This window comes from Bombus vosnesenskii, unplaced genomic scaffold (genome assembly GCF_011952255.1).
Source record: "Bombus vosnesenskii isolate JDL3184/JDL3185 unplaced genomic scaffold, Bvos_JDL3184-5_v1.1 scf7180000013267, whole genome shotgun sequence".
NCBI lineage: Eukaryota > Metazoa > Arthropoda > Insecta > Hymenoptera > Apidae > Bombus > Bombus vosnesenskii.
Window position 1 is genome coordinate 109,565 of NW_022882927.1, and position 1,132,396 is coordinate 1,241,960.

Sequence of the window (1,132,396 nt, forward strand, 5' to 3'; positions counted from 1 at the left end):
GGATAAAATATAACGATCTGATTAACGTAGCTGTAATATGTGCCGGTATAGTATATGATAAATCGTAGGGCTGATTTGATACAAGTGTGAATCGTAAAAAGGTAAAACGAAAAGTGATTGGAAAAACTAGTTTAATACGTTCGTCTTGAACCGATGAAACGAATCGTGTTGATCGGACGTTTTTAAATTGGTATTTGTGCGAGGTGAGTAGTCACCTGTACGTAATTTCCAATAAAAGACTCGTACTAAAGTTCGTACTAAATTAAGAGTAAATCAAAAGATAATCGAAAGACGTGCATCCGAAGATAGATAGTTTGTCAGCGAATTAAGAAATTTTTGCGAGAAAAATGCAGAACCTCCAAGTTTATGTAAATTCAACGCCCGACCCGTTGAACATGACACTACTGATGGAAAATAACACTTACTACAATAACACGAATATCACGGATTTACAATTGAGAAATCAATTCATACTTCCGTGGTGGAGACAAATGATCTGGACCTTGCTGTTCGCCTGTATGATCGTCGTGGCAACTGGTGGCAACCTGATAGTCATTTGGATTGTATTAGCGCACAAACGGATGCGCACGGTCACTAATTATTTCTTGGTAAACTTAAGCATCGCAGACGCGATGGTGTCTACGTTGAACGTTACGTTCAATTACATCTACATGTTGAACAGTCACTGGCCCTTTGGCACGCTCTACTGCAAGATCTGTCAGTTCGTCGCTGTGCTCACTATATGCGCCAGTGTCTTCACTTTAATGGCAATTTCTATAGATAGGTAAGCGCGTTATTCTCACTCAGAAGTCGAATCGAACAAAATTTTCATATTCATATGTATTCATGTTCGATTTATTTGTTGGTTTAGTAAGAAATTATACAGATAGAAATAATCTTACAATTAGAAAAGAGACAGAGTACTGTTCTGTTTATCGTGAATTGTTTATCGAGCTGTTTGTCTTTGTCAGACATACGTAAATATTTGCATTTTAATACATCAGAATCCAAATTGCACGATATTTCAGTGATATTTCGATATTTATTTAGGATGAGTTTCGACGATTATACGCAATATCGGATAATACCTTATCTTAATACAGTTAGCCCGTGGCTCGGAATTATTTCGCAGAACGGCATTGCAAATTTCAACCTATCGTAAACTTCTATCTAATTGAACTCCTATTATCAAGGATTATGATTTAGAACTCGACTACCTCGACTGCTTCGAGCCAAACTACGCGGCGGTGTTTGAAAGCCGATTAAATACAATTTAATAGCTAATTAATTTTGCTCCGATAGTTATGATTGAGAGTCTTAGGAAAAGGTCGAAAAGATGAAATCTGTGAAATGGAACCGCCATGCGAAAGATTACACGTCCATAAACTGGACGAATATGCGGTTAGCTTTGGCCTCGACTGCGCGCACATAGAAACGCCACCTTGACAATTCGTCGCTCCAGGAAAATAAATAACGCTCGGGCCAGACTACAGACGGGCGAAACAACGGATGAAAATCACGATCTCAAAGACGGAAATGCAGCTTTCTCTGTAGGCAGACATTCCAATCTTTGTTGGACAATTTTAACTGTGCTGTGTACGTGGAAACGTACAAAGAAAACGTAATTTCCGATTCACTGGCTTTTTCCTGAAATTTAAATTTAACCCTTTAATCAACCGACGTTACCTTTTACTTCTACTTGATAATCATTTATATGTAATATTATTAAGTAATAATAATAAGTATTATTATTGAAAATTTTGATCCATTAGACTGGGAATTATCGATAAAGTAATTATTCGGTTATTTTTTTAATCATAAAATTCTTAATAATTGGTGAAACGTTTCAAAATTTCCAAACTCGCGTCGAATATTAATGAAACGCTTGTGACATAATTCTTTTCAAGTAGCTATACTATATGCATACATATTTTATTCATTCCCGGTGTGTAAGTATGTGTAATAATTGAATAACAGATTTATGAAAATTTAAGTTAGTAATTTAGTCCGTTTCGCTAGAGTCAAAGATAAACAAACATAACTAGAAAGTTTCCCGTAATTACAGGTATTACAGGTATTAAGATAATACTTAAAACTGCATTATTGTCGGTATCAAACTCTGCCTGTGTTTATTTACAAATCGCATAAATTATCGTCCTTCTAATACATATTCGCAGTTACGATTCCAAATATGTTTGAAAAATGTACGAAATACATGTAAAATACTTTTGCGAAAGCGCGTCGCCTATACCCGTAACTAATCTCTTGGTTTGCGAGGTCGGACGAAAGCTAACTTTGCGTGGCGTAGCCTCGTCGAAAAACTCCTCGAGGACCTGCCACAAAATGATACACGATATACTTATGATAGTGTAGAAACAACAAATAAGTCTGAAGCTTCTGAACGGGTGGGTCAAAGGTCTTTTACGAATATTAACCGCGAGAATCTCTTTGGAAAAATCTATTTAAAAAACATGCTTTTGGCGGCGGTATTTTTTCGATCACGATCAAGCATAGGTAGACCGTAAACGACGTCGAATCGAATCGAATGGAATCGGCGTCGATGATTTCCAATAGCTCGATAGCCCCGTGACTATATCGAAGAATTATGCTTCAACGATTCGGAGAGAAGAACGTGAATGGCACGTCGTACTCGCGTGCCTGTGACACTGCCGATAAATGATAATGTGCGTTATCGAGACTGCAAGAGAAGCTCAGGTTCCAGAATTTCTGGTGGAACGAACGGCATTTCAATTGTGAAAGAAACCATCGCGATTCGCTGTGAGGACGTGTATGCACGATATATAGGTTGAGTCTCGACTAAACTCGAGTATCTTCGGCGCATACCATCTTTCCTAGTATTAAATAGTTAACAGGTCGTATTAACGGTCAAGTTATCAGCCGAATAACTGAGCGATTTTCAAGCAGAGCGCCGCGACTAACTATTTATCCAGACGCACTGCCCTCTTTATCTTTACATTGTCAAATAACAAAATGACGATAGCCAAAATAATAGCCGTCTGATGTAAATGCTGCGGCCCGAATCAAGTGCGATATATTTTTTGGTGTGCCAGAGAATTTTGTCAATTAGTTTATAGTCCGTCATAAAGTGAAAAATATTGAAAATCGCTGGAATAATCGAATAAGATCGATGCAGAAACAAGCGACAGGCATCGAAAGATGTAAAGAGTACCTTATACATTGAAACATATTGCGATTTGCGATTAGGTTTTACCATCCCGGATTCGGGTGTCCCGATGCTCGCTTGTATCCAAAATCCAAACCGTCAGCCCCCACCGATCATCCGCGCTATCATGCTATACATACATGCATATGTGCGTTGCACACGGTGGTGATCTGGCATGCGTCAGACGCACCTATGCTAATATACTGGATAGCAATGCATTTGTTTTTCTAGAAGTGGTTTTCAAGTGTTGCGTTCGCATCAGACGCGTTAGAAACAGTCTAAATGCTATCCAGCTACGATCTATAATTTACAGAAGCTTTTATTTTGGGACATCGTACCTAATCTAAAAAATAGAGTGACAAGAGTGCAGGATTTTATAAATGACAGCCCTATTTGCGACGCATGCGTCGACACCCAGGTTTCGCGTTAACACTCGTGATTAGTATACAGGTTGGAATATATGTAGATCCGTATCGGCGAAACGGTGTCAGAAGCAACTTGTATCGATGCTAACAACGATGGAAATTGAGAAGAAAGAAAGACTAATCATCGGTAAAGAGGCGAGAATCGAATGAAGAAGTGAGATAGATCTCTACGATTGCATGTGAATGCGAAGCATTGTGAATAACGTTAATCGGCCACCACGTCGATACCTCTGAATTAGCAATTGAAAGCAAAGTCGTTTAAACTGGTTCGTTGCAAGCAAAGAGCAGCCGCGAGAGTGTCGCGTAAACTTGAGACTTGGATTATGAGAACAAGAGGGTTGAGCCGTAACCCAACGATTAATTTTCTTTTTATCAAGCTTTTATTTTACAGAGGTAAAATTATACCGAATCAGAGTAAGGCTGAACAAGAACTGCTCGAGCTGGCTCGAGTCTCGGCTTATATGCGTTTTGGTTTGGGGGTGTCGAGGGATTCGGTGTAGGTTATGATGCGCAAAAGAGTGCGAAGGTCGGGGATCGATGTCTTATCTCTGGTGTGGATTAAGACGTGGTTGATGAATGCCTCGCTTGGAAATTAATATTAATGACGGGAACGGGAAGACCGAGACAGACGCATTTTCAAAATAATAGATCGATCCTATAAGCCAAAGCCAATGGATAGAAGCAGTTTATAAAAGATATTTGGTCGTTATTATCTATGCTCGTTTGTGAAGAACTATGAAAATATTAGAAAATTAAGTATTTACCAAATAATACGTACAATTATAAACGATATTAAGAATTCTTAAAATAGACAAGTGGGATTGTTAGGAATCGATTCAAACTCAACTTCTTTTTCAAACTCAAATACCAAGTACAAAAGAATAAAATTATACTATTATCGCCTTGGAGTACATATTAAAGGGAATGGTGCGGGAGAAAATGTATAGAAGATGAGATTTCTAGCATTATGCTTGCAATTTCGTAGATCAGTGAATCGTGTACTGAAAAGCACAGACTTGCAATGTAAACGTACTCTACAAAGAATACGTAGAAAGGGGTGATGGCGCAGAAAATAGTTTGTACATATGTGGCAAAAATGCTTTACCCTTCGAACCTAGCGAGAATTTCATTCGACTATGTATGGGGAAGTGACCTTTCTTTTCTGCCTTTCTTTTCTGCCATTCTTTTCTGCCATTCTTTTCTGCCATTCTTTTCTGCATGAAAGGAAGAACGCAACATTGATACGTAAGCTGTAAGCTTACAGCTGTGCCGGTCGCTCGTCAACCGAAATGGATATAATTTCAAGGATTGTGTTAATTTTCGTAAAATCGCTTATGACGAAGCAAGTAAAAATCTAACCGAACATTGTTAAACTTTCGTTTCATCGAAACTCGATTTACAGAAATTTGGATAATTAAATCGCTTAGCGATAACGCTTAACGACTGGCTTCGTGAAATGGAACGATTTCATTGTCCCGACAAAGTCGCTTATTACTCGTCGATGAACTCCTGTTCGCAACAATAATATAACACTCGATATAATAACGATATTGCCGGAGTAAGTACATATTTTTTGTTGCAACGTGCGACTAGTTGTGCGATAATTTTATTAATATTTATATACATATTCGCATATTATGCCAATGTTGTGGTATTATGGTAATTTGTAGGCGATATGTAGTCTGTTTGGGTCTAATATAGAGAAGCTATCGCAAAATCGATCTCCACCTTCGGACTTAAATTTTGTTATCGCATCGCATTTTACTCCCTCACCGGGATCAAATTTATCGAAGGAATTATGGGCCGCTCTCTCGTCAAATTCGACCGTTCTCTTGACAAACATACGTTAAAGTTCCATTAAATCTTCTTACATCGACATCCTTTTCCAATATCTTTACATTCCGCAGTCAGATAGGAATGCAACATAGTTCTTCTTCATAGTCGAGTTTCGTACAACCAGCAGGTAACAAGTTATTTGTAATTAATGGTTCTCATCGACTCACCCGGCGCACTTTTATCACGAGGAGTTATCGTCTACGAGCTTCCTTCTGTATGCGACAACCGTGTAGCACTCTACGTATTTATAATACTCGCTCTAGTCTAGTTAAATTTGTCAATAAATCGATTAAATATGTTTATCTTCTTACTACGAAGATATGCATAAATAAACAGGAAAATATGAAGATCCGTGTGAATCGAAATACAAACGTGAACATAAACCATAATTCGAATTTTAATCAAAATGCCTATGGTGCTATTTCCCGACCATTGGAAGACCGATTAAAATTCCAATGCCACTGTTGGTGTCGGTGGTGCGAAGGTTCGATCGATCGACAAAAACATTCCGGTACTCGACAGAAAATAACGCGTGAATCTTAATTTCATCGTCGGTAACGAACGATTCGATCTCGAAGTCTCGCGTGTCAAACTGGTGTCTACTTTATAATTTTAAATGATTTATAATCGATAATGTGAAGATATCGCCAGTAAAGATATTCTTTTCACACCTAATAATTTACTGTATACAGCTTTATACGTGTGTATGTATATGAAAAGTTGCATCACGCAAATTGTTACCGTTTGGCAACAACCGTTAGCAACACTGGAATGGACGAAACGAACAAATGGAATAGGATATCTTGAAAATTATTTGTCGCAATCTTTTCAATCGTAAGTGATTTCTGACAGTGTTTGTGACAGTGTTTCTGACACAACGCACAACGTAAGCGCACAACGGGACTCAACATTAACTGTAAAAAAACGTTATGAGCTTTCGCGTGTACGACGTACTCGAAAGCAGTTTATATTTATTACTATGAAAAATGCAATTTCACTTGCATTATTATTTACATTTACCTTTACCTTTTTACCATACTTGCCTTTACCATATTTACGTTTCGGTCTTTCGAAATTATTTTCTTGAAATCTTATTAAAAGTATGACGTAGACATTCACAATGAAGAAATTTCTTCGCATACGAAGTTTTGCATATCTTGCATACTGGAAACATACTTCGTAGATTAATAGGATACCGATTCGTTTAACCGACGTTAAACGAATCTCTTAGATTTATTTCCTCTCTGACGTAGATCGCGAAACTAACGTGGAGTAACTGGTCGGATCTGAATTCGGATCTGAATTCGGATCTGAATTCGGATCTGAATTCGGATCTGTTTGAAAGCGACCTGTGGTGAATGCACGAGGCATAACTGTCCGGTTTTCTCGGAGAGCTTGGACACAGTTTTTCCTTTATTGCGAAAAGAACGCAGTTTGATCGATCGATTCATCGGCGAAGCGCCAATTTCGTTGTTCAATATCGGTATGCTTATAAATGGAGGATAACGGGAACATTTGCGAGCGTGGTCTTTGCACTATGGTCATTTGCCTATGAAATCGTAGAGAGAATAAGAGAGCAGTGAAAAGTAGAAGGAGGATACACCGAATACGTGGACGTGGATGTGAGACAATGGAAAGACATCGCTGGATACCTCTAGGAAAGGGAACGTATCAGACTCGCGCATCTAACGAACTAACGAAGGCGTGAGATTTTTGAAGAAAAAATAATCAACATATTTTCTTTATCCGTATGCAATCGTATAAGGCGGTAACAGCGTTTAAAGTTGGAAGTTGAAACTAAATGTACCTATTCGAAAAATATAATTCGGAAGAATAGAATATTAGAGCGGTGTGCTGGATTTAAGGGAAGTAAACTGGATTTAAAGCAAGTAACGATCGAATAAGTATAGATTGAAATAAACGTAAAATAAAAGATGAAAAGCACGAGAATGATCAAAGTACGAAAGATTCAGGTGGATAAAATCGATCGAGTGTCTAGTTTCTAGAATGAGAGATGCTTCGAGTTGGTAAGTGGTAACGTGTATGCAGTTTCTCGCACGATTGCGTTCACAAGACATCGGACAGTTTGCAGAAATTTCAGGTCAAGATATCGTCCGTGTGAAGCATCGAGTTGCGAGAAGCTATCGTTTCTGAAACTTTCGTACGTTGATAGAGTACGCTTTCGTGCTGGCATGTCATATAACTTTGATATTCTTTAAAACTTGTACTTTTCCTTATATTTAAAAGCGAATTTTAAATGGACGACAGTCACAAGACATTTCTTATGCATATATATATGTACTGATACGGATATTGCACGTAGTAATAAACTTTAAAAGATGAAATTTTTACACAATCTTCGCGCACATTTCAATTGCTCAAAACACTTGTTAAAAAATGTTGTTTTACTGTGCGATAGACGAAATTTTGTTTTAACAGCTACGTAGAAGGGCAGCAAGCACGTATATTGCATTTACATACGTATGTGCTTTCGATTGGATCTACTGATTATACAGGTTGCGAAATAGAACGAATAAAAGCTGTTGGAAAGATTGACCTGTTGGTCGAAGCAAACGAAAATCACGTTTGAGAAAAAGTGAACGTGCGGCGAATAGCAAGCGTGAAAAGGAGTATTTAATGATTTTCTTAAACATCTTTGTCGATCGGATTCTTCGGGCTACTCTGTTCTATAATTATTATTATTTCACATTTTATAGAGCGCGGTGTATGACTAAAATACCCGTAGTTGCCTATACAAACAGTTATTCTATACGTCAGATACGTATAACGAGATACGTAAGAATTCATATTATCTTTTATATGAAACATGCGATTGGAGCGATAAACACGTTGATATTTTCAGTTCAACGTTCTTCGAAACCTTAATTTATAAGCAGAGCCACCCTTTTCTTTACGCATATGGCATCAAAATTATTTATATAAACATCGCATTAACGTGCATCGACAAACACGATACATTGCTCGATCAAGTACATATATGTACATAATGATATCGTTATATCAAAGATCTATGTAACATACAGCGAACAGCATTCAGAAATTGCAATATAATTATAGCTGGAGATAAATTATATGTCTTATGTAGAGGTACTTGGGTATATGTCATTGTCCATAGGCATGATGAACCGAACAGACTATTATTATTTATCAAATATATATGTAGTAATTATTGTACGATGAACCATGCCGATTCGAATAGGTCAATTTTTCTTCTTAACCATAATTTATCGTATATGCGAAACATTTTGTTGCAAGTTGGCTTTATCGAAGTTTACGCAAAGAAAGTGGACATTCTTTGGCATCTAAAATCTCGATTCTATTTCAAAGGCGAGGATATATTCAACTCGTATGCATTTCAAAGATACTTCTGTTTACAGTGGATTTGACATTCAACAGACGTAAACCTTCCGTCGTAAACATTCTATAGTGACCTATATTGCAAGAGCCGCATAAGAATTGTTCGATCGCTATCGTTTCGTTTACCATCATAAACTTGTACTTTTTTAATGCCTACTATACATATATAGATTTACTTTTAATTATGGAAGAAAAATTATTTTGGCAATTTTGAATATTACGTTTTCTTACCGATAGAGTATCGACTAATTTTTGCTGTTATCGTTTGTTGTTGTCAAATTACCGAAAATCACTGAAAAATCGTCAAAACGCGACGACGTTACAATGACGGACGATTGAAAACGAAGAAACATAAAAAGCTGCAACAAGATTTTACGTAGAATAAAGGAAATAAGTGAAATCGCATTTTCCCTGGTTGACAAAGAATTTCACGATTCAGATTCACATTGGAGAACTTTGGGGATAGATTTGAACGACGCGACAAGACGCGACACGACGCGACACGACGCGACACTACGCGACGCAAGAAAGACCGTATTGAATGAAATTTAAAAAGCGTGTAAGTATGTCAGTCGTTAATCCAATCTGCAAGTGTAATAGCGCAAGCTATCCTCTGATTTTTTTCTCTCACACCATACAATCAGTTACACCATACAAATTAAGATTTAATTTCATTTTCTTGTAACAACTATCCTACCCCTTCGCTAATAATCTTTTAAACGTATGCTTTTTGACAAGTAATCTCTTAGTTTAGCTTTGCTTCGTTTCTACAGATATGAAAACACTGGTTCATATAACGTGTTTCATGGTACAATTCACTTTATAAACGACGCGAGACAGTAAATACAACGATAAAAGTCTCACTTTCGTATTATCGTGTTACTATTATGCGAGTGACTGGCTGTAATTAACTCGAGATTAAGTTTATTGCAGGAAATGTGAAATTACATGAAATTTATGTAAGATTAATATGATGATGATTGCATAAAAGCAAGCACACCTTCCCGATCCCAGTAACAAAATTACTCAGGACATTGACTTTAACAACATATTTGAAAATCATTAAAATTCACGAGTTGCGTCCTGCTCTATGTATGCACGCAGTATACATACATACATAACTATCATTAATGTCCATAATGATATCGTAAATAGTACAACTAGTACATAGCATAGCTCGAACACTTTGACTGCCACGCCGAAATTACATGGTTCGCCGAGGACGCCACGGGAGTATTTTTATTATTCAAAGCATATAATGGGAAGATAATAATAAGACAACATTGTTGCCCAATGGACTGTTTGTCTTATTGGTGGTCACGGGTGATAGCGACATATTATAACAAGGCTTCGTTTATTTCAACAAACCATTCGCATTCGTTATTTCGTCGTAAGCAAATCATACAGAATATATTGTTGAAACATTTGATGTTTTAATAAAAATATTTAATTGTTCGATGGGACACTTTTTATTTCAAGGTATCTTCTGTTTATCCGTTATATTCTAAATAGCCCAACTGTCAATTTTCATTCGATTTTTACAATTATAAGAAGTGGCGTCACATATATGACCAACGTGGCAGTCAAAGTGTTAATATCACGAAAGATTCGTCCTTTATTTGCATTATAATCTTCCAGTTTAGTGTTTGTATCGATTGCTGCTAGGTTCATATGCATTAAAAAATATATTTTAACAGTTAATACGTATCGTGTATTGCAGATACATGGCCATCATGAACCCGTTGAGACCTCACATGGGTAAAAGAGCTACCCTCTGCATAGCGATTTTCATTTGGATCGTAGGAGCCATCCTCTCGCTACCGATGCTACTCTTCTACACAACATACACTCAAAACTTTGCAAACGGCGAAATACGAGTGATCTGCTACGGCGATTTTCCCAACAGAGACGACAATGGTCTCAGTTACGACGAATACTTGTGAGCTTATCTTAATAATCGAAACGCAACCTTTTTCTTTCCTATTTCATGCATGCTAATTCGTGCTGAAACGGTACAAGCGTCTCATTACACTTTCTCGAAGAACCAACCTTTTCAAGAACCGTAGAATTTCACTGCGAAGCAATGTGGAATTAAAGCTACGTGAAAAGGTAAATTTTAAAGGTTAAAATTCGCAGGAAATTCGTTCGCAGGAAACGTTATAAACGAAATTTCAAAAAGGCCCCGTTTTTATCTCTTAAAATGTTGTTTATCGCGAACAACTATAATGAGCAAATCCTTGCACCGTTCGATATCGATCACAGATATCATCTAACAACTGGTTTATGACGCGTAAACGATCGGCTCTGCCGATCAGTCAGCTTACCATAAAACGAATTTTGCTTAATCTGCGAGCAACATCGTCAATTACTCGACCGATGAAACGACCAAAAGAATCGACGGCTCGTTATTTCAGTTTTCCCGTGAAAATATACACAAGTGTGACCAACCTTGATACAACCAATATACAAATACAAACAACAGACAAAATGATATATATATATATCTTTTGTCTTTTTTATTTCGAGAAAGGAATTCAACGTCGTATCATTTTGTCTGTTCTCTTTCTCTCTGTATACATATTTTTAGATAGTCGATTGAAGTCTTTATACATGTGAAACGCATATCGCATTTTCATAAAACGAAATACTAAATTGTAAATACTAAAAGAGGAAAACACTGTAATAACATTTAACAACCCATAAATAATGTTGATCGATTTATGGTTGCACAATTGTACGTACAGAATGTAACAATGCTCGACAATATCGATCAATTATTATGCGTTAATGTTTCATTCTAGTTACAAATGTAAATAACGCAATTTTGTAGTTTAGCTCAGTTTGTGTATGAAACTGTTACTCTAGAATGAAATACTCGAGTTCACTGTGCAAACGTTCGTGCACATAGAATAGAAGTTCCTTTGAAAACATTTTTTAACGGAACGTACCTACAGTTCGGTAGTTTCATCAACACACTTTCTAAAGATGAGGAAATAATCTGCAATTTCCTCGATTTAATGGATTCGAACACTCTGCATCGAGTTTCATCGGTGTTACTTTTAATTACCAACTGGAGCTGATAAAAGTGCAGTTCAAAGTTTTATTCGACTATCACACAAAGCTATCGCTACTATGCTTTGAGCTCGATCACAGAATTCATTGAAAGCGAAATGCTTTAAGCATGTTTAAGCACGACGTCGTTGTTGCGTATCTTTGTCCACATTCTTCCTACTCGCTTGAAAATTTTAAGATAAATCAAATTCATGGTTCGCGTACATAAACATTTTTATATTATTATACTATACGGGAGACTTTTTAACGGACAAACGGTTATATAAGGAAATAAATATAAATATAAATGGCGTAACGTATGACCGACATATCAAGGAAATACGAATTCATATTACTCGAAACATATGCTCCAATGTGAATAACCACGTGTATTCAAATACAACGTCTCCTGTTTTCAGATACAATGTGATCTTTATGGTACTGACGTATGTTTTACCAATTGGATCGATGACGTTCACGTACGCCAGAATTGGTTTGGAGTTATGGGGTTCGCAAAGCATCGGCGAAAATACCGCCGGGCAATTGGAAGGTATAAGGAGTAAGCGCAGGGTATGTAAATCACGAGGGAATGAAATCATCTCTTTTATTATGCTTCGTGTTTCATTGAAGAAAAAAAAAACAGGGAAAGAGAGCGACGATAATCGTTAACTTTAATTATTACTAATCATTACTAATTTTTTATCAAACGATAACACTTTATCAAACGATAACTAATCCCTTGATCTGGACGATTTTCCATTCCTCGAAAACATTCGTCTCTTGTTCTATATCATCGAATATCGGAAATTTGTACTTTGAAAAATGGTTTTAAATGCAGAAAGATGGGCGGATACCCGTGATATAAAAGGGATGCGACGAAACTAAAAGTTCCATTCTAATAGTTCAAGTTCTCGTGTGGTTATTTTCGACACGCGACAGCTTTTACGTTATCATGAAACAAGATTGGTTTCCATTTGTTCCCCAACGCGGCTTGTTTCGTTATTAATCCCACGTTTCGTTGTTAAACCACGTACGATTTCATCTACTTGTTTACAATATGTTTCTGTTGTAGTTGTAGCCCCAGGTTATGACGAACAGGAATAAATGTCTTGCATATGACCACCAAACAATCACCATTTTCTTCTTCGCACGAAGCGCTAGTTCTGTAACCTGTTCTCTATGTTACGTCATCCAATTGTTATTTTGAACGTTTTACGACAGATAGTACGTCTTCAAAATTAAACGCGCGCAATAAAAATACAATAAAGATGGATTATTTCTTTCGAATAATGAAATTATCGACGTTGGTCTAAGCTTTGATACATCGTTTATAGTTTAAGTCTTATAATCCTATAATATAGTTTGTCCTTAACCGTCCTTATACGAGGAATAATGGTAAAGCTACGTACTTTTATCTAAAAAACGTTATTTCCTTTGTCGTCTGTCGTGAATTAGATTCAATAATGCATTTTCAAAGCTTGTTGTTGTTGGCGTTTCACAGTCTTCTCCTTTTTCATTCTCTTTCTAATGCAGTCTACGATTCCACGAACCAACGATCGACTGTCCCATTATTTACATATTTCTATCCAAATATTATTTCTAGATACATATATTTGTAGCGACTTTTGCAGTACTCGATTTTGAAATTTGAACTCGTAAAAAAATAACGACACCAATATGTAATGCAAATAGAGAATGATAAGGGATATGAACGAATGCCGATATTATTGGCTTAACGTGTTTCGATCCTTTTGTTTCAAGGATTTTTCGAGTCGCCTAGAACCACATCGTAACGAAACGATCGTAAAATTACTCCGGAAAGGCATCCTGCCAATTAATTTTAAACGCGAGCCGCAAAAATATCTAGACTTAACGTCTGAATTTCAACGATAGACACGCGAGGCGGTATTATGGTATATCCACACGTAGGTGTATCTTTGTTTAAAAGCAGTTTAGACGTTAAGCCACGCTATAATTTCTAATTAGAAGGTCTACCAGGTCGCCGCACCTGTTCGCAAACTAAATTCTCTCGTAACACATCGCGTCGATGATGCAATTTGCAAATGTCTCGATCGTTTCTTAACAATTTTCACATAGTACTTGTTAAGGCGATACAATAATTTCAATCATTTACTCATTTACTTTCCTTTCTAAAGTTTACACATTTCGTTTTAAGCTATGACAATTTCGTAATAATTCCAACGACGCATATATTTGCAGCGTGTGTTAACTCGTAATCAGCCAATACTTATAGTACTGTTACACGTGTGGAATAAATAGAGATAAATGTTCTAACAGTTGGAAGTTAAGGCGATATTTAATAAAATTTAAGTAACCGAATCTTTTAAAACAGAACGTAAATCAAATTGCTCGTTATACATATATGCATGTATGTGTATGGGATTAAAACTACGTACGATAGCTTTACTTTCATTAAAGTCATTCGTTTAAATCGTTAAAGTAGAAAATGCCGTGGAATTAACTCGAAAGAATTACTCGAAGAGATTATGATACATCGATGATGATCATCGAACGGGAAAAGCTAACGCCAAAAAATTTGGATTAAAATTTCAGTCGATACATAAATTTACACTGAAATATATAATTAAAGGACAAACTTAGGTGATCTTAAATATATCGGAAGAAACCCAAGAAATTCTTCTATTAACGAGACTCGACTAAGATTATCCATACACCCTGATAATGATAATGCATCGTAGACAGTGAACGTTAGTGTTAGTTCGTGACGTTGGAGTTTTACGACCGAATAGGTATACGTACAGCGTACAGGTTTCGAAAAATAACGAAACCGGACTTGAAACTTTTATTACACTCGTGTTATGTTGTTCCATCGTTTTTACAATTGGGCTGCAAATATAGTGGAACTGCACTTTCTTACGATAGTACGTACGTTCCTTACTAAGAGGAGTTCCTTTTTTGATAAAATCCGAATAAGGTGTTCTCAGGCGAAAATTTTTCTAGGAAGCAGTACCTGCTCGCCTGATGAAACTTTCTTACATCCTCGTCGTGACGTCTAATAACTTGTCGTGCATTCTTGAAGAGGAAAGTTAATTTTTGAAAGAATTAGCTCTTGAGGAAATTCCTCTGACCATCGTTCCAAACGTTTTCCCTCGACAACTGATATCGTTACAACTCGATAGATCGCAAACTTGGACGCATCAATATATAACCAAGGATGTATAAACCCCAATGGTTTCCTTCGAATTTTATACAATCAACCTACGTGTAGGTGCTATGTGCACATACTATGTATCGAGCCATTAGGCTAAAGTGCTTGATACATTGCTCAATTTCTTATTAATTATATAATTTGATTATTATAATTTTATATTATTATAATTTCTTATGATTATTATAATTTCTTATTAATTATATAGTTTGATACGTTTGATACGTAATTCGTTTGCATTTGATATTTCACGCAAGTTCAGTCTTCTTTTCTATCGAATGTAATAGGTTTATCAGTCAAGCGGTCATTTAACTAATAACGAACGCGACGGGCGGAAAAAAATAGAGAAAGAGATTACGCGTATGGGTATGAGGAAATCTCTTTCTGCAATCTTCTCCTATGCCCAAGTGATCCTATTGGATTTCGATTAAGCGGCAAAGAGCTCTCGTTTTTCTCTATATGCGGAATCACCGATGGTCCATCTTGCCACGTACGTAGAAACACAACGTTCTAACGGCCGTGATCACCTGCCCCGTAAAAGGATCAAAGAACATCGTTGAAGAAAGTTCAGATTGAAATCAGTCGACAGACGAATACAAGAATTTCTCGGTCTACGGTCTATCTAATAAACAGACGGTAGCTCAAGAAATTTCTTGAGATCGATGCAAGCAAATGTATGTAGATACAGTGCGAGCACTGGCCTAGCGATGCACGTAACACACGATGTGACAATTTGTAAGAAGAATGGAAGGCCAAGAAATTAAAGGCGTGAAGATGAAATCGAGCGAAGGGGAGCCAAGGGACAGCGACGATCTCGTCAAATGCGAATGTGTCCCGCGAGTCTAGTTACACGAATAAATATAACAGATGGCCATCGAGATTTTCTCGACGACGCAACGCGACGATGCGACCAAGGTTTCGTTGTCGTCCTAATTTTACTAACAAATAATTTTAGAATAGTAGAGAATAGATATACCTACGTAGATATATGAACATAGATGTACATATATGTATGCAGAGTATATGTAACAAAGTGTATTTCCGCGTAGTGGCGAGTGAACCGTAAAAGCGAGAATTTAAGGGAATTGACTTGCGTGATAGAGTGATATGGTTTCGAAAAAAGGGATATTCTATTACATTCCTTTATAGTTTTATATTTTGTTCCGATCTTGCATCTTCATTTTAGTAATATACAGGTTTTATCGTGAAATATAAAACGTTTGTTCCGCTTATTGCTTTGCAAGAAAAATGAGAAATTTAATTTCGAAAAATTCCATTCTTGGAAACAGCTTAAGAGGTTGATCTGCATATTCGATGCTTCGAACTTCAAAATATATAATTTCTTTCGACAGAGTAAGCTCTGTACCGAAGAATCGACAATGGCTAAAAGTAACTTTGTAGTTTATTATTTTAATGATTGAATCTTACGGCAACCTGAGATATATCTTGGACATGGTAAGTAAAAAAATAGTTAATCGCAAAAGAAATGTTTCTAGACAAACTATGACGATAGACTTAATAAAACGAGGAGCAAAATCATTTGAATATTTAGTAGTTGCCCTTTAATGTGAAACGCCCTGAGATGCAATAAATATTTCGCAAACAATTTAGGGACGATCGAAAGATTATTTTGCAATTTCGACAAGTAGAACTCGAGATAATGAAAATATATTTAAACGAACAATGGTAAATTCTATTCCAGACATTTATTCCAAACATTTAGATCTCATATACTACAAAGTTTAACGACTCTCATGGTTGGGGTAAATACAGAATGAAAAATGAAAAGTATGAATTCTTCTTAATCATTGTGTATATGTATATGTATATGTATGTTTATGCGTATATGTATGAGTTTAGTTTATTTCAATGAAAGTGAAACGAGTAAGAAATGCAGGATATCAAATAGCCAGACAAAGATGTATTACGTTAAAAAATATAATTTACGTGCTGTGTCTTCTTAATACAAGATATCGTAGGTCGGGCGATCAGCAACGTTGATTAACAACGTTTCGTGCTGCGTACCTATGGTTCCTGACGTAATACAAGTTTCATTAAGCGTAAAGAAGCAGAGTATTCTCCGGTATAATATAAAAACAAAGGGAAGGAAACAAAAGGAGAGAAATGTATAAAGATATTGGTAGAATTACAAGCTTTTTATAGTTTGTAAACTTACATATTTCGATGTATTATCCTTTGTCCCAGTTTTAATATCGCGCAAACAGCTTTGAATTTGCACCATGCGAAATATATTAAACGTGTAATTGTATAGTTGTTTTCCTGTATTTTCTTCTATGTTCCTGTGTATGAGAAATTCGTAATCGAATTCGTATCGTTCGAATCGTAATTCGAATATCTTCCGAACGTTCCGTCTTTTTCGATCGACTCTACGAATCATCAGGTAATGAAAGCATCCAGTGTGCACGCGAAATAATTAAACAAAACGTCAAAATAGTATCATGGATATCGAACTTTTTCTTCTACCATCGATCTCCGTAGCCTACTATGACAAAGCTCCCAAGCTTTCTTCGACTAAACGAAGAATCGTATATGTATACCGATAGAAAGTAACGACTAATAACAACAACGATGGCTACTAAATACCAGTACATTTGTTTTTCAGGTTGTGAAAATGATGATTGTTGTCGTAGTAATATTTGCAGTATGCTGGCTACCGTTTCACGTGTACTTCATCATAACGTCATACTTCCCGGAGATTACAAACGAGCCATACATCCAAGAAGTTTTTTTAGGTATTTACTGGCTCGCCATGTCTAACAGCATGTATAATCCCATAATCTACTGTTGGATGAACTCCAGGTAAAATATTACTTTAAAACAGGACGTAAGTACCTTTCACTAACCTTTACGAAATGCCTTTAGGAAATTTAAAAACATGTATTAATCGATCCAGTTTCCAGTTTCCATTTTAGTTTCATGATTAAACATTTGAAAATTTGCCACGTATAAGTATTTGCCTAATTATACTATCGAAAGGTTTCTTTAACCCATTCATAAACTTCTAATGACATATGAGTAAAAAAAAAACTTGTTTCGTGCTTACGTAACTATTTGTTTCGTGGTTGTGAAAATGCTAAATATAATAAAAAGGGTAACGGAGAAATTTCGAGAAATTTATAAAATAGAATTACTAAACTTATTTTTGTTATTTGCTAATATGATAAAATCGCGTCAGTAATAGTTTACACCTTATTTGATGCTTTTCTGAATAGAACAACGAAGAAAATACATCGTGCGATAGTCGAGTTTGAATCAGTCGGATTTCTTTGTTTAATTAATCGTTTCGAAATTGACACGTAATAGACGGCATTTCGCACGCTTCGATCGCAGTTACGGTTTCTGTAATCTGAAACCACATTTAACAGTGTAATGTCGTACATTCAACATCAAGATTTGAATTTAATTGGTAAAAGTTTTAATGGCATTTTGATAGAACCTTATCGATTACGATGTCGCCATCGCGCAAACCGATCGTACTCTGACTAAACGTTGAAACAGTGAATAAGGCTTTCGACTTTTCGTTTGCTTCGCTTGTTTGGTCGATTTTCTCTTCGTACGGGAGAATGGATGCATCGTTGTTACTACAATAGTATTAACGATAATATTAACGATAGATTTATCACAAGACGAGAAATTATCGGCAGGTGTCGTAATTTAAGGCACGAATGTATTTTCAAATCGAAAATACGTTCTTTTGAAAAAGAAAGTCTCTGTCTAACACGGACGATGATATGTAGATAGGGATTTCAATTGCGGTACGCTCTCCCGTAGATACGACATAGGTACATCATATGTACATATCAAAGAACCGCATGAATCGTCGAAGACAAATCCAGACAACATTGTTCGGCCCACAAACTGAATGAAACGGGTGCCGGATGATTGATTTGAAAATAGCCATTTACCGGAATCCCTTTACACGTCATGCACAGGAATTGTTCCGGTGAAATTTTACCGCTAGTATCAGTGCTAGCACCAATATCAGTACCAATACCAGTATCAGTATCAGTATCAGTATACCAGTACCAGTACCAGTACCAGTACTAGTATCGCTATTATCGTTTCGCATCAAACAAGTAAAATACTGCTGTCCGTAACAAACAATCTCCTCACAATAGACCAATAGTTCTCGTCGTTAACACTCGTGCATCGAACGTATTGTACGTATACGTAGAATGTATACAAGTAGGTTGGAGAAAGAAAAAAGAGTGAAACGTAACCCGCGATCCTTTCACTTTCCAATAAAATATTAGCTGTGTTTTCCGTCCGAAATGTATATCGGGCGATATTCTGTTTGAAATACGATTTTAAATGGAATCATTTCTCCGTCCAGGTCTGTCAAATCCAATTTCCCGTAAACCTTTTAATTAGAAAAGAATAAATTGGAAGGGAAATTGGTATTTATTTAACGATTTGACCAATAACGATTGTTCCGTCTTGCAGATTTCGGCGAGGATTTGCCCACTTTTTCTCCTGGTGTCCGATGGTACAGGTTGCCGCCGAGCCCTCGTTATCACGTTCCGAAGCGTTAACGTCTCGATACAGTTGCACCGGAAGTCCTCAAACCAACACCAGGATTTCACGGAACGGTACGTGTACGTCTTCCTGCACACCCTCGGAACGTCCTTGCACCACATCGTCCACAACATCCACGAGCGAGTCACGCTTCGAACACGACGACGCCCACACGGATGCACGAAATTCTTACATAGATTTGCACGACTTCACCGTTACCAGCGTCGTCCTTGGCGAAACCAATGCCGACGTGAATCGCGAGACGTAGTAACGAAATCGACTTTGAAACCCCGATCGTTGTTTCCTTCGATATCCGGTTCGATTCTTTTCGATAATTTACCCCGCGGAACAACTTTCTAATCGAAAGCATCGATGAAAATAATCATTACACTTCAGGGTCTAAAATATCAATGTTAAACACATACGATTAGATTCGCGTTTACGTGTACATTTTTTTAGAAGAAAAATTATTATCAATTAACCCTCGCGGCTATGAGACGATCGTTTCGAATGCAAGCATCGAATAAAACCAAAGAATGGATTTTTTAACGCTTTCTAGTTATATCGTGATAGTGCGATCAGCAAAGACATGTGAAACACAAAATTCAATTTTCTAACTTCTCTAGATTTCTATTAGCTTCATAGTGTTCGTATTGTATGTAATTTGTATCGTGCTGTAGAGTGTTTTATTGCATAGTTTTCATCATTTTCTCATGGTTTTCTTATTTTTACACATATAAGTCTGTAGCTTTTATTACGCAACCTATAATTCCTAAAGTTTTATGATGTTTGGAAATTTGATCCTATTCTTAGAGTTTCATAGTTTTTAGAAACTTGTAATAAAGATGCAACAGTAACTATATAAAGATAAATAAATATATTTTTCGAATAAAATTCGTAATTATAATTTTTTCTCTTCCCGTCTGTACGCGACGATTTTCAAATTACTATGGAAATTGAAATTTCATACATGGTTGGAACATAACCGATTCATTGTTGTCCGCGGTCTGCCGTTTGAGGGTTAATAAAATAATATACATATATTTCTAGTACGTATATAGTATGCCAAATAATTTTCTATTTTTCTTTTATCAACGACTAATTTATCAACAATGCTTGTCTTCGTAATCGCGATACACGGTTGAATTACCAACAATCGCCCGATTATAACGAATATTAACAATGCGTTTATAGCTTTTTCATACAATGCGGTTGATGTGAAAACTATTCATCGTCATATGTAATCTCAGATATATGTATACATTTATACATTTTAGGCCCTGGTATTTCGTCATCGAACGATTCATAAAAAAAAGATTTACACAAATGGAATGCGGGAGCTTGAAGTTATTTTACATACAGGTACATATGTACCTATGTACTTTTGTTTAATTGATAAAAAAAGTGAAAAATATATCGCAGGTGTATTAAAGTGACGTAATATATATCGGGTCTTATTCAAATACAATGAGATATAATATCAACGTCATGATATAAAGCCGCCACAATGTTGTCTTCTTCTTATCGACGATTTTATGATCGATGATTTTTGTCGTTTAGAACTTTCACCTTAAGATTTATTATCGTTACTCGACTTTGAAATAACAAAAAAGACAAAACTACGGATAAAAATAAAGTATCGCGTTACCAAAAGAAGGCGCAGCGATTTACGAATAACTCCAATCTCCCGTATGTAACTTAAAAATGAATTTTTACACGTGTGCTTGTACATTAATCCATTAAGGACGAAACAGTGAAATAATCCGGAAAAGTTGCGCAAATGCAATGTTATTTAAGAGTATAGATAAAATAACTTTTACAGTACCGTTTTGTTAAGATAAAAAAAAAAAAAAAGAAAATAATCCATCATAGCGCTAAAAATACTTCAATTTCTTAAGACTTGATAAAATTACACGTGGAATCTAGGTGAAAGAGATAATTAGTAACAAACGATATTAGGCAAATCCTTGGAATGTCCTCTTCTAACCGGAATAATTAACAATTACAATCGAGTAGTAGTGCGTAAATCGAATGCAATAACAAAATTCCATATCGTTAACGCAATGTTGCCCCTTAATGGGTTAATACCGAGTCATTAAATGAGATGAAATGAAATGGACTGAAATGAAATGAGACGAAATGAAATGAAGTGAAATGAAACTAAATTAAATTAAACGAAATGAAATAATTAAATGAAATGAAATGAAATGAAACGAAATGAAGTGAAATGAAATGAAATGAAATAAAATGAAATGAAATGAAATGAAATGAAATGAAATGAAATGGAATGAGATGAGATGAAATGAGATTACGATGCAGTAGAAATCGATTCGAAAATAAGAATCGATAAATGGATGCAAACAAGGCCTGTTTCTAATTTCGATAGGCACGGCGAGAATACCTTTGTACCTACAATCTTCGAGAGGAGGAAACGATCGGTTTTTGGCGCAACGTCGGGGAAGAAAGTGGAAAACTTCGCAAACTGCCGGCCATGTATCTTGACAGGAGGAGGAAAGTCCTGAGCAACGAGTACATACCTGGATATAAGAGTACATATCCTAAGCAGTCAATCTCTTCAAGATTCATCTGACGCAAGTGAAATAGGACAAGTTTCAAGAAGCGACATGACGTATCGGTTCCCCTTTATTACGCAGGGCCATTATTATTCACCAGAACGATAGCTCCAACATTATTGATTCTGTTCAATAGAGATGTTAACTATCGGCTAAATATTAGATCATATTTCCGTCTTGACGTGGAGTACAGCTAAATCGAGATTTGACGAAAAGAACAGAGTTTCTTCCTGTCGATAGATATCGTTATATACGAATACATAAGCTCAGACTTGAATTACCGTCGAATGTGTTGAATTTGAGTCGAATGAAGTTGCCATTTATGATTCCTTTCGATCGCTACACCATACAAAACGATTAGATGCTTAGTTTTATATTATTTCCGTTAAATTCTGTATACTTTAAATACTTTGTTGTTTAATATGTGTATAAAAAATAACGGACCAATAATCTACTTACTACTATTTGCATATGTTAACGAAACGTTCCTTTTTTCTAACGGAAAAAGATCGTATAGTTAGGAGAAATTTCTAACAAGAGTATATAAACTATAATACATATATAATAATACATATATAGCAGCTTCGTGTACGATTTGCTTGTTTGCAAAATATATAAAGTGCTTGCTTAATTAAATAATCTTCGTGCTCCTACATGGTGTATCGATATAATTGCTGATAAATCAAATAGATGATAAAAAGATATCTATATTAATATTCGTTGCACGAAGATATCCTATTTCAAATTCTAATTTCCTAAAAAACGAAATCTATATTCTTTATGGAATTTTACTACTTACATGTACAGACTTGTATCTTAATAATTTACCTCGCAACTATCACTGCTCTGAGAAGCAAGAAAAATATTGTAATCGATAGAAAAAATGAGCACGACTATCATAAATTCGCAAAGAAGATTGTGACAAGCAAACGTTTTCGTTATAAAAACGCACAAATGTACTTATAAATAAAACAACCGTTACTAAAATTTACATATTTTTATTGAAAATATATTTACTTCGTTCTTTCTGTAATCTCATGATTTAAACTGTCTTAGTTGTTTATCGTTTAGCCTGTTTATTTTTCATTAAATCGATATAATATAAACCGTTAATAGTACGCGAAAGGCGTCATAGGAATTAATCGGTCATTTGTAAAAAATCGCCGTTTGTAAAAATAATCTTAGCTCGCTAATATGTGTTAAAGAGCATTGAAAATATTTCGCTAGCAACGCTATTCTTACCGAGCAAAAATTCTGTCCAACAAAGGAAAAAATCAACATACTTCTCTGTATATTTAAAACGGCGAACTGCAAATGTAAATTTATTATTTGATTGATATTATTTAGATTTTCGGCTGTAATGCAATTCGGCGAAAGAACACACTGGGGAAAACAAACGCTTTTTAATAAATTAGTCAAGTGTAAATGTATAAGTGATTATATCGAATGTAATGAAAAAGCTTGTCGGTAAAGTAAGAAGTGAATATATTGTTTGATATGTATAAAAATATGTGAATACTAGCGTAACAGAGTACTGCTTCTGTCTATAGGGAAGGACTCGCTATATTTGATTGTATTTTCAACATAAGCAAACACTATGGAAACTAAGAGAAAGAGGAAAATATATGATGTCAACATAAATATTTATTGTAACTTGTATCTACTTTGGTCAACCTGTCGAATAGCTACCTCCTCACCGATTTCGATATGCAAGATGATTTAAAGAATGTAATTTAATGTAATGTAAATTAATAAATATATAGTGCAGGCTTTTACTTTTACAAAGTAAAACAAGTAAAGCAACCGGTAAATTCGTCTCTAAAGAATGAAAAAAATCAATATCAAACGAGAATAGTAAGAGAAATATGTATTTCGTAAGTATAATATTTAGTATATCATATTGACAAATAGATGCATCATTTGTTAGAAAATATTTGTAACAAAAATAAATTATAGCCCATAAGCAGGTACAAATAAACTAATAATCTTAATCGCGTAACTTTCGACGCATCTCTGCGTACACGAATATTACACGAATGATATACCCTTTGTGTCGTATCTCACTAGCAGCGATGTATTAAGATTAATTTTTAAACTCTAGACTCCGTCGTTATTATATTAGGGCTATAGAATGCCAACAAAAGGGATGATGGTATAAATAATCTTCGTAGGCAATCCGTATGGGATAACCTTCACCCATCCTAAAATATATAGGATTGATGTCCGTGACAAAAAAATCATACAAAAAATCAATTGACGGAATCAGACGCTCACGCTAATAATTAATGGGACCTCTACGTTCGTCTTGTAGACGTCCTAGACGCGATCTTCGGTTTATGATACATCTCTAAACATCTAGAATGTTCGAAGTGCACGTGATTGCCGAATATACAGCAATTCGCGATTGATTAGCGACCGATTGACCGGTTAATGCCCCTTTGATTTTCTTAAAAGACAGAGAATACTATCCATATGTATCATAAACCTAGACTTTCGATTGTCCTAGCAAATCTTAAATATAAAGAGAAAAGAAAAAATAAGAAGCATTGATTTAGCAATATCTCATGATATAAATGATTAAATAATTATATATGTAATGATTACTAAACATCTTACAGATTGTCCTTCCACCGATTATTGATATATCCGCTTAATAAAGGCAAACTAATATAAATGATATAAATAATTTCAAAAAGTTTTCAAAACCATTTTTTCAAGTATTTTATACATTATCATACTACATTTCAATTTAACTTGTTAACAGATTATATCTAACAATATAAATTCGTGTACACATTATAAAAGCTATTCTACAGAATACTTAACTTTTACAGTATCTTTTTTTACATTAGTGCAATTTTCTTCGTCCCATTCTATATAGTCGAACGTAAGCGGAAACATTCTATCAGTGTATATTAAGCCCTGAAAAAAAAACAAATAATTGCATGACAATTTGTGATATCTACACAAGCATTTATCAATCAGTATATTATTACATCTCATTAACTCGGTAATAAAAAATTATACTTCATGGAGTTATTCCTGGACGAGTAAGACCACAGTTTGCTAGATTAATACCTAACGGAGTTAACCTCATCTGGTTTTCCCCTTCACATGGTTGTCTTTGTTCTATCAGTCAAAAATCATGTCCGATCTTATTTGAGAGATTTATTAGTTATTATAAATCTATCGAGTCCTAAGCAGCGCGATCGCGAAAAGTCCCAGCACATTTGAGCGCTACGGACCGCTGTCGGTATTTTCTATTTCATTGTTATCTTCTCAATAATTTTTATTGAACAAAACTTGAAATATTTATAAACTAATAGTATGCATATATAATAATACAGATGTATTTCATAAAATAACAAATATGACGAGCGCTATTTCGCCGCTTGCTTCTCTTCGCAATCGATCGCAAGACAAGCGCTATCGCGCTGTTCGGCATTTTTCGACTCTGTTTTTTCAAAGACCCCTGCGACTCAAACGGCTATTCTAAATTTATTTACAACCATGAGAACATCAACATAGACGAAACAAGAATTCTCATGCTGTTCATATATAAAAGACTGCTCTATAGAATGATTTTGCAAAAAGAAAAAAAGAGACCATTTATAATTCAAATGGGGGCATTCCATGTTCTAACAAATAAAATACATAATAAATTTAGTGATTGTTCTTAACATTGTCCTTAAGTATATCTACATTTTTCGATACATTACACTACAGGGGAACAGCAAAAAAATATCCTATTTTGAACAAAAAAAAAAAAAATAATAATAATAATAAAGAGAATTTATATTAGATTAGAAAGTACTAGTAATTAAGTTATCCAGAATGAAACAGTTCTATAATTATATAACTAAAGACCATTATACATATTTTACATCATTAATAAGAAAAGCTATTAAAGCTAACATATTTATTGTAAGATGGTTGAAAAAATAGACAATATATTAAATAAAAACTATAATGAATAGGAAAAATTATTTAAAAACTTAATGCAGATGTTTAAGTAATTTAACAAAAATTACTTCTTCATAGTTTTACCACTTTACGATTAAATTAAATATTAAAAGTGAGAAGTTATATATTAATAGAAAAGAATATTTATTTTTTGGATAGATCTTTACAGAAAAAGATAACTTGAGAAAATGTGCAAATTCTAAAACGCGTTTTCTTCGGAAAGTATAGATAACAATTGAAATAATAAGTGACAGAAAGCAAACTGACGAAATAAGTGGTAACTTACTTTCAAATGATCCATTTCGTGGTGAGCGATCCTAGCTAACCAACCATTTGCTTTCCAACAAAATGGTTTTCCAAATCGATCAAGTGCTTTGATCTGAATTTCTTTCGGCCTTGGTACTTCTGCATGAAAATGCTCGACGCTTCCGCATGTTTCATAAAATATCAGTTCTTCGGGATTTATTATCTGCATTTCTGGATTAATGAAATATGTCAACGGAAAAGGATGAATTTGACAATGTGATCGTATGGTTGGATGAATCTCTTTCACATAGTCTTCCGTTACTTCGATAGCAAATACTTGCCAGGATAAACCGATTTGTGGGGCCGCTAATCCTACTGTATCAGATTTTTTCAATATTTTATATAAATGATCGAGTACCTATAGTAAATAAATAAACATACGTCATCGTCGTAAAATAGATTGCAACATAGAAAGAACAACTTTGTTATATTATTATAATATTTTTTGGATAACTTCTCTACATGTAGTTATATTTTCACAAGAAAAAGTATCTCACAGAGTACACAGAGGTACATATTAGAGAGAGGTAATTTCCTCTTTGATATCACTTTAGTATACTAATAATAATATTATAGTTTAGTATACTAATAAGTTTAGCTACATATTTTTCTGATATTTTTCTTTTATTAAAAAACATAAATAAACAAGTTAAAATTAGATTATTGTATTATTATTAGAATAGCTATAACAATTATTTAAAAATATAAGAAACAAAACATACCTTTTGAAATTCTACCGTATGTATCTCTTTTGTGTCGACAGGTGACGCTTTCTGTCGCAAAATAGGATTACCAACTTGACAAATGTGATCATAAGGAGGTTTTGCAGTTTCGACTGTTTCTCGAAAATATATCGAAAGAAATTGTTTAATGCTTCGAAAACTAAGAGAACGTAAATTACACTTCTGCACATTCTTCGCACATCTACTGATCAAACTGGAATATTTGAACATTGTAATGATTACTGTTTTACAGTATCTTTAAAATCGTTTAGGACAGTCAGTAGGTTATACGTCCACAAAGGCTACAGATATGTTGGTACTGTCTTTAGCCAAAATCGCATATATATATATATATATATCGTATATATTCTGTTTCGGCGCGAAAATATGATACCAATTCGCCTTAGTTAGACACAAATATTGTAAATATTTCTAAGAATTACAAAAATAATCATAAAATAGTTACAAAATTGATATAATAGAGAATTTAATAAATTATTTAATGTGACCACCTATTGCGCAATATTATTTGCATATGATTATAGTGGTCGATTCTTTATTCTATTTAAAGTTACGGAATATTTAAAAAAAGTATTTTTTATAAATCTCAAAAGATATTATTCTTTCACATAATATATGATATCTGCTAATAATTGCTTTCTGTATATATAATGATATTTAATTAGTATAAATGATATATGTATATGTATTTTATATATATATTACAATGTAACGATATGATGTATTTTTAACGTAATATAACTTTCAATTTAACTACAATGTATAAATTATGTTTTATATGTTGTCAACGTATTTTACGCTTATTACATAATATCTCGAGTGATTTCAAAATGACAACTATCATTATGTTACGCGTATGGGTGAAAAAAAACAAGAATATCAACATACTAATTTAAAGATATTCCATAACCTGTGTGATTAAACATTTCTTAATGTACCTACTGGATATGTTTGTGCTGTAATATTTTACATTATTTGTACTAATATTTTGTATTTTATTATTAATTTGTACAAAATAGATAATAAACAGCCAAAATGGTAATCATTATTTATATATGATTTTACAGTAAAGCTACAACTAACATATATATACCTTTTTTTTGTTAGATAAAAAGTGGTACATTAAAACTAAATTGCATAGCTGGTAATTCAATTAATAAACTTAGGTATTTATCAGCACAAGGTTCTGGTACAGGTAAGGACATGGGTTTAAAATTTGACAATCACAATCCAAAGCCTATTATATTACCACCTGAAACAATGCCATCGACACCATATCCAACTCCTGTGGTAGAAATACCAGGTTTTTTAAAAAGAAATCTATTTTAACTATAATTATAATGAAAGATCAAGTCGTTATTAAATTCTACGTAATAGAAGTTTATTTAGTTGACAATACTTCTACGGTTGAAAATAGAATAGACGTATGAATTAAATATTGATAATAAATTAATTTATGAATTACATATATTATTACTCAACTTAGGCCCTATAGTTGAACCTACACTTCCTCAGTCGATACCTCAACCTCAACCTCAACCAGATTCTAAACCACCTACTGAAATTCCAATGCCTAATAAAACTACAATTGCAGCCAAGAAAGTACAACAAAACATAGAAGATGATGTCTTGTTTGAAGATGTATGTATATTTATAATTATAAAATAAACCAAGCAAGTGTAAAGATTAAATATTTATTATAAATATCTTTCACATTGAAATAAGGTGGGAAACAAAGGTGTTATCATATTAAATCGTCCAAAAGCACTGAATGCCTTAAATTTGTCAATGGTTGAAAAAATATACCCGGTACTTAAAAAATGGGAATCATCTAAAAGATTAGTAATAATAGAAGGTGCGGGAGAGAAAGCATTTTGTGCAGGTGGTGATGTGAAATCTATCGTTAATACATTAAGAGAAACTGAGAATAAAATCTTAGGTGAAACATTTTTCAGAAAGGAGTATACGTATGTTATAAAATAACTTAAACAATACATTCTCATATAAATTAATAAAATTATTTAAATAATTAAATTTTTCATTTGTTAAATATAGTTTAAATTACCTCATTGGTAGATATAAAATACCATATGTGGCTACAATAGATGGAATAACTATGGGTGGCGGTGTTGGATTATCTGTTCACGGTAAATATCGGATTGCAACAGAGAAAACATTATTTGCAATGCCAGAAACAGCAATTGGATTATTTCCTGATGTTGGTGGGACTTTTTTTTTACCTAGGTTGAAAGGTAAATTGGGTCTTTATCTTGGATTAACTGGAGATCGATTAAAAGGTATGAGAAATTATTAAATTTAGTAATTGGCATATTAACATTAAGAGCTTTCTCATAGCTGTGTATCATGTTGAAAGGCATTGATGTAGTACTTGCTGGCATTGCGACGCATTTCATTCCTTCCGAAAAGTTACCATATTTAAAACAAGATCTATTAACAACTGAACAATCTGATGTTAAGGAAGTCTTAAACAAGTATCAATGTATAAAATTCAATCAAGAATTCAGTTTAGCACCATATATGAATAAAATTGATACATATTTTGCTGCATCATCTGTAGAAGAAATAATACAAAGGTAAAATGATTCTAACAATGATTAAGCTATGTAGGATTGTAATTTATTACTTTAATATGTACTTAATGCTTATTTTATTTTAATGAAGATTAAAAGAGGATAATTCAGAATGGGCCAAAAATACATTGCAAATGTTATTAAAAGCATCTCCTACTTCTCTAAAAGTCACTATGCGTGCTATTCAAAGAGGGAGCACATTAAATCTGTCAGACTGTTTAAAAATGGAATATAGATTAGCGTGTACTGCTTTGAGCAGAACAAGCGATTTTTGTGAAGGTGCGTATAAGTGCATGTTTATTTATAAGTGTATACTCTTTCCTTCAAAACAATTGTACTTCGTGCAAATATATAAAGCCTATTTATATTATTATTATTATTAATATTATTATTATCATTATCATCATCGTCTTCATCATCATCATCATCATCATCATCATCATCATCCTCAATGTTATTACAGGTGTAAGAGCTCTTTTAATCGATAAAGATCAGAAACCAATATGGAATCCTAACAGTTTAAAAGAAGTAACGGATGCTTATGTAGATCAACAATTTACAAAACTTTTAGAAGAAAAAGAATTGCAGCTTTGAAACTGATCAGAATATTAAGGAAATGGCACAATAAATGAATATTATATAAAATATAACTCGCGCGCGCGTTCGCACGCACGCACGCGCGCGCGCGCGCGCGCGCACACACACACACACACACACACACAGACAGACAGACAGACAGACAGACACAAAGTACACATTATGTATGAAAAATAATGAACAAAATATATAAGTGTTTATAATTATTATGTTAATATATACAAATTTTATTTCCAAATCCTTTTCTAATTTTTTGTTAATCAAGTTTGCACAAACATTTATATAATTAAGGACAATTTGTGATTTTTTACAAGATTTTATTAATATCTCAAAAAATTGCTACCAAAATGTAACTACTACAATATTGATAGTTCTGTAATGAAACGTATGTGCTTCCACCCTTTTTATAATTCGTACTTGTATTTTATTTAAAAAAGAAAAAAAGAAAGTGATTTTTAAAAAGGAGAAATGACAGTGTATTAAGCAAGCAAGATGTATCACTTCCTGCTTTATTCATATCTTTACTTTTGAAGTAAAAAAGAAAAACCAAACCAAATACATTTACAACATTATAATTTTTAATTTTGAGAAATTTGCTTCAGATATTTTCAATGTAATTAGAACATTTACATTATAAAAAATAATTTTAAGAAACACTTAAAATCCTTAAATAGTTTATTATTTTATTTATCAAAATGTTTATATCATTTTTATTATGTCAAGTACTTCCATAATATAATTTGCAAAATGACAAAAATTCACAGAATTTGTATGGAATTAAAAAAATTTATATAGATTGTAGGCTCCATGTATTAAAATAAAAGAAATTAGTTCTATCACGTTTGTCATATTGTATTTTTGGATGTTTTTTTTAAAACTTATTTGCACTGTTCTGAATCTGTTTTATTGCAGTTTATATATTGATATTCCTTTCCTACTGCACAATTCACATAAAGGATAATACACTTCTGTAATAACATCCAATATGAATCAGAGGAAAGGGAAATGTAGTAAACTGCCACAAAAATCTGAGTATTTAAATCATTTTATGCATTCAGTCAATGTACTGAGCAAGCCAGCGAAAGCCTTCACCATACCCTTGTCTTTTCAGTACTGAACACATAAATAATTCCAGTGGACGACCAGATATTTCACTGCGAGAAATTTTTCCCTAGAATTTATATGTACATTATGGATTATATGATTATACATGTCAAACAAATTGTAACTATCTACCTTTCCTGTTGTTTGACCATACAGGTTGAAGTAATTTCTAAGTTCATCCTCTGATGCTGCACCTGGTTTATCGATTTTATTACCTAGCACTAAAACTGGACATGCACTAAGTTGTTCATCTGTTAAAAGTGCATCAAATTCAGCTTTTGATTCTGGTAACCGTGATGTGTCACTTGCATCAACAAGGAACACTATGGCATCCACTGCAGGAAAATAGTCTTTCCAGACTCTTCGAGCTATAAAGGAAGAATGTCTCGTTGTTTTAACAAAAATAATATTGTACAATTTAACTATAGCCAGCACTGAAACAAGTCAATTAATTATACCTTGAGGATGTCCTCCAAGATCGAATGTTGTGAACCTCATGTTTCCAATAGAAAGTTCTTCTGATGCTGAAGCATAAAAACATATGCGATACCATTATATAATGTACTATGAATAAATTTAATCACTGAATTGTAAAGTATAATTAAAAAATATTGAGACTGAATTGGCATAAATCAAAATTACTTAAAGATAAATATCTGGAATCAACTTTTTGTAAGAAATTTTTGTATTAAGCTATAAATTATATGTATATTAAGTAAAATTACATAAGAACAATTGTGTTGTATGTAAATTTTTAGATATACATGTATATATAAATTATCTTGAATATTGATTACTTGGATGCAATGTAGGCACATGTTGAGCTAATCGATCATCTTTTAGCATGTGAAGTAATGTAGTTTTGCCTGCATTATCTAAACCAAGAAACAAGAGTTTACCACTCTTCTTCCAAAGACCTAAAAATTCAAAGCAAAAATTATACACAATACACAAACAAAAATCAATGTTAAAGATATTTAACGATCTAACAAAATTTGTATGTTTTTTTATTAGGGAAAAGAAGAATATAATAAAGTCAATTCACATGCATCTTTAGCACGACTTTATAAATATAAATATAATACAAATGTATTATATACATAGATCAAGATATATATTAAAAATACATATACAAAATTATGGAAATTACACTCACCAAGATAATTCAAAACACCTGCAAACCAGTCCCAAATGAACATATTTGTAGATATGAATGAATGTCAGCTCTACTATATACTAACTATCGAATGACTCTGCAACAATGACGAGTTGACAAGATTATTATGTGTAAGTAATTGCGGTTATAATAGAAGCCACCTATTAGATTCATTACAGCCTTGATACAACTCAAGATATATCTAAATTATAAGAAAAGCTCTACTAAAGTATACAAGTATAAATAATAGTATCAACAACTGGTTATCTATGGTCAAACAAACATTAAATCATTACCGTTTATCACATCGAAATGAAGAATGGTATTTGGAATATAATCGGTGAACGATTACAGTTGAAATGCGATAGACTTACCAGATCTCGCCTACGAATAACAGTTTTATAATGTTTAGTTCACCACCACCAAATCGCAAAATTGCAAACGGGTCAGAAAAGCGTTCGCATGGTATAATTATGTAAAACTCGTTTCTTCGTCACTGGACTAACGTACCCTATATGAAATATATGAAGCTGCAAAAGACGGAGAAAAAGTGTTTTTCTTGCTATACAAAGCACAACTTTAACGAGCCTAGTTGGCTGGCAGTTGGCACTGATGACGTCTACTTCCGTCTGCCATATTGTCAAAATAGTGCTGTTTCATAAATGCACTAGATTAATTACTTTGAATTTTATTCCATTTTTCAAGTTATCATTTTGCATATGTATGATGACAAAAGTTATACCTGTTTAGTTTTTCTTAAACCAATTTACTATATTCTGTGATTGCAACGAAGCATTATGAAAACATTTTGACGTTACAGAAAGAAAGAAATAGAATTTTTATGTACAACGAGTATTTACATTATAGTTATAAAAGATATACAATGTATATAGTAACTTAAACAGGTTATCAACAATATCGTTTAGTTTTTATTATTTTATTTATATCGGGTGTTTAGAAACATAATATCCCTAGTATGTATTTTATTTGGTAATTGTCTTAACCTATTTAAGCTTGTTTTATGTACAATCACGACAATGTTAGCAAGTAAGTTATTTTTAATTTGTATATATTTTCAAAACATGGTTGTTTTAATAAACCTATATAATACATTTCACGAAGCGTATCAGAAAATTATATATGATACATAGAATTTTGTCTATAACCTGGAATGTACTTTTCGGATATGGATATATAGTTATTGGGTTTATTTTTGAATAATTTTAACTAATATTTGCAGGTTGGTTGATAAACAGTTTCCGTAGTACATATAACCATAATGCTGGATACAATATAGGTTCATACATGTTTATGCAAAGTCGCGATTATGCAGCTAGGAAAGGAACAAGAGAAAGGAGGAGGTTAAAGCTTAGAAAGAAGAAAGTTAAGGCAGTAGTTGAACAAGTGGGATTTATTCCACATAACCAGCGTAAGAAGAAGTTAGTAATTTGTAGTTTCGAGTTTATTGTCATAGTATATATTGTTACAATGTATAGAGTACCTTGATAATTTAACAGTACGAAGGTGGAAGTTTGTCCACTTACTACCATCAATGAAATTTGGAAATGGAAAGCAGTCGATGATGTGTACCTAGTAAAATACCATCAGCAGCCGGTGTATTCATTAAAAGAAGCTATAGAAAATCACCGTGAAACACATCATCCAACTATGTTTAATAAGCCTAATGCATTTGTTAACGCATTTATAGAATTAAATATGAGGGTAAAAAACGATGATTAATATTTTTATGTAGTTTTTATCATATGTCAAAGTAGACAAAGAATACTTTTCTAATAGAAGTGTTTTATAAAATATACTAGCGTGAGAAGAAGAATAGGTTTCTTGATAGATTTACGAGAATCATTAATACACCACATATATTTACTTATGGGGAAAATAAGAGAACGGTATTAGCCTTTTGCAAGAATCTCCAAGAACAGGAGGATGCTAAAAATGCTGGAGCTGACTTAGTCGCTGGTGTTGAACTGATAAAAAGGATTCAAGTAAGTTAAAGCATTACACAGTAATGGTATATAACATTGTAAAATATGTATAAATATAAATGTAATTATTACAGAATGGGACATTTGCTTTCAAAGAATATGATTGTATCGTAGCTCATGCTGATATTTTAACCGACTTGTTATTAGTTAGGGGCTTGCTAAAAAAGAGATTTCCAAATTTGAGAACAGGTAAATAAACATAGTCATTAAACATAAGGGCTTGTTTACAATTATTAAATTTTGAAATATCAATAACTTAAATATTTCAGGTACTTTGGGTAATAATATGAGTCAATTAGTTAGAAAGTACAAAGATGGGATCGCATACACTGCAGAGCCTCATAATTCTTTCAAAGAATATGGTCAAATTAACGTGACTTTTGGTTTGGTAAATTCTTAACGTATAACATTGTACAAAACTTGATAAAGAATATGTATTTAACCTGTTTGTTTAATTATTAGCTTAACATGAACACGCAGGAATTGGAAGAAAACTTTTCCTCGCTAATTAATGACGTTGAATCGATGAGACCAAAACGCGATGGATTATTTATCGAGAGGTACATATATGTATTTAAATTGGTAAATAATACACGAAACTTTCATGAGATAGCATGAGATAGCACAATAATGCAAACATTTAAAAACGTTGCAGAGTTCAAATTAGTAGTGAATTGTCTAAAGAATTGTTTAAAATTAACTATCAAGATTACCTTGCAACAAGTAATAAAGAGGAAACAAAAGAGCAAGAACAAGATGAAACAGCAATTATTACTACGAATTAATTGTTTGATGTACCGCAAATAAAATTATTCCTAACTATAAATTAAGCGTTATATTATTGTTGTTTACCTATTCCACAAATATATTATTTGTGTGTGTGCGCGTGTGTGCGCGCGCGTTTTTGTGTGTATGTACATACATACATACAACATGTGTATATATATATATATATATATGCCATTAATTGGTTGGTACAATTATTTTCTACGAAATGTAATATCATAAAATTTTCCATACATAGTGTACGTATGTAGGTATATGTACATGTCCCACATTATCTTACTTTACCGTGTTAAAATAAAAAGATTTGTTCAGAACATTCTACATACACGTATTTAAGAGTATATTAAGTCTTAATTGATACGAATATATCGAATACAACATATTAAGATTTGAGGTTTAAATATTTCGGGGATATAATATGATAATAGACTCTATTTATATATAAATATTCGTATATAAATATATTGATGTATGCAAGTAGAGAGCACGAATATGAAAGGATAAGACGAAGCGAAGTGAAGCAAAGGTAAAGAGAATGGAGAATGGTGAGCGATCGTGGTGGTGAATAGAGTGGAGGGGCAACGGCTTACCTACCTGCCCGGTTGAGAGCTCAGTCGGTGTCCGCCAGGTTGAAAATCCGTGACTTCTCCTCGTTTCGTACGTGACTTTTCCCATTTTTATTAAAACGGCGCGAGAAAAGTCGAAAAAAAAGATATGAAATACAGCGAAACATATAGAGCTGACAACTACTCTTTATTCAATGCTGGTTAAAACGTCCGTTGATGAAATTGACGATGAACATCAGATTTTCTTAAATTAGCAGAAAGTCAGGAAGACGTTAGACAAGGCTTTTTCTGTGCAAACTCGATTACAGTGGATGTGAGTGCGCGCTTCGATACATGCGCGATCCCACGCGTGTCGCAAACAACGTGTGTGTGTGTTTACATATGGTGATCTGTGTCGACTGTGTAACAACCAACAAGCAAGAATCGTGATTTTGGATTGCAGCAAATTCGTCGACGACCGATTAGTGTTACCGGCTATTTTATAGACATGCTTGGGTTCGACAGCAGACAGTAACACTAGGTGACACACCGGCGTATATAACACACGCATGAGCATACACTAGCGCACACAGTTATGGTAAGTACATATATATACTACTTATGAGAATGTGTCCAGTTGTCCAAGTACTGAAACTCTGTTCGACGTGATAGACGTTGTAGTATAAAATCATTGTTTCATTGAAATATCTAATTTAATAAATTTTATTATTTATGTTTAATAACGCATTTAGCCGATTGTAAGAATCATGCATATATTATATATAATTTATTTTCAAAACTATATATTTTATTCATTTTACGTATATTACGCCTGAAAAGAGAAAAATGCTTTATTCTATACATAGCAGATGGTAGCAGCGTGCATTTGAAATGCGTTTTTTGTTTAGCTTTACAATAGGAAAGAAGAGGGAGGGAGAAGATTAAATAGAGTGAAATACAAAGAAATTGATATTTTTCTATAAAATGTATCATTCTAAACTGAAATTGTATTATGTGTGTGTGTGTGTGTGTGTGTTTGTGTGTGTTAAATTGCAAAGTTGAAGCTACAATTCGGTGGTACGACTTTATCCGAGATGTATCGAAAAATAGTTAAATTTACGCATTGTTGTATCGAAAATAAAAAAAGGGAACTCGTGTATATTCAGGTATAAAATCGCATCGTTCACATGCTCTTTTTTCACTTATCATAGGTAACGTGTTAAAATTGACGCAAAGAATAAAAAGAAGTTGTGAGCGAGTTGGAATATTGAAGCTGGTGTAATGGAATATTTGAATTGAGATAGTTAAATCGTGAAAAATCCAATAGATTCATTGAATCGTACTTACGTTATCCTATCGTCGATAGTTGGCGCTGTGTACCAAACGTTTGATCGCTTTCGAAATAAAGTCTAAAGAAAAGAAGAAGAAGGTAATTAAATATTTTTGTTGCGATATGTATTCATCATCTGTCGTACATTTTACGACTCGAATCGTTGCGAATTCCTTATCGTTTGAGATTTGATGAAACCGGTTGTATCAAATGTAAGTAGCGATTATTACAATCAAATTTGTGACATGCATCGAGTTTAATTATAAGAGGTATAGAAGTGTTTGGTACAAATCAAGTATTTCATCAACTGTGAAATTGAATCGAATCCGGCAGGTGAAAGCGTTTTGTTGCTACGTGGAATCGAAGCATATTACGAAGAAGTAAATGCACGTATGTCGAATCCTTGTATGCACAAGGATTGTATGTACATGCCAACACGTGCTACTCGATGGGGATAAAGATAACAAGTCAGAAGCAACAATCGTTCATTCACGTTGCTGGTAATGACAGGATTGCGAACACGTTCACTCTTTGATTAACGTTTTATTTTATTATGACGTTTGGTTAAACAGTATCGATAAATTGTTTTTTTTATCGTGAACACGGAAAGGTTAAATATCAGTATGAAATCGATCATTTCCAAGATCCAACTTTTAGACTCTTAAGTTTATTAGTATAGGTATAAGTTTATAAGTTTGTTAGTCTAAAGATAAAAAAATAATCTCGACGAGTGTTTAGAGTATATTAAGTGACTTTTTAACATCACACAAAGTCTTTACGACTCTATAAAAAGATCTATCGTCTTCGTATAAATAATCTCTTGAGTTTTTCTTTAATCATTTATCGAGGCTAAATTGTAACACTTTGTTCACATAACAGTATCCAACATCGATATTGTCACGATTCAACGACAGTTTGTACCGATATTATGAAATTGTTCTTTTCTATACGCGTATTCTTAACGAGTTGTTCGGTTAGTCATGCGTGTAGATTGCTGCAAAACTTCTACAAGCTAATGCAAATGATACCTTTAGGGCTACGTAGGTATCTTTGGTTTGACGTTTCCTTTTCCTGTCTCCACCGACGCGCGGTTGTACCTACTCTAATTGCAACGTAATTATGCAATGCGAAAGAATTCCCTCTGTACTCTGTAGTCTGTGACCTGTAGTCCCTGTAAACATTTGATTCCACGCATCGTGATGCCTATAAAAAGTTACTAATTAATATTATTGTGATACGCACCGAGTAATTATGTTAAACCGCAAACTCTATTCTTCCGCCTGTCTTGACAATCATAATAAATATTGTTTCATCGTGCTGTTGGCGTATCATGAACGTATCTAGACGAGATACAGCAGCGTGGTTTGATCGTTCAATGGCAGACGGTGGCTTCTTACTCTTTTTCCTCTTAATCCACCTTTGAACTCGATTTTCTTTTTTTCTTTTTTCACTCTGGGAAAGTTAGGAGGCAGCGCAAATTCCCTCGAGTTCCAAGACTCATTCAGTCCCCAAAGCGATTCGCAAACCTCGTATCGGAAATCTCTTATCTCTGTAAATCTGAGAACAATCTGCACACATAACGAAAGACGCTTAAGTGGAAATTCTGGTACTTACCCTCCAATTAAATAACATTTCCTTTATCCATACAACGATAATTCGCTTATAATTTTTAGGCTACTATTTTTCCGTAAATACATGACTAGAGACATGTGTAGATCTACATAGAAGTATTCTATGCGGCGGTACAATTAAGTAGATAGTGCGCGAGAATTGTGCGAGTGATTTTATCCGATTGTATCTTAATCAATATTTCTGTAATTTACCTTGTTCCGCATCGCGGTTATCTGCTTTTCCGCGTATACCTGTATCTATTCTATCTATTCGCCGTTCCTTACATTGCTGCAAGTAACAAGAAGCGAGAGGATAATAATCCCGATCTGACTTTCTATCAATGTGATCTTCATCCGAACAGCCAACCTGTAACAGAATGTCCGTACGTGATCGTGATAGCGGCATATGTGTGTGATTTACTTTCGTTACCGTTACCTGGCATAGTTACGAACCTTCTAAGATGTACGTATTACGTCCCGAGTAGTTGAAATATCTGGTCTTTTCGTTGAACGAGTAATAGAAAGAAAAGTTGGAAATAACCACGATCGATCGGACAAAGGGGGAAAAGGAGAAGAAAAGCTGGACGATATACGTATAATTCGCGTTAAGATATAACATGTTAAACCAAAAGAGGGACAAAAGTGCAAGGGGTTAACGTCGATCGCGACAAGTTTTTCTCCGATCGACAGTCTCTGATAGAAAACCTGCCTATCCACTTTGCCATTGGTTTCAGACGTCTCCTGTGGTCAACTTCTAAGTGGATTCGCGTGTACTTGTGATTCTTTCGGTTAAATCATGTGGCACGCACGATCTCGAAATCATCGGCCATGGCAGTGTTTTATCGTTGTTTCTTAAGAAAGAACTTTGCTCGATTGTCGTGGAAATTGATAAAACGTAGTAGGTGGAAAGGGAACGCGTAAAAGGGATCAACAGGTATCGGCCTTGGAAAAATGACAGATACGAAATGGTTATCGTATTAGAGTCGACCGGTTTTTCTTGTTGCCGACTTCCTTCGTGCGACATATACTGTTTCCTCCGATTCGACGACGAGTGACACTCCCAATTTGTTATCCGAATCCTTTTAAAAGCAAGATTTTTTTGTTTTTTTTTTATTTGGTAGACTATTTACAATCGATTCTCGTTGAGAATTATAAGTAAATACTTTTGACGTGGTACTGTAATTTGGATTATAAGAGTTTATAGTATGTTTGATTCTAGTCGAATCTAATGCTTCGATCTAAAGGGTATTGTCTTTTTAATCTGCGGATCTGGTCCGTTGTGTCAAGCAATTGGATAACTAATGGGTTTTGGCGGTTGTTAACTCTTATATTATATCTGTTTCTGAACTTGGATGTTTCTTCTTTAACTGTGGGTATCTTAAGGTCACGATGTATTGTTTCGTTGGTAACATACCAAGGATCTATTAGCATCTATTAAGGATCTTGGAGTTTTTGATTGGAATCGTAATTAAAAGCAAGATGGCAGACCAAAGTGTACAACTTTCCGTAAAGCGTGCTCATGTACTTATAAAATACAAACTTTAGGTATCAATGAAGTCGAACGAGATGCGAGGATATGGAACGTGATAATGGGCATACGCTTGAAAATAATTGTTCGCTTTCGTAATTTTCTTTGTTTTTTTTTTTTTTTGTCGTAATTTATAACGTTTTTGATGAAGGTATTTAGTTTGCATGTAAACGTTTCGGAGAAAATGCTAGAAAAACTGGTCTGTTGAACCAGAGAAAGCGAAAGCTGAGTGCTACTAGTTCTATCGGTATGTTTTTATATTTTGTCTGCTCGATTATTACATAAGACCGTTACCACGGACGCGTACAAGTACGATTGGTAAATGTAAATTCGGCCGGATCACCAAAACGAATCGATTGAATTATTATGATTATAAAATGTCAGGAGTCGCATACACCTATCCCATAATTGGATAACGCGAAAGTCGTAGATATTCGGTCGTAAGTTGTACCTGTGTTTCGACGAAACGTTCGTTTCACTAGGAAAGCTGTTATTAGAAAATCGAATACGCGGAATTGTACAACGCAAATCGATTTTAAGGTCGTTGCCGTATAAAAAAACTTGGATTACATTCGAGATTTCAAGGAAAATCAATCGAAACGAAGTTGCGCGAGAATTCGAATGTTTCGACTATTTATATATTCGACTATAACGTTTCTATAACGTCGACTATAACGGTCATTAAAGTGGAACTAAATAAAGAATTACAGAGACGCCGAACGACGAATGTGTTGCAGGCGAGTATACGTACGAATTCGATGCATAGGATAGATAAAGAGACGAGTAGAATACGCACGTAGCTGTAACAAAAGAGCGAATTCTCATAGAGATTGAATTAATTTGGTAGGTACATGGCTTTTTCCCACGTCTCAGACATACTGTTTTCGCGTGTTGGAAAACGTGTGACAGCGATCGCTGAATCTTAGATGCACCACCGAGATAAACGTGGTCTTCCTGCTTCTTAACAAACTCGGCGTTAACAGCTGTCTGGAATCAGGACGTAAATGCAGATATAAACGCTACTTGTGTAAATTTTCCATCGTACATAGGTTTCTTGAAAATCGTCGTTATTAAACGTGTTATTCTTTGTAATATTGACACGATTACGCGACACGATATAACTTTGGCGAAATTATTGTCACGTTATACGTTGCTTCGATCTTAACGTATTCGGCATCGCAGTCTTTCGCCGATATTCTGCTTTTTTCGAAACGTTCGAACGTATCGCTGTTATTACTTAATCGACTAAATCGTCCGTGTATTTCTGCATATTCGATTATTTGGACGTTGAACGACGGTCGATACAGTACTCGATAGCTTCGTGAGTCATCGTTGTGTATCGTTTCACGGTACAATTTCGTGCCATGGAAATCCAGTTTCGACTTGATTGTTTTTTTTTTTTTTTTTATTCCAATAAGAAAATTCTATAACGAGCGTATCGCCACTCTATAACCAGCGTTACCAAGAAAATTTCATGGATCGCTTGCAATTTCTCTTGGATCTTTGGATCATCGTGTGAAGTCGTAAATGATCACGAATGATCTACTGTGGCAACGAACGCAGTTTTACGCTTAGCTTCGGGAGTCGTTTCACTCGACGCGGCTTGGCACGAGATTTTACTCTGTTTAGATTTTAGATCATGCATCACCTTCTTCTTCTCATCAACGTTAATTAGCGGTGCAAAGACAATGTACCGCAATATCCTCTCGCATGAGATATTCTAACATAAAAGTTGGATATTGTTAGAATGCGTGTTTGCACACCCACAGATACGACATTTAGCTAGTCTACGTGTATCCATCGTTTCAAGTTAATTGCCGTCTCTTGTTCTAATTTAGCAGAACCGAATATCGTATATAATTACGTAAGCGTGTCTTTCTTCTTTAAACTAATTCTGTTTTTTCAGATACTTTACTGTAACTGCTGAAACTGGGAATACGCGTGTATAAATGTTGTATTATTAACTTATCAAAGACCATGTGAATATACGTAGAACGTAGAATGATGTTGACCGATGATCAAACTATAAGCGTTTCTCTTACGAATGCATGCTACCGTTCTTTTATTCTTTTTGAACGCGTCTCTTGTATCGACAAGTAGCTATTTCGAATTCGTTGAGAACGATTTCGATTTCGCGAATTTTCATATCGCTGCTATACCTGATTGCTGTTCCAAATGAAAATATAGATACGAGTTGCATAATTTTTGGCGGAATGCGAACGACGCGAGCGCGTCCATGAGCCTTGATGACTAGGAGCCAAATATAATCGTGTACACGCGTTTCAACGTACGGAAAGAAACGGATTATACGAACGAATGTACAATGTACAGTTAGACGAATTGGCCAAGTCGAAGAAGAGGTATCGCGAGCCGTAAGGAGGCAAAAGGGGAAGAGGAAGAGGGGCGAACGTTGGCGTGGAAAGGAGGCCATGGCACCGTGGTGACTTGACCGTCGTCACCGTTATATCTGCGCTTACTGCGAACCACCTCGGTTCACCTTGATTTACGACTAGTTTCGACGTTACGTTTGACCTCTGCATCCACCTGTTCCGAGTGAACACAGCAGTGCATAGACATAGCAGACCCCGGGCAACAGGTATTAGCCGAATAGGACACGCGGAGAATAAATTAGGACAGCGTTGATACTCCAATCGCGAAGACAGATTGCTGTAACGTGATGTTGAAAACACACCTTTTTCGTAGAAAGAAACTATTTCTTCGAAGCGAAATCGTCGAATCGAAATACGTTTACGTGAAAGAGGAGAGAATGCAGGATGAAATATGGAACATTAAACGCAGTCGGAGAATGTTGAAAACTTTGTAGATACGTACACATAGATAAGTTTGAGATTAGGCGATCTTTCGATGCAAAGTCTTGCAAAATTGAACGATCAAAAGTTGCGAACCTTCCTGCCTATCGTGTTTTTCATGGTTCTTGTTCGCTCCTGTAAGCGTCCTTCGAAGGTGCGAAGCAAAGCGTGTTTCGATCGTTTTTTTAGCTTGTCTGATTGGTCGCCCCTTGTATCGCGTCGCGTCATATCATGGCGAACAACGAAATAAGTCGCTGTAATGAATTCTCGGTGGCTAAAATATCTCTACGGAACGAATGTCGCGTCGCAAACGGCGACAGCAGTCGTGTATTATTTATATAGGAACGATGATTGGAAAGCGAATACGGAACGAAAACGCAAACGATCGATTTGGCAAATTACTTCGTACAGATCGATGGTTCCTTAATTAAACGGCAGGAGAGTCTTTCTCGATCGGTTGTTTCGCTATGATCTTCTCTATTGCATTTACTATGTAGTTTCGAAGGAATGCGATCGTTCGTAGATTTATTTTCTAATTTCTAGTACGCTCGGTTTCGGAGAAATTGCGCGATCGCAATTCCCGTGATCGTTCGTTTCTGATTTTCATTTTTCCCCGTGTTCTCGTTCCTCCTTTTCATCGCGATCAAACGAAAAATGATGTATGGAGTAGTATTTGCAAGTAATAATAACGAACAAACACCAGAGCATGATATATGCAGCGGGATTTCGTTTATCTGTACTCAATTAATCAGAACGAATCCCTGTCCGACGTTTGATTTACCGAACTTACCGCTCAGCTCCTCTTACGCCAGACGTTCCACTTAACCGTATGCAAGTACAGAGTACGTGTATCGCGATACGTACTATTCGATTAATTTTTTACGTAATTAGATCGAGCGGTTATTTGCCTTGATATAAATTATGGAATAGAGAAGAAATCATTCGCCGAGTATCGTCGAATTATAACCTTTGAAATTTCTTACTTCTGAAACTTGATTATATCTTAGGAACGTTTATATCGAGCCGTGGAGCCGTCTCTCACAACACAATGCCGTTCAATCCGCTTTCCCCACTCTATGGCCAGATGGCCAGATCTCCCAAATTGTTATTTCGTTAAACGTAGTGCTACTATCTATTTCAAATAAACGGATCAACGACATCGATGATAGCTTTTTATCTATTCTTTTATAGCTTTTATTAGCTTGCTGTGGAAAGCGAATGTACGTCTTCCTTTATAACCCCATAGATTTCCTGCAATTCGTCCTCCTGGTAGACGTTCGGTAGGTTGCTGCATCGGTTCAGAGTACAACGTCGGGCTAATTGTTTACCTGATCCTCTAGAACTGTAGGAAATGCCGTCGCTAATACATACTATTCGTATACTTTCGTACACTAAACGTATAAAACGAAGAATTTTGAGTAGGCCGGTGTTTGAAAATTTATCGACTTGCATCGGAGAAGTTCAAACATTATTCTCATATGCGTAATTCTTTGTCGTTGTGTAATTCGATAAAATTGAAGAAAAAGAATTTTCGCAACAAAAAATATCTGTTCGCTTAACTCGATTAGATTAAGATTAGATAAAGATGGCGATAAACTGACTACGATGCGTTAATTAAGTTTTTAAGAAAACAGAGTCTAAATTGGAAATTATAAGAATAGTATTGGACACTGCATTCGCTGAAACGTTTGTCAATCAGTATGGACCGATCATAAAACAGTCGGAACAAATTGAAAGGTATACGCTTGCTTCTAAACTCGTTTCTGTATGTTACGGAATGTCTTCCAGATCGAGTCACCAATTTACGTATTCCTTTCTTTAGAGGGGCGCGGTGCTTTTAACCATGCTGCTGGCTACTGACCGTGCCCATTGATCGTGATTGTGAGATACACAGGTTGTAGAGTGGGTAGCCAGATGCAGGACACGAGCAAGGGATAAGATGGGAAGAGGCTAGATTATAGTCGGGCGCGGAGAAAAACGAAGGTGAAGGTAAAGATGCGCGAAGCCAGAAGTCGAGTCGAAATTCCTGTGTGAAAAGGAATCACGATCAAAAGAACGTACACGAAAGGTTCCAAAGGGAATGAATTCTTCAAGATTCTCGTTGACGACTTTTCATACGTAGTATGAAATTCGCCGATCAAGTCGAAATTTTGTCCAAGCTTTTCGAAAAACGGCGAAAATGGCGAATGTTATCGTCGGAATACTGTAATAATCGTACGCGAAAACATTTTACGCGAGTATAAAATGTTTGGATAATTTCAATGGGACTTTCGCTTTAAGATCGATCGCCAATAGCTGAGAAAAGTTAGGGAATTGGCAAGAAAATTATGTATACCGTCTATCGAACATATTTCGCTAATCGAAGATAGATTCGGTTGTATGTCAGTTTTTATTAAAAACGAAAGTATATTTTATTAAAAGTTTAATAAATCATATATCTATCTATAATAATAAATTATGTATTTTATTAAAAGCGAAGATATATTTTACGTTCTACTAAATAATAATCTCAGAATTAACGCGTAAAACACATAGGTATATGATAGATAATGTAAAATATAAATGTAATAGATGCGTAGTAAAGAATTCTCTTTCTCTTAAATTCTCTTAAATTCTCTTAAATTTCTTAAAGTTATAATCTTCTGTTCTTCTTTTGTTATAATATCTTACCTCGTACCTATGTAAGCATTAATTAATTTCGTAATATCTTCCAAGTGTTTCTCGCGTAAGAAAGACACAGAATTGTGGCTTCCTACCTAAGGTTCACAGTTCCGTGTCGAACGGTGCGCGATCAACTCGTATTTCCAACCACGATCACCTAAATGTTTAATCATCGGACAGGAAAAGAAATTTACCCGTATCGTGTGTCTCATAGATATATCGAATTACAATTATCGCACGGAGTTTGAAAGAAGGGGCCAAGTTGCTTGTTACTTGTTACGAGTCCGCGATACCCCTGACTCTTGTCACCTCCACTTTCAGTAGTTAAAAACCTAAAATACAGGTCAGATCCATGATCCGTAGTAGCACCGTCTTGTAGCTGCTGCGTTGTTCGTACAGCCGGCGTCGTCGTTACGGCAATTCTACGCGAACTTTCAACCACGAACGCTTCTTAAGCAATTTTTCTGATTACTTAGAAAGCTGGACGTGGCACCTTGGACGTGGAAGATCTTTTAATACCTCGTTTTTAAAATCTTTTTCTGTATGCGTAAGCGCGTAACCGTCGCTCGGCCTACCTCAGTTTCCAAAATACTCGCAAAAACCTGTCGATACCAGCACAGTGAATTCTGCCTATAATTGTGCGTCCGTGACTGCGTTCGTATGGGTCATTATTGGTTGCCGATCGCCTCCTCACCCTAGCCGGATAAAATGCCAAACCTATATGTTTATAAAGTATAAGTAAAAGATAAGAATTAGGTTAGCTGGAATGGCCGTTTTTGCGAATATCTCGCAAACTAATGGCGATATGGATAGCGATATGGACAGATTCGATCGATATGGACAGATCGAGATATCGATAATCGTCGGTTTGTTATAATATCGATTACGCTAACAATCAATTCCATTGGCGCGTGAGGATATCTACACTTGTCCCGGACTACGAATATTTATGCTATCCGACTTGAAATAAACATATAGTACGCACATTTTACGCGTCATTTTATTTTTCTCTTAGAAAAAGTTCTCGTTCGTTATACGATCCGTTAAATTAGAAATTTAAATTACACAGTACCGTACTATCAGTCGTTACACTTTTAACGAATATGCACCGATTTCTCATTATAGCTAATTGATTTCGTCTTACGCAAAACTGACGCAACTAGCCTAGCTTGCTCTTTACTCGAGCCGAGCAATTAAAACCTCTCGTTAAACCTGATTGTGCAAATGACAGTTAGCCATCGTTAATTTCGTTTTCCTTTCGATCCACTCGTTACTCGTTTCGCGAGCATACGGCCTGACCCCATTATCTTTTCAACGGATGAAACGGCTCTTTCTACGAAAGGATCGTTTGCCCGTGGCATCGAGATCGGCGACGATCGAAATAAGCGGTACGTAAAGTTTCAATGATTTCGTCTGGTCCGATTTTTGTACATTTTCTTAATTAACGAGTTAATTAGCGAGTGTCGCTATTTTCGTAACGTGGCCAGAACCGTGGAGAACTGCCGATATACGATACAGTTGGATGCCTGGAAGCTTACTTGTAATTAACTTTCGATTGTTCGAAGGTGTATATAATATCGCCGGGTTATCGTAACGTCAACAAATATTTACAACCGACTCGGGAAACCTGAACCGCTTTGCATACGACACCAACTGTCAAAACAAAGGAATATGAATTCTTCACGTAGGCATAAGACGAGCAAACATCTAGAAGGGCTGGGTCTTGATCGAGGCTTCAGTCTTTCGGTAACGGTCTAATCGTAAACTTGTACTCTTATTATAGAATAAAGGTATCTCGAACTCTGGTTCATTTTTTTTATTATTATTTTTCCTCTCATTTTTACGCGACATTATCGACGACAGTTGAACGTTAAAAGGTAAATCGGTGGTGGTTTTTAAATTGTCGATGTATAGCATATACGTATGTAGTGTGCAGGGTTATCTTTTAACAATGGCTGTTGGCAACGAGCTTGAGCGGATATCCTGGGGAGCAGCGAGGAAAATATCTTTCTTACGGATGGATGCATTCATCAACCGAATTACCTTGAGAATGCAATTAGCTTTCGGGCACCACCGAACCATCTTTCACTGTATGTAGATACGTTCGTACGGATCGATGTAGCGACGATGTTGTCACGTAATTTTTGGGGTTAGTTGATGAAAATAAAAAGTAGCTGAGCCGTAACACAACCATTAATTTTGTTTTAATTAAACTTTATTATGAATTCAGCAATCACAATGTAACACACACTGAATTAACATAAATCACAATTCACTCCAACCACGTTATGTAAGACTTAGTTACAACGATACGTTAAGTACGCGACTGTTATAAGGGTAGAGACCGGTATAGATACGTTGACTATTCTAAGGATACAGAATAAGCGAGTCTTTCTGGCGATAGCATGTCTGAGGAAGGCTAGGGGGGTGGGTGTGTCTAAGGACACGGGACTATCGGATTTGTCGATGACAATTTTGGTTAAGGAAGCGAGGGCAGTAAACACCGTCTCCGATTGGATAATAAGACGGTTGGTGGACTAGGAAGGGTTTTAGCCGTCCTCGCGAGAAAGTTGCTAACGGAAGATACCAGATGCGAAGAAAACCAACTTTCTAAGCTAACACGTGGTAGACAATAAACGTAAAGGGAAATCTAAAACAGGAAATACTCGCTTGGTCCGAAGGACCTTAACTATGAAAATGCCAAGATCCCTGGTGGGTACTTAAGACTATCGAGGGTGCGCACCAAGAATGTGCAGACATCTGGGTGCCATCCTGTCCGCGGTGTGTGGCCTGGTCTCTGATGTGAATTGACGTTACAATGTCAATACCGCGAGGTGAATGTGAATTCCTTTGCAGCGACTCGTGATAAATGTCAAGTAGAGCTGCCGTGTCGTTTCTGCCGCGGTTTTACAGATTTCTCTAAGTAATTGTTATTAGCTCCTATATCGAGTGCATATTATACGGTAGTAGCCATTTTTTTTTTTTTTTTTGGTTATCGCGCTATTCTCACAGGACATTAACGTAATGTTCAAAGTACGTAATCGGTATTGCAAGCGTTCGAACATTTTCTGCGCCGCTCTTCCGAATCGCATTCCTTTTTCGTTCGTTCAGTGTCGCTTGTTAAGCTGATCTTTCCCTTATGTTAACCGATTTGCCAGTTTGGACACGTCAGCGCTATTATCATCGCATCAGTTTCGCATCGATGCGAAATTGGCTTGCATTATCGTTTAACTCGTTCCATTTAACAAAATCGAGCAATTTGCACCAGATGTTGACACGGTGATTGTTGTGATTTTCGATCTAGATCCTTCGGATTCTGTTCGGGTTATCGGCGTAACTGCGACGGCGTGGCGTAATAATGGAGTACGTGATTTCTCCACTAGACTCTTTCCTTTCGTCCCACGGTTCTTTCCTTTAATTGTATCGGAAACTTGCTGGTGGAGCAACTCTCCTCTGCTCTTTCCGATGTAAAATTAAATCTTATCCGTGCTATCAACGACATACCGATCCGAACCAAGTACCGATTCTTGATCTCATTGTTTCCGATAGAGCGTGCATGTTGATCTTATAGGTCTTATTATCATAATGTTACATCCCCGTTAAGGTAATTAAGCTGTTGTTGTTACGATACATTGTTAGAACGCAAATACGAATGAATCGTGATGCGAACGTCGTGCTGTTCATCGTGTCGTGCTACACATTTATGCGATTCGATAAAACTTAAAGATTGATTGCGAAATGATTAGACGAGCTAGTAAAAACGGTGTACTAACGACAATTTCCAAGGAAGGTAGTGCTCGTTAATGGGAGAAAATATTCGCACGAATGAAAATTATAAGTCCGCTAACGAGTTGGCAATTTGTTAATTACGACGATCGGATAAAACGCTCGACACGTTTGGATTTTACGATTTACTTTTACGCTGGAACATGGTAGTACGTTATGATTAGTTGTAGCAAAGTTTCAGAAAATTTGGCGTTCAAAGTAGATGATAAATAACAATTACTATCGATGTTACGTATTTGTTATTTGATCTTTTATTTCATTTTATTTTAAGCGAATAATTTAGGATATCGATGTACGAATTTCGAATTGAAATATTACGAGACGATCGTTGTCTCATACCTAATTTCCAAGAGTTGCGTGTAAATCCATCCGATATCCAAAGTTACAGGAACTATAAGCTACGAAAGACGTTACGTCGTGTAACAGGATTGTCCAAAGATCGATCGTATTCGCGAAACTATGTACACCAAGCATCGTATCTCAATCGATAACGTGTCTATGATAATGTGCTGCGGAATTGAAACTGCGTCCTGCGGAATTTAAGCGAACCGGATAGAATACAGCCGCGTTGCGTTTAATTGTACGCCTTTGGTACGTGTGCTTCGCGTGTTCGTCATTAATATACGACGATTAATCTGTTGAATTAATCTGTGCGATGCATCACGCTGAAGGAGGATCAGTTCAGGATGTTATTAAAGCTAGGTTGCGTTAATTAGAAGTAACATGGAATTGGCGGGGAACTAGAACGCGATGTGTATAAAGGGTAAGATAGATAAATAAATGTACATATAGATGGGGGGGGGGAGAGAGAGAGAGATTCGATCATCCGGTGAAATTTAACCGATACGTTTCGTAAAAACGAAACCAGCAGCAGATTATCTGTGCGTATTCACGATCTGCGTTTCAATTACCTCGATACGGAGACCCGCTTGCAATCAAGTTACGAAGTCACCCGGTGCATCTCATCCACGTGACTTATATAACGCATGCTCTCCTCGAAAACTCGTCTCGGTGTAAAAACTCGGGCGTTACGAGTTAATTGCGACTCCTTTCGGCAATTGCATTCGGTTGTGAGAATATTTCGACGTTCACACGGATACGCCTTGAACGCGTTGCGTCATTGGGTGGGAACGATGATGCGAGACAACGAGGACAATGCGAAGTAACTGCGAGAACCGAGAGACTGTTTTACGAGGGCGATTATTTTCGTGACAGTGATCTGTTTCGACCGCGTTCGTTTTAACAGAGGAAGGAACGTCAGTTGTGACTGTCTTTCGATGCTTTGACTCGGTTCATTTTCGGTGGGTGTCGCGCACCGATTATACGAAATAGCCATTTGCACGTGGACTCGTTCACGTACCGCAAAAAGGATGCCCGTTGCAGTTCTCGCGCACGGACAATGCCGTTCCATTATTTCTGCGTTCGAGAGCCACGCGAATATGTACCATTGTAACCATGATGGAGTAAACGCGGGATGAATGGTAGCGAGATTGTACGATAGGCGCACGAGGTTGTCCGATGATACCGTTGTTTACGCGCGGGGGACAATAAGCAGGTTAGAATAGACGATGACTTATTCCGCGGTCAGGAGACAAGATGCGAATCGCGTAGCTCGTCTTTTTGACGTATGTAAATGATGTTTCTTTTGCCGTCAGCTTTTCTCTCCTCTTGGCGGACGTTAGCTTCATTGGTATATACGAATATTTATCGATTTACTGGCATTGAAAGACGCTAAAGCATTTTAATATCGTAATAAGTTCAAAGGCTAGATGGATAGCATCTCTAATTCGAAATGTTTTGACCAATCGAATACGCAAATAGCGATCGCGGGTCTTGTGTGAATTAATTGTGCGTGGATCCTCCGTCCACGTCTACGACTTTACGTCTACGTTAAACAGCGTCGCGCGTTAACACGTGCTCGGAATGTAGACGAGTCTCGCGTGGATACAAGGTGTACGATCGGTCCGTGTGATTCCAGCACAACTGCAATCGGAGTTCCGTTCTTCTGTACGGAAGAACGGCAGGTCCTTCGGCTTGGTCGATGCCGATCTTGTCGACTTGGACGGTATTACAAGAGGAGAATTAATGGCTTAAGAGTGTACGGTACCTACAACCTCTAACTTTAAGTTACTCTTTTTCGACGTAATTAAGTCCATCAAACCTGTTAATCTCAAGCACCGACTACAATTGCACACCTCTTTTCAATCGGAATAAATTTTTCAATTTATCATCGACTTGCTAAATCGTATTACACGCATCGATGATTCTTTGATAATTTTTTATACTCGAAGTAAAACAAAGTAAGTTTGAGTCTTACTCGTTAATTATCTAATTGTCTATATATTGGGTTAACAGAGACATCCACAGTAGGATATATGCATACGTATATGATTTATAAAAAAAGTCTGCTTGAAAAAATCGATACTAACGATAGACGATAAATGATAGATGTACGATATACACGTTACTCGATATTAGTAATAACTTTCCGAAGGTAAGCGATTGAAAGGACTTATCGTAGTTTCGAAGAATTTATTCGAACAAGTTGATAGCGTTATTACTTTAGAGAGGAAAAATGAAACACGTATGAACGATACCTAGTTCTAGGAAAAAGTACAGCTTCCTTTACGGCGCAGCAGTACCGTCATCGAAACGGGATGTGGTTAAGTTCAAGGAGCCAATATAAATATGTTAGATTTATCGGACATGTAATAAAAGTACGAGTTGTTGTATTTGAATATTTATGACAAGCTGTATTTTACGTCGAATGGTGGCAGGAAGTACGTCCAATCACCAACGCTTGTTGTCCTTTCGAAAGGTGATGTCTCTGCTCGCGGTCGAGTAAAGCGCTGTGACAACGACATAACGTATAACGCGTATCGAGCCTTCGATAAGACGATTCTAGATATCGCGATAGTCGCTAGGATGGCTTGGCATTAGGCAGCGATACCAGTAGGTCGAAGGTTGCTGATGTGGCGTACAAAAGCTGCGCAACAGGTACAGATCTTCCTCGGTGAAAGTTCTTTCGCCATGTTCCGACGCGTGTCGTCATCTCCGTCGAGTGAAAGTCATCTGTTAATTAAATCTTTTATTTGTGCCTTATCGAGAAAACTCGGTGCCAGTTGTTAATCTTTTCGCTAAAGTTTCTACGCGATTCTAAAACTATGCGATTCTTCGTTATTAATCATCGACACTAAGATATCGAGTCTTATCTAGAAGTTGGATCTTTTGTACAAATATTTCTAATTTTTTCAAATTGTTTAACCAATTCTCGTTCAGCTGGCTCAAGAAATTCCTTCGACCGCGCGTCGTTAAACGATTGTTCGGCAGTCGTGAGTTAATTATTTATCAAATGAATTATTAATGCGATGAAACGGAACTTGCCGCGTCTCGGGCGCGTTGCGATTGTCTCTTATTGTATTGCTCTTTACGCGACGTCATAAAAGGAACATTAGTCATCGTAGGTCAGGAACGCGATCGCTGTATATCAAACGCAAGCCGAATCTAAATCACGAGTTTCGCGCTTTATTGTCTTCGAATCAGTCATCGTCGGGTCATTAGGTGCTTGCCAATAAACGTGCACGGTTCCTTTTTACGCAGTAGGAAATGCTATTATCTTCCCTAAAAGTCGAGTCAACGGATAGATGTCTATCACCTCATTCAAATGCACCGATATAGTCGTACATTTGTACATGCAGCTACTTAATTTGGATTCATAATTTTAATAAATGCAATTGCACGACGGAACGGAATACGTTCCGTCATAAATATTCTAGCTAAACGTCGGTTGAGTAAAACGGCAGATTTTATAATCGAAGACCGTTTGGAACGTAACTCGTGTGTGTGTGTGTGTGTGTGTATGCATGCGTACGAATACGTTAAATTCTATAGCCTTTTCATTTGACGTTTTATTTACATCATATAAAATTACCTTTAATTAATACAATGTGTACATCTACGTGTATATCAGTACATGGAACCTTTGTCCTCGGGCAGTAAGAAATATATCACTACGTTTCCTTGGGACGTATTCACGATTTCTCGGTGTCTGATCAATAAAATTGCTGCCAGTCCATACATTAATGTAGGTATACCTGATAGGATAAGAAATAAGATCTGAAATAGCTAATCGTCGTTAATTATAGTGGCGAGACGCCACGCCAGGCGTCGAATCTCCGCCGTGTACTTTCTTCGGTATCTTTGGATGGAAAAAATGTGAACGAAGGTAAAGGACGGATGGATCGTGGAAGAATGACGATGAGCGCGTATCGACGTGGCGAGGCACCCTTTTATTTTTGATAAATACGGTATGAGAAAATGTATACCAAGGTTCAGAAGCTTGATCGCCTTGAAAAATTTGTCCTCGGCGCTGAGGTCCTGTCGTGGCCTCTTGGTACAGTGATATTTGATGTATGGAAAGCAGCCGGTTCTAAGTACATGATAATTGCTGTTGCCTACTGGCCAATTGAAGTGGGACATCCCTCTTTGATCGTTCACAACGTCGGCATACTTGACAAAATACGAAGTCCATGGTGGCTCGTTCGTTTGCAGGAGATAACTTGTTAAGACCTGTTTGTACCGTAATGACAGCGAGTTACTTTGTATTCCCTCGTCTATCTGTTTTACCAATGTCCATTTCGTCGATCGTTTACAGCTATGGCATTATAGGATGGCATTATGGCTCCCGTTACATACCGGTAAGCCTCGATTATCAGCTCACGCGTCTCGTTCACGCGGATCGTCATTCGGTATGAAAACGTCGAATTGAACGACGATCTCGAAAGTTTAGTAACTATGTGAAACGAATAAATACTTGCATAGGTAGGAGGTGTCGCGTATCTTGCGCGTGAATCGATAGATTCTTAGGATCTGATCGATCGAGAGTCTCGCGAGAATTCTCATGGTAATCGACTGCAGTTCAATAGGAAGGGAAATTCTCGGAAACGGTAGTCGGTTTTGCGCGACAGTGCCGACACCGAATGTCGTATGTAAGTACGTACGTGCGTGCTTGGTGCGGAGGATCGGGCAACGATCGACGAAAAAGAAACTCGATGTAAAACTGAGTACGAAACTTGCCTCGGATGCCGAGGGTTTGGTCTTTTTGGAAGCAATCTTCAGCCAAGTACCGTACGGACAAACGACGAGTTTCCTTTGTGTGGACAAGACTTTTACAAGCATTCGACCACTGAAATTTTGTCCCAGGTTTCAATCGATCAAGTTCTCCTAAGAAATTTCATGTTTCTTCCTGTCTGCTCGAAGTCTCAATCTCAGCGTGAAACGACCTGCAATCGCACGATTTATTCGAGTTTGGTTTTCTTTGATGAACTTTGCGATCTTACGAGAAAGCGCGTCTATAGATAGATAGGCGCACCTGCGATCTAGAGAACTGTGCCATATACATACGTACTACCAACATATACATATACGTAGTACGTTACCTATGTATCGACTGTTTGCAATGGCTATATACAGGGTGACCCACGCAACTAGGACTAACCGAGGAACAGGCTCTATCTATAATCTATAATCCATAGAATGGCGAGACAAAAGTTTCAACAGTTTGCTTTCAAATAACATACTTTGCTCGTATCGTTTATCGTTATTGGTTCAAATATGTAAATATGAAAAATTTCCCTTTCCTTCGAGTCGTTGGTAATTGGCCGTTAGCCAATAGACAAAGCTTTCTCGTGCTGTTGTTGGCGTTCATCCTGTAGAATGCAGAATATAGAACACCGTACGTTGAATGTATCCTATCTCTGTACGTGTAAGGAAAGTAACCAGCGAGCCTGTTCGGTTCGCGAGTTTCTCGTGGCACGTTGTATTCTACCTTTCTAAAATAAATCCATGGCGAGTGCCATGCAAAATGTCAAGGTTAACGGGGATCAATTTGATCGGCTAGTGGAAAATCATTTCGAAGCAGATTTCGGTGCATTCGTCTGCATTCGCGAACCATGATCGTGTTAGCATAAATACTTGTACAGTAACCGATTGCTATTTTTTCTGTCAACCATTAGATATTCTTATAGTAGCGTTTTTTTAATACACTTTACTTTTGCTACGTTAATAGCACGATAATACCACGTTTAATTCGCGTATTTGATAAAATAACTATAGATTTCGAAACGATAAAGCATTCTAACGTTTATATTGTTACAACTGTTGTACACTTTCTGTACAAAAATTATCTTTAAATATCTCTTTCGATCGATTGTCGGGAAATATGTACGTAGTTATCTAAATCAGTTGTTTTAATATATATGTTATATGTTAATTATGTATTAATTTAATTTTTATACTATTTTATACTATAATTTTTATACAAGTGTGCTGTTCTTCAATGCATCCAAGTGAAACGTCTTTTTACGGAGGAAATACGCGTCATACTACGTAATGTAATTCGGCAATACGTGAGAATAGCGTTCTAACATTCTAAATTTACATGGAAGTTGCATTAAATTAACGGAAATTGATGGATGTTGGCAATTTTCTGCACCTGTTTGAAATATCGTGGCCACTACTCTGGCCGTTGCTGAGGTAAAGCGCTTTTACTCACGTTTCGTCGCATGCGCAAGAAACTCGCACTCTCGGGTTGCGAAGAAATGTACACGTCTCAACGTGTTACATCCGTACTTCGGGATTCACGATTCACGTTGCTTTTAACGTAGATCTCTTCGTTCAATGGTATTCCACGTATTCGCAATTCTATGTGTATAACGTGCATAGATGATACGCATATGTGTATATACATACGTCGATCACGAAAGGAATTATACGCGAAGTGACTGGTTGTATTATTAGGTCAACTGGTTCTGGCGCTACCATCGGTGTACAGTGTACATATTGATCTTCCGTGGCGGTCTTTTCGAATCTTCTTAAGTTACGTAGATCTCATAATTATTAAACACCGCTGATAGAATTGATTCTTCTTTCGTGTGAGTGATCGACATCGTTAAATATTATATATATAATTTATTTAGACGGCAGAGAGTTACAAGTGTTATCACATCTGTGTGAGATTATGCTATCACTTTTATATTTCAGTTATATTTTATATTTAATATTTGCAGAATAACGATAGTGTTCGTGACAACGACCATTTGTCTGTGTTATATTATTTATATTCAACAGCCTAAAAGGGATAATGATTACACGAAACGTTCTTGTATGAATAGAACACCTGTACGTATATACTTGAGTATTATGATCTATGTATGTTTCTAGCGAGATTGGAAAAGTATGTGCAACGAATCGTTATTATTATATATTGGTTACTTTGATATTAGGTATTTGAAAAGAGCAATCGCTTGGCAACTGTCGTTTCGTAAAATCGCTATCTCAGCGTAGTGAGAAAGCTTGAACTCGAAGTCGATTCGCGATGACGTCGACTGTTCACTGATCGTTTTCAATTTCTTTTTTGTTTCGACTAGGTTCCGTGTGTAACCTAGCGACGGTAACGGAGCAAGTAATCATCGTTACATCGGTATCTCGATAAAGACGATCAGAGTGTCGCGATGGTTGATCGTTCGATTCTTGGTCTAAGTGTCCAAGCTCGAATCGCTATAGAATTCGTTCGACCTACTACTATTGGCTTGGCAACTAAGCGATTGCGGATTTTGTTATTAGGTGGTATTGACAAAATCCGTAATCGCTTAATTACCCAATACTACCAACTACTACACCCAGCATCGTTTACACGTACGATATGTATAATATATAATGCCTCGTTTTATAAATTATCATGTATTTTTATTAACGGTGGCTCGTTTTGTATTTATTTATATACACAACTGCGATATTGATAGCAGAGTTAGCCGGCTGATCGTCGCGCGTCACATCATATTATGAAAAATGTAGGAAAAAAGATACGAGTCCGTTTGCTTTACATACGTAAAAGAAGCATCGTTATGATACTGGATTTCGTCTATGTGCTAATCAGATTCGCTGAACGAGAAATATTTATTTCACCGTGGCTACACCGGTTTACGATTATATTACGGGCTAATCGAAATCGACTAAATCATCGCGAGGATCGTAATTATCTCCCTTGGATGAGATTCACTGATCGAAGAGTAAACGGAGGTGGAAGAATCTCATAGCGCGCCTATTTGTCCGCGAAAGGATTCGGAGGACTATTACCGAGAATAAAAATAGATATGCGATATTTGTAGGAAACATTGGTTCATAATATTCGCATCGAAGTAACAAAATCAATCAGTAAGAATTTATTTTCTTTTCGCATTACTTTGTCAAAATTTGGTTACATAAGATGCAAATGAATGGTCATTGTATTCGAGTTTCTCGTGCTTCCTACTAGCCGTAATTACATCCGAATATACATTTCTGCGAAAAATAGCTGTTGGTTGGAGAGTTTCGCAGAAACACGATGCCGCTGGTCGGCTTGTATTTCTGGGACATTCTATTTGCGTATATTTACGTTTATCTCGATGGACATATTCTTATGCGATGTGCGATATGCGATATGCGAGCCTCTGTTGGGGAAAGACGCGTGTGCACTCGGAGCCACGCACGGCAAATATCAAGGTCATGATACGTTGCTTACTTCGATGGACGTCTACGAGTCCGCGATATACATAAACGATGTAACCGCCATGCGCCTCTTCGGTTGAGCTTGCCCCTTCGTTATACGCAGCACACATTCGTATATGGATCTAGGTGTATTCGTTCGGAATTGAAAATCCCAGCCGCCAGAACACGTGCTTAACGGGACGACTGAAGGGACGTCCTCGTCTCAACGTCTGACGTCGCGTCGCGATCTGGTGTCGCGCCGCGTCCGGTTCCGCCTTTCCTTTAAATATACAGAATACAGCGGCGAAACGGTATTTTTCGTTGTAAATTGCAGCGGACTGGCTGGTCGTTTCTTGGCACATTCGATCAACCATGTTTGCAGAAGGTCTGACAGTTTTTACGTATATCGGCGGACCTGACGAACTTGGTGACGCAGATAGATTGTACAGCGAGTACGATGGCGTTACTCGCGATGAGAACGACATGTAATCGCATAAATTTCAATTGTTGAACGTTTGAAAGTTTCGCTGGTTTGTTAACACTTTGCTATCACGTCGTCGAGTTTCTAAGAAATTTGCTCCAACTATGAGCGCAAGTTTCTAGCGAGTTCATTAGTTAGGGAAAGTTATACCGTATATGAATAATTGGAAACTTAAATCCTGAAAATGCGTAGCTCTCATTTCTATCTATTTTGTAGCAAAAGTCTGGCGTTAGTTGAAACTTAACGTTAATACAGTTTCAATACAATTCGATTTACGTGTGATTTAAAAGCAATATATAATACTTATATTTGATTCAATTGTGGATGACTTATTGAGATTCAAACTGATCACGTATAATTTATTCGACGATGTTATTTCTAGTCAACGTTTAGAGTCAGGATGGCGATATTCGCCTATCTTCCTCAAACTTTCAGCAAGATTAACGACACCTAGTTCCTCTCCTCGCTTATTATTCTCGGGCCATGAATTATCATGTCTGTTGCGTTCATTTAGCGGGTTCTAAAGTTTATATACTAGAATGTTGCTGTTTGGTGTTCGTTTTTCAGTGGGTCTACACACATGCCCCGAAGGCCCAAACATGTATTACCATAATTTAAAGTCTAAAGTCTCGTAGAGAAAAACGGAGAAGGAGAAGTATTAAAGGAGTATTAAAGTATGCTGGCGCTCTGTCGGTTTAACGTGGCCGCGAGAGGTGCAGAAACGAGAAAGCCTTTGACTGAAAATGTTGCGTTTACATAATGAAATTTGTTGGCGAGAATTTAACGACGGCTCCCCTGGCCGGATGCTAAGAATCTTTTTGTTGGTCATTGCGGTATCGCGAACAACATGCGGTTCGTGGTTAGACGCGGATGCAACCAAAGAATCACAAACGGATTTGCTTTCCATCCTAAGAGCCGGCTGTTCTGTCTTACCTTGCTATTCCTTCTATACGCTTTCATCTTTGCTCTTTTCCTTTCTTATCCTCGCGCGAACGAGGTTCGAGCAATGGCAAAATGCATTTTTTTAATTTATATCCTTTTCGAAACGCGATCAGTCCGATTCTCTTACAAGTTTACCAAGTCTACCGGCCCGTTCATTTGTTTTCTCAGTTTTAATATTTTAATATTATCCGTAAAGTTTTAATATTATCCGTTAACGTTCTCTTAAGTGTTAAATCGACGTATGTATTAGTAGTAGTATATCTTCGCAACCACGTCGAACGATTTCGAACAACTTGACTTTTAGTTTGCGTTTACGCTCGTTAACGTAGCAATTTTTCTTCCTTTAAGATCGTTTGAATTCAGACAACCTAACTGTCAGCGAGAAGCTTCGGGAAGAGGGAAAAATAATTGTATTTATTATTATAAGTAACGTTATTACGCGAGGCACAATTTCCATTTGCTGTGGTAATACGTATCGTTCTGGCAGTGCTTTCAGTTTCTGTTTCTCTCTTTCTCATTATCGATGTTATTCCGTGGCGCGATAGCTAGATCGGAATGACACGCCGATTTCGCCGAAACTCCTTCACGGTCGTTGTTCTTGAGAGCGAGAGCCTACCTTTTGATCCCTTCGAATGGATGATATCGTAAACCACACACGAAGATAATCGCCGGTTGCGTGGCATCGCGTCGTGTCGTGTCGCTTCGTGGTGTTTCTGCGCGTGCGAATGCCGCCGTATCGCGTAAGTTCTGACGGGAAAGCGAAGACGGCTGGAATTTTGCGTCGTAAAATTCCATCAACGCGCTGCTCTCGCGAGAAGAACGATAAACTCGCGCGTGTTTCGTGCAACGGTTTCTTCGTTCCTTCGCTTTCAACCCTCGACATCGAATTCCACAAATATCGCTATCACTCGTAACGAAGTTTCACACGGTCCACCTATATGTAATTACGAGCTGTCGAAATCCTCCCGGTTTCAGTTGCTATTGTTCTTTCAATGGACAAGCCGTTAGGTAATGAGCTGTGTTTTGTAACGGGAGTAAAAGGTACTCGGTATCGTTGCGTAAATATCACTTATTAGTTATGAATTGATACCAAACGAGGAAATGGAGATGGAGATGCAGTCTTTTTTAAAATTAAATAATTACTTTCCGAGTAAAGTTTTTCGGACAATTCGTCCGTACGTTTGCGTTCGTGGACTTTGGATCGCTGCGATAGAAGCATCTACCGTAAAAGGTCGGCGATTACTCCGTACGCGTAATAAATGCTTTGCAATGTTGGTCCGATAGCCCCGAGTTCCGACCCAACTCTTCTCTTTCTAGTGCGTATTATCGCGAAGCACTCGGGACCACTCGCTAGAGAAACGTATATATCACGAAGAATGTAAGTACGGTGCGTGAAAGAAAAGGATGCATCTTTTATCTTGTCGAGAGATCAACGTCGTACGAGTATAACGCGTAGCTGTCGTCATCGCGAAACACTATGCATGCCCTCGTTCTGTATGCGCGGGCGAGAATTGCAGGTGCGTGGGCAAAATCGAACGGACCTCGTTACCAAGATGAATGGAAAAGGAACACGTTTGGATGCCCGGCGGATTTTTATTCGCTTCGCTTCTTACCACCGATCGAGAGTTTCACGCCGGCATATAGTAACTGTCCCTCTCCGTGTATTATGAAAGCTTATCGAATTACGAAACGCTTTGTATTTTTGTAGCACGTAATCGCTTTACATAGTTTCTGAAAAATAGTTTGTTAGATATTCGCAAATGATAAATAGAAAAGGCGCTTTTTCTTTCTTTTTTTTTTCCTTTTTTTAGGATAACGTTGAATCAACGTGTCCATGATTGGTATGATTTTGGCTAGGACGTTCGATTATATTCGTCAAATCGAAAGTCGTTTCATTTCGGTCTTTGTAAAAGGTTTTCAATGTTAAGCGACCAAGTTCTCGAGAAAATATCTTGGAAAAATTACGTCGTATAAATACATATGATTTATGAAGATTATGCCGGACGATCGTATGCCGGACGGATGTTTTACGGTGCTGTTGGCATTCGCGTCGACGCGACTTTGTCGATCACGGTGGCAGTCGCGACCTTTGATATCGCATCGTTCTTTTCATCGTTTTGGATCGTTGAAACGGCGATCGCAATCGTGGATGGTCGTTGCTGGCTTCGTTCATCTTTCAAGGTTTCGTAGTTTGTCTGTTATCGATCGAATAGATTTCCTTTTGTGCGTCGGATTTTATTTTCTATTCATCGAGTCCTTTGCGGCAAAAGATGCCGCGCAAATGTCTAGTAGCTCGATAAAGGAATTGTTCGATGGCACGATCAGTGGCAAATTTCTTAGTCAAGAAGGAAGTTACGAGTGGGAACGATCGACGGTAAATTCAATTCAATTTTATTTTTGTCTCCAAGACTAACGTACTTTGATTTTCAGTAGGAACAAAATATCAAACAGTTTCAACGTTATCAAGTTGCCGATTAAGCTTGCGATTTAGGATTATGATGTTTATTATTAGGATTAGGAGGACAGTTTTATGCATGTTGCACGGATTACGGGTTAACGTGCACACGGTGGACCACCACGATATTGTGGTCTCATTACGCCGGGTTTCGTCACGGCTTAAACGCAAACCATGAATCCAGGTCACTCGCGCAATTCCGTGAGAATTGCAGGAGACAATACGGGCGTAACAATTTTATTTCACCGGTAAATTGGTAGATGCAGATGTAACGTCTGTAGTCGAAGTTGTTGCACAGAAAAGTGAATTTACTTTGTTTCTTATGATATTTGATACTTTAAATGAATTATTTTGGTATTTCTACCTATTTTCTATACGTATCGTTTAATTTGATTTTTATCATTACTTATCGATTACTGTTTAACGTTTGATCGAAGGCAATCGAGTGGTGCGAAGCATGCGTATAGAGTAGAGAACGAGACGTTGGAAATCACCGGCCAGCATCAGTGATATCGCAATAATCCGGTCGTAAAAATGGACAAGATACGTATGTATATAAAAATGTTCCGATATATGTACGTTTGTACATACAGAAATGAAAAGAGAAAAGGAAAAATGCGAGGAAATGTGAAAAGAACTTTATTCCGGCCCATTTTCCTCCAAAGACGATAAGGTATGATGAAAGGAAAGATTTCAAGTGCCTCACCCTGTATACACGAACCGGTCGGCATTCGTGCTTCATATTTCAAGCGCAAAAATACGGCGGCTTAACGTTTCTCGAACAAGAGGTAGAAAAAGAGGCAGTAGAGACTCAGAGGCGCAGGTTTGGTTCTGGCTGCGACCAGAGCGTAAGATGGCACTCGAATGGCTCGCGTCGAGAGACGAGTATCGCGTGCATACGCTTAGAACTGGTTTGCTCGGGCGTACGAGAAACGGTGTCCTTAAAGAAAATGGAAAGGTGGGTCGTGTTCGAGAAGATGCCTTCTATCTTCCCGGGGGCTGTGGCTCGGTCGATCGGTCGTTCGTGCATGCATGCACTGCACACGCAACTCTTGTGTACATGCTTGCTTACGCGGGACGCGACGACACAGTCACGTTACGAGCGATCGTTGCGCTGGTTTCCAGTTTCTATCGAAAGCGTGGCGATGTTTCGTAATTACTCGGTTTGGTCTTTGCGCACGGTCACTGTTCGCTCCGCTCGATTCCAATTATACGCTGTTGACTCGGTTGACTGACGGCCGTCCACTTTACACGCCGATTGAAACGTTCTTCGTCGCTGCGCAAAGGCAAGCCGCTATTGCCAATTTCCGTTGTCGCGAATCTCGCGAGCAAACTTGCTAGCTTTTCACCGATGACGTTATTGATTCTCGAAGGGAACTCGAAAATCTGTTAACAAAGCCGCGTTCGTGCCATTTTCCTTCATTCGGTTTCCTTCATTCACTCTGGCATCGTACAGCGTAATAATAATAATCGTAAGACGTGTAATTATTTTGTACTGATAATTTTGATAAATACAACTGAAATCTCAGTAGAACCTGTAGTTTCGCGGCAGGGAAAGTATATCGAGAAATGTATCTATATCGATCGCTTCAAATTCTTCGAGTTTGATTCCATTGTAAAAAAGAGTAGGTCGATTAAAAATTTACAATAGTTATTCTATAAGGTATAACATTTGTGTACTTTGTTTTAGTTCATAGGTTAATTAATCGTCGTGGTTTAGAGAACGAGGAAAATAATATAAGGCGTACAGATAGATAAAATGAATTAAATAAATGAAATAAAATACGGGATGAGGAAATCAAAGGTTACTACTCTTTCGCGTGTTTGTTCGATATAGGATAACATATGTACTGATTAGAAATTCATGCGAGAGATCGGATATGTATCTTACAGAAAATATACGGAATATCGATCGTGATTATAACTGTCAACGAGATTGGTAACCCATGATTAATTTTCTTCGTCGCTTCTCCTGTCTTTGTCATAGCAGTTTATCTCGCTTTGAAATGTTTTTAATTATTGCGATAGATGGGATTTTTTTTATTATTTCTCGGATATACTCTTAGATCGTAGAGAGATCGGACAGAAAGCATTATGTAAAGGGTACTTCTGATTAACGGAGCGCGGCTGTGCGTCGTTCGAATCCGGTTTTCATGACATAAGCTACGTGGCTTGAATCGGTGGTACATATCTATCAATGAGCGTGTACTAGTATTTCGATACGCGTACCAGGTATGATACATACATCGGATGCGTTTACTACTTGGATGCGTCTATATTTACAGTGAATGGCGGTAATTTGAAAATCGGGCAACATTCGGTGACTTACGATTGGTCGATAGCTATAACGTAAAAATGAACCGTCGAAAATGAACTTTTTAGTTTGCAAAATTGTTCGCCATAGGAAAGTTACTCAATTTTCTTGGAATATTATTACTATTAGCATATTTATTATTAAGGATGTTTGTTAAATTGTCACGAAGGTATAGAAAAAAGATATTCTAACAGGCATTTTTAACGAAATTAACAAATGACTCGCCATGTTATCGATCATTTATGAAAAACGCGTGCTTCTCATACGCGTTTTCGAAAGCGTTTCACGACTGCGACTCGTATGTGCTGAAAAATAGGCTGGTTGTACGGTGGTTGTGAAAGGTTCGCGATCAGTTTCATACAGGTGTACAGTGTTCGCGTTAGTCAGAGATCTGGATGGACATGTACGTCTCGTAGTAGGTATCCAACAGGTACTTGGTACAATGAGATGCCTAAGTATGCGCCGCTGGAACGTTATCAACGAGCTAACCTAACAGGTACCTGGCGTGTAACGATTGGCGGGAACCATAAATCGATCGTTTAATTGCTCTCCCGTCGCGAGGCGTTTTACTAGCCCATCGATTCGCGTTGGTGCTCCTTCTACGTTTGAAGAAGCCCGAACACAGTTACACGCTTATCCATGACCAGCAGGAAGATCGATGTCGGTGAAACCTCGGTGACTCGAACGAATCGCGAAGCAAGCACGAATTGCCCTGCTGAAAACGCGGAAGTCGTGACCGTGGTACCGACTGCTAGTATAGATCTTTGCTTGAAATCCTACATATTGTAACGCGGAATTTGGAATTGGAGTCTCGACTTATCCTATCTCTCTTGGCTTGACGCTGCTATGCGATGACTCGATTTCTGTCCAACAACAATATCGCTCTTTCCTTTTATATCATATCGCTTTTATATCGCCGTTCTCGATTTAAAAATCCCTCTCCTATTATTATTATTATTATGAAAATCTATCCAGCTGTTTAATACTCGCGATCGGACGCTTTCCTTGCACTCTTCTTACATACGAGGTTTTATTACTCTTGTTGACGTCTGAATCTCTTCAAATGTATACTTATATTCGATCGAAGATTAGCTTATCGTCTCCCTTAACCGTACGTAATCGTTCAAATCGACGAACGTTATGGAGAAAATCGATGCGCCCCCACGTTCCATGAATCGTTTTACCGAACACAAAGTGCGATAAATCGACGCTCATTGGCTCGTCGGTTCACCGTGTTTTCCTTAATCTACACGAACGATATAGAAGCGAGATCGATCAATTATTATCGGGTAACGTATATTACCTCGCCATGAACGTTACGAGCTGGTTGACTGACAACGTCAAGAAAGGAAAGAATAATTGCTATATAAGGTTCCGGTTTGAATAGAATGGAACACATCCCTACGAATATTTATCGAAACGGTTACTCCATTCTTCAACCATAAAACGATCTATCAATGTGGTGGCTAGAATCATCGGCGATACTACACGTCTATATAAAGCGAATCCTTTGCCGCCTACGGTCACGCAGTAACATGTTTCAGATCTGTTAGTCATTCGTTGGGGATTGCCGTGGTCGATTCCGTCGGAAATGCCCTAGAGTTCCATTTTTTCGATTACGTATCACGTATCACGTATCTGTGGTACAGAACTTGTTAACTTTAATCGGAAATCGGTCGTACGCGTAGTTAGTTGCTTACGTTTGTTAACCGAGAGCGGTAATACGGAGGTTTAGCTCTGCTCGGTTAACGCGACGAACTCAACGAGAATCAGATTTACGATTGGAACAATAACTGTGAGATTGTCGGTTTGTCTGTCAAATCTCGGCTGCGACAGTAAGATTCTCAAGTTACATATGAACAGGCTATTCGTACAAGTTTTGCAGAAAGCTTATGCTAAGTATTAGGGATCTTTAGAGAGAGAAGTAGAGAGAAAATTGTTACGTACTTGTACCGAAACGGTATAGAAGCTGAATTTTATTACTTAACTCTACGGTATTTACGATTTTATAAATTTTGAAAAAAAAAAAAAATAGAAAAATACCGAGAGAATCGATTTTATCGCGTACGCGAAACGCTATTTCAAGTATTTGAAGAATTTTCGTTTCGTTGGAAATAAATAGGAGGAGAAAAATGTTGATAACGATATGGTTGGTAGCTCTCGATGAAAATCTTTCGTATTTCTCGCTGCCAGTTAATCGTGCGAAACGATGTTATAAAATTTCAAACGTTCGACGGAGGGAAAGAAGCACTCTAGCACGACGACACCCACATGTTCTTCGTATAAACGGATGCACGACAATATTGTTCCGTTGCTTTTATACGTATCATCTTTGATACAGAGACGCTAACGTTCGTTCCAGCGACTCGTAGAGGCATGCAATCACGGAGCGATGCTGGGAAAAAATTCAAAAACTAGTTCCCTTCGAGTCCGTGTATACGTGTATACTACCCGATCAAAATACGTTCGGTGAATTCGCTGCGGCGCTGTGACGCTCATCGATGGGACAGTTTAAAATAGGAATTCCTTGTGCATCCAAGGGAAACCTCGACCATCTTGGTCGACCGGCAACCCCGTTGTCTCTCGTTTTTTTTTCGGTGCTGAAATTGTTATGCCGCGAACATCGACCGATGATCCTATATATTTATTCCGATCATCGTAGCTCGAACTTTTATATGCTATTTTACTTCGCTGTTTCAAAGGCAGCTGAGGGAATGCCGTTTATATCATGTGGCGGAATAACGCGTGAACGTTCGCCAAGGTTTATGGACCATAACGTTTCACATTGACACAAAGGTAGAATCGAAGCGTTTCGAATAAACTACGGAAGAATTTACCAGCTTGTTTTCCTTCTTTCTTTTCGTTTCGCTCGCGCTCGTATACACGCGAGTAACGAAACAGTTTTGGTGTATCTCTAGCGTGTCGTAATAGAATAGCTTCAGTAGCATCTACCGATGTTTTATTACTAGAGACGCAACGCAGAGTTAACGTTATGTAAATAGGTACGGTATTACGTCGATCATGTGTTGGTTAATATTTCTTTTTTTAAAGCAAAGTTTCTTGGGGGTGGAAAATTGGTCGTTAATAATCGTCCCGCTCTTAAGTTTCCTCCTTCTCCCTCTCATTTTCTCTGTACTCGAGCTACTTGGCGTTTACTTATTATTTATGACGGCTAATAGCACGAATCTTGTACTCATTACACGCTACTACGGCGAAACCGTATGTAGTTAATTAATAATGATTTTACGAGACGACTACTTTGTCGTAGATACGCTTCTCGAGTCGTATGTTCGCTGTCATTTATTTATTAAGTTTTTGTTCGTTTTCTCTAGAGACAAAAATGTCAGAAAATAGACCAACTTCTACTTTTAAATCTGCTACGTGTTCGGAAAAACGATGATAATTCATTTCGGTAGTCTCTATCGATATGATTATAGATACGACTATAGTTATATAAAAATATATGCAGCAATTTTTACCGTTGTTACGATCGATTTCAGGACATTCCTGCGCATATTACCCGAAAGACAACTATTAATCCATCTATCTACACTTAGCTATCTTTACCTATGTAAAATAGCTTGCACGATCGTATTTACATGGATAAGAAGAATTCTTATCGATACGCAGACAGTAAATACGCACGCTAGCGCTCGTGAGAAATGCCCAACGACTGCGTAAAGTGGCGATGCAATGCGGAAAAGAAATCGAGCGCGCCTTTATCGAGATATTTTTAGTGTTTTGTTCGGCCCTTTATAGCACTTTGAGAGCGTCTCTTTATAACGTAATTATCAGTTTTGTGGAGGGAAATGTGGACACGCGAACGAGTATTCGCTGATTGCGCGATCTGTTCGGATCGAACGTTTATCGAAAGTCGCTGCTCGAGTAGCAGCGTGCGTGCAACACGGTTCCTTTGCTCGAGGAAGACGGTACATCGAAAGTCGATCGTCCTTGTCTCGAATTCAAATCGGATAGACGTAGAATTAAATAAGAAAGAATAGATTCGCAACTGTTTATCCATAGGAACAGGAAATTTGGAATAAAATTGAAAGTCGAACAATCCCTTGGATATACATATTTGTTCGGCGTGTGGAGCACGATGGAGTATCGCAGTCGATCGTATCTCGAACATCCGAACGATCAGAAACGCTTTGCTGTCGAAAAGGATTTCCTCGCAACCTAGCTGTACTCGTTCCGCATGGTATACTATAATTTATCGTGTTCTCATGGCATGGGAATGGAGTATTCGGGCTGTACGCGTCATAGTTTCCTAGTTATTAATCAAGATACATCGAACGGTTGCTACTTGCCACGTTTTCAAGGTTTCGTAAGTTATTGCGTTCAATTCAAATTCTCGTAGTGGATCGAACGGTGCACAGCCATCGCGTATGCTTTTCAGAAAACTTTTGTGGCTTTGTTTCGAACGCTTTGCTATTTCCGAACTCGTAGACATAAGAAAAGCGAAGCTATTCAACGGTGTAATATTTGTCGTGGAAATAGTAAACGGATGAAAGGAACAAGGTTGTCAAATACCGTGGCATCGATCCGAAATTACGAAACGATATGTCGAACAAAAATTGTTGAAAAATTCTTACGCTTGATAAACATTGTCAAAGATAGTACATCTGCTAAAAAGATTTTCATTTTTATCTATACGTTCGATGAATTGGACCATTGGCGTTTTTCCTCGATGGTTCTCTCGATGGTGATCTCGTCGTCTTCATCGGGCGTAGGATGATTCTACTAGAATCTAATATTGCTTTGTACCAGTACGTCTTTGACTAAATTGTCTAAATTGCGTAAAACCCCGACAAAGGTGAAAGTTCTTATTCAAGCCTAGGCAGCTCGTATTTGCTGTGTATTTTAGAAGCTATATGTTCACCGTTTATCGTATCGGTCCAAGTTTCACAATTTTTAGCGATAAATAATTTCGTCGCGTAAACACTTGGCACTTGGTTGTACGAAATTTCGTATGTCTACGATCGTTATAATAGAGAGAATAATAATTGAAGTATTTAAAGTAGGAGAATGCAATATGTATGTACATCGAAGCGTATCGTCATCGTATTATTTAGTATTATTTATTTATTTTTAAAAATTATTCGTTACTATCAACGATTTCAGGGAATGCAGATATGTAGTTACAAATAATATATTTGTCAAAAACGAATTAATCTTTCTAATTGATCTAGCTAGTTGTACCGTTATACGATTCATAGAACACCTATATGAAAGCGAAAGATTTCAAATGTATGTGTATCGTGTTTGTAGGAAGTACTAAACATTTCTATAGACGCAATTTCCGTGGGATGCATAAAAGAAATATTAAGATTATAGGTATCCCCATACGACTGGCAGTAAAGTACACTTTTATGCCCATTAAGGGGAAACCCGACGAGCAAACGGTGCTTCGGGCTTCCTGCCGGAGATAAGTGAGATACAATCCAACCATCCAAATATTTCGACCCTGCACGACTATTAAAAGCAAATCTTCACAGACGTAAGAAGAACAACAGCACCTTTGGTCGTTCTAATAATTCCACTGGAATTCCATCGAGACGCCACCTCGAATGTCAATGTTTATGAATAAAAAAGAAAGGTATGTTAATGTTTTCAGGTACAAGAGAAAGGAGTTTTCTGGTTTTTACGATCGAATGTAGTGGAACAGAAGCAAGACGTTAGTTACTATAAAAGATTAATATGTCAAGGTTTGGGCTAGGTTTCCGTTAAGAAGAATATCAAATATCCAAAGGCAGGTTTTACGTTGTCATTTCCCCCCCCCCCCCCCCTCCCCTTTTCTAACATACGTTTTCATATCCTTTTTAACTAAAACGAAACTCGTGTGAACGGATGTTGGAGGAACAACGCGAACTCGGTGCAGAAATGGTCGTTGTACCTTCTTCGATGTTCTTGGTTGCCTCGCGAGTATTAAAACCAAGTCTTTACGACTCTCTGCGATCTGTTCATTGGTTCTTTGAGACTTTGGAGGAGAAACCTTTGCATGCATCTTTGAACCGGTATTACGCGTCGCACAAAGAGTATCGTGGAGCCAACGAGAATCCACAGCCGATACTTTTCTTTATTTTTTTACCTTTGTTCGTCCAAGTATTCCCTTAGACCATTTCTTTTTAACTTACCTCGTAAATTTCAGCTTTTTTTATCGCGCGAAATTTTATTCTATTAGACAGCAATTTCTGTTTCGAGTAAAATTCGTTCGAGCCTAATGGATAGACGATTGTCTAATAGAAAAATGTTAGATATCAACGTTAAGAAGGAACTTTTAGAAGAACATGAAACTCGTAGCGACATGAAAAGAATGAAACTTGCGCGACATTGGATTTCGTACCTGTACATTTTTTTGAAGATAGCACTTTTGTAGACACGGTCGAATCGATACGCGGAAAGACTCGTTCGATCGCAGAATCGATCGGCTACGAATTTGATATGCGTCGTTTCGTTGTATAAACTACCGCTCGGATTCGCAACGAACGATAAATTAACAAGACATTCCCTTAGTTGATAGCCGCGTCCAGTGGAAACCAGTGCGATGTCGCGCTTAAGTGAATTGTACTCGCATGTACGTTTCGTTATACTTATTTACGAGCAAGCAGATATGCGAAGTTGGCATAAATAACGTGGGTATAGGTGCACCCATTTCGCCGAGTCTCGGTACATAAATCGTGATTGGTGCCGTGGCGAGATATCCGAGGTTACTCGCGAGCGAGAGGGATCGAAATCGATTTTGTTAGCGGCGAACGAAGAAAAAATGACCTCGTGTCCGTCGTGTCGCGATCGAATCGCGTGCGCAGACGTTTTTATTCCGTCGGAAGTTGAAAACTTGTACCTGTTGTAGGAAAATTTCGTCGTTAGAATCGCGCATGCAACGCGATCAGACCACTTCGAAATATCGAGATTATCGAGCGATGATTCATAATGGCAGAGATGTTACGACGAGCGGAATCGCTGGTCGATCCGGTGTTGATTTATCGAGCGCAATGTGCACGAGTCGGCAAACGTCGTGGGAGAAAAAACGGGTTAAGTTACGATCGAACGTGGTTGGCGCGGGAATCCGCGGCCGCGTCTCTTCCGCGTGGTTAGACGCGCGCCCGAACCAGCGGTCCTTGGCTGCTTCGCATCGCGTCGCGGAAACGATACTCGAGCGAGATACGAAGATCGCGATCAACTTTGTTCGAGTGGTGCATGTTCGTTCGGTCGCGTGCTCTGCCGTTGCTACCGCAAATTTCTTTTGTATTGATCGCAACGAATCGAGCGATAAAGCCTCGTTTCGATCACTCGTCGGATTATTAGTTTCATAGTAGTATAATATATGAATAGTAAATTGGTATATGTAAGACTAAGTAAGTATGTGAGTATTTCAAGCATCGACAATCTTTGGACGCGTCGGTTTAAATCGATAGGACAAGGATAGCGTCGACGAGTCGAGTTACGCAAACAACGAACAAAGTAGCAAAGAAAAAAGGAGAAAAGCGATTGTATTATACAAACGGTAGCGCAAACTGAAACCAGTCTAACAGAGTTTCAATGCAAATCGTAGGCGGATTGGATGTTGCACGACGTATACGACAGGTGTGTTTCATCGTGAACGATGCACGAGCATCGGGAAGCGTGGTCGTGCACCAGAGAACGAATGCAGTTCACGAGAGCCTACGCGTTGTTAGGATCTAGTCGAACGATTCGTAAGAGAAAACAGGCCTGTTCCATACGGTGCTAAAATCCTATCTCTAAAAGAACATCTCGTCTTGAAAGATGTGTCATAAACTTGTCGACGTTTCTCGGGTATTTATGTGATCGCGACGAGACGCGACGCGACGCGACGTATCGTTCGTCCCGATTCGTGCGATTCGTTCAGCTTAGCCTGAAAGTCGATCCGCTTTTTCCGTCGACTTCGCCTTTTCGTCGATACTTGCGTTCTGTTGCTGCGTAACATAAGTTGGAAGTTTTATTATCGGAACCGCAAACAGCGAATTCTATATAACAAGACGTATAACGGTTAAGAGAATTGGATAAAACGATTTAGGAGATAAAAACAAAGAGTACGCTTGCGATTTCCGATTCAAGCAGAACGATAATAAAACGTGTATAAGCGAAACCAATGAGTTTGTCGGTCGACATCGGATATCGGTCCCGATCCTCGTATTTTCCTCGCGATTCGGTCTTGTCTTAGCGATAGTAAATTCCCATTGATCGGAGATATCTGCTGCCTTGCGTAGAGCGACAGACAAGTTGTCTTCCCTGCGTTTCAATCGATAGTCTGTATGGAAGCGAAAGTCGGTGGTCTATGTGGATCTCGTGTATCTACAAGAGGTACCGAAAGCCGGTATGAAATCCCGATAGATATCTCCGAATCGATCTTGACATATACTATACTTGACTATATATATGTATGTACTTACAGAAAAATGTTGGCCAAGATTCGATGAAAACAACACCGTGTTCAAGGTGTTGTTGTAGGTGATTTCGTAATATCTACGAAAGATTCGGCTGACACTAAGATTACGAAGGTTTACGAGCGATTAACCTTTTGAAATTACAATGACATCGAGATGATGTCGCGACGCATCGTATTAAAAATTTGTTGGAAAACAGGACGCGTAGAACCAGGCATCTGCTTATTTTGCTCTCGTTCGTACACGCGAATGCAACGCGTACGCGATAAACGAATCAAAAATAGTCGTGCTCAAAACGAGAAAAAAGATGAATTAACTATGTAAAGGTAATCCATCTTAAGAATACGTATCAGCGCTCGCGACTATCAAAGTCGAGCAAATTTAGAATAGGGCTTACATAGAAAAGAAGCACAACTGTCGCATTTATTATTTATTCTGAAGCAAACATTGTGACTATATTCGTGGAATAATATAAAATATTAATTTGATATTTCGTAGGAACTGTTGACAAATCAACTACAAGTTTTTCGGTAAATATTCACTTTTCGTCGAATAATTTGAAAACGTTCGATAGTTTAATCTTTCGTCTTATAACTTATAACGTATCGAGCCACTTTTGTGATAAATAAATATAAAATATCGTTTTTAAAGTACGCTTTCATTTTAATAGTTTACCCGTTTGCCGATATGCATAAGTAAAAAGTACAGGTTGTACAAAAGTTAGCAAAGGTATAACGGAAAAAATGGGCAAGCAGGCAGAGGTTTAACTTGGTTAAGCGAGAACATTGCGCTTGTAGATTATATTGGCGTAAAGATACATGGGCTGACATGGACTATATTCGCTGGCTTTCACCCCTTATCTTTTTCATCGTGATTGCCCTTGCCCCCCCCCCTTCCTCCCAACCGTTATGCACTCCTTTCCTGTTGCGGTGTATCACCACGGTCGAAAGTCTATATGCAGTCACCTGCATCCTGCATCGTCGCTCCTCCGCGTAATGGTCGTTGTATTCGTTGATTTTCGCAATACCAGATTTTTCGTTCGTTCAGTTGGTTCTACGATTCGGATAAAACGCGATAGTCTGGCGTTTGACGTGTTTAAGTCGCTAGGAGTGATAAGGTAAACGAGGGGAAGAATACGACTCCGATGTCGCTATTGACGAACTCGTTTTCACACGTTATACTTTTACTTTCATCTTGCTGCGTATTTAAATGCGCATATAGTACGCGTACTTATGTGGTAATTGAAGAATATCGCGCGATTATACTCGCTCGACGAGTTTCTACTTGGAATTCTGCTGTAATTGCCAGCGTTATTGCGTTCGTAATTTATCGATGAAGAGCGGTGTTACTCACCGTTGCGTATGACGATTATACGACTATATGCTAGTAAAAATATTTTGTAACGACAATCGTAGACGGATGAAAGTCTGAATGAATACGTATTCATTGTGTTCGTTAATAATTCGTTGTCGCATGTCGAGCAACGATAAGATGTAAGTTCGTGCGATGAAATTTAAGAATGATAATCGCGTGCCTGTTTTATGTTTTTAACGGATGACGGAGCACGGAAGCGTACGCGAGTTACCTAACTTAACTAAGCGATACGTTCCTTTTCAAAGACAAGCACATTTACTTAAAATAATTCTCAACCCGAGGACGTTGAAATTAACGCGAACAACGTACCACTTACGCGGGTTCGCTCGAAGCATCGATCTTTTTGCGTTCTATTCGCGAGACCTTCGTCAATCGCTTGAGAGAAGCAGAATACAGCGATGAAATGGAAAACTTGCTATCGCGTCGTAATTTCCGTCGAATAACGGTTGACGTGAAATCAGGAGACTAACGTAACCTACGAGGATTCTGTAGATTCAATTACTATCATCGAAGGCTCGATTTCATCGACGAACATTTCCGCAGGAAATGCCTATTTAACGTCGGCTTAAAGAATTTCCTGGTGACTTGCCTTACCTCCTTCTTGTTGTTTCAACGAGAAATCCGTTCTCGTTGAAAGCCAACCCTTTTATCCGTAGTCTTAACTATATTAGGGTTTGCTATTCGCGATTCGAATCAAAGATTACTTTCGAGTTACTACTCGGATAACTTTAGAATAGAAAACATACGAATCGCGTATTATCGTCGTTGTACGATCGTCGCACGATAAAAATTTAATCAAAGTTACCGTTTCTTTTTTCGATTACGATCAGAAATTAATGTAATAAAACAATGGCGTAACACGATACCGTAAATGAGCAAACGCGTATAATCTCTGAATGGTACTTGCGCCAAGACTCGTGTCGAGAGAACGAAAGGAAATTAGAGCCGTCCGTTTCCTTGCATTGTCGCAGCGAACAGGATCACAACGGGAACAATAAAAATTAACGGTCACGAATCAGCCGCGAATCCAGGTGACTGGCGTCTACGCGAGTACGGTTATTACGCGATATCTTAGTAGGTACGTTCGAGTTAGCTAGACGCAATCGGGGACGAGCTATTGTTCCCAAGAATAAGAGCGATTCCCCGGAGAACAGGATTTTCAGTCTCACGCTATCGTGAGCTACGAGATTGTTTCGCGGTAGAAAAGCAGGTATGAAAGGGACGAAAAGAAAATGCGATACGGCGCGAGCGCGTTCAATCGCGTTCGATCGCGTTGACATGCTAGGGATTGGACGATTTACGTCTAGTCTAATTTCAGGTAAAGAATACCGGTTAATTAGTAGCACGACACCCGCAAATCGAGTCGCTTCCGCTTTCCATCCTTACGTCGCTCCTTTCTCGTTTTCCATACGCATCGCATCTTTTCTCGCCGTTGCCTCGCTGTCACGCCGTGGCACAGATTTATTCTTACGCATTCTAATTCTTCTCCTTCGATAACCTCTTCTTTTGGCTATTCGTATAAAAATATACGCGCAGTGTAAAATACGTGTCTGAATAACCTGTACTACGAATAACGCGCAGCCGCTTGCAATTCGTTGACACCGTATAAACCAAGGGGAAACAGCTGGCAATACGGTAGTGGACTAATCAGAAATATACCTACATTACGTTGGTATACGTTATCGCGATCGACTGTGCAACGCAACTGCACGCCGAATGCTCGGATGCACCGCCAGAAACCCCCTACCTGTTCGCTTCAGATCAGACTCGTATTCAGATTCGGTTGTCGGTGTCATAAACTAACCGAGTAACGGTAAGTTCAGATGGCTGTTTATCGCGTTATTACTGCCGCCTGCTCCACGCTGTGCCGAGCAATTTGAGCAGTCATTGCCGAGATGCTCTCCGTTCCTCGTCATTCGACGAATTCGTCGATCGGATATTAGTAAAATGTAATTTAGTAAAATGATATTTAGTAAAATGATGAAGCGCGATTAATCGCCATTTACTTGGCAGTTCCTTCCACTTGGTCGCGTCTACGTACGAGTATATATTATTCACCAAGGTTTAAATAAAACCTGGGGATCGGCAAGGCGGTAATTAATAAATCGTAGGCGGTGGCCACGATGTTATCCGTATCGCGATCGCGGCTGCCACGATTGCTCGGTTGGCGAGGCCACTGGCGCATCATAATAAGCGATAAATAATCACCGGTTGACTTCCACTCTTCTTTCCCTACGCTATGCCAGGCCACCGTTTCTCTTCCCTGGTAATGTATCCCGTATCGACAGTTTCCCGGGAGAATCGTCAGGATCGACGATGTCCGCAGGCTGTGAAATTTAGATAAAATCTAACGGATCGATGTACCATTTACTTTACGTTAAATAGATAATGTCGATGGAGATATATCGTTTACTATCGGCTCCAAATTTTTAATTGGTATACGTAATTTGACAAGGAACGATATATTTTGTTTTCGAACGATTACTTTAAGAACACATTATTTGTATGTCGTATGTCTACGTCGGTATTTCTTCTATATCTTTTTCTAAATATATGTATATGTTATATGTAGTATCTACGGTAGCGGACAAAAGTTTAAGACGACGATTTGTAAACCGGATTACAAACATCTTATACGCATATTGTTCTTCTATTCGGTTTGTCTCTTTGAAATAACAAAGCTGTATGTTTGACCTCCGTAATCTCAGACCGCCAGTCGTTAAATGCAAACAATGTAGCAGTTACAACAGTTAGTTACCGCTTAGCGCTTGTAAACGGTGGACGTTAGTTTAAGACGATCTGTGTAAAACGCGAGTATGAGTACAGTTTTCGAACATTTTGATTCTGGAATGTCAAAATCATTGTTTAGCGTACCTTTTATTGCTTAAAATTCATTTAGGTAGGAACAGGCTATGGGTAAATCAAAGAATTTACTTGAAAACGAAAGGGCACAAATCGTAAGTCTACGAATATAGCGAATAGGTCAGAAACGGCTTGTAAGCAAGCTTGGTATAAATTTTTAAAGGCAGGCATGTATTGACCGACGAAATATTATACAGATTTCGTTCCTTTTTCATAACTTAGCTACTGAGCAAAATATCAAAATGAAATTTTTTTCTAAATGTACAAACAAATGTCCAATTAGTTACTACCAAAAGCAGAACACTGTATTTATATTTTTTATGGAAAGTAAATCGATTATTTATTTTTTCCATTTCGTCTTGATCTTTCGTCCGCTACTGTACCTGGTAGAAAGTTGGACATACGCAAGAATTGGAGTACTCGGTTCTGTGGAAATGATTCAAACGAAGGGGGACAAGACGGACGTGAGAGAAGGCACAGAATTATTCAAAATGATAAGTAGAGGCTAGTTCGTTGATTCAGAACTACCGCACCCCGTATTCTAGCTACGGCATACGTATACGTGGATCGTTCGTCTTGCTCGTCCATCGTTTCTAGCGGCAAATGTATTCGTAACGGAAAAGCGAGGGAAAGAAAGGGGCAGGGTTAATCGTTCGCGAGGATTCTTCGAGCACGTAGTTCGCATCGAGGAGCAGGTGCGTTCTCGTCCGTTCGGTGTAACAGACGACTCGGATATGCATATTACACACAACGCGTCCGGCGATACGTTACGCAGACCGATAGTCACAGCAACATCGTTGTTTCGGTCCGTATACGCGTTATGTCGGTTTCTGCAGTCACGTTCGGCAATCGCAACCTTGTAAAACTGCCAGCCACGTTGCACTAGCTTTCCTCGATATCGACCAACGTGTTATCACGAGGAATCGTTCAACGCTGCGTTTTGTCCAAAATTTATCCAACGAAACGTGCTACCACAAATTCTCCCGAGTAGAAGCAGACCTATGGAAATAAATTTTTCGCAAAGATGTGATAATTTGTTGAAAGTTATTTTCTTATCATGGATAAGAGTGCCATCGAAATGCAAAGATAAGCAAGGATAAGAAGGGCAAGATTCGAAGACGATTTTTATATAGGAGATGGCAATGGAAGATGATTAAATGCAAGCAACGGATGAAACGAAAGAACGAAGAAATTGCCGTTTCGTTCCTCGAGAGAAAGTATAAAAATGGATCCTAATGGAATTACGTATACGGTTGTCTCGCGTCAAATTTCTGTTTCGCGTCGAGCTTACGTTGACTCCGTCTAACGTCTGACATTTCAGATCGACTCTCACCTTTTCTACCCCGTTCGTCTTTATACGTTTCTCGCTTCTGTCTTCTCTGGTATCTATTTCTATTCCTCTATTAGCGTCACAGAGTCGGACTGTTCGTCGAATCAAGTTGTTTAATCGTACACCGTCCAAAAACTCGTAAATTTTACCTACGTATTTACCTTTTCGTTGGGCATATCGATATTTTGTCATTGCGTCGAGTTAGTATCGAGCGATAAATCAAGCGGGTATGTATCGAAAGATGGATTAGAACGTGCGAGATCTTATTAAAAGTTGTTCCCTGACATTTTACCACGGTTTACTTCCGACATAGATAGCACTGGTTCGAGAAACGGTCATACTTTCGCGATTAATAAGGCAGATAGTAGAAAGTGAAGTAATTCTGCTGTTGTAGAAACGTGTTGTGAATGGAAGTCGATGTATCGCGTAATCGTGTAATCCCGACTTTCGTGACTTTTACTAGGAAAAAGCTACAGATTTGGTGGGAGAATCATTGTGCCGAAACGTTTCGGTAAGTTTAAACGCTATACGTTTATTCATCGTTGTTACACTCTATCGTAAAATTATCGGATTTAAACATCGTTGAAAAAAAAAAAAAAAAAAGAGAACGCGTACGTTAGTTAAGGCGGTAGCGTAGAATAGAGTTTCGTCGTGTCAACGTTCGTGATCAATTGGAAAATGTATAATTTCGCCGGAAGGAAAGATTATGTTAGGAAAACAATCGAGAAAGGTAAATAAACGCATGTTATTCGTTGATGGCAAACGAATCGTTTGGTTGATATTTCTATGATTCTCCTTTATATCCTGTTTATCGAGTGGAGACGAGCTTAGCGATATCGCTCGTACATATTTATATCGATGTAAATATGTATACGCTGTTATTTGCGCTGTGATCGGTACAAGGTAAATTTAAGATATTCATAGAAGGATACAATAGAAATATTCTAAAAATAATCATCGACCAGTATTACCTAGCCGCGAATATTTCACGCAAATAGACTTTTATCGGGAACAAAATTCGTATTGAATTTTCTCAGTATTTGATAAATAATAGAGAGGCGGATGGGGCTATGTTTTCACGTTAGGCGTTCAGAACTCGGTAATAACTCGTCGCCCACGCAGGAAAGTGGCCGCGAAACTCGCTTCGCACACTTATGTACTCTTTAATAGGGAGGATTCGATGAAACCGATAGCGTTAAAGCGGTTGAACGAACGGGAGACACGTTAACGCCTGAAAATGCGAATGTGGGATGGTCACGTATGAGAAGTTGATTAGAATTCTTTCGGCGAATTGAAATCTCGTATCCGTGTATAATCGTCGAGATAGCGGTGACCCGCGTACAAGCAAATAAATAATTCCATACGGTTTGGATAATGAATTTTATTCTCATTAGCGGTGTAGCAGAATTCTATTTCGAACGTAACACGTGCCTAAATACCGTATTACGAGCTCGTTACTATAGTGGTACGGAGTACGGATTCGTATTATTTTAATTATTCTCAGGTAATCGAAGAACGTTCGAGATAATCGAAGCGTAACGTTTCATAGTTAAACCGACCGAACGCGCATTGGACCGTGTTAAATTTTGTTTACAAGGCCACACGATGAGTTCGATAAAAATGTATTGCTAATAGAGCAAATAATAAATTTGAAAACTCGCAATGCGTTCGGTAAGCGCGATCGATAAGTGAATAGAATATGGAAATACCGCGGTCTGGGCTTGGATCCAACAAAAAAAAGTCGCTGTTCCTTCGAAATATAACTATTCCTTTTAATTTTCTATCACGCTTCGCGAAATACTCGTATCCTGTTAGTTTGCTGTCTATTCTCACGATGTTAATAACACGGTGGCGGTAATGTTTATGCGCTACTGAATCGTAGCCTGTCTCGTTCATCGATCCTTTCTGGCATCCTCAACGATTTTAACGGTGTAATTCTTGAAAATTATGGCGCATACTTGGACTTTGCATTGCAAGAGGGGCGACTGGATGTACGCCAAGTGGAAAATATGGAAAGTATCTAGTTAACTAGGTATTTTTCTTTGCGAGAAACTCGCGTAAACAAAGGTAGGACGCCAAATTATCGAAGCAGCTTTACTAGACACGCCGTTGTAAGCCACGGACGCGTATAAGGCCGCAACGTACTCATGCCTCTACTTATCTTGCTCGTTCAATGGACTTTCTACCGCTCGCGTTGCGTCAATCTTAAAATCGTAGGCAGCCGAAAGTATTTTAGTAAGGCAGCCTCGTTCGATCGCGATCCACACACGCTTCCAAAAGGATATTTTCTATCCTGATACCAGATATTCGTGTCTCGTCGTTACGTGACAACTTGATAGAGCTGTGACGGTATTTAAATCGTGGCATGGCTCTGTTGAATCGCATGCATCCAAGTACATGAAAGATTAGAAAAAGACAGAAGATGGAAAAGAAACGAGAGAGAGGGAGAGAGAGAGAGAGAGAGAGAGAGAGATGGGCGGCAGGGGTAAACTGGCCACAAAATGTTGGCCATTATCGATAGTCCGGCGAGGAGGAGGCGTTGCAGCGTGTAGACACGTTTGATGAGAACGCGCACGCGTCCAGGTGACGGGAACACCTCGGGTCCGAATGTATGCGGGCGAAGATCACACGGTACCGATAACATTGTTTCCCTTCGTCCAGCACGTTTATAAGCGCCGCAAACATCCTTATTACATACCGTTCATCAATATCGCATTAGCATAGACCCCACGTAGGCTAAGCGTTAGTTCTCTTTTTGATCCTGTTCCTTATGAAATTCTGCCTGGAAACGTGACCGAGGGGGGATATGAGACAGGATGCGAGTTTCGCGCTATATCTTGTTAAGTATTCTTTTCCTCTCACGCGTTCTATACCTGTTACACGCGTAAATTTGTTTACGTAAGGGCTTCGAACGAAGCTACGTAATATTTCTTAAACCGTCGCGTCGTTATGCGACCCAAAGAGAAACAATTCGTAGATCGCAATTGCAGAAGGAATCGACCGTTCGTTTCTCTTTCTTTCCATCCCTTGTTCTATCTATTCCGTCCCTCCTTTACATAATAACGTTTTAATTACACGTTTTACGATACAGTTTCTACGACCTCCTGCCACGAAGATTTGAATTATTGCTCTCTCGTGTACCTTCGTGTAGTTTCTGCGTTTCACTCTTTCCGAAGAGCTTCGAGTAAGTCTCAGCTACGTATGCTGCTATTTTTTTTCGCCGTTTTCCTTCCGAAGCCAATCGGGAGGGAGCGGATGATAAAATACGCGTTATTAACAGTTTCGAAACGATTCAAGTTGACTGTTTGCGAGCCATTTCGCGCTTGGTATTCGATAAACTGTTTCTCGTAGGATTTCAGCAGCTCGAGGCTTAAATCGTCTCGAGTGACGAACATTAGGCTTTTGTTCGTAAAACGATACCATTGCATAAACGATATTGCGTCAACTTTGTATCCGTGTCAGAGGTATTTCGGCGATATTATCGTTACTTTAACGTATAATTAAGTATCTTTCATTTAACCAGAAATTATAAATCAAGCAATTTGGGGTACAAATAATGCACCGTATCGAGCAATTTACACACGTTAATCGAAGTATCGTTCGACGCCAGAAATTTATCGAGATCCCATTATTTCTTTTTCAGGCAAGGACAACGACTGCGTGGTTTTGCTGCTTACTCTGCGTGTTTTTATGCCTTCGTAACGTCACTTCGAAAGCTGGTAAATAATGTTCAATCGTTACTCTTTTTCCCAATACTCAAATATTTATCGGACGACGTTTTTATTTTTAACCTTGAGTAAAATTTTTTCATATGTCTTTATATATATACGTACTTTTCATTTTGTCGTTTGTATCAATTTTTATTCGATAGTTAAGGATTGAGATTCGATCGTTGATTAGTTTCAGTCAATTTTTACTTTTTCATTTATATTTCGCCGTTTATAGAATCGTACAAAATATTTATTATATGGATTTGGTTTTTAAGTACTTGTTGTATTTCACAGTGGAAATATTTTTGAACGCATGTAAATTTTCGACTTGGGTGAAGTAATGATTTTTAATAAAACACTTTGTCTGTTTACTCGACGAAAATACTTTCTCTTTACGACGGTATTTAAGTTTATATATAGCTTAATGCTGCATCGGATACGTTAATATGACTAACAATAAGCCTTAAAAAACTACTTTGATCAGTTTTATGTCGGCAATGCTTGTTTTATGAAACAGAATGGTTTATTTATTGATAATTTAATTAATATATTCTCTATGATAACTGTAAACAATTATTATATACCGTTTATACGACATTTTCTTTCAGTTCACTCGATATCGGTTTCGCGGACACTCGGTTAACGTATTTTTTAAACTTTGGTCTTTTATATCAAACGTGGAACGTTGCGTTATTTTTGCTTAAAAGATTCACGTAATCGCGTGTTCGCAGTACTTACACGACAAAAGTTATTCCATGTTCAAAGAGAAAGAATGCCGTCGAAGAAAAGCGATTTTATTTTAAAATCTATTCCGCAATGTTGCTCCGAAGAAGTATTTTTCTGAAAGGACCTACTATCTCTATGAAAAAGTTTACCTTTTTTCCCCCCGTAACCGTTTTCTTGCTAATGCAATATTTGTACATTTTGATACGAATATCGACGGTAAGTTTCGATTACGTATGTACACCTTATTAACGGAACGTTCGTTCGAACCACGACGGATGGACAGGAAGAAAGAAAAATGTTTCTCGGAGGGAAATGTCGAAGGAGCTGGCAGGATAGCGCGTGTAATCTCTCGTACATAAATCTATCTTAGCTGATTGCCAATTACGTCAAGTGGATGTTTACCCGTGGTTTATCGTTGACTGCATTCGTGGATGCTACGATTGACGCCACGCGCAAGAATATTCCCTCTTACGCGTACATTCTGTTCGATCTAACACGGTGACAGATTGTATAACAAGCTTGTCCTCTCTTCTACCCTATCTAGCATACTGACTTGAACCTTTAACCCTTAATTACTGGTTACCTGTAGGTGTTTCGTGATTCGTTGCGAGGATGCAATATATATAATATATGTATTATATAGGTAAGTTGCCGGAAACAGCGTAAGGATATATGACAGCCATTCGTTTGCAAGCATCTTATCTTAATATCTTCTTAATATCTTCTTAATCGTTGTCAACGTACCATCTAATACGATTTCTCGTTTCAATTCTACGCTACGATTTTTCTTAAAGCGTTCAAAATCTGCGTTTGGTCGATGGAACGAGAACGATGAAATTCCTGCAGCTATTTTATAGTATACTATATATACTATACTATGTAGTAATGTACTATACTATGGTAACTATTCACTGGTTATCTACGCACGTAGTAGCAGAACGTGTAAGACAACGTTTACAGCTTAGACGGAGCAAAATAATAGATAACGAATAACAGATAAGCGAAAAGATGAGAAGCAGAGGTGCGCAGCTAGAGGTAGAGGTTTCGGACAGGGGAAGGCTAGAATTGCCGGATAGGTGATAGAAAGAAAGGGTGGGAGGGAGAGAGGACATCTGGTTTTGTGCCGAGATTGCCGACAACTGTTGCAGCCGGGTGCATAACTCGCTAACTTTAAATGGTCAAGCTGGATATCGTGGGAATCGATGTTGAAAACGTTAACAGGGACGTTATCTGCGCATTCATCGAGCAGCCGACCAATCCGCGAAAATCATATAACGCGCCTACCGAGAGAAGCAGAGAGAAAAAGAGAGAACCTCGGTGTCCCAGTTGCGATTACCGAGGTAGCGATGCAATTACCAGAACTTACATCTATTTCACGCAAACACCATTGATACGAAGTCACGTTCGGTCTGACACGCGAATCATCGGTGCTTTGGGCGCAGCTCTGATTACGATTGCTATTTCGGCAAATAACGTATACGCAAATTGAATGATTTTAACCGTTCTATCGCTAAACCGTATAACATGTGTATCGCTTGTGGCTGAATGTAGTCGAGCAATTTGTATCATATGCCAGGTTTTCGTTAAAACTCGACGCGTGTTCGTTGCGACGATTGCTCGATCGATAGTAAAACGCTAGGTCGCGGATTTGTCACTTTTACGATTACTAAAATCACGATCTAAGAACCACAAAATGTAAAGGCTTGTCGTTGATGCGAAATTAAATACGTTCACGCTACGTACAACGATGTTTCTCTTAGTACAAAAGAACAGACATCGATCTAGGTATCGCAATATCCTGTATATATTACTCTCTGTTATATAAACATTCGTGACTTAGTTTGCCATTTAGGAAAAAGCTATGAGATATACCAAATAGAGAACGTGTGAAAACATTTTTAGGTAGAATGCATTGTCGAAGACCCCGTGTATTGCCAGAAAAGGTCGCGATAATAAGACTTTTACAACGTTACGATAGGTGTTATTTAAGGATAGAATTAACATTCTAGTAAATGGAAATATCGTATGATCGTCTAAAATATTAAAACGTTTGCTTTTTCGTTCACTACGATAAAAGCGACCGTTAGACTAGAAAAGTTGAACGACGACTAAAGTTTATACATTGTTCGTTCTACTCAAAAAAGTCAACGTTTCGTACAAGAGAATTTTGCGAATAGCAAAAGTTTCTTAGTAAATTTACAATAAATAGTAGCATGGAAAATTCTAGAAATTTATTGGAGGAAATTTATCAATGAAAATCAAAGTTGTGCTCGTATACTCGCTTTTGCACGTGTACCTTTCTTGTTCTAGCTTTCTCTCGCGAATACCGGTCCGGTAGTAAAATATAATAGTAACGTGCCGTCTAAAGCCTCTGGTTTCTAGCGTACCTACAGTTCGTCCATTCCAATGTTCAACGACCCGTCGCGATCGAACCGTCTAGCACGGAAGTTCATGACAGGCTCCGATAAACTTTGCTCAGGTGTTGTTTGCTTTTTAAAAAATACTTTCGATCCGTGAATCGAACCAGTTCCTTTGAATTTTAGTATCGACACCGATCGGTTGTGCGCTTGTTCGAAACCGTCTATATCTTCTATCCATCTAAGCGAAATTATCGCGACGGAGAAATTATTGTATCGTACATTTTATCCGTCTTAAGAGCGCATCTGGTTGATCGCGTTCTTCGGCGCTCATAGCTCACGGATCTTGCGGCCAATTTGGTGGCCTCCAGCCTTCGTAAACATCAATGCCTCGGTGTGCACGGCATATAAGATCGGTATGCAGCCTTAATGGCAAAGCCGTACGTACTTGAGGAAATGCGTTCGATAAATCAGTGGAAATTATCGATTGCCAACTGGAATATCTTTTGAACAAAGCTCGCGACGTAGTTGCTAGCGGCACGTCTTTGTAAATTCGTGTTTCTACGTTTCTTAAAATTCTTCTTTTATTTCAGGTTTTCTTTCTTTCTTTATTTCCTCTACCCATGTCGTGTCTACGCTTGATACGCTTGATACGGCGTTTTATTGATTAGAATTTTGTTCATGCAGGTTCAACTTGCGATTCGTAAATTGTACGGCACGTTGTTAAAAGAGAGAACGGAGATATGGGTCTGCTCCTTCAGTGTGCACTTTCTAATGCAACAACTTTCCACGAAACGGCCAGGTTCCGACGATAGCGTACACGTTTCTTCGGTGAAAAGAATTCCTCGAGGATGTATTACAGCGGTCGCATAGCCGTTGGGTTGCCTTTTATCCGGAAGAACGTTTAACTTTCATGGACTCGAAGCAAAACGACGATCGTTATACGTATTTCAATTTGAACAGAATCTGTTCACTGGGTAAATATCGTGCATTATTTTGTCCATTATTTTGTCCATTATTTCTTACATTGTATGGAACATTGTATGCATTGTATTGTAGAAAATATACCGTATATGTAGGTATATCATTTAGGACGCTTTAGAGCAGCAAGATACTTACATTTTCAACGTAATACGTACGGTTTACGCGCATCTGCGCACACGCCATAATTCAGCTGAAACGGCATAATTTTGGCGTTTGGTATTCTCCTATCGAGCGTAACACCGTTTTCCATGTTCGTGCGATTTCGTTTAACGGTAACGGCAATCTTGGGACTCTCTCTCGTGTCACGGAGCGCAAGACAAAAGGATTTCTGCACGTTTCTGTTGGATAGGTGTCCATTAAAAAACGATCCATTCAAAGATTCGGCTCGGATACGAGACTGGCTCGAGGCTCGAAGTAGGTAACGCGTACGGAAGAGAAGGTAAATGTCATCTAGCGTTTTACCGATTGTGAGAGTAAATTTCATGATAGAGGAGCGGCGCATCTTCGTTCGTCGGGGCTATTAGCGTTCGACGTTAACCTTTCGATGAAAGATCGTAGCCACGAGGCACGTGGTTGGTCGTTGGCGTCCACGACCTCGTCGCGAAGTGTCAGGTAAGAATACTCGTGATGCTCGTCTCGATTATCAATCGTTTCTAATATTTGCTAGTTTCCATACGATGGTGGTCGCAATGATACCTTATACAGAAATGAAATAAAATGCTTTAAGAAGTTGTGTCTCAAGCACATAGCGATGGCTATTTTTATCTATAAACCTGTTACTCTTCTTTCACCGCTTATCGTTAGTTAGATTAAAGATAGATATCCCCAAATCGGTCGAACAAATTCTCAGATTTTTTTTCTTTAATAAAGCTGCCTAAGCCGTAGAAAGATCGGAAACCTTTGCTAAAAGTAAGAGGGTTAACGCTTGCACATGGAAGGCTTGGATGGTATTACCTGCAAATCATTTGGGATTGTAGAAGAGCACCGATCCGAAACATCGATCCGTTCGACGAATAAAACGTGTAATTCGCGCAAGCTGTTCTATGCGTGATACTTTTACGAGTATAGTACACGTATAACTAATTAAATTAACGGTTTCGTGGTTCGGTGTTACAAGGGATTACAAGTATTATATACAAGTGGTAAAAATAACGTGTTATTAATGACATAAACGTTTGATCGCTTGATTTAGCCGATAAAATTGCCAAGACGTAAAATTAATTACCGTTGCCGGTACGAACGATAACAATTACAAAACCAGTTTCAACGTGATGCATTTGGAATTCTTAGAGCCTGTTGCAAAGTAAAATTGCGTGCGAGATTGTTGCGATTCAGATGCCACCGTCCGTGCAACTCGATTAATTCGCCTAAAAATAGAATAATGGTGAGCCAGCAAGACGTTTCAACAGCTGGGACTTGTAAGCTGTGTCGTCCATACGACTACAGCCGTGGTAATCTCGTAATCTTTTTCTCAAAAGCGGCCGTTTTGTGTCGCTGAGTCACGTTTCCGGTCAGGCAGATTTCTTGCACCTGCTCCAGCGATTCTTCGAGGGAAGTACTCTTGCTAAGTTTTAAAACTGTTAGACCGAAGATATGATTATCGTACATGAACGTACTTTCACCGTAATGGTCAACGGAATTTTCTAGTAAAACACTTATGAAAATGATATTTACAACGAAATTTCCATGTACCATCGACGATGTAAATATTCCAGTTGGTTTTTAATGGGCGTTTCTGTGATACGTGCTTCATTTTTCTTTTAGTATAACCGATAACGAAACAATCTTCCAGCCTTCTCTCCTAAGTTCTCAATCTTTGTAAAATTAAGTTTAAAGGAGATACATAATGTATGGGAATCTGACGATACAAGTTGGCAGCAACGGAACAAGCAATTCGTATCTTCTAAGTATGTTAGATCGCTAAATGGAAGCGAAACCGTATCGATAGGTAAAGATAACCGATCTAATTCACGTGCGTATTTAGATGCGTGTTTGCGGCAACGTACCATATCTTTGTGACGACATAATATATAAAGGTCGCAGTTATTTAGCCTTACCAAGACTTTTAGACTTTATCCAAGTCGCGTAAGTCGCGTACGAGGTGTCGAAGATGTGACTGTCTAGTGTGATAATGTGACCCAAGTTGACAAGCGACCTAACGTTCCATTGTTCCAAAAAATAGAGACTTTGTCTAAAGTTGTAAAGGATCTGGCCATGGAGCGGGAAAGTAGTGTTGCGCTATTATAAAATTATAAAACGCGAGCCTTGCGAGATATAACGAAGATATTAATCCGATAAAAGGCTTTTCTTCGTTTGTTGCAGGCTTGTGCGAGGTGGAGTCGGGACAATCGAATATTATTCTTGACATCGAGGAGAGCAGGGGAGATGGTAAGTTTGCGTTTAATTTAATTTACGTTTAACGCCAGGACGATCGTGTTACTCGAAACTGGACTGTCAGCGAAATAAAAGTAAATTTCCTCGGCTGATCGTTCTTATTTTCTCTCGCTATTTCTTTATTATTTGCTACTCGTCGTACGTAACGCCAAAACACAAAGAATAGCGAACATTTTCGATCGAAAGAAATTGGAAAAAGTTCGTTCGAACGATATCCGACATTCGTAATCGAGTAATTAGGCGAAAAGTTAATGCTCTATTAATTTGGCGGGATAAAATGTTGAACTTGGTTAAGAAATTATGCGAAACGAAGGGAAGCGAATCGACGCGATGCAATTAGGGAGCGCTGGATGTCACTAATGAGATATTGCCTAGTTTGCTAAGATAACGTTAATTATCCAGAGTGCGAACACGAGGAAGTCGTTTCGTAGCCTCTTACCGATTTTAACGTAGTAGCCGCGTTCTCTTCTAACCACGTAACTTTTACAATTGCGTAGATGCGGGCCGATGAGAAGAAGGAAATTCAAGATTTAACCGGCTTACAATTGTTACGCCAGACAGGCGTAAAAAATGCCTGATCGATAGTCCTTAAGATCAATTTTATCGGTAATTTAAAAATTTATTCTGACATTTGTATATGTATGCGTTTTCATATTCGATGTACATATCCATTTTAACGATTATGTCGATTAAACATTTTCTGCTGTAAGCCTCTAAAAGTTTAATATCTTAATAACTGGTCCGTTAACGATTCTTATCGATCCAAAAGTATTCGTAAGCTTTTTAGATTCGCTATTGCTTCCTTCTTTTATTCGTATTATTCGTATTATTCGTATTATTCGTATTATTCGTATTATTCGTATTATTCGTATTATTCGTTTTATTCGTTTTATTCGTTTTATTCGTTTTATTCGTATTATTGTTAGAAGACGGCTGTGATTCTACCGTATTATCCATAAAGGATAACAGGTATTCGTAGGACGTTGGAAAATATGTTATTAGAGGGACTCGTCTAGTCGTGGAATCGACCGCGTGAATACGTTACACCCACTAGGCATGCTTCCCAGACAAATCGGTTAGCACGTTGATCGTTGTAGCGATCGCGGTTCACGGATTTTCATTTTTCAGCGACCGATCAGAAGACCGTGCCGGAGGAACTTCCGGTATCTGGCGATCCGTATAACGAGACCACGCTGGAGTTGATCTTTCCTGGAAGACAGCCTCGTTTTAAATTGAATGGAAAGAAGCTGCAGCTGTTGGATCCTCTGGATAGGGACGATGAAAATCTCTCGCACGTTGTTTTTCAGGTGAGACAAATTCTTACCAGACTTGCTTACTTTCGACAAAGTGGATTTCGTAACCGGAACATTAGATGGGCTGCTACTTTTGCGCTCAGCGCGGTCGTGTGAAATTAAATTTGTCGAATCTGTTGTCTGCGTTTTGCGTTACGTAATCGGTAGTTGCCCGCTTCGTGTGTCGCAGTGTTTATCTCGAGAAAGCCACGTATATTTCTCTGCGATTCGTTCCGAGCATGTAACTGGACGTGTTTCCGAACCTGGATAACAGAAACGATCGATCAAGCGAGCACGTACGTGTTTTTCAAATGCACTACTTACTGGCTGCTCGTGAAAAGATTGCTAGACCGATGATTAGCGGAGATGATTCAGTTTTTGCTAGGTACAAGTGCTACCAAAGTCTTTGCTCGCACGAAACAATTCTTTCTCGTTTATTCTTATTCTCATTTATCTGCAATAATAATAACAATAATAATCAGGTTTGCTGATCCTACCATCTCTATGGAATGGCCGAATAAAACGGCGAATTGTTTCCAAATAATTCGAGATATTCGTGAAAAATTCGCGACGTTTCAACGTTATAAATGTTAAAAAGTTAATTTCACTCGTAATCGGTCCCATCGAATTAACTTAACTTATCCGGATCCGTTTAAAAACCGTTTGATCACCGTTAGGATGAACTCGATGACGAACAACACGATACCTGGAATCTGATTTTTGCTGTCATTCTGCAAGTATCACGTACCGATCGGATAAAGAGACCGTTTGAGAAACGCGCGATAAAGTCTTTGATTCGACGATCGCTAATGATGGCGATCGAATGCACGATTTGCGGAGAAATTCTCGTTATCGTAAATAAGACACGGTCGATAATGCTCGGTCGATCGGGTGAAAAACGACGACTCTGGTTTTCGAGAGACGCGAAAGGTTTTTGCGCGGAAACTGGTGGTAGCGCGACAGTTTCTACGCTTGGCACCGTCTCGTTGCATTTTCCGCGAGATTCAAGAAGAGCGCTCTTTCGTTCTTGAAAAGGAATCTCGTTACTTGCCCCCGGTATTTTTTGCTCCTGTTCGCAGGCAACGAACTTATCAGCCGGGACAAAACCGGAAGCAACGATCCTTCCGTCGGTCTAATTTCGCTCAGTTTCGTTTTTATCGCGGTGTGCTCCGTTGACCTTTTGAACGGTTATTTAACGGTGACTGTTTGCAAGAACTCGAGTATCTTTCGTTTCTAACGAACGCCTCGTTCAACGCTTTGCTCTGACGCGTGCATCGCTCGTAGCGTGTAAGCATGGCGTGGAGGACAAGAGAATTCGACCATAGAATCGAAACAATCAAATCGGGGAAAGTAACGAATTCTTTGGCATCGAATACTTACGTTTCAGATATAGTCTTTAATATGTTGACGTTTGTTAGTAGAAAAAGTAGTGTAAAATCGGTAAACTCTGTAGAAACATCCGAAGGAAAATCAGACTATTATTGAATTTGTAAATTGAGATTGCATAGTATACGATGCCGTTCTTTGTAGCCACGTCGGCAGCCGGGAATGCACGTCGTCTCTTATGACACTGTGGTGCAAGGAATGTGAAAGGTCTAGAGCAGCGTTCTGATACAACGTTCTCCGTCAGAGATTGCTCGTATTTGCCGTTTTCGCAAATTGACCGTATAAAATCCAGTCGCTTGGAAATGCCGCGTACACTTTGCCTTTGTTTGGTAAGCGGTAGATTCTAGCAGTCTTATCGATAATTGACGTAATGGCGTAAACGGCGAATGTAGAAAATATCGTTAGCCTATATATATATATATTGCGTATATTACGGTATCGTAAAAGCGTTTGTATCGATCAAAATTTTTCGTAAATACGTCCTTATATTATCTAACTCGATAATACGATGTGCCGACAATACGATAATAAGGATTAATGCGAAGAAATATAAAAACTTTTAACGCTAGGCTCGATTACCGTTAACGTAGATATGTCGAGGATGTAGCGGAATCATCGTCATTTTATCGAGCGTTGTTGGTAATAAATTTGAAAAAGCACGTATATTTAACCATGGAGCTACGGTCTTTGTCGGTATATTTGTATCGGAATATTTACACGCGAAAACGCGAAACGTATGTATGCAGTAATTTAGTATAAGGTAATTTTCGTTCTCTTTCCAGTTGAGCTGTACGGTGAAGCAAACGAACAAGAAACGGACCATACCGGTGATTGTGCGAGTGTCAGATATAAATGATAATGCGCCAAAATTCATTAACACGCCATACGAGACAACGGTGCCAGAGGTAAGTCGGCATAAAGTATTCCATCTTTTCAAGCGAGAGAAATTGGTGTCCAAGTACTAAATTCTACTAAAAATTCTACTAAAAATTCTACTAAAAATTCTACTAAAAATACACGCGATTAGAGAAAGATACGGTGTGAAATTTGATACACGTAGCGTTCGTGTCACGCATATATAGAGGAAAAGTCAACTCGATCAAAGTTAATCGATTGGGTGATGTTCAGGAAATTTCGAATTACCGACATCCAGTTGGGTAAAAATCGATCGACAAAGAACGATAAATCGGTGAGTTGGTCGTGCTCGAACGATTTGGTCGATCGTTATCCGCGAGAATGTAACGAAATAAATGAAGCAGGCTTTGCTTGCGTTAGAATCACAGTTTAGGATTTATAAAGTCTCGTCGTACAGACATGGCGACGTTAAACGAAAAGCGAAGGAATCGCCATAACGAAAGAAAGATAATGTAATCGACGCGACACGGTCGATTCTAAAGCGTATCGTGTTCGAACGGTTCGACGATATTAAAATTGCAAATGTTTCGGAGTCGATGAACCCGCTACGTGATGGAATTCCCGTCGAAATTAAAAGTACTACGAATGCAAATTGCATCGACGGATTTCCTAGTATAAGCGTTACTAACGATAGGTTTATCCGCGATGTTAGCTACACATGGATGTTTCACGATTTACATAACGACGGCTAAAGATAAAAATAGATACCTATTACTAATAGAGCTGGTACTTTGTAATTGCGTAACAGGAACGATCTACAAGAGCGAGCAGTATTGCGATTACGATAAATCGAACGCGCGAAGAACTATTCATCGAATGAGAAATATGCATTTCATAGAAATCGAGAAACTACGTTTTAATTACGATGCGCGTAACGCGCGTTACTAGAGAAATCGATCCATCTGTTCGAATATCTGTTTAATTGTATTATCGATCGGCGGCAGGAAGGAAATGGAAATTATCTAGAACTGGAAGGTTAAATGAAATTTTCTAAACGGAAAGTTATTTATCGGAAGAAGAAATTTGACGATAACGCCGGAGAGGCAAACGCAAAGTTTACGAACGTATACATAAACACGGGAACTGTTCGTCTAGATTCGAAAGTTGGATGTGCCGATTCCCGGCGGTGGACTCCACGAACCAATTAAATTATCCAAGTTGTCCACCAGTCGTCCAATATCCCACTGATTACGTATTGGAAGGATAAATCTCGTAGGCAAGTTATCTGGCAACAGGTGGAAAAGTAGATCGCTCTTTCGATCTCTATAGCAGATACGTAGCGGTGGTCGGAAATTTCGTCACGACCGTGTCAAAGAGAAACGAGGAGAGTCGGCAGAGAATTCTCGTGGCGCGGATTCCTTTTCTTTTCTACGCTAACGGACCGTTATAATAGGAATGGCGCGCATCTCGCGAATACCGGTTGATCCAGCCAGATGCCACGGCACGCACTGGCATGCGTTTGCTCTCCCTTCGATTCCACGTTAATACTTATTTTAATGAACTTGCATTTTACGATGGTGAACAAGCATGCTATCGGGCTACATCTGTAGAGGTAACGCATAACGGTACATCGAAACTGTCCACGGCTCGTTCGGTCGTTAAGCGGCGGTTCGCGTGGATCGTTATACGCGACACGATCGCGTATTGGGGATATCGTTGCAACAAATGGTGTTTCCGAGCGCGTTTACGGACAAACGACAGACGAGCACGAGCCTCGTTTCTTTCGTTCGGTAGTTGGTCGGTGAAATAATTTGCGAATCGGTCGAATTTCCAGCCTGTTTCTAGCTTGAACCATCGCGGTTCTTGCTGAGATGCGACAATCCTCCAAGTTGGATTTCCAATCCAACGATTTTGAATAGGTGATTCTACGATTCTAGTGTACATGTTTATAGTATAGTACCGATACGTTCTACGTGCGTATTTGTCGGTGTTTTATGAATGAACTCGGTGAGAATTATTTATCCCGTCGTATTAACGTTGGTTCTATTAAAGTTTTCCATTCGTATTAATATGAATGAGTTTGATTTGAATTCACTTGCGTTTAATGGATGTTGTGCGGTATATAATTTATCGTCGATGCACTATCGCACTGTAAGGTAAAGTGGTTTTGCAATTACAAGCAGACCTTTATACCTTCGATCGAGCGTAGATATCGGATAGGTATTTAAAATTCGATGAAATTTCAAAATTTAGCCAAGTACATGGTCTTACCGACCAAATAACTTACAACGATACCGTTTCGTAACCGTTATTTTCGCACAACAGCTTGCTCGTTATTTTATTGGTTTTGTTGGAATTAAGCAGCATCGGATTTCGAAACGGTAGCCACTATCTTGAAGCACGGACTAATCGATCGATGTCGATAACGTGTTTGCGTATGTACGTGCATAATTGAACGCAACAGACAGGGAAATCTCGATAATTGCTCTTCTAGTGCAAAAAATCGAACGAACCGATTATCTCCGAATTAATACATGAACACGTTGCCGTATCAATGCGTGACACGACCATGCACTTTCAATTTCACCGTAACACGATATATCGGTCGCAATTGCAGAATCGTAGGAATTTTCTCGGTCGAGATCGTGGAACGCGTTGTTCGCGACCTCCGTTTAAACTAATTAATCTACCATGGGCACAAATAGCCGGCCGATTTTCCTAGAAGAGAAACGGAGAAAGCTGAATCGCTCCCGTTGATAATCGGTCGTGGTAACCGCAAAAGATCAACCGCACCTCCTCAGAGATATTTGTCCGTAAGTTCGTATCGCGCTGCACTCGCCTCCGCACAATTTCTCTATGGTTACTCTGATTTACTGACTACTAATAGCTGTACTGTGAAAAATATTTTTTACGCAACTATTCCATCGAATTCCGTATGGTTTGGTCGTAGTTAACGCCAGTCGGTTCGACCATCTTCAAAAACGTGGTGGCCGTGGACGCGGATGCCGGTGTGAACGGCATCGTGGAATACTCGATCGCTCCTGGTGACGGAACTGGCATTGGCAACAATGACGGAGTTGGTCGAAATAGAATAACAACGGCTGATGGATACGGTTATTTCAGCATCAACTTACCTCATCAAGGCCAAGTTACTGTTAACCGTACCCTGGATTTTGAAAGAACGCAACGATACCTCGTCACTATTTTGGCATCGGTAAGTACCTATTCCTTGGCGATCCGATATGAACGATCAAGGATGTTTAATATTCCCTTTTCTCGATCATTTTAAAGTCCTAAAACACAGACAGTTTCGTCTATTTTGCCCAAGAAGTTTCGCTTTAATATTCCTATTTCTTTCCTCGTATACTTTCCCGGTTACGTTTATGATTTCTCGACTGTTTCGACTGTTCCACTGTTTTTACGACTCGCCAAAGCGTATCGATAGCTTATTTTTCGAAAATTATATAAATCGATCGGATATATCTCATCGAAAAATGGTCGAGTAAGGAACGTTATAAAAAGCCATTATGTACTCGCGAGTAACGAAACTGCGTAGTGACCTCTACGCGGTTCCCATTAAGGTAATTAGGTATTTTAAAATATTTTCTTAATTTAACGGTAAATCAAGATGGTGGATAGGAAGGAAGGGTGACTTTACGAAAATAGTCATCGGTCAGTTAGCGTGTGACGAAAGCGTAAGAAAGGATTCGATGAGTCATCGAGACGAGTCATCTATCGATCCTCGCGTGATATTCGTATCGGATACGTCGTTGCGGATACTACGCGTTTCCTACCAATACGAAAATCAGTACCTCGGTTTCTTCTTAGTTTCCTTAGTTTCCTTTCTACGCCGCGATGTCTAACAAGTGCAACGTGCGTATATGCCCATTTTCCAATGAGTAACGGATATCTATGAAATATCAAAAGAGCTCGATAGAATCTATATTAATCTGTATTAAAAGGATAATTGCTGTTCGATAATACGTTTAACACGAAGAAAAAAGAGGGAAAGGGATGGCGTCATTGAACACGGAGCACAGCACGCGATCCTTCGCGATATCGTGTCAGTTGGATGTGCAGCTTTGGCACGCGTAGCGAGATTAGAAGGTAGCGATTAGAGCGAGCGCTTGTAGATATTTGCATATCGCTTTCTCGGAGTCGACATTGTTAATTTCGCGACTAAATACGCTAGATTCGCAAATTCCCTAGCTACCATACCGTTGCTGCTGATCTCGGACTACTTATTCGCGTATTTGCTAGAAACACCCCAGCATTTCGATACAGGATTGGATATCAAGGTCACGGAGAAAATGCAACCATTGCTGAATCGCAACCGATCTCGATTTCGATCAAGATGCGACAAAAGAGCGCAAGGCTGCGTGGACTTTTTATCGAAGTAAACTCGAAATAGAACGAAATGAATTTCAATTGGGTTAAAAACGTTAAAGCTGCGTTGTTTCTTTCAAGTTCTGCTTTCCGCGAAGCTATCGGTGATCCTATCTTTCACAGATTCGACGCACATTTTCTCGATTTATACCGTTTGTTCTTAGAACCTTGCGTCGAACTGGCAGGCTTATCTTTAGCTTGGTGCAATAACGAATGCGTCACCTCGATCGTCTTAATTATCCGGTCACGGCAGCGAGTACTCAACCGACGTTCCATGATATCCGTATCGATGAAGATGGATAAAGCGCGTAAAGAATATCGATCGACGGTTGTTTCGTAAATGTCAGCGGTTGCGCGGCTCGTGGACTAGGCAAACAAAGAAACTCGCGTTACAACCAGGTATCCGTCAGTAGAACTCGGTAGGTAGCGAATATGGCAGGACTTATATGCATTGGCGTATGCACGTTTGGCGGATGCAACCGGGCAAGGTAGGATAGCCTCGCCTCGCGGTATTAGTCACCGTTCGACTCGCGGCGCGCCGTAACCTAAGCTTGAAATTTCATTCTCGTTTGACTGCCGGAAATCGTAAACGCGGCAAATTCGTCCTGTAATACGCGAAATTTATTCCTGTGCGTCTCGTTCTCGCGATCGTTGAACGCGAAACGTGATCGCGTGCGATCAGTGAAAAACTATGTCGCTTGGTAGATGCGTATTCGAATCACGATCCTACGAGTCGAGCTCAGATCTATCTGTATAAGCGTTGACGAAAGTGAAATCGCGTCGTACGTCGCTCGTTTCTCGACGTCTTTTATTCCGCGAACGCGTTTCGTTGTTAGCAACGACGACCGATAGGCCGCGAATGATAAAACGTTTTAAACTTTAGCGAATATCCATCTAACTTTGCTTTGTCCCTTCTTTTTCGATGTTCGATGTTCGATGTATTTTTAAACTCGATATTTCCTTGACTCTATACCCAGCCACGTCTTAATGACTCGAATCTTTACCCGATATAACAGAATATTCTTAAACGATATACCTAACGATATACCGTTCTATCGTTGAATGGGAAAAATGAGAGAATAGCACCGGAGCTACGTTCGGTTATGGCAGCGTCGGATCTATATCTCTAGGTTTGAAAATAGGAAAAGAGTTGGGCGTTCCGTTTCGAATTTGTCGAAGCGCGAGTCAGCGTAATCGCGAGTGGTCGAGCTGTGCGCGAAACGTGCCATCGGCAACGAATCGTTCGTGGAATGGAGATTAACGGCGAATATTAAATATTAGAGGGATAGACTTCTACAATGTGGTCGCGGGAAGCCGCTTGTCTCGTATATAGCGAGTGTCGGCGCATTGGCGTACGTGCGCATCTATCGACGTTAGTTTTACGCATTTTGGGCACCAAAGATGCAGAACGCGTTCAGATTTCACCGACGATTAAAAGTTTATGCAAATCGCGGAACCACGGTCGGTTATGTCCATTACGACGATCAACGTTTTCGATTCCGTTCGTGTAATAGGTCTCTGTTGCAGACGTATCGAAATGTACGTCGACGTGCATAATTCGGATAGATATCCGAGGCGAATTATTCGGATACGACCAAGTACGAAATACCAGCATCGTTTATATTGGCAGTTTGGTTCGTTAGACTTGAACGTTACGACGTACGGTCGATTTCTACGCCATGGTGCAGCAGCGATCGCGAAACAGTGATTACCGATCGTGGATTGGTTCCTTCCGCGTCGAACGGCCAGCAATATTGGATAGATAGCGGCGTGACTGGGTTTGAAACCTCCGATAAAACAACGAGGGCAATCTCGTGCGAGAGTAAGTACGATGCCTGTTCGCGAACTTGATGTACGCGGTATAAAATTACACGATAATCCCGATTCAAGGCAATGGCGTTATCGAGGCGTGTAACAAGCAGCGTGCGCGCGTATTGCGCGAAACGTGTAGCGTGCATAGGACGTTTCCGGGAAACAGGAAACACCGTGCGAATCCCAAAGCCGCTGCGGACGATGGCGCGCGCGAAACACGACTCTATGGATGATAGATTTCTGCGAAGATTCAGTACTCGTATGTAGCACTCGTCCGTGCGATACTCGTAAAAGGAAATGACAGCGTTTCAGCGATAAAATCATCGAATCGTACCGAGATGCGTTTCACGACGCGCCGTTACATTTTGCAGTTTATTCCAAACGTACGATATCGTAGCTATACCGTCGATGTCTTTCAACCGTTCGAATGCCGAAGCGATTTTAGAAAGCCATCGCTTTCTTCGTTTCCTTCGTTCGCTATTCGTTGTTCCTAGGAAACGCGTCGCGACGCGTAGCGATATGCGGCTTTGTACAGGCTTGCGTGAAAATTTCAAAATTAAAATTGAAACGATGAAACGACGAATTGAAACAGTTTAGAATAAAAGTAAACGTCACGCGAAATCGACGATGGAACCTCTTAATCCGGTGAAAGTGTTGCTGGTCGTGTTACTTGCACGGCAACGAGTCAACGCCTTTTCAACGGTGAGTGAGCTGACCGCTAAGCGTATAAGTTGGTCGTTTACTTATGGATCACGTTCAACGGAATCGTTTAACTCCGACACTGACATCGGCGTGACGTATGGCGCGTGTAAGCGTACGGCCGAAAATACGAAACCTGCTTATTAAGAAATTACTTCGTCTGAAAATAATTGCTGTGACGCTTACGCGAATTTCGAGTCGCGTATAAAACGCTATATATTTGAAATTGTTAGGAATATGTGAAATCTGGAAGGTGTAGACGATAACACGGCGAATATCTTCGTAGTTGCTTGAACTCATGATCGATCTCTCTCTCTGCTGGTCGCAAGGGTAACGTGGATCGCTGCAACAGCTGCTGCTACAGGTGTGGCTCATTTGAATATTGCGTGGAACAGCTGGCTGCGCGTCTTCTCCAACGTATTGTCCTCCTTTCCGCCAAGTACGCAAACCTTCTCGACTGTAAATGTCGCGTTCTTCGTGCACTCGTTCCTTTTCCTTCCTTCGGCGTGATTAGATATTAAAAGATTATCAACGAGGTAAGGTAATCGACGACTAAACTCGGAAAAATATTTTTCCGATCGCCAAGACGCCAGATACGATTGTCTCTCGGTTACGACGATCGGTGCCACGCCCGTAAACGGTGCTACAACACACAAGAGGAAGAGGAAAGAACGAACAAAGGGCAAAGCGAAAGAGAAAAGTTCTTACGAAGCGGTAACAAAGTCTGTGCTGGATCACGATGGCTTCGAGTTCCACTGGAACTCGTAACCGCGGGCGTTTCGCCTTCTCGTCTCTCGCTGAAACTCGATTTTAGTACGAAGCGTTGCCTTGGCAGATAAAGATGCCCTTGTCTTTTCGCCTATTCGCAAGGAACGACGGAACGATCGTTCTTGTTTTACTCGCGACGATCGCGACTTTCATAATTCGAGAATAATCGAGTCGACAGCAGAGTTGCTTGGTACTTTTAGATGATCGAGTCGACACGAAATTACACGGAATTATCGGCATCGATGGACACGTTGTTATACATATGCAACGAGATCCTACGGAGCTACTATCGTGAATTTTTTTTTCCGTGCGTTGGAATCGCGTTGACTCGGCTCGCGATGAAACGCTTTGTTCGAAACGATACAATAGTATGAAAAATTTGTAAATGTAAATTGAAAAAGAGGATACGTATATCGGGCGTGTAGTTGGAAGTAAGTTGCAATAAGAAATAAGAGTGTATAACGTAGTCATTATCGACGATCACGTAATCGTAGTAATTTCATTTGTTAGCGTATAACTTTTAGTAATTTTATTTATTTCTGTGTTCGTTCGGTCTGGCGACATCATTCACAGCTGTATTCCCTTTTAATGTGATAGTCGTTTATTATTCTCTTCGAACTCGTTAAAATTCGTGGGAAACGGGAAATATCCATAGTACGAAGCGTATTTCAATAAAAAAAGCCTTTTGATATGAATCGCATTTTTGTACGATTGGTAATATCGTAATAAAATCGGTACCGAGTCTCGAATGCAACCAGAAGGATTTATACGGTCAAATTGGACGTCGTTGATGCTCTTTAACGTATACGTTACTTTCTTATTGCGGAGAACGGCGAAAGAAATTGGTTTCATCGCGTTGAAAAGTACAACCGTGACCATGATGTTAATTGGTAAAATGAGCAGATAAAAGATACATGATAAACTGTTTGTTGATAGGATCGTGCAAGGAACGTATCCGAAAGGTTCACATCTACCACCACTTTGACGGTAAATATCAGAGACGACGATGATCAAGATCCTTCCTTCATCTATCAAGGCTGTATGCTGTTGGATGGCGCCTGCATTAATCCAGAATATTCGGCGTCCGTAAGTAGATTTATTTGATCCGAAATCTAGAGCCTGTAATTGTTTGAAACAAATAATTTCCTATAATTTGCTGTAATCGGACGATAATAAGCGAATAAAGGCGAATATTGGCTGTTTACGCGTACAAGATGTAACGGAATATGAAACACGCTGGAAAATGAAACGAGCCTCGGTTCGATACGGGCCACGGAGAAGTACGAAAAGAGCGATCGAAACTTGGCGCACATATCGTTGCAAAAACGTTGGTTAAATATAAATGTTGAGCGAGAGATCTCGTACGTGTTCTTATATAGCCCAAATTGTACGATAATCGAGGGAACTTTGGTAGGTCTAGAAAATCGCGAAGAATTGTAAGGTATAATGGGTACTATTACGTTTTACGAGTTCGCGATAGATAACGATTTCTCGGAGAAAATCGAGGCTACTTCGAACGAGTTAACTTTGGTGTACGTCGATATAAACGTATAGACGATCGCTAGTCTTAGAAACTGAACATTGGCAAACGAACGTAATTTTTGATCGCGGAGTACACGTACGGTTCGACGTACGCGACGCAAATGCGCCAATGCGTTATCGTGCATTGTATAGCACAAGACGACGTGCAACCCTGGATTTTTAATACGCGAACGATTTCTTTGCTCTGAAATCTCGTGCGACAACGTTCTAAGCTATCGGCCAACCGGTTCTATACATTGTGCCTTTTTCTCCATCAGGTATCGAGTGGAGTGTTATCCGGGATACTTAATATATCGCCGGAGAAAATACAAGCGGTTGATATGGACAGTATAAACGCACCCATTCATTACTCGTTTCTCAGTGGCAATCCATCGAATTATCGAGAATTTTTCGAAATAAACCCAAACACTGGCGCCGTGAAGCAAATCAAGGCGGTCGACACAACGGTTACCAAGAAGTTCGATATTATCATCAAGGTAAGAGTCGTCGTGACGTAACGTTTATTAAACATTCTCGTATCCGTGTATAACGTTACGTATAATGGATAATAATACGTATATAATAGGTATTTGTAAACGTACAGTAAAATTATTCGTTTGTTTACTGGACGGAAGGCCGTCGAGGTGTCGGAAGCGAAACGATCGGCGACAGCGAAATTGACCATCACTGTGAAGCCAGTCGACAGTAACCCCCCGATTATAACAGCATCGAACATAGAGGGTTTCGTCGATGAGAATGCCCCGATTGGAACAAAGGTTATCGACAAAATAGGCAATCCTGTGGTACTCACTGTTTCGGACGCTGATTTGGTAAGTTTAATCTTCGAAATCGATCTGACTCGGTTCAGCCAGCCATGCATCGATGCTTTAATTTCCCTCGTTCTTAATGAATAACGTTCCCCTACCTATCCGTTGAATCGATCTCTTAAAAAAAAAAAGAAAAAAAAAAATAGAAGCTAGGGAAAATCGATAAAAGGAACAAAGTGAAAAATGAATATCTAAATATTTCGTTCCTTTGAAAACTAATTGCCACCTCTTCGATCGATCAAGGAACTCGGTTTTCTTCTTTTCTAGGAAAGATTATAAACTCTTAGACAAACTACATCGCGTGACGACTCTACTTCGTTTCGTGAAAACTGTCAAGTATCGTGCGGAAGTATAAGTGCGGAAATAGATCGACGCACGCTTGGTGCGTTTCGTTTCGGTAAAACATCGACCGCAGAGTTGGGCGAATTTTATTCGAATAACGAATAGTTTGCCAAGAGTTTATTCGCTGATAAGAAATAACGATTTTATTCGACGAAAAATTATTCGTTATTCAATTTCAGAACTAATTAAAAATGGGCGGCAAAGCGGAAAGCAAAATTCAGCTATTCGATTTTTTCTACGTTAGCCGATGTCCATTATCCTTTCAAACGTTGTCAAAATGGCATTGATGTTCGATCGTATCGAAGCATCGATAATACATGACAAAAAGGATCGGATCTGTTCTACGTATGCGAAACTTTTTCCTTGATATTCGTAAGTTGCGACGTCACGTCAGCGAATAGCGTCTATGCTTGGATTCTGATAGTTCGTGGATCGCATCGAATACTGTCAAACGATGATGTGTACATGCAAGTATAGAGTAGCATGGCTTTACGTTTCTATACCGTTTAATAATCGATGCACGCAAACAATTTTACTTTCCATCCTAGAACATGTAAACAAAGTGAATAGCTATATATTGGGCGTAGAAAATATGTAATTAGCATGCGATTTCTAAACGAATATAGATAGCCGTGGATTAAGTAGCGTCAAATAAAACCTCCGTATGGTTTAATTCGCGTGTTATAGTAGGCCTTGTTTTATCGTATCTGTTTATAACGTTGCGTTTGTCGAATTAACTGTGCGTTTAGGGCCCCGAAGATCCGAAACCAGCTTACACTTTCGAATTAACCACCAATTTCTTCGCGATCGATCCTTCCGGTATACTCGTCGTGAACGAAGAGAATCTGGATCGTGATCCTCCGAGTCCTGGTCGTTTCCGGTTTCAAGTGGTGGCCAGGGAAAAGACGGGCGTTGCTGCTTCTGCGCCATTATCCTTCGTGGTGATATTGAACGACGTTAATGACAACGCACCTATGCTTCCTATGATAGCTCCCATCACCGTTCAGGCTGGAGAAACGAAGAAAGTAGTGACAAAGGTAGGCTCGCCAGTTCCATGATATTAATAGAAAGCAATTTTATTTTCGGCTACTTGTTTCGCATTGAAAAAGAAACACGAAAAACAATGAAAATTTCATATCCACGACTTGGAAAAATTCGACCGACCGATGTTGAATAATGTAGGTCGAGGCAACGGACAACGACGAAGGGGAGAATGCCGAAATAACATACAGCATCTATCACGTGTCAAATAATGGACTACATAAATTTAAAATCGATCCGAAGACCGGCCTGATCGAATCCGTGAGAAAGCTGAACGCAGGCGAACAATTCAGCATTACCGTACAAGCTACTGACAAGGGTGGAAAATATTCACAGACGATCGTCGAGGTAAACGTGATTCCTGGACCCAATACCAGGAGTCCCGTCTTCCAGCAACCGGTATACGAGGTGCAAGTCAGCGAGGGAGCGTCCATTAATTCCACGGTCGCCACGATTACCGTAAGTGTTCGTAATTACTTTTAACGGTCATCTTCGTTTTACGCTAATTCGTAAACTCGTTGTCGAGAGAGCGAGAGGACGTTGAAAGGAAAGAGTAACCGGTATTGACGGCGGAACTGGCGTCGATTTTATCGGTAAAGCTGTCAAATAGGACGCGATTAACAAGAAACTAGAGAACGTTACCCGTTTCATTTTCGTCATTTTCTTCCAACATTTTCTTTCTTTATCTCATCGAAAGCTAATCATTTTTACTTACGTCTTTAACTCGGTTTGATCTCCGTTTAATAGGCAGTTGACCCAGAGAACGATCCAGTGTCGTACTCGATCGTATCTGGAAACGACCTGCGTCAATTTGCGATCGGTGACAAATCAGGCGTGATCACTGTTATAAGGAAGTTAGACAGGGAGGATCTGACCCGTTATCAGCTGGTAAGTTTATGTTTGCGAATCGTTTAGTGCCTTTACACACTATCGACTACTAGTGGCCGGTCGTCGAGAGTTGGTCGACCGATCAAGTACATCGAATCAAATCCTTTTTTTTTTTTTTTCTTTTTCGCAACTTCATAATTACAATGCTTTCCTCGACATCCAATTCTGTTGGACGATCTCTACGATATCGACAATTTTCGAGTCGTTGAGCTTCGTCGCCGAGTTTAGTCGTCTGATTTTCGGTTGTCCGGTGATCCGGTGGATGGTGCGTCGGCCTCTTAAGCACAGCTGTTTAACATCTTTTTTCTTCGTGTAGCTGATAAAGGCCGAAGATTCTGGCGGTTTGTTCAACACGGCAACGGTAAACATCAAAGTAACAGACATCAACGACAAGAATCCAGAATTCGTCGACTTGCCTTACGAGTTTACTGTGAAAGAAGGAGAAGCTAGGAAATTAATAGGTCGGGTGCATGCCGAGGACGCCGATGAAGGCATCAACGCAGAAATCACGTATTTCGCGCCAGACGACATACCGTTTACCGTCGATCCTGAAACTGGAGATGTGTTGACGAAAATCGTTTTGGACTATGAGCAAAATGACGTATGTTTGTAAAATGATAACGTTAGCGATAGTAGAAGTTTGAATATTTCGTTGACGCAACGATCGTGAGGTACATACGTACATAACGGCGAAACAAAAAAAAAAAAAAATGTATTCATGTGTATTTAGAGTTTAGGAATAGGAGTCGCCAGGAGATTAAAATGATTTCGTTGCTTAGGAATACAAATTTGTGGTAACCGCGAGAGACGGTGCTCCTGATTACCGCTTAGCTACTGCTACGGTTACAGTGAAAGTTATAGACGTCGAGGACGAAGTTCCTGTTTTCCATCAAAGCAGCTACGAGGCTCGAGTTAAAGAGAATATACCAGATTACACGGTGCTTCAAGTAACGGTGAGTTAAGTTCGAGCGACACGATTCGATATCGAAACTGGCGGTTGCCAAGTCCACCGAGTCTTGATGGCGCGAAACCATTGGTCGTTTTGATCCGTTCGAAAGGATTTGAACGTTGCATCTGCTCCGATTATTCGCGAAAAATCGAATTATTTCGAGTTTGTTAAAAAGATTAAGCAACTTTTGTATTTCATCCAATTTGACTCGATTTTTCTTATTCCTTTTAACTACTTGGTTCGCTTTAACATAAATAAATTATAATTTTCGATTATCGTCGTATCACTGTACTGGAAGAGTAAAAATTCTAGACGAATAGCCATCCTCGTCGAAGCTAAAACAAACGCGATCAATTCCAGGCTGATGATCCGGACACAAAGAAGCAGATCACGTACATGATTAAACAAGGCAACACCGAACTATTCGGCATAGACCCGAAGACTGGAGCCATAAAAACCGTTCGCGGTTTGGACTATGAGAGGGAGAACCAGCATATCCTTATAATTGGCACCGTCGAAAATACCAGCGATTCGCCTGGTTCTACTACTAGAGTTGTGGTCAATGTCCAGGTATCGATCGTTGTAATTTTCTTAGACTCTATTGCATCTTGGTATATCTGTACCGTGAAATGAGACGAGAAACGAATTAACGCTTTTCGAAAAAAAGTGAAAAGGGGATAAAATACAAGTATCGTCGACTGCGTCTAGTAAATAGATGCAGCTAGTTTAGTTAACGAGTCCGTACCAATCTTGAAAGCTATAGTACAGTGGAGTTAAAAACTTCATGCACCACCTGGCGGTCCTCCCTGCGGGAATATACGTGGGACAGTAGGATTCGATAGGAATGTATGCTCCTGTAAGATGATTCTACGAAACATTTGCTCTTGAATACATAATAATGTTGCAAATTTGTATCAAAAATCTAACTTGCCTAACTTGGCCGAGTATACTTTGTATCTACAGTTTTCGATCCTTCGCAGCATCGATCAGACTTTTAGTTTAATTAAAAGCAGGTCAATCGAGAAGCCTACTTCGAGATACAATCGGATAATTTTTTTTCAAGAAAGATGGTATTACATGCCTTTGTTATTCATCAGGACGTTAACGACATTCCACCAGTGTTCACGTCAGTTCCTCGTCCGATTACGCTGGATGACGACGTTCCCATTGGCACGACGGTCATTAATCTCGTAGCAACAGATTCCGATGGCACTGCTCCTGGAAATCAAGTACGTAATTAGTAATTAGTAATCCTTAAGTGGCACGAGTCTTTTTACTTTATTTTTTGCGGAATGCGTTTATGCTATTTTCTTTATTGGAACTTATAAGTATAGATACGTAATTTCTATTTGTAACCAATATGGCATAACGACGGAAAGAAAAGAAATTGCTATCATTTGTTCCTTGATCGGATGTGATGGACGTTGGTCGTAGCAGTTAACGTACAAAAGAAAGTCGATCGTTATTGTCTGTCGATTTATAGGTGAGATACGAAATTGTCGGCCGTGAAATAGCGAACAAATATTTTGTGATCGATCCGGACACTGGCGTGCTTAGGATACGAGACGACTTGCGTAAGGAAACGAACACTGAATATCAGGTAATATATGTGTATATATATATATATATATGTATGTACGTATGTATGTATGAATAGATATAGATATAAAGCGGTTAAAATGTCGCGTTTCTGTTCGCTTTTATCACGGAGTTGAACGTCGTTCTTTCTACGACGAATCTTGAACGTTGAATGGTAAAATTAGACTTAAGCCGGGCAGCATTCGTCAGGACCAAGTTATTAATGTTTCAGGTTGATGTTCGCGCGTACGACATGGGAGAACCGCAACTGGCGTCCGTCACGACAGTGCCAGTTTATGTTCGTCACGTGGCCACGGTGCCGCCAGAAATCGGCTTAGGTTTTGCAGAAAATTCCTACAACGTCGAAGTACCGGAAGATGCGGGCGACAATACGTTGATCAAGATAATCACGGTCATTAATAGTCACGCACACGATACTACGCCATTAAAATGCGAAATTTATAGCGGTAACGAGAAGGAATTGTTCGAAGCGAATGTTACGGAGGAACGGAATTGCGCGCTTAGACTCCGGAAAGGAGTCTTGGATTACGAAACAACGGAATCCTATCAAGTGAAACTCAAGTTGGAATCTTTATCAGGTCTATTGAATACCGACAGGAATACAACCATGGTACGTACTTACGAATAGGATGTATTAACGTTGATTAGTATGTAAATAACAAAGGAAAAGTTGATTTTAGAAATTAATTAATTAATAGATTAATCGTTGGAATTAAAGAAAAAAGAAAAAGAATACAAAAATATAGTTATAAAACAACTGAAACGCCAAATCGTAACGTCATAAACATTATCAATTTCAAAATATGAAATTCGTTGAGCACGTCGTAAATATATGGCGAATAGAATTTGCCTTTTCTTCGAAAGACTCGTTCGAATTTCGTTTCTGGATTACAGGTCAAGATTCAAGTGCTCGACGTAAACGACAATAAACCGGAATTCATTTTCGCGGACAGTAGAGAAAAACTATCGAGAGGACGTTACTTTGCTGCGATTCCCCGAGCCGCCCAGTTCGCGTCGACGGTTATACAAGTGAAAGCACACGATAAGGATAACGGCAAGTACGGCAAGCTCGAGTACAAAATACTTGGTGGACGAGGATCGGACTACTTCGCCATGGACAGTTCTTCCGGAATAATAAGAACCACCGCGACTTTCGATAACGTGGATCTGTCCGAGCTTCCATTCAAATTCGACGTTCGAGTTCGAGATAATCCTAATTCGACTGACAACTTTAACTCGATCGTAGCTCCGGTTATAGTGAATCTGATCGAAGAGGAGAATCTAATGATTCTAGTAGTTCAGGACGCGCCACCAGACGCGTTGCAAAAGGAGGCATCCAAGATCGCTGGTATCATCGAGGAGAAGAGCGGTCTTCTGATCGGCATCGATAGAGTGGCAGTGAGAAAAAATTTGACGAAAAATGGAACTGTCGAGATGTACCCTCAGGATTCCGACGTGTGGTTCTACGCCATCGATCCAGATACAGAAGCTATTTTAGATAGGAACAGTTCGCGTATACAAAGGTAAGGGATTCGTTATTTACACATTATATATACAATATTATCCGTAGTCGACCGTATCGACACGAGAATCTAGCGCGAATTAAAACAACCATCGTGATTAAAGTTTCTTTGACACGGAAGAGAACAACTGCGTGCTCGTCGCATTTTTCTTTCCTCTCTACTCAAAAATACACGATGTTGTATGCGCGTCTACTATATGTAGTCTATATGTAGTATTATCTAGGAAAAGGAAAAAAAAAGGAAAAGAAAAGGAAAAAACAACATTATTCTTACTTATTCGTTTCCAAGTCTACGAGTAATTTGTCATTTTCATTACGGATACGCGAAAAGCTTGCAGTCATCGTAAATAGTAAGTACGTAGAACGTGGCAATTTTATTTTTATAGCCACGTAATGGCGAATCGACGATTCGCGCGCGACTTCGTCTCGAGGCTTATCTACACATTGCCGAGTGGTCGGATTCGAAGGGCAACTTGCGAAATACGCGTGGTTCTGTTGCAGATCGATTATCGAAAAAACGGCTATGTCAAATATCACCTTCGACGTGTCGACGCTGGTCCGAGCGAATGCGATAGACATTCACGCGCCAGTAATGCCAGCCGAGTCGGTACGCACGCAAACCGCCATCGCTTTCAGCGGCGAGGTATTTCCGTATGCCTTGATAATCATCGCGTGTGTCATCTTGATCCTAGGCATAGCTGGCATCATCTACATTTGCGTCTCCTGGTCCAGGTAAGTCGCTCGTTTCCGTTAGTGACAGCGTGTATGATTGCAGTCTCGAACGGAATTTCATTCGTTTCCCCTAACTTGCCGTTAATGCGTTAATTATCGCGAATAGAAAGGAAAACGTTGGATATTCGAACGATCGGGCAATTTTGAGCGCGTCTGTCGCTGCAATAACGTTCTTACCGTGTTAATATCGTGTGAAAGAATGGTTTTCAAGTGCCGCAATGAATATTTATAGCAGCGACGAGCTCGCGTACCATGCAAATTCATCGTTCCCTTTATTACATTCGTTAGAATTAATTACGCTTTCCGGCGTAGTTACCTCTTAAAATTAAAATTAAAACGTTTAGCGCTGCGATACGTCACACGTTCGTTCAACACTAACTATTCGCTACACGAATATTCTGTTGTCTCGTGTGCATAGATACAAAGCGTACAAGGAACGAATGCAGCGGATGTACGTCGTGCCCCGTTACGATCCTGTGTACGTCGAGCCAAATTTGAAAGAATACGAGACACAGGTGCTTCAAATGAGCGTGCCTGTCGACGACAACGACAGCTATAACGATCTGCAGCTTGATTTCAGCAATAAGAATCATGCGTTCAGCTTGGACAATGTTAGCTATATTACCAAAGATCACGGAGAAAGTACCGGTAATTCAAATATTTTCTAACGATTATTACAGTTACGTACACGCTATTTTATCGTCTATCGTAATATCGGCAAGTGTAAAACACGTATCGATGATTTGCGAGATATATTTAGATAGAGCCCTGATCAATTTCCAAGCTCTTCGGCCGACTAAGTACATCGTCAGGTATCGAAAATGTAAGAAACGGTGGACAGAAAATATTCGAACACGATGCACAACGACGAACCGCTTTGTCGCAAGGAGAAGTTGCAAGTAAACCTTAAAACGATAAGAAATATCGTATAGCTGCAACGGTTAAAGATAAGAGCGCTTTAAAAATAATTGTTTGGTTCGGAAGGTTTGATACTCTGTCGCCCTTCGGATTTTTCGCATTTTTCTCTTTTTTATCTTTAGAAATCTTTCGAATTTCAAGTTCGTACGAATCATTTTGAACGGTGGAATATTGAGTTTCAAAGCGGAAGCGAAAACTCGGTTTTTAACAACGTTACGATATTTCTCAGTCAACCATCGATTTACTGGTCGAAGAAGAGTTTGAAGACTCTCGAATTTTTCTTTTTGTTTCTCTGAAAAGTGGTTGTCCCTCGACGCGAAAATAATTAGCAAGACGAGCAGGACGGAACTGATGGACGCGTGTTTATCATCTGTTTAGGTCAACAGAGCCCTGTAAGTTCCGAAGCGGCGACCACGGCACGTGCTTCCAGCATAGTCGGTACCCACGGAGAGACGAACATTCACTCGTTGCGACGATCGACCCTTGGTAGAAAAAATCCTAACAGCAACGCGAACACGTTGAACAACCACGACACCACGCCTGTCTTAAATCCGCTCTACAATCACGGTAACGATCTACTCAGTCCTAGTCCGTCGAACGACAACGTCACGTTCAGAGAAAAGAGGGATTATTCTCATCTAGGGTTCACGTATTTGGGTGAACAAAGCCCGGTGGAAACGACCACGGAGTTATAAAAAGGGGCTCGGATATGCTCAACTGGAAACTTTTGCTAGAATTCTTGGTCCAGGTTTTGCGCTGTGCGATCGTTTTCTTACGGTATCGACCTATCGGTTAAAAGAGAGAAATTACAGCGTCGCGTGTTTTCCAGATTAAATTCGCGAGGATCGAAACAATGTTCGTTCCGTAGCTTTGCCGGAGGCGACGACCGAACCGAAGCGAACCGAAAGCAAGCGCCAGTGCATTTTTAAACGAGCTCAAGAATTTGTTCCACGTGACGAACTTTCAATCGAATTGTCGCGATGAATAGGGCAGCGCATGTGCCACGACGCGAAACGACATCGCGAATACTCTCTATCGACGATGAACGAAATCCGGCGAGCTTCTCTCCGCGAAAAACGTCGAAAAGCGTTGAAAAACTTTGAACGTTGTCCGTCGCGCGTCGCGATTCTACAAAATGCGAATGAACGTGGCACGGCGCGATCAAAATCATTAGTTTCACGGTTTTCTTTGGAAAATCCGCCACCGAGCGCGGTTATCACGACTGTACAACGAAATTGCCATCGATTTTGCGACAATCGGGCGCGACTTCAAACTTCAATGTGATTTATGCTTCTTGCTCCGATGCAATGACCAAAAATGCTGCGTGCTCGTGCGTATAATCGAAAAGCAAAATCGGAAGATCGAGGCACCGTTCAAGTCTCTTCCGACTATCGGCTGATATTCTCGGGGTTAGCGACAGTGAAACTCGATTTTCTTTTCTTTTACTTTATATCGAGATACGAATACGCATTTCGTTCGAGTATTCGTCCGTCGGTAATTTATAGCGACGGCGAGAATATAAAGAATATATGGTACTTGAGATGTATATACGCACAGACCGTTGCTACGTCGCTGCCGCTGCGAATATTTCGCCTTGGTGACGAAGATCATTTACATCGAATCTATGCTGTGCAATAGTTCGTTATCTCCCGCGATAATGTCGACGAATAGATTTCATTTTGCGCGCGATGCGTCCATCGTCAATTCTCGTTTACGTCTAAATCGATGATACAAATTTTTATTCGAAACATGTGCAGAAAACGCATAGCAGTAATTGCGAGTCATCGTACCGTCCAACGTAGTAGTAAGGATTAATAATAAAATAATAGATTTCTAAAGGTTGTATGTGAGCGAATAATGGAACGTGTGCACTGTGTATATGTGGATCGGCCCGTGAACTTAAATATGTATATGCATGAGAGAGACCCCCGTAAAACCATTTGTATAATAAGATCTTTTTATTTATAATTGCGCGTTTGCTCATATTATTATTATTATTATTATTATTATTATTATTATTATTATTACTCATGCAATGGTACACATCGTTGTTACGTACTGTTACAGAGTGAAAATTTTCTTCGGCTATTCACGCGTTATTTTCACTCGCAAAACATTTTTTATTCCCTTTCCTTCTTTTAACCTTGAACTACGAAGCGGACCGCCCTTTCAAAGTGCGGTTCTTTTTGCAGATATTCGATAAGTAGGGGGGGGGGGTGATTAAGCAATTAAATACGAAATACGTTTAAATACGAAGATACTTACGATTATCGATCGGCAAATATCGTGCACTCGATATAATAATTTCCAATACAGATTTATTTCGAGCCTTGTACGTAAGATCTGCTAAATCGATTATTTGCATCCATTACATTATGCGGTGAACGATATCCAATAGTGTAATTTATTGTATAAGAGAAAATTGTGAGACTTGATCGATTAAATCTCTAGTCGTATGGCGAACACCTTTTGTAACGAATCTCTCGATCGTTTCTACTTTGTTTAGGATACAACGTTGAAAAATTATCCGCATCGCCGATTCTTTGACTAGAGCGTTAATATCTTTTACTCATAGTTGTTTAAAGTACGAATGCTGTAAAAATTGTTAATACCTAATAAATCCATTATATTTACATAAAGTCGGTCTTTTATATTAATCTATGTAATTTGACAGCTCGCTGTACTCTTAATCAGTTTCGGTAAATGCTACTAATAACAAAATTAGCGCGGTTTAGAGCTATCGTTTGTAATTATTCAAGACACTCTTGACAATTCTTTATCGATGAAAGAAAGGCTGTAACCATACGTGTCTTTGCAAAGTCTAGATTTTATTTTTTATTCGATGGTAATAAAGAACGATTAATAACGCGATCGAAATAATCTTTGAGAAAAAAGAAAGAGAGAGAGAGAGGGAGAAATAAAATAATAGGAAGCAAAGAATTTTTTCATGTTATCAATACGTACATTTTTAAATAAAATTGGGAAAATGCGAAAATGCGGAAATTCGAAAAAGCAAGTTTTAAGTAATTTTATTCGTAAATCGAGCGGTGAAGTTCAGAGCGAAAAAATATGACGCACGCAAATGTATCACAGGAGCCGATGCAAGTATGATCTTAGCTCTAAACATGAACTCACGAACAAGATTCCAAACGAAATTGGTCGGTCCGGTTAAAAGCAGCGTTGGTAATTGGAGCAATTAAACTTGTAAACCGATGCGAAAGCTAGGCAATTGACCACGGTGGTCTAACGTTGGTCATTGACAGCGGAACGAAAGCTGGTCGAGTGGCGAAACGTCCGGACTAGCGAGCAGGGATCGACTAGGACTCGCGTCGGCGCTGTTACGATGCGACGCAGCCGCATCTGGACCAACCACCGGACGACGTAAGGGCGGAAGATGAGCGGAAAGTGGGAAGGAGAGAGCGTACCGCTCCCGAAGCAGATGACGTCGGAGTTGGCAGCGTTTACCCTCGGCAGTATCGTCGCGATAGTACACGACGGAATTCTCTATCTGTGTTCGCTGTGAGATCCGTTCGAGGAGACTCGCGGAAACTCCGGCAGTTGGCACGTGAGATCGGTACATCGATTTTTCTCGGTAACCAGCATCTTTCTCCAACGACGTTCCGTCGATTGCCGTGCGCGCGCGCGCGCGCGTGTGTGTGCGTGTGTGCGTGCGCGCGTGTGTGTGTGTGTGTCTGTGTACTTCGCCTTGGTCGCCCTCTCAGCGTGCGGGAAGCTGTACGTGCTCGTGCTTGAATTTAATAACGGGAAACGGGAGTCGAAAGAAAAGTGAAAAACAAAATGAGAGAGCGAATGGGCGAACGTTACGAATCGTGAACTATAATCGCGAATCGATCTACGGAGAAGAATAATCGGAAATCTGTTTTCCGGTTTTTGTTTCTACGGTGTTCTACTGGTCTTTTTACGCTTTGTTTCCCGCCCTCTTTGTTTCTCTTACGTTTCGAGTAGCTGTCAGCAGGAAGTAGGAGAATCAACAGGGCCAGGGACTGGCAGCCTATTCCTGCGTCAAAAGCTGTTTACACGAATGATCCCTCGCTGGAATATGGCAAGTAATATCATAGAAGAGTAGCTATGAATATTTATGCGAAAGGTCTCGTTTGAGTATTCGTAGCATGCACAATGGTGGTATTTCGATTAAAAGCGGTCGATTTTTCTTTCGTCCGTTAGAGCCGTGAGAAGGTGTAGCAAGCAACTGTGCGTGATTTTCCTGGGAACTTTAATTGATTACCAAGCGTGTAAGTATTTAGGATTAATTGGTAATAAGTTGTATGCCTGTGATCGCTTAATCGTGGATTTGCCGTGGTCGTACGATATTAATATGTATAACCGTATATGAACCGTGCACGCATCGATCCGACAATTTCGCCTTTGATCCCGATTAGTTGCAACGGTGTTTTAACATTTCGTCGTTTAGCCCATTAACTCGCGCTATATAGTCAACTATCGAAACGAAAAGTTGAAACACAGGTATTATATTATTGCGCCAGGGTATATCCGATTCGCAGTAATGTTTCAATCGCCTTTGAAGCGTAGGCAGATCGTGCACCTTTGAGTATAATGAGCGGCCATTCCAAAGACTCGTTCTTCTAAAATACGGTAGGTTTTAATTCTCGTGAGCGGATCAAAGGATACGTGGATAGACTCACGCTTCGCTCGCATCGCGTCACAAGTATTCGCCAGCACCTGCTCGCTTTTATCTTCATTCTGCTAATATTCACGTTGTTAATCGCGCTCTTTATAAAGCGTTGATGTTCAAAAATTCAAGTGAAAGGCATTTGTCGATTCTTAGAGTAAAGTCGAGATCATCGTCACAGGCTTTAAAGTAACTGATACGAGTGATGTTATCTTTGCAGATCAATGACTAATTTGATGTCTTGAAAACGACCGACATGAAGTATTTGAAATTCGTCCTATTTACGTTCAACATATTGATATGGGTAAAGTATTAATCGATTAATTTCAGATTATATCTGTCAATGTATGTATGTATACATATATCGTACCGAATACGAATAGATCGGATGTTTGTATTTTTATTCTGTTTTATATTTGTACGAAATAAAGATAAGAATTCGGAAATATTTCTTCGTGCAGAAACGAAAGCAGGAATAATTCGGTACTTAATAAAGAATCGTGGTATTTTCCGATAAAGCGTAAACAAAGAAGGAACGCGTATCGTCACTAATAATATACCATTGATACATACGTATATCGATAAAGTCAATCACCTAGGCAGTTCGGTTAACGGTTAACAGCGAGTAAGCCAAGCGGCACGTAAAAGTTAGGTTTCGAAAGATCGGTCATTTATCGTTAGCGATAAAATTACGATGTTTCGGCGACAAAAGCGAAGGAAAAAGTGGAAAAATGTAGGTCTTACACCGTAACATTGTGAAAGACGGATGTCTCGTTGCTTTAAGGATGACGTAGTTTGGAGACGTAGAATAATTTTTGAATAAACTTACGTAGAGATAACAACGTCGTTAGTTAGATACACTATCGTTGAAACGCACAGGGTATTTTATGTCACTGGACCGTGAGATGCAATACCGTATCGAAGTATACGAAGCTAACAAGGCCGAAACGCATATGTGTCTAAAGGCGAAAACAAAAGGTTCGATTTCGTTCGCATAAACGATATTTTGTTGCGTACCGCGGTTGCATAAAGTACCTTACGAATGGTTTAGTACTATAGAGAGTAGTATATTAGTAGATGACTACATAAAGAGAAATTACTCGATAGTTGGCTGGGTGTACGGTACTGATGATAGGGGCATGCTTGCTATTGGAACCGAGCAAAGGGCACCTGTTAAATCTTTTCGTGCCCGACGCCACGCCGCACGAAACTATTAACCTGATAGCTTGTAGCTTGGTCGGTCTCGGTTTTACGGTGCTGACGGTCGGTTTCTTCGGATGTCGAGCTGCTCTCTATGGAAATCAATGCATACTGGCAACCGTAAGTTATCGATAGATGCACCTCGTGCGCTACACCTATAACGGAAGCACGGCCAAGGTCTACGATACATTTTTAACTGTCCAGTACATGAGCATGCTCGTGGCACTGATCATTACCGAACTCATCACCGCTGCCGTCGGTGGACTAATGACATTTCGAATACTTTCTGGATTGGAGGAGCGGCTGATCAACAAATTGGCCGAGGATTACGGTCACGAGCCCACTAGCGACATACCCTTCAGCCACAGTCTCGACTTTGCGCAATATAAGGTAAAACTGCTAACAACACCGATCGATCGTTTATTCACCGAGGTTGTTTATCGCGCGCAATTATTCTTTGGTTATATCACCGACTCTCCTAGTCGATCGATCGATTAACCACTTTAGCAGCCACTTCCTGAATTCTCGATGCTCGATCGGGCATCTATTCGTTAGTTGTTCGTTTGCATATTGTTCCATGTGTTAGTGACAAACGTACATACGTCGTATACGACATCGCACCTTCAAAAGATGCGATATTTGGAAACGTAAGAACGTTCGACTGTTCGTCATCACGCCGAATCGATCGCGCTATCGAGGTTCCGAAATGCGCGAACATTTGCAAATTTGCGCAACCGCTCGACGATCTGTAACGACGTTTTCACGCGATCCCTTCGTCGTAGCGTCGCGTCGCGTCGCGTGGAATCGCGGCGTGTCGATCGGTCGACGGAAATATCCATTAAGTTTCAAAGGCAATTCTCGTCCACACGATCGTCTCTGCGTATAACGAGCGGCGAGAGATCGAAAGCCGCACAATGCAAATTTTATTTCGCGCCCGAGCGACATCCAATGCACGACACGGTACATCATTCATCCAACCACATTGCGATGGTCCGAAGAGCACACGAATCGTTCCATTACAGTTTAATTGCTGTGGAATACACGGATACGGGGACTACAATGGCACGGCATGGTGGAGAGACGCGCAAATTTCGGGCAACAGGAGGCAGGTCCCGCTTACGTGTTGCGTTTTAAAAGATACAGAGGTACGGAAAAGCTATATTCGCAGTATAATTACCCCCCCCCCCCCCCCTATATTCCGCAATTCTATTTGCTGCCTGATCTTTTTACATTTTTGTGCACCGAATAAAACCGCGAATATGAACAAAATTAGCAAAAGTCACATGTCTGTATATATGAAAATCAATGATTCGTATTACATCGCAGGTAAAAAATACGGGAAGTCCAATGAGCGTGGTGTCGAGAGTGTTCAGCAAACATGTAAGTAATTTGATCAAGTCTGAACTTTCTCTTCATACTGCATTCATGAAATTCTTATTTCTCGCGGAAGAACGAGAAACCGTGGCTAAACCCGAAACCAATGGACGAAATAGCGTGTCAAGTGGAAGACGAAGAGGGTCACGATGGATATCGACATAAAGAGGTAGAGTTTCGCTCTAAGACTTAATCATTTTAAAAAGAAATATCGTAACGTCGTTGAGCTAGCGAAGTATAAAGGAATTCCAATTCTTTCTCGATTCGTGCATTAATTCTAGCATTGATTCTAATTTCGTATTGAAAACCGAATAAAACCGTTCTTTTTTTTTTCGTACGAGTAATTGCAGCGCACGACGTACATATACGTCAGTATGGTCGGCCAGGTTAACGAAAGAATCGAAAGCGCAAAGAGAATGCAGCAGCTATCGTTTATCGTTAAATCTACCAACGACGAATATTTTAAATAACGATTTTACGTTTTATGTTCATCGGTTGATTTCTTATGTTATGAAATGTTTTTATAGGGCTGCCTCTCGAAAGTTACAAGTTGGTTGCAGTGCGAGAGCTTCACATTAGTATTCCTGGGCATGGCAATGGCTGGTATACAAGTACGTTTGCACAGAATACACAAGATTTCAGATACTTGAAATCTAATGGCAGATACGTTCGTATGTTTCAGACATTCGGCATAATAACTTCGGCTTTCCTTTGTCGAACGATAAGGGACATGCAAGTGGATTGAGAAGGCGATGCCAAAGGCACAAAACGGAAGGAAAGTCAATTTCCAGTTCCCAGTTTAGTCGGGTTTACGAGGAAATCGGACGCGTTATTTTGATATTTCGTTCGTTCAGTTTCAACGATTTTGTTATGGAAATCGATTTAATCGAGGGAACAACGATACACGTGATAATACCTGGACGTTTCGAGCAGATTTCATAAGAGATTTGGCGAGACATCCTCCGCGAATCACTGGCGAAAGGATTTTTAAGATTTTATTTTTAAAAACAATCGATGATTGCGACATTTACCGTAGAATAATAGAAAGCTGCGCTTGCTCGAAACCTTCAAAACCATTCCCGTCCCTTGTACGCGCGTTTCATTATAAAATATCGTAGCGAACTCGAACGAGAGAGAAACATCTACGATACTGTACATAAAACGTTATTCACTCCGAAATTCAATACGAAATACTCCGGTTTTACCAACGTTTGCGATAGGACTTTATATCGCGTTCTATAACGACGTTCGCTTTCGCAAATCACGAGAAAAGCGATATTCTTACTGCGGCATTCCTACGCACTGTAAGGTGGTAAATTTTTTATCACGGGCGAATCTGTAAATACACATATGTATGTACTTACGTGCTAACTAGGAGCGGAATCGTCTATCACCCCTTTTTTGCTTGCGAAATTCACTCGACAAGATGTCATTTTTCACATCAGGTGGACGCGTGACTTATACATTGGCAAGCGTATATGTTTCAAAATATCTTGTGATTTTTTTACTGGGGAAATACACCATCGAAGTGAGAATGTACCCGATATCAATATACACATATATACATATATATATATATATATATATATGTATGTATATATTGTGTGTGCGTGTGATAGAAATTCATAAATTCATCTACGTAAATACCAGCGCAAGCCGCTTGAGAAAACTGGATGTGTATCCGGATAAAAGAGAAACAAGAGATCTAATGTATTCTCCGGTATAGTGTCTGCAATGAACGTTCACGCAAGAAGAAAAAGAAGACAGATGCATGCATCTTACAATAATTCGTGCCAAATAGATGATATATGTACCGATACATACCTGATGCGACTTGCGACGAGCCAGTTTAACTTTGTTATACCTTTATTTTCTGATAAAATTTGTTGGAAAGTATTTGGCGCGTTCGTAAAATATAGCAGGAAAACAATAAAATTATTGCTCTCTGTACATAAAATACTTATTCGATGTTTCATATTTTCAACAGCGAACAAAAGTAATTTCATTGTCCCGCTAAAGAAAATTAGACGATTCCTCAATTGGAAGGGAAACGTTTTACCCGAACGGGGCAACGTATCGAATCTACACGATTTTTGTAAGAGCGCTGTACATATTTCGCACGTATTCTTTTCGTCGCCGGTAATATAATCACTCATATGGAAGAAACGAAGAAGCAGCTCCACGAAGTAGACGGTTGAAAGGCGATGTTCGTCCCGTACAATCGTATACTAACGTCAATGTCGATTGACGTTACAGCAAAGACAGAAAATATATGGCTTTGTACTTGATTTTATTAAGAATCAGTTTATACGCATAGATAGTAGAAAAACGTTACAACGGAACACGAATGACTATATACGCGTGTTGATAGTTCTACACGAAAACGCATAAGACGTAAAATTAATTTTGTAATTTGTTAACAAATACTATGAATAAAAGTACACGCTACGGTCGTTCACTGGTTGTACGGGCCTACAATTTAACGGTATAGGACCATCCGGTGAGCAAATTTGTCGAAATTGTGCGATCTGTAGTAAAAGTTGATATGTGGCAAACGTATTGAGGCATTTGAGTATATGTAATTGTTATAAACTATACAAAGCGATAGTTTTACCTGAGACGATGATATAGCGATCGGTTCAGGTTGCAAGATCCACGTAACGATTTCACTGCAGGGTGGCTGAGTAAGAGAACCGTTGTAAGTATAATAATCCGTCTCGAAGTGTGGAAATATCCATAGCAGCGGAAACGGTGGAACGTGCACCTTCGTCCCTGGTTTAACGATTCGCCGCAGATTTCTCACGATATGATCCAAATAAGGATTATCCGCGTTTGTAATCTATTAATAGTAATTTCATGCTAATTCGTTTATTCGATCTACTTTATATCGTTTATAAAATTTAGGAAATTTCATTAAAAAGCTAGCTTTTCTACTTCCACACGGAGTTTAGTCGATACTTGGAAAACTATGAGATACAATTTAACCTGAAAAAAGAACGAGACGATCAGTATGCCATCGCTTTCTTTAGCAGCAATCGCCTCCAAAAGTGAGTTAAAGCCGCGTTTTATGTGCCACACTTGTAATTCCATGGGATATCGAACGTAATCTAACGTATGTTCGCTGCCTTCGTCGTTCGATTGTCCCCAATGAAACATCATCGAGCAGAGGTCGTAGATGTTAGTCAAACAGCCACCTTCGATGTACGGTCGATTCAAGTTGCCCCACACTGTGCTCACTATCACTGCAAGTTGAATAGTGATTATTAAAAGGATCGGCGGACGATAAATTACGATCGAGATGATCCTTAACAAATTTGAAATGCAAAATATATATAACGTAAGAACGATGGAGAAGGAAACTCTTGACGACAAAACGTTCTTGCAAACGTTCTAACCATAGTTGATAAAAAAAAAAAAAAAAAAAAAAAAAAAAAGAAAAGAAGAAGATGCAACTTTTAAGTAATATTGTATAAATACGGAGAACTTTTGAATGTACATATGTAACTAGGTATGTAGGAGCTGCGATAAGAGTGTGATTGCATAATTTTTAACGAATAATAAGTTAGCAACGATTCTGCTTATTAAACCAGTGGAAAATCTGCACCGTTATTTTCGTTATTCGCTATAGTCATCGATAGTGGTCCTTTATCGTAGCCGTTCCAACGAAGAGGTTCGGACGGTTGCACCACAACGACGAGCCGTGTTGCGATGTTGATCGGTGACTGATTGCTACCATTACTATCAGGATACAGCAGTTTCCACATATGGGGCCCGTTACGGTCCGTATAACCGAACGTGAACGGAGGAAAATTGCATTCGTTTTCTATCCAGGGAAATAATTGGGTCCAATCCAGAACTTCGGTCAGCAGCAAAACTAGTAACGAACGATTCTATGTATAAATACGATACGATAAAGTACAAGGTGGGGGAAAAACGGACGAATCGTCTTACAAACGAGGAGGACGCTGCTACATATGATCATAAATTCTGATGCTGATATATTTATCATTTTCAATGACCGTCCAACTTGTTATCGGGTGATGCGCATTGGGCTGTGCGTAAAATATGCGATCGCACAGCTTTTCTTACACAGATCTATACACACATACAAGAATTTCACTTGTGAATTTTAAAGAAAACATCCAATAAAATAATCAACTGGCTATCCGGGCAAAATGAAGGATCAACGGATATCGAGCACGGTCTATTTGAATATAACTTCATAGAAAAACCGCGGTTTAATTGTTCCGACCTCGATACCGCGATCGATGTTATGTTATTTCTTTTTGACAGTTGGCAAAGTTAAATTGCAGTAGTAAAAATATGTGTACGAAATGTGTTCTATAAGATAATACGTGATATAGAATAATATGCAATCGCGACTCGTTATCTAAAATAACGAGAACAATCGTTGTATGAAATAAAATGCAGTGTGCAGGTAAGAATATCCTTGCAAATTCGTAACCTTGAAAATTGTTTACCCGTACTGTGGTCATTATCGTCGAAGGTGATGGTCGTCGAAAATGGGGTCAATCCCCAGTCGATATCGACGAAAACAATGCAATCGGGATAAAGTTCCCCGCACTTATTATGAGCGGTCACTGGAGTCAAGATGGCGAAGCTAAAATGCGAAATATCGGCAGCACAGGTGAGTACCAATCTCTGCTTACGAGACATCGTAACATCGAAACGTATAACATGTGCCGAGATTTAAAAACACCGATTCGGCGAATCATAACTGAATTTTATAAAAAATCCTTTTATTTATTATTATTTATTATTATTTATTTATTATTCCTATAAATGTAACGCGACGTACGTGCATATTTCGAAACTCAAGTACAAGGAAATAATCGAGTAATTTTCTTTTTTCGCCTCGATCGATCTGCTAGTTCAAATAACACTGGAAGGTAATAGGAGTGCAGCAACGATTCGCGGTGGTCCGCTTGCAAACGACGTGTACGAGCTATCGGAAGTGGTATTTCGATGGGGTTCGTCGAATTGCAAAGGTGCGGAACACACGTTGAACGGCACTTGGTTCACGATGGAGGCGCAAGCGATACACTTTAATAAAAGATACGAGACGATCGACAATTGTTGGGACAAACACGACGGACTCGCGATTTGCGCTTATTTTCTGCAGGCCTATCAAGTTCCAACTTGGGACGAACATCCGTTGTTTTCCAAGATCACGGACGACTTGCATAAAGTTACACAGCCTGATTCGTACATAAAGTTATCACCAAGTACGCCACCTTCGTTTTTTTCCAAGTAATTAAAATAGCGTTTCGAATGCATCGAAGGATATTTAAGACGAATCGATGGCTCACATATATCGTACAAAGGATTATCACTGGCTATCAGTTTCTTCCGTTTTGTTTGTAGATTGCTTGTGCTGGATGAGACAGGCTTGTCAAACAGCCGGTTATTACACGTACTTGGGCTCGATCACCACCTTTCCGTTTCACGAATGCGTTACTTGGATCGTTTTCCCGGAGCCAGTGAGGATTTCAGAAAATCAGACGGAATTGTTTCGTATGATACGCGACAAACAGGGCATGTGTATCAAGGAAAATTGCCGAGAAGTACAAAAATTAAGCGGTCGTGTAGTTTATTATGTCAATTAAAAATCAAAAGTATTCGATCGATCACAACTATTTATTAAATGATTCCTCGTGTAGTATTTTAGTGATATCTCATCTGTATAATTCACGTACGATGAATAAAAATTTGATATATAACTTGGTTGTATCGAGAATATGCAACATAATTTATAGCCCGTTGCCTTAAATTATTTAAGCTATATAAGCTATTTAATTAATTAAGCTAGATAAAATACATGCCGAGTAAATATGATGTAAGCCGGAAGTCAAACTGAAAAGCTGAAACGCAAAGTCCTCGAGGATTGCGATAAACAAATAAAAAATAAAATAAATATCTTGCTTAAAGATATGGTAGATAGCATTTCGTTATGTAATCAATTACATTAATCAGATATCTAATATGCAACAAGCTTCATGGCAAGGATCGAAACATGTGGTAACGTGGTAAACTTTTAACGACGTAATTGACTTTTTTCAGTCACTCTTTCCCATTTTTGGCCATGTAGATGGAAATTTTTGCGATACTCGGTTAAACACTTACGCGGAACCGTATAGGATAAATATGTCAAAAGAGAAAAGAAAGTACATAGGTACGTATATACGAGACGTATGTATCGGGACGTGTATATTACGTATGCCGTATGTTTTGAAATCGTTCAATAATCGTTCAATAATTCGAATTGTTATCGATTTTTTAAGCTACTAAGACTACGATCTTGTCAACGTCGTCATCGGGGTTGCCTAAATGGCGACAATCGCCGATCAACCTATGTAGGACAGCTACATGGAGTAAACAATTTCCACCTCTCTATATGACAAACTACTGGTCGAACGAAGGTACAGCTACAATGACGAATACGGGTAAAACAGGTAATATTTTATTTACGCTTAACATCAGAGACGTTTAAATGTTGCACCACGAGGATATGAGAACGCTTCTTTCTCAGTGAGTATAGAATTTTCCGATAGAACGCTACCTACGATGCGAGGTGGTCCTTTGAACAAAGACGTGTTTCAATTCGTGAATGTAGAATTTCGCTGGGGCCCGGAAGATTCATTGGGCGCGGAACATTCTATAAACGGGATCTGGTTAGAGACTATCTCTTTAAAACTTGGCGCTCATTGCGTATCGCGACGGTATTATTCCGCACACGTTTCAAGTCGTTCTATCGACTGCAGGTACTCCATGGAGGCACAGATAATGCATTGGAACACTCGTTACGGATCGATAGAGAAGTGCTTCGACAAACCAGATGGAATTGCGGTGCTCTCCTATCTCATGCAAGTACGGATGCTTCTTATAATCGACCCAATCGATTTACTTACGTTGTACACACGCGTATTTCAAAAAATAAAATATCGAAAATAGGTGGTTGGCTGCCCTGGAATTCCTGATAATCCTTCGCTGACAAAAATCACTGATAACCTGACAAGTATCAAAAGAATGGGAAGCAGTAGCAAAATTCCACCTGGTAACGGAATTTTAGTAAAATAACGATTAGCTTCTTCCCTTTTTCTACTAATTTTCGTTCTTTGGAAAATTTGAAAAATTATTCTTGAATAGATTGTCTGCTTTGGATGTTAGAAGCGTGCAGGGCTCATGGCTATTACACATATCCAGGTTCTCTTACCGTTCCACCATATAGCGAATGCGTTATTTGGATTATTTCATCTACTATTACGAAAATATCCGCTCGCCAGGTATATTTATTTAAAACGTAGGCTGTTCCATGTAACACACGATATCGTGTTATCTTTTATTTTTACGCTAGATAGACGCATTTAGGGATCTTTACGATGGCAAGTGGAAAAACATATCGGGAAATTGTAGACAACAACAAAATCTTCATAGAAGAAGAATTCTATTTGCTACGGATACTGCTGTAACATGAGAAACGAATAACGCATGGACAAATAATTACTTTATCATTTACTTATCTGTTATCATGTGAATATCACTTACAAAATGGTTCACGCGTTTGCTTCGTAAAAATAAATAAAAATATGATAACTAACGGAATAAGTAATTCTAATCCTCTGTTTAATCCGAACTGTTTCGTTGTATAAAATTTATGATACAAAAGATATGATCAAAAGATGTTCATCATATTTCCTACCTTTAGAAATACATTCCGAACAATGCTTTAAACATTTTTAAACGATATTTGAAAATTTACTTGTTTATCAATGTGTCACGCAGAACACAGTTCCCTCGTTTACACAACACGCGCAATATCTTATTCATAATGCTATCCCTAAAGAACAAGTAAACGTACAGATATGTCTGAATCTACGACACCACCAACTCCGTAAAGTTTCAGTTTACCTCACAACGATGTCCGAATATACAGGTTTGATTGGTAAGATAATCCGAGCTTTTAATATTTCATTAGGTTATATGACATACACGTACATAAATATATGTATATCCCGCGCAGTGATTACTGCCGATACTTCGCGATACACGTACGCTGAGAAAAGCATATTTGCTACGCGCAGTCCCTCCTTTGTTCGAGCGATTCTTGTGCCCTTTACGATCTCGCTGTTCTGTGTTCTATTGTACTTTATATAGTTGGTTCTGTGGGTATTGTATTGTGATTAACGTTGCTGAATAACTCCAGATCAGCTAACCTAAATGACAGCGGAGTAAACCACGGTGAATCATCAAACGATTCAAATTTTAAATACATCGCCAATACCGCCGATATACCCGAACATACCGGCCAATGCAAACCGTCTCTTAACGAGATCTCTTCGAAAGTAGAGAAACAAGCTGGTACAGTGAAAATGGAAAAAATTAAGAAATTGTCGTTCAAAGGCAATTTAAATGTCGAAGGTTCCTTCATGAAAGCCAAAGTCGTAAAGTTGCTTGAAAGACACCGTGACTTTATGGGTGACGAAAGAGTAGTAAATTTTACACCGAAATTATCAGTTAAGACCTAGCAGAAAAAAGATGATAATGGAAAAAATTATACAACACCTAGAATCTGAAAATAGGTCGTTAAAAAAGATTATCAGTGATAAAATTAAGATATGGTTGAGACAAAAACGAGAAAATATATTCCCAAGCGTAAACTTCTAAACCCAAAGGAACAAATATCGATCATACTGGTATTAAAAAGCGACTAAGTGATAGGGAAGAAATTAAAAGGCGACGCCTAAATACCATATGTATAGATATGTATATGCATGTAGTGCAAATATTCCTATTTATAAATCTAATTTTTCTTTCAGGCTTACCAACGACGGGTCAATCTCCGATTAATCTAGACGATCGTTTAGTACGAAAACGCAAATATCCTCCGCTTGTCCTGAATGGTCACTGGTTAAACGATGGAGAAGCACGACTGTTAAACACCGGAACTACAGGTAATTGGTGAAATATTACAGTATCGAAAGTAGAATTTATGTCTATGTCAATATCTGTATCTGTATCTGCATCTATGTCTATGTATATTTCTATGTCTATTTCTTTGGCTATGTTTATGTCTATGTTTGTATACGCATTAGATATCCATAGCCAATGTAATGCCGAATACTTTTTAATATTTCGGAAAAGTTATTCGATCCAGCGGTGCATAATGTTAGGATAAGACGAGATATACAAGTGTTCCAAATTCTAACGCGTTTTTTGAATATTTAGCAAAAATATGGTTAACTGGAAATAGAATCCCATCGACAATTTGTGGCGGACCGCTTTCGGATGACATATACGAGTTAATGGATGTGCATTTTCACTGGGGCGAAGACAATTGCAAAGGTGCCGAGCACACGATCAACGATACTTGGTAAAACAAAGAAGAAACTAAACTTCACGTTCCTTTTTATTACATATACGATTTTTACGCTATCGAGGTATTCGATGGAAAGTCACGCGGTACACTGGAACAGAAAATATGTAACCGTGGAAGAATGTTTCAGACATAAGGACGGATTCTGCATTTTGGCATACCTATTTCTAGTACGAAACTTCAACGTTGAAATTATTTTTCTATCTAACTTTAGTTTCTGTATTTTTCCATTGGGAGTACAAATTTTGCCTAATTGCAAAAAAAGGTCCAACCAGATTGTTGTAATTGCATTAATCCGCAATTGGAAAGGATAACGGAGCACTTGAAGTATATTCTAGATCCGGACATGGAAACGAAAATACCACCTAGTAAGCGTTGAATATAGTTTGGGATAATATTTGGCAAGTGATATTTAAGAACATAGAAGAATGTCGATTAAGATTATTCATTAAGATTGTATTCGAAGGAAATATCTCGATATTTTGGTCATGTTTCTCGTAGACTGTTTAGCATGGATGCGCTGGTCAACGTATTGCACTAGATACTATACTTATGCAGGATCGTACAATATCGGTGAATATCCAGAGTGCGCTACTTGGATCGTATTTCCCGTAGTTATACCTATACGAGCCAGCGAAGTGAGTTGCATTAACGTCACTGATATACTTATGTACGATATCATACAGACTACGCTGATTAAAATTAATTCACAGATAAAAGAGTTTCGAAGACTGAGAGATAGAGATGGAAACGACATAAAGACAAACTGGCGAGAAATACAATTACTGAGATGCAGGCAAATCTTTTTAGCAATCTCCTAAGTTAATTTCAAGTCACGATCGTTCTGTGTCTGTCTTTTTCTGGTACATTCTGGTAAAATATACGAGGAAACAGTGAATCGTTGTTATTTCTATTAAATAACTTTATTTATCACGTTCGTTCAAATTATCAAACGATTCGATAGATGCGAATATTCGTATTATCGTTTCTCCCAAAAGTTCATAAATACGAATAAAAAATATTTCTTTATAAAGAGAATCATTGGCGGGAACTGTGCGATTTCTTTGCTCCGTAATTGTCCGAACCTGACTGTTTTGCGAACGAACACTCGACTTCCTTCCTCGTCTATTTCGCCAATTATTGCTCTTAACGGATGGCTGAGATGCGCTCATCGACATCGTATAACTCATTTGCGGAGCCATAACAGGAGTTTCTTTATATTCGTTCACGAGGTAAGCGTTTCTTGCTGACTCGCTTTCCATCTCGAACAAATTGAAAAACGAGCAAAGCAAATTGTATATCGTTTCGTACTTGTTATATCGCACGGATCTGTACAACGAGGGTTCCAAACATTCTTTATAAAGTTCAGTGAATTGCGATAATATTATATTCCTACGTTCCGGTTCTTTGATCTTCAATAGGATTTCTCGTATATCGTTTAACAGCATGTTCCAACGGTGCTTCGTTTGATTCGTCGCATTGTAGTAAATCTTGTGGAATTCTATCGTAAGCGTCGGATTGTAAAAGCACAGTGAATTTTGAATAGCGAATAGTTCTGACTCTAAAAATAGGCTACCGTACGCAGGTTTCGGATGTCTAGCGAAACTCACATTTTCCATAATATCGTTAATTATCTCTCGTATCACGGTATTTCGAATGCAACGATTCAAGTATTTATCGACTATTTGTACAGGACGAAAGTTTACTGGGAGAACGTTTGGGGTTTCGGCGCAACCCCAAAATCGAAATACCAACGGAGAGGAACACAAGATTGGATCGGTCGTAAGTTTCCAGAATTCGGTAGAAACATAAGAGACACCGAGATACCATATCTTTAATTTGACAATTTGCCCTGGAAGGATCACTCCTTTCGTTTTGTTAAAAAAGAAAGGACTGGTTCGTTTGGCTAAAGGAATTGCGTTAGATCGAAACGTTGCGTCCCGCCATTGGTAAACGATTACGCGATTTCCTTTATTCTCGAACACGATTTCTTTCTCCGTCCTTTCGTTAATTTTTCCACAAAATGTTAAATTCCACTGGATTGGATCTGATTGCGCGCGGTCCTGCTTCGATGAAACGTTCCGCCAAACGATTTCACGATCTTGGATCTTCAGGACGATCGCCTGCTCGGAATAACAATCGCAGCAGAATCCTGCGTCCTGTTCTTTCCCTTCTGTATCGGAAACTGTTATCGGCGGAATTCTCGCGAACGGTTCCTTTATCGCTGCGATTGAATTCCTGATTGCCAAGTCTTTCGTTTCTGGTTGTTTCGGCACGAGCATCGCTATTTCTTTCGACAACTCCTTCTCTCTTCTCTTCAAGTACCGACTGCGTCCCCACGATGGTTCCTTCGATTTCAAGCCGACCAAATCTTTTTCTTTCTCTATTAATTCGGGCAAGTCGACGTACGTCAATTCCGGAATTACATTTAGCTCCTTTTTACTCGGTGTAAACGTAATATCTGGCAAACACGGGTCACGTTTAGGCAGTGTTTTCGGGGTCCTCCAAAATTCCGTACCACCTCGATATTTATCGGGTATAGCTGGTATCGGCACTGTCGCGTAATCTATCAAGTTTCTCATTTCGATCAGTGGCCGTACCTTTTCGCAAGAATTCAGAATTTGATCATTTCGATGACGACCGGTCGTAGACGTAATGCGCTTATATTGTATCGTTCGCCTGTCTAACCATCTCCGCCAATTCGCCAAGCGCCGATCTTCCAGAAATATCGACTGCGGACTCACAAGTCCATCGCGTGCTGTCACCGTTGTCGTAAACTGTTTCACCCATTTTTTCGGCTCATCCGATTTACCGATCTTTCGCGCATAATCCATATATATATTCGAGAAAAATCTGAACAGATCATAGATAATCTTATATTCTGGTATTAAAAATATTCAATTACTTGAACCTTCGACAAAGTTCTATTTCGATTATAGAAAAATCAAAATCGAATCACTTGGTTTTAACTTCGTTTAAATAAAAAATGAGCCTAACGACAGGTAAGGTAAATTATTGTACCTTTTTGCAATTCGTCCTGTTTATCGCGCGTATTAATTATTTGAACAGAAGCGAACGACAGTTACAAACGAGATGCCAAGTTGCTTCAAGACTTACTCGATACCGAACATGCGTTAGAATCTCCGATCGATTTAGACATTGGCCGTATGAGAATTATCGAGTTAGATCCTTTGAAGTGGATTGGTATCGATATAGTACCGAGAAAATTGAAACTTACTAACACAGGATTAACGGGTAATATTCCGTTAGGGATGATAATTGATACATATGTATATGCGTTACATGTATCATATTCCATCGTTAACTACCGAAATTCATTTCGTCGGTAGTAATTTTGAGCGCGAAATGGCCGCAGGGACGTCCTTATCTTTCTGGAGGACCGTACGAAGGAAACTATACGTTCGCGCAAGTTCACTTTCATTGGGGAGAGAATGAAATGAGAGGCAGTGAACACACCGTCGATGGTGCAAGGTTTGAAATCTATTTTAAATCGTCCCACTAAACGTATCGCGTATTTTCTTTGGTTTATCGTAAAAGTTTCTAAATTTAGAATTCGATTAAATTTCATTCAAAGTATGGCTATGGAACTGCATGTTGTGTGTTTCAAGGAAGAATACGAAACATTAGAATTGGCATTTCGACGACCTAATGGCGTTACTGTTTTGGTATATTTCTGTAAGGTGATGAATTCACAGATATTTACATTGAACGAAACACATAAGTTGTATCATTTTATGATGTCTAAAAATTCATAGGTAATAACACCACGATTCTACTTAGTTACAGGATGAACCAAACGAATTTATGAGCGGGATCGTAAATAATTTGGCTGTTATTCGTGCCGCGCATTCCTCGGTTCGTATAGTTCCTTCAAAATTAACAAACATTTTACGATCTTTCTCGCAAGACTATTTCTTGTATCGCGGTTCGATAAAAACAGCGCAAAATACGCATAATATTCTCTGGACGATTTGCAGAGAACCAATTGGAATTTCTGCCAAACAAGTAACTCGATGTTAATATCGTGTAATCCGCGATCCTTAATATCGTATCCGCAAAAGTCTGTGTACAGCTGTGTATTCGCTAAGATTGCAGAGTTTCGCACTTTAAACGATAAAAAAGGGATGGCCATTCTATCGAATATACGCCCAGTGAAAGGGAAACGAGATAGAAACGTTTTTCACGTTTGTCCATCAGGATCGACGTACGCTTCGCTTTTACCTGTTCCACGAAATCTGTCGCCGAGTAGAACCGAAGAGAACGGTAACGCCAAAAATGTCATCGCTGTCTAAAATTGTCGGCGACGTCGTTAGCGTTGCCGGTTACCGTTAAAAACTGCGATTTTAGACCCAACGTGTGTAAGGAACTTTAGTATTGACAATGAATCTTTTTTTTAAGGATATATATATATATAAGGTATTTTTAAAGATATACATATCTTAACGATATATAATCAAAGCGAATATTTTATCATTCGTACGACGTGACGATAAAAGATATTACGATACAGAAAATAATAAACAAGAAGAAAATTACTTTCTGCGTCTTCTGCGTCTTTTGATCCTTTCCTTTTTGAGGTCGCAGTCAGGATACAAGAGTGTACAGTCGGCTCCACCTAGGCCAAGAACAGAAGCTTTTATAGAATCCAACATTGCCGACCATGAAGATCTTTTCAGCACCCTGCCGGACACCCAGCTCATTCCTAGACTGAAAAGGTTGATTCCATGCTTATCGAACATACGTCGTGATAGATAGATAAATTGCAAAATAAATAGATAGATACGACAGATAAGTTGCAGATAATGGACGTCCTTTTACTTTTACCTTCTTTTAATTTTTCAAATGTAAAACCCTGTGTGCCGTTACTTGTTGCACACGCCTCGGGCATATATAGGTATAATAACGATTAAAAATCGAAAACTTGATCAAGTTTCGTCGTTCGCTTTACCTCCATACAGGCATCCATATTTTACGGGCGTCTTCGGTTTGCGTGGAGTGTCGATTATTCTCGCAAAGAATTTTGCGAATGCAATTTCCAAAATCCGTATCGGCGACAAGAGCAGCCTCGATGCTTCTCAGAACGTTGTGAGATAATTCGTTCAATTCTTCGTGGCTAGCGTACGATAAAGGTAACCCATCGACGGCATTCCTTCTCAGACGTTTCGCCGTATTCGTCACCGTGGCCATGGTTGTATTCATGTTGGTCTACCCGAGGAACATATCGAAGATAAAATAAAATTAACGAGCGGTAATAAGAAGTAGCTTGTGGAGAAATCAAACGATTCGGACGTTCTACCGTAGCGTTCATTAATAATTGTATAATGAATAATCCAAAAGCTAAAAACGCCAGAGCTGTAAGGGCAATTTCAAAGAAGTCTCTTATCGAAAGTTCATTTCCTTTTCCTTTGTAGTAAGACTTGTGGTACTCCTCTTCGTGATCGTGATAAATCGGAGCGGTGTAATAGTGTTCCTCGTGTATAGCGGGAAAAGTTTCAGTGTGATGCAAGAAATGATCAGCACCGTGACCGTAAGCGGGACCGTAAGCGGGACCGTAAGCAGGACCATAAAATACGTTGTGTCCCGACGAGGATGAAAGCATATGATCTATTAAAAAGTAAAAGAATATCTCGTTTTAAAGGTATTCTTTAAAGGTAGTTATTCTTTAAAGGTAGAATCGTATAAAATGATCTTTACCATTTTCCTCGTTCTGTTCATCGAAGAAGCCAACTTTACCAGAAGGTAGAGGAGCTTGCATCGCATAACCCGTGACTTCTCCGTCGAATTCTTCGAAATTTTCGTCGTGAGCTCCATGCTTCTTCTTTATCTTCTTTTGCGGAACATAATGCCGATATACATCGTCCAAGGTTGTCCTTCTGTCGTAAAAGATGTAGGTTTTTTAATCATTTATAATTCTACGGGAACTAAATTTTTAAATGAAACGAAACCACGTAAGCATAAGTAGTCGGCAAAGAATTAATTTTATTCGCCGTTTTATATTTACCGACATAATACGTATAGGTATCGTGCGATGTAACTACAAGTACAATTTCGATAATTACCGCTGTAACCAGTTTTTGTACTTTGAACTTCCTTCGTCCGCTAACAATTTATCGTGAATGGTAATATTGTCATTGTCCATTAAATTATACAGATCATTTCTTTCTGCCACATCGAGACGCCTTTTAGCCCTAGGTGCTCTCATTATCTTCGCTATTTCCTCAGCCACGTAGCCATGGCATAAGTATTCGTTCATCCTTTTTCTAATAGATACAGCGGATTAGAAAATAGAAATTACGGCCTTAATATTCCGACGAGCTAAGTGCTAAGTTATTATTCTCAAACTTACCTATGATATTCCATTTCGCTCAGAGCATTGTCGATGGATCCATCTACCATTGCATCTTCGGAACCTTTCGTTCTGTTATCACTCACTTGTTGATCCGCGAATAAAAAGGATCCAGGCAACAGATCTACCGAAAGTATGTCGTTCTCGTCGATACAAAATTCATTGCCATCGTCGAAACATCGTTGCGCAGAAGTTGTATAAATCTTTGCCAGGAGCCAAATAAAAAGCCCGATAGATGGAATTTCTTTGAACGATTTCATCTGAAATAAATATTCTTGAGCGTGAGCGAGTAAAATTTCGTTACCAGCAACCGTAGCACAAAGAGAACTGTCAGAACGGAAACTCGCTGCTGGCAACAACTTGTTCGACTGATGGAAATAATTACTCGAACCGTAGGTACGCTACGTAGGTACGTGTTTAAATGGCGTTGACAAACTTTCCTGTTTGGAATAACAGTTAATATCCTTTTAACGAAACACGCTCCAAATGTCTACGTATTATATTCGCGTGTAATTTGATTTCCACAAAAAGTTTATAAGATCGTGCGAGATCTTTAATTTTAGTAGGATCGCATATATAGCGAGGAAAAGGTGTAGCATTCGATTTATAAATTAGTAACTTGGAACTGCTTGTCGCTAAGCGATTAAGATAAATATCCCCTATGGAAACAGAATGAATTTTCCGAACATACATATATATTTGGACACATGTTCGATCTCACATTGGTCGGTGGCACTACCAGCCGATTTACGCGTAATCCGACACCTATGATTAAATACCACTTTATTAAAAACCACTTACACCGCTCTTATGAATGTTTTAGGAGCGGAGGGTTTGTCGAGATGGCTTGGATGGGTCGGCGAGATGAGGTAATGGGGGCTTTGTTCCCTTGGGAACTCGCTCACCTGTCTAATATCTCGCGAGAGTAGCTATATCTGTGTCCATAGCAATAGCAACCAGTTATACATGGAGGTCACTGAAAATTAATCGTCCAGTTTTCAAAGAATTCTCACAATATCCTCCATCTCTCATGTGCAGTTTGGACAGAACCAACAGCTCTGTTCGATGTATAGTGATTAACTTAAAATCGAACCCGACGCAAAAGTACTTGACAGGATACCTTGTCCAAGATACTACTTACGTTTCGTGTTAGTCTTGGTGAATTTGGAAACTTTTCGCACGTAGATCGTACGATCTTTTTCCTGTTCGCTAAAAATTCTTTTCTTTCAGAAGTTCTTCTTTCCCCGCGTTGAATCGTTTTCGTATTCTATTCTATTTCAGCCTATATAAAAAGGCAAAAGGTAAAAGGTAAAATTTAGGAAATTAATTTTGAAATTCTCGAGAACGTACGAAACACCAAGTGTTAACAACGAACGTTGAAAAGTTTTCGCGAGATACATGCGTCTCATCCCTGTGCAGCGAGCGGGGTGTGGCATGGATAAACCCTCCGTTTCCGTGTGTGAAAACGTTCCATGGCAATTTGTGGGCGCGTTAGTACACCCTCCTTTTCTCAGGTGTTTGATCGATCGGTTCAATTATGTGGCGCAGCATGCATCGAACGCAAAAGTAAAGTTCGTATCGGTAGGACGATCGTCCATTCGGCTATTTCCATCGAACTTTGTACAAACGTAACGGACATAACAGTTTCATTGGGAAGTTTCGTCGTCCGAATACTTCTTATACGTGTCGTATCGCGGCAGCGGTAAAAAAATACGCGTATTTCGTATATTTTGTTATTTATATGGTACAAGAAACGCGCGAACAACCAGTTCTGTCGTACAGACGCGAATCGTTGTATGGCCCTCGCAAAAATAGACGACAATCTTTTTGCCAAATATTTTGAAAGACGTTTTAAGGGTCCATAATGGTTTCTTGGAAGAACCGTAGATACATGTCCGTGAAATTCCGTGTTCGTCGACCATATCGTTACTTCCTCCTTTCACACCTAACGAAAAGACGATGCACGGCATTTCGTTTCATGTAACCGGTACTCAATATTTGTTCTCGTCACTTGCACGCTTAAATTGTTCAAGTATGCTCACAAATGGCATATAAAAAGCACGGTATTCCTTAAGAAATCGTAACTGTTAGTTACCAACTGTACTTGTATCGAAATTTCGTATTCTGTCATTGCGGTACAATTGTATTCTTACGATGAACGTATCGATACCTCGTCGATCATATATAGGAGGTGAAAAAATGAGTACGATCGTTGTTTCAGGGGAAACTACTTTCTTCGTTCTTCCTATACCGTATTAACGAGGAATCTTTTTAAAGGATTCACATACTTTTTATGCGATCGAAGCGACTAGGGCGGAACGAATTGACGATGCAAATGCACGATGAAAACGCAATTGCCAATGGTCCTTCGGAGGTTGTAGCATGAAATTCGATAGATTTACGATGTGCAAGGAGGAACATCGAGATCGGACCGGTCTTGGTCGGAAACTAATGGTACCGCTTTTGCCAGAAATGCTCGACATTTTCAGCCTGTATCCAAACAGAAATAGCTGGATATGGTTCGATGAAATGAAAAGTTGCGAGCCTCAAATTTCTTTACAACTTAGTTCGTAGTAATTGGCACTTTGAACGTTGCTTTCATGAAACAACTGGATATAACGGTGTTTGCTGTATTTAGGAGTGATAAGAAACGTGAGTTTTTTACAAAATATACAAATTTCATAGAAATTTTGCACGTTTATGCAGGAAGCGTGATATGAAAATTCTTTTTCGCGCTGTTTAAGGTATTGATAAAATATCTAAACCTGCCGGTGAGAACCACTGTAAGAAGTTTGGTAAACGCGTGAAGAAGTGTTTTGCGGTACTTTTTCACGTCGTTCTCTGTATGGCAGAAGCGTTTATCCATGGCCGTAGAGTAGAGTGTACATACATATATGGGATAGAGAAGGAACCATTAGTTTGCTGACATAAAGCCCTGAAATAGAGGGGTCGAAGAAGGCGGACGCTACGGAAGAGCATGCGCCTCCAAGAGCCAATCACAGCTTCGCTTTCTGATCCCTGATGAATTCTTTTTCGGTAGATGAAGTTTGCTACTGCGCATATCGCCCTATTAAACTGTAATGTATAATATCTCGGGTATATCTTCAACATAGTGTACGTAAAGATGACAATGACAATGTTCTTACATCGAATTACGCGATAGCGATATCACGTAAAATAGTTTGATCGTGTTTCATTCTGACCGGATGACCGTCTCAAGACGAATCTGCGTTTCGAACGGTCAATTAACGATTTACGTAAAACGGGCGACACCGGAAATGGAATCCGGAGATACCATTGGCAGAATGGAATGGAAATGGAAAATGGATTTTATATTCGCTGGAAACTATCGATATAGGCTAACGGTGTATTGCAGCGGACAAACTTAAACGTTTGAATAAAAGAATAATAATAATAATAATAATAATAAGCCAAACGTATCGTAACGTATAGTTTAGTTCTTTACGGCAAACTTACTTACTTGCGAACTGACATCGTATGGTATCATATAGCCCTACCTTTTATTTTGTCTTCCCTCTTCCTCTTTCGATTTATTTTAAATTCGACGAATTTAAGATCAAAGACAAATCCAAAAAACATGGTTACTACTTGTAGGTTACAGAGGAATACATATTACTCGCGTATCAGACGCTGAAGGGTAAATGGCGAAGGAAGAAGCGTCTGAAAATGTTTAGCAGCAGGATAGGTATATCGATTTATCGCGGTATATGATAGTAAAGCAACGTTAAACCAGTGTGAATAAGCTTTTGACCCCTACTCCGATCAGGTAACAGAAACAAGTGGGGGTTCCTGGTGCGAGATGTTAGTCCAGCATCGCGAGATGACCTTCCCTCAGGAACTGATGGTGGGGAAGCTGGGAGGTTCTTCTGGACCACAGACACGTGCCACCTGTCATACATATCGAAGTACTTGCTTTCGAAAGGTTGAGAGGGCGATTAGCCGTCGATTAGACGTTCAATGCGGTGCAAAGATTAACCGAAGATAAGTTTAATAAATATCGTGTTTTAAAGCAACATATATCGAATCGCAACTCGTTTAACGTTCAACGTTTGACGTTTGACGTGACGATACGATGGAATTGTCGTTAAATTAGACTGTGTTAAAATACGAACGTACTAGTGTATAGATATTGGTACTCGCTGTTTTAAACGACGATCTGCTTTGTGATCGCCATAGAAAATGTGCACAACGTGAAATAGTTTTGAAAAAAGAAATCGTGAAATGCAATTTGTAAATCAAGCTTGGTGTTATCGAGCATTTTAAATGCGTGCTTAGGTCGGCTGAGATTAGAAATTAAGAACTTGGAAATAGAAAGTCCAATGACATTACCGACGATGGAGCTTTATCAAAATCACGGTAAGGTGAGCGACGAAATCTACGATCTGCGACGGTCCTCTGCGAAACAAGATATAAAAGAGATTCGCTTTGTCGATAACGTTTACGAGCGAACGAGGGATGATCGCGAACGATTCGTGAAAACGCCAAACAACCATCAAGATACAATGGAATGTGCATCCGATTCGAGTAGCGAAAGTTACAAGGAGATTCATAGGAAGCAAATAGAAAGAAAAAATTCGTCACCGGTTGCCGCGGCTAGTGCCTTTACGATTGACAACATTCTTGGCAGACGCGAAACGAAAAATATCCAAGTGGCTCCTAATTTAAATTATTCCGATGACAGAGAAGAGGATCAAGAAGATAGGGAGGCGAAAATGGAAGAAAATCAGTTTATCAGACCAACAGCCGTATCAGCTACGCAATCCGGTAAAACGATTATAACGACAAAGTATTAATTCCTTCCCTCGTTCTCTGCTATCACAGCCTTTGATTATTTGTCGGATTTAGAAAAACAGATAATATATTTTGTTACGCTGCGAGGATAAACTTGCCTGTTTACGTTCGACTCTAGTTATTTATTATTTATTATCTAGTTATTTGTTATTGATGTTAACGATTTGAAAGAATTTTCGGATATTTATTAACGTCTCTGTATAATCACTGTATTATTCTGCGACCGTTCGTAAAATCCAATGTTTTACGGTCTTTCGGCAAGAATGAGTCTTCCCGCAAAGGATCGGCCAAGTATTTTCTTAAAAAAAGGAACTAAGAAAAAATCAGCTCGCTATAAATTATTTGTTTTTACAGATATGAACACAGGATTATACGCATCGGCAGGATTATCGTATTCGGAAGTCACGCTTTCAGATCCTTCCGCGTATTCGGCGACATCCCTTGCTTCTGCATCCATTTTATATAACAGTTGGTTCGCTCAATCGAAACCTGGCCAGCTGTTTGGTCTACAAGGTGAGTTCGATCAAAATCTGTTATACCAATCGTTGTTATATGTTTAACTAGGTTAAAAATTGAATCGCAAATCATGCAACATGACGTGGAATTTCTACCACGATACCTGAAAACTACGACTTGTCGAATATTGACTGTCGAGGCATAAAACGTTTGGGAGCGATTCCTTTTTATTACGACAAAAGATTCTAATTACCTGCTCGTAATAACTTATCGGCGTAATTCCATTTTCGCGAACAATGCCGAGAAAAGCGAAATCGGTGAGTTCTTTCTCGGCTCAAAGGGAATATCGGAGATTACTCGAGGCGTCTATAGTAACAGCTTTTCGACACGCGAACGTCACATTAACAGCTAGGGTGTTGTATCCCCTTAATTTTGCTGTATTACCGGTCAGGTGTAAAATATTTCGTTGTTCGAGTATCCAGCAACTTTTCTTATTTTTGTATATCGAATTGTTTAACCTTGTTCTCGTCCAACCTACTGACATTCGGATATAGAGTATGCCTTTCGAGGAATGTTACAAAAATATTGCTCGTGCCGAGCAAACCAGGTACATATAAAGAAAGAAAGGTTGCCAGATTTCGAAATAGTATGCGTGTATCTACTCGATTACGATCACATGCATATATATTATATAAAATTACCGAGACTCCTGGCTGTCGCAACAAACGAACGCGAACGGACAAACTCGTCATTGTCTATTACGTTACTTGTCCATCTAATACATAGTTAGGCAAGTTTCTTTCATATCGACTTTGTATGACTGTGAAAATAAGCGAATAATATACGTCGGAGACTTCAATCCGCCATCGTTGTTTCTCTTCTTTCGCTACTATCCGCCATGCTGTTAGAAGCCCATTTATCAGCGACGTTACTCTAACTACCTTCCGGAGAAGCGCTAAATGTCTGCGTACACTCGTAAATCTTTACTCCGTCAGTTTTCTTTCTTCGTCGCTACGTTCCCTTTTTGGCCAATAGTTTCTGCACTTCTAGGAAATATGATCGATTCGCACGAACAATTCGTGCCGATTAATGGAAACGAGTGTCCATCGTGGCAATTCCATTAATTCGAATAGACGTATGGAAGTCGATTGATTCGTGCAAGCGTAATAACTTGAATAAAGTTTCATTCCGATGAAACATAGTCGTAAATATACACATACAACTTAATGTTAACTAACGCTAAATAACAAATAAAGATGACTTTTTGTTGCCTTCTATTTCTCGTTTTCGCGTAAACCATATTACTTTTTCATTTTCTCTACTTTCCTGTTCGTAATTTCATTCTTCGGTTCGGTTGTTCGGTTCAGTTTCCTTGAAAATGTGTTTTATTTATAGTTTAAACATAGAGAGAAGGGAAGTCGTAGATGTATGGAAAATTGCTAAGAAGCAAAGCATCGCTATTTGTAGCAGTCTTCGATACGGTCGAAAGATTTACAAGAAAATACAAAAGGTCTTGTGTGCAAACATGCGACATCTATTTGTTGGTTTAGAGTGTAAGGGCCGAGTAGCTAACTGAACGTTAAACAAGGGGAAAAAGAAGAAGTCTCTATTTCTATGTGAAGTCATCGCGATTTTCAGAATTCGAGGATAACCATTTTACCAGAAACGATTATGACCATTTTACGAGAGTGGTAAATGTCAAAAAATTATATTTCAAAATGACCGTTACGATTTCTCCATTGACATCGTCGTATAGCTATGCATTATAAAGTTGAAGAGGCTTTCGATTTCGTTATATTATTATATGATAATGATCATACGCGATCGAATCCTTGCGAATAATAAAGTTATGGTTTATCCAATTTTATCGAAGAGCATAAACAAAAACATGTACGTCCTAATGTACATTCGAATATAACATCAATCAACGTGTACATTTAATTTTAAGTAATCATTTTTTTATTAAGATTATACCGTCATGGTATTATATTTTTAATATTTGCGAGCGTAAATTTGTAAAATTTAATCGCCGTTAAGCCTATTTATCCTATTTGTATATACATACATATTTGAAGCAACAATGAAGTTGTTAGCGTGAAAATTGTACAATTATAATTAATACGTTCTCTTTGTGTATTTTTTTATGTCAGATATACCGCAGTGTCATATTATCTAAATGTGACTAACAACGGTATAATACCTCATATAACCCCTTGAACGGAAATATGTGGAACTTCTTTGCACTATAATGATAATCGCATCCAAACGTTCCTCGGTATAAACTGTTTGTCCAGCTCTTTGCCACATTCTGCCTCGTATTGACAGTAAGATGTCACACGTTCCTCAAACAATCCCACATGTTTTAGACACGCTTGGTAACTCTAGTCGTGGTCCAATGAGCAGGCCGAATCGAAGAAAGTGGTAATTGAGTACAAGCTGGCGAAGTTAGTGAAACAATTAAGAGACATGATTATAATGTTAAATTTTTATTATCACGACTATAAATCTTCGAGAATGTCAACTGTCATCTCTTTCGACGTGCATAGTCAATTTAATACTTAATTTCACTGAAATTCTCATGCTTACGATTAGAGGAAGATATTCCTATCCGTTTAAATGTTTTAGCGCCCAAACCGAGTGGAAGACGATCCAGAAAACCGGGGATCGACAGAAAGCCACGTCAAGCATACAGTGCGAAACAGTTGGAAAGACTTGAAGCGGAATTTAAGGTATATTAAGTATATTTCTCAATTAAGATATTTAACAAATGCATAAATAATTTTACTTTTGTTGTTTTATCGTGCACGCGCGCAACGATCGCTTTATTAATTTCATCATTGTCAAAAAGAAATTTTCGACAAAGAAAGCTACAGGGTAGTAATTTTGTACGAGTTGTTATCATTCGTAGAACGTTATTTCGTTTTCACCTATCATAAACAACGAACAAATTTACAGATTTTGTTCTATAGATATCGCGATTCGAAAATTCGACAAATTGTCAAAGTTATTGAAATTTCAGAAAGTAAACTACCATATTGTGTCCGATACGAATCCATGACACGAACGTTCTTATTACAAAAGAAAAAGCTAGTAGATAATCAAAGAGGCCAACAGAGATAAGCTGGCAACTTTTTCTTTCTCCATTTAACTTAGATACGTTCATAATTCTAGAAAATAATTATGAGCAAACTTCGCGGTTCACTAAAATTTGTATAAAACAGTATCCATCGTGTAAGGTGTAAACATTAAACCAATTGACCTATACTTTTACACACGTGCTAAGAAAACATATATTCCTATACTAAATATTTTCCGTTTAACCGTTTACTAACGTCAAAAAATTCACGCGAGTTTCGAAATGTCACTCTCTCAACGATCCTCGGTTTGTCAAATATTTTTTTACGTTATTTGTCTTGTCGGGAATTGTGGCTAAATTCACAACTTTAAAATAAGGTAAAATAAGTCGTTTGCACTTTGAATATTCGCATCCCTTGTTTCGATTAATTAAAATGTCGATAAAAATAGTATGAAATCTCAACACTGTGGGTTTATTTTAGACGAAACATGCCCGTTAAATAAGCGATAACTAAAGTGAAATTTTCCATATGGCGTTTTACGATTGTTTAAATGATAATGATAATAAAGGACAGAATATTGGAATTCAAATAACAAATTTTCTATGAAGATTCTATCGAGCAAGAAGTAAAATTGGTTCGGTCGTTAGAAACGATAGAGCTGCAATCTATAAGAGAAGTTAATAGGTACGTTTCTTTTGTAGATCGACAAGTATTTAAGTGTGAGCAAACGAATGGAACTGTCGAAATCCCTAAATTTGACAGAAGTCCAAATAAAAACGTGGTTTCAAAATCGTCGCACCAAGTGGAAGAAACAACTTACCTCCAGATTAAAGATTGCCCAAAGGCAAGGGCTTTTCCCATCAGCATACTTTCCACCGGCTCAGTACTCTTTGTTACCGTACTACACTACGCCGCTTGTGTTTGGAACTTCAGCGTCAGATGACGCCAATATTAACGCGATGGCGATACCGTCACGATCTGTGGCATCATCGCCGGATGCTGTTTGAACGAATATCGATTCGAACTACTTAGCCGACATGAGACACGAGCGCGAATCAAGTGCAATGTACCTCGTCTATGGTGCGATTAAGACTCAATTTCTCGATTCAACGTATATACTTACGATGATTTCATACTGACGACTGAAGACATGCTGGACGTCTAGCGCATAATATATTTTCTTTCTAATAGTTCTGATTGTTAGTTAGACAGCTGTAAAATACAAATTTATGTTACCAAAAATGCATGAGGTAAAAATTTTGTGTACATAAATTACAACTACAATAAACGAAACATAAAAGGAATCTTTGCTTGTCTCGGAGTATGATGTATCTGTGGAATGCTCGGTGGAAGAAAGTTAAACGACGAAATTAAAGGGAAAGCGCGAACATTAAGCTATCCAGAATAAAAACATTTCCCGAGAATCAAACTAATTTATTTATATAGTATTATAAAATATGTGTTTAACTTATAAATAGTATTAGGTAAGATACCTAGTACTATGTGCGTAGGAACGCACGTAGGTCTTCCTTAAATCGAACGAAGAAAGGACTTTCCGAGACGAGCTTAGGTGCTTTATAAGAATCTTCGTCAACGAGCAAAGTTTCAAATCTTCATCCGTACGGACGTGTGAAACCGAATATCTCTTTATCGAATAAAACGTTTCTTCGTTTGTCATCGATTTTTTTATCATTTTACGTTAGATTAGCGTCGGTTACGCAGTTGGCCCCACGATTTGTTCTACATTGTGGCATATTATTATGTTTCGTCGATTTATCTGTTCCGCAAGCAACGGTTCGTACTTTTGGATACGCGGGAAATTTTAATCTTGGAAGAATATTAAGCTTCTTATTAAGCTTTAACTTCGGCCTTGACCTTTTCCTCTTTTTTTTATCAGGGTGCAGGGTACCCATATCGCGCATTTTTACCTTAACGGATGACTGTACGGTTCTAACATGCATAGTTGGGCTACAACTTTTGTCAGAGGTCAATGTTTCTTTGGTAGAAGCTTGTATGGACATATGGAACTTTCCTATCTTAGACATTGCTGCCGCGATCGCCATTGTGTTTTGAGCGCATAAATAACAACAGCTTTTGGTGAAATCTATCCCTAACTCGGAAGCACGATCATCGATTACTTTCTCTTCCTGATCCGTTTGAAACGTACGCACAGGTGGTTCAGAAACATCTTTCTTTTTCTTCTTCTTCCTCTTCCTGATTTCCTTTGCACCCTTCGATTCATCGAATCCTTCGTCCTGCTCTTTTCTCGACGTTTCCTTAACTGCGTCTTCGTGTTGTACCGGAGAAACGCGACGTTCCTCGTATCGTATCGGTGAAACACTACGTTCCTCGCTGAAAGTAGTCTTTTTCTGTTTTTTCTTACGCTTCTTACATTTTTCTTTCAAACGTTTAAAGAAATTTGACTTGGATTTGCGCGCTCTGACTATCTTAGCTTTTTTCTTTCCGCAACACTGGCTACACCATTGGTAGATCCTCTTAGCTACGTTATCAGGCCTTTTGTTGGCCGTAGAATTTGCAGTTTGGACGTTCTCTCTTCCCCTTTCTTCCCTTCTTTCTTTTCCACGAATTTTCCGAGAATTCGAACCTCTTTCCGATACCGGTTGGGCTGTTACGGGACGAAATTAATAATCTAATAAAACAGAATTACGTTTTACGCAATAAATTTACTTGAACTGTATTCCGATGAATTTCGCGCAACGCTGTGTGTAGGTTTAGAACCATTTCTTTCTTCGTTATTCCGTCTATTATATTTGGGATATTGATTTATATTTGCAAATTGAATCTCTGACATCGTTGTTATTGAACAAGACGGAGTGGTATAGTATACTTTTTTACCAATCTCATTAGGTTACATTTTAATTACTATTATTATGGATATTACTGGTATTATGGATCAACGATTAAATTACGATGCATCTCTACTGTCGAGAAAAGATCTCATTTCCTTCTGTATTAAAATTTGCATATTTTTTATTGCGTTTAGCTTTCGCAAAGATAATTTTGTCAACGATGATAGGTTAGTTTTTTATTTGTATAGTTATATTTGTACCTATTACGATATATACAAGTAGTATTAATAACAAAATTATTTACCGAAATTTTGTGCAAATGAACAACGAATCATGTTGCGATAGGTGATATTAAAATTTGATCCATATTGGGATTTTAAAACTCCCGGTTATATGAGAACTGGAAGGGCGCCCAACCACATAAATGTAAAAGTTTCTATTTCCGCATAAGCTTAGCACGCGTATTTTTATCAGAGAGGAAATTTACTCTCCGTTTTCATCTTGTGCTTTGAAAACATTTCCATTAGTTTACGGATTAATTATCAATTACTATTTTATAAAGAAATACGATAACTCGTGTTTCGTATCTGTTTATGCTCATTCTCCTTCGATATGATGTATTTTTAACAGCTGTCGAAGAAATAGAAATCGATGAAATAGAAATTAAAATTGACGATAAAATTTGCGTAAAAATGCCTGTGCTATTGTTTAATATGATATGTACTGCAATATTTATTTCGATGTTAGACGCATGTTTACAGGCAATAAAGAATTACGTAAGAAACGATTATGCTGAACCAGGCTGAACGTTTAACGTCACTGGTTGTGATCGTGAACACGAATGACGTCACGCGTTTAGGATAGCACGTATGGAACGAGATGGTAACTGTCGCCCTCTGACGATAGAGCGACAAACTAACGATACATGATAAACGAGACAGGGGAATGAAAGTCGCAGCGGTGGTAGGACTGTCAGTGGCAACGGTGGCGACTAGCCGATGTCGTGTGTGTGTTTTGTTGCTGATGCGATGCGTCAGCTAAATCTCAAATCATCTGGTAAAAGAGTGTGAGATAAAGAGCGGTCAGCTGTTACAACGATCGTGAGACAGCGAGGCCAAACGAATGGCAGAGAAGTAAATAGTGAAGAAATATAGGAGAAACGAGAAAGTCGAATATCGTGCAACGGAGAAAAGGTTACGAGGGGCGGATCGTCGATGGTAAGGACTGTCCGCGTGCAAGTGATAATATCGGTGGAAAACGATGGCGTAAGTTGGTCGGCTCTGAACCGAGACGTGCCGTGTGTCCTGTGTGCCGTGGCCGTCCGTCATTTTCTCTCGGTTCGCGAACGACGCGTGTGATTAGATTGGTCCGTAGAGTCGCGCGCGCCAACAACAGTACGCGTTCCTAACGTAACGTAACGTCAGTGAAAACACCATCGAATGTGTGCTGCTGTGTGCCCGATCTAGTTGCTATGCAGGCTGAGTGCTGAATACACTGGAAATATTGGTTGGTCTTTGATCACGGTGCATCGAGTGTACATACGAGGCAACGTTTTGTCGGTTGTCTCTACGTCGCGTTCCCTGTATCGTCTTGTTGGAACTGTTGCCGATTACCACTCGCTATTTCCTCGCGTCGTCGCGTTGTTGTTTTGTTTATTGTTGTTTGCGCGTATTCGCGAGGTGGTGCCAATATCTAGCCAACGACATCTCATCGTGCGAGAGAATATGGTTACGATGATCAGTGATACGTGTGGATATGTTCTTTTTCTCCTGTTGCTGTTGCTGGTTCCTTATATCGAAAGCGGTAAGCGTATATAAATTTGATTTGCTTCGTGCTCCTTGGCATACGTTGAATCATAACGATAGAAATTAGTTGAAATCGTTAACCGCGCATCGACAGATCGGTATTTCGTGCAAAATGCACGTTCTTACGTTGCTTAACGTCTAGCCTGTGAAGTGTGCTATTGGCCCGATGACATATGCATACGCGCCTATCTATGCCCATATACATGCACGATATATGTGCGGATCCGCATCCGTGTCCCGTATGCGCGCGTGTGTGTGTGTGCGTGTGTGCGTGTGTGTGTGTGTCTCGACCGTCTCCACGTCTCATGAATCATCCTTTCACGAAGAGCGTGTCTCGCACATTTCTCTCGGATTCTTTCAAAGGAAAACCAAGTGCGGTGCCTGTTTTTTGAGAACGCCTATACTTTTTCTCCTCTTTTTTTCTGCATTAAAGTGAAATTGTCGACCATGCGAAACCGTATTCCATACATATGCCGTTTCTTCGTGTGAATATACGATTTTGTCGGTTTTTATATACTAAAATTATATCCGGTGTTTGCGGAGATGCAACATTTTACACTCTACGGTTATAAAATACAAAGATTGAGCTCGTTATGCGTCTTAATCTTTGACAAAGAATTTTTTTTAAACTTGAAACACGGATTTCCGTTCTATTTCGAAGAACGGAAAGACACACTAAGCGGGTTTTCCTGACTCACAATGAATTCGTTGAAATCATAGATAACGTTTCTTCGAATATTTATATCGGAGACTCGTAGACCGTGACAAATGCAGTTTATCTTTCTAATTTTCCAATTTAATTTAATACATACGTACGTATTAAATAGGCGCGTGTGCGTACACATACGTGCGTATGTATATATCGCGCATTGGAAAATCATTTGTTTATCGCGAATTTTCATTCGTAGATTTTTCGACCTACATCTGCGAAGAATTTCTGTGTTTGATAAAGAGAGACGCTCTTCTCCAGAGTGTAAATCGTAAAATTACCCCTGCCGGAAGTTCCAATTAAGGACCACTAGCTCACGTATGTGATGGTGATACTAGTGATATAGTCGCGAGTGCGCCGCTACGTTATCTATCTGAAACTAAAAGTCAAGCAGAAAAAAAGAGCGGAACTATCGGAGATTATTATATTAGAGAATCGGAATTTTGAAACAATCTGATCTATGGCGGCAGCTTTTCTGATTTTATACCGTTATCATTAAAACGTTTAACGATTTTGCGTCGAATTTGATACGACTTTGATCTTTATAACGTGTAAAAAGCATAATTTACATGCACGGTAACACGTTACATGTAGTAAGTCGAACACGTTGAATGGCGATGAGGATATTAGCAGCTGCCGATAAAATGGGTAACTAATATTTATTAGTTTGACGTATGATAAAACGTTGAAAAAATATCCATCCATTTTGATTGTCTCGATTCGAAATGGATTTTCTTAGGTTAGCGTCCGACGGCAAAGGGAAATGAGTTATCGCTATCGTGGAATATTTTTCTGGCAATTCCGATTGCCAAGGGAAGAAGGGAGTGTGAGCAAAAGGCGGCATCGTTTCGCGCAATGCATCTAGAATATAAAAACGCAGTTAACCGTGATAGGTAAGTCGTTTCGTTGGCCTCGGGGCCATATCTCAAGGACAAAGGATCGATTTTTCTTTTTCCAAGTTTTCGATTCTTCGGTGAAACAATCTTACGATGCCCGTAGAAAGCTGTATCAACTTTGGGAAATCTTTAAGCGCGGCACGTTGCGGCCATCTTCGTATATTTCATTCGAGAAATTGCGTTGGCCTTTGGAAAATGCACGACCGAAAATTGAGTAACATAGATGTTTCACGTCGGAAATTTCACGTAACATTCTCCGTGTAGTTGTTCCACCTAAGACAAGACTTTTTAGTTTCAGGACGGTCTAGAAACGTAGTAACCTTTCGTGCAGCTTCGTTGCTACGTACGCTATCGAATACAACTTGGACGATGATAGATCGTCCCTTCGGCTAGATCGTATACTTATTTTGTTTGAGTAATTTATAAATCATACGCGCACGAGCAATGATTTTACCGTTCTAATAAAATTTTATTTTATCTTACAATTAGTAGCTTTACTTCAAGTTATTTCAACGAGCATTTTTCGTTCCCTAGCGCCAAAGATACACTTCATCGAATTACATGTATAATCTACAATTAAGAAATGAGTATATGCCAAGTTTTTCCGTTTGATAATTCGATTTGTTTACATGAAAGTTGTTGGTTTCAGTGAGTAGATACTGAGAGATGGATTCGATATTCGTACCGCGGTTGTCCGTAAAGCAAGCTTACTGCACAAGTTCGATAGCGAATTCAGTTAGTTAGTCAGGCTCGGCTTCTGATTTCTAACGTAATTAACTCGGTATTAAGTCGTGGTTGTCTTGTTCATAGGAAATTCAAGATTATTACCTTATCGTAGTATATACGTATGTCAGTTTTGCTTGCGCGTTTTATATCATGATATTTTTAGTACCGTGAAAGTCCCGTGTATACATACATGTATGTATATGTAATGTAATCGAGGATAACGACAGGATAAGATTTCGATTAGATTTTTACATTCTTTCAAAGTATGGTTGTAGACATTTGTGTCTCGTTAAACGAAAGAGAGGAAGAAAGAAAGAATATGGTTTGCCATGTTATTGTTATTTTTTAATGGCTCTATTTGGTTCGTTGCGTGCGAAATCGCTGGTATTGCTGAAATTCTTTCATTCTCGAAAAGGATCTTTTTGTTTGAATTATTTTACTGCTGCGCGCAACGTAGATAGAACCTTTTTCCGGTTTCCCGATCATCGTCGACAACTTCGTAATTGAAATTGAAATGCGAAGATAGCGTTGAAAAATATCCTGCGGAAGCCGGTTTCGGTAAGGTCAATGCTTTCGTGCGGGTTCTAGATGAGATAGACACGGCCGTGAACACTGCTCTCTCAACAGCGGGCGGATTCGCGACGGAAACGTGACGAAACAGTTGTTATCCAGTTGTGTTGCATCACTTTTACCTCGTTGGACTTGTTCTTTGCGGACCGCGTGCTGCCGCGTCATCGTCCAGAACATATATACATATGTGAAAGAACGAAAGTCCAATAGCAATACTACCGCCGCATCCCTTTGTGGAACTCAAACCTTTGCGTTTTTCGTACGTTCGACCTTAAATCTTTGCTTTTCATTCGATATTATCCAAAGGAGAACTCCGTAAATACGTTAAAACACCCTATAAATATATTCTACATAAATATAACATGTAGAATACAAAAGAGAGTTGAAATATTTCGTACAAAAATAGGTTTCTTTCTAGAAAGAAATTTTTATTTGAATATACATTTTTATTTGAAATCAAAGAAAATATAGGTTTGATGCATGGCTGGTGAATTCAGAATTGTCGTATCCGTAAGAAACTAACGACGAAGTAAGAACAAAAATGAAACTAGCAGTTTGACAGTCTTTTGGCACGCATATGCGATCGTAACTCGTAGATCTGTTTTCAACTTTTCAAACAGATGTTTCGCGATTGATTCTCTCTGGGCTCTTTCTCCTAAGTGGGTACTGTCACTCACCCTTCGCGCAACCATTATCATACGCTCATACAGCCACATGTCAGAACCAAACAGATGTTGTTATAGCGAGGGGTGTTAGATAGCGTAACCCCTAATAGTTAATAGACCGTGCAACAAAGTTCCCCATATAAACCTAGTCTCTGCGATTTTCTTCGATACATAGCCGGGTACATGGCTGAAAATTCGATAATTTGAGTTTACTCGTTAGCTTGGTCGTTAGCTTAGCCGTTTGCTTGGTCATTCGCTTAGTTGCATCGAGATCGGTCAAGTCCTAATTTCTCTTCTTGCTGCCACGTGTTTTCACACGATTTCAAAAATGGAAATATCTGTGCCAACTTTCTTAAAATATTTAATAAACGCAAAACGGAGTTTTATGGACAATAACGATGGACTAACTTATACCATTAAAGTAGCACAATATCGTTGGAAAGTGCGATAAATTTGAAAATGTATAATTAGTACAGGAAATGAAGGAGACCGAAGCGATCGTCTTTGTCCAGAATGTTTAGGAAGATGAACTTTAGGAGGAATTTCTGGGCAGGGATATAGAAGGATCCTGGAGAATTCAGAATTCCCGAATCAAGGGGATCTTATCTCTAAGGTATTCCGTGTTCGGGAATATAGGTGGTCGTCCTGAAACTTTCAACTCGGCATTCCTGGCACAACCGAGCTATTCGGCTTGGCTCAAGGAGCTACAGGGTTTACCCAAGGATATGCAAACACGTACGATAGTTCACCACCGTGCCAGGTCGTATGGTCTTTTCGAGATTTTCAGCTTTTTGCGTCGCATACAAGAGAATACTTCTAATTCGGTCGTGGAAAAAGAAAAACGACGCTCGCTGTTACTACGCAGTTTGACGCGGTGTTTCTTTGCCCCGTCCGATCTGACGCGAAGCACCATGGAAGAGAATTTCGCGAGTCGCGTTTCCGATTCGTAAAGACGGTGTTATTTTACTTCGATGGGTCACGAAAGTTCGCAAGGGAAAAGGCGATTGGAAAGCTTTTGGAGACCGTCCAGATTTTTGATTGGGGCAGGTTCGACGGTGGCCAAGTTATCGGTGGCTCGTTAATCAACATCTGATTTACCGTCTGCCGGTGGAGCCGGCGCTCCAAGTTTCTAGGAAAACACGCAGTCGCGGAGTTTCGTTTTTTCAGGGGGAAGTTGTAAGTGAAAGGTCAGTCGAGCCGGGCGTGGGAAGAAAGTCTGAAAGGTAGTTTTTACTATCGAGTTGTTTTTCAGAAAATCGCGTTTCTCTAGATATTCGCCGATTTAAGTTTCACCATTTTGCAGTCCGTTTTCGGATAAGAGTTGTATAGCGCGAGGAAAAGTTTCCTCGTTTGGCTATAATTTAAACTAGACCCGCGATCAGTCGCAATATTATCTGCTGCCGCGCAAAGTCTTTAAAATAGTAAAGAGTAGAAGAAAGTTTGGACTATCCATGTTGGCATAAACAACGTGGTGGCTAATACACAGCTTAAAATTCTCACGATAGAACGGGAACATTTACCGAAAAGTTTCCTAACGCGAGCAAGAATTTTATAAATAGGAGAAACAACGTATTTCGTTGGAAGCTATAGAGACATTTATACATACAGTCTGTTTGTGTACGAATGAAAATTTTGAATTTGAAGAAATTGAGACGAAAGATGGACGATATCGGCGAGAAATGTTTTTGCCCTTCGTGGCTGAATACCTGATGTACTTTGCGTGGAAAGGATGGACGTCTCTTTCTACGATTACTCACGCTAGATGTTGTCGATCTAATTGCACGCATACTTGTATATATTTGCGTCGCGCAAAGCGAGGACACAACCGTGTGAGAAACGTTGCATGCCCCCCTCCCTCCAGGAAATAGTTCTAAGTTTAATAATTCGTTTTCCCGCGGACGAAAGTGCATTTCATTCGAATAGTCGTGCGTTTGGCTTTCGATATGGAGCGATGGCTAAAGACTCGAACGATCGTCCACCGATATTCCAAAGTTTCGATTGGGAGGTCAAGACAAAAATTGAGAATACTTGGCTAACGAATCTTAGCGACTCGTATCGTAATAATCAGAAGGATTTGGAATTTGTAATTTCCTTCTATTTCGAGGCGTTTCGAACGTGATTTTCTCGGTGATAACGGCGAGGATAACGAGGACGAGAAAATCGTTTGCCATGGAAATGTTTTAAAACGTGAGAAATTTTGCAAGTTTAACGGATCGTAAATTCAGCGTTTACGCACTTTGTAGCCTACGAGTTGGCGATCGCGAGGTTTCGGCGTCAAATGTTCCTTCCTTGAATGTTATAATAGTCAGCCTGTAGATGTAATGGTCCGGGAATAATGCTCGAAAGTTCCTCGCCCATTCGTGGACTATCTGGCCGATATAAATCCTGTCTATCTCGTAATCGAAATCCATGCCGGCGGCACTCTCCTCCCCCAATAAGGGATCCTTTGTTCTCGACTTAAATCTTTGAGTTTAACCGAGCAACCTCCTGCTTCTGCAATCCCCAGGAGGACGAAACCCAAGAGAGATGTTACCTCAACGTTTTACGTATTTACGTATCCCGAGTGCAATGGTATTCCCCACGTGGAGGTGCCAGAGTCATTAGGAAGTAAGAAAACTGAGTTTTAGCCATTCGACTTTCCGCGATCCGCTGAAATCGGACGCGACCAGTTCTTCCTACAGTTTAGCAGACTAGTAGAGACTCGCTGTAACGCGTTATTCGAAAGTGAATTGTTACCGATGTGTCCTTTAATACGCAGAGTTGCTGAAACTCCATTTTCATCATGAATGGAAACGTTTACGTAATAACGTTCCTCCGGTGAATCGCGTTCTCTAACTTTCGCAAGATAATCGTTGATACTGGCGTTACCGAGCATTACGCACATATATTCGATAAATGGCCATTACGACGACGCAGAGCGTCTCGCGGTGTATGCGAAAGGCCAGGAAACACGTTGTCGAAGCTGATCGAGGCAGGTTAATTTTCCACGTCCATTCGGCGATTGGCGCACACGCTGTAAGAAATATCAACGTCGTAGATACGATGATAGGTGTTGCGATCTCGTGGACATGGTCACCGGGGCATTGTAAATTTCCGACACGTGCCGCTTCCCGTTCCTCTTTGTTTGTCTTTACTGGTAAAAGCGTGGCGCGTCGATCGACCAAAATAATATCGGCTAATTCGACTTTGCGATCTTTACCCATTCTCTGCTTCTTTCCTCGTTCTTGTCCTTTTCATTTCCTCTCTTCCCCTTCTCTACCTGACTTTGTTGCCTCTATTATTCGCTCGCATTCCCAACCTTTTCCTCTTCGCGATTCACAGTTGCAATAAATTGGTCTCCTATTATTTCTCCTTTCTCTCCGCTTAAGTCGTTCGAAAGCCGGAAACGAAATTTAACCGCCCTTATTACGGAGTCATTATAACTTGCATTTTCGTTAATGCCCCTGAAAAAGCAGGTGGTTACGCGAAAGCCGACAAAAGTTGGCAAGAAATGAAAAGCACCGAAATTAATGCGGTAAGTTTCGCATGCGAGATAAATGCAAGAGTCTCCCAAGAGTCGTGATACGAAACGAGCATCGTTCTAAAAATGTCCGACTTAATTTAGAGATCGTATGACAATCGTGACTGCGATAATATCGAAAATTATTGAACGAAGATTCTTTGGTAATGTCAAGTCCGCGCTGTTCGATAAGCGCTTGCGTTCGTGTTCTGCTTGCGCACTGTGTACGCAGCTATTGCACGAGATAAAATCAGAAAATATGTCCGCACATCGATGTAACGCAATTTTCGATATAAATACAGAAATTTTCCGTTTTATGCATTAATTATTAAACGTATAACAATTAAATTTATCATTGTTTATCAGATGTTGCGTTTTTCCCCTTCCGTAGATGGTAAACGCTATTCGAAAAGTATAGAAGCAACTATCGTATTTCCAATTATCCAATTTCGAGTATTCGCGCTGATAGGACTTAATTGTCTCGCTTTGAATCGGAAGCCGCGAATGCTCCAAGTCGGTCTAGATTCGATAACACGATTCACCAACGAAGGATACGTGTCGCCTTTGTCCAAGTAATCGAGGTCTGTCCTATCTTTCCTCGCTATCTCCGCGCTGAAGATGTTCCATGACTATTCGCAAGCTCTGCCTTTTCTCTCTCTCTCTCTCTCTCTCTTCTCTCATCTCTCTTCTCAATCTTCACATCTTATTTTTTCAAACTGATTTCGTTTCTTGATTACAACATTTTTTCATAGATTTCGGTGTAACGAGCGTAGCGTTAAAATAAAGCTTTCCGTTTGATTCGTGACGGCATGCTTGAATTCTTTGGAATCGCGATAAACTCACACTCTCGTTGTTTCGTACGGGCTAGATCTAGGTACGGCGTGGATAAAACGACTTTTCGAATTTCCGAAAAACACAGGGATACGATGCAGGCAGCTGGATGACCGAAATGGATGAGTGATTCGATTTCAGTACATAGGGGTTGTGTCGAACGCTACGGACAGTGCGCATTTAATTAAATTTTTGTTTTCCTCTTGCTTCCTCTAAACGTCTCTTTTTCTGTTTTTTTTTCTTTTTGCTTTTATTTTTCTCTGCCTCATGGTACGTATACACAATAATACAGTGTCGAAAGAGTTCGTCGAGTGTACTTTCATCGATCGATATAGTTGCACTTTGCTCCCCAACGGAAATCTAGCATATTTTTTCCGCTCTTTCTTTCGATTCTTCTAATTTCGTTAATTGCGCTCCGAGGACAGCTCGATCAAAGTTTGAAGTTTAGGAGACTCGATGCTTGAAAGATATTTTCAAAATATAGAGGTTTGGAAATCAAAGTTTAACCAGTGCTTCGATATTTTTCAAATTTATTGTGTTTAAGAAGCGTTGCAGCGATTTAGACGTTCAGTTACGCATACAACGTGTAATAACCGCGATACGACGTGATTTAAATTTTCTAAATATCGAAACATCGCTGTATCAAAGGAGCCTGTAACTGTATTTAACTTATATAAAGTTTCGATCGTTTATGTTCGACGGAAAGAAAGCGTTTCTTCCAAAATTTCTTCGTTTGATTTAAAGTATAGATTCCTAGTTAACGGAAAATGTTCTGGCTCGTTACTATAAATAATTCGTACACGTTGGACTCGACAGGAATTTTTTCTAGCTCTATCGATTCTATCTATCGTTGATTGACGAATATAATATCGTAGTGGAAGTTAATGTTACGGCAATCGATATGCCGTACGGCGAACCATCGAAACAGTTTGTGATTGCGTGCCGTTTGAAAACGAGTCAGGTCCGGTGAGTGTGGAAAACCGCACGCGCCTACAGAAAATCAATAACGCAGCCTCCGCATGCCTGGCAAGAGAAGAGTTTTCCTCCTCTTCGTGCAATACCATTGACAATGCACATCATTTTTTCGTGATAACGGATATCCCTAGCGAGATACAAGATACAGGATATACGATACAAATTATCCGATAGCTTCAAGTTTCTATTTTTTAACTATCGACTTAATACTTTCGTTATGCATAAGGAAACCTGCAGTTTTTAATTGCAAGCATTCGTTAGATCAATGTTTCAAAAACTTGAAATTTCTATCTTTTCATAACGATTTTTATCGACTTAGGTAAACTTATAGAAAAATTAGGCTTGTGGGATGTTTCACGAATTAATTTCAGTTGAAAGGAAATACGAACGTATCTGTACCTGTATGACTAAATTAGTTTCAAGCATTAGTCCTTCATTTTGTCAAATATTTTTAAAAACATCCATATTCTTCTTTTCAAATTTGTTAGTCAATTTTTTCGTCCCTTCCTTCCTCTCTCTCTCTCTCTCTCTCTCTCTCTCTCTCTCAAATTGTTTATTTTTCTTTGTTAGACAGCTTCGTGAAAGAATAAGTGCGTGCGTGCGCGTGCGTGTGTGTATATATGTTGAGGTTTGTTGGTTAACGGTAGCACTTCGCGTTCCACGTGTATCCCATCGTCGTTGATGGACCGTGGATTAAGATATTTGACAAAGCTGCATAAAGTAACGGTACTTTTACACCGTTTGAAAAATATGCGGCAAATCGGGCGAAACGATTGTCTCTCTTAGTCCTTTGTTCGCGCCTGAAAACGCTGTATAAATGTCAACGAGAGAAAAATACAATGCGATAACGCGAATTCTCGCCGAGAGACAGAGGCGAAAACAGACCTTTTATGTTTTCACAAATGTAATTTCTGTGAAGTTGCTGCTTTATACTTTTAGTATCGATAGACGATCTGGTCGCGCGTGTGTAAAACAATGGTAACTCGATGTCCGTATCATCCGTGAAATTGCGTTACCGCTCGCCCGTATTTTTCATGATTAACGAAAAAGCGAGAGCAGCGTGACTATGTGGATGCCGGTAGCTAAAACTACCAACAAGAAATGGATAAGCGAGATGATATCGAGGAAGGAAAATGAAACGGACGAGCTGGAAACTAAGAAAACAGACGGGAAAGACGACGATGAAAACGGGACTGAAAAAAAGAAACGAATAGGAAAACGAAAAAGTGTCGTGTTGTTGGCGCGCGATCCTCCTGCGGAAGAATTGGATTAAGCAAGAATCGAAGCAGGGAATCGGAAATAAGAAGTTGATGGTAGCAGGGATAGAACTCATACTAGGTTAAATTAAGTCACGTCGAATAGACGGGGTAACGTTCGTCTCTGTTAATTGACTTTTCGACTTGCCGCGCTTCTCCTTGCAATTAGAACAGGCCGATTTCTTATTGTTTTACGTTTCGCTGCTTGCCTTTCTGTCTGACGTCGGAATGCATCGGAAATTGTAATTTTTTTACGTCGTTGTTGGCTTAGGTTGCGCATCATCCTAACATCGTTGTCATAACGTCAAACGTGTGAGTTCATTGAAAATCTCAAATACTTTGGACGAAATGTTCGCTCTATGAAACATAGATGTCGACAATGCGAGATAATTATCACTTGCAAATTCGTTTCTCCGAACAGTACATCTATCGTCGAAGGGTTTTAATTGAGTCGTATGTCCGTGTAAACTAAGTAGAAACGTTTCATTTTCCTTGCATTCTAATTTTTTGCGTTTGCGTCAAACATCGATTGATCTTTTATTTGAACTGATTTTCGATAAAAAGTGTTAAAAATAGTTATTTTCAGATATCTTTCTACTGAAAGTTTTAAACTTATAACTAATAACCTTTGTACGATATTATGTAATTCCTACTTTTAAGAAAGAATTTATTAACGAATTTTAGCAACGAATTTTAGTAACCCTTGATAATTTATCTTAGAATGGAAGTTTATTCCTGTAACGGAAAATGTATGACACGAAATATGTATGTATGTATTTCGCAAATTAGGGAACTTTATGTGCGAACTTGGTGTATTTTAAACGCGAGTTATTGCCAGAAGCAGCTGGAAAGTTATGTGATTAAGGAAAATATTAGCCCGCAACTGCATAGTACATTTTTCTCTTTCCTTATAAATAGGTAAAGTTTTCATCGCTTTTCTCGTTTGTTCGATGTATACATATAGATTTTTGGCCGTCCCACTTGAGCCGTCTCCCTAAATCATCTCTATCCTTTAGACATTTCCTACCACCATCGCATATCCGGCCGATCATTTTTCTCAATTTGTACATTCGTGATCATCATTTTTCTTTCGATTATTAAATTATCAAGTTCACGGTCTACACCATAATTCTCAATATGTTGGCGATAGGACGGCTTTCTCAACTTTGTAACGCAACAATCATCCGTTTTAATCGGTCAATTTTATGGTTGCCGATTAACATCGGCCGTGGCTATTCATCGATTATGCTAAATTGCGGTGAGACTAAACTGGAAAACTTGACAGCATCAACATGCCATCTGTTGGTAGTTAAAATAGAAGGGTAGGCAGCAGGGTTACGGCGAAATTGAATCAATAAATTCGCTCTCTCCGAATGCCCCTATTTCATCCAGCTCTTCAATTGCCGCTCCAATCATGTACTAATCCAATCTTCCAATCTACCGGTGCACGTTCGGCGAAACTTTTTATCTGCTTGTGTTTTTGCATTCATTTGTTGCACGTTCATACACGCAGCCGTACGTATAATCGACATAATTTTTAAATTTGTACAAATGGTAAGGCGAAAAAAAAAAGAGAATCGGCCGACCACTAAATTCCTTTATCGAAAAGATTCAGTTTTAATACTTGAATTTGCCAATTAACAAACAAGATTCGACGAACTTAACCGTATAGTTAGTAATACGAAACAAACAGTGTCTCTACGAAAATTTATGCTTTAATTACCGGTTATATAAACGTAGAGATATACGTAACGAGTGGAAATTTTATTTGGAAAAGCGATACGAAGAAACATTCCAACGTATGCTTTCCTTTCGTTCGTAAAGCGATTAGCTTAGCTTCTATACTTGAATGACAAACATTTTGCTATATCGCTGTGCACATATGTATATATTTGAATATTTTAATTAGCGACACAATTCCTGTGAAAGCGAGCCACGCAGTTTTACATGATACACGATAGTACAAATACCGTGAAGATTTTTGTTTACGGTTCGCTGTGAAAATATATAATACGACGATTTCTTTCCGTTGTAGAATTAGAAGCCATCAAGTTTTAGAATTTGATAAGAAAAACCGACGGTGTGTATTATTCGCTATGTGGATCGATAGAATTTTTTCCCCTGCTCGCGAAACAGCGCGAATCGGTTAAGGTTAAACTAACAGACGGTTTCGGGGAAGGCGATGGACGCGTCACGGTTACGGACCAACGTTCTTGTAGGTAACTATTTTATAGGTTGCATCGTAAAAGTTTGCACTTTTTACGAATGCTTTACGATGTGGGGCACACGTGTAAAAATAATACCCTTAGAAAGAACCAACCACATTTGCGACGCTTCGAAGCTAATCGGTTGATGCCCATTGAGGCTGGTTACGAGAAAGTTAAGCAATCATCTGGTGAACTATAAGAATGCGAATAACGAGCAGCGTGGATTTACGATTTAATCGTGGAGTTGAGACGAAACGAACCAAGAAATCCCTAATGACAAAAATATAGATGGGACAGGAGTCTCTTCTTCCTTCTTACAATTAGTTTTTCTGTAATTGCTAGGCCATGATCGCACACAGATATTTGCTTGAATGTTTTAATATCCATGCTCGGGTGCTTTCTACTCTTTTTTTTTGTACCTTCTATGTATTCGTTTCTGCAGGATTCCGTGTATTTCTGTTTAACTGCAAATTATTTATGGAAACTCGTTCGATTTGTTCTACACCGCTCTTTTTCAATCTTATGTTTGCTACGATATACGCGTGTATACATTTTGAATATAGAGCGACAGTATAGTCTAAAGCGATGGTACACATAGTCTAAATGGGAAGTAGCGCAAAAATGGCACAGTGTTAAACGCGTTGGAACGCGTTAAGCCATGAAGGCTGTGTTTTATAAATGAAATTTACTGGAAAATAAAGGGCTCGATCGCATATAACAAAACCTTCGTAGACGCAGCACCGACCAACCATCGTTGTAAAATATATATCCGATATTAGTTTCAATGTTACTTGAATGAACTTTCTCTTTTAATCAAGTTTCGTTGAATTTTATCGAAAAAGAAAGCACGCTTTAGAGCGTAGCGAGATAAAAGGAAATTTGCCATTGATTTTTCAATAAATTATTATTATATTTCTTAAAAATTAAAGGCGATATACTTCTAACGGAGATCACTGCGAGTCGATAAATTTCCAAATGTTTGGTAAGATCAAAGGCGTCGTAATTATCAGCCCGAGTAAACAGCCGCATTACGAAGGTCAGCCTCCTTCCTCCGTGATCGGTGGCATTTTATTCGGTTCCGTAACGTAAGGCTCAACGAGAATAGACCTTCTGTCTTTCCACTTGATCTTTTTTTATTTCTCGCATTTTCTCCGTCAAGAAGAAGCACGTACATGTCGATAATTAAAATTGTTCGAGTTGACGAATCCGTACCGCCACGAACGAGTGTTTGGCGTCCCGTAATGTTGTCCGTCGATGTTGTACGCGGTCGCGAATATTCGACAAAGCCAAGGAAACAGGAAGACTGTCATTTGTTCGTGCCTCCGTTACCGATTTTTCTCTTCCGCTCTTCAAACCCGTTTACTCCACCCATCCTCGCTTATTTTCTGGACCTTTTCACCATCTTTCGCGCTCCTTCCTTTCCGTGTCCTCGATGTTCTCCATTCCCAATGATGTTCATTCTCCGTATGTACCGTCCGTACCGCCGTCTCTTGGTACCATCGGTATCATCTGCATCGATGGTACCTCGTAGCGGAACAGATGTAACTCGGAGAGAAAGCAATCTCACGAAAACGGACTTTGTTCGTAACTTTGAATTTCTAGCGGACATCGTTTTCGCTTTGGCATTATTTGTCGCTGTCTTGGATGCCAAGTATGCCATTGTATCATAAAGATAAGAAAAATACCATGCAACGTCATACGACTAAAATAGGGTTGAAAAGAATTTTCATTATATCGTTAGGTTAGTGGAAGATACGAACAAGAGACTAAATAATTGCGTAATCCAGCCTCGAACATCGAGGCCTTTCAACAATCTTCGATGGAATCTACCTTCTCACAGGGTTGCATCTTTAGGAAGCATTCTGTAATCGGGTGCAAGGATCCCCAGGACGCGTTTCTAATTACCATTAGCGATTATTAATTATAAGATGATAGCCCGCAGCGTGTTTCTACTTTGATAATTATCCAACGTTCACGATTAACTTATAGTTAATTATTAAGCATTTACGATTCAACGATTAGTTATATCGTGTTATACTGTGTAACGTTACCAGGCTAGATATACATACGTACTACCTATGTAGTTGCTCGTATCTAGCAAGAAAACTAAATTTACCTTTCAGATTTTTTTCTTATAAAAGATAAATATACGTTTCCTTAAAATCATCTCTTTTCTTGTCTCTATCTGATGATAAGTAGGCGGTAATTAATAATGGCACGAGTCTTTCATCAGCGTTTAGCGAGAACTTTTAACAAAAATTCTTTATACCTGTTTCTTACAGGATATTCGAAGACGATCTTTAATGATAGTCGTGATACGGTTTCCTCGTTAAATAGGATTTTCTTCCTGATAAACTGAAACTCCATCGAGTTGTTTAAAGAAAGCGGAATCGCGTTAATCCGGCGGATAACAAGTTTGTTCGCCCGAAGAATTAAATGTTTACCAATGATAATGATTGCCAAATAAGGCAGATCATCGTTAATTCTTACAACTTGAAACAGTCTCGCTGAAGAAACGAGATGATTGTTCGAGGTGAGCGCAAACACGTAGATACGGCAGGAAGAACGAATCGTAGAAGTCGTGCACCGATACGTCTCGTCGTACAAACGACACGGCAGAATATCGGAAATACATATTACGTATTCAATATTCTCAAGCTTTTGTCGCCTGTTTTATTCCTTTTTCTCGTTCTTCCTCGTTCTTTCTCGTTCTTTCGGCAACACTTCTGGTAACGATACGGTGTAGACCGTGTCTATCGATACCGTTTCATTACTAAATCACCGATCCGCTGCGAAGTCAATAAAAATTTAATCGAGTAAAGAAGTGGACGTTCTTTAGAAATGTATCGCCTTCCAACGTCTCTGGAGCAAAGTTGGCAATCGGGTAGCGATATTAGACGAAAGTATGCAACCGAGGGGTTAGGTGAGGCAGCCGGTTTGCCACGAGACGATTTCCTCGGCATCCAATCTCGGTGTGCAGGCTGGCTGCCGTTTTCTTCGCATCCTTAGCAACCAACCCCTCAAGCTCCGTTCGGAAACTCAATTTACTGGATAGCAGTCGGCCGTAGACATACGATTCCAGTCGATACGAGACGAATCTAATCGCTCGTCATCGCGAATATCGACCAATAACGAAACGTAGCTACGTTACTTCTATTACGCGATTTAGTACGATTATTCGCACGATCGACCGTAGTCACGATTCGCATCTGCTTTTGCTATAGAGCTGCTGTTCCTCTAACGCGACTGTCGCAAATCAAACGGTTAACGTTAACGCATATCCGGCCGCAGGATGGAAATTCCTCGTTTTGCCGCCAATCACCGACCAAACGATCGAACAACGAATATTGATTTATTCTTAGCGATGAATAAATTACTCCCGTTTTTTTTTTTTTAATTGAAATAAATTAAAATGAAATCTCCACTATGTCGTTTTTGTATAAAGCAAGCGAAGCCGCAAATTGTGCGAAAAAGCACCGGCTTTTGAGCGATAGCGGCGCAGAAAATGCCGGTCGGATATAAATGTTATGACTTAAAATATGGATCATTGTCAGCGCTAGATCTCTGTCGTAGTTACATTTCCTGGAAATCTTTCCTCTAATTTAAAGTCGTCATAAAAACATAAACTACTGCTCAGCTTATTCTACAGTTTTCACGTTTTAGAGGTCTCTGAAGCTACGTACTTACATACGCATACATCTCTGATACTTGGCAGTTTGTTCATATCGTATATCGTATTTATCATATTGATGTAAAACTTGAATGAAATAGTAAACAGAAGAGCGTACGAATAAAAAACGGGTGTTGCATGAATGCAATCGGATATCGTGTTTCAGTGGATAATTATATTCGTGAAATAGTAATACTTATCGAAAAATAATTTTACGATATTAAATTGTCGCGTAAAAGGAAGAAAGGCGAGCGGATTGTCGTAATGTGTAAATTGCATAATTTATTTTGTTTTTAATTAAATAATAATAATTTCCGCATTACACGTAGCGGCGAGAGATCTATAGCAAGATCGACGAATAAGTATTTTTCTCAAATAATAATTTCCGCAAATTTTAAAATAGTAAAGTTTATTACCGATTAGGTGAAATGAAATGACAAAGCTGCCTTTTTGAAACCGTGTTAAAGCATTTCCGTTGCCAATTTCTTTACGCTGTTGTTTCTTTCTACGAGATGTAAAGAGAGAGGCGGTTACGCGACAGAAAAATTGTTACGGTATGTATAACCGTAAAGTTATAAAGCAAGCAAACGTACCTATATGGGCCTGTATAACCGTTCTCTTCCTGGAAATGAAATTTTTCCTGTAAATTCTCTTTGCTGCTATTAGTCGGCATCTTTTCAATTTGAAAACTCCATGTAATTCGTACAAGTACACGCGTATAATTGGCGTTCGATCTCTATCGAATTCGGTGGAATTTCTATGCTTATAATAACGAAGAACGAGACTAAAAACGACACTGCATTATCCGGCATGTAATCGAGAATATCGATGATATACCAAAATTCGACCGAATGGAATTTCAGCTGGATGCAGTATCCTATTCAAAATCTTGGAAACTAACCGATCGAATTTCGAACTATGTAATTACAGGAAATTCATATCGGTAACAGAAAATAGACATGCCGCGTGTGGGATAGCGTGTTTTTGTTTCTTTGGTTCGGCTCTTCTCTTCTTAAATTTCTTCTACCCATATCAAGTTGCTCTTCTTTTGGTAGACAGATGGTTCGTGTCGCGCTGCGTCGCGTCTTAATCGCTGCCACAACTCTCAAGAATATATAACATTTCCTTTGTCGCTTTGTCGTTATAAAAATTTTTTTACGAATGTCGTATACCGTTTCAGAATGTGTAAATATTTCGCGCTACCATTGTTCTTATTTTTGTCATTTTAATATAATATATTTCTTAGGTTTTTACTTGCGGGCACGTACGCTTCCCAAATAGCAAGTACCAAATAGCACCGTTCGTAATTGTGCGTATTGTAAATGAAGCCGAAGATTGGCGAGCATTGCCAAGTATATATACTAATGCGTCCGATGAAAGTAGAAAGGAATTTTTACAATGTTACACATATTACGTAAAAAGAGCGTTGCTATGGCCGTTTTTATCGCTCGAAAAGTTCCGTTCTGTCTTATACAAAAGCATGCGAACAAGTGTACCCAGAAAAAAGGGCACCAGCAACGGATAACTTCGTTCAAAGGCTTTATCTCGTAGCAAGTTATATGAGATAGGAGACTGCGAGTTAGATGTCGTACTGGCGGACCGCATACTACATATGTATATAGAATATAGTGTGTAGGCCGAATCGTACGAACGAATCGTAAGATGGTAGAAATTTGGTACGGTATTGCGCGTAACTGTTCACAGTACGAAACTCTAGAAAAAGTAAATATTCGCGTCATAAATATTACGTATTCCGGGAGTATATTCTCGAAGAAAGTACGAAGCAAAAAAGGAAGAAAAACGGATTTTCTCGAGTACGTTTTCGGACGATATCGACCAACCGATTTATAAAATTACGCTTCTTACAACGTTTAAGAACGTATCGGGAGCAGATGCATGTATGTACGTGCGTACTCGCTGATCGTTCAGCGAATGGCTAGATACGCTCGTAACGAAGAGCAAAGGTGAAAGATTTAATTCGAGATTTAATCTGGATTAGGATTTTAGGATATTCAGTTGTGAATTTGCAAGTTTGTAAACGCTATCCGTCGGATGTGATGGTTAGTTACGTTGGTTTATTCCATGTCGACGAACGGATTTTTCATTCTGATTCGAAGAATCTGATTAAGTAGACGAGATAAGATCAATGACGGATATTCGAGCGGAAAATTCTATTGCGCCACCTGCACAGGTAATTTCGTTGAAAAAGCAAGACGATCGAGGAATTCAGCCAAAAGAAAGAATAACGAGAGGGTGGGACGTTGCGAACAGGCCAGGGATCCAGAGGGTGATTTCCAAAGTGAGAGGGATATAAGGGGAGAATGGTAAAGGCAATTTGCAAGATTCGCGTCTCCCTCTACCTTACCTACGAACGGAGGTTAAAGTACAGCATGTAACTGCGTATCGTAGTCTGCAATCTCTGGCTATGCTATCTGTAACCGCTTTTTCCTTACCTTTTCTTTTATCCTTCTGTGCCTTCTATTTTAGTTTTCGCCGTTTACTTTCGCCCGTGTTACGATTCAGTCGAATTACAGCTACGGGAAACTCGACGAATCGTCGAGCCTAATCTCTAAACCCGTCTAAACTCGCGCATCCGGAATAAATCATAAATTATATAACCGGCAATTCTTCGTTTCTTTCATCTGCATCGTATCTTTACTTGTTCGTCATCGCGTTTGCACCCTTTGTGATCTAACATACCTCTAAAGGGAAATAAACCATCGCAGAGGAATATATTTAACAGTAAGCGCTGCTCGTACATACTAAAATCTAAAATATTACTTTCACGTTGAATATTAAAATCATAAAATTCTTGGGTTATTTAATAAACGGCGTTTGCATTTTTCACTTTGCATTATTTCCGTGATTAATAACATAGCTGGCAGAATGTTGAAAAAAAACGTACAACACGTACAAACCATAATACGTTGTTAATACATCAAACATTCCTTTCGCGTATTTGTCCGATATTTAATTCTATATAGAATTCCATCGTCAGTTGCTCCATTAGTAATTTAGTTTCATTTTCCGATAAAATTTAAACACATACAAAACGAACATTGTATTTTACATTGGATTTCGTTTCGATCTGATGCGACGTGATAAATTCGTCAAAAATTTATTCGATCAAATTTTCCTATAGATTTACTGGAAATCAAAGAGAAAATCCGTACCTATCTGTATAAGTGGGATTTTCTTTGGTTAAAACGTACATCGGGCAGAATCGTTTATCGAATGACGAGCTACGCTTCACGATGAAATTACACGTGAGAAGTCTGTGGTAAATAAAACATTTGGTTCATCTTTAATAATCCTCGCTTTTACCTCTGTTCTTCGTCGAATTGCCAAGTATTTTTGATTTAATGATGATAAATGAAAATTTGGTAATGCGCCGGAACAGATTTAACGATATTACAACGAATCCGCGTATTTATTTGTCATTGACTTTAATTCGATCAGTTTATCGAATATAAACTTTTGGTGGCAATTCATCAGGATAGATCGATTCCGACACGATCTATCCCTGTAAATGTTTATAGATGCGCTGCAACGGAACTGTACGCCTATCGCGAAAACAGTGAATATTCAACAGTTTTCGTGGCTAGAATGCATCTACTATCGAAAGTGACTACCGAATTTATTCCATGGCTGGTATTTACCACGTCTCTTTGATCGCTAGTCGAGAACCCAACAAAAAAGAGAATATGAATGATCGAATGTTATGTATCTATGTACAAGCGGTATAAACAGCGACTAAACCTTATTTTTTATAGTGCAATAGCCTAAAAGTATGTATTCCGCAAATCTTTCGATCTCGTGATAAAATAATACGAATAAATTGGAAAACCTTTTAATTACGTATTGACAAACAGTAATTTAATTTACTATTCCACTACATTTCTCTAAATCAGGTTCTGTTTGTTTATGCGATATAGTACGAAAAGTGACATTCTCCGAGAGAGATGTCAACAAAGCTTGCTTGACATAAAAATGTTTTCTCTGCGATATTTGAAATAGTACAAATACAGATTGTATATAACCAAATTTTTGTTTCGTATCGCGTTTTATATAGAATCATTTTTTCAAATTATGACGAACTCGCGTTTAAGATAAATTAGATGGTCCGAAAGCCAGACACAGAGTTTAGTTTTACTGAAATTGGCAAAATGGCAAAATCTCCCGAAATGAGCTACTACGAGTACGAGTAACTACATACGTATATCCATAATATGTGTATAATTTATCTTTAGTTTACTAACTCGCTCAAGTGATTCCACTGTATATGTGTTTCAAACGCACGTGCATACGTGCACATTGTCGATGCAATATTCTATTATATAATTGCATGGTACGATTGAGTCGCGCGGCATTATAATTCTCATTGTATTTTGAGTCAAGTGAAATTTAATTAAACGGTCTACACGAACCGAAATACAACGAAGGAGAGCAATTAAACTAAATTGATAAATTTTAATTGGCATCAAAGCATCAATGAATACAATTAATTAATCGAAAAACCGGTAATATCGGAGACAGTGTATCGAATTAAAATTTATTAATTCGATTGCATTTTTATGTTACGATCGATTTAAGCCCTAATTATTATCGATTGGTTAGGTGGGTAACGAGCATCGAGATTACGCCGGAACACGTTGAAATCGATAATTCCATTTGCTTTTTATTTTCCATGTTTATTGTGCAGGAGCAGGAGGAGAAGGAGGAGAAGGAGGAGGAGGAGTAGGAGAAGGAGGAGGAGAGTATAAACAACACTAAAATATATCGCAAACGCTGTACCGCTTGCCGTGGTATTTTTCTTTTTCCCTTTTCCTCCAAGCGATATTTTATATGCCTTTCGATCAGTTGTAGCGTAGAGCGAGCGAACAGCATTCGCGTATCGATGTGTGCCAAAGTGGACGGTGGAATTGGGTAGTCGCGTACTGTATTTCGAGGCGAACGCTCATGTACATACTCGAGGACGATGTATGCACTAGTGTACGAGAACCGATTACATATTTACGCACACTGAGCAAATTGACTCTGGGTGCAAGCATCGTGCTGTTTGCTTCCATGAATCGAGCCAATTGCGCACAAAAAATCACGCTCGATCTATTTGCATTTTCCGTTCACCACATTTGTAATCAGCTAACGCTCCGTAAACAGTTATGACTTAAATATATCATGCACGATAAATTTTATTTCCTTTTAACGGATAATGTGTAATCTTGCGTTCTCTTCAGGCCGGAGTTTGGCAAATTTTATTCAAATAACAAATAACTTGTCGAGATTTACTCGCCAATAAGGAACAACGATCTCATTCGACAAAAAATTATTCGTTATTCGATTTCAGGAGCAATCGTACATAAGCGGCAAAGTAGAAAGCGAAATTCGGCCATTCCTTTCCATTCGGCGTTCCTTTTTCCTTGATGGCGACAACGTTCGTTTCTTTCACTGTCACACGTCGTACCTACGTGTGAATTCATATTGTCGTTCGAGACACGACCTATACAGTCTCAATGTGTTTGTTGGGTCTCTTAACGTGCGTGTGCTTCGCAAAAATGTAGTCTGTGTGCCAATAATTTCTCCACTCTCTGCTGTAACAACGTTTCGAACTCGACGGTCCAAGTTCTTGAATGGCACATTCAAATCAAGCTACAGTCACGGATAATGTCATGTTGCATTTTCAACGCAATGTCCGGCGTCCATTTTCCGGTCTTCCACTTTGGCAAGGTGTTCTTCGACTGTCTGCTGCAAACTGGAAAGATATCTTCGCTCGCCTTTGACATAACCCCATTAATCAACCGATACGATTTTACATTTTTCTCCATTGTATTGAACAAAATATAACTACACGCGTGTACTTATTACGTTTTTATTGCAATCTTCAAAGGTTAGAAAACGTATACGTTCCGTTCTCGAATCAAAGACAAATACAATTTTGGCGATATGGAATTGATCGAAAACGTATTTAAGTTAGTTAGTTAAGTTAAATGTTCTAAAAATACTTGGTAAAATAAGTAGTAAAAGTAGCAAACTTTATAATAGGTAAATTTGTAAATTCTAATTTACTGTAAATTTCGAAATGACCAATTTGACAAACGCTGACATTTTTTTGGAACTTAATGACTAGATCCATCGAAAGCTCGAAACTAAATGAATAACGTACGATCGATGGTTTATCAATTGTTTTATTATAAACTGACAGATTATCTACGGTCTATCGATGATTTCAAACCATGGGTGAGAACAACGTTTGAATATCCGAAGGTTATTATAGGAACTTAAATTTGTCCATGAGAGAGCCTGTAATTTTATTACAGTTTTAAACCAAATAAAATAATTAAACCAAATAAAAGTAAAACTTGGAAACGATATCGATGATAAGTAAGAGTAAAGACTAACAAATTTATATAGATATGCAACGTGTGTACCTGCATGTACCGAACCTGATCGTTTAAAAATATTATCGAAAGGAAAAATTACGGTGTTGTATGCGCATTTGCGGACGGTTTATGCGTATCGAGGGCATATTTTAATAAGAGTTATCGAGGTACGTATTAGCCAACCCTCGTTCCATCCATGACTGGATCTCTCATGCATCCAGTGAGATCGTAGGATTATCGCTGTTAATACCCGACACTTGCTGGTAAAGCATCGTTCTTTTTTAATCCGTAACCATGGGATCATTTCCTTCTTCTAGCCCGCTCGCTTTTTTATTCCGTACAAGCGGTATATTTGATAAATTGGTTCGCGTTGTTAAATATATTAAGCGGATATAATAATGGTTTATGTATATATAAAGTAGGAAAATGTCATTGTAAAAGTCTTTCGTGCTCCGATTAAAAAATATATAATACAATTGTGTACATACTCGCGTACGGTGTAAATATAATAATGATTATAAAAGAAACATATTTAAATTGAAATACCATATTCGGTCATGAAACTCGATATATAGATATGTAGCTACATACACACAAAGTACAAAATTAATATTTAAATATTCAAGTTTAACTCGAAATCTAAGATGATTGAATTATTTATAAAGGAAAATCAATCTATACATGTACGCAAGTGTCAAATTTTGGTCGACTCTATTGAAATATATTGGTACCTGAATAATTAAACGCTGAATAGTTGCTCATTTTACATTTTTTCAAGGAGGAGCATGTTTGTTATTTGTTAGTTGTTTGTACCATATTCGGCTTAAGTACGTATATGTTTATTTTCTTTGGTTTCCTTCGAGTGTGTCTCGAACGAAGATTTAAAGCAAAAGTTAAATGGAAGATTGCTGGCTTCTATTTCTTAAGATCCTTGTGTCATCGTAATTACACATGTCAAACGAACGTTCGTACGATTAAAACGATGCGTGTATCCGTTTCAGTAAATTCGAAGGAGGACTTTACAACCTCTTGAAAATTGAAATTTGGATTTACAGTTAACAGACAACTGCATCGCATAATTTTCGCTTTAAACTTTAAAGGATCTTTGATATTACCGAACCGTTTAATTTCATCGTTTTAAAGTTTAACATCATTGCACATTTAACGTTTTTAATTGCTCCAAAAGCGACACCATATCGCAGTACACTGGTCCATTAAACGATTCGGCACAAATGCATCACATAATATTAACAGCACAATATACTACAAGATATAGTACCGACAATTAAAGAGAAAGAGTCCGTCAACCAACGGCGTAATATTTAAGCAAATTTTGTTTACCATCCGTGATAAAATAATACCTATGTATATACGAACACGTACATGCAACTATGTTATGTACATACCTATCTACCTACATACGTACATCTATCTTTTCACTTTTCATATTTTTTTACTGATTTTTTGTTACTATGTCTAAACAAAATAATATTTTATGTACTTAAAACATAAAAATAAAGCTTCGACCGATTAATGGTAATTAATGGGTAAGCTGCAAATTGAAATTCGAATTTTCATTGTCTAACGTGCAACGCCGAATTGTCCGGTCACGGTATTAATACAACGGGAATAAATTATTTCTCGCAGATCTACGTTTAGCCGTTCGATATTAAAATTTTATTTAGTGAAAAATCCCCCTACTCTATTTCCCGATCGCTTGGATGTGCTATCACAGAAATTGTAAGAACCGTGCATAGTGCATAGCGATGCGTCGAATTAACATTTCACCAACGATGGCGTTCGTCCGCCCGTCCGTTTGTCCGCTCGTTCGTCCGTTCGTTTGTTGTACGTACTCGACTGGTATGGTGAAATGGCAATGCTATTGCTTTAATGAATAAACATCGAGTCGCTTGAACTCTGCGTTGTGAACGCCGTAGCTCGCCGATACAGACGAATGAAAGAGTATCTACGCGTGTTTCTTTCATTTGCGTTTTGTAAAACTGTATAATCATAGTCGTTATCATGGTAATTAATCTTTACGACGAATATCTTTTATCTTGTGTCGAATTGAGCTCCTTTCTTGCGCGTGAGATCGCGTTGTTATCGGCAAATGGATCAGATCGTGTGTACTTAATGTAATATAAATCGATCGGATCGACGCTTCTTTTTCTTTTTTCATGAATATATAAAGTGCATATTCTAAAGCATGTGCCCAAAGATGTTCTCTTACGTTTGTCTTTCCCTGTTTACGAATAACGTTGTTCTTTCTTATAAGACCTAAGAAAAAGATACAACGACGAAGTTCGTTGAACGAGAATCTGTATGGAAAAATTTCAATCAAACGTTTCGCAAGTATAAACGTACTACATATGTTTATTCGATATATCGCGAGAAACACCGATCTTACGATGCCATGAACAAAACTAAAGTCGATGATCGGAGTAAGCTCGTTCAGATATTAGTTATCGAACGGTGGTGGCACAAACCAACGAACGGATATAGCAGTCGGATTTCTTGTAGCCGCCGATAACGTTAACTTTAGCATTGTCTCGTGATTTTTTTGCACGATACAAGGTGATGAATTTCGCATTATCGACCCGCACCGCCGTTATTCAACCGCCGTTTCACACAGAATTTTAACAACCAGAGTAAGGGAAATACGTGACAGCGTAACGCTTTAAAATTAAAATTAAAATTTTCGTTCGCTCGATAACTAGCAATCTCGAACAAAAATTTATATTCGTGTTTCCGTGAAAATATAACAAAACTTTGCGATATTTTTGCGTTGCGTCGTTTATCGATTGTCAAATTTGCTCGCGACACCCAAGACCGAACATGTATTTTTGATACTCTTTGATACTCTAAACGTCTTTGTCAAGATGAGTCGATTTTAAGCACAATTTCGCACGTTCATAAACACGAACATCACGAAGCAAAAGTAATTAACGGCACTTCCGAGTGACAATCTTCCTCGTGAATATCGAGTAGCTCGTTCGTGCAGCATGTACAATGTATAGACACATCGCTCCTCTTCTTCCGATATTACGATGCGTGTATTAATTGTAATCTTATATTTCACTACCAACGTTTTATCGTTGATAATCGTACACGCGGAGTTTCCTTCAACTTTTATCACACAAAAGATTATTTTAATTTCTTTTTTCTTATGTTTCTCCGCTTTCTACGAACACCAGCTGCGTAGCCAGGAAGGTGATTTCGTAACGATAGATAACATTTAAATACTCATTTATCGTGATCTTTGCGAATTATCAAAAAATCATTTCAGTTAAAGTCGAGACAAATAGCATTCGCATCATGGCGAAAGATCCGTATGGAACAACCGTATTTGACACGGCTATACGTATTCGTTGTGTCTACGTATCGCATTAAAATGCGACGCGACTCGCGTGTATTACCGCAAATGCGTGACAGCAAACATGATGTACCTTTTGTACAAAACTCATTTGGGAAGTTGAATTTGTATTCAGAATGTAAGGTAAATTTTGTCTACATTGGGCACTTTTACTATGTAATCCGCAATAACCCGCTGTATAACGCATCCTTTCGATTGTTTTTTAATCCATAGTTTAAAAAGCACGCGTAATAATTTCTTTAATTTCATTTTATTCGCTTATTTTCGTACCGTTATTATAGATAATATATTTAGTTATTATACCATTTTGCCACCGGTGCATAGCAATCCAATTATAGTAGAAGCAAACAAAATTCTTGCTATAAACTATATATTGCGTAATTTTGTGGGCTGGACAACAAAATATTAATACTCGACGCATCGATTCCTCGTTGTGCGATTGTTTGAGAGGAAATCGAATGTATCTCTTTCTTAACGTTACGTTGATTTTTGAGAATCGCTAACTTCGTATATACCGCGTCGCTGTTATTCTACTTTTGTGATTATCGATATAGGTATGTACGTATATACAATATATAGAGTTGTTGATAAATAGTCGTTTAACGACGATATAACGCTTAGAAATTCCTTTTCTTAATCTCCCAGTCTAAAGATAAACGCAACTTACGAAAAAACTGTTCGGTTCGGATCGGTGGATATTGTTCGCGATTACGATGCTTAATATACTTAATATAGCAATTTACGACCGGTCAACGAGATCGAACCGGCTACAATTTTAGAAACCGTATTTACCTGGTCACTTACAATCATCTACGTGCCATGGTGACCAATGAACGACAGTGTTCGGTAAAATGTACTACGTGCTCTATAGAGCGGACGCGGGCGCGGGCGGGGGCGGGGGCGGGGGGCGGCTGGGTGCATCCTATGGACGTGTGTTTAGTAGGTGCCGCAAGAGGAGAATTCTTAGAAGGGGGTTGACGGGAGGATAAGAAAAGAGGGTTGGTAAACACGTGTAGTGGACACAGTGGACATGCTTAACCGACTGAATGAAAATGAGATTGAAATTTTCGAAAAACAAGGGTTGTTTAGACAGTTCGCTGGGAAACGCGATCTCGAAGAAGCGCGACAACGGGAGTCGTAAATTCCCGTTACGATTCGAATAATCGACGCCATGAATCGATCGATCCCTTATTTCGATTAAGATAATAAGGGTTGCTGAATGAGTATAACACCGATATTAACAGGTTATAATATATATTTTTAACAGTCCAATAACTTTAATATTTGATACAATGGTGCGTATGTTGACCGCCAAACTGCGAGTTAGTAGGGCCTGAGACTCTTTTCGTATTGGCGACTGTGATGACTGATTGTTACTTCTGAGCTTTGACTGTTACACTGTTACTCGAACTGTTTGTGGAGCAAGTCTAGAGATGTGTCTAGAGATCAAGCGAAGTTCGTTCTCGTGAAGCCTACTACGTGATTTTTAAGAACGAATAATAAACCTAAGGACTGTTCCAAGGACCAGCCATAAACCGAAAATACTTGCAGGATTAAAGATTTCGTTAAAAAGATTCTGTTTATGGTGGTTCCTTAGGTTTATTAAGAATCTGTATAACGGTGCGTGGGCCTTTGACGGTCAGACACTGAAGGACGTCGCACGGACCATCTCACGCGACGTAACAAGGGTAAAGATGCAGATTCTGTTTACGATTATTCTTCTTAAATGGTATAGTATCTTTAGGCGCGTACTCCGTTTAATCTATGAATTTTAGCATCCTTGATAGAGCAATTTTTCTTTGGTCCCGAATCGTTCTCTCTCTATCTCTGCTTTCGATCGATCAGCTTTTGCGAAATACAAAGTAATATCAGATTGATGAGAAACAGAGAGTTGGAAATCGAATAAAGAGCAGTTCCGGATTTAATAAAAGGGTATAGAAGATCTATACTAGGGCCGACTAGCGACAACCGTGTAAGATAACACTGTGGTAATTTCCAGTTTCTGTCGCCGTTGCAGATAATGCTATAATCTGATCGGAAGTTTCCCTCGTCACATTCCTCTTTTTACTCCTAATCGTCACAGAGGGCTGATTGCAATAAATTTTCCTCGTCACTTCGATTTAAATGGCTTCGCATACACGCGTGTTGAGTAATTTTTTCATACGTCGTACAAAAAACATAAAACTCACGCATAAAATTCGAAACGTGTATAAAGATCCTCGTTATGGTTCTGATACGTCCACTTAAAAGCTAAGGAATTGCGTGTAAGTTATTTTTCGAATCTTCCCACGTTGGTTATTCGTACGTTGAAATTTTATGTTCGAGAGATAATTACAAAATTAGAAATAATTAAAAAATAATGCGAAATGTTAATTCAAAATTATAAAAAGCGTCAACGTCGCGTCGGTGAAGGAGAGTGGTTTGCGCCGCAAAGTACGTTTGATTTATGGAATGTAATTTCCCTAATGAAAGTGCAGCAGCATCTAATCGTAACATCTGATCCGCATTGTTTGATTACGTCTAATATGTGTATATTAGCAGCGGCATATAGTTGCGAGTGATCGATCCTTAGTCGTGATTGTTGATAATGTCATACACTTTCTCCGAGCGCAAAGGCATTAATACGAACTTGGATATAATCGCGTTCGAGACGTCCATCAGTTACTGGACGCATAGAAGGGTAGTTCGGTTGTTACAAGGTACGCGAATCGTCGAGTTCCAACTCTCGCGAGAATAGTAATGGGACGATCGATGTCGTACGCATCGTGTAAACTATGAGTAGGACGTCGAGTTAACTAACACCGAGCTACTAAATATGACGTATGAAACCATACACTCGGACTGTGACACTCCTCCACTTTCGAGATTAAAGGGTCAACTAGTTTCTAGTAACTGCTGATTACACCAAAGCGTCTTTCGAGTACGTAAGGTTAACTATTATCTGGTCTAACAATAAGATTTCCGTTGTGTTCCGTCACGATTCTACGTACGACGTAAGAGTACAGACGAGTAAAAAGTGAGATCGAAAGAAAGTTTCATCGCGTATTTGTATTAGATAATATAATTTCTTCGAATACGATGCTTCATGTGTGTTAGCATCGACAGATTTCTTCTCCGAAAGTTTTCTTTTTCTGCTACTTATGTCGTCTATCGTTTTAAAAAGTTGTAAATAAAAGTAGAATAGATGTGAGTAAGTAGCGGCCGAAAACGAAATTTAGAACGGATAGACGTAAACAATGAATGGTACGCAGGAGGTGCTACACCGTTCGCGTTTGAGTATGATGAACCAACGCAAGCAGGATTTATAACGTTTTTATGAAGCCGGGTTCTCCGTAGAATGGTATTCTCGCGGTATACGGCAAGAACGTTGCCTTTCTGTACGCTTCAGTGGAAACTACCCCTTTTATATCCCCACACAGATTTCCTTTCCTTCCCTTTCCTTTCCTTTCCTTTCATTTTCTTCCCTTTCCTTTCCCTTGCTTTCCATCCCTTTCACGGATTCATCTCGTTCTTCCTATCTGGTCTCTCTTCGATCTTTCTCCGAAATTCCCATATGACTTTGATCCATCGTAGATGGAACGATGCCGTCGGTTTATTAGAGACCAAATAACGGACAAGATCTTGATACAGCTTGCGAGTTCAGATACTATTAGGAAGAGAAGCTACTTGCGTGTCCCGGGTTGCTTGCCCAGCTAGAAGTATGGTACTTATTAGATTTTTACCAGTTCGTTAAATGCGCTCTTCGAAGATGCAAAAAGTGAAAGGTTGAGTTACGGATTATCATCGTATTGGCAATGAATTTGAAATTTTAAACTATATATATCGTGCTATCGTGCTAATTTCTAATACGATACTGTCATCGTATATACAGCCTATAAAGGATTTTGTATTTCTAGTTCTACGTTAGTTTCGTTAAAACAATTTTCATTTTTATAGTTTGAAGACCTCCACTATCGTTTCACGTATTGTAAGTAAGAACGAGCAGAACGAGTATACGAACGAAACAAACTTTTCATGCCACTTTTCCCAAAAACAAAGCTCTATTTGCAAAAACTTTCTAGTTCTACTTTCGACTTTTTGTTATCTTTGTTTTTTTTTTTTAATGAATAATCGCTCCTTTCTCGACTGCACTGACAACCATGAACGGACAACCATACGAAGAATTTTTATTTTTGTAACACGTTGTCGGATGAAACCGAATAAAAGGTGTTTCGCGTTAACGTTCAATCAAAGTCGATGCATATCGAACATGGTTATCGAGAATCGAAACCTGGTAAGTATTTCATGGCTTAACGTGGCTTACGATCTTATATGTTGGTATTAATTCGAAACAAGCATCGCATGTAACGCGTGCCTCAAAGGCAACATGAATATGTATGTGTAACATAATCACAGCGCACAACCCTCTGTTCGGTAGGAAATCGTGAGTAGCTGTCCTTCCAAACGGAGTACCAGGATCAACTAGCTAAATTACAAGCATTGGTCGGATTCGTCAGTGGGAACACGCTTGAAATGACCAACTCCCTGTCCCTGCAGATATTAATCGTGTCGAGAACAAGCTCGTTCTCTCCTTGCTTATCCGTGCCAGAGACTCCAAGACTCTGGACACTTCGTGATCGTCTCTAATGCATTTGGTTATTGCAACTAATTCGATTATTACGATTCTTTGAGCACAGATGATTGTTTATCGCGTAATCGGTGTTTCGCAGCGTTCATTCTTATCGATACGAGGATTCTCCACGTTCCGTCCAATATCGACGTAAAATGGTACTTAATAACGGTACTTAATAATGATATTTGGCAAAATTTGCCGGAAATCGTGCCCGTTAAATTGGCTGAAATTCCCTGAAATTTTCGTGGAACAGTTCTTCGATCAATTTCTCGGTGTCATAGAGAAGCGCGATTGTTGTTTTCATCGTATCTCGTTGAAGAAATAGGGCTGCTTTGTAACGAAGGATTTGACAGAAACAATAGGTAGGCGTAGGTATATGGAAGAAATTCGGCGTCTCTGACACACTTGGAAATTTCTACCATGCCGTTTTTTACTGCGCAGATCGAAGGAGAATTCGCCACACCTCGTTCCTAACTCTCGATGGTAGCTCAACCTTCGCGCCCTTTCCACCTCCCGACCGACCGACCTCTCTGTCTCTCGTTCTCTCTTTCCCTTTACGCGGTACAAGGCGTCTCTCAAAGCATTCTCTCGGTAACTCTATCTTTGTCCCGTGCAATGTTCTCGAGCTTCGTCCAACGCTCCCCTTGGGAGTCTTCAAAGCGGCGAGAATGCTTTAGCTAGTTCCAGAACACCTCGCCACCTCGCTCGCTCGCTCGCACGATCTTCCTTCTACCATTTCTCCAACGCCGGTGGTGCACCGGTCTGTTGGTCTGTTAAACGATTTTTCTCTTCCGTCTGTGACACAGCGCGTTCGCTTCGTAATATATTCGATCGAGGGAACCAAGAGTGTCGGAATGGGGTTTCGGTTCGCCTTGATCTTCCTCGATATTACACAGCTGGGTCACCCAGCTCTGTGGCTTTCGAACCGTCCCATTGGCTGCACGCCAGCACCCGATCCCGCATGCTTCGCTGCTTTCAGACGAGGAAAGGAAACAGTGTTATCGGTAAAAGGGATGTTTTTAAGCGGCTATCACTGGCGCTGCCATGCCGGCGTTCCGCACCGCATTTGGGTATCGTGCCACGTTCCGTGGATGCTGCCCTGCTCTGTCAACGATCTCGCGATACTTTCACCGTCATGGCGAAACTCGGAATTTCATGGCGTTTCGCGCGGAACCGAATCCATTTACCTTTGTTCTACTAGCGTCGTCCCAATTTCCCGACGTGCGCGGAATTCCATTGCACCAAGACTGGATCGCGCAGCCGCCATGTCGACCCGAATTCGTTTTCGCCTTTAGGCCGAGTAGCAACGTTTCCAGACCTTCCTCCCTTCTGCCTCTCCCCGCCTCTCTCTCCACCCCCCACTCTTCGCGTCACGCGTATTTTCCGAGGGAAAACGCAGCGGCGCAGAGGCAACTGGGATTTCTTTGGTGAATAGGGGGGCTGTATGAAATTGACGCGATCAATGAGACGCGGTCGCATATCCTTTTGCCCACAAATTTATTAATGAAAAGCTCGTGGTCGCGCTCTGCCAGCTCGCACGGTACATAATTTATAACGTGGAACATCAGCAGCCTGATAGCAGAGTTTCGTGGAAACTTTTCACGAGAGAACGGCTGAGTAGTCTTGGGAACTATCGGCCATGCGAAAAATAGTTCTACGTGTTTTTATCGCGTAATATTTATAATACGTCACGTGTATCGCGTCGCTTTATACCTCGCCGTGTGATCCGACCACTATGCAAACGAGTTCGTTGTATTTACGAAGCCTGGAAAGAGCCACGGATCACGAATTCCGAATATCGACGAGGGTGCTGCTGTCTGTTGGACGCGTTTTGTCAGACTCGAGGCTAACTTTCCTTGAAGCAAGGAAAAGTCAGTAAAGCTACGACGTTACACGGGGGAGAATGACGCGTTGGAAAATTTCACGTAAAAAATAAAAACGAACTACGATAAATACATTTTAGAAGGAATTTGAATAATTGAACTGATTAATCCAGACTTCTAGAGGAATATAACGCTTACAAAGATTACTCTTATATCATACGCTGTAAGTGTGTATGCGTATTACGACATTGTAAGAAACAGATAGCAAATATGCATACGTAAGTACATGGATGCGATATTGGGTGGTAGGTACGAAGAACGCGCGTTTAGATTTCGCCGATGGCTCAAGATGAACGCGTTTACGGCATGTACTCGTAACAGTGTTCAATTCCAACATCGATATTGTACGAAGCTGGTTGTAGACGCACCACTATGGTACGTACCTATTTAATGGCCAAATAAATGATCGATATATGTGCGATTCGATAAGCGAACGCAGAAACGGATGGCTATAGTTCGCTAGATATTCAGCGGCATCAGCACGGATTAGGATTTAGCACCGGTTCGAAACGACCAAAATTCTCCTCGATTTAGCCAAAGACGCAACGTGGCATCAACGCAAAGTGTTACCTTGCTGTGTTACCTACTATCTATTTTGGCGTGTTACCTGCGCGCTTATCACATTGAAACGTGCGGTTACCTTGAACACGCGTTGCCTAGTAATTCCTCCCTTGCTCGAATTATGCATTCTTCGTTTTTGGATCAAACGCTTTTCGAAAGTGGTATGAAGAATATATATGTATACAGATGTTGCGATTCAAGACAAGCAAAATGTTACGTACATATATCGGAAACGTTAATACGTTTTTCGTTACAAGACTCAACGGCAAAACGAAAAGTCGTAAGAGGCATTAATTTCAGAACCTTTAAATTATAATTAGGTACTTTGTTCAAGTATCTAGTCGGTGTGATAGTTCGCGTCACATAAATTCCATCAAAATCTTTAGCACGATATCGATATCGCTGTGATACGAGCTTCCGTTTCATAATATATTCGTACGAGATAATTATGTACATGAATTATTCGCTTATTCCGACTTGTGCACAGATATGTATGTAAAATTTATTGGAATAGAGAAGTCAGACCGTCTATGTAATTAAAAGTATTTATATTAGGAAAGATATCGGACCAGCCATCACTTAGAAAAATTAATCTTACGATTATCTTGGATTAATTGCTTATCGCTAAGGAATTCATTTACGAAGATAATATATCGTTTTTCGAGAGTAATCTCCTTTCGGGTCGGTGAAAACTTGTAATTCTGGGAAATGGGACGAAACGTCGACATCTCGTCAATGTTCGTTATTACTTATTCGTTATTACGGATTCTGGGTGTACACGGTGTTTCCTTATTCTGTGATTGCATTTAATATCGCGGCTAACGAATTTCCTGGGTGTTTGAGGAACACGCGAGTCGTCGGGACGCGAACACGGCGTTGCCTCGCAATTTGCGGAGAAGCAGTACGTGCTTAAACGCACCAGGTGCCTTAAAGCGTCGCGTCGTGTTCGTCTCGCGTCTTTACTTACGAATTTCCACGTGTACGTGGAAACGTGAAATCGAAGACTCGTGGCTGATATCGTCGCTCTTAGCTGACATTCCAGCTGGCAACCCTGTTTAATTTCCTCGGTTAATACGCAACTGACTGACTGATTAGCGCAACTACCCCCTCGATCGTGATTGCATTTACGCTTTATCCTAATACCTCGCGGGCATGTTGCTGCTATCGACGGGAAAATTCAATCGGCTATTTTCAAAATTGCTCTTTAGGAAAATTAGGTAGGAAAATTAATTCGCGATTCAACGATATCCTAAATACCGACGAGTGTACGAGCAATTCGTTTTCCGTGTCCTCTTTCTTCTTTTTAATTCTCTGCGTCTCTTTTTCTTCCTTCGGATGCACGACCCGCTATCTTAGAATTTCTGTCGAATTATTACATGCAAGCAAGTGTATCTAATTGTACGTACAATGAGATTAATTACTTCTTTAGTTGGAACTACGCGATCGTTCGTATCTTGGGAATTTTTTAAATAATCTTGAATACGGTAAATTTACCGCGTTACTCCGCTCTTCATTAACGCGATAAGCTATACTAGCGTGTAATTAGAAACGTATAACGAATTCTTGCCGATCGACGAGTAGAATCTTGTGGCTGTGCCGCGTTAGTAGTCCTGGTTGGCTCATAGCCAATTTTAACTAGGGTAAGAACTAGGTTTTACGTCAGTCATGACCTTAGCATTTTTCTTCTTGCGACATCTGCACCCACCTTTCTCTGTGCACCCCCATGCCAAAGGTGTTTCACTTTTCATTCGGTGAAACGAAGATTTACAGATTTAAACGGATTGATTATACGAGTGATTCAGAGTTGGAAAAATATTTCTAAACAGTGCATAGCTTTAATGTTTAAAATAAAGTAATGTACAACATGGAAATATTTCAATTAGAGAATATGTATCTGCTTTCAAAATATGCGCAAAACATATTCTGTAATTTCACCCGATAACGAACCGCATCGCATGTCCAATTTCGTAACGAAACGAAACAGAATACAAGAAGACTGTCCTTTGTTAACCCGAATAATTCAAACGAGTAACGTAAACGAGTAATCTTGAATAACATAGCCGTTTCTTAAAGTTAACTGGAAATTCAATTTCACGAATGACCAAGACATATACCAGTCTAACTGATCTAAATATGATATCGGTATTTCGATATGTTTAATTTTTGTATTTTTATTTTTTTTATTTCGGGGAATACGAATCGTTCTTCGTAAGCTACGTTGTTTTTCTTTCTGAAAGGACTAGAATCGACGAATCGCGACATTTTTGTAATTATATTTCGAGAAATTCGGCTGGTACCCTTAGGCCAAAATCGACGTCAATCTATTTTAATGGAAAACTGCCATTGATCTGCGACGTTCTGAATACAGTTGAAACGAAAGAGACGAGCCAGTCCGTCATTCTTGAATAGAGAATAATTAACGAGTGATTCGTATTACCGTTACCTTTGCAAGTTATTCTACAATCTGCATACGTACATAGATTGACATCTTTCTTTCGCTTCATGATATAATTTCAACCATCTAACAATCGTGTCACTGAGAAAAAATGTTTTAACAAGATGTAGCATCAACGAATAACGACCGTTTTTAACGTCGATCGCGTTTCAATTTTTATCGTCTCTTATCTACCTGTATAAACGAAAATAATTGAATTTTTTAAATACTAATTTAAATACTAATTTTAAAAGACAAGGACTTGCGAGAAGTACGCGAACGACGAACTAACGGCTATTGATCGATTGTTTCTTTTAATCTTTTAATCCACGTTTCAATTATAACTTAGACGAGCCTGATAGTATAGAGGTTCTAAATCTAGTTGCGCGCGACTACTACCATAAGATGAATTTCTTATGATCGGATTTTTCTCCGTTCGTTAGGAAACGCATTACGTTCGATTATAGTTTATTATTGGTGAAACAAGTGCAAATCGATAACTGTTGTAAATAACTGGTTATAAATAAATCAACGTGGCGATACAATCAAAAAGGGAAATAGTTCAGCGATATGTGTGCGCATACCAGCTACGTGCGTAGAACGGTATTTTACTTTGTTTCGCTGTTTCCCTTTGCTTCGGTTTCCTTTACGCGTATAGACATAGGTACGTATGTATTTTCACGTTACATCCATTAGATGGTTCGCTCATGTATATGCATAGCAAGATAACAATTATCGTTATCTTGTAATTCATCCAGAAATTATATCAGCGACAACCAAAGAAAATTTCGTAATCTATATAATGCCGTATCTATATGATGCGCAGCTCATTAGTAGCGAGTCCATTGTATAGTTTATCGGTGCTCGAATTTCAGGAGTCTCTCTGTTTCTCCCTCTCTCTCTACTGCTACGGTACTGCTACGGTACTGCTACGAATGTGACGCACGATTCTCGCATACTAACGTAATTAAAATAAAGAGAAGAGTTGTTGGCGAGCAAGATGAGGGACCGCGGGAGAGAAGGGTGAAAAAGGAGAAATATGTACGTAGGTGCAGTTTTTTAAGCGTAGTTCACGACTGTTTCGCCGAGTCCGATTGAAATACAGCGTTGGAAACGCGTTGTTGGGAAGTACACGGTGGTTTGAATGCCAGATAAATTGAACTCGAGACCTGTCGAATTCCTGAAACGTTTCGAGCCTTTTGCACTCGTTATCGCGTCTCGGTGAATCTCAGTCTCTGGCAGCGGTCTCTGCAATTACGTTGATTCGTTGCACGCCACGCCGCCGGAGGCCTCGCTATGGTTTTCTTTTTTTTCTCTCTCTCTTTTTTTCCGAGATGCGCATCCCGCATAGAGACGCAATTTTTTCCTCTGTATTGCCACGTTCCCTTAGGCATGAAAATCTGCATGAGAACATTATACGATTCGTCCATAGTTATTCGGTGCATCTCGTTCTACATAGCAAAATTCGTTATTACTTTTAATCGATTGGTCCATTGTACGGGATATAATTCTGGTATCGTAATTGTTACGATAACGTTCGCTTCAGGTAAACCAGTGCATGAAAGAGATCGTCATATACTATAAGATGAATTTACAATTTATTACTTTAACATTTTTTCTACTTCCGACTGCATTCGGTCTGAGATCGCTCGTATAATTAATTTTGAAAATAATTATTTAGCTTAATAACATACACAAAGAATAATAGAGCGTACAAGTTGTTGTATCGCTTTCCATGTCGATTGGATCGTATCGGCAAAGTATAAAAGGACATAAATAATCGAGTTGTTTAATGAAATCATTGCAAACTGATCGAATTTATCGCATTCCGATATTACATTGCAGTGCACGGTACGAGTCGAACGAGGATAGTGTAAAATACGGAAGGAACTTTATCGTAACGCGCTTCGTTTTTAAAATGCTGTAGGCTGAAAATAAAAAATAGTCGATATATTTCTTGATTAATAGATACATTTTAACGTAATAAATGTATGTCTACGTAGCTGGGTAACGAAACTCTTGGAAATTGTTTCAAAGTATCTATCGTATCGCGAGCAGAAAATAAAAATTATAAATACATTCGGGAAAACGATTGATCAACGCCGATCTAATTATACGTATCGTACTAGCAAATATAAGGAAAATTTAATGTTGCGATTTGTTGGATTTAACTATGGGTACGTGCTAATATGTAGTTGCCAAGTTTTGATAGTACTTTGTGTGCTATAGGATGAATACTGCTATTTTTCGATTCGTAATAAAATTCTTAGGTAATAAAATAATATCCATAGATACTCGGTGGTATTCACGATGGAACGAAGCAAGATCTCACGGCCTTGGAACAGCCACTTATCTTTCGGATCGTCTTTAGCTTAAAGCGATCTTGTTCGGCGATAGAACTGGCATCTTTGAACGGAAAAAGATTTCCATTGGCCGCGTAAGGTACTACTAAGTGACTAGGAGGGAAATAGAATTTTTACCACGGAAATACGAGTGAAGGTGATCTCGTATGGTATACATGTATGGGCTATCGTTGCATGTTTCTTCGAAAGAAAATTTTGAGATACAGAGGGAATATGTATATTTATTTGTATGATGCTTGTACTATGTTAAAAGTGGCCTACCGGCGGAGAAATCATACGAGTAATAAAATGTTTTTTAAATCAGGAAAACTGTTGACAACTTTTCCCTTTTCCTTTCTTTGACCTTCGGTGACAAGACGTATGTACGTACGTGTGCAGAGTGTTTACGCGTTCTCGGCAATTATGCAGCTACTATTTTTATTTATTTGACAAGCGATTAATTAGGTACAGACACGCTGTTTATCTGACAAAGTGTGTTTCTTAAGATACACGAGATGAAGATGGAGACAGATGAAGATGGAATAAAAATGTATGATCTTGTTTGAAAATAATAATTAAATACAAACAGTTGCCCAAACGACGAAGAAATTAATCGAGAAAAGAATTTTTTATGCGCATAGTTAAATGGGACACAGCTATCGCATAAATGTTGAAAAATTTCATGGAAAGTTGAAACGACGTTTTGAGGGTACGTTTAATTTCGAAGGTATGGCCGTCTGCGTAATAAAAGCGAACGGCTGAATGCTCTGTCAAATTAAATTAATTAAAACGTGCGTGGGAATGAAGGCGCGTTTCTACAATAACATACCGTTTCACGAAGTAACATTGAAAATTAACAGGCAGAATTGAAGAAGAAAAGAATCTCGGTTCGCAAGTTTCGTGCTCGAAATATTCTCCATGTCGATATCGTCTTTTTTCTTTTAACTACGAAACGTGGTGCAAAGTTAGCGTCCAAGTAAATATCTCGAAAGCAAACTCGGGCCTGGGTATCTTCCGCAATCAAGTCGATGGAAATTGTCCGGTATATTTATAGCGACGTTGGAAACTTTCAACCTGCAGTAAACTACTCGATATACTAGAGAAACTAGATGTTCAAACAGGAAGGAAGTTCTGGATGATCGATCGCGGAAGACTCATGAGTGACTTACGACTATGAAGAAGGTGCGTGTACACAGAGACAGGCTGTAACTTAAATATCGAAATAGTATAGAAATGTGACCTGTTTCCAAGCTACGTTTGACATATTTCCATTATTAACTCGTGTCGCTGGTGTTATGCGAATTTCATAGCGTGATCACGAGTTGCAATTGAAATTCTCCGCTAATGCAGCAACCCAAAGAAACAGGTTAGGCCACCTGTTCGAGGAACGTGAAAGCTCGTATCAAGAATCGCACTGGTTAGAGTTAATATTCGCGACATTAGCCGCTTTTGAGACGTTAAAGGCGATGGAATATATCTCTCTTGCTATCTCTGGCCGAGTTAGTTGGATGTACCGTATTGTAGGTGATATTAAGAGATCTCGAGAGATTTCAAGCAGCGTCACACATGGATCTGTATATTTTATTTCACAAATACGTACTAGTGGACCACCCGTCCACGTTTAGGTCTGGTCGAGAGATATGGTGTGTGTGTGTGTGTGTGTGGCATGTGGCGCCAACGATGGTCAATGCCAGTGGCGAAAGCGGAAAAGACGAAGAATGAATTTTTTGTGAATTTCAGTTGTTTTAAATCGTACGGTAATCGATCATTTGCTTATTCGCGCAAAGACGGACGACGAGTCGCAATTTCATTTCGATAAGATCGTGCAGCGAGATAAACGTCAGATACGTTTAGAAAGTTGATAACAAAGATCGCGAACCTTCGCAGCTCCTTCTTAATGCGACCAAAGAACAGGACCCATTACCGGTAACCGTAACGTCGTTGAGCGTCTTGAAGTCGTAATAGAACGAAACCGGGTGTTAACGCGATGAGCGAAAGGACAAAGAGAGAAGGAGCAAAATTGGAGGAAAAGGAAAGAGGAAGATCGGCGAGGACGGTACGATAGACGGAAGATTCGATAGGAAGAGAGAATGAGAATGCAAGCAGGAGAGGAAAAGAAAAATAGGAAATGCATGGTTATCGAAAGAGAAGGTTAACGAGTTGCGGGGGATAGTTGCCGATCCTTGGTTGTTGTTGTGGCTTAATTAAGGGATACTTGGAAATTTCTAATTATTCGTAGACTGCTGCGGGTATTTCTCAATTAACGAGAGATACGCTCGTTGGTCGGTCGAAGCTGCATTTTTAAAATAATGCGATCAAACGGCATGCCAGGATTAAAACAAAAGTAATTCATCGGAGGGTTGCGAAACAAATCGTTCGTTGTCGATCGAAGCGAGTTTCGAATTTCCCTCGATGTTTAAAACGATTGATATATTTTCTCGCGGATTTAAGATTTCTTGCTTCGAGTTAAATTAAATCGGTGAACCGCGAGAGTATCGGTATCGATTGGTCTCGATGAGACGAGGTAGTCACGGAAGATAACAAAAACAAAAAATCCTCGAGATCGAATAATGGTAACTGTACGGAAGCCACGTTTCTAATTAAAACTTTCTACATCGGAAAAGGGGATGGATCTGTCGTATCGAAACTCAAAGTTTCATATGGAGTATTATACCTATGCGGTAACGCAAACGAGCGAAAGAAAGGGAGAATGCAAGTATCGATAATTTAACGATCCTAAGCTGTCGCTTCGATGCTGATCTTTTTCCTTTGTTTGAAATTAACAATCTGTTCGTATCGGGTGATCGATTTAACGGGAAGTGACTCCGCAAGAGTGGTAAAGCGAATAATATCTAACGATCTAACAAGTCGAATATACGAGAGGGGTCCTGACTTTTGTTTGCGGAGCATATAACACAGATACGTATAAATCGTAGAATTTCGTGCGCTGTTCTCATCCTCGTGTGCAAATAACATATCCAAGGAATGTTAAGAAAACAAACGTTCGCTCGTATAAACGTCCACGGGCGATGGATTCGAAAATGCAACGTTAAAGTCGGGGCAATTTCTTACTTTTCTCGCAATCTTAACGGGTCCTGTGAGTTTTTAATTACCGGAGAAAGTTCACGGTTCTGCTAATTAAACGTCGCCTTTTTCTCGACTTTGTCTCTTTCGTTCGCTCAAAGTTGCATTGTTAGTCCGCGCGATGTCAAATAAAATTTGAGCCTGCGATTAGTCCGTTGAGATTTCTGATCGCCTTGAATACGATAGACTTGATTTGTTAACAAGTATTGGAAAATGAAAATTTTACGCTCGTTCCGACAGAACGTGACGTAATGAGACCCGTAGTTTCGTCGACCGTTTTCATAACTTGACTACTCCTTTCTTGGGCTTGGCGGTTCTTTGAAATTTTAATTACGCAGTTGTATGTAATTATGACCCTTAATTACTTTTATTTGATGCGCTTTGAAGTTTCCGCTGGTTGGTAACACGCGTCTAGCGTCGTTGGCTAGCGTAGGTCGATGAGAGATACGTAACGACCGAAAAAGGTATTCGACCCGAACGATGAGAACGTGCCCAGGATGAGACGGTGACACGAAATCGGTAATATCGGCAACGTATGCTGTAGCAGTATCCTATAGATAACGTAAAGACGTATTATGTTCAGACGAGTTGAAAATCTACTGTACGCTCTGGTCACGATCGCCGACGAGTTAATCGTTTGGCGATTTCACGATACCGTGACGAAATGTCGCGAGAAATTTCCGATATCGTGCTCCGTTGTGGTTCCTCAAACGCGTCCAGACTTGTTCTAAAGCACGACGGTAAATTGCGAACGTGGCCGCACAGAGATTCGACCTCGCGCGCGACATCTTCCGCGCGTGTACACTTATTTACTTTCACGCGATAATACAGGTGATTGTTGAATACGATCGCTTATACGTGCGTCAGACGTTCACTTATCGTTAGATGACTGACACGTACTGTGTAAATTGATAGCGAGCGAGATGCCGAATTCTTGGTACGAGAATTACGAGTATGAGATACGTTTACTTACCCCTGTCGTTGGTAAATTTACGAACACTGGTAGATATCGCGCGAAACATTCCGGACGCATCTTTCGTTAAAATTACGCGAATCAGCGAGTCGAGCAAACGGCTTTATCGAAATACTTCTCATCGCGTAGTTGAAAGCAGAACGCAGAACGAAGAATTTTAATAAATGCGGCCCGAACTTTGCGCTTTGGCAGATCGCGCGTCAAATTCTTAAGCGAGGTGTATCTTTGTCTAGCATTTCGTTACCATTCTTACCGAATAATTATCGTTGTTGCGAGCGGAAGGAACGTATCAGTTACTCGTTAAAATAAGCTCAGCGGATAGGACGCTGTGTTTTAAGATACTCGAGATGTTCGGTCAAATATCGACATTTTGTCGCCGGGTGAAGGCACGCGGGGGGTTTCTTTGCAAACGTAAGCCGATTGCCGGTGAATCGTCAAGGACCCACATCGTCTGCGAATCAGCTTACGCGCAAGCAACGTGTATCTCTCGGAATGCAATTTCTATTCACGAACAGCCCTCTCTTCCGCTACATCTCACGCAAAGACGGCTTAGGGAATCGACGAGCGATATTTGCAGCGCCTATCGCGTGCTTGTGGATGGCCAAATTCGTTCAGGTCAACTTGATAAGCCAATAAATCGACGACTCGACGGATGAAAGTGTAATCGGGTGTAGCTCGGTTAAAGGATATAATGAGAAAGCCAGAGAGGAAAAGAAGCAACAAAAATCGTTGGAAAAAGTTTCATTGCAACGATGCAAGTCATTGTACATTGGCAAACGAAGCATGCTTACCCGGAAAATGGAACGTGGCCCGCGCTATCTTACCTTCAAGTATCTTTCCAAGTCCCTCAAGTACTGGCACGGTGTCGACTTCGTTTGTATTTAAATAGAAGCACTGTTGCTGCTTTACCCATAACTCGTTCGTTCGTTCGTTCGTTTGTTCGTTCGTTTGTTCGTTCGTTTGTTCGAGCCTGTTCTTTCTTTGGAAAAGAAGAGGAAAGGAAGGAAATATGAAATTTAATTATCGGGGGCACAGAGTATCGTGAAATCGATTGCGATTAATAACGTTACGCTCCATGTACTCGAGCTCCAATTATAAATAATCGAATCGGAAACGTGTAAAGTGAAATTTCAGTGGCATATTAAGCACATGATGTACCGTGTGTAGGTACATACCGGTTCTGGTTGCATCGAAGTTAACCGTTACCAGACTAACAGATGTATCCAAATAGATCCAAAACGATTCGAGACGAGACAATTTTCAAGATAATCTTTTCTGAAAATACGGAGTATCGCCTCGATAAAGTAATTTTATCGTAAACGGTGTATCGGAGCATAATAAAAAACTTTACTACTGACCCAGCAACGTCGTTCAACACGTTCGACACTCTGCCACGTAAAGCACGTAACGCGTTCGATGTTCTATCCTACAAAGTCGGCATTGATGAATTTGCAAAGTACGTGGAAATACCTAGAAAATTGAGTGCTGGTTATGATACGTGCTTAAATACGTGCATAGATTCGCGGACATATACTCGAGCGAAGAACAACGAGAGCATCTATGCATAAACATAGAGGTTTGTGTGGCTCTTATCGTACGAGTCCTCCTCGTGTTTCGAGCTCCGGAGATAATTACGAAGTTGGAGAAACACGACCAGAGGTAAGTAGACTGCTTCACCGATAGCCAAAACTCCTTGTACGTTGCAGTTGTGCAGACGGTCGTCGTTGTTTTCAACGAAACGCTTCAGCCGTCTTCTCCTTCTCGATCTTTCCGTTTGCTGTTTCTCTTCTCGTCAGGAGAATATCTTATTTGAAAAGAAAAGAGAAGGACAAAGAGAGCGACGAAGACATACGCGCGCATACCTACGCAGGAAGAAAGAGGGAGGAGGGAGGAGGGAGGATACGTAGCATACTATCGTATTCCGTGATCTCGTAGAACCATGCACGCTGCAAAGTAAGAGTTTTATGGCGAGAAAGGGAGAACGGGTAACGCGAATTGGAATAGGGGGGCAGGGCGGAATCGTGGTATTTGTTTTGACGAAAACCTTTCGTTCCCTCTGTTTCCCTCTGGAAACGCGAATCATATTTCTCTCGAAGATCCGATACTTAACGGTAGCGGTAGCAGCGGCGAGCAGATCGCGTCGATGAAAGATCTACGTGCTCGGCTACCCACGTTGCCGCGCGTTCTCGCTTATTCGATCGCTACTGACTAGGGACGTTCCATTGAAAATCGGCTTTGCTGGGTACTTGTTTCGAACCTAATAGCCGGTTCTACGAAAAAGAATGGATCGATCGCGATCTGTAGTCCTTTCGAGTTACCGGTACCTTCGAGAATCAAACGAGTATTTTACTCCGTCAAGTGCATTGTGTATTTTATTCGACACTCGCGGGAAACCTAGTATTCGTTCATTTTTCCGATGTAATTCGCAACTTGGGTTTTTTCATCGTGGCAAGCCATCGTTGATAAATCGCGGTAGAAAATTCTCCTACGGCGAATTAACGAAATGATTTAAATGGACGAGGAATAGGAAGGGGGCGCGATCGTGCCGCGGAATATCGCGAGCATTCGCGGCTGTTTCCATCGTTCGAAGTCGTCGTGTAATCTGGAGCGGCGCGCAAGGTTGTTAGGTCGTTTGCATAATGCTCGGTGTCTAGGCCGGTAACGTGCACCAGCTTAGGACACAATCGTTAGAGCCACTCTCACCTCGTCTAAGAAGCAGTTGCTGCGACTCTCCTGGTTCACCCTCTGTTGATAACATCTCTCATTTATCAGGGCGACGACGGTGCAGCATCGTGCAACGACCGCGTCTTAACGCTCTCCGACCTTCTCGAGCTCCGAGCATCGTTTCCGACTTAGCTAGTAGTTAGTGCCGTACCATCCTACCACCCCCCCTCTATCTTTATCTCTATCGTGTCCTCCAACTTTCCAGAATGCACCAGGCAAGACAAATTTTCACGACGACCAGCGGTAAATTTTCCACGCCAACTTCAGCGAAATTTTCACCGGTCTCGGCTACGCACTCTTCTCCACCTTGATTAACGACATTTACCAGTCACGGACTATTTAGTTATTCGTAGCTCATTGCTATCAACTGAAATTTAACTTTCCGTGCGATTAATTTCTTCGAACGAATGCAACCTGCTTCCCTTGAACGTTTCGTCAATGTTGGAACAGGCGTTCCTCGGTATAGATGTTAACTTGAAAAATATTTACGTTTAACATTGCGTTTGATGCAACTCACGGAATTTCGTATTGCGAGCTATAGTCTGATCTATTTAACGCATTTTCAAGAACAATATAATTTCTCACAAGTACTTTCGAATGTTTAGTAGCGAATGTTAGTAACGTAACGTCACAAAGGATTAATTACATTACGGCATTTGATCGATACATATGCGTAACGTTCCCTATTTCAATTGTTCCGTGATACATATATTTCGTCTCGAATAACCTATTTAAAAGCTTCATCGTAGTTTTACGTACATATTTGACTTTCTTTCCATGTACGTACACGTTCGCTAAAATGGTTCGATTTATTCCAAGTTGATCAAATCGCAATCCTTTCGCTAACTTGTTACGTTTAATTCAGGTTGCGCGATGAATATTAACTGGCTATACGATGTGGAGGAGTCGTTGCTAGTCTAACGATCGGACCGGTCATCGATGCAAGGAATCGGTGAACATTGAAAATCGAGTTATCGAAAAACCTAGCGTATATACGTGGTGCACGGTGCACTGCGCGGCTTATACACTACATTGCCGGAACATCCATGACCAGGCCAATAAAAGTATATCGAACTTGTACGTGGGCGCGCGAAGCGGCCGAAAGGGTGCTCGAAGGAGAAAAATTTCCACGAGAAACAAGTCACTGCACGAATCTAAACGAACGAAGAACGGTAAGCCCGAAAGTTATCTCGATAAGATAAAATGCTTAAAAAATAGTTTCAAGTAGCGGTCCGTCGAATTCCGACTCGTTGCGTTCACGCGAATTCGCTTGGAGAAGCATTCCGAGTAGATCGTAGTATCGTGGTATCGAATCCAAGTTCAGCATGACCCGATCAAAGGGAAGAACAACAAGATTATCGTATACGCGCGTTACATCGGGCGGACGCGCGATGGACCTACCTCGCGCTCCACAAATTTCTCCGTTATTCGTTCTTACGAGGAGATAACAATGAAAATATGGAACTAGGGGAACGACCAATAGTCGAAACGATTCTGTCCTGTACAATCGCGGACGTTAACCGGAACGAGGGCAAGCAAAAATGATATCCGATCGAACCAATGGAACGAGATCTTAAAGGTACGGACTACTTGCTGTTGCGATACGTACTTACTGCGAACAAGTCCTTGGCCACAACACCAATTCTAGACACACATTGTCCTGTCGATGTTACATACCTTTAATGCAACCGCGTTGACGCAAATCGTTCCCTTTCCATTTTACCGACAATTATTTTGTTACCACTTGATCAGTCTCGTCTTTGTTGTTCTAGCGATGTTCGATGCTTCTCCCTCTCTGTCCCTCTATCTCGGTGAGTTCTCCTTTCTTCCTTTTCTCCCCTCTCTTCTCTTTTTATTCGTCTTTTTCTTTCTTTTTTGCCCGCTTTGAAAAATCGAACTTGTCTCTGCACGTGACGTACATTCGAAGCTACACGATCAATTCCTTTACGAGCCTACCGAACCGTTGCCACCATTAACTTCCTCGTCTACCTCCGATTACGTCGACATTCCACGTGAATGAAAATCCCGCTGCACCGAATTCAGCAAGAATACTTTCTATCTTTTTCGCAATATACAGGAATTAAATAAATGTTCTCTCGAACACGATACAAAGAAAATTTAATAGAAATAGTTCGATAACGTCGTCCGTCTTACATTCCAAGTCGGAGAAGTATTGTTCGCTTCTTCTGCAAATAGCCTATAAATGCGACGGTTTTTGCGTATACATAGGATTTTGGCTGAAACGTTCAACTTTACTCGCTCTACTTCCCATGTAGCATACTTCAATTGTTATCGCGTATTTAATATCGTAAGTATTCGTTAAAAAATGTTGCTAGGAGCTGTCAGAACGATCCGATAGCAAACGTGCTGCAACTCGTGGATAGCGGCGTATCTTTGATTAGCTAAAGTAATTTAATCGGCTCGTACAGTGCAATCGAAAGGAGTAGATGACGCACGTTCTTCTCATACAGAGGGATTCCAATGCGCGCCTGGAAGGACACGCGTCATCCGGTGGACGCGCATCCCGACGCTCCAGAAACGTTTTCAGCGGTGACGTTATCGATTGGCACGGATTAATCCCTAATCAAAGCGAGTCAGGTCAGTTATCGAGCTTCCTGGCCAATCGAAATTCGAGGCAACTCCCTTTCTGAGACGCGATCACAGGGGATCTCTGTATGGCTAACTGTCGGTCGATGTATCGACAGTCCTTTAATTCGCGACGTATCCAATTACCGTTAACGAAACAACGCCTAATGTTTGCTCCTCCTGAGTTGTCGATCGCCTAAACAGAGATTACTGCGTAAATTGTGCGCTGGTACAGTCGGTTTAGTCGTATACCCGATACCTGTGTCTCCGTTATTGAAACGGCAGCGAACGCTTGTAAAATACGCGTGGTTGAACGTACGATTCGTGCTGGGAACGCGTTCGTACGGTTGACACACGCGTTAACCAAAGTATCGTCGATGACGTTAATCGTTCGATTATATTTCTCTAGTTTCGATAGTATTGGAAGTTCGGAAAATAATCTCTGCGTACGAAATTATCTATCGTTTAACTTCTCTCTGTTTTTAAACGACAACGTATAAATCTTTTATCGTAGCTTCGATAAATCGGTTGAGTTTACTCGATATCTTCGTGCGAATAAACTTGTCGATCTTTTTTATTCCGCATGAAATTGGTTTGAACGAGACGCACGAGGTTGAGAAGAGCAAACGTGGTTGCAACAACGAGACCTTTTTACATTCGACGTATTATATTGATCGTTATTTTATTATTCACGCGAGTAACGCGTAAGTTTGGTATTTATCGACACGGATAATTCATCCAGAAACTTTGGATGGAGCCAAAAATGGAGCCAAAATTGGGTAGAACTTGGTTAGAAAATTTTAATCGATTGTTGCACGATATGTCCATTTAACGAGTGAGCTACAGGAGCTAGTGTGCTGCGTTAAGCCATTTTGTCTGTCGAGCTTTACCCGATTATTCCCTTGGTATGTAGAGTCGACGACGCCTACTGTTTTAAACGTTTACTCTTTACATACTACATGATCGGCCAGGACACTTAATCGGATCGTTTGTTTTGCGTCGTGTCTCGCACACTATATACCTTACCGGCGCATCGTCGTGACTGTTTTGCTTTCCAAACTTTTCTTCAAACAGAGTAATCTGCACGACAGTTCCGCGTGTATAAATACGCATGTTGTGCATGCACCATAACAGGGAGAAAAGCTTTTCGTAACGAGGTTGCTTTTCTCCGCACTGTGTCGCGCTGCTACAAACGTTGTCGAATTACGAGGAAAGAAAAATAACTATCCGACGTCATCCAAGATATAAATTTATTTGCCTCTCCTTCAGTCTTCGGATGTTTGCGAATAAAATAGTCGAATCATCGTGCTGTCGTACGTTTGAGTTCGAATTTCAAAAGTATCGTGATTATTATTGCGTGGGTAATCATTGCGATTAAGCGCTTGAGGTTTCTTGCACCGGATGATGACTCTTTATCGGGCTTTTACAGCATTATAACAGGCATTCCCTGTAGGCAAATGCTAGGCTGCCAGAGTACAGGTTTTTATCGGATGCGGCGCGTATGAGAAAAACGCAGCTGCATAAATGAGGCTAGATGTTATATGTACGCACCGAGAATCGTTTCATGGCGAACGTGCTTTAACGTCGCGACGCTGACACGTCCGCAAGTTTACCCCAGCGTTATATCTCGCATCATGGGATTTCCGTACGCTTTTCATCCTCTCCGTTACATCGTAAACTCTCGCCCTTTGTCCTCTTCAATGCCGCTCTTTCCAGCGAATTTCTCATCGCGTTTTCTCCAATGCGCGTGTGCACAGGCGTTCGCAAATACGTATATAAATAACTTACCTTGCATTTATTTTCCGTTTTCTTTTCCTTCTTTTAAGAAACTCTCTCAGTCAAATTCAACGTTTCTTTTTTTTTTTTTTTTTGTAAAGTACATAGATCTTTCAAAAGGATCGAGTGTTTTAATCGGTGAAGCTTTCGTGCAAACGATTTTTTTATAGTATTTTAGCATGCTGCTTTTGGTTATAATACGACCTATGTAGATTGGTTTGGAAATGAGACGAAACAGTAAGTGCTCAAAGATATTTTAGTAGAACGAGATATCGTTGGTGTGTGCTGTCTAATGGTTTGTTTGTTATGTGGGAAATATATTTTGGTTCGCTTGGTCGGATATACACAAGTAGAAAGGTTACTGTGAATAATTGGCAAATGTGTTTCCCATTGCGCAGTTGAGATATTTAGTCCGGAATGATCGAACTTTTAATGCGATCGGTCGTTAGACGATTATCTGCATATTTCAAATGTTACATATACGCGATCTGTATTAAAAAGCTTGGCACGTGTAGCCCTGATCATCTATCATCTGCCTCGATCGAATAATAAAGTTCGTTCATTTTTTCTCTTCCTTCGATCAGGCATCTTTCCTTTCGGGTTAGGTTGGCTAGAACAGACCACTCTCTCTCTCTCTTTCTCTTCTCTCGTACCCTAATCTCAAACACGTTTCAAATTTAACGATCGAAGCTCATATGCCTGGGCGGCGGAAATTTTCGTTTCTGAAAAATCACGACAAACGTAGATACACTTTGAGGCGTAAATGTTGTCCGTGACAATTGTAGCTGCTGGGGCTGTAGATGTCGCTGTTGGGGTACTGTTATTTTTCTTCTAATTTAGATGCGTGGAAGAAAAATCGAAACTACGAGCGCCGGGATTCGAACCACCCGGGTTCCGAACGTTCGTAACCTAAGACGCTAACCACTGTGCTACCGCTGTCCGGTATTACTTAGTGTCGAGTGGCGGTATTTGTCGTCGAGTGCCGCCACAACTTTAATATTACGGTACGATAAAATATATCGTTTGCTAACGATTATCAACAATAATTGTCTACGCATTCGTTTAATTCGTTTCGCCCCGTGGTATTGAACGTTTAACTTGTCATTTATTTTAAAATAGAACGCGTGTATGATACGACACGACTTTCCATTTCATTTGACACATTTATAAATCACTACAAAGATCCGACAACGATTCGCGATATATGTATGTACTTTTTTTTTATACGTGGGGAAATCCTCGTGGACACCCCGCCGCTCTTCTGGGAAACGGCGGGTTAGTGTTGGGCTTATCGACTAAAACCCCACGGTGGCCCGCCTGATGCTCAACAGGGGTGCTTCGGGACCTCTTTCGAATTGCTGCCGGAGCACTGCTGCGTCTTCTTCCATTCTGAGGCAGGCATTCCTTAGGAATTTGGACATTGAGAGGCGCCACCCTCAATGGGCCGTCGTGTAAATCCGAGGAGACCTCAGAATCTCCTCGGCGTGACGACCCCTGTAACCACCTAGGGAGGCGCAACGCCGCCCTTCGGCGCGGAACCCTGCAAGGGTGAGAAGTTCTCACCCTTGTCTGCAGGTATTCCCCGAATACTCCATATCCTGCGAGCACCTGCGTCATCCGGAAGGATAACGGGAGCCTTCCGTGGTCCCTCCAAGCCGTCCAGTTGGGAGGACCGATCTAACAGCCACAGACTTGATCTTCGGCTAGTAGGTCGGAGCAACGCCGCTCCCATACCTCTCGCCTAGCTTCCCCTCGAATCTCGAGTCGCCCGAGCCCGGGACTCTCATGTTCTCGTACGCCCTTCGAAGCGCCAAGGCCTGAAACTCGAACGGATGAGACGCTGCCAGGACAGACGCCGACGCATGAGATACCGTCCGGTATTCCCTTATGGTCCTGATGGCGGTCGTTCTATGTAGACTCCTTAGCAAAAGCAGACTGCGACGACTCACCATCCGATCCCCTGCCCACACCGGACCCTCGTACAGGACCGGAGAACGGACGAGTCCCTCGTATAGTCGGCGCACTCCGATCTCGGACCCACAGATTGTTCGGCAGCAGGCCACATAAGGCGTTGGCTGTCGATGGTGAGGCCCAGATATTTCATCCAAAGCCCCACCTCGACATCCTCCTCTTTTATATCCAAACACAGGCCAGGCGAAGGAGCTCCCCTACGCGGCCAGTCGTAGAACCATATAGCTTTCAACTTGGCTAGGGAGACCCTGAGGCCCAGCCTGCGTATAGCACGCACCACGCAAGTGAAGGCGAGCTAGCCGTGACGCGGTGTCTCGTGCCACCAGCGTCCCCCAGCCAGGACCAACGCGAAGCCAGCGTAACACATCATGCCTGTGTCCGGGGACACGAAGCGGCATGGGACAACGAAGCACCGCGTCGTAACCGATGATCCACAGAATCGGTCCCAAAACAGAAACCCGCGAAACCCCGCGCTCGACGGGTCGCCGTCCCTCTCCATCCTTGCCGGTGTACCCGACCCACCTGTCGCTCAGGTGGCGTTTGACGCGCAATAAATGCCTGGCCACTCGAGGTGATATTTGATCGGATACCAGGTTACCTTCGCGTGAACACCACGCGTAATACCGGTCGTTGTTTTATATTTTAATACTATATGGAAGGTGAATCGGAATTGTAGCGAACGTCGCCCATATTCGTCCATAAAGTCATTAACAATCTGTCAACTACGATAAAATTGTTTATGACCGACTCGTAGACTGCGAGACTCGGTCTGATACGAACGAACCGGTTGACTTTTGGATATATGGCTGTTGTTTCGAGGGTACTGATTTTTTTATCACGTAAAAATTTAACTCGTCGTGTCTACTCGCGAAATAAACTATAATCGATACTCTTGACGCTTTAACGATGCTTTCAAATTTCAAAGTGACGAAGCATCGTATCGTTCGGTGTTATAAAACCGAAGCACGTGTGAAGCAAAAGAGACAAAACAGGCGTTGCAAAATTTCCAATTATTTAATTGAAGAATCGTGTCTTATTACCTTGACTTTCTTTGGAAAACATAATCAACGCATCTGGCGAAAAAAAAAAAAGATAATCACTTGGAAGAAGTGGAAAGAAGAAGCATGCAAAGAAACGCGAACGAGGAATTTCATATCGCTCGTTGCGAGATCTTCGTTTCATTAGTTCTACGCTAATTCGAGTTCGTTAAACTCGATATTTTTGCGCTTCGATGCATCATCGTTTATCACACCAGTTGGCAATGCGGAGAACGAAGATAGGTCCGAGTTGAAATTAAAACTCACAGTGACGCGCAAACCCGACCATCTACCGATCTTCTTTACTTTCTCGCATCTCGCACTCCAATTTCTATCTCGTTCTTTCCTATCCCTTTTCTATCTTCGTTTCTTCCGTTTTCTTTTTAACTTTCATTTATATCCAATGGTTTATTTTCTGCTTCATTTATAGCCGCTGCATCGACCATCCTTATCGGTTTAACGTCATTCCGTGTCCTTTGTTCGCTTTCTTTCGTTTATTTTTCTACTTTTTCACGTGCTCCGTCGATTTCGTCCGCGCTTTTATGCCCATTGTGCCTTTTTTTCTTGCTTCGCAGTCTCTGTTGTTGCATTAGATTCTCTCAAAGTTGAACACGGAAATGTAATAATAAGGACGCTGCGCTACGCTGTCTGAAAGTGCCCATAGAAACCGTACTTTAATTAGAAAAAGGTGATCGTTCGTTCTTTTGCCATTATTCCCATTGTCTCTCTGCGTTCGCCCGACCATCTGTCGCAGATAATTGAAGGCGATATAAAATACTCTCCACCGGCATTTTTCGATTCGTCATCGGACGATACGATAGAAACGAACCATTTCTGTTGGAAGATGTCGCGATGTATAGTATCCTCTGTGTGCTTTCAGCTTTCATTTTCAATTGCATACGTGTAAGTGACAGAGATAAATGAACGTTCTGCCGTCGATACGAATACGAATAACGTACTATAGTAAATAGCTATTCGAATCTATAGATTCCTATATTTTTATCGTTATCTCTGCTTATTTTTCATGAAGTTCCTTGTGGCAAATATTAAATGCGGTATAAATTATACGAAATAGCTACAGGTTTTTCGTTATTAGTCTGGTCGATGCGTCGAATAAATAATAATTTGTCAAACGTCGCCTGTTAACGTTAAATTAGCTTTTATCTGTCGTGTGATAAAACGAGTAGCATCGACCGCATGGATATCTGTTCTTCAACGGATCGCAAACAACGCGCGAAAAAACAAAACCTTGCCGCTTTGAAACTTGGGAAATGGGATGCGGCGTTGGCTTCTCTTCGGGCCGCTTCGCGAAACTTGACTGTCGCAGAGCTTGACTAGAACTAACAACAAATTCCTTCTTAATGTCTTTTACATAGGCACTGACTACGTTTCGTATATTCAACGCCGCTTCGGATAAATACCAAACTGTTTCTTGTAGTTGACATGGTTTTGTTAATTTAAAAGAACGCGTATAGGGAATGCCGTGCGAAAATTGGACAAAAACGTGGACACAAATTTTGCATGAAAACGAAAAATTTCCAATATATCTTGGTTCGCGATTCGTTAACGTTTTCGAATCCTAGACACGCGAGATTCGGAGAAAAGCCAAACGGTATTACGTTCGTTCACCAGGCGTCTCCGATACCACCCTGTCCGTCATTTCTATCGCGTAACGCTATGCCGAGAATTCCGGAAATTTTAGCTACTTGCTTTGCTTAGCTCTCAGGGAACGTCGTCTAGTTTTGCGATTCAGTTGCGAGGAATGCAACTTCTTTGGGTTTGCTATAAAGCTAACTATATTTATTCTGCGAATAAATTCGCAAGAAAACGATAATGGCAATATTTTTGACATTAATTAGTAACGTGTTTCGATAGTGTATGTCGTTATTTTATATACTTAGTCCTCTGTGCACCGAAACGCGAATCTAAAACGAATCCATCGGGTTGTAAAATCCGATTATACAACGTGACGATGTTGATCGATATGCTACGCGTCAAGGTAATGAACCGTAACTAATTTGTATTTAGAACTTGGTTTATCAATGGGTATGCGTATTTACGGAGTGTACCAAGAATCGTCGTATACGTACGTGCATACGCATATAGAATTTGAACGCAAAAATATTTGTAAACTAATCGGTTGACTACTAAACAAGGAAATACAGTATGTAATTATTTCATCTTAAGAGAAAATAAACTGTTTCAATTCGTAGAAAAGACGGTCATGGAGGATCGATATGAGAAGGTATTAAATATCGCTTCTAATCGGTATTTACCATTAATTCTTCGATTTTCATATGAGTAATGTAACTGCACATCCGTCAAAGCGTCCGTTTCAACAACTTATCTCCATTGTTATTCTTTGTTAGACTTGCCACCGGTGATTCAATTTGGTTATTCAATAATATGAAACTATACGAAAAATATAACGCGTAGTTAGAGTTGTTCCTCCAAGCGTTTTTACGTTAGAATAAATATGAAATTTATTTGCAAGTAGTCGGGGTAATTTGATTCTGAATGTTTACTCGAAAGAGGCTTTGCATTGTATTTGGCCGGTGGGCCGTCACGTTTGCCAAGTTGAAGTTAATACATAATTGCAGGCTCGATTAGATGGACTGGATCGGTTTGAACGTTTGACGGAACGGTTGAAAATTTCGCTTGTATTTACCATTGCCGTGGAAAACGGAAGTAGCACGGGCGGCGAGCTGGAGCGCGGGCGCGATATTTATCGATGAGGAAGTAGAGCGGAAAAACGAAGAAAGACGTAGAAAATTTGTTGTTTGCCGTTCTCTCGCGGTGCTGCCGGTGTTTCGCATCTCTGGATGAAATGTTGCCGCCTCTGCTTCCTCGGCCGTTCCTCGCCCTTTGTCTTCGCTCTTTATCGTATTTCACCGAAGCTATAGCTCGAGGCTCGAAGACTCGCGTTTTATCGTGTCACGAGTATGCAAGAAGCAGTTTCGATTCTACGTTTATTTACGGACGTCGTATCGTATTCTTTGACGCGTCTCGCCAATCAATTCTCGACGCGACGCGACGCGACGCGACGTACGACGCCATGAAAATAATGGCTCGACGTTTCACGCCGTTATTAACGACGACTAACGAGATGGAAAATATCAAAAGATACGTTTTGTATCCTCGGAATGACATCTATCCGTTTGAGATTGAAATGGTCCTTTTGCAAAAGATTACTTACCGAGTTATATTAGCCAGAAATCTTGGAAAATATTTACCCTTTTAGCGGAAAAGAACAAAGAATTGAATTTTTGAACGTGACTGGTTATTCCGCTAGGCTTTTCAATTACTGTCGCGGAAGGAGCCGAACCGTAAAAGTTTTAAGTACTTTTTCTACGAGCTACGCTAAAGCTGCATTCATAAGGCGTAGGAACTCTGAAGTGCAGGAAGGAAGCCGTTGGTACGAGTAGAAGAGGACGAACCGGAAAGGGGAGTGAAACGCTCTGCGAATTTTCTCGCAATCGAAAAACTTTCCTAAAGGTTGAGCTTTGATTAATTTAATTGACAGAAAGACAGTGTATTTATTGGAAAATACCAGATACAGGAAACAGTTTCGGCTTGAAACACATGGATAGCCTTGTTAATCTGTGATTTATCTGTGACAAAGGACTCGGTAATAGAACAGTTAGTTAGCGCGACTTTCGGAAGCGTGCTCGAACATATGTATCCGCTAAACTCGATGAAACCGCGCCAGAGAATGGGTCAGAGAATACCACTTTAGTCCAGGATGATCTAGAAATTTTCCTCGTTTTCGACCGTCTTTCGTCGATTTATCGCATTTAACGCTTGTTCGACTATATTTGTGATTCGACCACGGATTCGACTCTTTTGCGTTAAAAACCGACGAGTAAAATATATATGTAAATATACATGTTATCAACGATACACTGGCCTGAATGATACAAGACAGGACTTGCTTCTCAATTGCTTTAATCGAGCAATTGGTCTTTGGGATCAATTACCAGATCGTTTCTATTCTATTTCTGGAAATACTGTTCTCGTACAATATCCCATCTTTCTCGATATTTGTGTCGTTCTAAGGAGACGATTCGAATCGTTGTAAGGAGACGATTACCATTTCTGAAGATCGAAACGATAATAAGAAAAACGAAATCTTTTTGCGAACGTAAGGTTAAACGATCGGTGCAACTTTTCGCGCAATTTACTCGTGTATGGTGCGTTGGAATTAAGAAAACCGCGTAATGGTATAGATAGAACGATGAAAACGAAACAGAAATAGAAACAGTTATCGATCAATTTCCTTCGATTAATACGTCGGAAGAATGATAAACGAGTTCGCATCATACTTGAGAGGAATAAAACGGCTAAATAGCAATAGAAAATAGCGTTTGTCGAATCGCCAAGTTAAACCGGACGAGTGGAATAGCAAATATCATTCGTTAGCTAATATATACGCGAATATAATCGATATATTGGTGTATTCATGCAAGAACCGGTGATCGTACAATACATACATTTCCGTTAATATAGAAACGCTAACGGTCGGCTATCGCACATTGCACATTCATCCGGAGTAACTAAATAGAGTGAATCGTTTCAAAACAAAAACTTTGCCTGTTTTGTTTCAAAAATCGGCGGATAAATGACTCGATTTGTACAGAAGAAAAGACGCAAAGCGGTTTTACGTCTTCGTTTCTCGTTTCTCATTGTTTTTCGTTTAAAATTGATATTAAGATATTCAGTTTTCTTTGGTTGTTTTTTCTTTCTTTTTCATCTCAAATGCCTTCACGCTTTACTCCTTCGATATCCCAAGTATATTACCGTCCATAAATCCATTTCCATATGCTTTTATATTTTCCATATTTTCCATATTTTCTCGCGTAGAAAGTAAATGTATCTTCGCTCGTATTTTCGCTCTTTTCACTTAACGCACACCAAGCAACTCTAAATCTCGTTACATCTCGGAAATTCTCCCAAGTGTTCAGCAGTCAGACATCTTTTGCTACGTACGCGCAGCACTAGAGATCGAAGCATCTTTGGGTGATGTTGCGATTAACAGCTAAACGCTCGAAACGGTTGTAACGAACGCGTAAATCTCGTCAGCAACGTTAGAACGTTTCAGACTCATTTTTTGTTTGCGCAAGCGCGTATAGACGTCTCGAACAACTAGGCATCTTTTGGGGTTCTTCCTTACAAAACCATTATAAAATCCACTCGATAGAGCAGATATCGTCGCGTGTATTTCGAGCAACGTATCTTTCACTGTATTGAACAAAGATCTACGGATCTAACGTATTAACAGTAGTAGCGACATTGGCTGGTAATATTAAGATCGCGTCACCTCTGATTGATGACTTATACGGATTGCGAAAGAAGGGAGGAAGGGTCATTCGTTGTAACAACCACCGTTAAAGAATGATAAATCTTAAACGCAGTTTGCATCGTTGCTTTTCCATCACATACATCGTAAATGCCACGTCGAATTTTCGCCGATCGAAATCTGATTTGCAAAATGATGAAAGAAGTACAGATGTAAATAATTTAATCGGTCGTCGGCAGTGTAATCCCTCTTGTAAACGCGATTACTTAATCGTTAGAGATCGATAGAAAAACACGCGATTCCCGCCATTTAGCAAACAGAGAGTATAGACGATGTTAATAAAATTTCTAACACAATGGTGACAACGCGTAACTCGAACGTTGTACAAGAGCACCCACCAGTCGATAAATATTTAGACTCTGCTCGCCGTTTGGAAGCCGTATCGAACGTCGGTTTCGTACTCGGACGTATTTTCATTCGGGTTTATGCGACTAATTTCACACGAGTCAATGTCCCTGATACGTCATTGCGAACGAGCATAACCGAGATTTATTCCATTTGAGAGGGAATGGGAAAGAGCGGAATTCGAGGGAGATTCGAATTGCAGTGCCGAACGCGATGCGTTCGTTTCTCTTTAATTGTCACTTATATCGCGTTAATATCGCCTTCAGAGCCAGAGAGTCGGCAAAAATCGATCGAGAATATTCGATGAAACTTTGTACACCTACGAACACTCGCGGTTGTGAGCGGGTTGATGGAGCAAAGGAGTCGCAGGCCGGACACTTGATTATAAGGTATACCGTATGAATTTATTGGATGCGTCACTATCAAGAGACTGTCCGTTCTAGATACGATACAAGATATCGGCTGTTACGTCGTGTCCGATGGTCAGACCACGATCCTTGAACTTCGTAAGGCGGAAGACGCCCGTACTCTACGACTTACTGTGCGTATATGACTTTGTCGTGTTCGGCGGTCGGACCACGACCCTCGAACTTCGTATGTCTTCGTATGAACTTCGAACGGTTCGGACTGTTCGTATGTAACTACCCTGTCGTGTCCGGCCGATTGGACCACGACCGTTGAATTTCGTGAGACGGAAGAGAACCGTACTCTACGACCGACTGGTTTGAATCTGATTGTCGCGGCCGGTGGTCGTACCACTGCTCCTACCGTGCGTGGTGACCAGACCACGACTCTTGGTTCTCGTCCGATTTTCGCCACTTTGGTTTTCGTAAGATGGAAAACAACAGCTATCGATGACTGATTTCTCGCATTTACCCGGCTGTCGATCGCTTAAGATGTGAGGGTAAAGGATAAAAGTTTGCTCGCTTTATGGAGTAATTTACGACACTGTTGCCAAAAGTGGCAAAGAGATGTAAAACTTTTCCGATGTTCTCGTAACGAAGACACGATGCCTTCAAACGTAAAACGTAAAATGTAAGACCAGTTTTACCAAAAAACGTTTCGTCTTCCGTCAAATTGCTGTTTGACCCGATCCGAGAATAATTTTGTGTTTACGAAAACAAACATTCGCGCGAGTAATTAACGAGTAATTAACGAGTTGTTAGAAATTATCAGTGACAGTTAATAAGTGGAATAACCCGTGTAAGTTATCACCGGTTTGTACGTTCGAGGCTTCTTGTTGCAGAGCTTGTTCCAACTGCTATTAATTACGCAAAAAAGGTAATTTCCGAGAGTCAGCTGGCCGCAACATTAATTAGCCAACTAATGTTAATCCGGTGCTCCTAAACTAATTTAATTAAAGCCTCCCGCTGCATTCCACGCTTCGCGGCTAACAACGTGCCTTCATCTGCATCGAACTTGCGCTATTGTTCGCACTGCTGCTATGCCCTAAATATTTCCCTTGCGATCGACATAAGGCGATCTTCGATAAGACGACATATCGTTTTACCTTTTATACCGTTATGTTTACTCGGATCTTTGTTCTTTTTCTTCTCGTATGTGCCGTTACCGCGATCGAAAGGTTTGTGCGAAAAACGACTTTCGTCGAGTTTCGTCTTTCTTTCAAAGAGAAAAGAAGGAAGAAGCAACAAGGTAGAAATAAAACGTGTCTCTCGTGCAAAAGCATTATTCCGTTGAACCTAGGCGAGCATAGTGTGCGAGTAGATAGCTGCCTAAATAGTTAAATTAGTTGGTGGTAGCCAAGCAGGCAGGATTGGCACGTGCAACTAGGTCAATTGATTCCTCCTCCATCGTTAATATCGTCTCCTAGCTAACTGCTACTGCTTGGTCCAATCGATAACAATAATTTGTCGTCGACGATGCCATTTAAAAAAGCTTTCTCGACATCGCGGACAACGTTGTTAGTTTACGTGGAAAGTGCGTTTAACGATATGCTTCTTCTGACTAAATGGATACTATTTGTTACACGTATATGTCGGATCGGTTGCAATATTTTGTCCCGGACATCTTCCTAACGCGCTTAATACGAATGTTTTCCACGTGTATGCGTTTAAGTACGTCGCATGCATTGTTTACAAGCTTCTGGACTTTATTCCAAACCTTCTTATCCGGCAATACGCGAGCCAAGTTCTCAACGATGCCAATTTCACGAGAAAAAAAAAAACGTCTTTCATTTTATCTAGCCAAAATCCCCGAACGGTACAAATCACCACGTAGATCAGGAACCACGTCGCACAGGATTGTATAGTTTGATAGAGATAGAGATAGAGATAAAGAGAGAGAGAGAGTTTGATAGAGATTGTGTAGTGTATAGCGTATAGTGAGTAATGTATAGGAAGGACGTGTACCGAGACAAGCCTATTTTCACCATTCACTCGCAGTGGTATATTCTTTGCTTTCCCCGGGCGAATTTTGGTAAACAACCAAATTAATTTCGTGCAAAGAGAGAAAAGAAAGAAAGAGAGAGAGAGAGAGATTTATTTTTATCATATACGCATTCATCGTATCTTTATACGACGTAACACCGTATTCCATCATATCGACGCTGCTAAACGATTCACTAATAGCAATGAAATATCGGAAACTGAACGTGTATCGTCTGCGTGGCTGTATCAAATATCCAAGGCTGTTAAAATACCTTATTTTAAAGTCATTATTTTAGAATATTTTAGAGAACGATAGAATCATTTAGGTAAATAGTCTTTTCATCGATTTGCGCGCTGTATGATCTCGATCAAATTTTAACTCGATAAGATTATACGTGGAAATATTAAATGCTATATCTATTGTCTGTAACAAGAAAACTTAATACGTATAATAATATGTAGATCGTCACGTTGGTAACGTTATCTGTAACGATATTATATCGAGTTTCATTAGCGCGATAAATTTGTATCTTTGAGCGATAAACGTGCGCGATAAACGCACTATAAAATCATATCGTTCGAGATCACACGAATAGGACGTTTACTCCGTTACGATAGATGCAATGTAAAATCGACTGACGGATTACGTTACTCTCGTCGTCTCTGCGTTTTCTTCTCTCGATAATTTCTGCGCTCGTTTCGTTTTTCCATGATCTTTCTCCCTTTCTCTCTGCCTGCCTATCTATCCGTCTTTCGCTCTGCTGCCATTTTCTTTCTTTTTTTATTTCTATGCATATAATGCGCATGCGTGCAGATAAGATTGATCGCGAACGCACCATGTGTCCATCGTACATGTTCATAAACCATAGAACGAGGGATCCATCGCATCGGTTCGTAGCGAGTTACGCCCCTCGCAACCACGATGTTTCCTGTGGATAGAACCAGCTACCGGAAACCGGTTCCTCTCCGGACAGAAGGGAGCACATGCCCGAGTCAATAGATCGATGCCAGACGCAATTTGACCGACTGCTACTGCTGCTACGTACTACATACTGCTACCGCTACTGCTACTGCTACTGCTACTGCTACTGCTACTGCTACTGCTACTGCGAAAGACGCACGTAGCGGAGATTCATTGAATTTTATTCGGTCCTCGCTGAGTTCGATAATGGCGAACAAAGACACGCTTCGTCTCTTCGCTTCGCTTCTTCGCTGAAATCCTACGAGAATTTCCACGTGATTATTAACGCGATTCCCATGCCGGGAACGTCTTCCGCGAAATCTTTTCGATCATAACCCGAGGCAATGAAATTAGAAAATTTCTCTGATCCCTTAAATATCCTATCGATACGTTCTATATCTTTTCGTAAATCGGATAACAACTTTTGCATCCTGTACTCGAGGATATTTAGTCCAGGATCTAACCGTACTACTAAACGCAGTTTCTTTTCGAAAGCGATCCACATAGTCACGCTGCAACGTTTAATGGTGCTTCTCTTGTTTGCCAAACTACATACAGAGACGCGTATTTGAGTAAATGCTGTTGGAGGAAACCAGTGTCCTTCGAACGACGGGTTCGCATCGTAAACCGTAGAGACTTCTCTTGCCACGGGATACGATTTGTATTCTCGAAGGAGGAAACGACGTTCAGAAACAAAATCTTTACCAAAACATTGGAGCAAACCGATCCCCGACCAGCTGATCAGGGAAGCAAAGCTGTTGCTTTTTGTAGCGTTTTACAGAGAAGATTCGATGGAGCACGATCGGAACGCGGAAACACGATCTCCAACGTCGAATCGACCAAACCATCGTAGCGTTTAAATGACCTGAAAATTTGATAGAACGCGTGTATGTATCTTTGCCGTGGTCGAGTTATCGAAGCTGTACGTTACTCCGGAGTAAACGAGAAATGGAAATTTCCCCGTTCGGATTACACGATTGCGCTAATTTAAAGGTAACGCCGTCGCAACGTCGTATCGGCCCAATTACGCCCACGATGCACATCGGGTACAATGCCGACCCGTGCGTGGTGACCCACTTACCTCGATTCTTTCATCACCTTGATCGCGTTAATCCAATTTCGCAACTGATATCAACGTAGGTTTATGCTATTTTACGACAGCATCTCCTTATCGTTTCCTTCGTCCGTACCTGTGGAAATTGGAGAAAAATATCTAAACTTTTCTTTGTAATTTCTGCACAAATGTTAGAGCGTCGTATAACCAAAGTATGTATGCACGAGAAAAAGAAACGAGAGATGTTTTTAAATTCAAAGTGTTCGGTATATTTCTATCTTCGATACAAGTATCTTCTATTTTAGTATATTTTTCCGTAAACGCTAATTTTACACGACTACGTTCCACCGTGTTTTTAACGTTATTACGATGTCCTTTTTTTGCTTTTGTCTCTCCTTTCTTTTTTTTTTTTTTTTTTTTTGTCGTGGTACAAGGGTTCGGAGGAAAAGCGTTCGTTGGAAAATTGAAAGTCGCGACGACCATTTCACGTTTCTCAATCCCATCGTTCCACGTTTCTCTGCGCTTTCAGCATATTGCTGCCGCCTTTTCTGTCGTAGGCATCCGTTAGGTACGCGTTACCCAACGTACTCTTTCTGTCATTCGGATTAAAAGTTAAACCCACCGTCTGCAGCGAACCGTTACGAGATTTATACGATTTAATGAAATGTTAGCTTCTTTTCGTATTAGTTTCTATAAGATTACGTAAGAGCCAAGTTTGTACAGAGCGATGGTTGTGTCTTCCATAAAACGTAGTTTTCCGTGAAATTCGTAATAAAGTTGTCGGTTTCTCCGAGATCTTAATGCGAATTTTACGTTAACGCCAGCGATAGCAAATTATTAAGTTTTCCATTTCGAAACGATGACTGGTTATCGAACTTGGACCGTTCTCTTTTGACTTTATTTCGCGCGATCATATACCTTGTGGAACGCGTGCAACTCGAAGATAACGATAGTAAACGAAGTAACGTTGCGTTCTTCTGACCGATACTAACTCTCCAATTTCTCGCAATTAATTCTCAGATATTTTCTTTCCCGTGCCTTCTTCTGTCTCGTTTCGTCGAAAAGCGACGTTCTATCTTCCTTTTCTTCGCGAACGAACCACGCGACGATCTTCGTTGACGAGTCAGCCATTGCCAATAACAGAAATCCATCTTTCGTAACAACGTATTTGGAATTTTCCCTGTCGTTTGTTCTTCGAATTTTGGAATTCTATCCCATGTCCGTGTCTAGTTCGGATTCCGATAAACGGGTGTATTAAAGCTATTCGCAATATATATTTGCGTATATAGTTCATTAGGACATTACTCGTCGATGCAAAACTCTCGCTCTTGGTTGCATGTAACGACCACTCGTTTCGTATAAACTTTCGCTTTGGTTTGCCTCTATACGCTGAATTAGCAAGCATCTTTGCACTTGTTAAGCAACGAAGCGTCACGATTATTGACCGGGTTACAGGACTATATGGACGGAGTTCCTTCGAGTGCCAGAAATATCTGACGCGTAAAACACGAGCGATATTTCTGTTTTTAACGAAATTAATTATGGATGAAACTTACTTTCTACGAAAAATGCAAGTCTATGACTTCCCGGTTTTATAAACCGAGCGCGATGTAAAAATCTATTTTTACGCGATAGTAATACTCTTCGACTCTTAAATGATTTTCATATTCGCTGTAAAAAAAATTTCAGTACAGTACGCGTATTGTATATACTAACCATTTCGAAATTTTGCACGTTGATGGATAATATAACGCTCTGGTGTGTAATATAGAATTTATTTTGCAGAATTATTGAATAAGCTGTTAATTACTTCAAGTGGAATATTGTCCTGGAAAATTGCTTTACTTTTTTACTTGAAATCTCGATCATTGATCGCAATGTTAAATTCATGCCAGATTCAAATTCAAACTGAATTTAATTTCAGCCTGCTTCAAAGCGAATCCGCTCGTTATTACTTTATTTGATTGAATATAAATGGCGTACTTTTGTTCAAGTATCTTGTTTGAAAAGTTAGCTTACCGTCGTACTTTTTGTAACGGGCAAATTAACGAATAAAAGGAGACGGTAATTATTTGGAACAGCTCTCGTTCACAGCTGCATATGCCAGATCGTAACAAGCGTCTTTGAAAATTCTACTTCAAGACGACACGCGATGCACGCTCGTAAAAATTTAATCCAACGCCGCATCGTATCAATCTCACAAGTGGACAAACGGTGTCCGATTTTCGGACAAAAGTTTTATTCTTAAAAACTCCTCGCTCGCTCGCTCGCTCGCTCACCTGCGGGATCGATATTGGGTTGGACTAGATTTTTACGAGCGAGTAATTCGCGCGATGTCGAAGTAAAATTTTCCAAGTCGCTTCTTACAGCCTTGCATATACGGTTGTGAATGAGATCTTCGATTTAAATTCGACGACGACGACGACATAATTTCGGTAACTCTTTATAACTCGTAACTCGTAATAGTGAAAATATTTCCAGTTATATAGCGTTAATAATAAAATGTACTAGTAAATATAAGCAAATATAACTTTAAATCGAATGCAATTTAATTTAAACCTAATCGAAAAGCCAGAAATCTGGATCTCTTTAAGTGCGTACATATAAAGGATATAACACGTATAGGAGAAAGATGTTCAGAACGATAATCTTGATAACATATTTCAAGGTAAATGAAATCAGTGAGATCGTCAGTGTTCCAAATAATTATCCAATTAAGTGAGTCAAGTTAAGTGAGAATCAGCTATATATAGTCTTGTACGGTGAATGATGTATCGATGCGCTAACAAGTTACGAGAAAGTTTAAATGTACGACGAAAGCGTATTTTACATAGCGAAGAAAGTTCGGAATGGAAAGGAATAAAATTCACAGCGAATCCTACTTGATGTGAAGTTCAACGATTCGTGTTATTCCCCGCATCGTTCAACGAATGCCTTCGAAAGTATGGTTAAAGACCAGTTTGAAGCATCGCCTGTTCGTTTTTCTGTGTTACAGCTCGTCGATTGAACGAATATATCCGCCACTACGAACCTCTCTCTTATCCTACCGAAGAGGTCCACCGAGGTCACTTGAGGGCCAAGAGGTCGGTTACCCGCGACAATTCCGTGACTCTGAAGTTTCGTTCGCACGGAAGGGACTTCCACATCCGACTGAAGCGAGATCTGGCTACCTTTAGCAGTAACTTAATTATCGAAGGCCCTTCCGGTCAAACGGAAGACCTCGATACCTCGCATATTTACCAGGGCCACTTGGTTGGTAAGTTCCAGCTTTGATCGTTCTTTTCTCACTTACGCGTTTCTGCGATCGGATTTTCAATCAGCGCTGAGACGATAATTTGCGATAATTCCTTCGGTCTATGTATACGTATACGTATACGTATACGTAATAAAGACGGGAAGGAAAATGCCGAAACAAAAATGATAAAAGTAATTGCTTTGAAAATCATTCGTCTAGTTTACGACTGGTTTTTTCGAAAATTGCACAAGTGTCGATAGCTTGCTCCCTGGCGTTTCAGAATAGAGCATTTCGTATGTTGCTCCACTTATCCGTTGATATTGAAATGTGAACAGAAACGCGGTTCCCAGTGAGAAGGTTATCGAACTCTACGTGGAAATTACGGAAGATGCGTGTAGAGTGAAGGTGCGCGCGGTGTCGATGGTCGCAGACGATGGTGCACGATGTACGCGAAAAGAACGAAACAGCCAGTAAATAGTTGTGAAATACGACGCACCACGGAATATGGTCTAACAGTCGTGAGATTCCCTATACCTATGCCTATAGCTACAGCGTAAATCACGAGCTCCTTGCTCCTTACGCGTGCGCTGTTACATTGTAAAACTTTATTCTGAAACGAGTCAGTACCGTTTTACGGTATAGTCCGAGCGTTGTATCTGCTCCTAAGCCAGTCGCGATTCGCGCGCGATACCAGGTGTGGCACGCAAAAGTGCGTGTACGTACTGGCTGAGATCTTTATTTCCACTCTAATAATTTACAGGAGTTCGTGCAAAGGAGGACGTTTTAAATTATAGATCGGCTCGCTTGTTGGAACGGTTTATCTTTCACTTTTGCACTTGCGACCCTCGGCCACCTGGTTACGTCTAACCGTGGTCCGCGTTTACCGTGGACCGGGAGCAAACGGCCAAATCTCTTATTTCGATTTTTAAAGAGAAGAAGAGAAAAATCTATCTTAAAAATTGCTGACATTCAGCGATACTCGACCACGAGGTTTTCTTCCATTTTATCAAAGTGGATAGGAAAAACCGGTTGACATGGGTCCGATATAACGTTTCTTCCGATGTAAATATTTATTCCTCTGTACGACGCGACGGAGAAAACGAAATTAAACGCTGCACGATCTTCTCCATGGTGCAGTATTCTATTTTTTAAAAGAAACGAAATGCATATTCCGATCGCGTTTAAAGCGATATCACTTAAAATCTTGAAACATACTTGCAACGCTTGAATATTACGATTAAAAAAAAAACTTGTATATTTTCATATTATTCGAAACGGCGAGAAGCAGCTAAATTTATCGCATTTGATAATTACACAGTTCGAAAGATTAATTATATTTAACGAGCCGAACGCTGAAACTTGGGAGACCGCATTACGAACATTCGTCGAAAATTTGTCGGAAATATCTCTATAGTTGACCATCATTGTTAAATATGTAGGACCGTTATTATTTCTAGGTGAACCTGGCAGTCACGTGTTCGGAAGCATCAGCGACGGTGTTTTCCACGGAAAAATCATTTCGCCTCGCGGTGGCGCGTGGTACGTGGAAAAGGCGCACTATTACTTTCCGCCGCACGAGATAAATGACACGTTACATTCGGTCATTTATCACGAAAATAACGTCGGGGACCCATACGCCCATCTTCGAAAAGGTACGTCGAATTTTTTCCGTCTCCTTTTTTCTTGCTTTCTCCGTTCGGTATATTTTTCTCTTAAATAATATTATCGTCATAAAAATCGCTCCAATCGGTCCAACGAACAATTTTAGACCAGATGTATCGTTATATTAGATTTGCCGAGCGAAGAAAAATCGAACGAAAAATGACGGTAGAACTTTTTAGACTAACGAACAGATCTAATTTTACACGATTATTACGATTAACTAACTACGCTAACCACGCTTCGAGTAAGTGTTGTAATGCATCATTCGATCTAATTAAACGCAATAACTAATTTTAATTACACAGCTCGCATTTCCACGGCAGATTAAAACGGCAGTTTCACATACCTCTACCTTCGATAAAACGTAAATCTCCCGCGTCCTTGTTAAAAATCTTTACGCGTTTTCGAAGCACAGTGAAATTGGTCGAGTGGCAAATTTGTTTACGTGAATGTGCAAACGGTATTAAAACGGAATCTAAAAACGACGATCGATAGTATTTGTATATACTTGCATGGATAATTCTGATGACCGTGTATATCGCGCAATTGGGTAACGCAATTAACCGCGTCCACGAAGCGAAATAATGGAAATACGACGCACGTTAGTCGAGGAATCTCCGAAAGGAAGGCCGCTCTATCTTGTATCTCGATCTAGCCTAGCTTCTTATGCTAAAATATAGTACGTAGACCGCCAGTGGTAAAGATTCGCGTACCATTCTTACCATCAACGTTGTACAGGTTACACGTACCAAGATCGTAATGCGATAACAAATATCGATCAAACTTTCGAAGGAGCAATAAAGTGGTAAGAAGATAAGCTCTTTACTGGACATAAACAATTACATAACGGTGCATAAGACGGATCAGAGCTGTACGAAACTAAACGACGGGCCATAAAATAAGCACGAAATCGTTAAAATAAATTTTAATCTCTGATACGACTTGTTTCTGCAGCAAACTTATTTACTTTGTTATTCCGTGAGAGCGATCGAGCGCCGTTTGAAATATCAGCGTGATAGCGCTTTCGTCTTTAATCGTATTGCCGTGTCGCTTGTTCTTATCAGCGTTGAGAATAAGTCACAACTAGTCAATTCTTTGCACAAATTTTTCCGTCATAGATATATCCGTTCGAACGTGCGTCTATGTACGTATATCGGAATGCAACTTTGTTTCTTGCGAAATCCGGTTGACTTCTAACAATCTACTCGATACTCGGTACTCGAAAGTAGAAAGATTTATTTTTATCCGAAGCTTTATTTCCACTTATATTCCGTTCTAAAATACTAAATGTCAATATCGTGTTAAGTGATTTTAAACAACTTCCTTACGCTATAATACCTGAACGAGATCGTAATATCTACTTGTTGGTTCTTTCGATCGATTTTATTTACCCACTTACGTCGTACAAAGATAGATAAGATAGAGAAAGATAAACGGAGAGTCGCGCGTAGAAATTTCGTTAGGAAAAAATGGCGTGTTGCGGCGGTTGACAAAAGCCGGGTAGCCGCGAGTAGAATGCGGAAGAAAGGTTCGGCGATAGAAAAGCACGGCGCCTCTTCTCCGTGGCTCTAAACATAGAGCGCGTACCGCCTCTATAGATCCGACGGACAGGTCGCGTCGACGCGAATGCATACATATTCGCAACGGCGCCACGCGACCCTGCGTTTACACACTTGGACGGACAGCACCCCTTTGCCACGCGACGTACACAGGTTTCTCCCTTTCTCGAACCGACGGACTAAACAGTCGGCGTTACGAGCCATCCTTAAAGGAGCACCCAGCCGTGTACAGTTTTTAAGCGAATCGCCTTAACGACACACGCTGGTCTGCGTAGCCGACTCTGAATTGCGCGTTCGTGAATAGAGGCGCACGCAGACACGCGTCGCGCACGCTAGTTAGAGAGTCAAATTCAAACAAGTAGCGCGTAGCTAGCAGGCTGAACCCGAAGGTCTCATCGAGTCAAAGCGCTTAACGACGTGCGCGTACAGCTTGATCGAGAACGCCGAATCGAGCTTCTGGTCCATTTGACCCTGGAAAAGATGCCAACGTCGACGACGTTGCCTTCTCGGTTGTCGTTTTTTAAACTCGCTCGCTCTCACCACGCCTCCTTCTCGCTTATTTCGATAACACTAGTCGGATTACTTGGCGGAAATGCTCGTTGTTTTAAAAGAGGGTCGTTATTACCGAACATTTTGGTAACTGGCTACATGTTCGAACCTGTTCGAAGTAGTCTATTCCAGTTTGAAACCAGTGTACGGCCATACAGAGAGATTACGCGTTCCATATAAAGGTACGGTCTCCAGCGAGCAGGTTGATAGGGTGAATTCCTCGCGCTATTCGTGATATCATTACGGAAGAAAGTGGTCTATTCGGGTGCATATACCGGTACGAGAGAAACAAGGGTGGAAGGTGTTGGCCGAGTTCGAATTAGACATCGCCGAGAACACAGCTCAGCCCCGTTCCATTTCTATAGATATACGCGTGCAGATTTCACCCCGGTCTGACCATCTCCAGCGTGTTTACAGCTTTTATGCAAATAACCGGCGCTTAAATAAACAGTTGCCGTTTCGTGTATAATATTTATCGTGCTTCTCGCGTATATTGCGCTTCGCGGACGAGAACACCCGCCATCTTGCCTGTTTCCGTGCGGGATAGACGCGAGTAGCAGTGTGCGTGCCGTTATGAATCTGCAAAATTAAGGACCGGCGAGTTCCCTTGCGCCATTCACTTTCCTTCCCAAGTATCGTTATTAAATTACCGCGCGTTATTACGGCTACAAAGACACGTACCCCTTAAAAATCTTAATACGACCTTTGCCCAAGCTTTTCAGGACCGTCGTTAAATAAATATCGGTACGCTTCGTGCACCGAACGTCCTACAAATTTTTGTACGAAATACTTTTCCGTATCTTTTATATTTTTCATCGTCGTCGATGAGTTTATCTTCGCGATTCGATTATTACTCGCATCGATCAGGTTGTGCGACGCGTCGATGTAAATCACGAGCCAATCTGCCAAGTTTCCTTTGTTAGTCTTTGGCGAAGAGTAAAAGCGAAAGGTCCCCTGTTGGAGATTGGGGAGCGTATAGCGCTGATACGAATTAACGCTACCGCGTAGGTGATATCGATAAAGCTGGCCAACATCGTGACATCGAAACGCCAAGTCATTAAAGCTCGTGGCTCACGGTTAACCCGCCGATAAAACCGGCCGCGGCCACTGCAATTATCCTGGATAGCAAGACCAACGATATCAGCCTGTTCTTATTACGCGATACTTGTGCTCTACGATTCGATTGTAAAAGGTAGAAAGAGAATTTGGACGGAGACACGAAACGGCGATCCTGATCGGTTACCGTTATGCTCGACCATAATATCAGGTATTAACTGGCTACAAATATTGCCGCGCTTTCATCTCTCCGATCACGAGCATCCGTTAGCATCTCGTTAGCAATAGGATTAATACAATGTTATCGATGCAGGGACACTCGAATTTGGTTGCACGAGTTATTATAATCGACTATCGCTTGGATTATAACGGCGTACGCGTTACACGTTGTTTAATTTTATATTGTTCCTAAGGGCAGATTACGGTCGGTATCGTTATCGTTAATCGCTTTTTTTTTTTTTTTTTTTGATAGATCCTTGTCAAATTTGTTGATCTTTTTCGCCCCCGATACGGTTAAAGTGGAATAATCGATACCGTACAAATGATTTACACCTTGAGTTATCAAACGACAAATTACAAATTTTAAGAAAACATTTATTCCTGAAAAATAGAATAACTTTCTAGCTACGTTTTCGAGTTACGTTAGAATTTCGGTAGATACGCGAGAATATGTGGACAGTCGTGACCTGCGAGAATCACACGACGAACGCGCTAAACGGCAAAGTAAAGGATCGTCGAAGCTGTGTCTTTAAAGCTAAATTATGAAAATCTCGACTCGTAAAAAACGCGATAGAATGTCGCGTGTACGCCTCTGCTCGCTCGCCGTTCTGGTAGGTTTGCTCGGCCGGTCGTCTGGTTGGTATGCTACGTCGCGCCACGCCGTGCCGTGTCGGTCGGTGGACGATGAAAGAGGAAGTGTGATTTCACACCCATACGTAGGTGGGTGACCACGTCCTCAAAATAATAGCATCGCCGTTACGGATGATATGACACCCAAGGGGAAGCGGTTAGAGTTTGCCATTACATGGCGCATTATGTCCGTGCATCCGCTTTACAGACACAGCTCCCTGCATTTCGAAATTACGCGAATAATTAAACTGCGCATCGGCGCTTCCGCTGCGACGCGTTATAAACTTCCCTCGCAAGATGAAAACAACGAGACGCGTGCTCGTGTCCGCTTCCATTTCTTACGTTCCTACAGTACCTATACGTGTGTATCGAATGTTCGAGTTTCGTCGAAATGTCTCGGGGAACAACCCTTCTACGCTTTAACGGATCCAGCTTTTCCCCCGTAGTTACTTTCCATCGAAAGCACGAACGCTGAGAGATTTGAATTGCCTCGAACCCCGCGGACGTTTCGTTAGTAGTATTGTTAGTTCTTGGCAACGACTCTAGTTCAAGACTTTAACGATCCCAAGATTCCATTGCGAATAGTCGGACTATGTTTAATCTTTTGTATCTTTCACGGTCGCATCACGATCAACTTGGACGCGATACGCGTAATCTTCTTTTTTTTTCCCTGTAGAAAATCTATTCGTGGACGTATAAGTCTTTAGCGTATAATTATCAAACGCTGTATAACGTGGTGAAACAACGAGTTTAAGTATATACGTAGTATGTATCTCCTCATTTCGAAAGTCTGTTCTCTAAAGTATTGATTATTAGCGTAGCGAATAGAATTAACGTTTTACTGTTATTCGTAGGTGAATCCGGCGGTTGTGGTATCACCGATGATGTGGTGGAGTGGATGGACAGAGTTCAAAATTCTGCCATACCGGACGTTTCTCGTCCGGTAACCACGAGTAAAAACGAGAAGATATTCAAGTCTCGGGTGAAACCGTGGAACGGTGATCAAGAATCACCGGGTCACAAATATTCGAGAGAAGCTAACGAACCTAGTCATCGAAGAACACGGAGGGCAACCAGGCCGAAGGAGGATAACAAAAACACTTGTTCCCTTTTTATTCAAACCGATCCGCTCATATGGAGACATATATCGGAACAGGTAAATTTGGAATACACGCGAAACTACGTTTTTTCCTTTAAGTGTATTTTAACGTGGTTTCGATCTTGAAAGGAGAAAGATAATCCGAAGTAGATGGGCCGTCTTTTTTACTATATAGCGAAATAAAATTTACCACGAAAACGTAATAACTCCGAATGCGTCCGGTTCTAGTCGCATTCGTACGACTATTCCTTAGCAATGGGAGATGGCGTAATTTCATTTCGCATTTTCTTCTAAACTAGACGTGCCGGCATTCCGGTGTCCTTGGCCCGATAGAACATTTCCATTTCTGCATTTTCTTCGGTCGGACGTTCTTTGCCGTGCCGTTGTAAAAATTACAAAAATATTTGACTTTTCGACTGCACTTTCAGTTACATCATGACGCGGAGAAGACCAGAGAGGAAATACTGTCTCTGATCGCGCACCACGTTACCGCTGTGAATTACATCTATAGAGACACCAGATTTGACGGCAGAATCAAACATAGGAATATTAAATTCGAGGTGCAACGGATAAAGGTGACTACATCATTGGATAATTTCTACGCGCCGCGAATATACCATCTGTCACGCGTTGAACGTTAAATACGATTATTCTGTTCGCGATAGATCGATGACGATACAGCTTGCACGCCCCAACAAACGTATGGCGAGCCAAACCCGTTCTGCATGGAGAACATCGACGTTAGCAACTTTTTAAATTTGCATTCGCTCGGCAACCACGAAGATTTTTGCCTCGCCTATGTGTTCACATATAGGTACGAAAAGAGCCAACTATTTGAAAATATACGTATCAAGAAGATTTATATCACTGGTCTAAATTATTAACAGAGATTTTACTGGCGGCACGCTTGGTCTTGCTTGGGTAGCCTCGGCGTCCGGTGCATCCGGCGGCATTTGCGAAAGATACAAAACATACACGGAAACTGTCGGGGGAATGTATCAATCCACCAAGAGATCTTTGAATACCGGAATCATCACGTTTGTTAATTATAACAGCAGAGTACCACCGAAGGTGTCACAGCTGACATTGGCCCACGAGATAGGACATAATTTCGGATCACCTGTAAGGATTTATAGTGGAACATTGGAGGATTTATCGTTACATTGTTATTGTAATCGTTTGTTTTCGCAGCATTTCGTTTCACCCTAACCCAGCATTTAATCGCGCTTTCTTTGCAGCACGATTTTCCACCGGAATGCAGACCCGGTGGATTGCACGGAAATTATATTATGTTTGCGTCAGCGACGAGCGGCGACCGACCTAATAATAGTAAATTTTCGAAATGCAGTATCGGTAATATCAGCAACGTTTTAGACGCCATCGAAGACAACAAGAAAAGAAATTGTTTCACCGGTATGTGTGCGTGCGTGCATGCTTGCGCGCGCGTATGTGTGTAGTTAAGGAAGTGTTAAGGGATATAAAGTATGCTTATCTGAATCGAAAGGTGAATCTTATTTCATTTAATTCGTTTATACGCAGCTTCTGCTGGTGCATTCTGTGGGAATAAGATCGTCGAAGCCGGAGAAGAATGCGATTGCGGGTACGATGACGACGAATGCGTGGATAAATGTTGCTATCCGAGACAAGTATCGGAATTGGATAAGATAAAAAATGAGACGGCGAAAGGTTGCACCAGAAAGTCCGGAACGCAATGCAGGTACATATGTTTCTCACTGGGTGTACTCGAAGCTACATTTCGGAAAAAGATTTGCGACACAGAATGCATCGTCCGACTTGCGTAATCGGGAATCTCACGAGTCCCTTTCTTACAGTCCCAGTCAAGGGCCTTGCTGTTCCAGCGAATCGTGCCAGTTCGTTCCTCTCTCTAAAAATGTTCAATGCAAAGCGGAATCGGATTGTAGTTACAATTCGACTTGTAATGGACGATCCTCCGAGTGTCCTCCGCCATTGCCAAGGGCTAACAAAACTAGATGTAACGAGGGAACTCAGGTATAGGAAGCTTTTAAATTTGACGAGATTTTTACGTAGAACGATGCATATAGATATTTTGGAAATTACGTCCCGAAAATTTGTTCGCAGTTGTGCATCAATGGCGAGTGTACAGGATCGATTTGCCTAGAGTGGAACCTGACCGAGTGCTTTTTGACTAGTAACGTAATTCCAAATATCGATAAACGTAAATTGTGCGAATTAGCTTGTCAAAATGGAACCGATCCATCGACCTGCCGTAGTACTAGCGAATTTGCGCACGTTGTTGGTCTGCCTGAAGGTGGAATTAGCCTCCGGCCTGGATCACCTTGTGATAACTTTCAAGTAAAAACCTAATATTATATATTACTTTATAAATTTACTATTTATGTTTAGAGCTTTTAATAGCGACAGAACGCTCCTTCTAGGGATATTGTGATGTATTTTTGAAGTGTAGAGCGGTTGACGCGGAAGGACCATTAGCCAGACTGAAGAATCTTTTATTCAATAAGGACACGTTACGTACAGTAGCACAATGGATAACTGTAAGTATGAATTTCATCTATACGCTGGAGTCACTTTACATCATGCGAGATTATACCGATATAATATCAAACGTTTTCTATCTTAGGAATTCTGGTGGGCAGTACTATTAATGGGAATAGCCTTTATTATTTTCATGGGTTTGTTCATCAAGTGCTGTGCCGTTCATACTCCTTCGAGTAATCCTAAGAAACCACCAGCGAGACGTATTAGCGATACATTAAGAAGACCGATGAATACTCTGAGAAGAATGGTATGTCGTATATAAGAATAATAAAATATAACGTAAATGATCAAACATAGGTAGTTTTCGCATACTTTAAAATAAAAAATGGCGCAATTATGTTTTTATAGCGACATCCACATGGCGGAGGTGGAGCCGGTCCCAGAAGTATACCTCCTAGACAAAATCAAGGAGGCCATGGTGCTACTCGGGGCCCCTCTCACGGCTATGGAGAGGGTAGAGGTGCCCAATATTATCCCAAAGGTAAATCCACGTGATAATTTCGATCGCTTTTTAATGCAGCTATCGTTGCTCGAGTTTGATCCTAATAAGTGTTGCTCGTTCTAATACGTACCGTATGTTTGTTTATTACCTGGTAAAATATGGATTAAACTCAAGCTAAGAAGCTTGCCGTTATGTATCTGTCCCTGTGTGATCTGCAACTACATCAATGTTTTTTCCTGTTTGCATCTTCCTCGCATTGATTGACGCGCATCACTACCTGATACTATCGTTCTATGACCTACAGAGGTGAGCTGGGGCCTATACTTTATACCCTTGGTAGGAGCAAATTCACGAATAGAATCGCGATAGGAAAATCACGATAGATGGCTACGATGTTCTACGATGAACGAGTCATTTTCCATATCACCATGTCACTGTGAATTCTTGTATTTGCTCCTGGTAGTCTCTCTTTCATAACCATTCGACGAAAGCCATCGGGTAGAACTTTCATTCGATCGTTAATATCAAAGTAAAATTTAGTATCGGTATCTACTCCGCTTACGCATCATTCGTATTAATTTCGATAGTATTTTTGCGAAATATGGCTTTTGTATGATTAGTGGATCTTGCTAGAAGTATTATCTTGCTGGTAATTGAAAAAATGAAGTGCATGATAAATTTTGTCATTTTTTCTAACGAGCCAAGTGGTTGTAGCAATAATGACTAACTTATTATCTCGGTACATTCGTTGTTTAGTTGGCTTCGATATATCTTTTCACGATCGAATACTTTTGTAAACTTTAAGCAGGCTATCGCTCGGTTCCCACAGCTAGTGCGCCACCCAGTAGCAGCGCAGCACCCAACTACGGCCGGTCCAATCATCCAGAACTGTACGCCGGCGCCTATTCGGGCTCCGGGGGAGGGGGGCGGGCCTCAGCCTACGAGATGAGGCATCACAACAAGGTGTGACGACCTTAGAGAACTATCACGGACGAGAGACGGTCTCAACGTTGCACCGTAAATTGTTCTCTTGTTTAATGCCAAACTGTGAAACGAGCCGATTCACTCAACATACGATATCTCTCGTAATCGAGATCGACGGAATCAATGGAAGAATATAGAGCGCGATCGAAAGCATTTGAAAGTTCCGACGACCGCCGATCTACGTTTTTATTTCGTTTCAAGTAACTCGCGCGCGAGGGAACTGGTTCGGAAATTGTAAATTGAACAAGTGTATTATATAATCAATGGTGGTGATATATCGAGACTTCTCGTTTGACATTAAGCATTTGTCGAGCTGATTTTCATCGGCAAACGTACGAGGACATCGACGTTGCGAAAACAAAACGAACGATGCCGTTGGACGTGATGGTTGGACGTACACTGAGAAATCGTTAAGAGACTAATATTACGCGATTCTCTGTAATTCGTCTTTTAAATGTTTCCTGCTGATTCCTCCGTGTTGCCATTAAATATTTTTCGTGTCTCGATCAAAATTACAAGGCTCTCGATAAATCTCTTTGTCCGCGAAATTCTTTGATATCAATGTACAGATCGAAGTCGTGGAAATTTATTTCTGTGGACAACGCTGGATTCGCACAGCAATATTGAGTAATATTGAACGCAACGTGTTTTTGTCGTTCGATGTAAAAAACATTTATGGCCAAGATTGCATAGTAGCGTTTATGCCTCGATTTCTCGATGAAGTCGAATTTTTGCGTGTTTTTCGCTCCGGAAAGCATACTTTTATACATACATGGAGACTGTTGGTTAGAAGAAGAAGGGAAGTTCAAAGGGATAACGGAGACGACAATATATATTTGGAATAAGTGTTAGGATGATAACCGTAATTTTTGAAAAGCTCCCATTGAACGTACCTTGTGCCTTTTAACTCTTGTACGCGATTATTATGTACATTGTTCTATTATAGTACTATTTTAAAAGACAGACTCTTTTCTTTTTTTTTTTTTTTTTATTTCAATGTTCTTCCAAATGCATGCTCTTTGTTCAAAGTTAAGCTTTTAATTACTAGTGTTTTTTATACAAATATAGGTAAAGATAATTAATAAGCAATGCCAAAATGTTTAAATATGATTTCCTTTTTAACGCATTTATACATAAGTTATAGCCTATAAGGATATTATTTTATTTAAATCTAAAAGTCTTTGTGATTATACCACCGCTTTCCGCAGCGAAAGAGCGCGTTTACCATTACCAAACTATTGCAGGTCATTCACTTGATCTCTACCATTGTAGTATAATAATTAACGATATGTAATATTCTTATACTAATTTTTATTAGCCAATTGAAACGAGCAAAGTTACGAGAGACTATGAACATGGGAGAAAAGTATCAAGAAACAAATTTTTATAGTTATATTTCATTAACGACCATTCTGCTGAAAATGATATCGAATAATATCGGTTCTATTATAATTATGCTGATTATTAACGATATTATTACTATTAATTATTATTATTATTATTATTATTATTACTATTATGGCTATTACTATTATTAATTAGTTATCTATTGCAAATGATAATTTATCTTCGCTATCGCGAATGTTATAAGTTGTATTTAAATATGGTTTTTAACTTACAATTATAGAGGGCTGTACCGTAAACGCGGACCAAAGACGAGCCCTCCTTTTGAGATATAGACGTGTTTTAATATACATGGGCTCATTTGTGCACTGCTGCATACTCGTATGCCACACAAACAAAATTCGCACGTGTCCAACGGCGAATCGTACTAAATTGTACGCGATATATACACTTCCTTTCTCGAAACGCCAAAATGTTATACGTGATTGACTGAATTTTTTTACTCGTCCCTCGTCGAACCTTCTTGCGCAAATTTTGTCCAATTTGTTCCATGTGTTTCTATTCGAGGCAATAATCGAATGTGCAGATATTTACTATCACTATCAATAGCGATATAATAACGATTTATTAATATCGTAACCTAGGGTTTTTCTTTTGTCCAATGTTTTTGATCGAACATCGTTAGGCTTAGCGCGATATTTTCATAAGGAAATGTGTCTCCTATTTCTTCTCGTTCTACATGTGATGAAAAATGTCATTAGATACCGTTCAACGTTACGACAGATAGTTTATACGCTACGAAGACATAGATTTCGTTTAGACGATGATCCAGAAACTTAACGATTTTAAACATAGAGTCGTGCAAGACAGAAGGAACATTAACAGGGATGAAGAGATAAAAGAAGGAGGTGTCCGCCAAATCGCAGGAAATACGAGTTTGCGGATCGTGTGGAAATGTACAATAGTCGCAATGTGATTAAAAAAAATGTGGATCATACGAAAGCTGATGCGAGATACGTGCGAAAGTGGGAAAGAAGAAAAGAGCGAAGGAAAGGTATGGGAAGAGAATGGGCGTGAAAGAATAAAAGAGAGAGTGTTAAACTGTGTACATATATTGATATTATATATACATAAACGATAATTATATAACCATAACAAATGGTAAAGCGAATATAAAAAAATACTTGTTTTTATATCAAATCTGTATTATAGCGAAATATTATCCTGTATTTTGTAATCGGGACGGAAATTTAAGGATGACGAACGAATGCCTGTATGTGCGTGTAATCGAGCCCTTAGGTTTTTAAGGTAATGACTTTTTTAACGACGATCCAACGTGGACCGGACTGGATCGTTTGAGATAGATTATTTAAACAGTTTTGAAGTTTCTTGCATATAGATGCAACAGGATTCCGTTTGGTCCCATTTGTAATCGCTCGTCCGATCGTAACATAAAAGTTAATTATGTTATTTCCAAGTGTTTCATGGCAATCCATGAGTACAACTTACTGCCATTCGTAGTAACGCGTAGCAAAGAAGGTCGAACGACTTTTCAAAGTATAAGCGATAACGCGCTATAAATCTACTTGGGAAAATGTATTCGAATTAACGTGACGTTAACATCATTTTTATCCTATGTATTTATATAATTATCATATATTGTGATAATACAAGGAACAATAATTTATTGTTTTTGATACGACTGATTATGAGATTTCCCCAAAAGTCAGGTATCGACTGCCGTTTAATCAGCAATCACGATGCGTAGAGGAGGTATTCGTCTACTCATCCGTAGGTGAATCCATCGGTTTCAATACCGTTCATGATTATTCTTGCTTCCATTTCACTGCCATAAAAACGATTCAAATGACTGAATACAAGATCAAAATAAAAGAAAACGGAAGAGAAATAATGGCATTGTTTCGAAAAGAGAAGCCTAAGACGAGCGTAGAATGGGACCAAGTATTCTAGTGTCTAGTTGACAAAAAACGTTGCTTGCCCGTATCGAGAGAATTATAGCGATTAAAAAGCAAAAGTATGTTTTCATTCATCATTTGTCTCCGAGGAGTCTCTGCTACATATGCTTAAGCTCAATCGTATCTGCGCTGTCTGGATTAAGATCGCGTCCTATCATTATTATTATTATTATTATTATTGTTATTATTAATTATCATTATTCGGTAATTGTGCATCTTGCAGCACATTATGTGATAAACAATTTTTGTGGGGCACGAGCAAATTCTTCGATTAAAAGAAAATTTGAATGTCTGCAAAAAACAGCATCTTTAAAGTAGCTATCTTAATCCAGACGTGTGTCATCGTGACGAAATGCACACTACTTTATCACTTGTACATAATGTTAGTAAGGAAGAAACAAAAAGAAATCGAAGATTATATTTTTTCTATCGATCCAAAAATGTGGTGACCTATCAACATCGTGCATCCGAGATTAATTTCATCTACGTTAAATTTTTCATGTCCGTTCCGATATGATTTTAGCTAAAATAGTACATACATACATACATATGTTGTTTCGTTTCACCAAGAGTTCATACGTTCTACGTGTAGAAAGTATTACTTGTGGATATCACAAAATCACCAAGTTGCCTTTATGTTTTATGTGCCGTAGTGTTTTATTTCATTTTTAATTCATACAAACAGTTTTAAGCTCTGTGTTTTCAATTGATACTTTGATGTAAGTTTTATTAAGCATGATACTGACCAATCGCCTGAACGTTGCTTCAGACCACCACTCTCTCTTTTTCCCAATGTCTAGAACGTGGCGAGTGTTTTAAAGAATACTATAAATAAAAGGAATCTGATTGTAAATCATTTGTGTTATGTTAATGTGATTATAAAAAAAAGAAAAGAAAAACAAGAACATTGTAAAGAACTAAATAAAGCATACATTTTACATTTATATAATTGTACTTTCTACCATATCCTCCGTCACTGTCATATTCATTGACAATAAACAATACAATAATTTAGGAAATCTGAATTATTAAGAAAATCGGAAATTTTCTTTGACAAATGAAAGGAACGATATTAGAGAGACAAAAAAAATGTATATCTTTGATTTGCAAGACTAAGTAATTTCATTAATACTTCAAGTTCTATAAACTAGTGCAGTATAATTTACAGTATTTTTAAAATATTCAAGTTTATTTCCTAGCTATTCGCTATTATAAAATAACCATATAAAAACAAAAGGGTTTCGTAATATACATATAAATACAATTTGTAGATACTTTTATTTATTTTATAAACTATTGTAAAAGTTACAATATTGTACATTAGAAAATGTAGATTGAACGTCTCTAACGTGTCTATTTTACGATACGTGTATATTTCGATTCATAGACAGATAGCATTTTATAATTCACCTGTAATACAAAACATTCCTTACATACAGATGACGTATAATAGAATACTGAAAAGATGTAGTATCGTTTGTCAGCGAATATTCTAAGCCAGGTATCAAATATGAAAGTGATGGTATTGCCCTATACGAAATGCATTGTTTTAAATAAATTAATGCAAATTTGTCTTTTCGGACATTTTAAATACATTTCCAAACAAACTTATCGAATTCGATATATTTGGAGAATTCGACTCGATTTAAAGCAGTATAAACAAAATATTACTAACTATATCTTTTATAAATAGAATATTTTGCCACGTTCGTCGCTTCTTCTTTCCGTTTTTAAACGGAGTCGATGAAAATGCTTTTGATTCCATGTTTAATGTAATGGACGTAAAAAAAATGACCCTGAGTGGCAAGCTGAAAACACATTCTTTATCGATGACTTTATGGCTGCGAATGTTCGAGCTTGTATACATCGTGATATGCGTTACGTATTAGTGCATATGGGAAGCAGCTTTCCAACAGATCCATCGTTAAAAATGGTGATTCTTGAACTATCTGGTCCAACAAAAGGTACACCGATTCCCTATTTTTAATCGCCTCTTTGTCTGCTTCTTGGCCTAGTCTGAGCAAACTGGATGATGCCAACGCAAGGAATTCCTTCATTCGATCTTCTATGTCATTTTGTCCACAGATGGTAAATAATGCACCAAAAATATTATTTATCGCAGTTGCCATGCAATGTATGTTGTTAGAATGACCCTCTAGGGACGCCCGATAAAAGGAATTCTCATTTCGAGCTAATTTCGGAATAGAAACGGCGACGAAAACCATTAACAAACATACGAGCAAATGTTCGTCTTCGTCTACTTCGGATTTTTGGCTTCTTAATGCTGCTGTTAATGTTGGATCAACTTTGCAAGTTAAACCAGCGGCTGAAGTCATTTCGGAAACAACACGCATGGGATCACCAGATGGTAAATGATGTCGGAAATCTAGAATCGAACTTAAAAGAAACGGTATACGTTCTTCCAAGACATCAACCAATGCGGATTGGGCTAATTGTCTGAAACTTAGAATCACGCCAATAATTGTTACTCGTTGCAGCACATTATCTACCTGCTGCAACCTTTTAAATTGTTCTTTCATTACTTCTGGTTTATCAAAATTCGTTCGCAAAGCAATAAGAACATCTTTATTGCCAGCAACTAATTTCTTTAGCTGTTGCACTTGACTAGCTATGTGCCACATCAAATTTTCATTCAACATCTTCATACCATATGGTCCAATTAGTTCAGCTAATGCTCTCAATTCATTGATATCAGAAAATTCCTCTGCGTTAAAAGGTATTGCTCCCTCTACGGATAAACTAACGAATGCTCTTTGATTGCTAGAATAACAAATATTTCCGGCGCTAACTCGCCTTAATAAAACATCAGAATACCATTGCGTGTATAAAGCAGCGATAGTTTTATCACCGTGGCTATCTAATTCTTGAGTTTGTTGAAGAAGTGCGTTATTGAATACACGTGTAATATCTATATGCACATAGTTTTCAACCGTCTGAAGAACATTCATGTAAGATCTAACGCTCACAAATAATTCTGATGGTTTAGCTATTTCACTAGTATCTGAATTGTACATTACCATACCAACAAGTGCTCTGGCAAATCTTGATTCTAAATGTTGATGCAAGTATTCTCTTGGCGCGAATGTATATTCCCATACATTGATAGTAGGGCAGTAATTAATGGCATAGCATAACTCTGTTAATGCCATGTGAAGTTTATCCATTGTGGTAAGTTCTTCTCTGGTTTTTCTGTAACTCTCTATACCCGGTTTATGAATCTCATACATATTCTTCTTATTTTTATCTTTTTTCTTACGATTTACAACCTGAGAGATTAATAATGCACAGTGTTTTGGCAATAATTTATCGCTCATGTTACACTGCTCATCACAGATAGTCGTAATAATATTTTTAGCTTCTTTGGCCATTTCGTCTAAAAACATATTAACGACGGATAAACTTCGTTCTCGAATATGATGACGCTCTTCTGGACACAGTTCGTGCGTACAACTTTGAAAATGACTACATATTAAAGGAAATGCAACGATATATCTATTTTGAGCAGGAAATTCTAAACACATGTGAAATTGATCTTCAAATACTTTGCTGTAGAAACAGAAGATGGATAAATCGGATGTTTCAACTAGCATTTCATCCAAATTATCCACCATCTTAGTATGAAATATTACAGTATCCATAAAAGATGCTAACTCTCTATTATCAGCTAAATTCATGTTGCATTTTGCGATAGACATATATGCCTGCAATCTGAACCAATCCAATCGGAATGCACGAAAATCAAACAGTTCGTTATCTTCCACTTGTTTGACTGTTAGACTAGCTATCTTTGAACACATATCACTAAGAATCGCTCCTTCATCTTCTGGACAAACTGGAAGGTTTTGTATCATTTGATCTAAAGCAGGTGCATCAAATCCAGACAAAAATTGCACGTAATACCTTTGAAGTACTTGGGAATATTTCTTCACTAATGCTCTTAATTCTTCGCAGTGGAACAGTAATTCTGGCAATTGACGATCCACTAGGTCCTCGCCTCCCCTTCCTTTACCTTTTCCTTGTGTCGGAGGATTAACGCCATGTCGCAAAAGCCATAAAATTTCATCCCTCGCATGAGAGAGTCCCATCAAAACTAAGAGCGCTTTTGGTCCTAAGAGACCAGGTTGGTCGGTTAAAATTAAGCCCAGCTCTTTCAGTGCTGTCCTTAAGAATTTTCTTCTTTCCCTGTGTCTGTAACCAGCCTTTTGCACCGCTTGACTATAACATTCTTTCACTTCCGATACCCGTTTACTATACCCTTTTATACTTTCAAAAAATGTTTGTATGTATTGATGTATATAAATAACTTCATCTCTGAACAAGGCTAACACCCAACCAGATTCTAAAGCCGTGGTCCATAATTTACCGGGCTGTTCCTGATTTAAGAACGAATGACACAATGTGAAACCTAAAATAACCCATCTTTCTATTCTATCTAAGCTCAAAGTTTCGCAAGACATAGTGTCTGTTGCTGCTGCTTTAAGTATTTGTCCAGGACTTCCAACAAGGCTGAGCTTTTGATCCGCTCTCCATGTATCCGCGGATAAATTTCTCTCAGGATAAATAGGCCACAATGAGGTGAGAGCAGTTTTTAATAATTTAGAATGAGGAACAAATTCTTCTGAAAGTTTTTTTAATGGAGCGTCATAATCCATAATCATTTGACCCAAGCGAGGAAAGCTAGGATCAGATTGACTGTGTACCATTTCATGAGCTGCGTTAAATAAACCTAATACCGCTTTGCGATCTTCCACTTGCGATAAAAGAATCATTAAACTGACGTATGTAACAACAAGATCCAAATAACCTTTTGTTAAGTCAAAATTTATTGTTATGTCCATATGAACACCACAAGCATCCATTGTAGTTAGAAGCTCGCAAACATTGTCTTTGAAGTCAAGCAAATCAACAAAGGTATAATAATATAGAGATAAAGATTTAATAATCTCATTGCGAAGATTCGTAATAGTTTGCAAACTCTTAACATCGATATTAGGAAACTTTCTGACGATCGTCTTGATAGAAGATTCCAAACTTTTATCCGAAAGAAATCCAGGCTTTGATTTGGCATCACCGCATGCCTTTTTTATGTTATAAATGCGAGTTAACATCCCAATACCTCTGTCATTTAAAATAGTTAGCTTCTCAGCTAACTTTTGTTGACTAGGTACAATAGGTCGTGCCATGATTGTATTATATTACTTTTTACAAAATCAACATAACTCATTCACCTCTTTTCACTTCTTTGGTTTTAAGTGACAGGAGACCCCACCCCTGGGGACAATTTACTTTTACCGAATACGGCCAAACTAGAGAGATTTTCTTCTCCTACAAAAAAATTTAGATATTTATCGTGTTTGTTTAAAAAAAAAAGTAATATTTAATGTTGAAAGCATATCTTACCTTTCTTGCTGTTACATGTTTAATACGAATCGATGACACCATAAAACGAAATTTCTGTGTACGTCGCGTATTAAGTGAAGTATCGCTGTTTCAGTGAACAGTGTAGCCAACAGCTGCTATGTTACCAGTATTCCAAACGAAACAAATGTTACCAAACTATTATTAAATTTTAAAATATTAACGAAACAATAAACGTTTTTAAAGCTAAATTTCCTTGTTCATCGGCGTGTGTGTGTGTATGGCGAAGAAGATTATGACAATTAGTAATTATGTAAAACATGTAAGTATAAAGAAGGATATTAAAAAAATATGTACAAATAATCACTATTTAATGGACATAATTTTCGGAAAGATGTTTGTAATTCTATATTACCTGTAGCGTACTCTTTCTATGTTAGTTAAGAAATATACGTTACGTTACGATATATTTATTCAAAAGATAAATGGATGGCCAAATGAATAGGTAAGAACACATTTTGCATAGAGTTATTTATAAAAATATACGATCAAAACATAATACTTAAACAATTTAAAAGAAAAAGATATATCAGTATAACTGAGGTATAATTAAATAAATTACAAACGATAATAATATGTACACTGTTGTATTTGTATAAAACAAATCGTAAGAAATTAATTGGAATTGTTTTATTTGCAGTAACAATATGCAGTATATTACAATATTATACATTTATGAAAGCACATACAAGATGTTCTGTATATCATTGACTAATTGTAAGTACAAGATGATTAGGTCTGACATTCAATGCTTTTTCGTTTTGTGGATCACCTGACTGACACTCTTACTTATATTTTTCGGCAGTTCTTGTATAATAAATGAACTTTCAAGATGTAATTTGACATTTTTCATTGTTTAATTTTTGTTCTTTTTATACATCTATTTCAATGTTTTGGTCTTCTTTTGTGCAGATTATTGTTTGATTGCGAGGGGAACTTCGAAGTATAAGAACGCTAGAGTGACGCCGTGAAACCCAGGAAGACGTCACGATGATTGACGATGAATCTGAAAGCTTTTCATGGAGATTTGGTAACATTTGATTTATTTTAATAAAGGCAAACGTATTTATACGTTTCCTATACATGTAATCGCCATTGGGATTCGTTTCCAAGATACATATCCGTAAAAGATTGTCCAACGGTACCACTACAGTGAATTTTGCCTATAATTGTGCATCCGTGACAGTGCACGCGTTAGTTTAGTTGTTGGCCACCTTATAGCACGGTGGCTGGATAAAAAGACAAGAATTAGATTGAGGTTATAGACAGAATTCAAATTTTGTGCTTCACTTAATTACATTCCATGAATTTTACATTAATTATTAACAATTAAAACACAGAATCTGATCGAAAATTCGACGAGTTTAAACTTTTCATTCTCTTGAATTAAACGTCATCATTAATTAAAATCTTATATTTAATAGAGATCAATCTTTCATTATTTCAAACTTTCCAAATAATTAACACTCTTCGTCTTTAGGAAAAAAGTTATTTTTTATGCTTTGTTACAGATTTCTTTCAATCTTCTTCCATGAAATTTGACGATTGCTATTTGATCGATAACTTCCCTTGGATCATAACAATATCGATGACAACGTTCTTTGCATCTAATCGTGAGTCGAATGCATTTTTGTATAATAAGCATGCACCATTGTTAGTATATACATACGTGCGTATATTCTTATATGTGGTAAAATGTCTTTTAATTATTTAAAACTTATTTAATTGCGTAATTTTTCATTTTATACAATTTTTAACCTAAATTTTTACATTCTTTGAGTTATTTAATGAAGTTTATAACGGAGTTAAATACACGCGTTTCTTTTTGTAATTCTTGTCCAATAATAACGCGAAAATAACGTTACAAACAGTAAAGATGTTACGACATACAAGATGTTTCACGGTTTTTGGTATTAACATCTTGTACAAAATGAATAAACTGCGAATATCTATACGAATTCATATTTCTATGAACATAATTAAAGAAGTAGAATCTAAATAGAGATATTTTACGTATAAAATGCATTTTGTAAAAAATTTCGTATCATGAATTGACACAATATTTACATTTAAGTTCTTAGTTTATCTTTCTTTTTGCACGTGTTACGTGTTTGTATTTATTTACCAGGCAACTAACTATATCTACATATATATATATATATACATATATGTGTCACTGCGTTGAGGTTACATTCAGCGCACGTACTTACGCGATAAAACCATTGACATTTGAAACATATTTATAATCGATAAACCTGATAGTTGTAAAGAAATATGGATATCAATGACGCGCAGAGAAAAAAGCATTCCGTCGCAGATATATGATAATGGGTATAATCCTTCGATATCTTATCCTTTATGGATGTTATTCATTTATAAGCGCTTTTGGATCACGTTCAATTCCCGCTACACCCCGCTATTCTTCGGCGAAGCCAATGTTGCCGGCACCCTTCGATGTAGAACCATTGGCTTGACTTTACTTCTTTCCCATTTTTCATTAACACAATCAAGCTGGTCGAACGCTAGGAAACAATGGTTCCTTGGCGGTCCCTCGTGTGGACGGTTTTCCACGTCGAAAAAACCTATAAATTATTAAGGGAGACGATTGGGATTTGCGTTTATTCACTCTCTTCGTGTACTTTTGGAAGACCATGACGCATGATCGTTACGTTTGTGCACTTGATCATTGATCTTCGACATTTTCGATCGCTTTTTAATCCTCCTATAGACACAATTCATTGATTTTCTTTGATCGTTTGGATTATCTTTCGTCTTATTTTTCGCTAATGGTATATTTTTAACGAACGTTTTTCGTTCGTGGTTAGTCGCACAAAATTTTGCTGTTATTCGAAACCCGTACTCTATCTGCTCCATTTGTAGTCCATAGTATTTGTATTTCATCAAAAGAATTTTATTGCTATGCGATCAAGGATTTCGAGACTACGTAAAAGTACATTCACGTGTCTTTAATCGATAACCTTTCATTATGATGTAATAACAATGTTTTATTACTATAGTTAATTCTGGCAAAGACGTCCGGTAGCAACGCATCGGAAACAAGAGGTGGTGGGCGAGGGTAATCGAGGCGGCTTTAATTATCCCGTGGCCTCCTAACGTGCAATTAATTCCGAATGCGGTTTAGTTTAGCGAACGAAGAGCAAACAATGTATTAACCCCCTCCCTCAAGACTGCCTAAATGTAGCCGGTTATGTCGAATCGGAGAAGAGGGAGGAATTGAAGACGGTGAGAGGTTAGGCCACTTTGCGCAAATAGCATGGATCCTACAGTTAGTGCATACTTCCCATACCCCTATTCCTGCCCTTACCCCGTTATCCCTTCGCCAATTCGCGCTCTTTGCATCACCTACGCCTATATTCTATCGCCTCTGAACGTGGAGTTAATGCTCTGTGAATTTGTGATTGCCTCTAATGCAAATCCAAGGTTTTAGCGGCAGTGTATCCGAACTTGCTAAAGAGCATATTTCGAGAAATCAACGAATCTCTTTCTTCTCTTTTCCGTTTAAAAATTCTACCTCTCTAATTGTAAGTACATGTAATTATCACGCTTTCAAGTTACAACTGTACCATGTTTACTTCACTATACCAGAATTTCTTTTACTCCGTTTCCTTGAGATATTTTAGTGTAAAAATATTAGTGTTGGCAGATAGAAACGTCGGTAAAATAATTTTGAACAAAGTTGTATATTAATTGACGTGGAAATCGTTTTATAAATGACACGGAACAATCGCCACGTTTCTTTATTCTACGGTGTAGTAGGACGTGTAAGGTGCCAAAGAAATACTCGGCGTTTTGTTTAACAATACGTTTATTAAGTTGCTTAACGGCTTCGTTACAAGTTTCGAGTCGCGACTCGTGCGGACGACTGCTCAATCACGACTCTCGATTTCAACTACTCGATCACACTTCTCGGTCACCACTGATCTCTTAATCCCTTTCGTTTCTTTTTGTGCCCACTCGATGTTCCCACTATGCACGCGTTCGTTAGGCGTCCGCGTCCACGCTGGTCACGTACGCTTTCTCCCGAGTATTCGGCGGAAGGACCGTAGGGATATCGATGGCTTATTAGGCCTGTCGGCAATTACGCTTCGTCGCGGTCTTGCTTATGTTTCGTCGGTCTCTCGTAAACATTTTGTCAACGGTGGTATACTATGTACCGACGAAACCATTGGAAAGTTCTTTGCTGTCGGGTACTGCTACAACTCCCTTCTTTTTTTTCGTGTTCTTACAGTCTTATGATTGCTTCCGATAGAAATCCTGAATCTTACCACGAGTGTATTTAAGCTTCTCGAAGCTAGGTTTTCGATAAGTGAATACGTTTAACTGACCAAGATTAAATACTTCCACTTTCCATTTGTGTCGTAATCCGTTATTCTCGACGCTTTCCAGCAGTGATATTAGGATGCAGTGTCAAGAATCGTAACGTGGTGCGCATATCCATAGGATACGTATTTTTTTATACCTAGTATATTCGATACTTTTTCACGATTGTCGAAGGTTCTTCTCGTTGACGTTACTCTCTCATGAGAGCCGAATCTCCACCGTGGATGTTTGTTCGGGGTGAAGTTTCACTGAAATGATCATTTCGGAAGACGTTGACAGAGAATAGAATGGTCAACGCGGAGAGCAAGACGAAGAGTCGAGTGAACACGATGTGCATAAACGGTGAGAGAAATGGCGTTCAAGTGAAACGCTGAGGAAGGAGTAGGGGGAAGAAGAAGGAGAAAAAGAGAGGAATGTACGATGGTGAAGATACAGCGTGCAAGAGTAAGAGAAAGTAAGAAGGAAGAAAGGGAGGGAGAAAGAGAGGAGAGGAGTTCGCGCGAAGCGAATGACTGCGATTCGTCCAATTATCGGTTGGCACCAAAAGTGCTGGGTCTGGCTCGCCTGCCAAATGGGAAATAGCCGGCGAACTGCAGAGGGAAGCTATAGCCGAAGCTGGGACTATGGTCCTACGAACTCTGTGTGTGGAACCTCCAGCCTGTACCTTCTACTCTCTCTCTCTCTCTCTCTCTCTCTCTCTCTCTCTCTGGCTACGATATGAACTGGCAGAGTATAGAGGCTGCCCGTACCATGTAAACGGCAATCACCAAAACATAATTTCACCTTCTACGATTCGCTAGTCTTCCCTTCTTCCGGTATCTTCTCTCCTATGAACTCTGAACTTGGTTTAAAATCGGTAACGACCAGTCTATCGTGATTAGAACTTAAATCGTTCTGTGTTAATGTTTCGTTGTTTGTTGCGCAGCAGCTAGAACGTATCGTGATCTTGGGACAATCTGTTATGCGATAATATGTTATATTTTAATCTGCGTAGCTCTGTATAGTTAATTCCAACAGATTAGGTCTTGTTTCATTGGACGCAACGCGACGCGACGGTACAATTGGTTTTCGTATGTTCACTCGAAATTGTTTCTCTATAAATTCCAAGTACTAATAATAAGTTTCATTACAGTTTGTTTATTTATCTTAGGTTTCGAGAAATTGGTTTTTAGGAAATGGCAACAAATGACCATCGGATCGGTCGTTATCTTTTCCTCTTTTTCTTTTCTTTTTTAACGAAGTTGTGGTTTTTAAGAAAATTATTTTACACGTTTTGTTTCTTCGTAAAGGAAGATCTGTCCACCGGTACTGATGGTACACCAGAATACCATGCTGATGTACTTTATGAAAATTACTGATGTAATTTTAGGAAAGCGTATTGTTAGAATGGTAATGTTTCAGTGTAAAGGGATGGGAATGAACGTGCAAATGATACGAGGTAAAATTAAGTGTTCTCGTTCGTGGATATACGCACCTGGTAATCAGACTTTTAATTTTAAAGTTAATTATACGTAAATTAATTTACATATGTTTGTATGCGTAGTGCGTCTGCGTTTGGTAAATAATGTCCGTGAAAATCCTGCTTCAAAATTTAAATGCCTTTAAGCTGAATACGTTTACGTTATGCACATACACACACGTGCATATAGAGGCGCGCGCACGCGTTTTATTTCCTACAGATTTTAATTTTCAGTTTGTCGTCTTGTTTTAGTAGATGTAATTACGCACAGTTGCGGGAATCTTTATTCGTTTTGATAATCGTGCTTGAAAAATCTTGACATTCCACACGATTCATTTATCTAGTGTTTTTTTTTAGGAGATCGTAGAACTTTTTGCCGGTCGCCGACTTTTTTTGTATCCTTTGTGACATAACGCGGACTGAGACAGGTAAATGACGTCATTAGCAAAGTTAAAGCGCTGACGCGTTGAGAATAACCCCAACCGTTGACCCACAATTTCCTCGTCCAGTTTCTTCACCCTTCAAGATCGATGCGTCGATTTCCGATACCCCGTACCAGCACCATGAAGTTGAACGGAACTCTGCTAGCCTTTCTACACGACAAAGGACTCAAAGGAACCTTGATTATACGCTATATTTCAATTATTTTTCAAAGAGCTCTTGTGCCGTGCACCAAAAAATGTCGCTTTAACTTTGGAACGCTAACGTTTTATAATTTGTGTGATCTATCCAGCGAAAAAGTCCGTTGCCATTCACCATTTCCAACCACATCGTATGCATCGTATATTTCGATATTTCAAACGGTTTATTATTCATTCTTTTCGGTGTACTGGATATTCTATTGCGAATTGCCGATGTATTGTATGTAAGTCGGTGAAAACTAAATCCGTGATCGCTTATATTCTCATGGGAATCATCGAGAGTTAAGAGTTTGTGCCCGTGCCTGTGTGCGATACAGTAACGAGAATCACGCAACGTTTCCATTCGCGTTAACCGTTCTGCAAGAAAATATTGTCTTGCATTTGTGAAATCCGGTTATAATGTAGGGCTTGGTATCAATTTGTCGATTCTTGGTTAAGCAAGACAATCATCTTGTATAATTTAATGAGGTGATCCGCAGTTATGCCCCTATATGATTCGGAGCTGCGTGAAATGGTCGGTACTCCTGTATAGACTGGGAATGGTAATTGGTGAGGTAGGTATGCAGATACACACCACATGTATTCTGGATAGAAGGGCGCGACACTAATATACTCACACGTGTTAGCGATCGTGTTCCCAGGATTTGATTGTCCGTGTTGCCTAGAGAATTATCGAGTTCGCCGGATTCTGCTGTAGCATTTACAAGCGGAAGTGCGCGCTACGATTCAGAAACATCGACTCATTGTCTAACATAGGAGCTGGGTCGCGTATGATCATTTCCTATCGGTTATACGATGCGTTTGGTTTCATCGAATTAATCGGTTAAATTGCATTTATATAATCGAAGAATTATCGTCGTCACAAATAACAAAGCAGTGGTAATAACGAAAGACGAGAAGATGGAGATATTTTTTCATCGTTAATGTGTTTCGACGAACGAAAATGAATCGAAATAGCGGTATACAATTGAACGTAAAATAATAGATTCTGTTTATATAATGTTCCGCAGAAATGCACATATATCTAAAAATGTAGACGAGTATAAAAGTCTTTACCGTATCTTTATGATATAAAACGATATACAGAGTACAGTAGAATAAAATAATAGAAAGTAGGTACGGAATAAGCAAGATGGAAATATCGCATTTTTCCGTATCACTAGATATAGGTATTTCTATAAGAGATTTGTCCAAGTCAAAACGTGGTTGGTGGACATGGCGCCAACTCCAATATCAAAGTCCATTGTCCCCGTTGAAGGTCGTATACGGTTTTACGAAGGACTCGCGAGGCTGCCGGTGCGGACTACCCTACCAATAAAAATACTTTTAAGGAAATGAAATTGATATAAAGGACACATTGTGACGGCGATACTACGAAACGTCGAAGACACATTACGTCGCGTGCAATTCTGTGTCGCTATGTGTTGTCTCGACGATAATCTCGCGTTGCCAGGTTGGACAGCTTTATTATATACGTTGCTGGCTACATTTATATAGAAAAGTTTGCAACGAGAGGTGGAACGGTACGATATCTACATCCAGTTTACGGCGTTTCCCGTTAATCTTAAATAATATGTGGTAAAAGACGCTGTTAATATCTATTTCCCGGCGAAAGTTTGTTGCTCACGCGACTGTTACGCTCTAGCGTGCGGTAAACAACGTTACGTCAAGTGATAAGCTCGCGAAAAATGTTAAAGGAAAAAGTTACTGGTAACTCGAAGGAAACGAGGGTCGATTTGATTGAAAGTTGCTAGGCTGTCGTTACGTTGCTCGTTTGGGGTGGGTACGTTGCTTTCTACGTGTACGTATATGTTTGCCGTATTTACATATACATACAGCTACGCATATACGCAGATCTGCACATACGAAAGTCCGCATATGCGTATAGAAGTAGTAGACGCTTGTGTTCGATCGTACGCGAATAGGTAGACGCGTTGGTAACGTATTCGCAAGTCTCTTCTAAGCTGTCTGACTTTAAATCGAGTCCGTTATTTCGAAGCGTCGCGGATTAACACGAAAATAGATATGTACAAGGAAAAATCGATAGTCGTGAGAAAACATATATGTAACGGATAAATAATGATTTTAATTAGTTTGAGCGGATAACGAGGGGATATTAATCTATCGCGTATTGCTATGTATCGCGTTAATGCATATACGATCCACTAACTGCGGTATGCATCCAATTAGAACGATAGTTACGCGGATGCCATGATTCCCATATAACCGCGATGGAACGAGAAGATGCGCTTTAGCTTCTAAAATCGTTTAACAATATCTTCGACGTGGCATGGCAATCATACGCGAACCGAATAATCTATCGCCATCGGTCAGGATATAGCTGCGGCGAACGAGCACTTGGAATAATTAATGCAATTGCCAGCGATATCGTTAATGTAGTTACTGCCGTCGATTAATCATTCCTCCGATAACTTTCTCGATCTACCTTTAAAATCGATTGGCCTCGCTACTTCTCGCCGTACGGCGACGCGCTGTGAACGAGATTTTTCCTCACTTTGGGGAATTACATACGTTCTCGTATCAATTTTCATGAAAGAGCAAAATTATCGCGAGTCTCGAGAATCCGGAATTGAATTCACCGATGTGCAGGAAGCAATGGCCCGAGGAGGCAACTCGCTTCACCAGGGTGCCGGCCTCCGGATGATGTATTAGAAGTAACTGTGGCCAATAAAAATCAAGCGTTTTCTTTGGCCGGCATGATTTGTGGCCGATAAATCAAAAGACCGCGTTTCTTACATGCACCGTTCGACGGCCGGAATTACGGAGGTTGTGGTGGTGAACGCGAGCAACCGAGAGCGCACGCGTATCCTCTTTCGCTGTTTCTTCGCGCGTAAATAGCCGACGAAGGAAAGGATAGAGAACGAGATACGATTTTACGGAGAACCGTCTCGTCATAAGAGGCGCGTCATAAGTTGGCGCAATCTCTTTCGGTAGTCGGTTGCAATGAATCATTTGATTACCGGAAAACTTACGATTTCTACTCTCAGCGGAAGGCAATTTACAAGATTGGTGGCTTGGCGCTATAACGCGATAGCGTCGCTATCGCTCTAGGGAAAACAGCGGCCGGTGTATACAATCGCGAAGAAAGAGGAAGAGGGTGGAAGATGTAACAGGGAGTTGCCGTGGCCTCTGTTCGCTGTTTGTGTTTTTAATTTTCCCGGGCCGTTTTGTATGCAGATATCTAGCGTAATTTATCCGGAGCGGGAGAGGGAGGGCGTGACGGAGGAGCGTACGTGTGGCGGACGGCCAGCCTCGCTGGTACACTGCACGCATCTCGTTGCACGCCGACAAAGCCGAGCATTCTGTTACCGTTGTTGCAGCTGCAAGCATTATCGAATCTTCCAGTGTTATCCTTTATCCTATTCGCACCGCATCAGCTTTCTACGTTATTTTCGATATTGCTAAATAAATCAATATCGTTTAGACTTTAGACGATGTTAGGAATTATATGTTATAGTATATGAACACGTGGATCGATTCGATGAAAATTCAGTCTTTTGCGCAGTAGCGCTGGTGCAACGACTCTCTATTTTTCCTCGAAAATTCTCGAACCATGTTTGACGTGACGCGCGCAAAAGAAATCGGCAAGGAACAGTTTCGTTGAAAATTTGTTTCGGAAGTGCCGACTTGTAAGATATATGGAAAGCTTGCGTAAAAAGTTGATCGGTTCCAACTGGAATAATAATTAGTTGAGTCAAAGTGAAATTTAAGAAAGCCATTAACGTACATATTTATCGATAAGAAAACGGAACAGGACTGATACGCGATTAAATTTGGCTACAGCACTACAATTTCGGAAACTAGAATCGTGTTGGCAAGAAATTTCTAATGCCTTGCTATTTGCAGCTAGAGTTGCGTCCTATCCAAATAAGGACGGCAAATGGTTTTTCCCGCAGTTGGCAGAGACGCTACGCCGCGCCGTGCCGCGCCGCGCCGCGCCGCGCTGAGCCGAGCCTAGCCGGCACGCTTCGCACGCGGGGCAAGAACTTAATTATCTGTGAAACAATAGCCAGCGAATTATGATTATTACCCGGCTAGCCTTGCGAGAAAGCCCGAGGGTAGAACAGTCTATCCATGGTGATAAAAGTTGCGAGCGTAAATAGAGGGATTCAGTTTCGTTCTACCAAGGTCCCTTCGTGAGCAGAATTGCGAGACCACCGATGAGTTTCTCTCCTCGTCCGTTCTTTCGTCTGCCTTTTCCTTTCCGTTTATCTGGCTCCCAAGTGTAAGACAACCGGCAACGGTATCCCATTTTAAAGCCAATTTATATTTTTCTCCGGGCAAATCCCGTTGCTAAGCAGATTTCCATTCCGGAACATTTCAAATTGCCTTTTATATTATACTTTATACTGCCTGTACCGCGCTACATGCTTTGTCAGGGTGCGCCGTCTTGTTTACTTTAAGAACGCGATAACTTGTTCGTAGTGGTGACGAAGATGTCGCGAATTATCCCGGTGCCTGGTACATCGAACCAGCCGCGTATTTCGATCTCCGTGTACGACGTGAACGGCCGTGTAAACCGATTTTCAGTTTCACCGAAAAGTGAACAAATACGATTGGCGTGTATGTTGGCTTCATACACGACTATAATCTTGAGGAAAATCCACTCCGGCAACTCTTAACGAGTTTACTGAGCGGCGAACCATCTAAGGAGTTCCAGGGACCTAAGAGTTGTTTACGAAGCCACGAAATCAAATTCTGCCGATCTACCTTCGATGCAAATGAAACTTTACGAAATTGGTTCGGAAGAGATTTATCCACTTAGACGGCGCTACTCGTGCGTAAAGGAGTAAGAGGAACCGAGGCAAGCAGTGCACGGTTCAGGGTGACTCCAGCAGCTCTCACGCTGCCTGGGAAATATGATAATGCCTGTGGCGACGACAAGACGAATGGCTTCCACTATTCCTGCGCTCGTACCATCGTGGTTAACTTGCTGATTGGTCGTTGCCTCGTGGTGAAACGAATTTTTCGACGTATACGCGCTTTTTCGCGGCGTATCAGACGTCTCGTCGTATTTCATCGGCCTGCCTCTGTTTTTCTGTCTGTTGACTGGGCGTTCGCTCTTCTCGGTGCGGTGATAATTCTTCACCGTGTTTGGCCGTGTGTAAGAAGTTGGAGCTTGCACACGTTGCTCTTGGATTTCACGTCGCAACGGAGTAAATAACCTTATTTTCGCTCGTATTAAATCTATCTTCTAACGGGATCTTCGGAATGCGTTTTCCACCTACGTAATTCGCGAGGAAAAGGAAATCGATGCGTTTTATTTACTCGTTCGATAGCGGAACGATCGTTTTTCGTGATCGAAACGTGTTACCCGATCGAATACTTGCCTGTTACCATCCAAACGAACAGAATTACCGCGCTGTTGTTTAAAATATCTGTAAAAATAACTATTACTTCGTTGTTGCTAGGAGTTTGGTAGAATTAACATTTTGAAATCTTATTGCCAAATGTTCTGAGCTTCTCGATCGTGTTATTAGATACTTCTCTCGCTGCTCGTGGCGTTCAAATTTCATTCCTATAGGAATAGATCTCCAAGCGATAAACAGAATTCTCGGATTATCTCATAAATATCCTTGGAGAGTTTTCGGCATAACAATCGGCCAGACAGCATCTCGAATCCATACATAGATTCTTCTTCTACTATCTAACATTATGGAACGTTTATCAGAGATTATTTATTCTTATATCGCATCATCGTCAATACGGAGTTTTCTTTTTCCGCAGTAAATTCGTATAACAGTTAGATCGTTCGAGTTACGATTAGACTATCGATATCGATGATTCTAAATCGTAGTCATTTCATGGTGTTTGCACAAACCAAGTTTTGATCTGTTAGCGCATACGCGAAGCTAAGAGAGATCTATACGTTAACCATGATATAGCTTCGAAAGTTTCATGCACCACGAGAATCGAATTGCTGACCCGAAGGCGTCGTTGTGGGATTTCAATTAGTCCCCTGTCCTTTCTTCCACGAGCAATCGTGCTATTCCTTTGCCCTCGTTGATCCATCTTTAACCTCTATTCATTCATTGCCCCTTTCCACCCACTTACAAAGTTCCATTTCTACCATTTAGATTACCTACGATCTTAATCTGGATATCCACCATAGTTTTCTGCAATTCAAATTTATTATTACTTTCATTTCGATACCGTGTTTCGTATTCACGTTCTCAATTTACTTGTATGTATTTGCACTGCCGTGCATTTCGGTACTTGCAAATTATTTAAAAAGTATTCTTTCAACGAAGCTCTATACAATAAAACAACGGTCGATATTAATTAGTATCTATAAATAAAAATGTAATAATTGGAAGATGGATGAACATTGCTCGTACGGAAACACCAAAGTTAAACGAGTTTATCTGTTCGATGTTGAGATCTTAGAACGATCGGAGTTTGTGTTTCTAACCACATTGCAAAAGTTTATGTAGATTTTACGAAGTGTCAGCTATTTATTAAAGATAAACGTGGAACTCGATCGACGCAGGTGTACTCCTTTTTTCAGTTTCGATTTAGCAGCTTATTTGATCGCAGTTGTAATAAGAAATAAAAAAATGACAGTGGAGAAAAATTCTTTTATCGTAACGTTAAAAATACAATAAAAGTATCGATCTTTTGATCGGATTGCACCAAAAAGTCAAATATTTATGTACGATAGTGTGTATATATAGGCACATTTTATTAAAAGATCTTTAATACTCGCGACAAAGTTTAAGTATTGTTTAGAAGAAAAGAGAGCGCTGAACGGCTGCCAGAGCAACTGTGTAACGCGACAATGAATTAGACACTGACTAGAATACAGTTGTTGTCGCGGCAAGGGTTGCGAAAAATTTTAATCACGTTAAAATTCCGTGTTACACTTTAAATTGGAATTGACGGATTTTTGTGGTTACGTAGGTTTAATCCAGGTTTTTCATCAATTTCACTAATTGCGATGTACAGACATGGCAGTCATTTCGGTAGGCGATCAATATCCGTTAATATCCGTTGCAATTAGAAGAACCTATCGGTGCAAGGTAGATGTATCGTTCGATTATCATATCGTGGTAATGACTAGCACCGAATAAACCCAATAGCTTGTTCCAAATGATTCTAGCGCACAACTGACGCTCATTGATCCGATTGTAATGACCCTGTAATGCATAGATCTATTATTTGTCGAGCAATTTTGTTAGTTTTCCTATAATTCGCACGAACTCGGGTAATAAAAAACCTACCAGTTTTACACTCTTCTTGTTTGGTTTGTTGTCGTACTCTGGAATATTTATGGAAAATTTTCCAAAATAATTAATATTCCAAAGATAAGAATCCATAAATAAGAATAAGAAGAATAAGATAAATAAGATTCCAAAGGAACGTAACCGGACAAATTTAATTTATTCGTATGATTTTTCAACGCGTATTTTGAACAAACTTTTCTACAAAGATCGATACGATACGAAAACCGTATCGATATGTAACGACACAGTTTCAGACCGATGATGCATCTGTGATTTATAAGACTAGGCGTTACAGAAATGTCAACGACGCGAGCACCTCTCGGATATCCACGTAACTAAGTCGATCGGGATAGAAAAGAGTACGTCATTATATTCATTAGAACTCGTCCAAGCAGATAAAAGTTGCCGGAATAATGGTGCTCCGCGTTATTAATGATCCCTGGTAATCTCTTCGTCTCTCCCACCACGTATTCTACCGCTGCTCCGGTGCCTATGTTCGCGAACGAACTTTCTCTCGTGCATTCGCAGCCCCAAATTTGTTCGAAACCCCTTGCACCAGAGTTAAGGCTCGTCCGATTCATTCAAGCTATTATCCTTAACTGCATCCTAGCAATCACACGAACCATTGTTTCATAGAATGGTTTCAGTTTTAACGTTTTCGAGTTCGTTTTTATCCAACGTTGCATCTATGACGTGTTTCGCGGATAAAACGTCCCACGGATATATTACGATGCCGAATGTATCGAATGCTTCAATCGAATAGGTATAAATCGCTTGAATGTTTTCAACCGTAAAAATCTGGCAATTTCTGTAAGATAATGGGGCTGCATGCTAAAAATTGCCGAACATTACGGCATACCTCGCATAATAAAACTCGATTGGAAAACTGGTCTTTGTTTCCAAGTTTCTGAAATATGAATGTGCGCACTACCACAGGAGCCCTTACTCAAAAAAAAATTCATTCCCAACGAAATACAAATTTCGTTTATTTGGTATATAGGAGAACGGTTTTTGATAATCTATAATTTACTTAACGTGTAAAACCTGTCCAAAGTTCATAGTACGTCCATCTTGACTTCGACCTTTTTCACAGCTTATTCAGACGGGGTCCAGGATGCGTTCGAATTTGAAAGAATCATTAACATAATCACGTATCTTCGCAAAGTTTGTGAAATTCTCTTGAGTAACGGTCGACAGCTGTAGATAAATGGCCCTTCCTGAGACCTCGGGACTGTTCGTTCATTCGAACGGCCTATATAGTACCCAGCAGCGCCATTGTAGCGACGAATGGGCGTCGTAAAGAGTTTAACAACGCCGCGTCGAGAACAGAAAGTTTCCCTTAAGACCCTTACGGAATCGTTAACTGCGCGTATTTTAGAGCAGTTGTAAAGACGATAGAGGACGGAGGATCCATGGAATTGGAATCAGTCCCCGCTGAAAACTGAGAACGGCCCGAAAAAATATATTTGAGTCAGTTGTCCGGGAGCAAACGAGGAAATTGTACCAATTCCATCCGCTACGAGATCTTAACTTAAACGCTTCAAACTGTTGCAGTTGGATATGAAGAGCTGGAGAAAAGTGCAGTAGGGAAATGAATATTTATTCAAATGAATGGATGTGAGGATTGTAGTACGTTAAAGCTGTCCTCTATAGATAACTCTGGCCTAGGCACCCACCAACAGTCGCAGGCACAGACACATTCGTATTACTTAACTCGGCGATAAACTCACCCTCGAGACCTGTAAACCTCTAACTCCCTCCCGATGGTCCAACCTGCATTTTCGCCTGCATTAAACTACCTGATTTGTCGACCGTGGTACAGACTTCTAAGCTGACCTCTATTATCCTTCGAGTCCATCGAGACCTGTTTTGCGCCACGTACGAAATATTATCGATTCATTATTAAAATATATTTACCGATTACACGAAGCGACTTTGTTCATCCTTTAGAGTCTTGACTCGAGCCTGTTCAATTTTTAATTATTCTCTTTTTCCCCTCCCTCCTTCCCCTTCTTCTTCTACTTCTACTTCTTTGTCACTTCATACCATAACTTAAAGTTAAGGAGCATCAGAACGAAAGAAAGTAATTGGTTAATTTTATACGTATAAATGCAGTTCGCGCTAGTTCAAATAGTATCCCTCTCGTACATGAAAATTCCGCAACCTTCTAGATTTGTTTAAGTTTCAACCGATATTTGGAATACATACGAGACAGAACCCGGCTCGAATGGACTCGCAGATATGTGCGAATTCGTATTCGGTTCATTAGCAGTTCCTCCTGAAACGTCGAGCAGTGTCTGTCGAATGAATCGTACGCATTTATTTTGTGGCATTATTTTAATTGGACCAACTTCTGGCTGACCGTTATTTTCCCGCTTCCTCCGTCGCCCCTCTCTATTTCCCATGACAGAACATATGTTGGTACGTGTAAAAAAGGGTTGCTCACAGTGGACCTTGACGCACACATGACAAACGATTGCGACGAGTTTGTCGTAAACCTGAAAGTGCCGTGGATTTCTGAGTACCGACACGAATATATCGTGGATGTAATACCGGGAGGGGTGGTGATTCGTTTCACGGACGGTATAACGGTGTTCGAAATCATTATTTTTGCTAATTTACGAAAAAATTCCGATTTGCGTTGCGCGTGATGTGGATGTAAGCGCAGGTGGGACGGGGCACGGTAAAGGATCCAACTAACGAGTACTCCGTCGTATATAATTGCCGATTCGACATTGATCGTTGTATCCTTTTTTTTTTTTTTTTTTTTTTTTTACAAAAGTTATATGCGTATCCAGATAAATTTTCGGTGAATCACCGTGTATCTGATATGCATGTTAATCGTCGAACAATCTTTACATTCTGTATAACGCCTTTAGCATAATACGTGTAAAAATAAGTATTAAGAGTCATTTTCTTTCTTTCTTTCTAAAAATAATCGTGTCAGTTCTCCAGAGAACAGTTTACAGCCATTCAGGGGGTTGCTATAATACATACAGGTATTAACGTGGCATTTTCCTAATATAGTACGTATACATTTTTTCCTAATCACCCTGAAAGGATATTTATGTATAGTATGTTTTACTTTGAGCTTACTTTTTGAGAAAATTATAACGCGTTTAATGTTTAACTCCACCCTAAGTAAAATTTATAACTTCTATGTATCCTTAATAGTCTAATCTAATGCGAGGCTATAAAATTTGGAATATCACAACGTAGGATATCGGAATGTTTTACTTTGCGTTACAAAATCGTTCAAAGCGATTATTGTAATAATCTAATTATAAAGTAATTCAAATCTATTCTTATACTTTTTGTCGGTGTAACTTTAATCTTCCGCTAGAGAGCAAAAAACGATTTACAAACTGAAATGCCGATATACGAATATAAAAGATTTAAGAACGGTAAGTTAATTACGTTTTCGAGGATTCTCGTACTTCGGGGCAAAAGTGTCCATATAGGCGCATATATGTCGCGACAAATAGGTGAACGTAGTTGGACAGGTTCAAAGGAGTACGAAACATTTGATTTCCTTCGCGGTGGGGAAAGGTACTGTTTCTTACGACGAGCAAGATACGTACAAGTTAAACGCATGCTGTATACAGGATCACGAGCGATATGCGTCGCGGTTCATTACAGGGGTGTGCGCACGACGCTAATGCGACATCAATTATGCGCCAATAACATAACAATACATAACACGTCGCATTGCTTGCATGACAATGTACAGTGATCTGTGTGCCCCCACCACTGTGGCGATCGGTACCCGCATATCCTTCTATTGTGCGTCGTGTATGGCTGATTGCTGCGCGTAATACTCCGTGTAATTTTGTCACTACGATGTTACAATTACATTCACGCGTTAATAGTTTTCCGCTGTTACACGGTCTCGCGAACAATAGGTTTCGATTTTCATATCTTATCCACTCGTAGTGGCTAGGTCGTATGAAATTATCAATTTGCATAGAGGATTTAGAATGTTATTCGTAGCTGTAGGTGCGAAGGTCCACCGATTCTCTGTTACAGAAGTGTACCAGCGGAGAAAAGGAATTTCTAGAGTTCGCAAAGATCAGGAACAGAGATGGTAAGTAGGTAGATTATGGTTCGTGTCGGAAGACGAATTTCGTGAGATTTTTTTATTTTTTCTCAAAAGAGTAGAATGAAACATACATAGTACGTATGTACATTACATCATGCCGACAACGGGATAATCTCCTTGCACGTTAGTTATTAATATACACGCGTGAAAAAATTATTTGTTGTTATGATTCAAAGTATTTACGACGGTCGGAAGAAGTAGACAGGCGCAGAGATCGAGACGAGCGTTCGAAATACGATTTTCGATCGAGCGATCACCATGCGACAAGTGCCCCCGAGATAGTTCCCCGGTTACTGGGAAATTGTTTTTCCGTGTTTGCTATCGGCCGATCAGCACTCGGGTGATTAAATTAAAACGGTTAATCCGATAGCGACAATAAAGTGGCGGGTACCGGGAAATAACATGCGCGATTGCACAACTCTGCAAACCATTAATGCTATACCCGTTATCGCTATAACAGGGCTAGGTTTGCAAAAGGAGCAGAGATACCGTCATTATTAGTTATAACCTGTGGAATGACATTCAGCTTTGAGTTCTACCAGAGAAGCTATCACGCGAAACGTTATATCGTCCGACACGATTTCTCTATTAGCATTTGCGGCTGACCATAAAAGTTATGACAGTTGTGACATGAAAAATGTTCGGAACAATGCCACGGGATAATCTGTTTGCTCTCTATTATTTGTACGTGGTTCGTTATAATTTAACCGTATATCAAAAGCACAGCCGTTCTAAACAAAGATTCGAACCGACGCTCGCGTCACTTGCGTTTCGTTTGTCTCTAATATCTCTATGTAAAGGTAGAAGAATTCCGGCGTTTCGTTTATTTTCATCGAATATCGTGCATCCATGGCTGTTCGATCGACAGTCTCCTCGTTATTGGAATGTACGGTGAACCATTCATTATGTACGAGCTGTCAAATGGCCCTGACCACGGAACTGCTAAAAGGACCTCTCCGCTCCCCCCCTCCCCCACCCGCCCCTTCCCACCGTACGAGGTGCAGGGAGCACTCGTTCTCGTTGAGTTTGTGTTACGCTCGCGTTTGCGGCGGTTCGGAGCTGCGGTCGCGATTCGATGCCCATTCAGTCGCCCAGTTTTGGTTTGCTTTGGAAATGACCCAAGCACTCCGAACGAAATCCCCTGAACCGGAAAGGCAAACCGTCTCCCGCCACATCACCAGCTCAGCAATTCGTAGCTGTATCCATTCCGCTCTCTACCTTTTTTTCTTCTCGATTGATTGCGAAACGAGAATGGGACGCCGGTGTTTCCTACAATGCTTACTCTTTTAGAAAGGCAAGAGAAAATGATCGATACCCGTTATCGTTTGTCGACGTGTCCACTTACATTTCATTTGACGCGTGTCATTCGTCTTCGAAGAACGTGGATAAGTAGTTCGAGACTGTCGTGCGCAGACACGTTTAACGTACAGATTAAACGGCATGTACGCATGTATTAATTTCACGATAAGATCGCGCGGATCCGAACAATTTTATCTTTACGAATCTTTCCGATGAGATAAAAAATAATTCGTTATCGGTCTCCAAATTGTAAAGGTAATGAAATGAAAATAATTTGCGCGAAAGTTCGCTTACGCGGGAAACATCGTTAACCTTAACGAAGGCGTTTGGCGTTGCATTATCAAACCGTTCCTTTGATCCGATAGCACACAGAGCCGCGTTTCGGAAAAGAGGGCTAACGAGTGCGCATCCTCCGTACTCAACTGTAAATCACGTGGCTGTTTTAGGAAACCTGGTGAAAAGTACATACACGCTACAGACTACAGACGATAGGTATTGGCCGTGTTGGGGGTGACGTAGTTGCAGGTAGTTGGAGGAGAATAGAAAGAGGGTGGGAAGTTGGTGCACCGAGGGTTTGGCATAGCGTTTAGCACATACACGCTCAAATACACCCACACACGCGCATACACACACAAACAACCGAGTGAACAGTACCTTTATGGAAAGTGAAGGATCGGAGTACGCGGTGGGGAAGAAGCGGGTAGACGGAGAGCAGGCCAAAAGAGAGGAAGCAAGAGAATGAGCGAGAGAGAGAGAGAGAGAGAGAGAGAGAAAGAGAGAGAGAGCCCTAGGTTGTACAGAGCGAGGGTTGTTATTGCAGATTGCGTGGGGTGAGAGCCGAGTGCACTCAGCAATGGTACTGAACGAGAACTCCGCTGCCCGAGCAGGGCTGCAGTGCAACTGGGTGATGCAGGCCTCTCAATAACGAAAATCTATACGGTTTCATTTGTCGGCCAGGCACGACTTTATTTGTGAATCGTCGAGGAGTTGGGCTGCGAGGCGCGGTGGTTTCGACGAATCGCTATGCGATGCGGCGTAAAATCCAATAATTTTTCAAGCAAGAAGAATACAGGAAAGACAGGCTCGATTGCTTGTGTGCCGTTGTCTTGGGAAAATTTATTCGTACGCTACTATTTATCCGTGTCGATATTTCGTAGAGAGGTTCAAACATCGTACAAACAAAGTTTGTACAAGGCTGAGAAAGAATGTCGTATTTCTTGTTTTGCGCTCCGCGTTGTTTACAAATAACGTTTATCTTTTTCTGACACCACTCGGCGATTAACAGCTGTCGTATAACATAGCTTTTTCTTTTCGCCTAATGATTACCTGCATTTCCATCTTGAATTCTAAACGATAACCTTTCGAATCTTTGAAATAGTTACATCGAACCTTTCGATTCTTTTATCCACGACTGAGCTTTCGTGTTCATCACGTAGCTTTTTACATCGATCTTGTATATGTGCGTCAGAACTAAATAAGCAATTGGACTGCGATCGAATCGTTAGCACAGCCGTTAATGAACACCAACTGACGTCGCTCGTACTTTATTTAATAGGTGAAATAGCGGTTGCAATAGGTACGCGAATTGTGTTTTGTAACAAACAACAGCGGCTGGGTCAGACTTGTAACAACGGGCTCGTGTAGAAATGTAGGATCGGATTATTGGATGCTCTACGTATGTATGGTCGCGATCGTCGTTGCGAAATAAAACAAGCTGGTCTGTTAAATTCATTAAATGACTGATAGTAGCTTGCGTGCAGTCACTTAACGAACGCCACCGTTGATAATTGGAGATCTCACGCTTTTTTCTAATACTATGTTCGAATATAGCGATACCGGTTGTTAACGCCAGCCAAGTGTACTCGCTTCCCAATTCGATAATAAATCGTAAAACTGCCAAATAAGAGAAAAAAAAAAAGCGAAATATCAAGAAAACACAAAGGCGTTATTGCGTGCATTATTACGATATTGATAGTTTCAAGGTCAATGCACTAGGTTCTAGCGGGAGCAAAATGAAAGGTGAAACATAGTACGATACTAAATAAAACAAAGACGATAAAACGAGGATTGGATTTTCTACATAATGGGCGTCAGTGATACGGACGACGAATACGCGATAAATCAGAGTTGACATTTAGCTAGTGTAAATGACGGAATTTTTGAGCGCGGGAAACAAGTTCATAGCGTAATCGGTGTGTGGACATGGTGCATTCATGTGCACGGCATTATACAATAACAGAGTTTCATGGAAGTAGTAATCGCGTATACACCCACACGTTAGCCACCTTTACCGTACTCCGTTCGGTTCTATTCGGTGTTTACGGCTGGGAGCATTAACAGAGAAAGGGAGAAGGTATACGACGATAGGGAGATAGGAAGAGAGAGGAAGAGAGAATCGTATTATTGCAACTCGCCCAACCGAGCCCCAGCGTTATGCAGCTGCTGCTGCTATAGCAGGGTGTAACAGACCCCAGGCTTGGTTCTAGCTCGAACCAATAAGGTCATTTTTCTCCTGTATAATCCAGCCAACCGGCAAACCGGGTATCCCGTTTGCGCCGAGTTAACGCAGAGTTAATAGCTACCCCATAATGTATCGAACCCCGGAATATTAAGGGATTATGGCGTGGTCACTGCCGTTAAGTCAGCGAGGCAAGAGATACACTTCGTCCTACTTTCCGGATTTATGTTACCGATCTATAAGTTGGTTGAAAACGCGTCCAGTTTAATAACGCGAAACGGACGCGAGATTTGAAAACAACGATACGACGAATTTTCTCGAGAGCCGCCGAATTCGACGACGAAGGCACCTAATCGTAAGTGGCTGGGCGTAAAATCCTATTGCTAAATAACAGAGGACGACATGATTGTGCAATTTAGGTAAGACGATTCGGATCGTTTTAAACTATACCGGGAGCGGGGTATTAGACTTGACGCCATGCAGCGGCGTTACTGGTGGAACTTTAGTGGGAGAGAGACGGGTGAAATAAGACCGTTTAAGCTAGAGGAAGATAGCGGTCTGCCGAGTCTTGCGGTCTGGTAATGTTGTTTTAAGCGTAGCACTTACCACGGCGACAAATAATCATTAGGCAGAGTTCAGCGGCTTGCTGGCACCACAACCGAGGTGGCTGGTCGCGGCCAGTAATACCTTTTCTACCCCTTGCCTCGCTAGCCGAGGGTCTACCACTCACACAGGTATCCTACTCTCTCGTCCCTAAGCCAGATTATCCCCTGAGGGATTGCCAGAATATATTTTCATACATATATGTATGTATTTCGAGGTTTCCCTCGGTCCTCAGATATATCGGTCAGCTAGACTTTCGAGTTGCATCGAATAGACTGCAACGGATACTGGGAAACGAATCGTTAATACCGAATCGAATTAACCGTATTATCGGTCTCGCGAGGATGCTCTCGAATCCGATCGATCAGGTTGTGTCGGTTTAAATCTGTTACAGCGTATATGCAAACGGATATACAAATATCTTTCCCATAGTGCGTATATAATGGTAGGTGGACGAATCGTCGGGACAAATGATAGAAACAAATGATTGCTAGCGTATCCGGTGGATTGCGAACGTATTGGGTTGCGGCAGAATCGTCCGAACGTTTCGTGCTAATACGCTGTACGTATGTGTCATACGTGTATGTATGCAGTTAGCTTTAAGAACGATAGCAACTCGCGCGAGACTCGTGTTATCGAGAATCGACGTACGAGAGCTAGTTTTATAAACTGGAATGAAACGGCGCGAAGTCGAATGTAAACTGTGGATGGTAGTGGAGTCGCGGGGTCAAGGGTTGGAGGTTTATCTTGCCGCAGTTGCGAAGTGATATGCCTGCCATTGAAGTTGGGCTGGAATGCGGATAGATAGAGGGAGCAAAGGGTGACTCGTAGGGTGTTACAAGTCAGGATTCAGAGCAGATTACGTCACTCCACAAACAGCCCCCGAAGTACCGAGCACTGTTCTGTAGATACCGAAGGCGTCATCCGTATCACCTAGTACGGTAGTAGCAACGTGTAAAGTGAACACGGAACGAAAAACGTTTCTTACCCGAGATCGTACACATTCGCCTACGATACGATCGCATGGTATTTAAATATCGGGTGAAAGAAAAGGATTTCCCGATTGAATATTTTGCGGATAGCGTATCGGAATACGACGGTAAACAAGCCCCAGCGATCCTGCTCCGTTTCCGTACACAATGGTTCCATTAATTAATATCGAAGTAGCTGCAATCATCCCGATACGCTTGAACGAAGGAACCGCAATACGAAACTGGATAATACAGAATCGATCTGAAGATGAAAAACTCTTTGTAATTAACGTTCGAAGCATTTCTTTTGTGCCTGGAAACAAAAGCTACCGTAAAGTTAGGAACATTTATTTCCCTTCGGTAATTGAATCGGTTCGAATTAATATTCGATTTTGCCACGGGGCTTGATTTACAATTTGAATATTCTACCGAATATTGTAGCGAATATCGTACGGCCAGTAAATTTTTAAGGTGCGGTTAGCACGCGTGTTCGTAATAATGAAAATAATGAAAATAATGAAGGCGCACCTGCAACGTACCTAAAATCGAAACAACCGCGTACTATGGTCAAACGTTCAACAACTCGGTAATATATACAGCAAGCAGTACTGCATTGGATACCGTAGGCGGAACATTTACATTGCATTTAATTGAATTTGTGCGTCAGAGCGTTATTTACGCCAACATTTAATTGCAATGTATTCCGCGATATTAATTTTAAAGCGGAGACACGAATTTTCCCGTTTTCCCGGTGGCCATGGCGTGGCAGCGCGCAACCGTGTCCCCCGCAAGGAAACTCGTCAGGCGCTGTCCCGTGTCTATTGTCGATTTACCTGCACTTTTAACGCCTCATGAATTATGCAGAAATCGAGTATGCTGTAAATTGCACATCGGTTAGCAGATGCAATTGCCGCTGCTAAATTTTACAAAGAATTTAAACCGATAATCGGACGCGGCTAGCAACTTCATTTGCATCAATTACTGACCCCGAAGTTTCTTCGTTGGCGAATTAGCCGCCGGGGAGCGCGTCGAATGCGAGATAAAAGGAAGAAGAAGCGGCGGGACCTATTAAAATAAGGGAGAAAAACAAGTTTCGAGATAGTTGCGTTACGAGCAACGGGGGACGTATAACGATCCGTGCTTGGCGGTCGGCTGAGTTACGTCGTCCGTCGGGAAGTTATGCTCCTGCTTATCTTTCGAATTCCACACTCGCCCTATTCGACGTATTCCATGGTGCGGCTTTTAACTCCACAGATTCGGAAAAAGGATTAAACAGGGCCGACGGGGTGCGATATCCGCCAGTAGAATCACAGATTGACGAGATCCACGCAATTCGTTCGCGTAACTTTCGAATTCTAAGCGATCCATCGCCCGCGTTCCGTGCCTCTTTCTCGCACAACAGCTTCACCGGAAGCGTTGCTATCGTTCCGTGTTGTTGTACGTTACCTTAATTTAAATACTATATCTTTATCAAACAAAGGAAAAAGCAACTTGCTTGTATCGGAAATCCGACAAATAACCATAGCGATTGATCCCCTCGTTTCTTTCGCTTCTTATCGATTTACCAACACTCGGAAGTTTACGAAAACTGCAGATTATCACGAATTCACGAAACTCGATGCAGGCGAATTGCTGCTATGGTAAAGAAGAAATCAATTTCTGACTAAATTTGAGAATTGGCAATTGGGATTTTTTGACTCGAGTCTAGACTTGCTACGAGTCTAAACAGTTTGATCGAGTTCATCGATAGGATCTGGGAGGGGGGGGGGGAGTGATTACCGAAAGCGGTAGCGAAACCGGTTTACGTGGCTATCCGGTGAAAATGTAGCTGGTATACACTGGAAACGTACGATCGGTGACGCGAAAGGAGGGGGTGTATGAACGCAATAACATGTTGCCGGATCCGGCGCATGACGGAGAAGAGGAAAAAACGAAATGAGCGAGCGAATTCCACGCTGCAGCCTCGTCGTCGGTGACCGTAGCCATGCGGATATTGTTGGACATTCCTCGGCTCGTGCGAATGCGGTCATCTGAATGCCGGACGCGTAAACCACGCCGAATGGCCTCGCGAGTCTGGGTCGTGAGGGTGGGAGAGAAGGGGATGCATGATAGAGGGTCGGGAACAGAGCTGGCTGTAAAGGGACGTTGGCTGTACCAGCGGGATACACAGGCGACGGGGAAGAGGGTCGTGTCGACGGAGAGGAACGAATGGGGAGGCGAGTCAGTCGGTGGTGCCATGCCGTGGAAAATCTACCCACGGTTGCCGCAGCTATGCCGCTAAATCGTATTCACGCTATTTTAATTAATCGACGCCGTCGCGTCGGCCCGCTAGCTCGCGCGAGCACAACTTTTTCATTCGATCTGCCCATCCAACCTGCAACTATCTAACCCGTTAACTGGTTAACCGGGTGAAACAGGTCGGCTCGACGTTCAAGATGAATTTAAACCCACCAGCGTGCATATGTAGTTCGTGGAACATCTGTACAATTGAGAAAGTCGAGTTAAACCGCAGCGCATTAGCATCGCGGAGATCGCAATCGGTCGGGAAGCGATCCATGCAACGCGTTTATTGAAAATTATCGCGATGCTCTTTCGTCGAAGTCGATGAAACAACGCCGCAGAGGTATATATATATATATATGTATAGATCGCGATCGAAGTAGAGAGAACGTTGTCTAATTAGCCGCGTTGTACGATTAACGGAACCAAGGTATCGAATGGTTCAATCAGGTTCGAACGGTCGAGGTTGGGGTAATTGAACGAAAGCTTTATACGTCATTGTACGTGTATATAGCGGTGTATCTCGGTCGACAGTCGAAGGGTTTAATCAAACACAAGTATAGTGGAACGAGGGTATGGTACACTAGATGGGTATGCACGGTGCGGGTTGTTGTGTGACGCTATTGAAACCGCCGCTATCGTCGGGACTGTTTCGTTAGCAGGGCAATTGAAAAATACGAGCAGAGAAAGGAGCGTAAAACCGGCGTGCACGGTCAGTTTGCAAAGGCGTAAAGAGGATTCAGTTTATGCGTATATGTATTTCCCTGAACTGTCTCTATCGCGTCGTATGTATACGTGCATCGTGTGTATCATCTACCGCTCAAAAAATATTCAAACATCTGCTCCTTTTTGATAGAACATAATCTCATTACGTATACGTTTTATCGTGTTGCATACGCGAGCAACGATCGTATCCTTTGTGTGTTTTGCGATTGTTTATATAGGGCAAAAAATGTTGTTTTTAAAACAGATACAACTTGGTTTTTTCGATAAAGTCAATGTTAGCCTCTACGATATAGAAAGTAGATCAAATTTCCGTGAACTCTGGCGACGATCTTGTATCGCTTTCGACAAACTACCCGAGTCACAGATAGGAAAGTCAGTCACGAATGTATCTGCAACCTTATCGTGCCCATATTATACACGTGTGTGATATCAAGCGGTCGTATGACACCGCTTCTGATTACTGTCATAAAAATTTATAGGCCCCCGCCTATCGGGCATTGCCGACGGCACACGATACTCGCGTAATAAAGTGAAAACGACCGTCCGAGATTCGCGAAGGAAATAAATGGACGGTCGAGGACTTTGGAGATTCGGTCTTTCGTACTTGTACGTCACCCGTTGCACCCGTCATCCTCGGTGGTTACGTATATCGCAAAAGTCTTCTGGAAACGATCCCGTAAGTCGTAAACAACCCTGGAGCCCGTCTAGCCTCAGATATATGACGTAATATTTTTGTGCGTGACAGATCCTGCAGGCGTTTCCACGGCTATCGATCGACTATATACGCATCGCATCTCACGCAATAGTTTCCTATGTTTCTTTCCTTCTGATTCCGTTATTCGGGCAGAGATATGGAATAAGGCACTCACGCTCTCGCCGCGGGACCAGACGCCAGGAGAAATGGCTCCGTTTATTCCAGACGAGTCATGGCTTAAAAAACGATATTAGTCCGTGTTCTGGATAAAATTTTAGTCGCATTCCCGTAGATATCGCGCGAATCAAATAGCAAGGTGTATACCGGAGCGAAATTTGCAATACCTTTTTACACAAATTCCGTCGTTTGCCAACCTCCTTCTAACCGCGCGTATTATTTTCAATCCGCGCACAATATCGTTATTATTCGATTATAAATTGTCGAGTTAACGTATACCATTTATAAAATCGGCGATTAAAACGATCGCACGTGCTCGTTTTAGTTTGAAAGTTTACATTGCTGTTAAATTCGCCGATGCAAAGTTCGTTGGAAAATTTTTCGTACGTTTGGACGGGACGGGGGTTAGAAGATACCTTGTGGTCGTTACCAGGACGTTGATAATGGACGGAAACCGTGGGAAGGGGGACTGCGGAGCAACCAGTAGAATGGGCCGGCCATAGGAGAGTAAACAGAGGAGACGGCTGCCGTCGCGCGTCGCGTCGCGACGTTATATGCCGGTAACAAGATATTGACACTGGCCGATAATGGCTCCTGGGTTGGTTGACGGGCACGGCTTGGCCGAAAAGAGAAGCAGCAACTTGAGAAAATGGAGCTGAAATTGGTGAGAGGTCTCGGAAACGGCGGACGAGCCGCGAGATATAATACTTTTCTCTTCAAAGATATTTTTCCGCTCCAAAAATCGTTCCCCTCATCGATCGACCGAGTCTAGGTGTTGCGTCGTCGACTAACTGGCGACACGTTTCTACGACGACCCGAGAAGAAACTTTCCAGTTCGTTCGCTTTTTTTCCCTTCTTTTTATCGATCGTCTTGTTAATCGCCCAAGCTTCATCCACCAACTTATTTCGCCGAAGCGCAGCTGAAATTCCTTGTTTTAAAGTCAGTTCGGAGAACGCGTCTAAAGTGTCTGTAGCTGCTGACACGAAATAATAACGAGAAATTTTCAACGACCGAAGATGTCTACCAGCTTGCGGAAATTCCATCGCTACATATATCATGGGATAAAGTCGAGCGATGTAACATTGCTTACTCTCTAATCTCGTCATCGTTACGTTCTAAGGATTGCGAGTTTTAAAACAAAGTGGTTCATACTTTACCGGTATTCACTACGTTTCAAGAGACGCCAAGTAAATTCTCGGAGAATATCGAATAATTCAGGGACACATCTGCCGATCGACCTGATATTCGTCTTTGTCTCTGCAATGGCTGACGCGTGATTTATACGCAAGGATATTGGCTCCAAGATGGCGTTACATCTAGGTGATGAATCGGTGCGTCGACTAATACAATCGATGCGAAATTACAAGTTTCGGCAAATCAATCTCTCGTTACATCCTTAGTATCTTACTGGATGATATTTCTGATCGAATTTCACATCTCTGTAACGACTCTCTTCGCTCGATTCGCGAATTTTACTTACGAGAGGAGACGACATTTGCAAAGTTGGCGAAATTCAAGATACAGCGAAACGATAAGTTTCGACGTTAAGCAACGACGTTCGCAAGATTTCGATCGTCTTTAAAATAATCGCGAACCAGATTACAAATGTTCCTTTAGCGAGTCTGTTGTCGGACAAACGGATCGGTCGTTGTTCGCCACTCGAACGAGGAAATATTGATGTGCGATGAGTTCAAGAGGTCCGTAGGAGGCATCGTGGAGCAGAGTGCTCACCCGTAGGACAAGCGTTCATTCTTTTCTCAAGTGGAGATAAATGTGGCTGGGGTCACTTCCTTTCTGAAGTCGATTTTATCAAACACGATCGCGCATAAAACATCGCTCTGACGGCGCTATACTTTTTTGCGATAGTACGCACATTCTCGATAATTTCTTATCGATAATTCGTCAAATTCCATTCGTATCTCAGACTAAACATAATTTGTTATTCGATCGTTATTAGAAAAAGTAATATACACCGACTAAAAGCTACAAGTTTAACAAGGAAATATTACATCGCTGAACAAACCAGTTACAACGTTTACTTTAATTACTAATTATTTTTAGATAACTGATAAGAGATAGTCTTCGATTCGCGTGTCTCAAGGTATAAATTGATTTGTCGATTTAAGATTTTATTTATCCGACAAATTTACGATACAGTGTATAAAATAATCGAAATGTGCATATCGTGTGACCGCAAAGATAAGAAACAGGAAGAGAAATCGGTGCGCAGTTTCGGCAGCAGGAAAAATATCCGTGGCGGCGATGCTCGTGTTACGCGTCGCTCTTAGTCCTGGCGAAATGTAAAAGGGGAAAATCTGCGTTTTTCCCGCAAGCAACACGTTCGCGGTTAGGGTACCGCCCTAATACCGCGGCACGTGAAGCGAGTCCTCGTATTTTATGCAGTTTACCGCGAAAGCGACTGCCGCGCGGCTATAAACCGTAATGTATTAGCAGGGAAATGCAAATTGAGCACAAAACCACGGCTCGAAACAATGCTTTTAGTCGCGGATGGGCGGGGTGTGGGTTGTCGGTCGGAGCACAGGCCCACACGATGCCGGCTACTTCGTAAATTAACATTAACCCATTATAAATAAACGGTAACTCAAATTAATGCTAATGCCTGCGTCGCATTAAAACCGATATCACTCTACCTTGGATAATGTCCTGTGCTCAGAACTGCCTTCCGTCGCAACATAATCGTTTGCACTTAATGTCGTTGATTGGAATAGACGGCCCGTGATCTTCGCAATTTTCGGGTCAATCCAATCAAACGTATTCCGCTATCAGAGATCACAGCGGCTGTGAAATTCAAAATTATATGCACATATCACCATATGCATGAAACAGCAAAATCCGAACTGTCTGATCCTTTTAGACAATATCCGAATCGATATATCTGTTAGATATTATATTTTACGTGATGTAGCAGCAACTTTTGTCCAACTTGATATCCATACGTAATGCGTACTATTAAAAACGCGAAACGCGATATCGAATTTCAATATTAAGACGAGTATATAATTAGACACAATTGCCGTTGAAAACGCATTCGTATCTGACATGTTGTCTCCATTCGTTATATGTACGTTGAACGACGAGTATACGAGCGAGCAAAAGACAGAAGAAGAAAGCTGGCGAGAGACAACACGCGTGAAAAGCAGGTGACAGAGATGGGAAGGGGTACAAAAGTACAAAAGGGAGATAGGCCAGAGAGATCGAGAAGGAGAACGAGACGATGAACGAAGGTTAGAGCGAATGAGAGATATCGAAGGCGCGAGATACGTTATCTGAATTCAAAGTAGACACTGTAACAATGTTTTGCGTTCAGCAGCATCGACTGGATGCGAAGTATCGAATTCGCGACATACGTGCATGCACGTTGCTGCCGGTAGATCGGCAGCCGTATCCGTTTGTCGATATTAAGGATGGCGCTTAAAAGAGAGCAACATGTGGCTGGTTGCCTTGGCGTAGAGCGTAGAGCGTAGAGCATCGTCGACTCCATCGTTTTCTCCGACTCTTTCGTATCTATATGTATAGGTATATATGTATAGGTGTGCTCGTTCATTCTATTTTCCTCCGAAGGTTCGTTTTTCCTCGCGGTTCCTTTTCCATCTTTTATATGCACGTGTCTTCCGTAAAGCTTCTACCGCACTGTATTGCAGATCGTAAATCAGTAAATCAGATAATTCGCGTATCGATTTCGAAATATCTCCAAGATACGACGGCAGTGTCGTTCACTACCTTTCTATCTATACCTTTCTTTCGTTCTATACCTTTCTATCTGTACGTTTAAGTACCAAATATGCCGTATCCCACTTGTTCGGGATTTTGAGTGGTCTTCGCTTTCCACACGGACGACACATCTGCTCTTTTTGAAAAGTTGAAAATTCTCACCTCGCGAATTGTAAAATTTACAACGCGGACCCGTCAAGAGGCTAAGTGGCACCCTAAGTGCTCGACAGGTCCGCTCTAAAGTGACCCTCGTGTCCTAAACATCAACACTCGATGAGAGCGCGAAACTAGAACAGGACGTTACGTTACGCATCCTCGACCATGTACGCACAAAACGTACACTTACAGGATCGTGCACTCGCCTAAGTTTAATTCCTTACCTACAGTTCAGAGCCTTTCGTGTATACTAAACAGTGCGAATAAACCAACTAAACACAAACCGACCAGTTGCAACCTGACTGATCGCCACCTAGTCGATAATTCGCAACACCGCTATATCTAAACTAAAAATAGTAATATTCGATCACACACAGCGCGCTCGATGTTGCTAATTTTCTTTTCTATACCATGATTTCCTTGCTTATTTCCCGTAATGTTTCCTACGTTCTTCTTCCTCTATAGTCTTTCCGTTTTGGTTTACGAGAATCGGCTAGATTTCGCATCTTTTGGCTTTAATCCAGTTTTCGTCAGTCACGAATGTAGCATCTAACTTGCGTCGTACACGGACGAGTTTGTCGGTAAAACATGCGCTATTAAATCCTAACTGCGTTCACGAGGGCTTACAGAGCGGCAATGCGAAGTGAATGTACACATTGAATAAATTAGGGAGCTGGATAAACACGGGAGAATCAGGAGCAACGTCCCGTCTGGAGAACGGTTCGTCCCAGTGTCATCCTTTCTGTGCTACTACCGTTCTTCCATAGTCGCCTGCAACAGCGAGCTTTTCGTTAGCGTTGTCGGACGAGGAAAGAGGCTAACGCGTTCTACGACTAGTTTCACTTGGTACAGTTGTACCATCGTGGATGTAGGGAATTTCCATCGTGTCGTGAATGAGTATCGGTTGACACAAAAGCTTGGCGCGTTAACGTCGACCGGTCGGTCGATCACGGCCGTCCCAAAAAATATTCCGCACGCGTCTGTTTCGTGGAAGAAACTTTCGGAAGTATTTTACCGTGTTTTACACGGCCTGGCAAAGTCACGCGAATGAGGAACTAAACCGCGGCAAACCGGTTAACGAAGAAAACTCGTTGTGACGAATTAGCCAATTTCCTACACTGTGACAATCTGTGAACGCTTTCGTACGTCCTCTGATGAGACTGTACCTCACGGTCCACAGTATTTAGACCGTAGCCTAACCGGGTGTGCACAGGTCCTGGCATGAGGTTAGGGTGGTAAAGCAATGTAATTAATAGGGAACACAATGGCTGTCTTGCGGAGGTCGGGACGAATGGAGGCGGTTCCAAGCGGGATGTAGCGGAGACAGGGGCGCAGAAACCAAGTAGCGCAAAGGGGGGTTGCAATACGCTCTGACGGATGCCGGCTGAGAGAGGTCTCCGAGATACTGACTTTTAGGTCACAATAGGGTCCTCTTCTGTATTGTAGACACAGGGGTGCAGCCCTTCATACGAGAATGTCAGAATGACGCCAGGTATCGTCTCTCCACCGGCGAGACTTATTTCACAACGAAAGCATCGTCCGCATTTTTTCCTTTCTCTCTTCGCCTTTTTATTTGCGGCGCGCTCTTTATTTTCCCCTCGTAACACCAACTTTCATTACGGACTCTCCCTTCTGCGCTTTCTTAATTTAGACTGCTAACGAAATGTCCTAAAGTACTTCCACAATATTGATCTTTCGGTTTTTTGTCTTTCGTCTTGGCAGCTTTGTGTGCATTTTTATTTAAACACACGCGAATTAATAATCTGCGAAAAGAAACGTTCCCAAGCTTTTCTAAATTACCACGTCTTACAATTTCCATTACGGTAATAACTTCGATATACCGGCAACGATTGTTATGCAGAATACGACCATTACGCAAAGGAATATCCTCGGAAGCCACGATCTTTGTCATTTTCATGCAAACTCTATGCTTATATCATAAAATATATTTTGTCCTGGATCGTCTAAGTATTAACCTCGAGCGGAATTAACGAGGAGGAACCGATACAACCATCCGTGACGAAATAACAGGATGCTCGACTAACGACGCCTAATGATAATTCTAAACGCAGGCCAACCTTTCTGTGCGGTCGTTTAAAGTCTCGGGGCAGCGTGCACCGTAGGAAGACGAATGTGCACGATGCGCACGAACGTATAGTTGTTGCATCTCTTCGCATCCCCGAGGGTCGGTGCCAGACGGAAGCATAGGGTAGCTAAGCATGCACGGCTGAGCACGGATAAATGATTCAGAGTTTTGGAAATACGGAAAGTGGAGTAAGTTGCATAGATATGTAGCCAAGTATATGGGTAGATAGACAGAAGGGAAGGTTGGTTAAGCGCCACGTACTAGAGTAGGGTGAATCGAATATGAAGGTGACTGCTTAGCGAGGGTAGGCACATGCTATTTCAAGAGTATTCCTTCGCGATACGACTCTCGAATATTTCAGTGCGCCTTTCGATTAGTGCTGGTCGTACCATTCCTATACCGTGATTGTTTTCATTCAATTTTTATCATATTTTATCCATTCCATCGAATTCCATCGAAGATCAAACGCAGACAAAATATTCGCCGTTTATACAGAGAAAGTTTGGCTTATTTGGTTATCTTATGTAACGAAATTTCACGACGGATCGATAGGTTTAATTAACTGTCTGAAAATATCGGCTTTTCGTAAATCAGGTTGCTCGATTAACGTTCAGATGGGTACAATAAACAGCGATACCTTACGAAAATTTCGTCATTGTCTGTAGGATGAAGCTTTACGATCGCTCGCGGCAGCCGTGCCTTTTTATCGATAACCACGGCAGGAAATTACATCTCACTCGCTCGCTACAGAGTTTCTCTATATTTGATCTATAAGAACTATCTCGTTGTAATTAAAAGAAAATATTTATTTTTCAAAGTCCAGTAATAAACAAATAGATGCTTAACTTTACATAATTTTCGGTATCGAATATTTTCACGATTATTCGTTCCCATCGATTCCTCATTTACGTATTCTTAAAAGAAAAAAAGTTTCGATACCTTTCGTTGAAAGTTTTTTTGTATAGGTTCTACGTAGAAAATGTTAAAAAGATGGGCCTGATACTGGAAGAGTCGATAGTACTCAACGAGGAGAATAAGAAATATCTAAACAAACATAAACCAGCAATCTTTTCGATGGGAAGGCATCTTTTATTATTTATTAGCCTTCCATATCATGAGCAAGTCTCTTTGCTACATATTGAATATATGTACACTTACACTACATATACGTATATATATATATATATAGTTCACAGACGGACATGTAATATAAATGTTTGTGTTTGTAGATATTTGGTATGTCTTCCTTCCATTTTTATATTCCTTCTGTGTTACCTATGTTTTGTACGACACGCATTCTGTGTAAGTTTTTGTAAGTCCAGCGCATTGTTTATCGCCACTGAATACACCAAAAACTTTAAGTGTCGCGCAAGAAAAATCTTTTTAAACCTCTTAGGAAAGAAAATACAATTACTGGGCTATTTTCTCGCATACAAACGAAGGACTGCATACGTGCTGTTCGTTACTTCAGAAATTATGTAATTACATATGTATATACGAACACTTCTACGTCGTTGAGGTCTGACAATAGTTTATTATCGATACGATAATCAGAAATTATAGATATATTTTCATTTGCAATTATCGATATGCACAGATCTACGGTAGTTTTACACGTATGTACTATCGTTAATAGGCAATTGTAATTTAATCCACGATTGAATTATAGACTGTATCGATTAAATTGCACGTGAACTAGTATATGCGTGTAAATGTACAACTACGTAATATATATGTAAATATTCGAGAATACAAAGAGACAAGGACAGAGATCAACTTAAAGTACAACTTGTACCGCATGTTGTACGTTTCTTCTTAATAGCAATGCCAAATAATGGATTGTTTCGCACTTGTTCTACAATTTTTCGTCATAATAATAGAATTTCTTCATGCTGAATTTGTAACCTTAAATTTTCGAGTAAGTTGAGCCCGCTTTGACCCTGAACAAGTGCAACATATAGTTTGCTTTTTCCTCGACGAAGTAAAGTTAATTGATTGTTAGTCGTTCATGCGCGATCGGTACGTCATCAAGAAAACATAAATATTTGTTGTTTGGGTGAGGCGAACAGGAACGCTGTTAACGTAACCGCTACATTGTGGGCATACGGTTATCAAAGCTTGCGAATACCGCACGAATTCGTAGTGGTTAGTTCAAACGATTTTCAAATACTCAAGTGTATACGTTGGTGAGATGACCGATGATAAATTAGTGCGACTCGCAACAGAGAGGTCTATATACTACATATAATACAAATATCGAGGAATTGGCGTGCACTAATATCGATTCACCTTTTGCGTACAGCAAACGAAACTACTAACCACAGCGGAAGTAAAATTAAAAAGTTTGCCGATCTATCCATTTCAAAATACAATATCGAGGCTTCTTCAATTTTAGAATCGAGGAATTGAAATGGTGAAAATATACATAAGTAGGTATTAAACAAGCATAAATTATTATTTTCTTGTTAGCTTTTAGTTACATGGAGGAAATAGAGGAAATAATTTCTGAGGTACAGTTCGAAATAGATCGGGATTAATAGAATCGGAGCGTCGAACGTGCATTCGTTTGTTCAAGTTACAATTCTAGGGAGTGCTTTTACGGTATTGTTTTGCGCAGCCCTTTCGTTAAGACGAGTAGCACCTTCGTCACAGGAGCGAGGGCACGCGCTTCTGCCTTTTTTCAGTTTTTTCTTCGCTCGTTGATTTACCGACAGTAATTCCGCTAAGAGGACAGAGTTAACCGATTTATGACTCGGCGAATGTTCTAATTCACTTTTCTCGGCGTGCTTTCTATTCCGGCGTTCGAGGTGCGATTTCTCGCAATGCGTGTTTCGTCGATATATATCTTCGTTCCCACGGACGTCGAGTCGTTGAAAATGCTCATTGCTCTATGGCACACGATGATTTCCGGTTTCCTTTAAGAAATAGTGTGCGTACACATGTCGAAACTACGTCGTAAGGAGCTCGTCGAGTAATTGATTGGCTCTAATTTCAGGCTCTCGTGCGCATCGCCACGCCGCCGCGCCGCCTTTCGCGTAATACAGCCGTACAATCCCGTCGACACATCAACAAACCAATTTGCTACAGTGTTAAGAGAAAGCGAGTGCACTGGGAGAAAAAGCAAATCACGCTAAGTAGCAAAAAATCTTATTGCGAGCTTAAATCTAGGACGACTCTATCTTATACTGCTTGGACAACTACATATGTACCTACTAATTTCTTGTTACAATATCTATCAGCGAAATGATACGCTGGTTCGTGACACTGGTTTAAATAAAAAAACGTCACATTTAAGGAATTATATTCATCAACGAGAAAAGAAGGGTAGAATTTTTATATGTTTCACTTTCGGAAACGAGATCAAACGTGACCGCGTTATTCGAATCAATTCGAATTATACCGAGAGCTGTTTAGAATCTTTAATGTTTCTCACCCTGAAGTTAACGAACTGAAATTCAATCGAAATTTAGTGTTGGCATTAAAAACCACCTGAGAAAGCTCGAACGGTACGGCCGATGATGAAAAACTTGAGACATCGATTACAAATATGTATGGCGAGTGAAAGCCTTGGCGATATCATTCCAAAATTGCATGAAAACAGACTGTATTCCATGTACCTTAGGTTACATAATAAAACGTTGAATCGCATTTACCAGGCCTTTCCCGTTGACATTAAAAATCCGGCAGGCTTTTTTGCTGCGCTGTCCATTATCTCCTTCCACGATAATCTATCGTTAACGCTGCATCTTGTTTTTATGATCAGCGATAAATTTTTCAGGAAAACCCGGTGATAAATGCCGACGAATGTCGCATGTGATTGCGGAAGAAATAACATAAATAAATAATTTTCTATTCGTGTAAAATCTGAAATTTCCAGTTGCTGGTTATCAAGAGTTATCCAACGTTATATTACATTAGCATAGGAATATAACATCGCGAGCGGAGGTTTAAACTGTTTCTAATAACAGCGAACATATGCGTGTGAGCAAGCGAAGCGACGAAGCGACGAAGCGACAAATAATTTTCGGGATGTCGGAGATGGGTAGCATCTTGCCGCATCTGCTTGCTAATTCTCGGTGCTAATCCGGCAAATCCCATGGCACCCCCGCGCATTAAAGTCGGCCTTAGATGAGAATCGGGATGGTAGCTGGTATATAGGAAGGACCAAGAGGATATAGTTTCGCGAACGAGAAGGTGGAGACACGCGCGAAGGAGAGCAAGTGGTCAGAATAGAGGAGCGAAGAAAGGGTGGGTGGGAAGACACGCAAGAGGCGGTTGTGGCAGTGCTACTTGGCGATGAGGCTAATATGCATGCGCTCGACCCAGCCAAAGTTCACTTAGATCGCATTGCATTGCATTACTCGGCATTACAATGGTGCTCCATCCTATGAAGAGACCGACGAGGAAGTCGAACCAGAAACCGCCAGTTACCTTCTTCCTCTTTCTCGACCTCTCTCTGTGATTCTCTGACCTTTCGTCCTCTTGCTACATCCAGCGGAACCGCTCTGTTCCTTTCCTCTCTAGTTGGAGGGTGCGGAGGCAACTCGGGCAACACATGCTTAATAATTTACGCGGCACAAGTGGCCTGAAACTTTACCGTGAGTTATATCATACTTGCGCATACATTCTTGTATACGTGGACACGAGTCTGTTACTCGGGCCGCCTGTACACAGCCGTTTACTGGCAGGAAGAAACTGGCCGATACTTGCGATACATACCGCCATACATGTACACCCAGACCGTACCTAGGTAAGAGCATCCTCCGTGCGTGAATTATTGCTGGTAGAGTTTTTAGGACATGCGCGTCAGATACCGGTGGGTTATATTTTTTACGTGTTTCCTGGGTAAACGGCAAGGGATGCGACGTACGGGATACAAGATGGTTTTTCAAGATCGGTCTGCTACGATACACGTATGCCGTATGATAGTGACAACGAGGAAGGAGCAGGTTTATACGCTATGCCAACGTAAATTTTCTATTTTCTATTCTTTCTAGCTTTGGCACGCATTTGCGACGCAATAGCGAAAACGATCGTTGACAGTGGAAGGTTGCATGTACAGTTTACATTCTTTATAAACCGCGGGAATATTTCTCGTCGACGAGTTAACGCTACGGGAACGGCCGCCGACGTGCGATGAATTTGCGATAGAGAGAAAAAAAAGCGTGATTAATTCTGCCGAGGGAGTAGTTTTCTTTGAAAAATGTCTCGATTGCCGTGCGACCATGTCGAAACTCTACATTCCGAAACTATTTTCTTAGTCTTGATTTCTTTCCCCAGCGTTTGTAAAAAAAAAAAGAAAAAAGAAAGAAAAAAACGAGTAACCGTACTCTGAACCCGTGTGTAGGGAGGAATGGAAACTCGTTTCTATCTCATATTTGGGAAGCTCGTTTATATTTCTTGCTATCCTTCTAACGTTATCCTTGGTCGATACTCTGCTTTTCATGGATCACGTTTTGTAGTTTCGTCGTTCCACGAAAAATTCGTATACTTTCGGGCAATTTCCTCTAGCCATAAATCACGTCGACGTCGTCGAGTTCATCTCCCGCGCACCGACCTCTACCGCGAACACTATTCTCACCTTTTTCTTTTTTATTTTCTAACTTAGCAAATATTAACCTAACAAAATGTTAGCCAGCTAAGTTTCCGTACCGCGGCTAATCTATAAACAAGGCGATGCTTTGCGTTTTGTAGAACGAAGAACCGAGGTCTCTTCAGTTTCGAAACAAAGAGTAGTTGTCAGGTTTGTAGGAACGTGCAAACGTAATATTTATGCGGTTCTCTTATACCGGGTGCGCTTTTCCAGAGTACTACTAGTGTGTTTCTTTCTATCCTTAACCCACATTAACATCACAGTCCGCGTCTTTCCATAGAGAATGGGTCGATAAACGCGAGGACCAGAGCACATGTTGCAATTAAATTTGCTGATTATAAGCCTCGCGGAACTAAATAAAAACAGCTTATCGTTGTTTAAAACGCCAGTGCCGTTATATCGAATTTACAGGACGGATGATAAAACGATCTGTAACAAGTGCGTTAACGGTACCTACCTATACGGAATACCTATAAACGGTAGAAATATCGCGTATCTATACTTTTATTTGATACCTAGCGTTTCAAACGAGTGGATAATTTTAAAACGCCCGTTATTTCCCAATATCCTTTGTTCTTTAATCACGTTTAACACGGTTAAAAAGCTATGTTCAATAATTTATCTAGAAAATTGATTTAAACGGATATCACAATAGGTAAAGAAACGAGATTTCGCGTTAAAATATAGCGAGAAACTTTTCAAGCGTGACTTTCGGTCACGCGACTACGTGCATAACAGTCGTGCGAAAAATTGTAGAATTTGGAAATGTAGGATTTCTTACAGATGAGTGTGTGCGCATACGCGACTATTTAATTGTGTGTGCGTGTATCGCAGGAGCTGCGAGAGTAGTGTGACGCGATCGAGTATCGCACGAGGCGATGACTCAGCTCACTAACCCCGTAGAGAGTGGCTACCCGTTAGAACAGATACCCTCGCCGACAGTGCTCACAAAACTTGTGTTTGCAACGAAACACATTAATCATTATGTTGCTGATTTTTCTAGTTTCTGGTCTATTCCTTTCGCGAAAGTGAATATTTCTATTTTGTTTATTTGTATCTTTCTACTTGTGCGATATGGATGCGTAAATTGACTATTTTCAACGATTTCCACCGTTTCTTAATTCAGTATGTTGTTTAACGCGTTGTTTGTTAAAGTTTATTTCGAGTATCGACGTTAAGTAGAATTAAACATATATTTGTGTAGGAAGACCCATCTAAGTTACAAAGTTGAACTATCTCGAGCAAAAGTTTAGGGCAGCTGTATGAAACACGGGAACAACGCAGACTGTAACGTTCTTTCGTCGAACCGAATTTTTACGCGAATTCGGTTAAACGGAGCAGTAGAGGTCGAAGACAACGCATGGAAACAGTCGGTACAGAGGCTGCTGGGAAGTTGGACGGGCTAATAAGAGGGCGCAAAGACGCCCTCGTGCCCGGCAAAGACTCGATAGGGGAACTGCACCCTTCGTATATTGAGACGGAATGACGTCGTAGGGGTGGCTCGTAGGAGGGGAAGGGTGCGTGTAATTTCCCGGTGGACGATGGCGTCAGGGCGCGTGGTGTGGATCAAACTGAGGGTCGTTCAACCACCAGTGTTGTTTAGTGTCTCGTGCGCTGTGTCGTAGTTCTGTTCTCTTGTGATCGTGAACGTGCTGTGTTTGTGATCGTTTAGCTTAAGATATTTCTATTTACGGGCGAAATAATCTGCACGACAACGTACTTATCGTTCTCTTAGAAGTACCGTGGTTACCCGTGGCAAAGGATACTTACGTCGCTGGATAGTTTTGAATCGTACAAAAAGACCTATCGATCGTTGCAGCAATCACGTCATAAAAATTTGTAAGAGAGAAGACCACGATTCCGATGTAACGTATCAAAAGAATAAATATCGAGGATATTCAGTATGGAGTATAAATACGATTAACAAGTAATCGATGAATCAGCAATCGTGTTTATGTCGACTGTAGAGTGAGATTTGTCTGGTGAAAGTGCAGTATCGTGGTCGTCCTTTAAGTGTCGCTGCTGGTTATCTGTGTTACGCGCTGTATACCCCTTATGTATGTAAACGTAATATCTCTCGGTCGGCGTATAAATGATATTTCGCTCTGCTTGAAACATTGACATAAAACGGTTATTATTAGTAAATCTGCCGGATTTTTCGCATCGTATTGGACGTTCTCTATTCAGATTGCTTGCGGATTGCTTGCAAGCAACTGGTGTTTGTGGACGCGGTCACATTGTTCGATGCGTTTATCGATCGAACCTACGCGAATCGATAAGCACCGTATTGGCAAGTATTTCTGTAACGGGCAATATTGTAAACGTGTAATTGATAATAATCGACGCTCTAGCGGATGCGCACGGATATCGTTATCTCGCGATTAGTCGAACGGACATTAAATCCACGTTTATCAACGGCACAACGTCGCGTCACGCGCGACAACACGCACTTAATTTACTCGGATAGGAGATATTTTCCAAAGGCCTCTCTTAATGTGTTTCGAAAGCCATTAATCGTTGCGTGCGAGCGGCATCGTCGACTCCCTCTTCCACTTCCTTTATTTTACCCTCTTTCTCGTTAAGTATTCGCTTTTCCGTGCACAAGCTGCATTAGCCGCTTTCCACCCTCGCCACAGTCTTTTCCTATCTTACTCCTTCTTTCTCTTCGGACCTGCTACTCCTCCCACGTCACTCTGTTTTCCGTTCCAACGAAGATTACGCTATCGTGTATTTTTTATCGAGTTCCTGATTAAAACCGGACCTCTTGCTCCTCCAACTCCTTCTCGTTCTCCTCTTACTCGTCCTGTTAGACCTCTGCTGCCTATTCGTCGAGACTCTGCTTTCGGCAAATAACGCCTGTTTCACGCTCTCGTCGCCTCATCCCTAGATGCTCGTCGACCGGTCGGTTACCCTCAGTGACGGCAGTTAACGAGCACCTTCGTGACGCTGTCCGTCCCCTCTTTCACGTGTCAACTGCTCACTGACTTTGCTCGCGGACGTGGTTTATGCGCGTCGCGATAAGTAATCGCGAAACCCTTTTGACCGAATACACGTGGACGATCGATCGCGACCGACCTATACGCGAAGCGGGGTCCAAGGTCGTCGACATCGGCTGTCGAGTTTTGCCACGCAGTTTGGACGCAAGTGTATCGCGGGAAACAGAAATGTTGATACCAGTCTCGTCCTCGCCATCGTTCAGCAACGGAGACGGCGCCATCAAACTCTTTGTGGGACAGATACCGCGTCACCTCGAAGAGGACGCGTTGCGACCCATGTTCGAGGAATTTGGCAAAATTTACGAGTTCACTGTACTCAAGGATAAGTACACTGGCATGCACAAGGGTAAGTGAGAAGAAACGGGTGTTTTTTAAAATTATATTTTCGGCTAAAAGCTGCTCGACTCGCGAAGCTGTGACAGTGTTAGAATGGAAAAATTCAGAGAATTGGATAGAACTTGTTTTATATTTCGTATCCGAGATATATTTATAAATTGGACGAAACGATAGAATCGAAAAACTGTAATGCAATGGTTTGGTAAAACCAACGAAAAGTTCTAAATATAAAGTCGTGATAATCCCGATAGCTTTCGCTGGTTCTCGATAACGGGGAGCAGGAACAGCGGTAGGAAAAAACGTAGATGCACGATGTGTATCGGAACGAGCACCCTTCGCATTGTATAACCGGACAACGCATTATACATGGTGGTATCATCGGCGTGGTGGCTTTCGAAACGCGACTGAGAGATTAATCAGGATTTATTCTTTTGTCTGACGATGCGATGTATGGCGACAACGCCGACCGGCAACAGAGACACGAAGAGCGAGAAGGAGGACGTTTGAGGGTTGGAAGAGCGAGGAAAAGGAGGAAAGAAAAGCGAGGCAAGGGGCATAGAAGAGTGGGCTAAGCCGGTGAAACAATAAATTTCGCGGGCATTCACGTCGATCTCCGAGAGGATGAGCCGACGTCAACGATCGACGGCCTTTGTTGGCCGGCCGTAAGCCTCCCTACCCACCCTTGGTAACCTCTCCTTCTCACCCGAGGGTGGGCAATCTCTTCCTCCCTCGAACATCGCGGTACACCAGACGCCGGCAAACCTGATACAATGGGACAACGTTCATGAGCGATTCGTGTCGTTTCCGTAGCGGGAACTTGCCCGGAAACGGAGATTTTAACACTGACGTCGCTGATCGCGCAGTCTTTCCTCTTCTGGCGAAAGGTATCTATCTAGTGCTTCCATTCGATCGTAGCCTGCTCGAATTACTATGGGGTCGGTTATGCGATACGATATAAACGAAAGAGGGATGCGAAAAGAACGAAAGCTCGGAGGAAGTGGTTTTGGTGACGTGCGTTGCCTCGCCTCGCCTCTGTTGGGATTTCATAAAGGCATCCAGAAAAATGAGACAATGTTGGGAGGGCTGCACGCGGATTGTCTTCATGAATTGTGCATTAGACTCGAAGCCTCGGGTTCCAACGATTTTATTCGGAATTTTGGCTTTGATAATATCGTTTCGTCGTTATAAAACTAGTTTTTTTCGACGGCCGAGGGGAAAGGGGGGATAGGGAAGATAGCTTGACTTTTGATCGATAACAGTCACGCCGTAGGCGATCGTAAAATATTCAAGCAATGGATCATGGATGGTTGATTTTGATAAATAATTCTTGGAAATCTGGTATCGTTGGCAGTATCCTTCAGCGACTTCCGTTTATTTAATTTGTAGGAAAAATGGCCGTAATCCGCTCGCCTGACCGTAGTCGGAGGAAGAGGGGATGCAGGTATTTTACAATAAATATCCGGCCGATAAGCTACACAGAAGACCAGTGCGACGTTGGGGCTAGCACATTTTTATTTTTGTAGGCATGCAAAATTTATGGTTGACGAATGGCCGTTCGAGTTTTTGCCGGGAAATAGCTCGTTAATCTTTCGAATTATTCTCGCTTCCAACTTTGCTACGCTTCGCGCGTTCTCCGCGAATCGGCAATATTTTATCGCTCCATAATTGTATCTCTAAAACCTGTAAAAGTGCACACGCACGCACAGCTACAATGGGCGTGTATACGGTGTACGTATGGGTATGTGTGTGTGTGTATATATATATATATACACACATATATATGTATATATATATATATATATATACATATATATATATATATATATATATATATATATATACACACACATGTACTTACAACGAGATTATACCTACATTAAATTTGAAACGTCCGATATCAAATAGTCTTGGTAGATGCCTTAACTCTTTCCCTTTATTCGTCATTCTACGTTCGTTTTTTCGTTCGATTATTCTCGGCTTGCTATCTATTTGAATTATCGTAATTATCTGCATTTAAATCAGATTACGCGTCTCGTAATTAACGTTCACGCAAACATAAAGATATTTGTAGGTCGTTACGCTCTTAAAAATATTTTCATCAGCGAGGTGGCGTTTGTTCGCGTTCGCTGAAGAAAGGTTTCGTTCACGCGCGAAACGGGTACAAAGCTATTATGAAGCGATTTTCGGCAACCGTACCGCGACGGTACCTGTAATTTGAAGCTTTCCAGCAAACAAGGGTGGTATGGTTTTGACGCACGTCCACCGAAACAATCGGGGGTCATTTTGCTAACAACGAACGAAATGTATTCGTTTGCATTGACATTCGCCAAGTCAAATAACGGGCACATGCGCGCGCGTTACGTCTGTGCGAGGAGGCCGAAATGACGGTATCACGCGATCTGTCGAGGAGACATCGAAAAAGACTATTGGCTCCGCTACTACTTACGGAGGAGTTGTTGTCACTTGATAACGTCGCTGGTCCGACGATGTCGACGGGTTCATTAAAATGCACATTTGAAAGCCGCGAAGCTTCATTCAACGCCGCCGCGTTCCCTTTATTTTACATCCAGCCCGGTTTTTCAATACGTTGCCTGTAACCTCTGTGAAGTTTTTCGTTCAAAACGTATACGAAGAAAAAATGTGTGTGTGCTCGCGCGCGCGCGTGTTTGTGTGTGAGAGAGAGAGAGAGAGAGAGTGAGACAAAGGGGAGGAGGAGACGAGTATAGGATACACAGCGAGAGGAGAGCGTGGCAAGAGCTCGAGTTAGGGAAAGGTAGTACTCAACGGCGACAAGGCTGCAACCGACACGGCAGTCTTGTAGTTTCGAAACAGCTCTCCAATTTTAATGAGACCCGTCTATTTCTCCGTGATTCTGTCTCTGTGTTATGGTCTGTCTTCGTGTAATTATATTTTGATTCCTCGAACTGCGTGGCTTCGTCTCCGCACCCCTCCTTTTTAACCGTTCGCTGCCCATCCCTTGTCACGGTTTCGAACGAAACTTTTCCTCCCTTTCTCCGGTCCTTGTCCCCGGTATGACGTCCGTCCTTCTTCACGGTATTATCTTCTTACCGTCCTTACCCTTTTCCTTTCTCTTTCGTACTTCCGGCAAGGTAGCAGAAGGTTGCTGTGAATGCTAATACATCCACCTCTTTGCCCCCCCCCCCTCTTCCCCCCCTTTCTCGCCCTCTCTCTCTCTCTCTCTCGCTCTTGGCTAGTAGCATTGACTGGCCGGATCATGGTAGTCCACCGCTTTCCTTTCCACCCTTCTCGGTCACCATTCTCTGCTCCGACGGTCGCCACGGCTGTCCTCCTTCCGGTTGCCGGCGTTCGACCAATTTGTTTTGCCCTACAGATTGAGTTACAATTCAGCGTAAACAGAAAACTACCACCTCGACTCTGTTCACGGAAACTCGCTTTACATCCCCTTTATTTTACTGGCCGCTCCATTGGCTGCCACTTCGGCGTTCTTACTTAATTATCGGGTAGTTACGATACTTTGGTAACTTCCACCGTCGATATTCGGGAACAATTCCTTCGTCCCTCGTTCCTTTTTCGATTCTGTAATCTCGGTTCCCAATCTCGTTGTCAGTGACGTCATAACATATTAACGAGCGCATAAAGCCGTAACTTTTCGAATCGAGAAAAGAAGATAATTAACGGTCTTAACGACCGTTTGCCGCGCGTACATAGACGCACAGTTATACGCGTGTGTGCGATTGAATTTGCATGAACCGATCGCAACTGTGGAGAGAGGGAGTGGGGGCGGAGGCGGCAGCGTTCGAAACACAATACAATTCGATGCTACAATTCACAATCAAACGGTATCGAGATGCAACGAACGGTGGAATCGTGCCTCGGCCGTCGGCATAATTTAAGCGACAAACGTATATCATTTTGTCGTTCAATTAAATGTATTAAAATATAAATCTTGATATCGGCGGTGGCCGCAGAATAGAACCAAATGAAATCATTTCCTTTCAATTGCAAGCGTTTGTGCAGTAGAGTGGATTTAAAGAGGACGCGTCCATCGATTCGCGTATATATATATATATATATATATATATATATATATATATATATATATGCATGTATATCGATGCGAACGATAACTACGAGTTTAACTCTCGCGAGCGGTTTGCTCGTTTCAGCGTATTTAACAGCAGTGTAGCAAAGGGCTCAGCTGTTGGGGTGGTTGGCACATGGGGACCATGGCACACGCCATTACAATGGCAACCAACCCCGCTACCAGCCTTCCCGCAATCTCTCTCTTCTCTCTCGACACGAGGTTCACGAGGGCTGTCTGTCCGCTCATTCCGTTCGTTCGTCCGTACGCTCGTTCGTCCGTCTCTTCGTCTGCATGCACGGGCGTATGTTATCCCACTTTTTTTGCCACAGGGCCTCTCTACATCGACTCTTCTCTCCGTCTCTCCTACCCTCGCGAATCGATCCAGTCAGAACGCATCGCCCTTTAGCCCATTGAAAATTGCTAGGATTCGGAACAATTTGGTGTTCGAATTGACGATGCAGGAATTGTTGTTTTTAATCCGGAAAACGAAATCCTCTTTATAACGGTACTCCGTTGTCCTGCAAATAATACCGCTTCCGACATCTTTACGTGCGACTTAATCGTCGCCGATCGCATCCTTCGGCGGCCTCCACCTGCTTTCCCTGCCATCCCGTAGCAACCTTAAACGTTTACCTTAAACGAATGGTAAACAGCGTCGAACAGAAGTAATCTACTATCGAGGGTAGCTTCCGTCGTGGAGAAGGATCCATTAAAATAACGAGTACGCGTATTGTTTCGACATAAATAGGCAGAAGCAGCAGTTGGCGAGAAAGAAGCGGCTGGCAATACTTTGGCAGATTCTAGACAGCGAGTGTGTGAGTGTGAACACCCTCCTAAGAAGGATTTGTACAATAGAATGGAGCAAGGCACTGGGGAAATAAGGTAATACCTACGGCTTTGTCTCGATCGAGGGCAAGAAGAGTCGCGTTGTTCGGGGAAGTAAAGGACCTCGGGTTGCACCACCTTATTCTTCTGAAACGATGCACTTTCTCTTTCTCGCTTGTTTCTGGTCCGTGGTCGTGTCGAAAGAGAGCCCACTCGATTCATGTGGCTATCGCTCCGATATGAAACTAAAATTACACGACAATGGAAGGCATAAGGAAGAAGTTTCGAGCAACGTCGATGCTTGATTACCGGAAAATTCCGAGCCGGCGAGCACGAAGAATGGGAATTCCCATCGTGAAGGCAGCAGGAGGTAGGATCTTGAGATGGGAAGCATAACCTACGATGCATTTTCTCTCGTTGTTCCAGCGGATGCGAAGTTCTCCGCAAAGCCACATCGGCCCGTCGCGGCGTCGTGCCGCTCAGATACATTCGTAGGAGAACAAGAGCCGTGAAATTCTTTAGCGGAAGCTTCTGCACAGAATACATGGTTTTTTTTGTCGAATATCTATCCTATCTTCTATGTTACGCGAGTCCTCTATTCGAGAAATTAACTAATTATTACGTACTTTTTTAAATAATCTCATTCGCGCCGAAGATGTAACGCGTTTCCACTCAATTTTAACGCGGTACTAGTAGATGGAATTGATTGTAACAACTTGCGTAGAACGTTGTGAAACGAGCAACGCGTAGTTACGCATTACGTGATGCATTAGAACGAAACGACTGTCTTTAGGAAGATACGAAACGTTTTATACTACTGATGTTCGATTGTACGCAATGTACGACGATATAACACGTAGGTTCAAGTGAAAATGTCGGTTATTAGCGATTGTTGCTGTTATTAGAAACGCTGAGCGATGTACGGTAACGAGGCAGAGTTTTGTAGAAAATTTAAGAGCTCCATCGTTTTAGGTTTACGTACGAAGGCGATGCATAGTTGAAAGCAGGAAGATAATCGAGACGACGCGACGGAAGCATGTCGGTATTCGGAATCTCATGGTAAAGCTCCTCTTCTGCTTCCTCGTTCGTCTTCTCCTTCTTTATATATTCACTCTTTAGTTTAGAGCAGGCTCTCTTACTTCTTTTCTGGCTGGTCTAATGTCCTAATCTTTCGTGTGTGAAGAATTGGACTGGGCCAAATGAAATTTGCATAATCGTTACTAGCGTGCCCTTACGAGGGGTTGTTCCGACGATCCGCTCTGGGCTCTTTTGACTCGAAGGATAGAAGACGGCCGACATCGCGATCCGCTTGATTGCTAAGGAAAACATTTTAGTTGATATACCAACTTATTATCTCGAAGTGACGAGCGAATATAATTTTGCGCAGCATCGGAACTCTGAATCAAAGAGGGTAAAGCGAAACAGACAGACAGACAGAGAAAGAGAGAGAGAGAGAGAGAGAGAGGCTGACAGGGGGCAGTAGGGGGAGGGGTTTGTAAAATAAACATTTGGTTGGTTTATTCTTATATTCGGCGCATACGCATTCAATGGTATGCCTCGTCTAGAATTCGATAATAAATCGCAAACGGAATATCGAATACTTTTAATAATCGAATCGTTCGACTCGAATAAAGGGAGAATACTCGGCGACACTCCAACTGTATCTAAATTGTAAATGTCGTTAAACTGTAGCTCTTAGTCGTCGTTAGAGATGCATCGTTGAAGCTACAAGCTGTAGGAGCAATATGGGCGCTGGTAAATTACAAGGGTTTGCATTCAGGCCAACGTTTGCAGCTATCCAGTTACTTTCAATTGGTTAAAGTATCCAAGAATTGCTGCAGTGTCCCCGATCGATCTTTAATAAGCGTCTCCTTCGGATAAGGATCCAGGGTGGTGTATATAGGAGAAGGGCCTTGAAGTTACCGAGGTGTAGGGAAGGAGGAGTATAGGAATAACGTAGAACGCGTTGGCTAGGTCAGGAGGTTCAGAAGCCACCGGAGCCGATAAGGGCTTGCCAGCCATGCCCGTTAACGACTATGTAAATTGACGGGTCTATTTATTCTAGTCATCGTATCGAAACTCCGTCAGATGAAAACATCAGGCTCCAGTTTCTCAGAATCGCACTTCCGTTTGCGCACCATCGAGCAGCCGCTTGTTTTACCGGTCTTTTCTAACACATCGTTTCCGATTTATCTCCTTCAACGTTCGGATTAGATGATACGTCTATGAGTAATTATAATTTGCCCCACCTTTCGAGCATTATACTCGTCTTTTTTTTCTAGATCGACGTGATGTACACGTTTTACGTTCGAGTGAAATCGCAAATAACTTTAGTGGCCGCGAAATTGCTTCTTCGACGGATACTCGATAAGAGAGTGGGCTATCATAACGCGCTGTCCGACCATTTTATTGCAATGCTAAAGTAGGTATTGATCCGAATCCAAGAGAATCACGAACTAAGGTGCTCGACGACCATCGATCCGTCGTGGAGAAAGAGGAGGAGGAGGTGAAGGAGAAAGAGGAGGAGGGTAATCATTTTCCGTGTCCTCCTGCTTCTCCTCCTCTTCCGTCGGTTATCCGAATTGGGTTCGAGGGGGTCTCGTAGCAAAGTTGGGGACTAGGAGAGGACACAAACACCTCCTTTCGGGTGTCGAGAAGGAGAAGGGATCGGTAGGCCCCGGGTGGCGCAGAGAAGCGAAGGAGATCGAAGGAAGGAGAAGAGAGACGGAAAGAGAAAACGGTGGAAAGTACGAGACGGAGAGAGAATTGCTTTCTCTCTCAGTTTGGAATGAGAGGATGCATGAGAGACTGCTCCAGACCGTGGAGAGAGCGGAGTGAGGGTGCTGCCTTGGGGTTCATTATTCAGGGCTATTGATTTCCATCCACCTCCTACCATCAGCCCACCCAACACCACCAACGACCAAGAGCAAACGAGAAAGAACAAGCGAGATGGGATCAGAAAGAGATTGACGGGCGGCCGTTCTCTTTCTTTCTTTCTTTCTTTCTTTCTTTCTTTCTTTCTTTCTTCCCTTCCCTTCCCTTTCCTTTCCTTTCCTTTCCTTTCCTTTCCTTTCCTTTCCTTTCCTTTCCTTTCCTTCCCTTTCCTTTCCTTTCCCTACCCTTCTCTTCCCTTCCTTTCCCTTCTCTTCTGTTCCACTCTTTCTGTATCCCCCTATTTGTCTCTTTTGGTTCTCGCTCTCGTTTGCTCTCCTTGACTGTTCTATTCCTACTGCATCAACCTACATACTAACTGACATGCACTTAAACCAGCTACTCTACGTACAAGGAGTAGGAAACTCGTAGCATCAATTGCTATCTTCCACGAGTAATTCGACTATTTCGTTCTGAGAACGGTATATCGATGATATCTTCGATAAAGTAACATTTCCCTTGTGTTATCGGTTTCAATAAGAAAACTATCAATACACAACCGCGTTCCCGCTTGAAATCAATAGAGTTCTTATTTATCTTAATATCTAAATTTCGAAATCCATGAAACTGTCCAAACAGGGAGAAACGCGATTACCCGTTAATATTTATTATTCGATCCATTTGTGACAAAATGATACGAACTTTTCCAGCTAACTACGCTTGCTGTCTTTCGTTTAAATCATACCATTTTTTTTTAATCGTCTGTCGTTGTTAATAAAAGAGAAATCCATCGATACTCGTCCGAAATCTAGAAGATTTTCATTCGTGCTAATATCTACATTTAAAAATCCACGAAAACTCTCGATATCTTCTCGCCGATCCTTCGTCTTGGATTTGTCGATTTCTCTGTCGTCTTCTGTGGAGTTAACAGAGTTAGGCCACAACTTCCGTCGAAACTTTCTACCCGTAACGACGGTCCGAAGGAACTTGCGAGCTTTCTCTTTGAAATCCCTTGCTCGCGGTTTTCCGTCTGTGAGAAATCACCTTAAGGATCATGGGTATCACCGCCAGAGGGATACTCGTACGATCTTTATCCAGCATTCGATTTTTGTGAACACGCGCAAAAGGATATGTAGTTAAGAGCAAGACGACGTGGAAGCATCAGGAAAAGCATAATTGATACTAATTGCAAATCGTTCGTTCTTCCTGTTTCGATTTGTTATTTCGATCAAAAAGCAATAAACGTACGGAATATAGCTTTCGTTGGAAATATTCCATTGGAAAAATGCACGAGTTCATAAAGAGCGATGAAACGTTGACAGAATGTTGTTTTAACGATGATTTATGGAGCGTGATCAAGAGTTCTTTAGTAGAGTTTACCTCGCTTTTCATTTTAATTCTACAAACGTCATGTACATTTTAGAGAGGGACCGTGTGGTTAAGAATAAAAGAATTGTTATACAGGCTTTGCGTTGAAATCATTTATGACGTTGATCTATCGTTATCGGTGAAACGGAAACCTTTTCTACGTGCATGATACTGCTGGTTGAATTTTTTCTTGTATATAAAATCAGTAGTCACAGGTATCGTTTGAAAACGCGTTTAATTTATCACCATCCCATCTTAAAATAGCGTTGGACGTCTCGTTGACTCGTGTTAAAAAATACTTGCTTTTGTTATTTAGCAAGGTGAGAAGTTTGGAATACACGTTTGCGCACGATTGTTTCGTTAAGTTGATAAGAAGTTGCTCGTAAACCAAATCCGTTACTTTCAAACACAACTTGGTGCGATTCGTGTTCGTGAAACGAAGAGATACGTTTGGATAGGAAGGAAAATAAAAATCGGTATGGGGATTATCGTATCAGCCGTATCAACCAATTACTATTCGCATAATATTCGCGTGAAATGGGTTTGCTGGTTCTATTCGTTGGTAAGGTTGGTCCGGTGCAATCGTTTGACCTGTTTGACCGTGTCCAACGTTGCGTAACGTAAAACTCCATTAGGTGTTAGCTCCTCCGTTGACGGTTAAACCGTTACTCGGTCTCTGGTCGTAGGTAGAAACGAGTGGAGTGGAGTCGAATCGTCGACGTAGACCAGTGATACATATATGCGACCGGCGGTACACCGGCGCGGCATAGAGAGAGGTATACCGCTGGAGCGGTGGTGTATCTATAGGGATTGCAGCGCCGCAGGCGCCGGCGCGAAACGCTCGCTCGCGAGACCACCTCCGCGTGGTAGGCTCATGACGTCAGCTATCCTCAGTGTGCGGAGAGCGACCGCAGTGTACACCATCTCCACGTTTTGGCAAAGAAGGCAGCACCAGCATCGTTGCTGAGCGAACGAGTTCTCTCACGTCGTACCGATCAGCTGGACGAGCATAGTGTCGTTTGTCACAAACCCCTTTCCTGCCTTCTCGTTCAGGTTGTTTCTCGCCGCGATACAGACTTTGTCGATCACACGCGTGTCAAACACGCGAACTCTGGTCGCGGTGGTAGATCGAGTGCGTCGATTTGAAGCGAAAACAAAAGAGGATCGAGTTTTCTTTCCGCGGCTGACGAACCAGGCTGGCTGGTGTCTTTTCGTTGTTTCGATCGACAAGGTAACGAATCCCTTTCTTGATGAGTACGACGACGCCGTCAACAATCACGGTCGGTAGCCACGCGGTTGACGCTCTCACCGCCGGTACCAGCATCTCCGAAGGGGCTGACACCTAGCACGAGGAGCGTCTGCTGCGGAGCTAACGGAGGAGGAACGATTCCGGGGGGACCATCTTCCCTTCCATCGTGATATAGTGCTGTTGTGGTTGTTATTGTTGTTATTATTGATATTTGATGATACACGTGCTCAGGTGTCGCGACTACTGACTACGCGGCTTACAATTTCAGATTGTCTTTTTAACGCGTCGTATAAAGATCTAATTTTACTAGTTGTCCTTCCGGTTTTAAAGTGTCGTCCTATGATCCGAGTGTTTCACGATCCAAGTCGGAGGACGGGAGTATCAACGACGTTCCAACTCCTTTCGAGATCGGCCAAACGATTTCGAGGTTCGACAGATTTCGTTTAGTCGGGCTGATCGTCTACGCGAGGTCGACGACACGTGGATCCGAATCCGATCGTTCCTAGCTCACGTGGTCGTCGAACTACTACCGGCGACACCCTGATAGTGGCGCTTTAGCGATACTCACGGATGTTCCTCACGTTGAAAAGAGCTGCTAGTGATCAGTTTGAAAGTTGCCGGCTACCTGTGTGCCTGTTGAATTTTTATTGATGTTCTATAGCGACGTTGTAACATCGAACGTGATCCGGTGAGTGCCCGGCCGAGTGAAAAGAACGAAACCAAGAGGAAAGAAAAGCGAGATTTTCCTCGTCGAACGATATTTCCATTCTGCTGTCGAGGAATTGAAACGCGTGTGTGTGTGTTACTTTCATGTCGCGAATAGAAGGAGAGGGATGACGGTGCATCGTCGTTGTGCTGCAGATACCGTCGAAAAGGACGAAGAAGGCTCGTGAATTGCTTAAACGACGATCATCAGTGCTATAACGAGACACTAGTACCGCGTCGTTGTTTACGAGATTCTTCGTAGGATTTTTCGGATCCGCAAACACGCGGAATTAAGCAGGCAGCGTGGAGCGCTCGGCGATCGTGTGGCCGCGCGCCGCGGACCTCTACCTTTACCAACCAGGTAAATCAACGTTCTTTCACGAAACAGACCTTTTCGTCGAATACTCCTCTTTCCGACTCTATTTCGATGTTCCGCGAGAACCGTGCCAGCAAGTATGCCACGACGAGTGTATTTTCTTACGATAGACGTTGATATTTTCCGTCGAGTACGACCTGTGGAAAGCGTACAAATATTTACGAAAGTTTCACTTTTCGAGGATTCTGGGAAAGTTTGCACTTTGCGATAAAATTTAGATCAACGATTATTGGGAACTTTTCTTTTAACTTGCCGTTCGAAAGTTATAATATCCGTAGGGTCGAATTCGAACGAACAATTTATGCGACGAACTGGCATAGAAATCCGCGTCGTCTAAAAGTTGCTATTTTTAGTCTCGCAACTAGTTTGTCGAGCAGGTATCAAGCGATCAACCGATTCTGAGGAAAAAACATTGCGATGCACGGTGGCAAGTATACTCTCTCTCTCTCTCTCTCTTTCTTTATGTTTTATATCTTTCCTCTAATATATTAATACTTGCATCGCTAAATATCAATCATCAATCGTTGTTTCCCTACAATCGCTCTCTTATCTCACCAGTTTCTATCGCTAAGGATGCTGTTTGTGGGAGTTGTTATAAATTATAAATAAACAGGTGGTAGTAAATAGAAAAGGATACGAAACGTAAAATAGAAATAATTCGTCGTTGGTTAGCTAGAATGTCTTCGGCATTCGTCAGTCCGAACGTCACATTTTTCGCACTCGCAATAAGACGAGAATGCGCAGCTTCCAAAAAGATAGCAAAGAGCTTCTTATGGTATGCCGAGCCATTCTTCAGTGCCTAAGCAACGAGCTTTCGTCGCATCGAGCGAGGGTGCATTCTTGTGCCACTACTGGATCTCCCAAGCATATCCCAAGTATGCTCAATAGGATTCATATCCGGTGACAAAGGGCGTGCTATTTTTCCATGACGTCGCGCGTACCCTTACTTGCTCTTTTCTCTTGGCGAAACTCATCTTCTGAAACTTGGGAATGTTGCATATTGAATGGATATCCTTAGTACACGATGCCTGTCGTGTCGTATTCTAGGCTATTGCGCGATCGTACAGTGACGGAATCTTTAAAAATTTAGACGTCGTTCGAACATTTGTAGCCTACGACTCTAGTAGCATGTCAGAATTTATATGCCAAAGGGAACAGTCTGATCTTAATGGAATCTTTACTATGTTTTATAAAAAGGAACTCTTCAGGTACGCGAATGATAAGTTGATAAGCTTTATTGGTCTGTCCAAATCGGAATCTGCGTAATCTATATCGAGCCGTCTATACGAAGCGTTACTTTAACGATAGAAAACTTTATGCAATGTTGCATGGTTGTGAACAACTATGATATTAAAAGTTGTGGCTAATATAATTAACGATTGTTGAAAGATAAAAGTACTTTATCTATATAAAATTATTTAATTAAGGAAGCTCTACGTTGTACGATAAAATTCTTTATCTAAAATATATACTAATTTCTATGCATATCGGACAGTGTATTTTTCATCGTAGCGATACACAAGATATTCCCTTCTTTCCAGAAGATGATTCGCGACGCGTAAGTACCGTTTATCCGTGGTTACAACAGATTCTTCCAGAGGAAGCGGTGCCAGAGTCGATCACCGAGGAATCAAATGAGTCGTAGAGGAAGGCGATTAAATTTTTGCGTGTTTGCGGTCGCGCAGTGGGTCTATAGCCGATGCCACTTGAGTTTTGGTTTTGGCAGCGCTTCCAAGAGTGTTTCTCCCTTGTATTTGCAATCGAGGCAGGTTACAGCCTGACCCGAATCTTTAAGCCAGACCACGGTCACGGGATGCCCCGACTAGCAAGCACGTAGTAACCTACACGCCAGGCTGTGCCAGGAGCGTCTTCCTACCTCTCTCTTTATTTCTTTCTTTTCCTTGGCTCCTGCCTAAAACTTTTCCCCTATCCGGTCCCCTTCCCTTTCCTTTGGGTTTCACAGGGATACGCTCCACATAGGACCACAGAGATTCGATATTATACTGGTCGAAACAATATTTGTTATCTGCATCGGATGTAGAAAGGAACTTGCGAAGTAAAGATTCCACCAGCTGAAACTTTTACAACAGCGACAGAAATTTTCTTTCAATTTCTTCTAGCAAACGAGAAAGGTGTACGTACCGCGAGAAGTATCTGTGAAAATCGTATTCTACTGTACGTAGGTAAAAGGGGTACTATGGTAGAAGTGTTTGATGAAACAAAACCACCGTACTGTGTGTGTGTGTGCGCGCGCGCGAGAGAGAGAAAAGTATCTCATTGCTAACTGGCTTGATAACAGAATTTGTGCGGTGCTGCGTTTGTCTATTTTTATCTTAATAAATTCCGGTGTAACGCCTGAAGGGGTTCCTTAGTATTCCGGACACATTTCGAACGCGATGTTGGTAAAGAGTCGCACTTGTTGGCGTCCAGGGACACGAAGATGTTGGACGTGGGACACGGAGGAGTCGGCGAAGATTCGGTGGTAGTAGCAGGGTGAGGATCGCACTCGCAGGGACACTGGAAAGCGAAGCGAGTGCGCAGTGGTCAACTCGGATGGTCCCCCGGGAGATTTCTGGACCGCAGTTCTAAATCAGGTTTCATTCCCTCGGCGAGTCTCCGGCGCCTCAACCCCTTCGCCTCGTCGAACCTGGTTCCGATATACCGTACAAAACGAACCAACAGTACGCTACAATTCCTTTTTTCTGCGCCCGGCAATTTTCTCCTACGTGCCGGATAGCATCGAGCGCGTACCCGGAAAATAACCCGAAATGAGAAAATACTCTAACAGCATGAGGTACACGTTCGGAGATAGGAAAGAGGCACTGGTAAATTTCTGCCGTTCCAGTTCAATTTTTCGAAATCGACCGGAGAAGATCGTCGTTGGAGCGAAATGGCGTCTGTCGAAGTATCATATCGTGTGTGAACGTGTTAAGTCGAAGGTAACGAGTCGACGATAGGGGAAGCAGGCTGAAGGGGACGATCGTTCGACCGAGAGATCTGCACTAGGCACATGCATTATCGTAAACGATATCGCCCTCAGCCAGACGCGGGTTACACACGTTTACGTCCTTTACGCGCTTGTGTGTGTCGCGTAAGGTGAAACAACCACACGTATTTACTTACGTACTGCGTATATGGTAGAGAAACTTAGAGAGAGAGAGAGAGAGAGAGAGACAGACAGACAGACAGAGACAATGACAGAGAGTATACGAAAGGAGTTACACGTTTTGTCATCCAGACCTGTGCAAACAACTTGCTAGGCGCCTTCGAGTACCTATCCATGACCTCGAGAATGAGTATGGATTATTTACATTCTACGCGATTCAAACAACATAACGTCTCGTGCTCTAACTTGTCTACATTGCTACTTTCATGCATTTTTCATGTTCGATCTTCCAATTTTTATTCTACGTTTATTCTATGTTGTATAGTTCGACTTGTCAATGGTGAAACTCGTAATTCTTTTGTTGTAATATTGCCAAATAACTACTAAATGAAACGTTAGCGTATAAGAAACAAAAGATACGTATCGAAGATATATATATATATATATATATATATATAGTTTTTACTTCTTGAATAGAAGTTTTAAACTTTATTTCTAAATTGATTTTGTGCTTTTAAATATTTTCAAGAAAATGATTTTTACGTTAATATTTTCTCATAATAATCGTTGAAATTTTGCGCGTACGGGAAACGAAGGAGATAATTTTACGAAGATCGGCGTTTGAAATTAAAACAGAAATAGCCTTTGTACCCGTCTTATCTCAACGCCTTTTGCAAATCTACGCGAATCTACGCAAATTTACGGTGTGCTTGTTGGCGCGAGTTGTACGAGCGTGCGTATATTTCAGCGCGAAAGTTAGAAACTACTGTCGCCTTTGTACCATTATGGCCAGAATATTACAGAAAAAGATACTCGCCGCTCTCTTCGTATCGTAGCGGTATATGCAACGTAATGGCGACCTATACTGCAACATCTATAAACATAGATCAAGCTCAACAATAAGGCACCGGTAAGCGTATTGACATTTTATACTTCCTAGCAGCCGGTGACTGGTTGCCTGGGCGATCGTTGGAGCGTTACTCGAACCGCAATACCATCAACAGATGGAAGACGTAGCATTTTCTTCGCGATTCTCCGCACGACGAAATGCTAATAGACGTAAACAGATACCGCAGGAACGTTTATGAATCACTACGATCGAAGGAATCGGCCGGGAAACGGCAATTTGATCGCCTTTTACGGAGAAAAAGAATTGTCTTCCTTTTCGCTGAAGCATCTGAAAGCAGAAGTCGTTCTGCGTTGCGTTACGTACGATAACGTTGAAAAAGCCGCTTCTTTTCACGACCTGGAAATTTGATGGTCGATGAACGAGAGTGATCTATATCACCATCTATTCCGAGATATCGTTGTTTAATTACTGTACCTAGTCGACAAATAAATAGTAGAATAATCAAATTTGTTGGATCGACGGAAGGAGAAGTCTGTAACTAGGAGATTGTTAACCTGATTCTAAAGCGTATGGCTGATATTGGGTTAATACGGTGAAAGTCCTCGGAGAGAACTCCCCTCTGAATTGTGTTACCGGAACAGCGACGTCTGAACGTAACGCCTCGTTCCACTTAGCTGGGTGCGTAACTACGACAAGTAGATATAGTCTGTGTATAGTCAGACGTGACGTGTCGTTCAAACACGTTGCGCCCCTATTATTTTCCTCCACTCCGTACGTTTTACATAAATAGCTTTATTTGCGTATTGTAAACATGTCTTCAAACTCTCACGGTAATAACATTGGAATTGAGCAGGGACACACAGAGTCGTACCACGTGATATTAGCGTCTAACCATCTTTTGTTACATAAATATTTTCACCTTATTTATTTACGTTTCTAGTAGGATATTTTGTGTTCAAACGTTGTTCGTATGGACATTTTCTGTTCAAACGTTTGCAAATCATTTTATAAATCTAAAAGTAGTACTATCTTCGTTTGTCCCAAAGATTTCGGTACGTTCTAGCACCGACGAGAAAAGCTACATTTTTATCACAGTCACGTACACCGTTTAATTTATGTCAGACTTCAGCTGAACCATTATTTCACTGGTAACCTTAATTTTAAAGCAACTAGATTATCCAGCGTTATCAAAATAGTAAATTTAATTGCGTGACAGTTCCCTGAAAATTCGGACACGAATAGTTTATTCAGCGCGATTGCGAGCAGTAATTACGCGTATTTTCCTGTTAAACAAATTTTACGTCGCTACGTTTTAATGACGGTCTATAAAATTACAATTCTTCGAATGTTTGAATCGTTCGAAGAGAGTTTGGAAGGAAGTTGCACGATATCTACACGTGAACTACATTTTCGCGTACGAGCGAGCGATTTTGAATACCTTCTTCCCGACTTTCCCCCGCATATTGTTTCTTATCGTATTTATCCCTTCGATAGCGACTTCCGTGCCAGCTACTGTATTTTGTTTTTCGCGTGACGGTATTGCATATCACGGAGATATGTCGAGAAGGGCTAGAGGAGTCGATGGAAATGCAAAGAGGGGGAATGAAGGGTGTGAAACATTCAACCACACAGATGAAACTGCGAGGGTTCACGCTCTCTCACATCAAAAGCAATTTATACGATTATTGTCTAGTGTCTTCGATGCACCTTAATCAAATAAGCCATGCTACGTCGACGACGCTGGAAAATTGAGACATTGAAGATACTTTGAATCGTCGTACTTTGAAACGCACAACGTGGAAAATGTTCTCTCGCTTGATCCGACGCCGTGCATATACAACGAGACAAATAGATCGCGCCGCTTCTTGCTCGATACGCAAACGAAAGAACAAAGATTCTCGATCTGCGACTTATCACGGGATGGTACGATATTCGCGTAAACGCAAGAATTTCCAAATATCTCGAGCAGCGGGTTTTATTTCAAATTTCTGTTAAATTTTTTCTTTTCCCCTATCGCATAATCTAAAGTAGGAAAATATTTGCGATGGAATATTGCAGCGAGTACTCAATTGTGACGATTTTCCCTAAAATGAAAGACGAAATCAAACGCGTAAACGTACGATAATATTTACTCGAGGTAGAATTTCTATATAAAAAAAAGTAGTTGGTAATAGGGGAAAGTTTCACACCGTACAGTCCTTCAGCTGTTCGCCACGTCAGATTCGTTAACGTTGGTCTGGGAAATGTTTTCAAATACCGCAACTTGGAATAAGCTACGACCACGACCGCGCTGGTGGAAACAGTGCCAAAATCTCAAGAGAAACGCGCTCGCGTCCTCTCGTCTACTCTTGGCTGCAGCGCATCCCGCCTTCCCGACCATCCCTTGTCGGCTCCCTTCGCTTTGTTATGTTAATTGTTTCAAACTCGGGGCATCATAGCTACGTTTATTTTCCATTCTCGTCGCCTTTCTCACCTTCGTGGCTCTATACAGCCGCAGCTTTCGAATACGAGCCTGTTCAAACTTCTCTTTCAGCCTTGCTCCTCGTTCTGTAAATGCTCTATGGCACGCTGTTTAATTAAAAGAATCTACGATAATCGAACTTTCCCCTCTACTTTTCAAGTAGATAATTAGAAGATGGCAAACAGCCGGTCGAAATTAGCAGTCGCCACTGATGATTCAGCAAGGTAGTTCCCCACGGTTCGTAATGTTTTTACGATTCTAACCAATCGAGAATGTTTCAGGAGGAAGCTTTTCTTTAAAACACGAAAAAGGAACTGGCAGCCGTACTAATCGATGAAAGGGTTTCTGCATCCGTGACTGTAATTAAAATATTGTACACAGTATATATAGTAATGGGAAGGGGGGAGGGGCAGGGGGAAAGAGAGACAGACAAAGGGTCGGAAGTATTAAGGCGGGATTCGTGGCTCTTTTCTACCGCGCCCTTTCACCCACCTTTTCATCGACTGACTTTTCATCCCGTCTGCCTGAGTCTGACTGTCCTCTCGTCATAGCAGCGGCGGCGTTGGTGACGCTGGCGCCTTGCATATTTTAATGTCAACCCGGCGGAATGTAGTCAAAACTGTTATTACAGTTTTAATTAAACGAAAATTATATCGTTCCGTGCATTTTTTATGCGAGTCTGAGCGCGCTGGAGCATGCTGACGAATTCAGGCTAACCGTACTCGCTGCGTCACCCTTGCTATAGTCGTGTACCGTTAATCCCTATGTTTTCTGTTTCGAATATTATACAACGAACATGCGCGTTCCTCCGAGAACTTTCGCTGTTCCCACTAACTTCTACGTGGAAAATACGCGATCCATCGGCAGTTTCCTTGAATTTCACATCCGCCGCGTAAATAATACCGGCCAAAGAGCCGAGAAACCGATGAATTTTTAAGCGAAACGCTTCTGTTTACTTTTGTACGGTTCAGTGATAAATACTCGCCATCGTATGAACCGGTGTATCCATCGGTGAATAATTCTACGCTTGGCCGATAATCGTTTGATGAATTTCAAATGTAAGACGGCTGGCGTAGCTAGCAAGGCCGAAAATTTAATAACGTTAAGACCGCCATGCACCGGGCGATATATCACACGCGTTACGTTGCCGGAAGATCTTTCATCTTTAAATGGCTACGCCCCGATATGTCTTCGCGCATATACGAACCTCTTACGCGTGGTATGCGAAGTACGGCCGGTATTTATGTTGCGACGATAAATTCAACCAACGTCTCAAAATGAGGTTAGAAATACGCGAGACCGCTTTCTCATGCATGCCGGTTTTTATCTCGTCGGACAATTTACGCGACGATTTTCTTTATAACAACCAACAACCCTATCTTTTCTTTCATTTACGTTCCTATTACGTCGATATCCGAGTTAAACATGTCTGAATTCTCCTTCCTAATGTCGTATGTTTCTCTGCAAAAGTATACCGCATTAACCATTTCCTGCGAAGCGATTAGAAACTACGACAGAATTTGTTTTTTAGTACTTTAAGTTTCCGTTGCAACCTTTATACGACAAATGTGTTCCATTTCTCCAAGCATTCTAGGGCAATAGGATATTCCGCTTATTCCTATTTTTAACGCAACGAAACATGCTTTGCTTTATGGTTATAGATAATTGCTAGATGAATAAATATAGATACCATAATTACGGCTTTCTAAATCAATTTGGACACGCCATTGTATCGCGAATCGAACGTTTTTGAACCAAACGATATTTTTTCTCGATAGATTATGTTTCGGGGTGACTTTATACTCGTCGTATCGATAATGGTTTCTTGTATTTTACAAGGTGGGAAAGGTAGACAGGGATACTGCATTCTGTAGACCGTTTAGGGAAATGTAGGAGGCCCAGGTGCGTTCATCCTAGCTCGTCTCGTTAATTCAGATCGTGGCTTCTTGGACGAAATTTTGCCGTAATTTGAAAGCCCCGTAACACGGGTACAGGAGCTTGCTAAGGCGTGGTGTTCGGTCAGTCGGTTTCCCTAGTCTTCTATGGAAAGGTTAGGCTCTCTCTCCATCTCTGTATCCCTTTCCTTTCCTCTCGTCTCTAGGTCTCCCGTTCTTTCTAGCGGAAGCAAGCAACTCCTTTGGCCTTTCCTGTAAAGGGTGACCTGACCGCAGGATCTCGGGCTCTCGCTATCGACGTTGCTTGTGCACCGGTTCTACAGAGAGAAGGGTAAAGGAAGGCACGGTTTGCTTCGCAGCTTCGTGTCGGGCTACCCAATGGATAGCCTGGCTAGCACCAAAGATGTCAGCACGGCATAATATTATCCCAAATGTCCCCCTAGTTCGGAATTTACTCTGAAATACATAAGTTTGCGGTTTCCTAACACCAGCGATACTTCGACTTGGAAATCGTTCGTGCAAATTACATCTTGATATTTAATCATTGTGCGCGCAATCGGTTGTCGACGAACGAAATCAGTCGTCTATCGCAAAATTAACCGGAGGGCAGACCATGCCCAGTACCGAGTATTGATTTTACCAAACAAACGTGTAATATTATTAGCCTTGGCAAATATTAAATTTAAAGAATGTTACGATAATTTGAGGAAAATTTTATGGTCCGATAATCAATTTCTTGATAAACATTTCAAAACAAGTTATTTAATATTTTTGGTATTATTAACTTTATATTTAGATAGCGGAATTATCGCGCATTTCTCCGTTCTAAAAGGATAATATTTGATTTGAACGCAACGCTAAAGCCGTAAAAATAGTATCTGACGAATTCACTTGCCTCTATCGCGGACATCGTTCAATTGATAGAAAAAAGTCTGCCAGTTGATAAATTTGACGATATATTTTTGATAAGGTATTCGGTCAAAGCAGTTTCGAAGAAGCTCCTGTAGCCTGCTAATTCGATTTCGATTTATTCGAGCTACGATAGGAGGCGAATAAATCGCGCGAAAGCAAGCAAGCTTTATCGCGATTATTTCATATCAAGCGTAAAGTACGTGTCAATTGAATCGAACGCGATCGCTCGAAGAGAGTACGGAATTTGGCGCGGTATCGAAGGTAAGATGTTGAGATAAAAGTGCGGATTATTGGAAAGTGAGAATGCGGGTTTGTTTCGAAGCAACGTGTCGTGCGCACAGGTCTGTAGGGCGTATTATCTCACCCGCAGTTCAATAGGCTGAACCGAAACAAAGGGACCACGAAGCAAAATAATGCGAACGTTTCAGGGACCAGGAGCTAACTGAGAAAAGGGATCTCGATGTGGTCGTACGTGTATACGGCATCGTGCGGGTGTTTGTAGAAGTTTGTAGACGTACGTGTTGGTAAGCCTGGGCCCGTGTGAGTGGAAAATGAGGAGGACTACGCGAGGGTGGTGTGCCCACGAGCAGTGGAAACAATGGAGGAAATAAAATAAAGCTTTGGACGAGGATAGAGGGAAGAATCGCGCGTGAGAGAGAACAAGTCGGACCAGACCACTTTGGTTCAAGATAAAGCAAGAAGGGAGAGGAGAATTATGAGAGAAGGATAGGTTTGCGAGGAGAAAGAAAAAAACGAAACTCGTTCGTTCGTTTTTCCTCGCTGCTACTTCTTTTCGTCGCTACGGAATTGTATTTATGTTAATAGAGGGAGCGTGTAATAATGCCGTTCGTACGATAACTATAGAGTTATCCAATATAGATTGGTTTCTGCCGAATGATCCCTGCGATAGGGCAGGAGAAAAAAGCGCGGGCGGTCCGTTGATTCGGCGGAAATGTTATTGGAGGAAACAAAAAAGAAAGGAAAAAATAAGCAAAAAGAAAAAAGAGGAGGAAGAAAAGAAAAAAAGCGCCCCTCGCGAATCCAACGGTAAACGGCTGCAAGTGGCAAACACGGTTTACGTGCCACACCGCTTTACTTTCAATTCCACTTTCAAACTTTTCCAGCCGCTACGCCGTTCTCAAATAAACGATATCAGACCGCCTATTTGTTTCTCGGCGAGACACGACATTCGTGTGGCACGTTTTAATGCGGTAAGAAGATATTCCTAGACACGCATGTCTCTGACTTCGTTATTCGAAATGGCGGTATACTCGCGATGTAACGTGGCGCAAATTAACAGCACGGTATTTATAATAGAATTCACTTACTTCTCACGATCGCAAAGATACCGGCAGCTCACCGAGTAAATAGATTTTGCCAGGGCGACTCGCTCCAGTTAGTTGGCTCTCATTTTGGTTTCGTTCGAGATTACGTGTTCACCGTAAATGTTATTAAGATCGTACGATATTTCGTAGTTAATAGCGCAAAATGTGCGCGGTACTCGGGCGAGGACTATACCGACGTTATATTCCCCGTGATTCTACCCACACTTTTTTGTAATTTAGTTGGTTCGATCAGGTTTGCCAGATTAAGTCTCTTTTCAGCCTTCGAGTATAACAAAAGGATTTGCATTTTCAGGCGCGCGCGAGCGCGTGCTCGAACCGAGGAAAGAAAGCTAGGACGGCTTAGAAATAAAGGATCGAAGGTGGGACGAATACGAAGGACGCATAGAACTAAATCCGGGCGACGACCCCTCTTACACATAAGCCTACCTCCTCTTTTTCCCTTGCTTACGTCACCGGCATAATCAGCCGTGGTTCCGATTAATCTGTTGCCCGTCCAGCTATCGCTCTCCCTTGATTTCGCTCTGAACGATACTGTATAGGGCTAGGGCAAGGTCTACTCGTATATCAAAGTGTCTCGTCTTACCAGAACAACGGTTGCTCGTCAAAATCCGTAATCCCTGCGCATCGTTCGTGCCTGCTTAACGACAAGTCGACGTGAATCACCGGGATCGGTAAACTCTAACGTGCGTGTTGATTAGTCGAGGTGTAGAGCATCGTTTCTGCTCCGAAAACTGAAATTTCAATTATCGTTAGTTTCAGAAATACCTTGTATTCCCGATTAGAATGATCGATAAATCTAATCGATGAGATCGCTTTTTAACATTTTCTTTATTTTTGATATTTGATAAACGCATATTTGTACGAAACAAATGTGCCTGGTGTCGATTTTTATATTGTATTTATAGATTCTATGCCCAATTTAAAGTTGATACTATAACGTTCGTGAAATACATACATGGACAGCGGCGGTGTATTTCTTTCTCAGTTTCCGTACCTATAGTTTCGTTCGGTTTTCACATTCGTAAAGGATAAAGTGCAAAAATGTGAAGTAACTGTTCCATATTTTTCCTCGAGGAAAGTTACGAATAGAATATGGTCGAATAAATAACTCATTGTCGGAGTCGGAAAATATGGGAAAGTTCAGAAATATTCAGCGGTTGCATATTGGAGTTTCGGTTGTTTCTATCTAGGTTGCACTTACATTTTCGCTTGAATCGTGAATTATTCGATGAAAATGGTATTATTATCTACATCGTTTTCTAGGTGACACGCAAAATAAAACATGTACACTTTCGTACTTGCAATTTCGTAGGATGATGGTAGTAAAAGGAAATTTTCGCAAATTTCTCGCAAGTTCTTTGTACTTTGACAACGTGTATTTGCGCGTTTCATTTAATTAATCGAATACTATATCCTGTGTGAAATTTTCACGAATGGAACGGAAAATTGACACGATGAGAAACGAACGTCATAATGTAACAAGAGGTAATTCTGCTACTGGATTTTACTATCGTGAAAATCGAGTTTTAAAGGAAAGTCGTATGAGAACGGTTTCGGTCTTTGTTCGTCGTTTCTCGATTCGACGGTTTTTACAACGAAATAAGTCGAGGAAGTTAGGTTTGCAAAAAGCTAAAAGCTAAAAGTCGAAGAAACGAATATTTTAAAGGAATGAGTAAAATTTAATCGGCGCGTTGTTCGATTCCGTGATTTCTATTCGGTGGAATATTCTTACTCAAACCTAAACCGATGATCGGAACCCTGTGTAGCAACAGATTTTCCATCCTGATCGCTACCTGGAAAACCACAGATCCTGCACGGTCCCACGGATACGGCCACGCCCTACTCGCCAACACGATAGCGCGATTTCATACGCGTTTGAAGTTGGTTTGAGGCCAGACCGATGTCGGGAAAGGTTGGCTGGCCAGCCAGCCCTGGCCTGCCGCAGTCGGCCGGCCGTGCGCGGCAGTCCGCTTTTTGGCGAGCGACCGGACAGAAATGTTGTTTAGCTTGATTGAACTTTCAGCGCGGGGGTCCACTCTCAAAGCACGCTGCTTGCCACCCCCGCCCTCCCAATGTCCCCTGCCGTCCCCTGTTGTCCCCTGTCGTCCCCTGTCGTCCCCTGTCGTCCCCTGGTTGCTTGCTCTCTTATCTATACCCGCGTTTCTCTGCGTTTCTCTGCCTCGCTCCAGCACACTCGTCGACTGGCCGATCGGTCGGCCCTCTTCCTCCTCTTCCGCTTTTCTATCTTTTTCTCTTTTGCGTTGAATCTTGCCCGCGTCCTGTCTCTTTGCTTCCGCTTTTCGACGAAAGCTCGAGTATCCACGTCAGCCGGCGCGGTGCTCTTGGCTTTGCCGCGCTCGCTCTGTGCAGCTTGTTTCAGCGTTCCATGCCTCGTACACCTGCACGATTTACTCTAGTAACGAGAAACTGAAGAATCTCGATCACGTTCACCGGAGTGTGTATTCGAATGCTTACGGCGAATCGTTTCAACGTTGAAACGGGCACGGTCGGTGAGATCGGTTCTTACGATCGATAAATGGTGACACATCGTCGATCTCATTGTAAAACTCGGGTAATCGGTCGAACACGATTCTCCGACGCTATTGAATTGGTATTGGAATATACGTTTCTCTTCGCGTGGAACGTGTACACGCATTTGTATGCATTTATATATGTATACACACCTGCCATATATGTATATTTCGAGCGAATTCGAAAGAACGAGACTGACACGCGATCGCTAACTCTGGCTGTTTTATCGCGGAAACCTCGTTAATTTGCCTCTCTCGCGCTTCATTTTTTTCTTCGTCGAGCTAACATACTCCGTAATGAAGCTTCAGACGACCAAGTTCCTTTTCTTCTCTTATTCGTCACGTAGTGCGCGCTATACGCGGTTCTTTCGAATCTCTTACACGTGAACCGCATGCTTTATGCTTACCACGGAGAACGAACCTCGTCGAAAGGGCACGGGAAAAAAGACGGACTCTGAATATTTCAGTGAAATTCTTTAAGATTCTCGCACGCCGATAGGAAAAAAAGCCGCCCGCTATCCGATGCTCGCATTATATGGGTTAGCCCGTTGTTCCTGTCGTTCTAGAGGAGGCGTTCTCTCTCGCAATCAGAAGGAGCTTCGTTGGTTTACCGTTACAGAGACGTCGAGGACGACGACAACGACGACAACGACGACAACGACGACAACGACGACAACGACGACAACGGTATCCTTCGTTCTGAATGCTATTTATCCGGGAGCAAACAACGCGACCGTCCGCCTCTTCATGGGTGTGCGTTAACGCAAACGGAACGAGAAGCGGCTCGCCAAGATCAACGGCATTCATATTGAACGAGGCGCAGATTCTGAATATTCATGCCACCGTGTAGGGGCGAACACCGCCGCCGCGACGGCAGGACGCAAAGAGGAGATAGAGGGGACAGACGAACTTAGTTCCCGGTACGGAAGGGCAAAACGCGCCTTAATGCCTCGGTGATGTGAGCAAAACACGTAGTGCGGTTTCTACCCACACGCGGCTACAGCGTCGCGTCGTATAACGCCGCCCGTGTACAGTGTACAGGGTGTCCGATAACCTTTTGGTCCCTGCCTAGCCCTTACCTCGTCTTTGCGCCGGGGATACACTTGCTGCAAACCTCCTACCGTCTAATTGATATTTACCCTTTCTGATCCTATCCATCGTCTCCTTACTTCTTTATCCGTGTAAACGAATAACGTTCGAGGAAAGCGCTTTTACGAGTTAAATTTCAATTATCGTTAGACGTGGTTCACGGACGTTGATTGTGCCAGCGCTAATAAATGAAATTTCATTTTCTGTAACCGAGGTAACGTTCGAACAAGCTTGTTAAAAGAGACGTCTCTGGCTGATATTCAGGATGCCATATCGCGGATCCATTGTACCCGAAGACTTTGGAGTTAACCCCTGGCTTCAGATTTATAGGAGAGACTGGCGAGCGAAGGCTGAGGATTATCGAGCCTCCCTTTACTACATACGTACGTCACCATGCATACACGTCCCGGTGTAGAGGGCTAAAATTATCTATTGATTTTGAATGGGTGGCCACCATGGCGGATTAGGCTGACCAGCAGGTTGCGGTGATTGAGGCTGTGTCTGGCCTTCTGCCCCAGCCGTCCGCCAGCTTTATCATGCCCTCCTACCATTGGCGTGGAACACGTGTAATCAGCCGCCGATCAGCCAAACATGAGGGCCGAGCTCGCCGCATATTATTTTGCGGTCAGCCACGGCTTACGAGTAGACGCGAAAAATTTATGGCCCAGCGAGGCTCCACTGAAAGAGAACAACGGCCGCGATCAAATATCGCGCAAAAAGTTGGAGCTTTCGGGGCTCGAGTTAGATTAAGTTGGAAACATATGGATACTCCGTATGGAACTTCCTTACACGCAAGCACTTTAATCAAAACCTTTATCGAGTGAAACTTGGGTTCTTTCGAAAGCGATCGTACCGGAGTTGTAGTTGTGGAACGGTAATTTATGAACATTAATCGAGATTAACTCGACCGGATAAGAGAAAAAGCTGAAGCTCGCACGTCAGTCGTGTAAAATATTTAACGGCTTTTACGTATATATTAGATCGTCGTCTCGGTAAACTTCTTTTTTGAAAGTACTCGTGCGAATAGGAACGTACCAGAGAGAGAGAGAGAGAAGTGAAAATCGACATAGATCGTGCGAAATAACCAAGTTTGGTTTTAGGGAATTTTGGAGAAATAAACGAGAAAAGGAACAGGGAGGGAAAGACAGAGGCAAGTAAAGGGGCCGGCAAACCATAAAAGACGAAATTATTCGAGGAAACTGAGATCGGTTTGCGAGGTTGTGCGGTGGAAAACCGTCCTCTGATTTATCGAGCAAATTAAAGAACTTTCTAAGCGGCATTCCTAACCTTTCCTATCCTCGTTTCGCAAAGTGGCTTTAATTAAAAGACCATAAAGAGTCAGCTAGCTGCGCGTAACAGTGGCGGAAGCTCACGTGTGAGGAACGTAGTGTGAAGAGTAGTGGGGATATGGACGACGAAGGGGTATGGGGTGTCTGGAAAAGCACGACCGCTCCTTTCATGTCCGCTCCGTTGCTGTAACAGGCTAGGATGAAGGGGTTGGTTACGGATGGACTGGGTGGCGTTGCTTGTGGAATCGTGGGAATGATAGAGGGAGGAAAGGGGCACGAAGGTGGCGAACGAGGGAACGAGCGAAGTAAGTTGAGCCGGTTATACACGGTAACTCGCTTCCCTAATTATTTCTACCTCGGTTTGCGAGTAACGGCTATATAACAGGATTCCATTGTTTAACTGTTAATTTTTGCGGCGTGCGACCATCACGGCCGTCTAACAGCCGTGGCACGCGAACCACGCCGGCGATTCTCCCGTTCTCCTTTGCCTCCACTCTTTCGCCGCAACGCCAGTCCCAATTATTTGCCTCCGCCTCCTTTCGAGAGAACTCTATCGTTCACGACGAGCCGCTCTTGAATCTCTTATGAGCCCATCCACCGGCGAATACCTTCCTCGCCAAAGGCGCAGCCACCAGAAACTTAGCTTATACGGATGAACGGTGCGCATCTTCTCGTATTCTGAAAGCTGCGTCAAAAGGCCGGGTAAACGAAATCGGCGGCTCGTGTCTAGATTCGCACTTGACTCGTGAAATTAATTTTACACCACCGGTTCCAGATTCTCGGCTCGATATTTACCGAACCGAACCGATCCAACTTCTAACGATTTCATAATTAATCGTTTTCACTGGCAATTTTTACACACGCACATTCTTACGCGTTACACGTATTTGTTACGATAATGTTCGACTGTGTTCGCGAGAAGACGCGTCTGCGATGTGACTCGTCAATTGTAAATTGTCGTCTCGATTAGTATCGGCACGATACGAATCAGCCGATTCCCTACTTCGATTACGACGATGAGGATATTTGGATAGAATCTGACACAGGATTTTATAGTCTAAATATAACTATATATTTCACGAAGAACACCTTCGAAGACTGAATATGCGAATAAATGTTAAGTTTAAGCGGCATGGTGTCTTACACGGAGAACTGAGTATAAGTGAAGTATCGATGATGCGGGAAAGGTGAAAACTCGAGATGGGTGTGCCTAGAACATGGGACAAGCGGATTCGTCAATTACAATTTTCGGTAAAGAAGTAGAGATAGCGGTGATCGCTGCTAATTGATTGGAAAAACCGATAGAAAAAATGAAAACTAATCGTCCCCAAACCGAATGTCACTCGCAGGTACGAAACGTACCCTCTAGTTGTAACAAAGACTAAATTTCGACACGGTAGTAACGGCTCCTTGGGGATTATTGCTGGTCCAAGTGAATACGTCAAGGAAATCGGAGACAGAAAAGTAAAACTGGAGAAAGATATGTGGTATCTTTAGAAAATTAGAAATTGCTATTCTCGAAAGGTTGCTGTGGATGAAGAGATGGACGAGTGTGTAATGACTGATGGAACCTGCTGAACAGTGTATAGATATAAGACGTCAGAATCGCTAATACTAAAATGAGAAAGCATTATACATATTCGTCTCTTACTAAACGATGTCACTGTTTATTCGGCCACAAAAGTATCTGGCTTCTCGCTTTCACGGATCTCTTATTCGTTCTCTGATCTGTTAATCAAACTGCTTCATATACGTATGTAACTTTGATTGTACATGGAATGGTGCTCTCGCTAGAAAAATCAAAAGGAGAACTCGCTGATCAGACGTTGTTTCGACATCAAGGTGTGTGTGTGTGACTGGTTTGAAATCTGTCTTATATTCTGATTTCTGATTCACAGATATAGTGATTGGGCGGACGAAACAACGCGCGGCAGCTTCTCCTTTCACACTCTTATGCGAGAGAATCAGCCTGTACGACGTACATATAGGATAATATTCAGTAGTGAAATATCTTTGAACGTAGTTTTTTCTCGTAGATCAGTAGCCGGTTTAATCGCTAAAAATCGAAATTTGGAAACGCAATGTCGACACGAGGTATTCCGGTAGTCGAATGAAATGCGAAAATGTTAGCGTGGCAAGTGCAAATACCAGGAGTTTTTAGGATAAAATATCTGGTACTTTCTTCTTTAATAAGAAAACCAGGCTGTAGCGAGAATGGAAAGAGGTGTTCTTTCGGTCGTCCATGTCCCGTGGGGTAGGTTGCTGCCGCGTATACCTATCTACTCTCTCTTTCTCTCTCTCTCTCTCTCTCTCTCTTTCTCTCTGTTGGAAGAGCGGTAGCAGAAGACGGAACGAGATAGAACAGCCACGGGATAGGACGAGGCGTGTTGGTTCGAATAAGAGACAGATCTATAGCAGCGAGTTACGGGGGATGAGGGAGGAAAGCAAGTACAAGCAAGCAAGGCAGCAAGCAAGCAGGCAGCGAAACGTTACCTATAGTAGTAGTAGGCCGTGGCTGTATTGATCAAGACGAGGCGGGACGGCGGTAGCCTCCTACGCTTCTATTTCCGTTGTTGCCCCTGTTCTTGCCTCCTCGCGCTTTCGAGAAAACCCTCGTTCCTTCGGCCCCTTCTTTCACGGCGGCCTTCCTTTTTTCGGTTCTCTTTGCGAAACCTTCGAGTTTCTGCAGCTACGAACAGATCACCACCATCGCCGGCACACCGACACCAGACGCGCGGCAAATCTTCCATCATGGGATAGTTGGAAGCCGCATCGAGTTCCAGGGATCCACTCATTTTCGAATCTATCCCCGCGGCGCTTGGCACGGAGTTGGATTACCGGGCTCTCGCTTTTCTTCTCCTTTTACTTCTTCTCCCTCTCCCTCTCCCTCTTCTTCTTCGTAAGACCTTTATTTTTTTCGTCGCTTTTGCCGTTTTGTCGTATTAGAGATCTCGTGGTTGTATCGCTTCTCCGATTGCGAGAAAGTACGCAGATTCCAAGCATCGTACCATTTGCCGTTTCATATCCATCTAATCGTAACCGTTAGTTTTAAGGCGGAGATCGATCATTTCTATTTGTTTGGAGGAGTGAAAAAATTGCAAGTTTTCAAATTTTTTTTATAAAAACTGCGAACGAAGAACAGGGGTATTCTTTCGACGTAGAAAAGAGCAAAACCGCTTGCCCGGATATGAAAGAAGTTAATATGTGAAAACGCGACCGGTATGTATATATAGCGAGTAAGTGGTATTCGAGCAGACGGAGTCGAGGACTATTTTACGCTCAGCTGCTCCATCGTATCTCATTTTTCCTTCCGCTTTCCAGAGATTTTGTAACTTTTAACTGCGAAGCATTCGACTATATCTAACTGAGCGTCACGTCGTCTTCTTAATACGATGCGAGCGTGTAACTGTTGCTTCCTCTTGTCATTTCTGCTTCTCGATTAATTTTAGTAGTCGCGTAACATTTGCTGTAAGAAAATTTAAGGATGGAAATATATCGTAACGTTTCTAAATTGCATGTGTATAAAATTTATCTAAACGTTACGTTCCTTTGGGTAGTGGGGAAAAAACGAACGCATGTTTTATACCGTATACATCGATAAAACGTAATCTCGAAGTTGAAAATAGTTTCGGCCGCGTTGCACACTGGATTTAACAGTAATGACGTTATCGTTAATGCCATCCGTTGTGGAACAGGAACACAGAGTTGAGTGGAATTTTTCCGCGGAGGCCAGGAGAAACGTTGTTATCTCGGTCGATGTCGCGCGAACGAGAGACCAGAGATGAGGAAAAAGTGCATATAGACGCGTGCGCACGCACGATACCGAGCGATGCCGTGCGGGGGTGCGAACCAACGAGTTTACGTTTCACCCGTTACGGATCGAGTAAATGTAGGGAAAGATGAGGGATTGCGGTTTCCAGGCTGGACAGGGGGTGACGGAGCCATCGGGAAGGGGAGAGGAAAGAGGGAAGAGGGTAGAGAAACATCGGAGAGAGATAGAAAAAAATTCTGCGCCCTCCACATGTCCGTCCATGCGTGACGGTGTGCGTAGCTCGTATATTTATGCGATACATTACGTATTCGGGTAAATGACACGTGACTTGATTTACTGGCACTGACGGCAACGGAATAAAATCCAGCCAGATGGATCTGCGCGATTTCTGAGCAACTCCCTTGATGTCTGCTGTAGCGCAGGCGTACTGTATCTGAATTTTAATCGTCTGCTTCCGGTGCTAATTAATCACTCCGTCGGGCTTACCCATGTTTGATATATTCCTTTCGTCGCGATTAATTTTTTACCCGGCAAGTAGACTCCGTTCACCTTTTACAGTGATTTATAAACGAACGCTCGCATACGTGTGCACGCAAGCCATCCAAATCCGTACATGTGTATGATGAACGGACACTGTTCCCATGGATTCATATTTTTCGCTATAAAATACTTCTCCGCGAGTACAATTTTGGAAAAAAGAATTCGTTTCTTCTTTATTTGTCAAATGCAGAGGAAACACCGAACCAGCCGTGATTATCGCGCTTTATTATAGTTACAGTGAAAAGTGTTTAGAAATATAATGTGTCACGCAAAACGTAACTCTCTATCTTCTGGTAAAGTTACGCGTCGATTGTTTTTAGTTTTATTGGCTCGCATGCAAAGTGGGGAGACCGAATAGAAATGCAGCGTCAGCATAATAAACAATATGCGTGTTGCGTTGCGCTTGCAAAATTGCAGAGCAACGTGCTATGTAACACAGATAACGATATTGAGAATTCAAGAACGGTTTCAACAACATTATAATCTAACGTCATAGACGTTAATATTACTCCGAACGCTATTTACCAAGCGTTTCGCATTAGAAATTATGATACAGGTTATGATCAGGTTATTTAGCGTAAGCCGGTATTAAAAGTAATATATAGAATCTGGTACTCTTTTCACGATATCATCGGTGCGCGCAACTTACGATTAGTTACGGTAAAAATGGAAGGTACGTAGATATATTTCCAATTTTTCTTGTCAAAAGGTTATTTTTTACATTTCTATCGTACGGCGTGAAAAATATACGAAACAATGTCGGCACTTGGAAAAATTGTGGCAGCTCGTTGGAGCGGTGCACGGTATGCTGCGTCGGAGAATTCAAGCGAGGAGGGGTTACAAGAGGGTGACTGCTAAGCTTCCTGGCTACGGCCAAAACACGCACCACCCCTTTTAGTTCTCTTTCGTCTTTCAACGGTGAAGGTTGCGCGTAAACCAACCGGCTCCTTTAATTGATGTAGTTTTTATCGACTTATGCACGCCTCGAACCGTTGCGCGTTACTCATTCAGCCGCTTTTCCACAAGTCGGGCTCTGAAAGAAACCGCATCGTTTACCGCCACCAATGGCGTGCACTTTCGCACCCTCGTCCCATTCTCGCCCTCTCTGAATGCTTTCTACTTAACAGAATCAATACCACGTACCAAAGTGACTGAGCCGGTACAAAGGGGCAAGTCGCTTCAGATTTGTGTCGATCTCTTTCCGAGCTACTAAGTGCGTTCAAGCATCATCCGAAGGTTGCATCGCCAAGAATATTGCAATCACGCGTGTGTGAGAATACACGCTGCATAGTTGGGATAGTTACGTTACATACGATAACGAAAAACGATTTTACACAACAAATTATGGACACGTTTATTCGTGAAACGACAATTTCCCGGGAACTACTTCTAATTGTTTGGAAGATGAAATAATTATATCGATGATTAGTTTACGTCGAAAGCAAATACGTAGACGATGATTTCGATGACGCGTAGACTTGGATCGAGATACGATTTGAAAACGCAGGGTATGAAAGAATCGAACCCGTTGCAGGTAGATAGTTCGCTATGGATCTGTTGCTCGGTGAGATCCAGCTCGCGGCAAAGATAGCAAGATAGAAGAAACTCCTTAAAAAGAGTAGTCCGCTTCTCCGCGATCTAGACAAATGCACTCCAGTTGTTTTCCCTGGTTCGTTCCGTTCGGCCTTTATCAAATCTCCTCTCTCGGAGCCAGACCGAGGCTTTCCGCAGTTGGGAAGAACTACCCGATAAGGTCCCACCTCCTCCTTCTATACAGAACGTTCTTTACGAAAAAAGGACGAAGAGTTGGCGCGGGTAGGAGAGTCACGATAAATACTTTCCACTACATCGCAAGACAGTACGAGCGAGCAAGAGAGAGAGAGAGAGAGAGAGAGAGAGAGAGGGAGAGTGAGAAGAGAGATAGGAGGAGGAGGAAGGGCGGAAAAGGGAAGAAGGAGGCAGGGGTGGCCGACGATGGACGGGGATGAGTGTATGAGAAGAGCTTCGTTGCATCTTCGTTCGCTTCCCAACGGAGTCGAAAGTTTCCACGCTGAAGGAACCTCGAGTAGTTTCACCGATCGAGGGCCCTCCACCTTCCCCTTCACTCATTCCTTGCGTTGAGAGAAATTTTCTCGTTGCCAGGTGAAGCTGACCTTTTTTGTTAGTACAATAGAGAATTTCATTACGTGGTTTCCGATAGTCTCGAGTACCGCGATACACGGGATGCCTTTTTACGCGTTTATTCAAGCATTATTCCGTTCTTTATCTTACGTCGAACGTTAAAAAATGACGCGTGTTAAATCTACTCCACGGAAGCGATTTTATCATATTAGAGATCGCTTTCTTCGCACAAACTCTCCTACTTGGCCGTGGGGCGATCTTGAAACACATCTTCAATTAACGACTTCTTTTACGTTCGAATAATGCCGCATCGATTTCCCAATTTAATTCTCAAAATCGCACGTGTTAAACGATAAAACGCCTACTTAAGTAAGCCAGTGTGATAGTTGCGCGTAACTCGGTATTGATAACGGATCTCTTTGTAAATTACGAATATACGAGGATATATCGGCGCAATAAAGTCGCGTTAGACGACGGACTGGAAGGTTGATGATCGGTGGATTTTTCGTGAGGTGCACGCTGTATTTCATAACCGTGTCGTCGAATAGGAAACTGACTTAAAGCGTGTAAGGCGGCAGATTCTGCGAGAGGGGAAAGGTAAGAAGAAGAAAAGAAGCAGAAGTAGCTTTGCAGACTGCGAGGATGGAGCTGTCCCAGCGGAGGACTGTGTGATATCACTCCAATTCTACCCCTACTCCCGCGCCAACAGCGCAGCTGCCGTACTTTTAATATTGTTCTACCAGACTTAAAATATGAGACTGCGCCACAATTCGAGCCTCTGTGCCGAGCTCCGAGGTTCGGGCTTCGTACTTCGTGCATCGAGCTTCGTTCCGTCCGTTGTGAACCAATCTTGCTTACGAAGAGTCGGCTGGACCCAACCGTAATCTACTTGGGCAATAATTTTTAAAAAATTTCCTCGACCTCTCGTAACTTGGCTCGACTATTGCAACTAATTACGGAAAAGCTTTCTCGAGAAGTCCGCTTATTAAATTGCAAGTCCGTTTGTCATTTGCGCGAAACGCTACGTCGGATAAAAACATACGGACGTTAACTTCGATATAACTCGTTTCATAAGAACCAAGTACAACCGTGCGACAACAAACGGGGCAAAAGTTATCAAAACACCGTCTATCCCTGAGCTTTTACGGCCAATACATTTATCAAGGATATTTTTGCGAATCGTGAAACAGCGGCCCGAGTGAGTTAACAAGTTTTAGACGACAAAAGAGTAAAAAACGAGAGAAAGAAAGGATGAGAAAATCGGCGCGACATATTTGTCGTACCGTGAAACGGCAGCGCCGGCTGGGAGTCTGTTTGTTTCGATACCTTCGCGCCGCCGTTTGTCTTAATTGTTTACCCAATTTGCCTTTTTACCCGTGCTGTACGACCGCGTCACTCGCAACGAATGTTATTCGGCGAGTCGGTTCCTGTATATCGGCCGTTCGTCGGATTTCCGGTGCGGATTTGTTTGTCCGCAAAGTTTCGCCGCACTACATCAGAGTACGGCTGCCACAGTCGCGCGATTCGGTTGTTGCGAAACCCTTGGTTCGCAACTTCGTAGACGCGATTCCACACAGCAGGCGTTACACACGCCGCATCTGCACTTTCAGATCCAGCCCTGACAATTACGAGATTTCAAGATGTGTATCGCCTTTCGTTTTCTTCCCGAACAACGTGGTCTATCGCCAAGGGTGCGTCCGCGATTTCGACAAATCGTCTTGCATTACTCCTTTTATGTATAGTACATATGCAACGTGCGAATTGCGTGGTTTTCTTAGTTATCGCTACGAACACGACCACCGATGACCGATCGTTTCAAAAGGAAATTTAGGGATCATTTTTTAAGTAAGTAAGTTAAAAAACCGAATTCTGCTGGTAAAATCAAAAGGGCTAAGGTAAAGCTCCTCAGTTTATCCGGGATTCGAACGAACTTGTACGTAAAAGCTCTCGATCTCTCGTTTCTCTTTTACAGACTCTGTTCTAATTTGAAAATACAGCTCCATCGATTTTCCTAGCACGTGCGAAAAATGCAGACCTCTGTCTCGTGAACGGTTTATCGATCTTATTCCTTCGACCAATACGAAAATCTTATTATAAAATAAAATACTAAATTATTCAAATGGAATGCTTGGATCGATGTGGTAAAAGAAGCCTATTTATATATTAAGAATTAAGAGTCGTTGCAAGCGTGAACGATAACTGAGAATTAAAAGCAATGGGTAGTTTTCACCGTAATCGATTGTATCGTGATAACTTGTTAATAAAATGGGAAAATTCTTCGTTAAATCGCCGAAAGCGCAAAGATACATCGAACGATATAGTACCGCGAACGTATTAAGATATAAGTTTAAGGGTATATCAAGCGATTGGATATACGAAAGCTTAAAGCAACGCTTTCCACAACTGAAACGAGAGATCGTCTCTAAACACGGAAAGAGGCCTTGGGGCTTTTCTCCCTCGCATACTCTTGATAAAACACGGTACGCAAAATATTTCGCGTTCGAGAACAAACGAAATGCAAATGGGGTCGGGGCTATGCGTCGCAGACGTTTGGCAACACTGTTTGGGTTTCGTCCGAGGGTAGCTTTGGCAGTTGGTAGCCGAACGGAGAGTATACGCGAGACAGACACGGGAGGAAAAGAGACGACAAACGAGCGAACGAATGAGAGGGTGAGAAAAGAGGGATGGCCAAAAGAGAGAGAAAGAGAAGTGAGCAACGTTGGGTCGTTGTACCACGTCCCGTCCGTCAACACCTCGCCACCCCCGGCCAGGCGAAACTATAAAACACACGTGACACCCCTCACACTACTCGCTACTACCCCTCTTTGGTGCACCACCGCGTTATACCGATCCAGACTGCTTGCCTACCAACGACCAAGCTAAAGTCCTGCGCTGCTATTCTCTTCTTTTCCTCCATCCATTTGAGTATTCCCTTTAAAAAGGCCACCACCGGCAAAATAAGAAAAATAAAGAGAACGAGATACAACAGGAGCGAGATATCGCGGATTTTCCAACGACGCGACGAGTACGACGTACGAGTGATTCCGGAAATTCGCGCTTCTCCCGAGTGTTTTTCGCTTATTCGCTGATTTACTAGAAGAGGATTAGGAGAGGATGCGCAGGAAGGAATCGTCGTTTCTTTCTTGGTAACCTTTTCGATTACCTTGGCGACGATTTGCTTCTGCGATACCTCGTTAAAATAACCCTGACGGCACCGGTTGCATCCTGATCGGAACTATTCGTGCGAAGCCGCGTTATTTCGACACGAAAGGAGGACATGGCAATTGGAGTAAGTTTCCTCCGCGCCAATTTCAGCCAGTAGGTAATTATAAGTTGGACGAGTAGGGCGGCAGTTTGGGGGCCGTCGTAATGGTCAAGCGCGTCATTGGTCGAACTACTTTAATATTTCAGGATGTTACTACGATGTATGCGGCAACGGCTGCACACTTGCATAAATGATGGACTTATGGTAATGCAGTACTCTAATTCGATGTACAAGGACTACGATAGTAGGACGATCGGCCACATGGTTAGGTACACAAGCCAGAGAAAATGGAGGGTGCGTGTTTTGCGCCTCGTGTAAATCCCCGTGTCTCGGCGTATTTGTCGTTTAATTTAGACATTTCCTACTCGTGCCGGTGCGCCACCACGTGGCCCATCGCGTTCCACTCATTGCACAAACAACTCGTTAAGTTCAGCAGGCAGTCCTAATTCGGCCGTAACAGCCTAACAGGGACGTGCGCCTCTTTGTTCTCTTGCTGTTACCATTCGATTTGTTTCCGCCAATACCAACCTGCTCGAGCTTCCGTCTATCACCGTTTTTTTCCTTTTTTTTTTTTTTCAATTACATATTACCGTTCGATATAATCTTACGACTTGTTTACGATCTCGTCAACCGATATTCTCGGAAGCCTGCAGTGTACCAATGGAACTGATAAATTTTAATTTCCTCTGAGATGTGCTCTGGATAAAAGGGAGTCGCGAAACATTCGACGGAACTTTACATTAAACATAATTGAAATCCGCTTACGTTTCTCACGTCAGCGTAAAATCGACGTGTATTATATTTGTTTAGATTATATAAAAGACCCCTTGTGACGTGCGGCGATCTCTTCGCGTTATATTCAACCTATGCTCGGGCACACAGACTCGTCGTTATAACGTTCCGGTCGAAACATAATTCTCTTCCTAGAGGTTTGTACCGCGTATGGCGGCGCGTTATTATACCCGAAGCACGAGAGACGTCGTATAATATTCAAGATTTCCCGGAAACTTGGAAAAGATACGTATCGATGATAAATTGAAAAAGAAAAAGGAGAAAAGCTATAGCTGTCTGCAGACTGCTGACCAATGGTACATTAGATACTGGACATTCGTGATTTCCGTGGAGACCAATAGTCTCCGTCGTTGTTGACAAACGAACGAAGGTTAGGTCGAGACGTCGAATAGGATTTAGACGATCTCAGAATAGGATGGTCGAATGTGCGGAGAGTTTGGTAAGAGTAAGGAGGAAGAGGCCACCGAGGAAATAACGTCGGCAGCCCGCCGAATGGCAAACGGGTACGTAGGAGAGCGCGGTAGCACAATCAGGCTTGATGCCAAACAGTTCTAGCCACTCCCAACCGGTTCCACCCGTGGGATTGGTTGGCAATTACAAGATGCGCGATAATCCGCAGACTTGGCAACGGGTGCCACTTGCGTTAACCCACCAAGATTAACACTTACCTACACGTAACTCTTGGCTCCCCTTTGGCTGCTGCTCCTTCTTCTTACTTTGTCGTCGCGAGCAGCCATGCTTCCTGCCGATATCAATAACCGACTCTCTCTCCCCTCCTATGACAACGTTACTTCCATTCACCGATGAATCAAGGATAGTTCCACGTTCCTCTATCCACTAGCAAAGCTCGTTTCAATGTAGTCAATAGCTTTCTACGAAGAAAGAACGTTATACGTATACCGGTGTCTTATTAAATTTTCTTGTAAGGATCTGCGAATACATTGAAACAATCGAAGTGTAATAGTATTTCTCTGTGCTATCGCCATTCGCTCTCCTTTAACTCGCTAGCTTTACCAAACCGGAACGAATCGGTCAAGGCAACGCTGTTAACATTGTAACATTAATTGGAATAAAAGGCGAACGTGCTATCGAGCAGATTAAATTTCATTGAATTCGACGACGACGATGTACGGGTATCGATGCTTCCTCGGGATTTATTTTCTAGAGAAACACGTTTCAGATTTTAAGCATAGTTTTGCGTAGGTAGAGAGGTACGAGGCTACTGCTTTCGAGCATCGTTGGCCGCTACGTAGGAGGAGACACGGTCTCTCGTGGAAGAACTCCACGTAACTCAACGAGGGGGGAACTATCGGGGGATTAGAGTTACTCTGGCAAAAGTCCTTGAATCTTGTGGGCTCTGTTGGTCGACCCTCGCCCGCAAAAGTTAGATTTATGCTATAAAATCCTTAGAATTACCGAATCGACGATTTATATTCCTTTTTTGGCTCTAGTTTGCGTCTCCGAGATTCTGTTAGGCTGCGCAAGTGTTGCGAGTCATATCGCTCGTGGAAATAAGTTTTCTTACGAGCAGCGTTCAAATTCTCCGAGACTTTACGAATAAATGAAAATAATTATGGTGCGACGACGATTTCCTACGTAAATCTATTGTTACAAACAAATTAGAAAGATAGATCGAACATTGAAGATCCAAGATGCAGTTGGGATTTTTAAGACAGAAATACTTAAAGAGCATGTATTTGCATAAGTTGATCCATACAGGTTGAACTTTCGATACGGTTGACTGAACCAAGTATGATAACAACCGAGAATTTGTGCAGTATTTAGCCGCGAGTAATCAACGTCTTAAACGGGCATAATTAGCTTCTAATTGTAAACTTCCAGTTTCACTTAGCTACCGGCCTTTCGCATTAAACCTAATGGACGATAGTGTACGGGATGTAATCCGCATTCAGTGACGTTACATTAGTGCTGTAACAGACAGGTCGTGGTTAAGCATCCATTCGACCGGAAACCAGATAGCAGATTGTCAGATGTAGCGCTATAAACTATCCCGAACATTTATAGAGAATCAATGTCTTGAAATTTGCTAGATGTGTTAATACGTGGCGTCGTCTTAGCAATTACGATTTAATATTCCATTGTGAAGCAGTCGTTTGACCCGTGATAAAATTGTATTTACACAATCGTTATTTGGAAATTCATAATCGTAGAAACTTAACGAACGTTCTGATATCGATAATACGCCCAAAATACTACCGAATAAATTCAGGCTTTATAAATTATGAAACGATCCTATAATACTCGAATGCTATCAGACACTTCAATTTCATAAAACGCGTTAAAAATTGCGTAATTCTCCGAGCAGTCTTTGAAATATCGTTTTACGAGCGGTAAAATTATCATGGCGAAAGGGCATGTGAAAATAACGGGATGGCGTACCAACGATCGACGACGAACGTTAATACGTTTCTAGATTGCAGGGAACGCTTAGGAACGTAAATATTCATCGCGCATCGTCTCAGCCGTCGAACAGAGCAGAATCGTTGAATTACTCGAACGAACCGTTACGTCTTTCGAGTCGGAATTGTGACATTAGGCTAACGTTATCAAAATATATTTATATCGACGTTGCGTAAGTAGATTCCCGCGAAAATGTTCCGCGGAACGAAACGGAAGATCGCGTTCAGTTTCACGAATGTGTTGGAAGAGACGGTATTAACCGAAGATAGAGCACGCGCGATGCCCTAACGAGACACAGTCATTAAACGTATTTACTTTAGAAGCGTAGTGGTGGTTCGTGGGAGCGGAGGTGGGGGGTTCTAATGGGCAAAAATTCAATATATCTCCACGCGATAGAACACGGCTCGTCGGCGCTATTAAAACGGTCCTCCAACCGTATAACGCTTCGCCACTTATTACTGGGAGACGAACGAGAGGAAGAATAAGATCGGACAGCTAGATATTATACATAAGTTTTATAACCTGGCAAAGTACTCGTCACGCTTCGAACGCTCTTCTTGCTTCATGCATCAGGGCAATGTTATTGTTTTTAATAGGCTGCTACGTAGCCGTTACTCTCGAAAGTGTCTTCTTTCGTTAATACTTGGAGTAGCACGAAAGTAGCGCGTTTCTTTATGGCGAATCTTTACGATGTAGAAGAAATTCATTTGTGAGTAATACGGGATTTTTTAACGTTGAAAAGTGACTGTAAACTAAAGGAATCGATGGGGAAATCGTTCGACTATAAAGATCTTATTACTTTAATATCAAAGATAGGTATTCAACTACCTCGAGACTTTCGTTCGAATGCATGACGCTCGATTACGTTTCCCGCTCTCTTGAAGATTAATAGGGCCATGATTTAATGGCTCGCTATCCTGTTAAATCCTCCTTGGGAAATCCATTTTGAATAATTCCGTTCTACTGGTTCAAGCTTCCGTTAAAATTCCTGTTGTCGTAAAATAAAGGAAACATTCTCGTTTCTCGGTCGTTTTGATCGTTAGCCGCCGGTGAATCGACCAGGTATGAAAGAAATTTATTCGGTGGAAAAAAAGTCTTGGGAAGAGTTCATCGTCTAGCAATGCGTCACAATAGTGTCGACAGTTTCTAAAGCGGCGAAACTTTTCACCGACTGTACAGTAATAAAATAATCTTATCGATTCCTTCGAACTTTCCCTATATAACTTGTCCACCCCCACCCCCCTCCCCTCCCCATTTGTCCGTCCGCGCTATAAACACGAAGGGAAGTATACCGCGAAACTCAGTGGCGCGCGACGTACGCCCCCGTGGTGTGTACAAGCTTCGCTTTCTTCTTTTCCATCGATGTTTCCGTTTATCCCGGTTCTCGCAACTGGAGAACGTGCGCGTAACTGCGGGCCAGTAATTTGCAAAAGTACGAACGTTTGTTCGACGGAAAGACGACCCGCGGAATATAAGAGCACGGGACTTGTTGCTGGTTCGAGGCAGTAGCGGAGTCCCGCAATATACCCGAGGAATTCGATGGTTTATTGGCTTTCCTTGGACGTGGTGGAACAACGAACGGAAGCGCGCAAGGAGAAAGCGAGACGGAATAATCGGCCAGAGGAAAGGGAAGACGGACGAACGGAATCGAGTAGAAAGAAACTGAAAGAGGGAAAAAGAAGGAAACGGAGTTGTTGACTATAGACTGCGGCGTCGGCTTGTTTATGGGAGTGCCGATGCGCACCATCTGTTCGAAAGAACTTGTTGTTCTAGATGTGTACAGCTACCATCCTGCCGTAGTTTCGCGCATACGGGCCAGTCAATTGCCACCGCAAAATCGACCATTCCATCCTCCTTCATTTTCATAGTTTCTAACTCTGAGAAATCCCACTGACAATCTCTTCTCTTTCCTTATCTATCACGTCATCTATAGTCGTAAACGGCGTTGAATTCTTCATCTTATTTTCCGCGTACCCTCGGCTCTAAAGCATACGTTTTGTGTACAGATACAAATTTTAAGATCCTAACTGTAAAGCGCTTTGTAAACTTGGACTCGATGCGATAAAATGGTATTTATAAAAAACGTCGGAATTATTACTGGGCTTTGTCCTAGCCGTATTAAGCGGTTGGTGTTACTCGCGAACTAGAAATACACGGAATCCATGGAAGATCTTCGAGAGACCTTAGGAATACCGATTTAAAGACTCGCTCGCTGACCCTTCTTCTTTGCAAATACTTCGAATCCTATCCCGTGATACGTGGGGTAACGAAATTGGTAACGAGCGACTAGTAATCGTTGCTATCGAAGCCATATAAGCAATTAAGCGCGTTAAGTCGTAGAATAAGAACGCGTTTGGGCTCTGTTTGAGAGTTGCCAGTCTCGAATCGGTAGGTGACAGTCGACCGTCGAAAGGCTACTATCAGGCGGGCAATGTCGCGGGAAGAAGGTTCACGACAAGTGGTAGCGTGGCACGCGCCTCTGGCGTTCACCCCTCGGGGGAAACAAAGAAGCCTGGAAACAGCAGGCCCGGCCAGAAAGGAGTTTTCACCGAGCGGCTCTTGCACAATGGCACAGTTAGGGTTACAAGCTTCTTGACGAGTTGCCAAGTCGCGTCGTTGACGGCGGCCTCGGTCCTCCTTTGTCGACGCCAGCTAGACGTCGTGCGACTCTTGATGATCGCTCCTGCGAACGACGAGGCTGGCGACGGTGTCGGCGTCGACGGCACAAAGCTCGTCGTCTTTGCCACACGCCTGTGCCCGCTCGTGCCGTTATAACCACCAGACGACCGCACGTCGACGTTTGATCCGCTGCCCAGAATTGAAACGGTGCCAATGAATCTGCCGCCCGGGATTTCCGCGACCCTCGTAGAAATCAAACATCGAGGAGATCGCCTTGCCCACCCGACTACTTACTTCTTTCCTTCTTTCTTTTCGCACCGAAAAACTTTGCTATAAGCGATAAGATACGTTTCTCTTTCGCCACGATACTAAAGACCCTCGACTTCGATCACGATCCAATACCCCCGTACGATTTATCAACGGACATTTGTCTTGGAGTTACGTTCTGCTGCAGCGGATCCCTGGTTACTTGACGTCCATTCCGCCTTTTGCTTTTTCGATTCGCCAACTCTCTTGTTTTTCCATTATTCTGTTTCTCCCTTAACCAGATAGTTTTACTTTATTTATTGCTAGACCGCTATGCTGGCTCTTATTTTCGACAAGATACAAGATATAATAGTCCCTTCGTATGCTATGAAATTTGCGTTACGATATCACGATGTTACTATATTTACCTTCTACGTTACGTTTCCCAAATATTTACGCGGCATTACATACTACAGTGAATTTATGGATAAAAGGATCTACGTCGCGTTACATTATTATATTCAATTTCTAGAACATATTAAACACATAACGTGTAAAATATTTATTCACGGTATCCGTTTGTACAAAATGATTGCGTTATATTCTTCTGTGTACTTACGCGTTTCTCGCCGACAATTTTCCACTATTTGCAACAAGGGTAAGGATTTTCGAAAGCAATTTCGATAACAGAATGCGATTTAATGCCCACGTTCACGAACGTGAGCGTTCCGGCAACTTACTCCAGACAGAGTTATTCAAAAGTCGTTAGCCTGGCTCATCGGAATCTGCTCCACTGTCACGTAGAGAATAACGAGCCGTTTCGACGTCGAATGGAACGCATGAGTTATCGAAATTTCACTTTAAGTTGAATCCGATTCCTTCCACGATGAAGTCGACGATTTTGGATTACGTGCTCGTTTGCTTTCGTCGAGAGAGTTGTCGTACGTAAAGAAATTCAAAACGTTTTCTCGCGTGCGAACCGTACACGAAGGGGAGTATGTATACGGTAGATGTATGTACAATGTGACCGCGCGTGGCGGAGACAGGACAACGTGTACATGTTTACGTGAATGTACCTGCGGACAGACGCCGTGCTCGAAGTCAAGCTTTCCGAAAGCTGTGCACGTAGCCGCGAGCAGATAGAGGCGGCCCGTAGCTTCACTTGGCAATGATCGCCAGCCGGTGACTCTGCCAGCCATTAACGGACATGTGTCTCTATTCGGGCTTCAGACTCTGCAATAGTCGGATTTCTCACCTGTAATGCCTTCTTTGTTATTTCTTCTTACGTGTACACAATTCTGTATACACGCTATACACGAACGGCGGGATAATAACATTCGTGACAATAAGTTACGCGATAACTAGTATCGCGTAATAGGTAGGTAAAGCGAAAGCTTCGTTAACGTTTCACGGATAATCGAGATTCGTTAATTTAGGATAAAAGTTGCATTTGTTGTGTAAAGCAAAGATTATTTTTTACACAGGGGAGGGGGCAGGAGAAAGAAACAAAGGGCCACGTTATAAAAGCGTGCGAGTAATCGTATTCCTCGACTCGTACCACTGCATGTGATTTTACCGAGAGTGGAACTCACTAGTCGAATCGACTTCTCGGATCCCGTATCAAGAATTTACAATAAAAATAATAAAACGATCAATGTCTTCGATTTTTATTCGTGATGTTTTCAGTTGTAGCATGTAAATAACGGAAAACGAATAAACCGTCTCGTAGCGACTGGTTTTAAATTGTACGGCTCGTGTTTCATCGCTACAAAACATTTGATATTTTATCGCGAAATCGATTTAAATCATTGTAAACGTACCATCATTTGGGATAATATTTCAAAGGCAGGCGGAGCGTAGATTTTCGAGGACGTGACAGTCCGCAGGGATGCTTTTCCAAAATGTACTTTTACATTTGAACGTAGATCGGGGAGACGTCGGTCGTATTTTCTGCTCCTAAACTTATTGTTATCATGGTAACAATATTGCCAGCACGTATATCGGCGGTTTAATGTTATGCGTTCGCAAATAACAGCGTGATTCATTTTAGCAGTAGAAACCCGCAGTGGTTTGTCAATGGCTCGATAGCGGCGTCGCCGCTTGGTTGTTCCGGTCATTAAAACTTGATCCATCGAACTATTTGTTCGTTCGTACATGTTGCAATCCCGAAAGTCTCATTTTTCACGATATCGCCTCCCCGACATGGCTCTCGTTCACATTTTTTATGCGTCTAACTATGCATCATCGTAATGGCGAAAGCGAAGCGCGACGGATAATTCACGCGCTTTTGACCTGCCTGCAGTGGCGTTAATAAAAATCATAGTCTTATTTTAATCGAAAACATTTGTGCGTGTCTCGTTCATAAATTTTACGATTCTTCGCTATTTCGAGCAAGCGCGAGGGTCGACAAAATTGGAAACTCAGTTTGCTTTGAATCTCCGCTATTAAATATATTCTAGCTTTGATCGATTGCGTTATAAAATCGATCACTAAAATTAATTTTCCTTTGTGTTTTTGTTTCCACGGACAATGTAACTCGTGTTACGAATTGTAATTATTACGATTGGTTACGCTTCGTTGTGTAAAGTATAATAGGTTAACAAAATGCACTTCTTGTAATCTGTCTGCAAACTTTTAACCGCGTTACGAGTCGAACATGCTCGACATCAATGGTGTTTTCATTGTCATGCAAAAGTGCGAGCTTATGCTCGATGTGAAGCAATTCGGCAGTCGGTTGGACACAATAGATCGGACAGTCGGCACGGTACAAAATATGCAAATTCGACGGACGTCGGGAACGGGCCGACAAAAACAATAAACGCGAGCGATTGCATGTGTTCATACATCGATGGATCCATAAAAATATCCGCGTGAACACGCTTCGAGTCTGGTGGAACAGTGAGTTTGGCGAGAAGCGAAGAGAAAGGACAAAATGCCACATGGTGTGAGTAGCCCCATTATTTCGCAACGATCACACTGTCCATCCGTTGCATTTTACACGGATTTATGGCCAGCAAATTTACGGATAGGTCGTAGTCATTTTCTTAATAATATTCAGAAATATTTCTTACTGTCCGAGTTATTAAGTTAATATTGAGTCGTGCGATGTAAAATTGCCATTTTTATAGGTCGAAATAGAAACGATCGTGTTCGTTGTCGATATCTGATTAAAGCACGCATCTCTAATCTCTAATAAATTGGGTAAGTTTGAAATGTATTTAAGATCAAAGAAAAGTTATTCGATCGAATTGCCAAGAAATACGAGAGTATTCTCTCTCTCTCTCTCAGCATTCAACTTGGCCAAAGTGCAGGTCGCTTTCGATGAATCAAATAAGAGATCCCAATAGTGGAAAACGATATTATAGCACAATTCTACCTTAAGGTGGATATAAAGAGATTAAGTGTAAGAGTCGGAATAATTGTTCACCGTTTGCTTACGGTGCGGCTACTACGTTTTTCTTTACTTATTCCTTTCCTTGTCGATAAGACCAAGAGGTATTACCTTCAATTGCATTCACGTTCGACTAGTTGAGCAATAAGCATAATTCTAACAATTATATTGACCTTTCTTCAAATATCGACACATCCAACCAGTAGTAAATACATACATAGATTATACTTATTGCACTTGTTCTTTGGTAATTACCTTCCTCCTGCTCGTATTAAGATGTACCGAACGTTCTGTGTTGCTCGACAACTCGCAGGGGCAGTTACATTTCAATTTTGTGAACACTGTTTTTCAATGGTTCGTGGTGTTCCGTTTGCACTGGCTTTTCAAAAGTGTTTGCTCGGAGCACGGTTTCTCCAGTTTTCACACTCTGCTCCTAACACTTTCTAACTACTTGCACCTCGACGCGAGTTCTGTCGGACCACTGTTCGCCAAACTTTTCTTTCAACGAATTCGCTCTGTAGTCCTCGAATAGACCACACACGAGTAAAATACTCGTCCGTGTATAATGTGTAATGTACATACAAGAGGAGTTTGAACCATCGAGATGTTAGTATTATGGAATTCGATTCAAAAAGTATGAAATTTCCTCCATCCCGAATGGCATGTATTCGTGAACCGGCGCTTTATCGTTGCTCGCGAAATGTGTACCACTGATACAAGATTTCTAGAAAAAGGAATTTATAAAAGCGCCAGACATACCGATAAATTAAATCGATATAAATGTCTGTACGTTTGTTTCTATATACGTATAATATAGAAGGTCGATTGCGCGTTTCCACGCAAAATGGTAAAATATCGAACGCGTCTTTCACATTATCGCGTCGACGAATGACGAAAGAAAACACAGAATCAAAGGATAACGTAAAATATCGCTTCTACAACGTCTCACGAAACGCAAACAATTTGCCAAGCTGATCTCGTTGTCTACTCGCGCGGCATTGTATCGGCGATCCCCGTTTCCATTTCGTCGAAACGTTTTCTTCACAGCTGCAAATGGTATGACGAACGAGAAACGATCGACGAGAAGACGCGAGTGAATTGCGAGGGAAAAGCACACAGTCTCTGGACCGGTGAGGGTGAGAATAAAAATGGCTTAGATCAAGGAACGGATAGAGAGAAGCGAATCGTTGGCTCGTCCCGCGGGGCGATTTGACGGGTCTGTTCCTTCCATCCCTGCTTTCTTTTTTCCCTTCTTGTTCGCTTTCTCACCGACCATTTGCTGGCGTCGCTTGTAAATATGAGCGGTTCTTCATTCGGACAGAGAGCAATAGCCCTAACAACGTCTTTCTGCCGCTGTAGCATGGCGCGAGGCCGTTTCACGACGACAGTTTTCCTTCGTCTGGGGAGTACACCGCCATTCCTTTCTCCAGATACTACCAGTCTGCGGAAAGTGAGATCATGGAACGCGTGGTAAAAGAAGCGACGTGGAAGGAAAATACGACGTGGACAGGTAGACCGACTGGAAAACGAGAGAGAAAAGGAAAGTGGAAAGTGGAAAGTGGAAAGTGGAAAGTGGAAAGTGGGAAAGTGGAAAGTGGAAAGTGGAAAGTGGAAAGAACGCGTCCCACGACAATCAACGTCTATGGCGCCGCGCCATCGTTCTTCTCCTTTTACGCGATGTCGTAAAAGATGCTTGTTACGAGCGGCGAAGGGACAAAATGACAGATCGTAATAAGTTCTCGTTCAGCCACGGTGGATTGTAGTTGCGCCGGGACGTATCCAAAACCCGAAACGATGTCCTCTCATAAGCGATTCACGTTGAACCCTATAGGGGCCAGCGTGTGTGATAGCTCGAGCGGAAATCGTCTCGAGATGGTCGGTCGACTTACTTTTTTCGATTTTTCAAGAACAATTTGTATTCGAGACGATAATTTGAAAGTTTGATCTTCGCTGTTCCGATCCACGCTTAGAAGATATAATTAAAGATAGATCGTAGATGTATAATGGTTTTCGCATTTTTGAGAATATTCGATTATTGAAAATAAAGCGAAAGTGGCGATTTTGCGAACGTGGCGGAGCCCGAGTATACTATGTACACGACCGTCGTTCGTGAGCCGGTATAAATTGCAGAGCTCACTTAGCCGGCCAAATTTATTCCAATCCCGTAATCCGCGCCTATTCATACAGATGCAAATCGGAGAAACGTGTGCCAAATTCGTACGCATCCTTCTGGAAACGAGATACCTCATGGGCGAAGAAGGATAGGCTACACGGTAGTCTGTGCGGGTTATGTTGAGAATGAATTAACGTGACCCTAGTTAAGAACAGAAAGACCAGGGGTTACGTGGAACAAGGAGAAATTGAGCGGCGGAAGGGAGACGAAGAGATGGCAGGACAAAGGATGGAAATGAACAAGGATGGTCACTGTAGTATGAAGCATTGTAACGGTCCCTTTGGAAGCAAACCTTTGGGCTTTCGAACCTACAGCAGAGCGTCACGATATACACAGTGCACGCTAGTTCTGACCATCGTGAATTATTAAATGTCACAATTAAATGCTGCGGTAGTCATTAAAGCGGCAGAATTCACGCTGGTACCACAGTTTGCCGCCGTGAAATATTAAGCCATCAACCGGTTCAGTATAACAACGAATAAATGACAGCAGACCTTATTGCGCTTTCGACCGTTTGTTTCACGTTCGCCATTATCGCAACGCAATCCTTGACCCCTCGTTATACAAAAATTCACTCCACAAATTCACTCCACAAGACGATCGTTAAGCTGCAATCCACGGTCCACGCGTCATTCCTAACATTTACATTTTCCAAATAACGAGACAGAAGACGAATCGGAAGGAGAGAATTCTTTGCTTGTAACACGCGTAACGATACATTTTGGAAAGTTACGATAATAATCTTATCTAGACGCCGAGCGCAGATTTAGTAATGTTTGCAAGGAATTTTACTTTTTACTGTTTAGTACGATTCCATCATTCGATACAAAATAACTCTCGCGTCTAATTTCGATCGACTACGGAAAACAGTTGGAAACAGTTTGGTGATACCAACGTTTCTCGAATATGCCAGTTGACATTAATTTTCTTGCGTTAAATGCCTTGCAAAATCTCGCGTGTTATTCATTTAGAATTGATTGACATGGCAATTTAGATAAATTAAGTAGGTACCCCGTGAGAGAATTAACTTGGCAGCCGATCTAAACTCTACCGGTGGAGACGAATGGGTTGCAGTTGCCTGTAAGGCGCATTTCCATCGACACGCGGTAGGCGCAACCAAGATGTCTGGGGAAATGAAGCTATGCGGGTCGGACCCGTTTCATCTTCCTGCAAATAATTTAATCCGAGCTAAATACATATTTATGTCTGTACATAGGCAGAGCTCGTATGTAGGGAAGGGTTGAATATATTATATAAGCCAGGTATCTAGCTTTAAGGATACATGCTTTCTTGCGTAATATTGTATAACGGGACGCTGTGCATCGGTAGGGCTATTAAAATTAATAAATGCAATTTGAGACCTGGATTGAAAAGTTTCGGAACCGCGAAAAGAAAACGACGATCTCGCGTACCGCTCGAAAAAGATGCGCGGCACCTGTTCGACGCTTTATCCTTCGGTCGATGTTACGCTCGAATCCGTACCGTCCGATCGAACTTCCTTCTTGCTTAACGCTTCCGTTGGTCGATCTTGTTTTCTCTATCCTTCCTTCTCTCTTCTCATGCCGCGGTACGGCTACCACTGAAATTGAACGCGACCATGCGTCCAGGATGCTTCCGAATATCCGAGAAAGCCTCCTTCAGGATTTCCCAGGCACGATATTTAATTTGGTCGACGTAAGAAAAGGCGATGAAAAACAGCCAAAAGAAGAGACAACAAGAGATAGAGAGAGAGAAAGAAAGGGAACAAGTAAAAGTTGAAAGGATCTGCATAAGGAAAAAGAATAAAGGATGACGGAGAAAAAAAGAGAGTGGGAAAAAGGAGAAAGAGGAAAAGACCTCGTCAGTTTGGTCCTTACGGAATGTTAATAACTGCATGACTCGGCTATTTTTATGTTTCTTCTTCCGGTGACATTAAAAATCCTGCACTAGACTTTAAATATACATATACATTAATTTTATTAGTTATTACATATTAATTATATATATGTATGTATGTAATTAAGTTAAATCGTGGAGGCTCGGTAGATCTTGCATAGCACGCTGAACGTTATCTTTCAATAATGCACTTGACTTTAGCATCGTGCTTTTCGAAGAGTAACCGCATAGAAGGGAACGGAGCGGGTGCGATAAGAAGAAAAGAAACGAACAAAATCTTATCTAATTATTTATGAAAATGGATTTGTTATTGTATTAAGGGATGTAAGCCGGATATTACAAATAAGATTTATTACGTATGCCGGATGTTGACACAAGTAACTTGGTTCGTTCCAATTATTCCCTTGGTCTTGATTTATCAAGAGAAACGGCATTCAACGTGCGTCGAATTAATCGAGAAACTTTCTAAGAAGCAATTCCGTATTATCTTCTTTCTTAGCTTTATATTAATTGTAGATTACCCGATATCGCGAATAGGCGCTTAAATTTATTTCGTTCCGTATCAGCAGTGGGAGAGAACAATTTGGCTCTTTTATGAAAATGCTTTTTTATTTTATTTAAGCTAATAAAACGTCTAGTGGCATTTCGTCATTAATAGAAGAAACAACTTTCTCTATGTTTCTTCTCTCGATATTCGAGATACACGTTCTTTACCTTCGCCTTCTTTATTCTTATCGAACCGATTTCACTTTTCTTTCTTAGTGGAAAGCTTCATCGATATGCGCGAATAACTTCAGACGCTACAGCCACTTTCATAGTACAGTGTGCGTCATTGGCCGTCTTTAAACTCTTAGCTACTGCCTTACGTTTCGCTTCTAGCTTCCCGAGCAGTTGGCCGCGTTGCAAAGGTCGATGGGGCAGAATACCACGAAGTGGGTTCATCGTTCCGTACCATGCGACCACTTTACTTATGCGCTCTCGACGGCCTTATGGACCGGGATTTCGTGACCGCGGAAGAGACGAAGCTTCTTCCCCTTCTTCTTCTTTTTCTTCTTCCCCGCGAGAACCTTAATCCTTTTTGACACCATTCGAGAAAAGGATTGCATTGACTCTTTCTCGCGGTGGCATTATTCAAGGTAACATTCAAAGCGTATGTAAGGCGGTGACATTTTATATCACGCGGTGAACAAATGACGATTTCCATGGGAAAAATAGGATAGGACAATATATGAAATCTTGTAGAAAAAATTGACGTTGTTTGACTTCGTAGTACAAGATATAAGAGAACGGTGCGTGCAATTTTGTCGTTTATAGTATATATCTACTATACTATACTGTCCGTTAAAAGCCGTACAATTTCATTTACGACACTACTCTTGTATAAATTCTCCTCTAAAAATCCCGTTACCGATAAACGGTCGATTTACTCGTGATACACGGGTGAATACGTGATACGTACGCAGAATCTTCCAGACATCGATATTCAAAAAGCAGCAATCTCACTGAAACAAGGCGCGCGATATTCGACATTGACGATAAATGCCGATACTTTGAGGATGAAACATCAACCTTTTGCGGAGCTGCTAGCTAGGTGGCGTCGGGGTTGCGGTTATTTGCATATTTCAATTTCCTCTGCGCAACAACGACGGTACTGTCGATGCGCGGCTGAAACACGTTCACGAACGCGTCCACGCTAACACATAGTTTCTCGCTTGCACGTTTTGCAAGTATATCGCTCCTCTTTTCGTAAACGTATCTACGCTGGATGCATCTATGCGAACGAAAGATCGCGCAAATCTGCGCGGAGAAGATGTCAACGTCGAGAGTAAACGCTGCTCGTTGGATGCTGCTACGTTGGGTTATGGTTATACAGGGTGGTACGGTAATTATCCAAGCCAGAGGCAACGAGCTAATGATATAAGGAGCTGATCTAACGTTCCAGCTTTCTCATATCGTACTCGTATGAGATCTAAGGATTATAAAGTTCTAAATAATCGAATGCCGCGTTTATTCGTATTACATAGGATGCTTCGAAAGTGCCTAAAGAAAATATGGTTGAATTCTACATTGTATCATCGCAATTTTCTAGAATAGCGACGTTACATCGTTTCTATCGTCATCGAGCATTTACAGTAATTTCCACATTCAGCCGTTACGATGGTAGCGAGAATTGCCCAAGTTTAAATATGATTACTGGTGATCAAAGAAGCGCAGGAGAAAAAGTTATCCAACAAAATCTACTTTTCATCGTTACCTAACAAAACGGTATACAATTCCTTTTATAGAAATAATTGTCGCTTCAACCTGTATATCCGCATCCGAACGTTTTTTTCCCAGATAGTGAGGCGAGTTTGTGCGGCATGTCAGCTTGCATGTGTGTATATATATGTATAGGTGTGCCGGACGCTATCGCCTGAGAACGTTTCTCGTTCCGACTCGGTTATATTACCTGCGTTCTATTATAAAGACCATTCCGCAGGACACTCTTCCCTGTCCATTGTAGCGAGGCATTTCAATTTTCAGCCGAGATGCAAATTCCTTGTCTGCGCGAATCCCGCGAAACGAGCCGTCGAGACGCCGTGGCGGCGCACGACGCAGTGGCGTGGCAGTGCTAAGACGCTGCAGGGTCTAATGTGTAGGTGCGGCGAATAGGTCTATCGTAGCCTCATTTCGTTTCAATTCATTAGGGAAACCGTAAAATTCTAATTCCCTGGCTGCCTACCGCTCGCTCAACACCGTTTCGGTTCGCGGGAATCGCCCTTCCTCTAGCCGTTGGCTCAGAAACTTTCTCTTCTTCGTCCTCTTTGCGATATTCGCCTCTGCCAGCAACCCGTTCGAATCTTGTTAAGATAATTGGGAGAGTCAAATAAACGAGTTAAATAAACAATATCGTATCTGAACGTTACAATTGTTTCCTCAATTCGGAAATTTCATTTGTTAAATGGAGTTAATGGAAAAAGCGTTCTCGGAAAATTGATCGTTCCCAAGGATGGGAAGTGCATCTTAAAAATGTTTATCTCAGAGTGCAAAGCACTGCACGGCCGAATTTCATTCAGGCATGCATTTATTTTCAAAGTTCTGGGTTGATACCATACTATTGTCTTCTCGTTCACCTCTTCTACAAGCGGCAATCCTATTTTTGAAGGCGACGCTGTATCGCTTGTCGTTTCTTTCTCATTCTAAACGATCACGTTTGCTCATTGGCCAGATTTCGCGGCCAAAGTGCCTGCCATAAATTGTCTGAAAATATTGTCCTGATAATTATGGAGATAATTAATAATAATAGTAATTAATTAGTCAAATTAATAACAATTAATATAGTATAATAGTCTAGCGCCAAGTTAAATGACACCACCGCGACGGCCTTTAACACGTGGTCGTCGCCAATATGTAATACAATATGTAATTGTACAAACACGCATAAGTAGTTTAGCATCAAAGTACAAAGATACGTTAATACGCGTATCAAGTGCTAAACGTAGTATCGCTAATACGAAACTTAGAAGTACGACTCGTGGGTCGCTGATACGTCAGAGGCATCCTTTATAACGGTATATCGTAACGCGTGTCTTTCAACTTTTACGAGTTTGAGATGCGGGGAGCGTCGGTAGACCAACATCTATCTAGACAGAGACGTGTAAACGTCTGGGAATGGGAGAAATACGAGTGGTTTGTAGGAGACGAATAAAGGAGCGAAAGGAAAAAGATGGTAAGAAAGGAATGGAAAACTTTTTCGTTAATGAATACATGCGACGCACAAACGAATTATATTCCGTCTTCGGTTTACCCTGAGTTTGCCGGAACGAAGTAGACTGGAGGAGTGGTGGTCTCTCGAGGGGTATAGGCAGCAGACATAGGCGTCGGCAGTTGTCCATTGAAAGGGAGAGAGGAACGGAGATAGGACAACGACGTCGAAGAGAGGGAAAGAGAGATCTCGTTGTATCGATCGGCGTCATAAAATCCATTTTATGACTTGGACGCTGTCCAGTGACTGGTGTATTAGCCGTCGCATTGCCTCGCAAATAAAACGCTCTTCTACTCTTGAATCCCCTTTAACCACCTCGCCTCACCCTTGTCGACGTCGGACGGTCGTCAGACGCCATCAACTTTCGTCCATATTCCACACGTCTCTTCCTATCGTTCCTCTTTTTGTCTATTTGTTCATCCGTATCGTATGTGCCTGTTTAGCCTTTCGTTCGTGATCGATACACATCGGTAAGTTTATAGACGAAAGCTGCGTAGCTGGATGATCTTCGTGGTCTCGTGGCTTTCAAGCTCGCTAGCTCTGTCTCGAGAGCATTCGCGTTACGCGAAACACGCGCTCGATTATTCTGCGATGTTTACATTGTTTCACCGTTTCCCGAGTACCGATACCAGCTCCAATTATCGTAAAGATGAATTTACTTGGGGCCGAAGTTGCCAGTCGGTTCTTTATTCGATTGGCACGGAGACGACGTGGCGTCGCTAATTCACACCAGCTTTACGACAGTTTTACGATTAAATATTTAAGAGCGTTAGAGGTGTCTAGACGCGAACGATCGGTCGTTCGGAGTTTAACGTTCGCGTCAAATCGTTCACCTATGCGAACGAATCGCGTATGCATATAGGTGTGTTAACATATGATATCTGGGCGGATCTCCATGACACCGGCGCGACCGGAACAACAATAACTCGTTTTGCACAGGCATGTTCCGCGTCGTTTTAATCGACTCGTCTGTGAACGATTGCGAATCAGCGTAATACCAGCGAAATACGTACCTCGCGACCGTCAGGCAGCCGTTCTACAAATTGGTCTGCCACGTTGAGGCCATGAGGAACATCGGTGCGAGTCCGTTCGTAGTAGAGGATAATTAATCCCAATTGAATTAATTAGATTCGCATAGCGAGAATTAAGTACCATCGGGGATAGCCGAGGTATACCGACTGCGTAATATAGGACATTGCTTTTTGCCACTAGCACGCAATAACCTGTCATGATATACAGAGAATCAACGGAATAATTGAATCGCTGAATTTACAATGTTGCAACGTAGGTAGTGTCTGTATTTTCGATAACGATTCATCAGTCGGACGCGTTAAATTATTCGATTCTTACGATTAGTTAATGGCGGGTAATTACAGTGTAAATGGACGTGATGATAATAGATGTTGTTTTTTCCAATAATATCTCGAATTTAATTAGAATATTAAATAATTCGAATATTTTTGAAAATTCGTTAATCATTTCCGTTCTAATTGTTTCAAGTCTTAGAACTTTGTTTCCTCGATAAAGCTGTCTCGTGACGTTGTTTCTAGTTTTCCTTCGATCTTCAAACGTCGATGACCTGCGATTGCTCGAAACTGCGTTATTGTCAAACTAATCGTAAACCTTGTCGTAATTGCAAACGCGTGTTAGCGCGATACCCTTAATTTCTTTCTTCGAGAGCGTTTCTTTTTAAGGGCGAGAAGAAAATGAAGTAGTTGGAGGGTGATCGCGATTGTTTCGTCGATGGTCATATATCGTGTATTCTTGCGATAATTTTACTCTCGGCCCACGGTGCAGAGACGATAAAAACGCGACATTATTCTTGAATAGCCTCTAACGAATATATCTTGCCCGTGCGTTGCAGAATACCTGACTTTTGTGACATCTTGGAAGATAACACGTGCCTTTCATATTCTCGTTCTAGTTCTCGTTTTCTCTTGTCTTATTCTCTTCGTTTAAACGTCTCGTTGTGCTATACCTAGCATTCTTCTTCCTGTCTGGCGCTTAAATAATTCGAGGAGAATATTATAAATTTTCGAAATAGTAGCGCGACGAGATAAGAAGAACGGAGACTAAATGAACTGATATTAGCACGACGATTTCTCGATTTTTTTTCGTCGCGAATATCGAAACTGGGGATCATTGTGATCGATAGGACGATCTTTTCCAGCGATAAGCATTGCCCAAAGGCTTCAGAAATTCAGAAAGCAATTGCGCTCCGAACCAATCGAGTAATTTCCTCGATGAATTTCTTGGGGACGTTTGAACGTGCGCGAATAAAAAAAAGAATCGTGCACGAAATTCAAGCAGCACGCAACGTTCTACGCTTCGTTTCTCCACTCACGAATATAAATAAAATAGAATCGAGCGCAAAAATAAAGACGAATCTGTGAAATGCGTCTGTCGAGAGGGAACGAATCTCTCGTTTAAATCTAATTGAACTAATTGTTTAAACCTTAATGAAAGAAACGTATCGACATCTCGAATGGCTATTTAATGATCGTTTCGAACAACGAGTATGTATTGTCTATTGTTTTTGCAATGATCCGATGTATTCGTAACGGAACTTGGAAGAACTAAGCAATACAGTTTGCGTTTCAACCTGATTCTTCGGTATGCTCGTAGGAACAACGTTGGCAAGGATGGAAGTTGGCACTTGCATACCGGGCTTTCGAATCCAAATGTATTTGAAGGAAGCCAAAAAAGTAGTGCCAAATAGACGAATACACTGCGATATGAAAATTAAGCGAATATAAAGTGTGTCATCGAAACGGGGCCGATTTTTTTCTCTTTGTTGTCACGGATTGGAAATTGGAAATTAGCTGGCGAACATCAGCATCGAATCTAATTACCATTTGGATGAAACTGGCCGCGAAATGATGTACCTCGCGAGAGAAAGCAAATATTCAGTAAATGCAAATTTCGGAAAAGTAGATTTAGCTTCTGTCTCGCAGTCTGGCAATTCGTGTATGGCTGTAGGCGTTATCTATAGATTTAATTCGGACGGAAGACGGGGCGGAAGCTCAGGAAAGCGCGCGCGAGAGGTAGGAAGAAAGGTCGCCCTTGTTCTTGATACGCCACGGAAGCTAATTCGCCTTGAAGCCCCGCAGGGCGTATGGCTCACGAACTTTTCTATTCCCGGTGGATATTAGCCGCGGAGAATAAGAGTGTCATGCAACCTGTCCCAATGCAATTAAGATAAGCACCGGCGATGTTTATAAATATTTCGGTCTATTCCCATTTGCCAGGACGATACGGGGCAGCAGGGGTAAGGGATGGTGAAGTCGGGATAGCGTATATCTGACAGCGAATACTTGGCGTGACCACCGCCGGCGACGACCCCTTGCAAACTTTCGGATTCATCGCCAACACGACGACCAGTTTCGTTCTTCTTTAACGCGTTTCCCCTTTTCCGTTCCACCCTTCGCCGGAGCTTTTATGCGGGCTAGGTTAGACGCCCTACGCGCGAATACCACCGTTTCGCAACACCTTCGGATAACTAAGGGGGATCTCGATGCGCGTACAACGTGTCGCGTTACATGAAAAATTACAGCACCGTGGCAACTGTACACCTTCGTCTTTCTTATTGCGTCATTTTTCCTTACTTCCACGGTATTTCCCGCCTTCTCTTTCCCGCTCTGTGTATGCCTCTCTCTGTTGCTCTCGTTTCCAAAGCGACGCGTCGCGACGACGTAATTCCCCGCTAAGAAACTGTTGCCGCAGCGACTCCACCTGCTATCGCGACGAAATTGCATCCTCCGAGTCTCCGTGAGATTAAAACGTCTCGAGCTTCGCGGCACGGCTCGGTGAAACGACAACACCGACGACCGATTTGAATTTTGCATGCTCGAACGATGTGACGAGCAATCGTGCACAAACTGCCAGCAGGCTTGTTTGTTTGTTACGAAACAACGCTGATAAATCTGTCGGTAGAAGAGATTTTATGACACGAAGGTATACCGTTGAAAGCATAACTTGCAATACCGATCTGCAGAGAATGTTACTTGAGTGAACGTGAAATAGAGTCACGGTACTTTAATTTAATATCTGAATAGCTATAATTTACCTTGAGTTATTACAACAGTATCGGTACAGCTAAATCGTTGAAACATTCACATACCGATATAAATGTGATATTTACCCTTTCGAGATATAATCTTGCATAATCTTTTTAGATAATTATTTAGAAATTTATTTCGAATGGCGATTCCTGTGATTTTTCAATATGTTATAAAATTCAACGTTTTGAACAGCTTTTACCTACGCACATAACTGTCGGACGGCCTTAGTTTCCGTCGCAGTTATATATTCGCTGCGACTGTCCACTGCACGTGTCCGGTATCACAGTAGTGAATTCTGCCTATAATTGTGCATCCGCGACGACGTATGCGTTAGCGTTGGTTGGTGTTGGCCGTTCCACGAGAACAAAATGACAACATCTAATCCAAACCTATAAAAGATACCGACACTGCGGACAGTTCTTTCGCAGATATCCTGGAAGCTACGGTCGGCCGACGGTTATACGTATAGGCAAAAGTTGTTCAAAATGTTGAGATTCGCAACATGTTAAAAAATCATCGAAATCGGTGCTGCGGGTAGATTTTTGCATATTTAATTGCCATCTGTTTATTCAATATTCAATATTTCATTTAAAGAATAGACCAGGAACGAAGGAATAATTAATTTCTCTATTACGTTTTATTGTTTCTTGTGACATGAGTGCGAACGAAATCATTTTTAGTTCTTGCCCAAAAGTATGAAATTTTGATTGTTAGGAAACAAGAGCGTCACGATAAAGTTGTAAAATCTACAGATGTTGCTATTCATGAGTGCACTTTATTTTTTAGCAGTCTTCATGTTTTGCCTATATAGCTCCTGGTTTGTACGAATCTCCGTGTTTATGACACGTAAGATCGTTTACACGTGATGCATGAAATTTTCACATATGTGCAATTTTGCTTGGAAATAAGTATGGATCTGACCACGGAGTGTGGCGAAGGCGTTGATGCCTTTTTGGTAGACGTACTGTGAGGGACCGCACATAAATGTCTACTTCGACGATATGTTCCAGAATTGATTTATTGTTCCTTTCACAAAATTAATCGCAAAGTCCATCGAAGCGTAAAATGAAAAGAACGGTGGAGAAGTTTCGGAGAAATCCAGTCGGAATCCAACGACGAAGGGATGCATGTTTCTATGTATGCGAAGCTATCCTGATTATCTGTAAAACGAATAGTTAATGGATTCCGTATCCGTGGCAGTCGTGATTATAGACAGATCAAGGCTATCGGGCAGTCACGATAATGTCGTGTCGTAAATAGTAAGTGATCTTAGACCGAGTTCTGTCCACGAGTCTCGCAGCGCGCGTGCTTGCTTACATCCATCTCGGTGTGTTGAGATAGTCAAATGGCGATCAGATAGGGCGAACAGGCCCTTTGAATAAATCCTCAGACCGATAGGAAGGCGGTTCTAGGAGGTTTGCTCGACAGTGCGATAGCCGATAATGGTCTGGTTCAGCCACCGTCCAATTCTAGGGTTAATTACCATCGTTTTAACCCGCTATACCGGCGTCGGTTCTTAAACTGGTTCGAGTCGTTTTGGAAAATTAATTTTACGACGGCGAGAATGCCGATGATACTTCCGCTGCTCCAGGAGATTTCCAAGACGGTGCGCGAATAAACGATTCGATTAAAACGCGTTGTCCTTTTCGACGAATTCGAATTTTTTTCTAATCGATTCGTTAACCTCATCCGATCGGAAAATCCCGTTATACCGTGTCATATATATCTTAACGTTACTTATCATGCCTTTATAACGCTATTATTTATATCACAATTGTGAGACAACAACTTGTTCTCGCTAGCGAGAAATTTGCGCGAGTGTAGAGGGCAGTTCGTGTTACTACACGGGGATTCTTACGTAACAATGTTGATAGCATAACGAAAAGACAGATGAGCTATACGTCAGCATAATATAACAGTCGACCTAACTAATGTAATATCACGATTATCGATCGATAATGCGTTTTGATTCTTGATAGATCGTCGTCAAGATTCGACAACCGTCGTGTGTGAAACGTTGTTCGCGAATTTAGCAGGAAACGATCTTCGGGAGAGTTATCCAACAAGTTTCCCCATGGAAACGTCACGTTCATTCCTGTACGACGAACCAAAAAGTTCGAAGAATTCAGTCGACTCCGCAACTGCGTGATGTACGGACATTTCCGGCGAACGTTTCTGTGACGCCCTGCCACCCCTTTCCTTGTCGCACGTTGCCTACGACGCGTTGAAAAAATTATAACGCAGAAGTTTTCTTAATGTGGCCGCGCCAGTAATTATGCAGCGAAAAGTTTCAATCGCTTATATCTAATTACTGTGACGCATTGACTCGCGTCACGTAAATGTTGGGCGGATGGTGAACGCATGCGAAAGGTTGACGCCAAGGGTGCACTTTATCACCTTCCAGATAAACCTGCCATATAGATTTCATTTCCCACAGAACTTGTAAATACGTAATTCTTGTTCGCCGCGATTGCGATTAACGCTACGATATTTTTCCATCTGCGTTTCTTACTGGAATTCACACGAACGTTTCCCGTGCACGCTTACTTTTTGTTTCGATTCTCGGCCTTTGAAGAGAAATTAACGAATCGAACGAAAATTACTATGAATAGTAAGGTGGGAAAGAAACGATCGACTAGCGCATCATTGCGTAAATTGCGATTGATGCTTTTAATTTAAAAAGTGATGAGAAATAAAGTGTATACGAATTATAACGATTTAAGAATGCGAATAATTATCGACCATTTATTTCTCAGCAATCTGGTAAAATCTTGTCCCAGTTTTGATTAACTGTTGCTGTTTTCTACTCTGTTTCAGGCTGTGCATTTCTCACCTACTATAGTCGTGACAGCGCAATCAGTGCCCAGAACGCTCTGCATGAGAAGCGGACTTTACCAGGGGTAAGTATTTACACATTTAAAACACAATTTACCTCCTTTGGGTTTTCTCGCGTACCGGTGAACCGACTTACTGTATGGTACGTGGGTTACGTCAACCCGTGATTGCCTTATCTAAATGTTTCCTTACGAGTGTCCGCGTTTCTCGAAATACTCGCATACTCGCGAACATATGTATGGAAGTTGCTCGGTAAAAATTGATCGTGAAATTCGTTTGTAAACTAAAGGCCGTTTTGACCGTTCGAATCAATGGTGAACTTGGAAAATAAAAAATTGTCTGTCTCGGTTTCTTGCGACGCTTCATCGAATAGCCATCGAACGCGCGCGAAAATGAACTGCCGTAATTTTTATTCGGTACAGTTTCACGCAGAAAAAAGGGAGCGGGCAAAGCTGCAGTGACGTTAACAGATACTTATCGCTGGCGGAGCCGTATGCCGTTTTCCAGGCAAATTCCAGCGATTCACCCCGCGATCCGGAATATTAAAATGGCCCGGCGTGACAAGTTAATCTCTTAACGCCGAAAGGGTAGTTAGGAAGGGAATGGAGGGCCGATGGTAAGAGTCGAAAGGAGAGCGGGGAACCAGAGGGCGCAACTCGCAGAGTCCACGATGTATCATCAGACTTTCCGTGCGCCTTCTACAAATGCCAGGGCTGGCTATACGCATTCGTATCCCCGACAAATATGAGAATTTTGCGTTCCTCTTTTCACGGTTAGTCCCAGGAAACGCGTAACTAGTCGCGTCTGCGTTTCATGCTGCGTATAACGATATTATGCGCCAACGTGTATATACGTACGTACGCGTTACTTTGAATGTCGGGACTCCCCCGCAAGCAGCGATCCGAGAGAAACAGCGATCGCACGAGAATTCTATCGAATCAATCCGTTGACTCGTTCTTTCGGCGCGAAGAAACCTTCTACAACTTGAAAACGATCAACAGTATAAATAACCCACAAGAGGGGAACGATTGTCTCTGTGGTTTATCGAAATGTCACCAAGCATCGGATTCTTATTCCAGTTTTATGCGAATTTCGTACCGTTTAATCCTCGCAACTGCTAATTAAAGTCTTACTTCATCGGCATATGTGGCTTTTAATCGATATCACTGGGCGGTTTACGTGTGACAAATCTCACTGGCAAATCTCACTGACAAACCTAACCTCGAATGAAATCATCTACCTTGTTGCATATTTTCGAAGCAAATAGACTATAGCTCTCTTAAAAATTTCCATCGATCGTAACCGTAGGGGCTGAAGACTACGAGTACCGGCACTGAACACTGCTTAACTGCCAGAGCAGTGCCAACACGCCCCTTCCCATTATCCAAGCTACCCCTTGGAAGTCCGTAGCGAGTACTGGCGTTATGTTTCGTTAATCTATCCCCGAAACAACGCAGCTCCGGTCTTGGCACTGCTGCCAGCGGAAATCGTTTTAAATGTTATGCCGAGAGATGTGCCGGGGGCTTGGCTGAGTTATGACTTTATGAAGAGGCAGCAGACGCATATACGGGTATATACGGACGCATTTTTGCGTCGCTACGGGCATACGTCCGAGCACACGCTCACAGGGCTGACCAAACACGAAAAAAAATTCTCTTCAATTGCTTCGAGCGTTCCGGTGAGTGTCCATCGACGTGGACCGTTTCGAAATTTTTGACATTTTTATGCTGTTCCGTCGGGGGAAGATACTTCGCTGTAGTTTATTCGTGAAACTCGAGCTGTTCGAAAATACAAGGGATTAACGTCGTTGATTAAATCTAGCGCAAGGTGATTAAACCTTTTAGCTTTTTAACAGGTATAACGATGTTTGTTGTTATAAATAAGGTATACGTAAAGGTAATAGGTTGTTTTAGATATTCTTCCAGCAATGGCTGACGATACCTGTTTACGTTTACCTATTTACGAGGATGTTTTGTTCAATGGACATAAACGTTCGTACCCTATAAACGGAAGGATTAATCGAGCTCGGAATTTCTTACAATTCTATATACGCGTTTTGAATAAACGTCCGACCTATATTTAGGATGTTGGTCATTTGTTGATTGACCGATCCAAGTTGTAATATTCGGACGCACCTGAGACCATAACTCGGGCAAGCAGCGCGTACCCTTCATAAACAGGGATCGCGAGCGAACGCTCCCGCTGTGCAAGCAATAACAATGCCCGTGGCTAACCGGCTATACTTAGCCTATGCTTACTACGGAAGCGATCGTTGCACGTGCGCACGCGCTTGTTCACGCTCGCACGAAACCCCGAAAGAAAGTATTTGGTATCCCACTTCCGGCCGTTATCGCGATACTTCTCACGGATTCTGTTGTAGCGTGCACGACTTATAGCGGCAGACTTGTTTGACGAATTGTTCCGGCTATTTGACTACGTCGAAAATCATTGTTCCTGGCAAACTTAATCTTAACGGCCGCGTTTGTTTTACACAAACTTGCTTCATGTATGACTTACAATCTGGGCTCATCTTTGCGAAAGTTTCCGTCGTGTGTCACCAGAACCAGATTAAATTTTGCTGGAAATTAGAGATGAAAATACGGAATCGTAGATCCAAATTCCATGTTGGCTGGAATAAGAGACGCGCTGATTTTCCACGCGACACGCTTCAAATTGTTCTTTTCATTTGCTAAATGGAAAATTATTATTTATTATTCGGATTGCACCCAATTTTCATATTACATCGATCTACCTCGGGGCATATAAAACGAGGACACACGTCGTTATTGATGTAATGGCAATGTTGTGCGTTTCGTTCTTTACGCGCAATTTCCGCTTTAATTTGCGTTATAAATGAGAGAAAAGATGTACGTGTATGTGCGTGTTTCGTATAGTCGATGGAACTGTATCTTATATGTATGTATGTGAAATAGACTTACTAAAAACAACGACATATTTGACGAGTTAAAATAGTATTACATCTACATATAGATCTTAAATCTAATATAGATTTTCTTTACATTGAATGACATATCTATGTATATAAAAAGTACTGTTTACCGATCCTTATCGTTAGTCATAAATATAACGAATAGTATTTTCCATCGAATCTATGAATCATCGAATCTGTATCGTTTGAGTCATTTTTCACTCTAGATTTAACTTAAATTTTTTTATTTCAAAACGTTCAATTACAATGACCTTTATTTATCTTCTCGTGAACGAGCCTGAACGATCCTGAATTTAGCTGTAGTCATACCTTGTTTCTTGTCTAGAAATAGTCTTCGCAGATATACAATCGTGTAATTAAGCTACTACAGCTAATCTTTATTCCGAATCGCTCTCATCGTTGTTTCGATGGGTTTTTCGTAAGGTTTAATGGGCTTTTCACGTGTCCGACAATTCATCGCCAACGGTGACTCACCGTTTCACTTTTTACGTTACATATTATATTATTTTATATTGTACGCGATATATATTTTTTCCACGAGAAATCTCGGAGCATTTTCCTACGATAAAGCCTTCCAGATTTAATTCCTGTTTATTTGCTTTGCTCGTCAACTCAGCCCCCGCCTTGGCTGCAGTGTTGGTCTAGTCGACCTCTACATTAACAGATCGCCAGATGTTACCGCTGTTCGGTGGTATTTCGCCGGCGACAGAAAGATTCTCAGTGGTGAATTCGATCGGAAATATAACGTTCTTTATTTAATTTTTTCGAGTATAGCGTCGAGGAATAATATCGTTGAATCGAAACAAGTAGTCTCGTACGGACGAGAACGATTCTCCTAGTTTTTACGTTTTAATGCTTTACATAGAAGTTTTAGTGGTATATATTTAATGAAATTAATTAATATCCTTATTGCTAGATTTTTCAAAAAAGTTACATAAAAGTTTATAAACAGGGATACGTATGACATAGGATGTGATAAGAAGGAATATCTTTTTATTTTTATTCAGAGAATCGTATGGAAATCGTACGTAATAGATATTAAAACAGAGACATAGAAGTGGAAAAGTTACGATCCGGTTTCCAGGCTATTCGCTAATCATCGATATTTTTGCGGTCGGAAGCCCTTCTTCATCGCGCCGAAATTACGAGCGGAATTAAGTAGCGAATATAGGTTAGAGCGACGCACTAAGGTGCGATCAGAAATTTAGAAGGACGGATTGCGAACGACTGACAAATTGGCGGTCCGATTTACGAGGGTGTAATTGGCGGCGGTATGCTACAGGGTTCGCTAACTCGTAGGAAAGAAACGTTGAACTCCGACTAGTTGTCAATGACGCCCGTCGAGCGAAGGGGACGACGGGGTGCTTTGAATTGGCGCGAATTTTCACGAGGGAAACGATACTTACGCGTGCAAAGCCTGGAGCGTAGCGGGAAAGGAGCAAAAAAGACGCAGAGAAAAGAGCCGAACAGCTCGGATCGGGCATTGTTTGCATTCCTCCCTAACGAAGTTTTTGTAACTTACGCGTGCACCTGCGCCGCCCTCGACTCCAACGAAATTTCTGCGATTTCGATGCTTCTGACTGTCCGTTATTCGTAATTCATTAAGCACCGTGTAGCCCTGGAGTCGCACAGAAAACGTCGGCTATCGTTCGAACGTGCGTGTAATCTTTAATTCGACGCAGTTAATCTTCGACCGTCTCCGCTCGATAGTAATTTGTTACGTGCAAGAGAGTAATGGAATTAAGCTTAGTCCAGATTGACAGACAATTGCCCGTAGACACGTGTTCGCAGTCAGTCCGCATACGTTGTTGGCGGAAAATCCGCAGAGAAACGCATGTATGTACCTAGATCGCCCGGCGATATCTTTCGACTGTCGACAGACGATTTTCTGGCGCTTGAGCAAGAAGGCACGATGTTTCTAAAAATTTCAATCACCAATTACATCTATGGCGTTCGTTAAATTATATGATTATTATATTAACGATTATGGAGGGGCGTAGCGGAACGGTGGCTATCAAACAATTAGGAGAAAGTTTCGTGGTTATGCCTCGCGAAGAAGGTCGTTTTCGCGAGGTAAAGACGCGAAGACAGAGATGACGTGGAAGAACAAGAAGAAGGTGGAGGAGGTTAAGGAGGGATGGAATGGAAATGGTAGGGGACTAGAAGTAAAGGAGGGAGTCACTCCGGAGGAAGCAAGCCGAGTGGCGACGCCTCAGTGACCGAGCTTACTCTCCCTTGTGCTTTCGTTCGCAAGCGTGGGCTTGCGAGTCCTCGTTTCCCTCTATATACCTATATATACGTGTATATATCTGTCTACTCTGGTCCCTCTTTTATCTCTCGTCTGCGCATAAAGCTGCCCATTTCTATCCTTGCGGGTGTCTCGTGGACCTTTCGTTTCTACTTCCACGATACGGCCCTGACAATAAGCCAGTCGTAGTTATATGCGCCCTTCCGTGCCTTTCTATGTTCCCATTCTTTCCTCTGCTTTCGCCGGAGTTGGTACATATCGGCCCTGGTAAAATACGTGGCACGCGGCCGTCGTGAAATTAACAACAGTGATCCTTAAGTATTCGTGCGCGGTTGAGAAAGTCCGAAAACGATCGCGGCGCGCTCGCGTAAACATCGCTACGCGTAAACACCGGTAAACGTTTAGTGCCGTGTGAATCACAGAGGCATTGGTGCTGCGTGCTTTTTTGGGTGTTGGTATAAAAATGTTCAAAGACCGGTTAGTTAACGAAGAGTAAATATATCGATGTGACGAAAGGTGCGAGTCTACGCGCGATTACAGGCACTCGATTTTATCTATATCCGGAGAAATTGAATCGCGCCAAGTGTTTGTGAAGTATTGTAAGTGAAGCGGTGCTGTGTAGTGATTCTGCGCAGTAGCAGTTCCAAGTAACACGCCGGTATTCGAGATACATCCTGTCTCCTAGTTTCGACGAATGCTGGCAGAGAACTTTGATTACCAAAGCCACGTTTTCGTTTCATCAGCTATTTCATCCATAGTCCGTTTATGTCTCATAAGCAGCGTCGCTCTGTCGTTCGAGTGTTATAGTGCTTTATAGTTCGACATTCGACAGCAGTGATAATTCGTTGACACGTTCGTGCTACAACATCATGGTCGATTTTATAACCTACCCGGAGATTTCCTACCTCTACGACGAATTCATGATGGTACGGAGCATTACTCTTCGTTTGTTTTTTTCTTCTCGAGGCGCGTTGCTTGCGCTAAAGCGGTCTTATTGCGCGCGCAAGTTGCATCGCTGTCCTTAATCGTCGATGCCACGCTTCTAATTTTATTATATTATATGTAATGCGTCGTTATTAACGATCAGGGAATTGCTATGGTCGCTAATTACTCACCGTGCCGCTGCGTAACAGCTGCACGTCGTTGCCTTCTATGGCTCATTCGGAGGCCATTAATCCTACGAGGACGCGAAGGGCATTCTCGTGATAATGTGAAACTATCGAGGAAATATATTGCCAACTGCGCTAAATACCTGTCTATTAATATATTTAGTAGTTTCTCACGCTATTTATCGCTGTCAGTTTGTCTTCTCGCGACTAATACGTATATACCTAAAACTCGTAGCATCCGTCCGCGCTAAGAATATTTCCTGATATATTTGCGATAACGGGAATATGTCCCGTCGAAGAAACAGGGGAACGCGATATTTCCATAATCTTTCGAATACGATTAAAATAACCGAAAACATAGTTAACTAGCAGCAAGGTGACCACGGTCGGTGTATCGAGTAATTAATCATTCGTACGATGGTTACGTTAAAGATTCACCTATGCCTCTAGAGTAAACGCCGATGGACTGTCGGGGTGCTGTCTCCGCGAGATTGGCTGGGATGAGGTAAAGGGAAAGGTAAGGGATGATAGGTATAGGCAGGGTGAACCCTCGCCACAAAGTGGAACTACTTTACGGGAATATCACTTTGATCCGACGCTTAATGAACGATGGACCGCGCTCGGTAAGAGTACCCAGACTGAATTTAATTAGGGCTCTCAACTTGCCAGGTCGAGAGCATGACGGGATGCCGTACAGAATGTGTGCACGAAGGGAACGGCAAGAGAAATAGAGAGACAGAGCCGGGGTACATGATAAAAGCTCGGATGAAGCACACACGCTTGTGGGTATGGTAGGAAACGAAGGCCTTTTCCTTTGAGAATGCACCGGGCATATCCACTTCGCGACGATCATAGATGACAATACTGGACGGATGACTATCCGATTGTCATGCAAATCGTGGAGGGAGCCGGCACTTATCGACTCATCCGCGTACTCTGGCGCTAGCGATTCGAGAATCCACCTGCCCGCGACCTTTATACTTTTCACGGCACGCTCGTGGTTTCAAAGCAACTGCGTTTTCTCGCGTCGTGTGTATGCGGAGAGAGAGAGAGAGAGAGAGAGAGAGCCAACGGCGAAACGCACTCGGCCGATTATTCTGGAAAATTGAAAATTCCACGCGTCGATAAAGGGGGTGGTCGGTCTTCCTACTAACCTGATCAGGCACGCCAATTTGTGCAGAGCTTTGATTCTGCGGGATGACTCGACGCTCTGACGGGCGCGCGATCGTGCTGCGCTTTAACTCGAAATGGACCAGCCCCCCCGGGAAAACGGACTTCGATTCCAACCATTCGTACTTTAACCGTTTGATAATGGCGATGTCAAAGTACCTTTATCTTCGATGACAATGGAACTGATTCGCGAAGGGTGCGCATTTCGTTCAGAAATTTTCTGTTCCGTCGTTTTTTAATTCGTACCGCGAATAGAGATTTTGAGAAGATTTTGAGAGAGAACGTTCTTGATATTTGTAAGTTTCATTACAAAAATATGTCTTATCCAACTTTACGTAACTACGAACTATGCGAAATAAAAAATGTTATCTTTTTCATCGAAATGTTTCGTAAGCTTGACCATTTATGGACGTTTTCCGTTTGCCAGGAAATCTACTGGAGGTTATAAACACGAGCATAAAAATTAAACTAACACATCCGCGACTAGTTTTTTGCATTCGAGGGGGGACAAAAACGAACGAATATGAAACGGAAATTGAATGCGTTCGTACGGCAAGGAAATAATATCCCACTTTTAGAAGTTTGATCGGACGAAGCTCGTTTCGGCAATGAATCGCGACGATATTCGAGCAAGATTTCTCGAACCGTTCTCTGGTATCGACTTTCCTCGATCCCGAAGTAGGTGACGTACTTGCAGTCACACGCTGGCACCGGTTGTGGAAATTGAGAAAACTTTATTTGCCTCGGTGTAACCATGGAAAACATCAAGATGCGGAAAATAGGAATTGCGCGAAACTCTTTACCGATGGTAGAACAAACAAGGACGCGCCCCTCGTTCGTGAACTAAAACCTATTTTCTTCACCAAGTGTCGGGAACTCGGTTCCTCAGCGGTACTGGATAATAAAATACATTGTTGAATAAATGCCATAGCTAACTCGGTAAGAAGTATAAAGGAAAAACGTAAGAAAAGAAAAGGTAAAGGCTTTACTGTTGGAGAAGCAATAACATTAATCCCTCGGTATCATTTCTAAATCCAACGATTTAAAAACATGAGAAATTCGTTTTAAGAGGTATATACAAAGTCGTAAATCTTGAAAGTATTAAACAGTGAATTTCATTGTATTAAACTACCGAAAACTTATCAACGATACCCATTCTCGGAAACGACTAGTGTATTTTCAGCGCTGTCGACACCTTTTCAGTAATTTAATAGTAACTGTAACGAATATACTACTCTAACTCTAACGAATATAATACTAGTAGTGGTAGAGTAAAAAATATAATACAATGCATTATTCGTTCATATATTCCATGCTGGCATAAGATTAGTATCTAATATTTATGATATTCCGCGCGGATCAAGGTGTGCAATAAATAAACAATAATAATTCCTACTAAAACGCTGTATACACTTTATAGAGTGCATTTTCAATGATTACGAAATAGGTGGAGTCGGGTGCAACGTTAATCCGTAATGGGTTGATCTTGTTGTTTAACCGTCCTCTGAACGATAAACGTATTAGAAGAAATGTCGGTTGGATTTTTCAACGAAAAGCAATTTTTATTGCTTTCCGTGGTCGCCAAGTTTTCCGATCGTGTATTCGTCCCTCGTTGAATCGCGCATTTGCTTAAATCATCTCGCCATCTCTTTGCCAGCACGTGACCAATCTAAATATTTAGGCGAGTGAGACAGGCCGGCTAACATCGCGTTTCCCTTAACTTTTCGAAGGAGATCCGACTTCGATGTTCTCGGTCCTCGTTCGGTCGGACGGTTAAAATTACCACGAAGATGTGTGACGTCATATCGATCGAATCGAGTAGCAAGGCAAGCGAACCACGCGTAACTATGAATTTCTAACGCAAGATCTAGATTCTCTGTATAGCTATCGGCCACGTTGCAGTCCTGGTGAATCTTTTTGTTGCTACATCGCGCAGGACGATGATTTAAAATGAAATGTATACAGCGGCCGACCGATGGAAGTAAAACATATTTTTCCAGAAAGATAACTTGCTGAACGGCGTTAATGAATTAATAAAAAGACACGTGATTGGTAAAGTTTTTTCATATATACGTATCTAATCTGAATATGGGTCTAAAAGGATTTTGCATAACGTCAATACAAAGCGGACGATTGCCACAAGGTTAGATGCATCAAGTAGTGGAAAAATATTCAGTTCCGGGGCTTTACAATTTTATCAGCGATAGGCCAACCAAACCCGTTCCTATAAACGAGAGGTTGGAAAGGACGAAAAAGGCGTCCTTCCCTTGTGCGTTTAGGTATTGTTACTGGTATCTCGCTCAGGCAGTGGGCAGGCTTTGTGTTTCTGCCCTAGTTTCTGTGCTGCAGGCCAGACATACGGGTTTCGGAGTAAATTGCATGAGGGTAGCAAAGGGCTAACTTGCGATAAAACATTCACGCGTTTTCTATGTGTATCCATGTATGCATGTGCATTTAGCGAGCGTGTAGAAAGACGCGCGTTTTCGCGCGCGCTCGCGAGCGTATCCACCTTGGGTTAAAAATATCCGTATCGCGGCAGCTAACTTTGCCACGTATGTCCAAATTTTCTACTGGTTCCATCGTACCGGCATTTTATTTTCGAGATTATTATGAATCTTTGTACGCTTAAACGCGTCAAACATCCGGCGCGAGATTGTATAAAAACAAAACAATTTGGAAATACGTCAAACTCGCGAATATTCCAACGGTATCAGCAAGACCAGGGTCATCGCGTTACGTCGCATTGGTAGGTTTGAAAGGCTGATCGAGTCTAGCGGTACAATAGCCGGTTGACGGTACATGGGTTGAAAAGTAGCTTAAGAACGAAAGAATTAAACATGAGACAGCTACGGAACGTTCCAACTTCAAAAATTATTCCAACGATACATAAACGTAGTCACATAGAGACACTCGACCACTGAAACTGTTTCGTTCTAACGTCTTTTCTCGGCAGCTTTTGAAAGTTCCCTCATTTATATCTAGACGGTGCGGAAAGCGTAGGTCGGTTCAGTCGTTTTGGGTACTGAAGCTCCGGAGAAAATTTTCTTCAGTTGCATTCAGTTGGCATTAGCGTCGTAGCTGTAAAAGTAGTAAAAGAGGCAGCATTAGGAAGAAAGAGGGAAAGAAAGAGGGAAAGAAAGAAAGAAAGAAAGAAAGAAAGAAAGGAAGGAAGGAAGACAGAAACAAAGAAAGGAGCCAGGAAAGAAAAACGAGAGGGTACGATGTGCCTCTTTTCTGTCTCTTTTGGCCTGGAAGGGAGAAGGCAGAAGTTTGCAACTCTATTCGCGGAAAGGTCGCGAAAGAGGTAAGAAGGGGAGGCATAATTCCAACAGAGAGAGTATGACGAGCCAGCCAAGTTGGCCACCTCTACGAGGTGCCCTCAAAGACTCTTCCGCTAATTTGATGATCCTCCAAAGGCCTGGGCTGCAATCTGCCGCTCAGTGTAGATTCTCTAGACATGGACCCTCACCGATCTTTCCTCGTCTTGTTCCGGTCTGGGGAGAAACGTCTCTGAGGAGGTTACCGTTCAAGTTCTTCACTTTTCCTTTCGTTCTCCTCATCCACTTTTTCCTACATGCAGGTCAAATGACAGAGCGCGTTAAACTGCCGCTCTCGCCTATGGCCACGTTTAAAGAGTTTCGTGCATGGTCAGCACCTGCAAAAGTAAACTCATCTTCGTACATAAACCTCGTTTCCAGCATTACTTCCTTGTAATTCCAACTAATAATTATCTACGATTTCTCCTTGTTAATGATCCAGTGAAACTAGCGACATTAGTTCGCCAACCGTACTCGTAAAACGTTCGTCCAACTTTGTCCGAATTCGTTTTTTAACGCGTTTACGAGCGATTAGAGAGCGACCGATCTCTTCGTAAAATTGTAATTACGTTAAAATTGAAGCAAAAGTCGATTTGCGATTTTCAACGTTACGAGAGTCGAACATTTTCCACGTAGAGGTATCTGTACTGTGCTTAAACGACGTCACTCGTATTAACTTGACGCTCTTTTACTCGAGGGGATACAATATCGTTAAATTATGGTTTCGTGTTGCATACGTTGTAGATTTGGTTTCATATAACCGAAGACGAAGGAAAGGATACGGTTTCGGTGACGCTGTCTCGATATCTCCTCTTGGGAACAATATACTTTCTCATATATTCGACGTGTCTCGTACGAGCTGCTTAATTTCGCTAGCAATTCGTTCGGGTCTCGTTCGCTATCGGGATTACGGCAGGTCTGATGAGTTTCCAGAGTAGGACCGCAGTACCGGTTGCCGTAGCAGGAACCGGAACCTTGTAGGTTTCAACGAAGAAAGGGAGGAGAAGAGGGAACAAAGAGACAGTGGACACAGAGAAGCTGGAAGAGGAGCTGGGTCAGCGTCACCGGAGTGTATAATTGGCTTGATTGTCGGGTTCTAATCTGGTTCTCCTTCTGCCTTCCGTCAGAGAGGGACGTGTTCAGGCTGCCACCACTGGCATAGGAACGTCCAGAAAATGGGAGAAATGCGACCTGCTTTTCCAGATCCTTTCGTTATTTATAATGCCCTTTACCCTGTTTCGGGTTAACCTCCGACATAATATTCCCAACTTCCACGGATTAGACGAATTCCCTTTGACATCCCAGCCATCCTGAAACGAAGATTTATCGGAACTTGTCAAGCAGGCGAAAATAACGAAGATGAATTTTTCGAACGTGATAGCGATCGTTCGACGCGTAATTATCGGGTATTTTAAACGCGTTAAAATTAAAATTACACGAGATATTCCTTTTACCTATCTTTCGCTTTAATTCGGCAAAGTCCAGCGTGGATTAAAAATGTATAAATGTTAGTTGGAAGAAAAGCGCGGACAAAGAGATATGCGACGTGCACCGCGAGAGATGAATTATAGTAATAAAACAACTGCGTGGAAGTACAACGTGCGGTTTTTATAAATATTTCGCTTGTTTCGTTCGCGTCGTCGTTGTTGGCTTCGCACCAACTGGGCTATGCTACATCCTGGCTGCAGCGATTTCATATCACTACACTTGCTATCTACGATCTGAACGCACACAAATATATAAATACGACCAGTCAGTTGGTTGTACAGATTTAAATTGCAGGATATTAGTATAATTTTCTTTCTCAGTGTTTGGCAGCTGGGAACGGTATAGGTTATTTTTTCGGGTCTCGATGAAAATTGTTTATATGAAAAACACAATGTAACTATTACAACGTCGCTCCAACGAAACCATAATAAATTTGTAATTTTTTCTTCTTATGACTTCCGCGTCTGATCCGTCACTGTCTCATACCACTTCCATTCTTCTTATAGAACCATAATGAGGCCGTAAACGTTCCACGCGTCGCTTTAACGACATTTTTTTGTTCGATAATTTGGACAGATAAATGACAACATTCATTAAGGATTCTTTTCTCGTTTATGGAAATTGGTAGTGGCAATATTAATGGAATGACACACGATCGTTGTACGTGCAAATACACTGTTAAATTTGGTGCAACGGTTGTACGATTAAAGATTGATAGTACACACGTTTAACGTGGTTAAATATCGATTTCGGTTAAATCGTTCAATTATATTATTCATCGAAAACGATTCCGCGAACGCGGATGTTATCGTCAAACGATCGGAAAACACAAAAAGATCGGCTGCTTGATTCGATGGCAAGAAAGGTGAAACGATAGTTTTAGGGAAGTCATCCGAAGTGCGCTGTAAAAGCACGAACGGGAAAAGTTGGATTTAAGATAACGAACCGATATCGATCGAGAAGATAAATAGCGAAGGAGCATGGACTTGTTTTCATTGACTAAGTACGTATACTTTGCGGTGCACTTAGGTGAAAACGGGGAAAGTGGCGAAGAGCGGACAAGTTGAAGCGGGATCGACGACGGAGGAGAGAAGATATTTTCAAAGACGACTCGGAAATTGCCTGTCCAATTGAATCGCAAACAATATGAAAATTTGTTCGAGAGTTTTGATTATACAAAGGAGAGGAGGCTACGGTAGACGGCGACGGAGGGCGAGGAGAAAGAGAAGAAAAGCGGACACATTCGAGAGAGGAGCAAGAGAAGGATATTCTTAGTGGCGCTCGGAAACAATGGGCCACCATCAGACTTGCAAAGCGGATCGCGTTTTTACTTTCAAATTAAATTATTTTCTCCGTTTCGTGTACGATTAATGCTCTTCAGCCGGTGGCCACGTTTAATCGGCGATCTTCATCCTCGATATTTTTGTTTACGCTTCTTCCGTATCTTTTTGACGTTATCCAACGTTTAACGTAACTTTGTCCAATCGAATGTAAAACACGCCTACACATTGCCTTATTCCTTCGCTCCGTGATCGATATTGGAATCTATTTCTAGAAGCTATCGCGTTTATAACTATACCTCGTTTATATAAATTAACTAAAGGTACCAATTTGTGTGTATATACATATATACAGACAATACAATTCATCTCCGATGCAGTATAAAAAGAATTTGCAATCGATTGATAAGTACAGACAAATTCGTACGAGCAACGTGCATGGAGTTACATATATCGTTAAATTACCTTGCGGTTTTCACTTAATAAATCATAATAAATTTCGCAGCGTGTCCAATTGCATCCGTGAACAGAGGTGGCCCAACCATATTATTTACATTCATATAGGAACACGGCGTAATTATACTAGAAATGATAATACGCACCATTGTAAATTTTACTCGGACGAAAGCGTTAATCGAAGCAGCACGCGCACACGTTGCGCCGATTATCGTGCCGTTTACCAACTTGCATCTGCATGGAAGTTACTTTGATTGCAGATTCATTCCGCTTAAACATGCGGCAAACCGGGCCATAAAATAACATTCGTTCGCAGAAGTGGCACGCGACAACGCACACGGTAGTAAAATCGATGCGACATACGGTTAAAAGGCAAGGCTGTCGCAACCAAAGGAAGATGTTGGTTGCATTAGCAATACAATTTGCGGATGTAACGCTTCAGAACTGTTCGCGTATCTATGACTACGGTACCGGTATAGCGCGCCGCGACACATCAACATGGACTGTAAAAGGGTTCTTGAAGCGGCACCTACCCGTTACAAACGTAAATGGAAACTGGGTCGCGTGTATTTCGACAATTGTTCCTTACCTCTCACGACGCGTAACCACAAATTCGTTCCCCCATGAATTTCAATCGAGTGAAACCGCGTCGTCGTCGGTGCCAACTCGACGCCCATTGATGCAACCGTTACGGGCATCGTCGGAGTTGACTTTAAATTCCAACTGTTCGTCAATGGTAAACTAAGCGGGAACGTGTTGCCTTTGTGACGCGGATCACCCCGGAAATGAGTGAAGTCGCGGAAAGAAAGGCCCCACCGTTGTTCGTTCTTCTATACTCTCGTTCTCGGATAAGGTGAGAAGCGCGGACATCTTGAAACAGTAAATTTCCCGTTATTGAAATTTACGCGTGTTAGTTGAACCGATTAGCCACGGTTTATAATGGAATTTGACAATAATAACTGACAATAAAAGATATATCAAGCGGAATCGTCTTGAAACGTTTACCGTTTAAGAGAAAAGTCCAACCGAGGCAAAGAAAGAAGGAAAATGGCAATTACGGTGCAATTTATTCATCGAAAGTTCGAAAGCGACAAAAGGAATGGAGATTTTCGAGTCCTCGGGAGATCGTCGGTGACGGGGCTGGGTTTGACGGTGTTTCGTGCGCATCTACGATTTAACTGTGTATAGACGGTGCTGAAATACACGAAACGCTGTCGGTCGCGTAAACAGGCCAGGAAAAGCCTGCGCGCGGACTGCCTACAGAGGTTCGCGACGAGAGAATAGAGAAGAGGAAGAGAGGAGGAAAGCGGCATAATGCGCGCGGTATACCACGCCACTTCCGAATTACTCCGGCAAAATCTCCCCGCGTATTTGCATTCCCCCGCGGCGAACGCAGACAGAAATTAATTGCGTACTTGCGCGGGCAACAATGAAGCGCCATTCTCGTGTACCGGCAACTCTCCCTCGCTGGTCGCTCCGGAAATCAAAGACACTTTTGGTCGACTGCCCGCCCCCCGGCATCCAGACCCCGGATTCGGCCCGCAGCATCGCTTCGCTCTACGCCGCTCCACGCCACGTTGTTCAAATTTCGTTTCCACCGGTTTGTTTAACGTCTCTACGGCCACGAAAAGACGCAGAGGTTTATCGCGAGTTAAAAACGAATCAAGCGCAACGACAATTCTATCCAGCTCTCCGTTCTGTTCAATTTCCTGTCTCTTACAAATGGGAAGAAACACCGAAGATTATTCGAAACGTTACGAATAACACGACAAATTGTTTCGCAACGTTGCAACGTCCGTTCGTTTTGCGAAATATGGCGAGCCACGAAGCACCTACTACGCGCAACTTTAAATCACCTATGAGAAAGTAAAGTGTCGGAACATTTGATGTACAATCGATCGATCGTCGGTGTTGAATAATTTCCTGATGATGGAAATCTTTAGCCTGCTCTGACCAATTATACTTTTTACTAATTTACCGTTATTACCTAATTTACCCGAAATGTCGCACGATTATTTTCGCAACGATATTCCGTTATTACTTAATCGATATATAGTTTAATTTCGGCGATTCTATACCGAAAAGTTTATCATCGAACGGGATTATTTTGTATGTTTTTGTTCGTTTTGCTCGTTTGTTTCGACACGGTAAAATAGATTATCAGAACATTCGGTTAAAGGGAAACGATCATAATTTTCTACACTGCGCAACGGCACGCGCGAAATATCGCGTTGTCGACGCGGGTCAACTCTATTTTAACAATCGAGTCGATTAAAATTACATCGAACGCTGAGCAGGGATTTCCACAATAATGCCGAACAAAATAAAATCTCCAAGTTTCGCGCGTTAAACTGTTAGTTCGATTTGACAATGAGCTTCCGTGTTATTTAAATTCGGACCTGTAGCCGATTGAAAATCACGGTCATTGTAATTACCATTGGAAGCACGCGGGTCTGGGTGATTTATGGAATCATGAAATTTAGCCCCATTGTCGTACAAATTCGCGGGCAGTGGCGAGGAAGTTCAGCCGGTGGATTAATGATGCAGCGTTTATTTAGCGAAGCGGTGATAGTGGCTGGGAATTCGTACACAAAGGAAACGAGCATTGGACCTTTTAGGCTGGGAGGAATTGCCGTGTGCGAAGTCGTGCCGGAAGTAGGCGATATCAACTACCGGTGACACCCTTCTCGCAGCCCCTGCACGATGCTACACTCCACCGTAGGTTTATGGCTAGCTTTTTGTTCAACGCCATTAGCGGCTCGCTGCCCGTTGCTTTTCCGTGCGACAACAACGACCATCGCGTCATGTACGACATAGATTTTACCATTAGCGTACCGGCGTGGCCTCGCTACCTACCAACCAACTAGCTCCATCGAGCTGCTGTGGAAAAGTTTACGAAGCGCTAATGGGAAAAAACGGAATTTCTTTCACGTAGAATACTACTTTAAAGTAGAAACGATTAATCTTGTTCTTGTATTGCCCGGTTGGTGCCACTGTAAACGTTCGTTTTTTTCTTTTTCTCTCCTTCTTTTTTTTCGTTTTTTTCCCTTTTTATTTTATTTCTCCTTGTACTTTCGTTTTACGCTATGGAGGTTTAGTGGAGTGCGATTATGAAATACAGTTCAATCACGCGAACGCCGTAAATAACCGTTATCTCCGACGACGTAAAGTGACAAATCGTGCTCGGTTTTGCCGCGCCACGCGCGTCGAATTACAACGACACAGCGTGAAACTGTCCTCGCGTACACCGAAATCGACCTACCCCCGGCATCCTTCTTCGACTCTCGACAAAGTTTTCGTTCCTGCATAATTACTCGCCTTTGTGGAGAAGGTACTGGGATATAGACGGAGGAAGATGTAATATCAACGGCGGTATGATTGCTTAATTGACTTAATCATGGTACGCTTCATAATAATTATTTTCCCTTGGTTATACTCGCGATAAGGGAATCTATTATACGTACGACGAACTTTCGAACTTTCTTGGTATTCGAACGGTTGGCGTTCGAATATCGCGAGCCGCCAAAAAGGATCGTCGAGTCGGTAATTTATAGCACTTTCAACATTTCGTCTACGATATCCGGCCTGTCTCTCTCGACGATCGATTCGTCCTGGTACTTTCATTTCGTCCTCGCTGTCTTTTCTGGTTTAGTTTGCCAGAGAAGCCAGAGAGTCATCCCCTTCGGCGACTTGTTTCGGGTAATTAAATCCAGGCAACCCGACGAGATGTCGGAACCTGATAAATGAAGTGTTCCAGCAGGATGAGGAGGGAGACCCTCTTCGCGAGGGTCGACACAGAGGCGAGCGGAGAGCTAGCGAGGGGCCATGTGAATATTGCAGGACCTCGCACTTCTCGTCGCTCGTCGTCGGGCTTGTCGACGCGTTACTTCGCGCAGAAAGCAGTTATCATTTTAGGTTACGAAGTTTTCGCCACTGCTTGCTCCTATTTCGTCAATTTGTCCCTCCCCAAGAAATTACCGGTCACCTTCATTTTCTCGTATATTTTTCCATATCTCGTCTCTGTAACCTTAACGTTACGCAAAAAGTTTACATTGCTTTTTACCCCTTTTTACTCCTCTCGATCGAGTTAAAATGTCGTGTAAAGAAAGAACCATTTTTAAGAGCGTGGCTACAAAATGGCGGAAAAATTGCGTATATATAACGATCGTCCGTAATATCTCTTTTGCATTTCGATATTAACGGACGAGCAGCTTTTAACGAGCTAGACTAACGAAAAGTTCGATATTCGAAGCACGACGACATTCAGCGCAAGCATTCGATGCTACATGTCATGAAATATGACGAGTCTTTATGTACTGGGATAAATAAAATGCGTTTTTTTTTTTCGTTTTTCTTTTTTTATACCGCGATGAAATCTGTGTACACACGAGCCTACGCCTATTCTGTATTTACCGTATTCACGGCACCAGATTGCATTTATACCAGCAAAGCCGCAAAGGTGGGTCTGTGACGAAGGCATATTTAATTCAGGCGACCCACGGTTTCGGTATTGTACGTGTTACATCGCGTGTGCCGTGTGCACGCGTTTCTAGCCAGCTCACAAAGACAAATTTCAACAGTAAACACGACTGGATCTGTGCCAACTGTATTTTTTCCCGAAACGTTATCGCGTCGAGCTTATTCGACCAACATTACTTTTCAGGCCGCGATTAATGATTTTCTCGTACATTCACGTTAGAATTTCCGACCGGTGTATTTTCAAATATCGTCGATCAACGATTAAACGTCGCTGTCCCTAATTTGTTTCCGCGAACGTTTCTATGAATGCGAAAGTTTTCGATTTGAGCTTGAAACATGGTTCTAGAGGGTTACTTGGACCCTATTGTAAAACGTAGTCAAAAATAATGAAACGTATTGCTAGTAGATGGAAAGTGTAATCCGTAGAGGTTTATGCGAAGAGGTCGCGTCGTCCTTTGACCCCTGTGCCGCTACAAATCTCTTAACTGGATCGTTCGTAGATCAAACGTCGTCTTAGACACGTTGTTTAAATATTAATAAAGAAGGATCGTTTTAGCATTTTCAAATGCGAGTGGATACGTCTAATACAAATGTAACGACGCAGCTAAAGAGGGAAAAATTTCTTAAACGAATATGTTAATAGAATTTTTAAGTTTCTTCGATCTAGAATATCGATACTCCGAGCGATAAGCTACGTAAGTCGCTTCTCTCTATTAGAATCGGTAAAAATTGGTTCTTAAATCGGTCCGTATAAATATGCCATTCGAAGCTAATTTAATATTGTAATTTTAGAACCGATATAACTTAATAGCAAGCGTGTATTACGTTGTGGATATAAAATTTGATATCCCGATCTAATTTTAGTAGCGTAAAATATTTCTATACTTTACTATATCATATTATAATATAAGAAAGTCGATGGATAGTTGAAGAATGTTTATCGCGATAAGCGTGCTTCGTAAATCATAATATTTGCCTGGTTGGCTCGAACGATTTTTTCCACAAATATATCATCGCGTCAACAAAAACGAGGAAGATGTGTATTGGGTGATAAAGTTAAGTGCTCCACCCTCTATATTACGCGAAACGTAATGTATCGATATCTATAGCAGGCAGTTTCTTCCTGCACTTTACACAACTTACATTCTATCGTTGGCATGTCGAACGTTATGGCATTTATGTGTTCGGAAAGTATATTTGTAGTTTACGATAGATACGACGTATTATATCAAGTCGGCCATTAACTGCGAACGTTCGATTACGAATCCGTCGTAATTCAAAGGTTCGCGATATCTGTTGCCCACGGACATATTTCAACATCGTCCTCAGCCATGCGGCCTATAATCCCAAAGGATTTGTTGTACACATGTTCGTCCCGTGCAAACTGTCCTCGAAATGTTCGATATCCCCCTATGTATCCACGGTGGGAAGATCAATGTCGCGCGTTTGGTTACGAATGTTGGATGATTTCTGGTCGCACCTGAGGCCATTTGTGAAGTTTGTGTTCGCGGTTCTATTCTAGCGACAGCTCCGATCAGATATCGATCTTCGAACGCGCTCTCGATCCAGGGGCCTCGGTATACAAGTTCGGATATTTCATATTTTTGATTCTGTCGTCAACCTAGAAAATTTTATGCTCCTGGAGAACACGGACGGGAGAGGATCCCACGGTTTTCAGAATCAACGTTGTACCCACCATTTTTCTTCGCCGCCCTGATTTCTTCTTTCAACGAATTTTTGTCGTTTTTGTACCGTACCACGAAACGTAATATTTCCACGGCGCGCGTCTCACAGGCTACCAATCTTCGCAGAAGCAATAATAGCACACCGTCCATCCAACTGTCCATTCGGACCAGTCCTCCTTCGTCTTTCTTTCTCTACGCTATGTCGTCCCTTGTGGCTCATTCTTCATCCGCTATCCTGTCGTAGATACGAAACTCCGAGAAGAACAACCCATCTCTTACACATTTGTCCCCTCTCCTTCATCTTCGCCCTCTCTCGTTCGCGTGTTATTCGCCGTTTTTCTCATGTTCTGTTTTTGCGTCGATATTTGCCTTAACAAAACGAAATCGCCTCTGCTCGCCGACAAGTGACGGTGGTGCACCGTGTTTGAACTATAGTAATTTGAGGCAGGCTAATGAAAGTGCTACGCAAACACTGTCGCGACGCCCCGACGTCAAAGCTGAAACCTCTGGCCACACTGCTTGCAAGCGCTCACCCTTTTCCTCCTCGTCCTCCTCCCAGTCTGTCATCCTTTTACTTTTTCTTCTTTCGCGACGATACTTTCTCCGCTATTGAAGTTCCATCTTTCGATCGATGTGCCTACGCGTACACGGAACAACTTCAGCATTTCCTGAAAGACCCTGTGTACGCCGGACTTCTACGCGACTGCTGTTAAAGCAAGGATAATTTAATATTCGCGATCGACCAGCTATCCTTCGAAATTAAGAGTAGAATATCGTGTTCTTTCTACTATTGTTTCCGAATCGCGTTCCGGTATGGGCGCTAATAATTCGCGTGGCCAGCAGATCACGCAAATATTAAATCAAAGTTCTTTTGCATTCACGCGAGAAAAAGCGGAAATTACTTTTTTAGCGAACAATTTTGTTGCATTCGTTTCATCCGACGTTGAATACTAATAGAAACGAATACGAAACTCGTGACACGAGCACGCGCGCCAACTTCTCTTTAACGCGTTCACCGCGCGTACGTTTCATTGTTAGATCCAAGCCGGCATGTATGTATAGTCGATGAAATTGGTATAGCAAGATCATCGAATAGGTTAGGCATCGAAGTTCGCGTTTTCAGAGTACTTCGTTACTTCTTCCTTTGCGGAATAGACTCAAGGATATCGTATTGTTATCGGAATTGAAACCATCGAGGTTTCTCTTTTCCGTCCGTTGAAACGAGAACGGCTAAATTTCAGGAGTATTCGTTTTCTTCTAGCAAGCGGAGCTAGATAATTCGAGAATAGTGTGTTAATCCAAGTTGTGGCTCGCGAACATTTTTCTTCATTTTTCCAAGTAGTTGTCCACTCGTTGCTCCAGCGCATACTAGATTACCGTGCTATCCCGGAAAAGCGTTAATCTCAAGGAAAACTTTCCGAGTACTTTTGTTACCCTGCTACTCTACTGCCGGATAACTGTAACTCAATAAGGATGTTAGCCATTTCCGCCTTCTGGAACCGGTTGCGTTAACTTCCGAATAGTTTCTCCCAAGTTTCCAAAGTTGCCAAGTGGTAATTTCCACTAATGCTGCCCTCTGTCCTAACGTGTTGTACTTCTCTATTCGGTAGTTTATAATAGTACCGGCGGATGTCTTGTTTTCGGAATAGCGAAAGGTCAGATCGTTTTATTCTCATAGATTCGTGAAACTTTATCTCTGCTTTGATTTCTCGCTAGTACGCGAGTCGATGTTTTATTCTCAGATCGCCGATGCTAACCGGTCTCGAATCGACTCGTATCGTTGAAGAGGACCAAAAATATCCCCGCATGTAGATAAGTGAATGGTAGGCGCGATTGAACGCGCGCACTGAAACCATATGGCGCTTAGCTCGTTTCTGGTTTACAGAGTGGATATAAGGTCATGAGGTATTGAGACCAGCTTCTGGTACGGTATCTTCTCGTTTCGTCCGCGCCTAGCAGCAGCCTCGTCTTCGCTTCTATACATTTTTCATATCGCGCTCTCTGTTCATGATGTCACGACCGTTGCCGTTATTTTACTACTTTAACCCGTACAAATTGTTGTTACGGACAGAAAGAAATAAGCGTAAAAAGATGTGTTGTAAAAAAATCGCTATTGATATTCAATGGATACACGAAGATACTTGTAACAAGCGGTAGATTTCTAGTTCGAACAGAGCCTCGATCCTTCTTTTCATCCGTATAAACGTTAATAAAAGCCGATTAAATTTCGAGATAGGCGTAAGTTCGGCCGTAACTCGTTCGGCAGGCGTGCCGCGATTCCATCGTCGGTCACGAGATACGAGAGAAAACGCGTTTCGTTACACGTCAACGATGTAGTTACAGCGGGTTAGTTGTTAAATGTCGTTAAACGTCGTTATGGTCGCTACGATAATTATCATACGTTGGGAACAAAGGACACGCGGGACCTAGGACAGGCAGGGTGGCTGCTTGCAGTGTACGTACGCTGTAAAAGACCCGGTCACCCTTCTTTCTCCACTCACCTTCTCGCCGTTCCTTCCACCTTCCTCGTCGTAATTTCGAAACTTCCTACGGGCGGCGGCGGTCGCGGTAGATACCTCATATTAATTCGAGGTGAGCTTTCGGGGCCATTTTCAGTTTTACGATCCGGCCATAAAGATCGTCTTGACTGATAATTGCGTAGACGAGGGAAATTGTAAATCGCTATCACATTCGACTCATTGAACCGCCTCTTTCTACAAAACTTTGCTTTCGATATTTCCCCCTTTTCTCTTTTTACAGTCACAATATACTCCAATCCTCTGCCATCGTAAAAAAGCTTTCCTTCGACTTTTGAAATTCTTGACGATGTCAATTTTCTATTAACTTTTCGCCACGATATATTACATACGATATCTTTATTTGCGAATATATCGCTACACAGTATATCGCTATATGGAAAACGTTTCGCGTGTTCAACTAATGGATCGGAAGGATGCTATCAAACCTAGGTTTCAAAAGTTGGAAAGGAATAATCGCACGTAAATTAAAGGTATTGCGCGAGCAAATTATACGATATTTTGTATATCTTGTATCGAGTCGCGATACTTTGTAATCGAACGATAAGCTTGAAGAAAGCAGATTAAAACCAACTTGAAATGTATTTAAAGCTTCTTTTCGGCTAATCCACTCGAATTCTGAATTAATCCTAAAAATGATGTACGGAATTATGTTTATCATTCGATGCATTCGAAGCTATTCTGTCAGGAACGGATCGATCTGCAACGGAATTACGAATTAATACATTTGTGGTGGCGGCGGATGAAATTCGACCGATTATCAGGGATAACTGGCCGAACGATCGTGTTTCGAAGTCCCGAAACATCAGGAATGCTCCATCCTCTCCGCATTTCTATCTCATTCCCATCGACCATTTCCATTAGCTGGAAATGTAATACAGCATTGCGTAACGAGCATACAGTCGCGTTCCTATATTGATGCGCGATTCTCTAAACGAGCTTTCTCTCTCTCTTTCTCTTTCTCTCTCTCTCTTTTCCCATCTCTTTCCATCTCTCGCACTTTTCGCATTTTTCTCTTATCAACGATTCTGATTCGCAGAAAGAGAGGCGCGGTGTTTCGGAAAAAATCTCGGACTATCCGACTTATCGCGTCCGTTACGTTCGTTCTCGTACATTATTTTTCTATCGAATCTTCGAACAAAGTGCTCTATTTAGATGTATCTCAGATTCTGTACAAGCAGAACCGAGGAAGCGAAGGTGCCAGAGAAAGCTGACTCTCATTCCACGGTCGTAAACGTAGTTTCGATTCTGAAGGTAGCAATAAAATCTACGAGTAGATGCTTTCGTAGAACGTTCTACTGACCATGAAATCTCCCATGAAAGTTGCAACGTAAGTCGTAGGAAGCGGGGGACACGATGGGCATTTTGGTCTATATTTTGACTGGATCGCCCGTGTCACCGGTACGAACCAGAATAAAGCGATTAAAATTGTTTATACGCTCTTTGAACGTATGCGTGCGTTTGCATATTTTCAATTGGTATTTTATTTGCGAAATCGATGATAGATATCGAGTACGATAAGAATCGCGCTATATGCGTTTAACTTACTATACCGCTGAAAGTAGAGTTTTCCGCTCTATCTCATCGCCGCTAGGTTAATGGAGTTTCCAAGATCTTTCAAAGGGCAATGAAAGGCGAAGGACTGACGATGCTGACACGAGCTACATTTCTTTATCGTCTCTTTAGACGTTCTGACCCTGGGCAAGTGCTTCAAACGACGGAAGGTTAGACAGGTTCTCGAAAATGATGGATGTCTCCTTTTCCTTGGCTCGTTTACGAATCGCTCGAGTTACGATCCGAGAGATTCAACCTCGGTACGTCGAGCCGAATTGATAGTTATTGATAGCTACTCGGACTAACCTGACTCCGGAGGCAGCTTGATCGATGTCATGCACGATAGAGCATTCTAATTATGGTCAGACTGCCGGCAATTACCCATAATCACCCAAGTCCTATGTCTTCCTCTTCGGTAATTATACGCTCAGCCTTAGCGAGACCGTATCTATCATTTAAGAAGTTTTTCCGGACTTTAAAGCGACTTTGTGAAACTCGCCAATTAATTGATCGAGCAAATTGAATCGTATCCCTAACGTCACCGATCTCGCATCGGAAATAATTTTTGAAACGTTATTCCGCTATCTCCGCGAACCGAATACGTACGTTACGCGGTGTCGATCGAAAGTTTCTGTAAAACGAATCAACGTCGGATGGAATCATCGATTTCGAAGTAGCTGTAGCGTCGACAAAAAATGACTCTTTGTTTGGACGTTATGAGATTTTATGACAACAGAGATTAATTGTTTATCGATAGACGGAGCGACGAACGAAACGGGTAGGAAGGGTGAGCGGAAAGAACAAAAAATTATTTTGATACAAAAGACAAACGCGAACGCGAAAGGAAGAAGAATGACATTTCCTGTCAATCGGATGGGAACCGGGCCCGGTAGTGTGTTTGCCGGCGAAATTACATCTGCATAATAGCCACGTGGCTGGATATCGATCCACGAGTGGCGTCGTCTCTTCATCGCATCGATGTCGTGCATCTCGAGCACGCACGCACGCATACGTTCCCTCGTTCATGCGCCTGTGAACTCACGCACGTACGCATCAACGAATGCACGTGCAAGAATTAAATTCCGCCCCGTGGTAGGGCGCCAAAATAGTTTTCATCGATTAGAGAAATTCCCCGTCATTTGGTTACATCGCGCACAACTGACAACCGGCTGGATTTGCCAACGGATTTACGCGAACGCTATCTACTCGCTGATTCGTACGTAGCTATGAAATTTAATGCAGAAAATCGTCTAGTTCGTGCGACAGACGTACGCGCACACACACGCGTTACTTCGGACGTGAACGCGTTCGTCTCTTTTCTAATAATATTTTTTCCGTCGTCGAGAATAGGTCGGGAAAAGGGGCAGAGGGGAATAATTGTCGCGGTGCAAGTAATTCGCGGCGTATCTGTTTGGCGAGGTCTAAAGCGCGCACCCTGTCAGCGTAAATTAAATCCCGTGCCTCATGACGGTAGGCCAAAATGATTTTCATTCACCGGAAGAACGTTGCGTCATCCGATGGGAATAACATCAAAGGGTGCAGTCCAGCGGGTCCGCTCCGGAGTCCGATTTTGCACCGCGCAAAATCACCATGGAAAATGATGGTCGCGCGGTGGGTGTGCTCTAATCTAATTACATGACCCCCGGACGTTAATAAAGGCTAGCTTGCTTGCTGATCGTTCATCACGCCGCGATTGTTGTATTCATCGGTGATTAGGCGTGACTCGCCAACGAAACAACCGTACGGCTAACGACCCGTGCTCGGCCGTCACGTTGCGAGCTGTCACGCATGCATCTATATGCATATTACGTTGGACGTAGTGTGCCGTTGTTCGCGCTAATTTCACGAATATGCACAAGTCTCTCCGCTTGTCTTACGTGCGATAATTTTTAATTCCAATCGGCTAAAACGTCCAGACCCGTGCCGACTCTTGATTTTCTCGACGATAAGAACAACTGACATTTCCGCGGTGTTATAGTTTTCTCGCTAAAGAGTACTAACTACGAGTAAATGAATATTCATATTCTCGTTTAACCCGAATACATTTGTTCGAAATCGCATTCTTTGACAAATTTTCTCGAACGCTTCATCGAGTTTCTCTCGGGCATCTAAAGTATCGCGCTGTCTCCACCGAATGCTCGGAAGGAATTCTATCGTCTCGCTGTTCCTGCAATAACTTTCAACCGTGGTCGTAAACGTGCGTAATGTAATCGCTCTTTTTGCACCGAAGCATCCTGCTCTGTTCGCTCATTGCTCGTCAGTAACGATTTTTCTTCCGGTGAATTCGATGACAAACGAATAAAGCTCTTGCGAGCAGACTAGAGATAGCAAGCGATCGGAGGAGTACGCAGTCGGCAAAAATTCTTTCGATTTTTTTGCATAACGCGAGAAACGGTAAACAAAGCGCAAAACACGGTTCTTCGGCAAGGGGTACACTCAATTTGTCACTGTCCACAGACAGACTAGACGATCATTCCTCGAGGACTGTCGACGCTGGGAAGAAGAGCGATTCGGTATCAAAGAGTTGGCAAAGACGCGAACGCGCAGTAACTTGGCCGTCGGTCGGTCGGTCGGCGGATCCATCGGACGATTTGCAATAAACGATTGTACGCGTAATTACGTGTACGATCTACGACCAGGCGGATCCAACACGCTGAGTAAGAATCGTTGAATAATACATGGTGCATTAAAGTCGCATTATCTACACGTATGCGCGTGATTCGCATACACTTGCATAAGTCGTGGAATTTTATTCTCCGTGCTTTCACCGCTAACTCATAGCACACTGGCCACCTCGTCGGTTTATGGTTGCACGGATTCTTAGATTTATGACTCCTAATTCTATTATCCGCGGAAAACGCGCCGTTAATATATCATTATTTCACGGTTCGACCCTTCTTAATCCACGTCTTTCTTCTCTTCCCGATGGCCACTCGCCGAGCTAGTTCTCGCCGGTCTAGGTACGCATCTAAATCACTCGCTCCTCTTTCGTTATCATCTTCTTGTATGGAACATGTGCGGAGCGAGGACACGACGACAATGCGTAAAGCACAGAAGCTAGGGAAACGACGCGGCGCAATTGGCGAGTTAAGGTGAAGCTTAAGCTTGCTGGCAACGTGCCTTGATAAAATCTCCATAATGACCGCATTCGCTAGAGAATTACCACCGTTGCTTCTGTTCTCCACCATAGCATCTTGAGCGTCAGAGACTGGATGGACTTCTTCGAGGGCGAGAAGGTGGTATTCCCCGCTGTTATCCTAATTATGCCAAGTCCAACTTGATACGAGACAAACAACCTCCAAAGCTTTAGAACGGAGGAACATATAGCACCCGCTATGGTTGTACACTTGGTTGTTTGAAATTCAAATCACCAAACAAAGGATGAGACTGAAACGATAAGAGGGGTTTGGGGGGGGAGGAGGCATAGAATAAATTTGTAGTTTTATTGGTGCAATCGGTAATCTTTTAACGATATAGGCTTCGCATCCTAAAATAGATTGTAAATACAGAAAATCGAATTGCTTTTAAATAGATTATTTTGTAATTATAATTTATCATCGCGTGTTACAGACGCATCGATGTGCTTGTAAATGGTTGTCCGATACTACTTTGACGAATAGTTCCATTAAATTTGCTAATTACTTTATTTAACTTGAAACGCAGAGATGTTATCAGAGGAGAATTATGACTAGAAAATACGTTATGGGGAAGCAATTTCACCGTACAATGCACACTTACGAGTACACGCGCGGATACTCAGTGTTAGATTCGTTTCCAAAAGGTGTTATGTTTAATTGCTCGCGGAAAAACAGACACGTCCTTTCTCGTTCGCTAAATCATTGCTCCGGATCATCTCGAAAAAGAAGTTGCTTCCTTCCAATTGGAGGAAATCTCTGACTCGCCATTTAGAGCTGGCTTTCGCTTGGAATATTCTTCGTTGGACAACTAGGAGTTCCATTTTTGCTTAACACGTTCCCCGTGATCTATCATTTTCGCGCAAATAACGATTGAAACGTTTGCCTTTGATGCAAACATTAAAATGTCCATACGTGCATGAAATCCACCAATGACCATTGTTACCTTTCCGACGATGGACGAGTGGTAAAGGCGGATGGAAGGAAGACGAGGTGGATTTTCCGGAAAGGACCACCGGAAAAGCAATCGCAGAGTAATCTGCGATGGATGCGATTAATTTCTCCGAACAATAATAGGCGAGAGGCCGTGTTGCTATCTCGCCCGGCGCAGACGATGGCCATTCATGCTAATCCTTGGCCAGAACCGGCAGTACTCCCTATGTGAAAGTTCCTGTCCCTCTCCATTGCCATTCACCTTCTCTCCGTTGCATCCGCCACACCGCTTCTTCCTACCTCGCTCCATTTGTACGTCCGCCTCCACCTTCGACTTCCCCGCATCAGCCGGGAGTGGAGCCCAATGATGCCAGACTATCGATCCTTACTTGAAGAGGAGGGTAAGAGGCTTGAACTCGGTATTAGGGCTGCCGAGCGCCAAGGGGAAGTGTCATTCGCCTGGCGTTCCCTAAATCCGTAGGTATGCCGGGCAAGTCTCTCTATGACGATTTTGTTGAAATTAGAAAGCGTATTTCACTCGCTCTCGCTTGGAACACACTGAATTTTCCTAGCATCCTATTGGACGAGGCGCGTCACGTTCCAAGCTTGCTGTACTCTCAAGGAAATTGTACGCGGAACATTACCTCTCGACAGACAGTTTTCTTACCGGACGGAAAGATCGATATTCGTTACATATTATAATCTTGAAATTACCATTTACGATTAATCGTTATTGCTGCTATACGATATTTACCATCGAACGATATTCTTCTAACGAATACGAAAACATTCGTCGAGCGTATTCGACGATAAACGAATAAATTTAGTTATTCGTCGTTAAATACTATCCAGTTAATTTAAGTCTATGCTATTTAGTCTCAAATACGAACAAACGAACGGCTGATTAAATTTTAGGGCGTTGATTATTATTAATAAATGCAATATTTCGGATTAAGCGTCGGTATCGTTTATTTATAATATCGATAAAATTTGCATATCCTAATCAAGATATTCCTCTCGTACGGTAACGAACAGAGTTTTCATTCTGTTCTCGAAACTACGTAAATTACGATTAACCTAACCGTTCGTAAATTTGGAAAAGGAGAACAACACTCGGGGCGTTAGAGTAGAGCATTTACGCTTTAGGAAGTTTTGTCTGTGAAATTGATATTCGTTTAAGCATAAACTTACGATCTCGTTAAAAGTCGTAAAAGTTACACGATTCGTTTCTTTTGTGAGTCGTTCGGTCGTTACGAAGTCGCGGAGGAACCACGAATGGCAAACTTGGCTACTTACGTTCAACCTCGCGTATTTCCGCTACTCCGGAATCACCTGAACGCTTTCAGGCTTTCTTGGCTTCCGTTCTTTTCGCACGTTTTGGCATTCGACGCACGCTTGAACGCTCGTGGGCGTTCACACGTTATGAATATCCTCGTCGGACCAATCGCGCGTGCGTTTTCTTCCGCGTGCTTTCATGTTTGCTCGTTTCCAGTTCGGAAATCCTTCTACGTTTTATAGACTCTCGGCGGATGATTTTTCGATTCGTTGAATCGCGCGTTTGTATTTTTAAACGCTTTTCTTCGTTTCCGTGTGCATTAGCATTTTTTCAATTTACGTCACTTCGATATTCGATGTCGTTAAAAATTGAAAATATAAAGACCTATTCGCGTACATACGTCATTACTTCCGCACTGTTAAATCTTTTAAATCGTTCTTTAATATTGTTTGAATCGCGATAGCGAATGCGTTGATAGAAAATTTCATTTTTACCAATTCTCTCTATGTAACATATACGTATAAATACGTATTAGCAAGTGATGTCATCCAAATTTTGTGCAGTCGGTTACTTGGTTTACAGACTAAACCTCGAACTAGTAGGCGTTACGCATAAAAAATATACTAAAAGTCCATAAATACGCAGTCACAGACTCGTGAAATTTATACAGAAACGTTAGAATTTTCGTTCTCGTAACAAATACTTCCCGTAGTTTGGAACGTCTTTAACAAGTCTCACGTTCGTCGCATTCGTATAAGAACGGAATCCGTTATTAATTACCTTTCTAATATTAGGAAACGTACGATCCGCCGTGGTAACTACCGCCAAGGAATATTTGCACCCGTCGCGTCGCTTTAAAATGGTTTGTAAAGCACGGCATTCGTTCCTGTATAACGGGCTGCAAACAAAGGCCGTGCGTTCCTCTTTCACAGCTTTAAGCCGACGCTTTTGCCACGATAACATCTCCATTATCTTGGGATCAAGGGCAAAAGCGTTTCCTACTCAACTAAGAATTCCGAACGTTATCCGTTCCAAGCTTTCCTCCAAAGAACCACGATCGTCGTAATAAAAAGTTACGCGATCATGTATCGAATCGTAAGATTATCGCGAGGAGACAGCCTCGTGTTAGCATACGGACGCAGACAAATACGATAGTACGGAATAGAGCGAGACAGTGAGGCGGGGATGGAAGAAAGCGGAGAAGGACGAAAAGAGAGACAGAGCAAGGATCAGGATCGGAAACGGAGGCGTGCTTGGTGTGGGTAGGTTCTTGGCACAGCCTCTCCTTTCGGGGTAAGGGTAAGGGTACAGCAGCCATCCATTACGGGCGGCGCATGACACCTCGGGAGATATATCGACTCACCGCATCCTCGAATTGAATCGAATGCCGCCGACAAAAACACCAATGAGCAAAATAGAACATTGTGATCGATGCTTCGGCTGCCGAAATTTATCGGCGAATGAGTTACCGTGGCTGGCACTCGCACGCTACATCGGACCGAGCCACAGCCAGCAACGGCACGTCGCGCGCGCTCCATTCCGCGCTCGATTCCGTCCATCCGTTTCCCCTCCCGACAACAGAACCGTTGACGATCGCTCCCGTCACGGTAAATAGTTCATCGAACGCGGCCCAATCTCATTTTTGCCACGATCCTTGACACGCGGGCGCATATTTTGCGTGCTACCGATTTCAAATTAGCGATCTAGAGGGTGACGCGCTCTGCTTTCGTCCGACCTCTTAGAGAAAATCCACGCGTATCATTCGTGTATTTAAATTATTAATTTGTCGTTTAACGAATTTGCAACTATGGAGCGGAGCGACGCGACCGATGGAAAGGAAACGAAATGACGGTATACGATTATAAATAGATGGCAAAAAGAGAAAACGAATTAATGGACGGGAAAGTTTATCGCGGCGTGAAATTCTCGCAACGATCCTTAATGACGAGTGACACAGATTCCAGTGTAATTGCTCTCTGCGACGGCTTAATTGGATCTCCATGTGTTTTTCTCCGCATGAAAACGCTTGGTTTCTTAGGCAGGAGGCATCGTTCGCTAAAATCCTTTTACTCGCACATGCTTCTGCCGGCGGTAGGACCGCTGGCGTAATACACGGGATTAGCCGGAACTAACGTACAAACAGAAGTTTCACTTTCAAACAGCGAGACGCAGTGAAGCGGTCGTGACGTGGTACGAGGCTGTTGTCGGAAAGCCGTATTAGCAGCCTTGCGCAAGTGTAAACATCGCATAAATCCGCTATGCACCGCTGCCTTGGCGGCGCGTTGTACTGAAGTAACTCAAGTAACTGTAAATACCCTGGCCGACTTTGTAGATTATCCTGATACCATCGCCGACAGGGGTTGCAAGAATAACTATACGAATCGTTTCTCTCCTAACCCGACTGGTTTGGGAGGATACGATTGAACGATGGAATTGGAACGCGCTCGTTAAATCGACGAAACGACGTAATTTCTTTGTAATCGGTGGAAAACGGGATTTTACCGAGAATAACCTTTTTCGATGCCGTGACGAAAGGAAGCAAAATCTTGAAATCGAGGATCTCCTCGCCCGTCGAGGAGAAATATCAATCGGCAGGAAGTTGAAATTGTAGGACAGAGCGTGGCATTCAATCAACTGCCGACTATTCCGTGGGCGTAATTGAAAATTAAACTGTCTTATCTTTCGTCGCCTACTGGCCGTGGCCTTTTCCTTCTGGTGGATGCAGCATAGTCGCAACTGCCTTTCCGGGCCTCCAAATAACCATTTCCAGGGAGTGAATAGTTAATTTCCTAAAGTTTCAGCTCGGCCGCCTGAATGCCGCATTGATTGGTACTCCAATCAGTTAGGGGTGAGCGTGGATGGCTGGGGGTGGAGATCGCTCGGGATAGTCTACGAGGTGAGCGAGGATGAAGAGGATGAAGAGGGCGGGGAGGTAGAGGTGTAGGATGAGTCGATGATGGCGGTGGAGGTGATGAAGGGAGTGAAGGATGCACCCTTCTGCGGCGTTGAACCTTCAAGGTACCCCGGTGCAAGGGCTGAGGACGGAGGAGGGCGAAATTGAGTCTCCTAGAGGTGATTATCATTCGAAGTGGATCGGCCAGGGGTAGCGAGCTCATCTCCTTTGCCTCTTTCTATCGTCTTCTTTTTTTTTTTTTTTTTTTTTTACAACGATCGCCGCCGGACTAGATTGCTTTCATAAAATCCATTTTTAACAGACCCGAACGTAATCAACATACGACGTTGTTGCGCTCTCGTGTGACATCGTTGCGATTATCCCTTATCAAGAGTTGGGTAATAATCTTAATAACCTCGGCCAGTGAGATTACGTTCTCGTTTCTATAACGTTAGAGGTCAAGCATCGATTGTCGAATAAATTCCTTTACCTTCCAAGTATGTTCCTCCTTTTTAGGATTTCTCTGCTGCCTATCTCTGTTACGTCGACAACAGGGTGTCCACATATATAGGTAATAGGCGTAGAAGCTTCGATATTTCAGTATCGCATTAGCCGGTGAATGTTAAGGGTCGAAAGAGAATGCTTGACGTGAAAGGAAGTAGCGTTTAGTTGGCAGAGTTCAAAGCGTACCGATCCGTTACTGCCCCCCCCCCCCCTCTCACACACACATACTGAATCTCCTCCAAGGCGGTCATGGAAGCTTTGAATTTCGAAAGAGGGAAGCGGTCGGTTTCTATAACACCGCCACGTTCCTTCGGAAATCTTGACCGGGCATCTTTGCGACAACTTGGTAGGAAGAGTTCTCTTCTTGATCCTCCTTGTTGGGAAAAGAACATGGATAACCGAGGGTGAGAGGGAGGGCAGCACAGCTCGCTAGAGGCGCAGTGATTTGAGGAGGGAAATCCATCCAAAGCTTTCCAAGAATGTTGGAGCGATAAACTCCTGTCGGAGCTCGGCGGTATCTCTTGCCGGCAGTAGCAGCTCCAGGAGGCGCAGGGCATCGCGCCAAACCAGTTTTAAATGCGCTCTTAAATTTCACCAACTTGCGACGAGCCGTAAACCATCTCGGTAGCTCTACCAGGTTAGGCTGCTGCTCTTGTCGTATTTGGTTGGCCCAAGTACCCGCAGAGTTCCTGCGATGGGATCTGCCAGCGGATCCTTCGGTCCTACCACCCATCGTCTTATGGATTACGTACTATCCTAATCCAGATACCAGATTCGGCCGTTCTTTCCTCCTCTGTCTCCAGTAGTACTCTTTCGTTCTTCGCGTGTTTTACGCGTAGTGTATTTCCGGTATATACGTACGTTCGACGTTGACGGAAGCTAACGCCATGGCAAGAAAGAACCTATTCCGCGTTATTACTCGTTGAGAATTTACTTTATTCGATAACCACTACGTTACCGGTATGAATAATATTTCCTCGACTCATCGAAGAATTTCGAGATCACGGCGAGCTGTTATCGAACAGCGATGAGCTCGTACAGCGTGACGCTGTTCAATCACGTGGATTAAGTTGTCTCATCTTCTCAAAGATGGGAACGCAGAAGCGCGGGCAAATTTAACAAGGAGGGATACAATCTCGATTTATCGCCGTCGTGAAGCTTGCCGGTTATGAACCGGCGTAATGAAATTCTCCCACGTAAGTATATACACTGTGTACAGGATAGGTCTCGTATGAGAGTGCGGTCTACATCTTAATGCCGCAGGCCCATAACAATAACCACCACGAAACGGGCAAGTAGCCTCAGCGGCAATAACACCGTCTGGATTCTCCGTGCAACACCAGGCACCAATGTACATACATACATATACCGGCCCTCTTGGATATCTCGAGGCAATTACCGACTAAGAGACTGGGGCCTCGTTAAGGTAATAGTGTCCATTATCTCGGAACATAAGGGAAGAAGTAAACCAGACAACGAACGCACGAAACGAAAATAATCAGCGCTCTTTCTAACGAGCGATAACGTGTCTCCATCTAACCCGTTCCTCTTACATTTGTCCATTTCGTTTCTTACCAATTTGTCCACCAATTGATTCACGAAGTAACGAAGATTTTTACTTATACACGCAACTGATTGCTGCGATCGTTAAATATTCTCAGCTAAATTATCACGATTAATGTGGTAACAGGATGGAAACAAGCGAACGTCTTTGATAAATCGATTATTCAATAAAATATATATCGCGCAATCGTCGAAATAATCGACGACAAAAGTCCTTGGCCAATGTAAAATATACAGAGAAAGAAAATACGCGGGGAAACGAAGAGAATATTTTGCATCGTTTGCTATTCCCTGCCTTGGCATCGTCTTTGTCCAACTCGATATCCCTTGAATTGTCATCGTGCGTTTCTCCTAACGTGTTCAATGGGAACAACAGCTATCATCCGACGTCCGTGGCTAAAGCGATCGTTCACGCATTATCATAATCGCGATTGAACGGAATTCAATGAGGCGGATCGGGCCCTAGATTCTGTTAATGGCACGAGCTCCGTTGTCGTTTAGCCCGAGGCGATGGTAATGCGTTTGCATTGCGATTGGCGTAAAGTCGGTTGGTCGTACTTGGAGACACGGGCTTCGCCGGTATCGCATCGTGTGATACGACGTCGTCGGCGTCGTACTTGCATTCGCTGCCCGTTCGTCCTCTCGATCGTTGTATTTTACGGGGCAATCAAGCAACTAACGTCGAATAGATTACGCACGTCGTCTGGAAACAGGGCAGACTGTCGGATGGAGGCGAAGGAGGCGGAGGAGACGGAGGAGACGGAGGAGGCTAAAAGGAATGTCATAATTCGAGAAGATTCATCCTTAGGATTCTCCGCACCCGTCGCGCCGCTCCACAACCTGGCTGCGCTCGCCTTTTATATGAAGTGGATGTGCAACGGCGGAGGCTGGTGCAGAGTAGCGGGGCTGCTACTCGAATTATAGGAGCTCCACGGCCTTCTAAAGGTCTGGGTAATTAAATAGAAGCCACGTTTTTGTAAGAGGGGTAGGATGGTCTGAGCAAGAGAACAAATGAGAGGAACAGATGTAGAGTGAGCTGTTATTCATGAATTTCTTGATTAGCGTGCTTCATTCCGAGAACCGAGAACGTTTTTCCAAGATACGTATCACGCGGAATTAAAATCCCGTGATGCGTTCTATATGGTAGGCATGTATTAGGCTCCGAACTGTTTTGTTTATTCGATCTTGTTACAACCGTTACGTCATGTTGGATTTTAACCAACCCGTTAACTACGTAAAAGATCAAAGCCTCGAAAAAGCTCGTGGTAGATGGCGGCGGTTTTCCTTTTCTAATCTCGGTAGGAATTCCTGTTTGCCTCTGACCGCGATTACGATGTAAAGATCGCCTTTACGAAATCAGTTAACCGAAAGAATTCGAGCGGCACGAGGTCTTTAAAGCCGTTCCTCCTCGTTATCGTTTCATCCCTGGATTCGATCGTGACTGGAGTCGAAAGATAGGAAACACGAGAGGGTGTATAGGTATATATTATATATATATATACATACACATCTAATGCATATGCGTGTGCACGCACACATAGAAGTAACGTAGTACATATTTGAGATATCCGATGTGCTCGGCAAAGTCTCTTTCAGCGAAGGACCCGCTCGTTATGAAAAAGCTGAGAGCAGATGTCGCCTAATGGACACACAGATACAGATATGAACGCAACTCCATGAAAGAGGGAGTCGAGAAAGCGAAAAGAGAAAGGGAGAGAGAGAGAGAGAGGGAGAGAGAGAGAGAGAGAGAGGTGAGCAAATACAGCGAAAGGAGAAGGACCAAGTTCAGCGAGAATCTACATTCGATGCAGTTGTAGCGACTGTTCATGATAGGAAGCGTAAGAAGGAAAGAAAGAACGGATATGGCACGTCGTATCGTGCGAGCGAAAAAGACAGAGTTGAGAGAAAGAAGCGTAGAAGGAGACTGAAGAAGGAAAAAGGATCTAGGAAGAGAAGACACCGGCGTAACGCTCACCTTTTTTTTCCTTCCACGAGTTGAAAATGCTAAGGAAGAAAGACGTATCGAGATAAAGAAGAAAAGAGGGGCTGTCAAGGAAAGAGCGAAACAATAAGAAGGGTGTGCGGCATAGAAGAGGAAGATAGGCAGCAAAAAGGAGAGAAGAAGAGGGGGCGACTGTTGCTGTTGCGACCGCGGCATTACCTTCGCACCATTAACTCGCAAAACTTTCCGCTTGAATCTTGTTCTCGACTCGGTTCGTCTCTCCTCGTCCCATCGCAGCCTTGCTGCTCGTTGCTCGCACTTCACCCTCGGCTACGGTTGCAAGACCAAAAAGATCCCCTATACTTTGCAAGCGCTACCAAACCACTGGACCAACGCCGAACCACCGCCACTCAGAATCGTGTATCTGACTCCATTTGGAAGTTATCAACATAAATAGTGGGGCTCTGTAAACGAGCATGGTCGAGCGTGCAAGAGATGGTATGCTTTACGCTCGTTGCCATTAACACCGCGGTGGAACCGCAATCGTGCACGCGGTGGTCAGTTCACGAACACGTTAGCGAAGTCAGATGTAGTCTACGCGTATTCAACTGTTTCAACTTCTCCAAATTTTCCCAGCGTCGCTTGCTATATCGTGAAAAAAAATAACGTTTATCCAAGTACTCGCACTGCAGTGGCGGTTACGATGATTGTTCTTTGCGGTAGTTTGTTGCTTGGAGCGTCGCATTTGCCATATTCCTTTATGATTTCTTTTCCGTAAAACGATTCTCGACGGTGAACTATCATCAGCTACGAAAGTAAAAGAATGCGACAGCGAGACGAATGCTACAAGTAACAGATTCCATGGATTCGCCGAGGAAAATAATAATCGTGAATCGAAGTACCGAGACGTAATCCAAGGACGCGATCGATATACACGTAGTCTAGTTTTACGATACAGACAGTCCACTGGTTTCAAGATCGTCGTCGTGCTTCGAATAATCCTGAGCCTACCTCTTTGCTCCCTTCGAATACGAGTTTCGAGCAGGCACTTCTTTTTCTCTTTTTCTCTTTTCCCCTTTCCCCTCTTTCCCATTTTCTTTCTCTTTCTTCCTCGTTCCATCCTATACCTGTCCCCGCCTATTTTCCTCTTTCTCATTCACGGATTTCGATGCCTCCTTTCCCTTTTTCGTACGCAGTTAGGAAGAGCAGGGGCCATGTTTATACGTTACTCTTCAGTCGATCTCGAAACCTTCCTATCTTCTTTTACCTCCCGCAAGTAGATGGCGATCCTTAGAGGGTTGCCAGCTACCCTGGGGTTAATCAACCATATGGAGCGTGATTATATTAGCGGGATTTTATCGAGTTTCCTTATAATGGAGTTATCTGTGTCCGTGGATCCGAGGCTTTTCCAGGTTATTGGTATTTCCACCTCCGAACGGTTACATATATGCATCGTTTCGTGATTACGTCTTTCGCTACAGGACAGAAACGCGAATTGAAAAGCATACCACGAATCGGAGGAGCGGACAATGCATCGATATCTACGATACACGACGAATACTAGTCCACAGACTGCGATATTAGTTTACACGAACCACGTCAGAAGCAAAAAAAAAAAAAAAAAAGAAAAAAACATATGGTTACTTATCTCGTTTTACAGCTTGCGAAGAACAGGATTCTCGGTAATATTCCACCCAGCTGTAGTTGAAAATAAATGTCTGAGAGACAGTAGAACTCTTTACGTAATCGCAACAACTGAACGTTCAATCATTCTATATTCCATTACATGTGTTGGCTTTATAAATTTATTATCGTCACTTATACCATAAGAATGTTACAGAATTTTCTCGGTCTGTTTAGTTTCACGATATCGAACGGTAGCTTTTTTTATATCCGTTTGGCAGGAGAAAATCGATCTGGCTCGAAAATGGCAGCTCGTCTTTGGTACGCGGTGCAAAATAGCCTGAAGTGGGGAGGAAGAGAACGGCTACGAATCAAGAACGCGAGGGACGAGGCAACGAAATTGAAAAATAAGTTTACGTCCGACATATACGTATACCATCGCATTTAGGAGTCATCAAACTTTATTATGTTCGCTGCCGTCGTAAAGTTGCTCCCTCGTGAACCTTTGTCAAGAAAGACGAGCCTTTGCGAGGCGACCATATCGTTCGATTCCTACTACGTGTTGTCAGTTTTTGAATACCCTTTCCGGCGATGGGAGAACATGAATCTAATCTTGGAGGGGCGACATTGAATGCTTCCTACGGTACAATCGATGGGAAATGCATTTTTACGTCGATACATTTCATACATTTTTGAGAAACCGACTGCTTTCGGTTCTTCTCAACGACATCGCTTTTGCCTCGCGATTCTAATTTTTGACTGGCAAGGTATCCTTACATTTATACTCGAACGTAATACATTCGTTCGTTTTACATCGGAATACTCGGTTCATATACGAGATAGAAGTTGATATAGACGTACGTGGTTTCCATTTGCCGCGTCATCGTCGCCTCCAGTTCGATCTTCGATTTTTCTTATCCGGAGTTTAACGCTCGGCTCTGTACCGTTAAAAACTATTACGAAACTCCAGTTTCATATTATTTAGGATATTGTCTGAATGATAGCGTATCATGCTTCTGAGATGTAATCGCAATGCTTACCTTCGATTATTTGTAATTACCAAAACCTATAGAAAGAGACTCGTAAACGTAGGCTTAATCGGCTCGTTCGATCATCGTGATCGAGCTCCTTAATTAGCGGACCACTACGACGATTCTTATCTGTTTTGTCTATCTTTTTCGAGGATATTTTGAAACTCGATACCCGGCAACTCGTACGCGATACATAACTGTATATTCTACTGTATCTAAAGTTCGTTCGCATGCTAGTTAATACCTCGGGGAAGGTTACAAACGGACATCCAGGTTAACTCGTAGAACGATGGCACATACTATACGGTTATAGTTTCCGGCATGACTGTGCGAACTGTGAGAGCACACGAGAGCCTCGTGGCGCACCACGAAAACCGAGCGCGAACCTCGATGGTGCACCTACCTGCCGGCCACTCCCAGCTATTATACTATTTCTAATTAATTTACCGACTGGAAATGCTACCTATCTTCGTTTTTCCGTCCTCTGCAGATTGTCTCGCGCTCATCCACGACAAGCCCCCAGCTCTTCTCCTTCCAACGTGCACAATGCCTCTGCCCGATTTGCAGCGTACGTAATAAACAGAGACAAGAATACCGTATTTCTCGATACTCGTCTCTCTCGTTCACGGTTGTCGCTCAGGCCGCTGCTGCAACGAGAACGGTAGCCAATTAACAATGCGAACATGACACCCGTGCTTTTGACCAGCCTTTACCCGCAACCGAAGCTGCCCGGAGGCTTCGTTGCGTATATTTAAATTCCATTATTCATAATGCATGAGGAGGAGTGAGAGTCTGGAACGATGGGTTGGGTGGTGGCTCTGGTTGGCTGTGCGCTTTTTTCGCTGCGGAAAGTCCCGGTCGAATTAAACAGCCGCCTCGCGGATCTCTGCAGACGCTGTTTTTTGTCTAACCCTTCCCACCAACCATCCGCTTACCCCTGTCAGCTAACCCGGTATGTCACCGAAACGGGGGGGATCAACGCGGTGTTTTGCCGCACCGGTTCCATAGCTCTTCTCCAAAATTTTGTGCTTTACCTGCGCTGTTTTTTCCCTTCATCGTTGCACACAGGTAAAACGGGGCGCGCGCGACATTTTCATGCAGCGGGACGGCAGCCGTGCCTCGAAGGCGAATTCAAACGTAGATGTTTATTCTTCGAGGGAAGAACAGGCCTGTTATCGTGCAGTCTGCCCAAATCTGTGCGACGGAACACGGAGCTACCGACGTGGAAACATTGCCTTCCAAAATGCGACATATTTTTGGGAAAAACTATCTTTGTACGTCGAGTTGACGGACGTTAATTTTCTGCGTTACGTATTTATATGGGAATAAAAGGATCGTTCGGTGAACAGAAATGTCACGCACGGACTGGATTTTTCACGCATTATGTCGAACGGTCTATCGGTCAAGAACGAATTATTTTTCTACGATATCCTTAAAGATTTGGTATCCTTAATTAAAGGTAATGCTCGCTCCGCAGCCAAGGTAGGTACTTTTCGCGTCTGACGCTATCTACGTTAGAATCGGAGAATTTTCAATAAGGATTTATCCCGTATGAAATGTAATCGTTCCACCGAGGATTACCGCTGTTCAAATACATTCTCGACCTCGTTTCGAGAAAAGTGCTCGGAATACGTAGCCGGATATATAGAAATAGAAGGTGGATCGTTTGTACAATGGGGTTTCCAATCGAAAGTAGACTATGCCATTACGAGGTCGATTATCGGCCAGTTATAGCGAATTCCTCGGGAGAATCTTGGTACGGTGCGCGGAGAGGCGCAAGATCCTTCGTGAACTGCCGAAATAACAGCGTACCGATGGATGTAATGAGAAACCGATAGTATCGTGGCACAGCAGGCGTGAAGGATCATCGTAAATTCAGACCAGGTTAGTGGCGCTGTCGATATGCTTCTCTATCGAGGGGCCGTCATCGTTGCGCCATGCTGCAGCTCGTCGCCCATACGCATATCTGTTTACTTCGATTTTTATCGGTTTTATTCTCTTACGAGCGACACGTGCGCTTCCGCGCCAAGAAAAGAAATAACAGAGAACGCATGGTTTCAGCGACAGCTGCCACTTCTATTATTTCGCATTTTGGAAGATGATGCCGCCCGTGGGTTTTATTTAAATCTCTTCCTATGTCGTTTTGTTTCGTGCCGAATGTGCTTAACGCTTTCCACGCTATTGCCTGAGACATTTTTGTCACCATAATCGTTCTATGTTTCTTGACGATTTTACAGAATCGTCAGCGCAAATCAGCGATATCGCGCGAAATCGCAAACAAGCATTGCCAATGCGTGCAAAGACAACTTGATCGAGCTTCGTCGTTAAACGTTCGCGTTCGCGAGATACGAAGCAAACTTTCGAATAAAGCATCGCACGAATGATTCGCGCACGTTCTTCTCGAATAGTTCGCAGACTTCTAATCAAGATCGGAATGGTCGTACCGAAAAATACGAGAGTTGCAGAGGATTGCTTATGTAAACGACGAAAGTAGCACAAATGTTCGTAATTCCGGGATACCTTAGGCACTCGTTATAGCGGATCACGTCAGGAGACTGTGGAAGCAAAGTCCGGGAATATTGCAACGAATGAACTGACCTCTCCCAAGATGCTTGGGACTAGCTTGAATTCCAGTATGGGGAAGTCCGCCGGGAAATGAGCCTCAACGCCCCCACTACTTCCAATTAAAAGTTACGCCGCTGTTGAACCAGAGTTAATGAAGGAAATAGAGAAACTACAGCACCGTCAGACTCGCTCTTCCTTCGGCCCTTCGCCACCGTCTCACGTTTCCGCTCATTGATTTCTTTCTTTCTCTCTTTCCCTTCGACCTTCTCTCGTTTAGTCTCGTTGTTCCTTCTTCCGACTGCCGCTTATTTCGAGAACGCGATATGCACCCCAGCCAAGGCGTCCGAACGAACCGTCATCCGCGAAACAGCCGGAAAAGGAAAGGTTCGAAAACGAAATTGAAAAGTCTATCGGGTGTCGATCGTAATTCTTCCGGGTAAGTTTCGATCTTGTCCCTTTATCGGGTAAATAGCGTCTGCCACGTTCGTCTGTCTGAAACACCATCGCGATCCCCTTTGCGGGATTTAATAGTCTGGCGATAAAGCTATTAATCTTTATTAATTTCTAATTAGAGAGTAAAAGTTTAAGCCGGTGGAATAGCTTCGAAAGTTCCCGTCAGGCTGTGTGAGTGGCCAGGCCACCCTCCCCCCACCCCCCGACCAAGGGTAGACTTGTTTTCTTATAATTATACTCGCAATTGTACTTTCTTGCCCAAAGGAAATGAATTTTTAATACGATTTGAGAAGCGCCATTGTGGGAGGATGTAGAGATTCATTTTCATGGAAAGTTTCTTGCAATTGTTTCGATGCTCCAGGGAACGAAACGATGCGATTTCTTCTTTGCCTGTGAACTACTACGCGTTTATATCGTATATATCAGCCCGCCTCGGGAATATCGAGCATCGTCTCTTCTATCGTTTGGGGCTAAGCTTGCACTCTGTATTTATTTAATACCGGGACGTCACTGGAGCACTTCTTTCCTATCGAACTTGCAAGACGCGATATAGCCTCCAGGCATGGCTACCGTTTTACAGAAAGAAGCTTCTCGTCGTATCGCTGTCTTATTTACCATCTGTCCAATCGTAATGGTAGTTTCGCATGGAATTGCACAGCGATCGTACGCTTCTTCTCGCAAAGACAAAAATGTTTCCCAACTCCCCGTCGATCAATTATTTGTGTTTTGCATTCATATTTCGAGTAAAGTAAATTGTTTCAACATTGCTCGATTAACTTCTTACTTTGTAACATATGATATTTTACTTGAGCAAATTTGGCCTCGTGTGGTCGAAGATCATTTATATCCAACTGTAAAAGCCTCAGTTTCATTTTTCCTCTTTTAACTAGATATTTCAACTTCTTTACTACCATGGCTATCCTTTGGTCGCTTTCGACTCGGACGAATCGTAAAACGAAAGATTTAAAAGAGCTAGTGTTCTATCACGACCGTAGTAGCCCTTTAAAGCGCACCTACACGAATCCTCGTTTACCTCGTTTTTCAGGATATTCCTTACATCGGAATAGCGTGAAATCACTGTAGAACTGGTATAAAATCAATAATCTCTGTAAAACTGTTGATGTAAGACTGTAAAATTGTTTGCAAAACTTATACTCGGGACGGAAGAAATTAAAATAGAGCTTCGATACAATATCGGAGCGGTATCTTCGAATCTCTCGAGCAACCCTGCGCGAAAATTATCGAGGTTGCGAACAAACTAGGCGAATTTCGCGTTAAAAGATAGAATTGCAGCGGAGAGCTCTCGATGCATGGGTAATCCAAATGGGAGAAAAGATTGAAGTTCTCGAGCGGGACCGCTGAGAGGGAATTGAGAGAAAGAGAGACGAAAAGCGAAGTGAAACATGGAAAAGGAAGACGCGAAGGATATTGGTAAACACCGGTACACTCCGTTCCCTCCATTTCTATCGTCTCCGCGAAGGATTATTCCATAATCCAAATACTATAAATACCAGACCAGTCCCGCTGTGCTGTGCCGAGCTCATCCCTTTGGATAAGAGCCTTAAATAAATAGAGCACGAATATTAAGGAGGATTTTAAGTATGTTATTTATTTTGTATGGTTGCAAATCTTTTCACAAATATTTCGATAACACGTTTCGTCGGGTTGCCTGTATAATAGCGTATACACAAAGTGCCCCTGAAATTATGTCGGAACACAAGAAAAATTTAACCTACATACCTGACCCCAACCTAATTCAAGAGGGGATAATTCTTCGTGAGAAAATAAGCCAGAAGTAAAAAACTAAGGTGAAACCTTTTAATTCGATCGGCGAATACAATTCCGTTTATTCGGCAGTTTTTCGAATGAATTTTCTGCAAAGCCAGTAAATGAATCGAATCATGAATGCCAATTGCATCGCCGCGCGCCGAATGGATTACCGATATCAATTTCTGCTTTTTGACTCGACCGGTTGTGCTCATAGGCGCACGAATCGATCACTCTCGAAACTTCGAACGTCGTAATCCATTTCGATCCTGTCGAAGGACGAAATATCCCCCTTCGTGAAACTTGATACTGGCCATGGAATTCGTTTCTCGTTCCTTCCATTACTCAGCGTTGTTTCCCCGATACTACGGCTGACTTTTGCGCACCATTTCTACTGTCACGTGCAGATGTAAATCGATCAGGTACAGGAACTAGGCCGAGTTACGACTACTTCCTTTTTTTCTCTTATTGTTCATTTCATCTCTCGGCTTGCGCGTGAAAAATGTGAGCCATTATTTGGTACAAATTTTGTAACTGTAACTCGAACATTCCGCTCTGAATACAGTTTAATTGCAGCTTATTATTTCCACGAGTATGGTCCTTTCGCATTAAGTTTCCAATATTCGAATCCAATTAAATTACAATTAAATTAATTAAATTAAATCTGCTGCAACGTGTAATCAACGAGATTCTCTTCGAAAATGTTGTCACAGATTAGTCGGGTATTTAAGAGGAATTAATTGAAAAAGTAAATAATCGTGTTATATTCCGGGGTTGTATAACGCTGTTGTGCCGTTGCGCTAATACCTTGTTATCAATGCGGATGATGTAAAATTTTGTTTTTTAATAACACTTTGAAAAGTATTTAAACTTATTCGCTAAGTATTATAATGGAATTTCTCTATGGTATGCTATTATACCTACGGGCTATGTAAGTCGCGTTCTTCTTCGAGGTAAATTTTCAACGTGTTACGAAAAAGATTTATAAGATGACGATTTCAATAGAACTTAGTTATACCTCTGGATTAAAATGTATTTACGGTTTTGTACATAGATGTAAGCTGAATTTATGAATCTCTTGGCGATTCGTCATCTTTGAGGTAATAAATATTACATAGCGTAACTGAGTATGGATTAAGCAGTAAGATATATTATATATAGGCTGACGCGTTATCTTCGCAAACGTGTACAACTGTGCTTAATAGTTTCGCGATGGTTGGCCAAAAAATGTTTCCCTAGTTGTAGATATCTGTAAAGTATGGTCTCATATTTTGAAAGGCGGAAGAAGCCTCCACTCCGACACGCCCTCTCCTCTCGCCCTTGCGGCCCTTCTCCCCATCCAGCCAGTACGCCATCCGTTTTGGTATTCCCTCCCCGTTTTCTACCCTTACCAAAAAGCCAGCAATACCCTAACGTGCAGCCAGACTACTGAGAAAGTAGCCTTTAGCTCTGAACTGGATAATGTAGCTCCCGGTTGTACCGGTATAATATACTCAGCCTTACTGGTCCATGGTTCCTATAAAGGGAACGCATTATTTAAAGCTCTTACCTCCATTCTTTGTCCACGGCGTTTCCTATTCTCTGGCTTCTCTGCTGGCTTATCGCTAATAATTTATGACAGTGGCAAACAATGGCTATCAGCACGCTACTCTCGGCGTCCAATCGGTCATCCGATATGGTCGTGTTTCCCTGTTAAGAGGAACTATGAAATATAACAAGTATTTGTACGCACCTGTCACATATAATATTATAAACAGCCAACGTAATTGGAACTCGTAGATTTTGCTTGCTTCTTTGCGACGCATAGGATCAAGCGGTGTATTTACGGTAGGTATCAAATTATACGTAATCCCTGTCGAAGTTTTGTAATCGCACCGAAAGCGTAGGATATTTTATCGCTTTCCGTTGTCCTTGAAGTTGCAAAGCCTCGTGCCCTTGTTTCGCGCACGACGGCCAAAATCGATGCATAGCCGTGATTGTTATGATAGATACTGCATTTGATTTTCCTGATCATCTCTGTGTATCAGGTAGGTTGCGCGGGGTAACCGACACACGGGGAGGAATCGGTACAAGTATCTGCATCAGGTTGTAATTCGCCCAAGCTGCTGAGTACTCTCGATAATTCTAGAGCGTGCGATGCATCGAATCCGTATGCACACACGTACTGCCGGCTGTATGCAACTGAACAAACCTAGTTACAAGGCCAGTATGTATGGTATCCACGATCGAGAGTTGGATTTGATGCAGAATTCAAATGGTTCGGAACCGCATAGGTATTTTTTTTAGCCCAAAATCGGCATCCGTATGCTGCAACTACCAAACAGGAAAAAAGTTATTTCGACGTGTGGCCAGCGTTTCCCATTTTTTTCATTTTGAAAGACAGGTTTGACGGCCAGAATTTCGACTCCCGAGTTATAAAACGCAAGAGAGTGGAACGAAGTATACGCCAGCGATCATGCGAACGATCCCATTTATCCTACCGATTCTACGTGTATCTTACATTTCCATGTTCATCGCGTGGCTGTCCAAAAAAAAAGTACTACAGTGAATTTCAGTTAAACGTTCCATTACGGCAAGTTATAACAAATTTCACACTTTGAAGTAGATTACGGAAAAGTCGCACGGGAGACACGAAAAACACAAAACTTGCGAAAGTGATCTTTCATATTAAATTACCTGTTTTTCTTTTTTCAAAGTTTTGTTTGTAATCCTTCGTTAGTTGTAATAGATTTGGAAAGCAAAATATTTCAGGGTAGCGAATAGGGCGGCAAGCAGCTTAACTGACTTAAAGTGCGGAATTTGATACGCGATATTGTGTAACGAATAAACGTTTCTAACGAAATGAACTCTTTGACTATGTGGACATTAGCGTTCTACCTATTTCGTAAAATTTTATGTGTCATCGGATCAGATCAATCAGATCATAAAATTGTTGTTCTGTTTTCCGAAACGTTTTTTTATCTCATTAATAATTCTATCGATGATAAGCATTTGCTTATGGCGACTGTAGGATATATAACGAATAAAATTGGTTAAAAAGTTGAGCGTGAAATACTCTAGAAGAATATGTATGTCGTTTACTAATAATACGACGTTTGTGATGCAATTTGAGGAAAATTTGAACTAAATAGAACTATGATTGTATATGTGCTCGTCAGAATTAATTGGCAGGATGATATCGTAATTTATCTCGTATCGTGTATCCTGCTTGCAGCGTAAATTTAATATTTGCCATAGAGGAAATACCCTTTACTTCCGGTAACGGGAACTTGAGACAGAGTGGCAGATACGAGGAAGCTAACGTAGACATGGAGCCTCGTTTAGTTTACCCCTTGCCTGGCTTTGTAAACCTTGGTAGCACGTGTGTACACATATCATTGAATGTGACTCGAAATCGAAGCAGTTCATGAACGTGACGCAGTGACGTAACGAACCTGGCAATATTTTGCTACACTATTCTATTTCCAGGATTTTATTTATTTTTTACGAAGCATATCTGAGAGCATCGTACGCTCTCCGTATAAAATGTCCCTTACGGTCTCGTACGAGTTTATTCCACTTATCTTTCTTTAACAGCGAAATACCAAAGATTTATTCTTCTTGTTTTTGTTGTCCGTCCACCAGTAATTATATATGAGTGTTATGTATGTCACCGGTAGTTATGTATGTTCCAGTGAGTGTAACCGTAAAAGATTATGGGGATATTTGTACGCGCGGAATAATAAAATTTTGTAAACTCGAAACCAGGTGTAACCTCATATTCGATTGGATGCAGCGAGGTATCGTTTTACGATATCATCGCAGACCGGACTGAAAAATAATATGTCGTGGAAATATTGAACGTCCAATATTTCGGTGGTTATTTAATAATTTGTATGCAAACTGCGGCGGCGGTGGCGGTGGTAGACGGATAGGTTACTGTGAGCATGCGTACAAATATTAATATTTCTCCTTTTCCGAGCAATATCGGGGGCTATTTTAATCCCAATTGATCGTTTTCCACGCCCGGCAAGTGGTATTACATCACTGTAATTGACAATCATTACGGCACGGCAACACTAGTGACACACCGCAAAGCAAACACGAAGCGGTTTGCGTCTGATGTGCGTAATATATGGCAAGCAATAACTTCCAATTAACCCCCGACGATGCAACATCGATAAGACAGCCTTTATTTTCCCTGTATCCACGACCGTTCCATTAGCCTGCCATTTCCAGCAATGCCATGCCATATTGTATACCACTAAACCGTTTCAACTCCGAGCGTTGATAGCAAATGTTCGCGTATGTATGTCCAGCCGAGCACAACTGAAAAAGGAAGGGAAAGGAAATAAAGCCCGAGGAGGAGGGGGGGGGGGGTATTCCCGGTTGCGTCTATCAACGAGCAGGGCCTTGCTTTCTGTATCCCATCAACGGGTTAAATGCTCGCTCTGCTCCTCCTTTCCGTCCTGTTTCGGGATAATAACAAAAAATTTCATTTTGACGATATCTACTAAAAAGTTTGATCGGAAGGCATATGTGTCTATGCGATCGTTTTTCGCCGCAGACGACGGTCATTTCGTCTTTACGGCACATAAAAGGTATCACGATAATCACGCTATTCTTGCTTCACGTGACATCGTTGGCCCGAGTGTGTGTTCCAGTTAATACGTGCTCTAGAATCATTCGAGTTTCCATTCATGAGACCGATATATATCGACACAAATGTATATCATCGTAAATCATTCGTTTATGTTCTATTACCGCGTTCTATTTTCTTTGAGAAATATTTCTAGTTTTATTAGGTAGCTATTAAAAAGAGTTACGCTACGTAAAAAGCACCCGCTATTATTTTTTTTTTTCATTTATACTTTTCCTTTCCGCTTATTTGGTGCCTGTATTGTACTAGATGCTTGTTCTAAATACATATTAGCCGAACAAGCGATATGTTTATCCGCGTGAATTAACGTAAGATGATAATTTGATAATCGTAGATTCACGATAATCGAAATCAAAATCAAAATCAAAATCGAAACGATTTTGGCGAATCTTAGCCCGTCAATTTTTCAAACAAATATCCCAGTGGCGACGATTATATCATTCGACAAGCTTACGCCAATCGTAATTCGATCGAGCGGAAGGTGGATGTAAGTGCACGGGAACGATGCCCATATCGGACAGACATCGGCCCTGTTAAAACGAAGTTTCGGTAATTTTGGCGAAATTCAACCAGCGATGCTCCGCGAACGCGGGAAAATGCAAAGTTGCTGATGCCGATGGGATTTTCGAAGCTTGCGATTGGCGGTGTAAGGTGCCTTTCACACCATCTAACGGTACACATCCTGGCTTCGAGGAGGTAGCGAGCAAGCAGGGAAAATCCAATTGGTGAATTCCTGGGCGTCACTGGACCGCGAAATGGGGTGGCGGGCATGGCCGCAACTGCTTCCATCCCCCGGGGTAGCGATCGTGACGGCAGTACCGTTTCATCGTGGTAGTGATGTTGGTAGTGGTAGTGGTGTTACGAGATGCGAGAAGGGCTTATAAATTGCATACGATAGCGTTGACCCCCTTCTCTACAAGCCTGCAACTCTGCTATCCACGTGTCCGACCAAGATTGCGCTTCAACCTTTGCAATTGATTTATTTAATGCCACTATTCGTTCTTCTGGAAAAACGAAGGGAGAGAACCGAGAACCCAGAGAATTCTTCGCAACGAGAAAAAGTCGATGAAGAATGTTCACGCATCAGTTTCCATTACGAAGGAGGTATCGGTGAAAGCGATATTAAAACTAGGAAGGCAAGGCCTTCCAAACGCGTAGAGATTTTCCGTGGTGCGTCGATATTACGTAATTGCAAGCGAAACTTGTACCCTTGACTCGTCAAACTATAACCCACGGATGCTGAAATTTTTCTATCCGTCCATCAACGCGTCATTCTTGAAAATATTTATTTCTCCGTGCGTTGATTCAGCCGTTTTCTCATCTTCGATCGCGACAGCGTCAAGAAATTTTAGAATGACGTTGCCGTAAGAAAGGTAGGCGGACATCACCCTCCGAATCGAGCTTCGTTCGTGGCTCAGTGTCGATAAGACTGTGTTAGTCTCGAAGGAAATATCAAGTGGCAGCAAGACGGCGAAGAAGAAACAGCCAGCCACTGCTCCACGAATTGCAGCGGAGGAGAGGAGGCCGTGTTAGGTCCATCTGGTGCGGGTTAGAGAATAACCTGCCGGCCAGATTGGGATTTCTTGGCCCCTTACCAAAGAGGCAAAGCGAAGAGTGGCGGCGTCGGCGATGGTAGCGTAACAGTTGCTCGTGTCAGAGATGGTGTAAGATGTGCCGGGGTAGGCGAAGATGGCGGAGGAACAGCCGGGATCCACCAACGGTGTAAGACATTGGCGGAGAAGGAGGCGAAGGTGGAGACGGCAAGGGAGGCTACTTGGAAGATGGAGGAAGACCGGTAGCACATGGCCTCGTGTCTACATGCACACCGGTGTCGCCTAGCCCTTGCGGCGGTTGGATCGGCGTATTTACCTACATTGAATCTTTGCCAACCTACAATTACCGGTTACCCATTCTTCCCTCTGAACTCGTGGTTACCTGCTTGTTCGCCTGCCTCCTCGACGAACCTCAATGCCAAATTCACGAGGTTCGCGTGATGCCGGCTAGATCTGCATAAAGTGCTCGCCCGGGATATGTATACGTGGCTGTCGAAACGATAAGCCAATCCTATTATTTTCCTATCATCCGGTGAAAATCGAAGCGCTGGAGATTGCACGATCTTTTCTGGACTAACTGCACTAAAAAATCCCGCATTTGATTTGTAGATTATGTAGAATACTTTTATCGTAGTTATACCAACAAAATAAAAAATAACGCTCATGTTTATGTATGAAAATATAGTTCTATCTCAAAGTAGTAGTTACCGTGTATTTAATGACGAACGAGAGCGATTAAAAATGTCTTCTCTCTTAATGGGTGGTGTCGTGTCGCGATATCTATGTACGATATTTAAATAAATTAAATTTGCTTCGAACGAAAGTAACGATTTCGATGGTAAAGAGAAACCGAGAACTCTGTATGATGAAAGAAGAAAGATCGCGTCGCTAATTATAGAAGAGTGCATCACCGGTCCCCGATCTCTGTTGTACGAGTGGTGACTTTAAAAATTAAATTTCCTTCCATCATCGGCTTTCGTTCGAAATGTCGCAAAAAATATAATATTTCCGGTATCAATAAGTTCACACCTGGGATAACTAGAACGTCGGGACAGAACGCGTAGGGTGAAATGCTCGGTGAACACGTCGCCAATTTATCTGCGTGAGCGGGACTGCGGAATTTCAACGCCTCGTTTCGGTTTTATCGATGACCTGCTTATTCGTTTTGCGGACTGTGCAACCTCACTTAACAACTCATAAAGTCGTTGTCGGTGATGCTCGTTCCCGCGCAACCCGGCTGCCAACCTCGTAACGTTAGCGCGTTATACCTTGTTGACCTCGGTCAACCCAACGGGACGCTAGTGATAGTGACTGCGGCTACGGCAACGTCGTCGCCTGAAAATTGAAACGAATATTTTACGAGGGTTCCGGAGTTAGGATGATAATAATTAAAAGGTGGTTCGTGCTCTATGTCCGACCGCCGCGCATAGGATATAAAGCTCACCGTCAGATATTACCGACCCTCTTTCTTCGAGATCTTCGAAGGCTTTGATCCACGGAATCTTCCGTCTTTCTGCGATTTTAATTATGAGACTGAAACTTCCAGAAACTTTCAATTAAACACGTAGGAAGGAAAATTCGTGAAACTTTTTGGAAACTGTTATTGAACGACCAAGTATGGGTCACAAACTTGAAGCAATTTCGCATCGAGTTATCACTGGTAATACTTTGACATGGGACGAGAAATTCTCAAGAATCTTCTAGCAAAGTGCAAAGAAATAAATGTTGTTTAAGAGTGTAGAAAATCACTGACCGTTCTCTATATCCTATTACAGTGATAATATAAAAGGAAACGATTTTTCCGTGTCTCTTTGAACAAAGTTTAAGCAAACAAAGATCGAGGTATCTTTCTCCGAATCGCCAATTGGTCTCTTGCGTCGATTGTCATAAATATTTTCACGAGTACGAAGCTTCCGATTCTCGTCGTAGGCAACTAAGCGATTCGTTATGCCGTTTTCACTGTATTTTTAACATTGGTGCACGACTTTAAAGCCAAACTGGAACGACTTCACGGACTTATCCACCACGTATCGGGCTGCTTGCAGTTATCGGGGATCATTTTCAGCCCCGAGGGGATCGAGCGAGCAGGCTTAAAGCGAAACGAATCGCCGTCGATACACCCCATACGTGCACGAGAAGCGGAATCCTTTTTGCCTGCGATACGGGGATACGATCATGCCGACAACTTTCGAAATTGCCGCTGGAACGAATTATTTCCCTTCGTTATGTACACGGTTCACGGTAGACGGTATATCGGACAGGGGAATAATCAAGGATCCGCATTATCAGGTAATTCCGCCGCACCGATCGACGTCTTCTATTTATTATACCGACGGCTCTCAAAGTAAATTTACACGGAAAATTGCACGTTCATTTTCCACGGGTATTATGAAACTCGTGGATTAATTGGCGCACGATGTACTATAGAAGAACGATCCCTAACCGCTTACCACGTTCGAATAATTTTACTCGACCATTTTGAAATTCTGATGCAACGCACGCGTAGGTGTACGCCCGAAATCCCCGGTTTTCCTACAATCTACAATACGTTAAGCCGTGAAATAGATTGTCGTATTATCGCGCAGTTGGCCTGGCGACGTTCAGAATTGTTCGTATTTGTCAGGGACCGACGACACGAACGGCAGCAGGGGAGACTCGCTGCGAATGGAAGCCGACTTTCCTTTAAAGGACACGAATCGAGCTACGATTCGTGCTGAATCTTAAATCGATTCTCTAACCTACCGAATACCGACGAAAAATCGTCATGATAATAGCGACGTGCGACGAAACAGGAAAACCAGTCTGCAACTCGATAACTCCTCGCGAACAAGGAACGTGTACACACTCGGTAATTTTATCTTCCAGACCTTTTATAAGACTCTTTTTCCTACGAAGAATAACTCGTTGTTTCGTACACGTCTGCGCGGGTTATGCTCGTAAAAAATACTCGTAGGAGGCGGCCAGAGAAGTCATTTCCCAAGAGAATCCTGTTTATGATCACTTTTAAGTTATACACACCGTATAAAACGAAGCACCGCGCTTTCTCCGCGGACTTGCAAAACAGATACAAGCACGTAAAACAAGATACCGTCTTTTGTAAGGCTGTGTTTACAATAATAATGAGCAGGAAAAACAAATTAACCTGGCAATCTCGTCGGCAAAAGCTTGTTCTGCGAAACGCGTTTCGTACGTGTTATCTCGTTTACATTCTTTTCTGCTTGTTTGTCATTTGGCTCTTTAATTACTACAATTGCACCGTAATTGCCTGCTGTGTTCCGTTTTTTACAGCTTAAATTAATGCCCTTCCTGCAACAATTGTATGTGCGAAGCTTAGGAAAATTGCTTATTGTTTAAAGCATAACGCGTTCGTTTTAGTTTTATGATTTGTCAGGAGCGAGATAGAAAATAAAATTCATTCAAATGTTACACAATTTGATTAACAAATTGTTATTCGATGTATTCAACGTTCGATTTCATACAAGGCGACACTTTAATTGACGATAACGTCCATTGCATCTTTTGGAATTATGTCTGATCAATTTAATATTGTAAGTTTTCCCCTATGCCATATTCTACATCTACACTTGATCACTACTGCACTATCACGGCGATTCTTCAACGTTCATAAATAATCAGAGAAAGTACGCTTTTTAAGAAGAAACTCTTACTCTTCGAGCATTGTTAACTTGGTGAAAATTATCTCGCTATGTAAAACGTTAAGAGGAAAAATTACTTTGATCTCTCTAAACTCCCTTAACTTTACCATTAAATCTTTTTTCGGAGCAGGCAATCTTTTCGCTTTGATATAAACTCGTTTTCCTTTGTCCACTGTCAATGTGCGACAGGATGAAAATCAGCTACGGTTAAATACGCATTGAACGTATATATCTACACGCGTCGACCAAACTCGTGATTATTTAAATAGTTACCGGGCTTTCGGACGATATAATTTCTTCGATATTTTTGCTGCCATTGGAACAGAACGCAGGCCGCTAAAAGACCACCTACCGAAGGTTGGCAGACTTCCACGTCGTCACCGCAAAACTCCTTCATCCGGGAGCGGCGCGGCACCAGTGATTTGGAGGAAACCGCGCCATTTCGCATGCATAATACATTCTAATAGTCCTCCCCACCCACTAGCTGCGAGTCAGCCGCCACAACCGAAAAGAACCAGCGTAAACCGCGATCATTTCGTTTCCTTGTTCTCCTGCGAGCACTTGCGAGCGAACGCGACAGGCGGCGTGGCGGTCCCAAAGCTCGTGCCAACCGCTGTCACCGGAAATGGTCCTGGACCATGACTTCCTACTCGTTTCTACGCATTAACCACAACTCTCAACACGTTGGCGACTCGTCACCACTGCGGAGAATTCAATTTTATTTTCACCATCGCGGATTCAAATATTTACTCCAATTTCGGTCAAAATTTCTTTTTTCTCAGAGAAATTCAGAATCGCCGAGAGATTCGAAACGTTTGTTGTATTGTTTCTTATCATTAACTCGAGAGGTCGTAATTGTAAAGTCCGAATTGCAAGCAGCGAGAAAAGATAAAACAAACAAAAAAAAAAAAAAAAAAAGAGAGAGATTGCGCCTTAAGAATTCGGAGATCGGCAAGTTTCAGTCGGACTAATCCCAAGTGGAAACGAACGTTCGCCGAGCTGGTGAAAATTCGGTCGGTGCGTTGATGAAGGGCCTTTGCTGTAAAGGTTACTCGGTCGATATCCATCGCTCCTTCGTTTTCATTGTCAAAAAAAGGCAGAGAAAAGAAAAATATAGCGAGAAGATTTACTCGAGCGGCCCTTTTGTGGTACTTGACATCCACCGAGAGAGCAACTCCCTCTCACCACGATTGTTGCCTCTCGACGAGACGAGAAGAGAGCGCGAGTGTGAGAGGACGTGAGTAAAGGGCAGCGGAAAAGGGTAGAGAACGGGAGGGAGAGAGAAACTTTTAATTGAATAGTAGGATGCCACGACTGCAGCGATGTAAGAGCATACCAGCTGGAAAATCAATTGGATATCGGAGATTACGACGTGAGGGCTTTGCTGATTCGACCTCTAGAGACAGAAAGAAGAGAAAGTGGAAGAGAGAGAGAGAGAGAGAAGAGAGGGGAAGAGTACCTTCTGAGAGTCTTTCGAATACCCAAAGGCTTCGGTCATTGATCCGCATGTAAGGAACATGACCGATACTTGCTTTATTGACACTACAAACCGTTTCCTTTCGACTCAACGAGTACAGGGTGTACGTTCGTATGTACTTTGAAACGCGTTTCTCTCGCTCGAACGATGATCGATATTTTTCTATCGTATCGGTTGTGACTACCAGTAACGATGCGGATATTCGTGATCAAGTTGCGAACCATTAACGCGTCTAGTCATTAGACACGCGTTCGTGTCATTTCGATTATCGTGCTTTTCGCAACTTTCTCATACATAGAGAGAGGTTGCTGTCGTTATTTCATGATTATTCGGAGAGATAAAAACTATATTTGACATTTCGAAATTTATTACATAAATATTTCACGAACACACGCACATAATGCTCACTGAACCTTCGATAATTCAGATAGATCTCTCTGAAAGGGGGAGCTTTAACCAACATCCCTAGACATTTATTTGTAACGTAAGTTTAAGAGGTTACTCGTTACAAATACGATTCCACTCTATTCGGTTGTGTCCCGTTGGGAGCGGTACACCATCTGGCAAGGTTAATAGTCGGTTCTCTTAGGCGAACGACCTAACGTGACTCTGAAATGAGGCGTTAGTGTGCGTTTCGAAAACGTAATCGTATGTACAAGTTGTAGAACGTGCAAAGACGCGGCTGACGGTGAGTGCGCGCCAAGTAGCGTGCTACTCAACACGTGTACGCCCCGAGAGAATTTCAAAGGATATGACCACCGCAACCTAGAATACAAGGGAACGAATACGTACTAGGGCAGACGTCTATGATGTCGCTGGTAGTGGTTAAGACGCCGGTTACTCCCGCGGGAATCCTCCAAATTTAATATAGAGTCAATTGGAGAGAACCTAATAAAATTGCTGCCGCCTGAAGCTACGAGGCGGCCGAGTTCCTGCTCTCCAACTTCCAGCCAAACGGCTGAGAAATCACCCGAGATGCAACGTTAAACATCCTCGCTGCAAATCGAACGAAAAACATTCCGACCAAAGAGGGTTTCTACCGGTTTGAGCACGTTTCTTACCGGGAAAACCCTCTCACGCGCGCGATGCTCCTTCAAGCGAAATTTTCGTGGCCGATAAGAGGGTGAATCAGAACGAGATTTGTCTCGGATTCTCCGTACGTGTATCTCGTGACCCCGATGATTTCTCGATTAAAGGGAGAGATACTGTGCTTTACCTGACATTGTACAAAACATCAGGTCCTCGTACTCGCTTCGTATGAATTATTCTAAAAGTGTTGACGTTGTATTTATTTTACATATATTAACTTTTTGCACAATAAACGTCGATAGATACAATTTATTTTAACGTAATAGCTTGTCGTCGAAGAAGGACCATTCGAATCGAGACTTATAAGGTTAACTTTAATTTTGGAAAATCTGGTATTGGTGTTATCTAGATGCAGGTTGGTTAACTTTATATTCGTAAGGAGTAAAATAGCCTGAAGCTTTTCGAACAAAGCTATGCAAACAGAAACGAAGCTCGTCGGAAAACCACGTGATCCAAAATTCTTACGTCGTTATTCGGATCGGACGTGATAATAGAAGCAACGATTTGGAGATTTCTTTGCCGTTGAGCTTAACCGGGATGTCGATACGGGATGGTATCGCCGAAGCGATATCGAGCAACGAGTAAAAATTTCAGTCACGCGTATAATTTCCCGTAATCTGGCAATAGTTTAAAACTCTCGTATCATCGAATTATTATGTATCGATGTTAATTTCATTAGCGACATGCGATTTAAAAATAGGCCGATAATGGAAGTTCTCGCCTCGTCGGCGAGGCGAAATGTTTGCAACTGGATTATAGTTAATCATATTAATTCTTCGATAACGAGTTAAGTAAATCAAACTTGTTTGCATAATGGATGGACATCGTAAAAGCGGACGTGTCGAATGTATTGGAATGGCTAATAATAGTAATTTGGCAAATTGCAGAATTGCGAACTGTATCGTGATACGCTATTGCTAATAACGTTATCGGAACACGATGGAGCACGTTTACATCGGTTAGGCACAATTTCGCTTAATGTTTGTCTATAATTATCCATGGGTACGCGGTAAACGTAAGAAAATCGGACGCGTCGAATAGAAAATTGAAGAAATAAATCGGATTGAATTGTAATGTATAGCATATAACGTACAATATACATATAATGTTGATGTATAATCCTTTGTGGTAGGCGACTGCCTCGATTCATTTACATTCCGTCCACCCCGGATAACGAATCCCAGCGAAAAACTGGCGGCGGTTTAGCTGGAATCAGCCGGCGAATAATGAAACTGCTTAGCATTCTTTACCTCGTAGGGGCGGAGACGAAATAATTAAAAGCAAAAGATAGAAAGCTATGCGGGTCAACGAACAGCTCTTTCTCTTTAATGGAGCTTTAACATAGACCTGAACGGTGTGGGCCCAGGCTCTTCGATTAATTATATTATCAAATGAAAAATTCAAGTAATGTTCTCTAAAGGCGTTATAGCCCAAGAGGATCAAAGCCCGATGATTCGAGCGTTCGATTTAAATATAAACGGATGCTTGATAGTTACGTTTCGTATTGAATTACGTTTTGCGTTATACGTATATAATGTTTGCAGAACTCGCAGCGCTACTCAAGTACTTGTTGCGTGAATTAGAAAAGAAATGCTTGAAATATTAAATTATAATTGTGAAATCTAATTTGCGGTTTATTTGCGTTCTAGTTGTACAGGAAATTATGCCTTAGGCGGTCTAGAATATGCGAATGTTCAACTCTTTCTGCAAATCTAGTTTTCCGCGATGCCACCGTGTTCAGTGATGGGTTTGTATTTCATTATATATCACAACGACGTTTCATGTTTCTTCCCCTAACCACGGCTGTTCCTCAGGATTATTTATTCGGCAGGTTTCCGCGGAACTCGTAGTTCCGGCAAAACCGGATACCGTCTACGGTAATGCACCCGGTCCGACAGTCTGTACGTAGGGGGAGCCGGGATAAAATAGGGCAAAAAGAACTGAATAAAACACGAAATAGCAGTTAGCGAAGAAAAATACGCCGCTCCGCGAAACGCTGAATTATTCTCTCTGTCACAAGATCAAAGCAGCCAGAATACAGTGCGTTGCCTCCTCTAGGTAGTAGTTTTTCAATCGCACGCACTCTTCATCTCTCGTCGGTTCTTTTTTTTTCCTCTCTCATCTGTAATTCCATGTTTATTCTGGGAAATTAACGAAGTTATAAAACAAGAAATGGAACTCGCTACTCGGTCGTCGTAACGTGCTTTAGCAACGAAACGTCGCGATCTTTCCTAGATGCTGGTTATCGAAAATTTGCATGGATCATTAATAACGTACAAGCCGTAACCTATAGCGTTCTAACGAGTTTTGTATTACACGCTCTCGCGTATCCTTTCCGTACGTTTTAAACCAGCATTTTGTTTACTAACGTAAAAGTTATTAACGTTCCGGCTATAACTCGCAGATGATATATTAGCGCGTAATTTTTATTACTCGTTTTACAATACGCGATCTCGTTAGGCGCGCGTTGAACGTATAAGAAAGCGCATAACGAATACGATATTCGAAACGCACGCAAGTTGAAAAATACCTGGTTCTTTGAATAGCGAGAAAACGTTGGAGCAAGGTAGCAAGCTTGAGGGAAAGCTCGTTACGAATGGATACAGGGTGAAGGTGGTAACGTGCTCTATCTGTCCGATGGTACACTATATTATGACACGCTGGTCGATCGGAGTGCGTGCACAGTAGTCTGCGTGTTTGTTAGTTCACTCGTCCATAGGGACGTTCGCATTCTCGACGCATTGCGTGCACAGCTCTAATCCCCACAGTGCAACCCCTGGCTCGACGATAAGCACGCTGACGCCTAACGCTTTGTACGAGCCTTGTCTATAACTAAAAGTACCCCAGTACGTCTTATCGTTACGGCGTGTTATGCACTCCTCGATTCCTATTATCCACCGATACGTTCGTGCATTGGCGTAAACAAGCTATCCAGAGCTATCGAAGACCGTAAATTCTCGTGTTCCAAAAGATTACATCCAAAGATTCCGAAAGACTTAGTGGGCTTCTGAACTTTTTCGATTTATTTGATTTTTTCATGCAAGAAAAGATCCAAAAGTATCGTCTAGTTGAGACATATTTAATAACATTTTGCAAACACAAGTAAAATTGTTCGTAATTTGGGATTCTAATGTTACTGTCCGCATTATGTTTTGTTAATGAAATATTTAATAACGAAATAGAGCAACCGTCGCAGTGATTATCTTTTATTATATTAATACATTGCGTAATGCAGTATAATTTATAGCAAGAATTCATTATTCAGAAACGTTCGTGGGTTGTATGCGAAATATTATCCTTTTACGTTAATATTAAATATTAGTCTAAAATTAGAATAAAATATTTTAAACATTATACCGTCATGCTCGTTATATGTATATATGGTATTATAATTTTATTTGTAAATCTAATATGACGCTTGGAAAGTGTCTACACAGAACATACAAAGAATAATGTATTATTAAATTAATAAGGTAATAAATAAATGTATTAATTTTAAAATTTACTTTCAAAAGATTTAGTTACAAAAAAGAGTAAAATAAATACGGGGCACGTAGAAGTAAAAACTGAATTTATTGTAAAGTTCGTTTGCAAAAATATCGATTGCATTGCGGAAATCGTATGTAAAGAGGAAAGAAAGTAGTACATATATACCTATCACGTGTCAGACGTGTACAATGTACAGTCATCGCATATGATATGACTCATGCGGTAAAAAATCTGACGCAAATGTGTTGTGGCAAAGAAAACCGATGAATATTCACAAAGTATGATGTATGAGGATAGAAGTTTAATAAATGCCCGACATGGTCGAGGTATTTCCGTTCCTTCGCATCCCAAATTTTCTATCGAAAAATTGCTCCTGCGTGTCACAAGCGGTGAATACGTACCTACTTACATGTATCACATACGTAAGAGACAATATTTTGCACTATTACTGGTGCGTTCGATTTACACCGGCATGTTGGTGTTACACCATAATTTCGGAAGATCGAATGCTACAAACATTAACTACTAATTTACTTTGTTAAATTCCGAGACTCCTGTACGACGCAGAGAGAGAGAGAGAGAGAGCTAAAATGAAAGTGTCGTTGCGTTGCACAATAAGATAATTATAATCAGTTCGATGAGATACATAAAACGAAACCGGCTATCTGTATTTGCACGACCGTTCTCTTTCCTGTTTGGTAATAGAGGGAATTATCGATCTGACGTATCGATTCGATAATGGTTCATTTCCCGCATAAATTGTTTTTTTTTTTTCATTTTTCTTCAAACGACTTTGAGAGTACCGTAGGAGTAGCTGAAATTATCCTTAAGCTTTTGTCAGATCGTTTTGAAATCGTATTTTTCATTCGTACTTGAAATCAGTATTACGAATCATTTCCTGAAAAAAGGAAGGACAAAATAAGGAGATACAATTCTTTCTGCTAGAAATTCAACGATTCTTTCGTTTTTTGACTTCATTGCGAGAACAGAAGTTTCATTTCTGGTATTAGAGAGGATATCGGAGAGCATGCGTGGCAAAGAATTTAAGCCATTTTGAATGGTGCAAGCGGCAGTGTATTAAAAGACTCATAAATTCACATTAGTGGGTGGTATTACTCAATTTTCACGAAAACCTGTTACATAGCTTTTTGTTAACGGGGCTTCTACCCTCGTTGTATTCGTCACCATTCACTGATACACGCTGTGCTGGATAACACTCTTCTCTACCGCTCGCCTGTACGCTAGCTGCCGCTGTTTTAATTGCATATTACAGGCGTCTACGGCATATCAATGCCAACAAACACCCAGATAAATATTCATAAATGTCATCACGCTGTTTGATACAAGCTTAGCAATATTTTATTTATTTACAATTTTATTTCCAACGTAGTAACAGTTATTAAATAAATTTAACAATATAATTTACATTTCATAGGATACCGAAATAGAAATATAGATTTACGCCTTAATACATAGGTACTGCTATGTACATATGTATTTCTTTTTTCCCGATATTCATTCTTTACTATCACGATACGTATTCTGTTAACTGGTAAGCGATATCGTTCGATACGTTCGCTTGGAAAAGAAAAACGAAGCTTTCAATTAAAAAATTATAATAAACGTATTTATGATTAATTTCTGAATTGAGTAGTAACATTGCGCTTTTAAATCGAACGCAGTAAGTATACGCACGCAGTAACCGTACTGCGTAACACGAAGCATTGTTTAACATTTTATTTGTTCGACTCGTTTTTACGATTTTATTTCCATTCCATTATCGCGTTTTAGATTCGAAAAAATGTTCAACAAACGATATATGGACGAACGTACTGGTATCGCGGAATATGTAATCGGTCACGGATGACACCAGGTTTTACCGGGTATTCATTTGGGGATATACGGAGAACAAAAAAGATTTTTAGATAAATTACGTGCAGCTGTTATCTAACAGCAACGACCGCGCGAAAAACTGAAGTGCAACAAAAAGGTCATTGCAAGAGAATGCAACAGACGGAACGTATGCTGAATCAGCGTTTTTGTAAAAAAGGTCCGTAATTCCGGTAGGATTTAGGGAGACGTCCAGTTTGCAGTAGCACCAACCGCGATTAAAGATCTTACTGATTCATATCTCTGCTTGCATACGAATGCACGGTTACAGTATTTCTAATTTATGGCGTTACCTTTGCAATGGTAATGCCCGTGTAAATCGTGGAGCACGTACCGGCATCGCATACCGGTTCATCCGGGTCATTTCAGAGAAGGATATGACTTAAATTCAAGGTTTATGGTTTCTCCTACGTAAATGATCGCGGAGACTGTCTGCTGCTACCGCGCGCTTCTACCCCACTTGCCTCCTGCGCAGAAACGAAAGGGTGGCATGCATTTTTGAACGCACTTATCCGAGTGCTCTTAAGTACTGTGCATGATACGCGCGCTAGTTTTATGTTACGTGAAATACACTCAGTCCTACGATGTTTCCAATATCCCCAGGGCAAGGAGTGCAGCCTGCACCTTTATATACCACGAAATTTACTGCGATAATACCAGTTCTTGTGGTAAACCTACGAGCTTTCAAGCAGGCTACTCGTGATGTACAAAAGAAACGGAGAACAAAGTAATTTGAGACGGTTTTTAGAAAGAACCAGTTGGTGGTAAGCGTATCCTGGAATTTAAGACGAAAACTCGTGGACACGACGTTAGCCGTAAATAAAACGTTAAAGTTTTACCGAATATTATAACGTTAAATAATATAATCAGTACGAGCAGTATTTTCTTCGTTTAAACTTTTTAATAAATAGAAAAATAAGACAATGAAAAATGGAAAATCATATCCTCGATTAATATACGCGATAATTAATTATATATCCATCATTATGCTAAACTACAATTGATATGTATTTCACAAGCATTTTATCGTAAGATATTCTTTTATAGCGATCGAACTTATATTTCCTACGAAATAGTAGACATTTCTATGAATAATGGTTGATCTAAAATGTTCTTCGTTTTTCTTTATTTCCCTAGTTCGTTTAAATCACACGGTAGATATCCATCGATCATTATTATCGGAGGAAACGATTCACGTCATTATAGTATACATTCACATTACGATACCACATGATTTTTCCACATGGCGCAGTGTCTGCAATATAATAATTACCGTGTCGCAAATATTCCCACTTGGAATTGAGTCATGCAGCAAGTAGTTACGATCGTAGAGGCTGAGGAGATAGCTCATCGAGACGCCGCGCTGTGCACTGTACGGTGTGCATTGACTTTGCGTGTCGCGTGCGTTACGTGTACGTAGATAGCACGGCAACATAACGCAAGGGTAATAAGTATAATCGTTATAAAGCCAGCAGCGTACCCGCAAAATGCGTCTTGGTGAGCTAATACGATACCATACGTGGCGGTCTACCACACGCACGAGAATACCATATGCCGCGCTTCTCCTGTATAATTAAAAGATGCAAGAACAATGTGAGTGTGTCAATGACCATGTTATCGTTCCAATACCGTTGTATAGAAACACAAGACAATTCAAGGCAAATATAAATACAATTGTTAAAATATTCATAAAATTTATTTATTATTTTTATTTATGTGCGGTTAGGTAGTTGAGTTGAAAAGTTAAGAATCTAAAGCAATAAAACAGTTCGGTAGAAAGACAAATATTACTATGAAAGGACTGACAAGAGCTCTCTTAACGCAAGTAAAAGTTGAAACTTGAAGATTATTCACGAAAGAAGAACTCGATAAACGAGCTTTTAAGAAAAGTCATCTTTTCTAAATATGACGTTAAAGTATTATTTCGTTCTCTAAAAAGGTACTAAAACCTGACCCATCGTTAGTGTTATGAATACGTATAAAATGAAAAGTAGTCTTTAAGCTCGTTCTATAAATTTTTTTTACGTCAGTACTAAATATAAATTAACCAGAGAAATGAATCAAGTCGAGCACGAGGCGCACGAATAGCTTACTCTTATTTCGCGTTCATAGCAGTTAATCGGACTGCCGTTGTAAATTTCACAGAAGCAAGCCACACCTACCATAAAACATTTGCATGTACCTAATTGACGCTGTTTTACCACTTCCCTCTTCGAATCGATTAATTACGTCATGTTTCAAGGTAATGAATACGAGATGCATGCTTAAGACAATTGCCCGCATATGTTGTCTGTGGACAATCCGTAGATAACGCAAGGCAAAATACAAGTTCAGTCTGTATCTTTATTCGTTATTCGTGATTCGATTTCAGGACTAATTATAAATAAGGGACAAAGGCGGGCGACGAGCTGTCGACGCCGTCAGTCCGGTACTCGAAGCCAAAATGGCTGCCCGACATCAGAATCGTCCGATGCGACGTTCTGCCTCTTCGCGTGATACAGTTTCCGAGCGGCGACCAGCTGATTTCACTTTGTCTCTTATCTCGTTGGTCTTTGTCTTCAAGTAAACACTCTGACGATGATTTCCACGCATATCTACAACTCTCTGCTCTCTACGTATAGTATTCCAAGCATATTCGAATAAAAAGTTATTCGTTATTCTCGAGTAACTTCATTTAGTCATAGTTTTTATTCGAAGAATAATTTATTCGGAATGTTATTCGAGTAATGGCCAATTCTGGTCCGCGTATAGACTACGTTGACTGTCTACAGACAATGTCTGTCAGTCTGAATTATGTCGAACTACAGTTTTGCTGAGCTCTGTTACACGCTACGCAAGGTATTATGTACGACAATCTCCGACTAATTAACTATAAAAAATGAAATCATATAAGTAGAAAGTTGGTATAGATTTAACCTCGGTTTAACACGATTTTTTAATAATTTTGTAGTTTAATCTCTTATAGGTCGTTACACCTCGTCTTATAACTTTTATCAATTTTCACAGTGATACGCAAATAAATTGGACACTTGAGAAAATAGTTTGGCGTTTTTGGCAATTTGTAAGCTAATACATATAAAACGTAAGAAGAAGTTGAAAAGGTTCAAAGTTATTGCTTCTAAAACTCGGCGGAATTCTCTGCCCTCTCGCTCTTTCTCTCTCTCTCTCTCTCTCTCCCTCTCTCCTCTTTATTGTACTCGTTTTATCCCGGTTCTCGGCACGATATTCCATTCTGTAGCGCACTCAATCGCCTTCTATTTCCCCATGGCCCGCCTTGATTTCCATTTTGTTTTGCCTGATCTTCGACATTATGCCGGCGTCATTGAAGAAAATAAAGGTTCCTCCTTGCGTTCGGAGTCCTGATTAAAAGTTTGCCGATATTACACGGTGACGTGGTCCAGAACTAAATTTACCCATCCACTGTACGAAATAGCGGATAGACGGTACAGTTCGTAGCATCGTGGCAAACGCGGAACTCGAGTGGAAAGCCTTGCTTAACATTGCTCCTCTAATCAATGTAAACACCAGGGAAATTATGGTACATATATGTTAACGGCAATTCACCTTTGTGTCGATATACACAATAAAAGATAGTCTGTCGCTATTTAGCTTTACGATAATTTATGACTGGTACGAGCGCTCAGTAAGAATTTCGGCAGGGTGTTTGAGTGAATGTTTGGAAAGCCAATAACCGGCAACTGGAAGTCGAGCTATGAGGTATCGATGACACGACTGTTTAGAGTTTACAGGAAGCAGTATAGAGTGAAACAGTTTGACGAAGGATAAGTTGATAGAAACGTCGATAAAAGCTGATAAGTTGGTAGAAAGTTGATGGCGAGCGATCCAACATTGCACTGTCAAGGAATAAAGAATAAAGGATTTGTTTAAAGGATTTGTTTAAAGGATTTGTTTAAAGTGGGGAAGATAGTGACACCTTTTGGTATGCGGACTGCAAAGTCCGCAAACAGTTTTTGTTAGCTTCAGTCTCTCACGAGATACTGCAGTATAGTATAACAGGTATATAACGCACTTTATATATAACACTCTAACGCACTCTACGTATGATATAATATAATATAATATAATAATACAACGTATACACTTTTAACATTTACCTGATTGAATTAACCGGTGTGTTTTTGCTTTTCTGTTTCAGGTAAGCACTGTCTTTTCCTGTGTATTGGATAGCTAACTTGAATCGCTACAGGTACAGTTCGATCTATCGTTTCAGCAAATATTCTGTGAATCATCGCTTTACGTACTTAGATATTATTTTTAAAAGCGTGCATCTCGTGTATTATCTTACCAATCACGGTCAATTGAAACGAGTAAATGCCGTGCAGTCGAAAAAAAAATCTACACAATATTTCAATCGACAGAGTAGCTCTTTAGAAAATGTACATTTTGAACAGGCGGTATCCAAAAGTAGACAAAGGATCTCACATGACAGAGTGGCCCAGCAGGCTATCGTTCGCAAAGGTGGCTGCGTACAGCTATGACAAAGTAAAGTGTATTAAGCTCATCGGCATGCAGAGTTCGCTCGGGCCGGCTTAATAGACGAACCGGAGTCTGGGTACATCCACCCCTTTCCCATCTACCTCGACGGCGACCACCCTCTTTGGTCGTACCGACTTACGGTTTACCGAGGTATCCCTCACAGTATCTAGACGATGAGATGGCGGTGCGCATTTCGCACAACTTCCATCTTCCACTTCTCATGCTCGTGCTTGAACTTTTTTCAACCTTCAAACCCTCTACTGTCAACCGACTGACTTTTTATCGTTAACGGCAAGATTTTTCAACAATATGCAATTGTCCTTGCGGTTGATATTAAACAACAATAACGTTGCCTTACGAGAAAAGCAACTTGAATTTGTAAATCGGTCGTGGATGGTTTCAAACATACGCGGATAATTTTTTTTTATTGAAATAGCATTTCAAAATAAGAGCAAAGTATTATAAAGATAATGGGAGTAATTTTTCGAAAAGTAGAACAAAAACAAGTTAATAGAACGTATATGTTCGATAGAATACATTGTTGACATTTTTCAATTTCGCATAAACTTTTGTCGATCGATATTTATCGGCGCGGGAGTTTGAGAAACACTCTCGTATATACGGTTTCTCGAGCATGCCCCGCATTTTCCTTGACTCCTTTTTCTCGGGAAATACTCGTGGGGTTCGTGCTCACACCACTTCAGCTACGGGAATACAATAATTCCCGCGGGCGGTCATATCTCTTTCCTCGTAACAGCGCGCCGAAAAACCGGCCGTATCGCACTGTGAATATTAATGTGTCTTTGGAGGGCCGCGAGGATGCGGTGTAACCGTGTGAAACGGTTTCGTAGGAAAGGGTGGAGAATTCCGGCGGATGACAGAACTGAAAGGGGGTGGAGCACCAAGTGGTGTATACGCGTCCGGCGCATGAACACTTTTCTTCGGTATAGTTACTTCTGCGCAGGTAAAGAAACTCTGGCTTGATAATTGGTGCATACGAACTTTCGAGCATACGTCTTCTATCCCCGATAGTGTTTGCGTACTACGAAATTATTTTTCAAATACTTTCTTTCGCTTTAGAAAAGGGAAAAGCTTTAACAAAATCATAATGCATAGAAAGAATAACGTGGAAATTTTCATGCGTTATAATACTAATACCAGTTTGTATTTTTATTAGTAAAAAATCTACGATCTCTTTCCTCTCTCATTAAACGTAAAACGTGACTCAAGAGTTGCGACGATAATAGCGATTTCTCCTGGGAGATCGGTTTGAATTTTGATCGGGGAACATCCGCATACATGAATGAACGTTGCCATGGGATCTTCTCTGCAGCTTTAATGAATTATCTATCGCGACGATTGGAAAGCTCCACTGGACGAATATAGAAAGGTAAAAAGGCAAGAGGAATTGAAACATAGGTCGTGGGGCGGGATAAAACTAGGTAGGACGTAGATGCGAATGCTGCATTTCATCATGGGAAACGCGTAGACAATGGGATCGAGCATATTCCATTAACGCGAGGTCTCATGTTGTCCTTGAAATAGTACGAGATAGACGAACAGAATCGCGGCACGCCGGTTCCGTGTCTATGTGATGTGTTGCCTGTCAATCGGTGAGGTATGGCGGGAAGAAAGTTTTGGCTCGCCCTCTTTCCTGGCCTTCTCCATTGCGCTTCCTACGGTTGCAGCCGTAGAAGTTTTAAGAGAAATGCGAAAGTTGGATAGAGAATGGATAGGGTGAAGTTATCTATCGATGGCACCAGATATCTTTCTTGCATCCTCCTTTTCTCTCTCGCTTCGATACCTCACGGTTACCCTCCTCCTTTAATCCTTGTTATATACGAATACAATTTTGCATATTTTTGTAGATTTTGTAGATTTCCTTTGTACCTGTTTCCAGTGTCGAATCCTCGAAAGTGACTTTCTTCGTCATCTTTCGTGAGTCAAGTATTGCGGTAAAATCCGAGCGAACGACGACGCGTTTGCAAACCGTTATAAGCCAGAGCAATTTGTGTGCGCGACCACCACGTGTATTTGGTACGTGTTTTATTCAATCTGATGGATTACGTGCACTGCACAATAATAAATTTACATCCTTCGTATAAATATTCGAAAACAGTAAATAAAGGTAAAAAGCCACGCGTTCGACGGAGATATATTTCTCATAAAACGGCGGAACAGTGGAAAGATATTATTCTATTCTAGGTTAAATTGCTATACGTTTGTTGCAAGTTTTTTATACGGGTTGTACGTTACAAGCGTGTCCTTCTCTTTTCTTTATTTCTTTTTGTACGCCGTACTATGTAGTACTATGTAGTACACTAGAAAACGAAAAATGTTATTAGGAGTTCATCGGCCGTCTTCCTTTTTACATGGGTTTGAAAAACATTTAATTTTCGCAATTGCTCGACCTGCTTTTTTTGCGCGTCACATCGTTCACCTCGTGGCGCAAGCTCAGCGTTAAGCTTTCCTTCATAAGGTCTCGAGCGTCCTCGAGCACGATGGTATCATCAACCAGGGTGACGATTTTCCCTTCACTGCTGCTGTCCGAAATTAATTACTACTCCATTTTTATCGTCGTCTATTTATCCCGGCAGTTGCCGCGTTGTCCCTTGTCCCCCGACAACTGTCTCATTAATCAAGCCTTCTTCGTCGTCAGAACGGGGAGGTCCTTTCGCTCCGTTACACAACGCCGAAAAGATTTGCTGACGTGCCGGACTACGTGATCTTGATTGATCGTTGCAGACTGATCGATTCCTTTAACGAGCCTGATGAGCATAAGGAAAAATGCTATTACGGTATAACGATCTTAAAGTTCGCATTTTCATTTTCATTTGATTATAGCGTCAAAGACGTGTATATGAAATATAACATTTTCAACAGTCATGGTTTTTAATCGTACGAGTTGAACGCATTAGATTAATGCCACGACTATTACGTCGTTAATGGAGTGTGATAGAAGGTTTACGTGAACGCTTAAAATAGTTTCAGCGTGCAGTTGATCTGAGATTGTGCTTGTCACGCGTGTTGCTGATACTTGAATCTGTACAACGTAATATCAAGTTTTATCTTTTTAGAAGTCATGCAGAATTTTCAAAACGGTTAATCCATTAATCAATGTATATAAGTACATAGAATATAGTATTAGATATGTATATTAAATGTTAGATATTAAACAGGGCTAAACATAAGTATATGTATGTAGTTGGTGTTGTGTAGAAAAAATAAGGCTTCCTGATGAAACTTCCATAATAAAACTGTCACAAATTCTCGCAGCATGTGCGAAGCACCGATAGCCTAATTTACGATATTTGTTCTCCCTCGTAGTCCAATGACTCTCACGATACCCAAAGCTTACAAACCAGCAGATTGATAAAGCACACAAAAGCATCGAAATGTCCACGAGGAAATTTACAATGATGCTGGCTACTGCGGTCATGAAATCTCCACCGCGTTTATTAAAATCCTATCAATACCAAGCTAAATGTACCTTGATACCAACAAACAGATGCGTCGCTTATTTAGAACTGTACCACCGGCAAACTCGATCGAATATTAATAAGTGTAATCACAGAATTGTCATTAACTGTTAACAGACGCGGTCGTGCAGTGAAGTTTGATAATCGGTTTAATATCGACTGACGGTTTATCTTATAATTTCATTAATATACGTTACGTCCCAGTGGGGTAATTCGCGTGAATACAACGTTGTTCACCTTTGACGATTCATCGTTAGATATGTAAATGGAAAAAGCTCACCGGGGCGAAACTGCTGTAGGTGACGGTTGGAGTACAGTACGATGCTGTCCCATGACATTTCTTTGTCATGAAACAACATACGGGAGCATAACGTGGCCATTTTCATGATACCATTAAAACTACAACTTCGTCGCATCCAGACTGACTCACAATGAGCTTTTCTCATAATGTGTTATGATTCCGTCGTCAGGGTTTAATGTTTTTCTTTTAATGTTTTAATGTTATCTTTGTTTGTCGTTCTCACACCCTCTGTGTGCTTGTTGCAATGACATAATGGCGATATTTGTTTTGGAGATCTTTGTCCGATTTCGGGCAGATGGATAAATGTGTATACGTTGGTACACAGAAGTTTCGCGAAGGACTTGAAAGTATTAAACTTACCTAATAGTCACGATGGATCGATAATGAAGATAATAAGTCGGTAAGCAGAAAAATTTTTTAACTCCATCGTTTTAACCCCATCAACGAGCAATTTCGCCGGTCGGGTTTTCGGGAACATTAGACGGACGTTTAACGTCGCTCGGAATACGTTGGCTTTTACGGTCAATCGTGGCCACGCGATTGTATTGCTCGCAAGGATCGCGTCGTTTGTGATAGGAGGAATGAAAGCAACGACGGGGTGTTCCGTGTCTGGTCATGTAGAGATGACAGCGTCGTCAGGTAAAGCAAAAGTGGACAGACCCTGAGATAGGTCTTTCGGACAAAAGACGATGGATCGGCATCGGACAAAGGACGAACTGGGGAAGGAAAGTACGGCCGTGAACGTAGTAACTCAGAAATACGCAATGTGGTGCGCGACCGCGGCTCTCTCCTCAGACTCGACTTTGTTGGATTTATGGATTATAAAGAAGAGCGGGAAGGAAGAGCTTTGCTTGTGACAACACGACAATGCAATGAGAGGACGAGAAAGAACTAAGCGATAAAGCTGTCGTAGAAATGCATAATTTATATACCCCGCTCTACGTACCTCTCGTTTCTCTCTTTTGCCAACCCGACAATCCTTTGCCTCGTAATAAATAATGCGCTACTTGAAGGCAGATAGACCAACCAATGGAGAGAATAAGAAAAAGCGAGCGTGTTCGCCAGTCGCTAGATCGCTAGACGTACGACTCGGCGATTAATTACGATCTCGGAGAATTCTGAAAATCAGATTTGGCACGCTCGATCACTGCGAGGGTAGAAATCTTATTCTCTTATCAGCAATTATTCTTGATAACCTCGCCGAGAGCTTTATTTGGTCTAATTTTACGTTCATTAAAAAAGGGAAAACGATTAGCACGTTGCTTGTATCCTAAAATCTTTTAAATAACAAATCGTATCGATCGCAACAGGATTTAGCCAAAGATAAAGTACTTTCTAATATCTTCCCTTCGAATCGAACGAATAAATGCTGATTTCGGGTTAATCTGCTGAAATTCGTTTTGCACAAGATGGACAAATTTACCGAACACATCTTCTTTCGTAGTGTTCCTGAAAATTCTTTTATTAGAAAGACCGTGATGCTGCAGTTCCCTTCGCTTCCCAATGGCATCGTAAAGAATTGCTACTATTCGCAAAAGTTAGCGGAAGAGAGGAAGTTAGAAAGAGAAAACAGCTTCTCCTTTACGGCGAATAGTGTCTCGTAGTAAAGAAGTTTCAGCAGCTCCTTCTCCAAGGGGAACCGAAATTAGGTTTGCAAAGAGGTAAACATCAGCGGGACTGTACGTTTGCATAAACGGAAGGCGTTGCTCGCATGGGGGGGCACGGTGACAAATGCCTGTCGTCGACGTCGTCGTCGTCGTCGTCGTCGTCGTAGTCGTAGTCGTAGTCGTCTCTCTTCTTCTTCGTCCTTATCCTTCTCTGGTTAGTAGCTAGCTGGGTGCTTCGTTGACTATGCCGCAACTTTTGCGAGATGGAGTTTGTTTTTGCGCCATTAGGACCACTTTGTTCGACTCTCGAAGAAATCCACGACTCTGCAAATATTCCCTTGCGACTGTTGAGTACACTGGAAGCTGGTACATGGGAACAGACAAGACACGCGAGAATCCCCGAATGAAATGGTCCCCGATTACGGAAGACCGACACCCTGAGTAAATTTTTCGCCAACGATATCGTCGCGTGTTACGTACAGCATACGGCGATACGATAAATCGCCAAATAACATAGAACACCGCGCTAAATTTACAAGAATTTCCTTTTCACTTAATACGAAGAACTTGACCTATTTGAACCGCGCGACCTCGAGTCACGATCTTCACGGTGAAAAATTAAGAACGTTCATCCTCGTAAAATGTTACGAGTTTTTTACCAGGTAGGCGTATTTTAAATGACAAATAGAACGCGAAACGGAATGCTGTTGCGTTGAAAAACTTTTTCCAAACGTTGGCATCTTCATGTTTCATCTACCATGACATAAGCAACAAGCGAGAATAAGGAAAAATGGAGGGAGCGAATGGTCGCTGTACGGTATTCGTTTTCCGTGGAAAGCCACCGCGGCGCGTAAACGCGAACAGGAAATAGAAATGAAGCACGACGAACGCGAACGCGAACGCGAACGCGTACACGAAAAGCAGTTTGGGACGAAAAGGAAAAAGGAAAGGAGCGAAAGGGGAGAAGAGATGGAAAGCGAGCTGGTAGACTGTAGACGAATGGAGACGAGAACGTAAATGACGATAGTGTGAGAGATCAAAAGAGGGGTGAAAAAAGGCAGAAGGGGGTATACCGTGATGCTCAGTTGTTCAAGAGTTGTTTCATCGAACGCACGTACGCTCTGCTAACCAAGACGAGCGACTACGGGTACGGTAAATGCGCGCGGTAAGCTGCTGTCATTAAAATGTTCCGCAAGATCGACTATGGTCGAGGTCTGCGGCCTGGGCGATGGTAATACGACGTTCCTTCTCTCTCTTTCTGTCCCTCTAGCTTCTCCTTTCTCGCATTTCTACCCTCTCGGCGCGGTCGTGCAAAGGGGTGTAGGAGAATATTCCAACGGTGGAATGGGTGGACTTGATGGACATTGCATTGTGCACCATAATGACGCATTCTACAGTTCGCGTAATTCGTATGCGTCGTCGGCGACGTTTCGCCCCCGCGTATTATTAAAACGTGCATTCGAAGGAAAAAACCTCGAGGTTCCGCCCGTGTCCGTGCGCCATTGTTCGCGATACCGGATAGAGCCTTTCGCACAGAGGAAATCCTGCCTTCTCTCTTTCTTTCTCCCTTTACCCGTAGCTTGGTCGCGGCAAAGGAAAGATTTCGGTGCATAAGACGTTTACGGGAATACCGCTAATGTCCCCTTGCTAAGTTCGCAGTGAATCAATTTTGTCCACCTTTACTACGACGATATCGTTATCTTCGTCTGATATTTTTTCGTCGTGATTATGTCTTGTGTAAAAAATCGATTTTCATTGTTAATTAGAGACTTTTTAATTAAACAAACGTTTATTTTTAAGAGTTATAAGATTACAATCGTATGCAAATTCCAAATTATAACGTAGTCGTAAAAGTCTCATTAGTAACTGTAATTTATCGTAAAACTTATCCTTTTAGTCTTCATTTCTTCTAAATTTTTTTATACGCGTATAAAACTTCATATATTAGCCATTCTTAATTAGTTATTCATATCCAAACGATTCGCAAACATTTCACCACTTCGTATAATTTCTTATTCTCTTTTCTTATTCATACGGTTAAATAAGTTCTATTTTTTTAAATTTTACAATTAAGTTTGGTCAATGTTTTCTACGCTTAAAACGCGATGCTCTTTTAAACGATAATGAAAGTTGATGTAAATGACAACAATCAGGAAGTGGTGACGCTCGATGGGGTAAACGTAAACTAAAATACGCGTTTAGAATGAAGATTCGCTAGACGAGTCTCGCTGCGAATAGCAAACGACGAAGAAAGCGTCAGGCGAATGAAAGAGAAGCGTCAGAAGTAAAAGGGAGGCTGGCTAGGTCGTCAAGTGGCCACCGCCGACGTAGTCGTCTCACGTCCATTTTATTAGAGCATCTTTCAGTGTGGAATCCTTATATCGTTTGTCCACCGTCGGCTATTCACCTACGTCGTATTCTTTCTCCACGTTTCTCTGATCCACTCCGTCTACATTCTACGTCACTACTTTTCTTGCGGTAACATTCAATTTGAGATTTCTTTCTATTTCCATTAAAGCTCCTGTTTTCGTCGCCTAGAAAACTTAGTTTGCTTTGTCATTTATTATATTAAGATATAATTGGCTAAGGCTATGTATGAGTGTTAGTTCAACGCGTGAAAAATATTTTTCGTAATATTTTTCATAATATATTTCGTATCATATTTCGTAAATGATATTTCGTAAGAATATAACGGAAGCATTAAGTTACTAATTATACGTCATTTTGTCCTATGTACTAGCGTTCGTAACCAATATTATTTATAAAGTTTTACTCGTCTGTTAGAATCTGTTCTTCATACAGTAACCTTAACATGGCGAGAATAATGGAAACATCCGAGAAAGGGTTGAGGTGCATCCGAAGATCGTTATCGAAGGTAATTTGTCTGTGTTCTTATCGTACGAAAGAAACTTTTACTGATTAATATCCCTTCATGGAGGTCCGACGTAATCTAGAACTAATCTAAAATTACGATCACGCTTTGTATTCGAAAGTAATGGAGATGACATGACGGGTAACTAATTTCTAACTGAATTATTGCCAAACGCGTCATCTATCATTCAAAAAGTAATTTTAATAACAGCGACAAAGATTATATTGTATATATGAGAACTCGAAACATTTATTTTACAGAATGATTAATGCCTTGACTTGGAGAAGAGAGTAGCTGACAAACTGCAAGGGTGTATTCAGGGACTGGGTTGTTTTAGTGTAATTAAGAGCATATTCTTTAGTTTTTTCTAAAAGGAGGTTAAACCACCCATTTTCATACGCGACTTTCATTCCTTCCGCTGCATTCTCGCCGAGTGACAGTGACATTTTCACCATTATCTTCCTAGGTTTCATGGATTTCCGCATTTCAATGCGATACAGTCCCTTCGTTTCTACGTCTTCTGTATCGGTGATAAATTTTCCTAATCGATAGCAGTATTTGCATCGAAAGTGAATGACGAATGAAAATGACGAATGACGAATTCATAGACAAAATGCAACGTATACTATACAACGAGGCCTTATCGGCTTATCGCTCGTAATGGAATGTAAAGTCAACTGGAATCCTGCGGTACGAAACCAGGTATGTCAAGTTCAACAGATAGCCAGACGTTTTTATCGAACAGAAGAACGTGCGCGATAACGTCCGCCGGCAAATAAAGAGATTCTTCGGTAATATATTCGAATAACGCGGGTGGTTGTCTGACTGGGATTTTGGAGGGGTGCTGTGCCTATATATGCGCATAGAAGATTTCAACACGGACCACGATATTACCATAAAGCCGCCACGGCGGTTATGCATAAGCATAATTTTTCCAGCGGCACGGCTTGCTCGTTGCACAGCTTACGAAGGCCACAGTGGTTGGCCCATCTCTAATTGGTCATGCGGCTAAACATTGCATAAATTCGCAATAAAGCTGCCGCGGGTCACGGTCCGTTTTGCCGACGGCCAAATTACCCAGGATTTTCTTCGCGCGCGCTAATTTCCTCTCGTCGGATTTCCTGTAACCATCATAGTTACAACCAAATTGCCAACTCATAACCATGACGGACAGCCATCCGCATCTTTGTCAAAAAACGATACCCACGTTCGAATTGTATTTATCGTATCGAACCGCTTCTTATTCGTTGCTATAACCGCTTGATCCTCGATAATTGAAGAACGCTTGAATAATTAACGTTTCCGTTTCAGCGTATTTTCGTTAGAGGGATGAGGGAACGGGGACATATCGAAAAGAGGACAATTAAGGAAGACTCGGACGTTGTTTGCTTTGAAGCGTGTTTGCTTTATGATTTCTTGCAAAGGAAAAAATTGCGGAATAATGAAATATTCAGCACGTTCGAGGAGTCTGTTATACGATAAGAAACACTTTGTGTCCTCGTTCAGATGCAGAGGGGCAATATTCAGAAGAAAGCTAACGATAATATCGATCTTTTTTATTCCAGGCATTCATTAACGGTTTTCCAGCGTTGATGTTTAACTTTTTCCTCAAGTTCATTAGGTGCTCCATTTTACCAGTCCCCTTCTTTTCATTCTTTCTCCGGTCCTTCTTCTTTTCTTTCCGACTGGCGGTTTCCACACCCTTATACTTTCGCTTTCTTGGTCTTGTAGCGCTAAAGAGTGCCGGAGCGAAAGAACCGAGTGCCCTCCCTACTACTTGCAATGACACTCGAGTGTTCTCTCAAGATTTCTTTCAAGGTTCTTTGTCGCCTCAAATGTCCTATCAGGCTTGATAGATCTTTGCTAATGGTTACTTTGCGGCGACGCTTTCTGTTTTGTCGAAATATTCCCGCCGGCATAAATATTTTTTTATCTTTTTAATAGTCGTATTTATTGCTTTCGTGTGAATAGCTTATCTTCCGACGCTTTGAAGCGAAACAAAACTAGGTTATAATCGTACCAAATTACATCGAGTATAATAATATAATGACCTAAAAACCGATGTATTTATCACTTGTCACCAAACGTTTAAACGAACAACAAAAAAGGGAGAATCGTTATTAAATCCTTTTTTTTCTTATAACGATAAGTCTAAAGATTTTCATTCATTTTCATTTCAAGTCTAAAGAAATCATTTGCATCGTATAAACACTGTGTTTCATATGCGAATGGATACCGGTATGTGGTGGAATCAGAGATTCGTCCACTAACGTAACAATCTCTTCTTTTACCAAACCTCTGTTCTTTTATCGACGCGCTTCGGCTAATTGTAACTTTTGGATGATGACGGAAAAACGATGAATGGTGAGTCTCATCATACAGATAAATGGCATTGTCGCCAAAACTCACAGTAGACAAAAGAATATCGCGTCACCGCCTCAACCCATCGGGAAAGTGGATACCATCTAGCCTCCTGCTCACGCTACGCGTTCTGAAATAGTGGTGGTTCCGTATATGGGTATATAGGGTGCGGAGTAAGTAGGGATTGCCTGTAACCATGCGGACTACGTCTAAAATCCATTCTCCGCAATTAAGTCAAGAGTCGGGATATTAATATTCGCGGATGTACGTACAAAGCGGAATAATAATTCAACGCCAAGCCAAGAGGGCGCCTATTTTCGCGAGCTGCAGCATCGCTCAAGTTGCCGCCACCGATAGCGGCCACAGTAGTATTCTCGCCTTAAATTTCGGAGAAAACGAGAATTCAATTAGTTCGTATTTATAACTGCTTCCTACGCGTGTCTCATTTACCAATTCGCTTGTTAATCTTCTATCCCACGCCTCCACATTCGCTCTAACTTTACCTTTCGTTAACGTTTAACCTTGCGTGCGTAACGTGAATATACGTAGGTGTGTTTCACGTACACGCGATAATATCGTGCATAATTTAAATGTAAATATCTATACAGAGAAGTATCCAATTGGGAAGTTAGACGTTGCACGTTATATTCTGTTGATTCCACGTTATTAAAATTTTCATTGCGATAAATTAACAAATACTTTATATTTCGCGTGCGATGTATCTCTAACTTTCTTACGAAGCTTTATACGATCGCAAACTTTCAGGAACTGAACCTAACGATATACGGTTTTGAGAACAAACGATTAATCGCTTATGAGATGTTTAACATTGAAATTACCACCTCACCGCCATCTTCTGAGATGTTAGTTCTATTATTAACTGTGTTAACACGAGCATTGGCTTGTTGTACGATTGATCCTTAAATCCTGCACCGTTCGTTACATACATAACAGGTACATAGCATGACCGGCAAGGATCGCAATTATTGTCAACGTAAGGTTGACAGGCCCCATTACTACAAGATGAGCTTCGATGTGATTCTCTGTCCTGCTTTTCAACCATCGAACACAGTATTCTTTCTTTCTCGGCAGGTTTTAATTATTTCAGACCGGGATTTAATATCGTACGATAACCATCGTCGTGTGACCGAACATTCTCACACGTGTATGTAGTGAGAGCACGTCTTCCCCGGGCACATACTTCGAGGTTGGTTATTAAATTTTCACTGGGAAGCGAACAGTCTTAAATATCGATTTTAGCAGTTTTCTTTCTCCTTCTTTTCTCTTTCTCTCTCTCTCTCTCTCTCTCTCTCCGTCTCGTTCTGTCCTCTTTCCTGTCTGCCCTCCGTTCTCTCGTTTACGCTCGTTCTCTCCCTCTTTTACTCTTTCACGCGCCCTTTATGATTCTCTCTCGAAGTCTAACAACTCTTCAACGGAATATGAGATGTTAAACGACGTGACGTAGAACGCGAGGACCGTGTTTAAACGAGATAAATACGTCGCATTTTTTCAAATTTCAATCATGTCTACGAAATTAGTTCCCACCGGGATGAGAGCAAGGAGAGAATAAAAAACGAAGGAGGAACATTAATCACCCGAGAAGTTCGACGGTTACTCCGGCATGATTGTATTTGATTATAAATTTATTTTATATATTTTATGCATTTATAATGAAATTTGATCGAATTTGATCATAATCTCACGCGTTTTGTATTTAACAATAATCTTTCCTTCAAAAGTGTCGTAATATCAAAATACGATACTATAACAAAAGGAAAACCCACGATAGACACGAAGATGCAAAGTAAGGTCGGCTTTTGTTTTATCTTCGACGTGAGAACTAGGCTACGAAGAAACGGACTGGGCTAATTCGGTGTCACTGAAGCTAAGCAGATTACGTTAATAAATCCCTGTAGCAACGGGCGTCCATTGTTGCAAGATCTAGAACTGTCATTACTTAGGCAACTACCGCGCCCAAGGATTCTTTTAAATTGGACGCGACTCCAAATATGGCTCGCCACACTTGACAACCTTCGTTCTTTGTACGACGCTTATATCTTTGCTCTTCCTTTCTCTTTTTTCACGATTTTTTTTATTATTTGTGGAACTTTCATCCTCATAGAGGGAGAGAGAGAGAGACATTAAAATTGATTATTATTATAATTGATTATTAATCTTCTGAGAGCCATAAACGCGAAATATTTTATGATTTATTTTCTCCAATTTGAAGTAAAAGGATGCGTTTAGAAGAAAACGAGACAGACAAGAACAACATAACAAAATTAATCGTGAGACACAGTTCAATTTTTTTCTTTAATCTAAAGACCGATAAAAAGTAGGAAGCGGAAGACAAGCCGTACTTTGATGCAGGTCAACGAGTAATGTTTATAACGAGCGAATTTGTTTCAAGAAGGTACGTATTTCAGATCGGGAATCAGGATTTTGCTTAGCCTTATTTAAAGCTAGCTTTAAAATTACCATGACAGTATTAATTAATGATTTAAAGAACATTTAAATATTCGAACGTAAGAACTTGCGAATAAGAAATGAGGACTGATTACGATGTATTATTAAACCTTGTTACCTCGTTACCTTGTATCTTATTACCTTAGCATGTTTTCTCATATGTTGTTAGCGTACAGAAGGACGTATCGATTAAAATAATTAAAAAGCAATTAAATTATCATTGAAATTGCAAGAAACAGATAGGTATTTTTAGAACATTTGTCAATAAAAGATCGAGGAAAATATTTATATACAAAAAATATATATATACAAACGACCGATTCTTACAAAATATTTCACATTTTATCTACTTTCGTATCATAGAGTAGATTTAATCTACTGTCGTATCATTGATCGAATAAAATATTAGACAGTTAGAGCGACCAGTTAATTTGGTTCTGACAAGCCGATTTGTCTTACTACTTGTCACGCGCGACACGTGACACTACTTAAAATTTATTTAATTTTCCTACAAGCATCTCAACCGAAACACGTTCTATACGCTATCTATCTGTGGAACACAAGCTATATTAGTTGTTAAGATTTGGTAGGAGATTTGATCGCGGGTCTTTCAATGGGAGCATTATCGTGCACTTCGGACCATCAAAATACACATCAGTTTCGTGTGTACCGCACAATGGACACGCTGCTGCCGTCAGTCCGTACAACTCAGAGCCATCTAGCAATGCTGCGCAATCGACTAACTGTCAATCGATCGGCCCGGATTAAGATAATTTTGTTATCGGCCAGTAGACCAGCCTCGGTATCCGTCAGCCAACGAGGCCGGGTTTCCGATGAACGTTCGATGGCTGACGTAACATTTTATTCGAGCAGGCTAAAAGCACATTGTTCAACGCGAGCCCGCTGTTTCCATGTAAGCGAAATATTTCCGACCACTTAAGCGCGTACGTCTACCAGCCGGACGGCTTTTGCCTTTTTTCTCTGCCGTTCAACAAAAATTTCATTCGTAAAGGATATTTTTGATCGCGAAGCAAAATTCAAATACACGCAAAACGAATGGAAATTTTCCGCAGATCTTTAATCTTCCTGACGTATTTATTTTTGGTGAAAACGTCTCATAATATCGCACATGGTTCTTTGCTACGTATTTGGTCTTTTTACATTTCTCGATTGTACGATGTTAAATTATTCGCTAAATAATACCAATTCATAATACTAATTACGTTGTTTAGTTTGAAACTTCTGGGATTCTAATTTGTTCGACTGTCGCGAATTTCCTATTACGAAGGCAACTAAGTTTCACTCCAGCAAGTCATAAAGGGCGTTATCATAATCACGCTAGTACGATTGGAAATTAGAGTCTGCGGGGATGTTCAATTTTATCGGCATCCATATCAGCAGGAGATCGCGAACAGGGAGCGAGAGAAACGACAGGAAGAGATGAGGAAGGGTAACCGAGAACGTTTGCTACGTCAACCATGCGGAAACTCTGTGGCGAAATTTGGGTCAGCATCATGGAACGAAAACGATCGTCAATTTTTTTGGTTTCTTTGCATTGTCGCTCGAATCTCTTCTCTGATCTATGGAACCCTGTTTTCGCTAACTCGACATCGTCTTCCTCGTCGAACTCTGGTGTCCTCGTTAACGGAAAAGAATCATTCTTTAGGGTGAATGATTCGATTTGTCTGGAAGAAATCCTAGATTGATCGTCGAAGACTTTCATACTCTGCTTATATATCCAATATATCATATTATGTAACAATATCGGCAACGAAAGTATTATCTTATCTAAATTGTATATTCTGCACCTAGTGAGTCGCACAATGTTTCTTTTCTTCGTTTTAATCTCCAAACATTGCTTATATAGCTTCTTTAATATTAATTACAGATTATATTTTAATCGAAATTTTCAAAATTTCAGTTGCAGTTTCATTGGTAGATTGTTTAATTTTAAGCGAAACCTGAAACCTGTACTTGGAATTTTTCCTCTATCAACAAGTGTTCTTCCATCCGTAGCACCGAGTATTCCTCGTCTTCTTGCAAGTGCTTTAGTAAGTGACAAGCCTCGTTTGTCTAATAAATAGCTGGATTTAACCATACTATACTGATATATTCTTCATCACGATTGTGAATTTTCCGTACAAATAACACACTGACATGTCGTTACATCAGCATTTTATTACGAGCTGTTATTTTGGCTAAACCTCTAGTTAGCCAAACATGCAACATGCACTTTTATTCGTTCCGCTTTCGGGCATGAAAGACGTATGTATATATATGTGTATGTATGTATGTATGTATGTATGTAGTGTACTCTCTAATCGCGTAGTAATACATCGACCTGCGGTTTAGCCTTTCCCGGAAACGTCAATATCGGCGGCCAAAGCGTTGAAGCAGATTTATTGACATGCGAGCGCAGTTCACGAGCTCCAGCTTATCAATATGCTATTTCGTTGTCTCGTCTTTCTCACTTGCCACACACCGCAGCGTACCTTGCGTAACTTTTCCATGGTAAATTCAATGTTTACCGAGACATTTCGTAATCAAGGAACAAACGCGTACGAATAATTACGCGTTGCCTTCTTTCGAGCAAGTTCATATCGATTGTGTTTTATCAACGTTCTATGAGGGCACATGGAAAAGTTAAGCAAATCGTATCGTATGTTACACTTGTAGTGCTCGTAGCTGTTACAATTAGTTTCATTGAACGAGCGACTGACAAACTCACTCCAAAGTCACTGACATATCGTTAGAGGATAACTACGTATAGTGGTACAAAAGAAAATTTCGTAAAAGAAAAATTCGCGTTGAGTCGTTCTGTTTTAGCACGCGATAGAACACAGTGGAACGAAGACGATAACGGCGAAACAAATTGAGATTGGTAAAGTTTTCTGATATCTTGCTCAAAGTTTCATATGTTTACCTCATATCGAAAAGAATTAAAAGCTCCCCGTGGTCTGCCTTGACAAAGAGGGATGCATATTGGATGAAATTCATTATTAAACGGCTCACGGTGTAGCCTGGATGTGTCACAGTGAATTTCGTCGTATTAAAGAGGACTTTTTCACCGGCACGTTCGGCAAGCCGGGACCAACCCTCCCCGTAATAACAGTGGTCGTGGCCAAGTCCCACGAGGGCGGTGAATAAGGGCCACACCGTGGACTGACTTCGTAGTAGTTAGATCGCGCAAACTTTTAGTACTCTACTCGCGTAATTTTCGAAGTTATGTCGTCGCACGGCTCGCGTAATTTCCACGGTGTATATTATAAGCCGTTCGTGACCCGACCAGCAATGTTTTTTAATTTTTCTTCTTCCCACTGGCGACTGAACGGAACGAATTTTCCCACGGGAGAATTACGCGATATCGCTATCGGGCGAGGGCGAAACCCGACGAAATCACTATCTGCTTCTTTCTTTAATTCCAACCTATCGCGAGAACGTACGATGTAAATTAATCGCGTATCGCGACGAAATATCTGCTGTTCGTCGAAAGAAATATGCGTCTCGATATTTCAACGAAGCGCTTCCAATACCAAAGTTGTCCTTATCGAGCCAATAAATATTTTTCTTCGCGCTCCGAGTAATAACTTATTTTCGGGAGACGATTAAAGCAAACGAAGTAGATAAGATTATCCTCGATGGAGTGGGGGAGGGGATAACGGGAGGACGCGGGGACAGTCTGTCGTGCCGTTCGTTTCGATTCGTGGTTTTTTCTTTTTCTCTTTCCATCTATCCCCCGGCAGTCCTCGGCCACGCAATCGTCGAGGGAATGCAGAGTCTCGCGTCGAGAACGTAGCCTCTGTTCTCTCTCAGCGGGATGCTACACACACGAGAGCGAGAAGTTGCAGAGTGGCCCTTTATTTTCATTTTCGCTGCCTTCCTCGTGGCGCTGTTCCTCCCTATATTTATCTAATAGCAGCACCCCCAGACCGCGGGCTCTTTTCCTACACCGACAACCGGTTCACCGCAGCTGCGTATAGCTCGGGTTGCGCGCACTTTGCGCCTCCATTATACGGGCAGTTTCCTTTCCCGCTCTGCCGTGTCCTCGAAATAATTAAGAGTTCATTAAGGGAAGATTGATTGCGCTGTTTAAACTTGGTCTACGCTACGGTTCAATCCCCTTCCCTCGTTCTCGTTGCTTCTTTTCTCTCTCTCTCTCTCTCGCTCTCTCTCTCTCTCTCCCCAACCGTTTCCCTTTCGTTTCTCTCTCTTTTTCTCACTTCGTACCGTCGTACGATCATACGACGTGATGAAATCCATGAATAGAGGGCCGTTGTTTATTAGCTGCCAGATATTTCTTCTCTTCCCTTTTTCGGTCTTTCGTTCTTCCGCCTGGTGCACTTCCTGCCCGCATACCTTTTTTCGATCGTCCTAACGGTTAATGGCTCCGACACAATGACTTCGAGTTTAAACGACGAAGCTTCGCCCGGGGCGACCGGCCATTTGTCAGCCGACAAACCTCACTGACATCGCTTTTTTGGCAGACCGTGCACCGGTACTCACCGAAGCTCGTTCGTTCCCTGTGAATTTTGAATTGTTCGTTTTCCTGCTTCGATCCATTGCAAGAGATTCGCGAAAAAAATGCTCGAAACAAAATTTTACCGACAATTCTGACATTTACGTTGGACAGAACGTCGCGTTACAGATCACGCTGTAAGTTTTTTCCGTCGAAAGAGCTTAAGCGTAACGTTACAAAATATACGCACATACGAAAACCGTACCGTACAGTACATGTAACGACGGGTACATGCATACGCGAGCTTTAGCAGGAACGTTCGTTTATTTCGTTGGAAAAAATACGCATATTTATTTTAACCAAACAATGTGTTGTTTGCTTTAAAACGCAGTATATTTTCTCTTTTTTTATTTTTATTTCCCGTCCCCGATATTTCGCGTATTTTCTCACCAGCTGGGAATTTAATGAAAAGGAATTTTCTACGGAGAAGAGGTCTGTCAGAGACGAGGAAACCCTCTCGTCTGTTTCCACTTTACGGGTAAGACTTGAAACGTCTGGCAAGATCTTCTTAACAATGTGAATAGTCTTGGAATTCTCGATGGTCTTTGTGCGGACGACGTCATTCGCCGTTATGAAAATAACGGCACTAGAAACGTAAAGGTCGCTACTTTCGTAGCTACCGTCGACGGGGAATTATATTGGAAATAGTTTCGAGGCAGCTATGCGGTGCCGGAAACCCTGCAGGGCCATGTCGAAACTTTCCCAGCAATACTGACATAGTTGACAGACTGCGGTATGTCGGCACAATAACAGCATATTATTTATTCAGGTTGATTCGTCGCGCTGGCAGGAAAGTTTCAATGGAAATACGAATAAATAATACGATGGTCGCGCGATGATTCCCAATAAAATGGATTCCCCTCCTTCTCCTGCGCCCTGCCCTCTCTCGTTGATTTTTTCGCTACTCTCGATGACACGAAACCAACGGAAATAACGAAAGAGATTGACGAAACGAAGCTGTTTTCAACATCGGTGGAAAACATTTCACGGGATGCTGATAAATGTAAACGAGTCGGTGACGTTTGCTAAATTGTATAGTAAATAAATATTTCTCGCGAATATTTTGATGCGTCGAATACGGATGGACGAAACCGAACGAACACTTTTTTCGCATGAATTATTCATACGATAATACGATAGAAGCCATTTTTAAATCGTTCTCATCCGTGAAAATACATTTATGCCGAATCCTAAACATATGGCTTTATCTGGTCAAAATTCTCACCTTTGGATCGACAAATTCACCAGCTAACGATATCTCCAGATTTTTATTCAATTTTTCTTCTCACAGCGCGCCTCCTTTCGATAACTATACCAGAGTCGACCGAGGTCGAATATCCAGAGCGAGCTATAATCTCGAATACGTAGTTCTCAGACTCGTTTGAATAAACACACAAAGTTTACTTCGAAGATTGTCAAGCTCGTTTGTTCGATGGTAAAAACGCTAATTCTAGAAATGGTTAACGATAAAGAAGGCACGAACGGAAATGTGTTTGAGAGAAAGATAAGAACGAATGCGATTAGTCGAGGCTGCAGCTAATCGTATCCGTCGATTCGACGCGATGTTTTCCTTTTCTACCGGCGAGGCTATTACCGGTAACGATCTCGAAGCAAATTTACGACTCATTTGCTAAAAACGACCTGTCTCCGCAGAATCTTTCTACAAATCACGCGCGTGGTAGACTGATTTAAGTGGCAAGGCTCTTCGGCCGATTTGACAATAAGATCGAAGGAGAGATTCGAAAGAAGGATAGTTACCTTCGAAGACCAGCTCCCATTACGGTTATTACTCGTCGTCCAGAGTAACAAGAACCTGGTAGATTGCCTCAAATCACCGACTGCGATCCGCCTAGCAATCAAGCTACCCCGTTTTTCTTCGTCGTGTCGATTCGAGCCTTCGTCTATAACTTAAACCACCTCCCGTTTCTTCCTCTCTTCTCTCTCCTCTCTTCGCTCCGTACCCGAAATCCATTATCGATCGTCACTCGTATAACGAACATTAAATCGATGATTACGCTAACGAGACGTTCATGCGAGACGTTTACGCTCGCCCAATGCTTTAGAATCTACAAATCGGTTTGCAGTCGCAGGCGGAGGCGAGGGCAGGAAGCAACGGCCTATTTTCAAATTTTAATATTTAATTTGCTAAAATATCGTTCGTAACGTCGTTGAAGAAGTCAACGAGAACTACTTGTATTCTTCTCGTTCCGAAGCCAACTTCCGCGTAGATTAAAAATAAAGTTTGTTTTTGCTTGGTAACGTGAAATAAACCAGCGACGCTTCCGCCGCCGTAAAATATTATTTTTATGCGAGTGGTTCCTTCTCGGAAACGAGCGAAGTAAATACCGTCGTACGAACTGTAAATTGAAAACCAAGCGGAGCAATTTCAACCAAGTTCCATCCTTCGCGTACGCGCAGCCTTTTCACCTATACGCGCGTTCTTCTCTCTCCGGACCACTTTATCTCTGTTTTTCTTTCTTTTTTTTTTTTTTTTTTTTGACCTTTCCTAGTTTTTAAACTGTGCTTGAAAGCACGAAAAGCGAGTGCCGTATCGTATTTACACAGGCACTGGCTGCTGACAGTCGAGCGACCGGGGGAAAGAGCAGTAGCCATTGTGCTCCAGTGGGTCACACGTGGAATAGCCATGGCGGCGGGTGGAGAACAAACAACTATATGCGAACTTACTCGATTAAGGACGATTGAAACGAACCCGTTTTACCGAGCCTTCTGAGCGTGGTGCGCATTGTGTCCGGTTTTACGTGCCGCACAAACGCCGTAAATCAACGTTCGAGTTACACCGAATGAAGCGTGAGAATAAACTTTGTCGTATTTACCGAATAAATCTAAAAGCGTTGGTCGCGTTTGGAGAAAAGTCTCGATGATCGTTACCGTGTGTTGATTTCGACGCCAATCTTTCGACTCGCAAAATACAGAGATATTTCTATCCCTTTCTTTCTTGGAATCTCTTAGTTACGAAGATCGCGCGGACATCGTTCAAAATTTAGTTCGTGAAATATACTCGACATGGAAGTAATAAAAATCGATGACGCGAGCGAACGCTTCGCAACGTTCCTACGTTAAACATCAACGTCGTTATTCTGCCAAATGATATTTCGAATCGTGTGGTTCTGCGTTGAGGTTTTACCTGGAGGCTTTGCAGCCTCGAATCAGACGTAATCAAACCGAATCGGTATTCGGTTGTGCGAGCGGGACATCTTACCGGCAATCGGGTTTACGAGCCCTGTACAGACACGATTGACTACGCTGATCAAAGCACGTCTGCGTTTGATAGATGCCAGCCGCGCGGTGCGAGCGTAATTCAATTCGACAGAGTTGGACGTGAGCTGTTCAATGGACATAAACTGTGTGCAAACCTGTGATTAATGTTCTCTCTATTCTTATTGTTGTCACCTTGTCAACCTATAAATAATATCATTTTCATATTCAAGGGACCTATTCAACCGGGATGTGTCCCAGAGATTGGTCGCGTAACAATAGTCAATTGGATCGGTCGGTGTACACAGAACGTGTAAGAAGGTGGTACGGAAAGGTAGAGATACGTGGACGGCATAGGAAAAATGCGCAGGACCATGGTTACAGTGATAAATCACCGTCGATCTTACTCGGGAGATCCTTTCAAAGTTCTTGTTAGCGAAACGTCGCTCTTCTGTGATACCGTGCAAAGGGGTCGTAGAAACGGTTCCAAGAGGTTAGCTATGGCAAAGATTCTATCTCGACAACGAGATGCAGTTCTTCGTACGCAACAAAACATTACAAGATTCAGGTGACGCTACGGTAATCCTACTTGACTAACATGAGCCAAGTGACGTAGCAATGTTTCGCAGCTGGAAGAAAAATTGCAGGCAACACAACGCGCCGTTGGTTCTCGGTTTTCCTCGGAAAAAGACGCGACCGGTCGTCCATACGACCAAGCACTTTCGATAATTAAAGTGCCGTGTTAGTGCCATCCACTGGCGGCACCCCTCGACGGGGAAGGTTAAACGGCTGGCTCTAATACCTTGCCTCGATTGTCCTAACAACTTCACCTCTATTTATTCTCGCGAGTTTACCGAAGCCACGACCGAGTGGAAATGCATCGGTCTGGAAACCACGGAATTCGTTTGGAAATTCAACAGCGCGCAACCGATCAAGATTCAACTTTGCAAGAACGTTTCCCCTCGATATAATACTGTTACCGTAATTTTCAAGCCGGGCAATCGATAATAGACCGATTAAACTCTTCTTTCGTCGAACGATTAATCGACGAAAGTCAGTTTCTTTGTAAGCTGTTCTTTGATCTTGCGTTTAAAGTGGTTTCTTGCGTACTTTCAATGGCCTCGTATAACTTAATTAGACTCTGTTCTTTCTTTTAAGGTATTCTCGGAAAACAAACGTCCCACGCCGACGAATCTATCCTCAATAATATATGTCAACGATAAATGTCTTTCACGGTGGTTATCGATGGATATAGATTTCCATGCATTTTATACGCCTCCAGGTGTAAACGTTTACCGGCTAGGATCGTTTCTTATGTGACCTGGTGGATTTCGCTTAACGTATATGGGTAATGTTGGTAGGATCGAAAGCGTTAGAATCGAACTAGTAAATACACCTACGTATCTATTAATCGAGAATATGGAAATCTCGTAGTAAACGGTGTACGATCGCCATTTATTTGTTTCTTTGGCCATGGAAGGTGCAACGCCTCGAATAGTAGAAAACAGAACGAATGCGAGCCACTATTCGGTATAACGACATTTTGGAATGGGATAAAAAGTTTTCCAATGAAAACTAGTTGGAAGTTATTACTTGACAAAATTACCGCGTCTCGTTGCGGCGCTTGGGTGGTGTGGAATCGGGAGCGAGCATGTTTCACCGATGAGCAGCAACAGCGGCAACAGTTCCGTCGCTGCAGCCTCCAGGTGTGCCGTTCTAACGCGCCTTTCGAAACTTAACTCGGCGAATTGTGTTATTCAAATTTCCTCCCCTTTCTGGTCGCGCCGCTATTTTTCAACGTGTTTCGCGATATCGTTTGATGCAGTGAAACTGTAGCAAGGCGGTACGAAAATCGCTTCCCCTTTTTCCTCTTTCGAATTGCGAAACCTGCTACGAAAACAAACGACTCTTTGCTTCGCATTATTCCGCCTGGCTATTTAAACCGCCGGTAATTGCTCGGGGTGAATGGAAAGAGAGGGATAGAAGGGTGGTCAGGAAGGAACGAGAAAGAGGGAGAAAGGAGGCAATTTAACGAAACGCTGGTTTTAAAGAGCGAACGCCAAGGGAAGGGGATGAAATACGGATAGAATCGAAAGAGAAAAAAATTAATTCATTAATAGAATGCGTTCGTCCATTATGCTGCCGATCGTACGAATGGTCGTGAACGTGGGCGTGTGGCCGGAGATCGGTGAAAGAGAGAGAGAGAGAGAGCGTCGTGCCAGTCGCTGTTTACACGCACGCAGACTCCGAACGTTTCATTTTCTCAGGATTAAGTAACCACCGTGGTCGTTACCTACATGCGCGGTCCGCTATTAACGGTTTAATTAGCGTAAGTTTTCATTTGTAGGATTACAACGCAGCAAACTTTCGCTTGGTGGCGGAAGAGTGGAAATGAAGGCTGGTTGGTGGGTGGTAAGAGCGGAGGAAAAAGAGAATCACTGGTTAAGGGGAGGAAAGAGCGAACGATCGTTTTTCACCGCAAACGTGGCTTATTATTGCATTTTCGCGGATTATGTCAAAGCCTCTAGTAATTTGCCGCTTACCCTTACCGTGGAAAATCGGAGGAACGTCGTTATTTAACTCGTCGTTCGAAGATTTTAAGCATCGGTTCGCAAATAGGCTAATCCTTGTAGAAAGATCAATTTATGCGCTTTCACAGTCGTTTATAATCAATTAGTCGTTTGTAATTAATCGTAGTTGGAAAGAGAAAATCCACGAAACGAAGGAAGACGCGTTGCTTTCGATCGAGGCAGATTTTGTAGCGACGACGGAGTGAAAAGTACAACTATCTCGACGATTTTCCGAGAGTAATGAGCCTCTTATTTTGTTACGTTGCCACTCGTTGCTTCGTCCTAGCTACGTAAAATTTGTTCGGGTAAGACTGTCACGTTCAGTAGGTCCAACAGACGTGCCCGTGACACCAAACTCGAGTGGATTGGTCCACGGGTCAGACACCGGAGAGAAACGAGGTGTAGCAAAAGGAAAGGGTGCCCTGTGTGCTCCCCACTCGAACTATTTATTCCGGCACAAATCGCATTACCAACTTCAACTGCAAAATTGACTTCGTCCAACTTTTACGACGCCTTCGCCTTTACGCCCCTTCGACGCCACCCGCACGGTCAGAACTTCAACTTGTACGAGGGTTTACCAAACTCAGTTTAAGAAGAAGAAGAAGAAGAACTGTTTCAACCGGAGAGAGACGCATCTTGCGGGTCTTTCTCCCTTCCGCTGTCGATATAAAATCGTACGATGCGAGAGCTTCTGCTAGAATGGCAGTTCGGAAGTTCGAACCGTCGGGAATAACGAACGGTATCGCCGTAAATTGTTCCACCTTTCTTTTCCTTTTCTTTTTCGATTAATCCTGTGCGAGAAATGTGACTGGCATACGTCTTTGAGGATACAACGACTCGATGCCCGTGCCGATGAAATTTATATGTCACAAAATTGTGAATTTATTTTACGTACGATGTTATAGTGATCCAAAGTTACTTAGTTAACTACTATTACTATACATAGAAATATATCAAAAGGACGTAGTAGGTAGTAGTTCAAATATCTATAAAACCTAATACATACAGATGCATTCTCTTTAAAAAGTTTTATTTTTACCTGTAGTTTTTGCTTCGGCAAGAACTTTGTACAAGAACTTCGAAGAAAATGAAGTTCACCATCTTACCTGCCACAAAACCCATTATGTAAAATGTTCTTTTGTGTGTAAAACGCTTAAATTTACAAAAGTTCTTTTGGTTGAAGAAATTTCGCTGAAATGTGATATATGGTATGAAATTATCTGCTTTAATTAACACTTTGAATAGAATGATTTAGACAACGATAATATGATACTCGAGTACCATATTTTTGAAATAGGTCTTTGATTGACATTTCTAGACAAGTTCTAGACAGGTTCTTCGATAATTAGACAGTTTCGACAGGACATGCGACGCAAAAATCGGTAAAAGTTAGTAACTTATTGCGTAATTCAAATTCACAACGGAAAACATTCGAATCTTATTTATTCTCATAAAAAGATATATTACATCAAAGGACACGTGTACCAAACTCAAATGCAATTTATATTTCTGATGAATGTACATCAGGAATCAATTATATTTTTTCTACATCTCGCTGGATGAAAAATTTTTACCACAATTTGTGCAACGTAACGGCAAAGAATCTTTATTGGATATTTAAATCAGTGGAAGTGAATAGAAAGAGAGAGCGAAAGAGAAAACTACGCTATTCCTACTCTTATGAAATTCTGAGAGCGATTATACTTCTATGAATTCTTCGTACACATTAAACCTTTATTGACGTTCAACGATTCCGCGATATTTATCGCAATATTCATCTCTACGCGCATTTCCTATCATAAAATTTTTCTACAACATCGGATAAAGGATTCTATCACTAGCTCGATCTTTACGATCGTAATATTTACGAAAGATTATTGTTTCCTTATTAAGTTCTCGTTCGGTATCGAAGAGTTGTTTTGGACGAACTAATTTGCATAAGTAGCTTGCAGTGTACTCATTACCCTGTGTGCGTATACCTATGTATTTGTCCTCATTCAGCGTTTCTTATTTCTTGTTAACTTCGTAGAGAGCGGGCCGTTTCACTTTTAACAAGGAAGTGCGTACTCTGCAATGTTTAATGCATCATTCATGTCTCGTTAACTGCGAAATTGAGTAATACTTTTCTGAATTCTTAATACTATATTGTTAATATCAGTATATGCTATTCTTATATTTCGTAATTATTATTATAATGCATTATCTTAAAGTATTATAACATATTATACCATATTTCTTCTATAAATTAAGTGCAATTTTTCTATATCGCGAGAACAATTACTAGAAAATTACATCGACGATTGTGCTTGTAATACCACTTGAACATGAAGTATAAATTATGATTCAGAAGTGAAGATCTCGAGTATAAAGTCATGTCCATTTGAATGATTGAAACAGGTTTATTTATAGATTAATCTAAAACAAGAATTCCTTCTGGAAATGTATCTTTATGGTACGAATATAACTGATACTCGTTGTACACTTTGCATTAGAATTGAAATTAACCACCCATTTGTCTTCTGGTTCTGCTTAATCGTGACTAGCCGGATGATTTATGATTTCCACTTCTCCTTAGCAAACACAGTTGTGCTGGCCAGATGTGGCGAAGGGTGTAAAGCGATTCAGAGTCGAAATCGAGAAGGGTTGGTGGAAAAAATTAGGTGCTGTCTGCCATGAAAAGCGTGGAGATTATGAGCGTATTGCGTGATTCGTACTTACGTACGTAACAGTTGGAAAACAGTTCTGACGTGCCAAGGTTTTCATTATCCGCGAAACGCAAGATCGACCAATCTTACATTGTCGTTTTTCTTTTTTTATGTAGTACTTCATGGATATCTGTATTAAAGGTTTGTTGCAAGTAAAACGCAATGCTCGGATCGATGATAATAATACATATTATCTGCGATATAAAAATAGTTCGCAGCGTACCCAGTAATTTGGTGAAAATAACACTGTGCAAATACAAATTAAGCGATCCGCTCGCGACACTGATCGACGCAGTGATATTTAGATATACGATCTAAAAAAGTTTTGCGAAATATCCTTTCTACATTCGTTTTAAATGGGTTAATTCAACGAGAGTTAAAATATATGTTCGCGTCTTAAAATTAGATAAAGGCGATTCTCGTTTTTTACTTTCACCGTTTATTATTATTTTTCGTATTATTTCGTTTCGAGTATCCATATACTTAGTTAAATATACGTGTGATTTTAATCCCCCGATTTCAAGTATACCTGCGGTGTATTTACATTCGTTGACGTTGCTTTTGTAGGTTGAGCTGCTGATTAAGAAATTACAACCTAGAGCAATGTTAAAGAAACGAAGGAACTTTTCTTAATCCTGTAGTTTGTGGGTTCGCAATCGATTTGCCGAACGCCAAGATGTATTCGAACACGAACGTTTTTAATAACCTTCGCCACGCTCGCAAATTTACATGAAAATAGTTGAAGCTCTATTTCAGGTGAGCGTGTACCGCTTCCAAATAGCTGATCCAGTTTCGAATCACGCAGTAGCTAATGCGTTCATGACCACATTCGGTGAGCATTCGTTATTGACGTTCCGACGCGCACACTGCCGACGGTTCTGATAGCTCGTGTTTGTATTCATCGGGAAATACAGAAAAGCCACGAAAGTAAAGTGCATCGTAGAATCACTTTTTTCACGGTAATTAAATCGATTTAGCAAAAACGTGGATTTCCAAAGATCAGCTTATCGATGTGCAAATTTATTGTCGGATTTGATACGCTTTACTTTTACTTTTATAACAACTTTACGCAAAACGCTCTGAGATGCTTTCTATCCGAGTTAACAAGGTTAAACGTCGACTGATTGACTAACAAACTGAGATGTATTCTGGTCGAGAAGTCGAGAGCTGTAATTTAGACGATAGCAAGTAAGAATATGGTCTGTGACGACGATATTAATAAGAAAATATCGATGAGTACTGGCCGTTCTCCACCAACGGTTACTCGAGTGTGGAGTAAGGATAAACCCGGTTTTTCCGTGTTTTATCGCAATGAGCGACAACCTTAAGAAACTTCCCGACTTTCAAAATGTTTGTAACAATCGACTGTAAAAAATGCTAAATTTTATGGCGGTTAGGATTATTATAGGCCTGAATTGATATGTCTTGACAGCTGGTGGCCATCTTGACCGAGAGATGAATTATGATTTATGATAACGTTACGAGCGTAACCGTTGTTATTATTTGTTATTACTGATTTTGTTTGTCATCTGACCTTGAGATAGCCTTTTCTTTATACCGATTGCATTTATTTTAAGAGTAACTAAGATATTTTATCGGCCGGTCAGAATACAATTTTTTCTTAAAAAAGGAAAAAGCAAACTAAAAGTAAATACCGAAAAATATGTTGTATGCGTGTTTTAGGAAAAGTCAGAGATTATGAAGCGATATGGTAACGTTTAAATATGGTTAAATTTGTGTAAAAGTTTGAAAGCGGTCAATTTGAGCAGCACTGGTAGGTTTAGTGTTAAGCAACTTTCGATCGGCTGAACCAACATAGCGTCTTGAACGTATGATTTAACGTTATGCTTGTTATATTTGTTAGTATTAAAAATCTCTTAACCGCAAGATCGACTTCTTGATTTTGTAGTATAGCAAGTACCTATGCAGAGAGCAACGACCTTGCGCCTACTAATAAGACTGCATATGTAATACCCCTTATTCACTTTCTATTATCTAGTAATATATCCAGATAGTTGATATCGTAAGCCGCGTTAAACAGTCTCGTAATATTCAGTTCAAGGTTAACCACGCCATCAAGCCGTATGAACAGGGAAAGTAACTGGTTTCGATGGTAGTAATGCCACTGTCAAGAATATGTCTGCGCTGCTCTGTGAGGCAGTGTACTTTGGATCGCGAAACCGATCGAAGCCACGAACATTCTAGTCTACGAGTTTCCGAGTGGAGCATATGTTGTTCATATGTCACGACGAAGGCTTCAGTTTCTTGTGTAATTCGCGATGGTTCGATCGTTCAGTTTTATCTTGATTCTTGGATTCTTGTATCGTGCAACAGGCGAAGGACTAGAAGTTGCTTTTCAATGGAAATATTTGGATTGGACCTGGCCGAATGTTCATTTGACGGGAAGAAATCAGACGCTGGGTAACGCGTTTACCCAGGATGTGGACATCGATAGATATGGTCGTGTGTTCGTAACAAGTCCTCAGTGGTTGGATGGTGTACCGATTAGCTTGTCGTTGGTAACGACTGCCTCTGGTTTCGGTGGTCCTTTACTGATCCCGTATCCCGATTGGACCTGGCACACGCCATACAGTTGTGACAGCATAATATCTGTGTATAGGTTGGCGGTAAATATCACGATAAGTGTAATTGCTGCAAAGGTTTTCAGGTTTACCAGTGAAATGGCATTTTAATAAATTCAGACGAAAATTCTTCGAATGAACAACTCTTGGTAGAAGCCTTTACTTCTCTCAAGATTGTCCGTTGAGTTATTGTGTACGCTAAAATAATTCAAACAGCTCTTGTTACGATAAATTTATTAATACCTTTATTTAAATTTCGTAGAGATATGGGGTGGCATATAAAGATTTCTAAGCAGCTATATTTAGTAACGTCTACGTTTGACAATTATATGGAAAATCACAAAATAGATGCATAGAAATTTTTGTATGGCATTGTAACTCCACTAAGTGATACGAGGTAGAATTTTCTTTTGACGATATTACTGATTACAAGTTTGGTAGAGCGTTAAAAATTTGGCAATTCGCGAGGATAATAGAAGAATTTGCACGAATTACCTCTAAATGAACGCGTTTAAAATATTCTACGATTAAAAGTTATACACGACGTTTAACATTCTTCTATAAATATTTCATAATCGGATGATAAATGCAATAAAACGTTTATTTCACGTGTATAACGGAGATGTGTCTTTTCCTACGTAATCTTTCAAATCAAAAAAGATCGTAAAAGAGATCGAAAGATCGTACACACGCATAAATATTAAATGAAAATATGTAGATATATCATTATGTTAATGTAGACGTGAAAATAGTAAACGTGTAGGAAATTTACACGTTGGAATATTCGACTATGGGAATTACTTCTTTTTTATTTTATAATTCTATTAATACGATTTTAAGATATGCTTACCATTAGAGTTAATCGCAACTCAACGTGTTAAAAGTCGTGGAAGATTATATTAAAGGTAGCAACGAAATCACTGTACAGATAGACGAATGCAATCGTTTGTGGGTTGTGGATACTGGACGCATCGGAGGAAATGCTGTTTGTCCTTCGAAAATATTGATCTTCGATCTTGCGAACGATCAGTTGGTCCATAAATACGTGGTTCCGGGTGATCAAGTGCTGTACGGGAAGGCAGCATTAGTTACGCCAATCGTCGATGTCGGAAAAACATGTTTCGATACTTATCTGTACGTGGCGGATGTGGATCAAAATGGCCTACTGATTTATGACTTATATCACGATTATTCATGGCGAGTAAACAACACGCGTGGCAATGCTTTTGGCCCGGATGACGATGCCATGAACATTACGATCGCTGGAGAATCGTTCGATTTAACGGATGGTACTCTCGGAATGTCATTGTCGCCAATTGGATTTTTCGACAAAAGGTATCGATTTTATTATTCGTGTTCTAGAACAAGTTTTACAAACATTTAAAGTAATCTCGGAAAATGAATCCTATTAAAACACTATGCAATATATTCTATTCCTTAACTCAACGTGAGTTGATCGAAGAACGAGGAAAGTAGAAATATACAGATAAATGGAAGTCGATGAAAAATTGTCAAAGATTATGTCCGATGCTTGTTTTATATTCAACAGAAATTCGTCACACGTTATACAATTTCCAGGTATCTTTACTTCAATTCGTTGGCCAGCTATCGACAAAAGTTTACGAATACCTACTCTTTAAAGGAAAGTAAATACAGCGAACCAATAGTGTTCGAATCGAACTATAAGCGAGCAAGCCAAGCGGGTGTTCAAGCAACGTCGCGAAGAGGCGTAATATTTTTCCAATTAGTCCAATTAACGGCAGTCGCTTGCTGGAACATTGAGAAACCATTTACACCGGAAAACGTCGTGGTAATTGCTCAAGATGAGGAGACGCTGCAGTACGTGAGTGGCATTAAAGTAATTAGAAACAGACGGGGCGAAGAAGAGTTGTGGTTCAACACAAACAGGTTACAAAAGACGATAAACATGACCCTGAAACCTACTGAAACGAATTTCCGTATAATCAGAGGGAAAGTCGATGATATTATCAGAGGGACGAATTGCGAGCCTTCTGGCATAAAACACAGATTTCCGGATACCAACTTCTGGCACCGGATATGAATCGAATAAATTGCATTATCCCAATCAAATTCAATTCACCAGATCCTACCTACGTATCCTTTCGTATGATCGCAAAATCATACGAGCGATAAAGTGTACTTCTCATCTGTAATGTAACTTAATCACAAATAGGGAACATATAAGTAAAATTTTTATTCGAACAAGACAATTTATTTCTCTCACGTGTATACATTATGTGACAGTGATATATTTATATATTCTCTTATACAATTATCGACCAATTTTTTATATAAAATATACTTTCAGAATCTGACAACTGTCAATTGTTTTGCATAACCGAGACAGCTGCTTTTGTTAACTTTTCGATAATGATCACTTTTTTTTTTCGTCAAAGATCAGGAATGTCTAGACACCGGGAATTATTCAACTAGCTCGAAGAGAGAGTAAGCGACGAGTGTAGGAGAGGGATTCTGCGAATGACAGTTAGTGTGTAGCAATTTAGTTAACCGTTTCATCGCTGCCTTTTGAGATGTAACGAGGCCTGTCCATGACAGAGCGTCACTAGAAAGCTGAATGTTTCGATAGTATAGTCAGCTGGTCGCGGCACGAGCGCAACGCGACGGAGACAGAGAGGTGTGCGGTGAGTGATACGGCCGCAAGTTTTTCTGGACAAGAAAATCGATACGATGCCTTTTTCTCGGCGGCGCGGCGAATTCAGGAAGTTTTATCAGCCTTTTGGGTATCACAAGCCCGAAGCAGGAGACGGAGGCGCAAAAGGCGGAGGGAGGAGGAGATTGGTTGAGATAAATGCGCATTCACGAGGAATTGTTCGCGTTACTGCCGCGGCACCCTTGGGATACCAATAGGGCGCGCAATGCCGGGAAATTCGTGTCACCTACTTCTCTTTCTACGGCGCAGTTCGGCGTGTGACTAATGGCGGCATATTCATGGCACAGCTTCGCCTCTCTAGCTCCCCTCAACACTACCCGATCCCACACCCCTTGCGAAGCTCTGGCAGTTAACCTCAGACAACCCCTTCGTCGCGATAATATATGGCTGCCCTTAAATTTTCGTTCCCCTTCGATTCCTCCCTTTCCGACCCCGGCATCGGCCTACTCCGACACGTATGCTGGAAAACCTGCACCTTCGCTCGCTTTGCCGTTGATAACCGATCTAGCTCGACCCCGAGGCCGTTCCAGAAAGAACGTTCGCGTCGAAAACGTTTGCGAAACTCCTTTTTTATCTTTCCTCGATTTCGTTAATAAACGACGCTGCAAAACGCCTGACTTACGACAACCTTCGTAAAAACACAATACGCCTCCCGATCTCTTCGTAACGTCCCTTTTACGTATTTTCATAAAGTAGAGGAAATCTATATCGTGGCTCGATAAGTTCATCGCGATATCGAGGTATTATAAAATATCGAGACTCGAGCTAAAAAGAGAGGTATAACGTTGGCATCGAACGATCCATGCAAGAGCACGTTTTCACGATCAAACTCGTTATCTTAAGGGTAAGACGTGGAATTACTTAAGAGGCGATAGGCGTTTGACAGTAAAGTCTGGCCGCGAACGCGTCTACGGTGCACGGAGAAAAGGACTCAAATCGTTTTACGAGGGTAGTTTTAAAACAAGTTTACGAGAGTACCGCGGAATTTCGAAATAAATTTACATCAGTTTTACTACCCCTAATATACATAACTACCAGTGTTTGGCACTGATACTCACGCGTACACTCCAATCACTGTTAGTGTGACCACGACTACCGGTCGCTAGACAGTCTGGAATCGAGTTTCTAGGAAAGAAAAGGATGCCACGCTTTAGAATCTCTTTACGACCAATACGGTGAACTCGTGTACCGTTTATTTCACGGAAAAAAGAAACGAAGAAACGATCGCGAAAAGCGCGAAAAGAATTTATTCGCACGTAATGCCGGGGAAGTGCTAACCGGTAAACGATCGCATGTTGTTGCATAAAAATTTCATCGCAAGCAATTAGAGAATTCACCGAGGTATGGTCCACTTTCTTGCAAAGGAATGTTTTCAAATTAAATGAAAAAGAACACGCAAGAGGTGCATAGCCAGGCGCTAAACGTATCGCACGTCGGGAATGAAATTTTAAACTTTAATCGCGAAATTAACCGCGTATTTCATAGTCACAGCTTTTCCGTCGGCCACGGTAAATTACTTTGTTTTTCTCTGAATTCTCCGCTACTTCTTGCGTTTCGAACGAACAAGCCACACATATCGCACCGAAGAAAAGTCAAGCTGAGAAGCGGTGGGGCCATTCACGCCCGAGCACAGGCACGAAGCACGGGCACTCGCGTTCTTTCACGCAGCCGTTGAGCGAACGAACATACGAACGAACGAACTCGCGTGGTATCCGCTTGTAATTCGAAGGAACGTTGGGTTTCTGCGGCGACGGAACGTCGGGAGAATTTCGGGCATCTCTGGTGTCTTTATTAAGGGAGCTCATCTATAATTCACCGAGCGGCCTAGACGGCTTGACAGTGCTGGACTCACCGTTCGCATAAACACACGGCATCCCGTGCAGAAGCCCATGCATGCCAGTGTGTGGCACGCATTGCGGTTGTCAGCTCTAGTCAACGTGTAATTTACTATCCTGTCTCCGTTCGATGCAGATGCGCCCGTTGCTCGGAACCTGGACCACCAAATACTGTCTACTAGGCTGGACGTTGCGTCGGCGCTAACGGCTACGAGGACGCGAACATTGCTTCTGCACTGCTGTTGCCGTATTGCCGTTGTTACCGTCGCTAGTTACGATCCAAGTGGACGATACGGCTAGCCCAGGCACCACTGACCACTCAGAACCAGGTCACCGCAAGATCCCCATAAACCAACTGCTACATCCTGCTCACTATTTCGTCATTAACTCAAACCGAAGTTTGCTCCTCCGACTATCGTCGCAGTTGCTACCCGATTGCAAACAATTTCAACGTCGGTATCGTTACATCTTCATTTACCCTCCAGTCCTCTTTATAGTTTTCATACGAGCAACGATGTAACGAGATCGTAAATTAAATTATCGATCCTCTTAAGGTTTAAGTCCGTATAGAACTATAAAAATTACATTTTTAATTACAATTTTTAATAAAAAATATATTATATGATATATACAGTTAGTTATTTCTGTATTAAATATTTTTTTCGGTCAATTTTTCCAGGGATTTTCAGTCTTTATGTACCCCAATTATTATGCCAGTTCCTTTGCCTCAGCATCCGAAGCATGATTACTTCGACTATTAACTGATTTTACGGCCTTGCCACATCATGCTTGGTGTAGTAGATACGCGAAGATAGTATTATGGAGGCAATGGACTAGAAAGTAAAACCGATAAAGTCTACTGACCGGAATGTTCGACGTAACATACCGTGTTAGGGAAAGTCGTCGTATTACGTAATTATACTAAGTAAGAATGTTTAGTTCTCTTATTCAACGGCGATCACAAAAGAGGAAATATACGCTATAATAAGAGTACCTTTTATAATATAAAATATATTAAACGAGGTTATCAATGTTTCTTGCTTACGTTTAAATATATCGAGTGAAAGTTCGAAATAGATATTTATATAAAATTGTGCGCTAATAAGACCTAATAGTTTAGCAATTTAGTTCGGTAAATGAAAAGATGTTTAAAATATTCGTGACTTCGAGTTCATAAAAAGCAACAGTTCGAGTAAACGTTTAACGTATACGAAACAGATTCACCTTAAACCTTTGCAATTTCCCGATTTATCGCTGCAAAGTGAAAATATACGTAAATCGCGAGAGACAATGCTAACCGTTCCTTGAGCGCGACATAGAGACATCTCTGGGCACTGGGCACGCTCTCGGCTTATATGCCAGTGCTTCGCGTTGTTTGCCTATCTACCTTCCTATCCATCTGTTTCACCCTTACCACCTCGTTTCATCTGTTTTTCTCTTTTCTTCCACGAGTAGTATGCAGCGTTCGGTTGAAATGTCGTTTGCTTTGCAAACTGGTCCCTTACATTCGTAACCGTTCGTTATCGTTAGTTCCGCTTGGCGAGGCGCGTTCACAGCGTAAACACGTACGTAGGTATATAAGCGTACTCTCTCTTTTGAGAGAAAGAGAGGAAGAGCGAGGGCGAGAGCGAGAGAGAGAGAGAGAGAAAAGCTGACAGGGAGTACGAACGAGGTTTGAGAGCGCATTTCGGAGGAAGGTGTGGTCGTTTCGACTTCTCCCATTCGTTACCTTTGCTGCGAGCGCACCGGCGTGCAAGCGCGCCGAGTCATGTTTACGAGCGCAAATAACGGTGCAGCCGCAACTTTTTGTTGCCGTTTCCTTTCCACCTTTTTTCCACAACGTTCCCCGCCACACACGTACAGTACCGATGATATCACGGTTTGGTAATCGTAAGTACATGTATATCTATCTTGAAACGTTGGCGCGTTAACGCGGGCGTGCATATAGACAACTTGTTCATTTACGCACTGTCGTTACATAATGCCCACTGACGTTTTAACTTTTGTTTGCGTAGATCGAGTGAGATTTACTTGAGTTTATTTTGACATATGATTTTGGGAGCATCGGCTTCCTTGTTTCGTTTAAACAGTAAGTTCGTGGAATATGTAATGTGTGTTGTAGTTACCTGAAAGAAAACACGTTAATTGAAATGGTTAACAAATAACGTACATGCACTTTACATAACATCTCCTATTACTACGTACGACTTATTACGATAATGTAACAGGTTCCTGGCTATTCGTTGCAACATCGGTACGAACTATTCGTATCTCGTGCTTCATAAATGTCGTTGCAGACTGTAACGAAAGTTTTTGTATAGTTTAACTTGTATAACGAGTATCTACGATTTTTTAAGTTCTTAAAAGGAGTAAAATTCTTATTATCGTAACACGTAACAAAACCAGAATTTATCGAAGGTACATTTTCCACGTTATCGTTTACTTTCCATGAAAATATATAAACTTTACAAGTTAAATTCTTACGTTCGAGTTACTTTATCGCTTGTCGATCAATTTAAACGATACAGCTCTACTTTCGATAATTCATTCAGTCAGCAAATTCACCGTTTCTTTCCGGATATCGACGAAGCTTACAACAAAGAATCCGAATTAATATCTGAATGTACAAACAGGATTAGGAAAAGATTTGTAATAAAACTGGGCTGAGGTGAATCCTTAAGCTACGGTGGGGTGTTTGGCAATTTTCGTATATCGATATATCGTGAAAGGAACGATTGGTGGTGGATAGACGTAATGAATAGCTCGGATGGAAATATATCAGGTCAGATGCAGGTTCCAGTGGAAGATAGTCGTTGGATGCAGCAGCAATGGCGGCGTGGGGTAGGTATGGGTGCAATCAGCGCGATGATAACCAGTATTACCGCGTCAGCCCAACCCATCTCGCAGATCTTGGTGGCGTAATTCCCCGGGGTTCTATTTGTGAGGAGGGCAAACGGCTAGTATGACACGTATACTAGGGATGATGTATTCCGCGTTATTTATTTCGAACAACACCGATCGGTACGCCAACAAAATAGAAATCAGGCCGTGATCCCTGAATATTCACACGCCTTTGGTTTTTGAGTTGGGTGCTGCGACCATCAATCGTGGAAACGATGTGGTGTGATTAATTTTGCTGAACCTCACGGTTGGTGAAATGCGCCGCGTCGCTCAATTCCTGTCGATCACAGAATACGTCCCTTGTCAATCGCTACTTCATTGAATATGTTTAATAGCCGACAGTCATTGCCAATTGATTATGCGGTTCAATTTGACGAATTTGTCTCTGAAATCTTTGTTACTGGTATTCGCCAAATCTATGAATATTAATGTTGTAGAGAAATAGCGCTTAATTAACTCAGTTATACCGTATATCGTGAATTATTTATGTCATCTTTCCATAAATTTATAATACTAATCTCGAAATTTTAATCCGGTCAAAACGGTATAGCAGTGTTTAAAGTGGCACACGGTCATTCGATCGAATCGGCCTTTCTAAATGGCGTGTTTGATATTTCAAAACTGTCATTAGTTATATTTATTGATATACTACGTTTAGGGATACTTACGAATTGGCAAATTATTAAGATCTTTACAACGAGAACCCATATAAATTCGATTTTATAATAGAACAATCACGCCAATTATTTGTTATTGAGTTAAATACCATTTCGTCGGTTGAGAGACCGATCTTTTTTATGATTTAATCGGTTGAGAATCATCTTCGTATCGGCTTTGAAAGGAAGAATCTTTCTGCTACGAGCGCGTATAAAGTTCCTATTGCACTGTATATTTCATTCGCTTTCACGAAACTTCCGAAAAATATCATTCCCTTCTGGAAGACAGACCTTCAGGTGACCATTTCCTTTGCGACGATAGCGTCGCGTTAAATTTGAAGTACGATATATGTAGAACGAGGAACAAGTAACCGTAGAAAAACGCAACAGTTACGAACTTCTCGAGTGAACGGTTTCAGGTTGCGTACAGTTCGTAACGTCGTAACGTTTGTCTTTCTCTCACCCGGTTCCATGATCTTTCAATCTTCGTTCACCAGTTTGTGCCTTCTCTCGCTTTGAACATAATATTTCCGCTTATTCGTTTCTACGCATTCGCAGAGTTGGCTGGTGTATACGTAAGTCCATTTTCCTCGTTTCTCTCTCTCTTTCTCTCTCCTTCTCTCTCTGTCTGTCTGTCTTTCTCTCTCTCTCTCTCTCTCTCTCTCAAGTAATACGAGCCCCTCCCTCTACCATACTCGCAGCATGCATCCTATTTATTTCCGTGCGAATACCAAGAGACAGAAATAATGATTTTAATAATACTGGAAACGTGGCGTGAGCGTGAGGATTTTCCTCGATTACATCAGAACCATTGTTTCAAAAAGGAACCCGTTCAACATATGAGAACCATTAAATAAAATTTCGCCGCGTCTGCCTGTGCACGCCAGAATAAAAAGCGTTTCGTCCATCGGGACGATCCATTTCCATTTCAACCTTCCAATACTAAATGCATTTTATTCTCCATTGGAATTTCAGTGATTTGTTTCACCCAAAAGTATTCGAGCAGCATATTTAATTATTCGCTCGAACTGCTTGTAATACCATTTTCAATGTGTTTCTCATTTTTTTACATCGATAATATTCATTTCCCATGGCAGGTAAATTGTTGATCCGTTAGTAATTCGATCTTTATTAAAATACCGACCGGTATCATTGAAATGAAAAAATGTATTCCGTCTACGAATTTCATCGTTCCATCGAACTATTTCCGATACGTCTTTTTTTCCTTTTTTTCGGTGTGTACCGATATCACTGAAACATTTTATATATTTTATCGTCGTTGTTTGCGTGTTTAACAATTATTCCCTTTTATATAAATAGATTCCTTGAACCGTTTTCTCTGCTATTTGTCGTATGGTTACTTTTGATGAAAGTTTAGGGAATTGTATAGCTTCTCGTAAACTGAAGGCTTTTAGGGTTAAGCAAACTTCGCGTTTTCCACTTACCGTGGCAGGGCATATGGCGAAATTCCCACGAGTTACTCTTTTACGTCACATGCCTCGTTTCTTTCTTGCCATTTCTCTAGTTGCTTATTTAACGGAATAATACTTTTCCACGTCGCACGTTTTTCACCAGTCCATGATACCTACCACAATCGCCACTCGTCGTAAACACGAACATTTTTTCATTAAAAATTCAATTCGATGCCTTGCGTCTAATGAAAATCTTGTAATTACCTTAATCGCGACACGTCGAGTGTCCAGCCGTTTCTTTCCCATGTTCGGATCCCTTCGTCTTGAAGAGTCTCTTTTAAAACCAGTTAGATCGGCAGTTTTTATTAATCGTGAGAGGAAGAAAGAGACAGAGAGGATAGAGAGAGAGGGAGAGGGAGAGAGAGAGAGTTGCATCTATGAAAACTTGCAACGGTGCTGCCCTGTTTCCGGATACGGAGATGATGTCTCGGACCGAAGGGTATAAGAGCAACGAGAGGGTGGGGGAGTTGGGTTTGAGGTGGGAGAGGAAGTTGCTGGACCATGTCGACTGCTTCCCAAGCCAGCCGAAGTGGACCTATCGACTCGAAACGAGTGTGCTCGACGTTAAAATCCCGGTCGCTGCTCCCGTTTCTCAGCCTCTCCCCCTCTACTACTCTGCCTCTTTCCACCGTCATCGTTCTCTTGCTTTTCATCCCCCGTCCGTAGCCGACCACCACCCTTTGCTACCCCTCTATCTGTCTTTCTCTCTAGTCCGTTCATTCGTCCGTGCGTTTGTATTGAACGTAAACGATGCAATGGGTAGACACGGTCCAGCAAATCCGAAATCCCCTTTTCCTCGATATAAAGCTTTACCCCTTTTTTCGACTTCGTCCTTCCGTTGAGCGCGACTTCGCGCCAATACTTTCTGCGAGCAAACCAGGCGGCACAAGTATCGAGTCACCGGTGAAATCGACTTGCTGTATTTCAAGGATCCGATGAACACTCGGAAATCGAACGTTCCAACTTAACTAAACGTCGATATTGTTACATAATAATGTTTCGATCGTTCGATGGCTATTACGATTGCGTATCAGCTATTATCAATTATCAGTTTCGTTTGATAATTATCTCGTGTTCTATGTAATTAATGGTGTGATTGAAAAAAAAAAAAAAAGAAAAAGAAGAAAAAAAGGAACACGAGAAATTGTTTCGCCGATCATTTTGAATTTACGGCTATAAAAGTGTAATGTTTCACAGCTCTCATCGGTGAAAACGTCATTTTCAAGCCAGCCAGATCGATGATCACGCCAGAAATGGAATAAACCATGAAATAAAGTCATCGTTGAAAGACTATGGTTCATTTCATTCTGTTTCGTCGAGCTACTGTCGAAGACTTTTATGCAATTCGAGAACGTTCGTCTCAAGTTTTTATGAAACGTATGCTCCCCGGTGCAACATCGGTAAATTGCTAACAACAACCGTCATTACGCGTCATGCGAAGTACTCGTGATTAATTAACGAAAACTTTTCATTGCCGAACTGAAGTACTGAAACCAAGAAAAACGAGAAAAAAGACTATAACCGTTTTTAATAATTTGTATTGCGTTAAAAGATTCGAGATATAATGACACGTATATTTATATTTATAATGACTTTAGATAATGGTTTCGACAAGATAGTCGATAGGGATGGTGTAATTCCGCACGGAAGTGACAATATTATTCTGTTTCAGGGTGTGACGGGCGACCGGCTGGCCGGGGGCGCCGCACACCTCCTCCATCTCTTCTTCTTCTTGCCACGACCACAACACACAATGTAACAACAACTACCACTACTAGAGTCGTCCGCGTGAACCACGTTCTCAATGTACTCGATGTGGTACGTCACCATACCCCTACTCGGTGTCTCTGAAAATATGTCATCCTTATTAAGTTTTAACGTGTTTCACTTTTACGTTGTCGTTGCCTCACAGTTAGTGTTCCTCAATGTTTTAATCAGAAATTCGTGTCATGAGCCCGCAAAAGATAATAGTATCCATCACTGTTGATGAACGCACGTGTGGCGAAGAAAGTGCGCTGCGAACATCGAGCTCGAACGCTAAATTAAATATCAAGCTCGGTAAAACGTTGTTGCGCGGTTTTTTTTATTTCTCCGAGAAGGTTTCGTAGCTCGGTCATAATTACCGTATTCTTCCATTACCTGGCACCTACCTACATATCTGGTACAAAAGCAAATTTTCGTTGCGGTATATTCATTCCCCTTAATTAAATTGTGTCGTTGAATTTCAGTTTTCATGCGAATTGCACTTTAATTAAATCTGTTCATCGAACAATTTTACAGTCCAACTATTTTTTTAAAAGAATCACTTTTGGTCATAGTGCATATGTTATCCTCGTTGGTTTCTTTCTTTTTTTCTTTTTTAATATTTGACAAACGATTTATCATTTCCCGTTTCGCGATATGATTTGCGAGATAAATTTACACGTGGAGGCAGTGGCACTCTTCGCGCACACGTACGTATTTACACATCCATCAACATTATATATACATTCTATATTCTATATATATATATATGTGTGTGTGTGTGTGCGTGTGTGTGTGCGTGTGCGTGCGTGCGCGCACATGTACATACACATATACACATATGTATACGTACATATTCGCTGAGTTCCGTTACAATGTGACTTGTGGTTGGTTTAGTTTCGTTGGTTTATCGGTGTTCGATGTTGGCTGCTATTGTTGGTTGTTAGGTGTTTAGTGGTCACTCTGTGTTGGTGCTCACCCTATCGGCTCCTTCCTTGTACCCGCAACCCTGACAACCTGCACTCCCTTCCTCCGACAACTCGAATCCCAAACTTGATGTTAGAAGTTACAATGTCAAGCTTGTCTCCTGCCACGAGCAATCTTATTGGACGACGGAAAGATCCGCAACACTATTAACGTATATATCAAACTGACGGTAAGGTTTTTATTCGATAGTCTGTTCTTATTCCAGACAGCATGCTGTTTTTACGTATGACAGAAAAGAGAAGTAAGCAAGTGTCGCATGATGAATATCACTGATTAATTAAGAAAAATGATGAAATATATTATATGTCGATGTTCACTAACAGCTGTATATCTAGGATCGATGACGCGTTGAAATACGAATTCTTGCCGAAAATTGCAAATTGCAAGTTGCAATTTAGCGGCACTTGATGTTAAATGACTTTGTAATGAGTTTGAAGTATGTAAAGCGTTTTCAACGCGATCTTCCTCCCTTGTGAAGAAGTTCGTTATCGATCAAATATATTATTATATATTAAATATATTTTTGTACAATTTTCTTCTTATTCCAAGTCGTATCGTCTAGCTGAGGAAAAGATTTGCTTCATTCAATGAGCCAGCGTTTATTGTATAACGTTAGGAATTTGTGAAAACTGCCGCATACGAATCTGTAGAAAATTGATAGCAACGAACGGAAAGGCACGTTTCGCTTCGTTGTGGAATTTAAATATTTTTGAAGAATGGATACGAAACCCAATAATTTTTATGCAGCGCGCGTAAAGGTCTCCCTTACGGAATACCATTTCTAGACCAGGAGTAGATGTGCGTTACTAGAAAACGGCCGACATTTGATTAGAGAATGGTTCCTCTTTGACTCGCTTCATAGGTGTACCATTAGTTTGCATCCCATCTAATCAGACTCGAATTTGTTTCGATAATTTTTAGGGGACACGTAATGCAACGGAAACATCTTTTAATTGCGAAACGGTGAGAAACATTCTTACTATTCGAAGCGACGTTAATTATCGAGTGAAATCAATGACTCGATGTATGTACATGCGTGAACGGGCGCAATTTATTCCTGGTTATTTACGCGATAAATATTGATACTAGAATTTTTTTAATCGACCTCGCTAATTAAGTTTCAGAGGGTGCGATAGCTTGTTATCACGGTTTTAATGGGTTTGGAAAACGATCGCTGTTTACGATCCGGTAAAGAGGGAATCTGTGGTCGAAGTGCTTGAATTCTTAATAAGAACCGACCGGAAAAACGAAAAATGCTGCCGTTTACTATGCTATGGGTAAAACAATTACACGAGTAGATAATAAAGAAGTACTTTTAATTGAAAGAACTTTTTGCGGTATTTCGTATTATTAAAATTTACATATTTGTACGTTATGCCGATGCAAAAATAATTGTACGCACGACCGATAATCGAGGCAAAGAAATTGGAATAATCGAAATCGATAATCAATAGCGAAATAATGAAACCAAAAGTTATTCCGAAATTATATTCGTATTGGCAATGAAAATGGTAAGAACGATTATAATATTTATATCGGTATAAATACTATGTGGAATTCTTTAATGGAAACCATATCCGACATATGCGTCCTGCCCTATATCACTTACGTGCATTTAAGTCTAATCGTGTAAGACCATAGTCTGGATCTGCGTTCCAATTCCATTTGAAACGACGAGTGACATTTTATTCTATTGAATTGCGTCGGGATGTGGAAACGGTAGAGAGAAAAAGAGGACGTCATGCTGCTCAAGACCGTTCTGACTACGATGTATGTGAGAAAGAAAGTATAGACCGAAGGAACATTTATTTGCTGGCAGGAATCCTCCGCAGTTTTTCAGCCAGACCGTGTGGAGTTTTGCAAAAGGCAATTCGATTTCAAGCACATTCGGACAATATTAAAAGGTAATTGGATTTCGACCTGGCTAGTTGTTGCCAGCGTGCACGCCTCGATCCCGGTGTAGCAATGGGAATGGAGAAGAGGGACGGTAAATGCCGTAAGGGGTGTCGAATCGGTAGAAAGAGGAAGATAACAAAAGTAGGGAGCTTGTACGCGTGTTCGCAAACCAGAATAATGGATAGTCGTTAAATTTAATTGGCACATAATTATCGGGAGTCCTGGCACCAAGCAGATCGTTGCACGCCACATATCGTTGTGATCCCCTTGCCTTCGCTTCGATATCGAGGAAACTCGATTACGCTCGAACGTTATGTGTTGTCCATCTATATTTTGCGTGGCAGAAAATTCCCTGAATCACGGTTTTTTGAAATTAAGTCTAACAACGATAGATTCGGATAACTTTACCCCGTCGATCGAAGATTAACTTTTAATCTTTTACAATTCTACGACTATTTGTAATTTAGCGAAGGCAAAGTCGAATTAACGACATAACAAAATTCAAGATCGCTCGATATTCCGGTTGTAGCAAAGTAAATTCACCAACGGGGTAACGCTTGATCTCGCTTTCGCGTAAACGTCTTGCGAGAAAACGTCGGGGTTCCGTTGGCGAGAAAGAATCTGAATAATACAACGATCACGTGAAGCAACAAGACCGAGGGAAAAGGCATCAAGGGAGACGAAGTTGGGACGAAAGGAGGATCGTGGAAACGTGGATAAAAATCTATGAATGTCTCGAGTCTCGAGGGAAGTTCTCCATAAGCGTAAAAATACCTAGTACGAAACTCGAGAAGAAGGACGGAGAGGACGCACGATCTTAAAACGCTTAAATACGCTTAAATCGGTTGGTGAATTAATTTACTAATCACTTAGGGTAGTCGCGTTTAGATAGGGTTATCGACGATACCGGATAAGCGTTTGTAGTGGGCACGAGCTACAGAGCTTCTCCGTTCGTACCTATCGTATCGTATCGTATGTAACTAGGATATCGGCGCGTACCAATAAATAAGCCGACCGATACCATCTTTCATTTCGATAATTATTATTTGGTACAGTGTTAATTAATTAAACAGGGAGAAGCAGGATGGTCGGGTAACCGCTGCCGGTAGTATGTAGCACTCGGAATAGAGTGCTCGAATAGACAGGGTACGCGTACTGTACACGAGCATGATCGCACCAGGTGATAACTCCTCGGGCTCTCCGGCTAATTACCGGATGAAAGAGCTATCTGGCGACTGTCGTCAAAGCCCTGGTGAAACCTAGTAAATGCACCTGCCGCGCCATTGTGATATTTTAACGCGGCCGCGGTTTATACAGCTTCGCCCGGTTTTCCGTGTATCTAATTTTCATTCGGCATTTTCAGTTCCTGTGAACGAGTACGCGCACCGACGTGATTACGAATAGGCTGCTCGTTTTAATGGCATTGCCAAATATGCAGTCTCGGAAACGGGCCTGCCGAACTTCCTGAAAAATGGAACGTTGTTCTACGTCATTCTCGTTATTATCGCGCCTATGTTTATACGGTTGCTTCGAGACGGATACTTCATTCGCCAGCCAGCGATTGATAAAAGAGGTTCGAACGGTCGAGATTCTTACGCTCGAATTAAAAGAATCGTACACGTAAAAAACGGTGATCCTGTCTTCGCTTCTGGATATTATTTTTCATAATCAGTTTGCGGAATTTGTTCGCGGTAAAAGAATCGAGAATATGGTTTCCGCTCGAATAAATGGACGATGGAGAATTTACCGTGGTACGGTCTTTCATATAATAAAATGTTCAAATTATCTTTCGAATCTACAAGGAACTTTCGTTCCGGGCGAAGCGTACGTGACATCGGCGAGTAGTAAATGTCAGGATCACGAAAGTCCAAGCAATTCGGACTAGAGCCAACGGAGAGGAACCGGTATAATTTATTAATTTAATGCGTGCCTTTTTGGGTCAGAATGGTATCTAGGTGAGAGGACGTTGGCATTTTTCCCAAGCGACAGGGAAAAATAATTTTCTTTTTCTCCCTGTCGTGTTTCTCTGGATGTATGATCCCTAAACGGCCTGTAGAGAGTAACCAGTCGCAAACAAATAAATAACAACGTAATCACGAACACCCGCTGACTAAGATTCATGGTGCGAAATATTCAACCATTAAGCCGCCCAGCCTGTTACTTCGACCAACAATTAGTAATTGATGGTGGTATATTCCGTCCTTGAATTAATACAGTAGGAAAGATTACCGGTTAATAATACACGCCTGCGGTTTCATATGTCTTTATACTATTTAAACAATTTTTATTCTACCTAACAAATTCTTATAATTTAAGAATGTATTTTGATCGAAAGTGTTAATTAAGTATGAAATACTTGACTTTGAATATATAGGTCAACAGGGAAGCTGAAAGAAATTTAATTATGGTACCGTGACGATTTCTTCGATATCGTTCTAAAAATCTTGAAGTAACTTCAAATGATTCGTCGTGGCACTCTAAGTCGATGGAAATACTAGTTTCTCGACTTCGAATTTTCTGATTCAAATAACCTTGATAATAAAGTGTCCTTGTTGCGGATCAAAAATTCAATAACCAGTAAAAGTATTCGTGAGATATGTTCAACGAGTAACGAGAATAGCATGCGAAAGAACGAAAGGAGATATGAAGAACGTTGGAGAAACGGAAAGAAAAGGGAGAGAAAATGATGGCGTCACAGAAGAAATACGTGGAGAAAGAAAAGAGAGGAGGAAATGAGAAGGTCGAATGGCGAAACACACGGTTGTACTCAAGTAGCGCTTCTATTCAATTTAGCTGCTGCATGCCACGGATCCTCGCTCTCTCGCGTATATTTGCCGGGATTTGATTTACGCATAAAATATTCACCTTGCCCAAGATTTCGTTAGAGTTTGAAAGTTCGGAAACGCGCAGCCGCCGCCAACTGCTACTGCTACTGTTACTACCACCGCCGTTGCTACCGCTGCGCTGCTGCAATGCAAACAGCCAAAGAAAGGGACCAAGTAAAAGTAACTGGAGAAACGAAAGTGTACACCAAGATTCAAGAGGATGGTATGGAAACGAAGGGAAAGATCGTGAAAGAGAAAGAGGAACAGAGAGAAAGAGAGAAGTTCGCGAATGGTTGAACAATAGAAGAGCATGGTGACTTTTACGAAGGATTCTGTGCGAGTCTTGAGGTATCTACAGTAGAAAACTTTTCGGAGGTGAAAAAGGAACGAAAACAAAGAAATAGGAACGAACGCGAAGCTGCAGAAATTTCGTGACCTCCGTGATAACTTTTTCCCTTTCTTTCTAGTCCCTTTTCCTTCTGACTGCGCCTACACGTTCTCCATTTCTTTCTATTACGGAGGTGATAGACGGAATGATCACTGAATCGAATGAATCAGAGAGAAGCACGAGGCTGAACATTTTACAATCGATATCCGCGATGAGCATGAACTCACACCAGTCACCTAAAGTTCGAGATGCGCTTGATAACAACTTACTACCCTACTTCTCCTTCTTCCAAATATTACTTGCGCGAGTATCTTTCACAGAAATATAGTATTTATGAAATCGCACAATTGTCGTTACGCTTTCAATATTAACGCTTTCGTTTAATACCTTTTGATCTGTCATAACTTTATTTCAATTGTTGTCCTATGTTGCGTTGAATCGAATTAACCTTTAGTACTCATAAAATAAAATTATAAGGACAGCTGTATTTAAGCTTCCTGTGCGCATAATTGCATAGGATGAAAGCTGAATTGCGAAGTGAAGCAAATAGTAATGGCTTGATGATAGTTGTCGGTACTCTGTAAGAGAATATTATATACACACTATGGTATAATATGGTATATATTACATTATGGTATAAGAAAAATGAAACTATTGGGAGGAACCATAAAGTTTACTATTCTTGAATTATTCGATAAACTTCCGGGAGATTTCCATTTTACCATACTTCGTTAGCATATTGGAAATTTTATTCGTCGATTACTAATAAGATTGTTACTTTATAAATTCACCGTGTTTATAATGCAATAATATATCTGTTCGATCGTTCGCGGAGAGACGCGATCGCGGAGAAGGCGCGTCAACAGCAGTTGTATTTCGGTTAGGATAATAGAGGTGGTTGAATTAGTATAACACTGAGTTTAACAGGTTGTGATATATGCTTTGTTCTAACAACTTGTTTCACGGATTATATAAATGTTCGGTGAGACTCGCGGGGTAAGGTTACGACGTCGAATTGTAATGTCGTGTTTGTAATTGAAAATACTTGTTTGTATCGCATGTTAGGAAATATACATTTAGTACGGCCAAGATATATTTGCAACAGTTCGCACAAAGCAAAACTTCAGCTATAGCGAGGCGCTCGAGCGAAGTGCGACTTTGAATAGGAAATGGAATAAGAAGCAATTCCAGGATAAATTTTAGGAAATATGATTCTTATAGATCGGTATCTCGCGTTAAGCATTGTGCGTGGACTTTCTACTTGTGCTTATATCTGTACTTTCACCGTTGCGTTGCGTGGAAGTTTCGGAAGCTCGGAGAATTTATCCACATCGGTACTTCTTCTGTCCGAAAACTTACTCTGGGATGGCAGGATATGGGGGGCAGAGGGGACGCATACACGTGACCATGGCAATATGTTCGATGGCAGGACCGTTAGCTCGCCCTATTGGTTCCGAAGGACCCAAGCTCGAGCTGCTCTCTATTCCATTTATTCCGTATACATAATACATCGTTTTGCGAGCAACCAGGCCCCATTTGGATTCCTGTCGAGCATGTAGGTATTCTTATTTCTACGCTCGATTTAACGGGCTGTGATGGAAACAGCATTTCTGCTGACCTACCTAATCTTATCTATCAGTTCCCATTGTTGGTCTTGTTCATCAATCTTTATGTTCATTTGTATTGTATTGGAGCTGCATTCCCACGTTTTAGTGCTTATACGTATGATAATTAAATCGGGAAAACGCCTGATAATGCTGTAACAAAGATCAATGAAATTACGTCCATCGATCGTATAGTGCGATTTATGTCTGTAAAATGGGTGCATTAGGAACACACGCAATACCTTTGCATTATATTAAGGAGGAACCTAATTAGCAAAAAATATAAAGAACTTAATCAGATAAACGTCGGACTGTCGCAATTTATTACGATGAAACGGTAACTAGTGTTGGAAATAATGTTGGCGCTCGATCCAGTCAGGCAAGTGTTACTCGTAATCATTCTCACGTTCTTTCATAATAATTTAGTCAATATTACTCACAATTAGTGTTCAACTTTATTACAAAAACTGGATTTATGGCTGTAAAACGCGTTAAACGCACAGATAGAAAGAAGATTGGGAACGCAGTTACGACGACTTCGATATACTACGCCTGTCACATTAAGAACACGTGCAAATAGAACAAAGTGTCTTTACTTTTTCCTCGAACTTTTTCATACTTCTTAAATTGTTCTCAAGTAGAACGAAAATAAAAACTGTCTTCCTAAACGAAATATCTAAACTTTTCTTGAACGTTGCAAACTATTTACTCCAGAAAACCTCGACTTTGATAATTTTGACTTTAGATACCTGTAGCGGCACACGAGCTAGAGGATAATTCGAATCGTGTTGTTGTTTTGCCTCGGAGTATCAACATCGTTAGGATATACATAATGTAATAGTAAACAAACTCCGCGAAAAACAATATCGCTGCTACGTGCAATCGTCAATGTCGAATTTAAACTTTCCGGTACTCCCCTGACCAGTATAAATAAACGAACGCGATCGTAAGACGACCAGTTCTGTCAGTTTCAGTCTTGAACAATTTTATTAGCGATGAATACGCAGTCTTTAGCGAATCAGTTAGTATCGAGCGTTCTTATCGAACATTCTTTTAACGACCAGTCATCGAGCAATCTACGGTCGACTGAATTATATTTGTAATATTTTAAAATATATTTGACGGTTTTAGAAACAAGTAATCTAGTCATTTAAACATCAACTGAACCAACCATCCTCCACATACTTATTAAAACTTTAAAAGCTGAACGTTCAAAATTTATCGAGTCCTTAAAAAATGGAAGCTTCGAATTATGTTCGAAGCGTTTCAAAGCTCGTATGAAAGCTCGTTGTCAAGCCGCATTGTTGATATAGAATTGTTTCTTCCTTTGTATTCGCACAATGCGTTTATAAAAAAATTTGATGTATCGAGCCGTGAATGAGTCTTGCATTCTGATGGTGTTTCTATAAAATACGTACGACTCCGAGCGCGCAACGTCAATAGCTGTCGACGACTAATTTACGACTTTTGGACAATATCTGTTGAACGAGATATACCTGATAACATTCTCTCAAAAGAGGAAGGTAACTGATCGAGCGAAAGAATTTTCAAGTTTAAAAGCGTGCGAGTTATGTATCGTGGGAAAGTTAGCTGGCACCTTTTGACCGAGAGGAAACGAACGAGCGCGTCTTTTTCCATTTCAAAAGCTGCTTCTCCTCGAACGATCGCGAACCATCGCTTCTGACAGACGTAATACGCGTTTGAATCGGTCTCGCATGAATATGAATGGAATTGCAAGGGCTGGAAAGGGGACTCGGGGCGAAAGAGGGTTTAACTCGATGAAATCCATGGTTCTACCTGGCAGTGCACAGTGAGCCAGCCGTCTCTCACACAGGTGCTCTATCGAGTACGTGTCCCGATAATGTGCGGCCCCGAAATATAATCCTCGTCACGGTGGCGCGCGACGAAAGCTTCGGTTTCGATGCGGCGAAAATCGCGCATAGCTTACCTAACCTGCTATTTCATGCTACAGGAACCAGCTTTGATCGCCATATAGGCAGGACATAGGCGGATCCCGGTGAATGGCTTGCCGACGCCGGCATATCGCGGATGCAACGCGTAATTACTTTATACGTTTATGGCGACGGCCCTTTCGTCGGGCCCCTTTTGTCGAGCGCACCGTGTGATTTATCGAGGTAACCCCGCTGCTACCAGCAGCCACCCTGGGAATTTCTAAAGCCCGCGCGGATCTCCACGCCAACGCTATCGTTTACCACCGACGAATTTGTAACCGATCCTTGTAATCCCACGTTTAACAGGTACAATCCTTCTTCATCGTTCATAGGGTTTGTCGATGAATAGCAAAAAAAAAAAAAAAAAAAAAATTGGCTGGTTCATCTTCGAAAATTATAAATGGCATAAGTATCTTTGATGGAATAAAGTTTTCTAGAATTTTTGAACGTTTCTGTATTGGTAGGAAATAGCTTTTAGGTGTTCAGATCATATATCACAGCAATCGTGCTTCCGAGCTGTCTAACTATTAATGGATGCGTGAGGCGACTGACGAAAGGAAAAGAGAAGAGAAGAGAAGAGAAGTATTCCTAGCGGAAAGGTGTCATGTGACGTGCAGAATAATCGATAAGCATTGTCTGATCGGAAATCTGGCGTGGCTCGGCACCCAGGGACCAGAATCCATACCCGTGGTGATTCGTGCCACTACTATGGTATTAATATTTGACACACATCATTCGGTTTTACTGCCGGTATAAATGCGTCGGATAGGGTTGTGCGTGCATCGTGAATCACCGGAAATGCGATTCGCCCGGGAATCGATAGATGCTGGATACGTAAGCGGTCAAGAGTACTAGCATCGTGAATACGTATGCATCATTTTCGTCACTCGAAAACCGATTTTGAACGATCGCTGTCCGAAGCATATATACGATCATTCGTGATAGTTCACTGACACGTAATGGTTACTGCATGTAGAAGAGTCGACGCTTTGATAAATACTCTGTATTCGATCCGAAACAATTTTATTTGACAATAATCTCTTCCAGTTAGACTGCCTAGTCCCCTTTTTAGGATTACAGATTATTTTTCGGTTTTTTGTATTTCTTACGTAGTTGTTATTATATTTTCCTTTCGTTATAGTAACGATAGGAATAATTCGCTCTTATCTCGCATGCGCGCTAGAACATCCCGTTTAATTAAGAAGCATTTCTTTGAATACAGAATATTCTGGAAAATTAAGTAGCGGAATTTACCGCAGGCAACGGTGTTCGATTCAAGAAAATAATTAATTCTCTTTGTTACTGGCGTGTCTATCGGGAATCACCAAGCACGTGGTTATGACAGCTGGTCTTCAACGGAATTCTCCAGTTTTGTACCTCGAAAGTTCCTTTACCGATTTCATCATCGCTGCACTATAATTTTGCAATCTTTGTCTCTCTTCCACTTCTCCAACTTAGGGATATCTGAAGTAGTACTTGCAGTTAGATCGATGCTAAATTATGTCGCCAAGCCTGCTCTTCGTTCATAATTATGATAGCTCCTTTGCAAATTACTCGGCTGAATAAACGATAAAACTCTATCGTTATTAATGAGCGCCTGCGTTTTTTGTCTCTGCTTATTTTTCGATATCATCGCCGGAAAAAGAGTAGAAAACGTTCGTTCGGTAATTATACCAGATGGGGCAGCAGACACTTTTGCCAACGGTAATCGACAAAATTTCCTGCGCTTGAAACGTCCTTCTACTCCGAATAATTGCAGGCGATTCAATGGGATAATATTATTTTGTGAATTTAATTGAACGCTTCCTTCGCAGTTCTTTATTCCCGTTCAAATGGTAACGTATACTCGTGTGTGAATTAAATTTACTTTTCAAACGAACGACAAAAATGTTGATTATTACGTATTCTTTTTTTGGAGGAGGATCTTTTGGAGCGAAACGTTATAAGAAGGAAAGGCAGTGGCTTTCTTCGTCGCTTTGAAGAGTAACGGAGAAAGAAAGGGTGGTACATATTTCGAGTTCTTTCAACGACCGATGTCCTTTTCGCTCTTTTCGCTGAATCTTGAATAGCCTTAGGAGCAGATTACCCTATTACCAGATGGAAGTAAATTTCTAGTTTTATCTCTACCAGTATCGAGATGGTTGAACTTGCTTCGATCTTTCGACAACCAAGGGTCAGAAGCGTACCGTCGCTCTTGCCTTTGAAGTAACAATCTACTTCACGTAATAATGCTACATAATTCTCGACGATTAAAGGTTAAGAGAGTAGGCTTGTTCTTAACACAACGCTTTTGTTTCACTTTGTGCGGTTCGATTTACCATGTCGGCATTGAATATCGTTACAACTGCGAGTCTTATACTCTTTTAGGTTGAGTAGTATGCGCGGAAAAATGGAATACATTATTTCGCCTATGGGAACGTTATCAAGTAAGGCATAATTGAAACACTCGCTAGAAAATAAATACTATATTCGGCGAAATAAAAAGCCTGATAAGACTATCTGTATCTGTAATTTTTTCTTCGGTGGACAACTCCTTCTAGAAGGGATGACTCGTGTTAGGTTGGGGTTAGGTTTGAGCCAGAGATGTGAAATAGGTTGCGTAGAGATGAGGTCTAGATAGAAGAGACAGCGTTTACATGCGAGAGAGAAAGAGAGAGAGAAAGAGGGAGAGGGTGCGAGCAGGACGTTGAAGAGGGAATTTCGGAGGACGCAAAGAGGTGGATGGGTACGGACTGGCCATGTAAAGCGGAATGAATCTCGTAGCCGCACGTGGCTTGGCCGCGATCCACGCTATCCAAACCACTCCTCGCGTTGTGCAAGCTTTTTATGTCGAGAATTTAAATTAGATACAACCACTCTCCATCCACAACCACTAAAACTCGCGCCGCGCCTACCGAATCACCTTGCAGATACTCCTTTATTTCACGGCACTTTACTCCACCCCGCTGTTTCACTAGTCTTAGCATTTAAAGATGACTGCCTGTTAGGTGTTGAAAATAACTTGCCGAATGTTTTGTAACAATTATTAATCACCATCGTGCTTATTATCACCGATTAATATTGTAACGTACTATAATGTTATTTGTTGTAAAGATTAATTACAACAACAATACGAAATACTTAACATGTTGCGTATTTTTCGATATGTAACGTTTTAACGTTAAATGAGTCAATGATATAAGAGATATAAGAACTGGTATTCCTATTATTTATTTAGATTTATTTAGATTCTTTATTTAGATCAGCCGTGAGCTTAAATGTCAATAAGTGACGCTCAGAGAAAACTAACCTGCTGTCGTTTCGATTTGATCGATACCGGTCGAATCCAATACCGGTGCAAAACATCGAAGGTGCCTACCGAGAGGTGCAGGTTGTTGGCTAGAGGCGTGTCAAAATGTGATTGCGGCAACATTGCGTCACCGCCACTGGTCCCGGGGTATCTTTGGAGGCTCGTCGTTGGAGAGGACGAAGTAGGATTCTCCTCCTTTCGAAAGCGTCGTTAGGGGCCTCTGGCACGTGGCCAATCACATCGACTAGCTACTGTGTATGTTTCATCCGGCACAGTGTCTAGCTCTCTGCTCTCTCTCTCTCTCTCTCGCTCGCTCTCGCTCGCTCTCTCACTCACTCTGCACGTGGATTTCTACTCTTGGTTCTAGGCTGCTCTGATATAGGCTGGTCTGCTCTCCGGCACGACGTATACACGACGAGAGAGGAATCGGCTAAAGGGATTCTCGTTTCTTGTTTGCACCTATCACCCACCACCCATCTACGGAGTGTCTTCTTCCCTTACAAACATCGATATGACCAATATATCGGAATATAGCCAAGACATTGTGTGTACAGTCCGTTCGAGCATCCGTGACCGTTCCGATTTTCCACTTTCCCCACGAAGGAAATTACTTCGCGATCGAGTCTGTACTTTATCTCGGTTTTCGGACCGAACTACCGACTAAATAATAGCTTTAGCAATACCACGTTGCAGCCCATTCCGTACGCGAGATCTATTAACTCCGTACGGTGTATCGAGATTAACGTAATCGTGTTTGTAGTGAATCGATAAACATCTACTACTGGATAAATTGGACACGAGTGTATCGTTCGAGAAAACGATAAGGAATTACATAAGTGTTGTTTTTGATTATAGTAAATTTTCGGTATCTACGAGTAGTCAGTCAGTTTTTGTATCCTTCGTTTCATTGCAAATCCATCGTGTTAAAATGCTTTTTTCCTTATCATCGTTTAATACTTTTCACATATCAAAGGATACATGGACGAGGAAGCATGGACAGGAGATTAACGTAGTACGGTTACATCGGTGAAGTAAATGCGAACATCTACTTTACATCCAGCGCGATTCAGACAGTTTACCACCTGCGATTCAGTTCGTATTCAAGGAAGAGAGAAAGAGGTAGAATGGGTGAACTCGAATTAGAAGTGGAGTTTGAGGGAATGAGCCGAGTTAGTTAGTATGCTAATCCCAAAGTGGAAACACTTAAATTCATTACACAAACTACTAATTACGTGGATAATGAGCTATCGCTAATCGCCGAAAGAATTACATTTCCCTCGCTTAAGAGGTTTCAACCTGAAATTCACGGTTACAACATAATAGAAGAAATTGATGTATTCGCATCAACGAAACGAGCGTGGCGGGATCTTTTGCATTCAACCAGGAACGATCTTCAGCTCACGTTTTCGGGCCACGGCTTGGGAATTATATCAAAAAGCGATTTTGATCATTGACATTCAGCAGGCAACGGTGGTACGTGAGTTCCGGTGTAGTTGTGCAAAAGTTTAACGTATTAATTACGGAAAGTTCCACCAGCCCGGTTTCTTTTCTCAGCCGCTTCTGCTCCGGTTGCTTCTTTTTCTTCTTCGCCTCCTTCGTCTTCGTCGCCGACGGACCGTATCGCATTACTTAATGCCAGTGCCGGCACGAGCTACTAGCTTTTAACGAGGTGAAACGTTTGACGCCTCGTAAAAGGACCGGCCAAGCTAGCTTTTCTTTCAATTTCCTAAAGAAGCCCCTCGACATTTACGACACTGAATTATACCGATTGGGAGGTGATTTTAATCACCGTAAAGTTTGAACAACAGTTTCCGACATTTCTGACATTCGTAAAGCGTTCTATCGCTTACCCGCGGAAACACTCTACAGCAGCTTATGATTATTAGATCCCTGGTAATTTACATTATTTCGTACAATTATTTTCAGAGTAATAAGGATTAAAATTCTTGGAACAATTTGAAAAAATACTGTGTATCCCGTATTGTTAAGTAATATATAAATTTTCCATTGGATCGCAAACGTTTAACACGCGTTCTCATTCCACTGCTAAGCGAGCTTCTTTGTTAATCATAGAGTTTCAGGTGCGTCTACGTTCGCTCGTAGGTCCTTCTAGACGCACATAGGCAAATAAATAGTAAATTGAGACTAAGAGATCCCATAGTACGTTTCTGCATCGAGTGGGATCCACGCTCGGACTGACCGCTTGGACCCGAGCATAACTTTACTATGGTCCGCAAGGGGCTACGGGGATGAGGGTGCAGGGAATAGCAGTAGCAGGGGACGTGACTGGCCTGCCAGGGGTGGCATTACGCCTAGACGAGCCCAGATCAGCGATACGGCGCCAATCCCTAACCAGTCTCGACCTCCGAAGCACGTATATCGTTACGCTCATGACGCCATGCGCCATGCAACCGAGTCTATCTTCTCCAAGCGTCTACTGCACCAACTCGTAGTATATGTATACGTAGACCGAAACCTGTAAAATTTTCTGTCTCGTGAGAAAGGAGAATATTGTATGCCTTACGTAAGCCGGCGGAAAGAAGAATATTTCGGAACAGATGGCAGATCTTGTCAAACATCGCAAAATTCTTCGTTATTTCCACCCATTGATATTCGTATCGATACGTTTCGATAAAAGGGAGATGTGGATTTTTTAACGGAATTTTTATAAATTATTCGGTATCCTGTATTTTATATTGTGTACCATTAACCTTATTTCTATTTTTATGATTATCTCGTGACGTTTAGTTGTTATCTGGAAATATTATTTTCTCGCGCGCGCCGATATCACAGAAAAATACAATACACGAATACGCGATGTAGTTTCACACACGTTTTAATAAAACACGAGTGAAATACGCAAGGAGTAAGACAAAAAGAGCTAAAGAGATAGTTAAACTAATCACACGGTTTTAGGTAATAAAAATTTTTCTAGTGGAATTATTAAATAATACAGGTAAGCGCGACGTAAGCCGAGCTTTCTCGAATGAGACTGATCCAAAATCTCTTAATACACGTTAATTTACATACCTGCCTGAAATAAAGAATCTAGTTGTAGTTTGTCGCGAGCGAAACAGACGACACAAAGCGGTAGGCTAACCTTTGCTACGTGTAAAGACGTCGTTTACATGCAAACAACGTACACCGAGTAACTGGGCCCGTAAAGAAGCAGCGCAAGATACGCCGTCCAATGGCAATTTCGATCTCGTAGATAGGGAGTTACAGCGCGCGAGCTGTAATTACTCCCGCGCTACCCCTTATACTTCGGTATCATGTGTGCCTACATGGAAATGCTCGGGACTTGAAAGTTCACGTGATTTCGCAGATAGCATACGTGAGCCTGTTTGCTTGATTCGTACGTAGGTGGTGTCGCGGTTACCCAGCGATATATTGTTTTCACACGCCACCACCGAAGCCAACCTGGAAAACGTTCATCCACGTCGGCAATTAACCCGCGATTAGAGACTTTGCAAACCTTGATGCTAAGCTCGATTTATCCGAGGCGAGGAGAGAACGGTAATTTTCTATCGTTCGATAGCAGCCAGGGTCCGTAATATTTTTCGCTTTCCCTGCTAAACCCGCTATATTGGATTGCTATTAAAGTTTGGTTAGAAGTTGGAGAAAGAGCGCGGTAACGCCGGAGATGGTTAAAATACTCGAGGCCGTCTACACGAACGTCAGGAAAGCAGAACTTAGCCGAGTCAACGTTGGAAAGTTTAACCGAGTGCGCTGGTTCCTGGTGTTTGACGAGGCATTTCACCAAGAAAGTACATTTGCTGACTTTGTTAATAACCCGTAACTTGGTTTCCACATTGAAAATTGTGTACATTTATCGACCATGCACCAAGTTTAACATCTAATTGATACTTTCGAGCAGTTCACTAGCCAAATTCGCCGTATCACCGAATTTCCTAATGCTGCCATTTTCTTTATCCGGTCTCGTCTTTCAACTCGAATATACATATATTTGGGCTTATAAGCAATGAATATGCAGCGGTGGCATCGAAGCGGATGCAAAGGGGGTAGCTGGGTTAACGAAACACGGTATAACGGTGTAAAACATAATTATCAACGGGAAGAGCAAGACGTACGGGACTGCATTATTCATAGCACGGTTAGTCCGCTTTTAGAATGCTACGGTGTACTCACGAAATTGCAGGCTTACGACTCCATTCTGATAAGGTGATACCAACGATGGATGTAAAGAGAAGCTTCGATCTCGTAGAACGGACAGTAAGCACGCAGTCGATACGAAGAAATACGACTTCCCACATTCGTTTCGAATGTTTTTAATTACAGTTTTACGAGTATCGTCTGAAAACCAAGCTAATATTTTATGTGTTCTACTTTGGCAGTTAAATTAAAATCTAATTCGATGGATAGTTTTCATATATTCCAAATTAATAAAATAAATACCATGTACCTGCGTTTCGTTACATGCTTTAACTTTTAATTGCGTACATATACTTCTATTTCAACGATGTCTCAAACGTAAAAGATCGAACTTAATATTTTGCGAATCTGCCTATATATCGGATAATTGGCCTGAGCGAAAGACGGAGGAAAGCAAAATTGCTTCTGTAATAAGAGTTATTTCATCCTGATAATACAACGAGCTAATCGTAAATTTATGCATCCCCTGATTTTTTATCAAAGATGCGATAACTAGAAACACGGTGGCTAAAAGGTTTTAACGCAAAAGGAGGTCAGGGCAAAGCCCATAATGGAATAAAACGTTAACTTTTACATCGGGCCGTTGAGCAGCGTTTGCAATTAACAATTCGAGGAGTCCCGAAAAGGAAATGCATCAATCACAAGGGTTCAAGATAAATTTCAAACTGTGATCGTGAAATTGTAATTCAAGGGGTTAATTGCAGTTTAACGAGTAAGGATATATTACGGAGATTGATTGCCAGAACATCATTTTGCGTGCTTGAAATCGCCAACGTAAAAACGTGCCACCTTCGTAACACGATAGCGCTTGCGAGGACTGATAAAAATGTGAATTCAATGTTATGCCTAAACTATTGTTTATGTGGGATACATACGCGTAAAGAGATGTCAACGTGATTGGCAGATTCCAGAAAATGTAATTTAGAGTTTAATTACGACAAAGGAACAAAGGAGTAAGTTGCGATGGCGGGTGTAGCTATAAGAGAAGGTAGAGGACTATGTCTCGCGTGTTGCGAATCACAAGTCGGATAAGCCAATAGCCCGAGAGAACATAACGTTGCGCAGCAGCCCTAGTTCGTATGTTTTAAAAGATTAGTTGCCAAAGGGAGAGGAATAAGAGGGTTCTAGTTGTTCTTATTGCGAGAGGTAATGGGCCGATGCTGTCAGTCTGCTGAATAACGCGATACTTTGACTTGTTTATATTATCCTATCCGAATGAAATGCTTAACCTGTGTTTCGTCTTCCGTTAATTAATACGACAAACGTAAGAGAAAGAGATCCTAGGGTAACGGAGAGGAAAGGCAAAGGAGGAAGGGGTTAAAATAGCAGGCCACGCGAGAGAGAGAGAGAGAGAGAGAAAGTGCCGAATGTACAAAATTGATATTGAACGTTTAAACGAGCTAATGGAGCTTTCACGATCAAGCTCGAACTATTGGCGCCATAATGTAAACTTCCGAATGCCCGGAATTTGGTCTTGAAATTAGTTCGTTATTCAATTAGAGAATTACGAGCTAATCCTTTCTTTGAACGAACCCATGATAAAAAGCTATCTTTTACACCTTCCAGTGCAACTGAGATTTCCTGGTAATTACATTAGCGCAAAGAACGGCAAAGGAGCAGGAGGTTTCCTTTTATTTTAAGATCCTCGGCGATTTACGGTCCCAGGGTGGAAGATGACGCAGCGTTATCATTCACCTCCCCGTTCGTCTGAATCACTGATGCGTTCGCCACCTCTTCAGCTATTATCCGATATCACCTAATCGTCTATTTCCATTGTTCCCTTAACCGCGGACGAGTTCCGTTTCAAGAGACACATCATACTTGCTAGTGAGCTGCGTTGTTCCCTGCACGGATAAGCTGTTAACCGCAGAACCAGGCCATTGTTCGGTAATGAAGACTGATGACAGGATGTTAGCGTTGAGCCGAATGAGCCCTGCCCTGCGACAAGAAACCGCCGCTGGTTTATTAGACGTCGTTCTCGATAAACCCCTACTCTTTGTTTCAATGTCGTGACGAACGATCCGCGACGCAACGGATTAATGAACCTCTGTCGTCTTTACGCTCGTTGGCGAACCGTTGCTGATGACGCACAATGCTGTGCAAATCATACTACCATTCTTTCTAACGCTGCACACATCCTAACTAAGGCCTAGTCGATCAAGTTTCGAAGGTGACAGTGTCGTATATAATCACCCAAACGTAAAATATACGTATTTATCTCTACTTCTGGCAACATACATATATACGTATATTTGTAACATTCTAATCTTCATTGAACAGATTTTGAAATAAGTTACCGATTGGGGTTGAAATCGGGCCACCTTCGTCGATTCCTTTTCTGTAGGGCATGTAAGTTAAATGATTCTTTGAATCACGGAACATTTATTGCCTCTATGGAGAAATTCATTATCATCTTTGACGTTGAACGTATTTCACGAACAATAAATCCCTATTACAGGTTCGACCTTCCTCAATCTCTTCTCAAGCTATAGCCATTGATTGTTAGTTCGTATTTCCGAAAGTTACGCCAACACGGAGAGTCCTACGTTCATCCTCGACGAAAACCTCTCTTGAACGACAAACGCTATGACTTAACCAGAAAATTAATTTTGCTTCGTCTAAAATCAAATATCGATATTTCATTTACTATCAGCTGATATAGGCAAATAACAAACCCTTTACTTACATCCTTACCAGTCTTAAGAAAAAGTTTAGAAAATAGAACGAAGCATATTTTACAGAAAAGGAGAGAAAGAGAGAGAATCAAAGTAGCCACTTGGAAAGAAATAGTTGGTCATACATGGAGAAAGGTAATCTTCGTTCGAGTCAGTACCGAGGACAAATTTTTCCTCTATATAGATTTTTGAAATTTCAATCTGAACACTATTTTTGTTACTATATATTTTACCTTTTTTATGATATATTTTTTTTATTATTATATATTTACATTACTTTTACATGTATAATTTGCTTCTGACAAAGGAGACGAAGCAAAGCGAAGGAAAAGAATGATGCAAAGAAAGAAAAATTGAAACGCAAGATAAAAGTGAGACGCATCTAGAAAGGATCGGAGATAGTAGGGCGAAGTCGAAAATCAGAAAGGGCGACGGTATAATCTGTCGCGACTGAAGTAAAAAGGAAATTTCCAAGGGGATGTATGTATCTACCTGCTTACCTGAAAAGGGTACTATTCGCCTCGCGGTAATGGTCCCGGGATTTTGAATGTCGCCGGTACGATAAGGGACGGAAAGGAAGCCATTATCGTGCTACGTGATCTTCAGCGTACGAACGAAGCGTGCTTCTTAACCGTCACATACCGAGGTTTTTATATTTTCGAAATATGTCGCAAACGTGTCTTGATATTTTGCCCGTAAAAAATATGAGAAATTGGTTTTGAACCTTTATCATCGGCTTCGCTCGATTCTGTATATTGGATGGACAACGATTTCCGTTTGATAATTAATTCCATGAAGCATCGAAAGTTTTACTATTAATCTTTAGCGATATTTATGTTATATAAAATTCAGCGACATCACAACTAATTGACAACAACGAAGTGATATTTTACTTCGAAGAAGTTGATTTTATGTTCGCTATCGAAAAAATATTCTTTCGCTTCAGCGAGTACTGCGAGTTTTCAGAATCTTGTGCTCTTATCCATTGACAGGCCATATGCGTACATACGAAATCTCTTCAGACAGGAGAAATTGTTGGAAATTCGCCCTCCGATCAAGATGTCAGCGGCATTAACGAAATTATTCGGTAACGACAATTCGTCAAGGGACATAATGAAAAAGAGAAACTTCATATCGCGACTATTCGGGCGGAATCGACGTTTGAAAACTTGGCTGGCGTGCTTAGCACTTTATTTCGAGTTGGCGAGACCCCGCGATAAACTTTCCATTTCCACGCGCTGAGTTCGTGTTGCACACAAAGAAAAAGCTCCGTGATAAAGCTATCCTCCCCGTATTCGAGTCGTCTATTATCGGGCCGGCACGTTATCGTGCCTTATATTTTCGAGATACACAGAGCAAACGGGCGTGCAACAGTATAGCCGTGTGCCGACCGCGCGAGAGCCCAGAGGAATTATTGGTCTACGGCCGGCGTTATCGCAGTTATCGCACCGCCGGAAACGGACCGCTCGTCTAATTATTCCAAAGCCTTTTCTATACTAGTCTCTCTCCGCGCGTACGACGACAACGCAGCGTGGTGGCTTGGAAGGAAACGACGACGTTCGAGGTTCCATGAGAGTACTGGAGAAGGAACACAAAACGAAGAGGGAAGGAGGAGCCTTCCTTTCATACCGAAACGGAGTTGCCCGTTCGCAGCCATTCAACGAACTTGGGCAGTTGACTCTTTATGCGCAAAGTTTCCCGGCATTTCGATTTTATGTTAATTTCAATTCACTACGTCGAACCGTAGCTGAGCCACGAAAGAGTATGCTCAACGAATCGGTGAGTCCACTCACACATTCGGAAGATCGGCCAAGTTTATCTACGACCACCGAATAGGAATCGACGAAATATCGCTTTCTCACCCTACCGTTTTCATTCGCCACCATCTTCTATCCCGTGCTCTCCCCCGATTGTAATTCCTTTTAAACGATCTTCCGTGAGCGTGACGCTCGATTCAATTCTATTTCACAGGTAAGAGAACGAGGATATCCTTTAACCCATATATGCCCAACTTTCTCAACTTTTATCAACGGCTATCGCAACCCTTACATTTCTTCTTTTCGTTTGTGTTGGAACTTTATTTGCGATTTTCTTCTCTTAACATTTAAATTTGGTCGAATAACGATTAAAAAAAAATTGTTTGCAATTTTCGAAAGCGATGTGCGATTTATCTGCGAGTACGTATTCCTCTTCTCCTGATTGATCGTGATTCACTCGGCGAGGTTTGATTGGTCGGATCATTAATGAATTTGTATGTCACATGCCATGCATATATACGCAACCATTAATACCGTATGATCCGTATGGTCCTATAAATCGTGACTTCTCCATACCTAACATGATTACCAGATTAATGTTAGATCATTCTTGTAATTCATATTATTAAAGTTGTTCCAGAAACGATTTCGACTTTTTCTTCTGCTTTTAAATCGACATTAAGTAACACAACTAATAACAATTACGATCATAACTCGAATATTAAAAGTTTTATAAAATCTATATGCAGTATATCATGAATAATTTCCAGTTTCCAAATACAATTTGCTCCGTTTGTCTCTCGATAATAATGTGACATGAATTGAATTTTTTTTAATTAAACGTTGTCGTACAAATTGTGTCGCATGCTCTTCTTGCGAACGCGTAAGAAACATCAACTCAAGTATTATTATAATTACGTTATATTTTATATAATATTATTATAATTAAATTATTACTATATGTATTAGTACTTACATTAGGCGATCTAGTAACTGGCGTGGTAGTGGAATGCCGATGAAGTCGGGGATGTATGCAAACAGCTGTGCGTTGCCGGTTCCTCGCACCATCTATCCATCGCCTGTAAAATCGCGCAATTATTAGAGGTGGATGGCCGGTTCCGCGAGTCGAACGGTGGTCCGAAGCAAAGAGGATGGGGTTCGTCGGGAATGTGACGGCAGGCCAGAGAGAGAAGATAGTCGTTGCGACAGTGCGACCCTGAACTTGCCGCGAGCCGATCGATACCAGGTTCACTGTCCTACCCTCCAACGTTAACCACCCCCATCTCGGGCACCTCCTTCTTCCTTTGCTGCTCCTCTCTGGCCTCTTCTGATCCCAACTGAAGGGGTACCATAAAACCCCAAGGCGCTTTCCGCGAGGATCCCGTTACACGAGCCCCGGCTCTTAGCTCGGCGTTAACGAAAAGCGCGACCGAGCGTGAAGAGACACGAGCGCTTCGAGAGACGCTCGTCGTCGTGCACAGCGTTTCTACCCTCCGGATCGATACCTTGATATCCTGCCACCCTGTCTCTCTACTTGTCCTGCTAGTTCCCCGAATATTTTTCTTTCGCTTTCGCGCGCGCATCTCCGCCGCTTTTCACCCCAATTTCACCGAAACGATATCTACGTCGTCCCATCGCAGTGCACCGCTCCGCGCCACGCCACGTTCTCTTCTCCTACCTTCTCTCTCCCTCTCTCTCTCTTTCTCTTTCTCTCTCTCTCTCTCTCTCTCTCTCTGTGTCTTTCGCCACGCTGCTTAGATTTCCATCGCTGGTTGTCTGCAGCTTCCCGGTTGTTTGGAGAGGACTACAGAAGTACGGTTCTCGTTTTGCTGGATCTGTTCGAATGTCAGAACGGCTTTGTTTTTTCAATTTTAGCGGTTATACAATTCGGAAATGTAACGTATGTACACGTTGTTTGCAACGATAACAAACCCTGAAGCGTCAAAGATGATATGAAGTTGAGTGGTTTAGAAAGGTCGGACTGCGAAAATAATAATTATATAATCTATATTGGGCCACGGAAATCGTTCGATGAAAATACTCTTCAATTAACTTTTCTACTATTTATCTCGGTTATATAGCTGTTGGTAGATGTTAAAAAACTTGCAAAGGTTGCATTGCTTTGAACGTTTCTTTCTAGATTATACCAAGCTGAATCCAACAGTTCTTTGAACATTTAAAAGGTTCCACGAATACAAGCTTAAACCGATGGTGTGAAAACCGTTGAAAGAACGTAGACTCTCCTTTCCTCCCGTGACTGCCGAAGTCACGTTGCTGTCGTTACCGTCGTCAACGAGATCCGGCTGATGTCGTCGTACTCGTCGTCCCTTCAAATGTGAAAAGACGAAGGTTGGGATGGTGAATAGTTACGCCATGTGCTACATCGAAAGCCCGTCGAGTCGCCTAATGCTCTCTATCCTTTGCTTTCTCTAATAGCACCTTGAGGAATTAACGATAACTACGATCACGTGTCGCTAAAATCTCCTCGCCAGTCGCAGTACGTGTTGGATGACTTAGACCTGAGAAGTTCTCCCATGCATTTTCTTTGATCTTTCGCCGATCTTCTTCTCGAGATCGATGTCGAATTGATCCTGAAACATCGCCTAACGGCGCGACATCGAACGGTAAACTTTCTGAATGAAACTTATCTTTTTGTTAAATATATTCGATGAAGAATGCTCGCGAACTATTTTAAAAAGTTCTATTCGCAAAGTTTTCCGAGGAAGCGTACTCTTCCTGGCTGAAAGTTGTTTAAACAGCTTTTTGCACCTAACGTTTTCGCAATTCCGTTTCCACTTATCTCTTAAATATTATGCAAACCTCGACTATAAAAATTTCGTATCTGTGTACAATACGAATAATTTGATATCGTTGCATTGTGACGTAACTAACAGAATTCAGTTGGCATATAACTAGGTCAAGTGTCAAAACTTGTAATGCTAGATCGCTTAGGAATGGTCGATTAAAGACTGCTCGCATTTAATTAAAGGATTTTAGCGAGGTGTGTGGTACCTCTTGCCATGTTACGAACTCTATGCTAAGGGATCGATACTGTATACACATAGTATATATATAACTGTACAAATAAGAGACGACTTGAATATGTTTATCTTTAACCAAACATAGTTAGTTAACCTAGGTCTTCGTCGTATTGATTCGTATAATAAACTGATATTATTACCTTCGGCTGTTGGCGAACGATACGAATATAATTAAAGGAAAATACGAAACCTTTTATTATCATTGCAGTTGTATAATTAATTGACTGTATTTCTTTTTCGTAACCTTTTGTACATGTATGAATTGTATAGTTTGCGACGAAGAATACAATACCAACGATAGAAAACAATTTTAAACAAAAAATAAAAGTTTGGTAGTAGGTATAACTCGAAGCCGAACAATTCTTCGTAACAAATGCAATAGACAGGCAACAGCAGCGATATAATGTTGGGAAAAATTTGCTTACACAGGTTTACCGTACCGAAATAGTCAATGCACAATGTATGCAAAACACAAAAGTGCATTAAAGGCAAGTGCGCGCTATTCAACAAGTTAACGAACAAACAAGAATATGGAATGTAAAATTTGCGTAAAAAAAGTTTGATTACCTTGAATTCCTTGCCGTTCTTCGTCAGAAGGGCAATAAATCTAGCACGAGAGTAGCGCGAAACCTGCGCTACGCTTGCCGATATATCGCTAGTACGAATTCAAACGTGTTGCCTTTACGGGGTTTGTAAACTGGTAATAGCCCCGTCTGTCGAGTATGTGTATCTATGTTTTCAGTTTGCAGAGAACCACAGTCTCGCGAGCTCGTACTTCGTTGTTGATCATTGAGATCCGCGCGAGAATCCAACTCGTACTCGGGGGCTAATCCTTTCTTTCGACGTAGATTCAAGGGGAAAAATGTCGTCAGTTATTCATAAGCGTGAAGCACGTCTTTGTACAAGGTGTTGACCGAAACGAGCTGAGCCAAGAGCATCCTCGACGTACTTCCAGATATGTGCGGCGAAGCAAGATGACATATAACGATGACTAATGACCGTTTCCCTTCATCACCGAAGGCTCATCAACCATGACTGGTGCCAAGTACCAACCGTATAAATGGATGTGCACACCATGTACCATCGTCTGGGGAAACAAGATTGCATCGGTCACCCAACGCCGGGGGATGACTTACGATGACAAGCTGCGAATAGGAAGATGTTTCACCGAATTACAACTGAATTAAAGAAGAACATCTATAATTTCATTACTCGCGTGAACGGTTGCCTTTCGTTGAAACCTGTTTTCGCATTTCATTAGATATATTCGCCAGTATTTTCGATAATACGAGAAATGAAAACTTCGTTACGACCAAATCGATCATACTGTGAAATTCCGCTACTCCGACGCTCGCAAAGCAAATAATGGTAAAAGCAACTTTAAATAAAAGTTTAATATAAGATTTGATAAAAAGCACGAAACGCCAAGCCACATTGGCAGTCGTCGAATTATCAGAATTACAAGAGCCGGAGAGATATAAAATCCAGCAGCAGGAAAATCCGAGGGATTAAGTGTATCTATATCTAAAGAAACGCTCCAAGTTAAACGAATTCAACGGAGACCGGCTTTAATGAAAAATGTCCTGAGCGCGCAGAACGTTCCTCACCCTGCTGGATATTAATCGCGAGACGGTGGTTCCAAATTATACTTCCAATCGTCCCTTTCCCGCGAACTACGATTTTGTGACGATCAATTCGTGAAATTATTGCGTTCCCCTTTTCGACGTTATATAGTTATAGGGGATTCTCTTTCGCTTTCATTTTTCCTTCTGCATTTTCCAGAACGCTCTGCACTCACACAGATACACACACACGCGCGCGCACGCGAGCAGAGCAGAGAGAAGGCAGAAGGTTGAGAAAGAAAAAAGGATGAAGGAGAGGGAAAAGCTGGCGGAGCACCGGATAGAATATCGTCACTCGTTAAATTACTTTCTCGTAGTGTGCTGGTGGAGCATGATGAAAATTAACCTGGACCCTCGGTGTGCTGTGGTCCGACTTACTTTATTACGCAGATGCGCGCAATGATATCGCATTTATTATACCATCGTGTCATGGATCGTTTTCGCTGTTCGGCCGCGGCGCCGTGCCAGTCGACTTTTATTCCAAAAGCATGAACACGTGTTTTATTCCTGCATTCGCCGTGGTTTCGCGTCTATTATTTCAACGCTTTATTCGTTGGTTTTAACGGATGAACCATAAAGCAATTTGAGATACACCGCATGGGCACTTAACGCACCGTGAACCGCATAATAGAATCGGCGCATGGAAAGCACTTTTGTTTTCTGTTATATGTTTCCCAGCGTTTACAAACTTTTTCCATCGATGCGGAATGTCGTGCTCCACCGACGAAACTCTCCTCAACCACAATTTGCGATCGTAACGAGCAAAAACGCTCAATCAAAAGCTATTTTTTTAAACAATTAGACGAGTAATAATCTCATCGCAAATATATATGTGTGTGTGTGTGTGTGTGTGTGTGTGTGTGTGTGTGTGTGTGTGTGTATACTTACCTCTTGAAAGGAATTCACTGACATTTATTTGCACTTTGATTGCGCCTCGGATCAAGCGAGCAACGCGCAACATACATATATCGTTCATGAATAATTACATGCAAATTATATGAATAAATATCGAGAATTTTCAACGAATTTTCTGTAGCCTCCGGCGCCTCGCTCGCTGCTATCGTACCGAGCACTAGGCGCACATCACCGAGCAACGATCCGATCGAGAGTAGACATCGCAGGGAAACGAGAACGATCCACGGACAACCAGGCACAAAGTGAACAGAGAGCCGTGTATGCGTTGCAACGTGTGCATCATCGCGCATGCATCGAGCATACACGCGTATACCCTCTCGCTTTTGATATAATATCGCAAACTGGGTGCAACGTAAACAATTTATACTGGCGAACGGAACAGAGCCACCGAACCCGTATACGCGTATATATTTCAGTGTCATTTTAATTTGCGCACTCGGAATATTTTACCATCGCATTTGCATCCGCATTACAGCCGGCGCAATGTAATCTCGTCGATATTTTGCGCTACGTCGCGGAAACGCTCAACCTACCTTCCATTTTAATTATTTTCGCCCCGAAAGTAGATACCGCTCTCGGACGGGGGTGCGGAAAATACCGATGCCCCGGTGTCGGAACCCAGGGCGGGAGTAGCTGTGAAGGGTGGCAGGGTGCACGAGTGGGAGAGAACAAGGGTTTGCGATAGTGGTAGTAGTGGCAGAGACCGGAGATAGAAGAACGCGGTGCCGGCTCGAGCTCTATCTCGGTGGGGAAAGATGTGCATTTTCCACGAATATTTGTGTTCTTTATTCGTCTTGCTGCTTACCAGGAGACGCCAGTGCATAATGGGGAGGCGCCGCATACTTGGTGCTCGGGAAGTACACAGACGTGCGCGACGCGACGTCTCGAACAATAGGAAGGACTACTATGTACGGATAGTATACGGCTTACGTAACGGATATTTACGTGCTTTATATCAGTTTTGCAACGAGGAATCCAGGATAAATACCGAGTGCACACAGACTGTTTGAGGAAGCCTTACAATTACAAATATGGTATACTAGCGTTCAGAAAAATACCGGAAACTGCGTTCTTCGAGTTTCAAACAATTTCTCCTTGATACATCGCGCGTTCCGTGGAAATATCTGATGGACTCGAGAATTTTTCTGTAATAATTATACACTCGAATTTAATACCTTACAAGTGAAACGGCTGTGCAAGATAACCACGAGAAAAACGGGCGCCCTCAAGAGATTTGCTTAACTGGAAGTTAACAATTGATAATTAACAGTAATTTGCGAGTGATATTTCACGCGGAATTGCCGTGAAACAAATACGCTTCCTTTCCTGTTTAATTGATCCGAAAATATCGAATATCGCGTTTGTTGGAATATTGTTGCTTGTTACAAAATTAAATTTAATCTTAGTATTTATTTTACTTGTCGAGCAACGCCGTAAACGTAAAGACCGTTAATTGGTTAAAAAATCGTGAAAATGAATTTTAGTGACCGAGCAGAAATATGAGATAAATTTTATGAAAACGCTGTTCACGCGATTCGCGTTTAGAGTTGAATATAATGGGATAATTCCAGTGGCGTATGAAGCCACAATCTAAACTTGCTCTCAGTTATAATCCGGCGTAAACAGAGATCCACTGAAACCTCGTAACAAGTTTTAAATATTATGGAAGGGATTACGTGCAACGCGCCAACAGTTTGATGGGTACACTGTTTCAAATTCTATTCGTTACCCTATGTGTTTGGTAGTTGTACAGCTACGTACCATAAACGAGATGTTATTGCAACTTCCTCTTGTTCGCCAATGCCGTAATAATGAATCGATTTATTTGTATGTTGTTTCTATAAAGTATTTCTTGACGTTTTCTATATCTTAACTAAGAATTACGCGGGCATTGTTTTCTCAATTTCTCAAAAAGGCGGACACGCGTGCTTCTGTGTGTATATTAATTACATATATAAGGATCGGCGATAGCGAGGTGAATTAAGCTCGTCGAATAACAGAATTCGTTAATGCCTCTCGCGTGAGGAAGATCGATTGGATTTACCTTGGTGTGCTGCACTAACGCAATTCAGCCTAGTCCCTCCCCTGGCGGCGTTTTGGCCCCGTATACAGCTCGCCCTCGAAACTTGCTCGCACGAATTAACCCGCAGACCGTGTGCACGCGTGCAGCGAAAACCAGAAGCACATCTTGTCGTAACGAGACGGAGCGGTTAGGTATAATGCTTGTAACGAGGCTCGCACCCTCTGGCGTGTTTGTGGTGTAACGTCACAAAGTTACATTCTACGTGAGCCCGAGCTTACCACTGCGTGTGTGCACGGAACTGAGGGTTGCAACTGCCGACTCTCATCAGGTGGGCGGTAATAAGTTCGTACAAGTTGCCACCAGGTCTGCACCTGCATCGTGCGACAATCTTCCACGCTTCTCATCGTGTCCTCCTGTTCTCCTTCGTTGTATCGACGCGTTCCTTCCACGATATTTTCACTCCACTTACTCTCGACCTTGCTCGATGATATCGCAGTTTATACATATGATCGCATGTGTATGGCGTTAAGGGCATTTGGTACCAGATGGGCTGTATACTCCGCCTCAAAGTTCGGATAGTAACACTATCGGACATTTGTGGGCGGAAGTAGAACGAGAGTTAAAAAAAAGAAAAAGATTTCGTTTGTACTTTGTCTCGGAAGGAACTTCAAGTATTATTTCCGACAGACGTACATACGTGTATGAGACATTGCGTCGTGAAACTCGGTTGAAAGTACATAACTTGGCCGTATTATCGAACTATATAATGCGCAATATTCTTCGCGAAGTAACACGACCTTCTATTTCTAAGCTGTATCATGGATGGTTTACTAGGTTGTCAGGAAAATTCGATATATCACACGCGCTGGGGCTATCTTCGACATAAATTCTGGTCGCGCCTCTGGTCGCGATGCAATATTAAGAAAATTCAATTTCCTTGCCGTGGGACCGTCGCGATGCGAAAGGTATATAGGAGGAAGGGGAATGGGAACAGGAACGGATTTGGGTTCGTAGATCGACGAGGCAAATCTTAGAGAGAGTTAAGTTTGCTCTCAGTTTACACGGCAGTCTAGGCGACCTGGCGCAGGACAGCCCGGCGACTTCTGATTTGTTGCGCAAACATTTCAGGCTCATACTCGACGAAGCTATTCCTATCCTTACGAAACTTCATAGAGGAAATTGCTGTAAACCGGATGGCGTGCCATGGGGTAAGACGTTTGTATGCGTGAGTACGATGAGTACACGGTATGTCGAGGGGACTCTTAGCAGGCTGCCGGGCTCGGAGTTACCAAGAGAGGGGTGTATTCGCTTCAAAGGGATTTAACGTCTTTATGTACGCGCGTCTATTAAGGCTTGCGTGCGTGCGTATATATGTTTGCATGTGGAAAGAAACGGACGACAAACTGTTACGGAATGTCTTCTACTGGTTATTCAAATGTTTTCTTTTCGCCGCTTCCTACATTTCGCTTAGTCGTCATTCTTTCAGTACGAGTATGACAGTCGCGAAGCTTTTAACAAACTCGAGAATCTTATTTACGTCGTCGTCGATACAACCTAAGAAATGCATATGCATTAACTCGAATGTATCGTCTTATAGCATTATATGTAATAAGATTCGATGAAATTTTAACCGGATTGAATGTGTTATACCGAACGCATTTATACATTGTTACATTGTCAGATATCATCGAGAAACTTATTTGAAATACAAAATATTATATTATATATGTTAGGGGTATATTCAATTAACATTAATCATCGACTTTGTTATTATAGGTCTCCTTTTTTGTTTCGTTTTTAGTAATTAATCGTGAAAAAACTGACCTATTTCTGCTGTAAATTTCTGCTAACTTGAGAAGACCGATTACGTAGTAGATACTATTTATGAAACAAAGGGAGAAGCGTAAAAGGTTTGGATATCTTTTGTAAAATATTATTTTATGTATGCAATCTTTTTAAAAATCACTTATATAAATGTTTCTTATACCAATTTTTGTACCAAGGATAGAGACAACATTCGAGTAACTTGTTGGGCGTATAACAACATAGTGAAAAATCTTTCGGACTATGAGTGATATCAGTTTATTAATCTCCGTTCCATTATTATTACCGACATATTAACTGATTTTCTTCGTGCGAAACTCAAAGTACGTAAGTCTCAGTTCGTTTAACGACCGATAAAGGTATACTTATATCGGCGTCGAGTGCCAGCAAACTTTGCCAGAACGAGACATCTGCTTTTCGGTTGTAAACAAGCGTGAACGTCTTGACAAGCGTAATGTGGCTTTAATCGCGATACAGAGCTGTACAGACTTATTTATTGTTTATCGCTTGCCAACAGTTTCGCGCCTTTCCCATAATGTCTACACGACTGCCATGTGTAATTTTTATCACAAGATGGCTTTACTTTTAAGCGCAATTCATTTTCTATAGTTCCGTATTCGATACTTTCAAAAACGATATTTCATTTTGATTAATTTTTTAAACATATTTTAACTGTACAGTATTCATTAATTTTTATAATCCCTTTCTACAATTTTGCTTTTATGATTAAATAAATTAATTATTAAATTAAATATTAGAACTTAATTGAACCTGATAAATCTTAAAAATATAAATTTTTATGCAGGTATTAAAGATTTGTTTGTTTATTATATATATTTCGTGATTTTGGAATATTAATTACATTTAGTGCAAGGACACATGATCAATTTTTAAATAGAATTAATAACAACAACAGCAACAACAACGACGACAACGACAACAACGACAACGACGACAACGACAACAACAACAACAACGACGACGACAATAACAATAGCAATAGCAATAACAACAACAACAACAACAACAACAACAACAACAACAACAACAACAACAACAACAATAACAATAACAACAACAACAATAACAAAATTCATTATTGAGTGGTGGAAGTGATTAAATCTTTTACAATCTCACCAAAATTAATTTGAATCGTGAATTGACATCTCATATTTTCTACGATCTGCAAAGTTTAACGTTCGATCTCATAGATTTCGCATTGAAAATTTGGTCCCGTTATGGAGAGAGATAGCGAAGTAGAAGATCTGTGTAATTCTCCGAGCGGTACGGTTCGCTAGGGAAGATGGCTCAGAGCCCACTCGCGAGAAGCGTGGTATGTATAACATGGGATAACTTCGCTTCTGCCGTTTGTCATTACAGCTGCCCACATTTTATTTATAATAATTGGTTAGAAACAGTTACGTGGTTCTGGCTTAAGATGGGGACCGTGTGGAATTTATGAAGTCGAGGAGGATCTGGACCGAGCCAGGAGATTCCGGGGTGTCTTGGTCTCTTGGAGGCAGTCCAGATGCGGCTACGCTTCGGCCAACCCCCTCGCATAAGGGTTTGGCTATCTTACCACGAAGAGACAGATCGCGTTGCCTGCTACGGAGCATAGCCGGAATGATAAACGAGCGCGATGTTGCTGTATAATCATGGCTCTAAGACACCAATCGGGAACGTCCTCTCTGTCCGACCTCTGGTCATCTGGCGTGCAACAATCTCGGTGAGATTGGATCGTGCACCTATGTATCGAACGTTCGCGAACGTATATGTACGTGTACGTATACGTTAAATAAATTTTAAGAGATTCAATTCTAAAAAATGATTGCACACTAAGACATTACTGAGTAGTAGTCGATCCAACTTTACGAACTTTGTGGCTAAATAAATGGTTGGTAAGTGAATATAAAAACGCATTTGACAGGATAATTAAAAAATGTAAATGAAAACAAGGATACACCGTAGAACTACTTGTCTGTTATCAGCATATTAGCCGTTCTATAAGTTATTTGCACTAGTCTGTCTTTCGGGACATACGCATTACCAATGTAAATCCTACGTTCTCCTCTGGTGACTTTTTGTCGAGCGAATCCTCGCAAATCGGTTCGAATACCTACGGCGTGCAAAGTGTAGAGCCCAGCCAGGTCTAGACATCTCAGCCTTGGCTATAGGTTCCTAGTTCCTGGCTCTGCTGCGAGGACAACCCTCGGTCTCCGTCCCCGTCTTGGTATAGGGCGAGAACATTCACATAATTTCTCGCGACTTGATGCCAGACCGTTCTTCACTGGACCAACCGACGAATTGTAGGCACCCCGAGCCACCTCCATCGCTGCCACCACCACTACCACCATCGCCATCATCCGCGCCACCGACGGCAACGGCCAAGTCTCCGACGTTATTGCTGATCCCGGAGATTTATAGCAGACCTCCTGCACACATGGTGCTTTAATTATGTGTGCTAGCCGAAATGAATTGGCGAATATTTTATACGACAGGGAACTAACCCCCTTTTTGACCTAGCAGTGCCCCTTTTGCTCGTCGATTTATTACGCGGCTTATTTATTAGAGGCCTATCGTTGAACCACGGACCCAAGATGCATGGAAGATATTCTTTGTTGGCAAATGGCTGTTCTCTAGAAAATTTTCAATCGACCATGGAATTCCTCGGCGATCATCGTAGGATATCCTTTTCGTGTAGAGCACCGCATTGCAGAATTTTTGGTTGAAAGTACCATCATAATATTTTTCCAATAGAATAGTAAGGGGAAAGGTCTCCTTGTTTTTCTTCTCTTTCTTTTTATCTTTCTTTCTACGCGTGTTACATAAAACTCAACATAATTTTGGCCGGCACTTCAACGTGATTTAGCACGGATACAGGTTTGTGGCATTTCGTCGCATGACTTGCCTGCAGACGAAAAGGATAGTGCGTTTCCTCCGCAATCCGGAAATGACTGATAAATATGTGGTATTTATGAGTCACCGAAGATTGAAAATTTATCTTGCAATTCGCCTGGTTCCGTGGTGTACCATTATATCGGTATCACTAAATATGATCGATCACGTGCTTATGGGCATTTTACGTATACGAGCAAGTTTTAACGTATCATTTTATTTAGTATAATACAATTATAGATGTGATTTATTTATATATCAAGCACAACTACAACGAAAAAGAATAATGATAGATCGTAAATTCGATACTTGCTAGATTTCTATTGGATATGAAAACATCGACTTCAATCTCATCGTTCGTTAAATGGGTTTTAAATGAATTGCGAAATACTACATAAAAGCATCGCTAATAATCAGAACGGTAACATGATACGGTTCAGTGAACGTAAAGTTCTGTAGTCGCGTTTTTATCGATCACTTGTGCATCTAAATAAGAAGGCGGACCGTATCAAAAAAATTGAATTTAAGCAGAAAGATATCTATCGTTGGTTCTTCCATACACATTTCTCGGTGCACGCATGAAAATTTCCGTCGTCGAAGACATATTGACAATCCCGTTCTCACGTAGGGACCATCTGGTGTCATCCGTGTATTTCTCGCTCCCGCGACGACACTAATTGGATGATTCAATACCGCGGAAACGTGATCGGAAACGCGATCATACAGGCGCCACGATTCGTTACATGCAATTTTTCTACGTGGATACCCCTCGTCCCGCTACTCCGACAGATAAAAGAGGAAAGAGATAGAAAGATCGATCGGACACGTGCGGTGGCGCGTATCACCGGCGTTCTGCTAATGACGACAAAGTGCGTCCAGGGATCATTCGATTCTTTTTCAACGTAGTTATCGTTACTATGCTCTGATTTCTTTTCGAATATAGAACGCGTCCTCATACCCCGATATATATTAATTAATGGTTATCCTTAATTAATGGCCTGAAAAGCTTTCTTAATTGCCAAAGAATGTCGTGCCAAGCGAAACGTCGCGTGCCAGTCGGAAAAATTGCTAATCGGTCATCGATCGAAGAGCCGGACAGGTGGTGGTCGTGTTGGAAGACCGGCGGTCGCCGATCTAAGGATCTTAATCGAGAAAACGTGTCTAGCCATCGTAGCACGAATTACGAGACGATTTCTTGGCGGCTTGCGTTTGCGAATTTTATGTTTACAACGTTCTTCACCTTTCATATTCATATTTCAATTATTCATTCTCCTACTATTTCCATAATTAATTTCCTATAATTAATTCTACGCAAGCGTTGCCTCCCGCCCCGTGGTGACCGGATTGAAATATTTAATCGAGACTCAAGTCCAATATATCGATGATATTCACTGTTAATCGAGTTATACGTTATGACAGATATTTCTTGCAGCCTCGCATATGCAATTGTGCACGATAGGGCCTTTAAGCTCGCCCGACTTTCGCTTATGAACAAGAGATAAGCGGTTGACGATCGGCAATCAATATCGACCCATATGCTGCCACAGATACATAATTCTAGCCAGAAGTCACTGTAGCGATATCAATAATTTTCTGCGAATATCTTTGAAATTATGGCTACAGGAAGAAGTCGTTGAAAATGTTGAATTTTACAACATATTCCAAGATCTTCAAAATCGAACAGAAAGTAGCTCTTTTCCACAGTTTCGCCAAGCTATTATACAAACCGAGCTCGAGGGTCGATTTTGTTAAACCTCCCTTAAAGTTTGCTCTAGCTGACTAGTCGGAAAGGTGAGCGATCCGAAGAGTGCTTCGGTACTGGCGCTCAGATTTTTTCTATAAAATCGTCCGTGATAACGCGAACAACGAGGCAGCAGGCCTAACTGTCCCAGGCAGAGCCAACCTGCCATAACGAGATTAAATCGTGTAAATCGCGTCGCAATAAATTCTAGTTGTAAATACCGTGTATTTAACGTATAAGTTATCTTTTATAGCCAGTAAGGGATAAACGTGACGAAATATTCGAATATCTAGTAACTAAGATCAAGCATTACACGGACAAATGGCAAATTGGCTCGTTCAAAATTTATAGCTTGTTTTACATCTTGATTTCGTTGTTAAAGATTAAACTTGCATGTTAAATTTAGTTGGTATTGTAATATTTGTTTACAAGGACAATTCTACATTTACGTTGCGAGCTATTAATCGCAAACATTTTTCTGTTTCAGGTAAGTTATTTGGCGGACGTGCTATTACACGGCATCGGATAAAAACTAAAAGGTAGTTATTTTCAATATTCTTTAGCCGAAGAAAGGCAAAGAACGAAGCAGATGTCGCGAGGTGGCTTCATGCCAATTTCGGGCGGTGCTTGCAATCAAATTACACGGAAGCACTTTATCTTAATGACCACGTTCGTACACTGCACGGGACCCTATATTTGTAGTAATTTTGCATCAGTGACGACGTGTTTACTTTAACATATCTAATAAAGAACGTGTACTTTGGTTGCAATATCGTATCGCTTAAGCGTGTTTATTAGGATTCCATGCGTTGACACGTCGTTTGTTTTATCATAACCATTTTCAACGCGACTTTTAATAAATAACATGGGAATTGGCTCCCAAATTGCGTTGAAATCACTTGTGGAATTTGAAATTAGAGATGTAAAACGTATTTCCTGCGCGTAATACGACTGTTTGCAAAGCAAAGGAAATTTTTCCGTGTACACGTTGATTTATATCGAACGCGATCGAGAATGCCTAGACATTCTGGAAAAATATGGTTGGCGAACCGAAAGAAAAAGAAAATGATAGAAACAGAGAAAAGAGACAAAGAAAGGACACGTATTACCTAGGCGAATGTGTGCATGTAAGCCATAAACTCCTTTGCTTTATCCGAATGTGGCCGAAGGTACAACACGGTGGTGTTCTGTGATCGTTAATTTCACTCGGGCAGAAATACCGAGGTCGTTTCTGCAAAAACCGTAGGCGATCTGGCTTCCAGTGAGCGTTCCTGAAGCTTTCCGCTAGGGTCGTACGAGGGAGAAAGAGAGGTCTATGAGGGAGAGAAGCCTACGTGCTAGCGGGGAAAAGTAAGAGAAAGGGTAGGCAGGTTTGGGATCCGGACGGCTCTGCTAACTTATTTTACGCTGATCTCGCCTCTCCATTCGATTCGCTAGGTTACCATTGCCGCAGGAAAAGCTTTTTTTCTATCTCTCGGGCACAGACGACGAAACTTTTCGTGCACGCCGACTTTGTTTCAGGGGAAAATGTTACCTTGAAATCCGCGGTTACGCATCGCGTGGAATACGAAGAGCAGCAGGATTTCGCAATTACACTATACTTCAATGGACGTGGTAGTTTTTAATTCTGAAACGGACGGCGCGAAGTCGTCGTCGCCGATCATGTGGGATTTTTATCGGAAAAACGTGCGCGATTACATAGTCTCGCGTCGAGTAACGAAACGTTAGTTAAATTCCTTGAGTTCGTCTGCCAATTTTATGATTCGTAGTAACGAAAGTTGAGAAAGACAAAACGGCAAAAAAGATAAAAGATAAAAATTTCCACGAGATCGCGCTAATATTTCAAAAGTTCCGTTTCGATTAACGTTTCCGTTTCCACAAGTCATTAAACGTTTTCCACCGTTGCGTTCTTTGATACGTTCGTGGTACTACCCTGTTTGAATAACAACGCATTCGCACCAGTTTCGTGCTAACTTCGCTAATTGTATACGTAATTTTCTTGTTCCACGAAACGGTACAATTACGACGATTAATTGTTTTAATGTTGCACAGCCGAAATTTCGAATGCTCTTTTTTCAACGACGCGCGTTACGAATACGGCATTTGCTCGTAAGTATGCGAAAACTTGATATTTTTTCGCTCTCTTCGGAAACGAGATCGGAGAGCGCGTTTCAACGATAAAACTCTTATAAAAATTCAATCAACACGGAAATTTCTTCCGACCTTTTTGTTCAAAAATTAAAATCCATTTCCTCTTGGTTTTTAGGACAAGTGAATTTGGTTTTTCGAAAGGTAATTTATTCGTTTCGCTGTGCCGGTATCTACTTTAAATATGTTAGTAGACACAAGCGGAGTGTTGAAGGAACCTGTCTACATTCACGAGGTACGGATGCATAGTGTGTTGGGTTCGGAACGATAACGGGAAAGGAATCGTCGTCTCTGGCTCGGGTAACCACCTCGGTGTCGGAATGTTTCTATTTCAAATGGAGAAACAATTTTAATTTACCAACCGTTCTGCACCGTCTCCCGGTTTCTCCTCCTCGCTCCAACTTTTTCTGCTCTCTCTGTTCCATTCGGCGAAGCACTCTCTCTCCCAACCCCTTCACCTCGTCCAATCGTACCGCGGATGAATACCCATTCGTTGTAACGGCTTTGTTTCATTTAACAGACCGGTCGACGGCCGTTCTCCCCTCAAGTCCCACCATTCGTACCGGCAGTTCGTTTAAATCCTGGCTTTATTACTGATTACTGGAAAAATTGATGTCCACCCGCTAATGAACCCAATCTACGCTGGTTTCCCTGCAATGCAATATCATTCCTATTCGAGTCGGCGAAAAAGCAACGATAACTCGCCTTGTACGCGTACAAATCGAATATGTCAACGAGTACGAGCATACCAGATAAAAGAAAGAAGAAATTGAAAGAAGAAAAAAAGATTGAAAGAAAATGAAAATAAAGAAAGAATGCCAAGAGCTTCGAGTGGAAATGATAAAGGAAGAAAATGGAAGGAACGATTACTTTGACTCTGCATTTAGGAGTCGAATGTAGACGTCGTTCATTCTATATTTTCGTTTCAACGCTGGATTCGGAGCAACGTTTTTATACGCTGTTTAATCCACTTGGTATATCGTGTGTTTCTTCTACGACGATGAGAGAACGGGAACAAAAGTAGGGCAAGTGACGCGCAATTATTAGAACGCCGCCGATGTTAATGTCCCGACTGCGCATGGATTTTTGTTCCATGCTACGTTTCTAGGAGAAACTACTTTAGCCGTTAGACAGTATCGTAAACAGGGCTCGTTACTGTCTGAAACGTAAAGCCCGGCGACGGGTTTGCCTCCAAACAACGGGAGTAATGAGAAACTTTTAATTAAAACCTCGGCGAGTCCGAAGCAATCGAGAAGCGGAACAATGAGAAAAGAAATACGTCGTTAATGGAATTCCTTCCTTTTTTTACGAGACCGCCTTTGTCTTCGATACGGCGGTGGCAACTCCTCCGGCTGAGACGAGAGAAACCGGCCGATCGAAAATTTCTTTGTAAGATTAGCCGAACTTATCCGGAAAATGAAGCCGACTACATTATCCAACGAGTTAAGCGTTCGATATTTCATGCGCTCGAAGTCTTCTTCTTTATCCATATGGCATATCACGCGTTTGCTCTCTCTTGGTGGCGATTAGATAAAGTACGATCCATAATAGTATAGCGAATGATCGTAAATTGATTCTCACCTAGTTTACGTCGGATCTTGTTTTCACCTGTTTTAAATGTAGCGAAGAAACGAAGCGTTGTTGACTCGCTCGGTTGAACGACAAAGTGTCGCGGATATCGCTTAGCGATAAATTCGACCGATGAAAGAATGCCAGCAACCAACATTTAATTATAAAACTCTCGGCAAACTCGGAAGGCAGAGGAGTGGCAGCCAAACTCGAAATACTCTCCAAGTCCCATCGGATTTGTTGTTCAACACCCGAAACCACAGGCGCAGTTCGAAACCGCATTACACGTTGCCGCATGTACGTTTCGTTGAGTTGCAAGAGGAAAGAGGAGTGCATTGGTGCGATTGATTAGAAGCGGAGACCTGAAAACGTTAATGAAACGTCGAGCGTTGCATCGTGCGCGCCTGTCGTCCATAAGTTAACGTCACTCTAATAAACCTCAGGCCAGGTTTAATACAAAAAGTCGTGCTCGTTTTATTTTCGAACATCGTTTCCTGATTTCTCTGGGGTTATATACAGATCGCGCGATCGAAAATTTTATTTCTAACGATTAACACAGTACTTGCTATATAAAATAAAATAATAGCTTTAAAAATATGATTTTAACTTATATATGTTTATTCCCGAGTTGCAAATAATACAAGAATTTAATTAATATATTCAAACTGCGATAGATTAGAAATACAGAGAAAAAATTTTTTTTGAAAAATATCGGAAAAGAAAAATTCTACTGTACTATGAAATAGGATAGAATGGGATAAACGTTTGGTATACGCGTATCTGTTTCGGTGGAGTCAGTTACGGTTACGGTTTAATTTAGCGTTGTAGGTGTAGATCGTAGAACCGCATAGTACTTTCTACACGCGAACATAGAATCAATTCCTGTAGAGCAAAACAGAGAGAAAGGCAGACAGGTTTCGGTTTGACGCAGTTTTCCCTCAACACGTATATATTAGAGAAAGGCACAGACCTCGATCAATCTTCGAGAGATCGAGCGATTCTCTTTCTTTCGTCAAGTCGCACGCACATTCAGCCGACTGAGCGGATACTAAAATTCGCGGTACCGCAGTGGAGATTGCAACGTGTGCCGCATTTGGCTGCATTGTGGAGCCGTCAACCGCAACTGCAACTGCCGAGCAGCAGTCAGCCAGGCCCAGCAGGATGCAGCGGCGGAATGCGTGAACGATCGCTCGGTATCAAAAACCGTGCACCGGGGGACAACCCGAATTTGCACGTACAAACATTTCCCTAATGCATCCTCCTAACTTGCTCTACCATTTCCCTGTCCCGCTCTCGTCGCGTCTCTTTCTTCCGCGCGGTGAAATATACGCGCGTCCACGTAACGCGCGTACGTATGTATCTCGCTGCGTTCAAACAAGCAACCTAGTCGATCAGAGGCACGCGAGCGCGACGCGTGTCCTCTCGCATCTGAACGAACCGTGCAAACCTACGAGAGGGTGGCACGCGAGCGCCTTCACCATCCAAAATAATCAAGCGTACCTTGTCACCGAGACCAACCGATAATGCGAACGTTTCATTCGATCGAGATGCGAAAAACACGATTCTAACGTTCTCGGTCGCTCGCTCTTCTCCGAAACCGTGAAATCATATTTTCGTAATGGTATCTGGTTGCCGAACGAGAAAGAACGAATTAACAATAACAATGGCCTTTACTTTCTTTTCTCTTCTTCTGCGCGGTGTCCAATTCCAGTTTTGTATTTTTCCCGAACCCGGTGGTAATTCATTGATAACGCAGCCGTATAAATTTTTCCTGCAACCTTCGTGTTCGTTCGTACAAAAAATACGATACCGGGCTCGATTCAATTTTAAAATTCTACCTAGCTCGGTGTATGCCATCGATTGAATTCGTTACGCGTATTCGTCTCGATTTCGAACGAAACTCCCATCGTTTTTTACTTACCTTCTTTCTCTTTTTTTCCTCTGTAGGTAGAACATCCGATACAAGGGCGTGAAAAGGTGTTTCTTGAGGTTGTCGTGAACGTGTCGAGGCGGTGTTCTGTTATTTCGTATAATCTTCGGATTTGCATAACACGTGTAGGAAGTACGAGGGCCAGACAGTTTGGCATGCAAAACCTAATTTCGTGTCTCGAACGTGAATACGTAAGATTAGTCGGGCCGCACGAATCTTACGTGCGGATTTCTTTGGAGCGCACCGTGAGAGAACACATCGCCGATCCACGAGCAAATTCTCGACCTACTAGGAAATGCCGAGCATTTACCGGAGGGCACAAATCAGGGATGTCTAATAAGGTCGTTGCGAGGCGTAAGCCTGAGCGATGCGCTGAAACCCTCCGCGAAAGGTTGGAACATCGTAGAATATAGAGGCCTAGTCTATCAACCACGCTTTACCGTGTAAGCAGAGGGTCGAGTAACGGTGCGATGTCGCGTACAATTTCTGGAATAAGATAATCGATAGAATTTTTCTGGAAACAACGTTTTTCTACAAATGAACTTTCGTACGTGATATTTGCGATCGTTGAAAATAAATATTTCCGTTCGATATACTTTTATTTATGGATACTCGTAATATTTATTAATTTGAGGTATCAGAAAGACTTACAGGGAATAGAATGAAAAGAGCTTCGTTCGTATATAGACGGTCATTCGGCTAAACCTTCAGAAAACGTGAAACCTTACACAGTACGCTCAACTTTTTCGATAAAATCGAAGAGGTGAACGCAGAGTTAAGAAGGGAACGAGCGAAACGTGACGATCAGCGAGGAAATAAGTGTATAAAGTCGAATGGAGCGCGATTTCTGTGCAGGAAATTCGAAGAAAGACGTCGCCTGAATTTTTTACGAAACGTTCCCAACCTGATAAACTGTAAATACGATTCGTAGAAGTATAAAATCGGTGCAACTCCACCATTGGGATTTTCGCTTTTTTCCCCGTTGATCCCTGGTTGGACCCGTCGCTGGTTCCAGGGCGTTATCGGAAGAAAAGGGTGGCTGTAGAGCATGCCGGAGTCAATCCACTTATTGGAATGCCTCGCGCCTCGTTCTCGCTTCGGTATCACCTACACACGGCATTCGAGCTTACTTCGCTTCGATTTGTACTGTCGTCGAACGCCGTTACTACGATGCCAACTGAAACACCGACTGGCTGACCGTACGTTAAAGTATCGTAGCACGTTAACGCTACGATTCCTACCAGCCAATAACGGTTTACTTTACTGCGTTCACGTTGACGTGAAATAAAGGTGGTTTGCTGGTTGCCTGACTATGCCATTCGCCTGTCCTATCGAGCTAACGTGAAATGCGACAGTTTCGGAAGGTTGAGACTTCGTTTCTTCCACTGTTCTAACAAAACGAGGAATCCGAGGATTTTCTTGCTATCGCGTTTCGATGTAAAGTATAAAGGGGCGTAATTAAGTTTAACCTTCCGAAGAAGAAGATAAAGAATAGACTGCAAACTGCGCGAACTACTAATATATATATACATATAATATACGAAAATAACGATAATAAATCAAGGGCGAATAAGACGAATAAATTCTGTGATTACGTTTTTGAAATCTCTTACGAGAAAATAAACCGATTGAAAAGACGTGTCGACGTTAACACAGCTGTAAAGGTAATTGACGTATATTGGTCTGGTGGCAGGAGTCTAATCGTTGCAAACTACATACTTAGCCGAGGAAAAGAGGAAATTTACTCTTTTGCCAGGAAGGCAGCTTACAAGGTACTGCAGTGGCTCTCCTAGCCTTTCACTTTGCAAGAATTACGAGCTTAATATAGTCTCTAGCGAGTACAGCGCTGCTCGATTCACGGCGGATTAAAAAATGGACGTGCGAGCACTTGAAGCGAGTCACGGCAAAAAGTAATGAAAGTAATAAAAGGCAATGTTTGGTCGGCCGGAAGAGGAGTCCAGTTCGTAGGTAGCATAATGCCGAGTCAACAGGAGTCAAAGCGGATCATTGGAATAGATGGTACGTTGACTGAAGAGGTCTATTGCGGGATACATGCACCAATCTCGAAACTCGATCAAGAAAATCGAGTCCCCTTACCCTTGCAACGATGTCGTCGCAGTGTCACGCCGTTTCTACTTTGCTGGCCATTCTATCTTCGTGACCAAAGTAATAACCACTTTTCGCGGTTGAATCTCTCTGGCACAAGCAATTCGCCCACTTTCTCGTTAACCACGCCGACCTTTTTTACGACAAAATTTTCGATGCTATTTTTTAATTATAGTCAAGTTTTTGGCTCGTGTAACATCATTGGCATCGTATATAAATGAATAATACTCGTCGAATAATCTTCAGCGATACGTTCAAGTATTTGAGTTCGCAATAGGGAATTTTCGAAATAAAGTAGATCATTGCAATTATATAATTGACTAAGTTATTTACAGCGTTTACTATCATTAGGCTGGAGGTCTTCCTTCAACCTGTCTATCTCCAAATGACAACTCTTCGCACGTCGTATCAAGCAGAGCAACTAAATTATGAAACGTCTATCGTATGACAACTAGAACGAGGATGGGCAAGGGAAACGACCCAGCGAATTAATCGATATTTAACCCAGACAGGATACAAATAGTCGAGACCGTGTTGCCGCAAACAAAACAGTCTATTGTCTCTCCTCCGTTTTCTCTTTTAAATGTCTGACATTTCTTGCGAGTTCAACTGCGTTCTCCAATTTCTCTGACGACCACCACCTACCGCTATCGAGTACTTTAATATTTGTCGCAGAGTATTTGAGCGAGACTTTATAAAGTTTGACCTAGGGCCAACGTATCTAGTTAGTCGAAAGGTAAAGTTGTATGGATGTATTCGCCGCGTTACATTTGTTCCGCATTAATAGATTCAACGATAAGGGGCGTACTAACAGCTACGTAATAAATTACGCGTCCTTTGAACTCTTGCGCTTTCAGGCAGTTTTCTTGTGATGTAAAAAAGAATCATAAAGTACCGTGGTAAAGATGTAGAGCAGGGAGCACGGAGAATTACATGTCAGTGGTTTACAAGTGAAGCGAAGCGAGCATAAGACCAACTTGCTTTGCATTATTAACCCTCTCGCGCGTGACGTACGTTACAATGTACGTAGAACTTTGGTAACTAATGTTTCAAAGTAATTTATGTACGTGGCTGAAAGTGTCGTGTTACGAACTAACGGAATTTTTATTTTACTAAAAAGTAATGGGCATGGACAACGCCTAGTGGCGTGACGCACTGATTACGACACTGGTATGTCTGGTGACAGCTGATTCTACGTGATAGTTGTTGTTACCTACACAGTCTGTAACGTGCTTTTGATTTGATAAATTCAGATGAAAAAATATTACATTTAAATCGAAATAAACATTTTGATAAAAATGTAATACCAAATTCGGTTAATATTTGGCAAACTGAAATGTACCTACCTATTAAACGAAACAATTGAACGAAATCCTAATTGAAACCGAAACGAGGAAAGCAATTGTTCGATGTGTTACATAATATAACGTTGGACTAATTACGTTCGCATTGGAAACGTGTTATACGAGCACGATTTCGATTCACTGGTATCGCAATGTATTCACGGTCGAACACGAATCATAGAAATAAAGCTGCGGTGCAAATGCGCGCGCGACAGCATTCATTGATAATTCGCTGTTACTAATGCAACTTGCAGGCACTGCTTGTGTCCAGGAATAGTAGAACGATATAACCGGATGGCGGTAGGTCGTAGAAATGGCTCGAGGGGCTAGTTGTAGGTAGAAGAAGGGTCGTTTGGTGGACGCAGTCGCTGGACGAAAGGAAGCCAAGCAAAAAAGGGAGAGAAGTAACAAAGCGACGGTTGGTGCATATATTCCCGGTAAAAACTAGCGCGGCAGAAGGCGCGGATGTGGAGGAACCAGTGGGGGATCAAGGGACGATAGTAATCTTCCGACTGATATTTTATGTGCCCTGCGAACAAGACACTCTCTCGCAGCTACCTACATTTACGAGTCCACCCCTGTTGCCCTCTTTCTCGCTGCTCATTCTTCTTTCCGTCTTCCTTTGAATCACCGTCCCTCATGACCGTTTCTTTTTATAATGCGATTTTCAGCGACAAATTGTTCTGGCTTGACCTAATTAAAAAGTCACACGTCACAACCAAAAAGCATTTCATTTATTCGTATCGCGCGCTCTACGTACGTTTTTTTTTTTATTAAACACGGAATCAACGTACTAACGAGGACCAAATATTTTTGACAAGAACGTTTTCTACGATGACAATGCTCAAAAATGACAAAGGTACCTAATCTTTAGAACTTTAAAAATATACCAGTATCGAACTGGAAAAGTTTATGGCAATTTGTTACAAATTGTTCGACGGATATTGCTATGTGATGTTTTCCGGCGCATCCGAATACTTACGAAAAGCAACGATACGCGAGAGGCATGGACTAGAAATACTGGAAATAGTACCAGTAAACGAGTACGATGGAAGCTAGAACGGCAGTCTAATTAATAAATCTGTCAGAAACCGAATCGTAACGATAAATCGATAACTTTAATGCGGTGGCAATTACCGGAGGTTTCTACAAACATTACCGGGTTCACCGGGCCCAGTATACGTGCCGTTACTTGTAACGACACTCATAGACCGTAGAGAAACCGAAAGGATATATCGCAGAATTCGATAATTGTCGGGAAACGCGTGGCTTGGGCGCTCGCGTGCGGGTCGAACAGCGAACTTCACGGCTAATGAATTTACGACGAGGAGCACTCTCGTGGACCACGGAGGGAATCAATAATGCGGTTAAATATTTCATGGATTTCGTGGAATGTGGCTGTGGTGTACGGTCACGTCGCACCCATCTGTCGCGATCGGGCCAACTTCAATCGTTAATGGGAACAAACGGGCACGCCGGCTGTGAACAGTGTGGATGACGTAACGTGTTTATGCGAGGCCACGCTGACGGCGCGACGTACAGGCGGCCAGAACACGGGAAATTTACAAATTCCCCTTGAAAATCTGGCACTTCGATTCGCGAGCCGTGTCAAATCGAGCCTGATGTATGCGCAGATGCTGCCGCTGTACCTGCAGCGCGCGCCTACGCGCCCACCGATTACCAATCGTTTCCCGAACCCCCGGACGGTATCCATCATACGGATTTAGGATTTTATAGATATTTCGCATCGTCCCTGTCGCGATTCTACTTCATTGACGCGCGTTGCGAGTATGCTCTACGTTCGCCAACTATTACGCCATCATGAGATACGATGGGTGTACATATTCGCCAGGTTTTACCTTTTCATTCGGCAAGATATTTCTATCATTCTCCAATTCACGAACATCGACATCTGTTTTGTATTATTCGATTAGCGCGTCGATCCAACAATTTTAAGTCATTATTGAGAATTAAAGTTTATTGAGATTAAAGTTACACTAGTTTCACTCGTTATTTTTCAGAGTAATATCCGAGTATGCATTTTCAGTTTCATGTATTATCAGAGAAACTGCCAGTTTTTAAGAATCAATATAGAATTCACAGTTTCTTCCCGTTCCTCGATAACGATTGGCGTATTATAAAACTGTGCGTAGTCCTGAATTCTACGGCTACGATCGTTAACAAAACGTTCGCTACTGCATCATGAATTATTATTTTATGTATAGTTAGAGACATTTGCCATTATGGATACAGTTATGGATACCTTTCTGACAATTCATTTTTTATCCACTCGTGTTCTAAAATTGTTCTGAAAGTATTCGAATAGTTTCTAAAATTACAACAAATTGACATATCACGCGACGTGTCGGCTCTGCGGACGATATTCTACGTTTCATTTGCGATGTCACTGCGCTGTGACATTTGAACGTTTTGATAATTATCGGTTGTCTTGGAATAGCGGCCATAAGGTCGAAGAAGGCGCAATAGCAGTACCGTTCGATTCATCGAGAAGCGTCAAGAGTAACGGAAGTGTTTAACGGTTGCGGCTAGTTGAATATTCATGCTTCACCTTTCTACCCTCACGTTGCTCAACCTTTGCCGATAACATCGTGGCTTTTACGCCACCGGCTGTCTTACTTTTTTGTCGCTAAAAGCACTTAACCTGTGCATCGACGGCAATCGCGCCTTTCCGTCTTCTTTCCCTGTCGGATGAACCGGCGCGCCACAGCAGGCTCGACCTCGCCGGCGTTAAACTGTTAAATATGCATGTGTAACTTCCAAATGACTTTTCTTTCAAATTGAACATTGGATTATCTTGGACGCTTTTAGCTCGACTCGACGTAACATTTACCGCCAAATATTTATTTTTCACAGAATATCCTTTAAATTCGCCAAATTTTCTCTGTGGAAAATTCGTTTTATCGTGTAGTGTCTTCTAGATTTTCCTGTATTCGTTTTAGTGTAAATGTACAACACGTATCTACGTTTGGAAGTATGACTAAAATGTAACTTTGCCACGTTCATTTCGACAACAGGACGAAAATCGGGGCTTAAAAATTGTGACAGTATTATCATTTATCGTTTATCTGACCATTCTGTTCGCAGGGGGGTGTCACGATACGTTGAAATACCATAATAAAGTTACGTAGGGAGAGGAAGAGAGCAAGGTCGAAACGCGAGGGAACTTTTGGCTGTCACGATATACGGTTTTTCTTTGGATCGGACGGTCGGCAAACCGCAGTCCGTAATTTGGCAGCGGGGACTTGAAATATTAGAGAAATGTGGCCGAAAGGTCAGCCGCAATTATTTAGAAGCTTTATCGTAGGCTTTCTTCTTTTTCCACTCGAGACGAGAAAAAGAAAGGAACCCAGTGACTGAAACATGGGCTAGATAGGCGGACTCGTCGCGTGCCGACGTACACTGCAGGCTCGCCCCTGCTTGTCTACTCGCTATCCTCACGAAACTCCAAAGATTAACGACGAGAGGTGGCGCAAGACATAACCTATCCGCGCGTAAAAAGCTAATAAAACCTTTTTGCATTTGCCGGCAATATAAATTTACCGGTTCCGCTGTTCTCCGCGCTTGTGATAATGCTCACCCTTGTTGCTTCGAGGCACGCACGCTTGTATCACTCGGTAAAGGGATTTCGATAATTCGACAAAAATATTTCTACCTCGTTCTTATAAAATAGCTTCTAATTCCATCTGGATATCGTTCTTTGTTTCGTATAGTTATGTCGATATTATTACATGTACATTAATAAGTAAGCTACATAATACATTATAATAAAGTATATATATTTCGTTAAAATAAGAAATAAGAATGAAAGACGATTTATTATTTTTATTACGATGTAAACATTTGTAACAGTTCCAGGTTATTTCAATAAGTTACATAGATTAAGTTACATAGATTCAATTCCCGCGGATTTTGGAACGTAACTTAGTTCCTCAAAATTAGTCGCCACGGTGTGCTCTGGAAACAGAAATGATTAACAATCGATACGTGCGAAGCGTTTTAGCCTGTATCTTGTACGTGAAAATTCATGCTGATGCGAGTATTTAGCATTAACTACGGAATGTCGTAACGCTTATCACCTACGAAGGTAAAAACTTTATTAGGTTCATAACGATGAATTCGCGTTACGTACAAGTGGAATAGTGTTAAGTTCAACCACTATCGAGTGGCGTTCCATGACACTGAAGCAACGATAATTGCAACGGCGTGACGGCGCCGTTTCGTTTTATTGCCAGGCTCAGTAACGGTTTATTGAGGATTTACGCGGGGCAATATATCTCTTCGCTGATCCCTCCGTTCGTGTTTCTTTGGCCCCGCAGGTTTTTCGGCCGAGAGACATTTATTAAGGGTTATCGCGGCGTCACCGTAAAACGAGGACGAGTATTGACAATCGGACGAAGTTCAGAAGTAATCTCCAATAATCCCTTCTATCCTTCCTTCCTCAGTCATTCCTTGTCCCTCGAATTTGTGCACTAAAATCGTTTCGTATTTACGCTCGAAGACGTTTCGATTAAAAGTCGCTGACTTGTAAGGAGGAAGTTGTTATATTTATTCGAAATTAGGCTAAATTGTAACTCAAACGAACACCATTTTATTCTACTATGCACTACCCTTAATTAATGGACATACTTTCAACATGCTCAGTCGCGTATAATATAAATAGACATATTGTATAAGTATGCGCATACGTCGCATATATATTGTATGGTAGCTCCTACCTAGGAGCGGTAGAAAATTTAATTTAATTTAATTACAGCAAATGACAGTGAATGTTGAAATTTCGGTATATGATATACTTTAATTGCGGTGTTCGATAATTGGCTTTGTTTTATATGTAATTTGATTTGGAGAAAATTAACCTCTAGTTACGAAAAATATAATTAAAATTGATATAAATATCACGACGTATAGGATATCGACGTCCGATATTCAACAACGTACCAATCTTTTGTAATACATAACGGTGATATTTAAACGCAACTTTGACGTAAATATTCTTTATCGTATTCTCCTTTGTAGCGATTAAGATTTAACCCTGCTAATTATTTCAATGTAAAAACTTCATGGTTGAGATCGAGAGCTTACCAGGCCGTGAATTTACATTTTATGCTCGGCAACGTTACAAAGAACCGTGAGCTGTCATAGAATTAAAAGCGTATCTACTTACAAAGGCATTCGAAAGCCGCCACGTTTTACGAGATACTGCACCATTTTTACGCAAGTAACTGTATCTACTTAATGCGAGCGTAACATCCTTACTGCCTTCTAATTATAACAGCGTAATGTTGCGAGCATTTCGGAAGGTACATGATACATTATTTTCTTAATTTGCTACCAAACATATACTATTAACCATTGAAGTACAGTTGATCCTCGAACAACACGTAGATTAGAGATACAAATAGTCCGCATAACCGAAAACCCGCGTATAATTTTCGACTCTTTAAAAACTTAAATATACATGTACATATATGTATGTAATAACCACGCACGACTGATCTCACGACAATGACAGTAATATGAGTATAATTGCCTGATCGGCTTTTAGCAACGACGATTCGCGTTTTTCTTTTACAGACTTAATTCGTTAGCCGCCTAGTTTGCTGCAAAGTCTCGGTTTACTGCACGGACTACGTACATAGTATATACCTTTCTGCGAAAGCTCCTACAATATTGACCGAGAAAAATATCCGCGTTGTTCAAACTCGCGTTGTTTGAACAACTTCATATACACAGTAGTTCGCTTAAAACGAATCACATTTCAACATTAGCCTGCATATTTAGCTTGTATAGATCGTTGATAAAACAAGCACGTGACAAGTTTCACAAAAATTCGAAGCATCGGTGTCGCATTTGCACGCACGCGAGCAATCGCGTTAGATACAAACACAGGACTGGCTTTCTCTTGGCATTTGCGCGTCTATGGCACCCTGGCAGTCCTTATAGAGGCGCATGTACGTAACCCTATACACGTAACCCGCAGTCGCTTGAAATATTGCTCGTCCCTCCGTGGAAGATGTACGATGCGTTATTGTTGAAAGCATCGAAGCGAAAATTTCAGTGTCTGGATATATCCAGCGTTCTCCGCTCGATTCGCTCCTATAGATACACTCTCATCCCTGTTCCACCCTGAGTTCCACGACATCCTCAGGCCCCATCGAGACCGGAAGGTGGGTATAAATGTAAATAGGATGTCTGCACGTCCGCGAAAGACGGCTTTGCAATGGTGTATCAAAGGGTCCCTGTTTCACTCTAGTTCGCTCGCAATCTCTACTTTCGAGAATTCTTCTTTCTCTCGTCACGAACGCATTTTCTTCGACTGTATTCCTTCCTTCTTTTTCTTGTCAGCTGTCAGGCGCAGGCCAAACCTCATTGTTACTCGATAAGATGCCGCGTACACGTGAAACAGCCGCGAAATACCTTCTCATTCTATGAGACGATCTATGAGAGCGGTAACACTGCATCGCGAAAGACAATGATATCAGATCTAGGCTAATTATCTGTTTGATTTTTCAATCGGTTCGAACAATTTATATAATTTCTGCTCTTCTAACGGCTATAATTAATCAACAATTAAGCTCTATTTACGTATTATTACTCTTTTAAATTATTTTAGTTAAAAAATGTAATATTCAACGGTATAGATATCGGAGAATTTAGCGTGTAGCGTAAAAAGGAGTGTCAGACGATTTTCTGGTCGTGCAATGGAAAATACTGCGGAGCACGTAATTTCCAGTCTGCTGTGTATAATTACGTGCATTCGCCGATGCTTCCGGTCTTCTTACAGTCCGTTCGTTATCGCTCACGTTCCGACGATGCGGCTGCGTTACGTTTTAAACTGCATTTCGATGCGCTGTCAAGGAAATGGCAGCGGCGGCAGTCGAGATGATGGATTTAGCTAGATCCCGCCCATTCGCCGTACTTATTTTTCCAGTGGCCGTATCCTATAACGACTAAATCCATTTTGGTATTAGATTTCTTCGTATCTCCGTGTGCCTTTCATCGTGCCATTGATGGATTAAAGAAGGAGACAGGGATTAAAGGAGGAAGGGGAAGAAGGAAGAAGGCCCAACTGTGGATAAGACGAAAACTGTTTGGATCACAGCCACATCGCGAGAGGATTCACGATCTAGAGGCTCGATACTCCGTAGAATTTATGGTTTCGACCATGTCATTTGACCGTATGAGAGATGTATTACTACATGAGTGTACTTTCGTTGATTCAACTATGATTTGTTGTTTTCATGAGATTTCATCGTCATCGATAGTTCATTTTATTCGACATAACGATAATAACGATAAACACGTGGATGAGATTTATTATGCGATTCAAAGCAAGATCACAGATCTATTAAAAACCCAACTTCGGCCAGAGAAATTTGAGAGGTCCGAAAATCTAAATAGTAGCCTGTGTAAGAAGTTGCGGAATATACGTCGACAGTACACGAACGTGATGTCGTAACACAATGTGGACGATTAAATTCGCATCTTATCTCGATTTAAGTCTATGCCACGAGTAGAGAAATGAAATAAAAGAAGAGAAAAAGGAGTGGCCGAATTTCAAGACTCGACGCGAAGTTATTTCGGTGCCGAGCCGAACGGAAGTGAAAATTGTGATGAGTGTAGTGTGAAATATTTACACGCAAAGGACAATCCATCATCACTGCCTTCACCCTCGAAACATTCGCTATTGCCAGCAGACGCCGTTGCTGCCATCTTCGCCGTTTTCTAGTCCGTGCCTCTACAAATCCGGTCTACTTCACGCCTCCGCAACCTTCATACCTCGCGAGACAGACTAAAGTGCTTTTTGTTTCTTGGTCCACCTCTTTTCTTCTTTTACGATATATGTAACATGTTTCTACCATTAATTTCATTCGCTTTCTACGTTCATCGCGATAAACGATATCGATTGGAAGTTAATGGCTTTCTTCGCGGTTCAAAATTTTCCTGTAACATGTGTCTGATGTGACTGCATAAAAAGAAATTCGACAAATGACAAATTCAAAGACTTTGCAAATCATTGCCAAGTAAAGATATGCTAGAACTCGTGGAATATAAGAAAATGTGTGTAATGAAAGGACAAAGTGGTAGATATAATTATTGTACATAATTGCTTCGACATGATCTGTTTGTATTTGTTATGTATCGTAGCAGTGTATAATTATATTACATAATTACGATTACAGGAGTAACACTGCGATAGAATAATTTGGATTTATATGTAAATTGAATTTAATGGCCAACATGCTGCAGATAACTTCGCACCAGCAACGAGCAGAGTTCCACCTCTAGCTATGATTAACGGCTCTCCGTGGTAGCAATTTGACATTAGTATTCGTGATGAAGGATCGAATTTGCGTTTACTATAGTTTCACTCGATATTACGGATCAACCGTTCTATCTATTTCTGAATGACGCGTATTCATACTTGCAGCATAAAGATCGTTGGTATTTGTTTATTTGAAGGTAGGACGCGCAATAGCTATTAGTTTATTCTTCGGATAAATCTGTCACACCGTTCTGAGCTGAACGACCTTTACCGCACTTTCTTGCATGGACTGGCTAAAAAAAAGAAAAAAAGTATCTTAAACCTATCGATTAAACCTATCGATTATATCTAGAACCATCTTCTGGTTACTATTTATCGTAACTATCGCATCTGCATATAGACGGCGAGCGCGAACTCGCGTTGTCATTTTCAACAAAGATAGTATTCGGATAGAATATCGGTTTGTTTCAAACGTAAAATACGTCTTGTTAAGAAATACTGATTTCCTTGAATATACAATATAGACTATATTCTTACTTCTGCGAAGAAAAGAACGGGAATTGCAAAGAAAGGAATGGAAAGCTAACTTGACGATACATACTTGAGAGCAAGAATGTCAAAATAACGAGCAGGGTAAAGCAATTGGATATTAAAACGACCACATCCGAGTACATAGAATTAGAGAAATTCGAGCATTACCACCAATCGTTACAGGTATTGACATTAAGAAAAAGATACAAGTAATATTCGTGTTTAAGCGGTCAGCTAGATAGATTGTCCATGCAAGCAGGATTCAACCGTTATTCCGTGGTACATAAGGTTCCAGTGCAAACAGACAGACCAGTAGAAGCAGAGGGTAGGCAAGCCTGGTTAATTACTCACCCCCATCCAGTCAGGCAGGCAGGCTTCGGTGTGTTCCATTCCCTGTTACCCCCAAGCCTTTCCTATTCGAGCCCTGATGGATCACCCAGCCAGTCCACCACCCACAGAATGGCCAACAATAGGTTTTTGTTTCTTTTTATTGGAAGTAGGCGGGTAGGAAGCCGGCCAGAACAAAGTATTTGTCGCTATATAGCTGCTGGTCTCCCTCTCACACAGTGACCCTCACCATTCGATTCGTCCCCTTGTTCTCTGATTGTCAAGTTCTTTAACCTGTTCGGTCGAAATAGCGGTACACAAAGAAAGAAAGCTACGAACGTACGAGAAGATAGTAGGCGATAATGCCTTTCGCTGTACAAATCCATAACGCGTTGATGCAAAACCGTTGTACGGATTTATTGAAATTCCTTGGAGTTTGCCGCCGTGCCAGATCTGTGATACGGCGAAGAAAAATATTGGATAACCGTGCGATTGGTATAATCGGTATAACGATTGGTTAATAATTGTTGCGCTGGAATTAGAGTCGAACGAATTCAAATTATTCGAAGAAGCTAGCAACCGTATTATCCCCTAATGAAGAAAGAGGATGGATACGAGGAACTTTCGGAAATTGTTCCCACGGGAAATCAATATGGTAATGCGGTGCCTTAAGTAATGAGAATCTTCGTAAGAAAGGGTACTTAAGAGGGATGGAACTATACATTCGGAAGGGATAAATGAACGACACGGATCTAAGGTGGACACCATCCAGACACGATTAATCTTAGACACGAAGGGCTTAGTAAACGTCTAGTGGTCGTAACGCGGCAGCACGAACTCAACCTTGTGGTCACCGGTAATTTAATCGTAATTTTTCCCCATAAATTTGCAGGTAATTGATGCATCATGAAAATTACACGATAAACTTTCCCTATTAGGGACTGCGATAACGGATTCTTGGTCGATCGAACGACGTATTCAAACGTATTCTAAAATCCAGTCTGTTCTCGAGTTGGAAATAAACGCTTAACTTCGATGGATAATTCAGCACGTTTAAGAAACTTAAAGTGGCAATAAGTACGAAGGAACGCAAATTTCAGCCGAACCAGGAGTCATTCTCATGCAACGCTCGTCTCTCCGGAACCCTCGTAAGTCGATCCCAAGTTACGACACCGTGGCACCAGTCGAAACGATTCAGCCGGTTGACTCAGCTGCAAACTTATCGTCCGAGTCCTAATTGAATTTGTCCTCTTGGACCATGTCGCCGTGTTGCGGTAATGTTGGCAGTTCTAGGCGGTAGTCTCTAAGGTATGCCAAGGGCTTCGCTTATTATAATGGGTGCGAAATTTGCATAATGGATACATATGCACGCTCGGAGAGCACTCCTCGACCTTAGTTCTCTTCTCTCTTGGCTTTTCCTTCTCCTCTCCTTTCTCCGCATTCTGGTCCAGAGAGTTCGGGAGAGAGTTCGAGAGAGTTCGGGAGAGAGAGAGAGAGAAAGAGAGACAAGTTATACAGCGACTCCACGGAGTGCTTTAGTTGTTACTTGTTACGTGTACGTGTCCTATGCAAAGTTATGTCCCATTGTACGAGCCCGCTAAGATCCAGGCTCCAACTAGTAGTAGAGCTGTAACTCTTGCAAAAGAGTACTGATTAACTTGCTAAAGTCACGAATGAATCCGACCCCCTATTGCGAAAGGCGGCCACCATTACGTACGTTTTGCTTGGTGTTCTTTTCAAACCGGTACGACTCGTCCACGATAGGGATGGACGGCTACACCCGTGTTCTTTGTTGCGAGCTTTTTGCATCGCTTTGCATGTTTCGAGATGCAAAGTTTCAACTCGGTGTCGTATTTATGGCACTCTATATCTCGCAGGAAGGTTATCCTATCAATCTGCACACACGCCACTACTAGATATTGCTACTTTGTCAACGTCAGTGTTGTATCGTTAACTTTCCGTTTTTTGTTTCGAGGTACGCTCACAATTCGTAACCGTGAACGATAGACGACGCGCATAGTGCATTTCCATCTAAATTGTTTCACATATAAATATAACTTGACGCGTAGGAACATTTACGATCGAACATCCGCCATAATTTTTCCAGCGTCGCAGTTGATCATTCTTCTCAAACGACTTTTACCTGAACTTGGAGAGAGTTTGTGGTCCGGGCGACACTCCTTACAGCCGTTGTCGCGACTTGTCGCGTGTTGAAATTTCGAAAGGAAATACTAAACCGAATCGTATCAAGTTGACCCATTTAAACGCGCGTCAGCAGGCACGACAGTTTCATCTCGAGACGACGTTATCGACCCTCGACGACACCCTTCACGGCAAGAGAGAAGGTACCCTTGCATGTATCACCGCGACTCAGACAAAGCTCTGCAATTAACTCTCCGAGCCCCATGCGCCCGCGGCGGTTAAGACGAACTATCGGAGGAGGAGCTGCCAGAGGAATGGCTCTTGTATCAAGTCGCACGTTCCCTGTGAGTAATCGCTGTTATTCCTAGACGATTCCCTCCCTTTTGGTACTACGTGACACACCCGGAGGGTCTCTCTCGGAATTAGTACTAATTCGTTTTTCCCGGTGTCAAGAATATCACTGTACAAACGAACCACGACCAATCGCTTGCAAATATTTTTCATCGGAGATACAATGAAACGATTTTCCGAATTTAAAACACGCTGTTCTTTGAAATGGAATGGAACCGTCACTTTATTCGACAGTTTGATCGACATCTATAAATTCGGGAACTTTCGTACCTATTCGATATAAATACGATATATTACGAAAATGGAAAGTTTCGAGATATCAAGGCACTTCGCTAAAAATGTATCGATGCGTGTTGAGCTAAGATTATAATACCGAGAAAAGAATTCTATACGGCTGGAAAGAAGTTCCAAGCAAGAACCTATCAAGCATTTGCCGTTTCAGTTCTACGTACGACTGATAATAAGCGTGTAAATGAGACGCGCGTTGCCTCGTTCGATCAAGATACGCAGGAACGCAGCGTGAATTCTTCACGGTCTCCTTCTTGCGTATTACTTACTTACAATAGATGACGATAGCGTAACGTATTCTAACTGGTCCCAGCTTCTCTCGAACGACTCCTTTTCACACGCGTTCAGGAGAAACGCGCGGAGGATGCCGTTGAAGCTCTGTGGCGTAGGCAGATAGTGAGCTACAACGCGAAGAAGGAAGGAACGATACGAGAAGAGGAAAGGCATGGAATTATAGAGACAGAACGCGAGAAAGTGACGGAGAACGAGACGCGGAGATGTGTAGGGGGCCGCGTTGGTGAAGCTCGCTTCTCCGGCGTTGGTGCTTTCTGACGCAACATAATGTGACGACCATTGTGCTGAAGTTAGCGGCGGTGGGTTATTCAGCGGCGGCATTTCCATGCAAAGCTTCCCGGATGAAGCCCAGACAGAGAAGAGTAGCCGCGGGTGCCGCAGACCTCTCTGTATCCTGATCGCCCCCTAACTGCACTTCGCCGTTGGCCCTTCCTACCGTCGTTTCTGCGCTCGAGCCTCTCCATCTCTACCTTCTTCCGCTTCTCTCCTTCTCCCTTTCTCTCCTTTCCTATGTCCGACTTCACCTCTCTTCGTAGTCCTCTTTGCTCGTATCCTCCACCCCCGACTTCGACGATCTACATTCTACCTCATTGTGCAGCCGGCTTATCCATGCCCACCCGTGCGATTCTCACATCCTGATAACGAACGGTCGTGAAGCGGTTCCCCTCCTACACCTCAGCCTTATATTCCTCCCTTTGAACTCTTCCTCTTGCCGGATTGAAAAGAACTCGGGTTAGCGGGGAACTAGGTATTGCCCCGTCGGCGTCACCGAGAAGAAAGCTTTCGTTCGAGTTCCTTTGCATGAGATAGCGTATACGGATACGCGCGTGTACAATTCTCACCACGCTCAACCGTGTGTTACGTTATGAAATCTCCATGAAAATCGAGATCGTGTTATCGTTTTCCTTTCCCTATTCTTTTCTTTTTTTTCCTGTACGTATTGTCGATACTCTGCTACTACTTACTACTTTACTTTTACTTACTACTTTTGTTTTTCGCTTCGTATCATTTACTTTAAAACTTAGGCTCGCGTATCGTAAACGAATCCACGAGGCGACTTTAATATTCAAATAGTTTCGATCGAACGAAAAATTGCAAATTTCTAGCATACATATTTTATTCATACGCAAGCTTCGGGCTGCTTGTACACGTATGGAAGTACTATGAAGTATTTGGAGAATTTATACGCATCAGTTCGGCCGAAAAAAAATACGATCTATAACGCGCCGATGAAAATACAACGATGAGGAATATATTTTGCGGCGTGAAAAGGTGATTTAATGAAAAGCGTAGAAATGTTAACAACTTGACTACCAGCTTGTAATTGAACCGAAAGCATGGGTATAATGCCCATTGCTGTAGCTTTATTTCTTACTCAATGGTCGATGTAGACAGCAATTCCCCGTGAAATACGTCCCACTTTCCTACAGTCAAGACCGTTAATGCAAACCACCAAACCGCTGAGGCTTTCCTTTCGTACAGCTTAATCACTTAAGTTCTTGTCTTTATCAGTGTTGTTCCGACCAACTCTCGCAAATGACGAAAAAGCTTAATTTTCAGACTTGGCGGAACTACACGGCCAAGTAGAACACACGAGAAAGAGAAAAGTCCAACGGTCTTGAGTTTTTACGAATAAAATAAAGTCGAAAGAAGTCAGAGGGGAAATGAAACACGATATAAATTTTCATTTGGTAAACTAATTACAAAGAGACGAAGATATTACCCTTTGGAGTTGGAACGTTCGTTCCGACTGAAAACAAGTAAAAGCTTTGGTACGAGGTTCGAACCGAGGAATACCATACCCGTGCAAGCCCAGGTTCGACGGAAATGGTCAAGGAATTTTGTTTCCGGCCCCAACGCGAACAAACGGTACGGCCGATAAATAATAAAAGCCCGGAGACTTCGGGAACGATTTTTCACATATCTTCGCCTGTATCCTGAGGGCGTGACCGGGGAGAGGAAAAAGTGGAATAGGATTTTCCTTGGGGATACTCCAATATCGTGGGTGGAGTACGTATATCCATAGCGCGCCCCTTTCAACTATCGAATTTTATTAACGTATCGGTCGACGGTGGTACGGACGTTGCAGCAACCGGTGAAGCGGCAAAGGGATGCGGGTTTTAGTAGGGACAGAGCGGGGAGGGAGTTGGAAGCCTCGCGCCGCATAATGTATAACATCATCTTTTACGATATCTCTTTCTGGGGCGCACTAGGGTATAGGTAATGCACGGTATTGTATTTTGCGATTGCATTTTCAGAGACGTCCGCCTGCGCTTTGAATATAAAGTGGCTCGAGCCATGCCTGTTTCACGTGCGACGTACCGTTGCTGCCGGCGGCCGTACCAGAACGATACCACACCACACTCCTACCAGCTGCACTAACCTGGTATATAACCCAACGTTATTATCGTACTTTCAAAATCCATAGATGCTTTTAGCGAGTGCCGCGATCAGAAAGCACTTTTGTTTCCCTGCGTTCCCACAGCACGCCGTTTCGACGACGGCTCGCGGGCTATTTACGATTTCAATATGCTGTAAGCGCATCAATCTTTTCGCGTACCTATCTCCTTCGTTAACTCGTTCTAATCCAAGCTTCGATTTCCTCGATGGAAATACCGCTTTGATCTTCAGTCCGGTTGCGTTTGATATTGATCGTCGTATCACGGGCGCGAAAAGTAAAAGCACGCGTATCCTTTAAATATTCGTATCCTTCATCTTCGATCGCGTGGCACGTGTGCGCACGATTATACCACGAATTACCCCAACGTCGACCTGTTGTCGGCAAACAAAGGTAAAGTCATTCCTCGTTATTCATCTTCGTACGATCAGTATTATGATGGAATAGTAAGAGGAAAATAATGGGAAGACGAGTAAGAAAGAAGCAGAGTCGGAGTGGACGTTGAAGGGGAGTTGAGGATGCCGTAGGAGCAGCAGGGGGGGAGTACTTCCGTGATAAATTAATCGTCGATTTCCGACGATTACAATTTGGTATGCTTCCAAATCACTCGCACCCTTTTTGCGGTGGTGAATTTTAGCCGTGTGCATTTTTCATCTGGCGCGGTGCGGCCCTCAAAAAGAGGATATCTATCTTCCCTAGAGGCTGTTGGCCCTCCGTTTCTCGGTATAACCCGTGGCCATCCTTCTCCACTGTTCTTCCCTCGGTCGGCGTGTCCCTCTCGTTCTTTCCTAGTGTGCCTAGCTCTTGCCGAGCGAGACTGGCTCGCTTCCAAAAATATTATAAAATTCCCAATTACGTGGCATAGATTGGCGAGGTAAATTGCCCCTGGAGCGCGGTGGATGGCGAGACGGTGGTTGCCTCTCCGCTATACCCGACTGCTTCGCTCCGCTCCGCTCCGCTCTGCTCTGCCCGACGACCGAATCGAACGGGGAACTAGATCCTCCTCCGCTTCTCTCCAATCGGTAATCCATTACCGTGACGCGATTGGATAATTGCAGGTGAGGGGCCTATCTAGAGACGTGCCCTCCAACCTCTAACCTCCTCCTCCCCTATCCTCGATCCACACCCACAACCACCCACCCCTACCCACTCATCGACCGACCGACCGACCGACCGACCGATCGAAGCCCCAACCCTTTCCATGCCGGTCGATATTCCCTCTAATTAAACACTGGAGGGTACAATGACAAACCTACCTTGTACCAGGATCTCGCCATCGTTGTCGGGGATGCCGGATACCGACGTTCCTACTCTTTGGCCGCCGTTCGTCCGCCTCCGAGATCCGGTAATTCGGTTAATCTAAGGTGGTTGTTGCTAAACGCGACTTTGGATAAATCACTCGTCCCTTGACTGCCGCAGCTACTTCTACGACTCCGTTCTTCGTTCCGTGGGGACCAGCTAAAACGATTACTTGCATCGTGTCGTGCGTTCGTTTGATACGCGTTGTTTCCATCCGAGTGAAGATGGTTTACGACCCTACGCTCCGACTCGTTATACACATACACAAATTCTATTTTTATGCAACTCGCGTTTATAACTTGGCTATTCCAACGTAAAATATCGATCGATAAAATATCGCTTGTGAAAGAAAGGTGTTTTATACGTCACGTTCCAAAATCATCTTAAGCGTCGTATCACGTTAAAATAACGAGAAATTATGCAAACGTAGAAAATATATATACATTGTTCCGAATAAAATTATCCCCGTTACGGCGTTCGACATCATTACATAGGCATTGGTAATTAAACGGACGCAGACTCGGCTGGTGCCCATGTACGATACGAAACTATCAGAAGGTAGCAGCTTCGTAAAAACTTTCATCCACCTAAATCACTCCAGATTTCTGTATAATTGACGTCACGTTCGACATAACTTTATCTACGTATATGGCATTACGGTCGAATGATACAACGAGCCCATTTGCATATGTCCACCTCCGATATTATCTATTCGCGGTTGCGCCATTTCGCGAGCCAAGGCACCAAAATTGGACGAGATCGTTATTCAAGAGCCAAGTTGTCAGATATAAAGTGAGAAGTTGAACGAGTAACCAATCCGGTGGTCAGATTCTCTCGTCGCCTGTCAGGATAATTCGTTCATAAATTTCTACACGATCCTATTTCTGATACCGAACTGTATAGTTAATTGATTGTTCTTTTTCCGCTGAAAAAGTTTCCCTCGTCCGTAAACAAATTTCAATCAAATGGTTTTAACGGTTTTCGAAACCGTTTAATTTCGGTCAATGAAATTTTCGTTCAACGACAGGACTTGATTTAACGATCGCGCCGCTGTCTCGTACTTTCTTCGATATTAACGTAGAGTATACGCTCATTGTCTCGTGAAAGAAATATGAAAGTTGTAAGAACCATATTTACGAGAGTTTTATCAATGCTGGTATTGTCGTTGTCATCTGGATGAACGAAGATATAGTCTTCGGTGCGGGAAGCTTATCCGTTTTTCCTGTATCGCGCCGTAAGTCAAACATCTTTTTTCTCCTTTTTGGGTTGACCTAACTCGATAACGGTGTCTCGCTTATAAAGAATTAAAGTAACTGCTTCACGCACGTGCCAAGTGGCAGGTCGCTTCGGCCGTTCCAATCCCCACGAGGACACTGTCCACCTTATCCCCTTACATCGAACCTACCCCTTATCGTCCGAGATCCCGCCATACGGTTTCTAAGCTGACTGTCGACCAAGGCCAACGAGGAAAGTGAACACTCTGAAAACAGTAAGGGTCGACTTACATGATTCGATCGCCAATATCAGCGACACTGTTGCTAAATTGTTCCAAGAACACGGTCGTTCGAACGTCTTACGTAACGTGGAAAATGTCAAGTGGTAGCGCGCGTGAAGCTTTGGAATGTACGTTAAAATGATTTTTATCTCACTTTTATTTTATTTTTTATTTCGATGCGAACTCTGTCAATTAATCAATTAATCAGTGAATTTTTCTAAAGTTTAATATCGCGTATTTGATCAACAAATTGATCGTTTGATACTTTATTAGAAAATCGAAAATACATTAGTTTGTACAGAGGTCGGCATATCGAGTCGGTTACTTGAACCGAAAGAGATAGCTCTAGGGTATTATTTGAGAACGAACGACTTAAAAAATCTTTCGAGCAAAGGATCGCGAGAAGGGCACTGCGCACCTGGTGCATTCGTTGTAGTCAGCAAAACATAACCTTCAAAGTTACCGGCTGCCGAAGTTACGCCGTTCCGAGACTCGTAAACACGTACAGTGCACCTGGGACTCGATGTCTTTATCGATAATGTGACACCTATATGCGCGGTAACGTAACTCACGATTTTAAATATTTAACACGGCTACCCTCTTCGGTTTCATCCCCTGTCGTCCATCCCCTTCCATTAACATCGATGGCGCGAGTGTATTCAGTCCGTGTGTATTCCGAATCATGCACGAAGCTCATGGAATCGTGAGTCGACAAATCTTCTGTCTGACGAGTGATCGAATTAATTTGAGACTTTGTTGATTTTTTAAAAATCGATCAATGCGTCTGAAATGTTCATGAAGATCGTCTTCGTATTTGACTTCAGTTTCTATCGGGGTAGATAGGTAGTAGATTGCAATCGACCACTCGAATCACGCCACAGAGACAAAGGAGGGTTACTATGAAAATACCTGGTAAATAAAACATACGTCCTCCGCATTTACATTCGTGTCTTTGAAATCTCGAAGTTTTACTCAAAGTCAACATTGAATTTCCTTCGAGTATCTCCGGAATAGTTTGCTAGTTAGTTGGGTTAGTTAATTGGGCTAGAACTTAATAGACTAACTGCTGAAATATTGCTACGATAACGAAGGATAGAAATGATTAAAACGTAGATTGGTAGAATTCGGTGGAAGTAACAAGATTTGGGGAAACGTGTGTATAGATATAAAAGTAGGAACAACAACAAGTTCGATTTTTCCTCCAGGCTGACGATTCGAAGAATACGGGCGGCATATGCCGGCCGTGTCCGATAGAGCTTCGTGCTCTCGAGCTAATCGTTATTTTGCGTGGACAGTACTGTGGTGATCGATGCGGGGAACGGCTCGAGAAGGGCGAGCGAGGTGCGGAGAGTGGAATAAGGGTGGCGCTCGAGGCACGAGGGGGGTAAAATCAATGATGGCCTCTTGAAAATTTCACCAGTCAAAACGGTAGAAATAGTCGATTTTCTGGCTTTCTCCCGCCCGTCACTTTAAGAGAAGCGGATGCCAGCGCGTCCCTTGGGCGTTCTCGAGAACTTATAAATATCCATAAAACATCAATGCGGGATTTCCTGCAGCGTTTCACCCAATCTCTGCATACGTATCTCTTTCATTGTTGCGCCAAGGAATACACGTGGTTGTTTGGATGTCCTATGTGTAACACATAGAATCGCGGATAGATTTCAAATATGCAGAGATTGTTCCTCGGAATGGAGTGCAGCTGGGACCCCACGGGTGTCGCGAATCCGACTAAAAAATGGATATGCGCGGAACAGAGGCGCGAAATGACTTAGAGATATATCCGGTGACGGGTTGGAAAACGCGTGTAACTATGTTTCCTAAAACGGCGGCAAGAGGACAACCGTACACCAACATCCGCTCCCTGGGGACTTTCCTGCTATAAGAAAATTCGATTTCTCGTGGTCTAACTGCGAGAAACATTCCAACTCTATCACGATCTATTTGGCTGTATCAACGTGGTCGTGACTGGTCCCCCATTAATTTCCCGGCTATTTGTGAACGGAAAAATGTCTGAGAACGATCGATCACGATAGAGCTACTTCCGCTCTACAAGAAATGCTTTGCTATTTATATGCAGATGAAACACTTAGGTTGCGGAATAGAGTTCCTATACTGTATAAGTTATGTTGTTTTTATCGAAGAATGTTTTAGTGTCTCGACGATAACTCATCGTATACAATCGCCGTGTACGATATAGAATGTGTTTAAGAATTACAAGTACAATTAGGATCTAGATAAAAATAATCCATTATGATATAGCCTACAAACCATAAATCGAAGTTTACGTATCTTTCTTTTTTAATCCATTACGTTGGAGGTTACTCTATGAACGGAGCTCTTGTCAAAATTGCGTTACATGCTCGGCGAGATTACGAATCCCGTCACGTAATTACAGAAACGTACGCCTCTATGGTTCATTTCCTAGGAAATCGAGTTGAAGCGGTGTAGAGCGGCGCGCACGGTCTTGTCGCGGTATAGAAATAGTGTGCGGCAACGGGTACGGGTACGGCCGTTCGCTTTTCAACGAAAATTATCGGACCATAGTGAATGTAATCCGTGTAACTGTTCCCGAGAGGATGAGAATGGAATCGAGCACTTATCAGGGGTTCAACGCCAGTTCCCCCCAGCAGCTTTCCACTGGAGGATGGTGTCACTGCAGTTCTGCGACAACCATTCCCCTGTACATGCGCCTCGCGTAGGTGTGATAGAAAAGAGAACATCGGAGATGTGGAAAGAAATAAAAAAGGAAAGAGAAAAGGGAAAAATGGCGAGAGAAGGGTCAAGCAATGACGATCGCCAGGGGTACTCCCGTCGCACTTTTCCGACTCATTTTCTCCGTCGATATCTCAGTCTCCTTCTACGCTCGTAAACGTGAACGGCCCTTAGGCGTCGGCGTGTCTGTCGTTACCGTGAGTATAACGGAAAAGAGCATTAACGAGAAAAAAAGCAAGAACAGAGAGGAAAAATCAGAGAAAACGAACGTGAAACGTGAACCGAAAGACGTTATCGAGAGTGTGTGATCGATGTTTTACGACTGAATTTAATGGATGTCTCATATGACGAGTAATGCTCTGGGATCGAAGGTTTAAGCTGTATAGACGTGCGTCTACGAGCAAGCTTAGCAACCTGTGGGAACGATGTTTGCCAATTTATGCCCGTATAGAAGATAACGATGACAAAGATAATGAAGTATATAAACTTTAATAATCTGCTTCTCTCAAAAGTTGCTTTAACCATCAGTTTATTTTCTCAGTTTAGATTTCATATCGCATCTAAATATAGTAAGTACGTCCCTGTCTAAATTCGCGTTAGTTTCGCATCACTCGCTATACGTACGATTATACGTACATGGTAAATTCGTTTCGCTCATACGATAATGTTTATAAAGGAAATACTCGGAAGTGATTCGCGTCAAACTGTGACAACGGTAGTTTAAAAGTATTAAATAGCCACCTCGATAAGATTACCTTCCATTTCACATGGTCGTGCAATCGCTGTCGTTTATAGTTTTAGAGAATATAAGAAGTACATTTTTCGTGGAATAAATATATTATTATACGGCTGGGAACGCGTTATATTAGCAATATAAAATTTTTCGATTGTATTAGTTTAAACATGGAGAATACATTATTAGATTTTAAAAGCAATCTTTACGGTATTTCTCGTATTACTTATCCCTGAAGTACCTAAATATCTGGAATTATTTCTTTCTGTTGTGATATTAAATTTGTTTTGAAATAATTGATATTTATAATTATAAAGTAAACGCGCTTGATATTGATATTAAATATAGGAAAGTGAAGAAGTTTGTTATTTGCAAAAAAGATTTAGCGATGAGAGTCGGAATGGATGAAAAGGAAAAAAAACTACCCATTTCTTGTTGCACCAAGAATCAATAATATATACAAGAAGAGATCGAAAACCTATTCGTGCAAAGTTAATTAAAAACACAGTTCTACGATAAGATGAGTTGTGATATTTGAGATTCGTATCGCTTTGTGCCGGTAATGAATACAACTGTAGAGATATTCATTTAAGAGGTGGCACGCGCATGCAAATATCACGACGTTACAGCGGCGCGTTACAGTTACAGACAGCTGTGTAATATTCTACGTTTAATAGCCCATATTTATCCACAAAGTTGGCTGGTTGTGTATATACGTATATCCTGTACAACACGAGTTACACGGATCGTCTATCTAGGATTAGGAACTGCGCTACTGGTTTCACATTATTCGCTGCTTTCATGCGGCACCGGTCGAAAAGTTTACGCAGTTACGATGACAGGTTTTCAAACAGCGATCGCGCGACTGGTTGTAAAACGTTTTAAATGATTCGGAATCAGACTATCGTGACGAGGGAAACCGGTGAAACGTAATCTGACGATCGATCGGCAGGGGGTGAGAAGCAAGTGCTGCCCTCTGTGCGCGGCGTCTGGTAATGGAGTAAGAAGGGGTGCTCGATTGGACGTCCGGAAGTGACCTTGAACCAAGCACCGGATATCCTGCTCGACGTCATCGTATGTCGACAAAGACGTTGACCTTTGGAACTAGTCCGCTCGTAAAATGTTGAAACACCAGATTTATCACATCGAAGGGTGACTTTAAACGTTTGTATTCCTGGTATCTCGTTATTCCATACTAATTCGCGGTTAAACGTAATGTCAACGGTTCAAAATCAATGAACTTAAGAATCGATAACGCAATATCGTAGTTGATCATTGGTAACATTGGTTTTTCAACGTTGTAATTATTTCTTATTTTGAGCGTAATAAACGTCTATTTTATCAATTTTAGAGAAGAAACTCGAGTAAGACAACTTTTTGAAGATATCACACGTATAACGATCGTACTGTTTTAATTTTGTAGGGATATAGAGGAAAAAGTAAAGCAATTTAAGGCAGGATATACATGTTGCGTAATAAACATATATCAGTTGCGTAATATATGTGCAAGCACTGTACACTGTACGTGGTATGTTCTACACGAATTCAATTACAAGATCCCGAGACTGATAAACACTGGCTGATAACGGTTTCCGAGCTTTTCAGCAGGGTGGCGCCACAAGCTGCAAGCTCGGAGGCTTCTACAGCTAATGTCAGCGATGCTGCCGCCTATCGGAGCTGAAACTGCAGCTCGCCCCAAATGTGCCCCGGTTAACAGTGACCAATATTTCCGGTCACGTGAAGGATGTTACCCTCAGTCGAATGAATCACTTTCTCACGTTTTCAACAAGGTGTAAATGAACTCGTTCGCTATGACTAGCTGAACAGTTTGTCGATTTCAGATCAGATAGCGCGGTGGTTGATTTATCGCGAGCAACTGCAATAACATTAACATAATAAGCAACTTTCAAATGCCCTTTAACTCGTACATAATAAAATATGAAATTCATGACTTATTAAAATTTCGAAGTCTTGCAATTCACGTTGAGCAAAATACTATAACCATACGAGCAAAATGATTTCGACTGTAAAATCTTTCCTTCCTTTCTCTTATATTGTAATTAATTAACGAAAATTAAAAATAACCGCTACACATACCGTTTCAGTAATTAATTTCCATGTACGGTACTATTATGGTTAATTAAATTATAAACAAATAAAGCAATGCTGAATATCGAATGTCGATCAAAAATAGCTTGAAAATCGTGAAAGTAAAAAATCGCGATCTTTCTTCTATCTTACCAGTTTCATGATTCAAAATGTCTTCCCTTTGCTTGGTCAACGAACGTTTTGCAATTATAAAAAGACGCGTTCCTCTTAGAACTTCATCTTCTTCATCCTTTTACCTCATGCCTCTTCGCGTTCCTTCTCCCTGCTTTACGGCAGAGAATGCAAATCGAATGGCCAACAGGGGATGAGGTAGACGAACGTGGAACGGTGCACCCAACGGAACCGACTAGGAGAATTAAAGAGGAGAAGGGTTGTTGAACTTTTGCTCCTACTTCTTCTTCGTTATCTGTTTTGGCTGAACGCGCAGTCTTTTTAATTGCATGGCCATCTAATGAGTGAAATTCTTTCCTGTGTGTAGCAATTCGCGCGACTAGAAGATGCTAACGGAGTGATTAATTTGCCGTGTCGAAGATGTAACTGCGGAAAGTAAAGTGCCGCGTGGAGTAATTTATTTTCTTGGTCTTCTTGTTTTGGAATGAAATCGAAACATAGTATAAACAGTAACGCGAACTATTTTGCCACATAAGCGATACTTCTCTTCGCGGTTGTCCTTAAAGTATACATCGTGTTTACGAGTTTTCTTTCTAAACTGTCGTTAATAAAATGCAGGTTTTTCTAATTGTGTAAGTACCTATACGTTTTGGTAAAATTAGAAAATTTTATTCGCTTCACGATTTCGTGTCGGATAAGCGAATCAAGCGATGATTGTAAGGAATACCGAAAAAAGTATCGATTGCCAGAACCCGGAGAGATTCTTCGTAGCAGAAACTTGAAAAGGACAAATAACCTACTCTCACCACATCGCTCTTGTCCTTTTCTCCTTCTGAAGTGCGCCTTTTCCAACAGACCGGTGCCGCATCTCTGAGTAATTGCGATTTAGCCGGACGCAAGTAGAGTGGGAGGACAACCGCAGACCGACGACGGCATTAAGTGCAGGAAAGAGTGAAATCGCAATTAATTACGTCCAGGACCACCCTTCTCGCCATCGCCAGTGTCCATCGAAGGGTTAGTCAGAAATGTTGAAAAGGGAAGGAGACAAGACAGAAAGTCCAACAGCTTAAACGCGCTTATGTGTTCAAATGCGTTTCAAAGGACACGAGTTCTATCATGTTCTTGCTCTTTCCCATCTCTGGTGCGTTCTCTACATTCTTTCTCTTTTTTCTCTCTATTACACAACGTTGGATAAATTATGCGAAACTTTTACTTTTGTTACTTTTATAATTACATCCTTAAGGAGCGATAAATTTACATTGTAATTACAATTATTCAGAATAGTCAAACAATTTTGAAAATATCGCTTAGATCTTGCAAACTGTATTAGATTACTACGTGTGATTACTAATTAGAGCGGCTACTTCAATTATTACACACGTGCTCGGTTAAAATTCCGCAATCGTATTAAGATACGTAACAGGTACACGTATGCTTGGTTGACTATAGCGTAACCCGTTGAATTCAGCAGAATGGTTACTAAGTCTTGCAATTATTGTGGCGACTTCAGAATAATCGGAAGAGAATATATCGGAACGAAGAACCGAGTGCAAATTGTGTTATCAAAATTTTGTCAAAGTTTTATTGAAACTTGTCCAGCGAATTTACGAAGAAACCGTATTAGATTAATTTGACTGTCGGATAAATCTTCAAACGTAACTTTTATTAAAGAACAAAAAAAAAGGAAAAGATTAATTCAATACTTTTACCGTATATACGAGATAAAAAATCGTCAAGGTTCTTAATTAAAAAACCACTTTTCCCTGGACGAATCTGCTAACACTTCGTTTTTAACGGCTCTTCTTCCATTTGAACCACGATGATTAATCGACGCGTTCGAAATCGTTTCACCGACGATGATCGGTTGGTTTACTTTGAAGAGGCGACGCATACATACCTGTTAACGATGAATTCAGTGGTAGCAATTAAAGGGTTGAAAGGTCCACGAGTGCGGTAACGTGATGTAATATAATTCGTAGGCACGACTCCCTCTGCAGGACCTTCAAAGCATTCACCAGGACCAACTTCAATTCCATCTCAATCCGCTTACCTTCCCACGTGGAGCTGGTCCATTCGTATTCCAAAAGTAAAAGGGGATGAAGTATTGTCGGATGGAAGAGGTTACGAGGATCGTGTAATTGGTAGGCTAGCGTGATCGATCTTGTTCGATAAAAGCTCCGTTCTTCTTATCAACTATGATATTAAAGCATGTGTATCGTTGCCACGAATGATGTTGTAACGTCGAAATATCGATATCGAATAGAGACTAGTAAAAAGTGAAATCTACATCACACTACGCTTACTTTTGTATAACCGTTATTCTAGATTCAATTTGTTGCCGAGATATCGAGAATTTAAAAATTTTATTTTGGTTATGGTCTAATATAATATGATGTTTTTACATTCAGATAGATAGAGTGGAGTTAATGGAAGGTGATTTTTCTTCATTTGTACGTTTATACTTTGACAAACGTCCGTGTAAGATTATCTTTAAATGCTAGCTATTCCACCATTCCGTTTGAACTTTAAAATAAATGGTCTATGCAGGAGGAGGGAAGGCTCCTTGAGTAATTCCACGTGTTCACTGAAAGTCACGTTTTCTCGAATAAGAGATAATATATACAAAACCTTATCACGACGTACAGACGTCTATGCTTTGCTGAAATTTGTTGAGCTAAATAAGCAGATAGGAAATACAGTGTAATTATTTAAAAAAAACTAACATCTTCGACATATATATATATTACATTTTTTTCTAATATTAGTACAGTTTTTATATGGAAAACTTTTGCATCGTGTAGACAAGAAATTTTTACTTTTCATAATGCAGTAGATGAATATATCTCGAAAGCGTTGGACGAAGCTTTGATATATTTTCAAAATTTGTATTAATCCAATTTTTTCCTTTTTAAACAAAATTTCAAAAGAGTGCATATATTAAACGTCACAGCAAGATGTATCTGACTTGTATAACTAGAATACACAGGAAATACAGGACAAGGAAAATGGAAGGAGAGATAGAACGCGCAGGAGAATGGATTATCTACTGTCAGACACATTTTGAAATCAATATTACAGACACTGTCGTATCCTGTAACTCTGCGTACAGGTAGCGTAATAAAAATTGCTTTGCGCATAGTCATTCGAATTGATAATAAAAATGTGAGAGAATTTTACTTCTTATAGTCCCTGATTGATTGCTTTAATTATAATATAGTAATACATTTTCTTCGAAAAGATTGATTTTAGGCTTTTATCGATACAGCAGTCCTTGTTTCTTTCCGTGAATATTATATATTTTAAAGGCGTCTAATTTTCATTTTTAAATTCTGTGTATGCATATATCTACGTAGATGTATACTCATAAAGTCGGGTTTCTACTTGCATTCCTTCATGCATTCATTCCTGCATGCCCTAGACTGACTCCCCTATGCTGATATAATAAATCGATGATAAATGTCAAGTAGCAATCGTTTGCTCGATTGTCTGAACGGACCTAACACTATTATTGACAGTTTCGGCGCTAGTCCTGTGAATATCTGGTAGATGACGTCTGTCTGGTCGTTCGCAAACTATATTCAGTCGCATCGATGGCAACTTCACGAAGAGTTTCGTAACAAGATTACTGCGGAATTACTAATTAGATTAAACGATCGGTAAACTCGAAGTTGTTACACAGGCTACGGATGAAGTACAATTTAACAAATTCATAAACAAATTGTATACCCGTTCGAAATTCACCCTTCGTGATATTATTACTGCATGCACAGACTTACAAGGAACGTTCAGCGATTAATTACCAAAATACACAAAACACGGTATAAGTAATTTTCGTTAACAAACTGAAGCCTTACATAATTTTGTAACAATTAATGCAAAGTCACGTTGTAGGGGTAGCGTTTGCTCTGGATGACAGGGATGCCGTTACCCCGAGACAACTGTCACGAGTTGCCGCTTAGGGGAGGCTTAAAATTAGCGACGGTTATGTGCATTCTACTGTTTAATTGATTTCCATTTTATTTCTGTCAAATCGAATTACGAATTAAAGATTGAACTGTCCGTAATTTACTGTTAAATTAGCAATAATTACTCTTTTTCCTCTTTATTTGTTTATTCCAATATTATCGTCTACTTCCTTTGTTTATTATACCTTTCTTTCTTTTTAATCGAATAGTTGAGAGTCGATCGCAGCACTTCATGATCCATTTCTTTAAGATCTGCTGAACTACGTAAAGGAAATATTATAAGCTATATACTGCTACAAAATTTTGTATTCAGTACATAGTATTTAGTATTCGATAAAGCGTTCGCACAGTTCATGGAATATTGATCTTAAACTCTTCGGAGACTAAAACATGTTCACCTATCTCTTTATTTCATTCGAAGCTGTGTACAATCTTTAAAAGTTTTAAAGTTTGTTTAATAACACATGACATGTACGTAAAATCGTTTTTCATACAACAATCCGTTGAAAGAATTTCACCTTGTGTTACATTCAAATATCAGGCTAAATATCGCTAAAAGAATTTATGAAAGTTTATAAACAGAGAGAGAATTATGTTTAATATAGGCACATACATATAATAAAGTCAGAGATAATTTAATACGTCATTACCTTAATTATTTACTTTTTACTATAACGATGTAGATGATTTGTGAGAGATCATCGAATTTTATTGAAATACTTAAGGAGGATAGAAAGTGACGGATAATTATCATCGATCTTTAACGATACACGTTACAGAATGTGTTCACGACGCGCAAAGATGCGTACAACATCGGCCAGATAGATGATCGATATATCCGTAGGTGTGTTATCATATCTGACAACTACCTCTCTCTCTCTCTCTCTCTCGATCGTACATCCTCAATTCTTCTCCAACCACTGTTTCTTATCCTCCTTCCTTCATGAGCTACCTACTTTTTCCATTCTATATTCTTCTTTTCCTCCCATCGTTTCTCTTTTTCGTTCTTTCTCTACCTTCTAGTCTGTAACTCCATCTCTGTTTTTTCTTCATCTCCGTCGTTTCTCTTTGTCGCCGTCTCCTTCTCTCTTATTTCCTCTCAGTTCCTCTCTCTCTCTTTCTCTTTCCCTCTCTCCCCCTCCCTCCCTTTCTCTCTCTGTGCAGCTTTGAGCGCCACCCTACGTTTCCATAGCGATAGGTAAATGGAATCCGTGGTGAAGCCGTTGCCATGGCGATTCGCTCCATAGCCTCACCTCAGCTCACCTTACCTCACCTCTCGCTCTGTCTCTGTCTGTCTGTCTGTCTCTCTTTCTCTTTCTCTTTCTTTCTCGTCAACGTGCTTTCATCTCTCATCCTTGTTACTCCTCCGAGCTGATCAAAACGGGGTTGAAGAATCGCAGGCATCGTCTTCCCAGCCTCATATATGAACACAGCATGCCTTCAGCTTCTTACTCTCCTTTTTCTCTTCTGTTCGCTTTCTTCGTTCCTCCCTATCCTATCCGAGCTTCTTTCTCTTCCTTCGCTGTTCGTTTCCTTTTTATCCAGCATAGCCCCTATTCTCGGCCTCTTTCTCACGATTCCTCCACCTCGTTCGGTTCTTCCTTTCTTTCTACTTTCAGACAGTTGGACGCCTTTCTAACGACGCGGAGTACTCACCCGGAAGGAACAACCGTAGAACTTTATTCTGCCTCCACGACGACCATCGTTTCTTCCAGCGTACGCTGGAAGGCAGATAAACAACGGTGATGTAAACGCGCCGCTCCTTTTCACTTCTGCCTCACGTCGAACCTATTACAGCACCGCCTCATGAAAGAGACATGAAGCGATCGTCCGTGGTAGCGGTCGGAAGGGCGGCTGGAAGCGTAGGGTCTTGTGTCACGTGTGTTGACACGAGTACGTTCGACGTGTTCCCGATGGATCGAACTTTAACGATTCGTTAGATTAACCTAATGCTTGATAAATCACGCTTCGAGGTAGCTATTCGAATTTTCCAATGATTTCTCGATGATAGTTAGATACTTGCCGGTAACATTGACAAGAATCGCAATTTGCTCGAAGACAAGAATTCATTGTTGGGAATAGTAGAAGTACACATATACGTGACACATATAAATTCACATACACTGAAATATATGCCATTCAAGAGGTTTTCTAATACGTATTTGAAATTTAAGTAGTCTCATGATAGCTTTAAAAAGATGGCATATGTGGCTATGAAAGTTTATGTGACTTGGTCGAATACCGGTACTTAATGCAACCTACTTAATGTATATACATATAAAACGGTATAAACTTATGTCACGTTCGAACGAAATGCAAAGTATATTATAAACCGTAGCCGCTGGAAAGCAACATAAAACCGCATCTCATTAACAATTCAAAAATAGTTTTAGAGCAGCTCGGTTTAATATTGCGAAAACGGTAAACAGTTTATTATCGTACTCAGGAATACACGACGACACCAATGTTTTTCTCTTAAACAGTAATTAACTACGCTTTTAATGAGGAAGCTCAGTGGTCCGGAAGTAACAATACAGGAAGTTAGCAGTTGCAACAGATGTTTATATGCCGAACGACGTCGGAGGTGGAGGAGAAGGTGGAGTCTGTCGAGCTCTGTGTACACCACGTGCTCGTACAGTGCCTAGTTCGGTACGTAGCTGGTACATCATGTCGAAGTTAGACTGCAGGAATTAGTTGTGCGCAGCCCTCTAACGACATGACGTATACCGCAGCCAATTAGGAGTTTGAGTCGATAAATTACGCGTTTCTCGAGATACGATTATACACCGGTGACAGCGTTAATTGCCAATTCCAGGTCGCGAATCTACCATGCTGTATATCGTGTTGGAAAGCAACGTAACGGAAATCTTCCGATGAAACAACGTAACAACGATTTAACGTTCCGTGGAGGAGACAGATTCGCGACAAGACCGTCGAGAATGTATTTTCCTGAAAATAAATCGTATCCTGGTCTCGATTTGTTTCTACCGCTGGCAAACGTTCAATATCGAGTAAAATTCCGAATTTCCGGATGATCGAGCGATTAATCGGTACATAATCGAGCATTTCCCACGTTTAGACGTATCTCGTTGATATTCGCGAGTACAATTTTCCTAATGAGATATCAAGAGACGCGCGAAAGTTCCTGGGATGGCATACTTGCGGCTAATTTTCCCAAAAGACACGTTGCAAGTGCTCCGCACTCTGTATAATTTATAGGCGGTATTCACTTCAGTGGCGTGCGCTCTCTATGTTGCCCTCAGCAACTTTACTCATTACCAATAATTTGATTTGGAACTCCATTAACCATTAAACGGTGCCTGAACGACAGAGTGGATTGCACCCGTGCAATTTCATCGTCATTCGCTTGAATAGCTTAAACTTCTTTAATGGCTGTAGATCGGTACTATCAGTACCGTGCAACGAATAAGATCGATTTCTTTTTTTCCCAAAGTAATACGGAAAATTCAGTTGTACGGTTACTCGAATCTTTCATTACGTTAAAAGTTGAAATTACACTCTTAAAATTGCTAGGCTCGTGTAGCTTAAATACTATTAGCAAATTTTTATTTCGTTTAAACTTTTATAAGCTATTAACTAAGCGTCGTTAATTGACGATTATTCAAGACTTGTTAAGATCATTTAAGATTATTCGTATTCTTATTTCCACTGTAACGTTTGTTATCGTTATTGCGTTAACTACACTTTTATACAATTAAATTGAAAATGTAACACGTACATGTGTACACATATGTATATGGTAGAATATCAGTAATTTTGTCAGAAAAATTATTCTCCTTAATAGCGGTAACGTCGAATATTCCTGTTTACATTCAGATTTTGTGATTTGCACATTATTTTCTTTCGAACAATACAATAAAATAAACGCAAACGTTTCCTTTCGATATATGTTAATATTTTTAATAATTTACGCGTGTGGCGTAAATGATCGTATTTACGCAGAATAGTCGATCGAGCTTCATAAACTGATCATTATCTTTTTCTTTCTTTTCCTTTCGTTCCTTCTTACTCGGTCCGCCACTTAACTAGTTCACGAACTCCTCGTCTTCTACATTTTCGCCATTTTGCTACACTTCCCTTTAATTCTTGCATCGCCCAACCTTACAAGGGATAAAGGAGCTTAACGCCCACAGACGCGTTTCACACCGTGCACGATGTCGTTAATTAGAGAGTGACAAAAACTGCAGTTTCAAAGATAATTTGCCTTGGCTGACCTTAATGTAAAGGAAACAATGCGTAATGATGTCCACTACAATTAGTGAATGCACTTTTCAGCAAACATAAGAATTTAACGTACCGAGAATAAGCTTTGTGAAAAAAATTAAGACCCGTTCTCGTGGAAATTTCAAGAGTCGAAAATACCAGATAAGAACGAAGTCTTCTCCTATATACGAATAGCATACCATGGTTAATAAAAGTTTTTTTTTGTTAACTATTTACGCCAAAATACCTACACCTTTCAATATGTAAACATTAGATTGCCGATCGCTTTTTATATTTTTAACTTAATTATTATCGTTACACAGTGGAATTACATTGATCTCTCTTTCTTAAATTATAGAATTTAAGCATTGAACTGTTCCTTTATTGAATAATTCTTGTTTAATAGAAGTTAACCGAAGAGAAGTTGTCAGGTTGTACTACAATGCACAAGTTTGAAACATCCTAGATATTTATTATCATCGGCTATTCGTCTCATCCTTGAACATCCTAAGACGATTACAGGACCTTGCACGTGTGTCTGATCCTGTCAAACTCTGTATGTACTCGTAAGCCGCTTTACCTTATTATCAACGTAGAATTATAATTAATCTGCCCTTCGGGTCTGGCGCTTGTCAATCCAGCAAGTGTCACACGAATTGCTATTGCAATAAACTATGAAATTTCGACTATTCTGATTAAAATTACCACCTAGCGTCAAATGCGCTAACAAATAATACTAAAAGCGACAGGTAAAGATCATATTCAAGACATTAAACAGTAATAAAATAAAAGATACTTATTATTAAACACGTAAAACCGAAACGGTACAATTAAAATTACGGAATATGTTCTCAAAACGCGCATCTCTTGATCTCAAAACTAATGTTTTCGCCAGAAATTTTATGGAAATGTTCTTGACTAGTTTCGTAGAATGTTTAATAATGTTTAATAACGTTTAACAAATTTTTCATTTATAAGTCATCCTGTTTCTCATTTGTCAAAATGTAACGAAGGTTCAGCATGTTCGATATACGGTAAAACTGGAAAGTTATTATCGTTGATTTCCAAACGAACGAGCGGCGGCAACGAGAAAGCGTATAATGATGTGAATTTGTTGCGACTAATTTACCAAGCTACCGAGTTTGCCGCAGTACAATTACTCGATTAAAATTTAACGTTGGCCTTCATTAAGACAACTCGAAGGGCTACAAAGTGACATAGCAAATCATGGAACTTTGATCGTCTTCAAATAGCGCTCGAAAGACTCGGAGGACTGCTGAACGGCTACACGCGCTAATCAAAACGTTAATGAACTGTCGAGCCGTGATTAACATCTCACTTTTACTTCCGCCACTTTACTCGACTGCCCGTTTCCTTTCACGGCGAAGGTTCTTTCTTCCTCTCGATTTCTTCTCTTCTCTCATCGGTAGTCGTTCACGTGCAATAATTTTAAGGAGGTCTTACGGAAACGAAAATTGAATTTCTCCGGTGATGGCTTGCGAATACCATGTTCAGTTCACGCTTACCCCTTCAATTAACTCTTATCTTTCCCCTTTTCAGCTGAGTATGTTACACTAATTCTACTACTACTACTAGAGCATGCTTTTTAAACGGACTAATGGATATTTTCGATGGTAAGTTCTTTCTTCGATAAGAGTATGCTTCCCTTTTGTTCTATATACATTTTTGTGCTTTTAAATAGCAGTATTTTAGTTTTATATTTATAGAGCCTCTATGCTACAGAAATATTAAGCTGATTAGCCGGGATTTATTATATTGCTCCATATTTCCAGTTAGCTATTCGTATCCAAAGTAATCTTAATTTAACAGTAGCTTAACAAACCTCCGGTATCTTTTTACGCCGGTTAGTTAGGCGAGAAAAAAGGAGAAATAAGGAAATTACAAAGTTGGAGCTGAAGGTTGGAAGATTAAGGCAATTAATCCGAGACGTGGTGGGCTTCGAAGGAATCCCCTATTCGAGAGTACAATCCTAAGATATATATATATACCGTGATCGTTAAATCGTCTATCAAATTAATTAGTATAAATCAAAGCGAACGGTTCTGCAGTTCGGCAAGGTTATTTTTTCGAGTCCTAGATCGATCTCTTTAGCGAAATATAAGCGGTGCATATCGATGAAACCGCCTTACCGCTGGTTGGATGCTCTTCAATGCAATCTCAATAACGAATTTATTTCATCGGCGATGACGGCACCGTGAGGTATCGTATGCCAGTAAAAGGAGGGATTATATAATTATTGTGTACTTTGCATAATCTTCCTGATGAACGTAATCTTCGCTACGAACACAACAACGTGGGAAATTTGCATGAAAGGCATTAAAGCGTTTCAACAGATGGTCCTACAGTAATCACGACGTAATCCTCGCGGTTCGACGCGTGCTGTACGCCAGTAATTAATTGATTTCGTTGATCCGCTTATATACTGCCCTATGCAAATCATCGTAGCGAAACGGACGTCGGCCGTGGATTTCTTGTTTCATGCGACACGATTGTCCGATAAGCTCTGTTTCTATTCTCGCGCTAGATACCTAAAACTTTCCTCTTAAAAAATGTTTGGCTTTAATATTTTTATTAATACAACTGTACTGTTTAGAGCTTATATCTTTTGCAAACAATTTTTATTATTTGAGATCGATGCCTCTGTAGCTGTTTCTGTAGTTCCTTTTTCATCGTTTCTTTTTTTCTTCTCTTTCTTTCTTTCTTTCTTTCTTCCTTTCTCTTCGCTTCTCTTCTCTTTTTTTTTTTGTTTTTTTTTTTTTTTTTTTTTTTTGAGAAAATGATTTTCGTACCGTATCAGATAAAAGTGATTATTTCAAAAGTTCGATTTCATTTATTCTTTCTCACGAAACGTAAGTAGTAGCCATATATCTTGTACGCTTTTTTTATCTTGAAATACACAATTTAAGTTAGCGCGGACAAGGTAGCATTGTGCGAATCTTGCACGGTGAAACTATGCATGGGATAAGGGTCACCGTTAGCTCTGGTTTCCTAGTAAAACAACCTAAAACCTCAAACTTCGAGATTCTGGCTGTCACGAAACTTATAATACCGTAATCTGAAACTGTCATTGTGTTACAAACTGTCATTACGTTACAAACTCCGTTGTGTTTCGGACTCTGTTATTACACAACTATGAACCTAGATCCTCGTATATAAATATAAATATGAATTTGCTGAATACAAGTTGTCAAACTTGCGTAGAATGTACGTATCGCGATATTTCTTGCTTATCATTGTTTAGTTTCATCAGAGCTCGTACAACGTCTCAAAATTGGAAGTCTCTATCGAAGGGAGAATGAAATCGAACAAATTTTATGGAAGAGTAGATATTTCTGAATCTCGTATTTCATTTTACCTTTTTAACATACTTCCGGCTCCGGTAAAGCTCTGAGATCTTTTTAATTTTTCGTAAAGATGAAAGTCCAGTTAGTTTCGGTTGTCCAGTTTTACGTAACAATTAAACACGGCAGTATAGTTACATCAACCGAATTTTTCCTGGAATCCGCTGGAAAGGAAAAAATGAAAAAAAGACGAAACTAAAATAATTAAACAAACGGAACGTTTTGTATATTCTTCTAATTGCGTGTCTTTCAAATGGTGACATAAAATTTCAAACGACATTCAACCTTTATAAAGCTTCGTTCATTACCGTGATGTATCATGTTCCCAGTATTTCAATCTCAGCGGATATAATTTTTTTACGTTTTATTATACCAGTGTATGTTACTTTGGTTCTTTTCCAAGCGACGGAAGAAAAATAGATAAGAAAGTCGGTTTATAATGACGGAAGGACGACAGCTAGACGACTAGCTGGATGAAGTCCGGGAATCATCCCTTTTGAAATTGTCTGTACGTCAGCCTCGAGAACGTATCGATTACACGGTGTCCGAATTATCTTGAGGGACAGGGATCCGGGGGTTGCGCAGGATTTGGATTGGGGTAGACATACCCCACGGCTAGCGTGTCACCACTTTAATTACATCCATCCTGCGCAGTGCCCACCCCGTTTGCTCCACGTACCCCGTGGCTCTCATCAAACTGTTAGCGGGCTATTTTCCATGTAACGCGGCCTCTCTGAAACGTTCAGCTTCAGGTATACCTCGCGTTCAGGCATTTTCATGACGCAGACGCAACGGGCAGCTCGCGTCCCTGCCTTTCGTATATCGCACCGCGATATCGCGATATACACTAAAAGGCTTGAAAACAATTTTCGATACGTATCTTGCAAACCGTTTCTGCTAGTTCCTGTTATTTGGACGTTCGTGAAAACTCGGAATTTATTTCGAATACGACGGAAAATATCCGCTAATATTTAACGTTTCGTTCGAATAAAATACGCGCGGCAACGATACAATGCGGGTAACGTTTCAACGATATTGTATTGCCTACTCGTGTTTCGTACTTATTAAAAACGAGCTTCGGAATCGTTGCTTCGCGGTAGGCATCGATTTTAAAATTAGCACCGGAAGGAGGCGGTTTAATCGTACGAGACTGATGACGAAAGAACAAAATATGCCATTCGTTCGTTCGCTCGTTCGATAGCTTTTTGAACACGGAGTACACCGTCGTAATGAAACTAAGCAGCGATCCATAGCTCGGGTAACTAATAAGGTCTTTAATTACACGAAATTCCCGACGCATAACGCGATCGGTTGCGAACGGACGTAATGATCGCGAATAAATAGCAGCATATCCTGTAAAAAAGCTCATCCCCTTTTCGCCGTACGCGTTTCCCTCCTATTCCGCCTCTCATCGACTGGTCGTTCTACCAAATAATTTTAGTATTTCGTTACATTCGCGTATGATTGGCCGATTTCGATATTAAATGCGAGCGAGCAAATAGTCGCCCGGCAGCCCACTCATCCACCCCCTGTTCGCGATCCATCTCGTACTTCCCACGTTTCTCTCCGCCTCTCCCTACCTCTAGCCATCTCTCTCTTCTCCTCTCTTTCCCTTTTTCACTCGTTCGACCCTTCTCTCTTCGTCGGCTTTCACCGTTCCTCCCCAATCATTTCGGACACCGGCATATTCTTTCCCTTTTGAGCTACTTTCATTTCGTGTATTAATTGGAAGCAACTCGAAAATTATATTCCGCTACGTTGCTTTATGCGTATCGAATATGCCGAGTTGGAATTTAATATCAGGCGTGTGCGTTTCGTGTGAGGTGTAAAAATCCGCGCGCTTCTAGCGCTTTCACACTGGCTGGGCCTCGCGATCGGCGTCGCTCCAGGCATTGCAGTTAGCAGACAGTTCGCTTTTCCGGGTCGGCTTTTTTATTTGCCAGCTATTTTTCGCGTATTTTTCGAGCTGACGTCCGAGCTGCCGCGCTATCGATCGCCCCATGCTCCCTCTCGTCCACGTAAATAGCGCGAATAACTCTGTCGATAATAAAGGCAGATTAAACGGGGACAGATCACATACCAACACTAATTCCCTGATTTTTTCTCAATCGAATTATTGCCTTTTATGAATTCGATAACAACGATTTTCAAATGAATGGAATATCATCGTGGATACACGTGTACGATGTACGATGTACAGAATCGTGCTACCTGATGACGGGGGCCTCGTTCGTAACTTATCGCTGTTCATTCTTTTTAATTATACATGGAATTATCTATTAATCGAACGCGATATTTGATAAAATAATCGTCCGTGTGCAATTCTTAAATATTTATACCAACTCGATAACGATGTCTCGTAAACTTAATTCGATATTAAAGAGTTGAAATTGTACACGATGCGAATGTCAGTAGCCGGTATTCGAAATTAAGAAATTTTGCAAACCTTATCTGAATTATTTCAAACAACCTGTTTGCTCCGTAAGTCGGTTCTCGATCAATCACAAACTCAATTTTCTAAACGCTAACAAAGAAATGTACGACTCGATCCATTTCGCATGAACTTAGTTACGTATTCCGTGGAGGATTTCATTGAAGTACGTTGAACCATGGTTCCTCTTCGATGTATCTTTTCGCGAAGAGTTACGATACAAAGTGAGCAAAGGACTACGTTGTTAGGAAAGTTTCCGCACTAGTTAGCCAGCGTCTTTCTTGCAACCCTTTTGCGCGCGACATAATTGAGTGTCACCTGGGCATAACAAATGGACCCGTGAGGAGGCGACGCAAAGAAGGGTAGGGAAAGACAGAGGCAGAGAGACGGTTCCAACCTTCGTTGTTGGAAATCCACCCTATGGCATCGCGCCGCGTGGGTCAAGTTACTTGTGACTCGGTCCTGATTAATGGACGTACTTGTTTAACATGCTGGAGCCAGGTCGCGCTTGTCCACTAAACACCGGTGTTAATGCTTGAACGAAAATGCCACTCAGTTCTCGCGAAATTCTCTTGCCAAACGTGCTTTCCGCCGGGTATCGGATAATAACCCGAGAATTTTCAACCCACCAGGTCGTTCCCAATGATATTTTAGCGCTAGACGTATAACATCGAATACTACGTACTTACAATATAATAAATTGTTCAATATTCGCTACAACTATGAACTTCTAGCGTGTCTGAATTAGCACTTGATTTTCAGATTTTTTATCTATTTACTGAAATTGCGAAAAGATGTAATTACTTATGCCTTGTAATTTCTCCGATTACTCAACGGCAGCGTAATTATACGCGTACGATATTTAAAAAAACGTTTAAATATTTTCATCTAAACGTAGAAACGACGAAATCTTTGGCTATGTAACGCGATTTGATCAATTGTCAAATTGACCACGTATTCGAAGTTTGGTTTTCGTAAGAAACTCGATATAATCGTTCTTTATCTAGTTGGATAAAGTTCTCAACATTCCGCGAGGCATCCGCGCATGAAAAATGTTAATAAGGCAAGTTTTAACGAGCCGAAAGCCCATCTCTGTTCTACCGATCGAAGCCTGCCTCTCCTAACGCACCTTTAGCCCCTTTTGCCGCTCCTCGGCAAGTTAGTTTTTATTAATTGACTTTATTGACTTTGCCAATTTTTCTTGCTCTCCGGTTCGGAGCGAAATTTTATTCCTATCGAAGAGAAATCCTACTCTGTTGTCACAGCAAACACGACCTTCTATAGATACGACAAATATTTTCGTTTTTTCGATTTACTCTAAACTCGATGTACGTCTTATTAAAGTTGAGCAAAGGCGATAGCCCGGTGCAGCAGCAACAGCAGCAGCAGCGTTGACCCAAAACTTCATCAAAATATATATTCCGAAGTTTGTGGATCTGATAAAAAATTAGCAAAATATCACGAGCCAGTGTCAATCGAGAGATCCGCATAGAATCGTGGATCGTCGAGGAGGTTAAAAAAACCTTCAACTTCCGAACGGATGGGCCACCACTTTTATTGGCTCCTCTCGCTAAAGGATGGATATTGCATTATCCGCTCAAACAAACCCCGGGTGGCTTCAGTCGGCTAGCTTAAAGGTGAACCGACTCAGGGTTCAGTCAAAGTCGATAATAGTCGCCGCTGAGGTGTGAGCTGTGTGGTGCTAGGTTAGGAAGGTGAAAAAGGTTGAGGATAAAGGGGGAGAATCGGAGGGTGTGATAAAGTCGTTATACGGGCGACACCTGCCCCCTGCCCTCATCCTCTTTCCACCTTCGCCCCCTACGGTTCACTCCTCACACCTCAACCTCCCCTTTAGTCCCTCTTCATCCTCCCTATTACAGGCACAATGTTAAAGGGACTCCCGACGAGATTGAATTTGCTAACGGAAAACGCGAGTGAGTGAAACGTATTTGCTTTTTATCCCTCACTCCATTGAGAAGTCTTGCACTCCTCTTCCTTCTCCTCGTTCTTGCTCCCTCCAGAACTTCGACTCGGTCTCCACCATCCGCCTCTCCTCTTTCTGCCTTGACGATCCGGCACCGAGTTTTTCCATCCAATGTGACTACCCTTCCACCACTACCACCACCACCACCAGATCTCCAGATCAACTCTCTGTCTCTTTTACCCCTTTGCTCTTCTCTTTCTGACACTTTCCCCCTTTCTCTCGCTCTCGTTTTTTGCCTCTCGTCGCACGTCCCGACACATTTGTTCGACGTTAAAGAAGTGACTCACCATCGAAATCCCACGCAGCTGATGCGTCCTGGCACATTCTGGATACTGATGGAAGGTGAAATTTTTCCGAAGCATTTCTTCTTCCGGTTACCACTGGAAAGACGGAGCTACCGGGATCTTTATTGGTCGGCAATCCGTGCGGCTTATTAAACATTGTAAATTTAAATGCCGCGAATCGATCGGTCGAATCAATTTGAAGCTTTGCGAATATTTCAGTCCCCTCCTTGCCATCGAGCAATTTCCAGGTACAGCTTCAAAACGTTCCTCTGATTTGATCGTGTCAGAAATTCTTCGCTCAAGATATCCATCCATGTATTCGTCATCAAAAATTAGTTGATATGTTACGGGTACGAGCCAATTTCGATATGTAGCAGTAGAAATTCATGAATCTTCTTCATCGCGACACTCGTCATAAACTTGATCGAAAAATACCTTTCTAATAACGTTTTTAACCTTATTCGAGTTCTCCAAAATATGATAAATCGTTCCCCTGCCATTAAAATGAAAGATTTTGAGAACATTCTATCGAGTAACGAATGATTTAAAAGTATGAAAAAAAAATTACAACGTTAAACGAAATGAAAATTATAATACAAGCGTTTGCCTTTATAACGGGGAAATAACGTTACCGATCCAGAAAATGTTAGAACGCAGTTTGGTTTAGAACGCAGGATTTTCGATAGTAAGGAAAGTACTTGGACGACATAATCGATAATTAAAATTAAAAGATAATGTTTCATTCATATTCTACTGATAAATTCTTATCAATTAGAATTTGCGCGATCTTCATTGATCGATACTCTAAAGAGAAATTATAATAAAAATAACGACGATGGTATTCAATGGCAGTTTGGTCAGTCCTTCAGGAAGAAAGATCCCACATGTTTCTAGAGACACGAATTCTGGAAAATGCAATATATACACAGACCAATGTACGTGTACACAATACATATATAATAGGAATACCTATATATATGTATGTATATATATGTATAGGTATATATAGGTGTGTAGTGAATGGATAGGATAAGTAGTAGTAGGCTGCGCGCGCTGGGACCGCATGCGGCAGTCGCTCGTTCTCTCCGTGTTCTGATGCGTCAAGTGCATTCAGCCCCTGTCCCCTCGCTTCGCCGGTCGTCCTCCCGACCTGGTATCCTCCACCATTTCCTTCACCTGGACGGACTTCTCCCTCTTATCCACGTCTCCCCCTTTCAACACTTCGCCCACCAGCATCACCAACAGGTCAATAGCGCAAGTAGGTCACGTCTGTGCCTGCCGACGCCGATGACGACACCAGAACGAATGCACTTTCACGCTCGGTGGTGGTTTCTTCCCTAAACGATAAGATTGAAACAGGAGAAGGAAGCAGCGGGATCTGGTTCGGTGATTGAAGTGAATTGAACGAAAGGAAGGAGTATTGGTAGCGTATGGACAAATGGCTGATACGTTAAAGAATATTTCGATACGTGTCTGCATCGTAAAGACGCGTGTCACTGAAAAAACATGGATGAGGACGATAGAGGGAAATTGCTCGGAACGGTGTGTCGAATCAAGTTACCGCACTATCCAATTTCATTTCGTACGTTCTTACGAAATAAAATTTGTTGCAAATAAATGTTACCTTTTTGGATGTTGTCAATTGCGAATAAAATTTCGTTGCATCTCCGAGGAACAACAGGTATACACGGCCTGTGCAAACAAAACGTCTATACGGGAGAAAGTGTTAGAAAAGAAGGTAAAAGTGGCGAGTAATAATTAATTTCTGAAAGGTTTTCTTTTTGGAACGGGGTGCATAGTGGAAGGTATAAAGCAGGTCGAAATCGCGTCTGCTCGGTGTCGACCATGCTCCGCCCCAGACATGCACTCATTGGCGATGGCTTGCGTCGGCCTAGTGCCGCGGCCTATGCCAGAACCTGGGTTGGAAAATGCGGGGGTCGTGGGTCGTGCCAGAGTACCAGCTCCTGGCACGATGCCGCGTCGTCGCGCTTGTACGAGCTACAGTTATTCGCTACTCTATGCTGCAATACCCTGTCGGGATTGCGGCCAGAGGTGGAACCAGTCGCGCCGCGTATCTTACATTTCCCAGTTGCCGTTGAGCAGAGGTTAAACTAGCCAATTGCTTCAACCACCGGCTCACGTATGCATTCGTATCACCAGGAATCTTCATTATCGTCATCTGCACTCGGTCTTTTCGTTATTTTCCTTCAGCGAGTACGAAATCAAACATTGCTTTGATCTAACTTACGTAATTTGTGTTACACAAGGTCTTGCGACGTATTAAAGATACGTGCAAATTCTTTGTAAGGATAGAAATTGCAATGTAGTATAAAAATGCGCAAGTACACGAATATATTGTTAATAGGTTCGTTTCGAGACGGCGAGATAGATAATTTTCGTATAAATTTCAGTTACGGTGAACAGATTACGGTGATCGATTACTTTAAACCTCTGCGAACGAATATTCGATTAACAAACGTTTGGAGGCTTATTCTTTCCACGTGTATGTATATGCAAATAAATATATCCACCAAAACGTTCACTATACTCGATCTTATACGCATAAAACAGAAAAAATAACGAATATAAAACTTTTCAACGACGAACGACGCTAATACATCTGGGAAAATCAGAAAAATGAAATACCGTGTACAGACGACTGCTATTGCTCGAAGTATAAATCGATGCCAACAGAAACTGAAACATACCGAATTTTCGATAGAGAAGCGATTCACTGGTGTCGAACTTTCTAGAAATTGAAACCCCTTGACGCGCTATTCGAAACTCATAGAAACGCGAGCTTACCAAAGAGCAGATGCTTCCGAAGTCCGTCAACCGAAGACAATGAGCGTTAAATGTTCCCGCTGGTCCACGGCGCACTCTATGAATGCAAGCATGTTTCAGTAGTATTGGCTAGGAATAGCGAGCCACGCTGGCACAAGGCTTACGTGTACGTATACGCATACGCCGCGCTTCTGCGCGATATACACACGTAGTCATAGTAGTGCGAGTACATATTCCGACATGCGCACATCACGTACGCGATCCTGGTACATATGTACGTATGTAGCCACGTACCTACTAGATGCAGTGCTCTTGGTCGCTCTGCTACGCAGAATTCCGCTCGGCCCTATTACCTTCGATTTGTCAGCTGGCTGCAGACGATAACGCATTTCCCTAGTTCGTCCCACCTCTCACCCTTTTCCTCTCTCTCTGGCTTTACGTCTCTCGCGTAGTCCCTCTGTCTGTCTCTTTCTCTTTCTCTTCACCAGCCTCCCCTCCTCCTTCACCCCTTTCGTCCTTTTGCTCTCATTTCCCCACCTCTTTCGCCCGTTCTCCTTTCTCTCTTTGTGCTCTTCGCTTTTCGTTTATGATCGTGCATCGTGCGCAGTTGCGTAATGGTTTCATTATTGAGTTACCATCAACCATGAATTTAAGTTTATTTTGACGAAATACAGGTACACTTTCCTGGCTCCAACGTGACTGTGCGTAAAAGGGAAAAATCAATTTCGCTGGTTTGTCGTTTGTATCGTTCGAAGGAAAAAGTCCTAATGACTCCGATATTGAAAATACCAAGGAGTATTTCGAAGATATCGTCGAAAAATATGAAGTCGTTAGATGGCTTAAGTATCGTTGGTCCGCAGTGTCGTGTCTTTGAAGCTAGTATGTAATTACGTTATATAATCTTCTTAGAAAGGGCAGGAAGTTTCGTTAAATTGATTATTTCATATTGATCTTCGCGTCGCGTCACAAAATTTGGAACATAGAACTCTTTGGCTCGATTGAATCCACGTTGAAGAGAATATTTAGCGAGGGAGCTCGCCTTTGGCTTTAAACATCGCTATTCCATTTTCGTGAACGTTCTGGTCGCCGCTCATTAAAACCACAGGCACTTGACGTGAAACAGAGGGGGATTTCAAAAGAAAGGATTGGCAATCGCTGAAGAATCCGCCGCACACCGACGAACAAGAAGCTTTCTCAAAACATTTGATTCGAATAATAAATTCTCATCAGATAAGACGAATGCTGTGCGATCCAATTACTTGCAAGACGTTGAATACCTATCTCAGAAACATCCCTTTTTCGTTTTTTCCTTCCCATTCCGTCCTTTATCAGTGTCTGGTCTTGTTCGATCGCTATAACTCCGAAGAATCTGTTTTTCTTTGTTACGCACCTTCTCTTTGCATCGTGACTGTAGTTTCACTAGACGATGATCTGGCCGCAAGCAATGAGTTTTATTTATAACTATATCCATTGTCGTCCATGTTCGCATTTTAAATTAGACTGCATTGCTTAATAGCCAAAGTGTTGTGCCGCCTAAAGGTCGATTTACACGATACGTGCAACGTTACGTATCGGCACCGGTACGACCAAACGTTAGAACATATATTTTAAATAAGAACGTTCACAACGACATCCGTCACCGACCGATACCTGACGTTGTAGTTACGCGCCGGTCCGTGCTGTATAGCGTAAATTGACCTTAACACGAGAAGGAAACTAATTTCGGCACTATGCGTATACTTCGTTTCGCCGTTTTCAAAGTAAAACGCCAATTTCAGAGAAAAACGAATTTCGATCTTAAATAATAACAGGACTCGTTCGCCTTCTAGGCTCGTAATATTCACGCAATCGAGTAAAATATTGACGAATATGCGTTCCCATTAAGTATTAATCCAATAATTACAGTAAAACGTCGGTTATTCGGATAAGCACGGCTACAGCGCAGGTCGATAATCGATAAATCGGTAATAACACACACCGGTTAACGACTATTCGTGAACAGAACTTTTAGAAACAGAGGAAGTCGATCGAATAAAACTTCAACAGGCTAATGTTTCATCTAAATTAAACGAAATAAACAAGGACGAGTAACTTGCGATAAGAATAGTCGATGACATATTCGAATCGATCGTCGATGGATTAACACCCGGACAATCGAACGTCTAATGAGCCTGAAATCTGGGAAATCGGTTTCCAGATAATCGATGTTTCGCTGTTTCATTTTCAATGAAACTGTCTTTGTTGTAGCAGTAGCAAATTAATGCTTAACCACAATCATTAATGGTTCCTACAATAAATAAGTGATCCGTTGAAATTAAATTGGTGCACCGGGAAAAGTGATTCGCGATCGTAGCACAGTCGATACCGGTGTAATTAAGCAGAGAATTAACGAAGAAAAGATAGGCGATCGGAAGTCTGAGCGAACAGCACAGCGACACGGCAGACCGATTTACAGTCCGTGCTTTAAGGACGCCGATACTACTTGTTTTGCCGGCACTCGGTGAAAGCCCGTGTTTCTGGATGCATCGCGGCAATTTGTCTAGAAGCGGGTCATGATTGCAATGCGCCACCGTCAGCGGAGCACTTGAAGTTCGTCGGCAAAGTTCTGGCGAAACTTCTGGTATACGCAGGGTAACGTTGATGCTTTCAGCGAAGAGGGGAAGGAACTGCGCCAAAGACTGTAGGGGTAGCTTTCCTACAAGTTCTCAAGGGTAGAATGCATTCACATCTCACAGAGTCATAGAATGTAATGAATTACTGTTTGTCGAATAATGCCATTCGGTCAGATATGGCCCCCGAACGGAAGCAAGTTGAACAGATTTCTAGAGAAGGTACGTAATATGGCGCACCGTTTTATTTTATTCCATTTTCCATAAACCAACTTAATTAATTTAAATATTGTCTTAATCTAACGATCGCTCATTGTTTTCTCGTATCTGAGGAACGAAAATAAAAAAATAGATTTTAACTAGGACATTTACCTTTATTTTTAAAAATGAATTTTCCCAATCGAAGTTGTACTCAAATTATATATAATTAAGTCGTAGTATATATCAGATAAAATATTATTTTTATGCCGCAGTTTCGATTTACCGATAGGATTACACATTACCATTTTCTCTTTTATCTACGCTCTGTTGATTTCCTTCAAGAGAACAAGCAGCGAGATAAAACTATGAAAAGAAAGAAAGCAATCGAGTACTTTCTCAAGATACACCCCACGTATAGCTGTAGTTTATTAAAGTTCGGTTATATAGACGGTTCAACCCCTTTTACTTATCTACCAGATTTCGAAACGCGCCCGAGTTATACGGCTGTCGAAAGTCGAAACTAGTTTCACAGAAGAGTTCGTTTCTAGTCTCATCGTACTCCGATCGAATCGGAGGCATATCCTTGAAAATCTGCCTGTTTCCTTCTTCGACTGACTTTTGCGAGACAAGAGTTCGATCTATTGAAATGGCGTTATACGCCATTCTTGAGCAACGTGTGATCGCTTACCAATAACATTCTTACCAATAACGAAAACACAATCACAACAGTGCAGGATGTACTGAAAAGATGTAGACGGAAAAATATTTTGTTATATTAATAAATCCTTCTCGTCTTTTTTTTATGTAGGTTCATCGTCGCGCTTATGTTGTTTTCTTTGGTACGGATGATATTTTGTTTCTTTTTGATAGTTATTTAAACTCATTCTTTATTATTATTTCTCTTATACATGACAAGAAACCATCTTGCAAAAGTGTCTTCGTAGCGCGAGCGTTAGGTAAACTCACTTAAAGCTATTCTATGTATCTGTAATGCTATCCTTTGACAATCAACTTTGTGGGTGTGAGCATTGCTCTTTCGGTGTTATATACTTTATTGATTTCTTTATATTTTATTTCGTTACGAGCTAATATATAATTTTTGCTAGAAAAATTTGAACATGTTACAGATGTTTGTACTGGGTAATAAAGGAAGTAAGAAGATATTGTAACAGATTGACGTAACCTAAGGAATAGTTTTTCTTTCATTATATTGATATGTATAAGTAAGAATTAGTAGTAAGAATTAGTAGAATTTCCAAAAATGTGACGACATTATGTTTAATGGACGGGCGACATTATAGGTCCGAACTGGAGTGTTTGTATCAAAGACAAAATCAATATTACGTTGGTTTGAAATACGAGCGCCACGTGATACGGCAAACAGATTACACGTGATGCCTATCGTCAGGTTACGTAAGTATAGATTTCTACAGGGACGTACATTGGATATTGGCCTTTTGATTAACCATGAGTACTCAATGATCCATTTCATGGTATTGTTACTCCGTCAATGTTGTGTAGGAAACGCAAAAATTTACATACCGGTGTATAAAGTTCTATATAATTTATAAACATTTGTTTGCAACAATTATGTTTATTTTCTGTTACCAAGCAAATCCCAATAAAATAAATTTCTCCATACAGATACACAGTCTTTTCGACGATTTGTAAATAAATTATGTAAAGTGCTTAAAGTACGAATATCTTACTTGATCGTGCACTGCCAATTCGATATTCTGAATTATTATATTCTTATAATACGATATTCTTCCGAAATTCGATAAATAACCAATAACACGCGTCCAAATTCCATTCTACAAAATGTAGACAAATAGATTCGTTTACCCTTTAACGAATGTTTAAAATCAAATCCGTCAAAAACGAAGTCTAACATTTATCGAATATTCCGTACAGTGAGTAGATTGCCGAAATACTTGTTTAAATATATACTTTGCATCAGCTGTTTTTCAATCTATCTGAAATGGATTTTTTCGTTGCGTATACGTAATATTTGTGTAAACATTACGTATTGCGTATCGAGAGAAAGAATATTAAAACCTGCATAAAAATCTTGTGCAATTATCGATGTCGACAATTTGTTTTTATAAGGTTACTCTTTCTGCTACACCTTATAGGCACAACCATACACGCGCGTGAAAAAAGATTTGTTGCATCCTCGTTTATTAAAATTGACAAAATAGTATAAGTTGAACGTCACTGTTCATCGCGGATAACATAATAGAACCTGACGATGCATCAGTGGGTTTAACGTTTTCATAAATTTTTCGTTGCGTTCAGATAGAAAACGAAAAGAACGATACATTTTCGATTTTTCACGGTGAAAAAATGTTCCGTACTTTTATAAAGTGCTAAAATGCTTTGATGCTAACAAGATTCGCATTGAAAATTTATACTGGAAGAGCGCGGAGTGTGGAACGTTTTGACGTCAATGGCAAAAGCGTCACAGAAAGTCTGCGCGGCTGGTTGACTGAGCGTTCGCCCTTTCTTGTGGCCAGTCATAATATTATCTGACACAGCACTGCTTCATTTCCATTTGCACGTTTCATTATCCGGCTCGATGACCCGCAGGCCATCCGCTCTCAGAAAATAAAAAGTATTCATCTCGTCGGGTAATCAAAAGTATCAGGATGCGAACGAACGCAGAAATGTTTTCTTCGTTAACGAGTTCGTTAAACCAATCAAGATGTTTACCCCCTTTTTATCCGACTTCTCCAGTATATTTGCGATACATATTTTCCTTTGCTTCGCTGAGAAAGTCAGTGCCTTTGCCGAAGTTTTGTGTTGTCATACACGATATTAATTATGCGGCCTCTTCATTTATATTTGCTTTGACGTTATATTCTGGCATGCTGGATTAAAAGTTGTTGTAGGCGAATGTGTTAGAATATTACGAAATAATGCGACGAATCGAATCTTCGAAACTCTTGTAATGGAAATAGGTGTCGGGAGGTGGTTAGGAAAGAAGGAAAGTAGGGTGAGAAGAAAAAGAAACGTCGTTACTCTGAATCGCAAACTGCAGCGGTGCTTTAGTCTATAGGGAGTTTGGTTGGTAATAGTTATTGGCTAATCTGCTCGTGACAGTGCAACAAGAACAGTCGGAAAGAGACACGATGAAAGAGAGGCGGAGAAAACGAGGGTGTGCGCAAACTCAGTGGCGAGCACGTCGAGACGACCGTAAGCGGCCAGCCGGATAGCCTTATAACCCCCGGGCTATATCCTAAAAGTTATCTGAAAATTTCATTTACGACGAGAGAGTTAATAAATGTAAATATTAGCCGTAGAAGCAGTTTGGCGGGAACTACCATTACACGGATGCCGGCTGTGAAACCATCCTGAGGGTGCCACCACTAGTAGCGCGCGAGGATAGACTTTCAGTTTGTTAAAGCGAGGATCGATTCGCGAATGGTAGCTCAAGAAAAAGGCAAACATCTAATCCCTTCGCTCGTTATTTTATCCTGCCCTCGGCAAACTTTTGATGCGTCGAGAAAGTGAGAAAATGAGATAGGATGTGCCTCTAACTAGAATAGAAAAACTCACGAAAGTAGGACAGGGTATCATTAAGTAAAAACTGGTTCTTTGAAGCAACTGTAGTTACATTGCAGTAACTTACATAAGTTATCGGGTGCTCGCAAGGCTTGTTAGTAGGGTAATCAAGTTCGAAGTGACTCCTACGTATAAAATAGGGACAAATTGTAATTACGAAGGGATAACTCATCGGGGACTGTAGATGTTCTCAATGATATTCATGAAATGAGCCAGGTAACGAAAAAAAAAACAAGCAGATACGCGTATATGGGATTAACGGAAGATAGGTGTTGAATACCTGCCGAAAAATATCCACCGGATAAAATCGATAACGTGTCTTTCAACGTACCTTCTAAAGTACGAAGCTATAAAAATTTCGCTTGATTGCATTTGATAAGAAACGCTCTCGGTTTAGTCACGTCCGACATTGAACGCATTGAGAAAAAGCCGTTTCCCGTGACTATACGCTTTAGTAGTTTAATCATTTTTATTCAGAATTTTACTTTCACACGAAAAAGATGTACGGAAAGATTTGAGAACAACAGATTTAGAAAGAAAGAAATAACAATTTTGAACTTGCTTCTTACATATTTAGTATATAAAAATTAATCGGTTATAGTCAGGGAATCATATTTTTCGAAATCTTGCCGTTTAGAAGCTTGAAACCGATTAAAACAAATCGTGAAATCGCCCCTCGACGGATCTCAGAGGGTTGAGGTTACGTAGACGTGATATAGCAGGTTCGCCTCAGATGATGAGAACCCGATGGACTTTCAGGAAGCAGCTGACGTTCCAAGGTGGAAATGACCCGTCATTCACAGACTGCCAGACGACCTTTCAGCCCCTTCCATCTACATTGACAGCATATTATCAAAATTCTACGTGGAACATATTTGCAAGATATTTGCGAGACTTTCACTCCATTTTTTAACAACTGTTTGTCACTTTTGGGTGAATAATTATTTTTCCCGTAACTTGCTAATTTTAGAAAGCATCGATCATATTAGCTTCTACAACGGACGTACGAGGTTATGAAAATGATGAATAATATGTCAAATTCGAGATGGCAAGTTTTACTAATTGAATCATATGATTGATCAAAACCTACATATTAGTGGAGGAGTTGTGAATTAATTCTTTCGTTCTCAAATTATTTAACGCTACAAACATTTGTAATTTTTCTGTCTATTACGTGACAGATAAGTAATTCGTACATTTCAATATTTAAAATGATATAGTAAATATTTTTAATTTCATAGTTTTCAGTGAACTTTTTAAATATGTGATATGTTGATATGATTATCATATTCCTGTACCTTCCTTTCTAAAAGTTTCTAACGAACGAATGCAATCAATTTTTCATGTCGATTGTGTGTTCTTGTATCATAGAATTGATATATTGCTCGTCGTTTAATTGTTCGTCGTTTATCATAAAACCATCGGTAGAGCGAGGAACACGTGACGCGTTATCGGGAAGCGCGATGTAACGTCGCAACAACTTTTGCATCCAAGGAGAAACAATCCTCGAGGTTAACACTGACCGTCGGTCGGTAAAGCTGTACGATAAACTCTTGCTTGAAATGTTCAGTGCGAGTCGTTACGACAACTGTACATCGTACAAAACGATCTTACTTCGACCCATAATATTCATGTTGAAGTGATTTTATGGCACTTTCATTTTTGGTCAGGATGCAGATCGCGCGAAAAGTCAACGCACGCCCGCATCGCCTTTCCAAAGATTCTTTGTCAGACGTATTGATTCGTGATACGGCGAATTTAGCGATATTTTCTTAACGCGCGTTTTATAAAGTTGGAGAACCACCTTCCGCGCGTCTATACGCTACAATTCTACTTCATAACCTAACGGAGAAAATGCGTTTGGCGAACGTAAAGTTAAATCTCGTATCTGTAGTATTTCGTTTAGCCACGTAGTTCGCTCGTAAAGTTTCATGGCGTCTTTTAGCCCCACCCTTATTCCTCAAGAGAGGATGTAAGAAAGTGTTTCCAACACTGTCGACGGTACTGCACGAAGGCCCTTCGATGCCGATTTACTCGAAACTTTAGATTTTTGAGGGTCGAACGACTTCGGGATCGGTCGTTCGAAGATTCTTATTCTCGATACGATAGAACGATTTCGGTGGTGGACGGGTCAGCGAGGAATTTAGAACAGGACGCAGGAGGATTCGAATGACGCTGGCTCTTTGAAATTGCACGGTACTGGCATGGGTTACGGTAATGGTGGCAAACAGTTTCGTTCACGGACCATTAGTCAAAAATGTTTTCGTCCTGTACCGCGCTGTAGTCGCCACTACGCGAAAGCTCGCGGTATTGAGAAGGGGCACGACCGATAGATATATCCGCGCAATGGCACACTAACCGTTCCGTTTTGTTCTTAAACGACTGCAATCACCGGCAGCAATTTGCCTCTGATCTTTCGAATCCAATACTTCGTTCCACGCATCAAACAATCTAGACGATATCCAAGGTTACATCGCGTGAATTTTCATACGATATACAAAATGCAAACGCAGCATCTCTCGATTTTCAGTTATATCGTTCAAGATACTTATGAAAGGTTCGAGTCTATTTACAATTACTCAAGGGTCGATTGCACTTGAAACTGCCGTTTGTATTCCTCAAAGTATTTACCTATCTAAATCTACTTAAAAATATGACTTTTTTTATTTTTTCAAGCATTCCTGAGTACTTCGTAAAGTGTTCGAAGCTTCTGAATTATATCCCTTAATTATAAAAAATCACTGGTTTCCGATAACTTGCGTGAAACCAGAGTGAATCGGCTTCTATAAAGGTTTTGCGCGGTACGATCATCTGGCTCGTTTTTCTCCCAATTTCCTTTGGATATTGAGAAACGTTTAGCATAACGTTCGACAAAACGTCAAACGTCGCATACGAAATCAGCAATCTTATCTTTCGGTCGGAGTTTCGGTAGATCCTTGTAAACTCTCTTATTGATACACCGAGCACGGAACAAACATTTGCAATATCCTCTCCGTACGTAGTCGTCCACGAAAGTTTCCTCGTTTGCCCGGCACTTTCCTGGTGCACACGTACTAATCCGTTACTCGTAATTAGAGTCGGATTGGCAATGGTTTAATCCCTCAATGTCAGTGCTTGCCGCCTTCGAACGGGACAAGGAAGATAGGAAGGGCTGCGAACGTGCGAGGAACGGGAAGAGACAGAAGCTGCCCGCTACAACGGAGAAGAACATCGTGGTGGAATGATAGAGAGAATGATAGAAAGAGAGTTGAAACTAACGAGAAGGAAAGAGATAGAGAGAAAGAGAGAGAGAGAGAGAGAGGGAGAGAGAAGTACACAGTACGAAGGGAAACTGGTGTTGCAACCTCCTTCATTCCCTGGCCGACACTTTGAGTAATAAGATTAGGAGGCGTCTCTGCTCAGTCCGAGCAGGCGAGATAACGTCGTTGCGAACCAAATGGACCGAGATATAGATAAGGGATAATTAGAGGAAGAGGGATAGACAAACCGGAAGTTGGATGAAGAGGAAACGAGAAGGCTGAAGAGGAACGACAGTGGAATAGAAAGAGAGAGGAAAGTGACGGTCGACCGAGGTGGCACAGGAATGACATTAGACATTTATTACTACGGATTCTACAATGAGAACTTCCTTCTCCTTTGAATGGCTCTCGGTAGTACAGGCTTCTCATGCATTCCGCGGACTCACTGTAAATTCCTCTTTCGCCCGTCACTATTCTATAGAATCGATGTCACGCAATCGAAATGCTTGTGGTATCGAATATGTTTTCTCGTGTCTGTCGATGGACATGTTAATGCAGGAAAATCTGACGTTTCTGGGTAAGTAAATTAGAACAGGTAACATGTGCACGTATGAAGCACGAGTATAATAGAATATGTACTTGTTTTCTGAAACAAAATTTATTGAAATAATTTTGTGTTTCGAAGTCGTTTCCTCAGACCCATTAATACCGTAGAGATGTTAAGCTAGTTCTAAAATTAATGGAAAAACGCGAATTATGCATTTGCATCTCATTTTTATCATTCGCGAATTCATTTGTTGTGTAATATTTATATTCTTGTTACTGTATCATTCATCTTATCTATTTTTGCACTCGGTACTGATTGATCCAATAATTGTAGTCTCAGTGGGCCGTCAACACTAGAGCAATATCCAATTATTTTGTATCAGACAAATTACAAGAGTACAACATCAAAGAAATGTTATATTTAGTCTAAGTAGTATGGCACGTTCATTTGATTCGAAGTCTTACAGTAAACGAGATACATACAGATCTATACGTCCTTCCGTTTAATTTTGTTCTTTGTGACATTCACGCGATTCTACACATACCGTGTTTAACGTGCTCGTCCCATTCGATATATATATATATATATATATATATATATATATATATATATATATATATATATATATCCCGTTTGTAATTCTGTATAATATTCCGTGTGTACAAACTTTCTACGTATTGAATTTATTATACATATGAAGCATCGGTATCATTAAAGTCGACCCGGTCGATATCGCTACGTACAGGATATCGCGTCATTAAATTGCATTTGCATATCACTGATCCGATGAATAGGGCCTAGCACGCCTCGGTGAAGCCAATTAAAATTGACAGGGCTGCCCGACGGAATTTCTCTTTTTTTCCTGGCGTGCACACGCGTGCACACTGTTATCGGTGCGTTACAGCCACTGGGCTTAAACGGCTTCGTGGATGCGCACGTGGCGTACCACTTCGATGTATCGAACTTCGTTCGTAGTATAGCTCGTAAAACAGCACTTTTCTGGTACAAATAGAGCCACGGATTCGTGATACCGGTTAAACGATAAAACGTTGAAGAGACGCGATCAGTAATCAAGCGTGATGTTGCATATGCATATTTGCGATTTGACACGCATGGATCTTTCCCTCTTTTTTTTTATTTTTTCTTCGTTTTTTTTTTTTTTTTTTTCGTTGCAACGCAGTTTTCTCGTGCTTATGGAAAGTCACGCGTACCCATTCACATCTGTCACCACGGCGTGATTTTTTCCCTCCCTTGCGTACTAGGACATCAATTCTCGTGTAAACACGATCCACCATGCGAAACTATCTATGTCTATCATAATGTTGAAATTGATACGCCTCTAAAGAAACTGATCTTCGTTTACGAATAATAGTTCATTCTCCTAAATGCAAGTTATCTAAAAATCGATATTTTGTCTCTCGTGAATGAGAAATATATATATAATGATATAATGTATTTATGTATACATAATTATACAACTACATTTTTAATTAACGTAATGGTTATAATTCGTATATTCATCATCAACAGGAAATTAAGTAGTCTCGTCTCGCCTCATTTATCCGTCTATCAGCAGCACGTCTTTATCTCTGTACGATCCACTGCCATTAATCTCGTAGTTTTCTTTAATTTTTTATCTGTAACACTTGACAACAATGAACAAGTTGCTGTCGTTTGTACAGAGTTTTAAAAGTTATTTGATAGACTGGATCATGCTCTGTTGCTTATCAAGTTCCTTCAGGGTAGTCTTAGATTTTTCGGGCACTCGATTCAAATGGATCGAGAGCCACGTTACTGGTCGTTTACTGGGCGTACGTTTTGTGTAAAGGTACGAGGTTGGCTATCTTTGTGCTTTCGTGTTAGTTCTAGAGTTTAACAGAAATTTTTCATCTAGAGCCTTTACTATTCATTCTCGTTATAAATGACACAGATAAATGCTTTTACTTATAATAGATTCTTGTTGTATACGGATGACTTATAGTTCTTTGGAACTATCGCGTGTATCTTCGACGTCGATGAACTGCAATTCGATTTACGTGAACCTGAAAGTCGGTGCTCAGCTAACTGTTTGCAATTAAACACTACCAAGTGCCACGTTATTAGATTTTTAAGGAGCAAACAGCCGATACGTTTTAAGTATCAATTGACTAACACGGATTTCTGCTCCCTGAAGAATATTGGCGACTTTGGTGTGTACCGTATTATAGCACACTTTCCTTTAATGATCATTATTTTGTACGTTGTTGCAACAACAAATAAGGCTGTGAACTTTATCTTTAGATTTAGTAAACAGTTAAAGATCTTACATTGTTCTAGAGTTTTACGTTTCAGTTTTGAACTTTTCCTACTTCACTACGTTATAAATAATTTTAACTTCCTATCGCAAAATTCAGAACTTATTATTCAGCTTAGAACTTTCTAGATACAAGATTCCGTCCGATTATCCGTATTATTATTATACCGGAGCATTTTCAATGTATAGAATGTAGCGCGATACGGAGTGCATAATCGGATATCATGCGAACCGTTACCGCGCAGTGATCGCGAGTAGTACGAGTCTACTACAACGATGGCGCACAGTCGCACGCTTTCGTTCAGACGAGACGATAGGTTGATTCGAAAAAGAAGCAACAAAGCGGTCGACCTGTTCCTCCGACCCCGTTGCGACACGAATGTTCACGGATGAAATGCAGTGACCAGTATCGGTAGACTATGCAACGATATGCATACATCCCCTGGCGCCGACTCTCTTCAAGACGACACTCCAAAAAGGAAACTGATGCGATTTGATTTCGTATAAAATTCCGAGTTCATCGGTATACCTTGAGAGTAAGTTGTACAATACATACGATAAAGAAATAGCAATTCGCCATATTAGAATAGAAATATATTTCTTTCTGAGACATCCAAGTATGCGATGTAGAATTCCTACTGTTTATGGACGCGTGAAAGAATATTTGGATGCAAAACGACAGAACTTCTTGCAACTTACGAATTATAAGTAATATTAACAGCAGATGAATATTTTTTTCGGTGTGCCTTACTGAAATGTGTACAGCTTAAAGAGAGAGTAACAGGATAAGCGAGAGTTTACCGTATAATGAAAATAACAACGATTATAGCTCGCGAGTATTTCTCGCTTATTTTCCTTCGGACAAGACTCGCATATTTATTTATTCGAAGCTTTCTCTCGGATTTACGACTGGCACTTCTCCACGTGAGAAATCAACGAATCAATACTGCGATAAACACAAATGATACGGACAAACCGCCGTGGCCTATAGCTTATTGCACGGGCTACAGTTCTTCAGCCATCTCGACAGAGCGAATTATTGAAAAGCCGTTATCCATGCCCCCGATTCCGATATTCGAGTAGAGAAGAGCATAAAGAAATAAGGAAAGAAAGAGAGAAGAGAAAGAAGAAGTCGAGGCGAAATGTTCTACACGATTACATAGAGCCACCAGCGATTCGTAAGCAGAGGCGGTGACTTTTTTTTCTACGTCGCTCTCGTCGCACTGAATCGATTAAAGGGTGGTACCGAAGCGGCGTATCCTTCTGGGGTAACGGATCATTAGCATCCCCTCATTTAATTTAGATTAGCAAGCCTGGAGCGTATAAGAACCGACTACAACGATATCCGGCCGAACTTTCACCGCGTCTCGTCCACTCTTCCCTCGCTCCCTCGAAGCTCTAGCGCAGAAGAAACTACTTTTGCGTACTACTTTGTCTCACCGTACGCATAATATTATGTAGATGCTTCGTGCCACACTGTCGTGAATGGAAATTTGTCCATTTTGCAGCGAAAAGTGTTTCGATAGGAATGCACCGACGCGTGTTGTTCGTGGTTTCTTTTAGAACGCCGACTGAGTTTCCCATCGTCTCCGCGCTATGATTCTACGCGAAATTGAAACACCGAGATAAGCGGTTGCTCGACTTCCCTTTCTGCTTTGCACAGGAAACAAAAGTATTTCAACAATCGTAACCGTGTTTTAACGACGCTGTAACAAGTTTATGTTTATGTCGTAAATAGAATATGTGCAATTGGCGAGAAAAGTTCGAGTAATCGAACGAATTAAAAAAAAGGAAAAATAAGTCCGTCATCGTAAACCAGTTGCTGAAATGGCGACGTAAAACGGTAGCTATGATTAATGCGAAATGCGTTCACGGGGAAGGGGGCATCGCAGTATCGAATCAGATTATCATAATGCACCTTAATTCGATCAACGTTCGCTTGGAAACGGGTCGCGCGTAATTGCACAAACACGGAATATCAAAGCGAGGTTGCACGACGCGTGGACGTCTGTACGTATTTGCGTCAACGACCGCGTACTCGCACGCGCGCGCGATTCGAGTACTTTCGTTTCTCTCGAAAAACGACCAATGCCCAACCACAAAACCATTCGACTAAATGGAGTCGCTGGTACGCGATCATTTCGTCCACGCGATTCGCCGATATGACCCGTACCATCTCATATTCGTTCTTCTTTCACATTTTTTTTCATTCCACGCACGCGGAACCGCGGAATACTCGCCATCTCTTAATTGATAAAAGCTTCCTATATCCGCGACCAATAAAGATCACGGAATGCTCTGTCAATCCCCTTTCGATTTAAATCTTTATTTCCTCGTTCGATCGATCTGCGACTTTTTTTTCTGACAGGTAACAAGGTTAATCTCTGATATACCGTGAAATTATCTTTAACAAACCGTATTGTTGTGTTCCACGGAAAATTGGCTTCCGTTTGTTCGCGATTCGCGATTACGACGCGTGTGATTGACGCGGGAGGAGGAAGAGGCGAAGGGGGTTGAAACGTCTTGGGAGCGTTGCCACGACACGAAGGGGTGTGTAAATTATTCGCGCCTTTGAGCCGAAGCGCGTGCACAAGTGACTCGTTCGACGAGGATCGAGAGAAAAAAGAGGAAGGAAGGAGGCTTTGTACGAGCGACGACAATCGGCGTTTATCGGCAATTCGTTTCTTCGTGTTCGACGGAACGCCATCATTTCCATTTTTCGCGTCCGCTTCGTCGAACAAATTTAATTGGTTGTCCGCGAGTACTGATAAGTACTTTTGTGCCGAATGGATTCGTTCAAATAAATTGGAACGGCACGACCTGACATTAATTTTTATTTGGTATTTTTCCATTAGCGCATTATTTTATTAAAAGTTTCCGTCGTCGAAAAAACATTATTTTCTACGCTTTTCCGCCATCAACGAGCAATTGTACCGAATGATCGTGAGCTGACGTGTTACCGAATGCGTTTTGCGCGTTTAGAACAAAGAGAGGTATAAAATCGAGGAATATTTAAATAATATTCGCACGTCGAAGTAATCCGTGACTGACCGCGCGATATATTTTGTTTGCAATAGTTCGAATTTATTTTGAACCAAGCGAGAAGTATTCCATCACTGTGTATCGAACGGACCTATTCTTGCTTTTTCTTTCTCTTTCTCATTAGACATCAGCTAGAGTGCGATTATATAAAGTACCGCGAGAACTCTAGCGGAGTATATGTACATTTTGAATATTTCAAAAATCCGAATACTTTTTAAATGATGCATTAATCGTCAAATTTTTAACCGGATAGATCGGATTCATCGCTGGATCCACCGATAGACAGAGAAAATAAAAAATAAATTGTATATTTTGGTAGATGTGTTGCATGATCTGAAAATCGCCGCCTTCCGCTCGAGCACGCTCACACGTAACACCATTATACCGTCGATTTTTAATTTAACGGGCAGCCGTGTGTTTCGATATAGCGAACGATACGTAGGAATATAAATCCTATTTAATTAACACTGGTAGACAGATCCGTGCAAACAAATAACACTCTCTACTCTGGTTCATTCGCTTCTGATACTCTCTCCCTTTTTCGCGTTTTACACCCCAACCGATACATCTCCCGTTTCCGATATTGCCGAATGATAAAGAGCCGGTTAATTGCAATTAAATCAACAAACACATAAAATACCTGTACATCGTTCGACCCTCTATCGGCGTGCTCGAAATCGCGAGTGCCGTAATACGAGATACAGATACGTGTCGAAAGTGAAGAGGTTTCGAGTGTCTGCCTACAAAAACATCGGAAATACGAAATACCTCTTTGTAAAATAATAACTTTCATATTATTCAGAGTACTATTACTGGAAATAGTATCGTTACATTTCAACAAAAAAAAAAAAAAATGAAAAAGTAGAAACAAAAAAAGTATCACTCGTACCTTCGAAACAAATTTATTAAAACATTTTTCGTATAGCTATACGAAGCCTCGGACGTAACAGGTTTGGTTTCAAATTCGAAATAACTTTTTACTCTCGTTAACGGGAATACCGAACAGTCACGTAACTTTTTTTTTAGCCCGTTTTCCTATTTCCTCAACTATTGTTCGATATCGGCTTTCCCAACCTTATAATTTTCAATCTCTTGATAAACGGTCAGCCTGTCACCTAATACCTTGAAATACACGTACGTCTTCGTATCGGTCGCACAACAGTAAAGTTTTCCACAATAAGGCGGCGATGTCGCGTCTCCGGCGAGACATCAAAACTTATTTAGGATCATGTTCTAGCCGTAATTGTACGCGGAAGAAGAAGAAATGGACACAACGGAAGAAGTTGACGCTAACGTCGGTGCTCGACCCAGAGGGGTGAGCTAGAAATTCGAAATTCTAGCCGAAGGTGCCTGCAAGGAGAGAAGTTTGCGAAGAAGTTGTTTACGCGAACTTCCCCTCGTCGCTAGCCTCGCACTGTACACGGAGGGTGGGGGGGGTGGGGGGTGGTAAAGTCTTGCCTCGAAGCGCTGTAAAGCGCCAGTTAAATGTTGTTGCTATATTAAAACGCAGGAATCTAGGCGTGCTTGTGTACGCTACGAGTGTAAGGAAATATTACTACAGTTAGTATGGTGTATAAGATCGTTTAATTATACTGCATATGCTGTCCTCGCCGTATAAAGGCGACTTTTACATTTTCAAACTAATTTCAGTCCAACGCTTATTTCCATCATCCGTCGCTTTTCGTTGACGAGACCGTGCTGCTCTTTAATTACGGCTACACCCTCGGCGAAATTAAGAATTCGACGTAATAAATAACGTTTTAATCAGAAAATTTCTAGCTGTTTTCCCCTTCGTGGAGAACGAACGAGTTAGAGCGCAAATTAGCGACCGGCTTGTGCTATCTTTTCACTGTCATGTTAACCCTTTCTCCGCCGAATTTATCGTCTCTAGAAATTAATTGCCAGACCCTACCTGATCGGCGTTTGAAAAATTTGATTTTTTATAACCGATACAAATTGGAAGATGAATTATATTGAAATATACTTGTACGTGGAAATATATTCTGTCTGATAGAAATTCGTTGTTCCAAAGCTCGTCGAGCAGAAGAAGTAGTTTCCTAAACAATAAACAGAGATCTTTGGAATCGTATTCTTCTCTAAATCCTTGCACATTATAATACATCTCATGTCAAAGCAGCAGAATTGCACCAGTTCCAGCACTTTCTTAGCGTTCTCTCTGTTTGAGCCTTTTGTTCTATCCATTCTATCGCATATGGGAACGTCTTAATTTACCGACATAGGATTACTCTCTGCCATTGATGTACTTGAAGTACTACTATCGTAAGAGAGAAATTAAAAATATTATAAAAGTATTAAAATATATCGGAAGAAAGTAATCAGGAATATATAATATTTTTGTTGCTAGCCTAGAAGGACAAGAAACTTTGTATCTTATATCGATTCTGAATATATAAGACATATAAAACATAAACTAGCTAACGTATAAGATATATGGAAAGCATTTACGAATGAACAATTTTTTACGTAGAACTCTTTTTCCTCAACGTGGGTGGATACATGCAAATCCGTAAATAAGAGGAAGCTTTGAGAGAGAAAACACATTTCTGTAATTACGAGTTCTTTCAGCTTCCTCCGCTTCGTTCCACCCATTTTTCGCTAGTCTTCTCACGAAGCCAGCATTTTCTATTACGATTCCAATAAATTAATTTTCAGCTGCGCGTCGGCCCACCTTTCCACCTCCCACGTTTCGGGCGTCCTCGACGCCGAAGAGGAAGACGACGTCTTATACGTGCCATTTATACCCCTTACGGGCAGCGTCAGTCTGTGGGGATTGTGAAGTGCATCCCTCGATCTTCGTTCCATCCTTTACTTCAGCCCTTTCCCTTACTTACTTTTGCCTTAGTTCGTTCATATGCGATGCAAGGGGAATCTTAAATCCAAATCTCTAGCATTGATGAATCCGCTTCTCTCGGATATTGTTCTTATACGTCTTCGAAGGCAAGCTTTCCTTGCTCCTCGAAACTCACACGAGCAGGAGGCAAAACTGCTTTGACGAATCGTGAACGGGAATTTTTTTTCCAGTCAAACAAATTATATTTAAAATTTCCGACAAATTTCGACCGTGTCCCAAGAAAAGAAGAAAAAGGAAAAGGTTAAAAGATATTTTGTTGTTGCCCTAAGAGGCAATATTTAATGGCGAATTTTATCAAAGAAGGCAAACTAGTAAGAAAGTAATTCTATTTTCTTTGAAAGAAATATATTGTCCAAGTCGTTTAAGAAGCAGCAAAATAGCAAAATGGTATATTTAAAATTGCAATGATATAAAAATTTAAGTAATTTTTATTACATTGAGTGACCGTTCATAAAAATTTTCTCAGGGCGTTGGAACAAGCATAATGTATTAAAAATAAAAAGGTATGGGATTTATTTAAAGAAATAAGGTCGACCTTAAGATCTTTAAATCATCAAAGAAGCTTTTACAAAGAAACTTTTTCCAGCCTGTAACAAGTGCAAGTTTATTGCATACTTGCGTGTCGATTATACATAGCAGCATGCCTTAGACGATTAGCGTAATCGTTTGATCTTATATCAGGATAAATTCATTATACATCGAGATAGGCACTTGAAAAGCAGTAAGAGCTCTGCGCCACTTCATTTTTAGGTCTGGCATTATTTTATTAGTATTATTTATTTTTGATAAAATGCGATTTTATAAAATCGCTGTACTTACTATTGCAGAAACTACGAGAGTCTACGAGTGATCGTAATTTACGACATATTCGTTTATCCTTTTACTTGATTCGAAACGAGTCAATTTGCGTGATAAGCCGTCAAATCCTTTCTCGTTTACGGAAGCGGCTGTCTGCGACGACTGTCGGGTCAAATGCATCAAACGTGAATAATGTTAGATAGGATATGTACGGCTGGTGGAAATGCAGCGAGTTTGGGCGCAGACTTTCACAATAGAGGATTATACCATTGAAGTATTATAATGACGTCGTGCGGACACATAATACGTAACATGTGAAGAGGCATTACGCCAGAACGAATGAATAGGGTTGAGTCAGCGTGTGGGGTAAGGTGGAGGTCAATGATATTATGCAAATCGTATTACGGAGACATCGCAGATATTTCACAACACTGAGAAATATGAACGTGCTTGCGAGATATTGCGCAAGGAACGTGACGACGTAACATTGTCGCGTTAGGACTTATTTTTACGGCGTATTGTGGGTCAAGGTATAGCGAGGTCGTAAATGAAATCATCGATCAGTGGTACCAATTCAAATTTGCCATTTTGTGATTGACTAATATCGGGTATTACAACCAACGAAGAAATCTTTCCTGAAAAGGTTAAAAACATGATTGGATAAAGATAAGAAGGTATCAGTTTCGTAATCGACTATCGTGTTCTATAATATTGCCGAATCGTCTTGGCTATTCGAGTAGCGAACATTCAATGATAACAAACACGGTAGGAAACATCGACGCTTTTCGTCTCCGTGGAAGGTTACTGAAAGCCTTCGGTGGAGTTCACCATGGCTGGAGTTAGTTTCCGAGAGGTTCGGGAGGTGGATGACAAGAAGGAAGACGGTGTATGCTGGTGGACGAACGTCCGGGTGTGGGTTAGCTCGAACCGTGTACAGGAAACATAAAGTTGGCACTTCTTCGGTAAGTTGGATAGGAAGTCCGCGAATAAGCCCTACGTGGTCCTACTAGTAGATCGGTTCCTCCCTCGCCTTTCGTACAGAGTCTGCTTGTGCTTCGCGCTTTCGCACTGGCCGCGACCACATCAAAGCGCCGGTTGGACGAGCTTTGAGCATGATACGCCGTACCGTACCCTGCCTAGCTTTGTGACACCGCAGCCAATATAGTCGGGCTGCCTGTTATTACCCAGCTACCATTCAATATCCTTAATTAAATTCGGAAGCTTATTCACTGCGGTTAATTACGGTTTCGTTCGACCGGCTCCGTTCGGCGGGCGTCGTTAAACGAGACCTTCCTACTACTGAAACACAAAGCAAAAAGCCCTCGGGAGAGCTTGGTCTACCTACCGGTTCGAAGACTATCTCCTATTTGTAGTCGGGGCTTTTGCGTTGCGCGGGAACACCGATTTCGATCTCGTCCACAGCTCGCTTGATAGGTTCTGTGTGTTGCCCTCTAGTTTGCGGAGCACCGTAAAGAGATAGGGGCATAGCATTCAGTGTGTGTATCGATCAATAGTATGACGCATAATATCGGTAAAATGTAATGAATATATGTGCTGTTGCACGCACGGAACATCAACCAGTCTATACGATTAATCGTTATCTCGTTTTACGCGACAACCAAATTCCTCTGAACGCTAGGTATTTCAATTATTTTTGCCTAAGGTCTGCGGCATTGCTATCGAAACTATGCCATTTTGGCAATCGTTTTGTCGAACAAGAATTTTTTACAAGTTTCTGCATACCTGTAATGATACGGATGAACTATTGCCGGGCTGGACAGTTTCTGAGACTTTATATCGCTAGAAAGAGTTCGGGCGCAAATTACGGCATTTGCTGCCGAAGAATAAGAGGAAAGTTTTCAATGCCATGTTTACGTGCCCGGGATAATGCAATACCTCTTGAATGGGAGGGAAAGGTAGAGAGTACATTTATAAGTTTGACTCAAGTTTTTGAGCTCTCAAAGACGATTCGCGCTTTGTCGGTTCCAGACACCATCATACCATCTGTAAAGAGGATTTTCTACGTAGCGAACACCTGTATTCGCCCCTACCTATGTATACCTGCATTCTATTCGATATACATTTTACAACGTATGATTTTAGAATTCAGGATATGATATTTCATTTCGTACAGCTATGGGTATATTCTGTTATATTTCAAGTTTAATTTCCGTCTTTCGGCGGAACATATTTCTTTTTTATACCCAGTTGAACGTTAAATGCACGTTAAGTGTCCTGGTCGGAAATTTTATACGTACATGACAATTATTTCAGAGTGTACGGCCCAATTCCGAGATAATCTGTATCAATTTTTCCATTAGAGCAACGATTCTTAAACTGATTCCATGTTTACAAACTGTTACGATTTCTGTTTACAGAAAATACGTATCAAAACAATACGCATAATTGTAATGACGCGAGACATATTTTCGAGATGGAAATTGTACGTGTTAAACCGCTTGGCACATCGTGCTGTTCTATTTCTTGGCCAACTGTGTTCTTTTGAAAATCCCAATTACTTTTATGAGTAGGAGGTGACAGGAAGGAACCTACGTCACATTCTCCTGCAGGATTATCCCGGATGCTTGCTTCTCGCTTTGTCTCCAAGTCTCAGATCCAACTTCCGTTCTCAAGCCCTTGCCGGCAACTAGGAAGGAGGACAGACAGGAAGGGAAAGGGGCGGAGAGAGTGTTCGTTGGAGATTCGAAGGTGGAAATGAACTGCCGGCATCAACAACCTTAGTAATGACGCGGCTCCCGTGTCTGAGTCTATCTTCACTTCGTCGCTCATTCCCGAGCGCCATTCCCAAACAATGGTCGCACTTGAAGCCTGAGCTTAGCGACGAAATGATAGTTTGGACAGCTTGCTAAATGAGATGCTCCATTTCCAGGTCTTCTGTAGTCTTCCGAAAATCGAAACCCCGTGAGCCACAATTTTTCATTTCTAAGGGTGTAAAACGGAGTACTTGGAACTAACGCGCCTCGTTAATTGTCTGGCAACTGGTTTCTGCTATTACTTGGCGTCTAACAGGTAATTGCCCCTCTGTTCGCATTCTGCATGCTTAATTTCTGTACCGTATCTTCATTTGTTTTGTCTTGACGTAATAATTAAAATCTCGAAATACGTATTACGATATCTGAATCGTGGCAATCTGTCCGTTTGCCAATTGCATGCAAATTTTCCATATATGGTATTATTATTATTATTATTATAAATTGACAAGTGTGTGCTTGTTTCACTGTACATGTGCAAAAGACTAGGTATTGTTTAATTTAAATAATCATCGGATTAGTTAGCTTTAACATCCCGGTTACTAACTGTACGTCGATAAATATTAAAAGCGAATAATTTAATGTGCTTGGAAGATTACATCGTGAATGAACGACTCAGTCTACGTTTCGACGGGCACTTACACTTTACTAAGGGCTCCTATTAAAATTTTTATTTTACGTAGGCGATTTAAGCAGTTTCTTGCTATTAACGAATTAATTATAATGAATTTTAAGGGAGATTATGTATGTATACATATATATTCGAACCCGAAGCATTTCACAACCCTGTTCGTTTCGAAGCAAAATATTGTACAGGGCTTCCACCGCGAATAAACGCAGGATTATACTTAATGGCAATCCACGGCATTCTACGCTAATGTTGAAGAGCGCACATAAGCGGCTTTCAAATCGTACCAACCTATCGTGCTATGGCAATTGGCCCGTGTTATTCATTTGTGCGCTCTTCAACTTTGTGAAAGATCTTAAATATCGCGGAACGTATTCCTATGAATAACGATACAGAGCAAAAGCCATTAACCATACATTATTTTGAGAAATTCAGCTTTGCACGTAAACTCGAATATTTATCTTTATTAAACGGACCAAGAAACGTAAATACATACCTGTGCTTCGAACGAGCCCTGTGTATTCATGATATGCATATATTGCAAAATGTGAAAACCCTATCGAATTTTACATTTGTATAAGTTAAAATAAAATAAATGATATTGTATGTGTACACGTCGATTCATTTCATAGAAATTTTAATATCAAGCTATTGCTTTCGTTCGTGTTTTCGTGCATTCCCTTCGCAAACCATACTACGCGATATAAATGTCCAGAATAATCTTTTATCTGCATGCAAAATCGATCCTTATCGAATCAAGGGTTTAATTTTTATGGTAGTGGGGTATTATACAAAATTTGGATGGAGCACCGCGCGAAAAAAGGTTATTTGGAAGGTTAAAAAAGGAAATGGTAGAGAAAGAAATTGGAAGATCGAAAAGAGTGCGTGCAGCGTTGGACGTAAAACGAGGCTGCTTTGAATGGCTGGTACTTACTTAAGCAAATGCCTGCTATCCGGATTAAGTATTTGTTCTAAAAGCTAAAGGAAGAACGAGAGAGAGAGATGGTGTACAAGGAAAAGGAGTATGGAGGAGAAAGAAACGTAAAGGTAGGGAGAATGTAAGAGGGCTGTAAAATTCTTCCACCACTGTGAAACCGGAAAGTTCCGTGAAATTTACTTCTTGCACTGGCATCAAACGAAAACATTGGCTTTCCGGTTACGTTAGGCTGGTATGGCAGGCGTACTCGATTGCCCACCACTTTGTTCGATGTTAGTGGATATGGTTCTCTTAAATCCGTCATTACGTAACCAGCATCTTTTATATCGTACAAATGCATGTAAATGCACTTGCGATTTAACTTTATCTATCGTATATCTGTTCATCGTTGAGATTAATTATTTCATACTTTTGTTGGAAGTTATTAACGAAGCTTTTACACGAGTCTTTGCTTATGTGACATTTTTCCTTACTTTTACTAAAAGAATATCCTTTAATGGGAAAACCTGGAATAACTTGTGTAAAGCGTATTCTTAACTTTAGAACTTTCGTCAAAATATAGATTCTATTTGTTTATGCTATTTTTTCTCCATCTACGCTGACTCCGCTTGTAATTATACTTCCACAAAAGAAACCCGTGCTTCTCATTAAAACGTTGCATTAATTATTTTAGATTATACCTTTATGACATACTATCCATTATTATCCTTAATTGTTCATCATTTGCAAAATTCAATGCTGCTTTAATGCGAAATTCTAACAATTTTTTATACAATTCTGTCGTAATTATAATGCAAAAAGAATAGGAATGAAAGTGTTTCAAAGGAACCTCGCAATTTAAAGTACAAAGCGGATAGAGTTTATGGCATAGGAAGTTACGCCGAAGGAAGTATTAAGGTTACTTCGAAGGTTATCAAGAGGTTAATGAAATATTTTTCCACCATCTCTCATCGTAAATTTTCTACTGTGAAAATGTAGTAGACAGGAGGTTTCGGAACAAAGACGTTCGCGCAACGCACCGGTTAATCGATCGATGTTAAAATTGTAAAATTACATCATTTTAAAAGTATTAAGAACATCTGGTCTATTAAGAAGATTTCACGATAAACAGCTTGTTTTCGTTTTCACGTGTTCCGCGTTATTTACGCGGATTACGACCATCAGTTTCAGTGGCGACTGTCAAGAATTCCACGATATTGCACCGTGAAACTGCGACGTCGTTGGCTATCCTGAATTCGAATTGAAACGTGCTTCCATGTTATTCTGTTCTTCACAATTCATCGCTTACGCCGTAGAGTTATATGATGGGTGTAAAAGAGAAATGGATGGTAGGAATGCCAATAAACGTCCTAACAGCAACGAAATTTGGAAACGTGACGATAAACAGATGAGAACGTGAGCCAAGGTCGAGAAAAGGTTGCGAAGTCACTAACCCTAGAAAAACATAATAGTGGTTACTTAACAAGTTCCTTCTCCAAGCGATGCAACGTTGCATACGAATTTCCCATCAGTTAACTAAGAATCGAACGGTCTAGCCAGCAATCCTCGTTGGCAATGTAATTGCCAGGTGGCTCGAGCCGAATCGCAAAGTTTAAAACTTAGCAGATTTCCCCCTTTTGCTTTCTTGATCGTTTCTCAACTTATTCCTACAGTCGGCTACTCAACAGCGGACGAGAATACTGATCTCTTTCGAAAAAAAAAAAAAAAAACAAAAAAACACGAGTTCGTATATTCCACGTTGTTCTTTATTCCAAACACAGATCGACGACTTCCTTTATTGAACTGACCATGGCGTAATCTCTCAGACATTCCAGGTAATTAAATTGAATTCAATATTAAGATGACATTGATAAGTGAAAAATTATAATACTCGGAATACACGGTACTATACCTCTGGTTGAAATTCATTCGCAATATTTTTCGTTAGATCTATAGACGTATCAAATAGGAGGGAGAATAGAAACACTAGAGGGTAGAATTTTTATATGCGATCGATCTAGATGATCAGCTATGTCTTTCAATTGGACGAACGTTATCGGACTAAAGTAGCTTTTACTGCTTCAGAAGGATGGAACACGAACATATCAAACAAAGACATTTTTAAGGATTTTATGAGGTTTCGATGCCCTCTTTCCTTCGTCTTCTGCCACATTTCCTTCGCCCCTTTGCCGCTTTCTTTACCCTTAATCTAAAAGCGCTGACAAACCGCAAAACTTTGCCCACCGCGAACAAACACGTGAATAAATCGACACGAGACGCCCCCTGATTCTAGGTTTATATTCAAAGTTCCGCGGAGGATACCTATCGTCGTTTGCGTTTCTTCTCCTTCCATTTATTTTTTCCTCTTTATTTCTGATACCCATTCACATTCGCATCTATCCGTGCATGTACATCCTGTGCATGTAGAAGTTTCTATATATATATAAATGTATAGAAACATATATATACATCCAATTTTCCATCTCTATTGGTAAGACATACTTTCGTGGTTGTAGATCCTTGGAGAAATGCAAGTTTCCGCAACGATCAAAGTTTACATGTCTATAATTATTAGGTTGTCTGTGATCTACTTAGTGTTTTATCTTCGCGGAATTTCGGAAGAAAATTGTTTTGCATAATAACACGGGGAACATATTATAAGATAGATTTCATAAAGTATCACTAAAATACGAACGAATATAAAAGACTCTTATTCGACGAATAAGAAAGCAAATGGTATTGAACAGGTGGATTAAATAAAATTTATTTCTCCGTTTGATTAACTCTAAAATAAAGCTTTTGCGATGGTAAATTAATTGGAACGGAGTTGCGCCTAGGATCAAAGGATTCCTGGAAATTCTGTCGATCGGTAACTACGGATCTGAAACTACGCGTATGATGTACCTGAAGCATTACACGGGAATATGTACGATTGCTTGGTATGTATGTATACAGATACCGAAGAGCTACGTCGCTCCGGGAATTGCCATGGTAATTAAATTATAAATGGTCGTGGCCTGCGGTCGGAAATAATTCGACGCGGCAGCTTTCTGCTACAATTCGCCATAGTTTCCGCGGAGGTCGGCCGACCGCGTTTCCCGAAACCTCTCCTCCTGCTCCATCTCCAGCTCGTAACAGAAGTGGGGGAGGCGGTGAAGGGAACACGGCGGAAAACGAGAGGTAGCACGCGTTGCGGTCTAACCCTCCGCGCCTGGTCAGGACATATAATAATACGGTCAATTTTGAATCGAGTTTGGTTGGACGATGCCTCCTTTCCCTCCTCTTTCCCGCTTCCCAATACTCATCGCTTCACCCTCGACCTTCCTGCTGTACTAGTAGTAGCAGCAGCAGCAGCAGCAGCAGCAGCGGCAGCAGCTCTCTACCTACACCGTTGCCCGACGATTTTGCGAGGCTCGCTTAACCGCCAACAATTTCAGCCCCTGAATAATTCTTGGCGCTCCAATCTAACTGCGAACAAATTAGACCGAATTAGCCGAGATTTGGAACGTGCTTCCAAACCGCTCTCTGCAACTAGCGATTCTCTCTCCCTCTGCCCTCACCACCCCTTCTACACCCTTTCTACACACGCCGCGTCGCGATATACCGCGAACCGAACCGCCCCTCTATAAGCAGCCTTTGAATCCACTACTGTCGCATTATTTTCATCGTGCACTCTACAATCGTACCATACTTCCACCTCTGAATTTCGTGAATGCGACTGACGAGACGGTTTAAACAACGTAACCGACGCAGTTTCAACGTGGGATTTAATAAGGGCACGCTTGGTAAACGAATAACTCTGGTTTGGTTTTGTTTGGCTACGACTCTAATGCCCGCTGTAATATTGAATCAACGGCACGTGTGTGCGCTGATTCCTCCGACTTTACTTTTGATTATAAAGTATTTCGAAAACCTAAACTCGTAACGCAGAGTAAATAGAAGAAAAAATATTTGATGGACAGAGGTCTGCAAATCGATCCCTCCTCGGTAAATAGAGATTTTCTATTTCAAGGGAAAACTGGAAACTTACTTAAATGGGGAAATGACAAATAGACAGAACGATAAGTAGACATTAAAATTGTCTGAAACAGATTTGATTTTATATTTATAACGTTTCTGTTTTCATAGGGAAAAGGGCCTTTCTTTCGGCTGCACGATTCTTCTTACAAATGAACTATTTCACGCTGGTAATATCATATCTTGTTTGATTAAAGTACTGATTTAAATTATTTTCAGTAAACTCATTTAGATGAACATGCAAAAGTCAACAAGTTTGAGAATATGATTTAACTATGCTCTTTGAAGTTTTCTCGACTCAATCGTACTCTCGTTTCTTTAAAAAAAAGTTCTTTACTTTTTAGAGAAATAAACCTTGACGTAAAAATGGAACGACAGTTTGGGAAATTTTTTAGAAAAGTGAGAGCAATTGATCGATGCCGAAGGCTATAAAATTCAATATAGTTAAAAAAAAGGGAATTCTTTTTTTAATCTCTCAAATATAATATTTTAAATTATAAAATTAAAGACGAAAAGTTACATTTAGCCTTTCTTCAGTGAACTAAATGCACTACTTTGCCTCACGAACATGAGAACGAAAAATTTCGTTAACCGCCTGAGTGAAAGCCATGTTACGTTTGCACCACATTAAATGCAAGACAGGCCGCGTGAGTGCTTTCCGGATAGCCGTGACAACATTTATTATCGTGACTTCGCTTCCTGGCCCGCTATATGCGAACAAATAAAAACAAACTTTTAACTCGCTATGACGTTTACTGTAAACGTACTCAAACTTTTGCACATTTCCTGAAAATATCCGTCAAAAAATATTTTTTCAAATCAGGATCTAGAGGAATTTCTCCGTGTTCGTTTCTCTAAATATCCTGAAATCAGTTGCAGACAGGCACGATTATTTTCACGATTAGATCGACCGCGTAAAAACGACCGGAATAATCGGAAAGGAACTTATCGTGGAAATCTCTTATTTTTGCACAGTTTATGAATCGAAAACAATTCATTTCTAAGAAAACATTACCGCGAAGACTTTATTTATCGATCAAGGGGACGTCGTGACGCCACACCAGGCCAGTTTTCATTGTTTCTAGTCCCATGTTTTTATCCCTGGAGCATTTTGGCCTACGTTTGCCGAGTTCATGTCATGGAAGGATAAAGGGTTGCGCAGCGGGAAACGGGCGGAGGGATGCGGGGGTTAGGTCGAGTCGTCGGTGATGAATGCCGGTAAACTTCGCACGAAAAGTCGTTTATAAAGCAGTGCTACGCCGCGCTACGGATGCTCGCACTTCATAACTTCCTTCCCATATCCGCCAGCAACGCTGAACACAGCACCGCCGCAACTAACTTTCTGAAGACTTCTCTAAGACGCGGTCTGATTGTGAGGGATACGTATACGAATGTAATATCTGACAGATATTTAGGGAATCTTCCATTTTTATAACGCGATTCGTTGAGAAATTTCATTAGTTATCTAAGAACGTTTCATCTTAACGTAAAATTTTAACATGAAGTAATATTTAACTCAGACGGTTAAGCATTTAAAAATCGAGAGATCTTTCACGCATAGTTCATAGTTGCAAAAAAATTAATTTTTGTTTTACCCCGTAAAACGTCAAAGAGTTTATTTATTCACGTAAATCTACGTATATATTTCGTGTTACACGAGAAACTTCGAGTTCCCCTTGTTTGAAGGCACGCATAATGTTGCACATTATACGTTATTATAACGGCATTCGCGTTATTAATAGACGTTGAGACGGGACAAGCTCGCTTGTTCAATTATTATATATAAGGTAGTTTAATATTTAAAAAATGTAAGACGTTACAATTTTCTATCTTGTATATAGTATGAGATGCGGCAACTTACGATTCTTTCTTGTAATCGATAAGGGTGAATGTCGTTTTAGTCTTCGAATCGTCGTGAAACGTTCGAAAACTAGAGCTCGAGTGTACAGGATCGATTCGATAGTTCGATGTTGTAGTATCATCGTGCGAGTTAAATCCAAGTGGAGAAATTTAACTACATATGTACATAGGCGACGCGCGATAGCGTTGCCCTTGCATCGATGTTTCTCGTGGAAGCACAACGTTCAGAGGACGCGACCCTGCTCTTCGTTTCTCCTTCCTTCTTCTCTAGGCGCGTTACGTTTTGCTGCTATCGGCTATAAGTTTCAGCAGAGGTCGAGGTCGACGATACATCATCCTCTCGCGGAGACATAGATTTACGGTGTATGCATAATATTTGCCGAGCCGGCGGGAAAATTAGAAGTACCATAAGCCGCTTTTCTTATCAAATCTGTACTTTACGAGTAAAAGCTCTGGAGGATGAAATGTTTCGGAGCACGGATAGGGATGTAACTAAACTACTGGCTATGTCAACTGCTGCTTTTTTCTCACTGCTCTACTATACATCTACTTTTTTTCGAATATTGCTGTAAAATCACGGGATTAGACGAGCAATTTCTTCTTACGTCACGAACATCTCCGTGTTATTATTCTTCCAAGGTATTAGAGCCGCTATCCTCGTAATTTTAAATGGACCGTTGCGTTTGTATTATGGCACGGTTTATATTTATGTCACACTCCTTGTTAATAATATGGAAAATTAGTTACGCGATCTACATTAAAGTAGAATAGTTCTATAGATCAGTTGAGCAGTATATAGATCATTCCACCTACAATTATGAGCCAATTATTTTTATTGATTCTCGAGTTCGTATACAAAATACTGACCTAAAATCACTTTTCGAGAATGCAAAATTCAATTGACACCATATAACGATTAAACCTACGTGCCTACGAAACAGTCTTAAGCAGAAATTCGACTGTTCCAAAATATATCGCTGTCTCCTGAATTTGACTGCAGCTTAAGGACATGGTTACGCAGAAATTGAACCATTCCCTCGATATCGCGCCCACAGAAACTAGCGGTTGACATTATAATAGTATTAACGTCCGTGCGGAGTACGCGGGTCCGAATTCAGTAATCGAATAACAATAAATTTGCATTTGCGTTGTTGTGGCTGCCGCTGACGCCGCAGTGCACGTAGATATTCACAATCGTACGCTGGTACACGAACGAGTGGCAGGCCAGAGTCGTTTCATAATCGCTAAGCAAATCGCTTTCAAACGCAACTCCACTTTCCAGTTACAAGCGAATGATGGATGCAATACGCGACCAGGTTTATGTTCTGTAAATCGAGTCACGCGTATGGCCTACTCTTGATATACAGAGTGACCTATATTTTCATAGAAAATATCAATGTATTCCATAAAAAATGAAAGATATACCTTTTTGTTAAATTTCTTACTCTGTATAGCATTTTGAAATAAAAGACGATACTACTCGATAAATTATCTGATATTACAATCGATTGGATAATCATTCAATTCGAATAACAAGTCAGATTATTTTCTCAAGAACTATACTGTATTTAATACTTTGAATAATGCACTGTTTAACAAATTGCCAGCATTACCGGGAACGAATCGACCGTCTACGAATCCCCCGTGATGTATCGTTTGGAAGCCGCGCATTGTGAGGAACGTCGCTAAGTAAATCCAACGTAAAATTCGTTTCTTCTTCTCTATTATTTAACTGTCTTTTTACGAGCATGCTGCACCTGTATTCCGCAGACGGAGAATGTTCTAGCGGATTATAAATATCGAATGGCAGTAGCGTGTCTTGCGGGCTGTAAAAATTCGAGCTACAGCAACGCTGTCGCCTTCGCGATACAGTCCGTAACATACAATATCATTTTCTCGGCACAGTCGGAGACCCTCATTTCTCTCACAGGCTAGCAGTCCAATTTCACACCGTTGTAAATACGCTTCTCTTATTTTTGACATCGTCTTCAATTCTTCTTACTTTGTCGTCCTGGCAGACGAGTGCCTCTCCTTCCGCTTTGCCGCGGTCTCAGCCCCGGCTACGAGGATGGCTTCATTTATAATCATTTCTCGGGCCTGTATCTACCCCGTCCTATCCTCGCTGGCTGCTATGGGGTTCCTTCGAGGCCGAGCTTCTTCAGCGTCCATCAGGATCTTATACGATCACCCCGTCCGAGCTCATTAGACTCCCGTGGCCTCTCTCCTTGACGATTATCCCATCGGGGCTAACCCTTTAATCGCCATAATCGTACATTTGCATCAACTTTGTTATCCACCAAGTTACCAGTCTCGCCTCTGCTATGAGAATTTGATAATCAACAGAATTAATTGTGTTTATGGTAGCCCATTGAAATATAACAAGTTTTCTAAGCTGTATGGTAACATTTACAGCTAGAACCTCCATTGAAGTCTCTAAACTGAATAATAATTTTCATCTCGTTGTAAAACTCTTTTAGTCAAATATGGAAATTAAACCATTTTCTAGATATACAGCTGTATACAACGGCTTGTATAATAAGTTCATTCGGTCGACCAGTATTATCGCTAAACCTGGCACCAAATAATCAACGTTAGATACACGACGATAAGTTATACCTCATCAGGATGCTTGCATCGTATCATAAAAATACAAATGTGTATTGTGTATTATATGGCCGCAAACACGTATATATCTGCTCTTGTTTGACACGCGACATCGTTAATTTTGTTAGTGTATAAAATGGATATTTATTTTCACTCGTGTTCATTTTCACTGCCAGTCTATCATCGAAATTTTTCCCTAAACCAAATTAATATTTTTTATAATTCCAGTACCGTAACTATCCATCATTTCATGCAACAAGTATTTCCCGATTAGCAACGAGTCGGAAATAGAATAGTACACCAAAGAAAAATAACAGCTAGGTGCTTATCTCCTCGGATTTTCAACATGTCTATCCTCGTTCAAACGAACAAAATATCCAACTTTAGCAAATGAAATACGATATAACGTATCATCATGGGCTAGTCCGCTCTCTTTTCATTTCTGGCATATGCTTTCTCGCTTCGTCTTTCCTTAACTCGTCTTTTACTTTCTCCCACTCTTCTCGCACTCAGTTTTTATTATCATAGTCTCGCTGGTTCACTCTTCCTTCCTTTCTGTCTACCTTTACCACCCATCGTGAGGAGGGGTTAGCAAGCTGCAAGTCTTTCTATGAACACAGAATATAACGATTGCTCTTTGGAACCGTCACCGTGGTGCGCGTAGAGCATTAATGCCGGCTCACGTGGAGAAAATTTTGTCGAGATGTTTCCCTTTCTGACCCTTTCCACTTGGCACTGTTGTATCGCGTAACGAAGATCTCGATGAAAATGGCAGAGAAAAGAGGAATGCGCCACTCCCTTTTTCTTCGTAGGTAAAGTTAAAATTGTGCTTCCGTGACGTAACGACCCCATTCAACGCTTACTCTTGTTCTCTGGATCGCATTGAATTGTAAAAAGCTTTAGAATGTTTCCTTTTCATTTCACGGCCAAACGGTGTCGAGTTTTTGTTGCGGATCGCGTTGCGCTTGGTTAATCTTCGCCCGCTATAAGAATGACGCTAACAAAAAATATACTCGTAACCAAATGAGACATTCTGGACCTAATATGCTTCCTACGAGACATTCCCGTGCGATACGCGCCAACTCGTAAATTTAGGTTATCCAGAGACGTAAAATCGTTATTAAACTATTATTTTTTAGATGCGAACGCGCTTTCGCGCATGAATAAATTCCCGAAATCGAGCGATATGAAAATTCTTTAACATTTCTGAAGTTTGAAAGAATTTGAAAGTCGACGAACACAGCAGACGAAATGTTCTTTTGACACCTGTTTTATCAGACTTTTCGGGTAATTGAAAGCATAGCCGACAGGTGATCGATGATGGCGATATCTGTAATTAATCCAAAATTGCAATTATGCACATAAATATACACTGTGCAAATATTTTCTTCGTTTTATTATTCGTAAGACAAACAGCAGTTTCACACTGACTAATTTTGAATTGCGGCGACCAAAAATATCTACTACCAATTGCGAAGAAATAAAACATTTGGAATTTCGAAATCGATATTACGACGAACTGTACTCACTTACGTCTCAGAGCACGACATCGTAACTCCCATTATATTCCGTTGGACGAGCACGAGGCGTTGGGGCTTTACCCAAAGGCGTGATTGGTAATTGATTTTCAGGCTTCAGCACCGTGCTCGCTTTCCCTTCTCTTGCTTCGACGTTCTCTCCTCTTCTTCGTCGCCTTCGAAAACCAGCGGTTTAACGATACTCTGAAAAGTACAAAATTCGTTAAGGAATGTGCTGTTACAGGTATATTATAGTAATTATTTCTTCTGTTATATGAATATAAAAATATAATGTCATTATTAAACGTAGCTATTAATTCATTGCCATATTTGATCATTAATCGTTGAAAATGGGGAATAATTTGTAAGGAATCTCCCAACGGATAAACAATTTCAAACGTCAAGTTTTAAATTACAAGAAATAAGTTGTTATTGCAATTCCTAAAATTCAGGATACGTACGAATATAAATAGATGTTCTACTTCTCTTTAAGCAATGAACTTATAGGCTTCGAATTCAGAACGTAGTGCAAATATCGTATCATGTATGTATAATTATTTGCTCTCTCCAAATATCAATTTCTACTTGTTGAATGTAACCCAAATTAATCAATATACCAATCCTCGCTATTTACCTTCGTCGACGTAGTGACTAATAATCGGATATCAGTAAACATCGGTTAACGAAATTCGCGAAGAGGCTTTTTACGTTGTTCGATTTTCAAGGGCGCGTTGGAACGGCGATTAATTGTCGAACTGGTGGAACAAATACGTTACCGAGGAAAATTGAGGCACGCGGTATCTTATAGACGGCATTCATATGCTATTGGCAAGCATGGCACCACTGACGATGGTAACACTGCGGTATGCAGTTGATTATGGAAGGTATATGAAGAGGCTCGACGTGGCCCAGCATCTTGAGTACCCTATCTATGTTCACGAGTCAGCCACCCCCTACCCTCGAAAACGTGCAGAGAGCTATACAGTACAGTATAGTTAATCCGCATGGACGTTCTCGAGGGACGTCGAAGATTCATCTCAAGACGCTCGATATTGCCCAGCTACTTCAACCGCTGGAATCCGTCCTCTTCTGCTGCCATATCCTTCTTCTTCCCTCGATCCTTAAGAGTTCTGGTTTCGTGCATTAACCCTGATGCGCAACGTGAATGCATCTCTTTTTTCCATACGAATCTCCTACGATACGTTACTCACATTTTTTCGATTATCGTCAGAATTCTAACAGATTTAGGTGTAACAATAGGTAATATATCTTTAATAAAAATATTACCAGGATATTATGAAAAGTTTATGAATTGTAAAAAGCAGCACTGAAATACTATCGTACCATATATCATTTTATTCAAAAATTCATAATTGTTTCGACATTTCGAATATTAAAATATCCTTTGACAGACATATTTTACACGTATAAAAGACGCAAAAGGAATATGTTAAAATGTTCCAACTTCTTATAATTTTGAAATCGAAGCATATCTTTTACTTATAGGTAATTAAATATTTTTGTATAATTACGCGTCTCTTTCGTTCACACATCGTTTTAATATATCGTTCTAGTCTACGAATAGTTCTCATTCAAGAAGAGTAACCTATTTTTGCATTATTACTTTACGTTATTATTACAGGCTATAATATATTTTATATCTTTACCGAAGAATAATATTAATATTGAAGATGTTTTCGACCAGTCCTATATTATTGAAACTGTCTTTTATTCATTTTAGCGAGACTGACTGCGTTGTCTCATTTGGACTTGACACACTATTTCTATCATAACGTTTATTTCTAATATTTCTTCCTTAGTAATTCAAATATTTATTTGTCATCTCGAACATTTTTAATTAAACTCCAAAGCCAAATTCGACGGAAGGAGAGGGGAGGAATTGTCGTTTCTAATTTCTGATCATGATTCCCACGAAGGTCTGAGAATCTTTCACCTTTGTATCAAACACGGTTTATACAGCCATCTAAACTGCTTCGACTGATGCTTTGGCAGATCGTTTGGCTAATTCGAAAGCACACAAGCGGATCATGGAGCCTTTAACCGTGAACTACGTTGAAACCCGTGACTGAAACTCGTTGCAAGATTTATCGGATAAACCAGATTTAAGCGGCTCTTGTATCCTTTCTACGGATGAATTGCTTGAGAACGATTGTGGATGACGATGAATATCGTCGACGCGAAAAGCGATCCTCCTACCCACGCCCATTATATGTACCCGAAGGGTCGAGAGGCTTAAAATCAAATGCGAGTACCAGACTAATTACGCTAATTGGCATAATACTCCTGACGGGTTTCCAGTCAGTAAAGTGTCGACTTTCCGATACCAGTATGAACACAATGGAAGTTGGGGACCGACGGGCCTGTCGGTTGGTACAGATGCTGGCTAGTGCATTTGGTAAATAGGAGAGAATCCAGAGAAACCCTTTTATGCGTTTGTACGTACAAAAGTGTGACAGATACAAGTTGCAAACGCAATGCTTCAAATTAGTACTTGATGCAGTACACGGTATTTGCGTGAGTCCTTCGCAAACTGAATGACGATGTTGCGTACTCGGTAAAGAAGAAAGGAAAACAGTTGCGCTAAAGCTTTGGAAGAAGATCCATTAACCATTGGAAAGTTCGAACGGGCAGACGTTTACAGGACGATAGACAATTTCGGTGTTGCACGCGAGGAAAGAGATAGAAACAACGTGCATAGAACGGGAAGAAGGAGAGACCCGCCGGAAGATTCGCGTCACACGCCACCATTACCCACACGGGCGAAACGATGGTTCCTGGAAGTTTCAAGCTTTAAAATGTGGGCCAGATAAGAGTTGCCGCCAGGGTCCGCGTCCTTTTTCAATTCAAACTCGCCGGAAAGTCGCGTATCCAGTCGATGCATCGATCCTTTCTTCTGCCTCCTTTGCTCCCCCTGCCGCGCCTTTCGGGCTTTCTTTCGCCTTCCTTTCCTTCGTACGTAAGGACAGAGCCGAGAGTGAGTGGTTCGGCGGCAGCAGAAGTTCCTCCATTAGCGATAACAATGAAAGATGGACACCGGATTTGACCCCGATCATTCCTGACAAACACATACTTACGTTCGCGTCGTTGGAATCCAAAATTACGGTCGACCAGCAACAAATACCTTCGCGACAATACACATACAGCTTTCTCAGCCTCGCTTGACATTTGCTTCTTTCCGTGCAAGTTAGATCATTTACAATTAGAAGTTGGAGCTCCCTTTTCACAAAAGATAATACGCTACTGGAAATATTTCTTGCATTGTTCGAACGCTAAACACGTTATTTTAAGCGCTGCCTTTTAAAGAGTAAAGTAGTACGCGAAACGTATGTTATTAAATTAAAGATACTGCAACGCTGCGTTACTCTCGGAGATCTAATATTATATTTCAGTATAATATCGTGTCATTAATATGCTAATATTTCTTTTATTTGGTTTAATAACGTAGGTTTTCTCGTTCTGTTTTCTGCATTACGTTGATGGATAACCGGCAAAAAATAGAAGAATCGGTTATAAGTATTGTAACATGTTCATTTTATGTTTACAAAAGTGAAAAGAGAAAGTAAGGATTAAATGGACTTAGTTACGGTGATTCCAGCCAAAGAGCACATCCATTAACGTTTTTACTAATGGACGTAACGTGTAGTATGTACAACAAAACGTACGTCTTGTAGTTTCACTGATAATGAATACTTTTTCTGCATTTCTCAGTTTATGTGGCTTATGTGTTTCTTTTGTGGCTCGTCTACGGCGTGTGAGAATAAGGTTTCAAGAATAATTCTCGTTTAGAAATTTTATCGCGTCCGCATTGTTGCAAATTTAACAGAAACGAAGTTATTCTTGAAACTTTGTTATCACAGCGACACTTTGACGGTAATTAATCCGATGGTCTGTAAAAGGAAGATAAAAAACGAAAAGAGAAAAAAACAGAAGAAACGCGAGAGAAGGAAAAGTAACGACGAAAAAGAAAAAAATAGGGCAGGAAATCCGTGGCGGCTGACTTCCGCGGTTCGTTTTCACTAGATTGTTTGTCAGTCCGGCTCGTTCTCCGTCTTTCTTTTTTGCCTTTTCGTCGGCCTGCCGAATTGTACATCGCAAAACGGGATTTCCCGTAAGGAAATCGACAGAGGCGGAGAGGGATGCAGATGGAAAGGGATCGACGGAACGGGAGTAGGAACAGAGGAACTTCATACATGATTTCCCTCGAGTCCCTGAAGTGAAGCATTTCGGGCAATGCGCGTTCATAGAAGCGCACGGCCACCGGCCTGCCGCATGGTATCTCGCTGACAAAGTTGCCCAATCATGCGTGCATTATGAGATTCACAGACAAAAGGGAGACAGAAGCTGCTGAAGGAGGAATATCCTACGACCGGCGAACTTGTTGTAACGGGCCTGGCAACTTTAAATCGATCGTACCTTTTCTCACTGATAGAATTTTGTGGAACGCCGATACACAGGATGATACGGAAAATGAACACGATTTTAGTTCGCGATAGTGATTAAAAAGCCATAGAAAGAACACGAAAGAGAAGAAACCGATACTTTAATCCAAGCTCTCGAGATCATTCCACCTTACGTGTGGGGAAATAATTCGACAATTAGTAGAGCTATTCCCTCGCAGTTGTTTCTACTCGTTGATGATACTTCCTTCTCAAGGACCTATTATACCGTCGTAGTTGCGTATCTTGGTAGATCAACGAAACGGCAATATACGACGAACAAATTGTTGCGTCGCCAGGCTATGTACCTGCCGTTTTCTGCTACGTCAATCATGGCTCCTCTCAACTATGTATAAAAGTATTCAGAGTTGCAGTGGAGCACAACCACGCGACTATACACGTATACGGAAGATCCATGTGTGAGCGGCATGTCGGTAAACGGCCGGGCCAGAGCGATTAGATGTTCGATCTGTATCAATATTTACTCCGCTTCGGTGTGGCGCGTCTTGCGAAATGGAAGCCAGACTTCCTTCATCCCGACGTGTTTGCCCGTGCCGTGAAGCAGATACGCCGGATTCCCTGGGGAGGACGTGCCGCTAGTCCTACGGACAGGCTTACCGTTCCAGCTACAAACCATACCCATCCCCCACTTCCACCGTCTTTGCCCCATTGCTTGGCATCTCCTGCCCTTCTCGCTGCGTGGCCCACCTTCCTCGTACCCGAGCCATCTTACCAGGCCTGAATATATTCGCGCCGACACGATCGATCCACCACCATAATAAGAAGAGTAAACGAGAGAGGATATTCTATGCAAGATCAACCAGTATACTGTAGCCACGCGAATACATCCGCCACGGAGTTCTCTTCCCTTTCGCATCCTCTGCAGTCAACCTTCAGTTGCTCGATCGATCGTCGAAAGTTTACTCGCTTGTAAGGATACGCGTTACGGCCAACGAGGAATGGTTAAATGGGGAAGCGGGTTAAGAGAGATTCTGTTAGACGTTACAATTCGTGGCAACGTTTGCGTTAATTTTGGCCAACCACTTGGAGCCTACGTTGGGGTGCGCGTTTCCGTGCGGCGAATCGATTAAATTTTCCATGAACGTCCTTCGAGTCTCCATTTTTCAACTATTTAGCAGCTACGAGACGTTTTTCACGCGTTCGTAAGATTGTAAAAATAGGCAACAAAATTTTATGTCGCTGTAATTACGTATAAACACATAAAAGATTAAAGGAAACTTCGCAACATATTTTCCCTTACCGCATTAAATGTAATTAATGGGGAGCAGTATTTCACTGTTTAGTTTCAGTTCGAAGTAACAAAGTTCATCGATCATTCTAATGCAATTCTTTCCTCGCGTAATCTGCTCCAGTTCTATTCCATTATCTTACTCGACAGAATTCCTCCCGAGGAAAATACGCTACGCGGTGCACCGTTTACATCAATGACGAATGATACACGCTTGTTTTTATTCTTGCTCTTTCCAGTTGAATGTTCATTAATCAAGTTACGCGAATGACCAAAGTGCCTTCTCATTTTCTTCCTTCGTTCTTACCAATCTGGCGTATCGTACTCGAAATATGTTCGTAGTGACAAAAATATTCTTCTCGCGTATTTCAAAGTAACCATTAATTCGATTCTTGTAATGCTTTTAATGCTCGATATCAGAACGAAATGTAATAAAAAATCACGCATTAATAAAATATTTTTAAGTCGATATTAATCTTGCATTATACGGGAATATTAATAGTTGGGCACAGTGTTTAGTAATAGCAAACATACAGTACAATGGAACGTCTAGATGGGAAGAGCGGGACAGAGGATATAATGGGTCCACTGGTGGCATACTGGAAGCAACGTCATCGAGGAAGCAGGAAAAGGGCTGGGGTGGCGAGCAAGGTGCGGTGTGCGAGGTGTGCGACCTGTCGCTCTCACAGAAGCGGGTAGGACGAAAGGCTCGAGCATGAAGAATACTGGAAAACGGAACGAACCGTGGATAACAGTGGATGAAGGAATTCTGGAGGGAAGTACAGAAACCGTTGAAAAAAAAAAAAAAAAAAATATACGGCTGCCGGCAAGTCTCAAACCCGGGCACATACACTTGCACTGCCAAACAGCCGCATACGTATAGGTGGCCGGGAATGCCGGGCAATTTTTCAATGGCTCCGGCCGAGCTTGAATTCTCGTTAATTTTTACTTTCTCTCGCCATCCGCCACGGGGATCCGCCATTGTCCGCGCGGCTTCGCTCAGACCCCCTACAACGATAACAGAGAAAATGCAGCGAACCGCGGCAGAGTATACCTACCTACCTACCCTAACAACCCAACGGCGCGAGGCTGTCGATAGCAACACTCTCCAATAAAGCGGATCCCTCCGCCCTGGACGCCGACCGTGCTCGGGGCTGTCCCTTACCGCTCTCTGCCGTTCCTGCTCGTTCTACACTTCTCTCTCTCTCTCTCTCTCTCTCTCCCGCTCTCCTCCTCTCTCTTCCTCTCTCTGTTTGTCTCTGTCTCTCTCCCTGTCTGTCTTTCTTTCTCTCCCTCTCTCTCTCTCTCTCTCTCTCTATAGTTAGGATGTGGTGGCTGCTCTCAACAGTAACGCAATTTTGCTACTCGCCGTAGAAACGGATGACAAGGAATGGACGTGTCCCACCAACGAATGAGAGACAGAGTTTTACCACGATATTCCAGTTCGAAAGTCGGCGTTTTGTCCACGGGGAAATAAAAGGGGGATCTGTTTGATATCGTGCGATCTTCCGCGTGCTATTCGATTAGCGATGATACGCGGATGTTTTTCCAGATGTCTCCGAGATTTTCGGCCTGATTTATTTTCCCAACCGGACGCTTCGTGCATTTTCATCGTTTCGCCTGGACTGATTCGACTTGTTCCTTGTCCCGGGGTTTGATTTATCGCTGAGATAAAGTACCGTTTATCGGTTATCTTCATTGCACCGAGTCCGAGTATTCGAACGATAAAGATTTCCACCAAAAAATATCCTCGCTGTCCGTTTTATTTCGATTTCTGAAGCGTCCGTTATTTGTTCTCCGTATGCTTTTCATTTTGTTCGATACCAATCGATTTGATGAAATTGTGTTATCGTCTACCATATGTACATTTTATTACGAGGAAAAAAGGGAACAAAAAGGAAAATATTCCTCTCGAAATTTCGTTCAACTGTAACGTATACTGTTTGCACGTGCAGTAGCTACATTCGATCCTATACCTAGTATAACGATATCCTAGCCGTCCGTTTTGTTTATCTTCGTTTGAAAGACGAGATAAGACATTTTCTTTCATTTTTCGCATTTTCAGTCATCGCCGTGTAGGATTCGAATCTTATACGCCAACGGGTGAGAGTAAACAAGTAATAGCAGGAAAAATAGTTGCTCGTACGATTTTGCTGTAAATCGTTTAAACACTCGTTTCCAATTTTATCCATACCGACTGTACGTAAATTTTCCGACGCACGATTCAAAGTAGGGTACCTTGGTACGTAAGAGACCATAGAAAACGGTCAGTGTTATCGAATTCCATGCGTGCCGTACGCAGAGGCATTGATTGCTGGTGCTGACCGCACAATCATTTCGTCCTCTCCGACCCTCTCTTCGCCGTACTGTTCCATGGTTCTCGTGCCGTGACAGCGATCGACAAATCCCCGTGTCGGAGCCAGACCTCACAGCAGGTTTTGTTGCTCCCGTCTGTTTCCGTCAATATCGTTTTTTCCTTCCTTCTTTCTTTCCTTTTCTGTTACAGTGTGCGACTCTTGAACCTCTATTTGCGCGCACTGAATTATGAGAACGTCAAATGGTTTGAAAATAAAAATTTTCAAATAACTCGGCGTAACTCGTAGAATCGTTCTTAATAAATTTCTAAAATCCTCTTCCGCAATTCGGAGATACGACGCGATTTTCGAAAATCACTCGCGTGTATTTTACATTTCACCGTCTAAAATTAAACGTGAAACTTTTTGATTTATATCGGTGTGCGGTACATGCGAAAATTCTATCTTCAATCTGTACAACTCACGCGAAACTCATTTGGAGTAAGGTCAGATCACGTTTAACCGGATACGCGAATGCACGTATGCGAAAGATAGAAGAAAAAATTAAATATGCAGAATGTTACGTAATTAAGTGCACCTGCTGCTAAACGTTTAAAGTAAAAGAGCGAGGGGGGGGGGGGGAGAGCGAATGGGGTAGACGAAAAGCTATGTCATTCAGTTCCTTGAGTTCGTGCGAATCCCTGACAAAATACGTATGCGGTCCGACATAGATGGAATTACGTTGATTTGTACGATTAAACGACAAATACCTGGATGATCGAACGGACACGTATTTTCAATCGATATACATATATTTTATATATAATGTAGATACATATGTAGCATGTACGTACATGTATCGAACACGAGATCATTTCTAATCCTGAAAAAGCGTATAGATAGATACGTGGTATTTGGTTACGGATTTATGGAAAAATTTGTAGGCATTTACCATTTCATCTGTCATCGACCACGATGGCCGGGCAACACTCACAAAAGCCGAATATAACGCAGAAATGTTAACCAATATTCCAGCTTTCGGCACCGGTAGAATTTAAGCCCCGGCGGTTCGCGTATGGAAATTTATGAGACTATTTCGCATGTAAGCACTAACCAGGTGTGGCTACACATAAATTTCGCATCCTCGCGCGTATATTTCAGACCCTCCACCCTCTGTTCCTCCGTTTTACTTGGTAGGTGTGGGCCAACTTACCAGAAGTTACCTGCCTGGTATCTCACTTCTCTCCTTCCCGCCTTCAAACATCTACTCCCGTCTCTGTCTCTTTCTCTCTTACACTTTTGCTTTCTGCAGGCTTCCATCGCGCATCCTCCTCTCCCTCCTTTCCTTGTACCAGTCTTGTTCGTCTTATCCGCGTATACACGCTATAGTTAACCCTCTCTCTTATTCTTCGCCCGAGATCGTATCCCTAAATCACCCCCGACTACTCCGGAACACCGAGGCGCCTTTCTAATTGCTCCACGCTACGTTTAAATTACTTAACCCCCCTCCTCAAATTAGTTTCAGATAGGCGAAAAGAATGACGCGTTCGTCGGCGGGCTCGAAGAACGCGGAAGAATCTCGCCGGGAATGCTAATTTAAGCCGGATCCCATTTTACGACCAGCGAAACGTATCCTTTTGTAACGATTGTCGGTCTGGTCTCTACGGATAGACTTGAAATATTCCTCGTACCGTCGATTCTTTCATTGCTTTTTAATCTACTAATAGAAAATGATATTTCGTTCCGTCAATCGTATTTGTACATATTTCAGTAGTAGTAGAAACATCGACGCTTTTCCAACGTATCCTGTTCTAGATCTAAACTAACGATGGGTACGTAAGCGTATATATTTATTACCTACGATTTTTAATAAAACGCGATTGTACGAGTGACATAAGTAGTAAAAAAAAGAATCAACGTTATCGTGTTTGATAACGTATTAGATAGGTATACAATACGGTGGATAAGCTTGCCTGAAAATGATCGTGAGCTACCATTGGTGCGGTATTTGTGGAACTTTTCATCGGGATTTACTTTATATCCGCTAAACGGAGAAGCGACAAAGGAACAATTATTGAACTGCGAATTAACGTTAGGCATATCGAGCAATCTCACGTGAAATCAGCCGGAGGCGTCTCGAGACGTCCTCATCTCGGGCAGAACCGAGCAGAGGGATGAAACGCACGGCTGCGACCAATCACGTTCGCAATTAAAGGCAAAGCTGTAGCCGCGAGGGAAACTCGCAGGAGGAAGGGACGGAAACGTATCTCGTACATGTTCCCCCTTGGCGCAACAACGACACACTCTCTAGGCGTCCTTTTAAATACGTGACCTGTAAATAATTGCATGAAGGGACAAAGCACGTGCACAACTGGACCTCGAGTGTACCGAGAGTGTACCGTGATACTATGTTGGCTGATCATGCACGCACACACATCAATGTACATACGTATGCTCTGTTTTTCTTTGCCCTTTTCTACCTTCCTCTCCTTTCTACCTATCTATTTCTCTTTCTATCTCTTATGCCACGTATGCTTGTACCAATGACACTGATTCTCCTTACTTTCTACTTAGCACGATTAGATCTACTCAGCCCTGAGAAAATGTCAATTCGCGAGAGTTCTTGATCGTACTCGGTACAACCGTAGATTGGAAAGAAGGCGTCTATGTGTCGTAAACGTAACTGTTCGTATATGTTTTGTACCGGCAAAAGGGATATTACATAGAGTATAGACGAAAGAGACGAAGCGGAAGAGGAGGATAACGCGACGCGACGATCACTGTACGTTCGGAGTAAACAATTTTCCGAATGTAGCCTTTATGGGAGTGGTCACTTTTATTCGACGAGGGCAAACAAAAAAGCTTTTCTTCCCTTTAACGTTGATTCGACCGAGATATTATCAAGCAGGCGATTTACCAGCGTATCGATAATGGAGAAGCCAAAGAACGTATACGCTCGTCCCACGGGCGATAGTAGCGCAGACGTACACGCTCGTTCGCTCGTTTATTCGTGCGCAATCGATGTTTTGTAATGGAACGCCTCGGTCTGCCGGATTTACTGCTATTATTTTTTAATTACATTTCGTCGATCGCATTTGTAACTGTCCTCCCTCAAAATCTGGTTATACTTTTGTAAGGGAAATCTCATTCCAGCGGTGTGCCGTGGAACACGGTTTTAATTTTCATAAAATTCAATACTCTCGTGTTTTCTACCAACACAACTCCTGTTAATACCGTGTATGATACGCGCGCCTGTATTCGCTTCTGGCTTGAACTGCGGAGAAGGGGAAGAAGTGCGCGGATGGAGAACCGCAGCCTGGTTGTACACCCATTCTCTACAATCCCGGAAATCAAAACCGACCATTTCTGGCGGCCAATTATAACGTGTGAACGCTGTTAATGTTAAATTTATCGATAATGATCGATAATTTGTACAATTCGAGAGATCACCAGCTATCGATAATATTAATTGTACGTCGTTGATTGATGCGCATTGTAAGTCTATGATGTTCGTGATCGCAAGAACGAGGTTGTGTAAATGGGTTTAACGGCTTATTAACATAGTAATGCCTGTATGCGTGAAAGATGTTAACTTAAAGAAGCAACGCGTATACAAGCGTATCAGAGCAATGGAAACTAGAATTACCACGAGCACGATAAAATATGATCGGAAAACACGTCTATCGGAATACATCTCCTCTTTGGTAAATTTTGTCTTACGAAAAAAGGCGAAAGAAGTTTAATGTTTGATAAAATATACGAAGATGAAAATATTTCGGATATTCGTTCTTCAAACGATGCGCATAGCGAAACGTATTTTTGTCTCTCGAGGAAAGCTAAAGATTTGGCACGTTATTCGGTTAAAGTGCGTTAGACGCAATTGCGTTATCGTTTTCCTGAAAAGACTTCTCGGACGGAGATTTTCGTTCCGGTCGTTCGGTAGAAGAGAAGAACAAGGAGTGAGAAAAACACACAGAGAGAGAGAGAGAGAGAGGGTGGGAGACGAAAGAGCAGGGAATAGAAAAGAGATACAGGTCCCGTTTCAACATAGGTTTCGTTCCGCCGCGAAACGTTTTTGTGAATTCGAATTGAAGTTTCACCAAGCGACTACGCCCTTACTTTTCTTGGCCATAATCGTACCACATCGAATACACGTTGCTCCATTCTTTTTACCTTCCGCCCCTCTTCTTCTTTCCGCTGCAAGCACAGTGCGGGGAAAACCAATTCGTGGCAGACATCCCGCAGAGAGACAACGTCTTCTCGTGTATCCACGCAGCCCGTCAAAATGCGAAGTCGTCGTCGGTTACGCAGACAGAAGCGCGATGTAACGAGGCGCTACGCGGCGCGGTTTCCACGACATTTCGTCGCGAGCTGTGTATTCGGTATGGAATTTATTTTATTTATCACAGTTGCCTCTCCGTGGGCTCCGCGACGTGCCATCTTCTTCCGATACGCGTACAGTAGTTGCTGGAAATAAAGAAAGGGAAAGGAGATCCACCGCGAACGAAAAAGAGAAGAACAGTCTCTCCCGTGAGACCCGAGGCGTCTCATTAGGCGCGATTCAGTGTACCACACTCCGCCAGATCCCTACCTTCCAGATTGTTCCATTTTCCTTCATACATATTTAAATTATTGAAATTGCAGCATTACCATATTCTATTGATTTATCGATGCCTCTTCTCAGACCTTTCTTTCTTTCTTTCTTTCTTTCTCGCTTCCTTTCTTCCCTTTCCTCTCTTTCTCTCGCTCCATTTCATTCCTCTCGCTAGTTTTTCTCTGTTCGTTTTTTCCTCTTTGTTTCTGACTTCACGTTTCGTCCAGTTTCGGAATACCGTTACCGTTACGTTTAGTTGGTAAACAGTTCCTTAAAATGAAATACACCGAAACCGTGCAACGACATGGCAACGAATTTCCAAATACATGGTACCTGTTAGCGAAATCGAACTAATCTAGTTTCAGCCATTTATTTCTTTTTTTTTTTTTTTTCAATATCATATCGTCACTCCTCTTCGGATATATTATAGGTTATGGTCGCTTCGATTAAGCACGTCATATTGCAGTGACTGACAATAGAGCCGATAATAAAATGAACATTTTCCTAGTACTTTACTATGGCGCGTTTGTTCGTCGTAATTTAGTCTTCTACGAAAATGAAGACGTTTTAATGTTCAGACTCAGCTTGAAATCTCCGCGTCTCTTTAAATTTCGTATGACGACGCGAAAATGTCCGTGCTTACAGCATTGTAACCATTATATTACTCTGTCGCCTTTAAACCATGCCGAAGGTGGTTCGGTAGATTGCTAGGGTAATAAAAAGGAAAGGTTATTAAAAGAAGACAACGATATTACCGTGTCATCATGCAACCGGAGATTCTAGAGCTTTAACGACGTTAGACCGTTTCCGTTCTAATGATCAGGGTAACCAGAAATTCTCATAGAACACTCTTGGGCGGTAGTTTACAACTTTACAACCTATAAAGCCGTGCCCGTGGAGGTGTTTGGGTCAATCCGCCCCCTGTCGACGGTTTGAAAACCCTCTTGTTCGTGCACTCCCACCCATTTCCCTTGATTCGATCTGAGTCTGGTTCGGCCCTCCCGCGTTCCACCCTTCAAACAGAAGCAAACTAGCAGCACCGATCGACGACAGATCGAACAGACGGCCAAACAGCTTTACGCCAATTTTATGGACTCCGATATTGCATTTAGAATCGCGATAGCGCACGGTACCGGCCACCTAGTAACGATCGACAATGCGAATGTTATAACCCTGTTGAGAAAATATTGAACCATGACGTTCAGGGCCACGTACGTAAGACAACCTTTGAAAGTGGTTAAAGGGACCACGAACAAATAAACCGTTTATAGGTCTTGAGGGTTTGAATTTATGGCTAAGGAGTGGCGCGTAACATATCGCGGTATGTACAGAGTACAGGCTAAAAGGAATAGGGGTTTCGACGCTTATACTCTATTACAGCAGAGTTGGTTCCGTCTATTCGAAAGTACTATGTACGAAGAAAATTACGATAACCACATATTCACTAAATGTTTCCGACATTAAAGCAGCTTCGGATACATTCCAACGCATTGCTACACGTACTTTTAAAGCTTTAGGAAGTTAATGAAAAAAATCTCCAGGTTAAACGTAGCTGCTATGTATAAATTGCTTCATTCGTTATTTACCTTTCTCAATTAGATACATTCGCATACTGAATTCATTTAACGCGATTGCAGATGGAAAAGCGTTTTTGTAAACAAGCAGAAATTGCATCGATGTAAGGTAATTTCACCGTCGTTAAAGTAGCTGAACGCTTGTTTTCCTTCGCTGAAGGAAGCTCCCTTTTAGTCAGAAACGCATTCACGTGCTCCACGCGAGTTTTAACTGCTTTTCCAGACGCGCCCCAGGTGCCCTCTACTCGAAAGTCATTCGGCAATATAGACTTTACTAGCAATAAAGCCAATGACGGAACTCGTGTCCAGTCGAATGCGTAAATCGTGCATTTACCCGAGCCCCGGTGCTTTCGCCCATGGTACGACCCTCCGCAGCCGATCGGTCTGACATCCGTCACGATTTCGCCGCACGAACGTTCGAAATTAACGGGTTCAAAGGCACCCAAACAGTAGCAATTCTACCGAAATTGTGCGCGCCTGCGTAACGATCTGTCTCGCCTACTGTTACGTTACCACAAGCTTCCGAATTGATGGCAAACTGTTGAAAATTTGCTAGCGAGTAAACAAAACTTTCGTCTTAGCATGTCAGTGATGAGAGCAATTGAGAAATTTCAATTAGTTCCACTTGTTGAATGTTGACCGGTAACTAGTGTAAATAAAGTGCTTTAATATAGAAATGTTTTACGACAAAAATGTTTACGCCCTCCGCGCGTTTGAACGTTTACTGTTAAAAGAATTCAAAGTATTTACTCGATATACATGTTTGTACGATATAGTTTTGAAGCGAAATGCATTTCACATACCCATAGATCTATTTTTTTAATAATAATGCCTTGAAGATGTAATTTGCCATTTATATTTAAAAATGCCTTCGAGCACCGGCAAACATTCATGTCATTTACGTTAGTTTTCAACTTACGCCATTGAATTTCAAACTCTAGCAGGCACAACCGTTTACATGTGTATTACCTTCTTTTATACACGCGTTACCTCCTTGTGCCAGACGCAGGTGTGGCTTACGAGGCTCACTTTTACTCGACGTAATGTCCAAGTTTCGGCTTATGGGAGACCACAGTCTCGAACGGAACGCGCTGATTTCTTTCCTTGTAAACAGGCGACACCGCGCGGAAAGAGACGAATCTCGTGAAACGATGTTGCAAATGATATGCGCATCGAACGATTTTCGTGTCCGATCAATCTCATCGAGGAATTTGCATGCCCTGTTCGTTGTCACGAACGCACTAGTAAGTAACGAAACAAAATTTTGTACGAAATATTCTCGGGAGTGGGAAACGGGGACGCCCGATGGTCAGCCGGTTTTATACGAACCGTCGAGTTTTCTCGAAATTGATTTTTCCTGGCAGCTACGGTTGCTCCACGTGTTCTCTCGCCTCTCGGCAAAGTTAGTTTTATGTCATGGCCCCGCGCTGAATTTCCAGAAAGGGTTGTAAATCGAATAATGAAAACGTCAGAACCTCTCTGTGTTGGTACACCGCAATCATTTGTAGCTACGTTTTAGCCGTGAAATCGCAGTTTGAAAGCTGCGCCGTGTCGCGGCAAGAAAAATATACAGAAAATAGTTTTCGTAATTTGCTCATTCAGACTTTCTCGCCCATTCCATATGTAGCCGTCATTGCGCGTTGCACACGGCGTGCTAACCGCGTTGAAAAAATTAAAAGAAATCATTCTTAAAGCCCAAAAATCTCATAGCGTTTCACGCAATCTACGTGAACGTATCTTTTAACGCCATAACGGAGAGCTTATAGGAACGAACGACGAAATTCAAATTCGACGGTTGGATTCCTTTTTATTCCTTCTGTCAGATGCACGGTAGTTCAACGGACCGGTGATTCAAAGCGGACGGATATATAACCGCTATCAGAAATCGCGAAGTCGACCAATGTTTTTCCAGTTGGGGATTCGAAAAGCGGTGTAGGTCGAGGAAGAAATGGGGTGAAAAAAAGGCGGAGAACGGTCGGCGCTGCCGGCCAGTACGATATTTAGGGTGCAGCGATAATTCATAGTGTCTACCGTTTGGTGTACACACGAGTCACGCGACCTTTGCACGGTCTTGTTGGCGCAGATGCGCGAAAGGATATAGGAGGCTGGGCGTACACAGCATACACAGAGTTGTGTGCACTGAAGGAACGAGAGCACGAGGGCTCCACTGAAACGAGATAGAATTGTTCATCCATAAATTCGTGCTGTTTGGCGGAAACATTTTCCGTTGTTCTTTCTCGCGCCACCCCTCTGATTCTCTCTCTGTCCCCGAGCCGTTCTTCTTTTTTTTTTTTTTTTTTTTTCACCAATGGAAAGCAGAGCTTCGGTGAAATACGAGCGCGATGTCGGTCCCGCAAGCAGCTTGTCTCGCAATCGCTGTTTTGTTAATTGAATTCCCTGTCTCGAACGGTTTCACATTGATGCGTAACGCGGACGAAATTCGGAAAAAATGCACGCGAAGGACAAGATCGCGGTGTACCTATATTGCAATTCTGGCTACGATCGTTCGACATGAAAATTTTCAGCCTTTGATTGTTGCAGTGCTAAATTACGCAAAACGATTCAAACCGTAAAGAAGGCGATGTACGTATTTCGTTACTCGATATTTATTTCATGCGTTTTACTTTACTCGTAGGGTAAAGTAACAACGTATACGAATGAAATATTTCTTTCGAACTTTTCGATATCGTACCGTACTTGCTGCGCGCTGTGTTACACATTTTTAGGATTTCATCGTGAGTCCTGAGATTGTTCGGTAATACCTTTACACGTGTACTAGTATTCTAATAGGATGTTATATCGGGCAACTGGAGGTACGTATTTTCGAAGCCGCTGTCCGCGGAAGATTACGCGAAGCTTAGGGCAATAATGACGTCCGCCTACGCACGGTCGAGTCCGGATCAGAACTAGGAATCCCATAGGGAGATAGGCGAAGCGGAAGTCGGTTTTCCTGCAGAAAGGTTCGGATGGTTTCCCCGCAGGGAGTGCTCATCGAAGCTGACCGTTATCCAGATCGTCGGCTATCGGAATAGCAATAATAATCAATTGTCCATGTAAAGGCCTCGACAAGTTACATGATCGGGAAATAACCGAAATCAATTCACCGGACGTGTCCAGTGGCGAGCGCGCGGTCAACTGCATCTCGAAATATCGAACACGAGACGGTGAAGGAAAACGGAGAAATGGTGGCGAGAGAGCGTAAAGGAAAGTGTGAGATAGGTGGACAGCGTAGGCGGGTTAGAGAAAGGCGAGAAGGGTGAGACGGGACATCGGTGCAGTGTGCCTCGTAAAATGCATCTGCCCTCCCGTCTACCATTGGCAACGGCTTTTATTGTGTTGCGTTGCGACACTTCTGCCTCCGCGACCCGTCCGGCTTCCTCCTCTTTCCCTTGTCCTTCGCCACGGTTTGCCCTCGCCCATCGGATCCACGAAAAAACAACGACGCCAACTGATTTATAGCCCTCGTACACTCGTTAAACTGATTCGATAGATTTTACTGCGCTTACGTCGATTTCTTTCCCCCGTTCATCCCGTGACCCCGTCATTCGCTCGTTTCGACTCTTTCTCGTCGTTGGCTGACCGTGTCCTCCTCTCTGTCTTCGCTGGTCTGTCGCTTTTAATCTCGCATCCTTTTCTCTTTTTTCGCTTCGGTCCACCCGAGGTTTACAGGCAGGATTACATCGTTCAGCCGGGCTTACACGTGCCGTCGGCATTCCGAGTAAAGGCATTATTGCACGTTGCGATCTGTGCTGCGGTCCTTCCCATTTCGACTTAAGCCTCCCCCGACATTCCTCCTCTCTCTATTCCACCCGTCGCGTATTCCTCGACATTTTTCCTTTTTTTTTCTCTCTCGATTTCCTTGTGGGAAATAGCGCTCTTTGCTTTAGCAGTCGACCATTTGTCGATTTTCTGATCGTATTAACGCAATTACATCGAAAAGATGTATCTGGACGAAGATCTCTCTTCGTCGATTCGTCCAAAGCTTGTGATATCAACAAACTCGTTTTTGACGCTTGGTGCTTGACGCTATCTAATCGCGTACGTCTTGGGTAATATTTCCAGCGAATTAGCCATTAGTTAGGAAATAACGATGTAAAAATTTGTCGTAGAGCAAAGTTAGCGGTATTGTTTGGTGCCGCGAATTCGATAAACTGACCATCAAGATTTATTATGTGTCTCAAATTGAGTGCCTCTAATGGAAAATGCAAAATGGTTTCTCGCACGCCGTCAAAGGTTAACAGCTTTAATTTTGTGGATAAATGCTGCTAAATAAGTGGCGTTTCGCTTTTGCTTACAGCATCGGAAAACGCCATTATAACGGCAGAACGTAATTTCATCGCTGTTATCTTTTTCGACATTTATTATACGTCGAAATTGAACGATAGGTATAGAAGGCAATGGGACAATGGCGAGACATTCGGATTTAAGGTAATAATTCTGATCGAACGTAGAATCGCCAAAGTAAGACGCCGCCTATTCGACTGCGTTTATTTGCAAAGGGTTAATAAAGGACTGCCTGTACTGAATGCAATTGGCGACGCTCGAATGACTCGGCCCAGTTGGGAAACCCTCACGGTACTTAACTTCGGAACTTACGTAGAGAGGTATCTGAAAAGTTTCTGAACAATTAGGATTAGTTGCGTTGTATCCAGACCAACCTATAGATTTTGGGTGAATGTAACGATAAAGCAGCGAGGAAGAAGGGCAAAGGAGAGTTTTGGAATGGGCCACGAGGGCGGACAGGGGGGAAAACTCGGGTTATAGGAGCTTGCGGCAAGCACCACCAGCGGCGATACACATTAGATACCAAGTTCTTACAACTACCCCTCGAACTGGGGAGCGTGAGTATGCCAATATAAATTACGGCTGCACGATAATGCCTGCTGGCTACCAAAGTAGAAGAGAACCTTCAAGTACGTCGTTTGCAGATTTTCTTTTTGTTCCCGTCTAGTGTTTGCATTCACCACCACGTACCCTATAATTCACGTTTCTTTGTCTGCGAAACTGCCTCTGACAGTTTGTTTACATCGTATCAGATTTTGTTCGCTTCTGCGAAATTTTAGAACCGGACGCATGCCAATTTTTAGGAAACAACAACCGACAGTTGCGGTGTATAGTCTGAATGTTGCAATTATGATTACGATTATGAGTGAATTCGACGTTCAGAAGAGACGATCGTGTATTCCGCGGCTTTATCGCAAAGATGCCTAAATTCTCTTTAAATATTTACGATTAATTTGGACTACTATTTCGGTCACCCGATAGTGTCTAAGTACTAGATATTCGAGAGTAAGGAATTAACGGCGCAGTCTGAACTCGACAACGTTAAGATATCGATCGATGAGAACATTTGTACAACGAATGTCAGGAGACCGATAGATATATTATCGTGAAAGGGTGTGCATATCTAGAGCAAACCATATGAAAGGTAAAATCGTTCTGTTCGTGTAATCGAATTTGGAAGCGCAAGACTACTCGTATTACCGTTAAGGATTTATTGGGTCTCCGTCTATATTCGAAGCTGTCACAGACAGTACGAACCCAGCAGCCAGCAACTCTTGTCGTGCGAATTCGGTGAGGCGTACAAGAATGTATTGATCTGCTCTGACATACCATTCGGGCACGAGATCTGTAAGTACGGCACTGTCGGCATTTTACATCTTCCGAAGTATGTCGAAGCCTTCTTACGCCAATGATCCCTCCTCGATTCGTTCGAAACACGGTTGCGACAATGTTTGTGTTTTAGAAATTCTCGGTAACCAACATATTCGTTATCGAACTTTGTAAAACATAATTGAACTGGCAACTGGACATACATATAATATATTCTATGGTAAATTACTCGTTTTGCTTTAACGTTCTATCCGTCTTAATTTCGTCGCGAAGGGGGAACAAACTGAGAGATAAAAGTTATAATATACATCATCGGTTAAGATATTGTGCATGCAGAGCGAAATACAGTAGAAACATTTTCTAAGCATTGCGTTAAAATTCGCTTTGTTTGTAGTGAAATATGTGTACGTTGGTAGCAGCAATTTGGTGACGAAAAGCCAGGTGAAAATGAAACTTTAAACAAAGGATAGAACGTTTGTCTCGGAACTTTGGCGAAGTCTAATGGCGAGAAGAAGAGCGCTTCGCGACATCTACGTTTATAGGTAGAAACGAAGCAAAAATATTCTCTTGTGTGTTCGTCAATGTATTAAAGAAAGATTTAGCCAACAACCATATAGTATGGGCGTTCGTTTGTCAATCCATTAATCCATTAATAGATATAACTATATGTATATAATTTTAAGCAAAGTTTTCCGATTTCGTAGAAAATGAAAGAGATATCTTTGTTTAATAAGTTTCTGCATTCTGTTGGATTTCTTAGAAATATCCATACTTTAACACTCTCTGTCTACTCCGATATTCACGATGGGGCTTCGAAGACGGCTCTTTTCTTCGTTCATTTCGATTTGTCTCCTATTCCATGATGTTAGGGCGTCGATTGGCGACGGTGTTGAATAAAGAACAGCGTCTTCGATAGCGAGCAATTTAAATTTCTCCTGGACGAAAAAAGTTTATTATTCGGACGAAAGTTGACAGCTACAGCATATTTCAATTTCTGGATGGGTCGAGGATCATCGACCCTGTGAAGCGTGTCCTTCGTATCGTTATTCCTTTTTTTGACGTAATCTGAAATTAATCGATGTAAGCAAAATACATTAAAGCTTTCCAATTTTATCAATCCAATTCTCCGAGAACCGTTCCGCGATGGGTAACATACATGTAGCGAGATACGCGAAATTCTACAGCTGAGCAATTTGAAAGACGATGACTATCTTATTATTCTATGCGTAGAATGCGATAAAATCGTACTAGTAATGTAACGCTCCTTTGAAATTTCGTTAAATTCTTTGACGAATGACACCGATGATATTACGGAAGGAAAGGTTGGAAATTAATTGTAAATTGCATCGAGGGTTACTACTTTTTCTTTATCCTTCCATTTCACTGACGACAGCTTCTTATCTCGAAGGACCTTAATTAGAATAATATAAGCTTTCATTTCGTTTACCTTCAGGGCGATCAACAACAAGACCATTTATTATTACTTTTCGTCTTTGCTGCATATTAATGGAGCACAATTGATCTTCAGTTCTCTTTTCTACCGCAATTAAACTGATTTTCATAATCCCTCTCTACTTACTTTTATAATGTATCCAACTTTTCAATTTATGTGCACCGACTTTAAATGATACAGATCCAATAAACGCGATTTTAATCGATTCTTAAAATTTGCTTTTCCCATATCGAACCATCTAGCGAATAATTATTAAATATACCTTATTTCTATTCTTCACTTTTTTACTTAAGATCATCTCCGTCGCGGCTGTATTAGAAATTCCACGTTGCGTTCTATAATGTTTTGCAACAATACTCTGAAAATCATTTCCTAACATATTTCCTGACAATTTTATAGCACATATACTTGCGCGTATAATATTACTGGAATATATATTCTGGAAATTCGGCTTTGTTAAATCCAACAACTTTAAACCTGAACAGCTTTTAATGTTTGAATACGTTACCGTATCGATATGTTGGAATAAAGCGACGAGTTCATGTCCTACATTTCGGAGGAATTTTTACCGCTATCAAACAAAATTGTACCGAAATTCTGTTGCTTGTTGAAACCATACCGTCGAGCAAATAGTACAATCGTTTCTGTATTCCGTGTAAATTTGACATTACAACAGAGGGTTTGTAACTCTGTTCTGTAATGTGAAATATGTATTAACTATGTCTAGGTACATTTTTCTCGCAAAATTACCGTAAGAAGAGTAACTCGCCAATAAAGAGAAATCCGCATCAAATATTACGATTATTGTAGAATTTTACGCATTTCTTACGAATTTCTCGTATAAGAAAGAGAGGAATCTAATTCTAGGTGTCGTCTAATTCTTAAATTCTGACTGCGATGCAACGAATGAATGTCGGTTGATTCTTAGATGACACGAGGGTTTGAATAAAAAGACGAGAGATAGAGAGGACGAGATCTGAGTAGAAAAATGAAAAAAAAAAAAAAAAAGAAAAGGACCCGATAGAAGGTAAAGGAGAAAACCGAGAGTTCCACAGCGGAACATGAAGGGGGTGAAGAAGGGACGTGTCGCGAGTGACAGGTCATTTTCCGGAGCAGAGCACCATCTCGTCGCGTGTGACCTCCCCTCGATCGGATTCAACCCCTTCGTGTTCGCTCTAAGGATCACGGGACTATCCTAACTCTTCCCCTTCGAACAACCAATCCTCGATATCTCGTTTGCCAAATTCGAGCCCGCAATAACGCGCCTATACCAATGTCTAATTTGATCTCCGTTTGGGAAGTACTCCCACCGTTTTCACGCGTGTACGTACACCACTGTGTTAGGCCCATCTGCAAACGTATTTTGTTATCAGCCAGGGAAAATGAACTATTTCGTGCGTACATTGATTTTACATAATTTCAATTTACTTTACTTGAACAAGGTGTTTCGACGTGTTAGCGCGTCGAAAACTCTTCGCTGAATTTTGCTAAACACAGCCAGCACGGTTTATAACATAATTTATTCTTTAAACGAGGGAATCGTTGCATCGCCTAGGGTTCCCCATATGCACTTTCCAGAGAACTTAATACATAGTGAGAAACTTCAGAATACTTGGAGAATTTTGAAAATACAATTACTTTACGTAACAACGTGTACGAGAGAATACCCGAAGGACTTTCGCATTGATTGCGGAAATTCTCATTTGTTGTGAGCAAATGAAATTCTACCTAATTAAATGGTAAAACTTTTAACTGATCTAATATCATCGTTTCTAGAAGAGTTCTATAACTTCTCCGAGAGCAAACTTGAATTTCAGTTTTAATTAACTCCCATTTCTCAAACGGACGTACAGTTTAATGCCAATAAATAAGGTCGTCGTATTCATAGTTTTCCACGTGCAACTGACAGAAACAAATTGTGATATATACCAGTAATGTTTTTCTTAACGGCTATTATGTGGAGTCCGCCTCGGAAGTAAAATGGATTCACGCTCCGTACTCATGGCGCGCTCTACGCCACGGGGCGGTGAATCTTCGTTTCGTTGGAAAAAGCCACAATGGGTGCGAGCAATCGCTTAAGTGCAGACCGTGGTTTGTCCACGCTATTTCAAGAGAAGGGACATGGTATTCGTGTCTCTTTGCAAACAAATACGATGCTTTTGAATTAACAAATTATATGCTGATAATTGCGGAAACACGTATATACAAGTATATTTAAAAATGGAAAACGAGAACGGCGATATAATAAGAAGAAAACAAACGGGTCAATGAGAGGGAGGAGAGGAAGGAGAGGGAGGAAGGAGAGGGAGGGAGGGAGGGAGGGAGGGAGGGAACGGAAACCGCAGAAGATAAAAAGAAAGAAAAATAAGCTCTACGAATGCGCTGCATGAATAACATGCATTTATGCAGTGCCGACGCAATATGTAAGAAGTCTTCCTTTTCTTATCCATGAAGGACCAGGATAACGCGATGGAGCCTCCATATTTTAGGGGACACGACAAAGTGCTCGACCCACGTCCCACTTCTTCCTCACCTAGCCTATGCATTTATGCAATGACGGGATAATTTCGCGCCTACGCCCATGCGACATCACGCTCGATTTCCTCCTCTTTTCTCGATTTTTGGGCAAAGCGAAAAATATGATGTCGAGAAATATCTTCCACTGGCCTTTCATGTCCGTGTATGATTTAATATTAATATCGGCTACTTTTGATTCCGAATTTCATTCGTTCAATTATAAGAGAGCACGTAAGTAGTCTCTTCAAATGAATTTGAAATCGACGAAGTACTTTCTTTGCATCGAGAAAATATTTTCATCTTATAAATCACTTGAGAGAAGGGGCGCGTAAGGATATTTACAAAGCGATCTAAGGTTGCAATGAAATCTCTAGTTTCCTGTTGTATTTGGCACAGTACTCCAAACTGTTTAAGTTATACGTCGCTGCTCACGCAGTTTGCGATTATCCATGCAAGTTTGCGTAACAATTGAAAACGTTTACCTAACAATATCAAGCTGCAACAACGTATATCGCGCACGACCTACTTAACGTATTGCTATTAAATTCACGAGAAATTGGCAATATCCAAGTCACTCCTGAAGTCAAGAGTTACAATTTATTTATGCATATCTAGCTTTTATTTTCAATTTTAAAACCGTTTGGTATAAGTAACGGAAACAACTACGAATTAAGTTAGAAATATACTCGATTATCTTGAAACTCCGTTATACGTAGCAAAAGCGTTATACCCTGTTGTTAATATCTTTCGATATGCATTGCTTATTCTTAATTAACATCGCTTAAAAACGCATATTCGATCGGAGAGAATTCGTAAACGGATGTAGTCGGTAATATATCTAAAATTAATGGGACATTATATCTCGATTGCAAATAAGTTGGCAAAGAGAAATAACGGAACAGTTTCTAGACAGGAGCGTTACCGTAGCGGAAACTTTGTCATCTTAGCTACTCAGACTTTGGCCTGTGGGTTGGGAAAGAGCAGGACCGTGTCGGCGGGGAATCACAGCGCAAATCAGAGTAATTCTACGTTTATCCGATTGGAAGGTGATTTTAAAACTTGCCACTTTCTACTACGAAGAAGTCGCTTCCCTCGTTACGTCTTGCGGAAAACATTTGGCCAACGAAGACAAAGGTCTCCCTCAACCAGTTACACAGCTTTAGTCTTCGTAGGATGACCGCCTTAAAATTATATAAAGGAGACTGCATATTTTTATGAGTGCTGTAAAATTTCGTTTTGTCGATTAACATCGAGGTTTTTGGTGACAGGAGTTATTATTGATAAGTTTGTAAAGAGAAAAAAGAAAAAATAATAGTGAAAAGTATGTGAATATTGTAATATGATACGAGGATAATTAAACGAATGTAACTCGTTTATTTTTTGTGACATGAATTGCTAAACGGTACGGTGGCATGTACCAGAGTTGAAAAATATAATGACATTACGTCTGGTGTTATTAGTCAGGACACAAAAACCATTTCGGTCGTGTCGAAGTTGCGACGTTTCACCATACTGTTTGCTTTAGAACGTGCAAATGTTTTTCGTGTGCTAACGTTATTTGTCGAACCTTTGTCAGATTAATTACCTGTTCGTCGATAAATAATATTTACCTTTGTTTCATGAAAAAAACAATTCACTCGCGTTTAATTGCAACGTCACTCAACGAGGGAACCGTCGAGTAATATTTTCGTAAATACTTGGCTCTGCGAAGCATAACGTTTCACGTAAAATACACAGATATCGTTACGTTAATTGGTAAAATTCTCCAAACGAAATGGCTAATGAGCGCTGTAAGCCGATGTACCTTCGATCTTACTTCCGGTTTAAAATCGTACGTCGGAACTAGGGGTAGCTTTAAATTACGTCGCGTATCGATACTTCGGAGAATACATTTTTTTAAACGATGCACGCTAAAATCGGCTGCACTTTATTGGAAGTATTCACTTTGAACCATACCGCGGTAAGGCAATTAACGGACGAATGGTGGAGTACGGGTAAAATTTTGGCGGCTATGGGTTTGCATCGGAATTAAAAAAAGGAAATTGCAAGCCACGCTCTATTACTACGTTTAATCGACGCCACATCGGAAATATCTCTGTTCCATTTACATATGTACATTATTATACATACGTTTATTTCGTTAGGGGAATCGAGACAATATCGCGCCATATTCGAACCAGTCTCTTCTGTTTAAACACGGAGTTTATACCAATACCACGTACGTATGCACGTGTCGAAACACGCCGATTGTTTAATTTCCTCTCTACGCTTCAAATTTATTAACATCAATCGTACCAGTCGTATAGGCCTACCTATACAACTTGCCGAAATACCGTCTAATCTCCTTATTTCCGCAACCGGTGCTCCTATGCTGTTTTAACGAATCATCCTCAAAAGTGTAAATTAACGTCTACGCTATAATTAAACTGGGAACGTACTATGTCGCGAAACCTGAACAAGATATAGGGATTCTACGTAGAAGGCATCTGGAAACCTTTGTTGGAAATTAACAGGATGCTCAAGATCTTTTAACCTTTCGGGAAAGAAATAACTGTCATTGAGAGTCAAGGCAGGAGAATCTTCTTAACGACAGGTTGTAATCCACGTCTGGAAGCTGGTTTCAATCAGTGCCACATACTCCATAATTCAATATATCGAACCCTCATCTCGATTGCCTAATCTTGTCCAGCTGGTCGGGTTCCCTGGCCTGTTTCGACTGTCCTTCAAATCGGTACACCGACTCCTTCTTCCGAAGGAGCACCGGAGTGAAATTCTGGTAGGGTTTTGTCTTTCTATGATTCTGTTCTGATAGAAGCCAGCTTGAGCTCCAGTGGGCACTGAAGAGAAAATGGCTCTTCCGAGTTACCCTCCATCCGCTCTGCACCTCTTAGTCCGTAATTGAATAACGTGTCTCGAGGCACGATCGGGCTCCGGATACCGTAATATACTGGGCCAGAGCTTGTGCCTGCATCTCGCCGACTTCAATTTCTCTTCTTACTGTTTCTTTCTTCACTTTCTCCCGCCACTCGTTAGCTAGATACAAGATGAAAGATTACTCGACGAATGGGAGTAAGCTGTTTTGTAATACGGTTAAATCGTTCCCTCTTAGTCACTTTCCTTTTTATAGCGCGTTCAAAATCTGCGATACTGCGTCTAACGAGATAATTCCGATACTAAAATATAGCTTATTGATTGACAAACAAAATTCCGTTCACTAGGGGAATTAAAGGTCAAGGCGACGTTTTCCTTCCCTATAAATAACCAACCATTATAGATGTTTTTTCTCGCTTCTAATATATTCTTTCCTTCTCGCGATAAATGCTATCCTTGAATAGTCGACCATAATCGTAACAGTACGAATGAAATCCTCGTGTAATTTGTATCAGGTAGATATTAAAAACAAATACGATGCGTGCAAGAGTAATATCTATAGAATCGATATTGCGGCAACATTGTGTATGCCGTAGTGCTGTGCTATGTTCCCTCGACGTAAATAATATTGGCGTGTCTTTGCATCTTATAAGCTTGTACGTAGGCTGTGCGTGGCTTGTTTGCTTGCGAACAGTCGAGAAACAGACTTAATATATTGACCCTATTATGGTATTATTACGCGCGAATACCGATGCTCCGGCTCGGTGTGTGCGAATGCACGTCCATGTTTGCGCTTGTATTTGTACGTTGCACGACCCTTCTACGAAGTCTGCATCATCCTAACAAGCATACGCAGGCTGTACCAACTGAATTGCCATCGGTGCGTCATCGAGGTACCGACAGGTGATACGATAATACTTGACGCGTAGCACGAACAGCAAGGGCCACGTCTCTTCTGCAAAATCGTGGAATTCGAATCCCGACGCGTATGTCACTTCCGATAGGGAGATACGCGCTAGATGTAACGCCAATAGGAACGCTGTTTTTCCCCGGTAACCGTATCTATGATACGTTTTAAACGATCGTCGCCGAGACTACGAATGACAAGAGCCCGCGCGAGCCTTGTAAATTTATAATAAACTCCGGAAATATTAATTGACGTTGGAGTTTCAGCGTGATAAATTAATTCGTTGTTCCTCAAAGTGAGGAATTTCGAACGGGATAGAGGACTGGATGGATGGAAGCTGTGAAATTTTCATAACGAGAAAAACTATTCCCTGCCTGTTTTTAATTAAAAGTACAATTTTGTACGACGTGCCCCATTGTTTGTATTCCATTCCGTATCACGAATTTAATCATCCTTTTTTTTAAATATTACGACGAACAATCGATACGAAAGTATTTATTTTTGTATCGTAGGAATTTAATTGGACGAGTATAACTATACACCCAACTATACGTTATGATAATATTCGATTTAATTTATCGTTGATCTAAACGTTTGTATATTCACATTAGGGATGTTGTTCCCTATAATATCGACGATATCGAGATTTCGTGGATAACTCGATGTATCGACAACATCTTTAAGATAACTTTGATAAGTTGAATATAATTAAACGTGCAAAATCGTTAAGTATCTCGTTTAGGTGTTGTTCCGAATATTAATTCTCGTTGTCCAGTTAATTATGTCGTAACGCAATAGTTATCAGCTATAATCGTTTCTCTTAATATATTCGTTGTTAAAGCATAACGTTCAGATCGTTCCATGTGGTTCGTATATAACTGATAATATGACAGGGCACGTACAACTGTTTGTCTTCGCACGAGCATGCACTTGCGTTCCTGCAACGCTACATATGTATATCTGAACTTTAACTCGCATCTATCTGGGCGTATATATTAGTGTCACGATAACCGATATCAAATTGCATACAACACGATAGAATCATATACACGTATATGGCGATAAAGTGATAATTAGCAGTGATAAAAGATTCGTTTCAACAGGTGATCAGGCGGAAATGAATCTAAAGGTTTGTTTACGCGGAAAGAATTATTACGTATAATCGACTTCGCTCAACTAGTAATTACACTCAATAAGATATGTTATTACATGCGATACTTTGTGAAGATAATGACACATTGAAATCGCTATGGTCGACGGATTTTATAATACGTGAACATTAACCAAGCAATCGGAACAATCGATGAAACGTTATTCTGAACACCGTTTGAAATATTATTCAAACGATAGTATTATATTTATATGATATACAGCTGCATTCGATATTTTATCATAACGATAACCTGAAGGTAATGATACATCAGCAAATACAAAGTTGCGTTTAGTAAACTTCGAAAATTAAATCAATCTCGCAATTTATTCGAGTTTATGCATTAAATGCGGAACTATCGGTATATTAAGGGAATTTATTGAAAACATTTCATGTCAAAAATTACATTATATTTTATAGAATGTACAAAGCCATTCAAATTATCATACGGATACCGTGATTTTATATTCTTCTAGTTTGGGCTAGAATAAGAGTAACTCGATCGAAGTTGCGGAATGTAATTACAAGGGAAAAAGAAAAACGAATAAAACAAATATAAAAGCAAAAAAAAAAGATATCAATCTTGCAGTTGCAAATACGCTTTTGTTAAAGTTCAACGTGGTAGATCGATAGGATGTAATCGAAGCGAGTCGAGCAAGTTTCGAAAGTATATCTTCGAATTGAAACCGCTGCGCTTATTATATTCGTATTCCAGCGGCTTTATTTCGGTGCGTAAGGAATTTCGTATGCTACTCTTTCGTGCTTGAATTCGAATGGTTTTCGTATACGTTTGAAATCGGTGTTGTAGCGCATCGATACACCGGTATTGTAAAACCGGTGTCAGTCTCGGTGAGCTGTTGCGCAGACGAGATCGTCCAAGCGCGACGGAATAGAACGAAAAATGTGAAAAGACAGGAACGAAAGAACCATCGGAGGAGAGAGTAGGAGCGAGTAGGAGCGAGTAGGAGCACGAAGATTCGAGGTGCGGAGAAACAATCTGGAATAGGAACGAACCGAAACGAGACGAACGAATAAGGACACCAGTGGTGATAGCGGCTGCTGGAGTCGGCAGTGGTGGCGGTGTGATGGTGGCGCGCGGCCAGGTATAGGAATCGGAAGCGAGAAGCGAGTAAAGAAAGGGCGACGGAAAGTGTAGTCTAGAAACTTTATCCACTTTGCATGCTGATGGTCACAGATTCGGGAAGACAAAATGGCGTATAGGAGCAAGAGAGCTAGCCGAAACGTGGATCGCGATTCACCGGGAATCGATTCCCTTTGTGCTTCGCCAACACCGCCACTTCCACCACTACTACCACCACCTTCGCCGCCACTGGTACAGCGAACTGCGGCACTGCCGTCTCTGCCTTCTCTCCAAACTTTGTAGCCAATTTACGAGCGACCAAGTCAGCGCCCTTCGATTTTACGCTAATCCGATGCCGATGTCGTACCTACCGTAGATGAGACGAACCTTCCTTTACGTTGGAAAGGGGCTGCCGGTTGGCTTAAAAGGATTTCATTTTCCGTACTGCCCACCATTCTTTGCCCGCCAGCTCTGTCTCAAGGTAACCTCTTTCTCCCCGTTTCGTTTCGTTCCGTATGGTATTCGCATTTCTTCCATGTCCGTACCTTCTCGGCTCGTTCTATTTAGTCTTCGTTCCATTCGACTTTTGTCCCGTTTTCGCCTTTTCTCGTCCTTCCGCCTATTTTACCTTCACCATCTTTTCTTTCACTCTCAACCCACCACTTTCTCTTACGTCTCTCTAGTAATTCAGCCTTGACGAGGAACCGCAGTCGTTCACGAAGGTAATGCGGTTTACCGGATAGAATAGTGGATACGTTTTATCCGATGCGGCCGATCGAGTTACGGAATTAAGTTCAGTTGTACGGGAATAACAACCGAGCCGCTTTTTTTCTTCCCCTTGTATCTTTTCGTTTCGAGTCCTTTGGATTTTACGAGAAGTATGATTCGGAGCAACTGTAATTGCCTAAAGAAAAACTTTTGTCTTCCTTGATCCGACGTTATTTCTTTTGCTATCTATTACCAAAAGTAGTGTATAAGATTACCAAGAAACGGTCCTCGTGAGCGGCCCTAAGGGCTGCGAAGAAATCAGGTTTTGCGAGTTAGGTCAAACGTTGCACAGACTACGTGACTTTTTAAATCGCGCGTCAACCGACGATAAAACGCAAGAATTGCATCGTATCGTTGCCGATATTGTTCTTGTAGACACTAAATGGTAATTATATGGTCAGCCGTAAAAAGAAAACGATCATAAGGCAGTGGTATATGTAGCTACAACGAAAGCAAAGGTTATATTTTCGCACCAGCTATGATTGTAGGCTCATGGAAATTCTTTGATTTGCGATCCGATAGCGGTTGTACGACCGGCTACGATCGATTACATTTATGACCATGGGCGAACCATAATATTTTACAACCTTTGCATCTGCGTGAAGATCTTCGGGCATCGGAACAGAACGTTCGCCAACAAATATTATAGATAGCCATGTTACTCGTGATATAAAAATGAACGGTCGACATGATCGATTTTAATGATTGATATTATAGAGAATAAAATATATGAAATATAAAAGTAGAATCATACCCGATAATACTAAAAAGGTACGGATTCGCGTGGACGTAAAGCGAGATAGAAATAGATATACAGAATAAAATAATTATGTCAGTTTATGTGACTCTTCGTCCGAAATTTAACTGCGGTAGTATTCACTTAAGAATTGAAATTCGAGTCAATCGTATTACCAATAAAAGAAAGCGATACGTCTCTTCATCGCGTTGTCTTTTTCAGTAAGGAATAAAACGAAACGAAGGTAGGAGGAGCGAAGAATTGAAACAGGACAAAGAGGGGAATAGAGATAGGTCGACATGGAACGGACAGTCGTTAAGGAGACTGAAAGAGGTAAGAAGTCGAACGCTCGTAAAGCAGGTTGAACCGATCGTAAACGCTGGTGAAAGAGCGATGTCGTAGATCGCTATAGATAGAAGGATAAAAATCTCGGCGATATCGGTATTCGTCGAGCCGCGAGCTGGATGAGACTCGACGTCCATTCGATTTCAGAAAATGCCTCGTATATATACGATTGGGAAAAATTGAAATTCCTGGAAAGTAAAAATGCGAGAATATCCATTGGAGCGAGTAAACGAGTCCTGTGAGTCGACTATCATCCCCGTGATTGGAGGGCTGTCAGTCACCAAGGATGGAACGCGCCATTTTTCGAAACGTCCATTCGACGTCCTTCCAGGACCGAAAGGTTCATTAACTTTCGATGATGGCCCTGTATCTCTGCCAGTGTTGGACGCGCTACTTCCGTTATGCCGTATACGCGATATTACTCTCAAGATGATATTTATTATTCCAAGTTGCTCAAATTTGTAATCGTACGATCCGAAGTTTGTAGCGCGGCACGAAATTCGAGATTGTACATAAATCTTTGCTTCGACCGCCGTTGTATCTTATTCTCAAGTACATGAATTTCTTCGTGAAAACTACGCTTGATAAAAATACATGGCTGCGTAAAATACTCGTAATGCGATGGCTTGGAGCCTGGAAAATTCAACGGATGGCAATCAAAGTGACGAATATCGAATCGATCTTCGCGAGTTACCGGTCACCTTTCGACGAGCGTATCCGATTCCGACGGTTTACATCGCGCAAACTTTAGAAACTTACGGTCGGTGTAGCAGCGAAGTTCCAGTGAATAGGTTCGTTTCGAACGAGAGAGGAGAACGTACCAGCATATCGGAATCCCTTTATTGTTTTGCATGTATGAACTCGTAAACAATATGTTCATACGAAACAATGTTACGCGACCAGCGACCAGGCTACGCGTTTCAGCTATACCGTCTCCGTCTGTGTTTCCAGCTTCTTCCTCTGTTTCCATCGCGCATAGTGGTCGAGATTGCGATTCCGTTGGTCTAACGTTACCGACGCGGCGCTTTGGAGTTTCGACCGCAGAAAACAATGGCTAGTCGCGCGATGAAATCTGTGAATAGCGTTCCATGGTACATTTTTTCCGGCCCGCGTCCATTCCACGGAAACGGTTGAAAATTATTCCGTACTTGTAGCAAAACTACATTGGATGCTTGACGAGGCTTTTCATTAGGAGACAGTAAAACTCCGCCTAGCAGTCTTTCACGTCGTTTATTTTAATTACGAGGTTCTACCCTTGAGCGACTGGCTGGATTTATTTAGTGGAAAAATGATTTCGGTAACATGCTTTCCGACCATTATTAAAATCACCGCGCGAGGTACACTGGCAAACGGAATACACGGTATACCCGTTTCTTTCCGACGCGATGCACACTGATCCACTTTAGGGAAAATCACCACCGGACGATTTGCTTCGATATAATGGCTCTTGGTTACCTTCTCCTGCACCCGTCTACTAGATTGTCCAAATCGTATCAACTTAATTCATATTCACGGTACGAGCGAATTTGCTAGCAGAAAGTCGGGAATCGAGGGGGATGAAGACACGCAACGAGCGGAGGGAATCGGCAGAGCGGCAGAAGGAGAGAGAAAGAAACGACGGTAGGTCGGGACGAGGGGTAACGGTGGGTGGTCGACGAGCATTTGCCCGAGCGAGCTGGGTTTTAGCCCCGCTTCCGTCTCATTACTCGCTACGCTCTGATTGAATTACCTACAATCAACATCAAACATTTTTAAACTCAATTTCATGTACGTAGAATCGTGTATTTTCCCGCTTTTTCTGCTTTATAGAATCGCTTTGCGAAGCACGAACCCCCTCGTACACGGCGAACCTATTTCTCTCTTATATTACGGATATACGAACCGACTGCGTCGACCGTCGTTATTGTATAATTACCTCATCCGAAGCGTCCGAGGAGTGCACGTTGAAAAAACAACGACTTAACGTTTCGTTTAAGCACGTTTTCAAATTCACATCCGTCTTCGAGTTACGTACCTCTTGCTTTCTTCCTTATATAAATTGATCAAACATCTCGTTTTCTTGATCTTGCTCGCTTTTATTTGTCCTTGCATGGAACTACGCTCGTAAATCGGCTCTAACAAGGTTTACAATCGAAATTTAATTAGGTAGCCTCTGAGGGAACGATTCCTTGGAAGCCTTGCCATTGTTAAACTTTTATTTCGATGAATTTCTTTGTTCTGTTTTGCTAATCCTATTATCATGTAACAGATTATTGGCCTCTTGTAATTTCATTTGCCAGGGTACGAGAATGTGATTTACTACCTTGTATTATTATAATTAGTCCATAAACCCGAGCATGTATCAAAGACTAGAGAAGGAAAGAAATCTGGACAGAAAGGGAAAGAAATGTGAAACAGAAAATACATAAATTTGAGAAATCGTTTAAAAAACTATTGGAAGCTGTGGAATAGATTTTTAACGCGTTTAAAGAAAATCAAAGTTGTAAAAAATCTTCACAAATGTCGGTTTGTATATGGAAACGATGATTTTATACGCGTGTGCAAATATTGTCAGAAAGGTCACACTTCAGAATCAAATAATTGGATGCGCGTAGTCTGTTCATCGAAATCCATAATAGCGGAATTGAATCGCTTTCCCGAGAGCGCGATTGATTTGCCGAAACGAAGCACTAATCAAAATTAATTCCCATTATTTCGTTAATGACACCAGGCCGCGTCGCGCTGCTCGTCACGCTTGCAGGCTCGATTTGGTGCGAATTAAGGATAATTAAGAATCCATTTGTATCCGAGCGAATGGAAACTCCGACCAAGCGAATTCGCGAAGAAACCCAACTTGCAACAATTACTTTCTACTACAAATCGAACCTTCCTCGATCTCTTCCATTTAATAAATCGCGAGAGTCGTTTTAAACTAAAAACTATAAACGCTTCCGGAAATTCTGTTTCAAGATTTTTTCTTTTTATATTTTCCCTTTTCTTTTCTAGACGTAATCTTCGCAGTAAAAGCTTGTCATAAAGTTATACACAACGTTGACGCTTCTAACGACGTATTTTGCCGTTGACAAAATTAATTTTTTTCGTTACAATGCAAACTTCATCGCGACGTAACGTTTAACTTCGCCCGATGTTGCCAATCCTTAACGTCGATGATCCAACTAAAAATCGTAACCTTTAGTCGCTTCGAAAACTTGTCATCTTCCGAGTTTATCAACTTCGTAAACTGACATGGTTGTAATTTTAAAGTACCTGCTGTAACTTCCCAAGTAGCCGTACTGTTATTAACTCTTCGTAGGTAATTTAAAAGTAATCACGCTAATGAAGCACAAAGGCATCGCGGTAAGCATGCAGAAACGATCATGCCGTATATACGTATACGTGTCTCTTTATGTATAGGGATATCTGTGCAGGAACGCATCCGGAGCAATTCATTCACACTACATGGAAATCTCATTAGGCCCAGATACATATAACAGCTACCTCGCGACTAATGGTTGAGTTTGAATCGAGCCACAGGACAGACGCTTTAGGCGGAACTTGATCGTGTCGATGCTCACGGTGCGTGAGCCATGACGTACGTTTCTAATGCATAATAATCGCCAGCAATACTAGTTGTATTGCCATGGAACTCGGAATCGCGAGGTATAAACCTTTCGGGGACTGGTTATTTCTACTACAATTAACTTTCTCGTTTTCGTATTTTAACGAATTCTTCTCGCAACGAAAACACAGCTATACGCCTAGCCAACTAAAAATGTACGACGTATTAATTTAAACAAAATTTATCCATCGCAAGATCTCGATAAAAAAATCATATAATTATGTTTAATCTACGCATGTAGATTACACTTTTGCAACAACGTTATATTTAATCTATTAATCACTTTCAAAGATTGAAATATAGTACGCTGTATGAACTCTGTCGACATATTTTAACGATTGCAACTAATAATCTAGAACAATACGAAGAAACGCGATGAAAATTAACAGAAATTCCATGACTCGGAAGTCTTTCGTATCGCCGAAAGGGGACCGCATGCGCTCGATTTAATACGAGGCAGGAGGCGCGCGTTTGTTGCATTCTTGGACGACTTATAGAAATTCTGTACGTCGACCGAAAAGTATCGACAAAGGAAAAGCGTGGCTTCCTCGTACGGCATACTATCCCTCCCCGTACATTGGCATACTCGTAGATATAGGACTGATAGACAACGCGCGGCAGCGTTACGAAACACGAAGGCAATGCGCGCGTGAGGTATAGCAGCGGACGGGTATGCAGGGACTTCATTATAACCTCATTGCTTCCCAGCGAGTGCATTCGAATTGAAAAATGCGCAGGCTTGTTTTGAGCTACGGTTACCGTGACAACGCGCGTATGCCAGTACATACACGTATGTACCTACGTATACGCGCGCGTTCTTCTCTCCCTGTAGACAACGGATCCTCTCCGTTTCGCTTACACCGGCCACGCTTTTTCTCTTCTTTCCACCATGGATTTCAAGCTGTGCGCGTCGCACCGTCGACGTTCATCGAAAGGTAGCGGCGTATTCCGCTCGACGAGCAACGAAGACAAAGAGAGAAAGTGTGTGTGGCAAAGCAGGACGAATCGAGCTGAGCACGAGAGAGAAAGGGAGAGAGAAACAGAGAGAGAGAGAGAGAGAGAGAGAGAGCCTGAGGAGGGAGAGGCGAGGAGAGGAGAGGAGAGTGTTAGTAGAGAGGGTTGAACCGGTGTAGGGGGTTACTGGATGGTCTGAGAGAGGAGTGCGCAGCGACGCAGCAGGTCGCGAGGGATGGTGTGCCGGGGACGGTACCGGCAGCAGCGGCGAAACGCGGGCATCGGCGAAGCAGTCACTATGACAACGGTGACAGGCGAGGTGTTAGTGCGCATCCGTGACCACGCCTACGTCACGATGCCGTGACGTCATAGCGTCGACGGCAACGGCGGCTGCTACCGACGAGAAACGTGGCGCGCGACGCTCATCGGTCCTACGTTAGAAGAGAGAGAATCGCGGCCGCCTGTTGCTACTTCGCTACACGGAGGGTAGGCAACCCCGTGTGCCTTCCCCCTCTTTCATTCCCCGTTACTTCTCTCCTTCTCACTTTCTCTCGATCGTTTTAACTCCTTCTCGTTCTCTTTCGCTCTCCCTCCCGCCCTTCCACCCTCGCTCGCCCACTCTCTTTCTCTCTCTCTCTCTCTCTCTCTCTCTCTTTCTCGCTCGCTCTCTTCTCGTGCGCCTTGCTTCCAACAACGAGCGTTAAAACAGAAAGAGAGCGCCCTCTGTTACGACCACGCGCAACGATCGCCCATCTCTTTTCTTCGTGGTCTCGTTGCTCACCTCTTCTTTCCTGCCCTTTCCTGTTCCCTCTCGTTCCACGCGTCTCGGTTCAACTTTCTACTTTTACCGGCCTGTCTTCTTCTCCCTCCAGAAATGTCGTCGTCTCTTTCTTAGCCTCCCTCTCGCTCGGTCTTTTGGCTCTCACCATTCTCCCTCCGATGGTCGTGCAGAACCGACGTTCGCCACCACCGTTGCCGCTACCCTACCACCGATTTCGAACGACCAACTCCCTCGGCTTCCACCTCCTTGCCCCCTTTAGCCTTCCGGCGGGCACCCTCCCGCGCGTGTTACCAGCCAGCAGCGATCCCCACGGCCACGACCGAGAACCGAGACCGAACGAGAGTCGTCGGCTCTCCGCCAGTCAGCCATCCGACTCGTCGCTACGCCACGCCACGCCGCGCGCTGCGTGTCTTTTCGAAATCGTGTTAAAAAGCCTGTGAAATAGAGCCCCTCTGCCGTCCCCTATCCGTGTTGCGCATTCACAGTCAGAATCTCTCGTACGTATCTGTCGTGTTTCCGTGCACGGTTTTTGCATTCGACGAGTTTCCGCTTGTTGTTTCTTGTGACCGTGTCTCTCGTACGAGAGTGAAAATAAACTAATTAAACGACCCGAAGAGCGAAAACGTTGATACCAAAAAAAAAAAAAAAAAGAAAAGAAAACGAAAACATAAACGAAACAGAACGAAATAAAGTAATATCGAGGGTGAGAAAAGAGTCACCTATGTTCAATCGTATGTTGTTCAAGAGGAGAAGAAAGTAGAAGCAGAAAGATCGTGGAGAGAGGGTGACACGTGCGTGTACGCACCGCATTTGACACAGGCACACAGACACACACACCAGTGACGCGCAGCAGAGAGAGATTGAGAGAGCGAGGACGCAGGTTGTCAGACTTGTGCGGTGATCGTCCTCGTGGTTGCTTGCGACGTCCTTGTGGCACATGTGCCGTGCAGCGACGTAGGACATTCGTTGGTCAGCCACGCATATGGATCATAGGTTAGATTTGTACACACATCTATCATTAATACCCACGTATATATTTTCGTTGGATCGTGAATATATTTAGGAGAATAGGAAAGGTGGAAAGAGACTCGCGGGCGAGAGCGAGAGAGAAGCGAGGCGAATAGGTGAACGAGAGAAAGCGAGAAAGAGAGGGAGAGAAATGCAGCGAAAATAGGAGAAAGAGGGAGAGGAAAAGGGAGAGAGAGTGGAGAGAGAGAAAGAGAGAGAGAGAGAGAGAATGAGTGAGAGAGGAACACGCGAGAGAAACGAGAGCGCAGACACGCACACGCGATCGTCCCCGTGGTCGACTCGACGAGTCGTCGGCGAGCGGCGCGTGCTGGTAACCTGTTGCCTCCTCTGAGAACAAAACTCCAAAGCCGGTAATCGGGAGCTTAAGGATACTCTGATATTCCTGCGAAATTGTCTATGTGGTGTGCAATTGTGTGGAATGGGTTTCGGATGTAACCAATTATCATGCCGGAGTTTTTATGAATTTACTTAGAACGACCAATATTTCAGAGTGCTATGCTTCTTCGAACGGCTATTGGTTTTATGAGATATTCGTCTGTTGCTCCTTTCAAGTATCTAAATGCCCTTCTCGTGTAATACGAATGATGGATCGAGTCGAGCATTTAAAAATTAATTAAGAAAAAAATATATGTGGCATTTTTCGTTTCTGTATCCCATTGTCGTCAATTTGAATCGCTCGCTTCTGGTAACGCGGCTAGTCTCTGTTTCATTACGCAATCTGCTAAAATACTAAGCATTTTTTCTAACTTAATTCTGTAGTTTAATTTTATTGTAAAACACGTTTCAATTTATGTAACATTGGGAATCGTGCCTATACGGCTATAATTAGCAATAATTTTTATCTACATAATTATCCTCTTTTTACGATACAAAAGTGAAGTGATAAGTCAGTGGGAAGTGATCATTGAAAAGAATATATAATAACGAGTAAATGTAACTACGCATATAGCATATAGTGAAGTTCGGTAATAACAGAAAGTGTTAAACCATTATAAAATAGAGATATAACTACAGTACAGCATTCGTCAAGATTTCCATATTCTCGTAAAAGGAAACAGAAGGTTCGATGCAAATTAAAGCAACTTGTTTTAATCGATTGTCTAACTGATTAAATTAAATCTGATTATGCGCATTCATAACATCAAAATATGATAATTTCGCGAGGAAAAATTTCATCGTACGTACACGAAGCGCTAAAAATTGATACAGTGAAAACAGAATTTAGTAGATGCGGTATTTGTAAGTACGAGTGAAACAACAATCCGCTGTACGACCCAAGAGCTCGTTGTTTTGAAATAATATACAGTCGCTAAATATGTGCATAGGATATTTGTTGCTCCTTGAGACCGGACTATTCTCAAACAACGGTGCACACCTGTTCCATTTTCAAATGCGTTCACCATCTTCTTCTTTCACGTAAATATTATTATTCATTTTACCACGTATAATATATGAGGAATGTTATATAATACTGGTAAATTTTGTCAAGAGAACGATTAAATTCAACTCGTATTCGTAATTCACTAAGGATTCAATGGGCAATTTTACTAAAATCATTTGTACGAAAATTGAATTACAAAAATGGTTATACATATTTACTTTATAATCACCGTGGAGTAATTCGTAAATCGAAATTTGATTCGTTCTGCTTTGGATGTTACTTTCAACGATAAGTAGAATAGATCGTTACTGGCTAGACATGCACTGCACTATAAAGCGCAAGAACTGTCAATTTCATCTAATTCTTCATTCGATAAATATTGAAATACCTCTACTGTTTGTCGAACCACGTTTAAACGTGTATGCATTAGAATGATATCGAACTCGACGAATTTGCGAAAGCTATTCGGGCTGTGCTTGTGCCGTGGGTATAACTTTTCAGTACGCGTGTGACATTAGCTGGAAAGGTGGGCTGAAGTGGCTGGAATGAGGTTCGAAAGTGGGGTATGTGAAGAAGGACCGACGCGGCAGGCGATATACGATATATATCTTTGGACGAGGCTACGTGACCGGAATCTCAAAGAGGTTAAAGTTGGATTTGTAACGTATTTTTCCTCGATGTGGAAATACCTATCGACTGGCACACCGCGTGCACCGGCGTTTCGCAATTTCCATCTCGTAGCCCCGATTGACGCGGATGAAAGCAAAGATTTACGTCGAAAAGGACAGAATAGCGCGATGAATATGTATTTATGTATGTAGGGGTGCATCGTAAGCATGTTCAGAAAGGTTTTCGTTAGCTTTCACGCAGTACGAAGCTGCTTTAGAATTCTCGCAAAACCTTGCGCATACACGGATACAGCTTCTGTTTCGTGGTGCCTGTCATTTCGGAATGGCGACGTAAGAAGGACTTTTGACTTTTCGTCCTCCCTTTTCGTTCCTTTCGTTTTGTTAATAACGCAATTTATATTTATTCTTTGAAATACGGTGACTGACGTTTCTACATTTTTCCCTCTCGTGACATTTCCGATTTTCTCATTTTTGTGGTTTACTGTCGTCGACGGGTTTTCATCGATAGCAGAAAAATGTTTTTACCGGAACAAGCCGCGGGCGTTTATTTGGCAGACCAGCATTCCTTCGAAAGTTTATTCAGCGGTGCGTTCTCTCGGTGATGTTGCATTTGTCGCGGTGCAACGCGATCCCTAGCAAGATAAATGAATCTCACTCCCCTATTTCCTAGGGGCGGAAGAACGGAACGTAGAATACGGGAACGTGCAGGAGCGGTTGCCACCAGAAACTCCCACCATCCCTATTCCCTTCTCTTGGACGTAATCTGAGATATCATCTAGGCAGACAATGTCGTTGCACAAATTACACCAGGAACATCCAGAATAGTGACACTTTGTTTGCTAGTTAATCGCTTGTAAATCATGGCGCGGTACGCAAACTGTATTTCGTTTAGGATCAAATCGACTTGTTCCTATAGCTAAATTACTTTTGTTCCATCGTAGAATAGAACTTTCAAATCTTTTACCATGATTTAAGATACTTCGAAGTCTGTCTGTTATATAGTCGACTGTGCATATATAAGCGTACTAATATACTTCTTGCGTCCCGTAAATTGATTGAAATTCGTGCAATTGTTTTTTCTTTAAAGTATGTAGCATCGGTGATGGCGTCCCTTAATACGATTCGAGATCCTGTCGCGCATACAACTTAGCTACACGAACAGACCGAGGTCAGGTACGTTATGTACCTTCGCGCATATAGTAGGGTATATAAATGCTGTCCTACTCAGGTATAATGCATTACGGCAGGGCGTTGCAGTAGGATACAGGGGGCTTGTACGTTGCATTGTCGGAGAATGGAGTAGACACTATACATACCAGAACCGTACTGAATTATACTCCGTTATGGTTCTCCCTCTATAACCGTTGAGTACTAGGGAAGTCTCGATACTCAAACTGGTTGCTACTCAATATGTCCAATACGAATACCGCATTTGTACGTCTAACTAAATCAAGCGAGCTTCATCTCAATTTTTAATGATTCCCACATAATCTTTTCTATCTTCTATACACTGATATTATTTAGAAAATGTTTGAATGTACGTTGAAAGTAACATTCCCTAGATTTATACATACAAAGTTTTCACAGATTAAAATTTATTAGATAAGTTATAATAAATAAAATAAGGTATATTCTATATGTTAACATTCTCCTTCCGCGTGTATAAAGTTTGATGTCGATAACTTGCACTTTCAGTCTAGAATTTTATTATTTATTGCCACCTTTAAATTCAATGTTCATTATTAAAGAGCTTTCTGAATTATATGATTACGTGGCTATTTTTTATAGGCGAATTTAAATCAATACCCTAGCCAACATAAACGTCACAAGGGAAGGTACTTGGAACTTATTTACGCCTTTATTGCTAATATCGTTCCTCATGCTCGATTGTCCCGAATGGCCACAGCAGTTCCTGAGTAGTATGAAGCTCGATAGTGCCTATTGATATTTCTTAGTTCCTTTTTATACGACCTGCCTTCTTCCATTCGTCGACCGAAGGGGATGGAAATCTTGAAAATTTTATTGGTCGTCAAGTCGTATAAGTGTTTCAACGATCGGGATACGTTCGTGGCATATCTTCTCCACACCTGCTTGCTCGTACAAGCGGTAGGGAAAGAAATGTGTAACAAACAATTATCGCTTGTCTCAAATTCTCGAGTGCTATGTCACGGTTTTCGTTTGATCAGAACACTGGTTATTAAAATTTCGAGATTTAAATTTTAATGTCATTAACTCGAAGTAAACTCGTCTTTTAATGTAAAAACTTTCCATACAGCTTTAAAATTTTGCTAAAGATAATCGCGAGAAAGACATTCGATGCTTCACCGTGACCTTATAAATTAGATAATAATTCCTTTTATTTAAATATTTCCATTCTTGTGGTTAATAGAGTGTATCTCGGTGTTCTAAAATACGTATCATTCTATTGTTAGCTCTTCCAACTGAACATTAGTGTTATGTAATGAGAGTTAATGCGTAAAATAGTTTGGAGTACAGTTTTACTTCTTGCGATGTTAATGATGATGCGATGTTATGATCTGTACTCTCGATTCTTAGTACGACTGTCACATTCTTTTCCACAGCGAGCTAATGATGTCGTATTCTTTTCTGTTTCAGGTAAGTTAACTATTTTGGAACCAGTCACGATTGATGTACGTAAGTTACGTGATACGAAATACATATTAGTTATTATGATTGCATCGGTAATGAGAGGTCATAGCGAACGTAGAGACAAGAGGGTCGAGTGCAGAACTAGAGAGAGGGGGTGCAATTCACTTTGTAATAAAAATGGAAATTAACACGAACTACGTGGGTGGAAAACAAGGCTAACCTCCGTCAGTAGCGTGAAGAGGGTAACGCGGAAGCTTGAATAAACAAACTCACCCTAACTGCTTGGTTGGCACCCTCTTCGTCGTCTCCATCAGTTTCGAGGCATGGGCCAAAGGACGTTGTTATGATTGCTAATGGAAAACTATCCAATTCAAAGAACAAAGTGAAGTAACGAGTTACTTCGCCGGCAAACGAATACACTGTGAAAGACGTAAGAGTTCGAGAAGGGCGAATAAAGAGAAAACGGTACGGTTTGTTAATATTGAGAACGAGGTTGACGGAAGATCGTCGACAAAAGTGGTCTCATTTATCGCGAATAAATATGACATTTGCGAACTGATAGAACGACGGGATCGGTTTTTTACATAATCGTCACGAAATTGTTATTCTCCGTTAGTTTAATCTTTTGTTTCCATCGAACGTTAATCCATTTCTAATCTAAAACATTGTGCGTTTAATTTTGACCAAGGGCATTCGAAAAATGAATCAGAGTATACGTATATATTTTCGCAGATTTGTTTTGATAATATGTAGAATGAAACCATTTTGATAATTTCGCGAACGATGTTAGCTAAAGTGTTGCAAGCAAATGTTACGCGATTCGAAAGGGATTGCATTATCCTTTCCTCTATTTCAAACCATATAACATTTATCTGGACTAATTTTCGTCAACATTCTTATTTACGGTGTTATCGGAGTGGTAGTACCAGTTGCACGCTGCACGCTCTATAATTTCTTTATGAATACGATCGTGTAGTATAGTACGGGTTGCCAGCGCGCTATGGGAAAGTTAATATCGTAACGATAGCCATTAAACAATATTCTAGAGAATACAAAAGATCGTTTGATAGTGGAATTTCTCTGTTGCCGATAAAATTGTTCGACAATTAGCAAGACCTTGTTCGTATTGGAATACATGCATTTGTCCCTTCGCGAAGCAGTGAACTTTTTAAACTTAAGTCTCGGCAAGATTTAAATTTCAAAATTTCAATCTGGCTTGCAAATCTGTTCGTCTCCTTTCTTGCGCGCGCACGTCCATACTTCCGCCCCTGTTAGATACCAGCAGATTGCGCCGGCTCGACATCAAAACTCTTTTACATCGTGTGTTCTCTTCTCTTTTTTATTCCTCGTCTCATATATCTTCTTCCCTGTTTTCTTATTGTTTTTTTTTATTTGTTCATTTGCCGAACCATCTTCATATCCATTTATTTATGTATTATAAAGAGGCTCATTCTTACCCATCTTCCTAAAATGGTACACGGTACCAGAAAAAATCCAGTTTGTGTTATTCTACTAACCTATTAAAATTATTGAAAGTTTACGACAACATTAAAGTTATATAGCGATAATTCAATCTATGTTCCGTGGTGTTAGCGGTGACCTATCAAAGATGTTCGAATGCTCGAAAAAGGAATACTCGAATCCATGAAAAACAAATCAAGATTCTTAAAGAAGTTGGTTGGTCCCGTTAACTTACCAACTTAATTACTTTACGAGACATTACGGTGCGGTGTTGGTCGACGAAGTACGTTTCTGGCCTATGAGTGTAGCTCGTCAGCCGAAGGGAATGGCGGGTAAAGAAACGTAGGACGGAAGGGTGTGAGGGGCGATGAACGTGGGCGAAACTTTTAATTTTTCCTCAAAAAACTTTAGCTGCTCGTTACGTTGTCCCAAGTGCATCGCGCTCGGCGACGAGGCGAAGTGAAATTAAAATTCATGCGACGCGTCTTTTCTCGGCCTTCTCTCCCACGGGGCCCGGAGGGCGTCCTGCAGGACAGCATCACGGAGCGTGCGTATATCCTGTGCGGTTGCCGCCGGGAAAGAAGGGATGACTAGGAATCGAGGAGGCGAAGGGGATTTAACTGAATTTGCAAATCAAATTTCGTCCCTGGTCTACGAAATTCTGTCGGAGGCGCGACGAAAAGGGACGGAACGTTCGCCTTCGTGCCAATTATCGTTCCTAAACCGACCTTCTATCCTGAGTTCGTGTGTACCCGCGGTTGTCTTTAAACTAGTCGTTTTTACAATAAAAATGTTAGTTTTCGGAAACTATAGCAGAGAAAGAATTTGACGAAGATGTTCTCGGTCTCGACAGAGTAATCGTTCGTAATTTCTTCAACGTATAAGTACAAACGACATCCCATGTTAAATTTACAAATAAATGGGATACTTTGTTGCATGTCTATACCTATTGCTTACAAAAATTGAAATGTAACGAAAGACGTATCGTGTATTTCCTTTTTTGTAAGATGCTTATAGCGCCCACGTAAATTTTTACGATGCAATCGTTTCAAAAAATTCGTGACATTTTTCACCGATTTCGAAACGATATCGCGGCGGCACAGTTATACATGGTTCGATAAACGGACAGAAATTCACGTTACTACGGTCCGTAATCAGAGTTTCGATTTTACCGTTCGACAGCTGCTGTCAGACATTAATACCACTCGACTGTTCGTTCTCAACAATTTTATATCGAAGGTGCGTGTATAGTTTCTCTATTTAATTGCTCGTACAGTTTTTAAATGCCGCTTCAAAGAAAATAGCACTGGGCTACAATTATACCTACGATAAGAACATCGTGATCTCATCAGATCTTGTTCGCGGATACCGTATAATTAGTATATGATTAATAGTAAAGTTTTCAGTACTCTTTCCGTCTCTTCTTGTCTTTCTTCTGTTTTTATTTTATCCAGAAATTAATTCACTTCCCTGGTATCAATTTGTAATCCAGATAACGCGTTAGAGTCACGTTATTCACACGATACGGCGACGTGGAGATTTACAATTCGTTCCTTTAAATAGTACAGAGTAGTAATAGTTTTTATTCTATTCAGTTTCAGAATAACTTTCATTAACGATATGGTTAGTCATTGAGAAGCGCCCAACGATGCGAGTTTCTTCCTTCTTCGAACGCCTCCAGACTCTTTCGGCTACCACTTGTCGTCGAATATCGAAATAAGTCGGCGGGCAAATGGCTAGATATTCCATTTTTATATTCTTGAACTGTCTCTTCCTTTTGACAACCAGTCGTATTCTTCTCTTTATTTATCCTGCGCCGTGTCTCAGAAGTTCTTGAAATTGGTCCGTCTCTACTAGAAACTTACATCGGATCGAAGTTGTTGCGAGGTTGAGCTCTTGGATCTCGACGATCAGGTGAAATGCTTTGGAAAAGCGTAGACAATGTCTTCTAGGCAAGTTGATCGTGCGATATTTCCCAAAGTCCTTTCAAAATACTTTTATAACGTTCGAAAACGTCGAATCGGTATAGTGATTAAAATCATCTAATGTTTCGATATTAACGTTTCGCATTCGAGAATGGAATCAACTCGATAAATCATGTTTGCGTTAAAAGTGTTTCGCAGTAGCTGACGGTTCGTGTGTAGGTCGACGCAATGCGTGGTAACAAAAAACACGTAAATGTAATATAGCTGACGTTAAAATTCGTAAATGTGGTGTTAATTGACGGTGTTTGATTCGCGAAAAATGAAAAATTAAATATCGAGTTCGGTTTTAAAGCAAAAGTACGTTCGATATCAATTGTATAGGAAATATATATTTTTGTCGTTTTCGCCAGTACGTTTTAAAATTATTTTACGCAATTTTGGTATCTGTAACTTGAAAATCTGTTCTTACATTAGTATCAAAATAATAATTTCTTTTCGATGTTCTTATTATATTCGGTTCGAGGTTCAACGCAAGGTTTGTTAACGTTCGTTTCCAAACAAAGAAACATTTTTGTTCTTTGTGGTGACATCGTGTCAAACAATACGGAGTACGATCCACTGTCGTTGTATAACATATCTATTTGTTTTAGGATGCGAGTTTGCAAATAGCGTACCATCGACCCTATTTAGAACGTACGGAACGTACGATAGAGGAATATACGCTGCGCACGTGACCTCTTTTCATTGTACATTAATATACAGCATAGCTGGTCGCGCGTTCGGTCAAAATTACATGTTTCACAAATGTTACGTTCAACCGCAAGTAACAAACGCTCGGTTTTCCGCTTTGGTCTTACGAATAATACGCGAAAAACAATATCATTACGCGAGCGTTTCGCGTTGATCTATTCGGTATTGAACTTTAGAAATTCGACGGAATTTCTGAAATCCAATGAATGCTTTCATATACATGGAACGCACTTCGCGACAAGTGTGAATTTATCGAAAACGCGAGTAATTTGTTTCTTTTGATCAAAACCATTCTGAAACTTTTGCATTGATGGATGACCATGTTGACGATATCGACATGTGTCAACCCGTATCTTTTATTCTCTGTACCGAAGGAAAACACCTTTCTGCCGTATCTTCCACTTTACCGAAATCCTAATCGATCATCCAGAGTTTCGAAGCGACAATTAAATTATTCGCTTGACGAACGTGACGACAACTTTCGAGGCTTGATCTTTCGAACACGGTGTTCAATAAAGTAGACTGGAATCTGATAGCGTCGCCGAAGAAGGGCGTAAACGGAAACATCTGTTTGGGATTCTACGTATCCGTGGCGGGCTGCGATGTACTGGCAAGTGAGATTTCAGTGGCTGCGGTAATCCAGGTTGTGTAGAGTTTCTATAAAGCTCCGGAATAGGTTAATCTCGCGGAGCAAGTTTCTCTCCGTAGGGCGGCCTAATCCGAACACCTTAATACCCACTGGTAAAGGGCTATCCACAAACACACGTATACGCTCACGCACAAGTCTACAACTATTGCGTGTCAAGAATATAAACGTCGTAGTTAACTTGGGGTTCACGCATGGACGATCGTAAAGCTTGCGAAACACCGGACATTCCTAAGTCCATATCGGACAAACTTTGCAGAATCGTTCTTGACATGGTTCCGACGTTTATCGCTAAGCTAAAGCTGGGAATTCCGCGAAAAAGGTGTACGTTCCATCTAAAAGACAAGAACGTTTTCCTTGCACAGACTATCGAACGATGTAATTTATTCACGGAGAAAATACCCGAGCAACTTTCCTTTCTCTACGATGATTTTTCATCTATATATAATATTGTCGATATTCCCCGGGGCTCGAGACTGGTTTCCTGCCATTGAAATCTTGTTTGATGGTCTTTCAGTTATTTCCGAAGCTGCCACTCTTTTTTTTTTTTTTTTTTTTTACTAAAATAAGTTCTCGTCACTTGCAGCAACAAAAGGCCGGTTTTGAAAAGCCCGTCCGAGGTATTAAAACCCGGGCACAAAATTGAAAATGTACGCCAGCGAGCGGTCGAGGCGGAACCGTGAGAGCAGGCGAACGACTGAACCGATCTCACACCCAGCTCGGCGTCACTCACTGTTTCCAATCCCATTAGCGAAACGGTGATTCGTGAATAGGCGCGAAAATACGCAGCTTTTTTAATCAACGAGACTGACTATCATCGACTGCTTCGATCAAAATGTCCTTCGAGTTTAACGCGAATCAATTTTTTTTTTTTTTTAAATAACTACTTGCGAGAGATTGGGAACAAACCGTGTTCTACGATCTGCTATACTAGTTGTTGGTCTTTCCTGTTCATCGCAGTGATATTTCATTTACAAGAGTACAGTAGAATATCGCTAGAAACGTGAAACTACGTTTACAAATCTATTTGTATTTCCCTGAAACTCCGTTTCAGATTACTTTATCTTATGTTTTGAAATTTGCATCCAATAAAAGCGAATAACTCGTAAAGAGCGCGTCGATTCTGTGATATTAAGAACCAAAGATACCAGCACAAAAGGGTTTAACAAGACGATTCCAAACGCGTGTCTATTAATTGAGGTGAGCAGTTACAGGGTTTTATGTAAGAAGTTCCTAACTACCGTTTAATTTAATAGTACTTACTCGAGGACTTGGTGCATAAAGTCTTCCGTTTATAACGTCGTGCACGAAGTAGGGTACTTTAAATCGAGACTTCTCTGATCTCCACTTTCACCATACAGAATAACTGATACGCTGAAAATAACAAAGTTACGTTCAAATTTTCGCACTGTTGTAAAATTTTCGATGGCCCTTATCGCATTTGAAAGTGATTCGTAGAACGAGTGAAATAGTTAAATACATCTTGTTTATATTTCCCTAGTTAATAGTTGAAAGTACTTTATTTTCCTCTGAACAAGATTCCCCGTGGTTGTAGTTGCTCGAACGAATCGCATCACTCCCTTGGGTGTTGTGTTCGACAAAATACAGCATTTTGCGGCTAGCATAATACGATTCAAGTATTTCGACATGCGATACGAGCACGAATTCGTCGAGCTTTCCGGACTTTTCTTTCCGCGCGATACGTGGAAACGATATCGAGGAAAAGATGCAGAGGAACAAGCGAAGAGGTAGATGGTGCACATACACGTCGTGCTAAAGTGACATTATTGTGGTATAAATTGAGATATAGCGTGATAAGAGAGGTACGCCGGCTACGCGAGGATGCTGACGAAGAAGGTTGAAGGATCAGCCGAAGCTGTTAGTCTTGATTATTGTGGGCAGTCGTCCTGAATCCCTCGTAGCGTCGACAATACGAGAGAAGACATATAGTAGTGCCTCTCTTTTCATGAACCTCCCCATTGGGGTCTATTAATTTGTACAAATGTCGTTCTTTGTTAAATGGTAGCTGACTTTGTCACCGCTATGTAATGAGTCGCATCGTTCTTACGTAATTTTTAATACAAGATACTCGTGCTTATTAAAATACGGTCTTGGAATTTCGAACAGAAAATTTAGTATAATTCTTCGAACAAGGATAAATGATTTTAAAGTAAAGCGTAAAAGCACCAAATACCGTAACTCATAGTCTGCCAGGCATTGTTGAATACCAGTAGTTGAAAGTATGCAAATATTTCTATTTTAGGGATAAAAATGCTCCGTTCGGTGGAAGTTAAGGACCTAGCTAATTGCACAACATTAGGAAGAAAGTTTTGTATCGAGATCAAAGTTGTTACGTTTTATCGAGGTGACTGAATTGAGTGCGCCATTATAAAGGATCAGGCCACGAACCAGTTTAACGGTACCAGTTTAACGGTACCAGCCTCATCACTCTCTGTAGCCATCTTCTCCGGTACTTCGGAAGAAGCTTTATTGAAGTCCAGTCAATCTCTGTCGCCCGTAGTTTCCGATTTGGGGCGAACCAAGCTGGCCTTTGAGTTCGTAAACGGAAGCAGTCGAGTCGTAGAAGGGTAGGTTGGGTGCGATCGGCTTTATATATAAACTCGAAAGACAAATGGCGTAAGGTCGTACTCCAGCACCAAAGGCGCAAGTGCTAGGACCAGGTGTATCGTTGAATATATACTACGAACAAATGGACCGTCGGTAATTAAAATGTCTCCCTTAGGAAACTCCTTCTCGTACCGGCTTAGAATCTCTGAAACTTCTTTCAAACTCTTTCTTCCTACGGAATTATGCTCGCAAATTGCGATAAATAGTTTCATAACAGTGGTTCGTTGATAAGAACGATAAAGAAATTTATAGCCTCATATTTCACCGTCGAAACAGTTTTTGTAGACCTAACAGACTTTTAGAATACCGGGATCTTGGTAAAATAAAATTGCGATAGACGGCGGTTTCGATCCTTTTTAATCCCGAGGGTTTACGAATCTTAAGGGCGTCCCTTTTAAGTTTCATAATGCATTCACGATTTGACAGGAATTTCGCAACGTGGTCGTTCTTTTTTTAACTCGTAATATGTCGGCGACGTTTTGTAGTCGTTGCTTGAAATAAATAATAATAATAATGGCTTCGATGTCGCGGGACGAGCTACTCGTTTTTCAACGAAATTGAAAATATCCGTGCAAGTTCTAAATGGGTTTCGAGGAATCTCGGTGGAGTTATTCGCTGAAGGTGAAATATGATGCTGTAGGCAGAGAGAGGCATTAGAGACGTGCGTTCAACAAGCGATCTCGTTAAGAGTCGTTTTTGCACGGCGGAAGTAACGAGTCCATAAAGTTGTGGGAGAAAATCGACGCACCACTCACCCTTGCTACATCCTACGAGTTACCGAAAACTTCGATTCGTTCGGTTATGCTTCGCGTTTTTTGCTCGCGTGGAAATCCTTCTGGCTTCTTCCGTTTCTTTCTTTCTTTCTTTCTTTCTTTCTCTGTCTCTTTAAGATAGCATTTCTCGAGGCAGAGATTCCGCGCGAGCAACCAGCTCATGCGAGGCTGCGGCAACTACCAAAAAGTTTCGCCTATGAAGTTTCCATAAGAATTTTGCACACCATCGCGTCGTCCCTCTCTATCCTCCATTTCATATCGTGGCATGGACGCAGGCAAGCGAACGAACAGAGTCCCTCCTTTCGACATCGAACGATCCAGTAGATATTCGACGTTTTCAACAATTTTGACGGTTAGAAGGAACGGCTAGCCAGTGGTCCTTCTTACCTCCTCCCCAATGACTCGGTACCGAAGGAATTTCGCTGTTCCGAAGTGGCAGCCCGGGAAACGAAGGAGGGAGATTTTAAGTCTCCGAGGATTATGAATCCCCAGTCGACGTCAGGGAAGCGAGGTAGCTCTCGGGAAGAGAAATGCGAAAAGGCGCGAGCCGAGGAAACGTTGGAAGAAAGAACTCGGGGGAAATCGATCACTAGACTTTCAGTAGTTAATTAAACTCCGAGTTATTAAATCCGCTAAACTTATACGTTCTTACTACCCTCTGTTCGTCCCTTGATAGATACAGTTGTGATGAGTTCGTGTCTGATATGGCGGTATGATCTTTAGCCAAGAAAATTTTACGTGTTAGGTACATATATATGTTCTTCGTTGTTACTGCTGCCTTTATATCGGAATGTTCGCACATGCGAGTTTTTACTGAAAAAAAGGGCTGACGCATTGAAGTATTGACGTATATTTATGAATCACCCTGTATATTATGCTGTATTAATTACGCTAGAACAGAATCTCCTCTTTCCTCGCTGTGGCTGTGGCGAAGGAATTGAGCGGCGAGGCGAGATTAGAAAAAAAGCATTCGCCAGCGGCGGAAGATTTTATTCTTAGACTGAGATTACTTCGTTTTGCACGAAAATCCTATCACGAAAGATTCATTGAGGCAATACTCGCACCTGTGTTCCGCCGAGCTTCTCCCCAATCGCGATTGGCGTGGGAGGATTTACGATCTTACGCCCCAAGTCAGATTAGACCGCTGCGGTGTGTGTAGCGCGTTCGCAAGGAGCTGCTTCGCATAGGAGTTTTCAAAGTGGGTGCCTTTAAAGTGCTCTGTTCTATTTAAGAAGAGAAGGGTAGGCAACATGCGCGATAAAGTGGCCCTAAAAGAGGCCCATTTTGTAACGCTGAATGCGCACAACCTAGAACCTATAGTTTTGTCCCGGCTGATTCCGCCAACCAAAAGGGATCGCACTCGCTCTATTCTCTTATCATGGTGGTCGTTATGCCTTAGTACCTCGTTTGCTTCTTATTCCCCCTAAATGAAAAACCGTTCACACGGAAACAGTACATGACTAATATTTCCTTACTTGATTTGATAATTTTTTCAATCGTTGAATTTTGAAACTTGAGCTTTACTGAAAATATTTCGAACATTCGAAAATAGACATGTCCTTTTAACAGTAAGAATCCGTACGTGATTTCCAAAGAATTACTCGTTATTTGTAAATATCAATGGATCCGAGGCTTTTCGTAAGTAACGATCTTCATGAGAACTTATCGCTAGACCGGTTTATGTATTTCGTGATCCACTGACGAGCGTTATCAGGCTACGTGACAAGACATCACGCGTTGTTTAGTATCGCACGAATCGCGGTTATCTTCACGATTCAGCCTATTACCCTGAAAGTTTATCTTTCGCCAGCCACACGAGTCGGTATCGCTATTGACGAATTACAAGGGATAAGTCCAACCACGGTAAAGTGAAATAAGCGTGATCCATTGGCGAAACGTGCAGTCATAAACGTGCGGGAGGCATTCGCGCTCTAGTATAGCGTTCGCGAGTGTATGCCGGCAGATAAACCGCTGAGTCAAGCTGTTTGACTTGCACATTTCTAGCGTTGGTTGCCGCACCACCCTCAAACGCCGCTGGGGGTTATAAACGGGCGTTTTAGAGCCCCCTTAAAATTGGACTGTGGGGAATGAACCTCGTCTTTCCCTTTCGCTCCCTCTTCTTCTCTTTTTCAGCCTCGATGTAAGCCTATTTTCTTTTTCCACCTATGTCTTTCTCCGTCCTTTCTTGTTTTTCACGTAAACTCGGCGTCACGTTCACTACGAACGATGATATTTCACGCGCTTTCATCGCTTTTAACATTCGATTGCACGAATTAGAAGACGTCTGTAATCTGAAGGACTTGTAATAAACCTTGGCGGCAACGTTTACGTCTCGTCGAAAAAGAGTACATCGTAAGAGGAATCTATGCCCGAAGATTTAAGCAGGGTTTTTCACGCTTTACCATCTCTGTACCAGGAAGCAAATAAAAACCAAGTGCAAAAAGGGAAAAGTAACGGGACAGGAGCGTTCGCTATGGCCGCCTATCGATAAATACGATTGTTGGATTGAAAAAAAGCAAACTCTCGCATAAACGAGCGAAAAACGTGGCAGGATGAGCCTCTTTCAGCGACACCCACGGTGAGACCGCAATACTCGTAAAGGAGATCCATCCAACCTGTGTAATATTACTGCGGATGTTGAGCTGTCGCGTTGGAGCGCGGAGAGAAACCAACCATCTCTTCTCTTTACCCACTTGAACCACGCCTGGTGAAAAACTTCCGTTACACCCGACTGTCACTGTTTTTTTAAGCTTCCTGTTTGCTTTTCGTTTTCGCGCATACGTTTCCTAAACTTTACTCTGAATGAACGGGAATTGTCGAATCAACACGTATCTCTGTATTTCGCGATTTTTAAACCGAATTCCTGGTGAATCGTGAAAGCTGGACAGATAAATATCCGCGTAATAACGTTAATGGAAGGCAGTATTTGATCACGGAATATCACCGTGCGAACAGAAAGTTATACGGTTCGATGAACACGATAAGGGACTACGGTCATAATAATTGTCTGTCGTGATGCTGTAATTACTATGGTTGTTCCAGTGAAGTTGAAGAAAGACTTTGTATTGTGTGCGTTATAACGTATGAACGAAATTCGTTTAAAAGAGGCGACTTAACGCATTCGCGGCTGGTAATTTGCTAAAATTTCAATGAACACGGAAATTCTTTTTCTCAGCGATATCGATGACTGGCCTACGTGGACTCGCTTCGAACGATTTTAACGTTGTGCGAGCTAATTATCTATTCGCGAAAAGGAATCATAAACCATACTCCGTTGCGCGTAGATATCGTCGAAGCTTTCCAAGCACTTTATTTCATCTTTCTCCGTTTAGATTCCCGAATATTATCTATGAACGTAAGACGCGTCTGCACCAAAGTCGAGTTCTGGGGTGAGGAATGAGATCCTAAAAGGTATAGCCCTTGAGGAAGACATTTTTATTGGGAATAACTCTGCAGAGTTTTACGTATTCATAGAAGCGAACCGGGTGCATGCAACTTTATTAGAACGAGCAGCTTGCGATAAGAAAAATAAGAATTCGTCCGATTTTCCTAGTTTGCAAAGAGACTCGTTGACGACGCTTCTGGTTTGAAGGGAGATTCGGTATAACGACAAAGCAGAGAAAGTCACGATGATCCAAGAAGTCTCGAAGATGCAATGGTTCTTAAAACTGACCGTATTTCGGCGGTATCGTCATTCATGTACGAAAAAGACCCGAATCTAAACTTGCCGCCATCGAAGTGGCCACGTTCTCTCTCACGAAGATCTTTCTTTATACCGGAGTAAGCCAGAAATATTCTCAGTTTTATCATTTCAGAGTGGTGGTCTTCATTTTATACATTCTTGCCGTTTTCTCGTCTCCGCGGCCTGCCGAGTTCCCTTAGCCTCTTTACGAACCACGGGAATGAGTCGTAGCTCGGAGCCTTTCCCCAGGAGGAGCCACGCATGGAACTGTTTGCAGCCTCTCGCTGCTGCTGCTGCTGCTGCTGCTCGAGTTTCCATTCCGGCGAACGTACGGTCGTTTGCGTTCTCTCATTTTCTATCTGCTTATTATTTCATCGCTTCTTTTTCCCCGACTGCCCTTTGCCGTTCAATAACTTAATGTAACGCGGCTTTTTCGATAACCGAGGGATCTTTCAAACGAGCAACATCGCGGTTCCGGGTATTAATGCCCCGTAAAGCATTTCCTTGTGGTATCATCGGAACGTTCGCATTCGGGAAACTAAAAAACGACAACTTCTCTTTGCCCTTTGCGGACGCGTTTGGCCGCGGGATTAAATCATTTGCGTCAATTGGAAGGTCTCCGTTTCTTTGAGAAATTTCGGATCGATGACAGAAGAGACTTCTTGAGTGAAATTGCGGCGTTGTTTGTTGCTTACGGAAAACCATGAAACTAAGAAAATAAAGGGCAGGTCCGTAAAAGATGATTTGTCTGGTTCGAAAGTGAATAAAGCGCGATGCGAATTGCATGCCCTCGAAGAAGCGGCACTTCTCTCGTCATTGTTAGACGGAACTGCAATTTTGGTACACAAAGAAGCATGCAGATGAATCTAACGGAGACGACTGTCGCGTTAGCAGCACTCGCACTGCGCATTAATTCGGAATGAGATTACTTAGGTACGTAAGAGGGCCGTCTCCCAAGCTCTCGCACTGTTAACTTAAATTGACTATCGTTCTCGAAATAATAGCAATGTCTTTGTCGCCTTTGCACAGGGCTCCCGTCTCTTCATCAGCTTTACCATCGTCGCTCCCCCTAGGACTTGTCTTGTCTTTGGTCGCACCCTTCTTCCCCCTTTCTCCCTTTGAGCGAACGGGCAACTTTGCGTCCGGAATTGTATTCCGCCTCCAAATTAACAATTACATTGTTTTAAAAAGCTGAGCGCCGGCTTAAGAGCCTCTTTCTCCTCGTGCCATTTCGACGTAAAGCGAGAAACTCCGGAAGGTGGGAGAAAATCGCACGGAGGTGGAGAGACAGGCTAAAAAACTCTTCCAATTATTTGCTGCACTAACGCACGCGCAAACAAACTTTTAGTTTTTAATCTGGCGGTCCTGTGGTAATTGGTTGGAAATGAAAAAAAGGGGGAGACCGCGATTTTCGCTTTTTCCTCTGCCGTTCCTCCTTTCTTCTCTTTTTATCGAAATTTACGAATTAAACAGTGACCCCTAGACAAAAAATCTACCCTTGCCGATTTCCATCTTCAACTTTTCCAAAGAACTCGTTCGCGATCATCTCGATTCGATTTCGAATCACGACGAATTTCGGTAACTTTATATACTTCAAAGTATATCTACTTTCGGGCTTGAATCGATTTCATGGAAAATTTGATCGGTCGACCTTCTGGTTAAGAGAAACTGTTAGCCAGAATCAAGCGGATCAAACCAATTTGTGCCACCCCTCGCGAAACGGTTTGCCGCGCAGCTGTTGGTAGACATTATCGTTTGGAAACCCTCGCGATTTAGTGCAAATCAAATGGCGGCGCGAGCAGAACATAGGCGTTCAGGTTTTTCTTTGATGCCCTTTCGAGTTCTCGGTATAGTAGAAAGCAGTCGAGTGAGAGGCAGCAAGCATCCCTTGGCGAGGTTGCTGGGAGAGGGAGGGAGGGGCGGCGAAGCAAGGGGCATCAGGAGAAAGCTATGCGATGCTTCGACGCCTTGGCCCACACAAAGGTCTCTCTCGCGTTATTGGCAGACCGCTTTACCACGTCACCCTCCAACACTATTCTGAACGTGTTACGTCGAATATTCCGCCGTACCGTTGGCTCGCAAGATTTTCTTTCGCCTTCTTCGGATAGACGAACGAAAGATCCGTCACGTTGCTCGTGAAAGCCGATATCTTCTATGTAACCTTCGTAAAGTCGAAGCAATTCCGGCGTTGCCAGAATTTTGATGACATATGGAGGGCTTTGAAATCAATCGCCACTCTGGTCCAATCACGTGCAGAAAGATTCTCTATGCAAAACGATAGATTAGCCGTTCAGAGTCGAATAAATTTACATTCGTCCAGTTTCAGCGCGCACGCGTTGACACTGAAAATGTCGAAAAGTTCGGTTTCGGAAATCAGGCAGTTGTTTCGTTAAACTACTTTCGAGCGTTTGGTTATCAGTTCGTCCAGCGCAAGTACGACGCGCAAGCGGATGAGTTCTTACAAGCAAGGCAGGAAGCCAAAGATGAGTCGGGCCAAGGTTGACCAACTTTGATTATTAGAATCAGTGCAAAGCAGAGAATGGAGAAAGCGCTACTACGGACGCGTAGAACAAAATGTTATTCAAGTTTTAATCGGGAATAAAACAAAGTTTCGCCGTTTATTGGATTGTTACGTCTCTTCGAACAGTTAAAATCGTTCGTATCCTTGAAGATCGCGAACGCTATTCGATAATTCTCGGACATAGCAACAAATTATAGTATTGGTGACGCAAATAGTAAGCATTTAGTTTGGAAAATTTCTCATCATAGTCCTGAAAACACAGTCGTAAGGGTTTCGCGTTAATTTTCCATACAATGACGTATAATTCAGTTACGGTTGACTCGATCGAAATGCAACCCCTTTTCTGGCGCCTCAAAATTTACCACTTATTTCTATTGCTACCATTGCTTTGGTATCGTTACTGCATTACCGGTGAAATCATTTCAATAAAAACCGATTTCTGCCTCTTAAAATGATATATCCGCTCGAAACTTTGCTTCTGTATTGTTCACTCTCGCGATTTGAAATTTCCTGTAGCGCGACGGCGATAACAAGACGCGGCTCGTTTTGGAATGGTCAACGATAATCGCGTTCTGCTTGGCCGTTTTGCTGGTTGGATATCTTGTGAGATGGTCGGCCTACGGTTACTACGTCTATACAATAGAATATCTTCGTTAGCTTAATTGCTGGAATGCATGTTTCATTCTTTCTGAGAATTTCCCTCTTACCGTATTTCATCGCAATAGAGCTTCCACTCGTATGGTAGGAAATACGACTCATGAATATTTTGATCTACATAAGAATTCTGTTCTACATAGAAGGTGACGTAACCTTACAGTTCAATGTAATTTAAATGCAATTCAAGGAGACAGATGGACTTCTTGTAGGTAATGTTTCTCGACGAGACTCGGCTTCCTCCTCGAATACAGTATTCCGAATTTAAGGACTTGCGATGTAATTGTACCCAACTTTATTACGAGCCGAGAAGACGCGATTTAACTTATTCGAATGAAAGCGTTCCCGTCGATCGCGGAGAAAGGCTTAATGCATTACAACGGCTGTCTGGCAAAGCTTGTTATTCGGTATTTTACGTTACGCAAAGAGAGTATGTCTTGCGCTATACTTTATTTGCATCGGTGCGAAAGAAAGGGGGTACTTTTCAAGCGAACAGACGATGCAAGAAGCTCAAAGGTTCCGCTTTTACGATTCGGATGATAATACAGATCTTTTTTGCATAGCTGAGAATTGTTCGCTATACGGATCTGTTCTCCCTTCTTAAATATCTTCGCCTCTTGTTTTTCGAAATGGAAGAACAAGTAAAATATATGCAGAACCTTAAAGAGAATTTACATCCAACGAAGGGATTAACTAACTAATCGGCGATAGATCTTTTAGATTGTAACGATTTTAAGATCGAGGTATGAAAAACGAGTTATACGAAAACTGGTCAGTTCGAGGTAAATCATCATTGAGAATTACGAACGAATTATGTATTCAGGTTGCTAAAAAAGTATAGATATAATTATGTATTGCAATTAATATCGCATTAATGTAATACGCAAAATGTTGAATTTTAATATTTTCTACGGTAATAATAAATAATTACTAATGATAATTATTAAACTTTTCTGCTTGATATTTAATTCATCAACTGTAAAGTACAACTTAATCGGTCATTTAGCAAACACCAGATTATGTTATAATATTAATAACTATTTATATGTATATACATATGCATTTTACAGTAGCAACCTATCAAATTATATGCCTATATTCGATTAAGATTACCGCTTCCGATATAAAAATAAGTAATAAACATAGTTAATAATCGATAACATCGTAATTAATATTTTTTAATTCACAAGTGGTGAGAAAAACGATTCGACAAACGTTCCACGTCGTACGATACGTAAATACTGTAATCGATCGGTTGATCGTCTATCAAGTTTATGTATGGGCTAAATCGTATTTTCTTACGTTTATTTTTTCATGTTTATATTTTTTATTCTTACATTTTTATAATATCCTATGTACATTCTATGTACTTATATATCGTAAATCTTAGCTCGTTATTTTACCCATGGTCGAAACTTGTTGCCTGATTATTATTATCGTTATTAGATACGATAACAGCAGCCGTTCCCTCAGGAATATCTTGTCGTATCCAAATTCGTCATAACTCCCACGTAACGAGATACTTATCGTTAAGGATGCCTTCAAATTGCTGCTCATTGTCCTGCCCTTATCTTCCCCCGATTGCAATGTGTGCTTAGGTCACAACAAACACATATCATGAAAGCAGCTTCTGAATAATTCATCGATACACTCTTACGATACAGTTGTACATCAACTATATTAATCATTAATTTAACGATATTATCAAGTAACTAATGTTACGGTAGAAATATTTTACATATGTAAACTTATAAATCGTTTCTCTCGCTCTTTGATCGCAATTTTTTAATTTAATTTCAATCGGTAAGTCAAATAACTGTTTATTGTATTATTTGATACGAAGAATCTAGAGATCCAATTAATAAAAACGTGCAAAAACGTTCAGAAAGCTTTTGTAACCTTGCGGAAGCTCGTTAGGCAATTTCACGTCGATTCAGAAGACTCGATCCAATCACGGGCCTCGATTATACAATCTGTCAATGATTACACGCTTGTTACTCAACATACTTTGTCGAGATGTTCGGTAGCTTTTCAGGTGACGAGTTATGAAACACGATGTTAGCGTGTAGATGCATACAGATTTAATTACATATCTTATATGCGTGTAGGTCCGTGGGATGTAGTAAGCATAGCCCTTGGAGTACGGTCACTTCGCAGGATAGCTTGGTGGTGGACGAGCGGCGCGGTTTGTGCAAGAGACACGCCTCTGAATGGCGTATAATTAAGTCACAACATCGATGTGCTCCCCCAACCGCGTAGTCCCCGGGGAAGGACGAGCAAGAACAAACACTGCTAAATGAACGCAGTTTCTCTCGTTACCGCTCGGCCTACGGGCTCGCGACGCCTTTCACAGTAACCGTACACTTTATTACCACCTGTCAACGACGGTCTGCTGGCTGCTGATTATGACTTTCCAGAAAGTAAACGAAAATAACGATTTTGCCTTTTTCAACTTGGCGGCGTTAATGCGCTCGCGAAACCGTGCGCTCCCCGCAACTTCCATGTTTATCCAGTAGTTAATTATTAACGTTGATGGAATCAACGTGTTAAACATAATATTCCCCCCTGCCCGTTAGAAATCGGTTTAACAATTATTCTATTAACCTTTATTAGCTCGTTAATAACTTCATCTATTTATCACGAAACATCAATCGATTGAAATTCCGATAGGAAAGCTTGGATAGTAAAAAATCGTCCCCTCTTAGAAATCTAATGTTTCGTTCGACTAAATTCTCTGCATTGTAAGGCCCTGTTTTACGGGGCAAAAAAATGTCCAATTCAAAAGAATATTAGTGGAATATTAGGCTTTGAATAATGATACTTTGTTTACCGAATTATAGAAATCTAATTTAAATTAATACATGTAAAATTGTTGGAATATAATTGCCGCATTTTCGAATTTACTTGATGCAGAATTTTTATTTCGACCAGGGAAGTTGGCGAATCCCGTTGAATATCGGCAGACACTATAAAAATACAGAATTTGTAAATGCACAGCGGAGCACATCTCGTGTGGTCGGAATTCTTGATTACCTCTTCTCTTCCGTTGATTTAGCGTGCATAAATTAATGCAAGCAAAATACAGACGAAGCACGGCTTGCACGTACATAGCGCGAACATAGCTTTATTTTTTGAACATTTGCTTCGCAGATTTTTAAAAGACTAATAAATCCTGCCGGGAAATACGGTGAATAGTCATAGATTAGTTTACCTGTAATAAACTCATAGTAAACATGCAACATGTAAAATACAATGTAAAATACAATGTAAAATGCAACGGAAAACTAAATCGGACTCACTTTGTGGATTGACTTGATACAATAAATACGTTCATACGTCGAATTTATCGAAAAGTCTAGGGTACCCGATACAGACGAAACAGTTGTATCTGAAAAAGAGTGCTAGAGAAACGTAACAGAAACTTGTTCTCTGCTCAGTCGATAAGTAAATTTTGTCAAGCACAAGTCGGCCTTCGTGAAAATGCGGAACAGATCTGTGAATGGCTTTTCATTAAGGTCTGATTCAATTCTTCATTTTTTCTTCTTTCTCCTACTCTGACCGTTTCCGGATAAATTACTGAATTCCCGACTCTTCTTCGTTACCCTCGAACCCCTCACGGACAATTTACCACCGTGGCGTCTATCACTTCTGTTCGCGAAAATCTTTCGTTCCTTCTTGTCCCGATACAAACTTTTAAAGAAGATGCTTCCGGGCGAATTGGCTTCCTTTCTACAAAGACGCCTCTTTGGGGGATTCGCCACCTTCCCTTCCACCCTTCTTGCTTTCCTCCTTCTTTCGATCCTACGTTCCCTATTTTTCCGTTACGTATTTTTCTCGTACGGTCCTCTCTTCTCTTTATTTCTCTTTCGTAGCTACTGCATTTCCTTTCGAAAACTATCAAACGCACGTCATCGATATCGTTATCCAGCCATCGATTTCTTCCCTTGATTCCAATTTTGCGCTTTCTATGCGTAACATTTATCCTAAAGTTGAAGATTCGATGAAAGATAAAAATGGAACGAAAACGAAGCGAGTTACAACGAGCTCGCTTCGTTGAATGTTAAAATCCGAACAAAACGAATTATAACGAGTTAGAGGAATGCTTCTTTACAAGCGACACTTTCAATAAAAATGTTTGTTGATGTGGTCTAAAACGTTAAATTATAATAAACTTTTTCACGAATCTTCTCAATTTAGAGGTACAGTTGTGACAGTGTTCCATTGCATTATTCGACTATATATCGAATAAAGTTATTAACTCGTAGCATATACGAACTAAACACGACGAAAGTTCGAAACGAGACGCAATCAACAAGCACAGCTTTCAAAGTCACGGACTACATCTTTTTGAGAAGTCTGAGAAAGGCTCGATCATCCAGACGCAACAGTCTGGAATTATGGACAGGTCTTTTCAGAGATCGATTTCGTTACGTGGTTATCCAGTGGATTCAGGATTCGGGACGAACCCGGGGGACAGCTGAAATGAGATCACAGTGGTTCGCCTTCAGGAGACTGGAGGGGAACAGGAAAGTTCGGGCGAATTTCATGAATCGCAAATGAGGAACGAAATGACATTAAACTCACGGACTTTCGCACGCATAACCACGGAACGAACTCTGTAAGGCAGTGTGTTGATAGAGTAGAAATGGAGGGAAGAGAAAAGGTCATCATCTGATGTTAGAACGTCCTAGTATCGCGTCGATGCTATTGCATGTGATTGCAAGTAACTACGAATTTATACGGACTGATGAAACTTTATATACTAATAGCCTTCTTCTATTTTCAGGTGAGTTCATTCTGTTTCTCTTTGAAAGTGTTCAGCTGCGTTTAATTTCTTCCTAAGCGGGTAAGTTTTCAGAAGATCAATTTTACGTTTATCTTATTCCACTGAGTTTAGTTCGCTGCAAATAATATGTAAACTCGAATTGTTAGATTTTCATTTAAAATCTTCCGTCTTTTTCTGTAGGTGTTTGCCGATCGCATATTGTGCGAAAGCACGCTATTTATGAATTTTTACAATTATGTACAAACTAGTATATATATATACTCGTAACGTGAAATTATTTCCTTTGCAATTTTTTCATCTTTTCATACGTATACATGCAGATTTCGTAACTAAACTAAGATAAAAGAGCGATGTATAAGGCATCGGCACTTCCAGTGCCTTTACGGGACGTTAAAATTTTCTAGGGGTAATATTTTTATCACTCATTTTGAAACATTGCGTACAATAAACCATTGGTCGTTCAAAAGGTGAATCGAGGTCAGTGATAAACAGAGGAACTCATGAATGTTTGAATTCTCAACAGCCAGTAAATTTCCATGAGAATGCCGCTTGCCTACCACCATCGCCAAGCGCAAATATTTTCTTTCTCTTTTAAATACGAGTATTCCAAAAGACGACTAAAATCGGTCTTTGTTCTGCTTAAAATAATATCTAACCGTAAAATCTCTTGTAAGCTTTTTTACATATACACGTAGCTCGAGTACCACTCGAGTACTACGGAATTGTATAATTTCTGTAATAAAAATACAGAGAAATTGTAAAAGCAGTGAGACGCGAGGATACTGGAAATATGTTTCAACAACAAAAATTAAGAATCCAAGAGTGGAAATTTTTTCTTCTGGATTTAGTTGGATCGAGTATCGTTCTAAATGATGTATCTTCGAATGCGTAGTACTCCGGTACGTAGGGTCTCTATGAAATCGGGAAATTAACAGATTTCGTCTGGAAATTGACGTCACGAAAGGAGTGTCATGGTCTCAGTCAGTTATCGCTAAGCTGCTTTTACAAAAACAATTTATTCTAAATGATCCGTGAAACAAGTGGGCGCAAGGACAGATGAGAGAACTGCGAATCGATAAATTCGTTGCCATGGTGTATCGGTTCGATTCGCGCCCAGAACATTTGCCGAAGAACATTTCCGTTGAATAAACACCTATCAGAATCCGGTATTTTCGTGTAAACAAACGAAGCTGGTCAATCCGCGTCGAGCCGGGCCACGTTCAGGAGCCACGCAGAATTCATTCTTTCCTTTCAACGTTCGTTCATCTCGATCACTCTCCCGACATCAGCATCCTTGTACTCGCGTGAACAGGAAGATCGTTTGACCGTTCAATGTTCCAACTCTAGCCGGGAGCACAATGGATCCATCTAGCAGTTGACGACTACCCACTCAGAATCGGCGTTCAGTCCGCGCACTCGAGCCACAGAAATGTTTGCATTTACCGTAGCGAGGGCGTGTGTTCTCCGATGAAAGCTTTCGGAGGTCGTTCGAAGCGTCAAACCGAAGTGTGTCCATCCACCACGCTGATATATATATATATATAGAGAGACTTCCCACCATCGCTGCATTCACCGTCCAACCTCTCTATCTTTGCATAGCCCGAAAGGGGAAGAAAATCGGATCAAGGGATTGATCCGATCGAAAGAATGTTCCGTGCACGAGATATCAGTTTTTCGAAATATTTAAAAGAGTCGTTCGCGATACGCTGTTCATTTTTGGACCGTATTCGCATGATTAGAATTTTAAAAATCTTTTTCTCTCCCGAAGAAAGTGGATATTCTACGTGATTCGTTAAAAAAATTTCTCGTGAAATCTGTACGCCGAGACGCCTACGATTCCGTGCGACACGCAATTAGGATACGACACGATCGATTTGTAACGAACGCATCGAGATACTCTTAATTGATTTAAGGGGATTCTGGTTCGTTCGCGTTGAATTTTCCATTTTCATTAATGAGCCCGTCTTTCGAAGTAAATTAGTTATGCAAGGCAAGTTGCACATTGGAGCTAAATGGTACTTAACTCTTGCCAACTCCGACGTACCACAAGTAGATAGTTCTCGCCGTAAATGCTGTCATTATGTTATCTCAATCCGGCAGAAGAGCGTACGTACGGATTCCGAGCATCCCTGATATCGGCGGTTTTCGCCAGTGCAGACTCCACGAAATATTTGCATTATTTTTCTCTCGCGTTCTCCTTCTTATTACATTTTTAACAACCTTCGTTACGGAATGAAAATGAATTTAATCTGTTGACCGTTCTAATTAACGTTTAATCTGCAAACTCCGTTTTTACCGTTATCTTTATACGTTTTTGTTTACTGTTTACCTAGTTCTCTTAATTTTCTTTGTTTTTCCTCCAGCTTTTCCGACCTGTCTACATAGATGTCCGTAGAATGTTGTTTCCGTTTCTTCTTTATCTTCCTTTGTTTTTTCATTAAATCACAATAGTAGAATGCTAATTAGCATAAGAAAATGCTTATAACTCTCGCAGGCTTATTTCCCTTGACAATAAGAATACGGTGCACTTCCTCTTATATACCTTCCTATAATCATACGGAAGTTAAGGAATCTGATAAATGGACAATCCTATATGTCTATGGATAGATGTTTGTATCGCGAATGCACAGCGGAACAACACAGAAATTTCATTTATTAACTAACCCGACGATTTATCGTGTAATACGTTCAGCTAACATATTATGTAGCAACAAAGTGAACCGTGCGCATTAGTGTGTAGGCAGATTCTCGATACGGCTTGAAAATCGTGGCGAGAACCCAGCGGTAATCGAGATAGGACAGGATCAAAAGGGTTGTATATAGCTAAATACACATTTGGTTGGTGGGTCAGAGTGCAGCGAATAATATTTCGCGAGGGTGAAGGTCTTGGTGTCAGTGACGGTACTGGTACCAACGCTCTTACTACGCTAGTTGGTCCCGGCTCGGATCTGAGCTCGAAGTCCAGCACATTAACGGAGATAGTGGCTCCGCTCAAACGTATAATTGCGGGACGAGGCAATTGAGAAGCTCCCTTGGGTACCGGGTTTCCAGTTGCCGCAAATCCACCCACTACTCCACCCGCTAACTTCAAACCCCTTCAGTCCACACGTTTCTCCCTCTTGGTCACCCTCTCGATAAGATGTCCCGTCCTCCGGCTCTGTTCACTCGTCTCTGCACGATCGTCCACTATTCCCTTTCGCACGCCAGATAACAGAGAATGACGGTATTACGTGTCTGATCCCCTGCCTCGAACGACTTTCATCGTCCACTCGCAATTATTTCATAGCATTCTATTCGCTTATTGTTCCCTTCGCGACAACCCGTTGAACCATCAAATGCGTCAAATTTTTTACCCGGTAAGTGTCGCTTAAAACGTTCGCACTGTATCAGAATACCACGAATTATAAATGGAGAAACGAGGAACACGGATTTGTTGAAATTTGTAAACTGTACATCTGTGCTCTATGTATACTCGATGTATTTCGAATATGCAACCCGTTAATGCAGCAAAACAGTAGCGAGACGTAAACACTCTGTCGGATCATTTAAAAAAACTCGGCGGATTACATGGTTTATCTCTCATTCGTCATTCGGATCGTTCGTTCATCGCTGTGTTAACGCGGTTTTAACATGTGACACGGTACGAGAGATATAACGGTAGCTTCCCGAATGACATTATTGTCATCCAGCTACTGAGAATCAATGCATTTGAAACAAATACATCGGGACGTATTAGCGATTATGGGATGTACCTTCAAAATTCAATTATGTTAAACGATCACTCTACATTACGGAAGATAGATGACATGGGAAGCATCGAACGGCTTCGAGATTTGGATCAATACGATATCGCGCGACGAAGCTGCACTGGCCTTATCGTCCTAATTTTCTACGTAGCGACTGATGAGCTATGGCTGTATTCACTTGCAGGCACCGCAGCACTCTGTCACTTTGATCGTGCATAATGTACGGCTAAGTTACAGAGGGACTATATAACTAATTATACACTATTACGCGCCTGATTTCCCCACGGGCGAAAAATAGAGGAAATATATCAGAAGGCCCCCCGACGAGAGTAATAAGCGCCATTAAGATCTACCGCCCGCTTCTCCTTCGCCCCCATCCTCGTCCTCCTTTCTTCCATGCTCTGCAACTTCCAAGAGAGATACAGTGGAAGGGTACAGCAGGAGGAACGAAGAGAAATAGATACCGAGTAAAGAACCTCCTTCACTTGCAAACTGAAAGCAACGCCGTCCACCGGCATAGATTATTTATTACCGAGTGCATTTTATTCAATTACAATAAATCGTCGGATATCCCGATTTACGCGTTTTGTTTCGATATTTCCGCTTAGTAATAGAAAATTTGATTTTCTTTTCTTTTATTTTCTTTTCTTTTGCTTGATTTTCTAGCATTTCGAGGCACCGTATTAAGCAAACTATTGCCCTTTTTTTCCTTTACAGGAACTGATCGCTTACGTAGAACTACGTAAAATACTCAGCTGTCTGATCTCGGATGCATTTCGTTATGACGCGATAAAATATCAAAGAAACTTCGTACACGGTCTAAATCTTAAAGCAAGAGTGACAAAATATCGAAACTGGTGGAGCAATTTACGAAGAATTTTCCAGTTTATCGTGGTAACGTTTCTAAGCACTGCGCTACTTACGGTAGTAAATTCAGATTCGCAATTTTTTTTTCCTAATAGAAAATTTTCCGCGAGGGGATAGCGAGTTCGTTTAGCTAGCCGACTGATTGCAATTTTGAAGGTAGCATGCCTGGCAGTCGTCTTATCGGATTTAGCGAGGGCTAGGCAGCAGCGTACTGGAGGAGCGGATGCCTTGGTTAGGTGGAAAGTTAAGGCTAGGTTTTTACTTAACCGTAATCGGAAGATATTGCCGGGAGCACTGTACCAAGGGCACTTTACCGGCCGCCTTAAGAAAGCACTAGCTTCGCGAGGCCCGGTAACACCGGTCGAGACCGTTATTAAAAGAGCCCCCTTTATCTCAGACGCTCTCTTTCCAACTTGCCTCGTTTCGTATCGTTGTCTTTTTTTCTCCTTCTCTTCGTCTCTCTTACTCAGCCAGATCCTTCTTTCGTTCTCTCCTCTTTTTTCTTTCTGCGTTTCTCCTCCTTGGTTCGCCCGCTCTTATTCTCTTTGAAACCCTCACGGCTAAGAGTGTTTCTATGTCAACCTTTGTACTTTTTAGCGAGGGATCCACGGCGTCCACGCGTCTGCTATATGCGTTCCCATAACGCCACAAGGCGGCGATAGATGCCTGTTTCAACGATGCTGCGCGAACCGTAATGGTGCTTCTTAATTTCTCCGGTAGGAAATAGAAGCTCGGGAAATGTAAGCGGACGAGAGGAGGGAAATATACTTCGGTGTTTTCGCCGGTACAAAGGAAATTCGAATGCGAGAGGTCGGGATTAGAGACAGGAATTCGCATAATTGCTTCAGATTCTTTGCTCTGTGTGTAGGGAAAAAGAGTTCTTTGAAGGAAAAGTCATAATTCTTGTATAAAAGAAAGCAAGGGATTCTTTCTTTCTTGAGCGCGGAAAGGTCTTTAATATTAGAATGTAACGCGTTTCGCGGCAGAAAGGATTTTATCGTATTCCTTTGTCTCCGTTTTTTTCGCATCTTAATCCTTAAAATCCTCATTCTGTCTCTTGTGCGCGTTATTTGACCAAGAACTGCGAGTTATTTCTCGGAATACGTAGACCTCGAATTAGTTAAACGTTTCTCGTTCGAGCTTAATTCACGATCGTCTTTAATTGTTTTCGCATGAAAGTAGTACGCTTCGTAAAGACTTATTCGTTTTGCGAGAGATATTCAGATTTTGAAAATATTCGAATCTTCGTATTGGAACGTTTGGACGATAATACGTGGAAGAAGAATTTCGTGTACGGTTACTCCTTGACACCTGTTCGTAGTGTGCGATAGTGAGAAGTTGACACTTTCGGATCGGTCCGATGGCCATAAATTCCCGTGGCGACGACACTTTTCATCAGACTCTGATTACTTATTCACGGGCCGACGAGCGTACGATGGAAGAGCGGCCACCGTGTGCGCACGGTCCTGCCTCTCCTACCCTGTCACCGTGATTGATAATAATGCAAGCTTGACGTCAACGGGTACGCTGATATTACTGAAACATAATTTACGAAGCTGAAATAAAATTCAACGTCCCTGGTGCCGTGAGTCCCAAGAACGAGTCCAGTCAAGAACGCTCGAATGTTTTGTCAGTCGCAGCAAATGTGTCATGGGAGTTCAATATTTTTTATTCCTGGAATATCGTTGTGAAGTTTACACGAATTCTGAGTTTGATAAATTGCGTATATGTAGCACGATTTTAAAATTCTGCCCTAAAATTCGTAAACTTTTCACATTCGATTAAAATTTCTAGAACAAACAAGCTCTAGTTGACTCGGTCAACTTCCATTTTATTTATTAATAGCAGAGAAAATCTTCTGTCGAGAAACAGTTATTCCTTTTTAGATTAACGTTCAATGTCGGATTGCTTTTCTCGTATAACAGTTTACCAGTAATTTAATATAATTAAGTTACCTTGCACGTAAATGACATAAATAAACGGAATGTTTAACGTCTACAACGTGGAGAGTCTGTGAAAATAAATTTGGAAATTTAATTTACCCACGAATATTCGTTTCACCAAAGAAATTAAATTTTCATGCTGAAGTCAGCTTCTCTTTGTCATGCGCTGTTGGGATTAACGCAAGCTGCCTGTGTCCCTTGAAAATACTCACAATTTACACAAAATTTCCCTTTTCCGTTATAGGGGAAGGTCGATTGACTGAGGCAAATAAATTGTCGCCCGGATATATCCGGTTCATTGCGATCCGCAGCCTGTATTTTCGTTGGCTCTCGTTCACGATGCATACAGGTGTGAATACATATGTAACTCGGTGCACTTACGACACCGACTTACGCATACGAACATCTAAACGACCTTATTTCGCACAGAATAGCAACGGATACATCACAAGCAGGAACGACATCCCCTTGTTGTCACCCGTTATTCCCTTGCCTTTGCTCTTCACCCCTCTCGGCCCTCTTTTCGGCTGACGTACAGGGACACGAAGCATCCCTCTTCCCTTCTTTCGGAAATAGCAAGCTACACACAACTATCATATTTGCCCCTTATTTTTTTGTCACGCTGTCACGTGCCGCCATATATTTTGACGCCGCCATTCTCCAACATGCTCGCAGAATATCCCAGAACAAGTATCCAAGTTTCCATGTACGTAACACATCGACAACGAAGGTGTGGATCGATTTCCCAGAAACGACGATAAAGAACCCCGATATCTAGAAATCTGTGTCCTTTTCATCACCCGTCACGTTTTCGGGAAATGATCGTCACTTTTATCACAATGGATAGATCGTACACACTGTACTTCCCATTTGAATTTATTACACGATTAGTTTTTATTTTTAACTGACTTTCTTCGTCTATCTCGATTACCTTCGTCCCGATAACACGGTTTCTAATTCCTTCCGAGAAGCGTAGAGAACTTCCTGGAACTACCTGTTTCAATAGACAGAGATTCTATTAGTAAAATCTTCATTCTGAAAACCGAGCGGATAAAAGGTTAAGAAATCTGATGCGGGTAGGGGAGCATGGACTGCGAACTCGTGATCTGCCATCGAAGGAAAAAGGTGGAAGATCCAAAGATAGTTAGGGAGCTGTTTGTCTTTGTTTCCGTCTACATGGCTTCGGCTGCACCATTGAATCAAATCGAGTGCAGCTGCAGGCTGTTGTGTAAACTTCGGTCCTGATTGAAAAGCTCCGCACTCAAATATTGGATGATAACTCAGAGAGAGAGAGAGAGAGAGAGAGAGAGGGTCCAGTATCTTGGTATCTGAAAAAAGTGCTTTCTGAAATTTCGCGTGATCGTATCGATCTTTAAAGTTATTCGAAAAATAGAAACCGAAGCTTAGAGTTTGGATGATTCCGAAAGGAACGGACTGCGCTTAAAAAAGAAGTAAAAGGATATTATTCTTATCGAAAAAGTACAACGTTGATTTATAGAAATATATAGAAATATTATATAAAATTCATAGACACGATCCATTGCGGTCTCCGTAACACAGCGCCACTGACGCGGTAGAATATATCCATGTATCTACGACGATGTAACGACTGGTATATGGTCGACTTGTATTACTGTGCGCGTCTGATTATCCCGTCCGTATCTCCTGACAACTCGCCTCAATTTGGGCGATCCTATAAAAACACAATAAAAGTATGACATTTAAATTTACTGGAACACGTGTGTCTACAAGGTAATGAAGATTGGTGTTACGATAAGTAGAAAAATCGTATCTTAGGCACTTTAACCGAACTGTGTGTAGTATTCCTTTACTCTGAAACAAATTCCGAACCGATTCCTTTGTGCGTTTGAGACGACGAAATATATCGGAACATATCGCATGTAAATCGCGGGGCAATGGACCTGACGTGTTACGTGCCGCCCGCACGTCTGGCGCATTGCTCAATGTAGAATTTTCAAACCATCTCGATCCTCGTTATTCCCATTCCTGTTCCTATCTTTCTCATCTTTTACTCGCAAGTCTATCTAACTGCTTATCTCGCGTATCCGTTTCCATTCTCTCTCGACTATTTATGCAGGGACTATCTTTGAAAGGTTGGATAAAAATTCATATATAAACCTATGTACAGCTCGTAACTAAAAAATATAAATGATTGAACATTTTTTATCGTCAGATGTTCTATCAGCGCTTGAAATAATTCGTTTTCATCTGTCGCCAATCGGTTATACAAAACTCGAAATTTCTGCGGCTCAGGTTGATTCAGCAAAACAAGGAAAATGAACAAATTCCGCGCCTGATATCGAGAAATTTTAATCGAAGAAATGTCGAAAAATTCGTTGTCGTATTCTTTGTACAGAATAAAATATTCCTGATTTCGTTTTTTCTACTTTCGGAAATAAGGGAAGTATAGTAATAAGCGTTTGCAGGAATGATTCTAAAAAATCCTTTCAGAGTATAAACCTTCGACTTGATTCGTAATTCGGCGCATTACCAGCAGGCTCACAGGCTATTCTCATGCTCGTTTCATTTTATGTGGAATTCAGGAAGTTATACGCATAAAATTGTACACTTGCACTTGACATTAATTTATTACCATTGGGAAGCGGGACTGAGAAAGCACCCTGTGCTCGCAAGACCGTATTTCCTATAACACCTTCTATAATAATGAAGTTTTAGAATCTGAAACGTCTCGTTCAGAACGTAAATAACCTGAATATTACATGCTTAAGAAAAAACAACGAGATTTTTCTCTCTGTCTGCGTTGTACAAGATTCCTCGCTTATATTCAGTTAACGGCCTCTTGAAGAATGTCAGTCCAGCGGAAAGCACGATGCAATGAAATAGGCTAGAAATATTTAATAAGTTTCCGTGCTTCATGAGCGGCTTCTCCGTAGCATCTCGCCCTTCAGCGAATTTTACTTCAAAAAGATTGTACATAAATTAGGGAGATTCTACGTTCTGCTCCTGCTTGCTTTGCATCTCGTCCTACCATTTTCTTGCCTTTAAGTATGCACGCTCTTCCGCACTTGCACACTGTCTTCGAGATACTGTCGAAATAAAGAAACCTGATGTTTGCCAGCGAATCCAATACATTTTGATTAGAGTGTATACTTGAGTAAGGATGACGATCTTATATTAACTCTAATATTATCGCTTAATTAACTCTATATAAGCTTTAAGATAATAACATTCCGAAATTACAAACAATGGTTAGAATTCATCTCGGTCGAAGCAGCCGAAGTTTCTTTCAAAAGATGAAACTCTTGGACTTCGTAGCTGGCCCTAACCGTCTACAAAATATTATTCGATAGTTCGTGAATTCAAACGATACTCTTCACGTGACCTGAAAAATTCAGGTTCATACATATGCAGAATCAGCCGAGATTTCCATAAAGCTTTACAATGTCGAGGGCTTTTGCTCGCGTATAATTCCGGGCTTCTATCGGACAGAGGGTTGTATATCGCATCAACATAAACACAATACCAAAACGTTTGATCCACGTATTTATTATTTTGGCACAAGGCACTAGATAATTGCGCGTGTGTATTTAGTGCGCGTATACGGTGTTCGATATTTACAACGGTTTATCGTAAGTATTACGTTTCGAAGGAATGTAACACGGAGGAGAAATGCGTTTTAAGTTATTAAGCGAAACCTCTTTTTTGTTTAACAGTACATTCGCGAAATACCATTTCACGCTTATTAAGTTCCAAGGACTTATCCTTCTTTTTAACGGAACAGCTTCTCGCACGAAAAATTTATTCGTACCCGAAGAAGTTATCTCGACATTCCACCCTTGATAAAAAATTCCTACGCCATGTTCAACCAGCGGTATTTCAATTTCGCCAAACTAACGCTGATTGCACGAATGAATAAATAAATTTTTTTCCGAAGGAGTGATTACAGGAATGTTATCCCGAGGAAGTTTTCGATGCCCGCATACGCGACGGACGATTATGAAAATGTGAGGGTGAACTAACTGTTAGAAAGCGCAGCGCGGAACCCGCGAGAAAGTTTAGGTCGTCGTCGTACTTCTTCCTCGTTTCCTGCTTCTTCTGTATCTATACGCTCTACTCAATTCGAGCGTAACGTCGCGTAAGCGCTTTTACGATCGTGTTCGTGCTACGATAGCAACCGCCGCGCCACGTCGAGTTCTTCAGTCTCAGACGACTCCCTCATTCGATTCCATCGTCGAATTTATCGACGGAAAACAACACTCCAGTGCTACCAGTCCCCTTCATCGAGCTCGCCGCCCTTTTTCCGTCCAGGAAATAGGTATTTCATCGGCGTTCAAATTGACTGCAAAGTCGTCAAAGTTACGATCGATTTTCCCTGCTTTTCTGTTTTGCTCCATGCCGCAAACAACAACCAACCCGTTGTTATCTTCCCATCCCTATTACCATCCAGTGTTCACCGCCATTAATTTGTTACGACATTGCTGATAGCGTGCGCATTTTAGCGATCGTTCCGTTATTTTCCGACATTCTTAAGGTAAACCAGGCTTCGTCGCCCTTTGGGTTATGCCTAAATTTAATCCGTTTACGTTGGAAATTGCCGGGATCGATCAACCGTCAAGGGGTTACTATAAAAACTACTACAAACTATTAATATCTTAGGAAAGATATTCGATTTTAAACTTACCGCGGTATAGAGTACCCGATACGACCGAGTACGTTGTAACGTTACGCGACCTAGTTTTCTCCAAGAATGGTTTTATATATCTACCGACACATATTGGTATATTATAACGATATAATGATAGAAATGGAAATAATATACGGACTGAAAGAAGTGAACGTTTCGAGATATTTATTTCAGTAGCTTAAAAATTAGTGAAAAGGTTATTTATTGGCTGCCATTATGAGTGAAGAATTACGTACTCGTGTCATCATGATGTCCGAACTTGATACCACTAGCTTTTATTTATAGAGACAGGTTGGATTTATCGCGTATAGTGAAAATATTGCCTGTATAAAAAATTGTTCATAGCGTTTGAGAAAATAAACATGAAAAATACCGTAAAAGACGTTTATAGATATTTGCAACAAAAAATATCGATGAATAAACGATGAACGTAGGTATTGGAGCGTTTCGACGATATTAAACCAAAGTTCAGAAGAGTAAACGCTCGTTACGTTTACTCGATATTATTGATTTCGTGAAATAAAAATTGGTTTTGAAACAAATTGGACAATTGGTTTCATAGCAAAACGGAAATTATTTTCGATAGGTGTTTAAATAGAAAGATAGCGGTTTTCCGTATCGAATATGGTCTAGTCGGTAAAGCTCTCTGCTCGCGATCCCCGTTTTTAAGCCGAACGCTCTATAGCTATCCGATGACGATGGGTACCTCGGTATCAACGAGTAGAAGGAGAAAAGAGGCTGTGTAGGTGTAACGCTTGCACGAGTTAGCTCACGATCGCGTTTCTGCAGAGTTAGCAAGCGGCTCGTTGCAAACGGCTTCTTACATTTGCATATGAAAACCAGGAAGTCTCGAGGTTTGTCTCTTACGAACTACAAACTCGAAGAACGGAGCTAGGTAGTAGCAGGTAACAGGAAGAGCAACTGGAAGAGCGGGGAGCACGGAAAGAGAGAGCGAAGCTGTATCGCTAGCAGCAACAACATCAGCGACAGTGGCGGCAGTAACATTTACAGCGGCGCAGGTTGCTGTTGCTTCGGTCGTCTTAAATATTCAATGGCGTCACGTTCTCAACTCGACATGTAGATTAGCAATGGCGAATCACATGTTCCTTCGCAAGCCTCGATTTCGTATCCTTCGTTCCGTTTTCGCGTCTCTCGATCTGCTTCGGTCTTTTCCCTCTACGCTTGCTTCCCCCTTTATTCTTCTTTCTACTTTTGCTACACTTTGGACGGTAGTTTTTCTTTCTTCGGCTAAACGCTAGAGGGTATTTCCCTTTAGGATTGCTTAACGTTTGTTATCGAATGGTCTATGTTCCAGGCTTCCCGCGTGTACAAAGCAGTTCAAAGTTTGGAACTGCTGGCTTATAAAAAGCACATATTTTGCTGGTGATTTCTGTTTTCTTGATTTATGCCATAAATAACCGTAGGTTGCATAAAAATTGCAAAGAATACTTTGCGCGTATAACTGTTAAACAAAAATCATAGGACAACAATCGCAGTCTTCGGAGATTTTCCTCTGCTAAACAGTTCCACCGGTTATAATGCAATCCGGAAAGCTTTGTGCAAATGGCTAAGTGAAAGCAAAGCCCAAGACGCCGCTGTTAAGGGGAATGGCAGAAAGAAAAAGCACGGTAGAAAAGAGAGGATGGAAAGGTAAAGTTACTTTATGTTTCTTAAGTTTCCTTTTAGCCGGAGCAAACCTAAGTCGACTGTTCAGCCCCGTAAGGTTACTCCATATAAATGCAAAGGGATCCACGGATCTTTCGTGTCGTTAACGTGCCTTTTTCTCTCCACCCTTCTTCCTCCGTACCTGCCTCCTAGCCTTTACCTCTGTTCGCGTCACTTTGCACTAAGAAAGCGGATACGAGTTTGTCGAAACCAGAAACCCATTAAAATCTGCAAAGACGGCCGGCCAGCACCAAGGAAATTTAACAGTCTTTTATCAGACTACCAAGCAAAGAAAGGAAAACGGACTTTCTAATTTGACTACTTTCGAGCGACATATTGCGATCGAACGAATGCTTGCAAATCTTTAATAACTTCCTTTGATCTTGGTCAAAGAGCCAATAAAATTGCGTTAACGCGCGTTGGTGTAAGACTATCTCTCGGATAGAAATGAGATTTTAACAGATTTATAATTTAGAAACAGTAGAGAAGGAAGATTTTCTTTGTCTCGCAAAAAAATAGTTCTTTAATCGTATTTTATTACAACGCGTTTACAATTTTCATGCTGGTATTTTAAAAGAGATGCAGAGAGAGAGAGAGAGAGAAGAGAAAGATATGGAAATTAGTCTAATTGTATTTTACGAGGATTCGTTATTTCCTCGTTTATCGTAATCTTGCGAAAAATTGCCGAGAATTATGATTCCGCAAACGATACCGTCCATTTCAATCTTCCCAGCGCGCTTTCTAATTTCACTCGGCAAGATTGGCGGTCAATTTTCCCAACCTCGGAATCGTCTACTCATTCCCATTTCCTCTGCTTTCGTTATTCTTTCTGTGATGCTTCGTCGCCACTCTGGGTAACTGTTGTTTTTCCGGCGTGGATCTTTAGTTTTAATTACCACGGCACCCTGACGTTTATTGCTGTTTCTTGTGGCGCTTGTCGAGCCTAGGGGTGAATTCGGGTCGAGTTTTCTCGAAGCTGCCAGGGGGCTTGGCGAGCTTTAGGGTAGTTCCAACTTGTCCGGAGATGAATTTCCGAAAGTAGACAGCTCGCGAAATGAACTTGGTCCAGAAGGAGACAGAAAACGGACCCCTGTGGGCAACATTATTTTTCACGAATATCGCCGGCTTAGCAGGTGGATTCTTGCCATTCGTTAAAATATTTTACGGAGACGCGCGAGAATCGTGTACAAGACACGACGATATCTACGCTAATTTTGTATTGTACGGTCGTTATTTTGTAATCAATGACTCGATATAAAATTTGATATATATAAAATTATCGCGTCATTGAAAAATATAAGCTTCAAAGATCTTTGCGATTCCTTTCTATCACTGGCTAAATGGTTTAAGCGGCTCGATACGTTCTCAAGTCGAGTATATCGGCGAATCCACTTGCTCGAAAGTACTCGATACATTGTGCTGGCTGGCCACGAACCTATAATTGGCTCACCCTGCAATAAAGTTTCGTGCGAGAGTAGCTTAGGTATCTCACGAACGACCCGTCGGTGATATAGTGACGATAACCCCCCCGATACCTATCCCTTGTTCGAGGTCCTTCTCACCCACTTACTCTGATTTACTTCTTGAGCGAGCAAAACGTGTGTTCGCTAACGGCTGCTTTACCAAGTAAACCGGCATTCGACCAAGGACCCTTTGCTCCGTTACATCGCTTTACAAAATCCTCGTCTATGGTAAAAAGATCTATAAAAATTTCATGACGCGTGCGTATAACAAAGGAAAAAAGAAAGCTATAATCATTGTAGGCAGAGTAAGCAGGCTACGTAAACCGTTCAGACGATCGTGCGATACAAAATTAATTTGCCATAGCACGATAACCTCTGTTATCGAAAGACGTTAACTCGCGTTTTCGCGCATTCTGTTTATAAAAGTATGAACATGAAACGTAAGAGGACATAAATTTTCTATTTCGAATTACCCTTTCGTAGCCGCAACAACTAATCATGGCTTAGCGGCTGGATAGCAGCAGCACCGTCCCCTCTTTCGATGGTTTTACGTGCAGGTTGCTCTTGTACTCTCCTTGGCTTGCCGCCTCTCCCGATATTCCTTTGCTCGAGGGTCTTGCACGCCTTACGCTTTGCATCCTAGATGATGAATGAGGGATTAATTCCAACGCGGCCGCACCCGCGCCGCGGCGAGAACTTTGCGATAAATTTAAAGTTTCTTTAAAACAATAAGTTCCAGCGGCAGTACCGAGTCGATACGGGGAAACCGTCATCTTTCATAATCGATTATTAACGAACGCAGCGCCGTTGAAAGAGGGAAAGTTTTCTACTCGCAAGGCCGGCCTGTGTACGTATATAAAAGTACGTTGCGTTGCCAGTGATGGACGAGCACCAGGTGTGGCCAGGCCCATACTTAAGTCTCGTTCGATTAATCGATTGCACCTAGAAATAGCCAGGCTATGAAGATGGTAAAGTATGATGACGGTAATGCTATCGGCGCTTCTCTCGTTCTACTCGCTTTGATATTTATTTAGCTACTTGATACTCTCGTGTAACTCTTTTATCAATACCTGTTTAACAGTAATGGCAGTGTTTACACGTGTACTCGTTAATGACTCGTCTTGTTTCGTACCTACCCAACTTTTAATGGTAAACCTCCACTACCGGATATGTTTTTCAATTGTATCGTATACACACAACCATACACACGCTATACTCACGCTATACTCGCGCTATACTCGCGCTATACTCACGCTCAGCCGTATGTATCGCGCTCTTTTACATTCTTTAATTAAAATCTTTAGGTCTCTTTATTCTCTTGTACTTACCTTTTGTTACTGGACAATATGAAACCGTGTATGAATAAAAGACATTTCATTTTTGCCTACGGCTTTACCAATTTACGAATATACATATAAATACGTATTAGGATCTTGCTATATAAAATTTTTTTTTTTTGTTAAATTAAACTCGAACATGAAACAATTCGGATAATATTCGTTCGGTGAGATATATCGATGGGATATCAGAAACACGGGATCGCGTTCGCAAATTTTCGCGTTATTCGCGTGTATTATTTATTTTCTTTGTTCTATGCGGCGCGGCGTGCAATCGGATTCGAACGCGTCAACGACAGTTCGATTCATTTCTCATTGGTGGAAGCAGCGGCGATACCGATCGCAGGAGGGAGTCCGGGGAATTCCAATTCCCTGAAAGATCGCATTGTAATCTTCGGCTAAAGCAACGGGGTGGAACAACAGTTACGGATTCTATACGATCGGAGAAGGGGCCGATTCCGGGGTGAACGAGCGGGGATACGTTGCCGCGACCTTGGTCTACGCAAACCTGGTCTCATGCACGCATACACGCGTGCTCGACCATGTTGAAGCCGTGTCTGCGTGTAAATCAATTGTCGTGGTAACCGCAAATTCTTGCAGCCCAGCGTGACACGTAAGGTGCCGCCAAGCAAACGAAAGAACAACCTTTATCGTCGACCGAAACGTACGAAACATCTGATAGAATTTTCTGAAAAGTAGGAGAAGAAGATTAAACGTGTATATCTTCAAAGCATTTTATAATCAACGAATTAGAAGTCGATCGATGCGATTAATTTAGCGTGATGTACTATTTATGATGAAGAGATTCTACAATGAAGAGATTCGCAATACTAATGACGTGACAATATGATGGAGGTAACTAATAATCCTACGTTATATGCAAGATAATCGCTGTTTCATATGTAACGATAATGTTACGGCTCGTGATTGCTACTGTCATCCGATTATTCCGTGCATCTTTTGTAGTTTTATATTCGCCTCTCCGTTTCCTTTATTCTTCGATTCTTGCATTATTTTCCAACAAAGCATCGCTTCATAAATGTTCAGTTATTCGTAAACGTTGCTCAGCCTTTAACCTAGCTTAGTAACTTTCTCTTGTTCCACCGTCTTATTGAAGTGTAATTACGTTTCTTGTTTTGTGCGATCGAAAAACAAAGAAGCAGTTTCGTAAAGAACCAACGTTTCAACGTATCGTTAATTTTCAACAAGTTTTAATTATCGGATTCGTTAATACACAACAGCGAACTCCTGCTTTTTCCTTGAAAATCGTCGGTGAGCTGACGCGTAACATAATTTAAGTTAGCTACATTTTCCAAACTCGACACATTTTAAACATAACCTGCAACCCATATGGAACGCCAGACGCCGAGCGGCGTTGAGTGACACGCGGCATAACTTGCAATTTGGTAACTGCAGGTGCTCCGGTCACGCTAAACCGCAGTTTAATTACTATACCCGCGTGAATTGGCTCGCTGGCAGTACTGTCACGCGCAACGGTGTGCAAATTGATCTCGGCAGCCCTCTCTCTGCATTGACCTTCTCCTTGTTTTGTCCTAGCCCGCCTTGATCAAAATCGTCAAAAAATCCTCGCCATCCGTTTTATTTTCAGCCAGCTTGTAGGAAAGTTCAAGATCTCCCTTTATCTTTCTGAAATACAATTTTCGATTATCGTAGTACATTGCGTTAATAGTAACAAATTACAATAGAATAGAGCGAAAACCTGTATGTTACAGGTTTGATCGACGTACAATGATTTACTTCTCATTATTATCGATTCTTATTAAATACCGATTGAAGGAAATTTTTGCACGCGGAAAATTTTATCCGAATTAAATGAACCGATACTTGAGTAATAATTTATGTTTTGTTATCAGGACACTATATTATTTGAATATTCAGAATAATAAGAAGCACGATTTTATTTGCATCTAAAATAACGTTAAATTGTTATTAAACGATGAACGCGACGGACAGAGGGAAAAAAGGATGACAGGATGAATCGATTTTAATGATCGCAGTCCATATTTTACGGTCCAAGAATTACTTGTTAATTTATTGTATGTACCTACAGGCTAATAATTTGTATTCTTTTAAATCTATAGTTCCATTGCATATTTAGTTCGCGAGGGAACGTTCAGACGAAATTCACGTATAAAGAAGTTATCTTTGTATCAATTACGCATATTAAGTGTTTCGTCAATTAATTCAATCGTCTAATTGTTCGATACTCATCTTGTTACATTCTTGTGATACTTTATTTCTGATTGGTTTTATGTTACGGAAGATCTATTTTAATATTCCACGTCTGAATCTGTATCATACATACGTATATTGTACCTGATAAACAGATTTGCTGTTGCATGGCGTTAAGAAATATCGCTGTGCTCGATAAAAATTTGGAAATTATTTCAGCACTTTTAATTATTTTCGTTTCTCTCCGTTTATTTCGATTTCAAAGAATGCTTCGATCGAATATACCTTTACAGCCTCCCTTTTTACGAACGGAGCAGCTTAGCTTTCATTCCCTTCTCGCCAATACCGAGGAAGCTTCAACAACGAAGGAGCAAGAGGTTGGTTGTCTAAAAAAGTAAAAACCAAAGGTTGCTCGCTTGCCGTTGACGATAATTGACCGTTGGAATAGCTGCAATTGATAACTTAATTATGAAATTCCTGTTTCATTTCGCTGGGAATCCCTTCTCTCGCGCCCGTATTGTGTCTGGACGTTCGCAGACAGCCGATCGAGCAGCATTACGGGAGAATTGAGCTTTCAGGAAGAGAAATTACTTTGCTCTATAACGTAGAAATAAGGCTCAGGAAGTACAGCTTTCGCGGAAAGAAGGCAAAATGAAATCATCGGTGTCTGGGAAAGATACGAACCCCGTTACAACGATTCGAGCGAAATAGTGCTCCTTACCGTTCTCGACTTTGTTATCTGGAGATTTTGACCGATTTATAATTATTCGGTGATTTATGATTACTCGATGAGGCTCGTTCGGATATAATTTCATTGAGAAGTAAGAGAATTATTATTAATACGTCTAGGAACCATAAATAAGTACCGTAAAACTTCGAAGCAGCAGGTAGTTCGTTATTTCCTCTACTTTTTGAAACGATTTCCTTGTTTGTAATGATTATTTCTCGCGTCGATAAAACAGCAATAAAAAGTTATTCCCGGTAAACGAGCAAATCAAACGATTCGTTTTCGAATCATACTCCGGACCGACTCGTTATTCGGATAAGTTTCATGGGAGAAAGTACACGAAGGACTGATGCTGAAAAGAATCAACATGAAAGGGAAGAAAAGCAATCGGTATGTGTGCTGGGAACAGTACGTAGACGACCGTCAAACTTAGTTAAAAACTTTGCAGTCAGCTTGGTATTCCAAGCTCGGTACCGAGCGAACTACCGAAGAGAGCATGGGATACAGGGGAGAGAACGAGGAGAGACCTTGATGACGCTCTTTCTTCTTTCTACGATTCGGCGGTTTCCGATGCCTTCATCCTGGCGTTAGCGAAACTATTTTCAAGTTTTCATGCAGTTTCCGAGTCGATGGCGTCAATGTACGGTCCAAGAGACTGCCAAGAGGCCTGTGTCAGCAACTTCTCCCCTAATGCGGCCTGCGAGGAACATAGTTAACGTGTTTGACTATGCTCCAAAGGTCTCTCTCTCTCTCTCTCTCTTGTATGAATAGGGAAAGATCTCCGTTACGTTAAATACACTCGATTTACAGTAAATTTCTTCTGTATTAATGTGACTAAAATTTCAATTTCGAAGAAGCGACATTTGCAACAATACCTTTGAGTTTCTCATTGTTGTACCTTGCTATATCGCCGTAGCTTAATAGAGCAAAAAGATCTTGTTTTTCACGAACGAAATAGTTCTGCCATAATCCGAAAAGTAATTGGGAGGAACAATTCGATCGGCGTGCTTACAAAGTAGAATCGTCGCGTTACAAAGTTTCGAAGATACGATTTCTTCAGAGTGTTATCGCGCCAGCCGTTAATTCCGATCATAAACGATCCCCGGTGCAACTGTACCGTCACCGCTTTATGCCGCCAGCCGTGCACTGATCCTCCGACATAAAACTCGTTCAAGAAGCGTCCTGCCGTTGCGATTATACTCCAGTCGTTAGTAAGTCATTTTACATCGTGAGAACGTCTCTTCCGTTCAACGTGCCTGAAAGCTACAAAACTGTTTTTCTTCTCGTCTTGGCGCATTCCTCTTCGGGAACAAGGAACGAGAGAAAGATCAAGGCGATTTCACGGGTGACAATCGTCACGCCGGAAATCGAGAGGCATAAAACACAGACATAGTAATACCGATCGTGCCTCGAGAGTTTATCGTCGCGTTTTGTTAATGGGAATTCAATCGGATACGTCGTTATACTTAAAGTTCTACGGTTGAACTTTTACTGGATCGGTGGTAATAAAAAGTCTAGATTCTTTCGCGCAGCATCGCTACATTTCAAACGATACATTTTAAAATGAATTATGTTTCCTATTTATTTTCGTATTTGTCAAAGTGTGCCTGCAACCCAAATAAAAATAAATGCAGATAATCTAAGCGACTGCAAGCGTCGAAGAAATTTCCTTCGGCAATTAACAAAGGGTGCCAAAAGGTTCACAGAACAAAGTCGAACGATAAGTAGATACCGGTCTTATTGCGATGCCTATGAAGACCCATTGTCTCACTTCCTTTGTACGGTAGTGTACCTTCGGTAGTTTCGTATTATGCCCCCACGACTAATGGAGATGCTAATTCCGTGCCGGCGCCATCGGCTTCCTTGCAAGTAGCGAGTTGGCTGAGCCGAGATGGTGTTAGTAAGAGGAAGTGGTGGAGGGATGGTGGCTCTTCCATCTCCGAGTCACTTCAATCTCCCGCAATCGTGCGGAATATCATGAATGCCGGAGTATATCTCGATGAATGGTTCGAGTCGGAAGGGTGGTATTACCAGAGGTGGGACGCAGAGAATGGTCCATTCGTTCGATTGATTGATTTACGTTTACGACACGTTCAAACTGTAGCTACTTAGAAACGAAGATATCTTATTCTATTGGTACGTATAGTTCGTCATAGCAATAGTTGCATTGACGATCGTGTGACAAATGCGATAGCGTAAGGCCGTTTTAGGCTGATGTGTACATTAATGGAATTAATGTTCTTCGATAATTATATTAATAAAGAGGGGCGTATAATTCTCTGCGCGTCACTAATTGCAATCGCAAATAAATTAAGGACGATTATGAGTGATCTTTAGTCTTGATTTCTATGAGACTTTTCTTTGAAGATTTATTTTCACTTTTATCGGTTTTAAATCTTCTAAATTCACTCGTAATCGTTGTAAATAATTTCTATTACGATACAATCGTAAATATTTAGCATCAAATGAAAAAAAAGCAACGGAATATCCATTCTTATACGTCGTACTATAAACGATGTATTCCCACGAGAGCTAAAAGATCCCAGGAATACGGTAGATTTCAGCGTTTTAATGTTCGGGTTGTTTCTTTCACGATCCGAACCGATCGGAACAATTTCAAAGCAGGATAGGGAACGGCATCGAAACTCGAACAAGCTTGCACGGTAGCCGCATGTAAAATTCAACAAGGTGAATCCAGGCAAGTGTGCACGGCGTCGCATGTATTCGCAGCAATAGCAGGTATAAACGTTCCCCGCGAGTCTGTGGCTCTCTTTCTTCTTGCCGGATTACTATTCGCTATACCGTTAGCGAATTCCTCCCCAGCCACTACTTCGACCATAACCTCTTTCGTTACCACCCTTCCGACACTGCTTCTCGTCCACCTTATTTCGTCAATCTCGCATTATCCCGCAAATAGCTTGCCTACTCGACTGTCCCAAAAGTCCAGCTGTGCTCTCTTCTCCTTGGCGAGACGCAACGCGATCGATATTCGCTCTTCTCGAATCCTCTTTGAACCATCAGCACCGATTTCCTCCCTTTTGTCGTCTCTTTTTTTTCATTTCCGCTCGAATTACATTAAATGTTTTTCTACGATCTATTATTCGAAAGATCATATTTGACTTCGCGTCGGATAACGTCGCGCCCCGGCAAGAAACTTTCGTTGAGAAATTCTAAAATGTACACTTTTTTACGTTACGCTACGAAATTCTTGCTTAAAGCGTTAATGAACTAAATTAAAAAAGATCTTACCTCCGTTACATTAATTAATCAAGGAGACGAAAGAGCAGGATAATCGAACTAGCGTGAGTCCGTACGAGATGAATTCGTATTAAACGAGAGTTACGACGTAGCGAAAACAATTAATTTTCAATTAATAAAGAAACTCTCAGGGGGATGGTATCGTGTAAAAAATACAATAACGAAAATACGCTTGTTCGTTTTCACGATTTAAAGAATGCTTTTGACGATCTATAGCGAAAATCGTGTATATTTTAATCGTTATTGATCGAACGTAATTGCCAGGAAATAAGTATCGATATATAACTGGAGAAAATTTTTCGTTGTCCTCGGACGTTCTTTCTTTCCAAGTCTTGGTTTCCAGAGCATCGAGAATTCAGAAGCGTGCAGTGCCAGCGGCAGCCTTAAATTAATGATCTTGAAAGCCTAAAGCGTCGGTAGACACCGTGGAACAGGAGAATGCACTCAAGGGGTGACCGCTAGCTCCTAAGTCTCTTAGACCATGGTCTGCTCCCACCAGCCTTCGTTCAGCCCCTAGACACCGTCGAAATGTTAGTAAACTAAATATCTTATTAACCCCTTAAGCTGCCATGAGTTGGCCCTTGTGTTACGCTTCGCAACTTTTCCGCAGCTTATATCCAAGTTAAGGGTTTATCGATGCAAAGTATGTCTCATCCTATAATTGTCAGAACGATGGCAATACGCGAAGGAGAAACGTTGGCAACTTTATCGCGCAAGTTCCAATCGATATTAGATAATTTTAGTTCCCTTCGCTAGAAAATTAAAGATCAAGCTCCTCGACTTTTGATTTTTCCTATCCGCGATTGTTCGAGTAATCTGCGAACGGAACGAAGAGAAGATGTTTTCCTTTTGTTTTCCTTCTTCGCTGCTGTCTCTTTTATCACTGCTGAAAACGGCAATTTCTAGATTACCGAGGCGGGAGCTCAGTCGACGGAAGTTAAACCAAAACTTTCGGCTCAGTGCCGCGAAACGAGCAGAAATGTACATTAAGCAGCAGTACTTAAAACATAACCAACTATTTCATTAGCACCTTGTCTCTGTACCGGTACCCTCTTGCTTCAGAGACTACTTAAAGTGTGCGCGCTTTCCCTTTCTAGCCCTTTTCTTCGCATAATTCTTCTCCCCGGTGATCTCCTTGCACTTCCCTTTCACTCTGGCAAATCCAACGAGCGTAAAAATCAGTGCAGTCTGTTGAACTCCCCTTAAATGTCATCTATAATTCATCTTCTTGCGTTCCACGATTTATCGCTGTGTATGAAGTCACTCGTAAATTATTGCCCTCTAATACATACGACAATCTTGTACGCTGCAATAATTGTCTGCCGTGTGGAACGTTACGAACAAATATCTAGCAATCTAACGATGGTTAAAACATTATTTCAAGCGCTGTAATAAACACCATTTACTCACACAGGGTACAAAATCATTTCCGACGGAAATTATTCGGCTGTTAGATAGATGAGATTGGAAAGAAAAATAACGTTAAGATAATTTAAATGTTATCATTATGAATGCATGGATATTACGGTAATATCGATATATTACTAAACGGATTAAGGGATAATACTTGCAACGCGTTTCAAATTATTTGAAAATTATATCAACCAAAATGAATATTGAACGCAGCAGACGAGCACACGTATGTAGATGTATCTATGTACGTACGCGCGTTATATACATTTCGAAATTTCAATCAACCACTTTATCATAGGAACAAACGCAAATTTAAATATTATATCGGCTTGTCTCTCGGCAGATGCGTTACCGAATAAAGCAAGCCTTATTCGCGTTAGTTCTGAATCACGATTCGGGTCGTGATCGCAGAAACGCGATTGATCTTAATACACCTGAGATTCGTAGATCGAGTTGTATCGAGGATAAAAAAGTAGCTATTAAGTGGCAGAGGGAGGAAAGAAGAAAGAAGCGACACGAGCCCGGACAATCGATACTTTTTCATTATGACTACCCAAGGCAATTACTCCGCATCATGGTAAAAGTGAGGCACCTAAATGTAATTAGTTGTCGTCGGCAGGGCGCTTACCTAGGCGGCACCGCGACGTTATATACATGGTACAGTTACAATTTAATTTTGTTTCCCGGCTGTTATAAACGAGTGTACTTCATGGCCAGCTTCCTACGTTCGAGCGAAACACGCCACCAACTTTTAGCGATCGTTCTAACTAGATATTTCGTTTCACTCTGTCAACCTCCGCCATTCTTTCTACTCTGCTTTGATTCGCGCGATAATTAATTATGTCTCAATATGCTCGACACTGTTTTCAAAGTGTCGATGTTGCTGCGACTAGACTTCGCTTAACGCACAACGAACGAATTGCTAACAGAAAGAGAAACTCGATCAAGAGCTTTCGTAGCAGACTGTTTTTGTTCCAATGTCAAAAAGAGACCAAATTCTCCGATTTATTTTGGCGCGTACATTCCGCGTATATTAAATTTTCGTTTGCAATTCGATTCCACGGCGTGATCTTTTATTTCGTATACACGAAGGCTAAATAAATGTGTAATAAATCCATGCTGTTCGAACGCGGTTGATCATAATACGGCCGCGAAATGCATCGACATGGTCGCGAATAATTTTTCCTAACGTTTCATCGTCGGCAAATATGGATAATTAGAGTTAATAAAAATGTATCGTCGCGAATCGTGGCGAAACACGGCGCGACAGGATGGAAGCAGGAAACGCGGAACGTGTCCCGACGCTAATGCACGAGATTATACAAAAATTAATTCACCAATTAATTCCGAAGGGGTCGCGGTCAGGGCCGGAGCGATAAAGCGACATTAACGTTTATCGTTATTACCAGCGAAGTCGTAAGTCACGACAAAAGACCGTGGGCACTCTTTTACGAGGAGAAACGAGCGCGGTTTAAAGGCGGTATCGAGAAAATGGAACGACACGCCGGATACAGAAAAATAGGGAAAGGATGGAAAAAAGGGGGGAGGCGAGCGTAAAGGGTGGAGGGTGGAAGAAAGAGTGGTTCGGAGAGAAAGCCACTGGAGGTCCGACGGCTTGAAAAGCCGCGCTAAAATTCTTCCAAGAGAGAAATTGTTTTCCGATATTGGATTCGCATTGGACTGCCGCGTTTTGCGGCAGTGCATCTCAAATGAACCGAAGAGGCAGCGCGGCGGACACGTAAAAGTGACGAGATGAAATAACGCATCTCGTCGCAAGAACGTGAATCGTGTTACCGTACCGCCCTGCTCTGTTCTGCCCTGTTCTATCCTGTGTTACCCTGCGTTCCCACCTTTCGAATTTTCTTTCTCCATCTATTTCCAACCAGCGAACAAAAATTGTTCGAGATTGCGTTGCACCCCATAATTACTAAAGAGAACGCCATGTGCGTGGCTACGTAATTACAGCGCGTGCATTCGGCTGCAGCTTGCAGTACAATTTAGGACCAGCAATTCGGAGGGTGATTGTTTGTTTATCGGTTGTCGCTGCGTTTGTATGCTACTGACATTTAACGATATTCACTGGCCGTTTCGTCGCGTTTGTGACATTAGCACGGAAACGATTTTTACACCTTTCGCCTAGTGTTGCGTTTCATCGTTTTTTAATAGAACTTATTCGGAACACTGCACCGTCATGGCCCCGGTATACCCATTCGATATCGTAGCAACAGCAGAATTTTAATCCAGTATAATAGTCTTGGAAACATTGCAACGATAATTTATAATGATAGTCGATGCCAGACTCGACTAGCGTGAAAGCACTAACTACTCCTTATAGTTGACGCGAAAGCCCTGTTAAACTTTTCGAGTGATATTTACTCAAGGGGCAGAGATGGGGCCAACTAATGAATATTCAGACTAAAGTGCTGCTAAACCAGGCAACGAACAAGACGGTTGGTTTGAATCGACTTTCTGCTCATTGCCGGTAAAAATAAGAAATAAGTGGTAAGAAATAGAAGAAGTTTCTATTCGTCGAAAGACACGTAGGATTCGCTGGAATTTAACGTTCGCACTTCCTGTTCGAGGATGTTCGTTTCCTCGAAAGGGGTGGGTAAAGTTTATCGACGCGATAGTTGCACGTCGGCCCTGTCACGGACAACCAGCGGTACTAAACCAGAGTGCCTCAAAGATTGGCGATCGCGTGCGGTAACTATAGTCGAGAGAGTCGCTCGTGAAAGTTACCAAACGAACGAGGGTCATATCTTCCCTTAGATCCTCTTAAAAGGGCAAACTGTTGCAGCGTCGCAAGGCAAACTGAATCCGCCGTTTCAACGATTTTATCAAAATCTATCTGTCGCTGATAAAATATCGTAGCTCGACGAACGGCGGAAGCTCGATCAGCTCGCGTTCGTTTTCGTATAATACACGAGCGTTTAACGTATCAAACAGGCCTGTTGCTGCGCCAACAACCCTACCTCCTAAACAACTATGAGTAACGACGGCGAGTCGAGTAATTGCTTATGAAACGCGTTAAAGGGAGAACTCGTAGTGAAGCATGCGGCTCTTGTAGTGCCTTAAAGGGGCCAACTGTTGCAATGGTCGTGCAAAAAGTCGGCTGCGAGCGTGCTGCCAGCTTTGAGTCCCGACTCCGCCTACGCACTCCCTACTTGTACAGATGCTTACACTTCGTCGACGACCCACAATGCTTTCTCCTTCCACCTCCACGAAGATACATCCTGCATAATTTACGAGCAGTCAGCGGCATCCACGAAGAGGAGCGACGAGAGAAAACGCGTTCCACGTAACGCACCGCGTAAACACCGAATTCCTTTTCAACTTTTCCTCTTGGAACGCCACTGGTTTTCATTATTTTCGCAACATCGCGTTGTGATGCTACGAAATCTCTTTTTCCCCCTATTTTTTTCTTTCTCTTCTTTTTGAAAATTTTGCGTAACTACTTTTGCTGGAACGTGATATGCAGTGATTTTTGCGGAGTTAACAAATTCGGCTAAAGAAATAAATATTTGTATTTCTGTTCCGAGAGAAATAATACATACGTACAATAATACAACGTACATACGTTTCTTTTTAATTAATGCAAATAGAAAATGGTACAGAATTCGATTCGAATATTTAGAAAAACAATGTCTGCAACCGGGCAGGACATTTATTTGGATTTTGCGCGTTCGTGGAATTCATTGACTCGTGCTTCAACTTGTGCTCGCCGAATTCCAACAGGAACGAAACGGTGTACCGGCGATCATTTGACGTTGTGGTCACGTTCGCGTATTTCGTGGTACGTGATGTTTGCGAGATATCCGCGGTCATTAAACTCGAAGCGACGTGCTGCTGCAGTTGCACCGTAGCATGTTCTCGGGCATGGACGATGCGTATCGAGAAGTTTCTCCTCACACGACGATTATTGGAAATTATAAAGATACTCGCTGGAGGCGGATCTTTGGCAAAGAATTACAAAAGCGATCGTACTTGCCTGGTAAGTGGACTGCAACGTTACAGAGTCCGTCTCTAATCCCATCGGGATTTACGAGTTTTACGAGAACTCATTATGGCTGCAATTAATTGCCAATGGAACAAAGGTTTCTTTCATGGGTCATATAACTGATTCGGAGGGATGAAGCGGATCAACAAACGCGAAGGTCCTTGTAGTTCGTCGCCGTTTATTCCAGAGGAGCCTATACACGCGCGGTCTCTTCTTGCTTTTTCTCTATAGAAGGGTGGAAAAGCGGGAGGAGGTAAAAAGAAGATACGGGAGGATAGTACTCTGCGACGAGTACCGCATTAATGGGGTGAATGCCATGTGTAAACGCGCCATTGCGCCTACAGTTTTTCCATTCTCTCTCTCTCTCTCTCTCTCTCTCTCGCACTTTCTTTTTGTCTCCCGCTTTTTCTCCATCCTTTTCATTCTCCAAGTAATTGTATGCCTCCTACTCGCCCCATCGACAAGACTAAAAGGAAGAAGAACAGCTGAAGAAGCTAGAGATGGCACACGAGTGCCGACCCACTGAGAAGTATCGTCCTTGTCGGAGTGAAACAGCTAAATCCGGGCGGGAAATTCAAAATAGGCCTTTTTACCGCACCACGCGACCTTACGTGTTAGATATTCACGACTTATCACTTACGCATTAGCTACTCTTCGAAATTCTTCACGAAGAGAGTAAAAACGTATATTTGATACGTAATATAAAAAACAATCCACACGGAAAGTATTAAAAACTTAATATAGCAAGCGTACGGTTCCCACAACTTGAGAACACAAGTTGAATAATAAACATGCATTGTATGGTACCATGAAAATATCTGCGAAACAGGACACTCCAGGCTGTCTTTGTGGCCCTTGCAGCCTCTTGTTTTCTCTCTGCCGCAGCCTGCTTCTCAAGGAATACGGTAAATCTCTCACTTTGAGAATATGAAATTCCTGATCGTTAGAACCGGCACTGTAAATGCAAGCGGGAAGCTTCCTTCGGTTAGCAAAGGATAGGTCGAGATACAAGTCAGATAAGACCAGTGGAACAATATTTTCCTGGCAGGCACTTTGCCAGAGGCTTGCGGCTAGGATGAAGATTAGCGCAACCTAGGTAACGATCTTATAAAACACCGAACTGAGTCGGCGTACACCGAAAATATTGCCTCGCAAATTGAAAGGCACGGCGAAGTTATGTGTGCTCTCTTTCTCTCCTCCCCCTTTTTCCCTTTTTCTGTTTGCGCAACCCTGCTATCTCTTCGATCCGTTTCCTCTTTACTCGAACCAAAGGAACGAACTCACTTGTGAAAGCTTCGTGACAAAGTTCTTCCGTAAGACTTTCCCGCATTTCGTATTCACAAACAAATCGTCGACGAATTCACCGAGAAATCGGCCAGCATAAACACGTGCAATCTTCGCTGGTCGCGATTTCCAATGAAAGATTGAAAAAAGAATACATATTACGAGTCAGTGGATAGCTCTATTTTAAGGCAAACAGAAGGTTTGCGACAAAAGTTTAAAACTTGCCTCATTCACCCCCTTGAAATATATGATATTTATATACAAAAGCATATTATTTTGCTACGATATATTTCAATTAATCTCATAAATATTTCTGTTAATAATACACTTCGTAAATCATTCTTTTTAACTTATGATTAGCGGTTATAAAGGTTCCTGTGCTATCACGGAAGAGAAGTTTCTTGACGGAATCTTCGTTAGAAAGACGGCAATACGACTTCCTTTTCGATCGACTAACGGTTGACATGGACTCCACTACCTTCTTTTTTTTTCCTTTATGAAACGAAGTAGTATCTGCCTCGAGGGGATACGAGACGGTGTAGTATACTCGAAACCATGGAGAATATTCTCTGCACCCCTTCGCTATTTCTCGTACAACCGACCCTTTCGAGTCGGGGGTGTACAGGCAAGCGTAATTATTTCGCAATTTACTACCCTTTGCAGGATGTAGATTTAAAATAACCGTATTTACGATACTTGTTGGTGATACGGGACACCCTGGGGAACGCTAAATTAATCCACGCATGGACACGCACGCAGCACACATTCATATTACAAGATCTTGCGGTCTAGTCCCAGCGGCTTGCGAAATAAGCTGCGATTATGTTTAAGTCCCTAACGACAGCGTAGCGTAGCTAGTGGTCTCGCTATGTAAAATAGTTATAGACTTGAAGGTGTAACGTAACATTGTACGTGTATGTCCTTTTTTCAAAGCAAAAAAATTGTTGTTATTTATAAAAACGTCAATTTACGATACAGTAGTCGATGTAGACGTAATATCATACCGCAAGTATACTTGTTCTCGTCCTGTTATCGATTTTGGTGTATCAATCGCGTCAACGATTTATTTAATAAAAGATACTTCGTTCACAGACAGAGCAATATATACACGATACAGGTAAAATGTACATTTTGTTTGTGCTTTCTACCGGAATAAGAGAATCTGACTCACCAGCATCAACAACCAACAATTCGAGACTTTCTTCTCCATTTCCCAGCTCGGTATATACTCACTCACCCCCGCCATCTCGATCTAATCGCTGGCGTGTTTCAAAATGCCCTCGAAGTAACGTGAAACATTTGTGTTGCGGGTACGTGGTTTCGAGAAAGTCTCCGAGAAGAACGCCGAGCCAGTATAGTCGATTTTCCCCTGGATCATGAGGAAGGATAATTATCGTAAGAAGAAACAAGTTTCGCGTTCTCGTACGTCGAATAACGTTGCGGCATTAGGGATAGGTAGGTGGGCCAGGACTTGGCTCCGTATACCAGGCACTGAAACGATTCGGCGTGTGCAATGGGTTGTAACGCTCCATCGCTGCGCATCGTTCTCACGACTAGAAATCGCGAGGTTGGCTGCCAGCCAGCGACTCCTTTACTTTGCTTGACTTTTGCGCGGAAAGAGAACGAGTTAGGACGGGGGGCAAAATACACACCGGGACAAATATATCGACGTCTCCGAAAAAGTTGTCGCGTCACCAAACATACCACATATAACTCGTGCAATCGCGCTAGGATAGGTTCTCTCCTAGGTTGGTTATGCTTCACCTCCCCTCTCGCGATTCTCGAGATTTTCCCAGATGTCGCCGATGCTTTCGCCTGTGCATCGCATTCTTCATAGATTTCGCCAGATATTTCTTCGTCTACGTAGCCTTTTAGCTTCTCGATAAACGAGAAAGACGTTCAAAGATCTTGGAGAATCGAATTTCATCGCGCTCGAAGAATCGGTTGGCATCGCAAGTGACGAACTATTTACGGGAAAATCGAAGTATTTTGAGTAGAAACTTCGTAAAGCAATAATCGTAGGAAATACCGTTTTGCAAGTGATTTTGTACGATGACGAGTTAATATTAAATCGATTGCCGATAAGAAGATGGAGTACGTGAAACTGGAAAAGAAGGAGGAGGAGGAGGAGGAGAGGGAAGATAATCTTTGGTTCGACAGTCTCAAAGGCTGGTCGTATTCCTTTCTTCGTGTACGATGGTGCTCTCGTACCAATGGTCCATTTCTACGGATAAAGGAATCAAGCAGGGACCTGGAACAACGGAGCAGAGAAAGGTTAACGGCGATTTAATTGGCTGGTTGCATCGTCTTGGGTTAGAAAACGGAAACTAATCCAGCGTGGCTGGACAAGCTTGACCAAGAAAATGCCCCATGGTCACTAACGTCAGGCACAGACTCGCCCTCTTTTCTTTGTTGGCCATTCCTCTACGAGCTTCCACTGGCAGTTTCCAACACAGAGAACAACGGGAAGAACGCCATCACGCTCGGCCAGAGCCGTTTCTTCTGCTTTACGGTTTTAATAAATCTCCACGGGGTAATTCGCGGCGGGTCGGACCAAGCATTAAACCCACTGACATCCCCTCGACTCCATCTTCCACTGTGTCATTCCACGGTATGAAAAACGAAATGATTCTTTTGGAATTAACGATAAAAAAGAATCGATCTTAGTTTCTTATCGCGTAAGCACTGGGAAATGAGAAGATTCTCGATCACTGCAGAAATTACATCTGAATAAATTTCTAGAATACACGAGATGGTCTGTCCAAAGTCTCCTTTATGATCGGAATTTTGAACAACTGTACCCATCGGATGGCTCAACGGATAGTTCCTCTTTAGAAATTTTTACGAAGCTGTTATCAAATGTAATTTACATACGTTTTAATCGAATTCGAATTTAAGTTTGAAATTTCGCGGATTAACAATGCCCCGGAAGAACAACCGTCAAGTTCGTGCTACCCTGACGTATATTCGGCTTCCAGTTTTCATAGGGGTGTACGACACGCGCCGTAATCATCGGCCGATAGGCGAGCAATTTTCGAGGATCTGGGGTTGTTTGTAAAGCGAAATTCTCTAACCAGTCGAGCTACCCCCAAGAGTTCTTAACTCAGTCACCAAAGAAAATCGCTGCGTTGCGGTAATGTTTATCGAACATGATTTTGGTAGGTTCGCGGGGATTAAACGAGAGCTGGCCCGCTTTAATGAACCCAAGCGATGCAGCCGAGCGGGCGAATTTACGCCATTACCACGCAAAGGCACAGGCGTTACGGTAAATGAAAATTTAATCTACAGATCGATTCCGTCGGAACCGTTCCGCCTGGCAATACGTTCAACAGGCATTAATTCGCGTCGACTTTCACTGGTTCGTCGTTATTAAACCGCGTGTAGACGCGCACTTCTCTCCCGCATATATATTATATTTTATACGCATACTAATAGCGTTGTGTAACTCCGCTATCTCGAGCGAATGATATTTTTTCGGAGCTGTTCGTCGTTACGAGTGAGAAACTCTTCGAGCTTCGAAACCCTCTAAGGAACTTCGTTAAATAATTCTCCGTAATTGATCGATCGCAGCAGTAACGCGAGCGTCAATTTTCCTGTTTCTCTGTAACGGAGATATAAAATTTGTTGGGTATTGTACAACGTTAGAGTATTGCGTCTAAGTGATATTTAATTCGGTTGAATTGTTATCGGCGAAGTACTTTTACCGACAATGGAATTAGAAAGCGAATACATATATCTGTCGGTAGAACGATACTTTTGCAACAGCTAGGCTTCTGGTCGAAACCGAAGCATATTCTCAGTCGATTTACATTTACATTTCCGTAGAGTAAAAGCACGATCGATATCGATAACGATTTGAAGAGGATTTCAGTGACACGTTATTCGTTCTTAAAGACTAGACAGTTTCGCCAAGCATCGCAATAAAAATCTCATTCCGTGTATATAAAAATACGGCAGTGGCTTATTACATACGATGACATTTCATCATAGCGACTGGAGACGGTGGTCGCCGATGCACAACAAATAAATGCGAATTATTCTGATACCGGATGGAAGGTTCGGTTAGGAGAGGGACTGGAGTATTGGATGCAGAGGAAGGCGGGCGGTCGGAGAAAAGGTGAGGGGACGAGGTTGAAAGCGAATAGCCTAGTACAAGGGGTGGTTTGTAGCCTGCGGATACGTTCGCGTTCCTAGATGAAGAAGGCACGGAGGAGGGTACCAGACGATAACTCGATCGGACATCCTGAGGCGGACGATGCGATGCAATAGTTTGTATCCGGTGGAGGGTGAGCCATCTCCAATCTCAGCCACGAAGCTGTACCGCTTAAACAGCCACGACAGAAGCCATTACTTACCTCCTGTAGCCCTTGGCGTTACGGAAGAAGTACCCACTCGAATTATTTTCATCGATTTAGCGCTTCGAGTGAGACGACCGATTTTTTTCTTTTTCTGGGTCATTAGAATCTGTTCTATTCATTTTATTCGATCGGGTTTCCGGCGGGACACTTTGTATCACGGTAATCCACCGAGAAGGCTTTAATGGACTCCATTAATCCGACGAATTGATCTTTCACTCTAGGAGCGATCAAACGAATTGTCCCGAATCATTTTAATATTTCAACGGACAATAAAATAATCCTTATTGTCTGATACTATTATTAAAATGTTTATTGTTGCGTTAACGCTGAAAATTCGTGGAAATTTTCTTATTTTAAATTTCTTTTATCTTTCACACGAAAGAATGTCCGCTCTCTTAATGGCAGGTGTAAATGGAAATACGCGGCACAAAGCGTAAATAAGAAATCTTTCGAAAATCAACTCATCTCGGATAAATTTCGATGTTTTAAATCGACAGATAGAAATGAAGAAAAAACTGTGGCGCTATATTACGTTACGTTTCTCCTTTTTCAACTGGGAAGATTACAGAGAAATTCAAACATTTATCACGATCCGGCAAACTGCCTTTTAAATTGACGTTCCTCGCATTTGTATTCGAAGCTTGCGAGCGAAAAATGATTTATGATAAAATTCCGGTGTCGGTAAATTCTATGAAATTCAAAGATGAGGGAGATAATGAAATGGAGGTAAAATTCCACGATTGCAGGACGTAACGTACAAAAGACCGACGAAATACTTGAGCTCCCTCAAAGCTCAGCGAGTGCGAGGAACGTGGACATTTAACATTCAACGCGTATGATTAGGCAGTCTGGCGGCGCATAGAAAATACGGCCGTTCTACAAGGTATATAGAAACTGGAGAATGAATTATGTAAGGCAAAGTACTTCATTCGTCTTGCTCTTGTTATTTGGTGGGTGTAGTTAAACTCCGCGTATTACCGCGTCTGAAATATCGCCGGTAATTTTTAAGGCGAACGTGCCGTCGACTATGCACCGGTCCTACCCCCTCTATATCACCGCCCTCCCCCTCCCCCCTTATTTCTTCAGAGCCCTGTTTGAACATAACCAGGGTGGTGGCAACCGCTGCAAGGCTCGAATCAAGGTGAAATTTTACGGACCGTGGTTTCATTTTTTTTCGAAACACATTGCGGCGGAACGAGCCGCGAATATTTCGTTGTCCGCGCACGTGCCAACGCATTCCGCGGAGTTTATTTTACAAATTATTTTTCTCATGCGTGGATGTAGCCTCGGCGGCTGGAACGGTATTTTTCCTGCAAGTTTCGATGTTTAAACAGCTGCGAGAAAGAGTCGAAGTTAAAAGAAACCGCCGGGAAAATTCGTGTTTAACTTTATATTAAGAATTTAAAAATGAAACGTTCGACAATGGGAAAGTTGAACGTAGTTTATGCTATGAAAAGTTATTCGACTCTCGCGAAAAGAAACGAGTAGCACGATCGGAGGTATTCTCTCCTTTTCTCGTTCCATTTTTCCTTTTTTTTCTTTTTTTTTCTGTTTTTGAAACGCGCCGCGGTAGCGTTTACCGAACAAAGCTCGGATGAACGAAGGCGAGCGCAGGAAAGTAAAGTAAAGGTAGAGAGAAATGCAAAAAGACAACGGAAGCACGAGAGAGAAAGAGAGACGGAGAGAGTTATCGGCAAGGAAGGAGCCGTTCGTCCGGTAAACAGATGCCGATGAAAGCCGCTCATCCGGCAAACATTACACAGGCTTACCACTACGAGACCATCTCAACGATTGGTACATATCCAAGATTTCGTACGGCTACCGGGGAATATGTACCTATACGTACATATACCAAGTACAGCAGCTTGTTGCCCCCCTGCGCACCGTTAGGTAACTCTATTCAGAAGCTTTGCCCGAGAGACCTTCGACCCGTCTTAAACCATGGCCAAAGCGAATATGTTTCCACCGGCAGACGACGTGGCGTAAACCCGCCACAAGACACTACGGGACCAAACCATAACCGCTCGACCGTGATGTCGGATGACTACGGGCTTTTGCGTCAGTTTCACGCCAAATAAGGAAGCCGTCGTTGCACAATCCACCGCTGGTGCACACACTTTGCTTGCCAGCAGAACCGTGTCTAAATAGAAGCAACGTGCTATCAACACGAAATCGCGGATATTTTCTTACGAAAATTTTATACAAACTACACAATTATTCTATCTAATATCGATCTTAGATGGAATTCTTCGAGTTTTTAATAAAGTCTGGTAAATATTTTATCGTTTGAAGAAGCATTCGATCGACAAACAGGTATACCAAAATTAATAAAATCACGTACATCAGTTCAATTTGTAATACTCCAGCCGTACCGTCTGATGCGAAATTAAACGATGTCATTTACGATAGAACGAATGGAAATGAAAATTTATGTACATAGGTAGGTATCTAGCTTTCGGACAGGGGTAGTTTAAAACGCGCGACGCGTCGCGCGAACGCCGAGACGCTGAAAACGTCGGCTAATCGTCTTGGTTATACAACTGGCATACCTGGACGGCAGAAAGCGCGGATTTAATTAAAACTAGTAGCCCACGGCAAACATATTTTCCGAGAGAGGATACGCCCTCCTTGTACTCGTTACACGGACGCCGGAGAACTCGGTGGGCGTTTCGGAACCAACATTCCGCGCGATGCCCCTGGCCTTTTTCCAGGACGAGATGAGAAATTGTGTAATACGCAACCGAATTTCTCTATTTCACTGTAATGCTCGGAATTTCGGAATAAACAGTTTTGACGCATCATACTTATAGAACTTGCGTAATAACGTTCATGGGTACTCGCAGTTATTATTACACGAAATCTGCTGGATAGTTCTGGTCGAATTGGTTCACTCTGACCAGCGGCTGAAAACGCGATTACGTACGAATTCGATATTTCCGTGGAAACAAAGAGAAAATTAGCCGCGCGATGGTTTAACCGTGATATCATCGGTTGCCATTACGTACCGGTCGACCATTGCAGCTGTATCTATCGGTGGACACTTTAACGCGAAACACAGCCGCGAAATTCACGATCGAGCGAATACTATTACAAAATATCGAATTGTTACACGCTTCTTTCGGCCAACTACTACGAGAAACGCTTCGGAGAATAAAATATGTCGCGGACGAAGCGACTTGATGAAATGTATATTTGTGAAATTATAAGAAGCTTCGAAAGTTATCGTCTCGATAAATAATCGGCAGATTATTCGGCGATTTTAACGAAAAGCTGTGATTTCTATCATCGGTAGAGAAGGAGATCTATGGAATATTTTACGCAGAAATCTCGTTTAAGTGAAAGAGTTTTTGCGTTGCGAGCAAGCCGCCGGTGAGCCAACTGAACCGGTATTTGCATAGTATAGTAGGTTGCTGTTCGGCGAGGAACGAAGGATCGTGACGCCAAGAAATTAGCGGATGTATTGTGAACTTCGATCCAACGCGTAAACGTTTTACGGCTACGTACGACAAAATGGATGCACGCGCAATCAAGCGACACACTGTCCGGCAGTTCGAGACCTATATAAACGTACGTTTACAGCGTAGAACGGTCGTGTGCAGAAATAGCATGGGTGGGCATCTACGGTCTACGGAAAGATCGAAAGGACGAGGGAATGGCAGCACCAAGAACGGAGAAGAGGATGATACAGGAGAGAACAGGAAAGATCGGGGCATATAAGGGTACGTCGAGACGTTGCTGATACGTCGTACCGTCGTGAAGCGTGAGCGTATTGCACGACATAAAAGTAAGATCTACCTAGTGTCGGTAGGACACGTAACGCATGAAATCGCTCGAAAGGAACGACATAAACGGCTCTTGCTTGTCGTTTATCGCTTCGTTCCGTTCAACGATGACTCTCCGCACCGTTGCGCTCATCGATAGATGTACCGGGGGTTGTACGCGGTGCTGTAATAATAACGACAACAACGATCGATCATAAAGTCGAGGCCGTCGGGCCAATTCGAACGACCTTCTAACGATGATGCGCCAACGCGTATCTGCTCGGCAAACAAAATGGATGCGGATTTCTGCTAGCGGATTAAGCAGACATTAACGCTTTACGATCGGCTTGCACCGGTTGTCTCGAAACGAGTAAATTATTTATGGCATGGAGTAAATGCAACGATTGGGGTCAAAGCGCTTGTCATATCGACTGTCATGTCACGTACAGTTACGGTCTAGGTCTAGAGTCTACGGTATAACATGATTCCACCATCTGTCATTTACTATATACCAATGTTTGTCGTGCATCCTGCTTTTTTCTAGATGCTATCTTTTCAAATACCATGCAAATAGTATGTAATTAATACAAGCGTGTACGTATGGCGCGCTTGATCGTAAAGCGTCCGTCGTAAGAGTGAAAAAATCAAATCGATCCAATCGCAGGCATAAATTTCTTTTTCATCGGATAGATTTCTAGAAGAATTTCGAATTTCGATGAAATCGTTCTCACGAAACGTTCTCGTTCCGCTACTGTAGGCTATTTACCTTTAAAATAATTCGCGTCACCTTTCAGACACCTACGGACGCCTTCGCTTACAGATTCACGTCATCGATATCCTTGCGCGTTTGTACCTATAGATTTCGTTCATATTTTATAGGAAATATTTTGCCCGTACGAATACAAAGTGCTAAGTGCATTAAGATCATATTTTCAGCGGTATTGAATCGCGGCGATCCGTTCGTCCTTCGGAAATGCATCCTGTGTCAAACGAATCCGTTGCAAAGCCGCTCTGTGGTGCACGTAAACCTCTCCTTTCACTGAGAAACGAGCGAGCGATCGTTTCCAATTCGATACTGCTATGCGTATCAAGAGTATACGCACGCACGATCGAGGGGTATCGAATGTATCGCGCGCCGGTTCGACGAGGAAAAGCCTGTCGTATTTTCATGACGGGGGGCTCTGTGCCTGCCTCCGATAGCTTTCGTCCCGGCAGATCGATTTCCATCGTGATACGAGCGAAGGCTGCAGACCGGACAATCGAAAACCTGGCCGGAGGGTATACGCGGATTTCTCGTTTCACGGCGCCGCCTATGCCGACGCCGTCGTGTTTTCCGTATCCCCGTGGACGTCGGCACGTCTGTTTGTCCACGTCGATCTCCGACGGCCGAGATATTCGACCCCTCTTCGGCTGGTTCCTACGGACCGTATATGTATACGAACCTGGGCGATATTGGACTATGTAGCAACGTACGCCTGTATGTATCGCTAGCGAAGATGGACACGTATATATGCAGACGTATATCTATATGTACGTGGGTATACGCCTCCGTCGCGAGGCCGTCCCTCCAGTGTCAGTTGCGCGTGTTTACTATGCTCGCCCAGGCATGTTTCCAACTAAACTAACCTCGCCACGCCTCGACGCATTGGCGATGCAGCCGCAAAGCGCGCCGCTTCGAATCGAGTCCTTTCCAAGTGTTGCGAATAGCCGTCCGGTAACGGTAACACCATCAACGAACCCTTGTGTCGATATCCGGGCGTCCGGATATTTTCCGAAATTTCGCCAACACGTCCAACTAGAAAATCAGTTTTGTCGTGGCGCTCGACTTGGAAAATTTCCCTTCCGTTCGAACAGCTTTCGAATCTATCGCCACGATTAAAGTTCAACTTCCAAGAGTTGTTCGATGGTCTTGTAAAAGGATTCGTAAGTGGATCCGGTGCTATGCAACGTAGCGTCTAACTAGTCGCCGATACCTTCTACTTGTTTGATCTGTAGCGGTTCGACGATGTCGCGCACTTTTTTCTCCCTCATCTATATCCGTGAACAGGGTATACGCGATAATTCCGAAATCCTAGTTAATGCTTTTAAGATGCCGTTATCGTCAGCGAGAAATGTATGTTTCGTATTTCATGGAAGCCGCTATGTATCATTCAAATGTCGCCTTAATTCATCGTATCGCTTCGTGGATCCTTTTCCCGCGAGATACGTTGCTACTTCGTACGAAATACACGTAAGTCGATTTGATTCGAGGCTGAAAATATCTTCGTCGTTCTCGTAATAAATATAATTCTCGGCGATATGGAGAGGTCGCTGTAAAAGGAACGTAAGTTTCTAGCACGATGCGCAGGACCCGCAGGAATGTAATGTCAAAACTTCAACGTCGTCGGTCTTTTAGCTGTCGGGGTCAACTAGAGAACCCTCGAGGACCGTCAACGTACAACCAGGCTTTTGCATTTGTGTTCGATCGCTCGACCGATCCTTTGCCCGTACTTAATTCGAGCAGAAAGTAGTCGAGCGAACCCATAGTATACAGAGACTCATAATTTCTGCTCGACGGCACCTTCAAAGATGTGGAGAAACGTAATAACACGGCGAAAGAGAGGGGAATGGCGAAAGAGCCGGAAAAGAAGGAGGGAGAAACGAAGAGCGGTTGAAACGGTGACCAAACCACTGCTTTGATATACTTATATATCCGTCGCGTTGGAGGACGAGGTCGAGTCCACTTTGATTACCGGATGACGTACTCGGACTGAGTTCGCTTTTGCGGCAGTCGAATGCTACCGATTCGTCGGAGCGTACCGAGAGAGCATCCGAGCATGAAGATGTCGTCCACCCCCTACGGACTCCTGCATGGAGATTTCTACGTTATTTCGACTTCAATTTCACGTTGCCTCCTCTGTCGGTGTAACAATTTTCGTCGACGTGGAATCATATCCCTCGCCGTTAACCGTTTCTACATATACAAATCGAATCGAAACGTCATCAGGCTCGACGCGGACGTGAAATTTTGAAAATCATATTCGTTATTCCGTATCCCGCGTAGTTTTCTTTGTGCCCTCTTCTTTCAATGGAACCTCTGTTATTTTAGATTTTGCAATTTTTGATGCTCGTTTCTCGTTGTATTTTATCAACGCGATACTAATTAATAGATAGGAAATCTCGCAAGATATATTCATCGAGCAGAATGTGATATTCTATAAAAAACAAATAAAACAATGAAAAGAATACGTAGCGTTGTTATAGCGGGGGATATTAGGAGGCATTAAAATTCCGGGGATTCACTTTTTTAAAGCAGAAATCATGAAATGAATTATTTGAAAATCTTTGAGCATATCTCGAATAATTTTCTGTAATCCCTTTCACGTTCTATAAATTTTCAATACCATCTACCAAGGAGGTACGGCAACTGCGATAATTTCCTTATTTGAATGTTATATAAAGTGGAACGATGGCGCGAAGATATAACGCGGAATTCCAATATTGACGACGAACAATATCCGGAGGAACTACGGGGCTGAGAAAGGAGAATACAGCCGAGCTCAATAACTGGGATGAATAATATCGAAGACGTAACTACGTATTATATATCGTTCTGTTTTAAAGAATTAAAGCTTTGGCATTTTACGGTAAAACCTTGTCCTTTGGGATTACGTGAAAATTAATTTTCCACCTGAACTGCTCGATACAGAGTTATTAAAATACTCCATAATCTCGAGTCTCGAATTATCTATAAATACTTTGCAATAGAAAATAATTTATGATTCATTTAAGGAATAAATTTCACAAGTTCGTTAATCTTGTCTTAAAATTTTGCGTGCGTTTAACGATATATGTATATCTATCTACGTTATTCTCATAGAAGTTCTAAAATATCGAATCTATACTATTATGTATCCATTAAAACTCTGAGGGACGATTACGAAGATGAACCGATGATCGTCGAATATCTATGTAATTCAAAAATCATTGGACGTTTTCTTTCTCCGTTTACTCGCGCGCGAAACCCATATTCGAAAGGCACGAAGAACAATCGAATGGTTTATTCATCGGTGAATTTTTCAAACTATTCGGAATAAAGCTGCAACTATTCAAAATAGAAACCCTGGAATGATAGCCATAGCAGCGCAGTGATTGCTGATGCAAATATACATTCTCCATCTCTTAGTGGCGCTCTCTCTCTCTCTCTCTCTCTTTTACTCTCGGTTAGTTTGATTCAAGGACGAGGGGAAGAGGAAGTAGAGCTTTCTGCGGCCTGCCCCAACTCCCCATGAATAATGCAGACTCGATGTAATTGATCGCCCAATCGGAATGGCCTTTTATTTACTTTCCTCTGCTCCGAATCGACCATTCGTTCCTTCATTCGCTCGAAAGTTATTTGACATCATTTACGAGCGAGGAATGCGAGAATGCTCTGTCATCCGTGTATTCTCCTTTTTTTTTTTTCGCACGATGATAACGCTAAATGAACTTACCACGCGAACTCGCTCTGTTATTCAATCGAAAAGGTAATGGCGTGTAAAACTTGTCGTGAGTGAACGATAATCGTGAAGCAATTCACCGGAACATCGACCGGTATTATGTCGAGCAATTATCGTTGCTCTAAATGAAATTTAACACTTTTTCTTCCTGTCGAGCACTCTCGTAGTCTCCACTTTTACTAGAGCTTCTCTTTCCTTTTCCTTCTCTTTTTCTCAAGGTTTAATTATACATTTACGCGTGTCCATTAAAGTAATCGATGTCTTTCTACGCGATCCGATAACTGACTTTTTAAGACGTTCAATTAATCGTTATAAAAATATTAAGGTTGACCGTAGGCCCAACAAGTTCGAAGGAAACTATTCCAATTCTTTTTAGATTAACGTTTTAATGTTACGATATTACAAAGTACCACGGTGAAGAGCGTAGAAATCTGACAATCGCGTGAAAGCAATTTCGTCTTCAACGATAGCGAATTCCCAGGAACCCTGTATTGCCTTAACCTCCGTCATTTTACATGAACTTGGTTGACCACGATTTAGAAAGACTGTCGCTAGAAAGTAGACGGAGTTTCCTAGGTAGTATGTCAGGAAATCCCTCTGGGAAGGAATCTCTATCCGGTTCAGAGGTACCCGGAGAACAAAGAGACCGTCAGGACAAGCAGAGAGCAAATAGGGAAAGGTTTAAGGGGAAAGTATAGAGAAAAAGAGAGAAAAGGGATTTTAAAGAGAGGAGAAGATGTGCTCGTGTACGGGCAGCGCGGCGTACATAGATCGCCTCGAATCCCTGAGCCAAACGATCTTCCATCCGAAAAGTTTTTTTCTGTCCTCGAGAACTATAATTCGACAAATTCAATCTAATGCCAGCTCGAACCAAATCCCGTTTTATCGAAATTTCAGGCAACATAATTTCGACGGAGTTCGAAGAGGGAGTGAGAAATCGAAGGAAACGCCGAGTTAGAAGTAGAATGGACGACGAGACGAGGTAGGAGGTAGGTAGAGGGCAGCGTAGGTCGGTGTACTTTGGCAGCGGCGGGTCGTGGAGGGTAGTAGCAGCCGCTTCCACAGAGATAATGCAGTTATTTCATGCCCGGGTACCGGTAATTGGCTGCACGTTCGCGGCGGAGGTACACCGGTACGCTTCGTGCAACTGCCTACTATCTTGAGCGGACCAATTTCCCAGTCACCAAGTTAATGGCTACATCTCACGAAAATTATCTACTTCTTACGTCATCCAACGTAGCGATGAAAAATTCAATAACGCATCGCTATTGATTACCGATGCATGGCTCTTATAGCCGACATTAATTTCGCACAAGCTCGAGAATAAGAGAAAAAGAAATTTATGCGTAACGTCGTTTCGAATCGAATGCTTTCGAGCCAACATCGGTCAATGAATCTCGACTCTTGTCGCAAAACCAAGTAATCTTTTGGCAAGTGACTCGTACGAGCCACCATTAGTTACCCTACGTAACAAATTCTAAGTGTTTTTCCCATTATCACAGCAACACTGTACGTTTATAGTATGTGTTTAACGTTCCAGCAAGGAGGAGCCTCCTTACGCGAGAGGGAAATCGAGGCACGTATTGCGTAAAGCGAGATCGAAATTTCTTGTCTCCAGTATATAACCAGACCCTTGCAATGAACTCGTAGGCAAATTTGATACCTCCAACCGACAAAAACAAATTACCGAAATTGCCAATTTAATTTAATTTACTCCGACGAATCAGAAAATTAAATAGAACGTCACCGATGTTTTTTTTTTTTAAATAAAATGTAACTATAGTACGTAAAACTCGTACAATTTCCGATAATAGAATAGATTTGATCTATCGAGAAACTCAACGTTTGAACATAGAAATAAGCTTATATATTCTCTCTCTCTCTCACTCACTCTCTTACACCGAGCAAGAATATTACCTGATGCAAGGGATCGGTTTCTCCATCCCCTTCCGGAACTCTCGCTACACTGACCACTGAACAATGTCTCTCATATAATATGATAGTACCGTTTCATGGTTTCACTGTTCATTCACCTTTCCAGTAACGGAGATCGACAAATCCTTTGTCGATGTTACGGGAAAAGAGAGGGTGCAGGAACAAGAGGGAGCACATGAAATCCCCGTGTCTGTAACCCTCTACCTGTCACCATGTCGTCGACGTTGCTCTAGACAAAGAAGAAAAGGGCAGCAACCGGTATGATAAGACTGCCCGAGACACTCTCTGCTAGTAAGCGTGTTCCAAGATGGCGGATATTAAGTTACTTCCTTTTCGTTTTCTTTGGCGAGAAAAATCTCTTCACCTTGAACAGTGGAGGCCGTGCTTATGAAACTACGCCGACAGATGCAATCTGAGAGAGTGTTGCATTTTCATTAGACCGTTAACAGTTGGAAGAATCCCTTTTTATTTTCGGACAAGACTACCATCGTTTACCGGAAAAATGTGAATATTTGTTAAAAAAAACGAGCCGACGAAAAGTCAATTTTTGCGTTGCAGATTAAAACTGATTTGACATCGATTCGCCATGGTTCGTTGAATGCAGATTCGTATGAATGCTGCTGGTTGTGAAATAATTTGGCATGGCGTAAAAATGAAAACGGAATCAAGAGTGAAGTTAAAAATAAATCCTAGAATCGTGTTGTTTCATAAGTATTCCAAGGGGATATCGCTCCTCTCTACGTTTAAACTGACATCAAATATAATGGTTTCGTACTTGAGACACGTGTCACCGGTAAATCCCTGGTGTCTGTTTGGATGTTCTCGACGGAATTTTAATTTCTTCCAGAAGAAATCTGTCGGAATAACATTTTCCAAATAGAAGAATATCATCCAACGCGCTCTGCGATCAAGAGGATGAAACGAAATTGTGGCTTTCCGATATATGATGTAAAGACCTATTTTAAAGGAAAGACGCGCAGAAACAGAGAGGAGAGAGAGAGGAGAAGGGATCGATGTAAAGGTAAGAGGGATCTCGAAGGTAAGTTGACTTGTGAAGCCCGAATGAAACACTACATAGCACCCAGACGTCCTTTCGAACGTTGGTGGCATGCGGTTGTACGTAGGAGCATCCGGGCCGAAACCATCCCTGGATACACGTACGCTTAAGTAATTTAATTAGAACAACTCCGGTCTGGAGACGTGACTCCGTCTCTTTGGTCGGGGTCGGTCTCTCCATCGGGAGAGACGAGCACGGAAGGAGAAAAAGGGGGTGGAAGGGAGAGAGAGGACGACAGATATGAAGGATAGAGAGAACCTGCAGACGGTTGAAGATGAGAACAGGCCAGGGTAAGAGTAAACACGAACAGAGACGGACCAAACTCTGAGGAAATGTGTACACGTATGCGGTGTGTATGGACATGCGGTTCGGTGTATTTGTATGGCCGCATATGTGTGCCGGTGAAGAAGAGGTCTACGGTAGGAACATCGTGCGGCAGTCACGATAGTATTGCTCTTACTTCGTGCCCTCTGAGTTTCCCCAAACCCTTGGTGACACGACTATGCCACCCTCTCTTGGCCTTCTACGTCGCGACGAGCGTGGAATACGTTAAAAGAATGATGAACAGACCGTATTATGCTCGTACACTCTTGCTTGCGGATCTTATGGTATCATTTATTTGTGAGCATAATACGCATGCGTGTATATATACGGAGATAGAAACGTCAAAAAACCGTAGAGAACACGACGTTAATTTCACGTTGCGTTATTCCGGTCACCAGCTAAAGTACAGTTTGCGCAGAAAATTTTTCCAGACGTTGACAATCATCTACGATGAGTGTTTACTTTTGTAAGAAATCTTCGCGTACGTCTCTTTGTCCGCTGAGATATAAACTCGTAATAACGGCAAAATATAACGCTTATACGAAACGTTACGGTCTTGCAGAAACAAATACATCGCCGAGTGTACATTACCCTGTACTTGCATGAAAAGCAGTCGACCGTGACGATGCCGCGGCATAACAAGCTGCTATTTGGAAACATAATGGTTACGTCAGAAATGCAACACGTGGACGTTACGCGGAATTCGATTATCATTGATTTGCGAATTAATTGATAACAAACAAAACGATCTTTAGAAATTCATAAATATTCGATCTTATTGATCCGGCTGTTGCAGATTAGAAACAATATCTTAAATTTCGAACAATATCGGAGAATTATTCTTTGGTCTACTTTCTTTGCCTGATACTTGAATTCGATCTACTTGAATTCGGACAACATCCATGATATTTCAAGGTACGATACCGTGGAAATATTAATTTACAATCGATAAAACGCACGTGAAACACACATGCGAGCAAATCGTTTCAATGAAAATTGTTCGATTTAGAAAAATTGGGCGTTAATGCAACGCAATCTCGTATTTTATAGTTTACGTGCAAGCGTTGGTTATAAACGGAAAAGTATGACCCTTGCAAAAAGGAGTTTCATCGTTCGGTTGAACTTTTGGCCAGAAATCGAGTTACCCCGACAAATCACGATTTAATAGAGCTTGCAGATCTATTCCTCGTACGTGGAATGAAAGGTTCGGTGGAGCTTGTGCTTAGCCAAGCATAGGATCCTTCTTAGGTCGGCGGTGGAAGGTCGTGCCCGGCATTTTCCTCGGCACGTGACCACACCCTTCTCTCCGAAAGAGTAGAAAATGGAGCCACACTTACCAAGGTTTTCCCTTTAAATATTGTATTAAACTCCCACGTATTCTCTTTCGCGGTTGAAAGGTTCACGTAACGTGTATTCGTTCCGGTTCAAAATGTTCTCTGATAAATTAAATTCGAAACGTTATAAAATCGACTTTAATCTTCTGCTTAACAAAATTATACAACCATACCTCGTGGTAATCGTAAAAGGTATTGTAATATATCAGACACGATCGGTTTATTTCCTCATCGAACGAATCGCGTCGTTATCGTATAAATAACACGTTTCACTGTCTGATACGTTATTAGAAAGGACGGTGGATTCTTCCCTTGATTTCGCCACACTCAAAAGGCATAATCCATTTTTCTTGGAAGATAGACAAAACATATCTTAGATAACTGGATAGTAAGGTACATAACGTGTGCGTTGTTGGCTGGTGTTGGTCGATGATAAATACAATCTCGTCCGCAGTAAACTCGGGCTGCTTTATCGGCAGCCATTTAGACAATGAAGATAGTATTTCTCTCGCGGTTTTATGCTGTATATCGCCACACTAGAGCAACGATGGTGTAACGCTTGGGCCGAGATACCGACACGCTACCAACAACTAAGATCCGCCGTAGAAAAAGGCGAATACAGGAGGGTGGTTGACTGGTCGGAACGAGGAAACCGAGGGTAAGAGAATGAAACACGTTATAGATTTATTTTACCACCAGTCACGAGAAACGGATTATAACGAAACGAATTATTTTTCGTAATGTCAACGTTTCCTCTCCTGTTTGCCGCTTCTTTCCGAGACAAATATCGATTCTCGCATTAGCCTTTTTCGTATTGAAGTCAACGCGATGTAAGACTTTCGTTTCTATCTCGTTCCACTTGCTATTTCTTTAACCCCTTGCCATACTTTGCCGAATCTGACTCGCGACGAGAATTTTGAGCCAAACCGGAATGTCACGAGTCTCGCCCGTAGTCTTAATCTCGGGTTCAAGTACGAATATATCGAATGGTGTCTTCGTTTTAAACACGAGCGTGGCTATCTACGCACTCAGTCGCACGATCTCATGTTTCAAGTTCCGACGCTTTGTTTCCGTCGTTTCGGTTCTTTTCCTCAGCATTCAGGCGCAATATTTGGACCCTGATTCTCCCGAATTAAATGGCATGGTTGGTAGGGGCCGACGTCTAATACTTGGATATACGTGCATTTTCGTCGAGTACGCAATATTCGAAATTACGGACATCCTATAATATGTAAATATATGGTATACTGAATTGAAAATTTCGAAATTTCTCAATTTTTGCTCTGTGTCTTTTATCCTTAATACCATGCAAACTTTTACTCGAGCTTATAACGCGAATAAAACAAAATACTGGAGCGTCATCTGGCCGTGTCGTATTAAGCCTGAAATTAAGCCACGACGCTTTAGTGTGTCGTTAAGATGAGCCTACAATTTTCTCTCGCAGAGCCTGCCTGTATTTATCGTTGACCGTTTGGGGAGTCTCCGGTATATTCCTTTTTTTCTTTTTTACTAGTTAATCAAGTGGCCTCTGAATATTTTCAATAAAATTTACGTCGTTGAACGGTGGAACGGATGGTAGTCGTCGGGGAGATTGTTAGGCCAATTTTCTCGGTTCTCTTATTACAAGCTCAATTTTTATTCCCGGCAAGAATAGCTTCAATTATAAAAAGAAAAAAATAGACGAAGGAGCTGGTGTTACGACGCCGTCGTAAGTCGAGTTTTACGACTTTATGCTACGTGTTCGTCGAGCGGTTTCCAATTCGTTGTGTTCCCTTTCCGCCGATCCATTGAACATCATGTGAAACCTTGAGACGCTTTGGATCCTCGAAGGGATCTAGGAGAATCCGTGAACGGACGTTGACGAGATTGGCTATAAATTTATTTGTCCTTTTAAACGTGATATTGTTTTATTGCTGGATAAAGGAAAGGGGCAATATCGTGTTCGGCTCTTTCTCTTGTTCTGCTCTTTGCTCCCAACCGAAGATATGTTTTGTATTATACGGCAAAAGGCCGCGGTACGATGGTGACAGTACGCATCGCTGTGTCACCAGGACACGAAAATACGACGTCGTAAAAAACGACGTTACGAACTACTTTGTAAGTAGTATAAGAACGGCGTGCGTCTGACAGCATCGTTTAAAACTATTGAAAATTCGAAGAATGCTTAACTCAGTCACCTTTTCCTATTCTGCATATTATTAATTTTACTCGTCAAAAAAGTTGGCTAACTTTTTCACCCTTTCTTCAAGGCCAAAAGACATCTGATAAGCAAATACGTCTTTACTTCTATTCAAGGAAAATTTAAATTAATTAGTTAATTAAAAGATTTAGACAGGCGGATATAGCGAATTCCTTAATTAGCGCAAAATTGATAATTAGTGACATTTTCTAGCGTATAGAATTGGATAATCCATTGCCTCTTGATGTTTTCCATAGCATCGACCAAGTTGTAAACGTGTGAGGAACTTCACTAATCATGTTACTTCTTAGAAGAGCAGGTTTTGTCAAACTTGTCAGAGTTCGACATCGCAGTTGATTATCGAGGCTGCAGGTAACCGCCGCTATTAAACTTACGCCTCGCATGAAGCCCTGGCTTTCCCATAAGCAGACTTTTCGCTAAACTTAATTATCCTCGACTCGTCGGCAGATTGATCAGCGCATTTTATGCTGGAACGAGGCTAATAGAAATTTCGCGAAATTCAATTAAACTTCGTATGTCGTGCACACTGGGCCAGGTCTCGTGAAACAGCAATTATTAACGTTTCAATTAGTAACGCGATACGTTATCGGTTAAATAACTTTGTTACCAAGAATTGCTGGACGAAAGATTACAAAACTTATTCGTATTTCGTTAAATAAACGTGACTATGCAATATCTGTATCGTCAAGGCAAAACTTTCAATAAAGCTCTCTATGTCTAGCTTTAACTATCGCGCGGCATTCCGTGCTAGATTTAATTACACCCGAAGCTTTTATTAGAGACATACTTTTATTAAAATTTGATTACTGCCACTGTGTAATATGAGGGCAACGCGCCTTAATTTCCAACAGATTGCGAATATTGAATAAATGAAAATATACGTTGCGCGGAACCGTGAAAATTAATATGAACTTTGTTTCATAATCGAAATATTGGAAGGAAAGAATATTCGCCGCTCGACTCGATAAACATTTTAACTCTGTTTAAAGAAGACCTAAATGATACTTCTCTTCCTATCGACCTATCAAATAGAATAACAGGTTGTAGCTTTACGTTTTTCCTACTTATTGAAAGTTTGAAATAAAGTTTTATCGCTATTTTGCTTGTAATCGATGCATTAAGCGAAGTTTCGGTTTGCGACGCTTTACGTTTCCCATAATTGAAATTCGAATGGAATATTATTTATAAAATATCAAATGTACCGATTCGTCCTTGTTAATCGACTAATTAAGCCTTAATTGGATTTCGATGTGAATAATTACACCGGGTTAAATCTTGTCGTTTCGAGAAGCCTAACAGTTCGCAGTCTTCTCATCTGTTCCTCTCCTCTTCATCGTTGATAAACGAAACTTTGTTAATTAGGAGGAAACCGTTGGTAATGCCAGTAACTAATTGGCACCCAGGGTATAAACCGGACGCGAGAACAGTTGCCTGATCTAAACTCGAGCAGATTGTTACCGGTACAAACTAGTCTGTACGTACCCAGAATGAAGGAACTTGTACGTAGCTGATCATATTCGCTTTTGAGTTTTCCGAACCTGCTTGCCAATTTTCAGAGGCTGACACACACACACACACACACACACACATACACACACACAATATCAGACGTAAATAATTTTGAAACCTGATTTCATTCGAAACGGGAGAAAATATATCTTCAACGTTCGAGTAGTCCTTTCGCGTTCACGAACGTCACTCGCCTTTCGATATGTTTTTCGATATTTACGACTGAATAGCAATTTGGGTAAAAAGAAGAGTCCTTCCGTTTTCCGCAAAGTTTAAATTTTTAAGAAGATACCAAACGTTAGAAGTTATTTAGAGTTTTCACGTACTGCTTCGTGTATGCACGCTCAAACGATATTCTTGTAGAGAAATTAAAATGTTAAAACTGTATAGCGTAGAGTGATGTCTATTTGAATAAATAACGAGAAAGATTATACGTTACAGGTCGTAATTCAATTTCGTTAACTGGAGTGCACAGAGATTTGCGGAATTTCGCAAATAGTTTCGCATGATGCGATAAAACAATCTATGTAGTAGTGAACGTGTTAACGTAGGAGTCATAAAAAAAAACGTGGTAGGGCAGAAGCTTACGAGACCAAAGGGGATACTTTAACGGCCCCATAAATTCCAACGGTCATCTTCCGCCTCGAAGCTCTGGATAAGCGTCCCTGTAAAACACGAACGAAACGAGATCTCGCTTCGTGCAATTAATCCTTTTAAACCGTTCGGTTTTTGCGTAATAGAAGAGATTTTCGAGTGTCGCGGTACAAGTTCCAAATTATTTTCACTTCGTTTCCTCGATTCTAAGAAGATTCGATTTATCTAAGACGATCTATCGTTTCGTTACTTTTTAAACGCCAGTCGATTTGGAAATGTCGATGAAATTAAATCGTAAAAGTTGTCATCGTTACTTCGTCTCTGACGTAATGGTGGTAAGATAGCTGCGTATATACGAAGCGCTATCTATACCCGAACGAGATATATTTAGCACAAAGGAATGGCTTAACCGAACGCGCGATATCGCGCACGTGCCAATCGAATGCAATTATCAAACGCTCGTATTTGTAATCCATTCGACTGAATCGAAGCGGCCGCTAATCTGTCGAAAATGCTGTGACATTCCTGCTCGGTTCTCCGGAGAATTGAAATTAAGCTGATACGAGGTCCACGTTATCAAGATTTAAACAAATCCACGGCTCAAGTGACTGATCGCTCGCAACAGGTGGGACATGTTCTCTAGGCAGGTGGGGCACCGCCGAGCTGAGCCAGAAGCTTTAGCTCGGGTTAGCGTGCCAAGAACCACCCCTTTCGGCCGCAACCTCAAACTCTCGTCGAGCAAGCCGATATTGTAATTGCCAGTGCTACCCAAGTGGCCTAAGATTGATGAGGTGGAAGCCAAGTTAGTCGAAGCGTGGTAAATGCGAGCCGCCGGTGATCCTGAAACCGGCAAGCCTATTTCACGTCTCTGCCTAAATCGTTTGTCATTCGACTCGCTGGTGTACAGGCATTCCGTAATTTCGCGTTTTTCTTCTTCTCGCGTCGAGCTTTCCCCTTGCGTTTGCCGAATCCCTACTGGAAGATTTTGCTGACGAGTACAGCACCGACGCATTAATAAACGTCAACGGAACGCGCGATACCTTACCTTTATCTCGATTATCGATTTATCGCTTTTCCATTTCATTCGAACCGTTTACACGATGCGATTCGAAATAACAAGATAAAAGTTTAAGCGAGGTGGAAGTCAAAATGGCGCTCTAATTACATGCAATTCAATCGTGTAGTTGGAAAGGAAAGTGGCAAAGTTTTCGCGAATCTGGAAAATTGAATATTTCTTTGTCAAAAAGACGCGGAGAAACAGATCGCAGAAGTGCATTATTAAGATCTATTAGGAAATCTTTCGGCGCGGAAGCAGAGACGATGGAGAAACTTGGCCGATCTCGCAATTCAACGAGATCACCGGCAATCTAACAAACAACTCTTTTCCGACGGTCTCTTTCTCTCGTCCGTTTCTCTCGCTCGTTATCTTCCACGCTCGATTAGACGGAGCGTTTATTGTTTCAAGGAAGAGAGCACCCCTCCCCAGCGAAATGTTTTCCCGGTCGTCTCGCGCGTCGTCTAGCTCGCTTAAGTACAAACAGCTCATACTGCTCCGTAGCCTGAACTTGGGTACAGGACCGCCGGGGCCAGAAGTGATTTGGACAATCGCCAGAAAGCATCTAGGCCGCATTGAATCATCCTCGATTCCCCTTCATCCTTTCTCTCTCTCTCTCTTTCTCTCTTTCTCTCTACTCTTTCTAACCGAACGATATCCTCCGCAAATGTCGCGAAACTGCGATAAAGAAGTTGCAAATCACCTAAGAAACACTCGCACTCTGCTCTTCCGCTCGTTCAACCCACCAAAACTTACTTCTACGATGATTTCTTTCGTCCTAACTAGACAAAATGGGCGTTTATCCGTTCTCCGACTTACGATCCTTCCGATTTCTTCTGTAGAACGTTTTCAAGCTTTCCCGCCGTATTTAATAAATAGAAAATGAAACGAAAATGTCATGCAAATATTTATAAACATTTCATCCGACTAATATCATTCGTGCAATTCCTTTATATCTCCGAAAGTTTCCGATAGTTAACTTCTGTTCGAAGCTTAAAAAATGCCTCCCTACCAGCGAACGTAAGATCGGTATTAAAATTTGACGGTGGCAATTTTACGTTCACGCGTACCTTCTCGACCAAGCACGAGGTCGCAATGAAAAAGTTTCCAACGTTTGTTCTCGTAACTTCCTTCACACAACTCTTTGCCAACGTTACATAAAACGTATGTTCTTTGAGTTTTACGTAACTCGCGATTACCCAGAAAGTTCGGTTGTTTAAAAGTTGATGAATTTAAATTCCAAGTAGTCGAGCAACGCGCGAACATTAAAATCCCACAGCCTACGAGTCGTGTGTTCCTACGTTCGTAGGATGAGCGCATTGTTCTACGTTATTACGTGAATTTTCTATTTCCGATCGACCCGTTGGCAAAGGAAAAATGGAGGAACAAAGAAAGAAACGTCGATGCAGAATTTTCCGCCGATCGAGCACATTCAATTGCCGTAAATTCGACGAAGGACAAAAAGAGATTTCTCTAGTAGGTTGTAAGTTAAAGAGGTAGGGTGCGTGCGCGCGCGCGCGTGCAGAAGGAATCTGTCGACGAATCTGTATAGAGGGTGGCTTTGAAGGAGAAGGCGACGAAGGAATAACCGGCAACCGTAAACAAACTTTCGGGTTTATCGAGCGAGGCATTGTGGGTTAGAGACGCTGCAAATATTTGATAGCCGCTGCTCCTCCCGCGAAACAGAAACAGAAGAAGAGCGAGACCGATGGCATCTCACCATCGTTCTCCCCCGTTTTCTCCACCCTTTTCAACTTCGTCATCTCCATTCGTTCCTTTCGGCTACGTCGCCGTACGCCATTCCCGAGTTCGCCGGAACTCCTTCTCCGCTACGTCATCCAGCAGTTCCACCGATTCTTATTCTTGGCGAGAGTAACAATAACAATCGAGAAACATCGTCCTTGCTGCTGGCACGGCGTTTGCCGAAACCTGGTTCCAACACTTTTAAAGTAAATCCTGAAGAAAGTTTTATTTAAAAACAGCCACCTATCTGAAATGTTACAATTCCGGCTCCAGACTTCACGGATCTATCGTTTCTTTCTTACGTCAGCTTTTCGTCGTTATTAAAAAAAAAAAAAAAAAAAATAGATAAAAAGGAACGAAGAAAAGAAAGGGTAAAGAGTCTCCCTTCCAAGTATTCCATTTCATTTGCCAGCATTTCATGGGCACGATAGATCAAACGGAAATTGTATAATCATGATTGTCCCGCTAATTTCATAAAACAGCGATGTACAAAAGCTTCGGCGATGCCCGTTTCGAATATCTCGATCAGCGATGAATAGTAGCGGGGAGTACCGAATGGAAAAAGAAATTTTGCGCAAACAAGGGAAGAGGCGTCTGCGCGGCTAACTGTTCTCGAATACTTAATTTTATATCTGTACGTGTACATTCGTCCGGAGAGTAGAAAGAAGAAAAAAAAAGGAAACACGAGAAATAGAGAGGAAAAAAGTGTACACGGACGGAGAAATGCAGACGAGTTGAAATTTTCACCGAGTCCCTTCGAAAATGCGCTTGGTCCCTGCAGGCCGTTTTCGGAGGCGGGTTAATTATACCACCCGACGTGAGAAGGGGAAGCACGTGAAAAAAAAATAGGTCCAGTCGGGCAGCACACATTAAACGTGAATTAAACGCCGAGATTTCCGTTTCTCCGCAGCGAAAAAAGATGACGATGGTGGTTCGGCTCTGCGTTTTTCGGTCGCCAGGTTTTTCCAGTCGCTCGAAGCTTTTATTTATTTGTACACTCACGGCTAACTTCAAGAGAGCTGTACTAAAAATTTTCCCGACTGACATCAGCTTTAAGGCCGCATGCGGACTAGCGATGCGACGTCGTCGTTACCGATTTCGCATCGGTAACGTACGATTCCCACAGATTTCTCTCCCTAATGATACGACCTGTTTTTTATGACATATCTAGTCTCGCGAAAAATTCCGTTTCTTCTTTTGTTTTCCATACCTTTCATTCCATGATACTATTCGCTACTTATATGTATTGCGCCATTGATTAACTCTATAGACAAGAGATTTATCATTGATTCAACTTCAAGATAGATAGAGAACGCGAGGGAAGCTTATCGACATTTTTTTTATTGAAATTCCGGTCATGGAAGCGCATTTACAACCATAAAAATAGGCCACCATCGAGACAAGCAGACGGAATAAAAATTAGGATGAAAAATACGATTTACCGGAGTATAGAGCGTCCTATCGACATCCCTCGATGTTGGTTGGTCGCTAGGCCAATTATGCGCATGCAAGAACCGTGAGCTAATTGACGAAAGTGTTTGATCTCGCATCCAGCGAGAAGCTCGTGAATTAATGCTCCTTTGAACGAGAATTCGCTTTTGCTCTAACCCTCCAACCAACCCCAACGGGGAACCAGGGAAACCTCTCGCTTATAGACTGTCGTTTCTGTCTGAAGAGAAACAGAAATAGCAAAAGGAAAAGAGACGAGGAGGTGGGGCCAGCGTTTAACTTTAATTGCGTTTCTCTCGGCGAATCCTTAGAAAAGTCCCGACCGGTGTTGCAAGCTCAACCGTTAGTCGCTTATGCAACAACATCATTTCTACGCTCGCATTCCTGTTTTGACTCGGTTGTGTAACCCTGCTTGCGCAACATCGCCGAAATGATATTCTACGTGAATTCTTATCAGGCAACTCGAACGTCCAGAAACTATTGCTTTTTTATGGGATACGCTGAAAGGTAAAACCTGTTTCGTAGCTGAGCAATATCGCGTGTATTTTCCTTCTATTTTTCAATTCTCAATTTCACATGAATTTCCAGAGATAGAATGCAAATATACTAAATTTTATGCTTCCTACATCTAACGTTCGTCTTTTATTTCGATGCATTTAATTATTTTTACGATATAACGATATACGAATTTGAAAATGAAAAACACGTTAATGCGTGTAAAATATTTTGATGGAGGAAATTGCTCGTCGAATTTTCAGAACGGAAATTATTGAATTTAAACTACTTCGGGGAACAATTTAGCGTTCCTTCGAGTGAGAGGGATGTAAGTGCTACCGGACGTCAACGAGACACTGGGGAGATCGGCGTTCGGGGAAGAGAAGGCGGAGAAAGAAAAACGTAGGGATAGAATAATTGAGGCAACGATGAAACAAGGGCTTCCTGCTTGGTTCGGGGTTGCCTTTTGCCTTCGTTCAATCAAAACCCCTGCCTTGCAGAAAGAAAAGGCAAGACCGAAACTGTCCGGTTCGTAATGAAGAAAGCTCCGTAACTCGTTCCTTCTTGTTCAGCTGGATGCTTAAATACGGTCGATCAGGGGTAGAAAAGTGGCAAAACGAAAGACGGAAGACTCGTCCAAAGCGAAACCGAAAATTGATACTTTTTCAAACGTTATGGACGAACAGTATACCTTCGGTACATGTTAAACATTTAGTTTTTTTTTCTTTTTTTTTTTGTTTTATTTAATTTCGTGCACTATTTGTCGCAAGTGATCGAACATAAAAATAACTTAATGCGAAACAATTCCATTCTATTTAAGCTACGTGACTCGTGAGTTGCCTTTTGTTCTTGACACAACGTTCCGAAAAGAATCTCAGCACGTTTCTTCCATTAATCCTTGTAGTGGCACACAACAGTCGCGTGACTGTTTTCATTGTTCGAGGGACCAAGGCACAGTGATTGTAAGTCAGCAATAAAGGAGGAAAAAACGTACAATAGCACGCTATTCCTCGTAAAGAAGGGGTGCGGAAAGTTAACTGTCCGCGTGGTCAACAAGACAGCGCGTCGTCGTTGGCCTTAAACTCCTGCCTGGTCGGAAATAGAGTGTGTACATAGGCGAAAGTTAAGTTGGAGAATGGTATAGGTGGATACGTCGGGGCGTATACGTACGTATATAGCCAGGCTACATTCGCGGGTTTGCGCACGTAACGTTTCGTAATGAGTCTAACCCCGAAGAGCTGTAAAAAGGAAGAAGTTGACGTACACCGTCGTTTTTGCTTTCACCTACAAGAAACGGAGCTGTGCGTTCCTCGTGGGTATTTCTGCGGAAATCTCACGTACGATTCGCACACGGTCGTGCCCGTGTAACACGAACGGGATACATCAAGCGCAGGTCTCTGCGATTTCGCAGTAAGTGCGCTGTCTGGTCGAAGAAAGGAGAGAAAGGGGCAACCCCTTTTCCTACCAAAAACCTTAAGCTCAAACGTTCTTACGCTTTCCTCGAAAGTAAAAAGAGAGCTTACGTTTCTAAATTTGACTTTAATGACGTCGCTTTTTCCGGACTTCTTGTCAGCAGGCATAAAAGAGTTAATAGACCTCGACGAAGATCTCTCTGTTTTTCGAGTCAAATCGGAACGCGGGCAAGCGACTGTTAAGACTAACCAGAACGTTTTGGCTTCCGAACATTTTCGTACCTTTCCTACAGAAGAGAAATTAAGAAATATAAAATTAAAATTAATCCTTAATCCTTAATAATCGGTCAATGTTATCCGCTATTACTCTCCTTAAATCATAAAATAGTAGATACAAATATAATATCGTATCACGAAAGAAGATATCAAGCATTTCACCTTTGATATATGATTACGAACGTATTTATTTGATCTATTGGCACTGGTACAAAATCTGCCCAAAAGAGTAATAACGAACGAAACCTATAACAGTGAAAGAAGGAACGAAACTGTAACGGAGATACACATTCAATTTAGCCACCAGATTCGTATTCAAAGATATATAAATTGGTTCTGAAATTGGGAGGAAAGTCTAGAGAGAGAGAGAGAGAGAATGAGTTAGTGGTGCCTTGGATGTGGGATATGGGATGCGGGGAAGCGGAGAGAAAGAGAAGTGAAAAAAAGTAGAGTGGTAGCAGCGGCATTCTCGAAATTTCAACGAAAGCGAATTTTCGCGCTTTCACCGTAATTTCCTCGACGCCATTCCACGTGAAAATCGCATCAAACCAGTGGGTGGGTACCGTATCGCTTCGCTTTCCGCCACTCCGCGAATCCGAACTAATATATTTTCGAAGCAACTCGATTGCGTCGAGTCGGAGAAAGATGGAGAAAGAGTGAAAGCACGGACGGAAAAGCGGGCAGAGGTGTGAGGGGTAGAGAACGATAGAAAGAGGAGGACTGGAAAGAAAGGAGAGGATAGAAAGGGAACATTGTGCCCAGGGCAATGGTGGCTCTGTATCGCGAAGGGATGCCAGATAGCTGCTACCCCCTGCGTCTCATCCTATTTGTTTCTGCTTGCCAGTACGACGCGGCCTCGAGCACTAAGAGAGGAAAGAATAGAGAAATAGAGAAAGAGAGAGAGAGAGAGCGCGAGAGTGAGAGAGTGAGAGCGAGGAGGGAGAGAAAAAGAAAGAAAGAGAAGAAAAGACGAAAGGAAGAAGAAGAAGAAAGAGAAACGGAAAGGGAGGAGGATAGCTGGTTTGTCAATATTCATTATGTTTGTGCCGAAAAAGGAGAAGGCTGTGCATCCGAGACAAAGAGAAAAAGCGAGAAACGGACGGGATGCGAAACGACGCTCCGGGAATACATGGAACGCGCAGAACGTGAGATACGAAAGAATTTACAGTTTTATGAGTATATAAAGGGCCAGGGAAAAAAGTCCTGCGGAAAAAGAATTTTTTTCACCGAGCCAATGTAGCCATTCGACTGAATTGATACCCTCGGAAGCGTTCTTTGTTGGTGCAATATTCTCGGGCGTGATTCTGTCGGAGCTCCCATTTTTATGGAACGTGTCGCGTGAAACGAACCAAAAAGAATGTCGGCTCTCCACGGTCGCCTGTAACTAGTGTAGTTTTTAATTTCGTGGCGAATGTGGCATTCCGATTCTCTTTTCGTCGTTATCGGCCTTTTGTTTTCTTCGTGAATAAAGGACAATAGACCCTCGACACGCGGTACGTATGTATATAAATATATACGTACGTGTGCGTGAGTCGAGAAAACAAAAGCCTTTTGAGAGTATTCGCGATCCCTGAAATTCTTTCGGCAAGCACGTGCGCGCGATATATGTCCGCCGTATACGTTTCGATTCCCGATTCCCGTACGAAAATGAAATTATTTTTAATATTGGGATCCGCGGAAGCGCGTTGGTTCGCGGTGACACAAAGAGTAAATAGATCTCGCGGAAAATATTTGACACCTGGACGCGCACTTGAGATTTTCAGCAGGTCGAAACCAGGGCCCCGGGTAATTTAATTTGATATTCCCCTTTGTTAATTTGATAGAGCCACGAAAGAGAGGAGAGGAAGGCAGCGAGGTAGGCCACGTGGATGCGGAGGGCTCGAAAGAGAAAAATACTTGAGATTCCAGACTGTATCAGCGGCGGGCACTCGTGTCACCTGAAACCCTCGACCGATGGTTTCACCGAAACGTATCATCGTTCCGCGTAGCGCAGCCAATGCGATTTAACCGCTCGCCACGCATCGTTCCGCTGATATGACGCCGACGTATCGCTGACGTTTCGTGGCACGTGATCCCGAAATTACCGCGACAATAATGTGCTCGTCGCGGTCCAATTTGCCTGGAATGATTCGTCAGGCGGATATTTCGTTGGGATTTCAAGGCACATCGATCAGCAATTACGTTTTCTCGTCGATCACGCACGCACGCCGTGCGAATCTATTATAGAAGCATACCGTGAATTCCACGATGAAAAATATTGAATATCTGAGAATCGTACGGTTGAGTGATAACCAATAAGAGAATATGTCGTCTAGGGGATATCATAGATTTAGTTGAACGAAAGGGTCCAAGAGACGACGGTGGCCAGAGGCGCTGAGAGTCAGTATGCGGTCATAACGAAGCTGTCGACATGATGGATGAGGAAGAGGGTAATGCGACGATGGTTCCCGCAGCGAGGACGAAGAGGAGAGCCAGTCAGCCCATCGTCCAGTACGATACAAGGGATGCTATCGCTATCGGACCCGCACACCCTGTCTGTCATCAGCACGCCTCACCACCTCAAACACACTCGGCCCACCCGCTGCATGCATGATGGAATATGCTGTATTATATAATTATCCCGTGGATGGTATCTCCGCTAGCGCGACGCGTAATTAGAAACTGTCGACCAAACTAGAGGGCATCGCCTCGAGAAGTTTATTGCGCGAAACAGAATCCGGCTTTCCCCAAAAATATCTAATTCCCTTCGATACTTCTACCGAGGTTCACCTTCTACCGATTGCACCGCAAATAAATAAACGACAAACGTCGGTGTTTTTGGGCGATGCCTCGCATTTGTGTGCGTGCGTGCGTGTGCGTGACAACGACGTTTGCCACGCAACGATTTATTTATAGCTTTATCTTTTATCGGATTGAGAATCCAAAAACGGATTAAGGTTAAAAGTTTTTACAGTTTTGAAACCTTTCCTTCAAACCAAAATTGAAATTTTGTATCGTGCGAAATTTTGCCGTATGATCGGAAAACCGGACTACTTTAAAAAACACTCGAATTTTAAGTGGCATAAAAAGTTTCAAAAAGTGGGACTTCTTCTCGACGATTCTTATCTTCCTACTTTAAAATGTTATTGCAAAGCATTTTTTTCGAACCAATTCGCTGCTATTGGCCATCCCTATTCTCCGATGCTCTCACATAGAGAAGTAAAGAAGTCAGGACGTTGATCGCATACCAATGTCCGCAGGAATTTATTGTACGCTGCTGGAAAGAAAAAGGGCCTTGAACGAAAGTACAAAGGGGAAGGAATCTGCACGCGAACCGTCGATGAAGGATGGGTGTGAATATGTATCGAGCATAGAGAATGCCGAAGGAACTTGGTTCCATATTGGATCTTGCAAATTCCAACTTATTTCCTTTATTATATCGTATTCATGAATTTATCGTAAGTTTCGTAAACTAGAGTCGCGAGGATACAAACGATCCAAGATACGGAACTGTGGTGGACACGTACGGTCGTACCAGCTACACCGATTACCTATAAGATATATTAAAAACTTTTCAGCGCATTTTGCTTTCGAGATTATCGCGTTCGATATTCTACGTACACTGTAAGAAGTGAAATAATTTAACAGGATTGAGGGCAGTCGCCCGACAGTATTTTGGTATTCGACGGGTGTGCAGCGCTCACTTTTCGTCTCCGAATGTTCCCCGAATAACGCGGCATCGTTCCACGAGTGAGAATGACACGAAGAATCGTCTTATTCGGGCGAGAGAACACGAAGACGAGGAAAGTTCTTCTCGTACGTTCCTGAGCGACAATAAGGGTCTTTGCCGGCTCCGGCATCAGTTTCTATTTAGTTACCGTCTCTGCGAAACCGTGTCGAGGTAATAGTAAGCGTGGAGTCCCGGAAGAGAGACGAAGAGGAGGATGCCGCTGCGCGACGCAAGACTGCTCGCAAAAGTTTTGCGAGTAAAGCTGTTCGCCTCCAACAATTTCTAAGGGGGAACATCCTTCCTGAGAAATGATTGCGCTAAACTTCGACGCCTTAGGTGGAAATAATTACAGCCACCTAGACACGAGTTCCTTTTGCTTCTATATTGATCGACGTGATAACGAGACCCCCGTAAAGGTAGCTCAAGGAACCGATCCGATTACAGCCGCTGCAAGATTCTATCTATATAAATTGCTTCTAGTCTACGTGCAGCTATATCTTATATATTCTCTCTTCTTCTTCCAAATTCGATTGTTATATTAATTACATTTCCTCGGTGTTATCTTTTTTTCAAACGAGCTTTTATTTTATTACCTTTCATTAAAATTCGTAATCTTAAAAGAACAAATGATTTTCTCAAATTAACGCGATGGACGCAATGGACGCGAAAAGCGAAAGATTAATGAAGTTTCATAACGTTAGGAACTACTTCCTAAAAGTCCTTCGATTCGCAAAGGGCGTGTAAACTTAGGAAAGAATAAAGAAACGTATGCGAGTGGCGACATATTTTGTCGTTTGCGAAATACGACGTCGAATACACATTTCCTTTTATCGGATTCCACCATCTTTTTTCACGTCTGCTTGCCTCCTCGACCAGTTTTTCCACCATAAACATGTCCTGTCAGCGAAAGTATTTTATAACCGGTATTACTTGCACCGTGCACACAACTTGGAACCGCATCAGAACCGCACCTAGCGCTTCTTTATTCTCTTAACACGAACGAGTATGCGGCGTATGGTTTACGTTCGTCCATAAAAGTAACACCACCTACCGAATTGCGGCGTGTATGCCATTTCCTCGTCACGGTGCCCGTAACCGGTTTCGAAACACCGTGATAAAATACGTTTCACCTACGTCCTATATCGCGGCGCGGTTTGCCGTTTGCATGAAATTCGCATGCAATCCAAAAACGCGGGAACGAACGACCCGATCGTCTCTGACGCGTATATCGCGTACCGAAGTCACCAGACCAGGTTATTCAGCCAATGTCGTTTTAGCGCTCACACCTTTCTTCGTGAGAACATGCACCAGAAATTTGCGCCACGTTTCCCTTGTTCGAACAGAGACCGTTCCATCGAATTCATTTCCAATCGATCGTTCCATTTACCGTTTGCATCGAGAGAATGGGGTGTTTAGGCGACAATTCGTGGTTTTTTCGTATTTACAGAAATAAAATAATGAGTTCCCGTGGCTTGTCAATGCGTCCAACGACACTTGCAGATATGTTCGTAAAAATTATTAATTTTTTAAGAGTACACGGTATTTTGAGACTTTTCAACCTTCATTAGCGCGCTGTTCGATTTTTAGTTAGCTATAAGGAATTGTGTAATCAAACGTTAGCTGCTACGAGCTCCTTCGTCATTCGATAGATCCAGACTCTCATGCGGTGTTCGCTTTAGCCGTAATTCGCACTTCAACGAATCTTCGTCAGTTGCAATTTTAATTAAAATTACTATCAAGTTGCGCCGATATCGCGTTTGATTGGCAAGTTTTAATTTGATACAGGATCCTGCAGTGTCGGGCGAACCTTTAAACCCTACCTCTACTCCCTCTGCCCGCTTCTCTCTTTCTCTCTCTCTCTCTCTCTTTCTCTCTCTCTCTTCCGTTTCTCCTCCCTCTCTCGTTTTATCCTTGCTAGCTGCCTCTCCTCTTGTTCCCTCCCCCCCACGCCCTTGCAAACTCTTCTCTCGCAATGCCTCTTTTACAATTTCTCCCTTTGCGCTTACCTCTTTCAATCCTCTGACCACGCATTTCTCATTCCACTTGTCAATTTAATCAATGTAGGCAAATTACAGTGGTTGTCGAAGTGTAGGTAACTAACGTGACGCGATTACAATGCGCGCGAGCTCTCTCGCGCTTTGCTAGACAGAGCACACGAATCCAACGCGAAGGGTCCGAACACCAAGTGCTGTACCACCTCCGCTTCGTCGATAGCAACTGCACCGCCAGCGATACCGACACCGATCATTTCGCTGGTTTCCTCCACACCTGCGAGACCCTGCCTGATCAGTTAGCTAGGAACTAGTAGGACCAGGTCATTTGAGATGAGTCCCTGTTACACCCTGTTTACAATGGCTCAGCCGCTCATGCGATTTATATCTCTAACCATGCTATTACTCTTACTCCCTCTTCCAGCACTCTCCTGGATTCTGCCTGTTTCGTCTTGCGATCATATATATGTATATGGATGAAGTTTAACGATACCATTTTACAAATGACGACAGGTTCGAAGGACGAATGAAACTATAAAGAATACCTGAAGCTGTCGGATACTTTTTTCTCTATTAAGTCACAAATGCTTTCAAAACAACGCGGCGTTTGCACACCTTTATACTGCAGCTGTTTGAAATTGTCGCTCTCTCTTTCTCCTCGTCTCCCTCTTTCTCCATACAACTCCCTTGTTGCATCTACCGAGCCGAATTCGGGTTCGACTCTGATCTGGTGAAAGTAATTAAACCTACCTCGCGAGCCTAAGCCTAATTAATGTGTACCTACGCACCGTCAGGGAACCGATCAGAGAGCAGAAGGTTTACAATCGACAATGCCTATGCCGCAACTACGGGTCCGACGTCTATCAAAGGAAGTAAATTTTGTTCGTGGTGCTCGGTGGTGCTTCGTGCCACCGGATATTGGCTAGATCGAGCCAGTTTATCGATATTCGTTGGACTAAGCACGCCGTTAATTTCATCCGTTTTCCGTGCTTACGCGCAAGCGTGATTTTAGACGGTGTATGTACCAGGAACGAACAAGATGTAAACGAACAAAATCAAGTCGTCTGCGATCGATATCCAACACTCGCGGAATTATTTAAGTTCATTTCCAGGGGATACTCGACATTATCCTCTTTATCGCAGCTACGTCGTATCGCCTTTTTCCACCTGTAAGTATAATTAACGACTGGAAGATATCGCCTGGTGCATTTATCACCAAGACGTTCTATCCCAATCATATTTCTCCTTCCGAGTAAACAACTGCTTGCAGTTCGCGTCGTCAGATTGCCGACAGTTATACTCGTTGCCGTTCGCAGTAATGCTGTCCGTCGAATAAAAGATTTTCACAGCACGAAGCTATTTTTCCAAGAATATCAACATGATCCGACGAAGGAAACGAGAAAACAAGACTACGAAAGAATGTTGGAGCTTGAAAAAGAGACGACGAGTAGCCAGATCGCTAGACGAAAAGCACAGAATCGTGATCGAGGTTAATAATGAAAGTTTCTTCAGCGTGTACACAATAGAAGACATTCCGTCTACTCGCATTTGATCTCATAACGAACCGAGCGTCGGTCCGTGAAAAAACGTAATGACGAGAGGAGGCGCGAAGGTCAATGGGCGATAGCGGGTGTTTCCAAGGTGACGATTCTCCTGCGCACACAGCTTCGCGTACCATCGCGACATTAATTATGATATTTAATCCCGTGGATGCCAGCGTGGCATCCATTGTTTGAGCCAAGGAAAGAACAGGTCCAGGGTTACGTCATTTCATCCAGGACTTTTCCTTTCGCTGATACCTCTGTTTTTTCTTTTTCATTCTCTTTCGAACATTTGAAAATCGAGAGTTCCGATTTTTCCGAAAATCAAAAATTTTACTTCGCCAATCACGATTTTCGCCATTCAAAGATATTGTTATGACGAAGCATTTGTGGAAGTAGCAGTCTCGAGATTGTGAATGCTTTACAACGTCTATCAAAGGAGCTTCGACCAAGCGCGAATAATTTCTCTCTAGGTTGCCTAAAGATTCAGAGAACTCCTACAGGCAGCAGGGGCTCCGAAGAATTTCTACGGGCAGAAAGGGCGGGGAATATTTCGTGGAAAACATATTGCTACCTTTCGTCGGTCTTTGAAGTCGTGTTCCTTAAAGGCATCGCCGATACAGGGGATACGGTCGTGAAGCGACAGCCACGAAAATCGAGTTAACAGCAGATAACGAAAGCTCTATTTGCGTAATTTTCTCTGTACCTTGCTGAACAAATACCTCGGTGACAAATAATGTTTTCACTGCGATGCTTATTGTTAACTATATACACGCGTATATCGTGGATTTTATTCGCATAATACATATACACAGAGATAGATGAAAAAGAAGGAGCTCGGTTGATTTATAGCAAGTTAAATACAACAGATTAAAATTGCAAATTAGGAAATTATTAATTTCGTGCTGTATCTATATCATATCGTACGGAGACATAATACAATGCACACTTGAAGGAAGTATATCGAATCGCAGTTACGCGATGCTGACTTTTTATGTTTGCTCATAGTTCTTCGTTCATCCAATTGACGCGTGTTAACGAGGTTGACTGTAGAGTGAAATTTCAATAGCAGCAAAAGTTATTGACCATCGAACGGATTTTTCGATTCGAACATCGTTGTAGACATTATTCCGGCGACGTCCTCCAAAGAATCGGAAAGCATCGGTCCACGGAAAAAGGTTTAGCGAATATCGATTAAGATGTCGTTCCCGTTAGGGGGCTGTAATAGGTGGCAGAGTGAAAGGCGACCGGAAGGTGTGTTCGTTCGTCGAGCTGTGCGACGAAACTGGTTGGTAAAATTGCCGCGTCGGAACTGCATCCAATCGCAGCCTGAATGCCCGCAATTCCAGACACCATTAGACGGCTTATTATTTCGTTTTCTCGCTACGATATCGTCGTGGTAGGTGCTCTCAAGGAGAATCGTTACCCGAGAACATGGCAACCGAGATCACGGCATTATGTTTGCACCGAGAAAGGTATGCACTCGAACGATATTGCAAGTTGCTCAAGGGAAAGAGATACCGCTCTTGTAACGTTACGTTATCACATCCGAAAGATCTAGTCGCTGTTCAACCGTGATCCATTTTTCATTCTACGCGAAACAATTTTCATCTTTCTTTGTAATTTTGAATACGCAGCCAACGTTTTTGCGGCTGTCTTGGAATAAACAGACAAAGCATATTTTTCTGAAAACGAACACAGATATATCGTTTGGTTGAAGTTAAAATTGTTAAGGGTGTATTTGCATCGTTCCTTCGACTCGCGCGAATACCCGAGAATTACACGCAAAAATAAATTGTTCGGAATAATTCTGTCCCTCGGGGAGAATTCGTTTCTTTCCCGGCATTCTAATTTACGCGCTGGCTTGTCCTCGACTTCCGTTCTCACGGTTAAGTCGGTCCCATTGCTAATAGGAAAGAATTCCTTCCCTTTCAGCGACACTAGTCATCTCCATACCGTGTTCTTATTACGCTGTTACTATCGGGTCGCCTCCGAGCGTAAAATATGCTTTGCGTGGGACGTGATGAACGGTAGTGCAAGGAAACGAAGTAGAAACGAGTAAGACACCGCCATTCGAGAGAGGATGGAAACGGTACTCTGACGGTGTAAAGAAACGGGAGTGGGATGAAAAACTTAGTGGCGGGTCCCTGGCTGTGAGGTCGCGACCACAATCTATATAATGGACTCGCTAAAGTGTATCCAGAATTTACGTTCCTGGCGAGACGAGAACAGAGAACGGCCGCTGCATTATAATCGCTCTAGCTGCCCCATTCCTGACTGCATTTTATTCACAATGTGCCCGCATACGTGTTGTCGCGAGTCACCGTGCACCCACAGGCGTACACTTTTCACTCGCATATACAGAATGGACTGAACGTTGTAATATCGTAGAATCATCGACAGAGCTTTCCCAACTGAAGACATTCGATACTTTTTATTAAGATACGATAGATATGAAAATATGAAAAACAATCAGAATTTTAGCACGACGTCCAACTACGTATACGCTGCCTGTCTTCAAGATACGCGTATATCTATATGCGTACTTGCAGTCGATACAGGATATAAAGGAAGGAAAGTGCGGAAGGAAGAAATCTCGTTCACGATCGGCACTCAAAAATCCGTGCATTTGTATGCATTGACAACGGCATTATCGCCATTGTTTCGCACGTTGCTTTACGACGAGACAGATCGGATCGCGATATAAATGCGGCGAGGCGAGTCTTTTTAGTTTGTCCTTCTGAAAGACGAGAAATATGGATGCTAAGTGATTGATAAGTGTACGACCTGTCGCACCTGACCATACGTTATACTTTCACTGACGTTGCGTCCGTGTTTCGTGTTTCGTTACCCCGTTGTTACGCTTTGAGGGTGGCATCTGGCATTTCTGGAGGAAGGATCTCTTCCGTCCGCCACATATATACTGCGTAGAACTAAGAGCGAGCGAGACGAGGATCTGCTGTTGCACAAACCAGCGGCTGTGCATGATGGATGTTAAGGAACCATTATTTCACGTCGATATTTCGAATATCATGCCCGGTACTATATCGACGTAAGACGCTTGTTACCACGATCTTTTTCTAATTTTACGTCATTGAAATACGATGAGCAGATTTCCGTGATAAAATAAATGGAATTTGTAACAAATGTTAAATTTACGATCTATGATACAACGTACAAGTACGTGTATGCAAGTACGTTGTAGACAAAAATTGAGAATGGACGTGAAATATCAGAATACAGTGGTACTTAGATGTGATCGAATTATTCGTTTACACGTGGTGAATACTATTCGATGTTTACGAAGGAACACCAACAGCGACGCATAAATCGATCGAAAAGTTTCAATTTGTGGTGCTTTAAACTAATGAACCATGCCGCCGCTTTAATTTTCTCGTTGCGAAAAAGATTCGGCAGAGCTTGCTGATAGTCGTCAATAGGACGAGGATGGTCTCTTTTTATTTAGCTCTAAAAGCAGAACCCGTCGCGTCGGAACCATTCGGCTTCTCCATGCGAGCAAGAGGACTATTCGTCACTGCAAACCTAAATTCCCCAAACTTTTTTCCCGCCGTACAATGAGCTCATCCGATCACCGGCTGACGTCTGGTAAAGTTTGAAATAAAGAAAACGAGTGACAGGGTGAAAGAACGAGAGAGAAAAACGGCGGACGAATAAGAAAGAAGAGAGGGACGGAACAAGGACGAAAGACCGAGGAAAGAGGAGGAACGAAAGGCAAGAAGTAGATTGATTCCCAACCCTGTCCCCTCAAGACAATTTGTACTCGACCTCGTACTCTACGATCGTCTCTTCCGTTCACTCGTGAGTGGGAACTAAAGCGTGGCTTCTTTTTTTCTTCTTCCACCCCTGACTGTCCCGCAGTTCCTGCTACCGCCGCTGTTGGACTTCTCTCGCTTCTCGTCTCGTTCGAAAGTCACCCATGGAAGAGCAGAATCATGGAATCTACGTAGAAATGTCTCCCCGAGAACTCACGAGACAGCACCGCGAGACTTTACCCTCCGTCACCAAGATCATTAATCACTCGTCGTTCACCCGTAACGACGTCACCATTGAAACAGTAACTTCTTCAGATCGTCGAATAATCAAAGTGAGTGGAACGTTCGTCAAGGAGGAGGGGAAATAAAATTATAATTCTGTTAGGAGAGCGACGATGAAACAACACGATGCCTCCAACTTCAATGTTAACTTAAATATCCAATTTTTTCGTTTATGTATATCGAGTTGGAAAAAGAGTTTCGACCTAAAATAAAACAAGCTGCGAATCGACTGCAAATCTGCTTCGAGGTTATGCGTTATGGCACAGTGCTGGTATTATATCTAGTTCCTATCAGGCCAAAATTCATTCTGTATTTTTTTTTTCTCTGAGAGAAAATATTGGAGATGTGCGATATGAAATCACGAAGACGCAAAGAGAGGGAAAACAATTTTCATTCGTTGAAGTCTACTGTCATCGGAAACTCGTTTTATTGCCGGAAATAAAATTGCGTTCTAGAAAAAACTACTTTACCGAAAAAAGTCAATGATATAGAAACGTTAGAAAATTAAAGAACATTAAATTTTCCGTATTAATCGACTTTCTCTTTCTTTTTTTTTTTTTTTTTTTTTTTTTGTCTATGTGGTGTTGTCGACAGATCTACAAATACGTATTATCGTTCGACAAAAGTCCAAAAAATCATATACAAATTTGAACTTTTCTGATTCAATCGTAAAGCAATATCATTTCTGCACTGAAATAATATTTTTCTTTTTCCGTCTTCCCCGATAAGAGACATATTGTAATAATTTATTGGAAAACTAGTTACAAACTACTACAATCGATTACGATCGACTATGCTCATTTTTATTTTTCCGATAAAACGTTCTCAGTAAACATTCCAATTCGTCTTTCGAAAAATATGAGATTGATCCAAAGTATTTGACGAATCATTCGAAAGGTTCGTAGCTTTTCTAACAATCGATATTAAGTTGCATCGTGTATTTGGTGAGAAGCCAATTATCCGTTATTTATTATCCAAATATTTGACAATCCATGGCTGGAAAGTTACGCGATACGGTAGCATGAAATCTCAAAGTATAATATAATAGATAACGCGCAACCTTTCTCTACAGTAGCAGAGACCATCTTCTCGGACGAGGTTCGACGGATTAATTAAGTTCCTTCTAACAGTATAGACTTCACTGTCGACTTTTCTCATTTTCAACTTTCTTTCTTCCTCTGGATTCATCTCTCGATTTGGTTCTATTCTCCCTCTTCCTCCTTTTTTCTCGGCGATCGCCCGCCGACGATTTCCTTTTTCTCGACCCTTCATTCCCGAGGATTCTCCATTTAGCCTTTCCACGGCTCAAGCCTTTCAATTTCGCACCACCGCTTTTCGAGCATTTAATATTTAACTCCGGCCCGAAAGGAACGACCAAGTTTTTCAGACCGACCGGCTAGAACGGAGCCAACAAGAGCTCGATGAGCTGATCTGCATGCCGCGCGCCACTTCCTAACCTTGTCTTTAACGAGTCGACGACTACCTCGACTCGTCACCTATCTTACCCTTTTCAGACCGATAGGCGTATTTTGCATTCCGATCAGTTCCTGCGAGCTGCAAATATTTCGGTCGGTCAAATGATATCACGGAACTCGTGGAATGATTCTGAATTTGAAAACCGTTTCGACATCTCTACGCAAAAATCGTTGGGTCGGGGATACAATATTCCTAGAGATATGTCTTTTGTACGGAAAAAACTATGTCTTTGGTAATGTTCAAAATGTATCAGTGTCGCGCGAATTTTAAAGCGCGTCACAGGTAAAATTTGTTAGTTTCCATTGAAAGGTTTCAAAATCATTTTGTCTCGTTGCAAAACGTTAATGCTATGTACTTTGTTCGTTTAAATTTTTCGGACAGCTGAAATCGATTCTACGCCAAGTGTCATTGAATCGTTCTGCACTAACACAAACGCGTGCCAGTAAAAATTCCGGCTGAAATCATTTTGCTTTTCGTGCGTCGCATGGCATTTCGCGTAGAACCTTTGGTAAAATGCGTTCGTGTTAATGCAGAATGAATAATTACGTCTGATGGTTATATGCGAATCCAATGTACATTAACGGTTAAATTATAAAGTATCCAGTAGTAAAATAAGCATCGCGATGGACTATTTCTAAACTAATTTACAATCTGCCGTGTAATTACGAATCCTTCTATAATATTGCTATTTACCGAACGCTAAATACTTGTGTATGCAACTATGGTAAAGTTTTATAGCGATTTTCGCCCGACGATATTAGAAAACACGTAATTATATGCCAAGTTTGGCATAGTTGGAACGGGAGCAGATAGATTCGATGAAAATAATCAGATACGTTTAAGGAAAGAGCGAACCCACTCGACGACATCGACACCTCCGGAAACGATTCAACGGTAACGATTCTAGGAGAAGCCCGTTTCATTTCTGTGCTCACGCGTAAAAACCTTTTCCTCTCCGTCCTTTTCCGTTGGACGCGCAGGCCCTTTCCTTTTACTCGTTCGGTCCTTTCCATGGTACCCTCTTCGCCTCTTGACGTCTCATGGGGAGTGCTTTACGAGAGCCTCAACGAAGAAGCTCGGAAAGCTCGAAGCCCTTCAGCTTTAACAGTCGTACTTTCATTAACGCGTCGACGGCTGCGAGAGAATGCGGCGGGCTCTTCAAGGGGTGTCGAAACGAAAACGTTTCCTTCCAATTGCCACCCAGAAATTAGATACAACGCAGCTCGTTTGTCTGTACTCGCCGATAATGGACTCGTAAACAATGAGACTGCGGAAACGAGATCGCTGATGCGTGAAACGCAAGACGCGAATAACAAATGCGTTTAACTTCCGACTAGTTTGACGATATATTTCCGAACAAGCACCTTCCGTTTCTTCCGAATTCGGTATTATGTAATGATTCTGACAGCGGTTTATATATCGAACTTCTTAAAGGAATAAATTCTCTCGTATAGCCAACAGTCGCGAGTTTTTTAATGTAACAAACTTCTACGAACTGTACGAATCTCTGAATTATAAACCAGCTGATCGTCCTTGATTCGATGTAAAATTGTAAAATTTTACAAACTGTTTGCGCGATAGTAATGCTTTTTCTACTTTTAGCGAATAAGAAAAATCCATAACATTTAAAATCCTCACATTTAATACCATGTACACGTGTGTAATAAGGATTCGAGAGAAATCGACGTAATCTCTTATGTAATATCCCAGCTGTCACGACCGAAGTGTTAAAATTCCTGTATCCATCGAGCCGGTGGAACCAGCCAGCCATGCTTCGACCATGCCGGAAACTTCATACGTTTTCCATGGTCCGCTGATTCTCGGATTCACCACGCATTATCGCGCTGATGGCGGTTACTTCCACTCCATCTTCGTGTACCACACCACCCTTGAATCTTTGTCCGTTATAAATATTACGACTTGACGAAAATATTCTCAGCGGATATTTATATGTGCGATGCTGGTAATTTTTATTCGACGTTTTTCAAGCAAATAATTATAATTCGTAATAAACGTCACGTATTTACAAGCGAGCGAGTATTATTACGTTATTCAAATAAATGTTTCGTTTTAATTTTACCTTCGTTATATCGGAACACGGTAACAATTTCTGAATTAAATTACTCGAAATGTTTCTGGATACGCGATATGATTATTTTCCTGCTGTTTGCATAAGAGGCGATTTCAGTTCCGCCTATTCTCGTAACTTTCCGTTCTCGAAATTCAGCGATGCATCCGTAACCTTCAAAAGTGGCCGAATATAAAACGTTATCGTACGAACATAAAATAAGTTCGTAATCGTAACACGATCGCGTATTACCATCCATGACTGAATCTCCAAACTTTTTTAAGGCAAAAACATCGCGGCAGAAGTATCGAAGAAAATTCAAAGAAGTAAAGTTGGTTCGTAACACGAGGCGTAACCGTGCTACATAAACGAAGCGTTACACCATCGATCTTAATTCGCTGTCAGGAGAAAAGGACAGAAAGTTGGGAAAAGTGTTCATTCCGCGTAATAATAATAAAAACGTCCTCTCGTAAAGAAAAAAAAGAAAAAGAAGAAGAAAAAAGAAAAAAGGGTAAGGAAGAGAAAGAAGGAAAGACGGTGGTTTCGACGAACCACCGCTTCTCCAACTTCCCTTGCGACGTCTCACGGTATACGAAACCTCCATAACGTCTGTATTCTGCGACAAAGTTCTCGTTGAAGTTCGAGACTGGTCGTGGTGTCGTTTTCCCAGCGGAAGAGTGCTACACTCAATTAAACTTGGTCGAAATCAAGGCTGGGACCAACCGGCCGCATCGGCGTCGCTGCGCCGGCACATCTCATTCGTAAATTCGCTTTTTGCGCCTGGCGTGACGCGAATAATTTTCCTGCCTCCCCTTTCGGTGTAACCACCTCCCGATCCCTCCTGCCACCAGCCCTCTCTCTCCCCCTCCTTCTTTCCCTCAACCCTCCGTTGTCCGTCTCCCTTTCCCACCCACTTTCTCTCCCTGGTTCACTCACACTCGATGCTCGTCGCTCGTTTTATCCCCCTCTCTCGTACGATCGATATTCGTAATTCATCATTTGTATGCAGCGCGATAGAGGGCAGCCAACACGGAGGTTCCTGTCGATGTACTTCGCTTCGAGAAATGATCCAACGATGTCCTCTTTCTCTCTCTCTCTCTCTCTTTCTCTCTCTTTCTCTGCCTCTGTTTCTCGCCTTTTCTCATTCCCTCTCTCTTTTCCTCTCTTTTTCTCTATGGAGAAAAAGAAAATGAAAAGGGACGGGCTTAAGTTCATGCTTCATCGCGCTGCCGGTATATAACATGGCCGGTACGGGCGCTGTTCCACTTTTTGATAGAGGCTGATGAAAAAAAATATTAATTTCATTAGCCATTCGCGAGGGAACAATGCGCAGCATGGCATCGGGCTGAAAACGGTACAGCTGGCCCCTACCACGGGGGAGGGATGAATTATTCTTCCATGAAGAAATATAATTCTGTCGGATGCGGGCTTCCGCTCCGTGTCCAATAGCCGGAGCTAAAATGGCTTTTCGCTTTTGCGTGTGTCACGCGGCCAGGTCCATGTTAGGCGCTAGATGTTAAAGTAATCAAGAATTTATAAAGTTTCACACTGTTATTTGGACGCGTAGTTTCGATGTTCCACAGCTAACTCGTCTATGTTTCATCGATATTGATTAAAACTAGCCGGCTTTCCTGAAGATTTAAAATATTTAATAGGTGCGTGCTGGGAATACATCGTATACGTGAAGTTTTAAACATACGAGGAATTTTTTAAAAGAAAGCGACTCGTATAAAAGTTTGTAAAAATATATTTGAAATATTTGTGGGATTGCGAAACTTTTAGGAATTACTTTGTAGCGGGTTTGCGAATATATTTGTTTAACAAGTGCCTCATTAGCATGGAAATTTCTTTATTTTCCGAAACATTCTCATGGATATGCGGGAAAGAAGATACCACGTAGTAACGCATTAGCGTAGTCGATGGGAACAAGAAACAACTTTTCTGTACGATGTACTCCAACGAGAAATTTTCATCATACGCGCGCATGAAACTTGTAATATCTAAATCGAAATATCCTAGTGGGCACACGAGCATGATGTTTCTCCTTTCGGCGTTTCGAAGCTGAACGCTCTCGCTGCTCAATTTGTATGTTAATTCACGAGTGTTTGCCGGGCAGCGGTCCGCTTAATAATGTCATGTTTATTCAGCGATGATATCGCTGGAGGCGCTAAGGCGCTCGACACACTCGCAATTGGTGTCACAGGTCGCTCGCACGCTTTCCGCCGACGAATGAAAAAAGGGGGTGGTCACAATCGTGTTTCTTTTGGACCGGTGTGACGTCGTCGGACATCTCGTGTAAAAATTGTCTCGTCGCTAGGCGTCGCATACACGATGTCGTCTCGTCGAAAAATTCAGCAAAATATTTCGAGCCAGTGTAGGGACCGACAAAAACGCAGACGTAACTATAATATAAAATATACGATCTGACGAGTAATTTGAGGAACGGTCATTAGGATTACGTTGCTTATATCGAGATATACATATATGAAATTTCAGGTAACTTGCAAAATTTATCTCTAAAGAATTCGTAGTTACAAATACGATGGTTTCGATCAACGAAAAACAAGAATCGGTAGCAAACGAGATCTGATTTCCAGGGAATTCGAATCTCCATACGTACGGTGTGCACATACATGTAGTAACGAATCGTAAGAAAAGAAATTTTACTGTCATTTTCAAATCAATAGCTCGATTTTCACGGTAAAATTGCTGGCTTTAGCAGGATCCACGCTCCATCCCTACAAACAATCCTGCGCGCGTTCAACCAATCCCAAAGCATTCCGATCCCTTTTTTTATGCCTGAACGTAAACCCTCGTGATCTAGAGCAGAGCCAATGAACTCTATCTGGCGCATCGGCCTTACCAATCTACTTCCCTCGCGGCTATCAAAGCAGCATCCTTTCTCTCGCAACCGTGCATTGCCAACCGACTACCGAGGTTCCTGTATACGCGAGAGCAGTAGGTACTCGAGTGAGTAGAATTACCCGACGGGTGCATTGGGCTTCTGGTTCCGCGGGCTTCATCCGTTCGTCGTTCGGCACCCTCGAATCCCCAACCTAAATCGTTCTCCCATCCTCTGTTTTATTCCTCGCTTCTTCTTCCCCTTTCAAATTCTTTTTAGCTTTAACGCTCTGATATAACCAGTACTGCTTTATTACAGTGATGAATTTGCGATACCAAATGTTTTACCGTTCATCGACGATCCTTACTTTTAACACATAGGGCGAGTGACCAACTCCTTTTCGAGGTAACATTTATTAGAATAATTAACGCATGGAAATCTTTTAGATGACGCGCAAATAAGTAACTTAACGTAAATGAGAAAATTAATGTTTGTTGATAAAATTGTTGCAATAAGGTAATAAAGTAATATTTAGGTAATTAAGGTAATAGTTGCGATAAAGTAATTTTTTTTTATAATAAGAAAGGACATCTTCATATGTCTTGTCCATTCGAGCTGAAATTTGGACGCTGCCAGGGCAGGGTCGGATCGAATCATTGATCAATATTCGATATTTGTACGATTTGACACTAACGAGCAAAAGACCCTCCTTAGGGCGACGTGTAGCGATCAACCGTGAACGTGGGTCGCTGTCGTCCTGTGTAGTGTAACGAGACACCTTGATTTGTTCTATGGTGAATCAGCAATTTCTCTGAAAATATTGTTGGATGATACTGCAACAAAGATTTAATCTTATCATTTTACTTATAGATATAGTCACTTTCATCGATGTATTTTATTCTGCCGTTTCATTGAAATTTAAATTTGCCGAATTAATACAATTTGTTAAAATTTATTCTATCGTAAATTATTACAGAAATTGCAAGATGTTCGAAGCTATTTATCATCGATATTCTTACACATTTACCGACTCGTTCTTCGTTTCTCAAATTGGCAACGTTATATTTTCTTTGTCCTTATTTCCCCTGATTCTTTCTCACGTCTTCAAGACGGATAACCCAAACCGAGCGTCTGTATTCGGTTGGCAAAGCCGTGTGTCCCGATAGCTCGTATTATAAAGCTCTTCATTAGACTAACTCAACCCGGATCTACGTAAGAAGCAGATAGAGCAAGTAGTCGTTTTTTTTATCCTCTTCTTTCATCCGTACTCCCATCGTCGTCACCTAAAAGGAAACGAGTTCCTGCTCCGCGGTTTAAGGCGAGAAATCCTTGATTAGTTCACCAGACCCAACTAGCCCCTCCTCCCCTTCCTTTCTTTACCTTTCTCTCCTACGATATCTTTCTCTTCGCAGGAGATACGATCTTCTCACGAATTTCTGAAGTATCATGTTTCCTTTCGTTCCGTACCCGTGAGACCTGATCCTTTGATTCACTGGGTGTCTTTCAGCACTCGACTTCAGCCAGTACATATTACCTACAATGCGCGAAACGAACACGGAGGCTTAATTACTTCTCTTCAGCCTTCAGACGAGAAAAATGTCCGTCTAGGATTTCATTGTCACGCGTCCCTCGTCTACGCTGGTAATAAAAATTATCTAAATTGTCACGTAACAGAAGGATGAAGTATCTCCTTGTTAACGACAAAGAGTACGAACCGGGTACAATACTTGAAGAATACTTTATGAGAAAAATAATCCAAGTATATGATATGCGGTTAAAGGTATCTAACGAAGCACGGCACAGTAAATTTAACTCTTTTTACTATCTTCTGCATTTCGTTAGATTATTTTTATGAAAGAAAACAAACGCGGCCGAAGATTTTTCAGATCCCTTATCGATAAATAACCAATTTAATAAAAATACCGGTATTCTGTTCCGTTATTTTATGTATTCCTAAATAGTATGTGCTTTCTGTATCTTTCGCGTATTCGAAGTTTCTTTATATGTACGAACATCGGCTGCCTACTTAACGTTATCGCGAGTGAAGGTAGAAATGGCAATTCGTACATTCTTTTTTCGTACACTCTTTCGGTAGCTCCTACCGTGGAAGGTAGAAGTAAGTTGGACGTCGATTGAGCTCGGCCTTGGTTGAATCGGGCTGCCATAGTTGATTCCAATTCACCGTTCCGTTGGCGACTCAGCCTTCTTGGCACCGGTACTATCTAGCGTGGAACCGTTATTCCTATCCAGCGGAGATTTCAATAGAAAGTTGTAGGATATTCACGGTGGCGGCGAGTGGCAAAAGCCGTCAGTGTAGGTGAAAGTCAAACTGGTAACGTCTGCGAACTATTGTAGGGTATTTGTAGCTACCGACAGTCAAATACCAACGCCCGACGCTGGCAGACGACGACGTATTGTACGAATGCTGCGGAAGGATTGGGTGATGGGATGTAAGGAGCTAAAAGGGACCGGCAGTCATAACCAAGATTAGAGTTCGCGCAACCCACATGCTCGTGCATAAAGGGACAACGGGCATTATCGCGATTTGATATCGTCAATGTCGCCTACAACTCGCTTTTGAGATTTCTACCTGTGCCTTGTTATACGAAGAACTTGCAGGATTTTGGGTTTACCATTGTATCTGTCGCTTTGCGTACAATATGATACCGCTGTACTGACAAAGGTGAAAGCGCGAGGTACGCCATTCTGTTACAACTTTGATTCCCGTGGAAACGAAACGCAGATGTCGTCAGAACTATAGGGTAATGCGACGCGATGTTCAAGTTCATTCGAAATTAATGAAAATTCGGTGTTCGTTAATAATTACTGTTCCCCGCGTCATCTAAAAGAGAGAAAGAGACACGACAGCCGATCGACGATAGGGAACACGGGTGCTGAGCCATAAGGATATGCAATCAAGTCCAAAGTAAGCGAGTTAATTTAGGTGGAGTGTGCACTCTCGCCGCGAAACTTGTTCCATACTCGACGCCGGAGAGATACTCTGTCGTTGGAGAAGTTGCACCATCGAGATGTTACCACGCTCATGAGGGTAAGTGTGAGAGAATTCGGGAGGGAGTGAGAGAGAAAGAGAGAAAGAGAGAGAGATCAGCGATGAGGTGCTGTCCTCTTTCTCTCTCCCACTGTCATCTTTCCCTTATGCCGGGATACCTTCACCGCTGGTTCCCTCCACAAGGCGACAGGGAGAACCAAGATGCCTCGAAACTACGCTTCACCTTACCCTCGTTCCTCCCCTTCATCCTGAGTTCCAACCCCCCTCGCCCTTCTTAGTCTCCTCCGACTACTGCCTCATCCTAGGCTTCCTCCAACTATCGTAGTAACTAGCAGTGCCTGTAATAGCGTCGCGCTTCCTCCGTAAAGTGACGTCTTTCGAAACCCAATTCAGGAACCGAGTCGCGTCTAATGGGGCTCCGATATTACGAGAGTAGTGTGGCACACTGATTTCTTGGATACCACTCCGGTAAGAAACTCCGTGTCGCGAGTGAGTCACGTATGTTGTAATAAGTTTCATGAAGAAATTCCTCGTTTCTACTTGCACAAATTTAAAAAAATTCTCAGTATCTCAAAGTTCAACAGCTGTTCACACCGCAAACTGTCAAGTGTTACCAAAAGATGCTCCGCTTTAAAAACTACTTGAAACACTTTATATTTAGCGACTGAAGGATGAATCGCGAATAAGATAATATTATAAGATTATTTTGCACTTCACCTCAATATTTCTAATACTTCAATATTTATTCCTAAATAGTACTAGATATAAATACTACTAAATATTACTAAAAAATATGCTTTCGAAGAATATTGTAATACGTATTTCATCTTAAATAATCTAGGTACGCTATTTTGATTGTTTCTCATCTTGAGACACTAATCACTCCGCGGTACCGACCAATCCACCATCGTCATCCAACCCACTATACAAACATTTAACCGCTGAACACTAAACAATAAACTATTTCCTCGGTGTATTCAGTTTGAAGCAGTTGTGTTTATCTGGAGCGTGTACAGCCTCTTCATTATCCGTCGACATAGCTTCCGTTGAAGTTCCGAAGGTTGAAGAACCTCGGTAATTTAACTAAAGTAATGTTACAATTATAAAGAGAATATAATATATCCCTCCTCGTGTACACTCCCTCTTTTGATCGTTAATACGTAGGAATCCTATGGTAATTGGATCTTCGTCAATTTTGAACGAATCATAGATAACACGGTGTCTTGTTTCCGTGTGAGTAGTTTCAGAAGTTGGCACGGCAACTTCATGGTAGTTAAGCGTATAGAAACTGCGACAACTAAACGCGCAGTACTGTATATCAAAATGTATACTACTTCACATCAATTCGATTCAAGGAATTTTTCGATCGATATTGAATATTTAATCTTCTTGCGATTAGTTCGTATTTAATATAGATGCGTAATTTTTTCTATAGCTGTGTACTGTACCTAAAAACATCTTTATGTGCGAATATTTCTAATTATCTATATTAATTAAGCTTTCTACCTATTTGTTTCAGGTAAGTGGGATACCTAACTGCAACCTCGAACCAAATTCTGTAATATCAAGTAAGACCTTCAATAGCAATCCGAATTATTTCAATTTTCAAATATCCCTCTGACGTTGCCATTTACATAATAAGTAAGAGACGTGAATAACTTTATTTTCATAAATTCGATATATTTTATTGCACGAACTTTACGTTAGGTGTTTTTTTAACTTCTTCTACGTATAATATGATTTTGAAATCAACTTTTGCGTTTATTTTCTGGCGTGTGAAAATACTCGAAGTAGGTTAGGACCAAAATAAAAAAAAATATTTCAATGAAAATAAAATACATCGATTAAAATTAAAAATTCTTGGCACCTTAACCGAAGTTTTGTGATTGAACTTTGGCAGATAATGGACTGGCCACCTTCCTTATAATAGCTTACATCCAATTATCGTATTTTCGTGTTGCGGGTTGAAAATGGCGGACAGGGACAGTTTGTTTGCCCGTAGTGCAAGTTCATTAATTACAGAGCCGTGCAAGAATTTCGTGCACGTTTCCGGTACACGTTCCGTGACTCGCCGATCGCTTCATCCATTATCCTCGGGACAAATTTGTTTTCCGATACAAATGTAGATAGCGGCGGCGAGCAAACGAATTGTACGAATGGTTCGAAGCCGGTGTGCGATCGTAAAGCAGTCGCGAAATGACTTGCGAATTAATGAACATCCCGTCGGTAGCGGCAACTTGTTTCAAATAATAGCTACGCATGCGTAATGTTCCAGTTGGTCGATTATTGTTAAACTACGACCGAAAATCACGCACGCGTTTCTATACCGCATCTCACCTTTGCTTTACGCGGTGCATTAACATAAAATTATTTCTATTCATTCTTAAAACAACGACTTCTCTCGATCTACTCCAACACTCGTTCAGTATTTAATCGTGTATTTATAGTATTTTACTTACAGTAAGCCAGTGATAAACTAGTAATTACGAGCAATGCGCAATATCTCCTTGTGGAATTAACAGATTATATTTATAAATTTAGACCACTTATCCAGAGACATTCGGTCCACGTTAAAGTAAACACGCATCATACGTTTCAACAAGATTCTATTATTTCAAATTGCAACAAGTTGCCGAAGAATTACTGATGCAAGTAGATACGTAAAATTTTCACACGTCTCCTTCTGAAAAGGAAAGTTGCTTCCTCGATGACTAATGATTAAGATTATAAGCTTATATTAGGAAACACGTCGACCGTACGATGAATCGCGAAGAGTTCTGATGAGCGACCATTGTCGGAAAATTCAATACATAAATACGAACGTGTATGTCGCGAAACGAAAGCCACGTAAACGGTGCACGCACGCTGAAAACTCATTACTGGGACCCGAGAATATGGGGTACGATTATTAAGTGAGAACTACCATAGACGATTATGTGGTCTCTGCGATAATGGTTGCTTGAATGGGCTTCATTAAGACTCTCTACGAGTCTCGGTATTTCCCTCCCTGTGTACGTTCGGTATTTCACGTGTACGCATTCAAGCCAGCCAGTAGGTTGTGTTACACGGTTCTTAAGAGTAGACGGTGCACGTAGCAGGGGTTAAAGTTCGATGGCGCAAGTAGCGGACTGTTTCTACATCGAAACGTAGGCTTCTATAAATGTTTAAGTGTTCTATCCTCTTCTGGGATCAGAGTAACCTGCACCAGCTGCAGAGTTCGACGATAACGAGATTACAACGTCAGCACGGGTGTGCAACTAACTTTTTCGTCGTGTCAAAACCGATAGCACACATGCTTGGATTAATGGCTCGGGTCAGCGCATCGACAGGACAGATTAAGGGAATCACTACTACGAGCCGGTGGGGAAAATCTCTGTCCTGTACGGCCAGAAATGTTTCAGTGAAAAAGTGATTGGCTCGTCGATCGAGTAAATCATTGAACCTTATCTGTCAGACCTATTCATAGACATCAATTAGTAATTACCGTGTCGTTGTCCTTAAACGCGTGGACATAAACACAGCATAGATAAATAAAAATATAATTTAAACAATATTGGATAAGTGGAGAATGAATGGCTGACTGAAACGTGACTGGTAAGGTATTAATATAGCAGCGCGTGATTATTTTCGCACTTGTGTGTGAAAGATATTAGACTTTACAAACTTCCAAGATTCGTTTAATTTGGGTTTATGCTTTGAAATGTTGCCATTGTAAAGCGTCGTACAGGTTTACTATAAAATTTTAACGAAGGTAGAGCATGTTCAATGCTATTGAAGAAAATATTTAAAAGAGGAGAACCTCTATATTTGAGATGTTTTAAAACGCAGTGAAAACAACATCTGGATTCTCGGTGTTGTAAGGAGCGAAACCAGCACGTGTAATAAACTTTAACAAATATACTTGTAACAAGTGTTTGCGTCGATGTTGGGAACCTCGTCATTCTGTACAATACATTCATCTTTTTTAACTTTGATCGTTATTCGTCACCCGAGCAACAATGTCAAAAGAAAAGAAATGTCGAACATAGGGGCGCTTTTAACCCCGTGGCAGTAGTTAAAGATTCAAATAAACATTTGCGAACGATAGCCGCATAGCTATAATTAGAAAGAGGCAAGAATAAAAGCCGAACTTGTTTGCAATATCGTTTCTAAAGGACGTCCATATTTCAATATACGAAGGACGGAGGGGTGAGAGACTTTTAAAAAGCAATTCACTTTAAGCACCCTACGTGAATATGAAAAAGGCAAGTGTATTTCAACCGCGGAGTTGGTTCGCGTTCTCGAGAGTACGCAGTTGCGGAATTATACGTGCACATATACGTCGAAAGATCAAAACGTAAGAGAATAGGCAGGAACGGAGCAGTTGCATACAGAACTAACTCCGCCCCGCGGAGGCACTTTAGCGGCGCATCACTTATGCATCGTGTGGCCCTCAACTTACAAAGCGATCCCCCGAGATTTCCAGCAACTGCCGCTTTTAGCTCTGTCGACAGAAGAACAACCTGTCCTGAATTATGTTATCTGTATGTGGAAACCCACCGTACGCGTTGCACCTGTTGAACCGTAGTCTAATGACACGTTCGTGGAAATTGACGATGATGCGGAACCTGCGAAAGAAGTATCGCGAGCAGTTATACAACCATCTTTATTCTCGTACTATCACGATGCGAATTATCATGTGTAGAAAACAATTATATGCCATTATAAACAAAACGGGTTTCTAATATTTCTGTAATCATGTAACGACGTAAAAAAAATTATTTGAAAAACGCGCAACGCCAAAGTCCAAGACTATTTGCAAACACGGATTCTGAGTAACCTAACAACGTAGTTCTTCGGTTGTTTCGGCTAAGTGGACAGGGTAAAGTTTCCCGACGGCATTCTTCGACGTGCATTCCTAAACATGAGAGATCCTGAAGCGTAAATGCTAGACGTATTTTCGTGGATGACGAAACCGCTCCGACTATTTCGGCGGGAGTAATTTCCAAATTGAACCCAAACTCGGCGTCGGCAAGCAAGCGGACAAGCAAGCCAACCGACAGGCTCGGCAGCAAGAGCAAGATGGCTAGCAGGCTTGGCAGACGAGTAAACTCTAACTCAATCCACAGCGGTTTAGGAAGTTTAACCAGGGGCCATCAACGACTCCGTGGAAACCGTCGCTGTGGGCCTGGCCTAGAAAAGCGACATCGCATGCCGTGATCATGAAAGCTTACTTATATGCCAACCTTTATATATGTACATCAGACAGCTAAACTTTGATACAAAACTTTTTCATAACGTATCATCGATTTGCCGAAAGAATGACAATTAAGGGTAGTAGATTTCTCAAGAATTTGGCATAATAATATAATTCCTAGAAATTAAGTTAACGGAGGATTTCTGAATTCTTCTGAAATCTTCGTAAATATTAAGAAACATATAGATTTAATAATGTCGATAAGAGATGTAGAAATGCGTGTTTATTTACGGATAATAAAGTGTGCAGAGAACAGTCGTCGATAAAGTTAATGGAAGACTTCTGAATTCTTCTGGAATCTTCATAGATATTGAAAAAACATATGGATTTGAGAATATTATTGAAAAATGTAGAAATGCGTGTTTATTAATGGGTGGTAAAGTGTGCAGAGAACAGTCGTCGTTGATAAAGCGAGACATATATGCGTCAAGTAGTATATGTTGCTCACTATTCAGACGTTCTTCTGCGAACCGAGATAAATGGTGAATCGGTTCAAAAACGAAGAAGGTCCGCATCTCGCAATCTCTTTTGAACTAAGTTCTCCTTATGCGATCGTTTTCTTATGCAAGCTGGAAGGAAGTGTGAAATAAACTAGTCGACATCGCATAATTCAAAGTTGGTCCAAGTGATTTTTCGCGTGGAAATCCCTCACGTAAAAGCTATAACCAAGATCATATTGCCGTTCTTCCTAAGTCCGGCGTTGTTATTCAGCAGTCTGTCTTGACGAAAGCTACCGCGAAAAGAGATAGAAAAGCGTTGGGGAATACGGTGCAGAGGAAACGGAAGGGGCGGATACTTTATTACCTCGAGGATGAACTACAATATGAAACAGGTTAACATCCCATAAAGTAGACGCGCTGGAGACACAGAAGCAATTTTACCGGGCCGTTGTTGAATTCATATATCCATCTGCGGATGTATAAAAGCGGGACGGAAAAAGCGGGAAGCACTTTTCGAGTAGCGCGGCCGTATAGAAGAAAAGCGGTATGATTGAACCATAATGATGCCGCTTTCACGAAGAATGGAGAGAAAAGTGGCATAGAAGAAAGTAGCGAATAAAATTTCAAACCGACTGCCAAAGGTAACAAAAGAAACAAACACCAAGAAATGGTTTTTTATACCTCTGACGTTATCACCTAATCTATGTGGCCCATATTCTCTTGATATTTGGTACTTTTGCGAGTAAAAATCTTAAGAAGTTACATCGTGTGATTTTGAAAGAATTGAACAAAATTTGATAAAATTGCGTTTTTACATGGCACTCTATTTACATGAATACGAGTCGCTACTATACTTTCTATTTCTTTCTTCACGTATTCGTGTTTACCAACCTCTTTGACAGGAATTTGTACAGCGAGGCTACTATTATAACCTGTCTTTGTCGTATAAAGATACTCCACACAGCGAAGACATGTAGTTATGTATGCAGTGAACTCTGTTTCCTCTTTACAGCTTCTACTTACCAGCGCTTAGGAAATGTTCACTGAGTACACTTTGTACCCGTATGCTTTCCAAAGCTCTTTACTCTTTTTGAAGGTGGTCCTGAGAGTGGTTCCAAGTGACATTTCCGTCCCTTGAAATAAATTCAATTTACCAACATTCGTCTCGACATTGTCGTCATTCGGCCTACCGTTGTACACGATATATCTTTCACATATCGATTCACCGTGATAAAAGGCTTTTCATAAGCTCTTTGTTACATAAACCGATAAATATGCACTTAACTATTCTTAACCATTTTTGATATCGCGTAAGAGGCGCTTTCACGACCAGTCCAATTTCTGCGAGAAAATCTGTCGTACTTAATGAATAGTCATGCGATTACTTTTTTCGTTTTCTCTTTCTTAACGCAGGAGCAGAAATATTTAATTGGAGGATTTGTCCCGATGTTTACGTAAAACGGTTCGTAATCTACCAGCTTTCCATAGCAACCTGTAGCTCTAGGGGTGAATGCTAGCGTGTCTGCTGTACTTCGGGATAGCGAGTGCCCCTCGAGCCTCCTTCCAACACGCAACACTCAGCTTAATGAGAAGAGAGACCTAGCCCATACCCTGTCTAATCTCAAGCCACTTTGAAACGACCCGACCATCAGCGTTCAGTGTTACTCAGGTACATGCGGACCTCTAAGACGTTCCCACATTATGTACCGTCTTATTTCCTTCACATACGTGCATACCATTAAGAAATTGCAAGGGCTCTTACTGAAGTACGATGCACGGTCTACGCTTTTAAAAGCACATTGAATTTCCCTCCAGCTTTGCACCGCGAATACTGCAATTTTTCAAAAGGCCCTCTCTCTATCGAGATTTCTCTAGCAAAGTGATGTGTAATTAGTTATTGAAAATGAACGATTTTAGCGTATGTCAAAAATTAAAAATTAAAATAATTATCTTTATTGTCGGGGATAAGATTATTATTCGAATAACGCAAAGTTGTATAATTACAGATTCCAATTTTGTTACTATGCTAGCCTTTAAAAATTCATAATAAAACAAGGAATAAAATTCATACAGATTCATTTATACGCAATTTTGTAAATAGATTTCGTCCTATTTAAAATGAGCGAGTGCTCGAATATCCTTGAATAATAGTATATTTGTATCGATATTTTCATTCTTAGATATAATCGATATCTTCTTGAGATATCGTACGCCACAATAATGTTGTGACGAAGGTTTAATTCAATTTTATGTACGTTTCATTGCCGTTGCCTCTCTGTGGTACAAGATACGCGCTATTGATTAGTAATTACTACACGTAGAATCAGAACATAGTCTAGGTAGGCATGGATCGCCAGTTGGTATATGGACCACTTGTTGGTTCTACGCTATCGTGCCTCGAATTCAAAGCTAAACCGTAACCGGGAACGTCTTGCGACGCAGATTCTCAGCCAAATCTTAACTAAACTATTTGCGTTTCTCTTGTCCATACAACGATTCCTTTAGAATTTCAATTACTAAGACTATCGATAATCTCTTTCATTGTCATTTGGTTGATTGCATACTGCAACGATTTAAAACATGATTGTAACTACTATTTAGACAATTTGTTGTACTATTTACATACTTTAATGAAATTTCACGGCATAACGTGATTTCGACATCTTTACTCAAACCTGTCATAATTGTACCACGCTATCGGCTATGGCGAATGAAGAGACGAGCAAGGTAGAAAATTTCTAACTCCGACAACGTAATGTACTCGCACGATGAATATATTATTGGAGAAACAAATGAAAAGATGAGTCACTCTGTCACGCGAAAGTAATTTATCAAAAGTTCCCATTCACGTTGCCAGGAGGTTTCTAGAAGGGATAAGGCGGTCCACCCCGAAGGAACACTTTACGAATGCAACAGGCGATATGAAACTAAGTACTTACGTAGGCCTACAGTGTGTGTATGTAGACCTATCCAAACCTCTTTCTCACCCTCCCGCGTCTGCTCGGCCTCGTTCGGCGTTAGCAACTGGTGGTTGCACCGGCGTACCGTGCCAGCGAGAGCACTTGCATCGTTTCGTTCCGTTTGTTCTCAAATAGAGAGAAAATCCGAGAGGATAAGGGTGCCGGTCTTGGCTACAGTCCAACTTGTTCTCCTAAAAACCTCCGACTACCGCATTGTGACTCGGTTTCCCTCCTTAGACTCCGGTGGTCCCTTAAGGCTTGCTCTTCTTTCCTCCTGGTCGCTCGATGATCCAGACAAATTACATTTCATTATACCAAGACGCTACACGCGATATGGAACAATTTTAAGGTGTCTACGTAAATGTCTCTTAGAGAAGCACATCGTCAGATGGAAAACTTAGATACGTTAGAAAAATAATCGTAAAAGCGTGCACATGGTTAATTGACGTTAAATTTTTGGGTACATGGCGTCTTCGAGCCTTTATCATAACGTATTGGAATGGAATGCCAAAATTGCACAATACGAACGAAGTATTGATGTTTGATAACACGATTTAGTTTATTTTGAAATATTCAAAATCGTATAAAACGAGGCGATAATTCAGAAATTAATGGCTAGGATTTTAGCGTTTAAAAGCGAAAGATAAATAGAAGCACCTGGACCCACGGAAATAGCTCTATTAAAGTAAATCAAGCGTTGCTTCGTACCACGACCTGGGAACGCGGGAAGAATAAAACACGAGCTGTTCCTTCTCCGATAAAATCCGGAAAACACAGCCGGGGGACGCTTCAGATATCCTCGGATACAACCATTGTGCGGCCGTTGGCGCACAGTAATTCTCCGGAACCTTACGAAGGATGGAATAGAGCCGTGGACCATGCTTTCCAGCATCATAGGCGGAGAGACTACGAGTCCCGGGCCGCCTCTTATCCTGGAAAAGGCTTCCGGTGCACATGCATAAATAATAAGGATCCTTGTAAGGACCATCCGCGGTCGGCCGCTTCGCTGCTATCCTACAGATCCGCGTTCAACGCGAGGGCCAAGTCAGACCGACATTAATAATGCACCAGCTGTAAGAACACCCTAAATATCCTCGATCAGCCATTACGGTTCCCAGAGGAAACCAAATGGCGTATCACTGTCCCATTGTTCCCGCAGTCCCACTTTCGTCCTGCGTCCATATGGACGGATTTTTCACTTGTCTTTCTATAGTAATGTCCGATGTATACTTTAGAATATACAGTGTGTAATTATTTCTATTTTATACCATAATTTAAGCATCTTTATTGGATCGCACGAACTAATGTCACCATCGACGATATTTCTAACGTTAGCAGTTGTCAGTGAATATTTTATGACTTACTCAATGAACGTTTCGTAGGTAGGTACTTGGCTCAATATTCGTTTCTTTTTTTTTTTTTTTTTTTTTTGTTGAGACAAATTACATACATGGTAGTCTAGCTTTCTACTTTGTGCTATCATCCGCAGCTACGTTATTTACCATTCTGAATATTTTCGACTACGACAAAACTCGATACGTATGTGTACTTCGTATTCTTTTGATTATATTTATAGAATTTTGTGATTTTCTCCGACGCGAAAAGCCATTTCCTAATTTATTCTTTTCCCTTAAGCTTTCTGGATTTCAGTTTTCACCGTGGCACGTCCCTTTAACCGGAGCTGGGTCTTAGGAAAATATCTTTGCGTACATTATCATAAAAAAATATTACGCGAGCTTATCTGACGATAAAAAAGGAATTTTAGTAGACGCCGTGTAAACAGCGTGAACCATACTTTTGCCCTATGCTATGGGAACCCTATCCCGGTTCGCATGGATGTAGTTTCACGATCGCCTGGAAGCTCGTTGAGATTTTCGCTTCGTATATCCCTCAATGACAAATTGCGTGTCTGCCTGATAAATGGAAAAATACAGCTATCCGTGTCGTTGAAGAACAGTAGTCAGGCACGAATCGAATCGTGGCAAGGCAATCAACGGAAGACAACATAGTCAATGTCATTAAATAGCTCGTTTTAATTGTAACGATCAAGATAGAATGGTCCCTCGATTGTAACCTATTTCTTTTTTTTTTTTTTTGGCAAGCAACGTGACTATTTCCTTCGTGCGAATGCTAATTGTTGCTTTACTTTGTTATCCAAATGAAGAATTCGAATCTACCGTCAGAAACAACTAATAATCATCGATATATATATATTTTTTATTATTTATTAAAATTACAATCAATTCTCGCGTTGAGAATATTTGGGTAGAATGACGGCAAATTGTTTAATTACAGCTGTAAACTTTAATTGCAATTTTACGGATTTTTCCGAAGTTCCAGAGGGAAGGCTCCGGTGTCCTTTCATCTCCGACATATATTATTACTAAAACAAACGATTTATTTATAAGATTTGTTAATAATTTAAAATTTGTCAAATATTCTTGGCAATCCTATTTTAATTCTTTATTATAAAAGGTCTAATCTTCTTGCCTGTCTTAATTTGAACGAAGTTATACCGTAGAAATCCTGAAAGGTTGGAAAGTAACGATGTCTCGAATGTCATGGACTTTGAACTCAATCAAAACTTCCTCGGAATAAGTATAAACCGGGGGAGATTCATTTGTAAGCTTGTATTTTTACGAGCAGTTTCGCTTCATAATAGTCTGTTACCTGTAACAAATTCGATAGGAACATAACATTCTCTTAGCGCTGACCGTAAACATTATTCTTGGTACTGTAACGTCACGGACGATTCGCGTACATCGTTTCTTTGTAGAAACGTGCACCAAGGATGCATGCGGGTTAAAAGTCTGCCAACAGTTACTCATATTCGATTGAATTATTAATCGATCGATATTACAAGAAGCAAGACGCATCGGTGCCCGCAAAGAAGAGCTTCGTAGAAAGTTGCCGATGCTGGATTATTAAATTCCTTGAAGACCCTATTGCGAATACCTATTCATGAATCGATACATTCACTGAATATCTCAAACACAAGGTGTGCACCCTTTGAAAAAGCAACGGCGCGTTTCGAGAAAGAGATATTTCCTCTACCTTCTCTCCGTTTTGTCCCCCCCCCCCCCCCCCATTGCTTGAATTTGACGATTAGTAAGTTAAATTTCACGTTAGAGCGATATCTCTTGCGATCCTGCGATCGTTAAGCGAACGTTTCTTTCTTAACACGACTGACAATCATACAAAGATACGGCGATGAGCAAAATACACATCGTGTGTCGTACGTATCGCGATTTTTTCCACTGAATCTTCACCCCTGGCATTTTGCACGCAATCGATAATCGTTTCTTTGTCATCGAGGGTGACGTTCTGATGGAAAGTGCCCCAAGGTTAGTCGAGGAAAACTTTCGAGAAAATTCTTCGAACGAAACTACCCGGAAAAAAACACGATACAAATGTATTTCCAAAATATCGTATCGTAGTCTAATACTTACGTAATAGCAATCGTGATCTAATCGCTTGAAAATTTCTTTTAAAAAAGTTCCTCTTCCTGTGTATAAGTACCATCTTGTCATTTAATTATCGGATGAAAATCACATTTTTGAAGACCCAGATCTACAAAATGATTCCACGGAAAACTTTCCACGCGAAACAATCCCTAGCAGTCTCTCTCGTCGTTGTTCGATTTTAACTCGATTGCGTATAAAATATCGAATAAATATACCCCGCGGTGTTCGCCGATGCAGTTAAGGAAAAAGAGATTACCATCTTGAATCCCGCCGAAAGAAATATAACAGAGTACGGAAGAAGGACGAGAGCCCTTCTCAAACAGGTTGGCAAACCTTGGATATCGTACCGTCGGTTTCCTTCGTAACAATAAAAAGTATTGCTACTCCAGTTCTAACTGATCTCGAACTTATTACTTCGACGGAAAGTGGAGCAGGATTCTAAGAGCGGAAACGTTTAGGAAGGAAAGACAGTCAAACGATAAATGTCTACGATACTTTGTCGTTTATCCTTCGGTTCTCGAGGGAAAGAGGATAGAGGTGATTTCGTGGAAATTCAAAAATGCAAAGTACACGGAACGCACCCATAAAAAGATATTTAAGATAAATATACGTATTTGCTACTAAAGTAAGAACATTTATAAACAATCAACGATTTTCTATTTGATCCAAAAAAAAAAAGATATTTAGTATACGTAAGAGTCGGTAAAAATAAATTTCAACATTAGATAGGAATTTTAATACTTCAGTTATAAAGCGAATAATAAATGAATTTTTGTATGATATTAGAGTGAGCTCGATTTCAGAAAAATTAGAAAAGAGAAATTTCGACGAGTGAGATGAGAAATCAAAAGACCACCAAGATAAAAATGTCGGAAAGAAAAACTCGATGTAACTAACTTTGGTAAAGGGATTAACGGCGTAAACCCTTTGGTCGGCTTTCCCTTTGGCTGACCAGGTGGTAGTCCTACGATTAAAGTGTAAAGATCTACATGATTTAATTTCCTTAAACGTAATTAATTAATCGATGAATCGATGAAATTTCATTTGCACTATACATGTATATTGCCATACGTGAGTGCGAAATGAAATCAAATACTGAAATTTCAGATAGATATAAGTTACGTTATATAAAATAAGTTATTTTCTAATGCGTTCTAATAATTGAACATCTCGCGAGATTCGATTAAAACTGCAAAAAAGTAACGTTGTCGCTAATTCGATATATGTATCTCGTACTAGATTCGTAAAACGGTCGAAATGATCTCACCAGTGTTTAATGCATCGCAGCAAATTAATTTCGACGAGTGTTTGCGGCAAACAGGTACAATTATATAAATTTCCAGCGTGCAATTACAGTAATCGATTAACAAACGTACCATACAACATTGGTTTCCGGAAACGTAAACATAATTTTACGTGGCACAATACTGTGGTATATACATACGTATGTACATACAATGCTTTGTTACTCTTTGATTACATTAACGAAAAGTTATATAACTTATATAATAATTATATAATTTAATTAAATACTTTATATAATTTATATAATAAATATAGTAAATTATTCCTTTCAGATTTCGATATATTTTAATTACTGTAAAAAGAATTACGCGTCGATAACAATAAATGAGATCAACGAATGTCATTTGAATACGACATTAAAAAGAGATCGAATACATAATAAAAACTTACAACGTTTGCGAATAATCACATTGATTGTTATCGGCCGATCCAATATTAGAACAAAGAAAGAAACTGAGACGCAGAAATCAATTTCGCTTAGCAACGTGTTATTCGATGATCAATTAAACGAACAAACCAATGTTTTTAAATTATTTTTTAAGAAATAATTTACGGATATTACGTAATAGCAAAACATAACGGTAAAAGCTCTATCGAAACGTTCGAAACGGAAACACCAATTTGCAGATTAACGTGTAGCTACAATCGATCGATTCGAGTAAAATAAAAAAAAATTCAACGAGTCATTGCGCTGGATCGAACGTTTGTCTTGTCGCGGTAACTATGTCGCGAAAACGTTGGAAAATGAAAATCCGGCAACGTGTTAAACCCACGACATCGCTGACCTTTGTTCTGTGTGTAACCTTGATGAAAAGCGGGGAACTCCGCGGAAACGCGTTGGCGGCAAAGTGTCAAAGTAGTCATCAAACGGAACGCGGTGTGGCGGCGCGACGGGTTGCATATCCCTTTAAAGCGGAGGTATACCGTTGATTGTGGTATTCACGCACGATTACCATGGTCGAAACTCAAATTAACCTCTTTGACGGCACGCCACCAACGGTACACCGAGGTTGGCCAGAACCGTCGAAGATATTCGCGAAGTTTGTTCGGATAATGGAATCCTTGCTGCGGCCTGGCCAGGCCTGCCCTGGTCACGGTGTTCGGCGAGGCCAGAAGCAAGGTGGCCATAAAGGAGAACCCGCGATACATTCCATTAAAACTTAAAATTAATTCCACTCCGACATGGGCTACGGAGGAGGTTAGGGAATGGCGGTGACGCGCGGCATCAACGAGCTCCAACTTCGTATCCAATCCAACTACACAAATTTACCCTAAAACCCACGGCGTCGACGGCAATGTGCAGAGTCAGTATCGTCGTCGTCGTCGCCGCCGTCGTCGTCGTCGTCGTCATCGTCGTCGTCGTCGTCATCGTCGTCGTCGTCGTCGTCGTCGTCGTCGTTGTTGTCGGCATCTCTCACAAGGCGGCGACTGTCGCGACTGTCGAGTGCCTATACGTACGTAAGAGGGATGTAACAATGCAATTACGCGTCGCATAAGCCGTCGACGAAATTACGCTTTAATCCACGGAGCAGTGCGACCAACTACGCCCGTGCCATTTTCCTCCGTTGAAAACTCTTGTCTCTCTCTCTCTCTCTCCCTCTCTCTTTCTATGTAACTGTTTCAACCTCTTTATCAATTTCTCTGTCCTTCCTGCTTTTCTTTCTTTCTCCGTCTCCCTTTTCCTTTTCCTGTCGCTCCTCTTTGTTCTCGTGCTTTACCAAACTGGTTTCTTTTCGTCAGTTTCTGCACCTGCCAGTGCTGTGTTGTTCGGGAATTTTGCGAACCAGTCGGAGTGCACAATCGTACCCGGACCGGCGTAATGCCGTAACAAAGCTAATTCGTCGTTGTTACAGCGCCATGGTGTTCCACGATTTTGCCGTGGGCGTTCAAACTACGGTAAAAGGGACCCGTGTGAGAGAGCGTCGGTATCGCTCGCCGAAAGAGAATGCGACCGAAGCCCACAGGGAAGAGAACAGCCGAGGTGAACGAGTATCCGGCTTTGAAATTGCAACGGGCTTAACTCGAAAACAAGCGCTGTGATTTGTTCTGCGAGTACATTCTATGGAATTGCCAGGTTTTTTAGCCGGTAGCGAAATATGTTTCAAGATCTCCGAAAAGGCAATCACTCGCTACGGTTCGTACTACACAGGAGCTCTGCGTAACATCCGCTCGTCATTTGTATTTATTGTATTCGTTTCGTTTTTCTAAATCACGTAAATTCTAGAAAAGTGCGATACCCAGACAAATGTTATCCTAAAATGAAAATTGACTTTTTCTATATATTGTAACGCGTTCTTATGCCTCGAAGCGATCGTATCGATCTTTACGCATTTTATGAATTTTTACGCATATTAAAATACATGATATGCTAATTTGTACGTCGTGTATTAATGCAGATGGCGCTTATTATATATATATATATATCTATTTATTAAAATTGTATATTAATGAGTGCAATATACATGCGAGCCAATTTATTCGCAGTATTTTATTCGTTACGACTTAATATTCGCGTATTAAAACACTTTCAACCATTTCGTTACGTTTTTCATTATGTCATGTACTTCGTTGGTATTTCATGGTAGGAAAAATGCACCAAGCTACGTTACGTTATATTCGTACTATTTTGTATTTTCAATTATAGAAAGATTTCAATTACGTTCTATAACCGTGCTTTGCAAGAATTACGTATGGCTTCGATCATATCGACAGTTGAACGATCAAACGATTCGTTCATAGTTAATCATGCTTGTAATAAATTCGATTGAACGTATATGTATATCTAAAGCGTTATGAATACCAACCAAAGATACATAATCGGACATTTACAATGGCGTGCAAAAGTTTTCGTCCAGATCGTTTATTCACTTTTTTCCAAAAGTGAAATCTAAAGGAATTTTTATTACATACGACTTGAGTCCAAACATTCATAGGTCATCATCGAACTTAGAGTCGAAACCGTCCAGAATCTTCCCCACGAGGTAATTCAATAATGCTTCGAGAAAGCACGTACGAAGAATAAATAGCATAATTTGTATCTTTTTTAAGTGCCGTTTCATACAATATATTCATACCATCGCCTGATACGAATACAAATTTCTCGAGGTTCTGGTTTTGGAAGAAAAAGTGAAAAAATTATCCGAAGAAAAAACAGCCGGCAACTTTTGCACATCACTGTATCATAGTATTATATAGTGTGCATGCTAATACGGCTATTCAAATCTGCTTTTAATGTCGGATTAGCAATACAAACAAAACTGCATCCAGCGAGGCACGAACGAAAATGAAATATGCAAAATGTAAAATCAAGAGACATTTTTGATATTGCATTGACAAAGGCCGGCTTAAAATTATTTTAAACACGGAACAAAGGGACGTGTAATTACAACGTGAAGTTTGACAAAGTTAATTAGTATGAAAATCGAAACTCTTTGCGGTCCTTTTTATTCAAATATTCTTGTCTTCTGTAATTTTCGCATGTGTAATTAATTTCGGTATTCGTCTCGTAAATTACACGCGAATTTTTAATGAAAACGCAGCAAGAATTACGTATTGCGAACATTTAAATAATTTCTGTTAAAATTCGACGCGGTCTAACCGCAATGTGCCATTGTAAGTAAGAAGCATTGCTGCGAATAAAAAGAGGGGAAAGACGGAGATTCGGTAATGCTCGTGATATTTCTTTCGAACGAGACGTCTAAATCTAATTTTTATACGTATATGAAATCTTCCTTAATTTCACGTGGGAATTATATTTGTGCAATTTATTGATAGAAAACAAGAATATCTCGTTCTATATATGTATTTTTATCACCTGGACTAATCCGTCTATATACTGGCTATTCGCGATCCAACAATCACAGCGAGCAAAAAGTGAAAAATTTATGAACGTACGCATGCTTTCCGACAGAAACTCAATTATCATTCGAATACTCGTAGCAGTTTCACACAACTGTATTCGCAATTAGTCGCTATGGTTTTATTGCGGAGCAGCAACAACTGGCTCTATTGCGTCTAGTCCTAATACGGCGGCACAAACCGTGCCGAGTGATAACCAGACACCGCGAACCACGCGTACTCTCGGCGTGCTTTACGCAACGAGCGCATGCATCGCACGTTTCCTCCATACGCGCGTACACAATTTCGTTGGCGATCGAGCTCTTCCATAGGAGTAACGTTTATGGCCACGCAATACAATCGTCCATAGGTAGGAACGCGGCAACAGTTAAAACGTCGCCCGCACGAGCCTAGCCCAACCAAATGAATAATAGGCCGAGCATACGGCACGTTGGCAATAACTTACGTCACCGACAAATTCGAAGATAATCCGCGATGTTGTCACACAAATGCTGCTCGAATTTCCGTCTACGCGCCTGTACGCATTTCAAAACATAAATGCTATTGAAAACGTCGAAACTTTTATCGATGGATTTAAGCACCGGTTGTTCAGCTATCGCATCATATAAAGCTCTTTAGACTCGCGCGCGCTTCTTCTTTGTTACACGTTATTGCGTATGATAATTGTTAGCTAAAAGTTGTTACAGTTGAACGTATTTAATTGTCTTTCATATTTTGACGTTAGACCTTTATAATTTATTCGAGCAAGCAAAATTCCAATCACACCTTGTATTTAACCATTAGGCTGCCGAATCAATGTATACGAGATGAAAATTGGTTCGATATTAAATTTGCGATTAATCCTTCTAAATGAACCTAATAATTTACATGCTCTCATTTTGCTGTAAATGGGATTATAACAAACATCGGGAGACGAAGTAGACCATTTGTTAAAATGTTTACGTACGCTAATGGTTGTGTTTAAAAACGTTAATTAATGGATAATATCACTCATATAATATTGACATAGTATGTTTGTTCAATATTCGATCCAGGGATTCAACCGAGTTAGTTCTGTCAAACAATAACGATGCATTTCATCATAATGTACTGAAAGTGATCAACGAAATAAACCCGAAAATATTTTGCTTCTTTACCATATATTTTTTCTATTATACTCGTATAAAATCAAGTGTTAACTACATATCCGTTTTAATTTTACGTAACAAATAACAATCTGATAGGTTAACAAAGATATTCTGCTTTATATTACCAGCAATTACTATGAATCGTTATATTGGTTATTTAGAAAAGAAACTCGCCTTCGTCTCTTAAATGCGTTACCTTTTAGCTAGAAATTTTTTTAAGCGGAGAAACTGTTTCGAATTAAATGTTCGATAAAAAATAGTTTCCAGCAAGATCACGATAAATTCCTTATGTAACGTTCGATCGAAAGAATGGCTTACAAAAACTAGGAAATGGCCTCGCATATTGGTTTACGGCTGTTATATTTATTAGGTAATTCCGCCATATACTTTATGAAGTGTAATTATTTATACATTTTTATGTCATGCTATAATATTCCGAATGAATGTTAACGCGAACGTACTTTAGTGCGAGTTACTTTAATAGAAGTGGTTTTCTACGACGTACCAGATGACTTCGTCGAGCTCGTATACCTATGATTTAGTTAAGCTCGTAATCATAAAGTTCTGCATTTATGACAGTGTCTACTAGCCTACGAAACTCCATTTTTTCTTTTTTCTTTTTTTTGATACGACCGTAAAGAGAGGAACGTAATGTGCACTAGGATTACGGTATGCGCTAATGGGAATGATCGTAGTTCGTTAGTCAAGAATTTTACTCGAAGTGGTTCCTGCTATTCACGCAGATGGATAATGGATAATGGATAATTCGCTGAAACGATCGTGCTTGCAGCCTTTCGTACACCGATGATTATCTATCGTTTTTAACGATTTCTACGAAGAATATTCCAACAGTAATTTTATCGATTGTGTTACACCGAACGTTCGTAATGCTCGATTCGCCCTTGTGTTTCACTTTGTTTCCTCGTTATTATAACTATATAAATTCTACATAAAAGAGAGAGATTCCTCGCGATCGTTAAGATGTTACCTAACTTGCCCCCAGTAATTGTCGGTAGCCAGCATTAACGAAGTCCGTAGAACTGGTACAATTAAGACGTAACCAGCACCATGTTCTGCCCTTGATTTTCCACGTTTTCTCAATTGTATTTCTGAAACAGCATTAGACGGTTCGACTAGTTGCTCATCGGGCTATGTACAAAATTGATTAACATCAATTTACGTTAATTAAAGTAATTGCAATAATCATGATTTTGCGTCCAATTGCAAATTAATTCCGGTATATTAAATTTGACGTGAGTGTTCAAATTTATCGGCGTGCATAATGTTGCATTAAATAATGTAATTTGAGATATTCAAAAACACAACCTCCTATTATACCTACTTGAAAAACGGTCCTCGTATTCCTTATTTGGTCAGACTGGCTGTTATTCAAACTCCCTACCTTTATACCCACTTACTATTAAAATATCATATGTCGTTTATAATCATTGTGTAATAAAAAAAAAAAAGGTAATGACATTAGCGCACGTCCAAAGCGGTAGAGACAGTGTTGAAAGTGTTTTAATTAAGCGGAACGTCCTGCATATATTTTTAGAATACGTTATTAGAATATATCCAGTTCAGTTTGCTTCTAGTGTGACCATCGATCGATGCCAGCGATTATATACAAATAAAATCACGTTATTTCTATTAATGTCGTGGTGCGAGAGATTCGTGTCTATTATCTCGTTTCGTACGTTTTCTTTGTACGCATCTAAATTTTAATGAATGCCTTTACGTTCAACATATTTTATACATTTATGGAACTTAACTATACCAAAATCGAGTAATGCCGACTCAGACAATTAAAGCGACAATACAGAGATGCCTTGCCTCGCTTAATTCTCTTCCACGTTCCGTAACGATACCTTGGGGCAAAGTTACCGCCACTTCGAATCGTTTATAGGTTAATCCGATAGACAAGCGTACGTATTTCGTCATAAATATATAAAGCTTCCTTGCTTTGAAATTGAAGACAGTATTTTTGAATGCCACGATATTCAAGTAATAGATTTTTGATTATAATGACTCAGACAATTCAGCGGTAGATGCTTGTAAAATAGAACATTGTAGATGAGGTGTAACTCAAAATGTAAAGAATCAAGGATACAAATTTTAGGACGTACAACTGATAATTTTGATCGACGTAGATCGCACGATATACCGTTCCATTTTAATTAATTTACCGTCCAATTAGGCGCATAGTGGTCGAATAGGTAGGACTCAAACGAGAAAAGCGTATTTTTGGCACAGTTGGCTATTCAGTGTACAAAATCCTAGAACATGATCGAAATGGTTCGCGTGCATAGGTGACGCGATGAAACGAAGGTGCTCTATCACGCGATCGGAAATAACGATCTACGCGTTTGACACCGTCAGCCGTTCTAGAACACCCCGTCACATCTTCGACTCCTTTTTCCACTGTCCGTCAAATGGTAACCTTCGACCACTTTCCATGCCGAGCAGGATATATACGTCTACTCTCTCTCTCTCCGACAGAATCTCTAAATCCTGGGTGATGGTACGGTGTGGCGTTTCCGTTGAATCCTAAGCTCGCAATCTCCCCTTAGTCTGTCCAAAACTTAATAGCCTGGGAAGCTGCAAGTCTTAATCTTTTCTCTATTACTCGGTCTTTTTCTCTGTCGTCCATTAAAACGCAGAGATGGAAGAATAGAAGAGAGGATGGCGAAAGAGCGCTCTGGATGATGCGAGCGGACGTTCAGGAAGGCTGATAGCAAATCGATGAAACTAATATATCCGCGGAATCAGTGACTGGCTGTGCGTGTATGTGTGTGCGGTGGCGAGCCGATGGTGTAACGGCCGCGTTGAGAGCTGGCAGGGAGAAGAAGGAGGATAAGGTATTAAGGAATTGAATTGGGTGGGCAGCGAGGAGCTGCTAGCCGATTCCGGGGGTGGCACCAAGTATCGCCTTTGCTCCGCTCGGCTATCGCTCATGGCACGCCTCGATGAACGAGACTGTTCGCTCTCGCTTCTTCCAACTTGCTCTCCTTTCAAGAGTAACTGTAACCACTCGGTAGGTTAGAATCGGCCAGTGACGTTGCCGACATATTGGAAGGGCAACGGCGCTGACCGAGTCTAACCTGCCAAATGGTTCCTACGAACTGGCCATCCATCACGTCGTCATTACGGTGGCTGGCTATGTTCGCCAGCCTGTTTCAGAGTTTACGCCCCGACAACGCGAAGAAACCACCGCTTTTTCTTTTTCTCCCGGTGCTTCCATTCTTTTCTTCTTTTCTTTTCAGCGAAATTTTTCATCGAAATGCCGCTCTCTCTCTCTCTGTGCTTCGCGATAGTCCTTTAATTACCATTGAAGATTAAAATAAAATTAAAAATCAACAGGTAGGAACGACCATTCTAGCGTTTCACGCTGCATTTGGAAGATTCAATGGGAATTGTACGAAATTCTACGGAACCGAGCGAGCGTAAGAAATTCCGAGAGCGAGAAAATATTTGTTCTTGGGCGGAAAATCTGTACGGTCAATTTTGGAAAATTGGATTTACCGAAACGTAGACAGCGATGTAGGAGCTCGGGACAGTGGGCGCGTTCGACCGCCGCGCTGTCGAGAATCTTGGAGCTCAAAAGCGTGTCGCGTACGTGACGAAGGTTCTTCCAAGTTTGCTCGTGAAGCGAACGAAGCACTGGCGCGCTTCGGTAGAATGTGCCAATCTCGGTATTCCCGTGGGCGTCGGCGTCGTCGCGGCGCCTTTCATTTACGAGCGGAGAACGCGCGCGTATCGGACAGCGTTGGACCCACGCGAATGCAAGTGAGCAACGCCGTGGATACCGGCCCAGCGGCTATCCTCTCCAACTGTTGGAACTGTTGTAAGAGAGAAGTATTATTATCCGGGGAAATCTGCCGGCGCGCGTCCCCTCGAGATGCCAGATCGGTCACGTTCGGATGGAGCTGCCCATGGAAGCGCAGAGAAACTTTCTCCGCCCCGTGACTTCTGTTCGAGTTCTACGGATGCGCTCCCACGCGTCTCAAGAAAAGCAAACTTCGTAGCCAACCTTATATAAATCGCAGGAAAAGAAGGTGGTTTCCTCGCGTCGGAAATCGGTATTCCTCCGGTGAACAAAACTCGGGCAAAGTGAACGACCGGAGTGGAATATCTTTCCGTTTCCAGCGGAACTTTGTATTATAGCCGGACGACCAATGGACAAGAACGCGTGACAACGTTTTCGCCGAATCTGCGAACGTTCTCTCCGGGGGAAGCGGCAGAGTATCGAAAGTTTCCAACGAATCAAATCGCGATAAAACCTCCCCTATCGAAAATAATAAGATGCGAGCTTTTGATCAGGGAATTTTTTTGATTCCGCATCGCTGATCGTTTCTTTACAGTGGTTAATCCGTGTCTTCGAAAGAATAATATGTAATCATTTATTAACACATTGGCTGCCATTCGAAATAAGTTGCTTGTCGAATCTTGAACACGACGTTCCGTTGTAATGGGGCATAAATCAGTGGTCGTACGAAACTAAACATGTTCTTCGTTAATACGGATCGCGTACATGCGAGGTAGGAATGTCATAAAGGAAAATACATTCCGTATATCATGCGCTGTCACAGTAATGAAGAAAATCCATACTCCAGACCCACGGCTTTGTTTCTTAATCCGAAGATAACACGGGGATACGGCTGCGTGCACGAGTGAAATGGAGCGCGTATCAAGATAAAGTGGCTCGTATTTCCTTAGAGTAAAAAGGATCGAGCGTGCTATAAAATCCGGCCAGAATTCAAAGTACAAAAATAGAATACTCGTCTTTCTTCGAGAAATATGCATCGAGTGATTCGATACTTGACTGTGCTAGGAAATTTGTACGTATCGAATGATTGAAAATGTCGCGATAAATCGTATATTCGTATACTGATTAAATTAATAACAGAATAAAACGAATGTAATAAAAGAAAATATATGATAAATGGATTTTCATCAACCCTGTACATTAGTGTACACCCCAAAAATGCCATTCGAGTATTTGTATACATTACTTGTATAGCGATAGCAATTGCAGTTGTTTGTAGAACAATTGAAATGCGATTGTTTACGTTCAGCATCCAAGTTAACAGTCAGACAACGTTCGAACGAAACCTACAGAATAATCGTCGGTATACCAAGCGAGTACAATCAACAAGCTTTATCATGTCGCATTTGAGAATGACTGATTAAATTATATGCAGCGACGCGTGCACCAACACGAAACTCAGGTACGTGACTTATAATAATTAGTACAAACAATCGTCGTTATTGCGAAACATCATGGCGCGGTGCGGCGCGGCGTGTCCTTTTAGGGAGAACTGACGCGGTCGCGCGACTGCGCGGCTGCTATCGGCTACCAATCGGGAATCCTATTTGTTTCGAAGTGAGCACGCATGCAACGCCTAATAAAGTTCAGATTTCATGTCAGCTGTATGAATTCTAAACTAGTTTTGTCCTGCTGCGACAGCTTCGAACGTGCCGTAGATAGGAATGAAGAATCAAAACAAGAAACAGTGGGAAAAATAGGGATGGAATACGAGTGGCGAAAAAACTGAAAAAACAAATTTTATTATCGAATAAGCAACGTTGCCCCTGCTTTCCCGTTTTCATTTTTTATGGGTACTCGTGAAATTTATTGGTTTCCCGGGAAAGAATCGAGAGAAGCGGAATAGAGGCGCTCTTATGCTCTCATGTAAATAGATGAATTTGATTATTCCGGAATATATTATAGAAAGACACAATCTATAGGTATGGAATAATCGGATTGCTCTTTATCAACAGAAAGAGGTTATTTTTAGCGATGAAATAAAAAAGATAAGCTGTTTTACCATCGAGCTTTTAAGCAGTGGGTTCGGAAACTATGGATTCAGTAAGAAAATCAGTATCAGCGTATACGAAAGGAGGAATGTTCGTGTTTTCACCAATAACAGACTATAAGTAGTAGATTTGTTATAATTTAAAAAGATATTTTTATATCGCCGATGAAACGACGGATAAAACGAAAAAGAAAAAAAAGAGTAACGAAAACGTTTCGGTAGGTCTAACCACCGAGTTCGACCTGTATATTTTATTCATTAAGGGTGAAGTCTTTATGATAAACGTTCGTATAGATCAAGAGATAGAAGAAATGCAAATGAGAAACGATAAAAGCTTATTCTCGCGCGTTTGTCAGCTACGTGTTTGCGGTCGATGAGGGAAGGTCTCACATAGGGAAGCAACGGTATTTCTAGATCCAGAAGGGGATGTCGACGAAGTGTGGTCAGCAGTCACGTTCGTCCTTAATATTACACCCTTAAATCCACGAGCCGCACGCTCGCAATTAAGACGAGCTCACGTACTGGGCTTTAGGAGAAAACACAAACTCGTGGAGCTGAGAAATATCGAATCCTGTCCATAACGTGATCTTGTGATTCATATAACGCCGAAACGATATATCCTCTAGTTGACGTAAGAGAAAATGCAAGACGCTCTATGGTAAATATTTCGGAAAGCACACAGGCCAGAAAAATATGCTTCTGACGGTTATCAATTGATCGTCGAATAGGTGCATTAGATGGAACGTATTTTGATTAAAAATATTTGGAAAAGTCGATATTTCAACCTAAAAATTCTAACCCGAGGATCAACGCGAACGTCGTTCAAACATTTTATTAAGCGAGTTATCACGAAGTTCATTTCGGTGCTTAATTAATACGAAGCATTCATAGGCAAATATAAGGGCGCGTGCGTAAGCGTCGGTACACATAACGTAAAGTCCTGGGAAGCGGAGAGGGTAGAGCGGATACAACGTTTACTAATAAAATCGGAATTTATGATCGTGCATCACGCACCGTGTTATCTAGTTTTCCAAACCACTACGGTACAAAATGATGTGTCCCTGGCATTGTGTTCGCATTAAGCGTAACGAGAAAGCGCGATAATTGTTTCCAAATGACAACAGCGGCTACACCCAAATGACGGTTTTGAATATCGATGGGCACTGTCACCGCTACCCAAGTATATAAACATTCGCACCTGCTTGCGCGAGATAGCCACTGCGCAAATACATGACTTTCCATGTTTATTAAATTCCATGTTTACTAGAGGATTAATCGTTGTTTGAATATTTCATATAATATCTTGTATCTCCACGTTCGCGCTAATTATATTTAATCGGCTCGATGAAATTTCTGATTCGATTTAATAAAATTATGTTAATGCAAGAAGACGTTTTCGAGTATCGGTGTAATTGCTTCGATATCGTACGTCGTCGTCGACTCTTTAGCCAGGAATTGCATTACTAAAATTTCATTTCAATCACATTCTTTGATCGAATTAAACAATTTAAGCAGACGTCTGTGTTAAAGTGACGTAAAATTGGGCGATACGAGTGTCACAAGCAAAAGGGTACATCTTTCCGGGATCTCGAGGCAAGCCCTTGTTCCTCCTCGAGAAGATAACTCGAGGCAGAGAAAGAGAGAGGGACACGGTAATCCTTGGCAGAGTTATCATAACTAACGGCTTCATCTACATAATTATCCGTGGAAAGTGCGTTACTTAATCGTCTAGGGCAGGCCGTGCCGATGGCATAGGTTCCAGGATTCTGTGGAACCAGTCCGAACTCGGGACAGGCCTGTCTCCATGGGAATGAAACCAATTACTCGGTGACCCCTCCAGGCCTGTATATTTCTACGAGCAACAGGAACAGACGGATAGAGCGAGCACGGACGATAAAGAGACAAAGAGAAAGAGCAACTACGCGAAATAGCGGGAGGAAATGAGCGAACGAACAGAGAGAACGACGAAAAAGACGAAACACGGAGAAGAGTGGGAAAAAACGCGAGTACGTTTTACGAGAAAATAGACTGAGATCGGAGAAAATGCAGAGAATTGTAGAGACTTGTATAGGGAAAAGCCGCGGCACGTCTTGTTCGAACGACCTCGACTCGTAGTCGCGAACTGTGCGTTACTTAATTACGACGACGTTTACCGATAATTACCGATTGCGCCAGTTTCCCCAGAGCGACGAGGTGATCGGAAACGCGAACGCGCAGCCGATTGTCAATCGAGGAATTCGATAGATCGCACTATGTCCAGAGCAACGCAAATACGCTGAATTAATAATTAGATCGAATGGTTTGTAAATTTGACGAAGATTAAGTCACCACGACTGAGCCAACGGTTAATATTACGCGTATATTTGTTTTTGCGATATGCCGACTTTGCCGATACGCGATTCCTTTTAATTATTTGCAAAGTGCGAGTAAAATAAGATAAGATGGAATACTTTGAACCGATATTGTTATTTCTAATTGGTAGAGCGTAACTGCCGTGTATTTTAAAATTCGACCAGAGTTCGCTGGAACTGATAACGATAAAGCGACGAAACTTAAATCTGAATAAAAATGAGACTTAAATCTAATGAGCCTAATGGGAAGGCAGAAAGTCGGCACATCTTCGATATCATAGAACGCAGGCGTTACAACTGAACGTAAAGAGAGGAAGAAAAGTGGAGACATTTGGGGTACTGAACCCCGATAATTGACCCTCTTCTCCTCTCTTCCGGGTCTTGCACGTTGATACAGTCAACCCACGCTCGAATGTTTCGGATCGATGTTATCCGGCAGTTCCGGGTGAAGGTTGGTAGAAGGTCGAGGTTCTCCCCCATGCGAATCGTGCTCGTTTCAATCCCTATTCGCGTGGCTCCATGTTCCTCGCCTCCGGGGGTAGAAATGGGAAACCCTCGAAATATCTGGGCGCGAGTATCTCCCCCGGGCGTGAACGAGAGAAAAGGAAAGACGGTGGTGAGAGAAGGAAGAAAAGCCACGGAGACTTTTCCCAAAAACAGTTTCACGGGAGGCGCGATTCCGAAAAACGACTGCTGCAGGGAAAAGGGGGCAGTTAAAGAGAGGGCGGGGAGAAATCGACCTGCCTACCGAGATTATTAGAGTCGTTATTTTTCTGGAAAACGTCCTTCCTTCCCAACTTCCACCCCTTGGCTTTCCCTCCCTCTTTCCTCGAGTAATAGCTGCTGCCTACGCTGTTCTCTCAGATGAAAGGAAAAGAAAAGACTTATGCAGCGCTACGTCCCTACTAAATTCTGTGACCCTTTTAACTCCCTCTTCGTTCGTTTTCGGCTTCTCGTTTCTGAATTTCCAGTTGATACGTTTCCACTCTTATTTTTCCACCACTTTTAAACAATAAATTATTCTTCATATATCACGTATAAACAACAACTTTCCTTTCCATCGAGTCTTTTACTTCGGGTCTTTCTGTCCTAGGAAAACGTACAGTACGAAGAAACAGCATAAAATACTCGTATTCGATCATTCGTGGATAATATTCTTTTTAACATCGATATATAGTTGATATTAATAAACGTCGAATTTGTCACTTTTATATTAGTAATTGATGTACCCTCACACCTACCGAGGATCGAAACAGTCAAAGTATTGTCACATCGTTGCGCGGATAAGACGAAAACGCGCGTAAAGACAGAAAGAGGAGAAACAGGCTAGAAAAGAATAATGCAGAAGAGAATGGATGACATCGAAGGCGTGAGAGCAGCCGCGACAAAAGGAGAAGGAGGGAAAGCGAGAAAAGAGCCGGAGGAAAAAGCGTGCCTGTTCGCAAGCGATAAGCCAACCCATAGAACTGTCTTCTCTACCTTCTGTCGTCCTCAACTGCCTTCGGCTTTTCCCGTATAGGTTGAAAACCTTCGGGATCACCTCTCTCTTCGAATACTTTACGACTCTCAATGTGGCAACTGCCTGCCCCAGATTCACCGGACCAATCCCAACCGATCCCACGGGACTTTAATATGAATTGCCTTCTGATAGCGATGTGTCCTCCTGGGACGATACGTCGATACTTTGGATTATCTGTCTGCCGCTTTAGCGACACCTGTATGACGTTGTGGTGTCGTCTGCAGGAACATTGAAACTCGCAGTACCTTTCAAGATTAGATCGCTAAAAGCATCTCCGGCGCAATAGCTTTTCGATGAAAGTACATCTTGTTCGTTTCTTGAAAGACCCTACTATTTATTCGGTCCACCTCGTCGAGTAATAATATAGATAGTGCTTCTATCGTTCGTGCTGGCAACTCGATATTAACGAAAAGCTTGATTGTTATTCTTACATAACATATTTCTATAAGTCTGTAAGGGCAAACAAAAGTGCATTGAATCGTGCGTGAGCAAATTATTTTGATCGAAGTTACGATGTTTCGAACAAACCGTGACGATTAAAGTTTCATTTCAGCCAATGAAATTTCACGAGCGCTAATCGAATTCTTACATCTACATATATTCGAATCATACACATAAAACTAAAGATGTATTAAACGTTCCCACTCGCCGAGTAATTGATGGAAACATTTTGATCCGCATAACGTACGCCGAATTCCATATTGTTCGCAAATTGAATTTTACGTCCATTTTCGTAATTCATCACGGTGTCCGCGTATTTACATTTATGCATTTCCATCGAGCACGGTTCGATGTTACGAAATAATAACTTTCACGATGACTTTCTAAGTTGTACACCGGTATTCCATTTCGTAAGCTATTCAAGAGCTAGGCGCAAAAGGAAGATGCACGTTCTCCCAGCGGACTTTACTCGTAAAGAGAATTGCCGTCGCTGACTCGGTCGGATTAGAAATGGTAACTAAGCTGTTAAATTGCTAAACAAACGAGAACGGAGAAACGGTTGGTGTCGGATCGAAGTTACGATGCTCCCTGAAAACTTATCGTTTCGGGTCGATCGCGTGATGTGCCATTGCCCTGTATATCGATTTCCCGACATTTCGAAACATTTCGTCAAAATTTCTTGTGTACGATTATAAAATTTCCGTGAAATTCGACAACGAGTCAATCAAGCCAAGACTGTATTTCGGAGATTCCTTTGATTCCCTGAATTTACGACTGTGCCGTTCCATCGTATAGCATTATACAGCCTATACTTTTCGGTATAGCCTCTTATTGCAATATCCCTTAAGCACCATCGATACTTATAGAACTATCTACATATTGCCAAACATATTGAGTTCTAGCAAATGGCCGCAGGCACGCGCGAAACTCCTGAATATTCAAAGAGGTAATGAAGGAAAGTTCGTTTATGTTAGCTAGAGGCGCCGATATGCCTTCGGGTCATCGAGTATTGCCTTATTACCTGATTGAAAATTAAGTAACCGCAGAACTATAATTACTTATTTTCATGGGAGGGCAGCGGAGTCTCTGAGATAGTTCAACGCAATAAACAAACAAATTACAAAGAATAGCCTAATAAAAAATTATTGTCGTTGAGAGTTCTAACCTGTATTTCGTAGGAAAATAACCGTAACAAATTTCATTTCTAATGTTGGCTGAAACGCGCGTATTTAATATCGCGTAACAAAGGCGCCGCACGACATACTTTGCAAAAGGAAACTTTACGTTGTCGCTCTCCTTTCTCCGTTCGTACGTAGCGCGTAATTGTCGCCGAGTGGCGACAAGTAGAAAGTGCACACAAGGGTGTAATTTGAAATTACGGTTAATGCGTACATGAAGGTCGTAATGTACACTTAACACAGTGCTGAAAAAACAGAGACGACAGGGAAGACACGGTTGATAAGGGCGTAAAAAAAGAAAACGAAGGAGGCGGTATAATGAGAGAAAAGAAGCAAGAAAGAGCACGAAAGAGCCCGCTTTGAGGGTTTCACTGTTTGATGTGACCCGACGGCGGATGCAAGGACGAATGTTCCACTGTCTCAAAAAATTCACAGGCCTCTTACGCGTCTAATGGTCGAATACGCGCGACTCTTTTCTCACATAAGCAGATACCCACGCTTTGATACGACGAACCGAATAACGAAAAGATGTGTCACAAGAAAAGCGTAATGCAATTGAATAAGAGTAAACTTTCCAAAATGATACTTTGACGCAATCGTTGTAAGTAAATTATCTTGTCGATACTCGATTACATGGCAAATAGAAAGTATCGAGATGAAAGCCTGAAAATTTTACGCGATGGTTAAATATCGAAGTTGAATAAGTTAATTGGAAATTGCGCGTAAATGTAAAAAATCTAAAACGATAACGCAAGGATGATCGGGGCATTTTTCTAGCAACTTCGAAGTTTGAATCACTTCCACCGTGGAAGGAGAATTGCGCTACGTCACCATAACAAAAATGAGATAACCGAAAGTTTCGATAGAACGTAAGCCGTATTACCTGGCATTCTCGGCCCTACGACCACGAAGAAGACGTTCGTCGAAGTTTCGAAAAAGTCGCGAATTCTAGGACGCGAGAAATATTGCCAGGCATCCATCTTGGACCCTCATCAAGAGAAGTCTCGGAGGGTCTCTTTCAGTCGTTACGGGCTGTCACGTTGGGTCACTCAAGGGTCAACGACACCCGAAGGAGCTCTCGCAGCTCGTCGGTCATCTACCGACGAGTTATGGGGCTGGCTGCTAGCCGTTGTTTTCGCAATTCACCTTTAATACGTCTCTGGACGCTGCCATTATCTTCCGTCACCGCGTGCAAATTGTACTTGCCGGCTACCATACCGTATAAACGTCCCGGGAAACCTGCCTCTCCTGATACCGGGACAAACCTAGCCACGACTACAAATTACGAGCCACATATTCGCATTTAGCTGTTCATTAGGAAGACAAATGGCTGGCGATAATTTGAATAAGCTACGCATACGATTCTTAAGGTGTTCTACGTTTTAAACGTTTCTTTTCATCGTAGAAGTGAAATAATTACGGATTCGAATTTGTTTCGTTCGAATGACCATGACGTATTTCTCTTTCGTTGAAAACGTAAAAATGTAAAAGCAAGTTTACCGGGAAGAGTAAATTTTAATATCAGTTAGCGAAATAAATAAAATGCGAGAAGTAAAAAGTCTCGAGTTTGTAATTGTTTCCGAGCGTTTCTTCTTCGTGTGCAATTACGCGTGAGCAAAGCACCGTTTAGAAATTCCATTCGATCGAAGTTATGTATATACGTCCGCGGAAATGGCAGAATGCGATGGCGCCGAAGTCCGCGTCGACTTGGATCGCTTTTACTTATCCTCTGCACTCTCGAACATCGAAATCTCCCGGTCCGATATTACGCTTTGACTCCACTTCTAAATCGAGTTCGTTCAAAAGCCTCTCTCTTTGACAGAAAGTTTAACCGTTCGCCGACCTCGCCAGTATACCGTTAACGTCTCGGTCAAGCTTTTTCGAAGAACTTTGTAGAACGCGGTCGACGAACGATGTAAGTACAACTCGAAGGCAGCTCGTCCTGTGGTCGAGCTTTCTATTTGAACACGATCCCTACGCGATTCCGATTCCCTAGTCAATGTGTTTTTCAGTTGGTCATCGGTCGTCCAAAGCGGACGAATCGATATATCACAGCACGCAGTTCGCTGACTGCGTCGCGGGAAAGTGGATTTCGATAACCTAGGGACGCTCTATTGCATTTTTATTTAGTTTCACGGGCATTAAGGGCCAACCTGATTACCGCGCGCGACGCGCTGGATGGAACGGCAAAGTAACTAGGGAGAGGGTCGAAAAAAAAAAAGGACACGATCGAGGGTAGGGTTGTGACGCGGCTATGAAAACAGAACACGAGGGAACAGAATTAAGTGTCTCAGCTCTAGAGTATCGAACGGCAATTAGATTTACCAGCCTCGCCCCACCCTTTTACTTTCGCTTCGTCTGCTGAACATAGCTTACTTCTATAATTAGCAGTCAGACCGGATGAATACGATAAATAATCCAGTATATTAATCAGTATCGTAATTGATGCCTGTTAGAGCTAGCCATGGTTGTGGCTGAATAAAATTTATGGCCACGGTCGTTTATCTTCAACCTGTGTATACGATTAATGCATCGGTCGGAGTAATAGTTGACATTTAAACGAGCAGATGCTTCGTTAAGTACGAACGCGGAAATCTGCTGCTCGTAGGTATTGTAACGTCGCGATAATACCTGCATAGTTTCCAACAGAGTGCGCAGTTTCAAAAGTTTCTAGTGCCAAGTACCAATAAAAGCATTCAGGAGGTTTGTTAAGCATTTATAAAGTAGAGAATTAAAGAGATTTTAGATTAAATTTACTAACAAAGGATTCAAGTAAATGTACGTGCCTACGAATATCGTAGAACAAATGCAAAAGATATCAAATGAAAACACACGGCGTTTGAAATAACGAACACTTCTTTACTGAATGATAAATCGGACTGAAAATGTTATATACCACAGGTTATTCTCGAAACAACAACGCAACATTAATATTAATATCAATATTAATTGTCGTAAACAGCAGATTCTCTGCGTGTAAACTCATAAAGAAGAATTACTTTCGACGACGATTCTAATCTGGTATCTATCCCTCGATTGATACAGCTTTCGTACAAAATTCGATTGGAAATTACGTTATCCCGAAGGAATAGGTGATATTTAAGCAACCGAAACTAATGCCACGTAGAAAGGGATATATTCTTTGGAATTTCCATGAATCTACTATACCCACGATCATTATCGTCTCTCTATAACGGATCGTAACGATCAATGATAGCTATCGTAGAGTAAAGAAAAGATGCGCAGACTGCTGTTAGATGCCGATACGAGGTCGTAGATCGTGGAAGCGATGGCGACGACAATGCAACAGATACAAGTATAGAACAGATACAAGTAGAAAAAGGTGCGGCTGAAGAAGGCTCGCAAGAGCATGAGAGGTTGCACGTAGTAGGAAGATACGTTGCCAAGAGTGGGAGAGAGGGTAAATATTACATAAGATAATGCTTCTCCTTTTTCTTTTTGGCTGCAGACCCCGTGGATGTGTCCCTCTAGTCGATATCAGCTGCCCTCGATATCTACAACCCTCGCTTCTTCCTTTACCTCCGACGCTCTACGTGTTTCCCTATATTCTCTTCTCCACAGGCCTATTCCCGGGCCCATTATCCCACTGTGCCTCTCTCAGCTACGTACGAAGTAGGTGAGTGTAAGATTTTCCATTTAGTCTGTGAAATGATGTCGTCACCATAGCAACGGAGGCTCAAATTCGAGTGGTTGATAAAATGCAAACGGGCAAGTGCCTTTTCGTGAAAGTGAAACGATCGTGCGTTCGAGAAAACCATTAAGATATAAAATATTGAATTTCGGTAAGTTTTTATTACAAACTCACTGGTTTCGATTCGTATTAAAACGCGTAATACATAAACTTACGCGTTAAGCTCTATCGTTTCGTTAATGCGTAATGTATTAACTAATGCATTTAACGCAGATACATATATGTATTCGGTGCTTTCTACGTATTTCATTTTTTAAAAAGGCAAAAACATTTCACTAAAATATTCATTTTAATTCTGGTTAAAGAACTATTATTCTGCAGGGAGAGAGAGAGAGAGAGAGAGTTTCATCAAATATGATTCCAAGCACAAGAAGAAATCATACTTAATTAAACGAATCCGAGTTCATACAAGAGTTTCTGAAAACTTTTTTCTTATACAACGTATAAGGTGAACGAACAAGTACCACTGAAAAAATGTATCTTTTATATGTGAAACCTAGTGGGAAAAAAACTTTCATGTCCATGTTTACCATGGGAAGACTTTGATTACATTTTTGCAGTGATGTCTTCATGATGTCGCAACATTCGAAAATAGGAGGTTAAATGAGATATAAAGTAAAAACGTATTAAGAATCATCGAATGAGTCTGCTAGAAAAGCGTTTGTTCGATATCTATCGAATTTTATGATAGACGAAGAACAAACCTTGACAACTAAAGCCCAAGAACGCTTTATGTTCTCCACAAATAGATACAGTTTCGATCCATCGTAATAAAGTAGAACCTAGACAGTTACAACCTCTATAACCTGCAAACAAAATACGGTTTGTAAAAATAACCATGGCGATTCCCCAGAAAACATATTGCTACCATTGGGAATTGCGACACACAGGTTGGGAATTTGGATTCTGCTGCAGTATACTGTAATGCCTATCAATAGAAATCTATTACTTTATGCATTACAGTGTATTACGAAATCTTTTTTAATCTTTTCTGTATCTTAATCTTTAGTCTTTTCTGTATCATTGTAAAATATTTTCGATAATCCACGTTACGTGAAAACTTGTGCGAGTATGCTGCATACACGTGAATACGCATTGCTTTTCTTACATTACTCTTTCTGTCAAGAATATATCTATCATAATCCTAATATAGTAGTATTACCTAACCCATATGCACCTTTGTTCTTTCTTCCTTTTTCCGTGCAACGGTTCCTTCATACTCCAATAGCTTTCAAGCGGGAATACGAGGAATATAGTATTATGCCTGCATCGGTGAGCAGAGGTTTTGCATTTTCCAACCTAATGGATCTTACAATTCGGTTAAACACTCGACTGATCCTTTTCGAACGATCTGCGATAGGCGCGTTTAACCAACATTGTGTTGACGTGTGCAGGAACGAACGATTTACAGAATTCTGATTCTTTAATAAGATTAAAAACTTTCCAACTTGTAATACGTGAATAGAAGGGGAAAGAAAACACGTTCTGGGAAGTTAAATGGTAACTTCACGGTCTGATATAAACTTCAAGAATATCTTGATTTTCCTTTACCAAAAACATTTTATTGTGTGATATTTAAAATTGAACAAAGCGAATACAAGGATCGTAAAAACACCTTAACCGATCAGATAAACGATGTTGGGAAAAAGTTACGCGAACGATAATCACGATATCATTGATGAAATAATTATTTACCGATAGCGATGTAAGTGTACAAGGTGAACTATAGTCACACAATGATAGTGCGATATTATTATTTGTACAATAACCTGCCGTTCCCTTGTTCGTTCACCCCATCCACCAAGCGTATAAAAAAGACAAAGGCCTTCATAGCACCTGACCTCGCCGCCATTTTTGTCTTCCTCCCACCTGGTAGCCTGGACTAGAGTCCACCGTAATCACGAGAGAAAGCTAGCAGGGGAGAACGCTCGTAGACAAGGGGGATACACGACGCTTTCTTTTTTCTTTTTTCTTTTTTTTTTTTTTTTGTGTATCAACCCACGAATACACGTAGCTCACAGGACGTAGAAGCGGCCTCGTGCATAATGTATGAGTGACGCGAAAGCCCGTCATTTCAAGCCGCACGGCCGCTTTCCTTTTGTGACATCGATCTGGTGGCGTCTCAATAATTCAGCGCGGGAACAGCGCAAGGCGCACAAGCACCATCGCCATTGCCGCGGCCACCGGTATCGGTGTACCATCACCTGCATCGCCATCGGCTACACGAACACCCTCTTCGATGTTCCTTCGTTTCCGTTATCCTTTCGATACGCTGCTTGCTGACCAGCTCGTTCCCAAGTCGAGAACCACCTCGGCAACTGCTCGCCATTCTTCCACCCTTCTGTCCGCAACCCGAGTGTTCGTCACGAGCACCGATAAGATCTCATCCGAGTTGCGCAATCGGACTTGTCAAACCACCCCTATTGCAGCCTCCAATGTTCAAGCCACCCAGCAGCAACCCCCTTTTCCCGTTTCTATCCCTTCCACTTCTGCGACCCTAGTGCCACGCGACCTCGACAATACCACCCTTGCGTCCGGCTGTCACTGACAACTGATCACCTCTCTCTCTCTCTCTCTCTCTCGGTCGGTCGCTCGCTCTCTCTCTCTCTCTCTCTCTCTCTCTCTCCCGGTTAACGAGAAATTAACACTAGACTGGTGCAAGCTGCATGCACGCGGCGCCGGGGCTTTGATGTCAATGCACGGTTTTCAAGAAGCGCGAGTTTTTCGAGATGTAAAAAAATCGATCAATGTCCACCACGATTTTTACGGTTGAATATAAAGAGTTCTCTCGTTTTATTTCTATTCTCTCATTTTCCTTTTTTATGTTTTTCAACCAGGCGTGCTACGATCCTTAATCAAATAAAGACGTCAACTTCGAAATCGCTTTGAATGTACCCAAGATAAAATAGAAAATAGTGAATGTGTGAATATACGGTTTACATAACGTGTTATGTATATATAATGTCAGGTCAACTTGATAGCCTACGTTGTAAGAAGGGAAGTTAATAAATTATAATTATCTTGTTTACATGGTCGAGTGAAAACTAATCGTGAGCTGTGAGCAATGCAAGTTAACGGACTGCAAAATAGGATGCAGTTATTAAAGGAGAGGAGGCAGAAATTTGAAAATTATCGATTCTTTGTTCAATTTATTCGAGTGTATGCCACGTAATAAAGCTTACACGTGAGTACGCATCATTAGCAGGGGAAACAACGTGGCGCATTTTTTATATGCGGATGTCCGCGATCGATTGGCCTCGTTTGTCGGTTTATCGGAAAGAGTATAAAAATTTAATTACAACGACAATGATGTAACGTTAACGTTGACCAAACTTCGACGCTCGCAATTTTCACCAAGCTGACGGAATCGCTAAGTAAAACGAAATTAACGCCGAACCGAAACCTTTGGCTTCCTGTTCTTTCCCATTATCAATTATTAAAAATTGTTCGCGATAACACAGAACAAACAACGATACGTCTGTGATACGTTTCTTTGATGACCAACTGTGAATCACTTCACTCTGCTACAACACTGCTCTATTTTAAATTTTGGCTCGCAATCTTATCTTTGCAAATCGTTTCAACGAAAAATAATCAGGATCTGTATTCGTTTAGAAAAAAGATTGAACGGTCGTGATGAAATACTTGCGTGATCTGTGTTAATTAGATTAGCGTATACTCGAAATTAGAGTCGGTATCAGTATCGTTTAATACGAAGCCATATGTTTTCTCGTATTACGTCCCTGGTGCTTAATAGAGCCGAATTCGCCTTAGATTCTAATCGATATATTTAAAAGCCGCAGACTAACACTCTGATTATAACATATATGGTATATATAGTATATATAGTATAATCAATATATATACTATATATAGTATAATCAGAGTATAGTATAGGATAGCTAATAGCGTTTAACGTCGATAAATTGATCGATATTAGAGATTGTACTTTACGAAACGTGTAGATAATAGATTGAATACAATCTGCGTATTCTAGTTTCACTGACAACATGCGAAAGTATTTACACACTTACGAAAAATATTGTATAAATTTTTTGGTATTTCATCGACACTGTAACAAGACACGACTAATTGTAAACGTTGAAAAATACTTTGGTGATTCATTGTACACTTACAAAAGATATCGTATTACGCTTTATTAACCATTGTCGTGTGGAAACGAAGGAAGAATATTCGTCTTTCGTTAAAGCACTTTCCGCAGGAAGAAAGAAAAAGAAGTTGGAACTACGATTTTTAAGCTCTCCTTGCCATCTGCAAGAACTTGGAAATGCTAAGGTACTTTAACGTACTTTGTACAAGAAGCCGATTACATAGCTTGTTAAGTCTCATCTAAGAAGTAACACGCTCATTTTAGTTGACAATACGGCGAGAACGTCGACAATAGGAACGACGATCGGAATTATCGAAATGCAGAATCTACCGATAGCCCAAAACCTCTCGAACAGAACGTTATTTTCCTTTAGCCCTCCTTCTAATCTTCCAAACATGCCTAGTGCTATATTTTAAAGCGTGTAATATTGTGTTTCAAAATAATATCAGAACGAAAAGATCGTAAAACGCCATGACGACACAGAGAGATCGAAGTAGGGTAGAAAGTGGGAGCGGAACGAAATGATTCTTTGTTCTCCCCTCATGGTGACGCAGTTACGTAATTCCATTATTTATAGCCAATACTCGCTAGTATCTGGGGGATGAAACGAAAGGAACGAGACCACAGCTTAGCCTAATTAATTTAGGAAGTCTGACTATTCTTCCGAGGAGAATAGAATTTCCAGAAACCCTTGCTCTGCTCGCATCGTAGTAGTTTCACTATAAGTTTCAATAGAAGAGGTACAATCGCGTAATATAGAAAATAATTTTGCTCTGATCTCTCTGTGATTCGATTCGATGTGTATAATTTTATGCGGATAATACAATTACGTATAAAATATCTTGTTTCTAAATTGTCTTATGAAAATGTTTATTTTAAAATATGAATAGGGCTACACCTTAATACGATTTTGTTGTATACAATACGAGTTTGTATCGTACAAAGATCGTACTATTCTGTAACAAAAGTTTTCGCTCGTTATAGGCAGATATTTTTAAGAATAATTATTCAAATAATATTATTAATTGGAAATACGTGAGCGTAAAATTTATACCACCTCATACAGACTGCCAAACTTTTAACACACCTGGATCGAGGTTTCCATAGATCTCCCCTTCTCTTTTTCCCTAAAGCCCACCCTTGAAGCATGTGGCGTCTGTTAATTTTTTTCTCCCCTTTGAAACGTTCTCTACCTTTCTACCCTGGTGCGCTTTTTCGACGTTCAATCGGTCGGTCACCGGCTGAAGCTCAATCGTAATCGATGCTTTCCACTTCTGCCTTCTGGCTTTTGAGATAAAACGCAGCATTCTCGATGCTCGAGCTTGGTCTTTCAACAGGTTAATGTATTCGTTCAGAATAAATGGCTAATCAGCCGCTTTCTCTCTGAACAGAAATAGAATATTCGAGATCCGTTCTCGCCCGTTTATTTTCATTGAAACTCGAGATTATGAGATGCGTATTAGAACGAAACAAAGGGAGATCCATGTATACCGATGTTGCATTATTTACGGAAGAAGAAAATATGAAACGGCCGTAGGCCGTTGTAGGTATTTGCTTTTCTGAAACGTCGCCAAGTTCGACGAAAAGTAACACGAATGGCATAAGTTAATGAACACTGTATCCCGAGAAACGTTGAAAAAAATAAGCATTCGCGATTTGTCGATACGAAAGGAGATGATAAAGTGCTCGTTAAAAAACGGCAACTAAAGGAATAATGAGCAAGGAGAGAGATTCGAACGAAGAGTGTGATAAAGCGAAGAAGACGGGAATCGGGAAAAGCGGGGTAGCACGAAGGACATCGAAGAGTCATAGACCGAAGGAATGGTAGAACGAGTACCCTGGAACGAGTTACGGAGGGTCGCTAATCGCGGACTCGGGTACCGGGAAACGCGGTAAAAGGATCTCTCGTGAGTTAGCGACGAGGGTTGCCTCGAGTCCACGCGCACATTCACCATAGCCCGTGGCTTCTTTACAAGCGTACACGGTATATGAATAATATCTGCCTCGGATATACGTATCGTGATAATATCGTTCGTGATCAGATTTTACGGTATCCTCGGGAGACTGGTACTTCTGGTTATACGGAATCGATATCACCCTTGAGAACGTTAAAATCTACTTCCTTTGCATCGATATATCTGTATTAGCATTTACCACACTGTCGCGCCACATCGATACAGTTTGGCAGTTCGTACACGTATTCGAACGCGATTTTTCGAACGCCGGAACGATCTATCACGGAAAGTATCAATTTTCGGAAAGTATCAATTTTTCAGTTCCCCGGAGCTTTTGAAAAATTCAATAATTATCCTGGGAATCGCATCCTATACGGAACATAATTTTCAGCGCAATTTGACCACCAACCGAGGATTTATGGTAGACGTATATGTGTGACAAATGGGTGGAAAAAAAGTCATGATGTTGGTGCTATACTTTCAAACTCGACACCGCGATTCAAACTGCAATTTTTCTGAAATATTGCCTGCAAAAACGTAAAGCAACGCTATGCGCAAATATCTCTATCAGTTACAAGGCTATGATGGATCGTACGTGTCGAGAAGATATCTCAAACTATCCCTTTTCGAACCATGAACTAAAAGGAAAAAATGAAAAGAAATAAAACGGAAGAAAAAACGTAAACTCGCGCAAGTACTCGGTCCTCGTATCGAAAAGAATCTCAACGCTTGGGTTTTTAGGCTCCGGCCGAACAAATGGTTTAGACGCGAATACCAGTTATTAGGACGAATGCGTATGACATAGCCGAGTGGATCCCGATGAAGATTCGTGAGACGAAAAGGGTCTGGAAGGGTCAGATAGAGGGCTTAGTCGTTGCACCCGCAACTCGACAGGCGAGCCGTGCTTGATAGGGGATGAGTGGACGTCTCATAGTTAGTGGAGGATCATCCGTAATTTATGGGAGATCGATCGACTTCGCATTGAGCTGCCACCCAGTGACGTAATCGATCGTGTACGATTACGTCACAGGATTCTCTATCCAGTTAGTGCGAGCAAGTAAGTAGTAGTCGAGGCGTCGTGTATTTCGAACGTTTGTCCTCGCATGTCAGGAAAAAATATCACGAAACCTGTGTCTGCGTCGACATAAACGGATGTCTGTCAACAAGATCAGCTTTATCACGCGAAAAATATAAATATCTCTTGATTAATTAAGTTAATGTATATACCTTCCATTCTCTGTCCGCATATTCCTGGCTTATACGTATATCGATCGCTTGTCAAAACTGTTAAATATACATCTTCGAAACATCGTTAATACCCAAATAAAGAGATCGGTCAATATTTTGGGACGATGAAGAATTGATCACTCGTTGACAGTAATTTTCGTTCGCTTCGTTTTCCATTTTGTTCTCTATCGAATTAAGCGAATTAAACCAACGTTTTTAAAGAGACAAATTTATATTTCATTTAATCGGCGTTGTACGAGATCGTACGATAGCTATAACCAAGATTATTACATGGAGGAAAGGTGATGAAACATATTCTGTCATATTTCACGGTTGCAAATTGTCTGTCATCCCCCAAGGGGATTGATCGCTTAATCCATAACGCCCCAGATCTCTTACTTTCCATATCAACATTTAAGTTTCCAAGTCCTTTTTAGGTCTCATCTTCTCGAGATGAAGTTCCCCGAAGTCATCAAAAAGCAACGCGGCCTGGTTCGTTCAAGTTTTCCTTACCAACTTTCACTTTGGTCCCTTTCTCTGCCTATTCCCATCTTCTCTCCTATCGCTAAGTAAATATTTTGTCAACAGTTTCCAAAGATGTTGCGTCTCATTGATATTTCCGTTGATAAAGTCAATTTGCACTGTTACTGGGAAAGAAGTAATTTCCGAACGCAAAAATAATATTCCAGTTCTTTTGCATCGCGCGATTAAAGAACGAATAACGAATGGAAGGGTGAATAAATGAATACGATGAAGATTTCAGCTCGCGATAACGCGTTAATTATACCGAGGCGAACGCTCAAAATTGATACTAGGTACGTACACGTTTTTCCTCTATCGTTTACCAATTCTACGGATTGCCCTATTATAATTGATCGAAACATTCACTAAACGTAGGATTAAATCGGCGAGTTGTCAGCACGCGAAACAGAGAAGGATTTCGCGCTAAATTTTAGGGTTTACGATCCTGCGACAAACAGAAAATCACATTGGAAGTAGTTTCGTTGGCGCGATACGATTCGATGTATCACGTTGATAGACAGATCTTTCGCGCGATATACTTGAACGAGATCGTGCTTCGTTAAAGCCAGTTTCGTCTCTGTGGATCGTTCGTCGTGGCATAGGCCGCACGCTTCATCTACGGCCGAATTGGTGCAGAAGCGGCATAGCACGGCCGCTATCCAAATCCGCCATTATCGGAGCTCTTGCCGCCTCAGTAGGTATCTACTCGTGAAATCGTCGATGGCGGAAAAAAGACGAGGAAGAAGGGCAGAGAAACAGAAGAGAAGGAAGACTGGCTGCTGAGCAGCAGAGGACGAAGGAAAACGAAGAAGCTGTGGGAGAGAAAGACAGGCGTAGAACGTCCGTAACGTCGGAAGAGCCGGGAGCAATTTCCGGTGGCTTTTGTGCGCCCTTTAAAAACGCGAGCTACGGGAGATGCCAAGAGGGCGGAGAAAAAGGGTAGCGAGGAGAAGTCGGTAGAGAGTTTTGCGAATGTACGTACGAGTGGTCCTTCTGGACCAACAAATCCCGGGGCAAGAGGGGGGGCGGGAGTCGAGAGGTTAACTGCAGGTCCTTTCGCGTTCTTCCTCTCCATTCGCGTGCTTTATATTTCCCTTTTCCTTCGTTGCGTTCTGATCCGAGTTTATCTCCTTATACGGTTCCCAGTTCACGGGAAAACGTATCTCCCAGCGGAATCACACCGATAACGAGGGAAATTTCAATGACCTTCGGTAAAACGAATAACTTCGCTTCGAGATAACACGTCGCCTCATCGACCAATCTTTCTCATTCTTTCATTTCTTACAAGTGATAGCAGCGGAGGAGTATAAATTAGAAAACAACATGCGTTGATTTAACATAAATTTCTATATTCTATTTTAATGCTCATAGTGCTGCCGCAATACGATCAGCATCCTTACGAGTTTACCCGAAATCTATCTACTCAAGTTGCAGAAACCGTATAACGAATATCCATCAACTTGTTCACTAAATGAATATTTGATTCTATAGAATGGAAAAATTACGTCCAACGTTTCTTTCTGCGACGTTGCTTATCTGTTGATAGCTTAGTCTCTGATGTCATAATGCCATCGATACGATTTCTCTTTTGGGACCTATCGGCGAGAGAAAGAAATTATTTCCTCGATATTTTTTATTCCATTTGGAATACACGCATATTTATACGTGCATATTCTATTAAATGATGTAAAAGAAACATTGTTTTCAAGATAGATAAATCTCTTTAAAAACGTAATATCGCGTCATGACAGAAATATTTGTATCTAAATGTTTGAAATTTCCTATTCTTTCGTTAGATTACTTCTACATTTTTCGATGTTTTGCAAACAAAATCTCAATATTTCTAAAATTCTTGCGACCCAAGTTGAGTTACGTTGATAACACTTTGCCAGCAGAACAAACGAACGTAAAAACTGTACTTTGTTCGTTTGAAACTTTATTGACACCAACTCATTGATTCCAAAGCAATAATGCAGTAAGCAATTCTATTGCTTTCGAAGTATGTCAAAACCGTATTTTCGCGGTAAAGCAATCTATTGTAGAGATTCTGATTGTCATATCGCTTTCTGCGAGACGTTCTCGCTTTCAAAGAAAGTTAATAAATTACCAAAAAGATGGAGTATGGCTAACGTGATACGAACTATTGTACATCAGTTCACAAAGAAAACGAACATGTGATATAGTTCTAAGGATAGCAAAACCGATGAAACATTCCGACAGACCTAACAGATGAAGGATAACTGAAATCGAAATGGTTATTTTAATTGTTAAAGATGAAGAAAATAGTCGAAACAATGTCTTCGGCTAAGAAAGTTGTTCGCATCGGAGGCCGTCGTGATCCGTGCTAATAGATATCATTTCATCTCATCTCACGAAGAAGACCTAAGCCACGAGGAACGTTTTCCTATTACGGCTTCGGTCGGAGTCTCCCTTTGCGCGTACGACATACGTATATATATATATATATATATATATATATATATACACGTATACACGTGGTATATGTGTTTGTGTATAGAGACACACATACATAGCTGTATACCTCCTTTCCAGGGATAGAATCCCGACCCTTAGTACCTTCGAAAGCCTTCGCTTGCCTGGCCGTGTCCCGGTTTTCTTTCTTTTTCGGGGACACCAACATGGGGTCCTAGAAAGCGCCCGCGCGCTTCTTTGATTGGCCAAATACTATGGGGTTTCATCGATATAAGACGAGATAGACAGAGACGATCGAAAGAAGAAGGACGGTGGAATCGAAAGGCTCAGTTAGGAAGGAAGACAGAGGGTGAATTACAAGGACAGAAACAGTAGAAGCAGCAAAAGGGAAAAGAGGCGGGGGAGATTGGTGGCGAGGTGGTTGGACGAGCGGATAGCAAGGGATTTCCAGCAGAATAAGAGAGACAGACGGAAAACGAGAAGGAGGAAGAGACGGCAGGAGGTAGAAAAGAGAGAGAGAGAGAGGGAGCGAGAAGGGGAGAGAGAGAGGGAGAGAGAGGGAGAAGGACATATATCGGCTGCTACGAGGGTGCGTGAGCTTTCTCTCAGAGGGTGCGTAGAGTCAAAGAGGGGGACATCGGAAGGAGAAAGGGCCGACAGGGTCGCAGAGGGGCGATGGGCGAGAGGCTAGAAGGGAACAGGAGGGTGGGAGAGAAAAGGAAGAAGGGGGATAGCGGCCGGGAGGGTGGGTAGTGGGGGATGAAAGGGAGAAAACTAGAGGGTGCGTGTAGGCCTGGGGAATCAGTCGCGGACGAGCTGCGTTCGGGGTTTTATCTGTAGCGCTCTGTCCTTCCCGTCTCCTTCGCACTCTCGTCGCGCGTTCTGTCCCTCTTTTTCTATCCCGAAAGGACGCTTTACCACGTACGTACATAGACGCACACGTCTACGCACACGTCTACGCACACGTCTACGCACACACATATTCCCCGGACATTCGCGCGAAAAGCCCGCGCACTTTATTCGTATACGTGTTCGCGGAATATCGTGGCGAAAACGTGCACGAAAAAACAAGAAAAGAGAAAGAAGGTGGAAAACAGACGGAGACAGGCTGCCAACCCGGTTCTCCTTTCATGCAGTGGAAAATCGCGGGCAGAAACACGTGCAATATAAAACGACGCTTCGGAGATTCTCGGAGGCGCGCGGATGCGCGACGAATTAAATACGTTCGTGTCGTCCTGCGCCGTGATCGTTGCGTCGCATCGCATTGTACTCGCGTGTCGTCGCACACGACAGTGAACTACGCTTTTATTCGATAGATCTCGTTAATTTTGCGGTGATATCGCGGGGTTGAGGTGTACTTCATCTCGGGATATCGCCTAGTTTGTTTTCGTTCTTCTTTGCGACATTGTTTACGCGCGAGCCGAAACTGTTACCAATGGTTCATATAGTGGAAGTTGTATCGTCGCGTCGGAACGACTTACAAATGGTGAGTGAGAATCTTATTCGTGCAAATTAATGCAAATTATACCAATGTATCTGGGATTGAATTAATCAGGTCGATTATTTTCTACGAACGAACGAGTCCGTTGAGGTTCTTGAAGATTAAAGCGATCGCGCGTTAGCCCTTGGCGATAATTCGACGAAGGTGCACCGTGTTATCGAATGAAATCTGAAAATACTTGGAATATCGTGTTTTCCTAAACGCATCAAGAATCTAGTCACGAAATCGTTGGCACAACGTACCAAGCTAACGCAGAAAATGCGTAACACGGTTGTAAAAACGAGGTGCCGATTCCGGCTATATAGACGTTCCGATAGACGGGTACGAAAATACATGGATCTAGGCGAGTTTACGAGCGACCGCGAATTTTCATGCACCGGCCCTCTTTATATCGGTCGCTCGCTCGTTCGCTCACGCATCGAACTCGTAAAAGATTTTCGTGCGTCTGTTTACGCGCGGTTATTTCTGGCGGCATATGCGCAACCGTTACGTTATATGTACCCATATGTTGTACAGGCTGTACGCGGAACGTTTACAATAGTACCTCCTCGCCCCGCTTTTGCATACGTACTGAGCTCGAATGCACGTGTACACGTGTGCACGCATACGTGTCGAAGGGCATTAGGCGCGCGTACGTGTGAGCGCACGCGAAGAAACGCAGCTGCTCGATAGCGGGCGTGTCTACGTTCCGGTCTGCGCTTCAACGTGTTTCACGAATCCCGCGAGTCTTTATCAACCGGCAGATAACGGGGTTAAATCCAACTTCGATCGATCCTATACCTATTACGAAGGGATTTTCAACTCTTCCTTTTTTCGACTTTTATCAAGTGGAACGCGATAAAATGAATTGTTTCCTCCGTTAACTTGAAACTTCCGGCGCTCCTGCCGGATGTGCCAAACGATTTCTCGATGTTTTAATCAAGGTATTGGTCTCTCCGTGTAATTTCGTTCCCTTCGCGTTCTCGGCTGTTTCACACGGTAAAATGTACTTCCTACATTTTAACTATTGCATCGAGAGCAACGCGTGGTAGTACGCACACATAAACGAACGAATGTCGACGTTTGAAGCGGAACTTTTCTATAATTTACTAATCTGTGTTTCAACCATTTGGGAACCTATATCGAAAAAGATTCAACGTTTTAACTTGCAGAAACGAAGAAATTTCTATCTATCGCTGTGTTATCAATTTTGTATGAAAATATGGATTTTTTATAAACACTGTCATATTTCACCGAATATGAACACATCTCGATGAAATCTATGACGCAATTTCGAAATTCAATTACGGTCTATAAATAGAAAACACGATAAATAATCGTTGGGAAGATTTTGCATAGACTATCGATGTTGCGGAGCGCAGAGGAGGATATGCCGTTTTCACGTAATATGCGACCTAGTTGCCGAGCGAAATTTATTATCTCGGATAAACGATGTACCTTCGATCGGTGGCTTCGCGTCCATTTACCTGTCTTCCTGTCGATCGGAGCTTCCTTCGCGTTGACGTTGCCCATCCTATATGTATGGTGTGCGTTTGTGTATCGGAAACGTTGAACAGAACACATGACGGGTTCTCACGAGAAGGCGGATCGGTGTTGATGCAGAGACGTACATCAATTAATGCAGCAGCACACGTGAATGTGCCAGCGCATAACGCCGTGGTAATGTAGCTCGCCACATGGCTCCGCTGCTTTGCTTGGCTCATCAATCCTAAAACCAGACCACCCGTTCTCCAACTTACCCATCGTGCCGGGCTCGAATGCGACGTGTACCACGATATAGATCGATATTTATTAAATATTTCGGGAACCACGCGTCACAACGTTGATTCTTAACGCGATCAATTATTTCTAACGTGTATATTAGTTTCCTTCGAAAAAATTTTAGCGAAAAGTTTAACGCAACCACACGCTAAACCATCGATTCTATAATTTTCCTGTACAATCGTATACGTAAACGACACGCGTGTTATTTTGTTGTGCATTCTTTAAAGCTGCTAATCTACGTGACTTTATTCCACGAATCGATGAATCAGTTACGTTTCACCGCATAATTAGATGATATGGTAGCGCGAGGTCCGCAAATGTAAGCCGCGAACCGCATACATGAAAACGGGCCCATGTCAAAAGCAGCGTTAAACGTTTGTGAAAGTCGTGTCGGTGGTTTTCGACCGTCTGTCTGACAGAACACCGGCAACAATACCGCGATCGACGTAGACGTCGATCGGTGTCGTCGCCGTCGGCATCACGAAACAGAGGCACGAATAACGTTTGACATTTAATGCGCACCCAGGCATTGGCTTAGATTAGAATCGGTGAACGGTGATTGGCCTGGGGACGCGAAAGCTCACTCGACTCGAATGCTCTTTCGGCGGGGCTGTAGCCGGCGTTCAAATATTTGTAGAGTGTTAGGGAAAAAAGTGATCGGGAGTGGGTGGGGGTAGGCGAATAAAAAAAAGGAGTGAGAAATTGGATAGGCAGGCGACCGGGTGTTTCGTGCCGAAGAGGCGTGGTTGCGTAAAAAATTCGATGTCGAAACAGTGTATCATATTCTCTCGTGAACATAGCGGAGTTACTCGTTACACGACCAACAATAAGAAATATGTACACAAAGACTTTATCCTTCGTAAAGCATAAGTGCCCACACTTTTTGGCTAAGATGGGAAGACGCGATAACATATAGTTTGGTTGGTTCGTGTATCTAGGAAACGGTTGAACGATTAGCCGACGTTTTAATTTTTTACTTGTATCACTGACCGACTTTTCGCGCAGGTATAATGCCACCTGCAATTACGAAGCTGCCAACGCTACAGATATGAAATATTGTTTATGTCAATTATAAATTTCATCGTTACGAATATAAAAAAAGAACAACAAGGAATAATTAAACAGAGCGCTTAATATTGACGTAATAATGAAACAGAGAAATTCTATCCGGCAATTATCGCATTCTTATTAATTACAGAAATACCGATGTGGCGAAATACACATTATAATTTTAAAATTGCGTCGTGCATTGGAAGTATTATCGCGCGAGCGAACATTTGCACTTTGAACGATTCGAAAATATACGAACAGGAAGAAACTAGATCGAAGTTAAAATTAGAATTCCTTTAAACGAAGAACGACACAAACGATGGGCTGGATGAAAAAATAATTTCCTCGATAAACCGTGTTACCGTCGGTAACGTTAAATCAGGCTAACGCGTGCATTTTTTTGACCATATATTTTCCGACGCCCTCAGCTATGCTCGCGTATAGCTAGCGTTCGTTACACAACGTTACGTTCAATCGTGGCGTACTTCGCGCTTGACAATAAAACGTGAATCCTATTTATAATCACGATGAAAACACGCAAGCAAGCTAGCGTACAGGTAGACAGCCAGGCAATGTTCGAACGCGCTTTGGACGCAGGTGCGTGTTTATTCATACCACGTTGCGTCGTAACCCAGGTTTCAATATGAGTTATCACTGGGCCGAAGTCACATTGTTTGTCAGCATCAAAAAAAAAGTGACGCTGATAACTCGCTAACCGTGCGATATGACGGGCAAATTCATTTGGCAATTGTACGCAATACTGTCACCGTTGAAACAATAGGAGAGTTCTCTCTCTCTCTCTCTCTCTCTCTTTCACACGGGCGATGATTTTCATGATCGTTCTCATAGATACGTTCCATTATTGATCGCGTGCAGAAATAGCAACGATTGGTTCTTTAAAAAGAGAACAAAATCGTAGCGTGCGCTCGTCGAAATTCGATAGCTTAAATGATTCGATTCGTTTTGGAATTTCAATTAATTCACCAATTAGCTCGGCTAGAATCCGTTTAGACGTAATATGCTAGAAGGTAATTCGAACCGCTACGCTCCTCTGTGGCATCCGACGTGAACAGAGAAGAGCATTTGCTTTTGGAGCAGTCGACAAATTAGCTGTATTAGCGGTACAGGCGCGGGTACAGATTTCGCGGAGCACGGTTTCCGGTTGGATACGCGTGCGGCAAATTATTGAAGTTAACTCGAACCCAGCGATGCCTCTGCTGCCGCGCCCGCTGATTTCTCAACTTAAGAGTGCCGATAAACAGGTTTTATCATACCGCCTCTTCCAGATCATACTCCCAACTTTGACTCGTACTCATTTTCTTATGGTTCGTGCCTCGATACTTTTTTCAACTTCGGATATTATTTATTTTATAAAGGAAAAAGAAGAAATATATACTAAGCACTAATACTAATACTAGAATATTATTATTTATACGTATACTATGTTCTCTTCCTATTTTGTCTTGTTTCGGTTTTCCTTATTTTAAATTCAAGCGTACCTATTCCTCCAGGGAGGGCTGATGAATTAGCGATTGAACGTAAAATAAGCTCGATGAAGGAAGAAAGAAAAAATGAACAAAATCGGAGTACTACAGGATGTAATTATACGTGGAGAGCTCACAATGGAAAGAAGAATACATCAATCATAAATTGGGGTGAGCAGACTGTAAGGTATCCTGATATCTGGCTTGTTACACGGTCACGACGGCATTAACTTGCCGAAGGGTAATCAAGTAATGAATACATCGCCGGCGAAGACCGTACGTATATAAATCATGCTGGAGAGGATGCCAGGGGCTACAGAGTGAGCCCTTATCTCCAATCAGTACATTGATTGCACGCAGCCAGGTCAAATACCGGGCTTCGCTCGACGGCTCGGCTCAGACACGATAGCTTATTCAATTTCCGAAGCGGCATTCACCATTCAATTCGGCAGTTATCAGCCTCCACCTATCCTCTATCTGGATTTTGCGTGGCTTTCTAGGAATCGTACTTCCCATAAGAGAAAAGAATTGGGTTATTCGAGACGAAGGATCGAGAGGGGCGAACGAGAGAGAGAGAGAGAGAGAGGAATATAGATATGGTTAATTTAATGCGTGTCATCAAAGTTTTGTCTCGCGACGCTGGAAGAGAGGCAAAATACGACGATGTACACGATTGATCGTACTGTATACCAATTTTATTATCGTCGACAACTTCTACGAAACGATCATCGTTTCGTTCTTATGCGTTATTCTACGAAATGGAATTAAATAGATACGATTACGCGATATATTTCCTAAAGCATATGGCTATTACTCAGCATCTATCCGGTAGAAGCAAGACGCGCTTCCCACAGTGTACGTAGATAATCGAGCTTAATTAATTGCTCGTGATGCGCGCTCTGGGCTGAGCAAACACATTTACTTATTACCATCCATCTTGAGTGGTGCCTCTCAAGGGAATCGATTTTCTAAGTGCACATGGCCGACGATGACACGAATTGTCGAAGAGTCGGCACGTGATCGCAACAAAATCGTTAAATAAAGGTGTGGTCCGTGTTACTCCCCTGTTTTAGCGGGGCTGCATTCTCAACCTTGGAAAGTATTTTTAGGTACCATATAAATTTCATGAGTCGTTATCTTTCCATTTGCTCGCAGTATTTCGCAACTTTCTATTGCGTCTACGTATCATGAACCCAGGAAAACTGACGGCACGTCGATGAAGAAGAAGTTTGTCGTCGTCGCATTATAATATCTTTCCTGAAAAAACCGGAGCCCTAAAAATATTCCTCGCGATCGTAGTTTTTCGTGAACGACCATGTTTTTAAGCTTTAAACTTAGTCGAATTCTTGGTAATTCCGTATGCATCTCGTGAACAACCTTTTGCGCTTCGAGTGACAGATACATTTTCTTTAACGCTTTACCGCTCATAATCAACCGAATAAATAAAATCAGTTAACGATGTGAATGAACGTTATTACATGATCACCAGGGTATGGCTCCGCGCTAATCGATCGATTATCGAGATACAGCGTTTCCAGTGATTATATCCCAGTGTACAACGTTGACTACGTAAAACCGTGATAAAATTGATAAAACGACGACGAAACATATATTACTATAAAGCTACGCGAACTTTGTGAGGGTGAATCGCGACGCTGACCTTTAAAAATATAACAGCAAGGAACGATTTATCACACTCCTAACCGTATAGATATCCTCAAAGTCAGTGAACTCGACGAAATTATCGACTGACATCCATTTTGTACGCTAATCAACTACGGGAGAGGGTGTGGTGACTATTTGGCCATGAAGCCACCGTTAACGAGCACTAGTTAATACTCGTCTACATTAATCGCCACGTCCATACCACAATACGGACCGTAGAAGTCTCGCTTGGTGATCGTTATTGACTGGTACAGATCCCTTGGGTCGTAAGTGACATTTACACGATGCATACAGCGTTAAACTTCCCTGGAGAGCCGGGAAAGGGGCAAAACGTCGTATCTCAGTTCTAGTATCTATACGGACACAGGGTTCCCCTGACAACGAGACAACAACAAACGCCTAATAGCCAGTGCTGGACTCAAAGTTTAATTTCCTGACTACAGGACAGTGTTTAAAGTGACCTGCAGACCTTCGTCCTCGCCTCCTTACTCATTGTTCTCCCTCATTATCCGTGAAACTACGCGTCTTCCTGTTTCTGTTCCTTTCCGTACCTTCCTTTCTCACTTTCACGGATTTTCCTGTTTATTTAAACTTTACCTGCCGAGACCACGTTTCGTGCCCTCGCCCACCAACCAAACTAGAAACGGACACAGTGTGTAATAATTTCCACGGGGTATTAAACAATAAGCAATGATGACTACCTTCTCTTGAGACGTATCTCATGCTATGTAGTTACATTACAATTTAATCGATCCCTCGACGGTGATCAGAGTTACGAGCTTGTGCGATGGGAGCAATTTATTCCCCATTAGTGAAAATCAGATTGTCAGACGTCCAATGTATGTTAAACCTTGCTTAAATGCTTCGTTACGCTTAGAAGGAACGAATTAGATGGTACATTTATGCATAATACACCGATATATCGTCATGGGAGGTAATCCGAGTAAAACAAAATAAGTAACTCGAAGATAATTATGCCATAAATCGTTGTTTCGATCTAAAAGTACTTAAAGTGTTACGCATAAGGCAGGAATATGGTCCTACCGTCGTATCTACTTTTATTTTTAACCTACAGTTTCTTTAATTAAAAGGAAAACATTTCCTCTCTACGTGTATGGTTCGATAATATTAGAAAGGTTGATGCGAGGATACACGCTAATAAAATAGAATTTAATTGAAAGACCGAGGAACAACGTACTACGTAACGGACTTTGAACCCGGAAATCTTCGTTGCGCTTGGCGGGTATAGCGTTTGAACGAGATCCACGTGGTCGTGGCACTGACCCCTGCGAAGCAACCCCTCGTGGTATCTGACATGCATACAGCTTGGGGAAAAAGTTTCGGGGTTGCCACGTATATTTCTACCCCAGTGGGTTCTCTCCCCGCTATTCTTGCTGGAGATGGTGCATAATGAAAAAAAACATCGAGTCAGAAGACAGATGGTCGCGATGCTCGGTCATATTATGCCCACGTTAAGAAACAGATTCTCGAGCTTGCGATGAAATTTATAGTCCACAGTTGCATGGCATGTTGCTTTTCATGCCGCTAGCTTCGAAAGATACATATCCCTCTTTTATCGAACCATATATCGAAGTTTCTCAATAAAGAGTTCACACACATTTTTATCAACTCGTAACTAGGACTAAAAGAATCAACGAAAGTACATAGAATCGAGCACCTAATCGTTTAAACGTCGAATAATCTAATTCAAATCTGACGTCTGCATTCCCGAAGAAAAGTGTAAAGAGGCGGAAAAACAAAATTCTCGTGAACAGTTTCAGGGTAACACACCCCTGGAAGGACCACGGAAGGTTTCAAAGTGACAAAAAGGAGGATCCTGAGACCAAAACAGCCAACCGAAAATAGAAAGAGAAGAGGGAGGAGGAAGAGAGGGAAAGAGAGAAAGTTAGGGTCGTTGCATGGGAGAAGGAATCGGAGTACAGTCCCGTGTCCCCCGCGTCATGAATCATGCATTGTCATCCCCTAGGAATGAACTAGAGCGCTCTGTGGTCGCGCGACCCGTCCGACAAATAAACAATGTTATTTGTTCTCTGGGATCTCGACCCATTCGCAGTGGTCCAAAAGATTTCGTGAGGACGGAAGGACGAGTGTCGGAGTTCCGCACTTTCGCAAACCAAAACGGCGAGAGAAAGGATGAGAGAGGATCTCCTTTCCCGGCATCTATTTCTTTATCTCGTTCTAACTCCACTTCTTTCCCTCTCTCTCACGTTTTCGCCTTCTCTTTGTTCCTTGTCATCATTTTCCATTCGCTACCTTTATTTTCTCGGAATCACACCTGTCAACGACAGGGATGCTGTTTAAACAAGACCGAACGTGACGAGACCTAGACATACATATAGCCGAATCTCCATTCATGCGCAAATAAGGAATCCTCTCTTCTGCTGTAAATTAATTGCCCGAGCACATTCGTTACACGTTACATAATTCTAACCGATTATTTTTCTTTCTGTTGCAGATGAACCGTCCTATTCAAGTCAAGCCGGCGGACAGTGAAAACCGCGGAGGTGAGAACAGGCAATCGAACCAGTATATCTGGCTCTCAGATTTCACTAATAAGATCGAATTTAAGTATAAAGACGATAGTTTTAGAGATATTTGAAATTTTAACCTAGCCGAATGATTAACTTACGATATTTTTTAGCATATACTTTCATACGGTACTAATGTTTCAAGATTTTTATTAGCATCCAGTGCTAGAATGAAAATTTTCTAAATTTTCAACGATTATCTTTTAACGACGCGATATATACGTAGGACTGATAATTTTAGAAACTTAGCTTCGTAATTCTACTTTGATATTTCCTACATTTCTTGAAAGCCGTTAAAGCTCTACCGATGGGTACGACGGTTATTGTATAGGTTACTACCGAAAGCTACAACTCTTTCGCTTATGGTAGCTCAAAATATATAACAAAAGCCACGTTATCGATCAAAAGCTGCAATAAAAAATAACCGGTTTAATAGCGAGCAATGAAATACTTTTATTGAATTGAAAAGCATTCGCTATAACATGCAGTAATATACGTTAACAACCCATACGTAACTTTCAATCGAGCAAACACAAAAAGGCATGTCCTGATAAAAATTCGTTTCCATATAGTATGCGCATCGTACTGGAGTTACGTACTATTCATTAATTTCGAGGCATTGCAAATGGCATCGATATATACGTGCATATATTCGCGATCGTTTCAATCTTTTACGTTTCCACGCGAGCTAAACTTTATGTACATATATTCATCGGTACACGGATGGTGGATTATCGAACCTAACTTATTAAAAAATAAGATAACAATTGCCAGCTTATCGAGTTTACACAGGCTGGTTGTAACGGCAGACATAAAGATAAAACACAAATACAGTGAAACAAGTGACTCTGATATTCATTGGTGCATTTTCCTTAATGGCACGTTTGTTTTTTCGCTATGCGTCCTCGTCTAATTTTTCTCCGTCACGCCACAAGTTAGACCTTATAAATCATAGGAAATTTACCATCGTTGCTTGCTGCATACGTCCGCGTTTATCGCCTTGATCCGTTGTAGCGCCATGTAACTTCGTGTTAAAAGTTACATATCCCCATGTATCTAACTATAATATATTTTTCAAGTCATCCAATCCATTTACTCGCTATATCGATGTACGCCATTCTAACGGTACACTAGTTTTTGTTCTCCACGTCAAAAAAGTACTTTCTCGTTTCTACTATTATTCTAAATTCTAAATTCTAAATTCTTACTAAATTTAAACAATTCTAAGAACTAAATTTTAGAGTATGATATTCACTTGGTCCGCTAACGACGAGGAATTGATGTTTCAAGATTTGCAATGGTAATATTTTGAAAACAAGTTTCATCGTTTTGCCGTACGAACCTTCTACTATGAAAATACGATCGTACAAATAATCGTCGCGACTTTATCTGAACGAAATATGTACATATAGGATGTTCTGTGCAAGTTTTCATTACAACTCTATAATTTTATAATTCCAGTTTGCATAACGTTAGTACCTATTTATAATCATGAATACTCGGATAAGCGTAAAATTTAATCAAATATATTATGCAGGTGTGCGTGTCTCTCCTTTTATGAGAATTAAATAATTGATGCTTATGAAACAATTTCCATGAACATCATACCATCTTCTGTCAATATTAACTTCGCCTATTTAAATTATATATTTGTACTTTCTCACGTGGATTTTATTATTTGGTTTTGTCGGATAACGAATTCAACAACTGACGACTTGTACATTTTCTAAATATAATATTTAAAGAAAGATGTCAAACAGTTGAATAAGATTTAAACGATAGCGTAAGACGTTGCAAAAAAAAGCTCTATTTTTACTGTATTTTTACCCATATCCTTATTGTTGCCGTTCAAACGCCGTGAAATGCGACGAAATCCGGCGAAGATATTTGCACGCATAATGGAATATTGCGAATAAGCCGTCCAAATATCGGTTCCCAAAATTCACGGAAACATGAACCCAAAGAACGTTGTACCGAGCAATTCGGTGAAGTTGATGCTGGCCCTCGAAATCGTTCGCTCAAACGGGTCTGAATAGAAACGCGCACGAGAAGTAAATCGCGCAAAGGGCGGAAGGAGATCACGAGCAACCTAGGGGAAAGGGTGGAGCAAAGTATATGAGAAGACGGAGAAAGAGGTAGACGAAAGGATGTAGTATTCAAGGAGAGATACCGAAGAAGGAGGAAAGCGGGTTAGAGAGTGGCGTGCACGAAAAGGGGGAGGTAGTAGATGAGGGGGGGGGGCGTAATTCATATGCTAATCTGGCGTAGATGCCATTGTAATCTCCGGTCGCCTGCCTCGATGTGGCCCCACAAAGCCCCAGCTTGACGCGGATGCAGGAGGAGTGATCCAGAGCTTAACGCTGTCACTGCTTCTGCTTCTACCGTCTTACTGCAACCGGTATACCCCAACGTACATCACGCATCTGCGTAGTCGCAGACTTCAATCACTGTGTTATTGAATTTCGTCAACGACGACGATCCGTCTTCGATCCTCCCGCCACGTCATCTAGCGACGCCGCGCCGGTATCCTTTTGTCGTGGCGTATCTATATCTTCGACCCGCTGTATGTTGTGCTATTCTTACGTGTCATCGCAGTCGTGGGATTGTCTTTGAAAAGACACCCCATTCACCTCTGCGAAGCGAATATGAGGAATTTCTAACGCTACTTCAAAGAAATGATACGCGAGGCAAGAAGACAAAATCGACGTTCAATTTTATACGAAGCATCCTGCAGTCGAACGTTATATTTCTTGATACGACCTAAGCGTAAGTAGCGTCGAAGCGGACATTTCATATATTACAACCTAGTAGGTGAATTCTACTTTGAAACATTTTCTTATCAAAGATGTGTAGTGTGTTATTTCGCACTCCGGGGCTTGAACGAATCGACTTTAATCAACGAACCTTCGACGTCGGTATCTTTTTCGGTACTTTTATTTATATTTCGCTGGCGCAGAGCGGCGAACGAACGAAGCAACTGCTCGTAAAGATGATTCGAACAGTAAGAAACCTAAGTATGATCGATCGTCTCGCAAAAGCAGCCGGAATTAAGTGTACAACGACGAAAACAGATTTGAGAAATGCGTATCTCGCACGGAAGTTGTGCACGAACCCAAGGGTAGCCGAAGTTCCTGCGAGTGGATAAGGGTAGCTGGTGTACTAGAGCAGCTAGTTGAGCAAGTAGATAAGTTTCGATCCCTCGGCGATCCACCTTGCTTCCACCGCCATCACTCGCCCTACTATGTTCGAGCAGATAAACGTATCCTAGGATATCGGGACTCTCGAAAGCTGCCTTCATTGCTGGCAACTTTGAGTTAGCCGACGTGACGCAAGCGCCTCGGTCCGAAGCCGTTGCAAGAAATCCTTACGGATTATGAGAGGACGACGTGCTTCTTCGCAGTCCAGGGAAACGATGTGTCGTAAATAGCTACGGCGTAGGATAAAGTTACGTATGGGTCGGTAATTGTAGCGTACTTAACAACCGGAAGCTCGTTAAGAACGGACAAATTTATACCGAATCAAATTAACAACCGGTAACCCTAAATTCGGATGAACGTCTCACTATCTAACTTTTTACAGAATTTTTGCATGATCAGAAGTTTCTTTGTTAATCGCGACTATGTTTCTAAAAATTCCGTACTGGTCTGTGGTATATCTGATTATACTATATGTAATTATTATTGGCTATTGTACCTTCGATAGAATCAAGATCTTGCGTTTTTAGACACTACCATATTCTTGGGATTGCTACGTATAATCTCACGCACGAACTGTAAGCGAAAGCCGTGTAATTAAAGGTTTCGGAATTAGCATTAAAAATAAGCATATTGATACAAGCATTAGAAACGCTTGAATGAAAATTGCACAACTCTCGTTTTGAAGTTTGTTCAGATCGTTCCATGCATAATTCTCGAGGACCTTTAGAAAAACAGAAGTTTTGAAATATCGGAGAACCGATCGAATAGAAATAAAAATTGCGCCGTAAGCTTCGTTGGATATTATCATAAAAGGAAGGTGTCAGTGAGCGTTCTTTCTCCTGCTGAACAAAAATAACGAAGGAATACGCACAAATGCTTGGGGAATTTTACGCGATGAAATATAACATGTAATCTTTAAACATGGCTCGAATCAACGTTGTCCTTTTAAGGACGCTATCGAACAAAATGTTAATTAACACATATAATATGCTTCGACCATTTTTCTACTAAATTCACCGAGGTGACGAGAACACGATTTACCTTCAATTTTTCCACGTTTCCCAATATCATTTTCTTTGCCGCTTAATCGAATCAACGCGATAATAGCAGCAGATTAAGAAAAAAAAAAAAGAAAAAAAAATTGAAAGAAAAGTTCATTGTGTTAGCGAGCTGGTGCGATAAAAGGAAGCACGGTGTCAAACAGTATGTTCGTTTTGTTCTCCGAGTCCGGCGAGAAGATAATTTCCCGAGGGTTAATTCCTTCCTCGATTTCTTGAAGGTCTTAGCCGAGAAAAGGGAACGCGAAGGGCACGTTAACACTTAGCTTGAGCGACAAAGGTCCAATTCTCGGTCCCCACGGTGTCCTGGCACGACAATGGGAACAAACGCTCGATGAAAAGTACTCGGGGCTAAAGGAACGAGAATTCCCTGTCAAGGAATGGCGGGAGGAAGTGTGAGAAAGTGAAGGAGGGTAGGCGAGAATGGGCAGGGTGGACGAAGGGGTAAGAATCCGTGGAGAACAGGGATGCAACGAGGCTGCAAGTCAGGCGAGAATCTAATTTCCCGAGACAAATCCTTAAATGTGCCCTGGAGCCTGGCTGGAAGGCGCGAGTCGAGCCAGCAGCTGGAATGAGCTCGCGTCTAGCAGCCGCGACGACGACCTTTAACTTGGTTCGCCAATTTTGCATCTCCATAACCTCGCGAGAACGCGTCATTAAGTTCATTCACGCGGGAAACGCGGTGAATCGAAAGCACGATCCGCTGCCACGTTATCCAAGGAATGTAAAATTTTGCGATAAAACAGTTACGCCCGACTGAAATTCTCCCTCCCAACTGTATTTCCGACTTTCGAATTTCCGGTTAATGCGAATATTGTTCCGTAATTGGAAGGTGCATTCTTAAATGTACGAACAGAAGCCTGATTTTCGGAAATTTCAGCTTATACGTAAGGTATACGACTGATAATACGTGCGTGAGTTATTTGAAAATTTGTCCTCTTGGCGTATAATGAAAACGTTTGCACGTGAAACAACGAATTCACGGTTTCAAGAACTTTTCAAACGACTTATGTATTTCTTTTCGTATCATGCAACAATTCGTAATCTTTGAATCCATGTCAAACGTATTGTTATATTCAAGTAGATTTTAACGTTTCTCGTATGATTTCAGTGCTGAATCTACCACGTAACATTCTTCCAACGTCGTAAAATGTTAATACGTAATATCTGTTAAATTAGCATAATGAATTAATCATCTGTTTCTTTCATTTAGCGATAATATCTAATCTGATATTGCGGACGATATTTATAGTATAAATTTTCTGTGGATCGTTAGGATGTGATACGACTTTCCATAGGAACGATCGGGATAAACGAAATATGCCAGATCGTACAATCAGGCTAAAGAGAACACACTCGATCGAGCATCAACAGAGAGGGCGTGTCGAATAGTGTTGCAAGGATACATATAGGCAACGATGACAACGAATGGTGTACTTTTGGGCCCAATGGCATTTCTTTGTTTCTGTTCTGTATTGCAGAGTGCATGATGGACGACGGGAGCACCAGTGCCATCTTCTGGAAGTAGGAGGCACCGGTGGCGGCCGCTGAAGGTAACTTCGACTTCCAGGAGATAGCTAGCTTCCTTCCAGTACCTCTATTCTTCTTCTCCGCAAATCGGCAGAAGGAGAACTTCTCTAAGAGAAAAAAGAAAGAAAAGAAAACGAATTTTCCTCTCTCATCACGCCATCACCGCTGATTCAGCCAGCACAGCTCGCCGCAAAGTTCATTTTGCTGCTCGCTAGTGTTTGACCCACAAATCCCGGCATTCCTTTACGAACTTCCCGTCCCTTCTTCTTCTACGCTACTCTCCAATTTCTTAACCCGACGCACAACCGGCATATATCTATCAAAATTCCGAATATTTCCGCAGGAAAAATATATTTTCCGTCTGGTCGAATTTTTCTCAAAATTACAAATTTTCCTTTCGATAAAAATTGACAAATTGGCTTTAAAAGCACCGGTCATGATTCATGGACGTATCTCACATTTGTTGCCAATCGTTTTTTCCATTTTTCGTTTTTACGATAAAATTTTCTGCTCCTCGCGTGCATTTTAAATAGCGCAGATCTTTTAGAAAAAAAAAAAAAGATATTCCTACCATTCGATTTTCGCGTAATTCGATCGATGGACGTGTCTTCCGCCGAAGACCATTCTCCGTTTCGAACTGCCGTTCCGTTCTTCCTAATCCATTTCATCCAAAAACACGGATATACAACGTGATACACTATAAGGTATTATAAATGATGTGCGTGCCCTTTCACATGCGTGAACCTTTATTTAGTAGCCGTAAACTTGTCGTTCGTGTTTTTGTTCTAGTTATTGCGCACAGGCGTTATCACACTGTTCAAACCTCGTTATCGCGGTATCCGCGTGGATGCTCTTAGAATCCTTGAATATCCCGTAAATTAATCTGGCCAGTCATTCCGCTTATTAAGGGAAGAAAGAAAATTAGTTTGAAAAAATGAACGATGTCTAGTGCGATCTTAGAGCGTCTACCGACCGTATCATACAGAGAACCTCTTTTTTTATTCCGAAGGCCGAGTATGTCGTGTACCTCGTAAAATCCAGGCTCCTTAATTAATTCCAAATCCAATTTCACCTTATCCGTTCGTATGGGCAACTACCTTAAGCGTATATATATATAGACAACGTATATATATACACTCTATACCGCTCTTTACAGCTATGACCATAAAATAGTGGCTCGCTCGTTGGATGTGTTGTCTCGTTCGTTGTCGATGTGTTTTTTATCACCTTTGTAAATATTTTCTGATTATGATGTCAGCTACGTTTCTCTTATTGTATTACTTAGATATGATTCTATATGAAAACTTTTTTACCTCCTTCCTCCCTTCCGATCCTCCTACCGTGTTCCCAAAAAAATCTTCATCAATTTCCTATTTGCCACGTCTTTTGTCACGTAGTCCCAGTCGATTTTGCACACCTACGATTACTTATTATCATTATTATACAGGGGTACACGTACACACAGGATACACATTCAGTGCAGATATTTCTAAGAAAGAACATTTTTATATCACTATCGACTGTTCAATTGATTGGTCTATATTGACGGGCGAGGCAGGAAAAAAAAAAAAGAAAAAGAAAAAGATGAAAATTTTCAAAAATTTGCAAAAATTTGCAAAACCAGACTTACCGAATTCAGACGGTCATAAGTCGTATTTGCACGGAATTACGTCAAATGAATCGCTAAACTTTGGTATGGAATGGTAATATACATACATACGAAAGCAAATTGTTTCCCTAGCTTTGTAACTAAAAAGGACCTTTGTATTTGGTAATTTTATAAGATATATTTTTCTCATTTGTCAGTAGTGTAATTACCATATACATGTCTATTTAAGAAAACGATTAAATTAATTAAATTTTCCTTTTTTGCGATATAAATTTTACAAAGTGATATTCGATCTCCATTGTTCGGATAATGTGTTATAATCTTTTCTATCTACTAAATGCGCGCAATTATCGTTCTTGCAAGTAATAGCATTATAAATGTGAGTCATGCATTTTACGTAAAAATTGCTAGCAATCGATTAGTAGTATTAAACTTTCAGTACATTCAACGATCGTTATCGCGTAAATTTACAATGATTAAAAGAAAACAACAATAATATTTTCAATAAGTTTAATCTTTCCTCGCAATCGGTCGAGTCTACGTGACAAATTAGAGACAGCTATAACTTGGAAAGAAACGTTCCTTCTACATAGGTTCTTTTTAGATTTTTCGAGTAAATAGATACAGCTATCAAAAGTTTAGCGACCAATCGTACAATTACTTCCTACATATTTTTGCAGCTAGTTTACGCAGTAAAAGAAAAAGTAAACAAACGGAGACATAATCAGGCCCAAATGTGCTCCAACGAAATAACAAATATCACCGGGATTATAGGTCTTGCGTACAAGTTAGAAATAGCTGCAGATTGATAAAAGAATAATAAATAAGTGGCGTGTGACCCTTTATAAGCGATATGTTAACCTCAGCACCACGCGGAACACACTGGTTGGTGGTATTTATTAAATTGTGCGATACGATTGCGTATAGCGATTAAGATTGCTATTACCGAGATACAAACTGCTCGCAAATCTAAGCGTAAACAGTGTATCTACGCTGAAACGTATTCGTGAATAATACTTCTCTAAAGAGCTCGGAAGATGAATGTTAATTTGGAAAGTACCAAACCACCGCCTAGAAGTTCCGCTCGTAGTTGAGTTGCTTGTACGCCCCATCTGGTTTTTACGCGAATCCCGTTTTTTCTACATCTGTTTCTTCGGCTTGTGGTGTAGGACGTAGGATTGAAATTGGTTGAATTAATTTTAATTTCCTTCAATGTCGTTATTTTTTACCTTCTAATTCCCGTTGAAATACATTATTCGTCTCTGTTCACACGTGTACGTCGTGCTACATACCAATGTCAGTATTACGAACAATATTTTATTATATTTGTCATTTTATATCCGTTACGTATACCCGTATAGTGAACGCATATGTGTATACATATACATTCCTAAATGTAACGAAATTTTCGGCCGTTTACAGGCTATCGCGTAAATTTTCATATAACACAGATCGTATATGTATATATCTGTATACATATAAATATATATAGATATACATATGTATAGACATGTATATGTGTATCTATATAACCCTTATCTCCTTCCCCTTAGGATGGTGGATGCTGGTGTAACCGTGTAACTTTGTCGTTTTCGGTGTTAGCCGCAAAATCTCTTTTTAATGCCTAAAAAGCGCTATAAGCGAAATCGACCTCGATCCTAAAGCACACACTAACGTATTTCTTTGTATTTTTTCTCTGTTCTCTCTATTTCGACACGCGGCCGACCCGCAGACAGAAAGCTGTTCGTGGGAATGCTCAGCAAGCAACAAACAGAAGACGATGTCAGACAGTTGTTCACTGCCTTTGGCACAATAGAGGAGTGTACCATCCTCCGAGGACCCGACGGCAGTAGCAGAGGTGAGTAAAAAGAGTATCATTTATCTTTGAGTTTTCACACGGTTCCGTGCCCAGAGGAGACCGAGTGTTTTTGATTCGACTTTCAATTCTACTGAAAATTTTACATTCGAATATTTGATTACGGCAAGTAGAAGTTTGTCCTGAATTCTTCGCGCTCCGATCGTTCGCAATTACTTTTCTCGAACCGAGTAACAGAGAATAACTCTGTTGTTAAGCGAAGACGTTTTAAGCCTATCGAATACAAAGATAGTAGATATATTAGAAATGAGAAAAATAAGAAACTAAGATAACAGTATGACGATGTTATAAATATTCCGTACACCGCATTCTAAACCTGCAAGATATTTTTTCTTTAAATTGTGAATTTAAACGCGTACTTAAAAATTTGTACCGTATCGCTTTTGTACTCAGCCTGCGCGTAAACCAATGAGAAGACTTTTACAATCGGTATTTAAAAGTAGACAGAGTCTTGATCAAAGAATAAAAGAAAGCAAGAGACTTCTTTGTAATCTTATCGTTTCATCTTTTCATTACGCACGGTGAAATGAATTTCGTTATACGGCTGTGATGAGCCGCGGACCTTGTATCTCGCAGTATTTCCAGGCAACCGTACCTAGCACTGAAAAGAAGATGCATAGGTAGAAAAGAATAAAATTGATGGTAAAGATAAGCCAAGTTCGAAAGGTTCGTGGCGAGGGGACAGTGCAACGAATAAACAGTTATCCGAAAGGAAGCAATTGCCTCGAAGGGGTATCTCACTCGTGCAATTTTGATATCGATGCAGGACAGAGAAAAAAGGGTGATTCGAGCACGATGGTATTTGAAGATTTGCTGCTACTGCGATGTTTATACCTACTGCAGTTGCGAGATGGAAAGAGCGAGATTCACGGATCGGTAAAGATTGCCTCTGAAATGATGAACTGCAAAGGAAAGGAAAGAGAAATCGGAGGAAGCTCGGATGGTGCAGGAAAGGCAATAATTTCCGCTGGACGAGCCAGTGAAATTTAAATATTTTCGTATAAAAATGAAGGCCATGAGAAATGGGATGTCGGTCGAGTTTCTAGAAGGTTTAACAGCAAAGGAGAAGCAATCGAGCAAAACGATTAAAGCCAGGATATAAATAGCGAGGAGGAGATATAAGAAAAGAAGAAGTAAGAAAGGGAACAGGAGACGACGGGACGGAACCAAGTAAGTACGAGTTACAAGAAGACGTAAAGGACGGGGAGGGTTAAGCGGACAACCGGGCAAACAGGTGCGAGTGTAATTAAATTCCAGGTTGAAAGTAAATCTTACTTTCAACAGTTAATAAGATTTTGATTCGCAGTCGATGACGTAACGTAGCACCGATCGTCTTTGGAAGGAACCGAAAATTTGAAATGCGACGGGATCCTCGGTAGAAGAGATAAAGGCGCGGTACTTGAGGAAAGACCCTTGCGACGTTCCATGACACGCTGCGCTCCTTTGCTTTACGAAGACCGAATCTCCTGTTCTCCCGTCTCTCTCTCTCTCTCTCTCTCTCTCACCCCGCCTTCGTCAGTTTTCTCTGTCTCCGTCTTTGTCTCTGCCTCCCTCTCCACCTTTCGTTCCTTAGACCCGTAGTATCGTAGTCTGCGTACCGTTACCTTCGAGTCTTTTGGGGTCTTTATCGAAAAACGGAACGACGTTGCTTCCGCTTTTCAAGCTCTTTAATTAAAATTACACGAACGCAAAACATCATTGCGTTTCTTCGGATTGATCGGTAGCCTGGAACATTTCGCCGGTCGCTTACAAGGATTGCTAGTAATTTCAATGTCGACGTTTATTTCGCGATAAAAGGATGTTAGAAAAGGAGACTCGATCCGTGAATAAAACTTCACAGCGAAATTGGTTTCATGGATTAATGAAACGGCGCGATAGACATCGATCGATACATTCTTTTCAATCGGAGTAATTAAGCGTTGGAGAATTCTGGAAAAATTCATTTCTCTCTGCCCCTCGTGCCAACTGTTTGATAATTTATCGATATTTGATCGATTAAAGCCCAAGCGTAAACATCGCCAAGATACAATTTCGTGCGTCTAAAATAAGAAAAGAATCTTCTCGGACGCCTGATATATTTAACAGTTGGGAATAAAGTTGCGTTAATGAATTTAATTGCTAACATCCTTAAACGTCTGTAGCCAAGTTTCGATGGGCTGGATACGGTTTCTAGAGCGAAAGGTACCGATCGCTTATTCCCTGCAACTCTACCATTACATCCCTCGTCCTGGTTCCGTCCTGACGGAAACTTTCCGAACACGCTTCATCACCGGTCGCTTGGGTTCGCTCGAGTTTCATAACTAGCTAATCCGTTACGTAATAGAGAGATCAGGAAGATCTCTCCTCTAGGACTTCATCTGTATATCGCTTTAGGTCTACCGCAACAACCGGTAGAGATGACGTATAGTATCCTAATCGTAAGCGAGCTTTGTTTCAACTACATTCGACCAAAGTTTTATTTCTCTGCGGAGTGTATTCGTCGATAATTATTCGTAAGAAAATAGTCATCGAAAGGGAAGCAAGAAAATATCTACGAGAGAATGTAAAATTAGGAATTATAAGCGCTTAAGCGCGGCAAGTATCCTTCCGTTTCCTAGATTTTGTTAGACAACATCAGCCGAGAATTACAGTCTCCTCGAAAGTTATTGGCAGTCCTTTCTTTGTTTTCAAATAACTTCCCTTATCGGATGATACTACCTAGATTGGTAGTTCGAAAGGTAGCAAAAGACTTCTCGGTAACGAGGAGTTTAAGAAGGGAATTCGGTTCGACGACTTTATGGAAAGACACGACGATTGTCTTCGTCATCGTTCAGGCGGTCCGCATTCCACCAATGCCGCCATAGTAACGACAGACTCTTCGTCCAATTATTTTTCCCTCGCTTCGAAACATTTCAACACCACTTCAGCGAGCGAACTCGTTCTATTTTCTCGTTTCCGTGCCAACCTTTCCTCGCCTTGTTCCGTCTTCTCTCGATCCCTCTTTCTTCCTTTCGTTTCGTCTCTTTTCAATTCCTTTCGACTTCGTTTTTCGATGTGCACAGGTCCCAACCGGGCCGTCCCCTTAACGCGGACCTCCACAGCTCGCATTATTTCAATTGTACGAGCAGCAATAATTCACCGCGCTAAGAAGATTATAAAATGTTTATGAATAATGGAACGAAATACTATTTGAAGCGGGTCCAAGGGTGCTTCTCTACACCCGGAGCGCGGGAGGGTTCTACGATGAGGTACTACCAACGCTAAAGCCAATAATGCTACGGAGCTACCTTTGAAAACGGGGAGGTGAACTCCTCTGTATCCGCGTATCCGCTTATTGTAGCACGCTATATCGTAAACGTTAAACGAATATTCGCGCAACAGAACAATTCCGTGTATTAACTTGTAATAACATTGCGTGCTTGTATTTTCAATTCCCCTTCCGTTTTGTTGGCAACCTTCACCAACCTGCTATTCATATCTCACCTCTCGACCGTCCACCGGTATTATATCATTTCCAAGTAGCTGTCATCGTCGGAAGACGCAAACAACGGGATTACATATTTCCTTCTTCCTCCTTTGGCCTCGACTATTTCATTGTTTATTAACAATAATTCCGTTTGACGGAGATGCTTCTCTCCGATATCGTTTGATCAGAGCTTCGCGATCCTTCTCTATCGCCACTTCGCCTACTTGAAATAAATGATTACTGAAAATCTTCGTGATGCTTTGTTGCGAGTTTTCTAATCCATTTTTCCTGATAAAACGTCGAAATCGACTATAACGTAAATACGTTGATTGGTTGCGTCTTCTCGAGAATTTTCACGATCAATGTTATTTCTTATTTTATAACCGGCCATCGATCGAAACGAAAACGGTTGTTTTTTTCTTTATTTTTTTCTTTTTTCTTTTTTTCCTTTCAACAAGTATGATGTGCCAGGCGGGAAAGCATTTTCAATAACTCTCGTTCGCGTTTGATCATGTGACGTCAACGGATTAGAATGGTCCCGTTAACGACATTACTGACAGGAAATATGACAAATCAATAATTTCCTCGATCTAGCATTTTATGAGGGAGTATTAAACGGGCGATAGTTATCGATGATTAATCGTTCTCCTGTCACCTGCACGGGTTCGTCCGTCTATTGAATGTATCGTGTCTTAACACGCATAACCAATTTGGAATTTTCCCTTTAACGCAACCATCGATGGAACTATTGTATCTCGTGTCTTAAAGTCGCTTCTTTTATTTTTTGAATCGTATAAAACTCACGACCTTCGAACAAGTCTCTGGAAGCTAAATTATGACTCTATTTTTGGCTGAAAGCTGTCGAATCGGAAAGAGAACGTGAGATAGGGTACTGGCTTGAAAAATCGCTTACGTAAAAGGATGGAACGCAAACCGAATAATAGCCATTATACCGAATAGAACATCGTATTACGATTACTACGACTATTAAGGGAATAAGCAAGAACGCGCAGTAACGTCGATCAATCGACGTAAGCGTGTTTCGATATAAAAAGAAGCTCGTTGATATAGAGACAGAGCTAGCGACGAAAATTCATTCGCACTCTCAGTCGTAACTTTAATTCGGCAAATTGGTATAAGCATAACGCGACGGAAGAGCGAAAGACAGATACCTGGCGATATTTCAAATGCCACGAGAAGGACACTAAATCAAAATGATGCCGCGAAATCGCCGGAAATCCAGACGCGGTAGCTTGAATGCAGACACACGAGTCCAAACGGTAAATCACGGGCAGCCTCGTCGAGTGGCTGTCGGAGAGTCCTGGTGCCTGGCTCTCGTCGTACGAAGCATTTATTAATCGCTCAGTTCCTAAATCCCGTGGCGCAGCTGGGCTCGAAATGTCTGTACGTATTGCAAAGTAAAGCGCGTGAGAGGGGACGCCGGGTCCTCTGGGAGAGGATTAGGTCGGACATATTGAGAGCTTCCACCCGAAAGCACCCTCCTTCTCGAGTTCCAACCCCTGTTGGAAAGGAGAGTGCAAGCTGAACACCGTCCGAACTGCTTATACAAGGAAAATTGTGGCTTTGCTGGCGTAAACACGCTACTATGTCGGACACTTCGCATAATTGTAAACCATGTTTGTCCTGATAACGTTCTATTACCGATACACCCTGTTTTCTATTTACCCCTGCACTCACATCGATTGTTTGATCGGATAATGCATTACTCGATATTACTTCCGTTTGTTCGTTATGAGTCACGATTACCGTGTACGATGTTAATTACTTCGATCGTATATTCTGTATACGATCGTTCCATCAAAGATAGATTCGTCATTGGTCTACTATGGATCTTTCTCGACGACTTAAAATTTTGAAGTCCTATTTGGCTATAATACACTTTGATATCGTTGCATAAAGATACTTTCACAGTTTCTCTCGCGTCTCTGCCGCTTCGCGTAGTCTTCCGAAGTCAAATCACTATTTTGTGGATAGTTGGAATAAACCAATGACATTCGATAGTTGGCTAACTCTTAATCACGTCGCCAACCTCCAACTCGTAAATATTTCTTCTGGTCAAAAGTAAAATAACGTTCGGCTAATTGCCTTGATGAGTCTTTACGAGATACCGACGCTAATAATAACTCGTACATCGTACACGCAGCGCTCGGTTACTTAGATATTTAATCCGATAGTTTATTTCCGTCATTCGGTCCTCGCGATGTTCATACATATATTAAATCGTATTCAAAGCCGAAATAAATGTACACGCGGTATTTAATAACAGTCTCTTCCCAAGTTTAAATACTATTCGGTGATATGGAATTTATTTCGCGATTTGTTTATTAAAACGAAGAAAAAAGAGTATCCCGTCGCTGACAAACAAATTCATTCGTCGCTTAAATGAAACCTGTCAGTCGCTCGTATCGTTGATTAAATAAATTTCTGCTTATTACGTTATCAAATTTACGAGAAATTAAATCCCATATAAAACAGGATAAAAAGAGGCGGCCGGTAATTAAAATTGTCTTTGATTTAATCGCAAGTTTTTAATCACTTCACCGGCCCGTATAATTCCACTTGGTAATCCAGCATTAGCATTTCTAAAGTTACGACAAGTTTTTAAATGGAAAAGATATTTAAAATCCAAGCTGATTCGAACTGTTTGCAATTTCGATGAGATTTGTCAGCAGACGGTGCTTTACGATAACGCTTTTGATTTACCGTTCCCATGTCGGATGTCGTACCCGCTCGTGATAAATCAATAACGGTCCACTATGTTATTTCGTAAATTTATTCTTCCACCGAGTGGAACATCGTGATCATAGGTGTGTCACACGAGTTCCGTTTCGAAGGTAATGGAAACGAACGGCGAGAATTTCAAGAGGACTTGCTGAGTAAATGTCGCGTAAGCAATTCGCGTGACCAACGGATTTCTTACGGCAATACGTTTTGTTTTAATATCAGAAACCTTTCATTTAACGATTATCAAATAGCATCGTGTTTCGAGTCACGCGAAACGTGCGAAATCTGATAAAAATCCCAGCCACGTCATCGAACCGCTCCCGACGTTGGCAAAAACCTATTAACATCGAATAGGGTTAAATCGGTGGACGATGGTCCAAATGATACCAAGCTTGTTTGGCACTCTTTTACGTTTTCGCGTGCGTGGATAAAAATATCACATTAAAAGTTCTACGTACTCTTCTTCGCGGAAAACCGCGTGAAAGAATAAAACGATTTAAATAATTCGTTATCTCAACTATTAATAACTCCATCTCGCACGAGGAATATATGAAAATTACGAATTCGTATAACACAAAAATCTAAATCCCCATTGATCAATTTTTTATCGTTGTTTATACGTATACATGAAATTGGATTAACATTTTGTAACGGAAATTAATGCAAAACACATAATATTAATATTCCATATATTTTGTCGATAAACAAATGTTTTTAAAAACATTAAAGCGTGCAATTTCTATATTTAAACAGTTCTTTTAAAATATAAAACACTATGTGACGTATACGTTCGATTTTAATTTTGAACGCCTTTTTATTGAAAAACAAACTACACGGTAAAAAGATGAAATATTGTTCTATTGTAGACTGTTTCATACATAAAACTCGTAAAAATCGACGCTTTTCTTTTCAGTTGAGCTTAGTTTTACTTCTAAAAGAAAAAATTAGTTTACTTTTCTAGGTCACCCTGTATATCTCATTCGATAAAGTTGACACGCGTAAATGTCATCGACTTCTTATTAACTTCAAAAAATATTTTTTAAGATGAAGATACATTTATAAAGTGTAATTTAGTTTCCTTAACGATAGAAATAGTTAATAGAGTGTGTGTCGCTACTTCATTTCATGATCATAATATATTTATTATAACCTTCAGCTGCTATCGTTCGATCATACATGACCTATGACCAGTTTCAACTATGTTTTCAAGATAGTAAGCGCGATTTACCTGTACTTCCTTGACCTATAATATTTACAAAATAAATTATAATCGATAATCACATTTTTTTGACAAAAATATTCTTCACTGTCTGTACAAAACGATGCTAGTTATACAATCATCTATAATTTACAGTTATTTAAAACGTGCTAACAAAGAAAGTTACCCGAACATGGAAATCAGCTCTGAGAACGTAATGTTTGCCAATTATAGTATTCGATCTCTTGAAAACTAAATCGAGTGTTACTCGTTTGAAGAATCGAGCATCGACCGAAAAACGGTGCCGAGGTTCTCCGTAAGCAGCTTTCACAATTGATGTAAATAACCTTAATGTTACTAAGGAAAAAGCAAAGTAATGCCTTTCCCCAAAAATAACTTCTATAAAGATCGAGTTTTATAACTTCGAAGTATTACTTCTCAAATTTCATTTACCAGGCAGATGACTCCTCCCTTGTAAGTATCATACGGTGACTTATGGACGAGAATGTACCTTTCCGTTTAAGGTATTTCTCCTCTGTATCCAGTAGGTTTGGACGACGTTGTCTCTAGTCAAGGACATATAATTTTCTCGTTTCAGGATTGCAGATCTTCTGCATGGCCGAGTCTGAAAGCAGAATTCTTTTGTTCGCGCAGCTAGCAGCGCGAGATGCTGCTACTAGCTACCAGTTTTAATGTTCTTACGTTAATACGATCCCACGAGGCCGTGGATGGAAGACGATCGGTGAATAACGAGGGAGGAGGTTGAATGGACACGTGGTCCGTTGGTCGAATGAATATATCTAACCTCGCGTCAAAAGTTTTGTCAATATTCGCGAGATTTTCGCTCGGTGTCGCTCGTAAGAGGGATCAACGGATGAAAAGGGAGACGGAGAAAAAGTTATAGGTACCCTAGTTCCCTTTCGCACGGCAGCTTTTGCCCGTCAACCGTAAATACACTATATTGCCCATAAACCTTTACAGTCGTGCATTACCCATCCCGATTCGATGTGGCCCCTCCCAGCTCGTTCAGCTTTTCGTTCTGCGTTATCGAATAACCGACGTTGGTCGGCTTAACCAGAACGTTTTAAAGCATCACTTCTTCCGCTTCTCCGATTTTTACTTCGTCTTCTGCCTTTCGCCGCATGTCCGTTTTTATAAACATTCGATCTTTCGTTCGTAGCAAACTTATGTTATAATACAATTACAGTTTTGTCGATTGTTCCCAAGTTTCGTTTCGATATTCCCCAGCAATCGAAATAAAACTATGTTGTATGTGCGAAGAATGTAACCGAACGATTGAAATCAATCGGCAATCTTGCCGTGTACTGTTTATTAACTGTGTTTTGCTAGTCGAATAGTGAAAACGTCAGGAATATCAGCCAATAGTAAAACATGGAAAAATATTGCGAGGCGCAACACACTACAAGAACGTCGAAATTGTTGAATGGTTTTATAAAAATATCGCAATTGTGTGCGTACTGTGGTAATATTTTTGTTGTACGTGTACCTACGGTGCAAATTTTATTCGAAATATCGTAATAGCGTTGCATTAACTACCGGACCATCTAAATTCGATGTATTGCAATAACTTTTTTCAAAATTACTACTTCGACCGATCAACCTATATCGTTAGTTTCTTTTTTGTTAGCTCATGTTGTTCTGCTTCCAAAGGAGCTTAAGCGCGTAGGATAATATTCAAAAATATGGGCAAACAGAATCGTAACGTCCAGTTCCTCCGACGATAGTAATAATATCATTTATAACGTAACTACGAGGCAGTGTGGTTGCGTGATAGTCTAACATCTCATTAAACCAGCAACGCCATTTTCGTAACATTTAGGACATAAATGTTACAAGCTTTCCGCTCAACGACGCACTGGAAATCCATTACTACTGTCGTATCCCTTTGTCCAGCCAGCGTGACCATCGGCGTTGCAACAATGACCACGCGGTAATTGTAATCTAAATTTTCGTGACACACGTCGTTTCATCAAAAAAAGAAAAAAAAATCGGAACCTAACAATGAGATAACCAACACAACGAATACCATAAGATCACTGCTTCCTTCATTTTTACTGTTTTCGCAACATTGCACTCCGTTCCTATGGATATCTTTGAAATAGCCATTGTCGCGAAGAACGCAAAAATTTCGAATGCAATCGAGGGTAGATAGATTTGCTTTAACTGCGATGCGATTAATTGTTGACTTTTTTAACGCGTTCTCTTTCCGTCTTTATATATATATTTATTTATTTTATATTATACATACATTTCGTAGGCATGTACTGCCTTAAATTTCCATATGTAATTTTGCAAACGCTGCCATACTCGATCAAGGGTATGACGGCATTAAACGTTTCACATTCTTCCCCATTTCCTATCTTGAGCCAGCATTGAATTCTCCCGTTGTTATGCGAGCTGCCTTCGAGACTTTTACAAGATGACTAAGAAAACCCATAATGCACGACCCGCTGCTGATACTGGAAATTTAATAATCCATCTTGCATCTTTCGTAGAACGTGACGGTTGATGGATAGCGTATATACAACGGCAACCAATGTCATAATCGTAACAGGGAATTTTACGAAGAGTTTTACCACTCAAGACTTCCCTTCGTTTTCATGCTATTCTGCTCGTGGATGCCTCGTTATGACGGATTCACGACCCTGCAACAACGACTCCCTTAACGATGACGTGTCCCATGTTTATCGTATAATGGAAAAACTGCTGGCTTTTCACGCGATTAAAGGATCGTAACCGCTTGTACGAAACAGCCTCCGTAGTTTTCATTTTCGACATTCGTTGCGTTAAATGAAACGATGGGAAGTTACGGTGCTTTTGCGCCATTGGACGAAATTCACTTCTTATGAGTTTATAAAGAGGTATTAAGAGACATTTTCATTTTTCATAGCGCGAGCATTAATATACAGTGGTCCGTGATGCATCATGTTTTATAATTATTTCGTAAACGTTAAAAACTAAACGTAGAATTAAAAACGCACATCTAAATAAAGAATAACACCTAAAACCATCCAGAACGAAACTCATTGGAAAAATAGACGGTTAAAAGCGTAAAGGAAATCTAGGTGGCGAAGAAAATAAAAAGCCAGCTGATTGATCGAATAATATGATCGCATTTCCATCACGTCTGTCGTTTAATTTCTCGCGGTAGAGTAAACGAACGTTCGCGAAACTGATTATTGCGTCCGATTACCTACAGTCAATACGCATGTCGCATGGATATTCATAGTTCCGTTCGTATATTTTCATCCAGCAATCCGTGTGTAGAGCGTGTCTACAGTAACAGATTTCGTCGCCAAAGGAAAATTCGTGTATCCGTCATCCGACCAAATACACCGCTCCACTTTACGATCTTTGACGATCGAAGTTATCGGACGACTCGTTGCTCACCCCTAACGAATTTAGGTGACGTCATCCGATCAAAAACGAAATTCTGTAACGTTCGTTATATCCTTCCTTGACACGACCGACCAATTATTTGCGACAGGATAAAATTTGCCACGCGTTATTAGACCGTCAAATTCAAACCGAAGAGAAAGCACATTTCGTATGCACCCACCGAAATACTAATGCAATCGCTTTCGAGATACGACCGTGTAATATCCATTGGCCTTGTGAAATCCGAGAGGCTTACGCAGGCAGAGAAACCTGGCCCATGGTGCGTAATTCGCGCGGTAAGGCAAGTTTCGCGGACAAACGCAATTGCCCGATTGTTCGGTCTGAACGTAAACGGCGAAGTTGCATTGGCGAGAAGCAACCGGTAATCGGGACCGCAACGTAGCGGGAAAATAGAGCGCAGCGAGCGTGGCAAAAGCGGCGGGCGGCGATGCGATCAAACAGACGGAATTACTAGGTACAAGTCGTAGGACGCGGATGATTGGATTGCTCCGCGAAAGAGGCGACAGAGAGAGGTTTTGGATAGAGCTGGTGGATAAAGAGAGTCAGAAGGGGCGGTGAGAGGCGGGGAGGAGGGGGGGGGGGGCGCGAATGGCAGGTAGAGCGACAAGCGACCAGCCGTCGTCAGGGTTTATATGCTCGCGCGTATATGCGTATGGCGTTTTCTATGCACGCGTGCACGTGTGTGTAGTGCACGTGCCCGCAGAAACGGTGGTGCTCGCGCGCGCGCGCGCACGCGTTTCGTAAATGCACGTTAATCCGCCTACCGAGTACATTTGCGGCGTTGGTACCGCCCATCGAACCGTCGAATTTTCGTTTCCTCTGTAAAGCTCTCTGTTTGCCGCTCGAACGGGAAAGCAGTCGGTGGATGCACACGCACGCGTACACGTAGAATAGCGCTCGTACACAGGGACACAGGTGCGGCAGAGAGTCGCCGCTGGCAAATCCTGCAAACGATTTTAGCTTTTACTTGAACCTTTTTTTTTTTTTTTTTGCACACCGAGGACGATGGATGTCGGACGCGCGCAGAGAGAGGAAAGGAGCGGACGAAAAATGAATTTATAGTTTAAACTCCCTGGCTTAATCTTGGGACTGTTTAATTCGCGTTCTTCTTCCGGCGATATTTACCGGTAAATGATTAAAACGCTAAATTCGTATTAACCATCCTTTGCCTCGTAACAACGTAGCGTTCGTGCTAATCGTGATTATAGTTCCGAAAGTTTGCACTAGAACGAAAGTTGTACGCGATATCTTGTTATTCTTTGTCTCCTTTTTTTAATTGCGTTCATACTCGTAACCGTGTCTTTGTGTACAGCAGCTGTTAATGTTATGACGCAACGCGTGCGTCACCAGCGTTACATATTGAGTGGACATAACGTATGCGTCACGCATCGTGGGTCGTGCGTTTAGACGTAAGCAAGTATTTATTAAACATTTGTACATACACTGCGCCACGCATAGGAGGATGTAACGCGCGTGAATGTGTAGTGGACGAAGCTCGATCCCATAAGCCTCAGGGGCGTCACAATAATTATAAAACTACGGGCAGCAATTGTTCGAACACCCTCGAATCGCGGGTCAGCCTCGAAACTGCTGCCCTGGAGGTTTGCAATTCACCCTCGATTTAAATCCACCCTCGGCTTCTCTCTTGATGCCGCACTCTCCTCCTCTGTTCCTCTCTCTTTCCATTCCGGCTCCATTTTTACCTGAAACTATATTTTTTTTTCTTTTTTCCTCGTCTCTCTCCATCCGTACCCTTGTGCCTTTCTCTTTGTCCATCGTGCCATCTCTCTTCGTCTTCCTCCCTTTCTCTTTCTCTTTTACGTGCGTTCTCGCTTGCGCACTTCGTGCGTGTTAGTCATCGTTTCATCTCGATTCGGTGCAATAGCGTCAAAGTCGACGCTTGTTACACACGTTCCATCCATGCGTAGGGGCCCACGCCCAGTCGAAAGTCGAACAGAATCGACGAACCGGAGCGGAAAAAGTTTCAATGATTATATCTAAACTTTATTTCCCTGTGCGGCCAACTTCCTGGATTTCAGCGGCTACACGCGCGAGTTACCTCGCTTCGTGTTTGATGCGGTGCCGAAAAACTCTTTCTTACTTCCGCGTTGTTTCGTCAGTGGTTCTTGACGACAAACGGTAAGTTTCGAATAAACGTTGATCCAGCGACGACTAAAACGAGAACAACATCGTTAAGTTTCACGAGAACATCAGGAAATTCGTAAGAATGTTTAATGCGAACTACTGACACTAACGTCCAATTGCAGCCTGCCCTTTGTGTCATAGGGAGATGCTCGTCGAGCATCGAATTATTTTTCCGCTTTTTTCTGCTTCGGAAATGAATTTAACGGGTTATGCTCGCGATATTTCTCAAGCTGACCTTATCCAGGATCTTAGGTTGGAAAGAGGATATTAAAGGTCGCGGTGGCTCGTAAAGCTTGGAAAATGAGGCGTGGAGGGGTTTGCGGACGGAATTGCCGGGCCACGGTTGGCACACACTGAAAATCCAACGGCCGTGATTGCACGGTAATTCTATTAGGCGGTCGTGCGTTTTACGTGTTCCAGGGCGCGCAGGAAATTGTGTTTTTAATTCTGCCTGCTAAATCAGCCGGAGCTAAACAAGTATTAACATTTCTGTGCGGCCAGTTACGGGCGCGCCGCGGCGGTGCGCGCTGCTCCAAGGTGCAGGAAAAAAAAAAAGAACGAAAAGCGATAACCAGTGGGGAACGTAAGGGAAAACTCTCGAGCGTAGACAAAGCCGAAACGAGGCAATCTGGTGCGCGTGTGCGCGAGGATTCGGACCTGTGCTTCTCCTGTCTGCCGCGTCTCTGTGTAAGTAAGTACATATACACGCGTGTACACGCGCTCGTCGCTGGCTGCTTGCGAAAGTCAAAACGTAATACGATTAACGGACATTAAATTGAAATACCTCTTGTGGGAATTCGCGGCTTCTCGCGTCGGCGATTTGCCGTGATGTTTTCTGCCGTTCTGCTTTTTTCATTCGGCGTCTGCCACTCCGGTTCTCCGGCATCGCGGCCCTCTTTGTCTCTCCTGTCTACGCGTACACCTACCTATCTACCTGGATGTTACGAGGGAAAAATCGCATTTTCTCTGTGACATTGTCGAAAGGGCAGACTTCGTGTTGGGGAGACAGGTTGGAACGTTGGTAACGTTGGTGAATTTGATTTGTCTGTCGGGCGAATAGACGCTCACGCCGCACCGTAATATCGAGCGACATACGCGTTCAAGATATTTAAATAAAACAACGCACGCCGTAAACGCGGGGTAAAAGTCGAAGGGGGAATAAAAGGGTCGAAGTCGTGGGTAACGATAGCAAAGAACATCGATTCGAGGGAATATCGAGATCGATCGTACGAAAGATATGCTCTGTGAAGTAAGGGTATTATAAAAGTTAATTGAGATAGACGGTTATGCTACGAAAATGGCGAAGTTCGTAGCTGCAAAAAAGACCGTGAATAGTTTTCACCGGTGAAAATGTATTTGTCCGTTTCGAAAAGCTATGTTCGCGATAAAAACTAAAGGAAATGGAATGTTTGCCTTGCATTTCAGTTAATATCGCGAAATAAAATATTCCACTTTTTCTCCATGTCAACAGGAGGAAAGCGAAATATCGTTAAAACATCCAAATATTTTATTTCATACGTACGCTACCGTCTATTAATCCTGCTGGAGGGTCGACGATTTTATCCAAATATTGGACTTGAACCGGTAATCCGTTTAATGGATATTTGGCTGGTAAAACGTAGGTCGTATAGGATATTAACGTCGAAATGCAAAGCAATAAACGGACCTTCTGAGTAAAGATTAAATCGGAATACCATTGATATACACGGGATTCACGATTTCAAACGTGAATATTAAATCGACAGGTACATACATGTGTCGTCCATGATGCTTGTTCATATATCTATTCGAAGACCAGTCGCTTCGTTTCTCGTTTTTTCTTTTTTTTTTTTTTTTTGTTGAAAATTATCTTGTCCTTGACATCATAAGTCCTATTAATTGGCGATATACGAATAACAACGAACGATCTTACAAACAGGAGGCGAATGTCGCATTCTCCTGTCAACCAACGCTCGCGCTTCGTCTCTCTACTTGCACAGTTCCGTGTTAACGGATTTATTCTTTATTGAAATTATTCGCTTTCGGCCGATCGCGATCATGGTTACTTGGCATTATAAACGAAACACTCTACCCAGGAAGGGTAAAAGGCGGGTGAGATGGGCCACTACGTGACACGGACACGAATCGCGACATTAATACTAAGCGCTCCTTTATTTTCTTTTACGTTCCGACCAGGACGCGACGACCGCCTCGACGAATTTTAACGAGAACCTCGTCTCCGTCCTTGTGAAAATTTCTATCTTCCTTCGCGCACCGTTTCCTCCCAATATTATCGCGTTCAGCCTTTCTCTTACTTCGTACCTCCACTTTTGTCCTGTGATTTTACAGCTTGTGCTTCCCCGTACGTCTCGCTACACGATTTACACTCCGTCGATGAAGCCCGTGCGATGGAGAATTTTACGACAGCTTCGTGTCCTCTCTATATTCGAATCGTACCGCTACTCACCGCTCCTCGAATTGATCACGTTTTTTGCATAGACCATCCTATCGCGCGGGATACTGGGCCGAGGCATGACCAACGTTGACCACTGGCTCTCGAAGTCTGTCGTTAACATCCAGTCGAAATAACCTTTATTAGCATATACGTATCGCGAAATAAATTACGCGAAAGGAAATAGCTACTGTTTGAAAGTATCTAGACGTTTGGTCCTCATTTTTGATAATCTGTATTTCTAATGAAAATTTAAAAAAAGAACACGCTATGCTCGTAGATTACAAAAGAGATTATGTATAGAATGTCTGGAAAATAGTTGGCGTGTTACAATTAGATAAATAAAGGAGAAGTAGTAGTTTGTTATTATGAAATTTCAGTATGGAAAAAGTTTATCTTCGAGAAAAGAAATACGCACGTCACTGTAGGGCTCGCTACCGTGGCTTCGCAGCTTGTAGCAATTCTGTTCGATCCGCTCTCTACCCTGATATACGAAGGAACGCCATTTTTCGGGGGCAATGGCACGTTCCCCGCTGATGAAACTATAGGGCGAGGACACTATGGGGACGAAGGATCACCGAAAGGAAAATCGATGTAGCGAACGAGCTTTCAACGTAGCAGCTTGCCACACTATCGCTACGTTGGGGTAACTTGTATTAGCGAGAATTCTGTGCCACGTAAGCACGAATGGGGTGCCGAGAAAACGTGAATCATACCTAAAATGTGTACCGGATACCGCTTCATTATTCCACAAAATATTTCGACTCGGTTTCCTTAATGAACCAAATCTTCATTTCGAAAATAATAAGAAGAATTTCAATATTTTACGTAGATATCTTTTGTTATCCTATATAAAACTAGGTGTTTATTTAAAATCATACGAGTAACGAAAAGCACGTCCGACGTTCGATCAATATCCAACGATATCTTCCAGCCGATTGAACGAATATCGAAAGTTATCAGAATGTCGATTTGCGCTCAAACCATTATTTCCTACGCAACTAATTCGTTTCAAGTGTCTATAATAGCAACAAACGACGTTGGTAAATCAATTCCGCGATAAAACGGTTAAAAAGATTCGAAGTTGTATATTTTTCGTGATTCGATCATTTTTCTATCGACCTAGGAAAACGAAAGCGCCATTCGTCGAGAGAAACGGATTAACAAATGTCAACATTTAAAAAATAGACTTTAATAGGGGACGGACGGTGGTTCTCTTTTAATGTATTTACAGAAGGAATGAGTCGGTCGAAGGGAAAGAAAGCCACCGTCTTTTCCACATCCGTTTGTAAGGGCGCGACTGTAAAATGCGAGGGTGTTCGACCCTCCTCTCTTTGGAGCTAACCCTAAATGGCAGCTCGCCAAGTGTGCTAACACCCTCTTCTGCACATGCAGGCGCCCTCTTCTGTCCTCCTCTCCCGCTCGCCCCTTCTCTACCCTCTCTCATTCTCTCCTCCTCTCTCTTCGCCACCACCCACCCTTTAACGACACGCACGCCAGGTCCCATTCAATGCGTCGGCTACACGCACTGCACACGCGGCTTTGCACACAATGCTCGCAAACACTATGCATTCGTAAACATGCGTAAACAACAACGGCGGTTTCACACCTAAGGTACAAACCGCCCTGAAACTGCACGGTCGGTTGCAGCGCGTAGGATGCTATTACGGATTGCAGTTCACTTTTAGATTAAGCCCGCGTAACTTCCTATTCGCTATTTCTCGAATCGATTTAGTTAGACACGGAATCGGTTAAATCCGACTCGTTTTACAAGGCTAGATTAAGCGTTGTTCGCAGTATCGTAATAGCGAAGCAAATTTTCAAATTTTATCTCAGTCAAATTTTTCTATTTCATCGTAGATTCGCAGATTCGTACATTCATAAATACTAACGTTTCTTTAATCGTTATATCGAATGAAAAGCCAGTTCGTTGTTATTTCGCACTTTTGTTGCGACCTTTTAATAAACCATTTGAGTCCAAGTATATCGAAGTATATTTTTTCTCATTTTTACGCATAGGATACACCAGGCACCGTTTTGCGCAAAAAATTCCCACCCTAAGCCGCCCTTTCTATAAACATTCGATCCCTGTATCACGTTCCTCTCAGTTTATTACTATTTTTCATTTACACGTATACACACATGCGTGCCATCGTTGAGTTATAGAAGAGATAAAAACCGAAATGTTATTTATGAAATAGGAAATCCCGGCCAGATGACATTTCGCGATGCGTTTGAATGCGACCCGAAGGAAACAGTATACAAAGAGGCACGGGACATCGTCTAGTCTTGCTATGTTCGATTCATAGGCTCGTACCGCCGCGGGTCAAGTGTCGATAGCAGCGTGTAGTACATGTCGCTTATAGATTCGTCGAGATGCCCCTGGCGATCGAGAGTCAATAGAAGTACGCAACAAACAAGAGGCTGTGCATCAGTTGGATTAGATTGGATAAAGTTGACGATATCGTTTGAGTTGAAAACTATTGCGTGCGTATAGCAGTTTGGTTTGTTTCAACCGCGACTCTTTGATAAGACAGTCTCTTTGACGAAGATGCATGATTGTATATACCGGCGTAGTTGGTGCTTCGCTGAAAAAATACATAGGAAAATCTTTTCTCTTTCCGCCGACCTTGCGGTATAATAAAAGAGTTGTTCACACAAGCCGTCATTGCAAAGGCCGTAGTTGAAACGAATATTGGCTCGCGTTGTAAACACGAGCGTCCGGATATTTTTCGAACTTCCGAAGGATGTGTAATCTAGCTAGAACTAATATCTGTACGAATAAAAGTTTACAAAGGTAAATTTAATATTTTCGTAGAATCATAAACGATTCTCAGTTGCAAATAAACACGAGCACGTATTGGCACAATGGAAAAAGGAGAATGAAATTTTTTAATTGGTTCTCGAATAAAGCCTTGATCTCCTGGCTACAGGGTTACAAAGTTAGTCGGGCAGTGATTTCGAAGTTCTCGCGCTATCTGAAGTCGAGCTTCTTCTTTTTAGTTCACCATATTCTCAGCCACGATCTCGTCCCGTTCGGATTAAGAAACTCTATCGAAGACGTGATTAAAGATTAGGTATCCTGTCGACTCTTGGCATGAGTCATGCTTTTTACTTCGATCGATTAAAACTTGAAGTTTATTAGAATCTTATTAAACTGCCAATTCCCCTATCTTCCGATAAAATATTTCACCGTTTCTCTTGTGTATGATGTTTGCGGTTCTAGTTACGATAACGTAATACAATATCAGAAGTAAAATATCGTCTAAATATTTGCCAATGGTTTACGAAGGGTTTTTGCGTCTCTTCTCTCATCGATGAATTATGTTTCAACAAAGTCCTCCTATCGAGAAATTCTCGATTCCAGCTGAAGTAGAAGTGCTTTCATAGTGCGTACGCGCAATGAACGAGAGCCCATCAGTCCTTACTGACCATTCAGCACTATAAAGGGAGCTTAAATATTGATTCGGTTGGCAATTATGAGTGGTTTTTCACTGGGTCTCCACGGGCATACCCGTCGGTCCTGTTCTCCGGGTCTGCTTAATTACGGGATGTTTGCGTTTCTCAAAATTAAACTCCTGCCGGTCAGGACAGCGCATCGCGATAGCCCTCGGGCTACTCTAAACAAATTTACATCAAACCGGAGAACGTGCCACAATAACCGATCATAATCCTTCACCGGATTTCGCTTCTATTTCTTCATACTCAGTCCCCATCGAATATGCAGCGTTTCAAGAATCTCGAAAGACTACCGTGCTTTAAAATTATTAAACAATTACAGTTTTATCGTAACTTTTATATCTAAAAACTGTAGACAGCGATAAATGTAATAAATATTTATGATATAAATAACCATTAATTTATTTTTTCAGTCAGTGCAGAAATTTGTTCCATCCATTACGAGAGAAAGTATTTTCATATTTGTGTCAGCGTTGAAGCAATATGGTCGTGATGGGAAGCAGATTGGAATAAAAGGGGACGAAAACAAGTTCTTCCAAGATCCCACGCGGTTTACTTTTGTGGCAGTAAATTAACGGTTCACGGTGAGACTTCTCTTGGGACCCCTTCATGGCGTCTCGTCCAGTTACAGCCCTCGCTACGCTTCCGTCGAAATTAGTGAAAGTCGAAGGGAAACGGTAATTCTCCGCAGAAGAAACAGCGAATCGCGTTCCAGCTTTTTTCCTTCCTTTTTTCTTTCCTTTTATTTGTTACAAATTCGGTCGTTAAATAACCGGAAAGGGTCGCTTAATTATGTTTCTTGAAAAGATCTTGATTTTATTTATATCTTTACACGTTAAATTTTTACGGAATAATATTTTTATCTTTAATCAACAACGTAGATATTTGACAAAATTGTATGAAATGACTTTGTTATTCATTGGGCGTAAATAATTCAAAATTTTTACGTAAATCCTTCCTGTTCTCACAATTCTGATCCATAAAAAAAAGTGTTTCGAAGCTATAAGCCCGATCGGATAACGATCAAAAGAGTCCCAAAGCTCTTAAATGCAGAAATACAACATGCATGATTCCATTGTAACTTTAATCTGTATATCACGCATTCGTCCATTTTTTTTTTTTTTTTTTTTTACTCTGTTGATGTAGAAAAATCTAAAAAGCTGCGTTTACAGATATTCATTCTGATTAGTAGAGCTCGAACGATTTATGGGAAGACTGGAGCAGGGAATGGCTATTAAATTGCTCGAAGTTAATAGAAAATTACGTAATTTGCGAATGGAGGAGTGCATACTTTTCGCGAGAAAAGTCTAATGGAAAAGAGGGCACAAAGCGTTCGTGAAAGTAAGTTCCAGAGCTTCCTAACTGTCGTGTCGGCGTTTTAACAATTATGGCAGGCTGTTCCCGCCGACGCACGACGTCCACGTTCCGCAAATGATTCGCAAAGAAAGAACGAAAATAAGAAATGGCAGGAGGCGAGGAAAATGAAAGGTGACGAGCTACGTGCTTCGGTATCAAGCAGCCGCGAGCTGCTTCCGCGAAGTTTAATTAAATAACTAGGTGACGTCGTGGGCGACGAGGGTGCATTCGCACCACGAAGCGAGGCCGACAGAAGCAGGGTCGAAAGCAGGGTTGAGAGAAAGACAGACGGAAGCGTAGAAGCCAGCAGTAAGAAAGACCGCGGGACTTGGAAAAGGGGATGGACTCGGGGTCGAGGTGCCAAGTTGCTAGGTGACTTTGCTAGTTATTTAATTAGCCCGGAGACTCTCCTTTGCTCCACTGCATCCCCCTTTCCTTTCGACTCTTTTTACTCCTCGAAACGTCCACCCCTCCTCTCCTTCCTTCCACCAGATCCTCCCCCTTGCCACGATATGCCAGGACTCCCTGTGCCTTCACCGAGACTTCCTTTATGACCTCCAAAGGACAATATGCCGCTTTCTCTTTTCTAAAGCTCCCGACTTATTGTTCTCTTTGGTCATTTCTGCACGCCCATTTGCGCGTGCAGATCCTACTTTGCTCACACAGAAAATCAGTGCAATCGTGCAGAAGCGACGGGAAATTTTCACTTTGAACTTCGTTCAAATTAGGATCGACCGTCTGTACGCAAAGGCGCCGGATATTACTATGTAAATCGACTGGGAACCGAACCCCGGTTTTATTAATTAATCTTTCGTAGATTCTTTCGTGATTGCACTAAGCAATTCGATGTGTTAATACCTGCGTTTGCGCGTCGTTAATTTAAGTAATTGCTAAAATATGAAATTATATAAATTATTATATATGACTTCGATTATATACATATACATATAGATACAATCGTCGAAGTCATGATAATTGTTACGAAAAATAACTAGGAACGAAGGATGCCTTGTGACGGAATAGCCGCGAAGAAGATAAGGGTGGGAAAGTATGGGCTGTATTTGCCGCGTTCGAACAAGAAAAACAGAGATTCCCCATGGGAAGTCGGAAACCTTACCCTATGTTCCAACAACCGCCATTTTAGATCTGAACCGCGAACGGAAAGACATCGAGAGCTTGTCAGAGCTTAACTCGATGACAGGATGATTACTAGTATTACCGGAATTACTCGAGAGCGAATTGCGCAACATACCGTAACGAACTCGTGGTATTTCGAAAATTGTGCATTCACTCTATAACTAGGAATCTAATGGAACAGTTGACGAGTCCGTAAAGACCGTGGAAATTTTAGCGCACGTAAAATATATATCGAGATATTATTGTAAAAATCGTATACGATTTTGAAGAATGAAGTACACAGTTGTATAGTTGAATGAATATGAAATTTTGTTTTCGCAAAAAGTAAAAATTCGGGTTTACCCTTACGGAGTCGTCGCACGTGCCGAGAAAAATTTGTAACAAATATTTGCAGATTTTTATGCGTACGTACGCGTTTACTCGTATTCCTTTTACACGCCCTTAAAAAATTCAAGAAACATCTGTTGCAGCTACAGCAAAAAGGAAAAAAGGGTTGAACAGGTGCGACAAAAAGCCTCGACGAAATTCACAGTAAACGCGACACTCGGATCAAAGCGGTTCCCGATTTCCGTAGTCGAAGCTGTAGCGGAATGCTACTACCTTTTCCAGGGAACGTATTCGAATTCTTAGAAAGCGAATCCGGCCAAATCGATATTACGCGCGATGAATATTTTGATTTCAATTCTCCCGGGCGCACGTCATTTACATATTCCGAAACGCAATGGTAATAGGAATAGCATGTGACGGCTTTGTGAAAAAAGAGAATGACCAACGGTTATTTACTAGTTCCAATAGTTGCACTGCCAGCAGGATTTCATGAAAGACCAGCTGTTTGATTAAATCGCTATTTCTAGGTACGTACTCGGCAGAGACCGACCTTCTTTGCAACACGATCACAATTGGTCTATCGAAGAACGCGTTAAACCTTGGTCAGAGCTGAATGCCAGAGGTAGCCAGAAAGATAACAAGAGAAGGCTTCGACAAAATCCAAAGTAAATGTGATGCCGCTGATCAAACCGGGACACGATTTCCGTAGTTGTCGCTACAACAATACGCTGCGTTGCATAAATAAAGCGTATACGTTGGACGTGATCAATATTGGATGTGATGAAAGTAAACCGGTAAAGCGCCGAACGACGCTCAACCCTCGTCGACGCGCGCGACCGTCTGTGTAATTTAATGCCGGGTAAATACGCCAAGCGGAGAGTAGTTTTGCACTGTAATCTAGATGAATCTGCTGGAAAGGCCACTCCCAACGGGCATAGGCTCCCGTCAATTACAAAACGACCGTAAAGGGATGCTTCGGCATACTTTCCTTGCCAGTTCCTTATCTTTCTCTTTCGACGTGACACACTTCGGATGTTTAATATCGCGGAAGAAGCACTTCCAGATTTTTCCAATAAAATTTTTTTCTTACTTTCGTCTCTCGTTGCAAAAATTACGGAGTTTTGGTATCAATGGAATTTCGAGTATTCGATATCGTGAATTTAAAGAGACGTTAACCGTTTGGTTGTCAGATGTAAGATCAAAATTTGTAATGGTATAGACGATTTCGTAACCTCTTCAGTCTTGATATTTTCGTTAAAATATCGTTATATTTTATGATTCTACGTGTCATAAAGTAGACGTAAAGTAGACGCGGCGGAAGAAATGTCCAGCGGTTACGTAAGTAGAATGTGATTTGCCTGAGTGCCACCGAAAATGAGAGACATCGCGATATTTTCGGAATGCAGAAAGAGAGACGTTCCGGTAGGAAATTTATCTTCTCGTAATAACAGCGTGGCAACGCCGTTTTCCGGGTGTTGTCACGTCCCTTTCGTTCTCGTACGTGTCTACCTCTTTGTTTTCTTCCGTCTTCTTTTCCGTTCTCTCTCTCTCTCTCTGCATCCCTTCGGGATTCGCCCGTGTCCGTATTACAATGGCATTTCGTGTCTCCACGTTATACTTACCATCTCTCGGCTTGTACTGCACGTTTTCTTGCATTCTACACCGGTGTCTTATTTTATTTCTCTGCAAATACGCAGCAAATTCTTGTATCGAACGTAACCCAAAATCGATGTTACCACATAGAAGTAGATATGTCTTCGATAAAATAACATTCTCATAATATCTTTTCCATTAATTACAGTGTTAGGTATGTTAATAAAATATTAAAGTCGTTAATTGATTTTACAGTGCAAATACGTTGTCAACGTTATACAGTACTTTCGAATTTGTCATAGACAGAGATTAGGAAATTCTAAAGGCACTATAAAACTGTGCAACTCGAAAATCTTGCGTTTATCAGTATCATTATGATAGAAAAACGATAGCTTTGCGTCTAAAATGGAAATATTATACGTAAAATTCCGCGATATTGTTCTAACAAAGGACACGTCCTTACATTTATTTTTAATCAAGTGTGTATCGCGATCAAAGGTGTATTACATATGTATTTTATTTCGAACATTCGTTTATACCAGCAGGAACTCATTTCAGAGTATAAGAATACTTTTTCACGATAGAACAGTGCTTTCACAGCAGGCAAACAATATTTCAAGCTCCTTTTCAAAGTACTCTTTATGCCAGAAAGTGTTACGCTTCACGAGAACGGCACACAAAGGAGGTTTTAGTTTCATAAAAAAATTGAAGAGACGACTTCTCGAACCTTGTCCATCTTCGTCCATTCTCCATTGTAAAGGTCACAGTATTCATTTTTATATTTTTTTGTTCATCTCTCGTTGGATTTACATGTCTTGCTTCTCCCTTCCTCCCCCTTCCTTCTCCCTTCCCCCTTCTCCTCTTATCCCCGTTGCCTACCCTGTGGCAAACCTGCAAATCTCTTATACCGAATTCCTAGTTTGCCGTCATATACTATATCCACACTTTCTGTATCTTCTTTCCTCGACGTTTACATTTGCATTTGTGCTTCTCTTTCCGCAGGCTTTGGAGAGCTCCTGCAAGCCTCGATGCTCGTCCTTTTTCCTTTTTCCCTTTTCCCTTTTTCCACCCTTTCTCTCTGACTCTTCTTCCCCTTTCCGTCCTCTCCCCGCGAACCCTGGTTTCATCTCGCGAATATAAAAAGGGCTGAGCACACGAGTGTTTAGTAACTTTGTCAGCGTTTTTAATCCCGCCCCTTATCCTACCTCTGCTTTCGCTTGTCCCGCACGCTCTCTTTGTCTCGCTATTTCTCTCGTACTTTGAATAAGCGTATGAGCGTACACTTACGCGTTTGCTTTTTTGTTTTTATCCTTCTCCTTTTTTCTTTTTCCTTTTTTTTTTTTTTTTTTAGTTCGTTTCTGGCTTCGACGCATCCCTGCTCTATGTACTTTGTACCAAACCGATCGTTGTACCAATTACGAGTGCTCGCGCTCAACCCGCGCCGGATTTAGTAGCTTCATCAATGAAATTGATTCGTTTGGTCCCGGTTCCCGGTGTTGGCACACAAGCTACATGTCATGCCGGTAACTCAAACGGTAGTTATCAAGCATATGTTCAAACGATTTACACGTAACCCCGTTTTGCTCTTTTCTACTCTTTCGTATACCAAAAAGTGTCTGGATTTTGCACAGTGAACAATGGACTAGTGCTCTTTGCGATGATTTCCATCGTGCGAAAGTTAATTTCGTCGTTTTTACGTATTAAATGATTTAAACATATCATTTACAGAAGTAGATATTTCTAGAACAAAGAACAAACGCGAAGGATAAATGTTCAGCGTTTAATAGATAGAGGAACGATTGATCTAAAGATACGTAAACTCAAAAGTAGTTCATAATCTAATACTAAAACGGATCAGTAATGTCAGAAATACGATACACTTCACCGATCGATATGCAATATCGTTGAACGATAATCGCTTTAATCGGACTTTCGAAATTTCATTCCGCTATGCATATATTATCGTTACGCCGTTTCACGTTATCAGGAAATCTCTCTAAATATATCAAGGTAAACAAAATAAAACGAACGCTTTGATATTAAATCTTGTGTAACCTATTCCATATACTCGCGCCCTGCTGCGCGTTTCCCATGGCCACTAGCCTATTTTTCTCATTTAGCTAGTGACCCGAAACTATTAACAAAATAAGAACCCCGCCCATTGACACAGAAACGCCCGAAAACGTTCAGGCGCGTGCCAACAACCCCTATACTAACCGAACGTGTTCGGAGCTGCGTGCAAACGCCTATCCAAATGATACTATTTTTAGGGGATATTTATTGCTTGTACATTATTGCTTGTAAAACTACCTACTCTATTTCTTTTTTTAACTCTTAATTAAACTAGAGAACGAAATTTCTTTCCATGTCGTGTCACGAAGCGTAATAATTAAATTTAACGAGAAGTTTATATGTCGATGAACACCACTGTCTAATAAGAACAAAGTACGCAATGCTGTGGTCAGCATTCTGCCGCATTCTTTGGAATAATTCTCGAAATACCTTTGCTTCGGTATAAAAATAAAAATTCAATAAAGTACACACGATTATGTAAGGTTACCAAAACGAGATTACGCTTTTCTAACATTTCGAACCGCACGTTTTTTCTGTGAACAGGCGTAATTATTGTTATTTAAAATTTCAGTACACCGTGAATGAATGATAATGTTGACCATGCACGGTTCACTTCCAACTGTTGTAGAAACAAATATACAGCATTGATTTGCTGTGTATTTCGCTGTTCGCGATTCGAACGTACGTGCCACGAGGTTTACAACATTTCGAGGTATTTTTCATTCGAGTTTGCATAAAAACAGAAGCTACTGTGTTATATCACACTACTGTGTTATATCTTTACATTGCATCAACGATGATCCTACTTCTATGGTAAAACAAATAAGCATGCGTTTACCGTAGAATTACCGTCGAGGCAAGCGGCATTAACACCGGGACGAGACAAATAATCATGTAAACTCGATTTTCAATTTGAGAAATCAACTGCGATAAGGCAGCGGTGAAAATTGACCGCGAAGATGAAATCGCAGTCAAAGATTATCTCCGGTCTAAATTGAAATGCGACGAGTCATCTCGGTTTTCAATTATCGCGTCTTCATTCACGACCACAAACACGTTGCTCTAATACGATCAAATTATCCGAGCGTAAGGATAATAAAAAAAAAGAGGTAAAAGGAAGAAAAGTTGGTTTCGCATCATCCCCCCTTGGAGAGTTTCCAACGTATCGGAAAGTCTAGCGTTCGCCGGTATACTGGCGCAAGCAGCGCGCGTTAGCGCTTCGACGACGACCGATGGGAGTGAACGGGATAGGGATGGGGGGCCGCAGAATAAACTTAGACATGTTTGCCGAGCAATCAAATATATGAGTGGAAAGTCTCGCAGGCGTTATCGATTGGTTCGAACCCGGCTGTGGTGGCACACAGGCGAAGAGGGGAAAGAGAAGAGAGAACAGTGGAACGGATGGGTCTAGGAAAGGGTCGCGAAGGGGTCGACGAAGGGTTCGAGACGAAATGGGAACGGGGAGAGAGATCCACGAAACCAGTCTACATCGTCGTCGTCGGCGAAGGGCCGAGCGGTTTGTCCAGTGTTTGTTGTTCGCCGTTGTTCGAGGGGGCAAACATAGTTTTCGAGCCGGCGAGAAGGAGCCGCTTCGTCGAACATAGATACACGTACAAATACACGTACAAACACATGCGTCGCATAGACACATGTGTATATAAGTACGCTATACATATATACGTGTTCTTAACGACATACGTACGCACGTGAACAAGTATACGTGTGTACACGAAGAAAGAAATAGAGAAAATACATATGCGCCAGCCTTTATACGTATAGGAACGCGGACTTTCGAGAAATTCGACTCTTTTATTTCCGCGCGACCTTCCTACCCGTCTGCTTCAAAGCGGTGGAGAAAAATCTCAAGAGCGCATCGTCTTCGAGAGCCTCGTCGGAGATTTCGCTTGCACAAGAAGGAATAGCGGGATGGGCCAGAACAAGCTCGCAAGCTCGGACAAATTCTTGCGATGTCGGTGAACGGTAGGGGTTGAGTCGCGAGAAAATCTTATCCACCTACCTACACTTTGGATCGCTCTTATCTCCGATTTCGGACATTCTTCGCCGTTCTTGTCCGAATTCCCATTCCGTAAAACACACCGAATTTGGTAGAAACGGTTAAATAGCAAAGGATTTTATTATACATAAATTCCGATAAAAAATATCCTCAGCCGTGCAAATCGTTTCATTCGTCATCAAAACGATCATCCTAGTTTGTCTTCGGCAAATAGAATTTTTTTAATTAGCAAATACGAGCCGAAATCTGAAACTCGAAATAGCTGGGAATATCGAATATATTCCTTTATGAGAGAAAATTTTAGCTATATAATATAACATGACCAAAGGATATGATAGCGGTTATAGAAGTAAACTAATTAAATAGTATACCACCTATTTACTTTTTTAAAAATCGTTGCCCACGGGCGTGACAAAGTATTCTAGATTATTTTGCGAACGATCGTAGATAGAAGTAATTTTTCAGGATCGTTTGCTCACTGTGATACGCACCGTTATTGCTCGAAACCAGGAGTGGTGTCCTGGATAACGGAGCGTTTCTCCGTTCGTGGTAAACATCTTTTATTAAGTGCACGTTGCGCTCCGCTGGCGCGTCAATTTTTCAAAGCACCCTCGAGTTCTTTGTCTTCGCGTCTCCATCTAACTATAAACGATAAGCACGCGTAGCAGGGAGTAGGGGCGATTAATCGTTCCATCATCGTTAGAGATGGTCTCGACTCTGTGACAATGGTGAAAACGAAACTTCTTTCGCCCACCCTTCGCGTATTCTCTTTCCAGATAAAACGATTTTCGTCCTTTTTTTCTCTTTTTACCAGTGTCGAATGTACCGCGCGTATATTTTCAAGTTTCGTTCGTAAAAACAAACCACAGACAGATCAGTATCGCTCGGATAATCGAAGATCTTTGTCGTCAATAACGCTAATTATTTAATTGTTTGTTTCGCACAAGCACATATCGAATATTAACGAAATTTCTCTTTCTATTTCAGGCTGTGCATTCGTAAAACTTTCATCACATCAAGAAGCGCTAGCGGCGATCAATACCTTACACGGTAGCCAAACTATGCCGGTGAGTGGAAGCTATTGTTTTTCTAAACACATCGGAAATTGGTGTAAAACGCTTTGAAATTTTTATGAAATCAATGGACACGTAGTTCTATTGTGCAGCAACGAAGCGGTTTTCTTCAAATTAATGAAAAACCATATGTGAAATAATAACAGCGATATCGCTGCTGTGGTTTTCTTAAACAACGTACGAATTGATTCCCAACGGATACAGTAAAGTAATAATGTACAGAAAAGTATCTATAAACTTTAAGGAGGTATCTAAGATTTTATCATGTTCGTGTCAAATTGAACAATTATATACGCTAAATATACATAGACAAACATCGATGACACTAGGAAAATTGCGTAAACATAAATAAACGAAAGTAGAAAGCAAATGAGTACGCACAAGACGATAAACGGAGTTGGAAGTAATAGAAACGACGAGTGCGTATCACGGATTCATGGATGACCGTTCTATGGAACAGGTAAATTGTATAGGGTGGACAACCCTCGTAATGACTGTCATGCATGCAAACATACCGTGGTTCCAATCTAATGACTGGCCAAACTGAAATCTGCATAACACTTGGAGAAGTATGGGCTACCTCCTTCTCCGTCGCTGAATCTCCTATGGCTTCTATCAAACCGCCAAACTTTCTCAGCTTAGGGTCGGACCAGGAATTCCCAGTTGTAATTGAATTGTCAGTGAGTTTCGTTCGGGATTCCACCTGCTGATTGGTGAAAGTTCGCAAAGCCGCTTGCCGAACTTGACCATACAACATTCCTCTTCCAATATCGCCGTTATTATCGTACTGCAGTTATTTGCTCATATTTATTGGCATGTCGAAGTTTGGCGTTGGACTCGTTCATTAGGATTACGCTTAATAGAACCGGTCGACGATTAATGATGAAACGTCGACTACCAGAAAGATACTACTGGATGATGAGAAGCGCATAACGTGTCTGATGACAGAACTGAATATTCTGTTTCGTACTACTGTAGAGACGCGGCATGTATCTTCGTATCCTACGATTAAAAATCATTTTTGACAGTGTATACTATTAGCTACGTTTTAATCAAAATATTGATTTATTCGCATGATTCTTTACTCAAAACTTTGCTGAAAACCCTCGGAAACAGCCGGTGTATGATGGATTACTTGTCGACGGACACTCCAAGTTTGCACTTTTAAAATTTCGTTGCTAAAATTGAGAGCGATATCAACCGTGTATTTGTTAGATATGCTATATTATATAGAAATTTAAAAAAAACAAAATGTCCTCTATTTTCCGTATTTTTCTTCACCTCATTGACTCAGCTTTATCTCGTGTAAATGAAACACGAACAGAACATTTCCGATCACATAAAATCGTAGAGAAACTTCGTAACTGTGAACTATACACACGGTGCAATTCGTGTTACTATGGACGTACAAAGAAACGAATGCAACGAAGTAGGAGAACCGTTGAAAGTCCATATACACCCGATATTTTCCGATGTATCCGGCAATTGTTTCGCCGTCCATCAGTCCGACGGCGGGTGAAGAAAAAAAGGACAGTGCCGTATTTTCCAATATCAACGAGAAATTCGCGTTCCGTGTCACGCGTGTGCCTCGTGTATGAAATCACGAATTGCATCGTAGCCGAAGGGCGCGGCGGGGACAGATGCGAGGCTGTTACGTGAATATTACTCGTTACAACGCTCTAATCTAATAGCGAAACACGAGGAGAAATTGTGGGTACAGAAGGGGAACTTTAGGATCGTGCCAGGGACTATTTGCCCTTAAAAGAGAAACTGACATGGCGCGGAACGTAATATGCAGATCGCTTAATTATCACTGCGAATTATGCAAATCTTGATACCAACGTTACGAGATTTCATCGCGTCCCATCGAGTGGCTCGGGAGTGTCAAAACGTAGGATGGAACGAGACACGCAGTTTGCCGTTTCATTAGGACGATTCTAGATTTATTAGCCTCGTAGAAACGCTCATAATCGACGGAACGGCGCGGTACCCTCGTTAAACCTACTAAATTGAAGTTATATTAAAATTTTATCGTCCATCCATTTTTCGTATAAACCGTTGTAGAACACATTTTTCTTTTATCTTTGTCATCTAAATCCTTGCGAGAGATTGTCACTTTACTTAATACTCTGCTTCCTAAACCGAAACGTAATACGAATATTGTCTCTGAAAACTTTGGGATTCGATATTCACGCAATTTATCAGAGAAGATATTATAAAATGAACGATTCGTCCTCTCGGTAAATAATTATTTTAACGGAATCGTTCTACAAGGATATTTCACATAATAGACAGCGAACGATATTTTAACGCTGTAAGGATAATTCAATTCGACTGCGTTCGATATAGTTTCTCGTGACACGTTGTAATCCTCAGTTTCCCGTTCTATTTCATGTACGTACGTGTCTACTCGTATGCGGATATGATTCTTTCATACGCTGACACGCACAATCGTCAAATTGAGATAGAAATTTATATCTTATCCTAAGTAGTTAGCAGCGATAGCAAAGGGAATTTTCACAAGCGTAGAGATATAACAAACAGTGGAAAACCGATACATCGAAATATTATACACATTCGATCAACTAAATATCTCGCTTATTTGGTATTTAAGCGAAACGTTCAACAGACAATCGCTCGCATAAGGAGTGAGCGATTAAGTGGCACGATGATACAGTATATCCTTGGAATGCTTCAGGATACAAGCTAACTGGTCATAGGACGAAAACGTTCAGACCTTGGAGGAAGGTTCTTATGATGATTAAGGCCTGTTAAACCGAGGGATGCGCGAATAGCGTTGGGGCCTCGCAGATATTGGAGATCTCAGGCCGGAACATTCCAAGGACTCTCTATATCGAAAGAGAACGAGCCAAGGGCAGACACAGGAGACTTAGGAGAGGAAAATCTCGAACTTTGTCCTTGTTAAACGAGAATATTCTCGGTATAACCATGAGTCGGGTACGCTACTTGTGTACGGTTAGAAATATGTACCTTCCTCGAAATATCCTGCCTTAAATTTTCTTTATTGGAAGATAAAACAATATTAAATGTAGATGATAATTTTGTACTCCTAATTTTATACTTTATTCCGTTCTTCGAACTAACCCCGTGACTTGTAATGCCTTGAATTTTTTAAGCTAAATACATGTAACGATGTCTGATGTGACTCGATCTACGCACACGATTCTGTACATCTTTCCACACAATTTTGGCTCCGTATCTTTATATCCTATACAAAATTTATTATCGTTACTTCAACGAAATTGCTGCTCTCGTAGTAAAACTTGGCGCAGTAAAACGCGTATTGACAGAAATGTTCGATATTTCTACCGTCGGTGAAGAATCGATGACGTAATGTATAGAAAATTCACTCGTATTATATGTTTAAACGTAAAACTCTTGCCAGAGATTTTGTGGGCTGGATGTAAACAAAGATAGAAGGCAATGGCTTTCGTAACATCGATACTATAGTATCTTTCGTAATAATAATAATTTTGGATTCGGATTATATCGTGTTATCAAAAGCGTGTAGTACATAAATTGAAGATCACGGTAATACAGCTTTTATGCTATTCTTCTATGAAGGAGATATCATCGATTTTTCGCTTATATGTTTTAAAACTACATGCACAAAAGGATAAATAAGTTTTATATGAGGTAAAAGTAGAAAATAATAAAACACGTTTCAATCAATTTATTATTTTTACTCAAAAAATAACTTAATTATTTAGATTTTAATATTAATTTAAAGAAATAGAAAATTCTTGGATGTATTCGTATATCAAGAATTGTAAAGTCTATTGTACCGGGGATCACGCGATAATACTTCTTTTCGTCGAGTAACTTTGCGCGACTATTGCGGTTAATATTTCGCAGTGTCAATACTGCAGTTTTTCTTCCAGCGAAAAAAAACTGCTACTTTATACGGCCGAAGTTCTGTAAACATTTTTCACTTCGGATTCAGTAACCGTGTAATATGATTTACGTTGCTCGAATAGACGACGGATTCGTGCAGTAACTTTACGGAGCAATATTTTTACGGTTTTCGCAATCCGTTTTTCTCAGTGAAAGCGTTGTAAGTTTCTATCAATCGGTCAGCGTAAAAATATCATATTTTTAACTCTATCGCGCGATCACTGTTGGATTGGTAAACTATGAATTTCAACTTTTTTTCTTTCAATATAGCTAACTATTTCTGAAGCAAAATTTTCCTCTAATATATCCGAATATAACTTTCTAAAGTACAGAAAAACTTTTGACATACCGTTGAAATGCCAAAGAAAGTCTGGTATCGTTCAAATATGTAAGAGGTACATATTTAGAAGTTTGCATAATATGGATGTAAAAAGAAGCAATTTGAAAGCAATGCTTGGAAAATCAATCGTTTTCCTGTCAAAAAGGGCTGAATTTACATCTATATTGTGGAGGAACAATATTTCTCTGGGGGGTTCTCTGTTGGTATCGGGGATGGGTCAATTTCGAAATCATAGCATGGATATCAACTGATCGATCATTAAACCAGGGTTATTACCGTGAAAAATTACTAGCCATGTCGCACAAATTCCCCGATCATTTTTTTTCTGGAAGCTCATCGAGCCGTATAATGCGGTTTGCTCTACTCGAATTGACAGGGTGTTCACGCGTCACGCGGCGGGCAATATTTCTCCTGGGGCTCAATATTTCTGTGAGGTTCGCGGTCCGTCTCTCGCGGTTCGTGTCACCGGTGGAATGCGAGCAAGCGCTGGCCTCACGCGTAGTTATATCTTCTGAAGCGTGTGACATTTCTTGTCACGCCTCACGACACGCTCGCGAACCCTCCCCGCGGTATGCTCTCCGTTCACCCACTCATGGTTCTGCAAACTCCTGAAATGCCTCGTAATAAAAGCAAACGTACGGGAGAAGTGTTTTGCTACGGTGCTGGCTAAAACGTGCCAGAACGTAACACAGTCGTTTTCAGTGTAGGAATTTTACGTAACGTTGCTCCGTTTTTATTTTCCTCGCCAACCCTCGGGCGTGCTGCCACCGCTCGGAAATTAAGTGCTCGGAATAAAAAGACTCCCACCACCCCCCCACCCCCGCCGCTATTCTTCCATACTGAAACGCGTGCGGGAACGAATTTAAACAACGTCTTGTTCCTCGCGTACGCTTCATATTTCCGATACTTTTCAATCTATTCTGTCGTCAAAATTACTTATCACTGAAATACCGAATTTTCCCTTAGTACGTGGTATATACTTTGAAAAATCTGACATTTTCTCAATTTTACACAAACGATCGCAATAAATATACAAAAATCTATTCAATAGTAAAAAAAAGGCTTTATCGTATAATCGTTTCGGATAAGATATTTTCTTTGACCCTTTTATCTAAAAGATTTACCCGGATAATGGATAACTGATGTATTATTATCACGTTTATCGTAATCGAGTTGCGCCGCGGTTTTTACGAACAACACCCACTCTCAGTAACACTCTCTCTCGCGCTCTTTTGTTTCATGACGTTCTACCGTATTTTGAAGATAAACACTTGACGAATCTACTTCTAATTCACGATTTATACTTTACGCAACATCCTCAATAATCGGTGACGATAAATTAATAATTAAATATGAAAAATATATTTCTCTTTGGCAAATGTAATTGCCAAATTGCCATCGCGACAAAGAAGAAAATTTGAATTTGATTCGACGAAAGATCTTTTGGTAGAAACATCGACACGCGCGATTAGGTGCGCGATCTTAAGAACCGAGAAAAGTAGAAGCGTATGTTGCGTAGATGGACGTGTAGCATCGATGGTGGGGAGTAGCCCTCGAGCCTCAACGGATGTTCCTTTCTGTTCGAGAGGAAACGAGCGAAATGTGGATGGAAGGAAATTGTCTCTGCATTAACGGAGGCTCGGAAACTGCTTCCAACATTTAATTAAAGACATTCCCTGAGTAATTCCCTCGGCGGCCTCGTAATTGCATTGCTTTTATCTCCTATACAACTGTTACTTGTTTGGCGAGTCTTTTCTATCGGGAGTCAGAACAGGAGACCAAATCCCGTGGGTAAGAAAAGCAAGGTGGAAAAGAAAGAAAGAAACGCGAAGATACGATACCCCTCGATTCTACCCAAAGGATAACCGTTCTTAAGGAGCGTACCTTAATATCCCTATTATCGTGATTAAATTTGAATTGGAGCGAATTAAACCGGTATCTCCAAGCTTCCGCTTAAAAATAGACGATCGATTTGCACCAAGTTACGTGGGATGTAACGTGACTGAAAAGTAAAATTATTATGGGTACATTTAACGAGTAAAGATTAAATTATTGCAGATAGGATTTACGTCTCCTTGAATTGATTGCTCTCCAAATTTACGGGGCTACCCTCGTAATTAAGGGGAACCCTCCTTACCGAAACATCATCCGCGAGTTTCGAGCAGAAACTGATATTGCCATTTTATAATCGAAACGAAATCCATTCACGATCTTTCCTACTTAATTTCCACGGACAAAAAATGTATTCGTCGTTATAGGATATCGCGCAACGTTCTTGAAAATTCTATAATCTAACAAGTACGAGACGAACGTTAAGACGGGTAATTTTTACTTTTCTCATTGATATATCTTAGATCCTTTCACGTATTATCCCGATATATAACGAGACGAAATGGAAAAAGTGCTAAGTCAGGTGATTTTTCTCTGGCAGGCTAAAGCGTAAAACTTGTAATTTGAAATACACCAGAGAATTGGATAGTTTAGATCCATCCCTTCGATTCGGATTCCAACAGAGAATCACGTGGACAAGAGGCAATCGGCGTTCCGGCCAGTCTTGCGGTTCTAGTTGTATCTATTGAAATTACCAGCTGGCGAATTGGCAAGTGTGATGGTGCAGCTAACGGGAGAACCTCCAATCAGTACGTAATTGCTTCATTCCGTTGCCAGGTCCGCTGCAATATCGCGGTTCTCTGAGCCGTACCTTTACTTTCAAAGATTCTACCAATCTCGAACGACTAAGAGATTTTTTGGTTTACATCGAATTTGCTGATCGTGCGAATTTGGCTAAAAGATTCGTTTCGATACGTCTCTCATCGTCGGACGTTAAAGCGTATTTGAACACTGTCTGTCCATTAAAATATGTACTTATTTTGGCATCGCGTATCGTTATGTTCTGTAATTCGAAGTTTCTTAATTTTACGATAAAAAGTGTATCGCTATCGTTTGCATTGTAATTGTAAATTATACGACGTTATTTAATAGCTAATTAGATTACAAAATTTTAATGCATTTAGCTGGAATTGAACAAATACCGTAACAAACGTGACGCAATGTAACGCGAATAAAGGAACAGTTTCATCAAGCTCACAATGTCGCTAAACACAAAGCGAGAAAGCAGATTTGAAAGAATCAGAAGCATCGATGCTCGACTCGTTTCCGACGATCTAACGTTACAAAAGCCGAGAACTGTTTCAACTGTATAAAGTTCATCTCGCTGAGCCTCGTGTAACGAAGACTTTGTACTCGGCACTATAACGAGACTGTGCTTTTGTATCACGGATTTTAAAGAGACAACCTACACGGTAAAGTGTACAAACATAACGAGACGAGGAGTGGAAGCTTCAAACGTTCTCCTGGTGATATCGCTTGGGGTGGCTTTTTCTTTTCGCGTGTAGTTCAGAACGTTGGATCGGAATTAATGAACCGTAATCCCCCAATAATGAGGCTTCGGCTTCACTGGCTCTGATACGACCTCGGCACCCTTCTTGCCCCCTCTCCCTCCCCTCTCCCCGTCTGTCAGCCTCTATACGTATATCGATGTGCACGTGCGCCCTGTGTAAATGTCATATATGCCACGCGACTTAGCCAGCCATCGCTACGCAGAGAGAGTGAGTGAGAGAGAGAGAGAGAGAGAGAGACAGAGAGAGAATGTGTATGTGTGTCTGTGGTAAGAGAGAGAGCGAGAGAGAGAGAGAGAAGGCCTTCCACGCTTCGAGGCTGTCGACGCGAGACAAATTATTTTCCTCAACAACACGCGTCGATGCTTTTCACGGCGCATAACGAGTTGTTCGAGCGGCTTCGCCTGTATAGAGAATACAAAATATCCTCCCCACTCCTCTTCCTGCTCTCCTCTGTACGGTCGTTCTCTAGCCTGTCGATATTTTTCCCAGCATTACGAAGGAACGCCCCTGAATATTTTCGCCCTGCGAATTTTCCCATCGCCAATGACCTCGACGCTGAGATTGCCCCGGTGCATCCTTCCGCCATTGCCTAGGAGGAAAAAACTGGTTACCGTGACATAATCCGACGAAACAAGCTATTTCAAAATTATCTCGTTCCATGATTTTTTTTTTCTGTTAAAACCGATCAAAAAACAATGCGCGAGTGGACTGTAATTAGCGATGGTTGGAGAGAAATTTATAAAACGTTTTTCGGAGACGTTCGTCGGAACAACGATGTTCGTCGATAATAATATGATCGTCGATATTACTGCTTCTCACCAAACGCGGTCAAAATTAAAGATATTTTAACTTGAGTCTCAGAATTTCTCGAATAAGGGAAGAGAAATAACACGTATGAGTTTCGCCGGATACTCTTGATATTAGTTACAGTAATGTGGAAAGTTGTATCCAGCCATGAAACCCGCATAACTTTTATGCCTTGTAAACTGCGGCCGGATTCTGGTTTCCTTGGAACGCCGCGGTTATACGCGCGTTTGGCCCTATTCGACTTGGCTGTAAACGAAACTTTTAATAATTGCGAGCCAGTCGTTTCCTTTCCTGCTCTTTCTCTTCTGTAACCTTCGCGGAACACCGATTGCATTCCACATAGCTACGTGTGACCAAGAGTTAAGTGGTACTTCGCGTAAAATGCTAATGAAAATCAGTACCAAATGAATAATGTCACCCCGTTTGAAAGCTTTTAATATACGTATCCTACGAATTCGAACTTGCTGAACCATTAACGATTTTTCACTCGATATTATCCAAAGCTAATTGGAAAGTAGTATGTACCACGTATACTCCTGGTTGTTACTTTGCTATTTAATATATATGTAGCAGCATTGTACACCTTTGCAAAATGAAAAGTTACTATTATACATATGTATGTATATAACAGAAAACAGTGGAACTGACAGATAGTACAAGGTATTTCAATTTTTCTCGTCCGAAAAATCTAACGCTTTAACCAAATCGACTTTGCTTCGGCAACGCCTACCTCTACATTACTCCATCAAACCTATAAATTTTTATACGAGCTAATTTTGTCAGCGGTATTTGACGACCCTGTGTAAGAGACTTAAAAGAAGGTAAAAAAAAGCCGTAAAAAGTTTTGCAAATTTCGAATCCACGTATATTGTACCTTTCACAACGTCCCGAAATGTTCAGCGCCAAAAATAATAAAAAGAAAACACGTTCTTTATGGCGAACACAATATCCTCTTCATACAATTTGGCAGTATCGATGATACTCTCTGGAAAATCTTCACTGATTATAATGTATGGTTGAGCGATTCGACCAATTCTTGGATCATCCTTTTCCATTCAGTGTTTCAAGTTCGCGCGTGGTTGGGTTACGCGAATCATTGCGCATCATTTTTAATACACAAAGACACGTGTCATTGTGACGTTTGAACGTATAAACGTGTCTTAACGTGAGTCATGTACAGTTTTAGAAGCATTTTAAAAGCATTCTGTACAGTTTCGGTTATATATAATTGTAGACCACTTTAAGCTGATATTATACATCGTGCACTATTGTCCGTATTTTCACCAATTCGAAATAAAGAGTGAAAATATGATTGTTTAAAATTATCATCAACTTTATGTTTCAACTTCTAGACAGTGGGTTTTAGAACGCTCCGTTTTAATTTTCATCGTGTATTTTACACGACGAAACATTATTTTGTAAAACGGAAGAAAAACATTCTCGCAACAGGAAGAAATCCGAGCATCGAAATTCGAACCCATGATTTTTAGGTTCGCTTTAACTACCACGTTGCCTTTTCATATTTTTCCTCTATTGAACTAGTTTCTTTTTTCTTTTTGTTTCTTCTTTGTGATATAACAGCATATTAAGAAAATGTAATGGAAATTTCAAACGACGATCAGAATAGTCGTGCAGGCAATATTTTCCGCATTATGCATTTATACTGTGTTAAAAATTGAAGAGTAAAACTATACATTTGAAATAACTGTCAAACGAAAGGAAAAGGAATTACGAAAGAAAACACAAGACCACGAAAGATGAAATGAAACCAGCACAAAGATTGCCAAGCAGAGGAAAGAAATAGATGGATAAACCGTGGAAAATCGCGTGACAAGAAGAGGAAATTTCAGCGAGCGTATCAACGGGTTACAATATTACCGTCGTTATATAAACTCAGACACGCCCAGCATTTGCATTGATGACGTGAATATAATATATCACCAGAACCTCGAAAGCTGAGCTTTTCTCCGCAGCCACAATGGCCACTGACCACCTGTTGCCTTTCCATTTATATTTTAGACGTGGTGAGAACATCATCGTCTTACGTATCCTCGTAAACATCTCAAAAGGAGACGCGTTTTCTCCATTGAAAAAGATCTTATGCTAACTATCTGTAGAATACTCTGAGGTTTCTACTATGATCAAGTATAATAGATCCTAACTTATTCAGTTTTCCTCGGCTTATTATGTAGTTACACAGTCTCTCTTGTTGCTATAAATGAAATTTAGAAATAGAATATTACTTTACTGTATTTTCTGAAAGGAAAATTCTTTCGAATTTTCAGTAGCATACCTTTTCATAATGGTCATGCAAAATAATTTATAACGTGGTATATGAAAACGATACTATAAATACCGCGTCCCTTTGCTTTCGCTCGATTTTAATACTATTTTGGATGGGCAAACTTATTCACGTTTTACGAATTAAACGGTAGGTATTAAAAGGAAATTGGTACACACGTTTAATGGAAACGAGTTTGCTAGTAGAACGATTAATTTCCAATAAGTAATAGGGGGAAGAAGGCCGTAATTTTCTTTGATAATCACGTCCGTTGTCGAAGCGATGTTATTATCAAATTTTCTACGTGTTATAAATTTATAGAGGATGAGAAACGCGCACGCGGTCACGAAGAAAATGCGAGGTTCTAGAAAATTATGCGGCTTTACGTCGGCGACGGTAATCCCCTTGCTACAGCGTCGCTTCGTCTCATGGAAATTACGAACCGGCACGTCCGACAGCAGTATCTGATCTTGCATTTCAGACTTGCTTGTCATAGCATGGCAATTTACATTGTGAGCAACATAATCCTCAAACGATAGATTGTACAGCAGCGTTCTCGCATCAGTCTTCTATAGCCTATTGCCGATTTGACCAAATAATTTCTAAACCGCGAATATTTATATTTTTAGAATCATTTTTTGCATAATATTTGTCAGATATCGATTATAACAGATAACCAACATATTGAAATGATTTATTTCAGGGAGCGTCATCCAGCTTAGTGGTAAAGTTCGCAGATACTGAGAAAGAGAGACAACTAAGACGCATGCAGCAAATGGCTGGGAACATGAGCCTCCTTAACCCTTTCGTTTTCAATCAGTTCGGCGCTTACGGCGCTTATGCTCAGGTGGGTCACATTATGGTTAATGGTTCTCGCGTTACCATATTACCCCGTCTGGCTGGTTCTCGTTATCGCGAATCCTACAACCTATAATTGTTTCTGTCTTGTTAAAAACGATCGACGATGCTTAATACCAACGTGCTGATTTAATTTTTCTGTAAAACATTTCCGGTAATATACGTACATTCGGACATTTCGATTTTTCTATGCATCTATATTCGATCTATATTGAAATTTGTGTATTTGACGTTTATTCGGTAAATTTCCAACTACTTCCATTTAAATATTACTTAGTACCAAAGTTTTATTTCTTAACTAACTTGCAGTAATCCAAACAGAACGCTCTTTCTTGAATAAATTTTCGATATAAATGTTCTACTTACAGCAGCAAGCAGCTCTCATGGCTGCTGCGACAGCACAAGGGACGTACATCAACCCAATGGCGGCACTGGTCGGTGCTGGGCAACTACCGCACGCGTTAAATGGCATGCCAAATCCCGTGGTTCCACCGACTTCTGGTATGTTCCTTTTTTGGTTTTTTCTTTCTTTTGACAGATCGAATGTCGATATTTTAAACACGTCCGCATTAAACAGTCTCTGTGTATCACACGAGTATTTAATTTGGAATAAGGAATTATCCTTCAAAGTACGAGAAGAAAGAGAAACTTGCGATTTCCGTAAAATTATTTCAAAGAAATGGGACACGCGAGGGAAGAACTTTAACTTAAGTTCCACAAATATACACGCACGTATGTACACTTTGTTGCGAAATTTTCCAGTTTCACCGACGTGAAACTCTTTCTTTATCTCCCCTCTTTTATCCCGCTCTCCCCTCGTTTATTCCTCCACAGATCTCGCGGCAGCAAGAGTGTACAGTCCGTTGCCTTATAACCGGCTCATAAATCAATACAACATTTTCACCGAGCGTGACTCGAGCGAAAGATATTGCCAGTACCGCGAAACTTTATCGAAAGCTCGCCGCGAACGGGAAGGAGGAAAAGCCAAAGTAGCACCGTTCCTTCCCTTTTTCCTAACCCTCCTTCCCTCCTCTTCGCCTCTTTCGCTGTCTTCTCTTTTCCGGTTTCTCTCATTCGTTCAACGCGTACACAAGAGGAGGGAACGAAATAGCAGAGGCAGGTAAACTAAGCACGGAAATCGGCTCTCGACAAGCGCTCTCTGGTATACGTCGAGTCTCGTCAAGCGAAACGTAATACCCTTTGATAGGGAAATAATATTTTATTTCTTCTCCACCTACTTCTGATCTTTCCTCCGCTTACCAGCCTTGCAGATTGCCAAGCTTCTGCGCTTTTATTTCTACTGAAATACGACGTCATCGTACCTGTCATTATGGATTTTTCATCCGCAGAGAGTACCTTATACAAGACGATGGATGTAGTTGAAAAGATTTTCCATGGATTTGCACGAATTTATGGATACGCGATGAATTACTCGACTGTTGAACTGCGCTTGATTTTAGATATTAGTAAACTTCACTTATTTATCGTTTTCTCATCGTTACGAGAAATGTCGTGCCCGTTCCTTTAAACCTATCTTCGCGTGTTCCAAATCATTTTCTTGAAAAACGTATCTAATTCGCAGTCCGTGAAACAGGACGAAACAGAGTCCGCAGAATAACATGCGTGAAATTGAAAAAATATTTAATACACGAGATGTTAATGTATCTGAACATGGAATAATTTTTAGAATTTATTAAATACCGATAATGAAGCTGCAAGGGTAAATCGATTAAAAATGACGGAACCGTAAAACGATTATTCATGGTCGAAACGCATCTATTTAAAGGGTATAATGGTTCGTTTCTAAGCCAACAACCTATCGTTTGAAGAGCTTAAAATATGCACGAAACTTTGAGTCGTTACCCCTCACCTTTACAAACAACACACCGATACGTACACCCAAATGCTCGTTTACTTTTCGTACTTGCTCAAACGCGCTACATCGAAGGTAGACGTTAAGCAGATACCGAGATAGCGATCTTCGGTCCGGATTACCGATCTAATCATCCTAAGAAAACAGTCAGTCGATTTGCTCAGAGGCCGGATCATTAACTCGTGGAACAGTATTCTACCGTGAGTCGTTATTAGCTCTAAAATCGGATCAATATTCCGGCAATCTGCAGATCATACGGACCCTCAAACGCGACGCGAGGCATACGGATCATCCGCAAACTCGATCTGACGTCCTTCCAATTATACAGTATATACCGTAAATATATACCGTAAATCGGTTGACAGGATGTACAGAGAGGGCAACTAGCTAAGCATGATCATTCCCGATCCGATGTCGCGCGTCGGGAGGGTGACTGAGGTCGGTGTTGTAAGAGCAAGAGGGTAACCGGTGTGTACTGATCAGGTTTGCTCGTAGGTACCGGTACAGGGCAGCCGGTTAACGGGGCGATACCGTCGTTACCATCGCCAACGATGCCCAATTTCAACATGGCTGCACAAACACCGAATGGTCAACCAGCAGGTTCGGATCCTGGTGTCTACACCAACGGGATACCGCAGACCTATCCGGGACGTGAGTATCAACTCAGGCGCAGTGTGCCGCCCCTGCGCAATGCTCGGCCAATCGACGCTGGACTTTATTATTTTGCCTTTGCTATGAGAACCGAGTAACCTCGCCCTAGACACGTACCACATTACCTCGATTCTTTCTCTCCGAGTGGGAAAAAATCTTTCCCATTCTCTTTTTCTTCGCTATTTCACGTGGACGCTGCAGCGAACGTCGTATACGCGAATGTTAAGTATCGGGCTTTAGTTGCGAGAATTTTGAAGACGCGCGTACATATTTTATCGACGATTAATAGTAATTATTAGTAATGCTCCTTCTAAAGGTACTGGTTTCCATATTTGTAGTAAAGCCATACGAATATATTGATCGGAAGGTAAATTTTGAAACGATATTCCTACAAAGGACTTACGTACGCAAGCGTTAAGATCACCTCGCGTAAATATAACACGGCTATACACTTTCGTGCGCTTCTCGATGCAAAACGAAAGTTAACGTAACGTTGAAATCTTAGAATCGGTATCCGAATTTCCCATTTCGCCTTACGCATACCTGTAGAATCAGATTAAGCTAACGAGGGATCCAAGAATACGCGATACCGTGCGATATCGATTGGTCAGTACGTATTGCGACAGGGGCCCTAGACATAGGTCCGTCCTCGATAAGAGCTGAGCTTACTGAAGTGTAGATGCCCTCCATCTGTCCATTCCAGCACAAGGGCTGCCCAATGGGGAGGCGGCACTCCAGCATGCCGCCGCGTATCCTGGAATGCAACCCTACCCCGGTGTCGGTAAGTTTTTTCTTCCCCATTTACTTTTTCCCTTCGTCTTATCGAGAATTCCGTCAAGCCTTCGTATCTGCAAAGAGTTTTCACGGAACTTTAGCGAACGCATTTCATAGTGTGCTTTTTCGATAACAGCACGAAGCTCAAAGCTAGCCTCGAAACAGCGATCCAAATCGGATTCTGTAACGAGTTTTTTGACCGAAAGAAAAGAAAAGGAAAAGATCGAATGAAAATTATCGCGTTGCCTATTCAACTCGAGATATTATTCGAAAATGTTATTACTTATATGCATGATCCAAGCTTTCGTTTCTCCATGAATACGATACTTTCAGCGATGCAATCGGGAAAACGCGATCCTACCGTGGAAGTCTCGCAAAACGGTAATTCTGTTCGTTGTTAGATGTACTTTCAGCTTTTTCAACGAGAGCGTACATTAAGTGGACGATATTTTACGTCGAATTAATTATTCGGTGAACGATTTCCATGTTTTCAAAGGACGTCTCATTAGGGGAAACAGATTCTAAAGACGCAAGAGCAAATGAATCGGAACGTTCGGTTTTAATATGCTTTTATCCGAGCACTCGAGCACTTAACTCTGAAAAATTCGATTCCGCTGGTCGCGTTTCTGGCTGTTGCATGTAACTATGGTCGCATGTGTACATTTATATACGTATATAATACAAAAATGTATATAAATATATATATACACATGCACATATCTATACACATGTACAAGAGCACAAATGTTTCATCGTTATCATTATGATCATACGTGTATATTATAACATATAAGCATATTATATAGACGTGTCGCGTCATCGTGTCGTTATATAATGCTTCTGGTGTGCTGCTACAGTGTATCTTCGATGTTATTTTATATAGGCGTCGTGTACATTATATATTGTTAACTCTTAAGCGCATCATGTATCGTGCATGTTCATTAAAACGCAGACAACACGCCGACATGTAATCGGCTAGGATGTCGAAGAACCGAACGATGTTACATCAAAGTGCGATACACCGGCAGGAATCATAATCCAATAACCAACATCAAAATGGACGATTCCGTTTCAGTCTAATCAGCGTGTCGACACGACGTATAACTATACTTCGATTCGTTCCGCTCACCGTTAGCAATTAACACAGGGGTTTGATGAATTCTCTGTCCCAATGGTTAAATTAATAACGGAGCATTCGAATTGCTGTTTCACCAGCACCAAGTTTCATGAGCGCGCGTCATTATCGACTGCAAAGCAGCGAAAAACTCGCAAAAATTCGTCGTCCTAACAAATATTTTAGTAGGAATGTACGCGTCGAAAATCTGTGCGGAATTGTACAGTGAAAGTTCGCCATATTCTTTTAATTTACAAGACTAAATGCCCAATTAAAATTCTAAAAGTCTTTCTTTTTTTCGTTTTATCCTCGTAACGTGCAAAATTTAGACGAATTGCTCGGTTTTTAGTGGTTGTAGAAATAGACAGGTACAGCGTACACTATACGTAGTTTTGTACAAGTTTCCCCTACGTTGTCCGTCATCCCGTATTCTTTTTCGTTTGGTCGTCTATTAGCATCGGGGAGAGACCCCCTTTTTCTACCCATGTATCTTTCCTGTCTCTATACGTGCACGCGGAATTGGCAGAAATTCATCAAATTTGAGGTATAACGTCCGTACGCGGAGACCGCGCTGGTTTCCCGTGTTTGCCAAAGACTCAAAAATAGGATATTCTTTTTCTGTGTATTTTCGTCCAGTGTACACAGGCCGTGGAGATCAGCGAGTGGAAAAAAAGCAATCCGAAATATCGTGTGTCCCTCTATCCGGGCGAATGGTAACCGACGTATGATGGCGTATTTATTTCATACGCCAAACGTCGGACCATCGTTGGACCGAAACCTCCGGTAACGTCAATCGGAATATATTAAAGCAATGTTTGCACGGAAATAATTAATTTCCAAGCGAAAATTTACCTCTTCTGATCTGAGAGCGAACGACCAAACCCCTTCGCTCCGCCCCCGCTGACCATCCCTCTCTACGTTTATCCGTCACAAACAAATATCAATCGCGCGCGTTTTAAATATTTGCCAAGGTATAATTAATGCCGTTATAATTGCTTTTCTCTAATATCATGCGGTAAAGTGCTCGTTTATCCATTGCAACCTACAACTTCAACGCGTATTTATGCGATATAAATGTGCCTGATCGAGAGTATCTCGAAAAGTTTCATAACAGCGTACGTAATCTCGAATATTCTACGATTTTTCTTTGCCCGTCTAAGAAACTCGATGGTAGAACAACGATAGAATAAAGTTCTACGACTGAATTTTACTCGAAGTAAGGTTCTACGAGTGAAATCGTTGGTTAGTCAATTATTGTACAGCTAGGCCCTGTTCCTTCCGTCGATATTTTCTTCAACGTCGTTGCGTTCTAAACGTTGATTTAAACTGGCCGTTAGTTACGCACACGTATAGTTTTGATAGTCGCGATATGCGTACTCGGCGAATAATGAGGCCGGACAGAACGGGTAACGGGACTTTGAAGCGATATCGCGTGACAGTTAATGTCGGTAATATCGGATAGGAGCGTTGCAAAATACAAAAGTATCGTGTTAAAAGTCGTGGAACGATGAGAACGTTGAGGGTCGAATATCGTTGTAGTGGAAAACACCGCAACGAACGCGGCTAGACGCTTTAATGGAAAAGAGACTTGCTCGTCTAGTGACTTTTTTTCGTTTACTTTCGAGTTCACCTGACGGTCCGAGACTCTTCTCATTAATTCGACGAACCATGGCCATAATTTCGCAAAGTATCGCGTTCAGTTTTCTCTTTTGATTTTCCGTGTTTCTGCTGAATTAAACGCAGTGTTTTCATTGTTCATCCACGTTTGTTACGAACGAATTATAAACCGTTCTACCATAATTATTTCTCGACTCGCTGCTGACGACAATGCAATTTCGCATTAACTCGATTGACGTTGACCATGCAGTTTACCTTTTATTAATGTTGCTGCTTGTTACATTTACGCTGTTGTATTTCCTGGAATTATAATTCGTTGTCACAGCATACATAGGGTATACGAGTTAATCTTTGATCTCCAAAAATATTCAACATCTTTGTCCGGCCTGGGTCGACTTAAAAAATAATTGGCCGCGTGTTAAGCTCAAATACCAACAAACGAAAATTATCGTTTGACATTCTAATCCGAATCGTACGCCAAAGCAGATAGGAGCTTCAAAATGATTAACGTCGACGTTCCAAAGTATAATCTACAAATGCGAATTATTCGATGTAAACGTTTTTTGCGCATCATCGTATGATCTAACGTTGTTATAAAATCGTTTTGTCTTTCTTATTTTATCGGATTCGAGCAGTCGCATGGGAAACGTAAATCACTATGTGAGAAATCGAAAGGTCTCCAACGCAACATAATTTTACTTTTATTTTACACGAAAACACTGATGGCCACGAGAAGCTGTGTTTCATGGAAACGAAATAGGAACGATAAGAACAGCATGCACTACGTGTATAGATGTGGACACATCATGATGTATTTGTTATTTGTTACTGTCGCAGCTTATCCCGCCGTCTACGGCCAGTTTCCTCAAGCTATTCCTCAGCCGATGACCGCCGTGGCACCCACGCAGAGGGAAGGTAAGTAGAGAACACTCATCAACGTCTAACTGTTGACTGTAAACACGAATGATTGTAGTCCTAAGATTGTAGATCCAGCTCCCAAATGTCCAGACACGAGTTTATCCTTCGTTGTTACGTCGTACAAGGTATACCATTGATTACTACGGGTGGTTTCTTTTTACATCTGTTGAAGTACGTAAAAATCTCGCTCTACCAAGAGATCTTTCTCTGCGAAATCTCTCGAATAAAGTTCTCTAATACTTTACAAAAGAACGTGATTTGTCAGTAACGACTGATCGTAGCGAGATAACGAGCAAGCATCGGAAGGAGCCAATAACGCGGTTACATTTCTTTTGGTAAGAAGCTCGGAAAAATGAACGCGTTCTTTTTAATTCGACCATGTATGGTTGCGGTCATTTTTAGTTTAATCATAGCGATAAAGATGAAGGATGACTTACAACCGTTCACGAACTTTCATGGAACCGTTATATTTTGGCCCGTCGATACTGCGAGAATAGTCGGGTTTCTCCGCTATGGAAGCTGCACAAGACAGGTCTCCTCGGTCGCATCGTGTTTCGTCCGTTAATTACTGACAAGATAACGAAAGAATGAACTTTCAACATCTCGTGTCCGTGAATTTGCGTCGTGTCTTTCGCCTGCCCGACTAATCCTAGCAGCGTTCGCTCCGTTTTCTCGACGACAGGGACCGAGGGGCAACGCATTAATTAAGTCAATTGACTCGAATTGAATGCGCAAGATTAATCGAAATCGATGTCGTCGCAAGAAAGGACAGACGAAAGAGCAGATCATTCGTCAACGTTATCTATAGGAATGAGAGAAAAAAAAAAGAACGAAGAAAACGAGTGAGGATTAAAGATGGCGGATAAGCGGCAGAAAAGAAAGCGAGGGTAGGGTGAGCCGAGCCAGCGCCTAATTGCAATTAACAACTCGCCATTATTAGAATATACGACGCCTAACAATGAGATAATGCAAATAAAACGAAAGTTTTAATTACTTTGCCGTTACGCCTGCCGGCGATCCGTTGTTACATTGTAGGATAATGGGAAGTTTACCGCGACAGCGTTGCCCCTCCCACGCTTCCAGGCCTCCTCGATATCCCTATTTTCTGCTCTCTTCCAGCGCCGCTTTTCGCCTGCTTTTCCGAACGCACAGTATCTCGTTGATACATTCTCGTAATATGTTATCATGAGATACATTTTATCGTTTTACACATTCGCTACTATGAAAATTACCATATAACGTTCCGAATAAAGAGTTCTTACTATCAATCGTAAAAGCGCTCGTATTTTATGTAAATGCGTTACTTAGCGATAATATTAATTTAATGTAGTGATAATAAATTTTGGAAATAACTTTATGCAGAGCAGTTTTATTATAATATTTTACTTTTAGATACAGACTAGAGAGCAAAGATTAAGTGGAAATTTGAACATCATCGTTCAAAATACTCGAGGCAAAAAATACTTATCAGGGCGAATGTGTCTCAACGAGACGATAATCGCGTATATCGAAGTTAATTTCGCTGTACGATCGTTCTAAATCCGATTTCGATTTATTTACTTCTGAAACAAGTGACGTGGATGTTGAAATTAAAAGAGAGCGGCAACCTATCCTAATGGAAGCAGACGTGACGGCGACATCAGAAGAACGATATCGTTTATTCTGTCATCATTGCATGACATCGTTATCAATTTTATACTTAGTGTCGCTTCGTTCATCATTTTTGCTTCTTTAGTATGTTCTTAATGTATTATACGTCTCATAAGGTGTTCTCGGTGTTCGTACCTCTCTCTTCTCGTAAACAATAGTTGTACCACGATATTCTGAGCGTTTCGTGGAAGCTCTACGTTCATTCTTTATATACATAGATGGGTATACATCGGTGTGTTTTCGTTGTACTCAATGTAATTATTCCTAGCTGTGTTCGGTGTTGCGCTGTCAACCAACAATGATCTTTGCTTTCTTATGACGATCAATCGTACATCTTGTTATATGTATATGGACTGTGCACTTATTACGGGTGTTGATCGATATTCGATATCGTTACATAGTTAAATACCATCATCACGTATATCAATTCTCTGTAATAGATACTGAATTTTAAATTTTGAGTTATGAAATTCTTTATCTTCGATCGTTGTAAACGTGTTCGGGCAATCGTTCGAAGCACTCTGAACATTTGTATGAAAAAACGTATATGCCCCTTTCGTTGGACATTTAGTTGTGCACACGTTTGTATAAATACGAAAATATATAAAATATTAATGGCTACTCTGCATACATTTGTAAGCTCGAATCACTCGGATAAAAATATGTGCGAAAGAATGCCGTTCGAAGAAAAAAATGTTCAAGCAGTGGAATATCAGGTTCAGTGGATACTCATCTTAACGCTTTAGTCTGCTCGTAGATACTACTTCTCTCCCTCGGGTTTGGGGGAGGTGTTGCTTTCATTAAATTCGCGTGCACGTCCCGCGCGTGGGCCAATTAGAGAGTCGAAAACCAATTTCAGAATCAACGATCGCATGGCACGACGACGTGGTTAAATTTATGGCTCGTTCTTCGTGATTCCGGCGTCCACCGCAATTCCTCCTCCATTCTCCCCTTCGTCGGAACCGGAAACCCGTCGACACCGGCTCTAATTTGGGTTTCACGTGACAACTACGATCGAGTTATTACCGAGACGAAGTCGGTGCTCGCGAAAAAGAGAACATTTCCCGTTCTTCGTGTAAACCACGAGACACGTTCAAACGATGTAGATATAGAGTTTATCTCTACTTTCCTTAAACTTCGCGCAACAGTACGACACTCGCTAAACCTGTATCGCGATAAACGAATTTTCATCGGAGAATTATTTCTAAAACTTAAATCCGTTCGAGGTAGCTTCTTCTATTTGTAAAACTCAATATTTTTATATTTTATCCGTTTCGTAATTATGCTTTTTCCTGCTGTAATTACGTGCAATAAAGCTTTGAAAGCTCCTAGAAATTGTAGTTGAATACGAACATTCGAAACGAGATGCTAAAATTTTGTAAAATATTCTGTCTCTCGAATTATTTGTACGTCAATTTTCACGAATACGCGGAAACGACAATGTTACGTCATTCTTCAAATTTTAATCCCTCGCTCGATATACGTACCTATTCGTTCATCGTTGAAACCGATTAACCATCGTCGTCGTAATAATACAGTGATTCCACGTGTATCTCCATCGGTTCGTTGTTTCCGTTAATCCGACATTTTCCACTTCACCCTATACTTTAAACAGATTCTACAATTATTTCTCTAATTTCATAGGAAACTTTCTCTAGAATCACGACAGAATTAATCTCTGAAACAGTTGTAAAAGTCAGTCGACCGCCGATAGTCATTTAGAAAGCAATAGAAAGAGCTATAATTGACTAAGAACTATGAAATGAACGAGACCCGTGATCGTTCGCGGAACTGGAAACGGACAATTGCACTCTCTTGTGGTAATTCGACACGGTAACGTTCGTTCGTAAAGGTGTAGAAGTGACAGAAGGGCGAATCTCGGCGAGGAACGAACGAGTCGCGATGAGTAGCATCCTAAAAGTTGAGTGGCAGCCATCTCATTACTTAAATGCGTCCGTTAGCTGAGAGAAGCGCAGGCCAAAAGAGCTGAAGTTTCCATGGTCATAATCGCCGCTAATTGACGTCGGAGTTATAAAGTTCAGTGAAATTAGCTAAATCCGTATTTGGACTCTCGTTATTCCGACCCTTACTTTGCTTCTTCCGTTGGACTTTCCTCCACGGACGTATTAATCGTCGGTGTCTTTATATCTTTTGCGGCTGACATAAAGTAACAAGAGAATTTTTCGTTATCCGACGAAAGCTCTACAATCTAATTGGAGAAGGAATTGCGTATCATTTCAAACTTTAATGAAATTTCACGAATACGTACGATGATTCGTCATCGTTAATTGACGGAGGACTTTTGTGAAAGTTGGGTTAAAAATGAGAGAATGAATTGTCTAGAAAGCTGAAGATAAGGCATTGGCTCGACAAAATTTTACCGAGGAAATTTATATAGTTGCTTCGTCATTGGTGAAAAGCGTTATTGATTTTCTTTTTTTTTTCTCGAAAAGAAACAACACGTTATCTAGCGAATTTTTACGTAACCTATCTTACTCATTCACTTTCGTACTTGTATCACGAATATTAAACTTCGTAGTAATAAGACGACGGATTAACATGTCTGGCAATCTCATGCAAAGTGTCGCACCATCGTAATCAGTATCATCACTGTCACCACACTCCTTACATCCCATTTGCATTCATTAAAAAATACCCTTCACCTCGCTCGTCATTGTGTTGTGAATCCCAGTGTTGTGTGTTTGTATATTTGAAAGTATAAATACTCAACGTTACTTGAACCGCGAAAAAGCTCATTGCCGTAACAGACATCATCGTGACATTCTAATCATTACTCTCTTCGTCGGCAATCACGCACCTCTATTCCTTCGTTCAATCCATTCCCTTCATCTCCCGTCTGATCTTCCTCCCCTCCCTTCTTTATTTCAGTTGAATTTCACTTTCTTTGCGTTTCGTTTAATGCCCCTATCCGAAGATCCCCTGTCACGTGATTCATTAAAAAAGAAAAAGAATATTCACCATGTGCAAATCGTCCTTCACATTTCCGTGCGACGAGAGAGAAATCAGATTGTCATCGAGAAACGATCACGAATCTTCATCTTCATTCATCAAAAACGCATCCAGACGAGAATCGGGAAGAACGAGAAGAGAGCAATGTGTGCATACTCGCTGACGCGAGGTGGCTCTCCTGTCGCGTCGAAATCATTATGTTGCGAAGAACGAAACTCATCCAGAACTAACATTTTAACTTGAGTATTATACTTCAAGTTTAGATGTTTAGATGTGCTCTGATTTATATGGTAGGATGCTCTATCTCAGGACCTGAAGGCTGCAACCTATTCATCTACCACCTGCCTCAGGAGTTTGGAGATGGTGAGCTCATGCAGATGTTCATCCCCTTTGGCAACGTCATATCGTCCAAGGTTTTCATCGATCGGGCCACCAACCAGAGTAAATGCTTCGGTAAGTGTGTCATTTCCACAAAACACGCGAAGAGTGGCCCACGGAAGAGAGAAACAAAATACCGTTGAACAGCTAGACGGTTCGATGGTGATATCTTCCAAAGGTAGGACGGTTTGGTAAAGTCTCGGCAATATCGATACCGATCACTTGGACAAAGGATCAAAGTCGCACAACGAAGGCGAACGTTCGTAAAATCATTTTTATAAGTTGGTAGTAATTACCAGCGATAAGCGCGCTTTTAACGATCTCTTAAAAATCCAACAGGTTCATTTTTATTTCGTATCGTATCGAACGATATTCGAATAAGACGTTGTGTTCGCAACATATTTGTATAAAAGTATTCGATCCATCTCTGTAGGTATAAAAAATTAATGTGCATTTTACAAGTCCATGAGACGAAAATTCTTCATTAAATATGAATACACGTCCGACTGTGACTCGAATGAAACTAGGTAGTCCTTTTGGTTAATCAGAAGGGATTGAAACAAAAGCGCTGAAAAACGTACCAGTGGTAGCTTTGATTAATTGTACCTTGAAAGGATGCTGAAATATGAGTGCAGATAATTGGACGGATATATTCGCTGATATTCCTCTTAGTCTATTCATTCGTAACTAGCGCGATTAATATTTTTCTGCCTATCGCTGCCGATTATTATGGCCTATACAGCCGGATGAATTTCATCGTTGAAAGGACAGTGGTCGTTATATTCTCGGTTTCGTTGTGTGTCGTTCTGCGTGTAATTATCGAGACATTGATGAAAAAGGCACGTCCAAAGTGAACATATCGTTCATTCACGATGCATACTTTGATATCGACGTTGTGATCAACTTCCGTAAAAGAAGTTCTATAACGTAACGAAAAAAGAGGAATGAAAATGCTTCGAGCATTATAATCTACATAGACGCGTATATGTACGTTTTTGCGTGTAACGCGATTCGTCTGTAATCGTACGATATAAATAACGACGCACGATATTATTTTCTTGGAATTCAACGGAAGAGAGAATTTTGGGGGAAGAAAACGGTAAAGGGATACTTTTTCATCGAACAAGGGTTAAAGCCTCTTCAGTCACCTAGTAAAAGTAATTTACGAACTCCGAGTAAAAGCGGTGGTCGCCGAGCGATGAAGAGCCGCGATTGGTCAGGCAGTAGGCCGCCATGATGGCAAAACTAAAATTGGATCGGGGCTAATGGTCAAAATTGGCTTAAACTGGGAGGGCCCTGATGACCTTTCAGCGGCGCTTCTGTTGTTAAGAGCTTCGTTATCGTGCACCTTCTCTCTTTCCCTCTCCCTTTCTCTTATTCTCGATAAAACTTTGATGATAGTACCGAGGTCCCTTCGCAGAAAACTTTTTATTCCTCGCGGCGAATCAGCTAATCTAAATCACTGGTTAGCCAGCGAGTACCCTTTTGCGATAATCAGATGCCCTCAGGTGTCGATATTCAACTTCCCGTTTTCATCGTAAGTCGAAAAATATCGTAACTAATTTCTTTTAATCTCGATTCAAGAACAATTTCAGGTCAGCCGTTGCGGTGGAAAGATTCTCGTATTATGGTTGGGATATAATCGATATTTCTAGCTGTATTACTTCGATACAGAATTTTGTCCTATTTTCCGAAATAAAGTCTTTTTTTTAACGAAAGATTTTTTTTATTAAAAGGACGTGTTCAACTTGTTACTAATCTTTTAAACTATTAAATGTCAATAACGCGTAAATATTCTGTTTTATCGATTAAAATAATTGACGATTCGGTTCTTTCAGGTTTCGTGTCGTTCGATAATCCAGCGAGCGCACAGACAGCGATTCAAGCGATGAATGGCTTCCAGATAGGGATGAAGCGTTTAAAAGTCCAGTTAAAGAGGCCCAAGGACGCAAGCCGGCCATACTAACCAAAGTCCTAGCTTAGAGAAACTGGACGATACGCACCCTACATCATAACCCACAGAGTAAGTTTGAAGAAAGTTCCCGAATAATGAAATACATCCTCCTTGGAAATTTCCAGTTCTATTTTGTATTTGATCAAAAGACGAATCCAGTAATTTTTATATAGTTCTCTCAGTGTGCCAAGTATAAATAATCGTTAGTGGTATCGCTATCGATATTCAGATTGTTAGATTTTAGACTGATAGATTACCGTAAAAAGATCCTCTTTCACATACAACGAATATGAACTCATAATGTATCGACGATGGTTAAATAGTATGGACCCTTTCTAATTACAGATGTCGTACAAGAACACGGGCTTATTGAACGCTCGACGATCAGAAGTGATGAGTTTGAATCACCGTTACAACGCTCTCCACTATAATAATCTAGTATACTAGTTAGATAATTTAATTAGAGTATAAAAATTAGAAGTCAGTAGATTGACTTCGCCGGCAGCCACGCGGCGAGGACGAAGAGGCAGGCTGATGCTAATGAAACATTGGATGTCCAGCACTGAACCCAGTCCGAGAAACCAAACGCGAGTAGGATTCACGCTTCAAACGATTTCTCGGATGCTCGGATACGACAAATTCTTTACTAAGAACGGAGAACACGTCGATCTTTTTCATCCAGTTCTTTCTATTTTCCTACATCTTATTCTATTTTATACATTTTTCCGTTCTTCACTCTCGATCCCTACTGCCAAACGAGGATTCGTATCGAGATACGAACGATTATTCGATACGCGTCTTACAACAAGACATTCTAATCCTAATACGATTTTGAAGATCCGATCATCCGGGAAGTAGTAGATATCGAGAGCCTAGAGCCTCTCGACCAGGTTATCGTTCCGACGACACACTATCTCCTATATAGTTTGATAATCACGGTGAACGTTCAAGACGGGTGACTTTCCAGCACTAACCAAAGAATACTCTTAGTTCCTGACGAAACGGCATGGCGATTGTAGCCGACCGACTGTTGAAAAAAGTTAACTATTACTGCGATTCGACCCATACAATACCAAAGAAAGTACCTCTTCAGATTCTCTAGAAAACAAGAAATACAGTGTGTGTATCGGTTGAATTCCTTATTCGTTTACGAACAACTTTGCCAATTTTCATTTGAAAACGCAGTTAAACCGTCGAATCCGTTTGGATGTCGTGTGTTCGGTATGCGAACGCGTCATCACCGTATTATACGTACCACGTATATAGCAACGTCGTTAGGATCGTTTACTATGTTTAGTGGTCTTCGGGCAGGACCGACGGCACAGTGCTCGCGGTCTCTCCTAACGCAAATTTGTCAATCACGTATACAGGGTGCTCGTCTCACGCAACGTCTAGAAAGAAGAACAAATTTCTAAAACGAAAACTACGAATCCGAACATGGAACACGCATTTACATACATTTACACTGGTATATATACAAACGACGCACATACACGCGCGGACACACGCACACGTGCACAACACGCGCATACAGCTCACACATCACGCATCTACTTACACACGTATCTACATGTATGAATCAGTGCCGACCCAACATTCGCGGGTTATCGGTTCTTCTTACGTTAAGATTATCAAAGGCGTAGGTATGTACGTCGCGCCGTAGATTTTATATACGAGACAATTTAAAGGGATCGTTAGTGCCGTGTCAAAGTGAAGTCATTTCGAAGTCCGGTCGTCCGCGCCACGGCGCTCGTTCACCCAACGTAGTATTTATTATTATTATTACCCCTTTATCATCATCGTCATTATTATATTACGATCATCATTATTAAGAGTACGATTAGATCGTTAAGCGAAAAGTGCGAACGAATTTCCGGCCGAAATTATATCCATCGGGGTTCCTTTTTTAACGAAGGATCGTTCAACCTGATCACATTACGCTTCGCGATCCAAAAAAGATCGGGATCCTGTTGTTGTTCATTCTCATGGCTCGACGATTCATAAAATCGTTCTTGTTTGACTGACCGGTCACGCATCGCCCGAGAAATGTCAACCAGGCTGTGATTATCCAAACAAAACAAAAGTAACAAAAGGGTGAAAACTACTACGATCACGACGACGACGACGACGACGACGACGTTAACAAGATCGAGTCCATCTCGCGCAGAATGTTTCTGTCCATTCGATAATAGGGGAGAGAGAGGAGGAAACGCGGAAGAAATAGTAGATCGTCTGAACCAGCTGAACGCAATGAGCTTTACTTTTTTATTTTATTTACCTAGTCTACGTCTAGTCATTTTTATACTCGGCATAATGGTGGGAGGGGGGGGGGGAGGGGCGAGAATAATTTACGCGTTTTCTCATAAAATATTTATTTACTATTTGCCTTAATTTTAAGACGTAATTTTCGCGTAAAGCGATGTATAGATTTTCTTTTCTAAACCAAAGTGACTATTTAAACGAATCTATTTAGGTAATGAAGTATTTATTGTTCCGAAAGGTTTCCAGGTAAACCAAGTGCAATTTCATTTTAGAATAATTTCGCTAACGACACGCTGAGGATATAATTTCTTTATTTTATCGGAGTACGTTGTTCCTGAGAATTTGCGACCAAACACGTCGCGTTTTACGTATCAAATTTATTTTATACGACAAATATCTCGAATATACGCGCGTATATATTGATATTTGGGCATTGTTTTCGAACGTATTGTTCCTTGTTTGTTTTCGTTAGCCTTTCTTGTTATCACGATTCAGTTTTATACCTCATTACGAACGATTAGGGAGATTTTAAGGGATTGTTTGCACCGGGCAAATCGAACAGTACAGCAGGCAGCAAGTACTTACATTGGTATGAGTTCACAAAATTTGTGGCTACCGATGTGATTAGCAACGGACGATATTCATGTGAACATTGAATATTTTTTTAAGCACGATAAATAAAACATTTGGACATTTAGCGAGCGATGCCCGGTCGAATCACAGAGTTTCGCGCGAGCTTCGATTTATACGATTCTGGGCGGAAGCCACATGTAAAGAAGCAGCGACGGAGCATTGATGTTAGTGGAGGAAAAATGGGGGTCATTAGAACGAAATCAAATACATAAAGCACGCTGGAAAACTAGCGTAGGCGAGCGATGGAACGGAGAAGAAAACTCTGATCTAGCAGAAATAATCAACCAAAGTACCAACAACTATTCTATATATAAATATATAAATATGAATTATTAAAGAAGGAGTATATAAATATATAAATATAAATATTATAAATATGAAATATAATATAAATAAAATGAATGAATAAATAAATGAATATATAAATATATAAATATATAAATATATATATATATATATTGATTGATTGAAAGAAAAAAACTAGAGACTTAGTAAATTATTATAGTTTAGCTAAATCAACATGAAATAAATTATTACTTCAAAGGACAGGGAATGGGAGGACCGGCTATAGTCTGGCGCAATTTATGACACGACTAAAAGCTATCTCAAATTTATACGCTATTTAAATAAATATAACAAATGCTACAAAGAAATATACATAAATATATAAAATAATATACGAGCACGCGTAGTTGTGTAACCTAAGTACGCGTACGTGTGCATGCGTATATTTATTTCTATATTTATATATGCACGTATAAATACTGTACTTATAGTTTAGGGGCAGGCAACCCTTCTCCTTGCTTTTCCATCTGTTCATAAAGTACGTTGCCTGTTCGTACACTCGCACACGAAAACGAATCATTGCAAAAGAACACTACTTATTATACTTCATTTATCTATACATACACACACATACACGTACGAAATTTACTATACATAGTTAATGCGAAGGCGTGGTACATACGTGTATGTGGTTCACACGCGTGAACGTGGTAGCGCGTAAAAGTAAGTACTTGCGAAACTAAAACAGAGGGGTGTGCTGTAAACTATCCTTCGATGACGAGCTCGAATGGCTTGCTAGTTATTGATGATATAAAATATTATTATACTAGCATACGCATATATATATATATAAAAAACAATTAATACTGATAAATAACAGTAACCAATAATACTAATAACAATGATAACAATAATAAAAATAAATTACTTACAACAATACTTTATAAGACGTATACATAATTTATACTACGCGATAAACGCATATACGTATATATTCTTGTCAGTTTTAGGAATACTGAATTCGTCTAAAGGCATATATACATAAATATATATTTTCTATATATACACACATATATATGTATGTATGTATATATGTATAGACTGATGTATCGAAAGCGCGGGCGTAGATTCGTCGATGCTGAAAGAACGTCACGAAAAATGTTGTGTGAGCAGCATCTTTGCGACGTTGTACCGATGCACAACGGAAAACGAACATGACGAAACGATATCTAACGACGATGATAACAATGAGATTGCCAGTGAGATCTTCTTTGGACGGCATTTTGATGGCAATTCGACGCGGAAAGGCATCGCGATACTCGGGAATCGGTCGTAGAGACGAAACTCAGGAACGCGTGTAACAGACCCGGCTGATCACAAATCAAATTTGCTAAACAAACTAATCCGAAATATGTGTTCACGAAGGCGAAGGTAAATATAAGAGAAGGAACTGGGAATTAACGCAACCATATGTTTGCCAATCCGAGGTCCAATCACAGACCGTAAGAGCAATCGCGCGATCGGTAGGCCTCTGAGTACGCGTACGCGAGCGTTGATGGAATCGCGTAAGCGGCACGATCGTAAACATAATTAGGCGAATGCGTGCATCGCGAGCATACAGGGCCCGTGAGGAAGGTCTGCGGCACAGTGGTACATCCTATAGATCGGCGTTTCATTTCTCATGGCATCGTGCACGTCTCTCGGTACACGTCCGGCAAAGACGATTAGCGGACAAGCTGAGCGAATTGGGCTACGGCTAGATACTTGTCTACGAGTTTCCTATTCCACAGACCAGTCCATTCATCTCTCTGCTAAAATCAAATCAACGCATTCCATTTTCGAAATAGCATTAGCTATTAGTGCCACCGCTATTAGTAGGCGTATACCACGGACACGAGCTCCTATCGTCCGTTTTATCTGTTCGACCGTTCCATAAACGTACGCGCCAACAATTTCCCACATTTGTTCGTTTCGTTCGATAATTTTCGATGTAACGAAAACCTATCGTGTCACTTTTCATTTCGCCACGCCAACTGCTCGGATGTCGTTTCCCATTTATATACGTCACATTCGTTTTTCGTATGGTTTTGTACCTTTGGACTTGGTGTTGGTCCGTTTTCGTACTCTCTACGCGAATCACGCCGTATCGAATCGCGTAAGGAGACAAAATTGAATCGATTCGGTTATCAATTTCAACGTATTTAGTTAACTCGAACGCGTTTTAAGTGAAAGAGAGTTACACACGTAGTTGTACGATACAACGTAGGGGAAGGAAGGTAGACACCGCCAAAGTGATCGAATATAGTGACACGCACACAGACACAAAGAATCATGCGCACGCGCGCGGACACAGATACAAAAAGGAAGGGAGGGTAAGAAGAAGGAAAAGACACGTATACTGGTAAAAGCTTGTATGCAAGTACCAACTGATTATATCACTACGATCTAAGCTTTTTAATGTTTAACAATACTTAATAGCGAATATCAAGGTATTCAACCTACTCTAATAAAAACACCCTAATAATAGGTATAAATTCATATAAATATAAATGTATACATATATAAATGTATAAATACGAAGGTAACGACAATTGTAAACAAACCAAAACAAATACAACTATTTTATCCAACAAAGTTTTTGCTACAACCGAAGTAGTATGCATCTTGCTATGGAATAAATGAGACTTACGGGAGAGGAGAGAAAGAGAAAATAATATTCTTAGCTCTAAGGACAAGAAGAAAAATAATGATAATAGTAATCTGTGAGGATCAGCTTCGAATTTATTTTTACAATGACGTGATGTAATGCTGAGACGAATTCGCTGCTCGCTAATTAACGTTCCGAATGCTACTCGGGAAGCGACGTACTCGCGAAAATTCAAGCGTCCTAACGACGTACTCGGGTATCGAATTTTCTGCCGATCTCAGTTTTACCGAACCTAAGGATTCTCTTTAACAAATTCTCGAGTCGCAAACTTTGCCGCTGAAATTTTTTAGAAATACGAAATCGGTACTCGTGGTCGTCGTTGTCCGATAGTATTGTCGACCATAAAAATTACACGGAAAGCTTTCGTGAAACGGGAGAAAAGAAAGGAAGAAGAAAAATATGGGATACAAACGGCGCGCAGTATCTCGGCGATTTTATTCGTTCCGACGAATCGTTATCGACGATCGTTATCGCAACGGCCGACCGTGACTTATCATCGTCGATACGAAATTTCCTGGAATTTTTATGGTAGCCACGGAGACACGCACGAAGATTCGATGGAAAACGGGAACGAATATCCTCCACTCTCGAATATATAACTAACTTTAATAATAATAATAATGATCAAACACTACATATAAGCATACTACCATTTACCACCGTACTCGCACACGAAACAGCCAAAATTATCAACCCTCTCGACACTGCTATACCGCGTTCATCGATCCAAAATTTTACGTGGAATTACATTGGATTCAAGTCACGCGCGCCGCGACCTGATATCCGGTAGCCGTGGTGTCGGTGATACTAGGAAACAGGGTATGTTTTTGCAATTATTTGCATAACTTGTAAAGAACTAGCAACAAAATAAATACACGTTTACACCGTTTACACATCGATACGCGTTCACATACACGCACGCACACACACGCACACGCACGCACATGCACACACACGCACACATACAGTCACACACGCACGCACGCACACGCACACACGTAAGAACCTATAAGTACCGCTTGATGCGTACACGACGTAAAATACACTCGTGTAGAACTTGTGCACATATTCGCGCGTGGTTACCGTACACACTCGATACATACGTAACACTCACACGTGAACTGTAACATACGTTATAATATGGGAGGCGAGCAGAGCTAAGCATTCACCTAATCATATTATCTTTATCTACATAAATATTAAACTAGATAGGTCTCATCGTAGGCTTTAAGCGCGATTATTAAAGACTTACAGATTTCCGGACACGAATTTCATGGCCATCACCGTCGTTACGATTTTGAATAGACTCTATGTACCAGTACTCTTAAACCCCGCGTTCTATGATGATATTCTACGATGATAAAGCTTACATTATGGAGTATTTAAAGTAACAGCTGTACGAATATTATGAAGAAAAATTAATTTTGTTATAGCTTCTGCTACGAAGAAGATTGATTGTTCTTATCGATTTTAAAATATATTTTAAGATAAGCCAACCGAACATAGTTTCATATCAAACGCGGGTGACGAGAGGAACCATGCACGAATCGTCAAAATCACGTTAATCATCGAAGCGTCAGGCGAGTCACAAGCTCGTTCTTCCTTTCCTTTCCTTTCCTTTCCTTTCCTTTCCTTTCCTTTCCTACATCCTTTCCATTCCTTTATACTCTCTTCACCAGACTAACAAGAAAACGTAATTGCTTTCTTCAACATTTTCATGCGCGCGCGCGCGCGTACGCCAGATAAAGAAGTGGAGCAAATTAGAGAATTAGTTGAGATTGTACTTAAAAACATTAGATTTGCAGTTACTTAATGATTAAAAGAAGAATAAAAATTAAAAAAAAAAAAAGAACGTAATTAAAATAAAATGTAAGAATCGGCGTTATTTCAAACAAGTTCAAGCCGACCGATGTCAATTCCTTCAGGTACGCTTATGCGTTATCGCGAGAACAATGCGAAGAAAAAAATTCGGTTTTTTCTAACGTACCAAATCGATGTCTTTTCATTGCGACTGTATTAATGTTTAGGATCGGACACACGATTGTTGTAGTCGTTGGTCAACCAAAATTACGTAGGATATTCGTTCGAGTCGTAGGTACGAGAATCAAAAGAAAAAGAACAGAATAAATCACAGTATCTTGTATATTTACCCGGCCACATTTCGATCGACTATCCGGGACCAATCACACTTTCTGACGAAACAATGCGTTTCCTAGTTCTGCCGTTCGGTATGCAAGAAATTTCTTAGGCGAATATAAAACGTTTAGATTAGTGTGATACTATACGAAAGCACCGTTTGCGTTACCGTTTTTATCAAAACGTTTCGACTAAACATTTCATGGTACCCGTCTTGGACCAACGACGTACGTGGAATCACGCAAGGAAACCCGTGCAGAAGAATAAGGCTTTTTGTCGTGTAAATGACAACGAGCGAACAGTTCCGAATATGGTTGAATTATCCACAGAAGATATGGGAATTCAACGACGAATTCGCATTTATCGAGCTTGAAACAGTCGCTGAGTTTTTCTTTTCGAAAGATTGCGAGATCAATGAACGCAAAGAGTCTTCTTCCTCCGTGCGAAAAGACGGAATTGAAAAGATGCAAAATCCTCGTGGTTTAATCGCCCCTTGTTTCAATCATGGTTCGACGTACATATTATGTACTTTCGCGTACATTCGTTATCGTTGAGAAACGCGGGGACAATGCGAACAACACTTCCAACTCTTTCCAGAACATCTCCCCTTCGCGTCGATAGGGCGATTGTTTTTCTGAAATTCTGTTGTTCTTCTGCAAATTCTGATTGACAATGTTTCGAAGCACATACAACGTTCGATTAAAGAAAGTTGTGCGTCTCGGTCTACGGGAAACGTAAAAATTAATATTAAACGCTGTTATTGCTTGTCGCTCTTATAAATCACTGTAGACGTTCGAATCACGCGTAATCGATATTGTTAAACGATGCGGTGACCTTTTCTTTCGAACGTATCGAAGTCTCTCTCTCTCTTTTTTCTTTCTTTTTTCTTTTTTTTTTTCTTTTCTTGTTTATTTAGTCAGGACTCGATGTATTGGTATTTGTTCGAGACCGACCGCGATTGGAACGTCGTGTCACAATATGTATACACGTCGTGTAAACGTATCGCGTGACTAAAACATGTAGAAACAAGTGAATAAAGAAAAAAAAGCGAACGATTATTAAGTAATAATTGACAACGTATAAGAAGAACGTACACGAATTGTAGGAACGAAATTTGGCACGTTACGAATCGTCGATTCGTGGCGTCGGTTGAATCGGTGATCGTGTTCCATTTGGAAAAGAAAGAACAGTCGAAGATCAGTCTTTTCTTTCCGTTCCTCGCGCGGGCAATTATATAGCCATTAGTATCAGAGCATGGATGAGTGCGGAGAAACTTGTGTCGTTCGCGGTCGTTCGTGACAATAGTCCGTGATAAGTAATACAGAAGAAAAAGTGAAAAGGGACCGCGAGAGAACGTATGAAATGGTCGATGTAATGGACGAACGGAATCGGTCAGGAACGATTTTCCAAACGAATTTTCGGACACCACGACATATTGCTTAGAAAATTCGATGTGGTCGTAAAATACGTACGAAAATTTTCTTTTCGTTGACGCTCGCTAAACTCTAAAACAGTGTCGACTACACGGAGCGTATCGAGGGATCGCGATACTGTGAATTTTGGTGGTCGAACAATTCGGGCGATAAAGACACCTTACCGCCACCCAAATGGCTGTACGTCACGAATCGACCTTAGGAAGTCGCTACAAATCTTGCAGTTAGAAAGTATGTAATTAGACCACCTAGGAAAGAAAAACAGGTTGAAAGAGTGGCATGATGAATTGTCGCGAGGGACGCGAACAAGAGCGAAACGCGTAGGTATATAGACGCGTACGCCTATACGCATGCATAACTATACATCGTAGATGCGTATATACGAAGATACACGTGTATACACGTGCGAGTCCCGTGAAAAACGTTTAAATTAGAAGTTTGAGAAGAAAAAAAATTTGCATATAGCATAGTTTTATATAGCGTGCCATCTATGCGTATAAGCGAATGATATGCATAAACAGTTACTATAGTTATCGCTACCAAATAAGGTTATAAACAAAAATAAGTATAATAAAAGTATGCACTATAATCACTTATACCAGGGAAGGAAGCGGGGAAGAAACGCACGGGAAGCATTAATAGTGCAGTGTGGGTGGAAGAGATTTGAAAATATTATATATCGCGCGCGTATATGATTGAATTAGGAAATAATTAAACACGTTGAGGTGGGTCGAGTGACAGAAATCGAGAGAAAGGGTGGGAGAGAAAGGGAAAGAAAGAGCGAAACACTAAAAGTTATTAACAGACAGAACATATTTTAAATAATTAATCGCCAAACGATAAGTTTTTAACTCTAACTCCTAGCGCGTAAGGTCGAAATAATATACGAAATAAAAAAAAATATATTATATAAATATATATATTATATATACACATACGTATATAATGATTGAAAGTCGACTCTAAAATTAAATGTAAACCGAAAAAGCATACTTCTTGTAAGAAGCCACGCGCGGGTAGATACCGAGACATTACTTGGATTACGATGGATCTCAACAAGCATGAAAACAAATTTAGGGCAACAGTGAAACCTCGAGTAACTTTTGCTGCTCGATCCTTTGCCTCGATTTTTACGACACGATCCGGATATTAGTCTCGTCATCATTTTAAAAGCTTCTCCTATTTTTGCTCCAACATTTTATCGTATTGGACACCTGTTGTGGTCATACCGGCTCTCGTTCTTTGCATCGATAATTAAGATGCTATGGATCATATAGCGTTCGAACAAGTTTTCCGATTTTCGAAGATTCGGCCAAAATTATTTCTGGTAAAGTTGGGGCATAATATAATTGTACCGAATCGAGAACTTTGATAGTCGAATCTCGAGTGATTTTAACACGTTCGAATTCAATTATATTCGTTTTGGTCGGTGTTTAGGGGGCAGCATCTACGAAATAAACAATATTGTGCCAACGATGAATCTTCCAAATCAATTTTCACTTCTAACAGGAATCAAATGTTACGACAATGACAATATTAGGAGGTAGAAAGAATTTTTGTCAGTAAGTAAGTACGAGGTGAGTCAACAAAATAATGAGAATTAATTTTTTATGCTTGAGCAGCGAATTACGGTTTTTTTTTTTAAATATTACCAGATATCTCAAAATGATTATTTCGATCTTTAATTTCAATTTGAAGAGCAACGAATTAGCAAAAAATTCTATCCGTGCATTTCGTTGTACGTTTTTCGTCCGAGGCATCGGTGAAATCGGCGAAAATCGGCGAAAATCGGCAAAACAAATAGAAATAAAGAGTGAAACAGCAATATTCGATACCGCATACGAAATATCAAGCCTCTAAAGATCGTAATTGAACGGAGTATTTCCACGAAATATTGGAGATAGCGATAGCCAATTAGCAAAACAGAATTCTGACCAGTTAACAAGGCGTTGACACTATCTGCAGTTCTAATTATTCGAGTTAATGAACCGAAATCTCTTTCGTAGGTAGTGTTTGACTTGCACAAATTTCTACCAATTACGAAGATGAAAGTTAAGTCTCGTTATTTTCCTAACGCACTTCGTATCTATAACTATACATGTATGTATATCATTTTAAAATATCTATATCGTTTCATTCCAATTGCTTTCCTTCGTTATTTTAAACGAAGATAACGGAGTTCTTGCAGATCTTCGAAATCTCCGAAAAATCTCAATTAATTCTTATCGATCGTTCGAATGTTTTGAGAATTAGTATAGAAGAAGAAGGTTGATAAGGGAGTGGCTCGGTTCTGGCAAATTATAATGTGCCCCTTCGGCGCCTGCTCAGAATGCAACAGTTGGCTAACAAGTGGCTCTTTCGCACGAAACGGTAGCGAATCGCGTTCAAATCACCGGTCGAAGTAAATTCTGAAGTGAGTTCAAGGTTAGAATTTTACTTGAATTTTTTGATCGTTGCTTTTCATGGTTAAAAATGGTTGGTAAAAAATATTACTCTTCGATGAAAATTTCGTAAACGATATCGGATCGCAGCGTAGTTTTTCAATATTCCGTTTTAGTTGCTTTCGTTTCGAGAGTGATGACAGTTCTTTTGACGAGCATGGTATATATATGTACATATATATATATATTATATATATATAAACTAGATAAATTTTTATAAGTTAGATAGTTATCTCCAAGAACATTATAAGTTTCAGCATAATATTTCGATTAGAAAAGTTGCAAGTTCTGCGTTTGATTCTTAAACAATGGACAATCTATAGTACCTTGTTATACATATATTTATGGATAAAAAACGTTTTCTTTTAACACGAAGTTGTACATGTACGTTGTCAATTTTCACAATGTTTTGCCATTAAACTACACGCGTTGATGTCGGCCGTTTCGTCATCGAGACGACGCGCCGCTCCTCGGCTTATTAAACTACACATACATATACGTTTTTGTTCCTATCATTTGTATAAATATGACTGGCTTAATTATCGTGCAAAATCCCTTTGAGAAAAATCAAGTCGGTGCGAAGAATCGGCGAAACGCGATTGATTTTCCATTTGTGGCTTGGATTAAATTTGAACTAGGTTCGGCATGTTGCGAATCGTGGATTCGAGATTCGAAACTCTATTGGCGAAACACGATTGATTCCATTTGTGATGTCAGTTGCTTCAAAGATGGAAACACCGAACAAAGGATTGAGACGCCTTGAATATCGTTGCAGACGTTTGTTTGGTGTTTAGAAGTGAATTAACGACAGTTGCCAGAGATACGTGTAATGTAGTTAAGAATTAGCAACTGCCTAAGGAAAGGAGGAATAGTCACGCCCAGAACGTACCGTCCAGAAAAAAATATGGAATTTCGTTACGTGTTTGCCTGATAGTTTTTTAACGGCTGCAAAAAATTGAACGTGATTAGAGCGCGCAGCGATCTTTGTATTAATTATTATAGATCGTTTTCACTAGCTTCTTTCTCAAAAACTCGTGGCAGGTTTAAGAACGAAAATACGTTCGACGTATATAGGGTACCCGTATATCAAGCAGCTGTCGTTCGTTGTGCAGAAATACGACAAAGTTTTATGTACCACGAAGGTGTGCAACTAATTTTGAGACTGACTTATACAACTCGCTCGCAGAGATCTCGATGACCGTACAATTTAGAATTTGCAGAGTTTGCGTCTACTTATTGTTAGTTAGAAACCGTGACGCGTAGAGAAAGAAAAAGTATCGAGTTTCTAGTCAAGATCGAAATATAGAAAATTCTCCTCGGTAACGTTATCGATCGCCATCGATATTACAAAATGCATCGTAACTAAAACAAGGTGGAACATTTTGCTTTAAGTTGACTCGTAGTAAACTACGACAGGTAGTAATCGAATATCAAGCAGTCGTATATTAATTTCATTCGATAGGCAAAAGTAGCGAAAGTATACCGTTGATTTAGCGCTTTTAAAAAGGTTTCTACACTTTCTAACTGCGCAAAGGGAGAGGCGCGCGCTCCCGAAGAGAGATATACGACTGCGAGAGTATTCCGATGTATCGAGCAAGATATCCGATCGGCGATGTCAGGCATGACGTTTCACTCGCGTTCTCGGGTTAAGGTTCGGTTTTCCGACCGCTGGATCATTTTTGAAGGCGACATTGACTGCATCCCGTGCTCGAGGCTAAAAAATGTAGAATTTTTTAACTGTATTTACGGCTATAACCTAACCTGTATATTTTTACATATTAAATATAGGGAACGAATCGAGGGTTGATGCGAGAGGTGCGAAGGCGAACCGAGTACATGCTAAAACAAAAGAAAGAAAGAAAGAAAAAAAAAGACATAAGCACACGAGTAACCAAGAGAATACCGTTATGTAAACGGGTACGCGTATGTACACGTACACGCGCGTATAGCTCGATAAAGTAACTCGAATACACATATATACATACATTTGTATACTACACTTACACGTTCACACGCGCGCACGCACGCAAATGAAATATACTCTTGCCTTCAGAGAAGGGACATATTATACAGATCGTAAAAAGTGAAATCAGTTTTATTGTTGATTTCGGGGTGACATACGAAAAAAGAAAAAAAAAAAAAAGTTTTGTAATCGGCGGCCCTGGCCGTTCTTTCGCATCCGGGGCCCAAAAACGTTGCGTAGTATAATCAAACACCGATATACAATGCAAGTTTTTTTCCTCGGCCAAATTGTGCGGACCTCGAGGTCTTCGGGATCGCCGGAAGTAGGATATAAATTCTCTTTCCCTACGGGTACGAGCGTGGTGAATCTTATGGTCCAGAATGATACTTGGCGATTCCGAAAATTCGTCGACGTCTGCCTGGGCCCGAATGGATTTGTACATAAAAGAGAACAAAATTACACGACACAGGGTGTGCGTATATGTTGGTGCACACAGTAATGTCCTACATAGCGAAGTACTAACTATATAGTGCATGGAAATAATAAAAACGTTCGCAGTACGTGTGGGACGTCTCATGAAACGTTCTCCTCTTTTTTCCCCTTGACGACGAGTCTCGCCCTCGATGGCCCGCGATAATTTTTACTTAGAAATTGCCGCTACATATTAATCGCATTCTTCGAAAATAAATAATTCGTGAACCGTTTCACATTCGGTTGGTAGACTGTTATTCCTCTCTTTCTTTTTTTTTTTTTTTTATTTTTTTTCGTAAGCGCGTCTATTACGTTGATACACGTGCGTTTCGGACGAGATTATCTGACCCATCGAACGAACGAATTTCATTATTAATTCGGTTATTTAAACTACTGTGATTATTTGCGATTTCGATCATGCGAGAATAAATCTTCTAAGACGAATAAACTGAAGGATATTCACGTGGATTCTGTATTCGAACGTGATGGAGATTAGAGCGTTGTAAGATAGGGGAAATGCTGAAAGAAGAAGCGAAGAATACGCAATCAACGTACACAGCAACGTGCGGTTGATTGGTCGAATCAATTTTCCAGGATATCGTAAATCAATTGGGAAAAAAGGCGGACATAGTGCGATCTATTTATCATAAGTGCGACAGTATTAATCTTTGCTAATGATATAATACGAAACTCAATTTATAAATTTCGTCGTATCATAAATTTATTATTACGGATAATATTGTTAAATCATTGCTATTGATTATTGATTACTATTGCCATTATTATTAATATTATTATCTTCATCATTGTCATTGTCATTGTCATTGTCATTGTCATCATCATTATCATCATCATTATCATTATGATTATTATCTTTGATGATCAGTAATATCGTTATCCTTATTACTTTTGTCATATTATTATTCTTGTCGCTATTGCCGACGCTAATAATTATGCTTATAGTGTCGAACAAAGGTTACCGTATTACTGCAAAAGAAACATACACGACGAAAGAACAGATCATTGTATGCAAGCGAGTGGACGAGTGATTGAAGTAAAAGGAAGGAGATAACCTTTGGGAAGCCTGCGAGGCGAACAAATGAAAAGTGGCAAACAGAAAATCGAAGCGACGCGACGTATATAACAAATAATTTATAATGGTAGTATGATAAGAGGGAAGGAGTGTTTTAGCATATCAACGCGACAAATTTTACGAATGCATAGGCGAAACAATGATAGGACACGCGGTTGTAGAAATATTTCGATATTGTATATGTATTTAGACATGAAAAATTAAACGAGAAGGTTGATACGACTTGCTGAGGCTTCGAAGACAAGTACGGCACGATAATGAAAAAAGATATTGTTTCGTAATAAAATAATTCGATATTGATTCGCAAAGAACGAACGACGTTGAAACGATTTTCCTTTCCCTTGAGAAACGTATGCATCGGATATAACGACGAATAACGTCACAGTGATAGAGGTACCAAAATGAGGCGCGGAAGAACGTTGAACCAGACTCTTGTCACGATTGTAAATAGTAGTACGACTTTTAGATTGTCTTCGTAGCCGTAGCGGGTGGTCGGTAAAATTTTAAAACGTACGCGAAGAACGGCGAAGGTCGTGGGGTTACGAATGTTAATAAATTTCACGGCAAGGATGTAAAGTCGGTGTAAAATAAAGTTATATCGAATCGCGATGCGATTGGTTGATCGTTTTCGAGTCCCGTCTCGAAAACTCGTTGCGGTTCGGCCGTTTCTACCGGCGCTAGAATTGTTATTGTAAAAGTCTATGATAAAAGAAAGATAAAATGGGAGAAGGGCGAGAATGGCAAGGGGCGACGGGGGAAAGGAGAGGAGAGCGGTTAATAAATAAGGGGATGAGCGGAGAAAACGTGGAGATGGGAAAAACGTGGAAAACAGCGTAAACGGAAGATACGCCAGTTTGGATTATTATTTTCATAAGCAACGTGTAATATAAATATGTAATGTATATCGATATGACAAATTAACGGCATCATCGCGATTATGATCACGACGGTGATGATGGTTAATATTATTATTGCTATTATTATGGTTATCGATTATGATTATTATCGGATGATGATGATTATTATTATTATTATTATAACAAGAAAAAAACTAATATATTATATAAAATAAAAAATAATTATACTTAACACTTATGTTAGGAAGCTAGATACATACATTCATGCAAGCGAGAATAAAAAAGAATATGAAATTTCACTGACAGACACACACGCGCACACACGCACACACACACATACATACACACACACACACACATGCCAACATAAAATCTGGATGACACGTATTTAACGTCGTACATTTATATATCAAGACTAGAACACGGTGACGTGTGCGAGAAGTAGAAGAGAGAATGAGAAGAAGGGAGAGCGAGATAAAGAGAGAGAGAGAGAGAGAGAGAGAAAGCAAAGAGAGAGAGAGAGAGAAAGAGAGAAAACGTGACCGAGCGAAAGGGATTGAGCGAATGGGAGTGAAAATTTTTTAGCGTACTTCGAGGAAACCTACGTTTCGTCGAGTATCGTGAATAATAAAGTAGTTTTGCGTGTCGTTGATAACAGTTCCTTTTTTTCTTTTATTCCTCGGCATGCAAAGCTTCCACGCTGCTTATTTACGATGTTACTTTTCAAAGTCACAGCGAAAGTACATATTTGTGTCACCCTATCGAGCGGAAGACGTTCCTGTATATTTGATTTTTATCGCTATCGATTCGATCAATGTAATCGATCAGATCTATTCTAAGGAGAAAAAGGAGAACAATAACCGCGATGAAACAGTCACGAATCGATAAACGAAGAAAGGTTCCTCGACGTTCGCATTTTCGCGCCACAAACGTGTTCCTGTATTTGTCAAATAGTTCTTTTCTTATTCTTGGTTTAGTCTCTTCGTTTTTTCTTACGTTAACAACAAGAAAAAAAAAAAAAAACTACGCCGAGCCGAAAAGTTCTGTGTACGACGTACCTTATCCCATTTGAAGCTCGCATACAGACTACATAATTAGCTATAACGGACATGGCCATTAGCAGAAAAAATGTACCATTCAGATAGTTTACCATTAAAGAAACGGTAATCATTATAGCTATATTAACAACATTATTTATATTATTACGCATATTATAAAAATAATTGATAACAGATACTAATCCTAGGGTGAAGTATTTCAAGGGAAGAAAATTTTGAGAAAAAAAATGATCACGCGGCCACAAACGGCGCGAGGGCGGCGGCGCGCCATTTCCCAGGAAATGGCGAAACCGGAAAAAGTGAACAAAAGAAAAATAAATAACCCGCCAATTACTTTAACTTCGACAGTACTATTATTTGTATATGCCGAACGATTATGCCGTTTTCAGCGCAACATATTTTGGCGATACTCTTTGGTGGTATAAACTCACGGTAATCAATGTTGGGGGGAAGAATCGGTGTTGGAACGAGGGATTAAGGGTGGGAACGAATCGAAAACAAACAAACGAACAAAATAAAAAGCAGAAGTTTCTATACTTTTTACGGAGATTGTTATAGATTAAGCGCACACTGATCAAGGCATTCGTCGCTCGGCAAAGCATAATATAATTATTAATATAAAATTTATAACAGAAATAAAATAAATGAAGTTAATAAATATGTACACTGTATAATAAACATTATTTCCTATTAATAAACGAAGGTCTCTTTTATTTTATCGTTGCATGTATTCCTCAAGCATGATACAATATATGCCGCAAAAATAAGAAAAAACTATATTCAGAAAAGTTTTTGTAAGATACATTTTTGAGAATAAAAGTCATAGAAATCCAAATGCTTTTGAGAACGCTTCCAATCGTTGCAAAAAATCCAGTTTAACCATATTATCTATCTAAATAAAATTATCTATAGAATATGTCCTATTTTCTGTAAATCTAGAGTTGTATCGAATATAAAGTTCCATCAGATTCTCTTACTTCTTCCATCGCTTTAAAATGAGTACCATATGAACGATTTTTTTAGAGAATAGAATAAATCAAAATCAGTTGCCACAAGTTTGGAAAATGTTTCGAGTGCACAAAGATTTTATCCCCTTTGACGAATGGAGACTACGACGAGACCGTCTACTGTACCCTATCCTAAGTCGGTAAAGTTGGAAATGATACAAAAATAGTGAAAAAACAAACTCTCTCCATTGACTTTGTATATCGACGAATCGATACTTTGTGACAATGAGTAATAATACGATTGCTATACGTTCGTCTGTGCCTCGGGTATCAAACACGGAGCAGCGATAGGTACAAAAGTTCTTGGTAGTTATGTCGGTAAAACAAGACGTCGCTAGGCCGGTGCCAGAAACGTCACGTCTATTCTATAGCCGTACAGAGGGCGTAAGAAACACTCTGATTCTTGGTAGGTTGGTATTTCATAACCTGAGACACAAAATTCTATTTAATGTCATGTCTATCCTGTTGTTAGTCAATGGTGATATTTGTGCAGTGAATATGTACAAACTTTATGTGATATCACAGATGATACTCTGTGGTGATACTACGTTAGCAGAATAATTTAACATAAACGATGTACAAAATGCATTTCTCTGCATAATTGGGGTATTTAAACCATTTTTAGTATCATCTGTAAACGGTAAACCGTATACAGCCATAATGAAGCATAATGATAAGAATGCACGCATAAATATTAAGCTTATCCTATACCACAAACAATGGTGCCTCTATCAGAATTGTGATCTCGTTTGTGTCTCTATCTCGCCTATGATCACATATAGAAATTAAAGTTATCAATTTCGGAGAAAATCTGTTCTCTTGTGCCCTCTGCAATTTAGAACGGAGACTTTGAGAACTATAATCAACGTAACTACCAAAGTCGATATAATCTGCAGGTGTAAAATGATCCTCTTTTGTTACTTCAAGTGGTATATAGCATGAGATATATGAGGTAAAATACAGTGCTATTATTGCATAGTATGTATAATTAATATTATAAAACTAATCACACGTTAAAGTTGACATATTTCAAGAGACGATGCGGGAGAGTAAGCCTGTGATCATATAGAGAGCGCCGTGCGACAACGCGGCGACTCTAAACGGCAGAATGGCGGCTGGTTTTACATTATTATGTTTAATATTCTAATAGATACTCAAGTCCAAGCGGTAAATAGATAGTATGTAACGATGAATATGAAGGACTATTTTGATATCGAATCTTTAATAACTGAATTACAGTGTAGACCGATTTTATGGTAAGATAATCATAAAGATTATAAAAATATATCTATTCTAGAAATATATATATATATGGATTATATACGGATATATATGGATTCTTGACTCTAAGATCTAGCGTCTAAATACTTTTGCTGTATGTATACCACAATCGCATAAACCGTGAACTATAGTCCGTAATGTATACTATAGATAAATCTTCTGAAGATAAGCAGAGTCCTTCTCCTCCATTCTTCTCCAGTTTCCGATTCCCCTCTACTCGTATTCTGTACGTCTATATATATTTGAGTCAAACCGATGAGACATTAGTTGACAGGCGATTCTTGCGACGAGATCCTGTATTATTGCAACTATGCGCATATATACTTAAACCTGTCTGGTTTTGTTTTATTTGCTTTGAAGAAAATACAAAAGTAAGGTATAGTCGTGATTTTATTCTTATAATTTAATATTTAAAAAATATTGTAAACACATCTTTTTAAACTCTGCCTTCCTTTTTATATTCAAGACAGACGTAGATCTAATCGTATTAATATATTAGTTATCTGATATATAAATTATGATTGAACGGTAATCGATGTGCATAAAAGATACTCTTATCACAACAGATAAATTAGTAAATTGATAAAGTATTCAATAAAAATTCATTTCGTACACCATTAACCAAGCGTATTTCTTATCGAATAAGTACATTTGTTAACAATTTAATTATTTTTCTAATCTATTTAACATTGTGAAAGTAAATTTTAAGATCTAGAATGAAACTAACATTGCTAATGCCAAGAAACGAAATATTTTCAGAGGAAACTAGAAGGATTTATCCTGTTCAACAACATGTTTTTATCCATCAAATTTTTAATAATCACATGGCTCTTCCGACTACAATTTGCGATAGCACTGGAGAGTGATGAAACAAACAGCGTTAATACGTGTAACCTGCCGCAGAGCCTTATACAAGAGATAAACTCGTACGAACCCTTTGTTCATGCTATAATAAATGAGACTTTATACGGATCGTTCAAAGGAACGACTTGGAATGAATTAGCTTACTTCGTTGACACATTTGGTCCGAGATTTACTGGTACTGCAGTGCTAGAGCGTTCCATTGATTATGTGTTAAATAAATCTTTGGAGTTTGGTTTGGATAATGTACACGGTGAATCCGTTAGTGTGCCACATTGGGTCAGGTAACACTTGTCAATGAGCGTTTCTTTCTTACCTGCTAAATATTAAAATGTAAATTGCTGAAATATTTATTTATTTGCCAGAGGAAAGGAATCAGCGACGCTTTTAAAGCCAAGACGCAAAGATATTGCTCTTCTGGGATTAGGTTACAGTGTTGGAACTCCACCCGAAGGAATAACCGCAAAGGCTATCGTTGTGAACAGTTTCAAAGAACTTGAAGAAAGAAAGCACGAGGTGAATATATTACAGAATTTCCAAAGAACAATTATGCTTTATTTCGTTTAAATAACTTGTACCATTTTCTCGGTCGGTTTAGGTCCGAGGAAAGATCGTTGTATTTAATGAGAAATATGTTTCGTATGATAAAACGGTAAAGTATCGAGACGAAGGAGCAACAGAAGCATCGAAACATGGTGCTGTTGCTGCTTTAATTAGATCCGTTACACCATATTCTTTGTATTCCCCACATACGGGTATGCAAACGTACGGCGAGAATGTGACTAAAATTCCGGTAGCTTGTATCACGGTTGAAGATGCCAGCTTGTTGAGAAGGATGTCTGATAGAGGTAGACATGGCGTCATGTAGACTTTTTCTGTTACCATCGAGGATATTAACGATTTATTTATCTTTTAGGTGCAGTTTTAGAAATAAATTTAAAAATGCAGGCGAAAAATTTGCCGAACAAAGTATCACGAAATGTAATAGCTGAATTGAAAGGTTCCAAGGCACCGGAGAAAGTTGTAGTTATATCTGGTCACATCGACAGTTGGGACGTTGGTCAGGGCGCAATGGACGATGGCGGTGGTGCATTTATTTCGTGGCAAGCATTAAAATTATTGAAACACCTTAATTATAAACCACGACGAACAGTAAGGTGAACATTTTGGGGAATAACGTTTTAGTTAAAAAACAAGAAGTACTTAGTGGAAATTTAAATTATACAATTAAATTACGTTTAAATTTATGTAACTTGGCTTAACGTGAAATTCATTACGACTATAGAATGATCATGTGGACGGCTGAAGAACTTGGAATCATAGGAGGTAATCATTATATCAAAAGTCATAAAAGCGAAGAGAAGAATTTACAGTTCGTGCTGGAATCGGATGGGGGCACATTCAAGCCATTAGGTTTTGAAGTTACCGGAACCGAAGAAGTTGTGTGCATCCTAGAAAGAATCATGAAGTTAGTTTGCAAAAGAAAATTAAATAAGAACACTAGCAAGGATAATTGCTTAATTTTCATTTGTTCGACGTTTCTAATTTTTTTTTATTTTTTATTTTTAGGCTGTTCTCTATCATGGGAGATATGAAGCTTCGTAGTCCCTGCGACGGCCCTGATATCGCTTCTTGGGTAGATGCAGGAGTACCAGGAGGTTCTCTTTGGACTCAAGACGAACAATACTTTTATTACCATCATACGAATGCGGATACTATGTTGGTTGAAGATCCGGAAGCTCTTGATAAGGGAACAGCCCTATTTGCAGCATTATCTTATGTACTTGCGGAGCTTAGCGTCGATCTTCCACGTCACAAGTGACGATATTATTCGTATTATTAATATCGATGTCGATTATTCGAAAACGTTGATGTTAGACTCTATATATATGAATTTTTACGAAAATGGAACATTAAAGGAATATTTTTGAAAATATCGAAAGAATAATTTTGTTTAGCGACTCTCTATACTGATTCCTTTTGTATGATAATCGAGAAATTAATAATATTAGCGAATCGACAAAACGACGAATTACAGATCACAGTCTGGAGATTAAGATCAAGGTGGATAATATTCAGGATTGTAATAAGAACGGAGAGAAAATTCATTGTGATTCTCTTAAAGTATTTTTATTTCAAATGTTCGTTTTTTACAGAGTCGTGACATACAAATATTTAGGCCTAATCATCCACGTGGTCGTAATTTCGCTACGCTCGTCGAAGTATTACAAAGTACATATTCCGTGACCACGAGGCTAGGCTCTCAACATATGTATTTTTAATTGGTCTTTCCGGTCAACGGAGAACATTATTGAAAACTCTGAACACCGTATTAGATCAGTTTCTTAATTCTCAGTCGTTCTACGTTACGAAAATTCTCTACATTGTCGTGTTCGACTAAACCTTTAATTGCTAACGCAATTTTTTGTTGACGGTAATCGACGGTACGTGCCATTCGCGCTTATTCTTATACGGAAAATAGTACTCTCTTCCTATTAACACCTAAACATATTGGAAAAGAAAGGTATCGTATATTAAATCGAAATTTAAAGAACGATTCAAGTGGCAAATAATACTAGCACATGGATATGTACTGCGAGACTTCCCGTTAGCAATTAGAGGTTATTGACGCTTTAATCAGTCTCGTCATGGTATACATCGACTATATTCGTTAATTGCCTTAGATCAACGTATCTTCGTCTTGATTCGGAAAAACCATCAACAGAGAATGTTGAGAGGTTGTTCTTTGACTAGCTGTCAACAATGCAGTTTTCTCTCCTCCGCTTCCGTTGATAGAGCAATCTGGCGAGCTTCCCTCGAAAATGTGAGTCGTAGTGCTACTAGTCGAGGGCATGTCGTTCAAATCTGGCGATGCTAAAGGCGGTGCTTGAATTGGACGAGTGTTATTGTTGCTGCTTTCTAGTGACACCAATTGCATACTGTACGACTCACGATAACCGGACGTACTGGATGTATCTTCGTCCCATGAAGCATCTGATGTTTGAAGGTGAAGGTGATGGTGATGATGATGGTGATGGTATAGGTGATGGTGAAGGTTAGAATGCATTTGCTGCTGATCGCTCAGCAAATTACTGCCCTTTTCGCAGTCCGATTGTCGGATAGACGAACTTCTTCTTGAACGAATCGACGACGAATCGGAGGGGATGCTGAAGCTCGACGGTTCCATCACTGGAATCGGTGGTGTTAGTATCGATGACTGGGTCGTTGGTTGTGATACGTTATTACTTTGTTCTGATTTCGCTTGCACTGTCTGAAAATTAAATTCCAAATCATTGTGTGAGGATCGTGCCTAAAATATTTAAATTAACTCAACTGTATCATCAACGGTATAAATAAAAGCATCTAAAAGCAAATAAGATGTGCTTAAAATTCTTAAACCGTTCGAATCGTTACGATTATCGAATTAAACGTAATATCGTTTAACACTGTCAGTAATATCTGATATTTCTACAGCTGTATACATATTATTACTTCTACGTGACTTCTTCGACTCTTTCGCAATCGAAAAGTCTTCTTGCTTTGACCCATAGAGCGTTGTAATCGAGGTTTGTCTGGGCGGGATTCGCCTGAACTGTCCTCGTTTGGACTGGTTGGGCTGAGTTGGCTCGTCACGGTTTCCCCTATTGAAATAACACGCGATTAATTCTCTTTGCGCATAAAATTCTACTCTCTATTCTACAATCTATCCATGCTGCTCTTCCATAACTACAAATTGTAACCCGAAGCGTTTTTCAAATAACAATTACGTTTCGTGAAATGTAATTGTCTTAACATCGCACTATCTCTACCATGAATAAATATTTATTAAGCGATTATTTCTTTTTTTATCTAATTTATAGATCAAAATACGAATAATATTAAATCCTAATCGCATTTCGCGTATTTGTCTTTGATACGTATAATGTATTCATATAATATAAGAATAGAGTTTTAGCATCGCATTACATATGTACACTGTACACTATACATTCTGTTTTAAAGGCGCTTTAAAAGGAATGAAATATTCAGTGAATTTATTGAAAGTCATGCTCATAACCATATCCGATAAAGGAAGTAATATTCTTTTCTTTTCTGTAGTACTTTTACAATTAGAAGCTTAGTCATGTAACTGATTTGTATATGCATATTTATGTTGTAGTACGTTTTGTTCGCTATAATTTGAAACAAGTAAGCTTGGAAGGACTGTAGAAGAGCGAGCATCTGGCAATTGTATGTATGTGCAAAGAAAGGAATCAAACAAGAAAAGAGAGGGGCAATATAGAGATATAGAGAGTGTACAATATTGTATGTATAGAGTGTACTTTTCACAATGGTTACTTTAATTACTTTATCTTGTTACTAAAAGTGTATCTAGTATCGCTAAATACGATAAATATGATTAACATAGGTATGGCAGAAGGGTACGTGTTTTTGTATTATTTGTATTAGCTGATAAAAATACCGTGCAAATGATAATGAAGCGAAGTATGATATACGATAAGATATAATAGAAAATAATTAAACATGCTAATGATTTATATCATCGAAAGATTTTGTTGTATTTACAAAAATAAATGAAACGAATGAAATGGATTAACTTGAATCTTTTCTAATGGTAACCCCTTCATCATACTATATTCTACGTTTCGGTTAGATCAATATGCATATTCGATAAAATATAAAAAATTGGAACAAAAAGTTGTTAAACTTCGATTTGACCTGTTATCTCTATACTTCTACGTTGCAAATATATGTATACATACATACATGTATGTATGTACAGATTGATCTATAGAAATTCTATTGAAAATCTCAATGTCCGAATTTCTTTTAGCGTTTGTTAAACATTGTAATGCAGCTTTATTATAAACATCCATTATCCGATAATTTAGATATCGTAATATTCGGATTCATAAATGTTTCTATCTGTATAACACATATCAATTTAGTAGACATATTAATTTCTATAATTATTATTTACATTTTCGTGTAAATCGCTAATGCTATTTTCACGAAATCGGTAATATCGTGATCTGTCGTAACTATAACTTATTTATTTATAATACAGGCTCGAAATTTACCTGATGAGTGCCTAAACTCTACGGAGGAGAGAAAGCGCAGTTTTGGCGCCTTTTGATGAGTTAATATAGGATGAGGCTTTACATGGTTACGTTCATCGCTAGTAGAAGATGGTTGGGATTTATCTGAAACATGCCACATTTAACGTCGAGAATGAAGGGAAAGACGACAAATGAGACATACCAGGTGACAGTTTTATTGTTATCATTTGAATTCTACTAAAGCATTAATATTCAATATTGTGCGTTATACAACGTACGGAAAGTATAGTCTACTTTCACGGCTCAATTATTTCAATTTAATGGAAAATTACGAGTTTTGAAAAATAGGATATCTGTATAACAGAATTAATCAGCGGGAAATCTGAAACGAAACGGTTAAATATGAAACAGTATAATGTACTATGTAAGTAGTCGTGTTTTCTCCCTGACTCTTGACGAGGTTGCTTCGATTATGGAAGACCTGTGAGAAATTGTGTTTAAACGTTTATGTAAGCAAGACTCTTATTGAGCAAAAAAAAAAAAAAAAAAAAAATGAAAAATACAGTATCGATGGAGAAACATGAAGGTTGTATAAAGTGTTCAAGCGTACGTACACGCCCACGCAAACGCGAATTATTAGCATTCTTTCATTTGATAAACAAACATTTGATGACAAACATTTGTGTCAGCTTGTAGTGAAAGAATTAGATTCGAATTACAGATAGATCGTGTGATCGGGTAAGGAGAGGAAAGCAAACGAGAAAGTCGAAGCAACTACGTTATAATGAAATACAACTATGCAACAATGAATAGGATACCAACTGTTGGACATTACCATTGTCTAATTACTGCTATATGTATATGTATAAGTATATATATACATATATACTTATTTATTACGGCTGTGTACAGAAACATGAAAGGGAAAATAGCAGTAATAATAGAATAATCTAATGGAACATACCGTGAAAATGAGATTTTTCTATTTTTCATAATAAATACTCTTCCCCCGATTAAGGTTTCATGAAATCAAGCTCGTCAAATTGTTTGCTGACTCGGTATGAATAGTAGCGGGCAATGATCGAATCTTATACCTATAAGGCTCGGACATCACCCTCAACTTTTCCGTCGATCGATCTTTATATGTTATATAGAACATATCGTCACATAAAGTACATGAAAAACAAGATGTACGAAATATATGGGATACACGCTAAACGAAATATGTACTATACATGTATGTGTATATACTCATTCCGATTAATGGATTAAAGTAGTGCCATTTTACGATTACTTGTTCGTTATATGTTACAAGGATGAATTCACACGGTAAACAAGTTCAAACCTTGCTTTCAAAGGGAAGACGAGAAATTCGATAACGCTTTGTCCGCTAGCGTACACAGAAATGTACATCGAGGAATAAACTTTTTTAACGTGCATACGTACACAAATCGAATTACAATCGTACACATAATTTGATCGAATCTCTGTTCACGGAAATAATACAAAGATAGTTAGCAACAGATATGATCAAGAGGAATATAGAAGAGGAGAAAAAGTGAGCAAGATTAGATGAAATTACGAGATATGGAGAAGCGTGATAGGGGAAACACACCAGCAGGACGTTTATCATAGACTGTAGCAGAATTTACTATTAGAATCCGCTTACCTCCGTCCCCTAGCTAGCAATGGAAGCAACGCAATGATCAATATAAGACCAAACAGGGAGGCCCGAACGATGGAAAATGGAAAATTAAAAGTGTGAGCGATGGAAATCGAGTTAAGTGGTTACACGTAATAAGATTTAGACTTCGAAACAAAAGAATTTGCATTCGAAAAAGGGGAAAAATATTTAGACGCTTCGTCGCAAGCCTCGCTATCAGGGAACGAAACGAAACGATGCATCGTTATTTACGAAGCAAAAAGAACAAGGTGTCACAAGAGCTTTGCAAATTTCCTCGCAGTGCCCTATAGACAATGGCTCGATCCAACTGTGGTAAACGTCTCTTAATCGCTTAGAAAAACAGCGAAACATTTATGAGAGGCTTGCAGTCGCACCGTTAATATTTAAAATTCGGGACTGATATTAACAATTTCGGAAGAAACGAAATACCTGTTGGTAGTTGTTCCCCTTGCTGCTCGGCGATACCTTCGCAAGCTTCACGGAGGGTGGAGGAACCTCCGCTTGTACTTGATCCTGAAATATCAATAAAATGGAAATATCAACGTTAATTCCACCGCCACTAAAAATTTGTTAAAACTCTTTGCGAAGTTCTATCGAACGAATTTACGATGTGACAAGTGATAAAAACGTACCACGTGCAGTTTGTATACCATTTGGTGGCGCCGATACTTGACTCGGTTGCGTTGTTTTAATGGTACCACTTGAATTTGTCTGATGATTCATGTGACCCCTGGTTCCAAGATCCCCGGTTAAAAGATCGATCAACGATAGTCTCTGTGTGCGAGATTGCCCTTCGGTCGCAGTATGCATGTCCGGGACACTCTTCTTCGGTTCTGGTTGTATTTCGTCTATAAACCAGTCTTCTATTGACAACGAATCAAAGTGATCCGACCGTATCGCGTAATTTGTCCTACCAACCAAATTTCCGATCTTCTATTTCTTCTTTCAAGTTCTTCAATTCGTGTATAAGATCAGCCAGTAGAGTACCACGTGACTTTGGTACCGTTTTAGTATCGCCGCTAATCTTTGCTCGTATGGTGGTCTGCATATTTCTCTCGTGCTCTGAAATGGGTGCTTGACCGATCTTGTGAACGATGAACGGTAACATTTGAATGTACAAAGCGGTTCGATGAGTTACTACGAATTCTATAAAGTTCCAGAGATAAGTGGAAGCCTCGTTTCGTTTGTTCAACAAACGCATTGTGCGTAAAATTTTTGGCCATTCGGTTTTCAGTTCCGTTTCGAAGCATATCGTCATTATTTTTAAGGCTACAAGAAAGCGAAGAATATAGATAAAATAACTATCGTAGATGTTTGGTATAAAAGTTACTGGAAAATTATTCGATCGCTTACCTAGAAAGGCAATTTGATACAACGTTAACGACGTTTTAGTTAAAGTCTTTGAATCTCTCGCTACAAACGTTAAACTACCCGTTCTCATGTCTGTCGTTGTCTTTATATTTTGTGAAGTTATTGGCACAGTCTTCGTGGTAGGTGGCCATAAAGTATTTAATACCGCGGTTAAAGCAAAATTTATATCCGACTGTCTCAGCTTTGGTACGTCTGAAACATAACAATATCTTTTCAATCTCTAGCATTTTCGACAGTTTTGCCGAAATGTTACCTTTTCTTCCAGTTCCCACGCGTAGAAACAACGGTATTAATAAATTAAGAAGCACGTTTTCGATTCGAGTCTGAGTTGCAAACATAGCGTGTAGGTATCCTTCTCCAAGAGATATAACGTAGAGTGCTATCAGTCGAAGCACCGTCGAGCAAAAATGTTGCGGAGGTATTTTACTCATAAAAGCGGCTGAGGAAGCTGATATATACTCCGACGGGGTATCTCCAATGATCAACGACTGTAGATAAATTAAAGCTTCTAATTAATAAAACGTCAAACGCCTTATTATTGCTGCGCTACTATTATTAATTCTTCAGTACCTAAGTTCGTAAGGCATAAATCATTTCATTAAGTAATAATCACTTAAATATGTAAATAAACTACACTTCAACGACGATGTTATCTACTATTATCCACTTTGAGTTGTGATAAATATTCGACTTAGAATTTATTTTTCATATATTTACAAAGATGTACGATAAAAATAATTACGATACCTGACAAGTGGTTAGTAATGCCTTTAAATATGCGAAATGGGCGATGTAAGGACATTTGGCCAATGTTTCGTAAACTCCTTTCAAAATATTGCTCGCTGCAGCCCAATCGGTGCTTCCCCTGATCGAAGCTTTTTTATGTATTTTGCTAAACGTTTTGTCCAGTCTTCTTAAAATATTTGTCAGTGCAGGCCTCATATCGTCACTGGACCAATCGGTCGAAGGTAAAATATCGTTCATGTATCTTCTCAAGCCGAGACAACCCATCGTAGTCGCATCGTATGGAGATATTTTTAACAGGCTATGCGCAATGTCCGCTAATCGCTATTAACGAACCATTACATTACAATTTCATTTTGCCATACGGTTCTTATGTTAATAACAAACATGAAAAATTCTACAGAGATGGAATAAATAAGTTACCAAATAGCTGAAAGACTAATTAACGAAGATTTTAGTTAAAAGGCTGGATTTTTATTCTATGAGAAAATAGTGTACGCATAGAACATTGGTAAAACGTAGAAGCGAGAACGAAATACTTACTATATGGCATTTGGAGTCCAACAATTCGATCGTCTTGCCATCCTGAGATTTCTTGTTCAATTCTACCAAACGAGCCGAGCAACGAGCTACAAAGTCTCCTACCATGTTCAATAGCATATCGCGTGGTCCTCGAAACTCATTTTTATGACAATTTTCGGCATCGTCGTTGTCTCGATCGTAGAATATTCGCACTCTAGAATGTTCTATATACTTGATAGACTGACTTTCATCTTCGAAGTCAAAACCAGGCGAATACGGACCCTTGCCGTAATTTCTTTGACTAGAACCCTTGTGCTCAGGGCTCGACTTTTGCGGTCCGTTGTAATATCTGAAAAAATTCGATGCATCGACATACGTGTACTTAAAAACTAAAACTTTTGATCGAAAATCGATGTTTACTTTGTGAGTGCTTCGGAATTATTCACTAAGGTCTTCACAGCTATGGCCAACTGATGTATTATTTCTTTCTCGGTTTTTCCTTCTTTGTTGTAAGTCGGAGATTGTATCTGTTGAACGTAACAAGGCAGTATCGCTTCCAATATGGTCTGTTAAATTAGAGAAGGTTAATCGTGGATATTTACAGAACATATAATTTTTAAATACAGCTAGTTAAATTTGCCTCACCAGCATTTGTTGACCCCTCACGGAATCAGGAGCGTAAGCTATTACCATCACGCAAAGAGATATGCAATCTAATACGGTAACCATTTCGTTCTCATCGTGATAACAAAAATCGATAGCTTTTAGAGGCTTTTCTTCTTTAACCAATTCATCTATGTGCAAAGGATCCGGCGATGGAGTTTCCAGACTCAATAATAAATTAAATAGACACGCCGAGGGAACCTTTAAACGATTGTTTAAAGTTAGTTAAAATGGCCATATTATACGATTGTACGATATACCTTGTGCGCTTCTCCATGGATGCTGGTCTCATCCGTGTCCAGTATGGTGGAAACGCTCCCAAACATTTGAAGAATGAACGGCTTTCGATTCATGAGATAAAACTGTTTAACAGCGTACTCTACGGTAGTTGTCACCAATTTGTTCGTCTGATGAGTCGAATACAATTGCAACAACGTTGGCATAATTAGCAAATAGCCATTCGTTGAAAAGATATTCTTGAAATTATGCGCGGCGTTGATGTACGTAGCTATGACGTAACGCAAAATACAGGAATCTTCGCTGTGCAGAATCAATGCACCGTTTAATACGTTTAGAAACAGATGAATATCCCCTGAATAAGCAAAATTTCCTGCCATCGCTTCGAACATCCTGGCAATCAGCTTCACCCACATAAATTTGTGCATCACGTCTAGACCAAGAAGCTCCTGACGAAAGAAATAATTATAATTCATATAATTCTCCCACGATATACACACGTACATTGTACATACAGACTGTATCATTGAATGCAGTAGAATAGAAGTTTACTTACTCTGCCGATCTCGCCGCCTTTGTACAAGTCCAAATCCGCCTCCAGTGCTCTCCTTGGGAAAGAAGGTAGCTTCATTAGTTCTTCGTGAAGAAAGACCACTCTTTGGACTACCATGTCGACATTTTTCAAGATTGCCCACGTTAACAAGACTTTGCCAATTTCGACGAACTTGTGAACAAGTTCTTGACGCTGCAAAGCGTTGAATGCGTCCTCCGGTTTCATGTGAACCAACTCGATTTCCGAAAATTGCGATCTACCTTTAAAGAAATAGTAATCTCGAACGTACGATGACGGATTGCGAATTTGATCTGGAACGCAAATCGTAATCGCGTGACGAAAATAATCGTAAATCGCGAGCTAGAATTATAGAAAGATGTGATTAGTACAAACGTGTTTTGTAGTCAACAAGGAAATACTCTCGTTGTTTCGATTCCTCGATACTAAAAAAGTCTAAAGATTCTTGCAGTATCTGGCAAAATTGCGTGTCTTCCTGCACCGGAAACTGCGAGGGAATTCCTCCTGCGTCTGGATCTTGAGGACCGTGAACTACGATTCTTTTTGCAGATGGGACGTTCGCGGTTAACAAGATCGAAGCATCGCATTGTTCCTTCCGTAATATTTGCTTCAAATCTTTGAACATTATTCCGTGGACGCTGTGCACAACCTGTAAAGAACAAACGTTCTCAGAGCTCCTCGATTCGAATTTTAATTTAAATTTACTTACCATCCATAGAATGGAAAGTGCTGTTCCGATCAATTTTTGTCCTTCTTCGTGCGGAGAACGTACGTAAAACATAACATATCCAATGATGTAATTGTACAAAGCAAAAGCAGCCTGTTGAGGGAGCTTCGGCACAAACCGAATAAGATGTCGCAAGATTTTAAACATCAATTCCTGCTTCTCTCTGGTTAGACGTTCCAAAACGTAACGCAAGAATAGCGCACTATCTTCTACCAAACAATTCCAGATTACCTATAGTAAAATTAAAAACACCATCCCATAGTTTTTGATTAAAAATATTTGTCGACGATATGTACAAATATTTGTACGACTAATCGAATGGTGAATTGCTTACTTGATATGCGACTTCGTAAACAGCGCTTCCGTCGTCCGAAACGGCGGCATCGTCAAGTAGATGAATTATTTGTACGATTGCAGAGCATAAGGAAGAAGGGAATAACGAAGGTGCAGATTGGCCATGATGAGACGTGTTTCTTTGTATAGTTTCACCACCATCTTCGTCCCCAACATTTCCTACAGAGACACGAGATTTTTAAATGTAGAGACGGGAATTCAGCGCGATCGTTTATCGCATTGACCGAGTTTCGAGGGTTAGAGAAAGCACCTGGCATTACCTTCGTCATGATCATCCCCAACAGGGCTGGGCTCGTATGCTGCTTGCACGGTAATCGGTATGGTAGTGATCAAAAAGTTTTCCCTTTCTTCGCGTTTCTTGTCGTCTTGTGCCTGCAAAGCCCTTTTTATGAGTTCAGTTTGTTGCTTCTTACGAGTTTTCGTTGCCGTCACCAGGGACCTCTAAGTAATAGTTGTAGTAAATTCTACTTAATCTACTGAAAATTCTAATTCTAAGGTGTTCTACAATTTCAACGCTTATTTCAGGCTTACATGATGTTCCTGGTTAATAGTCACTTCCTCCACCTTTGTTTTTACTTGTGGCATCCAAGGTGGATCCACGACGGGCAATGACTCGATACCGATTTTTGGCGAGGGTAACGTGAACTCTATGCCAGGTGGAGGAACCTTGAACGTGAGGTGAGCGTTTTCTTCCATACGTGGCCAAACTTGATACCGTAGCTTCCATAACACTTGAAACCTTAGTATCGCGTTTATTCGTACGCTTGTACTACTATGTTGAAGACCATGATGCATCAATTCGCTGGCTTGGTTAGGAGCTCGTACAGCCCCGACTATGAAAAGCGACGCGGCGGACGCTGCGACTTCTTGGTTCGATTCTAACAAAAGTTCCCACGCAACGGGTAGAACGTCCACGAATAATTCCTCGGTCATTACTACCGCACCTTTCACCAAAGTAGCTAGCGGTGCATGAAATATGTCCTTCACTTGAGTTCTTAAATATTTCAGAATCGGTGAATTTTCTCTATCAGGGTCTGCACGCTTTTTCGAAGATTCTTTCCCTTTCTCTGAATCTTGGTCAGCCAAATCCTTCGACGAATCTCGTTGAGCCAGTCTACCCGACTGAGATCCATCCATGTTCTTCTCGATCCTATTTAAGAAATAGAAACACTTGGATTTTATGTTTAATTATATTTCTGTATAGAAAATAGTATAAGAATTACTTGTATTTTTTCCCTACGCTATCCTTTCTACGCACAGGCGACACTTGAGTACTCGCTTGTTCCGAAACCTTCCGGCTGCGTTTCTCCTTTTTACTCGCTTCCTTTTTATCAGTGTCAAAGTCAAACATTCCTGTACCATTGAGGATCCCAAATTCTTCTCCATAAATTTTCCTTATAGACTTCATCAACCTGCTACACGCCCGCATTTGACGCCGGTGGCAATACGGATGACAAAAGTTCTGATGAGAGCAGTAAAAGTTGAACGAATTGGTGAACTGTATCAAGACTTTCATCCACGGGAAATTTTTATTCGTCTCGTCCGTTTCGTTGCTGTCGCTGGGACTCTCCGGTAGTTGATCGTCGACGGGAATTCCCGGAGATTCTTCTCCGCTGACTTCACCTCCGAAACCAGGCTCGGAGGTGTCGCTTTTATCCGACAGTGAACTCACTTTTCTCTTCGACTGTATCGAATCTGCCCGTTTTACCGTATCTAACGAAGATACGGTAATATTAATATTTTTATCGAACACATCCGGATTTATAGGGATTGGGGAACATATTTTCAGAGTATACTCACAAGCCTCGCATTCCGTATCTTTGCCTTCTTTGGTACCACGTCTGAGTTTCAAACTTCGCTTTTTAAACGAACCAGTTGCATTTTCCGCCGTCCCACGACGAAGGAGAAACGGTCGACTTTGAGGTGGCTGCACTCGTTTGGCCTTGTCTTTCTCAGTACCTTGAAAATCCTCTCCTTGGATAGTAACAGTCGATTTACTACTACCTTCTGACTCGTTATCAGGTTCGTAAAGCACGAAACTGATCTTGCGTTCCGCTTAAAATATAATTCGGAGGAGTTAAATTAAAGGGAACGAGGCATAAATAAGACAGGATTTTGTTATACTTACGAGCTACTTCACGATCACCTACGATCGATTGAAGACTTTGAGCCGACGTTTGGGAATGGCCCATCGAAGAAAGTGCCATGCTCCATCGTCGATTTGCCTCTCTGCTGTACATTCTTTCCCAAGGTGGTGGTCGTTCTTTTGTTAGAAGTTTATTAAATTTTGGCAAAGTTTGGTAAGTTTCTCTTAGAAACGCTGTCACTTCCAGAAGTAGAATACAGGCTGCAAGGCGTAACGCCATTGGACATTGAGATCCATAGCCATTTATGCTAGCTGAAACAACGATGAACATCTCTCCTTACTTATCCAAGTTAATTCTTTTGCAATTGTATCTTAAGATTATGTATACAATTACCTTCGTCGAGGAAATCTTCCTCCTCGTCTTCGATAATTAAATCTCTTTGTTTATTTTCATCAGATACGATTGCGATCATTTGATCGGCGTTTTGCTTATCTTCCAGCAGTAATTCTTCTAATCTTGTCCCAAGAGCCTGTTAAACACGCGTATTATCGAATGTATTCTTCTTCACAAAGATTTGTTTCTTCTGTGTGAATATCAATACTTATCAGGTACCTCTGCCCATTGATAAAATAATTTTCCAGCAGTACGTTGCAATATGTGAATTTTCGACAGCACTGTAGATGCATTTCGATTATTAATGGGAACCGATGGACGAAACAGAGGAGAATTCACTTTCATCCAGGTTGGCCATTGCCCTTTGTTACATTGATGAACAAAATGGGCACATTCCAATAACAAAGAAGCTCGTGCGACCACCGGGGCATAAGGCTACAGAAAAATACATATATGGCGATTTCCTTAATGTTAATCACTTCGAATATATAAAAGATGAGCGATTTCTTCGACGATTGAAGTTTGAGAATGATTTAATATTGTAAAAAATAAAATATTTTTACAAGATCTAAGATTGCCGCCATAAGATAGTGATCAGGAACCGAACCCGGTTGGCATGTCTCCAATAAGAATGAGAATCTTAGCATTCCATCGTAGACGGCGTTACGGGGTACCAGCCTTCTCTCTTTCAACACTACGAATTCAGATTCCCTAGAAGCTTCGCCAAATTCCATAGAATTCCTTCTGCTGAAATCTATTTGCAGTACAATCGTATTTTAGGTAAATTTAAAAACACGACAGAAAATTACGGAACAATCCATCACTTACAGCTTCCTGGTACCTCTTCTAGACTTTCCTTTTTCTTACTCTTTCCGAAGCCGATTTTATTCAACTGATCTTCCATTCGACGTTTTGCTTTTTGCAAAGTTAGGCCAACGCTATGCAAATAGAATGTTTGTAATTACAATGAAACCCTAACATTTTATGTTAAAAGCTAATACTAAGAGGTAAAATAAAATTTAATAACTTTCATACGTATGTACGTAGAAAGAAATTTTCGAATCTAATCGAGTTTGTAGTTCTTTGTGGAAACGGACTCACCCACGTCCCGACCTAGATCCACTACGATGATGGCCATAATGAAAACTGGATTGCCTAACGAAATTACCGTCTGTTGGAGATTCGCTACTTTCGTGGCTATCAGTAGAATCGGTTCTACCATATTCCCTTCGAAACCAATTGACTGAAATTTTATATGCTCGTAATAATTTTGTACACGGTCAGTTTTTATTGCTTTATTATTAGTGGAAATTGGAAACTTTAATAATTTCTACCTATGCCACCGATTTGAAAGCGAGTAGATTTTCGAATTTTCCCAGAACTTAACGATTCTATTCCTAAATTACGTTCACTTTGTCGTGGAGTAAGTATGTGATGCTTTTTCCTCAAATTTCCCAGAGGACTTTGACTAATCTTCGCATTCTCTTCGCTTAGTTCCGTTTCAAGAAGACTCTGCATGAATGTAAACTACATTATCAAAATGAAGAATCAGTGATAATATAATAATATATGTAATTCGATGTACATACTGCACAAGTTGAAGACGTACTCCGTTTTTTGAAAAGAAATTTCCTGGTACCTCTATCGTCCACGGTGTAACAGGTATCCCCGCCGATATCTGCGTGTTCCTCCAAATCAGATTGATGTATATGCCTGAAAGTGTTTACGCATTTTCATTTTGTACTCTCTACATTTCATCTCTTTCCGCGTGCTTTAGAAAATATATTTGCATCTTTCTTTACCTAATAACACGGGTAGTTTGAACATTGCTGTTACATCGCTTGTTAGGTCGATCGGCAGAGTCTAAGATTCCACTTAGAGCGACACGGCGAAAAGCACCTCCATGGACTTCTTTAACGTATGACATAAATTGCCGAAGATCGCAGTACAAACTTACGTTTTCTTGCGACTTCAGCTCCTTTATCGATTTTATGAATCGCGTAACTAGGGCTTTGAAAACATAATTGAAAATGTGGCTTTCTATGCCACGAGCACCGTGACTACTAAGCCCGTACGATCCTGCTGCAGTTCCGGTAGTTGTTGCAGCTACGGTACCGGCAGCGGCAGTCGCAGAGGAATTACCAGTACCACCACCAGCTCCGGTAGTTCCCATAAAATTAGCACCAAAATTCGTCGCGTATCCTCCTTGCGAGCCGATTTCTGGTGATTTGCTGCATCCTCGTTTCTGATCTACCAACCACAAAACATCCTGAGTCTCTTCTATCAAGTTCAATTCTTGCTAATATTGAAAATCAAGAGTAACAAAATAATCAATACAATGCGTATATAAAATATTGCAAAAATATTGCAACATCGAGGACGCGACGAATCTTTTTTAATTGCGTTTGAAAATTAATTTGGAGCTTCGCACCAATTATAATCGGCATTTTATTAAGCATTTCTGCAACGGAATGAAATATCGTAAGCGTGCACCGTGCCATTGTTCGTTCCTCTCGATTTACTCACTAAGTGGAGATAATAACGAACTTGGATCCAAGCAGAATCCAACGAATGCATGAAAGAATTCCAAAATCTCCGATATCGGTTGTTCCCGCACCATTGTTCTCAGGAACCGAGAAAATTGCTTCGAACTGGCTCGATGCAATTTGCTGAGAATCGTTTGTCCCTGAGATCGACAGAAATCCGTCTGCGGTCCGCGTATTCTGTCCGAGCAGCCGTGCGGACAGCCTAAATGCTTCAGTACTCTGATCACACAGTTCATCAAAAGATTGTGAGATGAAAATTTGGACTCCTCCGAAAGATCTTGCCGGTATTCTTGCTCGTTCTCGGGGGAATCTTTCTTTTTTCCGCTTTCCGTTTTTTCGCCTGCCGTTGCAGATTCTGGCAAAGTATTCGATAAAGAAATGAAATAATATAAAAGATTGTAAAAAGGCTTATGTAAATGCAATGTATGTACACTACGAGACATTTTGTATTCACCAGCTATGCTACCCGTAATTTCGTCGCGAAGACACTGCTTCATCACTCCCATATCTATTAAAAGCTCCACTAAATTTAATATATTTTCACACACTCGTAAGGTGCAACAATTGCCATCCCTCAAGGCGACCGAGTGTACGGCCTGGTAAAAAATTAAAAATGCGATTACTAAGTAATCCTTGCAAAATACATCAGATAAAAGCAAAACTGTGCTGTGTAGTAAAACAGTACCAACTTTTAAAACGACTTGCAGATCGATATCGCCTTCTTTGGTGATGTAACAACAGGAGCCAGGTGCTTCCGGTATTTCGTCGCTGGCGTAAGTAATATTAGAATCTGTCTGCGACCGTGTAAGACTGGGTTTCCTTTCAAAATCTAAACGGCTACCGTGCATACTGATAGCATCTAATTGACTATCGATTGAACCCTATAAAGGACACCGTAATAATATCTATTATAATTGCAATTTGGTACAAACTACAGAAACAATGAAATAATAGTAATAAGAAAGCCTTACTTGCGATCGCTATAAGTATACAAATATAGCGTAAGCTATAATGTTTCTTACCTGTCGCTTCATGTAATCTGGGGATGGAGTAGGCGTGTGTTCTGTGACAGTGATGATAGGGTTCGGTGCGGTGTACGATTGACTATAAAATCGACTTTGTTTCCTCTCGATACGAGTATCACCGACGTACCTACAAAATACGACTCGTCAGAAACCGGACATAGCAGATATTTCTATCAACTCTCTCCATGCCATCGGACACTGTGAGTCCTAGCCAAGCACTACGGTCTGACCTCTAAGGTTCTTATCTACTTCAGTGCGTTTGCCATTCCACGTTGCATGCTCGATGTGTTCCTTAACCATATTTTACTGTGTACGTTTTCCCGATCTTGATATTGTGAAATTGAATACTTTCGTGACTTAAATATATGTGATCGAAGAATATGGAGTAATTTGCCAAGGGAAAGATCGTACCTTCGTGTACAATGTGCAATGGGGGACTCGTGATACAGCAGGAGAGAAGAATGACTTCTTCGAAATAAAAATTTGAAGGTACGAAATACAAGTTTTTTGGTTAAAATTTAGTTTGATAGAAAATCGTATTAACGATATATGTTGGAAATGTATATGTATATATCTTCTTGCCGGTTGTATCACAAATTGAATCTTCAGCTATATTATATGGTCCGAAACGTATACACTTGCACAATTTCTAGTAGCAAATAGAACGTAGTTCAAAAAATCTAAGCCACTGATGAACCTATTCTAGATTCAGTAGTGAACGTCGTATGTAGAATATTCTGTGATCAGTGAACAAAGTTTTGGCAAAATTCTACGCGTATAAAACAAAATAGGACTACAAACTCAAGAGTAAAAAGATCGTGAACGATGTATTGTTCTTTAGTCATGCAATTAAAAAAGTTATAAAACAGATAAAGGCAATTTCGAACGAATTGTTGTACAAAGCGTCGATTATTTTACACATTAATTTTTTTAGTAATTGGAATATATTCGATTGAAACGCGCTTAAAATGTACGACCTGTACACCTACTCATATTGTAAACTTCCACGCTAAAACTTATGTATACCGACATTAATGTTTTAAACGTGGCTAGCAATCAAGTATCGTAGTAAATTGCAGCCAGTAAATGGGCGTAAGACATACGATCGATTGGCGATTCTTAATATCGTAATTGTTGGTCCTTGTGAGGGATAAGTTTGAAAAATAAGCGCGAGAAACGGCGTGTTTACGGTATCCGTTGTTTCTGGCTAACGTGCCGAGGCGGCTAGGGCGTGGTGTGTGTTTAAAGGATAATTGTGCGCCCTACCGGAAGCAGGAAGCTCGTAAAAGAAGCGTGTAAACCGAGCTGCAGTACGGAACTTCCTCCGAGTGACGTTGATGACTTACCCTCCCGCGGTCAGCTCGTTAATCAAGCAGCTGAGTACGAGTTCAGGGGTGAAAAGGCGAACGAGAGAGAGAAGAGAGAGACACACAGAGAAACACATTACGCATAAGTTTTAACCAAGGACTTATCAAATTATGCAGAATGAACAAAACTGTGTTACGAATGAAAGTAGGCAAACTCTTTATAAGGGTAAAAATCGAGGTTTCGTAAAGTCTTATTTTGAACTGAATCTTTTGACAATTCCTGCATAATGATTTTTCGATTTCTACCATCATGAAGAATCTGCGTATTCATTAGAATAACATAGTTTTGGGATTATCTATAAGAATTTAGGTACAGCTGAAAAATAATTGTCAGTGTTGGGTAAAAAATGAACTTTTCTTTCTGAAATCTATAGCTTGAAATAGCTGCTGAAATACAAGTTAAAAAAGGATGCATTTACAACTTTCTAAGGAAATGTTTTAATCGAAAATCTTATTAGAAATTAGAAAAAGAGATGCCTGAAAATTAAATTTCAAAGTACGCTTGGAAGATGAAATATTATATAACAATAATACCTATATCGACAATAATGATAAATATAAAATTAATAAACTGCTAATTTGTTCTAATTCTATTATGATTTATGATCGTGCTAGTAATAATTGCAAGAAATAATGAAAATTAGCGTAATACGTTACTTCGCCTACAAGTACTAAAAACTATTGTAAATAAAAAAATAAATCTGGCATCTATCTAAAATATCAATATCTATATCGATAAATTAACGCTTCTACTGTAGATCTACGAGTCCGAGAAATATATGATAGATAAGTAAAATGTGTCTAGACAGTGAACTTTTAGCAACTAGTTAAAAGATAGATGCCATTTTCGTGTAGAATTGATATTAAAAGTCAATACGTACACGATATGCTACCCAACACTGATTATAATCTACGTTCAAAGAGAACAATTATTTATCTAAGAAACGCTTGTTCCTTGTAGCATAAAATAGTTGTTGAATCTGATTGCTTAAATTACTGACAACGTAACTAAAAGTTCATACGTACGCACATACGTATAAATTACTAGGTAGAAAGTTGAAATTAATTAAAAATGCTGAGACGAAGATTCGTAAGAAATTTGAAACTGCAATATTATGGTATAAAATACGAAATTGAATATCGGTGTATGTGAGTACGAATGAACAAGTAGAAAAACTGATAGTCAAGGAGAAGAAGTTTTTGTAAAACTGAATATTTCGATGTATGTTTAGTTTTACTTGCAACCCGTACTGCGTACCTTAAACTTGGCATGCTTTTTCCTTTTATTAAATTCGTTGGATGTTTCATACGATCAATGTCCTTCGCTTCAAAGATTTTCGACGCTGTCGAAGTAGGTCTTGTTAAATTATCATCCCCCGTGTCGAGGCTTCTATGGCTGTCCTGGAAATAAGATTGATTGCTATTATTGTCTTAGGTAGTCCATGGTTGAGAATTTTGTTTAATTTGTTACCTGATCGAACAGCATTTTCGAATCATCTTGACCAATTTTTTCAAGCGCTTTTTCAGATTTCGATAACAATTTTGTTTCGACAAATGCTTTGAGGTCAGCCATTTTCATTCTTTTCTTTGATTTCTCGCTGGCTCGTCTTGTATGACTTGTATCACCATCGTGACCTGTGATAGGTGAAACAGAAGCACAAGGTTCGAAGTTTCAGAAGAAAGCTAAGAAATATTTCCATGTACCAGTTAACAAGGTGACGTCTCGAACTTCTGGTACTTCCATAAAATCCTTCGATACATCTTTCTTTTTACTTTCCGGACTTTGATAAATCGACACTTCTATCTTAGGTATTGGTAAAGAATTACTACGGCGTCGTGGCATTTGTTGTACCGATGTTTCTTCGTTCATCATACGTAATCTGTATAGACAATTTTTTTATATAATGTAATTCTAAATATGCAAAGCGCTTCGGTAAATAATTACCTATAGTATAAAAATTGTAGAGCCCAATATACACCTTCTTCCTGCCATTGAGGAACAAAAAGGCACCTAAGCACAGCTACGTCGAGGAAAGTAGCGGCTCGAACGTCTCCATCGATAGCAGCACAACTACTTGTCAACCCTACACCACTTGAATCGGTAGGACCTCGTTGCTCCACAGAACCTTTCATTTTCGACGTGTCTTGCGCTTCTTTTTCCGTTTTATGAGGCTGATCCTCTTTTTCTTTCTCCGTATCTCTAAAAAATGAATACTCTATTACGTCATACCATAGTGAAGCTTCAATGATAATGAACCTATTTATAAAAATTGTCTAACCCTGCGATCGTCGATCTCTCCTGGTATTGTCTGCAAGTATCCAATGTCGAAATTGCTGTAACCTGTTCTATCGTTAACTTTGAGAAACCAGTTGCCCTGCCCATAGCTACATGAAAGATACTGGCTTCTCCCTGAAATAATAATGCACGAGTCGTGTATTTCGTGTATATTGACATCGTAACTACTATAAATTTTCAATGCCAGAGGACAACATCAGTGTGTCCGAATAATTAGCATTTTGCCGAAATAATAGAATTCGAAATCATCCTTACCCCGTCTAGTGCTTTTTCCGATTCGCTGAGGGACGGTAATCTGAAGATCACCTGATACGTTCATTCTATTATTTTATCGATCAAAGTGAAATTAAGAGGAAGCTGCTTATTCTAGATACTCACTACGTGCTCATCCTCGGCACCAGAGCTCTCCTCGGGGATTGTTTCTGGAAAAACAGTGTCCTTCGGCGACGATACCCAAATGTTCTGGAAATAATACAAATCATAATTATCATAATTGTGATTCTAAAGCAATGTTTTATACTTACATCATCGTTCGACTGTTTCGTCGAAGACTTGTCTGCACTTTGATCAGAAAACGCACTAACAGATTGACTCGGTGGACTTTCCACGTCTAAGAAATATTTTCAATAATATATATTACAGAATATTATGTTACTCAATAATATATATAAATTATATACATTATTATTGTAATATATATTATAATATATATTGTTATGTATCGTGCCATGCGAAATACTATAAAATAGATTCACTCACTTCCTCCGACAAACACATCATCTGACATTTGATGTTGCTTGTAATACTTGAAAGAACGACTCCATAAAGCCTGTGGTTTAATTCGACAGTGAGTAGTGAAGCAAGGTGTATCTGGATGACGACATTCGTACATAGCCGACCATATTTTCAAACCATTTTCCAAACGTAAATTTGCTTTAAAGTCAATATCTTTCAGATGATTACACAACGGCGCAAAAAGATAGACGAACAGCTATAAGAAGAAAAAATATGAGAAACTATTAAATTATTATTTTCTTTCATTCGATGCAAATCACTTACGCTCATGGTAGGTATAGAAAATAAATAGTAAAAGGGATTTCCTGGGTCGGCATCTGTCTCGGCACATTCTTCGGCAGCGTCGAGAAGTATCCAATGCAGAATGTAAAGAAGAGTTGTTTCCATGGCTCCAAGGGTTTGAAAATCCTTCCTTTATGATTAATCAAAACGATTCTCGTAAAATGGAATTGCAAAAGCTAGATAAAATTGTTGAAAAGGGAAGCATAAAGGTGGGCGACTCACCTATTGTGCAAGAGATTGGCCGTGGCATGGAGAATGTAGGGAAGAGCGGTTTGGATCAAACGCCATCGTGGCACAGTGCCCAGTATCAGGCTCAAAGAGGGTGTTAAATCATTGTGAAGATTCTGAACTAACACCTTCTCCAGAGACTATCAACGATTAAAAGTCGTTTAGAAAACTTGATGGTTTGCACATCGAGTAATTAAATTACAGAAGACGTAATAAAACGATATTTAAGAAGAGGCAAAATTTAATATCTACAATGGAAAGTATTATAGTGAAATACTTCTTATACCAACCGTACAAGCTTCCTTGGTCTCCTACATATGCATTAAGAAACACACGATCATGATTAATAGCTTATTCCTCTGAACACATTGCAAAATAGTTTGAAAAGTCGTAAAACAATGAGAAGAACGAATAAGACGAAAAGAATACAACAAGCAAGGTAGATGATGCGAATTAAAAATTATACGTCATTGCATCGCATAAGTAACAAAATTATGCGTGTGTCATTCAGAAAAGTCAGTGCTTACAGTTCCCCAAGAGAGGTATCTTTTCTACTATACAAACCCACTACTCATCACTGAACGAGTGTTATTGAGAAAATATAAAAATTTCACGACAATCGATATTACAATTTTCATATCAAAACGCCTTGGCAAAAATAACGAAGCGTATCAGCTTACAATGTACCAATTAGTTTATTAATTTGAGACTACGTCCACTTGGTTTTGATAGTAACTGCAGGCGTAAGGAAGGTAATATCACAATATATACAAGATATAGTTTGAAGTTGAGCTAGAAAATAATGTACGCAACAATATATAACAGAGATAATTGGATTAAATATTGAAAAAGCTGTTTGATACTGCAAATAAAGCAAACATTCGTATTTATAGTAAAGAGACATGCAATAAAGGAATAAATAGATAGTATAGTTTTTATAAATAGTGAATTCTCTCTAGTAATTGAACCAGAATAATTAGAGAGTACATAATTGCACAAATAGGTTGGCAAACATGGGAGCAGGCAGGTATCAGGCTTAGCGAACTTACATGATGGCCTGGCGCGTGTTGACAGAACTGCAGGTGACACGTGGAGGCGGCAGCGTGGAGGAGGTTACATTGTTAGTGCAGGTAGTCGGGTAGGTATTGGAAAACAAAAGGCTGACAGGATATGGTTGATAAGGATTTTGCACAGCATGAAATCCTGCGATATTCTTCCATAACATCAATTTCATATTTATATATTTTTTCTTTGTAATTATTTATTTAATCTATAATATCAAAGCTTCGGATTCCATGAGTGCAAAAAAGCTTGTATAAAATCTTTCGGGCAACATGGCGCAAATTAGTTATTCAGATTACAGTTAATAATTATTTCTCCGTTTAAAATATTTTGCAGCAAGTTGGTACGAGTTTATTTATTTCGCCTGTAATTCTTGCATTTGATTATAAATATTTTAAATTGCAAAGAGATGCATGATAAAGACAGTGAATCTAAAAGTTTTATTAATATAATGAATATTCATGTAAGAAATTCTCCTTTTATTATTAATCTCAAGTTAAAAATTTCTGTATAACGAATCGGATATAAAAAGCAATTTCATTCGTTTGAATATATTATTATTCATATATTTATTATCGGGATAAATTTGTAATGGTAATCTCATAGAACGTATATTCTGACTGTCTGAACTCTGATTTGCACGACTTTAGAAACATACTAACCTTTATATTAACTTTGTATTTGCAAAATTGCATTGGAATTAAGAAAAAAGAATTCAAATTTATTAAATTTTCACCTTCTCCGTACACATAAGGCAAACCTCTAACAAAAAGCACAACAAATTTATCGAGGACAATCACGAAAGCAAAAATTCGGATAAAACAATGTTTCGTTTCCCCCTTTGGTAGTGGAGCAGAAGCATATCTACAATTTGAAAGTTCTTTCATTCGAATCTGTGGACGAATATGTCAGAAACATCGTGTCTCACGTCCTAAGACATTGTAATCGTATGAATCGTATAAAATTTCTTGGAATTTCTTGCTTTAAAATTAGTTCGCAAACAAAATTCGTAAACATCGTAATTCTTTTGTAATGTTCATTTTATACACACATGCATACACACACACGTACATACGCGCGCGCGCACGCATACACAAACGCGCACACACACATTCGCTGGCACATATATACCCGTTTATATCGTTTGCTTTCTTCAACAACCTCATTTATAGAAAGGACATGTATAAAAGTGAAGGTATGAATTTTTACCGTGCAAGATGCTTCGTGAAGCTTGCCAAGTTTCGCACGTATGAACGGCCTGTAATATGCAAATTATAGTATATTGTATTTATTAAATATATGATATAGTGTACTATACGTTGCAAATGAATGACAAAAATTAACAACTCTGGCACAAATATGAATATACGATCTGCATAATACTCTACGTCTTTACATAATCTTTACGTGCTACGCAATAATTTAAACGATGCGTTGCTCCAAGAAATATTGGACATCGTTGTTAGCGCTATTGAGATTTATTAATTTCCTTCGAACGAAAGTAAATTCATCATCGATAAATTAGATCGATTTGCGTAGAAGAATATTGTACCTCAATTGTCGCCAAAGGAACATCTGAACTGGAATGGGCAAAGCCTGTTCCTGTACATTCCCATCGACGGACCGACGTTTATGCATGCTTTCAGTGAAAACGTCTAAAATCATTTGAACACTTACGTTACACAGAGAAGCAAAGGAAGGAAAAAAAAATCTAACGGGTATTCGATAGAGAGTAATCAATCTATCATAGGATCTGAACACCACGTGTCTCACCTGACAATAGCAAATATCCTTCCGTTCACTTCCTAGCGACATCAGCCGGTCTTTTTGTGTTACGATAAACACACTTAGGCTCACCCTGTCATCCCATAAATCAATTTCTCTCTGAATATCTCAACGATCTATTTTTCATCCATTTGGACGTGGAACGTTGCTACGTAGATACCTACTTACGTTTGCGGTCGAGAGCAACGGGGGAGGTGAAATCGAACGAGAACGAGAACAATTTCGTGGAAGAAGTAGATCACGCACTACGCACGTTTTCTCGAAAATTCAAGAAGTGCATTCCCGATACGTCGCGATCATTGGACGTCGCCACGGATATAAAGAAGAGCAGCACCGTGCAAGGACAGGATCACGTGCCATACGGCCTAGTGACACAGTTGCATCGTTCTCTCGTTAGCAGGTATGCACTCACCGAAAGGTGGATGCACCACCACGGCAGGATCGTGAGTAACTGAAAGACACGGTGGATGTAATGCTGTTGGAAAGGATGAGAATGCGCGCGCTACTCTTGGAAAATCCAATGCGCCGGTCGTTCCATCGATCAGCCCAGGAATCTGCTTGCTGGACCACCCCTACTTTACCAGGGGCGACCCACCCTTTCCACACGGTTCCCCTACCAACCCATTTACCCACCTAGCCCACCTTGCATCAACCAAATCTTTCACTTTGGGATCAACCGATCTAGCTTATTCGGTACGCTACACCTAAAACCAACTTCGTACCAGTCTGCTACAAGCATTATGCATCTTGAAACATTACTGTTTCTTCGAATTTTAGGGACTCTAATGCTAAGAAAATAGAGCACGCGAGTCGTTTAATTTCTTATATGTCAAATTTTATTCAGCAATGTCAAGAGTTTGGTGGAAATTTATAAAAAGTAGAGTTACGGAAATTGTATGCAAAAAAGAACAAAAATGAAGTACGAAAGAAATGGCGAGAGGGAACTGTGAAGGAGATGGTAATCGGATTACGTAGAAGCGAAATTGAAAGCATGCAAGACTGCTTATTCAGCTTGATTAGAGGCTACTTCAATATCACAAACGTCATCATTTCGAACTTTAATAACTTCACTGGCTCTCTTAAGGGTGTCAAGCTGCTCTTTCTCCGTGGATAGTAGCTGCCTCCTACTGAGACACCTCTCGACGTCTGCGAGTGTTATGTCCATCTCGAACACGATCTCGTTGCTGCACTTTCTTCTTTCGTGCTTCGCCTCTTCGAAGGGAGTGGAGGTGATCTCTATACATATTTCCGCACTGCCGTCGTCTTCGTCGGTTATTCTTTTCACTTTACTGTTAATGACTTTGCAAATATCGCGCCAAAGATTTTTTTTGTTGGGATGTAAGTCTTCGACGAATCGTTGAAAGCTTTGCCAATCCATCTCTTCTGTACTTTCGAGAACTTTCCGATAAAGCAACAATATGTCCTTCGTATTGTTTGCGTACCTTCTATCGTCGTGTATCAGATTTTTTAACGATGATTCGTCGTAAATGATTCGCCGGGTAATACTTGGAGGGATATTAGGAAATAAACTATTTCCAAAAGAACCCGAAGATTTAGTACTTCCACGTAACTCTTTGGATTTCATGGATTTTATGGACTTAAGACTTTTAAAGGAATCGAATAAGTGCTTCCTAAGACGTTTCTCGCTTCCGTGTATGTCAATATGTTTCGATGTATTTATTTTATCTTTTATCGAGTCTCTACTATTCCACAGCTTGAAACTACCACTGATTATATTTGATATAGTCCGTTTATCCGAATGATGGTGTTTGGTTTTATTCTTCGACGACGATTTGTACGTTTTCTTCGCATTATAATCTTCTGGATTACGTTGTCCATCGATAGACGTCTCTGTACAGTAAATTGATTTTTCATTAGCCCAGAATGCACGAGGTTCTACGTTTAACACAATCGTAGAAGGTTTCGAAGTATCCGAGTTTTTATACGTTTCATCTTGAATACAATTAGCACTTTGGGGAACTTTTACCCATTCACGTATCATGTTCTCGGCAGACGAGGAACTAACAACTGTAGTATTACTTTCATTAGCCTGTACCAACATACGAGATGCTGTAATACAATTTTCTAACGAATCATCTTCTATTAAACACGTTAGACTTCTAAATTGTTTCATATTTCTAATAGGATCGACGCGTTTGGGATGTTTCAAATGCTTTTGAGAATCGATGCAGGAGATTCTTGGGCTTTTCTCGCTATTCCTTTCGATCATATTCGATGCCATCAATTTGTCGAGTATTAAAAATTCTGAATTTAAGCACGGATCGTAATTCCGTGCATTGTGTAGAACGAAACTGCGTCTATTGATAGGTTGTCTAGAATGTACGTACGTTCTCTCATCTAATTGCGAAACCAATTCTTTCTTCCTTCCCTCTATTGATTCGGGACACTCTCGTGCCAAGTACGTCACTTCATTAGCAGACGAAGTTATGTCGTTCATGACGTTGTTTGGTTGGTTCTGTTTACTCTCTGTGCTTTGTCTGCTATTTAAAGATGTATAATTTTGCGATACCGAGTCATCAATACGGGATTTCGGATGTTCATACAGAATGTCTCTTAAAACCTTCTCATTACACTCGTTGAAATTTAGCTGATCTTTGTCCGACGTTTGCCAATCGTCCAGTTTATTTCTCGATACGGACTTTTCTTTATAGTCTACGGGATTGAAATATCTACCGTGCAAAGAATTATTTGTAAAATCGACAGTGAGATCGTTTTTAATTTTATCTTTTTCCTCGAAGTTACAGTTAGCTTCCGCTTGTAGTTGATTTCTAGTCGTTGCTTTAACGATTTTTTTGATAGCCGATGGCTTTTCCATTTGCGAATTTTTAAATCGATCGGGTAACTCCGTTTTACTTGTTTCTAATATTCTAGTGTTTATCGCGTTACGAACAGAACGTGTCTCTTGAATCGTGTTATCGTGTTCGCGTTCAGCTACCATAGTTTCGATGCGTTGAGGAGCATTTATGTGGAAATTATTTTCCCGTTTCACAGTTAGATTTACCTCCCTCGAGCCATAAATTTTTCCATTATCTACTTGCTCTTTGCAAGTCGAACGATTTTCATTCTTTTGCATACTGCGATATTTTTCAACGCGTTTCGTCCTTTGTTCCTTTTTGGGATTAATTCTCCTTATTTGTCGATAGGTTCTCGGGTCATCGTCGCCACTGCTGGTTACGTCTGAAAACATTTGCGTACTTAAAAAGTAGGAGGTGTTAGGTGGTGATGTTCGCGATTCGACAGAAATATTTGCTGGTTTAGTGCAGCTTATCACTCCGCAATGTTCGCAGATTTTCATCGACGGATCGTTCGACAGAATTTCTCCCAACGTTTCGTTGCTACATCGGCGTATCAAAGATTGTAGCTTGACTATGATATCGCGAAATCGAGACATGGATGATAAAGAATTTTTAGGAGACGATTCTTCCAACGAGTTGCAAATTTTGTAGATAGCACCCAATTCGATTAACGGGCCAACATGATCTATGTCCTTGCAAACCTGATCATTCATTTTGCCAAAAACTTTGTTTATCGATTTCTCCATATCGGAATTACACGCGTAATATCTTAAGAGCAAATCGATATCGAATGGTTTGTCCGCGTTTCTAAACGAATCTACCCTTTGTTTGGAAGATGGAAAGCTTCTGATGTTTGACTTCAAGTTCGTGGAATATGGAACGTTCCTTTGCATGTACGAATTATTATTTTGAACGTACGAATGGGTAACCTTTAAACTATCGCATTCGTGAATTGTGCTCAGAGTTTTTATGGAATATTTGTGAGCAGCGTCGAAAGTTGGAGTTTCCGCAACAGGTTCGAAGATTCGTACTTCTATGTACTTATTTTGATCCATCTTTTGTGGACACGTTCGTTTTTCGATACTAGCGGGTTGTGCTCTTATCGCTACTTTGACTCGTAAAAGATCGGTATATCCCTTTTACGTTATAGTTAATAATACAATCCATTTTATGACATTCATTGCATGCAAATTTGACGAAGATTCGAGTAATATGTACGAATTTTCCTTTAAAACGTTTGATAAGCGAGTGTTTATTTATTTTTTAGTACTTTAATCCGATTCAGTTCGAAGTTGAGGTTACATCGGCAATTCTATCGTAATACAAACAGGGTTTTAAAATTTTAAAGATCAAGTCTATTGATAGATTATTAATATTGACTTATACGTTTAATTTAATGAAATACTTAATAAAAAAAAAGATCATTCTATAAATTAAGCGGGCAACACCTTGCTTTTTTGGTGCCAAACTGAAAATAAACGTTCAACGTCTTCTGACATTTTCCGGAACACGTGCAAACATTTCATAAGTTCACTTTAGGGTGTCGGTAACCCTATACAAATTTCGTACTTGATTCATGTTTGAACTTATTATTAATCGATTTACCAAATAAACTGCTAAACAAATAGAGTAAATTTTAAAAATAAAAATAAACGTACACCGCACCTAGCAAAATTCAAGTGCATACATATTTGCCATGCGTATAGAAAATCTGACGATCATTTCCGACAGCTACGATTTCAGTTCTCTGTCGAGTTGATAATGCCTCAAATTATGGTCGAAGCCTTTGCAAGAAGTTTAATCGACAAGATAATGTTGGAAGCTTTTGACGTGGTTGACACAAATGATCGTAAGCAGTTATCATCTTATACAGGCAATATTTGTTTAAATCTTATTTTATCCTATATATAGATACGATATGCGAAATCTTGCATATTAGGTTTCGGTAATTGCTTTCCTTTTCGTGCTAGAATAAACGTGTTTAACTTGTAGCTCATTATTTTCATTATTAGCGGAATTAATGTTAACAAATTGAAATTATTGAACAATAATGTTGTCAGAAAAATTACAAATGCTGGATCATCAACAAGAATCTGCTGGCAATCAATCGCAGATCAGACGAACAATGCTGCAAATACAAGATCGTTTGAGCGTAGATCGCAACGAACCGGAAACCACAGAATTAATAGAAAAGATGGTGCTTGGTTTACGTAATCTGCAAATCGGAGATTCTACTTCCGTACCTTATCACATATCCAAATTAGAAAAACAGGTAAATGGAAATAGCATTGTGAAAAGTGATTCTGGGGTTGGCGATAAGAAAATAATTATTCTCTAAGTGGTTCTTTCTAACGTTCAATTCATTAAACAGGTAAAACACGTTGTACGCAACATCGAAAATGTTTCACACGCTGCAGAGCCGACCAATTTTGTGGAAATGCACACGACTCAAGGTCAGGGTGATGTGCATCAAATAGTGCACGATGCTGTTATCGAAACCACAACAGATCCAACGTGCACTCGTCTGGAGAAGGAACTTGAAAACTCGAACGAAGCGACTAGAGTATCTATCAATTTACTTTACCAAATGATCGAGGAACTTGAAACGAAAATGGAAGAATCCGAGCAAAGGAAAGAAGATGTATCGGAAACTGTTAGCAAAGAAAAGATCGAGGTTTGGGAGGAAACGGAAGAACAGTTTATAAGAAGCATCGAAAGTATCGATGATCCTGATCAGAATAACATCGATTATGTACCCGATAACGACGTTAGGAGCAACGTATGTGATTTTGCGTACGAAGAAATTACATCTTCGTTCGTCGCATCATCAACGCCTTTCACGAAGAATGCCTCATTGGAGGACGTAACAATCGAGGAAATTGCGTCCTCGGCCCTATCTGATCAGGAGGAAGGTCGTTCGTTGGAAGATAAAACGTCCAGTAAAACGAAGAAAATGACTCACAATGAAACACAATCGGAAGAGCGGAAGAGAAAGGGTATTTTAAGTAGAACACGGAAATTATTGCGAACCATTTTTGGCCGTCGGAAGAAATGAGTCAAACGTCGGCTCGACGTTCAAATTCTTTCCTCGACGGAGTTATGGAACGATCGGATGTACAACATCTAAATATCCACTTGTAAACCTAGTTTTTAAGAGAGAAATGCGCTGGTTGTTCGCGTCGAGTTGATAAAAATAACTCCCTAGTTTAGCCATCAGCTGGCCACGCGTCCGGTATAGTCTACGTACGCCAAGCTCTTACGAAGTTATACGAGACGTGAAATAAATTCCACGCGTTCCTAGGAACACCGCGGAGGAAAAGATGTATCTTAAAAATTTTATACAATACAGTAACTTTTTTGGTAATCACGTGTATCTTTGATTTATCGGACGATTGCTTGACATAAAAGGCGAAAATCGGCGATATTAAGGGCGCGATGGGTATACGAGATCGAAGGCCGTCCAGCGTGTATTTTTGTTTGTCGCATGTACTCTGCGTTGCAGATCTGGCAGCCATGACATACGAACGGTATCACCGAAAACCATTTATCGTAACAAGGAAGCACAGCTTCTAAACCGCGTTGTCTCTCGAACTGTTTTTGGACCGCAGCGTTGCCAATACCCTCTTCGTCCGAACCGAGCTTTTCGAGCTGGTTCTCCTTGTAATTCGCGTGATCACTGCGCCATCTACAGAAATAAAATAAATAAATTTGGTAACACCCGATACCACTTCTGGTTCACGCTCCGTTCGATTAACATCTAGCAGTACCAGACACGTTACAATGGTAAGCTCTTGATTTTCTCTTCCAATTTTCGATATACGACGAAAATTTTATCCATAAATCCATCGTTTAATTTAGTTTAATTTAGTTTCCACTCTTTCTTGGTATTCTTAAAGTTTCTTTTGACACTTTTAAAGGATATATGTTTTTAATTATTTAATAATTTAGTTATGTCGTTATTGAGAATTCCTTTAATAGAAACTTTGCTACGATGTATTTTATATCGATAGATTTCCCATTAAAATGTTTTGTATTTCGATATAATTTTTATAAATAATAACGATAATAAATAGTATTGCGTGATAACTTGTGAATATTTAATGATATCTTTTTTGCATTACAGGCAGACCTCAGTGCAAAGGACGTCGAAAGTGAGTAAAACATATGGAAAATACTTGGTTTTTGTGTACGTGTTTGAAATTACCTGTGCAATAGAAATAATAGGCAGGATTTTAAGGAATAGCAAATACAACCAACTATAAGATACATTTTAAATTAACAGTGAACTATCGAGTGAATACCGCGAGTAATTTTATGTGTGAGGAAACGCAGGAAAAAGTGAGGGAAATTCTCTGCGAAGGGTAATTTAAAGATCGAAGAAAAATGTGTTTATGACGCGATATTTCCAAGAATATAAAATATTGTCGTAGATCGAAGAACATGATATTCCTCGTTAAACAAGTTACGCGATAATCGATTTCTCACCACGATATATATTATATTTAAAGCGCGTTAAACTTATGGCTGCAAGGGAAACGGCACGTTTAAAATTCGTTTGAATTATTCCGTAATTATGTTTGGCATTCACGATACGGTTCTAAATGTAAGTAGTAAGACGGTAACTCGATGTACCGCGTGAAAAATGTTACGTAATCGTTAGTATTCGGTAAAACGGAGGTGTAATCACCCCGAACGGGAAGCGCCATTTCAAAAATAGTTAGTACCGTGTTCTTATATGGCTCGGCGGGGGTAATCTGACCCACTACTACTTCCACCAGTAGGTTCTTGAATCGGTCGCTGGGTGGGAGCCGCTCAGTCTCAAAATAGAACAATATTTTTGAACCAGGTACGCACGAACAGCCACGCTTCAGCTGATATTAACCCAGATTTCACTTAGCATATACCTGCGTTCTTAATTTAAAATCGACATTGACATTTTTTTAATCACGAAGCAAAATATTTTTTTTCCAATAACTGCCGCCTGTCAAGTAAACCTACCTATCACTCTTTAAATATCAAAAGGTCCTATAATCCATCGAAAAAAATTTTAGAATGGACACTCGGAAGAACGATCATGAGCGATACGTAATAAGATTTTCTTTGTTTCCTTTCTTTATCAAACAGAGGCAGAATTTGCCTTTTCCATTTACGATGCGGATGGCTCGATGACTCTCGATGCCGTCAACCTTGGTGACGTACTTCGGGCCCTCAACCTGAATCCTACAAACGCCAGCATAGAAAAACTTGGAGGAACGAAAAAGAAGGGCGAGAAGTTGCTGAAGCTCGACGAATTCTTACCGATCTACAGCCAGTGTAAAAAGGACAAGGATCAGGGATGCTACGAAGATTTTCTCGAATGTTTGAAACTATACGATAAACAGGAAAATGGAACTATGATGGCTGCTGAACTTTCACACACACTGCTTGCGCTCGGTATTATAATCATCCTATATTTCATCATCGTCGACTAGAGAAAAATATTACTCGTAGGCGTATAAAAATAGTTTAAAATCTGTATATTTTTAACGATATCAAGGAAGTTAGTAACACGAATAGAAGTTTCAAAGTATTTTACCGCTTTTCCGGCCGCTTAACATCTTTAACAAACACAAAGAGAGTAACTTCAGATTTATCTTTTAACGCACAATTCTATTTTGTATAATCTTTTAGGTGAGAAATTAACCGACGCGGAAGTAGAGGAAGTACTGAAGGATTGTATGGACCCAGAAGATGATGAAGGTTTCATCCCCTATGATCGTAAGTATCGATTCGTCACAATGAAATATATGCATCTCGCGAAATAGAAGTTGAAAAGAAGCGTGTTTTATACGAGCTGCATCAGTGAGTTACATTAATATAGAGCATCGCTAGATTAAAGAAGAGCAGCAGCGAACAATAAAATATGCGTTTGTTTAACGGTTCGTTCTACCAGTAGACGTTGATATTATAGTAGAAAATTTAAAAAAAAGATTGTCCCCTTTGTATTTTCCCATTGTACAGTGTTTAGTAGCTTAGTCCTGTAGAGTATTTTTATATAGCTGCCCAAAATGTCCAGGAAGTCAGAGGAATCGAACGATCGTTCGGGCCCCGTTTCTTGTTTTCCCTACCGTTTAACATTTCCACGTGTTTTGTGTTCTGCAGCATTCTTGAAGAAGATGATGGTGCTATTGTAAACAAACCAGACGTCAATATCACAAATTTCGCCTTTCGTAAGTACACCCTGTAGCGTAACGTGCATCTCCATGAGTTTTCTGTCTTTCCTCCTTATTCTTTCGTTTCTTCTTTGCCTCTTTTCACCTATGTATTAACACAATTTTCTGCCTCCTATTTGACTACGCACATGTCACATTTTATAGGACGCAACGAATCTACGTGGCAGGGATGCTGAAATCGATAACCTGCTTCTCGTACAGCAACACGTACAAAAGCTTAAGATGTATTCATGCACGAGATCCGTGACTCAAGACACTCGGTAGTGTCGTTGGCGTGGATTTCAGAAAACGATGCTCAACCTTAATCGTTTCCTCGAGTTCTCGTCGATTACAAGACGACAAGAAGACGGTTTCAAACTATATTTGACTATCGTACTGTAATTTGTCATACTATTTTATACTATCTTATGTGTCTAAAACATTAGATATGCACAGATAGATGTACATTTTAGGCAAATTAGATATACATAGAACGATCTAGACGTTTGATATTTATTTGTGTCACGGATTTCTCTGCATCAAAAGAAAGCACTGTTTCGATCATGCCGTTTCGTTTCGACAACATTAACTCTGTTATTAATTATCTACGCTACTTCTATCAATGAAGGCGTTCATTTGTTATTTAAGTTACAGAAGCTTTCTATTAATATTAATGAACAACGAGAGATTCACAAGTGTATATATAAATCATCGCAATATATCCGGGAAATTTTACGTGCCCACAGGACATTTCGAGCTTGGAAAATTGACACAAAAATTACAAAATGCGATATAGCATTTTCTGTGGCATCATGAAATTATGTTTGCACATGAAATTATTCTAATATTTATTGTATATTTTAAATGGCTCATATATGTGTATTCGGCACCAAGTTTGATTGACATAGCGGTACACCAGATCCGTATTTTCTTTAGAATAAGATGTTAATATCGATTGTCTTGTTTCTAGCGTTCCTTCGTAGATTGTGCGAGAAAGACAGCGAATGAAGTGGCAACGCGGCAACCATTATGCGGTATTCATCCTTCGGTGAACTTCGCGTCAACGAGGAACATGTTCATTCTTCATACTTATCGTCTTACTCATCCCCTGTTAAAAAATCTCCTGGCGCTTAGGCGCTCCACGCTTCTCATAATTCTGCACAGAACGGCGAAATACAATTCGAATCGCTCTTATCGTCATTAGGATCTTTTGTAAAAAATGAAAAGAAAGAACAGGATAAAATAAAACCTTTTAATATAAAATAAATTCATCAAAGGGAAAGATGATATGAAATACCAATCACGTCTGTTTGATTTGGTTGAATGTAACGTTGTATAAGGTATATGTATTTATAATAAGAACGATGTATAATATCTTAATATATGCATACTAACGCTGAAACAAACCGAGTGAAGAGATCGGTGTTATTTTACTTCTTATCGTATTAATTTAATGAATTATGCCCTTCGTAGAACGAGGAGTGTGAAAAGTTTCACGCCGTTGACAGTCTTCCAGGGAAGTTTGAAAAGTATTTGCCGATTTGTACATCTACGTTATATTTTCACACGTTCGGATGATATAATTATAATGTAAATAAAATCATAAAAACATGTTTTGTACAAATCCAAAACGTCTATGTTTTTATATAAATTATAGATCTATGATATCATTCAATTATCGGATTATCGTCTGATTATTATTGAAAAATCATCAAATTGGCAGTCAGCAAGTCATTCTATCTAGTACTGGTATAATTTTATTTTATTCGGAAAATTTCATGAACTTAGTCCAACAATTCCTACCACGTGCTCTACATCCTACCTATTTGAAAATGTTTATAATAACATTCATAATCATCTAAAAATATCTATGATAATTTTAGTCTACTACTTATTTCTACTACTATCTTTTTAGTTAAAATATAACATTGATTTTGAACAAAGACAAATTTGAGGGAACGGAGAAACTGTAAATTTCAAGTTTCTGTACACTTTTAACCATACGACGAACAATTTAAAAATTGAATCGATAATTTGTTAACTGAATCGAACCATGAATGATAAACATCGTTTTCGGTGGCGAGAAAACGAGGGGTGGCGATGTATTTGGCGGAAGGGTGAGTGCGCGATACTCGAACCGCATTCGCTGTCTGTTCGCTACGCGACACGGAGCACCTGAGAATCGTACGAACGGCAAGAGGTTCGTAAACGCTCGGCGATTTCCGATGGCGAGGCGTGGGGCCTTCGGGTGATCCCGGAAGGCCGGCGGTCGAGCCAGTCAGTTCAAACGCGTCGCAAGTGTCGCGCGTTCCTCGACTTTCATCGTATCTCATTGAATCGCGCATCTCCTTTCGTTGTTTCGCGCGTATTACGGCGTGACGAGCAGTGCGTGGAAGTCGACCACTGCGAATACCAAGAATTCTCGCCTAACCCTAAAGAGAACGACCCTCAGTATCGTTGACCGAGAAGATGACGGATGTACAAGTGAATTCGAACAACGACGACACCGCCAGCAACTTGCAACAGAATGACGACGTCATGCAGCGAACAGGTTGGTGTTCATTATGCGCGCGATTCTCTATGTAACGCTATTTTCATGAGCCAGCTCGAACGCCGGAACACGATGAAGATCATTGGTGGAACATCAGTTTCGCCATCTTGTTGAATATATACACTGTCAGAAAATTACATTCTCTTCCATAATATTTTTAACCTGATTCATCATACACATATTCGTTAGTATTACTGCTACTATTGTTAAAAGATTCGATTTATCCGAGAAGGAAACCATTCAAGAATATGGTTTATCTATTTTATGTTAAAAGGTATGTTTGTTTTTCATTGGTTAGGGGTGTGCGTTTATGGATTATTTCAAGGGATTTGAACGATAAAGGGAAACGGGTTGCGGCGGACATGTTTACCCTGGAATTCTTTTTGTTATAGAATGACACACGATTATTATTGGTTTATGGTATAATTCGCCGGATTGATCGATCGTGTTGAAGTGCCGAAAATATACTCGGTTAATTATTGAAACGTATCCAAATGCAAAAAAGATTCTAAGGAATTTCTGTAACAAAGATAATAACTGAGATTTAGATAAATCCAAAGGCAATGATAATATAACATATCTATTGGTTAAAAGATAATATACGCTTGTTATGATAAAGTCTGTAATATTAAAACAAAATGTTTGGCTGTGATTAATATAAAAGCATGGATTAGGATAGGCAGGTTATCTTTTCTCTCGGTTTAATAAAATTTGATGTTTCGTTTTATTAAAAATCCTATAAAAGGCATCGTTCATTTTCTCGATTATATCTACACATAGCGTTGTATCTACCAACTATATCTGTAATACTAATCGCAGAATTAAGAGACACTCCAACATGCACATGTTTACTGTTGAAGACTGTACAGTGGCCTCGGTGTCCGGGGGCATTAGACTCAAAGCGATGAGAAAACCCGGCACATAATATTGAATCGTAAGACTGGGAAGTCTTTTAGATGCTGATTAATTTAATGCAGCGTGTTGTCAGGCGCCCATGCATAATTAATTCTACATCTTGTGCTCGATTTACGCGAATCAAGATAATCGTGGTCTACCATTGTTGTTCGTTGTGCAAAGTCTGTGCGAAGTCTATGCGAAGTCGCTTTAAGAGGAAACAGGCAACAAGGGAAAATCTTTCGGCACATTATTTCAGAATGCAAATGTTTTAAAAATCATATAACGGGAGTTTAAAGTCGCGTATCGAGGTAAATCTTCGTGTTAGATTCGAAGTAACAATGGAACGCTCATCGCGAAGCATTATTAATATCTACATAGAAAATTGGTAATGAGAAACGAAAAGTTTGTCATCGTGAGGTTCTCTTAATGGATCTTGAAATGAACGTACATCACGCGAATGTCACATTGCCATTCAACTCGCTAAGTTAATTCGGGAAATTGTCGTGACTGTGACTATTGCAAATTACTAATTTAGGCATCGTTGCATCACCGCCATCAACAGGGCGAAAAAATCCACTCAGAGGAAGGCTATATCGTGTGTCAATTAGGAAATTGCCGAACGTCAATGAAATAACGATGTTTCGTGGGTGTATAATTGTGGAATTAACCGGGCTCACCTTCGATGATCAGCTTGAAACCTTAATCGAATGACCCTCTCTTGATGTTCAAATGGAGTAACACTTTGGTCGGACTGGCATCCGCAATTTGTGCCACACTTCCGGAGAACTTGCAATACGAAGAGAGTCCTACGGTTATCCCGGCTGTTATTTCCAATGTCTGTGTACAAAACGTTCACACGCCCGTTATACTTCCAACAACCCGATTATTTTTCACGAATATATCAACATTATCGTCATAGTCTTCTATTGTCATAAACTTCTAAAGGAAAAAAAAGAACTTCTTAACAAGCGTTTAGACAATTTTTTTGCGCTCTTAGCGCGCAGTTTCTTACAAATAATAGATACAAATAATATACATTTTCTCGAATAAACCTCTACAAACGATCAGACTAAAATGAATGGTTTGTTAGGTTTTACGCGCATGACTAATACGCGAGTACCTATCGTTACACGAATGCTTATCGTTACACGAGTAGGGGGCCAAGGTCCTTCTCGTTACCCATGTCCCGCTTTACGCCCTGCCGTGCATCGTAATTATTAGAACGATTTGCATCGTACTCTCCAGTGTCGAATGTTTATGCAAGAATATTATCCGTATCGATCCTAGTCATCTTTTTCTTAATTAACATGCTTCATAAATGTATTACAAATGTACGAAGAATACAACTTTGCTTCAGTAATGAAATGGAATAAAGTTTCTCATAAACATCAATCTCTGGAATGCATAATCGACAATTTCTTGCACTTTCGATATTGCAACAATGGTTTCCTCCAGATTTAAATGCTCTAGAAGACGTATCAGACCCGCACGTATCCCAGTAATCTGACAACAATATGTTCTTGCATATACAACTTTTAAGTCTTTAGTCATTAAGTAGAGCTAACTGTGCGAGCAAACAACAAAGTTCACACTTTATTAATCTCGACCAACAAGTCGTTAAATAACGACTGAAATTTCATCCATTCCAAGCAGCTTTGATTTCATATAAAAACAATAATATCAAGTTTGCGATAAATACTATACAAAAAATTTTTTTCTTGGAAAAAAAGCAGGATTTTTCGCAATGCAGATACAGATTCAAACCTATCCTCTTAAAGATACACGCGCGAAACGATGAAACTTAATGGTCTATTAATCAAAGAGCCAGAAATAATCAAAAAAAATAATGTAATATCAGCCTTTTGCTTGTCTTTAATAACAATTTATGTGTTACTCTTAAAAAGACATTCCGTTTTAGCATTGGATTCGCCGAATACTCCGCGCGATATTTTTGACGCAGAAACCTCGGTTTCCATAGGTTGCAACCTTTAAAGTATTTTAGAAAATAGGAAAGGAGAAAAAACTTTACAAAGGCCAATAAAAATCAATTGCATCCTCGTTGTTTGTTACCCTTGATCTCGGCGAGATATAGACACAGGTATATCGAATTACGAAACTGTACAAGTTGCCGATGAAAATATCGGACTAACTACTTTATTGTATAGTATATAGTGTATAGTACATAGTGTCCCGCACGAAATATTGACCAAACTCTCCTGGTAAAACGCAACCACCTGCAATTTCGTGTAATTTCATCGTGTTTGCACGTGATTAGCCGCGTTTAACTTATTAACGAGAGCAATTTCTCCGTGACCTATCGTTTAGATTTATTGAAAGTCAATGGACGATCCATTGAGAGTAGAGTTCACTGACCGGCAAAGTTCTTTGAATCTACCGACGATGAATACTAGGAAAAATGGGAGAAGCCCTCGACCCCGTCTCGTTCAAGACGCACCTACACAGCATCCGTGATTATCTACCCACTTCCAAAGCTTTGGAGGGGCTTCCTTCCTATGGAGGGTCGTATAAGCTAAAGGCATGTCGAGGCGAACTCTAATGAGCCACGCTCCGATGATTCGAGTGCAATATTAAATTTGTCCCTTTGTTACCTTTTCCTTGGATGATAACAAGCGTTAAAGCGTACCGGAAATTCGCTATAATTCCCAATAATTCGTTTCGCTATTTATCGAAGAGTCGCGTGGTATACGAAACACGGTGAAGTTTCATTGGCATCGTCGCTACGCGATTATCGCGATTACGTTGCAAAGGTTTGAATTAAATTAAAAAATGTATATAGAAGTTTAGACAATTTTGCGAAATTTAAATTCCACATTAGAATCATATCTATTCTTAGAAACAGTGGTTACGCCAACTCACCATTATGTAATAATTTGCGATACCTATGTGTCTCTCGCAGCACGCTGCACTATGGCCTTGATCACATCTTTTCTCGATTCATTAAATTCTTAGGTAATTTATCCGTAAAATCGACCAATGATCGATATTTCTTTAAAATTCGAACTCAGCTATGTATTTAAGCCACGAAAGAAATTTTTTAACAAATTTTCGACACTGTTCAAAATATTTTTCTTCTGGAACCATACGTATATCCTTATCGACTTCTGGCGAAAACCCGTATCGGATTAGCAAGTATCAGGTTTGCAACACGCCAATTAACATCGTTATATGGTAACATGAATAGACAGCAGCATTTCGTTTGACTTGGTGGGGTTCGTTTGTAACATTAGCATTCTGCGCTTTTTCTGCAATCTCTCACCAAATTGGTAATGCAACCTAAAAAGTAAAATTTCCTTAGAATTTGGCAAATAAGGGAAAGCGATAGAGATATGTATATTTCCTACTCTAACTCGTTACTTGCCAATTCACCGATATTATTGACAAATTATTGTGCAAGACCGAGTTCGATGACACCCGCCACAATGAATCGAGCGTAACACGTATCGCGTTTTTGGTCACAGGACGTTGCGTTCGCGCGAACATCTCGTAACACTTATCTCCGCGTCGATCTCGTGTCTAAAAGTGCAACGCACTTAATCTACATAAGCCAGACGATGCAAGTGGACACGGATTTCCTTAAACGAAAGTGTGGACGGCGTGTTTGGTATCAATTCATCGTGTCGAAGCCGCATTCGGACAGGCGCCCCTTCACCGATTTGTTCCGCTTTCCGTTAAAGGCTACACTGCGAGCTGTAAACATGTCCTCGAAACGATTAAACCCGTAACCAATGGGGGCCGCGAATTCAAAGATACATACGTATCCACACCCGTGCACCTGACATGTCGTTTTTACTTGTCCTGTGCAACAACCGCATACCAATAACGCCTCGATTCTGACATACCGGTGATTACGTCAGCTTTATAATCGTATCACGCAACGCAATCGGTTTTGTCGCGCAATATTGATAAACCAGTTAAGAATAAATACTCGTTTGATGTGCACCGAGTGGACCGTGATGGAAGAAATAGGTTTGTTTATCTTTCGATCGCCAAGGAGAACAGGCGCCACGATTGTTTTAAAGTCGCCTTTCGATTCAGTGATATTATAGCTTAATTATCAGCCCATAACATAACACGAGTGAGTTTTCCTCAGTTGTATTGAAATTAAGTTTGTATATTATATTCAGCGTTTACTGTCTCCTTTGTAGATAAATTTATTTTAAGTATATTTTATTCTCTATGTACATAATTCTTATAAGTGTTACATAAAGATAAGTGTTATCAGTAAATACGACAGTATACAGTAAATCAGTAAGTACTTGTGTTGACAAGTAATAAAGAAATGAATTCTAGATTTAACTCACATTCGGCTAAAATTTTAAAGCTGTTATACAGTATGTTTACCTTTTTTCGTTTCTTTTTTTTTTTTTTTTTTTTGGTAACACAATTCACTGGATAAATGTTTTGTGATTAGCATTTTATCGAAAGCGTCGGATTAATAAAGAAGATATTTCTTTGTAAGCGGTAAACAATTCATTTTATTGGAAGTAAATTGCCAATTATTCTTCGTCTGTCCCACATCACGAGTAATTTATGAATTTAAGTCCTTTGCTCGCATATGGTCATTAACGTATAATTCTCATCGTTGAAGTTCTAAAATGACATGTGAGGTGGACTAACTTTGCATATGATAATCGATGATGTCACATCTCGAGAATGACCAGGATTATTCACGAATGAATCTATGATTGTCCGAGTTCCTTAACACGAAGCAGACGTATGCATAATTTTATATAACATACTTAAAAAGTGGATGACCTTTAACGTCATAATTATCGAAAATTCTCGAGAAACATATTCGCGAGCACGGAAAAATTTATATGTATTTTATTGTTATAACGGATTGTTGTGCAGAATATAATCCCAATTAGATAATAATAAAACGAACGGTACGGTTTTCTAAATATAAATGTAAAAATAGCAGATCTACCTTGCTTCTAGACGTCCCATTTATCTAGATGCTATTTTTTTTCTCGAATTCTTTGGTAGCTTTAAAAAAATCATAGTTTACGGGAATCTATTCCTACTACTACCATTCTTATATTTTTATTTTATTTTCGGCTATCTGTTCGGACCGACGTAGTTTAGGTTTCCCTGCATTCTTGGAAAAGCAATAAAATAATGTCTTTTACTATCAAGAATTAAACATTTATAATTTTTTTACAATTTGTACTAAAACAATAGAACGTTTCAGCGTTAGTGCATAAAAGAAGCATTAATGAAAGTGGGTTATTGATATTTCTTTCAACCGAGAACAAACTTATATCACATTCGAGCGAATGTACCCTTCCCGTGTCTCGCGTAAAGCAGGAAGGGGCTGCGCGTACTCGTACAAAGGCAAAGTAAAGGGCGAGGGGTTGTGGCGAAAGAGGGGGAGAAGCAGAAGAGAGGGTTTGTACGAGCGCCAGACAGGAGAATCGATAATAAAACGACGCGACGTCGCACAGCATCCAAGCCCCACTAGGATGGAAGCATTTTCTTTAAACGTTTAGGATTTCTCCACTTTCATAAAGAATAATCGTACTTGGATACAGATTGTCCGTGTATCGTTGTTCTGTAAAAATCTCTGCAAACATTGTTATTTATCTTATAAACTGTATATGTGTACGGAAATATTTACAAAGAAAATACTTTTATAAATTAAATTGTAACAAGACGAATATCACAAATTTGTTTAGCTACTGTCGCTTATTCGTTTCTCAAATCAGTCTGTTTTCCATCATGCTCCCAGCCACAATTCGGTTGAACATTCACAAGTCAGTTAACTTACGTTTATTTGATCGCATCGATACAGATCTGAATGCAATTAGTTTTAATAATCAATATCATTATTATTATTAATTTTAATAATGATACGTATAGTATAAAAATAAATGAATAACTAATACATTAGTTCAAAAAGGTATTAATAGACTCGCTTTGTTTTAGTATTTCTGTTTACCGAAGTGATACATTAGTAAGAATATTCAAGTCGCGAAATATAGGTATGGTTCTACTAGTTGGAAGCGAAAGGTGAAAAAGCAAAAAGAATTAATAAGTGTCAGCTAACGAGTGGTGACGCAGCTGGTGACGCGAACAATAGGAGAAAAAGCACAAATTTGCATATGTCCCTAAAGCCTAAAAGGATCGTAAACCAACAATAGAAGAAAAAAAAACAGACGGTGGAAAAAATTGTAGACAGGAAACTACGGATTCTGATTAGAAATAAGCAAGTCGTACTTTGTTATAAATGTTTATTCGATCCTTAAATGAGGAGAAATGCGAACATTTGGAAAATCGTTATAAATAATTCCATTCGCGGTGTCGAAAGCGATTTAATTACTTGCAACATCGTTTACGCGACACCGTTAATATCTTAATAAGATAACCGATCCTCTTTAAGTTACTTCATACGATTGATGGGCACACCCTTGTCAATTATCATTATAGTTCTCGATGTCGAGGCGTAACTGATTGTTGGAGTAAGATCGCCAATATGCTATATCGTCTTACCGGTAATTGTACGACGTACGGCTAATGGACCAAATCGTTGTCTCAGACGTAGAATTATCTGTCGTTTAATGACCAAAAACTGGTTGCATCATTGGCATCCAGTAAAAAGATCATAGGTAAAAAAGATCTTTCGCTGATTGAACAAACGAAATTCTCAAACGACTCGATGAAGTTCTTTCGAATAGTTTCAATCTTTTGCTGTTTCAGTTTTCAATTTTGACTGCAACTGAAGCTTCTTCGAATAGGAAAGTAAAGTTTATTTCGTTTATTTTACTTCGGTTCGTCGCGTTTTAATTTTTTTTCTTTTTTTTTTTTTTTTGTATACGTTCCAATTATGTGACATTATTGGCTAATGTTCTTACATTTGCGCGTTAGTAACAAGTTGAGCATTTTAAATACACGATGCTCGACAAACTCTATTGGACCGTGGCGTTTAAGTGGAAGATACAATTCAAAAGGCATTAGATCGGTGGAATTTAGGCTACCTACGTAATTAGCAAAGATAACTTTTAAGTGTCGTGAATCGACCAACGCTGGGTATCTAAATGTAGATAACTCTCATGATGAAGAGGGGATAAAAGACGGAAAGAGAAAAAGAGAGAATGCGTAGCGTCGTGTGCATCCGCGTGTTGCGTAGGCGTGTTTGTACGTAAGATCGTCAAATCTAACCACTTTAAACAAGTATCAGTCTACAATACACGCTCTAAGAATAGCATTAGTGTCACCTTTACTTTTTTCTCTGACTAATCCTCATAGATATCGTGTCTTTAATGTAACTGACGTGGTATACAAACTGTCTCATGCAACTACACGAAACTCGAAACGAATTTTTAAACTCGATGTACCACTTATCTATATATAAATCGGGCAATTCCTGATTTTTATCCAATACCGTACACGTGCAAATACTTTTGTAACGAGGAAAGCAAAGTTCACTTCCACTCGTTATACTAGATTAAGATAAGCACGGCAAAAATGCGAAGAGAGAAATCTGTTGAACGCAAGCCTTGTTATTCTTACGACGCGTCAAACTTTTCAAAGAGTCATGCATTGACGAACATATTCAGTACGGTGTCAATAGAATTAGTGACGTATGGAATAGAGTATTTTTTTACGTGATATAAAAAAAGAAGATCCAAATAAGTAATTAGAAAGGACGATATTTCAGTCGACTTTAATCGATGATTAGGATTCTGACGTATTACTTTGCATGCTATCAGCGTCTTCCGATGTTCATTTCCGTTCGACATCTTCCGTTCATCTTGGTACCCAGAGCCTAATGGCACATTGTCTCCTTTGATGAACCAATGGGTTGTATTTTGGGAAGGCGTTCATCCGGGACGAGTTGTAAAGCCGTAAGGTTACATAAATGTCACGACTCGTGCGCGTTTCTTCGTGTACTCGCATATTTGTCCGCGGTTTCGATGCGTTAACTGACGAAGATCGACACCCATGTACAAATTGATGCGACACGCTTACAAAAATATCTCGTACTAATATTCAAAGGTAGTTTCCGTTTACGATTTCTTTAAAATTTTTAATAAATTATAACTATTATTTAGATCTCATTCAACATACCTGAAGATCTTTAATATTTCAACTTAAGCAGCAAGATACTATTTTTGCAAGGTGTCTTACCTTACCAGGTAATGAATATCAATAAGGAATACACGAGAGCCAGAGGATGAGCTAAACTATCGATTCTTAACGATAAGAGAGAACTCTGGTACGTGGCTCGATTCCAAGGGGGCCTTTGCAAGGCTTCCGTCGTTGTGGATTAGTAATCTTCGATTAGACGCACGACTACGAGGGGCAATACACCTTATGAATAAAATTTCTTTCCAGTCCTTATTCATCCGTAAATCAAAGCCAGTAATCCTTTATTGTTTTCTTACTTGACGATGTAATTTATATTAATTAAAAGCTTGTAGTGTATTAATTGGACGAATTTCCCATGAAAAAGGTTACGTATACATGAAATACATTCAGAATGAAATCTATTGTCGCGATTACGTTCACAGCTTCAAATTATATTGTACAAAAAAATCTACGCTAAACGTAGATTAAAATATGTATTAAACGAAAGACTGAATTTTGAATCGAAATATGATAAATCTACGCTGCTTTTAAAATGCCCGTGTAAAGATATAAGTTGGACATTCTTAAAAAATACATATAGTGTTAGAAAATTAAATCTACGATCGGTATTATCCCCGTCGGTACGTGATTTTGAATAATTAAGAAAGTTATCAAAACTTTCGGACACGAACATTCTTACCGGAAGATGGTTGTAACGACTAGTATCGATTTTGTGATGAACGAGTCCATTCGTGGGTTTGTCCGTACAAATAGCGACTGATGATATAATTTCATGTATTCGTAATAAAAATAAACGAATAAAATATGAAATAAATAGAAAGTAGGTCTACAATAGATCGTGTGCAATGAAATATTTATCATCGCTATGAACCTCTTATAGAAAATTAGTTATATATTAAGCGAAAATTAATTATGAACTAAGTCATTTATAAAAATTTTATTAGAAGTATATATAAAATGGATCATACATACAAAATATAATTTACAAATAATCTGAAATTCTATCAATTATATATATTTTGTTCATAAACAAATGCTATAAGGTTTTGCGAGGTCGAAAAGTAAACCAGCAAACCACCGAAGGTAAAAGTTGTACGTGTCGAACGCAGTTAGAAGACACTAAAACTATTTAATGCCTCGAGCAATTTGTGACAAAAATGGTATTCAACAGAAATCTTAACCTGTCGCGAGACTAACACATGCGTACATATGTAATACATGTATCGTAATAGTCGCACGAATAAACTGTTTTTGTCCGTGCAACGCGAAATATACGGCTTTTATTTTTCTTTGAAAATTATTTTACCTAAAATATTGATTTTATCATATCAATATAAATATATCGGTATAAATGTTTACCTGGCATGTATTACGTAATTATAGCTCTAAAATAATTAATAAAATTCTCATGATATTTCTTGGAAAATGTATAAGCTGAAAGATGAAGTGACATATATTTTAATACATTAGGAAAACAAATTCGATGATAGCAAAACTCATATAATTTAAAAAAAATCAACTTACATCGATACTCAATTAACAGTTCTTTGTTTTATTTCAGGTAAGAGACGAGGTAAAAGTTTATGCCAGAGCAAAAAGTGAAGCGAAATCTCCAGCAACTAGAAACGTTTAGTAACCATGAACCCAAGAGAGTCCCTTCAAAAAGACAATATCGTCACGTATGTAACGTCTTAAAATTATATATCATTGACTCTGTTTTTATGACGTTTCTGCAATGAAACACGGCGCCTTCATGACGCCACTACGTATATTAGTTTGCTTGCTATTTGTCGATAATATCATCGCTTGGAGCGTAACACCGAGGGATTTGAAATGAATGAAACAACCGTTTCATTGAAGAAGAAGTTTGGCTGAATCTGTACACCACTAACGATAATATGTAATTGATGATGAGGCGCGAAATAACTCGAGAGCATCAACGAGTGACTTAGTCAAACCAGCAATTAATCAATAAAGATATTGAAACTCTGAACGTTGGAAACTGTTCCCGTGACATAAATGATATTTATCAACGACCAGATAACATTTTACTAAGTTACCAGAACTGAATTATGGATACATAGATAAGTTTTATTACCGACTTTGCGGTATAAAAAATTCCTCCTCGCATTTTATATTTTTTATGATATTTTATAATTACGAATAAAACGAACGTTATATCTTTATAGAAGAAATTTTTCGAAATACACGAGATTCATAGCATCAATCGTTTTACACTTTCTATCCCAATCAATCTTTGAAATATTTATCCTTGTATGTGTAAAGCATTCCCGCGGATGTCGGAAGAGATTGACAAATTTTTGCATGTTACCGGGAATTACTTGGAAATTTGAAATATATCGCACTAACTGGGATGTCGACCGCACCAACGTAATAACAGTGGAATTAAAGTGGCTGGGTAGTAAAGGGTGCGCCACGCTTTATTCGCGCAACCAGCGTTCGATCCTTTCCTGCTTGCAAGATAAATGTATATTTGCTCTTAACGAACGGGAAAAGTCACGGTAATCAGAATGAAAGCGACAGACGTGTTTAACCATCTTTCATTTTCTTTTTGAGACCATGCTGTTAAGATATTGTTATAAGACAAAGAGAAGACGCGTAGAAGGATTAAAGCTTTTGTCAGTTAGTCGTGATAAGCTTCAGATTTTGTCGAAGATGCTAAAACTCTATAAACTTATCGGTTTTTAGCTGATCAGCCACACAATCGCAACGACATTCTCGATTGCATAATTATCGCAAGAGTTCGTTCTTTTTATCGCACGTCCTCGTCTGGCTACGAATTAATCGTCGATAACAGTTGCATCTTTTATGCAATTGTTCATCGATATTCGTGAAACGAAATTCCTCCGCGAGACGTCGAAAGCGTCGGCATTTCCCAGGCAACAACTCGTTCCATTGGACGCGCTGACAAAAAGCATAGTGGAAGGGAAAGTTTGGTAGCCATTGCGTGCGGAAAAAAGGAGGACTGGTGCTACATAATTTATCGATAGATTGTTTCGTAAAAGCTCAACGAAGTCGTATGTGTATGGGTGGGTTATCGAGTGAGTTGGTTAGGTGGTCTCGTCGGGTGGTTGGGCGTGAGGCGCAGGAGCAGAGCACGCCAGGACAAACGGACGGACGTGGAACGACGAACGAACGTACCTTACCGAGGAAGGACTTCCAGGTCTTTAAACGAGCTAGTTTCTCGTGAGACACTGATCGACGAACAACCTGGAGATCGCGTTCGCAATTGCTATCGTGGGTCAGCATAGATTTTCAAATCAGGTAAGAGAAATTGTTATCCAAACGCGAGTAGCACCTTCGTTCAGTTCGCGAGTCTTGGATTCCAAGGATCGTGGACCCCCTTTTACGTCGTTACCAGAAAGATCGAAGGTGCTAGAAAGAACAGTGTCTTTTTTTCTTTTCCTGATATCTTGTAGGAACAGTTCGGAATTATTTAAACACGGATATCAGAATTAAGCACGAATGACATTCCGTGTGACGTGATTTCAATTTTACTCGGTGTCGTTTCACGCAAGGGTCTAGGATCTGTGACCTGTATTCGCAGTAGATTAATTGGCGAAGGATTTTCGACTGATTTTTTCGTCATCCTTTATCTCTGTTCGTCTTTGACGAGTCAAAGTTTCAGGAAAAATTCGCTTTTAAGAAATGTGCAACTTTTCGTCGTGCGAGTCCTGTAAATAAGATCTGACGTTTCAAATTTTTCTTAGTCCGATGAAATAAAACGTGATAACGTCTTGCTTCTCACATAACGAAGCTTCGAGCGGCTCAACATTTTCAAAGAATATCGTATGACGTGGAATATTAAATTATCGAACGTATATTTTAACTGCTCTTTTTTCTATAAAATATTGCCGAATAATTTTGTAGAAGTAGACACTTAGAGATATTGTAGATAGTAATCATTGACTACATTTCAGCTAATGCTTATGCAATTCATAGCGCGAGTAACTCGATAATTTGTTTTTAAATGGTTTCAGTACACCGATTCAAATTATTAGTGCAATCACCCGCAATAGTAATTGGAAGCAAACATCCATAGACGTATATAATACTTGCACAATACCTAGTTACACACTTAGAAGTGCACTCTTCGTCCACGTTCGTTATGACAATTATCTAATCCGAAGACTTTCAACGTGACATTCTATTTTATTACGTACGTTAAACTCGTTTGTTTCCTTTCATCTCGACATTATTGCTGAAGTACATAAAATTCTTAATATCCTTAGCATCATAATTTTTATTTGATTCATTGTTTAGCAGTAGCGAAAGGACAATAGAAAAATGAATAGCAATATAGCGTATTGAATGTTATGTTAAATGTAATAACGAGATACTTGATGACTACACGGGAAAAACACGATGAGTCATATTTTCCATTTTTCGCAGCAGAGAAATTTTAAAGTTTGATAATCTTAATCGATATCACATCGATGGTTTTGTGATCAGGTATACATTTTTTTTCAAATCGATCAAATTAATCGCCTTTACATTAGCTTTCTCACCCTCTTTTGAACAAACAAATTAATCATCTTTGCATTAGTTATTCTCTTAATCTTATATAAAATTACATAGATAGATGCAAACTTTATGTATGTATCGAAATGCTTCTTTTTAGCTACCAAGAAACATGGAAATTAGAAAATCGATAAAAATGGACTTGACATATTCTTCCCTTGTGATAGAATTTTAACACTTCGCTATATTAAAAGGATGAAAGAATTTCTGTATAAAATTTGCGCGTTCTTCAAAGTACGAACAAAATGCGTATTTCTGATGTCGCATGATTCTGATGTCGTGGAAATCGTTTGGAGAATTGTATCTGTACGTGATCCGAGAATTCGAAGTGTCGGTCATCAATTGGTGATTATATCGACTATACCAGGCATTCTGTTGGCATTTAAATCTCTTTTATTCTCAATTCTCTACAGTGACTTTCGAAAATCGAGGATATTTTACGTTAGCGTCGCGAATACGACGTCCCAAATCGTTAAGTGCTGGAACCTTTGTGAAATTCCCCTTTGTTCGATAGGCGTAAGTTAACACTATCGTTTAATTCGAATTGATTCGGAATAAAAGTTCGAAATTTTAGACATACGTCTACAATATCAATCAATAAGTTCAGATACAAAATTGTTGGAGAAAAACATATTTCTTCGTTTTCTAGCGATAGCAACGTCTGCACTTATGTTTAACGATAATCTGTATTATGTTATTCGATATCAAATTGTGATCTACAATTTCATTGCCATAATATTTTTTTAAGTCCTGAAGATGTTTCTAATTTCGATTTGTAAATCGATTCGAACACAGATCTGTTTTTAGCGTTGTTGCTATGTACATGGATTCTTCTTCTCTATTCCCTCGTTCTTTTCTAATTTTATCCAAACGTATAAATACATTTTTTTGCATTGTAAACCATTGTAGAATCAGTCGATCAAAGTATGTATAGGAATATTGCAAAAATAATATGTATACAGGGTGGTCGGTAACTGATGGTACAAGCGGAGAGGGGGTGATTCTACGCGAAAAAAGAAGTCGAAAATATGAAATAAAAATTTTTCGTTTGAGGCTTTGTTTTCGAGAAAATCGACTTTGAATTTTCGCTCGGTACGCGTGCGGTACGTTATAACGGATCTCACTGTAGATCGTTATCTCGATCATAAAAAAATAAAAAAATAAAAAAAATAAAAAATAAAAAAAAAATTTGTATTCTATATTTTCTACTTCTTTTTTCGCGTAGAATCACCCCCTCTCCGCTTGTACCACCAGTTACCAACCACCCTGTATATAATTCTCCATAGTCACGTTCTTCGTGTTATCCGGAAACGATCTGATTCAAAGTACGAAGTAATATATCTTCCCCGCATTTTTTCTTTAATTAAAATGCAAACCGTCGTTGCCAGTGCGATTTTTACAAACGTTTCAGTTCTATCAACAGGAAATCTTATTGGCGTAGAACTGGCGGTGCTGCGCTTGTAAATAGGTTAGCATCCAGGAAGCGTTGATGCGTTCTCGATAACTACGCCCACGTGACAATTGCACATCGACGCTGCAGGTGACTCAAAGATGCTGCTATAAGATAAAACGACGTCACTTATACGTTGTACATGCGCTGCCTCGCTGTTGTTATCAGTCGTTACCCCCAATCTGTCTTTTCATTTTGTCCGTAACAAAACTCGTAAATATCCGAAACGCACGCAAGAAATGTGTAGCAGAAAATAGAGGTTTAAAGTTATCATCGATAGTGGCCTTTGACGTTGTTGTGGCAGGATCCACAGGAGACGTAGAATTCGAGTCCTGATCGATGTTGATAGCTGCTACATAAAGTATCACGATTATTAATAAGGAAAAGCATATAGAACACTTTGTCTACACCTTATAGATAGAATTTCCAGGGCGTAAAACCACGAAATACACGATAGGCGTGAAGTATTGTATTACGAGCCATTTTCTCTCAGACTACCAAGAACAGTAGTAAATTTATATTTCGAGCTTCACTAGGGTTATTTATGTGCTATAATGTATTGTACCCTGTACGTAGTGTATTTTCGTAAAAAAAAAAAAAAGAAATGAAGTTTGCTGTTATTTTGAAAACAGCTTAATACGTTAGTTTTAGGAAATTTTATTCGAAAGAAGTGATTACGTTCGTGGAATGTATTTTTATAATTCACGTGTGAAGAAAACGGAAACGAGAGACCAAAAATTAAAAGAATTGACATTATGGTAGTACAGTGTGTTTCAGAGCTGCGAATAAAGCAAACGATGTTAAAAGATGACGAAACACGTATCTTTTTCATCCATAAACAATTGTGACACGTTTTATTCGATATATTTTAATAATAAATTTTACTGAAAAACTAAACTACTTTTCAAACGAATAGGATTATAATGCCTAAGTAGTTAATTGGAAACAGTTTGAATATAATTACAAGTTTCATAAACCGTTTATGTTTATTATGTCATGCATTTCTTGATAGCTCAATTTACATAGCCCCCACTGAAGGATCTAGTTTCGTCATACTCACACATGTCAACGGTAATAGGGTTTAAGTATCTTCTTTGTTGCTATACGCTGTAACACGACTAAAAGTTTTAACGTGTTATATTCATTCGTTGACCTGGATGCAGTTCGTTAGAATGATGTTTGCGTTAGACTCCGTATCGATCCTTGCAATTGAAAACAATAAAAATTAGCATGCATGCGTGTTAACTGTCATAAGCGTTAAATAAATTAGTCCGTCACATGCGTGACGTTTCCTCGCCAAATGATTCACGCAGTTTTTAATTTCTAAGAAATAGAATTTCCATATCCTTGAATTTATTCTCAGACCATTACAAATGTTTAGATGTGATACAACTATTGAGTCTGAAAACCATTGCAAAAAAGAATTTCAGAAACGAAAATTTGGATTTCCCTGTGACCAACAAATTGTCCTAATAGGTTTAGTTATCTAGGCCTGTGACAAATTCTTATTCCTCGAGCATCGCATCAGATATAGTTACCACCTACGCCTTGATCAAAGCCTGAGAAACGCGTAGCTACCTTCCAGTATTCCAGAGATCCAAAGTTACCAAACTAAATAGAAACGTTCCGGAAAATTTTACGCTAGAAAATCTTACGAAAGACATATTACGAGCAATTATTCCTAACGATATGGACAAAAATAGTATAAAAATTTGAAAAAATTCGAAGAAATTGGAATCTTTGGAGATATCGGAAAAAAATGAAGATATTTGTATTTTAAAAAACGTTATTAAATAAAAATATTTTTAAAAAGATACACGTTCATAATTATTAAAACACCTCTCTTACGGAATATGATAATCGAGCCAGATTACCAAAAATGCGAATCTGTTAATTTAATGTTGAATTTAACAAAAACGTGCCGTAATTTTATTTATATATCGAGATACATTAGTGGCAGTCGTTAACAGGAATCAGGGTAACCCGACGGACAGTAGTTCAGGGTTAAGTCCTGATGTCGATCGGAAAATGGCGTGGCGAGACATTCTCCGTGCTATATTCACGTAAGATGACTCGAATCCGGTAATAGCCCGCGTGACATTCGTCACAGAAGTGTCGCAAGCTTTTTTTATGACGCGTGCACTCATTAGCAAGTTAACTTAACCGTATTACACGATGTGCATCCGTGTGCATATAAACGGTAGACTCGAACACGCTCGCCGGGTCGGATCAATAACTTCAGGAATGGGCACTTGCCGAGTAGTACAGACACGCTGTATATGACCTGTTTCTCGGTCTCCCTAGAAAATCAGAACGAAAGACTTTGATATACCAGCAATTATCTTCCAAAATGATTCCCCGGTCATCTTGTGGAAACGAGGTTCAACGGTCGAATTAATTTGACGTCTAGCGGCGTCTGATCAAATTGAAAGGTTCCTGATTCCATTTAAATAGTATGCAACGTGTAACTATTAAGTAACGCTGCTCGAATAAATTCTATTCGAAACAAATTTACCGAAAGGGGAGCGCAGCAACTGAACAAAAGAGTAAATGAGCAAACAAGCTACAAGGCTGTTCTCGGTCAAAAAGCTTATCCCATAAATCACAAGAAGGGGTTAAACGAGTCGATTTCGAAAGGTGTAGTTATTCCTGACCATCAGATAGTAGCTGAATCACGTGTTCACTGAAATCGAGTTCGCACGAAATTCTGGCCCGTATAGATTCGGAAAATTCTTAGGAAGGTCGTGTACACTAGAAGGGTGTAAGAGAATCGTGGGCGATATTTTCGTGAGTACATTGAAGGGGTAAAAAAGAAGAAAGTAGTAGATGCCTCGACTGATAAATACGTCTGAAGGTTACTAGAAGGTTACAGATCGTATTAATTATATATGAACGACTATAATACATTGACCTGGTATTTTAATCAAACGCAGACGTTATACCAAAGCCAGAAAAAACGTCTGGCTTGAGTTGGCGAAGAAATTCGGTTGTAATTGGTGACGAAGAAATTCAGTTGTAATCGATGACGAAGACTTGGTAAAAATATAGCTCATTTACATTAAATCGCGAGGTAAAAATTTGCGTGATAGAAAACAAATTAATTTCAAAATTTGATCATATCATAAGTACACGATCGTTGCTCTTTATGTGTTTCGATATGATAGATTTGCATGTGCGATAAAGTTAGTAAAGACTTGGACGTTTTGATATACGAGGCATACCTATGTTCTCAAAGAAAATACTCTAACGTCGTAATCAGTCAAATCGTGAATGCGTTGTGGGAATACCTCAATTATATTGGTCTTTCGCACGAAGCTGCCATGGTTTCGTGATACCTACAGCAATGTATTTACCAAGGTTAACCATTGCCACTATTATACGTAGAAATGCGATCCTCCTGTGTTCTACAGTTAGAATGGTTGCGTGCGTTCCATCCTCTAGGCTCTACACCCCTGAAACTTTCTCCATCTTCTTTTTCCTCCCTTTCTTGTTCTTTCCTAATGAACCTTCACGCCTGCCAGCAGTTAATTACTTTTTGGCGTTAAAAACGTTTTCTTTTTCGTAATTAGTAGTAAATACTAGTTTTCTATGTATGTGTTTATGGAGTTTGTACGTAGGTATGACGCGAGGTAAAAATCCGGAAATAATTCCATTCCATGAAAGTACCATTCAACTGTATCGCATTAGTTTTCATTAGTAGAAGATACAAGCAAAGGATCAGAAAATCGAGACCATTTCTAACCTAGCACACATACACGTACGAATCCACAATAATTATAGAGGCACTAATAAAATGCGCTGAAAGCAAATTGACACTGACTACAATGCTATATTCACGTTACTTGTCGTTGGCAAATAGCAGTACTTTTAGGCACGGTCATAGAGTGTTGTAAATTCTAAGTGAACGGTATAACTGTTGCACGCATCATATGTAGCTATCAAAACAGGTAGAAATAACAATATCGAGCAAATTGCATCCCTGATTGTCGTTGAATTATCCACAGGAACTAGTAGTTTGAACTTTGAACAATTTTATCTTTCAATCTGTTGTCATACGCGTAAGAATCGTACAAATGTATATACTCTTCTGTATCTGTCTGGCACATCTCTCGTGAATATGTCGAATATATAGACATCTTCCAAAATGTTAACACACTGAACGTTGATACACTGCTACATCAAAGCTATATGTTACGCGTTAACATTTTCGAACGAAAGTGATCGAAGTGTACAGTTGTGTTTTCATGTTTGAACGTCAAACGAGAATGTGGAAAAAGCGAATATTACTCTTGCAGGATTTTGAAAAGATGCCGAACGTAATTATTAAAACCATCAAAGTAGTTCGCTAGTAATGGTTTCATTAAACAAGCTTCGTCGAGCATCGTATGTATTTAATTGCGATGATTCACGCATCACGACAACCGTCTTTCTCATTCAGTACGATTCATTAGACACAACGTAGACTTGGTTGGGAATATCAGCACTTACGTAGAGTTGTATTATCTCTTTGATGTAATCTTTGATGAAGACTACCCGTTGATACGTAACAGGTTTATGGAGAAATATCTTGTCAGGGGTGACAAGATCGTCCAATCGACGCGAGTTTAAACGTTAATCGCGTATGAACGAACTGAAAAATGGATTCGCAACAAACTGCAGGAACCGCGTCCGAATCTCCTTCGGATCGCGAACTAAATGCGGTAAGCTACAATTTTACAAAAACGTTCAAGCACTTTTCACGTACTTTCGTTAATGTACTATGTTTCGTGAGACTACTAATCACGCAAAAATTTTAAACGTTCCTCCAGCAATTAGAAACACTGACTATACAAGATTAGAAGAACTTCTTGTTTCAATATTTTTAAAAAGTTCTATTTCTTTCAATAGCTTCGAATTATCAATGAGAGTTTTAAGTTGCATATCGATTATTTAATTGTATCTATCAACGTGATATCTGATTGAAAACTACATTTTACCCGTTTTAGAGCATCAACTGTTATTTCAAAGTAGCGCATAGGTAAGAAACAAAGTTATATAACGTGTCGGCTCATTTTAGTCGAAAGAGAAACATTAATGACTTGCAATCGTAATTAAATATCTACAGCGAATAACTGATATTTGTGACATCGAAAGACTGTCAAGTAATAGCTGTGTTTGTTTAATAATCCGGTAGAAATATTTGATAACGTCATAAGAAATGAAAAGCGAATCATAGATAGGAGAAGCACCATATACCGATGCTCGTGACATTACACTGCCAATTTTCAAACTAGTAAAGATACATTTTATCGGCGATGATATTCCATCATTGAATAAAAGTGTTGTCTACTTTGCATCGCGTCGAAAGTTTCGTGTTTACGACACGTTCGTACAAACAGTTTCAACGAGCTTCCCGAACATTTTTTAATGTTGATGAATTCCATGAAGAAACGAGGGTAAACAGCCTGGCGTTCCAAAGGGAAGCTACTGCTGTAGGTCACGCCAATCTAAAATGCCTCGGTGAATTGCAATAGATGTCGATGGTATACTATAATCATTCGTGGCTTAATCCCATAACGAGTAGAGAAAGTCGAACGGTGGCAGGTACGGTAAATACGAATCTTCAAAACGTCTCCGTTTTATATTACAGGCTGATCGATGGGCTCAGGGCCAGTATCGATTATCAAGATTTTCCATGCATGTTTCTACTATTCGTCGGTATCGTTTTTGAACAGCTCGAATCGATCGTTATCGAAGTCTGGTACAAACATTCGTAGTAAGAATTACTGAGAATAAAAGGAACGTCGCTATTAGTTAAGACGTTGCAAATTACTAAAAGAACAATCACTCGTTAGATATTATCACGGAATTAGGAAATATTAACCCTTTGACTATGGGAGACTTTGAGACGTACCAGCCGTACCATACGATAGGAATTCAGTGGCAATTTACATCGAGAACGGCGAAATTTTTCGATAGGCGTGTATTTCTGAGAATGTGTGTTGAAATAATTAAGACACTGAATTCCAGTACATTAAACCAATATCATTGATTCATTCATATTCTCATTTATTCAAGATCACTTGTTTCCATAGAATCCGAACATGAATCATTCGTCGTTTCATGTTTACATGTAGTTTTTCTCACCTTTTTATTATCTCAATTTTTCATCTTAAGGATATACGAAACAAAGACTGTGAAATAAACATATTTAGATAATATCTAACTAACGGAATATGTAATTAGCGGTAGTTGAATTAGCATTCGCTTACATCTGGTTCAAATGAGATTTGCTGGAATCACGGTCGACTAAATTTTCGCAACGCCTATAGGTGCCTACAGTATCACAAGCGCAGATGTACTAAGCGCTTTTAAGCGCTAAGAATAGTCAAAGGGTTAATTACATACATCTAAAATATTTCAATGTCAAAGCAAAGAACACGACTGTTATTAATTACGTCGTTCTGTTTGTACAACAATTTTACGAATCTCTGTCGAGTACCGTTAAAACGTCACTTGGAAATTTGTTCTTGCGATCTGCGGCGACCGCGAATTGTCGCGAGTAAAATTATTATTTCGTAGGTGAAATCAAACCCGCCATTGCCATCTGTCTATCGGGCGAGACCGCAAGGTCCACCTGGATTACCAAGGCAGCCTGTAAATAATGGTGCCGTAGGACAACCACGACCGAGTGGACAGCTACAGCAAATTCGTTTTGATAATCGGTCTCCAGTCGGACAAACGAATCCGGCTCAGTTCGTCCAAGTCAGACCGTACGGATCTCCGAGATCACCGGGAGGTTCGTTTCCTCAGAAGCCACCGCAACAAGGTCAACATCCACCTATCGTCCTAAATCCGCGTTTTCCACCGTCGTCCGTGCAACGTTCGCAACTGGGACCCAGACCGCCGCATCCTGGAAATTATCAAGCGCAAAGGTTCCAAGGCAACGTACAACGACCTCAACATCCAAGAGCAGAGCATCTGAACGGACCTCATCTATCAAGGCCGCAGCATCCGAACGGACCTCAGCAATCGAGGCCAGAGCATCCGAACGGACCATATCAACAAAGGCCAGAACACCCAAACGCACCTCAACAAGGACGGAATCCTGACATTCTCGCACGATCGCAAGAAATCGCACAAAAACCATTGCAACGAAATGAATCATTGCTGAACATATCTCGACAGAATTTAGTTATCAAAAGAGAAGATAAGAAGCCATCACTTCCGCGAATAATAGTCGACAAAATGGCAGATGTCGATAACTCGAAGAAATTGCAGCAGTTTGAAAAGCCTGTTCCGAAGGAGAAAACCGAATTTCGTGAAAATGCGGAAAACGATGACGACGATGATGTTGTAGTGGACGGAAAATCGCCACGTGCTAACGGAAACGTTACCGGTCAAGAAGTTTTAATTGAGTCTAACGTACCAAAGAGTGACGTTCAGTCGGTGAAAAGGCCAGAAATCGCTACGATAAATGGAAAAGTGGACAATAAATTCAACGCGACTGCGGAGGGAGTTGGTCAGCAAATTAAAGAAGTTGCTGTGAACCTTGACAAAATACCTGTTAAAGATTCCAACACGATGGAAAGCGATAACAGGTTGTCCACGAAACCAGGCGAAGAAGCGCAGACAAAATCGTTAGACAAACAGGAAGTAGATAAGGTTGGTAATCAACTAGACGAACCGGAGAAGAAATTAGTCGAAGATCAAACGCAGAAAGAGAACACGAATAAGGGGAATGTGACCAAACCAGGGATAGAAAGTAAAATTGAGAAATCGGATAATATCGATGTATCTCTTGCACCTGAACAATCTCCCAAGCAGTCGGAAGAAGCTAAATCAGGACAAAACGAGCAAGATTTAAACCTGTCGTCGACAACTTCAGAAAAGTTACGTGCGACAGCACCAACGAAATCGGATGAGGATAACAATCAACAAATGCAAATCCTGTCTAAGTCGACAGATAAATCTCCGGCAAAAACCAGCCATGATCAGAATCAACAAAATCTGAAACCATCCGCATCACCGAGTAAATCCCGGTCAAGTACACCCTTAGAAGCGAGCGAAAGTCAAAAGGAACTGGAACATGACGAAACGTCCAAATCTCTGGAACAATTGCATGAGGATATACCAACGGATACAAAACAGAAACAAAGCGATCAAGAACTCAAAAATCCACCGCCCATGTCGCAAGTCAATTCACGTGCGACTATCCCGGCAGAAATAAATCAAAATGAAAAGGAAATGGAGCAAACTGGGGAGCAACACGACACTGTGTCTGCATCGGAAACTAAATCAGACGTAGATCTGCTAAAGGAAACGGGAGAAGTTAAAAGCAAACAAGAATCACATTTAAGAGCACCGACGAAAGCAGATCAGATCAAGGACGAGCCAGAACCCACTGAAGTGTCGAAACCTGAAAAATCAGCCGAGGAAGAAAAATTAGCGGATCTTAGTCATTCTCCGAAGGAGAAAGAATTAAGAGATCCATCTTCAAAGTCCCCGGCTAAATCGACGAATGTAACCGAAGAATCAAGTACGGAAGACGTTTTAAAAGATTCCAAGCCCGATAATCTTCGAGATTCTTCGGAAACGAACGCGAAAAGAGTTGCCGTGAGTCCTGCTGCTTCCGAAAAAGAAGCAAGCGAGACACAAGAATTTTCAGTACCATCGGAGGATGGAGAAAAGATTGCAGAACCGGCACTGTCTCTCTTAAAGTCTCCCGAAGAAGGAGTGAAAGGTTTCGACAATGGAGAACAACGATCACTGTCGATAAAATCATCGCCATCCCAAAGTCCTCACTCGCCTGTGTCTCCAAAATCGCCGAAATCACCGAGATCTCCAAAGTGCCCGAAATCGCTGAAATCACCTATTGAGAACGAGGAATTAGAAGAGAAGGAAAAAACGGAGCAGAAAAAGGCTGATGACGAAACGACACCGGACTCGAAAAGTTTGCCGAAATCAGTTAAATCGCCTAAAGTTCAACGCGCACCGACACCAGCCAAACGAAAAGAAAAGAAGTCTTCAACGACACCAGGTTTTTATTTACGTTTAAGAAAATTTCGGGAGAAAATAGCGAGAATAAAGGTATTAAAAAATTCGACTTGAAAACGCGGAGCTTCGTTCTTTGCCATGTTTATCGTAGATAAACGCTGAAATCGAGACATTCTACTGAGATTTTGCTTCACAAATATCACGATACTGTTATGTGTTTTTTTCTTTTTTGTTTTTCTTAATGTAACGACAAAAAGAAACTGTGTTTATATTTATTTTTACAGAGGTTGAAAACGGCAGCGTAACCAACGAGTCGGCTCAATCCAGCACGGTAAATAATTTTCATTCAACACATATGCTTTTGTACGTTTCACAAATTATCGAATCGATAGTAAAATAACGTAATAATGTTGCGCAGGAACCAACCACAAACGGAGTTGGGGATTCACCGACGAAAAAGTCACCCTCTAAATCGAAAGATGCTGACAAAGGGCCGACAGCTGGGTCACCTGTAAAATCGCCAAGTAAGTCCGTCAAATCGTTACCACGAACTCCAGAAACTCCTTCGTCGACAGCCGGTCAAGAGAAGAAAAGTAAGTATTATCGAAATTTTTGCCTAAATTTTATAACAAGCTCGATAAGCTTTGCGTCGAGTATTTTTGTTTTAATTTTTATCTAACGAATTGGCCCATTTTTCCAAAGAACGCGTGTTAATGATATGCGTTGAATCCTATAGAACTGCCTATGAACAAAATTCAAGTGGGATCGGCGCCCTCTCCGAACTTAAAAACGGTACGATCGAAGATCGGCTCGTTGGAAAATGCAAGTTACAAACCAGGTGGCGGAAAGGTGAAGATAGAGAATAGGAAGCTGGACTTTAGCAAGGCGCAGCCGAAAATTGCCGCGAAGAACGAGAAATACACACCCAGTGGTGGCGATAAAAAGGTTAATCGCTTTACATTTTTTTTGCAAATCTTTCTAGCGTCGTAATTACGAATAATTATCTATAAAAAAATCTGCACATGGCATGGTTTATAATCCCTTAGTCTAAAATATATTCCTCCCTTTTTTCTGTATTTTCATTGAAAAATTATTATCGTTTAACTATTCTTTGATAGATCGCTCAGATGAAACTTCAATGGAATGCGAAACCGAAAGTCGGTTCATTGGAAAATGCAACGTACAAACCTGGTGGTGGTGACAAGAAAATAGAAACAGTGAAGCTCGACTTCAAAGATAAAGCAAAACCAAAAGTTGGCTCCAAGGACAATGCCAAACACATTCCTGGCGGTGGTAGCGTTAAAGTAAGAATTTCAGTTTGAAATATATTTCCTTAGGAATGACGACTACTCTTAGAAGCACAGATACTCGTAAATTCTTCAGCGAATCTTTTATTTTCGTTCGAAACTTATTTTAGCGAGTTTGTAATTCGATTAACATGTCTGTATGTGTCCATAGTCATTCGTTTAATACCTAAAATTTTCCTACTCCAGTTGTTCCATGAATTTATGTTGTACTATATAATCATAATTTATCAAGAAACATACGTTTGTGTTTTCTCTCATATTCGTAACTAATTAATGGAAGCTATTATAGAAACGGATGTATTTGAAAATTTATATGTACATTTTCAAATTTTCAAGCCAATGGTTATCATGTACTTCGCTTGACATTACCCGTTTGTAGCGTTTGGTGTTATCGTAGTGACGAATCATTTTTCTAACTAAATGTTTGCATTTTACTTCGACATTTGTCTATTCGTAATAAAACAGTATCATAGCTATTCGTTTGGATCATGTCGCGAGAGCGGCAGATTGATTTCGACTGGAAAATTATTTATCTCGATTCTGATTGAGTCGTTGCATGTAGAGAATGTTAATGTAGACTTGCATTTACATTGTACATTTTACATTACTTAAAAAAATTAGTGTTTTCAAAAGTTACAGAAAGCGAGAATTCTAGCATCAAGAAAAATTATTTCTTGTTATAAGTTCTTTCCTTCTTGAGGACAGGCTCAGAGATACCTTTTGTTTCGTAAATTACTCTTCGTCGTACAAAATTACGCGTTCGACTGGTCGAGATAATTATCGAACGTAGGTACTTTACGCGCTATGCCTTTGTTAATTTGTTCGTTTATCTTGATGCAAAGAAATCTTGAATATCACAATAAAGTATCTTTTTCAAATGCGGATCCTTTGGGACTGTCTGATTAGCAAAAAAAGAAAAAAAAAAGAAGAAAAAGAAAAACACTTCAACCTCTGCTCTAGCGTACGACTTTCCTTTTGTTGTCGCATGTATTGTCACCCATCGTTATTAACAAGTCATTATTGTTTGTTGGTATTCAGTCATCGGCAACACCACCTAAGACGCCTCAGGATTCGAATAACGACGTAAGTATATCAAATAATTTCACGACATGATATGTTAGTTATCCTCTCCAGAGGTAGCTACTCATCGCATCGATATCAAAACGAAACCCACATCCATAATCTGGACTGTAAATCGCAAAATTGTAAAAGGGAGTAACTAATTTGATTCGACTGACAACTAATGATTCGCCGTTTTTAACTAATATTTGTCGCTTTTGTGTATCGTCGAAATATACGAAGCAAGTCTGTCAAATTTAAACTTTCTTTTTTTAGCAGTAAGTAAATTCAATCTAAAGGGATTAAAGCATGTTTCTGCATGTTTTGAGATTAGTATAAATGTTCGTTGCAGAAATCAAATCGTTAGTTTAGAGAGCACGATACGGAGAGGCTTCAACGAGTATGGAACATAAATTCAAGATAAATTTACAAGTTCGATTTTTCTTTAAATCTTCTAAACACGGATATGTTTACACGTTTTTTATATATCTAATTAATTAGGTTATCGACGAATAATTAAAATTCTAATTTCAAAATCTACATTGTCATTTATTCATCGTTTCCTACGATAAATAAGCATTAAAGAATAACCAAGGTTCTTCTAATGTTACTTTCAGATCCAAACTCAAAAAATTGACATCAAAGCTGAGAGTAAAGTTGGTTCCTTGGATAACGTGAAGCATAAGCCAGGTGGAGGTGACAAGAAAATTTTCAACGATAGGGATTATCTTCGACAATCGGGAACTAATCCTGAAAGCCTCTGTGGCAGTGGATCCCAGGTACGTTTTATCTTACAAAATCTCGAGAATAATTATCCTGTTTCAAGCGAAATGTGGCAGTTATGATTTTTATATTCAAAGATTGAAATCATCAAACAGATTAGTTCGATAAATTTTGGGAGGAACTTTCTCGGTTTTATAACATTTCGGAATCTTACATCTTTTTTCTCGAGATTCTTTGTCGTGTCACGTTCGTTTGCACCATTTGTCACGAAAAAAGCTTGACAACACGCGTTGCATGCTTATCAGCAATTTTTTATCCAACATTTATGATTTTACACTTTATGACAAAGGATTATTACCAAAATAACATTCGCTAGTTTCTTTCTTTCAAGTTCTATTTTACATTTCTAACATTTTTACGATGACAACAAATACAAATGAGTAAATTCCGGTTATTTATATACGTTTGTACTTCATGGAACAATTTCATACCACGTTGCGAAATAATTTTGAAGCAACACGTTTTTCTTCCTTTGTGAACTACGATCTGTTAAATTTTGCGAGATTACGCGTTAGAAAAAACTAACGTAATTAAGCTGATGAAACTGAAGAAAGTTTAAATATCTAAAACTTGTATAATAAAAAGATGTAATGGTTGCTTAATCCTTTGAAGCACATTTTCAATTGCGTCTATGTAGGTATATTATTTTATACAGGCGAATTTCTTGCAAAAATATACGTGATAAAATTACTCATTGACATAAACGATTACGCTGTTTACAATACGTCGTATCACGATGACATTGCTCCACACCCTTAATACATATTACGCGTGTCACGTACGTACGTATAGTTCGTGAATGATTTATGATAAATCGGTGGTAAATACATAACAGTTGGTACAAAGAGGAGAATGTGCGCTGCTTCAAAGGTTTAACGTGACCCAGATTAGAACGAGCTAGCAAGGTTGTAACGCGGAGGTTAATGGGCCACCTTAATCCTATGTGTTGTGCCCGCAGAGCCCTGTGCCCCCTGGCACGGTCGCCGCCGGCAAGAACGGTCTGCCTACATCGGACGAGAACCTCAACCAGGAATGCTAGATCACGAAAACTCAACCGCTAGACCCGATTTCCTTGTCACTTGCGTCTGATTAATCATCCGTAATCCTCCCTCCTCGATCATCGAATCGAACGGCCAGTATTGACCCGTTGTTCGATGAAGTGGAAACGTTGCGCGTAGAAACGAAGAAGCAACATATACATATAGTCGTGCGAATTCATTTCATCGTAACGCTCTCGCAAGCGTATCGTATATGATTTTCAATCGATTAATAAAAGATTTAAGATTAACGACAGATCCGGCTCTATTTCACATCGCGCTTAACATCACGATCGTCTGGAGTGAACGACGACTGGGAGACATTTTTACGTGCCATACGGGGACAGAGTTTTTCGCACGGAGTTCTGGCGTTTAATCGATGAAAACTAGCGCAAAAGGCAAAGGGGTATTTTTCCTCGTCGCTATGTGCTCTTACACGATCGATAACGTATACGATGTGTATACGTGTCTGGCGTATAACACTACGATCACCGGCAAAATGATTTCCCCCACCCTGTTAACGCATTTATCCACGAAATCACTTCAGATAATTTGCGACACTTTTTCAGATTGAAAAAATGTGTTTTCCAAACTTTTCATACGACCGAACACAAATTACATTAATCGTACATCATTGTAATACTTGTCGTAGCGTAATTGTCCAACACATCGAAACAGTTTACCAATTATCACGCCTGATTCTTCGAATTTTTATAAATACGCAGATACTTCGATTTCATCGTAAACTTACATATTACATATAAGGAGATACTCGAACAAAGGACACGATGCTTCCCTTATTTGAGATTTGCACGGATACGACGATACCTACGACGATAAGAGCGCAAAATACTATGCTTATACATTGCGATAAGAACCATTTTAAGACGCGAACGTTTCTAAAGGCATTTTTCCGATCTGAAAAGGAAATGCGGTAACGCGATACGTTTAAGTTTAATTAAACGAATGAATTCTCATTTTTCGTAGTCACTTGGAACACTGTTTCACACTAGGCACGGCAATTAGAACAATTTTACGATCGCATAATGTCAGACTCATTGTTCGAATTGATCGATATCGCAATTGACGAGACCGAGAGTAGGTGTATTTTTGTTAAACCTACTGGAATAAGGAAACGCGAATTTTCCGGCTATAGTGTAAATAGCTAACTGTCGTACTAAACAAGGCTTTGGATGTGCTATGGTAACGAAAAGCAAAATATAACGTTGATTAATAAATAATTTTAACCATAATCCTAATGCTAAGTCATAGAGCTACTTATACGATTAATTCTAATTGAATTCTATTTTAGCTTTTTTATGGTGCGTTCATCAATCTGTGTAACGTACATATAATTCGATTAACATTAGTATCCGTAAATAAATACGGTTATGCGATATATTCGATTTCGAAATTGCGATAGAAAAAAAAAAGTGAAAGAAAAACGAGAGGAAAGTAGAAAATGCAGCAGTTGATAACCCGCTAAAATTAACTAATATCATAGAAAAAATGTTTAAAGTTCGAATAAAGGCAAGCTTCGCGATAAAATTAATCTCAGCCTACGTAAAAAGATATAAAATTCGATATCGGTGGTGATAACATAAAAAAGAAGAATATTGCGAATGAAACGGTAAGAATGAAATAATAGATAAATGAAAAACGCTGTAATTACATTGTCACATAGGAACTATAATTAAACGCTATAAATGTAATCTAATATTAAAGGTTTACGTAAACTCGCCTACTCCCGGATTCAAGAAAACGGATACGTGCTCTATATATAAAATAATTGAAGTACCAGGACAAAATGCGGTGATGCACTGATTATCAATTTTATCCCTACGTACTGACATACCGAAGAAACATCGATTAATTCGAAGTGGTGATATTAATTGCACGTTGTCATAAGATGATACGAAAGAAGAAAATATTAGCAATTAAAAACTTTGTTTTCTTTGTGCATCACCACCTGTTGAAAACATGTACGGAGTGTACGACGTTCATTGAATGATTATGACTACTAAGTTTAGAATATACACATAAATATATACACATTCTGCGTCAAGTTTTTGGTATATTCTTTGTGTATTTGGACAATGCATTTTTATCGTAAAAATGAGATTCCTGTATGCACTCTGTACATGATATATCTATATCAGGTGTATAGGATAAAGTATTACGAGTTGTTTCCTTTAAAACTATTAAAGAAAACAAGAAAAAAATATTTTCTCCAGGATTTGTTAATTAAATTATTTAATTGTTCATTTAGCGAGTTAAAAAGAGGACCCTACACTTTCTTTTTTAATGAAATAATGTACAGTGTTTGCATTTCCAAGTAGATTTTATTTGGGATGAAACATCGTTCTATATTTTGCGTAATTTAACACGGAAAGTCTCTCTTTGCCATCCAAAAGATTCCATAACAAATATACGTAGAACAGATTTTCTTGTTACTCGTAGTAATTTTAGAGGAATTATCTCGTAACACTTTCTGTGATACACTCTGTATAATGTATTTGAATAGTTTCTAGCATTTTTCATTAACCATCGCTTATTAAACCGAATCAATTTGTTTTAACTCTTGAAATATCAAACGGAAATCAATTTTACCGTAACATTCGTTATTAAGGCTAAGGAAGTTTATGAGTATCAAACTTTTCAATAATTTTTCTTTCCATTTATCGATACATGTATAGATTTATTGCTTAGCAGCACGCTATAAGACTTAAATCGTTTTACGCGCCATGTAATTCACTTACTTTGCTCTCACCTTGATGTTCAAGAGTTAAATCAAGTACGATTTTTCCATTACCGAATTTACATTTTATCTATCGGAAATTTATCCGTTAGAGAAAACTATTCTACGGCATTCGCATCTCGAGTATATAAATCGTATGCTCGATTCTAGCGAAAGAAGAAAGAGTTTAGTGTGAAGCAATTATGACTCACCCAATTTGTGCTTGAATTTATGAGCAGCTTTCTCGCGGTAAATTCAAACGATGCATATTAAGAACAGAGTTCGAAGATATGGATCTCTAATGGATGAGGTTTACGACGTCGAGCGTCGATTTATTGGGAATTGCCGGGTTCTGAAGAAACTTATCCCGTGGAATAAGTTGCTGTCATCTCTACGTAGATCGGTAGAGGAACCCCGTTGAAAAGTCGAACACAAGAAATACAAATGATATTAGAATCGTATACAATGAGCAATCATATTCGATGCATCGAGTGAGAAAAAAAATATTTCGCACGGTTGCATCGAATACGTTTCATATTGTATTTAAATGATAGAATACGATAAATTCGTAATCGTTACTGTAGATACGTAAACTATCTCTATTTGTTGTATACATCAGAATAAATACTTAGATTCTACGACTGATCTACAGTCAGTTGAAAAATGAGAATCAATAATAAAGTAAAACGTCGATGCAAAATAACTGAAATATCGCAAATAATTTCAGAGAAATGTGTCTCTCTCTCTCTCTCTCTCTCTTTCTCTTTCAATCATACGACTTTTGAAAAATTCATACAATCTATGCTAAAAAGGTATATATCAAGTATTATTTATACTTTATTGCTTCCATATACTGATTAGTACATATTTCAACTTGATTAATTATCCGATGATTCACAAAAATTAGATACATAATAATAAGTTGCCGTAATCGTTACGAATAATCACACTTCATACGAATATTATTGTATAACGAGTATTCGACATATTGTCAGACATAACAAGAGAGCCATTATAATAATATTTTTGTTTTTAAATTTATATTCCCAGCATTTTTATTAAACCCTCAAAAGGTTAAAACTGCGATTAGTTGGTTACATAGAATCGGGTAATTTTTTGTGCTTTATGGGATTACAACTATATTGTCACCTGTAGATATACACCTATATTCTAAGTAAATGTTTTAACAGAAAATAATGAAAGTAAATTTAATAACGTTTAAGGAGAAAGTATTTGCAGAATGCAATATAAAATTGTTATCATTAGGAGCTTAAAATGTTGCTTACACGTATAATTTCTTTATAAAAAAAAAACAACGTCCATTTCATACATGGTATGAGAATATCCATTTAATGTTTTAAATTTTTCTATAGAATAAAAACAGAAAAATAGAGAACCTACCGAAATAAGTTTATGCGCACAATTGTATTATCACATTTTTTTGTTCTTAATAATCAGTAATAATTTGTAGCACATGCAGCGTAATTTATAAAAGCACAGGTGTAGTTAATGGCATACACAAATGCTAATACTAAAATATTAAGTAGATAGAAATGATTTTCTTTAGCTTTAATTTCTCGACTATTTAAATATTTAATGAGTTACTTCGGTGAATTTTCTTATATGGATAACAATAAGCACAGCGTGTAGTTCACCCTCACATGTAATACTTGGTGGACACAGAAGCATCGCTGCTAATCACCGCATTTATAAATTAAGGTCAGTCTGCACATAAGTAACACTTCAATGATGAATTACATCAAATTTATGGAATATGCGATTTAGTCGGATGTTACCATTTTTAATTATAAATTTGACACTTTTATCAAAATTCTTAATAATTACGCTAAATATAGTTAAATTCAATTTACAGTGCAAATATTTTTAACGATAATAATATTTTTAATATGTCAACTTACACGTTAATCTGGTTTTCAGGATAATATGGTTGAAGAGATCAATTTATCTACTGAACAGGCAAAAGACGATTCACCACAACCACCACCAAGTACTCCAACAAAGGCGCAAAAGCTACCATCACCATCTTCTATGGTAACTCCTAAAGCAGTAAGAAATAGTCTGGCTAAATCTCCTGAAACAGTACAACCAAGGAAAAGTTCATCGCCTCTTGAAACTATAGAGGTAGAAGATGGGAACAAACAGAATTCAAGTTCAGAAGATAAAAACGTAATAAAAAGCAGAACGGCGAGATCTCCCATAAATTTAGATTCTCTTAATAATCCTCAGTTAAAGAGTCCGGGAAATAGTACAGCGAAATTGCCTATTTCCCCGCGTACTCTTAATCATTCTGAACTAAAAATTTCCGAAGAGAAGACAGTAAAATCATCGGTTTCTTCGCGTCCTTCTAGCTCTCGTCCGAAGAGCTCAGAAGAAAATATAGCGAAATCACCTAATTACCCGCGTCCTCCTAGTAGTTCTTCGTTGAAATCTTCAGAAGACAGAGCAGTGAAATCACCTACTTCCCCTCGCCCTCCTAGTAGTTCTTCGTTAAAATCTGCAGAAAACAGAGCAATGAAATCTCCTACTTCGCCACGTCCTAGTAGTTCTTCGTTGAAATCTACAGAAGACAGAGCAATGAAATCTGTTACTTCTCCGCGCCCTCCTAGTAGTTCTTCCTTAAAATCGCCAGAAGACAGAGCAATGGAATCTATTATTTCCCCGCGTCCTTCCAGCGGTACTTCGGTAAAAGGTCTAGAAGATAAAGCAATGAAATCTCCTAATTCTCCGCGTCCTCCTAACAGTCTTCGATTAAAGAGTCCAGACAAATCTTCCTCTCATACGTCTAGAAAAGTATCGCCAAAAGAATTACGGCTTCCGAAATTGGCACCCTCTCCTACGCCACAAGAAACTGCTATAGTTTCTGAAATTAATACTAAAATTAGTTTACCGAAATTAACAGAACGTGTTACACATTAAATCAGTGTTAAATCAGTAAATTTATTTGTTATCGAGATCTTTCAGGAGAAGAAGTTTCCTCGAACTATGAATGATTGCTTGCGTACATTGAACCCAGCAAACCAATCGATATGAACGAAATATTAAGTCAATAAATATGCGCTTTTCGATTAATGATTTTATATTATTTTGATGCAGAACTCTTTTAAGTAGTTGTAATATAAATTATTGTAAGAAGATAGTGGGAAAGCGAAAGTGATGAAGTAAAAGGGAAAGCTTGAAGTACATATTTCTAATTCTATGTACTTCTTTCTAATAAAAACAGTCCTATTTTAATGTCACATCTTTTATTACAAAAGTGGTGGATCCTTTGAAGAAGATCGAGAAATGTAATATTTACAGCACTTAATGTCGTAAATAAAATTTTGCAGATTATAATACGAATAAAAAATATTTATATATTATCAAGAATATATGTATTGTTATGAAGAATAATAATAATTAAAGGTATAACAATTTTTAAAGTAACGTAGACATAATAAAGTATGTATAAATGGTTTTTAATGTACATATCAAAATATATATCTTTGTTAAAAAAAAAAAAAAACGCGTTCAATATATCGGAATTAAAAATACAGCTTAATATAAGATTCCAAAAATATATAATTTTAACAATTATATTATTGGCAGTTTTACATTGTATGAAGAATTACAAAACACATAGTAACTTAGGAAATAATATATCTAGATCAAGTTTTCTTTGGCAGTGGTGGTGGAACTAATGTAACTCCAGTAAAATAAGGATGGCTCAATCCTTTCTTTGCTGTTATCCTCTGATTAGGGTCATAAGTCAAAAGTTTCTGTTAAAATATGTAATATTAAAACTAACATAAGAAGATTGAATATTTATTTTTAGTTCTTATCAAAGCGAGTCTTACCAAAAGTAAATCTTTGGCATCAGAATCAAAGGAAGGTACAACTTCGTCTAGAGGTCGAGGTTCCCACCTTGGAAACATTGATGTGTAATCACGTAACTGTGATACTCCTGGCCAAATATTCTCATCAGGTGTACCTAATGTACGGAATATCCTGAAAAGTTGATCTATTTCTGAATCGCCTGGGAATAAAGCTCTTCTAGTTGCCTGCAAGAATAATGCAACTGTTTTGAAAAAGTAAACTCATTATTAAGTCTTCCGACGGCGCGGCGTGCCGATGTTCGGTCGGAATGGTTAAATAAATGACACTTCTCTTTTATACAGAATTATTATATTATTAGAACTATCATTACCATTTCTGCAAATATACAACCTAGACTCCAAACATCTACTGCATTGGAATACAATTTAGTTCCTAAAAGTATTTCTGGTGCTCGATACCAAAGGGTTACTATTTCATGAGTATATGTTCGAACTGGAACACCAAATGTTCTGGCTAATCCAAAATCTGCTAATTTTATGTGGCCTTCCCGATCTATCAACAGATTCTGTGGTTTTAGATCTCTATGTAAAATGCAATGAAGATGGCAGAAGGAAATTGCTTTCAATAATTGAAACAAATAACTCTGTAAACATAAGAGACCTGTCTTTGAACAATGCATGCATTTATTTTCAACTGTAATTTTTTTGCGCAATACCTTGACAAGAGCTTGATCTAATCCTCCTTTCACAGAATCTAATAACTTTTTTAAATCTTGTTGTAAAAATTCAAAAACAAGATAAAGATGATTGTCACCATCTACCACATCAAATAATTGAACAATATTTGGATGTGTAAGTTCTCTTAATAATGATATTTCCCGAATAGCAGTGGATGGGACACCCTCGCTTTCCCTGATGTAAATTAACGTTACATTATTAGTTACATATATTGATCACCAATGATAGATTATAATATTGAATTATCCTTTTCCTTCAAAAAATTATAATAAATACATTTATTTACACATAAAGCAATTAATAAAGATGTGTAAGTGAGTTTCAATAAATCTAAATAATAAGTGCAGTATGTAAATTGTGTAATTAGTATAAAATTATAAATTTGTATAAAAATAGGTATCATTGGAAAACAAATACACAGAAGAAAATCCCATTTAAGTATATGGTAAACAAATTAAAAGGTCTAAAATTAAAAACCAGCTGAGCATGACACAATGGGACAAGCTGAATAATGTGGTGCTACGAAAATTTAGTGTAACGTGGCCCCTGCAGATTCAGCTGACCCCAATGTGTAAGTTAGCAGATGTGTTAGCAATGCATATAAGCAAAAGCTTAACCAATATGGTATTTTATTTCACTATCTCCAGAAGTTATTTATATAGTTAAATAAGAATGATTGCATAACAATAATTCTGTAACCATAGATACGTGCATATTACTTAAATGTGTGCAGGATAAACAAACTATTAATTCTACAAAAATATATCTTCATTCTGAAGAAACATATGATTTCAATTCAATAACAATTTTTGGGTTATATAGTATAATCTATTACCTAAGGTACCAGATCATTCGAATATATATTTAAAGTATATAATATCCAGAACACTGAAAAAGCAAAACAGTACTATTTCCTTATTACAAGACAACCAATCCGTATAATATTAGTAATTAAAATAATTGTTTTCTTTTATAAATATTAGATGTATATTTATTCGACATATATACAAGTAATATATACATTGACTATTCAATAAAAAAATTGATTGAAAAATTATTTTGCTACAAGTATGAAATAGGAATATTTATTAGTTATATACTAGTTATTCTATACTGACAAAGAAAAAATAATACCAGTGGGTATCCGCCTAGATTAAAAACATAGACTCTATAAATAATTTAATAGATTTCGAAATATATATCGTGCAGATTCTAGTAACTTAAATTGTTATTAAAAGTATTATATGTCCATTTTGCGGTTAATGTAGTATGCTAACAATACAACACCCGGCAAAGGTATACATTAAATTAAGGATTCCAGATTTTTATATATAAATATTACAATCGACGTACGTCTCAAGACGAATTTTTTTAAGTGCCACCAGCTTTCCAGTTAACTTATCTTTGGCTTTATAAACCACCCCATAGGTCCCTTCCCCTATTTTTTCAATCTTGACGAAGTTGTCCATAACCTCAACGTCACGTTCGACGTTGTCACTACTGTTTTGACACTCCGTCGTAATTGCCGATTTTTTAACACCGTTCCGATATTTTTCGAAATTTTATATCGATAAAAGTCGACAGACAACAACGAAACTTTTTAGTAGCCGTTTTATTAAAATTCTTTGTTTATCAACACCAATAACCCACTTGACATGCGTGCTTCAAAGTAGCCATTTTTATTAAAATTTAGAACAATCGATTCAAGGAATCGATAGAATTACACGATTGATCGCTTTATTAAATAATCGCTAATGTAACAGGTATACGAACGTAATAATATGCCAATTTAGTTCAGTTTAATTCATTTAATTGCTTAATTATATACAACATAATTATGATTAAATATATTTACTAAACATTCCAATAAAATGTAACTAAAATAATCATTGACCGTAGACAATTTTATTTGCAAGTTATATATATATATTTATTTAAAGAAAGAACATTACAAGATGGAATAATAACAATAACTAATCAGTACCAGAACTGTGATAATTAAAACTCGTCGAAATTAATCGCAGCATATAATTTGTTATGTTTGTAAATATTCCCACCGATTAAAAAATATTTAAATCGAACGAAACACTTAAAAGTAATGTTAAATTAGTGTTAAATTAATGTTCTTCTACATATCTTAATATCCTACGTCGTTTACTTTATTTTTATATCATATTCATATTAATACTAACGTAAATATACCTTTCTTCGAAAGAAATGTATTTAATTAATGTTTTTGTAGTTTTAAACGTAATTAATATAATAAATAACCATAAATAATCATAATTAATATATAGAAAAACTCAAGATAGTAAAATATGTATGTGTCTATATCTTTAATTCATGCTCTTATCAATCTGTGCTTTTGCTATAAATTATCTTGGGATTTCTAACGAAATTTGAAAACATATCATGTGAATTGCGTTTTCGCTTTCGAAATAATTACATATATGAATTATATCATTGCATATATTATTTATTTTGAGATATATATGTTCATTTATACTCTATAATATGATATTCTACACATAGAAAAATTATATGACGAATGTTAAGTATACATTATAATTAATTCATAATTACAATTACTAATTTATATAAAAATAAAAGAATATAATAATTGGAATGTTAGGATAATGTTTTTATTAAATCTTCACTGCATAATTCTTTTCACTAAATTGTTCCTAAATTTTTTAAATAATTCAATTTACTACTTAAAAAAATTCATGCATTTCTTATTTAAATTAAAAATATGTTATTACTTGCACAAAGCAAATCAAATGTGAATATGCACAATCTAAGCATTTATTTTAATAAGATATTTATTGTATAATGCAATGTATAATTAACATTCCAAGTATAATAGATAATTATGATTGCTTTTTTATTTAAAATTTGAATTAATTATAAAATTAAATAAATTCACGTAAACATTGAACATTTTAAGCTTCTAAGTATAATTTGTTAAAATAATGATACTTTATCTTTAGGTAGAATAATTCAAAAGCTTTAATTGCAATATTTTCTAAACACATTATACATAAGATTTAGGAATACAGTTTAATACATCTTTATAATGAAAGAAGTAAGTATAAAAATTAGAGGAAGCAGATTATAAATTAAAGATTGGTAATAAAGTGATTTTGAAACCATTATTATACATACGGCAGTATTATGATAATATCTCAAGATTAAAAGAATTCTATTAATTCTATTAATTATCACGTTATACTTTATTGTAGGATTAATGTTTGATTCATTAGCGAAATATTAACTATTAATACTTCATAATACACAATGAATGTATTCTTTCATCATATTTTGATAAAAAATAATTTGATCTAAATTTGTCTGATTAGTTTAAGAAAGAAATATTTAGTTTGAAAACTTCACAAATTAAATAATTTGCGAATGTATATTGCATTGCGAATGCAAAAATATAATTTTGAAAAATATTTATGGATATTACAAAGATATTATTGGAAATCAAAATAGAAAAAGTTTCTACTAAATTAGAAGAATTTATGTATATATAAAATATTATATAGATATAACATAAAAGGATATACGTTTTCTAGAACATACCTGAAATCATTTCTTTTAAAAGCTTTGTTGATAGAAAATAAAAATTTGATGATGAGAATTAGTGAATCATATTATAAATTATGCTGCATATATAAACAAAGTTTTATGGAAACGAGCTTGCACAAACGTATCTAAATATTAAACTACAAGGCGCATTGAGGCTTAGTACGATTGTTCTAAATGGATGACTAGAGCACACATTTTAACTATTATTAGTTATCTATCCGTTCTAAAAATCTATAACTGTTTCATTTGTGCTGTTTCGTTTTTTCCCTGTTGAGCGTTATAAACTGCAGTGAAATACCAACAGTTTCTCAAGAATTATATGCAAGTATTATATGCAAGATGGTATTTGTACTATGAAATAAGAATTATATCTTGGCTATTAAATAACCTAATATTTCCAAATGCAAATCAAAGCGATCAAGACTTTGATTACAACTCATTCACCTATTACTTATTAGAATCTAGTTTTAGTTTGGAAAAATATTTATATTTAAATGATATAAAGTATGTTGAAAAAAAAAGTATATTAAGGAAAAACAGCTTTTGAATGTTGATATAGTTGATTTCTGTAACGTTTTGCCAAGAAAGCTGCAATCACCTGGAAATTAAATGTACATGGTTTACACCACAAACCAATCAAATTAATTTTCAAATTTAGTAAGACTAGTACATATATTGAATTACATAAATGCGACATGATGGTATGTTATACATAAAATGTGGCTGATAAAAAATATTCTCTTAAAAATTGATATATAAAATAGAAAATCACAACATGGAACCACCCACCATCTATTAGGAGGATCATATGAGGTGACAGAGGACATGGCGATGGTGTTAGACTAGAGAAAAGCGCTAGGATTAGCTCGTGGATCTTTCTGATTCCTGTATCGCACGGTCAACCAAACACCAACAAACTGCAATGGTTCACAGGTTAACGCTTACTAAGTAAATCACTGTTATCTCTAACAGAGTGAAACAATTGAACAAATGTAATGCTTTTAAGCACTTAACATTGCATTTTTTAAGTGAACACATATCAAATACATATGGTATATAAAATAATTCATAAATTCTTACCTCTGTAAAACTGAAGAACAATCCTATGCTGCCACATAATTTAAAGGCATAATCAATCGTAGATTGTAATTTTTGCATACAAGATGGACATTCACAATCGGTATTTGTAGGATATTGGCAACAATATTTCTAAAAGATTAAAACATTATTATATGTTATTAAAATTAAATTTATTTGTTGCGTGTTAAATTATACTTACAATTTTGCAAGATTCAATAAATGGATCTGAATTATTCATATATGCGATTTCAGTGCCATTGAAACCACAGCATTTGAAAGTTTCTTGAACCTTATCTATTAATTCATTTGCGTGCTTCCAACCCTAAAATTAATAAACTAAATATTTTTCCTACTATCAAGAATAATGATATATATAAAATATTAATATTACCTGTTCTGCTAATTGTTCTTGTTGTTTGGTATTAACAGCAAGGCAAGCACACGCGATACTGAATTGAATTAAGAACAGTAGAAATAAGATAAGCATGTACTATAAGGATGTTATTAAGGATTATAATAAGAATATTATGTACAAAATGTTTTTTACATACATAAATATATATGATAATACCAACAAGTATGATATTACTTACATATTGTAAATCTATAAAAGGATACAAAGAATAATAGAACTTGGTGATGTTTAACAGCACCGATCAGTCCAAGTATAGAAATTAAAATCAAAATAACACCACATGCTAAAATACCTCCAATTATAGGAAGGTTTGTGACTAATGCAGAAGCTCTTCCATAAACAGCTACACCAATTAAAATAAATGCAACAACCTAAAATATCAAGATATACTTTTCAGAATTCGTAAAATTAAAAAATGTGTTGGAAAACGTTTAAATGTCAGAATTTAATATCATGTAAATTCATAATTTTTAACATTCTGTGTATGCATTTATTATGATTATTATCACATTTTTTGCAGATACATTAATTATTAAAATAATTGGGTGTTGCTATGTGCATATAATGATATTAAAATATCTAATTTTCCATATAGAAGTGCTCTCTATAAAATTTTACTATATTTGTTTAATCAGCAATACATGGCAATTTTCTCATAATGATAGCAATTAAAATATTATTTCATAGCTCGCATATTATAGAATTTGATAAAATATCCGTGGCTGAAAGTAAAATACGATTGAAACAAAATGTATTTGTTCAAAAGTTCGGTGATGTACGTAAACTTGTTTCCGGAAATTCTGCTTACGATATAAAGGATGTTTAAAGCCGTCAAAGCATTTTTAGAGCACGTAAAACCACCGCACATCTTCGTATACGGCCTTTGTTCCCTTTGGTGTAGTCACCCGTGAGGATTCGTTGAGTCGTTGAATCACTGTATTTGAAGAATTTGAATACTTTATTGTTAATACCATGGATTAATAAGAAAATCGCATGTGAGTTAACTGGTACAATGAAAAAATACCTCACTACCCTTTCGCTGAAGACAGACAATTTACGACTGCTAGCACTCCAACGACTCGAATACATTGGAACGAGTTCGATCTCTCGACGTCGCAGCGTCGGGCGCGAAATTTCAGAAACAGATTCTTCGCGCCTGATAAACACATTCATCACACATATTTTTTTATAAATACACAATAATATATATTAATCTGTACTAGTAGATTTATACAAAATAAAAAGGTACAGAATACGATAGAATGAGTTACGTTTTCATAATTTTAAGGCTCGAGTGATATGTAATTCTAAAATGTATATTGAAAAAATGAAAGTAATTTTTTGTAATAAATATAAGTTGATAAAACTTTGATAGGCTTTAAATTAGAATGCTTAATAATTTATACGAATGTGTTTGTTTTTATCGAATAACTACGTTTTGTAGTTGCTAAGGTAAGATGAAATTCGACGTAGAATGTTCTTTATGTTTCTAAAGAGTAGTTCGTTTCCATGACACAAAAATATAGCCACCATAAATGTATCACGATATCATGCGCAAAGATTAAGTATTCTTCACACGGAATTCAAATTAAACGTCAGAGATAACATATATATGTATGTTTATTTGCTCGTTATACATAAGACTTTTATAAAATATTTGAAAGATATTTGAGTTATTACCGCTCGAACGTTCAGTATCATAAATTTTAAACATCACAATGAAACACGTTTGTCGTTTGTTTGTCGTGCTTTCAAACTTCGAAAAGAATAAAATGGTAAGATCGCATATTTATAAGATATAATTGGAACTATTTAAAAAACAATTATATTGTTAATACACAATGTAATAAATTATGTGTACAATATAATGAACTAATAAAAAATTGTAACAATAATTTTAAGAGTGTATTAACCGACAACGAAAAATGACTTATTTCTTTTAAGTACTTAATTTGTATTCGTTATAAAATATTAGTTTGTTTCGATTCATATTATCTTGAGTAACGTATAGATCGTTTCAATCGTGTAAAATTTACTTTGTGTATTTTACTTTTGCTGATATATGGTATCTTATGAAGAATTTCATCATGAAAATCGTACTCTCGTAAAACTGTTCGACAAGATTTGGACGACGTCTGTCAAAACAATTAGAAATCATCTTTGCGAGTTTTAAAGAGGAAATACTTGGATTCTGTTCTTATTTTTTGCACAGCAACCTTCGTTTTTTTTACAATGACTCAGCTTCTTCAAATAACTCGTGCGAATTTAATTTTTAATGGCATTTCTCTGCTTTTTGTTCCTCCAATAAGAGATACCATAATGAAATACGAATTTAGATATTCTAAGAAACTATATAATTTACTTACTCTATTTCCTTACTATAACCTTTCACTTTTGTATATTTCATATTGTTCCCATCTTTTCGATAAATATTTTGTAAACGAAGTACTCTGATAGTACGTAATCCTGTCTAACAGATAGCTGCTATGTCTCGGCTATTTTTAATACATTGAACATGTAAACTATGAATGTTTCATAATTACTAGATTCGTTATCAGTCTTGTTTGATCTTTATATTTGCAATCTTGATGCTTGTATTCGACAGTAAGTACAGTTTACATTGTAATTTCTAGATTTCTGTGTTCTCTAATATCTTTGTTTCTTCTTTCTCTAATATTGCTAATAGTATAACATTATATCGTGTTCTCAATTACACAATTTAGTAAGCACAATAAGTTTATAATCTATAAATGGACTATTTGTGTCTATAAATGGACGGCTACTTCTCACAGAAATGGTATTATTAAAATTTCATACTCTGAAAGTGCTGTGTGTACGATGGTGTAGTTTCATCAATGCAATGAAAGTCAGTGGAACGTCAGGACGGTCGATGCTTAAAGTAGAACACTGTGTATTTTAACATTTCATTTCACTCTAGTACTTTTCAACGGTGCCTGTATTTTAGCACTGTTGAGAAAAATATACTGATATTTCATTTGCGTTTTGAAGAAGGGGAAGTATACATATATTCAGCAGTCGCATTAATCGATACGCTTGTATAAAAATTAACATATTCGCGAGTATATGGCGATTTTTTCAAATAATTATATTAAAAGAAATTCTTTACATATTTAATATTTAAGTCTTTCGATAAATTTTGTAAAATCTGTACAAATAACTTTCAATAAATAGTTAAGCAAATTTCTAATAGGCCGTTCGATTTAAAAAAGTAAATAAGCGAAGAAATAAATACCGAAGCTATAAATACTTCGAGCTTATACCTCCTCAAATTCTCTCTTTTCCTCTTCTGAAGCTTTCTTCCTTTTTATTTCCGTGTCTCGAAAATATCAATAGGTTTCGCTAGTCGCAAGGAGGGGTCTGCATAAGATTCGATTGTGATAACAGGGGAAACTGATAAACCGACATATAAAGTGTAGTACATCGTGATTAAACTCCCATTCTGTCCACAATGTCTTAGAAAGAGGTACGAAGAACAAGAAACCGTCGTTCTTCCTGGTGGCATCGTCGTGTTTCATCGTTATCTCTGTAAATATCGCAATAAATACCTATTAATCGTTCATCAGAATTTAATGAATATTTTCCGTTCCCTATAATCTAATTTGACTGACATTTCTTATCGATAATTTAGGAAAATATTTCCATTAGATGAAAAATTATTTTATCGGATGAAATGGGAATGACTTCGTATTTTTTTTTTTTTTATAAATTCTATAATTTATAATATTTAATTCAACTATATGTACTAACTTCGTGAAATATTACAGTCCGTAAAAGAAGAAATAAGAAAGATGAACAAATCGCGCATTAAGTGGTGGCCGCAATATTTAGCAGCGATTACAGGTAATTACAAACCGTTAGCAAAAGAAGAAATTCAGTTTTTCATCTTAACATTTATCTAATAATAACCATGTGTTGCTGTTATAATGATTACACTAACCAACAAGGTTTTAATATTAATGGTATACCGGTGACATTACGTTGATCATTAAGTGTAATTAATGAAGTGCTGGCATATGTAAACGTATCATTTTATGCAATTTAATAAATTAGATTTTTAATTTTAATAAACATTAATTTTAAGAGATACGACAAACGTCGTTAATTATAAAGTTGGTAAACAAAAAATAATATATTGTAATATTTGCTCGTGGTTTTTTTCAACCGACGAAAGATTAATTACAAGATAACATTTCTCAAATGCATACATAAATTGCAGAACTATTTTCGACTCACAAAAATAGGTACGATAACAGAACAAGATCAGAATATAGATTCCATAGTTAAATATATCTCTATTTTCATTTATTAATCGATTAAGCTATTAACCGCTATGATTATTTACTTTATTCTATTTTCATTTTTTCCCTGGTACAGCCACCTTATCTATGGCAACTTCCGGTTCCCATATAGGCTGGACATCACCGATTCTACCAAAATTAAAGTCTTCAGAGTCCTATATGCCAATAACGTCGGACGATGCCTCGTGGATCGCTTCGTTCGTTCTTCTCGGCTCGATACCTGGCAATATTATCGCAGCTTTCATCGTTGATCGACTGGGTCGTAAAGTGTGCCTCCTGCTTGCAGGAATACCATTGACTATTAGTTGGATTTTAATCATCGTAGCCTGGTGCCCTTACGTCCTCTACGTTTCGAGATTCATCGGCGGCATAGGGCTTGGCGTGGCTTACGTCGTTTGTCCTATGTACATCGGGGAAATCGCTGATAAGGAGATCAGAGGATCTCTGGGATCTTTGATAAAGTTAATGGTAACATTTGGTGAATTATACGCTCACGCGATCGGCCCATTCGTGTCGTACGAGTGTCTAGCTTACAGCTGCGCTGTAATCCCCATAATCTTTTTCCTGACGTTTAGTTGGATGCCAGAATCTCCTTATTATTTGTTGATGAGAAATCGCGAAGATAAAGCGACCTATAATTTGAAGTGTCTTAAGAGATACGCGACGGAAGATCAGTTAGAAGAAGATATAGAACAAATGCAAAAGACCGTATTGCGAGACCTCAGCGATAAAGGAAACATTTGGGATCTGTTCAACACCCCAGGTAATAGAAGAGCTGTTGTAATCAGTTTCGGCCTCCAGCTAGTTCTGCAATTCAGTGGTCTAGCCGCTATAGAATCGTATACTCAAGAAATTCTCGAGGAGGCTGATACAGATTTATCCGCTGGGATAGCGGTGATCGTTCTAAGCGTTCTTCAGTTGATAGCCGGTATCGGTGCGGCAGCTTTAGTAGACAGATTAGGTAGAAGGCCACTGCTTCTTGTCACTACTTTACTCGGTGGATTGTCCTTAACAGTCACCGGAACGTTTTATCTGCTAAAACACTACGTGTTAGCGAATATGACCGGTTTTGGTTGGGTTCTTCATGCCTCTGTTATATTTTACGAGCTCATTATCGCATTAGGTTTGAATCCATTGTCCTACATGATGCTCGGAGAACTTTTTCCGACTAACGTAAAGGGAGCTGCCGTATCTATAGCAAACATGTGGGCATCTTTATTGGCGTTCTTTGTTTCAAAAATGTACCAAGTCATTTCCGATTCTTGCGGTGTTTACACCTCTTTCGGTTGGTTCGCGGTCAGCTGTTTCCTTGGTATTGTTTTTATACTGTTTATGGTCCCAGAAACTAAAGGAAAATCGTTGTTAGAGATACAGGAGGAATTAAATTGTAAAAAGAAAAAGCAACAGAAGTGCGGAAAAAATAATCGAAAGATCCACGTTAATACACTAGCTTAAATTAGGTGAATGATGAAACGATGGTTTCGATTCGTATTGATAAGTTAACCGGGTAAATTTCACGTGATTAATAGGATCAATTGGCATTCGATTTATCGTAATATAATCCTTTAAAGGTTAATGAAAGGGCGAGGTCGATGCCGAGGAAAACGAAGAGTGAAAATAATACCAACTTTACGAAATTGAAATATTATTGAATTTTCGGAACGTATGGAAAAATATTCGGGACGAACAAAGAACCATCGTTTCAGTGAAAATATTGAAAATCTTTGAACAGCTTTTTTTTTTAAGTACGTCTTCTTCGTATTTTCTGAAATCTATATGACACATACATGTATTAAGTATATTTGGCGTTAGACTGAAATTAATTTCTTTTTAAGCTCGAGAAATGTCAAATTTGCCGTTCGTCAAATTTCAATCCAAGAGGTAATTTAACTTATTGTTTCTAATACCAAGAAGTGAAATTTTCCGAAAAACGACATATTCTTTGTATTTTTTTAAACAATAATGTAGGGTGTAAGATTTTATCTTTTTAAGCGAGGGCCCTTATATTCCACATGAAGGATCTTTTTGCTTCGGTCGAAATAACAAAATCGTTAAAAAGGTTTTCGATTAAGATTTCATCGTTGATCAGCGAAGACAGTGCACGTTCTTGGTGAATTCATTTAAAAAATCATCTACGCTAGTAGAAACAAACATAAGTACTCCATATATCTCATTTTGTTAGTCAAACATTTACACAGAAATCGTACGTTATCCCGAAAATAAGTAATGAAAAAGAGATAACGTGATTTAAACCAGATTTATGCGAATATTTGTCGACCGTTTATTATAGTTACTTATCCACTTATGTGAATATCGATCGATTATTTCGATTATTTGCGAGAAACGTACGATGAATTCTTAATCGGTACTAATAATAACCGAAGCAATTTTAACGGAGGACAAATGCGAATATTTGTTACACATAATTTCTGGAAATTTGTTGGTAAAAATTTCCAGAAATCATGTTGTATTATGAGTGCGCGTTACTTAGGGCCCCAATTGTGAAAAGAGCACACTCGCATGACCATCTTCTTTCCCTTTTAGGCAGGGTTAAACGTTGAGACTGATAGATTTTAATTAATCGTGAAGCGCATATTTATTTATCGCCAAACGACGTCACATTATGGTAAAATACTGAACTGATTTATTACGATGACAGATTTAGAAATAACGAAATTATCAAATTCTTATGAAATTATTCAATCCGTGGATTATCAAAATATATAGAAACGAAACGCGAAGTAGCTTGCTTTTAGTTGAACTATTGGTTTAATCCATACGACTATAACGCAATTTTAATAAAAATACGACTTTAATTTAATTCATCTTTAACAATTCATCTATACGAGAAACAATTCTTTTTAAGTGGCAGAGTAGTCCACGGATTAAATACAAAGATTCTGAAATGTTCCTTGTGATTAGTTTGGTGATTAGAACCATCTTTTATCCCTTTCAGGCAGGGTGCAAGAATAATAATACGATTAAATATGTTATCAAAGCGCGTCGCGAATATTATCGCGAGTATTAAGAATTTCGCGCACCAATGGCCCTGATGCAAGATGGATTTAGGTGAGCACCGTAGCATGACTAACTTTATTTATCCCTTTTAGGCAGGGTGAAACATATTACTATAAGAATAGCTTCGGCGCAGAATATAATCGGCCCGATTATAATTAAATATTTCTTATTATTAACGTCGCTAATGGCAGACAACGAACATTGCATATGAAACACGTGGTTTTATCATAAAGTAACCGTATGATCGAATCGATATTATCATCTGTTACGTCGATTTTTTATCCACTTGTCGATAGCATATGTAATGAATTTATGTAATATCATGAAGCACAATGTACTTATTGTAAAATGGTTTTACTCTTATTCTAAAATGTTATGTTCACGCAATTGCACGACTCTCTACAAGTCCCTTTAAGGCAGGGTGCAAGACTTGAACTTAAAATGTATTTCTTACAGATTTCTACAATGTAGAAGTTTGCAATTTACGTTGACAATAAATGTTATTGATTGAAAGAAAATTGAGAATTCTTTTATTTACAAATTCGTTCGTTCGTTCCTAAACATAAATATGGATGATACGGTGTATCGAAACACCGCACGAGTATTTAGATACAAATTGGAATTTGGAAATAACGAAACATAGTGAGAATGCAAACGTGGACAACTAGTATGTATATTTTTTGCATTATAATAACCATTATACATAAATGTTATTACAATATAGAAACATAAATCTTAATATTTCATCCATTAACATCTTACAACATCGTCAATATGATACACGTCTCATTGTCGAGATTATTATTACGATTTCCTAAGATAAATCCTTCTGCTTATGCCTGTTGTATTAAATACGTACTCGTTTCTTGTCGTGGATAGAAATGTTTAATAAAGTGTTATCTCTTTGAATAAAATAACCGCTTGTTGCGTGCGATCGCAACGAAGAAATTCAGATTTATCGTATTAGATCGTACAATTCGTTTCGTTATTGTTAAAACTTCGAAACCCATTTTCCGATCAATATTTTATTGAAAAATGCGCTGACATACGGTAATTAGATTTCTATATTTTCAATACGATCTTGTGATACTCGATGCTGGTTACTTACCTCCTAAATAAACATTTTTATCGTTTTACAGCGAGTCGTGGAGTGCAAAATTTCGATGAAACGAAAAACTGATCATATTAAAGATTAAAATTCGGATAATCGCACACCTAAAATATGTCGAAATTTTATCTTAAGGAAATGAAAGAACGGAAACGGTTTATACTTCAATTTCTATAACGGATGATAAAGGAACCACTGCATTTTACGCTATTTTTTATTATTTTTCTAGCTTTAGAGAAAGGCAAGAAGACAAGAGAAAAAGCGGGGCCAATGGAACCTGAAAAATTAATCACTTCGCAATTTAGAAATACCAGAAACAGTTCCTGCATCACATTCACAATGCGAAGATCTCTCTTTCTTTTCCTTTTCTTTACTTCTTTTTTTTTTTTTTTTTTCAATACGACATATGTAAAGCATTCTGAGCGATAAATTGGCATATGTTCTTATTTATTGCACAAAAATATGCACGCGATACAACATACACTGCGTTTTGATTGTCGAAGGAAAAAGTGACGCTTTATACAATTTTATTTCGATACAATAATGACTTTTTTTCCCATTTTGGCACACACGTTATCTCCATACAGACTAGACTGCTGGCTCGAAAGTTCATCGCAATTATCTTACATACTGTTATAATGGTACTTGGCTTTACATTTGTGAACTTCTTGGCGACGTAGGAACAGGATTATCTGGACATATAAAACTAAACATTTTTTCCCTAGCAGTTACCTTTTCCTAGCAATTATCGTTTCTTTCATTACAGTATGTATATTACTACTATATTACAATATTATATTATTACCATATTATTTAACTGTATGTGTGCAACATTACTGATTATTATTATATTATTATTATTACAAAAACAATAAGATATCATTGTTTTCAGAGCCTAATGGGACTATAAACGTTTGTAAATTTATTTTACGTAATACGTATTTCCAATGTGCCCCGAATCTCTTCGAGATACAGAACTGAATAGAGACCAGAGCGAGCGAGGATCCTTTCCCAGGATTGATTAAAGAAATATACGTTTTATTTAGTTAACGATACTTAAATCTGCAATATTAATTTACTAATTTTCAATGTTTTTTCGTTTCTCAGTTTTATCTCTTCGCCGCTTAATTCGATATAAACGAAATCTAAAGATCGAGATGCTTATTACTTCCGATAGAAATTTGAACTTACTGAAATGGTAATTTATGTAAATGTTGTGCACGCTACTAACGACTAGCGCTCCTACGTCACCGTGTCGACAACACGCTAGTCTAGATTATCGCATTGAGAATATACAGGGTGTTAAAAAAAATCTTAAAGCCAAAACCAAGAAAGATAAACGATGTTTCGTCGACTCAAGGTATCAGATCAATAAATTTTCTGTAAAGAGATAAAAAAGTTGCAACGATAAATAAAAGGCATACGTATATAGAAGTAGTCAAGAATGTTTGAGGGTATGCACGCATTGATTTTAAGTTCTATGTTATTAAGCGCCGTTTAACAATTTTACCGAGCTGCTAAAGTTCCAGATTTTCATTTTTTTAACACCCTGTATACGTATCGTGAGTCAAGACCACATCATCGCTCCTCTCAATTACAGATTCACACTCGTCAAAAGATGAAACTAACGGCAGAAACTTTTCGCGTTAGGCCAAATTGTTTGATCTGCGTCTCTGCGTTTCTCTTCAACCGAGAACGTTAGGAGGATTTTTTATACTCGAACCATTCCCACGTATATACAGACGCACACACACGTACACGTTGCATATCACAAGCTATGCAATGCTAAATACTTTCTCTCTCGGTTGGAAAAAGTCTGTTGACGGTGATATTAAAAATATTGCCTATAAAATACTAAAGTAAAAGACGACGTTGTAAATATTCAACCATAACGAATGAAACATTTAACGTATGAAATGAAATTATAACTAACGTTCGATAAATTGTAGAAATATTGTTAGAATAAACAACGTAAAGAGAAAAAGCAGGTAACATCATTGTAATCGAAACTTTATACTCGTTTGTTAGAGAAATGAAAATCATTCGTTATGCGTCTGCGTATAATATTGTATTTATACCGTACACAGTACCTCTGGCATAAGTGATCACATTTTTCCTCGTCACGTTTCTTCCTTTTCGCTACAAGCGGTATTCTTCGCTCGAATAACAATTCTTTGAGATTTCGATGAATTTTTTATGGACACAAAACTGTCGTCCAAATATAAGACGCAACGGAAAATAGAGAAACAGAGAAAGAGAAAAGGACGAACGAATGAGAAAGAATTAGGAAGATGCGTTTAGGCTAAACTTTAGCGTCTCCTAGCGAACTCGTCGGAATAAAACTTGCCATTCAGCGAGCTTTAAATTCTTGAATAGCTGGATGGTGGAGATTACATAAGAGGACATACTTGCTGTATGAAAGGCATAGTTTCGAAAATTGGTTTGATGCGAGTTCCTCTAGTGGCGAGCGTACACGAACCGCCACGAAGTCTATTGTGAATATTCTACCAACGACCAGTATTACACGTGCGATACACAACGTAATATGTTCAATTCGTCTATACAACTAGCATATTTTATAGGTATATATGTGAAATTGCGACACACGTCGTGCAAGATCGCTACGACAGAGCATAGGCTGTAGCAATCAATTTTTTACACACCACGACGTATCGCTCGGTAGAGAACGTTTCATGATATTTAAAATCCATAAGATTGCTAGACCTAGTCTGCCTATAGCACCTCGCTCCGATTAGTTGGTCGTAATTAGATCCCTTGACGATCACTTTTCCAAGAAGTACTGTATTCATCCTCTTCTTGCTCTTTGATGTTAAACCGTGTTCTGTGTCAGAAATCAATAACTTAACGTTTGTTGCTTATTCGTAATAGCGAAAATATCCAGATGGATTTCAAGTAGAAAAACGGGTCTTATATTTTTTTTTAGAAAATACGCACGATAAATATCTACAGCGATGGCCTACTAAACATATTGACCGCGAAATTGTCTCGACAATGCCGGCCAGAATGTACGAACGATCTACGATTACAGTTGTAACTCTACACGTAGCTAGCGTAAGTACCGATGATTACACTCGCTGTTCGTAACAACGTTTTACTCGTCGTCTAACAAAGTGCAACGGGTCGTCGAGAATTGTACTCGTCACGATTGAATTTTCGATTTTCACGTAAAGAAGAGAAGATAAAAAATCATCTTACGAGGTCGATAATCCCTTGTTTTTCGAGATACAATCACCTAGCCCTACGAGATATTGGAAAATATCGACGAGCAGGATCGATGATGGATTGTGCGACGCAAATACATTTTCGAAAGCTTCGATAATACCTCGATAATCGGCCATTGTTTTCTATACAACATTTCTTTAAAGAGTGCTATACTTTAAAAATTTAACTTATCTATTCAACAATTTCGATAGAATGCGCTGGGATGCATATTCAGAGAGTGCCTTTACGACCATGAAAATAATATCGAATCGATCTTAACAAATACATTTAAAGAATCGACGATGAAGAATTGACTATTAGTTTGAAAGGCTCTGCTACTGACAATCGAAAGAAGTGATAAAATGATCTCATAAGGAACAAAAAGCTTACAGTGGAGAAAAGACTTACAGAGCTATTACGTAAAATTTTTTCTCAATTTAATAACGTAATGAAATATTCTATGAACAAATGATTCTCTGAATATGATCTTTAATTTCGAAGAATCTCGCGACATAAGCTTGCCTGTTCGACCTTTCCGTCTCCTGAGAAGAGCAACATTTCCTGAGGACGGCTGCCTTTAGAATAATAAGAGAAATAGTATATTAGCAAAATTGATAATTCGGCGTAAAAGACAAGAATTGACAAGATAGAAATTGGTCGAGTATCGATGGATAAAACAATTCATTTATCGAATTATGCTTAAATATCATTTCACAGTGTGATTGCTAATATTTTATGCTAAACTAAATATTCATATAACATATATCGTTAATCTCTAATAACGCGTATTATTCGATATTACAAAGTACGTATGAATTATAACCTAGTAAACATTATCTTTTACGGTTCGTTCATATTTCGACACGATTATTTCGATATCGTTTTATTCTTCGTGTAACAAGTTACACGTATCGATATATATATATATATATATATATATATATATATATATGTTTTTTTTCATTGATATTATTTTCGATTTTTAATCAATAGTAATGGTGTATACGTACAATGCGAATTAATTGCGTATACACTAGAAAAGTAACTTTTATTTCGACTTGTTCGGATTGAGCGGAATCACACACGTGTCGTATTTCGCACAAGTTGAATTCGTGAAAGATCGATTTGCTTCGATCGAGAAAAATAGTAATGCATCACGTCAATTATCAATTAATTCCTCTTAAATCGAATTCTCGTACGACATCGTTTCAATCCATCGTTTCGACAATTAATCAATTAATCGTTACATCGTGTCGAACGTTCCTTTCACGATTTACGATATCTTTTTGGCAAAATTCAGAGTTACGTTTTACTTGTTAAATTATTATTTCTAAAAGGCGAGGTCTCAGAAACTACCGGCTTATATCGTAGTTAAACGATGCTTGCCAATGATCAAATTCGTCCTTTGACTGCGACTAAATCTCGAATGACGATAAGAAATGTGACATGCATAAGATTTCCTCGAATAATATAGTTGCGATAAAGCTATTGTTTCATTGGTACGCAGCCGATCTTGATATACGTCTTATGGACAAACAATCAAAATCAAACATTATAATCATCGATAAATTTGTCATCTCGGACATTATATTTGTATTATTTTGCACGATTTTAATTATGCGTGCGATAATTACATCTACCACGATATAATACTATTATCCAAGGGTGAATTGCATGTATTAACAAGAAAATTGTCGCGATTATTTCATAGAATTTTTTTATAGAAATTAACTCTGTGTGCATATACGTACGGTAAAATATATAAGTGCGTAGGAGAACAAATAATTATATTCGTTTAACCGTTTTGCAAAGAAGACCATTCTCTGATCGTTAAAATTAATAAGTTTTGAATACGAGAATGCTGTCGAGCAGAGAAATTTTTTAATCGCGATAATATTCTTGTTAACTAAATCTCGTTTAAATTCCCCTTAAAGCGATATTAAGATAATACAACTCTTTAATGAACGCCCTTTCTCCAAACATCCGACAGCTTGTATTTTACAAACAATTGACAACAACGATTACTCTGGCTACTTTTCTAACGATCAATGCTTCGTAATAAATATTTAATTCGAAAGATCTGTCATTCATGAGTACATTCCTTGGGAAAAAGGAACCGAGCAGTTTCTCTTCTTAACAACTATTTGTCACGTTAATTTCCTCTAAAGTGGAAGACTTTTACAATGAAAATTCTAAAAATACATTGCAGTCCTACGCGAAAATAAATTTGCACGATCGAAAGACTAACGATTTAAAAAAAGGGATAGATAAATCCATAATTTTATTCCTTAATCATTAATCATTTCATGTGAATTACTATATAACACTTAAAGCTAGTAAATCACGATTGAAATAGATTTTAATCTAGTGTTATACAACTAAAAAAAAAGAAAATAATATTATCTAACTTCGTTCACTAATGTAATACCTTGAAACGAAATAAGAATAAACGTAAAGGGAAATCTGTAACAAACTGTCATTTACACGTATCCATAGAACAACGCTAGAAATGCCGATATTTTGATTTCTTTTTCCAACAAGGAATTTAAATCGAGTTTCACGAACGTCTTTTAAACATCTCTTTTCGTTGTCGGTATACGAAATCTATTCCGCAAAACGAGTCGGATTACATTTGTTATTTCGAATAAAATTTTCGTGCATTGAAAGAACGTACAGCGCAGTTTCATACATCGTAACAAGGCTCACACGGTCATCCATTTACCGCGCCAATAACAATAACGAGCTAACAAAGGCGACGTATGTATGTACGATGATCGCGAGTAAATTTTTTTTCAGATTTTCGTCATTTTCTTTAATACGCTTTTTTCATTCTCGACGCGATTATACCTATACTTGACTCTTTCCGAGAATGTCCTCCAAATTATATAATTGAATGAAAAAGAGAGATGGACGTACGTTCGAAACAACGAGGTTAAAATTATAGGACTCTATCCGATTGTACGGATAGTTCGAAATTCGTATTTTATCGGTCGAGTCGAAAAATTGGCCTCGTGCCGCGTCGACATTGACAAATTAAATTCGACCTGTTTCCCGCTATATCTAAGATGTTTCGGGTAAAATGGAATCGTAATAAAACTTTGCCTGCTTTTGAGAAACGACCTCCGATCCTGGCACTTGGAAGTTAAGCTTTTCCTCGCGATACTTTTCCGCTTCTTCCGCTCTCTTTTTCTTCTGTCGTCTTGCCAAACTTCTTCGAAAGGCGCATCAAAACAAGCCATTCTTTTGCCTTAGAACGTCTTCTTTAGAGAGGCATTGTCGAGTTTTCGGTCACGAAAACTCTGTTCAGAGAATTCAACAGTTCCTCGTTCTCTCTGCGCACTGAAACCAATTAGGAAAGTGTATCGTTAACTGATTTGTAATTGGCATTATTTGCATTGACCTATTCGTATGCGAATTATCAAAGAATCAATACTGTTATAGCTCATTGTATTAATCGATAGCGCGATAGTTGCGTCAAAGGAAAATCTGTATGAATTTGTTATCGTTGCAATATCGAACGTATGCAGTAGCTTCGAAAAAGTGCAATTCCTTTCAAACTATTTTAGTGGATAGTATCTGAAAATGATAGTTTACGTCTGAGCTCGATGCTCAGCAAGTTCCTTGGAGCCCGTAGCCGGACTCAAGAATGTGCTGTGAGTTAATGTAACCACCACCACGAGAACGGAAGCCGCCAAAAAGAAAATAAATGTTCCCAGGATGATCATAGCGATTCTTCGATGGCGCCTCGTCTGCTCTAAAGTTTCAGCATCTTCTAGGACTTTCTGCGTATCCTTCGCTTCCGTTTTTAGGGGTCGGACAGAATCCTTTCTACGAGCGCTGCTCCCTCTTCGTGGTTTCGTTCTTCTACTTGAGCTACCTCTTCTACCATTGCCTGAGGATTTTTTGTGTCATTACGTTTTCGTTTGCTACTTTTAATTTAATTTCTCGATATAGTTTGTTTCATTGAAATATTTCGTGAAATTTAAAGAAAAGGAAATAGATAGCCTATCCGGTATTTAAAGTACACCCGATTCTGTCAGCTTATCGTTCACCGATCAATTTTTTATAGGCGTGCAAATTGAAAAATGGATTGGCGTGCGACAATGATAAAACAATTTGGTTTTAGCCGAAATTCTTTCCGGTATGAAGCAATCCTATCGATTAATCAGCCAATGAAATTAATCGAAGCCGAAATCGTCTCGTTACGTCACTAGACGCGAACGATAACGAACTATGTGCGTTTCTCATCGATCGAAGAGTCTGATGACCCAATTGTCTCCTACCTAACGGTGTTGGCCTGCTGCAGCTGTTTGTCCTCGAGCGACTCGATTGTACGCTGGAACGACGACTGGAACGTTGATCGAGTTCAGAATTGTTTCTGGTCTGTTTCAAGTTACCGGTTTTTGAGCGGCAGGAAACATTCGGTCGCTGGTCGTCGTCAGGGCTCGACAAATAAAAGGCCGAATGTTCGTCCAGCTGGAAGCCGATTGTATCGGAGTTTCGTGGATAAAAGGAAGTACGATCTTCCGAAGGATATAACATGTGGCAATTATCTGTTCGCTGGTAGTAATCTGGGGGTGGTTCGTGAGAGATCTCGATCGACGTATCGTCCGCATAGGAGATTATTCGATCGGAAGACGAGCCGGATAATCGACGATTTCGTTCGTTTTCTTGCGTAGATTTCATCAATCGAGTCGACATACTGTTACAATTGCTTTCTCGATGTTATTCGTTGTATCTGTCAACGTCAATTTCACATAATTTTACTTATTCAATAAATTCCAACAATTTCGCAATTGCTCAACAGATCATACTTTCGTTCGTAATCACATTATTCGCCGTATCATTATAGATCGTATTTTTATATTGAATCCTGAACTTGTGCGTTTTAAACATATCGAACTTAGAAATTCACAAATTTTCTAGAAAAAACTGAAGACGATATCGAAGCTGGAGGTGTGGATGTTAAGCTACCAACGTGTTGCTCGATACGCGGGAAAAAGTGGACGAAACAAAAGTTCTATTACCTGTATCTTGTTTGTCGACTGTTATCCTACTCGACTACTTCGTGCATTGCTACTTCGTTACAGTAATGGTATAATAAATTTATTAAAAAGCTGCGAGGATTTGTGAAATCGAAAATGTTAACACATTTTCCGAAAATTCACAAGTATGTTTGAGATATTAATCAAAATTTCGATATAGAATTTAGCATACGATCATCGGATGATTTAGCATCTAATTATCATTTTCCATTTTAATTAATTCTCCGTTTTAACGATTACATATTTAGCCATTAGTACAAAATTGTCGAAGGAACGTGGAAATGGCATTGTACTATTTCAATGATGAAATGCAAACTCGCGTAATTTGTGGAACTAAGATTTGTCAGAGACATTCTCTCATAGACTTCGAGTTACGTTTGCTCGTTTCAATGTTACTGAAAATTACGAATCTTAAATTTCATCGAATGATCTTTAATTTTACGATCTAGTAATTTCCTTAAGAAAATAATTTAAAAGATTTTAGAGGATAACACGTGCATTTTGTCTGCGAATAAAAATCGTAAAAAAATATACATATACGATACTAATCTTGTACTCAAACTCACATTTTTCCAATGACGCGGTGCGTTTAAATAAACTCTATGCATCTTCAGCGAACAGTTTTGGGACCTGTAAACATTCCAGTGGGACAAACGAGGCGAAGTTTGACCTGGAGCATCTCAAACTACTTTCCCAACCATTAATTCTAAATGAGCTTCATTAGAGTCGTTCACTGGGATGCTTTAACATTGTTCCTTTGAAAGTTTCTACTACGTTTTTACTACGGTAACATATGCACATCCAATCAGAGAGCACGTTTTAATACGCAATTTGTAATGAATGAAATCCTATATAAGATCGATAAAATATATACATCCTTTGGATATACGACATATCGAAACGTATAAAATAGCTGTAGTTGAAAAATATGCTACAATGTCATATTTTCCACGTATATTCTACCCGTTTAAATCTTGAACTTAGAAAACAATTCCAGTTACTGTTATTAATTGCTCGTGATCTATACCTATACTGACGCACTACAGAGTCCAGATACGCTATGTCAACAAACTATGTAATACTTGGGAAGTTATCCATTTACCTAGCCTAGCTTCGTGTATTACGTTCTGAATTTAATTGACATTTATAACGCAGCTAATCGATTATTCGTTTGTTAAATGTCAGAATAGCGTATTGTCGTGATTAACTAAAACCTTATAGGTATAACGATATATCTTGTGTATATTAATATATTAAACGTTTAAAAATTTTTCTTTAAACGTTGATTAACTGTTTGTATATACTTCGGAAGCTATTCTACTTGCGAGTAACGTATAATACGCCTTATAAAATAATCTAAAGCGATTTCGACATAACACAGAACCTATGAAGGAATTCCTGCGGATTTACCTTTACGAAGACTTTTGCGACTCGGATACGAGATTTAGCTTTGGCGTAAAAAGAAAGTTTCTTTTAAACGGCAACTCGAAAGAAGAAGAATGAAAGTATAACTAAGGACAGCTAAATACGTCGTATCTATATAGTGGACGTCACCCTTGAGTTTATTGCGACGTGTATTTTTAGCGGCGGATCTAGCAGGCCACCTATCCGCTTTCCATGTCTCTTTCCTCCCCTCAACCCTTGTGTTGCATACGGTTGCGTTTATGTGCTTGTGCCTGTTAACTCGCTCATACGTATATGGGTAGCACGGACATGTCGATAAACATACTCGGCCAAATATTTAGAAAATCCACGCCTACCGTCAGAGTTTGAATTATTTGAATATTCGTGCGATGAGGAAGAAAATCTAGAAAGATTGCAGTAACCATATTTTACTGCGCTACGATACAATCAAATTTCTGGTCGCGTGGTAAATTATTTTTGTCCTTTTTGTCATTTATTTTTTTACTTTGTTATAGTTTGCCTGAATTAAATACAACTTAATTTAAATTTGTATAGAATTATTAATAAGTAATATTTCCATAATTGGCGTAGAATTTTCTTACGAATACCGAAATGCTATGTAAATACGAATTCGTTCCCATAAAAGGCACGTAAGCTATGAAATCAAATTTTTGTTACACATTTTCCCTCGTTATTTATATCTGCGGAACGGTATTTTACTTCGCCAAAAAGAAAAGTTGATAAAAGAAAAATGTACCACCGAATCTTAGATTTACCGCTTTTTACCTAATAAATTTTCATAATTTTGTATTTGAATTTTTAAAAAGGAATTAAAATTTCGCAAATTACCATGTACGTAATTTTCCAACAATTTTTATACCGAGCTATTTACAGGAAGATGAAAAATTTTAAATAGTGTTAAATGAAGAACTTTGAAAGGTGGAAAGTTAATGCGCTATTTTTAAGAATATGCTGTTCCATAATTAACTCGCCTCTTGAGCACCGATATATCTATATACAGTTTTTATTTGTTGTAAATATAAATTAAGAAATATACGTCCTTTTATTAAGATAAATTAAAAATTGATTTAACGATATCGATCGAGTAACAATAACGGCGTATTACAAAATTAAATTGCCTTAATGTAGATTGTCTAGCCTACTACATTAGTCGCACGTTTCGCTTGGGAAATTGATGGCCAGCAGAGGAAACTGGCTTTAATTGATTCGTTCCCTCGGTTTTGAACTTTCTCACGTACTAACCCATTCTCTTTCGTCGTTCTCCGATTCCAAAAGCGAAAGATGGAAACTTCGGAATTTTGACAAAAAAAAAAAAGACGGATAATTTCTTTTACGTAAATCATATCTTACACGATCAAAGAAATACGATCACGAATAGGACTAACGTTATTACCGGATCTCTTTCGCTTTCTTTAAGGTACCATCGCAGTGGAAACGCTGCCTCTAATCTTTTTTGAAAGCTGTTAAATTTAACCAGGTTGGTTTCTAAAGGGCAAAATGAATTCAATAAAAAGTAGAACCGTAATTTACTTTGAAAATTTGGCGATTCCACTTACTATCGAATGGAAGTTGATAGGCGACTTGGTGACATTTATCACAGACGGAACGCCCGTAGATGTTTGCCAGGAAAATTTCTGTCGAGAGGAACGCGGATCGCATCGCTAGGAAGAATCCGAAATCTCTTCCCAGTTAGCATATTGCTCTGTGATTCCTCTTATTGTAGAGCGTCAGATATTGATAATCGATAGTACTCGTGTACTCGTTACCAATATTAGCGTATAGCAGCTCTCGCTGTTGTAAGGACATTCGCATAATAATGTCAACAATGTTGGAGAAACGGGGACAACCGAGCGACAAGCGTAACAGGTGATATAACCGCATGAAATACAACCGGAAATGCAACGACTTCGTTGTTAATACCGAGAAGCGCTTAAATATATTTTCTACAACCAAATAGAAAAGTCGAATACGATTTTCAAGGCACGATCTATCTCCTTTAAAAGATAAGATTGAAAAATTTCTTTCTTCGTGTCGCGTGATCGATAATGGATCGTGCAATACGCGTGAAATGTCTCCAGAGAACTTTAATAATTTTAATAGTTTCGAATAATTTTAATTCGCATCAGTTATGTCGGTCTTGATAAGAATAATAGTTTCCTTCTCATTTTCTAGTAGCGATTTGATACTATTCTTTTCCTATAGTCTGTCAGCATGTAGTAAACCTTCAAAAGGTCCTGCCGGCCAAAGTTAGCCCTGACTAGACTGACTTTTACGATCCTTTTACTTGAGCAGATCAGGCGAGATTGCGTATTTAAATCCCTTGGTAATCTTCTAGATTTAAACTATAAGTAGTTGAATTATGAACATTGCACGAGTTAAATGCATCGTTTCTGAATAAATAATGTTATATGAAAGTTTGTACTTGTATATTATATGAAAAGAACAAAATACAGTGGGGACAATAAGATCGTTCGTTAAAGGAAAAGTTAAAAGAAGAAAATAAAATTATAGAAAAATTTATATAACGATAATTAGATGCAATGGCAACGTGGAAAAATACTTGATCGCCTGTTAGAGAAGAAAAACGACAGAGAGTATAAAGCCGTCAGCCTTCGAATGGACTATTCTTAAGATTGCACTGGGAACATCGGTACGCTTTCGTCGAAGCAGTAAATTCGCCGCACGAATGGCACGATATACATTTCTGGCGTGCGGTATGCGTCGACGGAGGTGATGTCGAACATTTGAGAAATTGAAGAAGAAGCTCGGTATACGCGATCCTATTGGACTTGGGGAAAACAGAGGCATCCGTGGAAAGCTCGGCAATGGTAATCCCAGTTATATACGCTCTTTTAATGACGTACATCAAAATCGAACGATGCAGAAGTCAGACATCTACAGGCTTGACCTGATTCTAGAAGAGTGCATAATCGTGTAAACATATCGCGGAAAAGTGTCGAATCGTGTGCGAGAAACGTTATGCGAATGCTTTCGCAGGTGCAACCTGTGCCTCGCGATCGATCTGAAAAGTAAGCAAACCGTATTTTATAGTTGTTTTCGTATCATACTTGGCACAGACCTTTCTATTTCTTCTTTTTTCAAATTATACCTCGAGATTTTATCGCTGTGAGATCGGTTAGCAGTTTCCTATGTAATTGAAAAATATTCAAAGTATTTTCAAATATTTTAAATCAAGGAAATATTTAAACCCGATGAGAATTATATGTTTTCCTTTAAAATTTATTTTTTGAAAGCTATCTCTATCATCATTCGCGTTTGATAATTTATCGTAATATTAAACGACGTATAAGTTGCAGTTCAAGTTTTACACTTAAATAACTAAACATATAAAATACATATAAATAACTAAATATGTAAGCATTCTGTATATTTTTCCCAGAGTCTTCTTTCAACTTTTCTTTTATCCTTAGGAGATTTCTGATTATTATATTTACAGAACTAAATAGCCAACTTTATCCGCGTAGAAGAACAAAAGAAATAAATGAAAGCGTAAAAGTTGAGACAAAATCTCTATATCGATCCTTTCTCCATTTCTTATTTTTCTAAATGCCAACTTAAACGATTGTCTATATACATCTGTATAATGTATATAATCGTACAAGCGACTACCAATGAGTAACACTTACTTCGAACACCTACAATTATCTCCTTTGCTTCTGAAGATGCAAATTAACGATGAAACAAAGAATGAAAAAGATATACCAGTGTTTAACGAATAAATAAATTTTTGTTAAATTATCTTCGAAAGAAGAAACGAAATAATATTAAAAAAAAAAATGATCGATATCTGCAACGACTCGAGCATCTCAAACACATTCTCAACGCCTGTACATCGAACAAAGCAAATGCAAACAAAAAGAAATTTTTACGTAGTAGCTTCCACGCCTCTCCAACTTCGATCGTTAATTACGTACCTCTGGACTTTATCAATTCTCTATCGATTCACAACCGATGAATATTCTAATTTAAATATCACTTTAACGCGTCAAACTATACAAGGTGCCTATAATAAGCGACTAATTTTTTACATTTTTAACAGATCCGACGTACTGACTATTGCAAATGTAAAACCTTCGATAAACTACACGTGACCATAGGAAACTTTCGTCGATCGAAAATAGAACATCGACATAAGCGAAGCTGTTTGTTCGAAAGAAGGTACTCGCATTACTTGAAAGGAAACACTAGTCAACTGGTGCTCCAACATGGATGTAGCGGGTATCGGCGCTTCGAAACTTCGGTGATTACCGTGAACGGAACGAGAGGCCGAGAACGTTGAACGTTAAATCGCGAAAATGAAATCCTCGTGGTGGTTCCTCCACGGAAATCCGACGACTGACTGGAGAATTCGCAGACGTGCGCCTTTAATTTAGAGGCGCGGAGCGCCCTCGAGTTTTCACACTGCATTCTGTCCGATGTATGTACGTGTAATTTTCTGTATGTGCGCGTATTTTCCTGTGTACGCGAATTCGTGGTAAAAGTGCTTTTTCGCGCTGAATATTGTTCCAGGAGTACTATCCACTGCTACACAATTCCGCTGGTTAATTGGTCAAAGGTTGCGGCAGCCGTTTTCGCAAGACAAACTAGGTTGTTTGTAGTATCGTGTAGTTGCTTTAAAATCAGCCGATCTTCGTTTCTTTTCTTTTTGACAGTATGCGACTAGAACACGCACAATTTCCGAATGACGTTTAAAAGAACGTCGAATCCTTCTTCGATAAGAATTTGGTAAGCTACTCTATTTGCTGAATCTGACGTGTTTGCTCGTAAGTATACAGAAAAATATCAATGGGAACGAATGCTTGAAAAATAAGGAGTGAACTTGTACTTGGATTATCGATATTTTATCATCGATAATTATTACTGAAAAATAATAACGTACTTCGAGGTGAAAAAAGATATTTCGTCGGTATGTAGCTGATTGTTTCCTTTGGCCTATATTCTAACAATACTATAATAATAATTGTATTTTCGATGAGATTTTCTTTCTAGCTTCGAATATAATCAGACAGCAAACAAATAGGGTTGTATCCGTTGCTTGGGAAGACAAGGAAAGTTATTGATACGATGAAACATTAACACGCTATGATTCTAACTAGAGGTTACCTCTCTTGGGATTGCTTGCATATTTTATCGTTAATTCAAAGAACCTTCTCCGGAGGCGTGTCCTGAATACCTAAATTCTAAATCTCCTTCTGATATTATATTACGAATCGACATTAAACGTCGAAATGTCTCTCGTATAACGTATTATGACACGTTGCATTTTAATGCAAGATTAAGATTAACGTGTAACTATTAATCGTTTTTACAGAATGATTTTCAATCCACCAGTTAAACGGTATTGATTCTAAGATATATAACGACTTTACATTAATCATAATGCGATTTTAATATTTCCAACGATGCAATTGTATTTTCTCCTGTATGATGATTTCATCGAATATAAATTCTTGTGCATAATTTTTTAAATAGTTAAACTAACGACATACCCATATCGTCGATGATTGGTGCCATTCTGAGCGTAACTCCCACTAAGAGTAAAGACATTGTAAGAAGGAGGCAGGCTGTCGCAACGATCGTCCAACGAGCGCGTGGTGGAAGTTCTTCGGGGTCAACGAGTTCTTCTTGAGGACCCGTATTGATAACTTTACGTCGTTTCCGTTTCCTCTTTCTGCGGGGCCGATGATATTTCGCCCGAGGTGCCTCGATCTTTTCGGTACCGCTCAAGATCTCCTCTTCTTCCAGCTCGTCCGCTATATTCAACGCCACATAATCGTCGTCGTCGTAGTGGATCTTTCTGCAAGAATAGAATAAGACGAATTGTTACTTTTCGCTACGTGCATCCTCCGGATATATGTTTGGTACTTTAAAGTACGTCTACTTATGATCTAATGACATTTAAGGCTTAACTTTGTAATTGAAAGCTTAGATTTCATTTACTACAGAGCGAATTCCTTTAAAAAATCGTTCGATGTAAAATTGTAAGGACCAGCATAGCGTTACGTTCAAATACCATAAACGTTTAGCCAATCGTTTCTAACGAAGAACTGCATACAATTACACGCTCATTCGTATGCATCGTTAGGAATATAAACCCATCAAATTACACACTGCGTTACCGATGCGAAACTGTAATGACGTCGGATAGTTCTCCCGCGCTGGGTTTACCATTTTGATTGATCGTCCACGATACGATTTTAGAAGACAAGTAACAATATCCTAATGTACATAGAAGATTTCGGAATCACGAAACAAAAACGAATATTTAATATTTCCCGAAACAGATGCGTTTGACAGATACAGATGAGAAAGTTTCGTTAATTGCTGAATATCGCAATTTAGCTTTAGAATCCATGTTTACAACGACATACTAGGAGAATGAGAGAAGGTACAAAATTCTACTTGCTTGTAAACGTACATTAAAATATTCGAGGAAACCTTTTTACTACGAGATGAAATATCCTATACTCATTTACTTCGTTAAAACACTGTTTCCATGTTTTTACATTTTTAGATGCTTTCGTATGGCGTAAAATTTGTGTAAGGTATGTATTTTCTTCTATACTTCTGTATGACTTACGTGTATACTCTTTGCACGAGGTATGATGTGGAAATACTTGTAAGGCGTAATTCTTTTAATAGGCAGTGGTGTTAAATGTAATGGAGTACATGTAAAGAGGAAATCTTGTAACCACGCTACATTTTATTCCGCGATTATGCGATTATCAACCTTATACGATGCATTTCGCAACTTTTCTTTTACACCACGTCAGAATAAAAACATACAAACGAAGAGTATAATATAAAATACATATAAGAAAACTGTGTAACTTTACGACTGTTTGGAGAATTATACATTTCTAAAGAATACATTAGATAGAAGATAAATTGATGATTTTTCTAAATTAATCGAATTTAATTCTTTTTGCGAAATGAACTAAATAGTCTACCAAGCGTTTTTTCCGCGTTGAGAGATTCAGAAATCGATGAACGTGTAAAATTTGTGGCAATATCGTTTTAAACTTTAACGGATTAATCCATAATTAAAGATGTCTCGACTTTCGTACAAGTAGCTCGATCCAGAAATGTGTCAGACAAAGATGCTTGATAAAACATCCAGCTGACGCATTCGCAATATAGGTCATGCCGCATTTTTCAAGCATTACTTTCTAAATTGAGATTGAATAAAGAAAAATGTGTATGTCTAGCAATCGCACATACGTGTTATAGAAAGCCTTATATTTTTCGAATGTGAACATGTTACTTGTTAAACGTATGAAACGTTTGTATTCTAAGATTACAATAAATGTGTACAAATCACTTGTCTGTTTATCGAACGAGTAAAATTCGCTGTCATTCGTTTAATTCGAATCAACGTAAATAGTAATGCCTACAGAAAATAGGAATTAAATCGTAAGGAAAATCAAGAAGTCTTGGAAGAGCAAAGTCGTAATTGGAAGAATCATGATAAAAATATGGATGGAAGTGCTTCAGTGTACAGCAGCTTGAGGGAACCACATCATTACGTCGAACAAAGGAAATCTCGTCGATCTCATGCCAACTATACACGTGGAAACAACGCGGAATACCTGTATCGCTTGGACTCGTAAGAACGCGTAATTTCCGTATAAGTTTTAAATCTGCTTGTAAGTAGTGTGACCCAACGATAGGTCAGACCGTTCCGATACTCCAACCCCGTATTATACGTATACATATATATTACGTATGTAGTTTCCTCGAGCAATTACTTTGAAAGGATGCAAAAGATATAAGCGAACAAGATACACACAGGGTGCTAAATAAAACAGGAATCGAAACTTTAGAAGCTTAAAATATTCACTGAGAAAAATATTGGCTAAAAAAAATATTTAAGCAACAGAGACTTTTAAATCGATATTTTCAGATATTACGTTGCTATAAATATGTAACTTTACGTATTACTTGTCTTGCGAACAGTCTGAAAACACTTATCGAGACAGACCGATGAAAAAAAAAGCTCCGCGTGTATAGAGGCACAATGACGTTTCTCCTTGATCTTTTTCCCTAACAAATGTCACCGTCAATCCGAGTTTCATTACACGGTCGAATACGCTTTGTTCGCCAAGCGATTCTAGTATGAAACCGTATTGGATGAACATCTAACGAATAGAGCAACGACGTGCAACTACGCACCGAGATGACCCAGTTTCGCAGTATATTGCACTTACAGGAAAATCGAGTTCCTTTCTTCCCGAACACGCCTACGAATGTCCCTTCGTCAGCGCACGAAATTGCAATCTTCAAGGAGATGATACTCGTACCCGTAGACAGAAATAAGGAACCCGTAACGCGAAACTGCGCGAGAAGTTTGCGACAGATACGATTAAACCAAAAAAAATGTAAAATGACCCAGAGCACGTGGCAGAGTTAAGTAGACGCGCGATCGATATAATTTTCAAAATCGATTACTTTTTATTCCGTGTAACGAGTTAACTCATATTCTTTTATTAGCGGGTTGAACATAATCTGTTCGAAATTTAGGTGTTTAACGTTATATCATTGACTACACTTACAATTGAGCTGTACTTTGGGGAAAGTAGGAGGCACTTCGGTGCAACTGCGAGTATTCGCAGGAATCGCTGAGAGTTTCTCGAGTTCTCTCGAAGTTTATCAATGCAAGATCCTGATCACCGTCCATTCCAAAAAGTTCTAAACGCGAATCAAGACCCGTTTGGACTTCCTGTACTACGCCGTGAAGAATATTCGGGCTTTTCGAGTGTTTGCGCTTTTTCCTCGGACGTCGTGGACTTTCCGATGCTCTTCGCCTCGTTTTACCTGCAACGATACATATACGTCATGTTTTATCATCTCTGACACTTTGATATACACAAAATAAATGCAGATTTTTAAGATACGATTCACAAAGTTAAAACGGTGGGTTCGAACGAAACGTTCTGGTAAATTTTATGAACGAACACTTTCATTACAGCGTAACGTATGTATTTATCGATTCACGCCGTAATCTTATACGAACCATTCTTTGACGTAAGCTAACCCTACGTCAAAATATAAATTGCATCGACGCACTCTACATAGAGTAAGATTTATTTTTACAATAACACGGCGTTAATCTTAGACACAAAGGCATTAAAGGTGCAAAGAACATGTATTCGGATACAAAATATCGAGAAGCCTAAACACGATCTTACTATGTTTATCATGAATTATACACATAAGGATACATCGTACAGGAATAATTATTATAATGAAAAATTAATAAGAAAGGTTCGTCATTGTGTAGAGATTTTCACTTGTAAAGATCGAGAATGATTGGACTTTATACTCGTGACTGAATATATCTCGCACGAATTCGTGTTTGAAAACATTTTCGTCGAAAGAGTCCCCCTAATCGATCGATAATAATTTCATGAAAATCTGATGGAAACTACGAATGTTTTAATTTCTATCGGAAGCTGATTCGTCGGATGCCCTTAATAACTTTTTAGATTTATGATCGGTCGAGTGTGGGTTGATCCCGGGTCATTAGACCTCCGTCTCATTCGCTTTCGCACTTTTTCATGCTCCGAAATCTCATAAAGAAACAGGGTACCCTCGTCGAGGGGTTAGGCCATCTTGACAGCATCGAAATTGATGCTACTTTCATGAATTTAGCTTTTTTCTCTGCGATATAGTTCAATTTTCGTATGCCATATATTGAAAAATCAACGTAAATTTTGAAAGAATTATAGCTATCCGTAAGAATATATTTCGCGCAGACGCTTCAGGTATGTTAAACGTTACGCATTCAGGAAGTTTCAGAAATCACGTAGCATTCTCTGGGAAGAGCTTAAAAGACAATTTAGCCTTCGAATAAACGCGTCTTTTATGGGTATCGCGTTGTTCGAAAGGGATAAAGAGGACTCGAACGAAGTGAAAGTCAAACACTATCATCGGAACATTAAAGCTGTGAAAACTTTTGCTTTAAATAGTATAACTTGGTTAATACTACGATCCAGCTAACACGACCTCTTTCGTCTTATTTTTAAGGGTTTGTCCTATCATCTAACGAGGAGAAAATTTAGATTTCTTCGAAGCTGCGAAGATGGTGCCAGCTTTTAGGTAATCCCCTACGGAGTTACTACAGAATCGCTTATCCAACCGGTAGAGTACCAAGAAGAATAACGCGAATGTAAAATAACGCGAAAAATGGCTTCAGCTACAACTAAATATTTTAAATCGTGTATACTCCAGACTATTATATATACTGTTATCTATGTATATTAGTGTACCTAGGTACATACACGTTTTTAAAAAATATTGAAGCTTAAAAGGATAGGAAGATATTGTACGAAATTAACGATACTTACCGTGATGGACATTATGTTCGTGATGTTCCGTAGCGTCTCCAATGAAGTCGTTGCACGGAGCGGAATCGTGCCTCTTACGATGATGATGGTGGTGATGATGGTGATGGTGATGATGATGATGATGATGATGACCCTTTCTTCGATGTTGGTGATTCAGCGAAGAGGAGGCAGTCGATGTTGAAGTCAGTCTAAGCCGACGAGGACTAGCCGGTGCGCTACCGGAACGCTTGCTCAAAGCCGAGGAAGCTTTAATCGCCTCCACCTTCGTTTCCACCAGAGCAGCGAGGACGGCTTCGAGACGTGCCACCTCCATTCCACTGCCACCATCGTCCGTCGAGACTGCCTTGTCAGCGACATCGGAAGTCGACGGAGTCACCGTCATCTCTTCACCTACAGTTGTCACATTACGTTCACCACCCTCGATGGTGACCACTTTGTAATAGGAACCGTCGCGGGACTTTTCCAAAGCCCGCTGAGCAAACGGTCACAAAACCGACACGCTAGAGTTCGACCCCGCCTTCTTCTTTCCTCTTTCTTCCACGACACTATCCACTGAAAGCTCTCGTATAAATCGGGACAACATGAAGCTGATTATCTTTCTCTATTCCGCAGCTTCGCTTTCATCCTTCGTATCTAAGGAAACGCGTCGACCAAACGAGGACGTTTCGCAATTTCCCACGCAAATTATACTTGTCGATTTAACGTCACATCTGATAGCTCTCGGAAGAAAGAAAACACGAATCTTGCACGTTTCGTGCCTTGTAATTCCGTAATGATCCACGATCAATGGGGTTCACCGGAGAAGTCATTAGACCATTAATAATACGGTCTTTATTCGTATTTCCTTCTGCTTCTTATTTTCTTCTTCTTCTTCTTCTTTTTCTTCGCCCAAGTAGCATTCGCTAGAGTAGCTTCCCATTAACACGAATGACGTCCGAGTAAGTCTTCCATAAATATAAAGATAATTTTTCGTTTCCTTTTTGGCGGAATAACCGTTGTTTCATCGGGTTAACTTCATTTTTCGTGACCGTTCGTTTTCGAGAAACCTAATTGCCTCAATTGGAAGCGAGCAACTGTGAAAAACTTTCTTTTCGTATTCTTCTATCTTGTACATTAAAATTTCAACCATCGCGTGGGAATGAGATAAGCGACTCGTTTAATTAAAAAAGAAGGTCGTTACGTCGGGATCAAAATTATTCTTATCTTTTAGTTTACGCTTCCCTCTGTATTTTGACGCGGTGTATTTCGTTTCGTCGTAGGAATTTGAACAGCAGCTCGATCTATTACCTCGAACTCGATCTCTGTTTAAGGATCTTTTTAAGCACGAATAAAAAATATGCCGGACGATCCCTTAATAAGCGCTTTCCCTTTCTCTTACTTCGACCAACTTCTACCTTTGGTTTAATCGATCGACGATTCACCGTCGGTGCACATTATCTAACAACAGTTATCAAAAAAATTGTACTCTTTAACAAGTTGACGAGTTCGTATTTAATTTGGCGAGTGCAGTTCTGTAGAATTCGCTCCCCGAATTCGATTTCTGCCTCCATCGTAGGTGACGATTTACCAGAATTAGTACCGTTGCAATCGGTTTACGAGTGACCAGAAGCGATAGATCGGATTGTCAACCGTTTCAATCGCATTAAAACGTCCATTCTCCTATGGCTTCGAAACCGTTGACTCCAATATAAACGTTCCACTCGATCGTTCGCATAACAGCTACCCATTGAAAGAAATTGGCGAGCGATCTCGATCGATCGTACAGTTCGGAGAGCGTCGACTCGATAGAAATATCCAACTACGAAGGGTTGACCGTGGTGACATCCTTCCGAAATAAAAGAAAGGCCCCGACAAAAGTGCTGCGGCAGCTTATTCTCGCGTGACCAACTTCCCTCGACCCTTCCTGGTTTCTCGCGTACCTAATGACCTCGTTCCTTTGTGAAGCGCGAAACGAAGATTGGTCGAAACACGTAGCCATGTCAGGCAGCGTTCGCTGTGAAACACCGGTGGCCCGTGTTTGTGTCAAGTATGTTGTCGAAACTGGGAGAGGAGAAGGGGGCGGATGTCAAGAAGCAAAGATCGAGGGAGGCTATCACTCTGAATTATCACTGTGAAATCTACGATAAAAATTCATTCGATAATACGGTAATTATCCACGTTCACTCGTTACCAGTCTTATTCGCACCGTATCGCATCGTTCGAACAAATAGTACTTGGTTCGTTGGTTTCGTTAACCGCAGTCGAAGAGACGACAAAATCACGAGAAAACGATTTTATTTCTCGGCTTAATAGGATCAGGGGTTGAACGTCGAGGTACGTGTAAACAGTCACTTCTGTATTAGCGAAGTTCGTTAATGCGATTAGCACGTGTTTCTCCCTTTATCCTGCAAGCTTTGATTACTAGTTTCTTGTTGGTTGATGCTTGCATCGAAAGTTTGATTAGGTTAAAAAATACTTTCTAAGTCGATCGAGACGCGGCAAAACACGTAATTCCAATAAAGTGATTTTCTTTCTATCCGATCGAGATCTCTGTGAAATCGTTTAATAACAGATCCGAAGAAAATTGCGGATTTTCGCAGAGCTTTCGGTATCTTCGATAAGTCTTCCGGTATAACGAACGACCAAAATTTCTTATCTTACTATAATCGATTTGACGAGAGTGGCAAATTTTCGTACTATCTATAACGTCCTTAACGAGTCTTCCGATACAATGAACGACAAAAACTCCTCATCGTGTAACGATCGACTTGATGAAAGTTGAAAATCTTCGTATCTTCTGCAATGCCTCTAACGACTCTTCTCATACAACGAGCGATTGCAATTGTTTAACGTGCAACGATCGACTCGACGAAAGTTGCAAATTTTCGCATCGTTGGTAATATCTTTAAGAAGAGAAACGCTGACGGGGAATCGAAACGAGCATCGTTGCCTGCGAAAGTCAAGCGCAAAGAGTGCACGGCACCTCGTTTGACCTATTAAAGCCGGTAAACGTTAACGTGCTTTCTCATGTAAACGACCACAAATACCGTTTATATGGAGTCTACTTCGACAAGGTCATTAATCATCCTCGAAATACCCAACATGCACCTCGAATTGTAATTTTCAAGTACGATACAACCTATATCTTTGACCTTCTACGTACTTGGCGATTTCGAGTCTCCCCTCGAATCATCCAAACTTTCATCCGGCATCTCTTCCAAATAAGACGGCGTGATTAAATAGCAAAAAGAAATGGGAAACGTCGCATCGTGTCGCATAAACCGAAATCGAAGCTGAAAGATTTCAGTGGAAACCTGCGATACGAAGTTAAAAGGCCTGCTGACGAGGAAGTTGAGAATTCGTGGCATCTCCGACATCCGTCGCGATTGCACAAGGATCGTGTCCTTTAGGGGCACTCGTAGGATACCAGCACAGTGACTTCCGGCGGATCCATAGCTCGGGTAAGCGGTGGCGTTACGAACAGGCGACGTACGACGGCGACAGTGACTTCTCGCGGTCCTGTATCGTAGTTGGGTGGAAATTTTGGGGGTGGCGTGTACCGAACACGGGGGCAAAGAGCACGAAAACGGACACGGACACGGTTACAGAGACACGGCACGTCACCTCGAGCACGTTGCCACTACGTTAGGTCGCACGTAGTTCCGTAGTACGATGTGTGTCGATGCGATGGCGCGATCTACGCACATCCCCGGCCGAAGGAATTGCGTGCGCGAGTTCTAGCGATCGCTCGAATACTGGGAAGCGTCGTGGAGCAGACAGGGTTGGTAGGCAGGTGGCCGGTCTGGCAGGGATGCGTTCAGCCCTACCCCTTCCTATACCGACGCTTGCCACTTCCACCACCAGCCATCCCTTTCCTTCGCCGTCAGCAGTGGCGTCCGTGGCTCCGACGACCTCCCTTTTTGCCCATAGTGCGGTCACCTTTGCTTATGTATCTGTAATCGTAGCGATATCGCATCGTGCGTATCTTTCTTCCTTTAAAACTGGTCTTCGTACGAGTATTAGAACGCTTGACGAAAACGGGACGAACTGGAAAAATTATTAGAGCATTGTGAAAACCTTTGGAAATTCCTAGTACTCGTTTGATATTTTCGATTAGGAAAGTACACGGTGGAATCTTGATTGTCCGAACTAATCGTGTATGCTTAAAGAAAGACAAGAAATCTTGAACAAAAATGCGATAAATTCTATTCTTCTTTCCCCATTTTTCTTACAGAGAGTCGTCTTCAAATTTTGTATCGATTAATGTTCCGATAATCTGTCGTTTCGTTAATCGATGTTTCGATAAACGGCTCTACTGCATTAACATATTTTTGATGAGATACGACATACCGATATCTGCGTGCACAATGGAACTCCATTTGTTGAAATGAAATTTTAGCTAATGTCCGATTAAATGAACTTCTGCCGATTGAATCCACTTGTCTGAATGTAGACTATAGTGGTATGAATTCCGGTTATTTATTAATCTCGTAGATTCCGATAAAAGTCTATTTTGTACATCAGTTTACAAAATTATTAAAGAATTTACAAAATACATGTATAAAAGAAGCAAGAAATTTGACCTCGGAATTTTCTCTTCCAGTTATTTTGTCATCTTCCCTGTAACAGTTACAGGCTGGTCACGTAAGGGATTAAATACCTTCTTAGATAGTGCTGACTCAATCCTGATCAAAATTTAAAAATGTAGGTAGAATCGTGGGTTTTACTCTTTACGAGAGAAGCCATCTTCTCTATCGTTGCCGCCATGCCGAAGAATCCCAAGATTTTCCTCGACTTCGTTATTTATAACTTAATCCTAGCGTTCTCCAGACGCAGTAACCCGTGATATAAACTTTATACCTAACCACATCACGAAACTCGTACGCTGTGAATAATGAAAGGAATATAAAAGAAACGACGTTATGTCGAGTGAATATTAATAGAAGTTAGTGATATAACTATTCGATATATATTTAGATATTTAATATCTCGCGTTATTTGTTTTATGCACGCGTAAACGAACGTGTGAAAATGAATTTTTCGATATTTGAATGCAGTCAATATCAAAACATTCTATCTTCGAGAAATGTCAATTTGTCCGATATAATTTAAGAACTAATTTCTATTCTGTCTTTTATTTGTCTGAAATTCAGCAATTGGGAAGAAAGCTTTGATATTAGAAAGGGTCGGATAATATATCCTTACAATTTCGTAATGTCTGGTAAAAACGCTACTCCGTAATATAAGCAACAACCCGATACCTCTAACTTTTAATGATACTTAATTCTACTTTCATAATTTACGAATTATCTACTTTGCAGCATGGTAATAGCTAAGACACATTTGCGCAATAAGGTCGTAGGGTCAATTTACCTTGATTTATGAAAATACAAATAACGTTGCTTCCGCGTTACGAAGTCATGCAAGAAGCTATGAGAAAGAAATTACTACCTTAATCGCAGCATTGCAGAAACTTAAAATTCCAGTCTTGCAGTTTACAAATTATACGAAAGAATACGAGCTAATCGAGTTTTTTCTTAAAAAAGTATTTAAAGAACCAAAAAGTACATACATACATATTACAAAAATACAAATATCCATATTACTATGAAGAACTATGTAAATTTTTAACGCTAATTTGTAACGCTACTGCGGAGTAACATATCGAATTGATCGAACAGTAATATTTGCCTAATGAGAGTTTGAATCTAGCGACTAGCGTCGCGACGATCATCGATGGTGCATGTGACATGAAATATATGTATTATTCAACCAGAAATTGTATTTCTACGTCTCAAAATGACATTTCGAGAACACAAATTCGGAATGAGTAAAGACATTTATCAAGAAAACCATCGTGGAAATAATTTAACGACAAAATAGAATCTAGGACAGGGTCGTGTTTGTGAATTATGCCCTTATCGGAAAACAGAAAAACGTATATGTATAAAGTAATGTTACGAGTAAAACGTGAAAATTTGGTAGCGCGTTATTGAAAGAAATAATTTTCATCCTTCGTGAAAGGAAGAGTTATATAATGTAAAATTGTGTCTATCTGTCAGATCAATTTTTACAAAAAGTGGCAAAATCGAAATACTGCAGAGAGATAGAAATGTAACGCTACTCTAAACCTCTGCAAGTTAAATGAGAACTTCATACGATTCCTACCTGTTGCCTCGTATCGATGGAATGTAGACTAATCGAAATAAAAAAGAATCATTTTGAAATTAAAAGACCATTTCTCTTGCTCTGACGTTACTTGGAGAAAAGTTTCAAGACAATTTTCTAAGGTACGTTTTAAAGTAAAAAATATGTACGATAATTCTCAAGAAAATTGTTAAACAGAGTTTTACGGCAACCTGCAAAGAACATTCTTTTTTGTACGATACTATTTTACCAGTAAGTCATAACAAGTCCCAAGCCTTGAAGTTTATTGTTTCAGGCGATATCATTAAAAGGTAATGTCTGCCTGCTCAAAGCGAAATATATGTAGATTTAAAATTATAACAAGTAAGTTTCGCTACATGTACGAGCAAATTAGAAAGAAAAAGAACGTTTTCTTCGAGGAAGAATATCTTATGCTATGCGATACATTAAACTGAAAATGAGTATACGTACACACAATTATGACAAATGAGAGAAAGTTTGACGTTGTCTTCACAAATTTTAATACAGCTAAGATATCAACAACTCTCAATGCGCAGCATCATGCATACTTTTCCAATATCCTCCAAGTTACTCCGTTCTCTGGAAAATCAATCTTGCATGAACAAACAGATACCCCTTGCAACGTAATATATTAAAAGGAAATAACGTTGTTCTGTAAATATTCACCTTTACGAAATATTCGATATATTCCTGCTTGCAAATTACATGAATATGTATGTAGTTACATATATTACAAAGTATGAAACAACTATCGTATATTACAATAGTAGCGTCGATGAAAAGCATTAGAACACAGGATGAGATTATGCCAGGATTGTTAGATGTAGAAATAGAGTGGTAGAAGTTGTAGGACACTGTCGAATATCATATATCTACCCTCTTTGTTCTTTCCGTAGCATATTGAAATATTAGAAGAATAATGAAAATATAAATGTTCATAGTTAATAGCACCCAGTACTATAGACATTTTATTATTGCAATTAAAATATTTACAAAATTATTGCGACGAGACAAAATTCTTTTGACTGCGGTCTATCCTCGATAGATTCATAAGGAAAGAAAGAAGATATTCGCAAAATTTATTTTTAATGAAGCAGCGTCACGTTGTTTCTCTATTCGTATCTTCGCACTTGGTCTCTATTCATGAAAATTGTTATCGATTCATCATATACAAGAGAAAACTTGAAAGTATTTTTTTTTTCATATTTTCTAAGGAATCGTGTCACAAATCCGAATGTCTTATATACATAAAGTACGTAGTTAACGCGATAAAAGAACAGACGCAGTAGTCGTTATGCAGGACAAATGAAAATTCTCCGTCGAATTTACGACACGGGCTCCACGTCGTAAGCTAAAAAAAGCAGCCAAGTAATTTTATTGATCGACTTGTAGATTCTTGAATGCTTTCGTTAAAAATTCGTTGTAGCAATCCAATGTATTTCTTATGAGAGAAGAAATAGCGAGTGAAAGCAGATATAGGACATTGAAATCAAATTTCTATAAAACTTTCGTATGAAACGTGCAAATAAAAATATCGCATTATGCTTATTTTATCATTAAACGTCAAGTGTTGATATATTTTTTCGATCTTTAGCACCGTCTCCGATATTTTCTGCGTCATTTATCTACAAGAAAAGAAAAAAACAATACGTTAAAACCTAAAAGAATACACTGTACTTTATTTTTTCTGATAACTGTATAACTTTCTAATCCGATATTTTAGTTGAAATAGAAAGTGCAATATATAAATAAATAAATACGCGAACTACAAAATCATTTACTTTTGTTTTTATCGGTACTTTATTTATACTGGCAAGGATTATTCTTTCCGGCTTTCAAATAAAGTAAAAGGCGAGCGTGTCGCCGAGTGCTTTTGCCGATAACCTTTGTATAACGAAACCACATTCACCATATGCGACTCCTTGGAATCGTATAAAAGCAGGTTAACCTCGGCTAGAGCAGAAATCGATTTCTAGAGTTCCCATGACGATAGTCTCATCATAACGCATATCAAACTTTCTCCGACTATAATCAATTGTATTCTAGTATATGAAATATATTAGAAATAACAATGGACGTGTTCTTTGTTTCTAAAAGTTCCAAGTGCTAAAAAAATTCCGTAACTATGATATTAAAATTTTTTTTATGGACTCTGTATCAAACGCAGGCACATGGATTTTACAGAAAAATAACGCCCATGAAAGTAAATTCTAAAACATCGAAATATTATTAAGCAAATACAATTTTTTCAAGCGAAAAGGAAGAAAATAATACAAATTCATACTTGCTGAATAAGCTGTTGGTTGGCAAGATAATCCCGACGTTGTTCCTGTGGGGCAGAAATAGGCGGGGGTTGCAGAAAAGTTTTATCTTCTGAGTCGTTCCTTAATTGCAGAAACAAAGAAGCCACCAGAATGAACGGTAGCGACAGTATCGGCAATTTCAGCTGTACATAAAATTATTTAATTCTCTTCGTTTTGATTCTTAAGTTATGTATACATATACATATAACATGTTAGATTCGCTCAAACCTTTATCTTTTAAAACTCAGATTTCACTACGATCGATATCGTCTTTTTAAGATATTGATTAACAGGGACAGAAATCTATTTCATAAAAAATAAAAATATTAATTTAATTACATCTCTAAAGAAGAACAATACGCCATACTGCACGATCACGGTGTATACGATCGCTACGATCACAGCTACAGCTGTTTGTCCGCTAAACGCAAATAAAGTTCCTAACGAAGCTCCCGTCAGAAAAGTGTTGTAACCCCACAAGCCGGCATAAATTTCATCGATTTGTATCCCAAGCATTAAACCTACGAATAACAAGAAACTATGACAGAAAAATAGAAAATACTAATATCTTTGTCTCAATAACATTTGCAAGCTACGCTGACTCAATTTCACGCTCGATAAATTCAAGGTTCATACACAAAAATAGTATAATACCCGCCAATGAACCGATGAGTGCACCCAAAAAAGCAAAGCCAGCCGTTATCGGAGAACAAAGTAGACAAGCTAAATAAACCACAGTACCCATAATAACGCTTTCAACTGCTAACACCTGCGACGCTGACACTACAACGCCATGAAACATCTGAAAAATGTACAGGATGCACACAAACAAATTGACCCAATTTCGTTAAAAAATGTCTTTCTTACAGTTAATGATATCGATAACTATATAATGTATTATGGCATTTAAAACATTCATGATACAGTTTAACGAAACAAAATAATGCAAGATGTTGCTTAGGATCCCAAGATATTCGAGTATCCGAAAATGTCTAATACTTTCAACGATGTGACACATGATTGAATTGTGAAAAGTGGAGCAAACTTTACCATCCCCCAGTCAATGTGTATCCCTGTCGCATTTTCTCCGATGAAACTGATATTGCCTGTCGTCGCATCACTTGTTGCATTGTCCTGGAAACAATAAGAATGTACTGTATAAACAACTGATCGTGTATGTACTCGCGACACATATAACACGTATACGTGTACACGATATCTTTGTTCGAGTACATATAACCCTGTGCTCAAAACTGGGCTAGTTCGTCCATTGATATCCACGCCCGAAAGAAAACTCAGGACAAAAATATCTTTGAATAAAAAATCGATAGAACTCCCTTCTATGACGAATTTATTTCATTCCATATCTAAAAGAAGAACGCGTGACAATAATAAGCTAGGAAATAAGTTTTCTCCATTCGTAATCCGTTAAGTTGATTATACCCTCTAAATCATTCAAACTTTTGTATCTGCAACTCGATGTTGTCTTTGGTCCTCGGAGTTTATGTAGCTTATATGCACGTAATCTTACATTACGTAAATTTTTTACTTCCTCTATATATTTTACTAAAATTTTACTAAAATGACGAAGAAATACAAATTTAATGCGATATTCGTCTAAAGAAAACGATCGACGAATCTGAGATGATTTTCATCTTTTCCTATCTCGCTCTAGAGACAAACAACAATAGGTAAGAAGTTTGTATTGATCGTGTGCGTGCCACACGACGACTAGCGGAGTGGAAGAGGCTTTTAGCATCGCAACTTAAGTTGGACAACGTTGCTGGCATAACTAAACTTGAAATTATCGCTTTCATCTGTCATCGATCGATTATGTAACACTCAAATGTTACTCGCTACTGTTCGCGTTGATGTGATATAACGATAAAAACCGATTGTACCGATTCTATGAAACTTTAATCAAAAATGCGATCACGTAGTCAAGGGTATTACATGGAATAAAACACATAACACGTATAAACGTATAAACGTGAAACATATAAACGACTGAATATTTTCTACAAATATTAATAACTTCGAAAGTGTTAATAGGCAAAATTGAAGTATTTCGAGGTATCGTTTCATTAGCTTGACTTGTTGCTTTTTGGAACGTAAATATGTTAAGAAGATTTTAATGTTACATTCAGATATCGCTGATGAATGTGTAATATACTTATATACGGCACTACGTGGCATAATGACAAAAATTTCGTAACAGTGTACGTGTAGGCGTGCGTATCAAAATACATAAATCTTCATAAACTTACGAGCACGCTGCGTTATCAAACGATATCTTTACGACAGATAGTTTTCATACTTTTTACATAGAACATAAATAGAAGAACGTCTCCAGTTCAGCACTCGAAACAAAATAGAGAGTAAGTTCACATTTAACATTATAAGTCATATCATGAGATCTAATAAATAATTAGATCGTAAAATGGGAAAAAATTACATGATTCTGTTTCAAGAATTCATGATAACCTTGGATTTACTATGAAAAAGAATATTTTTGAATTGGTTATATGTTTTTGTCGATATGTGTTGTGTACCATAAACCTTACATCTACAATAAATAATAATTTTATGACTTTTAATATAAGAACACAAATTTATAGCAAATAAATAAAAGTTTACGATTATATTAACGATTAACGATTATATTACGATGATATTAACAGAACTTTTAAAGTCTCTAAAAATCTGGACTACTGGTACCGAAAAACCGAGTGTTTGTCTGTGCAATATTTAAAGAATCGCATTCCGCGACAATACGAAAATTGAATGCTCACAACAAAATCTATTACCATTCTCGTAACTGGTTGCAGTTCCTCCGACGTATCAAGTCCATTGTCTTTGGCATAAAGGACCAAGAGCAACGCAAATTCAGCCAGATTAAACGGCCATGCTATGAATGGTAACTTATTGTTTTTGAAAGAGCGGGTCAAGTAAACGCTGTAAACATTAATCGTTAATTACCAATAAAATTAGTTAAAAGCGTTCTATAATTATCACAGTTGTTTAAATTTAATCTACGTTGTAATATAATATACTGTCGAATATTTTTGTAATGGTAAAGTAACATCTATTTAAAAGATTAAATGAACTTCTTTTTTTAATATTAAATTTAAGTAAATCTGTAAGATTTGAAATTTTATCGAAAATTTTACATATCATTCTACTCTATTATCAGGTGAAAAATAAACGATTCTCTAAAAATCATAAAAGAATTGACTGTCGAGCTTTGTTTGAATACTTCATGCGTCACACTCGTCACTTTACATTTACAACGATATCATAAAACTCAACATAAAGTTATCTTATATTCGTAAGAATTACTAAAATGCTAATACTGCGCGTTACAGCAAACGTTTTATAATAAAAAGTAAACTTATAAGCAGACATTCATCAATTTATTGAAACTTGCCTAAAGATCGTTCCCAGAATAATCAGTAGTAGACTGAAACCATCGAATGGTCCATAGATATTTGGTATTAAACTAGACGATATCGCGCCAACTAATAATGGATTGAACACTGTTAACCCATTTGCGATATTTTCCTGTGAATCTCGTATCAGCTGCGAATGAAATATATGCTTTTCAAAACGTAATGTGCGAATTTTCTCACATAGCGTATCAACGAAAAAGCTCCGCAAATGGTATCGCGACGCGATCGTATTAATCCTCGCAAAAAATTCCGCATTGCAGTCATTTTGTTTACTTTTTGTGAAACAACACGGTACCATGGGATGATCAAACGAATAATAATTACAGAAGCATGAATAATCGATTCATACGTCACGTAAATCAACAATGCAATTAGGCATTATTTATTCGCGTCAAATATATATTAAGGATATGTATATATTGGCATATATTTAATGAATACGTAGGAAGTACATAGTTCTAAGTTTTCGAAGTAAAAAATAATTAACAAAATATTATTTTTTAAATGTTTGATGTAACAATTACGTACCACAGATAATAGAAGACCTAGGGAACCAGTGATTGCTGAGAGGAGTAACGTACCTGGTGCATTAACTCCTAAAGAAATCGTTATCAATAATCCACTAATTGGATTATTTGCAAATACAACCTGTAAATTTATATAAGCTGAATATGAGTATCTTTCGATCGATTTAAATATCAATTTGTGTATATGCATATCGTTTTGAAAATCTTGTAGACGATCCTTATATTTATAAATCTAAGATTTTAAATAACTAATGTTAACTAAAAATAACATAGCATAATAAATAAATTTGTATCTATGAACATTTTCGTTATCTATACATTATTTATAAAAGATATATTAGCCGCTTACTTGACTGAAACCTCGTAATAAATAATCAAATAAGCGTACTATGCTCCAAAAAACGCTTTCCTTTTCTAACAAAAATTCTTGCCACTCGGTGAATGTTCCAGTAAAAACGGCCCGAGAATAGCCCTATATATGAATTATATTGAGAAATGTCATGTTAATACAAAAAAAATTTTATTTTAGATGCTACATATGTATATACCCAATACTAAAATATGATACTTGAAATACACCTAGTGCTTAATTCTGATTTCATCTAGTTTTATGATTAATTCACACTTTATGACATACGAAAAATATCTCATACTCATATCTTTTTATTTATCTTTCAGTACTCACATGGCGCGTAGATCCTTTTAATCGTTCTCTCGCGCTCATTCTATGATAGACTCACGTAAAACACTACAATTCCATTTTAAAAGTATATCCTTTTAACCACACTGTGCAAATTCCCCCACCATTTGTGAGATATGTCGATGATAAAGAGCAATGTGCATCTGTGTGTCATTCGATGTTTGATATTTCTTCTACGAAAATTGTGTGATACGAGATCGTGAATGTTTCAAATTTCTAAAAGAACTATTTATTCCACATTATAAATTAATATGTATTAGTATTAATTAATAGGTGAGTATTAATCATTGAAATAAAGATATCAATTCAAAATTATTTTTAAGTACAAAATATTGTTGAACTTTCCTTGTTACTTTTTTCTTACTTCCACGTGTTTACTCGTTTTAAACATTGCTTTCATGTATCTTTACTTCAAACGAATGTTACTTTATAAGAGCATGTGGAGTACATAATTAACATAGCAATCTACATAACAATTAACACGGTTAGCGCTACGTTATTAACGTATTTATGTTAAACTGTTAATAATGTAATAATTTTAGTAGTAGTTAAATAAACAGTCAATGGAACAAGTACACTGTATATTAATATAAATATTTATTTTTAATTTAAAATATGTAAAAAAATATAATGGTGCGTGTTTTCGATTTTGAATTGTAAAATCTGGTATTTTCAATGAATTAAGGCAAGTAGAGGTACATTTTGATTTGATTGCATGAAATAAGTAAAAAATATTTTCATAAAAATGCTTTAATCTTGTACCATCCACAATGTGAAATAAATTGTATTATTCACATGTGGAAATAAATTCCAATGTTTACCTCTATTTACCATTACTTTATCAACAGTTGTGTAATTAGTTCTTAACAATACTTTTGTATTAAAAAAGTTTAAGCATCAATAATATAATTAGGATGTACAACAAGTAAAGGATCATTTTCTTCGTCTTTTTCATCCCTTGTGGTTAAAGGTATTATAATTTGATCCTGAAATACAATCAACAAAAGAAATTAAAAAATGAATCATTAATAATAAAATTCGAATAATTTTAAATAACTACTTTTTTACGTACATGATATGTTAACCTATCAATAATCTTTTCAATAAAATTTTTTCTTTCCAACAACTCTTCTTCTGAATCTATTTGATCCTGTATTTGATCAAGATACCATGCCACCAGTTCCGATTTCCTTAATCCACCTTTAGTGTCCCCTGCAGAATAGAGAAAATTAGAAAATAAATATTTATATAAATAATAATTTCAGACAGAATATACCTGTAGCAACAGTTTCACTTTCAGCACGAGTTTCTTCATTTCTCATGTACAACACTAACATATTAGATAAATTTTTATACTCTTCAAAGGACATTGTTAGTTTCTTCTTGTGTTCTATAAATATAATGTAAAGAAAAAAAGACGGATGTATAAGACTAACTACTACACATAGACATTCACATAGACATTTTAGTGTATATAAGTGATATAATTTACGTGTAGGAGTTTCTGCTTCCATATCGTGATCCAATGCGTTGAGAGCCTCCATGATAGGTGGAGCATCGTTCATATCGACATCCATTCCATCATCTTCGGCTTTTTCTAAATCTATATCCGGTTGTTCTACGGTAACGATACTTTTACTTAATAAACGTTTTGCTTCTGAAACATGTTTTATAGTAACTTCATCTGAGCATTCTAATTTAGCCATGGCTTCTGATAATCTAATAAGGCTTTCTAATTTTCTAACGGTAACTCTCCATTTGCCGGAGCCACCACCAGTTTTTTGTCTAAGCGTAGTATAACTATCAACTAAAGATTCCGCCGCTTCCTAAAATTGAGAAAGGAAATTGATCCAAATAATTCAAATAATGAATTTATATTTAAAACGGTATAACAATACCTGATTTAACATAGGTTTAAAATGTTTGGCAAAATTAATATATCTAGCGATCTCTGATTGCGAATATACTGTATCAAAACCTTGCCAATTATCGCAATGTAAATCAATAATTCTTTTAGCGATTGCATTATCAACAATTTCATTGCATTCATCAACTATAATAAAGAATAAGTCAAATCTGGACATAATTGGAGCCGTTAATTGAACATTTTGTTGTAATGACTTTTTCCTATCATACCGTCCACCAACGGGATTTGCTGCCGCTAATATCGATGTTCGGGCATTCAAAGTTGCTCTTACACCAGCCTAAAAATATATATATTTTATTAATGCTAATATGCATATACTAGAAAAGTTTAATATCAATTATCATTCGACATCGACAAACCTTAGCTAGTGAAATAGTCTGTTGCTCCATGGCTTCGTGTATAGCCACTTGGTCCCTAATATCCATTTTATCAAATTCGTCGATACAACAAATACCTTGATCAGCAAGCATCAAAGCACCAGCTTCAATAACAAAATCAGGCGACTCTTCGTCTCTTACTACAGCAGCAGTTAATCCAGCTGCGGAAGACGCCTTTCCCGAAGTGTAAATCGATCTTGGTGTGATGTCAGCAACACTTTTTAGAAATTGAGATTTCGCTGTACTAGGATCACCAACGAGACAACAGTTTATATCTCCTCGTAACGAGGTACCCTCTAACGTTGTTTTCGGCACACCACCAAACAACATTAGAGTAATTCCTTTTTTAACTTCATCGTTACCGTGTATAGCAGAAAATAAACTTTGTACAAGATTTTCATATAGATTTTTATCACGACTCATTTCATATATACGATTCCATTCTGCTTCTGACATTCGCTTTTTCATCATTTCTTGAGAAATTTCTTCCATATTTGTTTCAGTACCACCAAACTAGAAAAATATTAATCATATAAAATATTTGTACATATATATACGCATTACTATATTATTATATGTAATGTACATGTATATGTACACATGGCACAATATGTAACTAATTTGTTATACCCTAAAACTTGTTGCAGTAACACTGCAAGCTAGAAATGCTGTTTTATACGTTAATTCACGTGTTCCTAGAGCTTTCAATCCTGTTATTCCTTCTCCTTGTTCAGTAGGTTTTCGACGTGCTGCTTTAAGATCAGCTTTTGCACCACTAAGTGAAAGAACCGATACATCCGGTACTACTATCATAGTTCCTGTAAAGTCGTACCTAGAAATGTACAAATAAGATTTATTAGAACTTAGAAAAAGTGAACGAAGCTATATAACTAATTTTAATATAATATTATATAGGTATGTAATAAAATACCTGTCACCAGGTTGAATAGTTTCTACAGCTTCTGCTCGTAAAATAACTTCAAGCGAGCGTGGAATACAGCCTCTAGGAAGTTCTGCTTGTGTCTCTTGTACTCTGATTTTTTGGAAATCAACAAATATGGAATTATCTACGTCTAGCAGGAAACGCCTCCTATTATTACATACTGGATTATGACAAATTGTTGGATTGCAGAACTGTAAATAATTACCCAAATTGCAATAATTTCATTACAAACATATTCATATCAATGAGGTCATCTGCATTATACCTTAAATTGTTGTTCTACATTTTTTATTACAGCATTACAGTCCATACAAAGAAATGTACCTAGCACCAACTCTGGATGAACAGGATGCGTTCTTATTACTTGACCAGATATACGTATTAATGTACCAAGTTTCGAGGCATTTAGTTCTCTTAATTTTTGTCGTATCGGAACTTCCACAAAACTCACATAACATTCCTTTTCCTTCCTCAAATCTGCAACATCCTTGACATAATTACAGACTGCTTGGCATAGGTATGGATAAACTCTATAACAAAAGATTACAATTTATTAAATAAAAACAAACGATTAAACTAGTGTCGTGACAAAAAGAACATGCTAAAATCTCACCTAAAATATTCTTCAACAATGGTTGTTGACAACACTTGATTATATTCATCCACATCGTCAAAAGTCACTTCTAACGTACTATGTTCTGGACTTACAAGTTCTTTGGCTGGTTCAAGGTATTTTACAGTTCCATGTTCCTTAAAGCTAATTAATAAAATAAGAAAATATGATTTAAAAGACAAGTTTGAGGTATCGACTGTCTTTAAATGAAATGTAAAAATTTTACTCTTCTAAAAAGTCCTGGAACAGCTTTTGACATTTGATCCCAACTTCATCAGGTACACGTGAGCGAATATTTTGCGTATCTCCCACATCCATTCTTCGAAATAATTAATAATTACTTATCACAACAATATTTTGGCGCGGCGTTCAGTAATGAAACAACGCGCGAGAACAGTTTGGCGGGAATTAAGTTTAGGCGCGTTTTCAAAATTGGCATCCCTTGCGCGCAATAAGAAATATAAAAATAAACGAAAATAAATTTTATTCTTTTGTACAATGTTCACATGTCCAATATATTAATATATAAAGAATATTATTATTCTAATCTTAATTATATATTTCTGATAATGAACAGATACAAAATTGCCAAAGTTAACGAATGAAATACCTATTACTGCCATGACTCCCTTCGATTTTTAGAATTTTCCCTAGCAAAATTACCGACACGAAGAGTTGGAACCGTCATACAGCGCCCTCTATGATACCATGAGAATAAACAATGTTCCTATACTCTGTGCTCCTACATCGCTTATACGAGTATCTTCAGGTTTCTTTCATCTTTTTTGTTCTATTATAATGTCGTTATGTTATTATTATTTTTACGTATTATGACTGTAATGACAAATAATATTTTGTTCTGTTGTCACTGTATAAATAATGAAAAAACTGAATATTCTTTGTAATACCGAAAAAATATCTTTAATTAAAGGTATGATATAATAACGTTACATCATATACAATAAGAATGAATATAACATATCATTCATTACTTTTTGATACTCTGTACGCAGTACGTATACCTTATTGAGAAAAAAGAATTCTGCACAACAAAAATATAGTGTAAAGGTATAAAATTTGTAATACCTAGGATTTCTCAGATGTCGATGTATCCACCAGTAGTGGATATATATGTGTCCACCTTTGCATATATATGTAATATCTCTCACAAAAAATATTGTCTGATATTGTATATACACACAATGGCTGGGCATGATTCAAAAGATCGCGTGCAGAATCGTAATGAAGGGCAATTAGAGATTTCACCACATAAAAAAAGAGGAGAAAGTCGAAAAATCTTTTAGTATGTAAATAGATACGTACTTACACGGTGTATACATTTCCTGCGACGGACAAGACTTCGCTCTTAAGGCAGGTGGTGCTATAGGATATAAAAAGCACTCTCAGTGCGTACTGCCGTTTTAGTTCCTTCAAAAACCCTCCAGAATGTTAGTCAGTGTCGCAGATATTCTTGCTTTTTACTTGGTAAAATTGTACTCTTTTTTTTCATACTCTTTCAATTTGGTAAAACTTTATGTAACTTTAATATCGTTCGCGTCTCGAGGAAGATCATCGGATCAGATCGTTTATATACAATAAAATCAATACCGAAACGATAGGTTAGAAATTGATATTTAATTAACTTGATAACAGTTACAAACGTAATATACACGTCAAGTTCGGAATAAGTGAATTAATTGCCTACTAATATTTCATTTACTTTTTATATTAAATAGATTTATATTTTATGTTTGTTTCTAAAACGCGCCTGACAAAATGTAATTTTTAAACGATAACATTAAAGTTGCGACAAACATTAACTTTCATCGGTTTAATTCGCTATTCAAACACGAACACGGTGACGGTACTATTTCGAAAAATGTAGAGACGTAAAAAGTGGCATGATAATAATTGAATGAAAACTGTTGAATTCAGGTAACGCTTGCCTGTTCAACCAGTGGTGCATTGACAACAGAAGTATCTCGGGATATCCAACCAGTAACAAATTTACAGCCACCAGCCTTTAGTTATCTTCCAAGTACGAACGTTGTGTTTCCAAAACTTTCTCAACATGTTGTTTTCGCCAAACAAGCTTTGGACAATGGGTTAGAAGATGTCGGGGCTCCAGGTAGTGGTTTTACCGAAAGACAAATACAGGCTGGGTATTCATACCTGAAACCTCTATTGATCGATCTCAAGTTACCATTCAAAGATCAGACGATGAAATCAATCAATGATAAGCAAAGGTAAGAATACACTTTTGAAGTGTACAATTTAAAAGCGTATCTAGTGTTCTACCGTTATAATAAACTTGCTATTCCTTTCGTTAGACTCGTTCGCAATTATTTGCAATATCGAAATTGTCGGAGAGACGTTCTCGTTTGTTTAATATTCGATCGTGGTTCATTTAGTTTTCGTTTGCTCGCTTTCTACTAGGTAATTACAAGGAAAAGATAGATAAAATGACAATTAAAATGATAATCTGTAGAAATGAAACGGATATTTAAAATACACGTGGATATCTACGCTGGAGGTCAAACGAACGTTTGTACAATTAATAATTTGTATTTCGTGATTTTTACGGAATCGAGGAATCGAAGGGAAAATTACAGTTGAAAGCGGATTCTGTCACGAATAGAACCTGTCACTGTTAAATTAGGACCATAAGCCGCGCCACGAGTGTAACTCGATATTAGAACGCAAGGGGTTGATATTATCATAAATCACTGGTGATAATCGAGATACGCCCTATGTCGACCCTCGATAACGCGTCGAATATTTGCATTTTAAGATCAACGAACGAAGAGGGAAGTTCTGGAACAAAAGCGATAACGAGGGCAGGTAAATCATCGAGGTCAAGCAACGGAACGAGGCTGCTGGCCGAGGTCGAATATCATCCGCACGTTCCACGACGATCGTCGTATCAAGTTGTAGAAAAACTCGACGAGTACTTAACGGACGATTCGGATCATGCAGGATTGCCCTATCGTGGGAAGGCTCAGACAACGAATCCCCATCGTAATTCGCAAGACATAACGACGGCCATCAAAACCCTCGATCACTTCCTGAGCGGGGTTCTGAACGACGATGGTTACAACAGCCAGCTACATCCACCGCCCAATCCTGTTTTAGCCCTTGTCCTGTCTCGATACGGGCGATACGTGTCCGGAGCACGAAACCCTCGCGTGTACGCGCACATGGCCGTAAACAATATACACAACAACAAACCTTTTGGTAGTTATAAGTTGGAACGCGAAGAGCTGCCCACCTACGCTCGAAGATAATGCAGATAAACATTTTCCTCTCGCTTAGGAAAAATTCTTACCTGTTGGACCTTTAGATTATCTCGTAGACGTTTTATCGTTAGTACTTGTGTGACATAGGAACGCGCGAGAATTGTTCGAAACCGGAAAAGAAATATGAAGAAGAGATAGTGGAATTATGGAGAACGAATGCGGAAAAAACGAAAAATGTCGATAAGCATGGAAATATTATCGGAATACAAAATTCTTTATCGAGAATCTTTTATCTGAAAATCTGAATAGGAACTACCTAATAAATAATTTTGATTTATTCGTTACCTTCATATTCGGCATTGGAAATAACTTTCGCTCGGCAGCGGAGTCCGGTAATGTACATATAAACGGCAGTGAAGTTAATTAATAGTTTACACGTCGTTAACGGCACGTTTAATCGCAAATACCGCACATTACCCAACTCGGTATAATTTTCAATTCATAGATTCAATTTTACTTGAATTAATCTGCTTTCATTCATTGATACCGCTTAAACCACAGACACCAAGTTGAACTAAATCGAAGTCGCGAAGTTCGCCCTTCGTTGATATCACGCTGATTAATTATCCAAACGACACTTCGGATACCGGTATTAAAGAAAACTTTAGAGCACTTCCTTCATAGCTCATTCTAAATTTAATCAATATCATGCGGATTTACCCTTGAATCTAGCGGCAATCGGGCTTGGCGCGAAGTTAATTGGAGTAGTTCGAGAAGCCGCTCGAGAAACCCCGATTAAGCACTAAACTACTCTCATTACACCTTCCTGTCTCTCCGGAAACCTCTCTAGATACTACTAACTTGATTTCATTGATGAAAGCCATGTACCAGTCTAGACCACTATTGCTCTTGTTCGGAATACGTCCATCAGATAGGTACATGCTAATAAACCTTTTTGGTCTCGTGCACCCCATGTTACTTCGAGTAAGAACTTGTCGTTCGATCGACAAAAATTTTACGACGATCATTACATGAGAAGATCGGAGGAAACATGGTATAAGAGAGGAAATATATAATTTGGAAAGTAAAATTTTAATAGAAAATCCGTGTGTTTCCAAATATTAACACAGCTTATTACATCTGATATCATTTTTACCTGTTTAAAATGTCTAAAACTCGTATTAATGCTCAGCGGAATACGTATTTAAATAAGATTTATCGAACGAAATGTTTCTTTAAAGTAAATAATTATTAAATCGGATATTCGATTAAATTCTATTAACATCGCAATTTAAAATTCAATCAATCGAAACCCTATTTGAATTTCTCCATAATATCAAGCGTACCTTTACGTATATAGGATTTGCACTTGTAAACAAGTCGGAGATTTATTATAAAATTATAATAACTCTAATAACGAGAGATTTACACATCTATAAAATTATTACGTATCATATATATTTTAATGGATCATTTTCCGCGAAAAAGATATTTTACTAAGCACATCGATCTCTATCGCATTCTGACCACGGTTCTCGCGAGTATATACACATTGAGGAATTTGAATCGGGGTGCGTATAAATAAATACATCATAAACATTGCAGTTACGGACATTTTCAGAGATCGTTTAATTTTCCTATCTTCGGTATACTTGTTGCGGGATCATAAAACGAACGACGAGGGCTTAAGTGGTGCTTGATTGCCGTCCGTCCGCTAGGAAACCAGATTGTCTGAAAATTGTATTTTCAGGATGGCAGTTTCCATTAGCTTCTTCGAGCTTTACCAAAGGAGATCGGTTGGCAGTAATAGCTTTACTAATAGAGCATCCAGGTACTTGGAGACTCTTATAATTAGTCGATATGTTCGAGCCAATACGTTCTCCTTTTTGATCCTTCCAAGTTCGCGCTTTTAAATAAGTTGTTTATACGTATTCGTTTCGCATTTTTGATATCGAGCGAAATATACACATTTTTAATATCGATAGAGTGTCACGCGTAAATAATTACTTATTCCTCTTGCTTCATGTAAAAACGTGACAAATTTTTCGGGCGAAATTAGCTTTTTTTATGACAGGTGCTCCGCGATCACACCGACAATGTTCGCCAACATGTTCGGAATTTTATCCCAAGGAAAAGATGTTACGTAGGGTAATTCTAACGACTGGTTCAGACTATATCTATGTTCCAAGTGAAGTTAACGCATTGGTTGTCGGAACTGGTTTTCGTTTTTCACTTCCTAAACTTCTCAGAAGCTTATTTCCATTTAAAGAATTGAACTTAAAGAAAAAAGAAACTCTAAAATCATCCGACGCAATCGAAGAATATTCTTGATGTGTGATATTCGAGAATGGAAGATTAGACAAGGTCATGAAAGTATTGAAACATTTTGAAATTTCAGTGGCATTCGGCCATCATTGTTATTATTATATCGGAAAATTTTGAAACAAACCTAAAAATGTACGTAGAAGCTACGAGACATTTAGCGCAAGTACAGATTTTGCACAGATCACAAAACTATTTAAATACTTTTGCGAATCGTCTGGTTAATTCTACAGTAGCATCGCGACGAACGAGATAATATTGTTACTTTATCTTGTCCTTTTTATTTCATTTTCGCATTGTTCGAATTTCCAACCTTTTTATTCCTTCTCTTCGCTATTTTCCCTTTACAATTTCAAAGGGAAGCGTTTTGTATAGAACGAGTAGACTCGATGAACTTTCTCGTATCGCATATTGCGTATTGTACGAGAGTTGTACGGAGATTTCAAAAGAAATATTACACCGATGCTAAAGAAAAACGTGGATTTACGGGCTCGGCGGAAATGTCGGAATTTACGTTTGCGTAGGATAACAGGGGAAAAACAGGTAATCTTTTGCGTTTTGGCAAATATCGTACACGGTCCAAATTTTCCCTCGTTCTTTCTCTTTTCCCCTGCTCTTTTCTTTTATTCGCAAGAGCAACTACATCAGAATGTAGGACAAACGAAATGGCTTGTTCGTCATTATTTTCAGTCGTGATGCGCGAATTTCTTTGCATTTCTTTCCGTTCTGGTAATCTTTGGAATTTTTTCGAGACCCTTCAAAGGTTGGCAAGCACGGCTGAAACTGCGGGGTGCTCGGTCTAACACGAACCGCAGTTCAGTCGAACCGCAATAAAAAGCAGCGAGCTTGTAGGAATAAAATATGAGAAATACGTTGAGATCTTTTCTCCGTGACGGGGTAGGAAGAAAACGAGATGAAGGCGCAAGATGGAGGCTCGGAAAAAGAGGAGACCGCATTAACGCGATGTTTTGCAGCGGAACGCGAGATGGCAAAGAACGATATTATTAAACGCTATCTTCTTTCATGTTTCATGCTACGCTATCGATACATTTTTTTACTTGTTTTTATTTTCTTTTCTTTGACAACCTTTCGGTCTAATTTTAAAAATTGCGTTACTACTGTCAAAGGCTTCCATTCCGGCAGTTTATTTTTTAAGCATTATCTTTAGGTATAAGTTTCACGGAAAGCTAAATGAAAAATATCGTAATATTAGTTGTAAGACATAAAATATTATTTAGAGTGGAATCTTCAAATTTTTGTTGATCAGATACTTTTTCTAAAATATAGGACCACTGTGGATAAGTTGAATTTGATTTAAATATTTTGAAGAAACGTTGTGGGATAAATATCTATGTCATTCGAGAACTGTTTGCTTCCAAAATTTCCTGCAGGTAAAATAAGTACAAAAAATTACTACGCACTACAGAATCCTTTCATCCGACAAACGTCGAAGGAAACCCATTTGGGAATAAGAACGACCCGGAATCCACAAACCTTTTTCTGCCACTAAGGCTCTGTCAATATTTCCATTTTCTACACTTTCTCCGTGTAATTTTAAACGGACATTGGTCAGAATTTGTTCAAACGAATCACATTTTCCGAAGGAAGTAAAGAGATGAAAATCTGGCATGAATCAAACATCTAGCTTTCTCTGCCAAACATTAAGTATACAATTATAGATAGAATATTTTTGAAATTATCGAAATGATTTATTACTTCTCGCTCGTGTATGGAGTACTCTAATATTAATTAGACTGATTTAGTAATTACGATGCATATCTATACAAATTAATTGGAATCCTGACATAAATTTAAAAAGTGTAGAAGTATTTATTGTAATATTTGATTATGTCCAGCCAAGTATCACAGTAAGATATATAGTCCTAGGTTTTGATGGTGGAAATCGGTAGATGGAAAATGGTAGAAACACACGTTGCAATTAGTTGCTTTGCTTTGAACTAGCTGGTGATTTCTATGTCTACAGTTAAATGTTAAATGATTCGTTCGAAAACAGGTTTTACGTCTTAGGTACTGGATTATCCTGTATCGTAGGCGTCGCGCATTCTAGTATCCTGCGACTACGCTCGTAAACATACTACTGATTGAACGGAAGTCGCGATATCGTGACGTTTTCAAGATTTACGAGCATTTGTACAAAGCGAATCTACTTAATGTCATATTGTTCATCGCTGAAACTGAATCCGTTGATATGTTGGTATCTACTCGAACGACTTGACTAAAACCTTAACGCGTGCTTTCAAGCAAATCTTTAAACTTTGATAAATTTGTAAATCGTATCAATTTATTGTTCGATATTATATGTAATATCGTGTAATAATATCTATTCCTTCGGTTTAGGAAAGTTTACACACGAGCAATGTTTAGCGTAAACAATCGTTATATGTATTACAATATTATCTATTGACTAGAATTTCATATTAATTGACATAATTAACCAATGTTGCTTTGCAAACGAACACCATTAGTAAACATAGTCGATACAGTAATCGACGGTAGTAATAGCGTAACAACATGATTTATGTAATATAATAATACTATTATATTGTTATACGAATAAATAATCAATCTTGCGAATGTAATGTGACGCAATTTCTTGGTCCCCGATATGTCACGTTATATTTCGTAAACAATATAGAGAAACAATTTAAACGGATAACGAAGAAATATAGATCGATATTAATCCACTGTAAGATACAGTAAATACCAAGTACTTTCTTTGGCGCTTCTTGTCATGAAAAGAAGTGTTCTCAAATATTCGAGACACTTGACGCGATTCATGAATGAATAGTTTCAATCAACGTACAGGCACCTGAGTCGATATCATTTGGTGGGAAAAATAGCATCCATTGAAATTTTGATTGGTTAACATCGATACTCTTTGATTCACGAAGCTCAGGGGAGCGAGCGTCGATTTGTTTTTGGTGTCGCGCGTTTTGTTTTCCCGGGCTTGTCCATTAACTTCCATATCAACGCAGAACACGATTATCCGCATCCGGTGATCTGTCTCTATCCGGCGATCCATGTCAGCTTCAAAATGTCAGTAAACGCATTCGCGCAGAGAAAAGATATTGTTTCATCTGCAAAAAAAAAAAAAAATATTATTCAAAATACTTTGTTGGATCACTAACAACAGGAACGTGAATGGACGTGTTAAACTCTTCAGGTTTTTGACGGACCATAACGATGTATGGAAAATTCCTAAACATAAAATAGTTATGAGGTATACGTTTCTACGTAGTAAACAAAATATTGCAAGCGAATTAATGAAAAGTTGTTAAAAATAATTAAAAATCATCACGTAATATTTTCTAAACTCTACGTAACACGTATTTTTCTACAGCACGAAGCTATATTGTTTCTCGTATGTCAACTTAAATTTCACATATAAGGAAATGAGACCGTTTTACATATGACGTATGACGATGGCACTTTCGGTATTCTACGGTTGGAAATCGCGAAGCAGTTGGCAATGGAGAATGAAAAGCATCTCGAGATCGCACACGTGACGCGTTCGAGTAGCCACTCGTTTCTAGCCGAGTTCCTTCTCTTCGTTGTATGATTCTAGCTCAATTACAAGCGAGTAAAAGGTGGTACGGTGAAAGCAGCTGGGGTAGTGCGGTTGCGGTGAAGAGGCACCGGTTTCTTCCGCGGTTGGCGCAATTCGAGAGAAAGACGAGAATGGAGGGAAGAGAGCGAGAAAGACCTGGAAGGAAGTGCACGCACCCATGCCACCGTAATTGCCACGGTGTTTATAATTGTTGCACACTCCTTTGCTCTTTGTACGAATGCCTCTTCAACCTTCTGACTCGTAACCCTCCCGGTTGCGGGCCACTCCGCCGTGGACTCTTCAGAAACGTCGTGACGCGGGGCGAGACGAGAAATTAGTCTGCGTTTTCACGGAGCCGACTTAATAGAGAAAGAGAGACCGAGTGGAAGAAAGTGGCCCCGGCATTGTTCTCGCGTGAAATCGGGCTACGATTCTTAAGATGTCTCGCGGTCCAAGGAGCTGCATGCCGTCGTAAACGAGTTTCTACGAGGCTCGCGATGAAAATTGTCGTCGACAATCGTATGCTGGTCACTTATCGCGTTCTCACAAAATCCGCGAAACAAATGCCCTCGTTAATTCTTTCTTCTGTTTGAAATCCTAGTTCGCGTTTGTTCCTCGAGCACCGTCAAATTACTTCGGTTTAATCTGTCTCAGATCCTTAATAGTTTTCTCATTGGGTTGATAGATTAAATTTTTATTACAGCCATAAATTTGAGCCATGTTGTTTTTCACGGGTACCTAGCTGCAACGAATGGAAGCTTACACTCGAGAAATTGATGTAATTTCAATTACGATACGTGTGTTATTAACGCAATTACTTCGTCGCATCGTTATTCGAATTTCGCGAGTTAATTTCGACAAGGGCGTTGGAATTCTCGACACAAAGGTGCATAAACTCGGATATAATCGTTTTGCGTGCCAACACGTAAGCACGATGTTCTTATCAATCGAACGCGAGGAGACGACATCGATCGATCGCGATGTTATGGCTTTGTAGGGAAGGCGCTGGAACGCTGGAAGGCAAACGTCGTCGCTAATTTATTCGTGGAAGCACCAAGAGCGCCGACACCCTCTCCAAATTTCCTCTTCCGACGTACGCGATTCGATCATGTCGGCCTACGTTATTTTGCCGTCGGAACACAGCACAGGAACCACTTATATTTGTGTTTATTACGTCGAGATGTGACGTCATTTCCTGAGGGAAGGAGGACGGAATAACCTCATCACCGTATCCCACAGACTCGGCGGCAGTGATTCCCCCTTTGAATGGAGCCAAGTGGTTCGTGCCTCTCTCTTTCCCTCTCGGCCTTCAGCTGCTTCCTTGCCTTACAGTCCGTATTCTTTCGTTCTTTTCACTTTCTTCTCTAGTCTCTTACTTTTCGCGCCTTTATGCAAAAATGTCGCTGGAATTTGTCTCATTTTGCTCTATCGTCTGAAAGAATTCGTAATTCAATTTTAGAAAGGTAATTTCCAGAAATTACCTATTTCGTGATTCTTATCGTAGTACGTGCTATAGAACTTTGCATCGAAATGAAAGATATTTCAGAAATAAATGATCGTCGTTAGATGTATTATGTTTCCACGAGATAGTAATTTACTAATACGATATTTGTTCCCTATATGCGTTATTTTCACAACGAACGTCAGAGTAAATACATCCACAGATGCTTGGTCCACAGTTTTTATTGCTCAACTGCGGAACGTTTCAAACATTTAATTTAACCAGAGGTGTTTAATTCAATCTTTCTCCGCTACGAAATTAAACAACGCCTGTTTCGTCGAAATTGATCAACTGACTACCATATTGGAAAAAATTGCTCCACTTCGATTAGTACGTATTTTTCTCCTAGGCTGATACAAACAATTTAATTTTATTTGCGTGAAAATGTTCAAATAAAATATCTTTCTACCTCCAATACCTAGTCGCGTAATCAATCGAAGTAAGAAGGCAATCATCTTGCAATTTTCGTATTGGAATTGACTTAAATTTGAGACTAACGATCGATTCATTTAGGATTCGACAGTCTGTTATTGCCGGATGGAAGGTAAAATGAAATACTCATAACATTCGTGCATGAATAGCCGTAACATAGGCGTACACAGACAGTTAACTTGATATTCGTCTGACAGGTCAGTCCTTCCCTTTAACCAACTATACCAACCTAGCTATTTGGCTAGCGGACCTCTACCCTCGGCGATAGCGCTATTTAGCGTCCCAGTGGCGCAAGTGCAAAGTGTCGTGCCATTACAGGGTGGCAGACGCGGCGCTCCATTAAGCAACGTACGTTTCGCGTGGCCGTATAGAGACGTGTGCCGTAGTAGGATGGCCGTGAAACGAATAGAAGGATACCTACCAAGGGAGTATGGGTCGAAGCGTGCAGGAATAGCTGCATTTCGGGCGAAACACGCCTTTAATTAAACCGAAAGGGGGACGTGTATTGTCATTTTCAAGCCAGACTACGACGTATCCAGTGCGTGGTACTTGGCTGGCCAGTTTACCGGAGACTCTCCTACGGTAGTACGTGCACTCTCGCGAAAATTTGCGCCATTTCGTTTCATTCGCGAAACTCTGGCCGACAGGGACGAGGCAAAACCCATCTAACGAGATCTTCTGCTCGAATTCTCCAGAGGGAGCCGAACAGTTCCTTCTCTCTCTTTTACCACGCTACATATCTATCTGTCCCTTCGTTCCTGTATCCTTTTTTATGTAATCGATGGCATTTGATCGAACCGTTCATAGCCGCCAACGTTTTTTCGGTTTATCTTCTCGAAATTCCTTTCATCTACGAAAATTCGATATTCCTCTATACGTTGGTACACGCGGAAAAGATTATTTTATAATGTTTCGCATTTATTTAAGCATAGAGAAACTGTATCGTTGTAAATTATAAATAACTAGATATATGTTTTATCAAGAGGTCGGTAAAGAATTTGATTTAAATTTATAAATGCTTTCGTACCTTTTTATTTTTAATGTCCTTAATTAGCATGTTTAAACAGGGCACGGAATTCTTAACTCTTAACAAAATTTATCGAACAGCATAAAATTTTACGAATAAGTCAAATGTATAGTCTATGATTCGCACAACGTTGCAGAGAATTTAAAAAATATAATAAAAGTTTGTATTTTTATTCGAACGTCGATATTCGGTGCTATTCGCTTTATTTCGTAATTTCGAAAGCAAACAACTGTACATTCACAATGCAAAGTTATCGGACAGTGCATTGTAAAATCATACAGATCGTATGCAGAAAATTTGATTTTGCACAAAAGGTCTTCCACTGCTTTTGCCGGCATGTTAATGGCAGCATCGGCATTGTTCGTCACTTTTAGAGGGGGATTCCCCGCGCGTACATACATATGTATAATCTTGGATGCGTGATGAAGACGTATACTTACAAAAGCAAGACTTCCTGGCCGAAATGCAGAACACAATTGAAAGTGATTGCAAGAAACGAATGAAACGATGATCTTGACTGCTTCATTAGAGTTCTATACAAAGCCTATTGATCTTTTTCTCGGTATTAAATACGATGATTTTGATCCTATAATTTTTATTTTAGAATTTCGGCTTGATCGTGAAACGAATCAGGAAGCGAAATTTGTTTGTAAGAAATTGGTTAGCTTTTTTTTTAATTTAAAAAAAAGCTTCTAAAAGAAGATCTTACGATGCAGAAGTAAAGAGGGAAAATTAGAGAATTCATTTAATCCTTCAGTTATAATAAGATATACATCGTATTTATGTATGAAAGAGATAAAATAAATAAAAGAGTTAGAAATATTTCCCAAGGAAAACGTCGAGTATTAGCATTGATTCTATTCCCGTAAATTTTAAACCTTTTAACACTTTCGAAAGTTGTAATATCGTACAATTGGATTAACGTTCGTTAAAAACTGTAATAAGTACAGTGCTGGAGCGAAAATGTATGGAATGGGAAGCAGAGCTTTGGCGATATAGCAGTACATACTTGCGAGGTAAAGTTACATTAGGGTGGTACATGTGAAATGTCGTTTTCCCAAACTTTGTAGTTAGCGCGCAGATAACATGCCATAAATTTTGTCCAATATTTAATCGTTAGAAACGATACTAGAGAGAAAGAAAAATGAAGAAATGGAGGAACGTTTCTATCGCGAAAGGTATTTAATATTAATAAAATTGTTGTAACTTTATTATCGAAGTTTACGAATTATCGGGGTATTAATGTAACTTTTTTGAAGTAGAGTTTGAAAGCTGTTAAAAGCGTAAAAGCATTTATTATTTACTCCAACTTCAATTTTGGTTGTGTGTTACGTATTTTGCACTTTGTGGAAGGGTAGATATCGAATTGAAATTTCCTGCCGGTAAAAATTTTATTCCCACGAATGACGCATTGTTGAAGAATTATGCGAAACTCGTTCGGCTTTACTAAAGTCTTCCCCTGGTGAATCCGATACTTTTTTTCTTCTTTTTTCCTTTTGACAGTCGACTGTCGTCATTAGGACTTTACAAGCTCGACGCGAACTCTCCGAAGGGATACGTGCCGGGAATCGCGACTTTATACGAGCTTCGAGAAGAAAGCTTCTACGATTCTAAAGCGACCGTTATACATTTTGCGGGGCGGAAAGGTTTCGTGACCTCTTATTCATTGGGAAATCGACGTAGCCGTGGGTTGAAAATAAACCTAACCCGAAAGACTTGTAAATCCGTCTTTGCTTGTCGTAAATGTTAATCAATACCCTCTGCTGTTACTGCAAATAACATTCTGACGATCTAGATATTTCAGTCGAGACTGTGCATCGCCTTGTCCATTTCAAACGAACTCCTTTTTTCAAATTTTACATGTAAAAATGTTCTTCCATTCGAACTCGTGTCTTTCTATTAATTCGATCAAATGAATAAATAATGATAGATCGTTTCAGACGGCGGTTCATATCGATCCATTTTCTATAGAGTAAATCTTGAAATATCATAATACTTTCTGATACTATTTTTGATCATGAACGTACAAGATAACGAGATCGTCGAGTATCTCTCGAATGGTAGTTACTGGACGTCATGTGTGTCTATAATTATCATAATCGTTACTTTCAACTGATAAAATCGTAGTATTGCGGATGCTCCAATATCCTCGGCATTCTTTCAACCTTGAATTTAGCGTTCAGGGCCACAAGCCCGATAGGGATTACAGTTTAACTGTACACTGAATTATATCGACTGTAACGAGTTCGTCGGCGAAAAAGGAAAAGAAGAACAGTTTTACAATGGCCAATCACGGTGCTCACGATTTAATTATGCTAATGCAACGTTAGGCGTCCGGACAGAGCTTGCTCGGGTTTGCAGTACCGCTGGATCGACGTAATTGTCGCTGACTTCTTAATAGCCCGAGCAATTATCCCAACGAAGTACTGGGACTTGAGGGGAAGTTAATTCAGGTCGACGTTGGAATACAATTTCGTCGTGTCACGGTAACGATTCGACCGTGGTGCTCCTACATATTCGCCGACCTGAAATTCTTTTTCGCTTGGCCAACGGAATAGTGCCGCCGTTTAAACGAATAAAAATCTTCCGTTATACGGTTGATATTCTCGCTTCGAAACTAAGAATTTCCTCGTTGGTAATTTCCGTCTGCGAGGCCGCGTCGACGTTCTCATTGACGCGTGGGTTGCCTGAAACACCGTCAACCGCATGATGCATCGCAGTCTCATGTGGAAATTCAATTCCTGAATACGCCGCGGCAAGGTTAAGTATATCCCGTCCTGGCTGCTGCTGAAACACGGATGCCTGCTTCAACCCTTTTCGCTATGAATTAGTTTTTCTGTCTTTTATCCCTTAGACGGTTTACAACACATATCCTTGTGTTTAACACGGGTTTCATTAGCCAAACTAAACTGTTCTTTGTCATTATGTAACCTCGGATAAAAGTTCGAAATATATTTAAAAAGCAATTTACAAATCTTGCAAGAGGTAATTATCGTATGTAATATTCGGTTCTATCGTTCGATTATGCGTATGAACATCTTAAATGAACATTTTCTATAAACCTGCTCTTCAATACGTCTTTTTTTTTTATAACGATATGCATTTTATTCATTTTATCAAAACGTAAACAGTTTCAAATCCGAGAACAGGAATATTTCGAGGTTGTAGAAAACGACAACTTCTCGTGTAAATATTGTGCTACTACTACTGCCATTACTATTACCGTACAAGTTTAATATTTGATGTGTATTTAAAGGTAAGTCAATATTTTATTACCGCAAAAAGATATTACCACTTCTATAAATGGAACCATACCCATGATACGAATATTTGTGTATCAAACAAATATGTACATCGTGATACTGGTCCGTGTGCGTTGCCTGCATCTTAGATTATAATTTAACGGTATTTCATAAAGGATTCTCGGCGAACCATTACATAAACAGTTATTACTATCGTTTATAATTCCCTGATATAATATAAATTTTCTTTCCTCTGATCACATCGTAAGTTCTTATTTTCGCTTTTCCTTTATCCAACTAATTGGATCGTGTACTACTCGCATCGCCCAGCTTCAGTGATTTATGCTTTATCGCGAAAGATGAAACCACCCGTACTTCCAATCTTCTGGCGTAATGTTCTGCCGACACATTTATGCCTTCCGCGTAGGAGGGTCAAATACATACTTACTTACACGCGTCAGAAACCGAACATTCTTCAATCTCGGAAATTTTGCTAAAATATTCGGGCAACATCCTCCTTTAATAGGCAATGAAATAAAAATTCAAGCTATTATTACGTATAAACGAGAAGAAAAGAACAAAATTAATGCCGCGATAAATATTTCACCGAATGTATTTAATAAAAGTATTGAAATATATATAATATTTCAGGCACGATCGTATTTCGATAAACATTTTTAAATATTACTTTTTTGAAATTGATATTCTATCATAGAGCGATAAACGGAGAAATAAAACGTAGAAGTAATTAATAAAAATAAATGAAACGTCACATAAACATATAATTATAAAAAAATCGTAACAAAAATATGAAATATTTTACTGTTTAATACAGTCAAATCAAAAGTAAATAGGTGTGTTTCCTTTTGATTTATCCAATTACATGTACATAAAGTAAATTACAACAACAGGTTGATATATCGAATAAAATTAAATAGCACTGTATGTACGTGGATATCTCTATCGATATAAGATCTTAAAGGTAATAAATTTATTTCTCATTTTCTATACTTTTTTCTATATTAATATTATAAATATTATTTACTTATTTTATTATGTATTCTGATTAAAATCACTGCCATCTCTCTCCTGTTCCATATTTTCATCACAATCTTTCAACAAATCTTTTGGATAACTCTTATTTCGTGTTTATTTCCACATTATTTATAATTCCAAACTTGAATAACAAAGTTTACGTGAAAACCTGTAGAATACTCTGTATAAAGTTTATTGTAGAAAGCCATCATTCATTTCGACGTAACGAATCTGTGTTAGTAAAGTCATTTCCATTCATTTTAATACAAACGCATGTTTTTTAAGTACTCGATTCTGTTTGCATACCATCTACATAGAAATATTCAAATCTTCCAAATGATTTTAGCATACAAATTCTTCTTTCGTACTATATTAAGTCTCGATTTCCACGGTTCGGAGACGCTTTTCCTTTCGATAATACGAAATCACGGACGAGCGAACAGAGCCGAGCAACGATAATCTTTCCGAGTATACCATCGATTTCATAATTGCATAAACGCTTTATCACGCGAAGAAATTCCATTCTTTATGTTGCCGCACGCATAGAATGGCGAGTACTGGGTATTGAATAACGTACGCACCATTACCTAAGGGACTTGTAATTCGATGCGACCAGTAAACGTCGTCACCCTTTCCCCCTTTGCTTTCTGGTTGTAGCACGACGGGACAACATACGTGATCCCACGCGTAACCATAGGTTTCATTGATCGTGTACACTGTTCGTTCGACCATGTATATTGCACCGTTGACGAACGCTCTTGCTTCACTTTATGCACTGTCTTCCATACGATAATGCGACATTGGCTTCCACCACTCTTGACTTTGGGAACGCGCACCTACTTGCCGGTACACGTGCCTCATGTAGTCTCATGTACACGCACTTTGGATTTGTAATCCCTCCGGTAATGAACAACGTAGATTGAACATTGCGAGGGTGCAGCTCACCGTGGTACCACGTGATTAGATTTCCAAATGCATCGAATTTTCCTATTCGAATCAACGAACTCCTCGTCCCACCTACTTATACGACTTTTAGACATTAAAATTCCAAATATGAGGAACACGCGTTTTATATCTTTCATTCTTTCCGAATATCTTCGTGAAATGATATTATGGGCATGAGATAATACACACATTATAGCAGATGACATATATCATATTGTAATATGCATCTACCTAGATTCGTTGCGAATTGGCCTATCAATTTAATATTCGGCTATTGCAACTCATGGTCAACGCGACAAATATTAACATCGTATCTCATGATGCTTTATTCAGTGAGGATCGTATCACTTTAGCTGTTATGGCGTACATTTACGCTAATAATTTAGATATCAAAGTCGCAATAATGGTACATTACGCCAAGCATTTGTATTGTCATAGCTCAATTTCATTCGCTTCACGCTAGCCCCTGTTCCTCGATTTTTAATCTCTTTAATCTTCGCCACTTGTACGTCCTTGTTACCGAAAGTATTTTCAGGTAGAAAAGTAGATCAGGTTCGAAAGCTTCATAGAAACTATGAACGGGGGGCTCTTTAACGTCTCTTGGTGCACGTACACGTACACATATAATGGGCTTAAACCAATTCCGGCTCGCTCGTACAAAGTACTCGCACGGAGCCGTCTGTACCACCCACTTAAAGCATCGTGCTTCTCGGCGTGGCAGCAACAGCGGTACCAGCTACATCAGAGATTGCGAGAGCAGCTCCCAGTTAATAGCATTGCGGCGATGCTGAAAGGCGGCATATCGATGTCTACGTATTGGTCAGTATGCCGGTCGAAAGAGTTTCTAAAGAAAGTCACGCGCTAATCACTTAAATATCAACGAGGTATTCGCGTCGAATCGGGGGTGATCACGGTCAGGGTCAGGTTAAGTAATTGACACCACGCTTCGTTGCGTTTACCATTTAAAATCTAGTTACCTTTTACACATAATATATTTCTTTCGTTTTTTGCATAGATTAGTTTTTAGAGAAAGTACGTTTCGCTTCTTCCTTGAATTGGTATTATTAATGAAATTCTTCAAATCGCAAATTACAAATTACCAGTGCGAATAAATTGTTTTGCGTAAAAGAGATAGTAGATACGGTATTTATAAATTATATAAACGACGAATCAAATAATTGTCCCATCCGACGAGGAATTTAAAAAATCGCTTCGTATACTTTGGCAATGATCGTATGGTCGCGGTTGTTCGAAATGAAGAAGGTATTTTAGGTATCGATACGGTTTGCGTAGAAATGGTGTACAGTAACACGAGCCGGTGACTAACAGCGCTAACTCTACCCCAGCATTTTCGTCAGCGGGAAACACTGATCCCTTATTCTTGATAACAAACAACGAAAGCGGCATTGTGTATATTACGCAGACGGATATGAACGACCATACGTAATCCTGCTTTAAGCACGAAAGTGACGGGAAGCGAACGCACGCCATTTAAAAGAAAACGTTTGGAAAAATGTGTTTTACTTTTCCTATTTGTAAGTTTAACAAGATTCAGTGGGTTTTATGTATGGAGTGTAGCTGTCCCATTTCGTATATTATGCTACAAATGTACATGGGATAATCCTCGGAGTAAAAATAAGTTGAAAGTACGGGAAGACTTTCTTTTGCACTAGATGCTGTTTGCAAGTAAGTTAGTTTTGAAAATCGCGATATATGTACTTGGTTAACAATGAGAAGTTCGATGTTGTTTTATTGACCGAGAACTGGAACTAAATACGCGACAGTAATTTTGCGAATTCTTCGCGTGGTATGCCATTGCGAATCACGATTTAGGTAGATCCCATGATCCCGTGTGGGCTTAGAAAACTACCCTCGCCGATTGTCGACGATTTGCGGTATTTACGTCGATTATCGTCTTCCTGCGATTACAGTACAAAGACCTTGTCCCAACGATATCCGGACTCTCGCGGTTGTACTCTTCGAGGAGGCTGCGATATTATGCTACTCATGACGGCTTTGTTGATCGTAATCATAATCTCTGACTATCGAGATGTGTCTAATGAAGGATTGAACGCTGCTCGCCAATGACCAAGAAGCTGCTTCCCATTGAACGAACGTGATTCTCGAGACGGTGGTTCTGGATTTAATCGTTCTTTCAAGTACGCTACTGATTTATACATATGCTCGCGCATGGCGAATGAAATTCTCGACGTGATTATTATTGCTTCAGAACATGGCTTGATTCGATATGGCATGGTATTATGGTCGATTATGGTGCCTGATCGTAGACGAAACACGATATCTTACGAAGGTTTACGAAAGAGACTGCTTAGTGCCTGTAGACGATACTTGACCTAAATAAAACGCTACTTCGACGTGACCAGTTTGAGTTCTTTGCGCGAGATTTGCCGTTCGAGAACTGTGCTACGTATTTATTTAACTTATTCCGTTCGCATTAGAAAATTTCGATAACTCAGAGGCGTATAGTATTTCTACGATTCGTGCTTAGAAATTCCTAAGCATCTATGTAGAAAATTCAACAAACGTTCTATATATTCGAAAGCCAAATTTGCTATTAATCATCGGAACGGATAATTTGCCTCGCAACTAACTATAGAAGGGAAGATTTCAAAGAATTTGTTCTAAAGAAAAACCTTTACCTTCCTACCTGTTTAGATAAATCTCACCTTTTCTCTGTTCGACTGTCCGACTAGGATCCAAGTTAGTGAGTATACGCTCCTTATCTAGTCAATAATGATCACGAGACCCCTCATTGCCTCTTCATCCGACCGATCGTACAGAGAGGGAAGTATCCACTTGTCTTGTCACCCCAACATTAGCCGCATCGCTTCGCTAAATCGTTCGCACGAAAATAAACAATCAAATTATTCCCTCCAGCCTATAATTCTTTCATTTTTTTGTCTTTTCTTCCTACTTATTCGATTTCCTTACTCTTTTATTACGACTATTAGCGAAACTACTGCTAGGTCAGCGAGTCGTTGAAAACCGGGATATCAAATACGATATTGCGTTTACCTTGAACGAGTACCAATAAAGTTGGGTGGATCCGATAATGCGTGTTCGTCCATGACGATATAGCGATCAGCTTCGAGGCTGTCATAAAATTAAATGAAGCGTTCCGGGCTCCATTTCCTCCTTCGTTCCTCACCGACGCTTTTTTACTATCTGTGTGACCCGGGGACCTCTCTTCTTCTACGATTTCTTCAGTCAAAGATGGAAACGCTTTTTAAAATATACTGTCGTATTGCGACAAACTTCAATGCGGATTGTAAAATGTTTAACTAAGAAACGTCGTATCTATCTATCGTAAGATTCCATAGGCCGAAACAATAAAGAAACTAAAATTTTTGTTAAAGCCATTTCGATAATTACGTCTATATAACGTAAAAGTATTCGTAAAAAAAATTATTCACAAATTTACGCTGGAAACTAAAGGAGTAAATACTCCGTTACATATTGTACAAAGAATAAAACGTATTCGTTTACTTTCTAAAAAGAAAACACCGATCCAATTATGTAGTCGTCGAATATACGAGATCTCCAATTATCCAAATAACAACAGCATCGGAATATATGTCAAGATCTTAGATGAGAGGCGAATTAATACATAGCATCGCATCGGTACTTTTCGCGTGAAAGTATCGTTATGAATATAAAGAGATGGATACAAGTAGAAGGAAGATAAGGTCGAGGACGTGGACGACGACGACAAGGACGAGTTTCGGCGAGTGCGTCCGTACGTATACATTGTAACGAACGAGTATTTTCTGCCGAGCGGAATACAAACTACACATTGACTGGCCCCCCGCCCCTTTACACCGTGTGGCTCACTCACCCTCTCGCACGTGCAGACACATTTGCGGGGGTAGCTTCGGATTCGTCCCCGAAATGAGAGTCTGCTTTAGTGTCGCGAACGTGTCCGTAGGTACCCGTCGCCTCCACCTCCTCCGACGTTTTCTCTCCTGGTTTCTCTTTATCCTCTTTTCTCCGTCCTCCGTTCAGCTATCGTTCCATCGTGACGTCCTACTCGCACGCGTTCTTGTTACGTAGTTTTATCCTTATCCAGAGTGTCCGCAAGGCACGTTCTCTCAGAGTGCACGGAAACGAGGTGCAGGCTGTCGTCCCGACTGCGCCTGCTTCCTGGCGGAAACGCGACATAATGCGCCTCGTACCGCACCCCAACGATGACCAACGTGCCGTGAAGAGGGCATCGGCCGCGATGACTTTTTAATCACGACGCACGCTAGAAGTTCACCCCTCGAACCATGGTTTGCAGTTCTCAGAGGCTCTCAACGTGGTCCATTGTCAATTCAAAACTAGTCTCAGATGGGACAAGTACCCTTATATCGTGCCCGGGTTCTTTTTTATAAAGAATCCTTCGATCGATGTACAAAATTACTACACGTCTACGATTATGTCGGAGCGACTTTTCTTTTAAGAAGACGCTTCTCTTTAATTTTATCACGTCAAACAGCTTCTTTTTAAATCAAAGTTCTCGCAAGTATTTCTAATGAAATTCTTATTACGTAGCATAATAGTGCATCTTATAGAGATATACGCTTAACAATTTCGAGTATATTTGGCTAAAATTGATGCTCGAAATTATCGGCTAATATAATTTGACGTTTGAAAAAACTTCAACAGATAGGACTTATAAAATAACATGGAATTTTATGTGTCAACACGGTAGACATTAAAAGATGGCTTCGAGTCATAATGAATGCAGTTGAGCCTAGTCCTTCAGTCTGCGAGATAAGAAAAACATCGGATATTCAGGACTAAAAAGTCCTGTGTAGAAACTGGCGAGACACCAAAGATAGACATATCTTCATCGTTGTGTGTGTTCCGAATGGTTTTCACCGATTAGTACTGTCTTTGAACAAGAAAACGAGAAACTATACAGATATAGCATAACCGTACAGTCGAAAGGGCCTCGATTAAATTCAGGACGTCAACGGAGTGGAATGCGACGTATACTTTACAGAGACGATCGTTTGCGGTATATTTTAGGCACTACACTTTTTCTTTTTTCGAATGTTTAACTCATGTTGTCTTGATAACGTTAATGGAATGTAAGTATGTCTAGATGATTTCAGTGAAGGTAGTATTACATATTTGGAGAAATCGTGCTAGGACTTCGGTGAAGAGAACACTGCCCAATATAGTGCTTTCTACCTGTTCTTCGTAATTTGATATTTTATGCTTTATCTCGAAATGCTTCGACTACTCATTCTTAAAATTGAGGCATAAGGATAAATGGGAAATGACATACTTACGATGCACACGGCTGGTGCATATTTTTGAATTCAAAAATCAATTCCCTTTCATTCGTGTCTTCAAACTTTCACGATACTGAAGTTTTTATTATTATTATTCACTAACGATAATAAATTTAACGCGATATCGAGTATCTCGTGGTATTTAACTTCCGATATTTCCTGTTTCTAAATTGCTAGTAAGAAACGATACGCGTTGCAAAGAGCGTTTCGACAGATGAACGGCAGTTCTATGAAACATCAATCGTATTTGTCTTGTCATAATGGTTTCTCATCGTGTATCGACGATTTGTCCGCTTATTAGTTATACGATTAGCAGGTTGCTACAGCATTCGATTTAGTATACGCGCAGAGGGCGAACACGCCGAACGTACGTTCCAGGATGTAGTCTATAATCGCTTCCTGTGCTAGCGATTGGACGGTAGCAAGGGGTCGATTGTACGTATCCGTCACGTATACACACAGGGGATGTGTTTCAAGGGAAACGATCGATTCGTCGATCGATATTTCCTAATATAACTGCTTTGTTACGATTCGTTTCGTTCCAATCCCATTCTACTTCAAATTCGTGATTCGATATCGGTTTAATTGGTTTAATCTTTCGATCAAAAATAGATTGACCCTTCGAACACGTAAATTACGTAAGCAAATATGTATTTTTTAAACACAGTTCGAATTCGAAGGAATAAGAAGACAAAGAAATTTAGATTATTACGATATTGTTAATTTATCAAAAAAATCTAAATATAGTATCTCAATATTTACAGAATATTCATAGAATCAAACAAATATATTTTGTGTGTTCCAGTGTAAATAATTTCAAAAAAACAAACCAAAATCAGTACTGCAAAATTATGCGATCATATAGTTTTAATCGCGATGAAATAATCGAGGTAATCGAGGTTGGTTCGAATAGCAATTCGAAAAGATAGAGATTTTCACACTCGATCAACTTTTTGTCAGGCCGTGTACCGTTAACTTGGTCCTCGTATATAGAGGAACGAAAGGGTTGAATTTAAAATAAGTTGGTACAATTTTGCACACGGTGATAGCCGTGCGATTCGAACGGTTAACAGATAGAAGGAAAAACAAAAAGTTAAATCCTCTGGCGAAATCCAGTGGAATGGTGAAGGGGCGTATCGGAGGGGTAAATGGAAGGGCAAGGGAAGCAGGGTCGAATCAGTGCGAATGAAAGTGGACGTTAGGTCGAGCGATCGTCCTCCACGCGTCCGGCAGCCGGTGGATGAGTCGAGGCTCGAAGACGGCCGAGAGTGCACGAATGTCTCCGAAGCGACGAACCCTCGGCCCTCGGCAGAGCGTCGCCCCACCACATCCAGTCGTACTGCGAATGCCACGCTGTGAGCTTCGCATTCGCGGTATTTCGGGACTTTTCATTTGCTCAATAAATCGAACTTCGTTGTCACGGCACAGTGTTTCCGTTTCGTCGACGATATCCGCGTGAACGATAGGTCGTTAGATTTGACTCGATGTTTTGTAGAAATCGGGATTCTTCGTTGTTTCAACGGTAGTTGTAGTTGCACCGTTGGCGCTGCTTTTTCCAGTTCGAACCTAGCGTAAGCGTGTGCCACACGAGAAGGTACGGTCCGAGTGGCGAAAACCGGTGATCGAGGTTATCGAGTGTTTCCTCGCTGATTTATCTAATTCCGAAATTAACGGAGAGTGTGGAAAGTGCGCAAGCCGGAGAAATCGCGATGCGACAGCGCCGGGAGATGCTCCATTTGCAGTGGCAGCGGCAACAGGAAGGACAAGACGTTCCGACAGCAAGATAGAAAGGTTACCGAAGGAACAAACTGGCGCGTAGTTAGATAGCAGCGTGATTGACTCGAGTCGACCGGTAGGGGGACGCTGTCATTTCTTGTTCGAACATTTAAAACGAGCGCGCGGTTTAGCGGAACACTCGGTTCTGGTTGGTGGGACCGTTTTGTTGTTTACCAACGTCTGTGTGTGGTCAAACACAGGAACGTCGATTACTCCGAGGAGAGAGGGTCGGATAAAAAGGTGAAAGAGCGAAACGAACACGTTCGTTCAAGGTATATAGCGAAAGGGAGAGAAAGATAGAGAGAGGTAGAGTATAGGAGAACGCGTGCTCGTTGAAGATAGAAGAAGAAAGAACGATCGCTAAGAAAGAGAGGTAAGCAATAACGGCAAGTGGGCGCACGAGATGCATTCCAGATGGACGATGACGCCGCACAGTCTGTAAGACTCGCGTGGTTTCTACGTTCTATCGCGTTTGTCCGTGATTGTCGTGTCAGGACGTATCGACGATCGTCGGGTGGGTTATGACGCGCGCTTAACGCGCTGCGTGCACGAATAGAAGCGAACGTGTGTCGATCCTGTGTACAACATGGAGTCCGACACGGCGACCGACTGGCCGTCGCCGAGAAAGAGCTCCCTCGAGACATCGATGCCATGGAAATTCCGTAAGGATTCATGTCGAACGACGGGGGGTGCGATACTCAATTGGGCAATGTGCGCCCTCTGTATTACCAGCTTGGCTGTGTCCAGTCTACTCGTGTACAGGGAAATAGGATTGGAATCGCGGATCGCCAATTTGGAGGCTCGTTGTCAAATTCAAGAAATGCCGGACGTTCTTATTCAGAGGCTCAAGAGAGAAATTCAGGAACAGTTGGAGGTGCATCGGCCAGCGTTCCAGTCGAACGTTTTTCGGATCAAACGAGACGTTTCCGAGTGCAATTGTCCACCAGGTAAGTGTTCTTAGCCGCGAACGCGGTTCCATTCTGTTTAATCCTGCGGAGGTCGTCGCAGTCTAACAATTTTTCATCCAATCGCAGTGTCTCTGAGATATTTCGGACATGGATATTAAATTAATTATGTTTTATTTTAATTCGAAACTAAACTAACGATTGCTATAGATAGATTAGTTGGCAATCGGAAAAATATACCAATAAAATACAGCGAAACAATGATAAATAGGTAAAATAAGTTTTATAGATATACAGTTGTGTAACTTGCAAGTTATGGGGCATTACCGTGTAGTTGAAATAGCTGCGATTTATAACAATTAAGCAAATTATAAATATACCTTTGTAACACACGCAGTACGATAAATATATACGTTGCGAGAAAATGATAACAGTAAAAATTTGTGTTTAACACGAACTATTCAGAATGCTCGCTTAATGTATTTGTTGTGGAAACGGTCATAACATTCGTCACACGTGATACAGTTGCGTTCGAGGCATAATAATATCTTGCAGACGTTTTTAGAAATATTTTGAGATTGTCTCGAACAACACGGATAGATCCACTTTTGTTTTTCTACTATTTTCTCCGTTAACCGATTAATCGTCGAATCGTCCTTGTTCCGTCAAGGACCGTTCCATTCGCGATTCTTTTTCTGTTAATATGCTTCTAAATTGTCTCTTTTAACATTGCAATAACGAAATAGAACTATGTTAATACTTCTTGTCGTCACAATCAATTGTATTATTCGTAGCATCGCGATAATGTATTTTTATCCAAATAATAGAAATTCTTTCCTTGTTTCGTGAGCTATTTTTTGAACAGGATGCTCTTTGTCAATAAACTTTACGATGCATCAGCGTCATTTAAGAATACACATTCCCAAAAGGATTTTGCACGCATCTATCGGATTGGTTGCTATCTCCGCAGGGTTAATATTTGTTTCCCTTGTACTCCATGTTGTTCAAACTTCTCCAAGCGAGGGTGGTTCGATTTCGTTGACTGCTTTCACCGAACGGAACTCCTTGATTATGCGGCATTTTTCTGGTATTCATTTATCTTCTTCCGCACGTCTTTTCCCGGTCTTTGACGCGAGAAAAAGGCACGCGTGGTACGTAAGTAAGTACAAAGCCCAGGCTAGCGGTCGTACCGAGATCTCGTTGGATTGTCATCGCGTATACGTATATACACGTATGTCTGTATTTGTGCACCTATAGTCAACTATGTGCATGTGTTGAAAGAGGGAAGAGCACGGAAGGAAATATATACGCGTGTAAAAAAGGAAAGAGAAGACCCAGCTTTGTCTTGGGATGGAGCAACTTCGGCTCTCTCGGACAAAGGATCTGCGATCTCTTGAGTATTTCGATCTTGGAGAATGCTCGACAGAGCGTCTTTTTTTCCGAGATCACCCTTTGCACTCTATATGGAGAGGGGATCGTTCGAACGAATTTGCGCCTTCGCAATTTAAACTTTGCATATCCGCAGAAAAGATATCAACTTGCTACCGCGCATTTGTATCAATTGTCTGGCCAGTTTGCGAATAACGACACCCTATAGAGAAGTATGCGTTAACGGCAACGAGCATCTTTTGAAGTTTCTTTTTCTCGAAAATTGTAATTTTCTTACCTTGCCTAATTAATTAATCGTAAAACGAACAATATTTGCTAAAACCATGCACAAAATAGAAAAAAGTCGTACCACGATCGAAACAACCGCCAGCGGGGTATTATGTAGAATGAAATTCCCGAAATTCTAGCGTTAATGCACAACCAAGTTTGGCATTCTGTTACCCTGGTCGCTATTACACGATGCAAAATCGAAAATCGAAGATTCGTTTTGGTTTTAAAGCTGATTCGTTGATTTTTCTATCGCGTCCGTAGCTAACTATCGTCGTTGTTTGCTGAATTTTCTCCCAATTTATTTGAAAATAGGATTATTTTAGGATTATTCTTTCCCCAAAAAGGAAAAAGAAAAAGAAGAAAATAGGTATAAATGACTATGAATTTATTTAGACGCGTTAGTCTTCTCCTCTTTTTTATTCTTTATCGCGTGAAAACATTATCAATCAACAATTTCACTTAGTATACATTATCAATATTGTGACAACAACGTCAATGGAATGCAGAGAGATAAAACGAGTTGTATGCATTTCACACTACACGGTAGCCGTTTTCGCAGGCGTACGTCAAGATACGTACATCTTCTTCGGATAAATCGTACAAAGGTTTGATGCCGTCGCGTCGATCGAACATCAACGAAATGTCAATGTACACTTCGAGAAGTATGCGACGACGCCACGGCGCTCCCCGTTTTCGCCAGTCGGCATTCTTTCTGCGAGCACGAGATCGCGAAGCGATACAACGATTCGTCTCACGTTCGCCGATTGATTAATGGCCATTATCAAAGATCGAGCAACGCTCTCTGCATCCGCCATCGAACTGCCGATGTGTAGTGACATCAGTAAGCAACGATAATTTTCTCCGATTCTCAAATGAACGGACAACGTTGAAATTTGTTCTAACAAAGATTTCATGCTTTTAATTCACTACAACCGGAACTTATATATATATTTTTTCTTTCTTTCTTTCTTTTGGCATTTGGAAATAATGCCAATTTGGCTTATGGGAATAACGTTCAAAATTGTATTGCCGTATTCGAAATGATTAGATAGAGAAATAATTAGAAGTAACCAAAAGTTACTAGGAATGTCTGCCGACTCTTCATTGGGATACATAAAATGTAGCCCTGTGTCTGCAATTCATCCGTCCATTAATTTACAATTCTACCTTTCTTCGTTTCTCTGTGTTCTTTTTCTCCGAATTTTTCATTATGGATTTAGTCAAAATTAAAAAATAGCGTCGGAGCGTAATAAATTTCCCTTATCAAAGTGAAGCTGGTGATTAAATGCTTTTGCTTACCGGCGTATGGAAAATATCGCATATGTCGTTGAATATTCGAAAACGAAGACTGGATGCGACCGTTTTAATATCTTGCGAAGCATCAAACGCTTGTTATCTATCCAGTTCGATCCTCCACATTTTGAATATTCATGAACGTTATTTTTTTTTTGGCCGATTCTGCAAACATAGACAGCATCGCGCGGAAGGAACATTGTTTCTTCCTGGGAATGGAGACAACGGTTGCTTTCCGGCGAATGAATTTGAAACGAGAGAAACCGCGGGGTAGGTGTGTAAAGGAAGAATTTACTTAGGACGGATTCAACTCGAGAATGGAGAGTTGCCACGAAACTATCGAACTCGGAAAGGGAGTTTACCACCGATAAATATAACTTTGACACAGTGGCCACGGAATTACGGTATCCAGACTAAATTATAAAGTTACGAACGTCGGTTATGAGCGGCACTTCCTATCAGAAATCGACTCTGTTTCGCTGGAACGCCTCTAATTTCTGCGTTTAATTACCTACGTAATCGTAGTAATAGAAAATATATAGCGAATAATTTGAAAGGTTCGTAACGGTCTTACCAATTTTCAGAAATATCGTATTTCAAAAATTCTTACGATTATGCTTATTAGTTCGAATAACTAAAATTCTACCGTAAATGCAAATTGTACGCAATAGTTAATTCTATAAACCGTTCGGAAGCTATATACTTTTATCAATCCGGCAAATTGAAAAGCAGAGAAAAGTGAAGATGTTACTAACGTTGTTTTCTAGATTTACTCCAGAATTTGTGTCATTTATGTTACCCTTTTGCAACGAAAGGACATACGGAAGTAGATTGTTCGTTTTTTGAGAATTGAATACCGATATTATCAACTTACGTTATGAAATTAAGATACCAATGAAAAGTGGAGTTAATTAATTTTGTTTCTACTAGACTCGTGTAGCATAGGATATAGATAAGATTTAATCAACAGTGTTCGCGTTATTAGACAATAAAAAAATGAACGTAATATTATCAAGAACGAGGAAATCTGAACGTGATAGTCAGGATTTAATACCTGTTAATTAAAATACTTGGTCATAATTGAAGGGGTTCTCGACCCCTGAAAATAGCAGACAATACCGAAAGACGGGCGAAAGGAACGCACCGTTTTCCCTGTCTTCTTGCCCAATCCGATCCCTATCTCCAAGCTTCTTTTTTTTTCCTCTTTGTGCCAGCCTCTTTCTTATCGTTTCGTCCTCCATGGTCGTCTCTGGCAGCAACAAAGGGAGCGCCGTGGCTCCTGACTCGCGGCATCCCGAAATTGAGATGTGCGAGCTGACGCACGAGCATCATAAATCTTTCCCTCCCTCGTAGAATATGGCATATCTATTCCCCCCTCCCCCCTCTTGTATATACGCTCCCTTTTCCTATAACATTCTGCCAACCAAGTATCTTTGAAGCTACGTGGCGTTACACTGTGAACTTCGACTCTTCTTTGCTCTTCTGACGGATGATTTTCGATCCTTGCCCCGATTTCCAACCTGTCGAGCTACAATAAAACCGGTCAGGTCGAAAGCAGATACTGTATCGATAAATCTATTATCGCGTGTACGATAATAATTGGCAAATTTTCGGTTGGAAGGGAAAAGCTCGATGTCTCGAGTTAGGATTTTGTTTTCTAAATAGATCTCGAGAGACTGCTCGGTGTTAGAGGTTGAAAGCCAGACGTTCTTCAAGAATCTATTTTCAGAGAACCGCTGATTGTAATGGTATGATTCTTAGGGCGTTTCTTCGCGCAAAGAAAACTTCGGTCATAAAAAATTTTACGAATTATCTATTATGTTGTTTCGCCGCAAGTAATCATTACCTTTATCTTCGTCTTGCTACAGACGAAAAAAAGGTAAAAAAAAAAGAGATACAAAAGTTACGTATAGATAAATAGTCAAAAAAACAACGTGCGTTCAACCTAGAAGTCATTAAATATCATACGTTATACGTTCTATCTCCGATTGTATTAAGAAGAACTAGGAAAAATCGTCGAATTACAGAAGAAACTCGTAATATCGTTGCTTAACTGCTAGGTAGACGCTTTTGATTTAATGCGAGGCGAATTACTATTTGTGTAAGGGTAAAAGCACAGTCCGTTTCTCGCTGTCTTGGAAAATTGATGGCCGTTGTAAAGTTTTTATCGAGGAAACGCCTTCTCTTCCCTTCGAAATCGATGTAAAGACCCGCTTGTCTTGCCTAATTCAAGACCATTTGTTTGCTTCTTTAAATTTGTTCTTTAAATGAATCCTTGGAATTCATGGGATTTTCTAGTTGCCTAGATAAACGCCAGGATTATGGTTCCCCTCGAACGAATCAGGTTTACGATCTACCGTTAATTCTTTCACAGAAGAGATTTTTCCGAATGCTTCGCGCGTCAAAACTATTACAACATTTTGTTACAATTCTTCAAACCATTTCGTCGTATTTGAAAGAATGTTGGATAATATTCACCGTGCAACATGAAAGAGAACTAAGGAAAGAATGATTCGTCGTATCGATATATTCGCTTCTGACAAATGCGTCACAAAAATTTATATTCTAATATAGTTGCGGAACGGACCTTCCGGAACTTTTAAGCGAAACTTCACGCTTCGTATAGGAATAGCAGGGAAAAGGACAGAACAGAACAGGGCGGAGAAGCTGTAACAAATTGAATGTTGCATTTTCTACCGACGACGTTGACTTCGAAAGTTCTCGGAAGAAGGTGCGATTTACGTTTGCTGCACGTGCGTCAACCGTGCAGCTGCCTAGACTAGAAGTTTATGCTGAAGGACCTCTCTTACCAGCGGCGAAACTTACAGCCAGCTTATATACAAAAGAATGGCTGCCCTTGTTTCTCACGACTTCTCGAAATCTTTTCTCATTGAAGTCGTTTATGCTGCACGGATATTTCCCCACTTCTTCGCGTATTACGTTTTTAAACGACGAATTAAAAATTTTAGCGAAGTTAAAATAAAATTGGTAGCTGCGATTCAAGACAAGAGACATGCATAGACAAGAGGAAATTTAAACGCGGAAAAAGATATCCAAAATATCGAAAGATATGAACAAGTTGAATTCTTAGGTATTAGATTCCGTTAGTTTAATCGTATTTAGAAAAACACGGATTTACATAAAATTTACAATTTTTATCTTAACTAACGTTGTTCGGATCGTGTCTATTCGAATCTCGCCATGTTCATAAGCGAGCTTATTATAGTTTGACTTTCGATTCACCGACACGAATCACATAATTCGAAGGAATTATGTAATTTTTGTAAGTTCGATCGTTTCAAACCAATCACGATTTCAATAGGAATTATCAACCTAGCATCGCGTAAGATTAGGATACATTATAGATCTGGGTTTTCAGTTGGCAAGAATGCGCAGTTCCTCGTCGTTTTGAATACCGGATAATGGAACAATAGATTCTATTACGACGCGTATCGACAAGTTGGGTTGATCAATGGGATCTTCGGTTAACTTGGATGTTATTCGAGACGATTCCCTTTCGGGTCGAAGTGTTCGCAAGGGTTAAGAGTTAAGAGCTAAATAGACCAGAAGCTTTGTAGCTGGTACTGCCTCTGCGCTCGGTTAGTTTGAGGTTGACCGCTGTGCGATGTAACGTGCATTTAGTGTGTTTTCCTTCGCACCCTTTGAACGAATTTTAACGAATATATACTGGCGTTCGAGGGTGAACGGAAAGTGGCGGGAAATAGAAAAATAAAACGACGGTAAAAGTGCTGAGGAAATGGTGGACCATGCGAGACCGCACTTTAAGCTAAGGGCTGGAAGTAATAAGCCAAATAGTGGAAACGTAAACGAAGACGAAAATAGAAGTCAGCGGAGAATACAAACAAAAACAAAAAAAAAAAAGCAGGAAATCGTGTAAGAGAAAAGCAGAAGGGGATATAAAGAGAGGAGGGTAAAGTACAAAAAGTTAAGTCGAAGCGAAAGGATTTCGAAAGAAGAAAATTTCTTTTTCGTTTCTCTCTATATGTGAGAAAAAGGGAAACGGCACAGACTGTCGATGCGGCAGTGGCGGAAATGCTTAACTCGGAAGTGGTTGAATTTGCATGAATCGTAAGCGGTCGTTACGTTTCTATGCTTATCCGTCTGCCTTCCGCTCGCTTAAACGTTGTTTAATTAGTCGATACGGCTTATTCGTGTGTATTTACGACGGTCGACCAATCTGCGGTATTTTCTTCGTTTGATGCACGATTACTAATGGAAGTACGTGGTTCGCTTCTGCCGCGAAAGGAGAAGACAGCACGGTTAGATGGAACGCAATAAATATTCGCGATTCGCGAAATAAAATCCAAAGATACGATGTTTCGTTTCTCTCCTTTTCTCAGATATGACGTAAAAGTGGCACATTTAGTCCCCTCTAGTCATGTATCTATATCGCTATGTCTTCTGAATCTTATTTCGCCTACTTGTTATTGTCTGGTCGTCACGTAGCGTGTAAAAAGTTCTTGATCTTGCTATTTCATCGTGGTAATAGAGCATAGTTCGTTTTAAATTATCCTTAATGTCAGCTATTTCTTGCTATATACACGGAACTGACGATTAATTACGTTCGAGCGACGGTATATCAAAACGGATTAAAAGGTACAAGCATGCCGACAACTCTTTTCTTGTCGGATCAATCGCCGGAATTACGGTGTGTATGTTAATGAAGGTGTGACCGGCGCAGCGCGGCGCGCGGTGCGGTGCTACGGATTCGAGCGGGCAGCAGGAGACTTTTTACGAAACACATATCGGATCTGCACATTCGGATCACCGTCAGAGTTCGAATCGGGAACGTGTATCGAATGATACGGCGCTCGATCGACGAACAGAGAAAGGGAAAGAGAAAGAGAGAGCGAGAGAGAGAGAGAGAGAGAGAGAGATATGGAGCAAGCACACGGCACACCGCATAATTAGAGATGAATCGTTGGCAAAATTCGAACGCGATCGAACGAGGAGAGGACGAAGGCGAGGGCCACGGAGCTATTTCCCGTCTGATTGAATTCGAATGCATCGGGATTCGTGTGCGAGGGCACGGTACATACATCGCGCAGGGTAATGTACGGGCACGTGTACCGCGTGTACCGAAATTGTCGAATGAATCACGTTTCGACGGACAAGTGCTCGCGATTCCCCGATAACGAATTTGAGACCAGTGCAAACTAATCCACATCCAAGATCAACGCTTCGATCAGGTCGAGATGGTTGACTAACTTTCGCTGTTTAATCGAAAGAGTAATAGCCCGCGTTCCGCTTAATCATGTTCCAATTAACAATCGCGTCTTATTTAGTCCTTCGATCTTAGGCTTATTTCGTTATTCGATCGTTTATTTATTTATTTATTCCCGAAAGCCTTCATCAGTCGTTATCAACGTTTAATGTATACCAAGATTTATCGTAAACGATTACAACTAAAATTTTATAGACGGAACAAATAGATACGTATGGTAATAGTTAATATCAATTTTGTCAACAGGGATTGTCAACTGCATTTTTTCGATAATTGTAAAAATAGAACATCCAAAGTTTGGTAATTCCAGGATGAAATATTTACGCTATAACAATATTTCTCTATTACAAATGCGAAACAATTTCTCACACGAAAGGCGCCTGATTTTATGAATTATTATTTATGATTATTTCAATAACATTGTAACGATGCTATATATTTCTATTATCGCCATTTTATTACTCATTTCAAAGCGAATTCGACAGGGCATTATGAAATGTATGTTTGGACAATAATTTATCGGGTATGTTTATGAATATTGGTGGCAAATGCAAAGTTCGAATAATATCTGCTACTGATTATTGTACTGCGTACAATAGAATAATAATATCCTAGATAAGACTAATTGTAATAGTCTTCATTCATATACCTATCGCTTTGATTCCAACACTTTTGAATCGCTTGGCATAAATTATATCGCTATTACGATTTTATTGCTCGTAAACTTTCGTAGAGATAAGATTCTATTAATTATTTCTGAGATCAACTCATTAGGCAAATGAATTTCCTTTTTTATCAGTAAATAGCTAAGAAGACCGTGTTCTTCCGAGATATGGAATAGAACCGTGTTAATAAATAAAAAAAAGCGTGTATCGGTGCGACTTAATGGCATCCTTTAATCTCATTATTGTAATTCCATTACGAATAAAATAACATTTATCGTCGACGTTGATCGAGATACCGACAATTCATCGTCACGCGTCGTGCGTCGTAAGATGTATAATAAATTTTTCCATAATCCCCAAATCGAAATATTTGTGTAAAATGAATAAATAAAATTTCTTGGCATCGACTAACGTGTCTATGGCACGTGCTGCCACATTTTCGCATGGGAAATACACAACGTGCCAGCAACGTAATCGAAGACGGAAGGGTTAACATTCCGATAATGATTCTGAAATTCTTAAACTTTATCCAACCGCACTCGTTAATGCGAAAGATATTACGCGTTATTAAATAACGTTGACCGAGACGTTCGAACGAGCAACTCGCCTTTTAACGGCTGTTAACAAACTGAATATCTACGATTTTAATTACAACGTTCGGAAACAATTTCCGATTCCGATAAAACTTTAATATATTATCATTCTCGTGAATAACGAATAGATTATTGGTTACGAATATAACGAGTTGGTTACACGCGTGCGCTGATTACAAAGAGACGAATGGGAACGAGATCTGATTTATGCGTCGGGGTTTCCTTTCGGAACGGAAATATAGCTTTACACGTTTGGTGGGAATAATTTCCGATCTAAGTACGTGCGAATCGAAAGTCGCTGTGTACGCTCGGTGTTCCGTAAAAACATACATACCGTGGCACCCTTTCCTACTCCCGTTCGCTCGCTCTCTTTCAGGACGATGTGAAATCGTTGAATCGACGTTTCTCGAAATGCCTGAATACGCCGAGTCTCGTGAATTTCACGATCCCGCGGTATCGAAAAGAAACGAAATTCGTTATACGTTGTATAAGTATACAACTACGTAAGTAACATCGACGCTTTGCAAGTTGCGAACTCGATCGATGCGTCTCCTGAACGGTCGAATAAATGTCTTTGCCGAACGGAACCGTTCCGTTACCGTTCCACTTCCGAACTGATAATACAAATGAACCTTAATACGGATAACCTTTGTCATAAAAAGGAGAAATATTTCCCGTTGACCGCGTTTCCGTAGCCTTTAACCAGTAGAGTCTAGGCAAGACGTATCTAGTCGGTGTGTCTGGCCGCGATGCGATCCTCAAGGCATAACAGTTTCTCCACGGCAGATAGCGACGATGCACGGCGATGCATCTCACGCTGCTACATACTGACAAGCTCTGACGTGTAATGGACCGTTCAAATCCGTCCACGTCGTCGATCTTCAATAACGAGAGATCGTTTCTATGGTTACACGCGATCAATTGCCATTCGACTTGACTGTTACTCGCTTGCCGTGAAACCCTGTTATTGCCTCGACAGAACGTCGAGAAGTGTGTCGAAGTGTGTGCGTGATCTTCTGTTTAGCATGTGCATTCCAAGATGGTATTTCTGTCCGCGGATATAAATATGTGCCACGAGACTGGAGAACCGCGAACGAACGTTTGTATATCCCTGGAAGTTGATGGATGGATGGACCAAGCTAATAATTTCGTTTGCGGTATTCTCGAAATGATCTCGACGAAAAGCAGAGAAAGTACGAAACCTCCGCCGATGATGTATCTAACGAACAGAGAAAATCTTATAGTCAAACGAAGTAACGCGCGATGCTCGGTTTATGTTATGCGTTCAGACACGTAGCGATAACGGAATAACTCCTCTCGGACAAAAATATCCACGCGCATATCGTCTATTTCCTAGAAGAGTAGCGTATCTCAAAACACGTCTATTCCTTTATTAGTCGACCACCCCTGCCGTTGTATTAATGTCGAGGGAACATACTTTGAACGAAAGGAACCATCTTTTCGTTCCGTTTGGATCGTATTTGTACGAAATTTGACCGACAATTATAGCCACGACAACCTCGTTGCATTACGATGCAAACAATGTTTTATAATATTTCGTATAACGCGCGTTATACGACAGTATTTCATCGCTTGCCACTTAATGTATTTGAACAGACTAGGTACACTATACGTTACGGTCGCATATAATCGTATAAAACAATATATACACATTTCGGGTGATTTTTTGCGAAAATAAGCGTATAGCGGGTGAAACTTATTTCATGATATTTCACCTTCGATCGTTTACCGACTCATCTGACTGCGGTCATTGTTCGCGGAACACGATTCTACTCCAGTCGCCGAGTAAAATGCCTTGACGCGAAGGAACGGGGAGATGTAGCCATGTCGGAATGCTTGAATTGCCCACGTACACGCGTATACGTAGACGCATTTATATAACATCGGTTCTAGTAGCCAAAGGAAACTCGTTTGCCGGTTTCACTCTACAGTCGGCGCTGATTACCGAATACGAATATCGTCAAACAAAGTGATATTATTACCGGCTCGATGAGCTTTCTCGTTAATTCTCGTGATACTTTTCGATAAAATTGTCGCGTTTATCTTTATTATGAGTACGTGGCTGCTCTTTTCTAGTCGCGCGTCTATTCTTTTAACGTGATCTCGATTTCTCGCGTACAAAGATATTTCCTTGTAGATACTCGAATGTCTTTGTTACTTGCGGATAAATATCCGACACTTGTTTATGAAAAAGTATGTATTTCTTATATACATATATGCCTTTTTACGCTGGAACAATGGAAAAGCTGTGTACGAAACGAAAAGATTATCACGAATACGTATAAGTCTTTCGGAATTGTTACCTGACCGTACATAACGCAGAAAAGGTAAATTACACGGTTGTAAATTCTGAGCAGTAGCAGCAATACTGATTATCTTGTGGTAGTAAATCACCGCGATAGCGAAGACGCGATGTTATATAAAATATATGAAATTTAGAAAGAACGGGAGACTGTACTATCGCTTAAGAACTCAATTATTAAACGATGTACGAGGGTGTACATTTATATTCAATGCACTCTATTTTAAAGTAGAATTAGATCTACTTCGTAGTACGTAGCGTGTTACTCCGACGAGTAGATCGATGATATTATGCAAATAACAAATAACCTGAACTCATAATCGTCACTCGATGCACGAATGAACATTCTTTGCCTACGTGAACCGCATTGCGCGTAGAATTTCTCTCCTCGCGCGTACACTATGCATTTTCTACGTTTATCGACATTTGCGTAAATGAAAGACAAATTAACTTCGTGAAAGGGAAAGTTTGCCCCGTTTAACGTTACTTTTCCTATAACGCAAACGTTAATTGGAAAGCGATTCTACAGACGCGATAGAAAAAGAAAAAGCAAAGAGACGAATGCTGTTCGCCACGATCGTGCAAATAGTAACGCAAAGAATCCTTTGCGAAGGAAGAGTTAGCAGCGATCATTGGAGCAGCCTGTAAAAATGAGAGTCGCTACAACACCGATTCGTTTCGCATTGTTAACGATTATCATCGAAAAGTTTTATGATCGATGTGTCGAGAATAAAAACGAATTAAGCGACCATTAAACAGAGGGTTAATTTAAACTCCAGAGTGCCTATAATTTAGAGTGAAATTTTTGAAGAAAGTATCAATTTTGAGGTAAAAACAGGTATTTTTAATAGCCGCGACCCAGCGATTTCAATAGCTAATAACCTACTTTTCACACGATCCAAAGCAGTCGAGTCTATCCATAATGAAATGGATTCTCGATTTAACGTTTCAGATAGATATAAATGTTCGTCTATTCGATTCGATTACATCAGCAAGATAACAAAAGAAGGATCTATAGGAAGAGCTATTTGTAGAGGCAATCGATATCTTAGATATGAAGAAACATCCTCAGCGTCGGTTCCCTTTCTAACATATTCGCGTCAAAGGGACGATATTATACGAACATAGATATACCGCTTGCAAACGATGAAATATTGGAAAATATACGAGTCCACTGAATATTACCGAGCTGTGAAATGCATATTTGCAAGATTTATATATCGATCCCATTCCCCGTCGATGATTTATATCCGAAGAATTCAATGTATCGTAAACAATAGGGGAATACGATCCGTGAACGTGATATATTTATTATTCGAACAAGTTTCCCGACGATTCGTCAATCTGCAGTGAAAAACAGCCAGTGAAGACCGTGGACAGATCCCGTGTGGAAAATGCATTTTCACGCCAACAGGAGATGAGCTTAACGTGATTAATTGCAGCGAAACGCGTTTAGTCTCGAACGCTCGATAGTCCAAGCGACAAAACTATCTCTAACCCAGTACCAACTAACGGGGGTAATTCACTTTACGAAACCGTAGATACCTTGGTTCGTTGCGGGACTGAATGTTCTCCGAGATTCGAGTGGCGCCAACCTTCTCGTAGCTTCGGCGAAAACTATACTTGCTATGCTTTCGTTCGAAGTCGTTCGACTATAAACCACGTTCTACGAACGAACCGTGCGTGTGCGCAATGGAGATTTTTTGTTTTTACATCGGACCATCAATCTAGACAATCGAATTTCTTTGTTGCCACCGTTTGTCGAGCAAAATCGATGAACGAAGGCCGTTTCCACAAACGAGTACACACTATTCGTCGTGCTTCGCGATGTTGCGAATAAGCTCGTAAAAAGGCCAGTTGTACAGAATTCTGCGTGAGCTGGCCGATAGTAGACGACTAGTAGTATCTTTTGTCAAAGCAGATACATACTGTGTACTTGTGAATTTCCATCTTTATCGCGTTTGTCGAGATAAAGTCGTTCTCTCTGGAACGTACGTTGGATCGGATAATTAAATTTTTGTATTATCGTTTGCTATTCGTTTCAGCTGTCCCGAAGGAATAACGTCAAATATCGTCAAACGTTGAAATTTGGGCATTAAGCAATCGAATTTATAATATTGACATTTTCAATCAGTGGAAATTCGAAGCTTGAAAATTTAATTTATACCGAACGCGCTATTCAACGTAGTACAAAAAATTCGTGGTAAAATAACCAACGATATATCCCTTCGGTAAAAGAGAACATTCCTCGTGTCAAACATCGTTAGCGTCTCCAATTAAACATATGTTACCAATTATATCCGTCAACGATGCTTTCTGAAATTACATCGACCGTATTAGTCAGCCGTTTTTTCGTCGGTTCGGAAGGCTGGTAAAAAAATAAATTAGTAAGTCGCGAGGGATAAAGGTCACGGGAAAGGGAAAAGGAAAAATGTACACACGAAAGAGAGAAGAAAAAAGAAGGTGACACGAAAGTTGCGTAAACCATAAAATAGGGTGAGCCGTTGGGACCATTAAAACTCTTGGTTCTCTGTTATCTTCGAATCGATGACGATGTCTGAGCGTGTTTTTAAACGCTCGAGCTCGTCGCTCATTTCCTTTCTACGGGAATAAAGACAAAGGACTTTACTGTTTAAGCATTCCCTCATCTCCGGCAAACCATTAACCGTTGTCTCTCGATTTAATACGTTTAGCTAACAACGAAATCGAATAAACGAGAAAGGGAAAAAGAAAGAATGGAAGAAAGAAGGAAAAAAAACTCTACCTTCGATTACACGCGAGAATAAATTGTGAATAAAGGGAGCGAAGTAACGACGTGTGAACCAGAAGAGGTCGAAAGGCATCGTACAGCCTTTCTAGCAGCCTTTCCAACAGCCTGTCGATTCGTATCTACATGAGCACACAAGTAAACCTCATTTTCCACGTACTCGCATTCGCTGGCGACCACCCTTTATGTACTTCCATTTACGCTTAAAGCGGCATCCAATTATCGCGAATCTTTAGAAGAGAATTTGCCGAGTATACGTGCAAGAGCAGAGCAAAGCACCACGATTATATCGGGACAAAATTGTTTTCAATTTTCATTTGCCGTTACGTTTTTATCGCGACTTTCCGTCTCCTAACGCTTGTACTTCCGCTCGTTAATCTACGTATTTCCATATGTCTATCGTACGTGTTCGTTAAAAATTCGAACGTAGGAATACGTGCAATGGCAAGAAAACGTTTCGTTAAAATAATTTAAATTAAAATTTACACCGACGTATCATCGAAGCGTACTCGAGTCGCAAAATAGGGCAGCGACTGCACGGAAACCGCTTTAACCCTCATCAGTCCCTTGTGTCAATTCGACGCTTCGCGATAAATGTGAAATGCTTCGTTTATTTATTATCTCCGAACAGAGCGAATTATCTCTGTTCATATATGGAAATTTCATTTGTTATTTTCGATGGAAAAATTTACAAATTCAACTATCTTCTCGTGATATTAACTTCTCACCCATCCGTGTTAATTCGATATCAACGCGCGAGTCAAACTGCGAAAACGCGAAACGAACAGAGTTCAGCTTTTCAAAACAACGAACAAATATTCGATATCGTCGCTTACTTATATAGAAATATAGGTGTGCGTTTCCGGCCAGAATCTCGCCGATTGATAATCGCGAAACGGTGCGACTGTCAACGATGTCAAAGAAAAACACAAAGGTTTTCCGCCTTCGACGATTTCTTGCAGATCGCTGCGACTCAGCCTGTATCGTGGGAGGCGAATTAAAGATCGTCGTAAAAGAAGAAACGAAAATAGAGAAAACGGTTGGTATAAATGGTCTAAACGAGTGACGAGATGGTGGCGCAGGGCGAGGGACGGAGATGGAGAAAAAAGAAAATTAGAAGGGAAGAGAAATAGAAAAGGCAGAGTGTGCCACGTGTACGAGGCATCGATCCCCCGGCGACACCGGTACACGCCCCGTTATTCCGTTCGTCTTTAACGAGCTCTCATTATCGCTAGATTATCGTACAAGAGGATTTGACGTCGTAATGGGCAGCAATGAATCCATTGACAACGTCGACGAACTAATGATGCTCGTCATTCACCGGCAATCGTCGTCGACATTGAGGTGCCGCCTTGTCGCTTGTCTCGTATCTGCTGATCGCTTCTCGTCCCTACTTCTTTTTCCACCCTCTCCTTCTAATACCCTGCGTCTTTTTCTTCCTTCGAATTATCTTTGTCCTGCTCTGTTTTTGTTCCGTCGTTTTTTTCCCTTTTGGTTTTTCATTCGCGCTCTTTGTCTCACACCTGCTTAATTTTCTCTTCTTTTTCCCAGCCGTTCCCTTTCGTAATTTACTTTTTCGCACGTTCCGCTCGTTGTATCCTTACACGTGCTTCTTTCTCCCGTTGCTCTCATTTCCCAACGTTTTTGCAACGTTTATTCTCTTACCATTGCATCGATTTTCTATTCGCCTTTGGTTAGTAGTTATTTCTACGTTTCAGTTCCTTTATAAAATTCACGAATCGTCGTAAATGCTCGTGGTCCGGGCTTTAGATCGTAGGCGACGGAACTTGCGAAACGACGTAATAATTCACGAAAGATAGATACCGTTTTATTTAGTCGAGCAAGGGATTAAAAATAATTAATTACGAAGCAACCATTATTTTCCATCGCGTCATTGTTCCCCGAATCAGCCTGATAATCGCAACTTTCCCCGAGCTCTCTGCAGCTCGTTAACCTGTTCTTGGCGCATAGATCTGCCGTTAATCCGATCGACGTATACATGATATATTACTTATCCACGTTCGTTTCGTCAAAGCTCGGTCGTGTTACCATCGGTGGACTCGCCACCGCTCCCACATCGCTGCTGCGCCGTGATTCGTGCTTCGTCGTCATGCCAATGCATACCTTCTCGCTTTCTCGTTGACGAGTACATGTGCACGCGCATGAATTGCTGCGTGTATCGTGCCTGTAAGATAACTGCTATCAGATCCTCTTCCACGTGCCATCCACGTATCACGATCGAACGCGTTAGAAATAAAAAGAGAGGCAAAGAGCAAAAAGTTACACGCTCGAAGCTCGCGCAACGAGTTGCTTCTACGTGGTTACCTGTGTTGTTACGCGTCAAGAAGTCTGTAATCTTCCATTTCATCAGCTTTTCGAATCGACATTGTGTTACGAAGAGCAACGAATGAAAGTGCTTTTGACGAGAAGAGTCGTAAGTGGCAGGGAAGAAGCTTCGCGTAATAATAGAAACACTTCGCCAAAGAACAAGCTTTTATCCATATAAATAACGTTATTGCGTCTTAAACGCATCCCATTGCTTCGGTTTCCTATACTCTAAAATGTTATCTTCGTAAATCACCACTCGCAACTTTTACTTCGTGAATCCCCGTTATGTCGCTTATGTCGCAAACATCGTGAAAGCCTGCAAACACCTAGTTTGTAGCGCGTCGAGGCAATCACCGTGGTTCCTCAGAATCCCCTGTTTCCGATTTTTCAAGTTATATCACGTGTCACGGAAAGTTGGTTTACACGGGCCATGAATCCTTTGGAACGCAATAGGTGGCCGCATCACGATACCCCAACACGAAGACGTCGCAAACTTTTCCTCACTTAACTTTGCTAATGACCTCTCGCGACGTAACGACGGACCTGACGTTCCATACATTACGTAGCAGAGGGAGGAAACTCGCTGTTTCTCGATGGAAACACCGGCAAAAGGGTGAATCGGGCGAAGTGAAGTTGCGACACTCGTTATTCAGTCGCAACTGAAACAAACCTCTCGAGGATCCTCTCCCCAGGGCGGTGTAATTCACAGAGTAAACATTAATGAATTTTTTCTTCTCGTTGAACATCGATACAACGCTCGATTCGTGAAGATTCAAAGGGTCAGAAGGATGAACGCGCGAACTGCAAGCAATTTTCCAATTAATACGCCAGATACGGCTTTGTCGGATGCAAAACGCCACCTTGATGATAAATCGACGACAAAACGATGGCCATCGAGTCTCTATGGTGTACTCGTTCGAACAAAGTCGCGTAGCATGCGGTTGTCAGGTTCCTTTCACACGTGTAAAATATACGAAGCATTCGAAGTTTAAAGTAGACAAGCGTAATTAACGCGATGTTCGATCGAATGAAGCATCGTGAATGATGTTATCGATATTTGATGAGAAGAGAGCACGTCAACGAGTAAACGTTGGTTGAAAATTGACTCAAAGAGTCGGAGGAAAGTTTCCTTAAAAACTGTATATCTATGCATTAGATCGTCACAGATTTTCGATAGTAATTTTCCAGAATAATATCACGGGCCTCCGCAAAAAGGTATAAAGGTAAGTATAAATATAAATTCGAACAAGGTTAGCATCGAGTATTTTAATTTATTGAATTTACCCACCGAAATTGACCGTTGTTTGCAAGGTATTTTTCTCTGTGCGTTGTAAACTTGGGTAACTACGTTTTTCGTTGTACTATAGCGTGTTTTAATCTCGCACTTTCCACTCGACGCGTACCGCATTTCCACGCTGTAGACTGTAGGATTTAATTTAAGTGAATTCCGTGAGAATCACGAAGGTCGACGTAACAACGTGCTATATTGCCATTCCTGAGCGTCAGATCAGACGTCTGGCAAGCGAACACGATCAAACGAACGAAACGTATTTTTTCGTGAAACGAAAACGAAACGTATTTTACCTATAGTTTTACTAACAACGATCTGTCCAAGTGTCGAGGCAGGTTACGAGGGAAATAAATGCGTCGCGAGATAGGAAAGAAGTAAGGTAGGAGGGAGGGAAGGAAGGAAGGAAGGAAGGAAGGAAGGAAGGAATGAAATCGGAGTTAGTTGAAAAGAGGAAGAGGAAACGTTACCAATACTTATGTGCCACCAGCGGATTCTCATCGCTACCCTCTCTCGTCGAACATACAAAACCACCGAGATTACTACTTTTCGTAGAGATACGAAATATATGGTGTCTAGAATATATACGAGTTCTGTTATTCGCTTGATCACCATAGGTGTCTGTTATTTTTCTCGCGTATGTACGAATCGCGAACTACATATAAATTCTGTAGAATTCTGATAGAATTTTGTCGTTGATTTCTCAATGTATGGTTTGGCGAAAGAGCGATGTAATCACAAAATGAACATTTCGTTCCCTTTATATTTTACGTAATAGCCTGTAGATATGTATACAATACACGTTATTATATTTTGATGTACAAAAAGGCAAGAATCATACGTTACGAACGTATAAAATAAATTATTAGTTAGCTGTCGCGTAAAGACGATAATAATAACGAATTGTTGTACGTGTATTTTGATTCAAATTAAAGAAGCAGGGTCAATATTTATACTTTGTGCGAGATAACGACGGGAGAAGGTACAAAAAACCTGGACATTTATATCGCATATACTATGGATTCGTTATATTATAATAGACACCGACTCGGTGAGATTGCTACGAAGGAAAATTCCGGGAATAATTTTATAGTTCTTTTATCGCACTTGCAGATATCGTATGGTCGTGGTGAAACTTTTTCACAGTCTTCTCCGTTAGTTCGACGTACGATATCCCTTCTTATTTCCCTAATTTTAAAAAAGCAACCACAAACATCGTTCTATTATCCATTCTCCGTGCTTTCCCTACTTTCGCTCATAGATAAGCCGTATGAAAGATGTTGAAACAAGATAAAACGGATTTATATTCCCCGTGAAACCTGATTTTTCTCGATCGCGCATTTTCTCGTCGAATTTATAGGAAAGCAATTTTCTCGTTTCCCTCGTTCGCTTCTAGTGCGTGATTTTACCTAGTTATCGTCAGTTCGTTCGGGATAATCAAGATCCTTCATCCCCAATTAGAGGTTTCCTTGGTCGAATTTCAAACTTCGCCATTTGCGACATTGCTGATTTGTCGTTAAGTTTCTTGACTAAACGTGTAGGAAGCGAGGAAGACAGAGTGTGTTAATTGCTCTTGATCGTTGCTATACCGTTGCTGTATTTGCATCGTGCGTGTCTTATAAAACGAAGGACCATTTCAACCATCGACGGATGTTCGAATCGCGTTAAGAAAAACAAGACACAGGCAGCTCTTAAATAAAAAAGATTGTCAGGAAGTGGATATCGGATATTTATGCATTTGTAGAAAATTTGCGTTGAGAAATATGCAAAAAATTGTTAAATATTCAAAGTATGGCACTCGCTACCGCTAATATTTAATAGACGAGGTAAATTTGGTCTTTTGTTGCATATAGTTCTAGTTCGAGTTATAGAAATATATATGAAATTGGTACGTAACATCCACGTCCATTTACTAACAGGATATTTTACGATTACGTTATATTGTTTTCGCCAACTACGATATCCGAATATCGGCGTCCGGACGGTATCTAAATTCTAAAATATAGCAGTTGCTTCTGACCACTTGACGAATCTCGCCTAACGGCAAACTCTATCAAGAAGAGTGGTTGAGGAGAAATTTCCGACTCTCATAGGCATATGAAAGGAATGCGTAGGTGTGCGTGCACGTATATCGATGCGAGATAAGGTATACGCGGAAGATCATTCGCAAGCTAAGCTCCCAGGCTTAAGCCCGCCTCCACCCAGGATAGGTTATATTGCCGACACTTTATTTCGGAACCATCCACCTCGACTCTATCGTGCCAAGATCCAGGTTGACTATCGATCGTCCGTAAGACTCCAACGTTTCTTCCATCCACCAGGTTCACCTTGTCTGTACATCGCGCACGATACTTCTCTTCGAGACACACGTGCATCTTCGCTAGACACAGATGCTCCACGCGAAACCGTATAAACGGATTAACCGTGGCAGGCTTTTGGAAATTGAATTTAATATGGTGATTAAATCCGTCCGACGAGACGCGGGTTATCCCGCTTTCTGAATACACATACCTTGTCATATTTAATCAACGAGCTGACGCTGTCCTTCGAATTATGGCGCATCTGTCGCCGATAGAAGGATAATAGGCCCTAACAAAGCCGGAGAAGATCGAAGACAAGCTTCGGAGGCACCCAACCTCGCCGCTTCTTCTTTCACCATTCGTTTTCCTCTTTCATGGCCCAGAAACGATGAAAAATATGCGATCAAGATGATATTTTCTCAAGAAAAAACAAAGTTCCCATCTTTCTCTTTGTTTGATTAAAACACGTGTATCGTCTTTACGAAGATTTGTCTAATCTCTTCAATCTGAAAATGGTTTCCGCGAAGTGAAAGACCGAACGTTGAATCAAATACTTTTTCACTTTCATTTCAGCGAGTGATACCTATCGTTGATATACGAAATCGTTCCGATGGCGTATTCGAAGATTCTAAAAAATATTTGATAATATAACTCGAACAGATGCATATATGGATTAGCGGTGAATGGACAAATTGTAGCGAATATGTCGCCGTATAGTGATTAAATATATAAAGTATCGCATAAACAAGTTGAATACTTCGAGACTTATAACGCTCGATAAATTTATTATAACAATAGTGAAATACCTAGTAAACAATAAAATATATACAATATATAAGAAAGAATTTAGTAGATCTCCTTTCTTAAATCGCCTTTAATCGCCTTTAATCGCCTTTAATCGCCTTTATTCGAGATATAATTCGAGGATCAATTTTATCTTGCCATACTCTCTTACTCGACGTCTACAGTAGTTGCTCTAAAGATCGTTGCGCTCGAACGAAACTATCACGAGTACCTACAGCTTTAGCCAATACCTCATAAGCAGCGTTCTACTGCCCAGCTTGCAACTAGAAGAGGGTGACAAGCAGGATAAATTGCATCGTCGCCATTTAATCAGTGCATTCGGCTAAGGATCTGAGGATACAGCCTTTAAATCATCTGACCACAAGGAATTATATTTTCGAATCTTTTATGTAGCGACGCGAGCTACCGCAGTTATTTACAATTAGTGGAATATCAATTCGAGAATTATCGTTCGAAAAATTACTTTTAATCCTTCAGAGGCAAAGACACGATTTCTCGTCGCGTCATCGTCGATTTAGTTCGCGTCTGGTTTACGACTATTTTTATAAATTATTTGTCTTCCAATCATACACCGAAATACACAGCAGTATTTTTCCTAATGTTGCTTTTACGATGCTTCGCCTGTAAAATCTTATCGTCCACGCGTGAAGCTCGTCTGCCGTTGGAAGGTTATGGAATATCTCGATAAATAAATATTTCTCTCTTGTTACTGGTACTCTGTCGAACGAGGCACAAAAGATACAAATCGTTAAGTCGATAAAAAAAACTATTAACTCTTTCGTAGACGAAATTATGAAAGTTCGTGAAAGCCTGTGTAACAAGCTTCGCAAAATATCTAGATCCAATTACTCGGAAAATTCATTATTAATATTCGGAGCTTTTAAATTCGTATTATATGCTCGAAGCAAGCGATTAAAAAATGTGTGTTCGGGAAACGTGTTTTAAAACCAGCGAAAGATTACTTTGCTAGAAAACGTTAACGTCCCAAAATTCGTTCTGTCCATTAAACTTATGTTTCACGCATAAACCAATGCAAACTCTTCTTCGTTTAAGTAAACGTTCGCTAAGAAGCGTTGAAGCGCATCTCGAGGGTTGCTATTCACCCTGTTAAATCTTAATTTAAGTTATGTCGTTTCAAAGTGATGGGAGAGACGGAAGATGTGGCGCAACTTGTCGCTTTCCAGAAATTCTACTTCCATTTCAAACGCCCCTATATATAGACCAACTACGTAAGTTCAGTTAGACTACGTACAGTCTGTCACTCGAGATGTCTGCCTGCGAAACACTCGCGACGATTCGTTTATTGCGTAAAATATTACGTACGAACCGAAAATAAAAATACAAACGGCTATCGCGAATTTGTTTAACGACCGTTTTCGCTTGGATTTTGTTTTGCATTTCCACTCATTTTTTTAGTTGGTAATTGTTATATTTTGCGGTCGAATCGAAAACGCAGCTTCGAACAGAAAAACTGTATCATTTATTTTTTATTTATTCGATCGTACAGCATCGCATTCTTGCCGTTCGAATCATAAATTACACGCCGAACCGTATATCAAGGGAGGAGAAGAAGTTACTCGATCAATATTAACAAGAAGATGCGATTGATAATGAGACTTCCTGTCTAGCCATGATTAAACTAATAGCGTGATTATTGGTCAATTGCATACAGATAAACCCACTGTAAAAGATGCATACGTACATATTCGCATCGACGTAGCTGTGAATATCGTTGTGATATCGAAATCTGATAATGATTTAATAAGGAGACGCAAACTATCGAGTTAACGTATTCGGTGCTGATCGGATTTTCATTATGCGTGCTGTACACGTACCTATGTTACCGACCAGCTTTTGTATAAAGTCTATTTCTATACTATAAAACATGCAGATTATACGAATTATTACAAAGTCTTTCTAATTCGCGTGTCGTGTCCGAGCAGGTGTCGCATTGCGAAAAAAGATTCTTTATTAAAACAATAAATACACGTGTAAGTTATATTTTAAATGTAAATTATTCGATGAACGCATATCGACGTTTTGTAATAACTATAAGCGATATCGTAGATCGTGGCGGAAAGATAGGTTTCTTTATTCCTACATGTCCAAGTGGAATTTATCCAGCAGAAACGACGTATAACCTTAAAAGGGACAGTAGATCGCCAGTAGCAGGACGACACACAAAGGATAAATTGACTTCGCATTCCGTGGAAACTTGGCTTCTATTCGAGCACTACCGCAGATCCGATATAACATAGACTTTTGCAATCACCTTGATATAGTACACACATACACACACCTATGTCAAGTATATATATACATGTGCATCTATATATGTACATATATCCGAAAGTACGTCTTGTCTGGAAGCTACGAAGAACTCCATTTCAACGTTAAACTTCACTAAACTCGCGTTAGTCGGGTCAAAGATGTTTAACGTTCAAAGCGTCGATTTTCGGCTATTACGATGTTGCCTAGATGGAGTCTGCCGACAAGTTGGCCGTCGTTTTACAGCTGGTAGCATCTTGTACATATTTACAGGAGCTGCATAGGTACATAACGAACGGGTAGTTCGCAAACGGCGTTCACGGGGAGGATCCAAAGGAGAGTAAGAACGTTCTCGACGGTGTTAAACTTGACCAAATTCAGTTTGGCGAACGGACGGACGTCGTCGAGCTGGGTATCGTCGAATTGGCGTCTTTTACACGACGCACAGCCGGTGAGCTCGTTGTGAATTGGAGTTCAATTGGGGATTGACCCCTCCGGCGCAAGACTTCTATAATTACATTTCGCATTCCTCGACGTTACGAGCAACCCAACGAGCACCAAACGAGCGCGACATGCTCGCCGTCGCCCGAGACCGGTTCTTCTCTACGCGCTCGTCCGCGCTAACGTTCGCCCGAGCGAACGCCATGGAAGACGCGAAAAACTGGGCGTTCAAATCTCCTAGACTGCGGGAAAATGCCGATGGAACGGCATGCGATCATCGTCCGTATGTGCTCGCTTTTAAATTACAATCCGAATATCGCTGTTCCGTCGATACGTTTCCTTTATATCGGTTTGTTCTAGCCGTTTTCGAGCATCGATTTCTATCCAGGCATTCGATGAAACAGTGATGCACGAAACAGTGAGATAAGCGCAGGAAACTACATTCGGTAGCTGCGTTTGTTTAGTAAAGGCTTTTCGCGTAAATTTTACAAGCCTTTACGAGCATATACCGCGAGTGTAGAAAATATTCCTGCATCGAACAATTTCGAACGATACGCCGTAAAATCGCCGTCTATCGAACAATGGTTAGAAAACAAGGAAATGGTAGAGATTTTCAGAGAGCTATAAGACGGATGCGAAGAATAGAATATCGGACATCATTCGTTCTGTCTTTAGTCATACACGATACACATTCCTATCGTATATTCTCCATTATATACAATATTATTTTGATATTTTCATCGGGTGATTCTAAACGAGGACGATCAATCTCGATGAAGTAAAAAACTTTAACACGATCGATAATTTAGTCACCAGCGTGTAGGCGTTTTGGACTTTCTCTCACGATTGGGTGCGGTTTCCTTTCGGAGGACGTCTAACGATCGAAGGAAAAGCGTGGAACAAACTTGGCCGCTGGCTTTCGTCGTTTTTCGATTTTACTAAACTATTAATAATTATAATCTCGATGATGGTGAAAAACTGACCGTTTCCTCTTTCGTTTATTCGTTTTGCCTTCTTTTACTCGCTCTATCGCCACTTTACATTCACGAGGGTTATAAATGGAGAATTCAAATCATCCTTAACGAAAGATTAACGTTGTAGGTAGGAAAGACAATAAGCTTGGAGAACTACGAAGAAAATTTATATCAACGTTGAACATAATTTTTTATGCATGCGGTATCGTACATTTCTAATTCTCCTCTCTAATGTCGCACTTTTACATTTTAAACGTGTGTTTAACCCCTTTGCAGTACAATACGAAAGGGGCTCGGTTAAGCCGAGTGGCGCTGTACATTTCATATATTAAATCTCACGATGTCATTATTCAAATTTACTACGTACGCATAGAGCTAAAGTTCTTCGAGAAAAAGTAATAATAATAATAAAAGGAAAATAGAAAAGAAGGAACAATTTCGTAGTATTTCGCGCGATGTAAGAGATTCTATCGGTGGGATAAATTCAATTTTTCACTTTAATAAATAACGCTGAGTCTACGAATGAGTTTTAAATTGACCACGCTTAATTCTATCGAATTTCCAAAGTAGAATTTACCATAATTTCGTTCGAACATTTTAAGTTTTACCAATCGCCACAAATATTGAAATATTACATTGCATTTCGAGTCATCGTTTGTCAAACCGATTATATTTTAACGAATAATTGTACAAACAAGATTGTTTAGGGTCTATTCGTCTAGAGACAATGCATTCATAAATGCAACGCAGCATAGAGCAAAGCGGAGTTAACGATCAATTTTGCAGAACTCGAATATTTCATGGTGGAGCGACGATGATATACCGCAAATGCGTGGATAGTTTTTGTGAGAAAGTTAACATACAAAAGGGAACGGCTAGAAATTGCGCGATTAAATTGCTTTGAAGTATTTTAAGGACGCGTCACCGAATTATATACATCCTTTTCGAAATGGCTTGCCCATTTATTATATACGAGTATCGAGTTTCCATACGGTAGACCGCAACGTGGTAATACGAAGACCCTCGGAGAGCAAGGGTGCGCCCGTGTACAACACTGGCGCCTAATTTTGAGGCTTGGTTTGGTCAGGGCCCCACCCGTGTCATCTTGAAACGGGTAGGTATGCGTCCGTATCTAACGAGCCAAGATGGCAGCATCCGCCTCCTTCCTGACTCTCGTCAGTTTACCTGTGCACGAGGCAAACTACTACTCGACAAACACACAGCCTCGTGAATGGAAAGGAGGAGCGAACTGAGACACCTTCGTCTCGTGGCTGCCATCCAGCTACCAAACACGGCACACATTTTTATCCTTTGCACGATATTATGGTGTTTCTGTACGAGAGTCTCGTTTCGAAACGAGGACAACGTTAAATTAAATTAACGAGACAAATTTTCTTTAAATTTTATAAAACAACCTTACGACCTACAGCCACGTAACTTCGTTTTACAATAGCGAAATAACTTGAAGCTCCAATTTCTTGAATTCGCGGAACAAAATGTTCTCTATGGAACGGAGGAAATAGAAAAGAAATATTAGAAATTCGACGAATAAAGAAACGTAAGTAGGTGACATTTTTAAATGTGACGTTCTCGTTCGAAGAGTAGACATGCCTATCGGCGCCAGTTTCCAACTTTAGAAATTCCGCTTGTGAAGGAATTTCGAAGCTTTCGCAGAGAAAAGAGCGTAAAACTTGTACCGTGACCGGCGAAAAATAGTAAAACAATCCAGGGAATAACGTTCTCGTTTTAACCCGTTACGTACGGAAACTTGCGAGCAAGAGACTATAATTTAGCGTAATCGTCGACTTTATTTACGGCTGCGTTTCGTGCATGATGAATAGAGCTGTATATGTAACATTAACGAATATTTAGTACTTTATCGCTTCAAATTTAACCCAACAATACACAGATGCTCGCGCGGCCAGTGTTTCAAAGCATAACGAGACTCGTTACAGTCTCGTTAGATTTCTGCTTTATGCGTGGGTCGTACGGTGAAATTGAAATCATTTAACATTAATTCTGATTAAGCGAATAGAAGACAGGAAAAAATGAAAATGAAAGAGGGTGTTATTGTACAAGGTATTTCCGTAGAAACAGAACAACCTATTATCTCGTTTAACTTTGACGATGTACGCACTAGCGCTAAAAAGCGTTTGTTCCCCAACGATCGCGGCAAATAACCAGTTTACTGTAGATCGACTACTGTTTTAGAGATGTTCGTGTTTATAATATTTAGATTGGCAAAAAGATGGTGTTCGCTGCGCAACATTATCGTAAAACAGATATCGCGGAAAAATTGTACAACAAAATTGTGGCGAAAAGGGTTAGAACGATAAGAGGAAAGAAGAAAATGCACGTTAATCCGAACAGTTAGAGCTATTAAAAGAAGAAGAGAAGAAAAATGGAGCAAGTGTTAAGACTTGGAGCGATTCTGTGGAAAAATTCCAATTCAAAGAGGGTTCGTTCGCTAGTTGAGCGTAATCGAAAGAGGGAAAATTCGAGGAATGTTTCTCAGAGACGCGACCCGATTCAAGTTGGACGAGCTGAGAAGGAGGAAGCTTGCGGCATTTTATCGAGGATTCGATAAGGGTTTTCTCCCGCAGGAAGGAAGGCATCGTGTCTTTTCTAGGTACGGCTGGTGGAAATCGGATTCTTATCGTTCGGAAAAGAAGCGAATCCGTGCCAGACGAACTCCGAACGGCGTTTCATCGATGAGCGCCGAGTGCCGAGGCGATAAGATCTTCGGCTAAGTGATTTTTCGCCTCGACGAGACTACCGGCGAGTCAGCCATGCCACGCTGCGGAAGGAATTCATTTCGATCGAGATATATCTCGTTGGTGCACAGACAACGTGTTCTGTACCGCGTCCAATCGATTCGATCGCTTCTCCTCTACGAGCAGAACCAACTTCTTGCACCAGCCACGTTTAACTTTTCTCTGCTTTATGAACCTATGAAACGGACTCTGCCGATTAAAACGAGACTCTGTCGGCGTAGATTGCCGCGGCAGTTTTAACGAGACGTTGAAAACAGGCGAATAGAACCGAATAGCTCTCTGTTGCTCGTGGAACGAAGCAATTTCGTGGAAATGACGCCAGCGAAAGGCAATGTCCTTCGTAGTTGCCACTCGTTCGTATACCTTGATCGTGAACCAAACCAAATAGATCTTTTATCGCTTAATTTCGTTTTACTTCCACGTTATATCAAGCAGGCGTAATGTCTTTTTAAATTTTTAACTTCCGGAACGTGTAATGCTCGATCGATATCGTTTTAAGTTATAGGTCGGTACGATTGTCGATCATTTTTAGCTGTTATCGATTCTTACAGCTCGGATTACGAAGTAATCTGGAAATTTTGTCAATTTCTGCCCGCATAAAACCTCAGAATATTTCGTTTCAGACGGCAAATTCCTCTGGAAGATCGTCCATAGCATCGAAATTGGCCTTTTAGAATATCGCTGTTTCCTTTTTACATCGATAGATCAAATACTCGTATTTTTCCTTTTACAATGTTCTCTTCGTCTTTGATGTTTCTACGAATATCGACGATCGCTTATAACGCATCATTAACTCGATAAAACAAATTTAGCATAAAATTGTCGAGAACAAGGACAATTCTTATTAAAGAGAAGATCTCTCGTTTTTCAAGGCTTTATCGATATTTCAACCTCCGTTGACCGAAATATTCCAACTTTTATATTCCGATTTATGCCATCAATCGAGATTCGTTATAAGAACGTTAATTTACGACATTCGTATGCTCGTGAAAGTCGAAACTCGTACCGATTATCTCGCTGTAGTTTTCGAGGTTTTATTTTACCGCGTCTGATTGTTAATGCGCCCTTTTGATTCCACGCTTCTTGACCCAGTAATTTGTAACAGCTTTTAGAAGCAGTTCTTCCCAGAATAATCCCTACCCACTCTCCGGTAATCTCTCTATCTTGAAGCGCTTTAGGCTGGAAGATCTCTCGTCAGGTATACGACTATAATCATCGTAGTTCCAATCCTCCGACTGCCTCACCAAGTATTCCGAACGCATTTCTTTCAACGATTAAGGACAAGGTAACGACATTTTCGATGAAGTCGCTACAAAGCGCGTTCCCTTAGCCGGATTAGAAGAAACACGATACATCGTCAAACAAACGATCAATTTTCTACGGTTACCTACATCTTGGTCCATACGGCTATATATATATATATATATATATACACGGATATATATATAGCTACAGTTTGATGGAAATCGTAATTTAAGCCTTGAAATTCTATAGACCGCACCATGAAACTGGAACCGTGTCTTTAAAATGGTTAAGGACGATCCAAAGTTTCATAGAACAAAGGTACGTACATTTTTGTTGACTTGCTGATTTTAATGTGGTTGTACGATTAAACAGGAGAAGTACGGTATAACGCAATTGAAGCGTCGAAACATCGAACTTATTTTATAAATTTTAAAATTCTATACTTTGTATTTGCTTCGAACGACTAGCTCTCGTCGTAAGAAAAATTATCGACAACTAATAAGGAATACGATCGCGGATAGTTGATTTACATGATGGAAGAAAAATGAATAACCTCCGTGGGAGAACGAAGGAAACGCTCACGTTCTCGTGGCTGCACTTTCCGCCATCGAAAAAGAAACCGCGAACGCTAAAGATGTAGGCGTAAGTATGCACGCTTAAATAATAAGATGGTGGGTGAACGCGACTGGTAAGCAGTATCGAGCGATAAATAAACGGCGATAAACGTCGTCTTGGGGAATGTTCTTCGAGCATCATCTTCTTCGAGATGCGCAAAGAAGCGTAGGTGTCGTTAAGTATTCCATAGGAACAATGTATTTCTTCCTTGCAGAAACTTTCTAGCGTATCTGTTCGCGTTCCCCGTTTCAAATATATTTAGATTAAACGCAACACCCTACCCTATTTACATATTTTTCGTGGTTTTGTACGTGGCTTTTGCCGGGAAAGCGCTACAAGCGTTTTCATGCCTGGAAATCTTGTTCGTTTCCACGTGAATAAAGGTCGGTCTATATTATCCAAACGCGAGATCGTAACGGGACGGTCTTTTACTTAGACAAAGGTAAAACTTATAAAACTATTTCGCTACTTGGCAAGCATTTCGCGTTCGGATTTTTTAATTTTTCAATTAGCAGTCAAATTATAAAGGTTTAACTAAACCGAGAGACAAAATTTCTGACGTTTGTTGTTTAAAAAGCGAATATATACGTTCGTTCCTTAGTAACTAATTCCAATTTATAATCCGCTGATTCCATAAAAAAGCAAAATAAGTGCCAGTTCTAGCGACTAATTCGTCGTTAATGTTGGCAGCTTCGGGAATCGAGCATCGCGCGAGTACTTATGAACGGTAATTTACTGGGACTGGCAACGCTTACGCGGCGTTACTACAAATCAATCGAGCACCCGGATACTTTTGGCCAGCGGTGTATAAATCAGTGTTAATTCCACGATTTGCACGCTCATCGCGAAGATAATTCATCGGAGTCGTTGCGTTTCATCTCGCAGCGCGAACAATTTGATTTCAAACTTCCGAAACGAATGCCAAATTAGAGACACGTGTGCGCGATTATGTTGCGTTTCGTATGATGGAGGAGCGGGCAACATCGATCGAATAAATAGCGATACGCGTGGTGAGCCGTGGTGCCGCCAGTATTGCATACACACAGGAGGATCGTAGCATTAACCGCGGACGCGGCCTAGAATGCGTTACAAAGCGTTCGATCGGATTAAGCGGCTAATAGCCAGTCTATAATAATAATCCCGACATAATAACGTGGTATTACGCGAAGGATCGAGCTGCACCGTATAATTTCGTCGCGGCGTGGTCGCACCCTACTGCTAAAAGGGCTAACCTAAATCTCCGTTTCGCACGTACCTTCGTCGAGAAGGAAGATGATCGACCGTCGTTGCCAAAACCCATCGGTTGTCGTTTCTCAAAAATCGGCCAGCTTCGTCACGATATTCCATTATTTTATAACGTTAACTCTATTTAGTGTATCTTCCGTTATATATACACGCGCGTAAGGACGGACGATTCTCTGCTTCCGTGGATAGCTACACCGTTATGTTTCGCGTTTTCGTCCTCTCTCGTTCGTCGAACCGTACGTTTCGACGTGTAAAATTAAATCACAGAGAAGTAGCAGGTAAAGTGTCGATCGTTGGCAGAATCTTCGTTTTTTAAAGGAACTTTAACGATTTATCGATACATCGCTCTCGTACGTGGTTACATTTAAATATAATTGAGAAATTGCGTTGGCATCGAATGAATAAAAGATAGACTCGCTTCTTGCCTATGTATTACAACTGTGGCTCCGATTTGATACAACCGTATTATGCATAAAATTTATGCAAAATTTATCAACTGGCTACCTGGCTTTCTGGAACTTTTTCAACTCCGCCGATTCGATACCATTCGCTGTTTAATGGTCAGAAATTTGACTTTATAATATTTTTATACAAGCTTTATACGGTCCGGCGTAACGACCAGACGATGAAAAGAGCGAAACTGGATTAAGCATGGAAATTCAATTTGCGTTTAATCAATTCGAAGAGTTCGACGGATACGAAGCAAAGGTTGGGTTGGATGGAAAGCGCGAAATACAAAGAGGAAGAAAGAAGGGAACTACGTGGATGAAAAAAGATACGGTTTACAGTGTGTTTCCAGCTGGCAGAATATTCCTCGTCGTTGGTTGTTGTGCAGTCGTGCGGCTCGGCGACGATTTCGAGGATCCTCGAGACGAGAAACGGAATTCGGCGGAGAATCAACGTTTTCTGGCAAGGCGCTGGAAAGAATCCCTTCGCCACCAGCGTGATTCGTTCACGATTTTCAGTCGTCCGACTTGCATTCAGCTGCCTTTTCGTTTTTACGATCTTCCTCTTGTCCACGGTCTTCCATTCTTCTTCCTCTTGTTCGCGACGTTACAGCCGACAGATTCTGGTTTTCCTTCGGGTAGGTGGGAGAGACAGGTCGAGGACCATGCACACCGAAGAATCCTCTTTCGATGTTGTCGCGATTCCTACGCTCGCCTCTGTCTCGACGAGTTAGTTGCCCTCGCAATGTCGTCTTATCGCTGTGACATCGGCCAGGGAATTATACCAACTCGATATGTTTCGCTGGAATTTATTACGACCAAGCTGGTTATGCTTCTCACTACCGTCTTGTCCAAGTTCCTATATTATACGTATACGTGTTTCTTACACGTACGAACGTACGTACACGTCGTTTCACTTGTTTCAATTTGTATAGGAACAATTGACGCTAGATCGTATTTACGATATAATTCGGCGAAAAGAATCGAAAATGTCTATCGTAATGTTAAAAACGGGTTTAACCTGCATCTACGAGCAACATAACGATTTTCTCTTCGAATATTTATCGAACGGATCGCCCAATTGCATAAAAGTTGCACGAGAACGCTTTTTCCGCTTTGACAAGTTACGATCGTTCGTTTCGATTTGATTTTCCATACAATTTGTCAATCGTAAACAACGTCGTATCTTTGTATTTTAAAAACGAAACGATAACAAATGCGTAGATATATGTATGTTTGTACGAATCCCTGTTGTTATTTTCACTGGCTCTACATACCTACCTGAGATTCGTTTGTGAAAATCTATGATATATGAAAAATCGAAATACTACGTAAACTTCCACTTTTTTTTTTTTCGAAATAATATTCTTATTCTCTAGCGTTTAACTCGACTGTCGAATAAAGATGTGTCGATACCAGCGTTATAAAATTTCAAAGCGACTGTATTTTATTCCGTCATATTCTGCCATATTCAAAGCAAAGAGATATCGATGAAAAATACATCTACGAAGCGTAGACGGATACCACGATTTATACATATATCTATATATATTTAGTACTCGTATTTGTTATTTCTATCCGATACTTTACGAATCGACGTTTTCTACGAAGATCATAACTGTTTTCGGTTTGAAAGTAAATGATATCTACTTGTCCTAACGGAATTAGGACGGTTTCAACATTTCGCTTGTCGAGTTTAATTTAAGGTTTTTCTGCTCTAGAATATCTTCATCCTCTTTGGAAGGGAAAACGAGGAATAATTAAAAGCGATACAGACGAAGATATGCGATATCAAAATCTGATAGGGAAAGGGAGTCTCTAGCTTGGCAATTAATTCGTTAATTACGAAGAACGAGCTACACGAGATGCTATTATTTTAGATTTCATAATTTCTTTGCACAATGATCCCCAGCTTTTCAAACATGTCGTTACTTTTGTTTTAAAAATAGAACTGAAGCTGAAATAGAATGAAAATTCCATAAATGTTGCAAAGAGCGAAACGAATCGATCCGTCTTTATCGATCTTTATTTCTCTGCCCAAAAGGAATTTCCGATCGAGAGACGATCCAGTTATCGGGTTAAAGTCAATATATAGATCGCATCGATACCAACGTTACATGCATATTATTTTATACGAAAATATCTAGGCAGTACGCATTTTCGTAAACCGGACCAACATTCAACTATCGCGTTTAATATCTGTTCATAATCCCATGTTCAGTAAATATGCACGACATGCTAATAGCTATTAAATCCAAAACAAATGCGAAAGCATCGTTACCAGTGACTATTAATTTACTGCAATTTCACTTTTTGATGCCATGTCACATGTATAATTTGCCTGTCTGGCTCGAATCGTTTAAATTTGAATTTAACGAAGAGCAGAATTTTCGAAAAACATTATTAGATCGTTCCGAAAACGAGAGAGAATACTTCGATGGTTAAATTCATGATTTTCCGCAATTTCGTGTCAAACATTTTACTAAAAAGCGGTAAAATTAAAGCAGGTCCGTTAGTATTTTATGTCGCTAGCTTTTTTCTCACAGACGCATTTTCCGTTTCCATAATACGCTGAATAGCATTTTACTTAATACCGCGTAACATTCTGAATAAATCGCCAGTTCTACATTCGATACGTGCACTGCGTCCCTTCTCCGTAATATTCTTATATCTTATATAGTTATATATATGAAATATATATCTATATATTATTTATTTAATACTGCCAGAATTTCCGCTTGGATTACCCTAAAACGATATTTTCCGTATATTAAAAATAATGTTAAATTATCGTATCTACTGTTATCTTAAATACGGAAAGATGTCGAGAACGTCGATGAAGAAAGCTGTACGGGTTCTTTGGAAAAAAGATTCCGATCAAAGCTATAAAATATGGGACATACCTTTAAAAGATCATTTCGATCTTGTTGTTCCTTCTAGCATTAAACCGGAAGCTTCAACCTCCGGTCGTTTTAGAAATAATTTCGTTACTTTCTTGACCTAGACAAATTTTATTGAAATGTTTTCTTCTTTTTTTTTCTTTGGGTTTCCACGGATCGGTTCGATACGTTTCGTTCGACATCGTGCGATATCCATTCGCCCTTAAAGCGAAGTATTATAGCTACAATGCAACGTACTGGATTCTCGGGTTGATTCGCCTCGATACGGTCCACTGGGTAACCTCAATTTCCCTAGGTCACAGTAGGTACCCCTCTCAGGAGACACAGGATTACTCGGGATACCTATTACGGACGAACGTAGCCTATCGTTCCTATCAAGCCTGAATAATGCGAACGTTATTCCTGAAATGAGTTTGGGTCTTCAAGTAGGTTGTCCTCAACGACGCATATCTATACGTATATATACTCGTACATATACATAATATATTATGTATACGTAGAAGCATCCGATGATCGATTCGCTCGGAATTACGCTACGCTAATTCCCCTGTTAATTCCTCTTTCGAACGAAATTTTTAGCTAAATTAACAGTTACGGCCGCTTTTCTATATAAAGAAGGACAAAGTTAAGTCTTGTCACGGAAGTTTGTTCTCGTTTCTTTAAAAAGATCAAGAGTTCACGAGAAAATAAAAAGTTCAGGGTGTAAAATTGATATAGAGAGGAAAGGTGTGCAATTGGGTCGTGTCTTTACGCTCTTTTTCAAAACGAAGAAATTTTTTCAAAGTAGAACGCGATTGGATTCAAGGATCATGGCGAGGTGAAAGAGGAAAAGTAACGGGTTAAAGAATAGGCGTGGTGGTTTTATCGATTACAGGGCAGTTTCGTTTAAATATCGTGTTTGCACGACGCTAAACGATGCCTTTATTCATCTTTCTAAGTGTTTGTTGGAAACAAGGATCGCATCCAATAGGATTATGTCTGGAACGTTTCTGATCTCCCGATAAGCAGATTAAATAAATAATCAAATATAAACCTCTTAATCTGCTGGCATCGCGAGTACGCAAGGCAAAGCGTAATTCACGGTATAAACGAGAAGCAGGTGGTACTGTGTAAAAAGATGTAACGTGGTTTAAAGAAAACATTTCGAAATTTCTTAGAATACTAACGAGTCTTTTCGCACATAGTCAATACACGTAATATATTCGTAAAAAGTTTCCGTATCTGTGCAAACAATTTCGTGGAATTTGAAAAATTAATTATCCTTGAAATCAAAGTCAAGCTTTCTGCCAATTTTTGCGAGACAAAAATTGCCTTCCGCTTTCTGTCGTTCCGTCCCATTCGACATACGCAAGGATGCGTAGAGCTACCTATCCGTGTTCTTCCTTTTTGGATAAAATCACATCTACATGACGACGCGTAAATCCGGCAGGAGTAAAGCTATTTTGAACGCGAATTACGGACGATCCAATTGAGGCAATCTCTCGGCCAACGTCGCGTCGTTAATGATCCAGTAACGCCGTTTACATTACATTATGTAGCAATGTAGCGTGTATAACACACGTATCGAGTCGAAGTAATACACAATGTAACTGCACGTTGTCTGGTTTAGCGTAAAGCGTGTGTTGATAAAATTTTGATGATATTTTGGACAAAGTTTACAATATTCGTATAATACGTTTACTGGTGCCCTAAAGTCTAGTAATATATACATATGTTCTATTTTTATTTCATTTTATTTATTTTTATTTTATTCATTTTTATCGTAATACCTACGTGTATTATAATACCTACTATCTCATGTTATATAATTTAATATCGGGGACAAATTAATTTAACCTGATAACTGATTCGTTCTTTAAGCGGAAACTCCATTAAACACGAATTTAAAAATTAATACCGGGCAGTTCTGCAATTTTAATTAAATTTCAGTTCTGACAAAGGCACGTACATACGACATAACGATTATGTGTATGTATTTAAAATATATCCAACAACTCGAAAAGATAAAGGACCGGTATATGAATAAATTATAAATATCGATAAACATATATTTATCGTTGTTTCTTTTTTTTCTCCGTAATTCTCTGTGCACGGAAGATAAAACCGATACGATCTTTAAACGAAAACCCCGTAAAGCATGGAAAGTCGTTTACAAAGACTTTCTCGTTTCGTATTTCCTCTTTGTATTTCCAAGTAAACATCGATCTCGATCTTAGGTATTTGGATGATATACGGATTTTCAATAAAGTTCGAAGAAAAATTACCTCTTAACGTTCAACGTGTTTAACATAATCTACGTACAGTTTCAGGGAAGAAAAGGACAAGTTCTCCTGATACACGTAGTCGAGAGTATATATAGGTTTGAAAGCCTCCCTTGCGGAGTACGTTATATACGTGTATCAGAGAAATACACGGAAATATTGTCAGACGACTAGGAAATGCCTTGCGACGTAATGGTTAACTCGTTTGCGTGTGAAAAAGAGAACCCTTTAAGCTCGGCGCAGTAACGTTATTGCGAATGCCCCTTCTTTTCTACATAGTTTACACGCGTGTACCTGCGGCTTTTGCAAGGTATTGCGTTCAAAGGTTGCCTCCACGTACTTAGCCGTTACAAAATGTCATTTACACTTTAAACAAGCCGCCACTTTTTCAAAGACTGCGCATCGCACGATATTAGTTAATTAAAAATTCTAGGAAATGATTTTAAGAAGCCTCGTGTTTCTCCGAGATTTTACGAAATAAGTACTTGAGTTGGACTTGATAAAAGTTTGGGGTGTCGTGTGGTTATCGTATGGCAAACAAGTAGATTCAACCGGTAGAAGCTTATTCAACCAGACGCTAACATTTGGATCGCATAAACGCAATCCTACCGTAATACTGTGCCTTTTAATAGGGAATTTAAATTTACAGGCTGTCGATTCGATAAACACGTCTAGAAGCAGCATCTACCGATGTTATGTATATATATATAGAACGTGATAAAAAATGCTTCATTGAAAAATGAGCATATGTACCACAGTATCTTCGTAGCTACTGTAGATTCTTACGAAAGCATGTCGATATTCGAACGTTCCGCCAATCAAGAATTCGACGACTGATCAAAACACGCGTGTACCGCAGCCACAGCCCGATTCGCCATTAATTTGTACACTTTGATCAAATTCGAATACCGTTAACTACAAATGGATCAAAGCGTGCGGATACTTATGATCAGTAGTACGCGTCTCGACACGCTTTCAATGCGCAAACACGAGCGGTGTAACAATGACGAATGCCTGGTGAAAACGGTATTGAACGCGTATCCTTGTGGCGATAAGCGCGCCGCAGGAAGGGAATCGAATCACCGCACCGCGTCGCAGCACGGGAATCTTTGCAGGACAGGCAGGCAATGTACGAATCAAGCCGATGCGATGTAATGCGCCCTTCGATTGTTCGCGGATTACGCGATGCTAGACGACGCGTGAGCATCGACGCGCATGTACGTGAATAAAGTTTAAATAGCGATGTATCGAAGCCGACGCGTGGGAAGCGGTGGTTGCGATCGTAAATCGTAAATCAGGCACCAGTTGGTTACGTTCTAATCTATTCCATCCGGGCATATACGAGCCTCGACTATATGTATACGTAATCTAGGAACCTAGTGTCCATCGTTCGGCTATTTATAGAGGAGGGAAAAATGGCCCGTGTCGATATATCGATTCGCGCCGACCTCCGTCTTGAGCCCCTCGATGTATACCTATTACCGACCAACGCTTTTAAACCGCACCGTCGAACCGCGTGTACGTTTCTGAATTTCGATAAAAACGATTCTCTCCCACGTTCAAAATCTCCGGCTGTCCTACCTGTCACGTGGAATCGGGACGTACCATCTACCTTCCCCGCTATTTTCAACCACTGATCGAAGTCACAGGATCGTTTTAGCCGATGCTTAAATACGATTGGGAAGCAGGGTGAATACCCCTTCGAACTCTCCGGATCAGAGGTCTTTTCCTACTTTTCGCGGAATTCCTCGAGATCCCCGATACAATCACGGTGATAGATTTTTCTTGGTACAGGATTTTTTTCAAAAGGCTATTTTTCCCCGAAAGAAAAGCATGTTTGTAAATTTTTTTATATTTATTTATTTATTTATTATTGTTTAGTCCGTGCCTTTCGGCTTTGGACGAACTTTCGATTTTACATCACTTACGTCTAATTCTCTTCTTATGTGTCTACCTCCCCTCTTTTTCGCTCTATTCTATTGCACTACCTTGCTTATTCTACCTCCAAAAACTAAGCATTAGGAACTATAAATTGTCAACTAATGACTAAAAAACTGTTGCAACTTTGGTAAATTTTTTTATATAACAGCTTTCTTCCATTCTCAATCCTTTCGCAAGCTCTAGGGATTTTTGCCGGCTGCGAGGAAGGACAAAACGGCGTTGTAAATAAGTTAACCCTCTACCGCCGAGGTGAGATCTCGTAAACTCCGCTGATTCTTTTCTGATCCTGTCTTTCTTATTCTTTCCTATCCTGTTTATAACCACTTTATTCGTAGTATTTCGTCTATTTTATGACGGTACTACGATACACGCGTTCATGCAAATAGACTTACAAAGCTTGTTCGAAACGATAACTCGCTGACACGTGTGCGATGGAGTTTGTTAGAGATATTGAAAGAATTCTCTAAACTGCGTAATCACTAAAATTCTTTCGCAACATAAAACCTCTTTAGCCCTTGAAACGTAAAGTGGAAAATCTGTAAAGAACGATATCGCAGCTTTGTATTGTTAAAAAATCAATCAGCAGATCAGCCAGCATGTAGCGTCGCAAGATATTGTCCGTAATAACTTTTGACGATGAAATTGACCAGCGAGCCTGCTACTTTGTTACGTTTATTACTATTATTATTATTTATTTATTATTAGTTATTATTCTATATTTATGCGTAAATCACCTGTAACTTGAAAAGTCTCGTAGACTTCACCTCGGGCCTTCCGCCTCAGGTATGATGTCACGGTTGGTAGAAGGTCGAAGGTAGTTCCATGTACCTAATTTATTAGGATGATAGGTTTACTAAGTCTTTAGAAATTTCAACTTTGGTTTGCTGTTCTACGACAGCTACCTGATAGACTCGTCTACGTAGCCAAACAAAACTTTCTATGAAACATCCTGTACAGTAGCCCAGTGTTACGTTTAAAAGCCATCCATATTACAAGCGCTGGAAACTCGATGACATTCGATATCGTCCTGCCACGTGGAGAAACGCCCATCTTAACCTTCCCCTCGTTGAGCTTAAATTTCCCGTCGTAAAACCTGCCTCCCCGTCGAATTTTTTACGATATCGATGATTTACGCGAAATCACCTTCGTCGTTGAAGGAAGGCTTCGGCGAAGCAAACCGCGAATCAGTGAAAATCAAGGCTTACCGCGGCAATCAGCTCTTTGAGCAAATCGGATCTTCTTTCCTTAGCTTCATTTGCCTGCTTGAATGCCGATTCTATGAACGTCGGTTTCCAGTAAGTTCGTGGGAGGATCGTCGTGGTAATACGCCTGTCATGAATGCCGGGAATCAGGGTTGAGGGGTGGCCGGAGAATACCGAATATCGAGAACCGTCGCGTCTACCGTATATCGGAGGGAGAATGAAAAGCACCGACCACGGGAAATTGGTTTCGTTTGTGAAATTTCTCGTGCAGAAAGTACCTCGAAATGCTACGTCGTTGCGGTGGCTGTCGTGTCAGCGTGTCGCTTCGTCATCCGTCTGTCCGCGCGAGAGTGACACCTCGCGATGCGAGACAGGGTGGCAAAGGCTCGTAGACGGTCCGAAAAGGTAGTAGTCGTGGGTTTCGAGAGTACTTGCCTTGTTCCTCCCTTGGCTGATCCTTCGCGACCGGCCTGCCCCGTACCATCCAAATACATATCTGACTATCGTCCGACGAAACTATCCTGGAATATTGTCGAACCGCAAAGAGGTAATTCCCAGAAGTGCGAGACTCGAGTTCGGAATCAACTGCCGCGACCACCGTAGACTGTGGTTTAATACCAGACGTTACTCTTGTTCGACGGGTAGAAAGGTTGTTGTTCAGATACGTAACAGAGTTACGTAGGCTATGAAAAAAGCCGTGAACATTCCGAACAATTCGATGTTTCCGAATTTCCACCGCTGAAACTTTTAATATCCTGAATATCGTAACAACGCATTTTCTTACAAGACCGGCTTTGTTCGATTAAAATTGCGGAACACAATTTATATCACGCAGCTGCGTTACGCGAACTCAACCACCGTGGAACAAAGGATGTACATAATACCGAAGGCTGCGTAAGCGTCGAATAACCGTCGTATAATAAACAGGAATCGTACGAGCGTCCTTGCCGAATATCGAATTCCAGACTCACTCGACACGTCGGAGTTTACCAAGTTTCGCTGGTGGAAGGTACGTTAGTTATGCCGACGTACCTGCCGATAACGCGTGTTCTTTTTATCGGAACGTGATACAGGATCGTAGCGGGTCAAACATCGCGTCTCCCACGCGCTTTCAGTTACCATTACGTAGCTGTACGCCTTGATACGATATTTTCTCGCAAACAAAAGCAAACCTCGAACGTCTGCCGATACCACGAACAACGTTTTCAGAGACCTTTTAAACGGCTCTCGTATCAGCAAGATAAAATAAAAAAAAAAAAAGAGAGAAAAGAAAGAAAGAGAAGAAAGAAAAAAGAAAAAGGAACGGAAAGGAAGAAGAAAAAGGAAAGAGGAGAAAGAAAGTACAAGGCGGAAGTCAACGAACCGAGAAACCAAGCTCTTCCCTTCCTTCGCGTGTCGAAGTATTATCGATGATCCCACGTAGGCGCCCAACGACCGATTATCGTGTTTCCTCGTCCAACGATCCACGAGAAACAAGCTTGTGAATGATTTTACTTCCAATGAATTGCAAGGTAAATTGTGTAGGATAATGCGTACCTTTCGACATAGGCCGGACACTCGATTCCCAAACCCATTATGTTGATTTTAACACTGCATTAACTGGTTGTCGCTGTATTATAATGTTTGTATTTCCACTTCGCTACTCCAGATCGTATCTTATCGTCTCGTGATTAAAATTATAGTTTCGCTATATCGAAATGCCAAAGGATTTTATCGAACACTTTTACTGAAATTACTAACAAGCTTCTTTGCTTGTTTTCTTTTACGTATATCCGTAAAATCGTTACGTTTTATATTCAAAATTGTTTCCCCTATTAAATTCCTCGATCGCAGGAATCGATCGAAGCGTGCTAACGTACGGATTTTCATCCCGGAAAGACCTTGGCGGAAAAATTGACACGCAAAAGCGCTTCCTATGTAATTTCCTATGTATCGTGTATATCGTGTACGTCGTATATACGTTATCGCACGTGATTATGTATTTAACTCCATACGCACATAGTGCTCTTTTGTGCACGCGTCAAACACGACTATCGATTATCGGATTAATTAAACTGCGTAATTTCCATCTTAATTGAGAACAAAGAACGAGACAGCGATTACCGATATGCGATCCGATATGAAGTACAATGAGAGTTGTAGAAAGATCGTGGAGGATCTGACAAAAGTTTCCATTATTATTCACAGCTTATGCCTTACTTTCTGTATGTACAAAGCATTAACTTTTTATTTTTGTTCCGTCGATTAGCGTTTGCATACCCTTAAAATCTAAAATCCCGAACAACTGATGTTACACTTTTCTATATATACAGGGTGGTTGGTAACTGGTGGTACAAGAGAGAAGGGGGTGATTCTACGCGAAAAAAGAAGTCGAAAATATAGAATAAAAATTAAAAAAAAAATTTTTTTATTTTTTAAATTTTTTTATTTTTTTAAATTTTTTTAAAAATCTACAGTGAGATCCGTTATAACGAGACGCGATAAAGCGCAGGCGCACCGAGCGAAAATTCAAAGTCGATTTTCTCGAAAACAAAGCCTCGAACGGAAAACTTTTATTCTATATTTTCGACTTCTTTTTTCGCGTAGAATCACCCCCTTTCCGCTTGTACCACCAGTTACCAACCATCCTGTATATAAAAAGGAAGAAAATACGGATAACATAATAAAACGATGGATGTAGAAATTGCATTCTATTGTTCGGTATCTTTGAACATTTTGCGGTATTTCAACTAGCGCAGGGAAAGCGACCGAGCTGCCAGGGAAACGGTTGAATCGAAAAAAACTGCTAAAACCCTGTTTATATTTGCGCGGAAAAAGGAAAAGCAAACGGAGGAGTTGGAATTCCTCTCAGTTTCTCGCAAAATTACGTTTCGTCGTCTTGTTTCGTGTCTCACCTGTGGCGAGGCGTTCGCCACTGAAATCTTTCCCTCGTTAAAATGCAAAGTAACTCCGAGAAAAATAAAGGAAAACAAGATGATACGCGTGTTATGTCGGTTTCTAGTTCTCGCTCGTTAAATACGAACTGTTTCATGTTTGAGAGCGTCTCAAACATGGCCAAGCTTTCAATTGGATTAAACGTTTCTCAAATTTTTTCGTTTACGACCGAATTTACCGATATTTTACTAACAGGGAAACTTCCATAACTCGAAAGGCTCGATTTTTCCTATCGTTTTTTGACTTTGCAAGTTTATAGAGGATCTCGATAGAACTTTCTTCGATCATTTTTTACCGTTATATGGTCAGAACACTCCTCGAAGGTTGAATTCGGAATTTTTAGGACTATGGAAATTCTCTCCTAAAAAAAAAAGTCGCTCCGATTAAACCTTGCCCTAATCAATTTAAATGTAAAATTAACTGAGAATTGTTATGGCTTGTAAGTACAGATTTCGATCCTTTGTCGCGGTATTTCTACCAATATTAATCTGTTTAAAGGTTAAAATTCTTCCATGTTTCAAGTCAATCAAAAAGATACCGCATTTTGATGATCCAGGCAATTATAACCAGGCAACGAATGTTTTTGCCGATGGTAGATGAAAGTTCTTTCGACTGGGAATCATTATTATTCGGACGCGTTAGAAAGAAAAGGTAAAGAAAAGGTAAAGATAGGCGGTCGGTCGAAAGTCATTTCCATTGGCCTGAATCGAACCGGAAACGCGAAAGGGAGACGAATCGTATTGTGGCTTAAGACGTCTGTGACGTCTTTATCACGGCGAACGGCAGGATAACGAGCGACCAAGTCAGAATTCTAAGAACGCGACCCGTCCTAATGAATTGCCTACTCCATTTGCCGTGCAATGCTGTGCCTGCGGTGCACCGTGCAAACCACGCCGGAATTACTTTCGCTCGATCAGTGCACCAGCTTCCACGAGGATTGGCGCGAATCCTGGAACGCTCGAGTGTTCTTGACTTTGCGCCTCGCTCGACATACGCCCCTCTCTCTCCTTTCTTCTCCTGCTTTTCCTTTTTCTCTACTCTCGCTTACTCTATCTACCTTAAAGGAATAAATGTCATCGTAAATCACTATCTACGACCTCTTCTTATCCGCTTTCGAAAAAATATGATTCGGCAACGCGTGAACCAAGAATAAATAATTTGAAACATGGTGTCACGATTATAGCTGCTTTTACGGCAGATTGTATAGGATAATGGCCGTATTTTATCACTGTGTTTCATGGAAGTTCCATTCTCCCGAAGAAAGTGGCCACGCTGTCGGAGGTAGCTGAATCTTTCTTTCGTGTTATTCGATTGTCGTTCATCGTTTCTATATGTTGATTCTATAGCTTTGGTCGAACGAAGCGTTACAAGCTATCTTCTCCGAAACCATTGTAGGATATCCGAGGACGTGGCTTAAATTTCTCATGGAGTAAACGAAATGATAAATGTAAAATTAAATAAGAGGAAAGGAGGGGGTCGCTCATAGCTAACGCAAAGAATATTTTCCGCGTCCTTTCAGGCTCTTTCGATTCATTAGCTCCAAGGCTAAAGCGAAATGGTTTAAACGATAGTAAAAAAAAAAAATACATAAGCGTATACGGAATATCCGTAGAAAGGTACGTTTGAGCCAACCAGGGGATTAAAGCATTACAAAATAAGTGAAACGTATTGCTCAAATACCATCAAAACCTTCTCTCCTTTTATACTTGTATTTACGCAGCGACAAGCATAAATCAGAATTTTAAAGTTGTTTATTTTCCTTTTTTTCTTTTTTCTCCACTTGCGACTGTCGGTATTTAAAGCTAAGCTCCGCGTAACGATTCACGGAAAATTAACTTAAGCCGACTAGTCGTCGTTACATCAAGGTACGAGTGCAAAATGGGTACGGGAATTCTCTTTAATTGCACTGTGCAACCAACGTTCTTTATGTTTAGTGCTCTTTGAAACGATAGCTTTAATCCTTACTCCGCTAGATATTCGTACCCATTCTACGTCAACATGTTGAGACGAATGTCGAAACACTTTCATGCTCGCGGTATCACGTGCGTTAAGAAATTCGAAATGTTTCGAAATGTGGTGGAAATGTTCGTACGAGACGAGCAATATTCAATTTGATATGCAGTAGCGAATAAAATAAGTAATTTGTTTATGTAACTTCATATATTAGCGACGCTTGTAACCGGTACTCTTCACCATGTTGTAGTTAGATATTCTGGAGCGTAGATATATTCTACTTATTCGCTGTTCTGGTTAAATACAATTATGTTTTGTAAAATTATGATTATTTAAGCTTTCTTTGCTCGCCACCGTATTTAGACCTAGTCGATCGATAACTATATCATATACAGGGTGGTTGGTAACTGGTGGTACAAGCGGAAAGGGGGTGATTCTACGCGAAAAAAGAAATCGAAAATGTAGAATAAAAATTTGTTGTTTAATTTTTCCATCGAGACAACGATCTACAGTGAGATTCGTTAGAACGTACCGCACGCGTATCGAACGAAAATTCAAAGTCGATTTTCTCGAAAACAAAGCCTCGAACGAAAAATTTTTATTCTACATTTCCGACTTCTTTTTTCGCGTAGATATCACCCCCTTTCCGCTTGTACCACCAGTTACCAACCACCCTGTAGATATCCCGGAGATTAATTCGCGGATAGTTCTTCCATTCCATCGTGGGCGGAAAAATATTAAATTCGCCCGAGACGTTAATTACGCAAAATATCAGGCACGAAGATTTACAATTCGCAGGCGTTTCTTTACGAGGCAAAAATCGTTGCTCGGTTTTCGAAGGCTTAATGCTATCGTCATGTTCGTCGTTAACCCTCTCGGAGAGTTATAAACTGTGGAGTACAAGGGGCGCATGCAAATGGCTGGTTTTACCCCGTGTCGACGACCGACCGCAAATTTCTTCGCTCCAGACGCTGTGCTTCCTATGGAATACGTCAGACACCAGAGAATTTCTTTAAATCAAAGTTTGTTGCTGGAAAATCCGATCTCTCGCTATGTTAAGAAATTCCAAGTAACTCGGGATCGCTTTCTATTTGCTCGTGTAAAGCGTAACCGAAAGACAGTAAATCTGCATAACAAAAAAAAAAAAAAAAAAGAGGAAAATGGTGAGATAAAAGCGAGTAGAGGAATGTGCAGCCAAAGAAACACGAACGGAAGAAAATTATTTAAATAAATGGAGAATATCTGTCAAAGTACTCGTAAAGTTTCAAACGTACTCGACCAGCTTCTACTCGAAAGTACCGATTTCCCTTCTCTCTTCTGCGGAACACACGGAGGTTTGAATCTGTCTTGCTTAGATTCCAGTCCACTCGAAAGTACGAGGCTTTTTTTTCAAAATATTCATAGACGAACCGAACCGAGTGAAGTGGCCATATCTAGTTATCGTACATTTTTAATGTATTCTTTCACCGAGGCTCCTCGCTTTTCATTCCTTTCTCGTTGTATGACAATTTCATTTAAGTTACATCAAAGTAAAATAAAAACGAGGAAGAAACACTTATCAAAGTTGGACGGACGAAGCCAATGAAGAGAATTAAGATTCGTTCAAATGTGTATTTTTATGGAACCATCTTGTATGAAAGCCACGAACCGCGGTTACCCACACTATCGTTGGACTGCAGTTACCGTAATTTTTCAAGCTTACTTAGAAACGTGATGGAGAAAAATCCTCGAGGAGGATTAAAATAAAACGAAGTAGCGATAGAAGATAGATGGAGAGAAAATCAGGCAGGGAAATCAGGAACGCGTATCTCTGAACTGTGATATTCGCTTTTGTGCGTCATTGGTCGCGAACGGTGCATACGAACGAACGTTTTTGGATCGTTTCGCAGCAACCGTGACCGCGACCACGTATTGTCGGCGTTACAACTTAAACGCGAAACGTGGGGTTGTTCGATAAACACCTGTGGCAAAACATTACGAATATAAAATGTGGCGCGGCGAAAAGTTCAAGTTGCGAATACGAATAGAATTGTGGAATTGTAGAATACGAATGTGCTCTGATAATTTAAAAAGTCGCAGCCTGTACTTTGTAAAAGTGGCTTATAAAGTCTTACTTTTGTTTATCGGATTTGTTACTAAATTTCGCTAATGATATTAATCCGTTTATGGAAGAAGATGATTCATGAAAATGCCAGTAAACGTCGCAGCAATTATATTCTTCGGTGAAACGGATGGATAATTCGACTGACTTTAAAAGCTTTAAGTATTTTAAATTATATTTACGCCGAGATACGTGCCCAAAGAAGTAGTACGCGCTTTTCTCGAGAGATACATATATTATAGTCTTTTAAGCAGATAAACTATAAAGAACGCTTCTGAATAGCTTTCTTTGCCAACTTAAAGCCATACGTACAAATGTTATTACAAGTGTACAGACCTTAAAGGTATAACTACGTGCAAAACATATTCTCTTTGTCCCGGTGTTTCACGCGACGATAATGCTTGTCTCCTTCTACTTATATACTTACAAAGCACGCATACAAAGTGGAAAAGAATGAATGGCATGGTTACAGTATACGGCTATTATACTGAAATAACGGACGAATTACCAGTTGTGCAAAGAACGAATTTTATATTAGTTCGACATGTTTTTCACTCGTATAAATACTACCATTCGATTCGCGGTGTTACCTGGCTTTCTATCGATCATATATTATTCAGAAGCACGCGGAGTTCCCAAGAATACGATTGGCTACGGGCCAAAGATTCTCAACTACGAACTGTCTATGCGACAGCTCTCGACAATACCAGATGAATGTACATATTGAACGTATATCCGTGTATCTACTTCTCCGCAATTATTCACAACCACCTGCCACGAATAACCGCGGCAAGTGTAAGTCCTATCGTCGAGATTTAACCGAAGAATTATGCATATCCGTTCGGTGGAAGGGACGACGCTCTACTCTCGATTATTAGCCTTTAACGTTTTTCCATATCTCTAGTATCTTTGTCGCTGTCTCCCAATATCCTACGCAAAGATTATTCTTCGTTTTGAATTTTTAACTACGCGAGATAAAACAAAAAGTTGGATGGAAAATGTCCTGATTAAGAACCGTCAGTCTTACTTGGTACAAACGTTCGCTTAGCACGTAGATTTCGTTATTTTCGAGAAATTGCTTACTATATCGTCTATTCTCTTTTGTTTGTTTAGGTAAGAAACAGAGAGAATCGAGATACTGGGATATAACGTACCAACAACAACCTACAGCGGTAACTGGAGCTTTTTATCTTCGATATTTACATTATCAACTTGTTTTGCGATGATCGCTATCCCGTGCTGGTTAACGCGTTAAATTCCAAGCATATCTTGTCTCTGAAAATTAGTTCCACTAAACAAAACGATAACGGTCTACTGGCAGACTTTTCAGTACTTCGGTATAATAGAATCACTCTGTTTTAAAATACGGAACAGACGGTTCTAGCTCGACCGTGTATAATCGTGAATCGATTCGAGTACAGCGAAACGATTCGTGTAATTGCTCTCAACGACTAACTAATGGTTTCTCATAAGAAACCTTGGAAGAGAATTCCTCGAATGGAAAGAGATAACCGAGGAATCTTGGTTCGCCGAATAACCTTCTCCGATGCCGATAAAATTGTGCATTTACCCTGCGATATTGTATCTACTCGAGCAAACGCAAACTACCGCGTGAAACTTTGTCAGGGTAGCACGTGCCACTCGCGAAGCTACGATATCGGCGAGGTAACTCGCTCAACTAGACTCCGATATGTCTCTGGAATAATTAAAACTTTCGAGGACGAAATTTCACAGTAAACGCGTCTATCCGATATCTACGCAAGGAGAAGTCGATATATGCGTATAGATATTGAAAATAACAATCAATCGTGGCATGAACTTTTCTTCCGTTTTCCGCTACTGAATACCGGTATCCGAACATTTTATTCGATAAATTAGTTTATTAATATTTCTAAGCTCTCGATGTTTCGTGCTCGTTAGCAATTCGCGTATCGTGATCTTGTTCCTCGCGTTAAAATCTGAACGTGCACGCGAGCACCCATGGACGTTTAGAAGACTAATGGGTCTTTTAAGTCCCATAGACTGACACGTGCGCGTTGAAGAACGCAGATGACCGAACAGAATTTTCATGGCGCTATTAAAATTTGCAAAGTCTTTTGATTGGACAATGCATGACAATAGACGTCGAGAAAATTTCAAACTTCACAAGGTAACAAAAAGCGTAGAGGCGGGATGATTAAAAAAAGGAAGAATTTTCTTGCTAGTCTTTAAAGAAAAACTTTTTTACTCATCTCTCTAGAAGGAATTTCTCTTGCTAGACTTTGAGAATTCTCTCTGAACTTCCAATAAAGTCAAAGACTTTCTCGACTTTAAAGAACTTCGTTACAACTTTCAACTTTATTATACCAACCGCCAAAACCGAACTCTTTTATCCAAATCGCCGTCAATCTAGCGTTGTCGGAATGCTTGTAAATTAGTTATCTTTCGCTATCGAGTAAGACTCGAATGCTACAAAAGCACAGGTCAAATGTATCGACCGGCCAAGGCCGTTTCTCCTCCATTGCTTCTGCATATTGACTTAGGCTAACTCTTTCCAACTGTTTATATTAGGTATCCGATTATTCACTAGGCTTCTTAAAGAAGCTAACTAGCGTGTTATAAATTCAAACACAGTATATGTATACTTCACAGTATCATCGGTTCGTAGCATTTAAAATTTTGTAATTCGCTGTCACGTCGTTAAGATATTTTTCTACGTATCGTTTCTGCACGGTATCGATATTTCTCAAACGATAAAAAGTATTATTTTCTACGCAGTATACTGTTATTATATTACGTTCGTAGGTAAAAGGAAAACCCATTTCGAAATGTATACGTATACGTTATAAATAGATAATACGTACTAAAAAGATATGTATTAAATTTAGATGGCAAGCTATTCGTAAGCTATTCGTTGGTAAATTATTCTAAGTATAAATTACATTTGTATCTCTTTAATACTTCCAATGTCAAAAATAGCATAAAATATCGCTATTGACTGTATGGTCTTGCGCAAGTATGTGCACAAGAATCCCTAGTGTGAGTAATGGTTGTGTGGAGAGAACTGCGAGTTCCGCAGAAGTAGCAAGACGGAAACAGAGTGCAACGAGGTGATAAACGTCAAATTTATAGAAGAATTGTCACAAATTTTCTCAGTGCTTTTTCCTCTAGGAACTTCGGCTATTTTATACCGTTGAAATAGAATTTAAATGTAATTTCCGATGAAATTTTATACAAAATTTCAAACCATATCCAGTTTAAATCGAACATACGTATGTATATGTAACGTTGGTGTAGCAAAAGGTTGGCGAAGGGAAACGAAACGTTCGAAAGAGCATCGAGCGTGAGGCACAATTGAAATTTATTTATCTAATTAAGCAAACGGGTCTGGTGTCGCGACGAACTGTCGGGGATCGCAATCATAATTCCGACTGAATTAATTCGGCACCATGAGAAACCGATATGCCCAGGGCAATTTCACTTTGATAAACTGAAAATTTCTCAAGTTGAGCGGTTCAGAGAGAATGGCTGATGAAAATAGTTTGAAGAGAAATTAATAATTGAAACCGTGGAAAAGGATATTAAATAATTTTCCCTTTGGCGATTCTAGGAATCAGCTGTCATTGTTATTGTTGCTATTATTTAAGTTCTTTCACACGGGTTGCGTTTATCCCTCAGTGGTAATATTATTTCAACTTCTTTTCTTTAGATCATAAATTATCATTTTATTCGACCGAAAGAAGGAAACTTGCTTCTAAATAGCTAAAATACCGTTAAACAACAAGTTTCAGTGTTCGTTTTGAACGATTAATATCGTTAGTTACACAGCTGACTCGTAAGTAACCCGAGTTACTTGGGGTACGCCGTTTTAATTTCAATGAAATTTATGACGTAATATATAGGATAGAAATTAGCCTGAAATAAAGTAATCTATCCGAAAGTGGCGCGATCGTGAATATTCCATGAACGTTCTCCTCAAAGCGTCGAACCGAAACGTCGAACCCCCGGAAAGTGAGAGCTCAGAGTCACGATTGAATAATGTTTATAACTCGTTAGGCGCTCAGAGTGAAATTGGTAAACTGAGAAATTGTGAATTATTATCCATACGTGGATGAGAATTAATAGCGGGGCGAGTAAAGTCATAAAGTTGAAATGATAAGAAACGAAACGAGGAGAAAGGCGAAATTCGCGCTATACGATACGGTGGTTTAAATCAACGGTCAATGATTTTTCACGTATACATTCTATCGGTGTTCCTCGCGCGAGCACGTGTTCGTAATTTACAGTTCTTTGCATTTAGCCTATAGCTGTCTTTTATACGCCAGTCACGGTGAAACTGCACGGTGTTGGTAATTTTATGCACGTACGTCTATTACGGCCAGCTTGCAATCAGTCTCGTTTGTATCGTAAAACAATGGCACAGAAGTTGGCGTCGATCAGCCAATACAAATGCGTGTGTATTCTTAACTCACCTATGCGAGAGAATTTCGATTAAAACTTTGTTAATTGATCGATCGTACGTTCCTCGATTAGATAGTATAAAGAACCTAAGAAGTTTCCATGGGCGAAATTAATTAATCTAGCTGCTATAAATGCTGATATTTTTGCATTTCCGCTAGAGAAGTTTCGGTACAACGATTTAGTTGTAAAATACGCGGCGATATAAATTTGAAACTTAGGACAAAGCTCGTATTCCATCGAACAAATAACATTAAATTATAAGATCGTTACGAAAACTGTTAGAAAGTAAAATCGGATTTTTAAGTAATTTAGAATAAAGAAAAGGTTGGTCGAAAGAATACGGTAACTGGGAACAAAGATCACGCGCCGGAAGAATTGAGATTTGTTCTCGTTTAACTCCGTATTATCATTAATATTCACGTTGCTCGGTACAAATGACAGTGCAACTTTAATTAAACGTTTTCACGGCTACTAATTGCACGCTTTCTAAACCGCTGCAATAATGCTTGCGTTAATTGCCGTTAATAGTTGAGATTGCGAAGCAATCAAGATATAATACTTGTTTAACTTGTGTACGTTGCCTTTCCATTCTTTGCATACGGCCAAAGAAATTATTATCGATAAATGATCGTGTTAATATCAAAGTTATGGTTTTACCGTAACTACGGAAAATCTAAACTATTATATCTCGCCAAGCACGATGCTTGCTAAAAGAGTATAGGATAGTTGCGTTCATACAGCATTTTTTATTTAGATCGATCTTCTACAAAATCTCTCCGAGCTACTTTACATTCGTCTCGAAATACTCTGCATATTTCAAAGGTTTTCCTTCGCTTCTTCCTAGCGATATTTCTAGCAATATGTACATTTAATAAAAAAATAATTGCAGAGTGTAATATAATATCGAAATTTATCTTAATCTATTCAAAAATTTAAAGTAATCGGGAACGAATGCGCTTTAGGAAGCTATGAAAATGAAGCGGAGAAATGATTTGTTATTCAAACAAGATGACGATCCAAAGCACGTATCGCGATTGTGCTGCAATTGTTTATAAGACGAGATCGTGACAACAGCGATTTAACTCTTCATCTTCGGATTATCTAGCATTATACGCGATATTGTTTCCAGGCACGCTGATTTAAAATTTAAAACGCAATTACGACGATACAAGCTGATCGGAGACAATACGCGAGGCCTAGTCGCCTAACGAATATTATACAAAGTCATGGGCGTTTGGATCTTAATTTCCAGGCGATTCGAAACGAAAGTTTTCAACGACTTTTACCTTCGAGACTTTGGAGACTCGTCGAATTTGAAAGATTCGAGATACAAGGCTTATCTTTCACGAAATTAAGCATGGGTGTCACGTTCAAAGCGATTCAAATTTTCGCTATCTATACACTCGCTCCCGAGTATTCCACGGCACATGCTCGCTGAACGGTAATTTCGAGAAAGATGCAACGAGCAAATCGTGTAATTCCCACCCGTTAATTCACATTCGAATCCAACGCGTGTCTCAAGAAATTTCTTGATGCCCGGTACCGAGACGCAGTGGCGTGCTGGAGAACAGGAGGCACGTACGAAGAGAAGAGAAAGAGAAAAGAAGCGAATAGAGCGGAACAGAGCTATCGGGTCCCACCGGGGAGACTGGCCGCGAGTTAGAAACTCGATGGTACGCGACAGAGGTTTCCTTTGCATATACTCGGCGATAGGGTCGCTCCCGGCGGCGCTTATCGTCAGAATTTATTGGCCAGTTTCCGGCGACGTTCTCGACTTTAAACCGCGACGTTCGACGTTAAGTGACTTTGCGGGATTTCAATGTAACGCGACGTTCGTAGGGTTGGCAGACGGGGACCGCGTGATTCAGGGTATGCGCGCGAGCTCGTAACGTGGAATCAAGATAATCCTGGTCGTCCATGAGCCATGGACCCGCACTCTCTCCCAACCCCTATCTACCGGGCTAACAGTGTGTTCGTACAGTGTCGCAGTCGCCTAATCCCCTCGCGCCTATCTAGATGCATACATCATACACCGAATAAAGGCGTGCAATATCCTTTCCAGCTCGTCCACCCTTTCGTTCGCGCCACTACACCGCGCCACGCCGAGCTACATCGGTTTTGGCACACGGCGCGGAACGAAACCCGCTTCTTCTTCCATTTATATTCGTTTAAATCGACTCGTTCGGGAAGATCGCGCCTAAATGTAAGGAAAATCAGGGAAACTATCTTTACGGACTTGGTTTTTTATCGAATATTTTCTGCGCAATGTTTCTTCCATCGATTGGTAATTGCGCTTAAAATCGAGATGTTAATAGATAGGAAACGTTGTCTGTACGTTCTTAGCTTAATCGCGAAAACTGTCGTTATTCTTGAAACGTATCGTTGACTCTTTGAAAGCGCGATACAGGAGGTAAAAGCTAAAGAATATTAATTTTGTAATATTCAAACATTTTACATTTAAGATACATGTAATTTCAACTGTTCGTGCGAAGTCAATTTTAGTAATTACGTTACGTATGATACGGTGGAAGAAAAAAAATACGGTGCAGCAGCGTATTTCACGCTTTTGTCGAATCTCTCTCAGGCTACGCTGTGGAAGAATTAATTCCGTAATTAGTAATTAGCACGGGAAATATTAATTAATTTGAAATAACGCGTGCTTTGTGCTATTTTTCGCGGTAGAAATACTTTTCAAGGCACCGTTCGATAATTTTTCAGCGATTTAAACAATTCATTTCCTTTTTTCGCTTTCTTTCTTTGCCTAGACGATATTCTACGTAATTTGCGAATAAATATAGTCTCTCTCGTTGGGTAGGAAATTGAACGATATCGAATTATCAGTTAAACTATAACCGTCAATTCCCAAGCGTCAATGAAACGTTTATACGTGCATTTTTTCGGTGGAGCTCCATATTAGCCTTGCAATTTGGCTTTGTCGGTCCAATTTTCCAATGCCTTTAGTCCCGGTAATTCGCAGCACAGCAATATACTCCGTTACCATTAAACGTGTAACACAGTTATAGCGTGCGATTTAATTAGCCCTGGAACGATTTATTCGACCAGAACGATCGAACGGTAGCGTACAACATAGACTTTCTCGCGACTTTGTAAGTTCCTTTTGTTACTTCGCGCAATGCTCGCTTCGATTCGATTAGCAAATAAATGGCTAATTCATAATTCATAGCGCCAATCAGCTGGCGGTAGTTTCACAACTGAAACTTGCCAACAATTCCTTTTCTGATCGCTCGATTCTCCGCTTAAGAATTCAGGATCGACAATTTTCGAGACGAGCGAATCTTACGATCGGTGGATTGGTTGTCGATTTTTCCTCAAAGATCAACGGAGCTCTCATTTCAGGTTGACTTTAGTCGAAACGGCGAACGAAATGCTATAATTTTCACGCGATTTGCTTTCTACGGTATACCGTCGATGTTGTAAGCGAGCCATGCCCGAATCCCGTATCACTGCCATTGAGTCTACGGATGGAAAAATGTTCTTGTCCGTAACGAACGGTCAACGCTTTAATTCCGTCGATATATCGTCGTCTCCCATCGTTCTTTAAATCGTAGCGGCTACCAAAGAACGGCCTAACCAACCATCCGATCGGCTTCCGCCCTGGCGAGGCTAGGTTCTCGTTCGATTCTCGTTTGGCGACACGACGGGATATATTAGCATCTTTTATTAGGTGCTGCCGCAGCACGGTGTCAAACAAATCTGCTCGCGCCCAACGGCCATCCGTTATACACACCTACGTGCTCCGTTCGGCCCGTTTTATTGGCCTGACTCTGACACTCTCGGCGCCGTGGGGAAGCACCGTTCGGCTGTCCAACGATCGTAAACTCTAAAATACACGTTCCCGGCTGGCTTTGCGATTTACTGTTCGCGATTCCGCGACCACTGCGATCTGTCGCCCGTGACAGCGATAGAGAGGAGCAAAAGTCACCTTCGTACGGTTCTCCAGGCAACACGCGAACCGGTACCCTCTCCGTTCCATCGCGTTCTTCCTTTTCAAACATCCACCGGATTCATGCGATTGCACACACGGTAGGAGTAATGATCACCATCGTTTTTCTTTCTTTCTTTCTTTTTTTCATTGAATCGTGCCATGACTCGACCGCCATTGAAGCAGACGCAGGCTATTGGAATGTTCCGCTCGCATAGTATCTGGATAAAGATGCTCTTGACCGAGCCTTATGGTTCGACAACGTGGGACATGGCGAATACAGGCTGTCCCACGCAAATGGGACGAGTTATAGATTGGAGGCGCTTCGGGATAGCAGAATATTTTATAAAACGAATCACGCGTGAAATGATCGATGGAACAAAGTTTAAGCTCGATAGTGGTGTCCGCGAGTTCGGTAGAACGCGTTATTTGAACTAGTAAGAGAACAAAAGCGTTTTATAGTGGAATTTTCGCATAATAAAAGAGAGAATGTTCGAAAAACATTCGGGTTTACTTGTAATATTTGCATATTTCGTTTTACGTAACTGTGTATTTAGCAGAAAATAAAAAAGGATCGGCGTTCTAACTGTATAGGTGTTAAATGAAAATAAAAACAGATAGATTCGTTCGCGGGTAAAACAGATTTATGGATTTCCAATTTTGTTTGCAGCTAAATAACAAGAGGTATCTGGTATGTCTTTCTTCCGATCGTTTTATTCGCGTGTGTAAATTACGGACTACCGTATGTATATTTTTCGAATATTTCCGTCTTTCTTCGCACACTCGCTGTTATAACTTAACTACGTTATTTAGTACGAACAAGCAAATTAAGCTCATTAAGTGTTCTACCTCCTTTATTCCTGACGAGATAAAAAATTATATTCTTGGTAGAAATTTTAGAGAATTCTCTCGTCTAAAGTAATGATTTTTAAGTCGATGTTGATTACACATTTTTTATTCTTCCTGGTAGATATTACGAGACTCTATGCTTCTAGATGCTTTTTCTTTAGTACCGTGTACATATACACGGTAAAATAATTACACAGATACAACGCGGGAGACGTAAAAATGAAATATTCATACGAATCAGAAATGGCCTCGTCATCGCCGTCAATCTGTCAGGCAAAGATTTACGTGCGTTACCGTTCAAATAGACGTCGATAGATTGAGTTCCAAGACCGTCCATTTATCTCTCCGCTAAGTGAGTCGAGTCCAACTTGTTTTCCTTACCTAAGTGAATTGAATCCGCGAAGTTTACTTTGGATGGGTGAATTAAGTCCCATCCAATACAGGTGCCCGTGACAGCCGTTTAAACCCTGTCCTATCGGCACTATGTTTCAAATACAATTTGTTTGACATTTGAAATTTTCATCTAAACCTCGTGATGCACCCGCCATGATAAGCTAAACGAAAAATCTGTCAATCCTATGCAAATATAGTACGCAAATTTTGTATACGTTGAGTCGCGTAACGATAATTTAATCGTGCATAATCCGCTAACTGCAAAAATTCTGCAAAATTTCTATTTGCGATTTGTGAATTTCGTTAGAAAGTATAACCTTAATCGCAGTTGAATTACGACGGCCACTAACGTCATTAGCAACGTGTATATATCATATCTTCTCTATTAATCAAACGATTAAAATTTGTCCTACTCAATCTGTCATTTCTTATTCAGAATTTACGATCGTATATTTGTTCTGAATCCAGCTTGGAATTTCGACAACGCGGCTCTAACGTACCATCGAATAAATTTGTTCCATATTCTCGGTATAGGTTGCACCGAGACTGCTTGCTTCAGCTGAACGTTTTTCGACGTGGAATCTGTTTCTCTAGATAGCGATACGGTTTTAGCCGCGCCAACATCGGGGAAAAAGGAAAGTTAAAGGGAAGAAAAGACGAGCTTGCGCTAAAAGGCTGCCGCCGGCGAAGGAATGGTTATTTATATGCCTCCGTTTGATGGTTTTTCCTGCACCATGAAAGAGGAAAATATGATAAGAATCACGTGACGTTGTACCACGGGAAATACGTCGCGGAAAAGCGCGAAGAGAAGCGACGTAACATTTTCCGAAAGACAGAGGAACGATGCTATGCGCATATCCTGCGTTATTCTCATTTCTTGTATACATGAAAATATTAAAATTTCAAACTCCACTTGTTTCTCGTCCTACGTTTTCTTCCTTTCTCCTTCTCTCTGTTTAAATTTACAACTTCTCTTTATAACGAACACGATAAACACAATATTTTGCCGGTCAAATTTTACGTTTAAAAATTAATTTCTTGAGATCAAGTTCGAGTACCTGCATATAATAATAAATTTAACGTTTCGAATACCAAAGGGTAAAAAATGACGTACAGGTATTTTTTTATAGCTTCTACACGGTTTAACGTACTTTAGAAAGTTTAAGGGTTACTGTTTGCCGAGTTTTACTACCCAACTTTACGATCTTTTACGTTGCTTTTTATAGTAGATTTGACGTTGAACAGTTATTTACTAGATACATTTCTATGTTGGGAAATGAGCTGATATTTTGAACGACGTCGATCTCTTCGATCTTCAGTCTCTTCGACATCTAACGAGATTATTTTCAAAGTATCATGTTTGCCTTGCTCTTGCGTGTCTTGCGGAAAGCGTGTAAACTCGTATGAGTAAACATGAACTACGGTTTCCACGATACTTTCCTACAATTCTAATCTAGAAACGTGCTCCTTATCGTTTAAAAAAGCTCTTTGTAACTTGAATATCGCGCTAATGGAACGTATAATTCGAAATTTAAAACGGTTGACAACGAACTTCTGCCGTGAAACGCCTTGATAACGACTGTCGCTATTGCCTGGAAATATCGATATCAAATATGGTACGGTCCGAGGGAAATTCAGAGCACGTTCTATTTGCTTTTCAATGTTCTATGAAATCATAAAACGGAGAATAACATTCCAGGGTGACAGTGTGCGCTGCACGTCAAAATAGCATACGCGCGATCTATCAACGTCGTCGTGATAACTGTCCCGAATTCTGCGTTTCTCCGTACCCAGACAAAACTCATCGTTAGTATTGCCGGCAAACGTTACGAGAACCGAGAAACGTTCGCGAATATGTAGCAGCTGTCGCGCACGGAAATGCAGCAACCGTTCCGCTATTCGTATAATATGCTGTCGTTTTCCTAGAACAGTGTAACAACGATTCTACTGTGGCAAGACGCGCGGAATTTCTACCTGTCGACGCGTCGCCACGTTTTGTTCGTCTCGCGCGCGTGTTATGTCTTTATCAATTTTAAACATTCAGAATATTCCGCCTGAAGGTGTACCGGTTTGTTTCAGCCAAAAAATGTTTTCTATGCCTTTGTGTTTCCTATTCGTAGGTACTTGGAATAGCATAACGCTAGAATAAAACGTGAAAAAGTTATCACCGTCGTTTCGCATTAGGTTTGTCTATCGCTTGTAAACGTTTCACATCTCGTCGAATTAAAACGCTATTTCAGTCTATTTGTCTTATGTCGTGTGCTATCCATGACACGCGTACTTGGACCATATATACCACTGTAACGTTGATGCTACTTCGTCGAGTGGAAAGTATTACTTGCATAATTGCCGGTTTGCACAGCATTGTACCATAATCTTGGCTTAAATCAGGTAATCCTTACCTTTCAGTTGCAACGTGTAATTTCTAGGACAACGAGGCACGATGAATTTACATAATGCACGCGAATACGTTAATGAGCGTAGCCAAGTAAAAAGTCAAGTCGAGCTTCGACGAACTCCTTGGCGCATCGTTGTGTACATGCTGTAGATGGGCAAAGAAATAAGCTAAGTACATAAACGGACATACTTAAGCAGATCAAAGGCGACGGCCTAGTAAAATGACGCGAACTAGAGAGAAGGGTGGAAAGACGGAGAAAAGGAGGATGAACGAATCGTTGGTTCTTTGCAAACTCGAGCTTTCGAGATGCTCCCGGTCCCTTGGTTTTCCGAATAAATGATGGCGTCTACTCGAAAGACATTATTTAACTCCTTACGCGACGAAATCTGTTTCGCAGCAGATTGCTCTGCGAAATATTGCTCCGGAGAATCGGGACAATAAAACGACGCCGTACAGCCACGAAATTCTCCGTCTGTCTTCGTCGTTCGATATTTTCAACTTTACTCCTCAAGTTTCCATTATCCTTTCTGCATCGTAGAAACGTTAGACCACGGATGAATTCTTTACGGATGAATTCCTTAACCCACCGAAATTTCCAGTTTTGTTTAATTCTGAGAAAAAGAAATTCGGCTGTATAGAAAAGCGACGCGAGTGCATTCTTTCTAGAAGAGCAAGTAAAATACGATGAAACGATGTACCGACGTTCGTATTTATTCGAAGAACTTTGTTACGAATTTTCAAGCTTTCGAAATTCTTATTTACGTGTATGAACGCAAGAGAAGATATAATACAAAAATATCAAAAACTGTATTTTACTTCCGTTAGTAGGAAGGTATTAGTTACTTCGCGTTTCACCCCGAAAACATCTTTCTATAAGGTTTTGTTCCACTCGTTACTCTTTCAACTTATTTCCTTATAAAGAATAGACCCACTATATATAGAGTTTCGCATACATAAGAAGAATAGACCCAAATAACGAGCAACACACACGTTTTTTGGAAACGACTGCAGTCAAGAAAGACAGAGCTGATAAAGCGGAACAAAAGGAAGAGCTGCTGCTGCTGAATGATGAGACCGTAGCGGAGAAAGGAGCAACGTTGAAGCTTCTTGCATGCGAAAATTGTAATATAAAACTAAACGATAACGTATATGATAGTGGAAGTGTGCGCGCCTGTGTATGGTGCCTGGAATACTGCACTGAACGGAGAATTTATGGAGCATCGTGTCACGGTGTCAGAGTAGTAACAATAGAAACGAATGCGAGCTGTTTCACCGAACTGACTACAGTGCTGTTATTAAAGGGCGTTTTTACCTGTAAAACTTTGCAATACGTCGCGGATTTATTGCCGTTTCCATTTTTATTCGCTTCCTTCAGAAGTAATAAATCGTCTTCAAAGGAACTGCGCACAATCGAAACTTAATTACGTGGCCCCCGTTTCCTCTAACTAGTTTCAAACTCAATTTTCTCGAAAACAAAAGCGTCAAGTTACAAAACGTTATATTCCACATTTTCGATCAGCCCTCGCGTATAAAACGGTCTCACTATTTTCTCATTATGTGGGCCATTCTGAATGTAGGACGACGTTTTGGACGAAATTTTTCCCAATGCTTGAACCAGGTTGCGGCGGCTATAACGCGATTGATAAAGATTACGTAATTTGTATAACGAAGAGAGTAGAAATTAACCGCGTTTCTCTCTACCACGGTATCGTATTAAATTCGAGAGGAAATATTTTTATAGAAATAATAATATGAAATTATCATCGTACGCTTGTGTTAACTCGAATCCGCGATTACGATCGATTACCGTAAAAAGGTAGATTACGATGGTCGGTTTAAAACGAGCGTATTGATTTTGCCTAGTTCGCCATTAACGATGGCCACTTTTGCGAACGAGGTGCTGCAAAAATTCTGTTGACGACGAATGTAAAGCGCTCAAGCGGGCTATAGAAAATTTCAACCGGTCCTTTCGTCAGGCGTGTGAAAGGATTTCCGGGAAATGCTCGATGCTTGCTGTATCCGGTACAGGGTCTAGTTAATGGTAACCTCCGGATCCGCTCCGAAGAAGGATGAAATTCTGTAACGTACAAGTAAAAGAACGTGAAAACCACGCTCGACGAAAGAGTCAAAAATTCTTAAAGCGGATAGGATATACGGAGTAAAGAGATGCGAAATATGTAGTAAAAAGAGAGGATAGAAAAGCCTCGGTACATCGCAGATCGAATACATATTGTATCGATGCATAGAAAATATCGTTTCTCTTGAGTTTTGACAAACCAATACCATCCATTAAATGCTGTCCTATCCTGAATTTTTGTCGATCGAGTTGGCCCTTACGTGCTTCGATTGAACAAACGTGCTCGTGAGGTATAGAGGTATGTTTGACTTTTACTATCTGTAACTACTGATACGTAGCGTCTCGTTCTACTGATTTTAATTACTTGCGCCTCGAGTTATCTCTGGATATTTAACGCGTCGACGAGCCTTCGAAAATCGTCATTTAAGAATTTTATTTACCGAAAAATCGTGCCACGAAGAGAGATTAATCAAATGTAATCGACTTGCTTATTGAAGTTTTGAAAAATTCAAGATTTTTCGGTAATTTGTCACGTTCAAAAACCGCGCAAATCACTCGCAACCTACACCAAACAGCGATATATAAAATTGATCGAGTCAATGATATTCTCGAGACGCTCTCGAAGCCGTGGAAGGTTGAAACCACAACTGCTCTTCCGACCATTTTCCTCCATAGTCGGTGACACTGATGGCAATGTAGTCGATGACGATGCGTTGGACGTGAATCGAGTTTGGATGCAGACGAGAAGGGCGAATTCTCGTCGAACGTGGGACGCCAGGAATATAATATCGCGACAAGAAACCCGTATATATCTCCTACCATTAAATTAAGCTTGGCTGTAAAATAAACGTTTCGAATGGACTACGCGTTTCCATGCACGCAGCCAGGACAGAACGAGTCGTCCGTTGCTACCTGCATATCCTATCAGGGATAATTGCTCTATTATGCTCACGCGTTCATAAACTTGAGCGAATAATCGGGCTGGCTGGCTCAGCACGATCGCGCGCGCGTTCGACGTAGGCGCGAGCCGGTGTATGCCGCATACCTGCATTACTTATGCGCTTTGAGAAGGACCTCTGGATGCGCTGAAATCCCTTCTCTGCTGTACAGGATGTTCCGCGCCAATGTGCGCATCCTGAATTATTTCTAAATTGCACGTTACGATAGAAAATTGTTACGCGAAGCGTCTAGAACGGGCGTGAAAAGCCTCGAGGAATCATTTCGAAAGTGATATCGAATAGAATACGTGGTATAAATTTGGATTTTCTACTGGTATACTCGCGTAGCGGTAACAGATTAAAATTTTATTGCCGGTAGAGGACAATTTCATGTCCGATGTGAGACGATCTTTCAAATGTTTTAAGATGACGTAATTATGTAAGCACCGAGGATAGAATCTACGTTTGTACGATACTTGTGATACTTTTAAGACATCTTGTGTACAGTTACCGTATACATAGCTTACTCCAAAAAGGAACGCAACTTTTATCATCGTATCAGTTGTTCGTGCAATACGTAACTCGCGTTATATATTCGATGTGCGTATATGAGACGGACCACCCTGTATACATAATGCGAAACCACGCGTCCGATTCTGTTATACTTCTTTCAATCGTGAATCGTTGCTGTGAAAAGGAGGATGTAATCCTATAATCCGAGGACCAGAAGAAAAGGACAGTTTCACGTGGCGCTTAACGAAAGGATGACTCCGTTAGCTCTGGAACGTGAATCATAGGCTTGACGAATACGTTCGAGTGCATTACCAATGATGTAATTTATGCACGTTTAATGTCAAGCTTATTCGAACGTTTCCAGTCTTGTAGAAAATCAGCGTACATATTTGGAATTAAACCGAATTTCGCGACATTTTCCATGGAAATTTATCAGAAATTTATCGGCATTGCAGATATAAATTTTTGCTCCTGGAATGAATATATTGTTGGCGAAAATTTACCGCTTGCGCAAACAAGCTCGAGAGCTCGATTTTGATTTAATCGAATTCACTTTGCTTAATATCAAAAGATAAAGCGATACGATGATCGTTATTATTCTCCGACATTTAAGATAAAGAAATTATTACGTGCAAGAGATTGAAGACCTAGAAATCTAAATAAACCGCTCGAAATATCCTATTCTTCTAATATCAATGCGAAGATTCTATCTATACAGTAACGGTATTGAATATTCCAAGGTAAATTACGGATACTAAGCGGTATACTGTATTACATTTTCAACAGCTTAAACGGTATATTTTCTAGCAGCTGTCTCTCAAAAGATACGTTAGGTAACACCGATAAACGTCGATACGCTTATCAATCATAAAATCGCGGTCATAGTTCCGTTCAAACGCCAGTTTACAGCTCGTTGCGTTGAGCATATGTAGCGAAAATTTGATTTCACGCAAGCAAATATCGATATACAAGAGCCCCAAAACGTATCACGATATAGATCATACCGAAATTACGTGCATGAATATCGTACGAAATCATGATAACATATAAATTATAAATCTTCGATCGTCACAACTATTTCGTTCTAAGTAATTCCGGCTAAATAAATCGTTTTCCGGCGTTCGAAATTTGCTTTATGTCGACGAGTACCGATTTATTTCGCTCTAAATTCATTTAAAGCGCCAAACGTGTATAAATGGACAGAGGAAATTCCATAAAAAAATTCCACGGTTTCGTAAAAAAAAAAAAAATTCGCTAGTGTCACAGGAACGAAATTAAATTAGTTTTCTTGTTACTGTTCGTACCATTCGAGTATCACCTCTACCGCTATAAATGTGTTCGCGTATATGAATATGGCACATATTTACATCATCCTCTTAATTGGTCCTTTCATTAGAAATCCCTTTAATCCTTCAAATAATTTCCTCGTCACTTACATCGTTCGTTTTATCATACTCGAGCCATTTCATCGCGTAATTTTCAGTGCAGTTTGTTCAACCTGGAATATTAATCGTATTCTTGTTAGAATTCTCGTTTTTCGAATCGTTTCGTTGACATATTGGTGTACGTTGAACGACGGTGAACCGTGAAAAGCTACACGTGTCGATGAAAGAGAACGGTCAAGCAATAAATCAAATCATTTATTTTCGATAAAATCATTGTCCACCTTGCACACAGCAATCGCTGTCCTTTTTCATCGTCAACAAACTTCTTAATACCGAAGAAAATATGTAAGAATCATTATCGATAGTGATTTCTCGTCTCAATTTTATCTTAAAGTTTTACTTCAAAACGCTGAAAGTCTATTTCTATTTTTTTCTTTCTTTTTTTTTTTTTTTTAATAACTAATCGAGTCTTATTTCTGGAACACGCTTAAGATATCTTCGTATCGAAAAATACTCGATATTCTAAATATACATACCTAGCTGCCTCCCTCTTCTCTTATTTTCTTTCGTTTGATTTTCAAGTTCGACCCTTCTCGTTCCTGCTATTTTAAAAAATAACAAAAAATAACAAAAAATATCACATGTTCGTGGCACGAAAGAAAGCATAGAAGCTATACAAAAACTAAGAATACCGAAAGTATAAAATTAAAGTAAAACAGCAAAGTTCGCTAGTGGTTCTTTTAAATTAAAAATACGTCGCTTCGCTTTTACATGATCGAACGGCGTCTCTTATTCCTTTTATTTCATTTTATTTACTTTTATGTTGGTATTTTTCCAATTAAAGGATGCAAATAAATGCAACAATAACGAGATTAGATTCGAGGATCAACTTCGATAAAGCTTGTGTCTGCACCGAAAGAATTTCATCGTAATCGACGTACAATTAATTTACCGATTAATGCAGGTCGATGAGCAATTCAGAGATTTTGCCTACTCATTGAGACGACTGTACTGCACCAGAGGAGATGCAGATGTAATTGGATTTTCGAGCGAGATCGATGGTGGCCATTCACGACAGCTTAATTAGGTTTCGCGAGTGCCCGTCGAAAATCACGTGGCTGATATTCTGTCAGCCGTTAGCATTTTGGAAATTCTATGGTTCGCTAAATTATCGCACGATATTCTAATTCAGAGTTAGGTTGCTGCATCTACACATGCGTCTCTGCACACAGCCTCGTTCAAAAATATCAACACATTTGCTTGATTATAAATATCTCGAAAAACCTATACCGTTATTAATGAATTAATAAATTGAACTTTACATATGCCCTGTGTTGCTCCACGTTGCAGCGTATATTCAACGTAAAATTTGTCTAAAAGAAAAAGCGATGCGATTTGATACTTTTTCACAAGGTTGCATATACGCGTCATGGAAAGTTTGTCAAATTTTCGTAACAGTTGTTTTGCGAATCCTGTCGTGCAGTTAAAAAAAACAAGAACTTTTTGTTTTAATTCATGTCGCGCGGTATATCGTATGGATATCGCATGGATATCGCGACTAAAAATCTTTATCGAAAAAAATTAACTTGTTATTCTCCGAAACCGAATAAAAAAATCTTTATACCTTTGAAACTCGACGCGTGTATTCCTAAAATTCGTGACGGTTCACAGAATTTACTAGAAACTCACAAAGGATTTACAAAGCAAGAAAAACGGAAGTTAATATCGATAATACAATTTTATTTACATTTGTCAAATTACAACACGCTAATGACGAAATAATAAATTCAACGAGAGGTGGAAATCACCGAGTTAATGATCGAAATGCGATTACGATATTAATAGCTTTAAACGAGACGTCGAAATGAATTTGATCGTTATTCACCCGCGGAACGTCCGTGTAAAAGAAATAAACGTAATATAATAATAATAAGAGCATGGAAATTTCAAGCGAACAATTACGTTCGATTATAGACGAACGGAATTCGAAAGTTCGATAAGCAAGATTCTGCCGGTACATATACCAGTAAAACTTTCAACAGAACCGGAAGAGATTGACGTTTGTTTACTCGTTATGAAATATCGTGAATCGCTGCACAAACGTTCGTATCTACGAATGGATTATAAAAACGATGCTCGATGTGTGTGTGTGTGTGTGTGTGTGTGTGTAGAACGTATGGCGGTACAATTGCATTTACCATCGGCGTTGGTGACACCCTGTGCACCTACGAACGTAGACCACGGCGTGGCTGAACGCGGCGCAATCCCGTCCTGTGGTCTTGTAACGCAATAAAATTGCACACGACTAGCAAGCTCCGAAATTCAACCGAAGCTCACAAAGCGACGCTGATTCCCACGTTTGCTTCTCTGCAGACATTTTATCGTTTCCACAAAATTATTTCGAAACCTGTAACTTGCCCCGTGGCAAGCAGCAATCAGCATAACTCGGGGTGGTGAGGAGAAGGGGAGATGGAGGGGTGGGTCGTGTTCGAGGGTGGCGTTTCGCCCGGCGCTTGTCTAATTGCGAGCGCGAACTTCTGTGGAAGCACTCGCGGAATTTCGGAAACGGACGACCGTACTAATTTCGTGGAAATACATAACCGGTGAATTGTCGACATGATAAATACGAGTCGGTTAACACGGTGTTTTCGACCGTCCCGTTGACCAATGCCAATGGATGAGAAACATTCATCCGTGAAGGCCGTTTGTTTCTATCGGATAGCCGAGAAAGTTCTGTTATTCCTTTCTCCTCGTCTTTTCCTTCGACCCCTTTTTTCTGTTTTTTTGTTTATGACATAAGAGGAAGAGAGAGAGAGAGAGGGGGGTGTAAAAGGTGTGGAAAATGGATCGCGATATAAACGTGAAAATGAGGAAAAAATCTGGGAGGGTAACGCCAATTCTGTTTTGTGAAGACAGGAATTAAGATTGGAAATACCGAGTTAAAAGAAATTATTATTTACACTTTTGTAGCTTCGATTGCATCGTTCGTTCTATAAATCACGTAGTATTTCAGTCCCTTGTACGATATTCTGCTTGCGTCCGAAACAGAAAGAATATACCGATAACGTTGTAAAAAAAAATCGCATGAATTAGCAGCGCATTCGAGTGATCTTTTCAACCGAATTCCTTTCAGACAGTAGAAATGGAGGCATCCAGATTTCAATGAATGTACAGTACGGGGCAAAATTACAATTTCAGGTTAACATACGTCGAAGAAACCATTTTTTATCTTTTCTATTGAATGACGAATATTTCTGCAAATGTGGTGCAATTTTCTCAGTTACCGAATTGTCGATTAAATCGAGCACAAAGAATCGTACCGAGCTAAAACTGGTATAGTTTTATCCAGTACTGTATACGATGTACAATGACGCACCTCGTTTTCCGACATTTAAATAGGAGAGCGCGTGTGGCGCGCTCGATTCAGCCGGGGCGCGTACGTTTGCACAAAAGAAAGCGTTCGCCCCTCATTTCGTAGTGTCTAATCGCGTGTAATAGCATTCGCAAATGTTTACATATCAATCCATTCGCGTAATATCGGTATAGAGTGGTTCATCCAGCGTAGCAGCTGCGGATACCTCGGTCTCGTTCCCTCTTTTGCTTCGCTTCCCTTCCTGCATTATTCAGCTCGTCTTTAAAACTTCGTTTTAACCGACCGAGCAAACGGAGGCAATCAAGCTGACGAACAAGGCTAGCGGTTAGCACATCGAAATGGCACGCGCGTACAAAGGCTACGTGTGAGGACACGTTGTTCTTTTTTGTCATTTCTCTTACTGTTTTTTTTTCTGCCGATATTTCGCTCCTACGAATGTCACTCTGTTCTCTTTTTTTTTCTTCTGTAATATCGTGATTTAATTTTGTTTAGAAACCAGGTAAAAAACAGATTATTCCAATAGGTTTCGGTTCGTTTAAATATATAACACTAAAGTAATTTCGTATCAGGTTGTTGCACCATAATATCTTGTCGCAGTCGTTTAAAAATCGCAAAACATTTTCGACAGTTGTTTTAAATTAAATTGTCTCGGCCATCGACTTTTTGGATAACTAAATAACGCGATATACATACAGAAAAATATCGAAAATTTCCTTGGGAATAAGATCGGAAGGTTTATTTGATTCTGTTATCCGATATTACTCGAATGGTAGTTCTGGTTCGATCTGTGAATTCGAGAATTTTATACGCCAACGATGTACAAAATGTTCGGTTTGGAGCGTGCTTGCAGGCGCGGAGATGGTAGTAAACGGAGGAGGAAGTGGATTGACAAGTTCAGCTGACAGGAGAACTCGACTGTCGGTTTCCTCATGGTTGTACGTGAAAATTTCTTATAGCTCTTACGGCTGCTCGACACTTGGGTGTTATAAAGATGTCTGCATCCAAGTGTTCAAACTTCCTTGGCCTTTATGGTTATGTCTCTACTAGCGATGGGCACGAACACCTCGCAAGTACATACGAACAACGATCCACTAAATTCTAAACTGTCTATGAATATTTCGAAAAGAAAGAGAGATACTTTCAAGTAGAATCGAACGTGTACGAGATAGATCCAAACTCTTTGTTAGACCTGAGAAAGAAACGAGTTTCGGATAGATTCGAACACTAGTTGAGTAGATCCGAAACTTTACGATCACTTCAACAGGAATTCTACAGTTATTTCGATCATTTATATTTGTTGTCCTTGAAACCAATTATATCTATCTCTGCATAATTTAATCATACGATACTAGTAATTTATTACGTACAATCTGTCTTACAAGATGGTATTACAGAAACGAATATCAGTATCCTATTTTATTAGATATTTATACGGTATAACAGAAATTCTCAAAATATAAATAACACGACCGTAATCGCGTAAACCTGCTAAACGGATCTATTCAAAAATTTCTCAATCGGAATTAATTACTATCGCCGACGATGATATAAAACATTTCGAATCAAATAATAAAACATAACGTAGAGCAATGAAATATTCGAAACACGCAGGCAACATTTAAACATTTCCATTTATCTAAACGTGCGTAGCTCGAAATAACAACAACGGAAAAGAGCTGAAAAATAGTTTCGATCAAATTACTCAGACTGAAATTATTCGATTCTGCTTTTTCTCGCTTTTTCAATCGCATTCCTATAATGAATGTTTCCCCGCGATATTTTACCAGTTGCTCGATTTTTCCGCCGTACGGTGCGTTCGTAGACGAAGTATCGTGACTCACTGAACGAACCTTGCTTTTCGTATTGGACTGTTTTCGAGAGAACGTCACCGGGATAGAACAAAATGGATACGTATCGGCCTGATGGCGCCTGGCCAGGAATACCGTGTGAATTTTCTGTTAACATATTTTTAACGCGTTCATTCTACCCTACTCACCCTATCCTACGCTACGCACAACCCGCTCCCTCTCCTTCTTCGATTCCCCGGCTAACCATGCAACTTTGACAGTTTTACCATGCGAGACGGACGAACGTCATCGAGGGGACGGCCGCACACAGCATTATGACTGTTCAGGGTGTCACAGCGTTTTGTATTTAAATTCTCTGGGTATTTTGACGCCTCCGCTTGCTTCTCGTCCTCCACCAGCGTTGTCTTGCTCTGTCGTGTCTCTTTATAGCTTAAAGACCAGATAATTAACGCAGTGCCTACTGAAATATTAAAAGTGACTAATTTTTAATATTTAGAAATTTTTTAATTCATTTTATTACATAATTAATATATATACGTATCTTTCATTTTATTTTCTTTGGTACAAGTTCTATGCTTCGGTCATCCATCGTTCTACTATTAATTTCACCGAAACAGAATATTTTCTTTCCATTCGATGCGATACTTGGATAATTACATTGCATACATGATAAATCATTTAATAGAAATCCATAAAGAATTTTGTTAATTCTTAATTATGGAACAACTGTCGTGTAATAAACTCGATTGACGTAATAAATTATTTAATGTCCATCGTTTGAGAAATACGTAGCAATAAGCTTTGCCACGAAGCAGCATGTTCCAGTTGCCCAGAGCTAGAGTAATACAGACTGTTGACAGAAATTTTCCTAACAACGTGTCATAACCGACAGCGTGACACTAGACGCGCAGTCAGTCGCTTTAACCGAGTTGCAACCCTTGGGTCCGGTTTCCGGCAATATCCCGCATAGCAAATCCACAGGTCACTTACGGTATGATGAATAGGCATAGCGGCATAGCGATTCAGGCAACTGCTCAAAGGAAAACGTTTTGACCACTGATTTGCTATTCCCACGTCATTCCTCGTTTCTGCGCCAATTTCTATTTAACGCGAACGCCAATTTTCACGATTAAAACTTCCACGTGCGAACCGTGGTCAAAGGCAAACCGATTCGACGATTTTGTCGTGCACGCTGTGTTTAAATATGTCGTTTTAGGTAAATAGATTTCAGTGGACTTTGCTGCTCTATTCTTATTTGACACACGAAATCATAAAGTGAAAATCTGCGAGTTTCTGCAATTACGACAAGGATACAAGTTCGAAGGGTTTTTCTCTCAGATATCGTACCTTGAAAGCAGTTACATCTAATATAATGCAAAAGAGTGAAAAGTAAAGCAGAGGTATCAGAGAACGATGGATGTTCTATATTTTTTGACTAATTGTTTTAACCAGTTAAACCATTTTATGAGATATTCTTTCTTTTCGTGGTAACTGGGTATCGACGACGCGAGGAAACTTCCTCTTTAATATCACAGTTAGATGCGAACAAACAGACTCAGCGAGGTAGTAACTATGGCGAAGGTGCGGATGTACGGTGTCGTTCTCCTGTGATTTCTCAACAGCCACGCAGCCAAGTATAGACACCATAGGATCCTGTCCATTAACCGGTTCTTCGTCAATTCACCTTTCACGCACGTGTTAAAAGGAAGAAGAGAACTGTCAGAGAATGGGAACGACCAGAAACTGTCAACTTTATCCAACTTTCGTAGAGGCGGGAAATCTATGTTAGCCGTTTCGTAGGGAGCTAGAGCCTATATTTTAGAAAGCTATAACGCGTTTCGTCCGTGGAACGCATTTGTACGTGTTATAGCATCGCTGTTAGTCTTTGCGTAATATACGTACAGGGAGTCCGCTCTATCGTGGGTGAAACTTCGAAAACGTCGAATCCTACGTATGTATAACTAGAAACGATCTGAGAAAAGCGATTTATTTTTCACCTTTGGAAGAAAAGAATTATTATAAAATATAAATAAAAATAGAGTTTAAAGAAAACTGGAAGACAAAAGCTTCGGATTTCGATATCTACTCCCGAATTCAATTTTCCATCGTTTTCCTTGCCACGTTTCAGATATAAATCAGAATCGACCAAAATCTCGTTATGCGCGTTATTATTCTCTGTAGAAAGTGAACGAGTATCGACGGAACATTTTCAATGGCCACTTTATTAATGTCCGACGATTCACAGAACATTATAATACGACACCGTTATTATACGATACAATTTCCTACTTGTTGAGCGATGAAATAACAACTGCAGGAGAAATACGCGATAACTTACTACCGTAAGTAACAGGCTCGATTGTTAACCGTCTAAACGACCAGGCATAAAGCGCAAACAATGACGGTACAATGAACCAGAGAAATTTAATAACCGTAAATAAAGAAGAATTCAGGAATAACGATGGAAATATTATCCGTCTAACGAAACGAATAATAATTTGCACGAATAACTCTCACCATTACCAGCTACCCTTCGATTCTTTACTTTGTCTGTTCCTTGCGTTGCCTCTACCTTCTCTTTTCTCTCCTCCACCATCTTTTACAATCTACCATTATGCGTGTTCCCTTTTCTTCTCTTTTCTTTTCTTCTTCTTCTTTTTTGTTTCCTTTTGCTTAATAAACGTATCTACCTATCCACTCGTCCATCCTCCTCGCAAGTCGAGAACCCGAGACCAAACTCGACTCAGACGCATAAATAGTCTCTCCACCTTTCTCCTATCTGTTCGCTTCTCGCTCTCCTTTTCCTTCTCCTTATCTCTCCTTCCCGTTCTCTCTATGCCTCTTCCTCTCGCCGTACGACGTTCCCTCGACCATTCCTCGCGAGCTCGTCCCTCCTCGTCGACGTGTAACTTCACACCCCGTATCATTCATACCTCCCACCTACGAACTGGCTGGTTTCTCTCGCTCTCGGTATTATCGCTATAACCGTGAGCTCTTTTATCTGCAGGTCGTCACAAACAACACCCCTGCCCCCGGTTCGAAGAACGAAAGCATCGTGTTCCGGTTAAACGGAACGACTCGATGCCTAGTTTCCACATGGTGCGCGCGTGCTCGGATGGATGCGTCTAATTGGGTTCAATGTCGTTCAGAAGAAATCCAAAGGATTAAGAGCGTGAACATGCCGGAACGCCGAACAATGCCAGCCGTTCTCGGAACCGGCGCGTTCCATTTCTTCGTTTCGCTAATATTTTTCAACCCTCGACACCCAGTAATACCTAAATTTATCATTTCGCTCGTTATACTCTATGCCTGAAGCTTCTAAATGACAAATATTCTGGATTTTTTTTACCCAACTAAACAAAACCTACGTGTTTTCCAGTTCGCACAGTTCTTGATCAATCGCGATAGCAAACGCGTATTTTGTACTTGTAATTAATGTTTTGTGGTTGTTAGTTGTTACATCGGCGTTCTATAAATTCTATTTTATAAAATCGGTTCGTTTGTTGTACTTTGATTTGAAACTTTTAATTGACATGTAGATTCTGTTTTTTTTTCTTTTCTCTTATATACATAGAGAGAGAGAGAGTTGAACGAAGTTAAAATAGATGGGCGGGACGTAACAAATTTGATTAAATCCTGTGAAAAGCTTCGTCCATTTCATAATCTTTCTCGCGATTAAGGAGATTTCGGTTTCTCAATACGTTATCGAAGATCTCGCAATGAAAACCTGGCGTGGCTTGAAATGATTCGAAGCTTCGCAGAATACGTTGTATAGAGTAGTATTGAAGTTATACCAAAATACCGACAGGTCGACGACATAAATCTTGGGTATAGAGAATAAACGATAAATTTACAAAAAATGGATTGAATCCGATACATCTACATACTAAATTCGTTTCGAATTCTAAAAACGAGACGAAGATTAAAGGCTTGTCCCCCCTGTATTTTATATGTTTTGTTTTATTTTATTAGCATAGTAAAAGAACCGAGAATCACAATTTATATGAAAAATCTCTGTCACGTGTAATGCATAATGCATGAGTACATACATACAAGTATCAAGGGTGTACGAGAATCCAAAAATGGCGAGTTTAAAATTTTTTTCTTTGCTCTTGGGATAGGATCGAGGGCCCAAAAATATCTCGCGACATAAGAATATTCGGGATTTTCGAGATTTTCTGTATCTTCGAAATTCACGATATTTCAGGATCGGCTTAATTTAATCTAACTGGGATTTCCTACGTGTTGCGATAACTTGTAAAAGATGAAACATCAATTTTGTTCTCACTACGGTAAAACTATTTCCACCACTGGAAGTTCCTTTGTTCAAAAATCTAAATAAATTTTTACGAAACTTTTACGTTAAGTTAGACCGCTTTCAAATAGCTTTTATACGAGGTACATACTCGTTCGTTGCGTACCGTGTATACCGTATAATCGACTTATCGAGACGCAACATTCATCCCTTGTCGTCGAATTTGCTTGCTCGAGTTGGAACATTTCTGCCGCGATGTAACTTAATCGCGGCTGAACGTAAACGCACGTGTAATCCAACATCCGAGTAACGCAGAATCCGTGTGACAACGAGCCCATCGTCGTTTGTCGCGAGTGTAAATCTCGTAAAAATAAAGAGAAAAGAAAAGATTGCAATGGCCCGCAGAATCTCGTGAAACACGTGGGCGAACCTCAGGGCGCCTACGTGATTCTCTTGCATTCTCTTGGCCTCCGGTAAACAAGAAGACGAAAGAAGAACGAATAAAGTCGCCGGAATATTTGAACAACCGTTCACAGACTTCTTATATCTGAAGAATACTTTGGGCAACGTGATACGCAGCTACTTATATTACATTCAGTTCTAAAAAACTTCAAAATTTTGTTTCTCGCAACTTTGAGAATAATATACGGGTATATTCGCCGTACAACACGATAGTCATGTCCCGACAAAACGCCGTCTCATACGAAACGAAGAATTAGTAGAAAAAATTGCGCTGCCACAGTTAAGAAAAGTCCCTATACTATATCTCTTTTCACAACTAAGAGAAATATGTTTATTAAAATAATTAACAATTCATCACTGTATATTAATATTACGTAATTGTTTTCTTCGTCATCGCTAAACACCGTTAAACAAGATAAAATCTACCTCATCCTTGGAGCTTCGTTAATTCATGTTGTAAAAAATATAAAAGACCCTTCGAGTTGCTACTTCCCTACAGCGAAGAAGCTTTCGAGTACAAAGAGTACAAAGGCACAAACATTCTACGAACTAAACGCGAATGAAAAATTTCAGAAAATCGGGTATGCACATCTAAGAACGCTTCTCGATTCTCGAACGGTGTTAGAGCGAATCCGTGTTGTAGGAGCGAGTACCCCTGTTGTACGGGGATTAATTATATATACAAATTTGTTCTCGAGAGGAATTTCAGGCAAATTCAAGCGGTAAAGTACGAACAGTATTTCTAAAATTAATTAAGTCTGCGCGATCGATTGCCTCTAAGCGGATTAAACGCGCGTACAGAACTTTCAATTTCAATCGAGCAATTTCCAATATACGTATTATTCTCTTTCCTACAGATTATTAACTCCTTGACTCTGCCACACGGAATCACGGTTGAAATCCGTTTAGCAGAATTAAACAATGTCCGACGAGTCTTTGATCGATGAACGTTGCAAAAAAACAAAATTACGCGAATTAGAAATTCAGAATGCAAAGTAAGATATGATAAAATTGCCATTTAACGTTATAACAATTTAAACAGCAAATTTTCTGAGAAAACCAGTTCTCTCAAAACTTATTCTCCTGTTTTATAATATCGTGATTTTTCTACTAAATTCCTAGAATCGTTCGATCAGGTAATCTCGGAAGAGCCGAGAGATAATTTTCTGCGCATGCAATTACCATTTCTACGTAGCCAGTACAGAGTTTTGAGTTACGGCTGCACGACATATCGAAGAGGGAGACAAAGCAAATACGAGGAAGACAGTGGAAGGAAGAGGAACGGGACAAGGAAGAGGGAAAGGAAAGAGATCGTAGCTGCGTGGCTGCTTATTGTGCCTCGTTTCCCTTCGCCGCGTGCGGTCCCGCTATACTCCTAGAGACCTCCCGCTGAGCGAATCAAGCTCAGGCTTAGAATCGGACCAGAAGGCCCTGGATTCTGTCCCACGGATTATAAGTTACGGCTTATAATGTTCGTTCTACGTGAATTAATCGAAGATACCGCGTACCACCAGTCTGCGCAACTTATCCTGGATTTTGCCTTGAAACTTTACAGAGTGATTCTGAAATATAGTCTGACAACCACTATCCTGGCTTAAGATTTTTAAATGGAAGTGACGAGATCCAAATGGTCGACTAAGATCAGACGATACGATAAATTAGAGAATACGAAAGAAATTCTTAACGTATTACGGTACACAGTAGCGTACATTATATCATCGTATCATATCATATCACGATAAAGACAGAGAAAAGAAAAGAGCGGGAAGACCGCGTATCTCTGAATCGATCGGACGAGCGTTTCTTCCAAAGATCAACTGGACGATTCTTTGCGGTTGTCTGTTTGAAGGGGTTATTCATAGCTGCATTCGCTCGTGTGGCTACAAAGTGCAGATTATGCAGGCTTTAGAGCCAGACGAAAGGCGCGCGCGTAGGTATTCGAGTTGTTTAGCATTCTGCAGTATTGATTCCACGGGTAATAAAACTTTTCGACTTGCACTTTCATAATCCTCGAACAGTTTTATTTCGTTGTTTCCTGTGTGGAAACTATACGCCACGAAATTCCTACCAACGATTCAAGAACCCTGTATGGCGCGTTATCAAAAACGTAGATGGAATTGGTTCGGCAAATTATCGATCCTATCCAAAGATATCAGAATATTCTAATAAACAATGAAATAGTCGAACGAGGCAACGAATGCTCGCGTTGCGTTTATCTAGCGAGGTCTGAAACGAACGAAACGCGATGCAACTTCGTGACGGCGGTATTGGCAATTATACGATAGCCAGGATAGAACAGAGAACGCGCATTATTTGTCTGTAATTGCGAGTTGGTCGTTATCAGAATGATACATTCGGCCACGTACCGGTCGGCGATATTATCGTCACATACAGGCTGGTCCTCCGGGAGTTCGTTAATTCCCTCTTACCGCGACGCGGTGCGTCGCTCGAGTGAATTGCCTACGCTACTGCGATTCGTCCCGCCTCGATAAAGCCGACCCGCCACCACGGCCCTGCTGGAAATCGAATCGCGGACCACACACGCACGCGTATTAAAACTCGTCCCGTAGAATGTCAGAAACCGAGTGCCTGTTCCCCAAGTGTTCTTATATCTTCCTTCGATAAACCGCTTAATGGACATATTATACGGCGGACGTCCGTGCCAGAGAAGCGGTAGCAGCAGGTGATACCGAGTACGCGATGGCGCGCCTATCTGCAACTTTCTTGTCGCGCGTTATGTAAAGGTGTACAAGTAGCTTGGAAAAAAGAAGGAATCAAGTTGAACTGGGATTCGATATACGCGTAGATCGACTCGGGTATCAAAGTATTAGGTGCGGACAAAAGTTTCGTGGCTTTAGTTTCATGCTCTGTGTACTTTTGCGAGTAAAAGTTTCCTTATATCCTTCAAATTTAGTCTTGTAAAATTCGGAGAAGCTCTCGATCGCTGTTACGCACGCATACATTTATGCGACTTGATACTTTTAATAGGTGTTTTAACAAGTATCTCTTAAATACACTGGCTCTTACCGGAAGGTCAAACTCTCGATATTAAAGAAGCTCTATGCGAAAATTTCCAAGTATAATTACGTTGATAACTATACAATGAGAATACGAATATAATCATGCTGATGCACGTCAGGTCTCTGTATCTCTGAAATTCCTAATCAAACTTTCTCCCGTGAGGCCTGGAAAGTTGTTAGTTCGGAAGCGGCGCATAACGAATAGGCATTCCATGCTTTCTTACACACTTATGTACACGATGAAATAGAATCATCCCGTGTTTCAAATATCTCGCGACACCGACATCGAAATGCTCCAAAGCGTTTGGCCTTTGAGATTCCTAAATACAGCCGTCGCGCTACGATGAAACTTTCCAAACGATTTGAATTTTTAACATTTCCAGAGACGCCCGAGCGTAAGAATTTGATACACGATCGATATAATACGTATCGGAAGTGGGAAAGCGTGTAAGTACTCGATTCAGAGTGGTTTCGGTCCTGGACTAAAAAGAACTTGGAGCTGAAAGGGTTAAAGAAGGATCGAAGTCGATTGCGCTTTATTGGGTCAAAAGGAAGAGGAGGATTTAAGTATTACCGATTTTATTGGATCTTTCGGGAAGTTGCTACCTTCTTCTTCGTAATGAAATTCGAGAAACGATCAGAATTACAGTGAATTTCAAGGCAATGTGTATTTTCACACAGTTGGTACTTTATCCGACAATACACATCCTTACGTGTATCAGGACATTTATAAAAAAAAAAAGAAACGATCAGAACCTAACTGTTCGATCGTCGAACGAAATTCAAAATTTTACCCTTTGTCAGACAAAAGTTACCGCACTATACTTACGGTTTTTATTTCACGCGTTAACGGATCAATGATTAATTTAACGTAACTTCATCAAGCTCAACTCGTACATGTGTTTACAACGATATATACTTAGACTCGCCTCTCATTTATCAAATGCAGCTTCAGCACACTGACATTCGAATCCATCTCGCGGTTAATTCTAACAGTTCACTAACTTAACTCCAGCGTCATGCACCGTCACGAACATACCTACCAAATAAAAATATGCATTAAATCCGCCCGACTAATTATTTAAAGAACGCTCGGCAAGTTCGAAATTGAAAGGTATCGACACGATCTCGAAAAGGCTTGCGAATCGCTTACGTCCTTCCATAACCGGTGGTTCCCTTCCTTCGTAGGCATATTCGTGTCAGAACGCAAGCGTGATTTAGAGAAAGGGACTGGCAGCAAGCGTGCGTGCACGAACGAACGGGAATTGAAAAGAAGGGAGAGAGAGAGAGAGAGAGAGAGAGAGAGAGACAGTGACAGGAAGGGAAAGAAAGGAGCATCGTCTCTGTGCGGGAGCGTGAAACACCGTTGAGAACGGTGAGCATGGAAGATACGTCAGGGAATACCGATTACGTATCTCAATCATGGGAAACTACCGGGGCGGGAATCGGAGCTGGGCCTGGTATAACCGTACTGGCCCGCGGCCGCAACATGTGAGGTCCTCAGCTTCTACCTTGCCTTCTGCTCCGCTTTCCTTTGCCCCGTCTTACCTTCTGCCACCCCTCCGTTTGCTTTCGTGCACTCCGTTTGCCTCTCGGACTATCGGCTTCAGTGATTCTCAATTTCGTCCTGTTTTCATTCATGTAAGGCAAGGTATATATACGAGTGCTGGACAAGAGATCCGTTGATAGTTTGGAATCATTGAACGAGACAAATTGGTGACAAGATGGTAAGGGGCGATAAAATCTTTCGTCGAAGAAAATTGTAGGTTTGGTAGAACTGTATTTTTCTTGTCGTTCGTCGAGAGACAGATAGTTCATATTGTATGTAATCGAAGTTTATGTAATAGAAATTCACGTTCAAATAAGTTGATTCGATCGACAGGAGTTGGTTTACTCGAGCGTTAAATAAAATTTCGTTGCAATGAAAAATTTCTACTGTGAAGTTAAACATTAATAGAAAAACCTGTTTGCTTCCAAATATTAACACACGTTGTGTACTATCATTATACGTATTTATAAACGCTTGGAAATTCATACAGTGTCCACAAGATAAACAACAGTACGCACAAAACACTTTCTATATATTTTTAAATATTCTCAAATATTCTCTCCTCTCTCTCTCTCTCTCTCTCTCTCTCTCTCAAATATTAATCGGGTTAATCGTTAATCATTTAGCCATTTTATGAATATCCAATCGATTTAGCCATTAATCACTTAGTTATATTGTAAGTATTCAATGAGTATCCGATAAATATTGCACGTTCATTGAGGATGTATTATCACCGTTAAAATGATCAATTACAAGAATTTCAGGAATGAATTACAGTTTTGCAATTTGACGAGTAGTATAATTTTAATTAAACATATTGGAAGTGAATAAAAGGTAATATATAAAACTCTCGTATATTTCGCAGGTAGTTTAATAAAGTACGATATTTATCAAATTTCAATGAACGCGGACGCGTAAAACTGCAATTAGACAACGAATATTCGACTGACGATATATTAAACAAAAATGCTAGACTATCGATTCGTCCAATGAAAAACGGCAGTTGCACTTCCGGGACAATTTTGAAGCAAACGTGAAATACGATTCTGTTTGCTCTATAGATTTTTCCAACTTTTCTTTCTCCATGGTAAAACGAATATTACACTATTTTAGTGCAAAAACACAATTCTGCGATAAACTCTCGTTAAAGTCGTAAATTTAACCACAGAGACGAATGTTTATACTCGCGTATACTCTACAAATAAATTTACAAACATTTGTCATTTTTTTTCTTTTCAACGGAACACCTTTGGTTGAGTAAGATAAAAGCCTACTGGAATTTGGTCGATTGTACAAATTTTCAAAGCGCGAAGATGCCACTTGAGAGCTAAAAAACGAAAAAGTAAAAAAAATCTATCGCGACGTACAAGTGAAAAAGTACTGCATTAAATTAAGCCATAGAATATAATATCGCTAACGAGGAAATTATTTCATAAACCACGTTCTTTTAATTATAATCGTGCATAGAACGAGCTATAACGCTTTAGAAACTCGAACAACGTTACTTTATGAAATAAACATTTCTATTCAATTTCGCATCGAATACTCGTTAGAGTTATAGAATGCACTGTAGCAGAATCTCAATTCGCCGAAATCGGATCATCCGTGTTGTGGATTACCTTTTTGTATTTTGAAAATTGAACTGCAAGCTTTACATTTAAAAATACCGTTGTTCTCTGAAATGTGAAAAACCACTTAATGCGAAAACAAATACGAGAGGGAAAGCGAGAGGATGCTGTTTCTCGAGGTGTTCGTACGACTTAAGATACGATACTTAATAGTAGATTTCATCTAGTTAGTAAACAACAAATAAGATAACCGTTACTGGTTGAATTTCGTATCGGAAATATCAGACATATTGGAGAAGACGCTTTGGTTACACGCGAAACTTGAGTCTGAAACGTAAAGGCGGTAGCCAGTCGTAGAAGAGATTGGCGAACCCGCGAGACGAGTAATAAGGAAATAAGGCTAATTTCGTGGTAAGTGAGTAACGATCAATATGCCAGACCGTTCGTTTCCCAAAAGCATGGTCGGATATCTGGCCGTAAAAGGTTCTTTGTATCGGTCGCTCATTTTCCGGTCGCCTGAAGCTATTCTGTAAACGAAAGCGAAGTGTCGTTAAGTTGGTGGAGCGACTGCCTGCTCGTCTTAGTCCCTTGCCCTCGGAACGTTGCCAAAGCGTCGCGTTAATCTCGTTCTTATTCGCGCGAAAGACTTTCACCGAGGGGTCGGCCGAGTTCCCCTACCGCGAGAAACGTTCCTACGGGAACAACCGTCCCAGCCGAGCAAAACGGAGGTGCAAAGCGCAGTTTTATTGCACACCTCCAAGCGGGACGAGTATTTTCGTCGCGTCTAGACTACAAGGTTTCTTCCTCCTTTTCGTCCTCCTCCGACTCACTTAACCCACCTATGTTTTTCCTTCTAGTATCCCCCGTAGACTCGGACTACCGCTCCGGACACACTACTCGTCCCACTTGCACCGTGGAGACCGATCCGTCTTCTTCGTAAAGCACGATCTTTAAACCGGAAATAGTAGTCGCACAAAAGCGAGCACACGGCGAACGGAGAAACTCGGAATACTTCTAATATACATACATACATATATGTACATAGAGGAGAAGAACGATCAAGGCTGTTCCCCTTGACTGTTCCCCTTTTTCCTACAACTTTCCTCGTTACTTGCCGGAATTCACGGAGAGTACACTTTGTGCTTCTGCTCGTCATTTGTGGTTTGACGAGAACTCTAAGGAGAAGAAAACTTCTGGCTACATCAAGAACTAGCCAGAGCCGAGATACATAGGTAAAGGAACGTTTGAGAAAGGGAATGGGAGCAACCATCGCGAACGGCATATATAGAGAAAAGGAAGAAAAATAGTCGATATACGATTGGACCTTTTATATTCTTCTTTTTTTACCTCTTTCAATTAGTTTAGCTTAGTTCATTTCTCTTCGAGTACAGCGATCGGATTGCCTTGACTCTCTTAGTTGTGTCATCTGCGTCACAAGCTACTTACTCCATCTTTTTGTCCTTGTTCCACCCTCTGCTATTCCCTAGCTTAAAATCCCTGTCGTCTTGCGCTTTCGCGGTCTTCTTATTTCTCCCGTTGCTCTACCATGTTCGTAATAGCAGAGAGTATGAAACAGATGTCTTCATTGCCCTCTCTGCGTTGATGATAATCCTATGATAGGTGGATGTGTTCCGCGCGCCGACATATCATCTCCCTTTTTAACTTCTTCTTTTGCCTTTATTTTCTTTTCTCTTTTTACTTCTTCCTTTTTCTTGTTCTTGTCTCTTTTTTTCTTCTTTTTTTTTTTTTTTGAAAGAGAGAGAGAGGAAAGAAGGAAATACTTAAAGGTTGTACTTGTCGGGAATAACGATGATAAAAGCACGAACAGCTGCTGGTGAGAAATAAATCCGAGCGAACGTAGCAGCTATGATACACGGCTGTTTTTTAGCCAGCTTAACTGGGATTAGAGAGTGATTTCGTACCAACGCGACGCGTAGATATTAATTAAAGGGTTGAAATGGTAAACGGCGTATGTGTCAGAAACGAAGATTTCCGATAGAACTGCAAATCGCGTTTCTCTTAATTTTTTTATTTGCGGCATTTATCATTCGAATGCTATTGACTCTCGACGGTCGCAACCTCTACAGATTTAGAGGGAGAATAAATGATAGCTAGAATTTACGTTCTTTCACACTACAAAAGCCGCACTTTATTTTTTGCCACTTACATAATTTACCATTTCAATACCACGATCATCGAAAACTAATAAAAACAATTCTTTCGTTCGATAATATAAAAATCTCTAAAATGTCGTGATATGATAACTACTGTTTCAAAAAAACCAGCGGTTCTTTGCAAAATTTATCGGCTTCCTACGAATCACAACTCGACATATGACTCGGATCAACGTCGTTACTGTGCTTTTTCCTTAAAATCTATTTATACGCTATATTTACAGCGCGATAAAACTGTGTTGCTAGCAGAAAATGTTTGACGAGTCTTTTTTCGTAGATCTCGACCTCGCCGGGGAATTATTTTCAAGTTTCCTCAATATCTGCCGATATCGACCCTCGAACTTTCCTTGTTAGCACGTTTCTTATTTCATCTCTGGTTCTCGTCAGCTGGCGTGGAGATTTATATTCGTGTCCTGGATTGTAAAAAACTTCACGAAAAGTTAGTTCACGCCCGACTAATATCGTTCATTCCAACCTCCACCCTATTCTCCCCCTTTTGTTTTTGTTCTCGTGCCCAACCCCGTTGCGTTCGTTCCGTTTCGTTTTCTTGGTGGTCGTGTTCGGAATATCATCGCCCATCACGTGCAAATCGACGAACGAAAGAAGAGCAAAACGTTCCGACTTTGAGCAAATGTCCGAACTAGTGGAAACAGTCCGAGAATATACGTGGATTCGATTATTCCACGAGAGAACGTTCCCTGCTTCCTGTCGGAAATTAGGATAACGCGTACGACGTTCTCCTAATAGAGAAGATAAATAAAAGTTGAATTCCCGATCGACCACGTTTCTCGCCCTTTTCCCGTTTCACCGTTTTGAGATTCAATCGCATCGATAATTGCGAAGAATGTTGGATTTTCGCTATTTTAACTCGTCGTAGTTTTATCCGTAATCAGTGCTTAAAGTTCTTCGTATTGTAAAATAAAAGAACTATTTATTGAAGTAACAAAGTAGCGAGATAAACGGCGAGGGAAGTAACGAAAAGAAAACGATTTCCGTACCATAATGGAAAAACGATGGAAATCCGGTAGATACAATTTCTCAGCGACACTGTATCTATCGCGCATTATGGAACGCTTTACACGGGAATGCGGTTACGGAAAACCTTATTACCCGACAGACGCAGCGACAGAAACCTAAAACGTTCGTCGAAATTGCGCACGTAGCCCCGAGGATCGATTGATTGCGTGTTGCATAACCGTGTACGACACGTTGACGAGAATTTTCGAAAATATCCTTAACGCGGGACGTGGAGCGGGCAAGTAACTTCGTTTCGAGTTCGATCGGGAAGAGAGACGGCCTGCCTTTTTATCCCCCTTTGGGTCTTTGCGTGGCCGTCGTTAACGTGGTCGCCGTCGTTGTCGGGTCTTTCACGGGACCACGTTTCGCTCGCAGCGCCGAAAACTCATTTCTACCCTCCTGTCCTCGCCCTGCTGCTTTTTCGTTCAAGTGCGTCGCGAGGTATCGATTTATTGTTTGTTCCTGTTATAGGTCCTCCCGGTGAGCCAGGTCCTCCTGGAAAAAGGGGGAAAAAAGGGAAAAAAGGTGACCCCGGGGAACCAGGCCCGCAGGTGAGTAGATCCGTTCCTCCGTTCGCTTCAATCCCCCCCCCCCTTTTTTTTTTGTCCTTATTTTCCCGTAGCGCACCCGTCGTGATCGCACGTGGAGTGTGCGTGTTTTTAGAGTGCAGCGGAAAAGCATGACGTAGTTTGCTAACGATACATATTCGTAGTCTCCTCGAATTCATAACTGCTGGCACACACTGTATGTACGAAGGCATTTTTCGACGAACGTACGCATCCTTCATTCCTGTTACAAAGGAACGCGACACTCGACGTTTAATTATATTAAGGTTTTGAACACCATAAAGTTAAAAAAGTTGGACAATGAATGTCGCTTTTCGTCAAGATCGTCAAATATTTGGCGGTTATTTTTGTCAGCGGGCAATCGTTTAGAAAAATATTCTCGCTGCGACGGAATTTTTATTTCCAATTTTTTGCACTTTGAATAAATATGCAGCACGTGACAGAGATATATTTCGCCAATATTTTACTACTCGTTAAGAGAGTGGTCGTTGTATCGATAGGGAAAAAAGATTAGCCGAAGATTAAAGATCCAAAAAAAGAACGATTAGTCCACGAGTGAGAAGATATATTGGTTTGGAAAGCAAGAAGGTTGTTCCTGTTTTTTTTTTTTTTTTTGAAATTGCTGGAACTATTTATTAGCGGATAACGTCGAGGATCGTTGGAGTAATGGAGAAAAATCAGTTTAAACGAAATTCACTCGAAGTGTTATGTTTCATCGTGTGGATGAAGTTATTGATCGTTGCACGAAAGACCGGTATAGCAAGCGTGTCACCGAAGTTGACCCGCGATCGGCCGAAGTTTTGATAACCAAAGTACATACTCGTGTGGTAGTTGGCCGCCATGAGAATATCTAATTGGTTGGAATAATTATCGGTGTAGTATGGCCCTTAACATTATGTACATCACGATAACCGCGGACACGATTGGTCAGCGGAATAAATTGCTTTTTGCATGAACGCGAGAGCACTTAACCCTTGTCCCCTGTAAACGAGTTTTTAATTTTTTATACCCCTTCTTACAGGGTGTGGCCGGGACGCCGGGCAAGAACGGTTTTCCGGTATATTATTTTTTATTTTCTTTCCATTCTTCTATCACTTTGTCTGTCTGCTTTCTTTTTTTTTCTTTTTCTCTTTCGCTCTTTCTCTCTCTTTCGTGTCGCCTTTTGTATACTCCATTTACCGTCTTTCACGTATGCACGTAACACCAACTAAATCATATTTTGAATTAATGTGTTTCATGTAGCCTTTTTGTTTATCTCTCTCTCTCTCTCTTTCTCTCTCTCACTCTCTCGTCTCTGTGATCTTTTGTTCGTTAAATTTGCGCTTTTTTCCTAAATTTTTGAGCAATACCCTTTTTTACACTTTTCTCCACAGTCTCAATTTTTTACGCCCATACATATACTGATCGTGAAATTGAAGTTTGACATTTGCTTTCAGATATGACGTTTCGCCGTAACGTCGACCGAAGTAAAAGTTCTGTGTGAAAAAATAGCAGTTTGTTTGAAGTAAACCAAAAAAAAAAAAAAAAAAAAATTACAGAGGTACGCGATTTTTGGAATGTCAGTTTGTTATGTGAAAAGTGACGACGTGTATCGTCGACGTGGATACGAATACGATGATAAAGGAACCATAAAACGCGTGGTTTCCTGTATCTTCTAAATGAAAATTACAAAATTATTGTATTTGTGAATTGAAATTACGTCCACTATCCCTATAGAAGCACATCGAAATGTGCTGGTATAATATAATTTTAATAGATATATGGAATCCTAGGTGTCGTAAAATAAACGTCGTATCTGAAAGCATTTCGATGTTCTACAACACTCGATGTTCCTTCTATCTGTCGTATGCTCGCATACGTACATTATATCGCAAGGAATGATTTTATTTTTCGAAAGGTGCCAGCAGCCTTTTGATTTTTCATCTTTCTTCGCCATTCGATCGACTATTCAAACTTACTAGCGTGTTCTTTCAGGGACCTATTGGGTTAGATGGACCAAAAGGTGAGCCGGTAAGTGCACGAATAACCTACTTATTTTAGTGTAGCTTTTGCAGTAGATGATTTTTTTATTGGGTTTGATCTAATTAACATAACTTAAGAGCAGTAGGATACAGAGTGTATATATATACACGAGTACATGCAAAAATATATAAAATAATACGTACGATATGCAAAAGTGTTCGACGTTACTGTACAAATATTAATTCATCCTTATGTGTTTAAATATCAATCAAACATTATTTTGTTCAAATCGGATAATACGATAAGTGTTAATGAATTGCAGATACGATATTTGTATTTTCCTTAATTGGATCCTATATAAGAATATAGACTCTGTAAATACGTTTTTTCTTCGCTATGGAGAAAATTACAGTTCGATAACGTGATAATTATGTACCTAGCATACCTTCGAGTAGGTGACTTTACAGTTAGCGAGATAATAGATTATATATGGAAAAAGAAGATAGTAGAATTATCGGTGGTTAAACTAAGAGACGTTAATAGCCAATAATTGGTAGTAGGAGTAACGCACTCTGTGTTAATTGTACACGTTGCAGATATAATTGCAGATTAAATCGCGCTGTTTATTGTTGGCTGATTCAATACAAATATGTGTACGGACGAATAAATTATTCCCGACTCGAATTCTAACGCGAATGGCAACTTGATACGAGAGCGTTGTACCTACAAGGTGTAACGTACATCTTCTAATCCAAATCGTTTACACGGACGTTATTTCAGGAAGTGTATTTTTAAGAACAATGACAGGAGGAAATAAATGATGCATTCGGGCAGAATTGTTGGAATATCGGAGTTGATTGATAATATTAAAATTCAGTTACGGAACGAATTTGCATTCGAGAAAAAGGAGGAACGACGTTGCTCGCAATTACAAATATGTTAAAACGTGTACTAAACTGGTCGTACTGGAATTTCGGAAAAACAAATAATCGGTTTGATACGTGAAACGTAAACAGGAGAAAAATGTACTGCGTTGAAAGATTATTCGCGAATACGTTAATTCGTATGCGCGTGTAAAACGAATTCCAGTAACTGAAGTTCTAAATTAAAATACTGCCAAAGATATTTTCGTAATTGATAGGGAAAGGAAACCGGTTTTTTTTTGTTATTAAGAAATGTAGATTTTAAATTCTGAATTGAAATGTATTTGCTAGTAAACTTTCTACTATGTTCGTTCGATGAAAAAACCAATAGAAATTTCATCGAATCAAAGACAGACTTTTGAGTTAATAGTTAATAGTAAGAATATCGTTAGAATATCGTTGTTTCTCGAAACGTGACGTATACGTGGCATGTAATCGTAAATACTTGAAACATCTCGTTCCAAAAACAGTACGAAACACGTGTTATACGTGCATTTTGTCGTAGAGCAAACGAAACGAGTGAAACGTGAATTGGTAGGCGGGTAATACGAACGGATGTACAGGCACGCATAGATAGGAAAAGAGGAAAACGAGGATGGAAGGTACGAGGGTATGAGTGCATTGCAAATATCACGCGATATTTGTTCTGTCGATGGTGGTCTGGTTGAAAGAATTTCGATCGGCTTACACGCGAGAACTGGTCTCTTACGTACGATGCTGCCCGGTCGCGTTCCATCCGAAAGCATTCTTAATGCATCGCAGTGAATCAACGATTATCCGAAATTTTATTCGGAATACCTGACAGTGATATCTCTTAAATTGCAGTTGTTGCCAAGAAGCGAAATGTTACTTCGAGTTTCATCGATGTCGGTTTCTTAAACTTAAACTCCTTAAAGTGGGCTTTGGATATACGTCATTTTAGTTCGCCACGCGGTCTGTTTCTTTAGACAGTCGGAGTCGATCGATTTCCTCAAATCTAGAATACGAAGCAATTGTTTGAAGAAACCATAAAATAGTGGGTTAATATTATTAGAAGTTACCTCCGCGACCACTACGGCAGTGGATACCGCTAAAAAACTTTTAGTCGTGATACTCGGTGCTGGTGATTTTATTCTTTCTTTAGCCTGATTTACCTTTTAATCGACAAACTTCCTCAAACGTGATAAATATTATTTGAGTACTTTAATTAGTTTTACGCGTTCGTTTATGTTAATAAATAATAACATGGAGCTTAAGAAACTCGAAGGAAAGTAGATCACGCTATTATGAATTACGTGAATACGCTCTTCTAATTGAAGTACGGATCTCCACAATTCAAATTTCACGGTGTGAAAGTAACATTTTTTTGCACAAAAGGCCAATTAAATGGGAACTCTTAATTAACCCGTTTCACGCGACAAGCTTCATACGTTAAATTTACGATTTATATGCAAATATATCGTAAACCAGAGCTTAAAAAATGTCAAAGCCATTAAAATATTACGCCGCATTTTCTTCCTAAAAAAATAACTGGCATAAAAGCAATTATATGCAATTTCGCTATCAGTGAAACAATTAAACGCATTTAAGTGAAAAAACAACGCAGAATGACGTGTAAAAGTCCGCAGCCAAATACATTTGTGAGCTGAATTTCAAACGATGATTCGTTACGACGAATAAAGAAACCTGTAGAATTTACCCGATTGGATATTTTTTACGCTATTATACGTTATTTTGAGAATAAATAATTCGTCTAACAACGAAATCAACCACGAACGAATGCTGGTGGTTTCGCGAAGAAACAGCGTTCGAGTGTTCACGGTGGTACGATATAAAAGTCAGTTGGCTAAATTCGAAACAAACGTTTTCGAAACTCGTGGAAACGGACGATGGTTTTGTTTCCAGTCTCGGTATGGCACAACGTTATTTTTCCATCAAATACAATGTGGTATGTTTCGTTTTCAGGGACGACCCGGAGAAAAAGGACAGAAAGGCGAACTGGGAAGTCCGGGCTTTGACGTCTTTTCCGCAGTAAAGGTATCTAGCTACGTTATCTAGAGTCTAGAGAAACAGCACGAGAGCGCATTACGCAGCTAGTAAACGACGTACGTGTAACGCGAAAGTACATCGTTTCTTTTTCGATCTTCCTTACCCGTTTCCCGTTCTTTAGAAACCAATCTCGTGAAAATTTTCTACCGGTAACAGTTCTAACGCAAGAAAATGAGAGGAATACGCGGAGCTTGGATCGAAACGATTCGAAGGGTAAACGATGTATTTTCCTCGACAGAGACTGCACAATTTATTTACACACCTCGTGATATGCATACTAAAAGAGACATGTTTCAATCGGAAAATATTCGTTTATTTCTGTTGGTGACTTGTAGTATCGTTGATTACATACGACACAGATTGCGTTGCTTTTATAAAGAGATATTTGTTGTTTTGTTGTGTTGTGTCCGATGTTCTTTTTACGAATGTCCATATTAAATAACGTTAAAGTCGTACACATACGTATACTAGCGAGAAATAGGGAATGTTCATCCTCCACTAGGACGAAACAAGATTCTCAATTCTCACTGTTCCTGCTTTCGCTATTTCTGATTAATGTGAGTTTGTATTACGTCGGGAATAACGAAGTCTCATCCATAACGAATGAGCGAAAGGCACATTATTTAATTAGCAAAATGGCCGAATAATAGAAGTTCGCGTTTCTTATTTCGTTCCGGTATTCTGCAGAGTCGAACTCGAGAAAAAATCAAGACGACATAAAAATTACGGCATACGTTTCTTATCGCGAACGATACGATTAAATCCATCGAATCTTGTTTCTGTATTAGCGGACTGTTTTACGACATTCCTTACGTGTACTTTCTTTAATTGTTAATTAAATTTGAAGTAGAATGACCTCGCAAAAATAATGTTTTTGAAAGCAAGTTTTTCGATTGGAACAACGTTTTACACGTACTCGTACATCAAGGTAATTTCCGCCAGAAATGTTACATAAACTTGTGGACAGTGAATCTCGATGTTTCTCGTTAGCTCGACGATCGAGAACAACGGCTTCGTTCTTAACTATAATTGGCATTTGGTAATGTTTAGCAGCCGGTACTGGCATAATATACAGGCATACGTTTATATATCTAACCCTTTCATTCCTAAATTATTTAACTACCACAGATATAATATGTCTGTAATTTCTCTGTCTATCATGTGACAAGTACAAATAAATGATTAGATTTAGAAATATGTAAGAATCGTTTGCAAATAAGATTGATTTGTAATTCTATAATTGTACGATTAAGGAACGAGAGGATCAAAGACCCGAAGCCTACGTTCTCGATTCAAAGTGCCGAATACGACTCGTATCGATTCTCGCTGATAATTTGCCACGTTGCGATCAAGAGTCCACGCAATGTGTTTCGATGCTCTTTATTGGATTTTTTATTTCGATATTCGATAAACAATGAAAAGTGCGAATCAAGGATCTTAATCGAGGACGCGAGTACAGAGAGCTGAAATTGATTACAGGAAATTAAATCCTACATATGTATTTACCCACAAAATTACTATTTGCATACAAAGCGATTATTTTTCTCCCATGATCTATTAAAACTAAAATCCAGCAGTCGTTTACTCTCTCTCTCTCTCTTTCTCTAACGCCTCGTAACTTTTAAATTACATAACCACGTACAAGAGAGTTTCGTTAATCCGACAGACTCGGGACTTCGTCAATAGCGGATTACCAAAAATGTCGGATTATCGAACCATACCCGCGTGTAATGCAGCGAAAGACAAGAAAAAATATAATGCAGTTATAGTGAACGATCTGTTAAAAAATGAATCGATATCGATGACTAAAAGAAATACTCGTTAGAAAGTCGTTAACGTCCCGATTCGAAAGATCGTTAAAGAGGACTCTCGATGGCTCCGTGGCGCGAGCTGTGACGTACACTTTCTTTCTTTTTTTTTTCTTTCTCGTCAACGTATCGATCTTCGATGATACAGATTAACAATATAAACCATCTTTCCGCCTACGGGTCAATGCACAGGGATTAGGGTTAAAGAGGTCGGTGACGACGCTCCGCGGCGGGACGCTTGGCTATGCGGAAATCGTCGCTCTGAAGGTAACCGGCCTCTTCGGAAGGCAACACGGCTCGTGTTGCGGTTCAGAAATCTCTTCTCGTCGTCGCTACTCCCGCTTCTTGTAACCTCTTCTGTTTCTTCTTCTCTGCCTCTTTCTCACTGTTCCATCTACCGTTCTCCTCCATGTTCGCTCCATCGTCCTCGACCCATCTCACCGTGTCCACGAACCTACCTTCTTACCAGACCTTGTACTTCGTCGCCACGTTTGAAATCTATCTCCGTCGAATTTTCTGTCCTCGCTCCTAGACGCAATCCTATTTCTAGTCGTTGCCTCGTGCGGTGCTTTCGGTGTAGCGTTCACTCGTTGGTTTAAAGTGCGACGACGACACTTTTACGTGGAAGAAAAGCGCCTCGTTTCGCGTCTGTTTCTTCTTTCGTTTGTTTCTTTTTCTTGAATTACTACTTCGGTAGTACAGCGTACAGATATACATACCACCAAGGGAGAAGTTGTTTCGAACGTAAGAATGGGGTTTTGCTGTTACTCGGAGATTGCTGTATGTTACTTGACGCTGGTTGATGAAGAAAAGAGCCTGAGATTTTAGCGATTTATAGCTCTCACCGAGCAAAGTAGAAAATGCTTGAGCAATATACGATGTGTCACGGAATTATTGGCATACGCAAAGTTTGCAGAATTTTAATATCGGAAAATATATACTTTTATATTTAGGTCGCGAGATACAACAAACAACTTTTTCCATTTGGTGCGTCGCGAAATCGTATTTCGTTTCTCGATACATTTCATCGCTTTATATCGAAGCGCTTATTCTTCCACTTGAAAGAGCGATCCTCGCATTTTGTCGTATTTGGTTTTTGGTTGGTAATGGTATTTACTTTAAGTTACAGTATTTAGGTATATCTCTGGGCATGTCTTGGATACGGAAGAGCAATGAGAAAACGAGATATCCCAAAAAATCCATTTTAGGTTTTCCTACTCACCCCCGTTACCCCTATGTTTTCGTCTGGTAGCGATTTGGTTTTTACCCGTAGTGTTGACCTACTTCTAGGGACTTCAGGAGCAAGGGCATAATATCTCAGCGCAGACCATCATACAACTGAAAGTAAGTGCGCCTGCTCTTTGGGAGCCCCTCCCCCTTCCTTGTCCTTTTCTTGTCATCGATTCTCCAGGCATTCGATTTCGTATTTTTCACGCAACAAATTCTCCATACATCTCTTCAGCTTGCCAATGTGTTCAATTAACAAATATATCGTTCTCGCGGAAGAACGAATACGATCTGTTGCGCTCTGTACATTCGATATAGAGAAAAAGGTAGAGAAGATTTTGCTTAAATATAAAATTCAAGAAGCATCGAAACGAACAACGGAGAAAGCAACTTTGCTTCGAATACTTTATTTTTACATAGGAACCTCGTTTGCCTGGTGAATCGAACAATAACGTACGTAAAGGAAGTTTTGAGAGCAGTACCTTTAAAGGCGGATGAAACGTATTAAAATTTTCCTTTATGATCGTTCGTCTTACAAAGACATACAATTTACTTTGCACCTTCTTATTTTAAAACTTACATACCAAGTTTCATTCTTTTATACCTTCTTCCTCAGGGCCGTGTAGGAAATACTTTTATCGTATACGTTTGCTAAGAATTTAATTTAGAATCATTCGCTAGCTGGATTGCGACGAGAGTAAGTAATAACAAAAGTACAATAGATCTGTTGTTTTTCATTGCAAACTTTCATCGAATATTATATTACGATTACTTGAAATTATCCTTTTATGTTACCAGTTACATAACAGATGCGTGCGCATTTTAAGATTATTGTTAATGAAGTAGCGAAATAAATGTTGAACTGCTTGTATTACATAAGTGAGTGGTTCTTACATTTTGATATTGGGATATTTTGCGTTTTGCCGCTGAGAACAGTTCCAATTCATAAACGAATAATACGGTAGACAAATTTTAATGCATTAACGTTAACATATTAAGCATTTTTTGAACATTTCAAAATTCAATATTGTTACAAGCGGAGTTAACCGATTAGCTGGATCACTTTTTAATTGGAAAATTTGTTTCAAGCATGAAGCTAAAAATTAGAAGTAACAGAAGCGAACTACGATAGCAATGGAAGCGCAATAATTCGTAATCGTGAGAGGGTTAACAGAGTCAAACGTTAATACGACGCTGCATTTTTAACACAAATATAATGATAAAATAAGAACGATTATAGAAATGCAATTAAAACGATTTTCAAGGGTGAACCAAATAAAATGTGCACAAAAATTTCCAACCATCTTGATACATATAAGTCGTGTAGGGTGCCTTGAAATGAGTGATACAACCAAGAATATTTTGTTTCTACATATGTAAAAATGAAATCGAATGGAAAAAGAATCGGGAAATTGATCGAGTTCGAACATCTTTCCGGTACGCATGCCTGCTTAAATCTCTTCTTTTAATGTACATATGTACATATCAGGTGCACACGTGCATACCTGAGTAATTTATAAATTTAATTTTTCAGAAAATGAAATTTTTCGCTAAAAGATTTTATTGCGTATTTTCGATCCATTTTTGCACGTAGACTCACTCGATTCTCCATGAGTGGTTGTACTACCATAAACGTAGCCTATATACATGTATAGAAATAGGAAATTGTAACGAAGAATTGAATCGAATTGTAAAGAAGAAAACACGGTCCTGTTCTCTCTGCATGTCATTTTACCTCCAATATGTCACGCAAATTCAACAACGCACTTGTACGAACGAAAGTGCGCGCACGTGCGTGTATTGCATGTTCTTTTTTTTCCTGTTTTATGAATTTTATTACGACCGTAAGTTTTTAAGAATGTAGTACAACGTGTACGCCATATATTTCATTAGATGAATGTATCAAATCGTCTGCATAGGTATATGTATGAATGCGTGTGTATACAATACATGTGTGTACGTAGGTACACCAGCGTTCAAAAGTAAGCGACCGGACTTACGCGTAAAGTAATTTAATTTATGAACAGTTGCAATTGGAATTTAGTTTGCGATTAAAACGTATGACGATAATAAGTTAAAATTATAAGATTCATCTTATGGTAGAATCAATTACGATCTAAGACGAATCTTTAATATTTTGTATATATACGTATATTATATACTAATTCAAAGAAGATGTACACTACTTATGCACATAGTTAGAATTATTAAAATAGATTATATTAGCTTTCTTGTATTTCTGTATATCGTTTACGATACGAATTTAAAGACCGTTTAGTGCTTATGCTACATTCGATGTATCAATACCAAATGGAAACAAAGATATTCTTTAGAAACTTTCACCGAATTTTAGTACATAAGTTTACTTGCATCTGTTTTCGTTTGATATTACCTGACTTATGCATGATGCTCTCGGAACCTAAAACTATGCGTGGAACATAATTGAATTTTACGAATGATATATAAATATATATGCCATTTTTTCAATACAGCCAGCTTTAGAAAAATCTTCAAACAGAGAAAGGAATAAATTAGACGGGTTTAAAGTAAAAGAATTCTCCTTCTGCCATCTTATCGAATCATTGGTATAAGCTTTACTTTGAACACCATTTATCTGCAAATATGTCGCGCGGAGTGAAAGTTTCAATAAGTTTTGATGAGTTTATCTTTGAGGAAGATACTGCTCCTTACGTCATAAAGGTATTTCTCGCTTGCAAAGTGTGCTCTAAGGAGCTTAAACGTCACCCATTTCGACATCTTTTTTTCTTATTAAGCAACCATTTAAATATATCATTTTCTATGTACATCATAGCATTCGTATCAAAATAGTACCTAATGCTCTTTTTCTTTGCACTAATTGAAGATTCAATAATAGTTCGCTGTCGAGATTCTCACTATATCGTAAGTTAATGCTGAACTCTTTGTCGTACGATCTTTTATTACTTACGTACGTTACTTAGTCATGATTTTAATACTGCACATAAAATGGACATTAAAATACCATATCCAAGTATGCGTATATCGTATAGTTAGCAATTTTTGATCTTACAAGTTGAACCTCCACTTCGATACTTCAAAGCGAATCTTCCTTACAAATACAATCCTCCGTTATATTGACTCTGTACCATTATACGTGCGCCGAAATATCTTTATTGACCCGATATTACAAGCCACGGGGGTTGCCGATAATTACGTTCGTATCTCAAGGGTATTTTATATCTTGTAACTTCCGAGTATAAATTCGAAAATATAAATTAAAGGTATACGATATAATACACGCACAGTTTTCTCCACGCGCTTTCTCTCTCTCTCTCTCTTTCTCTCTGTCTCTCTGTCTCTCTGTCCACGATCCTGTTCCTCCCGTTTGTCTTTTTTCTCTATCTGCCGTCTTCTCCTCTCTCTCTCTTTCTCTTTCTTCTTCTTCTACTGTCTGCCTCTTTGTATATTCACCACCAGACATTTTTCTCCGATGTTCCTTTCCTGTTCCTTCTCCGTCTGTGGCACAAGCCGACGAGTACCGAGAGACACTCTTGTCGAGGGCTCTCGCCGGAAGAAAGCGGTAACGACGTAACACTCTTGGAACGTAACAGGGAGAGCCAGGCGAACCTGGACCACCGGGGCCACCCGGTCCTCCGGGAGCCGAAGGTCTTCCTGGGCACGAAGGCAGGCAAGGATCTCCGGGTGACGTTGGGCCACCGGGTGAAAAGGGAGCATCAGGATCGACTGGACCAATTGGTCCGCCTGGTACGCCGGGACTTCCAGGTCCTAAGGTAACACAGATACCGACACTCGGGTTATTCTCCCAGGATTCGATCACTTCTATATGCATTCACTTAGATATCTCAGAACGAAAAACGTTGCTCAAGCTAGGAAACTCGGTATCGTTCTGGTAACGCAGGGTTATCGGTAGTCGTGTAAATTGATTCGATACCTTTTTAACTCTACGAAACACACGTCACGTCTGAGAGACCTATGCTATTATATTTTGTGTCATAAAATATTATGTTTCGTTAATTGCATCTAATATGCCTAGCGTACTTTTCTAACTTTGTAGGAAGCGCATATCTCGATCTTGATAATTATTTTTCATATGAAAACTGATAAAATGACGAATAAACCGAGGCGAACAGAATGATAGGCCTGACGTGTGCACCGATGTGACAACACGCGTGTGTATTATAGGGTGAAAACAAATTTAAATTTTCACTATATGTCAAAATATACAAAAATATACAAAATATGTCGCGTTCGCAATTCTGCGTATTGCACCACGAATAGCTGCATCGTTGCCGCAAAGACTGTTCGTTGTCCTAGCTGTGTTCCAATTATCGTGATAGCGAACGATTTTTCGAGTATTGCTGCGTCAATCGGTAGTATTATACGTGGACCCGCGATCACGAAGAATAGAACAAATTAAATATTTGAAGATTACGTTTTCTGAAAATTTTAAGCTTACTAAAGTCTTCGACTATGACCATCATATAGCTATATGGAGCAAAAGCGAAGCTTCCAATGCAGACAGAGAGAAGAGCAAATAAATAGAAGGAAAAGAGACAGATGCACTGACCCCCTATAGTCTCTCGTACTATCTTTAGCTAGGACGCTTTCCTTTGATTGTTCTTATTGACCTAATTGGCTGCAATCGTAGAAGTTTCATTTTACAATGGCAGACGGTTGGGAGCATCTTAAAATCCCTTTACTCGAACCTCTTCTGCAAACTTCAGTTTTATTCGGCAGATCTTACGAGAGCGGAAATTACGTCGCCAATTCGTCATCAAATATATACACATAGCACATATATTTGTATATAGGTATTTTAGCACTTAATTTGTCTGATAATAGGTATTTGTGTCCACGCGAGAGAAGTATCCGTATCGTTATAAGCTTACATCGGTAATTAGTGTATAGACCCAAAGGGAAAACTAGTGAATTGCAAATTTTACGTCGTAAAATATCAAAGTATTAAAGCATCGCGTGCACATGAAATATTAACATTCTTTGTATTCGCTCGTTAAAGTACTCGTTAAACTGCTTCTATAAAGAAAACTTATTGTTTGATGTACAATAGTCGCGTACAATATTCATTAAAAGTTAAGCAAATTTTGAGAAAATGTGTACCTACTTGCAAAATTTATAAAGTTGAACTTGCAAAGGATAACAGTGAAGGTTGCTGTAGTATAATGTTACATTTAAACTAATTAGCACGTACTCCGTGTGTCTTTAAAGTTCTGTTATACTGTCTAATATATACATGTATGCCATAATATAATCAAACGACGCCACGAATGAAGCAACAAGCAACGTAATTAGCCAAATACATCTAACTCCTGTCAATGGTAATTTATTGGAAACAAAATCAGGATCGTGTACCGTACGAAATGAATTCCTTTTTTATTTTTCAAACATGTGCGAAATTAATTAAAATTGGTTTTCTATTATTGCAGTTTTACATCGCACGCAGCATCCAATTATAAATCACCTTTTTGTAAAAGTACAATAAATAATAAATAACACGATAAATAATTAGTTTCATTGGTGTGCTTAAGCAATTTCTTTTAACCTTTGTAACAACGCAATTGGAATGCATATAAAGCTTTAAGCTTGTCTCAAATATGTCGCAGTTATGTAGTTAACGTTATTGATTTAACACAGTATCCATCTCAATTTCCTCTAAAATATTAAAATTAAGCTACTTCTGTATCTAACGTATTACATACTCTCATTCTTATTAAAGGTCTTAAAGGTATCTTTGTGTAAAGTACTACCGTATCTAAATCTATTCTGTATCTCTCTTCTAAAAATCATAGCAAGTAGTTTCGAAACTGAAAGGATGATGTGAATGATAAATATCAATGCCCTGTCATACTCCTTAATCTTATTCTACGACGTCTATTAATTGAAGAAACATTATTCTTCGCAGGGTGACAAGGGCGAGAGAGGGGATCGAGTTGTAACAACATCCTTAAACGGGGAACCGTTTCCAACTGGAGTATTCGAAGGACCCCCCGGTCCACCAGGACCACCTGGTAAGTATATACGCGGTATAATTTAAATTCTCTCAAGACTGATAGCCGCGCGCATAATATATTAAAGCAACGTAATACGACCACATAAAGCGATTTGAGTTATGTTGTCTAAGGTTCTTAAATCCACATCATATATATAGAGGGTGTGTACAAAATTTCATGAAACGCAAGATCGATTTCAGTGGTAAACGGAGATAGAATGGTGAAAATGTTTCGCACAGACGCACGCTCTATATGTTAGATCCCAACCCTACCCTCTGGGTTACAATCATCAGGTGTGAAAACACGTTTTCGAGAAAATGATTACCTTTACTTTCAATGTTAATCATCGCGAAGATTAGAAAAAAAGATTAGCTATAGCACTCGTACTTGTATGAATATTATTCACCATGTTTATATCCTCTACTAAAATATATGTCTCGTTTAAAATAGTCGGAGGAATGTACACGGTTGAGAATAGAACAGCTGAAGTAGCTGAATAGCATTGTAGGGATTACCCCTTAATGTCCATGAGCCATTAATACCATATATGGTATTATTAAGAAAACAAAACGATGAAATCCGCTGGCATTTTTATTAGAAAAGAAATTGGTGTTTACTAAAAAGATATCTCTTTTGAAACAGAGCAGTTTTGTATGAAGATTTTCTTAATATTAGTCATATTTTCAATGATATGTATTAATATACGTTAATTGAAACAGACACCCTGTATATACATAAGAGAAAAAAACATGTTCGTATTTAGTTGCGTTATGTTCATGTGCTACCAAGGTACCTTTGTTAGGATGTTCCAAAAAATATTACTGATATTTTCTAACTTTTTCAAACCACATAGTAGATTTTCGTTTTATTTATGATATTTCCATTATTTTTCTCGTTTTAACAGTAATCTGTGATATGTAATATTTTACGGGATAACCTAATACATCGCGAAATGAATATCCCAGTATTCACAGTGAAAACATGATACGCATTATTCCATTCACAAACAATTCTATAACAACTAGAAACTAGTCTATCTCTGTGCTCCTAGTATTCATCTAATTCTATTAAACTTGCAATACATATTAGCTATTAAACAATTATCATCGTCGATTGGGTAGTAAACGTATTAGAAAATGAAAAAGAAGAATCAAGAAAATATTAATATTCGTAAAAAGAGTAAACATTCGATGTAAATTTAATTCGGTATTTAATGTACGATAAAAACAAAATTACCAGGGAACAGGAGACATCGAAAGATAATTCGGCTTAGGAATTACTACATTACCTAGCGCCAGCTTTGATTATATCAGCGTTTTAGCACGTTTTACTGTAACGTTACATCGATTGGCGCTAGACAAGCGATAAAAGAAACATTAGTAAGCGAACGAAGAAACACGTTTCATACGGATGGTTACATATATATCAACCGCATGTGAACAGATTTCGTTAATTTAACCACCGTAAGGTTCTATCTTCTTGCACTCGAATTGATTCGCATTAAGGTGTGCTTCCATTGGATCTCAATCGATCGGAATGTAGTACAGTTAATGGCATTAGAGATGTAACTGTTATCCAAGTCCACGTGTACATTGGGATATCAGCGACCAAATCTTCATTCGTGATATACGTATCCATTAGTAATAGGATTAACGGATTTAAGTCGTTGTAGACAATAACGATAAATACAGAGTAGAGATTTTATTTTGGCATAAGACGAATAATTGTTTAGGAAATTACGAATTATTTTTTTTATAAAACGGAGGCAGATAATTTTATCTTTCATCGATCGATTTAATATAACTTTTAATCTTCGTTTACGTGGATAAAGGAACTGCTGTGGACGCAAGTCAGTAAATTGATCACGTCTCGGACTTATCACTAATTCAATATCGCAACAGGACGCGCTAGTATCGATATCATATTCTCGGTATCCACTTTAAAATATTTATTACATATAATTCTTTGATTGAGAAAGTTCGATTAAAAAATTTCCTTAATGTCGTTAACTTGCTTGCCAGCTAACGAATTAATCGTTATTCGTGTACGCTACGATATTCGATGGAAATAGGATACATTTTTATTCTTACATAGGTATACATATAAATTATTGATTTTTATTAATTTAGGTTACTTTGAAATGTCCAAGTGGAATTTAATTTCGCACGTCATTATTCTTACACAAACGATATTTTTAATATTTTATATTCTATATTTTCTGCGAGGGGGTTCAAACTATTGAAATATTTTCGTCTTCTTTTCTAAATGTCGATTATCGGCTTTATTATTATCAGAGGAAAATCGCAATTCAGACAAACACTTTTCAGTTGGAAGTGCGCTCAATTTGTAGCGGTCGATATCTACAAAGGAAAAGCTATAAAACGTGAATCGTAAAATACCCACGAAAGAAAAGCTATAAAATATGAATTGTAAAATGTAAAAAAATGCGTACTTTAGGAAAATTCGGTTTAAACGTTGAGATGTAATATGTCGTTTCGCGAAGATTCTTTCTTTGAACGCGCGAGTAATGTCAGTTAATTAGAAACGAAATGTATTTAAGGTTCCAAGCGTAGTGTTCCGGGTTTTTTTACTTCTAACTTGCTTTTTAAGGAAAATTTAAAGAAAATACTGTTTAATTGTAAAATACGTGCAAGAAAAGGTCAAGATATCGATGTGTATGGTCTTAATATAGCGCAAGTGATCTTTTTCGAATTAAATGTTCTAACGTAACTTTTTCATCGTATCTAAATTTTATTCCCGGAATGAAACGTGTTAAATTAACGCAGTGATAAAAGTAATGATAATAATGCAATAACCAACTATTTATATTTGGCAATGAAATTAAAATCTTTACATATAGCAAGCACAGGATCACGGTACACCTTTTAATTTTTAGAACGCTGTAGTAGAAATTGCAAAACCACTCATTTTTGTTCTTCCTTCTTTAACACGAAATTTTCTCTCATGCAATTTTCTGTAATTTTTCAAATAATTTTGCAACGTCAGTGAATGCATTATAGAACATTTTTCTCTCTCTATGATCCTACTTTAAGAAATACTTTCGCGAAGGAGCAATTACTAGTATTAGGTATAAGTAATAAACCATTTTTATTCACATATCATATAACACGTTTCTTTATTAAAATATATAACGATATCCTCTACTCACTCTTGTATACGGAGGTTTTAACGGTACGTAAATCAATCACATACAACATACTTATCTACTTATTTACTTCGCACACGACGATATCAATCGCTCTAAGCGTCTCTACATATATGTCATTAAGTTTACACGCACATACTATAGATTGAAATTAACCTTTACGATGCATACTATGCACTCGATTTTTCCAAATATTTTTCAAAGTATCGGGTTTAAAGGGAACGCTCTCATCGCGCGAAATAAATTCATTTTCGCAGATATGCAGAAACTGACGATTTTTGACGTATGTCACTCCTCTTCCAGCGAATCGATAATATAATCAAATATCGCGGCGTAAAGGTTAAATTTATCGCTATCTGTCACTTAAATTTATCGAATATGGACATTCAGGTTAAACGTTTAGTCTAGAGAAATACGTAAAGAATCCCCGTGGAAGGGTCGTTTTCGGGAGAAAAAGAGTGCCGCGACTATGCATGATTTTTGCGCGAAAACGAGAGTGCGTGTGCGAACGAACGAATGTCATGTTTTATTTTATGCACGTGATGTACACGCACACAGGGCCCCAGGGCGAGAAGGGGGAGCTGGGTCCGACGGGACCACCCGGTCTGCCGGGAGAGAAGGGTGCCCGGGGAAAGCAAGGGAAGAGGGTAAGCTTCAGCGAGGTCCTCCAGCGAACGACCACCGACCAAATCGACCGTACAAACCATTCCCTCCTTAATAACCGATCATCGAATCGACCAACTTTTCCATCGAAACTCTGGAACGAAAGAACATCCTCCTGATGTATAGCTCGTACGTCCACGATCCCGTTATTCCATCTTCAACATCCATATTCAACTACCTCTCCCAGAGATTCTTTTTAAATTAGAAATTCTTCTATAATATGTAATGCACGACTAAAGCATATTATAGCTTCTTACGGGCAAGCAGATGCATGACATTTCTGGGTGAACGTTTCGTTAATATCTTGGAACGAGACACTGAACGTTCTAGTAGTCGATATACAGCTTAACCGTCATCGTTCAACAAGAATCGAATGAATTTTAGAATTTTCTATTTCTCAATATCCATTATGATAGACTTGTCGATTTTTGTTTCAACTTCTCCCCTTTCATTTCTGAGAAATCGTTGGTTCTCTCGCCTAACAGTTTTATCAAAATACTCGGCTCGTGTTTTATTTCTTTATTTAAGAAAATCTATCGTCCAAGGGAAGAACTTTTTTCGTCGAGTGTCTTTTAACGTTTAAATTCCGGAATTGAAATTGAAATTGATGTAAAGCTCGAGATCAAGATTTGAAACGTCGTTATGCCACCCTTGGAATGACGTGACGGTTATTCACGCTTTTAAGACACCTGCATGGAAATCACGAGAAAGCACATGCATGATCTTATCACGCACGCATGCGAGCATGCAACACGTATGGCACAATACGATCACCTGCCTCTTTTCATTTAATAAACTGAAACAAGTAGCCGTTAAATTGCATTGTCGTCCCGACGATGATGGATGGATAACGTTCTTCTTGTACCTAAGGCAGATTTGACAAATGCGAGAGTAGAAAAATTCTGAAAGATTAGGCGAACAAAAGAATGCTTTGCAAACCTTTCAACGGACATGGAATCTCTTGTGAATGTTACGAAAATAAAAGACCTTATTTAGTTAGATAAAAAGATGAAAGTATTTTCTTTCGATGGCTAAAATATCTTATCTTCTTTTTTGAAATAGTAAACATTCTACTTTGAAAGTAAAGTGGATCGTTCTAGAGTTTTTTCTTTTTTTTTTTGCAAAGAAAAAGGTATCTTCTTCAGGGAAAATATTCTGAAAAAAATAAGTATGTATAACTTAAATTTAAATCATTATGTCTTGCCTTAATGCAAAAAGGACCTTCTCTCATGTAGTCCTGATGTCGTCGTTATAAAGTTGATACGTAACTAAAACAGATATCGCGAGAAAACTGGTGACTGTCCAGTTGCCGAGAGAAAAGAGAAACGTTGGTGGCAGCAAATAACACGTACGCGGGACATGATACGTCGAGACATTGCTCGATACGTTATTTCGACTTTTGGAGCCGCTACATTTATGTCGCAGAAGAGACGCGCGGTTGTTAAGGGTGTCTTCCTCGCAGTAAGGACGAAAACTAAGTTCTCTTCTGATGGATGCGACGAAATTACACACCTGCGCACTAAATAATCTCTAACCACGGCTTAAAAAAGATTTTACTCGACTTCATCCCTGTGTTTTAACGTATTCTTATTTTAAGGTTTAAACCGTAAGTATGCTCGCATATTTATCAAAGTGATCGGTTCTCGAACAACGATCGAGCAAACAAAGAGAATTGTAGAAAGCAATGTTCGTCGTTGTTTCGCGACACGAATCCTCGTTCATTTTGAATCGTTAATTAAGTCAGCCAGTTCGCGGTCGAGTGCAACGCCAATAAAATCACTGTGTACTCCGTCGTTTATACTGCGAATATCCTAACAAACGAGATGCAATCGGGATTTCTAGCATACAGGGTGTTCGCGCTATTAGTTACCACTGTTTTTCTCATACGTGACAAATTTGTGGGAAATATAGAAAGAAACAGAGATTTCCTATTTTTCATATATGCAATACCACGGCTTCGATATGTTATTTAAAGCGAGGGATATAATTTTTGTTACGTTATATGAGAGAAAGCGACCATCGAGACGAGTTCTATAACCGTATCATTGAAATATAAAAATTGCGCAAATACTTGGAAAATTTTATAACGCTACATTTATTGGATATCATTGCAGATTCTATTGTCAAATTCAATAAAAGCTGCAGAAAACTCTTTCATTTTCATATTTCAGTGATATTGAATATGGTATTACATGTTACAGGTTGTTTAACTCGTCTCAATATTCAATTTCATACAATACGATAAAATCGTATAGCTATCGGTTTTAAAACATCCACACGCCATGAAAAAAACTAGGAGAAATTTAAAAATCTATTACTAATAATAAACATTGTTGTTTCTATTTTTCTCGCAAATTTGCCATTTCCAAGAGAAACACTAGGGACTGATAACGCAAACAGGTCATACTGTATACGATCGTGGATACAAACAAGGCGCTTCAAGAGACTCGCGAAAGTATACAGAAAAGATAGATATCGTCGAGCTTTCCAGAAAGAAAATTTCCAAATTTCTGCTAAATCGTAACTTTATTGGTGGTCTGGAACGAATGGATACTACTCGAGAATCGTAAAGAGAATCGAGCCACTTTTGTTTCGAGCTGGACCGTCTTACTTTGAATTTCCTTAAGCACCGAACTTCTTCATACGACAGTGATATCACTTGTCGAGGATTTTATTTGCGTTAGCTTGCAAGAGAAAAAGAAGAACGGTCTCTAGTAAGTTTGCAGCGCTCTATATAATGCCTCTATTTAGTTCCTACGTTGCAAAGTCAACTTGTTTAGCTAACAAACGTCCATCTATGTACTAATAACAGTTGCGAAATTTTAGTCAGAGCGAAAGAATGAGAGATTGGGTAAGGGTAAGAAAAAAAGGAAGGGTGAGTTAGAGAGGAAGAGAGAGAGAGAGAGAGAGAGAGAGTGAATGAGCGAGAAAGAAAGAAGAGAGACTAATCGCTTTAATCTTTAGTCAGTAGTCTTTGGCGTAGTGTACGTAGCTTGTGTAACTAATTTGTGTTTAATGTAGCAAGTAACACCACACTACTTCTTCCCTGTGTGTCGGTTCAAATCACTAATAACTAATACTACTACCCCCGGCTTTGAGGCTCTCGCAACTTTATCGACCGGTGATCGATGCAAGCCTGCGATTGTCGCGTAAGTATCAAACAGCCCCTAAAAAACTACTATATAGCTTTACTATCGATACGTCATTAAAACTACATCGTGTCATACGCAGCTAATTCACATGTACTACCGATGTCTTTTATATATAGATACATATTTTTGTTAGTCAATGTATTGATCTTCTCGTTCATTCGTAACTTCCCTATTTTCTATCAGCCGCTGTACGATCGACGTCTTATTTTATTAAATCCAGTTAATATACCACTCTCCCCCCTGTAAACAAACCGGATCGTTGACAAAATTTCACTCCCTTAAATATCTTCCCTCTGGATTCTTATTTTCTATCGAAAAAAGTTTCAAACATGTGACTTAATAAAATGCCGTAGAATGCTGTATATTGATAGGTATATCAGAATCTTTTCAAAATGTTTCGAAAGCAAATACGATAAAAGATTACGGAGCAATATTACGTACACGCTGCTGAGAGGAAACAAGGAAGAAAATAAATTCTAATAGCTTCCAGTTTCTACTAAATTTGATCCCACTAACAAGCGTTCCCATCGTAGTCGATTGCATGCGATACCCGTAGAACATTTTTGTGTTTTCGATTAAACGTTAGTGTGTCTAGATTTCGTGTGTTAATCGTAATAGAAAATCCTACTCGAGCGACTTTGGCACAATCGTCAGCGGTTTCTAAATTCTTCTGGCATAGATTTCCAAATTATCTGCTTAATATGACAGAGACTACGAGATCCGTGCCAAGATCGATCACAAAGATCATAGATAATTTCCGATAAAACCAATATTCCTCTCCCGACACCCCATCCTCACCTGAAAATGGAACCGATTAACGCTTCGCCGTAAAAAAAAAAAGGAATTTTCAAACAAAGATTAGATAAAGATGGAGGACCTGGTTGGACCTGACCTTACAGTGTTACATTATAGGGTTTCAAGGGTGAAAGCGGTGTGGCATTGATGAGAGGCCCACCCGGTCTACCGGGTCCAAAGGGTGAACCCGGAGAACGGGGTTACCGAGGCGAAAAAGGCACCAAGGGAGACACGGGCTCACCAGGTAGATTTCCAAGAGCCATTCCTCTGCGAAATTCAAGAAAAAGACGGATGAAAATAAACGATATCTTTTCTCCTGACTGCTACCAGCGACAAAGCGTTTTCTTTGGCATTTCTTCCAATCTAATGGATCTTCTATTCGTATCCTGTATATCATAGACTATCATAGACTATATCGTAAACTGTCTATGCGTGGATGTGGGCTGTCTATTCTACGCTCTTAGAAACCATATCAGTTTCTCTTTCCACCTTAAGCAAAGACTTTATCATCCCGATGCGATAAAAAATCTTTACATATTCTTTTGTCAATGCTATCTATCTTATCCTGAAAAGAGTTCTCAAATTTTGAAAATAACTTGCTTGTTCATTCGTTCGCGTAATATAAATGAGTGAGAATATTACGTGTGTATATGTGTGAGTGAAATAAGATAAAATGCTGATGCTAATTGACGAACCAGTTGGTCTATAGGAACCGATTATGTAAACGAACTGAGTCGACATAAATAATAATCGTTATTTATTTGTACTAGTAAAAACTCGTAATTTCAGGACCAAAGGGAGAACAAGGACTACCTGGTCTACCTGGACTCAACGGAACGGATGGGGAAACTGGTATTCAGGGTCCTCCAGGATTGCCAGTAAGTAAATCGTACAAGTAAAGCTGTAGTCAAAAAAATTAATTTATCATGCCACTTCGTAGTGCAACAATAAAGTTCTCTAATTGATCTAACAAAATTGATCTCGCACAATTTCTTCACAGTTTCTTCGCAGATTTATACAAATTTTATAGCGACGATAAACATATTCACTACTGATAGGATTTTCATCGTATATGGCACTTACTAACATATAACTTTCGTACACGCACACGAAAGGAACGATTTTTACATTCTATTAATTTACGTAGGTTTTTCTATAAAGTCTCTTTCAAAATTGAAAGCTATCTTTATTACGAATATCGTGAATAATAAATTCTCTCTCTCTCTCTCTCTCTCCCTCTCTCTTTCTCTCTTCATAAATTTACACTAGACAGATTACTGGGTCTTGGAGGGATCAAATTTATACGAACGTTACGTACATTCGTCGTCAGTATTAAATATTTGTACAGGGTATTTCTGGACCGAAAGGTGAGAAAGGTGACTACGGAGACATCGGACCTCCAGGACTTATGGGACCACCAGGTTTGCCTGGTCCACCGGTATGTAAATCATTCAACGTGTCATTTGTTAAATTATCGAGTACGAATTCCAGTGAATAAACGTATAACGCGTGTCCTCTTTAAACAGGGTTATCCAGGGTTGAAAGGTGAAAAAGGAGAGAAAGGTGAATCGGTGAGTGAATCTTTCGATAATATTTCGCACGCAGCAGATGGACGATCAAAACCCTCTCGTATCAAATCTCTTCGCATTATATTTTCGTTCAATAGCGAAGATGAGATATAATTGATTCTTTTCATAGAATAGCGTTCGTCGAACGTGAGGGCTGTTGAATATCCATCAATTTTCACTGCGAGTAATTCTGGATCTTTGATTTCGACGTCTATGACAAGTATATCGTACTCGCCGTGTCAATTGCTTTGAAATCAAAGGCCGGAGCATAGTATACGGTATTTTAACGGCAGGTATTCAGCAATTTCATGATAAAATCTATTTCTTTTCATGACACGACATGGGGCTTCCATTGACAGAAATACAAGAAACTCAGGCGAAGGCAGGTACGTCCATTTTCGTTCATATTCGTTCGTAGTATGCTTGTTATCCGATACCATCGCTATTCGAAATTATCGATGAAGCATCGTAAAAGAATATTTACGTTATACCCGTTCGCTTTATTACAGGGAGACGGTACTTTCGAAGTGAATGCCGGCGAAGTGGTGAGTAAATGTACTATTTGAAATTTTCATTCTATTCAACGTCTTGTCGCGCTGGAAACATATTGCCGTGCTTAATACTTTACCTTAGACTTTGAACTACGTTCGTGAAATTAGATAATTAATCGTGTTTGCAGATAATGGGACCGCCGGGACCACCTGGTCCAGCTGGTACTCCTGGGCTTCAAGGTCCACCTGGCATAAAAGGCGACCGAGGACACGATGGTGCAAAGGGCGATCCTGTCAGTAATCATTGTATACTAAAAAACAACAAAGAATCATTCCATTAAGATAATTTCGTGAAACAAGAAAGTTAAAGTGCCTATGATACGTATTTTTACGATGTTCGTTAAAATCACGATCAGTGTCAAATTTTATTACGTACACGATCGAAACGACGAAAGCCTTTAGAAAATGCTACACGGCATTGGTTGATTCTGTGTTTGTTCTTTTCATAAAATAATTGAGATATCGATGTATTTAACTTATAATATGAACGAGGGCGAGAAACGAATCGTTACGACGTACAATAGACCTATTTTCACCGGGTCGTTCTTTTTTACATTACAGGGAGAGAAGGGTGCCAAAGGAGATCCTGGTCCAATGGGACTACCCGTACGTATTTTCCTCTCAAGATTAGGTTCGTAGGTTAGGTAGGTTATAAAACGCGATAAAATACCAGAAATAGAGCCGATCGAACGCATAAGGCGGAAATCCATCGACGAATTAAAAATTTTCTTAATCTTAAGGTATTAAGAAAAGGTATTAGCTTGAAAGAAAAATAGATCTTGATACTGGGTTGTTTGGAAAGTGCGTAACGAAATATAAAACGTATGGAATTAGCATTTTATTAAACGACGCATCGTTTCTTTCGGTGATTTTTTATCATTTATTAGCTAGCTTCTCAAAAAGAACTTTCTATCTTTTGCGGCGATTAATTTTTTTTAAATAGTTTCTTAACGATAAGTCCATTCAATTTTTTAGCGTCACAGTTTCGCAAAGTTTCGTAAAGATTCGTAAAGATCAGAGCAAATAAAACGATGTTGCGTCTGTCGAATGAAAAGGATGGAGCTGTACTGTACATTTGAATATATTGCTTGCTCTTCCTCGATACACGAAGCCTAACGTTTTCTCGTTGAGAAACGATCTCTTGTCCGATACCGTTGTTCTCAATTGCTGTATTTAACAGTAAAACGCTAGAAATTACCTCGTAGAAGATAGAATCACAGATGTTCGTAACAAATACACGCAACAAAATGTATCGACTATGAAAAACGCTACGAAACTTCCGAGCAACCCATACTCGATTTACAACGATAATGCAATAACTACTTATTACTAGAATAAAAGTACAGATACGAGAAAACGAAACGGGGAAAAATGTGCGCCATATATAGGAAGAAAAAAAAGAGGGAAGCGAAGCAGCATATATACACGATCCATTGACAAATTCATCGTCATTGTATATGCTTCGACGATCGTATTGTAATCGAATCACTGATCGAAGTGTTTGTCTTTTTACAGGGCCCCATGGGACTGAGAGGAGAATCCGGAAAACCCGGGGATGCCGGGAAACCTGGTGCCATGGTAAGAACGCGGACCTCTCGCTCCTAACGTCATCGTTATTTGGCCTCGCTGCTGAATCATTACTAGGCATTCACTAACGACCAGTGTAATCGATTGTCGCTCATTCGGCAAGATGTCGTACTTCTTCGCGTCCTCAGCGAGATCCTTTGATTGCCTCTCGAGTATGTTGCCTTCCGTGTCGTTTCCTCTACATAAAACGAACGATCACGGTTCGATCATCGTCGTCGTTCAAGATACATATAAAAGAAAAGAAAAGAAAAGAAAAATGATAGAAAGCGACTCGAGGGACAACGAGATAACCATAGGCGATACGAGTTACATATATACCTCGAAAGGATCTCTTCTCGGATTAACAAGTTGTCGGAAGTTTTCAATGTTACAAGTCATATCGTTAGCATTTATTGGATAAAGTGTAATCGCGAGGATAAATGTTAGTAAATCGCTTTCGAGTCGTTATTAAAAACAAAAGAATGTCTCCGAGTATTGGCTCGGTGGATTTTAGTAGCTTCATCGGCTTGTTATCGATCAGAATCTACTACTAACGATATCCCTCAACGATGAATAATGGTAGGGAGCTTAAAGGACCGTCCGTTGCAAAAAGGTTGCGGGCACCGTTGTGATATATCATGCTCTCAAACATAGTAACCCGTATCAAATGGGTAAAGGAGAAAGGATTTTACTACAATTGATCGTTATTCGAGCAAAACAAAGAACGTAACGAATCGTGTCTTACGTGTGCGGTGGTAATAAATAAGGTGACTGTACTTGTATTACATAGTGGGTACATTCACGTGTGCAAAGTGTAGCGGACGTAAAATATGAAAAAAAAAAAAAGATAATTTACTTGATAGAGGATAATTGATAATTTCGATTTATGGACTTTTCGTGTCGATGTGTGACAAGAGTGAAGTTTCGGGAGAAACAAAGCGTCTTCCATAGATATTCGATGTGTACGAGTAAATTATTCGATGCTTTCCTTTTACTTTTTTTTCTTTTTTTCGATATCGAAGTACAGATACGCATTACGTCGGTGCTATACGTTTTTATTTATCCAACGTAATACTTAGCGGATGATCGCACTACCATCCGTCCTTTTTAACATACTCTATATGTTTATCTCTACAACCATTTATGTGTGCGTATGTGTGTGCGTGCGCGCGCGCACGTGTGTGTATGTTTGTGTATGACGTGTGTGCGCATACACCGAAGGAAAAATGTTAAGTTCGAAATAACAAAGCTTTAGCGTTATAACGTGGTAACACGGTACGAAAGCTAAGCAAATTTTGCCTTAAAATATTTTTAAATTAAACTATAGATTAAGATAATAGATTACTGTGTATAAAACATTACACTCTACAAGCTATCGAAGAACACTACGAAAATTTGTTGAACGCTTATCGATAGTTCGATTAAATTTAGGTACATTTCGCTCGGGTATATTTTTTCTATTTCTTCTTTGTACTTCCGTAACATTATTTCATTGTTTTTCGCTGCTCTTCATTCGGTAGTTTTATTTATTCGTTGTGAAATACGTTCATAGTCGGCCTTCTACGATTTTTTCTATCCTATTTTTCGTTTCTTTTCTTAATTATTAAGGTATTAATTTGTACTTAACGAAAGCATATTATATTTTTTATACGTGATAATAAGAGAACTATTTATTACGACCGTTCTATTTCGTTATACTTCCATACTTATTTCGATGCGATCGAAATACATAGTTGTATCATCTGGGGAATAAGAGACATAAATTTTATATTTCGATAATCAAAAACATAGTATAATTTATATTCCACTGGAATCGGTGTTACATGTATAATCACGAAGTGTATATTTTTTAACGTGTTTGTTATTTTTAATATATCAGAAATACGTATTATGGTAAATTTGTTACATTGCATAAATCTAGATTTTTTCCTACAACTTCTACCGCTCCAAATTATCTTTTAAAAGTGCCATTTTTTAAATGTACTAAATTTACACTAATTTTTGTAGCTTTATTTTTCATAACGCGTTGTTACATCGAATATTTTTAACATCTATACGTGTTCCATCATTAATAATCCTAATTTTGCCAAATTTTTAACAATATAGTGCATGGTATGTTTACTTACAAATAACCCGACGTAAATTTTTATTAATTACCATTACCTACAATATACGGGGATTTAATTGACATCTTAGACAAATGCAAAACAATTGCGAATGCTAATAAATTCGAGCAACACGAAAGAACTTTATGACTTAAAGACATGCAAAATATAGATTGGTAGACACAAATGATAAAGGCCTAAGAAACGAAATAGTACAGAGTGAGAAAGATACTTACAATGACTTACGATGTACTTAACGATTCGAAAATACGTGTAAACGAGCATCCTTATTTGTGATCCTAGTTACCTATAACGTTGATACAATTGAATAAAAAGATACCAGAAAGTTGTACAATGTAGAATAATATCGATATTGTAGAAATGGGATTTATCAATGTGGTAAAGAATATTTTGCTGGCCTCGAATTAGAAAGCGTGTACTAGCTACCGTTTTTGCTGTGCATATCCTAATCGAAATATATAGAGATTAATGCGAGTAGATTTTTAATAAGATAAACGGAATGAGTAAAAATATGAAGCTCTCGTATCGTGAAAGCACTTTAACGGTAACGCTAATGCGCGAATTAAGCATATGATATAATGATACATGTGTGAATGTGCGCCCATTATAGTGAACGATCCATACACGTGCATATGCACACAATTTCAGAGAAAAAGTAACTGATCGAGAAGTATGTGTGTGTGTATACGACATGTGTATGCATGCGTATGTACATACATGTGTATATGTACACGTGTACAAGTGTGCGTACGCATATATCTACATATGCATGACATAACGAGTATAAAGGTATGCGGGGGAAAGCACATAACATTTCGTGCGTGCGTATGTGTGTATTGTAAAGCGGCGCGCCTTGGTAATTAACAAAAGAAAATTATAGAAGAAGAATACGACGGCGTATTTGCGTATAAGAATACTTGACTCTAACAATTTTGTTTTACATTGTCCCAATTAATAAACAGAATGTGCATGTGCCTGTGTCCTTTGCTTCTATACGATGCCCTTTCGAAATTTAACGCTTCTCACACCTTGTAGTGAAATTACCGCTTTGCATTTTGCTCTGGCTGCGATCCGACGATCATTGTACAAACTACTTTTGTCACTTTTTACACTTCTTTTTTTTCTTTTTCCCTTCTTTCTTCTGATCGCGAGTATATATGTACAATTTTTTTTTTTTGATGAAAATAAAAGAAAAAAGATCATGATCTCATAAGAGAAAAATTAACACGTGTTAATTTGCTGCAACCACGACGGTAACGTAATTGTTGGATCGTTATGCCATCTCGTAATACGTCATAGCGAAGGTGTTTTAAGACATAATTGGCATATCAATGTGAATACCGCTGGTTTTTTATTTTTCTGTTTTTCTTGAATTCAATTGAGCTCCTTCTTTATCTTTTCCTTTGCCTAACACGCCCATCGATTGTACTCTTGCCTCGCTCTCGAATAACCAAATTTTTGCTCTTTATCGTTAAATACCGGTTGAACAATTTTTTAGGATAAACATATTTATTAAAACTAATTCCAGATCATGTTCCATCTGTTTTACGTCGTATCGATACGTTTATTAGGAAGTGTTTATGCGCGTCACATTTCGTAGAATATCTTATCTCACATCGAGGGAAACAATAAAATAATGTAAATAAATAATACAGTGATATTACTTTACTGAAATAGGCAAAAATGTTTTGAACGTATTAAGATTATTTCAAACATTCAGCTTTAAGAAGAAAAAATCAGCTACCAATTATTTGCAGAAGATCGAGACAAAAAAATATTCTTTCTGATAACTTTGTTAAAAACTAACCGATAAGAATATCAACATACATACACAAATATACTCTACTTAGGATTAAAATTCAAACATTTCCGGAGAGTTTGGCAAGGTGCAATATTGCTGCGAATGACGGGGCAAAGGGCGTCTTAATAAAATTTCTTAATAATAAATTACATTTGAATCGGCATATTCGATATCAATTATCAGGTGACTTCGATGAATTTGACAAGGTTTCCTCTGCCTTTCAGGGGCCACCAGGATTAGACGGCATGAAGGTGAGCAATCCTCGGGGAGACCCGTTTAACCATACATTATATTTATGATTTTTGGATCCTCGATCACTACGCTCGCACTACGATTTCATCATTCAGGCATAGATTAAGCCAGTTGCAAACTTAACGGTATTGTTTCAACGTGTCCGTACAGATCATAGTATCCGTTATGGTTCTTCGTACTTACAGGGTGCACAAGGAGAACCAGGCACAAAGGGAGAAAGAGGGGATCCTGGCCTACCTGTAAGTATCGTTCTATTTCAATAATTTAAACCAATAACCAACCTCAACCCGTCGAAATAAAACTACTTCCTTAGAAATCTTAGAATTTTAGAATTTCAAATAGTATTTCTACTAATTTTTTAACAATTTCAAAAATTGCTTTCGCTTGGAAAAACCATTCGATATTCAATACGAATCATACTGTGTCGATCTAACCATTTAACCGTACCGAACGATATTTCATCCTGCTGAAACTCGATTACACCGTCGTCGAGACACCAACGACACATTCTGTTTATCCCCAGGGTACCGATGGAATTCCTGGCGCGGAGGTACAGTGGCATTCGATTATCGCTCGCCCCTCGGTGTGACTGCGACACAGTCTAACCAGCCCGGGGTAACGACGATACATCTGCCTGATCTACCCCGGGGACTGCCCCAAAATTCGTCTCTTTACTTCTTTTGCACGAAAAAGGAGGGGGCTGAGATTAAGTTTTGCGCCTTTCTCCCTCTTTACACCGACGATAGTTTGCACGATTTCTTCATTATTGCAAATATTCCTTCTATTTTATATAGTACTTGCTTATTTACTCTCAAATATTTCGCTTTAAGATCGCAAATCGTTTCTTTTGGTTCGGTCGGTTAAAGCAATTTAAAGAAGCAGAATGTCAGAAAATAATGGATATAAAACGTCGAGTTAAGAGTCGGAAAATTGTTTGTCGAAGAGCCAAATAGTATATTTTTTGAAATAGTATATTTTTCGACAGTTCCAGCCTTGTTGAAGCATCGTTGCTAATGTTAAACTATCAAGTTTATTACAACTATAATTATCAATTTATTTTTCAGATCTAGAATGAAAGAAAAAGAAAATTATGCGTAAGATCGTCAGAAATGTTAGAATTCCTAGAAATACCTACGATTAAAGAATATCGAGAATCCACTCGAAAGTAACTGGTTGTAAAATTGAATCTCGAAGAGAGGGAGAAGCGCACAATCCTCTCTATTTTGATAATTAGATTCTCAAAGAGTGTACAAACCGAGAGCATAAACTAACCGAAAAATAAAACGGGCTAATATTGTAGCTTATATCGCTTGCTTCTTTCACTAGTTCACGCATTTGTGATCGTAGACACATGTTATGCCTTTGAAAGCAAGTTTCGCATAGAAATGTATAATATTGAAAAAGTTCTTTTCCACAATACGTATCGTGCATGTAGAAAAGAAACGAAGAGAGGCACGACCGTCACTTAACGAATAAATTCTTTGACGTACCAATTCCAGGGACCGAAGGGAGAGAAAGGTGCTAAAGGCGAATCTGTGAGTATTGATGAAATTCGACTATCAGTTTTAAATAAATGGGCAAGGAAATTCGTAGTTTGGCGAGCGAACAAAGCTCATAAACGTTTAACGATACAATGTCTGACGGACGAATAATTCCTCGTTCCAGATCTAAAAATTTTTTATTCGGAAATTCATTATTAATATTTCATTCATATTTACTGTATTGTCATTATCATCGTTATCAGCAATATCATTGTCATAAACGTGTACTACCATTTCATTACTAAGACTAATTAATTATCATTAGTAGTATTATGATATTTAATATTACTAAATCCAAATGTGTCGTCATTCGGAAGTTATGCCAAAGAAGTGCACCAATTTAACATTCGCTGACTTGTTTTATCTGAAATGTATTTAGCATAAAGAATAATTAATCTCTAATTAGAAATTATATGAAATTCGAATACCGAATTTAGGGATGGTTTAACACAGTACAGTGTTTATGCATAACGCATGTAACAGAAACACATACTTGTATTTCTGCACTCTGGTATCTTCGTATTGTACTTTTCTACATGTCCTGTAACATGTCGCAACCCTTGAAAAAAGATCATCGAATTCGCGAGATAAATGTTCGTATAAAAACGTAATGTCACGTTCTTTTCTTCAGTGATACGTACGCACATATATGTACATATACTACGTGCATATGCTGCCACCAGCGTATAGTGAAAGCGCGTATATAAACTCGCTGATAGTCAATAAATTTTTTTTTTTTTTAGAAATCTAGTTGCAATTAAGGGTATGATGTTGAAATGAAAAATTAGTACATTCCAACGAAAAGAACAGTCGAAACGATCGAAAGTACGCGGTCTCGAGTTTAAGATAGAGAATATTCTCGATGCCTTTTTCATGGACGTTAATGCTCAATTGCGTATTCTGCACAATCAATCGAATATTTTACTATGCATAAAGAGATTCTTTTTGTGTGCCTGGCCTTTTTTGCACGTTCGCGAAAATATCTACCTGTTCGCCATTTAGACGTTGAAACATTTTTACGTATGAATACAGGGACCGCCAGGGAAACGCGGTAGGAAAGGCGACAAAGGCAACAAAGGAGATCAGGGTGTACCCGGACTAGATGCTCCATGTCCATTAGGAGCCGACGGACTTCCGTTAGCAGGATGCGGTTGGAGACCACCCCAGGTATCTCACATTTTCCCTATTCATTTCAATTAACTTTTGTCGGCTTGAACAAGTCCGAAATAGACGACTTCCTGTTACGTTCTTTCTCACGTTTTCTCTCCCCCTTTGTCTTTATAATTGATCAGATATTCCCACAATACTCGAGACGTTTCGTCTTTAAAAGATATTAATTAATAATAAATTGGCATACTTCACCGTGGCAGAATATTTTTTATATATACAAATGTATTCTTATAAACATAATATTAATTAAATTTTCTATATACGTATGTAGCGATTTAGTCGATAAGGTCGTTCCTATTCTTTAAAAAAATCTTTGTATCGAGAAGAATAATGCGAAAAGAAGAAAGCTGTAACGAGTGAAATGGAAACGAATGGTCAGAAAGGGAATTGTAAAGAATTAGAAGTAGGTAGAACGAACGCTTGGATTCTCGTATATGCTTAGCAGGACATCACTAGCACCTCGATACCAGCTGTCGAAGGTCCTGAAACTTCAGAGACGGATTACGAAGAACCAGAAGAGGACTACGAGGAGTATACGGATCCGAACGCAAATCTAGCCGAGCAATAATTGCTCGTTGTGCGCTGCCCTAATCACTACCAACAACTACCACAACTACTACCACTACCATCACCACTACAACCACCAAAACCACCACCGCCATCGCCCTCATCACTCGTCTCACCTTGCTCTCCCAAACTAACGTGGTCCTGGTAATTGCAAGTCCCGTAGTTATACTAACGTTGTATGCATGCATAATCAGCAAAACACCACGCTCCTAAATAACAAAAATGATTTAGAAAGAAGTCTTGTAACTCTGCTCCTCCTTACATTTTCGTACTTTTATTGTATTACTTACTTACATATTACCTGTATGTTGATTAAGTAGAAGTCCGTGGCAATAGTCTTGCTTAAAGTTTCATGTCAATGCTTACGGTTATTTTGCTTTCCTGTCCAAGAAAGATAGAGTAACAAATGATACGTATATAATATATCAAAAAAGTACTAAGAGATAGAAGATATATTTACAGTCGTAAAAATTAATTTCCAATTCGACTTTCTTGCCACTTCTTTGTACTTGAAGCTTCAAGGTGACGATCAAGAAATTAATAACACTTTAACGCGTTCAAAGACTTTCTTGTAGCTGCATTTTTTTTTCTTTTTTCTTTTTTCTTTTTTCTAATTAGAACGAAGAACGCAAAATATGTAGATTAACGTCAAAAGCAACGTTCCAGACTGCTTCTTTGTACAATTATCCGCTTACATTCTCGTTTGCTTTGCTTATCGGCACGATAACGTAATTTGTAATCGTAATTGATGATTAATGAAATGCATAAACAATGAAAAATCGATTCGTTTCGAATAGATAGCGACCTGTACGTATAAGCATCGTAACTACTTTGTATATTTCAAAGCGATCATCTTCTTCATCTTTGAATGTATACAAATCTATCGTATTTGCTTTAAGCTTTACAAAATATTTCTACAAATATTTACAACAGATTCCCTTCCGCCTCGTTTTTTCAGAGAAGAAGGAATATTCTTCATGATTGGCTAGAAGAGGAAGCCGAAAAAGAAGAGGGGCAGTGATACAAGTATTTTAAAAGAAGATAGTACATATTTTCAAAGACCTCTGTGTATACTCCATCGTAAAAATACAATTCATCCAGTTTAACGCGAAGAAAATCGAGCTATGTATTTAAGAAAAAGAAATATATATATTTTTTTACATATATATATTTTTTTTTCTTTTTTGGCATATAAAATACATGTATGCCGAAATCATCTTCTTGCCATCGGGTGTTGTAAATAAGTGTACTTACAGTGTTTAGCGTCCGCAAATAGTGCGTGTACATAAATATTTAGAGCTTACTACCGAAAATGCGGTTAGAACGACATCATAATTTTATCGACAATTTGTTTATAATGTAAACGTAAACATCAGTAATTTATAAATTACTTTATTTCTAAGGAGAGTAAAATTAATGACCGAATTATCCAAATATCGTTTGCACAACGTAATATAGCGATAGCAAAGTTCTAAAACAATAAACAATTTTATTGGTCTATTAACATTATTGTCAACGTGTTTTCTTTGCTAAAATACGTTGCACTCTATGCGAAGAAATAATTTTTCTCTCTGCGTGTTTTTTATGTGGACATATCTCGTGGAAGCACAAGATGTAAAAAGTTGAAAACATTAATCATTTTGCTCTACCTTCTTTAGCTGAAGATGAATTGAACGTATATTCACGTAAATTTCAGTCAATGTTATTTTTCTGTTTATTTATTTGCTTGCTAAAATGCAACCAAATGCATTTAAGCATAATTATAATATTATGTATTTATATAGCTGCTATTAATTATTACCTTTATTATACATTACTATGTTTCTAAGATTTTTTTTAATTTAAATTATATTATTCTCGCCAGATCTAGTTTTCTCGCTTAATCAAAATTTGTATAATAAGTTCAACTACGAAACTTGGAATTTTATTTTTATCGAAAAACTAATGCCATATGATTATTTTAACGAGGAACGGTTGAAAATTTCTTTTCCCAGTATGTGTCATTTATGTGCACAATACATATATGCGTACCTATGCCATTTTATTGCCTTCGGTACGTCTAATAAAAAAGTGCACATTTCTGCGCGATCGCAAGGGAAGATTTTTATACAAATATCAGTTAATAATGCATATCTCGACATAATTTTCATCTAGATTAGTAATAATATCAACTGTAAAGCAAAGGAGTAACGTGTACACATTGTCAATACTGTCAGGTATTGTTAAATAAAGAATAAGTATATATCTATCGTTTTCATATTGGCGTATAGTAAATCCCGAATTGGAAATAATTCCTATTTATTGTTATATATATAAAAAAATAAAGCAAAAAGAGATTCATAAGGGCATAAGATCGACTTGTTATCTTTTTAATACAATATGAAACATATTACTAGATTTTTCTTGACATATTCCTAAGCAGAGTTCAATTCGTTTTATAGCATTGCAAATGACAATGTTTGAGGTACTAAAACTTGATACTGACTATTCCTTAAAATATATAGTACTATATTTAATACTATTTTATTTTATATTACTATTTAGTTTTATTACAATTGATGTACAATATAAAAGAGGATAATGTAGCTGTATAATGAAAATTGTATCCTTTTACAATTTAAGTAACTTATATTTCTTGAAATATGATTTTACTTTATCCTTTGGGTAAGGTTTTGTTGCCAAACACGTTGGAATATTATCAGGCTGTTCAATCCAGACCTTATGATCAATGTTCTCATTTGTCAATGTTAAACATAAATTGTTTAAACTGGTCTCATCTGGAATCTAACATTTATATACATATAAATATATCCATGTATGAGTATACTATAAATGTCACCATACTCCTTCGCTGTTTTAAAAACTGTATACACAATAGTTATGCACAATAATACATTCGAATTGACGTTTAATACCTATGATATATATAGTTCCTGGATATACTTACTTCCAAGACAACTTTGTGCATAGCATCTAAATTGGCAAGGTAGGCTTGTGTGTAATTGTCATTATAAAAAAGATGAGTAACAGCAGTACACGCATGGCATGCTTGAGCTATAACTGCGCCGATGGGCCACTTCATTGTCTCCAGAAGATCTCCTCGTACCACCACATATTGAACTAGCACGCTCATCCTAGTAATGCAAAAGACGTTTAATTTAATTTAATTTTAAATTATAGAATATGCAAGGGCTATTGTAAGGCTGATCAAGCTAAATTATTAAACTTTAAACATTCGTTGATAAAACTCTTAATTTTCTATATATTAAATTTAATGTCATTTACAATCCTTACATAGTAAGTGCCAAAAATATATATAATTCATATAAATAAGAAAACAATAGGAAGTACTTTTGAAGTATTTATCTATTGACATTATGTCTGTTTAGTATTGTAATATTCAAAAGTAAGACCCAAATATCATTGTAATATTCTTTTGGCATTGTAGTTTAAATCAGATGTATTATTTATATAAATTGTTGTTATTAAAGACAAATTAATCATACGTAAATACTGTGTATAATATGTTACAACATTCAAAACATAATTCATTTATATAGAACATAATAACTTTTGTATATTTGACAAATTTTTGTTGTCATTGATTCGTTAGAAATTGCTGCAATCTATCTGTAAGTAAAGGTTTAAAAAAACTCTATCATCTCTACTTTTTAAGTTGTAAAGTAAACATTTAAAAAATAAACATTTAATTATATCATGGTCATGTTAATTACATAGGACATTCTCACCAATTTGATATTACTTATAGCTGGTTATACTCATTATTTTATACATGACAATAACATGATTAAAGAAAAGAGTTTCTACTTAAAAAGAAGAATTTATATAATATTTAAAATAATGATTATTCATAATTACGAAAAGATTCATCATGTACTATTTTGAAAACTTAATAAACATTTCTGTCAGAAAGTTTTGTGCATTACTTTGATTAAGCAACGAAATGCTGGCGGCCGAATTAATATTACTACTAATCCCATATATTAAAAGGTAAGGTCGAACGCAGGTTATATGTACAGATAAAAGTTGTTCAAAATGTTGAGTTTTATGACATTTTAAGATCACTAAAATTAAAGACACCTTTAATCGACAACATTACCGGTTTAACTCTAGCAGGAGAATCGCAAATTTTCTAGTGTTTTTCCTGGATTGAGGTTAGATTTAGATTTAGTTTTGCGACACATCTCTTGTGATATTCTGCTTACTTAAATAACATTTTATAACATATTAAAGTTCGAAAAAATCGAAAATACTGATCAAATTGCTCACTATCACACTTCTAACTAATATTTCATATATTACAGGCGTTAAAATATAACTAGCAATATATTTGAAACAATCACATAAAAATAAAACGTAATATGACAAATAATATGAAACTATACAAAATATTTGTTATAAATCTGAAACATTACAAGGAGATGAAGATATTAAAATAGATATAAATAAAAATAAAATTTGTTTAGTAATACTTGATTTATTTATAATTACAAAATCATACTTATACATAAGATCTACTCATATTAGCTTTGTATTTATAAATACAAAGAGACTAAAATGTTCTCTTTAATGTATTTTCTAAATATTGCATGTAAAATCTCTTCAACATGGTTATATATCATATGTTTAAAATAAATATATTTACAGTAAAGATAGGTTTTTTTCTTTTGTTTAATCATTTCATTCTACTTCTAGGGACAAATTGTACTTGTAATAATTAAACCATTGATGAAATTTTCTAATATTTTAATTTCTTTATCTTATCTTGTTTTACATCACGCATACTTTTTTTTCAACCTAGATTTGCCTAACTTTTTATAACGTATTTGGTTCATACGAGACATCAGCATGTACATAAAGGGTAAACAGAATATGAGTAAATATATCTTTAAAAACGATGGAAAATGAAATGCAAAATTCCAAGAATTTGGTAAAGAAACAGTAAACTTCTGCGTCTCTTCAAAATATGGGATATTTCTTAATATTATAATCCCTTCACAAAGGAAGCCTAATGGATATAAAGGCATCCATATTGTATATCTTAGCCATGTTAAAAATGAAATCTCGATTTTAAGTAATTGCGTGAGATAATAAGGATACCTAAATACTTCTACTATACTCCATACAAGGAAAAGATAAAAGACAACTGGTTTCGTTTGCATACGTGGTTCAGCCTCAATCATAATAAATAAAATAAATGCTCTGCCTCCCACTTGTACAAATGTTACAAATGTACTACTCTTAGTGTAACCAAATAATGAATGCATAACTTCTAAAAATTGTATAAGTTGTATAAATTTCATTGCATTCCCAACAGCTACATAAGTTTCTTTCATAGATGCTACAATTAGAAATTTACTAATTAAAAAAATCAATTTAGATATTATTATATTTAACTAATTTTAAATATATCATACAGTTACTAACCTGGTCCATCTCGCGAATACGTAATTCCCATTACAGTTAGAATATAGATAAAACCAACAAATTGACAAAGGTTATAGATAATTAGATACACTTTTTTGAAATCTTCTGCGCAATGAATAATTGTAAAATATTATTAATATTGAAATGTATTTCAATTATTATGTATATTAAAACATTTTTTAATAAAGTATACCTTTTCTATAACCAAACTCTTCTTCATGAAGTTTATCGTACATGTCGGGATAATCACTGCATACATCTCGTCTTTCATCTTCGTTATCGTCTAAATCTTCGCTTGTCCATTTATCAAAATCGATTTTCAGCCATGATGGCTTTTGTGGTTGACTAGTTAATCTTGGCCACCAAGCAGGACACTTTTTACCCAATGTAAAATCAACTTGTCGAGCTGTTACTTTGTAATTACTTTCCTATAATAAACAATTTTACTTTTATTATTTGTACTTGTAATATAGAACATGTTATCTTCTTACTAAAAATTAAAGATATACAAATTTTAGAAATGATGATATGCCATAAAGCAAATGGTATTATAAATATTTCCATATTATTCTTATATTACATATTAAAAGACAATGCATTATTATACATGACGAGTGAAATAAAATATAATATTGGATTCACACTGTCGTGATGTATGGATTTTACATGGATTCCGAACTTCATAGCATACTGATCCGTGTAAAATATTATACATTATCATTATTCTATTATAAGTAGTTGGAAATCATTATAGATAGCTCTGTCACTTTTAGCCTTGCCATCCTAACCCCAAGTTACTCCATAAGATAAAGTAAAATATTATTGCTACAATTGTTACAAAAAAACAGGGATCTTTTCTAACAACTATACATTTCATATTATTTATTTTGTTATTGAGTTATAATGCGTAAAAAATCTTAGCTTAAGAAATTTAGTAAAACTTATTGAAGCATGCTAAAAATAATTTACCTATAAATGACAATGTATCTTACTTATCATTTAAGATTATAAAAAAAATGTGAATATAAATTGCAAGCTTACTCACATTTATCCATTAAAAACACAAATATATGTCTATGTAATAAATTATAATTATAAAATTTATTTGAACAATATAAGTTACCTCAACATTAATAGATGAATGTAAATCCAAGCTAAATCCATATTCATTAAGACCTCTCGCGCCTTGTCCATAAACAGTAACCCTTAATTTGTTCTCATTCATGTAAACTTTAACATGCTACAAAATATAATTTGATATATATAAGCTGATAAACAATAAAATTTATATATTAGAAATTACATACCCAAGTATCAGTCAAGTCTACCTTTAATGTAATTTGTTGCTCTGTTTGAGCCCAATATACAAATGGAGTTAAAATATCTGCCATTTTTTCATTTTATATTTCTATAAATGTTAATTTTATCCGGCTTATTGTTATAACAGATCGATATTGAAAGTACATATTTCGTTCTAAGTTAGTAAAAGATGTATCGTTTTATTTTTTAAATAATTTTCATTATTATATATATTGTATTTTAACATTGTAAATAAAAATTTATCAGTTATTCGATGTAAACACAAAATTTCGTACTCCAACGAACGCCACTGTCAACATTACAGTTAATAATGTCTGATTTATCGTTTGACTTTGATTACACAAAAATGTAAGAACTGCACATATCAGCCATTAACAATTAAGTTCATAATATGATACCAACATATCTACTGTTGAATATGCTACGTAATTTAATAATTAAATAAAGTTACAAAACATGAATCTGATAAAAATCACTAAATTTAAAAATATTAGGTCTTGAACCACGTGCTTATAACTCTAGTTTATTTTTATAGCTATTAGAAATTTCATATTTATATATCATGTTGTTTATTTCATCAAAATAAAATATGAAGAAGGAAAAGGCAAGAGACATGTCTTGTATTTTAAAATCATTCATGTGAAGTATAATTAAAGTGTCAATACTTATTTACAAAAACGCTGATTGGTCAATGTTTATTGTGTTAGCAAGTAATAATTTAGAATTATGTCAGTGTAAGATATGCGAGGTATTCAATATAAGGCGATGATTATATAGAGGAATTGTATTACCTAAAAGACTAATGATTAGGCACTTTTATACATGGAGACTTGCGCGTACTTGCACTTATACAATATACATATAGGAAGTGTTGTGGGTTCATATATATGTATATAAATATAAATGTGTTACTGTCGAGTTGACAGTTTAATTAATTAAGTTGAATAAAAACATTGTTTTTTTTAAGTGCATATGCTAATTATCGATCACTTCAGATATCACCAGGCACTTTATTTTTTACTCAAATGTGTGTTTCATAATGATTTGAAAAAAAAACATTTTCGATTGATCCAGCACTTAGCCATATTCGTATTTTAAGGTTAAAAGGTAATTCAATTACATTTTATGTTATCAGATTGTATTATATTATATCATGTTCGATATTTCATAAAAAGAAATATTGTATTTTGAAAACACATTTTGATAAAATATTCTGTACGTATTTCTTTGAGAAACATTAAAATATGAAATAAATTTCCAGCATTCAAATTATGTTTTCGTGGCTTAGTTTCACGTGCGATTTCTGTATAGTAGCATAAATTTTCGCAATTTCAGACAACATAATATGCAGTTTTAAGTGTTATTTAGATAAAACATCAATAATTAATCCCAATTAGTAATTAGAATCTTATACATGTAATACTAATCGTGTACAAAATGTATAAGATAAAAAATTGCAGGTTAAATTAACTCGTGAATACATATGTTAGATTAGTGAAATTAAATATTTGAAATATAAATAATAGTGAGAAATTCATAAAACCATTTTTAATGTTCAGGATAGATTAATAACTATTTTATTTTATATAGTTATTGAAAATCACACTGTTTTTTAATTACAATTAAAAGTAAATTATTAGAAAATATATAATAATATTTCTGTTATAAATTATGTGAGTTTTAAAGTATTTGTCAGCACAGTAAGTAAATTTATACATATATATCTATTTATTTTAAATTTAACTTTAATGGAATATTTGTATATGTTATTTTGTATATTGCAGTATATTTCTGATTTATGGCACACATTTAAAGAAATTAAAATCAACAATGAATTATAGTGAATATTTGTACCTGTATTACCATGCAGATTATATAAAAATTAAATATATTAGAAACAACCGTTTGTACTTAAATTGTTCACCAAAAACTTTACTTCCAAACAATTTTTATAATAATTTAAACAATAATTTTGTGTATTTAATAGTTTTATGTATATGCAAATCAATGTACATAAAGTTATATCTGTATTTATATTTAAAATGTTTCAATAAATACTGTTAAATAATGTTCAATTTTTTGAAAGAAAACAAAATCAGATTGTTTAATTATCCACTTATAGTTTTATCTGTTAAAATTATATAATTTTGTTAATCTCTTATGTAAAATTTCTTTTTAAAGTTTTTATTATATAATATGATACAGATTGTAAAAGTAATTCATATCTTAATTCAATAAATTATATTTGTCATTGTTTTATTTGTATTATTTGGAAATTAATGTTTCTTATTGGTAATCAGTATTAATAGAAAATAATTATTAGAATATTTTTATTCCTTTATGATTATAACAGTAATTAGTTAATAATACAACTAATGCAGCTTGATGATGACATGATGGAAAATAGATTCAAAGATGAGCACTATTTCGAATGTAGCTGTTACCAGTATTATACAGAATTTTGAAGACACTATTTTCATACGGGTAGCAGAAACTCAATGAATTCTACTACAGTGAAGCCAGTTTTACGAATTAGCAGAAATCATTTAATGGCTCGTTAAAACACCATCTGCACATTTCAGGGAACAGCGCAAATATGGTATAGAATGTGTCCATTCTACAAATAATTGTATGCTGTTTATTATTATACAAATATTAAAACATATTTAGTTACGTGTAATTATTGATTCATAAATTCATTAATCTAATACTAGTTACATTAACATTATGTGTCATAAATATTTTGAAAAATTAATGAGAATAAATAACTTAATGAAACTACAATAATAGTAAGAGTAAATAATTTAACACTAACCTACCAGAAATGAAACAGCATGAAAGTAGTGTTCAATTTTATAATATGATAAAGATATTACGTATAATGTCTTTATCAATAAAGTAAAGATTTTATATTAAACACTTGGTACATGGCTGCAAACTAATTTAATCTTGTTAATATGAAGTGTTTGGAATTATCATTTTTTTATATCATTTTTTAATGTCTTAATAATTTAACATTACATTTTTGCATTACATAAGTATTTTCCTATTTGTAATTTTAAAAAATCTTCATATATAATATATTCCTTTTTTATATTGCATGTGAAACTCATGGTGGCTAAATATTTTATTACTGATCATTTTGTATACTTAACTATAACATTAATATTGCTTCAATGAGTTTTTAATGATTTTATTAATATTCAATATCAATATCAGTATGAAGTAATATAATATTTTAGCATATATTATTAAAATTATTATATTACAGTAATCAATGCCATTAATTTAATTTTATAATATTCCATTCATATTTTTAAAATGAAGTATTGGGAATAAATTGTTGAACACAGTAATAACAAATTTGTGATATTTTCTAATTTTTTGCTGCTTTAAATTGTGTAACATATATGACAATATGTGTGACATGACTATAATATTTTATTCATTTCTAATATATTACATATTTTGTAATGCTTTATTTATTAAATAATCATAAATTTATTTATGATCTGTTTTATTATCTTTGCAGAATAATCAGTTAGGAAGTATCATGTTGGAAAATACCACTGCCATTCGACGTGTGAAGGATTCGGCACCTGTTAATGGTGCTCAACAAAATGTAGAAGAGAAAAAATCATCTGCACCATTTTCAGGAGATTTAAATAATTTGGACAATGAATTATATTTAGATTCTGAACATTTAACTTTGTGGCAGCATCCAATTACCACATTGAATTATTTTTTCCGAGAACTTTTTAATAATATATTTAGCTTAGGGGGAAAAGCATTGCATTACAAAAAGACAGTATGGAGCATAGTATCAATAATTACATTATTTCTGATATTGAGTAGAATTTCTGGTCCACATCAACAGGTAAGTTCTATGATTAAAGTATAATAAATTATTATACAAAAATTTTGCATATTAGTCTTTCATCTTTGTTTTTCTTAATATTTAAAGTCATCAAATATTTGTACATTTTCAGATATTGAAAGCATGGGAGACAAAAATAATTTGGTGGTTATATTGGATAGGTTTAGGTGTCCTTTCCAGTGTAGGTCTTGGTACAGGTTTACACACTTTTGTACTGTATCTAGGACCACATATAGCAGCTGTCACAATGGCTGCATATGAATGTGGTGCTCTCAATTTTCCTGAACCACCATATCCTGATCAAATAATATGTCCAACAACAATTGATCCAATGTGGACAGCAGGAATATTAAATATCATGAGAAAAGTACGCATAGAAGCTATGCTTTGGGGTGCTGGTACTGCACTTGGTGAACTACCACCATATTTTATGGCTAGGGCAGCTCGAACTAGCAGACAAAATAATAGAAATGAAGAATTTGATCAAGAAGATTTAAAAGAATTAGAAGCTTTAGAAGCTTTAGAAAATGGAGAAAATGTTTCATTATTAATTCGACTAAAGCTAATTATGAAACATTTTGTGCAAAAAGCTGGATTCTGGGGAATTCTTGCTTGTGCTTCAGTAAGTTAAATTATTTTCTAAATATTAAAGATTAATTTTATTTATATAGAAATATTATTATTATATTAGAAAATATATAATAATAATAATAATAATATTATTATTATTATTATTATTATATTGGAAAAGTTTTATTTTTATATATTTTTAGAAAATATTTTTATATAATCTTCGAATTTTATTAAAATTAAATTAAACATTTACAATATATTTTTTACACAAAAATCTTTTTTAGATCCCCAATCCATTGTTTGATCTTGCTGGCTTGACATGTGGTCATTACTTAATTCCATTTTGGACATTTTTTGGAGCTACACTTATAGGAAAGGCGATTATAAAAATGCATATTCAACAACTTGCAGTAATTATAGCTTTCAATGAAGAACTTTTAGATAAATTCATAAAACTGCTGGCAATTGTACCATTTATTGGTTCGAAATTTCAAGAGCCATTGAAAAAGTATCTTATTCAACAGAAAGAAAAATTGCATGATAAAACGTCGATGGTATGATCTTAATTTATTGTGAGCAATGTATTTACACATTTCTAAATATTTATTTTGTTTTCAGGATGGAGCAACAACAATTTCATGGTTATTTGATAAATTTGTAATGTTGATGATATGTTACTTTTTAGTAACAATTATTCATGCGTTAGCAAGGAATTATCATCGTAAACGAACTAAAGAATGTACTGATTAAAAGTTATTGAATATAGGATATACAATGTAAACATAAAATCAATTAAAAAACTACGTACAGATAAAGTTGCTATTAAAGTGCAGTATAATTAAGGTACTAAAAATAATAATAATAATATTGTGGCCGAATTTTTAAGTGCACAATTTCTCTTTTGCAATATGAATAAATCGTGAAGGATGAAGTATATAAATTTAATTTTTTTAATTCTAATTTTCTAGGATGCTTCTAAATGTCAAAAATGTTTCGTAATATATATGTATATATGTATATATATTACAAAACATTTTTGACACACACACACACATATATCTATATTACACATGTATGTGTGTATGTATTTAACAATATACATACACATATGTATATCTTAGGGAGGATTTTCATACATTATGTAGTATAAATTATGGGCATATTATGTATGATACATATTATGAGAATTTTACTTTCACTATTACAGTCATAATTTATAATATCAGAACTCTTCCTAGGATTTATGATGTTAATAATATTATACTCAATAATGTAAATGATTTAAGATTCTAATCAGTTCCAATGTAGTATAAAACTGTTTGAGATATGCATTCTTCCTATAAACATTTAAATATAATTATTTTAAATATTCTTAGTTGACAAATACATTCTCTTATTAGCATCTTTCAGTACTATCTATCATAATTGAGTAGATAAGTGGTATAAATTATGTTTAAGTACCAAAAAAAGAGCTTTCAATTATTGGTTTTTTATACTAAAGTTACAAAAAGCTAATCTTATGATTAGCTTTCCAACCATAAAGTCAGAAATATATACATATAGTTAATAATACATATGATTGCAGAACAGATCTAAAAAGTTCATATCCATCGGTGGTTTGTGAATAAATAGTAGTGATTTTTCGTGATTTCATAGAAATTACTCAGTTTTTTCGATAGATCCGATATTGATTTATATTTTAACTATATATTGTCATTCATTTTTTATGACATTTTCACTTTTCATTGTAATGCATTTATATTTATGGAATGAATGTAATATTACTTGTAATTTAAAAATATTTTGAGAATAAGAAAAATATAAATGAAAGATACAATGTTTTTAGTCTTAAAAGAGTTAAAATTGCTGTCGAAGAAAATTTTTTATTTACATTGAATTTTTTCTATTTGGAAAGTATTGATAAAATAATTTATTTTCATATCCTACATATTTCATTAATATATTTTTATTATATTTTAATAAAACTTAAATAAAACTGAATGATTTCAAAATATTTTGTGATATTTTCGGAGAGATAAGTACAAATTGTATTTTTAACTAGTTGGTATTTTTTCATTCATGTGATAAACTAAAAATTTAATGTTATGAGAACCATACCTTTATAAATGATGAGTGTAGAGTTATACATTTTTATTCTGAATATATATATATGTATATGAATAACAGTTTGTAATTTATATTACTACTGTAGGAAGATTATTCAAGGTATTTTTTAGGGGGAAACAGAATATTATAAATACAAAAACATATTAAAAATGATTAAAACATGTTTGTAAATAATAAACGTATAGAAACTAATAAAAAGAACAGGTAATAATATGCAAAATTTTCATTAGTAATGAGATACTTAATGTGTAAAATTTATATGAAGACATGGAAAATTATAATATTTTAAGTCATTGTTCATTAACATCAAATATAATTGATATTCATATGATTTTATAACGTGATTTATTTACATAAATATTTCATTTCTTATTGATTTAAATGAAGTAATGTGACCAATATATAGAAAGGAAAAAACGCAGATATTAAATTCATTTATATGGTAAGTATATGCTAAGGAAAAGTAGCATCAGTAGTGTCTCATTATTACTACTTCTTTTGCAATAAAATTAACAATATATATATATATATATATATATACACATATATAGCGAGCATTTTATTGATAAAATAGCTCACACATAATAGACATCTTCTATTATTACTACTAATTATTACTATATTTCATTAAATTTTACAATTTATTTAGCGATACAAATGATCCGCATAAATATTACTAGCAATTTCTGATTCCCACCTGTCTCCATTACTCAGCAACTTTTCTTTGTTGTACAATAACTCTTCATGTGTTTCTGTTGAAAATTCAAAGTTTGGACCCTAAAAATAATTCATGTGGTAAATATAAATCTTATGTAATAGGTATTACCGTATATCTACATAGAATTGTTTACATTTTATGATAGATATTGACACTTAGAAATTAATATATTACTCTTACTATGTCTACTTATTCTCTTTGCATTAGATTTGGATTATATTAAATTGATACTGAAATTTAAATTACACTAAGTAATGGTAAGGCTGGATTATTTGAATTTAGACAAAATAGCTCTATTTAAATTTAAACAAGCACTAATATATATACTTATGTATTAATCGTTACCTCCACAATTGCATCCACTGGACAAGCTTCTTGACAGAATCCACAATATATACATTTTGTCATGTCTATGTCATATCTTGTTGTACGGCGGGATCCATCTGCTCTTTCCTCTGCTTCAATAGTGATTGCTTGTGCTGGACAAATTGCTTCACATAATTTGCATGCAATACATCTTTCTTCACCTGAAGGATATCTATTAGAATAAATTTATTACATTTTCTTCAGTACAAATTTTATGTACTCTTGATATAAAAAGCTTTATACCAATACCTTCTTAATGCATGTTCACCTCTGAATCTTGGACTTAAGGGACCCTTTTCAAAAGGATAGTTTATTGTTGCAGGTTCACTAAAGAAGTTAGAAAGTGTAATTCCAATACCACGTATGATTTCTAGAAACATTGATCTGTTTGTTGCATTATCAACAAACTTTGGCTTCTCCGGGGAAATAAAATAATATTTAGTTCGTACAGGTACATTTAAGATTTTCGTGGAAGTTTGAAATAATTTTAAACCTGTAAAAAGCATACTTTCATAAAATCAAATGTGTAATTAAGACAAAATAATAATTTTATAGGTTATATGATATTTGTATATTACATTTGATAGAAAAAGAATCAATTAAATCGTATTAGGAAGCAGAAAATAGTTTTGTTAAATTTACCTGGTTGTATAGTTTTCAGGAATGTCATGTTGAAATTTCAATAATTGCTTTCACTTCGTGCAATCACTCTTCTCACGATATACTATATATATATATATATATGATATATACTATACAGATACAATCTGGTTCTAGCTATGCGCGAACTAAGAATAATTTTCTTCGCATTGAAAATTGAACTTCATGTATTCGTATAAAACTATAGTATACATATACACATATGTATGTATATACTATAGTTAGTGCACGGTCGTATAAATATAATAAGTAACTTTATAATAGACAATGGGTATAACTATACATATTTACATTAGCTTATATAAGTCTAATATACAAACTTTTCCCACATATCAGCGGCATCTAGGTTACGTAATAACGTTCACCAAAATCTGGTCTATTAATTTTCAGTATTAAAAACAATTAATTAAAATATTTCTATTGTTCCTTAGAGGAAGAAGTGAACAATACATTTCATTTATTGATAAATTTATGTAGAATTTATAGGTTTGCCTTAATTGTCAAATATATTGTGTTCCATTTTAGAATTTAAATAGAAACAAAGGGAAAAGTCATATCGTTATATTACTTTTATTAATTGTTTTTTAAATTTTCTTGCTGTCATAACATATAATTACCGCTGCAGTTTAACCTGTAATGTTGAGTATGGATTATAACACTGATTATGGTTTCTTATAATGCTACACACAGTAATTTAATAACAAATTTGTTTTATCTTAGTCGGAACAGTTCTTTTAAGTAAAATGTGTAATACATATTTATTATATGTATTAAAAACCATAGATAAAGTATTATTTAAGTATTATATAATAGTATAATATCATCTTAATTTATTCGTAGTGATAAAAAATGTTATAAAAAAGAGTTTAAAAAGTAGTCAAAATGGCCGAATTAGTAACGAATTTAAAAGTAGTGCAAGATAAAATTATTGCTGCTTCTGCTAGAAGGCTACTCGTATGTTACAAATATTATATAAATTTATATAATGATAATTATTTTGGAATTATGTAAATAGATTAAATAAAAATATAAACATAAAACACTAGAGATATGTTTTAATAGTAATAATTTGTATATTTAACCTCCTTTTCACAGGAATACAAGTATTTTGAGCCACGTTTAGTAGCTGTGAGTAAATTGAAATCAGTTGAATTAATTGTGGATGCGTATAAAGCTGGTCAAAGACATTTTGGAGAAAATTATGTCAATGAATTAGTTGAAAAAGGAAATCACTCAAGTATTTTAGAAACATGTACAGATATACGTTGGCATTTTATTGGCCATCTTCAACGCAATAAAATAAACAAATTATTAACTACTCCAAATTTGTATATTATTGAAACAATAGATAATGAAAAACTTGCATCAGCATTAAATACGTCTTGGTCTAAAATTAGAGTACATGAAAATTTGAAATTAAAAGTAATGGTACAGGTTAATACTAGCAACGAACAAGGTATTACATATTGTAATTCTAGTAATTGGTTACGATTATTGTGTATATTTCTATATGAAAATATTATGAACAAAAATATTGCATGTTTTATTATATTCAATCTTCTTAACATAATATTTATACGTCCTTAAAAATATGAAATTCATGCAAAATTTTTGTTTCATCTTCAAATAAGAAAGTTCAAATAAATGTAAACTATGTCTTGGCTTCTAGTTATTAGGATTATTCTGATTTTATAATTTAGTAAGTTAAATATATTATAAATTTACATTTTCAGAAAAGAGTGGTTGCGAAATCACAGATGTTTGTACTCTTGTTCAGCATGTTATTGATAACTGTACAAGTTTAGAATTTGTAGGTCTTATGACAATAGGCATGTTTGGACATGATCTCGCTAAAGGACCAAATCCTGATTTTTTGTGTCTGAAAGAATGTAGAGAAAAAGTTTCAAAAGAATTGGGTATTGATTTAAATAAGATAGAGTTATCAATGGGAATGTCAAATGATTATGAACATGCGGTAATTTTATTAGAAATTGTTATACTTTCTTAAAAATGTCAGACACGTATTAAAATATGATATTATCTTTATGCAGGTAGAGTTGGGAAGTACTAATATTAGAGTTGGTACTGCTATATTTGGGGAAAGAGCGAAAAAGGATACCTAATGAAATACATATTTTTTGTATAATATTTGTATAAATATATTGTATAATATCGTTATAAATATAATTTATGTTGTGTAGGTTGGTCGGTCTCTACAGTAATATACTACTGTTGTAGGAAACATTTTGGAAAAATTTTAATAATTTCAAGTAATAAAGTTAGATAAAATACTTCTCATATATGTATCGATAGATAGATAAAATATGTATAAAGAGTTGGACGATATCGTAAAGTCCTTAAATGATTATTTCTCTCCTTAAATGGATAAATACAGAGTGATCATAAAGTCTCAATGTATTTCTAAGGAAGGCTTACTTTATTATTTTCTACTTTCTACAATTTTACTAAATTTAACAAATAACATGCCAATATATCAATAGTGGCATAGATTACTCCTTTTTTGCATTATCGGCCAATTTTTTCATTATTTCTAATCCTTCACCATTGGCTTTACGATAACCTGGCGCGGATGATTTTATTCTCTCCATCCATTTAGCAACATTCACGTATTTCTCCACCTCGAAACCGAAAACCTACGATCAGTAACCATCATTTAAATCTACCAATTAACGTTCCCTTTTTCTCATGATGTATGTATACCTCCGATGTTGATACAGTGGCTGCCAATGCGAGATCGGCGATGGTCAAATTGCGTCCAGCGACGTAATCTTGCCCATTTAAAAATTTATCGAGGACATCAAACGCGCCTTCGAGTACCTTGTAATATTCTGGATTGTAATTTGCCCCTCTAAACACAACTGGATACTGTAACAAGTTCGTTCGGTTTCAGGATATAATCATTTATTTTATATTCTCACCTTACTTCTCCTATTTCAAAAAGGAAGAAAACACAAGAAAGATATAAAAGTGGTTTAATTTTGAATAACTTACATAATAATTTTTCATGCCCCTATACAAGGTACCAATATCAAAATGTAATCGATGATTGACCAATGCTCGACCAGCCGGTGTTTGCGGATTTAGACGAATGTTTTTACCATATTGATCAACTAAATATGACATGATGGCTCGACTGCAATCGTTTATTGAAAGAGATTAAAGGATGATAAGAAACGAAAATGATACACATTGCGTATTAATTAATTACAAACCTTTCAGATAGTTTGTAATCGCCGTCTACAAGAAACGGGACAGTTTTCTGTGGATTCAGCTATAATAGGAATATAATCGCCATATGTTATTTTACGCATTACTGTAAAATTTCATTTTAACACATACTGTGTAGGTATCGAATAAAACGAATAGCGAAATATCGAAGAACGAAATAAAACAGAATAAACGCAGTCCTCTAATTAATTACTTTCAGTTAACTGTTGCGAATGCTGTATAATCGAGGAAGCGTATAATGTTTCGTTGACCGTACATTATTAATTTGATAGGTCCGTGTAATATAGTGTATTGATAATAATAATATTTCAATTGACATTATTACGTAAATGACTCTTGATATTTATTTAAGATTTTTAACCTTTTGCGGTTTTATGTTGACCACATTCGACATGCTATCACAATCGATTGCCAATTGAATGTATAAAACGTATTTCTTTATGTTATGGATTAACTTCATGGAAATATACCAATATAGATATGTTATTTGCTCCGAAAATATGAAAATTTATCTAAATTATGAACAGTATATTTCCGAGGGTGAACTAGAAGAGATGAAATGTTACAATAATATGGAATATAGTAAACTTCGTAAAGAATAGATAACACAAGACATATTTAAGCACGCTGACCTGTTCAAATTCTGGCTTTAGATGTTCGCCTTCAAATAAATTGATTTCTATTAAATTTAAAGTAATACCAATGGCCTCGGCAGTCAAGAGAACCGCTCTGCAGGGTGAACTCATTGGCGTGTAATACAGATCCACTGACATGATTGCTTGTTAACTAAAAGAATATATTTCAACATCAGTTACAATGTAATTAAAATTCACGATGGTAGCACGCAGTATGACTGAAAGTATAATATAATTCCTCGCAAAGGATAGATAGAAATCATTAACAATAATTAACTGGTTGAACATTTTAAACACACGTGTAGCTTGCGACTTGCCGCTCAATGCAATTAAACATTTGCCGCGTATCACATGCTAGTGAAGTATCGTTTCAACGTTATCGAAAAAATATTTCGTTGCAACTTTAAAACTTTCGAGACCGTCAGTGAAAAGTATTGAAATATTCCATTACACGCCCCCTTTTTTTCAGCGGCGCCGGTTTCGTTCACAACGATTTTCGATAGAATCAATATCGCTAACTAAATCAATATACACACATACGAAAGTTACAGAACTATCCTGTGTACCTTACTTCGCATTTAATACGTCCTATGGCACATTCTTTTCGTCATTGTTGAACAATGCCAAGAGTTATTGTGAGATTTTCCAATGTTTGCACCATGAATATTCGGTTTTAGTTGAAGTCCAATAAAGATCGAGAATTTGCATCGAAAAACGGTATAAAAGAGAAACAAAACAGAAAAGAGCGATAAAAAATTGGAAAGAGGAAAGAATTCGTTTGCTCTTACGACGAATGGAACGAGCGATGGCGAGATTGCCGAACTGAAATTCGATGGGAACCGTTTCCAAAGCGCAACACGCGCGGAAGCGCGCGGCAAGTAAGGGTTTCATCTCTTGGCCGATTGAAGCGTATTGCCACAGTTTTGTTTTCAATCGATGTAATCGATAGAGGACTATTTTTCATACGACGAACCTATATATACGTGATCTGGAACTACATGTGTAGTAAAGTACTGCTACGTGCGTGCGCCATTAACAAGCAATCGATACACGCGAAACAGTTCAAGCGTACGTACAAACAACGTAAAGAAGGCGACTCATTGAACTGTCTAACAACGAGAATTGGGCATATGTATACGATAAATTCAAAATCATACTTCTTACTTGTCGAGAGTTTCTTAATTTAGAAATAAATCTAACAAATAAACAAATTTTAATTTATCAATAAATCTTGGTGCCCTTTATAATCGGTATACGAAGCAGTGAACACGATCACGAACATGCAAAGAAATAATTGCTACCTTTTCGTAATAGTAATAATTTTACAACTGGCGTGTGATATCAAATTCCTTTTTAATAATTATTATCACTGTCTCGAGAAATATTAGTGCGATCGTTCCTTGTGAACGGTAGGAAAGGTATGAATATGCTTTATCTTATTCGTACAGGTGAATTGATTGTGAGTAGAGCTTGTGCGCTGACTCATTCGATGTACATATACATATAATAATATATGTATGTACATGTATGTAATGGCTGTAGAAAGTATCTACACACTAAAAGTATTCGTTAAAGAGACAAAAGTGTATAGAATATGTTTAATACGTAAAATTATATAAAATATCGGAAATACGGAAAGTAAAGTACTCGTTATAATCTTTAATAAGCAAAACGAGTCTCTATTTAAGTTCTATTTCTTTACTTGTGTTCGTAAAAATATAAATTTGTATAAAAATCCCTGGTTCAGTTATAATTAATGCGGATTCAACGACCGCGTAATACATATTTAAATAAATTGTTTTAACTTAGAAGCAATCACAAATGATCACACTTTTATGTAAATATCATTTCCTTCTAAAACTATTAAAAGTATTTATTCTTGTTTAATGATATTTTTATTTTATTCATTAGGGGATGTTTTACGATAGGACTCAAAGTTTCCTCGTAGAAACGAAAAGATCTTTCCCGTTTGGTTATAGCAAAAAGAAAAGCAACTATCGATGAAAGTGTTTTACCGATCATTGGAGTGTAATTAAAACGTACGTGAAACCGAGGTCGAGGATAATTAGCAAATGAACATCGAATCAAAAGGATGGTCATTGCTGAAGTAAATTGGTCGCACTGCGAACAGCAAGTGGCTACTATAATTACAAGGTTCATTAATACGTATTTGATGCTGATTCCACTATTTACTGTATCGTGCGTGGTAATGGTAATTTTACCTTAAATGGGTTCGAAACAGTTCTTTTTCACCGTATGTGAACGTCAAGCTGACAATTATTACAACGTGTTTTTAGTTCTCAAAATTTGCGATATATTTTTTATTTCATTTTTCATGTAGAATTATTTCTTTCGTTCGTTTCTATATTAAAACAACGTCACCGTAGGAGACAGTCAAATTAAACAGAATTAGATACGTAACGATGTTGTTGGTTACCTCAATTCGTACGAAAACTAAAATGAAACTATGTAAAATTCAGTATACACATATGGCTATATGAATATGCAATGTATTAATATTTTTGGAACTTAATGTTTGCCAATTTTTAGAATTTCAGGAGAAAAATAGGTTCGATAGTGTATACGCGTCGATGTGCTGCTATAACGACTCCGCAATAGCATTTACGAGCATTCTGAGCCGGATCTACACTTGACGAACAACGCGGACAAGCATGAACGAACATGAACGAACAAACGTGGCCAGTATTGCGAGCATGAACGAGTGTGAACGAGCATTAACGAATTCGATTTCTCGCTTGTAAATACGCTGAAGGAAAATATTCATGTGTGAAATAATATTCGTTAAAACGATCGAATATTGGCTGGTGCTTATTCGCTCGTAAAGTTTCCATTTGTAACACGTTGACTGCTGATGATGCCATGCTGGTGTCATTGGTTGATTGCTTTCGACGATGAACGAGTAACGTCACGTACAAATTGTTTTCGAATGGTGTCGAGAAAATGAACGAGTTCTAAGAAAAATTTCAGTCGTAACGAAAGGCTGCGTGACTTCGGCCCAACATTCTTATTTACGTTTACGTTAATTACCGATCTGACAATTAAATTAGTTGGGTGGACGATGATCTCGTGTGAAGCGCTTCTGAAAATTCGAGACATTTTTTGACGGTATTAATAATAATAAATACAACCTTTGCAAAATATAAAACAATAACAGTACATATAAGGCAATTATATATGTATCATTTAGACTCTATACTTATACGTAAGCAGAATTCCTCTCTGTAAAAGGGAACGATAAAAATTTTATTCATATAGAATTCACATAAAAGAAATCATGGTTTCGAATATTGTTATTGTGTTTCGCTTTTCACTTTTTCGTCATGTTATGCACCAAATCCTTGAATGCCTTTACGCCTGCGTTGTTGTACTCCTCGTATTTTGGAGCTTCCGACTTGATCTTTGCATACCATTTGGTCACATTTTTATATTTGCTGAGATTGTAGTCCATGGCCTGTTGTTAAAACGATGTAACGAATAAATGTGACTTTATATAAAAGAGTTCTCTAAAACTCTTTTTTATGACTTTTTTCTAAGTCTCTTGATAGTGGCGTTACTGTCATATTATTATCAATGTAACATAACATATATTTTGATAAGATAATATTTTCAAGGAAATTACCTCTATCGTGGACACGGTGGCCACAATGGACAGGTCAGCAAGAGTCATGTTCTCTCCTGCCACGTAGTCTTGTCCTTCGAGGAATGTATTAAGGAAAGACATGGCTGTACCAATAGCTTCGTATTTCGCTTGATCTTTAGGGGCTTTGGCGAAGATTATAGGATACTAATGAAAAATGTTAAGATCGCTAATTAATTATTCGCTTCATACACGTTCTAAAATAAAAGATTAAATAGCGGTTTTAAACGATTCGACGAGAAAATCATGTATATATCACCTAAATTGTCTACTTTTATAAGAATAAAAGAAATTATTTACGAATACCACGCATGATGAAATATGTAAGGATCTATTAAGTTAGTTTTTTATTTAAAAAAATCTAGCAACGTCATGTAACATAGAAATTCCTTTCAATGCGCCATAAAAAGTCACTAAATAGCTTTAAACTTACGTAATAGTCTGCGAAAGATTTATACAGAGTGCAGGCGTCGAAATACAACCTTTGATCAACGACCGCGCGTTTCTTCGGATCCTTTGGATATAAGGAGTCATTCTTACCATATTGATTTACCAGGTATGTCATAATAGCCCGACTGAAAGAAAAAGAATGTACATAACGTCTATACGTTTTTATTCCTGATCTTGTTAATTATTCTAATTGCTCGCTCGTATTAGATTACTGGAATACTCCATACATGAAAACTGTAACACAGACTTGTAAGACAGAAAGTGCAAATCTACCGAAAGGAAAGACGCAATCGCAACAGAATTACAAAATAGCGTTAGAGCGATAATAGGATTCTATTTCTTGGAACGAAATGTTAGTTAATGATCAATTTATTAAATTCCTGCCAGTCTGTTATCTGAATAATTTTCGCCTGATCGTACGCACTGTAATCGTATGGGTATTTAGGTGCAGGTATACTTATATAATAGCATACAAACGGTAGATCATCGTATTGAGAAAAAAGAACGAGATTCTTTGAAATTAAAGAAGTATTCATAATATAATATATCGATCAAGTTCACCTTTCCCACAAGTAGAAACCATTATCATCGATTGTAGGTATCGTGTGCTGTGGGTTCATCTGTACATAAGGAGACATCAAATATATTAAAGTAAAATATATTAAAAGTAAATATAAATGTAATAAAATATTCGAGTATTTGATACAAGATATTAATTTCTTGCTTTAATAGAATTCGATACAAGTGTAATAGAGTTACGTTTAGCTTATATCAGTTACACGTACCTTCAAATATTCTGGTTTTAAGTTATCTCCGTTCATTAAAGCAACTTCCTTAAAATTCATTTCGATACCAAGCGCGGCAGCTGCCAATGCAGCGGCACGGCACGGAGCGCTTCCAGGAAGTTGATAAAAATCAATTGGCATTTTAATTTCTGTAACGGTATGTAATGCGTCATTTAAGAAACTCGCTGACTTCGATTCGGACTGACGTGTAGAATTAAAAATAGAAATAAAATTTAGACTGGTTATTACTTAAACAATTATAAAATTATATTATAATATTAAAACTAGAAATAAATTTATTTACTTATTGCGAAATGATTATGCGTTAATTTAAATAAGGAAATATGTGATCGTTTCGACTATTCAACAGACGTGCGACAGAAGAAAAGTTTTAACGATACGATTTATAGATACATTGAATATAGATATAATATACAGTGAACACGAATCATACGAAAAAACGTTTCAGAAAAATATTGCTCGATATCGTGGAGGATATAGTACACTCTCGTGTACTTGACCTTACGATAACCTTGACATTTCTCTATGGTGCACATCGGATAACGCTAATGCCGGCGACACATCGGATTTTAAAGTTCGTATCTCGATAACGGATGGCGCGAACGATACGGGTTTATGGTATTTTGAAAACGTTTGCTACAAAGAATACGTAAAGCTACAAGAATACGTAATAAAATTGTAATGCCACTCTCAAGGTTATCGCAAGATTAAATACACAAGAGTATAGTATGTCCCCCTCAACGCTGTGCAATCTTTTTCTGAAATATTTTTTTGTATCATCGTGTTTTTTTCGAGATATTTCAGCGGTTCGAGATAAATTGGACATGCTGTATATCGTACATAGATGGAAAGTTACGTGTATACGTGTATCCACGTATTTGTGCACGTAACAATGGCATGACTCAGTATTGAGATCGTAACGATTAAGAGGGGAAAAGAGTACAGTGCGGAGATAGAAGGAAGTTCCCCGAAGGAATGCCGATTAGTTGTTTTTCGCACAACTCGATACAATCTCAAAGTTAAACACCGTATTGGCCGAAAATGGTGGAGGCCACTGAGATTAATAATTCCTTTGCCTCTGTACCGTCCCACGAAGTTTCTTTCTATCTCAGTGTTACGCATGATAGTTATTTAGGTCAGCGGAAATACTAAATAACTTTCCATCATGCAATAGCCGGTTCTTCAATCGCGTCTTCAATGAACTCCTTACTGCTATACACTAGTTAATATAAAAAAGCCTAATAACTATATCACTTTATATTTATTCGATACAGTCGCAAGTAATTTTTATATCGATGTTTATTCAAATGTGCCAGTATTTTCTAAAGAATCTATACCTTTATATAACTACAAAGTTACGTTTGCTATATATATAATATATATAAATTAGTATATAGAAATATATTAATATAGCGTGAAAAATGTAATGTAATACATTGGTTTAACTTATTAATACGTTACGTTTAAAAACATTGGATCTATTAACTTAAAAACAGCCAAGCATATATGGCATGCCTGTTGCGCCAAACAAGTTGCGTTATGGATCAACTTTTTATCGTTACAAGATTAAATATTTTCTCTGTATTATTCGTTCACAGTTTTAAAGGACTACAGGCACACTTGAAGTAAACACTCCTTGTCTGGTTATCTCCACCATGCACCAAATCGATAATCGTGTTGCAAAATGACATATCGAACTTCACTCTCAAGCAATAGCTGTACAACAATGAGATTCTACTTTATTCGGCAAAAACACAATTGACAATTAAGATCAACGTTAAATCAAAAACTGAAAGCACTGTCCATGAAACTTCGTACCGGTTATAGTCGGATCTTCGGACGACGAAAACAAGGATGATATGTGGCAGATAAACGAAGACGAGTAAAGTAAATTCAAATACGAGTTTTCCAATGGTATACTACCAGATAATTGGGAGCTATCTAAAGGAGTTAGCTCTCCAGTCTCTTTATAAATGCCAGCGTATCTACCATATGTCCTCCTTTTCAAGTAGCGAATAAGAGAGCGCTGCGCAGGCTCAACCGGTTTCAACTTGTTACGAGTATGGAGGTATCACCTCCTTTGCTTTTCCTCTTCGATATTTGTCTTACTTTCAGATCGTTAGATTTCGTTAGAATTTAGTATGTAACGGACAGACCGAAATAAACGATACACCGTTAGAAGCTGTTCGAAGTATTTAAGAAAATTTATTTAGAAAGCGTTTGAAAAAGTTGGGCGATTATAAAATAGATAAAAATATTCTTATCTCATCGTGACAAAATAATAATAATCCTGAAACTAGCATATTGAATAGAATGTGTTGCCAAGAATTAATTATCAAGAATTAAATTATCAAGAAAAATATGTAACTTTTATCCATAAACTTTTATGATTAATGTGATATTGATTTATTATTAAAAGTTTTTTGATATTGCATGAATTGTTACATTTGCTTACAGAATACATTTTCGTTTTTATTTTAAGGATAAACAGGGATATAAAATGTAATGTCATTTTACTTGGTGATGTAACTATTGTTTCATTTGCTCTTATTCATACACCGGATGACTTTACAATAATCTAGTATTTCTCTGCCTAATGCAACGATGCAATCCTATGTAACGTAAAGGATTGTTTTACGAATCAAATCCTTCTTCCGTAATAAACTTAGCTTTTTAAAATTCTATCATGCTGTTCGGCTTTATTTTGCGAAACATAATGAGAAATATTCCTCAGGAGTATTTCAAATGTATTTCAAATAAATTAAGCTGGTCGCTCGAGGTGAAAGTACTTCTGTTCAGCCTTGAATGCAAACTCGAAGGTTTCAAAAATAAAGAAATAACTAAACCTAAAGTAAACCGATTATATTAGGTTGTCCCAAAAATGTCTTTCGCTATCTGCAAATCTGCTTTATCTGGCTGCTTTATCTGGCTACGTCGACACAAATGTGAAACCTAATCTATCAAATGTCGTCGATCGTCTTCTGGCTATCGTAGGGCACGTTTCGTTTTCATTAAAACAAAAAATGTTGTGCATCTATTATTTTCTTCTAAAACGAAAGCAACTTTTAGGACAACCTAATAGATGTTCAGAGAAAAAGACAAATTTTTAATACATAACATTTTCAAGTATTCGAATTCGATACTACAAAATATACGTAAATATAGAGATATAAATAGAAATATATTATATAAATACAACATAATATACCGTTAATGAATTTCATTTCACAAGCCTTTATAACGAGGAATCTAAAATCCTGTATTATTATGCCGTAGCATTCTATACAGAAAAATACTTTGTTCTATAATATTCTCAAACGTTAAAAGTTTGTTTTTCTAACGATAAAGTTGATACATATAGGTGTTACGTAGGTACATGTTATCAGGTTTTGCAGGATAATTATTACGATTAAATATAGATTAGTTAGCTCGTGTCATGTCATTGATAACGATATTTAATGTAACAAACAAGAATATAATCGTAAACTTGCAAATGGTTTGTTTAAAAATAGACAGGAAATTACAGTCGTGTTACATAAAATTAACGCTATGTACATTTTGTCGTTGCTGACAATGAATTCGCTCTAACGAATCCTCTAATATATTTTATATATAATATTTAATATTTAAGTGTCATTAAATATCTTGCGCGTGTAAATAAATATTTCATTCGTTTCAGTACGTAATGGGTTCCGTGAAGCTCGCAGACGATTGGAGCACATTCTCAATGCGACAAATTGATTGCTTCGTTTTTGAGAAAATAGTTCGATACACAATACAATGGCAGAGCGTGGTCACGGGCTAGGAGAATCGATCACGAGCTTGTAAACTGGTTGACCCACTTTTCCTTCGTTACCTACCTGATTCTCGCGATGCATGCATCGTGGAAATACCGAGATCCAAGAAGACCGCAAATCCTTCGATTTAACGTCGCCGCGCAAGTCCACGCCACCGGAAATGTAGCTCTAATCATTTGTGGTTACGGCCATACCGGGAATGCGGAACGCTCTTTTGGAAGACGCGGATTAATTACGAATAGCGCGGCAGAATTGAATTCATCCACGTAGATCGAGCCGTACGGAAAATTTCCTCCGAAAGATTCGTAAGCTTCGCGTGCAATTTCAAGCCTGTTTCAAACAATATCACCACGATAAATTGAATATGCTGTATTCGATATTGAACGATCGACCGAAATTGACCGATTGAATTATCAAATTTTTAGTTAACAATTCGCATATAAACGGCCGACCGTACAACGTTGTTAGTGATTTTTGACGTTGAAACAATATTGAAAGCAATTAAAAAACGCGGATACTTTCAGATATTTAGAAGTAAAAATAATTTATCGCGATCGTTGACTTTGCTTTATTTATACAGCAAAAGTGATTTTACTATCTACAATTTCCGCAAGTTAATTTGCTTGTATAAATATATTTGATCAAACGCTTTCCTGTTTCATACGAGATGCATAAAAATGTTTCAATTTGCTTCTGAATATTCCGTGTTGTTGAAAATATTTAATAGAAATTTGTAATTACGACGTTCAATTGTATCGTAGCGTCACTGCTTTTCCATTGTAGTACTACGGTCCTCGGTTAATAGGTTTCCAGAATGAAATCTGTTCCGCTTTTGAAAAAGTGAGTGATGCCGGTATATGGTATTTGACATTGAAATTATTTAGCAGTTTTGGTATTTTTTTTTTTCATCGAACCAGTAAAAACTACCACGAATTTAAGTATATTGCACTATCCGGTTTAATTATTGGAAGGATGAATCGACTATTATCTGATGATTCACGGTATTACAACATCGAACATCCTTTTAGAATTGAAAATTAATTTTATTTTAGGTATTGTCATTTAATAAACTATGCTATTTAATAAACGAAAGTTTTCTTTGTCAATTAACGTTAATTCTTTCACAGTTATTATTTCATTATTCGCTTGTTACGTAACAGTATGATTAAATTAAATACGAAGGCAGGCTTTAACGTTGTCAAGGAAATAATGAAAATTCGATTTTTCACTTAATAGAGTGAAATTAAGTTGAGCAACTATGCATTTGTAATTTCTTAAATATTTGCTTCCCTTTCGAAAGCAAGAATGAATCGTTATTAAAATACTTTGCAAACTTTTCCTATATAACACGACTATGTTAGGTGCGGCAATATTTTCGCATTAAATAACACCGTATGAACGAAATATCGAGCAAATTGTTATTCGTCGTAAATAAAACAAATCGAAAAGAATCAAATTTTGCAGAATAAAGCTTCCTTTCGAAGAAAATTGTGTATATTTATACGTTATATACACGGGGCAATATTCGATTATTTTTCTATAATTTTTAATTCGCCGTGCAGTATCTCTATGCTAATGTATACGCCATACGATATATTATACTTATACGATCCTTGTGTAGCGTCCTAAATCATCGACGAAAAGCATACGAGAAAGAAATGTCCGCCCGTTGCGAGAAACTTTGCCAATCGATCTATCGATCGAATTAAAAATCTGAAATAACAACAACGACGGATCAAAAAGCGCGGAGAAAGCCGTATCTGAAGAGAGCAGAACTGCGTTGGGAGGCGGTTCATTTTCTGTGCGGCGCGCGGCGCGAGTTTCTTCCGAGGCGTTCTCAATTTCGCCGGTAAAAACATTATCTTCCCTTCAATGATTCCTCGAGGGCGATCCGCGCGGCCGCATTCGCGAAATGGACCGTGAGTTAATTAAATTCAGGAACAGGAGAATGCCGTGGACCGTCGAACAGGAATTCCGGGAACGGAAGCGCAACGGGTTTTTCAGCCGGCATACTCGGTCCGGGATTCCGCAGTTTCTGCCGCATCATGGTTGTATCGTCCAGCAAAATTATTGTCCGTGTTGCGTAATTCTTGGCACGTAGTCTCACGCACGACCGGCGAACGCATGCCTCTGTGAAAAACATCGCGTACGGAAGTCGAACGAGGACGAAACAATCAGTGGATGGGGAAAAAAAGAGAGATGAAAAAATAGACGACGATAGAACCTCTCTTTGATTTTCAAGGGATTCGGATAATTTGGTTTTTATTTTTTCCGATTGATTTATCCGCGTTCCCTCTATTCGCTTAATTCTGCAAAAATTAGTACATTATGTCACGAAAATTCTGGAAAATATTTGAACATATTATCCATCGGTCAATATTTCCCGAAAAGAAAGAAGAGGAAAGAAGTGCATTCTCACTGTTAGCGTTACTTCTAAGCGCTGGTGACTAAACCAATCAACAAATCATTCGCGAGCTTCAAGGTTAATGTATGTAAATATTGGATAAAAAACACAAAGTCATTGCGATTATTCGACATTACTCAACAGTAAATGAAAATAGGCTTGTTGTACGGGTGAATTACTCTTATCGTATCACTGCTATATACGTTTAATTTGTTGTTTCTATATTTGATATATGTATTTGTACGAGTGATTTCAAAGGAAAAGAATTTCTAAGTTTCTCTAAAATGAATATTCAGCTTATTCGGTAAACTTTACTCGCGAATTCAGTTCGGTTGCAATCAGTAGCGTAGATGTACGTTTCATAGGACGAGTGATCCTTCACTACGAGTCGATTAAATTTCGCGTCGAGTGTCTACCTAATCGAACCGTGTGTTTCACCGAAAACAATATTTGGACGTGATCGATAAACGGATTCTACTACGAAACGAAAACCGTTGAAATGAACCGAAACTCTCTAGCTGCCGTGCTGGAAACTTCAGTCGGTTGATTTGCGACAAATAATCGGAATAGATATAAAGGTATTGGGAGAAGTACCAGAACACGCAAGGCAAATTTAACTATGTACTTTTCAACAGCACATCGCTATAA

General features: G+C 40.0%; 43 protein-coding genes and 1 long non-coding RNA gene across 110 annotated transcripts; 24 read left to right on the plus strand and 20 right to left on the minus strand.

Annotated features, from left to right (window-relative positions):
* Positions 1-267: 267 nt before the first annotated feature.
* LOC117230462 (tachykinin-like peptides receptor 99D) lies at positions 268-23,816 on the plus strand. 3 transcript variants are annotated; one of them, XM_033487944.1, is made up of 6 exons: positions 348-784; positions 10,544-10,762; positions 12,294-12,444; positions 17,688-17,884; positions 19,529-19,674; positions 21,987-23,816. In XM_033487944.1, the coding sequence occupies exons 1-6, from the start codon at positions 348-350 to the stop codon at positions 22,100-22,102; spliced, it is 1,266 nt and encodes a 421-aa protein (XP_033343835.1). In that variant the 3' UTR covers positions 22,103-23,816. The 3 variants fall into 3 exon arrangements, with proteins under 3 accessions (XP_033343836.1, XP_033343834.1, XP_033343835.1); XM_033487943.1 differs by lacking the exon at positions 21,987-23,816 and having other exon boundaries at positions 287-784; positions 19,529-21,587; XM_033487945.1 differs by lacking the exons at positions 10,544-10,762; positions 21,987-23,816 and having other exon boundaries at positions 268-784; positions 19,529-21,587.
* Positions 23,817-24,895: 1,079 nt separating this feature from the next.
* Positions 24,896-27,485, minus strand: LOC117230465 (peptide deformylase, mitochondrial-like). The gene is made up of 3 exons (XM_033487951.1): positions 27,165-27,485; positions 26,423-26,800; positions 24,896-25,095 (listed from the first exon to the last, which is right to left on the minus strand). Exons 1-3 carry the CDS (start codon positions 27,393-27,395, stop codon positions 24,979-24,981), a joined length of 726 nt encoding a protein of 241 aa, XP_033343842.1. The 5' UTR covers positions 27,396-27,485; the 3' UTR covers positions 24,896-24,978.
* A 432-nt stretch (positions 27,486-27,917) lies between these two features.
* On the plus strand, positions 27,918-30,449 carry LOC117230463 (3-hydroxyisobutyryl-CoA hydrolase, mitochondrial). 3 transcript variants are annotated; one of them, XM_033487947.1, is made up of 8 exons: positions 27,918-28,223; positions 28,293-28,488; positions 28,672-28,826; positions 28,911-29,152; positions 29,241-29,482; positions 29,560-29,779; positions 29,868-30,055; positions 30,240-30,449. In XM_033487947.1, exons 1-8 carry the CDS (start codon positions 28,221-28,223, stop codon positions 30,368-30,370), a joined length of 1,377 nt encoding a protein of 458 aa, XP_033343838.1. In that variant the 5' UTR covers positions 27,918-28,220; the 3' UTR covers positions 30,371-30,449. The 3 variants fall into 3 exon arrangements, with proteins under 3 accessions (XP_033343838.1, XP_033343839.1, XP_033343840.1); XM_033487948.1 differs by having other exon boundaries at positions 27,920-28,223; positions 28,293-28,380; positions 30,240-30,381; XM_033487949.1 differs by having other exon boundaries at positions 27,923-28,223; positions 28,293-28,380; positions 28,780-28,826; positions 30,240-30,381.
* A 760-nt stretch (positions 30,450-31,209) lies between these two features.
* LOC117230466 (GTP-binding protein SAR1) lies at positions 31,210-33,285 on the minus strand. Of its 3 annotated transcripts, none has more exons than XM_033487954.1 (6): positions 33,144-33,285; positions 32,634-32,730; positions 32,275-32,394; positions 31,936-32,001; positions 31,610-31,845; positions 31,210-31,544 (listed from the first exon to the last, which is right to left on the minus strand). In XM_033487954.1, the coding sequence occupies exons 2-6, from the start codon at positions 32,674-32,676 to the stop codon at positions 31,428-31,430; spliced, it is 582 nt and encodes a 193-aa protein (XP_033343845.1). In that variant the 5' UTR covers positions 32,677-32,730; positions 33,144-33,285; the 3' UTR covers positions 31,210-31,427. The 3 variants fall into 3 exon arrangements, with proteins under 3 accessions (XP_033343845.1, XP_033343843.1, XP_033343844.1); XM_033487952.1 differs by having other exon boundaries at positions 33,008-33,285; XM_033487953.1 differs by having other exon boundaries at positions 32,930-33,253.
* A 256-nt stretch (positions 33,286-33,541) lies between these two features.
* Positions 33,542-35,472, plus strand: LOC117230464 (50S ribosomal protein L1). Its single transcript, XM_033487950.1, has 8 exons — positions 33,542-33,680; positions 33,874-34,072; positions 34,151-34,355; positions 34,454-34,636; positions 34,711-34,825; positions 34,906-35,024; positions 35,099-35,196; positions 35,292-35,472. The coding sequence occupies exons 1-8, from the start codon at positions 33,671-33,673 to the stop codon at positions 35,419-35,421; spliced, it is 1,059 nt and encodes a 352-aa protein (XP_033343841.1). The 5' UTR covers positions 33,542-33,670; the 3' UTR covers positions 35,422-35,472.
* Positions 35,473-35,931: 459 nt separating this feature from the next.
* Positions 35,932-112,316, plus strand: LOC117230454 (cadherin-99C). Of its 2 annotated transcripts, XM_033487932.1 has the most exons (22): positions 35,932-36,565; positions 82,028-82,103; positions 88,484-88,549; positions 89,684-89,862; positions 92,016-92,138; positions 95,039-95,302; positions 100,690-100,839; positions 101,553-101,771; positions 101,910-102,104; positions 103,193-103,480; positions 103,626-103,943; positions 104,232-104,372; positions 104,689-104,973; positions 105,152-105,325; positions 105,682-105,891; positions 106,419-106,550; positions 106,805-106,921; positions 107,132-107,530; positions 107,815-108,443; positions 108,944-109,174; positions 109,593-109,822; positions 110,471-112,316. In XM_033487932.1, the coding sequence occupies exons 1-22, from the start codon at positions 36,563-36,565 to the stop codon at positions 110,785-110,787; spliced, it is 4,746 nt and encodes a 1,581-aa protein (XP_033343823.1). In that variant the 5' UTR covers positions 35,932-36,562; the 3' UTR covers positions 110,788-112,316. The 2 variants fall into 2 exon arrangements, with proteins under 2 accessions (XP_033343823.1, XP_033343825.1); XM_033487934.1 differs by lacking the exons at positions 35,932-36,565; positions 82,028-82,103; positions 88,484-88,549; ... (1 more) ...; positions 92,016-92,138; positions 95,039-95,302 and adding an exon at positions 98,878-98,988.
* LOC117230456 (uncharacterized protein C15orf61 homolog) lies at positions 52,402-56,538 on the minus strand. Of its 2 annotated transcripts, none has more exons than XM_033487936.1 (5): positions 56,246-56,538; positions 54,769-54,974; positions 54,018-54,261; positions 53,624-53,786; positions 52,402-52,764 (listed from the first exon to the last, which is right to left on the minus strand). In XM_033487936.1, the coding sequence occupies exons 2-4, from the start codon at positions 54,868-54,870 to the stop codon at positions 53,659-53,661; spliced, it is 474 nt and encodes a 157-aa protein (XP_033343827.1). In that variant the 5' UTR covers positions 54,871-54,974; positions 56,246-56,538; the 3' UTR covers positions 52,402-52,764; positions 53,624-53,658. The 2 variants fall into 2 exon arrangements, with proteins under 2 accessions (XP_033343827.1, XP_033343828.1); XM_033487937.1 differs by lacking the exon at positions 56,246-56,538 and adding an exon at positions 55,131-55,741.
* A 1,191-nt stretch (positions 112,317-113,507) lies between the features above and the next one.
* Positions 113,508-119,280, plus strand: LOC117230455 (tetraspanin-11-like). The gene is made up of 9 exons (XM_033487935.1): positions 113,508-114,345; positions 114,964-115,047; positions 115,851-116,063; positions 116,148-116,333; positions 116,966-117,088; positions 117,270-117,323; positions 117,394-117,486; positions 117,845-117,928; positions 118,000-119,280. The coding sequence occupies exons 2-9, from the start codon at positions 115,000-115,002 to the stop codon at positions 118,060-118,062; spliced, it is 864 nt and encodes a 287-aa protein (XP_033343826.1). The 5' UTR covers positions 113,508-114,345; positions 114,964-114,999; the 3' UTR covers positions 118,063-119,280.
* Positions 119,281-119,478: 198 nt separating this feature from the next.
* Positions 119,479-121,554, minus strand: LOC117230457 (carbonic anhydrase 1-like). The gene is made up of 5 exons (XM_033487938.1): positions 121,269-121,554; positions 120,922-121,191; positions 120,303-120,559; positions 119,932-120,156; positions 119,479-119,845 (listed from the first exon to the last, which is right to left on the minus strand). Exons 1-5 carry the CDS (start codon positions 121,324-121,326, stop codon positions 119,744-119,746), a joined length of 912 nt encoding a protein of 303 aa, XP_033343829.1. The 5' UTR covers positions 121,327-121,554; the 3' UTR covers positions 119,479-119,743.
* A 188-nt stretch (positions 121,555-121,742) lies between these two features.
* Positions 121,743-122,989, plus strand: LOC117230540 (carbonic anhydrase 7-like). The gene is made up of 4 exons (XM_033488119.1): positions 121,743-121,755; positions 121,825-121,965; positions 122,210-122,563; positions 122,703-122,989. The coding sequence occupies exons 1-4, from the start codon at positions 121,743-121,745 to the stop codon at positions 122,942-122,944; spliced, it is 750 nt and encodes a 249-aa protein (XP_033344010.1). The 3' UTR covers positions 122,945-122,989.
* Positions 122,990-123,482: 493 nt separating this feature from the next.
* Positions 123,483-124,875, plus strand: LOC117230541 (carbonic anhydrase 2-like). Its single transcript, XM_033488120.1, has 7 exons — positions 123,483-123,510; positions 123,620-123,790; positions 123,868-124,009; positions 124,100-124,205; positions 124,290-124,392; positions 124,485-124,621; positions 124,693-124,875. Exons 1-7 carry the CDS (start codon positions 123,483-123,485, stop codon positions 124,810-124,812), a joined length of 807 nt encoding a protein of 268 aa, XP_033344011.1. The 3' UTR covers positions 124,813-124,875.
* A 346-nt stretch (positions 124,876-125,221) lies between these two features.
* Positions 125,222-127,650, plus strand: LOC117230600 (carbonic anhydrase 2-like). Its single transcript, XM_033488196.1, has 7 exons — positions 125,222-125,280; positions 126,155-126,289; positions 126,564-126,708; positions 126,776-126,881; positions 126,977-127,079; positions 127,213-127,349; positions 127,425-127,650. The coding sequence occupies exons 1-7, from the start codon at positions 125,256-125,258 to the stop codon at positions 127,530-127,532; spliced, it is 759 nt and encodes a 252-aa protein (XP_033344087.1). The 5' UTR covers positions 125,222-125,255; the 3' UTR covers positions 127,533-127,650.
* Positions 127,607-129,545, minus strand: LOC117230599 (MYCBP-associated protein-like). The gene has a single exon (XM_033488195.1). The coding sequence runs from the start codon at positions 129,543-129,545 to the stop codon at positions 127,635-127,637; it is 1,911 nt and encodes a 636-aa protein (XP_033344086.1). The 3' UTR covers positions 127,607-127,634.
* Positions 129,546-129,697: 152 nt separating this feature from the next.
* Positions 129,698-130,598, plus strand: LOC117230542 (carbonic anhydrase 2-like). Its single transcript, XM_033488121.1, has 4 exons — positions 129,698-129,713; positions 129,781-129,966; positions 130,062-130,203; positions 130,307-130,598. The coding sequence occupies exons 1-4, from the start codon at positions 129,698-129,700 to the stop codon at positions 130,485-130,487; spliced, it is 525 nt and encodes a 174-aa protein (XP_033344012.1). The 3' UTR covers positions 130,488-130,598.
* A 666-nt stretch (positions 130,599-131,264) lies between these two features.
* On the minus strand, positions 131,265-134,103 carry LOC117230543. Its single transcript, XM_033488122.1, has 7 exons — positions 134,092-134,103; positions 133,079-133,338; positions 132,792-132,992; positions 132,427-132,605; positions 132,029-132,336; positions 131,681-131,937; positions 131,265-131,439 (listed from the first exon to the last, which is right to left on the minus strand). The coding sequence occupies exons 1-7, from the start codon at positions 134,101-134,103 to the stop codon at positions 131,265-131,267; spliced, it is 1,392 nt and encodes a 463-aa protein (XP_033344013.1).
* A 3,218-nt stretch (positions 134,104-137,321) lies between these two features.
* On the plus strand, positions 137,322-142,723 carry LOC117230492 (homeobox protein engrailed-1a). The gene is made up of 4 exons (XM_033488037.1): positions 137,322-137,863; positions 138,245-138,403; positions 140,972-141,075; positions 142,125-142,723. The coding sequence occupies exons 1-4, from the start codon at positions 137,419-137,421 to the stop codon at positions 142,428-142,430; spliced, it is 1,014 nt and encodes a 337-aa protein (XP_033343928.1). The 5' UTR covers positions 137,322-137,418; the 3' UTR covers positions 142,431-142,723.
* A 394-nt stretch (positions 142,724-143,117) lies between these two features.
* On the minus strand, positions 143,118-144,279 carry LOC117230493 (histone-lysine N-methyltransferase, H3 lysine-79 specific-like). The gene is made up of 2 exons (XM_033488038.1): positions 144,112-144,279; positions 143,118-144,049 (listed from the first exon to the last, which is right to left on the minus strand). Exons 1-2 carry the CDS (start codon positions 144,233-144,235, stop codon positions 143,118-143,120), a joined length of 1,056 nt encoding a protein of 351 aa, XP_033343929.1. The 5' UTR covers positions 144,236-144,279.
* A 911-nt stretch (positions 144,280-145,190) lies between these two features.
* On the plus strand, positions 145,191-222,009 carry LOC117230491 (disintegrin and metalloproteinase domain-containing protein 10). Of its 3 annotated transcripts, none has more exons than XM_033488034.1 (15): positions 145,191-146,036; positions 210,877-211,137; positions 212,574-212,768; positions 217,646-217,947; positions 218,319-218,465; positions 218,556-218,704; positions 218,778-219,012; positions 219,129-219,303; positions 219,430-219,607; positions 219,723-219,900; positions 219,991-220,224; positions 220,308-220,424; positions 220,511-220,675; positions 220,777-220,909; positions 221,676-222,009. In XM_033488034.1, the coding sequence occupies exons 1-15, from the start codon at positions 145,958-145,960 to the stop codon at positions 221,837-221,839; spliced, it is 2,712 nt and encodes a 903-aa protein (XP_033343925.1). In that variant the 5' UTR covers positions 145,191-145,957; the 3' UTR covers positions 221,840-222,009. The 3 variants fall into 3 exon arrangements, with proteins under 3 accessions (XP_033343925.1, XP_033343926.1, XP_033343927.1); XM_033488035.1 differs by having other exon boundaries at positions 221,679-222,009; XM_033488036.1 differs by having other exon boundaries at positions 221,700-222,009.
* A 4,424-nt stretch (positions 222,010-226,433) lies between these two features.
* On the minus strand, positions 226,434-230,712 carry LOC117230567 (membrane-associated protein Hem). Its single transcript, XM_033488153.1, has 2 exons — positions 230,596-230,712; positions 226,434-230,520 (listed from the first exon to the last, which is right to left on the minus strand). Exon 2 carries the CDS (start codon positions 230,376-230,378, stop codon positions 227,010-227,012), a length of 3,369 nt encoding a protein of 1,122 aa, XP_033344044.1. The 5' UTR covers positions 230,379-230,520; positions 230,596-230,712; the 3' UTR covers positions 226,434-227,009.
* A 51,827-nt stretch (positions 230,713-282,539) lies between these two features.
* LOC117230806 (CUGBP Elav-like family member 4) lies at positions 282,540-818,455 on the plus strand. 21 transcript variants are annotated; one of them, XM_033488625.1, is made up of 15 exons: positions 282,540-283,950; positions 333,283-333,365; positions 439,451-439,596; positions 753,056-753,104; positions 758,865-758,936; positions 762,255-762,380; positions 790,729-790,808; positions 802,262-802,405; positions 802,785-802,917; positions 804,773-804,940; positions 805,620-805,721; positions 809,283-809,360; positions 814,278-814,436; positions 816,200-816,384; positions 816,661-818,455. In XM_033488625.1, exons 6-14 carry the CDS (start codon positions 762,275-762,277, stop codon positions 816,325-816,327), a joined length of 1,098 nt encoding a protein of 365 aa, XP_033344516.1. In that variant the 5' UTR covers positions 282,540-283,950; positions 333,283-333,365; positions 439,451-439,596; positions 753,056-753,104; positions 758,865-758,936; positions 762,255-762,274; the 3' UTR covers positions 816,328-816,384; positions 816,661-818,455. The 21 variants fall into 21 exon arrangements, with proteins under 21 accessions (XP_033344516.1, XP_033344511.1, XP_033344513.1 ...); XM_033488620.1 differs by lacking the exon at positions 758,865-758,936; XM_033488622.1 differs by lacking the exons at positions 439,451-439,596; positions 758,865-758,936.
* LOC117230807 (protein yellow-like) lies at positions 427,776-430,450 on the plus strand. Its single transcript, XM_033488633.1, has 3 exons — positions 427,776-428,267; positions 429,151-429,557; positions 429,801-430,450. Exons 1-3 carry the CDS (start codon positions 427,920-427,922, stop codon positions 430,282-430,284), a joined length of 1,239 nt encoding a protein of 412 aa, XP_033344524.1. The 5' UTR covers positions 427,776-427,919; the 3' UTR covers positions 430,285-430,450.
* Positions 818,456-836,064: 17,609 nt separating the features above from the next.
* Positions 836,065-838,664, plus strand: LOC117230722 (carboxypeptidase Q-like). Of its 2 annotated transcripts, none has more exons than XM_033488437.1 (7): positions 836,065-836,313; positions 836,702-837,087; positions 837,169-837,319; positions 837,402-837,651; positions 837,720-837,960; positions 838,089-838,271; positions 838,373-838,664. In XM_033488437.1, the coding sequence occupies exons 1-7, from the start codon at positions 836,080-836,082 to the stop codon at positions 838,623-838,625; spliced, it is 1,698 nt and encodes a 565-aa protein (XP_033344328.1). In that variant the 5' UTR covers positions 836,065-836,079; the 3' UTR covers positions 838,626-838,664. The 2 variants fall into 2 exon arrangements, with proteins under 2 accessions (XP_033344328.1, XP_033344329.1); XM_033488438.1 differs by having other exon boundaries at positions 836,210-836,318.
* Positions 838,665-838,917: 253 nt separating this feature from the next.
* Positions 838,918-863,092, minus strand: LOC117230719 (protein unc-80 homolog). Of its 3 annotated transcripts, XM_033488430.1 has the most exons (51): positions 862,771-863,092; positions 862,591-862,675; positions 862,370-862,472; positions 862,027-862,075; positions 860,805-860,831; positions 860,046-860,066; positions 859,750-859,895; positions 859,510-859,657; positions 859,210-859,441; positions 858,975-859,060; positions 858,829-858,912; positions 858,706-858,756; positions 858,434-858,564; positions 858,100-858,354; positions 857,859-858,034; positions 857,626-857,789; positions 857,413-857,555; positions 854,785-854,914; positions 854,452-854,643; positions 854,217-854,358; positions 853,743-854,117; positions 853,019-853,466; positions 852,806-852,929; positions 852,551-852,743; positions 852,318-852,459; positions 852,045-852,154; positions 851,780-851,970; positions 851,436-851,651; positions 851,217-851,352; positions 850,865-851,134; positions 850,537-850,791; positions 849,960-850,449; positions 849,268-849,886; positions 848,997-849,177; positions 848,717-848,895; positions 848,365-848,613; positions 848,031-848,304; positions 847,641-847,948; positions 847,108-847,533; positions 846,830-847,048; positions 846,605-846,750; positions 846,206-846,533; positions 845,666-845,986; positions 845,172-845,406; positions 844,901-845,110; positions 844,466-844,816; positions 844,180-844,395; positions 843,977-844,060; positions 841,885-842,007; positions 840,296-840,444; positions 838,918-840,074 (listed from the first exon to the last, which is right to left on the minus strand). In XM_033488430.1, the coding sequence occupies exons 3-51, from the start codon at positions 862,453-862,455 to the stop codon at positions 839,484-839,486; spliced, it is 10,422 nt and encodes a 3,473-aa protein (XP_033344321.1). In that variant the 5' UTR covers positions 862,456-862,472; positions 862,591-862,675; positions 862,771-863,092; the 3' UTR covers positions 838,918-839,483. The 3 variants fall into 3 exon arrangements, with proteins under 3 accessions (XP_033344321.1, XP_033344320.1, XP_033344319.1); XM_033488429.1 differs by lacking the exons at positions 862,591-862,675; positions 862,771-863,092 and adding an exon at positions 856,134-856,163 and having other exon boundaries at positions 839,484-840,074; positions 853,764-854,117; positions 862,370-862,455; XM_033488428.1 differs by lacking the exons at positions 862,591-862,675; positions 862,771-863,092 and adding an exon at positions 856,134-856,163 and having other exon boundaries at positions 839,484-840,074; positions 862,370-862,455.
* A 323-nt stretch (positions 863,093-863,415) lies between these two features.
* LOC117230721 lies at positions 863,416-866,514 on the minus strand. Its single transcript, XM_033488436.1, has one exon. It carries the CDS (start codon positions 866,471-866,473, stop codon positions 863,606-863,608), a length of 2,868 nt encoding a protein of 955 aa, XP_033344327.1. The 5' UTR covers positions 866,474-866,514; the 3' UTR covers positions 863,416-863,605.
* LOC117230724 lies at positions 866,509-869,202 on the plus strand. Its single transcript, XM_033488441.1, has 3 exons — positions 866,509-867,267; positions 867,479-867,690; positions 867,790-869,202. The coding sequence occupies exons 1-3, from the start codon at positions 867,180-867,182 to the stop codon at positions 868,471-868,473; spliced, it is 984 nt and encodes a 327-aa protein (XP_033344332.1). The 5' UTR covers positions 866,509-867,179; the 3' UTR covers positions 868,474-869,202.
* On the plus strand, positions 868,973-873,233 carry LOC117230726 (myosin light chain alkali). 4 transcript variants are annotated; one of them, XM_033488444.1, is made up of 6 exons: positions 868,973-869,201; positions 869,542-869,569; positions 870,543-870,851; positions 871,089-871,175; positions 871,560-871,627; positions 872,580-873,218. In XM_033488444.1, exons 1-5 carry the CDS (start codon positions 869,199-869,201, stop codon positions 871,589-871,591), a joined length of 459 nt encoding a protein of 152 aa, XP_033344335.1. In that variant the 5' UTR covers positions 868,973-869,198; the 3' UTR covers positions 871,592-871,627; positions 872,580-873,218. The 4 variants fall into 4 exon arrangements, with proteins under 4 accessions (XP_033344335.1, XP_033344334.1, XP_033344336.1 ...); XM_033488443.1 differs by lacking the exon at positions 871,560-871,627; XM_033488446.1 differs by lacking the exons at positions 868,973-869,201; positions 869,542-869,569 and adding an exon at positions 870,146-870,264 and having other exon boundaries at positions 872,580-873,233.
* Positions 873,234-873,824: 591 nt separating this feature from the next.
* On the plus strand, positions 873,825-905,757 carry LOC117230720 (microtubule-associated protein tau). 5 transcript variants are annotated; one of them, XM_033488435.1, is made up of 10 exons: positions 886,291-886,451; positions 893,709-893,858; positions 895,720-898,177; positions 898,419-898,465; positions 898,553-898,658; positions 898,871-899,079; positions 899,253-899,438; positions 900,480-900,524; positions 901,118-901,279; positions 902,242-905,757. In XM_033488435.1, exons 2-10 carry the CDS (start codon positions 893,796-893,798, stop codon positions 902,320-902,322), a joined length of 3,357 nt encoding a protein of 1,118 aa, XP_033344326.1. In that variant the 5' UTR covers positions 886,291-886,451; positions 893,709-893,795; the 3' UTR covers positions 902,323-905,757. The 5 variants fall into 5 exon arrangements, 4 of the variants coding, with proteins under 4 accessions (XP_033344324.1, XP_033344326.1, XP_033344325.1 ...); XM_033488432.1 differs by having other exon boundaries at positions 886,293-886,451; positions 898,553-898,727; XM_033488433.1 differs by lacking the exons at positions 886,291-886,451; positions 893,709-893,858 and adding an exon at positions 873,825-874,160 and having other exon boundaries at positions 898,553-898,727.
* Positions 905,758-906,178: 421 nt separating this feature from the next.
* Positions 906,179-908,556, plus strand: LOC117230723 (proteoglycan 4-like). Its single transcript, XM_033488440.1, has 2 exons — positions 906,179-906,776; positions 906,996-908,556. The coding sequence occupies exon 2, from the start codon at positions 907,002-907,004 to the stop codon at positions 907,992-907,994; it is 993 nt and encodes a 330-aa protein (XP_033344331.1). The 5' UTR covers positions 906,179-906,776; positions 906,996-907,001; the 3' UTR covers positions 907,995-908,556.
* Positions 908,557-908,574: 18 nt separating this feature from the next.
* LOC117230725 (cyclin-dependent kinase 2-like) lies at positions 908,575-911,326 on the minus strand. Its single transcript, XM_033488442.1, has 5 exons — positions 910,982-911,326; positions 909,607-909,802; positions 909,262-909,534; positions 908,912-909,115; positions 908,575-908,833 (listed from the first exon to the last, which is right to left on the minus strand). The coding sequence occupies exons 1-5, from the start codon at positions 911,095-911,097 to the stop codon at positions 908,723-908,725; spliced, it is 900 nt and encodes a 299-aa protein (XP_033344333.1). The 5' UTR covers positions 911,098-911,326; the 3' UTR covers positions 908,575-908,722.
* A 1,945-nt stretch (positions 911,327-913,271) lies between these two features.
* On the minus strand, positions 913,272-915,856 carry LOC117230414 (tetraspanin-13). 2 transcript variants are annotated; one of them, XR_004492782.1, is made up of 8 exons: positions 915,739-915,855; positions 915,523-915,648; positions 914,918-915,085; positions 914,691-914,789; positions 914,499-914,621; positions 914,300-914,428; positions 914,009-914,136; positions 913,272-913,817 (listed from the first exon to the last, which is right to left on the minus strand). XR_004492782.1 is itself a non-coding variant. In XM_033487845.1 (7 exons), exons 2-7 carry the CDS (start codon positions 915,580-915,582, stop codon positions 913,746-913,748), a joined length of 651 nt encoding a protein of 216 aa, XP_033343736.1. In that variant the 5' UTR covers positions 915,583-915,648; positions 915,739-915,856; the 3' UTR covers positions 913,272-913,745. The 2 variants fall into 2 exon arrangements, 1 of the variants encoding a protein (XP_033343736.1); XM_033487845.1 differs by lacking the exon at positions 914,009-914,136 and having other exon boundaries at positions 915,739-915,856.
* Positions 915,857-916,935: 1,079 nt separating this feature from the next.
* Positions 916,936-919,212, minus strand: LOC117230415. The gene is made up of 3 exons (XR_004492783.1): positions 919,078-919,212; positions 917,996-918,258; positions 916,936-917,681 (listed from the first exon to the last, which is right to left on the minus strand). It is a non-coding gene; the product is annotated as an uncharacterized LOC117230415 (long non-coding RNA).
* Positions 918,178-920,579, plus strand: LOC117230413 (facilitated trehalose transporter Tret1-like). The gene is made up of 3 exons (XM_033487844.1): positions 918,178-918,260; positions 918,500-918,575; positions 919,110-920,579. Exons 2-3 carry the CDS (start codon positions 918,524-918,526, stop codon positions 920,486-920,488), a joined length of 1,431 nt encoding a protein of 476 aa, XP_033343735.1. The 5' UTR covers positions 918,178-918,260; positions 918,500-918,523; the 3' UTR covers positions 920,489-920,579.
* Positions 920,580-927,946: 7,367 nt separating this feature from the next.
* On the minus strand, positions 927,947-945,500 carry LOC117230416 (lateral signaling target protein 2 homolog). Its single transcript, XM_033487846.1, has 4 exons — positions 943,219-945,500; positions 941,425-941,686; positions 938,362-938,669; positions 927,947-929,720 (listed from the first exon to the last, which is right to left on the minus strand). Exons 1-4 carry the CDS (start codon positions 943,598-943,600, stop codon positions 929,644-929,646), a joined length of 1,029 nt encoding a protein of 342 aa, XP_033343737.1. The 5' UTR covers positions 943,601-945,500; the 3' UTR covers positions 927,947-929,643.
* Positions 945,501-950,287: 4,787 nt separating this feature from the next.
* Positions 950,288-956,518, minus strand: LOC117230647 (urea transporter 1-like). The gene is made up of 10 exons (XM_033488276.1): positions 956,330-956,518; positions 955,994-956,116; positions 955,646-955,765; positions 955,096-955,247; positions 954,476-954,623; positions 952,719-952,802; positions 952,323-952,470; positions 952,008-952,189; positions 951,650-951,811; positions 950,288-950,990 (listed from the first exon to the last, which is right to left on the minus strand). The coding sequence occupies exons 1-10, from the start codon at positions 956,366-956,368 to the stop codon at positions 950,922-950,924; spliced, it is 1,227 nt and encodes a 408-aa protein (XP_033344167.1). The 5' UTR covers positions 956,369-956,518; the 3' UTR covers positions 950,288-950,921.
* A 471-nt stretch (positions 956,519-956,989) lies between these two features.
* LOC117230645 (DNA replication licensing factor Mcm6) lies at positions 956,990-960,610 on the minus strand. The gene is made up of 11 exons (XM_033488275.1): positions 960,431-960,610; positions 960,205-960,348; positions 959,857-960,121; positions 959,580-959,782; positions 959,279-959,480; positions 958,631-959,161; positions 958,243-958,548; positions 957,837-958,170; positions 957,621-957,734; positions 957,417-957,556; positions 956,990-957,330 (listed from the first exon to the last, which is right to left on the minus strand). The coding sequence occupies exons 1-11, from the start codon at positions 960,520-960,522 to the stop codon at positions 957,235-957,237; spliced, it is 2,427 nt and encodes an 808-aa protein (XP_033344166.1). The 5' UTR covers positions 960,523-960,610; the 3' UTR covers positions 956,990-957,234.
* Positions 960,611-961,171: 561 nt separating this feature from the next.
* On the plus strand, positions 961,172-963,533 carry LOC117230544. Its single transcript, XM_033488123.1, has 3 exons — positions 961,172-961,216; positions 962,140-962,450; positions 962,996-963,533. The coding sequence occupies exons 1-3, from the start codon at positions 961,172-961,174 to the stop codon at positions 963,486-963,488; spliced, it is 849 nt and encodes a 282-aa protein (XP_033344014.1). The 3' UTR covers positions 963,489-963,533.
* A 14,440-nt stretch (positions 963,534-977,973) lies between these two features.
* Positions 977,974-979,953, plus strand: LOC117230680. Its single transcript, XM_033488366.1, has 2 exons — positions 977,974-978,331; positions 979,444-979,953. The coding sequence occupies exons 1-2, from the start codon at positions 978,087-978,089 to the stop codon at positions 979,598-979,600; spliced, it is 402 nt and encodes a 133-aa protein (XP_033344257.1). The 5' UTR covers positions 977,974-978,086; the 3' UTR covers positions 979,601-979,953.
* Positions 979,954-984,130: 4,177 nt separating this feature from the next.
* LOC117230390 (collagen alpha chain CG42342) lies at positions 984,131-1,104,003 on the plus strand. 19 transcript variants are annotated; one of them, XM_033487773.1, is made up of 26 exons: positions 984,132-985,535; positions 1,068,692-1,068,771; positions 1,069,808-1,069,843; positions 1,070,761-1,070,796; positions 1,073,616-1,073,687; positions 1,075,688-1,075,774; positions 1,076,798-1,076,851; positions 1,080,325-1,080,504; positions 1,082,655-1,082,760; positions 1,086,467-1,086,555; positions 1,090,636-1,090,762; positions 1,091,308-1,091,396; positions 1,091,867-1,091,956; positions 1,092,045-1,092,089; positions 1,092,446-1,092,472; positions 1,092,596-1,092,631; positions 1,092,766-1,092,870; positions 1,093,199-1,093,243; positions 1,094,153-1,094,215; positions 1,098,355-1,098,381; positions 1,098,568-1,098,621; positions 1,098,906-1,098,932; positions 1,099,882-1,099,917; positions 1,100,956-1,101,090; positions 1,101,536-1,101,804; positions 1,102,619-1,104,003. In XM_033487773.1, the coding sequence occupies exons 1-25, from the start codon at positions 985,175-985,177 to the stop codon at positions 1,101,659-1,101,661; spliced, it is 2,133 nt and encodes a 710-aa protein (XP_033343664.1). In that variant the 5' UTR covers positions 984,132-985,174; the 3' UTR covers positions 1,101,662-1,101,804; positions 1,102,619-1,104,003. The 19 variants fall into 19 exon arrangements, with proteins under 19 accessions (XP_033343668.1, XP_033343667.1, XP_033343678.1 ...); XM_033487774.1 differs by having other exon boundaries at positions 1,101,539-1,101,804; XM_033487775.1 differs by having other exon boundaries at positions 1,075,700-1,075,774.
* A 183-nt stretch (positions 1,104,004-1,104,186) lies between these two features.
* Positions 1,104,187-1,107,412, minus strand: LOC117230402 (putative peptidyl-tRNA hydrolase PTRHD1). 6 transcript variants are annotated; one of them, XM_033487825.1, is made up of 3 exons: positions 1,107,302-1,107,412; positions 1,104,608-1,104,794; positions 1,104,187-1,104,444 (listed from the first exon to the last, which is right to left on the minus strand). In XM_033487825.1, exons 2-3 carry the CDS (start codon positions 1,104,791-1,104,793, stop codon positions 1,104,271-1,104,273), a joined length of 360 nt encoding a protein of 119 aa, XP_033343716.1. In that variant the 5' UTR covers position 1,104,794; positions 1,107,302-1,107,412; the 3' UTR covers positions 1,104,187-1,104,270. The 6 variants fall into 6 exon arrangements, with proteins under 6 accessions (XP_033343716.1, XP_033343715.1, XP_033343712.1 ...); XM_033487824.1 differs by lacking the exon at positions 1,107,302-1,107,412 and adding an exon at positions 1,105,781-1,105,979; XM_033487821.1 differs by lacking the exon at positions 1,107,302-1,107,412 and adding an exon at positions 1,105,657-1,105,747.
* On the minus strand, positions 1,106,411-1,109,305 carry LOC117230396 (very-long-chain (3R)-3-hydroxyacyl-CoA dehydratase). The gene is made up of 6 exons (XM_033487809.1): positions 1,109,220-1,109,305; positions 1,108,416-1,108,516; positions 1,108,232-1,108,348; positions 1,107,302-1,107,536; positions 1,107,109-1,107,213; positions 1,106,411-1,107,022 (listed from the first exon to the last, which is right to left on the minus strand). The coding sequence occupies exons 2-6, from the start codon at positions 1,108,497-1,108,499 to the stop codon at positions 1,106,457-1,106,459; spliced, it is 1,107 nt and encodes a 368-aa protein (XP_033343700.1). The 5' UTR covers positions 1,108,500-1,108,516; positions 1,109,220-1,109,305; the 3' UTR covers positions 1,106,411-1,106,456.
* LOC117230395 (vacuole membrane protein 1-like) lies at positions 1,109,213-1,113,818 on the plus strand. 2 transcript variants are annotated; one of them, XM_033487807.1, is made up of 6 exons: positions 1,109,351-1,109,535; positions 1,110,810-1,111,027; positions 1,111,961-1,112,305; positions 1,112,418-1,112,927; positions 1,113,163-1,113,432; positions 1,113,497-1,113,818. In XM_033487807.1, the coding sequence occupies exons 2-6, from the start codon at positions 1,111,025-1,111,027 to the stop codon at positions 1,113,626-1,113,628; spliced, it is 1,260 nt and encodes a 419-aa protein (XP_033343698.1). In that variant the 5' UTR covers positions 1,109,351-1,109,535; positions 1,110,810-1,111,024; the 3' UTR covers positions 1,113,629-1,113,818. The 2 variants fall into 2 exon arrangements, with proteins under 2 accessions (XP_033343699.1, XP_033343698.1); XM_033487808.1 differs by lacking the exon at positions 1,110,810-1,111,027 and having other exon boundaries at positions 1,109,213-1,109,535.
* A 1,610-nt stretch (positions 1,113,819-1,115,428) lies between these two features.
* Positions 1,115,429-1,116,986, minus strand: LOC117230399 (NADH-ubiquinone oxidoreductase subunit 8). The gene is made up of 4 exons (XM_033487817.1): positions 1,116,732-1,116,986; positions 1,116,339-1,116,582; positions 1,116,069-1,116,261; positions 1,115,429-1,115,782 (listed from the first exon to the last, which is right to left on the minus strand). Exons 1-4 carry the CDS (start codon positions 1,116,757-1,116,759, stop codon positions 1,115,651-1,115,653), a joined length of 597 nt encoding a protein of 198 aa, XP_033343708.1. The 5' UTR covers positions 1,116,760-1,116,986; the 3' UTR covers positions 1,115,429-1,115,650.
* Positions 1,116,987-1,117,583: 597 nt separating this feature from the next.
* LOC117230397 (pyridoxal phosphate homeostasis protein) lies at positions 1,117,584-1,119,174 on the plus strand. 2 transcript variants are annotated; one of them, XM_033487811.1, is made up of 4 exons: positions 1,117,584-1,117,703; positions 1,117,845-1,118,205; positions 1,118,483-1,118,724; positions 1,118,801-1,119,174. In XM_033487811.1, exons 1-4 carry the CDS (start codon positions 1,117,632-1,117,634, stop codon positions 1,118,870-1,118,872), a joined length of 747 nt encoding a protein of 248 aa, XP_033343702.1. In that variant the 5' UTR covers positions 1,117,584-1,117,631; the 3' UTR covers positions 1,118,873-1,119,174. The 2 variants fall into 2 exon arrangements, with proteins under 2 accessions (XP_033343702.1, XP_033343701.1); XM_033487810.1 differs by having other exon boundaries at positions 1,118,805-1,119,174.
* A 79-nt stretch (positions 1,119,175-1,119,253) lies between these two features.
* LOC117230545 lies at positions 1,119,254-1,127,521 on the minus strand. Its single transcript, XM_033488124.1, has 11 exons — positions 1,127,366-1,127,521; positions 1,125,527-1,125,675; positions 1,125,303-1,125,361; positions 1,124,725-1,124,866; positions 1,124,274-1,124,438; positions 1,123,965-1,124,105; positions 1,120,631-1,120,780; positions 1,119,983-1,120,041; positions 1,119,762-1,119,903; positions 1,119,471-1,119,635; positions 1,119,254-1,119,403 (listed from the first exon to the last, which is right to left on the minus strand). The coding sequence occupies exons 2-11, from the start codon at positions 1,125,665-1,125,667 to the stop codon at positions 1,119,260-1,119,262; spliced, it is 1,308 nt and encodes a 435-aa protein (XP_033344015.1). The 5' UTR covers positions 1,125,668-1,125,675; positions 1,127,366-1,127,521; the 3' UTR covers positions 1,119,254-1,119,259.
* Between the last annotated feature and the right edge of the window lie 4,875 nt (positions 1,127,522-1,132,396).

Bases quoted from the DNA above. Each gene is read 5' to 3' on its own strand.
- LOC117230462 (XM_033487943.1), top strand. From the start codon at position 348: ATGCAGAACCTCCAAGTTTATGTAAATTCAACGCCCGACCCGTTGAAC. The intron at 785-10,543 runs GTAAGCGCGTTA...CGTGTATTGCAG, and splicing joins ATGGCAATTTCTATAGATAG to ATACATGGCCATCATGAACC. The intron at 10,763-12,293 runs GTGAGCTTATCT...TCCTGTTTTCAG, and splicing joins CTCAGTTACGACGAATACTT to ATACAATGTGATCTTTATGG.
- LOC117230465 (XM_033487951.1), bottom strand. From the start codon at position 27,395: ATGTTCAAATATTCCAGTTTGATCAGTAGATGTGCGAAGAATGTGCAG. The intron at 26,801-27,164 runs GTATGTTTTGTT...TATTTACTATAG, and splicing joins ATACGGTAGAATTTCAAAAG to GTACTCGATCATTTATATAA. The intron at 25,096-26,422 runs GTAAGTTACCAC...TTTTTTTTTCAG, and splicing joins ACGAAATGGATCATTTGAAA to GGCTTAATATACACTGATAG.
- LOC117230463 (XM_033487947.1), top strand. The intron at 28,489-28,671 runs GTTTTTTAAAAA...TACTCAACTTAG, and splicing joins TCCTGTGGTAGAAATACCAG to GCCCTATAGTTGAACCTACA. The intron at 29,483-29,559 runs GTATGAGAAATT...TCATGTTGAAAG, and splicing joins AACTGGAGATCGATTAAAAG to GCATTGATGTAGTACTTGCT.
- LOC117230466 (XM_033487954.1), bottom strand. From the start codon at position 32,676: ATGTTCATTTGGGACTGGTTTGCAGGTGTTTTGAATTATCTTG. The intron at 32,395-32,633 runs GTGAGTGTAATT...TTGAATTTTTAG, and splicing joins AGGTGTTTTGAATTATCTTG to GTCTTTGGAAGAAGAGTGGT. The intron at 31,846-31,935 runs GTATAATTAATT...CTTCCTTTATAG, and splicing joins TCTTGGAGGACATCCTCAAG to CTCGAAGAGTCTGGAAAGAC.
- LOC117230464 (XM_033487950.1), top strand. The intron at 34,356-34,453 runs GTAAAAAACGAT...AAAATATACTAG, and splicing joins TTATAGAATTAAATATGAGG to CGTGAGAAGAAGAATAGGTT. The intron at 34,637-34,710 runs GTAAGTTAAAGC...TAATTATTACAG, and splicing joins AACTGATAAAAAGGATTCAA to AATGGGACATTTGCTTTCAA.
- LOC117230454 (XM_033487932.1), top strand. The intron at 95,303-100,689 runs GTAAGTACCTAT...GTTTGTTGATAG, and splicing joins TCGTCACTATTTTGGCATCG to GATCGTGCAAGGAACGTATC. The intron at 105,892-106,418 runs GTATCGATCGTT...GTTATTCATCAG, and splicing joins GAGTTGTGGTCAATGTCCAG to GACGTTAACGACATTCCACC.
- LOC117230456 (XM_033487936.1), bottom strand. From the start codon at position 54,870: ATGCTTGTAAAAGTCTTGTCCACACAAAGGAAACTCGTCGTTTGTCCG. The intron at 54,262-54,768 runs GCAAGTTTCGTA...CGGTACAAACAG, and splicing joins CCAAACCCTCGGCATCCGAG to GTCTTAACAAGTTATCTCCT. The intron at 53,787-54,017 runs GTATACATTTTC...TTATCCTATCAG, and splicing joins GATCAAGCTTCTGAACCTTG to GTATACCTACATTAATGTAT.
- LOC117230455 (XM_033487935.1), top strand. From the start codon at position 115,000: ATGAAGTATTTGAAATTCGTCCTATTTACGTTCAACATATTGATATGG. The intron at 117,324-117,393 runs GTAAGTAATTTG...TTCTCGCGGAAG, and splicing joins CGAGAGTGTTCAGCAAACAT to AACGAGAAACCGTGGCTAAA. The intron at 117,487-117,844 runs GTAGAGTTTCGC...ATGTTTTTATAG, and splicing joins ATGGATATCGACATAAAGAG to GGCTGCCTCTCGAAAGTTAC.
- LOC117230457 (XM_033487938.1), bottom strand. From the start codon at position 121,326: ATGATAAATATATCAGCATCAGAATTTATGATCATATGTAGCAGCGTC. The intron at 120,560-120,921 runs GTGCAGATTTTC...TTCAACTTGCAG, and splicing joins AGCGAATAACGAAAATAACG to TGATAGTGAGCACAGTGTGG. The intron at 120,157-120,302 runs GTTAAATTGTAT...TACTATTAATAG, and splicing joins TCGTCTCGTTCTTTTTTCAG to ATTACAAACGCGGATAATCC.
- LOC117230540 (XM_033488119.1), top strand. The intron at 121,966-122,209 runs GTGAGTACCAAT...TCGATCTGCTAG, and splicing joins GCGAAATATCGGCAGCACAG to TTCAAATAACACTGGAAGGT. The intron at 122,564-122,702 runs GTACGCCACCTT...TTTTGTTTGTAG, and splicing joins GTACATAAAGTTATCACCAA to ATTGCTTGTGCTGGATGAGA.
- LOC117230541 (XM_033488120.1), top strand. From the start codon at position 123,483: ATGTCAAAAGAGAAAAGAAAGTACATAG. The intron at 124,206-124,289 runs GTACGGATGCTT...TATCGAAAATAG, and splicing joins TGCTCTCCTATCTCATGCAA to GTGGTTGGCTGCCCTGGAAT. The intron at 124,393-124,484 runs GTAACGGAATTT...ATTCTTGAATAG, and splicing joins CAGTAGCAAAATTCCACCTG to ATTGTCTGCTTTGGATGTTA.
- LOC117230600 (XM_033488196.1), top strand. From the start codon at position 125,256: ATGTCCGAATATACAGGTTTGATTG. The intron at 126,290-126,563 runs GTAATTGGTGAA...TTGAATATTTAG, and splicing joins GTTAAACACCGGAACTACAG to CAAAAATATGGTTAACTGGA. The intron at 127,350-127,424 runs GTGAGTTGCATT...ATTAATTCACAG, and splicing joins TACCTATACGAGCCAGCGAA to ATAAAAGAGTTTCGAAGACT.
- LOC117230599 (XM_033488195.1), bottom strand. From the start codon at position 129,545: ATGGATTATGCGCGAAAGATCGGTAAATCGGATGAGCCGAAAAAATGG.
- LOC117230542 (XM_033488121.1), top strand. The intron at 129,967-130,061 runs GTAATATTCCGT...TTTCGTCGGTAG, and splicing joins TACTAACACAGGATTAACGG to TAATTTTGAGCGCGAAATGG. The intron at 130,204-130,306 runs GTTTGAAATCTA...TTTCATTCAAAG, and splicing joins CACACCGTCGATGGTGCAAG to TATGGCTATGGAACTGCATG.
- LOC117230543 (XM_033488122.1), bottom strand. The intron at 132,993-133,078 runs GTAAGTTTGAGA...TGTATCTATTAG, and splicing joins AGCGAAATGGAATATCATAG to AAAAAGGATGAACGAATACT. The intron at 132,337-132,426 runs GTAAAGATCATT...ACTTTTTAATAG, and splicing joins TGAACAGAACGAGGAAAATG to ATCATATGCTTTCATCCTCG.
- LOC117230492 (XM_033488037.1), top strand. From the start codon at position 137,419: ATGACATTACCGACGATGGAGCTTTATCAAAATCACGGTAAGGTGAGC. The intron at 138,404-140,971 runs GTGAGTTCGATC...TAAATGTTTTAG, and splicing joins CCAGCTGTTTGGTCTACAAG to CGCCCAAACCGAGTGGAAGA. The intron at 141,076-142,124 runs GTATATTAAGTA...TTTCTTTTGTAG, and splicing joins GACTTGAAGCGGAATTTAAG to ATCGACAAGTATTTAAGTGT.
- LOC117230493 (XM_033488038.1), bottom strand. From the start codon at position 144,235: ATGTCAGAGATTCAATTTGCAAATATAAATCAATATCCCAAATATAAT. The intron at 144,050-144,111 runs GTAAATTTATTG...GTCCCGTAACAG, and splicing joins TTCATCGGAATACAGTTCAA to CCCAACCGGTATCGGAAAGA.
- LOC117230491 (XM_033488034.1), top strand. From the start codon at position 145,958: ATGGTTACGATGATCAGTGATACGTGTGGATATGTTCTTTTTCTCCTG. The intron at 219,901-219,990 runs GTATAGGAAGCT...ATTTGTTCGCAG, and splicing joins GATGTAACGAGGGAACTCAG to TTGTGCATCAATGGCGAGTG. The intron at 220,425-220,510 runs GTAAGTATGAAT...TTTCTATCTTAG, and splicing joins CAGTAGCACAATGGATAACT to GAATTCTGGTGGGCAGTACT.
- LOC117230567 (XM_033488153.1), bottom strand. From the start codon at position 230,378: ATGGCACGACCTATTGTACCTAGTCAACAAAAGTTAGCTGAGAAGCTA.
- LOC117230807 (XM_033488633.1), top strand. From the start codon at position 427,920: ATGGTTCGATCGTTCAGTTTTATCTTGATTCTTGGATTCTTGTATCGT. The intron at 428,268-429,150 runs GTAAATATCACG...ATCACTGTACAG, and splicing joins TATCTGTGTATAGGTTGGCG to ATAGACGAATGCAATCGTTT. The intron at 429,558-429,800 runs GTATCGATTTTA...TACAATTTCCAG, and splicing joins ATTGGATTTTTCGACAAAAG to GTATCTTTACTTCAATTCGT.
- LOC117230806 (XM_033488610.1), top strand. From the start codon at position 746,138: ATGGTGTGCGTTTGTGTATCGGAAACGTTGAACAGAACACATGACGGG. The intron at 753,105-762,254 runs GTGAGAACAGGC...GCCGACCCGCAG, and splicing joins GGACAGTGAAAACCGCGGAG to ACAGAAAGCTGTTCGTGGGA. The intron at 804,941-805,619 runs GTGAGTATCAAC...ACTGAAGTGTAG, and splicing joins ACCGCAGACCTATCCGGGAC to ATGCCCTCCATCTGTCCATT.
- LOC117230722 (XM_033488437.1), top strand. From the start codon at position 836,080: ATGTATACTATAGATAAATCTTCTGAAGATAAGCAGAGTCCTTCTCCT. The intron at 837,320-837,401 runs GTGAATATATTA...CGGTCGGTTTAG, and splicing joins TTGAAGAAAGAAAGCACGAG to GTCCGAGGAAAGATCGTTGT. The intron at 837,961-838,088 runs GTGAACATTTTG...TTACGACTATAG, and splicing joins AAACCACGACGAACAGTAAG to AATGATCATGTGGACGGCTG.
- LOC117230719 (XM_033488428.1), bottom strand. From the start codon at position 862,455: ATGCATAAACGTCGGTCCGTCGATGGGAATGTACAGGAACAGGCTTTG. The intron at 857,556-857,625 runs GTAACAAATTAA...TCTTATTTCCAG, and splicing joins CGAAAATGCTGTTCGATCAG to GACAGCCATAGAAGCCTCGA. The intron at 851,135-851,216 runs GTAATTGTATAC...TCGTTGTTTCAG, and splicing joins GGAAGATTTCCTCGACGAAG to CTAGCATAAATGGCTATGGA.
- LOC117230721 (XM_033488436.1), bottom strand. From the start codon at position 866,473: ATGGATCAAAATAAGTACATAGAAGTACGAATCTTCGAACCTGTTGCG.
- LOC117230724 (XM_033488441.1), top strand. From the start codon at position 867,180: ATGCCTCAAATTATGGTCGAAGCCTTTGCAAGAAGTTTAATCGACAAG. The intron at 867,268-867,478 runs GTAAGCAGTTAT...TAATGTTGTCAG, and splicing joins CGTGGTTGACACAAATGATC to AAAAATTACAAATGCTGGAT. The intron at 867,691-867,789 runs GTAAATGGAAAT...TTCATTAAACAG, and splicing joins TATCCAAATTAGAAAAACAG to GTAAAACACGTTGTACGCAA.
- LOC117230726 (XM_033488443.1), top strand. The intron at 869,570-870,542 runs GTGAGTAAAACA...TTTATCAAACAG, and splicing joins CAGTGCAAAGGACGTCGAAA to AGGCAGAATTTGCCTTTTCC. The intron at 870,852-871,088 runs GTATTATAATCA...ATAATCTTTTAG, and splicing joins ACACACACTGCTTGCGCTCG to GTGAGAAATTAACCGACGCG.
- LOC117230720 (XM_033488432.1), top strand. From the start codon at position 893,796: ATGGATTCGCAACAAACTGCAGGAACCGCGTCCGAATCTCCTTCGGAT. The intron at 899,080-899,252 runs GTTAATCGCTTT...ATTCTTTGATAG, and splicing joins CCAGTGGTGGCGATAAAAAG to ATCGCTCAGATGAAACTTCA. The intron at 900,525-901,117 runs GTAAGTATATCA...TGTTACTTTCAG, and splicing joins CTCAGGATTCGAATAACGAC to ATCCAAACTCAAAAAATTGA.
- LOC117230723 (XM_033488440.1), top strand. From the start codon at position 907,002: ATGGTTGAAGAGATCAATTTATCTACTGAACAGGCAAAAGACGATTCA.
- LOC117230725 (XM_033488442.1), bottom strand. From the start codon at position 911,097: ATGGACAACTTCGTCAAGATTGAAAAAATAGGGGAAGGGACCTATGGG. The intron at 909,803-910,981 runs GTACGTCGATTG...AATTTACATCAG, and splicing joins AAAAAAATTCGTCTTGAGAC to GGAAAGCGAGGGTGTCCCAT. The intron at 909,535-909,606 runs GTATTGCGCAAA...TTATGTTTACAG, and splicing joins TAGATCAAGCTCTTGTCAAG to AGTTATTTGTTTCAATTATT.
- LOC117230414 (XM_033487845.1), bottom strand. From the start codon at position 915,582: ATGTGCGGTGGTTTTACGTGCTCTAAAAATGCTTTGACGGCTTTAAAC. The intron at 915,086-915,522 runs GTAAGCAGAATT...TTGATATTTTAG, and splicing joins CTTTAAACATCCTTTATATC to GTTGTTGCATTTATTTTAAT. The intron at 914,622-914,690 runs GTAATATTAATA...TATTAATTTTAG, and splicing joins AAGAACAATTAGCAGAACAG to GGTTGGAAGCACGCAAATGA.
- LOC117230413 (XM_033487844.1), top strand. From the start codon at position 918,524: ATGAACAAATCGCGCATTAAGTGGTGGCCGCAATATTTAGCAGCGATT. The intron at 918,576-919,109 runs GTAATTACAAAC...TCCCTGGTACAG, and splicing joins ATATTTAGCAGCGATTACAG to CCACCTTATCTATGGCAACT.
- LOC117230416 (XM_033487846.1), bottom strand. From the start codon at position 943,600: ATGACGGTGACTCCGTCGACTTCCGATGTCGCTGACAAGGCAGTCTCG. The intron at 941,687-943,218 runs GTAAGTATCGTT...GTATCGTTGCAG, and splicing joins CGAACATAATGTCCATCACG to GTAAAACGAGGCGAAGAGCA. The intron at 929,721-938,361 runs GTATGTCGTTAG...AATTGGTTTCAG, and splicing joins ACCAATCATCGACGATATGG to TGCGCAGAGAGAACGAGGAA.
- LOC117230647 (XM_033488276.1), bottom strand. From the start codon at position 956,368: ATGAGCGCGAGAGAACGATTAAAAGGATCTACGCGCCAT. The intron at 954,624-955,095 runs GCAAGTTTCAAT...TAATGTTTACAG, and splicing joins ATTCTGGGAACGATCTTTAG to CGTTTACTTGACCCGCTCTT. The intron at 952,803-954,475 runs GTAATAGATTTT...TATTGTTTCCAG, and splicing joins TGCAACCAGTTACGAGAATG to GACAATGCAACAAGTGATGC.
- LOC117230645 (XM_033488275.1), bottom strand. From the start codon at position 960,522: ATGGATGTGGGAGATACGCAAAATATTCGCTCACGTGTACCTGATGAA. The intron at 960,349-960,430 runs GTAAAATTTTTA...TTTATTAATTAG, and splicing joins TTCCAGGACTTTTTAGAAGA to CTTTAAGGAACATGGAACTG. The intron at 958,549-958,630 runs GTTTGTCGATGT...ATATATTTTTAG, and splicing joins AGACTATTTCACTAGCTAAG to GCTGGTGTAAGAGCAACTTT.
- LOC117230544 (XM_033488123.1), top strand. From the start codon at position 961,172: ATGAATATAACATATCATTCATTACTTTTTGATACTCTGTACGCA. The intron at 961,217-962,139 runs GTACGTATACCT...TGTTGAATTCAG, and splicing joins TTTTTGATACTCTGTACGCA to GTAACGCTTGCCTGTTCAAC. The intron at 962,451-962,995 runs GTAAGAATACAC...TTGCATTTTAAG, and splicing joins TCAATCAATGATAAGCAAAG to ATCAACGAACGAAGAGGGAA.
- LOC117230680 (XM_033488366.1), top strand. From the start codon at position 978,087: ATGAACGGGGGGCTCTTTAACGTCTCTTGGTGCACGTACACGTACACA. The intron at 978,332-979,443 runs GTCAGTATGCCG...CTGCGATTACAG, and splicing joins ATATCGATGTCTACGTATTG to TACAAAGACCTTGTCCCAAC.
- LOC117230390 (XM_033487773.1), top strand. From the start codon at position 985,175: ATGGAGTCCGACACGGCGACCGACTGGCCGTCGCCGAGAAAGAGCTCC. The intron at 1,091,957-1,092,044 runs GTATGTAAATCA...CTCTTTAAACAG, and splicing joins CAGGTTTGCCTGGTCCACCG to GGTTATCCAGGGTTGAAAGG. The intron at 1,093,244-1,094,152 runs GTACGTATTTTC...GTCTTTTTACAG, and splicing joins CTGGTCCAATGGGACTACCC to GGCCCCATGGGACTGAGAGG.
- LOC117230402 (XM_033487820.1), bottom strand. The intron at 1,104,445-1,104,607 runs GTAAGTATATCC...TATAAATGTTAG, and splicing joins TGCACAAAGTTGTCTTGGAA to ATTCCAGATGAGACCAGTTT.
- LOC117230396 (XM_033487809.1), bottom strand. From the start codon at position 1,108,499: ATGGCAGATATTTTAACTCCATTTGTATATTGGGCTCAAACAGAGCAA. The intron at 1,107,214-1,107,301 runs GTATACTTTATT...TTCATTGCGCAG, and splicing joins AGAGTTTGGTTATAGAAAAG to AAGATTTCAAAAAAGTGTAT. The intron at 1,107,023-1,107,108 runs GTTAGTAACTGT...TTCTAATTGTAG, and splicing joins GTATTCGCGAGATGGACCAG to CATCTATGAAAGAAACTTAT.
- LOC117230395 (XM_033487807.1), top strand. The intron at 1,112,306-1,112,417 runs GTAAGTTCTATG...GTACATTTTCAG, and splicing joins TTTCTGGTCCACATCAACAG to ATATTGAAAGCATGGGAGAC. The intron at 1,112,928-1,113,162 runs GTAAGTTAAATT...AATCTTTTTTAG, and splicing joins GAATTCTTGCTTGTGCTTCA to ATCCCCAATCCATTGTTTGA.
- LOC117230399 (XM_033487817.1), bottom strand. From the start codon at position 1,116,759: ATGACATTCCTGAAAACTATACAACCAG. The intron at 1,116,262-1,116,338 runs GTATTGGTATAA...TTATTCTAATAG, and splicing joins GGTGAACATGCATTAAGAAG to ATATCCTTCAGGTGAAGAAA. The intron at 1,115,783-1,116,068 runs GTAACGATTAAT...AATTATTTTTAG, and splicing joins CAGTGGATGCAATTGTGGAG to GGTCCAAACTTTGAATTTTC.
- LOC117230397 (XM_033487810.1), top strand. From the start codon at position 1,117,632: ATGGCCGAATTAGTAACGAATTTAAAAGTAGTGCAAGATAAAATTATT. The intron at 1,117,704-1,117,844 runs GTATGTTACAAA...TCCTTTTCACAG, and splicing joins CTTCTGCTAGAAGGCTACTC to GAATACAAGTATTTTGAGCC. The intron at 1,118,206-1,118,482 runs GTATTACATATT...TTACATTTTCAG, and splicing joins TAATACTAGCAACGAACAAG to AAAAGAGTGGTTGCGAAATC.
- LOC117230545 (XM_033488124.1), bottom strand. From the start codon at position 1,125,667: ATGCCAATTGATTTTTATCAACTTCCTGGAAGCGCTCCGTGCCGTGCC. The intron at 1,119,904-1,119,982 runs GTTTGTAATTAA...AAACGATTGCAG, and splicing joins GATTACAAACTATCTGAAAG to TCGAGCCATCATGTCATATT. The intron at 1,119,636-1,119,761 runs GTAAGTTATTCA...AACTTGTTACAG, and splicing joins GGGGCATGAAAAATTATTAT to TATCCAGTTGTGTTTAGAGG.